Source organism: Canis aureus, chromosome 36 (genome assembly GCF_053574225.1).
Source record: "Canis aureus isolate CA01 chromosome 36, VMU_Caureus_v.1.0, whole genome shotgun sequence".
In the NCBI taxonomy this organism is placed as follows: domain Eukaryota; kingdom Metazoa; phylum Chordata; class Mammalia; order Carnivora; family Canidae; genus Canis; species Canis aureus.
Genome location: NC_135646.1, coordinates 2,501 through 905,000, shown reverse-complemented (window position 1 = coordinate 905,000; position 902,500 = coordinate 2,501). Strand labels below are relative to the sequence as shown.

Sequence of the window (902,500 nt, the reverse complement as noted above, 5' to 3'; positions counted from 1 at the left end):
TGCTGTCCTGTGAGAAGACACAGAAAAGGGACCAGAGTGTGGCGCAGGGTGGCCTGAGTCCGCCAGCTGGGCCTGTGGGAACTCCGACCGCCGGCGAGAGCCAGGGCGCCCTCGGTGCTGCAGGCCCAGGGCAGCGGGGCTCAGCTCCTCCACGCAAAGCTGCCCCGGGAGTGGGCGGTGGTGGCTGTCGTGTTTGCGGGGTGAAAGGAGGCCGAGCCTTGGGAGGAGTCCCAGAGGGAGCAGAGCACACAGAGGAGGGGAGCACCCCCTCGACAGGGCCGGGCCCAGGAGCCGCAGCTGCCGCCCGCTACCGACCCGCACCAACAGGCAAAGAGGAAAATCTCTCCACCTGGGGATGGAGAAAACAGGAAAAGAGGGGCTGTCAGACCGGCATGGGGACACCGCCGGGGTGAGACGTTCATCTCGGAGACGGACTAAAGCTTCGCGTCCCCGACACTCCTACATGAAGCCCTAGGCCCCACCGCGGTGGTGGCTGGAGACTGGTCACTAGGTCTGAGGGCAGAGGCCTCATGGACATCATCAGTGTCCTTGGAAGAGGCACACGGGGCACCTGGTGGCTCAGGGGTTGAGCGGCTGCCTTGGGCCTAGGGCGTGACCCCAGGGTCCCGGGATCAAGTCCCGCATCGGGCTCCCCACAGGGAGCCTGCTTCTCCCTCTGCCTGTGTCTCTGACTCTCCCTGTGTCTCTCATGAATAAATACATAAAATCTTTATTAAAAAAGAGAGAGAGAGAGAGAAAAGAGGCACCAGAGACCTCCAGCTGGTCCACATGTGAGCTCACAGCAGGAAGGCGGCCTCCCAGACAGGAAGGGGCCTCTCACTGAATGCAATTCTGTTAGCATCTTGGTCTTGGACTTCAGCCTCCAGAGCTGGGAGACACCGAGTTGTGTGGGTTAGGCTCCCGGCGTGGGGTGTGCTGCCACAGCAGCCCCGGCTCCCTAGGACGATCTCTGTCCTCCTCCGGCGTCTAGAGAGTGGAGGTCTCATCTGTGGTCCCGCCCCTTGCTGCGCATTCATTGAGCAAAATATTTGCAAAAGCACCTGCTCGGCCCTGGCCCTGGGCAGCGGCTGGGCTCCAGAACGGCTTCAACAGACTGCTCCGCGGTCGGGTGCCCTGCAGTGGGGATTTCAGCCTGAACCCTAAGTGGTGAGAAGGAGCCCCGCAGGGCAGGTGTGGGCAGACTGCACAAGTGGGGCACGCTTGAGGAGCAGAAAGGAAACTGAGGGACCTGCCACTGGCCAGACGGCGTGGAGGCAGGCTGGGTGCCACAGAAACTGGGGTCTCCCCTTCCTGCACCCCACTGCGAGGGGCGGGCTGCTGCAGTGGTCATGGGCACAGACTCCAGCCAGACAGCCAGTCTTGTGAGCCCAGCCATGCCTCTGAGTCGTTGTGCAGTTCTGGATAAGGCTCCTGACCTCTCTGTGCCTTGGTTTACTCACCGGTAGAAGGAGGATACTTAGAGCATCAATCTCGAGGGTTGGTGTAAAGACTTAGGAGAGCACCTGCAGGCAGCAGGCAGGAAGGGCTGCACAGGCCAGCCATCATCCTCACGCATTAACCCTCTTCAGAAGTATTTACTGATTGTCCTTAAAAGAAACACCTCAGCAACATCTCTGGCAGACATGGGGTTTGTAAAAACAACACATTTCCTTCCACACTAAGCAGAGACCTTGGCCTGTCTTCAGTAGCCCAGCTAGATTCTCTGGGACGACTCAACTTTTAAATGATATATTTGAAAATGAAGTTTGTGAGGCCTGAGCTCTTGATGACGTAAGCCCTAGTTCCCTGCTCTCTGGACCCATCAGCATCTGCTGTTTTCCTGTCACATGCTCCTGCCAACTTTTCAAACTGCCCATTGTGAGAAGAGCCCCAGAAACATCTCGGCCTCAGAGAAGGGTCCAGCAGGTGTCAGAGGAGAGAGTCTTGGGTGGAGAGACCAACTGTCCTCTGAGTGATGTGGGCCTCGGAGTCCCAGAGCAGAGTCTGGAGCGTGGGTTGGAAAGTGGGGAGCGTTTCCTCGGAGCGGGGGTGGCCTCTTCCTCTCTTTCCCAGAGCTGAGCCAACAGGCCCAGGAAGGGCCTCCTCAGGAATCCTGAGCAAAGAATGAGGAGAGGATCAGAGGAGTGCAGGGGGCAGGGGGCAGGGGGCAGGGGGCAGGGGCAGGGGCAGGAGAGAGATGAGAAGGGGGGAGGAGGACAGAAAGGAAGGATAGAGAAGGAACAGAAGGGGAGGGGGAGAGGGATGGAAGCCCACGCTTGAGGGCGTAGGAAGAGTCCAGAGAGGCACAGTACCAGGTCACCTCAGGAAGTTCTGAACAGCCTTTGTAACACGGAGAGGACCCCCAGGCGTTCCTAACCAACAGAAAACGGGCTCCATTGCTCTTCTCTTTGGCTTCCCCTCCCCTTTCCCTGGCTTTCTCTGGAAGGAAGGACAAGTGGTGAGCAGAGTTTGGGGGCCATGGGGGGACGGCGGCGCCTCCACAAAGTCCCATCAGAGCAGAGGGTGGGTTGGGGAGCAGCCCAGGCTCCTGCCCCGCCTCCCTTTGGGAATCAAGGGGTGCCTGCCCTTCCCCGACCCCACCGCCAAGTCCCCCCAGCTCTACTTTCCCTGGTGGACACACACATTCCAAAATCTCCAAACGCTGCCACTTCTATTTGTGTTTAGCAACGTCCAAATAACACTAGCAAAGAGGCAGGATAGACTGTTCGTAGGGTTAAAATAGCTGAAAAATGGCAGTGCAACTGATTTTTAGAGTACCTGTAAAGAAATATAAAGTAACTTGATTATTGAGAGTCCCTCTGATTTGAAAAGTGATACATTTTGCATTTTAAAAGATGCAGCATAAGTAAGTCAAGAGTCTGGCTAATTGGATAAATTGGGTTAAACTGGTTCATAGTTTATTCCTGTTACAGACAATCTCTTTTGAACTTTAGGATATATTTGATTCTTTCCCCCCAGATGCGGGAATAAATAAACGGCACAAGTAGCAAAAATTCTTAGAGACCTGAGGGTCTTTTTTTTTTTTTTTTTTTTTGAATTGAATCATTGATTTTACCGGAACTTTTTTCAAAAAGAAAAAACTCTTGTTTCCATGACATTAAAAAAAACCCATGGGTCTGAAGGGTCCTTTGTGATAATAATGCCATCGTACATGTTTATACGCGCTTAACAATATCCAAGTGCTTTCACGTGAGTCATCTTGATTCTCTTAACAACCTTCTGTAACAGTAGGAAAGGCAACGAGGATCAAAGAGGCTGACAGTTCAAGGTGCCGTAAATAGTAAATTTAAAAGCCGAGGCTTCAAGCGGGGCCTTGGGCACCCTACCCACTGGAATGTCGTCCATCCTACCACATTGTAAATTGGATTCCTGTGTTGAAGAACAGAGTCGGTGCCATTTTAAGAGTGTATTATTTTACAAGTCAATTTTGTAAGGTACTCCTTCACATGCTCCAGTGTTCTTCATGATTTCCAAGTACTTATAGTCTCACCCACATATTATGTTAAAGAATTCAGGCAACCTCAAAAAAAGTGCCAAAGAAATTTCGGAACTGCTCCCCTGCTGTGCTTTTCAAGGCAGCTCAATAGTTCAATTTAAATAAGACTTTCACTTTTTAAAACCTTCATTCTAGAAAGTCAGGCCAAAACTAAGTTCTTCATTCCACTTTCTAAAATCTAACTTTAGTCTTGCTTGGGGGTGGGGGAGGCAGGGAGAAAGAAAATGAGAATGGGAATATACTGATGTCGTGAGCCCGGGGAAAATAAAATCAACATAGAAATCTTGTCTTTGTCTATTTGCAACTCTCCTTCCTTTCTATTCTTGAAGCTCCGCAGAGCTCCCAAACTCAGCGGGTGTCCCTGAGGACTCATCTTTGGGCCCGAACTCATCGTCTCCCCAGATGGGTACGAAGTATCAAGATCACCAGAAGATCCAGCTAAATCAGCATTTATAAACTTCTGTAACGTCCGTCCTGGAGACTAAAGTTCGTGGAGTCAAATACCCTTATAAATTAATCACAACACACAGACCTCAGATTTTCAAAAAATGTGCATATAGACCCAACCCAAAAATACAGCACGTGAGCAACGAGAGTTTGTCCATTACGGTTATAACTACAATTCATAATACACCCAGTCTCCGCCTGCTGACCACAGCCCCGTGCAGCACGTGTGAAAATCATCTGTGGGAAAGGGTCCCGGAGGAATTAAGACTTCAACATATTCTCAAGTGTTGATAGAATGGACTAATACAGGTGAGACCATATGTACCTTTTGGGTTCACAGCCACAGAACATATGTGACCCACACGTCAATGTCTTATTCAAAGGTAGGTGCTCAATAAATACTTGCTGAATGAATGAATGAATGAATGAATGTGTAAATGGATGAATGCATATTGCAAAGAAATTTAGGAATTTGAACATGGCCAGAAGAACACAAGTCCTGCTCCAACAACCCATCCAATCCAATCCTCCTGCTATGTCGAGTGGAGATCCATTCATGCCATGTTACTCTCTGGTTAGAAACAGGGACCACTGGGCCCTTTGGAGCAGTGCAGAAACAGATGAGAAGGGCAGCCCCGGTGGCTCAGAGGTTTAGTGCCGCCTTCAGCCCGGGGGCGATCGTAGAGACCGGGATCGAGTCCCACGTCGGGCTCCTGGCATAGAGCCTGCTTCTCTCTCTGCCTGTGTCTCTGCCTCTCTCTCTCTCTGTCTGTCATGAATAAATAAATAAATCTTTTAAAAATTAAAAAAAAAAAGAAACAGATGAGAATTGTAGGAGCAAGGAAGTCCTAGAGCCTTGCTTCCATTTTTCACCTAATTTCTTGACTTCCAGTGTTTTCTGCTTATTAAGCAGGAGAGAAATTAATTGTAATTTTCAAAACACTTGCATGTTACCTCATTCCAGATGCAGACAACTTTAAAGGCAAAATCACCGAGGATAAGTGGCGTACGGGGGCTTGTGACCGAAGGAGGTCACATAAAAATTAAAAACCACTAAAGAAGAAATAGTCCATGTTTTCCAGGGGGATGATCGATGCAACTGAAGTAAGATCAAATTACACACACTCACCAGCACAGCATAACACACCCGACGCATCTGCAAACGATGCAGTCCTTCCTGACGGGCGCTGAACTCCATGCACCCAGCCCCCTTAGTGTGTCTCCAGGGACCCCGGCCTCCGGCTTTCTCCCTAGGCACTGGCTGTGCTCCCACACGACCTGAAGGCAAACAAACAACCCTTCACAGCACCTTTAGACTACGCACATTTGAAATAAAAACAATATAGATCTGTGCGTGGCTAACATTCAGGGCCCTCACGCAAACAAGAAACCATCTGATCCCAGTCAGTGCTCCATTTCTAGAACAATCTATCTGATCCTGTATTTTAGGAAACCGTGTTTGTTTTATGCTATGTAAAGAACTCTTCTTCTTCACCAGGACTGGCAGGTGAAGGGGATGTTTTGAGATTATCTTCCTTGCCCCAAGATCCTTTTGGCCAGCAAGTGACAAAGAGTAGATCCTTTCCTTAAGGGTTCTATTGTTCGTGGAGGCGGCTGCCCCTACGGAGGAGTCTGGCAAGCAGGATGGTGGCTGGCTGGTCCCGAGATCCCTTGAAATTCTGCTCAGAAAAGACTGCCAGGGTTCAGAATTGACCACAGTGCGCCCTGTGTCAACATTCATTTCTGCCTCTAGCTTCTCAAAGCCATTTTGAGGGCTGAGGATCTTTCCCCTGGCCCCAGGCTGGAGGTGGGGAGAAGGCAGATGCATCGGGGCGCCCATGGCTGAGCTCCTGTCCTGGGATGGGCAGCCAGGGCTTGTCCACGAAGAGCCACTAAAGCTGTGTGACATCGGGCTCCCAGAAGCCACCTGGAGCTTCCTTACAAACCCTACTCAGCAGAACTGCCACCCTAGAGTTACCTGCTCTTTCCTTCCACAGAATAGAATTCACTGGCTCATCTTCCATCCTTGGCCTCTTGGGAGCCTCATCCCCTGCTCCTGACACAACACTCTTGCCCAGAAGATTTCTGGAAAAGACAATGTTCTCTATCTTGTCAGTACCCCTTAGAAAGTGGTGTCCAGGATCCAGCCCTGCCTGGCCCAGTCCTTAATCAAATATCGAAAAGAATGGTACAAAAGAACCTTAAATGCATTTACTAAGTGAAAGAAGCCCATCTGAAAAATCTACATACTGTATGATTCCTACTATCTGACATCTGGAAAAGGCAAAACTATGAAGACCATAAACAGGTTAGTGGTTGCCAGGGACTGAGGGGAGGGATAACAGGCAGCACATCAGTGAAACTACTCTGTATGATACTACAGGGGGGATACCTGTCATTCCACACCTGTCAAAACTGTTAAAATGTGCAACACCAGAGTGAACCCTAATAGGAACTGTCGACTCTGAGTGATAATGACATGTCTATGCAGGTTCATCGACTGAAGCAAAGGAACCACCCTGGTGGGATGTCGACAGTGGGGGAGGCTGTGCCTGTGAGGGGCAGGGGTATATATGGGACTCTCTGTTCCTTCTGCTCCATTTTGCTGTGAACTTAACACCGCTCTAAGAATTTTTTTAATTTATTGCAAGAAAATAAAAAGAATAGTACACATTTATCTCACCAGGCAAGAAGGAAGAAATCAGAATAAGAAAGCAGGTCTAGAAATGAGTAAATCCCCACACACATGCATATGGTATGTGACACATTTATATGGGCTTCCCTCAATTTTCTCTCTGATAGAAATGATGGAGTGATTATTACCAAACTGCAGAAAGCAAAAAAACTGTTTCCATCAATTCCTTTATAGCATAGAAGTTGACAAATATTTTCTGTAAAGGGCCACACAATCCGTATCTGAGGCCCCGTGGACCTATGGCCTTTCTCGCCACGACTCGACTCTGGCCCGGAGCAGCCATGGACAAGGTGGTAAGTGCGTGTGGCTGAGTTTCAGTCTTGTGTAATTTTCATGTGTCATGACATGTTTCCCCCAAGCATTTAAAAATGTTAAAACTATTCTTAGCTCCCAGGGGCCTTTCACCTCTGAGGGACTCAGATTAAACTGAGTGCTCTTTTCTGCTCCAACACTCAGTTCTCTTACTTCAGCTCCTCAACATCAACATCTCCCTCTATGTCAACTGGAGTCCAGAGACTATCACTTCAACCATTTCCTCGCCAATACTTCCGATTCCCCTCTACCACTCCCTCTCTGGCAAAGCCTCCCTCCAGACCTCTCAGCTCCAAGTCCATCTGCATGCCCACGTTCTCTGAACTTGTGTTGTGAACTTCAGGCTGTCCAAGAAGCGCCCTTGGCTGTTCAGAGCGACATCCCTGTGAAGGTGTGGCTTCCAGCTTTGGCCCGCCTCCCTGCCAGTCCTGGTTCCTTAGCTACCCATCCTCCACAGGCTGTTGTTTCAAACCTTAAGAACTGTGAAGGTCCTCAGACCTTCAATGGCACAACCTCCCCACAACCCCCCAGCAGAAGGTCTCCCCATCTAGAGTAGACAGAAAACAAAAGCCACCATCAGCTAGCAACTCTCCGTTGCCTGCCACCCAATACACCTGCAACGTCACCATCCTCTCCACAAGGATGTCTGCACTGTGACTTCCATCACCCGCTGCCTTCCTGGCCACCCCAGCTTATCAAGGATTCATTTTTTTCCCACTTTGTTATCTCACTTTTCCAATCTTTTCTCTTCCTGGTGCTCTGCCCACTCCTTTGCAAGAGCAGTTAAGCCTGCCCAAGTCTACCTTGAATAATGCATTCCTTCCCCGTCTATCCCCTCCAGCTCGCTCTCTCCTCTCCTTCACAGCCAAGCCTCTCTATAAAATTCATCCACACTCATTGATCCTATTAACCACCCCCCCCATTTCCCCTGCCCACAGCAATACTCTCCCTCCTACCAATCCACTGCCAAGATCATCCACAATCAACTTCTTGTCATTCATTGTTACCGGAGCTTTGGTTGAATTTTGCAAGGCTGACCGTTCTCCTTTACATTTGAAGTCTTCTTCTTTTTAAGCTTCTATGTCAACACATTCTTCTAAATTTTCTGCTTCTTTTCCATCTACCCATTCTTGGTTTCCGTTGCAAGAGCCTCTTCCCTTGTCAGTTCATTATATGTTGTGTTTCTTCAGTGCTGACCTGGGGTCCTCTCCTCTTTATACACCCTCCCAGGGCAATCTCATTGGCACCCATGCCTTCAGTTTCATCATCTAAATGATGAAAGCTCCCCAAAGCATAACTACAGTTCATATCTGTCTTTTAAGCTTCCTATTTATCTGTTCTACGGTCTTCCAGGAACCAGCTGCTCAAACACAACATGTCCCAAATTGATCTCCCCTCTTGTGCTAATTCTGTTCTGTTTAGTCTTTTCCATTTCTTCAAACACATTAGCCCCATGTTAGTCAAGCAAGAGCACCATTTTTCCTTCTCCATCCCCATGTTATCCATTCCCATGCACTCTGCCTCCCAGAGAGTTCTTAGATATTTCTGTCTCTCCAAGTACAATGCCATTAACCCTAGGTCAGGCTCTCGCATCTCTCATCTGAATTATTGCAATGGTCATATGAGGCTCCCACGGATGCTCTTACCTCCCTCCAATCCCTTCTTCACTCCACTACAAGAGGAGCTTCAAAAACAGTTTTCATCATGTCACCTTCCTGCTTCAGATGGCTCCTTACTCTTCTTGAAATAAAAATCTAAGCCCTTTAAATGTCCTATCACCCTTGACAGTCTGCCCCTGCTTCCTCCTGCCTGATCATTTACCACGTCCTTCATTTCAGCATCTACTTGCCAAAATTGAACTTCTTGGATATTATTTGCTCTTTCCTAGTGCCGGTGTTTGTGTATATTATTTCCTCTGTCTGGTATATGTCTCCTCTCACCCTTTTTTCCCAAAAACCCATGGCCAATACCAGCTTCTACATAATTTCCTCTTGGAAGCTTTCTTGATATCACTAAATGTGGGGTCAGTTCCCTAAATATTGGCTCTGACACTTATTAGTTGTTGGGACGTTAGACAAGTTACCTAATCTTCCTAGGCCTCAGTTTCTAAGGAGATAATCCTAAGTACCAGTATCATAGAGTGGTTGAAAGGATTAAATGATAACAGTGCCTAGGACATAGCAGTGCAAAATATGAGTTTGGTCATTATCATAGTAATTAGTATTATTACTAGATTTTCTAGCAGGCTGTATTACCCTATCATAGTAGTTACCACACTGTTATGCACCTGCCCACTTACTTCTCTGTATCTTCCTCTAAACTTGCCATCTGGAGGAAGACTGTATGCATCTTCTTCATCGTTGTATCTGCAGTACCTATAAATAAAGCTTAGTACCTAAGAAAATATATAAATTTTTACATGTAGAAATGTATATGGAAATGTAGAAGCTATGAATTAGGCCCCTAATTATTTGACACTAGGTAGATATAAAGTCTTATCAAGAAAATTCAAAAAGACTTTCATCATTTGGTTGGCCATTTCTGCAAACTTTTAAAGAGAAGGAAATGTCAACTTTCCTTTCTTATAGAAAGGTCTAAGATCCTTAGACCACATAGCACAACTGAGTGTAACATTAATGTAGAAATGCAGATGTATGCAGTTCGAGTGAATAATTTCTAGGAGAAACATAATGCTGAGTGATTGAGAGACATCCCTTAAGGGAGAAGAAGGCTACTCTTGCCAAAAAATAAATTGAAACGCACTTGTAGGAATTCTAATCATTTAGAGCTCATCTTTCCAAGAAATATTTTTAAAATGTTATAAATTGAGAGCTAGCTTTTTCAAGTTTCAGGGAATGCTAGCAGTTATCTTGAATAGAAAGGTCATTTGTCACTCATTTGACTCTCAACACTTGAGAAACAAGAGAATATACATTACTGAAAAATGATGAAGCTGTTTAAGAACAGATTCACATCATGAAGGGAAAATAATATTGTCTCTTACTAGAAGTGACTGTAAGAGATAGCAAAAGAGAATTTTTCCTACACTGAGAAAAAATTAAATGAAAACAAATTATACAGATAAGAAACCCAAAAACAATACCAAACTTGGTTACCAAAGAGTTGAAACCAGTGCCTTCCAACTAACTGATCTTAAAGTCACTTAATCTAACTGATTAACCAAAACCACCGGTGTTAACCTGCTTTTCAATGAGAGTGAAAACCTTCTAAGCAATAGCCTCCGGGTGTTCTTTCAGGGAGTATTGAGTGAGAAGAAGAGCAGGGATAGGAGAGAGAGACAGAGAGAGAGAGAGCATGTGTGTGTGTGTGCGCACGCACGTGTTGCTGTCTGGGGTACATTATGGATGTGGATGGAGGATGGAAAAGAAATAAGAGATAAGGAACAAAGAGGGAGGACTAGAGTCTGAGTGTGTACTGCTGAGAGATTTGAAAATGAGAAAGGACCCTCAAGAAATGTTTCAGAAGAAAATGAATTACTTTCTTCATGAGAGGTTATGTTCTTTCATTTTTCACTGGCTAATGAAGAACATAAGGACAACTTAGCTAAATGTCTGTTGATAAAATGAAAAGAATCACATGCTTCCTTCCGCCAATCTAGCTTCTGGAATATACACCTTTTTCTGAAGAGACAGACTTATTTCCTGAAAACAAGCAGTCAATCAACCCATGTTTCAGAAACAGCTGTCTACCTACTAGTCTACTGGAAATAGATATTTACAACAAAAATACCAAAAAGATGCAGAGAGTCATAAACTCCCAAATTATATGGTGCAAGAATACAAAAATATGTAACCAGTTGTGTATTACAAAAATTTCCATGTAAAATGTACACCAAATGGGAGTGAACGTGCACTTGAGCTTCATGGCAGATTCCATAGAGAAATTGCTATTTGAGCTGAACCTTAAAGGATGGATAAGTAAAAAAGAAGAGGAAGACACCTCTGGACAAAGGACAGCTTAGGCAATACATAGATGCAGGATATCCATAAAATGAAATATTTTCAACCTAAACAGGACACATGCTACACGGATGAACCTTGAAAATATTATATTCAGTGAGCCAAGCCAGACATAAGGATGAATATTAAATCATTCCACATATGGAAGGTGCCTAGGGTAGGCAAATTCATAGGGACACAAAGAAGAATAATACAGGTTACCAGGGACTGAGGGAGGAGAGAATAGTGGGTTATGGTGTAATAGGTACAGTTTCTATTTGGTGTGATAAAAAAAAAAAGGTCCTGGAAACAGACTGTGGCAATGGTTGTGCAACGTTGTAAATGTACTTAATGGCACTGAACCAAACACTTAAAAATGGTTCAAGTGATAAATTTTATGCTCTGTGTATTTTATGACAATAAAATAAAAATACCTGGGTGTAGGAGTGAGCCTAGAGTTCTGGAAAGAAAGTTGGGATAGCCATAAACTTAGCAGTCATTTAAAAATATATTCAACTGTGATGTGCTGGATCAAAGAGGATGCCTAGAGCCAGAGTGAAGAGTCAGAATGTTGTAATAATGCACATTTAAAGCTATGTGGGCTAAACGAAGGGAGAAAAGGAATGTCCCCGAAGGAAAACTACAACAGTTGGGTGTGACTGAATGTGGGGCTTCTGGAAAAAGGGGCTTTAATAGTGATGATGTTTCAAAGCCAGAGCAAATGAAGAGAGAGTGACCAGAGCTGGAAAAGATGGAAGAGATGGTGACTTAGGTTTTGCTTGGACTGAATAAAGATGAGGATTAGACATTATGCTCAAATCATCTTACAGGGGGCTGGAAATAGGCTAAATAAACAAATCAATAAGCTAAAGCTCAAGAGCTAGAGATGCAAACACAGGAGTAAGGAGGACAAAGATGATACTAAATCCATAGGATGCTCTGTATTTCTTAATCTTAGGGAAATCTTTGGTCAAGAACAGCAGTTCTCAACTTCTCAAACTTCTCAGCAGTTCTCAAACTTCACTCCCCAGAGGCATTTGACAAGGTTTGGAGACACATTGGTTGTCAAAACTGGGGTGGGGGGGAGGGGTCGTTGTTACTGGCATCTAGTGGCAGAGCCAACAATGCTGCTAACATCAGCAATGCACAGGACAATCCTCCACAACAAAGAATCATCTAGTCCAAAATGTCAACACCACCACAGATGAGAAAACCTGATTCAGGGTCAGGAAGAAAAAGGTGAGCGCTTGGGAAGAAATAGCAAAGGGACAGCCAGACAGAGAAGATAAACTGCTGAGTTAAAGAGCTGGGTTATTGGAGCCTACAGAGGAGAGACTTTTGAGGTAGGAGTGGTCAACATTTACTGATGCTGGTGGACTTAGAGCAAAAACTCTTCCAGCATCTGTGTGAGAGGTGAGCATGCAGGGCAAACAGCAGCCCATGATAGGAGAGACAGACAGACAAATACAGAGAATCACAGCTTCTCAGAGCAGAGCCTCACAAGTGGAAGCCACAGCAGGAACCAGTACCAGGCGAGAAAAATCTCAACCATCACTGAGGAATGCTAGAAGGCTCAGTGTAGACAACTCTGTGAGTTAAAAACTCCAGGGGGACCCAGTCACAGAGGAGCCCTGCAAGCTTGTGAAAATTTCTTCCAGGAGTTTAACCAGATGCTCACAATAAATATCAGAGAAAATCTCTGTGCTTCTGGAATGGAAGGAGAAAAAGTACCACTCTTAAACACATCAGAAAACTGTGTTTTTAAAAGGTCTGTTCTCAGAGAAAACTAGTTAAGCAGAACCTAACCCTGATAGGTACAACCAGAGCCTAACTGACCTAGGGGAAGGGAAATACTCAATTCCAGCAGATTCTAGCCATCCTCTCCTACCAAAGGAGGGAGAAAAAAAATAAAAATAAAAATACTGGTGAATTCACAGCCCCAGGCAAAGACTGCATGCAGTGTAATCATAGAAAGCTTCCCCTCCCCCAATTCCTCACCACATTACATAAGGCCTGTTTTCAGCAGTTCTTTTACCTGCTGCAATACGTCTGGATAGTAAAAACAAAATATAAAAGCAAACCAAAAAGCCAGGCATAATAAAAGGTAAAAAACACAATTTGGAGAGGGAGAGTAAGCATCAGAACCAGGCATGGCAGAGTTGTGGGGATTATCAGGCCAGGAATTTCAAACAGCAATGATTAATGTACTAAGGGCTCTCATGGATAAAGTAGATAGCGCACAAGAACAGACGGGCAATATTGACAGAGATAGAAACCTGAAGAAAGAACGGAAAGAAACCTTGAAGATAAAAAATGACAACAATAACACTGTAACAGAAATGAAGAATGCCTTTAATGGGCTTACTAGTAGAGTGGACATGGCCGAGGAAAGAATCCTGAGCTTGAGGGAACCTCAGAAGAACTTTCAAAACTAAAAATCAAAGAGAACAAAGACAAAAAGCCAGAACAGAATATCCAAGGACTGTGAGACAGCTACCAAAAGTGTAATAGACGGATAGTAGGAAGACCAGAAGGCGGGAAAGAGAGAAAGGAACAGAAGAAATATTTGAAATAACAATGATTGAAAATGTTCCCCAAATTAATGTCAGAAACCAAACCACAAATCCAGGAAGCTCAGAGAACACCAAGCACAAAAATTCCACAAAAGCTACACCTTGACACATTGTTTTCCAAACTACAAAAATCAAAGATAAAGAAAAAAATCCTAAATGACACCAGTAAAAAAAAAAAAAAAAAAAAAAAGACAAGAGTGGGGCACCTGCGTGACTCAGTCAGTTGAGCATCTGACTCTTGTTTCCTGCTCAGGCCATGATCTCTTGGGTCCTGAGACCAAGCCCTGCATCTGGCTCTGTGCTCAGCAGGGAGTCTGCTGGAAGCTACTCCCCCTTTGCCCCTCCTCCCACTCACGTGCTCTCCCTCTGTCAAACAAATTTTTTAAATCTTAAAAAAAAAAAGAGGTGAATCACATCTCACTTTTCAACAACTATGCAAGCAAGAAAAGAATGGAGTGAAATCCCAACCTCGAGATTCATATACTATCAATTCTCCTTCAAAAGTGGAGGAGAGGGATCCCTGGGTGGCGCAGCGGTTTGGCGCCTGCCTTTGGCCCGAGGCACGATCCTGGAGACCCGGGATCGAATCCCACGTCAGGCTCCCGGTGCATGGAGCCTGCTTCTCCCTCTGCCTATGTCTCTGCCTCTCTCTCTCTCTCTGTGTGACTATCATAAAAAAAAATTAAAAAAAAATAAAAAATAAAAAAAGTGGAGGAGATTAAAAGGCCTCAAACAAAGAGAAATTGAAGGGATTCGCTTGCTGGTAGGCCTGCCCTGCAAGAAACATCACAGGTCCTTTGGAGAGAAGCAAAATAATAAGGTCAGAAACTTGAAAAGAAGAGCACTGAAGAAGAAATAAGTGAAGGTAAAGGAAAAACTTCTATTTTTCTCATTCTTTGTTGATCTAATGAAAAAGTTTATTTAAAATAGTAGCACCAACAATGCGTTTAACTATGTTGCTTATGTATAGATCATAGATAGCACTGGATGCACATGGAAAAGAAGAGAGACCTCAGGTCAATAATCTGAAGGTTCCACCCTAGGAAACTAGAAAAAGAAAAGCATATTAAATCCAAAGTCAGCGGGGACTGGGTGGCACCCAGTCGGCTGAGCATCTGACTCTTGATTTCGGCTCAGGTCATGATCTCAGGGTTGTGAGATCGAGCCCCGTGCCGTGCTTCACGCTCAGCACAGAGTCTGCTTGTCCCTCTCTTTCTGCACGCTCTCTCATTCTCTTTCAAATAAATAAAGAAATAAAATCTGCCTCAAAAAGCCTAAAGTAAGCAGAAGAAAGGATAATTAGACCAGAAACCAGTGAGATTTAAAGCAGGAAATAGTAGAGAAAAATCAATGAAATCAAAAGCTGGTCCTTGGAGAGCTGTGTGGATTCTAACTCGGGTACCAGGTGTAGAGGATTCAGAGGTGAGCCCCAGGACTGGAGGAAGGCAAGCCAGGCACGAGTTCCAGCTCATTCAGCAGAATACACTGGGAAGAGCCACCAGGAAGGATGGCTGATGACCGGGGTCTGTGTTGAGACTCAGTATCTTGGGTTGTACTGCGTCGGGTTCATGTACTGGTGTAACTGGGCCCTGCCGCCAGGTCCATGAACAAGACGCCACCACATGGGACAGGCGGTGAGGTGCATGTGAACTTCCCCATGTCATTCATCTTGGGAGGCAGTCAACCCTTGTCAAGAAGGACCTGGAAGGTGGGCCCTCCAGGGGCTAAGAGGGCACCTCCCTTCTCTGGCTGTGCTTGGCCTGACGCAGCTCCTGGTGACGGGTGTGGAGAACACACAGAGGAGACCTGGGAAAGGATCTCAAGGTCACATCTTGGCCAACGAGCTCTGAACGGTGACACCCAGAGGTGCTTGGGATTTACCGTCCCTCACAGAATCCTGTGTTGTTTCCCCCTTTTATCCTAAAATTTTCAGAAAGACCTTATGGAAAATTACAGTTGGTTTCAGTAGCGTTGTGGAGACACTGGCAAGGGCCTGCCCACAAGTGCAGAGTGGCCGTGGCAGCAGTTACAGTGGAGGAGAGCCAGCCTGCAGCCTGTGCCAATCGTCTAGGACTTATTGGCAACACAACCAGAGACCAACGGTCTGGTGAGGAGAGCAGGGTGAAAGGACTGAGGCTCCTCCAGTGCACCCGAGAACGTGCATCTTAGGGACTATGGCACACCACCAAGCGACACACTGGCTTCTGTGACATCACGATCTTTATCTCCTTTCCGGCTGTTCCTTCTCCCATTCTTTCACTCACTCTTCTTCTTTTCCCACTCCTGGAGTGTGGACATTTTGTAGGTTTGGCCTCCATCTCTTCTTATCCTGCCTCTGTTCCTTGATACTAGCACTTCTTCCCAGGGCTTCTTCAGCCCAGCCTATGTCCCTGGTCCAAGCTCCAGCTCTCAGAGGCCACCTGACTGGATATATGTTCCTGAATGACCTACAAGCATCCTAAACTCAGTGTGTCCAGATTCATCACCACCTCCTTCTTTTCTACCCCTACATCGCATTCATTTCCAAATCTGTTAAGTGTAACCCTGAAATATAGTTCATATTTAACCTCACATTTCAACTGTGGGTCCCCTTACTCAAAACTTTGCTGGCTCCTACTGGATGACTGAAGTCACTGGATGGGTCAGTCTAGTGTTCATCCAATCTACCCTATGTGATGGTACCAGGGTTATCATCCTAAACTGTATACTATTATGTCTGCCCCTTCTTGAAAAACATTAATGAATGCCTCTCTAACGCCTGTCCTATATCCTCCTGTACTCATACTCAGTGGGCCAACAGTCATTCTCCTAAACTCATTTGAACTCTCCAGCCCTACACCCTGCTACCCTCTAGTTCGGTCATCCTCCAAGTCAACTTTTCCAAACTTGGTCAAATTAACCCTTTCAGTCCCTACACTCAAGGTGAGGACAGAGAATTTACCATAGGCCACTTGCCATTCCAGGCACTTATGGGAAATCGGGCATCCCATGAGCAGCGTGATGTCACACAGAACCCCTAACCAAAGGGCAACTGCAGGAAAAGCACAGGGACAAAGGAGAACTGCTAGAGAGGGAAGGGAAGAATCAACCCACCATGCACTTGCAGCCGTGAAGAACAGACTGAAACAGGGCCTAGGACAGGGCCTGGCCCAGGACAGGCACTCAGGAAGAGTGTTTGGTGAATGAAGAAGCATGGACATACTTAATCATATATTGACATATTCATCCATTTACTGAGCATCCACTAGGTCCCCTAACATCACTCTCATCAAAAATGAACATCCTAGACCCTGAGAAGGATCAGACCGACCATCTGTACTGGCAGGAGGTCACGTGCATCTGGCAAAACAGCTAGTGGCCTTCTTACACACGCAGTCATTGCATTGCTTCTGCACAATCTCCTACAGCTCCTACTTTGCAGAGCACCTCCATTTATATTCTCTTTTTTGATACAACAAATTCCTACTGTCAGTGCCACTCACAGCCCCCATCAGTGATTGCTGATTGCAGTAAGGATAAAATAGAAGCTAGTTGGCAAGGCTCTGGTTCATTCACACAAGAATGTAGCTGCCTGCCACGTGCCAGATACTGTTCTGGGTCCTGGGAACACAAAAGTGGGTGAAGAGCCTCCTGCCCTCATGTGCTTACCTTCTGACAGCTGACCGTAGTCCTGACGGTGTGGTCTCCAGCCACCTACTCATCTGCCCCGAGCTCCTCTTTTCACCCCAGCCACAGAGAACCTCAGGCAGCCTTCTGCACGCGTCCTGCTCAGGAAAGGCCACACCACACACTGCTCTTCGGAAGAGACAGTGGGTGACCCTTCTCCATCTGGCTACTGGGCTGTCCAGCCTCAGCAGGCCCAGGAATCACTCCTCAGGAAGCTTTGCCCATCACCCGCCCTCCGCGGGGCTAGCACGCCCACACGCATCTGTTCTGCCTTCAGGAAAGGTTATTCGTGGAGAGGCTAAGTAGTGGTTCTCCCCTGAATGGTCATTATTTCCTTCCTTCTGGTCAACATCAGTCATCTGGGCCACCCTGCATTTGTTCCCCTACTGATCTTCACTGGGGGCTCCCACCTCCCCTGGGAGTCCCAAGACTGTCTGACTCCACAGACAACCCAGGTGTGGAGAGCAGAGCCTCTGCCTCAGAACTGCACTACCCCCACGGGGTCCCAGGCTCTCGGAGGCAGTAACTGGTTCAAAGGAGAGAATCTGATCCAAGCTGGTCGGATTGATCTGAGAAACAGGAACAGTTAAAAATGTGCCCCCTGCTGTACCTACATATGACATGTTTGTTTGTCACTGAGGTTGATTTTATTTTATTATTTTTAAGATTTTATTTATTTATTCATGAGAGACCCAGAGAGAAAGGCAGAGACACAGGCAGAGGGAGAAGCAGGCTCCCTTTGGGGAGCCCCATGTGGGACTCGATCCCAGGACCTGGGGTCATGCCCTGAGCCAGAGGCAGAGGCTCCACCGCTGAGCCACTCAGGCGTCCCAGTGAGGTTGATTTTAAATGCTGGAGATGAGCCAGAGCTGAAGGAGAAAGTTTAGATGCCTTGGAAATTGCTGCGTTAAATCAGAGACAACTAACAGAAACAGTGCCCGTCCACCTTAGGTGAACAGGAAAGCAAACAAGTGAGAAATCTTTTCATATAGAATCAGTGTGATTCAAACTCAAAGCAGATAACAAAATTAATCAAAGGGAAAGACTATTCGTCTTCTATCCCGTTATTACTTGACCCAATGGGCCTTAAAGGGGTTTCTGACCTTTTCTCAAGGACAGAAGCCACAGAACATTTTACTGTGGGTGTCATGTGCACCCACTCACACATGCATGTACACGCACCGAGCACCTGATGATAATGGGTAACTGCCTGGGTTCTGGAGCTAAGTAGACACTTCCCTAGGGTCTTGTGTTTTAGGCAATTAACGGAGTGCCCCAGTTTTCTAATCTGCAAAATGGGAGAAATAGTGCCTCCCTAGGTTTTTATAAGAATTAAAGTAATCCAGGTAATAACACTTAGTCTAGGCCAGGACAGATAACAATAGCTAAAACTGCATCCTGGACACCATCTTAAGCACTTGAAGCATTATGTCATTCGTGTGCCTGAGTGGCCACTCACACTCTGGGAAGATGCTACTACTCCCTCCATCGTGCTAATGAAGGAACCAAGGCTTAGCCAGGCAGCTACTAGGTGCCAGGCCCAGCTGCCACAGAACACCAGGCAAGAGATGACACATGGTAGTGATCATGATTGTGCCTGGCTTAGATGGGATGCTTACACACGAAGGCTTTAATATCACGAATTTCTTTTTAAATTAAGGAGTTCTAACCATCTAATTTGATTAGGAATAAAACTGACTGTGATACAAGCTGCTTAAACATTAAGTCACCGGGGAAAAAAAATGAAGTCGACAGGACTGCAAACTTCACATCCCCAACTGTAATTAACAGCTTCAGCTTCCTTAGATCAGACAGAAAAGCCTACACTATTCCTGAACCCAAAGCGTGGGCAAAGTATTTGCACACAGATTCAAAGGACAGGCTGAGAAATGGGATGTCCTCTGATTCTCCTGCGAACCACCTGTGTGACCTGCAAACTCACAGAGGGTGAACATTATCTGACAGATGAGGGGGGTTTATTAGATCAGTGACTCTCGGCCCCGACACGACATCTGAGCCATCCTAGGCATCCCCAGACGTGCTGATCTAACTGGCCTGGGGTGCAGACCCATGGGAATTTTTGCAGTCCCTCCCCAGGGATTCTGGTGGGCGACCGAAGCTGAGAACCACTGCATTAAATCATCACTAGGCCCACCTCAACTGTCAAACCACACAGTCCCATGTGCGTCTATAAAGATCTGAGGCAAACAGGAATGAACACCTGAAGCAGAACCTCGTGCCATCAGAGTCCTGTGTTGCCACCTGGTGCGGCTGATGGGGACACATGGACACAGTAGAAGAGGCACCAGCTGGCCGATCTCTTGAACCTTGAACTGCAGCACCGAAGACTCTTTGGGTCCGCTGACACTCTGGGGGGCAGCTGCTTGAGTGACAACTGCAGAGCAAAGCTCTCGGTGGCACAGAGCACAAAGAAACGGAAGTTGCTCTTCCGCAAGTGGCTTCCTCCTGCAGGATCAGCCCACAGGCTGAGGGCATCCTCGTTGTTACCAAACTGCCGTCGAGGGTGACTCTCAGGATCTCGGTGCCACAGTGCACCTGCCTCGCACCCCAGAGGGGCGTCCGGCCGTCCAGACTGTAGAACTCCCGACCGGCAAGAATGTGGGGACAGGCGGTCCTGGGCGCTCACGGCGGGCAGCAGGGCCATGGCCACGGCCACGGCCAGCGCCACAGGGAGTCAGGGACCCAGAAGAGCCGCTCCCCCCGGAGGTTCTGGTGCAGGAGGAGCAAAACAGAAACCCCGGGAACGGTGACGCTGGGAGCGGCCCTTGTCGCACCTACCGGACCGGCCCACTCTATACGGAAGGGCTGGAGCTCTGGGCCAAGGCCACGCCGGGGCTGCTGCAGGGTGAGCTGTGGAAGTGGGCCTGTGGCCAGCAAGTGGGTGACAGTGGCGGCCAGGGGTCCCGATGCTGTCACTCTGACCCCCTGAGCGCACGGATGGCCAGGGGCTCCCGACGCCCTCACTCTGGACCCCTGAGCCACGGATGGCGTGCCTGTCTAGCTCTGCCTCTAACCAAGGAGCAGGGGGTTCCACGCGAGCCCGGAGCCCCACTGCACCCGCAGCCCCCCCGAGAACGCTCCTACCCCACCCTTGCCGGGGCCACACAGCCGGACGAGGCTCAGGGAGGGGGCTGCCAGCCGCGGCCGAGGTCACCCCCCCCCCCGCCCCAGCAGAACTGCGCGTCGGCCGCCCCCCAGCTCTGTTTCACCTAAAAACCTGTAAGCCTGAGAGCCCCCCAAGTGGGTGGTAGGAGGGAGGAAGGAAGTGACCCCGCAGAAGGGAAGAGTCCAGCCGGCTCGCTGCTCGCTGGCCACCAGCACCTGCTGCGTTGAGACGACGCCCAGTCTACGGCCGGCCCGGCTCTGACCGCCTCCTGCATCTCTGCTTGCAGTAGCCTGCCAGCCACCTGAGTATAATGACTGCTTCAAAACAATTCTCGAAACTGGCCCCCTTGCCAGGATTTCCCCCTCTTTGTCTTTTTTTGTTACCGGACAACTGAAGCTACAGCACTGAGAAGAAGACACTCCATCTAAATGATGCGAGGTGTTCCCTGAAAACGATCTGCTGTGACGTGGAGTCTGAGTGCATGTAGTGAAATGTTGCAAGAAAAAAGATGTTGCATAAAAAATATCCACCTTCATTCACGCTGATCCTTCAGGAAGAGTGAGAGCTTCCTAATACCGAAGTACAGCATGATTGCTCAGATCTATTGAGGATCTTAGGCACCAGTCACATTGAGGACATGTATTTATCCCAGAGACTTAGTGCGCTGTTGACTCTTAAAATGAATAATCTTCAATAAGAATATTCAGGTTCTAAACACAACACCCATCCTAATGTGTTCTGGAAATCCATTTGAAATAATTTGCTATTCAGATAGCTATGCTCCTAAAAAGGTGTGGACACGCACATTTTTCTAAACAGAATTTTTAAGATAAGCTACTTATTAGTACTTATCAATGGAACTTGTTGTGACAATCTTATAATTTAAAAAGCACATATGTGGGCAGCCTGGGTGGCTCAGAGGTTTAGCGTCTGCCTTCAGCCCAGGGCGTGATCCTGGAGTCCTGGGATCGAGTCCCACATCAGCTCTCTGCACAGAGCCTGCTTCTCCCTCTACCTGTATCTCTGCCTCTCTCTGTGCATCTCTCATGAAGAAATAATTAAAATCTTTGAAAAATTAAAAAATTTACTTTTTAAAAGTAAAAATCACTTTGTGATTTTAAATATGACTTAACTTATACTTCATATAGGCCGATTCCTTTAATAGTTTTTTTTTTAATCTTATGTACTTTTTTTTTTTTAAGATTTTATTTATTCACTGATGTGGGACTCGATGAGCCCGATGTGGGACTCGATCCCTGGTCTCCAGGATCATGCCCTGGGCTGAAGACAGTGCCAGACCACTGAGCCACCGGGCCTGCCCTCTTTAATAGTTTAATAACCAAATTTAAAGTCAAATATTGTATCTATGGAAAGGAATCATTTCTATTCAGGTTTCTTTTCTGAATCAAACCTACACTTCCAATCATTTGAGTTTCATAAATCCTATAGTTTTTGCACTGGAAAAATATAGAAATATAGTTGAAAATAAATGAACTGTTCTTTAATTATCACAGTAATTCAATTCATTTTGCTTCAACTTTCCAGAAATCATTAGTTTTTTTTTAAAGCCATTATAGTTCTCAGTCTTTAAAACAACTCCATTCACATCCCACATTAGCATTTGCAGGTGATAACTCCCTCATCTCTCAATAGGACACTCTCCCCTTTTCTCTGTCCTTCCACCCAGAGCTGGCTGTACTTGGGCACTTTCAACTTCAGACATGGTTTTTGAAATATCCTTTGCAACTCTGGAAATAACTCTGAAGATTTAAGGAGAAAAAAATATCCCCCTGAGACAAAGGTATTAACTCACAACATTTTGCACAAGGCAAGTACTGAAGCCCTTATGCAGGAACGGGTTTGCTTCTTTGTGTTGTTTTAATCTTTTATCCAGTGCGGAAACATACTTTTTTCCTCTTGAGGTTGTCACTTCTGTCAGGACTGGGAAGATTTCATCAATCTGATGGCAGCCAAAGTGCCAAGAACCACAGAGGGCAGGGGCTGGGGAGCCACCCATCTCCTCTCTGGCTGGTTGCCTTTGCAACTATTTTTCGGGAACAACCTGAAATGTTGACCCTGAGGGTAACCGCCTCCCTCATCCTCCCTCCCTGCCTGCCACACACCACAACGGCCAGGTTCTCAGCTGGAGCTCCGTCCCTACTGTGCTCTTTATTTTTGCAAGCTGCTTCCACTGAAGGCACAGATGAATATACGAGGAGAAATCATGAGCTTTGACTCCTAGAACCTGGACAGCTGGCACCCCGCTAACTACCTTATTTTTCTTAAACTTGGCAAAGATCCCGGGTCTGTCAGTCACGGGCTCCTGGATGGCAGCCTAGGGGTCAGCTCCTCCCGGCAAAGTGGAGGGGCCGGTGACAGGTACTACAAGGATAGGCAAGAAATGAGCTAGTTACGAGGACTTGGAACCGTGGACAGTCACCGGGCTCTGTCCCTGGGGCAAATCACATACACAGAGCAGGATACGTTAAAACTCTGACATCCCGCTGCCACTGCAAGACAACTTGGACAAAGTTTCTTTCTCTAACTTATAAAATGTGTTTATGCGTCCCACATACAGAGAGCCAGACACTGTGCCGGGGCAGAGAAGAGATAATCACCACGACCCACTTTGGAGGAGCACCCAGAGAGAGGTCATCAGTGCCGCAGTAAGGTCACCGCGGGGTGCCATGGAAACCCCTAGCAGGAGCCCCGAATCTAGGGGAGAGGGCCAAGGAAGCCTCCAGGGGGAGGAGGAGACGCTACTGGAAGGAAGGGGCCAGGCAGGCGAGGAGACTGGGTTGGGGAGGAGGAGGAGTTCCCAGGAGAGGAAGCTGATGGGGACCAGCTAAACCTGGAGCAGAGGGTGGGGGTCCTGACCCACTGGCCAAACTGCAAGCAGTTCAACATGGCTGGAGGGTGGGGACAGCAGAGGGGGAAGGTGGCAAGAGGCTGGAAAGGCAGCCAGGCCTCACAGGTCACCCCGAAGGCTTTGGGGGTTTTTGGATGGGAACAGAACCATGGACAAGTTGGCTTGGAAAAGGAGGTTGTGCTTTGGCGAAAACGTGGACAGGAGCAACAGATGGAAAGTCAACGGACGGTGGTCGGTGGGACGTGGCCGAGAGCCGCAGGCATCTCCAGGGGCCTCCCAGGGGGCGTCGGCGGGCTACCGGCCCAGGTAGGGAGCCCCAGGGGAGAGCAGCCGGGTGGGGATGGGCAGGCAGGTGGGACGCAGCGGGGGGCGGGGTGCAGCCCGTGGACCTCAGGTGAGATGTGCGCAGGGCAGCGGCCCACAGTCTCCGGGTCACGGGGCAGGCAGGCAGGCGGTGACCCCGGCTCCCGTGGTGGCATCGGGGAGGCGGGGAGCGAGCACGCTAGGCCCTGCGTGTCTAAGCTTAGGGGCTCGGGGAGCGCGCCAGCCAGCCCTCCACCAGAACCGCTCCCTTCCCACCTAAGCAAACGCCCAGGAAGCACCAAGCAGACCTCAGAGCCATTCAAACCCCCGCCCCCGGCTCCCCCAGACGCCCTGAAGTGTGACTCTTTGTGTGATGCTCAGCTGCCGTGAGGCTGGCGGGCAGAGCCGGGCAGCAGCGGAGACAGGAGACAGACGCTGGGAGGGCCGTGCCCTGTTCACCCAGTCCCCATCCCTGTCCCCACAGAGGGCGCCGCACAGATCTGAGTGAAGAGGAATCGGGGCCTCTGAAGGGAGGGGATCCTGGGCAGGTTAGGGGATCGTCCTGCGGCTTAGCCGCAGAGCCCAGACTTCTGGTTCTTAAGCGATGCTCCCCCCACCAAGAGGGGCCACGCATGCAGCATGTGTACCTGCGGCTCCTCGGGTAGGGGCTGCGGGTTCATGATGGAATATCACTCAGCTATAAAAAGGGGATGGAATCTTGTCATTTCCAACAATATGGATGGACCTACAGCATATGATACTAAGTGGAATAAGTCAGAGAAAGACCGTATAATTTTACTTCTATCTGGAATCTAAAGGAAGGAAGGAAGGAAGGAAGGAAGGAAGGAAGGAAGGAAGGAAGGAAGGAAGGAAGGAAGGAAGGAAGGAAGGAAGGAGAAAGAAAGGAAAAAAGAAAGAAAGAAAAGAAAAGAAAAAAGAAAAGGAAAGAAAAGAAAGAAAAGAAGAAAAGAAAAGAAAAAGAAAAGAAAAGAAAAAAAGAAAAGAAAAGAAAAGAAAAGAAAAGAAAAGAAAAGAAAAGAAAAGAAAAGAAAAGAAAAGAAAAGAAAAAGAATGAGCAAACAGAAACAAACTCACAGATACAAAGAACAATCTGTCGGTTGCCAGGGGCAGATGGGGAGGGAGGAAGAGGCATAAACTTCGAGTTATAAAGTATTAAGACAAGGGGGTGTGATGTACAGCCCAGCACAGGGCACACAGCCGGTTCCGCTGTACGACTTGGTACGGTGACACGTGGTGGCTGGATTTAGAGCGGTGATCACGCCTCAATATACAGAAATGCTGAATCAGTAGGCTGCACACCTGAAGCTAATATAATATTTTATGTCAAGTACACATCAATAAAATAAAAATAAAATAGAGATTAGCAAATAATGGCCTGCAGACTGGCCCCATTGCTTTTGTAAATAGTTTGATTGGAACGCCCGAGCTCATTCATTCACATGTTGTCTATGGCCGTTTGTCGGCGACACCTGCAAAGCTGCAGCGACAGAGACCACGCGGCCCACAGAAAAGCTTCACCTGTTTTCTCTCTGGCCCTTAATGGTCACGTAAGGTCTAGGACGCAGACTAGCTGCTGGCCTCACGTCACAAGCTTGGTGACACGCTGAGGCCCGGGTCTGACAGGGCCTCCGTCAGCACACCGCGCTGCCCACTGCTTTTCCCTGCATCCGGGGGACTTATCCATTGAATTGAGTTCGGAGTGGGGGGCGGTCCCTGCGGATTCCCGATCGTGCTGCAAGCGGTGAGCGTCTCGGCGTGTCCAGCCTCCGTGCGTCCCCACTAGGCACTTCAGCGGGACGTCAGAGGTGTCATCCTACTGCTCCTAAAGCCACGGTCCCCCGACATCTTTGTGGCGGTCCCTCCAGCCACCCACCCCTCAGGCCTCGACCCTCACCTCCGCAGGCACAGACCCCGACCCGCCTGGGCAAGCTCTTCCTGCAGCCTCAGTCCTCGGACTCCCCATCACGGGTGGGCGGCCACGCCAGAATGCGACTCGTTTTACCTGCATTTGCCTCTAGTCCCTCCTCCTTAGACAAGTATTCCTTGCACAAGATCATGAATCTTGAATATTTACATAAAAGGCGAAGCCTGAACTCCCCAAGGGCCTTTCCCAGGTCTCCTCCGCACACACGTCTGCACCAGCTACGCGGCGTTGCTGTGCCTCGCGCTGTGCTTCCTCAAGGGCTGCTCCAAACTCCACGTGCTCCTCCTCAAACAAGTAAGAAGAAAGAGGTGTACACAGACGGGGAGCCGTGTCCCTGCCAGCCCTTCCTCCCCAGGGCCTTGCTTCTCACCGCCAGCTCCCCAGAGGAGCCGCAAACTGCTGTGCAAGGGGCGGGGGCCGGGCCGGTGCCGTCACTGCTTCCTGAAGGCTTGCATCACTGAGACCCCAGAGTGTTTCTTTATGTGAAGTGTCGACATTTGGAAAATGAAAAAAAAATGATATTACAAGTTCATGATCCCCAAGTAAGAGACGCAGTGTAGTAAAAACATGCTCAGAGCACCTGGCGGCTCTGTCACAAGAGGCATGAACTCCTGCCCCAGGCTGGGTGTGGGGCCTACTCAGAAGACAGTACATACACGTCTGTGCACGTGCACACAGACACACACACACACACCTACGTATATATAGATACACCCAGAGAAACCTGGGTTCAAATTCCTGTTAGTGGCTACACGACGTGACACAGGTTGTGAACTTCCCTGAACTCCTGAACGTCAAACACCGTCAAGTGTCATTGTCGGAGGTAGCGCTGGGTAACAGTGGCCATGCGCACTCTACCACAATACCGAGTCACTGTTCTCAGGGGACAGACAGGGTCAGGCTTCTGTGAGCCTCTGGCCACGTTTCCATCAATCCACCAACACATAACCTTGCTTGTGTGTGTTCTGTAAACAGCTTGCTTCATGCACACTCATTCGTTAGCACTGGACTCGCACCTGAACAAAGCTTGCTTCACGACTGTCCTCTCCGTAAGGCCCATGCAGCCTTCCCCCTAAGGAACACCAGCCAGCACGGCCACGCTCCGCAGGGGGACCATTTACAGCCACAAATTCCCCAACACAAGGTACAAAACGCCCGCAAACGGGCGCCAGCGAGGCTGCAGGACAGGGCTTGGCGAGCAGTGGGCGAGCGGGGCTGAGACAGCAGGGCCTCCCAGGGCAGCCTGGGCCGGGAGCAGGTGCACGGGCCACCGTCAAGGCCAGGCGGCTCACGCACGGGTCCCCGGACAGGTGAGGGAGTCCCGAATCGGTGTGGCGTGAGGACCTAGTGTGCCCACGTCGTAGGGCGAGCACAGTCACCTATTTCTAGAGACTTCTCTATCGAGCATTCCACTTCCTGCACATCACAGCAAGCAGCCACAGGAGGATCCAAAACAGCTCCCAGACACGAAGAGCAATTGCTATCAGCCGCTGAGGTTCGGCGGTAAGGAATTCATCCAGAATGCTCTACTCCCACCTACAACACTAGAAGTGAACCCAGTTTTCTTTCCTTACGGAACACCCACTAGCGTCCTGGGACGTGTGTGCTCACCCTGCCTCTGCACCACCCCCCCCACCCCCCCACCCCCCGCCCTCGGCATCTGGATAAGCCCAGGTGACAAAACTCTGTCTTCCCTCACAGCAGCTCCCCCTAGACTTTCGAGGCCGAAACTTGGGTTTCTGAGTTTCCCCACACCTCTAAGGCCAAGGAGAGCTCGCTCACGGTGTGATGATGCACCTGCTGCGGACAGACAGGAAATCAGCAAAGTCCACAAAGTTCTGTGGCTGCCCCTGGTCCAAAGCAGGATTCGTTCTTAAGTAACAGGTGAGAGGCCTCCGGAGCTTCAGTCTTGGGTCTTTATTCCTAAAACTGGGGCTGATTAGCCCCTACAGCACACCTTAACCCCAAACCCAGACACAAGGCAAAGGAGGCCGTGCTCCCCACCAGGTGGTTCTCCCTCCGACTCAGCTGTGGGACCCCCTATCTGAGGAAGAGCTGGGCGTGGGGAGATGCAGCCTGCAGGCACTCTGCTCCGTCACTCCCCGTCCCATCTCACGCCGAAACCCACAAGCCAATGCCAATGGGACACGGAGAGGGGGTTATTCAGGAATATTCTAAGTCATGCTACCTCACACTCTAGTAAAAACGAGTGGGTGTAAAATTTATCCATTAGGACTTTAACCTCTTAGAGGAGTAGCAGTTTTCACCTAAATGCTTAACGGGAGCCTTTCCCGATGAACATCACACACAGCAGCAGGCCAGGGCCTGGGGACCAACGTCAGGCCCGAATTGTTTGTCCTCACAACACTCACCGTGCTAGGGACAGGGCCATGGCCTGGGGACCTGCCCAAGTACTGGAGGCCTCGGAACTCGCAGCCCCGTCCACTGGGCTCGTCTGAACGAGGGCGAACTCAGGAGCCATGCTGTCCGCTAGGAACCCCACAGCTGCACAGGCTGGCACAGCTGGGAAGCTGTATTTCTAGTGATCTAAACGTCATTGTAAAAGTGTCCTCAACTCAGCTACTGGAAAACGTTTAAGTGTGTTTCGAACAAACTGGATAAAACAATCCACTTTTTTAACTGCAAATTTCATAAAATCCAAATATTTATCAAGTATTTTTGATGACAAGCTAACATCCAAATTGAGACATGCTGGTCAATGCACCGTATACACCAGATTTCAAAGATTTATTTAGTATGGGAAAAAATGCCTCGTTCACAAACTTTTTAAAAAGATTTATTTGGGATCCCTGGGTGGCGCAGCGGTTTAGCGCCTGCCTTTGGCCCAGGGCGCGATCCTGGAGACCCGGGATCGAATCCCACATCAGGCTCCCGGTGCGTGGAGCCTGCTTCTTCCTCTGCCTGTGTCTCTGCCTCTCTCTCTCTCTCTGTGACTATCATAAATAAATAAAAATTAAAAAAAATTTAAAAAAAAAATAAAAATAAAAAGATTTATTTATTTGACAGAGCACACGTGTGAGAGAGTGAGCACGTAGGCGAGTGGGGAGGGCAGAGGGGGAGAGAGCCTCAAGCAGACTCCCTGCTGAGCACGGAGTGGGCTTGATCCCATGACCCTGAGGTCATGACCTGAGCTGAAATCAAGAGCCGGTCGCTTCACCGACTGAGCACCCAGGCGCCCCACACAAATTTTTCTATTGCTTACATATGGATATAATTAATATTGTGGTTTACAAAATTGCACTGAAATTAATTTCACCTTTTAAAAAAATGTTAATGTGGCTACTAGAAAATTTTTGCACCCAAGTAAGAGTATCCTCCAACCCTGAGATGAGTTAGCTGAATCTGGGGGGGCCTGCTCCACCTTTCCCTGCTCTGCCTCCTGTTCCCCTCCCCACAGATAACCCTCCCCTACCCACATCCGACAGAAGCAGTGCTGCTGACTAAACCCGACTTGGCTCCTGTCGGTGTCCAACAAGACTAACCCTACGGAGACATACTTGCTTCCCCCAAATGAATCCGCATCCAGACATGAGTCAGATCTCCGGAGGCTGGAGAACTCCTATTCATCCTTCCAGACCCAGTGAAAATGAGTCGTGTTCGAGGACTCCCCAGTGCCTCACTCACCACAACAACGCAGCAGTTACCAGAGCGCAGGCGCTCCCTGAAAACCCTTGTCTCACAGGTGTGGACCGATGCACACCAGCCAGGTGCCCGGCGCTCTTCCTGGGGTAGGGATGGTGGGGACGGCAGTGAACCCGACGTCCTTTCTCTGTGGGGCTGTCTGTGCATCTAGAACCGAGTGACTCTGAAGAAGACCAATATCGATAGTACGTGTTCTCTGAACACCTATCAAGGGACTAAAATCACAGAGCCAGCTGTCCTGATGTGTAGGGTCTCCCCTTCACTCCTGTCATCTGCACCCCACCAGCTGAACTAACACGGACAACAAGTCCATCCCAGCATGCTAAGGAGGATTCTCAGAACCAGAAAGAGCACCCAGGAGCCTGACTCACATCTGATCACCACCCACCAGCCCTGGGCCCCTTCCAGGTCACCGTCCTGCTTTTGACTGGTTTCCCCATCTGGCAAGTGGTGGCCCTAACCCATGTCAGGGGCTACTAACAGGGCCCTAACACAGCAGGTGAGAAGCATTAGTGTGAGCTTATCCTTAACCCACTTCTGCAGTTCAAAGACAAAACTGAAGCTTCGCTAGGCCTAGGGCTTGCATGGGGTCGCCTGGCTGACAAGTGACAGCGGTACGACTCAGTTGAGGTACATCAGAATCTGAAATACCAGGCTGTATGTCATGGAAATGCAATTATTCTGCCTATAGTTTAATGCACCTGATGATGGGGTAGCAGGACTGGCGAGGACGTTCTCAGAAGTCTTCGCTTAGGCTCGTAAACATACGAAAAGCTGTTTCATATTTTCCATGAGAAACATATAAATTAGAACCATGTTAAAATACCACTTTTCACTCAACAGACCTAAAATTTTAGAAACACAGTGCATGATATCATATTGGCAGCCCTGCTGTGAAAGACACCCCATCCACTCACTGCCAAAGTTTGCGCTCACGCAACCTCTCTGGGATGGCAATTGAGAGGATCTATCAAAACTACAAAAGCATATGCCCTTGGACTCAGTAGCTCCACTTCTAGAAATTTATCCTCAGACACATGAAGCGACTTTCACCGCATGTTGTAACAGAAACGGACTAGAAGTAACCTTTAAAGGTCATCAACAAAAAAATAATAAATAAATAAATAAAAATAAATAAAGGTCATCAACAGGGGATTGCTTCCTAAAAAGTCAATCTACCCACACAAGCCAATTCCATATACGACCCCGAAACACACACCAGCAAGCAGCTCTTCAGGGATCAGCGAGACTGCAGGTGTAAAGGCTGGTACAGCCCCCACTGTGTACTAAAAGCCCACCTCTCCCCAATATGCCATCCATGCCCCAGAGAGAACGCGAGGCCTCACAGCTCGTACCTTCTGAACGAGGAGCTCAGATAACCCATAACTACCTAGTTTACCTTCTTCCCAAACAAGCTTCAAAGAGCCTTCATACCATCACAAAAGGACTTCAGCGCAACCAAAACTGAGGTTTGCCAGCCCTTGGTTCTTCCTACCTTCAAAACAGTTTAAAAAACACCTAGAATGTTCTCTGATTTAGGGGCAGGGAGAGGGGAATAGTTGCATGTAGAATATGTGTAAGCCTCTTAAAAATTATTTTTAAGATTTTATTTATTTCTATGAGAAAGAGAAGGAGCATGAGCAGTGGGGAGGGGCAGAGGGAGAGGGAGAAGCAGACCCCGCGCGGAGCAGGGAGCCCAATGCGGGCTCCATCCCAGGACCCGGGGACCATGACCTGAGCCCAATGCAGATGCTTTAACAACTGAGCTCCCCAGGTTCCCCCCCTCCTAAAATTATTAATATGAAAATATTGCAAACATTCTCTCAGGTTTGTTTTTATTTTTTTTATTTTTTTTTTTGAGGTTTGTTTTTAAAGGCATTAATATTAATTTAGGGGCACCTGGGTGGCTCGGTTGGTGGAGCGTGTGACTCTTGATCTCAGGGTTGTGAGTTCAAGACCCACGTTGGATGTAGAGATGACTTAAAAATAAAATACAGGCATCCATTTAAAGCTAGCTATGGGGATCCCTGGGTGGCACAGCGGTTTGGCGCCTGCCTTTGGCCCAGGGCGCGATCCTGGAGACCCGGGATCGAATCCCACGTCGGGCTCCCGGTGCGTGGAGCCTGCTTCTCCCTCTGCCTGTGTCTCTGCCTCTCTCTCTCTCTCTATCATAAATAAATAAAAAAAAATTAAAAAAAAATAAAATAAAATAAAGCTAGCTATGGCCCTTTGCAGTCCAGCTCAAGGCAGCTGAGGAACCGTACCATCTGCCTTTAGTAGAGCCTCTGAACCTCCCTCTCTGCTACGCGGCAACCTGACAGGTAGACGTTTAAAAAAAGGCTCAGCAACCTCAGCCTCCATCAGAAGAGGCCCCATTAAATTCTGACATTTCATATTATGCAGCCTTAAAACTGAAATTCTTCTCAGCCACACAATTCTCTCCTGTTCCTAAGACAGGAAGTGGTCCACAAACACACATTATTAGGGGACAATTTAGGATGCAGAGAGGCTTGTAGTCAATGTATGATCTTGAACATACGTTTACATATGTGCATAAGTATTTCTCACGGATCGCTACTCAACACAGCAGCAAGACTTCCTATAGGAAAGTGGGAAGGAGTTTAAATTCTTCTTTTTTTTTTAATTTTTATTTATTTATGATAGTCACAGAGAGAGAGAGAGAGGGGGGCAGAGACATAGGCAGAGGGAGAAGCAGGCTCCATGCACCAGGAGCCCGACGTGGGATTCGATCCCGGGTCTCCAGGATCGCGCCCTGGGCCAAAGGCAGGCGCTAAACCGCTGCGCCACCCAGGGATCCCTGGGAAGGAGTTTAGAGCTAACATTTAATGTCCAAAAATCTACTACCATGTGCATAACATGTCTTTTTCAATAAACATGGGACTCATAAAAACTTGTCTCTTAAATGACTGTCATGAATGACGCGCTTTACAAACCTTACTGTTAGATTTTAATATAAACCAGTGCCCGTTCACGACAACAGGGCCAACAGCAGAGGAGCAGCTGAGGTTGCCTTCTACGGTGTTAAAACTGTGGTGGTCACAGCTCAGTGCTCCCCCATCCCAGCACCGACTTTGTACACCTCACATCTCAAACTTATTAAAACTTAGCATTGGCGCAGCCCAGGTGGCTCGGAGGTTTAGCGCCGCCTGCAGCCTGGGGCGTGATCCTGGAGACCTGGGATCGAGTCCTACGTCGGTCTCCCTTCGAGGAGCCTGCTTCTCTCTCTGCCTGTGTCTCTCATGAATAAATAAAATCTTTAAAAAAAAAAAACAAAAGCAACTTAGCATTAAGCTATTTTTTCTTTTTAAATAAAACACAGATTATAGCCATGTGACCTGATTTCCAGGGAAGCAGACCCATAGCCAGCAGTGCCAACCTAACGGGGTCCCAGAGCAGGGCAGGGCCCCCACCAGCCGCTGACTCTCTGGAGACACAGCTAATGAATGAGACACTGGCCTGAACAGATCCACCAATCCCTCCCCACTGTTAACTCCTACCTCTTTTAACTTTAAAATAAAATTTTGTAGGTAGAAGTTTTACAGTAGACTTGTCATAAATTTTAAAATTTATCTCTAAGAAGAACAGGCTTTGGGGTAAGGAGGACCTCCAGCAGGATTAACTCCATGTGGGCTATGACTCGCCCATCCCAGTTGCCAGCGCGAGGCGGTTCCACACCACACCACACACACCCTTAACAAGGTAACACAAAAGGCACGGTCCCATCTCGCTCCCAGGAGAGCACACAGGACAAAACCCCAATGGCTCTGGGCTCAGCCACAACTTCGGAGATACTACACAAAAGACAAAATCCATGAGAAAAACAATTGACAGCCCGGACTATATTTATATCAAAAAGTTCCAAAATGCAGTGATAAAATAAAATACAACTTTAAAACTTCTGTGTGGAAGACACTGGCAGGAGAAGGCAGACCACGGACTAGGAGAAAGTATCTGCAGAGCCATCTCGGATAAAGGGCGGTTTTCCAAAACACACAAAAGAACTCTTCAAAATCAACAATAAGTAAACAAACAGGGACACCCCAGGGGCTCAGCAGCTGAGCATCTGCCTTCGGCCCAGGCTGCGACCCCGGGGTCCTGGGATCGAGTCCTGCATCGGGCTCCCTGCATGGAGCCTGCTTCTCCCTCTGCCTGTGTCTCTGCCTCTCTCTCTGCGTCTTATGAATAAATAAATAAGATCTTTAAAAAAAATAAAAAGAAAAAAGAAAACAAGCAACCCGGTCAGAAAATGGGGCAGAAGATCTGGAGCGTCCCCGAAGACAGCAAACAGAGCCCCGAGGAGTGCCCACCCCCGCCGCACCAGGGCAAGGCGGGCGGAAGGCCCCGGGCCCCCCAGCCCACCGAGCACCCAGCAGAGGCCGCCGCCCAGGGCGCTGAGCACAGGAGCAAGGAGGTGGCGGGACTCGCGCTCCCTGGGGCCCCACGCAGAGGCTGGCGGTCTGTCCCAGAACCCCACCACCTGTTGCCCCGGGCAGCGGTCACTCCTGACCAGTTAACTGAGTTAGAACCTGACGTCCATGCAAATACCTGCACGGAGGTATTCACAGCAAGCAGCTTCGTTCCTGATGGCCCGACCTGGAAAGGACCACGACAACTCTGCAGGGACTGGGCATGTGGTACAACCAGGCTGAGCGATGTCCATTAGGGCTAAAAAGAAGAGCTGTCAACCACGAAGAGGCAGAGGAGCCGCGAACACGTATCGCTAAGTAAGAGAAGCCAGTCCGGGGATCCCTGGGTGGCGCAGCGGTTTGGCGCCTGCCTTTGGCCCAGGGTGCGATCCTGGAGACCCGGGATCGAATCCCACGTCGGGCTCCCGGTGCATGGAGCCTGCTTCTCCCTCTGCCTGCGTCTCTGCTTCAATCTCTCTCTCTCTCTCTCTCTCTCTCTCTCTCTCTCTCTCTCTGTGGGACTATCATAAATAAATAAAAATTTAAAAAAAAAATAAAAAGAAGCCAGTCCGAGAAGGCCATCCAGCAGGATCCTAAGTCTCTGACCTTCTGGAAAAGATGACACCATGCACACAAGGTGGGGATGAGTCAGGAGAACAAGGAGGTCTCTAGGGCAGGGGAACTATCCTGTAGGTACTCTAATGGGGAGTACATCTCCTATTACATCTGTCAAAATCCACGGGAAGAGCCACAAGGGTAGACGCCTGTGTGTATCAGGGGGACCCTGGGACAATGGCCCGCCCGGGATTACAGCAAACGGGGGGCTGACTGCGGCTGGGGGCTGTGCATGTGGGGGGACAGGGGTGTCGGGGAGCTCTGTCTCATCTGCTCAATTTTGCAGGGTACCTAAAGCATAAAGTCTACTAGAATGACAGTCCGCACAGCCCCAGGACTTCCCAAACCTTTAACAACGACAAAAAAGACATTTTATGACGTTATTAAAAAAAAAAAAAAAAAAAGAGTGAACTGGGTTTTGACCTAAGTGTCACAGGGCGAGGGGGACGGCGGGAGGGGCGCTGGGCGGGAGGGGCTGCAGCGGGACCCACCTGCACCAGAGCGTTGGGGCGCCCGGGAGTCCCGCAGACAGAGCCCAGGGGACGCGGAGTGCTCCCATGCCAGGCCTGCAGGCTGGTCCACGGGCAGGCCCGGCCCCCCCGGCGGCAGCGCCCCTGCGGCAGGAAGGCAGGAGGCCCGCCAGCACCGCGGCCGCAGGTGTGCGCGGGAGCACAGGGATGCAGAGACAGGTGTGCGTGGCTGCACGTGTGCCCGGGGGCACGTTGCGCCGCGGCGGGTGTGCCCGTGTGCGTGGAGACGTGTGCGCGGCTGCAAGTGTTCACGGGGCAGGTGTGCCCCCGGGGGTGGGGGGGCGGGAGCCCGGCCCTGGGGCTGTGGCCTGGCCCACAGAGGGCGGCGGGGTCCAGAGGCTGGGGCAGGCCAGTGCAGCTTTAGGAGGATGCAGGGGGTAGGGGGCCCAGGAAGGCAGCAGGGTGGCCAACCTGAGCCCTGTGTGCCTTGGACCACGCACCGCCTTGGAGGACCGCTGTGGGCCCCTCCGAAGGGAGAGCCCCTCGGGAGCCCCACGAGGCACAGCTGCGGCTCTGGGGCCAGAACCAGGTAGAGGATCTTCTGGCTCTTTTGACCATGACAGACAAGATGTGTGGGTGTGCACATGTGGGGTAGGGTACAGGCCACTGATCCAAGATCAGATGGGACTGGGCCCCAACCTGGCTGGTCAGGGGACCCCGGGGGGAGGGGAGTCTGCCTCTCACCAATAGTCAGAAGTGGGGGAACCCGTCACACATTCCAGAGACAAAATGACCTGCACTTCCTGACTCTGAGCAGAGCCAGACGGTAAGATACAGGAAGCTCTTGATGAGGGAAGGCCAAACTACGATATCCACCCAGCAGAGGATGCCAAGTGAAATCAGTCCGAGAAAGACAACTACCATATGACCTCACTCACATGTGGAATTCAAGAGAAAAGGAAAAATGGCAACACATAAAACCGTCATGAGCTCTAGAGAACGATCAGATGGTCACCCGAGGGAGGTGGGTGGGGATGAGGGTCGCAGGGGAAGGGGATGAGGAGCACAGAATTGCTGAGCACCGTATTGTGCCCTTGAAACTAGCATAATGCTGTGTTAACCGTACGGGAATTAACATTTAAAACTTCGTAAAAAAAAAAAAAAAAATAAATAAATAAATAAATAAAACTTCATAAAAGATACTCACCTACCAAAGTGAGAAAACAAACACAAAGACATACCTAGTGTTGGGAAGAGTGTAGGGAAGCCTTCGTCAGCCACTGGCAGCAGAGTAAACAGTACAGACTTTATTTTATTTTAAAGATTTTATTTATTAATCATGAGAGACACAGAGAGGCAGAGACCCAGGCAGAGGGAGAAGCGGGCTCCACACAGGGAGCCCGATGCCGGGACTCGATCCCGGGACGCCGGGGGGTCATGCCCTGGGCTGAAGGCAGGTACTCAACCCCGAAGCCACCCAGGCGCCCCTGGTACAAACTTTCAGAGGCAAATTTGATCTCTTTGTGAAGAGCTATCAAAAGTCTAATGGGCACTCCCTCCTACCCAGCAAATTAATTTGTATAGGGAAACTTTTTACTGTATGCACTTTAATATTGCCTGTATTTTCACAGCAGATATATATTCATATATTACTTGAGTAGTTTAGAAATATATTTTATAAAAGGGATCCAGAATCCTAGGCTTCTGTAAACACGTTAAGCTTTGTAACTTTAATTCTCTAATAATAATAGTAATCAAGGGTACCTTTGGGGTTTTTCCAGAAGTGATTAGCTGCAGAACATTTAAAATGAAAAGCAGCAGGGATCCCTGGGTGGCTCAGTGGTTTAGCGTCTGCCTTCGGCCCAGGGTGTGATCCTGGGGTCCCGGGATCGAGTCCTGCGTTGGACTTCCTGCATGGAGCCTGCTTCTCCCTCTGCCTGTGTCTCTGCCTCTCTCTGTGTGTCTCTCATGAATAAATAAAATCTTTTAAAAAAATGAAAAGCAGATCTGAGTCTGTCTTTGGGAAAGGTCTATAGGAGGCCTGAGAACAGACCCACTGGAGGCAGGCACGGGGCTCTTACAGGGTTAGTGGCTGCGGTCTGGACGAGGCCGACGTGCTGAGCAGGATAAGCCAAATTTTAAATAGCAGCCCGCAACCTGGAAAGCAAGACCCTGTGGCAACAAACCCACAGACCCTCATTCTCAGTAGGTCACCAGGATCGTGAGATAAGCAGGCACATCCCTCCTCCACCCACTCCCAAGTATCTGGGGGCTCACCAGGCACAAATATTACAAAATCACATGAAACCGCAGAACACTCATTAAAGACTAACCAGTAGGGGTTATATTTAAGAACTCCTTCTTCCTGAGAACCCATAAGAGTGTTAAAAATTTATATGTACACACGCCTTTTTAAACCAGGCCAAACAGGCTCGGCCTTCGAGCTGGAAAGTCTTGAGAAACAGCCGTGCCGAGACAACAAGGCAGTGCCGAGACAACAAGGCAGTGCCGACGCGTGTACGACGGATCCGCTGCGGGTTTGCGCCCGCGGCCCCACGGGGGCCTGTCAAAATAAACACGGTGCAAACACCACGCCGGGGAAAGTCAAACACCATGAAGCAGAGGTTACAAAACAAAGCCAGGATTCAAACCCCGCGCTTTCAAGGACACGACAAGCACAACATGGAAAACCAACGGGGATCACTTGAGCAAGTAACACGGATCCGTTTATTCCTGCGCTCAGACCGCCGGCTTCCTTTCAGTCTGCAAGATACCCACGTTTCAGTGCTTTTAAAAATCACTGTGAGTGACACTGTAACCCCCTGCATACCCAGGAAGGTCTCAAGGAGGCCACACTTATGAGCTGAAAAGGCTAAGCGGCACCTGCGTCGTTTCCGGGGGAGCACGCAGGGCAGGCTCTCCAGGGTGGCAGGAGCTGCAAGGCCGGGAGCCCCGAGCAGCAGGCCGGAGGAGCGCCGTCTTCTGCGCGGCTCACTCACAGGTGGCCACCCTCCGTGGTTGTCGCAGGTGGCCATCGTCCGTGTGGAGCCGCGGGCATCCTGGCACTTGGGGCAGCACGCCCGCCTGCTCTGGCTATCTGACCCCTGGGCCATCGCTCCTTCACGGTGCTTATCCAGTTATGAGCAGTGCACTGGACACGACCCCGGGGCGCGAGGAGCCAGCCTCACGCACAGGAGTTCATTTCTGTATCCAGAGAGACGTGGTTAGGAACCTTCCTCGCGCTGAGCCCCCCTTAGGAGGAAACTGCTGTTGCTGAGAGAGCCGCTGAAAACCCGCCAGCCGTCTGGCCTGCCACCCTTGTCTGAAGGCTCAATTTGGTGAGATGTTATTCTGGCAAAATTAATCTTAAATGACAGCATGGTCTGGGCTACTGCATAGAACTTTCTAGCAACCAAAACTCTTTTGCGACTAAAGTTGCTGCCTCGGGGGGACGGAGTTCCAGGCCAGGCCGGGGCTGGTAGCCGACTGCCGGTCTTCTCGGCCTGGAGACCGTTCTCCAGCCAGGTGGGCCGTGTTTCCCGTCTTGGCCGCAGCCCTCAAAGGCCTGGGAGCCCCGAGGCAGGCGTGCATGGCAGCCGGCGCCCCCAGCTCCCTCACTGCGGGGCTGTCCCCGTCACACCGTCTCGAGCTCCCGGGCGTCCGTTCCCAGCACAGGGCTGAGGACCAAGTCCGTGCCAAACAAATACTCCCTGCTTGGCGCACTAATTCTCTGTGCTCACGGCGTGCGTGGGAATAAAGCTGGGAACTGGCGGCCGCACCGAGCCTTCTCGCTGTCACGTGGGGGGGCCGAGCGAGGAGACCCCACTTCCGTAGTTAGGGCAGTTATCACAATCACATATGTACACTGTACTGTCGTGTACTGTAGATCTACTGTCAGTTACGTATGCGATACGTTCACAAAGGGTTTGCTGTTTTGAATTTTTAAGAAATCTCTATAAAGAATTTCCACGTAGGCAATTTACAACAAATGCAAATGATTGATTTGTTCCAATGTATTTCTTATCTTTCATGTAAAAAAGCCTCCAGTGACCTCAGCGACTATCTCCAAATATATAGTGATGACAAATATATAAAACCTCATATTCCTGCAATTAAACATGATGAACACCATAAATATCACAGTCACATATGTGTTTATGTGAAATTTGTTTTCTGCTTTGGCACCATTCTATGTTTTTCAGATTAAAAAAAAAAATCCCTTGGCAAATTGAAATAACTTTGCCCTTGACTTACTAAGCCTGTGCCTTGGGCAAGCACGGGAGCATTCGGAGCTATGCCTGCGCCCAGGTTAGGAGCCCAGAAGAGGCCGGAAGGCTTGCGGTGGCACAGACAGGACACGCATGTGCTGTGAGGCTTCGGGACCGTCACTTGCCTGCAGAGTCTTGGGTTTGGTCTGTCACCTGAGCGGGATTCCTGGACGCCTTGCTGGTGAAGCTCCCAGCAGCAGGCGTCCACGCTCCCACGCAGGTGGCTAAGTGCACGTTGCAAAGCACCTGCTCCTGCTGACCCGAGTCAGACCTGCTGCTCGCGTAACAAGCCCCGCGCAGCGAGGCCCCTCCCAGCTCTCACCCTTCGGCGTTGGCCCTGTGGGCTCTCCGGGGGCCCCCACCCTGTGTCCCAGCAGGTGCCTCACCACTCCCAGGTGAGTCTGATCACCCGGCTCGCCCTCAGCGCAACACCGGTGGGGCTGGTCTGGCCAAGCCGTCAGGCCCCGATGCTTCCTCCTCGTGTCCTCCTTTCCCTGCCGCCACTGCTCCTGGGGTGCACACCCCACTTCCCCACTCCCGGCGCGCGGGGAGGCAGCTTCAGCAGCTGCCGGCTCTGTGAGAGGGTCCCTCCTGCTATGGACGGCTGGAGTCCTGGGGTGCTACCCCTCGGGGCCAGGAGACCCCGCAGTCGTGCCAGGTGCACAGGTGGTGCTGGGCCCCTAGTGCCCGCATCCAAGGGCCTGTGGACAGTCACCCTGAGCGGCCACAGCCACGCCCAGATCAGGACAGGCAGGAGACGGAGCTGCGAGGGCCTGCGGGGAGCGGGGTGGTCAGGCCACAGGGTGGGGGTTCCTGCGGGGGGGTCCATCCTCAGGTGGAGGAGGGGTGTCCAGGGTGGCCGCTCAGGGCTTTCTGCACCAAGCCGTCAGCGCCCCAGGCAGCAGGTTGCGGGGTGTGTGTCCTGAGCTCCTTCAAGCTGACAGGGACACAGTTACTTTCTGCGGGGACTCACCAGGGCAGGGCGCACACGTACCGGCCTTCTGCCCACCTTGACTTACACGCACACCACACACACCCCTGAGCGCACACAGGCACACACACCCTGAACGCATGTGCACATACACACACCCCTGAGCACACGCACACACGCACCCCCCCCCGAGCACATGCACACACACACACCCCTGGGTGCACACACACACACCCCTGAGCACATGCACACACGCACCCCCCCCCCAAGCACACACACACACACACACACACACACACCCTGCAGTGCAGGAAGCGCCCCTCTGCGCTGTGCTCACGACATCCTGTGTTGAAGAACCAGGATGACCTGAGGGTCCACAGCGCAGGCTTCCCGGCCCCGGGACTGAATCCCATCTCACCAGTGAATGTCATTTTTTAAGATGTTAAATGTTTAAAAATTTTTGTTTTAAGGAGAAAGACAGCAGGACAATAATGGGCGCCGCCAACAGGGGCTGCTGAGCCTCCCACTCTGTGCGAATCCCCAATCAGGGAGAAAGCCTGAGCCAGTGAAGCAGGCGCTCAGAGAGCTCAGGCGGAAGCAGGGCTCCAAGGGAAGCCGTCCACGCGGCCCCTCCGCTCCTTCCCGCCGCATTTCCCCGCTCGGCCCAGGGAGGGCAGCCTTCTTCCTTGCTTCCCCGCTTTCTTCCTTCTCTTTTTACAACCGTACTTTTAAGTCTTCTACAATTTCCTGTTCCTTCTCATTCGGCTTACGAGCAACACATTTACTGTATTGCTGTTAAAGTACCCAACATCTTTCTAACAACATTTATTTTTTTCCTGCTTCCCAGAATACCACACATTCACAGTAGGCCGCTGGGTAGATTCCGAAGAGCGCAAAGCAAGTTGACATCATCCAATTTGCAATAACTTAATAACCGAGCCGAAGGCCTTGGCGCTTCGAATGCAAGAGACACAGTGCCCTGGTTCCAGAGGGTTCTGTGGTCTGAAACCGTGGGGCGGCCGAGGCCCCGTGGGGCCCGCTCCTCCCCCTGGAGCCCACCTGCGCCTGTGCCTCCAGCAGGGCCGCGAGCTCACGACCTGGGGCCTCGTGGCTCCCCCTCCCTCCAGCCTCCCACAGGCAGACCCCCAGCCCACAGCCTGGCCCTGGGGAGCCCAAGGGGTCCCCTCGTTCCCGCGGCAGGTGTTCCCATGACTCATGGTTGCCCAGCACTGTGGGCCGCACTGGCCCCTCCCAGGGCCTCTTGAGAGGTCTCCCTGCACCTAGGTCGTCGGGGTGCACCTGCCACGCACGGTCTTGCTCACTGCTCGCGGTCCCTGCGGGTCGCTCACCTCAACTTAGCGGCCCCGCTCCCTGTCTCCCCCGTATCTCCACCTCACTCAGTCCTGCACACACTTTCCCAGCATGTTCTGGAGGTAAATCGGTCCCTTAGGTGAAAGTACGAGGGGGTCCGCGTGAGAGGGAAGGACCGGGGCCACACGGGCACCTTCGGGCACTGATCCTTGGCAGGATTAGCCAGGAATCCCACCCGAGGACTCGGGGACTAACCACAGGCAAGCTGCTGCCCACAGGTCTGAAAACAGGCAGGATCGGTGGAGAAGAAGGAAGAGCAGAGGCCACCGTGGTCACACCCGTCTCTGACCACGGTCTGCGGAAGGCCTGTGTCACAGAGCACCACCGGGGCTTTCCAACACCTCCGTGCTGGCGACAGGGCTCAATTCCCAGGAGGACAGGAAGGTAGACACATCCCGCCGTTCGGAGGCAAAATTCACCCACTGAGATAAAGAGACCGGCCGGGGTGTGGCACAGAAGTTTCCGTTTGAAAACAAGCCCCTGGTCCGCTGCGGCGCCGCCTGCGCCGGACTCGTCTTCGCGGTCCTCGGGCCGTCCTTCCCGAGACGAGGTCGCCGGGCCTGGCTTCCCTCCCTGCTGACCAGTCGCCAGACCTTAGAAACAGGCTTGAAGGCCAAGCAGCATTTCGTTACGTGGGAACGAAGTCACGAGTCCCGGAAGCCACTGGACGGCAAAGCCTGAACACACGCACAAACCCGGTGGGTCGGAGACTTCACCGACGCTGCTGTCTCTTTGAAAACACAGCCCACGGCACCAACGGACACACCACGTAGCGGGTCGTGAGGGAGGCTCTCCCGAGCGCCGCGCCGGTGGTGCAAAGGCACCTTGCAAACCCCCGCCTGCCCTTCTCTGAGCGTGGGCTTTCCTGAACGTTATCCCAGGTCCTGGGCGTGGGCACTGGAAGGTCCTGGTCCCCGAGGGCCACGGGACTTGCCGGCGGCTGGGCTACCCGCGTGCGACTTAGTGTCTTACCAGGAGGAGGCGGCCCGCGGGCCGGGCGGTGCTGCCCAGGCTGGCGGGCGTCAGAACCACGTGCGGGCCGGTGAGCTCCCGCCCGGCACGGGGCGGCCGGAGGGCCGGGGTCGCGACTCCCAGGGGCCGCTGCCTCTGCTCTACGGCCCGGGCCATGGTCCAGGAGCCTTATGCGGAAGGATGACGACCGAGGACCTTTCGTGACTGTGATGGGCCCTGAGTTTAATAAGCCAATTATTTATTTATTTATTTATTTTTAATGAGGGAATTGTCTAATCCATTACCTTTGTATAAGGCCTCTGGATTTAAATTTTTTTTTTTTTTATTTGTGATAGTCATACAGAGAGAGAGAGAGAGAGAGAGAGAGAGAGAGAGGCAGAGACACAGGCAGAGGGAGAAGCAGGCTCCATGCACCGGGAGCCCGATGTGGGATTCGATCCCGGGTCTCCAGGATCGCGCCCTGGGCCAAAGGCAGGTGCCAAACGGCTGCACCACCCAGGGATCCCTAATAAGCCAATTAAAAACCTGCAAGCCATTTTGCCAGAAATAGAAGTAGAACATTTTCACTTGCCTTACCGGGTCGCCGAGTAACAGGTGAGCAGTGGCAGTTTTACTGAGATTTTTTTGAGCTTATGGAAGAGACTGGAATCTTTCTGAAGACCTGCCCTCCTGCACACCGCAGGGCTTTGGAAATGGCCTTTTGCTGAAGCCCTGACAGTGTTTCTAAATCAGTTCAACCTAAAATTAAAAGAAAAAAACTTGCGTGCAAAGCAGCCCCAGACACAGACGTGCTGCCGTGGGTGTGCGTGGGACTCCGGCGCACTCGGAGACAGGCAGGGCGTCTGGCCCTGGGAGGCAGCGAGCTCGGCTTCACGGAGCATCCTCCCGCTCAGGTTCCCGGGCTGGCAGGAGAGGCCGAGCCGCACAAACGGAATGACACGTCGCGTGGTCCCCTGCGTGGAGCTCAGAAGCGGCCGGTGCGGCCCGGGGCAGCGCACACGCAGGGTGGCCGCGAGGGCTTCTGCAGGACAGAAGGCTCCCCTACGTCCAGTTCTGCGCCCGTTAGCGAGGAGCTGAAAGCCCCGGGGGCCTGTGTCCGCGTGTCTACGGCCTTCCTCTGCGTCCTGCGGAGGCGCTCGGCTCAAGCCGGCCACCAGGGTCTCCCGGGTGCGGGCTGCCGCGGACACAGCCTTCTGATCGCAATCCCAATCCTCCTTCTGGTTTGTGTCTGGGGCCTCAAAACACCTGGCAAACACCTTTCTCTAGAATGTGCCTCTTACAGAGTCACCGGCGCGCCGTGCTCTTGCGCGCCGCGGGACACAGGTCGGGATGGAGGCTGGTTCTCCTCTCTGCCCGGCTCCGGCTGGACGAGCTGTCCCCTGGGGACCGTCCCCAGCAGGCCCTGCCCTCGGCCTGCATGCCCCTGCCACCGCCAGTGGCCTCCTTGGGAACAGCTGCCCATCTGTGCCTGTCAGAGCGGGACTCTTCCGGGCCGGCACGGTTGGCGACCCCATGACCCGGCGAGCTCGGAGCTGTCGGGAAACACACTGTGTCCTCAGAGTGAGTATAAGATCCACAGGCGTATTCCTGGGAGCTTCTTAAATTACCATTTGAAATACTAATTTTGTGTGAAAACATGACTTTTTTTCATTCAGAAAGGCCCCGGTTGGCAAGTGAGCAAGACGCCCGTCTAGGAGGAAGACCCAGAATGCTGCGTGTCAGGCCTGTCGGCGGCAGGGGCGAGCTCTGGGACCGGGTTCCCTGGCCTCGGCTCACCTGCCGCTCCCCCTCTGGCTCGGGGAAAGCTCCTGGAATGCTCGGACGGCTGTTTCATGTGTCAGAGGATTTGGGTTACTTTATAAAGGTTTGGGTAAACCCTTACTCACAAATGTGGTGTTGAGGACGCTGGCCGTAAACTCCAAATAGGCCTGATTTTCATGTTGCCTCAAGCGCGGTCACATCTGCGTGTTAGACCCCGGCCATTGTGTCACTGACATCAAAGCCAGGGCCTGACCCTGGGACCCGACCCCACGCTAGCCCTCGCACCTGCCAGGCACAGGGCGCAGGGGGGCACACGGGGGGCCACACCGGACACGCCCCATCGCACCGTCGTCAGGGCCGCCCCAGCGTTTCCCTGGAGAACACCCCCCGCCCCGTCATGTGCTGCGGAGTCACCTGGAGCATGTCCCCAAGGTTGGCACCGGGCATGAAATCGCCTCGGGAAGTCCGTGCTACGAAGTTGTAAGGACAACACTGGTCAGTCAGGGCCTCCAGCCTCGCCTCAAAGTGCGGATCGTTGCCGTGCTCGTATCCTGACATCCGAGGACGGTGCCATCGGGGGGACAGCCGTGGCTTTCCCAGGCCGCTGAGCGACGGCCGTGGCCTGGCCTCTCGGCTTTCCCCCCGGGGCTTGGAAATGCAGATGTGCTCACAGCAGCAGTGTCCACCAGCCAGACTGTGGGAGGAGCCGCGACGACCTCGACAGGTGAAGGATGGAGATGCCGTCTAGACACACTGGGGTATCACTCAGCCACCGGAGAGGACAAATCCCCACCACGCACATCGACGTGCACGGAACTGGAGGGTAAGACGCGGAGTGGAGTGAGTCCGTCAGAGAAGGACAATCTCACGTGGTGCCCCTCACACGGGGAATGCAAGAAGCCGCGCACAGGTCACAGCGGAGGGAGGGGAACTGGGTGGGACGTCATCACAGAGGGGGACAAACCACGAGAGACTCAACTCTAGGAAACAAACAGGCTCAATGGAGGGGAGGTGGGGGGACGGGTCGGGGGGGCGCATGAAGGAGGCACGTGATGGGAGGAGCGCGGGGTGTTAGATTATATGTTGGAGAATTGAAATTAAACACACACACACACACACACACACACACAACTGCAGACGTGTGAGCAGAGCGCTGGGGCTCCACAGGCCCATCCCCCCAGTTTGCCTGGAGGCGCTGCCCACGAGCTCGCAGAGGGGGCGGGGATGAAGGACAGGCCAAGGTCACTCGGGCTACGGAGAGCCCCTGCCCCTCAGTCCTGGGGGCCCAGACCCGTCCCCCACGTCCCCTGTGGTAACCATCCCTGGGGAACCAGCCTGCTCCACCCGGGCCTGCCCCCACCTGGGCCTGCTCCACCGGGGCCTGCCCCCACCTGGGCCTGCTCCACCCAGGCCTGCTCCACCCAGGCCTGCTCCACCCAGGCCTGCCCCCACCAGGGCCTGCTCCACCCGGGTCTGCCCCCACCTGGGCCTGCTCCACCCAGGCCTGCCCCCACCTGGGCCTGCTCCACCCGGGCCTGCCCCCACCAGGGCCTGCTCCACCCAGGCCTGCCCCCACCTGGGCCTGCTCCACCCGGGCCTGCCCCCACCAGGGCCTGCTCCACCCGGGCCTGCCCCCACCTGGGCCTGCTCCACCCAGGCCTGCCCCCACCTGGGCCTGCTCCACCCAGGCCTGCCCCCACCCGGGCCTGCCCCACCCGGGCCTGCCCCCACCTGGGCCTGCTCCACCCAGGCCTGCCCCCACCTGGGCCTGCTCCACCCGGGCCTGCCCCCACCCGGGCCTGCTCCACCCGGGTCTGCCCCCACCAGGGCCTGCCCCCACGGGTTCCTGCCCCGTGTGCCCACTCCACGTGACCTCACTCCACGCTGTCTCCATCCGAAGGTGGCGCCCTCCGCAGTCCCTGCTGTAGCCCAAGCAGCTGTGCACACGCTCCGTGTGCCTCCTGAGACCCTCTGACCCTGGGACCCTCGGCGCGGGGCGGGGACAGCCCAGAGGTGCAGGTACCCAGTGAACCTGCAGCGCACGTGCCGGGGTGACAGGCCATTAGGGAACCCCAAGGGGCCTCACCATGACCGTGGCCCGCCTGGAGGTCCAAGCATCAGCCACACCCTGGGCAGGGCCTTGGGAGCCACGGCCTGTTTGCGCGCACGCAGCAGTGGTCCTGCACACACAGGAACACAGACACACTCATGGGGCACAAGTGCTGTGAATCCAAAGGCCAAACACGTCTCTTCAGAAACCGCTCTCAAAATCTCAGGAGGAAATTATATTTACCATGTGCAGGAAAAATTAACGAACTCTCCGCCTCCTCCACCTGTCCTGCCGGCCTCCCCCGGCACATGGGCACTTGTGCACACAGCAACACACCCACGCACGGACACACACAGATGCAGACACACATGTGCGCACACACTATGACAGACATGCACACGCACAGATGCAGACACGTGCACACAGGCACACACACTTGTGCACAGGCATGCACACATACAGATGCAGAAACATGTGTGATATGGGCTCACACACTTGTGTGCAGACACACACAGATGCAGACACATGTGCACATGGGCTCACACACTTGTGCACAGATACACACATGCACAGATGCAGACACACGTGTACACATGGGCTCACACACTTGTGTGCAGACACACGCACACACGTACACAGAGGCGCACACAGACACACGTGCACACACAGTTGTGCACAGACACGCACATGCACACACGGGCGCACACACATGCACACACGCCCTGCATCCCCTGCACGTGTCCCTCTCCCCTTCAAGTCCATATGTCTTGAACCAGCCAGCCGGTCGGAGGTCTCCAGGCTCCCTCACCTTTGTTCCTCGCATGTTGCTGCCGCCAGTGGGACGCGTGCACAAGTGGTCCCAACAAGTTCCGGGTCATGGTCTGCACTAAACGCCGCTGGACTCGATTGTCTCTCAAGTGTCTTTTGCTCTGATATCTTTGGGGCTGAGGCTGTGATTTGGGGGAAGGCAAGACTTCCTGCAGGAGGACAGGCTGGAATGACCGGGGTCTGGAGGGCAGGGGTGGACACGTGAAGCAGCACACGCGGAGGGCTTCCTGACAGGCCCAGGAACGGCTCGGAGGCTGCTGTTTCTTCACTCCGTGAGCTGGAGAGCGTGGCCCTGGCCCTCCTGTTCTGTCCCTGCAGGGTCCGACCCCTCCACCCTCTTGCTCCGTACCTGCAGGGTCTGACCTCCCCCCCTCCTGTTCCATCCCTGCAGGGTGCGACCCCCCGACCCCCCGACCTCCCTGTTCCATCCCCACAGGTTCCAACCCCCCACCCTCCTGCTCCATCCCCGCAGGGTCTGAACCCCACCCTCCTGCTCCATCCCCACAGGGTCTGACACCCCCCCCACCCGACCCTCCTGTTCCGTCCCTGCAGTGTCTGACCCCCTGACCCTCCTGTTCCGTCCCCGAAGGGTCTGTGCCCCTGGCTTGTGGCCCGTTTCTAGAAAGTGCAAGCTGCATTCGTGTGGATTATGCCCACAGACTAAACCCACAGGGCAGGTGTTTGTGCCTTCCCTGGGGTGGCGGCAGGGAAGTGGGGGAGAGCGGGGAGAGACAGAGAGGGACAGAGAGACAGAAAGAAAGAGAGGAAGAGAGAGACAGGGAGAGACAAGGAGAGACAGAGAGAAGGAGAGAGATACAGAGACAGAGAGACCAGGCCCAGAGACAGGGCTGGGCAGGGGAAGGTGCAGGAAGGTGGGGAGGGAGCCCTCCATGCAGAGGTGAATAATCTGTGACTGTGCAGAGACCCCCAGAGAGAGTTTTTGCTGACAGTGTGACCACATCACCCCACAAGCACTTTGTCCTGGGTGCCCCCCTCCAGGCGCATCACGAGGCACCAGAGCAGGGGTTTCTAGTGAGGGGTGTCCATCAGGAGCCCGGGCGGCCTTTCCATCCCCGTGGACGAGGAAGAGGGCTGTCACCTGGAGCTCTGGAACGAGCATCCCTGGAGACCAGGCCCAGCAGGACGATTGTGAAAATCAAGGGGCTTTGGACATGGGCCTGGTTGAGACCTGGGTGGTGGGGAGCCCTGCGACCTTGACAGCTGTCACAGCTCCGAGGGTCCGGTGGCTGTGCACAGGCCCGGGGGCCGGCAGCCAGCTTCCCGACGCTGGGAACGGGCACACAACTGACGTCCCTTTACATACATAGCCTCTTGGAAAAGGAACAGCCTAAAGCAGGGGCCTCAAATTCCTGTGACCACGAGGCGCCGAGAAAACCCTTTATGTAAGACCCAGTAGAACCACAGCAATGCAGTGCTTGTGCTTTTATATGATCTGTTCTATTTTATCATCTACGAGATGCCGGTGCAGACCCATGAGGTCACTTCCCAGCCTCGAGGGGCTCAGTTTGGTGGCCTTCCACTCCAGGTGCTCAGCGAGGCTCCTGCTGAAGCCTGTGGTGGGACCTGAGAGCCCCCTCGGCTGGATGAACTCCACCCTGGATAGAGCAGGCAAAGCACGGTAACCAGAGCCTTCTGGAAACCTGTCCTTGACACGGGACACCCAGCAGCTGTTGTCATTCATATCGCTGCCCTGGCCGAGCTGGGCCCGGCAGCTGCACAGCCCCGCTTCTCTGGCCCTGATCTGTGGGGCCCCGGGCCCTAGTCCCCACCTGGACCCGCCAGCCCTTGTGCAGGCGCCCCTCCGAGCACGGCGCGGGGGCTCCAGGGTGGCCTGTGCTTACTCCTGTGCCCGGTCACCCCCAGAGCCCACCGCGGAGGGGGAGGCTGCGGGGTGCTCTCTGCCCACGGACTCCTCCAGGCTGTTGCGCAAAAGCCATGACCTGCATTGGTTTGTTTGACTCCCCCCAACCCTGCAAGGAACGTGGGGCATCATCCCCGGTGACGAGAGCCCGGCATGCGCTCCAAAACACCGCGGCCACACCGCTGAGCCAGATCTGCAGCCGGCTGTGTCCCTGCCGCACCAGCCCAGCACCCCACCGTCCTGACTGCCCCCTGGCCTCCGGGAGCACCACGACAGAGGGGCCTGCGGGCACCCCCAGGCTCGCCGACTACACGATGCGCACCCCCAGGCGCTACCGGGCGAGAGCGCCGGGGAAACAGAGAAGGACAAACCCCGCAGACTAGCTGCACGGGCTCCCCTCAGAGCCCAAGGGTGCGGAGGGCTCAGCCATTCGGGCATGCAGAGCTGTGCTCGCCAGGCCGGCCACCTCCAGGTCTGCACAGGACTCTTCAGCCCCGTCCACATGCCTACTGTGCCCAGGACCCCGTGTCAGATGGGGAGGGCTGCAGAGACAGCGACATCACCCCAGTCTTGCTGGCCGTGAGTGACCTCAGTGTCCCTGCTCCTGGCTTCACAAACCTTTCTTATTTGGAGAAGAAAACACCTCCAATTCCTGTTGACTCCCTCTCTGCCCTGTGCAGCAGGGAGAGATGGCTTGGCCTTCTGGCACATTCCAGGTGGAGATGCCATGTGGGCTTTAAGGGTCTTCGATCCTTCGCAGTTCACTGTGACCTCCATGACACTGCACGAGAAATGACATGCCGTATCTTCTAGCTGCTTCCATGCGAGTGGGGGTCGGACTTTCCTGTTTACATGAATTCTGAAGTACCTGGAAGCTCCAAAGTTTATTATGATTATTAATTATTATTTTAAAAATGGTATCTGAGTCAATGTTTCCAGTGGTGACTCCGAAAGCGCGTTAGGGTCTTCAGGGTAAAGAAGTACAACATGCTTGAGAGGAAGCCTATGTGCTCTCTCCATTACATCTAATTGCTTTCAAAATTAGCTGAGAGAAGGTTACATAGAGATTTGGCGATTCGTTGTCTTAATTAACTTTTAATCTTTGAGGCAATTGTAGGTTTGCACACAGTTGAAAGACGTGATGCAGAGAGTCTGGTGTGCCCTGCACGCGGGGTCCTCCAGCCCCGGCAAGGGTGCAAGGCCTGGCCACAGAGCGTCTGCCACGATGGGTCCTCCCTGGGGCCCCCAGGTCCCTGCGTCCTTTTCAACTCTGACGATGACCCTTCTGCAATTTCCCCATTTCAGGAATGTCGTAGGGGTAGAATCAGGTAGTCTGTAACCTCTGGGGACTTCTCTGGGGTGCCATGTGGATCGTGTCTGATCCCCTCACTGCGAGCAGAATTCCGCGGGGTGCATGTGTCTGTTCCCCCGCTTCCTGCTGCAGGACACCTGCCTGGTTTCCAACACCGGCCCTCTGAACAACACGGCTGGCAACACGCGTGTGCAGGTGTGCGAGGACGCGAGCCCTCGTCTCCCGGGAAGAGTGCCCAGGTGTGTCCGCGCCACACGCAGAGTCCCCCACCTGCGCCCCAGGTGGGCTGCAGCACTCACCTGCCCGCTGGCCACGAAGCACCAGGCCACTTACCCGAGTCCTCCCAGCCTTTGCGGTTGGCGTTGTCTCGTATTTGCGCTGTTCTGAGAGGTAACCTCTCACTGTGACTTTAATTTGTGTTTTGCTCACGACTAACGAGGCAGAACATCTTCTCCTGCGCTTATTTGCCATCTGGAGATCCTCTTTAGTGACCTCTTTGGTTCGTCTGTTCATTTGTCCTGTTGAATTTTGAGCTTCCTGTTGATATTCCGGACACCGGTCTTCTGTTGGATATATGATTTGGGAATGTTTCTCTCCCGCTCTGTAGCTCAGTCTTCCCATCTTCTTGGCAAGACCTTTCACAGAGCAGAAGTTTAAAAATTTTGATGAAGTCCAATTTGGAAATCATTTCCTTTGTGCTTTTGGCGTCAAACACAAAGGCTCTGCTTAACTCTAAATCCCAAAGTTTCTCCTATATTCTTCCCAACCTTTTTATAGTTTTCTGTTTTGCATTTAAGTCGGGATCCATTCTGAGTTCACTTTTGTCGGAGGTGACACACTGAGGCTCATTTATTATTTCACACCGGGTGCTTGAAGTCCACATTTTGTCGATGTGCAACCAGACACTCCACGCAAGTTGGGGCAAAGGCCATCTTTTCCCTACTGAGTTGCTTTGTACCTTCATCAAACATCGATTGGGCCTATTCTTGTGGGTTTACATCTGGGTTCTCTGTTCTGATGCCCTGACTTATGGGCCCACCGCTCAGTGAGTATTACATATTGTTGATTACTACAGTTATAAAATAAGTCTTGAAATTGGATAGGATGATTCCTCCCATTTTATTCTTTCTAAAATCATTTTAGCTATTGTATTTCCTTTGCCTTTCTATATAAATTTTAGAATCTTGTCTATATCTCCAAAAATCTTGTTGTAATTTTGATAGGAATTTTGTTAATCCTGTACATCAGCTGGGGACAACCTCCATGAATAAGGTGTCTCTCTACTTGTTTGGATTCTCTTTGATATTTCTTTGCCATTGTATAGTTTTCAGCACACATGCTTCATAGGTAATGTGTTATGTTTACACATATTTTTTAATGATTATGAATGATATTGTGTTTTCAGTTTTGGTATCCATATGTTCATTGCTAGCATACAGAAATATAATTTATTTTTGCATGCTTACTCTGGAATGAAGGTTACTTGGTCATTGGTGTATAATTATTTCTATATGTCGCTGTCTTCTAGTTGCTAAAATTTTGTGAACCATTTCCTGATAAATGAATTCAGTAAAGTTGTAGGATACAAAATCAATGTGTAGAAATCTGCTGCACTCCTATACACTTATAATGAAGCAGCAGAAACAGAAATTAAGGGAACAATCTCATTTACAATTGCATCAAAAATAATAAGCTACCCAGGAATAAACCTAACCAAAGGGGTAAAAGACTTATAATCTGAAAAGTATAAAATATTGGTGGAAGAAATTAAAAATGACACAAAGAAATGGAAAGGCATTCCATGCTCAGGGGTTGGGAGAACAAATATTATGTAATCTCTGTAATAACCAAAGCAATCTACAGAATTAATGCAGCCCTATCAAAATGCCACCAGCATTTTTCACAGAGCTAGAACAAACAATGCCAAAATTTGTATGGAACCACAAAAGGCCTCAAATAGTCAAAGCAATCCTGAAAAAGGAAACCAAAGCTGGAGACATCACAATTCTGGACTTAAAGCTCTATTATAAAACTGTAGTGATCAAGACAGTATGGCACTGGCACAAAAACAGACACAGAGGTCAATGGAATAGAATAGAAAACCCAGAAATGGACCCTCAACTCTATAGTCAACTAATCTTCAACAAAGAGGAAAGAATATCCAATGGAAAAAAGACAATCTCTAGAACAAATGGTGCTGGGAAAACTGGACAGCCAGTTCATGCAGAAGAATGAAACTGGACCACTTTCTTACATCACACACAAAAATAAACTCAAAATGGGTTAGAGACTTAAATATGAGACAAGAAACCACCCAAATCCTGGAGGAGAACACAGGCAGCAACCTCTGTGACCCCGGCCACATCAACTTCCTACTAGACACGTCTCCACAGGCAAGGGAAACAACAGCAAAAATGAACTATTGGGACTTCATCATGATAAAAAGCTTCTGCACAGCAAAGGAAACAGTCGGCAAAACTAAAAGGCAATGTACAGAATGGGAAAAGATATTTACTATGACACATCAGATAAAGGGCTAGCATCCAAAATATATAAAGAACTTATGATACTAAATCCCCAAAAGTAAATAATCCAATTTAAAAATGGGCAGAAGGGCAGCCCCGGTGGCTCAGCGGTTTAGCGCCGCCTGCAGCCCAGGGCATGATCTGGAGACCCTGGATCGAGTCCCGCTTCAGGCTCTCTGCATGGAGCCTGCTTGTGTCTCTGCCTCTCTCTCTCTCTCTCTCTCCCTGCATCTCTATGAATAAATAAATAAAATCTTAAAAAAAAATAAAATAAAAATGGGCAGAAGACAGGAATAGACATTTTCCAAACAAGACATACAGTTGGCCAACAAACACATGAAAAGATGACATCAGGAAAATACAAATCAAAACCACAATGAGATACCACCTCAGACCTGTCAAAATGGCTAAAATTAATATGGAAAACGGTCAGTGTTCGCGAGGATGTTGCCAAGAAAAAGGAACCCTCTTGCATCGTTGGGAATATGGAGGTTCCCTAAAAAATTAAAATAGAACTACCCTATGATCTAGTAATCACACTATGTATTTACCCAAAAGATACAAAAACACTAATTGAAAAGGATACATACGTGCCTATGTTGTAACAGCAATGTCCACAGTGGCCAAACTATGGAAAGAGCCCAAGTGCCCATCGACAGATGATGGATAGAGAGGTGGTATAGCTCTGTACACGCTGGAATATCACTCAGCTATGGAATGAATGACATCTTGCCATTTGCGACAACAGGACGGAGCTGGAGTACAATGCTAAGAGAAATCAGTCAGTCGGAGGAAGGCAACAGATAGTTTCACTTATATGTGGGATTTATGAAACAAAACAAATGAGCAAATAAGAAACAGACTCTTAACTACAGAGAACACATTGGTGGTCACCAGAGGGAGCTGGGTGGGGGGTGGGTGAAGTAGGTGATGGGGAGGAAGGAGGGCACCCGTTGTGACGAGCACCTGCTGCATGCAAGCGTTGAATCACTGTATTGCACACCTGACACAATATGACACTGTGTATTAACTAATTGGAATGTTAATAATCTAAGGTAATAATTAAAGAATTTTTCATCTATACCCATGAAGAATGTTGGCCTGTACTTTGTTTTTATGCACTATTTGTCTGATTTTTGCAACAGAGTAATACCATCTTCAAAAATGAATTAGGAAGTATTCCCTCTTCTCTTCTCTGAAGTACCGTGTGGGATTGACGTGGGATTGATGTTAAGTCCTCTATAAACATTTGGTAGAATTCTCCAGTGAATCCATCTGAGCCTGGAGACTCCTTCTGGGGGAGCTTTAAAATTATGAATTCAATTTCCTTAATAGTTTGTAGGGCTGCTCAAATTGTTCATATCATACTGCCATGTACTCTGTTTCTTGGACAATTGGTCCATTTCTCTCAGCGCTCACATGTCTATGTCTAGGGTTGCTCAGCATGTTGCCTTGCTGGGCCCCGGTCGTCTGCAGGGTCTCCAGCAGAAAACCCGCTCCATCCTCAGATCCCTCACTGGAGGCTTCTCTGTTTGGCTGAGGCCTGGTCGAGGCTCGTTGACTCTGTCACCTGCAGGAGGTGTCAGGGCACCGAGCTGTGGATTTCGCAGGGTCCCTGCCGTCCTCCGCTGCTGGCGGCGGGGCTGTCGTGTGCGGGGCTTTCTGTTTCAAGTTCTGTCTTTCTGGGCTCCCCCGCCCTGGTCCTCTGGCCAAGAGAGTGGCTTTCTTGGGGCCTCTACCGTGCAGGTGCGTCCAGGCTTCTGGCTTCCTCAGCTCCAAGTCTGAGATCCAGGAGACCACAACAAAGCCAGCGTCATCGCCCTCTTTGGTCCTTATCTCTCTGTCTTTCGGGGCCTTTGTTTCCTTTATACACGGTATGTGCATCTAACTGTACTTGGTGCCAACAACAGAGAAAAGTATAACGACTGCGTCTTCCCATGAGCAGAAGTCCTAGTCTGTCATTCTGAGGAAAGGAATCAGGGAACTGTTTCCCTCTCAGGGAAGGGAACTTCACAAATACGTCGTAAAGGACATTACCTTTCAGGAAAGGTAAATATTTTATTTTTGGCTTTTGTGCCACAAATAATCTTTATCTCAGATAGAATCCTTTCCAGGAAGCAGCTTTACAAACGTTCTCTTCTGTGCTCAGTAAGGGTTGTGTAAGCCCATGTGATCGAGGTCCTTGAGCGGTGTACAGAGTGTGAAGACAGCAGCTTACATTTACCCCAAAGCTCCGATGGCCATATCAGACCTGAGACCATCCTTCAGTGGTTTCCCCTCTTTCCTGTTGTACCCAGCACGTGATTCAACTCCTAACAGATGCCCCGTAGATGCTGCTGGGCTGAGTTCACACACACGGCCTCCTTGCTCTGTCTTCTATGTGTGTCCCCCCCAGCCACCCCTCCGCCAGGTTAACAGCTGCGGTGTCATTCTCTCTTCATAGACCGAGAGAGCGCTGAAGTTCTTTGTCCAACAGCAGAGCCATCACTGGCTGGTTGGCCCCAGGCCCCCCTGCTGTGGTCCTAGGCTATCGGTGTCTCTCCAGTTCTCCCTGTGACTCTTAATATCTAGTAAGTATGAAGAAAGCTTAACTCTTTAGAGTTGAGTGTGGCTCGACAGAGGACAGGGCATGTTGCAGCTTAGGAGATGGAGACTTTGCATGACAAGAACATGCTCAAATTTTGTTCTCTGTTTGCCCTTCAGGGGCTGTGGGTGCCGGGAACGCCACTCCTGCCCAAAACACCCCTCTTCTATCTCGTTTCTAGGTTGCTTTTATGTGTGATTAAATTTCACTTAAACATAGGGTCGGATGGCCAAAAAACATCAGAAAATCCCTGGGCTGATCCAAACTCCCTATTTTTCCTTGAGGTGCCAAAAGGAAAAGTAATTAACCCAGTATCCCAGGTCTAGGGTTTTGGTGGAGCCAGGACAACTCAGGGAATTGGGTAATCTTATAATCCAGACGTCGCAACCCTTCTCAGCAGCTGTTTCCTCGTACTGGTGACCTGGGTGACCCAGCCTTCTGAACTGTGCATGGATTCTTCCTGAGTCAGCCATCACCTGCTCCACCTAACACGGTCTATACCTAAAATGGATCAGACTTGACTGCTGTGGAGCCCTGCTAGCTACCCAAAGTCATTCTGAACTCCAGCTATCCTGAAGTCGATGGATGCCCTCCCACGCAGCATGATCATCCAGCAGTGCCAGGACATCATAGAGTGTTGGTAGCGTAGCGCAGCATCCACAGTCTGCCCAATGTTAGGCTTCTGAAGACATGCGACTGACTTGGGAAAATCAAAGAACATAATAAACCCCAAAGCAAAAAAAACAAAGACCCTCTGATGTCACTTAAAACAGTTCACAAAAAATCACATAGCTCTTGCAAGACACTGATAGCAAATACACAGAGGACTGCTCTTTGCAGAGAGAGAATCAGTGAAACTGCCAGCGGGTAGGCAGGAGGCAATGATGCAGCATTCATTCCCTAGCCCCTGAAACACACCGCAACGGTCCCCAGAGGCTAAGGGAGTCAAAGTGTGTCCTTGTCACTGATTTCAGTGGGAGCTGATTCTAAGAGTGGAGTTTAAACACCTGCAGAGCTCTTGCTCAGATCCTTTTCTTAATGCTACGCCATTACCTATATGCCGTCTACTGCCTAGGACTAGCTAAAGGTACACATGAATTTGTTCAACATTTGTTCTCTTTTTGTGTCAGTTCCTTAAGGGATGAGTCTTGGTGTTCTGTGTAATAACAGAAAACATGGTCCCTGGATTTTCTGGGACAGTAACAGTTTCAAACATTCCTCTCCACTATCCCCAAAGAATAGTTATACTTGGGAGACTCTGTATCCTATTGAAACGAAACAAAATGAACTACTTTAATTGTTTTTTAATGATTAAAAAATCATATTCTCATTGCATAAAATAAGAAAATTTGTAAAGTATAAAGAAGAAAATCAAAGCAATCCAACATTCAGAGGCAACCATAATTACATTTTAGTGTATCTTTTTCAATGTTTAAACATATAATTTGGATCAGCCTCTATGTTTGCAGTAGTTTTGTATATTGCATTTAGAAACTTTATTTTCAAGGCAGCTTCAGGGTTTCAGAAAAATTTGTCCAGAAGTTCCCACATGCTTCCTTTTTTCCCTTAACAGTTTTTCTATTATTTACATATTTATTCGTGTGGAGATTTGTTACAGTGGATGAACCGACATTAATACATATTATTGACTCAAGTCCAGGGTTCCCTCCTGGTGTGCATTCTAAGGGTTCGGGCAAATGCATAATGACATGTATCGAGCATTATAGTATCATGTAGAGCAGTTTCACTGCCTTAAACTCCTCTGTGCTTCACCTACTCATCTCCCCAACCCCCTGACAAACCACGGATTCCATAATTTTGCCTTTTCCAGAATGTCATATAGTTGACATTGGACAGCGTATGGCCTTTTCAGACCGGCTTCTTTCCCTTAGTGATATGCAGGTAAGCTTTCTCCACGTCCTTTCGTGACTTGATAGCACATTTCTTTTTAGAGCTAAATAATATTCCATTGCCTGGATAGACCACAGTTTATCTACTCACCTACTAAAGGACAATTTGGTGGCTTCCAGGTTTTGGCAGTTTTGAATAATGCTGCTATTAACATTCATGTGCAGATTTTGTGGGGACACAAGGTTTCTTTTTTTTATAATAAAATAATTTTTATTGGTGTTCAATTTACCAACATACAGAATAACACCCAGTGCTCATCCTGTCAAGTGTCCCCCTCAGTGCCCGTCACCAGTCACCCCCACCCCCCGCCCTCCTCCCCTTCCACCACCCCCAGTTTGTTTCCCAGAGTTAGGAGTCTTCATGTTCTGTCTCCCTTTCTGATATTTCCCACTCCTTTTTTCTCCTTTCCCCTTTATTCCCTTTCACTATTATTTATATTCCCCAAATGAATGAGAACATACACTGTTTGTCCTTCTCCGATTGACTTACTTCACTCAGCATAATACCCTCCAGTTCCATCCACGTTGAAGCAAATGGTGGGTATTTGTCGTTTCTAATGGCTGAGGAATATTCCAGTGTATACATAGACCACAGCTTCTTTATCCATCACCTTTCGATGGACACCGAGGCTCCTTCCACAGTGTGGCTATTGTGGACATTGCTGCTAGAAACATCGGGGTGCAGGGGACACAAGGTTTCAGTTCTCTTCAGTAAACACCAAGAAACAGAATGCTTGTCATAAGGTTAAGAGAGTGTTTAGTTTTGTTAGAAATAGCTAAACTTTCTTCCAAAGTGTCTGCACCATTTTGCATTCCCACCAGCAACAAGTGAGAGTTTCTGCTGCTCCACATCCTCACCAACATTCAGTATTTTCAATGTTTTGCATTTTAGCCATTTTAATAGGTACACAGTGGTGGCTCACTTTTTCAATTTGCAATTTCCTAGTGACATATGACGTGGATATGTTTATTTCCTACCTGTCTAGCTTCTTTGGTGAGGTTTCTGTTCAAATCTTTTGTCTGTTTTTAATTGGGTTGTTTGATTTCCTTATGGTTGAGTTTTAAAAGGGTTGGTATCCAAGATCTATAAAGAACTTATCAAACTCAACATTAAAGAAACAAACAATTCAATCATGAAATGGGCAAAAGACATGAAGAGAAATCTCACAGAGGAAGACACAGGCATGGCCAACATGCACATGAGAAAATGCTCTGCATCACTTGCCATCAGGGAAACACAAATCAAAACCACAGTGAGATACCACCTCACACCAGTGAGAATGGGGAAAATTAACAAGGCAGGAAACCACAAATGTTGGAGAGGATGCGGAGAAAAGGGAACCCTCCTGCACTGTTGGTGGGAATGTGAACTGGTGCAGCCACTCTGGAGAACTGTGTGGAGGTTCCTCAAAGAGTTAAAAATAGACCTGCCCTACGACCCAGCAATTGCACTGCTGGGGATTTACCCCAAAGATACAGATGCAGTGAAACGCCGGGACACCTGCACCCCGATGTTTATAGCAGCAATGTCCACAATAGCCAAACTGTGGAAGGAGCCTCGGTGTCCATCGAAAGATGATGGATAAAGAAGCTGTGGTCTATGTATACACTGGAATATTCCTCAGCCATTAGAATCGACAAATACCCACCATTTGCTTCAACGTGGATGGAACTGGAGGGTATTATGCTGAGTGAAGTAAGTCAATCGGAGAAGGACATTTTATGTTCTCATTCATTTGGGGAATATAAAAAATAGTGAAAGGGAATAAAGGGGAAAGGAGAAAAAATAAGTGGGAAATATCAGAAAGGGAGACAGAACATGAGAGACTCCTGACTCTGGGAAACGAACTAGGGGTGGTGGAAGGGGAGGTGGGCAGGGGGTGGGGGTGACTAGGTGATGGGTACAAGGGGGGCACTTGACGGGATGAGCACTGGGTGTTATTCTATATGTTGGCAAATTGAACACCAATAAAAAAAATAAATTCAAAAAAATAAAAAAATAAAAGTTCTTTGTATGTGTGTTTTGCAAAGATGTTCTCCCAGTCTGGAGCTTTTCTTTTCAATCTTTTAATACTATCTTTCAAAGAGTGAAGGTCTTAATTTCAATGAACTTGTTGATTTTCGTTTCATGAATTATGCTTTGTTTTGTATTTTAAAAATGACTGCCAAACCCAAGGTCAGTTAAGTGTCTCCTACGTTCTCTTCTGGGAGTTTTATAGTTTTACATTTTACATTTAGGTCTCTGATCCATTTTGAGTTAATTTTTGTAAAGGGTGTAAGGTCTGTGTCCAGATTACTTTGCACATGGATGTCCACTTCTCCCGGCACCATTTGTTGTTGACCATCCTTTCTCCGTTGGATTGTGTTTGCTTCTTTGTCAAAGATCAGTGGGCTATATTTGCATAGGTCTGTTCCAGGACTCTTACTGTGTCCCATTAGTATATTTATCTACTCTTTTGTCAGTACCACGCAGTCTTGATTACTCTGGTGTTCTGGTTGGTCTTAAAGTCAGGCAGTGTCATTGTTTAATTATGTCTTTCTCCTTCGATATTGCGTTGGGTATTCTGGATCCTTTGCTTACTTATATAAACTTTAAAATTAGTTCACTGATATCCAAATAACAGGATTTTGACTGGGAATGCATTGACTCTATAGATCAAGTTGTGAGGAACTGACGTTGTGGCTATAGTGAGTCTTTCCCACCATGTGATGAATTCTCTCTCCACTTACTTTTCTTTGATTTATTACATCAGAATTTTGTCATTTTCCTCACATAGATCTTGCATATATTTCATTAATGTATACCTAAGTATTAAATTTAAGGGGTAAATGTAAGTGAATGGTACTGTGTTTTTACTTTCAGTTTCTACTTGTTCATTGCTGGCACAGAAGAAAGCAATTGACTTTTGTATATTAACTTTGCATCGTTCAGTCTTACTATCATCATTTCACAGTTCCAGGATTTTTTTTTTTAATTGAGTCTTCGGGATTTCCTATACAGACAATCCCCCATCCTCCTTCCTGCATCTGGGCAGTTCCACACCAGGAGTCCAGGGGAGGGAGCTGTGCCCCTCAGACAGGTGCCAACCCTGAGCAAGGTCTGTGCCATGACGTCCATGTGCCCTAGCCCTGCAGGGGTGGCACAGGACACAGCAGCCCCCTCTGGGGACTGTGTCCAGGGGGCACAGGAGGTCATGGGGTACTCCCCAATGCCCCCATTGGCTTTGCTGGGCTGTGGTTTTGGTTCAAGCCCCCATGAGCCACCTCTCAGTGTCATTTCACTAAGTCCCTTTTGCCTTTGTATCGGCCAGAAATGCTTCTGTTGTTTGTTTAGTCAGAATCCACTAGGAAAGCAGATTCTCTTTAAAATCAGTAAAATATTAACTTCATTCAACTTGCTGGGGGAAATACTGCGGCATTAAGGCACACGTGGAAGGTGTCTGAAGAGCTGGTATGGAGGTTGGCCTTGATCCTCCCCTAAGGACATGGAAGCTCTCTGGAAAAGCTCAGGGGAAGGACGTGGCGGGTGCAGGGGGTGAGAGGCCAGCACAGATCAGAAGGCCAGACTCGGCCCTGGCCTCCACGGCTCGCCTGCACCTCGTCTTCGGTGTCGCTCAAACCACCTGCCAGTGGGGACAACAGTGCTGTCTTCACAGGCTCTTGCAAAGATTCGCTGTGGCCCCTTGAGTAAAGAACCCAGCACAGTGCCTGTGTCTCACGTGACACCCATCGGGGCGGCAGCGGCCGCGGGCGTGAGCAGAAGGGGTGTCTTCTGAGTGACGTTCTGTGAGCCCTTCGGCCGTAGAGCTGCACGGTCTCGAGGGCACGTAAAGCACCAGCAGGTGAACGAGGGTCTACCAAGGAGACAATCTTATTGAAACTCATTTGTGCTTGTTTAGTTTAACTGATGATTTGATAGCTAAGGGAATGTAATAAATATTTAGCATCACCTTTGTCTACAGATGGCAAATTAATAGGCCAGTTCTTTGTCAACAAAACAGAAAGTGATTGTCTAATTTATTGAACTTTCTAGTTGATTTGCATTTTTGTAGAACTAGCATCTGTTTGAAAAATGCTTTAAAAATAATATAAACCCTTACTCCAGAAATTATCCACTTAGCAAACTACCACAGCATCTCTTTTATCCCCAGCAGACAAAGTGCTAAGTAAGCCTGGCTTTCACCTCCTGAATAAAAGGCCTTGCGGTTCCGTACACGTTGGGCTGCTGTGGCCCTTCTCCTGACCATCAGGACGCACAGGCTGCAGGTCACTGACTGTTGTGAAAACAATGGCATTTATCTTATCTTCCAACAAATTTTTAAAAGGAAGTTGATGGGCTACTTCAGCTCGGAACAATCAGCATCATTGTGCCCACACTTCAGGTTCTGTCCCTGAGTGTTCCCAACCTTTTGGGTGCTCTAATCTGAAGAGCTGTCTCCCTCCTGATTCAGAGACGTTTCTGCTTGACTCTCTAATTTTGTGACGGTTGAGTGTTATCTAAATACAAAATTTCTAGACATTGCCGATTATTGTTCCAAAAGACATTTGGGTTTAGTTCAAAAAGATATGAGAAAATTAACCTCAAGATGGAGACAGAAAGGAGGTGTCCCAAGGTGATTCTTGAGAAAACGGAGGTCTGACAGGGTGACGTTTGTAGACCTACATTGACTCAGGAGACAAATTATTTCTTTGCTTGTTTTCTGTGGACCAAGCTAAATTGTGTGTTTTGTTTTGTTTTTAAGATTTTATTTATTCACAAGAGACACACAGAGAGAGGCAGAGATCCAGGCAGAGGGAGAAGCAGGCTCCTGCGGGGAGCCCGACATGGGACTCGATCCGGGGACTCCGGGGTCACGCCCTGAGCCGAAGGCAGACACTCAACCACTGAGCCCCCTGGGCATCCCTAAACTGTGCTTTAACTGCTATTTATTTTCTGTGAATTTGTTTTCCTCCAACTCCGACCTGAGATGCCTCGAGAGTAGCCCAGGAGCTCCCACGAACACGCGATTCCCGGGCGCCGCTTTCTCAGCTGGAGTGCCGGGAACGTGACCTCGAGTGAGGCCCCCCTCGGCCAGGCCGGGGCGCAGCACGGGGGTCGCCACTCAGTCACCGACGCCGTGTCACACAGTCCTGGGCCGTGAAGGCGTCTACGGACGGCTGGTTTTATTAACCTCATTAAGGTGTAACCGTGTGTTACCGTGTGGACAGCTCACGGGCTCAACTTCTAGAAGCCGTGGGGGCCGGGACTCCTGGCTTCTGCCGCTCTTGGGGACACTAAGTAAGAAGGGCAGGAAGGAGAGACCAGCACCCTCCCACACACCCTCCAGTCCGGTGTCCTCCTGCCAGTTGTGGGAAGTCAGGTGGGCAACCCGCGGGGGCTGCTGGCGCCTGAGAACCGCCCCCCCCCACCCCGTGTGCTGGCGGCAGGGCGCCTCGGGGCCATGAGGTCGGGAGGGTGGGCCGGCGGCGGGATGAGCGTTTATCAGGGCCCCCAGGGAGCCCCGGCCCCTCCACGCGGGGACACAGGGCCGGTCCTCAGCAGCACCGCAGCGGCCGGCGCCTGACCCCAGCGCTCGGGCCTCCAGACGGCGAGGCCCAGCTCCTGCTGTGCTTGGCCCCCAGGCCGCGGTTCGCTGTCCAGCAGCCCCGTCGGAGACCCGGAAGCCGGGCCGGGTGCGGAGGCCGGGTGCACATCCCTCCTGGGCTAGACACGTGCCATCCAGGGCGCGAAGGATTCCAGCCGCAGCCGCAGCCGCAGCCGCAGCCGCAGTCGCAGCCACAGCCAGGTGTCAGGCCCGTCTACACCCACGAACTTCCACAGAATGAAGGAAAGGCACAGGAGTGGAACTTTCGGATTCACCTCCATCGTTAATCCAACCGGATGCGCAAAATGGATAATTTCCCCACAGCACAAAGACATTCACTCTTAAAAATAGGGAAGAGAAGCTGTGTTTCATCATTACTTTTCCTCTTTCAGCTCAATTTCTTATGCTCAGTAGAGGAAAGAACTAAAGCATGAAGTTCAGTGGAGATCAGTTAGCAAAGCCAGACTGGGTCTTTCCAGTCAATGTCAAGTATGAGCTTTTTGGTTTAAGCAGAAAGGCTCAAAGGCAATTGAGAATAGAATTATTAATACAAAAGTTGCACAATTTAATGCTTCCTTTGAAGATGTAGGATGAGTGCTGAAAGGACATCATGCTTGCACGTGAATGAATGGTTTCCTGAGAGTGGAGCAGTTAAACCTGAGTAAGCAATGGAAGGAAATCTGGAAAATTCACAAATGTGGACACTAAACAATACATCCTAAGTAACCAATGGGTCAAACAATAAACCCAGGGAAATTAGAATCTGCTCTCGTTCCTTTGCTGGATTTGGCCCTGGTCTTCTTTTTTTAGTATCTTAAGGTAAAAAGTAATTGATATAAGGTCTTTCTTTAGAATTAGGCATTTATAGCTACAGTTTTCCCTTTGAGTGCTACTTTAACCACATTCTGTAAATGCTAGCATGCTCGATCAGCTCAAGAGATTTCTAATTTCCTTTGGGAAAAGAGGATTAGAATTGAGTCCTATCCATAATCACCTGCCAGCGAAGTTAAAGGAAATGGATAAATCCCTAGAGAGACAAAAAATACCAAAACTGATTCAGGAGGAAAGAGAAAATCTGAATAGATATAAAACAATAGGGACACCCCGGGGGGCTCAGCGGTTGAGCATCTGCCTTTGGCTCAGAGCATGACCCTGGGGTCCTGGGATCGAGTCCTGCATCAGGTTCCCCGCAGGAGCCTGCCTCTCCCTCTGCCTGTATCTCTGCCTCTCTCTCTGTGTCTCTCATGAATAAATAAAATCCTTTAAAAAAGATATAAAACAAGTAGAAATATTAAAACATAGAGACTTTCTATGAGCACCTGGGCCAGAGAGCTGCACCAGTGACATACCGCAGACAGTTGAAGTATTGACGCCAACTCTTCACAAACCAGAGCAAAGAGACGAAGAGGAGTGAACACTCCCCAGCTCGTCACCAGCCTGACGCCCAAGCCAGGCACAGATGCTGCGAGAACACAACCGAGGACCAGGGCCGTTATGAACACGGCTGCAGAAATCCCCCTTGCACACGGTGTTGGGCGTCTTCCTCATGCTGCGCACAAAACTAACTAAACATGGGCCCCAGACCTAAGGGTGAGGACCGAAGTACAGAAGTTTCTCTTAGGAGACAACAGGTGTACATCTCCATGACCTCTGGTCGGATCATGGCTTCTTAGATTTGACACCCAAAGCACAGTGACAGGAGGGAAAACTGGATGTTAAAATTAAAACTTTGTTGCAAATGAGATCAACAACGTAAGATAATCCAAGAACAATGGGAGAAAATATTTGCAAATCATGAACCTAATGTGGGATTCGTATCCAAAATACATAAAGCATTCTTTATTAGGTAAGAATGCAAAGACCCAAAAGGCCCCTATTATAAATTAGAAAAGGATTTGAATGAACATGTCCCCAAGAAGACATACAAATGGCCAATAAGCCACAAAAAGACGCTGGGCTTCGTCAGCCAGGCAGACAGCCCTCCTCCGCGCCAGGACGGCTTTGACCAAGGAGCTGACAACCACGTGGAGAGACGTGAGCTGAAAAACCAACGAAGCCACTCATGTCGCTGACCAGGTCGTGACACGGTGCCGCCACGTGGGGGGACATCCGGCAGTTCCCCAAGGGCAACGCAGAGTGGCCGCGGGACCCATGGGCCCCCCCCCACGTGTGCGCCGGAGAAACGCACGTGTGCGCATACTGGCCCGTGGGCAAAGCTCCCAGCGCCCCGTCCCTCCCAACCCCGGGGACACGAGGAAGCGGCCGGCGGGCCACAAGACGAGGAGGCCGTGCCCGGGGCCCTGCGGCGTCACCGGCCCGGGAACGAGCTGGACACAGGCCCCGCGGGCGGTGAGGGCGCCCGCGCGTCCCTGACCCACGAGCCCGCAGCCGCCGCTGCCCTGGGGCCGCCGCCGCGGTTCGGGGCTCTGTGGGCAACCTGGGCCCTTGGATGACTTTCCGTGAGCAAACAGGTGGGACCACACAGGATCAAAGTCTCCCACACAGAGGAGACCATCGGCGCCACGGAAGGCCAACCTGCTCTGTCTGGTGAAGGGTTAATTTCCAAAATGTATAAGGAGCTAATACAACTCAATAGCAAAACTAAAATTTTTTAAAATTAAAAAATAGGCAGAGGCTCTACAGTAAGTCAGCCCTGGGACGTGATGTCCAGCATGCTGGCCCAGCCTACAATGCCTTGCGCTCCATGTGAAAGCTCGTAAGAGAGCAAGTCCTAAGGTTCTCACCACAAGGAAAAACGTGGTCTGTAACCATATGAGGTGACGGATGTTAACTCTGTGCGGTGATTTTGTGGCGCACATGCGGGTCGGGTCCTGATGCTGCAGGTCTTAAGCTTATACAGGGTTGAACGTCAATCATACCTCAATTAAATGGGGGAGAAACAATAAAAAACAAGAACAAAACAAAAAACAAAAATGAAATAGGCAGAGGACCTGAATAGACTCCCCCTCCCCCCAGATTCCATACAAATAACCAATATGTAGATTCTTAACATCGTTGATCACGAGGGAAACGCAAATCTAAACCACAAGACGCTGCCTCACACCTGGCAGCATGTCAGGAAACAACAGGTGTTGGGGAGGACGCGGAGGAAGGGGAGCCTCTTACACCGTTGACGGGGACACAGCCGGTGCAGCCGCTCCGGAGAACAGGGGGACGGTCCTCAGGAAGTTGAAAGCAGAGCTGCCCCACGACCCAGCGGCCCCACTCCTGGGACTATGTACGGAAGAAATGAATTCTGGACCTCTAAGGAATACCGGTACCACCATGCCCAGCGCAGCGTCATTCACAACAGTCAAGACTCGACAGCGACCACTGCACCGCCCGCCGCGGGATGAGAGACTGAGAAGTCGCAGCCTGCGTGCATACGGTGCAACGTGGTTCTGCTACAGAAAGAAGGAAATGCTGCCGTTTGTAGCAACAGGGATGGCCCCGAGGTAGAGATCAACCAGGTAAAGACAGACGCCCGGGTTCTCACTGGCACGTGAAATCTAGAAAAGCCGAAGGCACAGAAGGAGAGCGCGGGCGGGGCTGCAGGGGGAGGCGACGGGGAGGAGCTGGTCAGGGGTGCGGATCACAGTTCAAGTGCAGGCACGTCCTGGGGATCCGTGTGCAGCACGGCCCCTGCAGACTTGGTGCTCCCCCCACACAGGCACAGTCGTCACCTGACGACACAGGTGCTGGCTGACCCCGTGGGGGCGAGCGCCCCACTCTACGCACGTGATCAGCACATCCCACACCTGAGGTTCACGCGGGCTACGTCTCAATGAAGCTGAAAGGAACAAGTAACCCCCCAGCAGGCCGGGCGAAGCAGGGCTACTTCGTGGGCGTCTTCTGGCAGACGAGGAAGGCGCAGGTGGGAGACGGCGGCGGGGCGGGAGGTGTCCCACGGAAGGCCCTGGTCTCTGCGGTGGCCTCGAGGACCCCCGGATGTGGAGGAGCCTGAGGAGCAGCCCATCCGTCCCAAGGAAGGAGCCAGAAAGCCGAGTCCCCAGCAGCTGGGTGGATGATGCTCCCCACACTGAGCCCGGGAGCCACAAAGCAGAGTCGGCCTCTGGCCCATCTGGGCGCTGGATGACCAGGTGCCGGTGTGGCCGGGGCAGACCCGGGCAGTGACAGGGGCCCAGGGCAGCTGGCTCGCGGGGGCCCTCCAGGGACACAGAAGCGCCTCCCTCCCGGCGCATCAGCCCCCGCGCCCACCTGCTCACACCGGCGCCCGGTCTGGCTTCCGTGTGCACGGTGGGTGGGCAGGCGGGCAGGTGGTTACCAGGGTGCCCGCACGGCCCAGGGCTCCCCGCAGAAAGAACCCCGTCTGTGCCCACCACGTGCCCCCACCACCTGCGAGGCCTCCTGGGGCCCCAGGGAAGCACACTGAGCAGGACACACCGAGCTGACCTGGGCGGCCCTGCAGATGTCACTGCGCGGCCCCGACCACACGGTGCTGTCACCCGGCCTTCCAGGGCCTCCCTCGGTGTCCCCACCTGCCCTCACGGCGCACGGGGGTGAGCTGGACCCTCCGCTGCTCGCCCTGCTTCCCGGAGCTAACCGGTCACTCGATGGCACTTCCACCGCAGCCGTGGCCGCAGAGCACGTGCTCCCTGTGCAGTCCGTGGGTTCCTGTCCCGGGACAGCCTGGTCCTCAGAGGGTCCCACCTGGGCCCGTGTCCTCAGCTCCGCTTGTCACGGCAGGGCTCCTGTTTTACACGGGCGCTACGGGGACGGCCAGCACTCGGCTCTGCGGCGCTTCCAGCAGGGCCCGGGAGGTGGGAGCAGCGGCTCCCTGGGAGCAAACCTCCAGCTCCTCAGGGCAAGTGCTGGGAGGGGTCACATCACAATCACACCAAGTGTGTTCAGGCTGGTGTGTGTGTGTGTCCAGTGCTCTGCACAGTGTGCCTGTGTCTGTGTATGTCATGTGTCAGTGGAAGGGGGTGACTGTGGCCTGATGACAAGGCCAGGGGTTCCCTTGGCCACAAGGATGTCAGGATCTGTGGGAGAAGCGGCCCCCAGGAAAAAACGGCCCCCAAGGGGCCTCCCGGGAGCCACGGGGTGAAGTGATGGCGTGGAGCAGCCCCGTGTGGAGACCTGTGAGGCCCCCACCAGCCTCCATGCGAGGCCCAGTCCCCACGGACTGTGCAAACTCGGGGCCCGTCTGCTCACCCAGGACACTCCGTGGGCTTCCACACACCCACCGGTCCCCGCAGCAGCAGGCGTGCAGCCCAGGGTCATCCACCTGGGGTCCCTGCAGCCCTGGGCCGAGGGCTCCGTGCCTCAGACAGCCCCCCACGCCAGCTGCCCCCCCCCCCCCCCCGTGCTGCTGACCTGGCGGCCCCGTGTTGGGGTCAGGAACTTGCTGTAGCTCATGGAGCTCAGGGAACCCTCACATGTGCCAGCAATGCCCGGTCACCCGATTCCACAAGCGTGCTCCCTCCACCCCGGGGATTTCCAGGGATTTCCGGGCTCTGGCCAGGATCAGGGGCCAAGACTAGAACGTGATTTTCCATACGTGACAGGTCAGGTGGGTCAGAAGGCCCAGCGGCTGGGGGGAGCCTGGTGCAGCAGAGCCCGGGGGTGTGCCGCGAGCTCCTTCTGCAACGGCTCTTCCCTGCCGGGACACGGCAACGCCCTACCTCACGCCCACCCCAAACCTACCGCCAAGCACCCCCACTCGGGCTCACCCACCACCTTGTGTAACTAAAGCTTCCGCAGGACGAGCGGTGGCTTTGTACGTCATTCTGCTGAAACATCTCCTTTTGCATTAGTGGATTTTAGCCATGGAGGTTGGCACATAGGCAAGAGAAGGGCACTGACCGAGCCTGACTCAAAGGTACAAAAACAAGACACTGTCGTCGCAGAGTCACTTTCCACAAGCATCACAAAATAATAAAATAGGCTGTGTTTACACTTTGAAAACCCAGCGTGGGGCAGCCCGGGTGGCCCAGCAGTTAGCACCGGCCACAGCCCGGGGCGTGATCCTGGAGACCCGGCATCGAGTCCCGTGTCAGGCTCCCTGTCTGGAGCCTGCTTCTCCCTCCTCCTGTGTCTCTGCCTCTCTGTCTCTCTCTCTCTGTCTCTCATAAATAAATAAATAAAATCTTAAAAAAAATAAAAAATAAATTAAAAAGAAGAAAAAAAAAGAAAACCCAGTGTGTGCAGACTCGTTAGCCGCTCGCACAGATGAGAGCAAAGCACATGCCCAAATGGACCGGAAGCTTCTATAAGAATAATTCCCGAACATCGACCATGTGGACTCAGCCTGAAGGCGTTGGCGCTGGGCTCCCCTGTGCCGTCAGACCGGCCGCAGCTGGCCCACCTGTGTCCCCAAGACGCGCTCGCAGGTGCACCTGGTCCCGACGCAGCCGGAGGGAGGACAGGGCAAGAAGACCCCGCCTCAGCCCCCGGCGGGGGGCAAACCCAGGGGCACCCTGGCGCTGACGCCGGCCTCCAGAACTGCAAGATGGTGACCTTCTGTCGCGGACGCCACCTGGTGACGGCAGCCCAGGCAAAGCAATGCTCAGGGACGCAGGTGTGCGCGGGCGCCGCGCGGGCGGCAATGGGGTCCGGAGCCAGGCCACGCAGCACCGCCGCCCTGGCCACCCTGCTCCTTACCGACGGTCGCCGAGCACACTCTCGATTTCTCCTCCGTGGAAACACACCTCACCTGTCCCCAGAAGGGACAGCTCCTTGCTGTCTGCACCCAGGTGGACATTGGCGACACCTGCCCGGGGGAGCTGCCCCGTCGCTGCCCCGTCGCTGCCCCGTCACAGCCCCGGCAGGCGCCCGCTCACCCAGGGACCCCGACAACCTCTGAGGAACGCGGGGCAACACCCTCCTGGGGGCCACCTGCGGCCGTCAGGCTGCCCCCAGCGCTGCCCGGCTGGCCTCCCCCGCGGCTTCCGCACACCCAGCGCCTCCCTGCAAGGGGCTCGCAGCGCTCCCCGCCCCGGTCACTCCCGAGGGCAAGGCCCATGGGCGACCTTGGCCAGGGCTGTGTCCCCCGGGGCAGCAAGGGCCCGGCGGGCGGGGGCGTCGGGGCTGCTCGGGCCGCGGTTCCCTGCCGCCTGCCGCCGGCCGCCTGTCGCCTCGAGTACGGCTGTTCCTGAAGTTCTGGAGAGGCTCAGGGAGCACCGGTGCGCAGCTGCTGTCTGCCGGCGGCCGGTGTTCCGGGTCCGGGGGTGGGGGCAGGCGGTGCGGTGTTCCGGGGACGGGGGACGCTCCAGGTAGCCGGGGCGGGCTGGTCTGGGTCTGGGGGTCACCCCCGAGCCCGCCCTATGGTGAGGACTGACCCGCTCCACAAAGGAGCCAAACCACCGATTCTTGCACAAAATGTCCCTCCCACAGAGAGCCTGTGGCGGGGGAAGCTCGAGAAACCGCAGCACCTGCTGCGGTTTTGGTTTTTACACCAAAATTAGGAATTCTTTATTTTGGCGAACTTTTCACCTTCCAGTCCCCCGGCCTCCCCCAGCAACTGACACATGAGCCCAGCCGGCAGGGCTCCCCCAGGCCCGGCAACTCGCACCCCCACACACCGACACACCACATGCACCCCGTCCACACCTGCACCCCCAGCCCTACACCTCCTGCACCTCCTGCACCCCCACACCCTGCACGCCCTGTGCACCCTGACCCGAGCACCTCACACTCGTGCACCCTGCACCCCTCACACCCTGTGCACCCTAACCCGCACACCCAACACCCTAGTACCCCCCATACCTGCACACACCCTACAGAGGCACACCAGGGGCCAGCACCCCCTTCTGGCCCTCACGGCCTGTCTCTGTTGCTGCTCACCTCCTCTGAAAGAATGTGTGCAAACGCCCTGGATGCGTGAGTGGGGGTCCCCCACTTCTATGCCCCTCCAGCATATGCTTCAGGTACTTCCTGCCCACTTTGTTCAGGGTGGAGATGAAATGCCATAAAGCTGATGGAGAAGGAGGAAGGTCAGCAGAGGACTTGGCTCTGCAGCCCCTTCCAGGGCAGCACCCCCTGAGCTCTGTGCCTGGTGGGTGGCCCCTGGCTCAGAAACCCCTCACCAACCGCCATGCTCCGCCTACTGGTGCCGCTGGAGTATAACTGGATTTTTTTTCCAGTCCGGGTGCAGGGGCGATTGAAGTTGTTCCAATCTGATTTTACAGAAGCCACTAAAAGCTTATAAAACAGTTCACATCTTAAAGTATCAACAATTACGTTATTTTTCTTAAAAATCCTGGCTTCGTTTCAACCAAGACTTCAAAACAAGTGCTTCCAGGGTCCGTGAATTTGGAGTGAAGATGTGAAATCCAACAAGGCACTTCAGGATGGCTCGGTTTGCTCTCCCCACCTGGCTGGAGAGCCCCTCCCAGCCCCTCACCCCAGGACAGGGGGTGTTCCCTCATGTCCCCTGGACCAGCAGGTGCACAGAACCAACAGTCACTGAGGTCCACATGTTACGTGTATGTAGATAGACCTGCGGGAAATGATGGGGCAGTTTGTCGCAATCTGACCAAGAGCTTATTTTTCAAATTTCCCTGAATTAATTCTTGTGCAGAAAAAGTCTTCAAGATGGTATCAGCCTATAATTAATAATCTTGAAAGAAACAGTCTTTATTAAAATAATCACCCTGTTTAGGATGTCCCTTCGCGGCTACATGTAAATAGTGTTGGCAAGGCATCGTTTTCAAAATGAAAAATTAAAGAAGAAAAGAAATCCCCAAGACCCCCTAAAACCATCAGGGAGGAAGCTGATGCAACAGTTCATTTACATACAATTACAACTCTGGGTGGCTTTAATTAGCTTGGTAAAGGTTAATAGCTTATGCCCCCAGGCGGCTCTTGAAAGGTCCCTCTCCTACATCTGCAAGACCTTTTTTTCAAATATCATTCAAATTATAGTTCAGTAATGTTGTCAGACTAATTGTACGGGGAGCAGGGTGCGGTGTCTGAGCTTGTAATTCCCTGACCAGGGAAGTGCCTTCTGCGGCAGAGCCTGCGGACGATCTCACGCTTGGAGGGTGCCCACGGGGAAGGGGTGTGTGAACGTGTGCGTGTGCGCGGGGGGGGGGGGGGGGGGGGGGGGGGGGGGGGCAGAAATCGCCTCTTTACCACGCATCTTGATTATTTGCAGGCAGCCTGTCCTGGGAGGGGACAGAACGCCGGTGATGCCTTTCTGAAGCCCGGAGCACCTTGAGTCTCAACTCTGGTCCATGTTGATGTGTGTTTCCCTAATTCACCTCCATGTTACTAAGAATGTGTCAGGTTTAGTCACAAGTACCCCCAGGGAGCCATTGAGCCTGGAGCTGAGAAGAGAGAGGCTCCCCACCAGCGTGGGGCCTCGATCTCCTCCCGGGTTTCTGCACCAAGTGTCAGGTTTAATCCGATCCCCTGCGGGCCAGAGAAGTCGCGTCCGGGGGGAACTGCAAACTGCAAACTCTATAAAGAGTTTTTGGTGGGAAGATGGGGGCAGGGTGGCATTCCAGTTAGGGCAAGGGTAGGTGGCAAAGCGGCATTACTGGGAGGTTGCTGGCCTGGGGTCGGCCGTTTTGAGGTCCCCAGTCTCGTCAGCCCAACATTCCTCTTGCCCGATTCTCAGACGGCTCAGCTCTAAGTAATCAGGACTCCCCAGTCGGGTGCTGTGGGGGCGGGGCTCTGCACCCCGTCAGCAGGTAGTAACAGCCGGGCGTGGCCGCCCCCTCCGAAGGCCAGGGGCCAGGGAACGGGGCACAGGTCCGTGCCTGGCCCCCGCAGGTCCAGACGGATCATCCGGGGCATGTTGGGAACGAGACAGGGTGTCAGGACAGCTGGGAGGCTCTGGGCACTCAGGCCGGGTCCTGGGGCCACTGCGCCGGCCTGGCCCCAGCAGCCAGGACCGCTGCCGCCCTCTCACGCAGCGCCAGCTGACTGCCCGGGATGCTCTGCTGCCGCGGCCCCGGGGGGCGGGGGGCGCACCGATGGGCAGGCGCTCGGGGCTGGGCACCCACCGCCAGCTCTGAGCTCCCGCCGCCCGCCGCCCTCCTGCCCCCGCTCACTGCAGTTCAGGCATCACCTTAGGGCTTTGGGCAGGTCGCTCACAGCAGCCGTGACTCGGGGCGGCGGCGGACCCAGCGGGCAGCCCTTGGCTCCGTGCCAGCCGACCCGTCACAGGGCCCCGCCTGCCCTGCGTCCGTCCATCCATCCGGAGCCTGTCCTGCGGTCGCCGTCGCATCCAGTGCGCATGGACCTGGCGCGGCCGGCGGGGGACCCGGCGCGGCTAACGGTCCACAGGGCCTGGGACCTCGTGGCGCTCGGAGCTCCTGCAGGCGCCGCTCAAGGGCACGTGTGCCTGCGGCCCCAAGTGGGAGTGGCCCAGGTGGGGGCAGCGCGGTGGTCAGCCCCCCAGGTTCCCGCGGGCACCGGGCATCGCCACCACCGGCATTTCCACACTGCGTTTGAGGGGCTCTTCTCACGGACGGACGGTAGGACGGGGCGCACGGGCCCGGCCGCTTCTGCTGTGGGCGGGACACAGACGCGGCGTCCACACCTGCCCCGAGACACAGGCGCGGCGTCCACACCTACCAACACAGATGCGGCGTCCACACCTGCCCCGAGACACAGGCGCGGCATCCACACCTGCCCTGAGACACAGGTGCGGTGTCCACACCTGTCCCAAGACACAGATGCGGCGTCCACACCTGCCCCGAGCCCCAAGAGACATCACGCAGGCCGGAGGCGGGGCCAGGCCACAGCCCCGAGGGGAGGGGACTAGGGGCGCAGAGACCCAGAGGCGGGGGACTCAGGCCCCTGACTCCTCTGTGGGAGGCCTGGGCCTGGGCTCCCCCACACGCCCGTGGGCGAGGCTGCCTCAGTACCCCCACCGCTCCCAGGACGGCTCCTGGGCAGACGGCGGGACAGCTCAGGGCCGAGCCCTGTCATTTCCAGCCTGGCCTGCTGCTGCACGCGCAGGGTCACCTCCAGGCACCCCAGTTCCCGCCTGCCCGAGGACCCTCTGGAAGGGAATTCAAACCATGCGTCTGTGCGGAGCTGGTACTGCAGATCACCCCTAGGGCCCTGGAGGGCACGGCCCTCGGTTCAGGAGCACGACCACGGGGACACAGGCTCCGGCCTGGGTCCCTGGGAGAGCAGGATCTGTGCTGGGTGAGGGGGGCCACTGGGCACCGAGGGCTGGGAGCTGGGAGCAGGCCGGGCCAAGGTGCCTGGCGGCGTCTGTGCGGGAGGTATCTCCGCCCCCCCCCCCCCCCACACGGCCCCAGACACAGGTCAGGGGCCAGGCGCTCCTCCTCGGGGACCGAGCTCCCGGCTGATGTGGGGGGGCAGGCGCACATGCTGGGCTGGGAGACCGTCAAGGCGTCAATCCTTGGCCTTGCTGCTGCGGACACAGACCAGGGTGCCCGGGGCCGGACAGGTGGGGCGGCTCACTCAGCGCCGCTGCAGCCGGGGAGGCGGGGGAGGCGACTGGCAGGGCAGAGGCCTGGGGGTCCGGGGGGGAAAGGGCAGGGTGGGGGGTGCGGGGCGCCCTGACGGGGGCCGCGAGTACCAGAAAGCCATTCCCCGGGCCAGCAAGGACAGGCGTCCTCACAACTGGTTCCAGCGGCACCTGTGGCTTCCAATGGTGGGGCCTAAGGTGGCAGTGGGGACAAACTAGAGATGCTGCCAGTTATTGATCAGTGAGGCCAACAGTTACAGGGTTTGTGTGGGGCTTCTTGGGTGGATCCCTAGGGACATAGGTCTGACTTCCAGCCTGCTGGGTCCTAGGGACTGTGACCGAGGGGGATGGGAACAGGTCCCCAGGGATGGTGACCGTGGGGGACAGGGACGGGTCCCAGGGATGGCAACCAAGGGGGACAGGTCCGAGTCCCAGGGCTGGTGACCGTGGAGATGGCTCTGGGTCCCCAGGGACGGTGACTGTAGGGGACAAGTGCTGGGTCCCAAGGGACAGTGACTGTAGGGGACAGGGACGGGTCTCGGGGACAGTGACTATGGGGATTGGGGCTGGGTCCCAGGGACAGTGACCGTGGGGGATGGGTGCTGGGTCCCCAGGCACGGTGACCATGGGGGACAGGAACGGGTCCCAGGGACAGTGACCATGGGGAACGGGGCTGGGTCCCAGGGATGGTGACCGTAGGGGGCGCCGGGTCCCCAGGGACGGTGACCAAGGGGGATGGGGCTGGGTCCCCAAGGATGGTGCCGGGAGGGAATGGTGACTGTGAGGGACAGGGCTGGGTCCCCGGGGATGGTGACCGTGAGGGAGGTGGCCGGGGCCCCAGGGACGGTGACCGTGGGGGACGGGGATGGGTCCCCAGGGACTGTGACCGTAAGGGAGGTGGCTGGAGCCCCAGGGATGGTGACCATGGGGGATAGGTTGGTTTCCAGCTGGTGGCTGCAGGGTTGAGTGTGAGTTGTGTTCTGCTACACACATCACCAACATCACATTTTTGTCCTCTGTGTGTGTGTGTGTGTGTGTGCGCGTGTGTATTAATTTTGGCAAGGCTGCTCTCAGCTAAAAATGGTTTGTTACACATTCACGTTACAGGTTTTGGACTCAGTCCTGCGCCCACTTCCAGCCTACTGAACAAGAGCCACACGCTTGCCTGAGGCTGGGATGCCACACGTGGCTCCTGTCACGGCAAGGCCCTACGTCTCCCCTTCCTGTTGCCTGGCTCTCTGCCACACCTTCCCCACCTGAGGCCTGCGCTGGGCACAGAGATTGGGAGGCAGACAGCAGCTGGGGGCCCCCCACTTGCTTGTGGAGAGGTGGGCGCTGGCCTCAGACGAGGCGTCCATGTCCACACCTCTGTGGGACCTGCGTGCACGCTTCACTGTGACCAGGACATGTCCCCTGCCACCTGGGGCACCCACCTGCTCTCGCTGGCGCTTCCAGGGAGGGTCTCCGGGACCTTGGGGCATTTTCTTGTCCGTGATGTCCTGTGTCGTCTGCCCCAGGGACCTGGTGGCACATGGACATAGGAATGGGTGGGAAATCCAAATATTTTGAATATTCACTCATGGTGTGTCCTACTGCAGCTCTGTCCCTAATTCTGGTCCAAGTGAAGGTTGGCTTACCCTGGCTTTTTGTTTTTAGTGAAATGCAGCACTGTGCTTGTTTGAATTACAGCATGGCCTGGGTGGACGGCACGTGCCAGGCCGCATGCTGGTGACTTGGCACAGGGCTGCCGTCAGGTGTAAATATCCCCACTGCCTCCAACGGGCGATGACTTCCGTACAAAGTCTAATGGAGAAATGTTTATCATTTAATTAAAGCAGGAGCTATTATAACTCTTTCTCCAAATGTTTGGCATTAGTTATTTCAAAGTGATAGGCATTACCAAAATTATCATAACTCATTTACTTTTTAGCAGATGCTTAATTAAGGCTTTCATGAACCATTATGAGACTTAACTGGGAGAAGTCTGTGTTCACTTGAATAGGTTTTACTAAATTACAAGCTAGAAGGACTTTGAGCAAAATCGATATGGCACTTAAAGCTCTAATTAAAAGGAGAAAAATTAGAATTTTTTTCCCTACCTGCAGCAGCCTTATATATTCAGAGTAATCCTTCACAGACTAAAAAAAATCATCAGGAGTGATAAGGAAAGTGCCAGAAAGATCTTCAGATCTCATAAAGACTAAAATTGGGACATTTATGTAAACTGACATTTAATGAAATACAGAATCAGCTTGGTTTTGCAGAGTGCTTTCTATTCCGAGGTAAGAAACAGCATCAGAGGGACTCCTGTCTGATGCAGTGGAGCAGGTGCACCACCCGCCGGCTCGCTCTGCCCCTGAGCCCCAGCCACCCGCGAGCCGAGAGGCGAGACGCCGCCGCGCCCACCGGCTCCTGCTCAGGCCGCTCCAGCAGCCTCCCATCACCGCGTCCTCGCCGCCTGCCGCAGGAGAAGCGCCAGGGAGAGCCTGGGCCGCGCTACTCGCGGCTCGACTTGGGCCCCGTGGAGCTTGTCTCCTTCCTCCTGACCACACACCTGTCAGTGCAGCTGTCACCCCATCCCAGAGGAGGAAGCAGAGGCCTTGTGCCCAGGCAGCCATGCACACACACCGCCACCCACACCAGGTATCCACGTGTGCAGGGACAGCTGCACCCCTCTGGGTCACGCGTGTTCCAGGTGAGAAGGGCCTACCTGTAAGGGCGCTGCCGTGTCTGCCCAGACAACCCCTAATGGCCATGGCACAGGCCACCACTGTGATGGGCAGGTACCACTGAGGGCTGCGCTGTGGTCTTCACGAAGCCTGGAGTCCCGCGGGCACCCAGGGCTCTGGCTTACCTGCCCTGACCTTGACCCTAGCCAGCTCACACATTTGGACGCAGCGCACCTACAGGAGGACTGGAAAGCCGTCCAGACGGATCCCTGCGGGAGATGAATTGGAAAACCCAGGACTTACGGAGGACTCCTCGGGGACGATGAGGTCACAACCTACACGTTTCCCAGCGGCAGGAAATACCCCCTGCTGGCAGCCGACACCAGCACAAAAGCCAGGAACCCACTCAAAGAAACCTTTAACTTGCCTGCTGAAATAGGACCATAAACAGGACTTATTCCAACATATTTAAAGTGAAAACTTGGTTTCATCTTTTATCAAACACTGAACACTTTAACATTTTACCCAAGACGTTGACTACCTTTAACAATTAGCTGAAAGTGAACTCTTCCTACATCCTAGTGCATCCCTAACCCCAGTGTAGGTGTCCTTGCACACCGGCCACCAGAGGGGATTCTACAAACTCACGAGTATGCCTCTATCAGTCTCTTCTTTTTCTTTTTTTTAGATTTTATTTATCCATGACAGACATAGAAAGAGAGTCAGAGACACAGGCAGAGGGAGAAGCAAGCTCCCTGCAGGGAGCCCGATGTGGGACTTGATCCTGGATCCGGGGTCACGACCTCAGCCAAAGGCAGACAGACGCTCAACCGCTGAGCCCCCCAGGCATCCCAGGCAACAACCTTTTTGAACTTGGCCATAGTAAATTCTTGCAAAACATGTCTCAAAGGCAGGGCAAACAAAAGCAAAAATGAACTGTTGGGACTTCATCAAGATAAAAAACTTCTGCACAGCAAAGGAAACAGTTGACAAAACCAAAAGTCAACCAACAGAACGGGAGAAGATATTTGCTAATGACAATTCAGATAAAGGGCTAGTATCCAGGATCTATAAAGAACTTATCAAACACAACACCCCAAAAAATCCAGTCAAGAAATGAGCAGAATCCTCATATCAGATAAATTAAAGTTTATCCCAACGCCTGTAGTAAGAGATGAAGAGGGACACTATATCATACTTAAAGGATCTACCCGACAAGAGGACCTAACAATCATGAATATTTATGCCCCGAATGTGGGAGCTGCCAAGTATATCAATGAATTAATAACCAAAGTTAAGACATACTTAGATAATAATACACTTATACTTGGTGACTTGAATGTAGCGTTTTCTACAATTGACAGGTCTTCTAAGCACAACATCTCCGAAGAAACGAGAGCTTTAAATGATATACTGGACCAGATGGATTTCACAGATATTTACAGAACTTTACATCCAAACGCAACTGAATACACATTCTTCTCAAGGGCACATGGAACTTTCTCCAGAATAGGCCACATACTGGGTCACAAATCAGGTCTTAACCGATACCAAAAGATTGGGATTGTGCCCTGCGTATTTTCAGACCATAATGCTTTGAAACTAGAACTAAATCACAAGAAGAAGTTTGGAAAGATTTCAAACACATGGAGGTTAAGGACCATCCTGCTAAAAGATGAAAGGGTCAACCAGGAAATTAGGGAAGAATTAAAAAGATTCATGGAAACTAATGAGAATGAAGATACAACCGTTCAAAATCTTTGGGATGCAGCAAAAGCAGTCCTGAGGGGGAAATACATCGCAATACAAGCATCCATCCAAAAACTGGAAAGAACTCAAATACAAAGGCTAACCTTGCACATAAAGGAGCTAGAGAAAAAACAGCAAATAGATCCTACACCCAGGAGAAGAAGAGAGTTAATAAAGATTTGAGCAGAACTCAACGAAATCGAGACCAGAAGAACTGTGGAACAGATCAACAGAACCAGGAGTTGGTTCTTTGAAGGAATTAATAAGATAGATAAACCATTAGCCAGCCTTATTAAAAAGAAGAGAGAGAAGACTCAAATTAATAATCAAAATCCTAGAGGAGAACACAGGCAACACCCTTTTTGAACTCGGCCACAGCAACTTCTTGCAAGATTCATCCACGAAGGCAAGAGAAACAAAAGCAAAAATGAACTATTGGGACTTCATCAAGATAAGAAGCTTTTGCACAGCAAATGATACCGTCAACAAAACTCAGCGACAACCTACAGAATGGGAGAAGATATTTGCAAATGATGTATCAGATAAAGGGCTAGTTTCCAAGATCTGTAAAGAACTTATTAAACTCAACAGGAAATAAACAAACAATCCAATCATGAAATGGGCAAAAGACATGAAGAGAAATCTCACAGAGGAAGACATAGACATGGCCAACACACACATGAGACAATGCTCCGCATTACTGACCATCAGGGAAATACAAATCAAAACCACGAGATCCCGCCTCACACCAGTGAGAATGGGGAAAATTAACAAGGCAGGAAACCACAAATGTTGGAGAGGATGCGGAGAAAAGGGAACCCTCCTGCACTGTTGGTGGGAATGTGAACTGGGGCAGCCACTCTGGAGAACTGTGTGGAGGTTCCTCAAAGAGTTAAAAATAGATCTGCCCTATGACCCAGCAGTTGCACTGCTGGGGATTTACCCCAAAGATGCAGATGCAAGGAAATGCCGGGACACCTGCACCCCGATGTTTCTAGCAGCAATGGCCACGATAGCCAAACTGTGGAAGGAGCCTCGGTGTCCATCAAAAAATGAGTGGATAAAGAAGCTGTGGTTTATGTATACACTGGAATATTCCTCAGCCATTAGAAACGACAAATACCCACCATTTGCTTCAACGTGGATGGAACTGGAGGGTATTATGCTGAGTGAAATAAGTCAATCGAAAAAGGACAAACATTATATGTTCTCATTCATTTGGGGAATATAAATAATAGTGAAAAGGAAAATAAGGGAAGGGAGAAGAAATGTGTGGGAAATATCAGAAAGGGAGACAGAACATAAAGACTCCTAACTCTGGGAAACGAACTGGGGGTGGTGGAAGGGGAGGAGGGCGGGGGGTGGGGTGAATGGGTGATGGGCACTGAGGGGGACACTTGAGGGGATGAGCACTGGGTGTTATACCATATGTTGGCAAGTCGAATTTAAAGAAAATATTTTAAATATTTTAAAAATTAAAAGTGTCATAAAAAAGAATAAACTACAAGCGCTAGAACATCCCTTTAAATTCTATACCATTATGTACTAAGGTACCATCCACATATAGCTGTAGAATATGCCTTCTATTCCATATATTCCTAGGGAATCTTACTCCCAATAGGGCTGGGCCTGGCTTGTTTTCTTCACCACGGCCCTGAGTGCTATGGCCTGCCCGGGAAAGTACTCAGTGAGTATGTATTTTTTTTTTTTTTTTTTTAGAGATTTATTTGTTCATGAGAAACACAGAGGCAGAGACACAGGCAGAGGGAGAAGCAGGCTCCCTGTAGGGAGCCTAATGGGGACTAGATCTTGGGACCCTGGGGTCACGACCTGAGCTGAAGACAGAGGTTCAACTGCTGAGCCACCCAGGCTCTCAGTGAGTACGTATTAAAGGGATGACTGTCTAATGGATGAATAACCAAGAATCGACCTAACAGAGAATGCACCGGACTTTTATGGAGTCTGTTAAACTCTACTGAACGACAACAGAGAGGAGGACAAATGGGGAGATACATATTTTTGGATGTGATGTAACACCGTAAACACGTCAGCAGTAGTCAAGTGTGTTCTTTGCAATCCAGATAAAATCCCCAGCTAGAATTTTAGGTACTCAAAAATACCATGTGAAATTTATATGAAAAATGAACATTTATGAATAGGAAAATCAGTTTTAAAATGCAAAGCAAAAGAGGGAATCTCCTTACCTCACAGTGGAATGTTGTACAAAGCCGGACCGACCAGGGCTGTGAGGATGACTGCAGAACACATCAGCACAAGGCAGGCGCACCGAGACTCCATCCTCCTAAGACGACCTGCCACAATCTCCCCAAAGGGCAGATTTTTTTTTTTAAAAGGTCGAGATTGAGAAACTCGCTCATTATATGGAGAAAACTCTGAAGCCAGATCCTCAGTCTCATCAGCAGACCTGGGTTTTCACGAGACTGAACACTCCATGTGCAGGTGAAACCGAAAAGTAAGAGAAGAGCGTGCAAGCTCTGAGCTCCGGGAATGGACGCGCGCTAACTGGCCGTGACCCGGGCACAAGGGTGAGCGCGTGCCCCCGTGGGCCCCTGTGGGCCCCCGGGGCAGGGCTCCAGGCCGGCGCAGATGCACCCAGATGTCTCCGGACTGGCTTCCCTGGGCCCGCGGGCACAAGCCACACCGCCTGCCGCCCAGCCCGGAGCCGGAGGCCGCGTCCCCTGGAGCCTCCCCCAGCAGCTCTGCCCACAGGGGCCAGGCCGCCTAGTCCGCCTGCGAAGGCCCCTGCACCCGCGGGCCCCTGGGGCTGGGAGCACCTGCAGGATCCCCAGCCCTGGGGAGACGCCGAGGCCCGAGGCTCTGACGCCCGAGCTCAGGTGGCCCCTCGTGGCCGCCGGGACCCAGCTCCCAGGTCCCCAGAGTCCTTCGGAGGCGCGCACGCAGCCCTGCAGACCTTGCCCTGGGAGACAGGCTGGGCACCACCGCCCCCCAGTCACTTGCGTGGAGCGGGTGCCCGGGGACCCGGCAGCTCCAGGCTGCAGCCACCAAGAGGCCCCCGTCGGGTGGGGGGTGAGGAATGGGGGCGAGAGGGGGCGGGGGTGGGGCGGGGGAGGGGGAGGCCTGGTGCCCCGTCTGCGGTGTCCCGTCTGCTGCGCCCGGTCCGCGGTGCCCGGTCTGCGGTGCCCGGTCTGTGGTGCCCGGTGCGCGGTGCCCCGTCTGCGGTGTCCGGTCCGTGGTGCCCGGTGCGCGGTGCCCGGTCTGCGGTGCCCCGTCTGCTGCGCCCGGTCCGCGGTGCCCCGTCTGCGGTGCCCCGTCTGCGGTGTCCGGTCCGCGGTACCCGGTGCGCGGTGCCCGGTGCGTGGTGCCCCGTCTGCGGTGTCCGGTCCGTGGTGCCCGGTGCCCGGTGCCCCGTCTGCGGTGTCCGGTCCGCGGTGCCCCGTCTGCGGTGTCTGGTCTGCGGTGCCCGGTCTGCGGTGCCCGGTGCGTGGTGCCCGGTCTGCGGTGTCCGGTCCGCGGTGCCCGGTCTGCGGTGCCCGGTGCGCGGTGCCCGGTGCGCGGTGCCCCGTCTGCGGTGCCCAGTGCGTGGTGCCCCGTCTGCAGCGCCCTGGTCCGCGGTGCCCTGGGACGCCGCCCGCCTCCTGCGCCCCGAGGCCGGTGCCCGCGTGGCCGCTCCGTCCCCCCAGCTCAGCCGTGGCGGGCGCGGCCCGAGCAGACTCCGAGCGGACCCGGCGCGGCCGCGGAGCTGGGGCAGGAGCGGGGCGACCGCGGGGCCGCGGCCCGGTGCTGTCGGGCGGACGCAGGGCGCCGCGGGCTCGGGATGCGGCTGCGGAGGTCGCGGGGTCCCTGGCCTCCTGTGTCCGCCCGTCCATGGCCGCAGGTGCTGCGACGCCCTAAGGGCGGGTTATGGCCGCGCTGACCGGCCTCGCGTGGGGGGGGGGGGTCGCCCCCAGGGCCCCGGGGCATGGCCTGGGCGGCAGGACGAGGCTGCGCTGGGCCCCGGGGCTGCGCTCGCGGGAGGATACGGCCCCGCTGGAGGACGCAGCTGCCTGCGGAGGGAGGGATGCGCTGCCCGCGGCGCCCACGCTGGGCCCGGCACCGGGGACTGTGGCCTCGCGACCCGCAGACGCGCTGTGGCGGTGCGGACCCCGCGGGCCGGGCGGGACCGTGCGCCCGAGAACCGAGAACCGCGTCGGTGGGCCGCGGGGGCGGCTGCCGCCTGGCCTGGTGGAGCCAGAGGCGGTGGCTGGAGTTGCAGAGACTTAAAACATGCTTATTCGTGATGAGAAGATCCCGAATTAAAACACTGGGGTGCATTGTGCAAGCTGACAGTGGACTCTCCCTCGGTGTGATTTAGAAATAGGTCTGGGGTTCCATCTTTGGGGTGGTTTGGAAAAGGCGGAAAAATGCAGTGAAGTGATTTTAGCCAAATGAAACATCTGCGAGTTCGAGACCCTGGGTGCTCTGGCCCCACGGCGCTCAGCGGTCTTCGAGAAGCACAGCTCGGCCATCGCCCCCTGGCTCGGACCAGACAGGCCTCCTTCCGATGGGTAGAGTCAACACAAAAGTGGTGTTTCCATTGCGTTGAATTGGATGCTGCAAGTCAGCGTGGGCTATTTGGGGCGGAAATCCACGCTCTGGTCCAGTTCGGGTGTCCATCTAGGGCAGGAAGAAACCTGACATTCTGGTTTTGTATTCAGCACCTTATGTGCGGGCAGATCAGCGCAGGTTTGGTGGGGTGAAGGCCCCCCACACCTGCCCAATGCTACGAACCACATTGTGTCCCCACAATTTTTTTTTTCCCTGTGGCAAAGAGGGATTCTCAAAGATGCTGATTCTGCTTCTGAGATGTACATTTTAAGAAATCACCCGTGCGCTCCTTGGAGAAATGGCCGATCCCAGCTCTGGGGCATAGAAAGGATGAGATTCACTTGCATGTGGAGCTTGCAGAGAGCGAGGAGGCACCAAAGACGCTGCCGAGGGACCCAGGGGCCAGCTGGAAGGGGTGCCTGTTGGCCCAAGGAAAGTTCACAAGTCCATAAGGAGGCAAGAGAGATGGGAGGGAGAGACAGAGAGCACTTGCCTACCCCCGTGGAGGTGACCATCAAACCCAGTCCCTCCTGGAAAGCTGGTGACTACCAGGAATGTTGGAAGCATCACCTCCTTCTTAGGAGGAGCTGTGGTCGCCCTCAGGTGACGGGGACAGGAAGGCCTGGCAGGTACTGTGGGAGGGGGGTGGAGGAGGAAAAGGAGCGAGTGTGGCACCCACCCCTGGTGTCCACGCACCCCAGTTCCGGAGAGCATCACCAACGGTGGGAGCAATCCGCAGAGTGCTCTAGGGACAGAATGCCTGCAGGCGCCAAGCGTCACCAGAGTCACACGCTGACCCCAGAGACGGGGCCTTCCTCTGGCCCCAGGAAGGCGGGCTCAAAAGAGAGCAAACAGCGGCCTCCCAGGGAACGCGGGCCACTCCCGGGACAACTGACCCATTTCTCCAGAGTGGATGCCGAAGAGACACGGCCTAATGCAGGTGTAACCGCCACTGGGATGCTGGTTGGAAGGGCGTCTCTGGGGCAGCTGGGGGGCGCGCCTGTGGGTGGGGCAGCAGGTGGACAGCTGCTCCTTATGGCCACTCCTGTCCACGCCCACATCCCTCGGGTTATGGCGTGGGAGATAGTCTGTGTGGTCACTCCAGGTCAAGGAATTCCTCCCGGTACGGGGCTGAGGAAGACAGTGACTTTATCCCCCGAGGATGCCCAGGTTTGGAGAACTCAAGTGGCCTAAACAGACCCGGGTCACAAGGCTCGTGTGACGTTGAAGTGATTCATAAAAATGTGTGCTAAACACACGCACAAACAAAACCAGCTGAGATAGCAGATGGGCAAAGGACTCGCGTAGCTGTTTGTCCAAAGGAGGCACAGAGATCGGGCTCCACTCTAGCAGGGGCCTGACCTGCCGCCCCCTGGGCTGCAGCTCTCCCGCAGCGGGAAGAACACGGGCGCTTCTGTTCTCCATCAGCTGGAACCGAGGAAAGGACTCCTTGGTGCACAAGGACCCCTCTCTTCCAGGACGCAGCCCTGGGCTCTGAGGAGACAGAATGTTTCTGTCTGTGGCCCAGAGTCTGCTGGGCTTCTCCAGACATTTGCAGAGACTTCCAGGAGCACCACTGCTAACCACACGCGGGGTGTCCCCCACCTGCTCCAGTGGTTCCTCCCTCGAGCCCTGGCCTGCTCCTTCCTGACTGCTCCTGGCAGGCCCCTGGCACTCTGCACCCCAGCTGGATGGCCCTATGAGGAGCCAGAGGGCCCCTCACAGGGGCCACAGCACCAACCCCCCAACACAAGCCACTCTGCATATCAGTGATTTTGAGCTGAAGACAAATGAGAAGGAGCAGCTCTCTACACCGGCCCCTCCCATTTGCCTAAAACCAGGGCATCAATCCCATCTGTAAAGGCATCCCCCTCCGTCCCCGACCAGCAAGAGGAGGGCAGGTGCTAGACCCTCACTCACACGAGCAGACACACTGGTCCTGAATAACCATACCCTCACTAGTTCCCCAATGTCTACCATCCCTGGTTTGCTGCCCCTAAAAGCCTAACCCCCTTCCTCTGGGTTGTGACCTCACTACAAGATATTTGTTCTTTGTTCAGATGTGTGTGAGCCCAGATTCCAACACCCCTAGCTGCACCTGGGAGCCTCTCCTGTCAGGGTTGCCATCTACCTGCTAATGGTCTCTGCTGTTTTTGGGTGTCACTCTGTTTTCCTTGGGTGAACCTCCAGGTCCCCACCCAGAACCCAGGGGGCCAAGGAGAAGCTTCCCAACCTCCCCTACATCCTCAGGAAGCACCTTATAAATGCCTGGGATCCCCCTGTGCAGTGTTGGGGAAGTATGAGCATGCAAGACCAAGTCTGTCCCACAGGGTCCTCAACCTGGTCTAGGCTCAACCTGTGCACGGCTAGCCCCATATGGCATATTTGGCATAGTTCCATCCTCCACCGTTGGGCTGTGGTCTCTCTGAGGTCTCACAGGAGGTCTCTGAGACCTCCTTCCCAGACTCCCATGTATCACCAGGCCGACAGAGTGGGAATGGGAGAGCTGATGAACACAAAGGCAACTCTCAGCAAGCTGAGAGAGGGAAAACATACGGCAAATGCAGGACTGAATCCCACCTGCTCCAGCCATGCTCCCAAGGATCTCCAACATGTTGGGAGCTCCAACATGGCTCAGCTGCAGATGGTCTGCCTTGTGTGGGATCCTTGGGAGCATCTCAAGGCTTCCCTCTCGTTCTGTCACTGAAACAGAACTGCCTCCCTGAACTCCTTTTCAATGTTGATTAGTAATTTTGTTACTAAATGCACAATTTGCCCTAATTGAAAATGGTATGTGCATAGGTAAAATCTCTCTATCCACAAGAAAAGAGAGAATACATACTAAAAACATGAATATCTGAAAGAGTTTTTTTTGTTTTTGTTTTTTTGGAAGTAAACGATTTTCCAGTTTGGCAACTTGGGCACTTTATTTGCCGTTAGAAATTCCGTTTAGCCACACTCACAACAGAAGGCTGCTGAGAGCTTTGTAGACTAGAAAACCAGAAGCCGTCCTCTTGCTGAGTCCTCAGAAGTGTCTCTTCAGAGCCTGGGTCCACAGCTAGACCCAGTGTCAGCCCAAGTCCTTGAGAAGAGCAGCAGTGTTTGGATCTGCTCTTCATCTTGGCTGAGCATCTTCCAAAAGTCAAGGCCTCTGTCATCTCTAGACTGGAGGCTGTAGCTGTGACTTACCTTTTCCTAAATTCTACTTTACCCTTGTACTCAGACACCCTAGAGCTACAGTTGGCTGTAAGTGAATCAAACACAGCAAATAATAATTAAACCTGCAGAGAATTTTGTGTGTGCCTATTAGCATATCCAGGACTCCCTTGGAATCTTTTGACATTTAAAAAATCTAAAATGAATTTCATTAGTTTCTTTTGCCCTTCTCTCAGAGACTTCCAATTTTTACAGAAGAACAGGTTTTCATGTTTCAAATTATAAGTGCTCTGGTAAACCACACACCCGTCATGTTGGATAGATTGCTCTGTTGTGGTTTGGTTTTGTGCTTGTTTATTTGGTATGTTAGTTGTATAGTTGATTAGTTAAGGGGCAGGTTGGTTGGTTGGTTGTATGGTTGTTCATGTGTTTGATTATTTGTGTGAATGGTTGGTTGGTTGTGGATCCTTGTGTGGTTGATTGGTTGGCTCTGTGATTGGTTGGTTGGTTTGTGGTTGCTTGGTTGGTTGGTTGGCTGGTTAGTGTGTGGTCATTTGGTTGGTGTGTTGTTCGTTTGGTTGTATAGTTGTTTGGTTGTATGTTTGTGTGGTTGGTTGTGTGGTTGGATGGCTGTTCCTGTGTATTGGACCCCAGTTTCCTAGTTAATCAGCGGCTCATTTTATCCCTCGTGATCACTCTTGATCCACACACAGCCTTTTCTCTCACTCTCTTTTGTGCCAATGGATGAGGACTTGATTTTCTAGATCTGCTAAGGCCATTGGCTTCCAAAGGTGTGAAGCCTTAGCTTCCTCTCCCTTCTCCTCATCATCATGAATTGTGAGCTTATGCCTTTAAAAAAGCCCCCTTACAGGGCGGTCACTCAGCCTGAGGGCCGCGGTGGCGGCTCCCAAGCAGCAGGTTCAGGGAGAGCTGTGAAGGTGGGAAACTCCTCCTACTGTATAGCACTAAGGGCTGCTGACCTACGGCAGGTGGTGGGAGCCACTGGCAGACTGGAGCAGGCTCCAGCGGCCCCCCACCCAGGGCTTCGCCCAGGGACCTGGAGTGCCAGGGAGCATCTCTCTGGTCCAGGACATAGGGGGCCGCCACCCACTGCCCTGAGTCAAGGCAGGAGTGACCCAGGCAGTGGCTTCTCTGCACTGGGTGGAAGGCAGGCCCTGAACGTTTCAGCCCAAATACCCACACTCTTGAGCGCCAGGCAAGGGAGAGGCCTGCGGGCGACCCTCCCAGTGGGCGGCAGTCTCTGCACCTACCCTTCCTAGCGAGGCTTGTTCAAGCCCATCGTGACAAGCCCCGACGCCCGTAAAGCCAACCAGAGCAGTTTCCGTGTGCCCCTGGGTGAGCTAACCCTTTACCCCCAGCTTCCTGCCTGAACATGTCCTATCCCACGGCGAAGCAGAAATAACAGCCCACCTTGACAACCCCCCTCACTGGGCACCCTTGCCTGTGTTTGCTTTCTTTCTGTCCTGAGAAGACACATGCTTTCTCTCTTCCCAGATTATATGGAAAACCACAGACACCACGGGGGCATCAGGCTGAAACCCTGAGAGGGCAGACACCCTCCTCCAACACTCGGGAAAGTTTCAGGGACTTGGCAAGGGGACCTCAGTGGGGTCTGCTCCATCCCCTCAATGTTGACTGTCGTGGGAGCGCCTCGTGATGGCTGCTGTCCTCTCCTGATGAGGGTCAAGTCTGTGGGGGCGGGGGCCGCCTGTTTCCTTCCCCATTTCAGCTCCAGGGTGATGCAGAGATATTCTGACCACTGGGCACCTCCAGCCCACCCAGGGCCCTGCACTCCTTACTCCCTGGGGAGGGCAGCGGCCTTTGTCATCTCACGGGTTCTCCCAATGGATTAGCTGCCATTTCTCTGCAAGCAGAAGGCTTCTCCTTACTCCGCACATTTTTTACTGTCACTGCTTATTAGGACTCTTCATCCACTAGCATCCTTGCTGCCTCGGATGCCTCTGCCATCCCCAGTTGGGCCAGCGGGAGGCTGCTGGCTCCGCTGTCATTCCAGTGAGTCCCCTTTAACCTTGGAGCACTCGGTGCTTCCTGCAAAAGCAAGACCTTCCCGCTCGCCTTGTGCCTCCCGGCGCCGCCTGGAACGGGCCCATCTCCGTCTCGGACCGGCGGGGCCCACGCTGCGGCGGGGACCACAGGGGCCCTCAACGTGGGCCCGAGCCAGCAACTGCGGCCGCGTGGAAAGCCTGTTCTGGCTCATTTGAAAGAATAACAAGCCCCTCCTATGAGAGCACGAATAACTCACTTAGGAAAAGTGACCCATTCCAGCAAATTCACGATAGAATGGGAAGAGGAGTGTGTTCCGAGTGTTCCCGATCGTTCTGCATCGTCTCGGACAACAGCAGAACTCGGCGAGCTGCAGGTTCTTAAAGATTGGCCAAATCCAGAAAACGAAGCCATGTCAGTAATGGCGACGGACCCAAGTTCTCCAAATGTCAAGCTTTCCGGCTAAAATTTGGATGTGATCACTGGCAACAAGTACTGCGGGCGAGCGTGAGCTCACGCCCTCCTACGTGTCTGCGAAGCGCACCGCGTGCAAGGGCCGGGGCTCTTACCCGCCGCTGGGTGGGGGTCGAGCAGGGCCCGAGGGCGGCCGGGAGGCCTCGCCGCACGCGCTCCGGTCCGCGCGGGTGGGTCGGGCCCCGCCTCGGAGCAGCCTCGTCCGGAAGCGGTGTCTGTCCCCAAGCTTTCGACTCCTCCCGCTCTGACCCGCCCTGACCCCAGAGAGGCCCGGCGGGCTGCGGCACAGCGTCCGGCTCCCCGCTCCCCCCGCCCCGCCCCTCCTCCCGCCCCGCCCCTCCTCCCGCCCCGTCCCTCCTCCCGCCCCGCCCCGCCCCTCCTCCCGCCCCGCCCCGCCCCACCCCTCCTCCCGCCCCGCCCCGCCCCTCCTCCCACCCCGCCCCGCCCCTCCTCCCGCCCCGCCTCGCCCCTCCTCCCGCCCCGCCCCACCCCTCCTCCCGCCCCGCCCCGCCCCTCCTCCCGCCCAGCCCCGCCCCGCCCCGCCCCGCCCCTCCTCCCGCCCAGCCCCGCCCCTCCTCCCGCCCCCCCTCGTCCCTCCTCCCGTCCCGCCCCTCCTCCCGCCCCGCCTCGCCCCTCCTCCCGCGCCCCACCCAGCCCCGCCCCTCCTCCCGCGCCCCACCCAGCCCCGCCCCTCCTCCCGCCCCGCCTCGCCCCTCCTCCCGCCCCGCCCCTCCTCCCGCACCCGCCCCGCCCCTCCTCCCGCACCCGCCCCGCCCCTCCTCCCGCCCCGCCTCGCCCCTCCTCCCGCCCCGCCCCGCCCCTCCTCCCGCCCCGCCTCGCCCCTCCTCCCGCCCCGCCCCGCCCCTCCTCCCGCCCAATCCCGCCCCTCCTCCCGCCCAGCCCCGCCCCTCCTCCCGCCCCGCCCCTCCTCCCGCACCCGCCCCGCCCCTCCTCCCGCCCCGCCTCGCCCCTCCTCCCGCCCCGCCTCGCCCCTCCTCCCGCCCCGCCCCGCCCCTCCTCCCGCCCCGCCTCGCCCCTCCTCCCGCCCCGCCCCGCCCCTCCTCCCGCCCAATCCCGCCCCTCCTCCCGCCCCGCCTCGCCCCTCCTCCCGCCCCGCCCCTCCTCCCGCACCCGCCCCGCCCCTCCTCCCGCCCCGCCTCGCCCCTCCTCCCGCCCCGCCTCGCCCCTCCTCCCGCCCCGCCCCGCCCCTCCTCCCGCCCCGCCTCGCCCCTCCTCCCGCCCAGCCCCGCCCCTGCTCCCGCCCAATCCCGCCCCTCCTCCCGCCCAGCCCCGCCCCTCCTCCCGCCCCGCCTCGCCCCTCCTCCCGTCCCGCCCCTCCTCCCGCCCCGCCTCGCCCCTCCTCCCGTCCCGCCCCTCCTCCCGCCCCGCCCCTCCTCCCGCCCCGCCCCGCCCCTCCTCCCGCCCAGCCCCGCCCCTCCTCCCGCCCAGCCCCGCCCCTCCTCCCGCCCCGCCTCGCCCCTCCTCCCGTCCCGCCCCTCCTCCCGCCCCGCCTCGCCCCTCCTCCCGTCCCGCCCCTCCTCCCGCCCCGCCTCGCCCCTCCTCCCGTCCCACCCCTCCTCCCGCCCCGCCCCGCCCCTCCTCCCGCCCAGCCCCGCCCCTCCTCCCGCCCCGCCTCGCCCCTCCTCCCGTCCCGCCCCTCCTCCCGCCCCGCCTCGCCCCTCCTCCCGTCCCGCCCCTCCTCCCGCCCCGCCTCGCCCCTCCTCCCGTCCCGCCCCTCCTCCCGCCCCGCCCCGCCCCTCCTCCCGCCCCGCCCCGCCCCTCCTCCCGCCCAGCCCCGCCCCTCCTCCCGCCCCGTCCCGCCCCTCCTCCCGCCCCGCCCCGCCCCTCCTCCCGCCCAGCCCCGCCCCTCCTCCCGCCCCGCCCCGCCCCGCCCCTCCTCCCGCCCAGCCCCGCCCCTGCTCCCGCCCAACCCCGCCCCTCCTCCCGCCCTGCCTCGCCCCTCCTCCCGCCCAGCCCCGCCCCTCCTCCCGCCCCGCCTCGCCCCTCCTCCCGTCCCGCCCCTCGCCCCGCCCCTCCTCCCGCCCCGCCTCGCCCCTCCTCCCGTCCCGCCCCTCCTCCCGCACCCGCCCCGCCCCTCCTCCCGCCCCGTCCCGCCCCTCCTCCCGCCCCGTCCCGCCCCTCCTCCCGCCCCGCCTCGCCCCTCCTCCCGCCCCGCCCCGCTCAGCAGGGCTCGCCCGGCCTCCCTGGACTGCCCCCTCGCCGCCACGCGCCCAGGCCTCCTGGGGGCTGCCGCTGTCGGTGCTCCCGGGAGCAGGGGGAGGCGCCGGGCCAGGACGGTCCCGGGCGGGGAGAGCGGGCGGGAGGCCCCGCCGTCCTGGGGCTTTGCAAGCGCGCTTGAGCCGCTCGACGAGGCCCGCGGAAGCCTGTGGCGCCACGAGAGCCCGCGCGGGGGCCCGCCCCGTGGACGCCGAGCACCGACCGCCCCGCAGCATCCCGTCCCCGGAGCGCGGCCCGCCCGTGGGGGCACCTGCTCGCCTGCCGGCGTGACACGGGCGCCCCGCGGGTGGCTGCGGCCCAGGGAGCTGCTCCTGGGCGGCCTCCTTCCGGGGACGCACCGCGGGGGGTTCCCGCAGGGGCCTCAGACGCCCCCCTCCCTCCCTGCCTCCCTCCGGCGCGGTCCCAGATGTCCTCCCGGCCCGGTGTTCGCTCTCCCCCAGGGCCCCAGCGGTTTCTCGGCGCCGATGCCAGGTGCCCGCAGCGCCTTCCCGTCCCACCACCGGCGTCGTACCTTGATGTGCCCCAGGGTTGTACATCCGGAAACATAGCTAAAGGGAGAAAAAGAAGGGGGTCTACCACTTGGAGTGCACCTTAATAGCCTAAAAGGAAGATAAAATCAAGAGGTGAGACATGGGCTCATGGTGGGGGTGGGGAGACCTGTAGAAATCTGGGCTGAAGGAATTGCTGAATCTATTGTACTTTCCCCAAATAAAAGGCATGATCTGCAGGGGCCAAGTTACTCAGTGCCCTTTTGCTGCAACCAGGTTCCCACCTCCCCTCTGCACCAGGCCCCATGACTGGGGCACTTCTTTGAGGTAATCATTTATTTACAACAATCCCAGACACCAGCGTGTGCTGACACATGGGTATGTGTGTGTGTGTGTGTGTATGGGACACCTGCGTGTGCCAACTCCGCATGTGTGCACGGGACCCCCGCGTGTGCCGACTCTGCATGTGTGCACGGGACATCTGCGTGTGCCGACTCGTGTGCATGCACCAGGCATCCCCCCTGTGGCGGACAGTGAAGTGGCAGCATGCCCTGTGAGCAGTGTGAACACAATGACAGCTTGTCCTGAAGGTCACCAATCATCAGTTTTAAACTAACCAAAGGGGAAACCACCGTGGGTGGGCCCCCTCCGGGAGGGACAGCCCTTGAGAAGGCTCAGCTTTTCCCAGCTGCTTCCACTGGCCTTGAAGGGATTACTGCCAGTTTAGTAATCCTCAGAAGGTCCTGCAGCTGGGACATGGGGGTCCTAGGGAGCTGAGACATGTCCTGGCCATGCAAGAACACCAGGACCTCAGTCCTAAACCATCAGAACAGGGCTGTGCCCAAGATCGCGAATCCGAGAAACCACCGAGGAGCCGACACCGATGCAAACACAGGAGGGTTTATTACAAGCTCGAGCTTGGGTCCAAGTGTACAGGACACAGCGGAGCAGGGACTAAGAGGCGTAGCAGCTTTATAGGGGCCAGTGGCCAATGGGATACGCAGAAAGTTGCACAGTCCTGCTGGTCTGGACACTCGCAGGTGGCTGATTGAGTTACATTTTACCCTAAAGTATCCATTTGAACTGGCCTATCACTGAGCTGATTTCCGATTAGGGTGTGCCCGGGCTTGGCTAGGGTGGGGCAGTGCCCCAAGCAGGTCGGCACAAGGCGGGGGCAGCACCAAGTGGAGTCAGTCCTGCTCTGCTTGTCCAGGGGTAGGGGATTTTTGTTAAATTTCCTGGGTCCCACACTGAGCACACGATCCAGGTGCATGGCCTGCGCCCCTGACCCCCACACACCGGGAGGGAATAAACAGGTGCTGTTTCAAACCACTGGTGTGTGGTAATCTGTTGTGCAGAAGTAGAATATTAACACACTGGTGACTGGGTTTTGGGGAATATGCAACCTCTTCAAAGTTGTGCACAATATTTGTTGTACGGGGTGGCGTGGACATGTGCATCTGTTCTTCATTTTGGAGAGGGTCCAATGTTTTCATCCAATTCTCTGAAGAGTATACTCCCCAAATGAGAAGACAAGCCCCCAGCAGAAAACTCTGGGGCTCAAGCAAGTGCTGGACACAGAAGAAAAATCCAGAATCGGCCACGTGGTGCAGGTGAACTCAGGACAGCTGTTCTCTAGAAACACTACAGCAGTGGTGTGTGGGCCAGAAATGCGTGAGCGTGCATGCGGCCTCCTCTGGGGCCTCAGGGTCTCAGGGCGGCAGGAAGGTGTGGACAGGCCTGTCCCTGAGGCACCACTGCCTCACTCAGCAAGCTGATAAACATTCCTCATGTTTCCCGAGAGCTTCCCTCTCTGTCGTGACTGGTGCGGTTCACAGAAAACAAGTCACGTGGACTCCACGAAGACTCTGCACTATTATAAACGATAAATTGATCTCGTTATTACCCGACTTCAACCCCCGTGGTGGTAAACAGATTACCACATTTATGCCGACACATTAGAGACAGGATTATTTGCTTTTGTTCTCTACAAGAGGCCTTCTTTTCTTCTTGGAATTAGAATGGCACACAAAACCCACTGACCCTGGCAGCCTGCCTGTGGGATTACATCCTGCTCCTATGTATTTGCGAGTCTGGTCTGGGAAACAAAGAAGGTCAGACCCAAGTAGGTGGGGCGGGGGCGGGGGTGGAGGTTGACAGGGATTCCATGCTGAGAGGAGAGACTGAATGAATGCAGGGCCCATCTGTCTGCCAACGGGAGGGTTTTCCTCTCTATCAATAGTGTATTAACTTGTTCTGCACAGAAAAAATGTAAATTGTTCATAATTAAAAGACACACATTGAACACTGAGAATTAATAGGAAAAACAGGAATTTGTTAACACTTATTTTCATACTGGCAGACACGGCTTATTAATTCACAGGCCCTGTGGGGAGGGTTATAACCAGGAAGTCCGGTTTCCGGAGGCCAACCAGGGGGTCCCTGAGGGCAAGCAGTGGCTGACATGGTCTCAGCGGGAAGAGGCATGACCTCTCTTACCCACATTCTATGCTGACTTACCATGAGGGGAGAGGAAGAGGCAGTGGGTGAGGAGGCTGCTCATGTAGGCGTGGGGAGGAAGATGTTGTCAAAAGAGTGAACGGTGATGAACCATGATGCTGTCCCCTCTCCCACAGCAAGGTCTGGCTTCCCCGAAACACCCCCTTTAGGACGTGTGCCCACTCTGTGCACGGGCACTCGTTCTCACAGTCACAGCCCAGGTCTGGCTGGTGGCTCCACTTACGGACTTTTATGAAGCTCAAGGTGCCTCACAGCACCTAGCTGCAACGCTGATGGATCCTCAGAACCTGGCTGTCCCCATCTGCCTCCAGAAGGTTCTACTTAGTGGAATAGGCATCTCTTCAGGACATGGACGGATGATGAGGTGAGAGGACCTCTTGAGAATGGGGCTTCCAAATTGGAAGGAAGGAGACAGAATGAGGTCTTTCGCAGATGATATGATCTTATACACAGAAAACTAAGGGATACACACACACTCCCCACTTTACAGCTAACATACAAAGTCAGCAAAGTTGCAGGACACAAAACCAATATACAAAAATCAGTTGCATTTCTGTACTAGTGACGAACAATCTGAAAAGGAAGAAAACACTTTCATTCATGATCACATCAGAAAGAACAAACTGCTTAGGAATAAACTTAACGATGGAGAGAAAGACTAGTACACACAATACTACAAAACACTGTAGTATTTTGTAGGGAATTCGGAAGGAGACATATGTACATGGAAAGACATCCCATGTTCATGGAGTGAAAGACTTAATGATAGTGTTAAGATGCGCACCCCACCCAAAGTGATGGCCAGGTCCAATGCAGTCCCTATAAAAATACCGAACGTATTTTTTCCAGAGATAGAAATCTCTAGCCTAAAATTCACATGGACTCTCAAAGGGTCCCAAATAGCCAAAACAATCTTAAAAAAGAACAAAGTTGGGGGACACACACTTCCCCATCTCATACCTTCTATGAAGCTATAGTAATGAAAACAGTGTTGTTCTGGCATAAGGACAGACATACAGACCAATGGAATATAACAGACAGCCTTGAATAAACCCTCATGTATTCGGTCAAATGAATGTCAACAAGGGTGCCAAGACTGGTCGATGGGGAAAGCACAGTCTTCTCAGCATACGATCCTGGGAAACTGAATATCCATGCACAAAAGAATGAAATCAGATTCTGATCTTACACCATATACAAAAATTAACTCAAAATGGGTCAAAGACCTAAATGGAAGAGTTATAAAGAACTATGAAACTCTTGGGAGAAAGCATTAGGGAAAAATCTTATGATCCTGGTTTGGCAGTTATTTTCTGGATAGGATACCAGAAACACCAGTGACAAAGAAAAACATAAATAAGTTGGACTCCATCAAGAGGTAAACAATTTGTGCAGCAAACAACAGTAGTGAGAGAGAGAGAAAAAGATAGGCCACAGAATGGGAGAAAACACGATAAAATCATTTCTCTCATAAAGTGTTAATATCCAGAATTTATTACTTTTTTAATATATAGAATTTATGTATTACTCTTATAATCCAATGACAAAAACCAAATAATCCAATTCACTAAAGGACAAAGACTTTTTTTTTTAAAGATTTTATTTATTTGAGAGATACAGAGATACCAACAGAGATAGAGAACAAGAGCAGGGAGGAGAAGGGGAAGCAGTCTCCCCGTGGAGCAGGGAGCCCGAAATGGGGCTTGATCCCATGACCCTGAGATTACAACACCGATGCTTAACCGACTGAGCCACCCAGGTGCCCCAGGACAAAGACTTAAACAGGCATTTCCCTGAAAGAAAGGATAGCTAACAAGTAGATGAAAAGATGCTCAAAAACATTCAACATCAGGGGAACGTAAACAGAAACCATGAGACACCACTTGGTGGCCGTCAGGACAGTAATCAAGGCCATAGGAGATGATGGTGTCGGTGTGGACGTGGGGCCGCGGCACCTCTGTGCGGGGCTGGCGGGATGTGGGACGGGGTGGCCGCTGACAGCAGACCAGCATTTCCTCGAGAAGTCACACACAGAGTTACCGTGGGACCTGGCGATTCTACCCCAGAGAGGTGGGAAAACACGTGTGCACGCAGAATGCCGTGCGTGATGCCCAGGGAGGCACGGTTCACAACAGGAACAGAGGAAACAGCCCCGTGTGCGCCGACAGGAAGTGGCGTATCCATACAACGGATGTTGTTCAGCCTTAACAGTGTGGTCGCCTGATACGGTGAGCTACTCAGCGCCACTGAATTGTATGCTTAAAAACGGCTAACATGGTGAATTTTATGTAGGTTTCACCACAAGAAAAAATATTTTTTTTCATGGACAGAGCCAATGGCCTCCTAAAATGTACACCAGCTGACAGGTGTTTCTAAACCGCAGTAATCCTGAGAGCAGGTGACTGTTGCCATGACAAATGGAAAGAACGGGAAAATGTTGTTATCAGTATCATCAAAGCAGAGAAGAGAAAATAAGGAAGAAAATAATAACTTCAACCAGAATCAAACAACTTAAACCATAACATTTAATGTCTATAACGCATTCTTAAAACAGAGACTTTCAAATACAGGGTTATTTAACTTTATAAAAATATATAACAGCTTCAAACTATACAGTTTGTTAAATTTAACAGGATGTCCACTTTCAACTTTTATAAGAATGAAAGAAACAGGATCATGGTGAGTAATATGGGACATAAGCACTTTCTGATATTTGAAGACTTTCTATTTTACCCCGATTTCTCATTCCATGTCTCCAATTGTGTCTTGCCCACTGTGTACAACACACGGTAAATACGGCGGCAGAGATGTTTTCAAAGTTCCTGGGGTTTAGGCCACAAAGAAGATTTAGGGAATTCCATCTTCTTTATATGTAGGAATCCTGTCTCTGCTAATTTCACATTTGCCTTTTATATTCTTGCTGAATGTTAGCTCTTCTTAGATGCCCGGATTTAGTCAGTGTGGTTCTCAGGAAGGATGTGGGTGATCCAGTAATTAAAGAAAGCTGAGAGCACTGAGGCATGGTCTGGAAAGCAAACAGAACACCAAACAAAAATAAAATAGAACAAGAGAGCCCCAAAACAAAAATTATAAACTATCGTTTTATAGACAGTAGCCTGGAGATTCAAAGTAGAACCTACAAAAACCCTAATAAAGCACAACTCTAGTGTGAAGTGATGTCGATGGCAGTGCGCGGCGCCCATGGGTCCTCCAGCACAGATTCTGGAAGTCTGCATGTCATTTGGGGGAGAGCCCTGCAGTCTACACGTGTGGTCAGATCTTTAGGACACGGGCCACGGCACCGCATGTACCGCCCGAGCACACGGACACCACATGCAGGCAGATGTGTGGTCATGGGTGACCTAACGCCAGACTCAGGAGTCCCTAAGCAGGGGCGCCTGGGTGCAGGCAGCCGGGTCATGGGGAGGTCCCGAGCCACTGCCGGCTCTGAATGGACCCACACAGCTAAGGCCGTTCCGAGGTGCCCCCTGCCCGGGCCAGCGGCCTGGCCACCGAGGCCTCATTCCCTTGCGAGGGGTAAAGGAGGCTCGCGTGACAGGGACCCTGGATGGCAGCATTACTTGTGCTAACGCAGGCGCCAGGGTGCGGGGAATGTAAGGCGTCTGTGAGCCGGGCCCTGGTTCTTGCCACCAGCTTCTGTCCTAACTCCAGAAACAGGGGGCTTGTCTACGGCCTGGCCAGGGAGCCCACATGCGTCAGGAGTCTTGGTGACAGAGCTGTGCGAGGACCCTCTGCGGCTCACAAAATGTAGCCAATAGCGCCCACCCACCTGCACCCAGCCCATGCCCAGCCTGCACCCACCCTGCACCCAGCCACCTGCACCTGGCACCGGCACCCAGCCACCTGTGCCTGGCACCTACACTCGGCACCTGTACCCAGCCACCTGTGCCCAGCCCACGCCCAGCACTTGTGCCCCCCCGCGCCTAGCACCTGCACCCAGCCCACGCCCAGCACCTGTGCCCACCTTGCACCCAGCCACCCGTACCCAGCCAGCGCCCAGCCACCTGTGCCCACCTTGTGCCCAGCCCCTTGCACCTATCACCTGTGCCCAGCCAGCCGCACTCAGCCCCCTGAACCCAGCCAGTGCCCAGCACCTGTCCTGCAGGCTTCCTGCACCACTGCCAGGAGCAGCTCTGTGTCACACGTGCTGGTCTCTGAAGACAAGGCTTCGCCGTTCATTGCACGTTTTGTTTGCAAAATTGCTTTAAATAGAAAAACTCCGACTATGTATCCTACATGTGCTGACAGATAATCCACTTTTACGAAAAGTGCTTCAATTAAGTTTTAGTTCTACCAACTGCTTAAGTGTGCCCGTAGACGAGCTTGTCCTGTGATTTTCACATAAGAAACAGAGGGAAACATTTCTGCTAAGTCCCCAACTGCTGCTGAAAACCCTGCTGACACATTTCAGAACAACGTGTGACAAAGGCTGCAGCCTGAGGAACACAACAAAAACTTTAAAAATTCTAAATGACTTTGTTTTTATCTCAAATACCTTTGTATGTGTTTAACTTAATAAAACTGGCTTTCTGCAATTTGAGCTAGAACTTTATTATGGAAATTTGAGTTTGTTAAATGTTCCACGTAGGACAGCCAAGGTTGACACTGGGTTAGCTGGGCTTCCCACAGAAGGCCCCCGGGGTCGGTCAGTGGCTCTTCCGCTGCAGCTTATCCACGCTCCCCTCCACCCTCCCGTCGCCTCCTTGCAGTGGCTCCCAGATGGGGTCTCTGGGCTCCTGCACCCTCTCTGCTCTGTAACGTGGCCCCTGGTGACCTTCCCCATCCTAGGTCCCCACCCGGGGTGCCCAGGCAGCATCCAGACTGGCCCCATCCGACCTGGCTCCTGATCCTCCAGCCCTTCCGAGCTCACAGCTCATGACTGGCTGCCAGGCTCCTCAGGCACAACTGCACTCAGGCCGACACCACTCTCAGGTCACCCTCCATCCTGCGTGTCCGCACCCATGACCCCCTCCCCACCATGGGACACCCGCCATACTCCAGCCCAGTGCTGCATGAATATCCCCTCCCTGTGGGATTTCCTTCCCTGTGGTGTCCAGTCTAGCATGTACATGGAATGTCACCTCCTGGTCTCCTTAACTCTGACCCTGACCTGATATGATGCCGTGTTAGTCTTGACTGTTGAGCCGGACCGTGAGATTTCCGGGTGGAAACAGTCATCATGGTCACATTCCCTTGCAGCAGTCAGCAGAGCCCATCCCACTCAGCTGGACAGGTGTCCTGTGCCCGGTGTGGGTCGGCATGGGGCTCTGCATGGTGCTTCTCTAGAAAAAGGCCAATTTTCTGGCACTCCACGTCTGCACATTCCCATGGCCTGGTATCTCCCCCACAGCCCACTGCAAGTTGCGGCCGTGAGTCCCCCTGGCCGAGTGGACCTGAGCACAGCTGGCCCCAGGTCCTACCATCTCTGGGGAGCGGGCAGCCGGGCAAGGCCGACGCACAAGCGAAAGGTCATCTTGTGACTCACCTTTGTCCCGGACACTCAGAGGGCGGGGTTCCCTCCCACCCGTGCAGCAGAGTGGGAAAGGGGGACAGGGTGCTTTCACTGCCGTTTAAACACAGGGAACTTGGCCCCAACAGTTGGTAGCTCCCAGTCTGGGAGACGAGAGGCCCGGCTTCTGCGTCTCTCCCCAGGATCACTTACCGCCAGCAGAGACGCTGGAAGCCACCCCTGCACGCCTGTGTGTTCTGACACCTGACCTCCGACCCCTGACCACTCCGGTGCAGTGTGAGGTTTTCCCAGGCAAACCCCGAAGAAGCAGCACAGCGCCCACTGGCGCGGTACGTACCGGGCGGCAGGGTGCAGAGCGCCGGCAGCCTGTCCAGGGCAAGCTGCAGGCTCTCGGTGTCTCGCAGGAGCAACAGCGTCTTCATGTGATGCATCAGGAGCACATCTGCGCGGGACACGCTGTGGTCGCCAAGACGTCGGAACAGCTCCTGCGCGGCTTCCACGAAGACGGCAGAGGCCGCAGCCTGGGACATGCCTAAGCGAAGCGAGGCCACTTAGAAACGCACGTTCCTGCCCAGAAGGAACCATTTAGGATACGAGAGGCCACCCTTGGAGCAGAAGGTTGAACCTTAGCCTCATATGCCCCACCTGCGGGAGGCTGCGGGACACCTGCCTTCCAAATAGGCCATGGCGGGGGCGAGTGGCCCAGCCCTGCAGACCAGCCTCAGGCCCCTCCCACTGAGCCACAAGTCCCCGCAAGTCCCCGCGCTCCCTGCTCCCGGAGGCGCCTGTCTCTATCCTTCATCCTCGCTCCTCGACAGAACGTGCTTCGGCTGTGCTGGTGTCGCCTTCGTGCTGCTGGGCTGCACACGGCCCTACCTTGTGACCTGATGGCCGTTCCCAACTGCTGCCTCTGCACACGGGCCCTACGCCTCGGCCCCATGCCCCTGTCTGGCCCCCACGTGCAGGTCAATCTTGTCCCCCACCCCCGTACCCCCTCCCAGTCCCCACAGGCATGTCTGACCCGTTCCCCACCCTGGCGTGCACCTGTGTCAGACCTGTCTCCCTCCCCTGGTGCGTGTCAGTCCCACCCCCATCTACCCCAAGCCCCCTTGGCCCCAAGGTGTGTATGTTAGACCTGTCCGCCCATGTGCCCTTGTCTGCAGGTTCTATCCCACCTGCTTTCCAGCCACTGATTCTCATGCTGACCCTGACCTGCTGCTTAGACTCTGCGTTGAGTTATATTTCTCAGAATTTCCATTGGACTATCTAAATAGACTAAAGCTATCTGGTGAATATGGGAGAAAAATGTTGCACCATTTTCTCCGTTTTTTGAGCACTTAATCACCTCTTAAACGCCCCTTGATGACCCCAGTGCCTCCACAGCACGTCTCCTTGTGGTTTTGCTGCCCAGTGTGAATGTATAAGCATGGAGGCTGTGGTGCCTGAGCGCCCTGCCTGCCCCTGCTCTGAGCGCGTGGCCCTCTGTGCTGCCCGACGGGCCCAGCATGTTGTTGAAAGTCCTGGGTGTCCGACCCTCGCACCCGGGGCTGGGCACCTGGCCATTCCCAGCAGTGTGCCTGCTTTACCCCGCAGCCCCGAGGCCTGCCTTTCCCTGCATGGCCTGCTCTGCTGCTGACGCTGTGCTGCCAGCCTGTGTGCTCCCAGGGGCTGGCTGGCCCTTCCATCACCCTCCTGCATGGCCCACGGCCAGCCGACAGCCGCCCCGGGGCACAAGGGTGGCCGTGCGGTCCCCACTCGGCCCTGGCGTGCCGTCACCTCCTCCGAGGTCTGCCCTCTCAGGCAGTTCCTGCACAACCTCCTGGATCCAGCGAGTGGAGCCCGTCCCGAAGCAGTTCTGAGGCTCCTCGGCTCTGCCGTGCACCAGCTGTCTTCTTCCTTTGTTTGCACGTGTATTACGCTTGTTTTCACTCTGTCAGTACAAAGTGCTGACACATGTGCTGAAGGTTAAAAGTGCTATTTTCTCTGCCTTGCTCAGATCAGTCTTATCTCCTAAATGACTACACAGCCAACATTCCTCAACCCTGTCCATAGGGTCATGTTCTCACTTGCATCGGGATCCGCTAAGCCCAGCCCGGCCTGCATCCACTGGGGGTGTGGTGGGAATGGGAACATCCATGTTGGGCGCCTCCATCCGTGCTGCTTGAGGACCTGCTGCTTCCTGATCCTGAGGTCAGCTGTCAGTAAGCTCAAGGCAAACCTGAGGAACCACCACCCAAGAGGACCAATCTGCTCTCCTCTTCCACCTCCTGCATCCACAGACAGCTGCCCAGGACGCTCACTGGAAACCTGAAGCCCGCAGGTTACATGTGGGAAGCAGAGTATGTCCCAGAGGAGACAGTCATGCTTGCACTTTTCCTTCCCTGTGAGCTGAGGACAAGGCACGTGAGTCCACCACACCTGCCACCTGGACTTACCTTTCCTGAGGCAACAGAGCCGAGAACACCGCCAGCCTCTGAGGCAGGTTCACGGGAGTCAGGTGCAGTGGCCGGCTACGTGAGGAGTGCAACGCCTCCAGCACAGGGACACTCTCCAACCCGGGTGAAGAGTCCACATATTCTGGTCTTTGCCTCAAAACTAAAGACTTATGTTCACCACTGAGTATTTTCACATTTCATATTTTAAATATTTACATATTTTACTATACTTACTTTTCCAAATAAGTGGATGCCATTATTTGAAAGAACAGTGAGGAACGTACCATCATAAAAATAAATTTCTTGTGTTGACTTCAAAAAGTTTAGGATATCGTCTGCCTTCTCGTTGGTGTTTTTAACATCTTCCCCACTGGTGTCTTCATCGTCCTCCCCGTGATCCTCCCTGTGGTCCTCCTCGTGGGTGTCAGTGCGGTCCTCCCCGAGGACACAGGTGCCATCCTCCCCATAATCCTCCCCAAGGACATGGCCACCGTCCTCCCTGTCGTCCTCCCTGAAGACACGGGCACCGTCCTCCTCGTAACCCTCCCCGAGGACACGGGTGCCGTCTTCCGTGTGGTCCTCCGTGTGGTCCTCCGTGTGATCCTCCCCATCACTCTCCAACCCGGCCGCCCACTCGCTGTCGCCCTCCTCTGGCTGGTATGTGAAGTTGCCGCCAGAGGCTGCTGTCAGGAGGCCAGCCGCTTTCTTCCTCTTCATCTGCTGCTGCTTCTTCAGCTTCCTCCTTTTATTTTTGCTGATTGTGGGGCCATCTGCGTGCCGTGGCTGCAGGTTTTCTGGTAAAAGACTCTGCTGTTTCTCTACTTCTGCTCGTTCTGCACCATCGTTGTTGGGATTTTTAAGGCTTTTCCTTGATTTATGCTTTCTTGCTCTTCTTCTCTTTGACTGAGCGTGAAGATCCTCATCTACAAAAACAAAAATTCATATTTTCTGTACATGGAAACAGAGCAAACATATTGGGCTTCATTTTCCATTAGAATCTTGCAAATTCAGTGGACAAGGAATTTCAAATATTTACTGAACTGTCAACTTTAACTCAGGTCCCGGGACTTACCCTGAAATACACGAGCAGCAATGTGTCCTTGCACGAGGCCACTGGGAGACGTACACCCTCACGGCTGCTACAATCCTGACAAGCGGTGAGAGGTCAGGGACATAAGAGCTGCTGCAATTTTGGGGGGTAGTAAAATTTCAGTCCTGTGGCCTTGGGATGAAAACATTCATTCCTATTTTTAAAAACATTACTTTGGTGCCTTCTAGGAGTTACTTGGATGTGAGAATAAGTCATAAATAGCGGCGCCTTGCCCCTGTGAATCAGCATGAAGTTGCATTTTGAAATGAAGATTGAGTGTGCGCTCCCGGTGGGGGGCAGTGGTTGGCGGTGTGTATGCCCTGACCGCCTGGGCGAGAGGGCCGCACCAGGCAGGCCTCGCCGACGGTGGTGGGCGCAGCACAGAGCAGAAAATTCTACCTGTGACACAGGACAGCTGCAGCAGACCCACAGAGAACACGGCCTGCGGGGGGGATGGCCTGGGAGCCTCTCCTGAGGTCAGAGAAGGCGCAGGACGCCCACCTGCTGGAGGTCCTGGCGGCCGGGCAGGCGAGACATGGTGCCGGGGCGGGGACAGAAGGCCTAGTTGGACAGGCAGGGGCCAGCGACAGCTGTGCAAACACAGCACCCGCGGGATCGTGCACAGGGGAAGCACAGCGCTCCGCAGCTGGGGAGCCCCGGGCCCACGCAGCACAACACGGAGGGTGGGTGGTGGAATAACAGCAGCGAGTGACCAAACACCGGCCACGGTCCGGGGACACGACGGAGCTGGAGGGTCCCCCGATGCCACACGGCTCCGCTCCCTGAGCAAAGACGCGGAGCAGGGGCACCCGCTCGGGGCGCAGGGGGCCACGGCCAGGCAGTGCTCCAGACATCCCCAGGTGGCAGAGAGCTCCTGACGCCTCGGGAGATGAGCGCGTCGTGTATGCAGACCCTACGGACGGAGAGGCCTGTGGCAAACCTGCCAGGCACGAAGCTGGTGGAGCTGCCCCGCCAGGCGCACGCACGAGGCCACTGAAAAGAAAAGATGCTGCTGAATAACTTTCACAGCAGACGAAGAAGGAAGGATCTTTGGGGTTGGGGGTAAAACCAACAAACCCCCGCGGGGACAGCAGCCGTCAGAGGCCGGGCACGGCAGTCTCGGGCGGCGGCCCCAGGCGAGCCACTCCTGCCCCCGAGCCGCCAGGCGCACGAGCCTCAGACAAACCCTGTCGCCGCGGCGGATGCTGGCCCAGCACGCACCTCGCCACCGGCTGGTTCCGCCAAGGCTCCCGGAGGCACTGCGCTCCCGTCCTCACGGTCACGGTCAGCAAGCGATTACTTGGCGAGAGGACACGGAGCCGGTGGTGCAGCTGAACTCTCCGTCAGCGTGCAGGGGCTGCTGTCCCCTCGGCTACGAGCGTCCTCAAGAAAGAATCGACAAAGTGCGTACGGAATCCTAACAGCATCTAGCTTGGGATTTATATTTTTGATGCAAAAATCCAAGTAGAAAAGTATTTCTTTGTGGGAAAAGAAACTGATTAACCACAATGTATTGATCTGGTTCTTTCTTCTTATCTTTTGGTCAGAAGAGAATTAATTTTTTTTTTAACTCATGATCTTTAGATATTTTTTCCTCATTTTGACTGCTGTCCATGTTTCACTATAACCTCGGCTGGTCCATTTCTGTCAGCCCCGGAGGTTGGCCCAGCCCGTGGGAAAGCAGCTGCTCCACGGCTGGTGTGCAGAGGCAGGTCCCGGGCCCTCGGGGCAGCAGCAGCCCTCGGGGCAGCAGCAGGGGACACAGGGGGGGACAGGCCACGGCTGAGGACACCAGGTCCCGGGAGACGGCAGGCCAGTGTGCTCACGGCGACGGACGACATCCCCTGTGCTGGGCTGTGTCTGCAGCTGAGTGCCCCGTGGCCCTGCACTGGCCTTGGTGACCAGGCCTTTCTGCGGCAGCCTCCCTGACTCCTGGGACCAGGCCGGGCCCTTGTCTGCCCTCTCGATGTCACGGGACCCCTGGACTCTGGCAAGGGGAATGTCCACGGCGGTGGCTGCGGAGCACTAGTGTATGGCCAGCATCACAGCATCATTTATTTTGCTTCGTGAGCTCCCATCTCCAGCAGAAGCCACTCTGGGCACCTCAGATGTGCTCACCCTGAAGCCCTGGGTCCAACGCTGGGCAGAAGTGAAGGCTCTGAGGCAGCTGCTGTCCCAATTTGGGTGAGCGGCTGCCTCTATGTCTCTCCATCTGTCTGAGTCTCTCTTTGTCTCTCCGTCTCAGGACACCCCCGCAGCACCCAACTCCTGAGGGCTGTGTGTCTGGTGGTATAAACCTGTGAGCAGCATCCTGTCCGCAGGCACCTGCTGGGAGGGCTGGAAGGACAGAGGGATGGAGGGACAGGGGGATGGAGGGACAGGGGCAGATGGAGGGATGGAGGGATGGGGTAGACCAATGGCCAGGGGCAAACAGGGGGTGCAGAGAGAACACAGGTCCGATGACCCCCAGTTTCCTGTTTTTTCCTGGCCTCTCTCCTGGCTTCCTGTAGCATCACGGACAAGTGAACTGTGTAATTTTGGGTGTGTGCAGACCCGGCACACGGGCAGCACACCTGCATGGATCAGCACAGCCATCCTGGCACAGGGAGTGCTGAGTGCCAGCCGCCCACTGCCCACCCCCACCCAGGCCTCTCTCCTGGTCCACAGCCCTGTGTCTACCCCACTCCACCCCACCCCATCCCGAGGCCTCCCTCCTGGTCTGCAGCCCACTGCCTGACCCCCCCTCGCAGGTCTCCCTCCTGGTCTGCAGCCCACTGCCCCCCATGGCCTCCCTCCTGGTCTGCAGCCCCCTGCCCACCCCATCCCCTCCCGAGGCCTCCCTCCTGGTCTGCAGCCCACTGCCCCCACCCCCCAGGCCTCCCTCCTGGTCCGCAGCCCCCTGCCCACCCCACCCCCTCCCGAGGCCTCCCTCCTGGTCTGCAGCCCACTGCCTCCCCCAAGGCCTCCCTCCTGGTCTGCAGCCCCCTGCCCACCCCACCCCCTCCCGAGGCCTCCCTCCTGGTCTGCAGCCCACTGCCCCCCCCCCAAGGCCTCCCTCCTGGTCTGCAGCCCACTGCCTCCCCCAAGGCCTCCCTCCTGGTCTGCAGCCCCCTGCCCACCCCACCCCCTCCCGAGGCCTCCCTCCTGGTCTGCAGCCCACTGCCCCCCCCCCAAGGCCTCCCTCCTGGTCCGCAGCCCCCTGCCCACCCCACCCCCTCCCGAGGCCTCCCTCCATCTGGAGGTCCTGGCGGGACCTGGGAGCCTGTGCGCCTCCCTCCTGGTTCACGGCCCCTACCCCCGCACCCCGACAGAGGCCTCGTGCCTTGTCTGCAGCCCACTCTGGGTGGGGCCACACCACCGCCTAGCCCATGAGGGCTGCCCCCACCCTCCCACTCGCTCAGTGCCATCATGGGGGTGGGAACAGTCCGGCAGGGACAGAGGCCACATCTGGGAGAGCTGTGCGGAGCCCTCCCTGCCCCCCAGGGTCGGAGGGCATCTGGGGGCAGCCTTGCCCACAAGGGTGTAGCTCCCGCTCACTCAGGCGGGCTCAGCCCAGGGAGCCCAAGGGACCAGCCCACACACTGTGGAATCTGAGGCCGTGACCCTTCCATTCTGCAAGCTCCCTGCCCTTGGGAAGCCCCACATGTCAGGGTTCTGTGGCTTCCACTCTCCTGACCTCACGCCTCATAAAAGTCTGAGCTGCAGCTCTGCCAGGGGCTCCTGTCCAGACACAAGGTCCTCCATCGACTCTAGAACGTTCCGTCCTCACGGCCCCTACACACCTACAATCTTGCCTCCTTCGAACCCTCATGCACAAGAGAAGCTGGAGGAACATTTATATTAGGGAACCAGAGGCCTGACTATTTATAATCTGAGAGGCACACTGGTTCTGAAAACCTGCCATCCCCAAAACACACCTTTCAGGCATGCTAATTTTAAAAATGATCACAATTTGTCAAAGTTTTCTCCACGACTATTTGGCACCTACATTTTGATGAACTGCGGTAGTAGAAATAGTTAGACGCCAAAAATAGCCAGTCTCCAGCTTATTCCAATTCTCACAGCTGAACAGTGTTGCATTAAAAAAAAAAAAAAGGATAAGTATTTTAAAGGAAATTGGAGTTTTATTCAAGACTCAAAGCCCAGGCTACTAATGCATGTGATAATCACCGTCCGGCTCCACTGTCCTCTGGATGCTCAGAGCAGAGTAGTAAGTTCCCAGTTGGTGCAGGTCTACACCACACCCGTGACAGTCCTTGCTGAAACATGAAGACAGCCTGCTGGGACGCCTGGGTGGCTCAGCGGTTGGGCACCTGCCTTCGGCTCAGGTTGTGATCCCAGGATCCGGATCGAGTCCTGCATCGGGTTCCCTGTGGGGAGCCTGCTTCTCCCTCTGCCTGTGTCTCTGCCTCTCCCTCAGTCGGTGTCTCTCATGAATAAGTAAATAAATCTTAAAAGAAATAAAGTTCTTTAAAGACAGCCCGCTGCCAAAATAAGGAGGCCGTGCAGAGAGCAGAGCTCCAGGTGCTCTGGGAGTCAGCGGCAGAAGTTGCTTATTTTTCTTCTCCACAAATGGGCATCTACCGTCTTTCGGAGCTGGAGGTACAGCAACGTGTGGTCCACTGGGATCTCGGGACCCAGAGTTGCTCCTGGGTCGGCACTCCCCTATGCAGGGTTTCTTGCTCTCTATCAGATTGCCTGGGGTGAATCTAGGGAGATTTGGGTCTCCCTGACTGCTTCCTCACGGGGGCTTCTTGGGCCCCCAGCAGGTTCGTCTAGGGGTCCCAGGAGCAGGGACCCTGGTGGCCATGGGAAGCTCTCAGAGAAGCCATCAGAGGTGAGGGTGGCCTGGAGGCCGCAGGGCACAAGGCTGCCCTTGCAAGGTCTGCCGGCTGGAAGTAGAGACCCACCACTGGCACATTCAGGGCCACCTGTGACTTCACAATGACTGGGGTTGGGCAAACTTGTGTTTTCTCAGAGGCTCTGACAACACTGAGGTGGAGAATGGGGCTGAGCATGGGGATGCAGTAGGGTTTATGTGCAGAATTCACGGGGTTCTAGTTCTCATTATTCCAGTGTATGGCGCAGGCCTAGTAAAACCCTTAACTCCACGTTACCATTTTTATACTGAGTCTGTAGCCGACAGCAGGGACCACACATACCTGTCCCGCGTTTATAGTGTCTTTCATTCCCTATTTCACGGATAATTTACAGGAAGGTGTAAACTGCCCTTGAGAAGATGTGTGAAATCCTACGTGAAACCAGGGGTCACCAGTAACCAAGTCTGTGTCCGTGTGACGATGGGAGACTGGGTAGCCTGGAGTCAGCGTGCCTTTTGGGAGCGAGCGGCTCGCGGGGGCTCCTGGAAGGTCCGGCCAGCCACACTCGGGAGAACGTGTCTGTGCGCCTCTCACATCCCTGAGGCTTCAGAAAACCCTCAACAGTGCTTGGCACCGCAAGATGCTCCTGGTTGGCCACCGTCCTGGGTGCACGGTAGGGGCAGGCCACGAGGATGCGATGGAAAAAGCGGGCTCGGCCATGGCGGGTCACCTGCTGCCTGTCTGCAGTGACCGGTGCCGAGGGAAGGGCGGCCCTCAGAGAGCTCAGGCTGGGTCCCGCCACCTCCCCGCTCTCCTCTCCTGGGGACTCGACTGCTATGCAGGCCTGTGTGCCTGATTGCGGGACAGAGGGCAGGTCACAGATAGTGCTTCAGAAGGACAACTCTTCCCATCGACCCTCAGTCTTCATCACGTTCCAGGACAACTAGTTCAGGGACATCTGAAGGCACGAGCCCTGAACGCTGGAAGAGGATCCAGAGAACCGTCTGTTTACACCCCTGACGATGCAGATGGGAGGAACGGGGCCTCGCACGGGTCGGGAGCCTGGCGGCCACGAGGAGAACACGGAACGGAATAAGCACCCAGGCTCAGACTCCCCAGTCCTCATCCGCCTCACCTTGTACCGCCCCCGCTCGCCACCAAGCCATCTCCCTTCTTGCCTGGAGACGCAGGTGGAGCCCCCCACTGAACTCTAAGCACCCACGGGCCCAGGGTCACAGAGTCAGGTGAGACTGCGCAGAGTCCGTGAGGACCCACACTTGTGACCTTGTGTGACGAGAGCCTGCTCAGCCTGCTCAGCCCCGCGTGCCTGCCCCCGGTGGAGTCGTCACCGTCCTCCTCTGGACGCTGCGGCGTGGACGCCGGAGCTGCTACCGTGTGCTCCCTGGGAATACCGTCCACCCCCACACCTGACCCCTCGTGGAGCTGAAGAACCGGGCCCTCCACCCGCCTCCCCCTGGTTCTCCCAGCCACTAGCAACCACCTTCTTGTGCTCTGCTTCTAGGGCTTGGCCTTTTGCTTTAGGTTCCACGTGTAAGGGATACCATGTGGGATTATTTCCTGTAGGATACTCTCCAAGCCCACCCACGTTGTTGCAAATGGCAGGACTTCTCTTCCTTGTGGCTGGACAATGTTCTGTTGTACATATACTCGGTATGGCCTTTATCCGTTCATCCTGTGACACACTTGGGGTTGCTGCCACATTTTGGCTACTGTCAACAACACCGTGACGAGCACGGGAGGCAGGCATCTGAGATCTGTTTCCCTTCCCTGAGGGTCTATGCCCAGAAGTGGAAGAGCTGGGTCGTAGGGTAGTGGTTTTTGATTGAGGACCCTCTCCCCTGTTCTCCACAGTGGCTGCACCAGCCTGCGTTCCCACCAATAGAATAAGAGGCTCCCCTTTCCCCACAGCCTCACCAACACCTGTTGTTTCCTGTGTTTATTAATTTTAGCCACTCTGACAGGTGTGAGGGGGTGTCTCATTGTGGTTCCATCTGTGTTTCCCTGATGCGGGGTGATGTGGAGCATCTTTCCATGTGCCTGTTGGCCATGTGGGTGTCTTCTTTGGAGAAATGCCTGTTCATGTCTTCTGCCCATTTTTTGATCAGACTCTTTTTGGCTATTGTCATATGAATTATTTTTATATTTGGGGCATTAACCCCTTATTGGATATATAATTTCCATTCAGTAGGTTGCCCTTTTGTTCTGTTGTTTCCTTTGCTGTGTAAAACCTTTTAGTTTGATACAGTCCCAATAGGTTATTTTATTCTTTGCTTTTATGGACTCTGCTTTTGGTATCAAATCCAAAAAAATCACTAATAAGAAGTACGTCACCTCCTTGGTTAAGTTTTCCCAGATATCTTATTCTTTTTGATGCAGCTGTAAATGGGGTTGTTTTCCTGACTTTTCCTTCTAATACTTTGTCATCAGTGTACAGAATTGGAACTGATTTTGGCATACTGATTGCGTGTCGTACATCCTTCCTGAACTTATCAGTTGCTGCAGTCTTTTGGTAGAGTCTTAAGGGTTTTACTTTATGCACTATCATGTCATCTGCAATAGTGAACTTTGCTTTTTCCATGCCAATTTGTACGACTTCCTTCCTTCCTTCCTTCCTCCTCCTGACTGATCTGGCCAGGACGCCAGTGCTGTGTTGCATACATGTGGTGAGAGTGGAGGTCCTCTCCTTCTGGAAAGTGTATTAGTTGAATAATTATTAATCAATATCCACAAAAAATATCTACAGTACCATCTATTATTGTAAGGTATTCATGCAAAGCTGAAGTAGTGTAAGTTTACCAAAATCCAAATATTTCTCGAATCCAAGTTTCTCATGAACATATACCAGTGATGGTTTGAAAAGTATGTAACTGGATTTTAAGAAAATACAGGCGATCAGCACAAATGGGGCTCCTTTCCTTTTTTAAAGGCAGGCTGAAGTGTTGTGCTGATTGCACTGGCACAGTACTTCAAAATTAATAATCTGACAATCTCGAGCCACATCGTCCTCCATCAAACATTGATCAAAGTTGGCAGCTAGCTCACTTCACCGAGATGGGGAAGGGCCCAGAGTGTCAGGTGTGTGTGTCAGTAAGATGCCAAAAAACAAAATGTGAGCATGTGCATAAGCTCAAGCCTCTGAGAACACCACCAGGCTACTGGGAGGCCCCAGAATGTGCGGAACCCCTCCTGGGGTACCTGCTCCCTTCACCTCCAAGGCCCCTCATGGTTTCTCCTGTGAGGAACTCAGGAGAAAGCCAATGTGCTCCCATAACTCTGTGAATCTCACTGCAGTAAATCAGCAGAACAAGGATGGAAGCTGCTGAGCCCCGGGCAAGTGTGACACGTATGGGACGTGGCCCCTGGTCAGCAGATTTTGGCCAAGCACCCTCCTCGGTCTCCACCTAGACTCCAGGTGTTAACCATGGCACCGTGTCGGTCAAACACGCAAAGGCACGGAGCTACATGCTCCAGTGAGGACCTGAGAGGCCAGGGGCCCCAGCTCCTCAGCACAGATGTGGACAACAAGGTTTGAGGCCTCCGGCCTTCGACATGGGGCCTGGCCAGTCCCAACACACCTGATGGATGGCCGTCTGGCTCCCAGGGAGTCTGCAGGGAGCCACACCATCAGCTCGGGCTCCCAAAAGCCACCACGTCAATAAGTGCTTCATTAGTGCCTGATATCAGAATGTAATCTTAAGGTGTGATTTTAATGACTTTGCAGATCATCTGCTCAAAGCCAGTAGACACGGTCGAAGCCAACAGTGATTATGAATTCGGACAGCAAACTGGCTCTCTCCTCACGGGCTCCTGTGTGAGTAATGGGTCTAGTCACTTCCCAGCCTTGGCTGAAGACCCGACCCCACTGCACTGGTGCTTCAGGAACGGAGAAGGGCCATGCTCACATGGGTACAAGGCTTGCAATAAACCTAACTGAACCGGCCCAAGTCCGGGCCCTGACCCCTACTAGGAGGACTAGGAAAGTGAGCCTGGAGGAGAGAGATGTCACACATAGACCACGGCCTGCAGATGCTGGTGGGCAGAAGGCAGAGGTGAGGATGGAAGCCCGGGAGCACGTCCCAGGAGATACTGTGGGCTGTCAAGGTCACCGTGAGGAAGGCAAAGGGATGCCCAGCAAGCCTTCGCCGCCAGGTTGGAAGCAGGGCTTGCGAGAGGACCTCTCAGGTGCACAGTTGCAGATGGTGGGGGTGCGGAGCCCTCAGGAGGGATGTGTGAGAGCGGGACAGGGAGGGAGGAGCCAGGGACTGCAGGGGTGCAGTGGAAGGCGTGTGGGTGGCGGGAGCCCCTGGGAATGGCAGGGCAGAGGCCGGTGGGCACAGTTGTGTCAGGCGGGGATCACAACAGAAGCCACCCTGCCCCACGTCCTGAGCTGGATCCACCTGCTGAAAGCCAGGCTGATGGGGGTCCTGCTCTCGTGCTTCACCTGCCTGGGCGCAGGAAGGGCAAAGTTACCAGGCAGATGGGCCAGGCCCCTCCAGGGCGAGGAGCCTCTGTCATGCAACGGGAAACGTGTGCGGGATCTGGAGATGGACGTGGACCAAGCCGGGAGCTGGCCTTCCCAGGAAGTGTAAGAAGGAAGGGCTTGCGCAGGGGGCCTCTCACGCCAACATTCTTGCGAGCTCCCTAGAAGCCAGCAGTGCAACAGGTCGCAGGGAACACAGCGGGACACACCTGAGAACCCCGGGGGCCTTTTCAATTGCCCAAGCGAGAGACCGGAAAACCTAAAGTGCAGTTCGCTGGCACGGGGCAGACTGTAACTGCTCTAATGACCTCTGTTAGCTCGGGTGTTGTATCAATGTCGTCATAACCTAAAACGGGCCGGCACCACTGACGCACAGACCTGTTCTGGGAGACTTGGAGAGACATCCGCACTTACGGGTGTACGCCTTCTCCACGTAGGTGTTGGGCCGACTTTACCAGCTGGGGTGGCAGCAGGGATGGAGCCCAGGGCAGAGGGAGGGCAACGGTGCGTACACGGGCAGCAGGGGTGCTGCCCATGGTGGAGTGCTTGAGCCATGTGGCCCGGGGTGTCCCGGTCCCACCCTGGGCACGGCTTATGCTCAACAGCCTGAGCGGGCGCGGCCACAGCCAGCGCTCAGAAGCCGGGCCAGCGCCCGCAGCCCTCCGGGGACAGGCTGTCTGTCTGGGCAGCACTGCATGGCACGCAGCCCTCCACGCAGGGCCAAGCTAGGGAAGCCGGGGGCAGGCCGCGGACGAGCAGCAGGTCCACGCGGGGAGGAGAAGCATTCATACCGGCCATTCGGGGAAGACAGGCCTGCGTGCAAGGCTCTGCCCAACGGCCACCATTCAGGGGGCGGGCGCCAGCGCGGGACGCGTCAAGAGACAAGGCCGCAGGGACGACTTCACTGCAGGGCTTTGTGTGCTCGTTACCGTAATTACAGGGAGGGCCTACCAGCGATTACGGCCACGGCTCCGTGCCAGCTGAATGTCTGCCCACCCTGAGTCTGTTCGCCCGTTGTTACCAGTTCCCTACGGTCCTTTCCAGTGACTGCGAGACACATAGGAGTGCACCGTGTGGCCGCACAGTGGCGTGCTCCCCTGACCCTCTCCCTGTGGGGGCTCCAGTGCGTCAGAACAAGTAGGACACCGTGCAATCACGCCTCACCTGAGACATGGCACGCTCCTCCCACGTCATCGCTGCCGGAGGTGTCCTCGGAGGCCGGGCTGCCCTGCGGCTCTGGCGGAGCTGGGATGTACCCCTCGGGAGGCAGGCTCGCCGTGTAGAACCGCCTTCGAGGTGAGACCTTGGTGTCCCCATCTGCAGGAGACAAGGGGACTGTGAGCATGGCATACTGTGGCCAGAGGTGCAGTCACCAGTCCGTCCCCACGCGACAGGATGGCACATCCCCGACTCTGCTCCCCAGGCTGCACCTCCAGGGCCATACACAGGAATAAAGTCTAAGCAGATTAAAGACTCAGTGTGACACCTGAGGCCATAAAACTAGAAAGAGCACAAGCATGTGCTCATGCTTGTGACACTGGTCTCAGCAATCAATGTCTTTCTGGATCTATCTTCTCAGGAAAACAAAGAAAACAGAATCATATTTCCATTGAAAATATGGCAGGTGGACAAGGGAACCGTCCAGACAATGATGAGACAGTCTAAGGAAGGGGAGATAATCCCCGATGACCTACCCATCTTCTTAATCATATTTCCATTGAAACTACGGCAAAGCAATCTTGTGACAAACGCAAGTAGATATCCCCATTCATCTTTCGCAGAAAAATTGACATTTTAAAAACAAGAAAACAAGGTTTGAAAGAAATCACTAATACATATGACAGAATGTGGCTTTCAGACATTTCAATGTAAAAACCCAAAACACTCTCAAAATCTTCCACCATCAATGTATTCCACTTTCTTGAAGCTACAATGAAGAATTCAGCTCCTAGGCTACTTTACTTCACAGTCCATGATTCCCATCAATCTGGTGGGATCAGGGGCAGCTTCCAAGCAGACCACCCTGGCCACATATCAACTTCCATCCTTTCCACACATTATTTCTGGAAGCTTCTAGATGGTTCAAGTGAGCCAGTTCCGGTGGAGGTCACAGTACGTGCTTGGCTGTCCACTGCACCACACAGGGCACCAGACACCGTGACAGCAGGCAGCTCATCTCCCGCCAGGCAGGGAGCCGGCCCATGCGGGGCCCGCGGCCACACAGCAGGCTGGGAAGGCGGGGAGCGCAGGACACGGGAGCAGCTGGCGGGAGGAGAGGTCCAGGCCCCGGCCCACGGGAGCTCACCGGGACTGTGTCCAGGGCCCAAGGGGCAGTGCAGACGCTCGCAGCCAGAGGAGGACAACCTGGCTGGGAGCGGAGCGCGGATGCCCGGGCATCCTTCTGCGCCTTGCCTGTCCCCTCGGCCTGTCCCCCACGGAGAGGTCCTCCACAGAGCCCACCGCTTGTCATCCCTGCTCCCGATGATGCTCACAGCAGCCGCGCAAGCCGACTTTAACAAAACCACCATAAGCACATGGGCCCTCCCGATGTTCAGGCAGATGCTGTCACTGATGGGAGAGGGAGAGAGGCTGCTCGTGGCGCCACCATTCACAGCTCCTTCCTTCCGCGACAGATGCCGCGTGTTCACCGAACCTACTTCCACGGCTAGCTGACCGACGTTGGACTTTCAGCTCTGACCTTGTCACGGTCCTGGCCTCTGCTCTGGAGGCAGCTCTGCCTTCCTGCCTTTTGGAGAACGAATGAAACTCGGCACAGACACCCAGACACCTGGAGCCCTGCCACCCGCCCTGCCAGTCCCGGAGGTGACCCCCATGTCCCTGCTCTGGGGAAGGCCGGTGCTGAGTCGGGGCTCCTCCTCTGCCCTTTGTCTTTCCAGATGCAACATTCAGCACCTTCTTTTTCTACAAATTGTCCACTCACCCCAAGCACCTCAAAAGCTCAGTAATTTTTAAAAAAATGTAAAGTCTTTTTTCTTAAAAAAGATTTTACATTTTTAGAGCAGTTTTAGGTTCAGAGCAAACTAAGGAAAAGGTACAGAGATTTTCCTCACCCCCTGCCCCAGCCTCCCGAGATGGGTGCTTCCGTCAGAGGGTACGTGTGTTACGCTGAAAGGTCCCCCACCGACACATCCTCATCACCAGAGCCCACGGCCTTCATTGGATCACAGGGTGTCACACGCTCTGTGGTCTGCACACATGTGTGATGACCTGTACCCACCAGGACAGGGCCACTAAGAGCTGTCCCACTGCCCTAAGTACCCTCTGTGCTCACCTGCTCGTCCCCTGTCCTCAGCCCTTGGCAGCCCCTCACCTCATTACTGTGCCCGTGTCTGCCTTTTCCAGAAGGTCATGATTCCAGAGTGGGAATTGTGCAGTGCGTAGACTTCTCGGAGAGGCTTCTCTCACTTACTGGTCTACACTTGTGCCTCTTCCACATTTTCTTGGGGCTTCCTGACTCCTGTCTTTTTTACACTGAACACCACCCCCTGCCTGGATGGACCAGAGGTCACGGATCCATCGCCCACCCCAGGGCATCTTGGTGGCTTCCAGGGTTGGCAGTCGGGAATAAAGCTGCTGGACGCACCTGCTGTGGGTTTCATGCAGACAACAGCTGCGTCATTCTTGGGGGTTGGAAGGTGAAGGGGGTCAGGCCACTCCATGCACAATCTCTGCCATCTTGGCCCCCTGGCCCCCACTCTTGTACCTCACACAAGAGTTCTCTCATCGCTGTGGAAGTCTCGGGGCCACCATGATTCCATACAACTCAGCACGCTTTCCCGTTAAGAGGGAAGGAGAACACATCAGCCAGGTGAATGGAACTTCCTCTGAGAAGGGGTCCGACCCAGGACGTGCTGGTGGTCGGTCCGTGTACGGAGAGGACACGGGGGACAAGCTGCAGGCTTCCACGTTTACTGAGATGGGGGAGAGGGCACCTGGCAGGCAGCTGTGTAGACAGGGCTGTGTGAGCCGCAGAGGCTGAGCCTGGAGTCTGGGAAGTGGCCAAGACGGAGAAGTCAGCCTGGGAGCCTGACCTGCCCACACACAGAAGCTGTGGGACTGGGGGAAATCATCTGGGCTGCGGACAAGAGCGAAGTCAGAGTGACTGCGGGGCCCTCCAGTATCCAGAGGTGGTGCAGTCCCTTTGACGTGCAGAGTGGAGTCGCGACATGGGAGGGAGGAGGAGCTTAATCCGCATCCTGAAGGGCTGTGCTATGTGACATTCGTCCCAGGGTGTATGGGCACCCGGTCTGCTGAATCCTCAACGACCACGTGGCATGTGTACTTTGAAAATGCTGTCAAGAGCGGCACCTCCTGCTCATGTGATCACAGGCCCTCACCAGGGTCCCGTGCCTGGGGCTCGAGCTCCCAACACGACAGACAGACTGCCTCCTGTAGTCCTAAATGTCAGCTCAGAAGCTCCGGGCAATAGACACAGTTACCAGGAAGGAGGCCACTCTCAGGAAAAACACAAAGTATCTCCTGCCTGCCTGGGGTAAGTGGCAAAACGCTGTGAGGACGCAGGGCTGGTTGGACAGGGGACACCAGGCACCCATTCCCGTCCTGCCAGCGAATCTTCTCGAACCTCGACATTTCAAGAGGTTGGATCTACGTTGTAGAAGAAAACATGCCCCCACATGCACTCACCAGGCACCGACACTACACACACGCAGCCACACTGCACAGGCTGGCACATGCCCCACATTGTGAGCTCACCCATACACCCACAGCGTGCACACCCATGCAACCCACTCCGAGTGCATGCACACGCCCCACACACCCACTGCCAAGTGCACCCATGCATCCCACACACCCCCACACTGCAGCGCACCCACGTGCCCCGCACCCCCATGCACTGTGAGCACACCCATGTGCCCCACACCCCCACACTGCAAGCACACCCACGCACCCCATACTGAGAGTGCACCCACATGCCCTGCACACCCACACACCCGGCACACCTACACACTGCATGTGTACCCATGAACCCTGCACACCCACGCACCCTGTATACCCACACCCCCACACTGCAAGCACACCCATGCACCCCATAGAGAGCGCACCCACATGCCCCGCACCCCCATGTACCCCCATACTGCAAGCATCCCCACGGACCCTGCAGACTCACAGCAAGTGAACCCATGCGTCCCACACACCCCCACACAGCAGCGCACCCATGCGCCCGCACACCCACACACCCCACACTGAGCACGCATCCATGCGTCTGGTGCACCCCCACACTGTGTGCACCCATGCATCCGGTGCACCCCCACACTGCGTGCACACCCATGCACCCTGCACACCCACACGCCGTGCACACTCATGCACTCCACACTGAAAGCACACCCATGCGTCCGGCGCACCCCCACTTGTGTGCGCACAAACCACATCCTACGACCCCCACCATCAGTCTTGTTACCCAGCGTCCAAGCTGCAATGTCACGGCAGCTACTTCATGTGCAATGAAAAGTCTCACTGCCTCGTCACTGGATGGTGCTTAGCTCTGGATAACACCTGCCAGTGGGGTGGGTCTGTGGGCTACTCTTTGTTCTGATGGTGAGCAGTTAGCCCATCTGCCACATCCTGTCCCAAAAGCCGTCCCGCACCCTGTGCTTCCAGCTCCGGGTCCCGGCTTGGCCGCATCACCTTGGACATGCATCAGCAGGGCAGTTAGCTTTCAGAGGCACTTCCTTTTTCATGACGGTATTAACGTAAAAGCACAAATATCTGAGTGCTGAACGTGGTGGGTTTTTAAGACCAACAGTGAACTCTTGCCACTCCCCTGAGCATGATGTACATGCACCTTCCACCCTGGGCCCATCCTCGCCATCACGGGCCTGGTGAAATGTCTTGTCAGAGGCTTCCGCAAAGCAGCACTTTTTCAATGATATTTTTTGTGCACTCCTTGACAATCTGATCAAAATAAACATGGAGGAGCAAGGGGCCGAGAAAAGCTGAGAAAACTCTGAAGAAGAACAGCTGAATGTTTCCCCCCTGGGTATTAATGTGCATCATAAGCCAGAGTAATTAAGTCAGCTTGGGCCAAGGGTACTGCAGGAGCCAGAAACCCACTGGGGATGCTCTCTCCTGCGAACAAGGCTGAGGCGAACCTGCCGGAGGTGAGGTGAGACCACCTCCCCGGCACCTGACACTGCACGGGGTACCTACCCCGGAGAGCTCTCTCTTAGGAGACAGAGAGTACCTACTATTAAGGTAGGAAAGACTTCTTTATTTGTCAACATACAGAATAACACCCAGTGCTCATCCCGTCAAGCGCCCACCCCAGTGCCCGCCACCTAGTCACCTCCACCCCCCGCCTACCTCCCCTTCCACCACCCCTAGTTGGTTTCCCAGAGTTAGGAAAAGACTTCTTGAGCCACAAACAAACACCATGAAACACAAGCTTAAAGATAGTAACTTCTAGGGATCCCTGGGTGGCGCAGCGGTTTGGCGCCTGCCTTTGGCCCAGGGCGCGATCCTGGAGACCCGGGATCGAATCCCACTTCGGGCTCCCGGTGCATGGAGCCTGCTTCTCCCTCTGCCTGTCTCTGCCTCTCTCTCTCTCACTGTGTGCCTATCATAAATAAATTTAAAAAAATTAAAAAAAAAATAAAACATTATTAAAAAAAATAGTAACTTCTACACAGTAGAACACATTGTTGTTTTTTTTTTTTTTTTTTTTTTTTTACATTGTTGTTTTTAAAACTGCAGACAATCCATGGAGAGAAGGTACTTGCAACATATATAGTTGGTCATGAGTTTAGATTTGGAATACAAAAAGAACTGAAATCTGAAGATACATAACCAAAAACCCAAGAGAAAAATACCCTCCAATATGGTCTACAGAGGAGTGTATACTGTGTAGCGTCCGTCACTAGTAATCAATAGTGCATATTAAATTGAGATGCAGGTTCCCTGCATTTGATTAGCTGGCCCTTGAACAACATGGGTTTGAATGGCTGCGGTCCATGGATACACAGATTTTGATAAATACAGTATATATCGTAAATATATTTTCTCTTCCTCATGATTTTTAAAAAAATTTTTTTTTTAATTTGAGAAAGCAAGCGAGTGAGCGAGAGAGGACACAAGTGGGGGGAAGGCAGAGGGAGAAAGAGACTCCCTCACGGAGCAGGGAGCCCCACACAGGGCTCGACCCCAGGACAAAGGCCTGAGCTGAAGGCAGGCCTTTCACAGACTGAGCCCTCCAGGCGCCCCTTGCTTATAATTCTCTCCTCTCTAGCTGACTTTGCAGTGGGAGTGCCGTGTACAGCACAGACAGCGTACGAACTGTTTGTGTGGTTGCTGAGGCTTCTGTCAACAGCGACCAGCAGCGGGTACGTTCTGGGGAGTCACAGGTTACAGATGGATTTCTGACTGCCCAGAGGTCAGCACCCCAAGTCCTGGCTCAGTCAGGGGTCACGGTGCTACTGACTCAGTAGGACCTGGAGAAACAGGAACTGGCATGTGGGTCACCGGAGTGCATGTACAGCTACCTCTCTGGGACGTGCCCTGTGCAAAGGAGAGGTCACTGCTAACCCCACACACCTCCACTCATAGAAAGAACCAGGAGGAAAAGCCAGAAGAACATACAATGTACTTCCAGCCAAGACGGAATCACAGGCAGCGTGCGCCATCCATCCTGGGGGCGCCGCAGACAGGCCAACCCAGTGAAACGGGGCAGGGCAAGCTTGAGGGCCATGGGGCGGCACCTGACAGGTGGGGTTCTCCCGAGGTGAGGAGGGGACAGAGGTCCAGGGAGGCAGGCTGTGAGGCCAGGGATCTCAGGGCACCCCTGAGGGTTCTGCTGAGCCTGGTGTGGGCACCCCAGTGAGGGGCTCCCGGGAGGGAGAGGGCTTCATATCTCCACACCAGGCAAGGCGCTCAGTGGAGGGTGCCTGGAGGCCAGCGACCTCAGGGAAGGGTCAGGCCACTTCCGGGCAGCATCCCTGCATCCAGAGAGAGCTGGGAGGGTGAGCAGGAGCATGGGGGAGGCGGCCCCTCCCGTGAGCACCACTGGGTGAGGGACAGCAGCTTCCGGGGCCAGGTGGACTTCTCCTGGCCACTCGTACCTGCTGGCTGGGATGTAAGAACACGCAAGCGGCCCCATGGAGGTCAAACAAGCCCACAGGAGAGGAGACGGCCTGGCACCAACACGTCCTCTGGGCTGAGGCACAAAGTCAGATGGTCTCATACGTGAACTTGAAGCCCTCCAAGGAGTAGTTCCTGAACATTCTCCATGTGATGAAAATCACAATTGCAGAGATCCAGGGAGCTGCACAAACCTGAAGCCCTGACAGGCAAAGTCAGACTGCTGGAGACCACCAGCAGGGGGTGCATTCTGAAACAGCCCCCCACAGTGCACCATGGCAGCTAACATGGACAGCAGTGAGATCAGTAACAGTCTCACAAACCTCCAAGCACAACACCTGTATAGGGTAGAGCATACACTCTACAGAACCAAGTGGGAAGGGAATGGAAGCGGGGTTTCTGAATTCTAGGGAGGCAGCAGGGAAACAGCCTGGAGGCGTTTGAGGGCTTCGCTTCCACTGGTGTCATCTTGCTCCTCCATCCCTCCTGAGATACAACAGAAATACTGTGCAACTTCAATGTATACAGCGTATGGATCTGACACACATGTCGCCAAACCATCGCCACGGGGCTTCCTGACGGCTCCCTCCCCGCAGGTAATGACCACTCCGCCGCAGTGAGGACGTTTTGGATCTGGTCTCAGGAATGGTCTGAAGGGTAGAGCCCGCAGCTCGCCTCCCTGAGAACCGGCGGTCGTGTCTGTGACCGGCGTGCCCCACATCACCCGGGGCACCCTCCGTCCATCCCCTGTGAATGCCGTGTCTTCAGCATCCACCCAGAAGTGGGATCACGCCGTGCGGGGACTTCTCTGCCTGACCCACCTCGCTCAGCATAATGCCCTGGGGTCCGCGTGCTGTATTCCTCAGGCAACAGGAGGTTTCCCAGCGGTGGCAGAAGGTTAAGAGTTGAAAGACCTGAGTGCAGTGAGATTGTATTAGAAAATACTCACATCTGAATGGGAAACTGCACTTTTTACCAAAAAGAGCTTTGCAACTCTTTGCCCATTTTCATGGGCAACTCCAGGCCTTCATAGATGTTTCTGCACAGACCGCTCTTCACAGACCCCTGCAAGTCCAGATGAATGGCACAAACCTACCTGACCGCTATCCACCCACCTGCCCAGGGTGTGCACTTGCTCCCGCACACGTATTCCCTAAAATGATGCATTTAAACTGCCTGCCTCATATACACACATTTTAGAGCTGCTGTATCAAGGACCTGCTTGTGCTGTGCGTGGAACATCCCTCTTTATGTGGAGCACACAATGAGGGGCACCTGCATCTGCTGAACTAGCACTGACTCATTATCCTTTTCTCCTCTAGGGGTCCAACTCCCCTACAAGTCTGTCCTGAAATAATAATTACACCATATCACACTTCTCAAACTATATTCTTTAAAAAATTTCAATGATGCTAAATGTAAATATTTTTCTAAGTTATTACAACTGATGGAAGGCAATGGATCAAAGTAACAGTTACTGCTTTTCATGATTTCCCAACACAGAGGCAAGTCCTTTTGGCAACGATTTTCCTGCTGAGAGGGAAGGAGTGTGGAAGGACGCATGTCCCTGCTAAAACCAGACAGGGCTTTGTTGGAATGCTATTACTATTTTGCATTTTTACAGAGGTAGCTGGTCAGAAAGTTTGAACACAAAAATAGGTAGATGACAGTGGTTTTTTAAAAATAGCAGTATTACCTGATTCACTAAATTTTTTCTAAATCATGTGCCAAAAGTCACAGAGAAATCCATTATCAAACAAATTTACTTTTAATGATCTTTTGGCTGACAACTCAATTATTTCCCTCAGTTTTGCTAAAAGCAAAGGAATGTCAAATATCTGACTTGCAAAGAGATGTGTTACCCGTCCTTAGAATAATTCACTCTCTTTCCAGGAGACCAGTATTCCCAGTCACCCTTGGTGGGTACACCGAAGTGGTGTCTACCCCCACTGGGCCCTCCTTTACAAACAGGAGAAGAGCGGCTGAGTCAAGACGTCCCACAGGGCACCTGGGCAGTTCCTCAGAGCAGCGATCACGGAGCTCAGACCCTGAGCACAGGGGCAGATCCCACTCACGCAGCCCACGACCTGCTCATCTGCATCAGAGGCCAGAAACGCAGGACTCCACAGAGGCCTCCGTGGCCCCTGCCCTCCCTGAACCTCACCTGGAGGAGGGTGGACAGAGCAGTGCCATTCTGGAAGCTAGGAGCAGACCCGAGGGTGTCCAGGAGGCTGAGCCTGAAATCACAGCAGGGCCCATCACACAGAGTGTAGCTCCAGAGCTGGAGCCCCTGGCAAGCGGCTGCTGGCTGAGCACGCAGGCAGGAGGGCTAGCCCTGGGTGTGTGGGGAGACCGAGTCAGAGAGGGCCCACCTGCCAATGAGTGGAGTCCTCTGACTCCCCCAAAGGCTGAGACAGCAGAACAGAATGAGAAGTAAGCACAGAATGTGACAATAAAGTTGAGAAACTGCCCAGAAAGCAGACCAAAATGATAAAGACAGAAAAATAAGAGGAGAGGAAATGAGGTGATCTCTCAGGAGCCCCAAAGCCCAGCAACAGGGATTCCAGGGCAGCATGAGCAGGGACACGGTGCTGCACCGTGTTTCCAGCCTATCTGCCATGGGCCACCCAGTGCAGTGGACAGAAACAGATCCTTACTGTAAAACGTCTGTGCTCTGTCTCTTTTTCTGGGGTCAGAAGGGAAAAGCCAGAGTGGTCCAGGGGGTGGGGGGTGTGTGACAATGGGCTATCTCCAAAGGGATGGAGGATCAGAGTGGCATCGACACCAGAGCTCTTTCATAATCAAAAAAAAAAAAAAAAAAACAAAACACTGAACACCCTAGATTAGGAGGGAGTGTCATCTTGTCAAACAGCACGTGTGCAAAGCCCCCTGAGGACACCTGTGCAGAGGGAGAGCTTGGGTCCTCCCCCAAGACCACAAGGACACCAGCATTTCCACCCTTGCTACCTCCCCTCAATGGTACACTGACCTTCTAGGAAGTAAAAAAGGAAAAAAGAAAGAAAGAAAAGGCATTCAGATTGAATGGGAAGAAGCAAACCATCTGCAGCCACAGGCGACATGATCTTGTGTAACGGCACATGCGTGCGCACACAGAACTGTCACAGCAGCGCATTCGGCAACACTGTAGGATACAAGACTAGGACAGAGAAATCTGAATTCCTGTATTTAGGAAATAATTGCTGAATCCAAGGTCAGAGGACTCATGTGCCTGTCCACACACCAGTGATGAGCATTCCAAAAAGAAACCAAAGAAAGAGAGTAATTCCATTTAACGACAGTATTAAAAAGAATAAAATACTTCAAAATAAACCTTTTTTTAAGTGTAAAATTTATAGTAAAATCTACAAAATATTGTTGAAAGAAACTAAAGATGGAATTGCAAGGTACCTTGACAACTAAAATGGTCTTAAAAAAGAACAACGTAACACTCTTGCCTCCTCACTTCCACGCTTACTATCAAGGTGTAATTAATACCGTGTGATCCTGGCACAGGACAGACAAACAGACCAACAGACTAGAACTGAAAGCCCGGAAATAAACCCAGAAGTGTACAGTCAACTGATGTCTAACAGGGGTGACAGGGTGATTCAGCGGGAAATGCAATCTCCTCCGTGAACACTGCAGGGCCGAGGCTGGAGCTGAACCCCTGCCTCACACCACACACTGTTTAGCCTATTGGCGTCTATGACTTAAATGTCAGAGGTAAAACTGTAAAATTCCCAGAAAACCTGGATGTAAAATCTGGGACCTTAGATTTGACGATGGTTTGTTTGTTTCTTTGTTTTTTTCTTTTTTTTTTTTTTTAAGATTTTAATTATTTATTCATGAGACACACCGAGAGAGAGGCAGAGACACAGGCAGAGGGAGAAGCAGGCTCCATGCAGGGAGCCCAACACAGGACTCGATCCCGGGACCCCAGGGTCACGTCCTGGGCCAAAGGCAGGCGCCCAACTGCTGAGCCACCCAGGCTTTCCTTGACGATGGTTTCTTAATGATGACACCCAAACCACAGGCAACAGAAGAAAAACTAGATATACTGGACGCGATCAATCTTGAAAGCTTTTGTGCTTCCAGACGCATCAAGGAAGTAGAGAGACAACCCATGATGGAAGAAAGTATCTGCAGATCACATATGTATGTGATCGGGTCTAACCTCCAGAGATGCTCGCACACATTTCTCTGCACACACACAGGAGAAGATGCTCCACATGCTCAGTCTCAGGAAAATGAAAACCAGGGCTACAATGAGGTACAGCCGCACACCCTCCAGGACCACTGCCAACAAGAAAACAGAGTAGCACATGCGGGAAGGTATGGGGGGCTGGAGCCCCGGAACCACTGCAGGAGTGTCATGGGGGGTGGTCCCTCAGAACTACCATGGGGCCCAGGAGGCGCACTCCCCGAAGTGAGAACACATGTCCACACACTTGCACGTGCATTCTCTCGGGTTACAGCCGAAAAGGAGAAACCCGCCAAACGTCCATCCATTGAGCAATGAATACACAAACAAGCTCCATGCATCCAATGGAGTGGTATTGGGCGGTAAGGAGGAAGGGGGTCCAGATACGATGTGCAGGACCCACGTGAGGGCAGCCACTCACAAAGGCCACGTAGCGTAGGTGTCCACATGTGGGCTGTGCAGAAGACGCAAACCCCCAGGACAGCAGGTAGGGACGGGGGTGGGAGTGGCTGCCCACGGGCACCGGGTTGTTTCTGGAATGATAACTATATTCTGGAATTAGTGGTGCTGTTTGCACAGTGTTGTGAATATACTAAAAATCACTGCTTTGAAAGGGCTAAAACAGTAAATTTGAGGGTAAGCGAATTTTATCGAAAAAAAAAATTAGGGGCGTCTGGGTAGCTTAGTTGGTGAAGCATCCGACTCCTGATTTCAGCTCAGGTCATGATCTCAGGGTCGTGGGATTGAGCCCCGTGTGGGGTTACGTGCTCGTTCGTTCGAGAGTCTGCTTGGGATTCTCTTTCCCCCTCTGCCCCGCAAGCTCGCTGTTCTCTCTCAGAAAACAAGTTGCTGTACATTATATGGATTTTTCACACAAAAGCACAGAAGTTAGGTTCGTTCACCAGCATCTGTGAAATAACCAAACGGACAGAGAAAGCCATCCTCTGTTCCCTGCCTCATGGGACACAGCCCCTGGTCCCACTGGTCCTCGCCACTCCACCACGCCATGCCTACCCTTGTAACTCCTCACAGGTACTAAGAATTCCCTGCTCCAAGCCAGGGCCAAGCAGGGACTCAGAACCAGCGTCTACACGGCCTGGCATTCAGGGACGTGCCTGCTGTGACAACCTGGGCCGCAGGCATTCGAGGGCCAGTGTGGGTCTGAGAACTGTACATGTGGGACAAAGCCCCCAAAGAAAGTGAGCGGTGGCTGCCCGGTGTGCCCCAGCTCTGGTGAGGGGTGGTCGCTGTGTCCTGACCCTGCACTGGGAGGACGGCAGGGGAAAGGCCAGCGCCTGGGAATAGTGGCATGGGAACAAAGTCCAGAGCAGACTCATGCCAGAAGAGCCAGAAACAAGCCCAAGGACGGGACTCAGGCATTGCCCATACGTGTCCTACGCTCACTGGTGCCCCAACCCTGCAGAGTGGTCCCTTGCCAGCGGGAGACCCCATGCTGCCGGGGAGCCAGCTGATGAGGCTTCCACAGCCACCACCCTCCTGTCTGAGGAGCTTGGGAAGACCTCTGCCATACACCAGTGCATTAGGGACCAAAGTAGGACAGTTGTCAGGAGCCTGTGCTGTGTGGACAGAGCCAAGGCAGGGCCAGCGGCCGGGCCAGGGTGGCCACGGCATGGGAAGCCGAGGCCGGCAGGGTCAGCGGTGGTCTCCGGGGCCAGAGAGCGGCGTGCTGGTGAACCCAAGCACCCAGCAGAGTCCTGAGCTGGTCTGGGACAGAGGCTGCACTGCTGCCTTCTCTGCCCCCTGCGCACCCTGGGCTGGAGCACAGGTCAAGGACCCCTGTCCTGCCGGTTGCGAGAGCCAGGGAGCTTGGCACCCGCCGCGGCCAGGCCAGAGCCGCCTGCTCCAGGGCAATGTGACGGTCGCCAGGAATCTGTCGCTGCCCCCCACATCTGCAAGCCCCTCACCTGGCACCGTGGGGACACTGCTGCCCGTGACCTCCGCAGCGGCCGCTCGCTCAGCTGGTTGCTCCGAAGCTGCAGTCACGGGCCCACTCTTCTCTTGGCCACAGGGACTAGGGAAAAGCCTCTTCAGCACTTTTTCCACAAACACTACAACCAAGTGACAAAGAAAGAGGAATTCTTCTTAGTAGTTCATTTAAATCACAAATGGATTTTATATAAAATAAAGATATAGCCTGATATTTACCATCAGAGAGAAAAGGGAATGTATGTGACAACAACCTAGCATTGTCCCCCCAAGAGCCCCCAGGACCGTCCCTTGGAGGACCCCAAGCACCACCTTTCACGGGTCCCTGTACTTTCTATCAGGGGCCCCCCAGCTTGGTCCATGAGAGGACCCCCTCCCTACAGGAGCAGCAGCCTGGGATGCCCACAGGTGTGGACACAGGGGACAGGAGCCAGGCTGGGTTGAGCCGGCGGCAGGCCTGGGTTGTGGTGAATATGAACTCGGTGTGTACTCAAGGGGGCTGCTGCATCCACCGCAACTGCACATGCTCACGGCTGTAGCTAGGAAGCGACCCGCCTCTTCACGCTCATGCACATTTTTCACTGGGTTTAGGTTTAGTGGGCATTCTGCTCTAACTGGAAGGAAAGCTATCATAATGGATAAATATTTCTGTCCTGAAGTGTGGATAAGGAACAGGCATAAACCTCAAAGCAGCGTCCTGGAAAAGGTGAGGGGAAAGGTTAATAAAATGAATTTGTTTTAACCTTGGTAAATATAGACACAACAAAACAGGAGAGAGCTGCCCTGGGGTCAGGACGCTGGGCGCCAGCGCACGGGGACGCTGCCAGGCAGCCGCCTACAGGAGGGACTCCCACTGACCTGCTCCAGTTGGAAAAACACAGCTTGGGTTTAAAGATTCGAAAGGGCTCCCTCCTCCGTGAAGACCCCTGAGAGAATCCGTGACAACCCACCGGCCCGGGGCCGGCTCCTCTGGGCAGGGCGCTCCCCGGCTCCAAGCAAGCTGTCCCTGCTAATGACGTTGGCGTCGAAGACTGCCCGTCCTAGCACTGAGAGATTCCCCACGCGCTTTGACTTTGCTGAATGTTCTACGAAATCTGCGGGAGCACGGGCCCGACACAAAGTGTGCTTCCGATACGATCTGCTGAGGCGCAATGTTCCCAAAGCCTTCTGCACAGCGGGTTCACAGGCACGTGCCTTGGAGTGTCACCCAAACAGGACTGTGGGGACAAACAGCCTGTTCTGCACGATGTTCACAAGAAACGTTCCGTGGTCGTCAGCAGTGTACAGAAGGGAAGGCGGCAGGCTTTTGGCTACGGGTGTCAGCTGGGTGACTCCTTCCGTGGCGGAGAGCGGTGTTCCACTCCCCCCGCTAGGGAGGCCCCTGGGTGAAGGGGCGCTGACCCCGGCATCTCCCACCGCCACACGGACGGAAATGCCCCGGCCACAGCGGCACCGACACAGACGTGACTATGCCCACCGCGCCTGGCCGTCCACGCGCTCCCGCCCCACCTGCGAGCACGCTTTCTGCGGCACCTCTCTTCCTTACACACTGCCGAACACAGACACACCCGTCCTGGTACCCGACACACACTGCACCTGGTATCCTAATTAAGCATGCAGCACGGAGCTCCCCTTTCCTACCCTGCACCTGTGCCCCCGCGGCCACTTCCCAACACCACGAGCTGCTCCAGGAGCCGGGGTCACAGGCAGGGCCTGGGGTGCAGGGAGCTCACGGGTACAACAGTCCTCCCACAGACGCGTTTGGTCGCACGTGCACGGTACTGCATCCGTCCAGGATGCACACCTGGCATGCACAGCAACCACAGAGTTACTGCAAACAACCTCCCAACAACGTAAGAATGCAGGAAAGCAGGCTGTATGTTCAGGATTTGAAAACAAAAGCAAATACAAACCTAAAAGTTCTATAAGTTTACATCTTATGCTATTCTGTGAGGGGAAGAGTGGGAGAGGGCAGGTTCAAAGAGGTCAAGAGGATCTGTTCAGGTTACTTTTTAATAAACGGTAAAGGTGATTCTCCTAATTTTAAAATTTAAAACTGAACACTGTAGTCCAAAAACTGAGAAAGAGAAACTTCCAGCATCCTAAGCTGAGCTGGGTTAAGAATCTTATAACTCCAGGGGCCACCGTGATTTTTGTCCTACAGCAACAGATGTTAAAACCTCGCAAGCAAAAACCCACCCTTTCCTGTGGAACCACAGGCTTCTCCAGGACAACCCTGGTATCCAGCTACTTGGTGGCAGCATGCTTGTGCTCTGGCAGCGGGAAGGTTGGAGAGATTTGTTCCCACCCCGACTCCTGGTCATGACATCATCACGGGGAACAAGTGCCTGATGTACAATTCCTGACACTTGTTCAGACTGCCTTGGATACCAGACACTGGCAAATACTGGTTTTACCTTCTATTATCCGTGATCCACAGCTGACTCACAAACTGCACCATCTCCAGGCACGAGAAGAGGTGATCTAAGACGTGTCACAATGTGTATCTCAGTATCAAGGGGGAGTTTTTTCTCTTCAAGGAGAATTTAACTTTTATTTATTTATTTACTCGTTTTTATTTATTTATTTATTTACTTATAACAAGGAGAATTTTAACTAATAAATCTTAACCCAATCCGAACATCCAGGTATCTCAGAATGAAATCATTTGCTAAGCATGATGACGGAATGCTTTCAATTGCCACAACTTAAGACACAACGTCTTCTTAAAAATATTATGTTTAAAAAAAAAAAAAAGCACTTTAAAGAGCAGTGTGTAACAAACAAAGTAACTTTCTGGCAACTACTATTGCTGGAAGACATGGTGACAGTGACACACTTCGCTCTACCCCAGGCTTTGAGACTCAGTGGTGGATGTTAATGTCAGGAGTCAGATGCTGTGGGGGACCGGAAGGAACAGCTGTGCCCCAAGACCAGCAGACATCCCGAGCATCTGTTCCTGCCCACTGCACGACGGCACACGGCAGTGCCTGGTTTCCAGGGACACCGTGGCGCATGGAGCAGTCATCTGGAGTTTCCTATTACTAAAAGAGCTCAGTTTATTTAAACAGAAATAGTCGGCTAGCTTAGGCCTGAAAACACGTCTCAGAGCCACTTAAGCTCTCACTGCTACTTGGAGCCTCCAGCTATGAATAAAACACGTACCCTCTGAACTGCTGGATGATTTCCCACAGATAGGGACTTAATTCTGTAAACAAAGCATGTCTTCCTACTGGCCAGATCTCTATAGTGATTCATGTTAAAAAAAAAAAAGCAGAACATAGAAGAAGGTACCAGTATTTTTTTCAGGATACTGGTACATAGTAAATCATCATTTTTATTTATTTTTTAATTTTTAAAAAAGATTTTATTTATTTATTCATGAGAGACGCGGTGGGGGGGGGGGGGTGGCGGGCAGAGACACAGGCAGAGGGAGAAGCAGGCTCCATGCAGGGAGCCCGACGTGGGACTTGATCCAGGGTCTCCAGGATCAGGCCCTGGGCTGAAGGCGGCACTAAACCGCTGAGCCACCCGGGCTGCCCATAAAGCATTATTTTTTAAAAGCATCTGTCACTTCTGGTTTGTTGAAATTGTGTGTTCACTCACTACAAACATTAACTCTTTTTCAGCGTAATTACTGGTTTTAAAATCTAACATCCAAAAAAAAAAAAAAATCTAACATCTGAGTATACAAAAGGGAAGAGTGTGTTCCATTTTTAACAAAGGTGTAAATGGCTGCATTTCAAGGAAATCGCTCTCCTGTGTGCTGTGCCTCAAGAGCAGAGCCTGAGGACACCTGCGGCAGGTGAGCTGGCTCCCGCTAGGGAATGGGTTTGGGTTGCACGTCAGCTGTGCTTCCTGGCCCGCAGGCTCCCAAAGGGAGCAAACAAGCAGTGTGTTCCATTCGAAAAGACTCGTATGAGAAAAGAAATGGAAATAGGAACTTTTTCTTGTGTAATACCCCATCCTGAGAAAAGTAAAAGAAGATTACAAATACGTGGTACAAAAGACGCACCCCATAATATCAAGGAGTGAGCTTTCAAAAAGCTCACTCTGGTCGCAAAGTAGCACATATTCTCTCAATATTTGCGTACACGGCACACGTCACTTCAAATGGGGGTAAAGCTACGTTCTACTAGACACACATTGTACATCGGGAGAGCCTGGGATGGTTGAGAGCAGAAATGATGTTTCCTCATTTGTGATTCTCCAGACAAGTATATCAAAACCTCCGTTAGCATCCCTACAGGCCAGTGTGTCTGGAAAAGCCCGACTCGGAGAGGACAAACAAAATATGTGTAGAGCTCATCTGAGGACACGAGGAAGGAAGTCAGCTCCAAAGACAGAGTTTCAAGGCTGGATGTTATGGGGAAGGGATGGACCACATACTCCTGGGAATCACACAAAAGTAGAAGGGACCCCAAACAGTGACGCTAACCTTTAAGAGTTTTGAGAGGAAAACATAGAACGAATAGGTTTACAGCGCACCTTTATAGAATTTCCAGTGGACAGACTGACAAGTGGGAAGTGATGACACAGAATCGAGAGTCACCAAGCTTTTTGAAACCATATTTAAATGAAAAACTGCTGTCGGAAACCAGACTAGAAAAGGACACTGATAGAAGCTTAGTGGCTTAGCGATTGTGCCCCCTCCTCACCAAAGCCTGGTGCAAGGGGCACACCCTCCAGGGCACACCAGCCACAGACATGCACGTACACTCACGGTGTTAGCAACAACAAATCCTGGGTCGCGTCACCCCCGCTTCCATCCTGGCTCAGTGTACCAGGGTGCAACAGACACTCTAAGTTGAAATTTGACAGGGTTACTGTATTTCTTGGAACTAGATAGTTTGAGTTTTATCTTTTCAAGAAAGACTATATTTAAATGCCTGTTGAGTACCTGCCAGCCTATCCACAGCTTTCTCAACAATATTCAATGTTTTATTTTTTCCATTTTATCCCAATAATGAGGCAAGGTATTTAACCATTGTCTATAATCTAGGAATAAATTCATAATAGCACTATGTCACTTCACATGAAAGTTCAGGATAATATGCTAATTTAATGAATGAGTTTCTTAATGAGCTTCATAATAGAATCATAAATGAAAGAATAATTAGCTAAGATTTAAGCAAGAGTTGGCAAGCTTTCTGAAGTACTAATTAAAAGGGAAACAGTGCTCAAAATAAAACCACAAATGGCACTCAAAGGGGAGATAATCAGAACATACACCGTGACCAATCTGATGCGCTCATCCCATCTAAGGATTAGATTTACTGAATATTCTTTTTTCTCCCCAAACTTTCACTTAAAAAAAAAAAATTCCCAACTTTGTCCTAAATTTTTCCTTGTAGAGTGTCTAACATGACTTACTGCACCAGCCGTCAGCAGGTCTGTCCCAGCGGGGACACGGCAGGGATGCAGGGCCGGGTGGCTCCCGGCCTCACCGAGCATGCTAAGGGAGCAGCACGGTCCCACGAGGCTCACGTGCCCCTCGGACACTGGCTTTCATGTCCTGGGCACACACAGGATGCTTTCCTGACTACGCCAAAAGTTTCATTTTTCCCAATTTCATGAATTTTGGCTTTTTCATCTACTAGATCTTGAATTCCACCCAAAGCACACATGGCGAGGCTGGCAGCCGGTCACTAGCACCAGTAGTTAGGTTAACCACCTGCTTTGGGAGGGCTGCAGGGGTGGGGAGAGCAACACAGACTGGGAGGGGCCCACGACTCAGGGTCCTTAAACCCACCTCCACTTAGGGATGGGGCCTGCTGCTGTGTCTTCAGGGTGGGCACCTGGTGTCCGGGTGATAGAACTCACTCTGTCCAGGTGCCCCACCCGACTTACATCTGATCCACAAGACAGCAGTCTGCAACCGCCCACATGTCACTGGACTTACAAGGTCAGTCCCCATGTCCTCTTTTTTCAGGAAACTTCTGTTCCCCAGGGCTGCTGCCTTACTCCTGGCTGTCCCCACCTACCGGTGAAACCCCAACCACAGGCTGGCTGGCCCTCCTGCTGCTGGCCCTGCCCCTTCCCATAATTACCCTGTCCACTCTCAGATCTGTCCCTTACGGAAGCAAACACCAGCCCCGCTATGCTCGAAACCTCTGGTAGCTCACAATTCCTACCCCAACGCAGCTGCTTCTGGGTAGCCAGGGCCCAGGATTCGTGGTCTGTACAGTGCCATCTGTTTGTCTCTTACCCAAGTCATTCATTTCAGGAAATGCTTGCTGAGCACAGGAAGCCTGCCTGGTAGCAGAATTCAGACAGGAATCTGATCTGATGCCCCAGAGGGCAGCCGTGAGAGGGCACATACCTTCATGGGGGCTGACAGGCTGGGGTAGGGGTGCTGATCCAGCCCTGCTGGCTCTGCCCTGAGGACTCACATGAGTAAGTAAAGCCGGGCTATTTCTACCGAGGAAGCTTCACAGGCCCAAGGATGAAGCTGCACCCCCACAGCCACGAGGCACACAGCTCAGCAGACGAACAGAGGTCTCTTTCCATTACAGGTGCATCCCAACCAGAGCCTGTGGTTCTGAGGCTCCAGAGGGGGTGGATGGCAGAGTGTGTAAGTCTGAGGGTGTGATGGGAGACAATGCATGCACAGACATGCAAACACACATGTGCATGCACACACAGAGATACACACAGACATGCATGTGCACACATGAACAGACACACATGCATATGCACATACTTGTGCACACATGAACAGAGATGCACATGCATGCAGACACACGTGAACGTAGGAACAGACACATATGCATGCACATATGTATGTGCATGCACATACACACATAGATACACACCTGCACGCACAGACACACAGACACCCTATCCCAGCCCCACTGCTCCAGGGTCGCTGTCATTAGCACCTGAACCACACATAGCCCCACAGTGAGGGGTGGGTTATGCTGAACACAGAGGCAAGGACACAGGGAAGGGGATGAGGCCAGCTGGAACTGAGACCACTCACAGTGCAGGTTGCACCCAGCCAGGGTCCCTGGAGGACAAGGACCTTGTAGCTCCAGTGGTTCAGCTGGCCACACACTCCCGGCTCCCAGGAGAGGCTCATCCCCTGAAGGTCAGGCAGGGCAGGAGCAAGGTCTCATTAAGAAGCAATGGGACTATGTGCACTACACACATTCCCCCACCTGGCCATCTGCCTCATGGGCCTGGCAGGCAGGTGTAGGTGGAGATAGGTCAGGGCTGGATGTGGTATCCTGGGGAACATGCAAGTGTGCAGAGGTGGGAGGCCAGAGCCACAGACACTCACTCACTTAATCCTGATCATGCGAGAGGAGGAGATGACCGTTTCATCGTGATGAGAGATCTTAGGGTCAACAAGTGGCTGGCCCGCGGTGGGGGTGCTAGATGAGAAAGAGGTGCACTGCTGGGGCACGGGCACTCTGCCATGCTCTTGACTTGAACCCGTTCATTCTACGCTTTCCACCCAGTGCTCATCTCATCGGCACAGGAGCAGGGAGGGAGGGCCAGTGGCGTCTACAGTGCAGACGGCGGACCAGAGGCGAGCGTGTCCCTCCTGGCTAGGGATGGAGCCCACGTTCTCAGCAGGCTGGCCTGCCTGCAGTTAGGTATCCTCTGTTTTGGAAGCCAGCTGGAGCATGCCTCCCAGGAGAGGCATTCCAGAGCGTGCAGAGCATCCCGTAGCAGGGGCTGGGAAGCAGGGAGGACGAGGTACTGAGGTACTGCCTCTGAGGAGGCAGAGGAGACATTGTTGGACAAGCTACAAGACTCCCCTTACGTGCTCCAGCAAAACCACACCCAAGGAGAAGTAGGGCGGGCAGCGTTCCTCAAAATGGATGGGTTACTTCAAGAAGTACTATGCTCCCACTACAGGAGGATAGGCCTGGGCAGGTGGCCTGGGGAGGCACCTGGGAGGAAGGTGGCTGGACACTATACCTGGGCACTCGTTTGAAGACTTAACTGTGCAGCTACTGAGGCCAACAGCCTGTGAGATGGGGACCAGACCCTCCTGCAGCCTGCCTCTTCCCTGGGAGTGCCCCTCCCCAAAGAGCTGGTCCTGGGGCCGACCCAGGCCACCTGGCCATCCTTCTCCTTCCGGATGCTGTCCTGCTGCTGCAGGCTGTCCCCACCTCTGCTCCCGTGAGCATGAGCACAGCCAGTCCCCACCTGAGTCAGCACTCCAGTAAGTGCTGGATATTCGCCCACTTCCCCACCACTTAGGACATGGGGGCCTTCCTGTGAGTCGCTTCAGTCCTGGAGGGCTGTTCACTTCATTGCCTGCCTGCTAACTCACAGGCTTGTCCAGGAGACATCTGCTAGTACCGTTCATACATTTCTCCACATAAAATACAGCACATTAAAAAAAAAAATTTTGCTTCTTACTCAAGTAGTATTGCTGCAAAGGCAAAACATCCTCCCCATGAATCCTACAAATTGTCTCAGAGGAGATGGATGCATCAGAAAGATACACGACCTAGGGGGAGCACTCTGCTCCCAGGGAAGCCGGCTGCTGTCACAGCTTCAGATGGAATGCCAGCCTGCCCTTGTCATGCTTACTCGGTCTGTGCCAGAGCGGAGTATCTTTTTCCTGGGATGTGTCTCAGCCACAGCAGTGACTCTAGCCTGAAGGAATAGCCTGGAACCTGCCTAGCTAGAGCCAAAGCGTCCAAGTCCCTGCTCTGTTCCCAGGGCATGAAGATGTCACACACGCTCAGCAGACTCCGTGACCGTTTGCTGTGGGAGCGAGTGTTAAGTGCGAGTTCTGCATGCGACCCGGTGTCTTTGAAGAGGCACTGGGCGGCAAGAGGGCAGAGCTGTGAGGGCAAGTCTGCACCAGCCACGGCCCTCTCAGCCACACGGTTCCCAAACCATGGGCTTCAATAAGTTACGAATGCTCAGACTTTTCCAACTGCAATCTCCCAGTGTTTCTGGAAGCAGAATGTTGTCCCAGAGACATGCTCTTCAGTGATCTTGTTAAAAAGACTCACAAAACTAGTATTTTGCTTCCCACTTAAATTTTACACTTCCAAGGCTTTCTAATCCATCCTTCTGACTGCAGTGTCTTAAAACCTCACTCTGACAATTTTATCACCTATCCCCCAGGGGAAGGAGGACTTTTTTAGAGAAGGCTCCTAAATGAGTAAAACAATGCAGGGTTTCATCCATCTTAATTTGGTGAGCAGAGAAAGCTTTTTACAAGTTCACTAGGTGCACTAAGATGACCCCGACATCTTGCAGGGGGAAGAGCCCTCAGTGTGAGGCTTAGAAGGGTCATGACAACGTGTGGGATGTGCACTACAGGAAGGGCCCCAGTGTGACGGAGAAGAAACACTGGGGGCTCGACAGCCATCCCACAGAGTCTTCACTCCTTCTGGCGTGTGTGCGTGTACGTAAAAACAGTGGTGTGAGCACTCATTAAGATGTTTTAATGTTCATTTTGGAGACTAACATCTGACTGGTTAGAAATTAAGCCATTTTAACCTATGATGATCTGTGTTTAAAGCTCACTAAGTGAAGTCAAGACTCAGTGGGATGAGAGCAAGAGGGAGGCACCCACAGTGCTTTCCTATAAAGGAAGCCACAGAGATGGGGACTCTATTTACTGATTCCATACTCTGCCTGGTTGAGAAATTACTTTTTCATATTTTATGCAAGTGCTTATTAACTAAAATGGATATTTGACTTCTCATTTCAAAGGGCAAAACCACAATCATCCATTTTAAAAGAAAGAAAAAAGAAAACCACAGCCTGAACCAATCCAAATAACATAAGAAATGTATCAAAACCTTCACTTTTACCCGAAACCATAAAACTCCTAGAAGACAACACAGGGAAAGAGCTTCTCGATATGGGTCCTGGTGATGATTTTTGGACAGGACACCTAAAGCATAAGGAAGAAAAGTGGAAATCCACAATTGGGACACATCAAGCCACAGGCTTCCACACAGCAGACAAACCCATCAACAGGACGAGGAAGCCTGGGGACCGGGAGTAGACATCTGCCAGTCACACACCTAGAAGGCATTCACACCCAATATAGATGAAAAATGTACACAACTCAACAACAAAATACCAAGCTAATTAAAAAACGGGCAGAGGATCTGAATAGAAATTCTTTTAGAGAAGACATCCAGATGGCCAATAGACACATAAAAAGATGTTCAACACCACTAGTCACCAGGGAAATGCAAATCCAAACCACAGTGAGAACTAACCTCACACCTGTTAGAATGGCAATAATCAAAAAGGCAAAAAATGACAAATGTTGGCAAGGACGTGCAGAAAGGAGAGCCCTTTTACACTGTAGGTGGGAATGCAAGCTGGTGCAGCCACTCTGGAGAACAGTGTGGAGGGTGCTCAAGAAGTTGAACATAGAGCTTCTCTACAACCCAGCAACTGCACTTTTGAATATTTATTCAGAGGAAATGAAATCTGGAGCTCAAAGAGGTATCTGCACCCTCATGTTCACTGGTGCACTATTACAATAGCTAAGGCATGGAACAGCCTAGGGGTCCATCCAGGATGGATGAATAAAGATGTTGCAGTGTATATACACAATGGTATACTGAACCATTAAGAAAGGTGATCTTGCCATTTGCAACCACATAGGTGGACCTTGAGAGCCTCATGCTAGATGAAATACGTCAAACAAAGACAAATACCATATGACCCCACTTATATGTGGCATCTAAAAACCCCTGGATGCGTGGATACGGAAAATAGATTCATGGTTTACAGAAGTGAGAGGGCTCTATAGGGCTCTATAGGGACTTCCTATAGTCTGTACCTATAGGAAGGTGGCCTATAGGTACAGACTCCCAGCTACAGGATTAATGAGTCCTGGGACGTGCTGACCCAGTCTACAATGCCTTGCGCTCCATGTGAAAGTTCGTAAGAGAGCAAGTCCTAAGGTTCTCACCACAAGGAAAAACGTAACCATATGAGGTGATGGATGTTAACTCTGTGTGGTGATTTTGTGGCGCACATGCGTGTCAGGTCCTGATGCTGCAGGTCTTAAGCTTATACAGGGTTGAACGTCAATCATACCTCAATTAAACAGCAAACATAAAACCTTCTCACTTTTCACTTGAGTGCCGATGATTGAGTGGGAACAAGATTTAGTTGCACCTTATGTGAGATGGGAGTCCCCTGCATCTTCTGACGTTCGATTCTAAGGCACCAAAATGTTAACCAATGAAATGCATTCCACCCCTTTGGTGCTGGTTATAAAGCAGACTATCATATCCATTGTACAGATGAAGACAATGAGGCTCAGAGAGGCCTCCGACCTGTTCCAAGGGGGAACACCAGTCACAAAGTGTACTGCTCCAGTACAAGCTGCAGGTCCCTGCACTGGTTTGGGGGACCGTCCTGGCCCCACAAATCCCATATTCACTCATGGAAAGGGGTTCCTGCTCCTTCAGGGTCTCGCAGGCCTTGTCACCTCCGCCTAGGGCCCCTGGACACCCAGGGCTGGGATGCAGGTCCCAGAGATACCCGGGGCCCTGGAGGTCCTCCTGCCCTAAGTGCCAACACCTGCCTGGGTCTGGGGTCCAGGTGGAAGGTGGGCTGGAGTCCTAGTGGGAGATGGGACAGAGTTCTGGGGTCCTGGTAGGAGGTGAGTTGGGGTCCAGGGTCCTGGTGGAGATGGGCAGGGCTCTGGGGTCCTGGGGGGAGGGAGTAAACAGGGTCCTGGGGTCCTGGCAGGGGGAGGACAGGGCCCTGGGTCCCGGCAGGGGCGCAGGGAGAGGACAGGGCCCTGAGTGGGAGTGGGGGCAGGGGGAGGACATTGCCCTGGGTCTCGGGGGTGGGGGTGGGGGTGGGGATGGGGGAGGACATTGCCCTGGGTCGGGGGGGGGGGGGCAGGACAGCGCCCTGGGTCCCGGGGGTGGGGGTGGGGATGGGGGAGGACATTGCCCTGGGTCGGGGGGGGGGGGGGGCAGGACAGCGCCCTGGGTCCCGGGGGTGGGGGTGGGGGTGGGGATGGGGGAGGACATTGCCCTGGGTCGGGGGTGGGGGTGGGGATGGGGGAGGACATTGCCCTGGGTCGGGGGGGGGCAGGACAGCGCCCTGGGTCCCGGGGGTGGGGGTGGGGGTGGGGGAGGACATTGCCCTGGGTCCAGGGGGGAGGGGGGCAGGACAGCGCCCTGGGTCCTGGGGGTGGGGGTGGGGGTGGGGATGGGGGAGGACATTGCCCTGGGTCCCGGCGGGGGGTGGGGGGGAGGACAGCGCCCTGGGTCCCGGGGGTGGGGGTGGGGGTGGGGGTGGGGGAGGACATTGCCCTGGGTCCCGGCGGGGGGTGGGGGGGAGGACGGTGGCCCAGGGGTCCCGGGTGCGGGCCGGGTCCTCGAGCAGGGCCCGGGGGCTCCGCTGCCCCTGCCCCCGCCGCCCCCGCCGCCCCCGCCGCCCCGCCCGCAGGCCGCCTCCCAGCGTACCGTGCCGCCGCAGCGCCGCCATGGCCATCCCGGGGCCCCGCTCTCTCCCGCAGGACCCGCTCCAGGGCCGGAGCAGCGCGGCCACGCTTCCGGATTCCGGCCCTGTGGGCCCGCCCACCACGGGGCGTGTCCAATCGGGATCCGGGGTCTTTCCCGCTGACTGCCAATCAACCGCTCCTCGGCTGCGGATTGGCTCGTACGGGGCTGTGGGCGTGGCCGGTGGAGCTTCGCGCGTGCTCAGAGGGAAGAGGAGGAGTCCCGGGCGAGGCTTCCTTAGGAGACCGGGGCGCGGGGTCTGCAGCCTCGCGTTCTCGGGCGCCTGTTAAACCCTCGCCTCCGCGTTGCCGTTTAATCATGGATATGCAAATGAAAAAAGGGAAGGCCTTATTTTTTCCCAGTTTCGAGATATAATTGAAGTTGGACCCTCAAAAAGTGTGGGGGTCAAGGCACGGGGTCAGCGGAGGGGTCGCGGGGGAGGGTCCCGGGCCTGGAGGCCCGCGGGAGGGGCGGCCTGGCGGGCGGGCTGGGGACCACCGTGGCATCGCTAGGGCCGCAGGGCCACAGCGGCTGCAGCGCCCGCCCTGCATGCGGAGCCCCAGGGGACCCCAGAACCAGGGGCGTGAGGGCCAAGGGAGGAAGAGAGCCTGCCGGCGGCCACCGCGAGGACCACCGCCCTCCCCTGTCCCCCTTCCTTCCCCGGGGTGCGATTCTTCCCTGCGCACCCCAGCCAACCCCACCGCACCTCTGGGGCCTTGACTGATCCCTCACTCCCTTTCTTGAATTGCCTTCTCAGGAACTCCATTTGCCCAGAGCCCCGTCTGTCCGTGTCAGCGTCCAGGACGCTGCGGATGTGTCTGAAGTCTGATGATGGGAGACGGGCAGGGACTGCAGCGAGACACAGGGCATGTCAGGTGTGCAGGAGCCGGGGACGGGGGTGGTCCGGGAGGTGCCGCAGGAAGGTCACATGGGCCAAACTGGCAGCAGAGGGAGCAAGGCTCGGTGGCAGCCAGGCAAAGGGCACTCAGCAGAGGGGAGGCGATGCCCCGTGAGGGTCCTGGGTGGACAGTGTCTGCAGCAGGACCAAGGAGGCCCGAGGGACCGATGCCATCAGGCACGAAACAGGCCTCGTTGTTGGGACAAGGGCCCCCAGGGGATTATGGCAACCCAGCGAGCCCCGGAAAATCATCTGCCTGCAGGAGCGGAGGGCTGAACTTCTGTGAACTACCTCTTGAAGAAGTCCCTTGAGGAAGCCGGGAGACCAGTGTGCGTCCAGCACCCACAGAGACCTGGGTGGCCAGCATCAGAGTGAGAGCATCCGAGGTTGTAGGACGCAGTTCTCGGATTTCTGATATATTGGTCGACAAGGCAAGGGATTCTCATGTTGACTCGTATGGGCTCTGAAGCAGAGAAGTGCGGCACGTGTCCACAGTGTTTTTCCGGAAACTGGAAGGATGGAGTCGCAGAGAGGAGATGGGAAGCCTCCGAGAGGCTCATCCTTGGGCCCGCCATGTGAAGTTGGAGAGGCTCGCTAGACACATCATCATAGGCATCCCTTAAACAGCTGACTAGGACTTTAGAGTTCAGGGACTGGTGAGTCCAGGCAACCATTCACTTGTCCAAACCCACAGAACATCCGACACCAAGAGTGAACCCTAACGGGGTTGCCTGTAGACTCCAGATGACGATGGGTCAGTGTGGGCTACTGTTGTAACAAAGGTACCGAATGGCAAGGATGTGGGAGATGGGGGCATTGTGGGGGGAGGCAGTATTTGTTAAATACTGAATAAATAAGGTTATTTAGAACACGTTGGTACAGGAGAAGGAGGGGATACTTGCTGGAATAATGTCCTCGATGAGGCCTTGTTGTGGACTTTCCTTCTCTTCTGCAACATCCCACCAGAGTTCAAGCCCACTCTGGACCTGGTGGCTTTATCACAAAATCTTCCCAGAAACCACAGGTTTTCCCGCCGCCCTAAATCCTTAATCTCCTTCACACCCAAATTTGAAAGAACCTGAGAACTGAGGACAAAGTCAGCCTCCACTTTGTCATCTGCAGCGTGTGTCCTACATCCACACCCTCTGTACCTGCTCCTAAGTCACAGGACATCATGTCCTGGGGTCCGGGACAGGCTTATCTGTGTGCACCTGCCCCTCGGTGACCTCCCAGAGGTTCCATCAGCCCAGGCGCAGAGCCTGACATGGGACTGCTGTGCTTCCTCTCCTGCTTCTCTCTCCCCTCATAACCTGCCTAGAAAACCCGCAACAAGGGTGTTTTCCCGGCAGCGTTCCTTTTGTCCATGGCCTTCGTCATCCCCCTAGAATTCCTCCAGGCATTTTAAGGTGAGATCCCCACCTCCACTCTCATTTCCTCACTCCTACTCCACTCTATTCTTCTCCTCATTGCAGCCAAAATGTCCTAAAAATCTCACTGCCATTCAGAATTAGCAAAGGTAATCCATCACTGTTACAAGCTAAGTACAGAATTGCATGAGCATATCAATAGTTGCAGAAGAGGCATTTGACAGAACCCAACCTGTGTTCATGATAAAAACTTCCATCGGACTAGGAACAGAGGGGGAATTCATCAGCTTGATAAAGAGCACCCACAAAATCCCTACAGCTAACATCACATTAACCCTGTGTTAATGGTGTCCCCCCCCCCCCCACCGCTCCTTCCCACAATGCACCAGAAGTCCTGGCCCAAGTAATAAGACAAGGAAATGAAAAGTATGGAGCTTGGGAAGGGAGAAGAAAACAGTCTTTGTCCACAAATGTCATGATTGTCTATGTAGGACATCTGACTTCTGTGCTCAAAGCCTACATCGAATTGTATTGAATTCAAGATACACCTTGGGGTCCTTAAAATGTCATGTAAGCCCCAGGCTTGTTCTGCAGGCACGTTTGTGCTGTGCTGTCCCTTGCTCGCTATGTTCCACTTACTCTGACCATCTAGAGCACTGAGGGTGGGTCTTCCACCTGCCCTTCCTTCCATCTCCCTGGAGCTTCATGACTGCTCTTCCTTCTTCCTAGATCCCCTTCCCCAAACCCCAGTGCATCTCCAGGGCTCTGACGGAAGTGCCCTGTGCTGCACTCACTGGCTGGCACCCCAAACGCTGCTGGTCAGCCTCTCTAGGAGGTACCGGCATTGCTCAGCCAGAGGAACCTGCTGTGGGCATGTGGGAAAACACCTGTGGGGTTGGGAGATGAAGTCAGATGAACAGATTGTCCTGCCTTCCAAACCTCAAACAATGCTGAGGTGCAGTCCACAGGGTTCCTTCAGGGACTCCAGCCAGGTGGAGCCCCCGTGTCTATAGGGGTGGCCAGCTTGGTAATGCGTCTGATAAACTTTCCCTGTCTCCCTGGTGGACTCCTCCTCCACTTGGACTCACCTCCCAATAAACCACTGAGCTCCCTGTCTCATGTGATATCTTTAAAATGACCCCCCTCTGTGGACTGAAAATCCCCTGGTCCTGTGGTTCTTTCTGTTTTGCTCATATGTTGAGGGAAAGAGCACGTTTTTGTCATTTTTTTGTGGTTGCTGTTGTGTGAATGAACAAATGAGTCTCAAAAGGATGAACATGAGGACAAATATGAAGAGGAGGGAAGTACATTTTTAAGTGAACTTGATCTAGAATCTGGATTTCTGGTTGAGGGTTGGCACATAGGATTTGTCATTTTTTGACCACGGAGACAAATTGGAAGATGCTAGAAACGCTGCAGAAAAATCCAGTTGTGGACAGGTTTCTTTGATTCAGTTTGTATCCACTCCCCCTCAGCATTTAGAATTCGGCGGAAAACTAAAGAGCAATGGACGCACGAGCCTGACCCATTCTACGAAGCAGAAGTATCGCTGAGGCAGCGGTGTCGTTTAAAGGTTTTGGAATTTCTGGAGAAGCCCGGCTTGTCCGCCTCGAGTATTTTTGGTCACCTGATTCCTATTCTGATCCCTATCATTTCCCTAGAAGCATCCTGCGGGCTTCAGGTTTCCCAGCAGCTGTTTAGGCTTTTCTGCCCTTAGGCTTCCCAGCCGCCGGGGTGAGCCTCGCAGCCGGTTCCGGGGACGCCGGCCCGCCCCAGGCCCAGGCGCGCAGGCGAGCGCAGCAGGTGGCCCGGGGGGGATCCTGCTCTCGTGCGGTCTCGGAAGGCCGTTCCCCGGGTTGCCAGACGGGCCGTGGGAGCTTGGCCCGTGGGTCTGGGCTGCGCAGGTCGCTGGGACGGCGCGGCGCTTCCAGTCCTTCCCCGCGCTGGGGTCCTGTGCGCGGCGGAGAGCGGACCCGGCGGCGGCGGAGGCGGTGGAGGCGGAGGCGGAGGCGGTGGAGGCGGAGGCGGCGGGGGGGCGCCCTGTCTCCGGCCGGGCACCTGGAGGAGGCCGGTCCGCGGCTCCAGCGCGCTCCTTCCTTCTTCCCCGCGGCCCGCGTGCGCTGCAGGAGGCGCGCCCGGAGGGAGCGGGCGGCCCGGGTCTAGGGCAGCGGCAGGGCGCGCGGCCCCGGCGCTGGGGGCCTCGGGCCGGCGTCCTCGGGTGCGGGCGGCCCCGGCGCTGGGGCACGAGCGGGGCCGCGCGCTAACTTCGGGGCTGGGCCCGCCGCCGCCGAGCGACGTGCGCCCCGGGGCCTGCGCCTCGGGCGCCCCGCGGGCCGCGCCACAGGTGGCGTCGGGGCGGGGCCCGGGCGGCGGGGGGCGGGGCGGGGGCGCGGCCTGGGCTCCCCGCCGGGCCTGGCCCCTCCCCAGATGCCGCCGCGCCGCGCCCCCCGCCGCGCCGGGCCTCCCGGGCGCCCAGTGCGCAGGCGCCGGCGGGGAGCTCGGACCGTGCGCGGGGCTGGAGCGCGGTCGGGGCGCGGGCGGCCCCGCGGGCTGACGGCCGGGGACGGACGGACGGACGGACGGACCGACCGCGCCACGCCGCCCTGCGCCCGCCGAACTCCGAGGCCGAGGATGTCCGCGCTGAGGAAGGTGCGGGCGGGGCTCGGGACCCTGCGCTCCGGGCGTGGGCGTGGGCGCGGGCGCGGGCGCGGCGGGCGGGCGGGCGGGGAGGGGGCGGCGTCGGGCTCCGCGGGGGGCCGGGGCCGGGGCCGGCGGGGCCGCTCGTGCGGGGTCGCGGCGGCCGCAGCGCGGGAGGGGGCGGCCTCCGCCCGCTCGTCAAGTGGGAGCGCGAGCGCCGGGCTTTTTCGGGCGGTTGCTAAGCGCGGAGCTCCCGGCGCAGGGTTTTGTAACCAAGCCTCCCCCGGCAGCGGCTGTTGCTGTTCTCGGCTCGCTCGCTAACGATCGCAGAGAAATAATGAGGATGTAATTACTGCAGCCTGCGCTGCCAGGGCTGGGGGCGGCAGGCACGGGCTCTGCGTGCGCAGGCAGGTGAGGGTGAGGCCGGGCTGGAGGGAGCCCCAGCCCACCTGGCCGCCCGCCCCGCGCGCACGGCGCCCTGAGGTCGCCGCCAGCCGGACGGGAGACCCGGGGGGAAGGTGAGGGGGAAGAGTTAGGAGAGGTCGGGAGGGGGCGACAGGGCGGAGTGCCTCAGAGGTCACGGAGGTCTGCAGGTGGACGGGGGAGAGGGCCCACGTGCAAACGGGGGAGGGTGCAGGTGGAGACGGGGTAGGGCCCAGGTGGAGGCAGGAGAGGTCTACGGGTGGAGAGAGCGGAGTCCGTTGAGGGGAGAGGGCGCAGGTGGAGATGGAGAGGGCGCAGGTGCAGGCGGAGAGGGCGCAGGTGCAGGCGGAGAGGGCGCAGGTGCAGGTGGGAGGGGGCGCAGGTGGCTAGAGGACCGAGGCCGCCGGGGGTTGGAGATTTGCACGGGAAACTCAAGGCAGCCTCTTCTCTGACTCTTCCACACTTCTCAGCTGCTGCGATTCCAGCCGCCTGCCTTCTCTTCTGCCAAACGCATGGCGATTCCGGCCGGGGCTTGGAATTGGGAATTCGTGACTTCTCAGCCTCCGCTGCCTTGTATCGATTACAAATTAAGCGATGGGTAGCGGATTCTTCCTCGGGGGTGTAGATGCTGCCGGCAAGGGCTGGCGTGGTTTCCGAAGCTGGGAATGTTGAGCGCACAGCTTTGTCTGCCACCTCGGAGGCAGGAGAGCTCAGAGGAGGACTTCAGACAAGGGCTTTCCTGGGGGCTTCATCTCCTCCCCGGGGGCCTGGGCCCATGCTGGCTGTGTGTCCGTGGGGTGCTCGGATGGGATAGGAACTGGCCGCCCTGGCACTTCTTGCAGATGGTGAATTAGCTCTGGTGACTAGTGAATCCCCAGGCTCTCAGCACAGGCTTGGGGAGGCCATGTAGCACCTCCAGGGGGACGCTCCTTCTCCTGTCTCAAGGCTGACGTCACCCCCACCCTCTCCCCCACAACTTGCAAGAAGCAACATTTACATTTGAGCTTCATGTGCCTACAACACCATTCTCATTTTTCTTCTTTCACAGTCTCTGGGTAAGGTAGTGGGTAACCAAGGCAAAAAAAAAAAAAAAAATGGCGAATGGATGAAAAAAAAATTGTGATTTTTTTTGGCAGGTCAGGTTGTTACTCCGGTGTTCAAAAAAAAGTCATTAATCAGGATTTTCCAGTAGCCAAATTGTCTTGTGCAGGCACTGAGTGACTCACAGATTGGCTCCAACTGTAATTGTGGAGCATGTGTACCATTTCCTTTTAGATGATATGACTTTTTCATTGCTTGGAAGGGAACAGATTGGAATATTTTATGCCTCACATCTGGCAACACGACTAGCAGACTCGTCTCTGCTGAGGCACATCTGGGCAAAGTAGGGACCTGATGGACAAAAGCACAGGAGCACGTCCTGTTCTACAGCACACTGCCTTTTGCTGCATCGATGCAGATGTCCTGTCCGGCATGGGGGGTCCATACATCTGGGGGAACTCCCACTGATTTCCCCTACAAGTGCATCCTACTGTGTGTCTGAGAACCACTGTGCCTCATCATGAACTCTCCCCCAGAAATCCTCTGTTCTGGGTGAGGACATCGGTAAGCCTTGGGTGACTTACTGCGGTGACCTGTCTGGTCCCGTCTGCAGGATCATTGTGGGCTACAGGGCAAGCTTAGTGAACGAAGGGAATACCACCTCAAATATTCCAAAGGGATGAAGTGCTTAAAATGAGAGTTTTCTCACCACAGAGATGTTTTCTCAGTTGAGCGTTCTAAGCCAACTTTTCATTCCGTTAATCCGTTCCCTTTCCTTCCAAGAAACTTTGCATTTGCAGTAGAGTTGCCCAAAGTGGTCCTGCTTGAGACAGAAATAAACATCTATTCTTTTACCACTATTTTTGTATGGCTTAGGTTACTGGTGATTTAGATGAATTAATAAGGATTTATTTTTTATGGAACTCAGGTTCCTTTTGCATTTTCTTCAGGGTGACGCAAATACATCCCCCTATGGAAACCTATTGCTTCTCTTATAGTTGTGTACTTTGTTTTTGAAATTGGGAGAAATCCCAAATTAAATATTAAAAGCAAAACTATGCTCTGCTACATTTGGGTCACATTGGATTCCAGATGCCAGAATCCAAGCACTTGTGAAACTAAAGGGTTCAAATGGTTTAGTATTGTTTGAGGATTCCTTATGTCTCTCTTAAGCAGAGTATCTTTCATCTTGTGCCTACATGATGAAATCGAAGAAATGCTGTCATTCTTTTGTGACTGTATTTTGGGAAAACTTCATGATTACCCAAGGAGTTGAAGGATGTATACTTTGAGTATAGATTTTAAAGGGAAATTAATTAAATGTATCATTTATTGACCCCCTGGAAAGGATATTCTACGGTCATTCATTGGATACAATAAAAATAACTATGATTCATCCTGTGGGACAGATGGGAGTCCTCTTTAGAGCATCGCCAGCATGTTGGTTCTAAAAGAATCATAGGCTACCATACAGGAAGTTAGTAGGCAAGACATCTTGTGAAGTTAAAAAATCATTCTTCATCCACTCTGGTTCTGAGTCCAGGGTCCCAGCTGAACACCAGCTTTTCAGCTGTGTTTTGTCACTTTGCCTGGTACTTGTGAACACAGAAATTAAGCTCGGTGCTCCGTGCTTATTTATGACAAACACACTTGTTTGTAGGGAGCGGGGACTGTGGGCTTTGGGTCAGCAGGGTGGGGCTGTAGGGGGTGCAGATTCCAGTTTACATCCTGCATCTGCTTGTGGGAGGGCATGCACCCTTCCAGCCCCTCTCCCTCCCAGGGACTGATCCAGTTGTCATCAGCATCTGGCTCTTTGCACGGGTACCTGGGCACCGTATGTGGGCACCATATGCAGACCCCGATTCTTTGTTACGGCCCTCATTCTGTGCTCTGGCTTCGCCTGCTTCTGAAAGAGCTGCCCCACTGAGCCTCTCATGGAGCACCCCCCCGCCCCCGTATGCCCTGACACTGCCTGGAGGGGTGCCTGCCCATGTCTCCGGCTGTTCTCACAACTCCCACCAGGCACATCAGAGAAGATGCCTCCCCCCGGCTGGTTGCCAGCGGTCTTCCTCTCTGGGTGTCCAATGCTCTCCGTGTTTCTGGGCGGGTCTTTGAGATGAACTCTCTAGATCAGCTTGATAGGCTTCTGTTGGACTTCCCATGCAGTGTGAATTCACTTTCCCAGGTGACTGCTTGTTTCCCGTGGAGGGTCCCCTGTGCCCCCTCTAGACTCTGCCCTGTGCATAGAGACGGGCTTCTTTCGGGGTGAAGGAAGTCACAGTGCCATCCCTGTCCCAGGAGGAGGAGCTTTCCTGTGGACCTTGACATTTCCTAAGGTTGGGAACTGCATATGTATTGTCAGAAAGTCCAGCTAAAGACATGCAGGGCCTGGAGTCCTTGCCCTCAACTCAGGAGGGGATGGCCTCTGTGAAAAGGAAGCCACATCGTGGGGACCACCTGTCTGTGGGAGACCGAGGGGCTCTGGCTGTGCCCGAAGACACCTTGGTCCTGAGACCTAGTTGCGCTTGGAGCATCATTACTGCTTGATTTTTCAGTTTTGTGAACCAGAAAATCTCCTCAAATTTGATTTGGGTTTTCTATCCCTGAGGACCAGGTGGTATGTAGGGGGTTTAGTTTCTCCACATTAAAGCTCTCATCATGGTGTTAGGTTATGTATCTTCAGGTGATACTTTTGTCTGATAAATCTTTTTATGTGTGTATCCACAGGAAAAAAAATTATTCCAAAGAGGAATAAGCATTGTGAGCCTATTCATAAGAACGCAGTAAATATTTAAAGTAACTTTGTAGATGTAATTGGTCATTGTTTTTAAAATGATGTACCATACTCTGCACAAAAGTAAAAATATTGAAATGATTCCCTTAGGGCCCATGGAGTCTATATTATAAGCCGGGCAAAATAAAATTATCCTCTTGTACTAAATGAAAATCTGTCCTACTGGTTTCACACAGCCTTGAGCAGCAGGATCCGTGTTGGCAGCGTAGGTGGTGATGAAGAGTGCAGGCTCTGGAGTCAGACCTGCTGGGCAGCCCAGGGGCCTTGGACAGTTTATTTGACCTTCATTTGCTTCAGTCCCTTGTCACTGAGAGAGGGACACATACAAATTAGCTTTATAGGATAGCTTTAAGGAACGGGGTTTAAAGGAACTGATGACTGTGAAGCACTTAGAATGGTGTGTGCAGTAAATACTCAGGAAGTGTTGACTGTTTTGGATCATGAAGTGAGATGCACCCAGTTTGAGCCATCGTGCGTTGGGCATAATGAGGTGATGCTCTGAGTTCCCATAACACCTGGGTATTCATTATTTCTGCTCTTAGTTGTCTATTTTGCTGTTTCCCAGAAGTTTTGACCCAGCCTCATCACAGAGGACAAGGTTAAAATGTTCATCAAATAGACATAAACGATCAGAACAAACAAATATGACAACCAGGGGGGTTAACATAATTCTTTTTTTTTTTTGGTTAACATAATTCTTGATTGAATTTCCTTTTCACCCGGTTCCCCGCAAAACTCTGAAAATACATGTCCTCCCTTGATCACCTCTTGGGATGGACTGTGCATACTTGTTTTTCAGTGATGAAGAGATTTTCCTCGGTGCTAAATCAGAAAAGACGTTCTCATGGCAGACTTTGCATAAAGGGTTTGAGGCTATGTGGGACACACCAGAGTGTTTTCATGGTTGTGTCTTGCCACGGACTTTGAAAGACGTGATAAACAAAACATGCAGACCCAATCGGCACAAGGGCACGATGATTTTTCCCAAGTATTCCCCGTATTGTCTCTGGGACCAGAGTGGAGCTCTGGGGTCAGGAGCCGGGTCTTTCTCTGCGTCCTGCCTTAATCTGCTACCATTTAGTGCTTGGGGGTTGCATAGCCTGTGGACAGCTCAGGTTTCTTAGCTCTGATGTACCTTCCTATTTCCACATGCTTCCGTGGACGTGCCCAGTATACCTGTCTTAGCCAAAGACGCATAGCTGTGTGGTCTGAATGTGACCCCAGGTGAGTGGGGTCATCGTGGCCGCGGTCTCCGTCTCCCATCTCACTCCGGGGAGCGGTGCTCAGTCTCCAAGTTAGAGCTTAGGAGCCGCGACAGTAACGTCCCTCAGCCCACAAGATCAGCGAGGCAAGGCTCCCCGTGCTAGTAAACCTCAGCTTGCCCTGTGGTGCACCTTTGACTTCTCTTCCCCTTGCAGAGTGACAGCTTTTGAGGGAAGGTCGTTGCCTGATGCATCCTGAGATCCCTGTCAGTCTTGCTATCTGTGAACAAGAGCACTGAGCCGACGGCCTGGCTCCCTGCGTGGTGGCCTAGGCTCTGCTCTCAGGTCCCGTCATGACTCGGCCACAGGCAGAATGACGCCCTTCCCCTGCCCACACTTCCCCGTCGCAACTCCTCTGTGCGGTCCTCAGGGGACCCCCTCAGACCTCGTGTAACTGCGATGTTCCCACTGACAGGTTCTCCAGTCCTTCCCCGTGGTGGTTCGTGCCTTGGGGAATGGTCCACGGGAGCTCCCCTGTGCCAGCTCCCGAGTTGGGTCCTGGGCGTTGAGGAGAAGCCGTGGGGGGCAGACCTGGCGATCCCCCAGGCCTCCTGCACGTGCTACGTCCTGTTTCCCAAGAGGTATTTGAGTAAGTGACTCCCCAGCCAGTTCCCTCGCTGGTGCCCTGCGGGAGAGGCTCCACACGCCCCTGTTTTACCCATCGTCTCTCTCGATTCTGTGTGAGGATGTTGGAGATGCAGGACACGAGGGGCATGCCGGTGCGTTTGTTCACTGTTTTTATGTTGCTAGGATATGAAACTTTTGGCTCTTTAAAAGTGACATCCATTATTCTGATGTTCTTTGGAATTTGACAGCTTCTGAACAAATTTCTGAGCATCTTTTACTCTTAGAAACAGTATAGGATATATTTTTAACGTAGAAATAATCTTAAACAGTTGAATGTTATTTTTTCAAACTTCCATTGTGGCCATTTTGGGATATAACATCCTGGGTCTACACTAAAATGTTCTAGATGGTATCTCTAATTAGATGAAAAATTTTATTTTTGTTGTGAAGGATGGGTTACATAGCTCACTAAAGCCACCAAACAGTATTCAGTGGTTCTCAATTTATCCACTTGCTTGTTTCTCTGATGATATTTTCTTAAAAGTCACAGCACTTATTTGAAATAAAACTTCTGTGTATAACTAGTCCCATCAATTTCACTTCTGGGAACTTAGCCTAAGAAGATAATCACGAATTTATAGGGAATTATCTAAGTACTATCCAGTCCAGCTTTGTTTCACAGTAAAATATTGGAAAATACGAAAAATGAGAGGTTAGATAAATTCACTGTTACAGCCACGTTACAAAAAGTGCACATTCATTAAGAAGATGAAAGTTGGGTACTTAATACCACAAAAAGGGGTTCATGTCACATTAGGGGACAAGAGGAGATTACAGACAGCGCCTTCTCACCCCGTGTCTCGGAAGCTTCTCTGTGTGGAGCCCCCGGGAGAGACAGAAAAGATAGGCCAGAGTGGGGGCACCCGGCTCGGGTGCTTGGAGTGAGGGGTGGCTTCTCACAGCGGCCTCCACGCAACCCCACCCGGCCACTCCCAGCCCACGCTGCCCACACTGGGCTCCCTCCAGGCTGCCCCCGGAGCTGGGGCCTGTCGGGGCACCGGGGCCCTCACGGCCCTTGGCCCTGCCTCTGAATGCCGGGCCACCGCAGTCACCCCTCCTGCGTGGAGCCTCCGCGTGGGCCTGTTGTGAGGGGTCCAGCCATCCCTCCTGCCCCCGCGAGCTCCGGTCTGACCCGTCGGGGGATTTACTTCATCGTTGGATATTTGTCTCCTGTCTATGATCGCCAGCATGCGCTGAGCACTTACGGGGGGGGGGGGGGGGGGCAGGCCCTCCGCTGAGCGTGTCACACACCCCTTTGTGTTCCTCCTTTGCACCAGCCCCGGGAGCTCGGGACTGGAGGCTTCTGCATGTCACAGATTCGGACGTCAAGGGACAGAGGTTAGGGAATGTGTCCGGGGTCACATGTATGGCCTGCCAGAGCCGGCCAGTGCCTTGGGGGGCTCGTAGGCTCTGGGAGGAGGGAGGGTTGTGTGCGTTTTGGTCACTGCTGTGTCCCAAGCCCCTAAAATACTGCTGGGCCCGTGGTGCTCAGTCAATGGTTGCTGAGTGGGTGAGTACTGATCCGAGTACTGATGGTGTTCACCCGTGGGTGCTGCGATGGAGACACGGTGTCTGCCTCTCTGTTTTCTGTTTCTTTTGGCCTTGGGGTGTGGACTGTCCACAGAATGTCTGAAACATGGCATGTTACTGTCGTCATAAAGGGTGGCAGGTGGAATGTCATCAGGGGTCCTGGTTTGTTCCCATTCTGTGCTGGGTCTTCCTCTGATGGCCCGACCCCCCAGGGTGCGGGTGATGGCCTGACCCTTCAGGGCCCTTCACCCCGAGGTGTGGCCACAGCAGGTAGGGGCAGAGGACTGGCCCTCTGTTGGGACCTGCTTGGTGCTGTGACCAAGTCCCTGTGCCGTGTTCCTTATGCGACATGGCCGAGCTTGGCTTCTAGCCCCGTCAAGAACAGGTTTTCTGGGACTGTGAGTGCTTTCCCAAGAGGGGTGGTTCTGTACCCAGGTTCCTGCCATCTGTGGCTCTGCCGTCCTCGCACGAGCCTTCCAGGGTCCTCGCCCTCCTCACCTGACCATGAGAGGGAGGAGCTGGGAGGACCACGTGGGGTGGAGCCTGGGACAGGACAGACCACTCACTGCTCCTTCCCCACGGCCTCTGTCACCTGCCAGGTCACCTGAAGGCTGGCAGTGGCGGCTCACTAGTAGGACTTGTGGGACCCTCTCCAGGGGCATCTGTTTTCCATCCCGGCCTTGCTTTGCTCGGGATTGGTCGTCATGCAGCTGGCGTAGCACGGTCATGTGCTGTTTTATGCAGAGATGTGCGGGGTACCTGGATCAGGTGTGGTAGGGGCCATGCGGACTGTCAGCCAGGCCACACGTCCTGCTCTTACCTTTGCTGCATAAGGCTCAGTCAGGGTCCACACGTCAGGGCTGGAGACAGACGTAGGTCTTGTATCCTCCCACGGCATATCTTAGCATCTCTCAACGGAGGCCTCTCCGTAGGGGGTTGGGTAGAATGAGGGTCCGCGGTGTTACAGGTAACAGCATCTTTGGGGATGACTCGTGTTGTGGGTGGTCAGCAGCGCACCACCTCCTCTTTTGGCTTTGCCTGTGAGCTTTCGTTCCAGCCCTTTAGAATTTCCCTCTTTGTTAGATTTAGAATATTCTTTGAAAAGTTTTCAGTGTTTTCCCAGGAACCAGAACAGACAGGACCTGGAGGCCAAAGTCTTATTGTCAAACTCAGTAGCGCATTTGCTTGGCTGCTGGAACCTTTCTTGCCAACACCTCTTGTTGTATATATTCCACCTTAAAAACTTTCCTCCTGGGGCAATGGCTGTCATCTCCCTTAGCTGGGGGAGAAATGGGAGGCTAGCTGGGGACTTTAAGATGTTTTCTTTTCTTTTCCGGTCATCGGCTCTGCTAAATATTTAGAAATCATACAGATGTGCAAATTAATGGCTTCAAAGTCACCAATAATTCCATGACCTAGAAACTCATTGTTTTTGTCTTGTTTGCTTCTTTCCCATCTTATATTTTAAACCAGAACTGGGAAAGATAGTGTTTTTTTTTCTTTTCCCCCTTTATATTCTTTTCTGAGAACTTGTCCATATTTTCAAAATATTCTCTGATGACCTGATTTTATCTGAAGTGCAGTATTCCAAGATGTGGTATTATTTAAGCGTTTCCCTATTGCTCCATGTTCACTTGCTTACCCAAATGTTCGGCCACCATCTGGGGCCTGACTGGGGCCTTGGTGGCTTGTGGCCCCATCACTCAGTCTCTGCTTCCGTCTTCACATGGCTTCTTTCTCTCTCTCTCTCTCTCTCTTTCTCTCTTTTCACGTGGCTTCTTGCCTGTGTCTGGGCCACCTGTCCATCTCCAGTCTCTCTCTCTCTGGGGGCACTCTTGTCCACGGATCAGGGACCCACCCGGATGACCCGGGGGTGGTGGCTCCTCTCCAGGTTCCTAATTGAATCACACCCTCAAAGACCTCTTTTCCAAATAAGGTCAGGGTGCTAGATTCCAGGCACTGGAACGGCCATCCCCTGGGGGCCGTGTTGGCTTACAGCAGTGGGCATGAATGTTCCCAGAACACGAGACTGCTGCGAGCTCCTTGTGGAGCAGAACATCCCCACTGGCATGGTGTGAGTGCTCATTTTGTGGCACCCTCCCCACCCTGGGAAGAAGGGGGCAGGTGCATTGGTCATGGGTCAGGTTGGGGCTGTGTAAGAGCCACAAGAGCAAAGGAAAGGAACGTTGGGCAACTTTTCTGTGCCCACTCGGAGAAAACTGAAGGCATGCATGGTGCGCCTAGAGGCACGTTTGTTCTTTTCTTTAAAGATGGGTTAATACTCTTTATGTATGAAGATTATTTCCACGAGTGCATAAAAATGAACAAGGAATGAACAGCAAATTCATAAAGGAGTCAGTAGCTTGGTCAATAAGCATTAAGGGAATGGCAGAGTCACTAATAAAAGTAACACAAAGGCAAACTAAAAATCACTATTTTAAACTTATACAATAGGTTATTAATTTTAAAAATAATCAATGGCCATACATTTTCAATATTTGATTATCAGACATCCGAGCAGGAGTCCATTACTTTGTGTGCCTTCAAACGTCCTGAAATCCACCCGCGAGGCATTTTCATCTGCCAAGTGCACCGTCCCTAACGCTCACTTCCCCTGCGCTTCACAGCTCATCAGAGAACACTGTGTTCTGACTTTATAATGAAATGTAGATTTCCTGTTTCAAAAGGTTTAATGGGATAGCGTTTTTTAAGAAGAATTCAAGCTGGCTAAATTTAGTGCTTGAAAAATGGCCAGTCCTAAAATAGACCTATTCTGAACTGTCGGACCCGGGCTGCAGGATTTTGATGGAGAAGGTGAGCTGACCGGGCTGCTGGCCCCTGGGAGCTGGGCCTCCCGGAACGACGGTGGCCGCTAGCGGAGCGATGCCGCAGCCACCCTCCCTGGAGACGGGTTTCCTGTGCTGTCTTGCAGCTTCCAATGCTTCGTGACACTACTGTCTAGTGGGATACGAGCTCCGGACTCGTTTCTGATCATGTTCGGGGTGTCTCTCCCCATCCCGGTCTTTCACTGGCCGGTTCAGGGTCCTCTCTCCTGGTCCTCGTGGCTCTCTCTTGTGCAGACATTTAATAAATGAATCTTACAGTTTAAAACACATGAGCGCTTTTCTGGGTTTCCCGCCTCTTTCCTAATCCTTATGGTAAGTTTAAAATTCCACTTCACCTGACGTTCTCAAGCGTATTGTTTTTTCTTGACGCACCTGCTCCTCTGGTTCTCCTTTGTGGAAGGGTTGTCTGCGTCAGGTCCTGCGTTGTGGTCAGAAAGGAGGGCGAGATGTGGTCCTTGCCCTCCGGAGGTTCCTCATCTGGTGGGAGCCACAGAAATGGTATGACCAAACAGTTGGCCATTGCACAGCACTTACTGGTGGGGTCTGATGCGCAGACCGGTGGAGCAGAGACCCCGGGGATCAGGTGTGCACGGGGTCTGGTTCGCATTGTCTGGGATGCGTCTGGCATTGGTTGTCCAGGAATGGGGGCTGAGGCTGCAGGTGGGTCTTCAGAGCACTGTGTCCTGCCAGTTTGCCTGCTTTCACACTCTGGGCCTGTTCCTTCGGCCCTAAGTGTGGTGGATGCCACCACATGGGGGTCTGGATCCCCTTTGAAATAAGTGGGGGGCTGCAGAAGGTGACCAGGAGGCATGAAGACCCACCCAGCCTCTGGCAGTGGATCCAGTGGGATTGTGCAGATGTGGAGTTTGGCTGCTGGGCCGCTCATGATGAAGCCCCTGGGGAGTGGGGTGCAGTCTGGCCGGGTCCCCTTGCCAGAGTGACCCCACCGCTGGCCCCCCTGCAGACAGCCTGCCTCTGGGGTTGTTCAGCACAGTCTTCCTGTCAAGTATTATATTCCTTTGTCCATCCAATAGACTCCTGCTTGTCTTGTTTTCAGTATTTTTAGAAACATGGCAAAAGCCATGGTCACTCTAGCATGGTTGTTTTATCCTAAACCCCCACCTTAGAAGAACACAGATTACAAGCTAAGGGAGTGTGTTTAACTTGATTTATTTGGGTCACATATTATCATTTCTCTCTTGCAAACATGCAAACAGTGGCCTTGAAAGGTTTGGAAGGCTTCACAGTGTGGGACACAAGCCAGGAAACTTAGGCCGGGAGTAACCATGCACTGTCCACCTGTGATTCCAGGGGAGGGAGGACGGACAGCATCCCCCTGGGCTGCGTCACTCCCGTGTCTCAGAGCAGAGACTTTACCAATGCCTCTTTGGAGCAGAAGTCGCATCAGGGCATGTTAGGAAGGCTCAGTGGTTTTTTTTTTTTTTTTTTTTTTCTCTTTTTTTCCTTAGGATAGTTGACACACTGTTACATTAGCTCCAGGTGTGGGACATAGAACTGGTCAGCTCTACAGGTTATGCCATGTCCGTGTCCACCGTGCGTAGCTGAGTCTGCCAAGCGTGCCGTCTGCCCTGTGCGGTGCCTTTCATCCCCGACACGTATCCTGTCTGGAATCTTTATCTCCTGTGCATCTTCACCCGTGGTGCCCACGCCCCCAACCACCTGCCCTCCCGCAACCAGCAGTTTCTTTTCTGGATTTATACGGTGATTCTCCTTTTCCTTTGTTTGATTCTTTGTTGTTGTAGATTCTACATCTGTGTAAAATTGAATGGTACTTGTCTTTCTCTGACTTATTTCACTCAGCATACTGCCCTCTAGGTCCGTCCATGTTGCAAATGGCAAGATGTCATCCTTTTCATTGGCTGATTAATGTTCTGTTGTGTGTGTGTGTGTGTGTGTGTATAACACCTTGATCCATTCATCTATTGATGGATATTTGGGCTGCTTCCACATCTTGGCTGTTGTAAATGATGCTGCTATAAACAAAGTTTATACATCTTTTAAATTATTGTTTTGTTTTCTTTGAGTAAATACCAAGTAATGGAATTACTGAATCATAGTTATATTTTTAACTTTAAGGACCCTCCAAGTGGCCGCACCAGCTCGAATTCCCACCAACAGTTGTAAGAGGGCTTCCCTTTCTCCACCTCATTGCCAACACCTGTTGTTTCTTGTATTTTTTTAATTCTAGCTATTACAACAGGTGTGAAGTTATATCTCATTGTTTTGATTTGCTTGTCCCTGATGATTAGTGATATTGAGTGCCTTTTCATCTGTCTGTCTGTTGGCCACCTGTGTGTCAGTTTTGGAAAAAATATCTCTTTAGGTTCTCTGCCCATTTTAATCGGATTATTATAATTATTTTTGTGTGTTGTGTATTTTATATACTTTAAATATGAATCCCTTATTGGATATATCATTTGCAAATATCTTCTCCTATTTGGTAGGTTACTTTTTCATTACTGGTTTCCTTTGCTGTGCAAACAATTTTTATTTTGGTGTAGTCACAATAGTTGAATTTTGGTTTTGTTTTCCTTGCTAAAGGAGACCTATCTAGAAAAATGTTTCTACAGTTGATGTCAAAGAAACTACTGCCGGTGCTCTCTGCCAGGAGGGTTATGGTTTCAGGTCTCACATTTAGGTCTTTAATCCATTTTGAGTTTGTGTTTGGTGCCGGAAAGTAGTCCAGTTTCATTCCTAGTCATGTAAGTTGCATGACTTACAAGTGTCCAGTTTTCCCAACACCACGTTGAAGAGACTGTCTTTTCCCCATTGTGTATTCTTGCCACCTTTGTTGTAAATTACGTGGCCATGTAAGCTGTAAGCATGGGTCCATTTCTGAATTTTCTATTCTGTTCCACTGATCTAAGTGACTGTTTCTGTGCCAGGACCATACTATCTTGATGACTATAGTTTTGTAGTATTTCTTGAAATTTGGGGTTGGTGTTCTTTTTGTTTTTCTAGGTTTCTCCCCGCCCCCCCCCCAGCCTTGTTCTGGGTTTTATAGCCTTTTGTGGTTCTGTGAAATTTTAGTATTATTTTTTCTAGTTCTGTGAAAAATGCTTTTGGTATTTTGATAGGGATTGCATTGATTCTATAGATTACTTGGGGTAGCATAGACATTTTAACAATATTGGTTCTTCCAGTCTGTGAGCACAGGATGTCTTTCCACATGTGTAGTCTTCTGTTTCTTTCATCAGTATTTTATAGTTTTTCAAAAACTATAGGTTGAAGTATAGGTTTTCACCTCCTTGGTTAAGTTTGTTACTGGGTATTTTATTTTTTTGGTGCAGTTGTAAATGAGATTGCTTTATTACTTTCTTTTTCTGCTACTTCATTGTTAGTGTAGAGGTACTCAACAGATTTCTGTATGTTAATTTTGTATCCTGCAACTTTACTGAATTCACGTATTTCTTTTTTTTGCTTTCTTTTCTTCTATATTTAAATTCAATTTGCCAACATGTAGTACAACACCCAGTGTTCATTACATCAAATGCCCTCCTTAATGCCCATCACCCAATTCCCCATCCCTCTACCCACCTCCTCTCTAGCAACCTTCAGTTGGTTTCCTAGAGTTTAGTATCTCTTATGGTTTGTCACCCTCTCTAATGACTTTCCATTCAGTTCCCCTCCTTTCCCTTATGGTCCTCTGCATTATTTCTTATATCCCACTTATGAGTGAAACCGTACATTAATTGGCTTTCTTTGAGTTATTTTACTCAGCATAATACCCTCCACTTCCATCCATGTTGATGTAAATGTGGGTATTTATCCTTTCTGGTGGCTGAGTAATATTCCATTTTATGTAGACCACATCTTCTTCATTCATCTGTCCATGGACATCGTGGCTCCTCCCACAGTTTGGCTAACGGGGACACTGCTGCCATAAACACTGAGGTGTAGGTGTCCCGGCGTTTCACTACATCTATGTCTTTGGGGTAAATAACCAGTAGTGCAATTACTGGGTCATAGGATAGCTCTATTTTTAACTTCTTGAAGAACTTCTTTACTGTTTTCCAGAGTGGCTGCACCAGCCTGCATTCCCACCAACAGTGCCAGAAGATTCCCCTTTCTCTACATCCTTGCCAACATCTGTTGTTTCCTGTCTTGTTCATTTTACCCATTCTCAGTGGTGTGAGGTGGTATCTCACTGTGGTTTTGATTTGTATTTCTCTGATGGCCAGTGATGTAGCAGGTGAATAACCATTTATCATGCAGGTGGACCTCAAAAGAAAGCAAGGTAGCAATCCTCATATCAGATAAATTAGATTTTAAACCAAAGACTATAGTAAGAGATGAAGAGAGACACTATATCACACTTAGAGTCTATCTATTATGAAGATCTAACAATTATAAATATTTATACTTCTAATTTGAGAGCAGCCAATTATATCATTTATTATTTCTAACAGTTGTAATCTTTAGGACTTTCTAAATATAGTATAATGTCATCTGCAAATAGTAACTTTTCCTTACCAATTTGGATGCCTTTTATGTCTTTTTTCTTGTCTGATTGCTATGGCTGAAACTTCCAGTACAGTGTTGAATAAAAGTGATGAGAATAGGAATCCTTTTCCTGTTCCTGATCTCAGAGGAAAAGCTTTCGGTGTTTCACCACTGAGATGTTGTTGGCTCTGGGTTTGTCATACATGGGCCTTTATTACGTTCTGGTATGTTTCCTCTAAACCAACTTCAAGAGTTGTTTTTTTTTTTTTTTGTTTTTTTTTTTTTTTTTTTTAGATCATGTTGAATTTTGACAATTTTTTCTGCATCTATTGAGATGATCATGTGATTTTTATTCTTTATTAATGTGTTCTATCATACTGATTGATTCGAGGATATTGAACCATTCTTGCAGCCCCAGAATAACCTCACTGGATTGTGGTGAATGATCCTTTTAATGTATTGTTGGATTTGAGTCTCAGGGTTTTTTAGTGTTTTTCTGGGTGAGTATGGCCACAATTTATTTATATTGAAGCTTTGTATGGGGGGGCACTCAAATCAGTAGGAAGAATCAAGTCTATTTAAATCATAAGTTTACTCAGTAAACATTTCCTTCTAGGAATAAAGAACTGAAAGAATTTCTGTGAGATAGGAGGCATCACTGAAGGTCTTCAGAAATTATGGGCAGTTCTGTGAGGAGTTGAGGCCACCCCAGAGGGTTTGGGAGGGAGGGGGGTGACTGTGAGGTTGCAGAGAGTTACAGAGAGAGAGAGAACAGAAGAAATAACCAGGAGATGCAAGTCAGTATTCAAGCCCTGAAGCTTCTTTGAATTCTTTATTCATCTGTTCAAATCTCATAGGCACAAAGAATTTATCAATGCACCAGATGGAGATTTACCAATTTTTAAACAAAATGCATGTCCTCTAAGATGATCCAACATAATAAAATGAGATAAATAATCATTATTTTCCTTGAGGTATTTAAAAATAAATGTACAGAGAAAGCACGGTTAAGTTTTACAGTCTGCCACAACTTAGGGCTAATGGCCCTCTCTGTCTCTGTAATTGCAACAGGATGGGCATTTCAAGGCCCCTGAGAGTCGGAGCTGTGGAAACGTATAGTATAGTTTTCGGTTCCCTCTAAAGCGATGCCTTGGTAACACCGTCATTGCTTCCAGCCCCTTTTCTGAGGGGAGGGCTTCTTGCGCCTATGAGCTGCTCATTAGTTTCTCCTGCCAAGTGGAAATGGTCCAGAAGGTGGGCTGGTCCCACAGGAATTCCTGAGCCAGCTCTTGGCCCCTGCAGCTGTGTCTGCACGACACATCCAACCTTCCCTGGGCGGCCGGGTCCCTGATGGGTGTCTGGCACATCCAGTTGCCAGCTTCATCCACGAACACTTCTAGGGTTTACCAAGTTGCAGCTCCACTGGACTTTGACAACTTCCACTGTATCTTAAACAAAGGGACAGATCTCTCCTTAAATAGCAGGAAATCACAGGTTCAGTAGGATGGTGCTTGCACACCAGGAAACCTTTAAGTGTGGATTTCTGTGTGTCTCATCTCTTTTTCTGTGTGTGAAGCCTTTCATGGAAGGCTGAGTGAACACAGGTTAGAAACAAGGGCTGCAGGATTAGCATCCTCTGTTCCCATAGAAAGGAACACTCAACAGTTAGATGTCTGTGGCCACGAGTGGAAATCAGAGAGGGGTAGATGCCTTTGTAACCAGGATATGTATTTTTAATCCATCTGGTAAATCTTCCTAGCAATTTGTTCTTAAAATTTTTTACTTATGAGAGAGAGAGAGAGAGTGCAGAGGGAGGAGCGAAGGGAGAGGGACAAGCAGACTCTATGTGGACTGTGTAGCCAATGCAGGGCTCGATCCCACGACCCTGAGATCATGACTTGAGCCAAAACCAAGAGTCAGACACTTCTCCGACTGAGCCGCCCACGTGCCCCCTTCCTAGCATTTGTAATAATCTGGATAACTTTGGCTGAATTTCTAGATATGTGGTGATTATATGATTCTTTAGAAGGTACTTTTCTGTGCATGTCTGGTGGATACAAAGGAGAACATTCCTGTGTTTTCACTCATTTGATGTTTCCCAATGGACCAAGCATTGTGCTCAGCGTTACATGTATTTTGTAAACAAGAAGGCCCTTGCTGGAGTCTGTGGAGGGAGACAAATATTAAATAACTACATAACAATTTCTAGAAGTGTCTTCACGATTATAATTACAAGACTGCTGTGGGGGCCACTCTGAAGGAGGGGCATTAGTTGTACAATGACAGGCAGCCTGGAGCGTGGGGGCAGGTGTGGCATTTCAGGTGAGTTCTGAAGGCTTCCATCAGGAGTCGGGAGCAATGTGTAGGGTGGTGAAGGGAATCGTCTTCCAGGCCCAAGGAAAGGGTGTGCAGGGGAGCATCAGGGACTCTCCAGGGCTCCTGCCTGGGCCAGTGGAGGATGGTACCATCCTGGGCAGTGTCAAGGGTCTGGTAAGGTTGGAACCACTAACCCACTCCTTGGGGATATTCTCTAATCTGCTTCTAGGTGGTATGGACACAATTGCATATTTAGGAGGATTTTAAGAGAATACTAAGTGCTGGTACTATAGTTTGCAAAGCCCGGTCTCATTGTTTAGGTGTGGTTTGGGATTTGCTTTTCCTCCTCCAGCTCTCCAATCTCTATTTGTATCCAGCCCACCTGGAGATCTTATCCATCGTTTTTTGGATCATCTGGAATCTGTTAGATCCCAAAGTTCTCAAGGCAAAGTTTCTGGTCAAGCCTCAGATTTCACAGATGGGGAAACTGAGGATGGCTTGCAGCTGCTCCTTTCCGTAGGAGTGCTCTTTCCCTCCACCAGGCTGTGTGCCCCGACCACACCCTCCCCCCACTGTGCTTGAATTAGTAGAACATTCTCTTAGCAGGTCTCCGCCTCCAGTCTCCCTCGGCTTGAAACCATCCTACACACAGCTGCTGGGATAATCTTTCTAAGGCCATTTTTATCATGTCACTTCTCTGCATGCTGTTTTCTGTTGCCTTTTGTCAAATCCAGATTTCTCCCTTCTGGCTTTCAAAGCTTGCTGCAAAATATCCTCTTTTCTGGGGTACTCCACATGAAGCTTTGTGGAGCAAACACTGCTCCTGTGGGACTCCTGCTCATGGTTTCCTGTTGCCTGCCACTGGGCCTTTGCACAAGCCACATCACCCACCTGGGAAATTCTCTATTAACCTGTTTCTTTGTTCCGTTTCTCCCTCAATCTGTGTCCATTTCTCTTTCCTATCTAACTCTGAAGCCCTTTTTATCCTGGAACATCTATTCTTCCTCCAACTCTGGCCATTGCTTTACTCTGTGGTTCCTTTTAGTAGTTGTTTGTTCAGTGTAGATGATTCAGAAGATGTCCTATGCAAGCGATCTTAAACTGCAAACGAGTCATCCTAGAGTGGCTACAGAGAGACTTACAAATAGATACTGGAAATACCCCACGCTGAGCTTTCTTGAAAAGAAGGGTTCCCATTATGTGTTGACAGTGATGCAGTTACATGAGATTGGCGTATTTCACACTAGGTTTTAAGCGATGTGACCCCCATGCCTGACTGGCAGACAGGATGCCACAGCATGCTTCTAAGAATGAGGCCGTGGCTCCCACGGGCCCAGGAGGTTCTTCAGTGACCTGTGCCTGCCCGTGAGCAGAGGGTGCTGGCTGCCGGGCTGTGTGCTCCCTGGGCCTAGGTGTGGAGTTCAGAATCTGACTCTGAATCTAGGATCAGATGTCTTTGATTTAGAGACTGTGTATCTTTGATTTTCCCATTTTAGAGTCCTGTTTTAGCAGAACCCAGATCCTGTAGAAAGTGGTGGAAGCTGAATGCTCTTCCATAGAAAACTCGGTGTCAGATTCGCTGTGTAATCAGAGCCTGAGCCTGTTCTCCTTGTGGATTGAAAAGTCAGCGGAGCGCTTATACTGGGTGTATGCCCCTCAGCTGTGGGATGCGCGGTCTTGGGATGAATGGGGCACGATAGCGAATGAGTGGGTGAGGGCTGGGTGGCTCTGCCCCTCCTGACCTCCAGGCTGTGTGCACTTGGCTGTGACAGCATTGGTGAGCATCAGTCCTCTTCTCCGTGGAATGGGGGTGGTGATGGTGCCATCCCCTCTGCACCTGTGCAAGGAGGCTGTGTGAAACCGAGGATCCCAAGATCTAGGGAGCCCGCGGGACCAGTCAGAGGTGAGGCCTGGACTGATGTTTGGGTTCCCTTCCTAGGGCCGTGCGCTTGCCTGAACTCTGCTGTGTCGCTAAGCAGATGGCATCCTGGCGAGAGCTCCGTGTGCACACAAGTAGTGAATGTGGTTTGACCATAGAAATGACTATACTCAGAAGGTAACATTGCATCTCCCATATTAATGGGAAAGCACTTTTAAATTACTTCTCAGCTGTTTGTTACAATCCAGCAATCATTAGGAGAGACTGTGTCTTTTATTTTTACTGATTAAAACTTTGAATATTTTTATGGAATTAGAAGTGGCCCAACAACTCGTCATGGGACACATTCGAAATATGACTACACAGGTTTTCCTGGAAACTCCCAAAGTACGTGCTTCCATGGTCCATTTCGGTTTCTGATCTCAATGGCTTGGCCTCAAATTGGTCACCCCCAGTGCTGTGTGTCTGGTATAACTTCGTCATCCACATGCCGGGAGCCCTTGGACAGAGTGGGGCTGGCTTAGCTTTTCCACACTAACCTCCCATCGTGTCTGCTGCTTTCTGCAGACCTGTTGTTGTGGGGTCTTCTTTTCCAGATGCATCCCCAGCCATACCTCATCACAGGTCTGCATCTTTCTACCATGTCCATTGCACAGACCATCCACACTCTTCCCCCAGAATCTCTCTGAGTCATAGTGGGGTCCTGCGGGGTGTCCTCTGAGACCCAAGTCACTCAGTGTTTCTCCCTGATGGTCATGGCTCTTCTCCACTGATAGGTTATCTTACTATAATGCATCCATTGGTTCATCCATTGGCTGAGAGCTGACTTTGGCAGCAGATCGCCGTTTCCTTTGCTGTTGCCCCTTCCCCCAAACAGCTGTGATTATGTGCACATCACCCTTAGCTCTGGGGCCCCATCTCTAAGTGCATGGAACCAGATTAGATAATTTCTACAGTTATTCTCAGTTCTAAACACTAGTTTCTCTACTTTTGTACTTTTTTTTTTTGGTTACCTGTTCAGCAATATCTAATTTGCATATTTACCCTTGCACAATATAGGTTCAAATTGTGTTTTATTTTTTTTTACAAAACTAAATATATTTTCTCTTACGGTTTTCATAATACTTGCTTTTCTCCAGCCTACTTTGCTGTAAGAAGAATACAGTATATAATACATATAACCTGCACATTATATGCATTAATATATATAAAGTTAATATATGTTAATGGAATATTCATGTTATTGGTAAGGCTTCCTTGTAGTCAAAAGTAGGTTATTAATAGTTACATTTTTATGTTTTTTTGTTTATTTTATTTTTTAAAGACTTTATTTATTCATGAGAGAGAGAGAGAGAGAGGCAGAGACACAGGCAGAGGGAGAAGCAGGCTCCATGCAGGGAGCCCGATGCAGGACCTGATCCGGGGACTCGAGGATCACGCCCTGGGCCAAAGGCAGGTGCTAAATGGCTGAGCCACCCAGGGATCCCCTTGTTTTCTTTAATAGTTACATTTTTGGGGAGTCAGAAATTATATGTAGATTTTAGTCCTCATGGGGGTCTGGTGCACCTAACCACTGTGTTTTTAAAGGATCAACTCTACTCTGACCATTAAAGACAATAGAGGTTCGGCTACCATATCCTCAGGTAGCACCCCAGGCATGGTGCTAGATGCTGTGTTGACGGGATCTCACTGAGCTCCATGAGACCACTGTGAGAGTGGTTCTGCTGTTGACAGACCTGAGCTAGACCAACAGAAAGAGAGAGAAGACTCAGATAAAGAAAATCACAGATGAAAGAGGAGACATTATCACCAGTGCTCAGCAATAAGAGGATCATGTGGACTATCATAAATAAATTACATGCCAGCACATTGGATATTCTAGAGGAAATGCGTAAATTCCTAGACACAGAGCCTGTCAAGACTGAGTCAAGAGGTGGGGAGCCACAACAGATCAGGCACATATAAGGAGAGTGAAACAGTCATCAAAACCTCCCAACAAAGATAAGCCCAGGACCAGACAGCTTCACCTCTGAGTTCTTCCACACATTTTAAGAAGAATTCATACCAATCCTTCTTCCACTTCCAGAAGGGAGAAGTAGAGAGAACACTTCCAAACTCATTTAATGAGGCCAGCATCACCCTTACATCAAAGCTAGTTGAGATCCCACAAGAAAAGAGAGCCAAAGGCTGTATGTCTGTGATCAATCTGCTTTAGCCTGAGGGGACCAAAGCCACAGATGGTAACTGCCTGAGGGTTCCAAACTGGTCAGGTGCATGGGTTCCGCCCTGCTCTGAGGCCATAGGTGCTGGGCGGGGTGAGGAGGCAGGATGCTGTGATAGGGTTGGCTGTATTGAAAGCCTTCCTAGTATTTTCTTCATAAGAATGTGTTGTGTATTTGTATTTTCTGTATAAACTTTGAAATGGTGATACAGACCTTTCTTTAGTGGAGAAAGCCCTTGACACCATTTCCTTTGTTGAATATGAAAACTTGAAATGTATTTCATCTTAATATAATGTCTTACATACATATTAAGGTGAAATATCTATGTGTCAATATATGTTGATGGTACAGAAGGAATTCCAGTGAAAAGCAATACCTTCTTGTTCTACTTCTCCCTATAAGGGGAGGAGAATCGTGTGTAACTAAGAGTTTTTGAACAGACTTTATTTTTAGTGCAGTTTTAGGCTCACAGCAGAATAGAGAGGAACATGCAGAGATTTCCCTTGGACCCCCTGTCAGTTGTCAGCGTTGATTGTTACTGACAGGAGTTACGGCAGGTGACGCTGCACACCTCATCACCCAGGTAACATGTCCTCATCACCCAGAGTGCCCGGTGTGCCTTGGCTTCCCTCCTGGTGGGGCGCATTCTCTGGTTGCATGCACGGGGCAGACACGTATCCACCATCATGGTGTCACCCCTGGTGGGTTCACTGTGTAGCTCGCTTGTGAGTGTTGTGGTGTGTTCAGGTCTTCTGGACTGGTTTCCTGTCTCCTGACTAATCCCCTTTAATGTTCCTAACTACTCACACTTGCCCCTTGTCTCAGCAGAAGGAAGTTATTGCCTTTCGATCCTTCTCTTTGCTAACTCACTAACTTAACGAACGGTTTCCTCCTCTACTGCTCAGTCCGTCAGCTCCAGGTTGTTTCACCCAACAACCCGTTCTGTAAGGTGGGGACACAAACACCTGTCAGCTCCCTTCCTTCTGCCGGGAGACACTTGTCCATCCTGGATACAGTTACATTGTGCTTAGCGATCGTACTATATTTGGTGCTTTTCGGTAGGTTGAAAGTTGAAAATAAGTGTGTGTTGTTATCAGAATGGTGAGACCCAGGGCAGGGCTGCCTGGCGCATGTTGATGGTTTTCTTTCTCAATCAACTGCTTGTTCCCCTCCTGAAGTTTCTGATGGCTTCTTCTTTTCTTGCATTTTCTTTCTTTCCTGCCTTTGAGCTACGTTCCCAATGCTCAAGGGATAAACTGAGCTAAAACCACCTCATTTTCCTCATCGACTCACTCATGGAGGGAGCCACTCCTGAAGCCCTGTGTGCTTGAATCCTCTTCCTTGTGGGCATGAAGGGCAGCCTGGTTCTTTTTGTCTGTTTCATTTCTCTCCTGGCTACACCTGTTGTTCCTTACATTTCTTGTCTTTTTATGTGTTGATTTTCGGCCCCATTTTGTTAATATATATCTTCACATGATTTACTAAGAAAATAAGAGTAGAAGGTAAGTTTTCCTATCCTGCCTGTCTGCCTTCAGATATGTGAACTTTAGGCTGGGTATAGAATTCTAGAGTCTAAATGATTTTGCCAAAGACTTTGGAAGGTGTTTTTTTTTCCTTTGTTTTAATTCAATGTTGTTACTTGAAAGTGCCATTCTTGTTTGTTGATCTGATTCTCCTCTCTCTCAAGAGACTCCTCTTTATCTGTATGTTCAAAAAAGTTACGAGGATGTACATGTTGTAGGTTTTTTCCCCCTCCTTGTCAAGATGCTTGGCTATGTGAACTCCACTGGTTGGTAGTTATGTACCTTTGGCTTTGGTAAACTTTCACGTGATGTTCCTTTGATAATCTCTTCCCCTCTATTTTTTTCCTGCTTTTTGTTTGTTTTTTTCCCTTCTGAAATTTTTGTTATTTGGATGTGGAACTCATCCTGGATTGATTTTTGGTGTTTTGTGTGTTTTCTGTTATATACTTAAAAATTTTTTTTAAAAGATTTTATTCATGAGAGAGAGAGAGAGAGAGGCAGAGACACAGGCAGAGGGAGAAGCAGGCTCCATGCAGGGAGCCCGACGTGGAACTTGATCCCGGGTCTCCAGGATCACGACCTGGGCCGAAGGTGGCGCTAAATCACCGAGCCACCTGGGCTGCCCTCTGTTATATACTTTTGAGGCTCTCTTATATTTTTGTTTTACTTTCTGGCAATTTTCTCAACGTTGTCTTCTAACATTTCTATTAAAATTTAAATTTCAACAATTTTATTTTCCAAAACATCTTTGTTCTATTTCTATTTGAAAGCAACATTTTCTTAAATGACTCAATATCTTCTCAGATTTCCTTATGGAGAGTAATTTGCCTTTTTTGGGGGGGAGGGTTCATTAATCTGCTTATTCTCTGCAGTTTATCCTTTGTTCTGGGCTGCTTGTTTTGTTAATTTTGACTATAGCTCTTAGTTTACAAGCAGAACTTGTCACCAGGTGAGCTTCTCCTGAGGGAGTTGGGAAGACAGCTGGCTGTATTGCTGGAGAACTCCTAAATCCCTGAATTCAGGTCTTCATTTAGAGCAAATCAGTTTTATTTTTGAAAAGAAGATTGGTCCAATTTTGTGAGAAGGAAGTGGTTGCCAGGCTGATAGGCATTTGTGTGAGGAATATGAGGATTCCCTAAGTGGTGCTTTAAGCTTCACCTGACACTCCATGCTCTCTGTGTTCCAGGCATGTTGTGAACCATTTGCATAGGTATTTTTAACACTGGCCTCTTCCTTGATTGCCCTGTATCGTCTCTGTCTCTGCCCCACTGACCTAGTCTGGGCATTTTGGAGCTCCTGTGGGCTAGCTGAGCTTCTTTACTTCTGTGTATTTTGCTCTCTGTTCCTCTGCTCTTGACCAGCCACCTGCTCACCTTCCAGTTCCTGGAGATTGTTCCAACTTATGGGTCCCCACCTACTTTTCCATCTTTGTAGATTTCTTTATCTTTAGATTCCTTTACTGTCACTTGATGGGGTCTCTGAAGGAATAGAGGTTTAGATAAAAGTAAATGCTCAATCCCTCCAAGTCAGGCTATTTTATTGTATTTGGGCTTTTTCAGTTTGGGATGTATTTTAACTCATTATTTAAATGACATTGACCAAAATTCTGTAAGATTATCATCTTTTCAACTTCTCCATGGCATTTTTTAAAGAACATCTGTGGATTTCAGTATTTCACAAGTAGGCATGGACATACTGAAAAATCAGTGTTGATAGCTTTGAGCTGGGGAAGCAGGAAATCCTTTATTTGAGCATGTGCCTTAGTGAGCATTTCATTTTAATACTTGCAGGCATTTTAGCAGGATGGGGACAGAGACTCCATCCTATGTGTATGAACATGTGCTATACGTATGCACAAATCCTGCATTATAGAAGACAGAACACAGCAAAACATTGAACTTATCCACATTCCCCCCATCCCTTAGAAATGATGCCTTAAATGGAAGAGTTCCTCTTCCCAGTTTTCTTGTCATACTTCTCTCCTATACCTGCTGCCGAGCCCCAGCTGGTGAGGAGCTGGGGAGGAGAGGGCACACACTCTGGGAAGCTCAGAATGCTGGTGTGGGGCATTGACAAAGTGAATGGCTCTTGGGGTGTTCCAAGTTCTTTGCAGCAACACTGAAGGAGAACCTAATCATATTATCATCTTATGGGTCATTGGCAATAGAGGACAGGTCACTGTGAGCTTTGGTGTCAGACGTTACAGGAGTCAAGGGCTGGAGTGACAAAACGCTCTCTGTGAAAATGGTTTCTTATGCTTATAAAAAAAAAAAACCTGCCAAAATATAGCATAGAAGTGATGCTGTATCCACTTTCAGTCTAGCAAGAGGTAATATTTATTCAAAGACACATTTTAAAAAAGCTCTGTCCCCAGCCAGAAGTGGTGACAGTTTACCTCTTATTTTTAAAATTATTTATACAAATTTGCATTATCTGTGTAAACACTTGAACCTCATGGTCACAGGATGTCTTAAAATATACATTTTAATTCACTCACATATATGTCTTTGTTGTAGGGACATGAAACAGAGGTCGATAAAAACTTTCATGCATAAAGGATATTACTTCAGGATGAAATTCTTTGGGGTAAATGGAGTGGAATTAAGAGTCGAGGAATAAAAGCAGCGTTGTCTGATTTCTGCTTCTTTAAGTGGCTCCCTTGACTTCTGCTGGCGCACCATCCACTTTGTGGTCTGATCTTGGCCCTGGAGATGGGGGCCTTTCATGGTTATGGTCAGCTCTTGTCCTTGGGATACATTTAAAAGAATGAGGTAACAGTTTTATGCAAAATGGCAGTCATTACAATATTCCAAGAATTAAATCATTTGCAATGATTTAGTGTGTATTCAAAATTCTTCAAAGGGCCACTTGAGGGAAAAGAGTATGAAAGAACCACTAGTTTAGGGAATTAGGAATTAGGAATCTGGCGGTTTCAGGAGTCTGAGGCTTCAGGGTAGAAGGGAATACTGGGTCATGCCTGGGGATGAGACGATGCTGTAAAAGTGCACGAAGTCATCGGTGTGACTGGAATGATGGCCTTACCACCCTGGGTCTAAGGTTAATAGCACACTTCTCTTGCATCCTATTATTATACTTATTTGAGGAGTTGTGTCTTATTTAAACAAAGTACAGTATTACCATCTGAAGTAATACTTTTGTCATCAAGATAAGGGTTCTTTGCTCAGGTATTGTGGTGAGAAATTGCTTGAATCGAAGGGCTATAATTGACCATCTTGACTGTCTACCATCCTCTTAGAGATTGTTCAAGGAGAGAGCATTGGAAAGGAATGACATGTAAATGGCATCTTGAGAGGGACTTATGTGGTGTGATTCACACCTTATAGACCGTGCCTGATAGAATTTGCCTAAAAGGATCTCTGAAGGATAAGAGATAAGGAGTGACAATGTATCATTACAGAAACCCATGGTGAATGTCAGAGACGATTTAGGCGTATGAACCTGTGGTGGCTGGTCAGTAGGAATCCAAAGGTATGATGCTGGTTTAGAACAGGTGCTTACTTAGCAGAGTGCCTGGTATATTCTTTCCAAAGAGGGATAAACATGCTCACGTATGGAAAGATACATGTTGACCATAATGGCTAGTTGCCCGTAAGACAACAAACTCGAGACTCATTAGCTGGATTTAAGGAGAACTAGAAGAATCAGGGAAACTGAAATGAATCTTTCTAATGCAGTCTTGAACCTTAGCTGATAATTTCCTTATTTAAAAACAATGTTGAGGAGCACACAGAAATGACAGTCTCATAAAGGAAATGAAGTGGTTTTTGGAATGCTAGGATTTATACTGTATTTGGCCGTGCTTCCAGCTTTTAAGTGGAAAGTTTCACTTTTGAGAGCCTGAGAGTTCATTCTGATAGGATATTTGTGTCTTACAGCTTCCTAATCTATAGCCAGATTTAGTTTTTATGGTTTAAATATATTGGTGAGATACTGAGTCATGATTCCTTCTTCCAGAAATCATGACATTCTGTCTAAATAGAGTTCCAAGGTTCATTGTTCTGAGCCAGTAGTTGCCATTCATTTGCTTCATTTTGACAAAGACTAGTCAGGGGTGTGGATTAAGGTTACGGGATTGAAAAGGCTTCTCTTTGCAGAAAATTGAGCAAGTATGTGGTGCAGGATCTTTATTTTAGCTCCTGACTAGAGAACTACTTCTAATCACAATGCTTTTTAAATCCTTACTCAGTAATTTCCTTACTTCCTATGAATTAGTCCATCTGGGGAAAGAAATGACATCAAAATGTACATAAATGTGTACTATATGCTTTTGCCATTTTGGTGTTTAAAAAAGAAATGTCAGGTTTCTTGTTTTTTGTTTTTTTTTCCTAAGAGCATTAACATGTCTTCTGACAGGTAAATGACTAGGAAATAGCTGGTGAAGTCTTCAGAACTCCTCGTGCTGCTGTGGGCTGGTGTAGCTACCTGAGTTCAGGTGTTCTGTTTTAGCCTTAGATGGTAAAGCCATGTGTTACTGGCCAGTTACTTTTCTAATTCTGCACAATGGTAACCGTGGAATAGAGCCCTGACACATACCTTTTAGGTCAGGGACCAGTGGTGTCTCTTAAGCAGGCGAGTACAGCGATTATAACTTACAGATTCCTTCAGAGACATGAGCATGACCTGGACAATAACAGTTCCTCTGTCACCAACACAGACTACAGACCTTGTAAAAAATTATTACTAAAATCCACCCGTAGATCCAGACAGTTGGTGATTTAACCTATTCAAGGCAAAATGAATGTTTAGAAAGAAAAACTATTTCTCAGTGATGAGAATAGATGGAATTAAAGCTCATGGCTGTTACTAATATGATACAGTAGTGACTAGTGGTAGTGACCACATTTTATGGGAAAGTTTGAATTGTTATTTAGAAAATATTTAGTCAAATTGAGCATTGCACAAGGGACTTGAGAGTTGAGGGGAGCCACAGTTGGGTGCAGCTCCAGTCTCCCCATCTAGAGTCCACTATGAACTTCTCTGTTTTTATCTGCATTTTAAGAGGGTATTTGTGTGCAAGTTTATTTGAAATAGAATTCAATGGCCAAAAAAAGTGGTAATGAAGTATATGATTTTCAAGGGCCCTTCTAGGACTAAGATGATTTGATAATCGATAAATTTCAAGTAGCATTTTGGTAAAGACCTTGTTTTCCTTTTGTTTGTGCGCAGATTACTGAGAATATACTTAGGTCTGTTACACAGTGCATGGAAAAAAGAAAGAATCCCTCACCAAGTGACTCTAGCTGTGTGGAGCCCACAGTCGGTAGTGGTAGTTTCTGCTGACTTCTGTGCTAGGATCAAAATAATCGTTTGCCAAATGCATGATGTTTGGCTTAATTGCCATGCCATTGACATTGAAATAAACCAGCTTTTAGGAGCAGATGAATATCAGTCTGGATTAGGTTCTAACACAACATCCAAAAATGATCATGGAATAACACTGACTTAAAGAGAATGGTGAATTTTTCCATAATGTAAACAAGGGCCACATTTAGGATATTCTGGGTCTATAGGAATTCCTTTATCATCAAGGGTGTGGGCTTCTTCTGTCTTGTTGCTCTGCCATCCTGAACTTGTGTCTTAATTCATTGGCCAGGTTGGATGCTGGAGATCCAGCCATTTATCTGCTTTCTAACCAGCAGTAAGAAGAAACAAAGATGTGCACACTCCCATTGTTAAGCACGTGTCTTAGGAGTCCTACACAACATTTCTGCTGACATCTTACCATTCAGAACTTAGTCAAATAGCCATTCCTCTCTTCACAGTAAGCTGGGAGAGGTAGTTTTTATTCTAGAGCAGGAGTATTCCCACTTTTTCTGTACATGGTCAGATGATAAATATTTTATGCTTTGCAGGCCATATGGCCTCTTTTGCACTACTCATGTCTGCCATTATCATGTGAAAGCAGTCCTAGACAACACATAAATGAATAACATTGCCACATTTCAGTAAAACATAGACACTGAAATTTGAATTCCATATAATTTCCACATGTCATGTAGTATTTTTAATTTTTTCAGTCATTTAAAATTGTAAACATTTTCAGCTTGGGAATCATTTTATATGATTTATATGTTTTTATATATTTATATATTTATATGTTTTTATAACAGACTAACAGCTGGCATGTTGGTCAGTGTTTACCAACCCCTGTTCTAGAGTGTCATGAGTCCACTTAAAACTCAGGCATTCTAGAGACAAAGAAGGATTACATACTGCTAAGAGGTTCAGTCCATCAAAATAGCATAACAATTATAAACACATAGGCAACTAACAACAGAGCCCCAAAGTATATGAAGGATAATTGACAGAATTAAAGGTATATTCTGTTGTGGAGAAATAAGCAGTTTTGGAATAATACTTGGAGATGTCAGGAACCTGTTTTCGATACAACCACCATGCAAAGAGTAGTATGAGTGACACTGAAAAAGCAGCAGGCCTAATGGACATATGCAAAATCGCCACCTAAAGGTGAACACACACTCTTCAGGTGCATATATGACATTTTCCAGATACACCATATGCAGGGCCATAAAACAAGTCTCAGTAAATATCAAAATATTGAAATAACACAGGTATCTTATGACCACAGAGGAATGAAATGGGAAATCAGTAATGGAAAGAAACCATAGGAAAGACCATGGTATGAAAATTAAGAAGCATACTCCTAAATAACCAATGAGTTGAGGAAAAATTACAAGGGAACTAAAACAAGAGACGGGGTGCCTTGGTGGCTCAATGGTTGAGCACCTGCCTTCAGCTCAGATCGTGATCCCGGGGTCCTGGAATCAAGTCTCGCATCAGGCTATCTGCGGGGAGCCTGCTTCTCCCTCTGCCTATGTCTCTGCCTCTCTCTGTGTCTCACATAAATGAATAAATAAAATCTTTAAAAAAAGAAAACAAGAGTCAAATGAATATAAAAGCACCATATATCAAAACTCATTGGATGCAGTGCAAGTACCACTCAGAGAGGAACTTAGAGCTTCAGATGTCTACAGAAAAACAAAAATCTCAAATCAGCAACCTTATTGTACATCTTAAATTTTTTTTGAGTATAGTTGTCCACACAATATCAGGTGTACAGCAGTGATTCAACAAGTCTGTGTGTTATGGTATGTTCACCACAAGTGTAGCTGCCATCTGTCACTATACAATGCTATTATAATACCAGTGACTCTCTTTGCTGTGCTATGCAAATGAAAATCCCTGTGACTTCATTTCATAACTGGAAACCTGTACATCCTACTCCCCTTAACTCATTTTGCCCATCCCCCTAACCCCTCCCCTCTGGCAATATCAATTCTTTGTATTTATATGTCTAATTCTGCTTTTCATTTTTTTATTCATTTGTTTATTAGAATCCACATATGAGTGAAATCATTTGATGTTTTTCTTTCTTAGACTAATTTCACTTAGCATGATATGCTCTAGGCCCATCCATGTTATCTGAAATGGCAAGATCTCATTCTTTTTTATGGCTGAATAGTATTCCATCATGTCTGTCTGTCTGTCTACCTACTATCTATGTATCCATCCTTCCATCCATCCACCCATCTATCTCACTTCTTCTTTGTCCATTCATCTACTGATGGACACTTGGGCTTCTCCAGTAAATATAGGGGAACTTATATCTTTCAAAGTAGTGTTTTTGTTTTCTTTGGGTAAATGCCCAGTAGTGGAATTACTGGATCATGTGGTAATTGTATTTTTAATAATTTGAGGAACCTCCACACTGTTTTCTATGTGGCTGGCTGCATTAGCTTACATTCCCACCAGCAGCACAGGAGGGTTCCTTTTTCTCTACCTTGTTGCCAACACCTGTTGTTTCTTGTCCTTTTTAGTCTAGCCGTTCTTGTGGGTATCAGGTGAATCTCATTGTAGTTCTGATTTGCATTTCCCTGGTGATTCTCACTGTGCATGTTAAGAAACTAGAAATAGAATGACAAACTAAACCTGGAGTTATCAGAGGGAAGAAGATGATGATGATTAGAGTGCAGATAAACACATAGAGAATAGAAAATCAGTAGAGGACATCAATGAAATAAAAAGCTGGTTCTTTGAAAATACAAATAAAATGGACAAACTTTTAGCTAGATTGACTAAGAGAAACAGAGTAGACTTAGAGTACTGGAATCAGAAATGGAATATTGCTGACTTAACAGAAATAAGGATTATAAGATAATATACTATGAACAACTGTGCAGATCTTCCTTGACTTACAGTTGGAGTTACATCCCAACAAACCCATTGTAAGTTGGAAATGTCATAAGTGGATGTGCATTTAACACATGTACTGAGCATCCTATAGCCTAGACTACCTGAAACATGCTCAGAACACTTATGTTAGTCTGTAGTTGGGCAAAGTCATCCAATGTGTTGCATATTTTATAATAAAGTGTTGATAATCTTATGTAACTTATTGATTACATAGTGACAGACAAATGGTTGTATGGGTACAGATGATTGTAAATTTATTAGTTGTTCATGCTTCTGGTGGTTTGGCCGATTGGGAGCTGCAATTTGTTGCTGCTGCCCAGCATCATGAGAGCATCTTGTAACATGCATCACTAGCCTGGGAAAAGACCAAAAATTCAAGTTGTTAAGTATGATTTCTACTGAATGCATATTGCTTACCCACTATTTTTTCACAAAGTCAAATAATTATAAGTTGAACCACTATAAGTCAGGAACTGTATACCAAAAAATTGGCTAGCCTGGATGTATTAATTTCTAGAAGCACATGACCTCTCAAGCCTGAATATTAAGAGGTAGAAATCTAACAGACCTGTAAATAGTAAGGAGATCAAATCAGTAAAACCTTCTAACAAAAAAAGCGCAGGAGCAAGCAGATGGCTTCACTGGTGAGTTCTACCAAACATTTAAAGAATAATTAACATCAAACTTAAAAAAAAAAAAGTTAAGGGGAGAGGATACTTCTAACTCATTCTATTGGCCACATTACTCTGATACTAAAGTCAAACAAAAACATTACGGGAAAACTATATACAGCTATTCACATTGAACACCTGTGGAAATATCCTGCACACAAGCCAGAATTCATCAGTACAGTAAAAGAAGTTTACACCATGGCCAAATGTGGTTTATCCCAGGAATTCAATTATGGTTCAAGATGTAATACTATGTAATACTCCACGTTAAGAGAATGAAGGAAAAGACACATCATCTTGATGCAGAAAGAGCACTTGACATAATCCAACACCATTTCATGAAAAAAAAAAAAACTCATTAAGAGTAGAACAGAGCTTCTGCAACATGATAGAAGTCACATATGGAAAGCTATAGCTAACAACAAGTCAGGGTCAGAAGAATGAAAATCTCCCCTATGAGCAGGGACAAATCCAGGATGCCCGCTTCCATCACTTCTTTTCAATGTAGTTTTGAAATGTTCTAGGGAGAGCTGTTAGGCAAGAGAAAGGAATACAAAGAATCCAGATCAGAAAGGAACAAATAAATCTGTTTCTAGAAGATGTGATGCTATATGTAGAACCCTATAGAACCTACACACAAAACTCTGCTAGAGCTGATGAACTCAGCAAAATAAACTTGGCAGAGCTTTAGGATATAAAATCAACATAAAAAAATCTATTGTATTTCTGCACACTAACAGTGAAGACTCTGAAAAGTAAATTAAAATGATTGCATTTACAGTAGCATCAAAGGTCATAAAATACTTTGGAATTAAGTTAACCAAGGAAGTAAAAGACTCTTATACTCAAAACTACAGAACATGCCTGAAACAAATAAAGTCACAAGTAGATGGAAAGCTATCCTTGTTCATGAATTGGAAGACTTGATAAAATGATAACACTATACAAAGCAATCTACAGATTCAGTAAAATACCTACTAAAAGGCCTTTTTGCAGAAAGAAAAATCTGTCTTAAAAATTCATATGGAAAAAAAAAACAAAAAAACAAAAACAAAACAAAAAAATTCATATGGGGGGGCACCTGGGTGGCTCAGTGGTTGAGCATCTGCCTTTGGCTCAGGGCATGATCCCGGGGTTCTGGGATCGAGTCCCACATCAGGGTCCCTGCAGGGAGCCTGCTTCCCGCTCTGCCTGTATCTCTGCCTCTCTCTGTGTGTCTCTCATGAACAAATAAATAAAATCTTTTTAAAAAAATTGATACGGAATTTCAATGGTGCATATCTAAGATGTGTATCTTAGAACAAATTTGGAGGACTATATTTCAAACCTTGCTCTAAAACTACTGTTGTAAAAACAACATGGTAATGGTATATGGTAGACATGTACATCAATGAGATAGAATTGCAAATTCAGAAATAAACCCTAACACTTACTGCCAGTTAATTTTTTGACCAGGATGCCGAGTTTATTCCATGGAAAGAATAGCGCCTTCATCTTAACCGATACCAAAAGATTGGGATAGTCCCCTGTGTATTTTCAGACCATAATGCTTTGAAATTAGAACTAAATCACAAGAAGTTTGGAAGGATTTCAAACACGTGGAGGTTAAGGACCATCCTGCTAAAAGATGAAAGGGTCAACCAGGAAATTAGAGAAGAATTAAAAAGATTCATAGAAACTAATGAGAATGAAGATACAACCGTTCAAAATCTTTGGGACACAGCAAAAGCAGTCCTGAGGGGGAAATACATTGCAATACAAGCATCCATTCAAAATCTGGAAAGAACTCAAATACAAAACCTAACCTTGCACCTCAAGGAGCTGGAGAAAAAACAGCAAATAGATCCTACACTCAGCAGAAGAAGAGAGTTAATAAAGATTCGAGCAGAACTCAATGAAATAATAATAATAAAAATAATTTTTTTAAAAAACTCAATGAAATAGAAACTGGAAGAACTGTGGAACACATCAACAAAACCAGGAGTTGGTTCTTTGAAAGAATTAATAAGATAGATAAACCATTAGCCAGCCTTATTAAAAAGAAGAGAGAAAAGACTCAAATTAATAAAATCATGAATGAGAAAGGAGAGATCACTACCAACACCAAGGAAATAAAATGATTTTAAAAACATATTATTAAAAAAATAAAAATAAAAACATATTATTAGCTATATTCCAGTAAATTAGGCAATCTAGAAGAAATGGATGCATTTCTGGAAAACCACAAACTACCAAAACTGGAACAGGGAGAAATAGAAAACCTGAACAGGCCGATAACCAGGGAGGAAATTGAAGCAGTCATCAAAAACCTCCCAAGACACAAAAGTCCAGGGCCAGATGGCTTCCCTGGGGAATTCTTTTTTTTTAAAAGATTTTATTTATTCATCAGAGATACAGAGGGAGAGAGAGGCAGGCTCCACGCAGGGAGCCTGACATGGGACTCGATCCTGGATCTCCAGGATCACGCCCAGAACGTGTAAATCCTACAACCAACCATAAAAGGCAAACAAAATTAAAAATGGGCAAAGGACATTTAATCGATGTTTCTCCAAAAGCGATATACAAATGCTGAGCACACACATGAAGAGATGGTCAATGTCATTAGTCCATAGGGAAATGCAAATCAAGGCCACAGTGAGCACTTCACACCTACGAAGATGTCAAAAATAAGCAAACAAAAACCCCAAAACAACAGCAACAAATGGTTGCTGGGAAAATAACAAATTTTGGTTAGAAGTTAGAACTCTCATACACTGGGAATCTTAAAATAGTTTACCTTGTAGGACAAGATATGGCAATACTCGTAAAAGTTAGTGGGATTGCCACGTGACCCTGCAGTTCTACTCCTCAACATATACCCGAAAGATTTAAAAATAGTAACTCAGATCTATGTATGCACATGTTAATAGCAGCTTATTCACAGTAGCCAAATGGTGGAAACACTCCAGTGTCCGTCCATGGAAGAATGGATAAGTGTGTTCTGTCCACACAGTGGAATATTACTCGGCGTTAAGAAAGAATGAAGTTCTGGCACATTTCACACAACATGTTGAAATTTGAAAGCATTATGCTAAGTGAAGTTAGTCTGTGAAGTTCAATACAATTCCAGTTACATGAAATACCTAGAACAAATACGTCAAGACGGTATAATAGAGGCTGTCAGGAGCTGGGGCAGGAGGTCACTTCCTAATAGATACAGAGTTCCTGTGGGGTATCGAAAAATGTTGCCTATCGTGTTCGTGGCTATATAATGTGAACGTAATGAATGCCACTGAGTTATATACCTAAAAATGGAGATGGAAAATCTCATTTTATTTATATTTTGCCATCATCACGACAAAAAATTTAAATCCGAGTTGTGTTACTAAGGACTAAAAGAGAGTGGGCGTTCGTGTCCATGCTTTTCCTAATTCTTGTCCCCCCACAGTCAGTCAGCAGTCTTCTCATAATGTCCACATTACAAATACTTATTTAGACAAAAACAGGTTGTGTTGACTCTTTCTAAATAGAGCTTATAATGCCAACATTAGGAAGCTTAGAGCAACAGCTCTGCCTTTAATATTCATTCTTTAAAACCCCAAATATCTTATTAATTTGGTAATACTTTTAAATGTGTGCATTTTTTGCATATTTGCATCATATACATTTTTTAAAGAAAAAAAAAAGATCTAAGGTGTGTGTCTCAAGGAAATGAAATCACCATCCCAAAGACATATTTAGCCTCCTCTTCACCGTGGCTTCTTCCCAGTCGCCAAGACAGGGAAACAACCTATGTGTCTGTTGGTGGAGGGACGGTGAGGGAGCTTGGTGGGTGCGCAGTGCAATATTGTGCAGCCACGAGAGACCAGGAGCTCCTGGCACTTTTGTCGATGGACCTGGGAGGACGGACCTTGAGGGCGTTCTGTGAAGTGAGATACGTCAGACGGGGGGAGAGGGGTCCTGTCTGGCATCCCTCGTCTGTGGGGTCTGCAAGCCATGACCTCAGAGGGTGAGGCCAGGCCGGGGCGCAGCGGGCCGCAGGAGCCACCTGGGGAGTCCCGGGGTGTGAGCTGCGCTCCTGTGGCTACGTGCTTGCGAGTTCCGAGGTCAGAGCCTGCGTGTCCTCACCGGAGCCTGAGCAGCAGGTGGTGTGTGTGCGAGGGCAAGCTGTGCCCACCCACCTGATGGTGCACCCTAACCCGGCACCGTGTGAGCTGTCAGGTCTCCGTCAGTAAGGCTGGAGGAGAAGGTGTGCGTAAAACACGACTGGAGCCCACGCTCTGGGGCCCCAGGCCCATGGATGGCGGACTGTCCCATGCTCTGTGCTGTCCCAGGGCTTCTGGGCGCTCAGGTGGGGACCACCAGCCAGCGCATCTCCTTGTCATCGTCAGTGCACTCATGCTTGTCATGTGTGTGCAGCAGATGATGGGATTAAAACGTGCATGAGGCGTGAGACCACGGTGGTGCTCCATGTCTTGGACAGACGAGGAGACCTGTGAAATTTGGGGGGTGAGGTGGGGACTCGGCCGCGGAGCTTCCAGGAGAGGAGAACCACAGCCCGGAACCCTGGGACAGCCCGTGCTCATGGGAGTGGGGTGGGGGCCCCGAAGCTGGCCTGAGAGCCATGGCGCTGTAGGGAGGGACTGGGCATTTTAAGGAAGCTCAGCGCTCCTGCTCTTGGTTCCCGTCGAGCCGCCCCGAGGGCCAGCTTGTGTCCAGGCACTGGCCACAGTGCCCGTGGCATGTCGGCTGGTGCACGTGGGCGAGGCAGGAGCAGGGGCTGTGGGTGGGGTCCAGCGGGGCTTGCTGAGCCCATGGTGGGAGCCGTCTCTGAGATCTCGAAGCAAGTGGAGATGCTGAGGATAGGACCTGAGGTGGTGCCCTTCTGTCTGTGTCTGCTGAACTGCTTTGCTGTTGGTGTTTTTAAAAAGTGTAGAAGTAGTGGAGATGGTTGCCCAGCCCTGTGAAGGTACTTAGCGCCCCTGAGTTCTATTAGAAAGCTCAGGATTGGGGACGCCTGGCCAGCTTGGTCAGTAGAGCACACAACTCTTCCTCTCAGGATCATGAGTTTAAGCCCCACACTGGGTGTGGAGTTTATTTTTTTTTTAAAGTAAAAATAAAATTATACATTAAAAAAGGTTAAGATGGTGATTTTTATGTTATGTGTATTTTACAGCAAAAAAAAAAAAAAAAAAAAAAAAACATGCAGGGAGATGCTGAGTGCATGATTTCCTGAATGATGTACCTTTGTTTAGCCTGATGCCTGAAGAGCCAACATATTACTGATCTCTCTTTCCTGGAGATACTCCCTTGCACCTGCCATTTATAAGAACTGTAGATATTTTTTTGATGACAGGTGTAGATTTTTAGAGAAGCTGTACAATCAGAACATTTCATGTTTCCTATTATGTTTTAGGTTTTAAAGGATTAAAATGCAAAATTGTTGAGATACATTGGAACTCCTCAAATCAGTTTTATTAATGTTATCTTGCAGTTTGGTGGCATATATCCCATTTCAGGAACCTTCAGCAATTCTCATAATTAAAAAAAATGTACACTTTGTGATCTGAGTACTTTTGTACATAAAATACATCATATGCCCTCACACATAAAATGTGTATTGCTACAAACGGGTTTGTAGGTCCTCCTCCTTGCCTGCGATTACAGAAATAGTGCAGACTTATTACAATTAAGATGATATGTGATGCAGTCGGACAGGAATAACAATCCCACCTCTGAAACCAGAAGCACAGGATGTACAGTAAGCGGTGCCTCGAGAGAGTGAGCAACTCTTGCCACATAGACGTTTTCTGATATATTGAAAGTTGAAATTGATCTTGTAGAGGATCTGTGCCCTAAAAGGGAGAATGATCTGCTTCTCACATCTCTAGATACTTCCCAGGCCCTCTGTCTGCTTATGCTATTTCTACAGAGGCTTCCTGACTTCACCCCATCCGGCCGCTCAGAGCCTTCAGTTTTGTCTGTAGGCCCTCTTTGGTTGGTGACACACATGTGTACATATGTGCGACATGCTCTTTGGGAATAGTTGTGGCGAACGTGAGTGTGAAGCCATGTAAATGTGAGTTCAAATTCTGACCTCACCATGACTGCCCAAAGAGCCTGGGGCAAGTCACTTAATTTAAACCGTGGTTTCCCTCCTTGCAAAGGGACTCTTATCCTGCTCATCTCGCAGTCGTAGTGAGCTTAAGAACTGCATGGTCGGTACTCGGCACGGTGCTCGAGCAGGATCCGGGCTCAGCACGGGCTCCTCGTCTTTCCCGGCCTTGTCTCGTATCGCTGGCTAGCCGCATCGCTGGGCTGGTGGTGCTGTGTTCCTCTGGGTTTGCAAAGAGAGAAGCTAGAAATTAGTTTTCTGTCTTTGGATTACGTATGAGACAGCACAGTTTTCATCACTGACCACTTGTTTACATTCTCTGTACCCCCTGTGGGGCCAGTACAAGTCCCTGCGGGGCCAGAAGTGGTCCACGCACCGCCACCCGAACAGTGTGTGCTGTGGTGTGAGGGGAAGATGAGGTGGCACGAGAGCAGGCCACAAACACGATGTGGTCTTTCGCCTTCAAGACCATGACGGTGTCAGGTTGGTGAGTAGCGTACTTGCATATATGCTGACCAGGGGTTTGACTTTGTTTTCTCCTGACTGAAGCTTCCTAGGTTTAAATCACATTAGAAATGTTATGTAACAGGCGCCTGGCTGGCTCAGTAGGTGCAGCGTGTGACTCTTGTTCTCAGGGTCGTGAGTTTGAGCCCCATGTGGGGCATAGAGAGGAGTCAAAAATAAGATCCTAAAAAAAATGTTATGTCATATATAACACAGATGCATAAATGTGATATGCAAATTATTTTCTCTAGACATAGGGTATTAAGAACATTATGAAACACTATTTATTCCACATAAGAACTGACTTTCTAAACTCTAAATTTACTGGCATCTATCGGGTCAGGTCAGGAGGTAAGCTAATGGGATGATACACAAGCGAGTGAGTCTCTACTCTCTGCCCAGTCTCCAGGCGACATCGAGGGCCCCCTGCCCTCCAGCTGCCGTGACCAAGAGCCACCTTGTGTCCTGAGCATTTCTCCTCTCTGGCACGAGCCAAATGTCTGTGAGCTACTCTGATTATCATAATGAGGGACTGGCTGGTGGAAAGTATTCCTTAATTTGGGTTAAACCACCCTTCAGAAATACTGATCTCACCTTCTCATTTTTAGCATGTACTGATTATTTACAAATGATCTCTTTTCTGGTGCGAAACTGTATAGTAACACTTTGTGATAACTTGGGAAGTACTGATGAGTGAGAGCACTTAGCCTGCAGGGCTGCTCGGTCATCCTGTAGGACGGGTCGCTGGAGTGTGACCACCTGAGCTTTGGGTGACGGTGCTGTGCACTTGGGATGAGGCATCAGAGCTCCAACAGGTGACTGGTAGGGGGTTGAGACACTCTCTAGGGTCTAAAAGCAAGTTCTAGGTCCCACCAGGCTGCCAAAAAGCCTCAGTGCTAGGGTTAGCACATAGCAATGGTCTTTATCGTTTTTTATCAGAATGTAAAAAATATTGTTGTCCTTACTGGAAAACTGAATTAATTGGCCTAAGGACACAGGTTTCTTTTCAGATGATCTATGTATTTGCTTTATGGCGATTTGGGCACAGAATTTGAGAAAAAACTAGTAATTCAGAAAATCAGGATAAGGTTTATAATTTTTTTTTTTTTTATTCATGATAGACAGAGAGAGGGACACAGGCAGAGGGAGAAGCAGGCTCCATGCCGGGAGCCTGATGCGGGACTCGATCCCAGGACTCCAGGACCGCGCCCTGGGCCAAAGGCAGGTGCCAAACCACTGAGCCACCCAAGGATCCCCTATAATTTTTTTTTAATTACAACTTCAGATTATTTTTCTGAATTTCACTTGTTCTTGGGACGTAATTGGTAGAAAGCAGGGTATTTCACAGATATCCCCTGCAGAGGGAGGCCACATAAGTGGCTATATATTCAGGTATTTCTTTATCCGGGTGTCTTAGCTTGGGGTGCTGTAATAAGATATGGGATGGGGGGCTTCTACAGCACCCATTCTGTTCCCACAGTTCTGGAGGCTGCAAGTCAAGGGGCCATGATTGGGGCAGGGGGTTGGTGAGGCCCTCCTGGATCCCAGGAGGCTGGCTTCTCCCTGAGTTCTTACACAGCCTTGTCCTCTGTGTACTCTTATTCCTGGTGTCTTCCTCTTCTTGTGGGGACACCTGTCCCATCGGATTACAGTCTCACCCTTATGATCTCCTTTAACGTTAATTACCTTCTTAAAGACCTCACCTCCAAATACAATCACATTGGGGTTAGGACTTCCCTATATGGACTGAGGGGGTGGGACACACAATTCAGGCCACACCACTACTTACAACATCCATGTCAATCTTTCTGCAACTTAAATCATTATTCATTTCAATGTGGAAAAACAAATGCAGGCATCATGGTCATCTTTGCTGATTCTTGGTTTCAGTAGAATTATTTATAAAATAACAGCATCTGCAACCACACTAGAGTTCCAAATAGGTAATAGCTCTGTTTTTAAATTTTCAAACTGCATGGATGTTGTCTAGATGGATTAGTTGAGTTGTCCTAAGCATCATGCACATGAGTGGAGAGGTGGAGATGCCAGGAAGGCTAGCTCATTTCTCTGAAAAATGTTTCAAAACCACAGACTTGCATCTCCAAGCTTGGATGTTCCTTAGCATTTGCAAGGACAACCAAGTAGAGGGCTACCATCTTCAGAGTGTTCACTCACGTGGCTGAGTAGGTATCTTCGATGTCCATCTATTTCCATCCCCCACCCCTCCATGTGGAAGAGGAAGTAGTACTCGGAAAGGTTGCTTCTTGTCCAAGACCACATGGTGGTAGGACTATGATGTGTTGATAGACGACCCAAATATAGGACCTTAAAATTGGCAAATCAGGTGGATTATTTTCAACTGTGATGCATCTGTCTTTCACAGTACAGTACCCCTAGCCCTGTTTTGCACGTATCATCCCATTGGCATCTCTGTACGGGGTATCAAGGAGAGGTGTGCTGCAGACTTTATGACACAAAAGAGAAACTTCTACCAGCCATTGGTTTCCATGGAGACCAGGTAGAATGGTGCAGATGGCACGAGGGAGTTTGCAGCATTCCTAGAACACAGCTCTAGGCAGATACCACTGAGGTTAGAGACATCAGTCTTGTACAAAACAACAGTGCATCCCTGTTATAAGGTATCAATCTGGGAATGTTTATTTTTTCAAAGCATGATAAAAATAGACTCATGAATTCAAAGTGATATCTCAGTGCCACCCAAATCTCAGTAGTCTTACATTAAAAATTGATCTGAAATAAAATCTAAAAGTTCTGCACATTCACTAATGAGTGTGCCTGCAGCTGTAGGACACTTGATGGATCAGTGGGGGACGGCTGTGTGTGCACCCCTGTTCTCCTTTTCTGGGCTGCTCTTCTCTCAGGCACTAGCCTGTCCTCATGTCCCCTGGCGGGGTGCACGGCCACACCTCCTCTTCTGCACTGGATTTTTCCCTCTTCCTTTTCCAACCATCTGACAGAGTCACCGAACTCAGTTTCAGAGGGGTCTAGTATAGTAGGTAAAGTGGGGGTGCCACATTTCAACAGCTGACAGGAGTTAAAGTTTCTGTTTTGTTGGGCACTTGGGTCTACTTCTGGATTTCCATCGTCCTAATGTTTGATTTATTCAAATGTGAATCCATGTTCTCCTTCAGATCCGATGATTCAGGAGGCTGAAGGATAAAGGGCTGCCCCTCACCTGAGTTTCAGTACAGGTAATACTGGGCAGAGTGTGAATAGTCTAACTTGAAAATCAAGGTTGACTGAGGGGGTGTCTAGACACCGGGAGGGAGCAGGACAGTGGGAACAGGGGACCATAACTTTGTATTATGGTGGGGAGGACAGCCACTGACTTGCAGAAGGGGAAGTGGGTTCTTCTAACTCCCTTCAGAGTCTCTGGGGACATAGATTTGAGGCCCATTGAAGTCAAAAGCTGACTCTTGAGAAGGAAGACTCTGACAGAAGCTCTTCCTGTCTATTTAGAGTTGGTTCCAGGGGAAAACATCCAGAATGTGTCCTGATCAGGAAAGGGATCATGTAGGCATCCAGACCTCGAGCCTCAGGACTGTGGAAGGTGTCTGGGGACCGGGGTTCCCCTGAGAAATCAGGCACCACGCTGATGCATGTATTTGGATGTGGAGAAGTTTCAGGAAAACCAGGGCAGCAATTTTTTGGACCCCAGTCAAGAGAGGCATATTCAAATGAAGGCCTTGTCTCTAGGGGAATTCAGAATTTACCATGTTCATCAGCGAGACAGACAGCTGAGGACCCAAGAAAGGAAGCATCTGGGGTAGCCCAAGGCCTGTGCCACATGGAATATAGGGAGCAAGCCTCAGACGTATCAGAGGAGACAGAGCTTCAGGGTCCTCCGAGGACTGTTTGGACCTAAGTCTCAAAAGCTGAGCTTCAGAGTTTCCACTTGCTTAGGGTGGGTCTGGGATTCGCTGGGCAGCTGGCGGAGTAGCCATGAGCCCGGGCTCTAGACGTGATGGGGATCGTCTGTGGCTTCAGCCTCCGTCCTTGGGGAGAAGCCAGCTGGACAGGTACTTCTGTGTTCTGGGGGGTCTTGAAGCCATATCGAGGGCACACAGTTAGATCCCAGCATCCAGAGCATATTTCTTATTTTGAAATAAAGAATTCAACTCATTCATTCGGTTTTTCAATAAATACTGATATTACATGTTACCCACCAGAGATAGGTTTTGGAAATGAGGGTAGTTGTCCCCTGGGAACGTGGCCTAGTCTTTCCAGGCTGCTGTAACAGACACCACAGAGTGGGTGGTTCATCAACAATGGGCGTTTATTTCTCCTGGTTCTGAAGGCTGGACATCCAGTATCAGGGCACCCGCAGATTTGGTGTATGATGAAGACCTCTTTCTGCTTCATGGGTGTTGTCTTCCGTCTGTGTGCTCACATAGTGGAGGGGGCGAGGGAACTCTCTGAGGTCTCTTCTTACAAGGGCTTGAATGCCATGCTGGTGGCTTGACCCCACAGCCTCCTGAAGGGATGCCCTTCCTAGTATCATGACCCTGGAGGCGATAGTTTCGGCGTAAGACTCTACCGGGTGTACAGTGGGAGGCTAGGGACCTAGCAGTGGGGGGAGAGCAGTATGAGGGTAGAGTGGCTGAGTGTGATGGGAACACAGGAGAACTTGCTCAATATGCACAGGAAAGAATTTAAAATAAACATGACATTTCTAGGTTTCAGGAGGCTGTGCCTTCAAGTCAGGTGTGCATGTAGCTGGCTTGTTTTTAGTAGGAGCAAGCCTCTGGTTAGGTCTAAGAGTTTAGTGTTGTAGACCTGGTGGTCTTCTGTTGTTTTTCAAATCCTGTTCATTTACTTAAAAAACGCTGTTACCTATTTCTTGGACTCCAGTGAAATAGTTTGGGAAGATCTTACAGATCCCCCCAAGGCTTATTCCTGCCTAAGACCATGCACGTGGCTCTGGTAGGTTTCACGAGGTATTGCAGGCACCTTACTTTAGGTCTCCTTCTAAACCTATAACTGATGGCAGACCAAGTGTTGATTAGGCACTGTTTTCCCCATTATATTTTAACATCAAGGGAAACAGAAATATATAGATACCAACTTTACAAGGAATGTATGACTAACTCCATATCTTACCTTAATACCAGCTGTTATTAATTATGATAGGATTCTGTGCTCTTCAGTTGGCACGCAAAACCATGCACTCAGTGGTGTCCTGGGTGTGTGCAAACACTCGGGATAGATTTGGCATATCTTTTCCTTTTTGAGGAAATAACAGCTTTCTTGAGATGTAGATCACATTCCATACAACTTACCCATTTAACGCGTACAACTCCATGCTTGCGAGTGTGTTCGCAGGATTATGCAAACACCACCACTGTTGATTTTGGAATGTTTTCATCGCCCCCAGAAGGAACTCTTTATCCATTAACTATCAGTCACTCCATCCCCAGTGTCCACTGGAAAGCACAGATGTACTTTTGGTCTCTCTGGATTTATCCACTCTGGACATTTCACAGAAATAGAATCCTACACTATGTAGTCTTTTGTGACAGGTTCCTTTCACTTGCCATACAGTTCTCCTACTTTGCACACAGTAGAGGATGGGTTAGCACCTTATTCCTTTTTCAAAACTTGTGGTAAAATATACATCACATAATATTTACCATTTTTGCCATTTCTAAGTGTACCATTCAATGGTATTATGTATTTTCATGATGGTATGCAGCCTTCACCACTACACATGATCAGAGCTTTTGAAAAATAATTTTAAACAGGGACACCTGGGTGGTTCAGTGGGTAAGCACATTTGCCTTCAGCTCAGGATGTGATCCTGGAGTACCGGGATCGAGTCCCACATCAGGTTCCCTGAGTGGAGCCTGCTTCTCCCTCTGCCTGTGTCTCTGCCTCTCTGTGTCTCTCATGAATAAATAAATAAAATCTTTAAAAAATATATTCAAACACACACTGTATCCCATTAAACACTAACTCCCACTGCCCCCTGCCTCACCATGATAACCATTACTCTATATTCTGACTCTTGGAATCAACCTGTTCCAGGTACATCGTACAAATGGAGTCATGTCACACTTGTTCTTTCTTGTCTACCTCATCTCACTGAGCATATCTCCAGGGCGCATCCATGTTGCTGCAGGCATCAGCACTGCCCTCCTTTTTAACACTGGATAATATTCCATTTTGTTTACCTACTGTTTTTCTTAATCCAGTCATCTGTTGATGGGCACTATTGGCTATTGAGAATAATGTTGCTGTGAATATGGGTGTATAAGCATCTCTGAGTCCCTAATTTCCATCTTGTGGGTATGTACTCAGGGGTGCTGATGCCGCGTGTGTAACCAGGAGTGGTAACAGCCATCCTCATAGGTGTGAGGTGGTATCTCATTGTATTTTGCTTTGTATTTCTCTAATGACTAGAGATGTTAAGTATCTTTTCACAGTCTTTTTGGCCATTTATAGATCATCTTTGGAGAAATAGGTATCTAAGTCCTTAGACTATTTTTTGATTTTTTGGTCTTTTTGTTTAATAGTTCTTTATATACTCTGGATATTAATCCCGTATTAGACATATGATATACAAATATTTTCTCTTCTGTGGAGTTTTTTCCCCCACTCTTTAGATATTGTATATTGGTACTCACAGAAAAGTTTTATATTTCGACCCTATGTTTTCTTCTAAGAGTCTCAAATTTTTAATGCTAGTATTTGATCCATTTCAGCAGTTTTTGGATGTGGTATAATATGAGGGTGCAGTTTCATTTTTTTTGCATAAGGATATTCAGTTTTTTCAGGATTTTATATTGAAAAGACTGTTCTTTCCCCACTGAATGGTTGTGTTACCCTTGTTGAAAATCAACTGATGGTTTACGTGAGGGTTGATTTTTGGACTTCCTATTATATTTTCTTGGTCTAAATATCTTCTGCCAGTACTACACTGTTTCATTACTGTAGCTCTGTAATAAGTTTTGAAATCAGGAATTGTGTGTCCTCTAGCTTTGCCCTTCATTTTCAATATTGTTTTGGCTACTCAGGATCTTTGAGATTCCATATAAATTGTAGGCTGGGGTTAACTATTTCTGCAAGAAAATCCTACCTTTGGAATTTTGGTAGGAATTGCATTGAATCTATAGATCACTTTGGATATGGATATGGTCAATAGTTGTCCACTCCATGAACATGGGATGTCTTACCATTTATTTATATCTCTTAATTTCTTTCGTTTTTTTCTTTGTTGGGGTTATGACCATATTTTATGTTTTTCACATTATGTCAGTTTCCATTAGTGAGGCTATTGATATTTAGCTTTGTTGTAAAATGGTCCAACTCTAGTCAGAACAAGTATCTGTATGGTTCAAGTTAAAAAATAAATGAAAGAACCATTTTACCATTTTTACCCCTACTACCCTCCCCCAACACACACACACACATATATCCACACAAACATTTCATTCAATAGGGGAAACAGATTTTTAGAAGACTTGGAAGCTATAGCAATACCACTGCAAAGGGCCATGAACATTTTTCTCTAAAGTCTTCCCTTTTCCCTATTTCATTTATTACTCCAAAAAAAAAAAAAAAAAAAAACTTCAATCAATAGCTTATTTGTAAGCAACACTTTTTTTCCCCACAACTACTTGATTCATTTAACAAAGAAGGTGTGCCCCAAAATTAAGAGTTTAAAGGTGTTTTTGAAGGCAGAGGCATTTTTTTTTCAAGTGCACAAATCTTGAGTGTAACTTTATTTGTAAATGAACTTTACATTTTTTTGTTTTTTTTTTCGTTTTTTTTTTGTATATTTTTTTAAATTGGAATTCAATTTGCCAGCATATAGCATAACACCCAGTGCTCATCCCACCAAGTGCCCCCCTCAGTGCCCGTCAACCAGTCACCCCAAACCCCTGCCCACCTCCCTTTCCACCACCCCTTGTTCATTTCGCAGAGTTAGGAGTCTCTCATGTTCTGTCACCCTCACTGATATTTCCCAGTCATTTTCTCTCCTTTCTCTCCTATTCCCTGTCACTATTTTTTATAATCCCCATATAATGTTTGTCCTCCAATTGACTTACTTCACTCAGCATAATACCCTCCAGTTCCATCCACATCGAAGCAAATGGTGGGTATTTGTCGTTTCTAATGGCTGAGTAATATTCCATTGTATACATAAACCACATCTTCTTTATCCATCATTTGCTGATAGACACTGAGGCTCCTTTCACAGTGTGGCTTTTGTGGATGCTGCTGCTATAAACACTGGGGTGCAGGTGTCCTGGCGTTTCCCTGCATCTGTATCTTTGGGGTAAATCCCCAGCAGTGCAATTGCTGGGTCGTAGGGCAGGTCTATTTTTAACTCCTTGAGGAACCTCCACACAGTTTTCCAGAGTGGCTGCACCAGTTCACATTCCCACCAACAGTGCAGGAGGGTTCCGCTTTCTCCGCGTCCTCTCCAACATTTGTTGTTTCCTGTCTTGTTAATGTTCCCCATTCTCACTGGGGTGAGGCGGGATCTCATTGTGGTTTTGATTTGTATTTCCCTGATGGTCAGTGATGCGAGGCATTTTCTCATGTGCGTGTTGGCCATGTCTGTGTCTTCCTCTGTGAGATTTCTAGTCATGTCTTTTGCCCATTTCATGATTGGATTGTTTGTTTCTTGGGTGTTGAGTTTAAAAAGTTCTTTATAGATCTTGGATACTAGCCCTTTATCTGAGAGGTCGTTTGCAAATATCTTCTCCCATTCTGTAGGTTGTCTTTGAGTTTTGTTGACTGTTTCTTTTGCTGTACAGAAGCTTTTTATCTTGATGAAATCCCAATAATTCATTTTTGCTTTTGTTTCTTTTGCCTTCGTGGATGTATCTTGCAAGAAGTTACTCTGGCTGAGTTCAAAAAGGGTGTTGCCTGTGTTCTCCTCTAGGATTTTGATGGATTCTTGTCTCACATTTAGATCTTTCGTCCATTTTGAGCTTATCTTTGTGTCTGGTGTAAGAGAATGGTCTAGTTTCCTTCTTCTGCACGTGGATATCCAATTTTCCCAGCACCATTTATTGAAGAGATTGTCCTTTTTCCATTGGATAGTCTTTCCTGCTTTGCCAAATATTAGTTGGCCATAGAGTTGAGGGCCCATTTTTGGGTTCTCTATTCTGTTCCATTGATCTATGTGTCTGTTTTTATGCCAGTATCATACCATCTTGATTCTTAATTTCTTTCAGCAGTGTTTTCCAGTTTTCTGAGTATTAATCTTTTGCCTATTTCATGAAATTTCTTTTTTTTCATGAAATTTATTTCTAACTATTCTTTTTTGATGCTATTATAAATGGAATTGTTTTCTTAATTACCCTTTCCAGTTGTTCCTTACCAGTATAGACATGCAATTGAGTTTTGCACTTTGACTTTGTATTCTGCAACTTTATTGAATTCATTTATTAGCTCCAACAATTGATTTTATTTTTTTATATTTTTATTTTTTTCTTTAACATTAGCCTTTACGATTTTCAAAAGTATGTACTTCTAGGAATCTATATCCTAGAAATATGAGCACACGTACACATGTGAGCACATATATAGGACTGTCCATTGTTACATTGTGGTAATAATGAAATTTTAGGCACAATATAAACTTTCATCAGTAGAAGTGTTAAATAAATTATTATATGTATATAAAGAAGAACTATAGGCAATTCTTTAAAAATTTAACAATTTTAAAAAAATCAAAATAGTTTATTTTTGGGCAGCCCCGGTGGCTCAGAGGTTTAGCGCTGCCTTCAGCCCAGGGCCTGATCCTGGAGACCCGGGATTGAGTCCCATGTCAGGCTCCCTGTGTGAAACCTGCTTCTCCCTCTGCCTGTGTCTCTGCCTCTCTCTCTCCCTCTCTCTCTCTGCCTTTCATGAATAAATAAATAAAATATTAAAACCAAAATAGTTTATTTTTATTTATTTTTATTTTTGTATATTTTTTTATTGGAGTTCAATTTGCCAACATATAACACCCAGTGCTCATCTCAAGTGCCCCCCTCAGTGCCTGTCACCCAGGCACCCCATCCCCCTGCTCACCTCCCTTCCACTACCACTTGTTCGTTTCTCAGAGTTAGGATTCTCTCATGTTTTGTCACCCTCTCTGATTTTTCCCACTCCTTTTCTCTCCTTTCCCCTATAATACCTTTCACTATTTTTTATATTCCCCATATGAGTGAAATCATAGAATGATTGTCTTTGTCCGATTGACTTACTTCACTCTGCATAATACCTTCCAGTTCCATCCACGTGGAAGCAATTGGTGGGTATTCATCGTTTCTAATGGCTAAGTAATATTCCATTGTATATATAGACCATATCTTCTTTATCAATTCATCTTTTGATGGACACTGATTATTGTTTTTTCAATTAAAATTTTCTAAGACCAATTTAAAATTCACAGTGAAAAAAAAAATAAAATAAAATTCACAGTGAAATTAAGGGGAAGGTGCAGAGATTTCCCATATATCCATTCCCCCACACATGCACAGCCTCCCCCATCATCAACACCTTACCATAGTGTTACAATTAATGAATTTATGTTGACATAATTTTATGGCAATAATTTTATTACCCAAAGTCATTGTATACACCATTATAGTATTGGACAGGGTATTTTTATTGTCTTAAAAACTCTCTATGCTCTGCCATTTCATTCCTCCCCATCATCAATCTCAGGCAACCACTGATAATTTTACTCTATTCATAGATTTTCCTTTTCTAGAATATTGTGTAGTTGGGATTACACAATATGAGCTCTTTTCAGATTGGCCTTCTCTTAGTAATAGGCATTTAAGTTTTCTCAGTGCCTTTTTATGGTTTCATAGCTCATTTCTTTTATCAGTGAATAATAATCCATTGTCCGAGTGGACATTTATTTATTCATTGCTTACTGAATGACATCTTGGTTGCTTCCAAGTTTCACATACTCTCATTTGTATATATTTGCTTTTGTTTTCTGTGCTTTTGGTATCATACCCAAGAAATCTTATCAAATCCAATGTCATGAAGCTTTTCACCTATTTTTTTATTCAAAGAGTCTTGCAAGTTTTTTTTTTTTTTAATTATTCATGAGAGACAGAGAGAGAGGCAGAAACCCAGGCAGAGGGAGAACCAGGCTCCATCCATACAGGGAGCCCAACGTGGTACTCGATCCCAGGTCTCCAGGATCAGGCCCTGGGCTGAAGGTGGCACTAACCGCCGAGCCACCCGGGCTGCCCCATACAGGTTTTTAATCACTGTGAGTTAATTTTTATATGTAGTGTAAGGTAAGTCAAACTTCATTCTTTTGCATGAAAGTTGCTGATTTTACTGACATTTTTTTTATTGAAGAAACTTTCAAGTTGCATAGTCTCAGCATCCTTGTTAAAAATCATTGGAGCATATATGCAAGGGTTTCTGTCTGGGCCCTCTTTTGTTGCATTGGTCTGTTTGTCTTTATGCCAAAATGCCAAGGGTTTTTTGACAAGTGTGAAAGATAGCTAAATGAAGAAAGAATAGTCTTTTAACACATAATGCTGGGACCACTAGATATGCAGCACATGTAAATGAATAATGTTGGATTCTTCTCCCACAGCACATATATAAAAATTAATTCAAAATATATCAAAGACCTAAATATAAGAGCTAAAATTATAAAACTGTTGGAATAAAACTTAATCATAAATCTTTGTTTGTAACTCTTGATTACTCCATGATTTCTTACATATGACACCAAAAACACAAATAAGAAAAAGCAGATAAATTGTATGTGTATACAGTTGTATGTGTAGATAATTATTTATACATATGTTTTAGGCAGTTTGTTTTAAAATTAATTAAGGAAAGGGGAAGAAATATGTATTTATACTATATTTTATAATTACATATTAGTTTTGTAAGTTTTTTTTAGGTTTTAATTACTGTTGTAGTAGATTACCACAAATTTAGTGGCCAAAAGAAATACAAATCCATTATCTTACATTTCTGGGTCAGAAGGTTGAAAGGGGTCTCACTGGGCTAAAATCAAGATCAGCAGTACTGAGTTCCTTCTGGACATGCACAGTAGAATTCCATTTCTTCACTTATTTCACCTTTCAGAGGCCTCATGGCTCATGGCCACAGTCTTCATCTGCAGAGCCAGCGAGTTGGGCCATGTCCCTCTCATAGTACCATCTCTCACCTGAGAAGGACCCTTGTGATTCCACTGGGCTCACTCAGAAAATCCAGGATAATCTTTCTATCTGAAGGTCACCTGACCAACCTTAATTCCATCTGCAACCTGAATTCCCCTTGGCTCTTTGATCTAATATATTCATAGGTTCTGGATGTTATGATGTGGAGATTTTGGAGGGGGGGGGTCTGTTATTTTGTCTACCATACTGGTGGTTTTTGTGTCGTTTTTCATATATTTGGATTACTGGCTTGGGTCACTTGCTTTCAGATGAATGAACTTAGTATTTCTTCTAAGGCAGTTCTAGCAATAAATTCTCTGTTTTTATGTATTTACACTAATTTTTGAAAAGTAGTTTTGCTGAATGGAAGACTCTTGGTTGACAGTTTTTTCTTTCTGCACTTGGAATATGTCATTTTACTTCCTTCTGAACCATTGTTCTGATGAGATATCAGCTGCCCATCTTTTTGGTGTTCCTTGTATCTGAAGTTATTTTTTTCTTAGTGCTTTCAATATTTTCTCTTGGTGGTTGTCTTTTAGCATTATGATGTGTCTGGATGTGGATCTCTGCATTTTCCCTACTTGAATTTTCTTGAGCTTTTTGGATATGTATATCATATTTTTCATCAAAGTTTGTGTTCAACCATTATTTCTTCTGATACCTTCTCTCCTCTCTTGGTACTCCCATAACACATGTTGATATACTTATTGATGTCCCATATTTCTTTAAGGCTCTCTTCATTTTACTTCATTCCCTTTTTTGTCTGCTCATCAGATTGTGTAATCTCCATTGATTTGCCTTAAAGTTGCTTATTCTTCTGCAGTTCAAGTCTGTTGAGCCGCTGAAGTGAATTTTTCATTTCAGTTACTGTACTTTTCAAGTCAGGAATTTCTGCTTAGTTCTTTTTCCTCCCTCCCTCCCTTCATTCCTTCCTTTATAATTTATTTGCCTTTATTGATACTGTATTTGATCAGACATTGTCAGTTAATTCTCTGTGTGATTTCCTTTAGTTCCTTGAACTTATTTGTAATGCATGCCTTGGTGTCTTTGTTAAATATAACATCTAGGTCTCTTATAGGCAATTTCTGTTGATTGTTTTTTTCTTTGTGAATGCATCCCCCCTTTTATTTTCTTTGTATGTCTCATAGTTTTATATTAGAATCTGGATAATGTGGCAACCCTGAATATTCATCTTCCCTCTGGGACTTGCTGCTGTTTCTCTTTGCTTGTTTTTGTAAAACTTGGCTAGACTATTTTCATGAAGCCTACCCCTGTAGTGTGAAGCGTTTTAAGTTGTTCTTGAGAGTGGACAGCCTTGTACACAGCCGACTTGGATGAGAGTGGTTTCAGTGCCTGAAACCCTTTTTCTTTGCCTCTTTTTCTCTGTTGTAACATTTCTGCCTCATTTGGTATCACAGCTGTTGAGCTCCACTAATTGTCAGCTGATTGCACTCTTGTTTTCTGTAGCCCCCAGAGATATAAATTTTTTTTTCCCAGAGATATAAATTATGCAATAGTTTGATCCAGTTTTATTTGGGCCCCATTTTAGGGATGGCTTTGAGGTCAGTCTTTGGGATTTTGTTTGACCCCAGGAGGACTCTTCTTAGCTGTATATTTCCCCGTTTCTTTCTGGTAAGTTTGCTTGCCATGAGTGTAAATTATTGCTTTCATAGAGTTACCATTCTCATCTTAGCTTCCTCCTAAATATCCATTGTGTTGAGAGTCTTCTTGGACTTTAACTTAGCATAATGTTTCAAATAAAGCTACTCCCTTTGGGGCGAGCATTGGGGTTTTCTGTTCTTATGCCTGCCTCTCCTTTGGGACAAAAATCTGTGAATTCTGAGCTAAGAGTGGGGTGGCCTGATCATCTCTACACGATATCCCTGCTTTATGGGCCAGGTGCTAGGCAGCTGCAATTGCATCTGATCTTTTTGGCTTGCCTCGTCTTAGTTTGTGCTGCATTAACAAATTATCATTGGCTGGGTGGCTTAAATTACACATATTTAACAAATATTGAAACTAAGCACCCGAGGCTTCAAAAAACTGATGTTTCTCTCCAACTATATCACAGAAGTGACCAGAGTAATATTTCTGTAGTGCCTTAAGGCTTAGAATGTTGTTTCCTATCTATGTGATATGAAGTACTATCTCTGTTTCACATCTGAAAAACCCCACTATAGACCACGTTATTCATGTGACATTTCCATGTACTCACAGGTGAAGTTGGTAGAACTAGGACACAGGAGAAGTTTTTCTCATTCAAAATCCTACTTATACACGGGAAAAATCTATTCCTGTGTTCTGTATTCTTTAGATAGTACACACTGTAAGCCAATTTCAATATTGTGTAATTTTAAATCTCTGGATTAAGTAAACTATAGTCAATAGATATTTATGAAGTTGCAGTGTTTGCCAGACATTAAATTCTGGGAATACAGCCTGAACCAAACATCGTTCCTGTTCTCATGGAGCTTGTATTCTGTACACAGTAAGTAAGTAAATAAATAAAACAATGTAGTAGAAATACTATGAACAAATGGAATCAGGAATGCAGTATCACGAGAGTGTGGGGGCTGCTACTTTAAGAAGAATGGTCAAGATACCCTTAAATTACTCCCTCAGAGATGACTTACATTTCTACTGTTATGTTGTCCCCATGGGGCCTAGGGCAGTATTCTATTTTCCCACATGTTAATATTTTTGCAGTGAATGTGTGGTATTCATACTAAGCAGGGTAAAGAAAGATTAATTACTTCACGTTAGTGCACACTGGTTGTTGCCTTTCTGGAATGGGCGGAAAAGCGAGGCTTTGTTGCCAGATGAGATGCCAACACACTTGTGATTTTCAGAACCTTTTGAATTTTGGACTTTTGCATTCAGGGATGGTGAACTTGTACTATATTTATGAAGGCGAGGAGGCTGAGAAAGTAGGAAGGGTAACTTGTACGGGAGAGAATACATGCAAAGTGTAGTTCCTTCTGTTCTGCCTCGTTTTTACACATGCATGCATGCTCACAGATGCAGGAACACAAGTGCACATGCACACTGGCACATGCCTGCCAGCTTGCACACATACCTGTAGACAGCCCCCTCCACCACCACCCCCACACACACGTGGGGTATATACCACAGTCCTCCAGATCCTTCCCTAATTATCGAATTGGAAGGGCTGGACTCCCATTGTAAACACTCGTGCGTATTACAGTACCAGTTACGTGTTGGAGACCCTTTTCTATATGAGTCATAGCACTCATTGGTGTCCAATCTGTCCACTGATCTCCAGGGTTGAACTGTGGTGTAACCTGGATTAGTGCAGCTGATGTATTTTGATAGTGGATTAATGACCACCTGGTATCTCAGTCTCTCATCTGCATATGCCACGGGTATGGGCTTTTAGGGTAGGAGGCAAAGGTTTCCATCTGGGTGAGGAGAACCATGAATGATATTTCGGAGCAGCCATTTCAGCTGATGGTGGGGACTGTGCAGGTCTCCAGAGGATGGGGTTTATTAATTCATTAACCAAATTCTTGCCTTTCAAGGAACTGTGTTGTCCTGAAAATCACTGCTAGCTTTCTGACAGCAACCAGATGAAATGTACCCCTTCCTCCTGTAGGCTCACTCAGGGCATTGAAGAGCTTATTTAAGTGCTGTTCTCTCAGTAAATTAAATGGCCTAGGATGTAAAGCATGAGCAGTGGGGTGAGGGAACATCTGAGGCCAGTGATGGAGGAGAGGTAGCCCTCCTCCCGGGAGGAGGTATGTTGGTGTGTCGGGGGCTAATAAGAAACAGAATCTGGGCTGTTACATTGTGGATAAGAAAGTTCTTGAGCACTTTAACTTCTACAAAAGAGAAATTAAGTTCAAGAAGCTTGGTCAGGTCCCTTCTGTTGGCTGCATTTCTTCTTTTTCACATGAATGTTCCTGTTTGTGCATTGTAGTTCCAAAAGGACGCATGTCCCTGCCAGGACCTCATCTACCACTCTGCTCCTGGTACTGACTCTGCGTGTTCTCCCATACAGACCTTTATTCGTTTCCAGCAAGGAAATGAGAAGGACATAACAGCATGTTCGAGCCTTGTCCTTGGAGTAAGGCCAGGTGTCGGGGAGGCTGAAATGCACATATACGATTGGTTAGTCAGCCAATTCTTGTGCATATAAGGAGGTTGCTCACCATTTCTAAGTGTAAAATGAGACATTGGAAAGCATTTTAAAACTATACGTTGAGAATACAAGAAACACAGGACATTTTCTGTGATGGCAACAGAACTTTGGGGTGAGAGCTCTTGATGAATGGTTTTCATATTAGTGACGGATGATAAGGTTTTTATCAAACTCAGTGAAAGCGATCATCTGGAAGACATTTCTGGTAGTGGAACATTTCATTTGTGCCCTATGGTAACAAACAGTCTCTTTATCTGGATATTTAAACTGTTCTTTCTAATTTATGAGACAATCCAAGACTAATGCCTTTGGAAGAACGATGCTCATGTGATCTGTAATTTCACGGGTGCCTCCTCCTGGACCCAGGTGGACAGGAAGGAAGGATGTTCATCCTCTGCTCTCTAGTCTCCTTCCTGCTCTGCGAGTGGGATCACAAGGACTGAAGAGACAGCCCCCTGTCACTGATGGACGTGTTTGAATACCCTTGAGATCCTTTTATGGTCCCTTGATTTAGGGAAGGTGGAGAGGACATTTGTTTCACAAAAGTCCTGTGTGCAGCTGTGGAGGGACGTCTGCCACACACACTTCTCAGAAGGGAATCACGGTGCCTGACTGCTGCTTGAGCTACTTGCAGGCCTATGTCTTCTGTGGCTTCACTTCTGAACCATGTCGTTGTGGTAGTATCTTCAGTGTGTACTCAGGCAAGTCACTGCTCTCTGGGCTACTTAATTTACTTTCTACTGTTCTTTGTAGGTTTACAGTGACTTAGTCATGAAGCCGGAAGTGACAGGCGTTGATCATTTTGGTCTAACCTCTTAGGAAGCCAACACAACCTTGTAAACCTAGACCACTAACTGCTTAAAAGTCACGTGGATCTGAAAACTTTAGATTTAAAATTAGGATGCTTTTAAAATATAAAATTCTTGGACCATCTTATATTGTTATTTATATACTGGGTTGTGTCTGGGGTGAGAGGAAGGCAGTCTGTGGGCCTGCAGAGAACACTGGCTTCAAGTGAGGTGGACTCAGCTCTGAACCCCAACATCCTCTCGTACTGGTAACGAGGTCTGTCACTTCATTCCCAGCCCCCTGTGAGGCCTCCCCATTTGTAAGTTGAGGGTGACATCAAAGGATTGTTGAATGTTAATGGAGATGACCCATGGATGACTAGACGTGGCCCCTGGCATATAGAAAGCAGTCAGTGTTAGTGATGGCAAGTGTTACCGTCTAGACCCTCCAGAGAAAGAAAATCAGCATAAAAATCTTTTAAGGTTAATGAATAATGATAAACAGCAAAATCCCAAAGAGTAATTTGCAATAATTTGAAGCCAAGATTGTACAAAAATGAAGATTTATGGAGTACTTGGTGGCATTAGATCTCAGTAGGAAGAAGTATTGGCTTCTGGAACGTCCATGCAGATACCCAGAAGACAGTGATGAAAGGAACCTGTTCACAGGCAATTGGAGGTGTAGTCAGTCATATAGGAGGATGCCCCACAGTGGGAAAGGTAGCTGGTGCAGGAAGTTACACCCATTAACCTCAAAGGCAAGAAAACCATGACCTGATTTGTTTAGTGAAATGAGACAGTAGATGATCTCTTTCAGCCTCCATGTTTTGATGTTGATCTTTTTAAACTTTATGAGTAAATCTTCATGAGGTTTGGGAAAGATGAGAGGCATAAATCTCAGCTATTATTCAGAATTATTGATGAATTTCAGACGTCTAGAGGGAAACTATTAGAGTTTGAACGATTTTGATGGAGTTGAACTTCTGTTTCTGCAGCTCGCGCTTGTGTGTGGCCACCATGAACTAGAGGATCATTCAGATTAGGGACAAAAGATTTGTTCCTTCCTTTTACATATCCTTGTAAGGACAAGAGCCTGTTGTATTTAGTGGAATTCTTCCCACCAGATATGTGGGAGCAGAAGCCAGACTCTCTACGTCTAGGGTTCCGCTGGTAGCCTCAGGGATGTGTCACAGAAAATGCGCTGGATGAGGCGAAGCCTCACCACTGGAGTGTGGCTGGAGCCCATGGGATTGTGCAACAGCAGGTGTACCTGCCTCACCGAGACATTAGTGTAGCTCTGTATGGGGAGAGCATTCTCTGTATCTAAACTAGCAAACCATTGAGAAGAACCTATTTGTAGGTGTGAATAATGATGCCTTCTATTGATGTGTCATTTTTCTACAAGTGCCTTGAAGATCTTCCAGGTTATTCTGTTGTATTTTGTATGATCCTGCAAACATACATTATTCCCATTTATTCAAATTAATTTCCCCAGCACAAGATGGCTGTCTAGAGTCATGGAGTTAATGATGAGCTATCTAGCACGTGTCTGGAGTTGGTGAGTCACAGCGTGTGTGCCATGCCCTCAGAACTGTGGCATACAGAAGAAACAGTCGGCTGCCAAGTAATGCTCCTGCTCCATGTCCTTTGCCTTCTTACCCAGAGAAGTAGGTCGCACTTCTGATTTATTTCATTACAGCCTGCATGATGTCACTTTGTCGACAATTTAGGATTTTCTGACTGATGACCTAAAGGCTTGTCTCCTTATAGAAACTGAATTTTGGGACTGCAGAAGTCAGAGAGCTGCCCCCACGTGAGCTCTGTGCCCTCCTCGGTTGATTTTGTAGGGCGCTGGGTGCTTCCCTAGCAATTTCTACGGACTCTGGAAATGTTCTGGGGCTGTACCTCTGTCTCCGTTTGACTCTGAAGACTTTGTCCACATGGATGTCCTCCGTTGGCTAAGTTGGCTCTGGTGACCATGGACACACATGACAAGTGTGGTGAATTGTGCGTCCTTAGTGATCATGTCCAGGGTCAAAACTGTGAACGGGCTGGGCAGCTTGTGCTCTCTGGGTTCAGGCATCATACGATCAGATAAGGATTAATTTCTCTTGTCCCCCAGAGGACATATCTTTGGACTTATGAGCCTCATTTGGTTTAGAAGTGATTCGTGGTAAAAAGCATGATAATTTTTATAAATGGTTTACTCCACGAGGACTGTCATGCCCAGATGGAAACTTGCATCAGGTTTTTTGTATGGCATTCCTCGGCGGAGGCTGTTAAATATTCCCTGTAGATGGTCTGTTTATTTTGGGAGTTTGAACAAAGTCAACCACATATCCTCAGGGGAAGCGCTGGGAGGTGACCCACCAGCCTGGGAGATTGTGCAAGTGTAGAAGTCCGGTCCTCCGTCGTCCTCCATCTGCGCCGACTCTCATCCTGCTCCAGTGTCTTTATTCGTTTCATGGTGGTGAGGCTGGTGGCTCCCTCCTCCTGCACAGGTGCCAGCATTGAGCAGTAATTGCAAAAATCCTCAATTTATATCTGCGATTGCTTAAACTTTCAAAAAAAAATTCTAAAGACTTTATCCAGGGTATTTCTGCTTTTCTGGCCAGATTTCCTTGACCATGCCCCCAAAGAATATTATGCAAATACTGAAAACTCAGAGGTGTACATTTTTTACTGCCTGTGTTCAGCAAATGCTTTTCATCAAAGGAACAGAGTCTCTGCTACTACTTGGATCAGAATCTGTTTCGTGGGAAAAGCATGCCGGTCTCCCTTTGCAGTAGAGAACATCACTTCCAGAAATGCTCACAGTCTGTCTCGAGTCCTGGTGCCACAGTAGCCGAGCTTGAAATAGATTTGCTGGTTGTCACTGTTGGCTCTTTAACTGCTTCATGTCCAAATATATGGATTATCCAGATGACTCCTGGTCCTGACCTTCTGTTTTTGTTTTTTTAAAGATTTATTTATTTATTCATGAGACACACACAGAGAGGCAGGAAAACACAGGCAGAGGGAGAAGCAGGCTTCCTGTGGGGAGCCCCATGATTCCAGGGACCCAGGGTCACGCCCTGAGCTGAAGGCAGATGTGCCACCACTGAGCCCCCAGGTGTCCCCTGATGACCTGTTCAGTGCTGCTCCTCTCTGCGTGGTTTTGGTGGTGGTGGTGGTGGTGGTGGTTGTAGTAACACCAGCACTAACTACCTCTCCTGCCCATCTCGAGATGTCTTTGATAGCCTCTGTGCCTCTGTCTTAGCGTGAGGTGAAACAAGCTTATCCCCAGAAGCTTATTTTTTTAAATAATTAAAAAAAATAATTTTCTTTAAAAGGTAAGTAAAAGGTAAAATTACTGTGTAATTTTCTTTACACAGTATGTAAAGAGTGAGAATTTGCCCCTCTGCCATCCAGTCCAAGGTGAGGAGTCCTTCATCCAGCAGTGTGTGTGTGTGTGTGTGTGTGTGAGAGAGAGAGAGAGAGAGAGAGAGAGAGGATGGGAGGCACTCACTTGGCTTTAGATTCACTAGTACTCACATTCAAACAAGTAAAAAGAAGTTAGGTGAAATTAACTTTAATAGCACATTTTCTCTAAGACAGTATATTTAACATATAATTCTTATAAAATTATTATTAAAGTATCTTCCACGTGTTTTTGTACCAAGTCTTTATGCTGTAGCCCGTCTCGTTTGGACTAACGTGCCCCAGTGCTCAGGAAGCAGGGGTTGCTGTGGACTATTCTAGGCATGAATTCTAGACCTGCTTTACCCACAGATGGCTCTTTGTAACCCTGCAAATATTGCAGGGTTTCCTGTGCGAGTGCATACGGATCTTCTTTCTCTGCTTGGCGGCTGCGTGTGTTAGAGTCCAGACCGTGCAACAGAATGCTTGGGCCATTAATGCGCTGTCTATTCCGGGGTTTCCAGATGTTCCCTGTAGAGCAGCACACTCGTGGGTACGTTTGGATATAATGGGTAAAAGTGAATGCACCCTATGTATTTTCATCCATGAAGTTACTGTAAGAAGCTGGTAGTGACTGTAGTCCGTGTTTTCCAGATCCTTCTTTCTGCCGTCCTGTGCCATGAAGCCCTGTGCACACCTCCAGCTCCTTCAGGGCCAGCAGCAGGAGATGCTCCCACCAGGGTCACTTTCTTTCTCTGTATCCTCAGCAGGGTCCATTGCACAGCCTTCTGGTCCTTTTGGCTTTCAGTTGACACAGCGATCCATTTTTTGCCCCTGACACAGAATATGTGGGGCTCTCCCATGCCGGCCAGCTCTCCAACTTTCTGGGCACATGGTGGGTGTCCCCCAATCCAGTCCAGTTCTGACTGCGGCAGCTGGGGTTAATGCACACCCACAGGTGGAGGGCTTAGCCCCCAAGCCCTCCCCCCGCCTCCCCTTGCTTCAGATGGCAGCAGGCCCCAGCTCGGCCCTTGCACTCCTGGGCGACACACAGTGGGGGGCCCCAGGGTCCTCCACAGGTTGCTGCAATGGCTTTTACTGTGTTCACCACTTTATTGTGAAGGATACGAGGCAGGAGGCCCAGGTGGAAGAGATGCTCAGGGCAGGCGGGGTGGGGTGCAGAGCTTCTGCCCTCCCTGGGCACAGCTTCACCCAGCACTGTGTCTGCACCAGCCCCAAAGTGCCCTGGACCCCTAGCGTACAGTTTTCCTGGAGCTCCCGATAGAGTTTTATGGAGGTCTTACATAGGCACGATTCAGTCAGTAGCTGTTGGCTGTTGGCTCCATCGCCACCCGCTCCCCTGCTTGGAGGTGGGTGGGGGTGAGGCTGAACCATCCAAGCCTCTAGTCCCGGGGCTCCTGTGCTCATCCCCTTAGCATAAACTCAGGTATGCACGCAAGGCGTTTGTTAGCCATAAGGACAGGCGCCCCTCTCACCCCACCACTCAGAAGTTCCAAGGGATTTAGAAACTCTGCTGCCGGGAACTGGGATGAAGACCAAAATAACATGTTTCTTTCTTTTTTTTTTAAGATTTATTTATTTGTTTATGATAGAGAGAGAGAGAGAGAGAGAGAGAGAGAGATTGGCAGAGACACAGGAGGAGGGAGAAGCAGGCTTCATGCCGGGAGCCCGATGTGGGACTCGATCCCGGGACTCCAGGACTGCGCCCTCGGCCAAAGGCAGGCGCTAAGCCGCTGAGCCACCCAGGGATACCCAAATAACATGTTTCTTATTCTGTCAATATCCCGCACCCTGGTTCTGAGCATCAGAAGGCAGCTCTCCTGGACCAGAAGAAACCCGTGGCAACTTCACTTGTATCAGGATTCTGTGTAAGGGAAACGAGCCTTTGGGGAGAGAGTAATCTCTATGCAGTTGTGCACTGACTTGTGATTTTTTTTTGCTGACATGCATCGTATTAGTTTTAGGTGTATGACATGGTGACTTGGCGTTTGTATGTAGTGGGAAATGTTCACCGTTGGCCTGGGTGATGTCCCTTGCAACACACAACTACACATTCTTTTCTTATGAGATCATCTAAGATCTACTCTCTTAGGAACTTTCAGATACACTGTGTAGTCTTGTTAATCATAGTCCCCATGCTGTGCAGTACAGCTTCAGGACTTTATTTTACACCTGGTATTTGGTACCTTTTGACTCCCTTCACCTGTTTCATATGTCTATGATTTGTGATTTTTTAAAAGACATGTAACATTGGTTCAGCCCCTATGAATACATGTGTGTATACACATACACACATATATACATATAACTTTTTAAAACTTTTATTGTGCAGTGTTTATTTACATAAGTCATGTGTCTGTTAAGGATTTCGAGACTTTTTTTGTAGCCACACTTCATATTTAACATGTACTATATTGCCTGGCACAGTACACTTAATAGTGTCAAAGTTAAAAATGCAGTTAATTAATTAGACGTTAGAATTATGTGTTCCAAATTTTTGCTTATATTTTCTCCATTGTCCAAATGCTGTTAACATATTTTTCTTATGATTTCCTTAATCTTGTTAATAAAGAGGTTTGATTCCTAACAATGCTCGTGGGAGAAACCAGCTGATATTTCCCAAAGATGCACGTGTGAAACAGCTTAAGAGCACAGAGACGGACAGTGTGAAAGCACATGAGACTCCCTACAACTGGTTAAGCTCTGTAATTAGTGTTTAGTGCTTATGGTGCTGCCCAGGTACCATGTTAATACTATGAATGATGGGACATGAGGGTGGGAATGGGGCTGTAGGATCAGGAACGGAAAAGGGAATTCACCGGGACCTAGAGTTTTGTTTTGGCTTTTTTTTTTTTTTTAATTTTTTTTAAGATTTTACTTATTTATTCATGAGAGACCCAGAGAGAGGCAGAGACACAGGCAGAGGGAGAAGGAGGCTCCATGCAGGGAGCCGGATGCAGGACTTGATCCCAGGGCCCTGGGGTCACGACCTGAGTTGAAGGCCGACACTCCACCGCTGAGTCCCAGGCGTCCCGGGGCCCAGAGTTTTGGTGGGAATGTTGATGAGCCCTCAAGGAGGTTCTTCCTTGAGTTGCAGAATCACACAGAATCGGTCCAGGGGCCTGTGTGGCTGTCGCCATGGGAACGGCACCTCTCTTCTTGGTGTGTTCTTAGGGTTCTCTGTGGCATCATTTCACCCACTTTTTGTGCTCTAGTTTTTGTTTCTTTTGTTAAAAAGTTGAATGCATTTTAAGAGACAATGCCACTCTCATTCAAAGGCTTGGGGGATGCGCTGGCGTCTTGCTCGTTGCTGCAGAATGCCACACGTACCTCGCAGTGACTGGTGATCATCCGCATCGTCTTCCTAGATTCTCCTTGGAAACCACAGCAGCCCCAGGCTCTGCAGGACTGATGACAAATAATAAATATTCCGTCTCATCAGACTTTGAGTTATGTGTGTTACACCTGAATGCCAAAATTTAAGATACCTTGTTATTTCACGTGTTAACATTTAATTAATTAATTAAGATTTTATTTATTTATTCACGAGAGACATAGAGGCAGAGGCACCGGCAGAGGGAGAAGCAGGTTCCCTGCGGGGGACTCGATCCCGGGACCCGGGGTCACGCCCTGGGCCGAAGGCGGCGCTAAACCGCTGCGCCCCCCCGGGGCTAAGCATCCTGCATGCTTGCTCTCCATGCGCCACTTAATTTTAATGCTCAGTAAAACATTTTAATTCTTGATAGAGTTGGGGGATTTGCGTCCCACTATTATGGCGAATCCACACCATGAGGCCGTGGCTAGTCCGCTTCTACGCAAGGCGGTGGAGGCCGCGCGGCTCCCCGCGGCCCCCCGGGGCTGGCTCCTGGCTCACAGCGCCGCCCCGCCCCGCTCCCCCGCTCCCCCGCTCCCCCCGCCGCCTGCTGCCACGTGCCCACCTGACCCTTCCAGGTGCGGAGGCGGGTCCAGCGGGTCGCGGCCACGTGGTCCAGAGGGGCCTGCGCATGCGCGCTCAGCTGGCCCGAGGCGGCCCGCCGCGCACGAGCACACGCGGCTTCCGGGAGGAGGGAGGGAGGAGGGAGGAGGGCGGGCGCGCGAGCTGCGGGAGGAGCTAGGGGTGGAGGGCGGAGCACGCCCCTCTCCCGCTGGGCGCCGCCGCCGTCCCTGGGGACCCGCGGTGCAGCCCGGCGCTTCCGGGAGCCCGGAGCCACGTGGACGCGGCTGGCGGACGCCGGTTCCCGCGAGATCGCCGTCGGGATGCGGACGCACGCGGAGCCCGCGAGCCTGTGCTCGCGCACGCTGGGAGTGACGTCACGGCCGCGTGAACGCGGGAGCCGCATGCGCAGTGCGGGGTCGGCCGCGCGGCGGGAGGACGGCTCGGGCGAGGCCTCCGTGCGGGCGCGGGGAGAGCCCGGACCAGAGACCGCGCGGCCCTCACGCGGCCTGTGGACGCCTCCGCTCGCGAGGCCGCTCCCGGAGGCCGGCGGCCTGGTGGCTGCCCGGGCCTCTGCGCCCACCGAGGGCGCTCGGCAGCCTCCGTGACGGTCACCCCGCCGCCGGGCTCCGGGAAGCGCTCGTCGCCACTGCACGCGTCGACCCGCCCGGCGGGAAACGGGTTCCTTCCCGGTTCGCCCGCGTCCTCCGCGCCTCCCCGACACAGGCCGTCCGCCCGCGCGGCCGCGCTCTTCCCGCCGGATGCGTCTCTGCCGCGGAGCGTGACCTCCTCGCGCGGCGTCCCCACGTCTGAGGTAACGGGAGGCCGTGGACGAGGTCTGGGGGCGCGAGGGGCAGGTCGTGGACCCCAGGGGGCGCGGCGGCCCGCTCCGACCCCGTCTGCCGGGCTCTCTGCCTCTCTGTGTCTCTCGTGCGTGAGCAGACGACGACGGAAAAGGGCCGGAGTCCTGAGGGATGGTCGTGCCGCCGCCCGCGCCGAGCGCAGTTGGTCGTCTTGGCTGAGTCGTGGGCCGGCGGGTCCGCGCGGAGGCCGGAGCCCCAAGGTCGAGGCCTTTCCCCCGAGGTCTGTCTGTCCGCGCTCGCTCCCTGCCGCCAGCGCCCAGTGAAAGCAGTTTAAACAAGAGAACCGCTTTCAAGACATTGAGAACATTCTAGATCATTCACAGCTGCCTGCAGACCTTGACCCCCCGGCTCTTCTCCTTCCGGGTGGAAGTGTGCGAGGCCTAGTGTCCCCGTGCGCACGCGCCGCGAACGTCCACGCGGGCCTCCCTCGTGGGTTTCCAGCATGACTAGACCAGGCTGCAGAGCTCCGTGGCCATGGCCCTCACCCGACGTACCAGACAGGTCTGTTGTTTTTTTTTTTTTTTTTAAGATTTTTATTTATTTATTCATGAGAGAGACACAGGCAGGGGGAGAAGCAGGCTCCACGCACCGGGAGCCCGACGTGGGACTCGATCCCGGGTCTCCAGGATCGCGCCCTGGGCCGAAGGCAGGCGCCAAACCGCTGCGCCACCCAGGGATCCCCGGTCTGTTTGGTTTAATACACGTGCGTAAAAATCTACTTTATTATTTTTACGACAACATTTTTTTCTGGAAATAATCTAAAATCTCAGGCGCATTTCAAGAAAAGAGGAATGGAATGAGTGTGCCTTATGTGGCGTCCACCTTTACCCCCTTTGCTTCATGACCTGAGCTCACACTCACTTGTGCTCCTTGCCCTGTGACACACGCACACACGGGAGGTTCTTGTGAGGGCGCGGGGCCCTTCCCCTCCGTGTTCCCACGGTGTGGGCACCCAAGGCTCTGTCGCCTGTAAACCAACCGTCCACACGGGTGTCTGCCACCCGTGGCCAGTTTGTCAGTTGTGATCGAGTGTCTTGTGCTCTGTCCCTTTTGGTGCAGACTCCAGGTTGGGGTCACGTTTGGCACTGGGTCGCCATGTTGCCTGGTTCCTAAGTTCGTCGTTTCATGTGTGTCCTGTGTTTCTGCGCGGACACAGTGTCGTCTGGGCCACTGTTCCCCCAATAACATGTGCTTGGTTTGGTGGGTTGTTTCTCCTGGAATGAGCAGTGCGGTCATAACCTCTGCTGCACACTCCTCTATGTGCGCTTGCTGAGTCCATGAATATTCACATGTGGTGTTGACAGATGCTGTATTCACCAACTCAGATTTTAGTGACTTTCCACATTTTCCACTGTGATGATGACTTGGCGCCATTGGTTTCACTCAAATTCCAAGATTATCTGTGAGTTGCACACACGTAGTTTTGTTTGGTGTTAGTATCTATAGGATGGGTAGGTATTATTTACCAAGTGATGTTTTCATCTTTCCCCGTTTTCAGATTGTGCTGTTGCATCTCTTTCTTTATTGAACGGCTGCTAATTGGTTGTCTGCTTGGACTTTTTTTTTTATAAATTTATTCAAATGTTCTACTAATTTTTCTAATGAGTTGTCTTCCTTAGATTTTTTAGAAAAGTTATGTAGTAATAGTTTATATTAAGAACACCTTTGATTCCAATTATTTTTTCCACTGTGATTTTCACTTTCTAATATGTTTTTGTTATTTTCAGTTTTAATATAATCATCTTTTTTTGTATGCTAGCATTATTTTTTTAATAAATTTATCTTTTATTGGTGTTCAATTTGCCAACATATAGAATAACATCCAGTGCTCATCCCGTCAAGTGCCCCCCTCAGTGCCCACCACCCAGTCACCCCCACCCCCCGCCCACCTCCCCTTCCACCACTCCTAGTTCGTTTCCTAGAGTTAGGGGTCTCTCATGTTCTGTCTCCCTCTCTGATATTTCCCACTCCTTTTTTCTCCTTTCCCCTTTATTCCCTTTCACTATTTTTTATATTCCCCAAATGAATGAGAACATACACTGTTTGTCCTTCTCCGATTGACTTACTTCACTCAGCATAATACCCTCCAGTTCCATCCACGTTAAAGCAAATGGTGGGTATTTGTTGTTTCTTTTTTTTTTAATTTTTTTTTAAATTTTTATTTATTTATGATAGTCACAGAGAGAGAGAGAGAGAGGCAGAGACACAGGCAGAGGGAGAAGCAGGCTCCATGCACCAGGAGCCCGATGTGGGATTCGATCCCGGGTCTCCAGGATCGCGCCCTAGGCCAAAGGCAGGCGCCAAACCGCTGCGCCACCCAGGGATCCCGTATTTGTTGTTTCTAATGGCTGAGGAATATTCCATTGTATACATAAACCACATCTTCTTTGTCCATTAATCTTTCGATGGACACCGAGGCTCCTTCCACAGTTTGGCTATTGTGCACTTTCTAAGCAGATAAATTGTAATTGCTAATTTTATTTTTCCCTTCCATACTTTTATTCTTTTTTTTTTGTCTTATTACGTGGTTTAGGGCAAGTAGTGTGGTGTTAATACTAAAATAATCACAGACGGACTTAAGGTAAACAAGCTTTTACAAAAGAAACAAATATCTCTTTAATCTCAATATACAGATTACGTAAAAAATTAGGTATGGTGTTGAAGGTAATCCGGTATGAGTAGACTCTGCCATCATCCTTGGCTACCTTTTGAGTGAAATAGTAAATATTCTGGTATCAAGCCTTTCCTTCATCTCCCAGTTAGGTGTGTTATTTTGATACACAGCAGGATTCAGTTGGCTGATATCTTGCGATGTTTGTGTTTTCGTGCATGGGGAGGATTGGTTTTAGGTTGAACACACTTGGTTCACACGTTTCTATCTGCGTCTCAGTCTAGGAAGGGGACGTTGTCGTTCCTCCCTGGCTGTCCTGCCCTGGTGCCCTCCACATGCAGGCGCCGTGAGCTCTGTTTGCACACGCATCCTGCATGTGCACGTGGGTCCATGGAGACATGACCCAGCTGCGTCTCACCACCATCCCTCCCCGGTGGGATGTTCCTCCCTCCCGCGGTCGCTCACCACCGGCTGTGCCGTTTCCCCTCCTTGACTTTTATTCCTTCTCCCGTTGCCATCGCCTTCGGAAACACGTGTGCTCACGTCTGCGGGAATGTTATTAGAGGCCTTGCTGACTCCATTGGCTTGTTCCCATGTAAAATGTGATTTTCCTGAGCATTGGCCTCAGAATTCATGAGCTCTCTCCCTAGACACACTGCCCTCTCTGCCTGGTCGGTGGCAGGGAGTCCCCTTCACCTCCCGAGGTCAGGCATCCCTGCCCTACCACCGGCCACTTTGTGATTTCTCGAGGACATGTCCCCGTGTCTCCGTGGGACGCTGTCATCCTTGTTGCTGGTCTGCTCTGCTGTCCTGCTTGTGCCGCTTGGTGCTCTGTGGGCTCCCCCACCCTCAAGCTGTGGCTTTTCCTTTATTTGGGGGCATTTTTTCTTTTTCCTCTACACTCTCTGGTTTTTATTCCGAGGTCCTGTCGGGAACATGTTGGGACCCCAGGATGTGTTCGTCGTGTCTCTCAACTATCGTCAAAGCCTCGCATTCTGTGCAGGTTTGTGCACATTCCCAGGAGCGTCCTCGCCCTGTCTTCAGTGGTTGCCTCACTGCTCCGCATCCACCTGTGCGCCCGGCCCATTCCACTGCATCCTGTCCCCGCGGCACCTGCACACCACGCTCCCCAGGGCTGTGCTCGTGTATATGGGCTGCTTCTCTGCAACTTGTCCTGTGGGTTGAGTGGGTACCCTCCTCCACAGCGGAGTGATCGTCGATCATCTGTTTTTGTTCCTGAAATCCAGTCAGCCCGACGGCGGGTGTGTTTATGGCTGTGAGAGTTCATACCTGGGGATTGGGGGAGGGTAGAGCCTGCCACCCTATGTAGTGTGCTGGTCACTGGTCGTGTCCCCGCCTTGGGGGACAGGAGCTAAGGGGCACTGTGCTGTGCGTCCTGTGTGGGGTCCCCTGGCGCCCCCCCATGACCTAGTGCGGCACCGCTGTCAGGGGAATGGGCCCGTGTGTTGGAAACCCGTGGAAATGAGAAACGAGAAGTTTTCTTGTTTCAACATCTGGCTGCGCTGGTCCTCGCTCCCAGCGATCCCATTTGTGAGGCCTGGGACTGCGGCGGGCGCTGAACCACCCCTCCTAGGGGTATGGGGCTGGGCCTGTGAGCCGTTGGCCACAGCGTCGTCATCCCCAGTCAGTATACCAGCTGCTTCTCTGTATGCTGGTTAAAGTCGTCTCATCTACCGCATGTCATTGACCCATGTCTACGGAGCTCAGGCCTGGACGGCTTCCCAAGCACTCACACATTCCCTGCAAGGCACTCTGTGGCCTTCTTGTGCTCAGTGCTCAGTGCATCCTGACCGTGAAACCACCAGTAAACAGGAAGTGCAGAGCATGCTGTGAATGGACCGAGGCTGGAGCTGGGGCCCAACGGGGCCTGTGCAGGGACCGCGTGTGATACAGGCCCCACATCCTCCTCTCGCTCTGCACACACACCCTTGCCGGCCTGTTGACCTCAGGGCTTGAAGGAGTCGGGGAGAGTGAATGCGCTCATGGATCCCAAGATTGGGGGGGGGGGGCTGTGGTCACCCAGGACCCTATTGCTCTGGGACACAGTGTCCCCGGCTCATGCCAGGGCCTGCATGGCCTCCTTCCCACTCCTGGAGCGATGCTTTGGCGGCCCATCCGTCCCACATCACCCCTGTTCTTCAGGAAATGCTCCAGGCTTCTGCAGAACCACTTGGTCTCCATCATGGCTCCAGCACTGTCCTTCAAGATCCATTAAGATGTGTTTAACACGACATAGGTCGGGGGAGGAGATGGGGGAGCAGTGGCCTTGTCCACGGCGGCTCAATGCCCGGAGCTGCTACTGTGCTCAGACCCCCGCGGGTTTGGGTGCTGCTCTGTCCTCCCCTGACCAGCTGCATTTCCCCAGAGCACAGGCCCCATTGTGCTGCCTCCTGGAGGCTCCAGCTTCCACTGGGGCAGCACAGACTCCTTGTCCTCACAGGTGACCTGACCTTGCGGGTTTGCAGCTCCTGCCTGTGATTGGCCCCCTTCCTGTCCCTCCCTGTCCTTTCCCCGCCCTCCCAGCAGACTCCTCATTCTGGCCACCTTTCCCCAGGAGCCTCCAGGTGTGAACTGCTTCCCTCCCAACCTCACTGATTTTGTTGGCAAACACCTCTTCCTTTGCACAGCCAGGGACCTTTGCCTGTGAAGCCTTCCCTAAGTGCCCCTGATCCTGGAGATGGGTCGTGGGCACACACTGGTTCCCTCAGATCCCCCAGGTCACTTCCCCTCTTGTGCACTTGTGTCGAGGAGTAAGGGACATGCGGCAAACCAGGAGGATGGTGAGCATTCAGGTCGGCAAGCATCCACGGTGCTCATCACACCGCCAGCACCCCCCGTCGTGGGCAGGGCGCTCCCGTCCCAGCCCCGAGGCCATGCCACCCTGCTGTCAGTGGAGAGGCTGGGCCTGTCTTGCACAGACCAGATGTGTGCCTGTGTGGGTGTGTGCTTGTGGCCTTTCCCAGCTCCGAGCGCTGCGAGGTCTGTTCCCGTTGACCCCGCACAGCCCTTTGTTCCCTCGTGCGAACACGCACGTCCCCCAGTTCTCCAGGGACAGGCTCCCAGGTGCTGACCGCTGTTAAGACCTGTGTGTGTGTGTGTGTGTGTTTGTGTGTGAGCGTGCGTGCGACGTGTATTTTTGGGTGCCCGCCCAGCAGTGGTTCCCAGGCCACGGGTGCACATGTGTCTCTTTGAGAAGCTTGCCAACTGCTGTCCCTGGTGGTCGCAAGTCAGTGTCCCCTGCCAGCAGCATGCAGGGTGCAGGGTCTGGACCCCACCCATACCTGTGCTGCCAGCCGTGGAGGCTTCTCCACCCCCGGGGGCCCTGCTGGGTTTCCCTGCTGCAGGTTCTATCAGCATCTCATGTCTTCTGAAACTCTGGACTGCCCCCCAGCGCTGTCCTCGGGGTCCTGGGGGTGTGTGCCCAGCCCTGAGCACACGGCATGTTCCCACGGACACTGAGGCTGCATGTTCCTGGTCGGCCTCCCCTGATGCTTTCCTGAGAGGCTCAGGGTTGCTGCTGTGATATCACCTTGGGTTTCGGGGGATGGCAGGAAGCTTGATGTGTGGGGGCTTTGAGGTTCCTGGGGGTGCCCTATGTGGCGTGGCCCCCGTGCACCTGTGCTGCCTGTCGCCTTCTGCTGGGGAGCTGGTCTTGCCTATGGAGCAGGGGTTCTGGGGGACTGACACTGAAGCCTCCACTCGGCATCCACGTCACCGGGACTCGGCTCTCGGTCCTTCTCTAGTGGTACCTTCAGTGTTGCTTGTGTGGATGCACAGGTGCTGGTGCTGCAGGTCCGGAGAGCACTGTGTGCCGGGGGCAGAGGAAGGGTTTGGGTACGTGCTGAGCAGCAGGACGGTCCTGGGCCTGTGGGGTTAGAGGCACCAGAATAGAGAACGGCGGCAGAGGCGGTGGAAAGTGGTCAGATGGAGCTTCGGGTGGCGTCAGGGGCGGGCTCCGTGGGCCTGACCCCATTGTGTGACCAGGCACAGTTGGTAAAGACGCATTTTGCTCAGGATGCAAATCAAATAGTTGATATTAACTGTGAACTCACTTTGGATTATTAAAAGCACTTAAATGTTGTGAATTAATGTGACTATAGTAACGGGGTGAACATGTCTGCTTGCCTTGATGGAAGCCATGATCACACGGAGGCACATGTGGGGGGGGGGGTCGCCCTTCAGGGTGATAGCTCGTAAGCATTTAGAGCAGGTCCACGTTTTGGGGACGCCGCCTGACCCTGCTCTCCGTGGCTGCTGGCACTAGTCTCCTATCCCAACACCACCATGTTTGACCTTCCGGACCTCGTGTTATTCTCAGGTGTGCGACGCTGCCGAGGCCCCAACACCTGTGAGGGGTGTTGCGTGGTGGGGTTTAAAACATTCCTGAGTTGTTGCTGATTTAGAGACGAGAAGGTGGCTTGTTGGAGAGGCTATGAAGAAGTCCCATGATGCCAGTTTCCTACTGACACTCGCAGGGGAATCACCTGGACCTGGGAACTGTTTGCACACTGTGGGCACAATTGTATACAGCCATGCAGCCGCCATGAAGACCTACATGGCTACTCACACACACATCTGCATCCACCTGCTGGGAACAGAGACCCTCCCAGCATCCTCCCACCATCTGTCAACATTGAGATGACGTGACGTGATGCTTTGTGTCCACATAGAGAAACCTGTGTGTGCCCGTGTGTGTGTGTACACATGACTACAGATGTGCATGCACATGTCCATGGGTGTTTGTGGGCACCAGCACAGGTTTATCTATGCACATGTGTGCATGTATCTGAGCACGTAGATGTGCATATGTATATTCACACAGTACACATGTGCATATGTATATTCACACATGCACGTGGGTACATGTACACTGATATGTACCTGCTTTGTGTGCACATATGTTGGTAATATCTATGTAGGCACGCACATTTACACATGTGGGTGTGTACATATGTAGGTGTATATGTGTGTGGGTGTGTGCACACAGATGTGCACATGCCTTGTGCGCATGTATGTTGGTACACATCCACACGGGCACGCACATGCATGCACACACGTGGGTGTGTACACATGTAGGTGCGCACCTATGGACGTCTGTGCACGGCTGTGTGCACCCATCTTGGTATGCATGAACGCACACTTGTTTTCTCACAGTGGGTCATGCCTTGGTGATCTTTGTTGGGAAGTGTGATGTGAATGGTCCTGCGTCTCCTAATGGGATGCTTTCTTGCTCCTGCTATGTGGCCCACATCCTTGCCCCCACCCTGCCTTCTGTCCCCCCTGCTTTGCCCTACCACATGCTCCTCCTGGGTGACCTTCTGTCATCATGTCACCCCTATGAACGCTAATGTCCCTCAGGGCGAGGTGACAACTGTGACTTTCCTGAACCCTTTCCTGTCAGCTCTTCCCCACACAAACCCTTTCCTTCCTGCCTGCCCACAGACCACCCCAGTAAATTGTGACCTTGTCACTGTCTCTTCTGGGCATTTCCTTCTCCTTTCCCAGAGCTCTGAGCACATGTTTGGTTGCAAATATGCATAGTTCTGACCCATAGTAGGCAGCCATTAAACAGTAATTATGATTTATGTATCCTTATTGAATTAATGAGGCCGTTGGGGGAAAAAGTATAACAAAAGCATCTCCAAGAGGAAACAATTTGAGGAATTTAAGAGTGGCTCTTACAATCTCGATTTCTAGATGTTTATTATCTCCTTTGTTAGGAGGAACTGAGGCAGGTCGGGGTCTCAATTAGCCCTACAGGTGCGGCCTCTGCAGGCACATCTGTCACCCGAATAGGGAGGAGTGTAAATACTGGAGAACTGTACACGTTAAATTAAGGAGGTGACCTGAAACAGTTGTGAAATGCGGGAAGGACACGCTGACCTTGCGTGTCAGATCAGTGACGGATTGTTTCAGAGGAGCGGCCACGGACACGTGGCCTGCCAAGCACAGTGCAGTGTAAGTAGGTGTTGGGGAGGGCATCTATCGTGAATCAGGATCCTCTTGGTGGACAGCTGTGGGTCCCCAGTGAGCCGATCGTGACAGCAGTGTCTGTGGTCCTTCTGTTCCGGGATGGCGGCGGGGGGTGCCCATGCTGGGGCTCTGTTTTGCTCATCTTCTCCACCTTGGTTGCGTGATGGTGACTGGCACGTGGGACTTGACCCATGCCCGTGTCTTCTCTGCCCTCACCACATGTCCCGCTCCACGTGCGGCTCCAGGTGGCTGCAGGGACGGTGTCCCTTGCTGTCCCGGCTCGTAGCTGGTGAAAACCTGCCCCCCTCCTGAGCCTTTAACCATGTGTTGGCTCCTGGGCCACAGGCTCTGGAGGGTTCCAGATCCGGGAAGTGTCCCAGTGGGCTCCACCCTCTGGCCCAGTTCTCACCCTTTGGGCTGGTGCTGTTCCCGTGAGGTAAGTGAGTGGACTGCTGTTGTGACTTTCAACACATACGTTCAGAGAAGAGAGATGCACAGGGTCAAAGGAGGTGTAGAAGAGGGAGTTGGGATTTGCCAGGGCCTCGAATGCTCTGCAGGTGCGAGGATGTGAGAGGGGCACAGAGGGCTGGGAGAGCCCCAGGGATGAGGATGGCTCATGAGGGCATGGCAGCAGCAGTGTTGTGTCCCTGCTCTCACAGTCCTTGGTTTTCTGACAGTCAGACACTTGCTGTGTGGTGCTTTCCAGCTCCGTGCTGGGCTTGTGTCGCTTCCCGGGGCTCAGGGACAGTGCTGGAGGGCATGGCCGTGGCCGTGGACCTGGAAGAACCAGCGCCGCTGTTGCAGAGTCGTTAGCCAGCCTGGCTCTGTGCGTGGCCCATCCTGGACACCTGCTCACCGTCTGGGCCCAGGAAGGGATGTAGTGAGTGCTCAGGCCGTCTGCCTAGTACTGCACCTTCCATGCTGGCCACAGCCACGGCCAGTGCTTCCCCTCCTGCCTCCTAAAATCCACCTCTTAACCCCGTGCCTGATGCTGGCCCCCGCACTGCCCCCAGCCTTGGGGCTGACTCTCAGGCTGACCCTGAATCCCATGCTGGCACTGACCGTGACCCCCATGCTGACCCTCAGGCTGACCCTGACCCCTGTGCTGGCCCCAACCCTTGTGCTGACCCCCAGGCTGACCCTGACCCTTGTGCTGTCCCTGTGCTGGCCCCCCACCCCTGTGCTGGCCCCAGCCCTCTCGTATTTGCTCTCCGCCATCACTGGGTCCTCTCTGGCCTCAGAGGAGTCCAGCTTTGCTGGTGCTGCTCAGGTGTCCTCACGATCACACACAGATCGACTTTCCTCTTGGGTTTACTGTTTGTCTCATGCACCATCTGCTGAGCCAGACGCAGCGCTGGCTGTTCCCCATGCCCTCACCCCACTCGGGCTGTGCCTGGGCTGCTGTCCTCAGACGCTGCCTAATCGGGTCCCAGCAGGGGACCATGTTTTTCCAGAGCACAATAATTTCTCCCAATCTAGGATTCACTTTCCACGTGATGTCTTCCTCTCAGAGTGTATTCCTGGTATGGTGGCTGTTTTTTGCTCATGGTTTATTCTTTGCTGCACAGACGGTAAACCCTGTAAGAACAACATGCCTCTGATCTGTTTCTGTAACTAATGCACGTATGTCTCTCATCCCACGTTTACTGACCGCAGGTGAATGGGCCATGGGAGGTGTCGGTCATGAGGTCAGCAGGGTCGTGAGGGGACGATCACAGGTCCAGGAAGGCCCAGCAGCAGCCCCAGAGCCCGAGCCGACTAGGTTCCACCAGGTAGAAGACTGGTGGATGGGGTCATGGAATGTGTGCGTTCAGAACTCTGCTGTTTGCTGCCAGTTCTGACTTTATAAAACTCCAAGCCCACCATATGGTTAGTGTAAGAGGCCGTTGAAATAGTTCACTCTTTCCCGGAAAATAGAAATATTGGGGCCAGAGGGACTCTTCCTGTTTGAGCTCGAGATGTGCACTTCCCCTAGGGCGGGCATGCTATGTTTGTACTGGACTGATGATCCGAAAGGATGTTTTTGTAATGCGGGGAACAAAATACGAGTCAAGGGCTTTCAAGAGAAATTTGAAGTTCAATTATGGGTAAAAAGATGTATCTGTTCAATACACTCAGCTTGTAGCTCTCACATGAGCTTCCAGCTGCCTTCTGAGCAGGTCAGGAGGAGTGCCTACTGTGAACTGAAGAGGCCGCAGGAGGGCAGCTGGTTCAGGAAACAGACATGTCAACGCTGTAGGTGATCGGACGCTGGAGTCCACAACACACAGTGTATGTACCCAGTTCTCACCGTAGAAACCTTTAGGAAGGGGGCAGCCACGTGCTGAGGTTGTTGGACTTCCTGAAGGCAGAGCTGCTCTCGATGATTCCCTGAAGTCTGTTACTAGGTTCTAGGTTTTTTTCAGGAAACCACTTTCCTCTTCGTCTGAGACATGTCTGCAGCTCTCAGACTTGCGCACACTCCAAGGAAGGTGAGCGGCGTGGACTGTGTTGTGCTAGATTTCTGCAGACACGGTGGACCTGGGGCTTGTTCGGTGCTGAGGTCATGCTCTCTGGAGCCATACACGTCTTTCTGCTTCCGAGAGAATCCTGGGAGAGTGGCGACAAAGCCAGGGGTGCACCTCTCATGGTTGGTTCTGTCTTCTACGCTTCACGGGGTTGGTTGAGGAGATTAACACAGGCTCTGCAGCCTTGAGGTTTTTTTTTTTTTTTTTTTTTTTTTTTTTTTTTTTTTTTAAAGATTGATTCATGAGAGACAGAGACAGAGACAGAGGGAGAAGCAGGCTCCACGCAGGGAGCCTGATGCGGGAATTGATCCCAGGACTCCAGGATCACGTCCTGGGCCAAAGGCAGGCACTAAACTGCTGAGCCACCCAGGGATCTCCACAGCCTTGAATTTTATCAGGAAAATTCTAACATGGGTATGTGCCTGCCTTCTCGCTCAGTATACTTCAGACTTTCTTATGCTGTTTTCACCCTAACGCAGCATTAAGTTACCCAGAAAGGGCACTGCTTGTCCTACACTAATTTACACCAACTCATCTTCCTTTTTCCACAGCGTCAGACACTTGAGGAATTTGTGGCGGGTAGGATTTGCTCCCTAAGTGACCTGCAATAGTCAAAGCTACCTTTGCCCCTTTTATACTGCCAGGTTGATGGACTTTTTTTTATATAAATTTATTTTTTATTGGTGTTCAATTTGCCAACATATAGAATAACACCCAGTGCTCATCCCGTCAAGTGCCCCCCTCAGTGCCCGTCACCAGTCACCCCCACCCCCCGCCCACATCCCCTTCCACCACCCCTAGTTCGTTTCCCAGAGTTAGGAGTCTCTCATGGTCTGTCTCCCTTTCTGATACTTGTACCAGGAGTGGGGCTTCAGAAATGGCAGCTCTTTCCCCCTGCCCCCCAGTCGTCTCTCATGTCGTCAGGGTCCTTTCCCAGATCCGGGGAAGCCATTTCCAGGATCACAGACAAAGCTGTGTCTCAGAAGGGCCTTAGGAGCTGCGATGCTCTTCAACACCTGCTGGCATCGCGTGTTCCCACCTCACTGAACTCGCACCATCTCTAAAGCTCTTCCCGGGAATGCCAACCCATCCCCAAATTCTCGTGCTTCCCAGCATCAGGAGGGCTGGTTTCAGAACGTCCTTCATGTTATTTGTCTTAAACTCCCAAACCACCTGCCTTTCTAGGTTCCAGAAGGATCTGGACTATGATTTTTTGAGCTACAGTTTTCATGTCCTATATACTACTGTGAGTTAATCTTCTCTCATTTGTTTGGACACGAACAAAGCTGGGAACCTAACCAACACTTAAAATTACATTTCTGTGGGAAACTACATTGAAATTTCAACCTGGACTGTTAGTTCTTGCTGGGTTTTCCCGCCTAGCCCTTCCATTTTGAAGACAAAATAGACAGGATGCTATATTTTGCCGATTTCCTCTGCCAAGGCCATTTGGAAACCCTTTGGAAAATTGGGCATAAGGTAAGATCTTAGAACCAGAAGATGTAAGGCAACATTCTACTATGGTAGAATTGTAGCTTACTCAATTAGGTAGGGTTTGTTTGGTTATAAGTGACAGATACTCAGCACATTGTGGTTGACAAACACACAGGATGTGTATAGGACCGCTATAGAGGATCATGGACATGGAAGCCAGATCTTAGGGCTCAGATGATGTCTTTAGGTGTGGATTCTCTGAGCCCTGCCTGGGGCCTTCTCTGGGTGACCTCCTCCACCTGGCAGCCTGCGGCAGCTGCAGCCTCACCTTACCATAACACTCATTCCCGACCATTCCAGTGAAAACCACAGCAGCAACAGTCCTTTGGTCCATTAGTAGTGTGCATGCCTCCGGGCTAGTTGCCACGTGTGGGGGTGAGATGGTGGGCCAGCCCTGACTGGGGCACATGCCCATGTGGACGGAGAGGGAGGTGGTCCCGAAGGAGGGTAAGGGCAGGGCCAGGGTGAGGGACAGATACCCCCAGGCAGACAGAGACGTATCACTGCAGTTTTACTAAAACTTTAGGTGCTTGAGTTGGCAGCCAGAGCTCCATTTTCTTTCGCTGAGCTGTTTCTTATGCAGCTCGGAGAAATCACAGGTGATAAAACAGCTTTGTGTCTGGAGCCCCTGGTCAGTGAGGCAGCTCACTATTGTAAATGTTACGTCCCTCTTCTTAATAAAGAGGTTTTCTAAATGAATGAGTGCTGTGTAAAAGGACAAATTCCAGATTATTCTCAGTATGAAGTGGCTAGGACACAGAGGAGCCAGACCGAAGGAGTGGTCAGCAGAAATACTGACCCCAGCTGTAGGATCTGGGGTGTGCCCACCTGGTGTTCCTGAGCACAATGGTCTGATTATAACACCTGCACCTCCTCCACCCTGCATCTCCTGGCTTGGGCAGAGGATTTTGGCACCTTCTTCAGATGGCCAAGTCTTCACAAACATCCTGATTTTGGACTTTTCCTTCCTCTGTGATAGTCTTTGGCTGCCTTGGATTTTTCCGTTGGGCTGGCCGCAGAGTTCGTGTTCTCTCCCTAACACTAAGCTCTCATGCTCTTGTTTTATGGTCATTAAGAGCCCAAAGAATGAGATTGTGTGAAGATATATCTGTTTTCTGTACAATCTGATCCCTTTCCCCCATTCCAAAAGGCAGTTTCTTAGCTATGTCTTGTCTCCTGTTAACCTTGTTTCTCTTTGACCATAAAGCTACCTTTGAAATGAGGAAGACTATGGCTAACAGGACACTAAGGAAGAGAAAAGGAAGGTGAGTGAGCAGCAGAGGACCCGAGAGAGATAGAGACAGCTGGAGGAGAAGGTTGGGAGGGAAGCGAGAAACTGGATTTTCCTGTGAGATTAAACACAGAGCAGCAGGGTGACGTGTTAGGTAATTTGGAATATTAATGATCGACCTTGAAGTGACACCTCAGATGGAGTCCCAGCTGTGGCTCCTGTAAATTGTACTGTTCTCTGCTGATCCATCACCAGGTTGCCTGTTGTGTGGTGGATGTAGTACCGGTCTCATGACTAGCATGAAGTTTAAGGAAGATAACGTGTTCTGTGTTATAATGTGACATGGACATGGAGGCCCTCTGTGTATGTGTCACCAGGCTTGATGGAGTGGATTTCTGCTGGTTGGGTATTATCTATTGGTGATGTGCTTCGTCTGCAGGTATTGGGTGGGAGAAGGTATGAATTGTGCACATGGATATTAAAGGAACGATATGTGTGGTGGCCAAATCAGTGAGAAAGGAGGGACCTAGAGTTTGACGGACATGGGTTTTATTCATCTCTCTTGATTTTCAGTGTATGTTCCTGGGTCTGCTGAGACCTGGGGAAAACCCCCGCACTCAGGTGGGAGGGAGTGGGCCCCTGGAAGGGAATTCTAGCACCAGGGAGGACTGGGAGTGGCATCTCCCCTTCCCTGAGGATAACAGTAGGGAGCTGCTGACTGGGACCTGGGCCTTCAGGGGTGACCCCGATGTGTCCCTGAATGCCATGGCAGAGCCACCTTCTGTCCACACTGGTGAATGATTGGGTAAGAGGCCGTATATTTGCCAAGTAGAGGTACACAGGCCACCTCTAGGGCAGCCTACAAGCTGATGACCCACCATAAATTCACACTGGCTATTACTCTATCCTAGATAAATGGATACCTAATTTATCCATCATAACGTTTGTACTTAACACTCAGTACCTTTCAAAATGGTACCTTTCTTTCTTTTTTTTTTAATTTTTATTTATTTATGATAGTCACACAGAGAGAGAGAGAGAGAGAGAGGCAGAGACATAGGCAGAGGGAGAAGCAGGCTCCATGCACCGGGAGCCCAACGTGGGATTCAATCCTGGGTTTCCAGGATCGCGCCCTGGGCCAAAGGCAGGTGCCAAGCCGCTGCGCCACTCAGGGATCCCTCTTTCTTTTTTATTTTAGTTTACTTATTTATTTTTTATAAATTTATTTTTTATTGGTGTTCAATTTGTCAACATATAGAATAACACCCAGTGCTCATCCCGTCAAGTGCCCACCTCAGTGCCCGTCACCCAGTCACCTTTCAAAGTAGAACAACTTCTTCATTTGGTATGTGTGCTTGCTGTGTCCTCATGTGGGCCGGCGTCCACTGGTTTGCCACTGAGACGCCCCTAATCCAGATGTGCCTAGAAAGGGCTATAAACACCTGCTTACGGGTTCTCTCGCCATTTGAGAGTTTGAAATTCCAGGGATCTTCTCACTTTTTCTTAGACCCTTGATCTGACCTAAGCTTTTACTGTTCAGGAAATGCCGAGCATGGATATACATGTGCTCTATTAGCGTGTGTGCTGCTTAGGTCACGCACCCCAGGTGTCTCGACCACTTCCAGCTTCTCTCTCAGCCAGCATGGCCCTGCCTGGTTTAAGTGGCTGCTTTGTGGCAGAGCATTGGGGAAAAACAGGACTATGGGTAAAAGTTCTTCCTGTTGTTCTAAGTTAGGACGTGTCTACTTCTGTAGGTTAACTTGAATTCAGCAACAGGTGGAGTTACTTTCCATGTGAGTATATCTGTTAATATGAAAGAAGTGGCTTGGCTGATGGTTTCTCACCCCTAGTCTCATTGAGGGCACGGCCAGAGGGTGGAAATCCCATCCTTCTTCAAGCATGAATAGTGGTTGTCAAGGACTTCTTCCACTATCATATCTTGTTCTCTAATAGACTTTCTCATGGGAAGTACTGGTTTGCTGTCCTTCTTACTTGCCAAAAAGAATAGTGATCCTTGTACCATTTGGTCTTTGGTTTGTGATGCTCTAGAGGAGACCTGGACCTCAGGGAGGAGACCTCCATGTGAGTCTTGATCTGCAGTTGATTTGTGCTAAAACTCTCTTTCTTGGTGGGGATGGGACCTTCAGTAAAATTGGGGTTTACTGTGATGTACTCCCCGACTCTTTTAACTCATCTGTTGATGATCTGAAAGAGAAGACCTCTGTGAGTATCAGGTCTGCCTTCTCTTTGCAGACTGTGTGGACTTTACCGTGAACCTGACGCATCTTGCTGCCTCCATTTCTGACCTCTGCCTTTTCATTCCTCCAATTCTACTGGTTCTTGCAACATGTGATAATTCAAATAGTTCAAAAACGCATTTTATAATGAAATTCTGCTTATTATCTCTTTAGTCATTAGTTAAAATATCAAGCAAAACACAGAGTTCTCTGGCACACACCATTACACATCTTATGCTAATGGCAATACAACGATTATAAAAACAATTGCAAATATGAAGATGGAAGCATCTAATGCTCTGATAATTGGATTTCAGACACAGCTCTTTGCCACCTATGGTTTTTGAAGCACGCTCTATAAATGAACCTCATTACACTGAATCGTTTTTCTGCCATCTTGTTTGTGACATATGCCACATCACAATTTCCCATAACCTTGTTTACTAAACAAGTTTAGTACTATTTCAACATGAGAATCTAAAGAGGATGAGTTTTCTTATCTAATTTATTAGTGATTTTTTTAAACTGAAGGCAGAAGAATAAAAGTAGTTCATAGTGATTTGTGAATTGATATCTTAATATTGGCATGTGTTGGTTTTCTCACTGTGCCAACCTGTGTATCACTCAGTCCTTGTCTGAAACATTTCTGTCATTTCAGAAATGCACTAATTTACTTAGGGACATATGTTTAAACGTAATAGCTGGATTTGATTAAATGGCCTTTCGTGAAAAATGACATCCATAGGTAGCTGCAGCGTTGGGTCTCCTGCTTTAATACTTGTGGAAAAGTGAGACCTTATGAGGAGGCTGTAAGCTTGGACAGTGACGAGATCCTGCCTAAACCATTACTCTGCTCTCTCAGTGTATGCATCAGGATCCTGATCTCTGTTGGAATGTCACAGCATGACCACTGCCCCATCCCCACATCCCACTGCAGCCTAGGAGCTTTGGAGGAAGCTAACTCCATCACGTGGCCATGGGTTTGCATCCCAATGGACTTAACCTGACTCAAGCCTTTGCAATTGGCAAAGGGATTTCTGAGCAAAAGGTTTCCTCTCTTCTAAGGCAGCTTCTGGAACTCACTCTCCCTGGAAGTGAGCAAAAAAATCCCTGGGAGTTCTGAGCAGCCGTCCTGCCACCATGAGGTGTAATCAGCTTTAGGTTGAAGCTGTGATCATAAGATATAAGGGGAAGACACAAGTTCCAAGTGCTTGGCATCATGGAGCCAAGGAATCAAACCAACTCTGAGGCTCTGGACTTTGCATCCATGTGAGCCAATAAATTGCCTTTATTGTTGAACGAGTTTGAGTTCATTTTTCTATTACCTGCCACCAAACACAATGTAATTGCTACTGAGATGTGTATTGTCAAGGATCTCCAAAGACCCAGAACTGATAGGATGTGTATCTGTACCCATATCTGTCTAGAGAGACTGAATGTAGGGAGTTGGCTACCGTGACTGCAGAGGCTGCAAGTCTGAAATCTGTAGGTAGGCTGCCAGGCTGGAGACCCAGGACTGGGTTGCTGCTACATGAGTCTGAAGGGCCATCACTGAAGTCTCAGTCCCTGGATGTGACTTTGTTCCAAGTGCTGGCATGCATCCCTGTCCCGTGGTGTTCTGCGCTCCTTCTGCCTCACTTTCTGCCTGCCCTGCTGGCCTCACAGTGACTGCTCTGCTCTCCTCTCCTCCTGCAGAGCAATCAGAGTGGAAGATGGGGCAGCAGAAGCGATAGGAAGAATCAGGTACTTGAAAGAAGGAAGAACCTGTTTGTGGCTGAGAAGATGAATAGAGAATGTAGTTGAGAGTTGAGTTCCTTTGCTAATAATGAGATATCCATGACATTTCAATGAGATCTGTAATCATAGAATACTGTGTTAATAGGGATCAGATAGAAACAGATGGTATTAAATCAACAACATGTCCTTGCTTTAGGGGCTAGGAGACAGCATCAGGCATTGATCAAGATAGGGATAACAGGTTATCAATTAGAAGACATCCATGGCTGGCCAGTTGGTGGAACACGTGACTCTTGATCTCAGGGTTGTGAGTTGAAGCCCTACATTAGGTGTGGAGATAGTAAAAAAAAAAAAAAAAAAAATTAAAAAATATTTTGAAGATGTACATGAATATACGAACTAAATTTCTAAACTAGATGGAGAAATCAGATTGAAATTAAGACATGCAGCTTTGGAGCACAGGAAAAACTGAGTTTAAGTAATAATAGTGATTATGCTAACATGCTTATACTAAAGTTCCTATTTGTAACATTGAATTTAATAGTGCTTTTGAATACATATTTTTTGTATATAAAATTTTTATTAGACATTCACATTCTGTAAACACAGAAGCTTGGTATTAAGTGGGCACCTCTAATTTAATGCCTAGAGGAAAAATAATCTATCGTAGTGCTTATCTGGACTGATAGTGTTGAAGGAATTATTTTCATATTTTTTATGTTTCTTTTTGTACATTCTAACCTTAGCCTAATATGTGATACTTAGAAGAATTACATCAGGGTCAAGGTCTGTACACATATGTGAACATGTTTCACTTTTTCTCCACATGTGTGGAAATACGGAAAGTGGTTAATTTACATTAGGGGTGGTGATTGCTTTGGCTAGCAGGGTCCAGCGGCTCATCTCTGTGCATCATGTAAGTGGCAAAAAGATAAGTAGAATGCATGTGGAATTTTTTTTTTTTGCATTACTCACTTATGCTTTGCCATGATCTCTTCTTAACTATAATAGAAGATATTTTTGTTACTGAGTTGATTGCCTTTCAACCAACTAAATAGAATTTGACATTTCTATATTTTCTCATATCAAAGGAGCAGTAGAGCAAACATGTTCTTCAGTTCCTATTGTCACATAGATCTCATAAAGGTTCACGTTCCTTTTTATTTTTTTAATTTTTATTTACTTATTTTGTCAGAGAGGAAGGTGGGGAGGGGCAGAGGGAGAGGGAAAATCTCAAGCAGACTCCCCTCTCAGCACAGAGCCTGACATGGGCTCCATCTCCTGACCCTGAGATCATGACCTGACCTGAAACCAAGAGGCGGACGCTCAACTGACTGAGCTGCCCAGGTGCCCTCGTATGCCTTTTTAAAAGGTAAAAAGTACCTGAGATATTTTGGGAAGGTCAGTTAAAATATTTGTAGATATTAAAAATTAGGTATTTCGTGTAATATTTATATATTCATGTGCATAGGTTGTAATTGGGAAAATATTTTGTGATTTGGAAAGTAGGTTTTTATAAATTCACTTTATTTCTTTTTATTAGGGAAAGTACTCTGTGTAAAATACAAATATGGACTATGCTCTGCTTTGCATTCTTGAAGCCTGTGAGTGGTGATTTTTAAAAACCTATTCTTTTCAGCACTGAAGAATAAAAATAGAAAGTTAAATTTATGTTACAATTATACAGTGCAATTCTAAAGGAGGTTGAGGATCTGAACAGCTCAGAGGTGCTGATGATTGGATGCTCACTGAGGGGCCTGCTCTCCTGACCCAGATGTTCTCCCTCAAGCGCTGGGGGAGTACCCCTCTCTCCCTCCCCTTCTCCCCTGAGTCTGAGGTCCTCCTTTCTTCACTGATGGAGAGTCCGCATTTTTCCACCTAATCAGGAAGGAGATGCTTGTTATCTTGACCCTCAACTTTCTGGAGTCCCAGAAGGAACTCATGGCTGCCTTGAGTATGAGAGATGAGGGGATGGAGAGTCGAGGAATGATAGGCCATAGAAGTGTAGTTGTCACTTGAAAGACAAAACGCTGAATTAGGGCAGTCTCCTGTTCAAGTACATTTAAAGGATAGACTGGGAGAAAACTTAGAAAAAGACCCAAATTCTCCTCTCTAAAATAGTGGGATGTCATGAAGAGGGGAGAGATTTACAGTGATTTACAATGATTTAGTTTTCTTTCTCCTGAAATTTAGAACAGACTTTGCCAACACCTGGGTTAGGATAATGGAATTAATAGGCACACAAGTGCACTGGGCATAGTCTGAGGACAGGTGTTTTCCTCCTGGAGACCGTGTTTGCAACATGTGCTGAGGATGTTACATGAATAACCCACTTAATCCTTCCTGTTTCCTTCTGAGGTGGGTCCTGTTGTTACCTCCACTTTATTCGTTAGGGAACAGCACACAGTGGTTATGTAACCTACGTCCGGAGGCTGGGTCACTAATGAAGCCTGGATCGTGGAGTTGGTACCCTGCTTGCCTCTCTGTTTTTAGCCCATGTGCTGTGTGGGACAACTGTGCAGCAGGAGTAGGAGGCGATGTGAAGGCACTGGTTAGAAATACACAAATTACAGCCCTTGAAGTTAAAACTCAGTAGACATTCACAGATCAGACATAGCTGAAAAAAATTAGTGAACTAGAAGATGAAGCTGAAGAAGTATCTTAGTATTAAACACAGAGGGAACGTGAGAAGCCATAGAGATGAGTGCATAGATCTGAAAGGCGAAGAATGCATCTGATATAGGCTAAGGAAAGGGATAAGGGTGAATCAATATTTGTGATAAAACAGCTGATAATTTTCCCAGATTGATGAACACTGTTCAGATTGAAAAATTGTACCAATACCATATAACTTCACTTGTAGAATTTAAGAAACAAAAACGAAAGGAAAAAAGAGAGAAAGGCAAACCAAAAAACAGACTCTTAACCATAGAGAACACACTGATGGTCGCGAGAGAGAGGTGGGGGGATGGGTGAAATGGATGATGGGGATTGAAGAGGGCACCTGTCATGATGAACACTGGGTGATGTATGGAAGTGTCGAATCACTATATTGTATACCTGAAGCTAATATTATACTGTATGTGAACTAGCTGGAATTTAAATAAAAAGTCAAGTAAAAAAAATGGTACAGAAAAACTGTGCCACCTGCTAGTCCAGAGTAAAGACAGACGAGATGCACATCTTGACCCATCCCTGCAAAACGCTGTAGTATCCAGGGTAAAGACAGAATCCTGAAAAACTTGATGAAGAGAACAGAAATTGCTTATAGATTAATGAGAAATTTCTCAAAGGTAACAACAGGTCCCTGAAGCTATCCGTTAGATTTCTAGAATTCCATACCTTGTCTGTCATTCAGTATTGAAGGCAAAATATATTTTCAGACATACAAGGACCTGGACAGTTTACCACACAGATGCCATGCTGAAAGAACAAAAGAAAATATTTTTGAGCGTGAGGAGAAATGAACTCAGAAGGATGCTAGCCAAGAGATCAAGGACACATTTATTAATAAGTATTGATTTTAGAATAAGTCATAGGTTTTCCTTTGTTTAGTGAGCGCCATACTTGGTATCTACACAGTAGTACTGTCAGAGCAGCTGTGGTGTGGGGAAGGCATCATGAACTTGGAGGAAAGAGTAAGCATCCTGAGTTCTTTTATTCAAGAGGATGTTGGAGTTGCTGATTAATGGCTTTGCTAGAAAAATAAATATGGCTTGCATATGTTAAAACGGTTGAGGGAGAAATAAAATATATAGGCACTGATAAAGTAGAGTAGTGGAAATCCTGTATAGAGCAGTAAAGAATAAATACAAAGAAAAAGGTGAAGTTGCAGGACAATGTAAGTCTCAGTTTATCAATAATCACAATAAACTAATGTGGGTGAAACTCAGACATGAACACAAATAGTCTCAGATTGGATTAAATACAACCTGGAATTTTTGATGTTTAAAAGAACATATGTTAATTATAGTCCCATAAAGTTACTAATTTAGTATTCACCAATAAAAAATAACATTAAAAAATGTTCTTGCAGATAGACAAACCTATGCAAGATTCATAAAATCAAGAGAAACTTTAAGAATATGAAGAATTAGGGACGAAGAATGTGATAGAATCACAAGTACTTAAAAGGAAGGATCTTATAATGTGCAGAAATTTTTGCTGAGTAATTTGAAAATCAAGATGAAATGATTGATTTTCTTGGTGAATACAAGTGACATAAATGGACCCAACCAAAGCTAGCAAATGTGAATGGATCAGTTGCCATGGGAAAATTAAAGTTTTTCTTCTTAGATATGCTTTTATGAAAGACATTGGATCAGTTTTATAGGTAAATTCTATATGAACTTTTATGAATTGATAATTCTGTGTTATCTAAACTAGTTTAGAGTTAAAACTATCATTCTCTTTAATGAGTAATTCCCAAACTTGATAATAAAGCAGAAAAAGGCTAATTTCACTTAAGAATGTAAATTTCATAAACAAAATATTAGCAAATTGTGTTTAGGTATATATTTAATAGTCTTTGTTCCAAAAATGCAAGGTTATTTCGATAATAGCATCTTTATTGTAGTAATGTATAAAATGAGCATGTTGATAAAACAAAACATATGGTTGTACCAGTAGACCCTGAAGGACCTTGAAACAACACAGCAGCTGCTTAGGATAAAATTCTAAGAGAGAATAATGGCAGGGCGCTTCCTAAACAGGGTGAGAATATGATCAGAAACCCCATAGCAAGCCGAGGGTGATTGGGGAATACTAAACTGTGGATCAAAGCAGCAGTACCAGAATTATCACTCTAGGCCCCATATAAATTATATGGGAAAGTAAAAGACATACAATATTGGAAATGTCCAGTGGAAAAAGGAAGAGATCACACAAAGTCAATTAGGTAAGCAGGAACACAGATTATGTAGAGCAAATGCAAGATCAGTAAATAAAATCATGAACTGCAGTAGAGGTGATAAAGTAATGGCAAAATGGGTCCGTTCTCAGAAACCGCAAACCCTACAGCATAGCTTTGGAGAACAGGAATGCATTAAAGTCTATAGGGAAAAAACCCCCGAACTGTGAAATACTTGGAAAGGACATAACATATTACCAAGTGCTTGGTAGGGGGAGGCACTTTAATGGCAAACTTGGTATTAAGACCTCTCACTTCACTTCAGGTGCATAAGTGGGTGTGATATAATTTCGATAAAATCCATTTTGGGGGGCCAGCGAGGTGGCGGGGGGAGTGGTTATTTGATTATGGGATAATAAGGTCAAGGTAGGAGGATACATTTTAAGATTGTCCACTTAAAAGTTTAAAGACAATCTGAATGGTGGGAGCTCTGGTCTGCTCGAAACACATGTCCTAATGCTGTAGGAGATCAATTGATCTGCAGGACAGTCGTTTGTGTATGTGTGACATTTTCGAGTTGGTGGAAAAAATATGGCTTATTCAGCAGATACACTGGGGTAACTCATTAGCCTTTGGAGAGAAAGTAACATTTCTACTTCACAACTCAACGTTTCAAACACATTAATGATCTAATCATTAGAAATAGTTGTAGAAATGCTCACACAAAATTGGGTTGAATGTGATTTTTAAATTGTGGAATCGGGAAGATCTTTCTGGTGTCAGAAGCCCTTAAAGAAGGGACTGATAGGTTTGGACAGAAGTCCTAGGAAGCCCATCCAAATGGTTGAAAAACACTGTTGAGGAAGTAAGTGCACAAGGTGGCAGGAGAAGCCTCACGGCCGTAGAGTATATAAACACCGACTGTTTATTAGAAATTTCCCCCAAAGGAAGTAGAAAGATCTATAGAACAGGCAGTTTGAGTGGAAATATATTTGATCAGTCATTATAACCAGAGTTCTTCCAAATCCATGGAAACCATGCAAAACTTTCCTCCTGGCAGAGGCACACAGGAACCTGGTGACATGATGTTTGCCCTGGCACACATGTGGCTGCATCTTGGACTCCTAGCACGCATGTCCTGTGATCCGCTTCCTGGAACGTCTGTTCTGCACACACACTGGGAAACGTCCGGAAATGTGCAGAATTTTTAGCAGTTGGGAAAACCTGGAAACAACCGAAATGCCCCAAGGGAGGGGTTTGCAGGGTCGGGGGTGAGTCTTCAGGAAGAAAGCAAGGAGAGATGCTGGCTCGGTCAGGGATAAGTGCAAGGGAGAAGCAGAGCGTCGTTCTGTAAAGGCAGAACCGCAGGAGGCAATGCCCGCAGGTGCACACACAGCATAGATGGTGGTCACAGTGGTCGGTCGCAGGGGACAGACTCATTGGTGACGGGGAACCAGGGATTGCTTCCCAGGATCCGCAGTATGCTCGCCGGCCCGCAACACGGGCTGATCGTCAGACCCTACGAGGTTTGCACGTTTGGAGGGAAGCACGTGGCGTTTTGTCCTGTGCTTGGTCAGAGATTCCAGTGCCCAAACAAGTTTCAGGAGGTGCCACATGCGGGACTCCCAGCTTCCACGCAAAGTTACGGAACCTGGCCATGGTTTCGGGGGGCGCGGGAAGTGTGCTGGCACGTGTTTTGTGATCGTCCCCGCTCAGTCAGAAGAGGAGTGCTGCGTGTTGTTTCCAGCGTGATGTGATGGTCAGGGCTCCTGAAGGAGGCTCCGTTCCCATTTCCTCTGACCCACTCGGCGCGGCGGTGGCCTGGCACTGGCATGCAACGAGAAGGGGAGCAGAGAATTTTAGGATTTATTAGAATATACTTTCTAGCCCCTTTTTGTATGTGGTTTTTTTTCCCTTTAATACTACCATCAGTTTTACGAGGGTCTGGTGATATTTTCTTTCCCCCCAGGAGAGAGAACGAGTAATTTTTAATGTTCCTGGTACTGCTTTTGTTTCTTGGAATTTGCATGGCTCCTCACTGAGCAGGTGCTCTGCCACCGAGCTGTTTGAGAAATGACAGTCCTGGCTCAAAGTACGGCTGCCTTCTTCCTGTCGGGTCACACACGTGGGGCTGGAAGACGGTGGCTGGTACCCCCAGCCCCGCCGGAGAGGCGCCCGCCTGGCGCACCGCTTCAGGCCCTTATTTCAACCTGCTGGGCTTTACTTTTCATAGACCGTGTCTCTGCCAAACTGCTGTATTTTTAATTTTTGCCGAGTGTCATGTTTTCCATGTACATTCCATGTGTTTTCTTTTCCGTGGGGGGAGGTTGCTTATCTTTTTTTTTTTTTTTTTTTTATCATTTTCCCCATTTCTATCCATTCCTCATCGTAGGCTTCCCCAGCACCGGAGGCGCGGCCTTAAGCACGGCGCGGTTCCCGAGCAGCTGCCGCCGGACGCCCTTGGCCTGCACCCAGCCCAGCCGCCATGGGGACCGCTCAGGTAACGTCCCTTCTGAGCTGCCTTGCTCTGCGCGTCCGCAGGGGCGGGAGGCTGTGGGTGGCGGTGGGGCCGGGAGGGACGAGGACATGACCCGGCCCTCTGCGGGTGAGGTGTTTGCTGCTGTTTGCGGTGGAGGATGCGCAAGGGGCCCTGAGAAGGTCAGTGGGGCCTCACGCGGCAGGTGGTGATAGATTTATTGCTAATTTTTTTTTTTTAACCTACTCGATATTCTCCGAAATCGATGTTGCCCCGGGGTGTCCGCGGCCACAGCCAGGCACGTGGTCGCCCCTCGGTAGGACTTCAGTTTTGTGTAAGAGCCTTCGGGGACAGAGAAGACGAGCTTTTCCTTTTATTTAATTTTTATTTTTCTTAATATTTAGCATTTTTTAAAGAGCTTATCTATAGATTCAAGTCCTCTCTAACGCAGCATGGGGCTCGGACTCCCAGTCCTGAGGCCAGGAGTCCCACGCTCCTCTGACTGAGCGGGCCGGGCACCCCGAGCTCTCCTTTTTGCATGCTCTTCGCCCTCTGCTCAGCCGGCACCATCCTCTGACCTCCTCAGGCAAACTCCCTGAAGCTCGGATCGGACAGGTGACCGTTCCTTCCAGGTGGGGTGGGATTCTGGGTTACGAAGAACACAACTCACAACGGCTCATTCGAGCAGCACAGGCGTCTGTTATGAAGGATGTGCGGCTGAGCAGAGAGCTTTCAGCAGGGCCGGGTAGAGAGGTCCCGCCAGAGGCCGCCAGCCCTGCCGCCTGGGCCCCCGCGTGATGCCGCCGCCCCCAGGATGCTCACTCCCCGAGCAGGGAAGCGCTGCGTGCGCAGAGCATGGGTGCTCCAAGGACATTGGGTTGCAGATGTTTGTTTGGGTGTTACCTCGGGGAGGAGCCTGTGATGCGGGGGGTGGGGGGAGGGTGCTGGAGGTGTGGGCAGGTCCTCCGAAGTGGCAGCGGTCCCCCCCTCCCCCCCGACCAAGGCTGCCCACCATGCCCACATTCCTCCATCCTTACCTGTTGGCTGGCGACAGCAGGTGTCCCCATCCCCGGGGTTGGGGGGGGAGGGTGGATCGCAGCGGGGAGGGAGCTGCCTTGGCTCTAAGCCCCCCGGGTCCCCCGGATGGCTGCCCAGAGCCCTCTGCTGCTGCTGCTCCTGTCATTGGATGCGCCCAGGCTGGCCAGGCAGTCTGCTGCCCTCAGTGGTGCTCCGGTGGCTGTACATGGTCCTCCCCTCGAGATCTGCACTAGGAGGACAGAACTCTCCTCCAGGCCCCTGTGCAGCGATGCCACCATATGAAAGGTGCTCCTGGCCTTCTGGATTGGATTGCCTCGTGCTGGGCCCATCTGGGTGTGAGGTGCTCGCAGCTTCCCAGACCGCGGAGCTCCCTGTGCTGGTGGTGCCCTCCCTCTAGCGGCGGATGCCAGGCCTGTCCCCAGACATCGCGGTGCGTCCCTTGAGGGCAGGTGGTCCCCACGCACTCCACTGAGAAACACCGGAGGTCTTCAGATCCATGGACGTTCATGATCTTCCCTTAGCATCTGAGAATCTGTAATGATGCCGTTTCTCTCCTCGTGGATGCTGTGAATTAGAATTTTCTTTGCTTTTTTTCCTCATCAGGCAGGTTTGTCAATTTTAATGATCTCTGTGAACCAGATTTTGGTATCATTGATTATCAGTGTTGTTTTTATATTCTCTGTTTCTGATTTCTGTTCTGGTCTTATTTCCTTTCTTCTACTTGCTTTGGTTTTAATTTGCTTTTATTCATGGTTTTCAAAGATTGAAGTGGCAGTCAGTGATTTGAGATGCCTCCCTTCCTAACAGGCGTTTGTTCACTGTTATAAACTTCCCGTGAATTTTACCTTGTCAAGCCCTGGAGATTTCTGTATTTCTGTAAACATTTCTGAGAGGCGTTTCGTTCACGGAAGGAATACGGTCCATCAGGCTTCGTGGAGCAGGAGCTGTGGGAGGCCCTCCTTGCCCTGTCCACTCCGAGGGGTTGCCCAGCCCTGGCCTGGACGGGCTGCCCTGCCGGCCGTGGTCTGGTGGTGCTCGGCTGCTGGGGTTCCATCTGTTGTCTTCTCTTAGACTCTCCTTGATGATTTTGCTGTGTAGGTGGGATGTTCTTGTTTCCTAGCTGTATTTGGGATATATTTCCTTCTCTCCACCACTGGCCCTTATATGGGTTTGGGAAAGGAGAAGGGGGCACGTGGAGGCTTCTTCTCCCCACCTAGACCTCGTCTTTCTCAGCTTATCTGTTCTGTCCATGGAGAGATGTGTCACCTCCCTGAGAGGCCACTCCACAGTCCCCGGGGAGGGGAAGAAGGGAGAGAATTGCTCATTCTCCAGTGCGGCAGTGGACATGGGAGTGTCCGGAGAGATTTTTGGTTTTCACAATGGCAGGGGAGGCCACTACCAGCATCCGGTGGGTTGAAGCCACGATGCTACTAATTATCCGCCACCACAAAGAGTGATCTGGTCCAAATGTCAAAAGAGACAACGTTGAAGAACCGTGCTTAACTTTTATGATCTAACCTCTCATGTTTATCAGGCATTAGTCTGAATGAAAAGGGTAAGATGATAATATAATTTTGATAAAGAACCATTTCTCTTGAGTATGAGTATTTTTTGCATGGGAGCTCTAAGGACATTGAGTGCTCTGCATGCAAATTCATTTAGATAGATTAAATTTAAAATGAACATCTGGATTTTTGGAGGTAACAATAAAATGTTTTTGAAACAACCTACTGGAATTATTCAGATGCTTATCTTTTCATTGATAAAACAGCTCCGTGTATATAACCCCAACATAACCCAGACTTGGCAATCCTACAATCCTCATGCGGAATTTAGAGCAGTGTTTACATTTCTGTTGTGCTCAGACAAGGCTAGGAACAGTCTCTATTTTGATATTGGTCTCATTTAAAATATGAGAAATTATAGAAAGTGTTCTCAGCATTGCTGCTGGGTCAAGCCATGGTAATTCTGAATGTAGAAATCTAGTTTTTTGTTTTTGTTTTGTTTTTTTTACAAAAGAGAATTCACTCTTCTCAAGGTAGGTATGAACAGGTCTGTGTTGCTCTGAGACAGAGATTATATAGGAAGAGCAACAAAATAGTACCACGTGTGGTCCTGACTGTCTACAGGCAATTGAATCCTATTTTAGGACATAGCCATCTCCTAACATTACAAAGCATTACAGGTTTTCCTTTGGCAGCATCCTTGGTTTTTATGTTTTATTTATCTTATTTTTAAATTTATTTATTTTTTTAAAGATTTTATTATTCATGAGAGACAGAGAGAGAGAGAGAGAGAGGCAGAGACACAGGCAGAGAGGGAAGGCGGCTCCATGGAGGGAGCCGGATGTAGGACTGGATTCCGGGATCCCAGGATTACGCCCTGAGCCAAAGGCAGACGCTCAACACCTGAGCCACCCAGGCGTCCCTTGAGCACTCTTGTGAGTAAATATTTTAAGTTTTAGTTCAGCAAGTACATATATATTAAAAATTATATAAATTCTTTGTGGGAGTACTTTCTAGTTAATTCAGAGATTTACTTGTGGCAATTATGAACGCTGTAATTGTAAATTCTTTTACATTGTTTGTCTCTTCCTTTTTAGAAATGACGCAAGCAAAAAAATTACCATGAAAAAATTAGCATAAATAAAAGATTCAGAGATGATCATTGTTGACATTTTGTTTTACTTTTCATATTTTCCTATGTCCTTATATGTGTATATCCACAATTTGCATTAATAAAATGATTGTACCAATTATACCAATTATTTGAATGACAGGTGTTTTAACAAATTAATGTAGTATATTATGGTAACTTTCCTTGTCAATGAAAATATTAAAAAATACTTTAATAGCCATGAAAAACACCTTGATGTGGGCATCACTCAGTGGAAGTGATGTTCAGTTCTCTGGTAATGTAAATAACACCTGGACGAATTACCTCTCTTCAGCTAATTATTCTCTTAGAATAAATTTGTGTACTTAAAATATTTTAAAAGATAAGAAAGTTTAAAAATTTTTTCAGCATATATTTAAATATGGTTTTTACAAAAATGCTCCTGTTTGTCTCCCACTCAGATGGCACAGTTAATAATGTTTGCTTTTTAAATATTCTGTATAATTTTGGGCTCGACTGATGATCTGCACTTGGCATTTTCATTTACTTGGGTTGGTGGTTCTGTTGGATGTATTTTTTCCTCCTTTTCCCCTTTTGCTTGGTGCATCAGTGGTGTGGTGTAGGAGCTTTTACTCACATCAGTGTTATTAGGATGTTTATTTTACTCTTTTGGAATCCAGACCATAAGGGATTAACTCTTGTCATGTATTTATGATCCAGATATTTTTTTGCTTACTCAGATTGCCATTCCAGCTTCAACTTTATGATTTTCTTTATACGTAAGAAGTAAATTGTCACACAGTCATGTCTATGAATGTATTCCTTTGTGATATCTGACTTTGGGGAAAATGCTAAAAGGCCTTTCTTTGCCAAAATTTGCATAAATGTCCAGTCATATTTTACAGTAACATTTTATTTCAGTGTTTACATGGCTCACTGTAATTCTGATTTATTTTGGTTACGTATCAAGTGAAGGCTATCATTCTGTGGCCACTTGGCTAACTAGCTGCTGGAATACCGTTTCCTGAGAACAATACGCATGTTCTCACCCTGGTTTAACCTCCTATTTTGGGATAATGCTAATGGAAGTAGTCTCTTGTACCACTCTTCCTTTCCTTTGATGTGTGTTGGCAAACATTTACATTAGAGGGTTTTTTTGTTTGTTTGTTTGTTTCCTTTTGGGTGCATATGCTGTAGCACAAAGTCTTGGATGATCCTGAAAGGTGCTGCTTTGCTGCTTGGCATGGCTTTTGGGAAAAACGTAACCATGAAAACAGCATGTGGTCATTTCTGGCAGAGTGAGTGGCACAGGTCAGGCTCCAGGAGATGGGCTTTTCCCCCTGAGGTGGTTGGTTGTAATGAATGACCTCCATTTGGCACCTGCTTGCTCCAGGTTTGACCATGCATGAGCTTGTTAATCTGACTTTCAGGTTTGTGTGCACAGAGTTACAGAGCCACTAAGCCTCTCTGATGGGCACACTGTCACTGCAGCAGACAGGCCTGGGGTTCGACGTGTGCTGCATTTATTGTGTCTGTGTTCCCTGGGACACGTGTAGTCAGAGCAGATCTCCGGCAGCATCAGGCAGGGACGGGGCTAAGTCACTCAGAGAGTTTTTGGGTGGGCACAGTGCTCAAATAGGCATTTTAGTGCTCTATCCTGAGAGAATTCAAATTTTTTTGCCTTCACGGTACCGTGTGGGCAGGTTCTGGGATGAGGATGTAGGGACGTCTGAGGCCATCACTGTGTCACCACAAGGTTTATGTGTCATGTAAACTTGTGCTTGGCTCTCATTGTTGGACAGTTTAACTTTTTTTACCACAAACATGAACAAAATTTCTGTTTCCTGGAAAAATAGTGGCAGAGTGAAAATTTTGCCTCGTTTATATATTTTATCTATATTTTTCTATTTTCAGAATGTAACAGGATTAGCTCCTTTGGCATTCCTAAAGTAGTGGAAGAATTGTTTATTGAGGCCGATGCTTCCTCAGTAGGACTGGACTTGTAATTTTATCATCAGTGCACTGGGCTTGCCCCCGTGTGTGATATGCAGACACATGACTCTAAGAGGTTGCCCTGATTAAGAATGAGGTGACCAAAGGGTAGGACTCACTCCTGGGAAGGAAGACTCCTGTGCAAATTACGTGCCTTCCATCAGGCAGGGTTGGTGAGTTCACGAGGCCCATCTCAGGATGCAGTTACGTTCAGTCATTGTAAAACTGTGCCCCTGAAAGCAGACAGGAGCACAGGGTGGGGGTCAGCCGGGGTAGTGCTGCAGAACGCGGTGTCGGGTCTGCAGGGCCTACCTCAGGGACCTGCCACCAGACCTGTGGACGCGTCTGCTCCAGTCTGCAAACAGATGAGCGGTGGAAAAGACAAACTGGAAGAAATACACGGGTCTCCTCTTAGGAAGCGCGTGAGAGAGTCTGGGCAGGTACAGGCTGGGAGCTCTTTTCTTGTTTCCTGGCACCACGGACACATTTTTCAGGACGTTGTTGGAGCGCACTATTTTTAGTTTAAAAAAAAAAAAAAAAAAACAGTTGTGACTTCCCTTGCTGTGTGCAGCTTATCTGCATTTAAACTTGTGTTTCTTTAGGGAAGTTGGATCCTTTTGCCTTAAAAGAGGATTTGTCCTCTTCTACCAAATCACTGAGAAGAAAGGGAAGCTTTCAGGAATACGCCTTTGAGGTTGTGCCCTTGTCGTTGGCTGTGTTCTCCCACCTGCACGAATTAGAGCGCCATCATCCTGCTTTTATTTACAGTTTCTTCCCAAATGTGCTCTATTTCATTTCTTAAAAAAAGACTTAAAGAACTTCAAGATTGAGACTTCATTAACTCAGGCATGGCCATCATATCATGTTCAGTGTTACGCATGTGAGTGTGTGTCTCATTCTGAGTATGTTTGGGTGTGTGTGAGCCTGAGTGTTTGTGTTTGGGTGTGAGTCTGAGTGTGAGCCTGTGAGCATGTGTGAGAGCATGTGTGTCCACCTGAGGGTGTGTGCGCCTGAGCGTGTGTGTGACTGTGAGCGTGTGTGAGCATGTGTTTGGGTGTGTGTGAGCTGAGTGTGAGTCTGTGTGTGGGTGGTGTGCCTGAGTGTGAGCGTGTGTGAACACGTGTCTGGGTGTGTCTGAGCATGAGTCTGTGTGTGGGGGTGAGTTTGTGCCTGAGTGTGAGCCTGTGTGGGCATGTGTCTGGGTGTGCACATGCACTGTGAGGAGAAGCGGCGCTCATACGGCAGAGAACATTTGCCGAATGTAGTTCACACCACAACCTGGGAGCTAGGTGACCTAAGGAACATATTCACGATGTGAGCTACTGTTTTAAATATTTCAATTTTTCTTTAGATCCTTAAAATATTTTCTTCTGTTGAAATATTCTCAGATCTGGGAAGCCAGCGTCTGGGGCTTGGACTGTGGTTCTGCGGCTTGTCCCGGATAACCAGGGCCTTGCTGTGGGTGTGCGGCCCGTGCGCGGCCCCCCGCCCGGTCCCGTAGAGCTGTGGCTGGAGTGTGTCGTTGTGGCGCTGCGTGCTCACACTGGCTTCCCGAGCTCCTGCACTGGGCGGCCGACGCTGGGAGAGCAGCACCTCCTCCTTGGAGTCATGTTGTGTGACATCCGGGTGCGCCTGGAGCCTGTCCTTCCCGCGAACCTCAGGTTTGCTGCATGTGAGCTTGGAGTTGCGATTCCTTTTCAGTGTTGGTTGAGTCAATAAATTCCCGAAACGCGGAGACAGTAACCAGGGTCTTTGTGGTGGTGGCTGTTGTGTCTGTGTCCACCCACACACCTGCCCCCTTCTGCCTGCGTTGGCCCGGCCCTCTCGTGGGCCACGGCCACGGAGGATGCCCAGGCCTTGCCGCACCACCACTGTTCTGGGATGCTCATAAATTCACGCACTTCCTTTGGTTGTGATGGAGACGTGTTTCCTTCCTCTGACGACCTCCTTCCAGCAGGACGCTGGGATCCGTACTTACATAACAGAATAAACACCTAGATTTGAAGAACCATCTGTAACAACAGAACATAACAGTAACACAACAGCTGTGTTGTTCTTGAAAACTTTTTTCTCTGGTCTTAAATTTAGACACATCTACCCCACAGACACTCACTGGGAAGAAAACGAGAGCACCCGGCCCGGCGGCTGTTTGAGTCAGCGTGGTTCCACAGCTAAATGTCATGGTTTCCTCATGCGTCTGGTCCCCTCGGTTCTCGAAGCAGACAGACCGCCTCTGCTTTCCTGTAGAGTCGCCAGGCCCCATACACCTGTCCTTCTGTCCCGCTGCTGGTGGCCAACCCAGCAGGGCCCCGGGATGTGCCTTCCGTCCCCTGCAGTCACTCGGGATCAGAATGACCGTAGGTTTCCACTCGAGATGCCTGGGTTCAGGTGGTCACCATAAATTCATGTTTCAGTTGGTAAATATGTTTGCTGCACTGTAGATGGTTGGCTAGAGTTTTTTTAAAGGGTTTGTTCATTTGAGAGAGAGAGCATGAGTGCACACATGCACACAAGCCATGGGCAGAGGAGAGAACCTCCAGCAGACTCTGTGCTGAGTGAGGAGCCTGATGCGGGGCTCAGTCCCAAAACCCTGAGACCATCACCAGAGCCGAAACCAATAGTGAGATGTTTAACCAACTGTGCCCCCAGGCGCCCGGGTGGGTTAGACCTTTTTAAAGAGTGTGGATGGGAACATTGTCCTGGACCTGTTTAATGGTGTCCTGCATGAGCTCAGTGCAGATGGCAGGCATGCGGACTGACTCAGGCCTCTTCTAGGAGGTTTGTCCACAGTGTGGGAGGAGACCCTGCCAGAGACCCTGCAGGACGACCCACCGGAGACTCGCAGGAGACCTGGCAGGAGACCAGGCAAGAGACCCCACAGGATGACCCGCAGGATACCCGGCCGGAGACCCCACAAGATGACCCAGCCAGAGACCCTGCACGAGACCCTGCAGGATGACCTGCAGGACAACCAGTGGGACACCCAGTAGGACGACCCATGGGAGACCCCGTAGGAGACCCTGCAGGATGACCCAGCAGGAGACCCGCAGGACGACCCACAGGAGACCCGCAGGCTGACCTAGCAGGAGACCTGGCAGGAGACCTGCGGGACACCTGGCAGGAGACCCCACAAGAGACCCCAGGAGGAGAGACCCCTGCCCTGCCAGGCTCTTGTCCTTCCATGGGCAGCAGGTGGTGGGAGCTGGTCTTAGTGAAGCTTGAGGGACTCAGGTGGGAAGACCTGGTGTGCATGAGGCTCAGGTGACCGAGGAACATACGTGTGAGCTCCCCCGCGACACACACATGCTCTGGTGTCTGGTTCTCACCTTGGGCCGCCATGACAAGTGACCATAGGCTTGAAGCACTGGGATGTGCGGTCTTGTGACCTGGAGGCCAATGTCGGGGATCCGGGTGTGGGTGGGGTCTCTCTGGGGGCTGTGTCCTTGGCTGGCCCACCATGTCCCTGGAGATCACGGGCATTTGTGGATGAAGGGCCATCAGGGTCGAATGGAGTTTGCTGGGAGGGAAGGTATCAGTGGAGACTGAAGTGGACTCACGGGAGGAGTCTAGGTCGACGTGTTCCGACCCTGGAGACTCAGGGGTGGTCACTGCTGTTGAGAGACTTGCGCAGATGCACAGGAGGCTTTCCTATCGATGAGGATGTTGTAAATCTTCCAGGCTGCCCGGAGAAGTTCACACCTTGTCTGTGTCTCAGTCATGGTGATGAGGGATGTTTGGAACTAGGACAGACCACCCAGACTCTTGTGGACACGTCCTGTGGCCACCGTGGGCGAGGCTGTGGGTGTCTGCTCCTCTCTGGCGGCTGAGCAACTTTCTCAGTTGCAGAAAATCACTCTCTGGAGACCACTTGAGAACTACCGTGTGGTTGCCCCGACTGGAAATTCTGGGGAATGGGGCAGAGAGAAAACGGGGCCTGGATGGTGACTGCAGCGAGCACGTCATTTCATCGTGGGTCCCAGATGCCAGCCATAGGAAGAGTACCATCCCCACACCAGGTGGGGATACCCAGGCTCGCCCTCAGGCTTGGGAAGGGGGCTCTCCCTAGAGTCTCAAGGGGCATGGGGGAGGTGGGGCCTGAGTGCTGGGTCTCAGGGGTGCCCCATGTGGAGGCCGCCCTGCGAGGGCGCAGCACCCCTTGGTACGCCCCCACAGAGCCTGCCTCATGTCAGGGCTCAGCCAGCGGGAGGCGGATGTCAGATGAGCGAGCAGCTGGTAGGCTTTGCATCTACACAGCCCACCGCGGGGCCAGCAGCAGGACAGTCTGTGGACAGAGTGCACGGGCACCATGTGGTGGCGCCAGGCCCCCCAACATGGCGCATGGTGTGACCCAGACAGACTCCAGAGACGAGGTGCACTCCCATGGGGACAGTGGCTCCCAACACGAGGGCCTGCTCCCAGACTCCCAATGGGGGAGGCACCCGGGGGCCGCGTCAGCACGTCTGCTCGCCCTCCACACATCTTCTCTTCCTGCTGCCCAGTTCTCTACCTGTCCTCCTTGTCCCTTGCACCTGCCTGCGTGTGGGGGTGTCCCGTGCCAGCTCCGCCAGAGAGGACAGCTGACCGTGTTCTCTCCCCTGGAAGGACCAGGTGGGGTTTCGCAGACCCCCCCGGCACCAGCAGCCCTTGGTGCTTTAGATGAGAGGTGTGCTGTGTTGCGGGGGTGCTAAAGGTGCTGACAGCATGTGAGGACAGTGGCAGCTCCTCCAGTTATGACCACATCCTTTGAAGGGCCCGGCAGCATGCCCTGAGGGTCACTTGTGGCTCCCACAGGACTGGGGGGGGGGTGCTCCCTAAAGGCAGCAAGTGGATCTGACTGCGTATATTCTCGGCCCCTCCCCGTGGGGCTGACAGGTCTTCAGTCTGGCTCGTGGAATCAAGTGAACACCAGCCTCCACCAAGACTAGAGAGGCAGAGAACATGAGGTGCAGCGGGTCTGCTGGGGCGTACAGGGTGCGCCTCACCACACGGTGTGAGGGAGCTGTGTTTGCTTCGCAGGCTTGAGGCGGGGCCGTATCTCCCTACTGTGTCCTGTGTCCCTGCCGGGAGGGAGCCCCACGTGTGGTGGAAGTTCTGTGTGTGCGGAGCATGTGTTAGGTCAGAGAGACTGCAGGGGATTGGGGGGCAGACGTGGAACCCGCTTCATGCAGCCCCTGCCTGCGCCCCGACCATGTTAAGCCTACCTTCTGCCCGCAAGCTCGGCTCCTGGTCCTCCCACAGCCCTGCCCTGTGTGCCTCCCTAACTCGGGGTTAGAGCCCCAAGGTCTACCAGCCAGTGCTGGCTATTCAGGATGGTTATTTATGTTAAATTGTCAATTTTTTTTTCTTTAATGCAGAGCCTTAAAGTCCTTTCCCCTCCAGTGTGGGTGATGCTCAGGCCTCATGGCCCTCAGAGCTCCTGGGGCGAGAGCAGGGACCACTCACAGGTTGTGCTTCACTTGTCCCACCACGGCGCCCAGGCACCTGTGTGTTCAGTGCTGCTCTAGGATCCCAGGGTGCAGCCGGGGCTGCCGACCAGCCTGCACACGTGTAGGATAGAGATCTCCAGGACTTTACTTTAATCGGTAATATATAATGTTTGATAAGCTTAAACTACAAAGAAGTCTATGGATCAGCCCATTGTGTTTGGGTTTTGAACTTGGGTGAGCACCGAGGTCGGAGGAAGGGAGAGTGGCGCTCAGTGGCCTGTGTCCTTGCTTCCCCTGGGACCGTCCTGCCTCTGCGGTTGAAGTCCTCCCAGTGTGCAGGGACCCCTGGGAGAGCAGCCGTGGAACCCCTCCGAGAGGGTGTGTGCGTGGGCGTCGGGGAGCAGCACACAGCACCCTCTCGGTTCCCGGGTGTGCGGGTGCTGCCCAGGGCGGCCGCTAGTCTGGCCGCGCACGGAGGCTTGTCCTGGCGCTGGCTGCTTGGCAGTGCTCCGCCGACACCGCGCGCCTTCTCCTCGCCGGCCTCTGGCAGACCTGTTGGTCCTGGGTTGTGTGCTTCTCACAAAGCGGGTGACGGACACACTGGTGGCCCGAAGGCTGCGGAGCCGTCAGAAGCCGTATTCTGTGCGGGATGCCACAAGGTGAGCCTCCGAGCCGCAGCGTGATGTATTTCAAATACTTTGTCATTTGGCGGTACAGCATGATGCACCTTCAGCTTTTCCGTGGAGATCACTGAATTGGAAGGGAGGTGTGTCTGTAGGTCTGGAAGAGGAACCAAATAGAAACAACAGAGCAGGCTCCTGTGTAAGCTTACTTTTCTATTAAAAAAAATTTAATTGAAATATAGTATGCCTTCAGAAAATTATGCACTATTTAAAAATTTTTTTAAATATATTTTTAGAATTTTTGAGAATATTTTATTTGAGAGAGAGAAGTGAGACAGAGAATGGGTGAAGCACAGGCAGAGGGAGAGGGAGAAGCAGACTCCCCACTGAGCAGGGAGCTCAGTGAGAATTCGATCCCATGCAGATGCTTAACTAAGCCACTCAGGTGCCCCCAAAATTGTGCATTCTTAAGTTTATAGCTCTTAAATTTTGTAAAGGGTCTTTACAAGCCCTTCACATCTGCCACTGGATCAGTGAGCAAGCCATTCCCGGGCCGCACGAGCCCCTCCTGCCCGTTCCCTGGAGCTGATTCTACATCGTCCGTCTCCCATGAGGGCCACCACTGTGCTGACTTCCAACAACACTCATGGGTTTTGCTTATATTTGACCTTCCTGTAAACGGAGTTATATGTTTATCATTTTTCATTAGCAACTTTGTTCAGATATTCTTTGCATAGCATGTAACGAACCTCTTGAAGTTCACAGTTCACTGGCTTTTGGTATATTCTTGGAGATGTGCCTCACATTCAGTCTTGGAACACGTTTTACCAAGAGAAGAAGCTGTGAATCCCTCAGCCATCCCCCCGGGCCCTCTGCCCCACCGCCCTGCTCCAGCGCCAAGCCACCACTGACGCGCTGTCTCTGCAGGTTCCACTGTTTTGGACCCCTACTGTGCAGGTGGTTGCATGAGGTATGTCTGTGTCTGTCTGCTTATACTTGGTGCTTTCAAGGTGTGTCCCTGCGGAGGCACGCATGTCCTTTCTTTTCCTTCTGAACGCTGTTCAGTCATACGACTGTATACATCTTACTCATCCAGTCATCAGTTGGCAACCTTTTGGGTTGTATCCACGTTTTGGCTATTCTGAATAATTCTACCATCAACGTTCTGTAGAGAATTTTTGTGTTGATGTACATTTTTACTCTTTGCCATGCACCTAACCATGGATTGCTGGATCGTATGGTAACTCCAACATCTGCGGGTCTTCTGGCCGTTTTCCAGAGCAGCAGCACCATTTTACATTCCTGCCATCAGGGCGTGGGGGTTCTGATTGCTCCATGTCCTTGCCAGCATTTACCTCCTTGTCCTGCTCTGCAGTTTTCTGGTGCTTGACGATGTTCAGCATCTTCCCGTGTGCTCAGAAGCTATCTGTATATCTTCTTTGGTGAAAAATCTATGTTCTTTGCCCATATTTAAACTAGGTTATCTCTCTGTTTTTGAGGTGAAAGAGCTCTTTACATGTTTTGGAAACAAGTTCCTTATCAGATGTATGATTTGCAGATTTTGATCTCATTCTGTGGGTTATCTTTTTCACTTTCCTTTTTTTTTTTTAATAAATTTATTTTTTATTGGTGTTCAATTTACCAACATACAGAATAACACCCAGTGCTCATCCCGTCAAGTGCCCCCCTCAGTGCCCGTCACCCATTCACCCCCAACCCCTGCCCTCCTCCCCTCTTTTTCACTTTCTTGATGTGTCCTTTGAAACCTAAAAGTTCTTAGTTTGATGATACCCAGTTTATGTATTTTTTCTTTCGTTACTTGTGCCTTTGGTGTCATATTTTAAGAAAACATTGTCTAGTCAAGGCTGTGAAGATTCATACTGCGTTTTCTTTTAAGAGTTATATATATATTTTTTTGCTTTTGCCTTTAGATCTTAGATCCCATTTTGAGTTATTTCTGTATGTTGTATAGGGTCCAGCCTTATTATTTTTCATGTAGAGATCCATTGTCCCCATTTATTGAAAATACTTTTTTTCCTCCCTGAATTATCTTAGAACCTTCATGGAAAATCAGTTGGCCATAAACATGTGGGTTTGTTTCTGGACTCTTAATTTTATCCTATTGGTCTATAAATCTCTTCTGCCAGCTTCATACTGTTTTGGGTACTTCATAGGACTTTGTACTAAGTTGCAAAATTGGATATGTGAAGGGCACCTGAGTGGCTCAGTCATTGGAGTGTCCCACTCTTGACTTCGGTTCCAGTCATGATCTCAGGTTTGAGAGATTAAGCCCTGCGTTGGGCTCTACGCTCAGTGTGGATTCTACTTGAGTTTCTTTCCCTTTGTCCCTCCCCCTGCTTGTTCTCTCTCTCTCTCTCTAAAATACATAAATCTTTAGGAAATATAATTGGATATGTGAGTGTTTCAACTTTGTTCAATTTCATGATTGTTTTGGCTACTCGGAGTCACATGGAGTTCCATATGAATTTTAAGATCACTTAATCAGTTTTTGCAAAGAAGTCATCTGAGGTTTTGACAGCAATGCTGTTTAAAATGTAGATCAACTTCTATCTTATAATTATTAGGTCTTCTGGTCTGTGAACATGAGATGCCTTTCTATTGATTGAGATTTTTGCTTTCCTTCAACAATGTCGTATAGTTTTCAGAGTATAAGTTTTACCCTTTTGTTAAATTTATTCCTGTTTTTTATTCTATTAGATGCTATTGTAAGTGAAATTTTCTTAATTTCATTTCCTTTGTTTGTTATAGATGTATAGAAATACAATGGGCTTTTGTAGATTTATCTTGTCTCCTGCAACTTTACTGAACTCATTTATTCTAACTTTTTTTAAAATGGATTTTTTAGAATTTTCTTTATATAGATATCATATTACCACTTACAGAGATAGTTTTGCCCCTTCCTTTCCAATGTGTGTATCTGTTATTTCTTTTTCTTGTTTGATTGTCCTGGCTAGAACCTCCAGTGTAATGTTGAATAGAAGTGGTGAGAAAAGACATACTTGTCTTGTTCTTGATTTTAAGGGGGAAAGCACTGTCTTTTAAGTATGAATTAACTGTGTGTTTTTCATAACTGCCCTTTATTAAGTTGAGGGAATTTACTGCTTTGTCTAGTTTGTTGAGTGTTTTTAACGTGAGCATGTTGAATCTTGTAAAATGTCAATTGAGATGATCCTATCGGGTTTTTTTTTTTTTTTTGGTCCTTTTTTCTAGTGATATGGTATGTTATGTCAGTTAATTTTGAATGTTAAACCAAGCTTGCATTCCTAGGATAAATCTAGAATGTTTTCTTTTTTATTTTTTTTCCACTTAATGTTTATGTTGTATTAATTATAAACTATTTGTTGTTATCATTGCTTTTTAGTATTCCCTTGTGTGGTTTTTATCACAATTTATTCATTCTCTTGTTGGTGGATGTTTAGTTTACGGGTTTTGCCTATTATGGGCATTGCTTCTTTCAACATCGTTTTGCTTGTCCAGTGGTGAAACATATGTTTGTATTTCTTTGGGTACATACCTGGAATGGATCAGTTCCTAGGTTTGCTTTTGTTCAGGTTGAATAGAAATTTCTGGTTTTCCAAAGTAGTTTTACCAGTGTACACTTCTGTCAGCAATGTTTGGTAATTCCTGCTGCTCCATATATTAGCCAACATAGTAGCTTCTGGGCTTTTTATTTCAGGCATCCTGAGGAGTTTGTAGTGGTATTTTATTATAGTTTTAATTTGTGTTTGCATTCTTTGATGACTAATGAAGCTTATCACCTCTATATATGTCTTTTGGCTGTTTGACTCATTTTCAAGGTGCTTTTATTCAAATGTTCTACTAATTTTTCTAATGAGTTGTCTTAGATTTTTTAGAAAAGTTATGTAGTAATAGTTTATATTAAGAACACCTTTGATTCCAATTATTTTTTCCACTGTGATTTTCACTTTCTAATATGTTTTTGTTATTTTCAGTTTTAATATAATCATCTTTTTTTGTATGCTAGCATTATTTTTTTAATAAATTTATCTTTTATTGGTGTTCAATTTGCCAACATATAGAATAACACCCAGTGCTCATCCCGTCAAGTGCCCCCCTCAGTGCCCACCACCCAGTCACCCCCACCCCCCGCCCACCTCCCCTTCCACCACCCCTAGTTCGTTTCCTAGAGTTAGGAGTCTCTCATGTTCTGTCTCCCTCTCTGATATTTCCCACTCCTTTTTTCTCCTTTCCCCTTTATTCCCTTTCACTATTTTTTATATTCCCCAAATGAATGAGACCATATAATATTTGTTCTTCTCCGATTGACTTATTTCACTCAGCATAATACCCTCCAGTTCCATCCACGTCGAAGCAAATGGTGGGTATTTGTCGTTTCTAATGGCTGAGGAATATTCCATTGTATACATAAACCACATCTTTATCCATTTATCTTTCAATGGACACCGTGGCTCCTTCCACAGTTTGGCTATTGTGGACATTGCTGCTAGCATTATTTTTTATGTTATTTAACAAGTGTTTTCTTACTTAAAGGTTCTAAGATGACCTTCTAGGTTTTCTTCTTTTTTACTTTTTTTATCTATATTTGCTCATTCTGGAGTTGATTTGATAAATCATGTGTCAATTTACTCTGAGAAGTCATGCTTTCAAATTAGAAGCATTATTTTAACCAGCACAGGAACTCCTTGGTAATTGTGCCTGCATATTCTCTGTCGCGACACTGTGGTAGACACAATTTATGATTTATGCAACTTTTTTTCAGTTTTATATAACAGGAAATTAACCATAAAGATTAAGCAGATTGCCTTGAATCTCATCATTGGATCTGGCAGTTGCTTTTACTTTCTTACAAACTAATAAAGTAGTCTGTTAGTGTGTCAGAGATGCTAGCAGAAGACATGATGCCACTGTATCAGAGGACAGTGACTCCGTTACTTACATATGAAGTAACAAGTGATTGCTGCATATGCAGTGGGTTTGAATTTCACCTGAGGAACACTTGGGGAATTCCCATTTTTATCTCAGGCAGCGAGGAATCTGTTCTTATCCTGGACCAAGTGTTACCTTACCACTCAAGCTGGTCTGCTGCAGTCCCGCTGCCGAGGGAAACAGGGTGGTGAGTGCTCTGCATCCTGGGGTCACGCAGTACCTGTAGTGGATTACCTCCCTCCATACAGGTTTCCCTGATGCTGTAATTTTTGTTTCTACTACACCAGGTGGGGTAATGAATATTTTTCACATATTTAACCTACACTTCTGTTAATGTATTAAAAACGTGTTTGTGAACATGCTCTTGACATAGTTAACAGTCCAGGTTATATCTTGGCAAGTCTGGCTGTTAGGAGAGAGAAACAAACTGGCCAGATTAGTTGGAGTATAGTCTCAAACGGTGACAAAATTCAACCCTTTTCCTTTTTTTGCTAATTATATATTTTGCTGCATTCTTTTAGTATGCTGGAAAGAAATTTGTAGCCAATATAACTTTCCTATACATATGATTAAATGCCAATGTAATGCCTACTTTTAATATAAATATGAAATAAAAGGAAAATATTTTATAATAATATAATACATATTTAAGTAAGAATATGCTTAGGTAGGCCTCAGTCCATGACTTAAGTCAATGAAAGAAGCAGGTACTTGTGTATGCTTACAATTAAAGTGTTTCTTTTATATTCAAGTAAATGTTAATGACACATTTTATTCATAGCTAACATTTAAAGGGAAGGGCTACAGAGATGTACCTCTTAAGTTTAGAGAATCACTGTAAATGCAGGTGTTTTGGCAGCACTAATACTATGTTAATCTTTTGTCCTCCGTGATATAATTATCCAAAATAGGAAAAACAAAACAACACAAAACTCTTTGTAAAGCTTCAAACAAAACATAGTCCTTCTTATATGTATCTGAGCCTGCATCAGAACATATTAAGCATTTTTTCCCTTCCTTAGGACAGAGCTAAGTTCTAGCTCAGATAATCATCCACTGGATGAGCTTTCTTGAATGTCAGGCAGAACAATTCTAAGTTAGATGTGAGGCAGGACCTTTCTGTGTTCTGTAGGACTGTCCTGGGCATTTCTAGAAACCTGGCGTCTCTGATCCTGCTCTTTAAGTGCCTGTAATAAACAGATTTGCTGACTCCCTGTGGTCCGTTTCCCACTAACCCTGGTCCTGGGGTGCTGATATTGCGCGTGTGTTTTTTTTGTTTTTTGTTTTTTTTTTGATTTTGCATGTGTTAAATGCCAGCCTCCCAGGGGGACAGTCCCCAGATGGGGCAGAAAGTAGCCCTTAGCCATTGATGTCCTTCAGAATCATGTGCACACTGGCTTTCCATTCCTGTTTGTTCCCAGCTTGAGTTCACTTTGTGGGCTCAGCCTTCTTTCAGAGTGGCTGCTCAGGAAGTTAGTTAGAATTCTGCTTTGAAAAGATGCAGATCTCACAGCATCACCCATTCTGATGTTAATAATGTTTCCTGCTAGTGATAAATAATAAAAGGAACTGGAATGGTAGGAACCTGTTCTGCCCTCTAATTGGTCTAAGGCTCTCTTTGGGGCCTGACACAGGGGTGTTTGGTTCTTAGACATTTTTGCAGTCACCATAGGATTCAGTTTCATTTAAAAATATTTTTTTAATTTGGTGCAAATATAAAAACATTCCTAGGGCAGCCCCGTTGGCACAGCGGTTTAGCGCCGCCTGCAGCCCAGGGCGTGATCATGGAGACCCTGTATCCAGTCCCATGTCAGGGTCTCTGTATGGGGCCTGCTTCTCCCTCTGCCTGTGTCTCTGCCTCTCATCTCTCTCTGTATTTCTATAAATAAATAAATAAAATCTTAAAAAAAATTCCTAAAGGATGTGTAACATATGAAAAATAACAATATGATAAAAACCCAGTGTAACACAAAATCAGGGCTTCGTGATTTCATTTGAAGTTCCTTCTGGACTGTGGTCCTTTGTGTCCTATGGAGGTCATCTTTTGCCTTTATAAAAAAAAAAAAACAACTTAATAGTTTCCCTAAAAGTATTCTTATTCCCCAAGTAAAATATTGTTTACTTTATTTGAACTTTATATTCACAGAACTGTGCTGTGTATTTTCCTTGCTCCCTTTCTCAAGTAGCCCACTGAGCTGTTGGTGAGGAATTTCAGGTGTATGAGGAGAGCCCAGGGAATCTCTCTGTCCTCCCCACCTGCACGTTTGCACTGTTCCCAGTATTGTTATCCCACAGTGGTTGTGCACATGCTGTCCAGGTGCCTGAGTGAGGACTTCCGGGAGCCCCCACGTGCGGAGGACCTGCTCTCAGGATCACGAGGCGATGCTCATTTGTTCTCAGGACACCAGCGTGGTCCCACTGGCCCCTGTAAAAGGGGCCGGGTTTCTCCCCACCCTTGGTAACACTTGATGGTGTCAGATTTAAATATTTTTTGCCAACCTTTTGACTCTGAGGCATTATGTCTTTTTATTTTTATTTTTCTGATTTCTAATGAGATTAGATATCTTCTATGCTTATTGGTTTGTTGGCTGTCCATTTTTTCTATTGGGGTAAGTGCTGGTCCAAAACATTTGTCTGTATCACTACTTGATTATCTTTGTATTGCTGATTTTTAGGGATTCTTAATATCTTGAATGCAAACCTTCTATCATTTACGTGTGATACAAGTTTATTTTCCCAATTTCTGCTCACTGGTCTGCGTTTCTCATAGTTTGTTTTAATAAGCAGGCGCTTGATCTGGGTCAGCTGGGTGGGTCTGCTGGTGGGAGAGAGGAAGGTGCTGTGCAGGTGGATCCCTCAGAGCAGAGTTCAGCTTTGGGGCCGGTGGCACAGCTGGGCTACGTGTGCTTCACACACACACTGTCCTATTACCCTCTGAAGCTTTACAGTTTTGCTTTTAACCTTTAGATTTTTAACTTTCTGGAATCTAATTCTTAACCTTTTTGTTCATTTTTCTTATTTTAGTGGAAAGAAGTTATGCTGATGGCCACATTTGTAGGTCTCTCATCACCATAAAATATTGTCTTGAAAATTGCTTTCTGGCCCTGATTGGCTAAGTAGTTTAAAAAATCATGATTGGATGTTAAAGTTTTACAAATGCTTTTTATTCATCTGTTGGAATTACAGTTGGGCGCTGAGGCGCCGGCCCTCCACACATTACTACTTGTTCAGTCAGAAATCCTCACAGAACTTCTGACCCCTCCCAAAGCTTACCTGCTAACCAGAAGCCCAACTGATGACGTAAATAGCTCATTAACACGTATTTTGTATATTATGTGTAGCATGTACTGCATTCTAAGAACTCTGCCTGCCTCAAGGCCACAACGATGGCATCCTGTAATTTCCTCAGCAAGTTGTATAATTTAAAATTTTTCATTTAAATCTTAACTATTTTTGACTATTTTTGATTATTTTTTTGTGTAAATGGTGAGATTTGTTGAAGTTTTTAAAATTTATTGCATATCAATCACTTGCTTTTTTATCTTTTAGGAGTATTTTTCAGCTTATCAGTGTATTTCAAAATACTTTTACGCTTATTTTATCCTAAATGTTTGCAGTGTGGATGTTATTACAGCGTCTAGTCAGTCAGACTCTGACAAAGAGAAATTTCACAAATTCATGGATTCTTTCGCATTGCAGGGAGCTTTGAGAGAGGACTACTGACTCAGTTTTTATTTTGTTTAGTGCTCAGCTAATTTTGTGCATTTACTAAATAATTAATTTTTCTTTTAGCATCGCATATGCCACCTTGCCTTACATGTTTGGAGACTGCATGCATGGCTAATTAACTGCGTCACAGATTTTACTAGGAACTTTGTGAACATTGAAATACCAATTTTTTTTTTTTTTTTTTTTTTTTTTTGAAATACCAATTTAAGTAGTGCCTGGGCACTTACAAACATTTACGTTCATTCTTCTCCTAAACTTAACCTACTGATGAACACAGGCAAAATACCACAGTGATCATAAAACTGGTAAAAACCTTTATATTTTAAGATACTGTAAAGCATCCTTTCAATTAAACACTAAGAAAACTCTTCCTGTAAGTGTTCTAGGTTTATAACTTGTCATAATCTTGTGATGTACGCCCCTACTACCATTACAACGTTCACCAGCTTCCCAGACCCTGCAGGAAGGCATCTTGTCTCCTGCGAGCCGCCATGGAGGGTGTTGGGATGCTGGTGTTGGGTACCTGGGGGCCACTTCCACTGATCAGACCAATTCAGGAACAACCCTTGCTATAGCTGGGTGAGTCCTTTTTATAAAAATAAGTGATACTCTTCTGTATCGTTGGACCCCAGTGCCCGTATTTTTTAGGTGGCTTTAGATTTTTTGGAGACTTGGTTTTATTTCCAGGAATATATATATATATATTTAAAGGTTTGGAATCCTGTATTTCTTACCACACACTGCCCCAGTCTGTTGTTATTATTAAACATGTATATTTCTTTAAAAACTTCCATTACAGGTCACCTGGGTGGCTTAGTTAATTAAGCAAGCGTCCGACTGTTGGTTTTGTCTCAGGTCATGGTCTCGGGGTTCTCTCCTTCCCTCTCCCTCTGCTCCTATGCACACTTCTTTTTTTCTCTCTGAAATAAATAAATCTTAAAAAAAACCCTTTCATTACAAGTAGGATGGTTTGCAGGTTTCATCTCCTAGGAGATGGGGACTGGGTCTGTGCGCTTAGCTCTTAGAAGCTTTGGCTAATTTGTCATTTTGGAATAAACCTTTCGTGACAACTGGTTCCCATTAAATCATCAGACCCTTTCTGGTGAATTGTATGTGATCCCTACTGGCTGATGCTTTCTGTTATTATACCGGCCTGGCTTTTGCAGGATCTGCTTGTCTTAAACTTTTATTCATGTTCTGCTTTCAAAGGTAGAACGAAGAACACGTAGTAATTGTACCTTAGGAACAAACTGATGCTGACCAGAAGAAACACAGTATCATCACACGCCTATTCGTTTCTTGTGTTAAAACCAACAAGTGGATGTTTAGGTACATTTACTTGCCTTGGTATTTCAGTTGTGTTCTTCTTAAAACACTATTAATTCTTCCTGCCTGAATTTCATGATCAAGTTAAGCTTTTATATAGATTTACCTTGTTCTACTTACATCATCCTCATCCTCATCATGAATCTTTAATCTCCTTGGGGCCGCAGCCTGCCCACTGAAACCCCTTCCCTGCTCGCGTTGGCTCTTTGTCATTTTACTTCAGTGCCTGGCATCTTTGAGGTTGCTCCATTCTCTGGACAGCAGGATGTTTCCTGTGTATTCTGATGTTTTCCTGTCTCAGGACCTGGGATCTCCATCCTCCAGGGAGTTCCAGTAGAGGATAGAGTCTGGGTGCCAGAGGGCAGGATGCTCCAGGTCGGAGTGAGCGGAGTGGGAAATGGTCAGAATACTCCTTCTCACTAACCTCCCATGGCCTGTGGCTGGCTTCTCCTGCGGGGTTTCTAACACTGTAAACCCTCCTTCTCTGGTTAGCAGGACAGTGGTTCTGCCCGTGACCTCTGACCAGAGCCCGTAAAAACTCCATGTGAGCAGGTGGGATTTCATAGCAGGAATGTGGGGCAGTCCCTCTGTCAGTTGCTCTCTGCGGGGTTTGCTATCACCTGTCACTGTAATGTTGCCTGGTGTCAAACTGTCTTCTACAGTTTGGGTTGATTTCATGGAAGGAAGTGATAGACAATTTGAGTCAGAAGTTTCTTTAAACTCTTCATTTTTAAAAACTTTTCATGTGTTGCCAGGTAGAAGAACTGTTCTTTCTGCCATCCTGAAAGAATCATTTCATGTTTAAATAGTTTATGTAATTTTAAGTTACATAGTTTTTTAGAAAAAAAATCACACTGAACTTTTTTTTTTTTTTTAACCATTTTCACTGTTTCACAGAAGGCTTAAGTATTTAAGAATGTTTTAAGATAGGGCAGCTAATATTTGAACATTTTCACATCAGCATCCATACATATGTGATTGGGTTTACGTGCATATGGAGTATGTTTGTTGTTTTATAACCCAGGTCAATGTTGGCTTATTAACCATAAGTAATGACGTTAGATGCCAACAGCACTATGAGCTTTAGGTATTGTAGACGTGTGGCCGCTGTTACGAGAACACTGAAATACTCCCACAGTGTTGGAGGAAGGTATGATTTAGTGAACAAAACCTGTCTTGGTGATACTAACCTAATAGTTAACAATCATTTTTCTTCACTTTAAATTTGGAGATAAGTCAACAAAATTTGTTAACAGTTTTTTTTTCTTTTCTCATGAGTCTTTTACTCTCTTTTCATTCTTAAGATACTCATAATTTATACCATTAAAACAATTTTTCTGAAGAGGACATTTACAGAGTCCTGTTACTAAATTTTGGGAGGTAAGAGCAGATGATGAAAGATACGTTTCCTAGATTCTGGAAGGAGTTTCTCTATCAAAACAACACTTTTTTAAAAATACTGATTTCTTTGTATCTCTGGCAGCAATGTTTGCATTTGAAGGAAGCCTAATGAAAAGCTTTTAAAATTGTGTTTGAGCCGAAAGGGTTTTTGTTTTTCTTCAGGTATAGTTTATAACTTTATCCCCTACTTGGTTCTCAGGACACATTTCTGGGACTTTTATTATGTTTTACTAACCTTTCTCTTTGCCTTAATAATAAAAAAAAATCAATAGGTTGGAAATTGTCGCATGGCAGTGACTTTCCACTGCAGGCAAGTGTAAATGCATATATTAAAACTAATCTTGGTGACCAGCCAAGGTTTTAATTTCAGAGCTGGAAGGAGTCAATCATGGACAGTATTCCAGTGACCTTTCTTCCACTCCTTTAAGTGATTAGTTGAGTTGATGCATTTATTTATTGTATTTTGCAGCAGCACGGGACAATTGGTGCTGCCTTGGTGATGAAGAGTCCTCCTGCTTTGGGTGGGCTCGTGATTACTCTTAGGAAATGGAGTTAGCAGCCCTCCTTTGGTAAAGGTCGTATGTCTGAGCGTATAACCATTGTTCTGTGTAATCTTTGCATGTTTGCTTTCCTCAGTGCCTTTACCCAATTTGCAAATACTTTATAAAGTCCTTTTCAGAGCTTGTAAGATTTGTTTATAACAACACTCCAGCTACTGTCTTGTTTTTATTTACAGAGGAGGAGCAGCTGGCTTTGCTAAGTGCAAATGCATTAGAAACCATCAGGACACTTGGTAGGATAGGCAGTAAGAAAGGGGTATATGTTCCTAAATTTAAAGTAAATTTCAAGGGATTGGCTGCGTATGGGTTTTTTTTTTTTTTTTAAGATTTTATTTATTTATTCATAGAGACACACACAGTTAGAGAGAGGCAGACACAGACGGAGGGAGAAGCAGGCCCCATGCAGGGAGCCCCACATGGGACTTGATCCCGGGTCCCCAGGATCACACCCCCGGTTGCAGGCGGCGCTAAACTGCTGTGCCCCTGGGGCTGCCCGCGTATGGATTTTTAAAACATTTTTAAAGGATTTATTTATTCAAGAGACCAGCACGAGTGGGGTGGTGGAGGGAGAGGAAGAAGCAGACTCCCCTTTGAGCAGGGAGCCTGACACGGGGCTAGATCCCAGGACCCTGAGACCATGACCTGAGGGGAAGGCAGACACTTCACTGACTGAGCCACCCAGGCGCCCCTGTGTATAGATTTTTATGAAATGCTATTTCATTGAGTGAGAATGACTAGTTTATTGAGCGTTGTGACTGGTACTACCTTTAGTATAGAGCAGCTTCTGGAAGTCTGGATCTCTAGCTTCCTCCATTTGTGGCATAGCCTATCATCGAGGTTTTGCAAGGTTATTGGAACCGTATCTTGACATCCTGTGTATTTGATGTTTTTGCATATCACCCAGATAGTCCAGCCTATCTGCTAAACTGTGGGGTGAGGCCTGATGGGTCACTGGGGCTATTGTCATATTGTCAGAGACATCCTCTGGGGAACACCGCATGGTGCCTGCTATGTACGCTCCATCTCATTTAATCTCTCCTTTTGCAGATAAGGAATCTGAGTGAATAGCTGTCTGCTGCTATGGCCCCGGCACAACCCTGTCTCTGCCTCTTTCTTCTTCCTGCCCACACCTTTCCTGCCCACCCCAGTAGGAGGTAGTTCTGTTGGGTTGGTGCTGCTGCCTTAGCCATGAAGGAGTAAGTTTATCCATCCTTTGAAATTACTGTCAACATCATACCTGCTGCGGATCATTTGATGTGCTAATAAACCTCCTGTATTATTACATCACAATTAGACATGGTTATTTCAGCGTAACTGTTTTGTCACCTTGCATTTTTTAAAGATTTTATTTATTTATTCATAAGAGACACACAGAGAGAGGCAGAGACACAGGCAGAGAGAGAAGCAGGCTCCCTGCAGGGAGCCCAATGTAGGACTTGATCCCAGGACCCTGGGGTCATGCCCTGAGCCAAAGACAGGTGCTTAACCCCTAGCCATCCAGGCATCCCTGTCAGCTGCATTTGTAAACATTCTTCTGAAGGGGTCCATGGGCTTTGCAGGGCCGATCAGCCCAGCACCCTGTTGTAGGAGCATGTCACATTTACTCACCTATCTGCCTAAATACTTGCACGCACTACCAAGAAGGTTTGCAAGTGCTTGTGTATGATCCGTGGCAGTGAGTCCATTGAGCACAGCTTATTTAGCGCATGCTGCTCGTCACACAGCACCGGACACTGGGCTCAGCCGGGAGCCGCCCGGGCATGCTGTTTGCCGGTGACATTGTGGGCACGCCCTGCAGTGTCTTTTCTGCACCCCCCTGTTGTTACCAAGGATGTGGAGCCTTTGGAATGTCCCGTGACGTTTTTCAGACTGCTCCATTCGTGTGTGGGGAGCTGTGACTTGGGGCAGGTGATTCCAGAGCACGGGCGCCGTGATCCCTTCAAACCACAGCGTCCTGCGCGGGGACATGGGACTCGCCTCTGGCTGTGTGTGTGGGGAGCCGGTCTGTGGATAGCCAGGCTCAGCACCTGGTGGTTGCAGGATTTGACTTGATGACGACATCGCCTCTCTCTCCTGCCCGGCTCTGTGCCCTTGAACCCCCTCCTCTGTGTTCTGTGCGCCTGGTCTCAGGCTTTGAGCAGAAGGCACAGTTGATGGGCCCTGAGCTTGTCCTCTGTTTCCTTTGTCCCCATCTTTTTTGTAATGAAGTCACCATGACCTCCTACCGAGTCTGGGATCGGCTTTTTCCCATTCACTCATTAGCTTTCTCACAAGAAGATAAGACTAATGACAAATCCAATCAAACTCTCTTGGTACTTTCCCTGTCTTCTGCTTATTGGCTGCAAACTCTAACGAATTATCAGCTTCATTCTACTTAAGGTCCTGGGGGTCGTTTTCATCTTTCTCCTGTCAGCGTAATTGATCGTCTGCCTACAGTGAATAAGCAAATCAAACTTCTTCAGCTTCTCCAGCTTTAATAGAAATTGCAGACAGAATTATGTGCTCAGCAAACAGGGTTTGTGCTGATTATGTTACCTACTGTCATGTTAGCATCTTTGCCACTTCAACAGTTTTGTAAAGGATAAACTACTCCCAGAATCCCTGTGGCTTTGTGTGCTTGCTGCTGATCCTTTCTTAGGAAACCCAAACGCTGTGAGTTTACCTCGAGGGACACCAATTCCTTCACATAGACCTCCTGTTGCTTTCACAGAAGGCTTCATTTCCCTGCATGCTGTCTGCATTTGTGAACCCCTTGATCGATTCAAGTATTTTCACTGCAGACATTGGTGAAACTTGTCACGTGTTTGCTGTGTGCGGACATGGTCCTGAACCCCAGGTCTCCAGATGTAGATGAAGTGTGGTTTAAAAATCTGGGGGGAGATGGGGTAGTAATGACGTGTTAACTATTATAGGTAAGTGGTATAAAGAGGAAATTCAGTGCTTAGAGCTTTCATGACAGCTGAGTGACCCCGGTGAAAACTGTGGACTTCAGTCAAGAATAACATATCACTGTTGGTTTAGCAGCTGTAACCCATGTTCCGCAGGGATACAAGATGCCTGGGGGCTCAGCAGATGAGCATCTGTCTTTGGCTCAGGGTGTGATCCTGGGGTCCTGGGATCAAGTCCCACATCGGGCTCCCCACGGGGAGCCTGCTTCTCCCTCTGCCTGTGTCTCTGCCACTCTTCCTGTCTCTCATGAATAGATAAATAACATCTTTTAAAAAAAGGGAACCCGAAGCCGGGGGGGTGAGGTAGGGCTGTGTGTGAACTCTGTACTTTTCTCCTTAATTTTTTATAACCCTAAATCTACCTATAAGTGGTCTGTCTTAAAAAAAAATGGCTTACGCACTTATTGTCATTATATAAAAGACGAGCTGGTTAATTACAGATTTGAGCTATGAACAAAGGGTGTCCGACCTCAGGCCTCAGCATGTTTTCTGCAGCATGGAAGGTCCTTGAGATGGTGGCTGCACGTGTGAGCCTTCTCACCTGACCCCAAGGTACTGTCTCGGGTATGAGAATCTGGTGATAGGGTCTTGGTGTCAGGGCACCATGACTGCCCTTGGTAACAGCAGTGTTCACAAGACTGAAGTGTTAGGATCTCAGAGTTACTGTGTTTGCTCCCAGCTGTGACTTTATTCAAGGTCCAGGGTTTTCAACAGCAAAGGTGACCGGGTTCATTCTCCGCCCCGACTGTAGACGGACAGAAATGGTGGGCACAGAGCTAAGATGCCGGACTTGGTTATGTCACACACATGAACCTGAGGAAGGCGGGCCTTCAGATATGTTTCTCTGAGTATTTTTTTTTTAAGTTTTTAGAGATTTATTTATTTATTTTTTAAATATTTTTAATTTTTATTTATTTATGATAGTCACAGAGAGAGGGAGAGAGAGAGGCAGAGACACAGGCAGAGGGAGAAGCAGGCTCCATGCACCGGGAGCCTGATGTGGGATTCGATCCCGGGTCTCCAGGATCACGCCCTGGGCCAAAGGCAGGCGCCAAACCGCTGCGCCACCCAGGGATCCCGAGATTTATTTATTTGAGAGAGACAGAGCAGGGGAGGGGCAGAGAGGGAGAGAGAGAATCTCCAGTAGACTCCGTGCTGAATGCGGAGACCTATGTGAGGCTCAGCCTCACGACCCTGAGACGGAGACTTGAGCTGAAATCAAGAGTTGGACACCTGACTGAACTGCCCACCCAAGCGCCCCTCACAGTATTTCTAATATTGCAGTTTTACCTTTTTATTTTTTTTCAGTTTTTAACATAAATGTGATAAAAATAAAGTTATTGTAGCCAAGATGATTTTTTTCCCTACTACATTTGATTTTTGTTTTAGATTATTGTTTCCCAATTAAAGAAAGAAACCAGGAAGGATAAATATTTCTTGATTTTTTCCCCCTTTAGATGTGGATACTCTAATGGCTTGCAGAAGTTTTCCATTGTTCCTGAAGTAGCCCTAACCACAACATTTCAAGTATGACCTTTGTTGGGTAAATTTTCAAATCTTCCAGTTAGAAATTGGAACAGGGTTCTGGGATGACTTCCCAGGTTTTGCAGGAAAATCACTTTAATTACCAACAACTCCTTGCTGCTGTGAACCCCACTGATACCATCAAACGGCAAGTCTTCTTGACTGATTTGCAGTGGTTTAAAAATAAAGACCGTCCTGAACTTCCAAGACTCTTCCAAGATTCTCCCTCTATTTATCACCTTGGCTTTTCCATCGTAATGGAGTAAATATTCTTTGTCATGGACTAAATAGCTTTGTTAGGCTTGTAGTGAACCTGTTGGGATCTGTATTTCTCCCTGAAGCCTTTTGCAGAGTGTTTGCTCAGTGGTTTAGCGAAGGTAAATGCATACTCTTCCCTCTTCATTCAATCCATAACTCATCACCCTGTGTTAATAAAGTCATTTTTTTCTTCTATTCCTTTGCAAAAATGGAAACACGATGAATGTTCATTCACTCATTTATTCCACAAATATTTCTTCATCTCATACGTGTCCCAGCCATACTTCCTGGTGATGGAGACCCTGTAGGTAAATCTCTGTTTAAAGCCTAGTTGTTGAGACAAAGAACAAGTAAACAAATGATGAGATAATATACAAAACAAATTATTCTATAAATAAAGGTTAACATAGGAGAAGGGGTAAAGAGAGCAATGAGAATATTGTAGATAGAAAGGCCTCTTTCACTGAACTCAGGTGATATTGAGTAGAGACCTGGGTGAGGGCCTACAGATCTTTCATGGTGGATGAATATTCCAGACAGAGGAAGCCACAGGTGCAAAGGCCCTGAGATGGCCTTGTGTGATTTGGCCAGAAAACCATTGGAGCAAAGGGAGTGACAGGGGAGGTGGCCCAGGCAAGATGGCACAGGGCTTTCCAGGACACAGGAAAGATGCTGAATCTTGTCTTCATTCTGATAAACAGCTGTTGGCTCGCTTTGGGCAGGGAGCGTGGTCTGATTCACATTTGGCAGCGTTCCTCAGCCGTTTTCTGCAGAGTAGAGACTGTAGCAGAGTGAGCCCAGGGACCAAATGGCCGCTCTGCCAATCAGGAGGGGAGGTTGGTGGTTTGTTTATATATAGCAGGCGTGGGTGAGGAGGTGGGAAATGGGGCCCCCTTCTGGCAGCGTCTTGATAGGAGAGTCAGCCGACTTGCATGATGGGTTCACTGGGTGTGAGTATGATAGAGAGTGGGAGACCACGGGCGACTTGGTGGCCTGAGAGCTGGGCCGGTTGGGTGCCCTCCTGGTCGTCTCTGCTTGTCAGGTTGCTGTGTCCTCCACTGTTTCCTTTCCGGGCTGCCAGCAGATCAGAACCTGGGTTCTAACTCACCCTCTCTGACCACCTCCCAAGGTATTTCTCCTCTACCAGCAGTGGTTTTACCCCTGTGACCTGGCCGATCTCCCCTCTTTTGTGAGGTTCAGCTGAAAGCTCATCTTTACAAGTCTGCTGTGGCTCTGACCCGTCTCCTGCCAGGACATCCAGTGCACCTGGCTCTGGGCACACCTGAGTTCCTGTGGGGCCATGTGCCCATGGAGCCTGGCAGATGACAGATGTCAAGCTCCTGACCAAGTGATGGAGCCACCAGTGGGGAAACTCGTCGTTCGCTGCAAAGTGCAAGGGCTGGTGTTCTGACATAGGTTTTATCCAAATACAGTGCTTTTTATAAAGCATTCATATACTTATGTGCAGTTAATTCTCAAACGGTTAATATTGATGTGCTATTTTCTTCCTTCTATTATAAACTATTTCAAGGGCACTCCTATGGATAGAGAATAATATAATGGTTGCCACTGTGCTACTTCCTACATTTATTAAATCTTTTTTTTTTTAAAGATTTTATTTATTAATTCATGAGAGACAGAGAGAGGTAGAGACACAGGCAGAGGAAAAAGCAGGCTCCGTGAAGGGAGCCCGATGGGGGACTCGATACCAGGACCCCAGGGTCATGACCTGAGCCCAAGGCAGACTGAGCCACCCAGACATCCCACTACATTTATTAAATCTTAATGTCATGCCAAGTGTGTTTCATACTTTACTTCTTCTAAGAGAGTCCTAAGCATGTAGATCTTTGGGGATCCATTTTACTTTGTTTAATCCCATTACTGTGTTCCCACCCCAGAGCTAATCTCTGTCACTGCATCTGGTTTGTGTATTCCCGGGCATGTTGTTTTGTAGGTGCCATGTTTGTGCATCCACAGATAATATGCAGAGTTGTTCCGCAGGTGTCTGCAGGTGGAGGTCTATTTGGGTTGTGGTGTTTAGCCTTGAATGTTAGACTGCTGCGTAGCTATTGCATTCTTGAGAGTGACTCTATTTATTCTTCCTCAGCTTGATTTAGGGCCTGTGGGTTGTTTCCAGAGTTCTCAGTATTGCAGAGCTGAGCGGCAGTGAATAGCTCCCGTGTCCCCTGAACAGTTGTGGTTCTCAGAGTGTGGTCCCAGGTCCAGCACCACTGGCTTCAGTTACCTGAAGACTTATTAGAAACGCAGATTCTTGAGCCCTGCCCTAGACTTCCTGAATCAGAAACTTTGCTTTTGAGGTCCTGAAATCTGGGTGTTAACAAGCACCCCAAGTGATTCTGATCCAAGCTACGGTCTGAGAAGCTGCTCTAGGATATATCTTGAAGTAAGATCTCTCAGTTTTAGGGTAAGAGACTCTTCAACTTGCTTTTAGTTTCAGTTTGATATAGAATGTGGTATTCCCTCATTGTTATTGTAGGAAAATTCCTTCTGTTTCACATTCTTTTCTAAAACCCGCTGTTTTAAGACTTTAATATTTTGGATTTCCAAAGCTGTGGGATAGAGTCTCATTGTATTTTTGTTTGTTTCTAAATTCTTGATTACTATTGAGATTGCACATATTTTTCTGAGGTTTGTTGACTTTTCTTATTTCCTTTTATGTTAATTACCTGTTCATATCCTTGGCTCATTTTTCTTTGGTTTATCAGTGGTTTTCTGATTAATTTATAATTATTTATATCAGTGTTTTTCTGATTAATTTACTGTTCTTTATATATTTGAGATACTAATCCTTGTCAACTATGACTTCTTTTGTAACCTATTTTATAGTGTCTATTGTCACCCATCTGTTTAAAAATGTTAATTTTAGTTAAAATTTAAAACCTACTTCATTTTGTTTTACAGTATTTTTAGTTTCGCTTTAGAACAACTTCTGTATCTTGATATGATAAAAGGTGCTGATTATTTTCTTCTAGAGGTTTTAAAGTTTGCATTTCATTGTTACGTACTTAATTATCTGGATTTATGTTCTGGGGTGTGGGATAAGATAGAGATCTACTTTTATTTTTCAATATAGGTGATCTGTTTTCCTGGGTAAATCAATTTCTCATCAATCTGAAATATATCACCATATGTGTCTATTTTTCATACGGATATGGGTCTGTTCCAGGGTTTTCTATTTTATTTCCTTGGCCTATTTATTAAAACTTTTGGTTATGATTCATAATCTTAATTATTGCATCTTCAAAACAGAATACTTGGTAGAGTATATCTCTCCATTGTTCTATCAGAAATTATTTTAATTATTCTAAGCCATTTACTTGTCCACATGAAAAGTTTTTATTAAGTTTTCCAAAATGTGATTTGAGATTTTGATTCAAATCGTTTTGAATTTTTAGATTAATTAGTGGAAAACTTGTAGCTTTGTCACATTTACAAATATAGTATGTGTCCATATATTCAGGATTTCTTTTATGTTCTAGATAATGTTTATTGTTTTCTCCACTTGAATTTTGGGCATCTTTGATTAGATTTATACTTAGGAAAGCATCTTACAGTTTTATCTCCTAAAGAGGATTTACAAAACATCTTTTGCCTATTCTATCTGCTGGTTACTACTCTGTATTATATACACTACCAAGTTTTTATTATTGATTTAGTGCCCAGCAATATTGGCAACTATATTAGTTTGTTAGTAGATTCTCTTGGATCTTCTATATGGGTCATTATTTTATCTGTGAAATAAATTTTATATCTTTGTTTTTATATTTTTATATTAATTTTGAAGTCTGTTAATTTTTTGTTGTACAGAAGGCGTTCTTTTTCATTTTCAGTTAGTACATCGACAACTGGGAGGAAGAAATTGGCCATCTGGTCTTTTGTGCTTATGTGAACAGGATTTCCCTGGTACTAGCGTTACCTCACTCTTCTGGAGGCAACATTATGTCCAAAATGATCTTAATGCCCAGAGATGATTTGTAAAGGAACTGAAAATGAAAGAAAAATTGGATATGGGTCTTTTTTTTTTATTTTACTCATACTCTAATAATTACAGCTTGGACTTAAGTGCTTCTCTTTTCACACTTGCAGTGGAGTTTCTGGATACTCCTGTAAGAAGTTTGAAGCCTTAACCCCAAATCTGCTTTGGATATTTCTTTTAATAGCAAATATTTCTTGTATCTCTAGTTCCTAGCATTGTTATTGCTATATAGTAGGTAGTTTTGAGGGGATGAATGACATGTAAATTCTATGGCAGCTCATACCTTTTATTGTAAATAAGAATTTTGCAAACCTCTGGCACCATTTAATATGAAGTTGAATATAAGATTCCAAACAACCTGGAGAATTATTCAGAAAATTATGAGAAATGTATTTCACAGGCTTAACTATAGCAACCATTTATTAAAAGTACTGATGTAACAAGCCTATTAAGTGTTCTATGGATGTTGGCTCCTGACAGAATGGCATCTGCTCCGTATCTGTGTCATTGGAACAGTAGGGTGTATCTAACCTCCAGTGGAGATGTGTTTCCTGGTAGATGCTTTGCTGTTTTACTGAGAGATTATCCTCTGCTGATAATTCACATGCTATTTTATTCCTCAGATAATACAGTCTGGCTCAGTGTAAATAAAAGCAAATTGTCTTCTTTGAAATCATTAGGAAATTATTTCAAAAGGCAGTTATGTATAAATTTCCATGCCACCTACTGTTTAAATTAAGAGACTTTTGAAAGAAATTTCAGCCTCCTGCATCAATGTTTTCAACACAGTTTTCTATAATTATGAAATATATGTAGAAACAATAATTTCACAGCTTCACGAACCTATCATGATTGTGGTTCTTCTAGTAGATCCAAATATAATTGAATTTGAAATAAATGAAAACCTATCCTTTGAGTATTGCTTGAACTGTGGAAATGTATGATACCCAGGCACAGAGGGGGAGACATGGTGAGAAATTAACTAGCTCACCTCCATCTGCCACCAGCTGTGTGTTCTGCCACCAGAACACACAGCTGAGGACAAAGCACTGGGCAGAAGACTCTGCATCCAACCTGGAGTATGAAAGATGCCCAAGATGAGGCCATCACCGCTTCTAGCATTCTGACCAGGGCAGGAAGTGCTGTGTCCTGTGGCAGATGGCTCTTTGCTTAGGCATCCTGGAGGGAACACGGGACATCAGGAGTGTTGGACTCCAGTCTTACTCCTGGAAGTTGCTGTCTTGCCCTAGGAAATTCGCTCACTTCTATGTCACCCTCAGATCCTTAATCTGTAAAGTGGCTTAGAATAGGGCCATATTCAGGGTCGTTTCTGAATCCACATTTAATTCAAAGCCTCAGCTTTGAATTTGACATGTTCATTTTTGCAAGTGTCTCGAAGTCTGGTATTGGCACTCGCTGGTCTAAGTCTGTGAGTGGTCACGGTCTTGGCATTATTTTATTTTATTTTTTTAAATTTTTTTTTTATTTATGATAGTCACAGAGAGAGAGAGAGAGAGAGAGGCAGAGGCACAGGCAGAGGGAGAAGCAGGCTCCATGCACTGGGAGCCTGATGTGGGATTCGATCCCGGGTCTCCAGGATCACGCCCTGGGCCAAAGGCAGGCGCCAAACCGCTGCGCCACCCAGGGATCCCCTTGGCATTATTTTATATTTTATTTGTTAACATATATGATTGTTAAATCAGGGAAACCATCAAAGTACTTTTCCATTGTCACTGAGAATATTGGTCATCTGAATATCTGAACCAGATGTGAGAAAGGCAGCAACTGATTTCAGGAGTATGCTCCTTGTAATTTATGTTTATGTGTGTGCTGTGATACTTGAATGTGTGATGCCTATGAGGTTTATTGGTGTGGATTATTCCTCTTGCTCCCAGAACAGTTAAGTGACCGATATAATTCACTGGTCAGGGTTGTGCTGGGATTGGAGTGAAGGCCGGGGTGAAGTGTCACCCCCCTTTCCTTCGATGGAGGCTGGGGTGACCCAGGGATGAATTAATGCCAGTGGCATAGTTTTCTCTCCAGCTTGAGTGGCTCCATCCTGTACCAGTCCCTGAGTCACTGGTTGCTTGATTGACATACACAGCAAATAATGAGTAAGTCCCCAGTAGGTAAGATTTGATGACTTTATGTGCATGATGAAGAGTATCTTTTGTGGATGATGCAGCACTCAGGCAGTGTCCATATCTTTGAGAAATAAAGTCTCATGGTTCCCGAATATCTCTTGGTTAGAAGAATAGATAAGTGTTGATCTAGTGGTTGCAAGAGAAACTATGATCATTTGTCAAGATGCTTTGATGCACATTTCTCACTCACTTCTGATTAAATTAATGTATTCCTTCCCACCAGGAGTTAGGAACAATAAAACGTAGCATTCAGGGATGGCAGTTAAACAATAGTCCTTTCAGTAAACATTTTACAATCATAAAATGATCAGTGTTATCTGTGTTTTGGGAGTTCATGGCACTTAATGACAAATGGTCAAGTCCTGCACTAACATCGATAGTTTGTCTAAATAAAGGCATCCTTTAAAATAAAGTACCTCGGATATGTTGTGGTTTGGTTCCAGACTACCATGATGAAGCAACTATTGCAATAAAGTGAGTCAAATGAATTTTTGGTTTCCCCGTGTATATAAAAGCTATGTTTGCACAATACTGTGGCCTATAAAGTGTGCATTAGCATTATGTCTCAAAAATGTCTTCATTAAAAAATACTTTATTGCTCAAAAATGCTAACCATCATCTGAGCTTCCAGTAAGTCATAGTCCCTTTGCTGGTGGAGGGTCTTCCCTCCATGCTGATGGGGCAGGGTGTAGGTGCCTAAGTGGGGGTGGCTGTACCAGTTTCTTAAAACAAGACAACAAAGATGTGCGCCACATCTATCGAGTCTTCCTTTCCTGAGCGGCTTCTGTGCATCATGCAGTGCAGTTTGATAATGCTTTACCCACAGTAGAACTTCTTTCAGAGTAGAGTCAATCCTCCCAAACCCTGCTGCGGTTTTATCAACTGATTTTATGTAATGTTCTAAATCCTTTGTTGTCATTTTAACAATCATCAAGGCATCCTCCCCAGGAGTAGATCCCATCTCAAGAAGACACTTTTTCTGCTCATCCCTAAGGAGCAACTCCTTGTTGGTTGGAGTTTGGTCAAGAGAACACAGCCATGCAATCTCATCCTCAGGCTCCACTTTCGGTTTTTGTTCTCTGGCTCCTTCCACCCTATCAGCAGTATTTGCCCCATCAAGCCTCGAATCCTCAGAGTCATCCATGAGGGCTGGAATCTACTTCTTCCAGACTCCTATTGGTGTTGATATTTTGACTCTTTTATGAATCATATATGATGCCATATTCCTAGAGGCATCTAGAGTGGTGAATCCTTTCTGGAAGGTTTTGCTTTCAATTTACTTTGCCCTGATCCATCAGGGGAATCATAACCTTGGTAGCTAGAGGCTTATTAACTGTATTTCTTAAATAGTAAGCTTGAAAGTTGAAATTATTCCTTTGTCAATGAATTGCAGAGTGGATGCCATGTTAGCAGGCATGAAAACAACATTCATCTCGTTGTCCATCTCCATCAGAGCTCTTGGGTGACCAGACACATTGTCAATGAGTAGTAATATTTTGAAAGGAATCTATTTTTTTTAAACAAAAGTTCTCAACACTGTGCTTAAAATATTCAGTAAACCATGTCATAAGCAGATGTACTGTCATCCAGGCTGTATTGTTCCATTTATAGTGTGCAGACAGAGTAGATTTAGCATCATCCTGAAGGCTCCTCGGATGCTCAGAATGGTAGGTGGGCATTGGCTTCCACTTAAGATTCACTAGCTGCATTAGCCTCTAACAGGAGAGTCAGCCTGTCCTTTGAGGCTTTGGAGCTGGGTATTGACATCTCTTTGGCTATGAAACTCCTAGATGGCATCTTCTTTGGGCTACACTAAAAATCTGTTGTTGAGTGTAGCCACTTTCCTGAATTCTCTGAGCTAGAGCTTCTGGAGCACCTGCTGCAGCATCTCCATCAGCACCTGCTGCTTCACCTTGTGCTTTTATGTGATGGAGGTGGCTTCTTCCCTCAGTCCTCAACAACCACCCTCTGCTGCCTTCAGACTTTCTTTCTGCAGCCTCCTCCCCTCTGTCAGCCTTCACAGAAGACAGTGAGAACCTTGCTCTGGGTGAGGTTTTGCCTTAAGTTATGTTGAATTCCATCCAGACTATTCAGGCTTTCTCCATATTGGCAATAAATCTGTTTCCCTTTCTTATCCACCTGTTCACCAGACTAGCGCTTTTAATTTCTTTCAAGAACTCTTCCTATGCATTCACAGCCTGGCCAGCTGTTTGGCACAAGAGCTTCGCTTTCAGCCTGTCTCTGCTTTCAACATACCTTCCCCACTAAGCTAATTGTTTCCAGCTCTTGATTTAAAGTGAGAGACGTGAGACTCTTCTTTCCCCTGAACACCTAGAGGCTGGTGTAGGGTTATTAATTGGCTTGATTTCTACATTTTTGTGTCTACAGGGGATAGGGAACCTGAGGGTGGAGAAGTCCGAACACAGACATGTATTGATTAAATTGGCTGCCATATGGATGCTGTTTGTGGTGCCCCAAACCAATTAATGACAGAACAGCAAAGATCACTGATCATCACAGCAAATATATCATAATGATAAAGTTTGAAATATTGTACCTGTTACTAAAAATGCGGTGTAGGGACATGAAGTGAACAAATGTTGTTGGGAATATGGTACTGAGAGACTCACTCAACACAGGGTTGCCACAAATCTTCAACTCACTAAAAAAGCAACATCTAGAAAGCGTGATATAGCAAACAATCAAGTAAGGGCCTGTAGTAAGGCATTTTAAAATAAAAGTTAGTATTTCCATTAGCCAGTAGTCTTGTCACTTATGATGAGACAGATGATACACTGTGTGTCTTAACACTTCTTTCCTTTTTTAAAATTTTAAATTGTATTCCCGGATATAGGAAAATCGGAAAGTGGATTTGGGAACCTCAAATATAAACTTGCTGAAAATCTGCATCTTTTGCAGATAGAGATGCCTGGCATCCATTCTCACATCCAGAATTTGGCAGCTTTCAATCCTCCCCTGGGGGGCGAGGCCCGGCTCCCTCTGAGGTCCCCGTAACCAGAGGAGCCACTTCAAGGCACCATGTTAGCTTTTGCCCTCAATTCGCGTGCTGCTTTAATCTCTGCCTCCGCTCGCTCGGTATATGGAAATTTCCCTCTGTGGATCTTCCTGCCGTCCCTGTTGGAGGCCGGGTAATGCAGAAGGGCGCCCGGGAGTTATTACTGCTCCTAAATGCTGAGCTCATGCTCCTAGCCTAATGCTTTTATATTAGATTCTGGCTATTCAGATTGATTTTAAGATTGTGCACTGAAGTTAGACTTTGGGAGACTTGTCTTGATTTGCACTGTCTGTTCTCCGTCCAGACTCCTTTTAAGCTTCACACTTCTCTGCATTGATCTGATGCTGTGATATGCCTCAGGCCAGGTCCAGGTTGGGTGCACTGCGTGAGTGCTGCAGTCCACAACCGTGCACCTGAGTCTGTGGCCCTGGCTGGCCACACTGGCTCAGCCCCTCCGGCACACGCTCTTGTGTGTTTACTCGTGGGGAATGATGCGGTCCGTGGTTAAGTGGGGCTTTGTGATCGTGGTAACAGCATGCCCACCTTGACCTCGTCCTCTGTCTGCAAAGCCTGCTGCCCGTGTGCTTCCTGTGTCTTTGGTCTATGCCCCCGGGGAGTGGCTTTCACTGCTCCTTCCACCAACTCCATGTGTGTGCCCGTGTCCTCTCGGGGAGAGGTGCATCTCTGTGCACACGGTGCGAGTGGCTGTCTAATTTGACCCCTTAAAATAATGGGCTAAACATTCCTGGTCATGCTTGTTCCACCTGCAATTACAGCTGGTGAAGGGAAGTTTACAGGGGCGGAACCCTCCAGACCACTTATCCTCATGGGTCTCTTCTTAATTTTTATATAGAATCAAACCATAGGACCTTAGGATAGTATTTGGGCATATGTAATATTTATTTGATTCCTTTGTTTTGGGCCCAGGGCAGAATCCACTCCGTCGGCAGCACTGTTCGTCCCCTTGGTGGAAAGTGCTCCGTCTCTATTGTTTCCAGCTGGAAGGGCTCCTTAATTTTTTTTTTTTTTAATTTATTTATGATAGGCACACAGTGAGAGAGAGAGAGGCAGAGACACACACAGGCAGAGGGAGAAGCAGGCTCCATGCACCGGGAGCCCGATGTGGGATTCGATCCCGGGTCTCCAGGATCGCGCCCTGGGCCAAAGACAGGCGCCAAACCGCTGCGCCACCCAGGGATCCCTGGAAGGGGTCCTTAAACGTCGCCCCAGAGCCTCGCCGCACCTGCCCTAACCTGTGGTGCCGATGCTGAGCCCCGGCCTTGTCTTGCCCACCAGCTCTGATTCCCTGTCCTGCCATCTGTTCACCAGAGGTGGCCCCGGGTGCTCCAGGCTGTGTCACAGCTGTGAGGACGGACGCCTCAGAGAGGGTGTCTGCCTTAGGGAGGGGGTCTTCCTCCTCGGGGAGGGGGAGGTCCTTGGCCTTAGGGAGATGGGGATGTCCTCTGCCTCAGGGAGGGTCCGCCACAAGCTGGAGGCATTTAACTTCTCAGTCCTTGTCTCCTGGTTCAGTACTTTAGTTTTTAGTCCTCGGCCAAGTAAGGTGGTCGCCCGCCCACTCATCTTCTGATAAGCCCTGTTCTCTGAAAGCAGCTTTGTCTGGGGGATCCAATGGGGCTTGTGTGCACAAGATTGCGGCACTCACAGTGGCTCCTCTTATTTATGTATGAGGAAATGGAGTTTTACTAGTACAGCCCGTCTGCCCGGGTGCAGGTAACCAGCTGTGACGTTCTTGGGGAGCCCCTTGTAGGTTCTGTTGATCAGGACCATGGACTCGAAGTACTTTTTCCAGCCATCGTTAACTGTGGAAATCAAATTTATAAATCCTGCTCATTTCCAGCATGTGCTGCTTCCTTCTATGAATTCACCTCGCATTTGCTAGTCGTCAGTGTCCTGGATCTGAACCTTGTCCTACGAGGCTTTGGGAGGAACCTGTGCAGGATGAATTTCCCCTGTTGCTTCGTTGTGCTGAGGTGCAGGTCCCCAGTCTGGAAGTCTCTGCTGTTGTGATTGCTTCTCCACACGTTGTCTCATCTCCCTCTGCCACGTTCCTGGATCAGACTGAGCAAAAGCAGGAGTGAAGCATTTCTGCCGTTGTGTCCTCCTTTCATCTGTGGATTGTTAACTCTGTGACTCCAATTTCTATACTGTTTACCTGCTGTCAACATTGATAAAGTGACAATTGAGTTCTGGGTTCAAAGGCAGAATTGCAAATTAGATTTTATCTTATCTACCAGGGCTGGGTTTGTTTCCTGGGAGAGAAACACCGTATTTTCTCTGTATGTTTCCCATGTGCAAAACCTTGTTTTGTTCTGTTGTTTTTGGAGTTTTATGTTGGACTGTGTGGAATTCCAGTATGTATAATGATAAAAAAGCATGCTTCTAATAGTTTTCATTAGCAAACATGAGCTCCTAAGCTCCGATTTTCCTCATTTGGTGGGAAGGAGGAGGAACAGCTGGAGGAGGGAAGTCTGAGGTCAGCCTCTAAGGTGTAAACAGATGCTGAGTCTCATAACGTTACTTCATTTTGATATCCAAACTGTGTGACAGCAAAAGGATGGTATTTTTATTTATGTCACATGGATTTTTCTGTTGTAAATTCAGACTGAACCTGGTGACAGTGATCTTTAGTGCTATACACAAATCTGCAGAGTTTTAGATGTGGGCTGTGATGATGATGAATAAATCATGCTGATACGGGCTGTATTTTAGTATTATTTATGTGAGATGCTATCTTGCCTTATCATCCATGCTTTATGTTGGGGTGGCTGTCTCAGACTTTTCAGTCTGGAATCTGTCCACGCTGGTTTCTCCTGGGGGAAAATGAAGCTTTGATTATTTCTGTTTTTGAATGAATTTCTAAGATGTGAGCCCAGCATTATTTAAGTAAATGGTACATTTTGCTGTTTAGTTATTTATTTAGAACATATTTACTCCCTTGTGACACTTGTATTGATTTCATACTCATGTCAAAAAGGCAGTTAGCATCTGGCAAGATAGTTTTGACATTTTATTTTTAAAATTTCTTATGAATTTTATCCATGATGCATCAGTTGCTTCAAATGTGAATACTTATAAATTATTTAAAGGCGTTAGTTTTCAAGATGGTTATGTGCTTTATTTCCAGCTAGTTTAAAAAGATTTTCATATTTTTTTCCTTTTATTATTTATTTTTAGGGAGTACAACTAACCGTAAGGATACCACAAGAAACAGGCATTTAGGAGAAAGAAAATGGTTTTTGCTGTCCTGGAAGCCATTATTTTGTGTGTCTTAAGGCCTGACACACATGATTGCATGTTCATGGGACTTACCCCTTAAGATGTAGGTGACACTGCCCACTGAGGGCTGCCAGTGGGTGTGCCTGCGGGACCCTTGCTCTTGGAAGGCCACGTATTTCTGTTCTGATGTTCGATTCAGAAAGTCTAGTAACCGTGACTCTGTAAGACGTTTACCTACAGAAAGATGAACCATCTCACTCATTTTATGATCTCCATGAAGCATTGTGGCTTGGAGCAGGTGCCCATCTTCACGGCCCTATGACCCATGGTGCTCTGAGTAAGCTTCAGGGCACAGGAGCAGGAGACAGTCAAGATTGGGCACCATGGTGGGTAATCTGAAAAATGTGCTGTGGTTTCTAAGGATGATTTTTTTTTTTTTTTTGCATCTAAGGATGATTTTAAAGAAAGGCTCCAGAAATAGGGCAACTGTTAGCCTCCTTGGGATATCCACTGCTCCCTGAGGGCGCTGTGTTTCTGCACATCAGGTACACGGTCAGCCTACCGTCTTGTAATCGTCTGTCTGTGAGTGGCTGTCCCTGTTCTGGGTGGAACCCATGCTTATCTGATGCCATCCGAGTCGGGAAGCCCTAGAGAGCAGATCCTTGCAGACTAGATGTGTCGGGCCTGGAAAAAATGCTCAGATGGGGGTTTCACATAGCTTTCTGCCATTATGCCTCCTGGTGCTTCAGGTCCTCTGTGGTCAAGGTGACATAGGAGAACTTGAAGAAATGGAATTTCCCCCTTGGGGAGGTTTTGATTACCATTTGTTCTGACTTTGGTCAACAGGAAAGGTTGCCTGGTCTCTCTGCAGACATCCTTGTCAACCGACCGAGCACACACTCAAAGCCAGTGACGGCCCCACCCACACCTGCCGTCCCAGGTCCCACTGGTAGCTGGCATCCCCTTCTCTACTGCAAGGGCCCATTGATACCTCCTCTTCTTGCTGTATGTGTGTGCAGCTTTGCACAGTCCTAGGCCCTTTTATTATTTTTGCCTTTTGTTTGTAATAAGCCACCCCAACTAGTGCCTTTGAGCTTGGGGGTCCGTGAACCTCTCTGTTATTGTTGACTGCTGTTTCCCTGAAGCCCTCAGAGTGGCCGCAGCGCCGGGCAGGACTGCTGTGCCCCTCCCAGCTACGCGCTGCTTACCATCAGGGAAGTGACACCTCCCTGTGCCCTGCCCCAGCACATTTGTTCCTCGGGTCTTTCTTGCTCATGGAGGTAGTGCTACAGGTTTGCTTCTTTAGCAAAAGAACATGCCCTCTCTATCTGCACTCTGAGAGCTTGAAAGTACAGTAATTAAAATAGATGCTCAATTTTGCTCTGTGGAAAGGCATAGCCAGTCACCATGCGTCACAACAAAGAAAACCACATCTCCAGTGCGGGGTTTTTAATTATGCCAAGACCTCCCATCTCTTCCCAGGCTGGTGGCAGGATAAAGCTGAACTTAATAAACTGTAATAAGAAAACTAAAAGCCTCCTTTGTCTTCATAACGAATATGCACACGTCGTTTTGAATCGAAGCTGGAATGTGAAGGGCCGACAGCTGGCCAGGAGGCTGCGGTGTACGCAAGGTCGGTCAGGAATCTGGGTCAGCCTGTCTGGATGCCGGCGCCGGGGGTGGGGTGGGGGTGGCCATGTCCCCGACGCCAGGCTGCTCCCGCGCAGGGGGCTGATAACACAGTATGGAGTGGGCTTCTGGCAGTTTCCTCTGTGGCGCCAGCCCAGGGGATGTCATCGCTGATTTACAGAAGGGCGACCTGGCGTGGAAGGCGCACTTCTGGTCCCGCTTTGATTCCTCCCTGTGTGCATGACCAGCTTGTGTCCTCACAACTGTTGCTTCCCTAGGACGCTGTCTCTGGCTTCCTTCGCCCGACATCACCCTGGTTTTCCTTCTTGTGTGGCTGTGTCTTTGTTGGTTTTCCCCAAACGCACATCTTCGTTTCAGGGTTTCCCGGCCTCTGGCTGCCTCGGGTGGGCTCCCGGAGCTGCCGTGACCTTTACCACTTGGGTTGTTACTGCCATGGGTGGAGCCCCAGAGCCGTGGGCCCCTCCCACTGTCCTCCGACCCAGGCCCCAAACCTGCTGTGCATTGTCTGTCCCTCTGCCCTGAAGATGCAGCTGCCCCCTGCCCCGCCCCCGTGTGATGCCCAGGCCCAGGCCGTGCCCTGGGAGGGAGACCAGCGTGTCCTCCCCGTTCCCTGCCCCGCACTCCTGCTGGGTGTTGTCTTCACTACACGGACATTCCTTATCTCTGCTGTTGTTCCACCCCATGCAGTGGATTGTTCATGTCCTTCCCCGTGGAAGCAGGATCCTCCGGTCTCCCTGGACTCGGGCCACAGAGCAGCTCCGGAGCCGCCGTGTCCCCCACCTGGACTAACCCGTCTGCCTCCTGCGCGCCTTCTCATCTCAGGGTACACACCCCGGCTTCTTCCTGGGTTTCTCTCCCTCGCTGCCGCAACATCCTGCTGTTTCAGGGTTGTTCTGTGGTATCTGACAGGGTGATCCCCTCTTCCTGATGTGCTGCTTCATCCGGACAAGTTTTATTTTTATTTTATTTATTTAATTTAATTTAATTTAATTTTATTTATTTTATTTATTTAATTTTATTTATTTTATTTAATTTTATTTATCTTATTAATTTAATTTTACTTTATTTAATTTTATTTATTTTATTTTATTTTATTTATTTTCTTTAATTTTATTTCTTTAATTTTATTTATTTTATTTTATTTATTTTATTTTAATTTAATTTTACTTTATTTAATTTAATTTAATTTATTTTATTATTTTATTTTATTTTATTTTACTTAATTTAATTTAACTTAATTTTATTATTTTCGGATAAGTTTTAAAATCATGTTTCCAGTTTCTTTTTTTTAATTTTTTTTTAATTTTTTTATTTATTTATGATAGTCACAGAGAGAGAGAGAGAGAGAGAGAGAGGGGCAGAGACACAGGCAGAGGGAGAAGCAGGCTCCATGCACTGGGAGCCCGACGTGGGATTCGATCCCAGGTCTCCAGGATCGTGCCCTGGGCCAAAGGCAGGCGCTAAACCGCTGCGCCACCCAGGGATCCCTCCAGTTTCTGCAGTGTCACATTTGGAATATGATGGCACTGTGTTGGGTTTGCAGACCCCCAGTGTCGGGTCTGTCCCCTCGTGGGCGACACGTCTGCTTTCACTCGAACATGCGTCGGATAGGTCATCTCCCTTAGTACTGCATTCACTGTCCTCGCAGCCCAGCTTGTGCTGTTCTGGGGAACCACTGCAGGTGGGAAATGTGTGTGGCTTCCACGCGGTTTCTTCCTGCTCTGGCCGGTTCAGTACATGTGGCTTCGTGACACATGGTCACCTTTACTGTTTCCACATCACAGAATCTCCTTCCTGTTTTCTGCAGTTTCGCCCCCAATGTCACATGTTCTGTGTTCCTATCTCGACTCTCTGTCTGTTTGTTTTGGGGGCCCTCACATTGGTTTTTATTTTTTAATGCAATCTGAGTCGTCCCCTTTCTTGGTGATTTTTTCCTATTTAATGTAGCCTGTGTTTTGTGTTATTCTTGTTTAAACTTATTTTATTGCTTAAAAACTCAAAAAATTTTTGCATACCTTGTGAGTTTTATGTGCTTTCTTCTCGTTCTTCCCCAGAAATGTAAAGGAATTCATTCTGCTGCTTAAAATTCTATTTTAAATAATATGTTGATATCCTTACTTCTTGATCATTCAATTTCAAATCAACCATTAGGAATTATTATCCTCACACTTGTAACTATGACTCAACTATCCTTCTACCCCAGGACTGTTTCTCTCTTTAAAATAAAAACAAGGCTTTATTGAGATATTATTCACACAATTCACCCACTGAAGTTTTTAACCCAGTGACTTTTACCATATGCAATGATCACCATGGCAAATTTTAGAACATCCTGTCCTCTGAAGGGAGACTCTGCATGAGCCGTCACCCTTGTGCTCCCGCCCCTGCCCCCTCCCCCCATTCCTGGGCATTTCCCATAGGTGCCGTCCTAGGACACATGGGCTTTCGTGACTGGACTTTGTCACTTAGCAAAATCTTCCCAAGGTTGAGTTTGTCATGTTGTAACAGGTGCCAGAACTCTGTCCCTTTCAAAATTTTGTATTTCTCTTAATTTTGGAAAACTTAAAACCTATTCTTATTGTGGCAGAATGTATGTGATGTGCCCTCTACCATCTTTACCATTATACCCATCTCTAAGTGTGCACCTCCAGGGCATTAAGTATGTTCACGTTACTCTACAGCCATCCCCACCAGCCATCTCTAAATCTTTTCTGTCATCTGTTCACGCCAAACCCAGAGTCAGGAAGTTTACTGCTACGTGTCCTCCTAAGGGGTGTGTGGACTGAGCCCTCATCCATCCTGAGCCTGGTGTGAGATCAGGGCTGCCCTTTGTTCACTGGCACGTGGATGGTCTTGGCTCTCTTGTTGGAAATGAGCTGCCCATAAAACATGTGGGGTGACTTCTGGATTCCCAGTGGTGTCACGCTGCTGCCTCTGTGCCCCTGTCCCAGGCTGGTTCTTACTGCTTGGCAGCGCATCTACAAGTCCGCACATGAGTCCTTCCACCTTTGGGATTGTTTTGACTGCCCTGGGTCCCTTGCAATCCCATGTAAATCTTAGAACCACCTTTGCTCATTTCCACAAAAAAGTTAGGTTCCTGAGAGGTGTTGAATTTGTAGCTTGGTTTGGGGACTCCTGCCTCCCTAGCAGTGTGACATCTTCTGCCTCATGAGAGTGGAATGTCTTCTCATTTTTAGGTTTTTAATTTTCACAATATTTTATAGTTTTCAGAGTATACATTTTTTCACTTTTTATGTTAAGTTTATTCCAAAGTATCTTATTCTATTTGATATAGTTGTGAACGGAATTTTTTTTTATAAATTTATTTTTTATTGGTGTTCAATTTGCCAACATATAGAATAACACCCAGTGCTCATCCCATCAAGTGCCCACCTCAGTGGCGGGGGGTGGGGGTGACTAGTGATGGGCACTGAGGAATTGTTTCTTTAGTTTTATTTACATATTGTTCAAGTGTATAGAATTGTAATTTTTTTAGATTGATCTTGTGTCCTTCGACTTTGCTGAACTCATTTAGTCTCATTGTTTGCAGTGGATTCCTAAGACTATTTTATACATGGATCATGTGTTAGAGGGCAGAGGAGGGACAGTAAAGTCTCCCCATAAACTGGGAAGCAATTTGAGACTGGGACAGTGAAGCCAGCCACTCCGTTCAGTTCTCACAGAGTTTTTTCAGAGTAACAGCCAACGGGGGATGGGGTAGAGGATGACCTGTGGCAGCTGCGTAGATACTCTCTATACAATTTAGAGCTTAGTCCAAATATTTTGTAGTGAAAGGACACACAGAAGGGCATTGTCGTGAGATCAGAGGGTTTCAGAAGCACCTTCAAGGGCTTGCATCACCTGAGTGTCAGCTAACCTTCCGTTGGATCTCGTGGCCCACCTGTGCGTCGGCAGGGGGAGGAGTACTGTGTTACCTCTAACAGATCCGTGGGAGGCCAGCCACGCCTCCCCCATCCTGGCCTGGGCAGGCACTTCTGAGGCGTGTGGAACTGGAACACGTAGCCCCAGGAAAGGCCGTAGAGCAAACGGGAACGAGATGGCGGGCCAAGGATGGAGTCGGTATTGGCAGCATTCCCGCAGTCATGTCATCAGCACGTAGGGCTGGCTTTACCTCTTCTTCCTTTCCAGTCTAGGTGCCTTTGTTTTCATTGCCTAAGTGTCCCGGGTAGGACCCCCAGTACAGTGTGAATGGAGGGCGTGAGAGCCCACAGCTTTGTCTTGCTCTGATCTCAGGGAGAAGGCCGTATTTCACAGTAAGTATGAAGTTAGCTGAGAGTTTTGGTTTTTTTTTTTTTTTTCAGATACCTCTTAACACTTTGAGAAAGGCTGCATCTATTCCTGGTTTCTTGAATGTTTTTATCAAGTTATTAATAAAAAACTGAGTTCATTTTTCCACTATCACATCAAGGATATTTGTACATATATTCGTCAGAGCTATTACTTCTTTGCCTTGTTTTCTTGTAATGTGTTTGGTTTCAGTACCGGGGTTACAGTGGCCTTGTAAGATGAGTTGGGCAGCGTTCCCTTCTGTGTGTGTGTATGTGTGTTTGGAATGATGTGTGAAGAATTGGTATTAATTCTTAATGTTCTGGCAGAATTCAGAGAAGCCATCTGAGCCTGGGCATTTCTTTGTGGATACCTTTGATTACTAATTCACTGTCTTCACTGCTTTCTTTTGGAGGCAGATTTGATAGTTTGTGTCTTTCTAGTAATTTGTCCAATTTTTTTCTAAGTTATGTAATTTGTTGGCCTACACATGTTCATTGTATTCCTTCATTATAATTCTCTTTATTTCCATAGGTCTGTAGGGTCTGTAGCACTCCCCCAAGCTTCATTTCTGATTCTGGTCATTTGACCCTTCTCTTTTTCTTTTGATCATCAGGACTAAGGATTTGTTGATTTTGTTGATCTTGTCCAAGAACTAGCTTTTGGTTTTATTTTCCACTTTTGTTTCTATATTCTCGGTTTCATAAATTTTTGCTTCAGTCTCTATTATTTTCCTCTCTTCTTGTTTTAGGTGTGATTAGCTCTTTTTTCAGTGTTTTATGTTGGAAGGTTACCTTACTTATTTGAGTTCTTTCTTTTTTCTGAGTCTAGGCATTAACTGCTATACATTTCCCTCTAAACACTGTAGTAGCTGCACCCTGTAAATTTTAGTATATATGTCTTCATTTTCATTAATCTCAAAGTATTTTATGATTTCCTTTTGGATTTGTTCATTGTTCCATTGGCTTATTGGGAGCACATTGTTTAATTGCCACATATTTGTGTTTCCCAGTTTTTTTTATTGGCTTTTAATTTCATTCCATTGCAGTTAAATAACATAATTTACACGATTTCTCTCCTTTTACATTCGTCGAACTTGGTTTTATGACTTAGCCTATGGTCTCTCCTGGGGAGTGTTGCATGTGCGCTTGAGCAGATGGTATGTTCTGTTGACGTCCTTGGGTGGAAAGTTGTGCAGATGTCAGCTGGGTTAGCTGCCTTGGAGTGTCCATTGTTGATCGTCTGTCCATTTGTTCTGCCCATTGCTGAGAGTGAGGTGTTGAAGGCTCCAACTGTTGTCGTCAAATGTCTCCCTTCATTTTCCTTCATTCTTGTGTCTTGGATTTTGGTGTTCTGTTCTTAAAGTACATATATATTTATAGCTGTCACATGTTTCTGATGGATTGATCCTTCTGTGGTTATCAGATGTCCCTTTTTATCTCTGATAACACTGGCTTCTCAGTCTGTTTTCTCTAATATCCGCATAGGCATGCTTAACTTTCTTGCGGTTGCCATTTGCTTGGTATTGTTTCCATCCTTTCACTTCCAGTCTGTTGTATCTTTGAGTCTCCAGAGTGTCTCCTCTACTACCATTAAGTAGGATCATGGTTTGTTGTTTTTAATCCCCTCTGACAAACTCTGCCTTTGTTTTGGTGGTTTGGTCCATTCACATTTAATATTATTGACATAGTTGGTATTTCATCTGCCATTCCACTTTTTGTTTCCATCTGTCTCAAGTCTTTTATGTTCCTCTCCTTCTCATTGCTTTTCCTTCGAATTATGTGAATAGTTTCTAACGTGTTTTAATTTCTTAAGTATTTTTTTCCACTATGTATTTATTAGTTTTTTTTTTTTTTGGTTGCTCTAGGATCTACCATGTACACACTACTCTGTTAGAATCAGCTTTAGATCTATGCAATAACTTAGTTTGGTTTCTGTTTTTCCGGGAAAGTTATTATTTGCCTTCACTGTTGAGGACTAATGGCTGCATATTGGATTATTGATTTTTTTTTTTTTTGAGTACTTTCAATATGTTGTCCCTCTGACTTCTGGCCTCTGTCATTTCTGCTGAGAAACCAGATGTTAATCTTACTGGGTTTCTCTTATAAGTAAGGCGTTTCTCTCTTTTGGCTTTCATGATTTTCTCCTTGTCTTTGACCTTCTGCATCTTAACACTCGTGTGTCTGTTTGTGGATCTCTTTGAATTTACCCTGCTGAGTTTGTTGAGTTCTTCCCAGAAACGTAGGTTGTTGTTTCTCAAGAAGTTTGGGAAGTGATTATTTCTTTGAATGTCTTTTCTCTTCCTCTCATTTCTTTCTGGTTGTCCTGTTACGCATATGTTTGTAGGCTTGGTGGTATCTCAGCTTTCCGAGGCTGTCACTCTGTGTTCTTCAGCTCTATCGCTTATCTTTGAGTTTGTTTATTCTTTCCTCCATCAGTTCAGAGCTACTGTTGTGCTCTTAAAGTTAGTTTATATTTTCATTATTTTACTTTTTAGCACTAGAATTTCTATTTAAAAAGATAATTTCTCTTTATTCCTGTTCTGTATTTGTCCCATTGTATATGTCCCATTGTATATGTCCCATCATATCTTCCTTTACTTCTTTAATCATGGTTTTCCATTAGTTCCACTATGTTTATAGTGGGTATGTTACTGAGAGATCTTAAACATTCATGCACATAGGTGAGTTAACAAGGCACAGAGTATTTAATGTGTTTATTAACTGGATTGTGGTAATCATCTCACAAGTATATGTGTATATCAAATCATCATGTTGAACACCTTAAATATATACAGTTTTAGTTGTCATTTATTGCTCAGTAAAGCTTAAAAAAATAGAGTAAGGGGCTTCCGGTGTCCTTACTGACCAAATCTATCAAAGTTATGTGTTAAAAAAAAAAACTTGAGTGTTTAATAATTTAACTTAATATATTTTACCTGACATAAATAACATCTGAATACATTGTATGTAGGATCCCAGAGGAAATCTAGGTGTGTTTCTGTTTGGGCTTGGCCAATGGATTCACCGAGGGGATTCTCTGTTCTCATCCAGAGAACATAAATCGTGTCCCCCTTGGCTGCTGGGTGGAGAACTCTCTGCTCTCCCAGGAGTCATTTGCAAAGTCTGCTTACAGGATGGTCAGCCCCTGAGGTGGTGGCTGTTCTGTTGTTTGAATGGAGTGCTCAGGGATGGAGATCTAGGCACCTGGTGCTGCCCATCAGTATACTTCCTTGCTTTTCCCTGTCAGCACTCACCTGCACTGTCAGGGGCTTTATCCCCAGTTTGGGTTTGTCCTGTGAGGACCTCTTCCTGCCCCTAAGAACAGCTGTGCTATTTGTTGACACAGAACCTGGTCCTTGGGCCCCTGTGGTTACTTACTCCTTTCATCTCTCCCATCTTGTCTTTGAGGTCATTCCTTGGGGGTCAGACCTTTGCCAATCGGTTTAGTTACATTAGACACGACCTCCTCCCCAACTGTCCCCTTCCTAATCTTTCATTTTCCTCCTTGACAAAATTCCAAACGTGAGCTGATTCCATAATGAATCTTCTCCTTACCTGAAAGATGATTTCTGCTAATGAGAACCTTATATCCTTGCAGAGAACTTTGAGGAAAACCCAGCCTCCCACCCAGGGGTCTCCACTTAGTGCCCACGTTCCCAGCACCCTGTCTCTCCCTGTGGTGGGATTCTGCATCTCGGCTCCTTCCTCAGCTTCCCCTGCCTGCTTCCTTATGCATTTACTCTCTGCAAGCAGCACGCTTTCGTGTTTTGCACATAGGTCGTCGGGTGTCGGAGGAAAGCCATCTGTGTCTTTGTCCTCTCTGCATTTACCTCCTTGGCTCTCTGGGAGGCTGAGGCTTTGAAGCATCCTGCCTGCCAGGGGTTCTTCTGCTCACTGTGTTCTTGACTTCTTCCCCTTCTATTCCCTTTGACCTCATTCCATCAGCTTTGTTCTCTGTCTTCACCCCTCTCAATGGGAATATGACCATGTCCACTTAGCCAGGTTCCATGCTTCTGTTCTTCCCTCCCAAGCTCCTGGTGCTCCACATTTGCTGCCAGATCCATGCCCCTCAGGTGTGTATCTGCCTGGGTTCTGTGTGCAACCCTGTCACGGGTGCTCTGGATCGTGTCCAGACTTGGGAAGGACTCTGTCCCTGGTGACTGTCGTGTGTAATCACTCCACAGACTTGGTGACATCAGTCATGCTGGTGACTTCATGTAGGGGCCCCTGCTGACAGACCTTTCCTCCCCTCTTGTGGAACAGCTCCTCCCTCATTGGCTCAGCACAGGTGTGATTTCCTCTGAGAAATTCCTGCCTCCTACCAGCGCCTCTTCAGGCATAGCTGTGATGCTCTGAATGCTACTCTGGAACAGCATGCATGCTGTTAATTTGTAGGATTTGTAGCTGGTCACACCATGTCCTCTCTAATTGGACAGCCAGCTTTTTATGCAGGACCTTCACCATGGCACGGGCTCGGGGGTGCTCAGTAAGTGGTTTAATAAATGAGTAAGAGCCATCCACCTCCATTTTGCAGAGCTAAAGCGATAAAGCTAAAGAACTTGCAAAAATTACATGCAGTGTGACTTACGGTAATAAATATAATCTTACATATTTTTAAAGTAGAATATTCCTTTTTAAAACAATTCAGCAAAGTTGTACAATCGAGAATGAGGATTTTTACTTTTCAGAAAATTAATAGACAATCTTTATTTCAGCTATAAAACTCTCTCCAGTGATAATAGGTCTACATGGGCTTTACGTGACCATGAATCTCATTTGCCCTTAGTTTTATATAAGACACTTGTCCCCTATAAGTTGGCTGATAGAATACTTCACCAGGTATCTAATTTCTCTTCTTTTCCCCGTTTCTCAGATTATTATATTTTGAAAGCACAACTGCATCTTCCTACTTCTCTTCCCTGAGTTTATTCAGCAGCAATGTTTGAATTATTCTCATACACAAGCTCACCATGGTGTGTGTAATACGTAGTGTTTAAGATCATTACCTGTTTTTTGCCCATTCTGGGCAGTAAGATCTTGATGTCATAGTCAAGTAACATCCTCCAGTCCAGAAAGTTTCCTGTAATGGTTAAGATGGTTCCTTCCTGGAGAAATCAGTGAAGGCAGTCAGAGACATTTAGCATGAGAAACACCTACCTGCGTGTGTGTGTGTGTGTGTGTGCACGCAGACATATATGTGCTTATGTGTACAGCTCTGACCTGACCCTGCCTGTGGCAGACGGGGTATGAGACTCAGGAGATTTAGTTAATTCACTTAGCTTGTTACCAAAAGCAGTGGACACCCCTATTGAATGATTCCTGTCCCTGGCTTTGTTCTCTCCGCCCCTTGCAGCTGATACTTCTGGGATGTTGTTTTGCCCTGTCAACGTCTCTTTCTCAGTCTGTTTAAGAATAATTGCTCAGAAGTGATGCTATGAGTTGAGTTTTGTAGACAGCAGTGCTGAGGTTTGCTCCTTCCATATTCTTAGCAATGGCATGGTTGTGTTACATGTCCTCTTCAGTCTCCATCTCTGTCTGTTGCTGTGTTACGAGCTGACTGTGAGTAGTGTAGACCGTGCTGATAGGGTGGATCCATTCTGCTCATTTCTGTAGGAAGAAGAGCTTTCCAGCTGGGGTCTAGGCAGAATCCTGTTTCCACCATCAGGCAAGCCCTAATGGCGTTGCCCTCGCCTGCCCTGAGGGCTCTCTTGTAGCAGCTCGGGGCTGCTCCCTCACCTCCCACAGACTCGCTGTTGGGCGTCGTGCCGGGTGTGTAATGAGCCAGAGCCAGGCAGAGCTGGCTTAGGACACTGCAGAGGTCACCACATTTCCATCACTCGGCTGCACAGAAGTTTAGAGTAACGATCCAGAGATGTTTAGTTTCTGATAGAAACATTTAAGGAAAGTTACCTGACTTTAAGCAGTAACAGAGTTCATCCCATATCAGAGTAGAAGTCTTTTGTGCAGGACTTTAAAAAGTCCTCAATATGCTAATTATCACGAGTCACCAAGGTGAGCATGTGATTGGTATTTAGTATTCCTTCATCTTCTTTGATCCTGAAACTCTCTCTTCCCTCAAGGAAATAGAATTTGGAAAACACAGTTCTAGACTAATGGAAGATCACAAATAGGAGTCCCCTCAAATTCTTTCTTCTTATTGCAGTGTAGTTGACGTACAGTATAGTGTTAGTATCTGGTGTAGGACAGAGTGATTCATCATGTCTGTACGTCTCCTGGTGCTCGTCACAACAGGTGTGCTCCTTCATCCCCATCACCTGATTCCCATTCCCCCACCTACCTCCCCTCTAGAGTTAAAAGTCTCTTTATCTCTCTATTTTTAAGAAATTTTACTTGAGAGAGAGAGAAGGCATGCATGCATGTGTGCATGTGAGCAGTGGGTAAGAGTGAAGGGAGAGTGAGAAGCAGACTACCCCTCCCTGAGCAGGGAGCCCAACATAGGACTTTGATCCCAGGACCCTAAGATGACCTGAGCTGAAGGCACTTAAATGACTGAGCCACCCAGGTGCCCCTGTTTATATCCCCTTTTTGATTTTATTTCTTAAATTCTACATAGGAGTGAAATCATATGGTATTTGTCTTTCTCTGACTTATTTTACTTAACATAATACCCTCTAGGTCCATCGATGTCATTGAAAATGGCAAAATGTCATTCTTTGTGATGACTGAGTCATGTTCCATTGTGTATAGACCACATCTTTATCCATTCATCAGTCCATGGGCACTTGGGACGCTTCTGTGTCTTGGCTCTTGTGAATAACACTGCAGTAAACCTCGAGGTGCAAGTATCTTTTAAGTTAGTGTCTTGTTTTCTTTGGATAAATCCCTTTCCTGCCTTACTTCTCTACTCAGCCCCATTTTTTTTTTTCTCAGCCCCATTTAAGGTCATGTTTCTTCCCGGGGTCTGGTGAAGGGGTCTTCCCTACTCTATCCATGTGTCGCCCAGCCCACTGTCCATATCCCACGTGGAGGAACTCGAGCCTGGGGACTAGTCAGGACAGACCCAGGACTTACATCCTGCCCACACACTCCCTGAGTCCTTGTTGCAAGATGCACACTTGGTTGTCAGGTCTCAGGGTTTTCAAAGCCTCTCTGTCTCTGTGGGATGGAACCTAAACTCTGAGATCCTGGAACTCTGCTCTGCACAAGCCTCTGGGCCCACGCCTTCCCTCCTGTGAGCACACTGTGTCCACCCTTGACCAACCTGCTGCACCCCTGTCTGTTTTGTCCTTGCCCTGGACTTGGAGCCCCAGGGCTCCTTCTGCCTGGCCTCTCCCCTCGGACTTTCTCCAAGGAGGCCTCTGAGTCGCCTTCCTGTCCCTGTGCTTCTCTGTGCATTTCTTCCCTCTTCTGTTCTGCTGCTGTCATGCCTGCAGGTCTGCTCCCCTCCCTCCCCACGACGCACTACTTCTGGGGAGAGGCTTGGGGTGTCTGCCGTCACTCCCTCCAGCCCAGAGCTGCCCTTCAAATGCTCAAGGAAGAATTTGTGTTTTTTTGCAGGTATGAGAAAGGCAGGACACAGCCCGCCGGGGGCTGCATCTGGTTACGGGCATGAGGCCTTTGTGATGAAGGAGTCAAGGAGGGTGTTCCATCCTGGCTTAATTTGGAAAAAAAAATTCCATAGAAAAGTGAAGAAAGGTTACTGGTGGGGTTGAGAATCTGAGTGTCCAAAAGGTCAGGTAGTGCAGGGAATTTAAATGGTGCCGCTGTTAATCCAGTGTGTGTAGGACAGAGAAACCCCAGGAACCTCCCTGGTCGCCCATGACTGTTTCCTCTGGGGGCATCCGTTCTCCCCAGGGGTCAGGACTGCAGGCAGGCTGGCAGGTGGACACTCCTGCCAAATGCAGGCATCTGCTGGGGCCACAAAGGAGAGGGAAGTCCCCGGCCTTGGGGACCCACAGCAGGGTGCACATCGGACTCCTCTACACACGTGTCTCCATCCCCAAGCGGGCGTGGGATGGGTGGTGCTAAGCATGTGGCGGTTCTGGGGGACACAGCAGGCTGCGGTGGCCTGGGAGTGTCTAACATACACGACAAAGTGCTCCGAAGACAAGAGTCTCACCACAAAGGGAATTTGAAATAAAAGGCAGCATGGTCCAGGCCGCCTGGGAGCCAGGGAGGGGAATGTGCTGGGGGCTCCACCGTGGGGCCGCAGGTGCACAAGGTTGTGTGGTGTGCGTGGGGGGCAGCACACGGGACGGTGCGTGAGTGCTCACAGGTGCTGCCACAGGATGGCTGCTGTCGAAACCCAGCAAGAAGCAGGTGTAGGCGAGGCCGTGGGGGAAGGAGCCCTCACACCTGTGGCTGGTGCATGTCCCTCAGGAGGTAAACATTGGACTAGCATATGACCTAGAATTTCATTTCCAACCCCAAATGCTGGAGGCAGGGATGCAGGCCGTCGTTACCACCGTGCTCACTGCTGCCAGGAGGTGGTGTGTTGTGAGGTGTTCACGCGGATCTGGGGGCCAAGAAGCCACTGTGTACACACATGCACAACATACGTTCATGTATCTGTCTTGTTGCCCAGCCGGTTGTGTTCCTCCATAGAGCCCCAACTAATACATTTCTCTGTTGAATAGAATGGAAGAAAAATGGTCTGGAATCACCTTGAAGGATTGTTTCATGTGTTTTAACCGTGCCAAGATGATCGATTAAAAGAACATGCACTTGTGATTTATCTCAGTTACGTATGCTCTGTGCACTCAAATTTTCTTACACTGCAAATAAATTTAATTAAATTTAATTAAATGGATGGAACCAATATGCACCCTTGTCTACAGTAGAGAAGTAGAGAAATGTGAGGGCAGAGGGTGTTGGTAATAGCTGGTCCCACGGTCCTGGGCGAGGACCTGCTGTCCAGGCGCTGCCCCGGTGCCAGCCCCCAGCCCCGGGAAGCGGTGGCAGGAGCCTTCTAGCAGGAGTCAGCCCTCCAGGCGGGACGCTGTGGCTCAGGACCGAGTCCACCTGCCCTCTCATCTGTCTGTGCATTCATGAGCTCTCCGCTCTTCGTGAAAATGTGTACAGAGCCAGCTCCGTGCTCGGTGCTCTAGCTCTGCGAGGCTGCTGGGTGACACAGGGCCATCTCCCCCGGGGCCTCCCCCTGGCGGTCTGCCAGGCCCGCAGCACGCCTTTTCATGGTCCCAGCACTCATTCTGGGACGTCAGAGCTCCCCTCAGCAGGTACTAAGAGGAGGATTCCTCTGTCCCCGCGGAGTGCTAGCGCTGCTGTGTTGGGAGACGTGGCCTCAGGTGAGGGCCTGGTCGTGGTAGTAAAGCTTCTTGCTTCTCCATGCAGGGGCGGAGGCTGTGCTTCTCCCCACAGGTACGGTCATAGGACTTCAGCTTTGCATCAAAACAGTGACAGCAGAAACCCCTCGTTTCTTGTGGGAGAAGCCTGGGCACCAGTCAGTGTGAGTGCTGGCTCCTTGCCCCCAGGGATCGCAGCGGGTGCTCCATATGGTGGGTGCCCCGGATGGCAAGTGCCCCAGACAGCAGGTGCCCTGGATGGTGGGTGCCCCAGATGGCAGGTGTTCCAGAAGGCAGGTGCCCTGGATGGCGGGTGCCCGGACAGTAGGTGCTCCAGACCGTGGGCGCTTTGTGTGTCCCGCCTGAGACGGACTGTCACAAGGTGGGGCCACAGTGAGAGCAGGTGTGTGGTGTGGACATGCCAGGCCCGGGCCAGCCCTGCCATTGTGCCCTGTCCCAGCTGTGGGTCTGCCCACAGCCACAGAGTTCCTGCTGGTCAGATATCCTGCTGCAGAGGGTGTCCTTGGGAGGCCCCCATGCTGCTCGGGGGCAGCAGGGAAGAGCCCATGCCAGACACAGCCGACCCTGCTGCCCTCAGTGCGTGATGGGCCATGGCATGGACTGGGCTAACAGGGTAGGACCTGGGAAGTTCACTGTTACTCCTGTTTGCGTGAGTCTGCGGACCCCTCCCCCCACATGCCAAGCACAGCTGTGGGCACAGTGGTCACCATAGGACCCCACCGACAGTCCTGCCTCCACGGAGCTCCTGCTCCTGCCGCGTAGCCAGAGAGCACAGAGCCGTCAGACTGCGAGGGAATGTGGTGAAGGACCAGGTGCAGAGCCAGAGCAGAGCGTTGCTGGGAAGTGGGGGAGGCTCTCGGAAGAGGAAGCTTCTGTGGGAACCTGAAGTGAGCCACTGAGAGGAGAGCGTGCCAGCAGAGGGCAGCCGTACAAGGGCCCTGTGGTGTGCTCGGCAGCTGGAAGAACAATAAAGGGCTGGGGTGGCCAGGGCCCTGGAGTGGGGCTGAGGTCAGGAGCTCCTGCCACACAGCTTGGGGACTTTGGGGAGTTTAGGGACTGGGTTACACAGGGCCATCTGCCCCGGGCCTCCCTCCGAGGAATCGTCAGAGTGTTCCAGGCCGAGACCACGATGAAGATCACCTGTGTTTGTGCTGCCCCATTATGGGTCCATGAGGGTGAAGCCAGCAGGCCTGTCAGGAGGATGTGAGGGTACTTGGGGGGCCGGGGCAGCGGTGGGCCGCAGGGGCCTGCCAGGGTCAGCTGCAGTGGGCGCAGGCTAGCAGCGGAGGCCTGGGGCCCGCTGGACGAGGCTGAGGCCCAAGCAGGGGATGGTGCAGTCACAAGCGAGCAGGGGGCCTAGGGGGTGGGAGGTCATTTGTGTGGGGGGCACATGAATGTCACAATCATGTGAGATGTGCACATGGTTATGTGTCAGCAGTGGTGGGTGTGACCTGGGGTCCCGGGAAGGGGGTGCACAGGGTCCGGGGTTTAGGACTGGGGTTGGGCAGTGACAGGGAGGATCCGGTGCTGTGTCCTCTGTGCTCGGACCTGAGGCCCCAGGAGACACCAGGATTCATGGTGGAGGCTCGTGAAATGGGGCAGCACCTCCTGCATGGGCACAGGGTCTGTGGGTCGGGCCAGGGCGTGGCGGGCAGGTGCCGGGGATAGTGCTTCCCGGGAAGCACATCAGCACGCGGATGTTCCTGGACTTCCAGGGAACACAGTCACCGGTTGTCAGGACCGCGTCAGAACACCTTGACACTCCCCGGGCTTCTGACCGGCCGTGGCTCCGTGCACCCGAGTCCCTGGGACACTCGTGCCCTACAGTCAGAGGCCAGCCCAGCAGCGGGGCCACATGACCCATAACTTCAGTGACTCCTTGCTGTCCCGGCAATTCAGTAAAAAAAAAAAAAAAACTGAGAAATGATGTCTCTTCTCATAGTTTGAGTTGTGAGGCCTTTTCAGAGCTGTTGACAGGAGTCTAAGCTCTTAATTAGGGGCTACGTCCTTAATTTCGTCAATTGACAGTTACTGGGATTTAGGAATAGGAAAACGAGTGTGGAGGGCAGGGTTGGTGAAGCAGCCGGTCCAAACTCGCTATGTGCTAATTTCTGCTATTTTTAAGCTCAGATAAATGTTCTGTAAAATTAAGTGAAATGGCCTCTCTTAGGAGAATGGAAACGCCTGCAACTTTTCTCGGTCACTTTTCCTTCAAAATGGGTGTTGTCATTTTGTCCCAAGCATGTGTGGGTTGGGTTTCCTGGCCGGAGGCCCACACCCAGTGCGGCCCCAGGATGTTCAGAAATGGGGTGTTTGACCCTTCCAGAGGCTGGAAGGCAGGGTGACGTGTGGGGTTTCGTTTTCTAGATCCCAAAGACCCCGTCAGCACCCCATGAGCCTGGAGCCACTTTTCCAGATCAGGTGTCTTCTGAGCCGACCTTCTGTGGGAGGGCCCGGCATGAGCACCTGAGATGCTGGCTGCCAGATGGGGACAGATGCAGGGCACAGTGTTGAGGAGGCATCTGCCAGGCTTGGCCTCTGTTGGCGGCAGGAGCATGAAGGAAGTTTCTGGGAGTTTGAGCAGAGAGAGTGATGGTGCCCGAGGCCCTGCTGCTCCAGCTGGGCCAGCCCTGCAGCCCCTCCTCTCACCTGTCCTTGTCAGGGGACGGCACCGCTGGTTTCTGTGGTTTGACACCTGGGTTCTGAGCCTCCAGTGTCCTGGCAGCTGCTGGCTGGCTGTCCCACCAAATGGCCATCTCCTGCACCCTGGTCCTCCTAGGGGGTGCCCATGGGAAGCGGGATTCGGGACTGGAAAGGGTCATCCGGCAAGAATTAGGGAACAATCCAGGGGCCAGGTGAGTGCATGTGGATGGGCCCCTCCCCGTCCCTGGTCGTGCTCAGGGACAGTGGCTCCAGCCTACCTGTGTCCCTGTCCCTCACAGTGTGAGCCTGGGCTGAGCCGTCCATGCGGTAGTTCGGGGCCGCGTGCACTCAGCCCCATGGGGCACAGTGAGCTGGGCAGGTGCAGCAGGGGGGTGAGCAGGAGGTGCTTTGGCTGGGACAAGTCCCTGGGGCCGTTCTTAACCCCTGCGCCCATGGGGGTCACCTGCTGGGTTTGGACAGCACCCAGGTGTCATTGGGGGCTGCTCAGCACACAGGTCACCAGGAGGCACTGCTGAGGATGTTTGCTCTGGGCATCCCACCACTGTGGGTGTGGGTTTGTCAGTGGCTACTTGCGGAGGTCCTGAGCAGCAGGTTCACCTGTGCGTGCACCCATCACAGCCACCTACCCCCTCCTTCCCTGACCTGGGATCCAGCGCTAGAAAGTGGCTCATGCACTTACTGACGCTGAGAGGCCAGATGGTCTGCATCCGCAGGCTGGGGCCTCGGGGTTGTCCAGGAGCTAGGGAGCTGCTGGTTCATCTCCTGTCTGAGGGTGACAAGGATGCTGAGGTGGCCTGGCTCCTGCCGTGGGGTGGAGCCCTCCTTCCTCCACCTTTGGGGGTGTGTGGGCGCTCAGGGGACTGCATGGTGCCCTCACACTGCAGGGGTCATCGCTTCTGGAAGCAGCTCGGATGCACCGCCCGTCGGGGCAGCCTGTGGCCAGTCAAGGACACAGCTGGACATATCACCTCGCTGGCGTGATATCATACGGGGGGCGGGCGTTTCCAGCTGGAGGGCGCACAGGGCTGTGGCGGCTGTGGTCACCCTGAGAATGCCTCTGAGGGTGTCGAGGAGAAACGGTGTCATCCTGTGAGTCTGCCGTTCACGGGCATTTCCACACGAGGACGGCTCCCTGAGATGCGTCACGAGCCAGCTCTGCTGAGTGTGTGGACGTGGCCACCTGGGCCCCTGGCCCTCGCTTCAGAGAACAGTCCCCTCAGGGTGGAACGCGGCCTGCGCCCGGCGCCTCAGAAGTGGGGTGGGCTACCCCGCAGCTCCCACGATGCCTGGCCCTCCACTGGAAATGTTGCTCCTTGGTTTGGGGACGCGCGGAGTGCGCCCAGGCTTCCGGAGTGGGCGGCCCTGGGGCCTCCGCGGCTCCAGGTGTGTGGTGGCCTCCTCGCCCAAGTCGGCTGTGCAGCTTTGCTTGGAGTTGTGGCCTCTGCTGGGTGGCAGGTGCCGCTGCTGTGATGTCAGCAGAGTATCGACGAGCACGGCCTGGGGATCCTGACCTCTACGTGGCTTGGCCGCGTGGCACCTGCACCTCCGTGCTGCCTGTGAGAGCTCTGCCACTGACTTTGGGGTTTCCCTTGTTCCCCTAAAATCTCAGGCACAACCTCGTACTCTGTGGGACGTTTGCTCTATGGTGTGGGGAACAGCTTTTTTTTTTTTTTTTTTAAAGACTTTTATTTATTCATGAGAAACACATAGAGAGAGAGAGAGACAGGCGCAGACAGAGGCAGGGGGAGAAGCAGGCTCCACGCAGGGAGCCCGATGTGGGACTCGATCCCAGATCTCCAGGATCACACCCTGGGCTGAAGGCGGCGCTAAACCGCTGAGCCCCCCGGGCTGCCCTGGGGAACAGCTTTGTTTGCTGATGTTTGGATCGAGCAGTCGCGTACAGGGGTGTGAAAGTTTGTGCAGATGTGGTCCTTCGCCTGTTCCCATCATGGCCACGGTGGGATCACAGCGTGGGGAAGAGCTGCGGGGTTCCTGTCCCATGCAGGCAGCCCCCCACACGCGTGTGTTTCCCCGTGTCCTGTCACCCTGGCCGCCGGCCTGCAGCTCGCTCTGCTCACGCACCCTGAGCTGCGTCTGCCGCCACCTCAGTGAAGCCTTTGCTTCGAAAGGAGCACGCGGTGCACCGTGGTGGTTTTAATGCCGTGGCTGTGAAGGGGACCTGTTCATTCTGTCCGGGAAGTTGATTTTTAATTTTTTATTGACATCTATCTTTTTGTTACACAGAATAGAGTGTAGAATCAGAAACCCTTCAAGTGGTGAGTCTCCAGGAGTTCTTGTGTGTTTGCAGAGCACCTCATAGGTCATGCTTCAACCCAAAGGGACGCGCATCTGGCGTGCGGGAGATTTGGACCGTGAAGCCGTCCCGAGTCTGTGCACATCATGCACTTCCTGCCCGCTGCGTGGAGCCTCATCAGGCCGTGTCTGGAGGACGGACGGGTCCAGGGGAGCCTGGGGGTGGGCACCGACTCAGCCAGCCACCCCGCACCCTGAGCTGGCAGGCGGGGCCTCGGCACCAGGGCGTCTTCACTCTATGCCGAAGCCTTTTCTGTCCCGCTGGAAATGCCAGCGTTTCATGTGAAGTGGGTGTGGGAGGCGCTACCTCTCCGTCCCTCCCCTCCTGCTGCACACCATGTGCTCATTCCCCCATGTTTGGGTAAATCAGTGCTTAGTACTTTTTTCTTTTCTTTTTAACAAAAAATCTTTTTTTTTTTTTTGTTTTACATTTAAAAATTTTAAATTCCATTTGCCAACATATAGTAGAACATCCGGTGCTCATCCCATCACAGCGCTCACTACTTACATCACACTCAGTTTGTAGCCTCCTTTGCCTTTTTATTTGGTGACTTATTTTATTTATTGTTAATTGCCATTAAAAAATAATAAGCAGGATTAGTCTTTCCTGACTTCACCCTATTTATCTCTCTCCTCTGTGCTTCTCCCCCCACCCCCACCCCAGAGGCCATGGCAGGGCACCATCTCAGGACCTGTCCACCTGAGTGCTACCACCCACCCACCCCCCCCGCCGCCCCCTAGGCCCTTTGAGTCTGCGGCAGCCGAGAGCTCCAGCAGCTCTCCTCCCAGGACCGGGGTCATGCTGTGTCTTGCTCGGCTGATATGATGGCATCTTCTCTTTCTGTCCCAGAATTTCTGAAACACTGTTCCTGCATTTTCCAGCATCCAGAATTTAGTGTTGTGATTGAGTCTGGGACCGCCCTTGTGTTCTACGTGTTCAGGATGACGTAGGCTGGTCGCTGTGTGTGGACTGTGCCAGGTGCTCAGCAGGCCCACTGGGGCTGGAATTGGGTCCTTCTGAATGTTTGCGTGACCCTGTTCCTGTCTCAGGCCCTTGTCTCTGGGGCACTCCCACTGGCTAGGTGGCATGCCCCCCACGACGAACAGGTGATTCTTCTCTCCTTTTTTTAAAAAATGTTTTTTTTTCCCCCTAACTCTTTATGTATTTTTTCTGTATATTCTGGGATACTTCTTGAATTTCTTTTTCAACTGTTTTTAAAGAGTTTTATTTCCCTTTTGTTTTAATTTCCAAAAACTGTGTTTCTTATTATATAAATTTCCCTTTTATAAGCAGAGTGTCCTATTTTGGGGTCACAGGCAAAACCTCTCCTGTCTTTCTGTGATATTATCATTTTGAAAATGTTGTTTCTGATAATGTTTCCGTTCCCTCTCATCTTGTTGGTCCCTCTCAAAGTGTGGGGGTCTCTTCAAGCGAATGAGCACCCTCAGCTGTGAGTCTTCACAAAGGGTCAGACATTAAGCATTAATATTATTAAAAATAAATAATGACATTATTATTTATTTAATTTTTACAAATTTATTTTTTATTGCTGTTCAATTTGCCACATATTAGAATAACACCCAGTGCTCATCCCATCAAGTGCCCCCCTCAGTGCCCATCACCCAGCCACCCCATCCCCCTGCCCACCTCCCCTTCCACTACCCTTAGCTCGTTTCCCAGAGTTAGGAGTCTCTCATGTTCTGTCTCCCTCTCTGATATTTCCCACTCGTTTTTTCCTTCTTTCCCCTTTATTCCCTTTCACTATTTTTTATATTCCCCAAATGAATGAGACCATAATTTAAATGCAATTTACCAACATTTAGTCTGACACCCAGCTAAGCATTCATGCGGAGTGTATGTTTGATGGGTAGACAGGGCTTGTTGGCTGGTGGAGTTTCTGCAGCGAGACCGCGTGGCAAGCCAGTTCTAACTGGAAGGCCTGTGTCAACAGGAGGCGTGTCCTCTTGGCCTGTTTTGTTTCTCAGAGGAGGGTGTCTGGGTGCCCTGCTTGGGGAGGGCGAGGGCAGGGGCAGCTGACTGCCCAGCTGTCCAGGTGCGAGCTTTGTGACGAGCTTCCCTGTGTCCAGCCTCGGTGCGCTGTCCCCCTGGCTTGGTCCCAGGCTGTGGGGAAGGGGCCTGGCACAGCCCGCCCACAGCCGCCCCACACCTGCCCTGGACCCGCCAGACCTCTGACGTGCCGAGGCCCCACAGCAGCTGTCTTTGGAGATGGTCGGATCCTAAATTTGTGTCTGGGCCAAGGAAGGCCCGTTTCTGCTCCTCCTCTGTCAAACGTACGTTGAAGACTTTTTCATAGGCGCTCCTCACACGTTCTGTCCTTTTGGGTGAGTCTACGTCGCCGCTCTGCCAACAGAAACCCACGACTCACCGTGTGCATCGCAGGGATGGATCTGTGGCCTGCATGGCCGTGTCTGCTTGAGGCTTTGGGGCCGCAGGTTTGCCAGCACGTTTCCCAGCCAGGGAGTGTCGAGGTCACACGGCAGCCTTGTGGGAGGGTGGGTTCTGCACGTCCGTGTGCCTCCTTGTTTAAAGGCACAGGGACATTCATGGAAAATTTGGAACAGAAATCTTGTTGAGATATGATTGATACACAAGGACCTGCACCACTTGACACGTACGGTTTGAGGAGTTCAGCAGTACATGCCTGTCACCCTCATGGTCAAGGTCAGGGATGCATGCGTCACCTCCCCAAGCGTCCTTGTCCCTTCTCTCTGAGGCACGGGATTGCCGGCCGCGGGCGCTGTGTGCACAGGCTCTGGGGCTCCCCGGCCTGCGGCCAGCCGCTGTGTTCCCGGCCCCAGGTGGTGCTGAGGCACGCGAGGTGTGTGCGCCTCTCTGAGCTAGACGATGCTGCTTTGCCACTTTGTGACGCAGAGAGTCCCCCTTTGGGCCCGTGGGAATCTCTGACGTGCCACACCGAGTACGCTGAGGGTTGTGTGACTCGCTGCAGAGCAGAGATCCTGACTCTAGAGTCTCGGGCTCTGTCCTGTGCTACAACACCCGGGCTGTTGTGCGCACCAAAGACAGTGTGTTGTGCAGCCTGCGTCACCAGTGAGGGGGCATCCCGGTCTGTGAACACTTGGTCTTCAGGATGTGGGACCGTGTGCAAGGCTCACTGTAGCCTCACACCCACCCAGACCCGCCCCTGTGCCCTTGACCCGACGTTGAGGTGAGGTGCAGCCGGCCTGGGTGGGTGCCTGCCGTGGGCCTGGGGCAAGGTAGGATGACCCTGAGCTGGGTGCTGTGGGAGGACCTGTGAGCTGGCAGCTGTGGGCTAAGGCCAGGAGGAGGGTGTGCGGCAGCCGCGTCCTAGCGCACGTGCTGTGGGCGTCGTGGCCGCGGCCCCTTGGGCCGGGCTCCTGGAGGCTCGGGTGTCGGCTACTGTGTTTGGTGGGTCCCCCCGCCCCCCCCCCGCCCCCCTGCTGTGTGCGTGGTGCACTGCCCCCGGTGCCGGCCTGTGGGTACGGCCCCAGAACAGCCAGTCCTGTGGAGCCTGTGAGTCCGCAGGGCCGGAAGGCCAATTGTGTCCCTTCTGCTCCTTTGTGTGGACCCGTGGGGAGGACGGTGCCCTGTCAGTCCCGCTCCTCCACCCTCAGCTCGAAGTGGCCCAGCCTGCCCTGTGTGGTCCCTGTGGCCGCAGCAGGAGGACCCGGGAGGACTGGGAGTGGCTGCCGTGCTGAGCACTAATTGCCTGCCATTGACGTCTACAAGTCCTCATGTCCCCTGCTTGAGGGCATGTGACGGGCCACATGACTGGTTCCCAGGGACGCGGTGGCAGAGGGCAGGGGCGCTGCCTCGGTGGGACCTGTCCTGACAGGTGCTATGGGGGTGCTATGGGGGTGGAGCCAGGGTGGCATCTGGGGCGGAGCTGGGTGCAGGGATCACCAGGCAGGGGCGGGCCACCTGCGTGGGAGTTGCTGCGGTTATAGAGCCACATGTGCTGACCTGTGCATTTGTGGGTATAGAGCCACATGTGCTGACCTGTGCATTTGTCTACATCGTGGCTCCCAAGCTCTTTCTTCCCTATGACACAGACACCCCTGCTGCCCCGGTGGGGTGCTGTGATTGCCAGGGCATGACCGGGCCTCGGGAGAGGGTCTTCTTCTCCAGAAGGTGCCCGTGGAGCATGTGTCCCTGCCCAGCTGGGAACCCTCACGTTGGGCAGCACCCCCAGGCACCGCAGGCCTGTCCTGTGGTTCTGTACACTACCCGCAGTCCTGGGCACCAAGGGAGAGCTGCCCCGTCCAGAGAGTGCAGAGCCAGCCCGGGCCCCAGGCTCCGTGCCCGCCTCCCGCCCTTCCTGCTGCTGTGTTTACACATCACCTCATGTGCACCTCTGACCTGCGGGGCCCTCACTCTCCTGTTGAGTTCATGTCATCCGGATGACACCAGCAGCCAGAGCTGGGGGCCGGGTGGCACCGCATGTGGCAGATCCAGACTCCACGTGTGCTTCTTCTTGAAGACATGCATGAGGAATGGAGTCAGCTGTGGAGTTTGGAGCTCAGCTTGGCCCTGGGGAAGCCACTTACCTCCGTTCTGCACATTTCCGCACTAATTCCTCAGGACACTTAACCCAGAAGCAGTGTGTTTGATGATCTCACTCAGGAGACTGCGGTCCAGAGAGCAGTGCAGGGCCCCCCGGCTTCCCCTGGGGGTGGCCCAGGTGGTGGAGGCCCGGGAGGCTGTACGGTCAGGGGGTGCACTGCAGGACGTGGTCTGATCTCACTGTGGTGACTCACACCCGCTGGCTCCACGTGGATCTCGTGATGTGCACGTGTTTACAACTTACGGGACCATTCCTTTCCTTTGAGGGACATGGTTTCTCAGGCCTGGTGTTAACTTGTAAGACTTTTTTGGAAATTGCTGTATTGGAAATATAAGTGTATCGGCCATGTAATGAGGAGGAATGAAGATCCATGAGCCCAGGTGTGTGTGTGCACATGTGTGTAACATGCATGTGTGCGTGACTGTGTATTTATTTCCTTTCTGGACCTTGAAAGCCAGGGGCTGGTGAGGGAGAGAATCGTGCCAGGATGATGCCGGGTTCAGACCTGGCTAATGATTAACCTCGATGCTGGGTGCAGGGCGGTGGAGTTAGGTGTTGACACTGTCCTGTGTCCTGTACAGGTTTCTTGCTTCGTTGGTCCCTGATTGTCCCACAGCTGTTGTTCTGTGTCCCAGCTAACTCATTGCACACGTAAGAGACATAGTTTTGAACTTTTAATTCCACATTTTGTATTTACTGCATTTGTATTTGATTATTGCTTTATTCTGCGTCTTTTATATTTGTTTAGAGTAGGAAATTGGTAATACTATTTTGTGTGCAATGGATTATACTTGGCCTGGGTAGGAATTATTCTTTCCTGGGTGTGGAGGGAGGGAAGATGGGGCAGGGGGCACGGAGGAGAGGCATGGAGGGACCGCTGGCCCCATCTGTCAGAATGGGCTGCATGCATGGCTGGACCACGAGTTGGTGGAGGGTGGCCGTGGGCTTGTGGCCCCATGCACTGCCCTCCTTCCCGAGGCAGGACCTCCTTGCCCCAGGGTACGGAATGCCTGCTCCCAGGCTGCGAGTTTTGGAGGAATGGTTGCAGTCACCTCGGTGCAGAATTCATGAAGGAAGCTCAGCTTTTAGTCTGATTGAGTTTAGGACACATAATCCCGAATCCCCACGGAGATCCCTTCATTGCAGATGCTTTCCATCTTTGCCGCTCCCTTGCGGCCCTGGATTTTCTGGGGAAAGCCATTCCCTGTTATTTTCACCTTCCCTTCACTTATCAAATAAGATACTTCCTTCATAATTTCTCCCAAACTGCTAATGTAAACACAGCTCTTTCTTCCCCGTGGCTCTCTGTGACTCATCCTCCATGAAAGCATCTCTCTCAGACCCTCTGAAGCAGACCCCCCCGCTCTACTGCCTCTGCGGTCCTCCACTTTCAGGCTCTAATTGCGTCTAATATTTTAAAAGCCATCACAAAAATTGGTGGGTCCATTTGCCTTATTGTAGGAGTCCCTTGAGTGCAGCTTTCAAGATGCTCCCAGGACCCATTAGGGGCGTACATAAAATAGAACTGCATTAGCATCCTGGAGCAGCATTAACAATGAGCACACCTACCTGATTAACCTTTCTGATGAAAAAATGTATGTCATCAAAAATTTTTCTGTATTGTTTAATTTGTGAGATCATTCTGGGCGTGATGACTCTGTGCCACACTAAATGGGCTTATTAGAAAAATACTTGCTGCAGTTAATGAAACACCTTCCTCAACCTGCACAATAACCAAATGTGTTTTATTTATATGTTTTGAAACAGGTTTTGCCTGGCATTCTGCAGAAGCATTGCTGTATCTTACCAGACAGGAATACAGGTAAATAGATTTTGTTCTCCTCTTTAGAGATGATAGGTTTTATGTTGGTGGGAAATTTGAGAAATACGATTGCATAGTTTAGACATCTTGTTTTTTTTAGCTGCTGTCTTAGAGAAAGATCGTATATTGACTGGAACAAGCATAGACCGGATTGTTGAGTTGCGCGGTGAGTTATAACATGAGCTCAGAGATCTGTTTTCATTTGACAGAGTAAATAGATTTAGGTGATTGTTGTCTTCGATTATTTAAGGGAAACTGGTTGTCCTCTGCAGTTGAATATATGTGTATCAAGGTAGAATGATTTGTTGATTGTACTTCCTCCTGAGGAAGAGTGCCATTATTGGCTAGCAGGGAATGTGTTTGCAGTCTGTTTGCACTCGGGCTGTCCTTACAGTCAGCGTAGGAACAGGCCGGATGTGTGTCCTTAGAGTCTTGAGGGTCTCAATGGAAATACAGGAGATGGGCGTCTCACCGTGAGAGATGGTACATCGTGTGATTTCTCACAGATGTGAGTGGCTGGAGGTTGTATGAGGTGGCTTGCAGTACTTTTAAGGAAGCACGATGGAGGGGAAACCATCCTGAAAAGAAAGCTTTGGAGCTTTGTTGTGTTAAGGTTCAGAAACAAACAAATGTGAAGATCGTGTGGAACCTGTCCTGTGGGTCTTGGTTACTCTCCCCTAGGGGGTTTCTCGCTTAGGGCATTTTTTTCAAAGGAATAGCAGGTCCTGGGAAGGGGATACGGGGTGCTCTGTCTTTTCTGCCAGGGGCTAGTTCTGAGAATTGCTCCTTTCTGGGATCACGTGGTCTGTCTGCCTCCCAGGATACTTGTGTTGGGTATGAAACAGAGGTGTACAGACATTTCCTTATGTTTTCCAGCTTTAACAAAATGAACTATAATGGACATTGTCAGAGTCTGAAGAGTTGAACATGTTGGGATTTACTCTGCTTTTAATATAAATAGCATAGTAACTACCTAGTATGGTTACTGAATCTCATTCTTAAATGGTCAGTAAGTTATTATTTTATATTATGCATTCCAGTGTAAAACACTATTTTGGAGAAAAATGGGATCTTTATATTTTTACTTATGATCATGGACAGATTACATCACCAGCCCCATTGTTTTACCAAAAATAGTCTGTAGGATGTTCTCTGTTATCACCCATTCAAACTCTATTGGCTTTGAGCACACTTACAGGGAATTTTGTGGAGAGCATGATTACATATTTTTTGGGCCTCTTTGTATATTCTGGAAGTCTTGGTTAATATTGAAAATATATGAACAGATCACATATGAAGAAACAAAGATTTCTGTAAACTGTGTCCATCAACAATAGTGATTATAACACAATTTAAAGAAGGAATGATGCGTTTATGTCTTCCAGGCAAGTCTCTGGTTCTGAGAAGCATCAAAATTAATAATAAAATTAATTAAAAATTAAATACCATTCTGTGGGAATCTAACTGGATTTTAAATGTTGAAATGAGTTTTCCGCATTTTAGACAGTTTCAAGTTAATATATTAAATACTGCCAAATTGAGAGGTTTTATTTACTTTCTGTAAGAATCCAAGTAATCAACCTTTAGAACCAAGATAGCCTCCTCCCAGTAGGACTTGAATATTGAGGACATTTGCTAGGCAATTTTCTTTAGAAGGTTTTTATATTATAGAAGTTGTTCTAGAAGACCCAAGGCTATGACAGTAGGCACGAGATGGAAAAGAATCATGTCAAATGAGAGGAAAGAAGAGTCTGTTGAAATGATAATTCAGGCAAAGTGTGAGTTCATTCAGAACTGAAGGATGTGCCAGTTCTGGTTTTTATCATGCCATGTGACCTAGTATGTCTGAAGTTGCTTAATTATTTAGAAAATGTTTGGAAATTTCTTTAGACTCAAATATAATGGTTATTGTTTTTACATTTTAATGACATAAACATTCCTTATGAACTTGAATGAACATTTTTTTTTACTTAATGGTTATATTAGAAGCATTTTCACATTTTTTATCATAGACGGTGTTGGAATGGGTAAAGAGTTTCACTGTTGAGAGATGAAAAGTGTTCTGGCGATGGATGGTGGAGATGCTTGCGCAACACGTGTGTGGTGTCATTGAACTGTATGCTGAAAAATGGTTAAGATGGTAAATTTACATTGTGTTTTTTTACCACAATTAAAGACTGGGACAGCTTCGGGATGAGCTGTGGCTATCGTATTGTTTGCTTTTTCTTTTTAGTTATTTTTGAAGTGCTGTTTACTCCATTAGCCTGTGTTTGCCATAGCCGAGTGCCTGGGAGAAGATACACTCTTTTCAGGTGTTGTCACTGATACGGAACTAATGTACTTAGCAGAACTGATGACCACCTATGATGAGTGACATCAGACCGTGCATCAGAAGTAGTCCTTCTCTGGGTCGGACATGATAAACATCATTTTCTCTTGGTATTTTGATTTCTTGTGATAGTTTTCGTTGAGGACACACAGAGCTGGAGTGATTTTTGTGTCCACCTCTGCAAAGTGCCTTATTTTTCATGTTTTCGGGAACAGAGTATTGGGGAGGCAGTGCATGTTTGTCATGAAGGAGAAACATGTGTGCAACCACAAATTTCCACAAAGTTTTTACATTTTAAAGCCATTGACATCAGGCTTTGCTTCCAACCATTCTTCTCTTGTTTCGGGGACGCTGTTTGACCCTTCATCTTGCCTTCAGCTTGCCCCACCCTGGAGAGCCTGGCTGTTGAGTCTGCACACAGGATGAGCACCTGCTGCAAGGATGTGCTCAGGGAAGAATGGCTGATGTGTGGTGGGCCACACAAGTGGACAGTTGGCCTGTTAGCAGCTGTGTTGGACTCAAATCCCATACCGGCCTTTATGAGAATTGCTGCTGAGGTGTCTCTGGGCCCCTCCCTCTCTCACCTCCGTTTTGGGGGCACTGCCTCTGGCCCACGTGTGGATGAAGGCAGGTTTTTCACTCAGTCTGCCTCCCTTCGTGGACACTGGCTCCCTGTGTCTAAACTCTGGTCTCTGGTGGGACCCCAGGACACCATGCAGTTACAATAGCCCAAAATGGTGCTCGTTCCTGTATGGTTTAGAAACTTTTTAAAGCAGTGACTTTTTCACGAACATTATTGTATTATGGTTGTCTATTTTCTGCACTAAAGTTAGCCCATGTTTGAGTTTTTTTTTAAAAAGATTTTATTTGTTTATTCATGAGAGACACAGAGAGAGAGGCAGAGACACAGAGGGAGAAGCAGGCCCCATGCAGGGAGCCCGATGTGGGACTCGATCTCGGGTCTCCAGGGTCACGCCTTGGGCTGAGGACAGCACTAAACTGCTGAGCCACCCGGGCTGCCCCGTGTTTGAGATTTTATAGGCAGTTTCCACTGTGATGTTGGTGGGAGTAGGAAAGTTGGTTCTTGGCTGCATGTGACTCATGGCGTAAGCAGCTCATCATCTCTCTGTTGCTGTTCCGTGTCTAGTAACATTGGTGTAGTTTCTCTATGACCAAGGTGAGGTAACACATCGGTGGCAACCTCCCGTAAAAGATATAGACCATGGATGTATGTTTCCTGAGCAGTGAGAATTTGAGCAGTGGGGAGGTTGGGAAATACTTCATTCTTGGCTGCTCAGGCTTCCTGAACTTGATTATCAGCGGAGGTGCTTTATCACCATGCTGTTTGGGAAAGTTGTGGGCTTACCAGACTCTCCTGTATTCAGGCTACACCGTGGGCCAGGGGTCTGATCCCACGCTTGCGGCCGCACAGCCTTTATCCCATGTCGGTCAGGAGACCGCCTGTTCCACTGCTAAGAATAATGAGTTTCAAGAATGGATTGATTTTGCAGTCAAGCAGCGGTACCACCTGTGCAAAGTTTGATATTAGCGACTGAACCAGGATGGAACACATGGTGGACTTTGATTGTTTGAGATGCGTTACACCCCTACTTGATGGAATGAAAAATGTGAAATAATTTGTATATAAAATTTGGGGCAGCAAGATATTAAGTATTTTCCATACATTTTTGTGGAGCTGATTTCTCTGTGTTTGCAGACGTGTGCTGTGATTTCTACCGAGGGCAGAGGCATCATTGATTGTTGTTGCTGGGTCCTTGCCCGCAAGAGGCTGGTCAGTGATTGGCAGCACGAGCAAGGCCAGGAAGCCTTGGTGTCTGTGCTTCTAGTGCTCCCACCACTCATTGCTGAGGGTCTAAGAGGAGTTCTCGGACCCCTGCCCCCTCGAGCTGGTGAGAGCTGGCTCTCCTGCACGGCTGTCACCGACTCCTGCCTTTGCGTCCTTCCCTGGGGTGTTCACCTGCGGAGTACAGTCATCGTGGGCTCTCCCTGTGGTGGCACATTGCTCAGTTTTGGGTCTCGGCTAAATAAAGTCTTGAAGTTTAATGTTTGTATTTAGTATCAAAAATCTGTAGAGGTCGAACAAATTTCATATCATTTCTATTTGGTTATAGAGTCTAAATGCCTGATTCTGTAAGGCTTTAGAAGCCCGTGGGGTGGTAGACTTAATTACACGTTATTGAATCCTCAGTGAGTACAGCTATTGAAATATGGACCCAACTGGGGCCGTTTGCAGTTGGAGTTCAAAGTGGCAGAGGGAGCATAGCTGTTGAAACAGCAGCAGAGATTATGTTTGGTCCGTCCCAGTCCCCTGTGTCTTCAGAGCTGAGGTTTTAACAAAGCTTTTGATCTCCTGATGGGCACATACAGGAAAATCAGTGAATGAGCTTGTGCTTTTCTGCAGCCCTGCCTCAGAGGACACGGTTCCACACCTGGGGGCGTAGGGAGGCTGGCAGTGCACGCGTGGGTAGGACTCCAGCTCATTAGTTTCACACCCAGCGGGCGTGATTCCTGAAGCTCTGCACATGGTCGCCGTGTCTCCCAGCGTTGGGTCTGAGCTCTGCAGTGACAGAGAACATGGCACCCTGTGTGTCTCTGGTGCTTGGGCCTTAAAAGGCTCTTCTGTGTTGCTTTTGGCCAGTCTTTCAACATCCCTGTGAGATGGGGAATGTCACCTCATCTTGCAGAAGAGGAAGTAGATCCAAAAGTATGTGTGACTTTCCATGTGGTCACAGGCTGGTAAATACTTGGCTGGGATGTGACTAGGTATGTTCACTCTAAGTCACTACATGACTCCACAGCGACCCTGAAGAGGTCCTTACTGGCTCAGGTGTGACTTTCCTACCAAATATGGTGCCAAAGAAGCCATATGGGCCAGGGGTGCCAGGGACAGGCCACCAGGGCGGCTCCTGGAGCTTCCGGACAAGGTGGGTCAGCACTCTGGATGGGCCCGTTGCCACAAAGCTATCCAGTTATGTGGGACGTTTACCCCCATGGGATGCTGAATGTGCTCAGCATGTCAGGTGAACGGCACTGGAACAGACGAGGTGAAGGCTGAGGTGCACTTCAGTCACAGAGCAGATGGCAGGTAAGTTTCTGTTACGCAGACACTGAAGTTAGTTATCAATCAAACCCTCCGAGGTGCGCGGGGGGCAGGGGGGATGCCTTGCACTGTGGCTTGGGGTGGGAACGACAGCGGCCGCCTCGGGGGGACGAGCAGGGCGGACAGGAGCCAGAAGGCGCCCTCCGCGCTCAGCCCGTGTCTCTGTGGCCTGGTGACAGGTGCTTCCCTCCCCGTCCATCAGCCAGGGACAGAAATAAATCCTCATGTGCTGGAAAGGCCTTTATTACATAAACTGAGTTTCTGACTTTATTAGAAACCCGAGTTGTGCAGTTTAATTACTGCCGGAATGAAAGGTTACAGATCAATAGTTTTGAGGCCAAAACTTTTTTTTTTTCCCCAGATGGCTTATTTGTAACCCCGAGGGCCTGCTTCTTGCCTAGCTGGCATCTCTGTGCCGAGTAGCAGAGTGTCACGCCTTTGGGAAGGTGACACGAGGCAGAGTTCCAGCTCCACTCACCCCAGAGCGAGTGCTTCTGTGCAGTGAGTGGATCTATTTAACGACTGTGGTCTCTGGTTTAGGGGCAGCTTAATGTGGAGACATAGGGCTCTGGGACTCCAGGCTGCACGTGGTTTGGACACGTCTCCACCAAGTGTTTCATGGCTGATCCTGCCACCTGAGCCCACCTGTTTTCATGATTCCCCCCCCCCCGCAAATTCCTGGCACTGTCAAATGTTGCTGCTCTGGGGGAACCGTGGGGTCTTCCCCCGATTGCCGGGAGGGCCTGAAGTCGCTTCTCACCCGGAATGCTGTGCTCCGGGGAGGTGCTCAGGTCCCTGGGTGCCAGCCCCAGGCTAGCATCCTGCTGGAGCACTGGGGGCCTCTCGGCACCGAGTGAGGCCACCACGTCCATGGCCCTTGGTGTGTTTTGGGACAGACACAGGATCGTGGAGGAGAGCCTCCTGAAGTTGAGACAGTCTTCTGTTTGGGTTCCCTGAGGCTGTGTGGCTCCAGCTGTCGCCCCGAGTACAGCCCACCCCACGTCCCCCGTGTCCACCACGTGGGGTCCCGGTGCTGCCGTCTGCCTCTGAGGAGGCTTGTCTGGATGGGGAGCATGGCAGGGGTTCCGGGGCCGCCTGCTGCCCTCCTGCTCCCAGGGCCCGAGTAGCCTCATTGTGTCTCTGAGGGCACATTTGCAGAAGGGTCTGGATCCACCTACTTTGTGTCTATCGTCTCTCTGCCATCTCCCCACCACTCCGTCCGGGCATCTGTCTGTCCGCGGCCTGCCCCCTCCCCACATGTCCCACCCACCTGCCTGCACCACTACTCCCCGGGGGTTCTTCTGGCTCATTTTGTCACTCGTTAGTTTGTGTGTTGCTGTCGCGCAACAAGAAATAATTGTAGGGCCTGTAAGTTAAAGCAACCTTATATTCCTTCCAATGTGAGACAGAAAACCGACGGACTGTCCTACCTTAGGGCCGATCATGAAATCCAGCCTGGGCCTTGTTAGTCGCCAGCACTGGAGAAGGAAGGGTTTCAGGGTACCTTGTGGTATTTATTGCTCCTGTGCCGAGGGCCGGGCTCCAGAAACCAGGAAGGGAGCCCCTGGAGAACTGGGTCACGACTGGGGGGAGCTGGATGCCCGGAGGACAGACACCTTCCTGGGCTTGTGTCCCTGAGAACAGAGTGATGCCCTGCGCCTTCCCTTGGACAGGAAAGGCCATTCCCCTGGGCCTGCCTCGGTGGGCACAGGGGCATATGGGGCCGCCGGTCTTTATTCCTCCTCACTGATCTTCCTGGGCTGTGTGTGACATTTGCAGGAGGGAAGGCCTGGAAGCAGCTTCCTTGGTTTCCCCTCGAGGAAGACTCAGCCAGGGTTGGACCTGCCTGTTGTGTCCTGGACACTGCTGTGCACACATGGCACCAGGAGGGCAGCGGGAGGCAGAGGGAGGGCCGTGCCAGTGCCCTTAGAGCCTGCTGAGTTCATGGCATGGGTCTCCTGGGGAGCTCTGGCAGTGCTGGTCTTCGTGGTTCTGGGCCTGGATGGGGGCTTCTGGGACTTCCGGAGGCTGCATGTCCATGGGCATGGCCCTGCAGGATTTGGGGCCGGTGAGGCCTGTCGTGGCTGGCGGCCTCGCCGTGTCCTCACCTACACAGAGCAGGGAGGGGGCCTCTCTTTCCTAAGGGCCCCCCCCCATGACTGAGTCACCTCCCAGAGACCCCTGTCCTGACACCACTGCCTTGAGCTTTCGGGGGACGCAGCACGGTGTCTCTCAGCTACTGCACGCTCAGCCACATAGGCTCTTCTCCCTTGAAAATGTTCATTTTGGTGCTTACACAGCTGAGTCTGGTTGGGTCATTGGGGTCATCATATTTCCCATTGGGGGAAGCTCCGTTCTGGGTGAGAGAAGCCATCTTGGGGGTGAGTAGGGCCAACCCTGCAGAGTTCTCTGCCTCTTCCGTGATGAGGAGGACATAATGCTAGTGGTTTTGACATCCTCGTGAGGACCAGAATTTCTTTTTTAAAAAATTATTTTTAAAGATTTTATTTACTTGATAAAGCACATGAGCAAGGGGAGGACAGGCAGAGGGCAAGGGAGAAGCAGATTCCCGCTGACCAGGGAGCCCAACGTGGGGCTCCATCCCCAGATCCCAGGATTGTGACCTGAGCTGAAGGCAGATGCCTCATCGACTGAGCCATCCAGGCGTGCCCCCAGGACCTGAACTTCTGAGCCAATTCACATGTTAGGAAAATGTGTTTCCCCAGGAAACCTTATTCCTTGACCCCGATTCTTTGTCTTTATCACTTTCACGACAACATCTGAAGGTATGTGTGTTCTCTGGTGAAGGAAGATCAAGAATGAGTAAATACAGATTGGATGGCTGTGTGACTGTCTCGACTTTGAGACCCCTCATTGTTGGTTTGTCGTGTGTAGAGACAAGTCCTTGGGTCATGTTGAGATCTATAGCCGTGGTCCCATGTTGATGCTGCTGCAGTTTGGGGGTTGGGTGCTTGAAATCCAAATGAATTTTCTCAAATTTCCTGGTCTTTCCAGAGTTTAGATCTCCATCTCTGAACCATGCAGGTTGTTGTGTGTGCATGCATCTGTGTTACAGAAATCCAAAAGGTTTGATTTAAGGTTCCTATTTCATTTTAAAGATTTTTGTTTATTTAAGAGAGCGCATGTGATGAGCCGGCGCAGAAGGAGGAGCTGCCTCTAGGCCGAGTGTGGAGCCTGACGCAGGGCTTGGTCTCACAACCCTGAGATCGTGACCTGAGCCGAATGTTTTCAAATATGCCTCTGCCATCCGGGTGCAGTTAGTTACTGTCTTTTAAAATTTGGAGGGTTGGTACTTTTTCCTCAGGCTTTGGTGGGAGGTGGGGCTTATGGAGTTGTTCTCTCGTCATCCCAGGCAGCAGCCGTGCCAGCTCTCGCTGACTCCGTGTGCTGCCGGGGGGCGGGAGGGGGGGCGGATGCAGCCCTGAGGGAGGACAGTGTGTTAGGCTTTGTGGCCTCTCCACGTCCACTTCTGCTCGGGGTGGGGGGGGCTCTTGAGCAGGGGTCCACTATTTTAGAGAAGAAGAACTGATAGATCTTTGTGCAGTCTATTCTCTGGACAAAGAACTACGTAATACCTTGTGGATAACCTGGCAGTGGCTATAGGGGCTTTTTTTTTTTTTTTCTCCCAGGAAGATAATTATGTTAACCCACATGGTTGTTTGGTTTATGTTCTTAACTAAAGAAGCATTACTACGTCCCATTCATTGATAGCTCTTTAGATACACAGGTATTTGGGTTATCACAAAGCAGCTTGGATCAAAGATGAGATGATGTATAATTTTACAAGCTAATGAAAGCACCGAAGCATATTATTTTACAGAATATCCTCATATCTGTGTGTAGACAGCGCTTTAGAGCCATATCTTGAGAGTCAAAAATCTTCACTGTGTAAAAACGCACTATTGGTCCTAAATTGATACAATCTGATAATGTAGTTAAAGTTGGCTTTGCCTCCCTCACAGCAAGTTGTCCAACGATCCTGCCTAAGTGGTGGAGTGCTGGGGAGCCTTGGATGCGGCCTGTGACATGGCCCCAAGGGGAGGCCTGTGTGTGTTCACAGCCTGCCACCTTCCTGGAAGAGTTGGGGGGCTGGCTGGGGTTGGGCAGGGCAGAGAGGGGAGTCCACTGAGCCACCCTGCCTGCGAGCAGCTGGGGAAGCACAAGTCACCTGCTCCCATGTGGCCCTGGGCTCCCCCGAGGACAGAGGCATTGTGACCCTGGGGGATGTGAGGCCTGGAGAGGGGTGGCATGGAGCAGGTGTGTGGGGTGAGAGCACACGGGGCCGGCCCTTCCTGCCGGATGGACACCGGCCTCGGGCTGTCCTGTCTGTGGTTTGTCCAGAACTCTTCCCTTTGCTCTGAAGAGTCTTAAACTCAGAATGTCTTGGAGCTTGGGTAGTCGCTTCAATAGCCTCCTCCATCCCATGTCTGTAACTGGCCTGGGGTGGGGGCCCAGGCCCACCCCCAGCTCAGTGACTCTCAGGAGGACTCCCAGGACTCAGCATGCACTTGTGCTGCTCACGGAGACTTATCACAGTGACAGTAGGCAAAGGGAGAGGGCAGGGGACACGCCCAGGGGAACCAGGCCAGCTTCCGGGTTGGTCCTGTCGGTCACACAGGACATGCCATGTTCCCCAGCAGTTGACTGTAGGACACCTGTGGAGCATCATCCCCAGGAGGCTGTAGGGACCAGCACTCGGGGTTGTTATGGGGACTGGCCATGCATCACTCCCCGCCTGGCATGTCCAGACACCCAGACCTCAGAGGAAAGCAGGCGCTCGGCACAAATGTTGTCACTGGCACTAACAGTTCAGGCATGAACAGCCCCTTATCAGTTAGGCAACTGCCCCCAGGCAGGTCTCCTCCTACCCTGTCCTGTTAGTGACTCTGAGCCGGTGCACTGCCACCAGGCACCCCAGCCCTGCCAGAGGGAGCTGAGATGTGGATGCTGCATCCTGGAAGTAAGTACATGCTCGCCTCCCCAGCTCCTCCCCAACTCCCCCTCCCCAGGTCCTCCTCTCTGGCTCCTCCTCCCTGGCTCTCCCCCTGCAGCTCTCCTGCCCGGCTCCCCTACCCTGGCTCTGCGGGCTCTGAGTGAGCAGTGAGAAGTCTGTGGGGTGAGAGCTGAGCAGAGAGAGGTGGGCCTATCCTTGGTTCATGTCGCCTGCCTGTTCTAGTACAGTCTGCTGTGGGCCCCAGGATGAGTGGTCGACATACGGTGATTCTTCAAGCAGGTGATTGTGGATGATCAGTATGTGCCCAGTTTCCGGTGTTACCTAAGTGTTTTGGTGACAGTGGGAGAGGCTGTATCAGAGTTGCCAGCAGATGCCACTGTAAACCAGAAGCCTGCTCTGCTCCTGACCTGCTGGCAGCACCTGCCGTGACCCCAGAGGGGCTTTTTCAGTAAAGCACAGGTGTGTCCTCAACTCCTGATGTGAGGCGATCCTTAAATTTCTTCACATCACTGAATTTCTGCTTCTGAGATAGAAGGCGGTTTTAATATTTGCCTGCAAAACATATTTTATTAGTTTTTATGGAAGTGTAATGGACATACGGTGTCATCAGTTTTAGGTGTATAGCGTCAGACTTGACAATTGTGTTGTTACGGCATGCTCACCACCATCAGTGCATTACCATCCGTCACAAACAATATTATCAGTGTTGCTAACTCTCTTCCCTATGTGGTACCTTTCTACCCTGTGACTTTTTTATTTTGTAACTGGTAATGGGCAAAATGGGTGATGGGGATTCAAGGGACCAACTTCCAGGCATTTTATTATAAAAATACTCTGGATTAAAAGTTTTTTTTTTTTTTTTTTTTTAAATAAGGGTTTATTCACCTTTGATGGAACTTGTTACAGAGTTGTAAAAATGAAGTTTTAAGCACTGTCCAACTAGAAGGCTCAGGGCGATTTTTTGGTGTGCTTTGTGTCTGAGCATCTTTTAGTATTTGCAGCCATAAACTATATATAATAGAAGTGATTTTAGTATGTAATTTAATATCTGTGCTTTAAAGTTCAATGAAAGCATCAGATAAGGACAGTGATGGATTTTTCCAACAAGGGCTTGCTTATTTAGCAGTGCAATTTCACTGCTAAACAGGTATTCAGGTGGCACATAAATCATGCCTCACACACTTGATTTATAGTAGCCATCCTCTCAGGTGTGAGTTGGGTAATGTGCAGGAATATTAAGAACTGACACACAGATAATGAAAGAAAGTTAAAGAAAGTGCTTCTTTGGGGGAAATGAAGCCAGGGACTGTGTGCAGTGCCCAGAGCTGGCTTCAGGGCAGGCTCTGCTCTGCATCGAGCCACGGTGTCCTTGGTGTGTCAGATGGCCTGGTCCATAAGGGAGAAGCGGGGCCTCCATCACACAGGCAGGCAGGTTTTATTCTTGGCGCCTGGTCCACTGGCAGCATCTCTGGAGTGACATGCAGAGCCTCTGCTGGGAAAGTGCCATGGTGGCTCTGACACCCGCTGGGGGGCGGAGGGCACTGATGTCCATTCGGATCCCCCAGGGTCAGGATGGAAGCTGACTGGTGACGGTGACCCCCTCATACAGAACACCCAGCGCATAGTCTGAAAAGCATTTTTTAAATTGAACTGAATATGTGCTTTTCTCAGATGACTGGTGCCCTGTGACTGTGGAAGCAATGTAGGAGGAAAGCATAACTAATTAAGGGAGAGTGTCTTGGAGAGTAGTGTTTAAAATAATTAAACAATCAAAGACTGCCAAAGGTCTGAAGTTTATTAGCCGCCTGCCCAAGTAGCGTAGCAGCGGCACAGCAGGCGAAACGGCTGGGAAGTGATTTCAGGGTCAGTTGAAGCCAACAATATCCTCTAACGACATCGACCCTTGAAGCTGCTGCGAGCTGGTTCTTGGCCGTGTGTGCGACATGATCACACAGGTCAGGTCAGGTCAGGAGGGCGTGAGCGGGGGTGTGTGTGGGGAGAGCACTTCTCTACTGTGCAGTGTTCACCAGGGCCAGTGTTAGCATCTGTGTCGAGCCATCTGATGCTCATCTCTGTCCTGAAGCAGGAGGACATGAAGTCAGTCCCGTCCACGTGCAGCACTTCACCAGCGGAGAGTGGAGCAAGATGAGGACCCCGTCCTCAGGGGGTGCCTGTTTTCATAGGCACAACGTCAGTGCCAGCAAATGGGGCTGCTGTACAGGGGCCAGGGTTGGAGCACGGTGGGGGAGGCCGTCCAGGCGGTTTGCGGAGCGGCAGGCTGTGGTCCCTGTGGAAGATGCGCCAGCCCGGACGGGGGTTGGATGCGCGACCCTGCAGGTGCATTTCAGAGGCCTCCAGACGTGGTCACTGCCTGGTCCTTTTAAGGTGTCCTTGGTTTGTGAAATTCAGGCATCTCAGAGCTGTGGACGGGTGGATTTATACGGGTCTGGATGGGGCCTGTCACCGAGGACCATGACGCAGATGGCACATGGGGTGCTGTGGATGCACTTGGATTTCATGTGCAGAATGAGCTTCCCTCCTGTCTCTGGATGGAGGTGGGTCAGACAGAGGGGAGGACCCCGCGCTGTGTGTGCTGGTGGAAGGGCTGGCTTCGCGCTGGGCCCGGGACTCCGTTACGGCCGCCTGTGGACGTGTGTGCAGAGAGCTCGGTTACCATTCCTAGGTTGTCCGCGTGGTTCAGAGAGCAAATCTCATGGGAAGGATAGATGAATGACGGAGAGGAACATGCTTCCTTCCCCGCTGACTGCCCTGTGTGTACCTGTGCCCTGTGACACACAGGTCGTCCTGTGCTTTGGGGAAGAGCTGGGATCCTGGGAGCTTATACTGGCCCTCACGCATGGCGCATAAGCAAGGAGGATGGCGTTTGAGGCCAGGCCTCTTCAGGTCTGGTGTTCGGGCTCCTTCTGCCGGAATGAACGGACGTGCTGCAGATCCGAGCCCCGAGTGCTGGGAGGTTGTGTTCCTGGGCCCTGAAGTGCCCCCTGCCCCGGGAACGTGCCTTGCACGGGGCGGCACCAGGGAGGGACGTGCAGAGCACAGGAGGTCTAGCTCAGCGGCTCCTGCTCTGTGTGCAAAAGCAACGTACCCTGAGGTTAATTTTTTACAAACATAGACTCTAGGTTATTGTTTGCTCCCCTAGAAGGTGAGGAATGGCTCCCATGGTGGGTGAGGTCCCCAGGGCCTGGTAGAGGCCATGGTGGGAGCAGGGGGTGCTCACCTACCATGGACTCCCTATTTCTGCCCACAGCTTCCTAGGGGGAGACATGGGCTCCAGGGGGCAGGAGGGGGTCAGCCACACCGGGGGTGGCCAGCGCCCACCCTGCGGAGGGGTTAGAGGTCAGAGAAGCAGGATGTGCCAGAGGGAGCCGTCTACTTCCCTTGTGAGTACAGCTTGGCCTTGGGGAGCCTCTCAGCTCGGCTGGGGCTATCGTGCATTCATGCTGTCTTCTGCTGTGACAGTAGGGACCGGGTGCGCCCTGCAGGGGCTGTGCCTCAGGGGAGCCAGTTCTTAGGCTGCGGATACAGAGCCCACACCCGAGCACGGCCTTCACGGGCTCTGGCACGTGAGCCACGTCCACTTGTCGCACTCAGCCTAGGGCCAGGTGCCAGGCGGCTAGGGGTGGCCCCAAGGCCAGAGCCATGGACTGGTCTCCCTCCTGGACGTTTGCAGCTGGTCCCTTGGCCCCCCGCACCCCAGTCTCACCCCCTCCCCCTGAGGAAAGCACAGTGATGGCTCTTGAGTGCTTCCGTTTCTCCGTGCATCCTGCGTGGCCCCGCGTGGCCCCTCTGCCAGGGAATTTGTGAGCTTTTCCCTCGGGACAGGCATCTCTGTGTCTGTGTGCTGGCCGCACCCAGCGAAAACAAATTCCCGGCAGAATCTCGCCCAGGAACCTGGTGCGGGACGGCAGGGGCTGCAGGGGCGGACGTCAGCCATGGGGACGGCATCGGGTGAGGGGCTGCTGAGGCTGCGGCGGCCCCAGGACGGGAGTCACGTGGCCCCAGCATCTGGTGGGGGCATCACAGACCTGCCGGCTCCCCAGGGGGGTGGGGAATGCACTTCCTGGGCCTTGTGAACAGGACAAAGGGGCTGATTTGGAGGGAAGTCAGGAGCAGAGCCCCCCCCCACCCCGTGCCCGTAGCCCCCCAAGCAGGCGCTGGACCCCGGCCCTGACCTCCTTGTCATAAGTTGAACAAGGGTGTCCGTTCCGTGCTCGTCTCGAGGGTTTGTGGACTCCACTGCGAGGAGGAAGGGCAGGGTGAGGCTGGCGGGGTCGGGGGCACCGAGCACGGGAATTACTGCCATTCTCGGCAGCTCTTAGAACCCCCAGGAGTGGATGCCGGATTGGGGAAGGTAAGAGCCTGCCGGCTCCTGGGGCAGGTAAGCGGCGGGAGGGCTGGGCAGGCGCCTCTGATGCGTTTGAATGCCGCGGGCCCCGGAAGGCTGGAGGTGAGGGACGCCGTTCACCCTGTGCAGCCGTGAATCCCCGTATGGCCCCGACTCCCCCAGACCTCAGCTGCTCCCAGCCTGCTGTTGACCAGAAACCTTGCCGATCACGTGACAGTGCGTGACGCACATTTTGTACGTTACCTACTGTATTCCTGCGACCCGTAAGCCAGAGAAGAGGGTGTCGTTAAGGGGGTGGTGGGGGACAGAGACACTGCTGTATTGATGGGGAAGCATCCCTGGATAAGTGGCCTGCACAGTTCTGACTGCATTGTTCTGGCTCCCGCGGGAGTCTGCCCGGGGATGCTAAGCAAGGTGACGGTGGGCGTGGGGCCCTCTGTGTCAGTGCCACCGGGTCCTACAGCCCACCAGTGGGGACAGCAGGGTGGCCCTGAGCTCCCTGGTCCTGCTGCTGGACCGTGGCCAGCAGGGCCGTGTGCTGGTGTGTGCACTGGTCTGCTTGCCGTTTGCTGTTGTGTATTTAGTGGGTTCCCTGCGCAGCCTCCGAGGTGTGGCCCTGCTGGTCATTAGGGAAGCAAGCGTCCTATCTCTGTGAGGGACGTTCCTCATGGCCCAGTGTTGGAACTGGTGTTGGGATATGTCAGAGAGTCCTGGACGCCACCAGGACAGCACCATGTCCACGGTCCAGTGCACGGTCCAGCCCACGGCCCTCGAGCCAGAGTTCGGGTCCACCTGGCACGTTACAGCTCCAGGTGAGACGTTTGCTGTGCTGGGGTGCCGGGGGTTGTGGACGGGCCTGCTGTCCTCCCCATGGTGGCGTGTGGGCAGGCAGGGTGTGGGAGGAGCAGTGGGCCGCCCTGCTGCAGGCATGTAGATGCTCAGCGGCCACTCACAGGACTGAGTCGGTGACACTGGGAGGTGCTGTACAGCTGAGGAGTGGGCACTGGGGTGGTGTGCGTGGGACACTCCTGGAACACCGTGCGACCCTTGTCACCTGGAGTCACTGTAAACAGTGGGAACACACAGGAGGAGGAGTTGCTTGGTGATGAGTCACCCAGCAGGAGGGTCTCCATGTGTGTTCCTGGGAGAAGACGTGTTGCCTCGGTGCTAGTAGGACCTGAAGCCGCAGCGCACCGGGGGTGGGAAGGCCTTGAAGACCATAGGTGTCAAGGCCTGACTTCAGGGACGCCCGGGGGGCTCAGCAGTGGAGCATCTGCCTTCAGCCCAGGGTGTGACCCCGGGGTCCCGGGATCGCGTCCCTCATCGGGCTCCCTGCAGGGAGCCTGCTTCTCCCTCTGCCTGGGTCTCTGCCTCTCTCTTTGTGTCTCATGAACAAATATATAAAATCTTTTTTTTTTTTTTAAAGCCTGGTTTCATAGATAGTTTCCCGTGGGTCCATGGGGCAGCAGCAGTCGGGGGCTAAGACAGGAAGACTCCTGTGAGTGTCCCTTGGACACTGGCCTTGATTCCCCTCGGCCATCCGGTGACAGCATGGCCCATGTCTCCTTACACCTGCGAGGAGGCATTGGGCTGGGCTGTCGTGGTTCATACAGTGAGTTATTTCCACTCAAGTGGACTGCTGAGAAAGGACACCCCCAAAGCCAACGTATATGAAACACACTGAAGAAATTGCTTTTGTCCACGTGGCTTTGCTTCCTTCCTCATCTCAGAAATTAATTTTTCCTTCTATTGCAATTCAATTTTCTATGCTTTTCAAAGGAGGAATGAATGGGCTTGCTGCTGCATCATGAGTTTCCTGCACGTTTCAACTTGAGATGGGCCACCTGATGCGTGTGCAGGGTCGAAGGCGAAGAATCCTGGTGCCTTCTTTCTTTTTTTTTTTTTAATTTTATTTATTTATTCATGACAGAGAGAGAGAGAAAGAGGGAGAGAGGGAGGCAGAGGGAGAAGCAGGCTCCATGCAGGGAGCCCGACACAGGACTCGATTCCAGGTCCCCAGGACCACATCCTGGGCTGTAGGTGGTGCCAAACCACTGGGCCACCAGGGCTTGGTGCCTTCTTTCTACAGCATTTACAGAAGTAACTGCACAAACCAAAGCCATGCGGCGCCTCACTTTCCTAAAGAAATGAAGACCACAGAACTCAACCTGACCTATCGATCATCACGCGGTCACTGCATTTGTGGGGGTGCTCCGTGAACTCTGCTGGTTGTGGTACCCATGACGAGAAACGTGATGTTTTATCTGCTGTGGGAGGCGGCTAGTGAGCGTGCAGTGGCCGTGCTTGCTGTGGAACCACGCAGCCAGGCCTGCAGGGAAGTGTGCTAGAGTGACGAGGGGAGCTGGGCAGGAGGCTCTGTGAGGACTCAGCAGCTGCCCTTCATGTGAGGAGCCCGGGCCAGGCAGGCTGGGTTGTCTGGGTCCTGGAGGATCCTAGACGGGCTTGGGGGCCCAGAACCATAGTGCAGTCGGGGCTCGGTTGTCCCTGCGATGCCAGGAGGAGGCAGGAGGCACCAAGTGGGGAGGAGACACCCAGAGCAGATGTCACTGCCCCTTGAGTGGACAGAAGGCAGGCCTCGTGGGGTCTGGAGCCGCAGAGCCAGTTCACCTGGGGCTGTGGCCCAGAGCCACTCTGTGCCGGAGCATGGGCGAGGGTCCTGGCCTTGCAAACGCCAGGGGGGTCAGAGGGACATGGGTTTGAGAGTGGAGGGGTGAGGCCGTAGTGTGCAGATTCCTGTGGGATTGCACGGGGAGGGGGTATTCTATGGGCTTTGGAAGAGCGTGTGGCAGTGTCGGGGGGGGGGGGGATCTCCCTCAGGCCTGGAGGGAGCGGGGGGCAGGGGTGCTGCAGAGTCCTGAACTCTGTGCAGAAGGACACCGCGGGGTGGGGGGGGGACGGGCCATGCAGCAGCGCCGCGTCGTCGTGTGTGGAGGATCCGCATAGACCCGTGTGCATGGGAACTGGGGGCACCTGTGTCACCGGGCCACCCCCCGCTCTCCAGGGCTGCACGTGCCGCAGATCCCGCCACATCAGCCTGGGAAGGGGTCCCCTCTGCCGCCTCCCAGCTCAGGGGAGCCAGGAACACAGGCAGGAAGATACCAGGTCCTGCTGCTGCTTTGGGTCCCAGGCCCTGGAGACCCTGGGGCTCCTGCCGCTTCTGCGGCTCCTGGAAAGGTCCTTCCTGCACCTGGAACTCAGACGCAGCCCCGCTGGCTGCCCCCATGCAGGCTCCCTCTGGCCACGCGGCGTCCTTCCCGCTCCGGCACTCTCCACCTGCTGCTCATCCGACCGTCTGAGGTCCGCCGGGCCTTGGCCCACGCTGTGGCCCCCAGGTGCCCGCGCACCGTGCTGTTCACGCAGCGGAGGGGGGGGTGGAGGTGGCTTGGCATTTGTGTCCAAAGAACCTTTATAATCCCCTTATACCTGTGCCCTCCGTTTTTGGGGAATCCAGACTGGGATGGACGTGAAAGTCTGCCTGTTGCTTCTCCCTCCAGCTGCCGGTGGCATTTAGGACCGTGGTGGGATCCACTGGGATCCCCGGGGGCTGTCTGGTCAGAGACATCCTGAGGGAGGACCCTGTGGTCCCCATGGTGGAAGGACCTGCCAGGATGATGTACCTTGCGCGGGGTTTGTAGTCTTTGTCATTGAGGAACGTTTTCTAATCAGAGACACCTTCTAGGAGTCATTTCAGCGAGAACATTTGTCCGGAGGCCTCCCTGTGAGGTGAGCAGGTTTTCCTGGTGGTGCTTCCTCAGCAGCCCCGCCCATGGCCAAGCGCTACCCCGACCTGACACTGCAGGCTGGCTGGGCCCCAGCCGATGGCGGTCCCCTGAGTGTGCAGGCGTGGGGTCCGACACGCTCAGAGTGCTTCACCCAGGGGCTTGCACACAGATGGCCCTCCTCTTAGGATTTTTTATGGAGGACGTTTCTTAGGATATGGATGGAAAACTTGAGAAATGGTTCCACGTTAAAGAAAACCAGAGATGGGGGTGAGGAGGTGTGTGTGTGGTCTTGGCCCACACGTGGGGGGCGGCAAGATGGGGGGGCGGAGACAGGCAGGTTCCTTAGCTGAATGTGGCTGCTGTCCTGGGCTGACCAGAAAGGCCCCCGGTTTCGGGACACACGGCGAGTCCCCATGGGCTGTTCTGTCTGCAGTATCCTCCTAAGTGGTTCAGAAAAGACCAATGCGTGGAACACTCTGGGCGAGGAGGACGGTCCCTGTCGTCACCCAGTGAACATGGGCTTATTTCCCGAGGACCACTGCTGACCAGAAAGGCACGCCCACCTGTCTGTCCACAGACTCAGCCTGGCCGGGGGTGAAGTGGGTGGTCATCAGAGAACCCTTGAGGAGGTCACGCCGGCCACCCCGGGAGCCGCATGGTGCATGGAGAGCTGGTGCTTCATGAGGCGTCTGCGGACTCCCGGGGATAGGGGAGGAGAGCACGGTCAGCGTTCCCACAGATGTCCCCTCAGAATGAAGCCCTGCCAGGAGGAGGCCCCATGGTGCTGGGAGGAGTCTCCTCAGTCATCCCCCAGCGCAGGTTATCTAACGTTTCACGTGGTGCGCCATCAATTCTGCCCTTTCTAAATGCCTGCACTTATTTTAAATTTCCTGCAGGCCCTGGAGCTGGTGGTCGGGCGTCGGTGTGCTGACCTTCCCTGTGAGTGCCCCTAAATAACAGGCGCTCACGGGCCCCGGTGCCACGGCTGCCCATTGTGCTCTTCTCAGGCCTCTTCGGACGGTGCTTCTAGGCTCCGCCAGCTGGTGGGACGACACCACTGTCCTGAGCGCGTTACCAACAGGGCTTCCCTGGTGCATTGGGGTGGCTGCTCCTGCGCAGGCAAGGAGCGCTTGAAGCTGCTTTTCCCACCGCCACTTTGTCGGTAGACACACGGCGTGCCCGTCCCGGCCAGCGGACTGTCCCCGCGCCTCTAGGGAGGCCTCCGGGCACCTGCTCCGTCCTTGTGGCGGGCTCCAAAACGCTGTGCTTCTGTAACCAGAGCCAGGTTGGGATCAAAACAGAAGTGACGTTTGAAGTCTTTCATTATTTAAAAATCTTGTCTAGGGGTTAATTCATTTTCTCCAAAATGACTTTTCTCCATGATTGCATAAGGGAAGCTACTCTGAAGGTTTTCTGGAATGTGACAAATGTCAGGAGCCGAGAGGGCCAGGTGGGGGGGGGGCGGCGGCCGTTCCCCCCTCAAGGGACCGGGTGTGTGTGTTTTCTGCAGAGCCCTGGGCCGGGCTGGGGTGCGAGCCTGGGAGACAGGAGCATCTCTTCTTACAGATACTGCGATACCCGGGTAACGTGGCTCGGTTTATTCTATTGTGTAAGAAAGTGCAAAGTGTATTGTCACTAGGAGCACGGACTTGTGTGTTTGTGCAGGGAGCTCACATTGTGTTCCTGTGTGTACATGGGGTCCTCATGACAGGTCTTGTCACAGGGGCATGCAGGGCAGCTTCTGAGAGTGCAGGGCCTGTCAGGACACGTAAGCAGCTCATGCAAACACAGGGGACCTCGCTTTAGCCTCTGACTGAATCAGTCACGGCTGTTTTTCCCAGAGGGGCCCAGCGGGTTTGAAGGGTGGGCAGACACCCCCCTGGGCCTGAAGTCGGGAGTGAGGTGTGGTGGAATGGGAGTTGGTTTGTGGGGGCTGCGCTCCATCGGGGTCTGTGGCTGGACCGGGGTCCAGGACGGCCGCTGGGGCCGTGGCGGAAGCCCTCACCTGTCAGTGCGGGCAGGAAGGGAGCCCGTGTGGCCAGTGTGCCCAGGCTGGCCAGGAGCTGCAAGCCGGTGTGGACGCCACCTCAGGGCCATGCCCGGGCGTTCGGCCTCAGGCCCCTGGGGCTCCTGGATGAGGGAGGTCCCGACGGGACGTGAAGCGGACGAGCAGGAGAGGCAGCAGAGGCCAGAAAAATCTTCATTCTGGGGAGGCCACGGAGAGGATTTCAAAGAGGTGAAAGGAATGTGGTGGAAACTTGCTAAGGATCGAGGTTTAGAGGCAGGTGACCTCTGTCCTGCAAAAATAAAATATTTATGCTCAGAGAGCTCTGAAGCGTGTCCCTGAAGAAGGGACAAAGCCCAGGTGTCAGGGCTGCAGAGGCCAGTCGCAGACCCGGCTGATGAGCGCCGCGGGGGGCGTGGACCGTGCTCCCCGGGGGTGGCCACCTCAGGGACCGTCCTGGGCTGCCGACCTGGGCACCGCGTCGTGGGTCGCACACCCTGGCCAGGCCCCGTAACTACAGCAAAGGAAACCCAGGGACATAAGGGATCGCGGTCCATCCTGAAAATTGAAAGTGCCTTCGGCTGGTGTTAAAGCAACAAGAACGCTTGGAATTTCAATGAAGCCACAAGAGCCGTGGAAAGACCGCAGGGCTTGGAGCCTGAAAACCTGGCTTAATGTTTGAGTTTCGCTACTTACTTTATGACTCTTTTGACATTTACTTAAATTCTCTGATTTTCCGTTTCACCTTTAAAATTGGTGTAATAATAATGGCAGCCCTGAAAGTGGTTGAGTGAGGTGCCCGGGGGAGCGCAGATGAAACACTTCATCCTGTGAGGTGTGCCTTGCGCTGGCTTACGTGAGTGTGGGGGAGCGCGGAACAGGAGGGAACAGGATGGAACGCAGTGGTTCAGACCCATGACCCAGGCGGGTTTGCTGTGTGTGGGGATCCCTCGCTGAACCTAAAGCTGACCCACTGGTCCGGGGTGCCCTGCAGGCTGTGTCATTCTGTCATCTATGCAGTGTAGCACGAATGTGAACCCCGCAGCATCAGCATATGCATGCACTGTGTGTGTGTGTGTGTCCTGTGCATTAAAGCATGTATATACACTCCACACGTGTACACAGCAAGTGCAAGCCTGCACATGTGCCATGCTCATGTATACACAGCGCAGTACAAGCACACATGTACAGTGCACATGCATACACTATGCAGTATGCAGCATGTACGTCACATACATGAGCTCACAAATGCAGTGTGCACATGTACGCATTATGTAGTACAAGTAGACATGAATCACGTGTGTACACAGTGTAGAACACACATGCACCGGGCACATACATACCGTGTGCAGTCCACAGTGCACCTGTGCTCTAGACACGGACATACACCACGCGGCACATGGTGTGTCTGTACTGGGCACGTGGGTGCATACCTGTGGCATATAGTATTTGTCAGGAGGCACCTGGTAGTGGTGAAGTGTGTTTTCAGTGCATCAGATACTACCGGCCTCGGTTCTGGAGAACTCTTCTTCGGGAGAGAACCCTGAGCTTTGGAAGAAATAGGGATGCGTGCCTGTTGTAAAAATAATTTTCAGAAGATCACCACTGAGTGTGGGACGGGGTTTCAGGCTGCGTGGCTCCCTTGCTCTCCGGGAGTTAGTTATGCTTTCATGGGGGAAAACATGCTGATGAAAAACATTTAATCTCTATTTTTTGCTTTTTATAAAAAACCTGACTTTGGAACGAAGCCTGGATTCTGATCCTGCTTGTGTCCATGAGAGGTGGTTTGAGTTCTGGCTCTTGTTTTTCCAACTAAACAAACAGGAATACGGAGAACATGGCTATGGTGTGTCGGGTGCTGCTCACACAGCTCCACCTGCACAAGCTCATGTGCGCCCCGCAGTGATCTCTCTATCCCACCTCTGCGCCAGGAGATGCACAGAGACGAGGTGGAAGCTTCACACACCCTCCCCGGTGGTGGGTGCGAGGGCTGGACGCCAGAGCGCGGAGCCAGGCAGCCGAGTGAGCTGCTTGTGATTTTCAGCTAACGAGTGGTCCCAAGGCGGGGGGCAGTAAAATCTGATAATACAGTTCATTTCTCTTCATAAACTCAAAAGATCGTTGAAAAATGTGTGTTGGAGTCCCCAAGATTACCCCAGGTTTGACTGTGCCAGGAGTCCCCAGCTCTGCACATGGTCGTGCTCATGGCAGTGATTTGTCGCGGCAGAGGACACAGGGCAGCATCAGCAAGGGAAGCAACGTGAGTAGCCGTGTCCGAGGAGGCCGCGTGTCCCCTTCGTGGGGACACACAGGATGCACACGGCTCCAGCCAGAGCCCATTACAGCACAGATGAGTGTCCACCAGGGAGGCTGAGCCTGGGAGGCAGCGTTTCATGCCCTCTGCTCACACCTGAGCCATCCTGGGGTCCCAGCAGGAAGGCCCCCACTCCACATGCCGTTGACATCGGGTGTCGGGGTGCATGGTCTCCCCCAGACTCCCACGCTGTCCAGTGCTTCACCTCCTCCAGTCCTTGTGTTTGAGCTTGGTGCTTGGATTCAGGGGCTGCCTGCGGCTGGCACCTGTGTGTTCCTTGCACAAGTGTGGGCAGCACCACAGGGAGTGTTTGTAGCTGGGCTGGGTGTGTGTGCCGTCCACGGGCAGCACAGTCTTGAATGTCCCGCCGCCTCCCCGATGTCTACAGGGGCGGCTGCCTGTTATCTTAACTACGTGTTTGCCATCATTGCCCTTCCCACGTGCGACTCCTGTCAGGAAGGGTTGGGGGCAGGAGGGTACAAGTGCGTGTGGACGTGTGTTCTTCCGCAACGTGACCAGAAAGCACCTCCCATCTGGGAGTTGCTCAGGGCAGCATCCTGAATTTTTACACAAGTTTAAAATAGCTTTGCACACCCTGAGCCCTCCTGTTACACTGATTTACTAAGCATCCTAGGAGAGATCATTGTCTTTTTCTAATTAAAGTTTTTAATTTAAATTCAATTTGGTTAACACATAGTATATTATTAGTGTCGGGATAGAGGTCAGTGATCCATCAGTTCACGTAACACCCGTGCTTCTCCCATCATGTGCCTCCCTCATGCCTGTCACCCAGTGACCCCGTCCCCCCAACCCCTCCAGCGACCCTCAGTTTGTTTCCTATGATTAAGAGTCTTTCCTGGTTGGTCTCCCTCTGATTTCTTCCTGTTTTATTTTCCTCTCCCTTCCCCTATGAACCCCTATTTGGTTTCTTTAATTCCACATCTGAGACCATACGACGTTTTTCTCTGACTTATCTCAGCCGACACTCTCCAGCTCCGTCCACATTGTCGTAAACGGTAAGGCTTCATCCCTCCGACGGCCAAGTGATGCTCCAGGATGTGTACAGACCACGTCGTCTTCACCGCCGCCTCCAGTCCTCAGGCCGCCAGGGTGGGGTGGGCACCAGTGGGGAGCGAGGGAAGGACAGTCGGACCAAGCACAGGTCCTGAGCACCTGGGGGCAGAAGGCTGCGGTCCTAGTGACGGCCCCCCGCCCCCCAGCATTGTGGGTTTGTAGGAATCAGCCTTCAGGGATGGAGCTGGTCCCTGTATGATAAACAGGGAGCTGACCAGACGGCACCACAGAGAGCAAGTCCGTTTCTGTGGGTCCCAGAGGGGGTGCTGGCCGTCCAGCCTCACCTGGGTTTTGGGTGCACGGACCCCCCTCTGGTTAGGTTTTACCTCTGACTGTTCTGAGTCTGAGTCGCGTCTATGACCAATGATCTTCTGGATTCGAGCCCAGGACCTCAAGCTTTGAGAACAGACCGGCTCGCAGCAGACGCTCAGCTTTTCCCTTGGCGCGAGGTCTCCTGGCCAGAAGCTGTGACTCCAGGGTTTACGAAAAGGCTCTTCTTGGTACGCTGCCAAGCTGCGGGGGCTGGACCGTCACCGCCCCGCCCAGGGAACAGGCAGACCTCCCCTAAGCCCTTTGGTTTCATCCATCGGGGTGTCTGAGTGACCACTGGTGAGCGCGCACGTCGGGCCAGAAAAGCGCTGGGCCCTGGGGGCAGACCTGCGGTCGGCGGGAGCTCATCAGCAAACCACATGCCGCTTGTCTGAGGTCCGGACATCAGTGCCCACCTGCTGCTGTCTCCCTCTGAAGAGGCTCCATGGGGACAGACGATGGGGACGTCGGTGACGCGGTCTGGGTCTGCTGCTGCTGTTCAGCACGGTCTGGGGACGTCTCCTCACATCTTGGTGGCAGATGTAGCGTGGTGGGGGGCGGCTGGAAGGCAGGGGCCGCCGCCGCGGGCGTGTCTTCTCTCCTGTTCTCTCGGCTTCTCTCAAACTAGCTCCGCTGCCGGGAGTGGATTTCGCCTTCATGTCCCCCACGTAAAGGAGAGTAAGGCAAACGTGGTGGTGTGCGGCACGTCCAGGTCTGCTGTGGTGCCGCACGAGGTCTTCCTGCCCTGCATGGAGGGTGGAGGGGTCGCCAGGGCTGTGCCTTCTCCTGCTGTGTAGCCAGAGCAGCTAAGAACAGCGAGGCTCCGGTGGGGGGGCAGTGTTGTCGTCGCATCACGTGGGAAATGCTGCCTCTCAGACGACGCGTCGGCGGTTGTGTCATGTGGGTGGTGACCTAGGAGCCTCCCACCCCTCTGTCCCTTGAAAACAAGCCTGTGCCATGTTTCAGGGAGCAAGTGGGGGGGAGCAGCAAAGCCCACTCCCAACACCAGCTCTGCTGGCAAACCCAGGACCCCCCGGAAACTGTCCGCATAGGGACATCCCTGCAGGGGAGGAGCTGCTGGCAGCACGTGTGCCCCAAGCGGCTGCTGTGGCCTCCCCGTGTTGATCACAGGAGCCTGAGAGTCCCTTGTCATCCAGCAGCCGAAGTGTCCTGACCTTGGGCCACGTGAGGTTTAGGCTGCGCCCGCATGCGCTCCCGTGTCCACCCCAGGTGTCCGCACCCCGAGGGGCACATGGGGCCTGTAAAGTGCGTTCACTTCTGTGAAGAATTGTTTCCTTCGGAGAAGCCTGTGGTCGCAGCACCTTCGGTCTCGCGCTGACGGGAGCAGCATCATGGGTTGTAGATGGGAACCCCGGGGGTGCCTGCCTCGTCTGCCGGGCGCTGCTGTGTAGACGTCCACACCCGGATGGCATGTCTATTTCGGTGGAGGATGCAGGAGGCCTACAGGAAGGGCGGGGTTAGCTGGTCTCTGGGAATCGGGTGACAAGCCTGCCCTGTGGGCCGTAGGCCTGTCGTATCACCTGGGGTCCAGGTGGCTGATGTGGCCGAATGGTGTGGCAGCGTGGGTGCCACCCACAGGCGGCTGCCATGGTTTGGGTTCTGCGCGGGTGTACTGGGGTCAGGGCCTGAGGCGAGCCTGCAGAGGAGGTTGCACAACATTGTTCTCCACCCGACAGTGTCTGCTCCCGGAAATCTGGCCTTTGTCTGGATCATGTAATGCGTCTCTGAGAAAAATGCTACTTGTTTTTAGTGCTCACAGCATTGAAGATGAGGAAGGACTAGGTAGGATGGCTGTCTTGTTTTCATTTCTAGTTTCCATGAAATTTTAGAATGGTAAGATTAGGAAGACTGGTGGTTGATGTGATTTCAGCTTCCTACTCTGTGAGCGTCCTGAGCGACTGTACATGTATGCTCCTTCGTGGTCTCTGAGGACGGGGTGTTCAACTCCCTAACCCAGTGCCAGCTCCACTGATGATCTGATGGCCTCATGAGACACAGGCAAGAGGACATACATTTTATTTTGTTTTATCTTATTTTATTTTTTCAAAGATTATTTGTTTATCCATGAGACACACAGAGAGGCAGAGGGAGAAGTAGGCTCTGTGCAGGGAGCCTGATGTGGGACTTGATCCCAGGACCCCAGGGTCACGCCCTGAGCTGAAGGCAGATGCCCCACCGCTGGGCCACCCAGGGGCCCTGGACACACATTTTAGATACTGTACCACCACTGGTAACTCTGATGTTTTGATAATTTGCTGCACTGCACGCAATTTCCTGAATGGTTTGCACATGTTATGTAATTTAACCCTCCGGAAAATGAGGACAAGTGGAGGGTTGGAGATTTCTGAAGCAAGATTCATCAGCCGCGGCCTCATCAGCATTTTGGGATGATGCTGGCTGTGGCCGTTCTGTGCGTGGTTGAGCGCTGGGCAGAGGTCATGCAGCCAGGATGCCCCGCATGTCCCTGCATGGGGAGCAGGTGTCAGCCCTGCCCAAGAAGCACTAACCAGAGCGCAGGGTGTCGGGAAGGAGCCGGGACGCAGACACAGGAGACTCGACAGCTGAATGTTGGATCTGCAAGTTCCCCAATGGGCCCTTCTCCCATCTGGCTGCTTCGTGCCTTCACTAACGTTTGGGAGCCTCCTACCCCGAGAGGAAATACAAGCAAGACAGAACACATGTTGCTGGCGTCTCCCTGCAGGATGAACAATTGCCTTTGTCTGGACCACGTTTTATCTGGTTTGAGAAATCATGGCCTCGCAGGCAGAAGGGAGGCTCCCAGCAAGGGGCTCTGGGCGTGCGTGTTCTATGAGGGACCTCCCTCGCTGGGCAGCAGTACACATGTCACCCTGAAGCTCCGTCCAGCTCCCTGAAAAGCAGAGAAGAGGCGGGAGCCCCAGGGGGCCGGGAGGTAGGGCTGCACACCTGCTCCCAGGTTGGGCTGGATGGTTTGCACAGCAGCGCCGCCTGGTGGGCGAGGGCGGCCGGGCGGTGCCTGGGGGGTCCTGGGAGCAGTTGCCTGGCTTGGAGGCCTTCGGCTCCCAGTGCCCTCTCCCAGGGAGACCCCCCAGCCCCAGGGTGCCAGTCTTGCCCGGGGTGAGCTCCTCATCTGCTTGGAAGGCCTCTGTCCTGAGGCCCGGTGGTCGGCGGGCAGCCCACTTTCTGCAAAGAAGAAAACCACGCTGGCCAAGGTGCCTGGAGGTGCTGGGCCCCGCCCGAGAGCAGGGCTGCCTGGGCCTTTTCCACAGCGAGCCAGACGCTAGTCCTTCAGCCTTTGTCACACAGGTTGTAGGCTGGAGGCTCCGCTGTCGCCGTCTTGAGAGTCTTGATTTTTGGAGAAGGGGCCCTGTGTCCTCATCTCACCCTGGGCCCTGCCAGGGATGCCCCCGGGCCTGCCTGCCCCCGTACTTGGTTCTGTCCTTGTAGCACAAAAGAGGCCAAGGGCAACATGTAAATGCGAGCACCAGTGCATTCCAATAAGACTTTATAAAAGGAGGTGACGCTGCAGTTTGCCGATCCACCCGCAGGTTAAAGGTCAGACCTCTTGGCATAGCTTCGGAGGCTCCCAGAGCCCCACCAGTGCCGACACTGTCCGTCATGTGATGGACGCCCGGGCCTCACCGGGGCAGCCATGGTCCTTGCCGTCCTGTGTGTGCTATGGATCCAGGAAAACAGGCTCTACGCGGAGGAGGAGAGAAAGTGCACATGCGGGCTCGGTGTGCGCGGTACGGGAGGGGAAACAAGCACGCCCTGTGATGGGGGCCTGCCTCAGTCCACGGTCACCTTAGAGATGCCTGTTGTTCGTTTATCCCACACTTAGCACTGCCATGTGCCGAGCTGGGCATGGGGACGACAGTCATCCAGGAGGGTCTTCTGCCCCGGGGGAGCCCGTGTCCAAGGGCCCTAGATGTCAGCACACCCAGGGCAGCAGCAGCTGTGCTGGAGGGTGAGGCTGGTTCTAGGATGAACAGGGCAAGTCCCAGGGGCAGGAGCAGCTGAGAGAGCGCAAGGGCCTCCACGACACTGCATGGCCCCCAAAGGTCCAGCTGCTGTCAGACATCTCCACACACCCAGGCCTCTGCAGCAGCCAACAGTGAGGAACACCACCTGGTCACTGGGCCCCAGAGAGGCTGTGTCCACGCAGACAGGATCTCGCTTCCTGGAGGGCCAGCTGCTGGTCACAGGGCCCTGGAGAGGCTGGCGCCCATGTTAACAGGTGTCCACACTGACAGGAGGTCAGTATCCTACCATGGGGGCGTCAAGGGACAGCTGCTTGCTCGTGCAGAGTTGACTGGTGGGTAGTCATTGGAGGGCATGACGTAGGGCTGAGGCCTGTTCCCATCAGCTTTTGCGGCAGGCGGGCTGCCAAACCTCCCGCTGTGACTGTGCTGCTTTAGGCTCCTGGTTCTCACTGGGTAAGAGCCAGGGGCTTTCGTGTCCTTTAGTACCTGGGAGGGTGTTCTACCAACTGTGAAGAGGTGTGCACATGTGTCACAGTGCACGAGTCAGAAGGAACAGGCTGCTGTTGGAGCAGAGGATCCCTGCCCGGCTCATGGACGGCTCTGCTGGGCATGTACGTGTGAGCATGGGTAAGAGTCTAAGGGAATTAGGGGTCCACACCGGGACAGGCAGTTTTCTGCCTGGAGGAGGAAGCCTCGCACAGCTCCATCAGGGCCAGTAGGGAGGTGTCCTTGATCTCTCAAGTCCCTTGTAATGAGTAACTGACAATGGAGGGTCTGGGAGCAAGGGCAGGATGGTCTCTGGGGTGGGGAGCCTGGGGCTGCGGGCCTGTGTAGGGGAGCATCTGTGTGCAAGGGCAGGACGGTATCCGGGGTGCGGGGCTGAGGCTGCGTGGTTGGGTAGCGTCAAATTAAAGTAAGACGTACACATAACATGGGTGTACCTAATGCATCTCCTGTGAGCAGTGTGTAGGAACCTCCAGCGGAGGTAGAGGTGGAAGTAGAAGCAGAGAAGGGGACTGGCCGGGAGCTCGTGGGTGGGACATCACCCTGCACCCGGGGGGGCTGTCCTGTTGACAGGTGTGTGCTGAGATCACCATGTTCCCTGTGCCCTTGTTGAGAGGGGACAGGCAAGTGACTGTGGCAGGTCACATCTGGCTGCTGCAGAGAGCTGGCTGAGGGCCGGTGGACAGTGCCTGCGGCCCAGGACGTGGCAATAGAGGGAAGCTGGTGCCCTGGGCCTGCCCAGAGGCTGCTGACAGCCAGGTGCAGCCACCAGTGGGGTCCTGCTCACAACAGGGATGTGACAGGTCTTTATGGGCAAAGTCACAACATCCACAGAGGAGCCTGTGAGCTGGAAATGAGACGACACTTTCCAGAGGCCGTAGCCTGGGGCCTGTGCGAGTGGCCACAGGTCTCAGGCAGGAGGGGCCCACGGAGGACTCACTCCTGCTGGGCCCATCAGTTGGAACCAAGGGACCGAGAAGAGTGGAGCTTGTTGGATGCTGCATAACAGAGGGCACGTTCTCCACGAAATCTACTGTCACCTTCGTTTAGCACCTGACACTTATTTGCTTTGTGAGTTATTTGTCTGTGTGTCCCACTTGCCTGGTCCTCGTCTTATTTGAATTGTGTCTCCTGGAACTACTTCCCTGAAAGTCATGGAGCGTCTGTATGCAAGGGCTTGTTGGGGGTGCTGGGGGGAGGCCCTCAGCTGGCACGCCCCTCCTCTCCTGGAGCTCACTCCTGGTGGAATCAGCAAAAAACCCAGCCAGCTTTGAATATGAAGTGTGTCACCCCATCAGTGATAAGGAGGGAAATGCTTCAGGCTAGGAGCTCAGAGCAGAGTCAGTGGGAGCAGGAAGGTGTCCTGAGGCCCCTCTCGGGGGGTGACATCAGCAGGGATTCAATGAGACGTTGGAGGCCGTGTATGCAGGAAGGTACACGGCCAGCAGGCCTGGCGCCAGTGGCTGGGATGGTTGCAGAATCACACCAACATGGCACAGGCTTTAGGTTTGGGGTGAATGCCCTAGGGGAGCCCCTGGATGTTGGGAGCCAACAGCATCTTGACCTAAGATACATGGGAAGCCACTGGGGAGCTGGAGGCCTGTGGGTGGTGAGGGAAGTCATCTGGGTGAGAGATGGGGGTGGTTTGGGGTCACGGTGCTGCAGGGGGTCGGGAGTGCCTGACTGGCCACACCTTGGACCAGCTCTGGTAGGATATGCTGATGGGAGTGTGGTCCATGGATGCGGCAGGCCCAGGGGCATGTCGGGGTTCAGATCCCGGCCATCATAGACGTGGACTGGCTGTTCACTGAGAGGAAACGGAGGAACAGGTTTTGGGTGGGAATCGAGAATTCAGTGTTGGACCTCGCTGCATTCAAGTGACCTGCTAGAGGTTCAGGGGCGAGTCCTGGACAGGCCGCTGGGTGTGAGCCTGCAGGTGGACAAGGGGAATTACCGGCATGGTGGTATCTGCAGCCAGGGGTAGGGTGACCCCAGTGAGCGAGTGTGGGTATAGGAGCACAGAGCTGGGCCTGAGCAATGAGGATGGAGAAAACCCAACCAGGGAGCCTGAGGGCTGAGGCAGCAATGCCAGGGGCAGCACCAGCCCAGGGCAGGGGAAGAGCATGTGAGTGTGTGTACATCATAGGCACACGTACAGCCCCCCAGATGGAGTCTGGTGTTGCATCTCCCCATCCCGGAGCCATGCCTGCTTTAGCTGTGCTCTCTCTGTTCCACTGCCCTCTGGGACTTCTTCCCCTTTCCCCAAGGAGCAGCCTCACATGTCCAGAACTGTCCTCAGGTCACCTCGGGGGCATGGGCAGATGATCTGTGGGACACCACGGTGCAGAGTGGTCTGCAGGGAGGAAGGGCCTCCAGGTCAGGAGGGGCTCTCTCTCAGGCATCAGGCACAGGAGAGTGCCAGCTGTCACTGTGCAGGTAGGTGTAGACTCCCTGCCCAGCCACACAGTGCGGAGTACTGAAAACTGGCTTTCCTGCTAATGGAAAACAGAGTTGTGGAAGGTATTTCTCTGGGTGCAACCATGTTTTAATTTAGCATTTTTTAATGTTTTTATTTTTATTTATTTTTTAAATTAATTAAAAAAATTTTTTTTATTTATTTATGATAGTCACAGAGAGAGAGAGAGAGAGAGAGAGAGAGAGGGGCAGAGACACAGGCAGAGGGAGAAGCAGGCTCCCTGCACCAGGAGCCCAACGTGGGATTCAATCCCTGGTCTCCAGGATCGTGCCCTGGGCCAAAGGCAGGCGCCAAACCGCTGTGCCACCCAGGGATCCCCATAATTTAGCATTTTTTAAACAAGGCAGATGGATGTGCCAGTGTGGTGTCCTCCCTCCCGGCTTCCGCAGAGGGCCACAGGTTTCTGTGAGGGTCTGCGCGTCCCACGGCGTCCGTGGAACAGCACGGAAGATCATCCTGGCAGCAGGCTGGCCCGGGGGTCCTCATCCCAGGGTGGGGGTTCTGTCTCATGCCCAGCTGAAGTGATCTGTGTGATCTGAAGGTGCAGCTCCTTGATTCTATGTTACCAAAAAGGAAGAAATACAACATGACCGATTTTGCCTTGTCTGATGTGATAGAATTTGACAGGGATGCAGATGTACAGTGGAGCAGGTTCCAGGGGGAAAACACTCAGTATCATTTTTTTTCTCAACTTTCAAATCATACAAAACATGAAACGACACTACTGAACACTTTATTCAGATCATCTCCTGTAATATTCGTGGCACAATTTTACGATAGCATTTCCTGTGTTCAATAGTTGAGAAGACATGTTTGAGGGAACATAGAATACGGTTGAGAACTTGCAGAGCGAGAACTAAAATGCAAGCTGGATCTGCGTGTGTGACCAAAGCTCTGCATGTACCTTGTGGAAAAAATGAAGAGATTAAGTTAAGCCAGAGGAAAAGCTCATCTACATTTTCTTTTCCCCAGACAGAATCACTGTTATTATTTGGATTCTTATTTTATTCATGTTTTCTGTAATAGGTAATGTAAATAGAAGAATGTGTTTACTGTTTTACAATTTGTTTCTCCCTAACATTGTACTGTAAATATTTTTCCACAGCTCTTTTGTCTCATGTGTTATTTATAATATCCCATTTTGTGCCTAAAGAATCATCCAACTGATTTGTGGGTTTTCTTTCTTTTTTCTTTTTTTTTAAACAGAATTCTTTTTTAATTTTTTTTTATTTATGATAGTCACAGAGAGAGAGAGAGAGAGAGAGAGAGAGAGGCAGAGACATAGGCAGAGGGAGAGGCAGGCTCCATGCACCGGGAGCCCGATGTGGGATTCAATCCTGGGTCTCCAGGATCGTGCCCTGGGTCAAAGGCAGGCACTAAACTGCTGCGCCACCCAGGGATCCCGATTTGTGGGTTTTCTACCTTGTTTCTGATACTTTGCTCCTTAAGGCAAAGTCCCAGAAGGACTGTGTCTGCCTGTTAGTATCCCTGGGGTACTCGGGCAGGCTGCGGGGAGGCGGTGCGATTCTGTTTGGGAGGTGAGCGCGCCTGCACTGCCCTCGAACCTTGCTGCATCCGTGAGGCGTGTCCACATCTACAAGCGCAGGATCCTGATGCAGCACCGCTGGGGGCGGACAGCGCTGGGAGCTGTCTTGGACCAGGGTCTGTCCCGGGACCGGGAGCTCTCCCTGGTGCTGGGAGGGTGTCCTGGGGCCAGGAGGCGGCTGCCGAGCCGGAGCTGTCCCTGGGGCCAGGTTCTTTTTTTTTTTATATAGTAAATTTATTTTTTATTGGTGTTCAATTTGCCAACATACAGAATAACACCCAGTGCTCATCCCGTCAAGTGCCCCCCTCAGTGCCCGTCACCCAGTCACCCCCACCCCCACCCTCCTCCCCTTCCATCACCCCTAGTTCGTTTCCCAGAGTTAGGAGTCTTTATGTTCTGTCTCCCTTTCTGATATTTCCCTCACATTTCTTCTCCTTTCCCCTTTATTCCCTTTCACTATTATTTATATTCCCCAAATGAATGAGAACATACAATGTTTGTCCTTCTCCGATTGACTTACTTCACTCAGCATCATACCCTCCAGTTCCATCCACGTCGAAGCAAATGGTGGGTATTTGTCGTTTCTAATGGCTGAGGAATATTCCATTGTATACATAGACCACAGCTTCTTTATCCATCATCTGCCGATGGACACCGAGGCTCCTTCCACAGTTTGGCTATTGTGGACATTGCTGCTAGAAACATCGGGGTGCAGGTGTCCCGGCGTTTCATTGCATCTGAATCCCTGGGCACTGCCGTCCTCTGTGACGGGAGCTGTCCATGGTGCTGGGAGGGTGTCCACGGTGCTGCCCACAGCGTGTGCACATCCCGTTCTCCTGTTCTTTCACATTTCCATTTTAAACTGCCCCCAAAGTGGTGGGGGAATTTGAGAGAAGAAATTTATCTTTAGATACTGGCATTGTTTTTTTTTAAACATTTTATTTATTTATTCACAAGAAGCAGAGACCTAGGGAGAGGGAGAAGCAGGCTCCGTATGGGGTGCTTGATGCAGGGTTCAATCCCAGGACCCTGGGATCACACCCTGAGCCAAAAGCAGATGCTCAATTACTGAGCCACCCAGGTGCCCCCAGATTCTGGCATTGTTAACGTTGCAAATGTTTACACACTCCTGTTTATCCTGGAAGGGAGAAGGACTGATTCTTACTGAAACCATAAAAGTAGCTGAATTTTCACAAAACCAGAAGAGACTTAGTAATGAAACTGTGCTGTTTGATCCGTGTGATGGGTGGGGGTGCAGACAAGGGCAGGCACTGTGAGACAGCCTCCCTGGATGCTCACACAGGCCACCAGGGCTGCTGTCCCTAGAGACCATGTTGTTTACAGATGCAGGTAGACAGAACGAGGAGATCTAAATGTGCATGCTAATGGGATTCCTGAGGTTAATGTTTGTGAGAGCATTCCTTTCACTTCTAATTATCCTGGCTCTCACCAGACTTCATTTCCCCTGATGGCTCATTATTTTACAATTTGTATTAAGATTTTCTCATAAGATATTTGTTACTGAATTCTGAGGGATTCATTGAACAAGATATCAGTGAAAGGGTGTTTCGTTTTGGTTAGTAAAGTGATGGCTAGACAGAGGATGGGGACAGGTGGAGCAGGGCAGACGGAGAGAGACAAACATGCACAGTCCTGCTCGCATCAGGAATCCCAAATGGTCCAGTGCAAGTGGACAGAAGACCAGTGTTGCCAGGTGGAGGAGGATGCAGAGGGCATGGTCACAGAGCACGAAGTCCAGGTCACACAAGATGAGCAAGTTCTGAGGATCTGCCACGGCACTTGGCAGTTGTAGTTAAGGAAAGCGCCATGCTGTGTGCTTGGTACCCACTGAGAAGCTGGATCTGCAGAGGGTGTTCTTACCACACATGCACAACTCATCGTCGTAACGGGGGCTGGCAGGAAGCCTTGGTAGCCAATCGTGGCCTCAGTAGTGGTGCTGGTTTCATGTGTACGTTTCCCCAAACTCACTGATTTGTGTATGTTGAACATGCACCGCTTTTCAAATGTCAGCTACATCCTGATAAAGTGATTTTAAAGGAAAAAGAAGGGAGAATGTTAACTGAAGTCAAACTGTCCTCATGGGTTCATCCTCGCCTCCTACTTTCAGTTCAGCCTGGCCTTGGGTCAGCAGTCGGCTTCAGGAGCTCGTCCGCTCAAGCTGTAGAGCATCCGGGTGACTGTGAGCCTGGCTGTGGGTGCAGAGGCCTTGCCAGCTGGCACTGGGAATCCATGCCCACAGGTCCGTCCTTGGCTCCCTGCTGCAGACATTGCTGGGAATAGTTTCCCACCTTCTGCTCAGGGTAGAGGCCTTCACACTTGGTGTGAACACCCGTTCAGGTGCTACAGTCAGTGGCAATGTCAGGTGGATGAGAGTCGTGAGCTCTCTGGACACACACCACTTCGTGATGTCATGGACTGGGGCCATGGTTGTCCCGAGCTGTGTGGTTTGGACAAGGCACACCCCCACACTGTCCAGTGTAGGGCGTTTACCCACTGTTAACCATGAGTCCTGTGAACCTGGAAACAGTTTCAGGAATCTGCATATCAACAGTCTTCATATTTATTAGTCTTTGTGAACCTGTTTCTGTCTATCCTAAAAAGTGTGCAGGGCTGCAGTGTGCTTGGTTAAAACACCCGCCCATCCTCCTGGCCTCACGGAGGTTGGTTTCCTTTTCTTTGATGGCTCTTGAGCTTGATGAAGAGGGCGGCTGTCAAAATAGGCCACACTGAATTTCTAACACCCCTCAACACCTTTTACAGGATGATACTAGGCCGTTGGTGCCAGTAGCCATTTAGGACTCATGGCAGAGGCATCGGTAGACACACAGAAAAGCAGCAAATGCACGTGAACTTTCGTTTCTGGACACACGGTTGACCCCAGTGTCCTGGTCCATCGGGCAGCTGTGACAGGGCACCACAGATAGATGGGGGCTTATAAGCAGATGTTTATTTCTTATGGTTTTGGAGGCTGGGTATCCGCGACCCGGGGTCTGGAGAAGCCTCTTCCTGCTTCGTAGGTGGCATCTTGTCCCTGTGTCCTGGCATGGAGGAAGGGCTAGGAGCTTCCTGAGGTCTCGATGAGAGCACTGATCCCATCATGGGGGCTCCACCCTCACGACCTTGTCTCCTCCCCAAGATTCCCCTCCCAACCCATCCATCACCCTGGGGTTAGGGTTGAACATACTTATTTTGGGGGGACACACATATTCAGCCCACAGTGGAGGAAAGGAATGATTACAGGATGGTCTCACTGATTAAAGTATGAAAGCCGGTGTCAGAGGATGAGGAATGTCACGTGGTTCCCTCATAGTCTGCTTTAACAGTATGTGAAAATGCAGGTCTCGTAAGGCAATACAAAGCAAGTCAGCTTTCAGAAGTGAGAAGTACGTGTTTTGTGATGGACCATAATGCGTGTTATCATGGGCACTTAGATTGTTGCCCTCTTCAGTGATGCCGAGGTGAACTCCCCTTGGTCCATCTTTCTCCATCCTGCAGGTGCCTTCACGGGCTCGGGGGGCTTTGCTGGATCACAGTTCACACCTTGTTTTTCCTGCCCGTGTGTGGCGTCCCAAAGCACCTGCCCTGGCGGTATCTTGTCCTTCCCCACATTTGCGTTCCTTGAACTGCAACTTACCCGTGAGCAGATGGGGGTGTTCCTGGCTCAAGTTTCTTTCACTTTTAAAATGAAGGGTTACATAATGCATGGGCTTGAGGAATTTGTGCCAACTGTGTTCTGAGTCCTTGTGAATTTGAGAATAAGTGGGTTATTCTTACTCGTTTGACCTAAGTCACTAGTTGCTGAAGCTCAGAAAATGTCTGGCTGTTTGGAGACCTTCATGAATTTCAGACTTATGTGTGCTCAACAGTTGTATGGAAAGATCATGATAGGATAACCTATGACTCAGTTTGAAACAAGGAAAGATTAAAAAATTTGGCAAGGGTGTTGTAACATTTAAATGCATGGTTGTCTCAAATTGTGGATTTATTTCTTGGACGGGTTATGTATTTTTGAGGAAATGTATAAATATCTGTGTGGATCTGCTTCACAGATATCACTGAAAGAAGTTTGTTTTATTTGTTTATAAGATCTCAAGGAAGCCAGAGAGGTACCTCGGAGGAGGTTTTTCACGATGATGATGATGGTGTATTTCCTTTCTTTAAATGAGCTTCATTCTTCCCATTTCGTCTGTTAGGCTCTTTGCAGACACACATATGTGGGCACATTCACCTTTGCACTCACACACCTGTGCACACCTGCAGCACACCTATGCACACCTGCATATGTACCTGTGCACACCTGCATGTGCACACACAGACACACACACTGAAATGCATTTGTTTTACTCACTTCCTTTTCTTTTCATAATCCCCGAGTGTCTTATCTTAATTTGGTGACCTCATTTGAATTGCATCTCTCACTTATGTTGTAACTCAGAAAAATCAGGCTTTTTATTGAGTACAACCCCCATAAAAGCACTAAAAGCAACAGAATAATGATGCCATGGCACTTGTTGCAAGCTTACTACTTGCCAGGCACCCTACCAGTGGCTGTGATGCGTGGACTCAGTTCCACAGGAAACTGGCAGCTGGTGGAACATATATTCCTCTGGGATGGAACTCTGGGCCCACCTCTGCCCCATGCACACCCCCGCCTATTCCCCTGGAGCTCCTACAGGAGGGCCTTCCCTGGTAAGTGCCTGAATGCCAGAGTGTGCACCCCAGAGCCAGGCAGCAGGCGAGTGGCTGAACCTTCCCCCCTTCCTTTTCTACTCTGTTGGTGTTTGTATAAAGTAGTAGAAAGTACAGCCCTTCGAGTGCCACTCACCACGTGGGAAATGCTCGTGTTAACTAGCAGTAGGATTTCGGTGGCGCCACAGGCCGGTCTGTACTGGAGCAGAGCCACCTGTGCATGGGCGTGGAGTCCTACCACATGTGGGAGCAGGTGCCACAGCTTCAGGCATCTGTGCGTCAGTTTAAAGCTCAAATAATACAGTGGTGGTGGTGGTAGGGGATGAACCAGGTGGGGCAGAGAGGATTTGGGGGCAGTGAGACCACTCTGTGTGATGTTACAGCAGTGGATTCAGGCCGTCGCACACATGTCCGCCCACAGAGTGAGCACTGCTGAGAGTCGCTGCAACGCAGACTGGGCTATGGGTGATGGTGACGTGTCCACACTGGTTCCAGGGGTGACAAACGACCCTGTGGTGGCAACATGGATGGTGGGGATTTGTGCATGTGGGCGGGGGACAACAGGACACAGGCACTCTGGGTGCCTTTTGCTCAGCTTTGCTGTGAACCTGACACTGCTCTACAATAGAGTCTATTGGAAGATGTAGGTGATATAATCTCAGAACTACGGATGATATCATAGAATAATAGATACTCAGAACACATCATATCCTAACTGAGGTCAGTGGTTTTGACTGTCACCTGCGCTCTGGAAGCTCTGTGTCTGCTGCCCCTGTGGGGAGCTCTGCACACAGGCTTCCCCTGTTCAGTGATGCCCTCTGGGTGGTTTGGGCTCAGCCGAGCAGGGGGTCCCAGCAGCAGGGACTGGTGTGCTTCCTATCAGGGCCCGATGGATGGTTCCATCGGCTGTGTGAGCCGACGCAGGGAAGGGGCCGTTATCCACAAGGATTGAGTGTGGAAACTGGGGGGGGTCTGTGCCATCATGTCACAAATGGCGCAGAGATGGAGGAAATGTTCCGTTAATGTTCAAGCACGATTATTTGCTTCAGCAAAGAAACTGCTTGCATCATTGACAGACGGGTGAGATTCTGACGAGTCTTCATTGTTTTTTGCTTTTGTCTTGCTCACGAACCTGAACAAAAATGCCCACCGACATTCGTGTTAGAATTACTGTCATTTGTCAGTGACTCCAGAGGCTCTTGGCTTAAGCAGGCAGTAATCAAGCATTTCTTTGTGGTCTTAATTTGGTGAAGCTTGTTGATGGTAGATTTATAAATATTTGCAGAGGTGGGTTTGAAGGAACAGAAGTTGCACCAAAGTTGTAGGTTATTGAGTTTACAGTGAGAAACACTACTTAATTTTTAAAAATGGTGTGCTATTCGTTTTTTTTTTTTTTTTTAAGATTTATTTATTTGAGAGAGAGAGAGCGTGTCCATGCTTGAGCCCGGGGGAAGTTGGGGGACAAGGGGGGAGAGAAATCTCCAGCAGATGCCCTGCTGTGAGTGTAGAGCCTGATGCAGGGCTCAATCCCAGGACCCTGAGTTCATGACCTGACCCGAAACCAAGAGTCACATGCTCCACTGACAGAGCCTCCCGGGCACCCAGTACTATTTATTTATTCTTTATGTAGGAAATCACACACATTTTCCCCCATGGAAGAGTCATTAAACATTGACCAGCACCCACTGCCGAAGGACACGAAACACACTCCTACTGTGTCACCATCTCCTTGACCTTAGACTCATTTTGTGGCAGGAAGGGAAGAGGACTACAGTAAATGTGCTTGATTGGATTCGATTTTACAAGGATATTTATCAGCAAAGCTTTGCAAGGAAAAGTATGCTATTGTTTGTTTTCTCAAACCAAGAAGAGCTTTCTCCTTGTAACCATCCAAGAAATGGGAATACATGATATTTATGTCCTCAAAAAGATGCAATTACTTTAAATAAAATGCTCTTAAATTTTAGTATACGAAAGTGCTTTAATTATTCAGTTAGAGCAGTGATGTTATAGACTTGAGCTGTGCTGAGTTCCTGGCATGTTCTGTGGCCTCGATTTCAGGCTAACACACCTGAGATTATCAGTGCATTTACTATGACGTGTATCAGACCCCAGCGCATCCTCACCGTAACGTAATTAAGACCTTTTAAGCAAATATAAAATTTCAACACAATATTCTTTTAAGCTATAAGCAAGTTAATTTTTCTCTTTTTGCTTACATTAGCATGTTCGACCATGGACTTCAAAGCATACCTGTTTGTCGTGTGTCTTTCCTTTTATGTCAGGATCTTACCATGGTCTCTAGTGATGATTTCAGAACTTGGCAGGGTCAGTCAAGACTCACGACTTCCATAGATAATTGGATTTTATCAAGATTGAAAAATACGGGCTTCTAAGGATTCCATCATGAAACTGAAAAGATACGTGAAGAGTAGGGGAAAGTATTTGCAAATCCTGTATTTGATGAGGGACAAGGACCAACGGTTCCTAGTCCAATGTACAAGGAGCTTAGAAGTCCTAACTCTGTCCTTTCAACAAGAACGACACTGAACAAATTGAAAACCAGCAAATTTTCTTAGTTCCCACTGGAGAATTGTGGCCAGAGGGCAAATACCCACTCCTGGAACTGGACAGATGGTCAGACAGGTGCGTCCAGGGGCCTGCGGCTTGCCAGGAACAGAGGCCCCACTAGCAGCACAGCTGATGAAGACACCTGACCTTGACATGTGGCTGGACCCTGAGAGTGGACCGAACTCTTGGCGACCCTCTCTGCCCTTGTGGGTTTTATCTACAGGAGCCCCTCCAGGATCTCAGGGTGAAGATCGAAGAAAAACCTCAAGCATCTGCCGGGGGAAGAGGGGAAAGTCACCATTCTGAAGCACATCCAGAACTTTCTGTTTCTCTTAGTAAGACCTGGCCTCAGTGGAAGACTGTTTTACCAAGCCTGACAGCCTGAGAGATGTGGTTGAGGGCAATACCCAGCTCTGATGAGCCTGCTGGCCTATTGTCACATTCGGGGAACACGGCGATGTTCACAGCCCAGGATCGCAGGCTCAGCATTAGGCTGTGACAGAAGCACAGCACCAGGGACCCTTCCCCTGCCCCACGCCTTCGCAGCACAGCAGTGGGGCTCCCACACAACAGGATTACCCCGAGGGTCTCCTGCCAGCCTTAGGCCGCACTTGAGCAGGAGTCCTAGGGGAAACCCAGACATGACAGGAGACACGAGAGGAGAACACCAAGGACGCTTTTGCTCCTGACCTACAATTCAGCAAACACAGAACAGCCCAGCTCCGTGCAGGGAGTCTGAGCCCTCCTGCTGTAGGCGCTTACCTGGTGCCCCACGTCTGGTGTTCTGGGGCTTTTGTTGAGAAGCAGAGAGCTTATGTGAGGAGACACACATCAGACATGGACACAGCAGAGGGTTTGGAAGTATCTCCCTGGGAAGGCTGAGGCTCCAATGGAAAACACGAGCAGCCATGGCTGGTGTCGACAGAGGGACGGGAGAAAACACGGAGGTGCTGGGAGTGAAAACACCAAGGCAGGAGTCTGTGGTCTGGGGGAGACGTCCATGGGAACCCCAACTGGAAGGCAAGGGACAGAGAAGGAGGAGTACAGGCCACCTGACACCCATGGGGTGATGCATAAGGTCAGCGCGTGTGATGGTGGACACGTGATGTTATGCGTGTATCAGGGCTAGAGCTGTACAATTGAGTGAGCGAGAGTAAGGCATGCCCTCGGGTTAGTAATAATAGCGTGCTGTGGTGGTTCACTGGTTTTCTCAAATGCACCCCCGTAGGTGAAGTATTGATCCTGGGGAAGCTGGGTGGGGCGTAGGGGGCATCAGCAGACACAGGGGTTCTCTGTATTTTCTGCTCAGTTTTTCTGTGAGCCTAAAAATGCTCTCAAATGGACAAAGATTCTGAATAAACACCCCTCCGAAGAGGATACTCGGATGTCAGATAAGCTCGTGAAAAGATGCTACCCGTCCTCGGCCACTCGAGAAAGGCATGTCTGGAGCACAGTGAAATCCCTGCAGCTGCTAGGACGCCGTGATGTGCATGCAGCGTGCTGAGCAGGTGCAGCCCTTGGGTGTGGCTTGTGAGAACGTAAGGTGGCTCAGTCATGGTGGACGACCACGGGTTGTCCGTCAGGATGTGACACTTGGAACTGCCTGTGACCTCGCGGCTCCCTCACAGGTGTGTGCCCGACAGAAGTGACAGCGAGGCTTGCATGTCAATGTCCGGAGAAGTGTTATCTTAATGGCCCGAGGGCGCGAATGGTCCTGACATGCCCTGGAGGGAAATGGCTGAATGGGGTGTATCAGCGGGGTAGGAATAAGAACTGATGTACCTCACACCACAACGTGGACGGACCTGGGAAGCATGATGCTTGGGGGAAGAAGCTGGAACATCCAGAGCCGTCAGGCCCACTGAGGCAGAGAGCCAGGTGCTGGTTTCTGGGGTGGCAGAGAATGGGAAGGCCCCCTGGATAGGGGGCTCCCTCTGCGGGGAGGTCAGTATTGGAGAACTGATTGTGGTGATGCTTGCTCGTGTCTAATGATGTGCCTAAAACCCAGTATGTACATTATTTATTTTTAAAAAATTTTTATTTAAATTTAATGCAGTTAACACATAGTATATTATTAGTGTCAGCGGCAAAATTTAGTGATCCATCAGTTGCATATAACACCCCGTGGTCCTCCCATCATGTGCCTCCTTCGTGCCCATCACCCAGTGACCCCGTCCCTCTTGATCCCCTCCCCACCAGCAACCTTCAGTTTGTTTCCCAGGGTTAAGAATCTTAGAGGTTTCTCTCCCTCTGATTTCGTCTTATTTTCTCTCCCTTCCCCTACATTCATGTGTTTTGATTCTTAAATTCCGTAGGAGTAAGATCATATGATAATTTTCCTTCCCCGACTTTACTTTGCTCAGCATAACATCCTCTGATTCCATCCACATCGTTGTAAATGGCAAGATGTCATCCCTCTGATGGCTGAGTGGTATCCCATGAAACACATAGGCCGTATCGTCTTTGTCTGGTCATCTGTCGGTGGACATCTGGGCTCTTTCCACAGTTTGGCTATTGTGCACTTTAAATGAGTGTCTTTATAGCCCGTGAATTATTTCTTACTGAACCTACTAAATATTCATGACTTATGACTTGGGCAGGGAGTCACAATCTATGACTCGTTTGCCAAAAAAACAGACCCTCTCCCTGACGGAAGGGCAGCTTTGCGTGTTCCTCTTTCCCTCCTCTTCTGCCGGTGATTTGTAGATACTCTCCGTGGACCGGAGGGGACACAGGCTTCCTAGCTCGCCTCCCTCTGTCTGTTGCATCTCCAAGCCCTGATAATATGCAATCGTCCTTCCCCCGAGACCTGTCCTACAGAATACCGTGGCCCCTCCGTGTTTCTGAGGACACCTGACGTCTACACCTGCTTCTTGAGTGACAGGAAACCGAGTCTGTGTGCAGATGGGCGGGCGGGTGGTCTCCCCAGGTGGCAGATGGCAGCGTAACATGGTCCAGACTCCAGGTTTCTGGCACCTGTGATGTGACACGTTCTGATAGCGCGGAACCCCTTTCCCCGTGGAGACACCCCCGATGCTGCCGCTTCAGATCATGGCCACTTGACTTCATGTATTTACTATGGAGTTCATGCCTCTGTCGGGTTATCTTGAGTTGTGGGGAGGGAGGGCGTGTTTTCATTCGTACCTGGCATAATCCGTTAAACTGTCTTTATTCCTTAGACACTCTAGAGGACATCTCCTCCTGTCTGTAGACTGTGGAGAGGGCCTGGGTGCCATGGGGAGGGTGTTCGGGGACAGGGGTTCGCCGGGTACTTGGCTTTCTGTCTGCTAGGGCATTTCCAAGGGATATTTATGTTTCCTAAGCTCTAAAAGCCTTTGCAGGGGGGATCCCCTGGTGGCTCAGCAGTTTGGCGCCTGCCTTCGGCCCAGGGCGTGATCCTGGAGACCCGGGATCAAGTCCCACCTCGGGCCTCCTGCAGGGAGCCTGCTTCTCCCTCTGCCTGTGTCTCTGCCTCTCTCTCTCTGTGTGTGTCTCTTATGAATAAATAATAAAATCTTTAAAAGAAATAAAAATAAAAGCCTTTGCAGAGCAGCTTAGCTTCTGATATGTTTTATTGAACCAGGTTTCCTTTAGGAATCCAGGGTGAGAACAGTGCTGCTCTGAAATGTGGACGGGAGGACCAGACGTCTTATGACAAAAATTAGTTGGTGGCCTCTCCTTGCCAGCGGGCTTGCTGTTCTCCTGGAATCGGGCTCCTCACAGAGCCTGAAAGACCTGTTCCTGCTCACCCCCTGGGCCCTGAAGGGGTGTCAGTGGGTGTGCCGACCCGACTCAACAGGCAAGTGGAAGAAATGTGACTCTGGGTGTGGTGAGGGCCATGCGGAGTCTTGGAGGCTCGGCATTATTAGTCCTTCAAATGCAGTCCCGTCCCCACAACCCCACAAAGGATCCTAACAGCCGCGAGAATCTCCTCTGATGGGATGATAATGACAAAATAATAAAAGCATTAAGCAAATGGAGATGAACGCATTAAACATCCTGATCTCCAGATGGGGGGGAGCAGCTGCTGAGCGCAGTGAGAGCCCCGCCAGGCGCCGTCCTGCATGGGGTGAGATGGAGAAGGTGGGTGGCCTGTGTCTGCGTTCCCTCCCTCAGATGTGCCATCGCGGGGGGATGGCGCCACGTGTTTTTAGTGGCACACCCCTGACCCGTGACAGAGAGGTTGAGGTGCTGGGAGGCGTTGACTTTCCCGCAGGAAGTGCGGCTGGGTTGCATCGCGGCGGGTCCTCCTCGCGTGGTCATGGCGATGTTCCCTGTGTCGGGTCATGTGTGTTGTCCTTGGAATGCCAGGCCTCGCCCTCGGCATCAGGAAGGACCAGGGTCCACGGACACTTGGTCTGATGTGTGGCTGCAGTGGGTCCGCCCAGAGGATCCAAAGGAGCGCTTCTCTTGAGGACGGCCCCCCTGGCTCTGCTGCCCCAGACACTGCACAGTCACACACAGTCACATGTGTTTCCAACAGCCCTTGCTTCGCGTCCCCGTGTCACCCCTGGTGATTCCCCAGAACAAGGTGATCTGCGCTCAGTAGTTACGATGCGCTGGAGCTGGCATAGGGTGGTTAGCATTTTTTAGCAATGAAGTATTTTAAGGTAAAGTATTTTAGGCATGATGCTGTTGCATACTTAGGGGATGGTGGTGTGGTATAGACATACCTGTCATGTCCACTGGGAAACCAAAAGCTCACTTGACTCACTTTGTCATGGTCTGAAGCAGAATCAGCAGTGACTCCTGATGAGAGGGCGATGGTGTCACGAGACATGAGAGCTCCGGTGCAGGGTCCCCCGGAGAAGGAAAGCACAGGCAGGGTCGGCACCCCAAACCCTGGGTCCTTTTCTGAGCTGAGTTAATCATTAATCGTTAAACCCGCAGACCTTTTTTCACATTAACCAGATTCCAAGAAGTAATTTCCAGAGATTTACGAGTCCCGTGAAAATGATGAAAAAAATCAAATACGGCCAGTGACGCTTCCTTCTGTTGTGCACTTTGCTGCTCACCTGCTGCTGGAGGTTTGCGTCCCCTCTGCCGGGGCACGTGGCATGCAGGCCCCTGTGGGCTCCCTGGGGCCCCAGCTCCACAGCCAGGGCGGGGCCACTGCGTCCGAGGGCGAACCTGTGTCCGGCCTGCCACGGGACGGTGAGGTTGTCCGGGCGGCCGCGCCGTCTCCCCTTCCCACCCACGAGCGCAGGGCTCCAGTCCTCATGACCGCCCGCATGTTCGTCCTGCAGCCATCCCGGTGGGCGTGAGGCACCCTGTTGCCCACGTGGCGGGACGCGAGCTCCTTCCTGCCCACCGACCCACCATCTCTGTGTCCTCTTGAGAGATGTGTCCCTTCAGGTCCTTTGCTGATTTTGGAATTGCTTTGTTTTTGTTGATTTGTAGGAGTTCTTTGTACGTCATGGATGTTAGTCTCTTCTCAGCCATGTGATCTGAGAGTATTCAGATCTGTGTGTTGTCTTAGGACGAGTTTGATTTTTAGTCTTGGATACAAGTATTGTGACTCCTGATACCTCGCATTCCCTGTGTGTTTCCTGCCGTACTCAGGCACTTGGACGCCAGCACCCTGAGAGCCCTCCCTAGGCCGGCCAGCTGCAGGCTGCTGCCAACCCAGGTCAGTCTGGCCTCTCCCACTCAGCACGGAGGGCACACGGGGCATTTCAGAGCGGCCCCTGGCCCCCCAGGCCAGGCCCCTCCCAGCCTAGCCCCGCTGTGCCTCCCCTTCTCGGCTGCACAGTGGGTGCGTAGGGTGCTGGGGGCACGGGGTGCATGGTAGATGCAGGGGGTGTGGTGGGCGTACTGGGCTTGGGGCCCGGGGGTGTGCGGTGGGGATACTGAGGTGGCAAGCGTATGCTGGGTGCTGTGGGCCCTGCAGGGGCATGGGGCGAGCTGTAGGCATGCAGTAGGCACTCAGTACTTGCTGCTGTTGTTACCTGTGTATTTTCTATCCAGTTGGTGTGGGAGGAGCATGGATGGTTTGCATTGGTGGTTCGTTGGCCTCAGGGAGGAGCGGGCTCAGCACCTGGCCAAGGACTGGAATCCTGGCTGTGGGCCCTGTGCTACCTGGGCTTTCCTCAGGGTAGTGGTTTTTTTTGTTTTGTTTTTAAGATTTTATTTATTTATTCATGAGAGACACACAGAGAGAGAGAGAGGCAGAGACACAGGCAGAGGGAGAAGCGGGCTCCATGCAGGGAGCCCGACGTGGGACTCGATCCCGGGACTCCAGGATCGTGCCCTGGGCCGAAGGCAGGCGCTAAACCGCTGAGCCACCTGGGGATCCCTAGGGGTAGCGTTCTTAAAGGGACTTTGTGAGGTGATACGGATTGTTTCTTTGTAGGGAAAAAACACAGCTTGCTGTGGGAAGCCAGGGGTCTGTGGGTGCACGCAGGGGTGAGGGGCTACAGGAACAAGGGTGCTGTGCTATCATGTTGCCTGATCTCAGGACCGAAGTACCCAGGGGTGTCTGCAAACTGGAGGATCTCTGCGTCTGCAGACCCACCCCTGTGGGTGCTGACCGCTCCTGTAGGTGTTGACCCCCCCCCGCCCCGTGTGCGGGTCCTGACCTGCCCCCCTCCCATGTGGGTGCTGACGTGACGTGCCGGCATTTCTAGTGCAGAGGACCTGCCGTGCCCCGGGGCCACTGGACATTTGTCCGTGTGGGGTCTGGGGCTCACGTCCACACTGGCCCCTGCGGCCTGCGGCTCCTGTAGAGCTGGGGAGCCTCTCCGGGTGTGCCATGTGTCCTTTGTGGCCCCGATGGTCACAGGGGCTGCACACAGGCTTGTCATCTGGACGCATTTGCTGTGAGCCCCCCTTTCCACCCACACCCCCCTTCCTGTCCACACTCTCCTTTTAAGGCAGTAAGGTATTTGGAAGCAGGAGTCGTGGTCCCCTGGTTGTGGCTGGGGGTGGGGCAGGGGGACCTCGGTGTGTGGTGGGTGTGGGCACACGTAGCCTGAGAGCAGTGCTCAGAGGGTGTGCGGGGTCCCCTCACCTGGACACGGATGGACGGAGTCCCTGGCTCCGGCTCCAGCGCAGCACCCTGCCTTAACGCATGTCCGCCACTGTGAGCATCAGTTTCCTGCTTTGGTCACAGGCTCCAGGGTGCCCGCGGTGACACCTGGACCACCCCGATGCCTGTATTGGGGGGGTGCATTCTGCCCGTGGAGGCCTGTGTTGGACGCACAGATGCAGCTGTAGTCCTTCTGGTCCCCAGCGCAGTGACCACAGAGTGTCCCCGCCGTGCTCCGAGTACCCGTTCCCACCTGACCGCAGCACATCACCTCCCAGCCTTCCTGGGAGCACGTACCCTGGAGCCACAGCAGGGACACCCCCACGTCCTGGCCCCAGGCTCCAGCACGGCAGCGCGGGCAGACCACAGAGGCGGGCAGGGGGACAGGCTGGTGCCTGCCGATGCCAACGTCCGCTGCCCCGGTGAGGACCTCGGTGACACAGGGACGCCAGCTTGCGGCTTGAGCCATAGCCTGAGCCTGTCCTGGGGCTGCTTGTTGTGGGAGCGTCATTTCTGAGGGCGTGGGTTCTGTGCAGCTCACGCACCGTCCGCAGGCAGGCCCGAGGAGGCTCGCGGGGACGGCGCTGAGCACGTGTGTCGGCACCCAGGCGGCGCTCATGGGAGGCGCACGGGGCTTACCCACAGCGCGCATCGCTGCGTGGGGTTCCTGCATGCCGTGTAACTGATCCATATGAAAAGTACACGACAGCGGTGTGGACAGGTGTCCGTGGGGGTTTGCTGTCATTGCATGGCTGTGACTCGGGGCGTGATGTGTCTGCCCCTGTCGCTTCTGCTCATGAGCAGGCTGCGGCCGTGCCCCATGCCGATGGCGCCTGCGTGTGTCTGTGGAAGCACGCAGCTCACGCGGGACGGCCGCCAAGTGTCCCACAGCTTCTTCCCAACCAGCTGTAGGAGGGAAGTAAACGCAGGGCTGACGCAGAGCTTGTGTGCAAGCCGTGTTCCCACAGGTCTCCACCACGGCAGCTGGCTGGAGCTGGCCTGCGTCCCCGCAAGGCTTGGCCTCACACGGGGCTCGTTTGGGTCCAGGGGGGGCCTTCTGGAAACGCTGAGACAAGCTCCGAAGGCCTGGCCGCCATCCCCCATACCCGCGACAGTGCCCTCGGGGGCTGCTGGGTGCTGAGTGCTGGTCGTGGCGGGGCGGCTGCAGCACGTCAGAGTCCCACTGGGGTCTGTCCTCAGCTCTGATGCTGTGTAGACAAGTCACTTACTTCTTCGGAACCTTGACTCGTGCAGAGGAGGAACGAGAGCCTCGGAGCGTCGGCAGGAGCAAACAAAGTGCCGCGGTGAGTGCACAGAGGGCTGCAGAACCGTCCTGACCCCGTCCCATCTCCGGGCGAGGTGTGAGTCACGGGAGGTCGACGCACAGAAGAGTTTGCAGAGAGAAATCGTGTTTTGAGGGAGAATAGACCAAATTTATGTAGGGTTTTTTATGAGGTTTCATAAAATGAAACCCAGATAAAGCCCAAGGCGTATCTGAGACCCAAGCATCCTGAGTGGCACAAATGAGTTCATTTCCCTGAGAATTGGTGCTCTGTCTGGGGACGGACTGGAGGTGGCCCCGTCCTGCCTTCGGCTCCGGCCCCCCCGCCCTGGACGCAGGAGTGAGGGAGGCGCGGTCACTGCAGCAGGGGCCCCATGGTTCAGGCTGTGAGCTGGTTCTCAGTCCGTGGACACCCTGACACGAGTCCTGCATGTTTGAGCCCCTTGAGCATAGCCGGTGTTCTCGTGCTTCCCTCCCAGGTGCTGCTCCTGCTGGGGGAGGAGTCAGCCCCGGAGACCGAGGTCGAGGTCGGGTGTGGGGCTGGGCGGGGAATCTCTGCAGGAAGCGACTGTGCCCTTGGCGGGCGGCACACGAAGCACAGCGCCTTCCATCCTACACTTCCCAGGGCAGGGCAGACCTTCCAGGCCAGCACCCGTGGGGGCTGCACCTCACATCCTGTGTTTGAGCAGTGCGCGTGTCCGTTGTCCGTGCCGCGTCAGTGGGGATTTCCTGCCCCAAGGACGAACTGCGGCTCGCGTTCCCCCACAGATCAGCAGACAGCCACTCAGCCGACCCAACTAGAAGGAGGGCAGGAGGGGGTCCAGGGTCCGTCGGGCACCGTGGTTGAATGTCTTTGATGTCCGAATTGTCTTCGGGGCCGAAGGGCAGAGTGAGAATCTGCGTAGTTCCTGGTGGAATCAGGTTCAACTTTGATGCCGTCTTCCTGCCTCGGCTGTCTGCGTCTTGACTACACTTTGTTGGACACCTCCTGTCGTTCCGTGTCTTCCTGGCCGCTCTTCCTGCTGGATGGCTGCCGCAGGGGGGGTGGGGCGGCCTGGCACTTGGCTTCCACTGTGTCCCAAGGGGCTCAGGCCCACGAGGCCGTCCGTGTGTACGGTGTTTTCCGAGGGAGGAGGCCTGCCCTGTGCACCCGTGCGATCTTCCTGGGCAAGCGTCTCCACCTCCAAGCACATCTGCAGCGACTGCGCAGGTGAGAAGCAAAGCCCACTGCTTGGAAACCCACCACACTCTGCATACCCCCTGCCACCTGTCCTGCAGCGTCTCTTGTCCATCCGTTGGTCTCATGGTCGCCCCAGGGACTTGGGCAGCAGACAACTCGGACAAGCCCCCGTTGATCCAGGTGCTCCGCTCCCTGGTCTTGCGGCAGCTCAGGGGAGTCGCGGGGTCCTGCTCGGGAGGCTGCCTTCGCCTCTGCTGGGGCTGACGTCAGTCCAGGTACAGACGCCAGCAACAGGCCTTCATTCGTAGCTGCTAATCCCCAGGCTGCTTGTTCTGCTGGGCCTGTGACCACGTCCTGAGCATGTGTCCCCACCAGGAGCGGGGCTGTGTGGGGTGCAGCGAGGTCCCTCAGCAGAGCTTTGGGCCCCCTGTCCAGCGTCTAGGGCCGTAGGGCTTCTGAACGTGGGCTGGTGCACCGCTGCCATGTGAGGAGGAGCCCCTCCGACAGGACCGTGCTCTGCGGCCTCTCCGTCTCCTGCGTCGAGATGTCCTGTGGAGCATTTTCTGTCCCTGAGTATCCTGACTGGCTGGGTGCCTCTGTAGTCACACCAAACAGTGGGCCCCAGATCACCTGCAAATGCATGGGAGGATTTTACTAATGTGTGTGTTTGCTGAGAATATAGACTTCAGCATCAGGGTCACCGTGAAACCCAGACACGTCAGTGTCCACCGTCGGCCCTATAAGTCTCTTGGCAAAGTGACATGGGCTCTTGTCTGCGAAGCTGCGGTTAACGCTCAGCATGGACATATTTTGTTAGTTGCCTGACTCCTGTGCCACACGGAGGACCAGGCATGTGATTTCTGCCTCCTAATTTAGAGTCTTTGGCAGCTAACTGGGATGACAAGAACCATCAACAGACTCCTGGGACGACTGTTTTTTGCAGCCCTGACTTGTTCTCTGGGGTATTTGACCTCGTTGCCCTAGAAGCTGGTGTCCCCAGGGCCACGTGCGTCCCCTACCCCTTCCTGGTCTCCTGGACGCCGCCTGCCGACCCCCTCTTGATCTTCAGGTACCACTGTGCCTGGGCTCTGACCCGCTGGCTTGGTGTGCCCTGGGGTCAGGGGTAAGGGGTTCCCTTGGGGCGTGGCCTGGGCCTGAGTTCTGCTCTTCTGCTAGGTCCCTGCACGTGTGCTGTGAGTCCACCCTCTGAGCTCACGGCTGCACCAGCATGGCCTTCACCTCCCATAGGGTTGTGTTGTCTCCCCACGGCTGCCCTGCCACCTGGCCTCAGAGACTGGGGGGGTCCCGAGTTGGCCTTCATGCTTCTGGTTCCTCCTCCCTGGTGATGACCCTGTGGCAGCCGCCCCAGGGATGACGCAGAGCCTGTCTTTCACTCTGCACATTAAACCCTTGGGTGCCTCAACACGGAGAGAGCCCTGCAGGGTCCACCCACCCCAGCAGCTTGGCATCCGCAGCCCTGCTGCCCGTCCAGCATGTGCAGAGCCTGGGCTGAGTCCCCCGGGGCCGTTCACGCCTGTCCTCGCTCACTGCCAGGCTCGCAGAGCTGGGCCGGCCTGACCCCGTGCCTGACCCCGTGCCTGACCCAGAGCTTCTACAGGGATCTGACGGGCCCGCTGGCTCTCGTGGAGGGTCCGTCTGTCCTTCCCTCCCCTCTCCCCCTTCTGCTCCCCTTCCCCCCTCATTTTCCTCCCCTCTATTCCATCTGCTGCCTGGGGTTCGCTCTCAGAGGGGGGTTCTGTTACTTGTCTTTATATAGAGGCAGGTACCTGGTATTTGTGCAGCTGACCTGGCCATCCTGCCCTCCTCCCCCATCCTCTGGTGGTTCCCTCTGTCCTCTCCTTCAGGGTTTGCACCTGCACTGGACAAGCTTCAAATGTGTGATGCTGACTTTCCTCAGCTCCCGGGTGGCCGACATGGTGGGCTCTCGCCGCATGGAGCTGGGCCCAGGGCTGCGTCCACACGTACCCGGTCCTGGGGGGGCACTGCCCATCCCTAACTCCCTGCTACCCAGGGCATCAGAAGGATTTCACGACTGGACAACTGCTCATGTTTTAAACTGCTCTTAAAGTCTCAGAATCAGCATCATCCTACGAACAGTGCAGTTGAGCCACAGGAAGTGTGTCAGTCGGTCCCCGCGAGTTGGGGTTCAGAAAGCCTGCGTGTCATGGCAGGGCGCCTCTGGGGGAAATCCCTCGTGATACCAATGGCTCTTGTCCTTTCAAGGAGAAACTTTTACCAAATATTTTTTCCTGATGCTTTTAAAAGAAACTGAATTATCGGGGATCCCTGGGTGGCGCAGCGGTTTGGCACCTGCCTTTGGCCCAGGGCGCGATCCTGGAGACCTGGGATCGAATCCCACGTCGGGCTCCCGGTGCATGGAGCCTGCTTCTCCCTCTGCCTGTGTCTCTACCTCTCTCTCCCTCTCTCTCTCTCTCTCTCTCTCTCTCTCTCTCTCACTGTGACTATCATAAATAAATAAATTAATTAATTAATTAAAAAAAAGAAACTGAATTGTGATTTCCACATTGCAAAATAGAGCTGTCTGCGCACAGTTGATGAGTTTTGAGGAAAATGTTGACCCCTTCATTAGGAAGTTCCTCATGCCCCCTGTGAGCACCCCATCCCACATGCTGGGGGTCCCCGTTCCCTGCTGTCCCCCCCCCACGCTTCCCCAAGATTTAGGTCTCTCCCAGTCCCATCTGGGTCACAGCTTCTCTCATCGCCAACTCCTGATTCCTGTCAGTTCTTGTTGGTTTTGTGTCTCCCTGCTTTATGGGGCCATAGCTGACCTACGACGAGTGTGAGGTTTCTGGGGCATATGTAATATTCTCCCGACGTGTCTATTTGGTAGCGTTAGTCAATGCGTCCTTCATGTCACAGAGTAAACCTGGTCATGTGCATGGTGACAACATGCACAATGTTCAGGTGGCACCACTGTGTCACACACCGGAGTCGCCGTGCTGCGTGCTGGGTCCCCGTGAAGTCCGTGCTCTCTGGCCAGCATCGCCTGTCTCCCCTCCCAGCCCCTTGTGCCCTCTGCCCATCACCAACTGAGCACCTCCTTCGGGAACATTTCTGAAACCCTCGAGGTGTCCTCCAAAGCCTCCCTGGAAGAGAGGTTTTAGTGTGACCGTCACCAAAGGAACAGTTCTCCATGAATGGAATTGGAGACAGCAGGTCACAAGGCTGGTTGGCTGTTTTCTTTGTTGGCTTTGACACCTCAGGGGACGGGACACACCAGTGTGCTGTCTGCCAGCTGGAGACGCCCCCCCCCCCCCCCCACGGGATCTTGGAGAAGACTCAGCAGAGAGCACGATGCACTGTTCATTGGCGCCCTCAGTACCCAGTCTGGATCCCAGCCAGGGAGTCAGAGGGCTAAGTTTTAGGGCAAAACAATGTGTTTGCGTTGGATGTCACATCAAGCTTCAGTGTTGGTAGCAATTACTACCAGAGGCCTTGGGGGAATCCGTAGAAACTATTTTTAGCTAAATATCCCTATCATGATTTTTAATAAAAATAAAGAGATTTTCTAAAAGACGGAGTTCCTCAGGGACACATCCTACGTACCTTGTCCAATTCTGATGCCTGTGCCACTAGCCCTGGACAGGTGCACATGCATTTACACCTTGGGCTGTCTCTGTCTCCAGCGGCGTTCAGGGACAGTTGGGGCACTAGCGAGCCCAGGATAGTCGCTGTGCAGATGGTACCCCTCTGTGCAGAGGAGGCGAGTCTAGAGATGTGTTCAAGTGACAGGTTACAGCCAAAAAAAAAAAAAAAAACCCATCCTGTTTCACTTCATAGACTACCCATCTTTCTGTTCGAGTGCATTTTTCCTTGGCGACTTAGGAAATAGAATGTCTACAGCGAGTCGGTTGATGGGAGAGCTGGTCTCATGTGAGCTGTGCCATGTATTTATACCTGAGGCAGGCACCTGTTAACTTACCTGCCACGGACTGGAGGTCGATTCTCATGCTGCCGCTTCGTTCAGTGCCATCATCTCCAGAGTCCATGAACATGTCTGTAAAGGATTGGATCAACAAGAGGATTGCACGCAATTAATATTTTTACTGCCTTCGACGTATTTGTATTTGGTTAAGGCAGAAAATCAGATTTAACTGTGTAAGACAACTGTTTGGTGGGAGTTGGGGTGGAATTGGGGAGTATGAGGTGTTGGTATTTCTGTAACACGTCAGGGTTTTGTTTTTGTTTTTTTATTTTAAGAAGCTAAAATCCGTCTCTCGTCGTTGGAAACATTTCTTGGCCAGTATCAAACACATTGCATAGTAATTTTGTAACTAAACTTTTACCTCTGAAAAGACTTTTTAAAAATATTTTATTTATTTTCTCATGAGAGACCCAGAGAAAGGCAGAGACTCAGGCCGAGGGAGAAGCAGGTTCCCTGCTTGGAGACCGAGGGGGCACTTGATCCCGGGACCCCGGGGTCACGCCCTGAGCCGGAGGCAGACGCTTAACCACTGAGTGACTCAGGGGTCCCTGAAAAGAAGTTTAATGATAATTCATACACCCTGCAATGAAAAATCAAGTCTTCTTATGGTTTAGCGATTTGTCTTTTATAACTCGCACTGGGCGATTTAGTATTTCTACTACGTATATGTGTAGCTCTTTTCACTAGCATTTGTCACAGCAATGCCGGCTGTGTACCACTTGAGTGTGGAAGCAATGCCCCTGCGCCCCCCAAGGGAAACGTCTTACACCTACTTCTGTTGAAGAGCTGGATGGCAGGTAGAGCAGAAACCAATACTGTGGTTCAGGATTAGCTATTTACCAACAGTAACTGTTTTCAGAAAAATACTACAATAACTTGCACTTTTATGAAAAAAGCCTGAGTGGTTTGTTGTGGACGAGGCTCACGGTTTGGTGACACAGAGTCGGGACTCTTCAAGTCCTTCTGTTCCCGGGGTGCTGGCAGTAGACGAGGAATACTGTGAGAAACGACAAGCAGTAGTGTGTCACCTGGAGCAGCAGAGCTGGGATTCCCGCATGGCCCCCGGGACACCGGAGGAGGCACTGGCGAGGATGGAATCTGTAGGCTCCTGCTGTTGTCCCGGGAGGCACAGGCAGGCTTTCTGCCCCCACAGTCCCTCCTTCCTCTGCCTTTAGCTCGGGGGGCCAGAGGCTTCATCACAGGAGAGTGACCACATGCACAGCCGTTGGTGGACGTTCCCTGGCCAGTACCCTGGGAACCATGGCATCCTGCTCCTCTCCCCAAAGCTGGCCAGGCTCGCCCCGTCATGCCCAGCCACCTCGGGGGATCGTTCCCACTGCCCAGAGAACACAGAGCTCCGGCTGGGTGGTCCAGTCTCACCATGGGAACAGAGAAGCGGCTCCAGCTGAGCTTTGGAATCCTGTCTCCTCCGGGTGTGTCCTTGAGCAGCTGCAGCAAAGGCCGGGCTTGGGGGTGTGCCAGGGCCAGAGCACCGGGATGCTCTGCAGGGACCGCAGCGCCCAGAGGAACCCTTTGCACCATCATCGGCCGGGTCCACGTCAAGGAAATGCCATCTGTGCACGCAGCTGCGTGTTCTCGGAGTGACGGAAAGGTGAGCTTAGTCATCGCCTAAGCAGAGGTGGAGCTTTGCAGCAGGAGCACTGCGTCCAGCAGTGTGCTGTAAAACCCCCGAAACTGGCCTCTAGGAGCTGGCTGTACCCGCAGGGCACCACCAACCCTGACATCGGGTCCTATCTCATGAATTTTGCTGCTGCTTCTGCTGTTTCTGAGGAAGGCTTACTCTGGCCTCATGCTGTAGGAGCTTTACTTTTCAGATCGAAGGATCAGTCGCCATCAGTTCACATGGAAAGTAAACTGAAATACAGAAATTAGTTCATGAAGATTACAAAACAATTCTGGGATACACAGATATTTTTCCTTTTTCCTTTTGGTTTATCTTGTTCAAAAAAAAAATGCAAAGTGTGTAATGCCTGTTATGAGACATTGAGCCACTTTGGAGAAGTGGAAGCTGTTCATCAGAACTCCTCCCCTTGGAATGACCTCCACCAAACACCAAATCCAAACGCTGCAGGCTTCAGAAATCCCATTCAGTAAATGGGATTTATATTCTCTGTGGCCTATTCCTGTAAAAATACAAAGTGGTCAGGATTCAGTCTTCACAGAAGTAATAAGTTGATGTGAAGCTAAGTCATTGCTGTTCTTGTTGTAAATGTCTCTTCATCCCTACAGATTTGATCACGTAAAAGGTCTTCTAAGAATAAAAAAAAGAAAAAAATGGAAGTAATATGGGGAAGCTTATCTTTTTTTCTCATCCAGGAATTGGAATTGGACCGTGTGCGTGAATGCATGTCCCGCCCCACGGCTGCCACCGCCATGTGAGATGTAGACTGTGTGCATGTGTGTGTGTGTGTGTGTGCGTGCACGTCTTGTGGCTGAGGTCTGCAGCGTCCACACCACAGAACCAGCCCTGCGGAGACTCCTTCACTGTCTGGCCTGGGTCCTGTGCTTGCCACCCCCCCTTTCCTGTGGCCTCCCCGTCTTCCCTGAACTGTTTTGACCTCTTTAGTTGATTTTATAACTCAGGGGTTCTTTTTAACATGGGCCACGGGGCTTTGTGATTTTCTTCCTGGGTGAGAATGCCTCTCTTTTGCTCTTACTCTCCAAGGAGAACCGGGCTGACCTTAGATTCCTGGGTCGCACACTCAGTCCTTGTCAGGACACTATCCTTTCCATGCTGACCTCCCCACCACGGAGGGGCTGGGGGGCCGTGTTTCCTGAGCTACCTACGCGCCTGTGAAGGGTAATGGGACTGCTGTGCCATCCCCGGAGCATCTTGACCAGCAGAACTGCTGGAAATAAACGTGGCTCCCCCGTGTTCTCAGCAAATCCGTGCACAGTCACTGACGCCAGGAAATACCCTCACGGTAGGTTTGAGTGCCTGCTTCACGCCTGTGACGCCTTGGTCCTCATCCTTGGGCTTATTTTGGCCCCTGTTTGTTTTCCTGCAAGGATGTCTATCGTGTTTCCTCCTCACCCTGCCACTTACCCTGGTCACGGATGCTCTTTCATCCTATTTATTATCGTTTCTCTGGCTCTTCTGATCTCATTTCCTCCATTTGATTTCATTGTCCTTATCTTGAATCTTTGTGTCAAGAATGTGGCTTCAGCGTGTAGCTCTCTTGATAGTTGCTCATCCCGACTGACTCCTGGGTTCTGGGTGCTGCTGTTTGAAGTCCTACCTTTGTTTTCTACATCTCTGATTTTTTTTTAATTTAATTTAATTTATTTATTTATTTATTTATTTATTTATTTATTTATGCCAGGGAGCAAGCGATTTCACTATTCTCTTCTCATTTTATCATGATCACAAGAGGGATAATGCCAGATGCAGCTTTTCCCCACTCTGTTTCCAGAAGCCTGATCACTTGACATTATTCCAACCAGAAGCCTGCTGAGCAATTTTTGAACAAAAACGTAATTTCATGTTATTTCCATGGCTTTCCTTTTAATGTTGATCATTTTTCGCCCAGTCTCTGGCAATGAAATATTTAAATAATAATTATAGTTTTTCAAAGATTTTGTGGATAAAAATGCTTTTTTATGGCACACCATTATTTGTCAAAGTGCTTTTGTTTATAAAGCATTCTGACAGAGTATTAAACATATGGAAATCTCTAAGTTCTAGAGACGGAAAAAAAAAAAAGGGGAAAGAAGCTGAACTTTCCTTCAGGGTAAAACGGAAGTCATGTCTTAGAAAGGATTTAAGCATCACTGTTTTGTTTTAGCTCTCAGAACACTGTTGAAGCTCTAAAAGTGCCTAGGGCTCCTGAGCTTGGCAGGAAGCAAGCCCTTCCTTCTTCTGTGTTCTGCTAGAGTACATGCAAATGTGAATCTCCCCCCAAAATTTCCGTCCCTGTTTCAAGACCAAGAAGCAAGGAAGGAATCTGTGGTTCCAAATTTCTCAGGAGCAGATTTGAAGGCTGGAAGGTCACTGCTGAAGCTCTTAGGCTCAACGCCAGTCTTGCTGGGAAAGGGAGCGACGGAAGACCGCATGTCAGCCTAAATCGTGACAGAACCCCATGAATTGGCTCCACCCTGAAAGGTGCTCCTTTCCCTGCATGGTCACCAGTGTTTGTGTCCTTCATTCTGGGGACCGTGCAGAGCCCATGCATGGATTTTCTTGGCTTCTGTGCATCTGTGTTAGCTGCTGCCATCGCCCCATTTCGCAGATGAAGAGTCAGCCGTGTGGAGCGCAGCCAGGTGTGAGGACGGGCTTTGCTCCTTGCCATCAGACCCCAGAGCTCTTTGTTGCCACATTTTAAAAACCTTGCTACACAAATACGGTTTTCCTAGCTGATTTTCAAATTGCATTCTCAGTACTTCCTTGTGGTCCTATGACCTCACGCTATAATTAAGGGGAGAGAGGTCTTAGTGAGAAGTCACAGTGAGCATATTTAACTAAACCCTTGCTGAGAAAATTGTCTGCAAGAAATGAATGGTTTGCATTAAAAAGAGCCAAGCTTTAGGGGAAGGCCAGATTTAATGGGGCCGCATTCAGCAGGTCCTTAGGAATCAACGTGGTACGTGCAAGGTCAGCAAGGTCAGAACAGGGGAACCTGTCTGCTTACCCCTCCTGGGCTTGGGAGGCATGGGGTCAGCCAGGTCAGCAGGTGCCCCAGGCTGGGGGTGGGTCAGGTACCCTGTGAGGGAGGGGGGTGTCTGTGTACCCTCTGCATGGTGAGGGGGCTGGGTGCCCCATGGGGGGTGTGTGTCCCGTGGGAGAGGACTGTGTGTCCGTGGGTGGGGGGGGGTGTGTCCTGTGGGAGGAGGCCATTGGTCCCGTAGCAGGGGCTGTGATGTAGGATTTAAAGCCTGAGTCCAATAGCACCCGGTAACGTCCCCTGATTCCCAAGTCCATCACCACTTTTTGAAGGGACCACAAAAGGGGACAAATCAAACCAAAATGAGGGTGGGGAGTGACACCGGGAGGTGAGGAGAGGGAGGAGGAGAAGGTGCTCCTGAGGGTGCCGGGGTGGATTTGCCGCAGCTCCCGTGAGGGGCCCACCACACTCGTGCCATGTGTCCGCACGGCCAGAACCCGTAAATTGAGCTGATGCGGTTCAGAGCAGCGTGCTCTGTGCTCATGCCACGCGGTCCTTCCAGCACCTGGACTCCAGCTTGACATGAGCATGTCTTCTGCTCTAGCGGCGGGGGCCGGCCAGGAGCTGCGTGCGAGTGGGCAGACCCCATCCTGAGCCGGTCCTCCCGGCCCTGCTCCGTCCCCCAGGGCATGGGCTCCTGCCCGCCAGGCTGGGGTGGGTGCTCACCCTGCGCATGGTCACAGCTCTGGGAGCCGTGCGCCCCCACGCCCTCGTGTGTGCTCCTCGTCTGTAGTCCTGCTGCGGCCTCCTGTTGGGTGGCTCTGCTGGCCACTGGTTTGATAGGTGCCTGGAAGAGACTGTGTAGGCACGTCCTCTGTCACGTGTCCACATGCCCAAGGCTTCACAAGCCCTATTAGAGACGGGACAGTCGGCGGGCTGCTAGCGTGGCCATGCTCACGTGTCTGCAGGTGGATGGGATGGTCCTTCGGCCATGTCACCTCTTAACAGACTCCTCTATGTGCTGATGGATGACTGTTCTGCAGCTGCGTGGTGCCTGAAGCCGCAGCCTCTGTGTGTCATTCCAAGGGCTGAGGGAGAAGTGGGCTCTGTGGGGTGGTCCCCCTGCTGTGTGGTGGGGCCGCGGCCATGAGGCTTTGTTGGGGGGATGGCCCAGGTGCTCACCCATGAGGTCAACAACCCATCCTCACCCAGGACCATTGACCCCAAGCCTCCGGGGAGCGGGCGACTGGGTTCCACATGGGATCCACTGAGTCAGGGAGGTCACAGTGGTCTGTTGGGGAGATGCACAGCTGCTGACGGTTTCCCCAGTTGTGTTTTCTCATCATGTTTTACTGAAATTACCTTTCTATTTGGTGTCTCCCCTCCCCCCAATTATAAATTTTTCCAATACCGGGAATATATTTTCCATCTTCTATACCCGTGTTTTATCCCTGTGGTGGCACCTGGCATGAAGTAAGCGCCTGATGCATGTGAGAACAGAAGTGACATTTAGGTTGTTTTTAATTTCTTGGCTTCTGTAATATTAAAACCATCATTTCTGATTTTCCTATACTAATGAAGGCTTCCCTAGGACCATCCTTAGACATGGAAACACTGGCTGGAAGTATCCGCATGGTCGTGTGTTCCCAAATTGCCTTCCTGCTGCGGAGGTGTGAGGTCATGTCCATACTGGCAAACATGAGTGTGCTCTTCATAGCAGCTTCTCCGGCATTTGCCCGTTTTAATGTTGTCTCCTATCTCCATAAACTGGGAAAGCTAAAGCAACGTCCTGTTATTGCTTCGAGTTAGATTTTGAGATTATTGTTACCTGCAACCTAAAGCGTGTGGGCTCTGGCTTTGCGAGCACCTCTACAGTTCTGGCACTGCTTTGGGATGTTGTGTGCAGTCTAGGACTAGCTGACATCAGACTGGAGACATTTAAGCCGTATTCTGGGAGCTGGATGCATGCTTTCACCCTTTGCCATGAGACAACTGTGAATTTGAGGTGGCACACGTTGAAGGAATCAGGCATCCTGCTGACTCTCGGCGTCAGTCACTGAGCAGAACTAATTATCAGCCTAACTTCACTATCAAATGGGCTTATGACCGTGTTCCAGTAAATGCAGAAGTTTCCTTTGGTTCCAGGTAGGCATTATACCAGCAAATGGAACCCTGTTCAACCTTGTTCTCTACCCTACTTTGTCAGATCCACTTGGCATGATATTGTATAGGAATTGTCACACTGTCAAAACGCTGTCATGCTGTGTGTCCCCCAACTGCGTGGAAACATAAGTACCACGTAGTGACGAGAACCTGCATAGAGGGGTAACACCACAGGGAGTGCCTGCGCACCTGACTGCAGTGCTGGCTACATCAACACGCATGCGAAGACATGGCGCTAGAACCATCCATGCACAGTGTGCCCCCGCCGGTCTCCTGGGTGTGGGGAGCAAGGTGTCCCCCCTGGGGGAGGCCTACACAGGGCTGAAATAACTCTGTATGCATCATTCATATGCATTATTTCCAAATAACTCTCTAAGCACCTTGCTGGCAGATGTGTGGAGAGCTCCTAGCACATTGGTTGAACACTGCTGACATCGTGTGCTGGTCAGGATCCTTTCTGCCAATTCCCTCATGGGGGGTGTTGGCTTGAGCTCATGAGGGGAAAGTTGTTGACCCTCACTTTGTTGGAACAGAGCTATGTCCCTGTGACCCCCATTCAGAAGGTTGTGTCTTCAACGAATGCCACAGGGAAGTCAGCCTCCTCCTTTGTAAGGCAACCCTTCAAACATTTGACGCTTACATCACTTCCTGAGCAGGGCATGTGTGCCAATCCTCTACATGGTGCCCGTGCCCCGAGACTGCCAGACCCCAGCGCCAGTGACCTCTCCTGTCATGTCCCACCAAGGGCCCCTCTTGGAGCTCAGTCCCACTTGATCTTTCCTGGAACAGTGCTCCAGGTTGTCCCAAGACTGACACAGTTAGGACTCGGGTTGTAGAGGAGGTCACAGGGCAGTAGGTGACCTTGCTGAGGCGGGATGGGCATTGCTGGAGACAGCATGTGTCACATGTCTGCGTGGCCCAGGACCAGGCAAGCCGGGCATGCACGACTCTCACTTCACTGTCTCCAGGGCTGGCTGGTTTCTGGAGCTGCCTTACAGGGGGATGCTCTAGGTCACGGTCTCAAGTACCTCCTCCTGCTCACCTGCTTTGTGCTGCAAGATAACTGAGGCTTGGTGAAGAAAAAGAAGTGGTATTTTTATGCTGTGCTGCCTTTTTAAATTGTATGGGTCCGTCCCTCCTTCCTCCCTCCTCTCTTCCTCCCTCCCTCCTTCCCTTCCTTCCAATGATATGTTTGCTTCAGATGTACAACATAGTGATTCGACAAATTTATGTTGTGCTTTCATACTGGTAGCTCACCATCAGTTTTACTAGACATCTCAGTCACAGGCGGAGTAAGGAGACTTATTTACCTGCTACAGGGATGATATCTCCCTAGTTAGATACTACACCTTGGGATGCTGAGCTGGCCCATCTCCCTTGCATCCATGTGGTCAGTGTGGCTGCTTCATGTCTTGGGTGTTCCCTCTAAAGATGAAGGCACTAGGAGTGGTTGTTCTCCGTGGGTATTTTTGGGGGGGGGCATAAAATACAGGTGGGCTGGCTAGCTGGCTCTGGCATCCTGTTTGGGTGTCAGCAGTAGAAATATCTGGCAGCCTTATAACTCCCCCTACCCCCAAGTAGGAAGGCAGGATTTGGTCATGGCATGAAATGTATTTTGTGTCTTTTTTTAAAAATCATTTTTTAAGAAGATTTTATTTATTTATTTATTCATGAGACACACAGAGAGAGAAACAGAGACATATAGGCAGAGGGAGAAGTAGGCTCCATGCGGGAGCGCGATGGGGGACTCAATCCCAGGACCTCATGCCCTGAGCCAAAGGCAGATGCTCAACCACTGAGCCACCTAGGAGTCCCTATATTTTGTGTCTTAACTAAAGTTGTTAATGATTTCAGGAACACGGTTTTGGGCTTATTTTGAGCTCCAAAATTAAGAGAATTTGTGTTTCTCAGATTTTATAGCAAAGGCATTTTAAAAGAGAAAATGTGCTATAATGGAGAGTAGAATATGCATTTTCTGGTGCTTGGTTTTTGAAGAAGCATTATTTCTCTGGTAATAAAGTGCCCTGTATATGGGAGCTAATGTGTTTCCTGTCATTTGATGGGTTAGAGTAGCCAAGAGTGTATGCTTTCACGTAATTAGTTGAAGATGACATATACTCTGCAAGCTAGAATAAGCTTTTAAGTATTTCCTATTTTTCATCCAAATTGGTTAGTGAAGCCAGATCTTCATCTATCTTGCCATCAGACTTATTTACTTCTGAAATTAGGAAATATCTTTAAAATTCTGGGTCAAGATTTTAATCAAGAAATAAATGCCAGTTACCACTTAGAACTATTGGAAAAATTCAAAAAGGCCATTTGCAAATTGGATTGCCATTAGTTTCTGTGAGGAAGTTGAAATATTTTAGTTTTTTTTTTTGCACAGTTATATTTCATCTAGTATGTACAGAGCCACAAGATAGTGAGAATTGATGCTAATTGTGTTGTGTGATTTTACCATAATTATGATCATATTAATTTGTAACAACTTTTAAAAAGAATCAAATTCTTGAAATGGGAGCAATGTGACTATATGTATATAAAATCAGATTTTCGTATTGATCCCTTGTAATTTAGTTGGCTGGCCATTCCCACGTGAGGTCAAGTACAACATGTGAAAGCGTGACTTGAAATCCTACCAGATGCGGAAGAAGTGATGTGTCGGTGCATGGGAGCAGCTTACTTCCCCCTTTCCTGTGCTTACTCATCTTGAGTTGAGTGACCAGCTGCACTTAGAGAAAAACCATGTGCTCATGAGGACGAGCCTGCCCAGGGCCACAGGTGCCCACCCCTCAGCGCTGTGTCAGCGCGATGGGTCTGCTCCCTGCCTGCTGCATGGGGAGACCTGTCCATACAAGCCTTCCATGTGGGAACACTGGTCACCAAACAGGCGAGAGTCCTAGCCACACAACCACCTCCAGCAGGGACCCGGCAAGCAGTGGAGGGAGGGAGGCCAGGAGCCCCCAGTGCACGAGGGCCACTCACATGCTGTCCCTAGACCCTCTTCGTGGCCCCCCAGGGACCTCAGGGAGATGTGTCTTAATCTTTTAGGGATTATGCATTGTGGGCGTGCTTGGGAGACCTGCCGCAGGCACAGGGCTTGCCCAGCTGAGCATCAGGGGATCTTCATCTTGGTCAAAGGACCATTCTCACGTGGATGGAGCTGGAGGGTATGATGCTGAGTGAAATAAGTCAATCGGAGAAGGACAAACATTATATGTTCTCATTCATTTGGGGAATATAAATAATAGTGAAAGGGAATAGAGGGGAAGGGAGAATAAATGGGTAGGAAATATCAGAAAGGGAGACAGAACATAAAGACTCCTGACTCTGGGAAATGAACTAGGGGTGGTGGAAGGGGCGGTGGGCGGGGGGTGGGGGTGACTGGGTGACGGGCACTGAGGGGGGCACTTGACGGGATGAGCACTGGGTGTTATTCTGTATGTTGGCAAATTGAACACCAATAAAAAATAAATTTATTATTAAAAAAAAAAACACAAAAAACAAAGAACCATCCTCACCGTAAGATGTGCTGTGTCTTCAGGAGGCCTTGGCTCCCGGATTCATTGCCTGCCCAGCCCCATTTTCCCTAATGCTCATTTCTCCTAGTCTCCATGAACATGAAGGCCCAGTCTAGATGCATATCAAGAATATACCTGGTTTCTTTTTCATTTAGGAATTTCACAGACCCTCATGTGAGCAAACTGTGTAATGAGCAGGACGGGCTGTTTTTATAATGGCTTATTTGACCCAAGAGGCACAGAGTGGATTCCCTGAAGGAGGATCTAACACTGAGAATTTGGTTGTCATCCAGAGTTAATACCTGGAGCAGACCTTTAGGGAAAGGTGCTGATGTTTTTCCCTAAGGGTGAATGATGAAGTGAAATATCTGAATTCAAGAGAGGCTATGAGCTTGGATCCACCCCCACTTGAATACCCTGCAATGGGAAATGGATAGCATGGGACAGTCATGCCCTGTGTCAGCAGGAAGCTGAGTCCATGACCCCGATTTGACTTAAAGTTTTGATTCTGCTAGGAATTTGCATATGAACAGCCAGACATCCCCCCACCCCATTCAGCCTTCTCCGTGTGCAAAATGGGCCATGTCTCCCGTGTAGTGAGGTGTGCAGTCCTTGCTTACATAACCCTGGCACTTTGCAAGGGAAAGTGGGACTCATTGTAGAGATGATGATCTAAACTAGAGAATAATCAATAGCAAAGGCCCATCTATTTTCTCAAAATAGCTTTACAGGAGACTCTCCTGGACATTGGTTTGTCACTAACAAGCCCCTGGGGTGCTTGCGTTTTTGCACATTTGATTTCATGCAACTGAAGGATGACAGTGTAGTTTGTCTTTCAGAACAAGTTTCCAGGTACTGCTTTAAATGAAAAAAAAAAAAAAAAAAAGAGTATTGTGGCTTCATTGCAGTTGTTCTTATGGTTGGGATCAATGAGCTAAAGAACTATTTGTATTCAACAGACTGTTATTTGAGGAATATTTGTAATTGGTTAGTCACTACCTATTTGGGTATAAACACACATGTGCACATGCACACACATGCACGTGCACATGCCTATGCGCTGTGTGGAGAGCCAGCAGCGCGGCTGATTTTGGGGTACTCGACAGCTCCAGTTCTGTTAAGGTGTCCAGTGGAGCTTAATGAGATCTTTTTAAAAACTCTGAGTAAGTGGGAGGGCCATAGATGTGACTTGAGGGACCTCAGAAAAATCCTTTCCCAATTTCCTGCTGTACTTACTGTTCTTTCTTCCTTGGAAATTAATTCCTGAGGGTCTTGAAGACTTTTTGTTCTAACAACCCCCAGTTACACTTGAATAAAACCTCAGGAATCTCCAATGTAAAGCAGTTCGGTCTCAATACAGGCAGGACCCAAAGGAACGGGACTCCAACAGGTCCCTGCCCAGATTGGAGTCCCTGACCCAGGAGTTAGGAGCAAGGACAGACCACCTCGCTTAGGGGTTTTTGGATTTGTTGGGTGGGGGGGAGGGCTCTCTAGTTTTGTTCCTCGTGTGTAGACAGATCTGTAAACACAGTCTAGTTGGAGCTCAGTTCCTGGAGTGGCCCTGGGCAGGAAGCACGGCTTTCATAGGAGAAATGGCCTTGGGGCCACGTCACGGGCTCTGTGAGCAAGGGCCAGGCCTCTCCAGCCTGTCCGCCTCCTGCCCATTGCCGGTTTCCCAGATCAGCTCCCAGCTGGGCTTGGGGGCATCCTCCTGTAGTTGAATCTTTAACTGCTGTCCCCTGACCTGCTCTTCTGATGACTGATTATCGTCCTTCCCTGATGAGCTTAAACACCAGCCCACTTCATTTGTACAGTTCTGTTTCTGGAATTAAAAAGGAGAACTTAAAAACGGATATAATCTTTGGAATAAAAAGTGGCCCAGGGATCCCTGGGTGGCGCAGCGGTTTGGCGCCTGCCTTTGGCCCAGGGCGCGATCCTGGAGACCCGGGATCGAATCCCACGTCGGGCTCCCGGTGCATGGAGCCTGCTTCTCCCTCTGCCTGTGTCTCTGCCTCTCTCTCTCTCTCACTGTGTGCCTATCATAAAAAAAAATAAATAAATAAATAAATAAAAAATAAAAATAAAAAAAGGCCCAAACACGTGCCTTCTGGCCCTGGAGGCTGGTGCTCCTGGGACTCCTGTCTGCAGTGGGTGGCCGTCACTGCAGCCTCCCTGTGCCGTCACTGCGCAGGTCAGGGTGACAACCGGGGGCTTGCTAAATGCCCGGTGGTTTAAGATGTGTACCTCATGTAACTTCCTGACGCTGTGGGGAGGCCCCTGCCAGTGCTAGTCCAACTTCACGCAGGAAGAGGCCTGGGAAGGGAAGTGTCTTCCATCCTGGGGCAGCTAATAAGCACCGAGTCACATGTCCCTGGGTCCTGCTGGCCCCCAGGTACCGGTTCTCTTGGGACACTGCGATTTACTACCAGGTTGTTGAAAGACCCATGGTGGTAATTCTCATCGTGTGAGTGGTCAGGAGCTGTGTGTTGAACTAATTGGTGTGAATAGTTAACAAACATCGTTCCCTGCCTACTGGGCACCTTCCTGCATGCAGAACACCACACAGCCTTTCCGCCTCCCGCCAACGGATAAGGAGGAGCGTACACACACATGAAAGAACCAGAGAGGACCGTAGAGGCTCGGGCACTGGCTCCTGTGGCTGAGACGGCGATCCTGTGGAGTTCTAGGTAGAGGGCACCCGCTGTGGGCTCCTGGGGGCTGCTGTTGGACATGAGGGGATGAACAGGGCCTTCCAAGAGGCCGAAGCATCAGAGGGGTGGGAGCAGGTGGGTGTGTGACGTGCCTGTCATGGTGCTCCCATGCCCCCATGCCCTCTCCACAGTTTACGCCTGGCCCCGACATAGGAATGGATGGTGGTGCGGTCCCTGTACACCATGACCAGGCCCAGTGGTGACTCGTCTTCCTTTGTTACGTGGGGCTTCCAGTCACCAGGTCCTTGAAGGGCGCCCCTGATTATCCATCGAATGATGGAAATAATCTATATCTGCGTTCCCGGAAGCAGCCGGGCCTGACCCGCCTCTGCTGGTGACCTGGCCTTGCAGGCTCCGCACACCCCAGGCCCCTCCTGTCCTGGCCATCCGATGGCTTGAGTTCAGGGCCAGAGGTTTTACTGGAGCACGGCCACACACTTTGCTCTGTGTTGCCCATGTCTGTTTCCCTGCCGCGGTGATCGCTGGGCAGAGACCTGTTGTCCTCAAGGGCAAAGTTATCCACCCCCTGGCCCTTGGTAGGAAATGCCCGGCCCAGCCCTCACGGCCTGTTGGTCCTCCCTCGCATTGCTCTGGGCAGGCAGACGTGAGGTTCTGGCGCTTACAACAGCCTGGAGTGCTCTTCTCTCACTGATTTAGGTTGATGCGTAGTGCGTAGGTGACCTGGGCACAAGGGAGGGAATGAGGGCAGCAGATGTGACCACGGGGCATCTTCCTGTGATGCTATTTTGCGTTAAGTCAGGAGGTTCTCCCGAACAGACGGCACAGTTAATGTCTTGCTGGTTAGCTGCCCGGCTCTCGGTTGCCCTGTGGGCGCGGGTGCAGGCTCGCCCTGGAGACCGCGATCCTCGTCCCGCCTTCTCGGCACGTGTGGGGCCGTAGGCAGATGTTCCTTGGCAGAAATTAAACTTAATTCACCGTCACAAACAAGTTGAGGACTCTTCCGTCAAATAACCCGTGATACCTAACCAAAGTTCGTGATTTTTACGTTAACTGGCTGCTTTATTCTAAACCTTATTCATGGAAATATTTTGTTACTTCAGAGGAGACACATTTCAACTGTCACTTCAACTAAAACATCACTATTTGAGATTTCGTCTTCTTGTCCATTAAAGAACTGTTTGGTGCCCTGTTATGTGTGATTCGCTTTCCAAACCTTGAGATCCCACGGCATACGACGCCAAGCAGATGCAGCTGGGACAGCTGGCACCAAGCCCATTGGAAGGCAGTCCTGCTCTCCTGGAGCAGAGACGGACACCTCGGCAGCGGGCTTGGGCAACTGCCGTGCACCATGTGATAAGCTCGAAGCCCGGGAGGAAGCACCTGAGCAGGTCAGTCCCGTTGCACGTGCTCTTGGCCTGTCGTGTCTGGAAGACTCATTTGATTGTGTGCAGCGTGCCCTCACCCTTGTTGCGACTGCTCATCACCATGCAGGCATTCTTCTTTTACAGTGAACATGAATCGCTCTTCCTGCCTGAGAAACGTGCCGCGGCATGTTGCCCCTTCACGTGCACGTCCGGGTGGCTGGTATGCAGCTTCTCACATCCCCCTGTTGGAGCTCAGGAGCCTTTCTCCCTTGTGTGCCAAGATGCCTGAGGCGATGGTACTGAGCTGAGAAGTACCGGGGCCAGTGTGTCCCCACCGCAACGTTTCACCACCCAGGACAACTCCACAAAGTAAGATTTTCACCCAGAGTCTTATGTAAAAGAGAATTCTCTCTGCGTGTTGCGTGTAACGTTTCCCATCTGTGGACAGGGTTCAAGACCAGCTTGCCATCCTCCTCCGCTGGTGGAGGCCACTGCGGAGTTTGAAGGTGAGTTAGTCGTCTCTGTGGCTCATTTTACTTCGGATTCTGACTGTTACAGATTGCTTCGACGTGATTATATTTAGAGGAATGAGTGGAATTTATGGTTTGGCCACATTCTCTCACCTGCTGCTTCTGCCTCACTCACTGGGGACAGATCCAGGATTGGCCATCCAGCCGGGGGCTCAGGATGAGATAAACCGAGGGCCGCCCCCAGCTTCGGGGCATGAGCACTGATGCCTCACAGGGAGCGAGTCTGCTGTTGGTCCCCTGCCCGGCCAGCCTGTGTGTGTGGATGGAGCAGGAGGGAGGCACAGGAGCCGCCTCTCCATGGGTCCAGAGAATCATTTCTCGGACTTTGGTTCGGTATTTCAAAGGTCAACACATGAGACATCCTCCAGGACTCAGGCACAAATGGTAATATGTGATGGCTTTGAAGCTATTTCCAAAAAGTGCATCGTTTGCAAGTAAAAGGTAAATTATACAATTAAGCATTTGTATGGGGGCGACAGCCTCTGTGGATGGTCTTGTGAGTAGGTGAACTTGTTTATTTGTTGGCTTTTGAGATACAAGGAGGCCATCTGCTTACTAAAAGGGTTTTGGGCTCAGAGCAGCCAATTTTGATGTGGGATCGGAGGCCTGTTAGAGTGTGACCGTTGCTTGTGGACAGCCCAAAGGAACATGTGTTGTGGGGTCCTCAGGCTACCCCAGGGCCCTTGCTGGCCTGAGGACGGGCTAAGTCCGTAGGAGTTTGTTTGCTGATTCACTCCTCTGAGCAAAGCGCTCCGGTCTGGCCTCTAAGGAGCAAGAGCTTCAGCGTGACCAGGCACAGTTGGAAATCTTCACACACACGATCTCCCTCCATTCTGCACTCAGTCGTGGAACAGGTTGGGGTCTTAGGAGTCATGATCACATGATGCCTTAGCTAAATCAGCATGTGTTCGAGAGTGAGGAGTGCAGGCACCCGTGTTCCCAGCACCGCGGGCATTAACCGGGATTGTACTGGTGATACTGCGATGCTCGACCACCCCCACCCTGGGAGTCCTCACGTTTACAGGAACCAAAACCCGATCAAACGGCCTTGGGCAAAAGTGAGGTTGATGGCTGTCGGGAGAGTTATTCCAGAAACCAAGGCACGGAGTGTGGCCCTGGTATCCTGAGGGCCTGGATTCGAGACATGGAGCATAGTCTGCCTGCAGACTTGGGATTTCTGGAAGAGTGAGCCCATCTGGCTCTGCAGGGCCACCATCCTCCCGCCTCCTCCCTCAGTCATGTGGTTGCTGGTCAGGGTCCCCGATAGCTGGTGGAGTGAGAACCAGAATCCTGCTGCAGGAGGCCACACGGTTAGTCTACACCTTTCACGGATGGAAGGGCTGCTGGGCCTGGGCAGGGGCTGGGGCGGGGGAGGATTTACTGAAAGTAAGCTGATGAGGAAGTGCCAGATTGAGAGCAGAAATCCGTACTGCTTCTCCCGGATTCCTCCCTGCGCTGGCCACACGTTTACAGACCCCTCTGTGGGACCAGCCAGGCTGCAGCACCCTGAGAGCTGAGGAGAGGTGGCTGCCCTTGGGGCAGAGGCTTCACGTGAAGGATCCTGGTGGCTGGAACTGCTGATTTTTCTCGGGCGTGCAGATGGTTAGGCGACCAGGCATAAATACGGATACTTCGCATCTTGCATTGTTCAGGGAAGAACAGTTGAAGTGACTGCTTTGATTCCCGGTGACGGCCAAGGTCTCGGGTGCACGGCACGGTTGGGGCGCCTGTGACCGCAGGGCTGTTGCTGTCGGTGGGTTCGCCGTGCTGAGTGCCGCTCGCGGCTCCGGACTGGTCAGCAGACTGATTTCCTCCTCGTTACGGGCCTGCGGGCGGTGGGCGGGCGGGAGCCTGTCTTGGCCGTCTTGGTCTCCGGCAGTGGGAAGCCTCAGAAGAGTGTCTGTGGATGTGAGAAGAAGAGATGAGGACACAGAGTAATTCCGTAACTCAGCTGCAGACTCCCCAAGACTTAAGTTCAAATAATTTTCCCAAGTCTACTTCCCTGGGGAGTCTTTGCCTGTGTGCCTACGCTCGCCTGGCCGTCATGGGGCCAGGGCACATGTGGCTTCCTGTCCTCATGACGGGCAGTGTGGTCCCGGTGCTCTCCCGCGTCCTGTCTTGTGGCTCCTCCTCACCCCCACCCTGTCCTGGGTCCTGCCAGGCAGCACATGTGGGGAGGGAGCCGTCCGGAGGCCCCGGGAGGACACTGGCTGCCCCTGAACTAGACGTGTGGGGATGGATCCAGAACAAGGCACAAGGCAGCTGGGCACTGTCCTCCGCTGCCCCTCACCCTCCAGGGATGGCCAGTCTGATGAAGGAGTAGACGCTTCTTCCACATTAGCAGTAAACGCTTCAAGGACCGTGGCCCATTCCCACCGAAGTCAGCAAACCCAAGGAACAGATTTAACCGGCCTCGGAGGGGGTGGCAGGCTTGCCGTGACTGTGTGCCGCCGCTGGACGTGCCTGGGCTTCCGTGCAAGAGAAGGGACTCCGCACAGCAGCACCATGGCCGAGGCACCAGGTGCTCCTTCCCAGGCGTCAGAGTGACACTGCCTTTCAGGTTTCCCAGGGACACAGAGCACCTGATAGAGGGGCCGTTTCCTGTGGATGCCAAGGGACGAGGGTCAGAGAGACCTTTCGGGCTGGTGCATGTCTAGTGTGCACTGGGCATGTCTAGATGTTAGCTTTTATAGATGAAGAGTTCCTTCTTTGAAATTCTGGAGGATTCTTCCCAGTGTGTCCCAATTCACTTCCAGAAAGATCAATATATTTTACAATTCAGAGCAGACTCTCGTTTGTTAGGGTTTGGTGAACAGTGTTCCTCGGCACCTGCCAAAGCGCCGGGGCCGTCCCTGGCCAGTGGGGGGTAGGAGGGGGCTCCAGGCCGGGCATGCTTCCCTCACAGTTGTGATGGATCGAAGACTCAGACCCAACACGTGATCCACTGCAAACGACGGACCCGATTCCCAGTGAAGCATCTCTGTGGTGTGACTGAAAGTGTGCACTCGGCAGGTTCCGGTTCTTACATGAGGGGCCTGGTCAGGACCACTCAGCGTGGGCTGTGGTTCTGTTGCCAGGTGAGCGCGTGTCTGCACCATCTGTCCTGTACGGGGCCGCTTGTCTACTGCCGTGCGTGTCCCCAGGTGCGTCCTCACATGCCCACATGGGATGGTGCGCTCCCGTGGCAGCGGCGCATGCATTTCTGTTCTCAGATAGTGCTCAGGCCTCTGTTCTCAGATAGTGCTCAGGCCTTCCGTCTGCAAGTCCCAAACTTTGCAGTTTCTGCAGACTCTGCCGTCCACATGCTCTGCACACTCCTGCTCCTTGCTCTTGATCATGAGTGAGGAGGGCCTCGGGCTGTCGTGTCTCTTTCTCTGGCCCCGTTGTCCTTTGTGTTCCCCAGGTGCCTGTGGCGTAGTGGGGACAGCACATGTCCAGCCTGGTGGGGTGTTGTCCTGTGGCTGGAGTTCTCTGTGGAAGGTGACTGCCCCATGGGAGATGCTTGAGCTTCTCTCCCATGTTACTAGGTCCCCCGGTGACAACAGCTATGGGTGCGGGGCATCTCCCTTCACGGTGCTGCCACATGGGTGCCTCACTGGTCCCGTTGCCTTGGGACAGAATCACTTTCTCTTGTTGTGGCAGCGGGGTTTGAGGCAAAACCAAAGTAACAAGATGACAAGGAGATGACCCGGGCTCTTGTACCCTGACGGGGAGGGGCATGGCGGGTGGGTCTGCTCTTGTCACCATGCAGGAGGAGCGAAGCACCACGCAGTTTCAAGAGGCAGAACTCGCCTGTGCAAGAAGATGAGCTCTGTACTGTAGCCCCGTCTCGGGATTAGACCAGATGACCCCGAAAGCCCCATCGTTAGGGTTGAAGAGTGAGTGTGCCCACCCCCCACCTGCCTGACGTGTGGGTCCTTGTGCTCAGTGCAAAGCCACAACGCAGTGCCAGGATGTGGTCAGGGATGGAGGCAGCGTGTGAATTCACGGTGCGTGCAATATAAGTGTCCATGTGTTATGGGGTTCTGCCCTCTAGATACGCAGTGGTTCCCTCTCGCTGTCCACGCATGCATGCACACACACGCACCTGCACGCATGCACCCACACATGCAACACACACAGTGCACACTTGCACCCGCACCCACACAGTGCACACAGGCACACATGCACCCACACAAACACACACATGCACCCACACAGTGCACACCTGCACACACACACACCTGCACACATGCACCCACACATGCAACACATGCACCTTCACGCATACACCCACACATACACAATGCACACACGCACCTGCACACGTTTCCACACATGCAATACACACACACACACAGTGCACACAGGCACACATGCACCAGCACACATGCACCCACACATGCAGCACATGCACCTTCACACATACACCCACACATACACAATGCACACCTGCACACCCACACATGCACCCACCATGCACACACACCCACACATGCACCCAATGCACATACGCATGCACACACATGCACATACATGCCCATATCTGCACACATATGCACACACACATACAGAGAGAGAAACATAGTCACTGTATGTGTATGTGCACTTGCACGTACATCTGTGCATGTATTCCCGTGCCTGCATGTGGGTGCACACGTGCAGCCGTAATTACAATCACCTGATCCTGGAAAAGTGCCTGAGACGGCGGCGTCTTGGTTTTGTGGGCTCTGTCTCCGTTGGCGGCCCCGTCAGCATGTCTGCCCTAATTGGGTTCTCCCAGAACATTCTCAAACCATGACATAAGCGGCCCCTGTTCCGTGTCCTCCCCTGCTCCACGGCCCTGCCTCATGGCCCATCTCTGCAGCGTCCTGTGTGGGCCTGCGGTGGAAGACCCAGTCTGCAGGCTGTGATGCTTTTCTCTTGGGTTCCAGTCTGTTTAGCAAATCTTCGCTGTAAACCTGCTGCCCGCCAGGCCCTGGGATGGCAGAGATCCTAATATGTGGTCCTTTCCAAAGGAGCTCATTTTCTAGTTGGAAGAGGAGGACACCTCGGCCGTAACGTGCGCTCACATGGCACAAACGAGGACAGAGCAGAGCTGTCCTGACAGTTCAGTGAGCGACTGCTTGGCTGAGGCGGCTGGTGGACAGACGAGGCTGCGCGTGTGCAGTTGTAGCTACAGGGCACTTGGATTGTGAGTGTGGAGAGTTCCCCCCAACATTTGGGGTCCCGCCTGGTACACAGCCGCCTCTCCTGCCACTAGAGCTGGAGCCAGGCCTCTCGGGTTCTGGTTGCTGTTTTATTTTAGACCGTTAGGGAGAGAGAGAGATACAGGGGGCACCGGGTGCAGCTCCCGAGAGTGGGCGCCTTTTGCATTAACAGGGAGTGGCTGTGGCCATGGCCGGTGCAGGAGTGTCCCTGAATGTGCGGCCCGGGAAGGATGGGTGCAGTGTGGACGCTGCTTGGAAGAGGTGGCGAGGCCTTGTGGGGCCGCGGGGAGGCTACTGTGCACGTGCCCAAGCGAGCGCGAGCATGAGCCCGCCATCTGCCTCCTGTCCGGCAGCTGTGCCGTCCACCTTCCTCCCCTGCCACCTGACGAATGAGGCACCATGACATGGAATCACCACTGCTCTAACGTTTCCGTGTTTGGGTTTGCAGATTATGGGGCTACTTCCCCAACGTGCCCTCGGGGTGAGGTCACCCTGGACCCTGCGGTAAGCGCGCTCTTGTCCCTCTGCCTGTAACCTGAATGGCCGGCTGTGCCCCAGACCTTTCTCATGGTTTTCTTCTCTTTGCAGGTCACCTGCATGAAGACAGTTTTCTTCATTTGTTACTGACTGACCCCCCATATCTGAAAACTGAGAGACATTCACATCAGTGAAAGAACACAAGAAGTTCTGTTACTGTTCAGATATTTTGTCATTTTGTATCAAAATATTAAAAATGGAAATTAAACATGTATAAAATATTTGGTGTGACTCAGGTACCTTTTTTTTTAAAAAAAAAAAAACTCTACCTTGATTAAGGTATAGTTGACATAGAATTATGAGAAACACGTGTGCACATCGTGGTGACCTCGTACACATACACATGGTGAAAAGGTCCCTGCCATCCACTGGGTCAACATCCGGCGCCTCACAGAGCCGACTTCCCGTGTTGGTGGTGAGGACGGTGAAGGTCTCCCCCTCAGCACGTTCCCTCACCCATCAGTGTTCCCAACCAGGGTCAGTGAGATCCATGGCCTGAAGGTGGAAGGTGCATGGAAGCCCACGTACCTTCCACCTGCCTGCGCTCACTACCCCCACCTCTGCAACCGCTCCTGGACTCTCTCCCAAGGATGTCGACCCGTGCTGTTATGTTTTATAGGTTCTTTTGTAGGTCTTGAGGTTTGTGTTTCAGGTTTGGTGTTTAGGTGGTAAGTGCAGCATTTGTGTTTTCCTGTCTGGCTTATCTCACTGAGCAGAAGGCATCTGAGGGTCCATCTGTCATGGTGGGATTTCCTTCCTTCTCATGGCCAAGTAATATTCCAGCGTGTGCGTGTCTGCGTGTGTGCGTGTGTAAGTGTATATACAAATATGTATACACGTGCATATTTGTATATGTATCTGCACCTGTGCCCCTTCTTCTTTATTCATATATCAATGGGCACTCAGGGGGTTTTTAATAATTGCTAAAATTCTTTAGGTATTTTGTGTATTTATGAAAATGCCCACAAGAGTCATGACAAGTGTTAAAGTTACATTGTGACTATTTGCTCCCCCCAGTGAGCATATTCTCATTCCTCCCTATGTTTGAAATTCTAAAAATTCTCACTGAACATTGGAAATGTTTTCTCTCTCTTATGTATGTTCATTGTATGAGTTATTTTCATCCATATTTTGTGCTTAAATGTCACTCACATCAGGGTCATACTTGGAAAGCTGGAAATGATGATTATACACACTGTTTTGTGGCAGTTGCCATGTGCATGTGTGACGGACAGGCCTCTTGATTTCCAGAATCTAGTTATGGCTTGTTGGGTGTGAACAGCTTCTCAGAAGGGGTAGGGGGGCTGTAGGACACGAGACTCCACCTGTATGTCACCGTCACGTGATGCGTTGTACCGCAGGATGGCCATGAGCAGCATGTTGTGAGCCATGCATCAGCTCAGTGCTGGCGGAGTGCTGGTTAGGGGCCAGGCACAGTGCTTGGTGCAGCAGTTTTAGGCAAGGGGGTGTGGTGTGGGGCTGTGGAACGTGCTCCCATACCTACAGGAGGTGGGAGAGGCAAGGAGCAGTGCCGGGGTTGGGGTGGGCCAGGTCACCTTGTCAGCCACCCAGGGGAGGTCGGGCTACGGAAGGCCACAGGAGGTCCCTGGTGGGTCATTCCCTGGAAGCTTCTGTGATGATCTGTGTAAGGCCACAGTGCAGAGGTTAGGTGAGAGGTATGAGCGGAGGACCAGGGCTGGGAGGTCTGAGGACCCCCCCGATCCTGGTGGTGGCCAGCATGGGGGACCACAGAGTGGGACACAGAAGGTCACAGAAGTATGGGCGGCCAGCAGTGGAATCCATCCACAGGGCTTCACGATGAAGTGGATGTGGGCTGGAAGGAGGAAGGATCCAGGAGGGTTCCTGGGTCCTGCCTGAGCCCCCTGGGGACTGTTGCATTGTCTCAGGCATCGACAGGACACACACCGTGGGCCGGAGCGTATGCACATGTGACCTCCTGGTGCTGGTACTGGTGTCGTGTGTATGGGTCATCAACGTCTGGGCTGGCGCTGCTCAGGACAGGTGCATCTGGATGAATCCAGACTCCCACCTGGGTGTTAATTGAAGTTGAAGGGTGGCTGGGATTGTCTTGGAGGGTGCTCTGGTGAGAAAGGGGGGCCCAGAACCAAACTGTGAGGACCAATGTGTAGGGATGGGGGAAGGAGGGATGCTGCGGTGGAGTCAGGGTCTAGAGGAACTGGCGGGGGTGGGGGGCGTCAAGGAAGCCCCTGGAGAGAATAAGGGTGCTGCGGTCAGCATGTCCCACTGTCTGGGGTCCGTTCCTGCTTTGTGGTGGAGGCTCTTGCTGGACTGGGGGAGGTGGTAGGAGACCCCACTGCCAGCAGCTTCCCGGATGCCACTGGGAACACACTCGAGGGAGGGAGGGCTGGCGCTCAGGGGTCCCTCTGCAACACACAGCATCGTCTCTGGGGTGAGGGAGCTCTTAGGGCAGGTGCCCGGGCAGGTGGGGTCTGCGTGCAAGAGGTGAGGTCAGTGGACCCTGAGCAGATGCCAGGGGACGCTTGAGGGTGCACTGCCAGCAGGATGGGGTTACTCTTCATTTTAAGCCAAATTCAGAAATTTTTAAAAATCCAGTATTTTTTTTTCCCTAAAAGGGTTACTTTGACCACATGGAATAATTGCATTATGGTTCATTGACCTTCGTGTAATCTGTTGAGGTACTCAAGCCACACAGGCACTGAGGACGAGGGGTGCCGGCTTTCCTGCCCTGGACCCCTTCATGGGCTGTGCCCCAAAGTGCCTGGGCTCGTTTGAGTCCCTCCCAGAAGCAGCAGGAGACGGATGTTTTCCACACGTCGGTCCCCCAAACGCCGTGGTTCTGTGGCATCTGCTTCCTGAGGTGTTACGAGGGGTTTGTATGTACGGTTCAAGTGTGATTCCACTCATGATTCAGTACGTGGATCAAACTTACCACATCCCGTGAAATTTGGGTGGTGGCTGCAGGAAGCAGGATCCTAACAGGCAGGCGGCCGACGGTGGCATTGGTGCGCTGGGTCTGTGGGACTCGCCGTCGTCTTCACGGTGACATGCTCCGTTCCTCCTCGCCCTTATGCTCTTCACCAGAAGCACCCATTTTAAAGCTCTGAGCCTGAAATGCTCTTCCAAAACTGTTCCTGGTTTCTCATCAGTAGACCATGTCCCTTCGGCGAATGAGTTCACCTGCCAGCACATCGGTCCCTGGAATAATTCAGAGCATGTTTTCTGTATTTTGTTTTGGTGGCTTTTGCTGTTTTAGTTCATGGCAGGTGCTGCTGTGCTGACGTCATCCAAGTGGCAGAAGGCAACACACGGGGTAGACAGGTTGTGTTGTCAAGGTTTTCTTCATTGACTCAACATTAATCAGAGTCGCTGACAGCAGCAGGGCCTCCCGATGAGGCATCTCCGGGGAAAAGAGTCAAAATAGAACAAAGTTCAGCCCTTGGGCATGAGAGGCTCTGAAGACGAGAGAGAGGAGGGCCAGCGGTCCCAGCACAGCCTGCCGCCCAAGCTCCACAGCTCCCGGAAAGTGTAAGTTGTCTCCGTTGTTTAAAAAAACCGATGATAATAATAATAATAATAATAATAATAATAATAATAATAATAATAATAAATAAAATAAAAACCAATAATATTTATAAAGTGATTCCCCCTGTGGCCACGGTCCTGACTGTTGAGGGTCCTCCAGGCAGGTGCCAGGTGCAGGACAGAACTTGTGCTGTTACCTGAGCAGGCATGTCTGCGTCCTACCGGTTACCGCAGTCCTCACCGTGCAGCAAATCCAGCTGCCTGTGGGCAAGTCCGAGGACATCAAAACAGTGGTCGCTCCCGGTTGGCCTCCCGTCCCACCTACCTCCGCGGCCAGCTGGGCACCCGAGTCAGGCACCCGAGTCAGGACTTTCTGCACGTAGTCAGGTGCTCAATTAGAAATGCTTCAGTTAGTATGTTATTATCAAGAGTGATTTTTTTTTACCAAAAATGAAAATCATTACGACTCTCCGATTTCTCCACTACATTTAAAACCGATGCTTTTATAAAACAGCCCACCACAATTAGGAAGGAACCACGAACTGACGGCCTCAGTTGGTCCGACCGTGTGGCTGTTTCCCAAACCTGAATCTCTAACCTGACCCATTGTGCACCTGTGAGCAGGTGGATGCAGTGCGAACGTGCAGCACGATTTTATTTTGATTTAAATGTGTTCTGATCGATTTCTCTTTTAGGTCTGTGTCCACCAAAGAAGTTCACTGTCCCGAGAAGGGAAGTGCCGGAGGCGGGCGGCCCACGCGTGTGTGCACTGGGTACGGTCTGCAGCAAGCCACACTGGCTTCGTTTGTGCTCTCACGTCTGCACCGTGGTGGACCACGCCCTGTCTTTGCGGAGGGTGGTACCTCTGTGTGTTTGTCTCGGATGTGCCCCCCCTGTTGCTGAAGCACCGGGGTTTCCTGGAGTCAGGCCGCGAGACCTACCGCGTGGACATCAGAGCCCGGACAGGCTTGTTCTCGGTGTTGCAGTGGAAGCTGCCGATGTTTCACACGATTAAAACATGGCCATGCCTCTGTCTACTGTCTCGTGTTGTGTTCGGATGGCTGCGGGCAGGTGCGCCCACGGCGGGTGGCTGCGTCTGGGGCATCACACTGATGGTGAGGGGAGGGAGGTGCTCTGTGCCATTGACTACGGCAGCCCTGTTGCTCATGTGCTGCAGGAGCCAGGAGTGGACACAGAGGTCGTCCTCCTGGGGTGGCCCTGGCGGCGAGTGCCCTGCGCACACACACGGCAGAGAAGGCTGGACGCCCCAGGAGTCCAGGCCGCGTGTCCGCCTTCCCAAGGCCTGGTTCTCACGGCGGCCTGCTTCCGTGGGAGACATGGGGTTGGCTGTGTCCCCTGGGCCTGGGGGGAGGCAGGCCTGGCTGAGGCCATGAACCCCGAGCCCTGACGTGGGGGGGCCACACCAAGCCCGCAGCTCAGGCTCTGTGGGTCTTGCATCATCCTGCACAGTCACACCTGTGTCACAGGGGTCATGGGATGCTGTGATCGGAGTTGGGATGACGCTGCCACCCTCTGTCCCGGGTCGGCCACAGTGGGGAAGACGTGGGGGGGGGCGTGCCCAGCACCCCGGGTCCCTGCACCTGCTGGGGCTCCATGGCAAACCCAGTGCTGAGGGCTGGTGATGTCTGCGTGACCTTCCCCTGCTGTGGAGGACATGCTATTCCGTGTGCGTGGGGAGTGTGAGGGTCCTGTGCTCAGGTCCGTCTGCTGTGGCTCTTGCTGGGGCCCCTGAGGAAGCGCTTGAGCCTGGCAGGCCCCTGGAGGCCGTGGTGCTGTGAGGAGCCTTCAAAGGCTCGTTCTACGCAGGAGGGCAGGGCGGTTGGATCATCCTGGCCCAGAGGGGACTGGGGCTGGAGCGGCAGGTGCTGGAGGCCGCGGGGCTCGCCAGGAGGCCGCTGGGGCCGTGTGAACACAGGGAAGCCCTGAAACAGAGTCACATGCTCGTCTGCTGAGATCTTCGGTGCATTAGCTCTTAGCCACGCGTTGAAACACTGTCTCCTTGTCGCTGGACGGGTGCACGTGTGCTCACACTCTGCTGGTGCCACAGGCGGGTAGCACCCACGTTCTCGTGTCCCTGTGTGCTGGTCCTGCAGGCCGGGGAGCGCTGTACTTGCTACACTTTGCACAAAAGTGCTGCTGTTCTTGGGTGCTGCATGCCCCTCTCTGCGAGGGGAGAGCCGTCGTGCTGGGGTTGGGCCAGAGGGGAAGGTGCGCACCCGGCCCCTTGCAGCCACCTGAGGCCATTAAAATAAGCGAGTGGAACCTGTGTGCTGGTCTGCTGAATGCCGCCGTGCTCCAGCATCACCCCAGGTGCTCCCCTGCTCTGATCACTGCCCCCAGCCCTGCAGCCTTCGTTCCTGGGTCCCTGGTCGGGGCCTGTGGGGCAGGCGGCCGGTTCTGTTTCTGCTGAGTTCCCAGGTGACCACAACTGAGCGCCTCGGGTCTGTGCGGAGGCTTTGCTGATGGGATGGAGGCCTGTTCCCAGCGTGGGTGACGACCCAGCAGGTGGCTTCAGAAGCAGGGACAACCCCAGGTGGGGCTGGAACAGGCCGCGGGGCTCTGATCCTCACGAGTTGTCAGCGTGTTGTGGGAGCGTATGGCGTGGATGTCGCAGGTGCCCCAGGGCCACTGCTCCTGGCCCTGGGGACACAGAGCGAGCCCCTGCACAGGGGGACACCAACTCGTGGCACTCCAGTGGGGATGGCCTTGTCACAGGATGTCGTCCTCCGAGGATGTTGGGCTCCGTGCTGGGGATCTCCGGGTGGGATTTGCCGTTCCAGTCATGGCACTCCGGCGAGGACCCATCCCTCAAGTGGGGCCAGCGCCCTGCCCGTCCATGACCTCTTGGGGCCCCTGTTGGACAGCAGGCCGGGAATGAGGTGGCCGAAAGGTGATTCTTCAGTGGCATTTTATGGGCAATAAATAAATGCTAAGTTGGCTGTAATTCTCACAAAAGTAACCTCGTTTTGAGTTTGCTGATTTGGAGAAATTAAACGTCATCTCGGCGAGAGGTTTGATTTCACCTCGGCCTGTCCTCTGGCCCCGCTCCGAGGAGTGCATGAAATCCGGGCCTTAGAAGGAAGCCTGAAGGGGGTGGGGGTCAGCATCCATGGGAGCATTGCATGTTCCCACGGCCCCACACGAGGCCCTTCTCTCGTCAGCGGCGTCTCGGCCACAGCGTCCTGTGGTTGTGGGGAAGTCACGGGGTCCATGTCCCGTTCCTGCCCTGCTGGTGTTGTGCACACCTGCTTTGAAAGGGATGTGCTGTGTCCCGCGTGCTGTAGGACCCGGCCTGGTGGGGACGGCTCAGGGGGAGGAACTGCAGTCCTGCGGGAGCCTGTTTCAGGCTGCGTGCTGCTCTCGCTGCGGCCCCGCCCCGCAGGGAGCCATGGGGACCATCTCAGAGGGGCTGTGTCTGGGGGCCGTGGGCCTCGGGGAGTGCTGCTCCTGCCCCTACTCCAGGACCCACTTTTCCTTCTAGGGTGAATAGCCTTCCGCCACCGCCCCCTCAGGGCTGGTGTGCGCTCCTCCGCACGGGCAGAGGGTCCCTCAGTAGGCAGGGCATGCCCACGCCTCCACCGCCCCGACTATGCTCAGGACACAGTGAGAGGTGGTCGGACTGCCCCCTGAATCTGGGGAATGGCACAGAGCTAATCTCCTTTAGGGAGAAACCTATCCTCGACCGTTGAAAACAGTTCATTTAAAATGAAACGTAAATTGGGACACCCGGGGGGCTCCGTGGTTGAGCATCTGCCTTCGGCTCAGGGCATGACCCTGGGGTCCTGGGATCGAGTCCTGCATCAGGGTCCCCACAGGGAGCCTGCTTCTCCCTCCGCCTGTGTCTCTGTCTCTCTCTGTGTCTCTCATGAACAAATACGTAAAATCTTTAAGTAAAGTAAAGTAAAATGTACCTATAAAACGTGACCGTGACCTTGGGATCATGTGGGTTTTGAGAGAGTAACAGTCATTGTCTGTATCTCGTTGACTTGATTTTATTTATTTGAGAGAAAGAGCAACACATGGGTCGGGGGCGGGGCTGAGAGTGTCTCCAGCACATTCGCCGCAGGGCGTGGAGCCTGACACAGGGCTGGATCCCAGGACCCTGGGTTCAGGACCTGAGCTGACACCAAGGGTGGGACGCTCAGCCCCTCAGGCGCCCCTGGTTCACCTGATGTTTCAAGGCTGCTCCCCTCGTGAGTCCAGCTCCTCTGCGAGAACTACCTTAAGAGTGTGGGTCCACAGCCTGTGGCTGGGCAGGGGGGCTGGCCCTCCATCCCTGCCTGGAGGGTGGGGGTGGGGGGAGTCCAGGCTGAGCTGCCCCACGCGGTGCTGTCCTGCAGGCCCCCAGCCTCAGCCAGGGCCCGCCCCCGTCCCCACATGGGCTGTTGCAAAGTGTGCAAAGTGCGTGCCCATGGTTGCCGGCGTCTGCTCACCCTTCAGATCCCCTCTTGTTGCCATAAATGTGCTCAGAGGTCCCCCCCCCCCCCCTTAAACCACATGCCATGGCTTGTGGCTGCAGGTGCGACGGCCAGACAGCGATGCTGATTCCAGCCTCACAGCTGGATCCCTGAGACCCCGGATAAACAGATGAGCCTGCCCCTGGCCCTGGCCTTTCCCTAGGAGCTGGGAACCTTGCCCACGGGCAGGGTGGGGGGCGGGGAGGCAGGTGCTTGTCTGGAGAGCATTGTTGGGAAGTGCTGGCCTCCCTGAGAGGGACCTCTTGGGCGGGCCCTTGTGCTCCCTTGCTGGAGGGCTGGGTGCCTTTGCAGTTGTCGCTCAGGTCCTCCCAAGGGGCAAGGTCCTCTGAGGCCTCGCTGTGGGTCCGCTGGACCCCCACCCATTAGGGAGGGCCTCAGTGACTTCCGCACCTGTCCTGAGAATGAACACAGTCTGTGGGAATTTAAGGACAGAAAACAGATCCTGGGAGAGTCGGCTGTTGCCACGTCTGTGTGTCCCCTAGATGGAGCCGTCCCCCTGGCTTGTGAAGCTGGGGGACCCCGCCATGCCAGGCAGGGCCTCTGTGGCCGCAGGCGGGGACCCTGGGCGGGCGGAGCGGGTGCACTGACCAGCCCAAGTCCGTGGTTTCCCAGACGGGCTCCACCCCACACAGGTGGTTTGTCCGCTGCACGCCAGGGGCCTGACCGCTCACCCGACGGGGAAATGCAGGGCCCACAGCGTGCCCGCCGCCGCCCCCGGGCACAGCAGTGTCGTGGCTCCTGCGAAACCCGATCCCCGCTGGATTCCTTGGAGGTCTCAGGCTCTTCTCGGCCGCGTAGGGTTTAATTTCTGACCCGGAATCCCTGTCTGATGACTCACCATCTTGTGAAACTGAGGCCTCACAGGACAGCAGCGCCCAGACGGGTGCTTTGCGGGGGATGGGGGGGTGCGTGGGACGTGGAGGAGGGGAGCAGGGTGCCCCTTGGTGAGAGCAGTGGGCCCAGGTGCAGCCCCAGGAGACACGGCCGCTGACGGCAGGACAGGGCGACAGAGCCCGCTGCTGCGGGAGAGACGCAAGAGGCTCCGCCCGCCGTGTCAGGGAAGGCCCAAAGTTGGGCTCTTTCCTGGCATTTTGAGAGACGCATGAGAGATTCCTGCCTGACGGGAGGGGAAAGCATCACAGACGCGTGACAGGGCGTTGCTGGACCCCAGTGCGAGGGTGTCCTCAGGACGGTGACCGCCCAGGGAGACCTGGCAGCTGGCGGCGAGGATGACCTTGGCTGGCGGGGAAGAGCCGCAGTGGAGGCGGGGGTCCGTCGGGGGCGGCAGGGCCAGGCGGGCTGGGGCGGGTGTGCCGGGACAGAGTGGGCGTGGGCGCCGGCCCGGTCAGTCCCGCTCCCAGCGAGGAGGTGGCCCGGCCCCCTCTGCGTCCCGCGCACCTGCCCCTAGAGGAGGCCCCCCCGCGAGGGCTGGGAGCCGTGGGGAGGAGGGCACGCATCCCGCATCCCACAGTCCCGGGGGCTCTCCCGGCCTCATCCCTGTCCTCCAGGAGCTGGAGGCCGAGGGCCCCCCCCAGCCGAGGCGACCCGTGGGCAGCTGCGCCCTCCGCCTAGGGTCTCAGGAGGGGTGTGCTCCGTCCTGTCCGTTTGGCCCTTTCCAGCCGGCGCTCTGTGCAGAATGGAGGCTCAGCCCGACTTTTTTGGGGAACTGCTGACCCCGGAGCCTGAAACACAGCAAGGTCAGGTCCCCGTTTTTTTTTTTTTTTTTTTTTTTTTTAAGATTTTATTTATTTATTCATAGACACAGAGAGAGAGAGAGAGAGGCAGAGACACAGGCAGAGGGAGAAGCAGGCTCCATGCAGGGAACCCGATGCGGGACTCGATCCCGGGTCCCCAGGATCACGCCCCAGGCTGCAGGCGGCACCAAACCGCTGCACCACTGGGGCTGCCCAGGTCCGTGTTCTGTGCCCCCAATGCACAACCACGAGCCACGGGCCCTCACCTCTCACCGCCCGGCCTGAGGGGTCCCCGTGGTCTCCCCGCTGCCAACCCCAGCGTGGTCCCTAGTGTGCCGGCCATGTGTTCCCGCGGCCTCCTGCCCGGCCCTCCTTTGCTGGCCTTGCTGGGGCCCCTCTCTGCGCTCAGCCTGGGTACCCGCCCCCCCCCCCCCCCCCCCCCCCCGGTGAGGGCGCCTGGCAGTGCGGCTTTCACGCGGACGCCCTGCTGTGTTCACCCCCAGCACACCCCATCCTCGCGCAGACGTCCCGCGTGAACCCCGGCTCCGGGCTCCCCGACCGCCATTCGGCTGTGCTGCCTCTGTGACTGTCGCCAACTCGTGGTAAATCTCAGAGCTGCCGTTAGCTAGCGTTAGTCACGTCCACGAACCTTGGCCAGCTGAGGTTAAGTGTATCAACCGGGGTTAACTACCCACAGCGAAGCTATTAACTAAGGTTAGGAAAAGTTATCTGAGGCGAAGCGACCAGGTCAGCCAAGGCCGACCAGCTAAGGTTAACGAGGCGCAGACACCCTGCCCATGGGGGATCCGGCTGGATCTAATTCCGCCCTCCTTCCGCGTGCCCACCCTCTGTGGTCGCGTCCTCGCCGCCGCTGTTCCTCCCCTGGCTTCTTGGCCCAGCGGCCCCAGGGCCCTTCGGCAACACGGCAGGATCCACAGCCTTTGAACAAACCCCAGGGGCCTCTCATCTCACGAGGGGGGAGCCAACGTGCCCGGGGCCTCGGGGCCTGTAGGTGGTCCTGCCCCACGCCAGCCTTGGCGCCTCCTTTGCTTCTCCTGGGCTCCAGGCACCCGGCCTCCCTGTCACTGCCTCATCATGCTGGGCGTGGCTGCCCCTCACCCAGGTGTCCCTGCAGGTGTCAGCCCGGCTCAGCCCTGCAGGTGTCCCTGGTCTACACCTGGCCTGGCCCAGCCCAGCCCTGTGTGCTGCTCACTGCTGCCGCCACTGTCCCTCCCCTGAGGCTGCTGCCACCGTCTGAGGCGTCCGATGCGTGTCCAGCCCAGCACCGCCTTGTCTGTCCTATTACCTGCCCACTGAGAAGTGAACATCCTGGTTCTGTCCCTGGTTCCCCTCAGAGGTCAGCTCCTGGGACAGAGCTTTCTGCTTGGCTCCCTCTTCCCTCCTGCCCCCAGGAGAGAGGGGCAGGGTCAGTGCTCAATGGCACTTGTCAGGACAAGGGGTGCGGGGACTCTGGGCCCCTTGGAGGAGCTCGCGGCCCAGGATCCACCGGGCGTCATGATGCTGGCTCTACCTTGTCGAGTGGAGGGTTAAGGAGGTGGACCCTTCTTGGTTTTCATTGGCAAAAGAGGGAGCGGAGGAGAGTCTGCAAGAAACATGCTATCCAATTTTATGGAAGATTTTTCTATTAAAAATAATGAAAAGCAACCCAGCAGTATAAAAGTGTCCAGTCACTAGTAAATTAGTGGCAAATAGGATAAAGCCAGGCATTTATTAACAGAAACATTATTTTTGAAGTGTAACGTGAGTTTAATTACTCGTATTTCCCCACTGCTTTCATTTTTTTCTACCTTTAATGCAGTCTCTAATTTGGGTGGAATGGAATCTGTGCGTCATAAAGACACTTGCTTTGCTGTTTTCCATAAAAATGTCAAAATGTGTGTCTTACCACAGTGCACTCTCTACTTCGTGTCTAGGCCGGAAGCAGTTTCTTTTTTTTGGTTTGAATTTGTGACCTAAGTCCCCAGCCGGTTTCCCAGCTGCCGTGTGCGTGTGCGTGGGGCTCTGGGTGAGCGCAGACAGGGTGCCGGCGCGGCGCAGCAGCCTCTGCTGGAGAAGGTCGAATGTTGCAGAGCGGCCCCAGGGACCCGCGGGCTCACTGGCTGTGACGCTCCGTCTCCATCGTCTCCATCGCAGTGACCCGAGGCCCGGGCTGGCACCAACGGGTAGGCGGGCCGCCCGCGCTCCACCTCACGTTCAAGTCCTGCCTGAGGCAGGTTTACGGATGGGAAGGCCACGTAACTTCCATTCGGCTCCTGATGATCAGACATGCTCGTGGGATGTGGGACGTCTAGTTTGCTGAGCTTCCTGCTGGCTCTGGGGTCCCCACTGAAATTGCCTTTGGTTTCCGCCCAACCGTTCCTGTCGGTTCGTCATCCACACGGCAGGTGTACAGCACGGTGTGCGAGATTGGAAAGGCCTGTGTGCGTCTGCTCTTCTGCTGAGTGAAGAGCAATCCATGCAATCCACGCATTCCAAACCCACAGTTCTCTAGATTTTAGCCTATCCACGGGGTTGGCAACCGTCACTGCGCTAATTCCAGAACGTTTTCACCTCCCGCAAAAGAAGTCATGGATTCCGTAGTCGTTGCCCACTCTCTCCCCTCCCAGCCCCCCAGCAACCACCAGCCTACATATTGTCTCCATAATTTAGCCTACTTGGGGCATTTGGTAGAGAAGGAGTCATATTATACAAGATCCTTGAAATGGCTTCTTTGACCTACTGAGGCTTCAAGGCTCATATGTGTTTTAGGACCATGTCAGTAGTTCTTTAGTACCAAGTAAAGTGACATTGTATAAGGTATAGCATGTTTTATTTATCCATTTATCAACTAAGAGACATTGTATTTCCAGGTTTTTTTTTCTATGTTAAAATACACTCCTATGAACAGCATGTATGTGGACACACAATTTCAGTTCTCTTGGGTGTGAGTGGGGAGACTGATGGCTGCGTCACAGAGTAACTCTGGTATCGTGGAATGCCCCCAAACGCTCTCAGCCGTTTTAGGTTCCCACCAGCCGTGTAAGAGCGTTCTGATTCCTCCACACTTTTGCTAATGCTTGTTATTATCTGTCTTTCTATCCTGTGAGTGCAGAGAGGTATCTTTTCTTTTCTTTTTTTTTTAATAATTTTTTTTTATTGGTGTTCAATTTACCAACATACAAAATAACACCCAGTGCTCATCCCTTCAAGTGCCCCACCCCCCCCCGCCAGTGCATGTACAAATAGTGTATGTTCTCATTCATTTGGGGAATATAAATAATAGTGAAAGGGAGTATAAGGGAAAGGAGAAGAAATGTGTGGGAAATATCAGAAAGGGTGACGTGCACTGAGAGGTATCTTTTCGTAGTTTCGGTTTGCATTTCATGTTGAGCATCTTTTCTTGTGCTTAGCAGACATTTATACGCCTTCTTTGGAGAAATGTCTATTCAGATTCTTTGCCCATTTAAAATTTTGGGTTATTTATCTTGTTGCTATTGAGTAGTAGGAATGATTGATATTTTTTGGATGCAGGTTTCTTACTGGTTTATCATTGGTGAATATACTTTTTAAATATTTTACTTATTTAGGAGAGACACACAGAGAGGCAGAGACACAGGCAAAGGGAGAAGCAGGCTCCATGCAGGAAGTCTAATGCGGGACTCAATCCTGGGACCCTGGGATCACGCCCTGAGCCGAAGGCAGACACTCAACCACTGAGCCCCCCAGGTGTCCCTCATTGGTGAAACTTTGCTCCCGTTTTGTGGATAGATGTCAACTCTCTTGACAGTATGTTTGCAGCACAGGAATTGTGAATTTTGACAAAGCCCAGCTGACCTATTTCGCTCTTTTATCACTTGTGCTTTTTGTTTCATATATAAGAAAACGTTGCTGAATCTGTGGTCACAGAGACTACTCTGTGACTTTGCTCTATTCTGAGTTTCATGCTAGGCCTGTGATCCATCTTGAATGGGTTTTCCATAGGGTGTGAGGTAAGAACCTAGATGCATTTTCTGCATGTCAGTTTCTAGTTGTTTGAGCACCATGTGTTGAGAAGACTGCGTTGCCCAGAGAATTGTCTTGGCATCTCTGTTGAAAATCACTTATAATGTTTTTTTTTTTTTTTTTGGCTCTCCGTTTTATTCCATCTATCTACATATCTATCCTGTATTAGGAGATAGAATTTACACTTTCCCTTGTGCTTGAAAATCGAACACCCTTAAGACCCTTAAGACCTTTAAGACCCTTGGGGTGGGCTCTACATAGTTACAGGTACTGTGTGCAGGTCAGGGGCAGGGACCTACCCTGCCGAGTTATGTTTGGGGCCTGGGGAAGTTGTCCTGCTCCCTAAGGCTCACGTTCTTAACCTACAAAGTAAAATGCACTTAGGAGCATTGGCTTGACACCTGAGTGAGAAAGCATCTGTAGCTTGTGCCGGTTGCTCAGAATATGCCTAGTATGTGTTCTCATGTAGTCCTTGGTCTTCTGAGGTCATCATCTGTGTTTTACAAAGCAGACCACAAAGGCTGACATGACATCATTGAAATCATTGTCCTGGATCTTGCAGGAAGTAAGTAAAGGGGATAGAATCTGAACCTACTTCCGCCTTAATCTTTCTGCTTTGCCCTGGGCCTCTTTTTGTTGGTGTAACCAGTGATTCTGAAATCTCCAGTCCATAAGCCCTGTCCACTTAGCTCCTCCCTGACATGAGGGAGGAGCCATAACTCCCCATGAGGCCCTTGCCCCTGCATGACCAACCTGCCTTCTCTGTGGGAAATGACTTTTACCAGCCGAGTACAGCAGTGGGCATGTTGTGTGCTTTCCTGGGCCGTGCACCCAGGTGCCACCATAGCAGCAGGGATGTGGTGGCCCAGCGCAGGGCTGCATGTGGGTCCTCGGGCTCTGCCCTGGAGCTGACAGTCCTGGGGCACATGCTCCTTCCCCTCTTGGTCTCTCCTTTTCTCTGTAAAGTGAGGAGCTCGAATTATATATTCTCCTAGGGACTCTCTGACTTTAAAATTCAACGTGCCCATAAATATGAGTAAGTGATTTTCACGACTGTATTAAACTGACACGAACAGAGCGAAGGTAGAAAAATCGCAGTGATGTTACTATTTGAGTCACAACCAGAACTCAGTTTTTCAAGAAATGCAATAAATTATTGAATATCCCCAATGAGGTTGATGAGACATTGACAAGGCTCTCCATCTGTCATTGTGAAGTCATCCCTGTTTTAGGGTGAGTTCCCACAAATGTATCTTAGGGGAACGATTCTGAGGAGGATGTCATCAGTAATTTGTTAAAAGACTATTGAATGTCTCTCTGAGTTTTTATAGTGTAAGGATTTTATATTCATTATCTCTTAAATTACTGGGAAAAAATTTGTAATGACACTGTGAGTACCGTTAAAAATTTAGATGTTGGGTGCGAAGGCCTCTTCTGCCTCTGACTTCAGTGCACACAGAGAGGCGGGTGCTTCCCCCCAGCCCTCGATCGCCACGCAGGGTACCCCAGGCAGGGGCCTGTCAGCGGAGATGAGGGGTCCTCTCTTTCTCGTCACCTCATCTAACGCCATAAGAGGATGGAACTTACCTTTTTATTTTATTAGTCAAAGTTAGGTTAATTATGTTTGTCTCTCTGGTTAGGTAAATAGTGTTTCCTGTGGGAAATATTTAGAAATATTTAGAAAGAGGAATGAGGCTAGCATTCTGTCTGGATGCTTGGAAACTAGCACTGTTGGTACTTTGCCACGTTTTCTTCCACTGTACACACAGCCACAGACACGGGTAGACATAGACACGTGGGCACAGATAGGTGTGGACACACGTGTAGACAGATGTGCATGTACACAGACCCCCCCACAGACTTGTGTGGACACAGATGTGCATGCACAGACCCACATGCACACAGACCCACATGGACACAGACCCAAGTGCACACAGACCTGTGTGGACACGGACCCATGCACGTGACCTTGTCTGTATACTTTGAGGATGCAGACTTGAGTTTCTGGGATGTGTGCCATTTTAACCAACTTTTAAATATGAATCATACGTTGTAAATGTGTCTGTGCAAATATTTTCAGTGTTCTTAGTAGCTGCATAATATTTCACATACCGGCAATTATTTTTTTCAATTTTTTTCAATTATTTTTTTTCAAGTCCCTGTTCTTGATAGTTAAATTCCTTTGAATTTTTCACTGTTCCATGTAATAACATCTAAGAACATGTTTGTGCTGAAATCCTCACTGTGTTCTCAGAAACTCCTTTCAAGCGCAGAGTTTTACGGACTTCTCAGTAATTCTGTGGAGGGGATGGAAAGAAGCTGCATTCTTCATGTGCTTCCGACAGTTTCTACTATAGGCTGAGAGGACCTTGATGTTTGTGCTTTGTAGGAGGATGGGCTGGTATGAAAGTGCCCGGGGATGGTCCTGGGCAGTGAGGGGGCCGCAGGGTCAGGGCATCCCCCCGGGCACGGTCCTGGGTGGCATGGGCGTGGCGGGGTCGGGGCGTCAGGGCTGCAGACCCAGCACGCAGGGTGCCTTCATTCCTACCACTGTCCCTCCCGGGAGGCAGGCTGCTCTGGGATGTGGAGATGGCTCCTCTGAGTGGTACTCAGCCAAAAGGAGCACTTGCCCGTGTTTGATGCGGCCTCATCCTCTCAGGGTAGAGGATTCTTCTGTGCTTGATTGAAGGTGGTCAAGGGCCTCGGGTGTATGCGGAGAAACCCGCGGGTTGTCAAAGTGCCGGCACAGGCTTTATTGATGTTGATGCCCGTCTGTGTGGGATGGTGTAGTGGGGGAGTCAGTAGAGGGGCCAAGTAGGGGATGTAGACTGCGGTGGGGTTGGTGAGGGGCCTGGGCCCACCCTGCTCACGCACCAGCCACACCCTGCACAAGCGGCCCTTCCCTGGGCCTGGACCCGCTCTCCTCTGGGCTGGGATGCTCAGTGACCTTGTGCTCTAACCCTGACATGCTGGGTGCTCCTGAGAGCAAGTGAGTTAAAGGGCAGTGCACACATGTATGTCTGTGGTCCATGCACCACAGGGTGCAGGCTCATGTCCTGCCTGCCTGCCCGGCGTGCCCTCCAAGGAAGCACAGGGGTAGACCAGGCCGGCGCCCACCCTTACCACACACTTCCCACAAATGAGGGCAGGCCTCCCCAGGCCTGCTGACTCAGCCCTGAGGTACTTGTGCAGGGCGCCGTGCTCCAGGGAGTGCTGGCCCCCTTGACCCCGGGCCCCAGCTGCACCCCCACGTTCGTAGGAGAGACTCTCAGAGCTGTGTGTCCCAGGGGCCCCTCCTGCCAAGGGATCACTCACCTTTTCTTCCCTCCCCTTTCTTCTCTCCTCTCTCTCCTTCTTGCTGCAAACACGAGGACTCACATTACATTAGAGCCACGTCCAGGGCGGTGGGATGGTCACACTCTAGTGACCTGCGCCCCTGACCTCAAGGATAATAGGAGAGGGAAATCCTTCCGGCGACCACAGGGTGAGGTGGTACAGGCCATGCTGTTAATGGAGAGTCTGCACAAGGGTCTAGAGGATGGAGCGCAGAGGAGGGCAGTGTTGGCGGCGGTGGCTCCATCCCAGGCCTCATGTGGAGGATGGACTGGCTCGGCCAGGGCATCTCCTGGGGGAGGCGGCCTCTGGGTTGACCCTGGAAGGAGGGTGAGGGCTGAGAGGCAGAACCAGAGGGTGGCAAAGATCATGCTTACCTGGGAACCACCACTCGGTGATTTACTGGCCTAACTGGGGAGGTTCACCTGTTCTGGGAACCGGGTACTTCACCTGGTAGTTGGAGGAAGGTACTTCACCTGGTAGTTGGAAGCATAGATGGGCTTGGTCCTGATGCTGTTCCTGGGAGGCTGTGAGCATCCCTGGGAGACATCCTGTAAAACCCCAGGTGGGGCAGGTCCAGCAGGAGACGGGAAGTGCTGTCATTCATCCAGTGTCGGTATTGGGACCCCTTGCCTCCCCCCAGATGCCTGTCTCTACAGCAAACTGAGGAATGCCTGGGTTAAGCAAATATGTGAGCCTATTAAGAGAAATGTAAATTGACATAATCGGTGAATCTGCTTACATCCTGTTGTAGAGTTCTTGTTTGGTCAGACCTCAGCTTCGTACGCGTGTGTATTTACCAACAAGGAAACGCACACAAGGTACGTCGTTGTTTGCATTTCTGTGATGGTGACACGACACTTCATGTTGTGTTTTGTCATTTTGGGTTGTTCAAAAATACAAAAACAGAGATGCAGGTGACGTGGATTCCCAGCACATCTGAGGCGGGCTCTTGTCTCTCCCTGCTGACCGGCTAATGGCTTTGGGCAACGTTACTTCGTATTCTCTGACCTGAGGTTCCTGGTCACCACATGCCTCCCTCCGACGTGTCTGCGAGGTCGGGCTGTCGCGCGTGGGCTGTCGCGCGTGCCTCCGTCACCTCCCTGCGTGCGGGTGCATTAGTATGGGGATGATGAACTGTGTGGGTCTGGCCTGCAGGGAGGGAGTCGGGGGGAGCCCCTGGGGGGTGATGGGGAGGTGCCCTAACACTAGTGAGTGGAGCCCCGATGACCAGGGAACCGCTCGAGCCCTGGGACCCAGGGCAGCTCCTAGATTGGATTGTGAAGGGCGCACAGTCTTTCTGGAAACGTATCGGGAATGAACAGAATGTCGCTATGGCAACCAGCGAATCGTGGTAGCAGGCTGGCAGGCGGCAAAAAATCATTATAATATTTAAGAAACAAAACTTTAATAATTTATTTCCATTACCGTTGCTGTGGTTTCCTCTTCTCCGCAGAATGGGTTCTGGTTCTATTCATAGAGACTTGTTCTCGGGGGCTTTGGGGGCGGGTGCGGTGGGGGGGGCTGTGTTTTCTGAAAGATGAAAAGAGTCCTTCTGAGGAATTTAACTTTTATTTGGGGGTGTTCTGTGTAAAGAAATCTGTGGTTAGTGCTACAACAAATTCGGTGTTAGGCTTGCTCGTTTCCCCGGTTTGGGGTTTAACATCTGACTACGGGGAGCTGTTCATCATCAAAAGTGCCAAAATCGGAAGCTGATAGTTTCCTGCAAAGTGTTTCTCAGAAGGTTCCTCTATTTACCGATTTTTTTCCTCCTCCTGGTTTGGGCACAACCACAAGCGGAGACACGTTCGGAAGCCCCTGCTCAGCTCGCAGCCTCTGCATGCGCGTATTCGGGGCGTGTGCACGGGTCCTGCTCCCGTTCCGTGGGCTCAATGACTGAGTTTCGTTCTTAGACAAGAAGCTTAGACATGTAGTTTGCTGTCGCTGTGAGGCTTCTGGGGCTTGTTTTCCCATCAGACCTGAATGTTTGGATCCGTGATGTCATTACCTAACCTAACTCACTCGAGCTACATAGAGTTCTGCAGGTATTTGTGTTTTTCCATGGAATTCCTTAACGAAATAAACAAAACACACACAGTGATTTACTCCTTCCCTCTTGGACTGTGTGCCCAAGAATGACCTGAGGGGGACGGCATTATTTACATAAAATGGCAGAAGTTGGCTGATTTCTCCACAGGCATGAGAATTATTTAGAGCATTTGGGACCCGCTTCCCGGAGCGTTTTGCCGAGACTCCGATCTGCAGAAAGCGTAACGGGGCCGTGACGGAGCGAGGGTTGGGGCGCGTGTCCGTGGCCCACGGGCTGGGAATGCACGGTGGTTTCCCAGGCAGCCTGGGTCCCCGGCAGGGCCTGTTTCGGGGGGCAGAGGAGGGTGAGCTTGCTGAGGACCTCAGCTTCGGCTTCCTCAACTGCCAAACTGTAAGGACGGTGACGTGGAACCACCCAAACCCTGAGCCCCTCCTTCGCCCCGCGTGCGAAGGCGACAGGATCGGGTCCAATGTTGGAGCGAGATGCCGTGTGTGCCCGTTGAGCCCTGGCCGCGTCACTGAGGGCGCGTCGCGCATCACACGCTCTCCTGTTGGCCGCCGTACCCGCCAGAGCCCCGAGGCCGAGGGCCTTGCCCTCTCAAGCCACGCGGCCTCCCAGCACCCGCAGGAGCCGCCGCTCCGGGTCGTATCTGGGGCCGGCCCCACGCAGTGGCCTCGAGAGTCCGACACCAGCCTGTGGGAGAGGAAGGACGGCCAGTCCCACCGGGCGGTCGCCACGCAGGGAAGGGCCCTAGAGTCCAGCAGAGCTGCACTTGAGCCCGGGTCTGGCCTCGTGGGTCTGCGTGGGATGCTTCATCTCCGGGCCTGAGCCCCTCGTCCGTCGCGTGCGGGCAAGCGTGCCTGCAGGCGGGCGGAAGAGGCCGCGCGTGGTGCCCCCGGGAGGTGCACCCGCCAGGAGGGACCTCGCACGGCCCTGCCAGGCCTCCGTTGCATCGCCTCCTGCGCATCACGGCAATTGAGGTTTTAAAAGCTCTGATTCGTGTTCTGTGGAAACCTGCCTCTGTTTCACGTCACAGCTTTGGGTGAAGTGGCCCCGTGGCGTGTACCACGTGGGGTCGTTGAACCAGGACCTCATGGCTCCTGGGAGGTGACGTGCGAGCCTGGCCTAGTTCTTGGCGCCTCTGCTGTCTGCTGGCAGTCGCCGGGGTCACGAGGAGAAGCCCCCCGAGAAAGGGGATCTGCACGTGACACCCCAGGACGCGTGAGCGGGGCGGACGGCCCCTGAGGTCTAGGGGCCAAGGCTGCACGCGCCCGCGGGGACGGCCTCCCATCCAGACGTTGGGTCTCTGGCTTCCCCCCCCCAGCCTTGCTCTCAGGCCTCATCCTGAGGGCGGTTTCTACCCCGGGGTCCAGGGGCCCCGGCGGGAAGACGGACGAGGACGGCGGGCAGCCTGAAGCCAGGTTACGGGGCCCCAGGAGGACGTGGCGTTCTCATCCTCACAGGTGGGTCTGGGTGGCAGCTCGTGCGGATCTGGATGCTCAGGTGCCCCCTGAGTTCTCAGTTTCGCTGAACTTCCGTCGTTCAGCAATAGAGCAGACCACGACGGCGAGAGGTTCTTCCTTCTGTAGATACGGGTGACGCTGCCCCAGGGCTCCCCCCCACCGGTTTATGCGTTGTCCCCACTACTAGCCGCCCGGCCCGTGTCTTGGTTTCTGCTCTGTCCTCTGAGAGCGGATCAGGGATGTTCGCTCTGAGGCCCCGCAGACTCCCAGGGCTGTGACGGGGCCACGCACACAGGAGAGCCTCGGGCACCCGGGCGTCGTCCTCTCAGGCTTGTCTGCCGATGGCTCGTGGCCTTTCCTCTGTAAGGGTTGCGACCGTGCCTTTGATGCCGACACCAGGGGTTCAACATGCTCCGTGGGAAACGGAAGGAAGGAGAAGCTGCCGTTTGATGAAGTGAAACACAGTCCTTGTGACGCCGGCGGTGGGAGAGGGCCTGGCGGAGAGACCCAGGCCCGCGGACCTCCCGCCTCCGGCCTCCCTGGCTCTGCGTGGGGACCAGAGGTAGAGCCGCGGGGCCCCCAGCACTCCCGTCTTCCTTGGGGTTCCACGGGACCATGGGAGCATGCGGGGAGCCCCCAGGGGCGTGCTTCGGGTGCACGCGGCAGCTGGGGGTCGGACACCGCACGCTGCTGCCCCGGGATCCCGGCTCAGGGTCTCAAGGAGTCTGGAATATTGGGCAGCCGCTGTTGTGTTATATCCCAGCTTTGGGAGCTGAGACTGCGCTTCCCAGGGGGTCATTTCCCACCCCGTGCGGGGGGTCTCGGCCTGACTCCCCACGCAGCCCCGTGAAAGTGAATTCACGTGTTACAGGGACCAGGAGGCCCGGGGGCTGCGAGGTCCTGCAGACAACCCCAGTGCCGGGGCCTGCCGGTGTCTCGTCTCTGCGGGGTCGTGCACCCATCCCCTCCCACCTTGCTGCACCGGGCTCCAGGGTCTTTGGGCTCAGGCTGAAGCGCGCCCCGGCTCTCCTGGGCTCCTGTGGCCACATGCCGAGGTTAGATGTCCGGCCTCCGGGAGCCGCGGGCTCTCCCTGGGATGACTCTGCCTCTGTCTGCCCCCATCGGCCACGTGTCAACAAGACGGACCGCGTGTGGGTGGAGGTGAGGTCAGATCAAGGGGCGGGCGGTCCATGAGTTGACATCCGGGTCCACAGGCCTCACGCATCCTCGACAGAGTCCTCAGCCAGAGTTCTCACTTCTAACGAGGGAGCAGAGGTGCAGGACCAGGCAGTGTAGATGTGGCTGTTAGGGCCCTGCCCTCGGCGCTGGCTTGGGAAGCCAGGGCACTGTGTGCGTGACCCATGCAGGTGACCTGACAGCTTCGGAGGACAGTGTCCCAGGATAAGTGCCCGCTGTCTGCCTGGAGGGATCTGATGGTGTCAGAGGACAAATCCACGCCAGCGACCCCTTCCTGGACATCTGGGGGCCGCCCTCAGGGCCACTCCCTCCTCAGGACTTGCACACCCCATCTCGGAGGGACTGCACGGCCATCAGTGAGGCTCCCCGGCTCCCCGCGCTGCCTGAGATCCCTGGGCCCCACCCTCTGTGCCTCACGTGCCTGCCTCTGTGTCCGGAGACGACCTGTCTCACTACGTGTCCCTTGCACATACCGACCTCTGGTCCCCACGTCTGCCCTGTGCCCTCCTGCCTCTGCCTAGGGGAGGCCCACTGGCCCTTCTACTGGGGCCGTGTCCCCCACACATTGTAGGGCTCACTGCACAGCAGCTCCAAGTCTCCGCAGCTTCACCTGTGATGTGGAAACACCAGGAACACCAGGCTCATGGTGCTGGGGGTCAGAGCAACCTGCAGGACACAGGCACCGATTCTATGCACGTGTGTCCCTGTGTCCATCTGCAGGCCTCATGACAGGGCTACCTGTGCAGCTGACTCTTGAGCAGTGCGCGGCTGGAGGCACCAGCCTGTGCAGTCAGACATCTACGGACAGCTCTGACTCCCCTGAAACCTGACTCCTGACCATCCAGTGTGGACCAGAAGCCTTGAGAGCTGCCCGTTGACGCGGCTGCAGATGTGCTCTTTCCCATGAGACCAGAAGCTACAGAAAGGAAACCGTCATTAAGCACATCATGTGGAGGAGAAGGCACACTCGCAGAGTGGCCTGTGGAACATCTGAGGGTAGGTGGCCTGGCCACTCACGCTGGTCCTGTGCTTGGATCTGTAGTGTTTGTGGGCTCGCCCCGTTTCCCTGGTAGGAGAGGGGAGGCATTGAGGTGCTGACAGACTCTGAGTCTGGGTGCCAGGGGATGCTGGGACGGCCGGTGACCCAGGGCGCAGGCTCTCTGGACCCGGGTCTGGGCCCGAGGAGCACTCCAGGACATCAGGATCAACAGTACCCGACTCTCTGGGCTGGGCACGTGGCCCCAGGACGAGCACCGTTGTTTTAGGACCCGCGATCGCACCAGTTTCTCAGGCTAACCAGCAGAGCACCGAGACTTGGATGTAAAACAAGGAACATTTCCGTGTTGGCAGGACTCATGGGGTGGGCGGGTCTGCTTCCTGCTGGGCCCACGGAAGGTCTGCGCCAGGTTCCCCAGCTCCTGCACAGACAGCACTCCATGGCCTCCTGTGGCCTCCTGTGACCTCCGTGGCCTCCTGTGGCTCCTATGGCCTCCCGTGGTCCCCTGTGCCCCACCCCATGGCCTCCTGTGACCTCCCGTGGCCTCCTGTGGCCTCTGGTGGCTCCCGTGGCCTCCCGTGGTCCCCTGTGCCCCCCCATGGCCTCCTGTGACCTTTGTGGCCTCCTGTGGCTCCCATGGCCTCCCGTGATCCCCTATGCCCCCCCCCCCAGCCTCCTGTGTCTTCCTATGGCCTCTTGTGGCTCCCATGGCCTCCCATGGTCCCCTGTGGCCCCCCTGCTGCAGCCTCTTGTGACCTCCCGTGGCCTCCTATGGCTCCCATGGCCTCCTGTGCCCCCCCCCATGGCCTCCTGTGACCTCCATGGCTTCCTGTGGCTCCCATGGCCTCCCATGGTCCCCTGTGGGCCCCGCCCCCCCCCCCGGCCTCCTGTGTCTTCCTGTAGCCTCCTGTAGCTCCCATGGCCTCCTGTGGTCCCCTGTGCCCCCCCTCGCCCATCCTCCTATGTCTTCCTGTGGCTGGTCCGGCCTGTGCTACCTCCTCTGGGTGTCTCTCCCTCGCGAGGGATGTCTGCTGCTGGACGTGGAGCGGCTCATGGGAGATTTGCACGCACAGTGGTTGCACGTCTACATGCTCATTGTGAGAGCCCAGCTGACGTGGTCTGGAGGGCACTCTTAGCCCCACTGGGGCTAATGGACACATCCCCCAGATGGAGACACCCGTCGCATCCAGAAGCTGAGGCAGGCGTTGTCTGTGATGTTTGAGAAGGGTGTGCAAGCTGCAGAGCTGGGTCTGTGCAAAGCCCCGATGGCCAGGCCCAGGCTGCTCCTTGAGGAACCTCACATGTTGCCGACGTGGACTCGGGTTCACTCCCCCTGGGCCTGCGTAGGGAAGGAGAGTCACAGTTTGGCCTGGGGGGAAGGAGAGTTCTGCTTGGCCTGGGTGTGGATTCCAGCCCATGGCCGCCCCTGTGCTCTGGGATCCCCAGCAGCGCCTTCAGGGGATGCAGCAAACCCACAGCCCACTCGCCCCGCGTCTGTCGCTGCAGACCTCGGCTGGGAACTGGGAGGAACCCCTGACACCCTGATGCTCGTGCTGCTGACCCACAGCACACATCTCGCAGTAGCTGCTGGTATGATAGGGTGACCTGAAGTCTCTGTTCACTTATCGCTTACCACCTATTAGTGGTAAATGGCGCGGTGGAAACCTAGCCTCCTCCAGGTGACCTGCTCAGGGCCCTGCAGGAGCACAGGGGAAGTTTTGGAAGGTTTTATTACGGAATCTGCCTGGATGGCTGCCTTACTATCTCCACGTGGAGACTCCGCTTCGGGCATCTTCCTTTGCACTGGATTCCTGCCATCCTCTTTCTTCGTGGGCACACATGATGATGGAGCCAAAGGTGTTTATAAATAGTCTCAGCTCAGGGGCGACTCCGCACGTTCCCTTAAAGGCAGTTGCTCAGCTGGATGGCACCCCGGCTTTAGTGGTGTTGTCGCCGTGTGTGTGTGTGTGTGGGGGTCCTACAGGGATCTTCGCCTCCCTGGACACCACCTCTCCAGGCTTTGATCCCGCCTCCTCCTGGAGTTTCAGGGGGTGAGGTGTGTCCAGGCAGGAATGGTCCCGGTGCCTTAAAGAGCACCAGCCACGAGGCCCAGAGCTTCACTGCAGCAGAAGATGCTGGGTTCCTCTCTGCCAGGAGCTGTCACTGAGGTGGTGGTGGGGTTGCATGACAGGTGTGGGCATATCCCCTCGCATGCCGACCCCTCCCTGCCCTGGTGTTGGCACAGTCCCCTGGGAGAGGAGGCGTCTGGAGGCCACATGAGCCATTTGAGGGAAAGGCTTCCCTCTCCTGCTATAACTTCTGAGATGCCGGGGAGCGCCGTGCCTCCGGAGTAGAAGCTGCCTGGCGGACGGGCCTCCAAACGCCACGCACACTCACGTTTATAAAGACCCGTGTCGCCAGAGCAGTGACGCTCCCTAGGAAGTTGTCCATTTATGGCTACTAGAGCAAATGATATCATCACAATAGGTGGCTCCTGTCTAAATAGGGATCATTTGTGAAATGAGATTATAGACATTTATCTGAAAAAACAGGAGGTAGATGCACCTGCTTTCTATAATTGACCTCCTGGGGGACGGTGCTGCACGGAATTCAGGCATCCGTCTCCATGGCTAATTCCATTACGGGGAGAGAGGCTCCCTTGCCTGCGCCGAGCCAGGCGGCCCCCACGTCCACATGGAGCGCACTCCAGATCCATGTTTTCCGTTATGCTTGAATATATGGGACATGCATCGCAATCCTCTGCCACCGTGCTGCAGTGCACTTGTCTGGCAGAGCCCCGTGGCCGGCCAGCCCCGGCTCACACCGGCCGGGCCCTCGGGCACACGCTCCGTCGCCTCCGGCCTTCTCCTGTGCCCAGGATTTCAGACCTTCCTCTGAGCGCACGTCTCCGCGTTTGCCGAGAAGCCGCCGGCTCTTCGCGTTTGGATGCTGCCAGCCGAGCAGCGGGAGTCCTGCCTCGGTAAGTCCAGGATGACTCATTTCTTACTTTTCTGCCTCGGTGTGTGCTTGCACGGATGTGGTGGCCTCGGGTAGACAGCAGCGGCGATTAGCCCCCGGCTGGCTCGCCTCCGGGAGCAGCTTGCCTCTCCGTACTTTGCACCGCGGGCTTCGCTGCCCTCCCTCCCGGCCCGGGTGGCTCTGCCCCCCCAAGTAAAGCACTCCACTCTCGAGAGGCGCTGTGGCCGCAGCTGGGGACAGGCGCTGCCATCCAGGGAGCATCTTCATTGCCACGGAGGGCTGGGGGCACAGGTCCGCCTGGCGGTCCTCAACTACAGCGCCGTCATTCTGAGAGCACGAGGTCGGTCCCCAGTCACCGTTACTGCGACCATGACCGAATACCAGAGCAGTTTGCAATGCAGGAACTATTCTGGGCGCTCCCATTTATTACAGCAGAGACGCAGCGGCCAGGCTGCTGGTTCCGGCGTCCCTGTGGGATTGAGTAAATCCAGGGACCTGCAGTTAAAACCTGTGTTTTCACATGCAAGCCAGGGAGACAGAGGAGCCTGTGGAGGAAGCTTCCTTTGTAATGCCTAGTGGGGGGGGGGGAGGTTCAGTGCCGCTTATCAGCTGCATTAAAGGGGCTGAAAGAAAGGAGAAAGCTCTTGGTGAGGTGCTCGGCCCCTGCCCTGTGTGCCTTGAAAACCGAAACCTCTTCAAAGGCAAGAGACTCTAGCCTTTAGTACCTGGCAAGTGGCTGTCCTCTGTTCCCTGGGAGGTGACAGCGGAGGAGAGGAATGGGAATTGCTGAGGTTTCCTGTGAGGCCATAGAGCACACGTTCTGGGAGGGGGCTCGGACCCCAGGGCCTCCAGCCCTGACCCCCATGGAGGCTTTACCGGAGGCAACTTTGTCCCCCGGGGATGAGGTGCATTGAGCGACGAGCACGAGCTGTTCCCTGAGGATGCTGCTTTTCATGCTTCTTGTCTTGCTTTGCTGGCATTTTTTAAAAATTTGCTTTCCCTTGTGCAAAATTGTTCACGCCTCTAAATAGTAGTGGTTTGCCCCTTTCTAATGAAAAAGAATGTCAAGAAAGGGATTCTATTATCAACTCAGGCATGTAGGCAGTAGCTGGTTTTAAAAGTTGCTGTTATAAATGACCAAGACGCCCTATATGTGGATATTATGCTCCTGCAGACTGAGCATGTCCACTAGGATGTTATTGGTTTGCCCATATGTAGGTGAATATTGACTATTTCATTCATAATTCTGTCCCCAAAGCTTGGCTGCGTCTCCGCAGGCAGGCTCCGTGTTACAGTGGAATATTTTGTGGCCTTCAATTTGTTCAGAAAATAGAACAAGTCAGTGGGACTTTCCTGGCTTTTCGTGACTCATGCTGTACTTAGCAACAGGTGCTCGCCCAGGACCACTCATCACTAACGCGGTTCCCCATGCGGGGGCTTCGTCCGCAGAGGGGCACGCTCCCCCAGACACGGCCAGCGGTGGGGGCCCGTGTGGGGTCTCCCTGGGGGAGGCCACACGTGTAAGAAGGTCTCCGTGAGGGGAAAGCAGACGCCCACCCGGGTGGCAGGCTCATGTCCAGCCAGCCTGGTTCTCCGCCATCCGCAGCGCCTCATCCAGGAAGTGTTCGCAGGCGACGAATACTGCATCTTAAGCGACTTACTTCAATTTATTTACGGCTAAAGCAAAAGTGAATAACCTGAAAATAAGTGGAATAGCAGTGTTCAGATTGGAAACATGTCAGTGCAAGATGAACACCCAGTCCTCCGGGGTGACAGCGTCATATCTTTCCCAGTCAGGCCAGAATGCCTTTTGAGGATATTGTGCATTTGGCAGATAAGCTTCAGTTGTCCGCTCTAATTTTATTAAACCGGCATTAATAACTTCAAGCACTTTTTGTTTTCTCGAGCAACATCCGTTTCATTTAAACATTTATTTGGGAGCTTGCTTTTTTTTTTTTTCCTAAATGAGGGCATCTTTGCGGTAGTGGATTTCACAGACATTCTCCACCCACCCCCCCAAAATACAGTGTCCATGCAGACGGGGTGGGAGCCCTCAGGATGCTGCACACATGGAAATTGAGCTCCGCCAATTATACGGACAGTTCTGAGAGAGCATGTCCTCTCTCCTGGTAGCCTCCGTGTGGTGCAGTGGCTCGGTGCTCATTAGGGGGAGTACAGTGACCACGCACGTGCGTGCGCGTGCACACATGCTCACACGCTTGATTCAGAGAGCCCACCTGAGGGGCAGGGCGGGGGGAGTGCCCAGGAGAGCGTTGCATGTAGCACAAGACCTGCAGAAACAAAATTCTAATGGGTGCTGTGCATTTACAGTTTCCTCCATGTGTGGGTCTTGAGATAAAACCAGACACCTCCACACAATGTGCATTATGACCCCGTGTACAACATGTACAGGGTATTTCTGAATAAATACACCTCCACACACTAATTGGGGCTTCCTTTATTCACCCTCTGCATTTAAAATACAAAGTTACTCATCTCCCAGCATCTGTGCACATACCCAGCATCCACCAAGGCTTGTGTCTGAAACTCTGACTCAGTAAGTTATTTTCAAAGATACAGCCGTTGCCAGAAATTTGATCATGGGGTCGTTATCTTATTCATGATTATCTCGAGATAATAACTGGTAGTAAAATTAGCATTCTTCATCTGACTAGCATCAGGGAAAAAAGTCGACATTTCTATTTAGAAGCAAGTTATTGTGGAACTGCCTTCTTGTCCACATGGATTTGATAAAAAGGCTCTGCATCCGACGGGGATCAGAAGCGACGTATTTTGGCAGGAATCTTCTGTGTCTGTCATTTATCGAATGGCACGATGCGTTTTGCTTCTCAGTGAGGGGAAGGGGAGCAGAGCTTCTGCTATTTGCACACTTCTGGGCCTCGAGGACACTCATGTTACGGATGGTTGCCTGTAGCAGGTGCACACGGTCTCGCACACTCATGGGAACAGTTGCTGTCTGACTTCTCTTCGTCTGATGGCCTCACAGATGCTCACGGACACTTTGCAGGTTCCTCACATCCCGAGACCTCCATTCTGGCTCTCCACTGAAGGATGTGGTTGTTAAAGAGACAGAACCACCTCATTTGAGTCCCCAATTGCTTTTACGGGTTGCGCGTCTAGAGCGCGGGCTCCGGGCATCCCCGGGAACCCCTCCAGGTTCTGTGCCTTTGCCTCCAGGTTCTGTGCCTTTGCAGGTTGTCGGCCATCCTCCGGGCCAGTCATATAAAGGGTGGCACCTTGCGGGGTTCATTCCTGAGAACCGCAGAGGGAGGGGCAGGGATCTCACAGCTGCCTCGAGGGCTCCCACGGGGTGTTGTGTCAGGGGTGTAGGCAACACCCTGGTTGCTCAGGGCCCAGGTCTATGGATGGCTCCCATTGAGCATCAGGTGCAGAAGCACCTCCTTGTCTTCAGGCTGCGTGTGGTGTGCGGGGCCCAGCAGTTCTGCTGGTTTGGGGTGGCTGCCCTGTGCAGCAGCGGGGGGCTGACGAAGGAGACTGTCCCCAACGGGTGCTGATGGGGCCGTGGAGACTCTCATGCCACATCTGCTTCACTTTCCTTATGTAACCTGTAAAACGTGCAAACCTCCTTCTCCTCGACCACATTCGCTTCTAGGCAGCGAGCTCTGTGGTGCTGTCCCTTTTGCATCATGCCCCCCGCTGGCACCCGTGTGCTCACTATGATGCCCCTTACCATATGTCCCTTCCACACGGTGGGTGGCTCCAACAGGGCCCGTCTGTCCAGTTTCTGGGCATCCTGCATGCAGGTTTTGGACCAGGCTGCCCAGACACTGCCCCTCAGGGTTTGCACGATAGACATGTGAGGGCCTCCAGCTGAGCACTAGGTTGCCCAGTCAGGTCCTTCAGTTTAGGATTTCTGGTAAGTTGGCGTCCCTCAGTTGTCACCAGCTAGAGCCTTTGGCAGGGGAGGTGCCAGCTGCACGGGGTCCCTCCTTGGGGCTGCTGCCTCTGTGGATGTGTCCCGAATGACCGTGTAGTAATGTGCTCCCCCCAGCCACTAACACGTAGGCCCTGCACACACCCGTGTGTGTTCTGCAGATGAGAACGCGGTGGCTCTGTCTCTGGTCTCCATGCTGGTTTGTCCATGCTCCGTGAGGAGGCGCTGGCTGTGTGGGACGGAGGAAGGCGAGCGTGGGTCACAGGTGAGCTAGGGCACAGAAGGTGTGTGGGGATCCTGTGGGGGCCAGGACTGCCCCAGCATGCTGACCCCACACGTGCGCACCCTCCTCCCACCCTGAGCTTGTCTCCACGAAGGAGGGTCCTAGAGAGGAACACGGCCCATCTGCTCAGCCTCTGCCACTGCCCGTAAGTGCCGGGGACTGGGAGTTTTTTATTTGGACTCCCCAGTTTCTGGAGGAAGCAATGGGCTGGACACATTGGCGAGACAGCGAGCACTGTTCTGTCTCCCTATGCGTTTGTTTTCCTACCATGGGCCTGTCTTTTGTTAAAAACAGCAGCACTCATGCATAGTGATGGGTCATCTTTGGAGCATTATGTTTAATAGGCTTCTACGTGCGGTAAATATGCTAAATAAAGGCCCTCCAAACGTTGGTGCTTGACGAGTGCCCTGGGGCACGGCATGTGGCTTCATCTCCGGGTTTTCCATTGGATTGAGTGGGAGCCAGGACGTGGCCTCGGGTGGGCGGCCTCTCAGCAGATGGACCTCGGCACACTCACACTCACAGACACAGACACGCAGGCATGCGGGCAGCCACACAGACACAGTTGCAGCCACAGGATGGAAGCAAGGGTTTCGGGTCAAAGTACAATAAACACGCATTTGCTTTTGCACGTGTTTTTGTCGTACTTGCAAACACATCTTTCTGAGGTTGTGCGTGTTCCACTCGTCTCCGCAGATCTTGAAGCTGCTTCCTGAGGTCACTGCAGGAGCATCTGACTGGTTCTGAGACGTCTTGTTCGTTTCTTGGCTGTGCTGTTTGTACTAACCTGACTCATAGACCTGCACAGGCCTCCCCGGGCCTTCCTGGTGGAGGAGGAGGCAGTTTCATGGAGGTGTCGGGGCTCCTCCTCGACTGGCGGCAGGTTACGGGGAAGGGAGACAGTGCGGCCGGCAGCTGTGAGCTGCGACCCAGGAGCCCCAGTGGTAGAGGACGTAGCCCAGCCCAGGAGCCCCAGGAGCTCTGTGGTGCACGGGAGGCACGTGCATTTCCCACAGCACCGCAGGAGCCACCCTCTTCCGCTGTCCATGGCTCGCAGGCTGCCCAGAATGAGTGGCAAGGACCTGGTGTTATGGCACATGTCCCCGGTGAGTGGCGGTGGCGAGAGGGCAGGCGGATGCGGTGGTCCATCCTGTGGACTCACACTCCGAACACACAGCTGGGGGAAAAGGCTCACGTTTCTTCTTATTCTAATTTCCCTTCATGCGCAGAAGGAGAGGTGGGGGTGGATTGAACCTGCCTCCCTCCCCCCCCCCCCAGCCAGTTATGGTGAGGGAACAAGCTTGTCCATCCGAGGAAGGATGGAGGGACTTGGTCTCCAGCTCCTGATGGCCGGGACGGGGCCCACGTGCCTTCACGCCCAAGAGCGGGACCCACTGGCCACCCTGAGCTGCCCCTTGGGGCTGCGGCTGATGTTCGGAGTCTGCCTCCACAGTAGGGGACACTCAAGGTCCGGACGTGGTTCCTGCAGTGGGCTTTGCCTCCTCCCGGCGCCGGGGACTGGCCGTGCGTGGCCTTGGTCCCCTGCCCGTGGCCCAGCTGTGGAGCAGGGGTGGAGAGGGTGGTGGCGGGGCCTGCAGTCCAACTCCTGGGTGTGAAGCTGGATCCACCCGTCACCTTTTCCTAGCGGGTAAGAGAAGTAACCACTACTTGGCTCGAAGCCTCAGGAAATCTTAACACAAATAACCACTTGTGCTCTCTCCATTACTCTTGACTATCATGGGTGGCTTCTCCAGTGCTGCCCCTTCCTCTGTCCGTGGGGCACCTCCGTCATGGCTGCTCTGATCCCCTTGCAGCTGCTCTTGGAGGCAGCGGGGCGGCGCTTGGGCTGAGTGCATGTTGCCCAGGATCCGATTCAGCAAAACCATTTGCTCTTAGACGTTGGAGGGGCTAAAGCTCTGCGAGACTCTGCTCCGTGTTGGGTGCCTCAGGTGCTCTCCCCACTTGCCGTGTTTCCTGCTTACTCTCCTCCACCTGTTTGATTCTGGGTTTCATCTGTCTTGAATGCATGTGTGGATGCTGTCCTCTTACAGGGACGGCATGGGGCACCGAGGCTCTGGGTGTGCGCACGTGTGTACCTCGCACGGAGGTGCTTTCCCTACTCGTTTTCCGTGCACGTGTATATAGCAGTGACACAAATATCCTCACTCACCCCCTTATTTGACCAAGGAAGGGATTCCTCAGAGAAGCTGGGTGCTCTTCTGATGTGGTTGCAGGAGCCAAATGGGGTGACAGGGACCTGAGCATGGACCCGGTGGGGCGGGGGTGGCATGCATCATCGCTGGCATGTGGACACCCCTCCGACCGTGCTGCATGGTGCTGGCAGGGGCCACACGGGCCGGGACCCATGGGCCGCCGCGTCTGCCCCGGGCCACGCATCTGTGTGCCTCCTCCCCTCCGTTCCCTGTATGACCCTGGCAGGGGGGCTGTCTCTCCAGGCTCCACCATAGGATTGCTAAGGCTTTGTGGCCGTGAGCATCCTGCCCAAGTGGCCAAGTGTCTGCCTGACATGCTGAAATTGCTGTCCCTGCCTCAAATGTACGAATGTTCTTCAACGCCGAAGTCCTGAGTCCTCCTGACAGCGCTCATGGGGATGGGACGTTTGCTCTGCTTCGCTGCGGAGCTTCCCGAGGATGGTGCTGGAAGGGCCTGGCCGCATTCCTGCCTTCACGAGCCGAGGCCCTGGGTGTGCCGAGCAGACGCGTGGTGTGACCTCACCTTGCCTTCCTTCTAACGACAGATCAGATTCAATGGATGTCCTGACCCCAGGCCATCTTGAAAAAGCGGAGTCTCACCAAGGCTGCATCGGAACACATACTGCCCAGGGCTCCTGGTGTCCCACAGGGCGACGGGCAGGTGTTGGGCTGGTGCTCGAAGGAAGGAACACCCGCGTGCTCGCCAGGGCCGCAGGACGTTGGGCAAGCTGTGTGCGTGCCTGCGGACGTGTGCTGCCTGGCGGGTCCTCTGCTGACCGGGCTGTGCTGATTTCTCAGGGAATGGCTATTGCTGTGTTAATTTAATTAGGGAGTTTCTGGGTGACACGTTGTGATTTTTAATCCTCTTCCACTACTTACCGCTCTCCGCTGGTAGCTCTGAGCTTGCACCATCAGGATCATCATGCCAGAGACGCACACCACCTGAGAAAGGAGAGAGTCCGCTGCTGAAGCCGATTGCAAAGCCATTATTTTGAATCCAGGCAATATTTGGTTTCGAGGTGTTTTCAAAAACAGTTCCTGGATAGAAACCCAGGAAAATTATTTGCAATCATTTTTCTCTCCTGCCTTAGGGGTATATCAATTCCCATTCCCATTGTAAAGTCACCATAAATATTGAGATTTTTAAAAGCCATAATGGATATTAAAAAAAAAAATAGCCGAATCACTTGCCGTATTGAATTGTGTGGAACTGTACAATTTTGTAGCTAGCGCAATTAAGAAAGCATAGTGTTAAAGTGTGTTCATCTGTGATGACCACATGGGGCATGACATCTTCGTTTCTAGAAATTTCTACAATAAATGTATTTTCATACCAGCATTAAAATATATAGGTAGGGATGTGTGACTGAGGAAAGAGCAAAGACATGTTCCTGTGCTCAGAATTTAAGAGAAGAACACACTGACCTCCAGGAAGTAGCACATTTGGAAGATCTTTTTGTGGCCGTTCCCCCCCTCCCCGCCCCCTACCCCCAAGCAGCATTAGCATCTTCTTTCTGTGAAAGGAATATTGGGACCTGGACTGGTATGTGGAGGACACGCTGGCACGTGGCGTGAGAGGGCGAGGCCTGCATGCAGCGGGAACTGCGCTCGGACGAGAGGCTCCCACGGACAGCTCGCAGAGCGCGCCCACATGCAGCGTTCCCAGCCCTGACAGCACCACTGTTCAGTGAGACCCTTTACCTTGTCTACACAGGGGCTGTTTTTTCTTTCTGCACACCCAGTTCCACTTGTTTTTTGTGCATTTACCCTTCAGAGGGAAAGCAAATGCACCCACGTGTGTGTTTAGGATTTACCATCACAAAAGGCATGTGGCACAGCATCATTCTGGTTGCAGTGCAACACTGTTTGCCGACCTGCCTGCTGAGCTTCAGACGTGTGTGCAGAGGTGGTGAGGTGGGCGGGACCCCTGGTCAGGGCCGCCTGCCTGGGCCCTCTCACCACAAGGAAGCCCAGATGGCCGTCAGCTCCTGAGATGCCCTGTGCTGGGATGAGCTGTGCATGGCCGTGGTTCGGGGTCTGCTGCTGACTCCAGTGGGAAATGGCTGCAGGCATCCTGCTTTTGGGAAAGGAAGAGAGGGTCCCAGCATCCGGCTTTCTGGCAATCAGATGATCAGGTGTGGTGTGAGTTTTGCGATGTCATCTAGTTTATCCTTTGGGATTATGTTACTTCGGTGCAATTCTACACTGTTTTGTGGAGGGACCACAGTCCCCAGAGGACGGTTGGGCCATTGCTGGGACCCTGTGTAGATGCACAGTGGCGAGCCTAAGCTCCTGGATGTCCCACCAGGCACGCATGTGATGCCCCCAGCAGCCCTGCCCCTGCAGCTGGGTGTAGGGGACCGCAGATGCCAAGCACGTCCTCGCTGTGTCAGCAAGCACCTGTCACTCCTCTTCCCCCTTCCGATGATGCCCCCCAGACCTGAACCACGTTACTCCTTTAGGAAAAGACCTGGGGTTTAGTAAGGGCTGCTTGCTGCAAAGACCACGCATCTTGGTGGGCATGGCAAAGACAGAAGACTCTTCCTCAAGTGAGTGGGTGGTGCAAAGCTATGGGGGGATTTCCAGCCTTTTTGTCAGTCCGTTTGCTTTTTTTTTATTTTTTTAAGATTTTTATTCATTTATTCATGAGAGACAGACAGAGAGAGAGGGAGGGAGAGGGGCAGAGACACAGGTAGAGGGAGAAGCAGGCTCCGTGCAGGGAGCCCAATGTGGGACTCGATCCCGGACCTCCAGGATCACACCCCGGGCTGAAGGCGGCGCTAAACCGCCAAGCCACCTGGGCTGCCCAGTCAGGTTGCTTTTTAAAGTAGATATGGGCCATTGTGCCTAGGTATTTGAGGGATGGGAGACTCAAGCTGGATGCTGGGATGGCCCATGTGTGTGGCTCCCCGGTTGGCCCAGGAGGAGCTGCCTGGGGTGTTTTGGAGGCCGTGGGAGCATCTCCTAGGGGCTCTTCCTGCAGGGGGGGGTCTCCTCTGCCCATCCCCCCACTATTCCTGCTCATGTCTTGTGGGGGAAGGGGACAGGAGGCTGTTTATCTCCCAGCAGCTCTGCCCACAGACAGGATCAGGGCAGCAGTAGACATTGCCATGCCTTGGAGCTCCCATCCATGGTCTTTATCCACAGTCAGTTACTGAATGCTTCAGTTTCCTGCCAGTGTTACCTTGTGGGTGCTTCTTGGAGGAAGAGCCTGAGCACCCATGGAAGACAAAGCTGGTCCCTGACCCCACGGCACTCTGTCTGGCGCCCATGGGGGGGAAGAGCTGTCGTCCTTCCTTTGGAAAGAACCCAGGATGAGGGTGCAGGGCCAAGTTCTCAATCATGGTTGTGTGTGGGTCATCTGAAGACAGCGTGGTTTGATGACTGACCTAGCATGCCTTCCTACAAACAGCAAAAGGGAGTAGGAGAGCTTAACAGCAGGGTTCTCTCGGAAATCCGCAAATGGACTGAGAAGCCTGCTGGCCCCTGTGGGGAGAGTGGCCAGCCAGGCATCTGGGAAGGGGAGCCTGATGCCCACGCTGCCCCCTGGCCTGCCAGCCCTCCCCATCAGGGATGGACTGAAGAACTGTGTGTGCGTGCTCCTGACCAGTAGGCAGTTTTCATTCCTGATGCACAGTAGAGATTTGTTGTCTCTTTCCTAGTAGTTTGTAGATTTGGGGAAATAAATGATAGCTCCTCCTCACCCTGAGGCCACTAATCTCCCAGGGCAGCTGTGACAGCCCCCCAGACCTGGGCTTGAATGACAGAAATCTGTTCTCTTGGATTCCAGAGGCTAGAAGGCCAGGATCAGGGTGTTGGCAGGGTGAGCTCCCCGTGAAGGCTGGCTGGCATCCTTGGTGTGTGGGCACATCACCCCACCTCTGCCTATGTCTTTACTCGATGTGGGGATCCATGACCCAATGCCCCCCTTTTATAAGGACCACAGTGATTGGATGGGGCTCACCTGACTCCGCTGTGACCTTGTATTATCCAGTTACATCTGTAAAGACCTATTTCCACATTCTGAAGTGCGGAGGGCAGTGGTTAGGGATTCAGCACTTGAATTTGGGGGGCACAGGTCTGCCCGTCACACTCAGTAAGAACTTGTCTTAGGGTGCAGTTGTGTTGTTGCCACCATGGCTTTGGGAGCTGGGTGATGGTAGTGGTGTTGAGCCTCTGCTGGGACAGTGAGTCACATTCTGGGTTCGGAGAGTCACTGCAGGGCGACACTTCTAGCAGAAGGTCATCAGGTCTAAGTTCAGCATCCGATAAACTCGGCTCCACTGTCTCCCAGGCTTGCAGCATCCAAGAAGCACTTCCTCCCTCTTGGGCCTCCTTCCATCCATTCATCAGTAATGTCATCATGACGATGACATTGACTTGCATGCTCATGTGAGGCTTGGGATGATGTACACTCAGTTTTTAGATTGACCATTGCTGTGCAACATTTATTGGGAAATCTGCCAGAATTCCACATCCAAGCTTTGTACTAAAAAACGGTCTCATGGAACGCTTTAAGGTATTTGCCCAACTGTTCCTGTGGAGATGCTGGCCTCACCCCGAGGGTACTCAGCTGTCTCCATATGATTTAATTGATCAGAACTGCCTCTTCCACTAAAGGCAAGCATTATGTGCATTCTCTTGGATGGTTCTTCCCAGATAATCAAAGTGGGCCTGTGGCTGTTTCCGCAGCTCCCCCACGCAGTGGACTCATTCACAGGTCCAGAGGGTATTGTCGCGTAGCCTTCTTGGCTGCTTCCCACTCCAGGGCATGATTTTGCACTTGAAGGTCATGCCACTGGGTCCTTGGGCAGGTGATCCTCTCTGTACCTCCTCCTGAAATTTGAATTGGGGATGCTCATAGGTTCCCACCTTGCCAGCCACCTCCACACACTGGCACACCAGGGATTTTCTCCTGCTTCAGCACATCTGTTCCTCCAGCATAATGCTAATAATGATAGCAGCTAGCATTTGCTTTTTTAGAATTAATAAATTATTTTCAAGAGCAGTTTTAGGTTTCTAGAAAGAGCAGAGTTTCCACCTGTCCCGCCTGCCCTGCCACCAAGTTGTCCCTATTTTATCATCTTGCATTGGTGGGGTATATTTTGTTACAACTGATGAACCAACACTAGTATGTTATTGTTGACTAAAGTCCAGAGGTTTTCATTAAGGTCATTCTTGTTGTGCACTCCATGGGTTTGGACAAACGTATGAAGACACACGTCCACCATTATAGTGTCACGCAGTCATCTCACTGCCGGAAAAACCCTCTATGCCCTGCCTGTTCATCCCTCCCTTCCTCAACCCTGACAACTACTGATAGACCTTTTTACTGCCTCCATAGTTTGCCATTTCCAGAATGTCACAGAGCTGGGGTCAGACAGTGTGTAGCCTTTATAGATTGGCTTCTTGCACTTCGTGATGTGCATTTACATTTCTTCCATGTCTTTTCTCACCTTGAGAGCTCATTTCCTTTTAGTGTTGAGTAACATCCATTGTCTGCATGGACCACAGTGTATGTATCCGTCACCTACCGAAGGACATCTTCATTGTTTGGAAGTTTTGGCAATTATAAATAAAACTGCTATAAACATTTGTGTGCAGGTTTTTGTGTGGACATAAGTTTTTAGCTCACTTGGGTAAATACCAAGGAGTGTAATTGCTGGATCCTATGGTAAGAGTATGCTTAGCTTTGCAAGAAACCACCAGGCTGTCTTCCAGAGTAGCTGTATGTATGATGTTGGCATCTTTTCATATGCTTATTTGCCATCTGTATGCATTCTTTGGTGAGGTGTCTGTTCAGGTCTCTTGTACATTTCTGAATTAGGCTGTTTGTTTCTTGTTGAGTTTCAAGAATTCTTTGGATACTGGCCCTTCATGAGATACCTGTTTTGCAAATATTTTTTTCTGAGTTTGTGGCTCATTTTTTTTTCATTTTCTCAAGTACTATATACATATATATGTACATACATATACATATACGTACACACATACATATACACATATATATAAAGTAGTAGTGATACTTTAGTTTCTTCTAGATTATTGACACTGTTTCAAAAGACCTAAAATCAGGGTAGCAGAAGTTATCAGTCACCTACTGAGTAACAGATGGTGTGTTAAACACTCATTTGGCCTTTATAAGCAACTGTATTCTGTTATTTGTGATTTTATTCCTCTAGCTAGGATCCTCAACAAGGGTGTAAGTTCTAATAGTCATGAATTTATTTTTCGAACATTTTCTATGAGCCATGAATTTGGAATTCTCCTAGGTGATGGAGATACAGAGACAATTAAAATATGATTCATATGTTGAATGAGGTTATAATCCAGTGTGGAAGATAGTCATCGACATAAATAGCAAGACACAGCAAGCAGGAAAGTGTTTGTAACAAAGGTATGAACACAGTGCAACAGGGACATGGGACATGAAGTCAGTTTAATTTGGGTCTGAAGGATCAGTGACAGTTTCACACAGGGAGTAGCTTTCGAGTGGACTTTGAAGTTCAGCTGGCCTTTTTATACCAGAATTGACAGAAGTCACTAGAAGCTGGAAGACAATGGGGAAGGCGTTCAGTGCTGCCTGGTGCTGTGAGGGACTGGGAGGTGGCTAAGGGACAGTTTAGCAAACAGGTGGATATGCATCATCTCTCACCTCATGTTAGTATGGGGTGGCATTATTGTCATTATTGTTAATACTGTGACATTGTTATTATTCCGATTTTGTAGATGGATAAATTGGGGCCTGAGGGAGAGAGAGACTGGCTAAGAACATGGGTTTGGGACTTGAAGGCATGACCACAGCCAGGGCAGGATTGAGCTTCTGCACCTTACCGCCATGTGGCCTGGAGCAGTCTCTTATGGCAGGGCAGGCCGGTACTTGGATGTCCTACGTACGCACGACCATGTTAGAGCTTTGTGCAGCCTTGTTTTCCACAAAATGCTGAGCTTGCTGTTCGGCACACAGTGAACACTTCATAAAGTCTCTCAGCCATGTGAGGCAAATGCCTGATTTGAGGGAAACAGAGCTGTACTTCCCCTGGGGCTGATCTCCTTCCTCAAGAGCCCTAGAAAGCTCGTATGGCCACTTTCCATGTAGGGCTCTCATGAAGGATGTGTTTAGGAAGGTGAACTAGTCGTGCTTAGGAAATTGCCGTCAGCTGTGGAGCCTCACGCTCACAGAGAGATAAATACTAGGGAGGGAATAACTCCTTGTTTCCTGTAAAATCCTAGGACCCCAAAGGCCATGCCCACCGAGCTCTGTCCTTGGTGCTGAACGTGTTCGGGTTGCTTCAAAAAGGCTCCTGGCAGTGGGTACGTGCTCTGCTCACTATGCATTTGGGATCCAGAGTTCCCTCAGCTCCAGTTAGGGATCACAGATGCTAATATTATCAAGTTTTAAAAACTATAACTTCAAAAAAATAAAAAATAAAAAATAAAAACTATAACTTCTAAGTGACACATTTATATTAGGTCACATCCATTTACACAGCACTCTGAGAGGTTGTCCAGTTTGCTTTGTAGCACTGGACATATCTTGTGTTAACTATTGCTTTAAGGAACTAATATATTGACTGGAATTCTAAATACCTAGACCTAGAATGTTTTTGAAAATGGGAAATCCATGGATATCTTGATAGTTTAGCAATATAAAATTATATCTAACTTGCTTCAATTTGTATATATAGGTATTATGTTTGGTATATTAAAATTTAAACCAAAGCTTTGGGAGATGATTACAAAATCTAATTAAATTTGCATTAATACGTTGTTGCGCTTTTTTTCACAATTGGAATAATAAAGTTTGAACCTGCTACATTTTTAAATGTTTGCTAGTTCTTGAAATAGTTATAATGACCGCATTAATAATAGCAGCAGCATACACCTTGTATGGATATAGATAATGTTAATCCATGGGTACTTCTTACAGGTCCCCTCACAGCTCAGTGATCATATTAGCCATTGTTGTTTGTCATGGAATTTCTGATTCATGATAGGATAAATAAAAAGTATTTCAAAAGAAAATCCCTAATAGTATGTTTCTTTTCTTACTGTTTCCATTCTGTTCATTCATGCTTTGTTGAATATTTCGTGTGTGCAGGCTGCCCACTGCATTAGGAACTTTGTAAAACTGAAAACACTGCCACATGTTCTGAAGTGGATGCCATCCACAGTGTCAAAGAGAAAAAGAATAGTGAGCAAAGATGTTCCCAGTCTGCAAGAGTGAACACATTTCAAGGCTATTGCTGGGCCTTCCAACCCTAATCAGGATGACAGGAAAATGCTCACTAACCTCTAGATTGTATCAGAAGACACACTTCGAGGAGTAGAAGACAATGGGACTTTCTTCCCCTCTTGTGAGAGGGGCATGATGCCTGGCACGTAGAGACGCCCCTACATTGAGAGTCTTCTACATTCTACATTCTACATCTTCTACATATGCTGTTTGCGTAAACACGTTCCTATTACTTTTTATTTTAATCCTTTGGAGATAGAGCTCAAGTAGCAGATTGAAAACCATACTTGAAGTATGTTGTCAATAATTCAAAAACAATTTCATGGATATTTTTCCAAAATAGGAAAAAATATTTTTAACTTATTTTTTCTTTCCATTCTTTGATTATTTTTGGTCTTTACACTTCTATATTCCCTTTATTTTAAGAAAGTATTTTTTTGCAGGGGTTGATGATAGTATATTCTAGATCTGGTTAAGAGTGGGAGCAGCTGTCTGGGATCTAGTAGAGAAAATATTCTGTCTACATTGAGGGACACTGTGGCTCTCAGGGGCAAGCTAATAACATACTCATGGACAATTACACTCAGAAGGAGAAGCGCATGTCTCTGGAACACACTTGCCAAAGAATCAACATTTGGCACATGTGAGGCTCGGCACAATGGTGGCTCCAAGCTGTGTCAATCTGTCTCCATCCATGGGTTGTCTCCTAGAAAAAGATTAAAATGGCTTATTTAAGGACTGCTGGGTAACCAGAGGCATTCATAATGCAAGAGGACTGTAATACTTTTTTCCTCTTTGTAAGATTTTACCTAGATTAAAAAAAAAAACTGGCAAGAACAAAATGCCACTTTGGGGAGATGATCAATGGTGACTAACTTGATTTAGGGGAAAAGCGGAATTGAAACTAGCAACTCCTGAAGCCATTTAAAATGAGGGTAGGGTGGAATTAGGTGCTCTTTGCTAGTCTTCTTCATTTAGACTTTTTATTTTATTTTTTTTTATTTATTTATGATAGGCACACAGTGAGAGAGAGAGAGAGAGGCAGAGACACACACAGGCAGAGGGAGAAGCAGGCTCCATGCACCGGGAGCCCGACGTGGGACTCGATCCCGGGTCTCCAGGATCGCGCCCTGGGCCAAAGGCAGGCGCCAAACCGCTGCGCCACCCAGGGATCCCCCATTTAGACTTTTTTTTAAAAATTAAACTTATTTTTCAAAGGGTCTGTTATAACTTATGATACACTATATTAAAATGTTACAACATATATATCAAAATTTATTGAAAAAGAAGATCCATCTCAACCACAGTTGATTACTTAGTTATGAGATTTGACTGCAGGTTTACTAGTAGAAATACAGTTTGTTGTAGAATTCTCTCTACCTCAAGGGAAGTCACTTTTGGAGGGGCGTATGCTAAATTTTAAAAGAAATGTTCCGCATGGGTGTTGTATCAGGGACTTTGGGGGACACAGACGAGGGCTGAGGCTGTGTTCTCGCTTCCGTGCCCTCTACAGCCCTCGGTGAAGGCCAGTGGTGGGCACGTGGCTCCTCCTTCAGAGATGTTCGTCAGCGGGATGCTCAAGCCCAGCCCCTGTGGAGAGCCTGTGGCAGTGAGCGCAGCGTCTTCTATTCCTGATTCTGCTGTGCTCCGTTGTAGGATACACCGGGTGTGATAGGGACTGTGAGGTCATTTTAGCTCTTGTATAAAGTTTGTCTTGACTTCATTACCCAAATTTATACTCTGAATATTTGGAATTGAGCTCATTTCTTCCAAAAAGTACACATCTATTAATGCCTTATGAATATCATAAGTAAGAATTTAGAAATGGCCATTTCCCTTGTAATTACAGTGACATCACGAATCATTGAGAATCAGATTTTCACAGTTGACTGAGCGGGGACAATTTGTGTGGTGTTTATTAGCCTTTTGTTGGGGCGCACATTCCTAAAATAGATCATTAAAGGGACAGTTTAGGAACATTAATCTCATTCAAGCATCAGTGCACGACTTAGTAATCACCCCGAGTTCTCAAAGTTAGAAACCAGAACTCTGAATGTACCTTAACGAAAAAAAAAAAAAGTCTTATTTTGTACCTCAATGGCTTTTTCCCTAAAATAGAAAGTGACTCATGTGTCTCAGTGGCTAATAAAGGAGCATGCTCCAGGCAAAATGCAAAATCCTAGGGCTCTGCGGTCTCTCCTCTCAACCTCACAAGGTCTGATTCTAGTGGCTGGTGAAAGTATTGTATTTAGTTGTAAACTAAAGCAACATTTGTACTCTCTGGAGGTCTCCCTGGAACTAGTAAGAACTCCGCTGTCTGGCCGACCAGGTGTGATTGCCAGCATGTTCCGCTCAGGCCTTCTTGATGGCGTCTCAAGCACGAGTGGCAGGAGGCGACGCCTCCCCCCAGGGCATCCTCCTTCCTGTGTCATCTAGGCTCGGGACCTTAAATCCCACCTGTGTGCGCGTCCGACCTTTCCCACCGCTGAGGAGTGCTCTGCTCTCACACACGGGCTCCAGAGTCTTTCCTCTGGTCACTGTCTTCGGCTCCGACCCGGGCCTTCCTTGCCTTCCCTCCAGGCCTGCTGGCTCGACTCCTGCCCAGGCCCAGGTCTGCTCCGGGTGGAGGCACTTCTCAGTGTTCTCTCCAGCTCCTCTTCATCTTCCTTCTTCCCCACGTTGGCTCTTCATCTCATCTGTCATCCCAGTAAGCTGGACCCCGGAACTGAATGCTAGCCTTGATGCGGCTTTGGATGGCCAGAGCTTGGCTCCCAGAGCTGGACATGGTCATTGCACTGACCAGAGAATGCGCGGGCGCGGTGTTTGCTGTGTGCACGTTCACATCCCATCTTCTAGTCTCCTCCTCGAGGCCCCAGCATCTTCAGACACTGGAGCCCTGTGCTCAGACACCCCTGCCCTGTGCTTCAGACACCCCTGCCCTGTGCTTCAGACACCCCTGCCCTGTGCTCTGTGCTCTGTGCCCTGTGCTCTGTCTTGTGTGTGTGCTCCTTGAACCTTTCTCTTTGCTGCCTGTGACCTTGTCACCTGGCCTGGACAGAGCCACTGGTCTGCTGTCGCCTCCCAGTCCCGTTATCCCCACGCTGCTCCAGAGCTGGGGGTGCTACCCCGTCAGTCCTGCCACGAGGCCTCCCTGGTTCCGCGGCGGTAGTAGCAGGCGTGGGGATGATGAGGTGGCCACGGTCCCAGCCCTCTGGGACCAGCCCGCTGCTGCGGGCTGGCCCCAATGTTCTGTGTCCACCTGTCTGTCTGCCTGCTGGGGGAGGTCGAGAGAGCACACGGGGCAAGGTGTGGAGGGGCACCCTGGGCAGAACCCTCCAGCCAGCTGTAAAAGCTGGCCTCTCCTCCGTGTGACATTGGCTTATTTCCACTTCATGGTAGTTGGCCAGTGATGCTGCTGGGAAGTCCGATGTAGCTGGGTGTTAAGGAAGTACATGTCTGTCTCTGGGTCTGAGAAACGGGGGAGGGGGCGGCGAGCGCTTGGGTGTTAGTGCCTCCTGGCAGCCTGGGACATTAGCCCAGCCTCCTCTGGCATCTCTCCGGCCAGCCTAGCTCCACCGGGCTCGCCCTCCTCCTCGGTCTGTGGCTCCGCCCAGTGGGCCAGGCAGCAGAGCATCTCCTGATGGAAGCAAAGGTCCCTTTTTCCCTGGTGACCCCAGCGAGCATGCTGTTGCCTGAGGGATGATGCCCCCCGTGATGACCATGGGCCCAGGCAGAGCGGCGACATGTGCCCTCCAGCGCCGGGCCGAGTGGGCCTGAGGTGGCCCACCTGCCTCCGCAGGCACCTCACCCCGACCCCCGTGGCCGGCTCCACGGATCTGCCACCCGCCGCCAGGCAGGAGGGTACAGGTCCTTCGCAGCCTGGGTGGGCTCAGAGATGCGCCGACAGTAGGGATGTGTGCCGAGTGCAGGCCTGCAGGTGCCGTTCCTATTAACTGTGTGTTAGTGGGACGAGGAAGGGGGGAGGGCCCAGGGGAAGGGGCCTGGCTGAGCAGGACGCTGTTTATTGGGGCCGAGTAGGACTCCATACGCACGTAGGCAGACGCGTCCAGACTCTGCTTCTCTGTCACCCTAAAGAAGCCGAGTGTCTCTCTGCGGCAGCGTGGAGGCCATCCCCGCGAGCCAGCCTGCTCACTGACTCGGGTCCCACGATTACTGCCTTGTGTTGAGCCATGACTCCACCGGGCACGGGAGCTGAAGACAGTTGTGGCGAAGGTTCTCCTCAGCAGCGGAGGCTCCGCTGACCCTCTGTCCCGTCCCAGCGGCTTTGGGGTGCTTCTTGGGGTCATTGGGGGGTAGAAGGAGGGAGTCTGGGCTGCCTCGCTGCCTTCAGGCCTCTCCGTCCCAGCAGGGTCTACACTGTGGCTTCCTCCACACCAGCAGGTTGCAGGGGTGGCTCCCAGATGGGCTGACAGGGGTGTGAGGGTCTGCAAGCCAAGTGCAGGGGGCTCTGCATGGAAGCACTCATGGGCTTGGGGGGCGGCTACGGAGACTAGAGCTTTGGCAATATGTGTGTTGACCCCAGGGCATCCTGGACGCTGGCTTTTTTGTATTTGTTGTTTCGACTTGTGTTTCTAGTTTTGTACAAGAGCAAATGTAGGGAAAATCACTGTGTATGTATCGGGGGCTCCCGTCGGTGGGCTTCTGTGGGTAAGCCCATGCAGACTCCCTCCCCCCCGAACGTGGTTTGAAACTAGTCGTCCAACGACCAGGGTACTGATCTAAGCCATCTGTCTTGGAAGATCTTTCCCTCCTTGGGAACTCCGAGCTCTCTTTGCCAAAACAATAATTGCTGCAGCTTCAAGGGCTGGCTGTGGACCAGGCTCCCTGCAGGGTCTCCAGCTTGGCCTGTGGCTTGCAGACCTGGGGCTTGGGGGACAGCGGCGGAGCTGGAGCATCCCCACCGACGGGAAGCGGAGCGCCACGGCTTGTGAACATCACACTGGGAAAGCCCAGGGCCGTGGGATTGCCAGGACCCCAGAGACAAGGCCCCAAAGGCGGAACTGGGGCTCCCGCCTGTGGACATAGTTTGTGATACACACACGACGATCCTCCAGGGTGGCGCAGAATCTGGAACTGGTAGGGGGCACAGCCGAGGGTCCTTGGTGGCAGAGCTTTATTTCCTTTCCTGATGATCACAGCTCATTGTCGCAACCTGCAACCAGTAGAGTTGTCAGGAAACAGGGAGAATCTGTAATTCTGCTGCGTGGACCACCAGCTCTTGGACATCCGGTCTCTGTGTGCGTGCCCATCCCTGCCCATGTTGGTTCGTTGACAGAAATTTTGAAAGTTTGCCAAACCATGTCAGAGGGTTTCCTTTCCTCGTCCGTGTCATCACTTCTAGTATTCCGTGCCATCTGCATGGACACGGGGAAATCTTGGTGGTTGACCTGCTTTCCCCCTGTGACTGAGGTCACAGCTCTGTGTGCACCTTTTCTGGAGGAGCTGCTGATGACTCCTGCATCTCCTGCCCGGGTCCAGGCCCTCCCAGCTCCCGCTTCCCATCCTCCCCCAGCCCCTCCTCTTCCCCCTCCTCTTCCTGTCCTCCTCCCTCCTCCCTCCCTCCTCCTGTCCTCCTCCCCCCACTTCCTCCCCCCTCCATTCCCTCCTCCTCCTCTTCCTCTTCTTCCTCCTTCCCCTCCTCACCCCTCTTCTCTCTCCTCCCCCTCCTCTCCCTCTCTTTTCCCTCCTCCTCCTTCCTCCTCCCCCTCCTCCTTACCCCTCTTTCCTCTCCTCCTCCCATCCTCTTCTGTCCTCCCCCTCTTCTTCCTCCACCCCCCCACCTCTCTCTCCAAAGCCTGAGACCTGAGGCCTCACACTGTATGCCCCGGACGGTTCTTTGCACCAACTGCTCCCCTGCTGAGGTTTATTTTCCAGTCATTCGTCTGTGATGACTGAGCGCACGTGGCCTCGGAGAGTGGAGTGTGGACCCCATACCAGCAGCCCAGCCCTCTGTGTGTCCTCCCTCCTTGGAGACACACACAGCCAGCTTCATCAGGCCATGTAGAGGGCCCTGGTCGGCCTGCAGGCACTTATCCCCTTGTGCCAACTGCCCGACCCATGTCACCTGGGCTGGGCTTGGGGTTCTGCGGCCTCCGTCTTGGAATTCCTGGCAATTTTCCCATGAGGAGCTCCTACATTACCATTTTTCCCAGTCTCACCCATCCTGTTCCTATCCACACATGCTGTAGTGTGTCCCTGTGTGGGGTGTGGACTGGCCTGCGCAAGAGATGACCCGGCTTCACCTCTCTCTTAAGCTGTGCTCTTACACAGATGCAGGGGGTAGAAGTACTGGGAGCCCCAGGCTGTGGCTGTGGCCAGGGCGTTCCTTGTAGAAGGAAGGGTCTTTGGCTGGCCACCTGTGCCAGCTCTGCCCCACACACAGGGGGACACATCTTCGGAGGAGGTCAGGACTCTTCCAGGGACCCTGTTGCAGAGGCCAGGCCACCTGAGCTGTTGCTTGCACCTTACCGCTGGTGTCACCCAGCCCACACTGGGGACCAGGTCTCAGGGCTGCAGAAGGCTGGAGAGAGAGCTGGAGCCAGAGGGGTGGGAGGCCCAGCTGGGAGAGCTCAAGTCACTCCTGTGGCAGTGGACTCAGGGCGGGCTGCAGTCACAGTGGACAGAAAGGCAGCTCGGCTCTGGGCATGTCCTCACATAGGTCTCAGCCCAGCCTCGCTCTTCCCTGTGCAGCTCAGGGCACGGAACAGACCCTACAGAGGTTTGCTTTAGGGACTTGTGGTGCTGGCAGGTGTGCAGTCTGCAGGGCAGGAGGGGAGGCCTTCCAGGGAAGAGCTGGTGCTGCCGCTGGAGCCCGATGTCCATGGAGGCAGGATCCTCTCTTTCTGGGGAACCTCAGCCTTTCCCCGAGCCTTCAACTGATTGGATGAGGCCCTCCTGCATTGGGGAGGGGGATTTGCCTTAGCCGAGTCTACTGATGTAAACCAAGTCTACCGACGTAAATGTGAACCCCTCTAACCAATAACATCCATGGCAACATGGAGACTGGTGCTCCGGGAGGTCTCCAGCGTGGGGCCCAGCCATGTAGGCACAGAAAGTGACCCATTACAGGCACCTGCTCTGGGGCTGGGCATGTTCATGCTTAAAACACAGCTCGGGGCCTAGCGGTGTCTGAGGCCCTGTGGACACGAGGGAGGACAGACTGGTTTCAGCCCCGTAGTAGACAGATCTGAGCGTCGTGGAGGTCGGGTGAGGGGAGGGCAGCCTGATCTCTCCACCCCGTGGGGCAGGGGTCCTGGGGGACAGGTCTCAGCCATGTCCGGGAGCTCCAGACATCAGGGAGGGTGAGCGTTTTCTACATGATTCAAGCTTTGCCATCGAAGGCTGAATCATTTCAGCCATTTCCCCTTGAATAATGCAGAGAGATGACTTCTTCCCAGCCCACTAACTGCACTTGGAAGTAGTGAGGTGGGTCCAACGTGAATCGGTGATGGCGAAACCAAACACTTCTCGTACAGAAAATGAGTAATTAATCTTTTTTTTTCTAGGTTAAAAAACAAAATCTTTCAAGTGCTTTTCTGTTTTCTGCTGAGGCTTAAATTTTTCAGTCCTTTGATGATCCCGTCTTCCAATAAGGCTTGTTTCTATGGAGATACCCGTGAACTGCGGACTGGTTCTGTGGCTCATCACAGTGGCTCCTTGAGGGGTCTCTTTGATGCCAGCAAGGTGTGCCCCGCGGGTGTGGCTGCCAAGCGCTGGGGGAGCCTGTGGGTGATGGGCCCATGTCCTCTCCCCCTCCCAGAGCAGAGCGGCCATGGCCCCCCTCCACGTGGCATGCTGGCGTGATGATGGTAGAATGGGATAAACAGCATATAACACGTGATCAGACGGTGTTCTCCGATCCTTCAATGAGTGTTTCCGTTGTGGTTGTTGTTGCAGTTGTTGCTCTAAGTGTTGTTTTTGTTTTGAGTAGGAAGAGCTGAGCCAGGAGGGTGCAGGAGGATGGAATCGCTGTTCCTGGATGACACCCCAGGGATGCCATGGGCCTGTCAGCCCTGATCTGGTGCCACTGCGTGCAGATGTCTGTAGATTATTGTCCTAGTCCGTTGGGGCGACTGTGATGGGACCCCACAGGCCAGGCGCTCCTCTCGCTGTGCTGGAGGCTGGAGGCCAGGTGCGGGGCTGGTGGGCTCTGGAGACCTCCTCTTCCGTGTGGCACTTTCCTCATGTCGGGACCGAGCTGGGAGCTTGGCGGGGTCCCGTCTATAAGGACACGAACACCATTCACAGGGGCTCGCCCCTCATGACCTCATCACCTCCCAGAGGCCCCACCTCCTGACACATCACACTGGGGCTTGTACCGTTGTCAGTTTCAGCAGGCGTGCAGCCGTATCACCCTGTGCAAAGGAAGAATGCTCAAGGCTGCATTCCTTTTTTTAAGATTGTATTTATTTATTCATGAGAAACAGAGAGAGTCAGAGACACAGGCAGAGGGAGAAGCAGGCTCTTCGCAGGGAGCCCAACATGGGACTTGATCCCAGGACCCTGGGGTCACGGCCTGGACCGAAGGCAGATGCTCAACCGCTGAGCCATCCAGGCATCCCATCAAGACTGCATTCTTAAATATTCTTTCCTCTTCCAATATTTAAAAACCTTATAATTCTAGAATCCAGAGTAAAAGGATGTCACAGAGCCAGTGCATATGTTAATAATAAGAGTTAATTCCTTTTTCTACATGGATCTTAAGCATGTGGTGTCTCAGCAATGTCTGCGGTGCAGATGCTCGCCTGCCTTTCCCAGAGGGCATGCTCCGGCTGGACGTGACACCAAGAATGCCTAACGGCGTTAGAAAACTTTGCATATTTTAAAAAGAAAAGTTTATTTTTCAAGTTTGTTTTTCAATACAGTAAGATCTGTGCATTAAAGGAACCAAGTGCTTCATGAAGCACTTTTTAAAAACAGGTTTGTTTGGAAATGATGTTGCCTCAAGTCTTTTCCCTCATATGCTGAAAGTACGGTAGGCACTTGGGTTTGGGGTTTGGGGGGTTACTAGGCCTGTGTCTGCAGTCTGTGCTCCAGCTGACTTTCCTCAGGACTTCCAAACCAGTAGATTATTTCCCGATTCACATCATAAGAAACAGCTGAGACGCTTCTTATAAGATTAAAAGATCGTCAACTCAGACTCCTTCCCTGGACGCGTGGGTTATGGCTCGGCAGCGCCGCTGTTACAGCACGGGGTCATGTGCATCATCAGGAGCTTAGGAGATCACCGTGTGACAGAGCACAAGAGGTGAAGCAGAAGCAGAAGCACCTACTTGCTGGGTCTTGGGAAACATCCTGGCGCAGCAAAGCCTGCATTATGTACAGATGGAGGCTGGGACCTGAGTGAGCATTTGCTGGTGTGGTGTTGCTACACTCAGCTGATGGCTAAGCTCCTCATACTCACTGGGCCACCCGGCCCTCGGCAGCCCTGCCTCTTCTCTTGCCCCTCGCACAGGGTTTTCATCTGAAGACCCCCTCTGTGCATCACCTTTGCTGGAAACACAGGTCTGGCCCTCTTTCAAGCCAACAGGCACCTGTGGGACATCGTAGGTGCACCTCCCTCCCTGGGAGACTCGGGCCCTGGGGCTCAGCCCAGCACCAGGGCTCTTCTGTGCTTGCACTAGGAAAACCTACTTGCACTGGTGTGTCTGCAACAATGTGTTTTTTTTTTTAAGATTTTATTTATTCATCAGAGAGAGAGAGAGAGAGAGAGAGAGGCAGAGGCACAGGCAGAGGGAGAAGCAGGCTCCATGCAGGGAGCCCGACGCGGGACTTGATCCCGGGTCTCCAGGATCATGCCCTGGGCTGGAGGCGGCGCTAAACCACTGAGCCACCGGGGCTGCCCTGCAACAATGTTTTTAAGACTAAAGAACTAAAGTGGGAGTAAGTCACTTCTAGTATGAGATGGTAAATAAGGGGCCAGCATGGTGTTGTGCAAGATGGACTTGGAGAACGCAGGGATGCATCTGGGGTGCGTGCTGGCTTACCCCTCCTTCTCGAGAGGGCCTCTCACGAGGGGATGTGCTTTCACAACCTTGTGGACAGATTAGAGAGTATTTGCCAAGACAGAGAAACAGCATGGCGTGCCGCCAAGGTGTGGGCCAGCTGTGGTGGAGAACGAGCTCGGCACGTGGGGACGGTCACCTGCACCTGCTGTGACTGCCGCTGGGCTCTGCAGTAGGGGCGCTTTCTCTCTTGCTCTGGACACTTAAGGTGTCACAAATGGGATTTTAGCGGATTGCTGTTTACTAAATGGGCTGAGTGGTGCCTCAGAGGTAGGCGAGGCGTACGCATCTTAACAGCTTGTTCGTTGGCGATAGGGGAACACGTTATGACTGTTTTCTCTGGGGTTTATGCACCGTTGTAGAGAGTACTATTATTATGACATTTTTAAGAGATTCTTTGGAGGAAAAAAGTTTAAAAAAAAGTAAGTTCTCAGCACTGTTAACATTCCTGGTATCTGGCTTTCTAAAGCTCTTATGTGCCTTGAAATTTTCATCAGATTTATTCTCTCTTTTCAGACCTTGTAGTAGATGCTGTGAATTCTCCCAGAGTGCTTCTGGGAATTCACATCTTCTGGTGGTAGCTCGGGGAACTTCACAACAATAAGAGTGATTTGTGTGTCGTGCGGAGATCCCAGTGTGCAGAGCCGGGTATTTGGTCACTTCTGAAACCGTATGTACTTTTGAGTGCCTGCTGTGTACCGGGTCGTGCTGGAGATGGCACCTGTAAGCAGCTCATGACCAGCACTGCCGTGGGGTCACGGTGGTGTGTCCTCCTTACAGGAGGGACCAAAAGGATGTGAAGGCTGTGAACGAGCAGGGTGCTGATGTGCGTCCATGTGAGGTTTTGCAGCAAGCTCCAGAGGTGCAGAGCACTCCCCGCCAGCCTGCCACTGGGCTTTCTGTAGAAACTGAGCACGGAGCAGGTCTGAAATCAGTTGGCTCGCTTGCTAGACACGGCCTGATGTTTAGATACTGATGACGGGTGAGCACAGTATTTAGAAACAGAACAGGTCTCGTGTCATTACCCAGTCTTTGGCATTCTGAGGATAATCCACTTAAACTTAGATATTGTCTTTTCGGTATGCATGGATTTGCACCCAAGGCCCTTACCTCAATAAAAATATATTGTTTATGTCATAAGGCAGATATGAGGGAACACATGGTCAGTCCGAGGGCAGCTCCTGGATGGGCACGGGTGGTAAACCCTGTGGCTGTGCACTCGGTGTTCGTTCCCCGCAATGCTGTCCTCTACCCGTCTGTGGTCAGGAAGCATGAGAGAGTGAGGACCCCACAACATGCATTTCAGAAATTACATGCTCTGTCAGAGACGGTCTAAATTTGGAAATGGATTTAAATTTCTTACAGGCAATCGCATTTGAAAATCAATTTCTTAAAGCAGCCCAGGTTAACCACAATGCTTCAGTTGCTTTGTAGCCATCCGTGGAAACTTTGCTCTAAAACTGAATAGCATGCTCTACGTTTCCTCTCCCCAGCTCGGGCTCCGCTGACCGTGGCGTGGGGGTGGTTGTCTGTGCTGCTCTCACATGGCATCTCCAGCCCCCTGGGGGACAGCCAGCACACCCACCTCTGGAGGGCTGGGAGCACCAGACGTGTAGCAACCTGTGACCTGGCGACTGGGGTTGCCTGAGTCAGCTGCCACGCGTGTGAGGGGCTGGCCTTGGGGTCGTGGGGTAGCAGCGGGGAAGGTCCCAGGCCAGGGACCGCATGCACTCTGTTGCCCCAGGGCAGACTGCACTTCTGTGCTTGCAGAAGGGAGGGGGCAAGTCTTAGTTATCAGGAAGCCACCGAGGCCGAATGCTTTAGACTTTGCCTCCTCTTAAAGCTTCTGTGAAGTGTGTTTACTAAACATTTAATGTTAGTGATTCTCCAAAAATGGTTTTTCCTCTACTGGGAAAGAAATGGCACATCCATGTCTTCAGGATGGTTATTGAAAGCCTGTCTCGGGGCACCTGGGTGGCTCAGGGGTTGAGCATCTGCCTGCAGCTCAGGGTGTGATCCTTGGGTCCTGGGATCAAGTCCCACATCGGGCTCCCTGTGGGGAGCCTGCTTCTCCCTCTGCCTGTGTCTCTGCATCTCTCTGTGTGTCTCAAATATTAAAATAAAAAGAAAGCCAGTCTTGACCAATGGAACATTACTCAGCCTCAAATAGGAAAGGGATTCTATTCTAACACCTGCTGTACAGGGACGAACCCCAAAGACATGATGCTCTGTGAGATGTGCCAGGAAGGACAGGTGCTGACGGAGGTCCCTGGAGCAGGTGCAAGAGGTAGACAGCGGGCATGGGCCTGGGGAGGGACAGGGTGAGAGTCTAATGGGGCCAGAGCTTCGGTGTGGGAAGATGGAAGGTCCTGGAGGTGGCTGCCCTGCCACGTGAATGTACTCAGTGCCACTGAGGTGTATGCTAAAAAAATGGTTAAAATAGTGAATTTTATGTATATTTTAGCAGACATAGAAAATATGTTTAGTATAAAATTTTTGGTAACAAAACCAAATTAAAATAGCACATATCGTATGACGGGAAAACATTTAATTCTCAAATAAATTAGGAAAATAATAAGAGAATATATGTAAATCGTATTGTAAAATTATATAGGATCATTTCTGTTATAAAATGACATATATGGTAAACCCTTCTACTCATACATCTATTTAGAGAGACTGATAAAGAGGTTTTTTGTGTTGTTTTTTTTTTGTTGTTGTTTTTTGTTTTTGTTTTTTTTTTGATAAAGAGGGTCTTAAGTCAGGGAGGTTGCCCTGTCATCTCTGAAATCAGGGAAGGGAAACTAAGTCCCTTGAGTGACACATGTGAGCTGTAAATATCATTTCAGGGAAGGTGAATCATTTCTTTTAATGCTGTGATATTGTTTGAAAGTCTTACAGATCTTGAAAGCTTGCAGACGCATGTTCTCCCACTGGGAAGCACAGGACCCTGTTCTCTCTGTGAGATCCTGATAAAATTCGGCACCAGCTACTCCAAGTGATGCTGTTTTATGTTATAATCTGTCTGCAGAATCTGAGACCTTTGGAGCTTAGCGCTCCTGTTCAGAGATCCTCAGAGCCAGGTACAGGGGCGTCCCTGGAGCCTGTCATCCCCTCGTCCACAGACAGGACTGTTAGGGGTGTAGATGGGTGCACGGTCTGTGCACGGGGAGAAGCACACCATGAATCCCAGAACCACAATAGCAAGAGCCAAAGGCTGTTACACCGTCAGGCCTATCTGGGGACAAAGGGGAAGGTTTGTGCTCTGAACGTGGAGCACAGAGCAGCCAGTGGAAGGCCCCGTCCAGAACCGGGGTGAACTGAGTCATAGTCCCTGCAGCTGTGGAGGCTGGTGGGGTGCATGGAGCAGGTATTTGAGGGGCCTGAGCCATCCTTCAGCTGACCCTGAGCCGACGGGAGTCTGGGTGCCGAGCTCCGGCCTGGCCATGCCTTAGCAAGCTCAGGCCCCTCATCCCTTCCCTCTGGGAGGATGTGACCCGCAGCCCCCTGGACGAGGGGGATGCGCTGGTTCAGGCCCAGGCGCTGGGAGCTCCGAGAGCTCGGGTCCAGGTGACACTGATCCCAAAGCCCGTGGTGCGTGTCTCCTTCTGCAAACAGTGCTCCCGTGCAGCCTGGGCTTGTCAGCGGGGCGGCCTCAGGGACCAGAGCGTCTGCCGCTGGGTTAATTACTCTTAATTATGTCGCATCCCTTGCTGGCGAGGGAGCGAGTTGTGTAGTACCTGGTCTCTGAAGAGCACCGAGGGCTCCCCCTGCACGGAGGGAGAACCCTGCTGCCAGCGCACCTGGGGCACAGAAGGGGAGGCACCGGCGCGCAGGGGGGCCACGCAGGGGCCCCGGAGCCCCCACCGCATCTCCCGCGGAGCCCGGGTCCCCTGCACCGTCCTCCCTGGAGCCCCCACCGCATCCCCCGCGGAGCTGGGGCACCTGAGCTGTCCTCGCCCACCGGGCCGTGGTGCGGGCGGCCTGATTCCCGGCCCTCGGGTCTGGACCCCGCGGCTCGGTGCCCGGCGGTGACCTCAGGAGGCCCCAGCTCCTGCCCCGAGGGGGGCACAGGCCTGCGGGCCGCCTCGCTCGGCTCCAGAAGCGTCAGCTCCCTCAGCATGTCACGGGTTGAGAGAACTTTGTTTTCCCGGCCAGACAAGAAGGTTTAAGTAGAAATAACTTAGGACGTCAAATCCTTCTCGGAGGTCGAAACAGTGGATATGAAAATGCTCGAAGCATCTGTCGTTTTTCTCTGAACCTGCGGTCACTGGTAGAGCGGCCCCACGGACTTCCTCCTGATGACGGCCAGCCATGGACACTCGTGTCTGTGGTGCGTCCCCTGCAGCCCCGGGGCCCCCAGGGACTTGGTGTGTGGCCGCTGTGGCGTCCAGGGACAGGCTGGGCGCTCCCTGAAGGGCGTCCCCATCGCCACCGGGCTGTCATTACCTGGGAGCAGCCGAGGGCAAGGGGAGCCTCCCGCCCAACAGCGCAGCCCCGGACTCCACGGTGAGGAGGACTCTGAGGATCCTAGAAGCAGGACTTCGGGGTCTCAGGCGTGTTTCCCTCTGGGGGAGGACTCGAGGCCCCTGAGCCCAGTGAGGGCAGAGCACCTGGCACGCGGGATGTCTCGCTGCGTTAGGGAAGCAGCTAGGTGCACCCAATAAGGGTCCTCCTTCTGCGGACAGCATCCCTTCGGGCTTAGGAACCGTCACATGTGCACCAGCAATAAAGGCCCGCAGGTGTTTTTGGCACAGTGATGGAGAGGAGCAGAGCCTCACAGCTTGTTCGTCCTGTGGCTTTGGTCCCGTTTCCTCACCTGTACAGTGGAGACATCCGCTGGCCGCCAGCACACGCATCCTCTGGGAAGGGGAGCCCCTGGGACGGGGCTCGGGCCCTGCCCACAGCTTCCTGACCTCAAAGGTCTAGCACCAGCAAAAGGCGGGTCCTCGGGATGCAGGGGTGACTAAATCATGGAGGAGAATCGAAGCATAAAGAAAATGTGGAAGCATTTGTCTCCATGTTGGCCCGGGTGCGTGTGCATCCCTAGGATGACAGTGCAGAGCCCGCCCCCTGTCCCCTGGAGACAAAGGACCCTGCGGCTGGGCTTCCTGCATCCACACCCGGCTGTGATGGCCTTGCCGTGCAACCTCGAACAAGTGTCCTCACGTCTGGGTGACTCTGAGGACCCGGTGACAACAGAAACAACCCAGGGTGGACGGGGTTCCCCCCAAATTCATGGTGAACCTCAAACCCCCCGAGTGATGGAGTTGGGAGGGGTCGTGAGGATGAGATGAGCTGACAGGGGTGCAGCCCCATGATGGGATCCGTGCCCTTAGAGGGCAGACCTCATGGAGCCCCGGCCCCTCCTCCATGCGAGGACACAGACAAGTCCACCACCTGGACAAGGGTGACCCCACAGCTGCAGGGGCCCCCGAGAAGCACAGTTCCTTAGGTTGTCAGCCACCTGGGTCTGGAGCTCTGTACCAGGCACCCGACAGTCAGAGATCTCGCCTCACGGGGGTGCTGTGGGGAGATGGTAAGCACGTGGACAGCACTCGACACTGCTGAGGCTCTGAGCGGTCTTGTCGAGGGGTACAGATGCAGGGGATTCTTGGGAGTCCTTCCATGCAGTGATAAAACCAAACAGTAAGAAAACGGAGTTGCCAGGACGAGGGGTACGTGCTGCCCCGAGACTCCCCTACAGACACACCTGGCTGTGTGTCACTGGGACCCACGCCATTTGTGTAGGAGTTCAAGCCAGTGGTCAACCTGGGGCTCCACCAATTTAATGAAAAATTAAAAACACATGCCCTTCCCATTCTGTTGGGAAGGATGTGCTCTCGGCTCCCTTGTGGTCACCCCCGTAGCCCCATCGTCTGTGCAGGCCGTGCTGCATGTGCTCAGAGTGGGCGCAACGTCCCCAGGATGCCCTAGGGAGTGTCGCTCGGGGCATGGTGCCAGGCAGCATTGGGGGGTCACACTGCTCCACTGCTGGGATCCCCAGACAGGCCGGTGGCCGCGCCCTGTGGAGCACTCGGACGGGCTGGGGCCTGAGTCCTGGTCTGGTTCGGTGGTGTGAGGGAGTACAGCCTCGAGTGTGGTGGACGCAGGGCACATCCATGAAGGGACACTGGCCTTGGCCTTTACTCAGATGTGAGGAAGACATTCAGGCCTGCATCTGTTGGTGCACAGCTCTGTTGGCCCGGGTCCCCGACCCGGCGTGGCAGGGCAGCGGGTGGAAGCTGTTTGTTGGGGTGCTGGCCCCTCATTCACCCCGCAGCTTCACACACATGACCCACTGACCCTCCTGGCTCTGTGCGTGGGTGATGGTCCTCACAGGCCGCAGCCAGGTGGGCACGAGGCTAACTTGGGGTTAAGGCCTGGGTTTGAGTTATGTCCTCCCCTCTGGGCTGCTGAACAGGAGGCTCCGAACATTTCCATATTTCTTCTGTGTCCTTATCTACAGTGTGAAGAGGGCAGATAAGCATTTGAAAATATCCAGTAAATATCTGGGATGTGGTAGGAATGGAATAAAAATTAGTTGAATCTAAACACGACGGCTGGGAAGACACAGGAACCAAAGCAAACCCCACCAGCAGCCAATAGCTTTTGGCTTAATACGTGAAAGAGAAACGCCAGGATTTCTTTTGCCAAAGGAAAGCTGAGAGATAAACCTGGTATGCCGTCCTCAAATAAACCCAGAGCTTCTCTGCAGAATCTACAAGGTTTTATGGGGTTTTGAAAATTCCACACAGCCATTTTACTTCCTTGATGCCCACCATCGAGAAGAGATTTTGGAAAAGGCGATATCATCTCTTTGACCTGTTTGCTTGAAGTAGGCTGGTGAGCAGAGTGCGGTGGTGCCTCAGAGCCCCAGTGCCCCAGGGACGGGCCCACGTCTCCAGCGGACGTATCTCCATGCCCATCAGCTCTCCACCACCACCACTCCCCAGGTGCCCCTGTGGGCAGCGTGGGTCATGGTCAATTCCTGAGGTGTCCTCTGTGGGAGCAGAAGTGACTCTCTTAGTGCAGGCGAGAGGACGACCGTCAAGAAGCGAGGCTGATGAGCACACCCCCTTCTCCAGATGGAATGGGCCTGGTGAGAAGATAATGCAACCTCCTTCCTAGACTTGATGTTGAAAAGGTTTGCGGTTCATTGGAGCTTCAGCGGCTCTGACCTCGTGTTGTCTCTCTGCCCTCAACGGACCAGGTGGGGGCTTGGCATGACGTCCCCAGGCACCGTCTGGTGGACCCTGCCCTTTGTCCTAGGTTGTGCTCCCCACACACGTGGAGGACGGGGGGTTGTGAGAGCGGCTGCCGTGCAGGTGGAACATGCGTGCTGGAGGCCTGGCGCTGCGTGGGGTGCAGGCCTTGGGGAGCTGCCTTCTCTCTTCCTCTGTCCGGGCTCCTGCGCGGCCATCTGGGTGCCCTGAGGGGGACCCCGCTGACCCATGGTGCTCATCCAGCTGCCCAAGAAAGCAAAATTCATTTTGGGGCAAAATTCCTGCCTGGGATAAACGACTTCATCAGAATCCGAAAGCAGTGTCAGGGAAACACTGCGCTGTGCAGATGGAAGTGGATGGTGCCAGGACGTCCTCCCTCATGCTTGGGAGGGAGGGTGGGACTCGGAGCCCCGAACACAGTCCATGGTGACCTCAAGGGGGTGGCTTCACTGGCCAGAGGTCACGCATCCTTGGGCGTCTTTCGGAGCAGCTGCACCTGCTCTGGGGCTGTGGGAACTGGAGGCGATGTGGCCGGCCCGGGGACCGGGGCCCTTTCTGATCCGCAGCTGGGCAGAATGGTGGCAGCCCGTCCTGGGGCAAATTCCCCACGGCACTGCTTCCCCCAGTGGCCAGAGCTCCCAGAATCGCTCCTTTCCTTGAAATGACCCTGATACCTCCAGGGAGGTCTGTTTCATGGGGAGCAGACTTACATGTACACGGACTAATTGTTGGAGTGTTGAATGATCATCTGTGTAAACGCCTAAGTACGGAGAGCCACGGTGACCCTGCAAGTGCCAGTCACAGTCACGCTCCTGTGACTACTGGACAAACCAGTGTCAGACCCGAGTGTCCAGTCAGCTGCTCCCCTGAGGCTTTGGGATCGATCCCATTAAAGAACACGTGGGGTTCCTTCCACGTAAGTACCAGCTGGCAAATTAAAAATAGGTTCGGGGAAGGACACCTGGGTGGCTCAGTGGTTGAGCGTCTGTCTTCGGCTCAGGGTGTGACCCTGGGTCGTGGGATCGAGTCCCGCATCAGGCTCCTTGCAGGGAGCCTGCTTCTCCCTCTGCCTGTGTCTCTGCCCCTCTCTCTCTGTCTCTTGTGAATAAATAAATAATATCTTTAAAAAAAAAAAACAGGTTTGGTGTACTTTATTTTGTACCTCGGTGGTGTAAATGGCGCATCCTTCCTGCAGGGAGACATTCCATTTGCAGGAATAGACATAGCCTCTGGGTTTCTAATCTGTTGTAGAAGTGGTCTTATATCGGGCCACAGCTGTTGAAATCAGGCTCTTCATTCATGGGCCAGCTGTTCTGATGATGCAGGCGTTCACCTGGGGAGACTCTCCGCTCATCCCCCCTGCATCCCCAGGGTCCGGCGGTGCTCCGTGTTGTGCCTGGTCTCGTTCACAATGTGAAGGATGTTTCGGAGCTTCTGCACGCCTCATGCTTCCATCAGTGTGACCCTTTGCCCCTCAAGGCTCTACTGCCTCCTCCATCTTGCAGCATGTCGGGTGGGAAAGGGCAGGGGCGGTGTCCCTGGGCCGCGGTCATGGGCTCGCTGGGCATGCGGCACAGCCGACTCCGTGATCTTTGGGCTCCCCTGAGGATGGCTCTCCCGACTCCACTCTGAACCCCATCTCCCCAGGCCCAGCCGCTTCTCCACCTCCTCCGGGGGCTTCGGGCCTGGCGTGAGGTTGGAAGGCAGTGTCCCCTGTGTTGGCGCAGCCCGCCGGGGCCCACGCAGGACCTGTTTGCTCTTCCGACGCTGCATGGCCACGAGGTTTCCCAGAACACGCTAGAAGGAGGCCTCCCTGCCCGGGGAGGTCGTGCACCCCCAGCTCCTCAGGAGAGCCCTGCACTCCGCTCCCGGGGCTCAGGAACACCCACTCTGGAAGGGCTCCATGTGAAACCGTGAAGGTGAAAGGGGGGGTCGATATCCTCCGTGCCATGCCGTGCCGCGAGCCTGCCTCCAGAGCCCCAATTCAAGTTCAGATCTAACAGGCACGGAACCCTCCGGCCGAATCTCAGCAAGGCTGGAAGCTCAGAATGTCCTTCAAGTCAGAGACCTCATTGCCGGAGCTGCTGCGGCTGGCGCTGGACAAGGGGCAGTTGGGTGCGGGGGGATGGGGTTGCGCGGCCCTTGCCAGGGGGCGAGCTTAGCCTCCCATGCCAGGCGAGGGGCTATCTGCAGTGACAGCTGTCGGGCCTCCCTGCTCACCATAGAGACGTGGGAAATACTGACTCCACACTGTTGGCCGATGTCCCTTGTTGGCAGCCACCTGCCTCTGGCCAAGGACACACGATAAGCCTCCCTTCGAGACCTATTGTCGACCATCCTGTGTTGGTGGGTTGCCCAGATTCCTGGTACAAACAGGCACGACCTCCCTGGGGCGGAATGCTCCTGTTTCCACATGACACCAACCCTGGGGCCAGAGGCCGACTCCCCTGTCAGCCCTGAGCGGGACACGGCGTGGCCGGGGTGCACGGTGCGGCAGGATCGCGGCCGTCTACTCAAGACTCCCAGCTCCCGGAGGGAAGAATGCGGCGAGACAGTGGAGGAGCCCATGTCCCACAAGCACATTAAGTGCTAATGAAATGCGCAGTGTTTCTCCTACAAAGCAGGCCGGTGTGACTGTGCTTGGGGTAGAGGATTATCCACGCAGCAGCGGAGCCAGGCTCCTGCACGTTCGGAAACCCACCTCTGAGCCCTTTTCAGGCATGTGTGTGAGGAAAACAAATACGTGCCATCACCTCTCCAGAAAGAGAGGGAACTCGACGTGTCCTCAGGAATCTGGGTAACAAATAGGACACCCTGTGGTCTCTCCTCCCAGCCTGGGAACCTGGGGTCAGGGCTGCAGAAACGCTGGGCTGTTTGGATGGGGATGTGTTCAGTTCAGGGCTGTTTCCCCGAGGGGGCTGGTCCTCTCCCGTGGGTTGTTGGAGAGATATCAAGACGGGGCGATGGGAGGTCGCCTGATGTCGCGGATCCTGCCTGCATCCGACCCTGGAGTGTGTCTCTGGGTTGCAATCAGGAAAAATCATTTTTCGTCTTATCCTAAACAGCTTCGTCACAGCAGACATCTCCTACCGGTGCCCGTGTTCGTGTGTTTCCCTGATGTGTGTGCGTCCCTCCCACAGCAGGCGGTTTCTACAGCTTGCCGATCTGCTCACCCTCCGCGGCGATGTGTTTGGGGGTAAAACATGATGGGAGCCCCCCCTCCACCCCTTTTCTTGAGAAGTTTTCCTATAAAGTTTCATTCATGAAACTAGAACTTCCCTATTTCCGCCTGGCCAGCCGTCTCCTCACATTTCATTGCCAAGACCTGTGAGGCTTGACGTCGAATCGGAGGAGCCGGGGCCGTGAGGCAGCAGGCCTGGAGGACGTGGTTCACGGGGAGCTGGCACGGTTCAGGACGGGCGTCCCCAGGAGGGACACGTGACCCGACGTAGTTGTGCCCAGGTTCGTCATGCGGACCAGGCAAGTCCCCTCGGTCCCGCGGGATTTCAGTCTTTTCTGCCCAAATGGCTCAACAGGAGAGAGCTGGCTGGAACGCCTGTGGGTGCTGTGGATGGTCGTGTCCACGACACCGAAAGGCACCCCTGCAGCCTCCTCTGAGAGCGGTTCTGCACGGCGGGAGGCGCGCCTGCTCTCCCCTGCGCCGGTGGCGGGCCAGAGGCTGGGGTCGGCCTGGGGCGCAGCCGAAGGGCCCGGGCAGGGCGGCGGCCGTGGCGGACAGAGCGTGGGCACCGTGCGGTGTGGGGCGCTGCTTCCTGGAGGCGGTCCCTGGGGACCCCGAGGCAGCCTGAGAGCGTTGTGTGTTTGGTCTCAGACCTGGACCGTTGGTCCTTGTAAACAGGAGTTTTCAGGTGATTCGTGAATCCCCCTTCACGTGTTCCCTGGAGAAACGAGATAGCAGGAGCTGTGCTGCGTTCACTCCTTTCCATCCTGCACCCCCGTCTCGTCTCTTGTGTCTCTGTCTCTCTCGGTGCCTCGGTCTCTGCCCTCTGGGAACACAAACTGGAATGTGCTTTGCTGTGATACTCTCTGAAGTGCTGACGTCCCATTAACAGAATCAACGTTAACGTCGCCTTTTCCTCTCCATACGCTGCCGTTCTCACTTGTGTAAAGTTATTGTTTATGAGACACTGTTTTCTTCCAAAACAAAGAACATACAAGGTGCAACCACATGTTCCTGAGGGAGAGCGAGGGAAGGTGCCATTTCTCTTGGGCTGTTTCTCCGGTTTGTGTTGGAGCGAGGGGCCGTGACGTCTAACAGAACGGGCACTGGTTTCTCTGGCTGCTCAGTGACCAGGATCAGGTCCCCGGCCACACGTCGGGGCCTGACTGTAGGACTTGCAGGCACTCATGTTCGTGACTGTTCTTGGGGCCCAGGCTGCTGCTCACCTGTGCCCACAACATGCGAGGACGCAGGGCTCAAGGCGGCCACCCAGGGACACCCCGGGCATCCGTCCGTCCACCTGCCCCTGTGCACTTGGCGGCGGCCCCTCAACATCGTCGGCTCCCGGGGGTCCCCGCAGCGCGGGACACAGGACGTCTCCCGCAGGTCTTGAAACAGAGGCCCGTAAAGTAAGCCACACTGGCTCAGCCGTTATCAATACATTTTCCCAGTTTCCATCGATCATCGGGCATAACTGCGAACTGGATCCTCTGACCGCTGTGTCAGAGGCTGTGTCGCCGCCGGGAGCGGGGCCTGCAGGGACCCGGCATCTCAGCCCCGCCGTGCTGCTTGGGGCCGGCGCGCATCTCGTGCTTCCATCCGTGTCATGTGACACCCCTGCCGGCCGCCCCCCGACGACCTTGTCTGGTCGCGTTGTGTCATTTGGGACGCAGAGGTGGCCCCATGGGAAGGGTGCACGGGAGCCTGGTTTCCGGGCCCAATTGCACTGATGGCTGCCACGTGCCTGAGCTCTGGCAGGCCTGCCGGGGCCACGTGCCACCCCTGTGGCCTGTCAGCACCCCCCCGCCTCACACACCGCACGGTGCCTGGCTTCCTACCCCTCTGCCTGCGGCACGGGGGTTACCCCCTCCGACAGCCGGGGTGTTTCCTGCTACTACATCAGGCCGGGGCCGCGACCCCAGCGTGCGACCCCAGCAAGCTGCTTTATCAGTTCCTGGAGCATCATCCACAAGCACCACTGCACTTCACTAGGTCCCCTGAAAGATCATGCAAATGCACCCCTCTGCTCAGGGCCGCAGCACAGGAGGTGAGAGGCCGGGGCCCCGGGATGGAGGGTGAGAGGCTGGGCAGCAGGGCTCGTGTGGGCAAGGCAGGATGGTGGGCACTGACCACGTGGGCGCTGGGCTTCCCGCCTCCCCCTCCCAGCACTCGCTTCTCCAGACACTGTGCTCACCCCACGGGCCCCTCCCGCTCCCCAGGTCAGGAGTTTTATCTTACACATTTAGGATAAACTAGAAAGCTGACTATTGTGCTGATGTTTGCTCAATGGTGAACACTTGGCCCACGTGGTGCATGGATTCCATGTGTCAGGTGGGCGGACAGCCAGCTTGCATGTGTGCAGTGTGGGAGGGCCAAGAGATTTCCATCCTGTGGTTCCCTCATCGTCAAAAAAACACTGATTTTTTATTTTTTTATTTTTATTTTTTTTTAATTTTTTTTAATCTTATTTTACTTATTAATGATAGGCACACAGTGAGAGAGAGAGAGGCAGAGACACAGGCAGAGGGAGAAGCAGGCTCCATGCGCCGGGAGCCCGATGTGGGATTCGATCCCGGGTCTCCAGGATTGCGCCTTGGGCCAAAGGCAGGCGCCAAACCGCTGCGCCACCCAGGGATCCCTTTAAATATGGAGGTCTTTGGAAATCGGTGCATGTGTAGCGTGTATTTACGTGTGGCCTCCTGAGAAGCCCACGCCTCAGGAAGAGATGATGGCGGCTCTCACAGGCCCTGTCCCCGGGGGTCGGGGGTGTGGCGTGTGCGGTTCTATTTACCGCTCCGCCCCCTACTCATGTTGGACGCGTCTATGCAGTCGTCACCAGATCGCTAGGGCTCTGCTGTCACATCTGGCGCCGGTTACAAAGCACAACCAAACGCAGCCCATCCAGTCCCGACATGTACGTGTTCAGGTGCGTCCTGATGACTCAGGACCCGGCGCTTTCTGCCCAGGTCCCCGTCCACCTCCTCGTTCACTCATCCATTCCCTTGACAGGGGCGCGAAGGTTATCACATGCTGCCGAACCGCGTCCGCCCCGCCGCAGGTAGAACTGCCCGGTGGCCATCGGGCCTGAGTACCTGGTGAGTTCGTCTCCGGTTTGGCCCCAGACATTCTCAAGCTCCTCCGTGTTGTAAGCACGGGGCCGGGACCGCGGGCTTTCGCAGCACCCCGGGTGCTGAAGGCCGTCGTCAGGCATCCTCCCACCGGGGGTGTGCGTGCAGGCAGGATGGTGTCCTCAGGGAGAGGTGAGAGCCTGCGTGTCACAGAAGCAAAGCCTTGCCCGCACAGGGAGGACTAGACCTCGGCTGAGACCTTCTGGAAGCCCGGTGGGGGGGGCGGGGGGTCCTGCCACTGGAGGACAGAGCAGACACGAGATGGGAGGCAGGGCCAGCTGGGCGGACGGTACCCATCCTGACGCAGGGGGACTCCCCAGAGGAGGGGGAGGCTGGGGTGAGGTGGACAAGGCAACGTGTGTGGGGTGGACAGAAGGACAGGCGGACTGTGGACAGGGCAGGGCTCTCCTTGTGTTTGGGTGTCGAGGGGGAGGGGCCAGAGGAGGAGGAGGACAGAACAGGCTGCAGCCAGGGGGGTTCCAGGGGTGGGGGACCCCTGACCTCGCCCTGCAGGCAGCTAGGGTCTCAGGGGGCTTGATGCCACAGCACCTGCGGAAAGAGGCTCCATGTCCTCGGGTGGGGTCCTGGGGGGCCTGAGAGGTCAGGAGGTGAGCACACAGCCCAGGCTGCAGACAGGTCACACGTCCCTGGACCCGAGTCCCGACGACCCAGCTCTCAGCCGCCCTGTCAGCTGCTGGGTGACATCCCATAGCCTGGGAGCTGGCATGGACCCGGGTAGCAGTTGGTGGGAGGCTGTGGGGGTAGGGTTGCCATGGGGGCTGGGGTCACCATCGGGGCGGGATCGTGGTGTGGGGGGGGATCTACTGTGGGGCTGGGGTTCCCGTGGGGGGTCAGCTGTGGGGCTGGGGTCACCATGGGGCTGGGGTCCCCATGTGGGGGTCAGCCGTGCGGCTGGGGTCGCCGTGGGGGAGTCCACCATGGGGCTGGGTTTGCCGTGAGGGGGGTCACCCGTGGGGCTGGGGTCCCCATGGGGGGGTCCACCATGGGGCTGGGGTCACTATGCATGTGGGGTGAGGCTCACTGAGGGTGTCAAAGCCACAGAAGAGCCCTGGTCTCAGTGGTCCCTGGGTGTGACTGTCTCTGTCACACACGAGCATCTGTGGGTGTTGAGGACACAGCTCCCAGTGACGGGTGAGCCTGTCCCCAGGGGTTGGGTCCTGGCCTCTCTGCCCCCAGCGGCTACCCCGTCTCCTTACGCCTCCTTGCACCTGAGGCCGTCCCCCTCCCCGTCCCCTCCCCGCCCCATCCCGGCCCCGGCCCCGGCCCATCCAGGAGGAGCTCCAGCGGCAGGGTGGTAGGTCATGAGGACCTGAGGCCAGAATCGAGCTGGTTTACGGTGAAACCCTGAGAACGCTGCGTCCAGGAGGATGGCAGCCCACGGCGACCCGCTCCCAGGGGCCAGCTCAGGAGCCGTGTGGACAGAGGCCTGGGCGCGGGGTGGATCATTCCTATGGGGTCTGAGAGTCAGAAGGTGCAAATTCTTTCTTTGACTCTTTCAGTGACGAATAAACCCTATGACATATGTTAACATATCTTTATCCTTACGTTGAAACCACCAGTTTCTTTGCTTTGAGATGTTTTGCCCTTTTTAAAAGGAGTGGCCTGGATCAGCTGCTGGCTGTTCTGGACACTCGGGAGCACGAGTGGATCTTGGAGCACTAGGATTCAGTGATTTTTGCTGGATCCCACGTGCTCCGCACACCAGCAGTGTCGCAGGACAGAGGCCGTGTCGTCCGATTGTCTGAGAGGGTCGGGGGCGCGGCGTCAGTGGCTCTTGGTCAGTGTTGGGGTCTGGCCGCGGAAGGCAGGCCGCGCCGGGGCAGAACCACCCAAATACCGCGGGGCCGGGCGGATGCCCCCGGATGAAGCCGAGGTGCTGGGGCAGACGGCACACGCGTGTCCCCAGGGTCACCGGGTCTGGACACACGTAGGCGTCCATCTCCTGACCCGTCCCGTCCTTGCATGTGGCCATGAAAACTGGAGCCAGGGCCTCGGGTAATGTGAGAAAGTAAAAGTGATTAAAAATTAAAGGCGGTTTTCCGCTCTCTTAGAACTCAGGAAGCATCACTAACACCCGTGCCCGATCCTGGCACGCTTCCTGGCATTCCGCAGGGAGACGGCCCGTGACTGTCATCGCCGCGGGGGTCCCTCCCTTCGTGGCCCTGGTGTGCGGTGCCATCGGAGCGCCCGGGGGGGTGGGGGTCAGGGGCTGCGGGTTTCCTATCACTTCTTCCCGCATTGGCTCAACTGCTGTGTGTGTAACGGGGAGCGCCGCCGGGTTTGGGGTGCGCGTGGCTGCCCGTCTTCTAACAGAAAGCACCCTGGTGATGGACAGGCGTGCCGTCAGAGCAGTCTGCATTCGGGGTTTCAGTTGCCGAGCTTGAGGTCGGCAGGGCAGGCACCCCCAGGCCCTGAGAGCCCACACTCGGGGTAGGAGTGCCCGCCCCACACGTTGGTGTTTACAACTGTAGCTGACCCGCCTCCTGCGTGCGGAGCCCGGCGTGGGAACTCTGGGAGGCTGCCGGCGCCGTCCTGGCACACGGAGAAGCCAGCGGACTCCCCACGATGGACGTTCGTGAATATTCAAGGGTATCCGGCTCGCCCTCGGTGTAAAAAAACTTACTTGCGGACATAGGTTTTTAAGAATGTGCACGTTCTGCTCTGTTCCTATGTGGCTATGGCTGTGCCATGTTCAATTTTTTTTTTTTAATCATTCCTTGTTCAAGAAATAATACGGGAGGACAACCTGGAGGCAGGCGTTCACACTCAGAGGGAGACAGTTGAAGAGAAGTGGGGTCACAGGACAAACGCTGCTGGCCGGAGATGAGCGAACTGTCCAGGCCTCCATGTGAGCTGCCGGGATGACAGGGGAGGGACACTCGGTGCCCCGATTCCCTGTGTCCCCCCCCCCCCCCAACATGGAGGCAGAGCCACATTCCTGGAGAGCAGCCACTTGGCCTTGAGACCACAGGGGACTGTGCCCACGAGCTTTCAGGGGAGCCATGAGGCACTGCAGGGCCACACCCACGTCCACGCCGCCTTCCCCTTGGTGACCTCAGCCCGGGACTCTCTGAGCTGGGGCCCAGGGCAGGCTGGGGACATCCCTGCAGGTGCCCCAGGGACCAGGCATGGAGGGCAGCACAGCCACACCCCATGGAGCCTGGAGATGGAACCCCCCCGGCCACGATGGGTCCATGCACACCCCTCAGACGTGCTCCTGGTGGACGACGGGCCCTGCTGAGCCCGGGGCTGCCCTGGGACACGGCTTGCCCGGAGCTCCTGAAGATGACCTCACAACGTGTGTATGTGGGCACTCGATTGCCCCGAAAAGGATGTAAGCCGATTTCCTTCATCTTGAGACAGTTTATGTATGTTTGATCGTACAAGAAATATAAAATACATTCATGTTGTAAAAGAATAGAAGCAACAGTTCAACCTTTGAAGGAGAAATTAGAATCTTCCAACTGCTTCCCGTGGATCACAGAGGGCCCCTCAGCAGCCGCTGCTCTGAGTTAAGGGGTATTGTATGCATGTGCACACATGTGTCTTTGTGTACACATGTGTTTCCAGGAAAGTGAGTTGCTTTCCCAGAAACACTGCTTGCTGGGGGCTCTGGTGAGACATCCTTGTGTTAAAGATGTTTCTTCTGATTTCTAGTTAGTGAAGTTTTTTCTTTTTTATCAAGAATATGTTTGTGGGGCACCTAGGGGCCCAGCGGTTGAGCATCTGCCTCCAGCCCAGGGTGTGATCCTGGGGTCCTGGGATCGAGTCCCGTGTTGGGCTCCCTGCTTGAAGCCTGCTTCTCCCTCTGCCTGTGTCTCTGCCTCACTCTCTCTGTCTCTCATGAATGAATGAATGAATGAATGAATGAATACATAAATAAATAGAATTTGTTTGAATTTTATGCTTCTTGGGGAAGCATCTATTATAAGAAGCCTGTTTATCCCTTTGATTCGTCACTTATGCTGTTTGCTTTTTAATGCTGTGCCATTCCTCTACTTGCGGGCTATACCCTACTCTATCATGATGTCCTTTTAATGGCCTCCTGGTTTTGACTGACAAATACTTTCTGTAGAGATGTTTGCATGTTTGTTCAGAAGCCAGACTGTAGTGGCTTTGCGAGTGTCGGTTGTATCTAAGTTTGGCCAGCAATTAAAGAATATTGGTTGCATGTAGCCGTCAACATAGACAAAAACGAGAATCGGATGGCCCTTCCCAGATGAGGGGCAGGGGAGTGCAGCCATCCCGTATATGGAAGGACAGCTTTTGATGATACGTGTTTATTGCAATAAGCAGTTTTCCTTGGAGGAGTGAGCTACCTGAGTATCGACAAGAGATAGGTCGTAGAGAGAGAAAGAGATGCTTTCGACAGTTGACTTTTAAATTTCACATGTCCTCATATCGTCTTGGGTTGTATTGCAAAATCTCTTCTATCATCAGGAGACTTTGTCATCCATGCCCGATACTGGCCCCCCAGTGCTGGAGCCCGTGCTGAATAGACAAGATGAGCTGTGCTGCCAGGCTCCGGTGTTCTAATAAGTTATTTGACATTCCTGAGGGTTAAAAAAATGAGTGAAAGCAGGTTAATTGCCATCCGAAGAATGAGACATCTCCAGGTTTCAAAAATCAGTTCTGATTTGGGCTTGCTTGCTTTATCTTTTTTTTTTGAGAGGGGGAGAACATGTTTGTTTACAGTGACTTGTATGTGGGCATAGCTCTCCATATAATACTGTGCTTAGGAGATTATTAAAAAATTCATCTTTCTGTAAAACCAGGAAGCTGAGCTAGGATGATCATAACATTTTGTGTGTTATTGGTAGGAGATATCATCCTGAGAAATATGTGTTCATATCTAAACAAAAAAAATTGTTTTATTTCTTCTTATAAAAGGGATTTAGGATGACACCTAACAGATATTCATTTTTTGGAAAAATGAATTTCCAACTTTATAAAAAAATAATAGATGTATATGTGGGGTTGTGACTGTCCTTTCCAAATTATAAAGTTGATTTGGAATTAAGAAAGGCATGGGCCAGTCACTCTGACGACCAAGTCATGTGGTTTATATGTCATTTTATTTAATTAATTAATTAATTAATTTATTTATTTATTTATTTTAAGATTTTATTTATTTATTCATAGAGATGCAGAGAGAGAGAGAGAGGCAGAGACACAGGCAGAGGGAGAAGCAGGCTCCATGCAGGGAGCCCGACGTGGGACTCGATCCCAGGTCTCCAGGATCACACCCCAGGCTGCAGGCAGCACTAAACCGCTGCGCCACCGGGGCTGCCCTATATGTCATTTTGTTTGAGCATCACAGATGTCAGAAATGCATCTCAATATTAACCACATCACAGCGAACAAAATACTTTAGACTCATCTAAGATAGGATTTCACATTGAATGAAGGGACAGAACTCTATTAAACTTGGCCTATGACTTTTAGGACCAAAGAACCTTCTGATAAAATTATCCTATAAGTCTCCATTTTAATTGATAGAGGGAGCCCATTGGTTTTTCCTAACGCCGCCTCAGGAAGAGTTCCTTCCCCAGGGAGTTTAGCACCAGCACACAGGCTGCTTGGATTTCTTTTACCATTTTGTTCCTGCTGTTGGTCTCGTGGGCACATGGAGTGACATACAGTAGAGTATTTCTCAGCTGTGGGAAAGAGGATTCTAGCACTGGAGATGGCAGATGGACCGGGAGGGTCAGGTTGCGTGGCACACACCAGCCAGAGAAAGCAGAGTATGTTTGCTCTCACTTCCATGTGGAATCTGAAGGCCAGAGCCGGGGGAGTGGGGCATGGGCTGGAGTTGGGGGGACAGCGGGGATCATCGGCCAGTGGCTGTGGATGGGGGTGGGACGAGAGTGGGATCTGGGGCACAGTGCAGTGTGGCAGCTCTAGTGAACCGCGTCCTGCTGCTCAGTGGCGTGTTGCCGAGCCGGGAGATGTCCCATGCAGCCTCCGCGAAGACAGGAAGGGGACCCTGGAGGGCGTGGGACCTCATGGCCATCGCCTCATGGTATATCTGTGCACTGACTCATCTTGTACACTTTGAACACGTGCGATTTTATTTTTCAAAGATACCTCAACGAGGCTAGAAGGAAACCTGAGTGTAGGCACTTTTTGGCACAAAGGGGCAGGGTCTCGTTTTTTGTTTTTTTGTTTTTTAAAGATTACATTTTTTATTTATTCATGACAGACACAAAGAGAGAGAGAGGTGGAGACACAGGCAGAGGGAGAGGCAGGCCCCATGCAGGGAGCCCAATGCGGGACTCGATTCCGGGTCTCCAGGATCACACCCTGGGCTGGAGGCGGCGCTAAACCGCTGAGCCACCCGGGCTGCCCTGGGTCTCGTTTTGTTTCGTGTTTGAATGGATAGATGTAAGTCGTGATTTTCTGGAGGCACCGAAGCAAAACCGATGGCTTGGAAGGCAGGGCGGGAATGAAGCAGCAGATCTCCACCCAGTTCCGTGAGGAGAGAAAGAGCCTGGAACCATCTAAACAGCAGTGAGCGTCTAGCTGTCCCCAGTGACGCGCCTTTCCGTGAGTTGACAGAGTCTGAAGAGGTTTCTCTGAGCTTCGTAGGGATAATCGCATGCAAGGCCCTCACCGTGGATGACGACAGGGGCCTTCGTTTCCTGCGGCCCATTTCCTAAGAGGTGGGGGCGCTCACGGAGCACGTCGTCACTTCAGACGTGAGCCTTTCCCAATGCCGCCGTGAGTGACAGTCTGACGGCGTTCCTGTCGCCGTGGGGCGCAGAGGAGGTTGGGGGGCCTGGGCTCTGTCGTGCTCATGGACGGCTTGTAGACACTAAGCTTCCGTGGGAGAAAGCCACACCTCGCCGAGGACACGGGGGCTTCTGCACACGGGCGGGCCACGGGCACTTGCAGGCTTAATTGGTCATGTTTTTGGGAGAAGAACAGGGGAGGGGGCGTTTGTGATGCTGAGACAGGCAGGGCCCACGGGGCTGACACACGGACGGCTCGGGCCTTCTATCACAGCCTGGTTTTCTAAGTTACGACATCGAACTAACATTTGACGCAGGCCTGTCAGACCGATGACCTGTTCCCTACGAGACTCAAATCTGATTTGAGAGCCTCATGCCCTCCTTGGACTTGACACCAGCCTCCCCCACCTGTTCACAAGGCACACTGGAGCCGTGTGAGGACCCCCCTGACCTCCCTCGTCCAGGGGTTTGTTGATGCGCAGTAAGATGGCATGTGCTGGACAGGAAGGGCCTGCCCCCGCGGGCGGAGCTCGACCTCACAGCCTGACCCCCTCGGGTGATGCTGGCCCTTGCGAGCCTGGCCCCGTGTCTGCTGGTCCCACTCCCTAGTGACCAGCCAGACTCCAAGGCCCTACTCGCCCGTCCTCAGCGGTGAGGGGAGGTTTCGCGCGTTGCGGGCTCATGGCGAGGTGGGGGCAGCAGCTCTGCGCACGAACAGCACAGGTGTCTCCTGGCTCGCAGAAGTGAAGCACCCTGTCTGCTGGGGGGCATCGTGCACGGCACCCAGCCCTGCATCTGGCACAGAGCAAGTCTATGACCCTGGACAAAACCCGACTAGCCATGGACAAGAGCCACATCCTCCGGGTTCTGCACTCGGGGTGGGGATTTCCGCAGCTCTGGGCAGAGGGACTTGAGAAATCTCTGAGGCTGGCACTTGACACGCATGAACTCTGAGGCCAGAGGGACACGTATAGTCCTGCCCCGAGTGGGACCAAATGTACTGGTGATGGCGCAGCACCCTGAGTGCACAGGCCTGGCCTGCCCTGCACCAGTGACACAGGGATCACGTGGGTAACCACGTGAGAGGTTGTGGGTCTTGAGGTGGACGTGGCCGCGTCGTTGGGCTGGTGCTGACACAACCTCGCACCTCTGTCCCGCCCTGGAGGCCGTGCATCCAGGATCATGGCGTCACGGGCCTGCTCGCTCCTGGGGCCTCCGTCCTCATCCAGCAGTGGTGGCCCTCCTGCCGTGCCGTCCCATGTCCCTCCTCCGCCTGTGTCCCTTCCTGTGGGGACACTAGGCCTGTCACCTTGGGGCCTTACCCTAAATAACTGGTTTAACTCTCATTAGCTCTCTCAAAATCTCATCTTCAAACAGGTTCACGCTGGGGCTGGGGCCTGGACATGGAGATGTTGGGGGACATGCTTCAGTCCATGGCACTCCCCCACCCACAGACCTGACCAAGACCCCAAGGAGCCAGTCACTGTCCGTCACAGTGTGGATCCTGTGATCTCCAGGCGTCATCCAAAGCTAGCCAGCCCACGGCGTTTATATTGATTACGTGTTGAAACAATAACATTTTGGATAGATTGGGTTAAGTAAAGTCTATTATTAAAATTTAATTTAGAGGTTTTCGCTGTAGTACACGGTACCTGCACTAGAGCAAAAACCTCTAAATTATCACAGTGGGTGGTTTTTAAAGTTCTATTTAGTTTATTAAAAACACTTTCCTAACGTCCCGTTGTTTGAGTACTTAGAGTGCCTGATACCACGTCTCCGCAACGCAAAATCCCTGAAATGAAAGCACCGGCGCCAGCTTTTCACCAGGGGCTCTTCCTGCCACACGAATTGCCCCCCTGCAAGGGTTTTCCATTAGAAAATGAAAAATACCAATGATGTGTTTTCGGAGTGAAGTTTATAATCCGACCCCTGTGAGGGCATCACCTCCTTGCGTCGGACGTTAGAGGGGACACTTCCCAGCGCCTTAGACGTCAGGGATGTGCACAAAGACAGGTTTAGGATTTGATGTCGTGTGTGTCACTCTCAGCGGCACCGACCAGCTCGGCCCTAGGAAGTTGGGCATGTGCGGCTCCTTGTGGGCCCGTCACCTGGGATGTGGCAGGCGCTGCGGTGGTGCCCTGTGTCTGCTGAGGGATCCCAGTGTCCTTGGGACCAGGTTCCAGAGCAGCCCGGCGTGGGAAGGAGATTTCTTGGTGAGGTTTGACCCCAGATGCGTCCCCCCGCCTGCCCCTGACCACAGCACATCCCCACTTCACACACTGGCTGAGGGAGGGAGACCCCAGGGCCAGACTTCCAGGAGAGTCCTCCCAGATGACTGGACATGCAGGCTGGGCAGGATGGGAAGGCGGTCTGCAGGGCTGGGGGCTGGGACACGCGCCCCGGAGGTGCCGAGTCCCCGGGCAGCCAGCGGCTTCGCCCCCCTGCCCCACCCCCGTAAGCTCGGTGGCTGCTTCTGCGGGTCTGGACCTGGAGGCAAAGAAGCCAGCAAGTCCTGGCAACGTGTGGAAGCCGGTTAGAAATGGGACAGGAGACACCGGGGGGCTGAGCGCCAGACAAGAGCCGAGAGGCTTTCTCAAGTTATCCGGGGCTGGGGTGTTGGCCCCGTCCTCGCCCTGTGGTCTGGGGAACTCTCTGCTTCCAAAGCCGCCGTTAGGTCTGCAGACTGCACTGTTTTTATTTTATTTATTCGTCCTTTTCCAACATACTCCTGACCTGAACCCCTTGTTAATTACACTGTTTTCTTTCTTTTTATTTTTTTTTACTTCCATCACTATTTTTAATAGATACAGGAAATAACGTAGGTGTTTATTTTATTTTTATTTAAATTTGATTAACCGACATCAAGTGTCCAGTTAGTTTCAGAGGCAACGCTCACGATTGATGGGCTGCGTAGAGCACCCCGGGCTCACGTCTTCACGACTGGTATTGGGAACACAGACAGCCGCGTGTACAAGAATGAGGCTGGACCGGTTTTTTACACCATCCACACAGATGCGTTATTTGCTTTTAATGAACTTTTTGACATTTCAGGCTGCAGCCTTTGGTCTCAGAGGATGAGCAAATTGAGATCTCTTTCCGAGGCTTCGTCATGTGCCTCAGACCCACAGCCCACACCAGCCTTGGGGCTTTCCTGGCTGTGGGCAGGTGGGCGACAGACCCTGGAGCCCCCCAGGGCCGCCCCACAACCCCACCCCACTGCCATGGTCAGGGCCTTCTAGCTCTGCCTCCCATCCAGGTGTGGGCGCTAGCCTGCAGGGGCATCTGTGGGACCCCTGAGTGTCTGCCCCCCAACCCATACCTGCTTGCTCTCTGACTCCATGTGTCATCGGTAATCAGGAGCCTACCTTCTTCGTAGCTTCTCTGTCTTCACCAGTAGGAATGGCGGACGTGTTCCCGGATGCCACCTGACCCCCCTTACTGACCAGCGATGACCCTGCCGCAGGCTCAGGATGGAGGTGGAGGGGATGCATGGCTGCGTCCAAACGGGGGTCCCCACAGGGTGCCATGGGGAGCTTAAACTGTGTGTGCTGGGACAGCCGCTGCGCAGGGCACAGGGGTGACAAGGCCGGGCGGTTGGCCGTGGTGACGGTCAGGATGACCCCTTGTACCTGGGACCTGCAGGTAGAGTGTTTCTAAACTAAGTCATCTAAAATCCCACAGCTGGGGATTGGGGAGCAAGGAATCCAATCACACCTGGTTGTTCTTAGAATTTGTAAAAATCACCACTTGGCTCATGGGTCAGTGCTTGGGGATGCAGGGTGTGCTGGTATTTAAAGGAAAAAGAAATGTCAATAGAAAAAACTAAAGTCCCTGTAAATGACTGGTGATAAGGTCTGACGCGGTCTTTCTTACAGGATTAGCAGGGATCCCATTCGCTGGAACCTTTGTAAAGGAAACGAAACAACCCCAGGATATTTTTTTCTGTGATTATCGTCAAAGACTGGGCCAAGGTTTATCAATATCAGCAAAAATTTGGAAGCGACTTTAACGTTTTAAGAGGAATGGTAAGATAGATGAATTACATGCCAGAGCTTAACAACTAAGATATTGTTTTTGAGTAATATTTAATAATATGAGTAGAATGCTCAGGGCGTCAGGCTAACTGAAAACACAAGTTCCAGGATGAATATATGGAATAATAGAAAAGACTGATACTTAATTTGCATTTTAAATAGTTTCTTTGTACTTTAAAAAATATTCTTTCAAGTTCTTAAAATGAACTGACACTAACCTCGTAGCAAGCATCCTATACAAATTTTACACGGAAGAATATATAATTAGCTAATTTTCATCTGTTTTAAAAAAAAGATTAAAAAAATATACCTGGACGCCATTTGCCATTGCCTCGGGGATGAGCCCACTTCCACCCTCTGCCTCCACGTAAGCTTCGTTGCTGTGTCTCGCGATTGAGACAATCCTCCACGAGGAAGCTTTTCAAAGACTCACAATAATAGCTGCAGCTTTTTTTTTTTTTTTTTAATTTAAGGATCCAAAGATCTCTGAAGTTCAGGGCGGTTGCTATGGAGATTTTTATAATACCTGGATAATAAAATTAAGAATTATAAGGAGGCTCACCATTGAGTTGAAAGATCATACAAATTTTTCTTTCTTTTATGAAAAAAATAATAACAATGAATAAGTCACGAGATATGAGTTGCATACGCCTGATAATTTAGAATCTAATAAAAACCGTGTCGGCGGGCTTGCTCGGCATCCCCGCCCGCGGAAGGACTGGACCAGGAACCCGGGTGTGCGAGCCATCAGGAAGGAAGCTGGTCGTCTGTGCTGACCTTGGTGGAGGGGTCTCTGCGTCGTTGTGGGCGAGGCGGGAGAGCACCTCTTGGGAAGGTTCTGTAGGGAGCTGCCGCGTGGGGTCCATGGGGTCCGCGTCTCCGAGCTGATGGGCAGATGAGAACGCGCCTTCTCCTTGGGGCCCAGCACAGACGGGCAGTCGGTGCCTGGCAGCCACGCGGGTGTCAGTGGGTCATGGCCGCTGGAATTGCTTAGGCAGAGAGATGGGTCCTAGGAACCTGCATCTGTCTGTCCGGTGGGGGCCCGGGCAGCTTCTAGGCGTGGGGCAGGTGCCCAGACCGTCGTCAGGGAGGATGCTGGGGGTGTGCACGCCAGGGTCCCCGCACGCGTCTCCTCCCTTCCCACCAGAGGTCCTTGCAGCACCTGCAGACCCACAAGGAGGAAGGGCCGCTTTCCTGAGCCCGAGGGGATGGGGCCGGAGTGCGGGGCAGCCAGCTCCTGACCGCGTCGCCCTCGAGACATGAGCTCTCGGCACCCTCTGGGCCACTGTTGTTCCTCCTTAGTAAATCAGGGAAATGATCTCTCCTGTTCTCTGCACAACGTGTTCTAGGAATAAAATGAAAACTTCGGTGAAGGTGTCGGGGGACAGGAAGGCCGTCTCCACGGGCCGGCAGTGAGGACGCTGTTCCCCAAGACCCTGGAGTTCTCGTTTTTGGTTTATGGTTTCACCACTGGAGCTCCTCCCGTGGTAGCATTACCCAGCTACCATGTTCTTGCTCCCCGCGCCGCAGGGGGGACGGTCCGCTGGCCGCGGGAACAGACGGGCTGTGTGGTCACAGGACACGTACACTCATCTGTTGCGGTGCCAGGGTCTGGGCGTCCAGGGTCACGGCGCTGGCAGGTCTGGGCTCTGCTGAGGGCCTCTTCCTGGATCGTAGGTGGCATCTCCTCGCTGTGTCCTCACGGGGACCAGGGACCGCGGGCTCCTGGGGTCTGCTCTATAGGGACCCTGGTCCCGTTGTAGGGGCTCCACCCTCATGACCTTGTCACCCTGAAGCACCCCCACAGCTCCATCACCTGGGGAGGTTTAGGGCTTAACATAGGAATTCAGGAGAGCGTGGACGCTGAGGCAATAGCGTCTATGATTGAGGAACTGGAAGGAGTAAGTTCACGGTTGATTTTGAGAAAATTGCCCAGATGCCGGGCCAGGGCTTGGTGTGTTCCCCGCGGCGCCTGCGTCAGGACGGTCATTGCTGGTGTGGTGCCCACGCTGCTTCGGGCTGTGGCCGCCCTCCCTCGGCCCTGGGTGCCTGTGTGTCCTTCTGCGCACTGCCTGCGTGTGCCCTGTGAAGGGCTGGCCTCTCTGGGCCGTACCCGGGAGCGTCGCCGCAGAGCCACACGCACGTCGGCTTCCAGCTCAGGGACTGGGGCCCCTGAAGGGCAGGAAGCGCCTGCTTCTCCTCCCGTGTCTGGGGCACAGAGTAGGTAGACGAGAGACCAGTGAGAGGAACGCACTCAGGTCTATTAACATGCACTGTACACACGCGAGGGTGGATGTGAGGATGCAGAGGAGGGCGGGGCGGCCCACGCACATCTGCACGAGCAGCGGTGCCCATTCGGAGGGGACAGGACAAACGCCCAGACGTGGGGTGCACGGGGCGGGCCGCAGGGTTCTGATGGGGATGCCTGTGCTGCACCCTCGTGTGGCGGGCCAAGCTCTCCATGTCCCTGGGGCTCTCCTGCATCCTGCCCGGCGCCGGGGACGGGCCCTCTGGCAACGCCGGCTGCTTCTCGCGTCCCTTCGGCCCCCGATCGTCCCGCTGCCCAAGCGTCCTCCCTGGAGCATGTGTCCCGTCCCATCACGTGCTTGTCCATGAATACCCCCGCGGATGCGGCAGGACAAGGTGACCGGGCAGGATCTCAGGGTCCTGGCATCGGGGCCGCCTCCACCGCCAGCATATTTTGGAACGATGATTACCGTCGCCGGCGTCCGTGCTCGTCCCCAGAACAGGAGCCCCGATGCTGACAAACGGGCGAGGGAGGCCACGGCTGAGGCGCGGGGAAGGCGGGGATCCTCCCAGTGGGCGCAGAACCGCGGCCGGCGCTGCGAAGGCCTGCACGAAACTGAGGAGTATGAACTTCTGCTCAATGGAAACATAGAAAATGCGGCGGAGCACTCGAGCGGATGATCGAAGAGAAAAACAAATCGGGAGATGGGATGAGGGTTCACGGGGCCACGGAGGCTCTGCGGCGAGGTTTGGTGGAACTGTCTGGAGGCGCAGACACTGTGGCCGCTGGAAGGATCAAGAAGGGTCCCAGGGAGCCTCCCCAGGTGCCCTCCTCCCAGCGTCCACGCGCTGCTCCTCGCCCGGGTGTCACCCCGACCCCACGTCGCGTCTCTGTTGACCCTGCGGCCGGCTCCACACGGTAGCCTTTGCACAGCGGGGGTCGGGGGCCGCTCTCCACACACGCGTGTGGACGTTTGGCCCAGTTTGTTTCCACCGCGCCCGTGTTTCCTTCGTTTCTGTTGTAACTACTGGCGTCCCCCAAGGGCTTCTGCTGTCGACGTGTGATTAGAAATTCCGCGTGGGGTCTCTCCTGGACACGCCGCTGCCTGCAGAGGGGGTTGCCTGTGCGCCGTCCGCACAGCCTGGTGGGAGCGCACGCCCTCCGACGGCTCGGGGCGTCTGTTGGGACGAGATGCAGCGTTTTCCATCGGACGTTTTTATTTGTCTCTCGTCTCAAGGAGATGCTCCAGTAAAAGGCGCCCGCAGAAGAGCGCGCACAACCAGACTGTGAACGTGGCAGGTCTGACGAGGCACACGCAGCTGTGGGAGCGCCCCGCGATCCACGAGCCAGAGCTCTGTCGGCACCCCCAGGCCCCACCCAAGAGTGGCCACTATGGTAGCTTATCTCATATGCGCTCAGCGTTCGCACTCATTCCTAGGGGCAGTCAGTCCTTTGTTGGTGTCGAGGTGCTGGTAGCCCATGTGCACCCCCTTGCACGCAGCATGGCTAGGCCGGCCCCCCGCCATGTCCATGGAGTCTGGGGACGCGTTCCGTGGTGAGTGCTGTGCCGGCGGCTGGCAGCTCCCAGAGACATGGCCTCGGTCCACTGTGCACGGAGGGTCACAGCCCGTCGCCTTTCCATCCACCCCACAAGGCCTCTACCGGCACCATGCGGTGCCTTCCAGGTCAACCTCCCCACTGTCACTCATCGTCCGGTGCCTCCTCCTATTGTTTCCAGCCCCGAGAAACTGCCTGCACGCCTCCCGCTGTTGCTGTACGTGTTCTCTGATGTTGCTCTTAACACAGTGTAGATATGAGACCCTTAAGGCACAGGTTCTGGGATTATCGTCTCCTGCTCTCTGGGTTGCCCTTTTATTCCCGCGGCACCTTTGCTGGCCAGAGGGTCCTTAGCAGCTGTCAGACCCAGGGCTCTCGTGTTGTCTTTCAGAGTTAGAACTTAGGTCGTGTTCTAGACACTCGCATTTAGATCCAGCACATCCCTGAAGTGCATGCGCACATGGAGTGAGGTCTGGGTCCAGATCTATCCCCTTTCCAAGTGGACCCCCATGATCTCCATCAGGAGGGAAAAGGTGTTGTCCTTGCCTGTCATAGGTTCTCCAGCGGATGGCCTGCAAAACTAGGTGGACAGACACGTCTAGGAAGAGAAAGATGGACACGTGTCAGAGCCCGAGCGTCATGTGCACAGACTTGAGCTCACCGAGGGAACTCCCGGAAGGGGCTGGAACCCACTCCTCCTCCCTGGGGACCCTTGGCAGGGACATTGTACAGAAGCAACCAGGCACAAGGAGGGGATGCTCAGTGTGTAGGGTGGCAGACTGTGGGAAGGGTGGACACACCGGGAACCGGTGGTAGATGAGGCCTAGGTGCAACCATGTGTGAAGGAGCTTCCCCTGGGGTGCTCTGCTTCAGCTGGGATGGGTCTGCACTGTCCCCAGTAAGGTGCTGGGCCCCTTCCTCCCCGGTATAGGTGCTGGGCCCCATCCTCCCCGGTTCAGGGGCTGGGGCCCGTCCTCCCTGGGCCAGGGTCTGGGCCCCATCTTCCCCGGTCCAGGGTCTGGGCCCCATCTTCCCCGGTCCAGGGGCTGGGCCCCCTCCTCCCCGGTCCAGGGGCTGGGGCCTGCCGTCACAGGTCCAGGTGCTGGACCCCCTCCTCCCTGGTCCAGGTGCTGGACCCCCTCCTCCCCGGTCCAGGGTCTGGGCCCCATCGTCCCCGGTCCAGGGGCTGGGGCCCGCCCTCACAGGTCCAGGTGCTGGACCCCCTCCTCCCCAGTCCAGGGGCTGGGGCCCGCCCTCCCTAGTCCAGGTGCTAGAACCCTCCTCCCCGGTCCAGGGGCTGGGGCCCATCCTCCCCGGTCCAGGAGCCGGACCCCCTCACCCCAGTCCAGCTGGTAAACCGCCTTCTTCATGGTCGAGGGTGGGGGACACCTTTGCAAATTCATGTTCAGTTTTAAGGCAAATGGCCGGGCCGGCACGTTCCTGACATCTATTATGTGTCCCTCGCCTCAGCTGCAGGTAGTCTTCATTGCAACGTGGCCGCTGTGGGGGCATGCCCTGTTCCCGTCACCTGGTGGCACATACTAAGGGGACATTGCGGTCCCCAGAGCCCTGCCACGTTGGCAGCAGGCCCGGTGGCTTCGAGCCCACGCTGCTTCTGGACTGCCCGTCATTGGCCACACCTGTACCAGGGCCTCACGGCCTCCACGACCTGTGGCCACATCTCGTTTGGGGCTTCTCCTCCCCTGGACCTTCCTGGGGCGGCCTTTACCTTCCTGCTGTTTCCTTTGGAGATTTAGAATCCATGTCCCCGTGTTTACAAAGCATAGTTCACTGGGATTTCATCGGCAATTTATTGAAGATAGAGATTAAATAATTTTCCAACCGTTTATTGCTGTGATAGAGCAACACAATTGTCACTAACCTTGTTTCCAGTCACGTTGCTGTATTTGCTTATTAATTTATTCTGATTTATTTTTCTCTGTATATTTTAGAATCTGTACATCCAAAGTAAGTTGGCTACAGATAACCAGTTTTATTTTATTTTTTTCTAGTAGTTTCATTCTTTTTTTTTTTTTTTTAAGCTGTATTGTACTGGTGGGATCCAGGATCATGGTGAACAGGAGGCTGACCTTGGGCATCCATGTTGCATTCGTAGCTTCAGGTAGCTCTGGGGGACTTCCAGTATTTCTTTTTCTTTTTCTTTTTCTTTTAATTTTTATTTATTTATTTATTTATTTATTTATTTATTTATTTATTTTATTTATTTATTTTTTTATCTACGATAGTCACACACACAGAGAGAGAGAGAGAGAGGCAGAGACACAGGCAGAGGGAGAAGCAGGCTCCATGCACCAGGAGCCCAACGTGGGATTTGATCCCGGGTCTCCAGGATCGCGCCCTGGGCCAAAGGCAGGCGCCAAACCATTGTGCTACCCAGGGATCCCCAGTATTTCTTTTTAAAAAGAATATTTCATTTATTTGTTTGAGACAAAGAGACAGAGAATAAGCAGGGAGCGGTACAGAGGCAGAGGGAGAGGCGGCCTCCTCACTGAGCGAGGATCCATCCCAGGACCCCAGGGTCATGACCTGAGCCAAAGGAAGATGCTTCCCCGACTGAGCCACCCAGGGGCCCCCCTCTTTACCAAATTTTGATGCAAAATCTGTGAGTTATTATTTGCTTTTCTGTTCCCTTTAGAAATTCTTAAGTTCCTGCTGTGTGGATTTTGGCAAGATCAAAAGCCAACCGTTCACACTGTTCCAATTTCTTTTCTTTTCTCTTTTCTTTTCTTTCTTTTCTTTTTTCGTTTCTTCTTTCTTTTCTTTTCTTTCTTTCTTTCTTTTCTTTCTTCTTTCTTCCTTCCTTTCTTTCTTTCTTTCTTTCTTTCTTTCTTTCTTTCTTTCTTTCTTTCTTCTTTCTTTCTTTCTTTCTTTCTTTCTTTCTTTCTTTCTTTCTTTCTTTCTTTCTTTCTTTCTTCTTTCTTCTCTCCTTCTTTCCTTCCTTCCTTCCTTCTTTTCCTTCCTTCCTTCCTTCCTTCCTTCCTTCCTTCCTTCCTTCCTTCCTTCCTTCCCTCCTTCCTTCCTTCTTTCGACTTATTTATTTATTTGAGAGCATGCACTTGTGCAGGGGTGGTGGCCAGAGGGCAGAGGGAAGAGGAGGACTCGAGCTCCCCGCTGAGCACTGAGCCCCACTGCATCTCACCACCCTGAGGTCATGACCCGGGCTGACACCAAGAGTCGGATGCTCTCCGATGAAGCTGCCCAGGTACCCCGAGTATTCCCTCATTAAACACAATGTATACTAGGGAACACATACGAACCCTTTATCGGATGAAGGAAACGTTCCACTTCTGATGTCCTTCCAGTTTGTATCATGAATCAAATTTTATCTATTACTCTTTCTTATCAGGATGGTTACATAATTTTTCTTTATTCATCAATACAGTATTCAGTGGATTGATTTTTGAATGATAAACCGAATTTGCATTCCTGAAATCAACAAATATTTTTGTGATTTTTTTTAAATATCTGATGAAATACTGCATAATAATTGGTAGTAATCTGGTAAGTGCTTTTGCATGTGGAAGCTTACAACACATTTGTCTGTTTATGACAGATTGCCTGATTTCATTTTTTAAGCCCCGTTCTTCGGAATGAATATTAATCCGACCTCCAAACGAACTCCCAGGAATATTTATTCTCTAAAATATTGGAAATATTTCTGGAGAAGCCATCTGCTTCCACAGATCCTTTTATGTGAAAGATTATAATTCCAGATTTAATGTCTTACCGGACATGGGGTTGTTGAGATTCCTTATTGCTCCTTACAGCAATTACTATAAATTGTGGTTTTCAAGGAATTTTTCCAATCAGTTAATTTACGAATTTGCGACATAAGGTTGCTTGCACATCCTCATAGAATCCTGTTATGCCCGCGGGGTCTCCTTTCTAGTGTCTTCAGCCAACACCCTCTGCTTTCACTTCCCTGATTAAACCTAATAGGGGTTTATGAACATTATTGGCCTTTAAAGAATAATGATTCTTTTGGCTTTCTCAGAATTTCCCAACACTATTTTCTTCTGTGTAATTAATTTCCACCTTTATGTTATTACTTTTCATCTGGTTTCCATCTGCTGTTCTATGTTCCCGCCATGCCCAGAGAAACCGTTGACAACTAGCCTTCTGTCCCTTGCCCCGAGCACGCAGACCTCTATTGACGCTCAGGCTCACTGTGTCCCATCGGTTTGGATGCTCGTACTTTCACGACCACCGGCTAATTTCCACCGGACTTCTTCTTGGATGAGGAATATTTGGAAGTGTCCTACTTGGTCCTGCGTAACTCGCATTTACTAGTTACCTCTTTTCCAACGGAGTTGAAGTTCCGTTGCTGTGTTGGTGGAAAGCGTCCTCTGATGCCTGGTCCCAGAGCTTCGCCAGGTCCACGTGCGAGGACGGTTCCACCAGACGTTCTCTGTGCACTTACAACGTAGGCTTATTTCATTCTTGGGCTCAGGGCTCTGTACAAATCAGTGGCTCAAGATGATTAATCTCCTTGTTCACATCTTTCAAATCCTGGTATTTCTTGTTTAACCTGTCAGGTTGACCTGTGGACATCATCCACATTTATTTTTCTCTTCTATTTGTCAGTTTGCACTTCCCGTGTTTTGAAGTCCTATAAGGAGACATACACGCTCTGATGGTTGATCTTACTGCGGGTTCACCCTTTTATCGAACGAAACTCCGTCCTTATCCCTGCCAGTAACTTTGGTGTCAAAGACACCAAAAAGCTCTGTCCAATGTTCATGGGTATCCGCTTCCTTGGGGTCAACATGTGCGTCACGCGTCTTTTTGCATATTCTTACTCCCGAGCCATCTCTGCTCCTGTATCTGCCTCCTCCTGCCTACACAGGGTTGGGTTTCCTCGTCACATCTTTTCCCCTCTCGACGTCCCCTGCTGCTCCTTTGGCAGCCTCCCCGAGAGTTGCCATCATCGTCATAGTCTCTACGTTATTGGAAACAGACGAATGCAGTGTTCTTACTCCTTTGCAGCCGTGCTGAGACCTTACACACTTTCGCTCCTTTGGTTCCCTCCTGGTTTGCGTTATTTTCCTCATAAATTTTAAATCCTACACAATGTTTAAGCTCAGCAAGATGTTACTCGTACTCTTTTACATAGTTGATGTTAATTTATATTTACTTACCTTCACATTGACCTTTCTTAGATTTTCTTTTTTTATATAAATTTATTTTTTATTGGTGTTCAATTTGCCAATGTACAGAATAACCCCAAGTGCTCATGCCGTCAAGTGCCCACCTCAGTACCCGCCACCCAGTCACCCCCACCCCCCGCCCTCCTCCCCTTCTACCACCCCTAGTTCGTTTCCCAGGGTTCGGAGTCTTCCATGTTCTGTCTCCCTTTCTGATATTTCCCACTTATTTTTTCTCCTTTCCCCTTTATTCCCTTTCGCTATTTTTTATATTCCCCAAATGAATGAGACCATATAATGTTTGTCCTTCTCCGATTGACTTACTTCACTCAGCATCATACCCTCCAGTTCCATCCACGTCAAAGCAAATGGTGGGGATTTGTCATTTCTACTGGCTGAGTCATTCCTTTCCTCGTTTTTGTTCAGGACCATTTTCCTTCTCCCCAAAGACTGGCTTTCGTGTGAATCTGTTGGCGACAAATTCTCTCACACTCAGTTCACCTGGAAATATCTTCATTTTGCTTTTTCTTATAAGGATGTTTCCCCACACCACAGACTTGCCGATTGGCTGTCATTTTCCTTCAGGTTTTTAGAGCCGTCTCTTGCCTCCTGCAGTGGTGCGGGGTGGGCGGTGTTGCCCTGGGAGTGGTCACATGCCCTGGCTCTTAGCGTCAGCCCGTGGGTGCTGCAAACTCATTGTGCCCCCCGGCCCATCGGCAGGTACCTGCGCACTCTGTGCGGGGTTGGGGTCTGCACTGGGACAGCGCCTACTGTGTGGCATGTGTCACCTCAGTGACAGTTGTCCTGGGGCCAGACCTGAGGGCTGGTGGCAGGTCGGTTCTCCAGTTTATACCATGGCTCCCTGGAAAGGGGAGGGCAGCAGAGCAGCCCCAGGCTGTCCCTGCGGTGTCCCTGCCTGTCTCCCAGGCGTCCCTAGCCTGTCTCCACGGCATCCTCACCTGTCCCCGCGGTGTCTCCAGCCTGTCCCTGCAGCATCCCCCACCTGTCCCCAGCCTGTCGCCGTGGTGTCCCCTGCCTGTCCCCAGCCTGTCCCCACGGCGTCCCCACCTGTCCCCAGCCTGTCCCCGTGGCATCCCCAGCACCGGGTGCTGCTCCAAGGTCCAGGAAGAGCCTTAAGATTAAGGAACATGGCAGTCTCTGAGAAGTGGAAGTGAGGTCATGAGCGTCAAGTGTGAGATGGGCGCTGAGTGAGCACAGACCACAGTGTCATCCTCTGCGGGTCGTCCTGCCACCGCTGCTTCTCAGGTGTTTTTTCTGACTTTACAAGTAATATAAACCTGAACACCATGTGACATCACTTTCTCAGAGCATCTTTACTGAGCTGGTGCCATTCGTTCTGTCTTGTTCAGTGTCTCTGGCATGAACACACCCGCGTGCCCGCCCCTGTCATCCGTTGGATGTGGTTGGCCCTCGCTCCTCATCAACACTATGTACTTCACGTTTCCACGTTGCAAGGATTCACGTTCAGGTCCTCACAGTGGGGACTGGCTTGAGTGCCCCGTGAAGGCGCTTTGACTTACTCAGCTATGTCGCTACTTAATAAACGGGGTTGTTCTAATTTTTCAAAACTATTTTTTTAAAGATTTATTTATTTATTCCTGAGAGACACAGAAAGAGGCAGAGACACAGGCAGAGGGAGGAGCAGGCTCCATGCAGGGAGCCCGACGTGGGACTCAATCCCGGGACCCCCGGGTCACAACCTGAGCTGAAGGCCAACACTCAACCACTGAGCCCCCCAGGAGCCCCCAGGAAACTACTATTGGTATTGTTTCTAGAAGTCTCTTTGCCGTCACGTCTGGCGATTTCATCAGGATTCATTATTAGAAGTAAAAATGTTGCAAACATTCTTAAGCCTCATGATACTTAAAGACAGATCACTCTCCCGATGGTTTGAACACATACGTGGGCTCCTGAGCCACTTGTGAGCGCTACTTTCACTGCAACATCACTAGCTCTAACTTCTAGATCATTTTTGACCTTTCCCAAATTAAAGGTGCTAATTGTGTCTTATTTTACCTAGCGTCCCTTTATTTTTTAGAGAGGCACACGCATGTGCAAATATTTCCTCGCTATTTATATTTCGTTTGTAAATTTTATTTGCAAACTTTTAACTTCTTTGCTATGAAAGTGTTAGTGGATTTTCTAAGAATTCTTTGTAAAATGATGAAATGAGCATTTTCTATTATTGTCCCAAATATGTGTCCAGTTGCCTTTCTCTTTTTATTATGCAAATACTAGTGTTAGCAAACACAAATAGTGATCTGTGGCTCACCTTTTCCCTGAACCGCACCGTTTATTTGCCAAACACTTAGAATGCGGAGGTAAGCGAATTGTCTCACCTCAGAGAAACATTAAATGTTTGAATGGGATAAATAGAGCCTCGGAAGCTGAATAACAATGATTTCTATTGTATTCTATTATCTGGCTCTGGTGAAACAGGAAAATATGTCTTTGGGTTTTTTTTTTCCCTGTGGGGGAGGAAAGATAATTTTCTCTCTTCCCTTCTGAGTTCTTGGCTGAGACCCCTGTAATAAAAGACAGACCTAGGAGAGAAAAACAAACAGACATGGATTAACATACCCATTTCCTGTGCACACAGGAGGCCCAGGAAGAAGGAGTAGCCCCCGGGTCCTACAGGATTCAGGGTTAAATGCCATTTCTGCAGGAGAGTGGGGTCTAATGAGGTCAGGAGCCGCGGGGCCCTGGGGAGAGTGCTGGGGAGAAGTGGCATCTGTGCCCAGGCCTGGGGCGGGTCAGACTCGGGGTGTGTGTGTGTGGGGGTCTGTCCTCGGGTGGAGCAGGGGCATCCAGAGCATCCACTCAGGGCCTTCTGCGCCAAACCATCAGCACCCTAGGCAGCAGGTTGTGGGGGGGGTGTCCTGAGCTCCGGCAGCCCTGGTTTGGGGGTGGCATCTCCACTTCTGTTCGCCCTTGACACTACTCTCCCAGGGGTTTGTGAAAGAGCAGTGAGCGAGGCCATGGTTGACCGGAAGCCTTTGCTGGATGTGGGGCGGCTCCCACCCCAGGAGGTGTGCATGGGGACTTGGCCGGGAGGCCAGGCAGACCCGGAGCAGGGCGGCTTGGGGACCCATCCCCATCCCTGTGCACCTTTGCCAACGGGATGCTGGCACAGCAGCAGCCCCCTCCCAGATGTGAGGTGAGCGGCCGCACCTACCAGTAGGCAGCTGGCCTCAGTCGCTGCCTGTCTCCCAGCCCGAGATCTTGCACAGAGACGCTGTGTATCTTGCTGTGTGTTTGCTTCTGAAATGACAATGCACATGAATCGGCATGTCTTTGGAGGACGGATGCGTGCCCACTCGCACATTTCTCCTTGATAATATCCTCGGCGCCCACTGGAAGCTCAAGCCATTCTAAAAGACATTAAAAATGACATTCCCCTCTCTACTCATTCTCAAGCTTCCTTTAGAAGGAAAGATTCAATTTCAAGAGTGTTGTGTTTGACAAAATGCTTCCTTTTCCTGCTCCAAAGCTGTCCCCGTGCAGTACCCCCTGCGCCTGAGGGAAGGGGTCCGGCCCGCGCTGGCTTTGGCGTCACGTGATGTCAGCGACAGCTGGTGGCTGTCGGTCTACGCAGACAGGCGCAGGTCCTGGCTGAGAGCCCGCCTGGTAACTGGCCCGGTCTGCAGAAAGAGGAGTCCAGCTCTGGCATTGGCTGTGTCTGACTCTTGAGTTCCTCAACTCCAGAGACAAAAATGATAAAAACGGTCAAGCCAGGCTTCTAGGTAACGTGCCGCCTGCCTCTTTATATAAGGTCGTTGATATATTTAATTAGCAGAGGCTGCATTAGAGTTCCCCTCTGTTCGTGCATGGAGCAGAAAGCCTCTCAGTGGTGTGATTATTACTCAAATCTTCTTTCACTAGCACCTGAACCCGCAGAGTCATTCCAGAAGAGTTGATGTGTACGGTTCTTGTCAAATTAAGTCACCCTGTGTTTTATTTTCTTTCTTTATTTTTGCTCATGACTGAAAGTTAACAAAGTTTGATTTTAACTTTTTGCAGGCCTTGAAGAATGTGACTCTAATGGGACCCAATCTGTCAAAATTAGGCTTTTCTTGTTTGCCAGACCCTTACCATCGCTTTAAAGTCATTAGCTCCGCTGAGTCGCATCCATTTATGGCCATAATTATTAAAAAGCACTATAATGTTCTCCAGATCCATTTCAATGATAAAACTCCACGGACAGAAATCTTGATAAACACATTGAGGATTTTCCTTGGGTAAAGTGTTGATGGTATGAAGATATATTCAGCTGGGGGAGAGACTCTCCTCGCTGTACATGGCCAGTTCCATCCCATCTTTTAGGACTTTTCTGAAAAAAACAAACAAACCAAAAAAACCTTTGAAAAAGGAAGAACACAGAAGCAGATAAGAGATGCATGAAAATTTAAATGTGCTTAGTTGAGTATTTAAGATCTCCTCTGATTGGTTTTCTTTGCCTTGTCTTGGAATAAAAGCAGTTCTTTATTTGCAGACAATTCACCTAAAGGGGGAATCATACTTGCTGTTTTCATCACAACAGAGGAGCATACACGAAAATAATGTCTTGATAGATTCATTTTGCGGCAAAAATCCCTTAAATCTTAGGCAGGCATTGGTCACTCTATGACCAAGAAAACGTCCAGGAGTCGGTAGGCCAGGTCCCCATGGAAGGATCCTGTCCTTGAATCTGGGACGATTTTCATTTGCTCTGCTGTGCATTTTATATCTTGCTCAACTGACTTGATGACTGTCCCATATGTCACTGTGGTACGTGCTGTCCTTCTAGTGTCAGATGCCGTCATCTGGTTTGGGACTGCTAGAGAGTCGCAGTGCTCCTCACTCCAGGTTCCCCTGAACTTCACACAAGTACAGAGCTGCTGGGTCCTCACAGATGGCGAATCTGTCTCTGTCTTCCAGGAGTGTGAGCTGCTTTCCTTTCTAAATGCATAATATCACATCATCCTTAAGAGTTGGGGGGATGCGGAGTAATTCAGGGTCATCCATTGTTGCTTTGGTTGGGAGATTCCCAGCGTAAAGCAGAGCGTTGTTGTCAGTCCTGATGCTGTTTCTCTGGTGCGTAAGCTTTGAGCACATGCTGTCCTGTGCGAGAAGGTCAGCCCATTCAGACCAGCTCGGGCCAGGGGCCAGGGACCAGGGCTGTGGATCCCGGCCCATGCGGCGGAAGGCACCGCACACATTCCTGGCTTCCCCATTCCTGGGGCACCCTCAGCCCCGGGTCCTCTGCCCTCTGGGGCTCGGGGCCAGGCCCACTGCCTGGCACTGCGCTCGAGGAGACGCTGGTGGCCAGTCCTTGTCCTGGCTCTTGAGAGGCGGTTGTGGTAAAGCGCGTGCTTAGGCCTTTGTATTACACGCCTGTGGTTGCAATGCCAGCTGCCATTCTGCTTTGCTTTTGTACTGACTTTGTTCTGGTGCTGCTGCGTCCTCGGCGAACGGGAGCAGGGCCTGCTCACTTGCCGGGTCTGACGGCAGCCTGCCTTCGTGACGTGTGCACGCGGTGCACTTCAGCTATAGCCTTTCTCTGCTCCGCGTTCACGTTCTCGCACTTTTGCCTTATTTCATGATGCTTCTTTTTAAATACTTTATTTATTTGGTGGGGGGGAAGAGAGGGAGAGAGTGTATGACGAGTCGGGGAGGGGCAGAGGGAGAAGGAGAATCCCAAGCAGACTGCCCACCGAGTGTGGAGCCCAACACAGGGCTTGATCTCATGACCCTGAGATGGTGACCTGAGCTGAATCGGGAGTCAGACACTTCACAGACTGGGCCGCCCAGGCTCCCTCAGGATGCTTCCTAGGGGTGGGTGCCTCGAATGCCATGTGTTCCCCCTCAGGAAGGCTGGGAACATCAGCCTCTGAAATGCTCCCCAACCAGCTTGTGCCTTGTTTCCTCCGACGGGATATGGTGGGGAAATGCCAGCGACCCGGCCCCGGGTGCGGGTAGAAGCCAGGAGCCCAGTGTCCGTGACACAGGTTGGGGAGGCAAGGGAGACCAGGCGAATGTCTTAAAAAAAAATTGACGAAAGCAAGTGGAAGCTCAGAATTTCTGCCCCCCTTGGTATGCACAACTGAACACTGTCAGGTACGAAGGCCAATATGTGGAACTAAAAATGGTCTCGTCTCACATGAGGAAGCATCTAGGATCCAAAGCCTTGAGAATATTTAGTTCTTGCTGGAGACCAGCTAAGTAAATAGACTTCCGTCCAAACAGAAGCTGTTTGCTTGCTCTCTGCCTCCAACGCGTGAACAGATCATCGGAGCTGTGCCCGGCCCGCCCCACCTCTAAATAGACTTAATTACTCTGTGCCTATGACAATTGAGACTGTAGCAATCCTTTCCTGTCTCCCGTGGATTCATTCAAAGGGTGCCCTTGTGCCAGCGGGTTCTGGAGAGCCCCTAATGTTTCTGCTTCCATTGGGGGCAGGATTAGTCCACGTTTTACCGGGACGTGAGCCACCTCCACAGACACACCCCCACCCTGGGGTAACGCCATTCCCCATCTCCATAAAGGGACGGTTCCGTGACTATCTCTAGTACGTCCAGCCAGCTTGCCAGGATTTAGAAGTCCAAGGCCGTGGGAGGTGGCTGGGGGCCTGGGCATATGTTGCCACAGAGAGTCGCAGTCTTTGGTCTTTTCTGTGACAACGGTTGAGTGGGCACCTGTGGCTCTGTGCCCATGAGGAGTGTCCTGTGTGGGCTGGTTGTGCCCCCCAATGGCTGGCCGTTGTCACTTGGTTTCCATTGTAGCTGGTTTCCAGGGGTCTCCCGAGGGCCTTGGGGTTTCCAGACTGTGCCGACCTTCATGTTCCAGCTGAATCTAGTTTGGGAGGAATGAATGTCACCTCTCCAAGATTCCTGGGCAGTAGCTCATGGTGATTGCCACCATTCCTCAGACTTGCCTCCTCCCACTCCCAGGGCAGCGGTCGGGAATTGGGCCCCTCTCGTCATGCACGCACCCCCACGCACACTCTCACAGGTGCACACCCAGACACACATTTGCACACACACCCGCACACACTTGTGCACACAAAGATGCATACTCACATGTGCATGCATATGCACACTCTCACAATGCACATTCACATGTGCACCAGCTCCCCTGTCCATACTTCTGCACACGTGTGTGCCCACACAGTGCACGCTCACATGTGCATGCTTGTGCACACTCTCACACTCATACACTAGCACAGACAGTGCACATTTATGTGCAGTGCACACACCTGCATGCTCACATGCATACTCACGCACATTCTTAGGCATCCACATGCACGTTCACACACACATGCACACATGCACACACAGATGCATACATATATCTTGGACTTTAATTTGTATCTTCACCCTACACGAACCTTCCAGGAAACCATTCCCTGAGGTTCAGAGGCCCAGAGTCGCCCAGTGGATGCCTAGATCCTGGCATTTATTCCCCGACGGGAGGACATTTTCCGACTGTATGTGGTGGTATTTAGCAGGTTTGAGGTCCATTCTGTATTTGTCCGCCATAGAAAGAGTCATCATTTCTGTAACTCATTCTTCTTTATCCAGTGGATGCCATGATGTCAGGACTACTAAGCCAACACGCTTCCATTTGTACATTTAGAATCTAGATATACACACTGAACCCACTGCAATTTTTAGCCAGCTTTGATAAAAAACTCAATGGTAGCTGAAGGCATCAGGTTTCACACTCACACACACACCCCAAGCGTGGGTGCCCAGGCTGGGTGTGTTTGTTGTTAGTTGGCGCTGAGCAGGCTGCTACAAATTCTGTGCTGCTGTCCGAGGGAATGGCCCTTGTCCATGTGGCTCCAAGGGCTGGGATGTGACCGAGCAGTGGTCACCGCATCCAGGCTCCTCAAGGCACACCCCTGCCTCTAATCGCTTCTGGAACATTCCATGCACTGCTTCTTTTACAGCCTGGTGCCTAGGACTTGGTTGCACAAGCACACCCTGTGGCTGGGGTCTCTGGAAATGTCATTTACTCTGGCAAGAGAAGAGCTTGTGTCCACATTGGGGCTGTGTGGCCAAGCAGGAGGGCACGGTCAGGTTCTTGCAGTGCCACCCTGATGCTGCCCCAGACCTCAGGTTGATAATAGCCAGGCTTCTTTGTCCTTGGGCGTCACTGAGGGACATGGGCAAGTACCACCATTGCACAAACAGAGACCCCTGTGAGCCCCAAAACAGCTTTCCCTTCTCTCAAGGACCTAGAATGAGGGCTGATTAGCTCTTTATGTGGACGAGGGGACGGGGAGACCTGCTAACCCACCAGGTGACTCGAGCGGCTTGTTCGGAACTGGAGGAGAAAGCTGGACCCCTGAGTCTTGTGAGGACAGGTCAGTGGATGGGCAGCCTTGACGTCCTGTTCCTTCTTCTGTGGCGTGGCTGTCCTACCCAGCCCCCGACTCTGTCCCCACACCCTATGCCCTCTCTGACACCCCCACTCTGCCCAGAGCCCACCCCAGGGAGCCCCCTGGGCCTCACACTTGGGACACGCTGGCCGCTCAGGTGCCCTGAGCATCTTACCTGCCAGCCCTGTGTCACACAGCCTGGGCTCCCACCACACAACCAGGAGCGAGTGACTGCGCACCCATCGTGGGGTCCTCTGGCCGTCCCACCCCTCTGCCTGACCCCACTCCAGCCTCCCAGAGGGCATGGTGTCCCCAGAAGATCACTGGGCTTTCACTCAATGAGACGGACAAGGACAGGTGACCGGGTGGCCCCTCAGCTTTCTCAGGGTGGGGAGCAGAGTGGGTGCTGCTACCTGCACTTCCTACAGCTGCTTGGCACCCGTGATGTCATTCAGAAACCTTTGGAAATTCATTCTAAAAATGTCCAGCGGAACTTTCCAAAAAAGCATGTATTGCAGTTTATTTAAGGCAGCAGATTTGCAATGCGGTGTAGGCAGGTTGCTAGGCAACCCCCCCCCAGCCCCCAGCGTGGCTGAGATAAGCAGGGAAGGAAGGGAAGCAGCCCTGGCGCCGTGGGCTCAGAGGGGTGCGGGCTCCTTCTGGCACCGGAACCCGTGCGGCCTGTGTGGCGGGCAGCAGAAACCCCACCAGACTTGGTTTCCAGGTTGTAAAACTCCGGTGTTTCAAGCTATATTTAAACTCTAGTCTCCTAGCATCCTCTGAGCTCACAGCCTGCGGAGAGTGGCGCAGACTCCTGGTCCAGGTGGAAGCATGCAGAGTGCCCGGCACAGCTGGCCCCATGGAGGACAGAGCCCTGACTCGGCCCGTTTCTGCACTGATTGCTCCCACCTACTGATTTGGAACCAACAGTACGACACCCCTGAGCACCGGCTTGGCCAGAGCCGTGCAGGTGGTAGGGCCTCCCTGGTGCACGGACATGCTGGACACAGCACAGGGCAGTGGCGGTGGACAGTGTGGTGCAGCATCCAGGGGCCAGCGAGCTGGAGGATTTATTAGCTTTGCTTTAATGAGATTTATTTGATTATAAGTTCATAGTGTTCAATTGTTAAGGATGGTGGTATTTAACTCGTGTGGGAACATCTGCCCACAGCCAGGGCCCCGTGGCTCCACTGCAGGAGCGTGGGGCCCTGGAAGCTGGGGTGTCTGGGCAGAGAGATGGCTGGACCTGCACCTGCACAGACACAGCTGGGGCCCAGGTGACTGCCTCACCTTCCCCACCCTTGCATGCCTCCCATTGGACCCTGACCTGGCTCTTCCGCTGGCTCCTTGTCGCCTGGGATGCTCTGGCCCATCCAGGGGCTTTGCTGGGCTCCACGCTTGCGTCTCACCAACTGTCCCTTCTTGTTTGGATGTAGAGTCTGTGGCCCAGCATGGCCGCTGCTCTGCATTCCTGTCCATCTCCGTCCCAGGGGACCAGATCTCAGCCCCCTACCATGCCAGGACTCCGGGACGAGCCCACCTACTCCCCCAGCTCTTACTGGCTCCTCGAGGGCATGTTGCAGTGAGCATCCCGCCGCAGCACCTGCTGGCTTCCCCAGGCCCACCGTGGCTCCCGTTGCAGTCCGAGGACAGAGCCAGCGCTTCCACTAGGGACGGGGGATGCTCCTGCTTCAGCCCCACAAGTCCAGAATCTGTGCCACTCCACGTGCACCCGCTTCCCTTGACACACGTGTGAATGTCCCTCAACACATGTGCCACCAGCATCTCCGTCTCTGTGACTCGGTCCTCGAGCCCCGTAGATGAGTTCTGACTCTGTAAGAAAACCTTTGGGGCTCCCGGGTGGCTCAGTGGTTGAGTGTCTGCCTTCAGCTCAGGTCATGACCCCAGGGTCCTGGCATCGAGTCCCACATCGGGCTCCCTGCAGGGAGCCTGCTTCTCCCTCTGCCTGGGTCTCTGCCTCTCATGAATAAATAAAAACATCTTAAAATAGAAAAAGAAAAGGAAAACCCATGATGCCCCTGTGGTTTCACCGCTCTCCCTCCTACTTACCATCTTGAAGGCACGGCCCATCCTGGGGTCCCAGTGCTGTCTCCCCTCTGACAGCTCCCCTTGCCGGTCACCAATCCCTTCTGCTCCCTTCCCCCTTCCCCTCCTCAGGACCAGTGTGAGGGAGGCGGCCACAGGGAGTTGGGGGCGGATGGATGTGGCTGGGGGGGTGCTGCGGGGTCTGGGGTCTGCAGGCTCCTCGCTGTCGTGCGTCCTGATGGAGAAAGTGGTGCCTGAGTTCAGCACTGTGTTGGCTCAGCACCGTATCTGCGCACGACACTGCAGCCAGAACTTGATTCTGACCCCAGGCCCCCTCTGCAGAGCCGATCGTGAGTGGATCTGTTTGGGGCGTCAGTGGCAGGCACCACAGACAGGATCACAAATGGCAGACAGGGGTCGCCCCTGGGTTTGGAGCCTGGACGTCAGGCTTTAGGTGCTGGAGGATCTGGGCCTGGACAGGATGCCTTCCTGGTCCATGGACAGTCTTCTCCCCCGAGTCCTGACCCAGATGTGGGGTCCTGTGTCCTGCTGCAGGGGCACTGACCCCTCAGGAAGGCCTCCCGCAGATGTCCCCTCCCGACCCCATCTTGTTGGGGGTCAGGATCCTGTGTGGATCTGGGTTACAGACCTTCCCCTGCACACAGTAGTTTTGCGTGTGGGGAGCAGGGACCGCGTGGCCCCTGGGTGTGCGGGAGGGGGCTGCCCAGGGTCCAATTCCCACCTCCCCCTGCTGGAGCCCCCCCCAGGCCTGGGGCTATTTCTACAGTGGCAGCTTCCTCCCCAGCCCGCCCCTGTCCCCGGTGCCCCTGACGCTGGGTCTCCGGTTCAGTGAGTCCTGCTCCTAAAATAGCCCAGCACTGTTTGCAGGGATTGGGTTTGGGTGTGTGGAGGGCTGTGCCCTGAGGCCTACATGGGGGAGAAGGGGTGGAGGCGAGAGGGGGGTGGGGAGGATGGTGGTAGTGGAGGGGGGAAGCATCCAGGAGGACACCTGGGCCCCACTCCACAGGTCCCTCTGTGACCCAGCCTTCCCAGGTTCTTCTTGCAAGGGGCAGCTCGGCGTGTGGCCCTGCCCCCCGCGAGCCTGGTGGCCGCGCAGGTGCCCTGGGTCGGTGACTTGGGGGAGGTGGGGAGAGGCATCCAGTTTGGATGCTGCCTCTGGGCAGGCGGTTCGCCGGGGTCGGGTGAGTCCGCGCCCTGAGCCAAAGCCCCGGCTACACGTTTGCATCCTAACCTCCCTCCACCCTGAGTTGGCCCCGTGGCTTGCGTGGCCTCGTGTTTATTCTTTCACCGGTGAGAAGCAGCACGTGGTCGAGCTGCAGCCAGCGGCAGGGCCAGGGGCACAGCTAGGGCCGCCGGCGGCCCAGGGCGCTGCTTCCTTGCCGAGGCCGCGGGCTCAGGTGCCGGGTCGCTGAGGTCGGCCTCGGCCTGCTGAAGGCCCTGACGCCGCGTCTCCATCCTCCGCGCAGAGAGGTGGCCTCGGGAGGCTGCGGGCTCACGCGAAGGCCTCAGCGGGTCAGGGCTCGTGGTCGTCCTCACCCGCCTTCCTGGTTACGCTTTTCACGGATTCTCGCCGCCCGCCCGTCCCTGCCGCGCCGCCCGCGGAGAGATTCCCCAGGAGCTTGGCGGCCTCCAGCTGGGCAGGTGAACGCTCACCCTCTGCTCCTTCCTCTGGTCTCTCCTGGGCCTCGGGGTCCCTGATGGAAGCCAGACTGCGGGCTCCCTGGGTGTGAATGGCCGCGGCCACTCACGGGTGGGACAGCCCCACGGCGCCACGCCCAGCGCGCTCCCCCCACCCTGCGCTCCCACCCACCCTGCGCGCTCCCCCCACCCTGCGCGCTCCCCCCACCCTGCGCGCTCCCCCCACCCTGCGCGCTCCCACCCACCCTGCGCGCTCCCCCCACCCTGCGCGCTCCCCCCACCCTGGGCTCCACCCACCCTGCGCGCTCCACCCACCCTGCGCGCTCCCCCCACCCTGCGCGCTCCCCCCACCCTGGGCTCCCCCCACCCTGCGCGCTCCCCCCACCCTGCGCGCTCCCCCCACCCTGCGCGCTCCCACCCACCCTGCGCGCTCCCCCCACCCTGCGCGCTCCCCCCACCCTGGGCTCCACCCACCCTGCGCGCTCCCCCCACCCTGCGCGCTCCCACCCACCCTGCGCGCTCCCCCCACCCTGCGCGCTCCCCCCACCCTGGGCTCCACCCACCCTGCGCGCTCCCACCCACCCTGCGCGCTCCCCCCACCCTGCGCGCTCCCCCCACCCTGGGCTCCACCCACCCTGCGCGCTCCCCCCACCCTGCGCGCTCCCCCCACCCTGCGCGCTCCCCCCACCCGGCGCTCCCCCCACCCGGCGCTCCCCCCACCCTGCGCGCTCCCACCCACCAGGCGCACAAGGCTCCAGCACGTGACTCCGTGGCAGGGGCGGGTCGCTGAGCGCTGTGGCCACCACAGTGTGCTTGGGGGTGGCGGGGGCCAGGTCCAGGAGCCAGGTACCCTAGAGAGGTGATTCCTGATCAGGAACATCCCGACTTCTGTTCTCAGGGCTCTGAAGTCGGCCTCTGCCTGCTCGGAAACCGCGCTGACCGTCTTGGCGCCAGACGAAGTGTCCTGGGCCTGGGCAGAGCCGCGGGGGGTGTGCCCACGCCCTCGGGGCAGGGCTGAGGCGCCTGTCCCGGCTGCTCCCCCCACCCCCCGCCACCCGGGTCCTCTCTGGCAAAGCTGCTGGGCATAAGGTGCGCCCCCCGGAACGCGCTGCTGCGGGCGCGTGGCCTGCCCTAGACGAAGCGCGTCCCTCACGCCGCCTGGCGTCTGTGTCCAGGGAGACCGGGGCCTCCCCGAGGCAGCTGCGCTCGGGCTGACCGGGTTCCTGGGTGCCGGGGGAGGTGGGCGGTGCCCGCCCCGCTTGTCTTCGGAGCGTCTGCAGAGCTCAGGGCAGTGGTCCAGGCTTGCAGAGGAGGACCCTGCGCCCCAAGGAAATCAGCATCCACGCGGGGCTGGGGCTGCGGAGCGTGGTGCACACCCACAGCCCCTCCTGCTGATGGGCCGCGCTGCCGCCTCCGTGGGCACTGTGCCCCTCGGCCACCTGTGGGCCGTCTAAGGTTGCCAGTTAACTTATCTCAGTTTTATTTCACTGATTAAAATAAAATAAAATAAAATAAAATAAAATAAAATAAAATAAAATAAAATAAAATAAAATAAAATAATAAAATAATGCTGTGGCTACCCCATATGTGTTTGAAATCCAAGAACCGAGACCGTGTCCAACTCGGGCACCCCCACGCTGCATGACACCCCGCCAAGGGCAGGCGCCGTGACAGTGTGTGCACACGCTTGTACACGCATCTGCGTGTGCATGATGAGCATGTCTGTGATGTGTCGTTTCCCCTGCCCTGTGTGTGCTGACGTGCCCCACGTGTCTGTGCTTGAGAATGCCACGGCTTACGTCCTGCGTGATTGACCACTGATGCCACTAGCCCCCAACAACTCTGGGCTCCTAGTTGATTTCCTATATAATTATGCCTTTCGGGGCGTGTGTGTGAATTACTTTATAAACCTGTTTTCATAGGTAGAAATTGCTCTTGTGATGACTTTGCACGACAGTGGAGACATTGGCTCTCTGTAGTCATCACTCCATTCCGTGCCCAGCTGCCCAGAGCCGCCGACTGCTGCGGGTGCCTGATTCACCGACACGGCGCGGCAGGCGGCGGCAGGTGTGAGGCGCATCCACGGGGCATCCACGTGGCTCGTCTCTCACAAGCCCCTGGGGGTGGGTCGTCACTCTGTGCAGGCCGACAACTGTACACTTTGCTTTCTTGTGTATTGATCACTTTAGGGGACTCTTTCCTCCCCAATTGACAGAGGACATGAGCGGAAGGTCGGGTCTGCCCCATGGAACTGAAGCTGACTAAAATCAAAGGCAATCTGCGCGGACTGACTCTGTTCAAAGGTACGCGACCCCCCACGTGCTCCTGCCATCGTGTGCCCCTGGGTGCAGCCCCGGGGGGCAGTCGGATCGGGGACAGGTGGGGTGCCATCTCCGACACTGTAGGAGGGGAAGCACCCCTATCCATTCAGATCTTCCAGGGGTTTTTACGACTTTAAAAATACCATCCAGTATAAAAAATACTAGAAGTGCTGTGGTTCTGCAAATTCACTTGTGAAACTTATAAATTTTGATAGAATTTTTTTGGGGGGAGGGGCGTTCATGCTCCGTCTGTGAAGTCTGATGATCTCTCTGCATTTCTCAAAAGTGTCTTCTTTTTTTGCTCTTTAAAGAAAACATTGTAGCTAAGCTTTGTGAGAATAAAATATCAGGAAGAATGAAAGTGGTTTTCTTTTATAAGGAAATGGTGTATTTCCAGCGTGGGTATGTCCCATCCTGTGAGACAGAAACGGGTTCTGGTTGCTGGGACGTGTCACGGCAAATCCATCGACAGCTGTCAGGACCTGCCTATTTCAGAGCGTTGTGCTGGCTTTGGGGCTGGTGGTTCTGGTGCCGGGTCTTCAGTGAGTTCTGTGTGGAGTTGGACCTCCGTGCATAGCCCCCCACCCATGCGTGTCTGCAGTACCCGCGATGGGATCTGAAGGCGCTTTGTCCTTCTTAGGGTGTTCTCATCCTGCACTCGTCATGGATGCGAATTCTAGTGCAGCGTAGAGGGAACGGGTGAGGGCTTCCCCTGGGTCCCCGTTACCGTGGACAGGGATCAGCACCGTCCCAGCTTCAGGCGTCACCTGTAGGCCATCTCAGGTCACCTGACCCCAGGGCCACCCCACTCCCTTGTGAAAGTGTCAGGTGCGATTCACCCCACGCAGAACCTTGGTGCTCGGAGCATTGTCAGGTCTGCCGTGTGTGTACAAGTGTCTACACCCGAGGGCACAGCCGCCTCATGTTGTTTTCAACAACAGTAAAGGCAGCCTCTCACGGGGTCCACACAGCCTGTACCTGGGGGTCCTGGCCTGGACGGGCTGGGCATTCCTTGCCTTCTAGTTTCACGGGTGCGTGTGCGAGACCCTCTCTGGCCTTGGGGATTTCTGCGAGGTGAATCTTCTGTGATGATGTGTTTTTAATGTAAACGGAGAAGGATCTAGTACGTGTGTGTTTGGGCTTTAGCTCTCGTGTTCACCAGCTCACCGGTTTTCAGGCAACAACTTACTTCATACGTGGAGAGATTCCAGAAGCCATGGTGGCTCTTCATGGGCATCCTGGGTCTTTACCTGCATCTGTGTGCGAAGGAGGATCACAGAAGGGCTGGGGACATGGGGCCGGGGTGGGGTGCAAGGCCGTGGTGGGGGGCATGGTGCTGGGGTTGGGGGCATGAGGCCAGGGGCTTGAGGCCGCGATGGGCACAAGGCTGGGGAGTTGGGCACAAGGCCAGGGAGGGGGGCACGAGGCTATGGGGCATGAGGCTGGTGTCTGGGACATGAGGCCAGGGTGGTGGGGGGCATGAGGCTGGGGTGGTGGGGGGCACAAGGCCGGGGTGGGGGGCACGAGGCCAGGGTTAGGGGCATGAGGCCAGGGTGGTAGGGGCACGAGGCCGGGGTGGTAGGGGCACAAGGCCGGGGTCAGGGGCACGAGGCCAGGGTGGTGGGAGCATGAGGCCAGAGTCGGGGGCATGAGGCTGGAGTGGTGGGGGGCACAAGGCCAGGGTGGTGGGGGTCATGAGGCTGGGGTCCAGGGCACGAGGCCGGGGTGGTGGGGGGCCAAGGCTGGGGTTGGGGGCATGAGGCCAGGGTGGTGGGGGGCACGAGGCCAGGGTGGTGGGGGCATGAGGCCAGGGTGGTGGGGGGCATGAGGCCGGGGTGGTGGGGGGCACGAGGCCGGGGTCAGGGGCACGAGGCCAGGGTGGTGGGGGGCACGAGGCTGGGGAGGGGGGCACGACTTTAAAAGCACAAAGCCACACACATCCCAGGCTGTTCTCGTGACGAATCCTCTCCAGGAAGCGCGGTGGCCTGACTGTTCCCAGCATGTTGAAGCCGGAGTGCGTCTCCATTTCAGTCACATTTGTTTCTGAGACCTGAGTCTCGCAGCCAAGTGAGTGGGCGTGGATGACACTCCAGGTGTTTCACTTCACAAATTATTTTTCCCCGGCGTTTCAGCGAAAATAGACAACAGTGTCAAGGTTCTTGCTGGGAGCGTGCTGAGGTGGTCCCTGGGGGTCTGTCTGTGTCCAGGGAGTCCCGGGCGCCGATCACCCAGGACGGGCCGTCGCCCGCAGCCCGGGGGACATGGTGAGCTTCAGGGCAGCTGTTGTAAATGGCCAGGACCGACGCGCAGGTCTCCTGTCAACAGACCGGCTGCAGGGCGGCTGTGGTCAGCACATGCGTGGCTCCTGTGGGCAGAGCTGAGCTCCTGGGGCCCAGCACCCAGGTCACAGGTGCACGGACCGGGCGCGCTCGCTGGGCACCTGCGGTAGGCAGAGGCGGGGCCCTCTGTTGCGGGCAGTAGGAGGGCTTCCCGAGCCTCTAGGCTTAGTGGTTAGAAGTATCCTGAACCGGGATCAGGAAGCTGAAACCCAGCAAAACCAGTAGAGATGGTGCCTGGGCCTGAGCTCTGGAGGGGCGGGGCCTGGGTCGGGAGGGGCGGGGCCTGATGTCAGAGAGACCGGCTCAGCTCCGCATCAGCTCCCCGCGCAGGTGCGACTGGATTCTTACTTAGGCTGTGGTTCCTGATGAGGGCAGCACCTGTGACAGGTGCTCGGTGCAGACCACGTGAGGCTGCTGCTCGTCCATCTAAGGAAAGAGCAGATGTGCGGGGCGTGCCACGTGCTGGCGTCCGTGGGGGAGACACCTGTTTCCCGCGGTGGCGAGCGAGCCGTGGCTGAGGTCCCCGCGGCCCCGTCGGAGACGCCGGCACCTCAGGGCTGGGAGCTTTGTTTTCATCACTGAAAACACACCCAGCTCCAGGAATCTGTTTTCTCTTACTCGAGAAAAACATGCAACTCACCTGTGGCAGTAGGAATAGAAACCCTAAATGCACAAAACATCAACTGGGTTTGGAAACTTTCGGGATATAAACATGCAATGACCTTGTGACCACGTGTGCCGTTTGCTGTAGATAATCTGCCGTGTGCCCGCACACACACTTCAATCCTGCATGAAGGCTCTGAGTTTACAATGATTTTTTTTGGTGTATTTTTCTTTTATATTTGATGACCTTCAAGCCACAATGCAGCTTCAGAATCGATTGTCCGTGTAGAAAACCCCGATTCAGAGATAACAGCCTGAGTGTGGTTTCCGTGCAGCACTGTGGCTGCTCTTTGCCAAGCCGGGGCCCTAGCTCTGTGTCTCCACTGCAAGTGCCTGCCGGCCTCTGCAAAGAAAGGACAGATTTCATGGTGTCAGTGGCCTCATCTCCTGGGATCAAAGTGTCAGCTATTAAACTGTAAAATGGGATCATGTCTTGTCCCGTTGCTGCTGTATGTTCCGCAGGCTTGTACCCTGCGGAGCCAGGCCATGGTACCACATGGCACCCACCGATGCGGGTCAGCCACGGTGTGTGTGGCGGGGGAGGCTTGGGGCCGAGGGCTCTGTGCAGAAGTGTTGGTGCATAAGGGACACAGGTGTGCCTGGCGGAGGCACAGGGTAGATGCCCTCAGGGTGGGGAGGGCATGGTTCCTTAGGTGCAGGGCTCTCCCATGTTGTGCCCTTCAGCAGTGGGGCATGGGGTCGTGGCCCTCCTGACATAGGACAGGGCGGACGGGGAGGCCGTGATCCGTCTCAGGCCGCATGCACGGGTTCAGCTCCCTCCTGCCCTGGGCTTGGTCAGCTGGTGTTCTCAACTGTCCCTTCAGGAGATGTTTCAGAAGGACTCCCTCGCCATGAGGCCTAGGGCCGCCTCTGTGGGAACAGAGCTCCCACGGCTTCTCCTTCTGGGGGCCAGACTGGGTCAGCCACGTGCTTCCAGGGACAGAGCCAACCCAGGCGATGGGGTGCTGTGTACCAGTGAGGGTCTGTGGGGCATCTCCTAGGGCTCAAGCGACGGAGAGCTTGGGAGTTAAGGTGAAGCAGTGAAGGCCACCAGTGGCACCTGTGTCCCTGCAACACGACTGAGCGCATAGGCTGGTCCCGCACACACCGTGAGCATAGGTTTTCATTCTGTGTCCTCGGGGCCCCAACCCTGTGATCGCAAGTGGCGGTGAGGGCAGGAGGGGAGGCCGGCCCCATGCCCTGGCTGCTGCGCTCGCCAGAGGACCGAGCCGCAGATCCTCAGCCTGGCAAAGCCTGGCCATCGCAGGTGTCGTGGCGAAGGGGGCAGTGTGGCACCAGAGGAGCAGGCTCCTGGGGAACGCGTCTCTGTTGCTCCTCCCCACCTGCCCGGGCCTCGGCCTGGGTGTGCCCGGGGCTCCGCAGCAGGAATGCAGGCACCGTGGACTCACGGGGAGTCTGTGCACTCACTACTGAAGTGAACTGCACGTGCTAATGAAATCAACACTAATTCATTTGTCAGGTGCTTACTGGACTGTGTCCTCAGCGCCAGGCCCTGTCCTGGCTGCCAAAATGTCGCCATGAAAGGAGCAGGACCTGAGCCCTGCCCGGGTGGAGTCACCTGGCGGCTGAACACTGGTGCTAATACCACTTTTGTCAAAATCAGGTTTCTAGATCCATTATTTCCTATGCAAATTTCACAATGTGTTAAAGATTGGCTTTTCCATTAAAAAAAAATTTTTTTTTTCATGACTTGTAGCTCCTGTGACATTAATTTTCCTCGTGTGGTTTTCATCCCTAAAATGCCTCTGTCAAATTTCAAAAAGTGACATTGTTTTCAGGAAGCTTTAATACTTCTCTTTCTGTTCAGATGGCACCCTACTTTGTCAGGGCTTCATCCAAGCAGGCCGCTCCCCCGGAGTTGTGGGTCAGGCCTGCCGGGTGCCCTGTCCCCCTGCCCCCGACCTCTGTGGGCTAAACCACTTCCGGCATCACACTCTTATCCGCACGGACAGCTGGGCCTGGCGGCGAGGTCGCCCCAGCACCCATCGTGACACACCTGCCAGCACGTGGCTCTTGCGCCCACAGTGAGGTCTGGGCCTGGCCTGTCTGATTCAGGAGCTTAGCACCTGGTGTGGCCTCTGACAGCTGGGTTTTGGCGTCTGCGAGAGGGTCCTGTCCGACAGACAAGGGCAGTCTTCCTCTGTGCTCACCCTGGCATCCTCACTGACGGGGAGACCCTCGTGACACGTCTGCAGGTTGCTGGTATTAGGATTTTCAATGACTTTATCCTTTGTGGTGACGTGAGGTTCATGTTGCCGTTCTAAGATGGTGAAATCTCTCGGCTCTGAAACTGAAGGTGCTCAGTGACGGTCAGGACCGTTCCCAAATTCCCAGGAATGGACAGTGGTGTTTAAGTGGCTTCTGAGTTTTCAGAGAAAATAAACACCAGTATTTATGAAAACCTGACACCTGTGTCCAAAACCCCCTAAAAAGCAAACCAAAGCAAGCCAAACTGGAGTAGATGCATCGATTTCACAGGAAGGGATCACTGCAAGGCCCTGGTTCCATGAGGTTGATGATGAAGCCCTGGGCGGGGGAGCCACATGCTGGCTGGGTGCTGCGAAGCGATGGTCACGGCCGGGTTCCTGCACTCATCCTGGTCATGGTGCTGTTCACCGTGGACGGTGTGCACACACGCTGTGGCTGTGCTATCACAGGCAGTCGCCAGCATGACGAGGCCTGGGGTGGGCCCTGCTGGACGACTGGGCATCATGAGCGGTGAAGCTCGGCGTTTGTCCAGGTGGGACCAGAGTTCGAGCGCACGGCAGCCCAAGGCCTATGCTCCACGTGCATTGCAGTTTCCAGAGGACGATTCTAAGTGACCCATGCAGGGGAGGGGGCTGCCTAAAACTGTACCGAATGCAACTTAGGTTTATTTTATGTATGTTTATTTATTTTAAGTATGGAAGCAGCCTTGTTGGAGGGACTGCCTGGGAAAGCTGCAGAATCTTTGGACCTGCGGGCTCCCAGCTTCTGTGGTGTGGTCATGTCCATCCACCTGCCAGGCCTGCCGCCTGCCATGCAGGACCCAGGGCACTCGGTCGGCTGTGAAGGATGCAGTCTGGGCCCCAGCGAGCATCCGGCCTGAGCCAGGCACTGGCTGCCACCTGTAGGGAAGCGCTGGTGGATGACACATTCCTGGGGGCTATGGGTTGAGTCGGAGTCTGAACACAAGGAGCCTATGGACCATGAGCGAGCACCAGATGCTGCTTGGGAGCTGGGCTTTGCAGGAATGTAGGAGAAGGGACAGCAGGAGGAAGGAGCTATTGCCCGGGGCTCAGGGTCTCCACAGTCCTCGTCCAGGCTGGTGCCTGTCCCCTTGGCCTCCACCGGTGCATGGTCTGCGGGGAGCCCGCCTGGGTCATGGGCAGGGCACAGGGCCACCTTCAGAGGCTGCTGCTGCTTGTTACCATCTTGTTAGGGTGATGCATAAGTCAATTCCTGTCTCTTCCCTGGGAATGAAAATCCCATTGTTTCCTCCACAGAGTCATCAGATAATCATAGTTCAGATTTAAGCATAAAAATAAGCTCCCGTTTCCCATCAGATCAGTGTAGCCCCGTCCCAAACCTCCATCGCCGCCTCCTGCCTCCAGGTCTGGAGTATCCCTTTTGTTAACTATGGAAATGTTTGTGGTGACCCTCATGCCATGGGCCTTAGTGACCAGCATCCAGGGTGAGCACAGAAAGGTCATTGCATCCCTGATGTTCTTAAACGGTGGAAGCAGCAAGACCCGTAGCTTCTCCCAGAAGATCCAGGCGTGCTGTGCATGGGTGCAGCTCAGTGTCTACGAGTCTCCAGGGCGCATCTCCCCAGGGACCATGCATGAGCACCAACAGCTGCAAAAATTGCATTACCATGTATCTGTGGGCCGATATTGCCTTTGTTTATTTAAAAAAAGAGAGAGAGAGAGAGAGAAAGAAAGAAAACTATATTCTAAAGCTTAATTTGGGCCCCAGATGGACTTCTGGCAGTAAAACTTGCCCATCTCATGTCAGTTAGGTGCTCATTCTAAGTGGGGACGTGATGTCTTGGTTCTGTGTGCGAGTTGTGCGGCGTGGGGGCTACGGTGACAGTCTGAGACCCAGGGGATGTTTGGAGGAAATCCAGCCCCTGTGTTTCGCTGTGACTTGGTTTCCCCAAGCCCTTGAAGGCTGCGTGTGGCCAAGGATGAGCATGTCTGAGAAGCCGGCTCTGGGCCCACCTAGAGGGAGTGTTGAGTGGTGTGTGCCGGGCACCCAGAAGCTTGCATGGAGGGAGCTGGGTGTACGGTTATTCTGCATGTGATGCCCTGCAGAGCTCACAGAGCCTCACACCGTGGGGCCAGAATTGATGGGCAGGAAGGGCACATGGCCCGGGGGTGTCTGTGGTGCCTCCCTACAGAGCAGGACACAGAGTGGGGAGCGTGTGACCATCACTGCAGTCCTGGGGGGGCCCCCAAGTCAGGGTGGATGGGGCGGACAGACGCCTTCTGCATCCTTGTGAGAAATGGGGGAGGCCGGGCCAGCCCGGAACCTGACAGGGCCACACACCTGCAGAGCCCGGCAGCGGGCAGCCCCTGGAGGGATCTTGGACCCACTTACAGGTCATGTTCAAGTGCACAGAGGCCAGGGGGGCCTCTCAGCCCCAGGGGCTCCACCACTCTCAGAGTCACGGCTTTACAACGGTACTTTTCTTGGGGTAACATATCAACACAGTCAGATTGCCTGTTCATATGCAAGTAGATACATGATTATAGGGACCCTTGTATCACACATGACGTCCTGTGTGATGTTTCTCTGACTGCATCATGTGTGGTTACACACACGTAATTATACACATGATGCAACAGGGACAGACTGTTTAGAATTTCTAAAAGGTAGGAAGAGTTTTTTCCTGAGCTGGCGCCAGGATAGCGCCTGGGAATATGCAGTCTGCACGAATACAGGATGCTCCACTAAGGGGTTGTTTGCTGCACAGCTGGTGATCTACATTTTTTTTTTCCACGAAAGGTTAAAACTAATTAGACAAAGGCCATCTCAGAAAGTTGCAGACCTTATAGTTCCAGCAAATGTGAGGCCATGTGGCTTTGATCTTGTGGGAACCTGGAAGATTTCTTCCTTTTTTTTCCTTATCTTTTGTGCTCAGGATGCTCCTTTTTGGTTATTTTCTTTAATGAAGCAGATGGACAGTGTCTGCTTGGGGCAGAAACACAGCCCCTGCTTTCATGTTTCACTCTGTCACTCTGACCTTGCTAAGTGTGTGAGTGCAGCTTCCCTGGGGGCCCAGGACCAGAGCCCATGTGCATGAGATGCTTAAAATTTCCTTCATCGTAAGGTGATGATTACATAACCCTGTGTGAGCTGCTGTGTCTCCGTGTCCAGGCCCTGTGCTCGGGGAGCTGGGATTTTGAACGGGTGCATTCAGATCCTTTCCTTAGCTCAGCTATTTGGATGCCTTTGCCTTGTGTCCCGCGACTGCATTTCAGATTCTTTGCCAAAACAACATATTTATTTATCTTTTCTCCGTATGTTACTGGAGTATTTTTTATTCAGGGGAGGAATTACAGCAGCCAACCTCACTATATTATCAGCTCCTCCAGATAGATGAGTCTTCCGTGCCCTGGCCGAGCTGCACCCTCTGCTGCCCAGAGGCACCCCCACCCCTCCCCCAAATTTGTGCGGGCCGGGGTCTGTGCTCGTGTCCACATTCCCACACACACGATGCCAGCACGCGGTCCTGGTCTCCTACGCCGCAGCTTGCTTGCTTGTGCCGTTGTTCTTGGTCAGCGTTTGTTTCCATTATGTCTCAGTCTGAAACAGAAAATCGACGGAGCCGTTGGAGGTGGGTGTGGGTGCTTCGGGGGTCACGGGACACATGGGCTGACGGCAGAGCAGCGGCAGGGTCAGGGTGCGCTCCCTGCACTGGGGATCTGGGGCCTCCCGGGCGGGGCCGTGAGCCCTGGGCACTGCCTGCGGGTGACAAACGGTGAATTTTGGGGAGACCGTGGTTTGCCTGCATGCGCAAGCTCAGGTGGCTTCTCGGAGACAAGACGTTTTAGCGACTTCAGTTTGTGGGGTTTTCCCGGTGTGGCCAGGAATCCTATGGTGACTCCTCCCTGCTAATCCTGGGTGAGACCCTGAGGCCCAGTGCCCTTCCAGCATCCTGAGCACTGGGTTCCCAGCCGCAAGAGAGGTGGAAAGTGCCCTGCTTGCCCCACGCTCTGACTTTTCTGCCCCCGCGTGTCCTGCCACTAAGTTGGGAATGTTCCAGGCACTTTCTTACTCCCTTAAATGCCCAGAGGATGTAAAATCCAGTGGGCTCCCTTCCCGTCTTTCCCATGATGATATAATACCTCAGAGGAGTTGGGTGCAGCATCAGGACGGGAGCTCGGCATCCCTGAGTGCCATCTCCCTGGGGCCACGTGGGGTGCCCGGCCACGGAAAATATGCCTGTGCCTCTCACGAGGAGAAAGGACATGGCCTGTTGTTGACATCAGCGGGGCGATGTGCTCAGGTTTCCAAGAAGGCTCCCCACCTGGCTTTCCACACCTTGGGTGGTTCCAGACCAGGGCTCTGGACGTGTCCGTGCAGATGGGACCGCAGCCCGGAGGGATGGGCTCTGCACATTCACCATCGTTTATTCAGAGTCGTTAATGCTAGAAGGCGAAATAAATATGGTCCCACTTAATTATGTCAACTTTCCAAGCTGCGTCTGTGGTACAGTCTGAAATCAGTGTTTTTCTGCATTGGCTGCGACCATAGCTTGTTTCACTGCCATGTGTTCGGTGATCCTGGAACACCGATGACTGCACCAGTGCACACACACACACACACACACACACACACCATTCTGATAGTTTTACATGATGTCAATGTGCGTGTGAATTTTTTTTCACCTGAGTAGCACAAGTCTGTTGGGTTCGTAGCGTCCTCTTGGCTGTACACCAGCGATCACCACGACCAGGCTGGAAATCACGGCGTATCTGCACACACATCATCACCGGAAAACAGAACCACCAGGAGATGGAAAATCAAGACCTTCCTTTAGAAATAAAGATTAGATTCTTGTTTGGGGAAATGCAATGAAAACATTGGGTGTTGCATACGAGCCAGTTGAAGTGGGAACATAATCTCCCCTGTTTTTGTTTGAATGGAGAAATAGTGACCACGGGTTATGGAATATCCAACTTCCGTTTCTGTCGGTTCCATAAGGTCGAATAAATAACTTCAAGCAGGACGCTGTCCTGGGGACATAGACATCCTTCTCTGTTTCCAGACTGATGAGGATAGAAATCATCATTTATTTCTCTCATGAAGTCAGATTGTGTGTAGTTTATGTACAGCAGAGCGCCCGGTGCCGGGTGCGCACCTGCCGACAAAACGCACACGTGGTCGGGACACAGAGCTCGTCCACACTTGGGAAACCCCTCCTGGCCTCTCCTGGGCCCCGCAGACCAGCTGGCTGCAGCCCGACGGAGCCCGCACTGACCACGGGGACCGCGTGAGGCTCTTACGGTCGGCGGGAATGGAGCTGCGGACGCGCTCCCGGGTCCTGAAGAACGGGTTGTGGATGGACACACGCTGGACAGAGAAAGCCCGTTGGTCCTGCACGGACGGGCTGCAGTGGTGGGACGCACATCCTCGGGGCGCCGCGGACAGGTTTGGGCCTCCGGGGGGGGAGGCGCTGAGCCTCTGGGTTCTGCCTCCTGCTGCGCCGTGTGGCCCATGACCCCGGCACCTGCTGAGCAAACCTGCTCTTTGCATGGGATTAGTGCAGAGATGTACACATCTTAGGTGTGTGTAAATACCGTGGAATAATCGGGCAGAAGGGGAGGGGAGCGCTCACGGCTGCACTTTCACAGAACCCATCCTGGGAGGGGCGAGTCCTGCCCGCCTGCGTGGCCTGGGTCTGGGCTTCGGGTCAACAGCATTTGTCTTCAGTTCTCTCTGCGTGAAATGCTGGGTTTCATGTCGCGAGTGCCCTGATCACGTGGGCAAGCCCTTGGCCCGTAGGCACGGCTGCTGACCGCATGGTAATCGGGACACAGTGTGGGTCCCTGCTTCGTTCCCACTGCGGCCCCGACCCACTGAGATGGGCTCAGGCCCCGGGCGGAGGACACGGCACGGTTCTCCAGGGCCGGGGTCGGTGTGGACGGGAGCTATTCTCAGCATCCGCGTCAGGATGCAGCTGCGGCATCAGCCGCCCCCCGCCCCCTGAGGACGACACTGCATCCCTGGAATAGCACAGGCCACGTATCAAGTGCACGTATCAACAGTAATAATAGCAGCCGGGGCCTCGTGAGACTTCAGAGCAGCTCCCGAGGGCGCAGTGACTCATCCTCCCGACAGCCCCGAGGGAGTTAAGTATACGCTGTCCCCTTCGGCAGCGGTTGGGCCGTAACTCATTGGCTCGGTGTCTGAGCTGTCAGCGTGGGGAGCAGCGGTTCCCCATGGGGCCCAAGGAGAGGCGGAGGGGGGCATCGTCAGGAGGGTGCTCCCGGGACCACCTGTCACCCTGAGGCCAGCAGGAGGGCACTCCCGCACGCACAGGTGGCGCCGGTCACACAGATGGTCTAGCTTAGGTCACGTGTCAGGACATTTTCATCAGTTTGCGTTACTGTCACATGGAATTCAGCCCCAGGTGGGCGTCCAGCCCATGTCCAGAGCATGGATCCCGTGTAGGACACTTTTGGAACCCAGGGGCCCGCGGTGGCATGCAGGCCCCCAGGCAAGGAGGAGCATGATGGCCACGGGCGAGGATTCAGGCCACGGGGCCTGGCCGGTGGGTCGGCACATCAGTGGCCTCGGGACAAGGACGGTTTATCCCGACTCCGCTGGGGCTCGGCGCCTGGCCTCGGTGCACAGGGATGCACCTGCTGGGGTCACACGGTTGTGAACCTGCCATTGGACAACGGCCAGGGAAGCTTCGCGTCCTTGGTGAAGCAACGATGGTTTTATGGTTCAGAAACATTTGGTGACCGGTGTGTGACCTGCACCCAGAGGTCTGGGTGTGCCAGTGACACGACCAGGCCTTCCCGCCAGAGGCACATGGCTGTGGGCGATGGTGGCCAGGACAGGTTTGCCCTCGGGGGACGTATTCAGTAGGCGCTAGCTGCCATGACTGCCAGGACCCTCCCCGAGCGCCTCCCGTCACGCCGGCGGGAGTGGCCCCGGGCAGGCGCCGCGGCACAGGGAGGGTTGTCGTCTGCCCCCTCCCGCCAACTGCTTTTCTCAAGGTCCGAGGACCGTGGTCCTGAGACGTTGGGGGACCTTGTGTGTCCTCGTCCCAGAACCACATTGAGCAGGTCGGGATTTACATTTTTAAAAACCTAGTGTCAGCCTGAGGATCCCCACAAGCTGTCTTCGGTCTGACTTGATAAGGGGGGGGAGCCCCGTGACCAAGACAAGGGGCCCCTTGGTGCCAACCATGTCCGGCAAGGAGACAGACGGATGGATGCACGAGGACAGGAGGTGGGGCAGGGGCAGATGGAGGCTGCACGTCCCGGTCCCGAGCAGAAACGGTGGGGACAGCGGAGGTCAGGACACAGTGAGGGGCGGGCGGGGCACGGCCTGGGCGGAGGCCCGGCGAGGGCACGCGCCTCTTCGGGGTCCTGGGGCTGCTGCTGCGGGAGCACAGGTGTCTGGCTCTGTGTGAGTCGCCGCTGTGCGGTGCTGGCTGCCGGGGCGTGGGGGGACGCAGCTGGGGCGGGGGCCGGCCGAGTGGGTGCTTCTGTATCCTGACGGAAGCCCGACAGCTGTATCCTGACCCAATGAGGGGTGGCGTGCGGCCGCGGGCCCGCCTCCTCATCCCTGCTGTGCCTGGGCTGGCCCTCTCGGGCGTGCGTGGGAGGGTGTGCGCGGCTGCGGGTCCTCGGGCCGCGCTCCACGAGCTCACCTCCCTGTGCCCTCACTCAGGGGAGCCAAGAGGTCTTGTGGGATCCCAGACCTCTCTCCGTCCTCCCCATCGCACCCCGGGGCCCGCGAGCCATGCCGCGGAGAGGCCTGCGCAGGCTTTCCCTGGCTCCCTGGGCGTCCGCGGGGGTGCGGCCGGTGCTCCCGTGTCGCTGCCGCCGGGGAGGAGGCCCCGTCCCCCACCCGGCCCCCGCCAGGACGCGTCCCCGTCCCCGCTGAGCTCAGGCGCCTGCCGGTGCCGTGGAGCAGCGCAGATTCAGATTCTGCTCACGAAAAGCTTCATGAAGTTTTTTTTTTAAAGGGGAACTTTAATCAGTCCTGAGGCCGCAGCCTGTATAAGGCCGAACGCTTTTTTTCACGGACCTGATGAAGAAAGTGATTTTTTTTTTTCTATTTGAAGAGATGTTTTCTGCAGGCGGTGCCTGCGTGGCTGCTCCGTGGGACGGAATTCTCTTCCTCACGTGGATGTAACTCACCCACCACGTCCCGCGGGAGTCGGGTGTGCGGCACACGGGTGGGACGTGGGACGTCGGGGGTGCCCCCAGGCCATGCTTCACTGCATCCCACGCACAGGTTACGGCCTCTTTCCCGCGATGAGCGCCGTCAGGGCCGCGTCTCCTGGGCACACTCAGCCCGCGACGCGGCCCCATTAGGAGTCCCCGCGCTGTACCTGCGTCCCCCGGGCTAACTTTATAACTGAAAGAAATGGCCCTTATTAAGGCATTTCTAAAAAATGGTTTTTAAAACATTTTCCAAAGGATTCTTTTCCACTTTTCTGTAGAGTCGGACAGGAGAGGCGTGTGTGTCTCGCTTATGCTTTGGTGTTGGCGACGCGTGTGTCCACCGCCTGCCCGCGTTCCCGGAGTCGGGAATGGTCCGGGTGGAAGGGAAGCGTCTCATTCAGAGGACTGGCGCCGGACGAGGCCCGCGGGGAGCCCTGGTGGTCCTGGTTCCCCAAAAAGTACCAGAGAGCTTCACTGCGCGAGGAAACCCACGTGTGCCCCAGGGTTTTCCGCGGGGCGTCTGTAGGGGCGTCGGCGCCCCAGGTCAGGAAGCTCGCCCCGTGGGGGAGGCGTGAAGGTGCAGCCAGGCCGTCCACGTGGCGGTCACGGAGCCGGCCCTGCTGGCGGCCGCGTGGGGCCTGCTCGCCCTCGTGCTCGGGTCGGCTTGACATGGGGCGGTCCCTCCCACGACCCGCGCCTGTCAGCGGGTGGCCACCCCCCCCCCACCGCCCCCCCCCCCCCCCCCCCCCGCCTGGCCCCGGCCCAGCCCTCTCTTGTCCGGGGGTAGAAGCTGGAGCTCCGGGCGCGGCCCCCCGCCCCTCCCTGCCCTGAGGACGCGGTCTCTCCAGTCGTCAGCCCCGTGTGCTTAGTGCCACCCACACCCTGACGCCCTGGGAAGGCCACGTCTGCAGCTGGTCGCCCGGGAGGCACTGGGCTCGGGCTCCTGCTTTGGGGTGTGAGGGGCGCAGTCCTGCTGCCTGCCCCCCCCAGATCAGAGCCAGCGCCCCGGGCTCCTGGGCCGTGTGGTCCTCGGCACCGGGCGTGAGCAGGGCGCGTCCACAGCTCCATCCTGGGTACCGGTGGCCGGGTGGGGGCCGACACGTCCAGCGAGCGTGCACCAGGGTTGGGGGTGTCTGTGGCAGCGGCCCTCGGGGGACATCAGAGGAGAGGACAGGGGGAGGCTGCGACTGCAGACACCAGGGGCAAATGGCTGCCCGGGCCAGTGACCTGCAGGTGTGGGGCCTAGGACCCGCGGGTGGACGCCAAGGAAGATGCGTGCATGTGGGGCACGGGCAGCCGGCCCGGGATGGGCGCGTGTGCGGCAGGGCTGGGGACGCGGGGGTGCAGCCCTGGGAGCGGCACCTCGTCCCGAGCAGGGGTCCCTCACCAGCCGCTGCCCGGCGTGTGGTGCGCAGGGACGTGGGGAGAAGCGCCCTTCGGTGCCGTTCACGATCCCTTCCGACGTGGACGCGGCCGGGCCTCTGAGCCTCGTCGTGCTCGGCTCTGCAACACTTGGTTCGACTCCTGGGCCGACTGCTCACCCTCAGTCTCCCTGAGCGGCGGGTGCGCAGAGTGGATTTGCCATTGATGGCGGGCACCTCCTTGACCAGCCCTCGTCCCTCAGGCCCCACGGGGAGGCAGCTACACAGGGACGATGGAAGCTTCTAGAATGCACATGCGGGTGGGGCCCTTCTGGCCTCGTCCGTCCCCTCACAGAGACAGGAGCCAGGCCTCTGGGAGAGGGTGCCGAGTGCCCCGCGCTTTGTCCCTCATGTTCGCTGAAGCCGGAGGCAGCGTCGGAGCTACACTGGGCTCCCCGTCCGTCCGTCCTTCCCTGGATCTGGTTCGTGCAAGCAGATGGACGCAGGCCACGCTCCCTGAGCCAAGACACAGCGGCCCCTTCCCTGTGCTTCTCTGTTTCCGTGACAGGGCTGCCCCGGACTTGCTGTCACCATGCTACCTGGGAAGGCCCTGTGCCTCCGTCCCCTGCACCGTGCCGGCTCACTCCAGGCGCCATGCACACCCCACACATGCCTCCCCACCACCCACACAGCACCTCCTGCCCCGGCACCCCATGGGGTTCAGTGTCAGGGGGGCCCAGAGGGATGAAGGTTGGGAGCGGGCAGGGCCAGCAGGGGCTGCAGACGTCCAGCACTGGAGAGACCCCGGGGCCAGGGGGCAGCCAGGGTGTCCCTGCAGACGGGCTGCCCCAGGTGCAGGAGGGGCTGGGAGTTCTGGGGGCTGTCCACGGGACCCTGACTGCATCACCCCAAGGTCCACCCCCCCCGGGGCCATGACACTGGGGTGAGGAGTCCACACATGGGCCCTGGGGACACAGGCCAGGCCCACGGCAGAGGTGCGCAGAGGAGGGGACATGCCGTAGGAGGAAGCACGCCCTGTTCCTGTGACCAAAACCCGGAGGCCACGGCCCGGCCAGAGCTCAGGGAGGAGGACGTGAGACTGAGGTGCGGGGCATGTCCTCTGAACCCAGGCCCTGGTACCTGGGGGTGACCGGGAGGGGGAGGCCCTCCTGGCTGCCCTGGCATGCCCCCCGCACCCCCCCAGGGCCCTGCAGACCTGCCGTGCAGTTCCCATGCCATGCTCGCTCCCAGTGACGCCGCAGACTGCTGAGGAGCCTGCTAGGCCCACGGCGGGCGCTGGATCCCGGGGACGTTGGGTGGGCCCTTCGCAGGCTGTGTCAGCCCTGATGAGGCAGTGAAGTGGACGTGGGGCATGACGAGGGCCAGTTGCCTGCATGTCCGTTTACGTGGACGAGGCTGCGGGGATTCTGCAGCTCTGGTGTCACCAACAGGGGCGACCTCACTTGGTGCTTGCTCTGATGTCACTGATGGGGGAGACTGTGCCAGGTGCTTGCTCTGTCACCAGCGATGGGGGCGGCCTCACCAGGTGCTCCCTCTAATGTCTTGGACGACATGAGTGACTTCCCAGGTGCTCGCTCTGATGTCACCAACAGGGGCGACCTTGCCAGGTGTTTACTCTGATGTCACCGACGGGGGTGACCTCCCAGGCGCTGGCATATCCGAGCCGGGGTGACCGCGTCTGTGACCCCAGCACACAGCAGTCCTGTTGTCTCCTTCCCTGGGAGGTGCCAAGCGCGCTGGCTCCTTGTAGGAGCAGGTTACTAGAACCCAGTGCTTTCTCTGCGGGTCGCGCCCCTGCGAAGAGCCTGTGCCTGACGGGCTGACTGTTGGTGTGGTCTCAGGTTTGCTCCCGAACCTTCATCTGCAGGTCAGGTGGCGGAATAAAGATGATGCTTTGGCTTTACGGAACGTTCTAGTAATAAGAGTCACAGGCCATCTGAAATCGTAAGACACTCGTCTGAGACGATGACAGAAAATTAAAATACACGATAGTCGGAATTACTGAAGAACATTCTGGAGCACTGAGTAACGTTATAGGAACGAGACGTGAACATCCTCGCTCTGAGTGGGAATCATCAAGAGCGGGCCAGGTAGATGCCATGTAGGAACCTCCTAGAATGAATAAACAAGCAAAGTGCAGCGTTTAAGCAGGTTGTGCTTTTCCCTTGTGATATTCTTGGGCTGGTAATTTGTGCAGCAGGGTCTTTCTCCTACTCAGAAGAAAAGTGAGAGTCAGCGCACATCACAGTGAGTAGACCTCCTTTTTTTTTTATTTATTTATTCAGAGAGAGAGAGAGAGAGAGAGGCAGAGACACAGGCAGAGGGAGGAGCGGGCTCCATGCAGGGAGCCTGACGCAGGACTCGATCCTGGATCTCCAGGATCAGACCCCAGGCTGCAGGCGGCGCTAAACTGCTGCGCCACCAGGGGTGCCCGGCGAGTAGACCTTCTATTGGAATGTTAGATAAGAGCCTGGTGCCGGGGGCAGGAGAGCTACGCACACCGCAAGGTCGAGGTGCAGGTGGGCGGCAGGGGCCAGGCATCTCCATCAAGGCCCCCGGAGGCCTGCAGAGATCACGAGGCCCCGGGACACCATCGCCAGGACGCAGACCTGCCTCACTCAGACTAGCGCCAGGAGGTGGAGATCTTCCGTGGGTGCTTGCCCGCGCAGGATGTGAGACCTACGGTACCAGGCACCGTGTGTGACAGAGGCAGGTGTCCGTGCAAAAGTGGTAGAGAGAGAACAGCAAGTCCTGGAAGATTTGAGGGATTGTCACCGGGGGAGCACTGTCTCCCCTCTGCGTGTGGCACCTGCTCTGCGTGCACCGGAGACCCCTCCGGGGGCGCTTCCTACACTGCGCTTTCACGGGAACAGTAGGGAGATGGAGGCCGTGAGGAAGGGAGGGCCCCTGAAGGTGCAGTGAAACTGGGGGCTCCAGGAACGTGCCGTAGGGACGTGGGGCTGGGCAGGGGTGTGGGGTGTGGGCCAGGGCTGGCCATGGGCAGGGGGCGTGGGATGGCTGGGCATCGGGTGAGGGGCAAGGGCCTCAGGCTCCAGGCAGGTGGCGTGGGAGCTGTCTACACTGGCTCTGCAGCCCAGGCCGCCTCCGGCTCCGCTGTCCCCTTGTCCTGCCCACTGTCTGTGCCCCCATTCCCAGGAGGGGTTTGTGGTCTCTGAACCTACTGGTCCTTCCTCGTTGAGTGCGGCCCCTGCTTCGCTCCTCGTCTGTCTCTGATGCTTGTTAAAATGATACTTTTCATTTCACGTCCTCAAGGACGGTCGCCAGTGGTTGTTGGGATGATTCATGGTCTTCATTTGTACTGGACACTTACTCATCGTGACACGACCCATCTGGAGTCTTGCTCCTCTGGGATATGTTGCAGGAGCTGCATGACTGTTCTCCACTCAGACTTGGGGACACATGTGTCCGCTCGGCCGGGACCCCGGGGCTGCAGGTGTGCCCCCCACCCGCCCACATCGGGGCCCAGGCCTCCCAGTGAGGCCTTTGATGGCGGACGTTGGGCTGGCGCCTCCGGGAATCCTGCACACCTGACCTGAGAACCTGGGGCTGTGGATAGCCGCGTGCGGTCGGGGAGCCTGGCCCAGAGTTCTAACCGTCCCCTGACTCCCTGGCAGGACGTTGGGGGACACAATCCCCCAAGACGCTGGGCTCACCACAGCCGCATCGGGGCAGTGGTTTCCCCGCTTGGCTGTGTAGCTTACTAGTTCTGGGTCTTGATTCTGTGGTCTTTACTCTTAACTGAGCCAAAAAAAAAAAAAAAATCTGTATGTGAAGTCACCACCACCCCCTTAAGTCTGCCTGCAGACAGGCGGTCGGCGTTGGTGAGGGACCCAGACGAGGTCCTGGAGGTAGGCCGCCAAGGTATCCGTGGCGATGGAGACGGCCAGCCAGTGTGGCGGTGTCAGCTCGCACGCGGAGACCTGCCCGTCCCACCTCCGCTCCCGCACGAGCTCACTGCGCCGTGTCCCACCCACCCACGGTGTGCCCTGGGGTGGCGGCCGGCGAGCTCCTCCAATTCCCTGACTTCATGCCTACCCGGTGGGGGGGGCTCCTCCCATGGGGGAATGCTTTGCATCTCGGGGTCTGTCCAGCCACCCTGGTGCTCAGCCGTCTTTGTCCTGTTGGACCTTTCACCAAAGCCTTGTGGCGACACCGAGGACATTTGTAGATACGGCCGCACACGGGGCACGGGAGGGTCTGGACGGTGCAGGTGAGCACAGGGGCCTGCAGCCTAGTAACCTCTAGGCACCTGTCAGACATGAGAAAACATTTTTCTCTTAAGATTATTGAAATAAAGGCTGACTTCCTGCTGTGGGAGGAGACGGGAGGGAGAAGCTGCGTCGCAGAGACACAGCGGTAGCACGAGGACCGTCAGGTGGCCTTACACTGTCCCCTACGTGCAGGGGACCAGCAACTTGTCAACCGTGGCAGGTGCACCAGGTGCCTTTCGGCTTTAGGCCACAGGACGCCCCGCGGCAGGGGGCACCGGGAGCTGCGTGCGCCCCGGCCTCCGCTGCGGCGCCCCCCACGGCACTGGCAGTGTTCCCAGCTCCGCCTCACCCCAGGGCCTCGGGCACATCGGTCTCCGCTGCTCCGCTTCAGGACCTCACCCACCCAGGGGAAGGGGTGATGAGGGGACTTCCTGTGTTCCCTCTAGTCATACGCAATTGCTGGATTTTTTTTAAGATATTTTTTTCCAGACAGTTTTAAGTTCAGAGTAAAATTGAGAAAAATGGACAGAGGTTTCTGGTATCCCCCCCCATGCATGGTCTCCCCGCACCAGCATCCCCACCAGGTGGTATGTTTGTTGTACTTGGGGGACCCACATGGACCCGTCCGCACCACCCGGGGCCCACCGTCTACATTAGGGTCACCTGGGCTGTGGTTCATCCTGTGGGTTTGGAAACGTGAGGTCGCGCACCCGCTGTCGTGGTGTCCCGTAGTCGTTCCCCTACCCTCACTCCCCATCCGGGTCCGCCTGCTTGTCCTCCCCGTTCCGTCCTCAAGCCCTGGCCTCCCTGCGGCCCCTGTCCCATTGTGCGTGGGAACATCCTTTCCCGCGACCCCTGTAGAGCCACGTCCACGAGGCATCTTCGGGCGGTGTCCCCCCATGCTTTCTGTGTCTTTCCTTACGTCCTTGGAGCGTGGCCCCTGCCTTCATGACACGTCACATTTCCAACACGGGAGAAGCGATGACAGCCCGCAGCTCACGTGAACCCTTTTCTCTCTGACCCACTCCCGACAGATCCCCAGACTCTGCTTGCTTCTGTTGCTTCACGTGTGGTAACACCGGTGTCCCGGTCCCGCGGCAACACCACCCGGCAGCCGTCTCCTCCATTCCGACGTCCTCCCGGCCCCGCCCCAGCAGTTAACAGGACAAGGACTATTCGTGGGCTGCTCTGGTGTGTAAGGAGCGCGTCAGTTTGTATCCACAATGTTCTTGCTCACCCGTGAGCCTGCTGGTGAGCGTGCGCCTTCCAAGGGCCGAAAAGTGGGTCAGCTTTAAAACAGCTTCTTTGGCAACTAGAAACATAGGCTTGATCATTGCTTCTCCAGCTTCGACTTGCTTATGAAGGACGGAGGGATCGTGGTGAGATGGATGCAGGTTCTGACCCAGAAGGTCTGGGGAAGACCTGTGGTGTTTCCAGTACAATGCAAATGCCACATTTCTAGAAAGTTCCAGGGTATGGAGACTCTGCGGGTCCAGGGACCAGGATTTGAACAGCACGGGGGCCAGATAACGTGGAGAATGTGGCAACATTCTGATGAGCTTCTACTGTGTGCTCCGCACGGTTAAATACGGTGAGAGGTTGGAAACGAGGTGCGGGGTCTCATTCAGAAGATGCAGGGGCAGCTCGGGCGCTGTTGTGGGGTGAGGTTTGGGGCACAAGGAAGGGGCAGTGATGGACTTGGAGGAGGGCGGAATTCCGGGGTTGTTGCAGCACTGGGCAACTTGCCTGATGTAGGTGATCGTGGTCTCTACGTCTGGGAGGACGGGATAAAGAATACGCGTGTGTGTGTGCATGCTGTTATGTGTTTGCACACCACGGGGTGTGCATGTGTGTATCGACCCCACGGGTACCAGACACGGTGTAGGCAGGGCACTGTGACCGACTACGTACACACATGCTCTGTGAGCGCCCACTCTCTGCGCGTGCACACACACGCGTTACGTTGTGTCACATACGACACAGCCGTCTGTCTGTAGTTGTGAGTCCCGAAGGACGTGCGGCTGCTGGCCTGCTGCACGGCTGGTCCCGTGGGCTCTGTGCAAGGCCTTCCATCTCCCCGTCCTTGGGCGAGACCCTGACTCCCTCCTGGAGGGAAGGGGCGATAGGGACGCAGGAGGTCGGGGAGGTCACGGCCAGCGGCAGAGGACGGAGGACGGTCGTACTGTGGGCAGCAGAGCGGGAAGACTCCGAAGTCTCGGTCTACGAGGCTGGGCTACAGCATTCGCAGCCCTCCCAGAGTTTGTACCTCAGCCTGGGTTTGGCGGGTGCCATGTGCGCCCAGAGCTGCAGATGAAGACGGTCCCCGGTAAGACTCACTTGACATAAGAACGGGGCCCATGTCCATCTGTCACACAGATACTTCTAGAAGCTATGTGCCAGGAACCCAGGAGGAGCCTGGACACATTCCTTGTTGCACGAGCAGCAAGCCCATCTTCCAGAGGAGCCACACGGCCCCCTCATCCTTTTGCTTCTTTCTCATTCTGCCCCCTTTTCAGGTCAGCTCCTCTCTCTGTCCCTGAACATGTGACTCCTCAGTAAAACTTTGGGGCCTCAGGCCCCTTTTCTTCACACCTCCCGGCCTGGAGGCCTGGAGACCCCCCTCTCCCACCCTCAGCAAGGAGCTGGCCGTGACCTTGTCCAGCAGGAGCCTAGTGGGCACTTGCATGGTGGGATCTGCTGCAGGCTGTGCCCTGGGCGGCAGGAAGGACACAGGTGGGCCAGTCGGCAGAGCAGGTACCGGGAGGGAAGAAGGCTGGTGGGCACAGGTGGCCCGTCTAGCCCGCAGCCAAATGTGGCCTGGCACACACACGCCCCTCCATACCCGCAGCTGCTGGGCCACGGCGGGTCAGCTGGTGTGGCTCACTTTCCAGGGGTTGCCAACTCCAGGGGCAACCTTCACTCTGTGTTCCTCAGATTCACGACTAGGGGGACCCTTGCTCTGTGGGTGGACGAGGGCCCCTCATTGCTCGGCCCCAGGGAGCAGCTGCCCCTGCTGCACGGTGGCTGGCCGTCCTGAGTGTGGCCTCAGCCCCCAGCACCTCAGTGCTTCTGTGTCCCCGGCCTCCTCCTCGCCTCCCGGACACACGCCTGCCACAGTAAGTCACTTCCTAAGTGGGGTAGATAGCCCAGCTCCCTCAAGTGCACCCGAGCAAGCAGTCCTCGATACCCAGGGTGAAGAGTCGGTTTCAAGCACGATACGAAACGCCTTCTGTGATATTTCTCTAGATTTATCTTCCCCGTTTCCCGTTTTTTTTTTTTTTAATTTATTTATGATAGTCACAGAGAGAGAGAGAGAGAGAGAGAGAGAGAGGCAGAGACACAGGCAGAGGGAGAAGCAGGCTCCATGCACCGGGAGCCCGATGTGGGATTCGATCCCGGGCCTCCAGGATCGCGCCCTGGGCCAAAGGCAGGCGCTAAACCGCTGCGCCACCCAGGGATCCCCCGTTTCTCGTTTTGTAATCCGTGTGCAATCGCCCATCATTCCTGACACACACCGAGCTATTTTCACACGTTGGTGCTTTGGCCAAATTTGTTTCTCATGCCTGGAAAACCGCTTCTTCTTTTTTTTTAATAAATTTATTTTTTATTGGTGTTCAATTTGCCAACATATAGAATAACCCCCCAGTGCTCATCCCGTCAAGTGCCCCCCCTCAGTGCCCGTCACCCAGTCACCCCCACCCCCGCCCTCCTCCCCTTCCACCACCCCTAGTTCGCTTCCCAGAGTTAGGAGTCTTCCATGTTCTGTCTCCCTTTCTGATATGGAAAACCGCTTCTATTCTTCCAGTAGCAAATGGCCCGTCCTCTGTCAACGTCCTGTGGGTAGAATCTCCCTGGCAGGTGCCAGGTCACATTGCGATGCTCCGCCCACGTGGCTGGCCGCTGGACCACCAAGCAACACCCTCCAGGGGCAGGCGGCAGATCCTATCCAGGGTCTGGGTCCACGCCTGGATCCCCACAGGATCCCGGGACCCCTCAGTGATGGGAGGGACCCCCAGTGCTGCCCCTTCCCAGAGACTCACTCCACCGGCAGCCGTCCCAGGGAGCAGAGTGGGGCATCCTATTGTTATGGGAAAAACAGAAGATGAAGCAGCCTTTTCCCCCAGACTGAGGGTCCCGCCTTGAGATTGAGAAAGGCAGAGAATGGATGGTTTGGGAGGGAGGGAGTCAGGGCCACATGCAGTGTGTGGGGTGCTCGCCCCTCCTGGACTCTGCAGGCCTGGGGTCGGGGGCCGTTCTGCCCCCGTCTGGGGCATGTGCACAGGCTGAGCTGGGCAGCAGAGGACGCACACACCCTGCGTGGCCAGCATAGGGTACAATTACGATGAAGAGAGAAGTGCTTTCAGAGTCGCACAGGAAGGTGAAGACCCTTGGCTCAGGAATTAGCTGTTTTGCATGACTTTGCGACCCCTCTCGCTCGCTTGCTCTCTCTGTTGCTCGCTCTCCTGTGCATCGTGAGTTTTCACATTTCCGTGAGACATCAGGACTCTTTGTAGAGGAAGTAACTTTATCCTACCTGCAGGTGCTTGGAAACACTCCCCGGAGCCCGACCTCTCCTCACCCAGTGTGTCCTCAGGGTGCTGAGTACGCTGCCCCCCAGCGTCCTCCTCTTCCTTAGGAGCCTGCGGGGCTCTAACTTCTTGGCCTCGCCTGTGCCAGGTCCTGTTGGTCTTTAGGTCTGGCAGCTGCCAGGGGGCGGCCGGCATTGTGGTTTGTGCTCCTCTGGCTCCCGGCTGGCTCCAGGAGCCAGAGCAGCGGGTCCTGCCTGACGCCGTGACCAGGGTTGAGTCCAGCCTGGGCTCAGGGGCGGCATTTCTGAAGGAGCAGGGTCGCTGCATGCAGCCTGACGGGGCCCGTGCGCTCACCCACAGGGTCAGGGTTGGGGGGGTTGTCGGGGTGCAGAGACAGGCGTTACAGCCCAGGTACCAACCGGCAGCGGCTGCGGCATAGGTGAAGCGTGACGATAGAAGGTCCACGCCGTCCGGGGGCACTGGGAGCGGGGGCGGGGCATGTGGGTGCTGAGCAGGGGGCGGGCAGCGTGGCCCAGGGAGCTCAGAGCAGTGGCGTCCCTGTGGCGTGCCCACAAGGAGCCCTCCGGTGGTCGAGCGGTGGCGCAGAGCCACCTTTCCCCTGTGAACACCGTCCTTGGTGAGTCTGGCCTGCAGAATACTCTACACAGGGTGGAGTGGCGCTAGGCCAAGGAGGGATGCTCGCACACCCCCTGGCCACGAGCCCCGCTGTGTGGCCGGGCCCCCGGCCCTGGGTCCTGACCCCGCCAGCCTGGACCCACCAGTGAACCCCGCCCCCACTCAAGCGGCTGCACCATTCAGGAGACTGTTCCCCAAGGTGCTCTCCACCCAGACCCTCTGCTCTTTGGACGGCAGTGTCGGCACGGCCTTTGCACCTGGCAATCGGTGTCTTTTCCTGGGGTATCGAGGGCAGAGGTCTCCTTGCAACATGCCAGCACTGGGGGGCCTGTGCAGGGATGTCGCCGAGTGAGGACCTCCGGGCCTTCTTGTGCGCTGCAGGGAGCGAGGGATGGTGACCTGCAGCCATAGGGCCTCCGGCTTACCACACAGACTTCCTGTGGACTCACCATGCGGTTTTGCAGGAGCCAGCTGCTAGAACCGCACCTCAGGGCACCTGCAGCTGCTCCACAGCCACTGCCCCTCCTTCAGGGCACCGCCGGCTGCCAGTGTGGTCAACTATCTAAAAAGTGAAACACAGGGGCACCTGGGTGCCTCAGCGGTTGAGCATCTGCCTTTGGCCCAGGGCGTGACCCCGGGGTCCTGGGATCGAGTCCCACGTTGGGGTCCCTGCACCTGCTTCTCCCTCTGCCGGAGTCTCTGCCTCTCTCTATGTCTCTCATGAATAAGTAAATAAAAGCTCTAAAATAAACATTTAGAAAATAATTTCATCCGAGTGATGATATTGTGCCCTTTCTGTCTTTGAATGATAATAACCATGTAGCTGGCGTAAGGTTACTAGTTTATTATTTGAATGGATTCGCATCTACGTGTCAACATCAGGCTTAACACTTCACGGCTTTGTAATAGATCTTTAAACTAATTTAGAAAGCTCCACCTCTGTTTTCCATAAATGTCTCAATCCATTTTTTGAGTTAAGCTTTGCCCAATATCTTTTGACTGTACATTGAGATGATGATCGGCCATCAAGTGCTGTTAGCTGGTGAGAGTCATTACGTTAGTCATCTTCCTGACATCGCATCCTGAATTCCCCAGAGTAGATCTTCCTTATATTGGTGGCATTATTAATTGTATAAATTGCTGTGTTTCTATGGCCTTTACTCAGGAATTTCTGCCTGTAGCCACAAGTAAGGTCGTTACACAGGTTTTCGTATCGTGTTTCTCGGGCTGTGTAGCGGTGCTAAGCCAGCTTCAGCCGTTGATCTCTGCGCTGTACACGTTGAATGTCGCCCGTCATCGATGACCGCCAGCCTCTGTGGGGTGGTCCTGGATGCTGCCGGTCACTCCTGCGGCCCCAGGTTGGGTGAGCTCCCTGCCTCCCCCCCACCCCCCCCGCGTCTGCCCTGGTGAGTCTTGCTCACCCAGAGCGGGGGTACCTTGAAAAGGCTTCATCTCTGGACCGTGTCGGCGCTTCTCATGCCAGCCTGTCCGTGGTCCCAGCACCGCCTCCTCCGAGGTCCCTTGGGTCTTGCGTGTGCCCCTCAGCCGAGAGCAGAGACGTGCCATGCCTTCCTCTGGCCGCTGCCCGCCCCACACTGTGGTGGCAGAGCTCCCTCTGCTCTAGGCACCCAGCTTCCACGGGGACCCCTCGGTCCTCCCTGCCCTGCCTGCTGGCCTCCCACCACCGCCGGCCTCCACATCGCCCAGCTGCCTCCTTTTTATCTTAAGTTTCCAGAGGCCTTTGCTGAGCAACCTGAATGAGAGTAGTGGTGACGCGGTATGAGGCAGCCTGCGGGTGGCGGTGGCGGCCTCTGGGGCCCAGGCCAGGGTGCCCCTGATGCAGACAGCACTACAGAGGCACGTGTAGGCTGGGGCGCTGCCGGCAGGCTGGATGAGGTGGCCGTGTCCGATGTGACTTGGACCATTCATCCCTGTGCCGGATTCTGTGTCCCCGGAGGAGCCGAGGCCGAGGGTGGGCAGGAGGGGAGTGCAGACCCGGGAACCTGATCCAGGAGCCCGAGTTGTCTCCTGCACAGCTTCCCGTTCGCTCCCCAAGGCCCTTGTGGCTCTCGGCCAACGGTGGGTTGGTCGGTGGCTTCCCTCTCTGCGCAGCGTGGCCCCACATGAGCAGGGCGGTGAGTGTCCCCCAGCACCGTGGCCGGGTCCTCGCCTCACGCGCTGAGGGTGTGGGACGTCTCTGCAGAGCCATTGGGTCCCTAAGTACTTGCCGTCCTTACTATTCCCAAGGCTTCTTAATTAGCCTTGAGTCATACATAATATCCTTTCATGAACTAGGAGCCATCCGCTGCTGTTGCTGTTTCCATGCACGTGGTCGTGTCTGACCTGGGCACACGCACACCTCCTGCCACCCAAATGCACGAGAACCTGCATTTAAACGAGCAGTACAGTTCCAAGAGCGCAGTCCGCACGCTTGTCCTCTGCTGCCCACCGCGCTCTCAAAGTGGAAATGGTGAAAAACAAGAAAGGGCAAAACCCTGCACCCATGTAGGAAATGATGGATGTCGTCAAAAGGAGGCGCTTTGGGACATTAATAAAAACCGTGGGGCGAAGGCACAGAGTGGAAGGAAGTCCAAACGGAAGGAAGCAAGGGGATCACACCACCTAGTTGGGAACTGAAGAGTCCATGGTGGGAGAGCAGAAGTGCAAATCAACGTGCTTGACTGTTAACTGTCCTCCCAAAGGCTTGTGATCCCCTAGTGGGACCAGGGGGGATTCACACGTGGGCCGATCTGCGTGGGTCGTGTGCTCAGAGGGCAGTGCCCCGGGAGGAGCCTGTTCTGTGTCTGTGGTTCTGCTACCTTCCAAAGGCGGGTTCCTTCTCATTTGTGAAGGGAGTTTACTTCCTCTTTCCTCTGGTTGTAAAGGGCGTGAGTGCATGCAAGTGTGCATCACAGAGGATCCCATACACCTACAGGATCGAGAAAGCACGCCTCGTGTTGTCAAATCTGAGTTTTCAGGGACTGCGTGAAAAAAGTCTCAATTACCCCAAAGGATGATTTATGATTATAAGCAGATACGTTTTCACTTCAAACTGGAAGTGTTGGCGTTCCAGAAAGGTCCATCACTCCCTGGGTGAATTAGGCTTCTGGCCTAATTGTTTTGGAACCACTCATACATTTTTTCAAGTTTATTCTCCCCTTAAACCATGCCATATAATCCCACATCACCAGCTACCACATTCCCGTGCGTCATCATGCATACATCATCCTCTCTTCCCCACCAAAAGCTCATATTTTCCCTGAACTGGATATAAAGTAAACAGGGTGATGTAAACAGTAGTAAGATAATTAGGGGGTAAGTTCAGCTCTGTCTTGGTTGATGGAAAGTAATGAAAAATCAAGGTAAAGAGGAAACGGTTTTTCAACCAAAGGTGCTGTTTGTCACTTTGCAGTGAGACATAACAAGATGATAGCTTTGCATTTTCGGAGCAGTGACTATACGGTGGGAAGGAAAAGGGTGAGTTTGAACCAATTAGTGGGCAGATGACATTTCTCTTTCCTCCACTAGACGACTAATAGGAGTTTAAAATATTAAAGAAAAAAAAAAAGTCATTGCCTAATAAGCACTGCCTCAGAAAGAGAGTGTGACCAGAACTGCTGATCCCGGCATCCTCTTTGTGAGCAGGAGAGAAATCCAAGCTTAAACAATGTGTTTATTACCTGTCTTCTTGACAGGCTGATACCATTATAAAACACAATTTATTAAAAACACTGTGCGGCTCACATGCCAGAAATCTTACAGAGAGTCAGCGGCACTGATTTATCCAGTTCCCACGATAAGATTCCTCAGAGGGGTGGACACTGTTTGGAAGGGGGAACCCGATGGTTAAATCATCCCCCACAGTCATCATGGAGGGTTTTGTGAGAGCGATTTAGGTTTCCCCGAGCGAGGTAGGGCATTTTCCTGCTGGAACTCTGAGAATGAAATCAGTTGAACAATAGGCAGGCATTTACTGATCACCAACTGTATGCTCATCTCTAGCAAGCGGCACGTGAGATGGGAAAGAAACCGCATTGTCTTTGTCCTTCAAAACACTCAGGATATTTTCTTAACCTTAACTGGATGACTTCATCAGCTTTGTTTTATTTTAGTTTAGTTTATTAGTTTAGTTTAGTTTATGATTTTATTTATTTATTCATGAGAGACAAAGAGAGACACAGGCAGAGGGCTTTTTGCACGTGGACGGGGCAGCCCGATGAGGGACTCGATGCTGGGACCCCAAGATCATGACCTGAGCCAAAGGCAGATGCTCAACTGGCTGAGCCACCCAGGTGTCCCAATTTGGTTTCTTTTCTTTAATATTAATTAATATCAAGGCAGATTCGGGTTAATCAGTTCATCAGATTGGTCGTGGAGTCATGGCAGGCAGCATTACATTACAGGGATGATTAAAATGCGGGTCTCTGCTCTCCACAGCTTATCTTACTTTTCCTTTGGCATTTACCTGGCATTTGTGGAGCATCTCCTAGGGCCCAGGAGGAAGGCGTGTAAAGACAAGCAAGGCAGCGTTCTTTCATGTGAGAAATAGTTGAGTAAGAGCATTTGAAATGACCACAGTCTGGTGAACTTTCACTGCCGAACCCTGAACAGAGGCTAAACACCTAAAACGGGCTGCTTGGAAAGTACAAAGTATCCAATAAAATGTCACTGAATTAATAAATATTTATACAGATGTTCATTTTTGTTTTACTTATTTTTATTTTTTAAAATATTTTGTTTATTTATTTGACAGAGAGAGAGAGAGAAAGAGAGAGAGACACCATGAGTGGGGTGGGGGTGGGGGAATGGAGAGAGAAGCAGGGAGCCTGACATGGGACTCGATCCCAGGACCTCAGGTCATGACCTGAGCCAAACTCACTCAACCAGCCGAGCCACCCAGGCAGCCCTACAAGTTCATTTTTTTAAAATTTATTTATTCATAGAGACACACAGAGAGAGAGAGAGAGAAAGAGAGGCAGAGACACAGGCAGAGGGAGAAGCAGGCTCCATGCAGGGAGCCCGATGTGGGACTCTATCCCGGGTCTCCAGGATCACGCCCCAGGCTGCGGGCGGCACTAAACTGCTGCGCCACTGGGGCTGCCCTACAAGTTCATTTTTAAAGGCCCCTTTTCATCCAAGGTTTCATTTTACCCTCCTGACTACCGTGTGTATGAATAGAGCAGAAACTAATGGAATACAGAATAGGAAAACAATAGAGGAATTCAATGAAATCAAAACTTTATTCTTTGGGAAAATATTTTAAAAATTGCTAAGCTTTTAGTTAACTGGCGAAGAAAATAAGAATCACAATTCATATTGCTAAAATCCAGACTGAATAGAGAGACATTACAACCAAACTCCAGAAAAAAAAAAGAAGTATAAAGTAGGATCCAGAATGTGTGAAGAATTCTGATAAATGTGGTAAAATGTTTGGAACCAGTCAGGTGGTGGTTACATAGCATTGTCAATGGCTGAATGCCATCGGATGGTTTTGGTCAACTATATGTTACATGAATTTCATGTCAATTTAAAAAAAAACTTAAATAATTTTAAGACAATACTATCAACAATTGTAAGCCAATAAATGTATAACTTAGGAGAAATAGATGAATTCCCAGACACACACTATCAAAAGTAACTCAACAAGAAATAGAAAATCTGAATAGACCCATGGAAAAGAGAGAGACTGTGTCAGTAATCCACTAACAAAAAAATGAGAAATAATGACTGAGTTCAGCAGGAAATAAAATCAATATACAAAAATTAATTACATTTACATGGACTTCTCATGAGAAACCCAACAATGAGCAAAATGTAACAAAAGTAGTACCGAATTTATACTGTGACAGCTATGAAAATACTGTGGAAGGAAATTTTAAAAAGATTAAATTAATGGAAAGGCATCCTATGTTCACAGACCAGATCAATAGACTTCATATTGTCAATTGGCAGGACTTCCCAAATTGGCCTACGGGTTTATCAAATCCCTATTAAGATCCTAGCTGATTTTTTTTCCCCAGAAATTGGCAGGCTGATCCTAAAATGCATTTGGAAATTCAAGGGACTCCGAACAGCCAAAATGGCCTTGAAAAAAATAATTTATAAGGTCTCATACCTTCTGATTTCAAGACTTAACTGCAAAGCTGCAGCAATCAAGATAGTATCGTTTGGCACAAGGATTGCCATTATCAATCATTGGAATAGAATTGACAGCCCAGAAACGAACCTTCACAATTGTGGTAAGTTGCTTTTCAACAGGAGTGTTGGGACAATTCAATGGAGGAAGGGTAGTGTTTTCCACAGATGGCGCTGGGACAACTGGGTATCCACGTGCAAAATATTGAAGTTGGCTCTCTACTTCCACTGTCGACACAAACTAGTGACTCAGAATGAATCAGTGTTAAATATAATAACTAAAATCATTTGAATAAAACAGAGGGAAGTCTTCATAATCTTGGAGTCAGCAGTGGTTTCTTTGATGTTACGTCAAGAGCACAATTGACCACAGGAAAAGTAGATAAATTGGAATTTGTCAAAAAAATTTTAAAAAGTTGTACCTCAAAAGGCAGCATCAAGAAAGTGAGAAGACAACCCACAGAGTGGGAGGAAATATTTGCACATTATTTATCTGGTAGGGCTTTGTACCTAGGATATGCAAAGACCCCCCGCCACCCCAACTCAGTTTTTTAAAAGTACAAATAAACCAATTTAAAAAAAAATGGGCAAAAGATCTAGGTTATCCTAAGGAGACATACAGTAGCCGAGAAGCACATGAAAAGGTGCCCACAACCACTCGTCACCAGGGAGAGGTGGACCAGGACAGTGTGAGACGCCCCTTCACACCCGCGAGGACATCTGACATAAAGGAGACTGACAATCTCCTGATTGTCACCAAGTGTTGGCAAGGGCGTGGGAAGTCAGACCTTGTGCAGCACTCGGGGAAAGTGGGGTGGGGCAGCCGCCACAGAAGACAGTCGGCACTTCCTCAGATAAGTAAAGGTAGAGCTGGTGATATGGCCCGTGATCCCACTTGTAGGGGTGTCCCCAAGACTAATGAAGAAAACACCTGCCCACACAACACGCACACGTTCAAGGTGGTGTTGTGAACAGCAGCCGAAGTGCGGAAACAACCCAGAGGGCCGCTGGCTGGTGAGTGGAGTGATGCATCACGGCATATCCTACCACAGGACGTCTTCCTGAGGTAACAGGCAGCGGAGTTCTGACTCGCACTATACCACGGAAGAACCTCGAAAACGTATGTTCAGTGAACAAAGCTAGACACAGAAACCACGTATGAGAGGATTCCATTCCTACGAAATCTCCAGATCTTCACAGAACGTAGGTTAGTGGTTGCCTGGGTTTGAGGGATGAGGAAGGGGGTGGGGTTTCATTTCTTTGTGATGTGATGATTATGTTCTAAAACTGATGGTGCTCATCACGGTTGCATAGATGCACGAATATGCTCAGGACCGTTGCATCTCATACTTTCAGTGGGTCAGGAGTGTGGTACGTGACCGTATCTCAGTAAGGCTGCCCCCCGCACCCCACGGGGCTGGCTCTGTGACATGGAATCTTAAAGACAAGGGCTCCGAGACCCAGGCATAGCTGTGTAGCCCTTGGGGTAGCTGCAGAGGGGCCTTAAGTCCAGTCTTTGATGCCTCATTCTGTCCTGTCCTGTATGGCAGGTACAACGGAGCTGCTGCAGGAACTTGCAAGTGTCTACACAAGCTGTGAATTGGAATTCTGAATTCCTTTTTCTTCAGTCCGCAGGAGAGCCTGAGATGCTTATTTAGGGGGTTTATAATCTAGTGTTGTCACTTCTCTGACTGGGGGTGGCCGCCAAAGCAGTCAACCAGATAAGGCATCGCATTCTGCTGTCAGGTCGTAGGGTCTGGTCCGCAGAAGCAAGGAGCTGGCTTTGGGCGATGAATATGGACCCTAAGGAGCCAAGCCCCTGGGGCCTGGTGTTCTTGGCCAGCTGTGAACACTCCCCTGCCGCTTTCCCTCAGGGTCTCCAGGTCTGGGCCTCTGTCCAGCCCCCTTATTGTGAGGACCGCCACACTGACCTGTTGCTGACGAAGAGGAAGGTGTGGTCACATCCGAGTCACCTCACCTTGTACCAAGTGGTCTTGTCCCTTGAGTAGCATGTGGTGGGCTGGACCATGACGGGCCAGCAGGAGGCAGAGTGCGGCGGGCACTAGGGTGTACAGGACCTGATCTCATCCTTTACAATCAATCATCAATGCTCGCGTCTGTTGGGTGTCCGTCCACATGGTGCTGGACACACGACCTTTCAGTTCCCCTCATGGCCCTCCTGTAGAGGACAAGTTATAACCCGGTGAGAAAGGATTTAGGCGGAATGTTCAGGAACTCCCTTGTTCATCGGCTCATCCTTTTTTCCCACCAACTTTTCTAAACGGCTTTATTGAGATGTAAGTAGCAGACCATGGCGTTTACCCTTTGACAGCATACAACTTGATGCGTTGCTGTGTATTTGTAAAGCTGTTAAAGCCCCACGATTTAATCTTGGAGCGTTTTGTCCCCCACAAAAGAAGTCGTGTGGTCGAGAACCTTTCCTACCCGGCATGGGCCCACCCACCCCTGGCGCCAAGCGGCCACTGGTGAGGTGTCTCCATGGATCTGTCTGCCCTGGGCCGTTCACATGAAGCAAATCGCATGGTCCTGTGGTCTCCCGTGCTCACGTTGCCCGGTGTGGTGCTTCCCATATCCAGATCTGTCCATGTTCTCACACGTGTCAGGATGTCATTGCTTACGGGGCAGTGCACGTCCACCACGTGGGTGACCCCCCTTGTCCTTCTATGAGGCCTGAACTGTGCGATGAGCCATGCTGCCATGTATACTCATGCACCTCTTTTGTGGGGATTCTACTAACTTCCGTCGGACGTTTGCCTGACCCTGTGCCACGTGGTGTAATCGGGTCCTGCCTCTGCTCCAAGGAGCCCTTAATAGCAGGGTGGGCTGTAGTCATGCGAGAGCAGGTGCTGGGACTGCTTGTTAACTGCGGGGAAGTCCTGCACACCATCATGCCGCGCGTTCCGGGGTTCCTGGTAACAGACCCATGTGGTGGAGCCCAGAGTGTTCGACAGGGCGGGGCAGGGAGCGATGGGGTCACAGGCTGTCCTGGGTCGGGTTCAAGAGAACCTGACATGGGGCAGGGGTCAAGGCAGGAACTCGTGAACTTCACATCTAAAGGCTACTCCCTAATTTTTGCCCCTGTTTACTGACAGGTGATCCTGGGCAACAAGCGTTTACCGAGTACCTGTCAGTTGGCTTTCTGAGCAACCAGAGCACAAACACGTATGTGGATTAGAGGGTTCCCTCGGGGATGTCACTTCCGACTTGACAAAAGCTGCCAGGTGTTGGCGGCGTGAACAGTGCTCTTATCACCCACGGACTCCCGTGTAAGCGGCGCCCTGCGTTCTGGACGTGACGGCGTCCTGCAGGTGTTTGTGAGCTCGAGAGATCATGACTGTCACGGAGGGGTCTGGGTGGGTAGCTGGACGCCATGGTTACTCATTGGTTGGGGTGGTCACAGCCCTGTTCAAACTCCCAAGTGAGCACCTCGATGTTTGTAAAGACAGAATGTCTCAGAGAAATTCTTTGTTACCATGCGGCCTGAAACTGTAGAGAAATACTGAGTCTTAAAAAGGCTCCCACCCTCCTTCCCGCCCTCCTTCCCCTCCTTCCTGCGTGGCCATGGGCTGCGCACCCACGGGCTCTCGCTTTCTGAGCTGCAGAGTCTAAGCCAGGGGTAGTGGTCCACAGCACGGGCTCCTGCCAAGTCCAGGAGGAGGTCCGTGGCAGGCCAGCACGGAGCCCTGTGTACACGCGGCGTTCACCCATGCGTTCCCCTCTGTGGGGCAGGGACACGCACAGGGCCTCATCGTGCATTCACAGATCCCATCTGTGACGGCCCTGTTTCCAAATAAAGTCACAATCTGAGGCCTGGGGGTGGAGGGTGGTTAGGACTTCAACATGTGACTTGGGGTGGAGGGGTCATGGCCCCAAGATCCCATGTCAGGGAGTGGTTTGAAAATGATGCTTAGCATTGGATTCAACGCTTGGAATTTGACCTTGGAACTGCCAGTGGGTTTGGTCTTGCTACTTCTCTTTGGCGTTAGGTGTGAGATGGTGAGAGTTTTTTTTTTTTCTTTTTTTAAAGATTTTATTTACTTATTCACGAGAGACACAGAGAGAGAGGCAGAGACACAGGCAGAGGGAGAAGCAGGCTCCATGCAGGGAGCCCGATGTGGGACTCGATCCCAGGACTCCAGGATCACGCCCTGGGCTGAAGGCAGACGCTCAACCATTGAGCCAGCCGGGCGTCCCAGATGGTGAATGTTGATCTGGAATTAAGAGACAGCGTGGCTGGGGCCGTGTGTGTGCTGTAGAGTGGGTGAGTGCACAAGGCCCATCGCAGGTGGGGCACCTACAGCTGTGGTGCTTTCCCAGGATAGACGTGCACTCGTGTCTCAAAGCATCCTTCCTTCCCTCCTTGGGGCCGCCGTGGCGTGTCCGGCCCACCCCTGTGAGTGCTGCGGGACTGCAGCATGGTGCACCGGGGCCCCGGGAGGACACAGCTCCCAGAGCCTCCCTCCGCGTAGGACTTAGTCACCTGCCATGGGCTACGTTGTAACTAACGGGAACGACTTGTACTAACTGCACAATGTTAACATCTCAGAACGCAGGCGTGATTCAGAATTTCAGAATTTAAGTCTGCGAAAAACATGTAAGTGTTTTTTTTTTTTTAAAAAAAAGGTAATCAATCCTGGAAACTACATTCAGATCATCTTTATTTTGTTTTATAGCTCGGTGCTACCTCCACTCTTAAACCTGGAGATTTAATTTTCACGATTTAGACACGCAGAGGAAAACACAGCTGCCACATGCCGTTCAAGTGACTTTGCTGATAAATCTTTTTGAAGTTTCATTGACAATGTACATCAATTATGAGCGTTACCTCTGCTTTAAATGTTTCTTTATGATATGAGATTATCTCTGAGGGTTCTGTGGGGAAGATGTGCATTTAAGACTTGCTTTGATGATTGGCATTCCAGGGTAATTTGGTGTAATGGGATTTAATTTGTTTGTAGATAAACTTACCTAAAGGGACCAACACAAGAACAGAAATCTCATAGCTTATATAAACAACGGAAATTAATTAACATGGAAGCACTAATTAGTTTATCCAATTTGCTGGCGGAGCTCTGGGCTCTGAGGGACTGAGAGAGACTGGGAGGGGTGAGGTGGGCCGAGGAGGAGGGGCCCTGGGGCAGGACACCCCCGGCAGGATGGGTCGAGGGCTGCAGGGGGCTCTGAGCCCCAGAGGAAATACCCAGGAGGTGACCACAGCCCTGACCTTGCAGCCAGCACCTCGGCTGCTGTCTACACGGGCCCGGCCTGCGGGGCCACATCACCTGCAGCTGGAGAATATTCCTGTCTCTGGAGTGCCTCCCCCATCCTGTGTCCCCTTCCCTGTTGCTCAAGGTCATTTCCTCAGAGACACTGCCCCCCCCGCCAGGGTCCTGTCCTAGAGATGTCCTACACCTTTCCTGGGGAGTGCTGGCCACAGGGGGCACGTTGTACTTACTCTCATGACCCCCTGGGGATATGTGCCTCCCTCACTTGAAGGTGAGCCCTGGGACAGAGAAGCCTGCATGAGTGAATGGATGAATGACTGGGGGCCTCCCCTGCTGGGTTGACATCATCTGGAGTGTTTGCTCTGCAAACATGCTCCTGACTCCCCCCCACTGACCGCCCCCCATTGGCCCCCTCGCTGACCCTCCTATCTGTGGAGATGCCCCCTAGAGCTCAGGGCCTCCCGTGGGGCTGCAGGGCAAGTGCCTCAGGGCCTTGGTGCTGAGTGGGGACAGGCCCAGAGCCCCACACAAACACCTGCCCTCTGCCGGGCGTCTCCAGGCAGGAGCCTGCCCCCCAGCAGGGCCCCGTGGGGTCAGGCTGTGGCATCAGTTCATCGTCCTGGGGCTGCACTGTGGAGGCCGGAGCCCGCTGCAAGCGCTTGGTGGGGGGCACCACAGGCTGCAGATCCAGCTCCGGCCGGCCCGCTAGGTGATGCTGAAGAAGCTCACCAGAGCTGCCCCGGCCCCTCCTGCTTTCACCTGCACCCATTCCCCCTGCACAGCGCCTTGGGTCTTCCCTGTGTGGCCTTGCTGTGTTCCTCAGTGAGACTTTATTTTTTTTATTTTTATTTTTTCTCAGTGAGACTTTAAAAAAATAACAATTCAGGCATTATTTCCTCATATTGTTTCCTCAAAATGCTAAATGTAGAGTTCCCATATGACCGGAAGTTTATTCCTTGGTATATATCCAAGAGAAATGAAACCTCTGTCCCCTCACACACATACGTGAGTGTCATCAGGGGCATTATTCGTGGTCGTGCAGAAGTGCAAACAGCCCAGCCATCCGACAACCGAGGAATGGGTGAGTACATGACGATACGTCCACACATGGAATATTATTTAATGATCAAAACGAAGGAAGGAACGACACATGCTACAGCGGAACGAACCTTGGAAGCACTTTGCCAGGTGAAGCCTGTCGTGTGTTATGGCCACGCGGGATTCCATTCGCGTGAACTGTCCAGAAGGGGCAAATGCGGACAGCAGTCAGATGAGTGGTTTCCAGGGCCGGGAGGATGAGGACCGCAGCTTAGCCGGTGAAGGGTATGGGGTGGAAATGTTCTAAAGCTGGCAAAGATGGCACAACTCCACAAATATGCTGAACACCACTGACCTGGACTCTGTACGTGGGCGAGTTGTACGGCCTGTAAGTGATACTTGGATAGAGCTGCGCTTTCCGGAAATCACCAAGCAAAGAGGAGGAGGAGGAGGAGTCACTTGCCAGGCAGAGAAGGGCGGAGAGACACACCCACAAACAACACACGGAACGTGCAAACATCCAGGGCGACCGAATCACCCGGCTTGCTGATCTGAGAGCGCAGAGCGGTCTGAGTGCGTCCGGGGTCAGCAGCAGAGGGAGGGATGTGCTCTGTGACCCTTGTGGAGAAGGGAAGGCTGTAGCATGTAGGAAGTGGACCCACGGGGTGGGACCGGAGCAAGGGAGTGATCGGGCTTTTAACTTCCATATTAAAATTTTGTGTTGGCTCTTGTTCCTTTGTGTGTTGTATGATCCGTGGCCGCCTCCCCGCTCAGATGAACACATTTGGCCCCATAAATACATTAAACGTGTCATGGTAGGGTCCTCGTAGGTATATCCTAAATGCTTTGCAATCACTCTGTTAAATGTTCAGGCCATGCATAATTGCCCCAAACACAATTAATTAATTAAACATGATTAATTAATGAGTGACATCATCCTAGAGCTGGAAGAGTCCTAGACACTTTCAGTCAGATTCAGAAATCCTAAATGAGTTTCCCACCCATCCCTGTCCTACTTGGGATTGTACAATGTTGAGTTGATGACACTTTCAGCTGGGTTACTGCTTTGCAGGATTTTGCCCTCATCCTTCTCTCTGTGCCTTTTCACCGCTACGACTTGTCCACGGCAGCCAACATCTCGATGGACCTGCTAAGTGACATTTCAGCTCAGCTGCCCCCCTGAATTTAGGGGTCACCGGTGCTCTCCTACACAGGGATGCAGCATAAATAGGATCTTAGGAGCCCGTAGTTTAAATCCTTCTCGGGCCCAGGGACAAGGTTCCCAGGGTAGCTGTGATCAGCTCCAACCCAAGGTAATATTTCATGTAGTTTAAACTATCACGAGGACCTATTCTCTTTGAACAATAAACTCAAGGTAAATTCAAAAACATTTGTAAAGACCCCGCCCTGTCAGGTTTAACTGCCTTCCCACTTCGTCCACTGCCCGCAGGTGACAGGCATGCAGAAGACATAGGTTATGATGGGCCGAAAAATAGAAAGTACAAATCCGGGTGCAATTACAGCGTGACGGCCACCACCTGGCGAGTATTGTTTTAGATTTTACGGTGGAGTTCGTTCTGTACAGCAGCCCGAGTAATGATCCCGGACTTGACAAGTAATAACAGCCTGTGTCCCTGGCACTAAATAACGCCTCGCTTACCAGCTCTCACAAATCCTGCCATGATCCGTGGACCGCGCCACCAACAAAGAGAGGCTTAAAAATAAGTGATATTTTGCTGACACTTCTTTGAACGAACCAAGGACACACTGATGCCAGGAAAGGGATATTTGATACCAAAGGTGCCAGTGGAAATATTTATGGCTCATGGGAGCCCAAGTAGCCCTGGGGCGATCTTAGACCTGCTGCTGGCTGTGGGGCCGGTGGGGAGACAGCCGTCCAAGCCTGCCTGCATCACCCTGCTGTTGCACACTGCGTGGTGCTTTGTCATCCCGTATGGGTTTACATGACGGTGACGGTAGTTAGACCAAGTCCTCTGAGGTTGGTACATACTGTGGTTATTGGGTGGATACGAACGTGACCAAACACTTGTGTTTAAGAACGTGCTGGAAGGGTGCACCCAGCATAGCCTAACATCCTTCCACGTACGAGTCGTCTCTGTACCTGTGCAGATTTGCAGGTGTGAGGCATACAAATAGAAGCCTGCATGGGATCCTACGTGTTTGATGGATTTATGTTTGCATTTGAAGATGTTACATGTTTGTATATGATCCACATATCCATACGTGACTCATATTAATGGCTGCACCTTCATGGAGGTAACAGGTGACCACTACCTAGTGATGCGAATGTCATTGGTATGGCACAAACTACATGAGGAACATCGACATCGTGATGTGGGATCAACAAATAGGATTTAATGACAGCTCTGCATAAACCCTGGAGAGAGGGGAGTGGCGTCTTTGCTTTCAGTGATTACTATGATCCTAAACCCTGTCTGGGCACAAGCTCTGAGGACATGCAGCCCTGGCCCCCAGACACCCCCAAGCTAGAGGGGAAGACACTACCCCAGCCACTGACTCACGTGCAAAGGACTTCGTGACCCAAAACAAAAAAAGCAGCGGCTGGTTCTTCCAGGGGCACTGGTGGGAGCTGCAGCCGGGGCTGTGTTACGTGGGGCTGTGGGGCCGTGGGGCCAGTCCTCGGGGAGGGGCGAGGCCCAGACGTGAGGCAGAGCAGCGCCCCCGCAGAGGTGCCGAGAGGCCAGCGTGGTGCACCTGTGTGCAGGTGCGTAGGCCCTTGGACCTAGGCACCTCTCAGATGAGAGCAGAACATCAACTCCTTAACCAAATGCACAAATAAATCAGTAGTGACTTTGAGGCTGAACAAGCGATAGGTAAGGGGTTGAGGATGACAGCAGAGGGGTCTGTTCAGGATGTGTGTCCCCCAGCACAGGACACAGCCCCGTGTTAAAGTCTGGAGGAAGAATGTCCTGGAGGGGGAGCAGCAGATGCCGATCCTCTCCCTCAGTGCGGTGAGGACGGAGCCTCGCAGTCAGCGCCAGCACCACCGTGAGAAGGACCAGGGGCCAGAGCCTCGCAGGCACCGTGGGGAGGTCAGCTGCTTCCCACCAGAGGGCTCCCAGGAGGTCGATTCAAGCTGCAGAGTTGCCACATTGGGCACCATGTGGGACCCGGGAGGCGGGAGGTTCACTGCCGTCGTGTCTGGTACGAGGCGTCGGCAGTAGGGGCGGAGGCAGGAGTGGGTTCACGATGGATGTTGCAGCTGCAGCTTGAGGAGACCAGTGATTAATTGGATGAGGCGGGAGAGGAAATCGTCAAACCTACACCTGTGTCTGAGCCTCAGTGAACTCTGAGTCACGATGAGATACCACCAGGGGCCCAGACGTACGCCCAGGCTGAGTGAAAACCAGGTCATCTAGAAGACTCATAGGGCAGTGCAACAACTGCCCTGTAACGGTGGAAACGAGTCAGTGTGATACGAGATGTCGAACATTTGTGCAGACCCACGGACTGTGCAGCACCAGGACTGACCCCGATGGTGACAGTGAGTCCATGTGGGTTCATCAGTTGTGGCAGATGTACCATCTGGTGGGGACGCTGACGTGGGGGACACGGGGATTTAAAGGAAGCGCCCACACCTTCCACTCAGCTTGGTTGTGAAGCTAACGCACCCCCTAAAAAGTACGATCCCTACAAACTAAAACAAGAGGAAACCAAACGAGCAGTCCATCTGTCTCCACATCTTGCAGACCGAGTTGGTGGGATTTAGGCGGCGCTTACAGTTTGGGCTCTTGCCGCAGGCAGGATCCATGTGGCATTAGCAGGCAGAGGAGCCACTCGTGTCGTGATACCTGCAGTAGAACCACACATGCATTCTCGATGGCTCGCTTTAGGGGCTGCACAGAGGACTGGCCTGGTCGGCTTGGATCCTATAACAAAGTACCGTGGGCTGGGGAGCTTATCAGGACACATGTATTTTCTCACTGTTCCAGAGCCTGGGAGTCTGCGAGCAGGTGCCAGCATGGTCGGTTCCTGGTGAGGACCTCTTCTGGGGTGTCCTCATGTGGTAGAAAGAGGGACGGGAGCTCCCTGGGGTCTCTGATGAAGGCACCCATCGCCTTTGGGGGCTCTGGCCTCACGATCTCATCACCTTCCAAAGGTCCCATGTCAGAGGTAAGACTTGAGCATGTGAACGTTCAGTCCCTAGCACATACGAGCCAGTGACCTCACTTTTGAGGCGATGTCCGTGCAAGGGGAAAGCACGGATTCAGATACTTGTATGCTGTGTTCACAGCAGCGTTGCTCACAGTCGCCAAGAAGGGAAGCCATCCACGTGTCCGTGGACGGGCGAACAGAGGGTGGCCTATCCATGCAGCAGAGCGTTACTCAGCCTTAAACAGGAAAGAAATGGATACACAGGCCACGTGCGGATGAATCTTGAAGGCATTAGGCTCAGGGAGCCACGTGTGGGTGTCAGGGTCCCCACCTGTGGAGTCGGGGAGCACAGGGTGGACCCCTGGTGACCCACGGGGACGGCCCATCAGGAGGCTGTGGTGTGCCAGGCCGGAGTGACCTCTCGGACACCGGGAACACGGCGCTGAGTGTGAGGGAGAGCGGCTGAGTGTGGGTGGCAGGGGCTGAATATGGGGAAAGGCTGACGACACCAGGCTTCTCGGGCCCAGGCTGGGAGTGTCAGGGCTCCACTGGGGCTGCACATCGCCGCGTGGACGGGCCTAGGGGCCTGGGGAGGGGGACGTCTGTGTGGGCCGTGAGCAGGACCCAGGGGACTTACTGTCCAGGAGAGAGTTCTGTGGTGTGCTCTGAGCCGGGACAGGTCCTGGGAACCACGAGTTAGGCTTAGCACAGGCCGCCTTCCTGCCGTGCCTGGGACAAAGGCCCAGTGAACAGGGCCGTGGCGAGGATGGAGACTCCAAGGGCGCCTCACAGCTAGAATTCAGGGGTGCCACGGGTGCACTCCAGGAACAGCTTCATGCAGACAGATGGACGTCAGTGGCCGGCCCTGGCCATCAGCTGGCTGTGTGACAGCGGCCTCATCTCTGCAGGCTCACCTCATCCTGGCTGCTTGAAAGGACTAATAATGCCACTTATTTACGTGGGTTGTCATGGGAGTTAGTAAGATTGGAATCAGGAACTTCATAGACCGTGCGGCTAGAATGGAGTGACCCATTGATCCATTCGCAGAGGAGCCCGTTTGCTTTAAGGCCGACTCCCAGTCCCAGCATCCCTCTGCCCGGCAGCGAGCTCACTTCTCAGTGAATAATACCAGGACCCCACTTTTCCTCAGAGACTCCGATCAATTATTTAACTTTCTTCCACTCGCTCTGAAGCTGAATAGGCTTCTCAGAGACCCTCCAGAGTCCAGCGTGACACCCAGGCATTCGACGGCCGGGAAGGGGGCGCGCCGAGAGGTGGATACACAGGCCACGCAGCTCCGGGGCAGCTGGAGGGCTTCTTGTCTGTGCATCTGCTGCTCCCACGGACATGGGCCGCCTGACGTTCCGCAGCGGCGTTTCCCCACTCTGGCCACAGCAGCAGTACCACTAGGAGCACGGGAGATGCTCAGGGAGCATGGCGGGAGAGAGCGCGGTGTCCCCGGAGACGGTTGAGCGCCGCACGTGGGCACGGATCGTGAAGCTGTGATTCTGCATGTCACCGTGGAACCTGCGTACATGCCCATGGCCAGCAAACCGTGGCTCTCATTCGTCCTTGGCCTTTGTTTCTGGTTCCCTGTGGCCCATTGCTTTATTAAAGCTGCTCATTTCTGGGCTTGCCTTCACATTTTCAAATCATATGTTAAATTCATGGGGATCCTGTTTACGTGCAGTTGTCTGACTGAGCGACTGGGGCTACACTCCCTCCATGACCTCCAGTGGGGCATGCATGTGTAGCCTGGTGCCTGACCACGCGTGGTGTGTCTTACGTCACTTCTCATGTTTCTCAAGTATTGAAGAAGCTACCCCCCCCCCAAAAAAAGAAGCTCCCCCAGCCATTTTTCTACCATGTTGCATAGCTTCTTCCCCAGACATTGGCGCTGACTCCTTTCCCGAAAGGGCTGTGCTCACGGACACAACTCCTGCTGGTCCTTCAGAGCCCGTCACTCCCGCTGCCCCTGCAGATCCCCAGCTCCCAGGCCGCACAGGCGTCTGGAATACGTGTCTCTTCCCTCCAGCACAGCTCGTACTGTACTGTAACCGGTTCCTCTCATTGGTGTCTGATTCTCATATCTATAGATTGATAAGCGGTGAGAATACCTATTAAATTGCTGACATCTGGTGATCGATCAGCATGGGCTAGGTTTGGGTAATAGGCATTTATAGGATTGTCCCGTTGAGTCCTGGAGCATCCCTAGGGGTGGAATCTGTCCTTCCCTCCTGTCCTGTTTCTTTTCAAACTGGAACGAAGGCAAACTCGGAAAATAGTAACAACAACAGCTAATATTTAGGGAGTTACTTTGTGCCAGAAATATTTTTTTTCCTTTATACTTTAACTGCCTGAATTTTTAAAATTGTTTTTTTTCCATTTTTCAGGTGACTATTTTTTAATATGTATATTTTTATTGGAGTTCGATTTAAAATTTCATTTCCCAATTAAATGTCAGCCTCTGTTCACTGAGAGCTTCATTTCATTGCCCGTGACCCATATGCTCACTCCTGTTGCCACATCTCCCTAGAACGAAACTGATAGAAATCCACTGTTGGTCTTTCCAGGCTTTGCTCTGCATTTATAAGTGCACGGGGCCCATATACGACCAACGCACATCACGGAGGGTGATGCTAGGACACGACGGGCTCTCTGCAGAGTTACGGATTGAATAAGTATGAAAGGAGACGCTCTCAACATGGAACTGAGATCCAAGCAGTCTGCATTTTCCTCTTTCTCTGTTTCTGGATGTGTGAGACTTTTCCATCTTAGCATGTAAGCGTCCATAGCATCAAGGAATTGTGACTCTGTGAAGTCACTGGTCGGTCGAGAAGGCATCGGGTCACCTGAGCTGGTTAGTCTCGCATCAGCGCCTCATCCTGCACCTGTGAAATCCTAGCGTCTCACTTCCCATCCTGTTCTGCGTGTGGGCGGCTGAGTGCTGGTGCCGGGATCTTTGGAGAAGGTGACAATTTTGCTCCTTGCTTGTTCGGGAAGTGCTGGTGGTGACAGTGGCACCCTGGTTCCACGGGGGCTGCAGGTCTGAACTGCTCCCTTCCTGCCATTCAGAGGGGGGCTTCCTAGGAGGGCAGACGCGGGCCGAGTGGTGTCCGCCCGGTGGTCCCGGCCCAGCTGGAGCGGCACAGAGGACTATGGGAGGAGCGGCAGATGTGCAGGGAGCCCAGCGGCCCTGCCGCTGCCCCCCGGGGCTCCCTTCCGCAAACCAGGGCCTGGGTCCCCACGCTGGCCGCACTGCCTCCTTCAGCAGCAGCCGCGGTGGCACCAGGCCCCCGGCGGCCCGGGCCCGGAGCGAGGTGCGGGCGTCACGGGCCGGCGCCTCCCGGGATGGGAGAGAGCCGCTGCCCGTGCCCGCCGCGCCCGCGGGGCTGACAGCCGCCACCCTAGAAACACCTGCAGGTACGACACCTACAGACACACCGGGCGCGCCGCGGCTCCCCGTTTCCTGGAAGAGTGACCGAGGGCACACGCCTCCCGCCCAGGGAAGAGCGGGAGGCGCTCAAGGTCGGTGCTTCGGTGCTGGGGAGTAAGCCCACGCGGGGGCTGCGTCCGGCTCAGGCATAGACCCTGTGCCCTTCAAATCGTCACAAGGATTTCTCCGTCTCGTGTCAATTAGCATAAATCAGTGTAGTCTTCTCCTAATTGAAATGAGACTCGGCGCTAATGATGGTGGATCCGCCGGTATCAGCTTTGACTCCCTTGCACAGTGTGACTGTTGCTCTCGTGGCTGTTCCTCAGGGCGGACGGGCTGGCGTGGCTTGGACGCCCCCTCTAACGCGGCGGCGGCGCAGCTCCGAGGGCTCGGCGGCCCCTGGTCGGTGCCCGGCCCGGTGCCTGCAGCCAGAGCCCAGCGGGAGGCCCCCACCCTGGGCAGCGGGGGACGGCGCGGCCTGGGGCTCAGCCCACGCTCGAGGGACGCCCTGTCCTCGCCCTGTCCTCCCGCCGCTCGGCCGAGGGTCAAGGCCGGGGGAGGGGCCCGGGGTGGGCAGAGTGTCGCCCGCCAGGCTGACCTGCTGCTGGGTGAACGCTGGCATCTTCACTCGAGGTCACCCTTGCCCCCAACAGGCTGCTCCTCCTCCGGCCTCGGCTCTGGTGCCCGCAGGCTGCCATGCGGTCACCGTGCTCTGGAGTGTGGGCCCAGGGGCTGGGGTGTCTCGCTCTGATGCCAGTGAGGCCCCAGGGAAGGGAGCAGCCCTGCACCCACACCCCTGCACCCGGACTCTCACACCTGGGACCCCCACCCCCAGACCCCACACCCCCGGACCCCTGCACCCAAACCCTCACACCTGGACCCCTTACCCAGGACCCTCACACCCAGGACCCCCACACCTGGAACCCACCCCCGCAACCTCCACACCTGCGACCCCCGCACCCAGGACCCCTGTACCTGTGACCCCCGGGCCCGGACTCCCCTGCACCCGGACCCCCACACCTGGGACCCCTACACTGGGGCCCCCGCACCCAGGACCCCTATACCAAGACCCCCTGCGCCTGGGACCCCTGCACTGGGACCCTCTGCACCCAGACCTCCACAGCTGGTATCCCCGCACCCAGGACGTCGCCGCCAGAGCCTGCCCAGCCCTCCCAAAGTTTCCTCGACAGGGAACGATGCCTGGCACAGCTCTCTATGCACGTGAGTGAGGACAGCATGTCAGCAGGGCCCCAAGTACCGTTAGCAGGTCCAAGGGGACATGAAGGGGCTCGTGAGCATGGTGACACTGGGTCCTGACAGTCACCACACACGGGGCATGCTGGCAGTTCAACTAAGGGTCCACCATCCACCGTGACACAGGATTGATTGAGGATCTTGCAGGAAATACTTTAAGGATGAGGCCTGGGTGGCATTTGTGAAAGACTTGGGCCCTGAAAGACGTCTCTGTGCCGTCGCCTGTCCCTGGGTCTCTGATCCACAGAAACTGAGTTCACTGAATGTGTCAGCTCCCGTGCCATCTGCGCTGTTGTGCAACCCCTGTGTTGACCTGGGTGATTCTGAGCACATCCACCCGTGATAAAGGTGCAGAGATGATGCAGATGTGCAGAGAGAGTCCTACATTTGTGGGTTGATTTTTGTGCAGATCCAGGTCAGTGCTTGCAATGAGTAGCTTCATCTGCTCCAGCAGCCCGGCGCTGGGTTCAGGTCCCCAGGAGGGGTGGGAGGGGTGGGCCGCGGCCTTGGCGGGGGGTGGGCTGACAGGTGAACCTGGTTCTCCTCAGTGTGTGGCTCTGAGGTTCCGCTGCTCGGACCCCAGGCTGCCCCCCACTCTAGGCCCCTTCCCTGGCTCCATGGTCTGCTGGGGGGGGGCCTGAACTGTCACCTCTCTCTGCCCCGTGGACACACATGCCTCCTGGGGGTCCCAGGGGGACTCCCGGTCTTGCTCTATCGTGTCACCATGAGGAGAGCTGGGGCTGGGGGACTTAGGGCTCTGTGCTGTTGTGTGTCCTCTGAGGTCCCTTAGTGCGGATGGCCTGGGGCCTCACGCACAATGGGGGCAGCAAGGGGTTTGCACTATTAGCTGCAGCGGGCGCGGCACCGTGTCCATAGTATGTCATAGAGAAGGTGGACGGAGCTGCACCTGCTGGATCCTGGAGCAGCATGAGGGGCCTGGCCTTGGGAATGGGAGTGAGGCTCCTGGACGTCACACTGCACCCAGGCGAGTGATGCTCATTTCCTGTGTCCTATAGATCCCAGTGCCTATGTCCGGGCTGCTGTGTGTTCACTGCTCACCTCTGCACCAATCGCTGGCACGAGCTACGGTGGTGCAGGGTTGCAGCCTTGGTGCCTTGGTGCTGTGCCGGCGTGGCCCTGTCACCCACCCAAGCCTCCCTCCTGGACCACGGGGGTGAGCTGAGCTTCCTCGGCTGTCTGGGCGGGCGGGACAGGGAACAAGCCCCTGTGCACCTGCTCATGGTCCCTCCTTTGAAGACTCTGGCTCCCCACCTTCTGGACGCACCCCCTTTGCAATGTGGAGTAGTTCAGGCCTGCGCTCCGCTCTGTCGGGCGGAAGGTGGGTGTCCAGAGCAGACACGGCACCGTGACCCGGGTGACCTGGCCGTGGGGGGGGGGTACCTCCCCTGACTCAGACGGCTGTGCTTTCAGGACGTCAGAGCTCCCCATCCGGTGTGCGTTAAAGGATGGTTGTGCCTTCCCTGAGGCGTCCATTGGCGCCCTGTCTCCCTCATCCCCTCCACCCCCCACCACACGTGCGCTTGCCGGGTGGGGACGAGCCTGGGCCCGCAGGCTCCCTCGCCTGTCCCCACCCAGCCCCTCCCGCTCCCGTGGTCGTCCCACGAACAGAAGACTAACTCATTCCCATTGTTCACCTCAGAGATCATCCTTGGGTCTTAATTTTATTTTTTTTAAATATTTTATTTATTTATTCATGAGAGACACAGACCGAGGCAGAGACACAGGCAGAGGGAGAAGCAGGCTCCTCGCAGGGGGCCCGATGTGGGACTCCATCCCAGGACCTGGGGTCACGCCCTGGGCCGAAGGCAGGCGCTCAACCGCTGCGCCACCCAAGTGCCCCAAGGGTCTGAATTTTATATTAAAAAATGTCCCAGCTCCTGCTATGATCTTGAGTTCCTTCTCCGAACTGTCCATCTCGTGTCCTCCCAGCTCCCGGGGGCTGAGGCCACCAGCCCCTTCCTCCGGCCACGCCCGTCTGCCTGCGCCATGCTTGTCCCGAAATCCTCCTTGTCCTTGAGACCCCGTGCAGACGCTGTGCCCTCTGCAAGTCCTTTGCTGCCTCCTGGGGTTGGAATAGAAGGAGGCTGGCATCCTCAGGGCTGGGGCTGGCGCCCAAGGGCTGCTTGAATGCATTTGCCACCCCGCCCTCCCGTGCTCACGTGGAGGGTGCCTGCATCCCTGCTTTAGGGCCACGGCGGGGGGTGGGTCACCTGCCTAGAGGACCCAGGGCCTCACTTCTTGCCCATAGTTGCACTTGTACTTACCGTATCATACTCGCTGTCATAGTTTCCCGAGGAGACTGTGAGTGTCGTGACCCCCACACATCCTGGTCCGTTCATAGGGTCTGACGCTGATGGGCGGACCTGCACCCTGAGGACCATCGGTAGCTGGAGCTTAATGTGCGTCCTGTGGTTTTAATTCCGCCCTTTTGCTCGTGATTGTCGGTGCCTGAAAGCAAACATAAGAGTTGTGGTTAAAGCAAAGGCTTAGGTGTTAGGGGATGAAATCCATCATCTGTTTGTGCCGAGCGCATCCTGTGGGGCCCCACGTGGTCATGAGAATATGTTCATATGCGTGTGCCTGTGACGAAGAGGTGGGTGGTCTGCTAGTGAGGAAGGTGTGAAGGGGCGGCTACACTCGTGCCGTGCAGGGATGTTTGCCCAGGTGTGGGGTGGGCGTGGGCCACGTGCCGAGAGGGCCCCTCCCATGACTGGCGTGAGACCTGCAGCCGCGCACCCTGAGACCCCGAGACCCCTTAGTAACGGCCTCTCTCTCTTCTGTTTGCAGAATCGCAGTGCACCCTCTGCGGGGAGCCGGAAGGTGAGTGTGCTCGACCCCGTCCCCGCCTCCGCTGGCCATGGCGGGGGCACTGTGGTCGCGGACGGCCGTCGGCATGTCCGGCCCGTGTTCTCCACAGTGTTTGGTGGAAAGTGGGTAAAACCGGCGTGGGGTGCAGGGTGGCAGGGGGCGGTCATCCCTGAGCGGAAAGTGAATCACAGCCAAATTACACTTGCCTTTGGGGTTGCGGATTCACAGATTTTAATCAGGTTTCTCCACGTAATAAATGCTGGTGTTAGAAATACGTATTTCATGGCTTTAAATACATTAGCCCCAAGTGCTGATGAGCCTCACGTTAAACAAGACCTGGGAAAACCATTCCGTATTATTAATGAGCGAACCCGAGAGGCACAGCAGGAACTTGGTGGTAATCAGTGCCATTAAACAGTGCGTGATCTGTGTTACCGAAGATACTTTTATTTTTTATTTTTATTTTTTTCGAAGATACTTTTAAAACTAGAGCTCCTGACTCTGATTTACCTATGTTCGAAAGTAGTGAAGGCTGAAACCTTCCCAGTGTCACAAGAGGAAAGAATAAAAGAAATGCGGTTCGCACGCAGCCTCCGTTGGTGGGGGCCCTGGATGCATCAGAGCTGTGATGGTCGGGCTCAGCGCGGCGGCGTGTGGCCTCGCCACGGGGCGGGGGTGGCCGCCGGAGCCCTGGACCCCGGGGTGCCTGAATGTGCATGACTCGAGCACGTGCTCCGTGTCACACAAACATCGTCATATTCACTGCCGAGATTTCCCCCCACGAGATGAAAGAACAAAAGTGACCATCGGGTTCATGTAGAAATTCCATCAAACACCCTGTTTCTCCAGTCTCGTGGTTGAGACGTGCCTGAGTCCTCAAACGTCTTGCTCTGTGGGTGAAGGGTATCCGGTGCACTGCTGTGGCTGTGGCAAAGTGCACGGACTCAAATGGTCACTGTTGCATAAAACCCGAGACTCTGGACACCCGGTGTTTCCGGGGTCAAAGAAAAGCAGAGTTTTGGGGTGGGATGCTGCATGGAGGCCACCGAGAGCAGGTTTTGTGTGGCGGGCAGTGGCCTCTGAGCGGGAGGGGCCGAGGGTGCCCACAAGGGCCTCCAGCTTGAGTGGGTCCTGCAGGTACTTGGGAACTTCATTCGTTCTTGTTGTTATAACGTCAGTGTCTGTCCCGGGTGGGGAACGTGCGCATCAGGCCTTGGCTTCCTGTGTTGTCCTTGTGCGACACGCGCCTCCTGCTGAGGGTCCTCAGTGTGCTCCGAAGCCTGGACCCTCCCACCTCGAGGCCCACCCAGACCTCTCCAGGCCCCCCACCCCGCACGTTCCTGTCATGGGCCTCTGCTGTCTGCAGTCTGTGTGCCCTGCGTGGAGTCCGGTTCCCGCTCTCGGCTGCTTCCCGCTGTCCTACGGGGGCACATGCAGCTGGTGTGGTTGCAGGAGGGCGTGGGTTGAGTCAAGGGGGTGTTAGCTGGGGGGGTCCTCGCTCAGAGACAGGGGTTCATGCATTCCTGTGGGCACCCCGGGTCGCGGGACCCCTGCGGCTTGCCCCCACGCAAGGGAGGGCTGCATCCTCCCCCCCGGGAGTGCCCCTGCCCCCACCCTGTCAGAGGTCAGAACCCTGGTCACGCACAGGACCCCTGTCTGCCCGTCCTGGTCCCCCAGTAGCCCACCTGGGTCTGCATCCAATCAGATCACCGATCACCGTGCACCAAAGGTGTAAAGTTGCCAGGGGCAGAGGGAGGAGATGTGCCCCTTCTCGCTCCGGGAGCCGCTCAAGATGTAGATATTTCAGACAGCCCCCCAACGCCCCCCCAGGAGGCCGTGAGGATCGGGGAGACGGCACAGAGGTTGCATTTGTAGGGCTGCTGGACACACTGCCGCTCGTGCCTCGTCCACCTGGACCTCAGGCTCTGCGGCCGCTCCAGCGTTCCAGATACGCCAGTGCAGTTGCTCCAAATCAGAGAAAGGGAGAAAAGCTTGATGTCATGGTCTCAGCTGGGCTTTATTTTTCTGTAAAGCACCACCATGCATATTCATACATTTTTAAATCATTTAAGTGATTAGTCTACGTGAGAGCTGCCTGGGCACAGTGAGTGGAATCCGAAATCAGCTTTGTTGTTGGGTAATGTCTCTAGCAGCTTCTATCAGCTAATTCGTAAAGGCCGCCGCACAGAAAGGATCCGCACTGGAGGCTGGCGCACAGTGCGGAGTTGGATCCGGAGCCTTGTGCTCCTTCCATCCACAGGGTTAAGGCATCAACTCATTAAGCTTCTCTCTTTCTTGTCAGAAAGCTGTTAACAGTCTTTCTCCGCTAAACCAGTGAAGTGGGAAACACCTATTTGTATTTTAATGATTAGTTCTCTTGGAGGGAGCTGGTTCTTTGGATACAGATGGAATAATTAGCATTGTCTCAGATGATAATATCTGTCAAGCAGCGAGACTGGGAACAAAGTTTATGGGGTGCTGCAGACCTCAGGATGCCAGGCGTGAGCATCCCTGCGAAGGCGGGGCCTGTTTCACAGAGAACATTAGCTCGTAATTGTACATAAAACATAGATCGAGACCTCAGTACACAAATTCGCTTATCCTTTCTACCTTCCCTGGTTTCTTAACCTTGGGCGACTGTATTTTTGAGAGGAGAATGTTTTATGGAATGTTTTATGTGACTTACTGGTATCCCTCTTCCTACCGAGGCTGTACAGGCGGGTGACTCTGAGTTTGGGAGTAGGAGGGGCAGCAAGAAGGTAGAGCTGGTTACCCAACCAGACTCACCTACCTTTTGCAGGGATACACTCGCCAGAGTGTGTTGTGGAACTAGAGACCGATTATAAACAACAACAACAAAAAACAGTTTGGAGTCTACAGAGAGCAACCTCGTTATTGTGGTTTGCTACAGGCCTGAGAGGCAGATGACGGTCTCAGCTGCTTCGTGGAGTTCCTGGTCGCCATGGTCGCGATCTGGCGAGATCGCTTTGTCAGTTTACCTTGACACAGCTAGCATCTCCGAAGGTTCATATGCTGAACCCCATCAATCTAATATAGGAAAATAATTCAAGAGTATATGATCCTTTTCAAGCTTTATTGACAGATACGTGACAGCACTTACTTTTAACTAGACCACAGGGAATGTTATGGTAGAACCACAGATGTCGGTTCATGGATGTGCCTATTTGTGTACATTTTTAGGGTTCAATTTGCCCTCCTAGTAAATAGATTTCCTAATGTGGGAAGGCAGATGCCTAGAAGGGTTTAGGAAAACTTATCTGCGATCCCCTACAATGTAATAATGGTGTCTTAACATCTATGTTATTTAACCCAGTTAAAACTAAGGAATAAAATAAGCTATTATAATTTAAATTTGGAACAAATAAGTAATGCTACAAAAATATTAGGATGGAGTTTAGCACAGAGGATGTTTAGTAAGAGATGCCTTGAGATGTATGAGTTCAAAAGAAGTCGGCCACGTATGGAGGCATCAACGTATATTTAGAAGATGTATAGAAATTCTGGTTGCAAAGCAAAATTCAGGTTCAAAAAAATCACACAAAGTTTAAGATAAGAGACTTTCATTTTAAATCTGTTTTATTTTTGTTTTTTACTTTGATCATTTGAGGACACAAATTGCATACTGCTCTTAGAATTTTGGACAGAATCTTCTGTATCCCTACAAATAGAAGGAACCCGAGCTACCTTGTCTCTTCCTCACTCATGAGTAAGAAAAAGTGGGACATGTTTTTAAATACATACTGCGTTTAGTAGCATCATGTTCTCGATTTTTAAGTCAGGTATTTGAGATTTTCCCCCACAAATGACTCTAATCAATGTAAAACTTCGGTACTGTTTTTGCTCCTTCATTGGATAGGTGTCATCCTGAAATGCTAAGATCTCTCCCCACGAGGGAAGGACAGGAAGGCTGCTCCTTAGAGCCTGGGCATCATGGGTTGGGAAGAAGCATTTCGGCCCCACCTCTGCTCTTGCAGGAACGAGGGTGTCCACGCTTCACCTGCAGCTGCTGCCCCATCTCGTTTGGAGATCAGACCTCGTTAATTGTATGCTTTGGGTAAAAATGGTCTTTTCTGTTTGCTATTCTTGGAGGTTTGTGGTAGATAACCAGCATTTATTAAGTTCTCAACATGTGCCAGGCTCTCTAGAAAAAATTAGCGTTGCTTAGGAACTGAAGAATTCAACTGGCTTTTGAGAGAAAACAGAATTCTATTCCAGCCGATCTGCCTTCGGGGACCTCAGAATGGTTAGTGTTTTAGTACAAGTCAGAGAATATGACTTGCTGACGATACAGGAAGGAAACCCGTTGGTCTTAAAAGGTTAGGGTGGAGGGCCTCAGAAGGGTCCTTGCTGTGAGCTTGAGACACTGCCGGGTGACATGTCACGGTGGCCTTTGGTACCTACCTGAGCTTGAATGAAGGAGGTTCATTCTAGGCTCCCAGAGTTCAGGAGGACGTCTAACCCAGAGGATGGGCAAGACTCAAGGCCTCAATAGCCTCTGAGAAGTAAAACCCAGAAGGGGGCACAGGATGGGGTGGACGTGGGACACTCAGGCAGGTGTGGGATGTGGGGGCACCTGACATGGGAAGCGATGGGACCCCGCCCCTGGAGTGAAACCCAGAATCTCAACGTGTTTTCACCTTTATGAGAAAAAGACTAGAAGACACTGACCAAGGAAGTATAAAGGAAGCCTGTCACATATCCGGGGTCACGGGTAGAATATAAAGTGACCAGCAAGAAACACACACCCGGGTGTGGATGCCAGGTCTGATTTCCCTGCACCTGTGCATTGCAGGAGGACCAGGTGGTAAAATGAATGTGAAACTCGTTCCCAGATCTGCGAGGATGCTGTTGGAACCTGAGGGCCGAGGCACAGTCAACGTCACAAATCATCTACAGAATCTTTGACCACATAGGACTCCGCCTTGCCTAAAAATAGACGATAAAAGATTATAACCCCTATAAAGACATTTTGAGGGAATGAAGACATGTGACAGGTGGATAAGCAACCCAGTGCTAGAACTGGTGGCTTGCACAGGGTGTTTAAAAGGACTAACTTGGTTTTTAAAAGGAAAAGAAGCCATGATGAAATAGCGATCTAGTGCGACAGAAGGACAGATTGAAAACAAACAGCACGTCTGAGAACAAAAAAACGTCATTTAAATTCGTGACTGTGCCTGTTACGTAACAGATTAGATGTTACCAGACGGAGAATGAGCAAAGCAGAAAACAGATTTGAGGATATTTCCCAGAGTTTTGCATAGAAGGCTACAGGGTGACCGGACATGAGAATGACGACATGTGGGAGACGGCCTGAGAAACCAAGCCCATGTCGGCGACAAACCAGGCCCCAAGGAGAACAGGACGGGCATTGCTTGGAAGGAGGGGCTGAGGGGCTTTTACGTGTGTTCCATCCATGTAAAGTGGAGTAAAAGACAGAGATGGGGGAAGGAAGAAAGCCTCAGATGACACGGCATGCAGGAGTTTTAGAGAAAGTCACTATTTAATGATAAAAGGAAGCTGAAGCAATCACCTACTGTAGAATAGGCTGCAAATGTGGAAAACTAAAGAATAAACAGAGGATTGCAAGGAGCTTCGGAGGGATCCCAAGTCCCAGGGGAGACCTGTGTGCATGGGGTCCCAGGGGAGCCAGTCACACCCAGTGAGAGCGGAGGAGCCTCGAGGAGCTGCTGGGGCCCAGGCATCCTGGGCGGGAGCACTGCTGACTGTCTGCCTAGGGGCTCGTGCCTCGTTCACGGGGTCGACTTGCTCTGACTTGCTCACTCGGACCCGGTTCTCTGATGATGTGGGGCCTCCATGGCTCTTCAGCAGGTGCTCGCACAGACAGCCTGTGCTCTTGTTGGAAATGTTTGCAGAAACCTAGGACCCTTTTGGTTCCAGGATTGCACAGGTTCACTTGGACCATGTTCTCCTGGTGAGGAGGGCGTGAAGCGTGAAGCAGCTTCTGTGCTATCCCCATCCTGGGGTCCCCTGATGCTCAGAGAGCCCCGGCTCCTCCCTCACATGCTGGCAGAGTTCCTACCACCCACCATGTGGATGCCGTGTCTGCGGTCTCCCATGCACGCAGCTTCCCTTCCCACCCCCATGTAGCTGCAGGTAACACGCTGCTGTGTCTGGGGCCCCATCTGAGAAGCAGGGCTCTGTGAGTGTGCTCTGGATGTGCAAGGATCTTCTGAAATGTGATGGACAGAGGAAGGGGTAGTACATGCGGACCATGTGCACATGTGTGTTTGCACATGCATGTATATGTGTACATGTATGTACATGACTGCATATGTGTGCATGTATCTCGTGTACACTCCTACACATGCATATATGTGCATGTGTGTACATGTATGTGCACGCACGTGTCAGTACATGTGTGCATGCTTGTGTGTCTGTGTATCTGTGTGTCTATGCATGTGTGCATGCACGTGCATGTGTCTGTGACTGTGTACAATGGGTGTGCATGTGTATGCCTGTGTCTGTACATGTATGCATATGTTTGTGTGTGTGTCACATATTTGTGTATGTGTGTGTGTGTGTGTGTGTGTGTATGGGGAGGTTATACAGAGAAGGGCCCAGGGAGTGGCTTACATTTGCTATCTCGGCAGACATTAGGGTTCGCATGATGCGGGGAGAGGGGACGTACTATTTTTTATTAAAAGCAGAGAAGCCTAGGGACAGACTTGCAGGGTCAGCCCTAGCTCTGCCTGAGGGTGGGCCTGTCTCCCTCCCATCAGAGACCCTTGGTTGTGCCTTGACTTACACTCCTTCCATTTTCCTCCTCTGTGGATGCTGCTGGCAGGACGTGCCTCGGGCCTGCAGCAGAGCACCACGAACGGAGAGGCCGTGTCCTTCCTATCCTCGCATCTGGGGGCCCGATGAGCCCTGTACACCTCACAGGTGTGTGTTTTTGAGCCAAATGCATGAAGCTGACCACTCGGATATCTGGTCTTTTCACTGACAAAGGCAGTTTTGTCAGCTACGCTTAGAATCAGAGGTGAAGCCCCATCCACTAAATATGGTAAGACAGACTGAGACTGGGGATGAGTTGTATGGACCATCTGGTGTCTGAGACTCGGTCACAATCATGCATTTATGTAGAATGATATAAAATGCACAAATGAACCCTAATTTGCACATTTCATTTTTTGGATTATTCAATATCTGAGATTGAGGCATTCAGCTGACACTGAAGCAATTTTACCTCATTAATGTGCTCAAGGAATAAATAAATGCTCTATTTTTCTGGTTGCTGAGCAATTTAAGTATCAGTTTTCAGATTTAGTAGGTTTAGGTAGAGTACCATCTATTCTCTTGTTGCTAAACCGATGCCTATTTGCTGTGTCTTGAAGCATATTCAGGAGATGAAGGCACGTAGGGAATGTATGCGATTGAATGTAGAGGAAGAGCGAACTAGAGTTCTGCTAGAATTCAAAACAAGCTCCTTTTCAGTGCTGAAGAAAGGGCTAAAGGGAGATTCTGCACGAAGACAGGGTCTGACATTCATCTTGCAGGAGCATGTTTCTGCTTTGAAAGCAAGAGTTTTGTTGTGAAATTTGAGTATCACCCATGCCATCTCGTGACACGGGCATGAAATCCCCAAGTGTGGTGTCCTTGGGTCGGCGCTGAGGGCCACGCATCCTAGAGGGAATCCTCCCTGCCTCCGGGAGCACCAGAAGATGGAGACGCTCGGTGCTTCTATCTCTTGATGATAGAAGTGAAATTATCTCAGTGTATCACTTCCATGCCTCGAAGTCTAGTCCCATCCTTTAGGCTAGCCTCTGGCCAGCGTGGTGGAGGTGCTTCGGGGAGGATCATTCTGCGCTGGTGGGTACCACATCATTCCAGCCATGAGGAAGCATCTGGGCTCTGCGGCCTCCAGGCGGAGTGAGCGACGTGGCACAGTGAGTGCCCGGTGCCACCGCCTACGTAGACCTGCCCCTCCTGGGGTGACTCCGCAGAGCGCGGCCCTGCCATCAGCCTGAGTGTAGTCCTGTGAGGACTGTGAGGACCCTAGAGGAGGGAGCCAGGCCCCAGGGCAGCTGGCACCCCAAGCTTCAGGAGTCAGGGCTTGTGAGCAGTGTCCGCCTGTCCCTCCAGCTCTGCCCACTCCGGATTTCCTTCCTCCCGAAGGGCTGCTCTGGGGTGGGCATCTATCTGTCCACAGCACCTCCCAGAGGCAGGGACACGAGCCCCGGGTCAAGCCAGCAACCCCTCTCAGACACCGTCCAGTGTTCCCGTCCATATGTCTGATGGGGTGTGTGGTATTCTAGGTTTTTTTAAGTGGCTCACAGAAAGGAGACCACTTTCACCGAGACCCCTTGCAATGATTAGCGATATGTATTCATAATTTAGCTTTGCTCTCTGTTGCATCTCATTAGCAACGTAATGAATCACAAATGCTCAGGGTTTTGCAGCATCGACCTTTGTGGGATGGCTCTGAGGGGCATGTCCGACGTAGAGGTAGCATGCGGCCCCCTAGCCGGTCTTGTGATCAGAGGCCCGGTGCTGGCTGTGGGTCTTCAAGGGCCTGCAGGGATGGGGCACAGTGCTCTCGCAGGAGGACGGTCCTCTTGGAGGCGTGGGCAGGGGACTTACCATAAAAGCGGATTGGATCTAGGTCCCCTTTTTCTTTTTTCTTTTTCTATTTTCTTTTTTAAGATTTTATTTATCCATCAGAGAACGAGAGCACGAGCAGGGGGAGGAGTAGGGAGCCTGATGCAGGACTCGATCCCAGGACCCTGAGATCCTGACCTGAGTCAGAGGTAGGCACTTCACCAACTGAGCCACCCAGGCACCCTAGGACCTGTTTTTCTTAAAAAAAAAAAAAAAATTGAACAGATAGTTCTCTCTTCACAGGGTTGTAGATTCTACGTATAGAAGATTCTTTCCGGGGCTGGGGAGAGTTTGCAACAAAGGTGCCAGCTGTGAATGTGCCGCGTCTCCCTGTACATGCCTGTGGGTTCCTGTGACACAGGCCCCTCTGTGCCCCCCCAGACATGCCATCTTCCCCTCTGAGCTTGGCTCACAGCTGACCCTTAGACAAAGCTTTCCCCTGTGGAGCAGAGGTGGTTTTACTGTCTAAAATCACGTGGGCCTTGTTTCAGCAAGACGGGAGACGGGGCTGCCACATGGCGCAGGGCAGGGACCAGGCCCCTCATGTGCTCACCTCAGTGACTCCAGGCCGGAGAAGCCAGACATGTTGGAACATTACCCCTCAGAGGCTGGAAACGGACAGGGCGGTGGACACACGTGCAGCCACTTCACCGCACACACGTGATTATCAAGCGTCACAACCTCAGTGACTAATAGGATACAGAACCACTGGTTTTGCTTTAGAAAATAGTTTTGAAATACATGTTGACTCCTGCCTTATATACCAGCTCACTGAGTTTCTGGGGAAAAATCAAAGCTCTGGGTCTGGCAGGAAGGAACTGGGGCCAGGAGTTAGGAGCCCGTATCCCAGCGTTTATGATTAGAAGTGTGGGCTTTCGCGGGAACCGAACCCTGTGCGCTGTCGTTCTCATCCTCAAACTTCCTCCGCCTTAGAACTGTGTGTACGCCGGCACAGTGGCGGCTTTGCTTTAAGAGGCTGGGTTTGGTTTTCTGGATGTTCTGCATATGCGTACATGGTTTCCGTGTCGTTGTGCATCACTGCCCTGCTATTTAGTGAAACTCCATGTTATATTATTAGACGTGTGGTGAAGAAGGCAGATGGGAACTAATTTTTCAAGATTGTGATGAGGCATGACCCAATTCCCATTGCTCAGATTCACGTTCCTCCCTCACATCTTCATGGGTCCATGGTAGTTAATTTTGGCAGGTTAACTATTAATGGAGTAAGTAGCAGTAAGTTATCAATTAAATGAACTAGTGATAAATGTACAAATGAAAATGGGTACAAAGGTTAAAAAAGACCATAAATAAAGAGTACAAAATCAGAACTCAAGGGCTCTCTCTCTTTAGGACCTGTAGACCTTGAACAAATCAGTGTAACCTCAGTAAATCTAAAGTTCTCATCTATGAAATGGGTAAAATAGTGCCCTCATTTTGAGGCAATTTTGAAAATTGTGATGTTTCACATAGTGCCTAGTGCATAGTAGGGACTCAGGCATGTGTTTTATCTGGCCGCTCCTCTGTCGGTTGTTAATCACCTATCTCTGTTTTCTTCAGCATCTGTCAGGCGTTATTCTAGATGTCAGGGACGTGCAGGACTGCGCATCTAAAGAGAACCCGAGAATTAACAGTTGTGAGAAATACCTATAAAGCAAACCAGTAGTTGTATTTAGCAAAGATGACGATCACTGTTGTTTTATAAAGTATGGTTTCATGTGCAATAGAACCTGGCATGTGAAAGATCACTAGATGGGGCTTCTTTGACTCATAAGGGGAAGAGACCCCTTGGGGTAAGACAGAGTCATAGGGAATTGTATTGAGTAGAAACTTCCCAGATTTGTCATCCCAGTTCCATTAAAGATTAGAGAGAAAAGCAGAGATTAGAGGTCCACTCTACACGTAGGTGGACCTCATATCAGCCCTTGCAACGTGGCCATCACGAGTGTTTGAGATGGGGGAGGTCGAAGGTGGGAGACAGTGGACGAAGAATGACAGGGTCATGGTTTGCTTAGAAAAAGTGCTCAGTGACCCCGAGTAACATATCCTTGTGGGACTGATTCTCTGGAATTCTCGGGAATATAATTAAGAGCCACACTAGGAGTAACACACGAAGCCCACGTGGAGGGCTGTGCCAGAGCTCTGCTCCAGATTCCACACTCCACTGGGAAGTCCTGTTGGCTGATGTACAGAAAGCTGACCTAGCACAGCTCTTCTAATGGGCATGCCACTGATCGCTCTTGAGTAATAAAATTAGAATCTTGTTTCTAGTTTCTGTTTTCTCGAATTCTAAGATAGTTACTTAAGTATTGTGAAGTGGACCTAGGACAGTTAACGTGACGACAGACATTATGGGAAGACCCTATTCGAGGTAAAATGTAAGACAGCTTGAATTCGAGTTGATATCTCTGCAGTCAGCGTTGGTTTTCAGGTTTTGGCCGTTGAAGCACTAAGTCACATAGGTCAACACGGAGAGCGTCTGACGTGTGAGGGTAGAGAGCAAGGTGTGGAGAGTTTTCAGACCAGTGACGTCTCATGGAGAAAGTAGGCATACACATCATATAAATCCCATAACATTTTTTAACTTTGTTTTTTGGAAATGTCAGGAAGAAGCAAATAATTTCACCTGTGGGAGGGAATAATCGAATGTCAAGCATTGCATATGGGAAAAGCATCCGGAACTGAGGAGAGGACAAGGCTCAGGAACCATGGTATGGAGGTTTGGGTGGGTCTCTAGAACTCGGGTCAGGGGTAACTTTTCATGTCATCCTGCAGATTTTTTCCTACCTCTCTGTAAGACAGACGAGGAGCCATTGGTCTGTGATAAGCCCACAACTATGTGTAGAACTTGGAAGTGTCTGTATATGCTTTACAGGCAAAAGGATACATCATTTTCATCAATTTCTCATGGACATTTAGGGACACAAAAAGGTACAAAGATCAGCTCTCATGCTGTTCCCAGGGGAACCTGGAAGCAAACAGTCATAGTTTATTAATATTTCAACACTGTGGGTCCATCTCTGCCTTAGATCTCTGACAAAATCCACCTGGTCACTGGGACATGATCTTGGTTCCCGTCCTGAATTCTTACTTAGGGCCAATGCGTATGACAGGAATCAGTAGATACAAGCTCTGAACAGCTGCCCAGGGCCACATGTGGAAGGGACTTTCTGTTGATCTGGATGGTACGGTTGGGTGAGTTTAGAGACAGGCCTTCACCCCACCAGCAACTATTGACCCCCGGCATGGGCTAACAGGGCGCCAACGAGAGGCTCCTTGGAGTGTGCGGCCAGGAGGCTTCATGGGCACCATCCTGCCAGGTGCTCGCTGGGGCGCCTGAAGCACAGATCAGGGCTCCCCCACCACACACGGTGCCACATCTTGTCCAGGGTGCTCGCCCATGTTGCTTTTCTCTAGCCTTATGACTCTAAGTGTAACTGTACCACGAGGGAGGTTTATACCCGAGATGGATGCTCGGCAGCTTCCAGCCATGGCCGGTCGTGGATGGCGGTGGGGCAGGAATGGGTGATGTCCTCGTCTAGGGGGTGTGCCGCAGCTCTGTCATCCTTTCTGGAAGGCATGCTAGCTCTATACAGTTCCCAAGTTTGCTGCATAAACACATTGGTCTGAATTTAAATTTAATCCCAATTCTGCAGCCAGGGTGAAGGCTTCCACTTAGAAGCTGCTTTTAATGAACAGGGACAGATACCGTGTGTGAAATTAAGATAAACTTGAGGAATCCCCCATGAGGGAGATGGGATTCTGTTCAAAGGCTGGAGTGACATTGATATAATCCCAAGTGGGATGCTGTAGGTGAATTGTCCTGAGTTAATGTGTTTGCGTGAGGCCAAGAGGCTGCTCGGACTCTGCACGGCTGGGTCTGTACTTATCAATACGTCTGACATTGAAATCCGCTCTGAACCAGGCCATTCAGTAACTGCTTTTCACACATGCAAGTGCCATCAATCCAAGTAATAGCTTCGTGATCGAATCATCCATGATGCTGTGGCGTCTCGACACAGTAGCCCTGTTTATCACATCTCAATCCACGTTACTCAGATTTTTTTTTACGTGTATGGAGAATGCCTTTTTAATTTATATTTTAATTTATGTAGCAGACGAGATTAAAAGTGAACTGTTCTTTCCCCACACGTGAGTGTCCTCGAGTGAATAGACTCACAAACACAAGCACACATGCACAGTCGTGAACATGAAACATAAGAAGTCATAAGAGCATCAATTTCATAATAATGGAATTATATCTCCTTGTCAGATATTTATGGAGTCACGAAGCCAAAAAGATGACGCAAAACCTGGGCTGATAATAAGTTCATAAGGATAGGGCCAAAGTACATGCCTGACGTTCTGGGGCTCCTGGGACTTTGTCCTCAATCCAAAAAAGGGAAGAACTTAGGAAATTCCACGTAAAACAAGGATTTTTGGAGAACTCTAAAGGACTAAAATAAGACACACTTTTCATTAAAAAAAATCAACATTACTCTTTAGAAACATTTATCATTTTAGATTTGTCCTATATAGATGCCATTTTTAAAATTTTTCTGATCATTTTATTTTGGCCTTATTACAAAAGAGAACAATAAAATGTTGCCAAGGGGAAATGAGCACAGAAATCCTCCATCACCTGACCATCCCCAGGACGCAGGGTGGAGCCCTGGCTCTAGAGGCCAGCCTGTGCACAGACTTCTTACTTCGAAACCCTGATCAACACCTGTCCACCATAGTGGCTCTTGAAGTGTTACAATCGCTCTCTGACAGCTTCTCAAAAAGAATCATGCAACTACTTTTCATCCCCAAAACACTAAGAGGAGTGATACTATGGCATTGGGGTTTGGGGCTGACACATCAGCTCACCTGGAGCAGGGACGGGCCCCTTGGTGGCTCGCAGAACAAATCTGACCCACATACCGCATCTCCACGAGCCCAAAGAGTTTGCTTTGGGGCGTCCCGAGAAGGGGGCTCCTGAGGTCCCATCACCATGAGTTTTCACTTTGCCGTGTACGTTGTTGACACGTGTGTTTCTGAGACTCTGCCCTGCACCTGTTTCTCTGGCTGTGATGCAAGTGAAGGGAAGGAGCCCAAAGGTTGTGTTTCTGCTGCTTGGCCCTCCGCCTGTGTGCCAGCTGCTGAGGAGGTGTGCCCTCACCTCACAGCCTCCAACAAACACCACCACTTATATTTTATGCCACAATTTTGTTGCTTTAACTGTAGTATTTATGACAAACATAAACTTGTTTGGATTCTTTAACTGATACATTTTTCTATCAGCAAAAATTATTTGTGTACCTTGGAAGGAGACATTATAATTTATCTCATTAAAATGAATAAAATTAAGCTTTCATTTTATGGCTTTCCACTTTATAGCAGGGTTTTCAGGAATGTCCTCGGCAAAGAATAGAGGTGTCTGTTTATTGAATCATACCACACATCCTTCATTATTATCTGCATTTTTGCTTGGCTATGAATTGTGTACTCTATTCCAAAACATTAAATATGCTTCTAAATATCATTTTTAGTGGTTATGTATTATTCCATTGTGTTTGTCCATTGTGATTTATTGGATTAATCCCCTTTTAATGGAAATTTAAGCTGTTTCTAATCTTTTTACTAATATAAATTATACCTTTATGAATATTTTCATAGCTTTATCTATATGCTCATTCATGGTTATTTCCTTAGGGCAAATTCTAGAAATCATAGAAATACAATTGTTAATTCAAAATGTGGTTGCTTTCTTAATGAATTTTTGGGACCCAGGAGTGATTTATAGCATATGCTCCCTTTCCATCCTGAAGGGGAAGACACATCTGGGCATATACAGCCACTCTGCCAAATGTTTAGCAGCTCTATTTATTATTATTATTATTATTATTAATATTTCACAGATACCTAGACAACCTGTTTTCACTAGATTTTATACAAAGTACTAGGGATACAGAAAGTAATAGAGCAGGGAAATTTTGTAGGGAGAAATCCATATATCAAGACACATAAAATAAGTATATACTGTCATAGAATTTTAGTGTTCAAAGGGAATGGCTAGTTTTATCAGGAAGTAGTAGGTAGATTATAAAATATGATTATGAGAGAGATGAATCTTGAACTTAGTGGTAAAGTGTATCCAAGTGTTGTCCGGGCAGATAAATAGTGTGGGGGCCTTCCAGGCAGGGAGCAGCTGTGACAAAACCCAGGAGCAGGAACCAGCAGAGTTAACTCATGGGGGTTACATCAGATCAGTGGCGAGGGTCAGTTTGCTCCCAACCCCTGTTCCCTGCCTCAAATTCACTTAAGGTGAGCATCTCCCCAACCTGTCAGGGAAAAGAATATAGAAGCAAAGTCAAACAGAGATGTCTTGTGGATTGTAAAACCTTGTGCTGGAAAAATTCTCTTGAGTCTCAGTTAATTTAATGTGGTTCTGGACTGGATGTTAGGAGGTTGGCACGACTGGGAACTCATCGAACTACTTGCAGAACAAACCAATGACAGTTCGTAATTGGTCTTCATCAAGAGTCATTTTTAATGGCCTCTTCCATTTCCAGAATCCAGGAGACATGGTCTTTCTGAAAAACATCCACACCAGGCCAGACGTAGGAGCCACACTTGGGCAGAGCAGGTGCACGGAAGAGAGAAGAAGGGCTGTGTTCTTAGTTCTTTCTCTGCCACCAGGAGCAGGATAACCTTGGACGAGACACTTAATCCTTGGGGCTCTCAATTTATTTGCATACAGAAGTAAAAAAGAAACATGATCTCTTTGAGCCTGCGGCTCATGCTCTCTCAATCCTTGACTGCAGTGAGCTAACTCTTGAGACTCTGCTCTCCAAGTCATCTGCATAATCCTAAACATGGTCAATACTCAATTACTTTTCTTGTTGTTGGCTGAAGGAATAAATGCCAGGAAAAATAAATGAATTCCAATACAATTAAATCCTTATGCTAACTTGAATAAAGCAAGAAAAAAAAAAAACGGATCCTCATACCATTTTATTTGCTTACTAGTGCTGTCAGTAACTTGATGAATCTTTAAAATTCAGACTAATAAAAATGATATATTTCTTTACTCAAACCATGAGTTTATTAAAGAAAAGAGATCCCTGTGTAGCTGATTGTATTTAGGGAAAAAAAGCTCCATCTTACTCTCTCCCCAGTCACTGGTACAGTCATCCTATGTTTATATTTTATGCACATGCAGTTATAACGGTGGATAAATGAATCTTGTGTTGAAGATCCCTTTGACAGCAAGAGGCCTAAAGCCATAAAAATGCCTCAGCCTTTCATTTGATTAAAACATGAGCACTTCCCATCTTTTCAGAGGAGATATATTAATGCAGAAAAGTCCTTCACATCGATAAACTCATGACCACTATGCAGAATTGATTTCTTCCTGTTCCCACCACGAGAAAGAACATGCAGAAAATTAACAGTTGTGAAGAAGTAAACTTTTCTTACCACAGGGAGTCAATTTTAGCTACAGAAATTTGCAAAACAAGCAACAAAAGCAAAAATAAACAAGTAGGGCTGCATCACACTAGAAAGTTTCTGTACAGCAGAGGAAACCATCCACACATGATGAGGCAACCTACAGGATGGGAGAACATATGCACAAATCATCTATCTGATAAGGGGTTAATATCCAAGATCTATGAAGAACTTCTACAACCCAACAGCAAACAAAACAAAACAAAAGAAAAAAAAAAAAACAATGCAATTTGAAAAATGAGCAAGGACCTAAATAGAAATTTTTTCCAAAGATGTGCAGATGGCCAACAGACACATGAGAAAATGCTCAACATCCCTCATCATCAAGGAAATACAAATCAGAACCACAGGGAGATATCACCTCACACCCCTCAGAATGGCTGAAATCAACAATTGAAAAACAGCAGATGTTGGTGAGGATGTGAAAAAAAAGGGCGCCCTCATGCAGTGTTGGTGGCAGTGCAGGCGGGTGCAGCCACCATGGAAAACAATGTGGAGGGTCTTCAAAAAATTAAAAAGAGAGCTAACCCTGTGATTCAGCAGTTTTACTTCAGGGTGTTTATCCAAGGAAATGAAAACACTAACTTTTGGAAAGATGTCCGCACCTCATGTTCACTGCAGCATTATTTACCATAGGCAAGACACAAAAACAACCGAAGTGTCCACTGCTGGAGGAATGGATAAAGATGATTTATATACATGTATAATATATATTTATATATACATATATATAAAATATATATGAAATATTACTCATCCGTAATATAAAAGGAAGTCATGACAACATGGATAGACCTTGAAGGCATCATGCTGAGTAAAGTCAGAGAGCCGCTAGCACTGTATGATCTCACTGATACACGGACTCGAAAAAAGTCAAACCCAGAAACAAGAGTAGGTGGTGGTTGCCAGGGCCTGGGGGAGGAAACTGGGGAGATGTTGGTCAGAGGGGTCAAGCTTTCAGTTCTAGGATGAACAGGTCCTGGAGATCTAGCATATGGGGTGGCAGTTGTGGCTTATAATACAGCTTTACACACTTGGAAGTTGCTAAGAAAGTAGATCTTACATGTTCTCATCATAAAACGAAAACAAGACAGCTGTGAGGGGATGAGTGTTAACTAATGTCATGGTAGTAATTTTGCAGTCTATCCACGTATCTCATCACCGTGCTGCACAGCTGAAACTTACACAATGTTGTATGTCAATTATATCCCAATAAGTCTGGAAAATAGGTTCTTTTCTAAGTGGGACTTGCATGCAGTTGCCGACAGGAGATCTGTGACATCTCTCTGGTTTGACAGTCAGACTATAGTAATCTTAAATTAGAAGTTCTCAGTCTTGAAAGCCCTTTATGAAAACAACTTCAAAGCTCTTTGATTATTTTGATACTAGCATTTGTCAACTCGTTGATTCCATGCTCTAGAATGTTCTTCAACTCAACTTTGATTCATATTATGTTATACCTGCTATGGGTGAAGATCTGTGCTTTTGTCTATGTGAACACTTAGACATGCAAACACGAGGCCCATCCTAATTCACCAAGAAGTGAGAAAAGTGAGATGTGTTGAAAACCCTCAAGCAAAGAGAGAAGCAGGGTCATACTTGGTATATAAAGAGCATGCTTGGAGGGAAGTTGGAATTCTAGGGATATTAGTCTTTTTATTGCTGCGTAGAAAGTTACCTCGCACTAAACGACATTGGTATGTCACAGTTTCTGAGTTCAGGGTTCTGGGCACAATATAGCTGGGTCTCCTCGAGACCACAGTGAAGGTGCCAGCCAGGGAGGGCTGTGCTCTTACTGGTCAGCCGGTCCAAGCGAGCACCTGCTCCCAGGTTCCCTCAGCGTGCTGGTAGGATTCTTGTGGCTGTAGGGTCCCTCAAAGCCCACACTAGAGCCAGAGAACCTGGAGCATCTGCCAGTGGGGTGGCAGCTTTCTTCCTAATGGGACCCAGTCCCAGGAGGGACAGCATCGCCTTGCTTAGAGCCAAGTCACAGGTCCTGCCCACATGCAAGAGAGGGGATCCCATGAGGCATGAACACCAGAAGGCGGGGGCCCTTGGGGTCTTCTAGATTCTGTCCACCGCACCTTGACCACAGGGTCAAGAAACAGCATGAACAGAACTTCTCTACTTGGAGAAGGGTAGGGTTAGGTGCCATCGATGGGCACTCAGGACCCGGTGGTTCCCAACACCTGTGGATGTGAATCTTCTTCCTGATTCCACTGCCTGCGTGATTCCTCTTGTTCACTAGCTGCTTTAGACGCCTCTGGAGTTTCCTCTCCATTGGCCAGTTTTGTGGATCACTTCTCTGCTATTAGTGATTTGAGCCAGCAGTGCACTCAGGCTGCAATCCGTCCACACTCCTGCCCCCTCTCATCTCTTTTGTTGCGATGAACAGTGGCCCATGAATATTTAACTGGGGATAATCAAAACACCTGCTGATGTCACAGTATGTATGTATTTATTTATATCTCTTTAGTTAATAGTGATTGACTTTCCCTGCATCAAAAAACAAAAAACAATGAGGCCCTGCTCTACATGTGTAGAAAGGGAGGGACTTAATAGGAATTAAGAGCAGGTGGTACTTAGGGCGGAAGGAAGGTTGATTGTAGCTCACAGATGAAAGAAAAAACTTCACGGGAGAAGTGACACTTGTGTGTGTTGAGGGATGAAGATTTCGTTCCGTGGAGAAGCCTGGGAACCATGGAGCTCATTCATGAGTCGTGGACACTGCGGGGAGACAAGGACCCGGATGCCATCCTTCCCTGGACGTAGAGGCATATGAGTGGCAGGGATGGTGGCAAGGGAGCTTGGCATCAGGTGGGAGATACCTTCATGTCTGCAGATGTCACCTGCGGCGTGAACATCGTGCACTGGAACCCTGGAGGACGTTTTCAGGGTGGAGTGTCTTCAAGTCTCCCCCGACAGTTACACGCAGGACCTGTGCAGTGGTCTGGGGAAGGAGTCTGTTGCCTTCATTTCAGAAGCCAGCAGGGGAGTTTGGGTCTGGAGCCAGGGGACCCTGAAGATAGCTCTGTGACAGGGGGCAAGACGTGGCCCTGCCAAGCTTTATGTCGAGTTGGGATAATAGCAGTACTCAGCTCGGGGTGTTGTTGGGGTTAAAAGCAATTATGCGTGTAAAGATCTTCTCGTAATGTCTGGCACATAGTAATAGTTCAAATATATATAAAGATAAAATATTTTTCCAATTAGCCCACACGCTATAAATGGCTAAGCAGTGCTGACTTAGCAACCTCAGAAAGCACACACTTGCCAGGTTCCCAGTTTGGGTTTTGAGCCAAGTGCCTCTGTCCCCTAGTTTATGGCAAAGGCAGTGTATAGATTGGCTTTTCCCATCATCGTGACCTTGACGTGGTTCCTTGTCCTTGAGACTCCCCGGATGGCTGCCGCACCTGCCCAGCCCTCCCTCCAGCCCCGGGTACGGCACTCGCACGCCAACCCCCAGCAGCCCACGGGCCCAGGTGGACTGCAGGGCTGATGCAGCCTCCGAGAACAGAAGTACATCCCGGGGGGACAGGTTCTGAGCTCTCCCTATTGTCACACACAGATGAGACCACAGCATCCTGAAACCCAGGTCCCAACCTGGCAGAGGCAGGAACCCCTCACCAAGCTGTGCTGGGAGTCTGGCTGTGAGAAGCGGTCACAGAGGCACAGGAGAGCTTCTGTTTCTGTCACTCTTTTCTTTGGTTGGCTCTGGGAGAAACCTGAGAAAGACAACAAGAGGGTCCTGGGAGGCTTCAGACAGGTGCAGGGTCTGCGCCTGTTGCCCTGGACCTATATTATCCTTCCACTTTTTTTTTTTAACTCAAATTCGATTAATTAACATATAGTGTAGTATTAGTTTCAGAGGCAGAGGTTGGTGATCCATCAGTTGCATGTACACCCCGTGCTCATCCCATCTCGTGCCTCCTTAATGCGTGTCACCTAGCGACCCCGCCCCCTCCATCCTTCCATTTCCTTCTCCAGAGTCCCAGAGACCTTGCATTTTACAAAACGAAGAACATGATTCTTTGGGTATAATATATTTGTTTTAATCTATATAATACAAGTTAGTTTAAAATAAAATATAAATGTGTCTTCCTTTGCTTTACTGAGAACACAAATTACTTCAGTGGCTGCAAAAGGCAGTTTATTTCACCCTTGATGCTATTTTGCTTTGTTTTGGTTTCTACTTTTTTCTGTTTGGCATGTTTTTAACTCCGTGAAGTGACAGTGATGATGCTGACAAAATTATTTTTGACTATCCAACTATTTTTTTTAAGTAACAAATCCTCTTTTTACCTAATAATCATCTTGAAAATGCCCATACACTGTAGTCTTATCATTCTAATTCTGTGACTCTATTTATGGAAATAAGTAAAAAATTCAGCAAAAGCTTCCATACCAGCTTATTTTTGCAACTTTACTTCTACAGGCAAACACTTGGAAACACCCTTAATCCCAGTAAGGAGATGCTATTAAAGCATGTGTCTCCCATGTGATGAAATCATACACAGCCTTTCAGTGTGATGCATCATAACCTTTCCACCAAGGTCGGGAATGATACCGTGTACCCTATTTGCAAGCCCCACAACAACATCCGTAGGTAAGGTACATAGATGTAAAGTGTGATCATCTATAAAATAGAACTTCAGGAGGCTTCTTCCTCATTTTTCATATATTACACACTGTTCTGTAAGTGGTTTGTGGCTTTTTTGGTAACAGGAAATATTATTTAAAGTCTGCTGTTGCCTCGTCCTCAGATCAGCAGAAGATACTACATGCATTCTGAATTCCATGGCTTTTTAATTTAAGTAGTTAAGGGCACTGTCCCCAGGACAAATGGTTTCATAGTTGCTAGTGGTCATTTTCTAAATTGCTTCAAAGAAACCCATTAAAATGAGCCTGTCAGTATAATGAGGCTCAGCATAAGAAGGCAGTGCCCATCCTGTATTGTTCTCTGCACCAGAACAGGGAAGGCGTTTGCTCCAAGACGATGGTCCTGATACAAGTGAAGGACTCTCAAGTTACGTCTTTTTTTTTTTTTTTGTATCTGTTCATTTCTCTCCTTTTATGCAAAAAAGCTTTCTCTGTCCCTGTTTGTTCTTGACCTTCCATGTTTCCATTAATCTCCGTTTGCCTGCGCATCTCTCTACACCAAATTCCCAGGACTCAATGACCTGCAAATTGCTGTATTCATCTTGTTTTTGGTGCTTTGCCAAAACGTTGCTACGGTTATATATGGCACAGAGTCTACGAGACAAGGCAGTTTCCACCTGAAATTCAATCACGAGAGTTCATATTTTTTTTAATTTTTTTTCTTTATTTATTTATGATAGTCACACACAGAGAGAGAGAGAGGCAGAGACACAGGCAGAGGGAGAAGCAGGCTCCATGCACCGGGAGCCCGACGTGGGATTCGATCCCGGGTCTCCAGGATCGCGCCCTGGGCCAAAAGCAGGCGCCAAACCACTGCACCACCCAGGGATCCCGAGAGCTCATATTTTTGAAGTCGATGTTTGTGTTCTTTTGCGTCGATCACATTCTCAATAGTTTCCACAGTGGAATAAGAATAGAAATAGAGAGACGCCTGGGTGGCTCAGCGGTTAAGCATCTGCCTTGGGCTCAGGGCATGATCCTAGCATCCCAGGATCGAGTCCCACATCGGGCTCCCTGCATGGAGCCTGCTTCTCCTTCTGCCTGTGTCTCTGCCTCTCTCTCTCTATGTCTCTCAGGAAACAATAAATAAAATCCTTAAAAAAAAAAAAAAGAATAGAAATAGATGAGAAAAGTATTGTTAGTTGAAACCTCTTAGCTACTGTCTGAATGTTTCGTCTCAGTGTTCAGAGTTGGAAAACAGTTTATACATTTGTTTTTAACCAGAGTTTCATGAATCCTTTTTCTCAGCAAGTTCAATCATATTTCAAAAAGACACTAACGAATGTAACATTCTGCATTTGGAGTAGCTTTAAGAAGATCCTGGGAAACAACGTGCTTTTAAGTAGAAATCGTCCTGGAGATGACAAAAGACACCCTTTGGCTTTGCTGCATTAATATCCGGTGCCTTGATATTGCAGGCGGATAATAGCTGACGGTCCAGTTACACGGACAATGAGACATGGCTGTCTGAGGACATAGTTCTGCTGATTTATACAGAAAGCATTACTTTTTAAGACAGAAAAATAACTTGTACACAGGGACTTTTTTAAAGAAGTGAAATGCTATGAATACTCCTCAGTTATTCCCATTTTTGACTTAGCTACTCATGTTTTTCTTTTCTCACGTGTCAACAAGCACTACATGTAGAAGTCAAAATCAGAAAGGTTTAGTGGGAGGCTCGAGGCTCCACAGGGGCTCCAGCAGCATCAGCTGTGTGAGCGGGGCTCTTAGCCTGCTTCCTCTTTTACAGCAGGAGACAAGCACCCACATGGGAGGCGGGGCCTGTGGTTGCAAGAGCTCAGCAACCAACGCCAGTCTTTATTTCCGTCCCCGCACCGATAAAGGTCCAGGGCGCTAGGGCTGCATTCACGCAGGAGGGGCCGCGCGCAGTCCTGCTCAGCCCTTTGCCAACAGGACCGCGTTTCGGAGGCGCGGAGACTGGAGCCCCGGGCCATGCACACAGGGTGTGTCCTCTGTGCTCCGTGCCACCGCTCCCTTCTCTGGGCTCCGTCACCTCTATGGTGGACCTGGGATGCTCTAGACAATGTGGGGAGCGTGCCCTGATTTACACAAATGCATTTTGGAGGGAAATCCTTCATCCTCCAGGACGGCAAGAATGTTGAGTGCTGGTAGGTTGGGGGCTTCTGTTTAACCCATAGCAACTTATTTCCACAGTTATAAAGCCCAGTTAAATGACTTTTCTGGAAACAAAGGTAGCTATATAATGTGGGCTGGTAGCCTGACGCATTATTTGTTTGCTGTGTTTGGGTTCAGGGTGCGCGTGCGGGCCTGTGCGCACAGCTCTGTTAGTTTAGGAAGGAATATTGCGGAACGTCCACTGTTCCTTAACATGCAAATGAATTTGGTTGCCTGCTGGCTTCTTTTGCAGAAAATCATGTAAGATTTCCAACACACACACACACAAAAAAAAATAAAAATAAAAAAATAAAATAAATAAAAAAAAGATTTCCAACACAAAGATAAGCCATAGGAAAGTCTAGCCATTCATGCATTAGAATTGCTGAATTAAAAAAAAAAAAAAAAAAAAAACACCCCAAGGAAATTCTTGGAATCTGCTTCCTCTTTGACACTGATCTAGAGCTGCTCTTGCTTTGCTGTGGTTTAAGTAATGCAAATGCACTTTGGCAGGATCCTGAAGTGAGTTCTTGCACCATTCCTGGCCCAAAGGAAGCTCATTTCTGGACTTGAGTGTGTTGATGTCTTAGTAACTGGTATCAAGAGCAAAAGATTTGTTGGGAAGCACTTAAAGATTGGAGGAGGTAAACAGAACCGTCCGTCTGTCATAGAACTGCTAAAAATGGGAGTATCTACTTTCCTTAATGAATGAGAGGAAATAAAAACCATACATACGACATGTAGAGGTTATATTTTTAACCAATGATTTTGGTTTGAGACTTAGACTTGCCACGGGACAAGTCTTTATTATTTTTTAAAGATTTTATTTATTTATTCATGAGACACAGAGAGAGAGAGAGGCGGAGACACGGGCAGAGGGAGAAGCAGGCTCCCTGCGGGGAGCCCGATGCAGGGAGGACCAGGACCTCAGGATCACGCTCTGAGCTGAAGGCAGATGCTCAACCGCTGAGCCACCCAGGCGTCCCAGACTTGCCACTTCACTTCCACTGCTCCTGACCCTGTCTCTTCTGCAAGGTTACTCTCTCTATACTCCTGCACACTAGGCAGCATTAAATATACATTCTTCTCTTTTCTTGTACAGCTGTAAGTTCATACCTCACTGCTTTTATTCCTGAGGACTTAAAGTCAGAGCATGTGTTCACTATCAGCTGTCATTGTCATGTCATCCGGCTCCCAGGGCAACCCTGGGAACACCTGCTCATGCGGAGTTTGCCCAGACACGTGTTCATATCCTTTCTCCTGCTGCCTTGGAGACAGACATCCGAGTGTCCCTCAGGCCGCGTTCCTACGAAAGTATCCACCTGAGCTAAAATTTCATGAGATCATGAAACCCCAGCAAAGCTCATCCCCCGGTGAATTCAGGACATCATGGCAGCCTTGCAGGAGTACCTCTGTTGTGCTAAGAAAGGATAATGAGGGGATATCTCCAAATCTATATTCCAATTTCAGGAACAAATGTGATTTGGGAGACTCTCTCCTAAGATACATAGGATGGGTTTTAAAGTGGTTGTATCTGATTGAATATTTCTTGACCATCTGTGATACCCCAGAAAGATAAAATGGTAGATTTGGGGGAAGAGAAGATGTGACATCACACATGGATGGAGCCAGAAGAGGGCAGGGGGGCAGTTTGGAAAGGGTTCTGTGAACCAAGTGTAAAACTAACAAGTTTTAGGGTCCAAATCCTAATATTTCAAGAACACAGAGTTAGGAATCCATTCCTACCTGAGATACAAGTATTGGACAAAATCAGGAGAGTGGGATCCCGTGATTGAACCTGGGAAGCTGCCTGTCTCCCTCGAGCAGATTTGGTTAGCCAAAGTCAGGTGAAAAGAGGCCATGAAGACAACAAAGCTGCAGAAAGTAGTGGAGGGAAGATCGTGTGTGGGGCTCTCGTACGAGCCAGTGCCATCGGTTTCTCATTTAAATCATTTGGGATGTGGCTAACGGCCCACGGTGTGGCTTATCGTGGTCAGTGTTCCACGTGATCTAGAGCAGATGTGGTGTTCTGCTGTCGTTGGATGAAGTAGCCTGGACATGTCAGTCATATCCCATCGATTGGTGGTGGTGTTGGGTTCGGCTGGGTCCTTACTGATTTTCTGCCTGTGGTTCTGTTTCTGAAGGTGGGGTCTCGAAGTCTCCAGCCGTAATGGTAGCTCCATCTATTTTTTTCTTTGAAATTCTATGTGGTTTTGCCTCATAAAGTTTGACAAAGCTCTGGTGTTAGATACATGCATGTTGGAATCATACGTCCTCTTGGAGAATTATGGAATACAGTTCTTTTCCTTTTTTTTTTTTTTTTTCCAGTTCTTTTTCCCTCGTGATGTTCCTTGCTTTGAAGTCACTCTGTCTGGCATCAATGTAGCCAGCCTTGCTTTCTGCGGGTACGGTTAACATGCTGCGTATTCCCCTCCATTTACTTTGAGTCTGTATGTGTCTTTATATTTAAAGTGGGTTTCTTTTTGGGTTTTTTTCTAAGCATTATTTATTTATTAGAGAAAGAGAGCATGCATGAGGGGGTAAAGGATGGCAGAGAGAGGGAGAATCTCAAGCAGACTCCCCCGCTGAGTACAGAGTCCACGTGGGGCTCTGTCCCAGGACCCTGAGCTGAAATCAGCAGTCAGACGCTTCACCGACTGAGGACCCAGGTGCACCTAAAGTGGGTTTCTCGTGGCCGACATATAGTCAGGCTTTGTTTTTTAGATCCTTGCGTACAATCTGTTTTACCTGGGACACGTAGGCCATCGGCCTTCAGGGTTACTACTGATACAGCGGGCTTAACGTCTACCACCCTTGTTACTATTTTCAATGTGTCGCTCTCGTTCTTGGCTTTGCTTTTTGTCTTCCTTAATTACCATTTAAAAACACACCGCTAGTTAAATGTTATTATCCCCATTTTATAGATGAAGAAGGCGAGACTCAGAAGCACTTAATATTTTACCAGGCACATGTATTTAGTTGCTAGTGATAACAGGGATTGAATTAGGACCATCTGACCAGCAAATCTCTGCTCCTTCCATCCCTTGAAACTACTTCCAAGATTTACCTTTTATTTAAAAATTCTATTAAAATTTTTCAGTCCCTATCCAAATATAATAACCATATGAGACTCTAAACCATGTATAATGGTCACAGTTTAGCTGTTGGGGGGCAGGGGGAGGTGTCACATGCAGCTGGCATTTACAGGCAGGTGCTGCTGCAGGCAAGTGGGGGGCACAGGTGGGAGACAGGAAGGTGGAGACCTCTGAAATCGGGCGGTGCCCACCTCTCATTTTCTCCCATCTGCGGCCCTGTGTCTGCATGGGTTCTGTTTAGACCAAGTATAAATTTTATATTCAAGAACATACATAGTGTAAGCGCTCAAGCTTTTGAGCTCAGGCTCAGACCTGGATGCTTAGAGTCGTCGACACATCAAAAGTTGTTTGAGGTGAGAGATGACATTCATTCTCTTTTATTGTGGTAAAATATATAGAACATGATGTTTGCCATCTTAACCATTTATCAGTGTGCAATTCAGTGGTATCAGGCGTATTCACGGTGCTGTGCGCCTGTCGCCGTAGAGAGAACCACCAGTCCTCTGGCCCAGGCCACCGGGAGGGACCGCGTGGCACGGCAGCAAGGCTGTCCCCAGCCTCGTAGTGACCCATGGGGTGAGCTCGGCTGCCCCACACTGCCCAGCGTGACCGAGGCACGAGCACCGCCACACATGCTTCAGGGACGTGTGCAGAGTGGAAATGAGCCCTCTAGTGAAGAGCAGCTCCATTCTGTCCTTTCTCTGGGTAGCTTCTGGCCATTCTTATCATGTTTAACAACTTTTATACACATGTAGTGTATTTATATTCAAATATCCCCCTATTTTGAAAGTACATCTAGCGAAAAAGGTGACAACCTGTTATCCAGTAAGATGGTGCCCATCGTTTGGACACGTAATAGCCTAAGAAATGCCACTTGGCTCTGAGCTACTGGCCTGTTTGGGGTTTGTCCAGACATGTCTCTGGCCACTCATGTTGTCCCTGCCCTCGGGTTCTCTCTCTCCACCCCATACATTTTCAGGTCCCTCAGTGACGGTGCCGCTCACCATTGTGGAACACCCTCCTGGGAGCCTTCGTCAGCCTGCTCCCTGCAGGCCCCACTCCCCACGGACTGATAGACAAGCCGGGCCCATCCTGGTCAACACCTGGTGCCCGCCCGAGCTTCCCTCCGTCCCGGCACACAGGCCTCGCTCCGTCCCTCCATCCCTCTGTCCCAGCACACGGGCCGCCCTCTGTCCCTCCATCTCTCCGTCCCTCTGTCCCTCCATCCCGACACGCAGGCCACCCTCCGTCCCTCTGTCCCTCTGTCCCTCCGTCCCGGCACACAGGCCTCACTCCATCCCTCTGTCCCTCCATCCCAGAACACAGGCCTCGCTCCATCCCTCCATCCCTTTGTCCCAGCACATGGGCTGCCCTCCATCCCTCTATCCCTCCGTCCCTCCATCCCTCTGTCCCTCCATCCCAGCACACAGGCCACCCTCCATCCCTCTGTCCCTCCATCCCTCCGTCCCGGCACACGGGCCTTGCTCTGTCCCTCCGTCCCTCTGTCCCGGCACACGGGCCGCCCTCCGTCCCTCCATCCCTCTGTCCCTCCGTCCCAGCACACAGGCCACCTTCCGTCCCTCTGTCCCTCCGTCCCTCCGTCCCAGCACACGGGCCTCGCTCTGTCCCTCCGTCCCTCTGTCCCTCTGTCCCAGCACACACGCCGCCCTCCGTCCCTCCATCCCTCTGTCCCTCCGTCCCTCTGTCCCGGCACACAGGCCGCCCTCCGTCCCTCCATCCCTCTGTCCCTCCATCCCAGCACACAGGCCACCCTCCATCCCTCTGTCCCTCCATCCCTCTGTCCCGGCACATGGGCCTCGCTCTGTCCCTCCGTCCCTCCGTCCCTCCGTCCCTCTGTCCCAGCACACACGCCGCCCTCCGTCCCTCCATCCCTCTGTCCCTCCATCGCAGCACATGAGCCACCCTCTGTCCCTCCATCCCTCCATCCCTCCGTCCCAGCACACGGGCTACCCTCCTTCCCTCTGTCCCTCCGTCCCTCTGTCCCGGCACACGGGCCTTGCTCTGTCCCTCTGCCCCGGCACACGGGCCGCCCTCTGTCCCTTGGTCCCAGCACAGAGTGAGTGAGTCTTGTCTTCTTGTGGCAGAAATCATGGTCTCTGCTTCAGGACGGCACGGACGCCGGGTTGTGAGTCATTGTCCCCTAAGGGTGGTGGTGGCCTTACGGTGTCTCCTTTCTAGGACTCTTTCTCCTCCTTTTTCTGATGAGTAAGTGGGACCATGTGTTAAAGACATTCGCACCTTACCTTACCTTACCTTAGTGTGCATTCCCCACCAACGAGGGTCGTCACACCGCAGCCCACTGTCCCCAGAGCCGGGACGGTGCCCAGGACACAGGAGCCACTGGTCAGGGTTGATGTGAATTTTTAAAGTCAAGAGGCTAAGTGGGCTATTTACTATTCCTGACCAAAATTTTAATATACGAAGCCACCCCACTAAGTAATTGTGTGTGTGCATGTGTAGGGTGATAAACGTTTAATTTTGTTTTCACTTACCGAGTTTTGGAATGGTTTGTGCCGCAGCAGTATATAATGTGTACATTGAATAGGATATATGTTAGGGTTTTGCCCTAAGATCGTTAACTTAATCCACATGAGAGTTAAAGAAGCTGAATACTCAAAGCTCCTTGGAGGGAGGTGTTAGTAAGCGGAGGTGAAGAAAATCTTCAGAAAAGGCAAACATCAACCAGGAGACTGTCACTGGGTCATTGTGGCAGGGAATGGCTGGCTGGCCCCCAAACCCGTCTCCTGTCTCCTGTGGACTTGCCGGGCGCCCCTGCAGCTGGTGGGGGGGACACAGAGCACCAAGCCAGCCACTGGCCGAGCTCGTGAAAACCCTCTCTCCCTTTGGATTCCGTCTGCTGGCGGGTTGGAGGGACCCATGCAGGACGACTCCGGGAGTCACGCATGGAAGATGACAGATCCCGGTGAGCCTCGGGGCAGATGGCCCCCACAGGCACATGGGGGGCCTGCCATCCACAGGGCGGCCTCACAGGTCATCCTGGGCAGCTTCCTGGGCATGTGGCTGCACACTGGGTTCCGGCCATGTCAGGAAGGAAGGGACATGCATCGCTGTGCCCCATACATTGGTGCATGTTAGCCATTTGGCCCCAGGGGAGTGAAATCCACTTCTTCAGAAGGTCCATGAGCCTCCAAGGCACCTTCCTGGACCAGCTAATTTTGCAGAAGATATCTTACTATGTGGAATCATTGGCAAACTTTTATATTGGAGAGCTGTGGAATACCTACTTTCCCTCCTGTTCCTACAAACTGTGGAGGAAATTGTTGCATTTCGTCGAACACTCGGGACACCGAGTGCATTCCCCTGAGCGTATCCTGGTGCTCACCCAGGGTGATGGTCTGGAGTTTTTTTCAGGATCATACTTGTTTTGCTTTGACTGTTTGTCTTTAAAGTGGCTTCTGTGTGTGTGTGTAGCATAGGTGGATATGTGTGTGCATGTGTACGACATATACAGGTCTCCTAAGGAGTGAAATGTTTTTATAAAAGGCAATTAAGTCCTTTGAAAATAACAGCAGAAAAACCAACCCTCATGGCGCAGCACCTTTATGCTGGCACAGGCATTGATCTGATGGCAGGTGACTCTGCAGAAGAGCTGTCCTGGCACATCTGTGTGGCGATCCCTTTATTCCAAGGACAAGAAGAGAGATATGCCATTTTGCTTAAAGCAAAATCCATCATTTACACACCTTCTCTACATCCCCACCTGGGAATTTAAAATCATGTTAGGAGCTTTAATTAAGGAAGCATCACAATAGGCCTGTGGGTGAGATGAGAAATATTATCCCAATTTGGCTGGTAGGCAGAGCGATACAGAGGAGTGTGAGCGAGCTTTTGAAGGTCACCCAGTGAGTTAATGAAATCCTTGGAAATATGTCTGTCAGTGGCTTTTTTTTTTTTTTTCTGTTGGTACAAGGGTTTTAAACCTTTCCAATGAGTACTGGTTTTCCAACGGATGATTCTGGGGCGTGGGGCCATGGTGGACACAAACTGGCCATGGAGCCGTGGCTTCCATCCTGGGTTGCTGGGGAGCTGTCATCTTCAATGAGCCTGAGAGTAAATGTCCATTAAATCCACCACCCTTCGTGAATGCAGATCATCCTTGAAGTCTTGGGCTACCTTGAGTTCCCCCCAGAACCTCAGCGATAGCCACAAGTAAATGCCAATGTGTGCTCTGAAGAGATTTTTCAGGGCGCCTCCAATCCCCCACAGAATTCTGGTTGCACATGTAACTTCCAGGAACATTTTTTGTGATGACAGTCCAGGTCAGAGGAAGGTGTCACCACCTGACATTTCCCAGCCTCCATCTATATGCGCGTGTTCTGGAAGGAAAGCATCTGAACCTGTGCTAAGCTTTGTCGTGGCCCGTCTTGCCAAGCATGTGTTTTATTAAATTCTTTCTGAGACTCTACATGAATAAACATATGCCTGGAGCTGCACGCAGGCTGCTTTTGTAATCTATGTGAAGTCTTATCGAATTCTTAATTCTGACAAATCCTATGAATACAGAACAGCCTTTTCACTCCTACTTTAAAAAGTTAGTGCTTGAAGAATCAAGACCCTTTGGAGTGTCCAGTGAATCCCTTGAGCTGTGTGGGGCAGCTGGTATGGTGGGTGCAGAGGACGGCAGGAGAGGGTCTGTGCATGGCGGACAGCGTGGGGTGTGAGGGAGGGGTGCAGGGCTTGGAGAGGCTCAGCCTGGTCCTGACCCTGCTGGTGGCCCCATGACAGTGGGTGCCCCATTCAGTCCCTGAGCTCGAATGCAGTTCTCTGTATGGAGAGGGCTGGGGCTCTCTATCTGTGGGTGTGGGGCCGGCACAGAGTAAGTGCCTGGCCAGTGTTGTTCCTTTTCTCTCTGTCGGCTACATTTCCATGAAAATCAAGGGAAGGAGACTGGCTTCCTAGGAATGTAGTAAGAAAGAGTCCATGGCAATGATAGTGACAGAAATCAAGTAATAAGGAGCTCATTGTGGGTATCCCGTGAAAGACAAGTTTATGTGTCTATAAATAAATTTCAATGTATTTTATACACGTGTATGTATATAAATGTAGGTTAGAAAAATGCATATGTCCCCTACTGCTTAGAATGGGGTTGCTCTAAGGTTATCAGCTATCTCCTCTAGGAACCAGAACTTTAGTTAGGAACTTTAAATTGCACGTCTCACCGCAGAGAGATTTAGTGTGTGCAACTGGATACTAGGGACAGGTAATGAGCGAGGAGGATCCTCAGGAGTAGTTTTATTTCAGCATCTTTATAAATATTCAAGTAAAAGGAACAGAACCTAAATTCTCTACATCTGTGTTTAAATGTATTATACATTCCCTCATCCGTCTGTTCATGCATCCATCCATCTGTCCATCCTTCTATCCATCCATCCATCCATCCATCCATATGCTAAACCCTGTCCCAGATATAGCACAATCCAGCAATGGCGGCACATAGGAAGCCAAATCCATATTGTGGTGAATTCTTTTTTTTTTTTTTTATAAATTTATTCTTTATCGGTGTTCAATTTGTATTGTGGTGAATTCTGCAAGTGAGGTGTAAACAAAGCTTCCCGGGGGTACGGAGGAGGGCACTAGTGAAGTGTGATCCCGTGGCTCCAAAGACAAGAGGCAGCACAGCTGCTCAGCCTACGGTTGGAAGGGAGCATAAGGAAGGAATCTTAGAGAACATCCTTGGCAACAGCCCTGCTGCTTCTCACCTGCATAATTATGGTGGATGTGTGACATCAGGGCAGGTATCCCTCATGCCACAGAGGAGTCATTAAAATCATTAAAAGGGAAAAGCTTTCTTTCTAAGAATTTTTTTTTAAACTTTTCATTGGCAAAGATAATCGTGGAAACGATGTAATCCCACTTGTGGCTAGCTCATGAGAAAGGGATGATCACAGAATGTGCTGACTCTGCCTTGTGGGATGCGGACTGGCAGCCTGAACGGGGCAAGGAGGCCCACTTCCCCGGGGCCAGGGGTTGAGCTACGGAGCCCAGGTCGCCCACTGGGGCACGGGCGGAAAATCCCAAAGGAGGGAGGAGCCCTTAGCGGCCTTAGTGATGTCTGGCCAGACCTGCACTGTTGGTGAAGACAGAAGGGGAGCCGCCTGGTAGTTTACATTGTTCTTGCCTTTAAAACAGGAATAAGCAAAAATCAAGACAAGGCAAAACAGAAACAAAAGGAATAAGCAAGTTTAGTTCAGTCTAGACAGTCACGCTCCAAGCCACTTGGAGGGCTGGTGGCCGCCATCCTGGACGCCCAGCTCCTTGCCCTTGCAAAGCACAGTGGGAGCACAGCGCTCTCCCCAGACAGGTTCAGGGGCCACTGCCCCAGGCGGCTCACGGGGCTTCGGGGTCACCCCTCCAGCCTTTGCTTTTCACTGAAACACCTAATAAATAATTAAATAGGCACGAAATCTGGAAACAGATCGTCTTTATACTCTTCCATGCTCAGGTCTCATTTTAATTTTTTCTGACATTATCATGATTAATAATTTCCCTATGCTGATCTTGGGAACGCAAAATTGTACAAGTTTAACATTTAAAAAAGAACATGAAGAAAGGATTGCATAACAAAATCCCTGTCCTAAGAATTAGATTTTACCTTTCCCTCAATAACTAGCAGCTTACTTCCTAGGAGGATATTCACTTAAAAGCGTGTCTTCTGATGCTGGTTGCAAATTAGGAGCCATAACACTGTTCCCTACCTGATATTTTTTTAAATTGCTTTTTTAAAAAAAAATGATGCAAGCTCCTTGGAAGAAAAATGCTTATAAAGCCAAAATGATATCATAATTACTATCATCTGCAGTGCCCACCAGGCTGCACCGTTAAAGTAGGTCGAGAGTTGGTCGAGGGAGGCTTTCCTGTACGTAAACATGCCCGGCCACGCGGATGACTGTAGTCTTGCTCAACTGCCTGACGGAGGAACGCCCCCAACCCCGGCGGCGGCAGGGCCTTCACAACAGACCCTTACTGCTCGTGGCCCCACAGGCTGGACATCGGAGATCCCAGAGCTGGCTGCTTCAGTTCCGGGTTTGCAGACAGCACCTTCTCCATGTCCTCACTTGGGGGAGGAAAGAGGAGAGATGGTTTGTGCCTCTTCCTCTGGGGCACCAGTCCCTTCTGACCAGACCCCCACCCTTCTGGTCTCACTTAACCCCAGTTCCCTTCCACAGGCCCCATGTGCAAATACAATCACACTGGGGCTCGTCATCAGCACACAAAGGGGCCCTCACAGCCGTCAATGCCAGTATACCATAACACACATGTGGGCTGGCCCCGGTGTGGGCAGCATCTGGGCCCTGGAGGTGGCTGGGACAACAGGTATGGAGAGGGACCCTGCTTTGGGCTTCTGCTACCGAGCACTTTCCTCCCTCCTCTGGCATTTGCTGACGCAGGCCCTGCTGCTGCTGCATGCCCACCAGGGTCTTAACCATGTCTGACCCCCACCAAATGTCTGGAAAACACCGCAACGCTGTTCCCACCACCACAGTACTGACCACATAGGCAGAGGTGCATCTGTCTTGTCCAGTCTGACACACCGTCAGCACCCAGCAGGTGTTTGTCCACCAAATGGGAGACTGGGACATTGGGGAAACTCCTCTGTAGGGAAATCAGGTCCATCTCTGGATGGCTTTGCCTGGTGTCCAGAACCACAACCCCCGGCCCTGGCCCAGGGTGCAAGAAAGGTAACCAACCCTTATCTATAAGACAGATATTTCCTGAGTTCTGACCAGGGAGGTGCCAGGTGAGTCCACTCTGTCCTGGGGCCACACTGTGGACAGCACAGAGCCTCAAATTTGGGGAGACAGAAAGTGGGTAAGAGGAATGGGCCCCTCCTTCTCCATAGGTGATCTGAGCTCTGGTCATCTTCGTTTCCCACATGATTTCACCCCCGCTGATGGGTTCCAGGGAAATGGGACAGGTGTACCTGCTGCATGTGCCCAGCTCAGTCAGTGGCTTTGCTGTGGCTCAGTCTCGAGACCACGCCCCAGGTGTGCTCCGGTCCCACCCTCAGGCCATGGGAGGTGGCCCCAGTGGCCCCTGGCCTGCGGCCTCTCCCATGGAGGCTCCACCTCCTCACTGCTCTCAGGCTGGAAAGCCTCTGCATTTCCTCCCAGTAGAACCTGCTCTCTTCTCCAGGCTTTGCTCGATGCGGGTGAACAAGCTTTGGAATCTTTCTTACTTACTGGAGCCTTCAGGGAAGGTGACAGTTTGGCGGTCGGGAGAGCCACCTGGGGTGTTGGAAGCTTGACACCAGCACTTGCTTTCTGTTCGCCCTTCTGTCCCCATGATCCACTGTCTTCCGGGTACCTCTGCCTGATGCCAGGGAGCACGTGGATGTCAGTGAGGATCCGGAACAGGTCCCCATATCACAAACAAACAGATAATCACAGACTGCCAAGGAGGAGGGACAAAGGGCCGCCCGACTGGGTTGTTGCCCTGGTCTTGCTGTACATGTTCCCTTCCTGGTTCAGGCGGAGAGCCAGGGCTGTCCTTCCCAGACGGAGGGGATGGGCCCCGGAGACAGGGGTGGGAGGCCCTCTCGCTCAGACCAGAGACCCCTGCTGAAAGGTGATGGCGCCACCGCGGGGAGGGCTGGGTGGGAGCAGGAACAGCGCTTCAGAAGAGCCTTCCCCTGTGGTCTGAATGTGTTAGGTCAGTAGGAAACCATAGTCCTGGATGAATTAGTGACAGCAGGGTGGCTGCTAGGGGCTGGCGGAGGTGAAGGGGCTGCCCATGGTGCAAGGTCCCGTTGGCCAGGTGAGTGAGTTGCAGATACCCGGTGGCACCTGCTGCTAGAGAGACCGGCCCCCATGAAAATACAAAAACACCATAGGTCTCCTGTTAAGAAGTGTTCTCACCAAAACAAGGGAAAACCTACAAAAACACGAGGATGTTTTTGGAGGTGACAGTGTCATGGGTGTAGACAGACCGCTCTCCCCAGGATGTTCCTGGCTCACGTGTGTGCTGTTACCTGTGTCAGTCGTGCCTCCCTGAAGCCAAACGACCCTTTTTTAAGGAACAGCTAGGTATTCTTTTCTTAGAAACCACCTCCCAGGGTTTACAGGATGCATGTCTGTGCATGAGGGAAGCGTGTGGTGTACAGAGGAGGCAGGAGGGGCACCTGCTTGGCACCGGATTAAACACTTCTCATGTGCTCATCACAGTCCTATAACAACATGCAGTAGTGCGGGCCCCTTTCCCACGGGGAGGAACTAAGCTACCACCCCGACCAGGGGCTGTGGGTTGGGGCCTGGGCAGGTCTCCCAGCAGGTCTGTGCTCCTTCCATCCGTGCCCAGGGCTGCATTCCCCAGGAAGCCCCACTGGCAACAACCTGCCTTCACAGATGAGTCCTTACACTTGTCTCCAGATCTTCTGACTTGTCGGCTCATTTCTGCTCTGCCTTTAGTAAGCTCAGCATGAGGCATGCATTTCCTTTGAATTCTGTCGTTTCAGGGACATTTCCTCGCTGTCTTTAGGCTAGAGAATGTTCTGTAACTGAACAGATGGCCGGTTGACCCCACCTGTAGTGAGGAAGAGGGGAAAGCCAGTGGAATAACAAGGAGGAAGGTCAGGCATTTTCACTTCAAGATTTCATATGGAAGGAGAAGGACCAGTGACCTTGAACAACAAAATGCAGAAGGCTCATTGTCTAGATCTTGACCAACAGTGTCCATCTCTGGTATGATTCATTAGCTTTAGTGACTTATTTCTCCTTTTACTTTTTTTAATTAACCATCTTCTAAATTTTTAAAAAAATTTTACTTGAATTCAATTTACTTAGCATATACTGTATTACTAGTGTCAGAGGCAGAGGTTAGTGAACCATCATTTGCATTCAACACCCCATGCTCATCCCATCTCATGCCCCCTGCATGCCCGTCACCCAGTGACCCCATCCCCGCCACCTCCCCTTCAGTGATCTTCAGTTTGTGTCTTAGTGTTCAGTGTCTCTCATGGTTGTATCTCTCTCTCTGTTTTCCTCTTATTTTATTTTTCCTTCCCTTCCCCTAGGATCCTGTCTTTTGTTTCCAAAATTCCACATGGGAATGAGATCATATGATAATTGTCTTTCTCTGATTTATTTCACTTAGCATAATACCTTCTACTTCCATCCACGTCATCACAAATCACAAGATTTCATTCTTTCTGATACCTGAGTAAAATTCCATTGTTTAGATAGACCACATCTTCTTTATCTATTCATCTGTTGATGGACATCGTGGCTCCTCTCACAGTTTGGTCATTGTGGACACTGCTGCTGTGAACATTGGGGTGCAGGTGCCCCTTCAGATAACAACATCTATATCTAGTAATGCAATTGCTGGGTCATAGGGTAGCTCAATTTTTCAATTCCTAAGGACCCTCCATCCTGTTTTCCAGAGTGGCTGCCCCAGCCTGCATTCCCACTAACATTCTCGCCAACATTTGTTGTTTCCCGTCTTGTTAATTTTCCCCATTCTCACTGGTGTGAGGTGGGATCTCATTGTGGTTTTGATTTGTATTTCCCTGATGGCAAGTGATGTTCAGCATTTTTTGTCAGTGGCATTTCTATACACTAACAATGAGGCAGAAGAAAGAGAAATCAAGGAATCAATCCCATTTACAATTGCGCCAAAGACCATAAGATACCTAGGAATGAACCTAACTGAAGGTTAGGCAAAAGATCTGTACTCAGAAAACTATAGAACACTCATGAAAGAAATCGAGGAAGACACAAAGAGATGAAAAAACATTCCCTGCTCATGGATTGGAAGAATAAAGATTGCGAAAATGTCTGGGCTACTCAGGGCAATTTACACACTCAGTGCAATCCCTATCAAAATACCATCAATGTTTTTCACAGAGCTGGAACAAACAGCTCTGTGAACAATTTAGAATCAGAAAAGACTCCAGATAGCCAAAGTAATGTTGCCAAAGAAAACTAATCACAATTCCTGACTTCAAGCTGCATTACAAAGCTGTAATCATCAAATAGTATGGCACTGACACAAAAACAGATGCATAGATCAATGGAACAGAATAGAAAACCCAGAAATGTACCCCCAGTTCTTGGTCAATTAATCTATGACAAAGCAAGACAAAATGTCCAATGGAAAAAAGAAAGTCGCAAACTTCAGCAAATGTTGTTAGGAAAACTGGACAGCCACATGCGGAAGAAAGAAACTCGACCAATTCCTTACACCACACACAAAGATACACTCAAAATGGATGAAAGACCTAAATGTGAGACAGGAAACCACCAAAATCCTGGAGGAGAACACAGGCAGAAACCTCTCTGACCTTGGCCACAGCAACTCTTGATAGACACGTCTCCAAAGGGAAGGGAAACAAAAGCAAAAATGGACTATTGGGACTTCAGGATAAAAAGCTTCTGCACAGCAAAGGAAACAATCAACAAAACCGAAACACAACCTACAGATGGGAGAGGATATTTGCAGATGTCCTATCAGATCTTTATCATTTGGCTAGTATCCAAAATCTATAAAGAACTTACCAAACTCAACACCCCAAAACCAAAAATCCCATCAAGAAATGGGCAGAAGACAGGAATAGACATTTCTCCAAAGAAGGTGTTTTTCCCTTTATATAGTCCAAATTTTTCTTAATGGGAATCAGTAAAGTTCTTCTGTCTATGCTTCAAGCTCAAACAACCCAATGTGGCATGTGGTGATTGCTCCCAGCACAGACAGGTGCTCAAGCTCCAAGGGAACCCAGGAAAAGGGAGACTCTCAGGGACAGGCCAGTCTGCTCCCCTTCCCAGTCTCTGGGGTTTGAGGTGATTGCTTACAAAGGCTCCCTAATCCTTATATCCAGCACTTGTGCACCCCTCCCTTATGGGCTGCTCTGACTGTCCTGTGAGGCACCTCTGCTGACACACCCAGAGGCCTCCTTCCCTTACTAGAACCAAGTATGAGATTGAGAGAGATCGGGTTTCAAGGCATGTCTGTCTCCCCAGCAAATGGAGACAGTAGCTAATGGACTCTTAAGAAAAGTGGCCATTTATTCCTTTGGGAGGGAAGAGAGGCCTCCCAGAAGATGCCTTCACCACTCAGACTTTGCAACAACTTACCAAAGGTCAGCTGGTGGAATCAAGAGGAGAGAATTGTGTGCGTGTGTTTTCTGATGCAGAGGCCACGTTAGTGCTCATGAGATGGTGGCTGAAGCCCCAAGAAAGCCTGCCCTCTGGGCGGCCAGTGTGTCTGGGCCAGGGAGGAGGGTGCCTCTGCCTGAGGGAGCAGCGGGGCTGCTGACTTGCAGATCCCTCAGCGCTGCTTCCCCTGGGGACCCAGGCACTGTAGCAGGCAGCCGGCAGGCCTGAGTGGAACAGCGGCCAGGGGTGGGGGTGGGGGGTGAGGATGGAGACCTTTGTGCATGATTCAATGGCTTCTGCTTCTGAAGAAAGTAGTGAATGAGATTCTTACAATAATGACAATATACCTGCACCAAAACCAAACAAGAAAAAGCTTGTGGCTATTACCCTGGCAAGTTCTGTTGGGACTTAGCTCCCAAGGCCTGTTTCCTCTTCTGGAAATGGGTACCAGACAAGATTTGCATGATGGAACGTCCCGTAGTGTCTGATACGTAAGCAAACCTGAGTAACTGGCCGTGTGCACCATTAACACATGCAGTTTTCTGTGAGTATGTGTCTAATACTATTTTCATTCTTCTAAAGAAAGTGTATTATTTTCTTTACTGTACTTCACAGATCCTAGCAAAAACAATGCTCAAATAATTGGTGTTCAAAACTTTTATTTAATAGAGTTTTTAAATTCTAAATTCAGTTTTCTGGATTATAACCAGGAAGTTATTAGCAAATTATCCCAGAATTTGGGTCTTCTTTCCTGGCTCAAAAATCATTTTCTGTGTTTTTTGTTGTTGCTGCCGTTGCCACAGCCAATAGCTGCTGTTTCACTGGGGGACAGTCATTAGATCAAAATGTTTGTTTGGGACCATACAAAGTGAATCATTTCACCAGGGTTTACGATTTTCCTCCAAGGATAATTGCAGTTTTAAAGGACTCATTTAGTAATTGGCTTGGATCCCTTCATGAGGGCAGCAAAATGCAAACATGATCAACACTCTTGGCTGCAGCAAAGGAGCCTAAAGAATCCATTCACGTTGGTGTTTGAAGACTGGAAGTTCAGTTTGCCAGAAAACATAATGGACTGTGTCCTGCGTCTGAGCTCACCTATCTCAAAAGACACAGATCTTCCTTCCTCATCTCTGAGAAGAGATGAAATAACAACACTTTTCCTCACCTCGTTTTATGAATGATGTCTGCTCTTCTCCACCCTGATTCTTAGCTGGACTGGGAGATGCTTGCACAACTGGCCACACAGAGAGTTGGATCCACCTTTAGTTATCTTGTAAAATCTCTAGTGAAAGAAGTCAGTAAGTCAGACAAAATAGAGCAGAGAGAACTTGCAGGAAAGCCGTGAGTCTGAATTAATCAGCTCTTGGCTTGCTGACACACGCCCATCTTGGCGCCCCTGCCTCCACGAGACTTCCCCTGCTCTGTGTGGTTGTGCCTGCTGCCCTCACGAGCCCCTTCCTCCTCCCGGGTCTCCTACACAGATACCCCCTGCCTGGGTTAGAGTCACAGGTTCTATCAGGCACCGTGATCACTGCATTTGGCTAGATTGTGGGGTGGTGTATATTGCACTTATTAATATATAATAATGATTTCTAAACATATGAAAAGATACTCAGCCTTTTTAATGATGAAAGAAAAATTTTATAAAATGTTATATTTCCAAAACATTTCTTAATGCGCCAGGCTGAAGGCCTTGGAAACTCCCTCCTGTGACTGATAGAGTTTCTTTGAAGGGAAGTTTCAGATGCATAGGAGTGACATCAGCAAAATGCTGGAGCAGCAGCGCCAGGTGCCAGCTCTCCCATGGAAAAATCAATATGTGGAAACCATCAGAATGACTTTGTCAGAACACTGGAAAAATAGGTAAAGCTAATAGCAAGCTTAAAGCTTATCAAGTAAGCTTAAGCAAAGGGCAACTTAAAAATGATTTAAAAAATTTATAGAAGTTTTTTTTTGCCCTCAGCCCACCCGTTCACCAGATTTTATACTATATATATTTTACCACCATACACTCACACACACACACACACACACACACACACACAAACACACCCAACTTCAATGAGGAATTTAGGAAGCCACATATATACCCAGATCAATATATGTGTTTAGAAAAAAAACCTGAGAAGACTATGTAACTTTTCACTTCAGGCTCATTGCAAGCCTAGTCCAAGTGATGGAAGATGCCCCAGTGTAGAGAAAATCTGAAAAGACTGTGAAGTGTCTTTGTTTGTTTGCTTTTTGGGGTTTTGTTTATTAGCTCCTGTCATTCTAAGAAATCTCTGTCAAAACACTTTCTTGGGGCACCTAGGTGACTCAGTGGTTGAGCGTCTGCCTTTGGCTCTGGCGTGATCCTGGGGTCCTGGGATCAAGTCTTTTATCAGGCTCCCCATGGGGAGCCTGCTTCTCCCTCTGCCTGTGTCTCTGCCTCTCAGTATGTGTGTCTCATGAATAAATAAAATATTTTTAACAAATAAATAAATAAAACACTATCTGGACACAATGCTAATGAAGAGGTTCTAGTAACTACATACCACGAAAAATACTTTATGAAAGTTAGTAAAGGTACTGAATAGATTACTGTAGCCTTCAAAAAATAAAAATAAAAAACAAAGAAACCAGACAGCCCTGGAGAAAGATTTCCAGAGTTACCACATTATAAACTTTAAATGTCTAGTTTTCTATAAAAAAATAAAAAAGCATACAAAGAAGCAGGAGCATGTGACCCATTCAGAGCACTAAAATAAACTGAAAGAAAAGATCCTTAGAAAGTCCAGCCAGATATTAGACTTATTAACAAAGATTTTTAAAGCAATTGTCTTAAATATACTCAAAGAACTAAAGGAGATTGGGAAAACAATGTATGAATATAAGGAGAATATAAAGACAGAAATTATAAAAACCAAACATATTCTGGAGGAAATAAAGATCTACAAATCTAATATCATTAATCTTATTAGATTAATTATCCAAGTAGGCTAAACACAAAGAGACCCACACAAACACACTATAATTAAACCATTGAAAGACAAAAACAAAAAACAACCCCCACAAAATCTTGAAAGTGGTAAGAAGAGCTACTCATCACATGCAAAGGACTCTTAAAAGCTTATTGCTTGGTTTCTAACCAGAAACCATGGTGGCCAGAAGAGCAGGGGATGTTATATAAACTTATAAACTATTGGAAGAAAAATGTTACATAAAAAATCTTTTATCTACTAAACCTGACCTTCAAAATGAAGGCAAAATTAAGACAGTTCCATATAAACAAAAAATGAGAGAGAGTTTGATACCACGAGACCAGTTCTGCAAGAAATGCTAGAGGAAGTCTTTGGAAATGAGGGTGGTAGACAGTAACTCAAAGCCACACAAAGGAAACGATCTTCAGTGAATGTAAATACATGAGCAAATATGAAAGCTGACATTATTGTACTGAAGTTTGTAACTCAATTTTTAAATTTCCTACAGTAATTAATAGACAATTATATAAAAGATAATTATAAATCTGTGTTATTGGGCACACAATGTATAACGGTATAATTTGTGAAAACCAAGACGAATGGATCTATACAGGAGGAGAGCTTTTATATGCCATCGAAGTCAATTTAGTGTCAATTTGAACTGCACTGCTATAAATTTGAGATGATAAATGTAATCCTAATATCCCAAGCTTATCCACAAAGAAAATATCTAAATATATATAAATACAAAGGGAAAGTAAAGGGAAATCAAAATGGTTCACTACCAAAAAACCCACTAACCACAAAGGCAGTAATTGAAGGAAATGAGGGACAAAGGACATTTATATACTCATAAAAGTGTCAGTTGACCAAGAAATTGTAACAATTTTAAAAATAGATGCTCTGTTTGGTAACAGAGTCCTAACATATATAAAGCTAAAAATTGATATAATTGAAGAAAGGAAAAGATAGCTTAACAATAATAGAGACTTAAATACACTTTGGATAATAGATAAGATGTCTCAATAGAATATCAATAAAAAAATAGAGAACTTGAACATTTTTAAACAACTAGATATAAAAGACACAGAACACTCTACCCAATAAGATCATTGTTCTCAAGTGGGCAGGGAACATTCTCTGTGACTGGTATTATGTTCAGCCATAAAACAGGTCTCAATACATTTTAAAAGATTGAAACCATTCTAAGTATCTTCTTGAGAATAGAATAAGGCTAGAAATAGGAGGATTCTAGAAAATTTACAAGTTTGGAGAAATTAAACAAGACATTCTTAAAAAACAAAAAACAATGGTCCAAAGAAGAAATCACAAGGGAAATTGGAAAACACTTAGGGATGAGTAAAAATGAAAATACAAAGTTAGGAAATGTTAGGAAAAGTTACAAAGCCTGTGCTCAGAGGTAAATTAATAACTATAAATGCCTACATTGAAAAGATCTCAAGTCAATACCTAACTTTACACCTTGAGAAACTAGAGAAAGCCAAAGCTAGCAGAAGGAAAGAAATAATCAGTAGTATAGCAGAGAAAATTAAAATCAGAAATAGAAATACAACACTGTCAACTAAACTAAGAGTTGATTCTTTGGAAAAAAAAATTTTTTAAGATTTTATTTATTTATTCATGAGAGACTCAGAGAGAGAGAGAGAGGCAGAGACACAGGCAGAGAGAAAAGCAAGCTCCCTGTGGGGAGCCCGATGTGGGACTTGATCCGGGGACTCCAGGATCACACCCTGGGCCAAAGGCAGGCACTCAACTACTGAGCCACCCGAGCGTCCCTGAAAAAAAAAATTTAAATTAATAAACTCTTAAACTAATGAAGAAAAAGAACAAGTAAAATCAGAAATTAAAGTGGAGACATTACTACAGACCATACAGAAGTAAGGAGTATAAAAGAATACTGTGAATAATTGTATACCAACAAGTAAGATTACCCCTATAAAATGCACAGATTCCTACAAAAATGAAAAGTTACCTAAACTGACTGAGGAAAAACTGGAAAATCTCAACACATGTAAAACAAATTAAGAGATCAAATCAGTAATAATAATAAAAAAAAAACTCTCAAGAAACAAATGTCCAGGAGTAGGAGGGAACTTCCTCCACAAGTTCATGGGCATTTATGAAGAACCTACAGCTGAGACTCCCAGCACAGCATTACCTAACAAAAAGGTTCATTCTACAAGAAGACATAACTATTTTCAATGGCCACAGACTACATTCAGAATATAGTCAAACTGCACGACGCAAAAGCTGATAGAAGTATGAGGAGAAATAGATAAATCCACTATTATAGTCAGAGACTTCCAAACCCCATTATCAGAAATAGGGAGATCCACAGGCAGGAAGCCAGTGAAGACACAGCAGAACTCATCGACATTAGTCAACTGATTGACCTCTGTAGACGACTTCATCTAGCACCAGCAGAATACACCTTCTCAAGTTCGCATAGGACATTCACCAAGGAGATGGTATTCCGGACCAAAAATCTAAACTTGGACCTTATACCAGTCACAAATTTAACTCAAAACAGATCATAGAAATAAATGTAAAATGCAAAGCTATAAAGCTTGTAGAAATAACCATAGAAGAAAACGTAGGTGACCTTGGGTCTGGTGATGACATTTCAGATTCAGCACTGGGGAACAGTCCATGAGAGGAAAAAGGGGTTAACTGGACTTCATTAAAATTAAACACTGCTCTGCCAAAGACATGAGTATGAGGAAGAAACAGGAAACCACATGCTTGACAAAATCTTTGCAACACACGTGTCCAGTAAAGGACTGGCATCCAAAACCTATAACAACAATGGGAAAACACACATAGAGACAGAAAGTGCCTGGGAGTCATCAAGAGTTTGGGGAAGAGGTTAGGGTGATTACCGAATGGCCAGAGTTTCTGCTGGGGGATGAGAAGGTTCTTAACAGTGGTGCTGCTGTGGAGCATCGTGAATGGAAGTAAGGCCACTGAATAGGATGCTTACGTCTGCTTTGAAAACGGCACATTTTCTGTTATCTGTATTTTACCACGAGGAAAAATATTCACTTAAGATACAACATGCACTCCTTTTGTCTGTACTAATTAAATTACAATTTATTCCGTAGAAGTGCTCTTCTGATCACATGTAGAGAGGCAGGGCTCTCCACTACAGCAGGGTTTATAGAAACAGAAGACTGGGAAAGACTGCAATTGTCCATCTAAAAGCTAATGCTTCCTTTACAGTGCATCTAGATCATGAAGGCTGAGAAGCCAGCCAAGTGAGTCAAGTTCCCATGTGCAATTGGGACTAATTTCAAAGGTCTTGTATTTCATTACTACTACTACTACTACTACTACTACTACTACTACTACTACTGCTACTAATAATAATAATAAATAATTTTATTATACAAGGGGTGCCTGGGTGGCTCAGTTGTTTAAGCATCCCACTCTTGGTTTTGGCTCAGGTCATGATCCCAGAGTCATGAGATGGAGCCCGATGATGGGTTCTGTGCTCAGTGGGGAGTCTGCTTGAGATTTTCTCTCCCTTTGTCCTTTCCCCTCCAAATAAATCTTTTTTAAAAAAAAGTAAGATTCAGAACCACTTATGTCTTGTGCCTCATCAAGTGAAAACAGGGTCAACCAAGACCAGTACTGAAAGCAGATAGTGCCCAGCATTTGTTCCGATTGGTGGGTCCCCAGGCCGTAGCAGGTGTGGAACACTTGAGCCTTGTCTCTGGGTGTATTTATGCATGTGTGCTCATACAGACATGACTGCCTCTGGAAAAAGTGCCCATAAACCTGGAGGTGGAAGTCGTCTGTGAAGTGAATAGCAGATTCCCACCTGGCGCCGTTTGGCATGGTGATCTTCCCCACATGCATGCACTACATATGCACGGTGTGGATTTAATAGGAAAATTAAGAAATCATCACTTTAGAATAAAAAAGGATTGATCTTTACTCCTTGGAATCTTCAGGTCTACGTGAATATTGAAAAATGAGCTATCCCTCCCTGGTCTGCAGAGGGTGGTGCCAATTCCCCTGGACACCGGGCCCCAAGGCGGGGAATCAGAAATCCCACAGTTTGGAAAGAATCTTTTTAAAAGAGTTAAGAACAAAGAGTCATGAGGATAGATTACCCAAAAGGTTTGTCTTCTCCTATCCCAGGAGGCATGAGGCGACTAAAGCCATGGAGTTAGGACAGAGAAAACACAGGTACACACGGACAGGAGGATGGGCTGGGAGTGCATTGCACCTGCATCATCCTGCAGAGCTGCGACCCAGCCCCAGCTGGCCCACCATGCAACAGATGAAGTGTTTTCCATTCAGAGGATAAGAAAAGGTTCGAATTAAGAAAATATATATCAGAAGAAAAAGGCTTAATCACGTGTGATGGGAACATGGGGGGAGGGGAGGGTAGCCCCCAGGTCACTTGCAGCTGAAATTTGAGCCAAAATAAGTTTTTGTTCCCTCAGATTCATCAGTTAGCATCAAAGACAGGCTCTTACATCACCTCACTTCCTGAAATTGCCCAAACATAGCTTCCCCATGTAAGATGATAAAATTTAACTATTCATACACTTTAAATATTAAACAATATCCCATGAAAATGTATCCTAAGAAACATGCACATTTATTTTATCTTAGGATTTGCAGCAACACAACTTTTTGGCTACCCATTGTAATCTAGTTAACTATTACGTTACTCAGTCACATGCAATACTTTTGGTACATAACCCTCAGGAAATAGCAATTTTCTCCTCACACTAAAGGCCGGGTTCATTTTTCAGCCCAGTTGAAGTGAGCTTATCATGGAGCTTTTTGCCTTAAAAGTGCATTATGTTTTGTAGCAATAAGAAAATCAAGAGTCACACATTTTTTTTAACCTATCAGCATCATTAATCTATAGATCTGTCTGTCTGGTGAGGTATGTGGGGGATTCTCCATCAAAAGCTAGTATTTTGGAATCTGCCTTTAGCTCAGGTTGTGGTCTTGGGGTCCTGGATGGAGGCCTGCGTCAGGCTCCATGCTCAGCCTGGAGCCTGCTCTTCCCTTGCCCTCTGCCCTTCCTCTCCCACTTGTGTGTGCTCTCTCCGTCTCACTCTCAAATAAAAACAGCTTTACAAAATAAACTGTTACCGACTGCAGCCGGCAGCAACCTGGCAGCCTTCTGCGTCCCTGACCCTGGCACAGGCCATTCCTGATGGAAGGTCAAGTCCCCACGTGTCTGCCTCCTAGTGTGGGGGACGGGTTAGCACCTGCCGCAAGAAGCTGCTCTCTCCTGTCACCAGAATGCAACCTGACGCTATCAAGTACACACTATCAAGCAATTGAGTAATATCAGAATTCACTACTTTTTAGAGGAGAATCAAGTGGCTCGTATTACCTGTTACCCTATTTTAATTGTCTGTAGCAACACAGGGGCTGGTGGCCCAGGTGACTGGAAACTGGCAGCATAGGATCCTTCACTTCTGTGTGCTCACAGGAGGCCGGCTCACCTTCCCAAGCGTCCTCCTCTGCACCTAAACACACAGTGAATGTCCCCGACAGGTACCAACAGCCACAGCTTCCTGGGAGGGGAAGGCGTGGGGTAACAACCTGTTGTTTCTGAACCAAAACTACCATCTGCCGGCTGGGAGTTATGACCCTGAGTGGCCAGGCCCTCCACCCCATGGACGGGACGATGGGGTGTCATCCTGGGATGTTGGGGTGCCTTATGTGCTGCCCCTGACCCCACAGTCCTGTCCTGCGTGCTGGGCCTGGGCATTCCTTCACTCACACGGCCAACGTTATTAGATGCCCCCCTCCCCCTCCCCCTCCCGTGGGGGAGGATTTCAGAAATGTAGCAGGAAGAAAAACATTGTTTTAAAGCGTCTAATTTGAAGAAGCTTATGGTTGAGAAAAGAAGGAGAGGAAGTTTGGAAGATGAGGGGTTGGGAGGGACGTGGTGTTTCTGTGGGATGGAACACGAGTTAGGCCTGAGAAGGAAGCTTAGGTACAGGCTGCAGTGTGGATGGATCTGAAGACTCCACCAAGGGAAGTGGGTCGCAGACGTTACACCCTGTGTGACTCTTTTTTATGAGGATGGCAGGGTGGGCATCACTGAGAGCAGAGGGCTGGTGGGGGGGGGGTGACCACTGACAGGTGCGGGTTTCCTTTCAGGGAACTGGGAGGTGGCGATATTGCACGACATGACTAAACTACAAACCACTGGACCGTAGGCCTCACAATAGTGAACTCTGTCCTGGGGGTTTCTTAGTGGGTAGCGGCCACCAGAGAATTTGCTGGGTTTCCACGATCCCTAACTGGTAACTGAAAAAATCCAAGTTTCCTTATTTTAAAAAAATGAAGAGGCAAACGAGACGAGCTATCCTCTCCTTCTGCCAGGTGCTTGGATTCCCTGGAGGCCCTGGAGCTCTGGTCAAAGACACCAGTGTGGGGGCGCTGGGGATGAAGCACTGAGGAGCCCGATGCTGGCCTCAAGAGTGGGAGGAGCAGCCCTGTGTCTGGCATCTTGGAGCGTGAGGCAGCACAGTGTCCTATCATTGGAGCAGAAAAAGACAGGAGGGAAGGGAGGAGGGAGAGAGGGAGGAAGGAGAGAGAAAAGGAGGAGGGAGGAGAGGGGAGAGGGAAGGATGTCATCCCCTGTCATCAGATCAGCCTCAACAGCTACTAGGATCATCATGAACCCAAGTGTTTGGAGATGCCCAGATGTGTTCTGGGTGCAGGGTCACCGGGGAGGACACTCTGCCTTGGGTGAGCACTGATGCGGGTGGATCTGAGTCCCTTCAAAGTTGGAATGTTGGAGTCCCAGCACCCAGGGCCCAGACCATGACCCGATTTGCAGGTGTCACTGGTTGGGACAGGGTCTCACTGGTGTCAGGGGGTCCTTATTCACGTGTGGCCAGTGTCCTTGTACAAGGGGGACACACACGTGGGGAAAAAGCTGGGGCAGGGCTGGGGTGACGCCTGTGGACGTGGGGGTGTGCACAGCTGCCTGAATGGGGAGGGGCCTCAGAGGCACCAGCCCCACTCTGACCTCTGGATCTGGGGCTGGCAGCCTGCAGGGCTTTGAGCAGTGAAGCCCCAGGTGGGTCCTGTTTCTAGGAGAGTCACACCAACACTTTGACACAAGTGATTTTAAAATACATTTTTTACAATTACTTTAAGCTTCTTAAATTTGTAATCAATGCTTTGTTTTAACTGATAGATTTTTCTGGCCTGTGAAAAAGGATGAGGTTTTCCTAATCATTCAATTCAAGCCAGGACAATTAGCTTGCTTTATTAATTGATTGGTTGAATGAATGAGTTTATGGATGAGTTAAATGAATTGATCATGTAGGCAAACCACTGACCCACCAACCAGAAAAGCCACCAAGGTGAGCCTAGCCAGGAGCGCTGTCTGGAGACATTTGTTGAATGTCAGGTTCCTAAAAAACAACAAACACACACGCACAAGCTTGTTCCCTCCATGCTAAACAGAATAGGTACTTATGCGATGTAGTTTGTGTTAAACTAAAAACCATTTATTCTTTTTAATGCAGCTTCATACCCACAGGGCACCTGCTGGGTATCCTTGAGCATCTGTGTGGAGCACGTCAGCAGGTGCGCTGAGCAGGTGGCTCCTGGGGCCCAGATGCAGATGGAGGTGGGCCACTGAGTGGCCCTGACCCCCAGCAACCAGCTGTGCTGCCAAGATCGGGCTGCAGCCGGAAGCCCGGGACAGCTTAGGGAGCACCTCGGAGGGAAAAAGTATCTTCACGTGCTGGTTCGTTTCCTGATCCTGCCCATCTTGAGCTGACGGTTTTCCATCATGATTGTCATTATCTTCATAAGTATTTTATTGTTTATGCCCTGCCTCTTTCCAAGAAGCACAGTCATGGGATTTTATAGGATAAACACATGTGGGTGGTTTCAGCAGAATAAGGACTCGCTGTATCTTTATGTTGGATGGACTCAGTTTGATTTGTCAAGTAAGATATGCATTTGCCATAATACCCAACCACAGAGATTTGAAATGATGTCTAACCTTTGGGGTCCCTGGGTGTAGTCAGATGAGAAGCGTTAATTGAGGCAGTCACGATGCTACTGTGGTCTCTGTAGTTTGCGTATGCATTTGTCCTGAAGCTGCTTTTGAGCATTATTTATCCTTGTCTAAATCAGGACAAACCACTGTCTGGGCTCAGTAAGCAGATCAGCGTCTGTAAGTAACAGCAGAGCCCCGGTGCAGCCATAGACGGCTCGTCCCCAAGAGCGCATGTGAGCTCTGTCCCGCCTCTGCACCGACCGTAAACCCTGCCCAGCTTTGACCTGACTTCAGAAGCAACGTGGATGGCTGGTACAGTAGTGCTCTCCACGCTGAGCGTGATTTTATGTCTGCCTCACCGTCCGTGATTATTCTGTAATGCTCACTCTGCATGTTTCGGTTTAACAGGGCGGGCAGGCTCTCCTGGGCAGACCATGGGGCATTGACATATTGCTCCAAACCTAAAGTTGTCTAAGGTACGATATTATATACATTTTCCATAAGATCTCTCTCCCCACATTGTGTGATAAGGGGAACAAAAAGCATTATCCTATCCAAGGTCACCTCTGGTCAGGTTAATTCCTGCTTCCTTGCACTGTGTCCAGTTCAGCCAGTTGTGGGTTCTTTGCTCCCTGAGAACGAACAAGACAAGACCCTAGGGCAGGTACGCTGCTCTTTCTCCATCTTTCTCCCTAAAATACCGATGAAGAGAGAAGCCAGAACTTTATTGCCGGAAACAAAAGCTTTCCCGACAGCCCAGTGAAGAAAAGAGCGGACCCCCTTTGCAGTGCCCAGACACCTTGCAGACAGAGCCACCCTGTGCAGCCTTAGTCTGATGTTGGACCTCCCCCGCCTCGGCCAGCACCGGTCCTCGGGGCCGCCCACCACCCCACAGCCAGGGGTGCTTTGGGGCCATTATTTCTGTGAGCTTGCAGTATCTCCTGCGGTTTTGAGATTTGGGATGCTTGAGGAATCTCTTTGTTTTTGTAGACTTCCTATGTACAAATTGCTAGCTCAGCCCAAATTAAATCTTACCAATGTTTCTTTTAAAGCTGGTATAAAACAGGGCCTCCACCCTAAGTGGGCTAAGAAGACATGAAGAGAACCGACACAGAGGCGCCCAGGCAGGGGTTTGCACTTGCTCATTATGCTTGTGGGCAGATGGTGCAGTCTTGGTTGGCCCCCCTCACCAACCAAAAATGGCCAAACTCAAATCTGTTTCCCTGAGAAAGGTAAAATGTAAAATTACCGTGTTGAGGTTGTCCTGGGCTCCCTCCATCGGTTTTCCCACGGATCCCCTGACATATTCCCAGACGTATTCCACCACAAAAGCCCAATCCTGCCATTTTGTAATACTTACCAGTAGAAACCACAGGCCAGTCACCGTCTTCCCCGGGGGCTGTAAGGCTGGTGAGCACGTCAGCTGCTCCTCGGCCAGCTACCTACCCTGCAGCGCCCAGTGCAAGACGGGAAAATACAGAGCCTCTTGTGCAATAAGCAGGAACAAAGTGCCGTTAAAAGTACTAGAATATCAAGCCTCTACTTTCCTCGCCATCTCCTGAGTCACTGTTTGATTTGCTCTTTAGTGTCATCCTAAGTAAAGAAAAATTTAAGTTTTAATTATCAGCATTTTACCAATCCTCTTTACAGTGTGGAATCCTTGTTTTAAGTTGAAAAAGGAGCATTTACCTTCAAGGCAGAACCGTGAAATTTTACGGTTCGTATTTGGTTCCCCAAATACCGTGTGTGCTTTCTTCTTGCCAGAACAGTGGAAATATTGCCCCAAACTGCCTCGGTGTCTTTACTGCCACATGGTGTAACACTGCACCCAGTGTGAAATCCCTATTAATGCGAAAGTCATCGTTGACTCTCTCATCTTACCGGCTGAGTAACACCAGCTCACCTGGTTATCACCCACTTCTGGTTTGTGATTTATATTTATATTTATATATTTATATATATTTATATATTGGGGGATAAATAAATGTAGCAGAGGAAATGCAAGGAGAGCAACATGTCACAGGCCCCTAGAAGGCCGTTTAGGTCCACATGATGCTCAGAGACTTCTGCCGCTGAGGCCATCAGCACCCAGGTGTCCTGTTTCCATGGTGATCACAGAGCATGCAAGTGCCGGCCGAAGCCTCTGTGCCGCATCAGACACATCCAGTTTGGGAGGGCATCATTTCCATCATAAACACTGGAAATGGTTCTCAAGACATATCATGGGTATGTCAGGCTTTCCTCATGTACATGTTGTATAAGGTAGTTGGGAGCTCAGTAGGACTGCCTCGACTTAACGGCAATAATTATGTATTGATGCAGAGAAAACAAAAATCCCCAGACACTGGTTTCAATCCACTTGAGCTGCCACAACCACAGACTGGGTGGCTTGTCAGCAGCAGACGTTTACTTCTCATGATTCCAGAGGCTGGACGTCCAGGCACGAGGCCCTGGTGGATCCCAGGTCTGGGGAGGACCTCCTCCTGGGTCACGGATAGCGTCTTCTTGCTGTGTCCTCTGGGAGGGGCTGCGAGGGTCTCTGATGACACTAATCCCATCATGGGGGCTCTACCCTCATGACCTCACCTCCCCGAAGTGCCCCATCACCTTGGGGGTTAGGTTCCAGCATATGAATTTGCAGGGAGGGCACAAACACTCCCAGTGTCTAGCAGCTGGGAAATATTTGGCCACAAACACAAGAAATATAATAGTAAATGATGCCCTATAGCATTATAGCAATCCTAGGAAAGCAAAATCTGAAAGTGTTTTTCAGTAAATTCTGGTAACTAAAAAGCAAGCCAAATATATCATGAAATTGAATGATTCATATAGGATAGCTTCAGGCAAAGCAAATTTATCAATTAAAAAAAAAAAAAAACCACCCAGAAAAGAAGAAGAAAAATACAATGAGTTTAAATGAATATGTTTACAAGGTAGCTATAATACATGATTATAGAAAATGAGATATTTCAGTATAAACTGCTCAGATGCATACAGAAAAATAATTTGGATACTGAGGAATGGCTCTGCTCCTGTTTGAAGTAAAAGCAAACATTCCCCTTACTCTGGGGCCATGACTAGCAATAGAAAAATCACTGAATTCCCCTAGAAAATAGATTGAACTTCATTTGAAGGCCATATATCCATTGTTTTTGAGCATAGGTTAAAATAATAGTAATTAGTAATAGTAATTAGTAATAATAGTAATTAGTAATAAACTCCTATAATTTTAATCAATAGAAAGATAAAAAAATTCGCCTCTGACCAGCCTCACGGCTTCTGGCTTGATCATTTCGAGTAAGACTGCCCATAGGAGGCGAGGTCTACATCTTTGCTGGGGTGTCCTGTGCCGCTGTGCTCCTGGGGGTGGCATCTTCCCTGAGGACACCTCTGGATCCCCCAGGACACCGTCCCCCACCCCCCAGGATACCATTCGGATCCCCCAGGGTACTGGCCTGAAGGGATCTGCATTTCATTAGTGCGAAGGGCCTCACACTCAGAAGGGCTCTGTGCTTGGTTTTGTCCCCCTGGTGCTGTTTGAACAAGGGGACTGTGTTCATCTGCATTCTGCACTTAGCCCTGCAAATTCTATATTTTGGTAATAGTGGTCCATTCTATACAAGGTACTTTTTGTGTTTTTTTGTTTGTTTGGGAGGGGGATAGGTCTTACCTTCGTGCCTGTTTGCATGAATGCAAGATTTTTCAGAATGCTGTTTGGTTGTTAAAATTGCAAATGAATCTTCCTATAGATTATACAGGAATACAGGGATTGTTGGCTAAGGAAGGGTGGCTGAGGTCTGCAAAAAATAGACTTCATGGGTGAACAGAAGACTCTTTGTTATGATGATCTTTACTTCCTTTGTAAATTCAATGATAATTATTACTCAGCCTTCTTAAGAACTATTAGAAAAGACAGACCAGCAACAACAAAATAAATGTCCCATGATAACAGGAGACACATGGAGACGTCGGAACACTCTTGGAATGTTCGGATTTTCATCTCCCAGAGCGGTTTCTGGGAAACGTGGAAAACAGATACTTGCCACAGACACTTCAGTGATTTGGTAGAGAAACTGCTGGAGGCTTTCAGGAAATTGGATGCAATGAGGATGAGGTGTCTGATGATCTAAGACATCGAAACTTGGAGCACGCTTGTTGCAGATTTTGCATGAAAGATGGCCTCTCAGCCTTAGAGAGAGGCGGCACCACAGGTTTCCTAAGAGACAGTCACAAGAACCCCGTCGTGGTGACGTGGCCACGAATGTCAGCAAGAAGGGCGGAGCAGAGGAGAAGTCCCCAGAAGGGTGAGGAAATGGGTCCCCGGTGGAGAGATGAAGCTGGGTTCCCAGCCTGCAGCCCCATGCCCAAGTCAGCCATGAGGGCTTAGGAACAGAGAAGCCTTTGCAGATGATGGAGAAGAGACAAAAGAAGGAGAAGAAGGTTCTAGTCAGTCTTTCGAGATCCTTTTAATTTCCAGAATATCCTTGTGAAAGAACCTTAGCTCTCAGCTCATCACAGAAGCATCCCAGAATGCCCTCGTCTCTGAAAACTCATGCCGATTGAGATGAAATGGTATTTCATTTTAGGATCAATACCCTCTTTTTCATGTCTTTCTAATCGGTTGGATTAAGTCGGATCTATTTTTGAAAGTTAATTTCAAACTTCCCTATAATCATGTAATGATTCTGAAATTTTACATTTCCATCCTTTCTTCCTAAAGGTGCGTGTGTGTGCGTGCGTGTGCATGTGTGTGTGTGTGTGTGAAAGGGTTAGTAGCATCCCCTTTGGGATTTCAGGGAAGGTCAGCTGAGCACGTATTCACTGAATGTCTCCTCTGTGCTAGTTGCTTGCTGGATTGTGGGGATGCCAGGGAAGTGGGGACATGGGGTCACATTGGAGCAACACAGTCTCGGAGAGCTGCAGGCAGACTGTGGTCCCTGCGCCAGCTGAGTGGCTGCTTGCCCCTCCTGGAGCCTGACTTGGCATCCCCATGAGGCCTGTTTTTCTCCTGTGTCTCTCATACCAAGTACACCTGAAAGATTGCAGAGCCTCTGGGAATGTGGCACCCCTGCTTGAAGGGGACAAACAACACCAGCACCAAGCCCCTGCCTCTGTGAGGCCAGGCCCCGCCTCAGTGGCCACTGTGTGTCGCTGACCTCGCAGGCATGCTGTCACCTTGCAGGGGTTAGCACCCGGCTCACTGCCTTTCCCTCTGTCCCTGTGACAGCCAGAGCCCTAGGTCCTCCTGCTGCACTGCTAACCTATCCCTCCCCTATTCCCAGTCGGTTGCTCCGGGGTCACGACCAGACCATAGCATCAGCATCACCATGTCGAATGCTCCATCCTCTCTTACTTCACAGGCTGCCCGCTTGCAGTTGCCTTCCCCACGTCCTCCTTGTCCCTCCAGCTTCTAAACTGTTGACACCCCAAGCTCCATCCTCAGACCTTTTGTCTTCTGAGTTTGTATTTATTTTCCAGGCCATGCCATCTTTCTCATAGTCGTGAATGCAGTCTACTTATTGAGGATTCCTTAATTTATATTCCTGACTCACGTGTCCTCTCAGAGCTCCGAGGACACATATCCTGCCATCTGCCCCAAATCTGTACTCGATGTCAGCAGGCATCTCAGAGCTAACATGCTTACAGGGAAGCCTAATCTGAACCCCATGACGTGTTGGAGAGGATGTGGAGCAACAGGGACTCTCACCCACTGCTGGAGGGAATGCAAAATGGTGCAGCCACTCGGAAAGACACTTCGGTGGTTTCTAAAAAAAAAAAAAAAAAAAAAAACACGAAACAGTCTTACCCTGTGATTCAGTAATCATGTGCCTGGGTGTTACCCCAAGGGAGCCAAAAGTCCGTGTCCACACAAAACCCTCAGCTTTATTCATAATTGCTGAAACTTGGAAGCAACCAAAATGCCCTTCATCATTGGATGGATAAACTGGTTTATCCAGATAATAGAATATCATTTGGAGCTAAAAAGAAATGAGCCATCAAGTCACGAGAAGACACGGAAGAGACTTCAATGCCTACAGGAAGTGAAAGAAGCCGGCCTGAAAAGGCCACAGGCTGTATGATTCTGACGCGAGGACATCCTGGAAAAAATAAAACTGTGGAGACAGTAAAACCATGAATGATTGCCGGGAGGATGCGGGGGGAGAAGCAGGCAGAGTGCTGGGGATTTCAGGGCAGGTCAACTTCTCCGCTTTATTTGTCTGTGTAGCGAGGATCCCGTCCTGCAGATTTTTTTTTTTTAAAGATTTTATTCATTCATGAGAGAAACAGAGAGAGAGGCAGAGACATAGGCAGAGGGAGAAGCAGGCTCCCTGCAGGGAGCCCAACGCGGGACTCGATCCTGGGACTCCAGGATCACGCCCTGGGCCGAAGGTGGTGCTAAACCACTGAGCCACCTGGGCTGCCCCCATCCTGCAGATTTCAGCTGAGCTTGAACAACACGGGTGTGAACTCCGCGGGTCCAGTCATGCCCAGATTTTTTTTTTTTGATGAGTGCAGTCCAGTGCTATAAGTGTATTTTCTCTTCTTTATGATTTTCTTAATGACATTTTCCTTTGTCTGGCTTGCCGTTTTGTAAGAACATGGTGTATGATACACGTAGCCTGCAGCGTCTGTGCTCATCCACTATATGTCATCGGCGAGGCTTCCAGTCACCAGGAGATGGGTAGCGGTTGGGTTTGGGAGGTCTGGCTGCGCGGGGGCTTTGGTGCTCCTCCCACCCACCCGCTCGTTTTTCCTGGGTCGCCTGTGCACACACGTGTGCACACACACAAATAAAAGCAGAGACACTGCGTACTTTGTGTATTTCTTCCTGGGGCGTCAGCTCCACCAGAGAACGGGTGTTGCTATCTCTGCTGCCACGTTCTCAAGATCCCCCCCGCCCCACCCAGCGTCTGGAACTGAGTCGGCACCCAACAAACAGGCACAGAGAGTATATATTTGTTTGCCTTATTCATCGTTATTTTCTCTTAGATCATAAGCTTCTGTTGAGTAACATGAATCTTCCCCGAGGACCACTGTGTTGTGCGGTGTGAGAAGAGGGTGAGTCTTGCTCTGGAACGTGGCCACCTCCCTGCCTTGTCGAATCCACTTGATGTCTGGCTGCAGCTGAGCACAGGTGAGCTGTGGCTCTCCCAGGACACGGCAGGCTCCACCGAAGTGCTTTGCTCATGCCACATCTGGTCATTTGTGGCCACGGCCACGCGGAGCTGCATCGCGGACTCGCTAGGGACGGGGTTGTCCCTGGGCAGCCACTGGGCACCACTGCACCACCCCAGCCCCTGGGGACTTGGACTCAGGACGTGCACCTGTCGTCGAAGAGCTCGTCTAGAATCGCGGGTCTTTGCCGTGGCTGGCTTACCACGGGGCGAATGATCACAGTTTCGTGTGCTCATTGACAACCAGTGACCATCATGGAACGTGGCAGGGAATGACAGTCGATGCACCACGGTACTGTTCGTGTCCCATCAGCCGTGACCATGAGCTCCGAGCACAGGGTCTTGAAGGTCACAGAATTCAGTTTCCTGAAGTACAGCCTGGCATCAGGCGGGGAGAGCTGCCTTGGGCCTCACGTGCTCCACTGCCCGGCTGTGCTCTCTAAGCTTACAGCCGACGGCGTATCTGTCCCTCCTCTGCCCCTGTGCAAGTCTGCCCTCCTCCCCAGAGCCTGTGCTTGGACGTGATAAGGAAACTCTAAAGTCCTCTGTCCCCCTGGCACCTTTGCTAGGGACAGGGAGTGTCCGCAGACCTCCATGTTCACGAACCCTCCCTGCATGTATAGTTTTGCTGTCACTCTTCCAGGTGCCTGCTAATACGGCTCAGAGAGCCCAGGCCGTCCTCCCAAACCCGCCGGGACCTGTGTGTTCTGGGGGAGCCGGGAGGGGGTGGCCTGACCGATCCAGAGGAGGTTGCAGGACGGTGCCCTGCGACTGTACTGTGGCTGGGTGGGGAGGGCAGGCAGGTGTCCCACGCTGCGGGGCAGAGACAGTGGTGCACGGGCATGTGTGGGGGCCGCCGGCTCTGCAGGCCTACCCAGAGCTTTGGAGGAAGACGCGTACCCGCAGAGTCTGAAAGCCAAACTGTACGCGGACCGAGCCATGAACACCTCCTCCCCCAGCCTGCCTCCCCCACAAACCAGGAACCCCTGAAACAGCAGCCTGCAGGGGCTTTGGGCACAGACCAGTGTGAGGTGGCCTGGGTCACAGGATCCTGTTTGTGTTTGGAACAGCAGCTGGAGCCCACAGGATGAAGGTGTATGGAAAATGAAGACCGTGCAGATGCATGCCAGTGGACCCCCAGAATCGCGGGGACCTCGGCCTCCCAAATCCCAGCAGACTTGGGGCCTGGGGGACCATGTGCTCAGAGCCAGATGAGGTCATGGGAGAAACCTTCGGTTCATCCGCAGGCACCTCCCTGCCCAGTGCCTCCAGAACCACTGATCCAGCGAGAAAGACCCTGGGGATTTGGAGGGTCCTTTTGTTATTGGAGGACTTTCACCGGGTAGGAAGGTGCTGGAAGCTCCCTCCCCCTGCCCAGGACCCTCGGGCCACCCAACAAAGGAAACCTTTTTTTTTTTTTTTTTTAAAGATTTTATTTATTTATTCATGAGAGACACACACAGAGAGGCAGAGACACAGGCAGAGGGAGAAGCGGGCTCCACGCAGAGAGCCCAATGCAGGACTCGATCCCGGGTCTCCAGGATCAGGCCCTGGGCTGAAGGCGGCGCTAAACCGCCGGGCCCCCCAGGCTGCCCAAGGAAACCTTTTTTATTTATTCTTCCTGGTTGTCCCCCAAAGGGGAGAGGCTTTGTGTCAGGGAGACCGGGATGGGGTCAGGAGAGCATGCCTTCCGAGGTCTGGCCGTGTCCCGCTGTCCTAGTGGAAGACGAGCTATAAAAGCAACAGGTGCCTTTCCACCAGGTAACAAATCAGGACATCAGGAAACAGTCTCCGGAGAGAACCTTCCGTGCCCGTGTTGGCGGGGCACGGAGCTCCATGGATGCAGGCGTGGATCTGGTCACGTGTCACACATGCACACGCGTGTTCAGAGGCTTTTGGGGACATAGAGCAGACTGACCTCCCGCCACCTGGTGCCCGCTGCCTGGCCGGGCCGTCAGGAGGGTCCTGGAGGCCGCAGTGCCCGAGGCTGGCCCTGCCGGGTGGGCCTGGCGCCTCCCGCCTGCCTGGCCCTCCAGGCCCCCCACTCTGTGCCCCGCCCCCCACCCAGGGCGCGACCTGGGGTCAGGCCAGGCGGGAGGCCGGGCTGCGAAGCTGCGGGCAGGTATGGGCCCGAGGCCGTGAGGCTTGGTGGAAATCAGCCTCGGGGCCCCCTGCAGCCCCGCGACGGGCCTGGACTTCCTGAGCGCGGCCGCAGCAGCCTGAGTCGCCGCGTGCAGGTGCCAGCTCGCGGGCCCTCCTCCCTCGTCCGACGCGGCCCCCGGGCTGCTGGGCGCCAGGGCTGGCGTGCCCTGCTCCTGCCACGAGGGCGGCCCGCTGTTCAGGCTGCCCCCCGAGGTCCCCGCGCGCAGCCCGAGCCCGCTCAGGCCTGCCCCGCGGGTGCCAGTGTGCTGTGCGCTAGGCCGGTCGGGGGAGCCCCGCAGGCGGCCCGGGGAGGGACGGGAGGGGAGACGCGCACGCCGAGCGCCTGCGGCTCAGACCCGCCGTGGGCCTCTGCCGAGAGCGCCGTCCCGCAGGGGCTCCGGGGGGTGAGGGCGAAGGGCGGTGGCTTCCCGGGAACCGACTCCCCGCTTCTGCGCCGCGTCCTGCTGGATTCTCTGTCCCTCATCAGGTGGGGACAGGACCCGGCCTGCGCCAAGTGACCCTCGGAGCACGTGAGTCAGTTGAGGCGAGTGCTGAGGCGTCGGGGCAAGTCCTTGGGCCCGGGTGCCCCGGCTGTGCCCCCCCCCCCCCCCCCCCGGCCTCCTGGACTCCCGGCTGCGGAGAAGCGTCTTACTACGGCGCCTGGGGCCCGAGCGGGCTGGGACTTTGCGCTGCCCCCACGGAGACGGGCGGTTGGCCACCGCTGTGACGCCCCAGAGCTGCGCCCCGAGACTCCCGAGGCCACGGCGCCCCGGGCGGGCGCTGGGCTGCGTGCGCGGGGCCTGGTAGGTGGGAAGGCCTCGCCGGGCACGGGGGCTCACGTGCGCTCGTGCCCTCCCCGGTTCTGGCCTGCGAGCTGAGGTAACACAAGCTTTAAACCAGAAGCCTCAGGCCAAGCGGAGTAAAGGGAGGGCGGAGGGGAGAGCCAGGGCCGCGGGGTCACGTGAAGGAGGAGGAGGGGGCGATGGCGGCGGCACCGGCCGAGGACGCAGGGAAGACGCCTGGGGCGCAGGCCACGCGGTGCCCCCCACGCACACTTTCCTCTCACGTCTGCAAGGTAGACTTTCGTCCCGTGTCCCGCACAGACATAAAGCGGGTGTGTCAGCAGCCACAGCACTGCCGGCGACCGGAGCGACGCGCCCGAGGTGACCGCGCCGGCCCGTGACCCCGTGACCCCGCGCCCCTCAGCCCCGTCGTGCAGGAGCAAACCTCCGGGCAGGTCGTTTACACACGTCTTTGGCTCCGTGAAGCAGCCTGGCAGCAAACAAGCGGACGGGCCGGGGGATGCGCGAGGTGGGCGGCCCCGAGCCGGAGGGCGGGACGCTCATTGGCAGGGGACCTAGTGTCCCGGGAGGACTGGGGCTCCACGGCCGGGCGTCCCGCTGGCCCCGGGGTGCACCTGCACTGAGGCCCTGCGCGGAGCCGCAGCCTAGGGCTCCCGCGCATCCGGGCCGAGGTTCCCCGGATCACGTATCACGAGCCCGGCCTGCCCTTCCCTCTGGGGTTCACTTTGTCGTCTCTACCCTCCTGGCCTTTGAGAATCTGGGGGAAATGGGGAAACAGCACTGCCTCTCCTGACTGGGGATGTCCACTTGCTCTCCCTTTCTTTTAAAAAATTATTTGCATTTAAATGTTTAAAAGCTCTCCGAGAGAATAACGTTTTTCAGAAACTACCGCACGTATTTCCATTGTATGCCTGACCTAAGGGAGGGCTGTTTAGGGCAAAGGCCGGCCTCCCGGAACCCTGGAGCCCTGCCCTTAGGTCCCGGCGGCAGGAAGTGGGGGTCCCTTGTCTGCCGCCGACAGGACACTGACTCTGGAAGAATCCTGTGTTAATTTGATCCCCATCTGTTCGCCCTCATTCATTCATTAAAACAAAGAAATTAGTTGGGGACCCTGTTGGGGTCGGGCCCTGGGAATACAGCTGGGCGGGATCCCCGGTACCAGGATGGAGACCCCGGAGCCCCGATGGCCGTCAGCAGGTGTGCGGCGTCATTTCCTGGGTGAGGCCCAGGAGCCCTGGCATTTCTCGGGGCGTCACTGGGCGTGCGGGGAGGCTGCTGCTCTGTCCCCACTCAGGTGAGCTCACTCCTCGGTGAGTCACACTTAGAAACTGCACCAGGGAACCGTCGCACAAAGGAAATGACTTGCAGCAAGTCGGGAGATTCCAAAGACACGACCCACCCCCCGAAGGGTGGATGGAGGGGCCAGGGCAGGATGAGTATTGCGACAGGGGGTCCTCGTCACCGTGGGAGAGGCAGGCGTCACTCTGGAGGCCACCACCCCGTGGTCCCCCTGCACGGGCACGGCCCGGGGTCACGCTCGGATGGCCTGAGGGCCTGGGCCGCTGCGGGTCTTGTCAGGCCAATCGCGCTTCAGGGGTGGTTTTGGTTTCACTTTGCCTGAGTGAAGGGAGAAGCTGGGGGGATGCGGGAGGGCGGGCGAGGACGACGGGCAGTGCGGGTCGGCGTGGGGTCGGCGCCGGGCGCTGGCGGCCTCCCTCACCCCGGCCCCGGCGCTCCTCCCCGGCCGCGCGCTCTCGGGCCAAATCTCGGGCCACTCTCTGTTCACAAACTGAAAGCCGCCTTCGGCCGGTGCGTCAGGCCCGGGAGCGGGGCGGAGGGGAGGCAGCCGGGCCGCGGCCGGAGCGTAAGCAGGGGCCCAGGCGTTCCTTCAGGATCCTGCACGACGCCCCTTCCGGTGCAGATGCCGCCTGGCGCGCCGTGTCCGCCCGGCTAACTAACGCCCCCCGCGCCCGGACCCTCGCTGGCAGGAGCGCCTGGGGCAGCCGGGGCGGCAGCGGGCTGCGTGTGAGACGGTGTGAGACGGTGTGAGACGGCGGCCGCCGGGCACCTCCGGGGGCTGCACACGGGCGTCCTGGGGGCGGCGCCACGGGAGGGGAGCACCTGCCTGCCCGGCCCCGCGCCCTCTGAGCACCGCCGCCCCGGACTCCGTGACCTGGGCCGTCTGCGCTGCGGGCGGTGCAGGCCTTGGAATCGCGACGGTGACGAGGAGCCCTGGCCCCGGGCTGCCAGCCTCAGCCTCAGCCGCAGGAGGCGGCGGGGCGGCCGACCCGGGGACTCTCTCCTGCCTGCCCGCCTTCCCCCGGAGGCCGGGGTTGTGCGCCAACCTCAGGTGTAGGGGAAACAGTCCAACTTGCTATCACTTCCCCTCAGAAGAGGGAATGGCCTCCCCCCCGAGGGTGCCCACGGGGCTGAAGGACACGGCAGCGCCTCCTTCGCCAGGACCCTGCCAGCGGGCAGCGTCGGCTGGGTCCTGTGCACGGGCTTGCGGGAGGGGACGTGCTTCTGTATCAACAGCAAGTCTCCTGTCCTTCTGTCCTAGACTCTCAAGAACCTAAATTAGTGAAGCTATTTAAAATACATCACAAATCTCATAAAAGTGGACTCTGTCCTTCTTTATGTATTCACGCACACTTTATTTATTCAACAGATAAGAATCAGAAACACTGCTCTGCTAGCCAGGTATGAAATACTGCCTCACACTAAATGCAGAAATTAACTCAAAATGGACCAAAGACCTAAATCTAAGACAGAAAAACCATAAAACTCCTGTAAGGAAATGTAGATGTAAATCTCTGTGACCTTGGATTAGGCAATGCTTTCTTTAATATGACACCAAAAAAAAAAAAAAAAAAAAAAAAAACCACCCCACAAAACTGATTCAAAATTAAAACCTTCTGTGCTTCAAAGGACACCATCAATCAGGAGTGAAATAGTCACTTATGAAATGTAGGAAATATTTGCAAAAGATGTATCTTGCAAGACTCTCCTATCCAGAATATAAAAAGACCACTCAGTTTAACCGTGATGGGGAATTGAAATAAATATTTTTTCCAAAAGAAGATGCACAAAATGCAGGTCAGCACATGCAAACGAGCTCAGCATGATTAGTCCGCAGAAAAATCCAAACCCAAACCATAGCGAGGTCCAGCTTCACAGTCACCCAGTACGACCGTAATCACAGCACAGATGGTGACCCAGAGGTGAGCGTGTGAAGGAACCAGAGCCCTCATCCAGCACACAGGTTGGCAGTTCCTCAGTACGTAAGACATGGGTTACCATGACCGGGCCACTGCGAATCTAGGTGCATGCGCAAGAGAATCAAAAATGTGTCTGCACAAACGTGAACACAGACACTCACAGTAGCTTATTTGTGGCAGCCCCGAAGTGGGAGACACTCAACTATCCATCGACAGGTAAACAGAGGGATGCAATGAGGTGTATCCTATAACGAAATATTATTTAGCCAAAGAGGTAGTGGAGTACTGATTCGAGCTACGCCATGGGTGAACCTTGAAAATCTTACGCTAAGAAAAGGAAGTGGACTCAACAGTCCACTGTGGGATTCCCTTTAGATGCAACAGGCAGATGCACTGATGGAGGAAGTAGATGAGTGGTTGTCAGGGTCTGGGGGAGAGTGGGATGAGGGGTCACGGATAACAGTACAGAGTTTACTGATGTGGCGATGCAGACGTGCTGGACTTCGTAGCCTCGTGTTGGGGATACACCAGAACCACGGAAGCATGCATCTCAATTTGCAAAGTCTAAACAAATCAAAGACCAAGCAAACAGGGTAACTCTGAAGTCCCTGCAGCATCAAGAGCATCTAGCCCACTGGGGGCCTGGGGATGCCTCGGTAAACTGCAGGACAGCATGTAGCACATGGGAACCTTACGGGGGAAGAGCCAAGATACCGAGATGGGTGGGCACTGCACCTACTTTGGACACGTAAGGAGGAGGTGCTGCTGAAGATGGGCCTCCAGGCACCTGGGGGCTCTGTGAGAGTGGACAGCGGGGCTCTGTGTCGGGTGATCATTCGGGAACGTCAGCACTGTCTGTGAGGCATGTCTCACGAGGACATGCATGGTCTTCAGAACAGCTCAGCACGCACAGTCTTGTCTGCTTTACTGATGTAGAAACCATTAGAGGAGATTCACACTCTCACCCTCCCTTAGTGTTGCGGATCCTGAGTCCCTGAGGGTCAAGTGATGGGGAAGCTCTGAATACAGTGGATGTGAGCTCAGAGTCATCCCCACTACCATCCTCCTCTTGGGATTTTCCAAATACTTAAGAAAATATGGAACTTCATCTCTCATCCCTGTCAGAAAGAATTCTGTAGAAGTTCTGATAATAGATAAAAAGTAGAAACTATTTTTCTTAGATTACTGGGATCCCCGTGGTTCCATAACAGAGGCTGTAGAGGCAACGTCACAGTTGCTCATTTAAAATAAAGATGGAGGGACACCTGAGTGTCTCAGGGCATGACTCCAGGGTCCCAGGATCGAGTCCCGCATCGGGCTCCCCGCACGGAGCCTGCTTCTCCCTCTGCCTGTGTCTCTGCCTCTCTCTCTCTCTCTTTCTGTGTCTCTCATGAATAAATAAATAAAACCTTAAATAAAACGAAATAAAATAAAGATGGAGAAGCACCCAGATCCCTTGGGTGTGGACACCATGACATCTTGAGCTATGCACAAAATAAGTTTTAGTATCCTACTTTTTGTTTAAAAAAAATTAAATGCCTTTTGCATCCACCAGCATTTTCCAGGAGAGCTATGCTTAATTCTTCTGGCACATTTTCATTTTCCAGTACATTTAATTTTGCTAGGTTATTCTTACACAGAGATACTTTATAGCCAAATTGTTATTGAACATTGTCTCCATAAATCACTCTTCTCCATCATGTGCATAGGTGTATTTAACAGAATACCTCTGTCAGCAGCTCCGCATCTGGTGTAGGCTTGATGTGTGAGTTAAAGTTGTGTCTCAGAAAAATCGGACAGGGAGGGGATGAGTGCTGCTGACCTGGTTCAAGAATCGGTGCTGTGTGCTCGTTCTCAGACGTCTTGCAGGGGAGTCTGGACTTGCAGGCCATCTGTTAGCCCAGGCTCGAGCCGGGGCTCCTAGAGAAGCAAAGGTGAGGCATGGTGGCCCCCGGTGGTCCATGGTGCTGCCCATTCTGGGGACACATTAATCAGGTGGGCTGACCAGGGACCGTTTGCCAACCGTGCAGTGAATACCATCCCTGGGGTTGGTTGTTCATCTAGGCGGTCCTGGGATATTGTGCAGGTTGTGGGCATCTGGTAGAGTCCATGCCTTTCTATTTCAGGGCAGCCAGGATCAGTGGGCATAGCACAGGATTCCAGCCTGTAGGGGAAGTAGCCGCCACGGTCATGAGCTTTGAGGAAGGAATGTGCTCCAGGTAAACCCCAGACTGGGGTGCCATCTTGGACATGCTTTCCTCCAACTCAGTGAATTGCTGGGCACCGCAATGGTGGATTTAATATGTGACCTTACAGAGGGTCTCCCGATTTTGTTTTGTTTGAGTTAAAGAAGTTTGCGGAAGCAACCTTTCTGCAAATGGCTGGATGGTTGCTATGTTAGGATTTTGCAGGCCGTGTGGTCCCTGTCATAACTACTCAACTCTGCTGATACAGAGCAAAAACAGCTGTAGCCGGTGCATGAATGAGTGACGTGTTCCAATAAAACTTTATTGGAGAAAGACAGTCGGCCAGATTTGGCCCCTAGGAGGCCACGGTTAGCAGCCTCTGGTGTACTTAATGGTATAGAGCTTGTATGTGGTCTTTATGTGTTCTTCACATTTTCCTTACTGGTACATTATAAATATATTTGGGGTGACCTGTGTTGTGTGGTAAAGGCTAAACATGTAACAGTTCTTGAGATAGTTCCTATCTAACAAAATCATCAATAGAAGGGAAAGTATCCTTTGATAGGCAATCTCCTGTCTTAGTCTCAATACAGTTAGTAGGAGAATTTTAATTTAAGCTCAAATGTGCCTTTTATGGATGAACTAGTAATAATCTAGTTATTAGCAATAATCACAGTAATGAGACCTTCACACTTCCTCCCACCTCATCCAGGTATTTTAACTCTCCTTTATTATGACTAAGCACCGCTTGGCCATCAGATACTCTCTGAAACCATGTTACTGTCCACTCGTGAATTTAGCACACAACGGTTGAGTCTTCAGCAGGAGAAAGAGCAAGAAACCCAGATCCTTGGTCCTCACAAGGGGCAGAAATGGGAGCACTTGCAGCTACGGACGAGGGTGCAGCGGTGCCAGCCCCAGCCCTGGGTGCTCCTGAGCAGCTGTGCGTGCAGGCAGGGCTCTGGCCAAGGGTCCAGTGGTGGCCAGCTGAAAGGCCCGCCGCCGCATGGAACTTAGGTTTGAGGAAAAGACAGGTGACAGATGTAAATGCCAGGAGCTGTCCTGAACAGCTATGGATGGGACATGATCACCAAGGAAGCAGGTGGCAGGATGGGGGCAGCACAGGAAGGGGTGGATCTCAGGAAGTCCTCCTGAGGATGCAGATTGAGGTGGGACCCAACAGGCGAGGAGGTTTGCCCTGCAGAAGAGCGTGCCATGCCCGGAGGTGAGACACACATTGTGAAAAAGGAGTGTGGTGACCTCTGGTTGGGGGTGAGCAGGGATAGCCCCTGTGGCCTAGGTCCCACCCGTGGCAGTGCCATGGGGACCGTAGGCGGGGGGAGGGGGGTCCCCTGGGAAATAGCTTATTTGTGGTGTGGCGTCTACCTGCAGGTGGAGTGGCAAGGGAGGGCCCCTCCACAGAGCAGATCTGTTCACACTGCCACCTCTGGGACCCTGTGAATGAGAGGCAAGGCCAGGGTGACTTAGGAAAGCCTCAGACGCGCTGAGGAGTGAGTGGCTGGAAATGTGTAGCCGTGTGCAAGGAGGGGGCTCAGGGCAGCAATACTGAGTAGTAAGTCATGCAGCCTTGTGAGCACTTTCCCAAACCAAACTGATCCTCAAACTGAAGTTTGCAAATTAATTAACTTTCATTTCGAAGTTCCATTTGCTTGTAGGCCGTCAGTTCACTGACCATGAAAGGGAGGGGAAGCCACAAGAGGGAATGCATACAAGAATATGCAGGTATGCCTGTGGGACAAGAACACGGGAGAGGGGCACGCGCAGGCGCACGCACACACGCATGCACACATACCTCTCTGCCCGAGGAGTGAGGAGACGCTGTGTGACACTCGCTGTTGGGTCACAGCATGCTGAGACCCTTGCAGGAGGGGAGCCCCCCTCGTCCGCAGGGATTGGCACACCTGGCCGCCAGCCCCTAGTCAGCCATCAGAGCCGAGGAGAGCGCGTCGTTGAGGATCTTTTCCAGCGATTAGTATGTAGACAAGGCATCTGCAAAAACATGTTGTTAATATTAAGTATCTTTTCCCCAAAAGTCCAAAGTCTTGAAAATAATGGGTTTTGACCATTTAGCCAAAAAGCCAGCCCAGGCACTCTGGAGAGAGGCTGGATGGAATTACGTTAACTGGGGTGATTGAAATGCAGGTGGAGTCTGGGGCCAGGAATAAAGAACAAACAGAACCAGTGAGCACAGGGAGAGGGAGGGTCGCATCGGTGAAGGCAGACTGGAGGCCGAGACCAGCGCCTGGGAGAGCAGGGGACGGTGCCCGAGCACCTGAGGCAAGCAGGCACGTGAGGCTCACGCGCATGGTTGATCTCAGGCCAGGGCAGAGATGGCTCAGCTGCGCCCACCTGGCTCTCTGGCCCTCCACCAGCCTCCCAGTCTCCTCCCACATGGGCAGGATCCGAGCTTGCGGAGGGCGTGGGGAGAGCAGGGGTGTTCTCGGGCCCCCTAAAGCCCAGAACTGCAGCCGCAGGTGGTTGGTGCCAGTAGGTGGTAGGTGATCCTGTGACCCTGTGCTGCAGCTGCTGAGCTCCTCTGTGGACTCAGGATGTCAACCCGTGGCTGTGGGTCGGGGGTCGGAACCCTCCTCTCACTGCTCGCTGTGGCGGAGCCCGTGTGTCACAGACGAGGCATCGACAGGAGAGCACATTCCTGCCATCGCCTATCTCGTCTATAGTGCGTTTCACCTGCACTCTGTGGTTACCACGCTCTGCCCCCCGCAGCCCCCAGCACTCCCTGAGTTGCCAAAATCCAGGACAGGGTCTTCCCCTTAAGTGTTTCCGCAAGCTCCTTTTCAGCGAATGAGCGTGGTCTTCATAAAATGCAAACATGCCCCTCCCTAGGTACTTACCAAGTATGGGGAGAACCTGAGCTGCCGGGCAGGACCCTCGTCATCAGGCGTTCCTGTTTCCAGCATCACTGCCTGTCACCCATGTGGGCATTTCCCGAACCCATAGGGCCGGGCAGATCTCTGTGCCTGGGCTCCACTCATGCCCTCATGCCTCCCACAGGTACTGGTGCTAGGACCGGGGCAGGCTGCAGGAAGGGGGCTGTCTCTGCACCCCTGCCTAGCATGGGGGCTGCCCCTCTGGTCCTGTCCCTCTGGGGACTGAGATGGGTCAAGGGAGACCCCACCCTCCGCGCATCCATGCTGCCCGATGTCGGTGCTTCAGTAACAACACAACGCACTCAGTAGTTGCTCAATAAATATATGTTAGACAGGGGAGTAGAGACAAGGATACGTATGTGTCCTCGTGATTTAAGAATAGTCCTGCTGGAGCATCAGTCACAACAGATGATAGATGAATGGATGAGGACACTGGTGAAACAAAAAAGGAATCGTGTATATACGACAAAATAGTATCCATCCACACGGAAGGAGGAAACCCTGACGTTTGCAACAACGTGGATGAACCAGGAGGACATTATACTCAGTCCTGAGATGAGTCAGGGAAAGACAAAGCCGCACGATGTCACTTACCTGTGAGACCTAAGCACATCGAGGACACAGAGGCAGAGCTGGGACTGTGGTGCTCAGGAGCAGGTGGTGCTGGGCCAAGGGAACAAAGCTGCAGCCATGTGGGGCAAGCCCGTCCCCAGAGCTCCCGCAGCACATGGCAACTGTGGTGCGTGTGACACGGCAATGGATCCTGGGATCTGGGAGGAGAGCTGGACTGGGGGCGACCGCGCGAGGACATGAGATGTGCGTTGGCTGGGCTGTAGTCACCCTTCCCCTCTGTATCTACATCACATCATGTCGTGCACCGTGAACATACACAGCTCTTGTTTTAAAAACATAAAAGGAGGGGCTCCCGAGGGCTCAGTGGTTGAGCGCTGCCTTCAGCCCAGATCGTGACCCCGGGGTCCCGGAATTGTGTCCCACGTCGGGCTCCCTGGGAGGAACCTGCTTCTCCCTCTGCCTGTGTCTCTGCCTCTCTCTGTGTCTCTCTCATCAATCAATAGAGAAAGAAAGGCCAGTTGGAAGCTGGGACGGTGACTGATGATCACACTACTCATATGTGATTTTCTGGACACAGATGAGTGACACCTGCGGGCTCCTAAGAAGGGGCGTTTACAGAGTCTTTTTGCTGTTTTTTCTCCTTGTTGTGTTATGTCTTCAGCTGGGCTTGCGTGGGTGGAGCTTCAGCATGAAGGCCGAGTCCTGGTCCAAGTGCAGAAAGTCGGGCCCCAGACGGTGCTGGCACCCCGGGAGGCACCGTGTAGGTCAGGAACGCTGAGCCTTCTGACGAGGCCTGCGGCCTGCGGCTCCAGCTCCGCTGCTACCAGGAGCTGACATGACTAAACGCAACCTCAAAGTGGAGATGAACGGGCCTGTGAAGTGCAGGGTCTTTGCCGAAACGCCATACAGCGTCCCCGCCCCAGGGGTGACGTTTCTTTTCCGTGGCCTTCGTCACAGCAACGGTTAAACCCCCTTCCAACTCTTTCCTTTCCGCCAACTCTTTCCTTTCCGCCTTCATCCTAAACCGCATGCCAAGTGCTGCCTTCGCTCTGCCCTTGAGGTGCTGAAACAGGTGCGGGGGGCCCAGCTGTTTCTTCCTTTTCTTTAAATGTTAGCACTGGGCACGTGTTCACACGGAGGAGCTTGCAAGTGATTGAGAAAGCTGTTCTTGCCACGTTCATTTTTCTACTTTTCCTTCATGTTCCTGGACCATTCTCGGTACATGATGGTTTATTATTCAACCAGACGCATCCCCAGGACCACTCTCGGGCTCAGGGGTTCTCTGGGTGGACCCAGGAAATCTGTCATGCGCTTGGTTATGTTTATCAGAAAGAAGGGGAACCATTGAATCAGCAAAGGCACAGAGTCTAGTGCAGCCAGGGTGCTTTGGGCCCCCGGAGCCTCTGGGGACTGCCCACGGGGGCCTCACCCAGCTCGTGTGCACAGCTTTGCTGGGAGCCACTCACGAAGGAGTGACGCACCCAGATCCCTGTCTCCAGCCCCCTGCCCCCGCGGTCACACTGACTCTCCACGTGGCCCAGGGCCCCAGGCAAACAAAGATAGGCATTCCCCATAAGTCAGGGTCAGCATCACGGACCTGGCGCAGCCCCGTCCCAGATAAACAGAGAAAGACACTCCTACCAGGCAAGATGTCTCAAGGGCTCCGGCTGACCCAGGTCCTTTCCCTGGAGCCCTCGGGGTTTGAACACCAGACCTGCCAAGTGAACCCGTTGCTGAATGGCAGCCACATGCCTGGCTTGTTTATCCTTGATGAAAACACGGCAGGGATTTCTGCACAGAGTCTACTTTTATGAGCAGTTGGCAGGAAGAGGGATGTTGGGGAAGCTGATGGCTGAGATCTCTCCGAGCACTAGGCACAAAGTGATGTGGTGCGTGCTCAGAACGAGCTCACGGCACAGGGATGCTGATGCAGGTCCACAGGAGAGAGGCCGCGTGCTCACAGGCCTCACCCTGCTTGTCACAGGCACCGCTCCCAGCAGATGGACGTCTGGAGCTCCCTGCGGGCAGCGGCAGGGCTCAGGGCAAACGACATAGGGGCAGAGGACCCTTGTGTCTAGGAATATTTCCCAGATGTTTTGGCACATGCCCTAATGAAACAGGAGCCCATTTTTATCCTAATAGGTGATTCCTACAAAAGTCATGTGAATGAGGAAACGCTAGTCAGGGGACATTTGAGATGCTCGTGGCCTGTGTCTGGTGGGTCAGTGACAGTCGGAGGGAGGAACGAGGGAATCAGCCGAGAAGATGTTTGCTCTCGCCCGGGCAGGGTTGCACATTTACTTGCGGTATGACCACATACGTTTGCTGTGGCTGCCATAGCAGAGCGCCACTGTGCCACGACCCCAGTGTGTCACCTGCACCGGCCCGAATTCCTGCCTTGAAATCCTGACCCCAGCGTCACAGTCGAAGGGGGTGGGGCCTTTTGGACATGATGAGGTCATGAGACGATGCAGTCCCTTCATGATGGGACGAGGGCTCCCATCAGGGACCCCCTTCACGTAAGAATGCGGAGCAGATGCCATCCATGAACTGGGAAGCAGCTCTCACCAGACAAGTAACTTGCTGGTACGTCGTCGTTCTCAGGTCCCCAGCCTCCAGGACTGAGAGGTAAATGCCATGTTGATAACCCTTTCAGGCTGGGGTGTGGGCAAAGCCATCCGGGGGACTAAGGCGTGTTGACGGGGCGGTTCACTTCACAGAAATGTATTACTGGAGCAGGAAGTGTGAGATCCAGGTGCGAGCAGCTTGGGTCCTCCCGAGGCCTGTCTGCTAGGCGTGTGGCTGTGGTCTCTCCCCATGTCCTCACATGCTCTTCCTTGGCCCTCGTGCATCCTTGGTGTCTCTCTGTGGACCAAATCTCCTCTTCTTGTAGGGACGTCAGTCCCAGGGGATGGAGGCCATACTAACAGCCACGTCCTACCTTAATCCCCTCCATACAGGCCCTGTGTGCAAGTACAGTCCTGTCCTGAAGTCCTGGGGTTAGAGCTTCCTCACATGAATTTGGGGGGGGGGGTGGCCATCAGCCCATGACAGTGACCAGCACCCCACAGAGCACATAGTTTTTACTGCTGAGGGCTCCAAACTCCAGCTCAGGGACTGGGGCCAGCCTGTGATGAACCTGTCGTGACCTGTAGCAAATGGAAAGTCCAGGACACCGCAGTGGGATGGATTGATGTTTGTGGGAGCAGGGCTGACATACGATACCTCATTAGTTTGAAACATACATCACCGTGAGTCGGTCCTTGATACATTTTGGAATGATCCCCACGGTGAGTCCCGTTACTGTCTGTCACCTCCAGGGCCATTATGGTGCCACCGGCTATGTCTGCGATGCTGTCCGTTCCCTCCCTGAGACTTAGTTATTATAAAGTAACCATGCCTCCTCATCCCCATTTCCCCCGCCCCTCTAGAATCCACCAGTTTGTTCTCTGTACTTCCATTTCTTTTTATGTCTGTGTTGTTTATTCCTTTGTGTTGTAGGTCCCACATATAAATGAAATCCCATGGCCATTTGTCAATGGTTCCCTCCACAGTGCAGGTGCTTTTGTTTTGCTGTGTCCATTGTTTATTTTAGATTTTGTTGCCTTTCCCTGAGGAGCCTGGTCCAGAAAATTATTGCTAAAACTAATGTCAAGGAGCTTTCTGCCTATGTCCTCCTTTAGGACTTCTAGGGTTTCCGGTCTCACGTTTAGGTCTTCCATCCATTTTGGGTGTATCTTTGTGCATCTTGTAGGAAAGTGGTCCAGTTTCCTTCTTCTGTGTGTGGTTGCCCAGTTTTCCCAGCACCATTTGTTGATGAGACTGTCTTTTTTTCCCCTGTTACATATCCTCAACTCCTTTGTCAGATTAATTGACCATATAGATGTGAATTTATTTCTGGGTTCTCTGTTCTGGCCCATTGGTCTGTGTCTGTTTTTGCACCAGGACTATCACAACTTGTAATACAGCTTGACGTCTGGAACCATGATGCCTCCAGCTCTGTTGTTCTTCCTCAAGACTGATTTGGCCGATTGGGGTCTTCTGTGGTTCTACTATACAAGGTTTAGGATTCTTTGTTCTAATTCAATGAAAAATAGTTGGTATATTCAAAGGGATTACGTTGAATCTGTAGATTGCCTTGGGTGGATTGGACATCTGGATAGTATTAATTTTTCTAAACCATGAGGCTGGAATATCTTTCTATTTGTTGGTGTCTCTTCTTCAATTTCTTTCAACATCTTAGAGTTTTCAGAGTACAAGCCTTCCACATCCTTGATTGAATTTATTCCTAGGTATTTCAGTCTTTCTGATGCCATGGTCTGGTGAGATTTAAAAAAAAACAAAAAACTAAATGCATTCAAGTTAAAGGATCGTTCTTTATTTTGAGGTCATTCCTTTTCTATATTTTTGTATTCTTTTATAATATCATTGCAAAAAATGGTGGTTCTGTTTTAATTATTTCACAAAATCAGGGGTTGGCAACTCTTCCTTGGCTCCTATTATCTAGGGGATTTTGATGGGATCCTGATGCTCACAAATCTGGCCTCATCTACTGCCCAGCTGTCTCCCCGTCTCAGTGGGGGCTCCTGACACCTTTAGCCCTTTGTGCCACATGCTTCTTCCTTCACAGTATCTGCCCTTCCCATTTGCCAGCCCCATCCCCCTTGTGTTTTGTGAATTCCTGGTGCACAGCTTCTCATTCTTCAGAGAGGGCTGGCATCACCTCCTGGGTTAGCTCCTCCCAGCACCCCTGTCATGGGGCTCAGCCTGCCCTCTGCACTGGGCCTCAATACAGCTGAGAGTCTGCGTTCTGGACTCACACTCTCAGGGTCCACTCATGGCTGGACCTTGAGCGAGTCACTGATCCACTTTATCGGATGGGAACATTTGCGCTTTCTTCGTAAGGTTGCCATGAGGACACAGTGGGACAACACACGTCAGAGACAAGTGTCCACATCCGGCTCTGTGCCAGTTAGTGACTCTGCTTCCCTCTACACAGCGACTTTGGCTGGGCTTTGGCACAGCACCCACCCTTGAGGGCTCCTGGGATCTCGTGCATCTCTGCAGGTCCTGCCTGCCGATTCAGAGTGGGTCCGGTGCAAACGATGGTTGAATGAATAAAGAGGAGACTACAATGTGAAGGCTGCACTCTGTGGTGGGATGCATGTTGCCACGCACAGTGGAGGACGTGTTCTTGGTTAAAGTGACTCAGTGGATCAGACGTCTTATCAGAGAGCACCTCATGTTTAGCTGCTTCCAGATTTGATGCGGAGTTCTATCTCAGAGAACAGTTTAGAGGCACATGTTACCGGGTTCTGTGCTGAGATCCTCTTGTGGGGGGATTAGCTTAGCTGCCCATAAAATGAGCAACTGAATTCTAATGTCCTGCGGAGACCAAGGGAACTCACTGGGGCTCCGTGTGTTTTATATGAAATAGAGCTGTTCTTTTTTTTTAAAAAAGCTTTTATTTATGTATTTATTTTAGAGAGCATGAGAGAGTAAGAGGAAGAGAAGGTGCATGAGCAGGGTGGAGGGGCAGAGAGAGAGGGAGAAGCTGGCTCCACACCCAGAGCAGAGCCCAGCACCGGGCTCTATCCCACGACCCTGAGATCATGACCTGGGCCGAAGCCAGGAGTCAGATGCTTACTCGACTGACCCCCAGACACCCCGGAACAGAGTTTTGAAGAGTGCTTGGCACCCCTTTGTGGTGGATTCAGGTGCAGTTCTTCCCAGGGGAGATTGTCAGTTTGTTCTGTTTTTCTCATTAGACTTCTTTCGTCAGCTGCAGATAGCTGTATTATAGTTTAGACCTGGCTGCTAAAATCTAATGAGGTTACATGCAGTTCAGAAATATAAAAAAGAATTTTACCGTACATATAAGTATCTCTCTCTTCCTTGAAAATAGTTTGTTATTACTTCCATTTTTTTTACATGAGGTCTCCTATTTTATGCATTTTATTGTGATAAACTATCTCAATTATTTTAAGATAATAGGTTTTATACTGAAAAATAATCAGGTTAAAAAATGCATATATTCCTTTAGCAATAGCTTGTAGATAGAACATAACACTTTGTACTTATATAATCTGTGGTTTTTGTAGCTCTTCACATGCATTAACTCATTTGATCTGTTCATAATAATCCAGGACAACAGACTGGACAGGTAGTAATTTCCATTTCATAAAGAGGCAAATAGCATGGTGGTTAGGGGCATAAGCCTCCGGCCCAGACAGATGCTTCAGATGAAAATTATTAGACTTTTCTGAGCTTTTTTGGTTGTCGTTGGTGTGATGATGCCTCAGTCCTACCTCAGCTGCTGTGACAGTGAGTGTGGCCGTAGTGCGCTCGCCGGCATCGTGGCCGTGATAGCCTTACAGAGAGGAGGCCCGGGGTGGGGGGAGGGCAGGTGGCACAAGGGGTTCAGGGGAGAGGCACCGGGGCTTGAGCATGCACACACACGTGAGTGTGCTGCTCACGGGGGCGGCTTCGGCCTGGGCCGTCAGGCCTCACCGCTGTGCCCCGCAGATGGGCCGGGCCAGGGTCCTGAGCGGCAGTGCCCTCGCGGTGCCGCGCAGGAGGACCTGTCCCCTCCAGACGTGGCCAGGGTGTTCTGCTGCATCCCCCGGGCACCTGCCCCCTGGGCACCTGCCAGCAACACCGTGCTCGTCTCTGCACTGGCGCCTCCCGTCCCCCAGTCCCACGTGTGCGTGGGGGCCCATGGAGCCGCCTCTGCGTGAGCTTCTGGGGGGATCTTGGAGAACGTGGGAAACGACACCTAGGCCCGTCACCTTGCTTGGACAAAGGCGGACATAGGCAATATCATAGATGTTCGTTTGCTCTTTCTGGAACTCACAGTGAGATGTAAGGACAGTGACGCTGCGGTGCTCCGCCCCCACGAGGCCACCCAGGGTGCTCCACCCAGAGCCGGCTGCTGTTGTTGGGGCTGGCGGGCATCCTAACTTCCTGCCAGCTCACAGACGTGGCCTTGCAGAGGGTGATGGCGCTGTGCGCTGCACCATTAAATAGTAAACCTTAATCCTAAAATAGCTGTGATCTGTGAACTAGATGTTAAAGAAATAGGGCCGCTGTGGGCGCCGTGCAATCAGCTCCTGGCCCACACCTGTGGCCACGTGAGCTGCGACTCCCGTGCGTGGCGTTATAGGTGCCTCCCAGAGAAACATCGACTCAGGACACCCTGACTCGTTTAAGAACTTGGTATTGCTCTATTACAAATTCCGTAGGCCAGGTCAATGGGGATATTCTTTACATATTTGTTTAATATTCAAGACAAACATATTTGCCTCTATCTCCAGGAGCATCCTTAGGAATGGATTCTATGTATAGATATTCTATTTTTTCCCCCAGCATCCAAAAGAAATATAATCTTAAAATGAATGTAAATGGGAAAAAAATATGGCTTTCATATTGAAAAGGGCTCCTTGCTAAGGTGGTAATAACTTCTTTGTATGTGTGACATCGGCTGGTTATTAAAACACAGGAAGACATCGTGGCATCCCCAGCTGCTTGATGATTTTGTGATGCTGAAATGCCAGGAAGGAGGGTGGCTGGGTCCCAGGGCCAGACTTTGTGCTGCCTTGGCTTATGTCCGTAATCTCCATGGAGTGTCCTGCGTCTGCCCCTTCCTGTCTCATCCCTGGCCCCTGCCTAGCCCCTGCCGGGCCACACAACCTGATTCAGGCTCTCACTGAGCTGTAAGTGCTCTGTGGCCCACCTGTCGGTCCAAAGAGGAGGCCCTGTGATGATGGAGGGGAAGGGGCGGTGGTTCTTGCCCCATCTCGCCACCCCCAGCCCCAGCCTTCCGTGCCCCACCGTCATCTACAAGACCAGGGTTGGCTGGACACGCCTCTGCCATCCGGGCCGCTGGCCTGACACCCCAGGGATGTGGCTTCCCTCTGGCCACAGGCTTCCCAGCAGAGCAGGGAGTGGGATGGACAGGAAGCTCTCAGTCAGTGCAAACGGCCCAGAAACCCCAAGCTCCTGTGCTGCCCTGTGTCAGGCGCCAGCGGCTCCCCGGCCCAGGACGGTCTCGCCCTCAGGAGACCTCACGCAGGATGGTTGTCCTCCCTGAGCCTGCTGCTCTTCCTCCCTGGCTGTCCTCCTCACCCGGTAGAGCCCTGTAAATCCACCGTGACGTTCATGTTCATGTTCTTAAGGTGTTTGTAGAGCATTGTGCAGACTCACACTTTGGGACAACCAACTAGCAACTGTGTGGCTCCCTGATCATCAGAGCTCCGGCTCTTGCCACTCGGCTGCTGGGGTGAGGCCCGAACCCTGACCCGGCCCAGTGGCCACTGCATTCCCTCTCCCTGCACAACCTCAGACTTTTCTGCGAGTCTGTGGTCCCCTCACCAGGCCTGGACATGTGCTTGCCCTGCGCGCCCAGTCCCACTGCAGCTGAGACCCCATTCCTGGCAGCCCTACACTGTGTCCTCTTTTCCCCAAGACCTGTCTGCTCTCCATGGACTTGGTTTCTCAGGGCAGAGCTCTGACCCGGAGCAGCGTGTGGGGATCACCAGGGAGCACATGGCCACCGTGTGGAAGGAGAGCGCCCTGGCCCCCTTGCTGTCCTGCTCCGGGGCGACCTGCCCTGCGGCCCCCCAGCAGAGATGGCAGGGGAAGCGCATCCTGGGGGTGCCTCTGCTTCCTGCGTTCACCTGGCTCTTGGTAGTCACATCCTCTCCCTGATGCACTGGAGGACTTCATCAGGCTCTTGCGCAGGGAAGCAGTCCAATGACTGTGAGGCAAGTCTCAGGGTCAGCTTTAGAAGCCTAAAATTGAATACTGGAGTTTTAATAAAAACAAATAATTGAGTTAACATAAGCATCAAATTCTATCACAAAAGATTAAAAGCCGAAACACAACAGGAAAAATATCTGCCACAAATTAACATAAAAACTTTAATATAGGAAACAATATCTCAGTTCTATTGGAAGTAGAAGTTAATATTCCTGGGCGGGGGGAGGCGGAAATCCACAAAGGAATGAACAGTTATTTCACAAAGTCCAAATTTAATAGGCTCATGAAAAAATTTCAATATTATTAGCAATGAAATAAGTAGACCGTTTTAAAAAAAAACTAGAAAAAAATCCTAGTTACCACACTTACCATGTTTTTAAGTTTTAAAATGACAATGGCCATCAGCGTTTATGGGGGGAAAACACTGGTGCTGCCTTCTGGAGGAAAATCCTATATGAGAAGCCTTAAAAGTGTTCATTTGACCTGACCCCAAAATTGTAGCTGTAGGAATCCCCCGTAAAGGATGTCCTCTCGGCGCGAAGAGTCACAAACTCCCTAGATGTTCAAAAGCGGGAGATTATTCAAGTTAAAGAAAATATTCATATAATGAAATACTGTGCAGCTGCTCAGACGAAGTTGTCGACGAATATGGAACAGCCTGGAAACACGCACGTTACTGTTCGAGGTGGAGAGAATCATGACCCCGCGGTCACAGTCGTCCGGACCTGCAGAGAGCCCGTGCGCTAGCCTGGCAGCAGCCCTCCTGGCGCCCCGAGGGGGATGGGTGCTCTGTCCAAGCTGCGGTGGTTCTGCAGGTGAAGAAATATCCTTTTAGGCTCGTGCTGGTGGGGGGGGAGCTGCGCAGCTTGCAACCCCCGGCCCGGCCGTCTCCCGGGTGTGAGCACGCGGTGTCTGGCCGTGCCCCGGCCCCAGCCCCCGCCGACCTCCTCTGCACGCATCGGCCCTGGAGGCTTGTGGGTGAACTGGTGCCCCGCGCCCGGCTGGCCTCCCCGCTGGCCTGCCAGACGCTCCGGCAGGGACGAGGCCTGCAGACTCTCCGCCACAAACTCCCCTGTTGCCGTTTGTTCTGACTCCATAGGTGACACAGGCTTATGCATCCAGTTGCCTCCAGAGACTGGATGTTCACAGGCAGTGAAACAAAGTCCCTTTTTTTTCTAGATTTTGAAGCCTTATTAAGTTCAGAATATCAGGGGACCCCTGGGGGGCTCAGCGGTTTGGCGCCTGCCTTTGGCCCAGGGCGCGATCCTGGAGACCCGGGATCGAATCCCACGTCGGGCTCCCGGTGCATGGAGCCTGCTTCTCCCTCTGCCTGTGTCTCTGCCTCTCTCTCTCTCTCTCTGTGACTATCATAAATAAATAAGAATTTTTTTAAAAAAAGTTCAGAATATCAATAGAAAAAGAAAAAGAAAAAAAAAACCCTGTCTGAAAGTGTGAGGGAAGGTTTCAGGGAACAGCTGCTCTGTGATAACCTGGGACAGGTGTCCCCAGGGCTCTGGATTCAGCCGCACCTGCGCCTTGGGCAGTGGGGCTGGCCTCCCGCGGGCTCCATCCCCTCACGCCCACCCAGAGCGCGGCGTCGATGGGGCTGGGGGGCCACGGAGGGGGAACACAGACGGCCCCAGGGCCCCTCGTCAGCAGCCAGGATCCTCCACACACGATTGTCCCAGAACCTAAGATGCGGAATAGGACAGAACAGGACAGAGCGGCAAATAAGACCCGACAGCGAACGGCATCCAGGGGACACAGGCTCCTGCCCCGTCCCCGCACCGCCATTCAGCAAACGCGCCGAGCACGCATGTGTGCAGGTGCTGGTGACCCGGGACGCGTGGCCCGATCAGACACTGAGCACAGGCCCGACGGCAGGTGCGATTCTTCCCACGGTTACCTCACGGTGAGAAGTTCGTTCCGCGTACCCTGAGTCTGACTCGGGACATCCGCGGAAATGGGCGATCCGAAGAAGCACTCGGCTCTGTCCCCAGGATGCGCTGTGTCCCCGTTGGGCCTGTGGCCAGGTGGCCCTGCCGTGGGTCCGCAGGTCCCGGGAGCGCGCGGGCCGGGCCGTCCCGTGGAGGAATGAGCGTCTGGAGGCGTTCCCCGGGGCGGTGGCATCCGGCTCCTGGACGGTGTCAGCGCCCGCCTTGCCCTGCCGAGTCACACGCTCCTGATGCACCTGCCGGCGTCAGACATGTTCTCCCCGCTTGTGGTCACGCTGGTCACGTGCTCGTTCTTCGTCGGTCGCTGCACCGTCACCTTCGCTGACCCGGTTACCGACCGCGTGAGGGCCAGCGCGGGTGCGGTGACCGGTGACGCTCCCACCCCTCGGGGGCCTTGCCCTCGTTCCCCTCAAAACCACACCTGATGAACCCTGATGCCTCCCTGAGGAGCTAGAGGACGGGCTCTGGCCTGTGACCGCGGTCACACTCACAGCACGAGCCGTGCAGCGTTCTGATTCTGGGGACCTCAGCGCCCGGCCCTGTTCCTGGAGGGAGGCCGCGTGCCTGGTGCTCCCGGCTCACACCTCGAGCCCCCCTTCGAGTGCGCCCCGAGCGCCGCTGGGCCCCCGTGCCGCACACGCCGCAACCCCTGCTGCCTGTCTGCCCGGGTCCCCTCCCCGCACCCGCAGCCCGCCCCGACCGAGCCGGCGTCTCCCCATGGGAGAGCGCAGCTGGCCCTCGGGGGCGAGTTCCCAGCCGCGGGCGGCCCAGCGGAGAGACCTGGATCGACCTCTGCTGCTCCGTCGACCTGTTTCCTCATCTTCCAGGAGCCGAAGCCTGGCCTGGAGCAACAGCACGAGGCCTCTCGGTAACACTCGCTTCGGGCTCAGAGACGTGACTCACGACGCAGTGAGCCTCTCCTGCTTAGTGGGAGATTTTAAAGTACGTTAGAGTCTCTGTTTTCTTCTCGTTTCTGAGATCTTTCCTCCTGGTGCGTTTTGGGGGCGGTAGCCCGACGGCTGCGGGGACGGAGACGGGGATGGCGGGCGGACCAGCACCTGGACGGGCAGCCCGAGCCGCGGCCGACCACCCGCCCGGAGGGAGGCCCCTGAGCTCTAGAGAAGCCCCAAATCTGGCTTGTCTGAAATCTTCTCATTTTTAGATGTTGGCAAGATTTTTGTTAATAAAAACAAACAGACAAGCAAAGCCCCCGCGGAACGCCCTGGGTGTGCAGGTGGGGCTGGCTGCCGGCGCGAGCTCCCGGCCCCCCAGGGAGGAGTCAGGTGGGGTGCAGAGGCCTGAGCTCCCTGCCCCCCCAGCGGCCTCGGGGTGCAGGGGCTGCGTGCTCGCTGCGGGAACGGGGGCGCTTCCCCACCAGGCACGCAGGCCTCTCTGCCCCTCGCAGGAGAACCCCAGCAGGAGGCCCGAGCGGGTGTTGAGCCACGGGACCCTAGCACTGGGCGCACTTCCTGCAGGACCCGAGCGTGTCCCCCGGGAAGCTCCAGAGGTCTGGGGGGTGGCAGGGCCGGGGCTGCAGGTTCCCAGAATCACGTGAGCCTCTGGCTGCACTGCCCCCTGGAGGTGTTCGCGGGGTCACATGCCTGCACGTTACACATGCGCGGCCGGCGGGGCAGGGGCAGGGCAGGCCCTGCGGGAACCCGGTGCGGCTGCAGCACAGCCCGATGAGCGCAGAGCCCCAGGCCCCTGCCGTGGGTGTTGGCCAGGCGACCTGGGCTCCTACCTGCCTCCGGGCAGCAGGGGCCTGCGGGGGCTGGGCCGTGGGCTGCTCCCTGCGTCCCTGCCTTTCCAGGCGTGGCTCCGCAGTCCCATACAGCAGGTGACGCGTAGCCGGTGACAGGTTCCCAGAGTGAGGGGTCCGGGCGCAGGCGGTCAGCTGTCAGGAGGAGGCCAGCCTGGGGCTCAGGCTGCAGGGAGGCCGGCCGCCCTGCTCACAGCCCGGGCAGCGTGGTCCCCGTTCCAGGCAAGCACGGGCAGGTGGCCGTGCAAGGGACGCCCTCCTAGCTCCCAGGGACCCGCCAGGGCCGTGCAGAGCTCTGCATACCGGGGGGGGGGGGGTGACCTGCCGCTGAGCCCCGGGGAGGGTGACTGGTGCTCACCCTGAGTCCGTGTGCTTCTCCAGTCGTGTGGGAGGCTGCGGCCACGCCTGGCACACGCCTAGAGTGTTCCGAGCGGCCCCTCGGGAGGCCAGCTGTCCCGGCACAGGAAGAGCTGCTGCACCCACACGCCTTCCTGCCCCCCCAGTCCCGCCTCCACCAACTGTGAAGTAACGAGTGGCTTCCATCCATGGGCTCAAGGCCGCTGCTCCAGGGACCAAATACCACACACGGTCCCCTCGCGGCCTGGAAGCTGGGAGTCTGGGGTCCGGGTGCGCCCAGGGCCAGGCTCCCAGGGGCCGCCCTCCCTGCCGTGTGGATGCTGTCGCTCGCTGTGTCCTCCCGTGACCGACCCTTTATTAAAGTCTGTGTCCTGACCCTCTTTTGTCACGACAGCACCAGTCATGGCACCTTAGGCCTCCCCACCGGGGTCGTCCTCTTACGTTGATCACCTCTTAAATTTTATTTTATTATTTATTTTTATTTTATTCATAAGAGAGACAGAGAGAGAGGCAGAGACACAGGCAGAGGGAGAAGCAGGCTCCATGCAGGGAGCCCGACGTGGGACTCGATCCCAGGACCCCGGGTTCATGACCTGAGCTGAGGGCAGACACTCCCCCTCTGAGCCCCCCAGGTGCCCCGAGGAAGACTTTTCTTGTAAACAGGGAGCAGGGTTGACGGGGCAGCCTCTTTGACTCTGCAGAAGGGGCGTGTGGCCCCTGGGGAGCAAGGGACCTGCCAGGGAACACCCCAGGGCAGCAGGGAGCTCTAGGACCTGCGCCCCAGCCACCTGCAGCCTTCACCTTCCCTCCTTCCCGCACGGCCTCCCTCCCGCAGCCTAGATGCCACGCACCATCACTTCTGCAGTTAAGAAACACCACAGTCAGTCGGAGAAGGACAATCATTATATGGTTTCACTCATACAGAGAATTTAAGAAATAGTAGAAGGGGTTATAGGGGAAAGGAGGGGACCTTAGTGGGAAAAATCCAAGAGGGAGACGAACTATGAGAGACTCCTAACTCCGGGAAATGAACTAGGGGTGGTGGAGGGGGAGGTGGGTGGGGGGTGGGGGTGACTGGGTGACGGGCACTGAGGGGGGCACTTGGCGGGATGAGCGCTGGGGGTTATGCTGTATGTTGGCAAATCGAACTCCTATAAAAGAGAAAAAAGAAACACCACAGTCACCATCTCTGGGGCTCGCTTGCCGTGGGTTTCCCAAACACTCGAGGTAAGTGGTAGTTTTTAACAGTTTTGTACAAGATAGATCATGAAGAGACGTCGCTGCTAAGTAGGAAAAGCCACTTGATCAGGTCTGCTATCTGTTGGCACCTCCATCCCACGCCCTTCCTGTATCCGTCCCTCCCGGGGCTGGAGACCCAGGGGCACTGAGTCCGTGTTTGCATCTGCCGTGTCCGTGTGCCCACATCCACGTGTGTCTGTCCTCTCTCCACCTGCCTGTGTTGGGTACGACGTGTCAGGTTCCACAACAGAGGACTTATCACGGGACTAATTTCGACCCGGTGGGATTCTTTATGCCTTCACGAGTGCGTGAGACCAAGGCGGGACACAGGCAGTCAGGGGAAAGAGCAGTAGATGCTGGGGGGCGACCATGTAAAAACATGGGGCTCCCCGGGGAGCAAAGAACAGGATTATCCCTGCGTGAACGGCACACACAGGGCTCAGGGGGGACAGGTGTGCGATTTGGGCCCTCAGCCCTCAGACCACGTGGCTTGAATGGGAAGGTGTCCCAGGGGGCACCAGTGTCAGGGTCGCTCGGGACACCTGGCATGCGCCTCCGGGTCAGGGCGCCCCAGACTTCTGTGAGCCTCGGGGTCCCCGGAGGGGCTCGCTGCAGCTCCCACGCTGGCCCAGCTGGGGGTCCCCACCCCGGGCACCTGGGCGGCAGCCTCAGCGTCCGGCAGGTTCTGGAGCACACAGGGCAGCGAGGAGCCAATGCGTAGCCAGTGGGACGTCGCAGAGCCACGGGGTAGTTTTGCACTTGAGTGAGCGCCGTCTCCTTGCGGAGGAGCCCAGGGCAGGGGGGCCAGCTGGGAAGTGTGCAGAGGGCACGCCGAGCAGCACGCGGGGGGCGCAGGGGGGGCGCAGGGCGGCGGACCCTCTGCCGCGGGTCTGTCCTGCGCCCGCAGTGCGTCCAGGAGGCTCCCTGGCTTCTGCTCGTCACATCGCAGGAACACAGTGTTAAACCCGTAGAGAAGCCACACGGCGCTCACGTCCCCGCGCTGCGAGTGGGGAGCTGGGGATGAGCCAGAGGCTGTTACCCTGCAGGTGTCTGGACACGTCCCGGAAGCCGGATGGGGCGGGGGAGTGGGGAGCAGAGGGGGAGACTTCCGTGTTCCCCTTTGTCATGATGAGTGTCTTACTTATGACACTGTACTGTCCCAGCTGGACATAGACGCGGTGTAGCCGAATCAGTTTTCCCGACACAGGAATTCCTTGACGCATCCTTCCTCCCCTGTCAGGGAACCGCGACAGCTGGCGGGGCACACTTCACCCGGGGTGCGCTGAGCAGGCTGCTAGACGTCCCCGTGCGAGAAGCACCCAGTCACCTGTTACTCTACATGGTAACGTGTGCAAGACGGTCGTCCAGTGCGCATTTTAATTGTACTTTAGGACCAGGTCTGTGTTTGTCCTTCCCATTTTCCTGGGGTTTTCCCCTGCCTGGGCTACGGGAGGGGTTCCTGTGACCTGTCAGGGGAGGCGGTCAGCACACAGGGCGTAGGACACACCTTTTTAAGGATAAAATTTGCTTTGTGCATCTGAACATTTGCATTTACTTCTGTTTGGCTGAGAATCGAGGAGTCTGAGTATGTCCCACAGAGCGGGTGTGGGGTCACCAAGGCAGTGCGATGGGGCGTGAGGGGGCTCGTGGGCTCTGCAGGTGTCCGTGCACCTGCAGCTCTCCCATCCCAGCCTGAAGCCTCATGGAAGAGCATCCACCGTGCCAGGGCCAGGCAGGGCCTTGTGTGGAGACCCGGTCAGGGCTTGGGTGCAGCCTGGGCATCTAAGGCGACACCTCTGCACAGAAGACAGCAGTGGGGGATGCTACACCTCACCAAGGGGTGATTTTTGTCCATATTTAGTGATTTTATTTGTCATATACGGAATGTCTGTGCCCCTCAGGATGCCTGTGACCCCCTGCGGGGTGGGGTCTGCAGGAGCCCTGGGGAGGTGCCTGGGGTCACGTGGGGAAAGGGATGGAGACCTCATGGAGGGAGCTGCGTATGAGCCAACAGAGGCTTACCGCCTGCCTCCGCCCACTGTGTGAAGACCCAGGGTGACGGTCATCTGGGGCCCTGAGAAGCACTCAGCAGAACCGGGCCGTGCTGGTCCCAGCCTAGACTCCCAGCCCCGGCGAGGGTGCAGCACACAAGCTCCCTCCCTCCTCATCTGGGGAAGGAGCTCCCCTCTGGAGGTCCCTGAGCACAGCTGCAGCCCCAGGTGTGGGGGCTCCTCTCACCCTGACACCCCTGGCCTTGCCAAGCTCTGGAGTCATAGCGTGAGCTCAGTGAGCACCTTGGGATAAATGTGTGCAAAGGTCTGTATGCGGGTCCTGGGATCTGCGAGGGGTGCCTCCTGGCGTTTCCAACAGCAGCATGTTTGCAGGTGGCCAGGGGCCTCCAGACCTGCTGCCACTGCTCTGCAAGGCAGCCGCACACAGGCCGCGTGGCAACCACCCCTTTAGAGACTGTATGTTACCCCAGAAGCATCTGAATTGCCACTGATGTCGCAGTCGTCTGGGGAAAGCACAGCTCTGTGCGGGAGGCCCGTCCAAACAGTTGCAAATAATGATTCTGCACAAAAGATGCGTCCCAAACGAGGCTTTCCGCAGATAGCGGCCGGGCCTCTTCCATGTCACGTTGTCACAAAGTGCTGTGCACGCAGGTGCCGCACGCCGGAGAGATGTGAATACACGCCCACCCGCTGCTCTGATTCACTGCTGGAGTCAGGAGGTCGCTGGGGCGGCCACGTCCCGTGCCTGCTTGGTGAAGCGCTTCCAGCCCTTGCAACCTGGAGCAACCGTGAACGTTCTTTGCTTTCCATCCCACTAACGTGCTCACCGTGGCCTCATGGGGTGGAGGGGCAGCTATTTGGGAAGAAAGCAATTGGATTCCTCCCTAACGTCTGATCTTCGCTGAAATCCCAGGGGTTCCAAAAGTTTAGATGTAAGAAGATAAAACCCTAAGAGCTACAGCAGGTAGGTTTGGTGACGTTTGGAAGAGGGTCGGGTGTTTGAGGAGGGATTCCAGGAGAGAATGACAGCTGGGGGGACAAAGGCAATTGTGTCTTATTTTATGAAACTATCCTCAGGAAATCCTTTTTTTTTTTTTTTTTTAATCAACATTTGACTTAAAAACAATTTAAAATAGGGGATCACTAGCAGCTATTGAGAAAGAGCCAATATTCTTGACCTAATAAAAAGCTTTGTCAGATACTGTATAGTAATGGATGTCTATGTACAAGTGGCTCATGAGGACACCCAGGAAGCAGGTGCATGCAGCCAAATGCAGGGAGTCTCCCCACTAGTTGCCTACGCCTCATGCACATCCATACGGGAGCCCATCGTTTGCCTGTCGCAGCAGCAAAGATTCACAGTAGCCCGTGTTCACAAAGATACGGGGAAATGGGCTTTCATCTGTGCTGCATGTACGTGTAGTATATATAGTTTAATAGCTCTCTGTGTATTTTATGCCTCTATTTTCATATATATTACATATTTATCATACACATACTACGGATGTGAAACATTTCAATGGATCATTTTGGCAACTCAAAACGAGCACAGTCCTTGAGATAGGAAGGCCCCTTCTTTTGTGGTGGAGAAATGCAAAATGTGCATTTTTTGCTCACCTCTGAATTCCAACACTTAAGAATAATAAAAAGCACAGGAACCTTCAAGTGTATAATTATAGAATCTTGAAGGAAGACAAGTACACAGAGATGCATGCACAGAATATGTACAGTTTACTTTTACAACAGTAAGAAGTTGGAAGGCATTGTGTTATCTCATCACAGAAGACTAATTAAGTGAACTTTGGTGTATTCCAAGAAGTAGCACTCTGTGGGCAACTGGAGTTATGGGGGGGTGTGTACATGGGGCACGGGTATGCGTGTGTGGAGATGGGGGCCTCTGATCGTTAAGGAATTACAGCTGTGATATTAGGTTAATTAATCTGATAAAACAGCATATGTGGTGTCATGCTTATAAAACATCAATCCAAACGTCTCTCTTTCTATGTATATGCACACAAAACATACTTAGAAGTCAATTAATTAACTTAATTAATCAAAGCAAACTCTCAAATATGGAAAAAAAGCCTTCAAACAATAGTGTTGCTTTGGAAAATAAGCTGGGCCTCAGATCCCCCACCACTGAATCGTGTGTGTCTGGGTCTGGATCTGCACCCCCTCTGGCTGGGGGTCTTTCCTGCTCCTGATGGTGGGGGGGTTGGTGAGTGGAGGGCCCAGGAGCACCCTGGGCAAGGCTCTGGGCCCCCGAGAGTCCTGTGTGTGGTCGCAACTCTCCCCCCAGGTCCCCAAGCTCCTGTAGCCTTTGTCAGGTGTGCTGTCTGGGAGGCTTGCTTATCCAGAGGAAATTAAATAATTTTTTTTGTTTATTTTCTTATTGGAGTTTGGTTTGCCAACATAGAGTATATCCCCCAGTGCTCATCCCATCAAGTGCCCCCACTCAGTGCCCGTCACCCAGTCACCCCAATCCCCCGCCCACCTCCCCTTCCACGACCCCTTGTTCATTTCCCAGAGTTAGGAGTCTCTCATGTGCTGTCACCCTCACTGATATTTCCCACTCATTTTCTCTCCTTTCCTTTTTATTCCCTTTCACTATTTTTTACATTCCCCAAATGAATGAGACCATAGAATGTTTGTCCTTCTCCGATTGACTTACTTCACTCAGCATCATACCCTCCAGGTCCATCCACGTTGAAGCAAATGGTGGGTATTTGTCGTTTCTAATGGCTGAGGAATATTCCAGTGTATACATAGACAACAGCTTCTCTATCCATCATCTTTCGACGGACACTGAGGCTCCTTCCACAGTGTGGCTATTGTGGACATTGCTGCTAGAAACATCGGGGTGCAGGTGTCCCGGCGTTTCACTGCATCTGCATCTTTGGGGTAAATCCCCAACAGTGCAACTGCTGGGTCATAGGGCAGGTCTATTTTTAACTCTTTGAGGAACCTCCACACAGTTCTCCAGAGTGGCTGCACCAGTTCACATTCCCACCAACAGTGTAAGAGGGTTCCCTTTTCTCCGAATCCTCTCCAACATTTGTGGTTTCCTGTCTTGTTAATTTTCTCCATTCTCACTGGTGTGAGGTGGGATCTCATTGTGGTTTTGATTTGTATTTCCCTGATGGTCAGTGATGCGAGGCATTTTCTCATGTGCGTGTTGGCCATGTCTGTGTCTTCCTCTGTGAGATTTCTGTTTGTGTCTTTTGCCCATTTCATGATTGGATTGTTTGTTTCTTTATTGTTGAGTTTAATAAGTTCTTTATAGATCTTGGATACTAGTCCTTTACCTGATAGGTCTTTTGCAAATATCTTCTCCCATTCTGTAGGTTGTCTTTTACTTTTGTTGACTGTATCCTTTGCTGTGCAGAAGCTTCTTATCTTGATGAAGTCCCAATAGTTCAATTTTGCTTTTGTTTCTCTTGCCTTCGTGGATGTATCTTGCAAGAAGTTGCTGTGGCTGAGTTCAAAAAGGGTGTTGCCTGTGTTCCCCTCTAGGATTTTGATGGAATCTTGTCTCACATTTAGATCTTCCATCCGTTTTGAGTTTATCTTTGTATATGGTGTAAGAGAGTGGTCTAGTTCCTTCTTCTGCACAGAAGGACGGCCCTGCCGTCCTCAGCCTGGTGGCTTCAGGGCTCCAACTCCAGGACATGGAAAGCCTCCAGGACCTGAGAGGCCACATCGCCTCCCACACTGGCTTGAGGGCGGCAGGATGTCAGAGTTCCGCCCCCAGTCAGCCGGCCCCAGCCAGCCGGGTGTGCATTCTCCTGCTGGGGACGCAGATAGATCCATTTATTCTTCACAGTTGACTGAGCCCGTTAGCAGCAGGTGCCTGTGGCTGCAGACTGTGCCGGACAGGAGGACGTGGATCTGCGTTAACTCCCTTCCCCTAGACGTCATGTGTTCACATACAGCATGTGCACAGCCCGTCTGTGGAGGGCGAGAGCCGTGGACAGAGTACAGACGGGTTTTCGTTCCTCACCAGCTCCTTCAGATGTTGAGAAATAAAATACTCTGATTCGAGTACTAATTAATGGAAGTATTAGGTTGGATTCAATAAGTTAGTGTTTGGGTCCATATTTGTGAAAAGGGCCCCATGACATGGCTGCCCCAACCTAAGGGCATGTGAACGTCCGGAGACCAAGTGACCTTTCCTGAGTTGTGGTGTCTCAGGGAGAAGTAGGATTCCTGGCTATGAGCCTGGCTGCGTGCGGAGGGCGGTGCTGGGTCTGGGGTCCTCATGTGCCTCCCCTGCCTCCGCCGCCCACGAGGACTGTATGCAGGGATGCTGTGCCATCCCTGGAGCCCATGAGAACCAGGACCATAGCCCTGTGCTTGGGAAGGTTTGAAAAGGTGTTTTTGTTTTGCTGTTTTATCTTCAAGGTTGGAGGCATCAGACCCTAGCAGGAGTCCCTGGCGAGCATCAGCCCAAGGTGAGACCCTGCCCCTTACAGAGGCTGGGGTCCCTTCAGCCTCAGCTTTGGAGGCCCCTGGTTGGAGGTCTGCCTCAGCCCCACACTGGATGGTCGGGCTGGACGTGGCTGCCAGCTGTCTACACTAGCTGTGCTGTCACCCCACTTTCCCAGGTGACTTCTGTTCAGCCCCCGGCTTTTCAGATGACCTTTCCCTTGTGTTCACCTGCCCTGGCCAGCTCAGGCGGCCGTAACAGGACACCAGAGACCAGAGTAAGCAGAGGACACTTATTTCTCACTGTCTGCAGGTTGGGAGTCAAAACCAAGGTGTCAGCAGATCTGGGGGCCGGTGAAGGCTCTTCCTGGCGCATGGGCGGTGTCTCCTCATGTGTCCTCACGTGGATGGGAGAGAGCCCTAACTGCATCCCAGGGCCCACCCTCACCACCTCCTCTGACCCTCCTCACATCCCAGAGGCCCCTCCCAGTGCCATCGCCTGGGGTAAGGGCCGTAGTGCATGGGTTCCGAGGACACATAGTATTTTTATATACCTCCCATTTGCCTCATTACACCAACCACTTGAGGTAGCTCATAGGAAAAATGGAAATCACATACTTCAGTAGAAAAAATGGGAATACACGCTACAAAGGATAGAGTTGAGAGTAAGACAGGGAGGTAGTGGGTGCTTGGGTAGGGCAAGGAAGTTTTATTTATTTATTTATTTTTGGGCAAGGAAGTTTTAATCAGCAGTGATGGCTGGCCAGTCAATCTGCTTCTGGGCTTCCAGGACATGGGGTGTGGAAAAGGAGTATACACATTGTTTATGGTCCATTATCATAAAGAGCATGCCAGTTCTTCTCTGGAAACAAAGATTTTCTTGACTCTTAGGCTTACGGAAATTTCTTACGTAGAATTCATGTGAGAGACACAACATCATGTTATCAGAAACAGCCTTCACCTATTTTTAGAACAAACACAGCAGCTGGTTTCGTGGGAAGGTCCCTGCAGCCCCTCCCCTCAATCTCTGCAAGAGTGGAGTGTCCAAATGAAACTCCTCAGAAGCAGGTTTTGGAGGAGGTCATGTCAGTGGGGTTAAACCAGAAGCAAGCCAACAGTACCTAAAAAAAAAAAAAAAATCCATCTGTTCATTCAAAACAACCTAGTGAGGCTTAGTGTGCATTCACCACATTGGTGCATTCACCACCATGGCAGGGCAGCCCGGGTGGCTCGGCGGTTTAGTGCCACCTTCAGTTCAGGGTGTGATCCTGGAGACCTGGGATCCAGGCCAATGTTGAGCTCCCTGCATGGAGTCTGCTTCTTCCTCTGCCTGTGTCTCTGTCTTTCTCTGTGTCTCTCATGAATAGATAAATAAAAATCTTTCAAAAAAAGAAAGTGCTGGGCGATAAATGCCCTCCCTGCCTGCTTGTCCAAGAGCTCTGGTCTCTTGAAGGCCATAGAGAAATGGGAGGAAAATGTGTATCTGGTGTGGGACACAGACAACAATTTCCAAGCTGGACCGGGGGTTCAGGGAAGGTTTTCCAGGAGGAGACACTGGAGCTGCTTGTAGAGGGCAAGCAGGAGACAGTGGCCCACAAAGGGCAGGCTGGGATGTGATGAGGTGGCTGACTGCGGAGCTCAGAGGTCAGGGTGCTGTCCCTGTTCATGTGTGTGGAGCAGGGCATCCAGCCTGGTGAGAGGGAGGGTCCAGTGTAACCTGAGTTTTTAGAGGATTTACATTTTAAATAGACTGGTGAGAAAATCAGTCTGCCTGGGAGTGATGTAGAGGTGGGCAAGGAGGACATGATGCCAGGGCCTTTCCTGCCAGACATGTGCCTTTTCTGACATACGTGAACCCCTGTTCTGTCCATGGAGATGACAGCAGTTTGGAAGAAGGGAAGCAGATCAGTGGGAAATAGCAGATGTGGGTGATGGGAGCAGTGCTAAGCCAGCAGAGGGAAATGGAGAAGAAGCAGCAATGCACACTGGGGAGGATTCTCCCTGGGAAGGCTCCAGAGTGGAAAACAGCTGTGAGGATGAGGGCATCTGCAAGTTGCAGCTGGACACCACATGCCTGCCCATCTGGGAACCAAGGGAGGCAGTGCTCAACCCGCAGCAGCTGGACAACCTGCCTGAGAGCCTGGTTCTGCAGACCTAGAGGTGGTGACCAAGTGTTCCTGTCAGCAAGAATGAGGACAAAGGCTGTGCTGTGGGGCAGGACCTCCCTCAGCCCCCTTCTCCTGGTGCACAAGCAGCCGATACCTTCTCATCCCCAGCTGCGGCTCGAAGGTTTCTTTAAGTGACTGGCCACAGAGCCATGGGCAAGCAAGCATCCTCAGTGAAAATTCTGAGTGTTCAGTGCCCTGTAGCTCTCAGCATTTACTGCAGTCAGCTTGTTGCATCACCACACATTTGAGAGAAGCCTCTAACAAACTGAAAGCGATTGAAACAGAAATTGAAATAATCAAGAGGAAATAAATATTATAATTATGTTAAGCATTTTGAACTATCTTAATAGGAACCTAAAAATTAGATGCATTAAAAGGTAAAGCAAAAAAAAAAAAAGGTAAAGCAATTAATAACTCCAGGGAAAGAGAAAAGTTGCATGACCAAAGGAAATATAATGTTACCTTATTATACAAGTTTTCTGTGAACCGTATTTACCTAGAAATAATGTTTATACTAAATATTGATTTTAACAAACGTGACAATGTTATAAAGATGGAGAAGAGAGAACTTAGTATTATAGCTATAGCTCAAAATCTACAATTTACTATCACAGAGTGATCTACTCATAGTTACTACAAATAAGGAGAATAATATTAAGAAAAACAGCTGGGAGAGTTGAAAGTGGCTACCTTTGGGAGAGGTTCAAAATGGAGAGGGGGCAAGACTGAGGGTGGCAGATTTTATAACAAGCCTTTTGAGATTTGATTTCTGTAAAAGTTTATACATGCAAATTATAAAGAAGAAATCTTTAATTAGAAAAAAATGAAATAAATTTGAAGAGAGTGTAGGAACACGTGGACCCTAGCAATGGCACTGAGAATGGGGCAAAGGGGTGAGCTTAAAATGTCTGGAAGATATGCGTTAGAAAATCAGCACCAGATGTCTGTATAGTGGGTGCAGGATTTCAGTCTGGGGAGAGGAGAAAGTCCTGGAATCAGTGGTGATAGTTGCACAACATTGTGAATGAATTTAATAACACTGAATGCACGTAACAATAAAATGCTATCTTTTATTAGAATTTTTTTTTTAAGATCGGCTATCTAGGTAAATGTTGGCAGAGCAGAAGTAAGGGGAGAAAGTCAAGTACTAGGTTTTGGCCTGAGTTACTTGGTGGTGGGCTGGAAGTGGTGCAGGAGTGGGGTGGGGGTGGTGCCAGGTTTTAGTTGGGCACCTGGAGGGAGGGTCTGAACCTATCACTGTGGTAAGAACCCAGGGAAGGGGGAAGGTTGTCAAGGAGCCACTGATGTCAGTTTAGGGCCTGTTGAATCTCAGGGTACATTCGAGCAGTTCAGACTCATGCAAGCAGGGATGTGCTGCAAACTGCTTTGTGCATGGGGTCCGGGGCTTGGCAAAGACAGGAGTCGGGCCACGCAGAACTATAGAGTGGAGGCTATCAGCTTGGAGGTGACCACGGAGCACCTGGGGCCAGGCAGGTAGTCTCAGGAGGGGGCCAGGTGGCTGTGGTTTTGGGGGTGGTGGGCCATGGGAAGGTGAGGTGCACGGTGGGTGAGAGCTCTCACTGGAACTCGAGGTAAGGAGTATGGAGGGAGGCGTCTCCCTCATGGTGGGAGAGGAATGTGAACGTCTTTATCGGAAAGGGAAAGAAATGGGACCAGGACCTGGGTGAAGCACAATGGTGTGGAGGGTCGGCTTCCTCCCAGACAGGATTCAGCAGCAGAGGGGCCATGGGTAGCTCATGAGTGGGAAGGGAGGTTCCCCAAACCCCAGTGAGGTCAGGAAGATCCACAGAACAAAGGCTGTAGGATGAAGACGTAACTACAATGGCCAGGCGGGACCCCCGTGGGCAGGGAGACCGTGAGGAGGACAGTGAGGCCTCAGAGCTCAGATTGCTGGTGATTCCAGGCCGCGGGGTTCACTGGTCTTAGTCTAAGCCATGCTCATCTGCTGGGATAGGAAACGTCAAGTGGCTGCATTTCTCTGGACCTAAGATGTGCAGAGTGGGTGCAACAGAAAGACGAGACGGCTTGTCTACTGGAACGTTCTCTGTGGACACCAGCCTTCTGAGCCTGCCTTTACTTAACAGTAGGGGGGCGGTCCTGTAGTTACAAAGCAGGTACTACCCCCCAGGGATTAAAAGCAGACCTACCCTCAGGGTGGCATCGTTTTCTGGGGGTCAGGAACCCCGACCGTAATCACCAAAAGCAGCTGCCCCGCTCTGTGCACGGGTGGGGAGCGAGGGAGCACCTGGCCCCGGGCACTGAATCCTGGGAGGTTGGGGCAGCCCAGCCCGCTCGGGCATCTGCGCCAAGGCCACGGCGCTTTAGGCTCGGGGCGCAGAGCAGTCCAGGCCGGCTCGGCCTCAACGTGCCCGGAAGCAGGATGAGCGTGCAGCCACTTCTATCTGCGGATGGCTCAGGGCGCCCTTTGTGGATACGCCGCTTCAAGGAAAACCTGTTCCAGAATCAATAAGTGAGCTATTGAGCTGTAAACCAGTTGAATCTGGAACGGTCTCGGCTGTTGGCGAAAACCAGATGCAAGCGTTTCACCCAGGCTTCCGTGGTAGATGCAGGGACCCTCTACCACCTGCGGGCCATGACGCTGTCTCGTCTCCTTTACCGTCTCTTATGCATAATCTCTTTTTATCTATTTAATAGAATGATTGTGTTTTTCCTCGTTCTTAATCCTTTTTGCTGGACAAAATAAGTCTATTGGTGCGGAGGCTTATGCAGAAGCAGCTAGCTGGGCATGAACTTTGAGCGTCAGGGTTATTTGAGGGCCCACCTCCAGCCCCGCTGCCCGTGCTGGGATCTCTGCATCCTGCACAGCAATTACAAAACTATTATCTGTCTGAACTGCTTGCCCCATCTTCTGTGTGGGCAGCGGGAGTCACTCCACCCCGTGCCAGCCGTGAGAACTGGGGCTGTGCCCTTAATTGCATCCCTGCCCACCTTTCACCTCCTCTCAGCTACCAGCCCCTGCGTGCAAGGGCTTTTGCCTGGATGCAGTGATGGGGGACGCTGGCCCTTGGCCCGAAAGGCTGACTTAGAAACCAAGAGGCAGGGTTGAGCCCTAACCCCTTCCATAAACCTGCTACCCAAAGCTGTCAGCAGCAGACTGAGCCCATGGTAACTGCCAACATGCTGTTCACGCAGGAGAGACAGGAATCCAGGACAGCATCCCTGCCCTCGTAGTGGCCAAAGCAGCCAGGACCTCGGGGACAGATTTCAACACAACTAGGAAGGCAATGGCAGGATCCAGGGTGGGTGGACTGCAGGGAGGGCCTGGGAGAGGACCAAGGGCACCAGTTCCTGCAAACGGGGATTGCATAGAGCAGCACCCGGAGATCCGCATAAACTAGAGCTTGAAGAGTGCGTTGTAGTAAACACAACCGGGTTAAAAGGGAAGGCATTCCAAGACTGGGAAGATCCTTTAGGGCAGGAACATCTGAGCACAGTGAGAATTTCCAGTGACCGGGACGGAGAGTTCAGGTCGGCAGACTAGGAGAGATGACCTCAGACATGCGGCCTGCTTGCTGGACTGAATCGGGGGTGTTAGGGGACCCGCTGTCCGGGACTGAACCCGGAGGTACCAGGGGACCCGCTGTCCGGGACTGAACCCGGAGGTACCAGGGGACCTGCCGTCCAGCACTGTGAGCCCAGGGCTCTGAGTTTCAAAGCAGGGCAGTGGGACCACCTTAAAGGTCTGGAGCCCAGAGGGAAGAAGTGGCCTGCGAAGAAGCCGAGGCGTGGCATCAACTCAGAATGAGTCGCAGGTCGTGTGAGTCTAGAGGAAGGTGTCCAGTTTCTCCATGAGCAGAGACGCGTGTCTGTGGGGATTCCAGGGTGGATACACGGGAAGGCGCCCCGAGGAGCAGGCCACAGGCAGGGACAAGGAAGGGCGCCGGGACAGCCGTGGCCGAGCGGCCCGCGTGCCAGGCGAGAAGCTGCGTGGGAGGAAGGGAGACGAATTCAGCAGTGGACGGGGGACCGGGTTCTGCTGGGCGTCTCTGGCCTTCCCTTTACTCCACTGATTCAGGAGCTCACGTTAGGTTGAGAATTTCTTTCTCTGGATTTAAACGCAGCCCCTTTCGAGCCAGTTGATCATGTCTGGAAGGAACCTTTTACTCCGCGGATATAGTAGCTCCGTTGCCAGCGTCCTGTCTGCCCGCCCGCCCCCAGCCGTGAGTCCCCCTAGAAGGCGGTCCCTGAGCTCAGGTCCCTGAGCAGGCGACCTGACAGGCGAGGAGCCGGGTCCCGCTGTCGCAGGCCGGGCACCAGTCTCCAGGGTCTGCCCGTCGCCGTGTCTCCAGGACGGGGGTTTCGCGCCCCCCCCAAGCCCTCAGCAATCAGAGCCCCTGCTGGCTCGGGCGGGAGTCCCGCCGGCCATCGTCCCCCTGGGGCTTCCTCGCCACGTGTGAGCGGACAGCAGAGTGAGCGGACGGTCCTTGTCTGGAACGGCCTGGAACCTAGTGGTGAGTGTCACGTCAGGTTTTCATTTTAATTGTGGTGCCGTGTGCGGAGGCCCCCCAGGAGTCCCCGGCCAGCAAACCCACCGTCCCTTCCCGGGCGGCCCTGGGGCTCAGCAGCGACTCGGTCAGCGCTTCCCACGTGCGCGGGTGTGCAGGGCCCGGGCTCGGTGACGACACAGCAGCCGGCCGGGGGCACGTGGGAGCCCCTGGGCATCCCTGGAGGGATTCGGCCAACGTGGGCACGTAGACGCATCTGAGGGGGCCTCGTGGATTTGTTACGCGAGGCTCTTTCCCCGCGACTATTTCCCAACGTGCAGGCCGTGGTTTTGTCACAGATGAGGAACAATGGAGCCAAAGGCGTTTGGGCATCCTCAGGGCGTCAGGGTAGCCTCGCCGCGGAACAGGATTGGCGAGCGCCTGCTGCGGGCTCAGGGCCACTGACATGTTGGGCCCGAGAGTTCTGTGTTGGGGGGAAGGTGTGCTGCCCATGCGGGATGTTCAGCACCTGCCTGGCCCCCCCAGGGCCACTCGACGACCCCAGCTGTCCCCTGGGGGTCATCCCCGTACCATGGCCGCTCTTCACTGTGATGTGGCCAGTTCTCCAGCTCATCCTCCCTTCCAGGCCTGGCAGGTGAAGAAGTATCCCCCCAGGAATCCTTGTGCTCTCACAGACCCTGTGTCACCCACGGAACACGGTCTCGGTTTCCCCCCTGGCGATCAGGATGTGTTCCTTACCCCTTAGGGGCCCCCGAGGGCGTCCACTTGCCCTTGGGAACGCAGCCATGGCCCCTTGTGGTGGGGAACCAGGCCCCCTCGCGGCTTCCCTCCGCGTTCCAGGAGTGTGATTTCCACATCCCTTCTCCCTGCTGGTCTGGGGGACCTGGCACGGGAGGGAGGGTATTGGTGGGTTCTCATCGGGTCCTAGGGGCCCAGTGGGATGGGGACACTTGGGTGAGCTCACGGGTAACGAGGATGCTACTCTCCGCTGCGATACCAGTGTCGTCACACACAGATATACACGATTTTGCCCACTCAGGCAGTTTGAAGTCTTGAACCGTTGTCTGGAGGAGCCGACACTTGCCATTTATGAGTTTGAAAGTGCACCTCGGACACATGAAGACCCTCCAGCCCTGGGGTCGTAAACTTCCGTGTGATTTCAGGTGCCAGTGAGCTCCTCGTGGCAGCCCTAACGCTGAGGCCGCTCGCCGGTCACTGTGTCCCTTTCCCCGCTCTCATTAGGAGACCAGGTTTGCCATCTTAGTGTGACGATCTTGAAGGCACAGATTGTGCCATGAACAGCGGCCGTTGTTCTCAGTGACGACTGACGACCTCTGGGTCTCGTGGGGCCCATTGTCATGCCAAAGCAGGTGGCCCTTGTACTGTGTCTGCTGGTGGAGTGTCACCTGATTCTCTGAAAGCTGAATCCACGTATGGAAACCGGGGCCTGTGGTCTCCTTGCAGATCTCAGTCTGCCCCTGGGACGCTGCCCAGCCCCCTTCCTGCTGTATCCACTCCGTGTCCTGTCGAAAGAGTCATTATCACGAGCACCTGTCTGTCTGGGACAGCTTGCGACCCGGAGTCAAGACCCACTTCAGAAACCCCCAGGGGCCAGTTCAGGAAGGGGAGGCACGAGCGAGGTGTGCAGGGGTCTTCTCTCGCCACGTGCCCACCACCCACGTGCAGACTGTGGCTGGCTAGGGCGTCTGTCTTCTGTGTGGGCCACACAGGGCACATCCCCGGGGGCTCAGACTGTGGCACGGCCGGTGAGCCCCTCCCAGGGCGCCTCCCCGGGGCCTTGCATCAGGGCTGCACAGAATCCCTGGACATGGGGGTCCCGGCAGTATCCCCAGGACGCAGTGCAGCATGTTTCGAATGTTGACCCCTTTAAAATACATGCATAAGTGCATTTTGTCCACCTTCAGCCCCTACGCCTACCGCTTCTGTCCAAGTGACTTACTTTGCTGTCCTGGGGTGGGTGGTGGGGTAGGCGGAGGACATCTTCCCACGGTGCTTCTCCACAGCTCGCCGTGTTCCTTGACCAGCGCAGCGACAAGAGCGCAGCGACTCGGGTGTCAGGGCAACTCTCCGTGGAGTGAGTTGAGCCAAGCCGTCTGCGTAAACGCCCTGCACGGCTCACAGCGAAGAGGTCCCCGCACGCACGCTGCTTCACACCCGGCACCAGGGCTGACCGTCGCCGCCGGTGACCTGTGCCAAAGCCCACCTCCAAGAACGCAGACGGAGCCCACCTTTATTTTATTCAGGGGTCCCCAAGGTGCCATCGCTCCCCGTGAGCCTCCTTGCGCACCTTTTACAGCCAGTTCCTTTAGGTCTTGTCCTAAGTCGTGTTTTCCTGGAAGGAACAGTTCGTGCTGACGGAGACGAAGAAAGAACTATTTTAGGGCGTTTCAGTAGTTACTTTGCTACAATGTGACGGTGTCCTGCAGTAATCTGATTGAGCAGCTGAAGTAAGCTGTCACCTGCCAGCGTCAGTGTGGCAAAGGCCCGCTGGGCTTGACCCAAGCCGTAGAAGCAGCACCTGTGTCTGCCCAGGGCTGCGCCCAGCACCTCTCGGGGGGGGGGGGGGGGGGCGGGTGGCGTGGCCAACGGCTCCGCGCTCGTCCCTCCTCTCCACCGTTTGATTGGAAACCCAGTGGTGGGTGCACACGGGTGTCGCCCTCCGCCCCGGCCCTGGAGCCGCTGGCTCTGTTCCTGCACACGCCCTCCCCTGGGGCGCCCAGCCTGGGGCCCGCCACCTCCCTGGCTCCTGCGCCGGAGCCGCCCCTCCCCACTCTGCTGCCTGGATGCTGCTCCCAATTCCCCTTCGGGCGCATCCGCCGCCTCCCTCCTCACCCTCCCTCTTGATTGGCTCCTGGTCTTCCGTCCTTGGCAGCCGTGGAGGCTCCAGAGGGTTCTAGGGACCACCCCCCGTCCGTCTCCGGCGCTCCGTCCGTTGCCGCTGGCGTGTCCATGGGATCCTGTGAACCCAGTGCTGGAAGCTCCAGTGCTGCTCCTTGGCCCACAGAGCGGAAGGTCTAGGCTGGCACCGCGCATCCTGGACAGTCCCCGCTCTGCTGGGAGCTTCCAGGTCCCCTCCGCTGCCTCTCTGCCTTCACGTCCCAGGCTGGGAAAGGCCAGTGACAAGTGACCCTCCTCAGGGCTCTTGGTGAAGCCCCAGTAGGGTCACACATGTAACTGCTGGGTCCTTGGGACCATCCTTGGACACACGGGAGGAAGCCCTAGTGGAAGGCTCTGGTCCTCCCTCCCGGTGTCACCACCCCGTCTGCACAGTGGCCGTGGCTCAAGAGCACAGGACGTGGTGCTGTGTCGTCTCCTGAATCCCCTCTCCCCAGCCGGGGACAAAGCCCCCCCCCCCCCGCTGGGAATGTCCCCATCTTTCCTGTGCTCTTGTTCTTGTAGATCTCAATTGACGCATCCCTGACGTTGTGTTCCATTAGCCCATCTGTCTTCTTCGCTGTGGCTTCCTCAGGGTCCTGGTGCGTCGTCTTCATCTCTGGTATCCTTTGCCTCGTGCGGACTCTACTGTTACCTCCTCGTTAGCAGCATCTTTCAATAAGAAAGCAAATAAAAGAAGAACCCTAACGACAGAAGACTGGATAAATGTAGGAAAGGGTGCCTATGGCTTGTGGGGGGAGTTTAACCTGTTGGAGGAGGAGAAATGGAGTTTCTGTGCTGAAACACCGTGGAGCCAGATTTTTCCAAGAAGACTCAAATAAATTTAGGGCCCAGCAAAAATCACCATGCATATTTTATTTAGATTATCAAAAGAGCTGTTGACTATTTCCCCCCTAAATCTGTCAGGGACAGTTATAGCAGAAATGAAAAAAAAATGTGTATCACAGAAAAATATTGTCTTGAAGTCAGGACATATGAGATGTCTCAAGGCCCTTCTCTGGATGGAGAAATGATATAACAGGGAATCAAATCCATGGTAATCGGTGACTGGATTCACCATCTCATATAAATCATCCTGAGTCAGGGAGGCACCACGGAGTCTGCAGCCCTGGAGCTCTTGTCTGGTGCATGGCAAGAGAGCTCTCGTGAGGCCGCGTGGGTGCGTCTGTCCGGGTGACCGAGCCGCCGATGTGCAACGGCAACTGTATACACGCTTATGGTGAGTTCTTGTCACTTTCCCAAAGAGACCCTAATGTCCCGGCAAACCGTTCCCTGGAGACACCAACCGGCAGGATGATGCGATCAAAGTAGATACATCAAAAGGCCCAACTAAGCATGAGCCCAATGGAAAGGAAAGTTGGTGACAGACACGCTTGAAAAGATTGTCCTGTCCTCTTCCCTCTTCTTGGGAAAAAGATGTGCTGGCAAAGGTCCTGTGAAGTCAGTGCCAGTTGGAGAAAGAAAGACTAGGAAACCGTGTGGGTGCCGCGTGACCCCTCGGTGGGCCTGAGGGGCTGCCCTGCAAGGGGGGGAGGGCTCAAAGTGAAAACGACTTCCCGAGAGTTGAGATGTTGCTTTCGGTGGTGGGAACCTAATGGGCCTGGACAACGGAGGCCGGGGCACCGTCAGTTCTTTCCCAGTTATTTCCAGCGCCCCCTTTGAACACTGTCCACAGGGTACCCAGGCCACGTGTCCCGACACGGAGGTCACTCAACCAGGCACGACCTTCCTGGGCTCTCTTTTTTTTTTTTTAAATATTTTATTTACTTATTCGTGAGAGACACAGGGGCAGAGACACAGGCAGACGGAGAAGCAGGCTTCCTGCGGGGAGCTCGATGTGAGTCCCAGGACCTGGGGATCACGCCCTGAGCCGAAGGCCGACGCTCAACCGCTGAGCCCCCGGGTGCCCCCATTTCCTGGGTTCCTATCACGACCTCCGTGGAAACTGGTCTCCAGCGACGTGTGGGGCGTTTGAAGCCTATGCTCCATGTGTGCTGTTGTGTCCGGGGCGGGGGCATCTGTGGGGCAGGGATGGCCGTGTGGTGCGGAGCGCTCTCCCATGGCAGTGTCCTCCCGTGAGGCTGCGGAGTCTGATTCCGCGGCTGGTGTTCAGTGGTTGAGGAGCTGGAGTGGCAGGAAATACTGAACGGTCCTTGTCCCGGAAACGGGCGGCGGCGGGCCGGCTGCCTGCTGATGCTGTGTCTCCTCGGGTTCGTGGAGAAGCGCGGAGGGAGCTGCGTCCCTGCGTGAAGCCTGTTGGGACAGACGCTTGTCGAGTCAGACGCGTCACCTGGTTGGGGGCCCCTGTCTGTGATCCGCAGGCCCCAGGCCCGCAGGTGTCGGGCTTCCGCCGAGGAGGCCGTGTGCTCCACGCCGCAGGCCTTGCCCACGCCCACTCTCGTGCCGAGTGCCCCGCTGAGGGAGCCCGGGGAGCGCGGGGCAGCGGCGTGTGCACGCCACGGCTGTCGTGTGCTCGGGGCCGATGCTCGGAAGACCGTGCGTCCCTGCATCCCACAGCCCTGAAGCCAGCGTTATCCTCGCCTTTGTGCCGGTGCAGGGGTCTGCGGCCCGGGCACGGGAAGCAGGCCTGGAGTCTGACCTCACGTCTGTGGGTCCCGCCGTGGAGGCCGCGCGCGCGGTCCACGTGCAGGTCCGTGCAGCGGATGAGGCACAGATGTCCCTGGGCAGAGACGGGGAGGGGAGGAAGGGCGTGCAGAGCGCAGACGGCCTTGGCGGGCTCGTCTCCCCTCGCTCGGCGGCCGCCTCCCGCCGCATCCACCCACCATGGGCCCAGGGAGGCCGTTAGACCCCTGAGGCTCCACAGGCCTCCAAGGAGGCAACCGGCCGACCCGGACGAGCTCAGTCTATGCCGTGGCCCCCCTGGGAAGGGCTCGCCCCTCGGTGGGAACCCGGAATGGTCTGTTCTCGGACCATGGCCAGGTGCGCCGAATCCCACCTGAGCGTCACTTGCAGGAACCTTGACCTCAGTTGTCCAGAGATAAACTGTGTTACGGGCCCCACGGCTGAATGTGGACGAAACGGTCCCCAGTGCGCGGGACTCAGTCATTTGTTCCATCCTGCAGTTCATACCCTGTAAAGGTCCCTCCCCTCACATGGCCCGAAACCCGAGAACTGCTAAGTTCTAGAACATTTCCAGGTCATTGAAAACAATCCAGCAAATGGATTAATTACAGGCTGTTTGAGGAAAGTAGTTACTTCTCCAGTCACGCAGCCTGAGGGTCGGTCGAGCCTCCTTCTCCCTGTCAGGGCCCAAGTCCAACGAGCTAAATCTTCTTTCACAGTGTTCTGGTAAATGACTTTGAAAAGTCAAAAACCTACTTCTGTTTGCCTTTTTAAGATCACCTTCTCCTTGGGCACCTGGGTCGCTCAGTGGTTGAGCATCTGCCTTCAGCTCAGAGTGTGACCCCGGGGTCCTGGGTTCGAGTCCCACATCGGGCTCCCCGCGGGGATCCTGCTTCTCCCTCTGCCCGTGTCTCTGCCTCTCTCCATGGGTCTCTCAGGAATAAATAAAATCTTTAAAAAAAAATCACCTTCTCCCCCTGCCCCTGGCCAGCTCCCTGATCCATCTCCCCACTTCCAGTTTCTTCCCGTTCTGGGTCTTTCCATGTGAAAGCTCCTGAGTCACAGCCTCATGCACGTCCCTCCCCAGCTCAGAACCGTGTGAGACACGCGGTGTATCCCACCTGAGAACAGGCCAGGCGTTCCGTGCTGGGCCGGGTGCCTCGTCTCAAGCCCCAGGTCCACGCCTTCTGGCTCGGTCTGCCATTCCCGGTGCGTGCTTCTCGCCCAGTCGCACACACCCTGACCCCGTCTGCCTTGCTGGAGGCCCCGAGGAGGAGAGCCGCCCCTCATGCCCCTGCTCAGAACACCATGTTGCAGAGACGCTGACCCTCTGAACGCTGACAGACAGTGGTGGGATCACCGTGCATGTGCATGTGGACGTTTGAGCATCGTGGCTCTCAGGCGAGGGCCGGTTCACTGTCCCTGGGCGGGAGCTCTGGCATGGAGCTCATCTAAGCCGCGTCATAAGGTCTGTGATCATCTGAGCGTGCTTCCTGCCATTCCCGGTCTTTGAGGTTTTTTTATCCAGTGCTTTTTACACAGAAAAACACGTGTCTGTGTTGCATGTGTTAGCATCTGCCAGCTGTGCTTCGAGCCAAGTTCTGACTACAGTTTGTCCGTCAGCATCGAATTCTAAGGCCCCTGGGGTCAGAGCACCTGAACAGCCCGCACCGCGTTCGTTCGCAGCCCAGGGGGGCCGCAGAGGGAGGATCCGTTCATGCCGTATCCCCTGTGTCACTGTGATGCCACCAGAGGAGAGCAACCCTCCACTTATGAGAGCTGCACAACTGTGAAGACCATATTTCCATAGACCGAGGAGGCTAAAGTTGCAAAAAGCCAGACTAGAGACGCCTGGTGACCAAGAAGCAGCATCCATGTCTGGTATATATACGAGTGGCCCATGAAACATTCCCGGTCATCACAGCAGCCCCCTGAACACCCGCTGTGCACCAGGACCGGGGCTGAGGCTGCACCCAGGGCCCCGAAGGGTGAGGCGGAGCCGACTCCCCTCTCACAGATAGCACAGCTGAGGTTTGACAGGGCTTCCTGGTGTCTCAAGGCCACCTCAGAGGACAGACATGCCGTGTCTGGGAAGCGGGCTTCCTGTGGGCCCAACAGCCCAGTCCCGGGCCTCGCCCAGTAGGGACAGGGAAGTGGTCTTGGTCAGGAGCACAACGTGGCTCCGGTGCGTGGCCCCGATGCCTACCCCGGGGCAGAGCAGCGGCCTCCCCACTGCAGACGCCGGGGCCACATTCTAGGTGTGATGGAACACGGCCCATTATGTTTCCCCCGTGTCCCTGCTTTTGCAGGACTCTGGGTCAGAGTCGTGGTGGACACAGCCTTGGGGGATTAGCACCGACCCCCACATGATCCTCGTTCAGCTCCCTGCCCACCCTGGCACGTCTCAGTCTTCCTTGGGAGTGAGCTCCGCAGACCCTGCTGTGCCCCGATCCTGAGACCGGAGGGGCTGGGCCCACAGTGGTAACGACGATGCAGCTCCGGCCCCAACCCCCCCGCTGACCTGCTGGACGCTGATGCAGGAGGACCTATGGGGTCTGCGGCTCTTCTGCAGCAAAGAGAAAGCACATCTCTTCACATCTCTCCGAACCCACACCCTCTATCAGGAAGAGCGATCTTCCGACAAAAAAGGGCAGGATTTGTGGAGAGAAATGAAATCTGAGATGGGTGAGAACATAATTGCACTAAATTAGATTAAACTTGCAGCCCCAGATGCACTCCAGCCCAGGAGGTGAAGGCGCTTATGTGTGTGATCGCTTAGGCACTGGTGGTAGTTCTCGGGAAGTTCTCAAAAGTAGGAAAGAAGCCAGAGGGCCTAAGGTAGGAGATACTGTTCTGGTTTTCAAAATGGGAAAAGCGAGGGTTCCAGCAACCTGGTGCACCTGCTGCATGCGGATCTCCGCATCTGACGTCAAAGATGCACAGCGTGCGAGTGTTTAGAAGGAAGAGCAGTGACGTCTTCGAGTCAGTGTGGGTCGTGTAATCCTAGAGAAACCCCGGATCTGTCTTTACTGACTCAGTTCTGTGTCTTGATTCTAGAAAAGTCTTTGAAAAAGTCTCTCTTTGGGAAGAAGGGGTGGGTGGTGGAGTGGACCATGCAGGTGGTAGGGAAGCCCCACGGCCTGACTCACCTGAGGCTGGAAAGGCGGCAGGTGCCGGCTGCAGCACGCTCACTGCCACAGGCTGCGGGGTATACAGTAAGTGGTCATTATGTGTCCAGGAACTCAGGAAGGCTGCAAATGACCAGAACAGGGGCAGAGGGGCACAAGTTCTATTATCAGTTGGGAAAGGGCCAGTTAAGAGTTTAGCCCCCAAATGTGTTCAAATATTGGAAATGCAAGGGGATTAAATGCACCCCGGATTGTCTGGAGTCGGGTGTGCAGTCACCGGGCGTTGGGCAGCGCGGGCTGAGCTGCCGGGATGCAGGTGAGGTGGTTGGTGTGGGTTTGGGGCAGGCCGTGTGGAGGCCTTGCCGCCCAATGACAGCATGGCCCTGCACGCACTGGCCGGTGACCCTCCAGGTGCCAGGCAGGGTCCATGCTGCGAAGGAACAGCCCCGGAGGAAACCTGCTGACATGCAGTGCATGGTGCCCTCTGGGGACCCCACAGACTCGGGCCTGTGGAGGGGGCCGTGTACCCAGAGCTTGTGAAGGTAGGGGCTCCTGCAGGACGTCACCTGCGGAGGATCGGGGGCATGGCCCACGGCTGCAGAGCACATGGCAGTCTGTGGGGTCGCAGTGGGGAAGGAGACGCAGGCCCGCAGGGACCAGAAAGGGCCCTGGAGCAGAGAGCACACCTGCAACGCGGCCAGGCCCATGGGGAGGGCGGGGAGGACCGCCAGTGGGGTGGACACGGGGCAGCACTACCCCACCACCCAGCCCGAGCCAGTGCACGGGGTCAAGCCGCAGCCTTTGAGGGATTTGTAGGAAAACAGTTGAGATGATCATCCTGGGAAGTAAAGGTCGATGGGATGGAAGTGGAGCTGTGAGGCCGGTGAGAAGAGACCGCGAGCAGAGGAGACTCGCCTCAGACCGCTTGGCAAGAACAGGTCAGGCCTTGGGGGCACCGTGTCATTCTCATCACTGGGCTCCATGAGGCGCGTGGCGGAGGGCGGTCCCACCGTGACTGACGGGTTCCCTCCAAGTGCTGGGTGCCTGAGCTCTGCACGGTCAACGTGGATTTCCCCGTTTTCAGCTGGTAAATCCTGTGCGGGGTGATGTTCAGCCCTGCGTGCCCCGAAGTATGCGCTCAGGGCGTGGCCTGGTTCAGGTATTACAGCGGTTTTGGAAAATGGTGACTTTCTAGTTGAATCACTTCTTCCAGATTTACTAGGTACTTAATGACTGTGAAGAATAATTTCCCTTTATTTTCTCTTTCTCTTTTTTTGTTTGTTGTAGACTCAGAGATTCTGAATTTGGAATTTTTTTGATTCCTTGATCTAAAGTATTTGCTTTATTCATATTTTCAGGTCTCCTTTGAGGAATATCTCATTTCTCGGTAATACTGGCTAAATGTACTATTCCGTATTTTATTAAGACAAGACACTTAGAGCGCTTGTTCTGTATGGGGAAGCTGAGTGAATACGTGGTCCTTGAACCAATTTGATGACCACTTTTACATGGGTGCGTATTGGAGGATGTGAACGTCTGGGTCATGGCACCTCTCGGTAGAGGATGAGCAAATCCCTGCCTCTGGGAACAGCCTGGGATTGTCTTATTCCCGTGAGGTCATGGCGGGCACAGGGGGTGGTGGTGGGGAGGGTCCGCAGGCCTCACAGTGTGGACAACGATGGCAACACTGCAGCTCATCCCAACAAACCATGATCTTAGCAATAGGTCAAGACGCAAGAAAAGGTGAAATGTTTGGATGCCCCTCACGACGTCGATTCTTCGTATCTCTCAGGGAGGAGGGAGATCCGCTCTAAGAACAGTGACTGAGGGGTCCCGGGGGACTCTGGGGTTGAGCATCTGCCTTCTGCTCAGGTTGTGATCCCAGGGTCCTGGATGGAAGCCCCGCATCAGGCTCTCTGCTCGCGAAGAGTCTGCTTCTCCCTCGGACCCTCCTGGTACTTGTGCTTGCTTGTTCGCGCTTGCTCTCTTTCTCTCATAAATAAAATAAAATAAATAAATAAATAAATAAATAAATAAATAAATAAATAAATACATACTTAAAAAAATAAGAAAATAATAAAAAAATAAAAAAAAATAAGCTTTACCCATTTCTCCCTTGATGGGCGCTTGGGTAGTTTGCACATCCCGACTACTGTGAACAGTGGTACAGTGAGCAGAGGGCGCGGATACCTCTCAGGGACAGTGTTTTCATTTCCTTTGAATACATACCCAGAGTGGAGTTACTGAATCACATGGCGGTTCTATTTCTAATTTTTTGAGGAATATCCACATAGATTCCCATAGTAAACCTATATAGCTTTTGAAAAATACTTATTTTTCTCATTGTATTCTGGCTCTGTGCAATGTACTAGAAATTACACCTAACTACATAGCTTCAGACATGGTAACACTGTGAATTCAGCCTTTGAAATGCCTTCAGGAAAAGCTTATCCATGCATATGTAGGGGAGAATGTAGACAGCTTGGCCGTGCCCCCTATGCGAGGGGATGTCTCCTGATGGGTGAGAATGTGGCCTGGTGTTAACTAGCTGTCACCCCCTGGAAACCTGAGCAGGGCAGGAAGGTGAACTGGGTCTCTAGGCCCTGTTGTAACCGCTGACCCTGGCTGGTGAACTGAGTTTAGAACTGAGGGGAGGATAAGCATCCACAGGGGACACCACTTGTGGCTCTTTCCCGAGTGTGGTCACTCTGGTCAGCGGGCATGTCCCTGCTGGGACCCCAGAAGCTGTCGACATGCAGCTGTACCATGAGGTGCCAGCAGCCTCTGCAGGTCCCCAATGAGGATGTCTCTTTACACCTAAAGCATCTCCCCCGACGGCAAGCTGGGGTTCCTGCCCTGTGTCAGGATGTGTGGACTGCGGCATCGGGTAAGCATCTCCAGGAACCATCGCAAAATAAACTCCCAACATGCTGTGAGGGATAAGGCCCAGGGACTCCAGGAACACAGACCCAAAGCCATAGGATTCAGCCAGAGCTAAGGGCCTGAGAGGGAACATGGATGTGACCCAAGGGGCTAACCCAGACCCCATGCCCGAAACCCAGAGAGACAGACTCAGAAACAAGACAGAGCAGATGTCCTGAGGAGCAGAGCAGCAAATTCTGTTCCCCAAGCTGACCCCCAGGAGTCCACAGCCAGCAGCTCCCAGCCGCCATGGTGAGGAGAGGGCCTGCTGGACGAGGGTCCCAGGAGGACGCAGCCTGGGGCCACAGCACAGGGACGCGGAAGAGGAATTTGCTGCAAATGCCGTGCAACAAAACAATCACAGGATGGTTTTAAAATATATCCAGGAAAAACCACACCGAAATAACAGAAAGGAGTAAAATCCATCCACCCAAGGGATGAGGGAAAAGAAGATTGGAATCAGGAACAGATGTTTGCAAAACATGAGGAAACCAAATACTTTAAAAATATAGTCATTGGAACTTAAAAATAATGCACAAGGCAGGATAAACTCTAGGCTGGATGTGCATCGTCTGTCTGGCAAGGGAATTCTGAGCTATTGACCAGAACGTAGCCAAGAAACACAAAGAAATGGAAAGTGCAGAACAGGGATTAAGAAGTAGAAGGAAACTTTTTTAGAGACTCCCTCGTATGTGGAGCAGGAATTCCTGCAGACAAGATTCCCAGAAGTGACAGGGAGGCAGTAGCCGGAGGCTGATGGCTGGGAACCAGCCAGAAGCAAACCCACAGCCCGGCCCTGCAGGGACTTTCAGAACCTGAGAAACCCCTGCAGTCGTCTCCCAGGCACAAGGCACAGAACACCGCAGGTTCCTGCAGGAAGACAGCCAGATTAGAGCTCCCAAGGATTGAGGAGAAATCGCTACCCGTCTATGTGGAAGATCACTTGTTGAAAAATAATAATCATGCCAGATACATAGAAACTCAGCCTTTCGTTATACTTGAAATATTGTGAAAATTTATATATAAGCAAGAGAAAAGAGATTGAGAAGTCTATATTCATAGTAGATTTTAATATATTTCCTAGAAACAGGTAATTTCAGCTGACCAAAATAATAATAATAATAATAATAATGATGATGATGATGATGATGAAGTTATAAGTTACTTGAAACAGCAACAAATGTAACTATATATCAACAGATATAGAATAAATATTTTCAGGCACACATGAAATATTTACAAAACTCAACCACAAAAATGCTAAAGAATAAATATGATGAAAGTACTTGCCTTAAACATTATGGGCTTAAATTAGAAACCATAACATGAGCAAACACATGTATGCATGTAGAAACAATCCTATGCCAAAAGGGAATAGCCTCTGAAATTCATGAATTAATGATACCACAATGAATACTATGAAATATTTGGAGTAAATAACATCAAATGAAGTAATGTCAGTATTTGTGGGAATAGAACTAAAAATGATACTTAGATTGCAATTTTGAAAATCCATAGATGCATTTATTGAAAAATGACAGAGATAATGGAAAATAAATGAGTTAAATATAGAGCAAAATGAGCTAGAAAAAGGAACACAGTGCACTAAATAGAAAAAAAAATCAAGATAAAAGAAAAATTAAATCAAAATGGGAAGCAGAAAAAAAAAAAAAAGGAAGCAGTTGGGGAATCCCTGGGGGGCTCAACGGTTAAGTGCCTGCCTTCAGCCCGGGGCATGATTCTGGAGTCCTGGGATCGGGGACTGTGTCGGGCTCCCTGCATGGAGCCTGCTTCTCCCTCTGCCTGTGTCTCTCATGAATAAATAAATAAAATCTTTAAAAAAAAATGGGAAGCAGAAATGACTGGTTCCTTGAAAGTAGAAAAATCTCAATCCAAATTGATGAAGAAAAATAAAAGTTTTAAAAGTCAGTAGAAATTTTTTTTAAGATTTTATTTATTTATTAATGAGAGACAGAGAGAGAGAAAGAGAGAGAGAGAGGCAGAGACACAGGCAGAGGGAGAAGCAGGCTCCATGCAGGGAGCCCGAAGTGGGACTCGATCCCAGGACCCCGGGGTCATGACCTGAGCCAAAGGCAGACGCTCAACTGCTGGGCTCCCCAGGTCCCCAAAAGTCAGTAGAATTTAGAAAGATCATAATATAACATAGTGGGAAATTTCATGATAACAAATTTTAAAATCTAGACAAAAAGGACAATTAAAAGATTTAAATTAGCTAAAGAATAAACTGAGAAACCAATTATCAGTAAGTAAAGCCATAATAAAAAGCTATTGAACCTTCAGTTTTCTTAGGGAGAGTAAGGCAGAGAAAGGGGAGAATGGAGGTGACAAACATAATAAATAGAAAAGGACGGAAAGCTTAAAGCAAATGCTTCAGAGAATACAAAAAAAGGAATAGCCAGTCAGTATTATGAATAGGATTATTCTGGTACCAAAACAGGCCAAGGACAGTACAGGGAAGGAAAATTATGAGTTCGTTTTATTTGTGATCACAGATGGAAAAGAGCCCGAAGTGAGAAAACTATAGGTCTGTAAAAAAAAGTGAGTGTGTATATACAGCAGCTAGGAATTGTCTCAACTTGAATACGGCGACCACTCTTGACCAAGTCAGGTTTATCTCAGGAATGAAAAGGTGCTGGGAATCCCTGAGTTCTGCCTCGGAAACCAATGATACAGTATCTGTTAATTAAATTGAATTCAAATAAAAATTTTTTTAAAGAAAGAACAGATGGTTGGACATAGGGAACGCACCCACCCAGAGCTTGTGGGCAGCGGGAGGCACGTGGGTGCTGGTGCAGCGCCAGGCGCCTCCTCCCCCACCTCCCGAGGTCCCCGCTCCCCGCCGGGGCACCCAGTGCGCTCGGGGCCCCCGCGGGGTTTGGCCCGGCCCTGCAGGTGCGCGGCGCTGGCCGGCCTGAGCCCGGGCGACGGAGCGACGGGCCGGGTGGACGTGCCCTCCTCACCGGAGCCGCCCCGAGCGGGGCTGAGCGCGGCCCCATCCGCCGACGCGAGGTCCCTCCACGGGGAGCAGGGCCGCGCCCGCCCGCCCGCCCTCTATGGCAGCAAAGCCGTGTTTTTATGTCCATTACACACACACACACACACACACACACACACACACACATACACGCACACCCCTCAAGCAAATGCTCATACAGCGCAGCCCGGGGGCCTGAGCCATACCCTCAGGGCCACAGGTGTAGGCCCAGACTAGGCCCCTTTATCTGTTTCCTCACTTTTACTGAACCAGGTTGGACCTAGGACATTGGGCCGATGTAAGGTCTGCAGTGTTAATTTGACGTATTTAGGAATCGCAGTGATGGCCACCATGGCAACAACAAGCACCTCTACCCCATGACGTATGTGTCCTTTTTTTTTAGTGGTTGGAATGAGGTGCGGGTCCGTGAGCACGCGTGACCTGGATGTTATCGCCCGATCAGGGCAGTGCGCTCCGTCTCTGGGGCCCGTTTCCTGCTCACTGCCTCACAATACATCATATGTGTGTCCTGCGCGCCCTTCTAGAGGATTCCCGGCTGTCCGCCAGACCACAGTGAAGGTGGATGGACGGCGTCCGAGTGACACAGTCTCCGTGCTTGATGAGCATGGTCACGTTACCGTGCAGTAGAGTGAACGGCGGCAGAGTTTGCCTTGTGGGATCGTTTTCTGACTCATTAGCAGGTTTGTGTGTACGCTTTGAAGAGGACATCCTCTGCAAAAACATTCAATCCCTCTGTGTCATCCGGGAGCTGTAAGTCCTTTGGTTAGATTTTAATTTGGGTTTTATTTTATTATTTTATTTTTTTATTTTTTAAAATTTTTTTAATTTTTTTTTAATTTGGATTTTAAATAAACACTAGAAATTGTTCTTGCTGCCAGTAATAAAATTGTAATAAAGGTTGCATATTTAGAAGCTTTCTGACATTTGACAGAGGAGTGTAGCATGTCTATGCCGGGTACGTGACCGTGTGTGTACTTTCTCAAATACGAGGCGGTTGTGCAGATGCTTCCTGCGAGGCCAGTGGGGATTGGATAATACAAGACGGGGGACCCTGAACTTGGGAAGGGTTCTGGTGGAAGGAGCGGGGGCTGCTGGTGTCCGGAGCAGCCGGGCCTGCGCGCTTCGTGGTGGAGCCTCCTCCCACAAAACCAGCAAACCTCTCGGCCTCGGGACCTTGCTGCCTAGCGTGAGCATCGGACCAGGGGTCTCTGTCCATGATCATTCTGTAAGATCCAGAAAAGTGGATGGCCTGCCTCCCGTTCTTGGTTGAAGAAAAAACGGAAGTTAATCATTGGGAGAGTTTTTAATCACAGCTTTTTGTTTGTTTCCACTCAGAAACAGCTTTAAACTGTGGCATAAAAAGAAAGAAAGAAAAAAGAAAGAAAGAAAGAAAAATGGTTATTAAAAAGCCATTGATTAGTCTTTAAAAGACCGCCATCATCCAAGAACATGACAGCAACTTCTTCAATAGGAAGCCTGAGGAATGATGACTGGGAGTGACAAGTGTGAATCTTTCATCCCGGGCGGCTGTGCCTCCCACCACGCAGAGCAGAGGAAATACTTGCCCATAAATTTGGAAGCGAACCTGTAAACCATAGAACTGAGCAGAGGCAGCTATTACTATAGCTCCTGGCAGATGCGTGCTATTGGCGTGTAAATCACTGGAGACAAGTGTCTTTCGTAGGTGTTCCAGGACGTTAGCACAAAGTCCACCTGGTGTCATGCTGACACGGGTTCAGATCATTGTGTTTAAGCCCCGATTCAGTTTGGGAGGATTTTTTTTTTTTTTTAAAGGCTGACAATCACTCAATTTAACTTTTTAGCAATTAATAGAGGGAGACTTTTATCATTTATTTACTCATTGATCTTATGCCCAATAGGCGTAACCGCCCACTGGGTGCATGGTTCTGGCTCGGAGCACAGAGGAGGAAGAGTAGGGCCGGGACGAGCAGGAACAGAGCAGAGAGGGGGACGCGCTGTGATTGCAGAGCTCCTCGCACACAGGCTCTGGCTCTAGGCCCCGCTGGTGACGTTCCCCACCTGAGATGCAAAGTGGCCTCTGGGTGATGGTGCTGCTCCTGTGACGGTGCTGGGCGCGGTGGTCGCCTCCAGCCCGGGGGCAGTGGGGGCTTCCAGTCCCTGCTCCCCCTCTTGCAGAGACCAGCCACTCGCTTCCTCCTTCTTCCTTGGAGCTGGTGAGAGTCGAGATGACCATGTCTGCTGTTTGGCTGCGTCGTCAGGCCTCGAGTCGGTGGCTGGCACCAGCACCCCGCGCTGGCTGGTCACCGTGACAGTCCTCGTGGGGGCTGGAACATGGCATCCGCTTCATCTGCTGCTGTTTCCACCATATCCTCGTTACGGAAACAGGTGTTTCTCTTTCTGCGTTTTTCCCCCCTCCACGTTTTGCTGGAGTAGACGATTTGTGAAGGCCGGTCGCCAAGATCAAGATTACAGCATTTAAAAATTCTTCATTGATTTCCGTCCCTTTCTCTACAAAAGCAGCTGCCAAATTTAATCTGAGAAACTGCTTTTGCATTCAAGAAATGCTGCGTGCCTTAAAAAAGAGGTGGAGAGAGGATGAAACACCAACTTAATTTAAAGGAGTTGGATTCAGGAGATCAGTCCCATCAAGGAAACTGTAGTTTTGTCTAAGTGTTTATTTAGGATTGTCCCATAAAGATTCATGGTGCATATTCTCTTCAAACTACCACCAAATTGTGGGCCAGGGTAGGGGGTGGGGGGTAAGATGGATACATGCAAAGTGCACTGGGTATGGAATTTGTGAAAGCATCTCTTTATTTTGGTGTCTAGGAGGTCAGAGGGTTTTTTCCCTTTATTTTTTTTGTTTGTTTTTTCCCTTTATTACTGGTATTACATTTGAAATTTCCACATTGAAAGCACTTACACAAAGCTGTTCATGCCTACATCTGTTGTATTTGGCATGCTCTGAATTTTTGGAAATAAATGCCTGGCCTGTGAGCCCTGGTAGCACATTAATTTCCCTCAAAGTGCGTTTTGGTTAAGCTGGGTTCTGAGGGAGTGGATTGTGCTGGGGCCTGGGTCACGGGGTCCCCAGGCTGAGGCCGGGTGGGTAGGGGCCGACGGGGGAAGGTGGAGGCCTTCCAGTGGGAGGGATGATGAGCAGGCGTGCAGGAGTTCGTGGAAGATGCCAAGGGCCGCAGGTCAGTCCTGGCCTTCCTCCCGCCACTCGTGGCCCCACCGGAGACGGCGCCACGCCGGACCCTGCCTGGATCTCCCCACCCGTGACCCGGATGGCCCCTTCTCTCCCGGACTCAGCTGAGGGTTAGTGGGAAGACGTGTGACTGCACACGTCGGAACTTCCTCGGCTGACCGTGTGCCCCACCGCTGACACGTGGGAGCCCCGCCCATCAAGGAGAACCGGGACGGCAAGCTCTCGTCTCCTCTGCAGGACCGGCTGGGCTTGTGTTCCATGAGCTCCCAAGGAAGTTTGCCTTGAAAATAAAGCGCTTAAGAGCCCTCCTGGGTTTGGTGACTGAGCCCGTCTGGGAGCCTAAGTCTGCTGCTCTTGTACTCGCCCAGCCACCACGCTGCGGGGAGCCCTGCTGGTCACACAGTGCACGTGATCCGTGGTCGTGCACGCACAGCTGATGACCTCCTTAGGCACAGACTGCTGAGCGTGAGAACAACACGCTCTGGAAGCAAACCTTTGCAAAAGGACTCGTTGCCAAGCGTGTGTGGTGGCCGTGGCTAGCACCGGCTTGCCGGCTGGAGTGAATGCATCTCACCGCTGTCTGGCGAGCCCACCCAGGAGCCTCAGTGAGATGGAACGTTCGAAACTCAATCACCATCCGCGTGGCAACGTGACTGCTCACTGGGCAACAAAACCAGCAGACCGCCTGGTTTGGAAATTTCTCCCCAGGGCCACAGACCTGCATTCAGTCACCCACTGTCCCCCATCAGGGGGACCTAGAAGCTAAAGGTGGAGAAAGCGGCATCATCCCGGCTCCTTGGACCGGAGAATCCCGATACTGGAAAGGCAGCGGTCCTCCGCAGTGGGTCGGGGTGGTGAGAATCCAGATTTCACCAAACTACGCAAACATCAGTTCATATGTTGCAGCTTCTCCACGACGCCTGCGTGATCTGGTTTCTCTGGGACTTCAGCCCTCAGAACTGACAGGATAATACCTCGCTGAGAGAGCCTTCGTGTTAATATTATTTGAGAAAAGAAAGGAAATGGGGCCGATCCATTTCCCCCAAGTAAACATTTTTTGCAGGTGGTTGGAGAGCCAGCCCCGTGGGGAGCCCGCTCCGTGGGGAGGGGAGCACGAGGCCCTGCTGGAGGAGGAGTCGTAACCCAGCAGCGCACGCACACCCACTCTGCGCAGGTTTTCTCTTGGTCATCGTGGAACATTCTGGAGTGATCCTGATGACACGGCACGGTGCTCCCCTAGCCAATTATCAGTCTCCAGAGAGTTGCCAGAATGAGTGGTCAGAGAAAGGAGGCTGGATACAGGAGGAGCCTCCCAAGGGGCTGGCAGGAGTGCAGCAACCCCCCAAAGGTCCAAGGGCCCGCATCTGTGCATCTGCCCGAGGGTCCGAGGGCCCAGGGTCCGCGTCTGTGCATCTGCCCAAGGGTCCAGAGGTCCGGGTCTGCGGGTCCGAGGGCCCGGGGTCCGCGTCTGCGCATCCGCCCCCGCAGTCCCAGCGCTGCAGGAAGTCGCAGGGAAGGCGCGTGAGAAACCAACAGCAGCAGGTAAACGCCAGCGGTGTGGATCGCCGTCACTGTCATCCTCATCGCCAAGCGGCTCTAACGAGGGACGAGTCCACCTGCAAACAGTCCTGGCGGCCTAGCGGCTCACACAAGCATCTCTTGTTTTCTAAAACCTTAGTTTGAAAAAAAAAAAAAAATAAAACCTTAGTTTGGCCAACATTTTAAGAGCCACATAAACCCCGGTCGTTCTGCATGTGATGAGATGTTCTGGGTATTTCTGATGTAGAGACCCGGTGCTCGCCGAGTCTCTTATTTAGTAAACAGGACTAATTTGGGGTCAGGGTGTTTGACATCAGGCCCCAGATTTTGCACATTAGCGGTGTGACCTCATCGAGCTCTCACACTTGGGGCTGGAGCTGTGGGCCGGTGCTCCCCACTTCTAGGACCATCTGTGGACAAAGGGAGAGCTGCCTGCCAAGTCTGGGAGGAACGTTTTCCCCCCACCCACCCGCACGACGTTCCTGGTAAATACACACCCGGGTCAGACCTTAGAAAGGAGCATCCTTGCCAGAAGTAGGATGGACGCTCATGTTAAAGTACTTATTTTGTGCAAGAGGATTTGCCAAAGCATGAGCTAAGTGTTTCTCCTCCAAAAATACTTGTCCTCAGAGGCCACCGCGGGTCACCCAGCTGGCACCGTGTGGACCTGCAGGGACAGCACCACTGAGCCCCGGGCAGGGCAGCGGGATGCTCTGGCTGGCGGATTCACAGACTGTGGCGTACACCTCTCTCTGGCCTTTCCCGCCCGGCGGCTCCACGGCCCGAACGAGAGGAGGAGTCTTGGTCTTCCAGTCCCTGAGAGCCGAAGCCAGAAGACCAGTCACACATGGGCTCCTGGCGTCATACCAGGCGCCCCTGCCTAAGTCAGGAGGCCGTTCCAGGGCCTGCCAGCGGAGCGTCCCTGTGAACGTGGACTGTCGTCCTGCCCCGACCACGTCCAGACCCAGACGGCTCCGACTGCTGAGCGAGCCCCCGGTGCATGTACACAAGGGTGACTCACCACTCACCTTGCGCTGAACAATTTTTCTTTTTAAAAAGACTGAATTATGTAGAAAATATCTTAGTGAAACTCACAGCGAAGGAGGAAATGGGGAAATGTTTTGTAAAGATGAGCTGAAGCAGGGCAGTACCATCCAGAGTGTCTTTTCGGGGGCGATACCAGGTCTCTCACAATACGAGCTTCTCCAGAAAATCACTTTTGCGTGTGTAGACCGCAAAGACAATGAGGTGGGAGAGTAGGAAGGAGCCGCATTCGCTAAAAATATGTGGCCGTTGCTATGGGAACTGTGATTCACAAATGTTCCATGAGCCAAATCTAGCTGGGATGTGAATGGGGTCTGATACGGATACCCTAATATTAATTCTTTTCAGAAACAACATCATTTCGCGACAGTTTAAATGCAGACGTGAGAATAGTGGCATTTTGTTCAAATACAGCTATAGCCACTTAAAAATAGTCCTCGGTTATAGAGGAACAGCGGGCTTGGTTCAGGTTTCCATGGCCAGAGGGTGGGGAGCGGGAAATGATTATCTGCACCAGTCTGGAAACTTCGCTGCTTCATCTTCGATGATGGTCTGTGGAGCTGTCGATCAGCTTTAGGTACCACAACAATTTTTCCACATACATGAAGCCTGAGCTGCAGACTCCGGAAGCTCTTCTCGTGTGGGGTGAGCAGGGTCGCGACAGCATGACCGGGGGCGAGACTCGGGTGGTCGGCGGAGCCGGGGTGAGAACGTGGGGTCAACCCCCAGCTGGTTCTCAGCCGCACAGAACTGCCCATCACGTTCCAGGCCGTGGGGATGGTGGAGCTCGTGTCCCTTCATTTGAGGGGCTCGAGGGGAAAAAACCCTAGTACAGCCCCACCAGACACGCAGATGGCGCACATCGCCCCAAAGCGTGGTCTACACACACAAGTGGGTACCGGTTATGTGTTCTGTTTCCCTGTGAGCGTGCTTTACCTGCCGTGCGGGGGCCTCCCGGTGAGGGGGGCTCGCGTGGGGATACAGGGCCCACCCTGGGCTTGCCTGCAACTTTTCAGAAACACGTGCAGAGACCAGCTTGGCGGCACAAGGGCCTGCTCCCTGGGTGGGCCTGCCCACACGCAGAAAGTACTAGAAGCTCCTCAGCAGGCAGAAAGAACTGGTTGAAAGAAACTTGTCCGCTCTACTGACGGGACACCGTGTGCGTTTCCTACCAGAATAACTGAAGACCTGGGCTCGGGGGCAGAAACAGGGTTCACGGGCCATTCTGGGCCCATCGGCCCGGGCTGGACGAAGGGCCGCTTCCCTCGTGGTCCTGAGGCTGCACACGTCCCGCGGGGGTGAGCGCCCCAGGGGTCTCCGAGGACACAGGACGCCCCGTTCATGACATAAAGGCAGCATCGCCCAGGAACCTGAGTCTGTGGGTTTGGTGTCACAAAGCTATCGATTCATAGTGACGGGTGGCTCCTCATAGGTTCATAACTGAAGAGTCCAGTGAAGTGCTCGGCACCATGTTGTAACTCAGGCTTTTGATGACCCCTCGTGTCATGACACGTCTGAATGGCTACTGCTGTGCCCGGGGCGGGGGCGGGGGGAGCAGGGCCTTCCGAAGCGTCTTTCATCAAAGGGACAATGCAAACGCACTAAGTCTCCATCATGAGCCTCCGGGCACTGCGATGTCGTGGCCGCACGGTCGGGGCTCGTGCGGAAAATGAAACCTTCCGTGAGTAGCGTTTACACAGAAGCTGCTGAAAGGAAGAGTCTGTATTAGAATGTGACCCGGGACTAAGAGTCCAGCTCCAAGAGTCAGAGCTTTGAGCCAGGAACTCTCAGACGCGGAGACGTCTTGGTATAACCGATGCGTGGTATTTATCTGGCGCTCCTCTCTTCATTAACATGCACCCCAAGTGTCCATAAATTCTAGACATGTAACCATGGGGGTGCTGTTCACCATTGCATCGTAAAATTGCATTAAATGACCACCTTTCTTCATATCTGTGCTGATGAGATAATGCAAACGTCTTCTGGCCTTGGTCTTGTCGAGAGTCTGCTCCTTTGGAGAGTGATTTCCTTGAGGCCTCGTGTCAGGGGAAACTCCCGCCTGGAGTCACCGTTTGAGCTGAGCTTCGGCCCAAGTTTTGTAACGCACGGCGGAAGTGCGCTCACTCACGGGCTGGTCTCCGTTGGGATCTACCCTGCGTGGAAACTTCTGGAAGCTGAGGGGCCGCGGCTGGACGCACCACTCTTTCTCTTCCTTCCTACACAGATGCTCTGTCGACACCTGGGTCTTGTGTGCTATTGATGGGTCGGTGGTTATAATTAAGCCAGTAACCCCGACTATCCTGCATGTGGCAATTTTTTTGGATCACATGGATATACTTAAGGCTTTTTCCATTAAAACAAAAAGAGCCTTGAAAATAAGCACCTCCACGGGTAGAAGTCACTTCTCTATGATCTCAGGTAACCTCATCGATCACTTACGTAATACTCGCCTTTCCATCTGTAGACACGCGCTAACGGTATCACCATTCAACACTGCACACGTGTGTCGCTCTCGTGTACGCTTTAAAAAAATAACTTAAAATTCTTTCCACGTTGCCGCGGTGACTCCGTCCCCATAGGAAGCACACTGAGGCGGTCCCGTCCGTCCCCCGGAGACGAAGGCACTGAGCCCCGGGAGTCCTCGTCCTTGGCCCCCGCCCACGAGGAGTCCTTAGGGCATCACAGGGCATCCCTTGTTTCTCCCGCGACCACGAGTATCGACCGCAGTCACGACGTCCCGTTCTGCAGCACAGAGGGAGCGTGGTCGGCCTGTCGGGGTCAGATGTGTGACAAGTGGTACTAAAATACAAAAGCCTTTCTTGATGGTTTTACGTCAAATGCAGGTGTGGGCCAGCTCCGTGCCTGACACGCTTCTGAAGGATCTGTGACTCCCCCACGCCTGGGATCGGTCCCTGCGGGGAGCGTGGGGCGGGGGGCAGCGCAGCGCCCTGTGGCCTCAGGACCCGGCTCCTGGGCAGCGGACGGGGCCAGGCCTCCCCTGCGCTCAGGCCGGGTTCCTGCTCCACCACGGCCCGCACCGCCGAGTCCGCGGCTTATTTAACGGGACGTCGTGGCGCTTGCTGTGTCTGGAGATCAGTGGCGACTCCGCCGTTTCCATACTGGATGCCGTTTCCCTGGGGCTCACCTCCCGGGCCAGGTCACCAGGGGCACGCCCCTCCTCCCGTCCCCACCGTCACCCTTCCTGCGGCTTTCCTTCTCGTTTTTTGAGCTTTGTACCTGTGGGACCCAGGGAATATATCAAAAATCCCCCCACCCCTGGACAAGCAGAGCAGGACTGACTCCACTTGGTGCTGCCCCCGCCTTGTGCCGACCTGCTTAGGGCACTGCCCCACCCTAGCCAAGCCCGGGCACACCCTAATCGGAAATCAGCTCAGTGATAGGCCAGTTCAAATGGATACTTTAGGGTAAAATGTAACTCAATCAGCCACCTGCGAGTGTCCAGACCAGCAGGACTGTGCAACTTTCTGCGTATCCCATTGGCCACTGGCCCCTATAAAGCTGCTACACCTCTTGGTCCCTGCTCCGCTGCGTCGGACCAGGCTCGAGCTTGTAATAAACCCTCGTGTGTTTGCATCGGGGTCGGCTCCTCGGTGGTTTCTCGGATTCGCGCTCTTGGGCACAACAGTGCCCTTTGCTCTAATGACGGTCGCTTCTTTGCCGCAGGCTCGTCCCCGTCCCGGTGGACTCCCGAGCACACTGCAGACCACTAGGCTCACAAACTCAGACGCCATCGCCCAGAGGAAATAACTAATAAGCGCCTGAGCAACTGTCTGGAAAACCTGGATATTTCTCTGCTGTTCTTTTTAAATCTGTTTTTACAGGTGTGACCTCGTCCGTGAGTGTTTCTGCTCCCGTCACTAGCCTTGCGCCGACCACTCTGACCTAGTAAGGGGCAGACAGCGAGGGGAGGCGGCCCTGTCTGCACCCCACTCTGGCCACGGTGTCTCCTTATGTGTCCCGTTCACGAGTATCTGGGGCGTCCACTGACGTCAGCCGTCGTGGAGGGTGCGGGTGTGCAGGGTGGTTGGCACGGAGGCCGTGCCCTCAGGAAGCTTAGACGGTGGAACCTGCTCTTCCGGTCCCAGCACAGGCACCCGTGGTCGTGGGGCTCAGCCTTGTCCTGGGGCGGGGATCTCTCCTGCTGCCGCCCCCTCCCCACCGCCCCCCACAGAAAGTAAACAGCAGGCGCCCTTGCTCTGCAGCAGTGCTCTCAGCCCAGGGGAGCCTGAGAATCACCTGGGGGGTTGTCCATGGCTGGGGGTCCTGCCCTCATCCCAGATGCCAGCAGACAGCCCAGCGAGGAGGTCGGAGCACAGGGCGTTCAGGGCCTCCAGGTGCTGTGAGCCAGGGCAGGTGCTCGGGCAGGTGCTCAGGCAGGTGTGTGCCCTCAGCTTCAGCTGCCAACGGGGGCGTCACGAGGCAGGTGTAGACAGCAGCCTCCCAGGGTGACCGCAGAGGGACGAGCCCCTGTGGAATCAGCGTCTCAGGAACCCGTGGCGCAGGAGGCAGTCGGGTGCGACCTGGGCGGGGCCGTGTTTGAGCAGAACTGCCTGTGATTTGCTCTCGCAGTGACAGTCTGTCTCTGACTCCTGGACCAGCTGGGGACTGTACGTCTCACCCTGGGGGCCCTGGGGGCGGGGTCCTGGGGCCACTTGCTGAAAGGCACAGATGCTGCACCTCAGGTGGAGGGAGGAACCCGCATGTGGGCCAGCAGATCCCAGGCTCCACCTCCTGTGGGGACCCAATGGGGGACGCCCCCACCCAGGGTCCTGTGGGGGCTACTCAAGGACATGGACCCAGGAAGTGCTTGAGAGGTGGCGACGGCTCCAGAGGGAGCTGGGGGTGGGGGAGCAACACCACAGGGTACAGGCGAGGGTCCTGGGACAGACCTCTGGGTTGGGGAGGTCAGGGAGCACGTCCTACCCCCTCCATCGGGGAGCACGTCCTCACCCCCTCCATCGGGGAGCACGTCCTCACCCCCTCCATCGGGGAGCACGTCCTCACCCCCCTCCATCAGGGAGCACGTCCTACCCCCTCCATCGGGGAGCACGTCCTCACCCCCTCCATCGGGGAGCACGTCCTCACCCCCTCCATCGGGGAGCACGTCCTCACCCCCCTCCATCAGGGAGCACGTCCTACCCTCTCCATTGGGGAGCACCTCCTCACCCCCTCCATCCAGCAGCACATCCTCATGCCCTCCTTGTCTTGGTGCTAATTTTCTCTTCCAATCATCTTCCTTCCTCCTGATAGTTCTCTTTCACTATAATTATTTGACATTGCAGTTCTAAATAATAGATGTGCCAAGCGTCTGGGATGAGGAAAGTGGTAGAGAATGAAGTTGTATGAGGTGCCAGCTGTCACTGCAGCTGAAGAGCAAAGAGAAAGTTCTCCTCGTCTGATGTTTGTGTCTTTTTTGCTCACATGTTCAAGAGCCTGAGAGACAGAAGAATGCTATTTAAGAAAATAGACAAGAGAGTGTTAGAACTAGTTAAATACAAAAAAATAGTTTTTATTTTAGAAGAAATTCTATAATAATCAGTCCTTTAAAAAAAATTCTTAGGAAAACATGTTCTCATGACTTCTAAGGTAAAGCACTGATTTTTTTTATGTTTTTCTTCTCTAGGTGAGACCTTATCATACCTTCACATTATAAACTTGAAATGAGAGATCTAGTCTCTTTGAATCCCGACTATTTATTTCTCATTGTTGCCATGGAATTTTTAAAAATTCAGTATAGGGGAAAAAAAGGAAAAAGCTTGCACAGACTCCCATATCCCAAAATAACCACCATTTATATTTTTCTCAATCTCCATCCCAACCTTTGTATTGTCGCACGTGAAGTACCTTGTACTATTCGTCATTTACATCGGTAAATGGACATTGGTTGCAAGATAACCTTTCTGGATCCCTGCTGGTCTTGATGCCCAGCACTCCCTGAATGTTTCATAAAGAGTACTTTATGTGCATGATTCCATTTAATTTTCTTGATCACCCAGCAAAGTAAGTCTAGTGATGGTCAGTATTTTATGTGCAAAGAAAGTAGAACTCAGAGAGGTAGTTGGGTGGAGTGACGTGGGTGATGAATGGATGGGCTCTCCTTCCAAGTCCTGACCCAAAGCCAAGCCCTTCGTCCCTTAGCCGTCCAGGCCGTCTCTACTCCACCTGCTGTTTTGACCCTGGACACCGTCCTCGTGTGTGCTGAGAGGTGTCTGACACCAAGTAGGCCTGCTTGTTGACACGTCAAGGAGCTGGTGTTGCTGAGCTCCTGTCCGAGGAGCTGAGTCTGTCGGCCATTCCTCCTGTGGTACGTAGAGGTAGCCTCATGTTGCTTCTTTCCATTTCCCACTTCTAAGGTCACCCAGGAAGAACGGCCCATGGACACTGGTTCCCCTCGTGTTGTACATTTTCTCTGTGGCTGGTGGGTGTTATAGTCAAGGGCCCGCTGTGTGTACGAGTACAAATGCCAAATGGCCACCGCCTCCCAGCCCCCATGCAGGATTCATTTGGACGCCAATAGGCGTCTTGTTAAAAAAGATTTCTCCAGAAATGAAATGCCCTTCTGCTTTTCTCCCGTTGATGACCAGATGTAACTGGAGAGAACAGAATTACAGTCAGGAATCCAGCAAACTCAGCCTGTTTCTGGAATCCAGAGTTTGTGCTGGGTCGGAGCTGGTTGCTGTGAGTCTGGCGTCGGGTCTTGCTTTCAGCTGGATGGTGTCTTAGTTCAGGCTGTGTGACAAAATACCATGGAGTGGGTGGTTCATAAACATCAGACATTCGTTTCTAACATCTCTGGGTGCAGGACGTCTGAGATTAGGGTGCCAGCAGCGTCGGGTTCTGGAGAGAGCCCTCTCCTGGGCTGTAGATGGACCTCTTGTCACTGCATCCCTCTGGGTGGAGGGGGCCGGGGGCTCTTTTATAAAGTGCTGATCCCATGATGAGGGCTCCCCTCTCATGACCTAATGTCTTTCCCAAGCCCTTCCAGTACCATCACCTTGGGGGTCAGGATAGGCCCTGAATTACAGAGGACGTAGACATTCACTCCATGGCAGCCTGCCTCTCTCCAGGGGTTCTGTGAACACCTCGCTGTCAGCCTGCTGGAGTTCCACAGGTGGGCTCAAGAACACGGGTCTCCTGGAGGGCCAGGGAGCACTCTGCCGAGTGAGCAGTCCGGAGTCCTGGGTTTCAGGTCTCATTCTCTTTGAGGAACTATCCATATCACTGTGAAGCATTGCTAAGGATTAAGTTTAAAACAGAAAAGAAAGGAGAAAAAGAAAGAGGGAGGGGGAGAGAGAAAGACAGGAGCAGTGCATCGCGAGATTATACACAATCGGTCTAGGTAGCAAAACTCAAGAAATGCCAGAGGAGGACAAGGATAAACGCAGAGAAGGAAATACGGAGCAAAGTTGCGTGAAGAGCAGTGGGCTCTTTCCTTATGCCGCTCCCCGACTCCCCCCGCCACCCTGTCCACCCGCCACGCGGAGGCTGGGGTGGAGGCCATGCCCCAGTGGGCACACAGGGAGGGCCCGGCGCCCGGTACCAGCAGCCGCTGCGTTGGTCCTGCAGCCCCGGGCGCTCTGGTCACTGAGCTGGACCGATCCCGGCCCCGCAGCCATGTTCTGTCCTCACCTGCCACCCGGGCCTTCAGTGTGGGCACCCGTCCTGCGTGCCGTTCGCTGCAGGCGGCCTCTTCTGTCCCATGCGGACAGGACGGTTGAAGCACAAGGAATCAGCGAAGTCAGCGTCTCCAGGTTGCTCTGGACACTAGCATGCGCCCCGGCCTCACCGAGCCCCCGTGTCCCACATCAGGGGCGGCAGAGTCCCTGGGCCTCTTGGTCGTACGGTCTGAAGGCCGAATCACCCCACGGCGGCACAGCACGTCCTCCCCACAGAGGGCTCCAGGCCTGGGCTCGATGCGCGGCTCAGCACTCTAGGAGTGTTGTTTACTCAGATTTGGATACACAAAGCCGGGCGATGTCCCGTTATTCTTAGAGTACGTGTTCTTACTCTTTGCTTAATGCTTCCTGTAAATAAGAAGGATTTAACTTCAGAATTGAAATTACTCACTTGAAAGGCTCAAGAACGAATACATCATTTTTTTTTTTAAGCCGACATCAGAAGTCACGAGCAGAGTGAGTCCTGCCTGGACACAGCAGGTGGGGGGGCCTGTCTGCATCCCCGGGCCCCAGACCCCACCCACGAGGGCTTGTTGCACCCCAGCGTGGGGGTCCTGCCCCCTGGGCGTCCTCATGTGTTTGGGGCAGACCACCCCAGGGGAACTGATGCACATGGCATGATCCTTTCCATCCTAAATTCAACAAAACCCGAATAAGAACAGGCACTAACTCAAGTGATTACTTTGAGGATTAAACGGGATAAGATGTGTGTACTTAGCACAGCGTCCGCCAAATAATAAATGTGTCATTTTATCCGCGGTTCCTTTGTCATTCTGAGGCCTAGGTCATTATCATCTGAGGTGAAGATGGTGAATCATGATTTTGTATTAAGTTGGAGGCCTCTCACGATTACATGTTTCTGGGTTAGGAATACTGAGACGTCCTTAATCCCAGTTACGGAGAATATCCAGATTTAGGCACTAGCTCTGAGACTGCTGCTCCCGCTTCAAGTTGCTGTGACCGACCTCCAGGGACACCTGGCCTGAGGGACTCATCCCCTGCCCCGGGCCCCTTGGTGACAGCCAAGGTCTCCCCCCGCCCCCGTGCACCCACCCTGAGGCCCGGTGTCGGCAGGCACGCTGCACACGCGAGGGGCACAAGGACTCCTAGGTCACTCACTCTGTCATCCACTCTTACTTATTTCTTGGTATAAACACGGACGACAGAGAGCCGAAACCCACCGCAACCCTCCCCTAACCGTGGTGAAGGGTCCGCGTCACACCCCCAACCCCGTTCTTCATGCAAACATTCTGGCCTCCCAACATTGGAAGGAAGGGGCGCGCGTGCCCGTGGGCCATGCTGGCGAGCTGCCCGTGGGTCTCGGAGTCTTACTCCACAACCAAACCCATGTCGTCCTCTGCCGCACCAGGGAACACACAGCCTCCACCTCAGTTTCCTTATCTGTCACCCAGCTCTGCCACAAAGGCCGAGCTGACAGGAAGACGGTCCTGACACGGCCCATGACTCCCAACGAGCCCCCCGTGGGGATAGGCCCAATTTATACCATCTCTGTTGTGACCCACCGCGGCCGCCGCCGCAGCATCTGGAGCGGATTCCACCTCTGTGGACCGTGCATCCAGTGTGTCGAGACAAACCCGAGGGCAGGAGAGGAGGGGAGGCACGTCTGCGGGTTCTGAGCCGGGAAGCAGAGCAGCTGTCACGACAGCCGGTTCAAGGCCTGGCTCAGATCAGAGGTTCTCAAAGTGAGGCCCGTGGACCAGCAACTCTGGTATGGGTGGGTGGACGGGTGGACGGGTGGGTGGGTGGATAGGTAAATGGGTGGGTGGATGGATGTGCTCCAGCATATGAAGTGAGGATGCTCCAGGATGCAGACAGGCGACAGCCTGCTGACTCGGGAAGGAGGAAGGTGACCCCTGAGTCATGTGGGGATGGGCGTAACTGTGGGATGGGGTGGGGCAGCTCCAGGTCAGCAAGACCACAGAGATGGGTGTGAACTCGTGGGGGGTTGTGTGAGTATCAGCCTGTGTCTCCTGGACATAGTTACCTTCCAGCACCAAGCACGTCTTTCTTGTGTGCTCCCTACAGAAAGCTCCGAGAGAGCACAGGCCGTAACGAGATTCACTTTTCCAACTGGATTATTGTCAGGGTCAGTCTGATTCCCTGTGACACGAGTGACAAAATTGAGTGTATGCCAGCCTGCGTGTGCGATTGCTTTGAAAATGGCCATGTATTCTGAACAACCCCAAAATCAAGTGGATTGTTCCAGAGTGCCATCATTTGCAAGCTGAACTTGGTGACGTCTTACAGCACATCTCCTGTGCCGAAGGAGCAAGCATCGTTTCATCCGTCTGTGGCGCCCGCCAGCGTGGCTCAGCACCGCGTCCAGGCCTTGGAAGGGAGAGAGAAGGCTTTCCCAGAGTGCAGAAGTTTGAAGCCACCACCGGACTGTGCGATTGGAGTGTTTGTGAGGGTCACGAGGGCACAGCGGTGGAAATTAGCTGTCACTGACGGTTCTCATTGGAACACGCGATTCCAGGTCGGCAGCGTGCGTTTGCAACCATAACCAGCCTGCAGACTTCCCAGCCTGCTCCGGAGCCCTAAAGCACCAGGCTCAAATTATTAAAACAAAAAACAAATTAAAAAAAAAAAAAACCCTCTCATTAGATAGTTCACTTTGAATCCAGTCTCCATAGAAACTGGATATTCAGATGCATTAAGATATTTCTGTCTGGAGTATTTGTGTGTGTCTTGGAACGTGGACGCATGTGGGGACAAAAAGCCAGATGCCACGCCCAGTATGTGAGACGGGGTCTAGCGGCGTGTCACGCCGGGCAGTGGGTCGCGTCTGGAAAACAGAGCACGGGGTTGCCACCGTCAAGAGGCAGTTTCGAAAGTCGCAACTGAGGAGTGACAAAACCACGGAAACTTCCTAAGAACGGTCAGCTCTGACCTTTCCTGGGTGGGGGGAGGACTGGGGTCTCCTTCCCAGGTGTCAGCACGTGTGTTCACATGTACGTGTGAGAAATGTGTCCCCCCGTCAGGATAGCCCTTGCAGGGTCGTCGGCAGGGTCAGTGGCACGAGGACCCGGTCCCTCGGCCCCGTGTCCCGCTCCCTGAACAACATAATCCGCGGCAGGCTGCTCCGCCAGGAGCTTCTGGTGCCTTTGATTTCTTTCTAGAAATGATGATGATGCCTCCTTCTCTTAACTGTAGACAGGGGTTGTCTTTCCCTTTAGACAGCTGATCTTTCCAGCTCCCAGACCTGGCCCGTGGCCGGGGGAGGTGGTGCTGGATCCATGGCACTCGGTACTCGTGGGGGAGGCGGTGCTGGATCCGCAGTACTCAGTACTGGAGGTGAAGTGAACCGAGCGGCGGCGGTGGGGCAGAGCGCACCCTGCTTTGCTTTGTGGTGGGTGCTGGAGGGCTGCCGAGGTGGGTGCTGGTCTCAGGGGAGGCAGATTGTTCTCAAATGAGGTGCCCACATGTTCTTGAGCTCTGGGGGTGAAGGAGAGGCCATGAAGCCTGTCCGAGCACGTGACGAGCGACGTGCACTTCGACTATCCCCTGGGTGTGCAGCGGGCGGCTCGGCCCTCTCGGGGGAGGCACGGTAGGGAACAGCCTCCACCGGCAGGAACAGGGAAGGCAGGGGTGAGGAGGATGGGGAGGAGAGCCCGCCAGGTGCCAGCTGCCCTCACCAAGCCCAGCGCGGACCCTTTCCTGCCCCGGCCTGGTCCCAGGGGGATGGGACGGGGAGCCGGTGGGGGTGGGGAGCCCCTGCAGGGCTGCCTGGCGGGAGGCTCAGCGTGCGTGCAGCCTGGGTGTCCAACCCCACAGGGGACGGAGGGGCTGCAGGCCCACAGCCAGAGGCAGCCTGACACCCAGGCCCCTCGTTTGTCTGTTGAGACAGACAGTTTGGGAGACAGTCTGGGGGAGAGAGCTGAAGACAAGATGCCCGTGTATGGCCAGTCGTATGGGTGCCTGACCAGGTGTGAACGGAGGACTGAGGTGCTGGAATAAAGCCGCTCCCATCCTCCTCCAGAGACAGAGCTGCTCCTGCAGCCTCTCCTCCGTCCCACGGGCTCCCTTGAGGAGGAGGGGTCCCCGTGTCCTGCTCCTCCTCCCCCACAGGAGCGTGCGGGCCGCCCCCCGCCTCTGCCGCAGGCACAGAAACCCATTTCTTCTCTCGTTAGATGTCCCGTCCCCAGGGAAGCATTCCTGGGGCTGCAGCTTGAGCGGAGTCCGCTAGAGAGTCGCCAAGGAAGTGAGCACAGTGCCCTCCCAGTGAGACTCCCCGCACTCGCTCTTTCGTGTCGGGTGTCGGTGTCCCGGGTGGACATACTGGCCGGGAAGGCAGGCGGCGGGTCCGTCTCATTCGCCGTCCTCGCCCGGACGTGGCCTGACAGCAGCGCGTGACCGAGAGGCTCCGCTGGAGGCTCCAGACGTGTTCAGACCTGTCACATCACCCCCTGCAGAAGAAACACTGTGCTGCGCTGAACATCAACCCTTCGGCCTTATTCTGAGGAACCTGCTGCCGAGTGACTGGTAGCATTTTCTAGCAATTTTCCACGAATGATGTTCCTGCTACCATCTTGCATCTCATTTGGAAACAAGCTAATGGCTTTTGGAACAAGCCCTTCCCAGGAAAGCTGTAGCTTCCGCAGTGTTTTGCAAATAGGAAGCTTTCTCGTCGCTGTAGACACACCATGTGCCAGGCTTACCCTAAAGGGTGTGTCTTTTCATCAGAGACAGTGTTTCAGGTTATGGAGAAACATTTCCATATGCGAGCTTCCTCCAAGCTGCCAACACTGCTAACGTTCATTTTGCCCTTTTAAATATGACTGAAATCCCGTCAGTCTTACTAAATGAAGAGCGTCATGTGGGTGTTACGGCGAAGTGTTTTCTAGGCAATCCCATAGCGGTTCTGATTGACTTCGGCGTCTGTTTTGTTGCTCAGAGATAAGAGACTGTTGGGATTGTTACAGTATAGTCTTGGAGATGGCCAACGTAATGGTAAAACTGCTCTAAAAATTACCGTCAGAAGCATCCCTTTTTGCAACAAACCAGCTTTTTAATTAAAAACACTGGTGTCGGGGATCCCTGGGTGGCGCAGCCTTTGGCCCAGGGCGCGATCCTGGAGACCCGGGATCGAATCCCACGTCGGGCTCCCGGTGCGTGGAGCCTGCTTCTCCCTCTGCCTGTGTCTCTGCCTCTTTCTCTCTCTCTCTCTCTGTGACTATCATAAATAAATAAAAATTAAAAAAAAAAAAACACTGGTGCCACCAAACATATAAACCGTATTCTTTAGAAAATAAAAACGAGACAGATCATCGATTGGTCTAGATTACGTAGGGGCCTGATTGTGGCCAAATGGGGGATGCTGTGTGCTCGGGCTGCGGGAGGCCATGGACCGGTTCTCCGAGGGGTCCCGGCGACACGATGCCGAGCAGGCATGGACATGGGGTCTGCGCTTCACTCCCACCCCGTCCTGCTGGGAGCCTGCCCATCTCCGGCTTTATGGAAACTGCGCTCTTCGTTTCTTCCGAGCCTCCCGGGGGACCCTGAGAAAGACTCCCATGGTACTGAGGTTGCAAGATCCCTAAGGGGCTCCTGTGTACCAGCAGATTAAATACCTCAGCTCGGGCACTTCCGTGTGTTCTTTCCCATCCTGTTTTATTCATTTTGCTTATTTACATCTTTCAAAAAGACGTAAATCCGCAAGGTTGTTCTCAATTTATAGTCGTAACCCATGATCTCACTGTTCCGGTTCCAACGTGGCTCTCCCAGTCTCGGGTAGGCTGTGTGTGCCGCGAGAAGGGAGAAAAATCTAAGAGGAATGCATCCCAGCCCGTGATTCTGTGTACCCTGTCTCCTAGAAACATAGGTTTGGATCCTTAATTAGTAGCTTAAAGAACCGTTTTGAATACTAATAGGGAAAGCTGATGGCACCAAATCAAAGCTCCAGCTCTGACAAGACAGATGGTTCCTTGCAAACAGAGCTTCGCCCAGCCTCACTTTGCAGTACGCTGGTGTCTGATGTCTACTAAAAGTGGCGTCTCTCTCCCAGGTGCTCTCCCTTGTAGGTCACTTGCCGCTGTCGCCTTCTGCACCGGCGCCGGGTCCAGGTGGCCTGTGAGCAGCCCCTGTCCTCAGCCCTCCCTTCCTCCTGCGGACCTGGTCTTCTCCGCTCGCCGGCCCGTGACGGCGATCGGCGGCCAATGCCTGCCAAGTGGGCGGGCTTCACTCTCTCTCACTGGCCTCGTCGGTCCGACTCCCAGGCGCACACATCTCCGTAGCTCACGCAGTCACTGTGAACTAAGATGCAGACGGTGACACCGCTGGCCGCTCCTGGGAATGTTGTCTGTTCTCAGGCCTCACTGAGCCCTGAGTTCTCCTCCAACAGGGGGTTTGGGAGCGTACCGAATGTTTGCATTTTTAGTGACTTAGCCATTTAGGTTAGGCCGCTGTTCTGAATAACAGCCGCACCCTCCCGCAGCAGGGACAGCACATGTCATGATTTGAGAAGAAAGTCGCTCCCATGTGTGTTATGCTTTTCCTTCCGTTGTGTTGAGCTGGACACGGTGAGCAATGTTTCACCGTGTCTAACCTTCCTCAACAGCAGGGTCCTGCGGCTCAACCTCTCTGTCCCGTGAGGGCTGTTAGTTGTTGCTGGGCACAGGGGTTGGGCTCCTGGGAGCTCATGAAGCCTCCTGGGTTTCTGCAAAACTATGTGTGTCTGTGACTTTTCATCAGCCCACAAGCCAGCTCTGACTCTCCACAGGATGTACCTGGACAAGCCTAGAGGCCCCACATCAGGGCTCGAGGCCCCAGGTGCGTTCCGCGGGAAAGGAGAGTGGCCACCGGGCTCTAGGGACATGGTGATGGGGCGGCAGGGCAGGCTTAGCAAGAGGACATGCGTGGTGCATTCAGCCCCTGGCACAGGAGGGGTGCAAGAGGGGAGCTGGGAAGGGAGCTCCGGACAAAGGGGAGAATGAGAGCCTCCTTCAGATTTGGAGGGCGATTGGGCTCCGTCTCTGGCCTCCTTCTGTGCCCTGGAGAGATTCCCCCGCTGGACCAGGCACGTGCACACCAGGGGCCCTGTGCTCTTACAGGCTGTGGTGCTACAAGTGTTGGGGGGTTGTCGCTTGTTACGTCTATCTTGTTCCTCCTTTGAAGGCATGACGTTCATCTCCGGTAACTGATACGGCGGCCGAGGTGCCCTCGAAAGATGTCTTGTTCTGAGTGTGCTTGTTGATCGCCGTCAGGAAAACTTTCTGTGGACTTGGACTCATTCTTCCTCCGATTAGCTGCAATACCAAGCATGTACTTTTTGTGAAATTGATGAATTGCACGTGCACGTGACGTGTGAACGGGCCATCACCCTGCCACCTCTGCCACTTGCCCCTAATGCCTCTCTGCTGACATTTTAAAATCTATTGTTTCCTTAGTGGGGAGCGAAAAGTGCTGGGAAGGGCTTAGTACTGCGACACCTGCTCGTGTGGGACGGAGTACAGCTAAGAAGCACTTCCTCCGGCTCTGAGGGGAGGAGGCCGGCCCGGCCCCCGGTGGCTCCCAGCCCCTGGGGCTCTGTCCCGTCCCTGCTCTCTTGAAGCGGGCTCCGGCTGTTGCAGAACGAGCGCGTGCACCTAAAGCCGTTCTCTGTGAGGCCACCTGCCCTGAGACATCGTAGCCTCTGCCCTGTACCCGAGCGGCTCGACTGAACGTCTGTCTGACGACTGCTTGTCCTGCTTGGCTGCAAAGAAACCAAACCTGTAGCTCTGATTTTATTGAACGAATATTAATAGGTTTCTTAATTTCTCAATCAAAAAAAAAATTCAAACAAAGATTGATCCGGACACTCGCTAGGACTCTGTTCGTCTTACTTTACATTCTCACAATAGCCGCTGAGGGTTGAGGTGATACAGTCCCGCTGATGAAGCAAAACGAGGCCCCTCAACGCGAGGCACCGCGGCCTGCGCTGCGCACTGTGCAGGTGGACCCAGTGACAGGTTGTTGGTGTGTGGGGATGGCCGCCCTCGCTCCCTGCCACGGATCCGTCCAAGTCTGTGGATGACTTCTGTCCATTTTCCAATTCGAGGGTTGAGGGCAACATTTTCTCAACTTTAACCAGATGAGACCTCTGTTATGTGGTACGGTCTCCTTGGAGAATTTGAGGCGCGATCGAGAGGAAAGCAGGATTTTTTGTTTTTAAATCGGAGAATACACATAATGCATGAAGGCTGCATCACCCCACCGGAGCTGGCCCTGGGCATCCGCAGAGCGGTGCGCTTTCTCGTTCAGTGTCCTTTGCACACGATCCATTGAGTTCACAGGGACACAGCAGTCGGTCTCCAAGAACATAAAAGCCGAGGTAAAGCTGGGGAAGAACTGACACTGGAAAACCCGCTGGAGCTTCCCGGCTCCGCGAACGCCAACAGTGACCCGCCGGTGACCTTGGGGAGGAGGGGACAGGAAGTCGAGCTGAGTCCAGGACACTGTTTCCACCCGCCCCTGTTGTCCCAGGCAGATATAAATTAATTCAGTCCCTCCTCTGCCGAGGCCCAGCCTCTAGGACCCGGTTGCAGAGCGTGGGTTGCCTGGCAACAGGTGCCTGGGGAGCTGGAGGCAGGCGCGGGCGAGCGGTGGGGACCGGGCGCCTTCCGGAGGAGCCTCATCTCCGTGACACGCGCCAGACCCCGCGCCCCCCACGCTCGGCGGCCGCGCAGGATTTATTGGGTCCGTTTTATTGTCAGAGGGCTGATCCAAGGAGAACATGGTACTTCCCAGCCAACGCCTCCGACAAATGTCGCTCCTTGTCCCCTCACAGGAGACGTTCTGAGCCGCAGTCACAGGCAGAGCGCGGAGTAATGAGAGGCCCCACGCGTGGGTTTGCTCGTGAACCGTTACACACAGTGGGAACCGCTCTGTCACGTGCTCTGCACGGTGACACGCACACACAACCAGATGAGTGAGTGCCGACACACGTACGAGAAGTGCTGACGTCATTCGACACGCAGGTGCGTGGCCACCGTCCCGGGGGTGCTAGGGGGGCCCGCCATGCCCTTCTCCATCACTGGTGGTCAGACGGGTCCCGGCCAGCCCCCCGAAAGGTCGGGCCTCGCCTAGACGGTGCGGTCGTCGTGGCCCCAGGCCGGGAGCTGGGCCTGCCGGGAGGCGTCATGCCACGTCGCATGCCCACGTCAGGCAGTGCCAGCATCCCACGGCTCGTTGTGAGCGCCCAGCCCACGGGGCGCTCGGTGGAGAGAGGCAGGTCCACGATGCCCAGGCCAAGACGGAAGGGCGGCATCCTCAGGGATGGGTGTGACGCCGCCCCGGGGGCTGCGGCCCTAAGCCCTCCTGGTCTTCCTTCTCTCTGTGCTGCGACCTGGGCACTCCGGGGAGCTGCCGTCAGGGCTGGGCCGCAGGAGCCCTTCTCGCAGCTGTCGGGAAGTAGTAAAAAAATCACTTAAGGCGCATAACAGTTGGAAAGAGTCAAAATAAGAAGAACCGCACGTGTCACGGAGGGGTACCGTGTCAGGTACAGATGCCCCTGAGCGTCTCTGGAAGTTTCCTTGTCAGAACAGCGTCTGAGCTGTCTCCTGAGCCTTGCGGCATCTGTGCCCGCCCTGTCCCCGGACGCCGAGGAGCGGGGTCGCGAAGGGCTGCTGGGCTGCCTGAGGGAGCACTGGCCACAGCCCCTTCCTTCGCCCCAAGTGCCTTCCCAGCACGGCTTGCGCTCCGGAACCTAAGGACGGAGCTCGCTGCCGTGAGCCGCCCTCTTGGGGCCTTCGGGGGACTCACCAAAGCCGTCACCACACAGAGCCCCCAGCCCCCGATGCCGACAGCACGTGCGTCCCCCGCGGCGCTCCCGCGTCTCCCGGGGGAGCTGGATGTGGCTCTCTGGCCTGAGATGCCCCAGCAGGTCGGGGTGGGGGCCCCCCGGTGGCCAGTGCTCTGGCGGCGCCGCGGACGGGGGAGGCCTGCTGCCAGCCGGGGAGCTCGAGGCCCCGGGCCAGGGTGGCAGGCTGCGGCCTCTGGAGGCTCCGGGCTGCCCGGGCTCCTTGGCGCCGCTCGGCCCGGACACGCCTCCCCGGGCCTGACTCCTGGCCGCCACCGCCGCCGGTCAGGACACCGGGGCTCGCCTGGGGCCCACCCTCACCCCCACTCCACCACATCCGCAAGACCAACGTCAGGCCCAAAGCTGCCAGGGCTGCCGCTCAGCCGCTGCGCCGTCGTCCCTTCCAGGGAGGGATCGCCAGCAGGCTCCAGGCTCGGGGCAGCCCGTGCGCAGGGCAGGACAGCTGGCCGGCGTGGTCAGCGGTCCCCGTGCTCCCCGCTCCGTGCCGCGCTGCGGGAGACCGCGTCCACGAATGAAGGGTCTTTGTCGTGCTTCCCACCAGCAGGGCTGCAGCACCTGCCGCCCCGGCCCAGGACACTCGGGAGCGAGGGCCGCCCGTGGCAGCACGGGGTGGGGGGCTGTTAGGAGGCTACGGGGACCGCCTGCTCTTGGGGTTTGGGCTGATCCTTTATCGGCAAGATTCACCTTCCCCAGAAGGTCTCTGACGTGCACAGGGAGCTCCCCAGCGGGAGAGAGCTGCTGCGGATCCGAAGCTTACGGCTCTGCTGCTCAGGGGCTGTGCTCGTGTCAGGAGCACCCCTCGGCCTCCACCCAGGGCTCCTTGGTGGTCCTTAGGATTTGTTGCCCTAAATAAAAACCCACAACAGGCCTCAATGAGGTGTGTCCACTGTGAGAGAGAAGCCAACCAAGGCATCCGTGTGTGACCCCGGCCGTGAGGGGCCCAGCACTGTTGCCCTCGGGGTCGCCCCAGCGGGCAGCCCTGTACGACTCCGTGGAGGCTCATCCCGGCCAGGCAGGGGTCATGGCTGTGGGCTGGCTGCTCAGCTCCTGCCGTGGGACGGGCTCCCCGCGGCGGTGCTGTGACAGGTCCCTGTGGCTGGTCCGTCGGCCAGCGTCCCCGCCAGCCCTGCTTCCTCAGCCAGGCTGCGCGGAGACGACCTCGCTGGCTCCTACAGCCCGCGTCCACCCTGGGGCAGCCGGGATTCATTCCAAGCAGTGGATGCTGTGACATAACACTTGATAAATATTTTTAACGTCACGTGTGCCGAAACACGCCACCTCGGCCTGCATCCCTCCTTCCTCCCCTGCGGAGGAGCTCAGCGTGGCAGAGCCATGTGCATCGGGAGCAAGCAGGGCACGTATATGTGGGTATCTTATTCTACTCTCTCTAAATATTGGATTCTTGACTAAATCCTGCAGGAATCGAACAGAGTTTAGCAGCATCAAAGCGGAAGTGCCTAACCTTCCGGCACCGCCTGCCACGTCAGGTGCTTTGGCTCCAGCGTGGTGTCCTGTGACCACCATGTCCTCCCTTGCGTGGATGCCTCAGCCGCTTCTGACCCACGTCCCTGGCGCCTGTCCCCAGAGGGCGTGTGGCCTCCTGCTCAGGGGCAGCCTCAGAGCCCAAGGACCTTGCTCGCAGCTGTGTCCCCTCCTCGGGCAGCATCAGTGCTGGGCCGCTCCCGCCCACTCCCTGCCTCCACGTCACTGAAGGGAGCCTGAGGCGCTGCCCCGCCCCCTGCCAGCCCGGCTTCATCCCCGTCCATTCCAAGAGGACCTATCACCCTCCAAGACAAGCATCTCTTCTCCCAGACGGGAAGAAATTCACACGGAGCGGCAAGACATGACAAGTGACACGCCCTCGGGGAAGGCCGGCAGCTGCAGGTCACCTCTGGTCCTTCCGTGTGCCCCTCGTCCCTGGGTCCGAATTCCAGCTTTATGGTTGAGCTCGTGAACGTGGGCGCACCAGGTGCGCCAGCCCCGGCTGGAGCCTCCCGGCTTGAAGTGGGGGAAGGCGGTTCTGTTAGAGATCTGCCTTCTGAACCAGCTTTGTGTCCAGCTCAGCATCGTGAACACACCCCTCGATGCTTCACTTAACACACACGGAGTTAGCGACCTAGTCCATGCCAGCAACTATCTGAATGGTGAAACAGCAAATAAAAGATTGTAAACACACCCTGCTCTCACAGCAAGTCACGGTTTAGGATGCGAGTCACACAAGGGCCAGGAGGAGGAAATCCACACCAGTCTGTGCCCTGGGCCTGGGCACGGAGGCCTGCGAAGGCAGGTGGCTGGACCCAGGGGCAGGGGGCTGAGGGAAGACCCAACGAGCAGGTACATGAGGACCGGGGGCAAGCTGTGCCTGGAGAGGGTGCCAGCCTAGGGGTGGGGGAGGGATGAGATGGGAGGTGGCAGGCGCCGATAGCAGAGGTCGGCTCTGCGGTCCATGGACGTCGTTTGGCATTTCTGGTGCTGTTTGTTTTCAGCAGGGGACGTGGCTGTCTGACGTATGCTGTATGAGAGCCTCTCCATCGGTAGTTTCTAGAGCAAACACAGCAAGGATCAGGTGAGGCACGGCCACTGAGGCAAAAAGGACGGCATCCTGGGCCTGGCGTCCTGGAACAAGGGCTGAGAAGTCATCCTGTGAAGCAAAATGGCAGAAGGCATAATTTAACCAATTACTGCATTTTATATGGTTTTGGAATTGTGATTTTCAGCAAGGTCTTTGTCTGAATGAGCAGAGAGGAGCAGTCAGGAGCCCGCTGCAGGCTCTGCAGACGGCCCCATGCAGGCGTGGAGCTTCTCCGGGACACGGGCCGGGCTGCGGAGGGCAGGAGGCAGAGTGGACCTGGAGGCCACAGTCAGGGAGCCACCCCTGTGCTCACCTTGTGCCCCCGGCCATGACCCAGGTCAGCAGCAGGCCGGAGACTCTGTTCCCTCTGTGTTCCATCCTTGAGACCCAGAGCAGCTACTGACACATGCACCGGGCACACACACCTGACACATACACACCTGACACAGTGCAAATCTGACATGAGAAGGACTGTAATGCTTTGCTGCTGCCCTGAGCAGCTCCCCCCAGAGCTGTCAGTTCTGGGCGATCCCGTGGTTGGAGTCAGGCCAGTTCCCATGGTGTCACCTTCCTCTGTGAATGTCCAATTCTGTGTCTATGACAAAGTCCCAGGAACAAGCCACAGGCTCTCAGCATCAGGAAGAGGGGACGCTAGTGACCGTATCTTGAAAGCCATCTGAAAGGTGTCTGACATGTTTAGACTCTCCTTTAAAATGGAATGATTGTCTGAACCTGTGAGGATGGCTGCATTATGGGCATGAGGCCCTCAAGTGCTGGCAAGGATGGGGCAGGTCAACAAGGGATGGAGGCAGGTTGACGAGGATGGGGCAGATTGGTGAGGGATGGGGCTGGTGGAGGAGGATGAGGGCAGATGGAGGAGAGAAGGGGCAGGTGGAGGAGAGCAGGGACAGGTGGAGAAGGATGAGGGCAGGTAGAGGAAAATGAGGGCAGGTGGAGGAGGATGGGGCAGGTGGAGGAGGATGAGGGCAGGTGGAGGAGAGAAGGGGCAGGTGGAGGAGAGCAGGGACAGGTGGAGAAGGATGAGGGCAGGTAGAGGAAAATGAGGGCAGGTGGAGGAGGATGGGGCAGGTGGAGGAGGATGAGGGCAGGTGGAGGAGAGAAGGGGCAGGTGGAGGAGGATGGGGCAGGTGGAGGAAGATGAGGGCAGGTGGAGGAAGATGAGGGCAGGTGGAGGAGGATGAAGGCAGGTGGAGGAGGATGAGGGCAGGTGGAGGAAGATGAGGGCAGGTGGAGGAAGATGAGGGCAGGTGGAGGAGGATGAGGGCAGGTGGAGGAGGATGGGGCAGGTGGAGGAGAGAAGGGGCAGGTTGTACATTCATGAAACCCGATGTGCAGCAGCCGTGTCTGGGGAGGGTCTGGTACCGCCAAGCGTGCACCTCGCGTGGAGCAGCATTCCCTTTCCAGGAGCAGGTGCCTTCCTCACATAAACGAAACTGGGTCCACATACGATCCTTTATACGAAGGTACATGACAGGGTTACTTGCAAGGGCCCCGAACTAGAAACGCTCGTTTGGCAGCGCAGGACGGGGTCTGTGCAGCTGGCAGGACCTCATGACACAGGAGGCAGCGCGGGACCCGCACAGCAGCAGGGTGAGCCTCACACACGCACGTGGCTTCTCCACATGCTGTGCAGTCCTATTTGTGTTTTGATCTTTAGAGGCAAAGCTAAGGGAGCAGCAGTCGGGTCCGTGCTTGCCGTGGCTGTGATGGAGGCGGGGACCCCAGGGACTTGGAGGGGGGCTGGCGTGCTCTGTATCCTGCTCATGGTGCTGGTCATGCCGCCCTGAGCATTTAATCCCGGCGCTGCTCCGTGGGCAGGTTACACCTTGACCATCTGACGCGCGGGAAATCGTGTCAGTCCCGCAGATGGGTTCCTTGCAGGGAGGGGAATGCCGGAGCGCGCTGCACCCTTGGGCAGGAAAGCAGAGGAGTGACTCCGCAGCCGGGGTGCAGGAGAGACGCCATCCGGGGCCAGGCCGCCCCCGGCTCCCCATGCACAGTTGCCCGAGGCGCTGCAGGTCTCGTCCTGCTTGGGGCGGGGGGGGGGGGGGTCACAGCCACGCCTGAGAGTTTTATACAAGGTCTTGAGTGCAAGGGACTTGGCTCACACACGTCTTTGAAGAAGTGTCTGCATTCCAGGAGCCGGGGTCGCATCTCCAGGAGCACCCCGGGGAGCGCCCGGCTGGGCTGAGGCCGTGGGGGGGGCCCAGGCCCAGGCCTGCTGCCGGGACACCTGCCCGCGTCCCCGAGCTGCCCCAGCAGCCAGCGCTGTCTGACGAGACCCGTAGCTCTTAAGCATGTTTGTCAGCAGCGCTGGGGAGGAGCACACGGCACCGGAGCATCCGGGACGTAGACCCGCGCGAACGTGCCTCAAGCAGGAGGAGGTGCCACCGAGGCCAGCGGCCTTCCCTGCGCGAGGTGCCTTCTGTCCTTTTCTGTCCCGTCCTCCTCTGTGTCATCATTTCAAACGTCTGGCCACGAGCCTCGGAACTGAGCGGTGTCCCGTAGGTCACCCGCTGCAGGCCCAGAGCCTCCCCTGGGCGCCCTGCGGCCGCGTTCCCACCAGACACACGCGAGAGCTGGGCCCACAGCCACTCGGAGCCGAGTCGTCTTTCGTGTGAGCCTCAGAAGCGCCCTCAGCGGCACGAGGGCCGTGGAGCACGGTGCCTACCGCCCTGGCCCGACCCCTGGGCCGAAGCCCCAGCTCCCCGTGGGCACGATCGCCCCGTCCATCCACCACACCCCCAAGTGTGTTCTTTCGGCTTTCACCAATCGGCGGCCTCCGGCGGGTGCACACGGTTAACTGAGGAGGTGGGTTCAGCCATAACTCAGTGGCGTCTACCTAGGAGTCGTGGGGCAGCCCGGTGCCCCCTCCTGCTGCGCCAGTGTCCTGTCTGTGCGAAGTGGAGTGTCCCGTGGGTGGGTCACAGCGAGGGGAACACTCGCTGCCCCGGCGTCTTGCTCCGACGTAGCTCCACCGATGCCCGGCTGCGTGTGTCAGGCAGGTCGACCCAGGGCGGGGATACATCGCTGTGCACCCGGCTGGCAGGCCGCACCCCGGAGGCTGAGCAACCCTGACTGTCCCCAGACTGCAGAGCGCTCCTGGCCATCTCCAGGCCACCGCTGGAAGCCAGGGCATGGGCGCGTCCCCAGCACCCCCTCGTCAGATGGACGAACACATGCAGCAGTCTGCTAGCATTGATTGGGAAGTCGAGAAAACATTTGCCAAAATGAATTACTTCCAGCCCCTACTCGATGGTCTTTCCAGAGTGTGATTTATAGAACTTTTACTCTTGCTAACCAAGTGGAAAGATTCAATTTTTGGGTTCCTTTTATTTATTTTTTTTTTAATTTATTTTTTATTGGTGTTCAATTTACTAACATACAGAATAACACCCAGTGCCCGTCACCCATTCACTCCCACCCCCCGCCCTCCTCCCCTTCCACCACCCCTAGTTCGTTTCCCAGAGTTAGCAGTCTTTATGTTCTGTCTCCCTTTCTGATATTTCCCACACATTTCTTCTCCCTTCCCTTATTTTCCCTTTCACTATTATTTATATTCCCCAAATGAATGAGAACATATAATGTTTGTCCTTCTCCGACTGACTTACTTCACTCAGCATAATACCCTCCAGTTCCATCCACGTTGAAGCAAATGGTGGGTATTTGTCATTTCTAATAGCTGAGTAATATTCCATTGTATACATAAACCACATCTTCTTTATCCATTCATCTTTCGTTGGACACCGAGGCTCCTTCCACAGTTTGGCTATCGTGGCCATTGCTGCTAGAAACATCGGGGTGCAGGTGTCCCGGCGTTTCATTGCATTTGTATCTTTGGGGAAAATCCCCAACAGTGCAATTGCTGGGTCGTAGGGCAGGTATATTTTTAACTGTTTGAGGAACCTCCACACAGTTTTCCACAGTGGCTGCACCAGTTCACATTCCCACCAACAGTGTAAGAGGGTTCCCTTTTCTCCGCATCCTCTCCAACATTTGTTGTTTCCTGCCTTGTTTTTATTTTTCTCTACAAAATCTCAGGAGTACCTTTTCTTCACTAAAAAGAAAAATATTTTCTGTAGTCACTTTTCCAAAGTTTGCTTTCGCAGCTGACAGAGCTGGTCTAAAGGTTCCTTTAGAGTCATGGAAGGACAAGGGGCCCCAGGCATTCTTCACAAGGGGGCGTCACTGCTTGGCCAGGCCGCCGGGAGCAGATTCCGGAGCACACAGCACACGACACTGTCCGTCATGTGCCCAACGATTCTCACGTCTGTCAGGATGAGAGCCGTACCCATGAGCATGTGGGGGGGGGGGGTCTTGGTATCTCTGGATAAAGTGCTTTTGTTTCATGTTAGTGAGTTCCTGAAGAAATTTCCTGCCATCTTATTTACGCACACAACTACGTGAGGAACACAGTGAAATCCCACTGATAGTCCCTGCTCACTGACACTCATGGTGAGAAGCAGATCTCCTTTAGGATGCGAATAATTGTCTGTCTCTCCTCTGTGCTCCTGGGATGTGGCTTCATCTGCTCTCCTACAACCTTCTCAATTTTTTATAGTCTAGCTGAGCCAGCAGGTGTATTTTGGACTGAGTCAGGCTAATTCCCATGGGGACCAGTGCTGAGATTTTAATCACATGCTTCCTCTCAGCCCCCCACCCCGATGCAGATCCGAGCACTGTTATCCTCAGAGTGACTCCTGAGAAGTCCGCCAGCCTCCCGCTGACCTGCCTTGGAGGAGGCCCCCATTCAAAATGCTAAGTAACACCACGTAGGCATTGTCAGCTGCTTACTTGAGGAGATGCTTGGGAATCCAGGTCTGCAGAAAGACTGGCCATTTCTCGGGTAATTCATGCAGAACAGAGCACCTCACGTGTACAGATTTTACCCTGAGCTCCCGCAGGTGCTAGGCAGATTGCCTTTTGCTGTAAGAGGATTTGGCTCATGCTCCTGGGCAAGTTCCATGGTGGAGGCATGGGGTAGACCAGGGTTCCTGGAGCTTCGTGCCCAAGGGACAGGATGGATGCGTGCCTCAGGAGCCATGAGCAGGGACCTACCCTGGTTGCTCAGATCCAATCTTCAGATAAGGGCCGACGGGTACAAACCACAGCATAAAATACCAAGACCATTCTGCTGACCTGCCTGTGGTAAATGCAGGCTGGCTGCCTCCTACGTCTCTGCTCTGTGTGTACCCGCACACCGTTCTTCCCTCCTGTGCCCATAAATCTCCACTTGCCTACCATCCCCTGTGGCCCAATTCAAGTGAGCTCCCCCATTTGCTCTTGAACTGGAAGGAATCATGCTTTTGTATTGAATCTGTCTGGGACGCGTGGCTTGAAAGCTCGAGCACCATGGGCCATGTCAGCCTGTCTGGAGCGCCTGTCTGACCTGGTGTCAGATTCCTCACACATTACGTGTCCACAGCATTGGTCAGAAGCATCCTTCTACGCATCTGCTCAGGAGAATGTGGACCCCAAACAGCCAACTTATTTATGACCCTGACATTTGCTTTCTCTTGTTTAAACGTGTGGATTACTGTGGTTTTGCAGACTTAGCACCCACCAGTGACATCCCTTGAGCAGTTTCTGGGTCTCCTTACACTGAGGATTTACACCCAGGAGGACACAAGTGGGTGTCAGCAAGCTATGAGAACCTCAACTCATGTTAGAAGGGTCATGTGTGGACATAGCTAATTTTCTTGATGAGTCCGTCTGTGGCTTCTGTGGGATTTTTGGGTTCTTCAAAACACTGAGACCATGGCTTTGAATCCTAGCTCTCCTCAGTGAGCCCTCAGATGTGCACCATCAAGACCATGGCCTCAAGACCATGTTCCTCTTGTTGATCTCTCTGTGTACGTGTGTCTCCTGCTAAGTTTCATGGCTGTCCAGTGTCAGAGCACAGGGTCTGTTTGCTTTCTGATCCAGGAAGGAATCACTATTGGATTTTCACAAAGATGAGTCACCAGCCAGGTGCTGATGAAGGAGGGCAGCTTTGGGCATGTTGTGAAATGGAGGGGCGATCTAGGGTCACACATACAGTAGCCAAATAAGACTCATGGAGCAGAACCTCCAGGAAATACTAGCATTCCAGAAATGATGCTGGAATGATGCATTTAGTGGCCTCCTCAGGACTCATAATACCAAGTGACATCCCCTCACCAAGAACCTGAGGGATGGCCAGACTAGTGATGCTCCCACTGAGGCAGGCACGGGTAAGCCAGAGAATTATTCCCACTGACCTGGGTGGTCACAGGTCTCAGGGTCAAGGAGTCTAAAATGAGTTTCCATTCCATAAACTGAAGGGACTTCCTGAGCTTTGTTCAGTCACAGGAAATGCAAACAGGAGTCGTAAGGGGCACATGTAATAAAAAGCCAGTCTGAGTGATAATTAGCCCTTGCCCAGAGCGCTTATGCCTGGGTTGTGTGCAGGACAAAAATGTATTTTTGCAGGAGGAAGCTTTGCCTGAGTAGTTGGTAGGATTTGCTGCCCACATTTGAGAACTCTGCAGACATTAATGTGCTGTACTTGGGCATCTGAAAATCAGACCTGTCGTTAAAGGGGTGGGAACAGAGTTGGTTCTCTGGAGAATGTGGCTCATGAAGCAAAAGTAACGGCTGTATGTTCTACTTCCCCTTGCGTTGATTCTTGAAAGCAATGGACGGTATCATTTTCTATTTTGTTTTGGTAAGTCATTGATTCCTGTCATCCTTATGGTCCCTGTTATGCAAGGGTTAGGCAACCCTAAGGTGGAGAAAGTCATTGATTCTGCAGGAGTTTCCCGTCCTCATGCACAGCTCCTAAGGCCTGAGCTGGCCGGTGTCTGTGCTCCACGGTGCTTGGCAGTCAAGTGGTGCAAACAGCAAACAACCTTTGATTGAATGGAAGACTTGAAAGCTGTAATTATTTACCTGGTGGGATTTATTGTGCAAGTACCTCGGTGGCATATCTAAACTGGGTGGTGCTGTGCGGGGACACTTCCCAAGGACGCTGTGCAGTGGGCAGACATTTACCCAGCACATTTAGTAAAACCAGACCAAGCCCACGTCTCTTCTCACCTGCAGTTCGATGGTGGAGGAGCCGTGTGTGGTGGGGGAGGGCTTCAGCATCCCCAACAGCAGGGCTGTGCTTTCTGGCTCTCAGAGCTGGGTCGTGACTTAAGGGAGTTTTCCTCTGTGCTTTCTTGAAAGAGAACAGGTGAGGGGATGTCTCTGGGCGGATTCACAACCTTTCTTCTGTTGTGTTTAGCACCACGTTGCAGAGCAGTATGTCTGTCCAAAGAAGGACGGGCACATGCATTCATACGTCTTGCTTTAAACAACTTAAACCAAGAAAGAATACATTTGTAAAGCAAAGACACAGGGAAGCTAGTCCTCTGCCTGGACACTGTTTTGCATATCAATTGCCAAATGAGAGACTTCATATTAACAAAATAAAATTAAAACTGAACAGTGGTTTAAAACCTGCCCCAATCTAGTGTCCATGTGTTTCCCACACAGCCTGTGCACAATGACACAAGCACCCAAAGCAGTTGGGTAACTAAGCAGTGAGGCCCTTCCCACTCCAGGCTAGATGGGAAATACACTGGCAAAGACTTCCCGCAGACAAGTCTTAGGAATAAAATTCAAAGCTAGATGACATTTTATAGCATTTTATTTTGTAAGGCATTAAACTCTTAGAAAATGAATGTTGAAAGCTCTGACTCTTCAGCTGGCCCAGAAAACTTTGGCATCTCCATGTGCTGAGCGTCAGTGGGACTCGGGCTTCCCCTGCCCTCAGACTGCTCCCTCCCGGTCACTGGCCTGCATGGCATCACCAGCAGGGTGCAGAATGGTCGGCCCTGGGGGAGGTTCCAGCAGTGGGACCCACCACACAGCCTGGGCACGCCCTCTGGGATTGGGTCTGCATCTCGAGGGGAAGCCGTGGATGTCTTCATGATGGGGCCCAGAACACAGACACCTGCCAGTGTCTGCCACCTGCTGTCAGGCCTACACGGTGGTCTGGGGGTGCTGCTTCTATCACATGCAAGGTGCTTGAGAACATGTGGGTTTTACACGTCTCAGTTCAGAGCACTGGGCTCTCCAGGTCATAGCTTTCCTCCTAAAAGGACCACGAGAAGTCACCTGACTGACACACGGGTACCTGGACAGCCCAAAACTGAGGTGTACGACCGTCACTCACACCTGCAGTGACCCTCCAGCGGCTTGCTCTGTGTGGCCTCTGTGGTTCTCCACTGTTTTCTGCTCTTCGCTTTAGACGTTTTGTATCCAAAACAGAGTTTGGCATGTGTTGAAACTCACTGCGTGACTTTTCAAAGAATTTACAGATAGAATAATAGAGTGTATTGAACGTCTGCTGTTAAGTAATTATATCCTTTCTCATGATTCTCACAGTAGCTTGCAGCAGCTCCATGAAATACCTTGTGCTTAGTAAGGAAGGGCCCACAGGATTAGCACTTGGGTACGGACAAGCGCCCGGGGCCTGCCTGCCTTGCCCACACCTCCCTCAGCCCGCTGCCCCTGGAAGGCCCAGCCACGCACCCTCCTGCCTAAGTGAGGCAGCGGGAGACCATCACCTAGCAGAGGAGCGGGGCAGTAGAGGGGGCTCTGCATTCCCTGGCAGCGCGGGGCTGCCGGCCTGGGCCTGCCCAGGCTCCAGTGGGTCCTCGGCACCTCAAGCCAGGGCTTGGTGGGCACGCTGCTGCCCATGAGCTGCAGAGCCTGGGCCGTTCCTGAGGCAGCAGAGAAGGCACGCTTCCTGCGTGATATGAGGGTCCCTGAACCACCTGCCGTGTGCGCTGTTGGGGGACTCTCAGAGGGTTCTTCAGGAGCAAATGGCCCAGCTGGAACTTTAAGGAGCATCACGACCACACCCGCTCCGCCTGCAGGGGGTGGGGCGGGCATTGGGGGAGATCCCCAGCCACACGCATGTGATGCCTGTGTGGTGTCGAGGTTTCACACAGCCTCGGGGAGACGGTGCACCTCCGGGTGCCCAGAGCCTGTGCAGAGAGGCGGGAGGGACACGTGTGGGGCTTCTCTGGAGGAGGGAGAGGCCACCGTCAGGACACACTGTGGTTGGCCCTCCAGGTCCACAGAGAGGCCGGTCCATGCCCCTAGGAGCTGTCCCGGACCGGGGTGTGTCTGGGAGTCTAGAAAACATCATTTGCTCAAGATTGGTGACCAGGGCCTGTTGGAGCCCAAACTGGCAATCCTTATGGTGACCAGAATGAAAATCCTTCTGGTAAAGAAAGGCAAGCGTGTACTGTGCTGGCATGTAGGTGGCCCGGCTGTGCCTGGGAGGAGGAGAGAAAGGGGAAGTGTGACCCCAGAGCAGCCGGGCTGAGGACCCCGGGGCCGCACACCCAGGAGGACCTGGTGAGCCCCATGGGCCTCGGAACCAACCACTCATTGGCTGCTACTCCCAGTGGTTCCCCTTTGGGGCGCGCCGCTATGTTGAAGCCCACGGGCTTGCTGACTCTCCCTGGTCTGGCCGGCAGTGCTCGGGAGTCCGGAGGTCACTGGGTTTGAAGAGGAAAGTTCGGTGATGATGAGTCAAGGACGCTGAAATCACTTCAGAGCCTCACCGCCCTGAGATGCGTGGAAAGAAAGAAAACTTCGAAGTGGTGCTTGAGCCCTACATGTGGCAGGTCCATCCCTGAGAACAGCCAGGTGGCCGCAGGCACAGTTCGTGGCGCCATGACTTGCATGGTGAGGGCCCAGCCCCTCGGTGACAGTGCGGAGCCCCAGTCTGCAGACTCAGGGGTGTTTCTGGGTAATTTGGGGTCCCTGGGCTCGTCATGCGCTCCAGCTGGTAAGAGGCTACAGGCCCGAGTGGGAGCTGAGGGGGAAGTCCGTGTGACTGTGGCGTGGGGCGCGGTCATGCTGTCAGCTGACGAGCTCTCCCGGGCCATGTCCGGGCGATCGGCCCAGCCCTCCTCCCTGGCCATCGTGTTTGAGCAGAGGGGGCAGTGACAGATGGCCGTGAGGTCTCGGGGCGCTGCGCCTGCCCTCGGGCCGAGCCATCACGCTGCACCCAGAGGCCCGCCTTGCCCGCTCACGGTTGGTCGCGTCTCCCTTCCCCTCTCCGCTGACTTCCTCTCCTACGTCCGCCCTGTTGGAGCTGTGTGGCCACCGAGGCTGCCACGGCCAGAGGGACACGCTCTCCTAAGTGTTGGTGAGGCTGCGGGAGCTGAAGGTGGGGAGCAGACACCGGCAGCAGGTGAGCCCACGGCTCGCGCCAGAGCGGCGTGGGTTCTGCGGCGGAGGAGTCCGCCTTGGTAGGAGGCTCCAGAGAGCAGCTTGCGAGCTGCGGTGATTTTAATGCAGCTGCCCTGTTATTTTTCTGTGAAAACTTATTTTTGTCTTCCTCTTCTCTCCTCTTGCTACTTAGTTATAAGCCTTTTTAGTATAGTTGAGATGAGCTGATTGCCCAGACCTGCTCTACACCAGAACACAGTTCACAAATTGTAGCTTTTTCTTGAAGCTTTTCCACCGTAAAGCACAGGCAGGACTTACCTATTTCCCCCAATGCAGAAAATGTGTGTGGTTTTATTTTAAGACTGTATTTGCTGATTTGAGAGAGAGAGAAAGTGAGCGAGCAGAGGGAGGAGCGGAGGGAGAGGGAATCCCGAGCAGATGCCACGCTGAACGTGGAGCCCAGCGTGGGCTCGACCTCACGACCCTGAGACCGTGCCCTGAGCTGCGGTCGAGAGCCGAATGCTCAACCCACTGAGCCGCCAGGCGCCTCCCAATGCAGAAGATGTTTTTAAGAGCAGGCATGCATCTTCAAAGGCCACGGAACGCCAGCTGAGGGATACCAGGGCCGTGACACTTCGTCTGACAAGTAGGAGAAGCACGGATTTGGTGGATCGCACAATGGATGGAGACAGTGGACGGAGCTGCCGAGGCCGTGTCCCAGGGTGGGTGTGAGCCGAGACAGCTCGGTGGGGCTGCAGCTTCCTGGTCCACCTCCAAAGCCCCACGTTCAACTGCTGACGGATGGGTGGGGTGTGACATGCGGGTCCACCTTGCAGAGGGAGGATGGTGCTAGCCTATAAGCTCTCCGGAGGGTCACAGGACATCAACAGTCTTTACCTTCAGGATGCCCGCTGCGTGTGCGTGTCCTGGATTCCCTCCTGGCCGACGTCACCCAGGCCTTCACTGCAGGCCCAGCTGTCACTCGCCTTGGGAGGGAAGGGACATTGCACACCCCCTCCTGAGAGCTGCTTGGGTTTTCGTGGGGGCGTCAGGATGGGAGGACGGGGTGAACGCTGAGGGTGTGTAAGGGCCACGTGCTCTGCTCAGGGATGGCCCGTCGCCTTGAAAACCACCCTTTGACATTCACAGTATCCCCATTTTACAATGCGGGACAAGGCTGGTGTGCCTCACCCCAGACATAGAGGCCAGAGTGTGCCTCCTCTGGGATGTGGCCACCCAGGTTCCCCTTCCAGCGGCCGGGAAGCCATGTAGTCCTCGTGCTCCCCGGAGTCGTAGAGGCGCCAGATGCAGAGCACAAAGTCCATGAGGAGGAGCCCAGAAATCTCGGCACCGGGGCCTGCTCCCAGCCATGAGCTTGCAGGGTCCCTGTGACCTAGGAGGGAGCCTCTCGGGTTCCAGAAATTCTAAAAGAGCTCCACCTCCGGGAGGGGAAGGTCCCTTTGGGAGGCTGGTGCTGTGTGTCCTCAGGGACCCGGCTCCAGAGCTGGGGAGGGGCTGCCCTCCCCCAGGCCCATCTCTCTGCTCCTCCGGCTCTGACCCTGAGAGCACCCGAGAGCCCTGCGACAGGTGGGATCTTCATTAGGGAACATAATCACTGGAGACGAACCTGCTGCCTGTGAGCCTGGCGATGTGAGCACTGTGCGTCTGTGTCCCGGGGTCAGAGCGCACAGTGGTGGCTCTGATCCCGGGACATGGCTCCGGCGCGGCGGGCTGGCCGCTTTCCAGGCCGGTCCCACACCCCCGGCCACTGGTTCACCACAGGACCAGCCGTCCGGGTGACCGGACAGGGCTCCATGGCCTGGCACCGTCATGCTGTGCTTAGTCTCGGGTCGGGACTGCATAATGTATTAAACTAAAATCGATCTGGAAACTCAGGGCTTTCAGAATGGATTGCAATCTAGGAGCTGCTGTAAGACCTTGTACCTATTAGCTTTCCCGCCAGTTGATGTGATGGGTGATGTATTTAAATAAGAGGAATGATGCCTTTGGCACAACTTGTCAATGAATAATAGGCGACCAGTTTCATCTGTCATTTTTTAACAAATGTTATTTCACTTTTATTAATATCCAAAGGAATAGTGAGCAACAGCTGGGCCCGGGGCCGTAGATCAAAATTCAGTTTTGTGGCTAAGTAGTCCTGAAAGTGGGTATTTACAAAGATTCGAGGTCTGAAACAGCCACCCACAAATCAGGCATTTGAAGTTACTTTCTTTCAGAAAGGAAGAATGAGCATAACATTTTGGCTATGAAATATTTCAGCGTGTGGATTCGTACGATACCTTTTATATTTAATTACGAGTTCATTCAAGTCTGTGCAACAACTGAATGTAGTAAATCATAAACAGAGTTCCTGGAGTCAAAAATGCATCTGTTAAGATCACTGGCCCCCTGATGCCCCGACCTAGCCCGCGACCACGTGGAGGCCACCTGCGGAGCCCCGGCCGGTCTGAGCTCCCGTCGCTGAACGGACGTCGTGTGTCTCTGTGTGCGTTTCCTGCAGGCCATGCTCTGCACCTGCCGACAGGTGTCTGCTGCGTGGGAGTTCCGGCGGAGGGTCCGCAGGTGTTCAGTGTTTGAACAAGAGCCGGAGGCAGCTGTGCCGACAGCCCAAGACCATCCCCCTCAACCCCGTGTCCCGGGAATGCCCAGTCCAGTGTAATAGTACGCGTGAACATACCATGTTATCAGTGATGCTTCAAAGTATTTAATAAGGCAGGAGTGGCTCACAATGGGTGCAGAGGTGTGTGGCCCTCACGCAGGGTCAGGACTTCCCGACAGCCCAGGTGTTCCAGGGCCGCCATGAGGTGCCTGGTGGTGCGGGCCTGAAACTCCGGCTCCTGTTGAGACCTTCCCCTGAGAAGCAGGGGCTGCCCCGTGGCTCCGAGTGGGGACACAGTCCCTGGCACTGGCCACTGTCAGGCCGCCCTGGATGCAGAGTGAGCACTCAGGGAAGGCTAACTGGCATCCATTTACATTTTAGTAGAAACGGGTTGGCCAGAGCTCTTTTCTGAGCCCAGAAAAAAAAAAAAGAAAAAAAAACTGCTTCAGGGAGGAAATTGGGGATTTTTGGCATGTGCACACCTAAAAGAGGCATGGAAAGCCAGCTAGAAGCGGTGCCAGGCATGCATTTGTCCCCATGTCATTTTCCCGAGTGTTTGCTGACCCTGGTGTGCGGCGCGGGGTGCGGTGGGCGTGGGAGCCAGGAGCAGGGTGGGGCCCGGGCCCGATGTCGGCTCCGAGGGACACCCAGGGACGCTGCACGGTGTCTGTAGGGGATCAGAGCGTGTTGCTACGGGAGCATGCCACACGGGTTCTCCACCCGGGGACGGCAGTCCTTGGCCATGTGCGGCAGGGGCCGCCATCCAGCCTCCCAGGAGTGATGGTTTTCAGAGCCTGCCAACATCGAATCACGATGCTGTACGTCTGAAGCTAATGTGATATAAAACATCCGACGTACCTCATTTTAGGTTAGTTCCTGATGTCCCTGGAGCTCAATCTCATGTACGAAACGGGTATAATGGCAGCTCACCTCCAGGGTTCGGGTGCTGAGCGGCCTCCTGCACTCGGGGTGAGTGTCCACAGGCCACGGGCTGTGGCCCGGAGGAAAGAGGCGTCCGGGGCCGGGGCCTGGCCGTACGGTTTGGGGCCAGTGGGTCTCCGTGGCCAGGGCCTCTGTGTATGCTGCTCCATACCTTCCTTCCACCCTTCCGGAGGTGCCTCCCGGGCCCCCGTGGGCTGGGCTGATGCACAGCGTGATGCTCCCTGCTTATCCCCTCGCCGTGGTCGGGAGCTGAAGGAGCCCAGGGGCAGCCATCCTCAGATGCTCAAGCCGCCTTTTGAGACGCCCCCGGAGCCCCGTGCACATCCCAGGCAGACGGGAGGAAGCCACAGAACTACTTCCCCTTCGTGGTGCCTACGAACTGTGAGAGTAACAGGGAGCTGCTGGCGCCCTCCGCTCACGTGCACCTGGCTCACCCCGCCTGGGTCCCCAGGAGCCATGAGGGCAGGAACCGCAGCAGCTCCCGGCATGCTGCCTGCCGCCCTCCTCCTTCCAGACCGTCTCACTCCGATAAAGAAGGAGGTTCACAGGCAGGCTGAGCCGAAGACTCCTCAACAGCGAGCACATTTACCGTTTCCGTGGTGCAGCGGAGCGTCACTGAGCCCCGGCCGTCACCCATGCAAGTCAGGGCGTGACCAGGACCGGAGCCCTCGTCCCCCCTGCGCGTCAGAGCCCGTTACCTGTGGCGTGGAAGTCGACTGTGGGGGGGAATGAAGAGGCAAAGCCAGACGCCAGACTTGCAGTCTAGAAATTTGAGACAACACGTCAAATGCAGAATTTCAGAGTATTTAAAAGTCAACATCGTGGCTTCTTTGGACATTAAAATGCCTGAAAACCTCCTGTCCAGACAGCAGGTGGTGTAGCAACTGAGAGGAGAGGTGGCAGCAGAGGGGCCCGTTCCCTGTCTTCACGGGAAGCCAGCCATTCTGGGGGCACTTGCCCATGCCGGGGCCATGGGGGCGTCCCTGCGGCCCACGATGCCGGCCACGCTGGCCCGTGCGGCCAGGATGTCAGCTCCGTTGTCTTTGTTTGGAGGAGAAGCTGCATTCACGGCTGAGCTGACGGGTCTCCATCCTGGCCTGGACTGCACCTGCCAGGCCACCCGACAGTGGCTGAGCTGGGGTCTCCAGGACTGAGGCCTGGCGTCTCCGTGGGGTTTCACGCCAGGATTGAGCAAATGGAAGCACTGAGCACCTTGGCAAAATTGAATTTCAGACCAACAACAGATACTGCGTGGGCTATAATAAAAAAAACAATCATTCTTTGGTTCTCCGGACTTCCAGTGTCACTGGGCGTCCCGTGTGTCATGTGGCAGCATCTTGGGAGCGAGCGCTGGAATGACCCATCGCAGGCACAGAGCACGACTTGGGTTCGGCACTGGCCGAGCTGACCTCGGAGACGCTCGTGTAGGCATAGGCTCGGCGGCCAGGTTTTCCGAAGCTTCGTAAGATGCCCCGTTTCTCAGCCTTTACGTCGTCGTGTTTCCTGTTCAAACATGACGCGCAGACCTCCTAGCGCTTTGGCGCGAAAGGCTGTCGAGTATAGGAGGTGGCGCAGAGGATTTAATACCACATTCATTTGGGATTTAGATTCGAAACGTGTGAAATACGGTTCATGTCCCTCTTGGAGGGAGAGTGTTCGGCTTTAACAGGTACGGTCTCACCTGGAGGCGCCCGGGAATGTCAGCGGGGAGCAGTCTGTGCTTCCCCCGAGCGTTCCTCCCTCCTGCCGCAGGGTGCGAGCAAAGCGGGGGTGGCCGTGGCTGTACGTCGTGTGAGGCCCCCGGGAGGTGGCTCTGTCACAAGGGTGTGGGCTGCGTGGAAGGAGCCCGGGGCCTGGGGGCGGGGCGGTGGGGCACGTCGCAGGCGCTGTCCGTGCGGGTGGCACGCCGACGCAGCCCCGGTTTGCACGCACGGCCCTTTGGTGTCATTCTGAGGTGGAGGGGGGTGGCCTCGTTAGTGGCCTCGAGCTGCTGTTAGCCTGACTTCGGTGCCGTGTAACTCGTAGCGAGAATTCTGCGTTAGGCGTTCGGGCGGCTTCTGCCGAGACTTGATCCTTGGTCCAAAATTAAAACCGTGAGCGTTTCTGTGGCTTTCAGAGAAAAGCCGTCGGCAATCACGGTGGCGGCGGCTGAAAGGCACAGCTGCGCCGGAACGGAGGGGAGGCAGGCGTCACGGCTAATCAGCGTCTTTGTCCTAACGGAGCAGAAATGAATTCTTGATTTAAGCAGCCTTCACAATCCCGTCATTAGGGAAACGGCTGAAACATAGGCTGGAGCGCGCCTTCTTTTTTTTCTTAAAGTAGAGTTTTAAAAATGAGAAGAATCTAGAAACTGGGCAGACCGTCGGAGTGCCAGACGGGGGGCGGGGGGGCCTTAACGTCTCCGGCGAGTTGGCGGCGTCCTGGGAGCAGCTGCCGCCTGCAGGGCCTGAGGCCCGGGACGGCCTGGCGCGTGGCGGCGTGGCTGTGCCCGTGCCAGGGACACGAGTGACCCCAGGGGGCCCCGCTCTACCCGCAGGAGGCGTCCACTGAGCTCGGCACATGGTCAGCAAGCTCCTACTCACAGGTGGACTCGCACGCTTGACCACCGGCCTCCCGCCACCCGGCCCAGCCGTGAATGAGCTCCTGGGCGGCCTTCCCGGGGGAGGTGGCGGCGGCCGGTCCACGCAAGTCTGCAGGCGCCTCACGGACAGAGACGGCAAGACCTGGGGGCAGGAGGCTCGTGACCTGGCCGAGGCTTCCATGAGCCACGAGGGGCCCCAGGGCTGGAGAAGGGCCAGAGCAGAGCCGGAGTGGGGCTGAGCCGGGGAGGACCCCGGGCCGCTGGGCACCGCGTGGGGCAGCTGCATGTTGGCACCGGCGCTTAATAGCAAATCCCGCAGATGCGCCGCTGCCCCCGCCCGGAGCGAGGCCTGCTGTCCCCACCGTCTGAGGAAGCCTCTGTCCTCTTCACACAGACGTGAGGTGGGCTTCCACCGTCCTGCGGGCCGGCCACCGTGGGTGCCCCTCGGCCCTGGGGGTGTGCAGAGGCCTGAGCCCTCCTCACGCCTCCCCGTCCACGTGCTGCCCAGAGTTTGGGCATCTCTGTAGGTCGCATTTGGGAATGAGATTGTCCCCATAAAGGTCTGGGCCCCGATGTGCAGCGGGAACCCCGTGGGTCTGCAGGGGACGCCGCACTGCCCACCGGGAAGGACACGTCCACCCTCCTGCTGCCACGGAGGTGACTGACATGAATATGAACACTCGTGGAAACGCTGCTGGGAGCAGGACCCCTCGGCGTCCAAGCACGACGGATGAAAGCTGGCATTTTGTTTCCTTGGTGTTCACGAGGCAGTAACGGTGTCACTTGATGCCAAGAAATCCGATATTTTCTTAGGAGCAATTTCCCTTTTATGTACAAACACCGTTTTTCCTTTGACCTACTGTTTTGAAGCTGTTCGTTTTCTTATTCCAGGATTAAGGATTTCTTATTCCATGATTCCAGGTCAGCATGATTGGACACAAGGAACCTTCACCCAGAAGGTGTGATTTGTACCCGTACTTGAGAGGGTTTAAAACCCCGAGGGACTCCTTGGCCAGGTCCTTAGGACAAGCAGTCACCCAGTGCGGATGCCTCCAAACAGACCCTGTGTCCCCAGGGCCGTGCCCGGGAAGGGCCGGGACGTGCGGGGTCGGGGGTGCAGCCCCACGGGAGGCTGCCGCCCGGTGACCTCAGACGCTCTCCCCGGGTCCCGGTGTCTGCATCCATCGGGGTCGAGCCCATGGCTCCTGCCTACCCGCAGGGCGACTGGGGCAACAGGGGAGCCGGGAGCCGTGACTCCGCGGACGTGCGCGCCGTCCTGCCCGGCAGCTCTCCCCACCAAGGAGAAATAACGCGTCCCGGAGGCTGGCAGGAAACGCGCCACTCGGGGCCATTGGCGGCCTTGTGGCCACTGCCTCCGCGAGGCGCATGAGGAGCCGTGTCGGCCGTCGAGTCTGCACCACGTATCCCGGGGAGAAAGAGCAGCTCCAGATGGCTGTGACAACACGGGACCCAGCGTGGCGGCTCGCCCCAGGGCATCGGGCGCTCGGCCTCTGGACGGGGCAGTGGTGTCCCCCCAGAGTGGCCCCTCACGCTCCACGGCAGTCGTGGGGGACTGAGCTCTGTCCCTCGGGTCCCCTGAGCGGCCTCAGGATCAGGGCCTGGACACGTGTTCGTCACCTCGGGCCTGGGAGCAGCCGCGACCGGGAGTGAGGGGCCGTCCCAGGAGGAGGGGTAGTTGCCCCGTGAGGTCAGCAGAGCCGGCCTCGTCCAGGAGCTGTGCTGCGGCGCACACGTGGAGGACCCTGGGTGAGTCCAGCGGGTGCCCCTGCTTCTGCACCCAGCAGGCCAGGCCTCTCCCGTCTCCCGGGACCAGCATCTCCTGCTTCCGCCCAGGGTGCCACCCTCAGGCATGTTGAGCGTGTGCAGTGTCCACACGTGGACGTTGTGATTCACTGTCCAAATCCAACCGGGTTAACCGAGCAGGTCTCAGATGTCGTGCAGCCCCGTGGCATGTTGGGGAGGCACGTGCTGGGCCCCGGGGCCCCCGGGCAGCCTGGGGACCCTGTGCCTCCTCTGGGAGTGAAGGGTCGGTGTGCTGTGCTGGCAGAGGAGGAGCGGGGGCTGCCGAAGACCCTCGACTGGCGACCGGGCCTGCGCTGCAGCCAACGGTGGGTCCTGAGACCCGAGCGGGGGTCCAGGGGCGGCTGGCTGGGCAGCAGGTCCGTGGAGCATCCGCAGCTTGGATCTGGCTCAGGTTGTGATCTCAGGGGTGCAGGAGGGAGCCCCAGTCCCCGCACCTGGCCCCCTGCCCCCCCCCCCCCACTCACACGCAGGGGCGCTCTCTCTCTTTTTCCCTGTCTCTCAAATAAATAAAGTTTCAAAAAATAAAATAAATAGAAGCCAAACGTCCATCAACTTCCGTGAGTGCGTGAGTGCGTCTCCCCGGGGTCCTCGGCGCCCCGTGTCCCACCCGCCCGAAGACGCTTCTCTCATCTCCCCGGCCCCTTCGCTGGGGGGTCTTGTCCTCCCAGCCACCCCAGGCGGCGCACTTGCTCTTGCTCCGAGGAAGGCGAGTGCAGGATCCCCTCTGGGTGGGACACTGGCCGGGCAGAGCTGAGAGGTGGCAGGGGAGCAGGGGCGCCCGGCTGCCTGGCTGCGCCTCCTGGGGGCACGACTCCTCCTCTCCAGCCTCCTTTCCCCACTGAGAACGTGGAGGCTACCACGGCCTGAGCATGCCGGGGGGCGGGGGGGGGGGCTGCAGGGAGACGCTGCGGCCTGTGTCCCTCCCTGAGGACCCGAGTGTCGAGCGCTCCTGCGACAAGGGAGGTGGACCTGTGGCGTTGAAGGGAGGCCGCCACGGCTGACCCGAGGCCCTTCCTAGATGCCTGGGGGGCACGGCACACCTGCCTGGGTCGCGCTGCCTCTGGGGCCTGTCCGGGCCCTTGGGTGGCTCCCGAGTGTGTCGGCCACTCACCTCAGATGCACACCCTGCACGCGTGGGACCGGGTGTCGGCTCTGAAGGAGCGGGACGGCACCAAGCCACCAAAATTCTGGTCCGGCTTCGTGCCAGCCCATGCCAGAGGTCACGGAGGTCATCAGGTTTCGGCACAAAAGACAAATGACGCCTGGGGAGGGTTCAGTCCGAGAGGCAGTGAGTGCCCGGCCTGCCCGGAGCCGGGGGTCACTACCTCCGGGCATGACAGTGAAGACCAGATTCATCCAGTACATTTGGATGTGTCGCGGAGGGTCTTCCCGTCCGTGGTGCGCTTCTGCTCGTGCAAGGGGAACGCACGAGTGTTCATGCGAGGCCGGGCGAAGCCCTGACGGGTCGCGCGGGGTCCGTACCGTCCCGGCGCCGCCCGGCGAGGCAGCTTGGCATGGACGGGGACACGGGCGCTGCGGCGAGGCGGCCCACAGCCGGCCGGGTTCAGAAGGTCTGGGTGTGGAGCCAGCGGAGCGGCCCCCAGGCAGCGCGGCCGGAGCCCCGGTGATGCCAGCGCCGTCCGGTCGGGACGCCGGACCCGCTGCGAGGAGAGCAAACACGGGCTGCTTGCGTTTCCCCTCGGCTCGTATCCTGGTTTTTATTTTAACTGTGAGGGTTTCGCCTGGTTGAGTTGCTTCCCGCCCGTGTCCCATCGGGGCCTGTCTGGTAAAGGGCAGGAGCGCAGAACACGCAGTTAATCCTTCCCACCCTTGAGACGCAGGACTGATCTGGAACCAACGCACCATCACGCGGGGACCACGTCCTCCAAAGGGTGATGTGGGCCCCTGTGCCCAGCGCGGTGACTATGCGGCGGAGCCCACGGCTGGGTGCTGGCGGCTGGGCGGGCTCCGTGGGGCTGTGGCGTCCGTGCCACCCCGTGCCCGGCCTGCGTGTGAGCTGAGCTCTCATGCATGTGATGTCCACCATCCGTCGTCCACGTTCGTGGTGTCAGAGCACGCTCCGCGTGTGCCTTGTGTGCCGTGTGCACGTGTGCGCAGCTCGGGGGAACCGGATCAGAGGTGGAAGGTCAGCGGTCTGGGTTGTGCGTCACATTGCATATGGTTCCAAACAACTGGATGTGTAGCTGCCTCCACTTTCACGTCCCACAAGATTGGCTCATCTGACTGGCCAGGGCTGAACTGGGTCACCCACGGGCGGGAAACACACGGCTGGCGAGGGCGCAGAGCTGTTGTTAGCCGCGCGAAGGGGGCGTGGTCAGGCCGCGCTGAGCGCTTCCCGTAGGCTCTCTCTTGAGACACTTGACCAGTTCAGGCCTTTATGTTCCTACATGAAAGTTCGATACATACGACTTTCAAAGGCAATGGCTAGGAGGTCCCCCAAGATGAGGTTCTGCAGACGGGCAGGCGGGCGGGCGGTGCGCCCCTCCCGATGCCGACCTCTCCTGACGTCCTGTGAAGTCACGGACGATGCCCACTGGTTGGATTGGAGACGGCGAGGGCCTGTGTGGGGATCGCTGTGCCCTGGAGTGAACCCTTGTGCAGAGCACAGCACGGCCCCCCGCACGGAGTGTCCCGAGCAGGGGCAACTGTGGGATATCTGCCCCAAGACTCCCTCGGCAATATTGAAAGCCTGCGTAAACGCACCTGAAAGTTACATGTACAGAAAACGTGCCCAAGCGACGACACGTGCGTTACAGACACCATGTGTTTCCTAGAGGGTCCTTACCCGGAGCTGGCGCCTCCCGTGGAGACGGGTGTCCACGCCTCTCACCTCTGACGGGGTGTGGCATGCAGCACCCGGGGCCGCGCGGGGGACCAGGGCCGCGGTCCGAGATGGGGCCACCGGGGTAGAGACCGCGGCTCTCCGCAGGTGTGTGGCCTCTGGGGCCGGGTGACCCCCGAGACCTCCCACCCTCACACGACGACGTCCCTGCAGCAGCGGCAGGTCTGCGGCGTCTGTGGTGTGTGCGAGGAAGCAGCTGAAAATCTATGCTAGGGACCTAACCCGCAGCCTCCTCCCAACAGAAAGAAACAAAATTCACGCTTGGGAGCAAACTGACCTAAAATTAATCAGTATGAAGCATTAACCCGGTAGCTGCGGGCTTTGAATGTCGGTGAAGGAGGCCTCAGGGTAGAACAGTGTAGACGGTGGGGGAAGCGCCACCCCCGGCGGCCCGGGCGGCCAATGGGTGATGCAGGAAGCTGGCAGTGGCCTTGGGGAGCCGCGTGTGACCAAGCTGCAGACAGAGGCTGCAGACTCCTGACTGGTTCAGCCCGAGGTGGCGCTGGGCCCCACGGTGGCGCTGCCTGAGCTGGCGCTGTGTTCGGGGAGGGTGCCCACGGCGGGGGCGGCGCCCGGGTGAAGCTGGAGATGCGTCTGCCCCTCAGCGTACTAACGACGACTCTGTCTCTCTCTTGCAGAGGAAGAGGGCGGGGACCTGGTGCAGCCAGGCATCAGCTTTCCGGGGCCGGCGGAGGACGATCTAGGTACAGTACCCACCTGTGCCCTGGTGAGGCGCAGCCCGGGCGGGGGACCCTCCCCTGTGAGCATGTGCGTGGCTTCGGCATGGCCCCCAGAAAACACTGAGCGAGACGCGGCGAACATCCTGAACGAGTGGTTGGTGGACGTCACAGGCGCTGTGGGTGAGGACGCGCTTGCCTCGGATCATCACGGATTAGTCACTAAGCTGATTACGACGAGGCATGAATTATCATGAATTACCGTGAATTATTGTGAATTATGAATTATTACGAACGAGCACAGTTAGTGTCACCAACACACGTGCATGACGGCTCGTCTCTCCCTTGTCCTTTATGACCGCGACTTACCCTGAGTGTATTTGAGGAAGGGAACAGGTCCTGACTTGGGGCCTTTTTGTGGCTCTTGTACCTACCGGAGACCCTGAGCGCCGAGTGTGGGCGCTGGCTCAGCCCCGTGAGGTCCTGCTGGGGCCACTGTTCCTCGGTGCTGGCCTGAGTCGCGTGGGAATGTCATTTTTATGCCACCACAGATGCGGTAACGGGAGGGCCGCCCTTGTCCGTGACCGCTTGGCGTGGCTCCCCTGATGTGCCGGGGGCCAGCGCGTCCGTGAGACACGTGCACTATTGAGTAAATTCAACGCCCAGACGTAGGTGAGGAGATGCCCCCACCGGTGGCTCCGGGCTCCCGTCCCCCAACCTACGAGGCCGTCACTGGGCCCAAGAGTTCCCAGGTCGCTGCCAATGGCCCTGGGCTGTCTCGGCGCTCGGGCCTGGATTATGGATCTCAGGATGATTCCTATTTGAATTTTCCCTGATGTATTTTAGATCTCAAGCCGGTGAATCTGTTGTGTGTCTGATTGGCTTAAAGAATCATGCCATAAATTGAAGGAGCCCGTGTGTATGAAGCTGTGATTTCTCTTAAAGAAAATCAGTGGCAAAAAAAAGAGGTTTTGATTAAATTCTGAATGCAGGTGTAGTTCCAAAGGAATGACGGCACACTTCCCGGTGATCGAGTTCAGATCGTGTTTCTGACTTGTCCTCCTCAGCCGCCGTTCTTCCCTCGGGAATGTGCAGACCACATGTGCTCGTTACTAGGAAGCCGTCCCGACTTTCTCGCTTGAATTGTCTGGTGGCGCCCGCTCAGGCGGGGAGGCGTCCGGCGAGCACACCCGGCTCCTGCGTCGCTGAGCTGCACATCGCTCACCTGCACCTCGCAGTGTCCGAGCAGTCCCGACGCACGGACGTGTCCCCAGTGCGCGACCTTCCCTGGGAGAATCTCTCAGAATGGGGCCGATGCACCAAAATAGGCTCTGTGGTCACGGAGCTGCGAGGCTGGACACGCGGCATCGGGGGCGCCCGTGGGAGAGCCAGGGCCAGGCGGCCTCAGCGGGTGCTCGACCACCTCGGTGGCGGTGCCTTCCTCAGCCGGCACAGCGCTCTCCTGGCTCTGATCAACACGGGATGGCCCTGTGGGAGGCACAGGGCACCCAGCAGGGGCACAAAACCACTCACGGTCCTGGGAATTGTCTGGAAACATGGGTCCCGCGCATGTTCTTCCTGCCGGGCCCCAGACCCCTGCAGTCATGGGAGCCGAGCGTGGACGGATGCACTCGGGGGTTGACAGGTCCGTGCGTCCTGCGGTGGCCTCTCGGGCGCCTGCCGGGCTGCCTCTGTGTGCGGCGTTCGCAGGGAGGCACCCATGCGGAGGACAGGCTGGGGTGTACGGGGAAAAATGGTAGGATGTGCACAACATAAAACCATTGTGACCATTTCCAAGTGTCTATTTGGGGGCACGGCCGACGCTCACTGCGGGATGACCATCAGCAGCCCCCCCAGGACACTCTGTTTCTCTGGGTTTGGCCGTCGAGCCCCGCAGGATGGGCTTGTCACCCGGACAGTGTCCTCAGGCTCAGCCGTGTGGCAGCGAACGACAAGGTCTCCTCCATCTCCGGGCTGTGCCTGGTCCAGCACGAGGGCCGGCCACGCTCCCTTTACCTGTCGTCCTGTCGTGGACCTCAGCTGGCTTGGTCCCTCGCACGATGGTGAATGACGCCACCGGGTGTGCAGGGCGCCTCGGAACCTCGCGCTTACCCCGGGAGGGGAACAGCCGGATTGCATGGGACCTCGACTTCCAGTCCTGTTTTGAGAGCCTCCATACTGCTTGGAGACAGAAAGAGCGGGGTGAGCTGTTCCCCAGGTCGGGCCTGAGGGCACGGTGGTCACAGAACACCCAGGAACCGCAAGGTTGGGGAGACGTTGGTCAGGAAGGGAAACGGGGATGGGGACTGTTGGCCGGGGGCGTCCCCAGACAGCTGGGCTTCCCACGGGAGGAGGCGAACGCACAGGGGCAGTGGGGACGGTCACAGGAGGTCTCCCGGATCCGGATGTGCACCTGCATCAGCAATGGCTTCCAGCCCACTGACAGGGACCCTGGGCCTCAGCCGTGGTGGTGACCAGCCGCTGCCTCGATGAGGAGTCAGAAGTAGGGGGGCCTGGTCCCCGTGCCCACAGGCGCTGGTGTTCCCGAGCGGGGCCGTGCATGGGCCCCGGGGAGGACGCAGCCGCCAGAGGCCGGCGAGGATGCTTGACGGGGTGGACAGCAGGCCGGATGGAGGGGAGGGCGGGCGCCGTCGGCACGGGCTCCCGGTGCGGCTGCGGTAACCAGTCAGGAGCAAACACCACCTCCTGCCCTGCTGTTTCTGGCACGGAGGCTGCCGTGGGCCCCCGTCCACGGGGCGCTGGACCATGGGGTTTTACAAGCCCTTTCGGCTCGGCCGCGTGGCTCTCACATTCTGCAGCACCAGGTCCGGGTGGGGAGCCCCTGCGAGGCCCTGCAAGCTGTGGTCGTGGGCGGAGCGAGCGCCATGCCCTACACGCTGAGGCCTGTGCTGCGACCCGGCGCGGCTGCGTCCACGGGGCCACGAGGCCGCCTTTGCTCTGGTCCCTTCAAAACTGCAGTGTTTCTGTCCGCCGACCAGCCTCCATCGGGACAGGCAAGCAGTTCCGGCTGGAAGACCCCAAACTGTCTCTAGTGGCAGAGAATTTAGAAGGAAACAGAAGGATCGCCACCCCCAACCCCCGTCCCGCCCTGTGCTGTGACGCCTACGGGCGCGTGCTCCGAAGCCCACATGTTATCGGGTCTGGAAATGATTGTACGAGGCGGCAAGTGCATGAAAATAGGAAGATCAAGGAGGTTTCTTTGAAATCAATCTCAAGTCAGTGATAAAGTGAATCGATTGAGCACATTGACCAGGGCGACGACAGACGAGGAAAACCCACTTCTCCAGGGGAAGCGTCTGAGGGAAGCTTCAGACACAGGGAAATCCAATTGCTCGGCCAGGACTTCTGCGAGCCTGGCCCGTTGCAGGCGCAGTTCTGTGTGCAGTGCCCCGTCTCCGTTCTCCCGAACGTTCCCTTTAAATCGGTTGCGGAGAGCCGGCCCTCGGCCAGCATTTCCAAGGACTGTAGTCGACCCGGACGGCACTGAGAAGTCAACCTCAGCGGCAAAGTGAGACTTTTTTTTTTTTTTTTTTTTTTTTTGCAAAGTGAGACTTTTAAACAGGAGATCAAGTGACCAAAGGGCAGCAGGGACACAGCACGGAGCAGCACGGGGGCGTCTGCAGCGTAAACGGTGCTGGAGCCCCAGGTGCTGAGTGCCAGCGCCCAGAGCCCGCCGTGCACAGCCCCGGGGGGGCGGCCTTCCCGTCCCCACGCGGCGCCGGCCTCCCGCAGGCCTGCACGGCACCTACTGCCAGCCTGGCTCGCACTGTCGGACGCCAGGACCTGCTTTCCGAGAGCCCCCTCTGCACAGGTTCATGGTTTACGGGGACGTGTGTCTTTGAGACTGAGTGGGCGTCCACGACTACTTCCTTCGGGGAAATTCCTAGAAACTGTGACAACAGTGCCAGGTTTCTGAAGAGGCAGCGGTGTGTTCCCTGCACGCTGCGTGTCCGGCGCCCGGTCTCCATCCTTCCCACCTGCCCGCTGCCCACGGGGACCCAGAGGCCACAGGCGACTGCACCGCTGCTCCGTGCGGGACGTGCTGTCCCGTGTGCAGGAGAGGCGGGAAGGGCTGAATGCCAGTGACGGGAGCATCCTGAAAGAGGAATTTTACGGGACTGTTTCACATAAAAACATCATTGCCATACAAATAAATCAGAATTAGTTTTAAAGTGAGTGATATTTATTACTTGTGGAAATTAGGATATTAGGAATTTGATTCTAAATTTCTGGGATGCATTACCTAGCTTTCCCCCTCAATTTCTGCTTTTAATTTGCACGATTACTTTTTTTTAAGATTTTATTTATTTATTCCTGAGAGACACAGAGAGAGGCAGAGACCCAGGCAGAGGGAGAAGCAGGCTCCATGCAGGGAGCCCGATGCAGGACTCGATCCCGGGACCCCGGGGTCACGCCCTGGGCTGAAGGCAGACGCTCACCCACTGAGCCGCCTGGGCATCCCCACCATGCACAATTTCTAAGCGTAGGACTGTCCCTCTTCCCCGGTTGTTCCCTTCTTCAAACAGTGAGTCGTCACGGCCTCACGTGTGCCTCCGTGCGTGCACACCTTTGTCCTGGTCTCTGGCAGGGGTCAGTGGTGCTCATGACGCCAGGTGCCTCCTCAGGACGCCCCTGCCTGCTCCAGGACCAGCACAGTCGCCTGATTTCCCCATGACTTTGATTCCTTAAATATTTGTTTGCTTTATTTCTTTTAAAAAAGAGTTAACAAAATACTTCCCACCTCCTAGATGGGGTTATGAAGATTAGACCAGATCTGATGATATAAGGCCCTTGGCAAGATTTGTCACGGTGAGTGTTCAGCGAGCGTTCGCTTGCACCGCGGTGATCACTACTGGGAGCCCAGCGCTGTCGAGCTAACCCAGGTATAAGGGGCTGAGTTTCGGAAGCGCACGGGGATGCGCGTGTACAGACCGAGTGCAGGGAGACACACGCGATGCTCCCCCGACATCCCCGATGCTCCAGGCTCTGGACGTCCCCGACAGGCTCTGGAATTCCTTCCGGAACAGGATTTCCATGACAATGAAATTTATTTGCAAATTTTGCTCACCGGAAACCTGGACTTCCAGGGTCGTTTTCAGATTCTGCGGGTCTTCTGTGTGTACGGCTCTGTCTCTCCACACGCTCACGACTCATCGGCACGCTCATGTGCAAGTTGCCTGGACACTGGGTCAAAGGAACCCCCCGTGGCACCCATCATTTGGTCGGAGAGGACATGGAGACAGGGCGGGCCGGGCCGGAGGACGTGGCAGCTTGCTGGTTTATGGAGACGTTGGCCTGTGGCTGTGAGCGGGGCTTCTGGAACGTGGGAAATGAAAGGTCAGCGTTGGGCGGGGGGGAGCCGGACCATCTGACCAAATGTCAAGCAGCTGGGGAACACTGCGGTTTGTGAAGAGTAAGAAGCAGCAGATGCACCGAGGTCGGGGCTGCTTTGCACCAATTCTCAATGGTCGTCCCGCTGCGACTTCGTTGGCGACATCAGGAATGAGGCGCTGCCCGCTGCTTGTCAGGACACGTGGCGGAGCCAGTGCAGGAGGCGTCCGTCCGTGGCCAACCTGCCAGCCTGTTGGGCCCCATGCGGGGGTCAGGGCTGAGCTCAGATCATCAGAACCGGGGCCACTCTGACCAGCCACCCCTGGCGGGACCCTCCCACAGCTCAGATACCCCGCCCCATGCGGGACGGCACGTGTCACACACCACACGCGGCGTCCCGTGCAGCTGGTTCACAAACAGGAGGCAGGCTGTGCGCTGGACACCTGGGGTGGGATGGAGGGTCATGTGGCTGGTAACGGGTTGCAGGTAGGAAGTCCTGCGCCCCCGACCGCAGCCGGGAAGGGAGCCGAGACTCATCCGGGGCTCCCTGGCACTGGCCCCGCAGGCCTGCGTGGCGTCAGCGCACACACCCCGTGGCCCCAGGCTCCGCAGGAAAAGCCCAGGGTCCAGAGACGGCAGGAGAGCCCGTTACACACACACACGGCTTGGTGCTCTCAGGTACCTCAGAGGAGACAAATGTGGATTTATGCTCCCAGGAAAATGTGTTTAGGATTTTATCTAGAGAGAAAGGGAGCATGCAAGCCGGGGAGAGGCAGAGGGAGGGGAGAGCAGAGTCCACAGAGCTTGGAGCCTCACTCAGGGCTCGATCCCAGGTCCTGAGCCGAAACCGAGGGCCAGATACTTAATCCAGGTGCCCCCTACACTAAAATGTCAAATAAAATAACACCCTGCCAACGTGAAACTAGCCCAGGAATTGTATTACACTCACCCTGAAAATAAAACCAAAGTTGTTTATTTTATGTGATTTCCTCGGCAGAACATCATCAATTACATTAAATGTCACCGTTCCTACACGTTGTGGCGAATCACGAAAGGTATTAGGGATGGAGGTCAAAGCTGGAGTGTATCTGATTCCCCTCTTAAACCGTAGCACCTTGGTACTTCAGTCTGGTTGTGAGAACTCGAGCCCCGCAGCCGGGTTGCACACGTGCCCCGGGCACGCTTTCGAGGGAAGCCAGCAGCTCAGAGCAAACGCGGAAACAACAGCCCCGCCGCAGGTCAGTGATCACGAACAAGTCCCAGGGCTGCCAGTCCAGCTGAGCAAGGCTCCTCCTAGGAGTTCTGGAAACCAGCTGGTGACAGACGTCCCCGGCCTCCAGCCGCGGTGTCCCCGGCCCTCACAGCTTCTGCGTGCCAAACCGAGAATGACTTGGACACGTGGCCTGAACATCACACGTTTCCTAAGAAAAGAGGCGATCCGAGTGTGTCGATGCCTACAGCAGTGGGGACCCCGGCCGGGACGCGGCACACGTGCCACGCTGTCCTCTCGAAGGCGTGAGGCATCCGGGGTCTATGCGGCCCAGCCCGGCCGGTCGGGAGTCCTCGTGGATGTGCCATCTCTGCACAGGCCGCCGCCGCCACCGCAGCGCTTATCCCTGGGTGTTTGCTGTCCCCAGAGCCGCCCCTGTGTGCACAGCAGCCCTCGTGCCGCGGCACGTGCCGGGAGCCGTGGGAGCCCCGGGTGCAGCCGCCTCCCTCCCTCGGGGCTCGCCAGCTGTACCCAGTCCTCCCGGCCAAGAGGACCGCGTGGTATAAGCCGCCCTAGAGCCACGCGGCATCGCGGAGACAACCCCGCTCCTGAGATCGCGTGGAAATAAGCGTGGCCAGACGCCCGCACACCTGACCACACGTGACCCCAGGCTGCAGGAGCCGCTGACCAACCAGCCGTCCGTCCGTCCAAGCATTTGCTCATTAAGTACGTACTGAAGCCCAGCTACGCACGAAATACTAGACGTTGAACCAAAGGATGTGAATAGCCCCACGTGTCGTCTCTAAATCCTTTCAAAACGGCTCCTTTAGGCTGCAGAGCTCTTAGGTCTAATCCAACACGCACCCGAGCCCGTCCGCGCGAGCAGCACCTAAGGAGACAGCGGGGTGTGTGGGGGGGCTGCTGGCGACGGGCCGCAGAGCGTCCGCCGGGCCTCACGCCCAGCGCGGGGCCGCCTCCCTGCCGACCTGCCGCTCCAGCCTAGCAGCCTGCTGAGCGGCCCGGGGGCTCTTAAATGTCACCGAGGAGCTTCTACCTTGTCATTCCTCATGCGCAGTCTGCAGGTGCAGTTTAAACTCCAGGTTTAAAGCTCAGTGAGATTTTGTAGAGCAGACTGAGGCTGCAGGCGGACCAAGAGAGCCGTGTGTGTGGCACATGCTCCGCGGGGGACCGTGACCGGACGGCGTGCACAGCGCGAGCACGAGGGTCCGCGCCAGGGTGCAGCCGGGCGGGCGGCAGGTGCCCAGCGTCTGTGCCTGCCATCCCGGGCGCCTCGGGGGCTCCAGGCCCAGTTCTTGGCACTTCGCCTGCCCCGAGCGGCTTGACCTGTCCTCCCCGTAGCCCCGCAGTGAGTGGTGTGTTCGGGGGCGGCGGTGAAGCCCCGCGTGAGCCTGCACACAGGCCGGGGGGGCACGCGTGTGTGGGGGGGACCCCAACGCGCTGTGAGCTCTGCCGTCCACGGTGCACGGCGCCTCTCTCCAGGTATGTGACAGGGACCTGACGGGAGCACCCGGCCTGGGAACCTCCTGGGGGGCACGGGGGGAGCCCACGTCTCTCTGTGCAGGTGGACGGGGCGCCGTGGTCAGCACACGTGCGCCCAGGCCCTGGGGGGGGCATCCGTGGCTGCGTGCGAGCGCAAAGCGCCGTGTGGCGAGACACCGGGATGCGGCTTGTGCGGAGCAGCTGAGCATCCCGACCGCGGCCAGGGAGGAGCCCCCGGGAGCCGAGACTCACCTGGCTGTGTGCGAGGCAGCCACCAGAGGACGGCCCGAAGGAGCGCGTGTCCCGCCCACGACGCCCAGGACCAGTGTCTCAGACGTGGCAGCAGCCCCTGTGAGTCCCCCGGGGGCCTCTGTGTTGTTTAAGGAGGAGGAGAGGCCACGGGTGTCCCCACACATCACCCCGGAGCAGGAGCAGCGAGAAGCCGCTGGTTGGGGGCTGACCGCCCGGGACGGGCCTCGCGCTTGCCTGTCTTGCCGCTCCGGCCACGGATCCGTGGGTGCATCTGCTTCGTTCTCGGTGCTTGAAGGTGACGTCTCCTGGGCTCACCCAACAGGCCTCCCGGTCCCCACGGCTGGGCACCCAGACGAGCTTCACGGCACGGCCCAGCCATTCTGCAGGGCTGACATGCCTTAGAAGGAACTTTTGAGGCTGCCCACGTCCTTGTTTGCAGACTGAGGAGGTGAGCGCCCGCCTGGGAAGCCTGCAGAGGCTGGAGCGGGCACCCTGGTGACCCAGCTGTGAGCCCGGCTTCTGCTGGAACACGTGCACCCCAGGGTCAGCCACCCACAGCACCCGTCCCCCAGCCTGCAGACCCCATGGCGGAGGCTGGGACGGTGCCATCAGCCCCATGGGCCCTGGTGTGACCGACCAAGCAACTGTCTGTCGATGGCAGGTTGGGCTAGAGCTGCCCCACGTGGACGGAGCCGTGGTGAGCGCACACGGAGCTGGCGGGGCAGTGGCCTCCCCGCAGAGGATGGAGGGCCCCCCAGGGGGCCGAGCCTAAACACGGGAGGATTGCAGAGCTGATTGCCTGGGCCCCCAGGGCAGACACCCTGACCCTGACCCACGGGAGGAGGGCCGGGTGGGGTGAGCAGAGGGCCGCCCGCGGGAAGAGGACCTCTGTCACCAGCTGGTGAGGGCTCCAGGCACACTGGGGGCAGGGGGGGAGGCAGTGACAGGGCAGAGGGGCGCATGGGGCACCCGCAGGATTGCTCCCCGGGGGAGCAGGCCACCTTGGTCAGCGCGTCGTGACCCGGGGCACCTGGGGGGCCGGCCGGAGCAGCCGAGGTCTGTCCTTGGCCAGAGCGGGGCCTCTGTGTGTCCCCAAGAGTGCGTCTTGCCCTCGGGCCACCGGCTGCTGCCCCTGGTTCACTCAGAACAGGGGATGGGACTTGGTGCCCCGTCCTGCATCTCACGTCCCCCCTCATGTTCTTCAGACCGGTCAGCCCACAGCACCAGGTGAGGGTGGGCTTCCTCTGTGGCCCAGGACTCTCGCTTCACCACAAGGAAGGGCAGGCATTCCCGCGTGTGCTCGTTGGCAGCGGCATCACTCCGTGGGGTGATGGAGCCTCCGTCGGCTTCTGCCTTCGGGCCGTGTGTTCCTTGGCTGTGGCAGATGACGGTGCTTGAGGAGTGAACTCGTCAGTGCACGTTACAGATGGAAAAGGCGAGCGACGTGATCCATGATTTGGTGCCAGACGTGCAAGGGCCTGGGACGGTGCACACCGACACGGGCACTGCCCCGCAGACGTGCCGCACGCCCGCCCTGGGCACGGCCCTGTTTTCCAATACGGAGACGGAGCCTCGGAGGGTTGATGGCTCGCAGCCCAGGTCAGCAGCCAGTGCCCGAGCCGAGGCCTGGACTCGGGTGTCCTGGAAGCTCCAGGGATCCACGCGCCTGGGGGCAGGTAAGGGGCACTTGACGTCTCCCTGCCGTTGCCGGGGACTCGAGTCAGTGGCTGAGCCGCTGAGAGCTCCTCCTTGGCGCCCGCATGCTGTCAGCATCACGCGTCCATTCTGCGGCTGTTCTGAGGATCCAGCATCCCGTCTGGGGACCGACACGTGTGTAAGTGCCGAGAGCCGCCCGCCAGCATCGGGGCTCAAGGACACGTCAACTGTGATGTGTGCACAACACACAGGATTTCGGACAACATCAAGGACAGGAGTTGACTTATCCTGACACTGCACTTGCTCCATCCTACGTGCAAAGACCAGCGTGTCATGAATACCCCGTGTCTACACAGAAACCTCTGTTTAAATCTCCAGGCATCTGCCCCTCCAGCGCCACAGCGGCTCCGGGAGGACCTGCTGTCTGCGGCCTGGTACTTGGCATGATGAAGCTTTTTGACCCAGTTTCCAGATCCAGGGACTTAGGGGGAGGAGGGCTCTTGTCTGGCTCCATGTTTTGTTTCCTCTTCAGTAGGATTCTTGGCTCCAGGGGCCCACCCTGTACCTCTGTGCTGGGGACGCCCCAGGCTCCGCCCTGTCCTCCCCTTTGCCTCAGGACCCGGAGGTGGAGACGCCATCAGGCCGCAGGAGCCGGTCCTGGGGGCAGCCAGCAGCACAAGGCACTGGAAGTCCTTCTCAAGGCTGGGGGGGTGAGCTGGGTGGGCACCCGGGTCCCAGAGAGTCCCATGCTCCAGTTTGCACAGCAGAACCCGCCTAGGATCGCCTTGCTCTAGGCCTGGCTTCCGGTGTGCAGAGGCGGAGGATGCAGTCAGCGGCCTCGTACGGCACCAGCCCTGCAGGCCACCGCCCACCATCAGCCGTGCCAGAAGGAACGGGCAGTGAGTGTCGTCCCGTTGCAAGAGACCCCCACGTGTCTGCTCCCTGCCTGTGTAATCGCGGCTCCTTACCGAGCACCAGGCAGGTACACAGGAGACCATCTGCTGTCTTCTGGCCCAGACTTGCTGCGACGTGCAGCAGGACTGGCCGGAATAGCTCAGGGAACCCTTTGGCCAAGTCAAGTGCGCCAGTAATTCATCACGTGCTGATTAGTCCTGGGCTGCGGCCAAGCCCAGTGAACAAGAGCCAGAACCTGACCTTGAGGCTCAGAGGGCAGCGAAGGACATAAGCACAGACTCGTAGCCCAAGGGGGACACGCAGGGAAAGTGCTTGGGATGAGAAGTGCAGGTGATGGTAAGGCATGGCACGGCCGGCACGTCACGGCCCGGGACGCAGCCCTGTGCTGACCCCGAACCCGCAAACACGGCAGGTGACCTGGAGAGGGGGATGGGGTGCAAGTTCATGGACCTTAATATTAGGCGGTCGTCTTGGACCACAAGGTGGGTGCGGTGAGGCTGCGGCTCCCTCGGGGACCAGAGGATCCCCACTAGACACACGTGACGTGTGCAGGCACCAGCCGCGGCCGGCCGTGAGGATGGACGCCTGGCGCCAGGCGGGAAGGCCGGAAGGGGCAGGAAGACGGTTCTCGCCAAGTCTCTGCCCTGACGCCCTGTTCACCCAGCGAAATCCGTCTCCTACTCTGGAGCCCCACACACCGAGATGAACACGTGCGTTGCAGTTGGGGGAGTGCGTGGTCTGTTTTCACTCAATAGGCTTCATCATTTTGGGCCACTGTAGGTGCACTTAAAGGTTGGACAGAAAGTCTAGAGCCCCCGCCCGCCGCGTTCCCTAGTATCCGGTCTTGCACCAGCGCCGTACATTGGACATAGTCCGTGCACCACTGTGGCCCATTGTCGCCGACCGACACGTGTGGTTCACACGTGTGTGCTCTCGGTGCTGTGCGTTGGGTGTGTCTGCAGACACCGGTGTCACGGTCACCATCACAGGGCCCCACAGGGCAGGCTCACGGTCCCAGAAGCCCCCCCACGCTCCACCCTCCCCCCCAACCCCGGCAGCCCCCGGTCCTCTGTGTCCTAGAACCGGAACCAGGTCACATGTGGCTTCTTCAGCTCATGAGACACATTTGGTGTTGCTCCATCTCACTTTGTGGCTTCATAGCTCGAGTGTTGTCCCTCGGTGACCATAGTCTGCGCTCTGGACCACGGCTGGCTATCTGCCACCCACCGAGGGACACCTGGGTGGCCTCCAAGTTTCGGGGACTGATGAACAAGTTTGTGATTGTGATTAAATCTGCCCGGTGTTTTCCTTCGGGGGTCATGGTTGCTGGTTGGTGCTTCTAGTCAAGCGCAGGCCCACCCACGTAATCTTCCGTTCTCTTCTAAGAGCTGTGTTGTTCGACACTGTACATATAGGTCTCTGATCCAGGTTTAGCCAATTTGCTGAATGATGTAAAGTCTGCATCCAGACTTGCCTTTTTTTTTTTTTTACATGTGGACGTCAAATTATTCTGATATTTAAAAAACAAGAAAGCTACCCTTTCTCTGTTGAATTGGCTGTTCTCCTCTGTCAAGATTAAATGACTGTATGTATCCAGGGCATTTCTGGGCCCTCTGCTCTGTTCCATTGACCTGTTTCTCTCTCTTTTTTTTCACCAGTACCATCAGGAACCCAAGCTCGGCAGCCCCTCATGCAAAAAGCAATTACTCCAGAGAGAAGTTTTTGATTGGAAAGGAATCGGAGAAAAAAAAAAAAAAAAAAAAAAAAGGAAAGAAATCTGAGCTTTATTCAGGAGGCCAGCCACCTGGGCAGACTCTTGTCCCACAGTGACTCTGAGGTTGCTCCTGGCCCAGGGGTGTTTAAACGAGTGGAGGGCAATTAATCAGGAAAGGGAGCCCTCCACCTGCACTCCCTTCCATTTCTTTTAGGACTTTAATTTTTTTTTTTTAATTTATTTATGATAGTCACAGAGAGAGAGAGAGAGAGGCAGAGACACAGGCAGAGGGAGAAGCAGGCTCCATGCAGGGAGCCCAACGTGGGATTCGATTCCGGGTCTCCAGGATCGCGCCCTGGGCCAAAGGCAGGCGCCAAACCGCTGCGCCACCCAGGGATCCCTCCCTTCCATTTCTTGATTGGGTGCGACTCCAGGGTGCTGACACAGACCTCATCTTGGAGCAAGAGGCTTGCATGAGGGGGTCCAATTCCTGTCTCATGATGTGCGGGAGGACTCTGTCCTTTCTGCAAATCAGGGCAAGGTCTCTAGATGCACAAAGGGAGGTCAGTAAAATCATTTGTGTGACCTTAAAAAAAAAAAGAAAAAGAAAAACATTTTGCTAAAAGAAATTGCTGAGTTAAGCAGAAAGCCAAGGCAGCTTCAGACAAGCTTGTTGGCCCCCCTCCTCAGGGCCGGGGTTCTGCAAATCTTAAGACCTTAAGGCCGGCCGGAGTGCTGTCATGATGCCTCACCGTCCTGATGACTATGGCCTTTGGCTAGGACCTGATGTCAGGGAATGTCACTCTCCGGCGACCTCCTGCAGTATTTCACTGGCTACTCCCATCTCCGCACACAAACTTTAGAATCAGTTCATCCGTATTCATCAATTAGGATCGCGTTGAATCTATAGATCACGCTGAGAGGGACAGATACCCCGACAATACCGAGTGTTCAATCCATACACATCAGAATAAAACCATGATTTTTTTTCCAGACTGTCTTTGATTTCCTCCACCAGAATTTCAGTTCTCCTCACATAGAACTTGCACATATTTTATTAGATGTGAACCTATTTCGAGTGCTGGCACCAATGTAAATGGCTTTGTTTTCTAATTTCAAAATCCAACTGCTCCTTGCTAGTTAGTAAGAAAACAATGAATTTTGTGTGTTGACCTTGCACTCTGCAATGGTCGGTTATTAGTTCCAGGTTGTTGTGATCAGCTACTAGTTCTAGGAATCTTCTATTGATTCTTCCAGATTTTCGATATGAAAAAAATCATGTCAGCTGTGAACAGCAATAGTTTCATTTCTTTCTTCCTAGATTGTATGCCTTTTGCTTCCTCCTCTTGTCCTGCTGTCTTAGCTGGGATGCTCGGTGCTGTGCGGAGCAGGAGCGTCGAGAGGGGACGCCCTCGCCTCGTTTCCGATCTTAGCTGGAAAACATCTAGTTCGTCACCATTAAGGACGATGCCAGCAGTAGGTTTCCCATCACTGTTTCCTACCAAGATGTGGCAGCCCCTTTCCCCAGGAATGGGTGCTGGATCTGTCGGATGGTTGGTTTTTTTTGTGTGTTTTGTGTTTTGTGGTATTTTTGCATCTGTTAATGTGATCACATGACTTTTCTTTGTTAGCCTTTGCTGTGATGGAGGGAACATCGATTGATTTTCAAAGTTTGAATCAGTTTTACGTACTTGGAATCAAGGCTACTTGGTCATGGTGTATAAATCTTACAAAACATTGGGTTCAAGTTGCTAGTATTTTGTTGATCTGGGTTCACGATGGATATTGGTCTGTGGTTTGTGTATTTTGTAATGTCTTTGGTTTGGGATTCGGGTAGTGCCGACCTCATAGGAACTGTAAGGGAGTAACACACTGATTCCATTTTTTTTTAAATTTTTTTTTTAAATTTATTTATGATAGGCACACAGTGAGAGAGAGAGAGGCAGAGACACAGGCAGAGGGAGAAGCAGGCTCCATGCACCGGGAGCCCGATGTGGGATTCGATCCTGGGTCTCCAGGATCGCGCCCTGGGCCAAAGGCAGGCGCCAAACCGCTGCGCCACCCAGGGATCCCTCCTTTTTTTTTTTAATGATACTGTAGACACTTCCTTAAATGTTTGGTAGAATTCTCCAGTGAGACCATCTGAACTTGGTACGTTCTGTTTAAAAGGTCATTCATAGTTGATTCAATTTCTTTAATGCACACAGATCTGTTCAGATTATCTATTTTTGTTTCTGTGATTGTTGGGAGATTACGTCTTTCACGAGATTAGTACATTTTATTCAGGTTTTCAAATTGTGGGTTTAAAATTGTTTATAATATTCTTCTCTCATTTTAACGTCTACGAGATCAACAGTGATGGCCCCATTTTCGTTTCATTTCTGATGGTATCAAGTTGTGTACTCTCTTTTTTCCTTAGTGAACCAGACTAGAAGTTTATTTATTTTATTGATCTTTCAAAGACCAAAGAGTCACTTTTTGGTTTCAATGATTTTTGTCTTTTCATTTCCCATTTTCACTTTCATTTATCTCTGCTCTAATTTTTATTATTTCTTTTCCTTATTTTACGTTATATTTAACTTGCCTTTCTATGTCCAGTTTCCAAAAGTGGAAGCTTACATTGTTAACTTTAGATCTTATTTCTTTTCTAATATATGCAATGCTATGAGAGTTCCTCTAAGTACTGCTTTTGCTGCAGCCCATGAATTTGAGGTTGTATTTTATTTATTTTGAAATATTTATAAACTTATTTTGAGACTCCTTTTTTGATGTGTTATTTAGAAGTGTGTTATATAATTTTCAAGTATTTTCCATCTGTCTTTCTGTTACTGTTTTCTAGTTTAATTCCATTGTTGTCTGAGATCGTATTTTGTATAATTTCTATTCCTTTAAATTTATTTCATGGCTCAGAATATGGTCTATCTTGGTGAGTATTCTCTTTGAACTATAGAAAACTATGTATTCTGCTGTTGCTAACTGAATTAGTCTACAGATGTCCATTAAATCCAAAAGATGGAGAGTGCTGTTCAATCCAACTGTGTCCTTACGATTTTTTGCCCTTTGGATCCATCCATTTCTGACAGGTGATGAAGTCTCCAACTGTAGTAGTAAGCTTTTTTTTATTTCTCCTTTAATTTTTAAGCAGACACACATTAAGGATTGTTACGTCTTCTTGGAGGACTGACCCTTTCTCATGGCCTTCATTATCTCTGACAGACGACTCTGTCTGAAGTTAATACAGCTCTAACCCAGCTTTCTTTTCATTAGGGTTAGCATGGTGTGCCTTCCCCCATCCCTTTACCTCTAATCTATTTGTCTTTATGTTTAGTATAAGGTGGGTTTCTTGTAGATAATATACCAGTTAAGTTTTGTTTTTTATCCATTCTGACAATCTTTTATTTTTCTATTTATAATCTAACCTCTAGTTAGTTAACACACAGTGTAATATTGGTTTTAGGAGTAGAATTCAGGGATTCATCACTGACATACGACACCCAGTGCTCTTTAGGACAAATGCCCTCCTTAATGCTGATCAGCCATCTAGCCCATCCTCCCGCCTACCTCCTTCCATCAACCTCAGTTTGTTCTCTATCATTAAGAGTCTCTTGGGCAGCCCAGGTGGCTCGGGGTCTAGCGCTGCCATCAGCCCAGGGCATGATCCTGGAGACCCAGGATCCAGTCCCGCCTCGGGGTCCCCGCCGGGAGCCTGCTTCTCCCTCTACTACCTGTGTCTCTGCCTCTCTCTCCCTCTGTGTCTCTCATGAATAAATAAATGAAATCTTAAAAAAAAAGAGTCTCTTATGGTTTCTTCTTTCTTTTTATTTTCTCTTCAAATATATTCATCTCTTTTGTTTCTTAAATTCCACATAAGTGAGATCATACGGTATTTGTCTTTCTCTGACTGACTTATTTCACTTACCATTATATTCTCCAACTATTGTCCATAGCATGACAGATAGCAACATTTCATTCTTTTTCATGGCTGAGTAATATTCCTCATTCTGTGTGTGTGTATGTGTGAGTGCACGCACGCGTGCACGCACCCACGCCCACTCATGCATGCACACCACATCTTCTTTATCCATTCATCAGTTGATGGACATTTGAGCTTTGTCCATAATTTGGCTCTTGTTGATAATGCTGCAACAAACATTAGGGAGCATGTGCCCCTTCTGATCACTGCATCTGTATCTTTGGGGTAAAAACCCAGCAGTGCAGTTTCTGGGTTGTAGGGTAGCTCTATTTTTAACTTCTTGAGGACCCTCCTCATTGTTTTCCACAGTGGCTGCACCAGCCTGCATTCCCACCTACAGTGTAAGAGGGCTCCCCTTTCTCCACATCCCCCCCAACATCTGCCGTTTCCTGACTTATTCATTTTAGCCATTTTGACAGGTATAAGGCGGTAGCTCATCGTGGTTTTGATTTGCGTTTCCCTGATGATGGGTGATGTTGAGTGTCTTAACATGGCTGTTAATTAGCATATTTACACCATTGATATTTAACATGATCCCGGGTATAGTTAGATCAGTATCTACCATATTGGTTACTGTTGTCTATATTGCCCTTGTTCTTTGTTTCTTTTTATGTCTTCCAGTGTTTTTATGCCTCCTTTGGTTTTAATTTAACATTTTATGATTCCATTTTCTCTCCCTCCTTAGCATATAGATTATGCTTCTTTTCTTATTTTTTAAAGGGTTTGTGGGATGCATTTGTAAAGAACCCAAGTGCCCTCACAGGCTTCACATGCAATATACGTTCCTCAGATCAGAGTATTCCCAATGCCTCCGTCACACTCCCTAAGGCCCTCATCTCACTTACTCATAAGCTGTGATCACTGAGTATTTGTTGCTGGTTTTTGAGCAAACCATTGTCTGTTGGATCAATTAGGAATTCAAAAATTGTTTTATTTTACTTTTCTTTGCTCATTTTCTAATAATTTTTTCTTGTTAGCTAGACTGAATTTCTTACCTGAATCATTTTCCTTCTTTCTGAAAGATTTCTTTTAAAACTTCATGCAAGGCAGGCCTACTGGCAACACATCCCCTCAATTTTTATTTGTCTGAGAAAGCCATTACTTTATTTCTCCTTTTACTGGTCAGAGAATTGTACATTACTGGGATTCTTTGCTTTTCTTTGAACACTGTAAACATCTCACTGCACTCTCTAGGTGCCTTTGATTCCTGAAGCGCTGCAATTCTTACTCTTGCTCATCTTTGGGTAAAGTGTTTTTTCCTATGGCTTCTTTAAAATTATTGTTGTTGTCTTTGAGTTTCAGTGTTTGGATATGATGTAGATTTTTGGTGTTTATCCTCCTCATTGTCCTCTGAGCTTCCTGGATCTGAGGTTGGGTGTGCATCACTAATTTGGGGAAATTCTCAGCCATTATTGCTTCAAAAATCTCCTCAGTTCCTTTCTCCCTTTCTCCTTCTCTAGTATTCCCATTATGAGTATTTTCTACTTTTTGGAGTTGTCTTACAGTTCTTGGGTATTCTGTTTTGGCTTTTAAATTACTTTTCTTTTTTCTTTTTGCATTTCAGTTTTGTAAGGTTCTATTGACGTTTCTTCAAGAAATGAAGAAATTCTGTCTTCAGCTGTGTCTACTTTATGGATGAGCCAACCAAAGAGATTCCTAATGTCTATGACAGCATTTTTTATTTCTGGCATTTCTTCTAGATTCTGAGAGTCTCCATTCCCTTCCTGGCATTGCCCATCTGTTCTCACATGTTGTCCACTTCATCCGTTAGAGCTCTTAGCATAATAATCTAGTTGTTTAAATTCCCAGTATGATCATTCCAACATTCCTGCTGTGTCTGATCCTGGTTCTGATGCTCTGAGTCTCTTCAAACTGTGATTCTTGTCTCTGAGGATGCCTTATACCTTTTTGGTGGAAGCTGGACATGACGTACTTGATAAACGTCTTTGGTGTGAGTTTTCATGGGTCTTTCTTTGCCTGCATTTGGGGTGTGTTTACTGTTTGCTGTAGCTGCAGGTATCAGGCTGAAGCGTCCTCTGGTGACTGGTTTTGCCCCTGATACAGAAGCCTGCTGGTGTGGGGAGGGAGGCATTTGGTGGTCCTGTGCTTTGGTCTCAGTGTTCCAGCTGTACCCCAGGCTGTGACCTCACACAGCTTCCATGTCACTGATTTGAATTGTTTTGAATGTTCCCCCCACGTGGTGGGACAGGAACGCTGGGTGGGCTGGAGTTGGTGTTCCCCTTCCCGTAGGTCAGTTAGGCTCTGATAGAACCCCAGTAAGTTAGCTCTGGTTGACTAGCTCCCCACCGAGGGAGGCCTTGCTAAGAGGAGCAGAGGGCTCTGGAGTATTTCTGAAGGGCCACACTCCCTGTCCCCAGCCGCCAGCACACGGCTCTCTCCGTCTCCACTGTGAGAGCCTGGCGGGGCTCCTGGAGATGTAACTCAGTGAAGTGTGGGGGCCCCTGAGAGTGGCCGCCCTGGAGCTCTTGATTCTTAGGCTTGTGACCACTGAGCCTCCAGTGTAGGATTTTTCTACGGGGCACTGGTTTCCGCCTGGGCGGGCTGTGATTCTCCATGTCGGCCTGTAAGCATCTCTAGTTTGGGAGCAGTGCTTGCCCTGCGACCTTGCTTCTCTGCTGTATCTAAATACTTGTGGACGTTGTTGCATGTTGTGAGGGTAGAGTGGGGACCTGCAGACTCCTCCCCAGCTGGGCCAGAAGCCAGAAGTCCCATCAGTCTTGCTTTAGGCACCTGTGGCCGCAGTAATTTGCCATAGCATCCACAGGAAACTACAGACGGAAGGACTCGGACATTCAGAAATGGGGGGAGGAGGGGACAGGGAACAGAAGCTCTGCAGCAGAAGGAAGAGTGCAGGTGCCACCAGCCATCAGACCCTAGGGCTCTGCCCAGGGAGGTGGGACTTCATGCTGAAGCAATTCAGAGACCTTGGAGTTGTTTGCTTTTCTTTTAAAGGAGTGGCGACATTGCAGCCGCTCTAGGGGGAGGAGGCTGATCATGGTGGCCACCTTGTCTGGCGCACAGGGGCTGCCGGCAGCAGGGACAGCACAAGGGGCAGTCAGAGGCCTGTGGCAGAGGAGTGAGTCCCGGCGGGGTGGAGGCAGAATGGTGGGGAAGTGCAGGCATCTTGCAGGGACATCATAAGACTGCTGGAGCCGTCAATGTGCTTTGCATTTCATAGTACAGCTCAGGTGGCATCTACCAAGTGCAGTGGACGAAGAGCATCTACTGGGATGGACGCTGCTCGTAGCCCCAGGGCTCCGACTCCGGCCGCCGCGAGCCCCTGCAGCGCACCTGCCAAGCTTCCCCTTGATCAGGGCTCCTGCTGCCCTACAGGCTCCTGCATGAGAAGCCTGCCCACGCTGTCCACGGGCTCAGAGGCAGGCGGGGAGCCGCTCGGCTATCACGGCCGTTACGGACCCGCCGCTGGTTCAGTTAGTGAACACCGTGGGCCTCGGGCCGGCTGCCAAGAACTCATGCCAGAGCCTTACCCGCAGATCTTCAGTTAAGATTTGTGCCTGTGATTTTCTGGCCGCGTGGCCATCAGCAAACCTCTAACCTACCCTGTCTCTGTTTTTCATCAGTGCAATGAGGACACAAATGCTTTCTTAGCAGGACTCTCATAAGGATTATGGGTTGTGTTTGTGGTATAGCCAGTGAAACCCAGGGGCATAATGCAGAAGCTTCTATTTTAGCAAAAAGAGAGAAGTCAGCAAGCAGAATTAGGATTTGGAAATTACTTTTTTGGATGATAATTCAAAATACTTTCAAATTACGTGGCACTGAGTGTTTCCTGAGCAGATAAATCAGGCTGGCCAGCAGACAATGCCCATGTATTCTTCTGAGTTGTCTTGTGTGAGAAAACATGATGTCACAAACCTTAAGCCAAAAATTAGGGGATAACTGTGCATCCTGAAAAGGGCCCAGCTTCACATTCCTTCATCTCATCTTCACCATGACCACCAGGCTAACGACAGGTGGGGCGAGGAGTGGCCAGCATTGGTGTCCAGTCTGCACAGGCCAGAAGCCAGCAGGATGACCATGGGGACCCCCTTACCAGACCTTAGAACTTCCTCATGTAAAAGAAGTTGGGAGTGGGGCCATGGATGCAAGGCCAGCTGTCCCCATCTTGGTGCTCAGAGTCTGTGGTCCTGCCAGGGCACCATGACACTGAGCAGACTCCTCCAGCGGAACACGTGAGGGAGTGCTGGCTTCTCCTCTGTCTACGCATGGGGAGAGCCAGGGCCAGGACACTCCGGGGGCCCCCACTGTGGCCACCACGGGCCTGCAGTGTTTCCACCCTCCACCTGCCTCAGAGTCCTGGCCTGGCCTCACGGCACAGGTGGGCATGTTGCACTGTGGACGTTGGGCAGGTTGTGGAGCCGTTGCTCTGTCCCAGCGCAGCGGGGCACCATCCCAAGGCACAATCCTAGTCTTGCTCCGACAGGGACTGCTCCAAACTCTGGAGGCATGTGGGGCTGCAGGGCAGCACGGGGGAGGCCATGAGTTCCGGTGGAGCTGCTGGTCTTCTGCTCTGCAGCAGGGCGCTCCCGCGGCCCCCACCCCGCCGACACCTGCTGGAGGATGAGCCCCCCCGGGGCGCCCGTCTCACACCTCTCAGGTCTTGCACGTAATAGGGACTGAAGACAAATCCGTGGAGCGCACTGACCGAGCGGATCCATTCAGCGCAGGGAATGCGGAAACAGGGCTGAATTTCACTTGTGAAGCAGGACACTGGCATCCTCGACCGGGGCTCCGGGGACGCGGAACCATCACGCTGTGGAGACACGAGAACGGGAGGGGCAAGAGCCAGGCTGCGTGCGGGGACCATCCTGGGGCTTCTCGGCGGCTGGTGTCGGTGTTCGGGGTCACACACTTGGTGACAGGTCAGACGAGCTTTGGAGGGGAACCCCTGCAGGGCGGGCCCAGCCGCGCATCCCGGAGCCCTGGTGCCGGCAGCCGCACGGCCGCCCCTGCTGATGGCCCCCACGGTCGCTGGTGGCAGGAAGGCGCCGCCTGGTTCACGCCACAGGCACGGTGGGGAGGGCGAGGAGGTGGTTCCCAGCGTCGTCGGACACGTGTGATGGTTGGAACTGAATAGCTCCTGCCTTGGCCAAGTAAGCGGACCGCAGACTGTGCAGCTTAAATTCATTTCCTCGGAGCCTTGGAGGTGGGAAGCCTGAGGTCTGGGTGCCCGCAGCACAGGTTCCCCGTGTGACCTCTCTCCTCCCACGGTCCCCTCTGTGCGTGTCTGTGTCCTGATCTTACGAAGACACCGGTCCTGTGGGTCTTTGTGTTGCTCCGATGGCCTCACATTAACACAGTCACGTGTGTGGAGGTGCCGTCTACAGATACGGCCCCAAGGGAAGGTGCTGGGTGTCGGGGCTCCGATACAGGGATTTGGGGACACATCTGCATCCCTGCTGAGGGCTTAGGAGAGCACCCTGTATTCCTGCATACCCCACCCCATGAGGCTGCTCCCTCTCCCACCCTTACAGCCAGATCTTGGCAGGACCGCTCCTCCCTCCCTTCCTGGACCCCCTCCCTGCTTTGTTCCTTCCCTGGTACCTCCCCAGGGGACCATTAACCTGCTTGAGCCCAGCCCCTGCCCTGACACCACTCCCTCCCTCTCCCGTTCTCTGTGATAGCTCCCTTCTCTGCCGCACCTCTACCACACTTTACTTCTCAACTCAATAGCCAGTTTTTTAAGTGAAAACTCCTTTTATCAGCAAAGAGCCAGCAGGGAGATGATGAAGCACCATTGCCTTCCTGCAGTCATTCAGGAGGAGGCAGGTGGGAATGCATACATGGGCAGGGGAGGGGCAGGTGCTGGGAGGGCTGGTGCAGGAAGGCAGGTGCTAGAAGGATAGGTGCTGGGGGGCAGCTGTAGGGGGGTGGCGGTGCAGGGAGGGCAGGTGTAGGTGGGCAGGTGCTGGGAGGGCAGGTGCTGGGGTGCATGTGTAAGGAGGGCAGGTGCTGGGAGGGCAGGTGTGAGGGGGTGGAGGTGCTGGGAGGGCAGGTGCTAGAAGGACAGGTGCAGGAGGGCAGCTGCAGGGAGGGCAGGTGCTGGGAGGGCAGGTGCAGAGCGGCAGGTGCAGTCAGCCCAAAGCATCAGGTAAATGTGGGTCAGGGCAAATGAGACCCTGGTGGCTCATCACTGCCACCAACACACTGGGCACCTGAGGGTCACTTGCCCAGAAGCAGGTGTCCGCGGGCGGGCACTGGACCAGCGAGCAGCACAGACTCTGATCAGGGACAGAGCTCCTGGGACCGGAGAGGTGCTGGTGTGAACTGGACCCTGGGATTAGAGGGGATGGTTTAACGGGAGCAGGCAAAGGAAGGGAGGTGGGGGCCGGCCGGGCTCAGGCGGGTCCAGAGGGAAACCTGCAAACCCCGGAAGGGGGTGGATCCTGTGCCCCCTCCCATGTTTGCCAACCGGGCTCCTGGCCTTTAGGCTCCTTCCACTGAGGCGTCCCCAGGTGCTGCTGGACACGTGGGCCATTCTCCGTAGCTGGACTTTCTCGGGCAGGCACTGGGGCTGGGGTCCCCTAGTGACATGACTGGAGGGTGAGAACCCTGCTCCCGCTCGTTCTCCTCGTGGGCAGAGGGGCGGAGGGGCTGGCGGGGCCTGGACAGGAGAGAGTGTGTCTCGGGTCCCCTCATCCTGGTGGGACTTGGAGCCTAGCAGGAGTGACCGGCGTTAATCAAGTCACGATGGAAATCAGAGCCGAATGGCAGTGGCCGCGGGGTGCTGGTCGTGGTGTTTGGGGTACAGCATCCTTGTTTTCCTTCTTTCAAAAGTCCGTGTGAAAGAGACACAGGAGCTGCTGGTCTAGGGCGTCCTTTTCTTCCGGGCTTCGGAAGAAACCAGCAGGTTAGAGACCAGAATGTGCATCGAATGCCAAGATAAATTTGCATTTCCAAGAAGCAGGAACTTCAACCCTTGTTGCCCCGAGTGCGCCATGCCAGTCCCCGGTGTTCCCCCAAGTGGGGCAGGGGCCCAGGCTGCTGCCCTCCCCAGACCAGAGCGCTGGGCCCAACATTTGGATGCAGCAAGCCTGGGCTTGTTCTATGTGGAAAAGTCAGCAGCTCCCCGTGCGGGGCACACGGCCAGCACGTCCTGTCACTGCCCGCCCGTGCGCAAACGGCCACGACCGTTGCGGATGTGGTTTCTGCAGCCACGAGCGTCCGGGGCAGGAGGCCCTCCCTCACGCACTCGGCAGCGGGGCCTGTGACCGGCCGGTAGCAGACGCCCTGAAGGCTGTCTCTGGGTTCCAAGTATACTTGGTTAGGGACGAAAATTCCATTTGTTTCCCAACATATATTCCACCTTGAAAGTTTATTCTCATTTTTTTGTGTTTGGTAAATGTTGGGAAACCATACATTCCCCAAACATACTCCACGATCTCAATTTATCCTCAGCCTGCTGAGATGGTTTTTTTTTTTTCAAGTTTTTTAAAGCTTATTTTTGGAAGGAACTTAATTCCTTCCTCCAAAAATGTGAGCATTTGGTTAAAATTGGAGAAGTTTGAGGTATCTGTTACACACGGAGATTATTAGAGAATGTGTGTGTATGATGTATGGGGTGTGCGGGGTGTGGGGTGCGTGTGGAGGGTGGGGCGTGTGCACATGTCTGCTGCGTGTGTTCTCATGCTCTTGACCTGGGGTGAATCTCACAAGAGGTCATGATGAGGTGGGACATCCTCCTTTCTTGGTTTTATGTTTTTCTTGGACAAATCTCTGGATGAAATAGCCCAGTAAACGGATCTGTACTTTTTTTAATTAAGTTTTTTATTCAGATTCCAGTTAGTTAGCATAGTGTCCCGCCAGTATCAAGTGTACGATGTCGTGATTCAACGCCCAGTGCTCATCACCGCAGGTGCAGTCCTTCGTCCCCGCCACCTGCTTCCCCATCCGCTGCCCACGCCCCTCGCTGACCTGTTGTGTTCTCTAGTGTTGAGCCTGTCTCTCGGTTGACCTCTCTTGTCTTGTTTTTCCTTTGCTTTTGGTTTTGTTTCTGCATCTATGCTTCATTTTTAAAAATTTTATTTATTCATGAGAGACAGAGAGGGAGGCAGAGACCCAGGCAGAGGGAGAAGCAGGCTCCCTGCGGGGAGCCCGATGCAGGACTCGATCCCGGGACCCCTGGGCCGGAGGCCGGATGCTCCGCCGCTGAGCCCCCCGGGCGCCCTGCATCTATGCCCAGAAAGATTGTATTCATGTAGTTTGCTGGTTATAATTGTTCATGAGGTTAACGTTTTTGTTAGGAAAACCTGCTGGCTTTTCCAAGGAAATACTTTTCTTACATTCAGGATTTACTGAAACGTTAAGGATGTTAGTATTTGGGGTGTTTGTCTGCTTTCTGGGTTTGAACACTGTGGAGCCGGGGACCTGGGGGTTCTGGGGAATCCGCGTGGGAGCGAGGTGCGGGGCGGCAGGGACGGCGACCAGGGCACCAGGAGGGCAGGCCGCTGAGGACGGAGGGGTGGGACATCCTCCCCTAACAGGGACCCGCGGTGGCGCGGGCGAGACGGGGCGCCACCTGCTCGCGTGGACACCCTGGCCTGACCGCGGGCGCCAGGCCGGCCATATCTCGGGAAAGCTCGAAAGCTAGATTCTCTGAGGACACGGAGGGGAGCATTCCTTTCTGACTTTGAGATTGCACCCCCGTGGCCGCCGCTTGTGTCGTGAGCATGTGGAGACGTCACGTTCCCCCCACACGCATGGGAATCACGCCGTAGCTGCCCTCGGGTCATCCGGGAGCCTGGGGCAGCCTCGGGGCCCCCTCGGGGCTCCCCGTGACCCTTCTCTCGCCCCGGTAAGGCGCAGGGTCCCGGGGACTCCACTGGATGTGAGACACACGAGCGGGCGAGGGTCACAGGCGAGGGTCACTTGTGCGCCTCTCCCTGCACCGTGTGCTCTCCAGGTGGTGCGTGCAATACGCCGGCCTGACCCACCCATTCCTGAATGAGAGATTCTCCCCGAAAAATTTCCCTGCTAGAAGATCCCCAGTTGTTGGTCACCAATGGTGGGAAAATCCCTGCTGGTGTTGCCTGGCCAGCAAGAGATTTGGTGAGAGAATATGTTGTCCCCAAATGTCCACACTGTTGGCCACTGTACATACTGGCTCACTACTGCCCGCTGGATAGCATGGGGTTTTTAAAATGTTTTATTTAAATTCGATTTAGTTGACATATACTGTATTATTAGTGTCAGGGGCAGAGGTCAGTGATCCAACACCCAGTGCTCATCCCATCATGTGCCCTCCTCCGTGGCCCCCCAGTGACCCGTCCCCCCACCTCTCCCCTCCAGCGACCCTCAGTTTGTTTCCTAGAGTTCAGCATCTCTCCTGGTTTGTCTCCCTCTCTGTTTTCCTCTTAATTTAGTTCTCCTTCCCTTTCCCCTAGGATCCTCTGTTTTGTTTCTTAAATTGCACATATACGTGAAACCATACGATGTTTGTCCTTCTCCGACGGACTGACTTCACTCAGCATCATACCCTCCAGGTCCCTCCACGTTGAAGCAAATGGTGGGTATCTGTCGTTTCTAATGGCTGAGGAATATTCCAGTGTATACATAGACCACAGCTTCTCTATCCATCATCTGTCGATGGACACCGAGGCTCCTTCCACAGTTTGGCTACTGTGGCCATTGCTGCTAGAAACATCGAGGTGCAGGTGTCCCGGCGTTTCACTGCATCTGCATCTTTGGGGTAAATCCCCAGCAGTGCAACTGCTGGGTCATAGGGCAGGTATATTTTTAACTGTTTGAGGAACCTCCACACAGTTTTCCAGAGTGGCTGCACCAGTTCACATTCCCACCAACAGTGTAGGAGGGTTCCCTTTTCTCCGCATCCCCTCCAACATTTGTGGTTTCCTGCCTTGTTAATTTTCCCCATTCTCACTGGTGTGAGGTGGGATCTCATTGTGGTTTTGATTTGTATTTCCCTGATGGCAAGTGATGCAGAGCATTTTCTCATATGCATGTTGGCCATGTCTATGTCTTCCTCTGTGAGATTTCTCTTCATGCTTTTGCCCATTTCATGATTGGATTGTTTGTTTCTTGGGTGTTGAGTTGAATAAGTTCTTTATAGATCTTGGAAACTAGCCCTTTATCTGATACGTCATTTGCAAATCTCTTCTCCCATTCTGTAGGTTGTCTTTTACTTTTGTTAATTGTATCCTTTGCTGTGCAAAAGCTTCTTATCTTGATGAAGTCCCAATAGTTCAATTTTGCTTTAGTTTCTCTTGCCTTCGTGGATGTATCTTGCTAGAGGTTACTGTGGCCGAGTTCAAAAAGGGTGTTGCCTGTGTTCTCCTCTAGGATTTTGATGGAATCTTGTCTCACATTTAGATCTTTCATCCATTTTGAGATTATCTTTGTGTCTGGTGCAAGAGAGTGGTCTAGTTTCATTCTTCTGCATGTGGCTGTCCAATTTTCCCAGCACCATTTATTGAAGAGACTGTCTTTCTTCCAATGGATAGTCTTTCCTCCTTTATCGAATATTAGTTGCCCATAAAGTTCAGGGTCCACTTCTGGATTCTCTATTCTGTTCCATTGATCTATGTGTCTGTTTTTGTGCCAGTACCACACTGTCTTGATGACCACAGCTTTGTAGTACAACCTGAAATCTGGCATTGTGATGCCCCCAGATATGGTTTTCTTTTTTAAAATTCCCCTGGCTATTCGGGGTCTTTTCTGATTCCACACAAATCTTAAATAATTTGTTCTAACTCTCTGAAGAAAGTCCATGGTATTTTGATAGGGATTGAATTAAACGTGTACATTGCCCTGGGTAACATTGACATTTTCACAATATTAATTCTGCCAATCCATAAGCATTGAATATTTTTCCATCTCTTTGTGGCTTCCTCCATTTCTTTCAGAAGTGTTCTATAGTTTTTAGGGTATAGATCCTTTACCTCTTTGGTTAGGTTTATTCCTAGGTATCTTATGCTTTTGGGTGCAATTGTAAATGGGATTGACTCCTTAATTTCTCTTTCTTCAGTCTCATTGTTAGTGTATAGAAATGCCACTGATTTCTGGGCATTGATTTTGTATCCTGCCACACTACTGAATTGCTGTATGAGTTCTAGCAATCTTGGGGTGGAGGCTTTTGGGTTTTCTAGGTAGAGTATCATGTCATCGGTGAAGAGGGAGAGTTTGACTTCTTCTTTGCCAATTCGAATGCCTTTAATGTCTTTTTGTTGTCTGATTGCTGAGGCTAGGACTTCCAGTACTATGTTGAATAGCAGTGGTGAGAGTGGACATCCCTGTCTTGTTCCTGATCTTAGGGGAAAGGCTCCCAGTGCTTCCCCATCGAGAATGATATTTGCTGTGGGCTTTTTGTAGATGGCTTTTAAGACACTGAGGAATGTTCCCTCTATCCCTACACTCTGAAGAGTTTTGATCAGGAATGGATGCTGTATTTTGTCAAATGCTTTCTCTGAATCTAATGAGAGGATCATATGGTTCTTGGTTTTTCTCTTGCTGATATGATGAATCACATTGTTTTATGGGTGTTGAACCAGCCTTGTGTCCCAGGGATAAATCCCACTTGGTCATGGTGAATAATCTTCTTAATGTGCTGTTGGATCCTATTGGCTAGTATCTTGTTGAGAATTTTTGCATCCATGTTCATCAGGGATATTGGTCTGTAATTCTCCTTTTTGGTGGGGTCTTTGTCTGGTTTTGTAATTAAGGTGATGCTGGACTCATAGAACGAATTTGGAAGTACTCCATCTCTTTCTATCTTTCCAAACAGCTTTAGTAGAATAGGTATGGTTTCTTCTTTAAACTTTTGATAGAATTCCCCTGGGAAGCCATCTGGCCCTGGACTCTTGTGTCTTGGGAGGTTTTTGATGACTGCTTCAATTTCCTCCCTGGTTATTGGCCTGTTCAAGTTTTCTATTTCTTCCTGTTCCAGTTTTGGTAGTTTGTGGTTTTCCAGGAATGCGTCCATTTCTTCTAGATTGCCTAATTTATTGGCATATAGCTGCTCATAATGTTTTTAAAATCGTTTGTATTTCCTTGGTGTTGGTAGTGATCTCTCCTTTCTCATTCATGATTTTATTAATTTGAGTCTTCTCTCTCTTTTTTTTAATAAGGCTGGCTAATGGTTTATCTATCTTATTAATTCTTTCAAAGAACCAACTCCTGGTTCTGTTGATCTGTTCCACAGTTCTTCTGGTCTCGATTTCGTTGAGTTCTGCTCAAATTTTAATTAAGTCTCTTCTTCTGCTGGGCGTGGGGTCCATCTGCTGTTTTTTCTCTAGCTCCTTTATGTGTAAGGTTAGATTTTGTATTTGAGTTCTTTCCAGTTTTTGAATGGATGCTTGTATTGCGATGTATTTCCCCCTTAGGACTGCTTTTGCTGCATCCCAAAGATTTTGGATGGTTGTATCTTCATTCTCATTAGTTTCCATGAATCTTTTTAATTCTTCCTTAATTTCCTGGTTGATCCTTTCATCTTTTAGCAGGATGGTCCTTAACCTCCACGTGTTTGAGGTCATTCCAAACTTCTTGTTGTGATTTAGTTCTAATTTCAAGGCATTATGGTCTGAGAATATGCAGGGGACGATCCCAATCTTTTGGTATCGGTTCAGACCCGATTTGTGACCCAGTATGTGGTCTATTCTGGAGAAAGTTCCATGTGCACTTGAGAAGAATGGGTATTCAGTTGAGTTTGGATGTAAAGTTCTGTAGATATCTGTGAAATCCATCTGGTCCAGTGTATCATTTAAAGCTCTCGTTTCTTTGGAGATGTTGTGCTTAGAAGACCCATCAAGTATAGAAAGAGCTAGATTGAAGTCACCAAGTATAAGTGTATTATTATCTAAGTATTTCTTCACTTTGGTTATTAATTGGTTTATATATTTGGCAGCTCCTACATTTGGGGCATACATATTGAGGATTGTTAAGTCCTCTTGTTGGATAGATCCTTTAAGTATGAGATAGTGTCCCTCTTCATCTCTCACTACAGTCTTCGGGATAAATTTTAGTTTATCTGATATAAGGATGGCTACCCCTGCTTTCTTTTGAGGGCCATTCGAATGGTAAATGGTTCTCCAACCTTTTATTTTCAGGCTGTGGGTGTCCTTCTGTCTAAAATGAGTCTCTTGTAGACAGCAAATAGATGGGTCCTGCTTTTTTATCCAGTCTGAAACCCTGCGCCTTTTGATGGGGTCATTAAGCCCGTTCACGTTCAGAGTTACTATTGACAGATATGAGTTTAGTTTCATCATGATATCTATTCAGTCCTTGTTTTTGTGGATTGTTCCACTGAACTTCTTCTTAAAGGGGAATTTTAAGAGTCCCCCTTAAAATTTCTTGCAGAGCTGGTTTGGAGGTCACATATTCTTTCAGTTCCTGCCTGTCTTGGAAACTCTTCATCTCTCCTTCCATTGTGAATGAGAGCCTTGCTGGATAAAGTATTCTTGGCTGCATGTTCTTCTCATTTAGGACCCTGAATATATCCTGCCAGCCCTTTCTGGCCTGCCAGGTCTCTGTGGAGAGGTCTGCTGTTACCCTAATGCTCCTCTCCATAAAGGTCAGGGATTTCTTGTCTCTTGCTGCTTTAAGGATCTTCTCTTTATCTTTGGAATTTGCAAGCTTCACTATTAGATGTCGAGGTGTTGAACGGTTTTTATTGATTTTAGGTGGGGATCTCTCTATTTCCTGGATCTGAATGCCTGTTTCCCTTCCCAGATTAGGAAAGTTTTCAGCTATGATTTGTTCAAATACATATTCTGGCCCTCTGTCCCTTTCGGCACCCTTGGGAACCCCAATTAAACGTAGGTTTTTCTTCCTCAGGCTGTCATTTATTTCCCTTAATCTAACCTCATGGTCTTTTGTCTGTCTCTTTTTTTCCTCAGTTTCCCTCATTGCCATCAACTTGTCTTCTATGTCACTCACTCGTTCTTCCACCTCGTTAACCCTCGTCGCTAGGACTTCTAGTTTGGATTGCATCTCATTCAATTTATTTTTAATTTCTGCCTGTTTGGATCTAAATTCTGGAGTCATGAAGTCTCTTGAGTCCTTTATGCTTTTTTCTAGAGCCCCCAGTAGCTGTATAATAGTGCTTCTGAATTGGCTTTCTGACATTGAATTGTAATCCAGATTTTGTAACTGTATGGGAGAGAGGACTGTTTCTGATTCTTTCTTTTGAGGTGAGGTTTTCCTTCTAGTCATTTTGCTCAGTGCAGAATGGCAAAAAACAAATTGTATTGGGAAAAGGAGAAAAAGAGAAAGAAGGAAAGAAAAGAGAAAAAGAAAAAAGGAAGAAAAAAAGAAAAAAGAAGAAAAAGAGAAAGAGAAAGAAAAAAGAATGAAAGGGAAAAAAGGGTGGGGGAAGCAAACAGAAATCAAAAAGAAAAAAAAAAACACGGGGGAGTATCTTCTGACTCTGTATACTTTAAGTCCCTTGACTTCCCCTGGAACTTGTCCGTCCACCTGGTCTTCTGGGGGAGGGGCCTGTTGTGCTGATTTTCAGGTGTTAGCACTTGAGGGAGCTGCTCTGCCCCCGGCCTGGTGCAGGGCTCATGGGGGTTGTTCACCCCATGAGGCCGCAGGAGAAACAGCCCCAGTGGCGGGGCCAGCTCTGCAGCCCTGGAGTCAGCTCCCGCAGTAACCACAGAGCTCTCCATCTGCAGGGCCTGGAGGCTCTGGGCGGGGCCGCTGATCTGCTCAGCTGGGGCAGGAGTGTCCTTGCTGTCCTGGGCCCTCCCGGCCTCTGCCTGTCCCGGGGGAGGCCGGATCCTGGGCTGTGTCCCGGCGCCCTGTGCTCCGGGTCTGCGCTGTTGGATTCGCGCTCCCGCCCCGCAGCCCCCTCCGCGGAGCCGCCCCCGAGCCCCCCGAGCTGCTCCGGGTCCCGCCGTGGGCGCTGCAGCCCTTAGGGAGCTCGGCGCACTCTCCCGGGGCGCAGGTGTCTGTTAGTGTCCCCGGGAGCCCGAGGGCATCCCCGCCCTCCTGGGTCCTGCTCCAACTCCCTGCGAGCCCCTTTCCGCCCGGGAAGGTTGGTGCAGCTCCTGCTCTCCGGGACGGGGCTCTCCTGTCCTGGGAACGCTCGCCCAGGCCTCAGCCCGGCTCCTCGTGGGGCCCCTCCCCCTGGAGGCCTTTTGTGTCTTTATTTCTTTTTCCCCCGTTGTCCTACCTTGATAGAAGCTGAACTCTTCTCACTGTAGCCTTCCAGCTGTTCTCTTTTTAAATCTCAGGCCGAATTCGTAGATTTTCAGGATGAGTTGAAAGTTTTCTAGGTAATTTGGTGGGGACAGGTGACTTGGGGACCCTACTCCTCCGTCATCTTGCCCCTCCCTCTCCCTGTGAGTTTCTATTTTAAAACTATGTTTGCTTATGAAATAATTCTCAAAAAATAAAATATTTTAAAATCAACATTCTTTTACCAAATTCTGATACATGTATTTGGGAATTGGCAACAGATGTTTCTGACAGGTTATAATTTGTTGTCAAAGGGAACTAGAGATAATCATCTAAACCTATAGAAAGGACAAGAGAAAGATGAACTGATTTAAATCATGGAGCCTCTCTGATTTGCATCAAAGGAAATTTAGGAAAAAAGAGATTTGGGAAAGAAATCGTAACTGCTTTTGAGAAGCTAACAATGTATTTCACAAGGCAAATGTCAGAGGACAGAAAGTGCCAGAACTGCCTTTGGTTTCATGAGTAATGGGATTAGGTTTCCAACTAATAGTGATTTTCTTTTGTGCTGCCGAAGCCATTGTGTGTGAATGATAGACTCAAGATCCGTTTAGAAGCTGTTTATTTGGCCCATAAATAAGAAGTCATTTGGTAATTAAGTGCAATTAAGTTGCAAATGTGCTCACAGTAAATGCTTCACCGAAAATATAATGAAAATTCTGGAAAAGCACTAAAGACTGGGACACCTGAGCCTGGATCTCAGAACTGCTTCGTTCACTTTCACCATCAAAGGCGTCTACATGCAGCTTTCCTTTTAAATTAGAACTTTGATATTCCGTGTAGAGTCCCTGGGAGTAAAAAAAAAAAAGCTACTTGTGTGTCTTACAAATTATGGATCAACCTATTGGAGCTGCTGGTCTAAGAGCCAAGTTAAATCCCAGGTGTTCTGTTCTGGGCTGTGTCGTGGGCGATCAACGGTGTGCGTGCTACACCGCGGGACAAAATAGAAGGTTCACAAGATCCCAAATATTCCTGGAGATTGGGATCTGAGTGGATTCAGTCTTCCTTTCAGGCAGTTCAGTTTCCACATTGGCCACCGGGTTCCATGCTTCTGTGCCCACGTGGTCTTGTTCTCACGCCCTCTCCCCTGGGCGGGAACGATGCTGCGAGCATCTTCAGTGGCGGCTTAGTGGATGGTGCATGAGGAGGGCCGGGGCACAGGAGCGGAAAACCCTCCCAGGGACGGCAGTAGCCTCCGTAGCGAACTGCCGGGCAGGTCCCCCTGGGACCTGGTCACCCCGCTTGCTGGCCAAGGGGTCCCCCCTCTGCTGCACCCACACCCACTGCCTCTGAATGTCTGGATTTCAGATTCTCCAAGAAAGAGGATGTCGTTTACTCTGTCCGTGACCAGTGCACATGGAGTGCGTTCACTTGGCCTCGGCCCGGGGTGGACCAGAAGCCGTCCTACATGCCCCCCGAAGGACAGCCTGGGTTCATGGGGCGGGTAGTGGCACCTGCCCGGGTCACCAGTGGCTGGGTAGGTGTGCCTGGTGGGCACGCACAGCGTCCGGAGCTCTTGTCCAAGTATGTGTGGTTGGAAGAACATGCCGTGGATTTGGTTTTACTTTAGCGAATTTGGGTTTGTTTTTGTTCTTTTTTTTTTTTTTTTTTTTTTTTTTTTTTTTTTTAAATGATGCACTTTTTTTTTTAAAGATTTTATTTATTCATGATAGTCACAGAGAGAGAGAGAGAGAGGCAGAGACACAGGCAGAGGGAGAAGCAGGCTCCATGCACCGGGAGCCCGACGTGGGATTCGATCCCGGGTCTCCAGGATCGCGCCCTGGGCCAAAGGCAGGCGCCAAACCGCTGCGCCACCCAGGGATCCCTGTTCTTTTTTTTTTTAATTTTTTATTTATTCATGATAATCACAGAGAGAGAGACAGAGGCAGAGACACAGGCAGAGGGAGAAGCAGGCTCCATGCACCGGGAGCCCGACGTGGGATTCGATCCCGGGTCTCCAGGATCGCGCCCTGGGCCAAAGGCAGGCGCCAAACCGCTGTGCCACCCAGGGAATCCCCTGTTTTTGTTCTTTTTTAAAGTATGCGTCATACGCTATTCCTTGATGTGATCGTACAAAGAGGTGTCTTTATCGCCGGAACATGACAGGGACAGTGTTGGAGAGGACTCAGTTCCAAGAACGCTCGCCCGCCCACGCCAGGCCCAGAGGTGGCGGGCAGCCCAGCCAGTCCGTGTGCCCGCGCTGCTCGGCGTCCACTGCCGTTGGCGTGTGGCTGGCAGGTGGCGCATCCCCCGGGAGGCAGTGGACAGGCGCAACGGGCACCACGAGGGCGGCCAGCGAGGATGGCCGTGCTCCCGCTCCCTGCAGCCCAGACATGTGCCCTCCGTGTGTCTGAGCCTAGGGAGACGGTTGTCCTGCCCGGTTGCAGCAGCTGCGACACGGTCACCTCAGCACGTTTATCTTTCGAAGGAATTCATCCTTTTGTGAGTGTCGGCTCTGGGACGAGGAGAGGGCCCGCGGGGCCCCAGCAGCCCGGGCAGCCGAGGGCCTGCGGGAAGCCAGCTGTCGGGGCTGGAACCCCCAGGAGCCGTTGAACCGGGGAGCGTCACCTCTCTAGAGCAGTGATGCCGCTGTCCGCACGGGGCGGGCCTTCCCTCAGTCACCCCCGCCCACCCCAGCCCCTTCACCCCAGACACACCCGCTGCGCAGAAGGCACTCAGGGACCCTGATTCGCTCACAGGCACGTTTCTCCTCGAGGACCGTGTGTCTCAGGCCGCGCTTCCTCGGAGCGAGGACCGCCCACGCTTGCTGTCCCCGGCACCCGCCACCTGCCACTGAGCACGGGCGCCGTCCATGCTGAGTGCGTGGCTCTCGGGCGCAGGGATGGAGGGCGGGCGGAGGGAGGAAGTGTCATCGGAAAGGCACGGCTAAGAGGTTCTCTCCTGCCCGTAGACGGTGGACAGTCTCCGTGGGAGAGTTCAGGAACCTACGGCAGGAGGGGCGAGGGGAGCGCCATTGCCGGGGGCTTCGGGAATAGCGGGCTCTCGGGGGGCCGGGCCGCGGCCTGGAGAGACCAGCGCAGTGGGGGCCGCGCAGCGAGGGAGGAGGGTTCGCCCCTGTTGGGACTCAGGCAGCGCGGCTTCAACCGCTGCAGCTCGTGGGGCGGCGCCCACCACGGGGGGAGGTAGGGGGCCCAGCACCCCAGGCCTGGCACCACTCCTGGAGTGGCCGAGCTCCCTCGCTGTCCGTCGGATGCACCGCCCGCTCCCCGCTCCCCGTCTTTCCTGCCAGTCGGCCTCCCCGCCCTTGAGCTCCGTTCTCTCTTCCTTTCATCCCCTGCGACTCCATCCCAAGACTCCATCCCAAGTATGCTGCTCGGTAGCCGGGGCGCACGTGCAGCCCCCGCGTGGCAGCCAGGCGCGGCTCGCGTCCCTCTGCGCTCATACCAAGTCCCGCAAACCCGACCAGAGCGGGGTGGAGACGAACCAGAAGGTATTCAGTTGCCTTTGGACCCGTGGGCTGACTGCTGCCCCGCTGGGCGCCGGCTCGGCTCTCCGAGGACGCAAGGCCCGGCAGGTGCGCGCCCTGAGCGGGGAGGGGCGTGACCCGAACTCCTCCCGAGGGGCGAGGGGGTGCACGCCTCGGCGTCCCTCGGGTCCCCTGAGCCCTCGGAGGCGGTTTCGTCTCCTCCTCTGAGGGCAGCCCGGGCTGGCTGTGTTCCGCTCGGATCGGGAAGCCGACCACCTGGAAGCTCAGCCCACGCCGCAGCAGGGTGCTGGAGCGCGGTCCCTGGCTCATCCCTCCTGCGCGGGACGGCTGGCTCTCCGACCTGCCCCAGGGCGGAATCGCACTGCATTTCCTGTGCATTTTAGCAACAAGCAGCATATGTGTCCGGAGGGACCCTCCGGAAGTTAAAACAGTGGACATTCCGACGGGCCCTTGGCCGTTGAGGAATAACGGGCGTGGGCTGCTGGGTGTCGGGCTGGGCTTCTGCCCCCCACCCCCGCCCCGTGGACACGGGTTCAAGCCACGGGGCAAGAGCTCCTGAGAGAAGCAGACCCTACAACGCGGTGGCAGGAGGGCCTGAGGGGCAGATTTGTGGACTTGGACACGGAGTAGTCGAGCCAGGAGCCCCAGGGAGCCTCGGTCCGGCTCTGGGCCGCTTGGCCTTGGCCATCCCGTGTGCCCTCTCCGGGCCTCGTCCTCCTTTCCTGGAAGACACTGATAATGAGAGCCACACACGGACTGACCATGTGTAAAGGATCGTGGACGCGGGACCCAGTCTTGCGGGTACTGACCGCTTGCTCACTCCCCCAGTGCCGGGGCCAGTGTGGACGCCGCGGGCAGCGCATCCCTCTGCATGCGTCCTCCCGTGGGGCCTCCTCCTCCTCCCATGAGCACAGACCCCGGGACCTCACGCAGCCTCGTCCTGCTGCCCAGCCTGTGTCCCCCAGTGCCCTGGAGGCGAGGGCTCCCCTGCGAGGCCGGGTCAGCAGGGCACAGCTTCTCACCATCCCCTCAGCAACACGTGGTGGAAGCCACCACCCCGCGAATCCCTGCAAAGCCTCCTCCTGATTTCCCCGCCGTCCGACTCCTAGTGAGGGATCCCCAAACCTGCAGCTCTCCTGCCACTTCTCTGCCCGAGGCCTCGTTCGCCCAGAGGTGGAAGCCCCTCCCCCACAGTGGCTCGGCTGCACCTCCCACGAGGCTGGCTTCCCCGTGGCTGCGGACCCCAGCGTGTGCCCAGGACTGCCCCGGCCCAGCCCTCCCCTGCGACCTGCATCGTGGGCCCCCCTCCCCCAGCACCACCTGCCTGACTCCTCGGCACCTGTCACTGCACCTGTCACTGCCGGCTGGCTGTGGCCCGTCCGCTCGTCCTCGTGGTCTCACTGCCTGCACTCCCGGGGCCTCCCAGCAGGTGCATCGTGTGGTGTGTGGAGTGGGGAGCGGCAGGGCTTGGGGTTTAGTGGCAGCTCCAGGCGGGCTGGGAACGCAGACCCGTCACCCGGGAGTGCGCTTCGGGGAGGAAGCAGGACAGGGCTGTGCTGACCCTGTGGTGTCCCACAGGCCGCTGCCGCTGGGGAAGAGCAGCCTCCCACCCCCTCCGCGGACCCAGGAGCCTCTGCAGCCACGGAACCAGGTCGGTGTCCACGCCTCCATCCCCCACTGTGTCTTCAGGAGTGAGAACTACGAGGACTTGGAACTGTTTGTGGATCACACAGTCCTGCCTTTCAAAGTGGCGTGAACCACACGAATGTGGTGGGTTTCAACTGCTGGGGCCATAATTTCATAGCAGTAGAGGTTTTTGAAAGAACTTCTAAAGAAGAAAAGCACAGAGACACAGCAGGAAGCCCGACGGCAGAGCGGATTGAAGCAAACGAGGCTCAGTGCTTCACAGGTTGGAAGTGGCGAGGACTTTCCACGGAGCTTCCCTTCAGAGGGCGGCCGGGTGCGGGGACACCTGAGCCATCCCGCCCGGACTTGCCGGACGACATGAGCAGCGCCCAACGCCCGGCGGGACCCACGAGCAGCTCCCCCACCCCTTTGTCCCGTTGAACCCACTGATGCCTTCACTGGGCTGCCAGACACTAGGTAGGATGTCAGGGGAGTGGAGGGGCCTCTCCTGGCAGCAGAGGCCCTCGGAGGCAGGGGAGGGCTGAGAGGGCAGTGCGGTGCCCCCAGGACGAATGGACAACCGAGGCCCCCGAGGTGCTCATGGACCTCGAGCCACAACTGACACAGCGTCTGGACGGCGCCCAGGAGTTGGCCCGTGTGGTGCCTCCCAGGGACTCTGGTGTGGAGCCCACCTGTTGAGACCTTTGCCTCTGGGGTAGACAAAGGCAGGGCCTCCATGTGTGGGGAGTGCTGAGCTCCCGGGCGGTGTGGGGTCATGTCAGTGGGCGCCTGCCCGCCTGCCCCGCAGCCCCCTCGCTGTCCCCGTCAGCTGCACGACATGAACTGGCATTATCAGGCGGCTGGACGTTAATTCGTGGACTGACGTAGCTCATTTTGTAAGAATGTACAGCCAGCGAGTCACAGAACCCATAAGACAGACCCACGGAAGAGAAATCTGATTACACTGTCACATCCAGGAACCTCGAACAACAATGGAGGATGAGGGACGAGGGATGACACATGCCAGTGTCCCCAGGACCTCTGCCTTCAGCCCCACGTCCGCTCTGAGCCTGACAGTGTCGACCACATACGTCGAGCCAGAGGCAGGAGACGTTGAGAAGCAAACCAGCAAGCTCCCCGCTCCCCTAAGTTGTACTACATAGGCCTTTGGCTTTGTACAACACACGAGGGACATTTCTTTAAATAACATTTGAACATGTTCAAGTCTGTGTTTCTGTTCCCATCTCCTTCCGGCATCGGTGCCGAGGCATTTGTATGAACTTTATGGGGGTGTGATGCCCAAACCATACAAGTCACCGGTCAGCACGTACAGTTCAGGGGTTTTCAGCGTATTGACAGGTGCATGCACCCATCGCAGCACTACACCCACCTTGGCAGGGACCCTGGTGACCCCTAGCCCCTGACCGTCGACACCTGCTGTCTAACCCCAAGGCTTTGCCTACGCTGGCCCCTCCACATAAATGGGGTCATAGAACGTGGGGTCCTGGGTGACTGGCTCCTCTCGCTCCCCAGAGTTTGGAAGGTCCAGCCGAGTGCGCCGTGTTCAGGTCCTTGGTTTTTGCTCTCCAGTAACATTGCACTGAATGCACGTGACGCCCTCCTGTGTGTCCACTCCTTTGTTGTAGACATTGGCTTGCTTGTGCGTTGGGGCTCTTGTGAATAACGCTGCTAAGAACACGCGTGTCCCAGTTTCCGGGTGGACGTATGCTTCAGTGTCTCTTGGGTGTGTACCTCGGGGTGGCATCCCTGGGTCGGAGGTAGCTGTTTAATCTTGGGAGGATCTCCCAGACTGTTTTCCAAAGCAGCTGCACCGTTTCACGTCAGGCCCAGTAGTGCATGAGGCTCGCCTTCCCGTACGCGCATCCACAGTTACACCTGCCTTGGGTACAGACGTCCTGGTGCGTAGGAAGCCGTGTCTCACTGTGGGTCCAGCTGCATTTCCCCGATGGCTGGAGATGTGGAGCATCTTTTCACAAACTTATTGGCCATTTGTGTGTCTTCTTTGGGGAAATGCCTGTTCACCTCCTTGGCCCATATTTATTCTGATTATTTTCTTCTCTTTAACAAGTGGGTTGTAAGTGTTCTTCATATATTCCAGATATAATTTCCTCATCAGATACATATTTACAAGAAACTTTCCCCATTCTGTGGGTTGCTTTCTCACTTTCTTGGTGGTATGCCTAAATGCATGGTTTTTAACTGTAGGTAATCCATTTACCTCTTTTTCCCCGTACTTCTGATGGCGTACCTAAAAGCCACTTCTAATTCACATTAACAAAGGAATATGCACATGTTCTCTTCAAATGCTTTTATACTGGTATCTCTTACTTTTTAGCTCTTTGCATCCTTTGAGTTCATCTTTGCATATAGCAAAGGTAGGGGTACAACTTCCTTTTTTTGCACGTGGATATCTGGTTATCCCAGTACCATTTATAAAAGACACTGTTCTTTCGTGGTATTGGCCCTCTTGTCGGAAGTGAACTGGCCATTGATGTATGAGTTTACGTCAGACCCCCAACTCCATTCCACCAGCCTGTAGGCATATCTCGGTGATAGTGCCACACTGTTGTCATTACTAAAGCTTTATATGAAGATTTGAAACAGGACTTTAGCATCTTCCAGCTTTGTTCTTCTTTCGCAAATTGTTTTCGCTATTGGGAACTCATTGCACTGCCATACAAATTTGAGGACTGGTTTTTTTCCACTTTTGCAGAAAAGGCAGAAGGAGTTTTGATAGGCACTCGCTGAGTCTAGAGGTAACTTTGGGTAATACTGAAACCTTAAAAATAATAAGTCATCTGTCCATGAGCATAGGATCTCTTTCCATTTATCTACATCTTTAATTTCTTTCACAGTGTTTTCTAGTTTTCAGGGGTAAAAATCTTTCACTTTCTCTGTTAAAAATAATCCTGCTCATGTTTTCCTTTAGATATTATTGTAAATAGAATTGCTTTTCCTAGTTCATTTTTTGGTTGTGCTTTGCTGAGATATAGAGACACAATTGATGAGTTGTAACCTGCAACTTTCCTGAATTTGTTTGTTAGCTCAAATAGTCTTGTGCATTCCCTTGGATTTTCTCTATATAGGAATGTGCCATTTGAAAATAGAGATAGGGCAGCCCCAGTGGCTCAGCAGTTTAGTGCCGCCTTCGGCCCAGGGTCTGATCCTGGAGACCCGGGATCGAGTCCCACGTCGGACTCCCTGCATGGAGCCTGCTTCTCCCTCTGCCTGTGTCTCTGCCTCTCTCTCTGTCATGAATGAATAAATAAAATCTCTTTAAAAATGAAAATAGAGATAGATACTTCTTTTCTAATTTGAATGTACTTTATTTCTTTTTCTTATCGAATTGCTCTGGTTAGAACTTGCGGGTAAGTGTTAAAGAGCCCCAGCAAAAGTAGGCAACCTTGTCTTGTGCTGTGCTCAGAGGGAAGGCTTTCAGTCTTTCACCACTGAGTGTGATGGTAGCTGGGTTTTGTGTGTGTGTGTGTGAGTGTGTGTGTGAGTGTTTTATAAATGCTTTTATTATGCTGAAGAAATTCCCTTGTATTCCCAGTTTTCTGACTGTTCTTATCATGAAAGGCTATTTGAGTTTTTTTAAAAGATTTTATTTATTTATTCATGAGAGAGAGAGGCAGAGACACAGGCAGAGGGAGAAGCAGGCTCCATGCAGGGAGCCCGACGTGGGACTCGACACCAGGTCTCCAGGATCACGCCCTGCGCCAAAGGCAGCGCTAAACTGCCGAGCCACCAAGGATCCCCTCTATTTGATTTGTCAAATGCCTTTTCTGCATCCTCTGAGTTGGTCATATGTTTTTGCCCTTTGTCCTTTTAGTCTGTTGAGATATATTAATTTTTATATGTTGAACCATCTTTGCATTCCCAGGATTAATCCCACTTGGCCATGGTGTATAATTCTTGTAATATACTACTGGATTAGGTTCGCTGGTATTTTGTTGAGGATTTTTGCACCCATATTTATAAAGGGTATCGGTCTATAATTTTCTTTTCTCATAATGTCTTTATCTGGCTTCTGTATCAGGTTATGCTGGCGTCATAGTAATGAGCAAGGAAGTGTTCGCACATCTTCAACTTTTGGAGGAGTTTGAGAAGGATTGGCATTCATTTTTCTTTAAATGTCTGTCAGAACTCACCTGTGAAGCCATCTGGTCCTGGGCTTTTCTATGTTGGGAAGTTTTTGATTCCTGATTCAACCTCCTTATTGTTATTGGTCTGATCAGATTTTCTGTTTCTTCTGGAAATAATTTTTTGTTTCCATGAATTCCTCCATTTTATCTTGTCTACAGTTGTCATAGTATCATAATTCTTTTTATGGTATGTCCTCAGTGGTGATTCCCCCACTTTTATTTCTGATTGTAGTCATTTGAATGTTCTTTTTTTTTCTTTTTGGTCCAGTCAGAGGTTTGCCAATTTTATTGATCTTTTCTTTTTTTTTTTTCAAGATTTTATTTATTTATTCATGAGAGACACACAGAGAGAGGCAGAGACACAGGCAGAGGGAGAAGCAGGCTCCCTGCAGGGAACCTGATGCAGAACTCGACCCCAGGTCTCCAGGATCACGCCCTGAGCCGAAGGCAGACGCCCAACCTCTGAGCCACCCAGGCATCCCTACTGATCTTTTCAAAGAACCAACTTTTGCTTCCATTGATTCCCTTCATCATTGTCATTTATGTCTGCTCTAAGCTTCACCGTCTCCTTCCACCTCTAGCTACACACTTCGTTTTATTTTTTTATCTGTATACATGTTATGATCAGCTTTTAATTTCTACAAAGCAGCCAGCGTGACTTGATAGGGGTTGTGTGGAGTCTGCAGAGCAATTTAGGGAGTGTTTCTCCCCTAACCACACTAAGTCCTCAGTCCATGAATAAGGGGCACCCGTCTCTTTGTCCAGAGCATCACCGACTCCTCCCATCATGTTTCGTGGTGGTCAGCATACATATCTTGTAGCCTTTTGTTAAATTTTTGAGGAAACTTTTTGTGGATGGGGCATCAGATGGGGTGACCCATGATGGGGCACACCTGTCACAGCTTCACCAGTAAATACAGGAAGAGGTTCACATGGCTACTTCTCATCACATTCACTGGACTATGCATGTGTTGTGAGGTCTCAACAGGATGCAGATGGGACGATGCACATGAGGGCTTAGAAGAGCCAGAGGCTGAACAGGTGCCCCTCAGGGGTAGCAGGAAGGGCAGGTCGGGGTCTGGGTGGGTGTGCGATGGATAAAGGCAGCAGAGAAAGGAACCACGGCAACTCCAGGGACAGAGCAGGGGCTCCCCTGATGCCCCATGGGGCAGAAGAACCCTTGGGGTTTGACCAGGGTGGGGAAGACACAGCATAGCAGAATGCATCTTTTCCAGGAGGCAGCTCCACAGCCCACTTGTGAATTCTGTGCTGTTAGGTGTTGCCTTGTCTAGTTTGCTTTTTACTTTTAGCTTCTACCTTTAGTGAGGATTTTCTTTTTAAGGTGGACCACAGGGCAATGACAAGGACGTGAAGGATCTGCCCCACTGGGCAGATACTCAGATGAAAGTGCAGAATAAGATAAGATGAAGTAAGAGAGGGAGACCAACCATGAAAGATGCTGAGCTCTAGGGAACAAACTGAGGGTCGCTGGAGGGGAGGGGTGGGGAGAGGGGGTCACTGGGGGACGGGCATGAAGGAGGGGTCGTGACGGGATTAGCATGGGGTGTTACATGCAACTGATGGATCATTGACCTCTGCCCCTGACACTAATAATACATTGTATGGTTTTTTTTTTTGGAGGGTTTTTTTTTTAAGATTTTATTTATTTATTCATGAGAGACAGAGAGAGAGAGAGAGAGAGAGAGGGAGGCAGAGACACAGGCAGAGGGAGAAGCAGGCTCCATGCAGGGACCCTGACGTGGGACTCGATCCCGGGTCTCCAGGATCACACCCTGGGCTGAAGGCGGCACTAAACCGCTGAGCCACCTGGGCTGCCCAATACATTGTATGTTAAATAATTGATTTTAAATAAATTTATTCTTTTAAAGATTTTATTTATTTATTTATTTATTTGAGAGAATGAAAGAGAGAACATGAGCAGGATGAGATGCAGAGGGAGAAGCAGACTTCCCCTGAGCAGGAAGCCTGACCTGGAGCTCGATCCCAGGACCCTGAGATCATGACCTGAGCCGAAGGCAGATGCTTAACCAGCTGAGCCACTCAGGTGCCCCTATTTTAAACATGTTTTTAGAAAAAGTAAAACAAGGATGTTCAAAAACTAAAATAAATTTTAAAAATTTAAAATTTAAAAAAGAAAGTGCAGACGGGGTTAACCTGGGGTAGATGAGCTTCTGGCTGAGGGAGACACCGCTAGTGTCCTCATTGGGGCAGGACCTCAGGGTGCCTGCTGCAGGGGTGAGGACATGGCACCTGTGCCTACACCATCTCTCCCTCCTGTGCCAGGGTGCAGGTGCAATTCCACACCTTCCCAAGAACTGGGGCCTAAGCCGTTGCCACAGCGTGTGCCCACCTGGTTGGCTCAGGCGAGGGCTTGGTGTGCAAGCACCAGTGACGTTTAATGAGAAAGAGCCCATGGGGCCCCACACCCCCTCGTCCCCCAGGGGCAGCAGCTGGTGTCGGCAGCAGATGGTCGGACCTGTGTACTTGGGTCTGCAGCTCTGAGGCTGCGTGCGTGCATGTGCGGGTCTGTGCACGTGTACGACCTTGGTGACCTTCCCCATGCCCTTCCAGCCTGGGCGTCCCCGGCAGCGTGCGGACCAGCACCACCTCCCCGCGCACAGCACCTGCACACACAGGCTGCTCCAGACATGTTAGCATAGTTCTGAAGTTTTCATGCCTACCCTCAAAACATACTTGTAAGACTGAGGCTGCCAACAGTCTCCTGAAATCCAAGAGTGAAACATACCTTTGCATTCTAGTTTGAATTTGGGGAGACAGTTAGTGGATAATGAGGATTAGTGCTATTTCCCTTGAAAACAAAAACGGTGTAGTGAGTAGTGGAAATTAGGGCGCTAAGATGCTTTCCATGGAAACTGCAAGCCCCTGAGTATTTGTTCTCTTTTCTGTAGACTTAAAAAAATGACCCTGCAGTCCAAGTCCCTATTATACATTTTAGAATTGCCATTATTTACAGTCCCTTATTTTCTTGTTTGTTGTTATTCATGATATTATTTTTCAGAGACCGTGGATCAGTTTCCATGCAGGGCACTCAGTCCCGTGGGGTAGAAATGAGACTGTGCTCCTGACACGTTGCATAATCAAATTTAATTCATTTCAGCTAGACTTTTATCTTTTGTACTGTTCTTTTATGTAGCCACATTCATAATGTAGCTTCTAGGCTAAACATTAGGCAGAAATAGGATACATGAGTAGAGCAATAATGGCCTCGCTTTTTAATATGGAGGAAGATTAGAATTGTATTAAATTACATGTTAATGGAAAAATAAAGCAAAAGATAATAGGATGACAACTTTATGCTGCTGTAAAGTCTAGATTACTGCACATAGTTTTGCTATTTATCAGCTGAATATTGAATTTCCTTTGAAAACTTGCTTTTAATTATATTAAAATATAATATAATCTAAAATATCCCCTCCTAATACATTAAAGTGCTCCAGTCATAATTCGCTGAGGAGAAAGGAAGGCACCGCGGAGCTCTCATGGGGTAGCCACTCCCGCGAGACAGTGGAGCCGCTCGCACTGGCCAAGTCAGGCTCGCTTTGGAGACGAGGGGCCCCCGCAGTGGAGGCGGTTCATCGTGAGGACATGCAGGAGGTGTCTCTTGAGGCCCTTCGTAGGAGACGCTGCCACCCGCGCTCGGCGTGCCTTGGCCCCGGGGGGGTGGGTAAGCCTTGCTCCTAACACCTGAGGGATCCGTGAGATTGTAGGACACATCCACACATGCGATGGCCTAAACAGGTGGCCGCCCGGAGCCTGCAATGGGGGCCTTTTGAACCCATGTCATGGGCTGGTCATTTGGCAGACGTTTGGCAGGAGATGATGTTTCCTCACGTGGATCAGCAAGGGGGTTGGTCAGAAATAATCTGGGATCTCTTAGGTTTCCTTCCTGCTTCCCACAATAGCCCGGGTGTGCATTTGGAGTCCGGTGTGGGCGGCCAGGGTGGGTGGCTCTCTGAGGTCGGGCTGTCCCTGACCCCACCCCCCAGGTGGCACCCCTCAGGTGCGGAGATGTTAGTGAAGAGCAAGAAGCGCTCCTGGCGATGGAAGGCAGGTGGGTGGCGCTGGTGAACAGGCCTGAACGGGGGGAGGGAGCCAGTAGTCGGGGGCGGGGGGAGGTGCGGGCCAGCACAGGAGCAGGTGCCACACACAGGCCTCGTGGAAGTCTCCCCTGCAGCCTGCCTGGAACCCCAGCCAGGGGGCCCATGCACAGTGGGGTCTTGCTGAGCAAATGTCGCCTGGGAAGGAGCCACAGAGCAATTATTGGAAAGAGGGGTGGTTCCACTTGGTTAAAGCAGCATGCTTCACGGGATGTGTGAAACAGGGGCTGGAGGCAGGGCCTGGCCGGCCCACCGTCAGCACGTGGTTTCCCACGTGTGCTCCAGGCTGGCATGCAGTCATCACCGAGCTAGCCTTCCCGGGGACAGCCGTGGACACAGGCTGAGGGATGGGGGCTCAGCAGTAAGCTGGCGGGCCTCGGAGCAGGGAGGACCTGGCTGCGGTGTGTGTGCAGGAAGCAGGAAGGTGGGGAGGAATGTGGCTGCTGTGGCTATGACAGCTGACGTAGGCGCAGACACAGGGTCTGAGCCAGGGCAGGGGTCTGGAATGCAGGGGCGTGGGCAGAGTAGGTGGGAGCAAGTGCAGGGCCTAGGAGGGCATAGCCAGGTGCAGCGCCAGCAGGTCTGCCTCAGTGCTCCCCAGCACCTGCCAGCCCTTCCAGGACAGTGAGGAGAGGGTGCTTGGCCACCCAGGGTCCAGTGTCCTGACTCAGCAGACTCAGGGGTCCTTGTGGGAAGGTGGTGTGGACTCTGGAGAGGGACGCAGCCCCGGTGCAGCGGGGAGCGAGCTGGCCTCCATTCTCCAAGAATAGAGTATGGTCTGTGCACTTCCAGCCAGACGAGGGTGCCGGGGCCCTGAGACCTCTCTGGGCTCTTTCCGGGGTGCTCATTGTCATGGTCCTACCTGTTTCCTATGGGAGTCAGCTTCCACGTCTGTGTTCTGCGTATATTATAAGCATATTATCAGTGTATGTGCACATCACAGGGACCTATGCATTATCTATACGTGCTCCAGAGGCACCTCACCACTGCGGGAGAGGCTGTGCTTCCTGCAGGTGTTACCTGCACATCACACACCTCCCCAACGACAGACACGTCGTCTATATCAGCGTCTACATTTCCTGCCTAGATAATGTGCACATTATATGCTATCAGTGTATATCACATGTGGGCATGTGCATCTCACACGCATGCTACACGGGCGTATTAAATACTGTAGCAGAGTCTGTATCTCTTGCATACATCACGTAGCGTGTACACTGTACACACGTTTTATAGGGCAGATTCATTGTTTATGCATATTATCAACAGCAGGGCTTGTATTTCCCGTGCAGGTCGTATGCATATCATCCACGTACCACACACGTTATACACGTACGCACTCGTCATACATATATATGCGTGTTACTATATAGAGTCTCAGAATCTCTATCTCCCATCTGTGTGACACATACGTTACATACCAGATACGCACACGCGTGTGTTGTACTGGAATGGAGTCTCTGTCCCCCGCATCTGTTTGGCGACCTTGAGAAGCAAGCTCTGAACTGGGTCTGAACTAGAAACATGAGGTCAGCAGGACGTAGGGGTGAAGCCAGAGGCTTCTGTAAGGAATCCTGGAGTCCAATCACTTGGGTTTAATAAACCGAGAACTTGGCAAATGCTGACCCAAGACCGTGTAAAGGGATGACAGGTGCCTAATAGCAGCACAGACAGTGAGGAAGACCTGCAGGTGTGACCCCCTGGAGCCCTGCGGGTGGCTTTGCCGGGGTCTGGTCTCCCCCTGGCACATGCGGAGCAAACAGGAGCTCGAGGAGTGTGGCTGGCCTGTCCGACCGCTCCTGGAGTCACATGGCAAGTGCGGGCAGGACTGGGGCCCACGCCGTTGTGAGCCCGTGTCTGGGTGTCACACTCAGCTGCCTCCCTAACAGGATCCCCGGCGCCCGGGCGAGAGCGACACGGTCGTGCACCTCATGTAATCAAACCCGTGTTTCTTACAGTTCAAAACCAAGTATTGGTAACGAAAGGTCAGGACACCCTGGTTTTGTCCTGGTTTTGACACAGAGGGTGGCCTCGGGAAACCACATCTTCTCACCCCTGCGTGGCGGGCACGGGGGCGGCGGCAGACCCCCGTGTTAATGCCCTAATGCCTCCCTTGTAGCCCGTCAGCTTACGGAGGGACCTTGCTCCGTGCACCGGAGATGTTCCTCTGTAAGCTCCTTACGCCGAACCGCGATACTCTAACCCGACTGAATTGTAAGTCGTTCCCCCCAAATTCCGTGTCAGTCCTATACCACGGAGCCTTGCCGTCCAGCGGTGATGAATCTGCTGGACATCAGGTATTTATAGTCGAAGAGCAACGTGTGCGAGTGTCACCGTCCACGCTTCCTAACGGCCTCATACTGTGAGCCGTCGTGTGGGGCGTATTTGTAGGTATGATGATTACTGGGTCCCTGTGCCCGGAAACGACCCTGACTGCTGATTAAATATTCCCGCGTGGGGCGTCCGCAGAAATGGGGTCTGGTTGGCATCTGCACGCAGCTCACGTGGCGTTCTGTGCTCTCTCAACAGACCAGCAGTACTCATGGTCCCCGACGCAGCACATCAGCGAAGGCAGATACTCCCCCGCTCCTAGGAACATGAAGGGGTTGCCCGGGGGCCGGGCGCAGGCGCAGCTGTGTTCGGGTCACACCTGCGGCTTGGCGGCCCCGGAAGACTGCGAGCACGCGCACGAGCACCTGCATCATGGGCAGGAGGCGAGGCAGCCCTACCTGCTCAGCCCTGTGGAGAGCTGCCCCATGGACCACCACCGCTGCTCCCCCGGGAGCTCCGTCCACTCCGAGTGCATGATGATGCCCGTGGTGCTGGGTGACCACATGTCCAGTAGCACCTTCCCCAGGATGCACTACAGCTCCCACTACGACACGAGAGACGACTGCGCCGTGTCTCATGCCAGCACCCGGGTCAACCGCATCCCAGCCAACCTCCTGGACCAGTTTGAGAAGCAGCTACCCCTGCACCGGGACGGGTTCCACACGCTGCAGTACCAGAGGACCTCCACGGCCGCCGAGCAGCGCAGCGAGAGCCCAGGCAGGATACGGCACCTCGTCCACTCCGTCCAAAAACTCTTCACCAAGTCCCACTCCCTGGAGGGCTCTTCCAAGAGCAACGTCAATGGGACCAAGGGCGACGGTCGGGTGGAGGACCACCACCACGGCCACCACTCTAAACACGGCAAACGGAGTAAAAGCAAGGAGCGGAAGCCAGAGAGCAAGCACAGAGCGGGCACGAGCAGCTGGTGGAGCTCCGACGACAACCTGGACAGTGACAGCACCTGCCGCACGTCCAGCGTGGCCAACAGGCACCACGTGGACCACGTCTCCCACTGCTACCCTGAGGTGCTCCCGGGCCCCTTCGGAGATCTGTCCCTGAAGACGTCCAAGAGCAATAGTGACGTCAAGTGCTCGGCCTGCGAGGGCTTGACCATGACGCCTGACACCAAGTACATGAAGCGGAGCTCCTGGTCCACGCTCACCGTGAGCCAGGCGAAGGAGGCCTACCGCAAGAGCTCCCTCAACTTAGACAAGCCGCTGGTCCGCCAGGAGGTCAAGCCGTCCTTGAGGCCGTGCCACTACCTGCAGGTAAGCGGTCTCAGGCTGGGCTGCCACTTCCCCACGGGGCTGGCCACACGCTGTCTGGCCCCCCGAGGGCCTCTGAGCACCCCCTGCTCCCGCTGTCACCCACGGCCCTGCCACGGCCGTTCTCGGAGGGGCTGGGGGCTGGGGCCGCAGCCACGGGGCCGGGGGCGGCCGCAGCCCGGGGGACCACTCGGACATACCGGGGAGGGGAGGCTCTAAGCCCAGATCTGAGGTCGCGTGAACGGTGCGTGTGGCTATGGAGGGCGCGCCTGCCCTCTGGGCGGGGGGCTCTGCGACTCCGCCAGGGCAGAAGGCAGGAAGCAGCGTGGATGGTGGGCGTGGGCGCTGTGCGATGCCCTCCCGTCGCCCGCAGCCTGCTGCCCACCACACGCCCCAAGCTCCCCGGGGAGACGCCGCCTCCCGTGAGGACCTCTTGCTATTCTGTGAGCCCACTGGGCTGTCGGCCAAGTGCACACGCGTCCAGGTTTTCTTCCCCACGTGTGCAGTTTGCTCCACTTCCCATCCCTCGTATGTGTGGAAGCCTTGAAGGACGCTTCCGCCAGCCGCCCAGTCCTGGGGATCCATGCAGGGCTCGCCCGACAGCCGTGACCCTCTCCAGCAGGCGGGGGTCGCTGAGCCCCAGGGGCCATCCCGGCGCACCGTCCAGAGGGGAAATGCTAACCAAATGGCCTTCACAGGCACATTTATCACAGGGATGCCTTGGTCGCTGGGGGGAGTATTATTTTACAGCAGTGGGAGAGACGACTTTGCTGGCCGTTGGCAAGTCCTAATCCTGCAGGAACCGGGCATGCGGCTCGGGGTCACTCAGGTCCTCCTGGAGAGCAGCCCATCCTGCTGCTCTGTTCATGCTGGGGCGCTGCTCCACGCGGCTCCCATGCAGCCCCGGCCCGGGGACCTGCCTGCAGAACCCACACCCCTCCCAGGACGGTCCCTGCCCCACACCCTCACACACCCTGCGCCCTGGAGCATCTCCTGCGCTTCTCCCCTGGACCACACCTGCCCTTCTCTGTCCTCCAACCACTGCTCTTGGTTCGTTGTAATCGTGAAGATACTGACCCCTCCAAGGGCAAGAGTGTGCCAGGGACCCCCCGACACTCATCACCCAGGTCAGGAACACTCAGCTCCTGGGGGGTCTTGTCCCCTCCAAACTGCGCACCTGCCACGCGTCTCACTTGGGGGGAAATCCAGCGTCCCAGGTACGCACGTCCGTGTTTATGTCTGGGGACCCACCCTGGACGCCAGGGCTTTGAAATGTCCCTGCAGCACCTTCGGCAGATGTTGAGAAGTAATCCTAATCCTGGAGTGGTTTCACGGATTCCGTCAATGTTCGACTTTCTCATGATTTTTTTTTTTTAACAGTTTGCTTGGACCTGGACCCAGAAAAGGCGCCTACGTGGAAACGGGTGCCTCTGCCTCTTAAAAGCCCCTGGGCTCCTCCTCTTTTCTCTCTTTCCTTGGATTTTGTGCATGTGTGATGTTTGCTCGCGGAGGAACCAGTTTCGCGAGAGTCATGTCCCGCAGTCTGGTTGTGTCTGCACTGGTTTCACGGTGCAGGCGAGGCGGCCCCCCGGCCCCCGTGCTGTGTGTCCGTCCATCCCACTCGGCTCCCTGGACAAACATCAGCCCCCGCCCCAGAGTCTCCCCGGCACAGTCGACGCCGCACACAGCAAAGGGCAACGTGTGAGTCCCAGAGCGGGCCTGCCGTCCTGACGCAGAGGCAAAGGGTGGCGAGCAGGGGCTGGTCAGCGGGCAGCGCACACGGGGAAGGCGGAGGTGAGCAGGGAGGTGGCCCTGCACCTGCCGTCCTGTCCCGACGTCCTCTGCTCTCACCGTGGTCGCCCAGGGGAGCGTCCCTGGCTGTGACCTCACAAGCCACGCTCCCGTCTCCCGAGGCGGGTGGTCCTGTGGCCCTGGGACGTCCTGTCCAGCCTGTGCGCCGTCGTCCTGTGCTGACTGCACCAAGTGTCCTGAAACATGACGCTTTCATAAACCCGGATTTGATGTCACAGCCACAAGATGGGGATGAGCTGCAGATCCCAAAGAATAAGGTTTAAAAGACAAGAAGGGAGGGATAAATGAGTCCAAGCTCTCCTCACTCCCCTGCTCACCAAAAACTAGACAGACATGGATCCGAGCTGCTTGTCCCCTCACCCTCGGCGGGCACGGGGCTTCGGCGGGCCCGTATCATCGCTCGCGTCTGAGGGACACATCGGAGTGTTTAGGTCAGAGCAGACCGCACACGGCACTGCAAGGAAATAGGGTGTATTTTATTCCCTGAAGTGGCTCCTGCTTTCCTATTTTCTCCCTCCATGGGCAAAGCACCCAAGGTCACACTTTTAATGAGCATCTCGCTGGTTGAAGGCTGAGGGGTCGGTCCTGTGCTCGGGGAGCAGGGGCTTCAGGAAGGGCTCATGATGGGGGGGCAGACGCGGCAGGTGCACCCGCCTCGCTGGCGGGAGCGTGGCTCCGTGACCCTGAGCGCCCTATCCCCGCCGTCCCGCGGGTCCCAGCACCCCCTCCCCCGCCTTCCTGGTCTTCTGCTTGCCCCCAGTGTGTGGTCTCCACCCGCAGGACCGTCCTGGAGAACCAGCAGCCTCGCAGCGGGAGGCTCTGCGGTTTTATCGCAGCTTCGTGTCTGCCGCTGTCTCCAAGGCAGCATCTCCTTTGGGGGCTGATGTAGGAAGCTCTTCCGTGCTGATGGGTGGGGAGACGGGAGTGGGTTGTGGGGCCCAGCCGGGCGCCGCCTCTCACTGGGAAGCACCCTAAAGCCCTTCTGCACGCGGTGGAGTCTGGCCTCTGTCTTTCACCAAAGAGAGCGTGTCTATCACTTCTGTACGGAGCATCTAAGGGGCCCCAGCAGGCAGGGCCCTGCCGTGTGCTCCCCGCGACTGAGGTGGGAGCCCCGTGGCACGGGGGGCACGTGTACAGGGGCGACCCCATCCACGGGGCAGCCCACAGTGTCCACACCCCATCTTCCCACTTGTTTTGCCCACACTCGCCAGTCTGCACCCCGGGCTGCATTTTTTGTGGAAGGATATTGGGATTTCAAGTATTTCCCAGCCTGGGCTGAGCTTGTGGATGTGAGTTTGCAGTTCCATTCGAGAAACCGTAATAAAGGCACCATGAAAATCGTAAATCACCATATAAACTCCTGATTTTGGGTGAGTGAATATCTGTTTCACCCAAGTGTACAGTTCAGGACGACTCCGTGACACACGGTCACCGTGAGTGTTCACGGTAGGAAATCCAGGGCCACTGCGACCGTGAGCAGGCCCCGGCATCAGGTTCCTCGGATGCAAAGGAGAGACCGTCTCCCCGCATGTGGGGACCGTTTCCCGAGGATTGCTGGTCTGCAGGTGGCGCCGGGGTGCTCGCCGAGCACCGAGGGGGTGCGACCCCAGGCGGCCGCGGGCCCCCGACTCCCAGCCCAGCCACGCTTCTGCTCCATCATGTGTCCACCTGCCGTCGGGCGGGAAGCGAGAGCTGCTCCGGTCTGAGGATGGCACCTAAATGGCTCACAGGGGCGAAACCAAACACAGAAACAAGCAGGCGCGTCGCACCTCCGCAGAGGAGCCTGGGTCCCAGGGCCGACGTGGTGGCTTCTCAGGCACCGTGCCCGGGAGGACGCACAGCCCGCAGGAGGCACCGGGCACCGGGGTCCGCCCGTCTGGGGTCGCACTGGGCGGTCCTCTCCCGCGTGGGGGGGGCGCATACTTGGGGGTGCCCAGCGGCATCCCCGGCCTCTACCCGGGCGCCGCCGGCAGCAGCACCCTGGTTCTGAGGACTCAGAGCTGCCTCTGGGTGTTGCCAGATGTCTGGGAGCAGAACCCCAGCGCCCAGCAGGAACCACAGGCACAGCCGCAGAGCACCAAGCTTGGACCCAGAGGGATCAGGAGCCTCAGAAGCCCGCGCCCTCCCAGGCTGGGGAGCAAGCCCCGCAGGCCCTCACACCCCCTCCCTGCACCATGTCCTGCCCCTGTCACCCTCCCTGTCTCCAGGCTCGGCGGGCGCCTTCCCACGAGCATCTGCTCACATCCTCGGAGGTGGGCACGGCAGCCTGACCACACCCGCTCTGGGCTCCTCGTATTTGGGACACACGCGTGGGATCGCCTCGACTCATGTCCTTGACAGCGGCTCCCGGACTCCTCGGAACGAGCGTCTCACTGATAACGGACGGTGCGTCACGCCCCCGGACTTTTCTACGGTGAACCTATGCGGTCCACCTGCACCCAGGGCTTGGAGCATCTAGGTGTCTACGTATCCAGACTCTAATATAACAGAAGTAGAAAGAACATGACGTTTAACAGAGCACGTGAGTTCGATCATGACCACGTGTGCAGCCTGAAGGGCTGGGAAGGTGGTTTCTGGCCAAAGACTCGGCGCAGTTTGGGCTACGGTTGAGACTACTGCGTTCACACACCTGCTGGATTCTTGGAGATGGTACTAAAGTCTTGGTAGAATGTCAGACCAAAATTCTCCCTTCCCTTGATTTACGTGGTTACTCACATTCCTGAAAAATTCATCGTGCGTTAAATCTGTGCAAACCACAGACACACCCACACCCACGCCCTTTGATTTACATACAAAACACAGAGTCCAGGCCTGTGTTGGACGGGGAAACCCGTGCACGATCACGGAAGTGGCCGAGGCTTCGCTGGGTGGACTGTGCCCCACTGTCCTGAGCAAAACAGGCCCCTCGGGCCCTGGGATGCCGGGAACGCCCCCGGGTGTGGGATGGCCGCAGCTGCGCCCCGTGTCTGTGACGCCCCAGAGCCGTGTCCTCCCCTGGGCCTCAGAGGCCCAGCTGCCTTGCTGCCGTCCATACCCCAGGAGGCACCAGGACGGGCATCAGGGTAGAAACCGCAGACGTCACGGCTCACGACGTGCAAGTAGGCGATCGGGGTAGCCGGTGACCACTGTGTGCAGCCAACGCCTCACCGGATCCGCAGAGGCCGGTAGCTGCTGTTCAGAGAACGTCGCCTGGGTGCTTGCTCCCTGCAGACACGGAGCCACGGACTGAGCAGGTTGGACGTCCCCATCGGCCGGCCTCGCACACCTGCTGCAGGTTTTCGACACCGTGATGCACCAGGGAGGTGTATGGACGGGGCACGGCGGCGCCTCCGCGTGGCTCTCCCGTCCTGGGGTCGTCCGGAGGCACACGCTGTGGAACCGGTAACCTCACCCGGCTCTTCACTCTGGTTTACGCTCAATTGAAATTTTTTCTGTCAAAGGCTATGGACTGGCTTAAGTCAGAAACAGGGAAGTACAAGCTGGTCTCGCTGGTTACTTGATTCACCAGCTGCTGGAAAACAAAAAACAAATTTTACATTTTTTTTTTTTTAAGGGAAGTGCTTCTGATTCACAGAAATTTTATGGAGCCGCCAACAGGAATGTGTCCTTGTGGCACGTCTGTGCCGCCAGCCTCCTGGCTCCCTCCCCAGAGCCCCTCCTCCAAAGGCCTGCGGCAAACCCAAGTGGGTCAGAACCCCAGGCCTGCCTCCAGGGGCCTCCCCCACGCCCCTCTCTGTCCACAGCTTCTGCTGACCTCTTGCTTCCCCCCGCCGCCTGGGCGTCTTTCGCCCTAATTAAGTCACGATTCATTTTGCGGCTCTTCCGCTGCAAAGTCTCATCACTGAGACCTTATTTTTCTCAAAGTAAAGATAAGTATTTTCTTTCTCTGAGATAGGCCCCAGTTGGAAAATTCAGGAAATGCAAGCACGAAGAGAGCTGACCGAGGAGCCCGTGATCAGCTCCCGTGATGACCCCGTCCACCCGCTGGTTTCCATGCCTCCTGCAGGCGTCTGTTTAAAGTACAAAACCGCGCAGCGCAGGTGGTGCTTCCACGTTGCTTCCTCCCCCGTGAACCCGTCTCCGTGTCCACACACGCACTCTTCGGCATGACTGTTGTGTGGGACCGAGCCGCCTGCGTGGCATGACCTGCTCGGAGGTTCCTCCCTCACCAGTCCCTGGCACCGAATCTGACAGTGTGAGGACGGCCTCCCGGGACCCTCGCCACGGGGCCCGAGGCCGTCACAGGCCGTGGTCTTCGCATACTGTGCCCCGTGGACATGTCCTCAATCCTGTCTCCACCCGCGTGGAGACTCGCACACGGCGCCCAGCTGCGAGGAGAGGCTGCAGGGTAGGGTGCTCTGCCCGCGAGGGTGCCTGGGTGCCCCTGACCCCATGTGGCCACCTGGACGCTTCCGTTCGGCGAGACCAACCCCTCATCACAGGCTCTGGGTCAGCCGCGCCGCGCGTTCCCGCCGCGTCCAGCCGCTCCCTGTGGACCTGCACCCACTCAGGGGCACGCGGACTGGATCCACTGGAGTCACGCCACCGGGGCCGCAGGGGCTGCAGACCGTCTAGACCCCGTACCTCGCCACACGCCATGGCTGCGCTGGAACCTCAGCGGATCACGCTCCCACGGCCTCCCATCCTGGCCGCCACGGGAAACTGTCTGTCTGCCGGAGTGACGCTACGGCCACGGGTTTTAAGGGGCTTTCCGTGGAGAGCATCACTTCTCCAAGTGGGCAAGAGCAAGGAGGAGGATGGAGGGTTCCGGGGGAGGCGGGTGTAACCCTTTGCAACAGAGAAGAGCTGACTCTGAGCACCTCCTCAGGTGGGACTCTCTCCCTTCCTTCCCCACAGCCGTGGGTGCAGACTGGGGGCCGGGGGCGGGGGGCCGGGGCCGTGCCCCTGTGCTGGCCGTGCCGTGGGCCTTCTCCACGCCAGCTGCGGCCTGTGTGTTTTGCTCTTGTAAATGTGACCTCACCTGCAGGGGTCAAGGTGGTCCAGAGCCCCCCTGGGACCCACAGAGCTAAGGAGTGCCGGCCCTGGGTCTGGGGGTCACCTGCAGACTGGGCAGGTGACCAGGGGCGGCCGGACCTCTGCTGCTTGTGGAGGAGGGAACTCAGCTTCCGTGGTGGGGGCCAAACACCAAGGTGCCGACCGGCCACCCTCGGGCTGACTGAGCACAGGGACCCCACGCAGCCAGCATCACGGACCTCCAGCCTCACCGGCTCCGTTCCTGCCCCAGGGCTGAAGCCCAGTGACCCAGTCCTGTCCCCCCACCTGGCCCCTGCTCTCGCCTTCTTCATATCCTCCATCCTGGAGAACTCTCCCCCCCACCCCGCTCTCCGTCTTCTCAAGGACAATTTTAATTTCCTTTTGTACCAGCAGGGAATCCATCTAAGATGCAGGCGGCTTGGTTTCCCCTGTGCCGAGGTTACAGGTGTGTTTACCCTCCAGCCGTCTTTGCATGTTGTCACGTTTCCATGTTTATGCATCAGTTTAGTAGCGGGGAGAAAACCACGATGACACGTGAATGTCCTTTTAGGATGTGAACGACAGCGCCAGGAAGCATCCCCGGGACGCACACGCTGGGAATGGCACCTGGCCGCCGGGAGCGTGTCTTCTGGGAAGCTCAGGGCGCCCGTCCCCCCAGGACCCCAGGCATCTTGGGGACGCCTGACGCATGCATGTGTCTGTTCTCCCCCAGGTGCCTCAAGACGAGTGGGCAGGGTATCCCACGGGCGCCAAGGACGAAGAGATCCCCTGCAGGAGGATGCGGAGTGGGAGCTACATCAAAGCCATGGGCGATGAGGAGAGCGCGGAGTCCGACTCCAGCCCCAAGACGTCCCCCACGGCGGCCATGCGGCCGGAGCCCCTGCTCAAGCCCATTGGACCCCGGCCCCTGGCCGACCTCCAAACGTAAGGCCGCTCCCCCCCATCCTCCCCGCCGAGGCACAGGTCCTGCTTGGGCGGTTCCCACCTCATGTCACCCAGAGCCGCTCTCCTGGCCAGTGTCCCCGTCCTGTCTGCGGGTCCTCAGACCCGGCCGCTTGCCCACATTGGGGGGTGGGTGTGACGTCAGCACAGCTTTGTGAGGACGCTGGTGGGCAGGAGCTTTGTCTGCAGGGCAGAGGGGGGTATGGTTCCTGAGGACGGTGGCGTGTGCTCTGCAGTGTCGTCCACAGAGAGTTCGTGGGTGTCCAAAGTATAAGCAGGGAAACGTTGGGAAATAGAATATTAGCACGACGGGAACACACGACTCTCCACACGCGTGCTGCTGCGAGTATCTGGTCCCTCCAGGTGTTTGGACACCGCCAGGTTTAGGGCTGCCTACTGCTTGCAAAATGCACAGAACCTCTCCCCCCAGGTCACCTGCTCCTCATGGACTGTGGGCTGGAAGCCTCACCAGCCGTGGGGGTGGTGATGAGCCGATCCGCGCACGCTGTCGTCCTACCAGGGCGGCCCGGGGGGGGAACTGTTACCTGAAAACCCTGAGGCAGGGAGAGTCCGTCCACAGCACTGCCCCACGTGGGTTGGAAAGAACCCCCTGGAGGCGAGCCCACGCCGGGCACACCTGAGCCGCCCGGGTCGGCCGCCTGCGGGAGCCCTACGGCTCGCCCTGCACCCCGCCCGTTGCCACCCCATGTGACCACCGGGCTCAGATCCTCCTCTTGGCACGTGGCCACAGTGGCTCAGTTGTTCACTGTGACCTGTGGCGGGAGGATGGAGCCCCCGGCCGAGCACTGATCTCGGAGTCACCCCCCACCTCCTGCCCCCGGCCTGGCACGCACGGGAACAGCAAAACCCCGTGATCTCCCCCCAGAGCCCACTGAGCCAGTTCCATTAGCCCGCGGGACGCAGATACTGGGTGTCATTGGTCACAGGATCTTACTGGGCGCCGCGGGGCACCGTGTCTTTGCGGCTTGGTCTAGGTTACCGGCACCGGTCAGGCTGGGCGTGGACGAGGGGTGCAGCGGCCGCCAGTCCGTGTCCCTCCCCGTGTCTCCGCTGTGCCCCACGTGGCGGGGGGGGTCGGGTCTGCTGTGCCCCACGCGGATGGGCGGTCGGGTCCCCTGTGCCCCACGTGGAGGGGTGGTCGCCTTCCTCAGGCACCAACCGGAAGGGAGCCGCCCTGATGGCAGCAGGACGCGCTGCGGGGAGAGCGGGGCCCCGACAGTGCAGCGGCAAGGAAGCGGGTGGAGCCGTGTGGCTGGAAGGCTGTCCCCAGGGCGACGCCAGCCCGACCCGCCGCCCCCGCGGGCAGACAGCCGACCCCGCCGTGCGCCCACCCCTTCCCTGGGGTGCGGGAGGTCACAGGTGAGGAGGAGCGGTGGGCGAGCCGTAAACCGCCCTGGATGGAGAACAGCCTGCCCCGGAGCCTGGGCTCGAGCTGCCGCCTGCGCACCTGGTCCCGGCTCCCTGGGCTGCGCGTGGCCGCGGACCCGAACTGACGCTTTGAAGGTTGGTGCTTCCTGTACGACTGTGTGCGTTTAGGGCAAACCGGAGGGAAGGGAAAGAAAAATGGGCTGTTTTCACGGTGAGTGAGGATCGGGCAGTTTCAGAATCGGGAACTTGATGTCTGTGCCCACGGGATCCCCGCCCGTCCCTGAGCCCCAGCGACAAGCTCGCCTGCCGCCCCGTGTGCCCGTCCTCGAGCTGCCCTCGGGGCACTGAGCTCACGTGGCCCGTGGGGGGCACAGGCGGTGCCCACCCCGACGCCTCCTCACCCAGACCCCCGGGTCTCGGACCGGGTGCCCGGGCGGCCGTGCTCATCAAGGCGCCACCCAGTACACTCAGAATTCCCCCCAAAACCCCAGGGTGATGGAGAAGCCCAGGCCGCCTGACCTGGTCATGCAGACACTGACCGTCCACACAGGGCCGAGCTGGACCTGCACACGCAGGCCAGGAGGGTTGGGGATGGGTAACTCGGGCGCCCAGTGCTGCTCCTCATGCACATCCACCCCGTGCCCGCCCGCGGCCCCCACACCCTGTGCGCCCTCACAGAGAGCCCTGCAGGTGGGCCGCGTGGACGTCATCCCACGGCCTCATCTTCCAGCAAGTATCAGCGCATGGTCCTTTCCCCACACCTAACAAAAAGGGAACGAGGAGGGCAGGGCCCCAGGAGGTGTCCACGGGCTGGCTGTGGGGCACCTGCGGTGTGTGTGGAGCTCCGCGCCGTGGGTTGATGTCCTGACATAGGAGCTCTGAGGTGGCAGGCGGCCATCACGGTCACTGACCCTGCCGGTCAGCGTCATGCACGTCGCCTTGAGATCCTGTACATTTCAACGTGATTCATTCATTCTCATTTTATGTGACATCAGCCACGCTCAACTATTGACTCAGGGCAGCTGTGACTGAGCCCATTGTAGGGGACAGACCCCCCCACACCCAGAGACCAGGAACAGCATGTCACAGGTGTGACCACAGGTGTAGAATCAAAAGTAGTGTCTCCCTCTCCCGGAGTGCGAGTTCACCTAAGGACAGTAGGACGTGCCCTTGGAGACCAGCAGGCATCATGGGAAGGCAGAGGGGACCTGGTGACAATGTGACCAGGTGGCCAGAGGAGCCCCCAGGACCTCAGGGGGGTGGATGGGGATCCCAGGTTAGCACCAGATCCTATAGGACACCCAGCCCACCACACACCTGTCGGTCACCACACCTCCTGTCCTTGTGATCCCCCCACACCTGCTCCCCCCACCCAAGCCCCCCCTCCTGTGGTCCCATAGCACCAGGGATGCTCATAGCTGCTGTCAGGCAGGTTTGTGGATCGTTGGAATCCTCTGGATCTGACACCTGCAGTGATTTCGTCCCTAGACCATCTCTGTTAAGTTTATCCTGTACCTGAGGACGGCGAAACCCACCTGATAGTCCTCAAGGTTTGTTTGTCATAAGACTGAGGTCTCCATGTGCCCGAGCGGGTCCCTCCAGCCCGCCGCACATCCTCAGCAGGGCTGACTCACGTTCCCTGGCGGCTGGCGGATTCCGGTGACCGAGGATTCAGGTGTGCTCAGCCCCCTGGGATTTGTGCTCCGGTGGGAAGGGACGGGCTCTGGCCGCGGAGCCTGGTGATTGTGGCTTAGGAGCAGCCTGGGAGCCTCAGGAGCACGTGCCTCCCATCGCAGGAAATCCCTCAGGAAACCAGTTGTGCCCACACCCCCTTTTCCACCTGCCAGAAAACCAGGTCTTTGATTGGCCGTTATCAGTCCTTCACCGCCATTGAATGTGAAATCCCTCCTGTAGAGAGTGGATTTTCTCCTGCACGTTGCTGACCTCTTGCCACCGTGATTCTGTGCAATGCACCCTTGCCTTCCTGCTGTTGACCAAGGAGAAAACCGTCCTGTCAATAATGGGACACACGTCCTGCTTGTACACAAGGACGTGTACCGTCCCCTCCCTGCCTTCTCCAGAACAGCACATGAGGGAGAGGCTGCACCTCAAAGGAAGAACGAGGCACCAACCACCAAAATCCTGCACACCTGTCCTGGGGCCTTTGTGCACAGAGCCCTCCCTGTTGTGCCAACCCTTCGGGGCCTCAGACCCCATGCCTGGGACCGACCCATCTGTAGGTCAGACCTGTCTGCGTGCAGACTCCTGCGGAATGATCACAAATGGAAGGTAGGGTTCAAGCTGCTACTGAATCCAACTTACTGGGTTCTTAAATCAGCTTGTATATTTATTCCTGTCGGAGATCACGGATTCACAGAATTTGGTTTTGATTATTAGGTAGACCAACTAATTTCATGTTGGGGCCTTTGGCATTTTGTTTCTCTTTTCTTTTTCTTTTTTTTTTTTTTTTCCTGGTTACTTGAATTGCAAAGTCAAAGCTGTAACCACTCTGAGCATCTCTGAGTCACGTCTTATGAAGACAGCATTTTATATTTATGGAGGAAGGAGGCCTTTCTTCCAGGACGACTTCATAGGTAGAGATTTGCTCTGGTGGGTGTGAGTGTGAGGATCACATTGGTGGAGCCCCTGGGTGGCCCCGTCCACTAAGTGTCTGAGTCTTGATCTCAGCCCTGGTTGTGATCTCAGGATCTGAGCTCAGCTGTGCATTGGGCTCTCTGCTCCATGTGAAGCCAACTTCCTAAAAATCCTATTGGTAGGTGTGTGTACATGATATGTATGTGTCCACGTACACGCACGCGTGTGTGTGTGTGTATCTATATATGTTGTGTGTTCGCTAACTTTCAGATGGAGAAGACATATCCAAATGTTACTCCACGGCGAGAAGCCACAACACAATGACGGATTTGAATTCATAGAATTAACAACGTCTTTGTAGGAAAAAGCAAACCAACCAACAAAGTGAAAGTGCTGTCACCAAGATAAAATGGTCATTAAAACCTGGGGAGATGTGTGGTCATTTAAATAACACACGTTTATATTCTTAATATGTAGACACACCTTACAAATCCATAAGAAAAAAAGCAAACGCTGTAACATAAACACGGATAACGGCCAGGGGGAGGTTGCTCACGTACCTTAAAAATCCACAGAATGCTCTGGAGGGTACTTCGCGTGTATTGAAAACCAGAGATGTGATCACTTATTCTGAAGAAATCCCTGGAAGACACAGAACCACAGACACACGTACAGTGATGCTCACTGTTTTGTTGTGAATCCTCATAAGGGATCGTCGGTGACCTCAAGGCCCCGGGGTGTGTGTGTGGGAGGGGGTCCCAACTTGGGGAACCTGTGAGGACTAACGTGTGCGAATGTATCCATCACAACAGCGTGAGGAACAGCCAGAGCCTGCCCCACGGTCCTCGGCTGCAGGACAGAGTGAATAACAGACATGCAAGCACTGGGATGCCATCGATGGAATATTCCGAAACACTGCAGGTTTGGCATGAGGCCAACTGGTACGTGTGGGTGTGGTGACATCAGATTATATTCATTTTAAAAAGGAACATGTAGAACATGACAAACCTCATAAAGCGGACCGCGGCTTGTGTAACACGGACAGGGATACAGGCGGTCGTGGCGCGCTCGTGACGAAACGGGAAGGCTGCAGGAAACAAGCGGGGTGTGTCTAGGCCGTGAGGGGACGTGGGCAGGGCAGCCTGTGTCCCTCTGCAACGTGGCGTCAACACCACCACTGAGCCGACTGGCACAGCGTGACAGGGTAACTCTTCAAGGCGGAGCATGTGCCACACGGGTCGCTTCACCATGTGGCCGGATGCTGGGTGGTCAGTACACAGAGTCACATCCAGTGGTGTCCACTTAGGGCTTGTCTAGGAAGGCGGCATGGATGGAGTCGGTGAGCAGAATTCCAGGTCAGCCCGCCATGTAGACAGCGGAAGGCCCGTCGGTGCCACCCTGCCATCGGGAGGCCCAGGGCCGGGAGGAGCAGGCCCCCAGGACCGACAGGCTCCGTGCCAGGCGCTGGGTCCCGCCGGGAGTTAAGCTGCTTGGGAGGCGCCTGTAGCTTCCGGAGCCCCTAACCCCAGGCGTGCACACCGCCTGGCTCTGCCCGACGCCCAGGCCTGCGGATGGGGCTGGAGGAGAGGCCGCGCCCCACACCGGGACGCGGGCAGACGGCAAACCCACCCCGCGGGCGAGGGGCCCAGCCCGTGACCCCTGCATGCGCCGCACCCCCTAGGGGCAAGGTGGTCAGTGCAGCGGGCACGGGGGTCGGGCCTGCGGAGGGCACACGGGGCGCCAGTGCCCCCACATCCCTGCCTCCCCCACGGCGAGCACACGGTGGCGGCGGACAGAGCGCCACATCCCGAGCTCTGTGTGTGCGCCATGGCCGCCGTCTGCACGTGGGGACCCCGCACAATCCAGACGCGGGAGGAGGAAAGCAAAGGGACGGAGTGGCCAGAGACGGGAGAGGACGGGACAGCGGCGCCCAGGCCGGGCGGACCTCTGCGGGCCGCGCAAAGGCCTCCTGGCGGCAGGGTTGTGGGGGTTCCCGGGGGGTCGCGGGGGGAGCCGGCCAGGAAGGAGGCTGCGGGAACCTGCACACGGATCGCGGCAAGGGGCGTCTCGCTGATAAGCTCCCCCGCAGGCTCTCGGGACTCAGGCCGCATCCGCCAACTTGCAGGTAGGTCCCCAAACGTCACCAAATGGAAACGCGAGGACAGAAAGGGTGGGAACCAACGTGGGAGAGAGCTGGCGGCCGGGCGCAGGCCTGCGGAGCCTTCCTGGCGCCCACGCCCGACAGCCGGCCCGGAGCGCCCGAGGCTCAGAGGCCCTCACGGGTCGGGGTCAAACTCCCAGAAACCCGGGAATAAGAGAAAAGGGAGGAGCCTGGGAGGATGGAAGAGGATCGGAAACTTGGGGCAGACCCTCGCCGTGGTGCTGTGGGAGCCAGGACCCAGGAGGGGCCCTCCTGCTGAGCCGCGGGGAGTCAGGGGCTCGGGAAGCCGAGCCGGGACCGTCGCCAGCCAGCGCAGAAATACCAGAGGCACCGGGGCCGGCGCCAGCAGATCCCCCGCTGACCCCGAGCCGCAAAGCCGCGTCCTGCGGAACCAGAGGCCGCTCACCAGCACGGACGCGGCGCTCCGAGGCCAGCTCTGCCCCAGGAGGCCCAGGGGCGCAGGCGGCCGCACGTCCCCGTTTCACTGTGTTCCTATCCAGGCAGCAAGACACTTCCCGCACCTGCTCCCCCATCACTGCAGGTGGGAGGTGATGGGAGGAGGAGCAGAGGGGAGCCCTGCCTGCAGGTGAGCTCCGGTGTCCCTCCTGTCGGCACCTGCCCTGGAGAACGGAGCCCCCTCGCTGTCCAGACACACACTGGGTGAACTGGATGATTGATCGGCAACTGTCCCAGAACCCGCAGCCCATGACACGTGGTCACGAGGTGTCGGTCTACTCAGGACCCATCAGGAACGAGCGACCGAGGGTCCCTCAAAGCCGCTTTCCTCATTTCCTGCGCCGTCAATCTTGGCTTTTTGTTGTTTCCTGATCCTGGGACCGCATTTCGGGTTTGGGCTTGAAGTCTCCTTCGGACCACTGAGCTCCCGGCACCTCTCATGTAGCCGACCCCACGCCGGCCTCCCCGTCAGCCTCCTCATTCTGACCCTGGGTGCCCGGTGATCTTGGCCGGGTCCCACGGCAGCCCCCTCCCAACCCGTCTCCGACCGCCTGGGGGACGCAGTTCTCACAGCTCCAGGGCACTGGGTCTGCATCCCCGCCCCCGAGCAGCAGCCAAGCGCCAACACACCGCAGCCCCCGGCACTCCCGGGCTGGGCTCATCCTGCAGAGCCCTGCTCAGGGTCGCGTCCCCCTGGGCGTGTCCCTGGGTCAGGTGCCCCTGCACGGTGCCCCCTACTACCCCCAGGCTTACCTACCACTACCACACACCTGTTGGCTTCCCCCGTGACCCGTGTTGCCTGTGAGGGGACAAACGTGTTGTGTGTCATTTGCCCTCAGTGTGCAGCACATACATGGAATGGGTGAGCAGGGCTGGCGTCTTGTGACCGGCTTCCCAGGAATCCTGCTAATCAGCTCGACCCAGGAACTGCTCTGGAGAGCGCTCTCGAATGAATCATTTGTAAAGATCCTGAAAATGGGGGATCATCAATTTTAAAAACATGTGTGCAGCCGATTCGTAGCCACCCGATCCCGTACGCTCCTCCCTGCGCGTCCAGAACAGGACCAGATGCAGGGATGGTCCGGGGGCTCTTCCTGTCCCAGGGTCCGGTGACCGCCAGCCTCGATCTCCCCTGCACCTGGTTTCGTTTGCATAGCACCTGCCACACGCAAGAGCCCAGGCTGGAGACCAGAGTCCACGTCCTTTTTACACAGCGTCACATACGCTGTGGCACCGTGTAGACCTAGGGCCTCCTCGGAGGTCAGAGAGTAGATGTGCTATGTTCACCCGTTACCCTCTCGTTGGGGGACTGTCCCCGAGGTCTCACTGCTTGTACTGCTGCCAAGAAAACATCCCTGTGGCGGTGCCACTTCTGTGTGTTGCCAGGAGAGCATCACAGGGACTCTTTCGGGCAGCGTCTGCCTCTGGGTCCTTGTCCTCGTCAGCATGGCTAAGGAGCCTCTGGCCTGGTGGTAACTCCAAATGAGTTTGATTCATGGGTTCTCTTGTCCCCTTAATCCATGAGCAGTTTCATTCTCCACCTCTACACAGGCCTGAGGGGTGAGCATTCTGTGGAGATGCCCCTATTGCCCAATTCCCTAAAAATACAGCAGGACACGATCTTGGTAGGATCGTCCTTCTGAGGCACAGCTTGAGAAGCTCCTAATTCAGGCGGTAGCCTCAGCCCAGGTACTGGCCCCTTGGGAGACCTCACTGCTGGTCCGGGCGTCCCTGGGAACCGTTGGACTTCAAGACACCAGGGTCTTGGAACATCCTGATGGACAGTCCCGTGGGGCACAGGATGTAGGCCACAGTGCGCCGCAGCATCAGGGTCATCCCGAGAAAGGGAGGAGGCCTCTAGGGGGAGGCCCAAGAGTGTCGCCAGAGCCAGACTGTGTCCTCAGTCCCTGTGTTGGTTTATTAACTTTCTATTGTTTTCTTGATTTCTAATACACTAATTTATGCTTCTGTTAATTTTTTCCTATTTCCTTATAATCCCATTTTGTGGTTTCCCTCATTCATCCGCTGATTGCCTGTTTAGAAATGAGAGCTCAGAGTATGAGTGTTCCTAAGAGTGTGTCTTTTGCTGCATCTCATACATCTTGATGCGTGGTGCTTCGGTCCTTACTGCGTTGTGGATATTCCTCAGCATTCCTGATCTGCACTTTGCTCAGCACTGAAAGAATGAAGGAAGGAAAGGTGCACTCACCAGGATACATAAGCCACTATGAATTATTTTTCTTCCTTTCAATGACTTTTTCAGACTTTTACAATGTATGATGTCTTTAAATATAGGTTGCATTTCCTCTTTAGGCCTTTTGGCGGGGAGCTAGGCTGAGAGATGTGCAGCAAATATTACCGTTTTTCCTCCCCCTCCCATTTTTCCCATTTCTGATTAAATGAGCTCTCAGTTTTCTCAGAAACCAAGTCATTCCCACTAACTCTCAAAGCTGCAAGATGCACGTGTTCACTCTTCGGTCGAGGCATGAGCTGTTTTGGGGCACCTTGCCGCTACTCGCCTAACCCTGACACGTGCCTGCCCGCTCGGAAACTGAGGCGTCTCCCCGTTCTTCCGGCCCGTGACGGAGGTCGGACAGCCTAGCGGATGAGGATTGCTCACCCTCGGACAGTGACGGGTGTTGAAAGCATCTTTCTCTGAACACAAGTCACTCTCTTCGCTGTTGTAGACTCCAAAGTGTCTGACCGCACGTGAGTGCCCCAGTAACAAGCCAGGGAAGGCGCCTGACAATGACTCAGGATCCACCGGCCATTGAAAGGCTGTCTCCAGAGAACATGCTGAATAAGGAGGGAGCAGAGGCAAATCTGTAAGGTTCCGGGGCAAAATTAAATAACACGAAACCCAACATCCCAAATGGAGTAAAGAGAATTAATTCTGTTGAATCCATTGTCTTCTTTAATGTGTCATACAGAATGTATGAATCCATTCATTTATTCATCCAATAAGTAAGTGTGTGCTAAAGACTAAGTATATAAATAGTTGTCAAATAAGTACATGAATAAATAAATGCAAATATTGCCAGGACATTAACTAGGCACCTAAAAATAAATAATCAATGATTATGGATATAATTTTCACAGAGTTAAAAAAAAAAAGTAAGGTTTTGATGAGCTAAATTATTTTTGAAATAAGTATTCTTATTTTTGAAGTAAGTGTAAAAATGTGGGTTTTTAAAGACCTTATTTATTTATCTGAGAGAAAGAGAGAGCAGGAGCCAGGGAGAGGGGCAGAGGGAAGGAGAAGCAGAGTCCCCGCTGAGCAGGGAGCCCCGCGTGAGACTCGATCCCAGGACCCTGGGTTCAGGACCTGAGCTGATGGCAGACAAGCCACCCAGGTGCCCCGGGATAAAAATGTCTCTAAAATCTGTTTCACTGAGAAATTTGGAAATGTAAATCAGACTCCTTTATATTAATTCCACTTACACAATCCTAAGGAAACAGACAAATTTCAATAAAAGATTTAGTAACAAATGAGGTCCTAGAAGAAATTCCAGTTCTTTGCTATTATTGGTGCTAAAGAATCAATTAAAACTAAGTATCCATCAACATGCAAGGTGATCTAGTCACTGATGTGTCACCAGTGAAAACATTGCCAGAGAGGTTCTCGCTGTGTAGCCAACTGGCCACAGTATCTGCAGGGTCTTTGCACCTGAAACCCCAATGCTGGAATTTTCACAGCACAGCTGCCAGGACCCCGGTGGACGAAGCCTCCGGTAACCGTGTTCTGTGTGCTGCCCTGTGAGTGTGGCTGGGACCAGGCCCCTCGAAGAAGTGGCCCAGGTGGCAGGTGGACATGACCCTGGCAGCCGGCCCTCATCCCAGAGCCTGCGAGGGCAGGAAGGGAAGGCAGAGGTTTGCGGCCGAGAAGGAGTGGACAGGCCGTTCATGGCCCAGAGATGGAGGGTCCATCTGATTTGGACTCCAGGAGTCAGTCCCTTAGGGGCTGAGGGACACCGCCACCTGTCAGCAGGGACAGGGACCCGTGCCCTACCTCTTGGGGCGGAGGGACGCCACCAGCCGCCAGCAGGGACAGGGACCCACATCCTACCTCGATGGGCAGAGGGATGCCACCAGCAGGGACGGGGACCTGCTCCCTACCTCCTGGGGCCAAGGGATGCCACCAGCCGCCAGCAGGGACGGGGACCCACGTCCTACCTCCTAGGGCCGAGGGACCAGAGCCTGGGTCCGGCGCCACGACGCCCACCTGATCCCGGGGTGGTGGGCCTGCAGCTCCCCGGGACCCTCCAGGTTGGTCATGACTTTATACAGCGGATTAGCCAGATTCTCTAGGGAAACAGCGCCAGTAGGGCACATGCACCCATGTGCGTGTGTGTGTGCATATCCGTGTGCATGCCCGTGTGCATGCATCTGCATGCATGTGTCCATCTGCGTGTGTGTGCGTGTGTGTCTGTGTGCATGTCCGTGTGAGTGCGTGTCCATGTGTGCGTGTGTTGCGTGCGAGTGTCTATGTGCATGTGTGTCCATGTGTATCTGCATGTGTGTGCATGTCCGTGTGCGAACGTCTGCGTGGGTGTGCATGCGTGTCCGTGTGCAAGTATCTGCGTGTGTGTGCATGTCCGTGTGTGCGTGTCCGTCTGCGTGCGTGTGCATGACCACAGAGTGCGAGGGGCGGCTTGAAGGAGCGGGCTGACATTGGGCGCCCCGGGGCAGCGAGGTCCCTCCACTGAGAACCCCAGGGCTGCCCAGGCCCCGCACAGGCCACGGGCTGCATCCCTCGGGCTCCAGAGGCGTGTGCTGCACGGGGGCGGCAGTCACGGGGACACCGCCCGGAGAGCGAGCCCCTGGAGCGCGTTCCTGCCCTGTGTTCTCGCTCAGGCATTTTCTAGACGTTCTGCAGCGGCGCAGGTGAGTGTTGGCGCGGGCGCGGAGCCCACGTGGCGGCCGACGGCTGCTGTTGAGGCGATCCTGAGCGTGGTTCCAAGGGCCCCGCGGCCGCGAGAGGGGCCGACGCACAGGGGGCCGTGCCCGCCCAGCCCGCTCCCTGGCCGAGCGCCGCCGAGCACCGAGCACCCCGCGGCCTGCTCCCTGGCCGAGCACTGCCAAGCGGGCCCAAGGGTGGGGTGTGTGTCGCTTCCCCGCGGGGCACAGACGAGCCCCAGGTGGCAGGGCCAGGCACACAGGTGATGGCAGCTTGGCCTGCAGGGGCGGGGGGTGCTCCTCCCTGTCCGTCCCCCATCCTGTCTGTTGCCCAGTCCTATGCAGAGGGTCCTGGGGGGGACACTCCTCCCTGTCCATCTCCCGTCCTGCCCATCCCCCTGTCCTGTGCTGACGGCCCCGGGGGTGGACGCTCCTCCGTGTCTGTCCCCCAGGGAGACTCGTTCTGCCCTCAGGTACCCTGCACCCCACCTGCACACACGCCCGTCGTGGGCCCCATCCCTTCTAGCCTTTGTTCAAGGCGCCCAAGCAGCCATCTCACCTGACATGGACGATGGAGCAGGAGACACACGACTGTTAAAGGACCCTGCAGCCCTGCGATGTGCACGTGCTAACGTTTCATGTATCCTCCCTGCCCCGCTTGGGAGCCTTCCGTGTCCCCTTGGGGCAGCGGGCAGGTGATGGCCGTCCAGTTGGCCCCTAGAGGTTCAGGGCTGAGCAGCACCCAGGCGTCTTGGCTCTGTAGCCTCCCCTTCCAGGGCTCGGGGCTGTGTCCTTCCACCCCCCCCCGCCCCCCGTGAAGCTGCCCTCGCACGCGGCCACCCATGTCGCTGTTCCCGACGCCACCCGTTGGCCCCGGGGGAAGGAAGGGGGGGGAGGACAGCGAGGTTGGCCGCTTCCCCCGCAGCTGGGCTGTGGGCCGGCGCGGGTCTGGGTCCCTGGAGGCCCCCATCTTCCCTCCCCTCCCTGCCTCACGAGAGACCCACTCTGTGTCCCCTCTTCCTGCCCACGGCCTCTCTCCCAGCACCACCCCACAGCCCACGCCCGCCGCGTCTTCAGATCCTCAACTATGGGGCTTCTTCCTCTGGGAACAGGAGGCATAAATGGGTCAAAACCAGACGCCCTGAGTATCTGCTTGACCTGTGGGCTGTTGGCAACGATCGCTTCGCCAGACGTGCAGGTGCAGGTTCCTGCCGCCCCCATCTGCCCCTGTCCTGCGCCAGGGGACCCAGGGCTCCTCAGGGAGGGGAGAGACACCCCTGCCCCCAACAGAGAAGACACGCTTGTTCGACCATGTGAGTGTTTGTGTGGATCCTGGAGCTCGGGCATCTTGCTGCCATGTAACGAATTCTAACCCAAACTGCAGGGTTGCCTACGAGGTGAATATGTCCGAAAAGGACACGATGAAAGTGACAGAGTGTTCTGGAGAGTCCGCCCACCTGGCCAGGCAGAGGGAGGGTGCCCGGGGGTGGCCGTGGATGGGCCCGGAGTCCCGCATCTCTCCTCCTGGACGGTTCAGCTTTCTCCCCCCGGGGGCCTGGCCCCACTGCGAACACCGCACGCCGCATACTCCCTCGCAGCGACACTCGGCCCCACTCTCGCCGGCCCCCAGACCCTCCCGGCTCCAGCCATGGTGGCCACCCAGAATCTCCCCGCCGCGGCTTCCCCATGGTTGGAGCCGTGTTGTTCCCACAGGACTCTCCTCGTCCGCTGCTTCTCGCTGCCCTGAGGTCCACCGCATCCCATAAAAACCTCTGCGTGAGTCACGAGGACCGTGACTATCTCCACAGGCAATGTCTCCACCACCTTCTCAGGTCTTCCCAGGTCAGGGGCCGGGCTGACGTGCAGGCCCTCCCCACGTCATGTGGTTTCCGCAGATGCCCCCCGCCCCCGTCTGCCTCCTCAGGAAGGCCTCCCTGGCACAGCGAGGTTGGATCCCGAGCATTGGTCATAAGGACCCGTCCAGGGTCTCAGATCCCCCTGAGGTGTCAGCCAGGGCGGCTTTGACTTCCTTCTCCACCACACGTGTCATCACAGGCTGACACTCATGGCTGGGCAGGTCACACAGTGAGCTCTGCATGTGCCATCTTCCCGCGTGTCTGATGCTGTGACTCTGACCTCCGTCCCCTGTGCTTCCTGCCGGAATCACGACCTTCTCAAGTGGAGGCGGGCGTACGTGCTGCTGCGTAGCATCCCCTCATCGACCGCAAGGATGCCTGTGACCCCCACAGGGCACACTCACGCTTGGACAGAATTGCCTTTCGTGACGAAGGAGCCTGCGCCTCTTGCTTTATAGAGCGGCAGGTCATTGAGTATTTAGTATATGAAACCAACAGTCAAAAAATAGGGAAGGTTGAAAATACGGGAACAGAGTTTCTCTACTGAAGTGGGTGTGAATCTCAAGTGGTCCCTGGTGATACCTGCGAGGCGGGCGGCTGTCACCCGATAGGATGGGATGTGTTCTGCGGTGCAGACAGCAGCGTCTCGGGAAACGCCCGGGTCCTCCCTTTGCCAGACTTCACCCTCGAGGGCAGAGCACACGTCTGCTCAGCCTGACCTGCAGTGGGCACCTAACCTGATACCTGATGGGCTGCTCGGAAGGAAACTGTCCCCGGGGTCAGCGGTGAGGGGCTGCGGCCGCGAATGTGGGAGCTCTTGGCGACGTGCCGTCTGTGCTATAATTTGGCATCCCAGGAATCTTGCTTGTTAGACTAATAATTTTCTTAAAATTTTTTTGCCTGAAAGTCCTCCAGAGCCGTTGAAAAACTTCAAGTAGACAAACAGATTTCTATTTTGGAAAGATCTCTTTGACTGCGTGGGTACGATCCAGTGTCTGTCAAGGAAGGGGAGCCATCAGGGTGGCGGTGGGGGGGGGTGACAGCAAGGGTCAGGTGCTGCAGGTGTCGAGGGGTAGAGCCCAGCAGGACGTGGCACGTCACATGGTTTTCCAAAGGAGCTGGCCGAGGAGCCCCTGGGACTGGGACGGGGATGGGATTGGAGGTGCTTCAGGTGCAATGGGGCAGAGGGAGGCAGCCTGCCGGGTCCTGCTTCAGGCACGTGGGGTTTGGAACGGCAGAGACGAGCTGCATGCCCGGGTCTGGGGACCGGGCAGGAGGGAGGCCGTGGGATGGCCAACCCCGCCGACTGAGCACCTGCACACCTCCGCCTCCCGGGCTGGGGAGAATCGCCGTCGTGTGCCCTTGGGCTCCAGGGGCCGCGTGATGGGCTTCCAGCCAGTGAGTGTCAGTGGAGGGGACGTACGTTGCATCTTGATGAACCTGAGGCCCTCCAGAACTTTCTTTCCCTCTGCCATGGCGACTGGCCGTTTCTGGGTCGCAGTGGTTCCATCCGCCTGAGTTCCAGGGAGAGGACAGCATAGACCGGAGTCCCCAGATGGCTTACGGTGGGCATGTGGCAATGAGTGAAAATAAACCTGTTTTATTTGGAGCCAGTATTTTGGAGGCTCTGTTGCTGCAACATTACGTAGCCTGTCCTGGTGGACGCGGCGGAGATGTGTATTGGGAAATTATCACAAAAAGAGCTATGTGATGAATTCATGTGGGTGGGTGTGCAGGCCCAGCAAGAACATGCGGAGCAGAGGCGGGAAGCAGAGAGAAAGCTGCCTGCCAAGCAGTGTCCAGAAAGATGGAAGGGGAGACGGAGGGGCGGGGAGCGGCGCTGAGGCGTGCGGCCGGGGCCGGGGGCCCGGGAGCCATGGAGGCGCGGCGGCCGGGGGCGGAGCAGGTACACCAGAGCAGCCTGGCGGGAGGGCCCGAGGTGGCCAGGAGATGAAGTAAGTGCCTGGGGCCGCGCGGGTTTCGGGGAAGGAGGACCGAGGCTGGGGGAGCAGAGGCAGCCGGCGGGGCCGTGGGTGCGGCGCTGGGAGAGGCTGGGTGCGGTCAGCCCGTCGGACGCCCCGCGGGAAAGGTGAGGTTCAGGGCGGCAGGTGCAGGGCTCGGGGACGGGACACGGGGTGACGTGCTCGCGCTCCTGCTCGCGTGAGGGGTACCTGCACCGGCTGCCGTCTGACTCGGGTGCGAGACGCTGTGCGTGGCAGGCCGTGTGGGGGCCCCTCCACTGGGCTCCTGCTCTGGGTGCCCGACCACAGCCCCCACGGCCTCCCTGGGAGTCTGCTCTGCTCTCCCCACCTGATCCGGAAGGTTCCTGCCGTGTCTGCTGGTTGCATAACCACCCCCCTTCCACGTCGTGAGGCCTCTGCCCCGGATGACGCTGACCTGCACTCTGTCCCTAGCCTGTTTCTCACCCCTTTATGTTGCTCCACCTGTAAGTACCGAGCGCCCCGGGCTCTGACTCTGCCTCTCGCTCTGACCTCTCCTAACCGTCCTGCATGACCGTCTCCATGTGCACGGCCACAAATACCATCTTTACGCTGATTCCCCCAGATTTGCATATTGACCTCTTGCCCCTGTCTGGATTCCACCTCAGTATGAAATGTCCCAGGGAGGGTTCTGCAGAGATATCCGATAAGCATCCCAACTCACTTGGCCCCAAAATAACTCTGGGCTCCCTGCCGTATCCCCAGTCTGCATGCTCATGGCCCCCTCTCAGGCACGGGACAGGGACTCCACCCCAGACCTCACACCACAGTCCAGGACCTGGGGGACCCCCAGGAGGCGGTGGGAAGGAGGAGGAAGAGAAACGGGCAGTGAGCACCACAGGGGGACCCACGCCCTCTGGGGACACATTGTTAGGTGTTTCCAATTTGCAGAGCTGTAATCATGATTCACAAGCAGTGAACAATTAGCTAAAATCAATAAGGACCCCAAATGGACTACAGACGCCAACGAGGTTCTTAGGCTCGAAGGACGTCACGGTGCTGCAGGTGGGGGCGGGCTGGGGAGGGAAGCAGCTGGGGACTCTCTGCAACATCTGACTCCACGCTCTGAGGCTAAAGACCAAGGGGTCCTAGAAAGGGGGACCCCGCTTCGGACACGTGTGTCTCACGGGCACTTGGGTGAGCAGTTCGAACCACAGCTAATGACTAAGTACATGGTGGCTGACGAGACCCACGTGTCCCCTTGCTGGAGGAGGACCATGCAAATGGGGGAAGGTGAAAACTTGAAATGAACCCCGTGGTGTTTCGTGGGAGTCAGAGAGAGAGGTAGGAACAACTCGGTGTGCACAGACACGGGTGGGTCGATACCGACGTCAGCCGGACACGTACACACCTGTGGCAGAGTGTGCATGCGCGGCTCTCTGGGCGCTGTCTGCAGAGGGCGCGGAGGCAATGGGCCCCGGGGAGAAGGGCACCCAGCGCCCAGCACCGGGGTGTAGCACCCACGTCATGGTCCCTGAACACCAGTCTCCTGTGAAAGGAGGTGTCTGTGCTCTTTGGAGAAAGGTCTGGTCCCGTGTGAGGCAGGGAACGTGCCGGGTCAGATGCAGTATCAGGCGGTCCCAGGAAGTAAGGAAGTGTTAACATGGGAGGGGAGCAGGTCAGAAGGATGCAGACACCCCCGAGCAGGAGCTCCGGGGGCCGTGCCTGGGACTCCCAGCCGGCAAAATAAGACAGGTTGGGATCCGTAGCTCATGCGTCCGTGCTGACCTGGATACGTTATTGACGCAGCAGGCAGCTGGGGGGGTGGGGGTGGCAGGACAGCTGTACCGACGGCAGAGCAACCGGGCAGACAGCCCCGGCGTATTCACTGGGCCGGCAGCGAGGGAAGGCGGGTATCCAAGGGGAGCGCTCGGCTCGCTGCTGGGGAGACACCCAGCACCCCCGCTGGTCCTCGTTGGGTGAGCCCTCACCCCTAGGACCCGGGGCACCACAGACCCTCGGGGAGCAAGCTCAACGGGGCTCCTGTGGAGTTCTTGCCAAGAATGCGTCCCCTCCAGCCAGTCACAGGGACGTCACGCAGCCCGACAAAGGGACATTTCTCTAAGCAAGGGACAGGTGAATTCCAAAGCGTTGGGGTCACGAAAGGCAAAGGGGGTGGGAGAGGCCACAGGTGGGCAAGAAGGGGCCCGGGACAACCAAATGCAACATGGGATCCTGGACCCCAGGGAAGGTCGTCCGTGGGGAGACATGAAGCTGCTGACCAGGCCTGTGTTTAGCGAAGAGTGTTGTGCCACGTGTGACATCCTGTGTTTCTAGTCGTACCACGATTATGTAAAGGTGCACGGGGGCGGGGGGGGGGGGGTATTGTAACTCCGCAGTACTTTTAGGCCTAAGACAGGAAGTCCAAAACGACTGCAAGATAAAAGGTTAGGAGACCTAAATGTTGATTTTTGAGCTTAAGGATTTCCAAAATGTAGAAACATACAGATCCCATTCTCTGACTAGGCCGAAGCGCGAGAGAGGAATAAGCGCCCAGAAACACAGCAGCAAACACAACTGTACAAACAATAAGAAAACAGGGATGCTTGGGGGGCTCAGCGGTTGAGTGTCTGCCTTTGGCCCAGGGCGTGACCCCAGGGTCCTGGGATCGAGTCCCGCATCGGGCTCCCCGCATGGAGCCTGCTTCTCCCTCTGCCTGTGTCTTTGCCTCTCTTTGTGTCTCTCAGGAATAAATAAATCTTTAAAAAAAAAAAAAAAAAAGCAATAAGCAAACATCTTGGGATGACCCCAGAATGGCCCCTGCCTCCTGAGCATGCCCCGCGTCCGTCCACCCCCCGGCCCCTCCTTGGAGCCAGATGGCCTTCCTGCTCTTGCCCATGGGCCAGCCCGTGTCTGTGCCCTGCTGCAAGCCCTGGCATGGGTGCTCCCCACCTCTGGGTGACCTGGCACCATCGTGGAGATGGATGTGTGTATTCTCAGGCCCTGCCTGTCGGCCGCTCTGGTCTTCATGTCCGCAGATGTGCCGGCCTTGGGCCCGCTCCCAAGGGGACCTGCTCTTGCCTTTGCTCAGATGGCTCCTCTTTGTATAACTGATTTCTCCTGAGCTTTCTGCTTACGTGGCACCTGCTCGGTGGGACTGCTCCTGATCCCCCATCTAGAGCAGCGACCTTGTCACTTTGTTTTGGCTCGTTGTCACCGTGTGCGACTTTCTGGCTTGACGGTGCTCTGTCTCTCCCTTGCAAGCCCTTTCTGGTCACACTCGCTGCCACCTTCCTCGCTCCTGGGACAGTGCGTGCCGCGCAGAGACATTCAGTAAATACTTGTCAAACAAGCAAATCAGTGGCCCAATGAATGAAGATCGTTTCAATGCCCGGCGTAGTTCCTGGCATGTATTAGATGCTCGATGCTTGTCGAGTGACCTCGGGCGCTGTAAGGAGCAAGACACCGTTCTGTGAGAAAGAATCAGATACTGTTGGTATTTGTGAGTCAGGACGTACCGTGGCTGCCACACATCATGAGATCGGGCCTGGCAGCCTTGGGCGTCCGCTCAGGAGCACTGGAGAGGCTCTAAGGCACCGAGCATCTTGGTTTTGAACATGAGATGTTCAAGCACAGGCGGGAAGGTCCTGGCTGATACACCCGACGTCCAGGCGGATGTGGCACAAAGCACGGGTCTGCGGCGGCTCGGACCTCGTCACTGCCACTCGGGGTGTCTGTTCGGCTCGTGTCTGCTTCACGCATACTGTCCCCAAGCCGGCAGCACGGCGCCCGGCCGCTCAGCTCTGCAGCACCGCAGGGGGACACTGATGGCACGGTTCGTGTGTTCACGTGTTCGGTGCCCAGACAGCTGCTGTGCCCCCGTCTCTAGCTCTCCAGAAGCGTGATGAACCCAAGGGGGGAGACCCCAGCCCCGGAGCCTGCTCGCCTCCCGGGAGACAGGCAATAACCGGACAGCTCCTCAGCGAGCCCTGGGCGGCACGTATGGCGTGGTGGACGGTGATCGGTGCCACGGGGATGGGAACAGGGCTGGGATCTGCAGGCTGGGGGGCTACCGCGGGACCCCGGAGCACGGGGAGCTCAGTGTGTGGGTCTCGGACAGGGGCCCCCGCAGGAGCCGAGGCAAGGGCACGTTGAGGGAAGAGGCAGTGTCCGCTATGAGCAGAGCCAGGACAGCGGGAGACCGAGGCAGGGCTCAGCCCCGAGCTCCCGCTGTTACCCCGCTGGGCTGCTTCCTTGGACGGACACACGAAGCCAGTGGTTTGAGCAGGTGAGGGAAAGGATCCAGCCCAGGGCCGGGCATTCCGGATTCCGGACAGAAGGTACACGGTAAAGGCAGATTCCACTCAGGACGGTCACCAAGAGGTGTGAGCAGCAGACCGGGCCCCGCGTGGGGGACGTCAGGCTCGCTTCAACACAGAGGTGGCCTTTACAGCCGCGATGGGAGATCAGAGAGGAGCCGAGGGCCCAGGGGGACGCAGCTAAAACCCCCTAGCAGGAGGCGAGCTGCAGGCAGGCCAGGCGCCCAAGCTCCCCGGGGCCTGGGGATCGGGAGGCAGGGGGCCCCTGAGCGCAGGGCCAGGGGCTCCGGCCACTCACGCGCAGCAGGGGTCTCACACGCCCCAGGGCGCCCTCGAGCCTGACCTCAGGGAAGGAGGGTCAGGGACGGAGTCTCCTTGACAGAATGCTGGCTCCTGGGGTGCAGTTGGGCTGAACCTGGGAGACCAGCTTGCCCACAGCACCCGCCTTCCTAGAGGGCACCTGCAGGCCTCAGGCCCAGCAGCAGGGGCAGCAGGGACAGGGAGGTGTCAGAGGCTAGGCAGGTTTTGAAAAAAGAGACAGCAGGGTGTTCTCAGGGCTTGGATGGGGCATGATAAGGACAAAGGATTCCCTGAGGAGGACAGAGAGGAGAGATCCTCAGGATCTGAGCTGGGGGACAGGGAGTGGGAGGGGAACCTTGATGGAGAGACTGGGAGTGGGAGGGGGCCTTGATGGAGAGACTGGGAAGGGAGCTGGGACCTTGATGGAGAGACTGGGAGTGGGGGGGGAACCTGATGGGGAGACTGGGAGTGGGAGGGGGGATCTTGATGGAGAGATGGGATTGGGAGGGGGACCTTGATGGGGAGACTGGGGTGGGAGGTGGGACCTTGATGAACAGACTGGCAGTGGGAGGTGAGACCTGGTGCAGGGGCCTCCGTACTGAGGCTAGAGGGTGCTGGTTGTTTGGGGGGGAGACCCCGTGGGGTGTCCTTGCTGAACTTCTGGTCAGAAATGCTCTGGAGGGAGAGGCAGCAGGAGGAGGGCACAGGGTTTGCTGTGTGACCCAAGGTTTTCAGGGTGCGGGGTGCTCGCAAGAGAAGGGTGGGGTCGAGAGCCGGGCAGCTCCCGTGGAGAGGTGGGCACCTAGCACAGGCCTGAGTGGTGTCTGGAAGTGGCTCGGAGGGGGTGGCTGGCGTGCTGGTCGCTGTCCCGATGAGCATCTGGCAGGAGTGGGATGGGCCTAGGAGCCCCCAGGGTGTCTGTGGAGCTGTGGGGGCAGGACATGGCCGACCCCACACGTGGGCAAGTAGTGTGATGTCCCCAGGAGCCTCATCTAGTGCGGGCCCCAGTCCGGGAGGGAGAGAGCCGAGGGGGCCGGGGTGGGGGCAGAGCAGGACCCAGGGTGGTGATTATGGACCGAGGGTCCCACTGGAGGGATGGCAGGGTGCTCCGGGGCACTCCAGGGTTTGTGCTCGTGAGCCAGGGGTGAGCGGAGTCCAGGTGGGGTGGGCATGGGCAGCCTCCGTGGGGCTGGCAGCCGGGCCTGGATAACCCACAGGGACGCGCAGGGTCGTGCATGGCAGGGACCTCGCATCCCAGGAGACGCGTCTGTGTTCCGTGGTCCTGGGAGGTGCCTCCTCTCCCTCCCGTCCACCACCCACGTCGGGGGGGAGTGACTCTGGCTCTTTGTCACCACGACCGGAAGCTGGTTAGTTTCGTGTCCTGTCACCGGTCTTCCCCCCCGGGGAAGGTGAGGCCGTGCACACAGGGGCGTGTCCTGTGTCTCTGCGCCTGACACCATGGTGCGCATGTGGTGAGTCGTACTTGGTCGTAGTTAGGTGAACAGTTAAATGATGGGAGGCACCCAGTCGATGTATTAGTTGACGTGTCAGTGTGGTTGACACGCGGATGTCCCCGCTGTCACCTGTGTTACAGTGTGTAAGCTGCTGGCCTGGCCGGCGATATTCCTCCTGTCCTGCTTGTCAGGCCTCTTCTGAACGTCTGAGTTGTTCGTCGGCCCTGGAAATCCGGTCACTGGAGCGCACAGCCCAGTGTGGGGGGCCCCCCTGACTCGCTCTCCCCGACGTCCCGGGCGCGACGTCACCGTGACGAGCCGCGTCTGTGGCCCTGCTGTCCCCAGCTCAGAGCTCAGGGCGGCTCCTGTCTTCGTGACGTGTGGGGATCCAGCCAGCAGGGTGACCGGGTGCTTCAGAGCCGCCTGCTGTGGCCCCAGCCTTCTCGGGGCAGGAAACTGCGGGCCAATGTGCGATGAGATCCAGGGCAGTCTACCAGGCCAGCTCTCCTGGGTGGCCGGTGTTCCTGGTGCTGCCTCTCCACCCCACCGTGGGGTTCCAGGGCACCCCCATTCCACGTCCCCGTCGTCACCACCAGTGTCAACACTTCAGAGCCAGGTGGTTCTGTTCCCACTGCCTGAGACGAGGGGCTCAGAACAGGTGCCTAAGGACATTTGAACAAATGACTCCCCCGATGAGTCACTGAAGTTCACTTCGTGGATCTGCAGACACGTAGACCCTACTCACACGGGCCAGGATCTATATGGCCGGGGGCTTGGTTTGCAGGACACGTGGCTCGATACCCTGCTCTGAATGCGTTACAGCTCGTGGATGACGTAGAGACAGGCCCTGTCTCCTCCCACCGGAAGGATGCTTCATTCGTGTGCTGATATTTGCGGGTGAAATGGATACAGATCCAGATTCTTTAAAAGGCTTTCAGTGGGGTTCCTTATCCCTGTATCCAAGTAGATCTGCGTTTCCCAAATGTGGCCTGGTCCATAGACCACCTGCAACAGACTCGCCTAGAATGTTTATTAAACATCCCAGACCAGTCTCTGGGAGTCTGATCTGGGGATCTGCACTATTCACAAGCACCCAGGGGATCTGGGTACAGGTTAGCATTCGGAAAACCACCGAGCGGATGAATGTTTCCCCGTTGCCTTGACACTAGCCTTTAAATATAAACCAGTAACTGGCAGAAATTTTTATAAAGAGAAAACCAATGTACTTGGTTTAAAAAGAAAACAACTCTCCAACATAGAAGAGGCTTAGCTGTGAATAATCATGAAAGGCACGAGAATAGCTCTCTGGGGCAGGCTGCGAGCCCAGCCTGTGCCCAGTGCTGCTGTGGGCTCCCGGGGGGGGGGGCGGTCAACACGAGCATCCCCTGTTGCCAGGAGCCCCAGCGGCAGGAGTGGGCGGACCACGTACACAGCAGGAGCTTCCCGCCCTCCCCCTCTGAGGCCTGAGTTTCCGGGACCCTCCCAACAAACCCAGAAGAAGCAGGAAAGGATCAGCATTGACAAAGGCCTTCGTCGTCATCATCATCATCATCATCATCATGGCGGGGGGACTTGCCACCTTCACTGGGTGAGGGTGCGCCCAGCGGAGAGTCAGAGTCCAGACCCAGGTCTTCTGGCTTCGGGTCTGCTCTTCTCACATGTATCCCTTCCCTCTTCGGGAAGCTGCATCATTTAAGGGGAAGGTGGTGGAAACACTGAATTTGCATTTCTGTCCCCACTCCTGCCTATGCTGAGCTGCGCTCCTTTCAGAGGAGATTTATAACATCCTTGAGAAGCAGGGCGGTTTCCACCTTCCTCTGAGTTTTTGTTCTCGACTTAAAGCAGAGGACAGCGAGAATTTCTCCTGCGTGCCCACATCTGGCATCTGAGCCCGACCCGTACTTTTTACATTAGCTTTAGAGACTTCCTCCATCCTTGTTTGGCTAAAATGCCCCTTCAGTGCAGGACTTTTTTATTTAGCAACTTAAAGCTTTTAGTCCCGGCTCATTCCCCTGGCCACCCCCGCAGCCTGCAAAGCCCGCACCCCGCTGACTGTGCTCTGTCTCCTGGGGCAGTGGAGCCTCAGGTCCTTTGGTGGGTGACTCAGGCCCAGTGGTGGCCACGGAGAGGAAACAAACCCTGCACAGCGTCGTGCTCCTCTCAGCTGTTCACTCGTCGCGCAGTGGGGACCAGCCGTTGCTGATGTTCAGAGTGCTTACCCAGGACACCCAGTCCCATAGGCAGGCTCTGGAGCGTTGAGAGCTTTGTGCTGGGGTCTCACCTGCATCACCGCTCCGGGACCCATGGGCACTCTCTCCCCTCCGTCAGGATTTCTTGCCTTAATGAAACAAGCTGGGTGTCCAGCCCTTCCTTGGAGAGTCATAACCAGCATCCTAGACGACCAAAGGATTCTTGGCAGATCTGCCGTCACCATGACCCTACCGCGTCTTCTCTGGGTGCTGCTGGGAGCCAGTGACCTGAAGGCAGCAGTGGGGTCTCACTTAATGTTTGGAAATTCCTTCCCCATCTATGTTGTGAACGTACATTCCACTTCGATTTACCAGTGACGTAAAACTGAATACAGCCTCTTTGGTATCTGATTTCTAACAGCTTTATGAAGATATGATTTATACACCATGCGATCCATCCGTTGCACACACTTCAACAATTTTAGTCTATTTGGAGCTGCGCGGTCTGTACTGTGATCACTTTTAGAACATTTCTTCACACCAGAAAGGAACCCGGAACCCACGGCAGTCACACCCCCAGCCCCTAGCAACCACTGATCTGCTTTCTGCCTCCTGGGCTTGCCTGTTCCAGGAGCTTCCTCTAAATGTGGTCATTTGATACGTGCCTTTGGTGTCCGGTGAGGTGACACCCATTGTATGGATATGGCCCGAGTGTATACACATCCCTCAGGGATGGATGTCAAGCTTGCTTACATGTTGGGGCTATTATGAGTAATTCTGCTGCGAATTCTTGCACAGATTTTTGTGTGGAAATGTTTTCATTTCTCTTAGACACATACTTAGGAGTGGAATTGCCGGATCACGTGGGGATTACAGTGAACGCTTCAGGGAACTTGCAGATCATGATTAAAGTGTCGGTGCCTCATTTAGAATTTAATAATATGCATTTGTAATGTATTTTGTGCTATATTGTACTACAGTCATAAACATACAATATTTAGGATCTGTCCCTTATTTAAAAATTTTCTTTTCTTGTTTCCATGTATTACTTTTATCTCTGAAAGCTTACAGACTTATAATTTTCTAATAAGAGCAGATTTTATCATCTATCTTGAAACGTTTTCATCTGTTGATACTGATATATCGACACCCAAACATGGGACATAAGTGATGGGAGCTTTTCCTTACTATTGTCCATTCTCTGATTTTCTTACCTCTCTGCTTTCCCTAAAGTGCGATCTAATTCATATTCCTCTGCACAATATTGTCACCTTTCTTTTAAAACACAATTCAGAAGTTGAACTATAACATAGTTTAAGCAGGATGAAGACAGGATTTTGAGGAAGACATTGGCTCCCTTTAAACACATACTTCAGAAAATTGAATTCCATTAAAATTTATGGATGGCACAGCCAGTTCCCTAAGGACAAGGGGCAATGATTCAATCATCTTGTTCTGTTAGCCACCCAATAAATGTTTGTTAGATGAATGACTCATTTTGCTGGATAAACCTATTTGGAGAGAACATTTTAACGCTGAAGAAGAAAACCTTTTTAGAGGGTCTGTTCTGCTCCAGTCTTGTGTGATGTTGGTCTCCACACCTCTGAGTTCCTCTCTGTTGACGTTGACTCTTTATAGAAGTTCATAAATACCAGCCTCTGTTTTCTGTCTCTTTGGAAAAATAAATTATATGGAAAGACGTTAGCACATTGAATTTAAAAAATAAACCTCAGGAATGTTAAATGTCAAAGAATTAAATTGATACCTTCTATTCTGGTTATGCTCAACAATTCCTCGTAGAGATATTGGTAGGAAGGCCAATTTAAAGACTTTCGCTTAAAAAGAACCCAAGGGAGGCTTTGAGCAGAGCTAAATGGACCTACAGACACTGTTCCCTAGGAATTCAGGTGTGGCCTCAGCAGTCCCTCTGAGCACCTGCAGCCCCAGGTCCAGAGTTCCATCATCGCATGGAGCGCTTGTCAGCAGGACTGTATGCAAACTCCCTCAGGACTCATAAATGAGCTCAAAAGGGAGTTTATGAAAAGAATAGGGGCATCTCTGAGAATCCCCAGAAGGGAAAGAGAAGCAAGTTTGAAAGCTCTGCAACCAGGAGCATAAACCGCACCTCAGCAGTACTGTCATGAAGATTGTCATTTCCAACCCCACTGGGCACAGACCTCATGGCATGGACACCCCTGGGCAGGACAAGGATGGTGACATCTGAACTACTGCCACCACAACCTTGTAACTAGACCCAGCAGCTACCACGGTGGCCATCAAAGCATGGGTTCGACTTAGCTGTCACCTCAAGTCTTGGGAAAATGCATTTCATTGAAGGAACATAGGTCATGTGCCCATACTGTAGCTCTAAGAGAGTCTGCAAGAAGAAATGCCCAGCCTGTGTGACCCTGTAACAGAGTCAGACTGCCTCTCACAGTGGTGGATTCCCTAAACCACAACAAAATGATTGGGATGTCAGTGAGCCAAACAAGTGACAAATGCCACCATGACAACATAATATTAAGGAATAAAACCTAATGGGTAAGAGTTCTGGAGCGCTAACTCTTCTATGGAAAAGCAATGAAAAACTCTGGAATATATTATATATGCCTGCTACAAATGTATACAGTGACCCTTGAACAACATGGGTTTGAATCACGTTGGTCCACTTATACATAGATTTTTTTTAATAAATACTGTACTATAAATGTATTTTCTCTTCCTTATGATTTTCTTAATATTTTATTTTTCTAACATCCTATTATAAGGATATAGCACATAATACATAAAACATACAGAATATGTGTTAATCGACTATTTATGTGATTGGTAAGCCTTCTGGTCAACATTAAGCTATTAGTAGAGTTTGAGATAAATAAAAACCTGGATTATCAATTAGGTTCCAGTGACCACTGTGTTGTTCAAGGATCAACTGTATACATCTGTTTTATAGGTATAAATATATAATATACAAACATTTTAATATAACAGTACAGGATGGCAAACAACAGCAGGCAGGAAGTAGATGATATTCAAACACTGAAAAAGGAAACACACTCAGTGAAATCCATATTTATATGAATCTTTTCTGAGTGTTTTCCCTATTCCTTATGGTTTAGGACAGTAAGAATTTCAGCAAAGTCATGAATTTGGATATTAAGGAACAGGATTTGGGGTTTCCAGAGTGGCAGGAGATTTTGGGGGCAAGGACAACACAGAAACCAAGGAGCCATTGTGAGGGAACCCCAATACCTGAGTAAAAACTAGGGACCCCTGAACCAAGTCTAGTTTTCAGCTGCTACCCACTGAAGAAGATTAAAAGTTTAAGGATGAAAGCCCAGTGAGTCATGGTGTCTCAAAAATAGCAAGATACCTAGAACATGAATATTAAATCCGTGAACAGTTGGAGCTTTCCTTAGATCCATCCCGTGAGTGTGTAAAACCGTGCATCCATAAGCTCAAGATGATCCACCAGCACAGAAAGTCAATACTCTTCAGAGGAAGATAACGGGATCCAGAGTCTCTAGCAACAATGTCCATCGTACTTAAGAAAGAAGAAAAAACCATGCAAAGTCGTAGTGAAGTGAAACTCACCAGTGAGAAACACATGAAGATGAACCCTGAAATGGCCCAGATGTTTGGATGAGCCAAAAAGAGCTTTAAAGCAGCTATTATAAGGTTCTATGTCTTAAAGGAAAAGATGTTCTTGATGAGTGAACAGATAGTGGAAAGAACCAACTGACATTGCAGGATGAAGGAGTCCACAATCTGAATCAGAAATTCACTGCTTAAGAGCAGACTGAGAAAGTGGGAGGAAAAAAAGTGGAAGGAAAAAATCTTTGGTAATTTGAAAATGAAGCAATGGTTCTAAAAGCTGAAGAAACGGAAGATTAAATAGGAAAAAACAGACTCAGTAATAAACAGAATAATAAAAAGTAAACTAATATACATGGAATTTGAGTATCAGAGGACACCATGTGATACCTAGAAAAGTCCATATCACACTTGTAAAGAAGTCATGGATCCAAGATAAAAGTCACAGGGCACCTGGGGGACTCAGTCGGTGAAGCGTCTGCCTTCAGCTCAGGTCATGATCTCAGGGTCCTGGGATCGAGTTTTGCTTTGGGCTCCATTCTCAGTGGGGAGTCTGCTTCTCCCTCTCCCTCTGCCACTCCCCCTGCTTGTGCGCTCACTCTCTCTCTCTCTCTCTCTCTCTCTTTCTCTCATTCTCTGTCAAATAAATGAATAAAATCTTTAAAAAAAAAACAAAGAAAAAATCACAGGGGAAATTGTAATTTAGGGCTGAATGACAGTGAAAGTCCATCATGTGAAGGTTTGTGTGATAGTCCCAAAGCAGCATTCGCAGCATTACATGCTTATGTGAAAAAAACAGAAAGGCTTAGAAACAGCAATCTGAGCTACCACCTTAACAAGCAAGGAAAGGAAGGGTAAATTAAATCCAAATTTAGGGAAGGAAAGAAATAATAAAGAGTAGAATCAGTAAAGTATAAAATGAACAATAGGGATCCCTGGGTGGCGCAGCGGTTTGGCGCCCGCCTTTGGCCCAGGGCACGATCCTGGAGACCCGGGATCGAATCCCACGTCGGGCTCCCGGTGCATGGAGCCTGCTTCTCCCTCTGCCTGTGTCTCTGCCTCTCTCTCTCTCTGTGTGTGACTATCATAAATAAATAAAAAAAATTTAAAAAAATATAAAAAAATAAATAAAATAAAATGAACAATAGAGAAAAAATTTCAAAGCCAAATATTGGTTATCTGAAAAGATTTACAAAGTTGATAAAACCTTAGCAAGACTGATCACCTAAAAAAAGAGAGAGGGGGGGAAAACACATATTATAAATATTAGGAATAAAAAAGGGAGTTATTGTAGCTCCAACAGAGATTAAAAGGAAAATAAGGGGAAATTGTAAATAAAATCACGTCAATGAATTCTACAGCTAATATGAATTGGACCAATTTTTGAAAAACATACCTATACAGAATAACCAGAAAATCCACACAGCCTTATTATGTGTTAAAAAGATTTGATCCACTGTTAACACATTCTCACAAAGAGAACTTCTGGCCACAATTGTTTCACTGGTAAATCCCACTAAACCCTGAGGAAAGCTCTCACAGAAATCATACACAAACTCATTAACCTCAGGTGAAACAATAGGATACCTCTCACCTTACTTTATTTTTTTTGTATGAATAAACTTTATTATTTATTTATTTATTTATTTTTAAGATTTTTTTATAATAAATTTATTTTTTTTATTGGTGCCTGCATAACTCTGATACCAAAAATGTTACTCAAATAAGGCAATTACTGACCAATACGTTGTTTTAAATTAACAAAATATTAGCAATCCAAATCCAATACTATATAGTTTCTTTGTGACTTATTCCAGAAATGCACGGTTGATTTAATGCCTATGAGTCCGTGATGGAGGGGCACCTGGGTGGGGCGCGGGGTGAGCATCTGACTTGTTTCGGCTCTGGTAACGGTGTTGGGGTCGCAGGTCGGCTCTGTGCGGTGCTCAGGCTGGAGTCCTCTTGGGGTGCTTTCCCTCCCCCTCTGTGCCTCCCCCTGCTTGTGCTGTAGCTCTCTCCAAAATGAATAAATAAATAAAATATTTTTTAAATGAAAATCAATGAAGGAACCCACCATGTTAGCAAATACAGAAGAAACATGTTATAATCATATCAAGACTTGAGGAGAAAAGAAAACTGTCAGTAACCTGTCAGTAAACCTGGAATAAAAATTCTTCAGTTGAAGGAAGGACATTTGCACAAAATGCAGACAATAGAAATGTCAAGATCATCCAAGATTAGGCAAGAGGTGGGACATCGACGCCCACCATTCCTAGTCACATCAGAGCAGAGGATAGCCAGGAATGAGGCGAGAAGACAGAGAACTTCGAGATGAAAAAGGAAGAACTTTATTCTGTTTATTCTCAGATGATGAGATTGTTCACACAGAAAACCCAAGGCAGGTACAAGACAAATACTGGAACCAATAATGACAGTCACCCAGACCAGAGTGCGAGCAAAACCTGTAAAAACCCAGCTATTTGTCTTTAGACCATCAATGAACAATCAGGAAACATAAAATCTGCACTTTTAAGGTTTGTACCTCTTATCCCTGTAACCTTCTCCCCCCCCACCCCCCCGTCCTGGCAACAACCAGATTGTTCTTTATACTTAAGAGCCTGCTTCTGGGTTTTGTGTGTTCGTTTGTTCTGTGTTTTGGATTCCACACATGCGTGAAGTCCTATCCTATTTGTCTTTCTCTCAGCGACGTATTCCACTAACCCTAATACCCTCTAGGTCCAACCACGTTGTTGCCAATGGCAAGATGTCATGCTTTTTGATGCCTGAGTACTATTCCAGAGTGTGTACACACGTATGTCATGTCCTCTGTACCCACTCGTCTACGGATGGACCCTGGGGCCTCCTCCATGTCTCTGCTGTTGTGAATAATCCCGCAGGGAACACGGGGAGCGGGTGTCTTGTCACAATAGTGTTTTCATTCCTTTGGGAGAAAATATCCAGTGATGGGATTACTGGGTCCTAGGGCAGCTCTAGTTTTGAGTTTTTGAGGAAGCTCCACACTGTTTCGCCGAGCGTCTGCACCAGGTCACACTCCACCCACAGTGCGTGAGGATATCCCTGTCTCTACATCCTCACCCACACTTGTTATTAGTTGGTTTTAAGCATCTCAACAGAATTGTTGAGTTTCTACCCTAAGAACCACAAGTATTGCTCCAAAGAATTAAAGAAAAGTGATGAGACTAAATGATGGAAACGTCGATATTGAGATGTCAGCTCTCCCCAGACAGAGGTTCAGTTCCAAAGTGACCTCACTCGAAACCAATACTATTCAAAGCAGCCTCAGTCTTCAGACAAAGTGATGACAGGAAGATTCTGAAACACGCGTGAGCGTGCAGAGAACCTTGGAGGAGCCAGACCATCTTGCGGAAGGACGAAGGTGGACTGCCGGTTCTCCGAGGTCTCCTCCGAGGCCTGGCCCCAGCACCCTCCGAACCTCCAAGGATGCCTGGCTCCTTTCAGGGGGCGGTGTGTGGAACCCCACACCCAAGCCCGGTGGCCCGATGCGGGCCCCCGTCGCGGCAGCGCAGCACACACACAATCTGAGCAAACTCCGCGTGGCCACTAGGCTGAGCGTGAATTCCGGCCGCTGTGCAGGACCGTGACCCTGCTCCATACAGCACGAGCGGCCGGCCTCCTTCCTGTGGCCACCGGCACAAGGGACCTTAATCTCCACCCAGACTCGTCCTCTTGGAACTGAGGGTTGTTTGGAAGAGTGTGGTGTGGCCTGCCCGCGGCGACCGTCCAGCCCCATTGTGCTGCTGGCTCGAGTGGGAGGACGCTGAGGCCCAGCCCCACAGGCGTGGGCTCCGGCCTTTCGGCACCTGCCGACATGTGCCTTGTGGCCGGAGTCTGGCCCGCGTCCTGCCGCTGTTGGCCGGGGACCGCCTGCTGCTGGCCTCCCGGGCCACGCCCCTCCCCAGGCTGTGACCGCCCAGACCGTCCCCACGTCGCCGTGACCGGGTCAGGAGCCCTCGGAGAGGATACCCAGCGCGGGTCGTGGCGAGGGGCCCTGCGCACCCAGAGCCACGGGTGAGGCCGAGGAGGCGAGCGGGGCGAAGGAGAGCGCCGGGCTCCACTGCCACGGGGCCCGCAGGTGCCCAGTAACCCAGCCTTTCAAGCAAGGCAGTGGACAAGTCATGTCCCCGAAAAGGCATGCAAGTGGCCGGGCCCCTGGGGCGTGAAAGGTGGAGGGAGGTGCCGCCCCTGGCCGACCGCGGCTTGGGTTCCAGAGCAGATGTGGGACCACGACACGGAGGCTCCCAGGCCGCTGGCCGCGCAGCAGGGCATGTGCTGCTCAGCCACTTGGCTTCCCGTCCGACACACACAGGGCGCACTTTTCTGTTCTAGGGTGTCTATTTTAGGGGGAAAAATCTCTTTGTTTTTCTTTAAAAAAATTTTTGAACAGGTGAAATGTGTTGTTGAGACAGAGTCTCACGTGGAAACACGGGGCCCATGTGGACGGCCCCTCCCCGTCAGCCCCGGAGCTGAGACTCCCTGACCACATCCCGGAGGACGTCCAGAGCCTCAGCTCCAGGACCCCCGTGTCCAGGGATCCCCGGGTGGTGCAGCAGTTTAGCGCCTGCCTTTGGCCCAGGGCACGATCCTGGAGACCCGGAATCGAATCCCACGTTGGGCTCCCGGTGCATGGAGCCTGCTTCTCCCTCTGCCTGTGTCTCTGCCTCTCTCTCTCTCTCTGTGTGATTATCATAAATAAATTTTAAAAATTAAAAAAAAAGGACCCCTGTGTCCAGACCGACGACGAATGCAGTGTGACGCGTGTTCCCCTTACCCGAGGGCTGCGTGTGCCGGGCGAGGGGGGACATTCCGGAGAGGCCTGTTGCCGTGAGCCACACTGCACACGCTCAAGAGACTGCACACTTGTGTGCAAGGGCCACGGGGCAGGGCGGGAACAGAGGGCTTCCCTCATGGGCGGGACTCCATCACCTGCGCGGTGTTCACGGGGGTGTTCCCACCCCAGGGCCCGGCACACAGTGGGGAGGGGGGCTGTTCTCACAGGGTCCACTTCCTAAAAATACATTAACTTCTCCCCCCAAACTCAGGACTTTTCCCAAATTACCCCATACTCTCCTCTTCATGGACAAATTCGACAAATCATTCAAAATGGTCACTCATATGACCATTCTGTTGCCTTAACTGCCACCTGGCTTCTGTCCCAAATCCACCAAAGCCATTTCCCTGGTGCTGTCTGTGATCCCTGATGGCTCCGTGTGGGGTCCTCCCCTGGGCTCGGGGACGCGGCAGGTGGCCCTCGACCCCCCTCCCCCTCCGGGGCCCTGTGACCTTCTCCGGGTCCCCCTGCGCCCCCTGCACATGTGTGCCTCGCGAACCACCGTGAGGACAGGGAGTAATGGGGCGGGCACTGCGGGCTGGCCCGGGTGCTCCAAGTCTCTGGAGACCCCACAGCAGACCCAGCACCCACACCAGGTGAGCAGGAGGGATGTCTCCAGATTTGAGGGGATGCGTTGGGGCAGACTACGGGGTCCCACCTGTGCCCGGCCCGGCACAGAGGGACCCGGCTGCTCCCCTGGGCAGCACCTGCTTGCAGGCTCACCTGGCTGCGCGAAGGGCCCACGCATCTAGTCCACGGGTCTGCCGCGCCGAGGACCCCGGGGTGCGGGGAGAGCCCCCCAGCGTGGTCGCACCTCCTCCGCCTCCCACGGGGGTCTCGGCGCCCACGGGCCTGGAAGGACAGAAACGGGCCGAGTATCCTTGGCTATTCTGGAAGACTTCCCATGCTCTCTGAGCTGTGTGAATCTGTACGGGAGCACTTGGACCCCAGAAGCTGAGGATGCTGATGCGGGAACTGCCACCCTGGGGACCCACTAAGGTGCTTGGAGGAGATGTGCACGTGAGAAGGGTCCCCAGGGGCGCTGCGGGGAGGGCCCCGGGCTCGGGCTGGGCGTTCTGTGCCGATAGGGCCTGCCTGGCTGCCACCCTGCCCGCGCCTGCAGTCCTGCACCCTGACTTTCAGCCTCCGGGGGTGACATGTATGCGGGCAACTGCCTTCCTGGGACACGGCGATGCCGTAAAATTAAAATGCTAAACCGTTGCGGTAAAAAAGAAATTTCTATTTTTTTAAGTTTTTTTTTTTTTTTACGATTTTATTTATTCATGAGAGAAAGAGAGATAGAGACACGGGCAGAAGGAGGAGCAGGCTCCGAGCAGGGAGCTGATGCGGGACTCGATCCCGGGACCTCAGGATCACGCCCTGGGCCAAAGGCAGGCACTAAACCGCTGAGCCACTATTAAGCCTACTGAGGCTGAACTTTTTTTTTAACTATTTAGAATATATGGTAATGAAGGACCACCCTGCTCCCATGACTCAGTGGCTGCGTTCTGGGAGCGGGAAGCGTGCGCCCTGGGGCCGGCAGCTGGCACAGGGTCCAGCTCACTGGGCTCCGTGTGAGTCTCCTGTGACTCAGTGTCCCGGACGTGCGATGTGAAGTGCGTACAGGTTTCCAGCACGATGGTGTGCAGCCAGCATTCATGGTCATGAGTCGGTGTTTAAGAGGAAAAGATGTGTTCAGGGGCCGCTGCTCCTGGGTGGCGAGCCCGGTGTGCTGAGATCTCGAGTTCGGGGACGCTTTTCGACACAGAATCACTCAGGCGTGAGTGCCGCCCCAGGGCCGCCGAGGGGGTCACTTGTGTTCATTGTGAGGACATCTTGCACTCCCGGCACCTGTGCTGAGCTCACCTGTGGGTCCAGGGATGGACACAGGTCCTTGTTCAGGGGCGCGGACCCTTCATGGGAGGGTGGTCAGACGGTGAGGTGGTGCTGTAGTCGGGATGGAGCTTTTGCACTTCAAGTAAATAAGAAATCGGTACAAACCAGCAGAAATGCAAGGGTGTGAAATGAGCCATTTTAAGGAAGCAGAGGAGGGGGAAATGCAGAAAGTTTGCATTTCTGCAAGGTCAGGAGTGCAGCCAACAGCCTGTGTGAGGGGTTTGCCGGAGGCTGTGGAGCTCAGGTCCCACATAGCATCGGACTCAACACACAGGAGCGGAGGCATGGGGAGGCCAGCATGGGGCGGCCAGCGCCACTCGTCCAGCCACGCTGGGCCCCAGAGTCGTGGGCACGCCCCACTGGCATGTTGCTGCCCACACACGGACCCTAGCCACCCCGCCACTTCCACAGCAGGTGGCTGCGCGCACCTGTGGGTTTGCTCACGGGTCTCCCCCGGCAGTTGGGCCTGGTGCCCGCCGTGCTGCGCTTACCACACCCAGCCCGAGCAGGGGGCGGTGGGGAGGCTGGGGGGCCAGCATGCCCACCCCGTGCCACACAGAGCCCCAGCTGCCTGCATTGCGGCCCGTGTCTTTCTCTTTTCATTCTGTTTCATTTTGAGTGGAGGGACCTGGAATGTGTTAGACACCCAAGCTTAAAACAGAAATTGCCATAACAATAATTTATAATATCAGTTACACATAATTCTGTTAATAGATGAGAATACGTAGTATTAGTTTTAGCAGAAATGCTGACCTTAAATCTGTGGTAAATGACCTCTCCTCCTTCGGGACGTATAGTTGAGCCCAAGTTTTTCTCTGCTGTCTGTCCCATTTTTCCAGAAGCAGGTAAATCGCAGAGAAAGCCAATTACATCAAGAATTTACTTTGCAAAGCAGGCCCCAAGCTGGAACTGGCTGCGGAGCCGGGCTTGGCCACCTGGTGCTTCTGTAGGTGTTCAGAGGCGCCCATGCCTGGTCCTGCCTCGCGCTCCCACTGTCATCCAGACCAGGACAGAAGCTTACCCACATCCGCTCTTATGACTCCGTTTCTGATCAAATAAAATGAATTTTTACTCTTTTCAAAAGATTGCCCACAGGACTTGAAACAGAATTAATTCATTAGGGCCAGACGTGCAAGCCACGCGGGCCTTTCCGCCTGCCCCTCCGCCTCACGGCTTTCCCGCCTGACGGTGTCGGGGAGGCTGCCCCCGGCGGGAGTTTACAGGAGGGTGACCGGCGAGACAGTGGCAGGGGGCGGGCCTCCCTGCCGGCCACACGGCCTGTCCCACGCTGCACAGCCCAAGACAAGCCTTTTATTTCCTGTTATTTTCCTGAGTGTGTGAAAGCTGCCAAAAGCTAAGGCGATTTTTGTGAGATTCTCAGGCTTTGGGCTTAAATTCAGGAGCATGTGTGCTGTCGTGCCGTGTGAATTACGGGGTTCTCGGTTCCCCTTTGTTAACCGAAGGTGGTCCTGCCTTCACTCCCCAGCCACAAGCAGTCAGCTGTCAAACAGCTTTGCCAACAGCATCCTCCAGGGCTTCTGACAACTTTGCGTGTGTACCTGACCCTGCAGAAGGTGGGCCTGAGGCCATCATGTCCAGCAAGACACACACGCTCCACTGAAAATCTTCCAGCGGCCCCTGGGGCTGGTTGGAACGACCCTCACCTGCCCGTCCCCTTCCACGCGTGTTCACAGAACGCCTTTTCTCTTCGTGTCTCTTCTCTTTTAGCCAGAGCTACCTGCAAGCTACCAGCGACGTGCCTGCCGGCCACAGCCTGGACCCCTCGACCAGCTACAACTCCCCGAAATTCCGCTCCCGGAACCAGAGCTACATGAGAGCCGTCAGCACCCTGAGTCAGGCCAGCTGTGTGAGCCAGGTCGGGAACCGCCTTCCCCTCTCCCTGGGGTCCCGTCTCTAAGGCCGAGTCCTCAGAGCAGTAACAGAAGCAGTAACAGAGCTCCGAAGCCTGCGGCCGCCCCCCAGAGCCCGGCTCAGCGGGGGTGACCTCCCAGCCTGCCGTGGGGTCCCAGCTCAGACCGCCTGCCTTCCCCCGAGGCTGCCCAGGGAGCCGGGCCGGGCGGGTGCATGGCCACCGGGCTCTGTCCCCCGAGGTCTCTCGGGCCGCCCCACCGGGAACCCCGAAGGCCCAAGGAGAGCTGGAATAGCCCGCGCGGCTTGCTGTTCCCCGCAGAGGAGCGTGTGCCGGGCGTGCTTCTGGCTCCTGTGCAGCCCCAGTGGCCCCGGGGCAGACGTGGTGTTCGAACCCGGGGCAGGGGCGTGGCTGCCACGGGGACAGGGAGCCCAGCGGCCTTTCCCACCCTGTTTTGAACGGTTCAAAGAAAACGCCAGAGCAACATGAGCAGTCCCTGGCGCTTCTAATCGCCATGTGCTGTAGGGTCGATAAGAATGGAGTTTCTCAGTCGTTAATTAAGCAGGTCACTCGCTGATCTCAGATGCCTTTAAAAACAGCTGTGGGCGTACACCGAAGGCCGTGGGTGCCTCCCGCAGAGGAGGGGCCGGGAGTGGCACTCGCGGAGGCAGTCGGTGTCCTGGCCTCTGCTGCCCTGGCCCGAGGCCTCCCTTAACCTCCCTGAGCTTCCCCCTCATCCGTGGGCAGAGGAGGGCTGCCGCGTGGTGTCGGAGGAGCAGGGGATGTAGCCCTACACCCAGGGGCCGGTGCTCCGGCCGTGCCAGCGGGTGCTCCTGTGCTGGTGTCAGCAGCAGTGGGAGCGCTTGGTTCGAGGGCCTCCTGGTTACAGGCGAGCTGCCAGGGGTTCCCATACGCCCAAGGGTTCCCCTCGCCTCGGGCGTTAAATGCCCTGCCAGGCAGGAGCCTGCACTTGCAGCCTTTTCTCACCAGAAGCTAACACTCTGGACTTTACACTGAACAGTCTGGGTTTTTCTTGTGCCACAATGTCTTTCATCGATGCAGATGCTATTTTTCTTTAAAAATGGGACTAGGTCTGCATCTAGGACAGAATTCCAGGGACCCTTCCTCCCCCGAGGCGAGGAGAGGATGATCCGTGACTCTGCCCACGGGGCTTAGCCCTGAACCTCGGCCCGGGCACACGGACTGGGGCCCCCGCTCCACGACCGCCAGTGCCCCTGCAACTAATACTAAAAACAGCAAAGGCAACACCGGTCGGCCAGCGGGTGCATCACTGTGGTCACGGAGTAGTCGGGGAGATGTCGGGTTTCAGCACGGGGACGTCCAGGGTGACGCAGCCGGAGCACGGGGGCGCCCCCAGCACACTGGCCACCTCCAAGGGACCTTCAGGGCCGGCTTCTCTGGACCCGCTCCCCTCCGCCTCCGTCTGCCTGCGCCGCCTCCCATCCCAAACACGACTGTAGCATCAGGTGTGACCCCATCAGGGCTCGCAGCGGGACACAGCGATTCCACTGCAGATGCGGTGACTCCTCCAAGATTTGCTTTTCTTTCTCTGTCTTTATATTTTTTGAGCAGCTGACACCGATGTCGCGTTAGATTCGGGTGCGCCACTAGTGGCTGCAGACCTGCTACGCGGCCTCCGGGCACCTCCCACCCCCTTCACCTGCTCCACAACCTGCACTTTGTTCTCTGTGTTTGTGAGTCTGGTTATGCTTTTCTTTTTTGTTCTGATTTGCTCTCAAAAAGAAAAGGTTCCCACCGAATGCACGGCACACCCTCCAGGTGCTCTTGTGAGACCCACCAGCCTCCCCAGTTGCAGAAGCATCACTGCCCTCAACGCCGTGTTTTTAGGGAACCCAAGCTGGCTTCCGAAGTATGTCGGTGAAAGCACCATGTCCTCGCACCTTCTTGTATCTGAGAAGATTCGTCATCGTAAATGGGAGCCCTGGTAGGCAAGCCGGGCTTTCGGGGGTTCTACGTGTTTGAGGACTTTTGACGTCTGGAATCCTAAGTGATTCCGACTGCTGGGTGCTATGATGCGACTTTAAACGGAGCTTAATTCTGAAAAAGACCCATATTGTTACTCACAGTGACCCTGGCACCTGGCGGTGGGGCCATTTCCCGGCTGGAGACAGGTTTGCAGTGACTCCGTGTCAGACCCCGGCCGGCGGGAGGAGGGGAGGGCAGGCAGTTCCCAGGAGTGGAGCAGGACGTGAATCGGGTGATGCCGCTGGGAACCGCTCAGCATCCCTGGGCCCGAGTGGGTGGCTGACGCGAGGAGAAGCTCCCTCCTCGATACCCGCATTCCCTCAAATGCAGAGATGAGCTTGAACATCTAACTGAGCTCCCGTGAGGCTTGCTCGTCTCTAAGCCGGGCTGGGATTCGATCTTGAGTCTCCGGACTCCGGCCTGTCTTCCCTGGGCACACGCACTGGGGAGAGACCCGTAGGTGTCTGGTGTGCGGGCTGATGCCCTGGGGCCCCAGCGGTGACGTCCAGGAGTCGGGGCAGCGGTGACAGCTGCCCACCGACCGGCTGGAGGGGTGGGGTCCGTCCTCAAGCAAACGGTTTCTTCCCTGGAGGAATCTCCTGGAAGACACTAGAGACGCACACTGAACCTGTTGCTTTCCCGGAACCTCAGGCACAGCACGGAGGCCGTGTCGGCATGGGCGGTGCAGGGTCAGGGCATCCCCCGTGTCGTGGACCTGTCCTGAACTCTCTGGGACTCTCCTGCACGCTCGACCCTCAGACGGGACCCCACCGGGGGAGGGGAGGCACTTCCCCCTCTGTGGGCTATTCCCTGCAGTGTCAGTGGGCACGGGTGGCCTGTGCCTAGAGGCGCCACGTCCATGCCTGGCGACACCTCACAAGGAAGCATGTCTGCATGTGTCAAGTCCCAGAGGTGACGCAGAGCCAGATGTCAGGACGTCTGGTCTCCCGTCACCTGGTGAACCAGAGCCTGGCAGGGGTGCAGCCCGTCAGCACACTGGGCTCTGAAACGGCGAGCCCCACCCCACCCCCGAGCATTAGTGGGATCTGTGTCCCTCCAGGTAGCGTCTGCGGATGCCCCAGACGCCACCCCCGCCGCCGTGATGCTGGCGGCTGTCCTTCTGCCCTCGCCCCGGGCCAGCCGCCCCGCAGCCCAGCCTCCTGAGGTCACGGGCAGAGCCTCTGCGCTCACCTGCTTGCCCTTCATCCACCAGCGTGCCTGATGGGCAGAGCCGTCCCTGCGGCCGTGGGTGCCAGGTGGGAGGGTGGGCGCCTGCACACCCCCCGGGGACAGATGCAGGCCTTCCCCCAGCTGCAACACCGGGCCCCGACCCCTGTCCCTGCCCCTTGCCTCTGACCCCTGCGCCTGCCCCCTTGCCCCTGCCCCTTGCCCTGATCCCTGCCCCTGCCCCTTGCCCCTAACCCCTTGCCCCTGCCCCTTACCCCTGCGAGCCCCTGACCCCTTTCCCTTGCCCCTGACCCCTGCCACTGCCACCTGCCCCTGACCCCTGTGTCTGCCTCTTACCCCTGATCCCTGCCCCTGCCCCTTGCCCCGATCCCTGCCCCTGCCTCCTTGCCCCTGCCCCTTGCCCCTTGCCCCTGATCCCTGCCCTTACCCCTTGCCCCTGACCCCTTGCCCCTGCCCCTTGCCCCTGATCCCTGCCCCTGACCCATTGCCCCTGCGAGCCCCTGACCCCTTTCCCTTGCCCCTGACCCCTGCCACTGCCGCCTGCCCCTGCCCCCTGTGTCTGCCTCTTACCCCTGATCCCTGCCCCTGCCCCCTTGCCCCTGCCCCCTGCCCCTTGCCCCTGATCCCTGCCCCTGCCCCCTTGCCCCTGATCCCTGCCCCTGCCCCCTTGCCCCTGATCCCTGCCCCTGGCCCCTTGCCCCTGCCCCTTGCCCCTGATCCCTGACACTGACCCCTTGCCCCTGATCCCTGCTCCTGTCCCTGACCCCTGCCCCTACCCCTGTCCCAGCCCCCTGCCCCCTGCCTCCTTCCCCTGGCCCTGTGTCCCTGTGGATGTGACCCTAACAGGGACTCGGGTGGAATCACACAGCATTCCCCTGCTGTCTGATGGGCTTCTCCCTCTCGACCTCGTGCCCTAGGGTCTCTCCCACTGGAGCAGGTGTCAGCCACCGCCCCCCCCCCCCCGCCCTGTCCTATCTGCAGGCCTGAGTCCAGCTTGTGAACATGGGTTTGCAAACATCTGTTCCAGTCCCTGCTTCCAGTCCTTACGGGTCAGCACCTGGCAGTGGCAGCGCTGGACTCTGTGGTCATTCCATTTTTAGCTTTTGGAGGCCCTGCCATCCTGTGTTGCACAGCGGCCACTCGCCTGCCCGGCCCCAGTAGGACACGGGCCCTGTGCCCTCCCCTCTCCCAACTTGGCCTCCGTGGTGCCTGAGTGCCCGCAGTCCCCGGGAGCAGGTCCAGCTCTGAGTTCACAGTTGACAAAGGAAGACAGGAAGCTTCGGAGGATGCTGTTTCCACAACTTGGACCCCGTTGGCTCAGCATCCTCCTGGGATTTCCTGGGCCTGAGCTGTGGCTTCAGTCCCCACATGGTGTCACCTGCACTTCCCCATCTCCTTTGGGCTCTGTGAACACATCAGCTCCAGAGAGCAGGTCTTTCCATGCCTCTCTGGACCAAAATCTGAGATTCTTCTCAACTACTTTTTGTTTCGGGGGAATGAGTGCCCTTCATTTCTGGACTCTCACTGCTGTGTTTCTGTAGCTGTAGGTACTACCACCGGTCCTCACGGAAATTCTGGTCCTTTGTTTGTAAGATGCACAAAGAGGTTACTGGCTTTCTCCTTCAAGGAAGGAGTGTGGGGCACACGGTGGGTTAGAGCAGGGTTTCCACTACATCCTGCAGCCACACGCAAGCTGCCTCCCTTGGGTCGGGGCCTTTTCAGGCCAATGCGGATCTCTGACATAAATGACATAAAACCATCTGCGGTTTTTTGATATAATTCCCCATAAGGCAAAACTTGAAAGAAAGTTGTGGCCGAGCATGTCATGTGTCAAACCAGTATGTGTGTCTTTGATCTGCTTTCCTCGCCGGCTTACTGAGGACGTGCTGATGGTAGGGTCAGGGTCTGTCTCGACCCCGATTTGTCTGCCCGTCTCCAACTTCAGACTCCCTCGAGCTGCTCATGGCGCACCCACTGGCAGTTTCCATTGGGTCTTCCCTGTGGCCGTGGGGACAGCGCAGAGGGCCGGCGTCTGAGCGCTGACCTTGTACCCAGTGCTGCGCTAACCTTGACGCACGTGGGGTCTCCTCAACCTGGTCACAGTGGCCACTGTCAGGCTTTGCGTTGGCTCCGCACGATTCCAATACAGCTTGGAATTGACCATGTTTCTTGTGTTTGGAAAGAAATCACCCAAGAAGCCTCACTCGAGGCCCAACAGGTGCCCAAGGCTGGCGTCTAGGGACTTGTACTAAGCAGACAGGTCGTGAGGTCAGGGTGCACTGGGTCTTCTCCGTCCTCTGGTGACCGGGCCACGATCGCCTGGCCGGGGCTTGCCACCAACTGTGCCTTGTTGTTCCAGATGAGCGAGGCAGAGATGAATGGACAGTTTGAATCGGTGTGTGAATCCGTCTTCAGTGAGATCGAATCCCAGGCCATGGACGCACTGGACCTCCCTGGATGCTTCCGAACGAGGAGCCACAGCTACCTTCGGGCCATCCAAGCTGGCTACTCGCAGGACGATGAATGTATTCCCGCCATGACGCCCTCCAACACCACCTCCACCATCAGATCCACAGCAGGTAAGGACACCCTTTCTGACCTCCAGTCAGTCATGTTGCTGAATCACACTTGCCACGTCATATTTGCAAGGGTGTCTTGAAGCAGTTGTTTCATAGCTGACCTTTCTTTTTCTATGATGCGATCCCTTCTTTATCAAGATTCTTTAAACTAATCAGTGTAACTTCTGTAGAGTTTCCTCTAGGAAACAAGTTTAAGTACCGCTGACATTTGGACAGTGATTGTGCTTCAATACCGAGGTTTTATAGATGGCCACAAGCCCTGAGTGACATGCAGTGACTCCTAGACAACCTCCCCGCCACGCCTGGCCACATCCTGTCTGAACGTGTGTTCCTGGGCCGATCCCTAAACATGATTCAGGCCCAGAGCAAATCCGTCATTCCTGTAGATCCCGAATCACCCTGTGGATCTGTGGATCCAGTGTTGCCATGTGTTTGCATTCCTGTGGAAAACCATACCCACCCCTTTGAGAATTTACCACAGAAACTAGGTATCAGGGCTCGATAGCTCACTGCTCTATTACTGTTGATGTAGCACAATGAACCTGCATGGCCTGGAGAAACCATAAAACAGCAAAGGAATAATCATTTGCTGGGCTCCACGCAAAGGCCAAGTAGGGAAAATCGGAAACCAGCCATGTTGGGGAGCCAGGGCACCCGACTGCTGGCCGACGGAGAAGCTGCGCACATGTTGCAGCAGGAAGGGACCAGTCTGAGAAATCGCAAGGATGTTATGGGACTAACTAGCCCCAGGTGGGAGTGGAGAAGAGACGGGAAGGGCAGGAACGGGGTCTCACCACCCCATCAGCAGCAGAAAGCCTGCTGCCGGGAGGACGGCTAGAGATGGGAGGATGAACTGCATCTAAACCTGGTTCCCTGACACCAGCCCTTGAGATCTTAGGCTCCTTAACCCTCAGGAGAAGCAGCAACTATGCATAATTTATCAATAAGCCTAGCAATTAGTTTTCAAAGGGCGTGCGGGTACTTGGTGATCTGTTTGTGCGGCTCCATGGCTCCCACTGGGGGCTCGGTGACACCTCTTGACCCTGAAGCCTTGAGGTGTTCAGAAGAAGCACACTGGCTGGGGCTGCTGTGTTCCCAAGGCACGGCTGGTAACGTGCCCCCTGTGAGCCCGGCGCTGAATGTCCCCCTCCCAGGAGGTCGGGCACCTCCCCTTCTCTGCCCCCCTGTGCAAAGTGACCAAACTGGAAACTTTGGGAATAAGTGAGCTTTACGATTGTTGCATTTTGTGAGCACACTTTCAGAGACCTTTGCTGTGTCTTCGCCAACATTTGCTGAATATCTCTTACGAACAAGTGATAAGTAAGCGCTTTCATCATCTTTGGAAACACTCTGAAACAATAACGACCTAGTAGAAAATGACTCTATTGTGTGTAGAGCTGTCATTATGGGGAGAATAAAAGCGAAACTTTCCCTAGAGAAAATGTAAGAACCGGTGCAGAACTCAAACTGAAGATCTAATTCAGGTACGTGTCATTTCCCCAAGCACATCGCCATGTCCCCAAAACGTGCACACCAAGTAAGCCACAGAACATGCTTCTCTGCAGTGTTTCTCCTGCATCTTGGCCCGGTTACGGAGTCCAGGCTCCCCCCAGGCTGAGGGCACGGGGGTCGTGCCATGGTCGGGGAAGGGTCTGGGAATCGGATTAAGGGGAGAGACAGAAACATCCATGACTTCTAGCACGGAACGCTATTCTGAAGAGATGGGAGTGCAGAGAAGTCACTCACTCTTCCGTTTTCCTGTGTGACCCTAAGCGTCGCCCATATTTTACAATCTTTCTCTCCGTGGTAGTGCCGAGAGGGCAAGCAACAGTTGTGTAGCTCATAAGATCGAGAAAAATACTTAGGAAATGAAAAATCCCCGTCTGGAAAAACAAAATCGGAGGAGAAAACAGTCCAACCGCACTAGATGTGAACGCCCACTGACCTTCCAGTTTGATTCAGAACTTCCCGTCAGGAGGCAAATGGGATGTCAGTCACTTTGTACCAGAATATTTAGAAGATCGTTTACCAACATTAGCTTCTAATAGCTGCTCTCCAGGGGTAGGTGTGGACGTGTGTGTGAAGACAGAGAGTTTATTTTGACAAATTGATTTTCTTCTTTGATTCTAAAACAATGTCTTGAAGATTATTCCAAGGAAGCTATTTTCAAATTGAATCACAGCGATTATTTGGAAGTGTAAGATTTACTTAAATATGTCTCTTTTTGCGTGCTTGCGGAGGAGAAACTGGTGTCACGAGCTTGTCTTCCCTTGAACAAATGCAAACGTAATTTTAATCTGCATCTAGTAATAATGGGATATCCCATATAGGCATGATTCACTTATTAATGATGCTAAGTATGCATCAGGCATTCTCCTTTCAACACAGACAGTGCGATGCTGCCAGCGTGTCTGCTGGTTTGGGGGTCAGCCCTTCAGGACACGTGGACGCGGCTGGAGCAGCATCTCCACTCTCCCGCGGACACACGTGCACCCCCGCAGGCACGGACGTCTTTCATTATGAAAAACACTACATGTTGATTAGCGTCCTCTCCTTAGATGAAGTTTTGAAAACATCTAACTTTCATTTCACACATGGGTTCTTTCTCGTCTGTGAAATCATTTATCAGAGAGATTTATTCCTCTAAATATGCATCTCACCCGGCAGAGAATGTTACTGATATCGTGGAGGAAAATGCTATAAAATTAGATTATAGTGATTTTTCTCTGGGTCAGAAGTTTTTATCAACAAATGTCACAGCTGATTCCAAAAGTCATTAAAACAAAGGGAAAATCCATACAAAGCGAGACAGAGGAAACAGCCATAAATTTACTTTTATTTTATCGTTTAGATTTCAAAAGTAACTTGTCCTTCAGGAGCACATCAGAATTCCAGCTTCCAGGACGGCCTCAGGACCCAGCCCCACGTGACTCAGGTGTTTCCACACACACACACACACACACACACACACACCCGCCGCTGCCCCCGCTACCCCCAGGCCGCCTTCCCCGACTCCGACCCTTGGCCTCCCTCGTCTAAGGGCCTCCAGCCACATGCGGCCCCCACGCAACCCCGACTCGGCTCCCGGCTCCAGATCCTGAGCCTGATCACACTGCGGGTGCCCTTTACCAGGCAGGTGCCACAGTTATGGACGTGGACGTGAGGCTTCCGTAACAGCATCGTCATACGGTAGCAGTGAAGCCTGTGAACATCGCAGTTAATGCTGGCGGACTGCCTGACGGAAGGGTGCTGGGTGAGGACTGCCCGGCCCCAGGCCTGGAGCAGGGGTTGACGTCCTCTCGGCACCAGGAGCGTGGGGGCCCATTGCCCTGCTGGGCCTGTTGAGCTAATCCTTGTGATGAAACCAAATTCCCTCTGCTGACGGGCAACTAAATCCGTGGGAGGCCGCAGGTCACATGACTCATGAGACCCCTGAGCTGTGGCCGGTGATGTGCACAGCTTTCCTCCCACTCTCCCGGGATCAGACTCAGGCACGTCTCTGACTGTGCGGCCACGTCATCCATGGCATCTGAAGTTAGGGCAGGTGCCAAGGACGAGGGCGTTGGCCTCCTTCTCAAGTCTGACCGCCGCACTGAGACCTCTGCGAGTCTGACGTGGGCCTCCTGCTTGGCACGTGGACAAGCACTCAGGAGACAGCAAGACATGAGCTGGATATGCAAACGGTGGGGTGGAGTCTGTGTGCGCTTCCATCGGCATGTCCTTGGACCACCATCAAAGAAACGTCCATCAGTGACAGCCAGGTGGCTTGGAGGTTGAATGTCTGCCTTCAGCCCAAGGCATGACCCCAGGGTCCTGGGATCGAGTCCCACGTCAGGCTCCCTGCATGGAGCCTGCTCCTCCCTCTGCCTGTGTCTCTGCTCTCTCTGTGTCTCTCGTGAATAAATAAAATCTTAAAAAAAAAGAAAGAAAGAAAAAGGAAAAAACCACCCATCACTTTATCCACATGTGCTCTCAACCTTCAGGATGAACAGCAAAGACTCAGCCCTCAGGACAGAGCAAAACTATGCGGAAAGTTACCTTAACACAGAGCAGGGGCCCAAACTTTACCTGGTGGCGGTGGACAAGCCCCAAGAACGCAACATGCTCTGTCCTCCAAAAGCACCCCCGTTCAGGTGGCCCTCGCTCCTCTCACAAACATGTGCCCCCCACGTAGCTGGGTGGAGAGCCGTGTCAGTGAGCCCAGTCGTGGGGCTCCATGTCTGTCCCATCCCCGGACTTGTCAAGGTCACGGGTCCAGTGGACCCAGACACAGCACAGAGGCCCCAAGGCCCCACCCGGGATCCCTACAGTCTGACGACCATCGGGGGCCTGCCCCAGGTGCTCTCCTCCCTGAGGTGGGGCACGATGGAGGTCACAGGTGCATAGTGGGGCCCGGGATCCGTGCAGGGGTTCCAGCCATCAGCACGAGAGCGGCTAACAAGCCGGTGCCCCAGGCAGCAGCCATCAGACTTACTTTTTTATTATTATTATTGGTGTTCAATTTGCCAACATATAGCAGAACACCCAGTGCTCATCCCATCAAAGGCCCCCCTCAGTGCCTGTCACCCAGCCACCCTGTCCCCCCGCCCTCCTCCCCTTCCATGACCCGTTGTTCATTTCCCAGAGTTAGGGGTCTCTCTGTCTCTTCTGTCTCCCTCACTGATATTTCCCACTCATTTTCTCTCCTTTCTCCTTTATTCCCTTTCACTATTTTTTATATTCCCCAAATGATGAGACCATAGAACATTTGTCCTTCTCCGATTGACTTACTTCACTCAGCATAATACCCTCCAGGTCCCTCCACGTCGTTTTTTTTGGGTATTTGTCGTTTCTAATGGCTGAGGAATATTCCAGTGTATACGTAGACCACAGCTTCTCTATCCATCATCTGCCGATGGACACCGAGGCTCCTTCCACAGTTTGGCTATTATGGACATTGCTGCTATAAACATCGGGGTGCAGGTGTCCCGGCGTTTCACTGCATCTGTATCTTTGGGGTAAATCCCCAGCAGTGCAATTGCTGGGTCGTAGGGCAGGTCTACTTTTAACTCTTTGAGGAACCTCCACACAGTTCTCCAGAGTGGCTGCACCAGTTCACATTCCCACCAGCAGTGCAGGAGGGTTCCCTTTCTCCACATCCTCTCCAACATTTGTGGTTTCCTGCCTTGTTAATTTTCCCCATTCTCACTGGTGTGAGGTGGGATCTCATTGTGGTTTTGATTTGTATTTCCCTGATGGCAAGTGATGCGGAGCATTTTCTCATGTGCGTGTTGGCCATGTCTATGTCTTGGTCTGTGAGATTTCTCTTCATGCTTTTGCCCATTTCATGATTGGATTGTTTGTTTCTTGGTGTTGAGTTTAATAAGTTCTTTATAGATCTTGGAAACTAGCCCTTTATCTGATAGGTCATTTGCAAATATCTTCTCCCATCTGTAGGTTGTCTTTTAGTTTTGTTGACTGTATCCTTTGCTCTGCAGAAGCTTCTTATCTTGATGAAGTCCCAATAGGTCATTTTTGCTTTTGTTTCTTTTGCCTTCCTGGATGTATCTTGCAAGAAGTTACTGTGGCCGAGTTCAAAAAGGGTGTTGCCTGTGTTCTTCTCTAGGATTTTGATGGAATCTTGTCTCACATTTAGATCTTTCATCCATTTTGAGTTTATCTTTGTGTATGGTGCAAGAGAGTGGTCTAGTTTCATTCTTCTGCATGTGGATGTCCAATTTTCCCAGCACCATTTATTTAAGAGACTGTCTTTCTTCCAATGGATAGTCTTTCCTCCTTTATCGAATATTAGTTGGCCATAAAGTTCAGGGTCCACTTCTGGGTTCTCTATTCTGTTCCATTGATCTATGTGTCTGTTTTTGTGCCAGTACCACACTGTCTTGATGACCACAGCTTTGTAGTACAACCTGAAATCTGGCATTGTGATGCCCCCAGATATGGTTTTCTTTTTTAAAATTCCCCTGGCTATTCGGGGTCTTTTCTGCTTCCACACAAATCTTAATATAATTGTTCCAACTCTCTGAAGAAAGTCCATGGTATTTTGATAGGGATTGCATTAAATGTGTAAATGCCCTGGGTAACATTGACATTTTCACAATATTAATTCTGCCAATCCATGAGCATGGAATATTTTTCCATCTCTATGTGGCTTCCTCAATTTCTTTCAGAAGTGTTCTGTAGTTTTTAGGGTATAAATCCTTTACTTCTTTGGATAGGTCTATTCCTAGGTATTTTACGCTTTTGGATACAATTGTAAATGGGATTGACTCCTTAATTTCTCTTTCTTCAGTCTCATTGTTAGTGTATAGAAATGCCACTGATTTCTGGGCATTGATTTTGTATCCTGCCACGCTACCGAACTGCTGTATGCGTTCTAGCAATCTTGGGGTGGAGGCTTTGGGTTTTCTATGTAGAGTATCATGTCATCGGCAAAGAGGGAGAGTTTGACTTCTTCTTTGCCAATTTGAATGACTTTAATGTCTTTTTGTTGTCTGATTGCTGAGGCTAGGACTTCCAGTACTATGGTGAATAGCAGTGGTGAGAGTGGACATCCCTGTCTTGTTCCTGATCTTAGGGGAAAGGCTCCCAGTGCTTCCCCATTGAGAATGATATTTGCTGTGGACTTTTCGTAGATGGCTTTTAAGATGCTGAGGAATATTCCCTCTATCCCTACACTCTGAAGAGTTTTGATCAGGAATGGATGCTGTATTTTGTCAAATGCTTTCTCTGCATCTATTGAGAGGATCATATGGTTCTTGGTTTTTCTCTTAATGATATGATCAATCACATTGATTGCTTTACAAGTGTTGAACCAGCCTTGCATCCTGGGGATAAATCCCACTTGGTCATGGTGAATAATCTTCTTAATATACTGTTGTATCCTATTGGCTAGTATCTTGTTGAGAATTTTAGCATCCATGTTCATCAGGGATATTGGTCTATAATTCTCCTTTTTGGTGGGGTCTTCGTCTGGTTTTCGAATTGAGGTGACACTGGCCTCATAGAACGAGTTTGGAAGTACTCCATCTCTTTCTATTTTTCCGAACACCTTTAGTAGAATAGGTATGGTTTCTTCTTTAAAGGTTTGATAGAATTCCCCTGGGAAGCCACCTGGCCCTGGACTTTTGTGCCTTGGGAGGTTTTTGATGACTGCTTCAATTTCCTCCCTGGTTATCGGCCTCTTCAGGTTTTCTATTTCTTCCTGTTCCAGTTTTGGTAGTTTGTGGCTTTCCAGGAATGCGTCCATTTCTTCTAGATTGCCTAATTTATTGGCGTATAACTGTTCATAATATGTTTTTAAAATCGTTTGTATTTCCTTGGTGTTGGTAGTGATCTCTCCTTTCTCATTCATGATTTTATTAATTTGAGTCTTTTCTCTCTTCTTTTTAATAAGGCTGGCTAATGGTTTATGTATCTTATTAATTCTTTCAAAGAACCAACTCCTGGTTTTGTTGATCTGTTCCACCATTCTTCTGGTCTCGATTTCATTGAGTTCTGCTCGAATCCTTATTAACTCTCTTCTTCTCCTGGGTGTAGGATCTATTTGCTGTTTTTTCTCCAGATTCTTTATTGCAAGGTTAGCTTTGATATTTGAGTTCTTTCCAGTCTTTGGATGGATGCTTGTATTGCGATGTATTTCCCCCTCAGGACTGCTTTTGCTGCATCCCAAAGATTTTGAACGGTTGTATCTTCATTCTCATTAGTTTCCACGAATCTTTTTAATTCTTCCCTAATTTCCTGTTTGACCCTTTCATCTTTTAGCAGGATGGTCCTTAACCTCCACGTGTTTGAAATCCTTCCAAACTTCTTGTTGAGATTTAGTTCTAATTTCAAAGCATTATGGTCTGAAAATATGCAGGGGACGATCCAATCTTTTGGTATCGGTTCAGACCCGATTTGTGACCCAGTATGTGGTCTATTCTGGAGAAAGTTCCATGTGCACTTGAGAAGAATGTGTATTCAGTTGTGTTTGGATGTAAAGTTCTGTAAATATCTGTGAAATCCATCTGGTCCAGTGTATCATTTAAAGCTCTTGTTTCTTGAGATGTTGTGCCTCGAAGACCTGTCGATTGTAGAAAGTGCTACATTCAAGTCACCAAGTATACATGTATTATTATCAAAGTATGTCTTAACTTTCATTATTAATTGATTGATATACTTGGCAGCTCCCACATTCGGGGCATAAATATTGATGATTGTTAGGTCCTCTTGTTGGATAGATCCTCTAAGTATGATATAGTGTCCCTCTTCATCTCTCACTACAGTCTTCGGGGTAAATTTTAGTTTATCTGATATAAGGATGGCTACCCTTACATTCTTTTGTGGACCATTTCAATGGTAAATGGTTCTCCAACCTTTTATTTTCAGGCTGTAGGTGTCCTTCGGTCTAAAATGAGTCTCTTGTAGACAGCAAATTGATGGGTCCTGCTTTTTTATCCAGTCCGAAACCCTGTGCCTTTTGATGGGGTCATTAAGCCCATTCACGTTCAGAGTTAGTATTGACAGATATGAGTTTAATGTCATCATGATACCTATTCAGTCCCTGTTTTTGTGGATTGTTCCCTTGGACTTCCTCTATTACAAGAATCCCCCTTAATATTTCTTGCAGAGCTGGTTTGGAGGTCACATATTCTTTCAGTTCCTGCCTGTCTTGGAAGCTCTTTATCTCTCCTTCTATTCTGAATGAGAGCCTTGCTGGATAAAGTATTCTTGGCTGCATGTTCTTCTCATTTAGGACCCTGAATATATCCTGCCAGCCCTTTCTGGCCTGCCAGGTCCCTGTGGAGAGGTCTGCTGTTACCCTAATACTCCTCCCCATAAAAGTTAGAGATTTCTTGTCTCTTGCCACTTTAAGGATCTTTTCTTTATCTTTGGAATTTGCAAGCTTCACTATTAAATGTTGAGGTGTTGAACGGTTTTTATTGATTTTAGGTGGGGATCTCTCTATTTCCTGGACCTGAATGCCTGTTTCCCTTCCCAGATTAGGAAAGTTTTCAGCTATGATTTGTTCAAATACATATTCTGGCCCTCTGGCCCTTTTGGCGGCCTCAGGAACCCCAATTAAATGTAGATTTTTCTTTCTGAGGCTGTCACTTATTTCCCTTAATCTATCTTCATGGTCTTTTCATTGTTTGTCTCTTTTTTCCTCAGTTTCCCTCTTTGCCATCAACTTGTCTTTTATGTCACTCACTCGTTCTTCTACCTTGTTAACCCTTGTCATTAGGACCTCTAGTTTGGATTGCACCTGATTTAATTGACTTTTAATTTCTGCCTGATTAGATCTAAATTCTGGAGTCATGAAGTCTCTTGAGTCCTTTATGCTTTTTTCTAGAGACACCAGTAGCTTTATAATAGTGCTTCTGAAATGGCTTTCTGACATGGAATTGTAATCCAAATTTTGTAACTCTGTGGGAGAGAAGACTGTTTCTGATTCTTTCTTTTGAGGTGAGGTTTCCTTCTAGTCATTTTGCTCAGTGCAGAGTGGCCTAAAACAAGTTGTACTGGAAAAAGGAGAAAAAGAGAGAAGAGAAAAAGGAAAAGAAAAGAAAAAGAAAAAAGGAAGAAGAAATAAAAGAGAAGAGAAGAAAAAAACAGGGGGGGGGGAAGCAAACAAAAAAAAAAAACAAGGGGGAGTATCCTCTGATTCTGTATACTGTAAATCCAGTGACTTCCCCTGGAACTTTCCAGTGCTGCTTGGTCAATAACATGTATTTCCCCTGTGGGTCTAGCTGGTCTTCTGGGGGAGGGGCCCACTGTGCTGATTCTCAGGTGTGAGCACTTTGGGTAGCTGCTCAGCCCCCTGTCTGGTGCAGGGCTCAGTGGAAGCTGTTTAACCTGTTTATCCTGTGAGGCCACTGTGAGGCTCAGTGGGGGTTGTTTATCCTGCGAGGCCCCAGGAGGAACAACAACAGTGGCGGCGGCCAGCTCCCCGGCCCTGGAGTCAGCTCCAGCAGTAGCTACCGCAGCTCTCAGTCTACAGGGCCTGGATGCTCCGGGGGCAGGGCCGCTGACCTGCTCAGCTCAGGGCCGCCTGGAGGCTGGAGCATCCTCACTGTCCTGGGCCCTCCTGGCTTCTGCCTGTCCCCGGGGGAGCACCGGATCCTGGGCCCCGGCGCCCTCGTCTCTGGGGCCTGCACTGTTGGAATCGCGCTCCCCGGACCTTGCACCCCCCTCCCCACGGAGCCTCCGCCCGAGCCCCTCCGAGCTGCTCCTGGGTCCAGTCACACACACTGCAGCCCTTTAGGGAGCTCGGCCGTGGGGTGTGGAGCACTCTCCCCGGGCGCAGGTGCTCTGTTAGTGTCCCAGGGAGCCTGAGGGCATCCTCACCCTCCTGGGGTCCTACCCTAACTCCCTGTGAGCGCCTTTCCATCTGGGAAGGTTGATGCAGCTCCTGTGTCTCCAGGCAGCTCTCCTGTCCTGGGGACACTCACCCCGGCCTTAGCCTGGCTCCTCGTGCCCCTACCCCTTGGAGTCCTTTTGTTTCTTTATTTTTCCCCATCTTCCTACCTTGATAGAAGCGCGAACTCTTCTCACTGTAGCATTCCAGCTGCTCTCTCTTTAAATCTCAGGCCGAATTCGTAGGTTTTCAGGATGATTTGAAAGTTATCCAGGTAAGTTGGCGGGGACAGGTGACCTGGGGACCCTACTCCTCCGCCATCCAGCGCCCTCCCCCTGGACTTCCCCCAAGCGGGCCGGTCAGCGGGCCACTCAGCACCTGAGCTCTCAGTGCCCAGCGAGTAAACGAAGAAACCACCGCCTGAACAAGTGGCTGGGTCGTGACCTATCCGAGCAGATGCCCGAGCCCCCTCGCCTCCCCGCCGCGCCCTGGCCCCAGGACCTCTGCTCCGCCTGTCTGCCCCCCGGCCGCCCTTCTCATCCGCTCCCACCCCAACCTCCGCACTCCTCCTGCTAGACACGCAGCCCCTCAAATACGTAGACTGGGCTGAAATAGAATGTAAAATATAGCCTGACCCAGCGAGCCCACCTGGCCCCTGTCTGGGTTTCCTGTTACCAGTGAGCACAGGCTCCAACCCCTGTGGACTGATGACCTGAGGTGACCTGACCCAGCCTCACCCCCAGCTGCCCCGTGAGCCCCGACTGGTGCCCCTCTAGTGAGACCCCCTTATGGCTGTGCTTTTGCAATTACTCTGCCCAGCCCGGAATTTGCTTCCCTGGTCTTCTTCATGTAATTCCCAGCTGTGCCTGAATATGCAGCTCAGAAATCATTTCTTCCAGGAAGGCTTCCATGATTCCTCCTTCTTCTGATCACTTCAGATGCCAACATAAACTCATTAGTCCGGGGGCGCCTGGGGGCTCAGTCGATCAAGCATCTGCCTTCGGCTCAGGTCTTGGTCCCAGGGTCCTGGGAAGAGCCCTGTGTGGGGCTCCTGCTCAGGGAGGAGTCTGCTTCTCCTTCACCCCTCCCCACCCGAATGTGCTCTCTCTCACTCTCTCTCTAATAAATAAGTAAAATCTTTGAAAAAAATAATTCATTAGTCCCTACTCCCTGATCACACAAGTCTAATAAAAAACTATTAAACAAACAAATCCTGATTTTCCTTTGTTTTTAAAATATGTACTTCCATTTTAAAGATGTAGAGAAATACCCAAAACAGAGGCTACAGTTACATTTACTACTTTATATATTTACAGTGTCTCATATATATGTTTTTTATTAAGATTTTATTTATTTATTCATGAGACACACACACACACAGAGAGAGAGAGAGAGAGAGAGAGAGTCAGAGGGAGAATCAGGCCCCATGCAGGGAGCCCAACGTGGGACTCACTCCCGGGTCTCCAGGATCCCACCCTGAGCCGAAGGCAGGCACCAGACTGCTGAGCCACCCAGGGATCCCATCTCATATTTATGTTTTAAAAGCATTGATACTATGGCTTTTATTCCTTACAACATGTTAGTTCTAAAAACATTACATTAACACACGTTATTTAAATTCTTAAAATCGTAAAACATCCCAAGAACTTTGAAAAGAAAATACTTTTGCTCTCTCAGGAAAAAAAAAATCCTGTAACAATGCTTTTAAATCAAATCACCCGAAGTCAGTTTGTAGTTTTCTTTCCTTATGATGATGGAGAAAGTAAAGTCTTGTTGGAAATGAGAGGACCGTGACCATGAAGTCCTGCGTGTATGTTCAGGCTCGTGATTATCCAGACTCCCTCATGTCATGCACTCTGCCTTCAAAGTGATGACCCATTTTTTACTTCTGCAACTTCAAATTTTCTTTCTTTGCTTATGGATTCCAAGAAACACTTAAAACTATTTAGTACAACAATCGTGGACTTATACAAAAGTGTTTTCTAGTTGAGAATTTCTCAATTCTGGAGAATTAGCCTTTTAAAAAGATGCCCTGAGCAGCATGGCAGGTGAGCAGGAGAGGATCAGACTCCTTGCCACCTGCCCGTCCTCCCAGTCGTCCCACCTCCCCGTCATGCAGTGAGTGGCTGGTGCACTTCTGCTCCGTGCTGGCAGTGGAGAGCTGATGCGTTGTCATTCTGAGGAGAGTTCAAAAATCTCACGTCTGACACGCGTGATGGTGACTTTGTGTGCCCACCTGCCTGGGCAAGATATTTAGTCAAACATCATCTGGGGTGTTTCTGTGAGAGTTTGGGTTTTTCCTGCCAAGTAAGCCTTTGAGTCTGTAGGACTAAGAAAGCAGACTGCCCTCCCTCATCTGGGGGGCCACGTCCAATCAGTTGAAGGCCTGGGTAGAACAAGAAGCCGACCTTCCCATGGGTAGGAGAGGATTCCTCCAACCTCACTCTTCAAACTGGGAAGTCAGCATTTTGCTGCTGGGAACTTGAGCCGGAACACGGACTCTTCCTGGGCTCTGGCCTGCCAGCCTCCAGATGGGGGCTGCACCTGGGCTCCCACCTGCTGGTTCTCCCTGCAGACCCAGGTCTTGTCGCTCTCCAGGCGCGCACGAGCCAGGTCCTTGCAGCAGCTCTCCGAGTGCATCAGCACGCCTTCCTTCGGCTCTTGCTCTCTGAAGCCCTGACTCCTACAATATGTTCAAACAGAACTTACTTCTTGAGGCTGTCGATGTAAAATGGTCAGACTCCGCTCAGAGACCCTTTACCAGCAGCCCGTCCCCCTGGCTAACTGGACGCTGTTGCCCTGTGGCTGTGGGGAGGGCAGGGCTCGCTAACATGAAATAGGGTGTCGCCAGTGTCGCTAGGCTGCACTTGGGAAAGGCAGGTATCCAAAAGCCTAGAAAACACTATTGATTTCAGGAAGCCTGTGGCTCCCGAGTACCCGGGTGATGGATTTCCTGCACCTCCAGGACCACGGAGACCCTGTGGGGAAGCGTGGGCGCCTGCTAGACCAAGGGAGCAGACTCTCCCGTCTCGATGCCGTGGGCATCGGCGAGGGAAGTCCAGCCTGACCGCTCCACCAGCGCCTGAGACCGGGGCCTAGCCCCCAGCACCAGGGGCCCGGGACGGCGCTGGTCCACCAGGAGGCAAGCGCAGCTCCGGAAGCTCTGTGTTAGGAAGGAGAACCACGGGGGAGCGCAGGGAAGGCCACCACAGCGGCAGTGAGAGGTCAAGCTTCAGAAGCAACCCAGCGGTGACCGACCTGACCAGCAGCAGCAGGGGACGCGGGACTTCGCGGCCACACTGCCCGTGGGGTGGGGCTCCTCCCGGCGCTGACCGTCGGGGCCGCGGGGTCTGCGGGGTCACAGCCTGAGGCTCGGGACTAGGCATCCGGTTCACGCTGTGCGGGGAACTAGGGAGAGAGCCGACGATCTCCAGAGTTGAGGTCCCCACCTGGAGGCCGGGGTCCCTCAGACACTCCAGACTCGGGGCTGCTGAATGCGGAAGGGTTAAAAGCGAGTCCTTACTTTTACTGACTTCTCCCTGTAAGATCTCCAGTCGTGATGCCGGCGTGGGGCGCGCTTATGTCGGCAGCATCTGAGTTTGTCAGCGTGGACCCCCAGGGGCCGGTTCTCGACGCTGTTCCATGATGTGCATCAGACTTTGGAATCACAGGGGCCATGAGTCCTGCGCCCGATCTCGTTGTTTGCTGCACGGATACACACGTACGTGTCACAGAAATGTTCTGTGTTTTGATAACTATTTCAATGTAAGTTTTTTGATCCTCTGCATTTCATTTTTCATGGTTAAAACATGATTTGGAGGAGGAAGTTGCAGGCTTTGCCAAACTGCTGCGGGGTCATAGGGTGCGGACGGGGCTAGGAGCACGCGCTCCCCGCCGCAGGCCTCACGGTGAAATTCCCCTGCCCATCACGCCGAGGTCACATGTGCTCACTGCTCCATGTTTGTAGTATTGGGTTTTCTCATAGAGAATCCGTATCAGAAACTATTTCAATTTTCACCTGTGCGTGGTCTTCCTCTGCTGGAACGCAAGGGCCGTGAGAGCAGGCACCTGTCGGGAGTGGTCAAGCCTGCGGTCAGAAACGTGCAGCACTGTGTCCACACTCAGTGGGAATCACCTATGTGTCCTGTGGTGTGGGACGCACACAGGTTGTCCCCTGGACCAGCCTCAGCCGTGGCTGGGGACACATGCACAGCAGGGTAACAGGACGTGCCTGGAGGTCTCGGTGGGCATCTCCTCCCCGACACCCGACACAGCTGGTCCCACAGAGCGTGCCTTGTCCCCAGGTCCCAAACCAGCACCGTGTGGCAGCAAGGGCGTGGTCGCGGAGCCCACAGCGTGCTTGTGCTGGGGTCCCTCCCGGTGAGCTGGTCACAGAGGCATCTCCAGCTACATGACCAGCTTAACCCAGTAGCTCCAGGGGACCCGGCTGGAAACCACCAATCCCATTATTATGACCAAACGGCCCCGTTACTGATGGGCGGGGACATCCTGCCACAGCAGCCCCAATGCCACGGGTACAAGACATCACATATCTTTAGTTAACAGACTTCACAAGACTGGCTGCAGGTCACAACCGTGCTGGAGGTGCTCGGGGATACACCCCAGAGGAGGCGAGGTTCCCTGATCGCCTCTTCCACTCCCATGTGGCTGGGGACTCCATATATATTAGCTGAATGCATGAATAACAGACTTCAAAATCTACAGTTTATAAAATATGTAAATCCATTTACATGAACAGTTTGCACTGACTTAATATTTTAAATTTAATATATAAACTCCACTGTGGTTGGCCATCACCCAGTTGGGCTTCCTTCTTCACTATCCCCCTGTGGGTGGCCCCAGGTCACCAGCACCCACTGCATTCTCACGACGTTCCTGGGGCACGTGTCCCACCACCCACAGCTCAGACCTGCCACAAATGACAGTTCTGAGATCCTCACCCTGTTGCCTGACAGGCCAGGAGACTCCGCCCCCATCACATGGGTTGAGCCCCGGGGTTGCGACGCCAGCACCCCCATGGCGGAGACCTGACGCCAGCGGCCCTACTGCAGGCTCCTCGAGCTCCCGGTATCACCTCGCCAGAGGCCCGCAGGCCCCGTCCCTGGCTCCCACTGCGTCCTCTGCAGGCTCGGCTCCCGCCCCTCCCCACACGGACCCCCGGGAGGTCTGTGGAGTTCAGGCTGTCGCAGAGGTCAAGCCGAGGCTCCTGGAGTTGGTGTCCCCCATGAAACCTCTATGAGGAGGAACCGCAGAGCCGGCTTACAATGGGAAGGACTGTAGGGAACGACACGCAAGCAATACCCCAAGGACTGAGCCCGCAGAGTGGACCTCATGCAGAGGTTTCCCCGGGTGCCGGGGCCGCGCCGTGACCCACTCCTCGGACGACGTCTGCATGCACTCCTGAGAGCAGATACTTTGTGGCCCTCAGTGAGGCATCATGGGCCGTGGCCCTGCACAGGTGAGTCTGGCTCCCTGCACAGGTGAGGCCTTACTCAGGCAGAGAAACTGCATTTGAAGAACTGCCTTTGTCTAAGGTTCAGGACGGCCAAGTGAAGCCACATCTCAAAATCTTTAAGTGAAGAAACGATTCCACCCTAACTTCCCTTGGCTTTCACAGAGGCACCAGAGCCGTTCAGACCCTGGCTTCTGACGAGTGCTGGCTGTCGATCATCTCTTCTCGGTAGCAGGATTAGGCCACACGGAGTGAGCGTGGCCATGTAGTGGTCCTGGTTGGGAGGAAAAAGTTGAATGAGTTTGATTCCTCGGAGCTTCATCTTTCAACTACTGTCCGGACACCAAAAATGTAGCATGCTGCACACTCGCACACTCTGCACACACACACACTCACGGCGAGCTTGGCTTGTGGTTCGGAGACCTGCATCTCTGCTGAAACTTCCACATGACAGGTGGCAGCCACATGGTAAGGAATTCGTGCAGAATATAGAAAACATATCTTATCCGTTGGTGTGAGGCCTTCTGCTTTAACTCACGGGATGGGCTTTATTTCACCCTAATGTGATCATTAAGACGTAGGCCCGTGCTGCACTTTCTACACGTAAGACACGGGTGGAAAGTCTCAGCGCATTGGGTCTGCTTCTTATTTTCTGGATGCCAAGGAGGAAAGAGATGAGGAAGAGTGAAAGGACCGATCGCATCAGGTGCTATCGTGAGTATAAGTAGGACCCACAGGAAGGAAAAGAGTCACTAGCTGAGGGAACAGGACCTCATGGTTGGTGCAGGCCACAGAGCCCCTGGGAGGCCAGCCTGCAGGTGCACGCCAGGGAAGGTCTCGCCTCTGCTGCTCTGACTTGCTCCTTCTGTGATGGAAGCTTGGCATTTTCCCAGTTCATAGGAGATCATTGATTTGCTTCCATTTGGGTCCATCACATGCCATCAACTGGATCGAATCCACAAATACCTCTTTTGTGCCTAACATCTGTGAAACATCAGAGGGAACAGAATGTGAAATAGATTCAGGAGCCCCAGACTCGCAGGCAGACCGATAAGCAATAATCATGTGCAAAACTTCCCCAGCGGTACTTGCTAGTTAAAATCTGACCCCTTCTTGTCATCAATATTATGTCGTCACAAAATGTTGTGTGACTTGTAACATAGTCAAAGTTCTTTTCTGAATGTTGGCGTCACGAGCTGAGATCTTAGATGTCACCCGTGAGGACACAGGAGCCGACACGCATGTCTTCCTGTAGCCTGGGATTTAGTGGTCTCTGTGAGTCCACTTCCAGAAGACGTGCCTCCCAGCAAGTGGTACTAAAAAAAAGACGAATTTCTGTGGCCTGTGGGGCTGCCCGGGGAGCAGGTGCTGAGCACTGTTCGGGGTTACCCAGGGAGCCCACACCAGCGTTTCTTGGCTTTGGAGGACAGAGCCTCCTGAGCAGAGACGTGGGGCGTCGTGCCGCTGTTGGAACCCACCCTGTTGTTTCCAGTGCGCATCTCCAACATAAAAAGCAAGACTGTCCACCCTCAGCATAATTTTGGGATCACATGGTGAATATTTGGGGGGAGCCGTGCTGAGAACGGCGTCCCATTTCTCCAGCGTGCAGGCCAAGGCCATGTTCTGGGATATGTTCGGCAGACCCTGCAAACACGCTGATCCCCCCTCATCTTGCTCCCTGACCCCTGCTCTTTACAGACGGGCCAGGAGTGCACGGAGGAGCTCAGGACACGAGCCTGAGGCTGAGACCCTTGGGGCCTGTCACACTCTTCACGGGCAGCTCTCAGCCCAGCCCAAGCCCTGGATGGGGCTCCCAGCGCCTCCCCAGAGAGGGGAAGCCCCGGCGTCGGTGTAGACTGGGAGGTCCCGTGGGACCCCAGCATGTGGCAGGCAGGACACCCCTCCTGGAAATGGTCTGCGAGGCCGTCCATCCCCCCCATGGACCCTGGCATCCAGGGGCCGCCGCACGTCACTCTGTGGTCTCTGTGCACCGTGAACGTGGGCACAGCCCGCAGGGAGACTGTCACCTTCCACGAAGAGGTGCACGGTACGGGGAGATGGCTGCGGGCCGGGGCCTGGCAGGCTGTGGGACAGCTTGGGGTTCTCGCTCGATTAGCTGCCCAGTGTGGGCAGCATGTCTGGGGGCTGCTGTGGAGCCCCAGCCCCGTCCAAGGACACCCGCCCTCTGGGCCTCGAGCGCCAGCGGGGCTCAGTGGTGCTCCCCACTCACCTGCTAATGCTCCTCTCCTCCTCTGAGGGTGAACATGGTCCTGTTTCTAGCCTCACATTCACTAGCAGGCTGGTGTGGCATTTAGAGACTTAGGTGCTGCTCTTTTGTTTTGTTCTTCATAAATGCGCTGACCTGGTCCTAATGGAATATTAAACCTACTGGAATATTAAATGTAGAATATTAAATGCTACATTTAGGCAGAAACATGGGGTGAGTTTTATGCACATTGTGGTGCTGTTCAAACATCGTGAAGAAGCTGTGCTGGGAGTCTGTCTTCAGCCTGTCATGTCTGTCCCCTTTGAACATGATGTGGATTCTGCTAACTGACTGGTTTGACATGCAGCCCCTGCCCTTGGCGCCGGGACGCAGGGACAGAACACAGGTTTCCTGTAGCGTACGGGGCACCTCTCATGGCCCAGGTGATGTGCACACGTCAGGGATGCACCTGTTCCTGAGCCGGCCCTGCCTGGGGTCCCCCTGCAGGATGTTGGTGGGCTCACCTGGACTTGGCATCGGTGCCCTCCCACTCCAGAGGTCGGGCTCAGATTATTTTCCTTAATGGTGGGTGACCCAGGGGGTGGAACACCGCATTGGGAGCTGGCCGGGCCATCTGGGATGTCGTGAGCAGTTTCCCAAGCGCTGGGTGCTCCCCGATGACTCCTGCCAGCCTGTCTCTGCGCTGCCTTTGCCTGGAGCCCGTTGTGGACGCGCTGTCCTGTGCGGGACCAAGGGCTGCGCGGAGCCAGAGCGCTGGCACCAAGGGGCCTTGGAGCAGACGCATCGGTGCCTGGGATAGAAGAGCTTACAGCCTCGTGTTTGCACTGTGCGTGCCCCTCCCGTGGGTGTGTGCGTCTGACGGGCTCAGAGGCCCCCAGCCTGGTGCTGCTGCGGAGCACAGCCCAGCCCGGAGCCAGCGGCACCCACCTCCTCCCCGCTCGGCTCCCTGAGCGCCGCCAGCCCACAGCACTGCTGCATATGGATTCCAGCCGGCTCTGCGAGTTCCCCCAGCCGTCCTGGCCCGGGAGCTCTGGATTTGTGGGCACAAATGATGCCCGCCATCTGACCATCCGCCATCAATGAGACACGCACAGCACGCGCTTGTCGACGCTTGGCCAGTGTTCCAGGAGGGATCACCTTGAGGTCAGGTGTGAATGACTGTGTCATTCCTGCCCGGGGGTGGGGGCCCTCCAACGGCCGTGTGGAAGGGTGTGGGGGAAGCAGGCACTGTCCCAGGGCTTGTGCGCTTGACTGAGCATCAGTAAGTGGAGGTAAGTCAGGAGTCAGGCATGATTTTGCAAGCAGCATTCACCTTATTGACTGACTTTTTCATGGAGGATCATTTTCTTTTCTGTGAACAAAAGGACAGTGGCCACTCGAGATTTATTACCTTACACAGGTCGTCAGCCGCACATTCCTTCTTTGCCACGTATGAAAATTTATGCGAAAGCCCATGATTTCACCAACAAACAAAACACCATCTGAGAGTTTCTCACCCTCCCCACATTTTAATAGTAAAAATGCAATTCTGGTGCAACTTGAATACAGATTCCATTCACAATTAAATGTCCCAGATGAAGCTAAATACGCACACGTTTTCTATGAAAAAATCCAAGTTCTTATTATGTAATGTGAGTTCTAGATATTTAAAATGAAAACAGGAAGTGTCTTGAACAGTGAAACAGCTGTCATCACTTTATTTTACCACCTACAAGATGCTAAACGCTGGTCAGACTATAACTTCTTGCTAATTAGCACATTTGAAATAGACGTCTTTGCTGCCAGCCTGCCAGCGCTGCCCCAGAACTTGGATGGCCCACCTCATTTTTGGAAACTTCAGGGAAAGCGCCATGTGCGTGGCTGTGGGATATGGCTTCTGTGTCCTGTTTGATTTACACGACGTTTTGAGACTAACATTAATTAAAGTGTCAAACTGGCTTTCATCTTTTACGTTGAATCTGTCACCTCCAAAGTTTGGTTTCCCCAACATCCAGCCTCTCGTTTAGACATCCAGGGACTTGATTACTGTAATTCTTTCTATGCTGTTATCTTTGACGCTCTAATTAACAGAGGGCAGTGAGTCTAAGTGTGGCTCTTACATTCAAATAGAATGGTGATGCTTGCTTTTTGAAACCTACCTCATCTTGATTAGGTATTTGTGTTCCGTACAATGGAATGCTAATCCTCAAATTTCCCTTCTAGCTTGCAAGGATGGGATTCAGAGAGGGTGTCCAGCACTCCACGTGTGGATGGGCCAGTAGGCAGGTGTTTACAGTGTCCCTGTCTTCATTTTTTGAGATGACTTCCCCTCACGCAACAGTGTCGATTGGCCAACACTTGGCTTCATCTCATTCAAGTTAGCAGATCTCAAATAAGTACGTTCCTCCAGATTCTCCCTCCGTTGGCTTGTAGACCTCAAGGCAGGTTTTTATGTCACCTGTTGAGCAGGTGGGTGCCTATGTACTCACGTGACTTTGAGGTGAGAGTGTTGTAGCCGAGGGCTGCCGTGCAGCCGATGCTCTGTAGCTGTGCTGTGGGCACAGGGCCCAGGATGTGCGGGACTGTCTGGCACTTGAAGCAACACTGCTCTTACACAGGAGCTGATGTTTAATTGGTGTTTAGATATTGAGACATTTTAGAAGTCAGGTCCTTTAAATGTGTCTAGTGGCAGTGCTGTTGGCCGTGGCCACCTTTCTCATGTGGTCAAGGAGGCCGGGCTGTGCCTGGTGTCAGCACCGTGGCTGCCATTCTTTCCGGGCTGACGGCCCTTTAGACCCAGGCTCTGGGCAGTTCCTTCAGAAAGGGTTTCTGAATGAGGCTGACTCAAGCTCAAATATACCTGGGAAAGTACTGGTTTTACACACCTCTTCCCAGCCCCGTTGATTCCTCTCTGGGCAGGAAGAACTAATCCACCTGAGATAATTTCCTTTAGGCTTCACTACTTTGATTTAATGCAGTTTTTACAGAAATCTTTCAAAACTGTATTCCGTGCATGGCTCCTTCCACCTTAAATGGTGTAATTAACCTTTTATTGATGCACAGCAGCATATGTCGTTACCCATGTATTCAAGAAGGAAGGCACTTTGCAGAGCCACCTCTCCCTCGACCCCAGGGTTCTCAGGATGACCCTCACCAACTTCCCTGATCTCCATGACATAAGCAAAACCTAAGCTTACTTGATAATTAGATTAGACACAGATGTATATTAATCCCTCTCCCTATAATCAGGAAGCCACTTGTACAGCCACCAAGGATTTTCATCACATTTTACACACAGTAAAAGAAATCCATGATGGGCTTTTAAAACCAAAAAGATGCTCATGCCAGACCTCAGTCTTTATAAAAATAGAGTAATCAGGTCTTCAGATACCTTAAGATATGAAGTTAATGATCATTTCATTTTTACTTCAAAATTCTTATTTGATCAGCTATATTTAAATAAACCTCATGATTGTTCAGAAAGCTTTCTCTGTTGGCAGAGAATCGAGTAGCATTATGTTGCTAAATTAAATTTTAGCAATTGTGTTTAAGGTTTGCCTGATATGCATATAGAGAATGATAGATAACAATGCCTGTAATTAATAATTATTAGCTCTGGTGAGTATATTCTAATTATGTATTCACATACACAGAATTAAGACAATTATTGTCCTCAAACTATCCAGCTGAATAATTGAATGTTTTTCTTGAATGTGTAAAATTATTTCTTTAATTGTTTATTTTAATCCTCGACAGCCAATTAACATGATCAAATGCTCACTTTAAATTCTCTCTTTACTGTAGTTCCAAGCTTCTAACTGTAATGAGCCATTTAGGGACACACAATTCTACCCCCACAAGATTGTAGGACCAACAAATATCTGTCCAAGAGCACTGATGAACGAATGAGAACACTGACATCAGTTTTTCAAAAATCCTGTTTCACTATTATTTTATTTATCTAAAACATTTTATGTATTGCAGTTTTGATTTACTGAAGGCTAGCAGCTGACACTTAATTCTTAAATCATAAAATTCAGGTCAGTCCCAGTGGCTCAGTGGTTTAGCACCGCCTTCGGCCCAGGGCCTGATCCTGGGGACCTGGGATAGAGTCCCATCGGGCTCCCTGCATGGAGCCTGCTTCTCCCTCTGCCTGTGTCTCTGCCTCTCTCTCTCTGTCTCTCATAAGTAAATGAATAAAATCTTTAAAAAAAATCATAAAATCCAAAAGCATTCCATTAAATAGGAACACAAGTGCAATGTATTGTTATGCTAAAACGTCCCATTCACAATCCCATGGGGGTGGGTTTGAACCTGTCCTATGGATATGGGGCCACTGGAGAGACAGTGGGCACATTCAAGGTGTGTATTAAATGCCTATCTTATACCTTAAAATACAAATCCCATTTTGACTCCCATACTAACATGTGAGAATCAGCCTGGTGTCTGGGTGTCTGGGAAATTTTTACATGTATTTCTACCTGCTTAATTGACTTATATGGTATTTATTATTCTCTAAACAGTAAGTATCATTTATTTCTATTAAATCTATGTGTTGGATTTATCATGGGGCCATTACAAAGGAATCACATGGACAAGTGTTAAGTACTTTCAGGGGCTTAAAAATGTCCCTCCAAATCGGGTACCTCCCTCTGTGGGGATGTGGGCTGCTCAGATCCCAAGGGTGGGAAATCCTCAAATGTTCAACCAGAACTCCCTCTGGGCCCTTAGCAAGCCTTCCAGCTGTCACAAGGGAACCTAATGCTCTGGATGGCAATGCAGTGGGCACTCTCCCCAGTGGATGCTTCCCCCCATGGATGGCCCTCACAGTGGGTGCTCCCCTCCCAGTGGACACCCCCCCACCATGGGCGCTCCCGTCAAGCAGGCCCCAGAGCATGGCAGACGCCCCGGTGACACTGGCTGATCACACAAAGGCCCCAGGAGCAGCAAGGCTGCAAGGATCCCAGATCTTCCGCGGACGGTCTGTGGGACTGAGGACACTGCCTACCTGCTTCTACTTTCTAGAATCTAGGATTTCAGGAAGATCGGCTGCAATGATCCATATCCAAAATAATACAGTGTTTGGACTTAGCAAGTATTCATCAAATATTAGCTATTTCCAAGAAAACTTTGTATAAATAGTCGTCTCTATCACATTTGTTCAAGGATGTATTTCCCTTCCTGTGCAAGCACGAAGAGCGCACTTTGGGTGGGAGCTGCTGTGCTGGGTCTCTAAGCCGGCAGCGGCACCTGCTGTCCCTGCGTGGGACCGCAAATCCCGTGCTCCCAGGGTGGCAGCGTCCTCTCCTTCTCTCCAATGGCTGGTCAGTGCTGAGAGGGGCGGGCGTTAAACATCACTGTTATTCCACTAAAACAGAGAAGAAACGTTTTCCATGCAAAATTTCACTACTTAGGATGCAAATGTTGGGAGCTCTGCTGGAAGGAAGAGGTGTGCTTCCACAGCATTGGAAGGTAGAGACGGGGGCGCTCTGAAATTCCCTGGGTCCCCGCTGAATATCCTGCAAACCAAGGCAATATCTCACTAGATGATTAAGCAAATACCAGAAGGCCCTTTTCCCAAAAACAGTTTCACTGTTTCCCATCAGTTAAGGAACGAAGAGAGAATTACAATTATTTTCCTCTCACTCAGCCTCAGTCCCCTCAGCTAGCAGCCACTTCACATGATTTGCGTCCTGGAGTAGGAGTACGATCTAAAATGTCTCCTGCTGCCAGATGTATTTCATGTGTTACTTTTTTTTTATTTTTTAGAGAACTTGGAACTGATCATATTAAGAGGAAATTCTTGCAGAAACAATAAATGATTCTCTCACCTTTGCATCGGGCAAGGATGCCCATGTGCTGCTGCGAAGTGTGAAGGAATAGAATCAGATCAAGGCGTGAGAAATAAGACTGAGCTGTGTACAGGGTCAGGAGGAGAGGGAAAGGATCACCGTAGCCAACAACGGGAGAGGTGCCCATGTCCCAGGGTGGCCACCTAGGCCTGGCTGACCTCAAGAGTGCATCTAAACACATTTGAACCTAGTTTCTCATCTGGGAACGGCAAATACAAATGCCATCCATCTACTTGGCAAGGTTGTCTGCAGCTTAGTTAAGAAATAGAGTATAAGGAGCCCTGCACAGGGACATGCAGACCCCGTGCCGCCCAGGCCAGCAGTCTGCACGGCTAGGTCACGGGAGGGAGGGGGCCGAGTCCACGGTGGGCGTCAGTGTCTGTTACCTCAGTGCGCGGAGGATGGCGCGGGATGCTTCTCCATGGCCGGCTCTGTAGCGGCCACCCCTGCCGGGCACCTGCGTCTGCCTGCCCCTTTCTGGGTTTGTCTCTCATCCCCACAGCAACAGATAAAGAGACATCCCCAGCACGTCCCTTGAACAGATGAGCAGACCAAGGCAGAGGGAATTTCACTTGTCCAAGATCCCAGTTTAGGTGGGAACAAGGAGGAGTTAGCACTAGCAGAACCAGAACGGAGATGCATCCAATTCCCTTTCCTAGAAATTTCAGCCACAGTGGGTTTAAGATATCCAACCACGAGCATCACTGTGCTGGAAGGTGCCCTGTAATAATACGTCAACATGTTAAACTACTAAAAGGCGTTGAAGCAAGTGCATAAACATTAAAGCACATTTTTTTTCTACTTGGTGAAGAAAGAGCAGTATTTCCCTCAGAAAGTAAATAGTTTGAAGAAAACTCTATGACACTTGAAAAGAAACAAGATGGTATCTCTAGAAACTATTACAATCAGTCACTTTGTCACCTGAACAAGAACCCCCAGGCCACCAGAGGAGAGTCACAGCAAACCTTAGAGCATCTTTTTTTTTTAAGATTTTATTTATTTATTAATGAGAGACAGAGAGAGAAAGAGAGGCAGAGACACAGGCAGAGGGAGAAGCAGGCTCCATGCAGGGAGCCCGACGTGGAACTCGATCCTGGGTCCCCAGGATCATGCCCTGGGCTGAAGGCGGCGCTAAACCGCTGAGCCACCTGGGCTGCCCTAGAGCATCTTTTAATGAGCCGAGTTTTCTCGATAATTCCTGACCTCCCGATTCCGCGCCCCCATCCCCCTGGGCGCTGCGTCCAGCGTCCAGCAGGGGGAGTCCACGCAGAGTAGGTGCGCGCTCGGCCTGGCCCGGCTGCCTCCTCTCCCTCACAGCGCTGGGCCCTTCTGGAAGGCCTGCCCTCAGGCCCGGGCCATTCTGTTCCCGGGCTTCGGCGAGGCTCTGAGGCACACGATGCTCCCTCTGCCTTTCTATTCAATTTGATCGTGAGCACACTGGATGGAGCCGGTAGTCTCGGGCTCAAGATAAATGTTTACTGGAACCGATGAGTTAGTATGAAGGCAACACGGGTGGGGAGGCCAGTGAGCCGGGCACCACGCGGAAGAAATGCAAGGGCTCTGCAGCCTCTTCAGCAGCAGCTTTTGGGGTGACCCACGGCAAGCATAGCAGCACCTCCAGCTGACTCCGCATCGTTGTGCAATCTCCTCAGTGGTTTGACAGGGGAAATTAATGGTTCTATTATAGGCAGTTGATTTCTTTAAGCAACAGGAAACGCAGCTCTCTGGTCGTACTTCCTACAGTGTTTGCTCGGTAGGGGAACGGAGAACCCGGACGGACACCTCCGCATTCGGGCTCTGCTGACAAGCTCTGACTGTGGATTCCACTGAGGCTGATCGGGAGCCTCTGTGCCGCCCGGAGCCCAGCTCCACAATTTGCTGCTCTGGACAAACCAGGCCGATGGCATCAAAGCACACTTCCGCTTTAGTGGCTGTGGAGCAGTCGGTTGGCACGCTGACCCAGCCTGGAGACCGCATCCAGTCCCTCGCCGCTCGGGAAAATGTCCCTCTGCCTCACCCTCTCCGGCTTGAGTGAAGTCAGTTGTCCTTCATGTGTGCTGAGAATTGCCCAGTTTTAATCAGTTTCTCGAGAAAGTTTGCTGTTCATCAAAACGTTCACTGCATTTTTACAAAGAAATCAATCCAAGAACTCATATCATCGCCCCGCAGCAAATGTGTTGTAAGGCGAGATGTGATACTAGGCCCCTGTGATCATGGAGATAAATTATAACACTCTGTAATTTTGTTTTTATTTATAAGATACCCATTCTGGAGGTTTACTTGTAGTTAATAATGCATTTGGGAGATGTTTTGTAGGGAGTGAAGGGAAGTGTGTGAGGACAACTGTGAAGCAGTGACCCGGGTCTGGGAGTGGCCGTGCCCTGGGGTCCTGGGCAAACCTGCTTGCTCTGCCTGCCGTCCGGGTGCCACAGTCCTGTGACCGTGCACACCGTCGTGCACTGGCGATGTGGGCGCAGCGGGAAGATGCAGCCAGACGGATAGTTTCCGCTCCTCTTCACATGGCAAACATCAGTGTAGCCTTGTTAAGCAAAGTAGCTTCTCCATCTACATTCCTGTACTTCTCTGCTGCCCTCCATCATCACCCTTGCTGCCTCCAAGACAGGACATTCCTCCAGAAGCACTTGATTCCCCCGGGAGAGCCCCGCAGAGCTACCCGTGCGGTGGGAGTGCCACGTGGCACGGCGTGGGAGTGCCTACTTCCCTCTGGCTCCGTAGAGTCCGGGGACGGGTTGCCAGAGATAAAGACTCTCCTTACAGTAAATGAATGACGCTGAACAGGTCAGCATCACAATCACCACCACCCAGCTGCTGTGTGGCAGCAACATTATGAAGTAGTATTAAGAAAAGCTTAGTGAGAAGCAAATTTTTACGTGGACCACCACTGGCAAGGAGACATGGATGCACTCTGGATGGTGACCCTCATCCAGATAAGGAAGAAGAGGGAAGAGCCAAAGCTGATAACCACGCAGACGTCATTACGGGATGATCTCACAGAGGAGCGCATGAGTCCCCCCAGGAGGATGAAACACTTTGCCTCGCCTGCATTTGCAGCCTCAGCACAGTGACATTGTGAGCTGGCTAGTCCTTCATGGTTGGGGCTGCCCTGTGCCCTGGACACTGCTTGGTGGCTGCTCTGGCCTCTTCCTACTAGAGCACCCTCCTCCCCGAGTGGTGACACCACCCAGAATGACCTCCAGACCTTACGAGGGCCCCCAGGAGAGAGAGGAGGCGAGATCCCCCAGCCCAGCACCACTGGCTGACACACAGGAGTTATCGAATGTGAGGATCCGAGTGCCCCCAAATCAGAACCCCCAGGGCAGGGCTCCTTGCTCGTTGCGCACCTATGGTCCGTGCGGAACACTGCCAGGGAGCTGTCGCTGAGCACACGGATGATGGATGGAATGGAGAACGGGGCCAGATCCCACCTCCTGCATGCTCCTGCTGCACCTAGTTCCGCACCAACCAACACAGAGCACAACGGGTCAGCCTGGCCCCTCCAGCCCTGCCTGGCTCCGTTACCGCTGGAGTCAGATCTGAGCCCTGGGTCCGCCAAGGCATCACTTAGAAAATGACTTAGGCCAGTGGGGGCAGCTGATGGAAGTGCTGGTCTAGCTGCTCCTGACTCCGTTTCCTCTGGAGCAGGGTCCTGCCCTGAATGCCAGTGTGCCGACTCGTGTCTGATTTTGCTGCTCCTTGGGCGGGAGGAGTCATGCCTGCTCTCCTCCTCCCTCATGTCTGCCAGGGTGGACCAACATCAGCTTCCTCCTCTGGCCTCTGCAGTCTGTGCGACGCGCCACCCTCATCCCCAGTGCACCAGGTTCAGGCCAGACTTCTCTCCTGAAGCTCCTGACATCCGGGTACCCTCATTTCTCCTCCCGAGTCAGTCGGGGAGTAGGAACAGCCCAAGCACCATGTTGACTCTGCGTCAGCAGGATGTTTCCAACCCCTGGAAAAGTTCTAGAGATCCTGCATCTCTCACAGCTTAGCTCTTTCCAGATGTTCAAAATGATTTCCAACCAAAACTCACTGTACCCTGGGGTCTTATTCATGTCAGAACCCAGCAGTGTTTCCCCTTCGTGCACCTGTACAGCAGGTGTAAGCTTAAATTAAGCTTACAGGTGGCATGTTATTTTACTTCAGGTTATTATTTGAGAAGCACAGACATATTTGTAGATATTTTTCCATGGCCACAAATAAGCTTCCTGAAGAATGTGGATTTTCTGTGGTTTGCATTTTAGCTTTGTTACAGCGGTTCACCTACTCTGAACTTGCAGAGCCCCTGGTGACGGAGGTGGAGCCCCGCAATTCCTGGAACTTTGGCCATGTCCTAAAGCTGTGGGGGTTTTCCATAAGCTCACCCAGTGATATGTGCCAAGTACTGCACTGGGCATTGAGGGAACACAGGTCTCCCCAGAATGAAAAAGGTCAGAGTCTGGCAAATACCACTCCCCCAAAGAAATGCTTCCATGGATGTAGGCATGAGGCCGGGATGCAGGAGGGGACATTTCCTGGGCCTGAGAGTCAGAAGGGATATAAGGAAGACCTCCCATATCAGACACAAAATGGAAATAAAGGGAAGGAGGCCAGGGCATGAGAGAGATAAGCCCCCCACCTGGGGGCCCGCAGTGATGTCTGTGGGGACATCCGTATGGCAGCTGTGTGTGAATGGTCCAGAGGAGTGACGGGCTCGAGAGGATGGGGACAAACGAGGCCAGCAACAGCCTAGAAGAGGAACCACCAGGCACTCGGGACTCAAGATTGCATGAGTGGAGCAGGGGGGAGCAGACCGGACACCATTCATGGACGTCATCGACTGAGCTTGGACTGGACAGGTTTGGGGTCTGGGAGGATGGTTGTCCTATCTGGAAATGAAGCCCAAGGGATGATCCAGGGGAGGAGGGTGGGGACAGGCCAGGTGAGGGAGACAGGGTTGGTCCAGGTGAGGGAGGTGGGGACGGTCCAGGTGAGGGAGACAGGGTTGGTCCAGGTGAAGGGGTGGGGATGGTTCAGGTGAGAGAGGTGGGGATGGTCCAGGTGAGGGAGATGGGGATGGTACAAAGAATGGAGGTGGGGATGATACCTGTACCCCGAGGTCTGCCCCTGACCACCTGTTGCAGAAGCTTCTCCTTTAAAGAGATGACTAGAAAGTGGGGGAATGACCAGCCAAGTCAGGCAAGCACCTGGGGAAGCAGGTTCAGCTGAGACCTCTGTCCCTACCTGAACGTAGAGCAGATGTCAGTCATATGGGACAGTAACTGTGGGGTGACAGGGCTCTGAACACAAAGGCAAAGTGGGAGCCCCTGCTGTAGGACCAGGCCAGAGCCAGTGGGGGTGGGGGCTTCCTGGACACAGCAGACTTCTGTGGGTTTCTCTGGCAGCAGCCCCACAACGGCCCATGGTGCATGCAGTAGACACCCCACCTGATGCGCACGGAGTCCCATAAAGACCCTCCTGCGGATCCCTACAGATCTAGGGGACTTGGCAGGGTCCATGAAGGTGGGCTTAAGAGGCAGGTGCTTAGTAGGGAAGGAGGTAAAGTCCAGCGGAGCAAGGGGTCTGATGGCTTTTGAAGTCTAGTGAGAAGGAAGGTGGGAGCCAAGAGCGGGAGAAGGGGCAGTTGAGTGCAAGAGAGAGCAGGTGGCAGGAGTGAGTGTCTCAGCAGCAATGAGAAGCAAGCACCGAGCAAGGCAAGGTGCACAGGGTGAGCGAATCACAGGGCGATTCGCTGAAATCAGCAGAGACAAAGTCTTCTTAAGCCAACCTGATTAGTTCAGGCGCTTTAACAGCAAAGGCAGGATGGCTCAGGAGTGAGGGTGTTCCAGCCACCCTGGCAAAGGCAGAGGCTCGGGCAGAGGTGCTGGGGGTTGGAAGACGGTGCACAGGACACAAGATGAGGGGGAGGCCCTGGGGAATGAAGGGTGCCCGGCACGGCGTGTTGGCCAGTGAGCGCCACTGCTGCGGGCGCGAGCAGCCTCTGCCCAGGAGGCCCGCACACGTGGATTTAATATGTTTGCGTCTGAGCTTGGGAACTGTACACACCTCTGACTCTCCTAGAATAATGCCTTGAATATGGTCCATGTGCACCAACTTTCCTTGAGAGGTTGAGGTCAACGTTAGGGGGAAATCTTTAAAGTAAAAAAGGTGTCATCATCTGTTCCTGTCACGCAGACAGAGTTCAAAGCCTACGCTTCCGATAACTGCCCTCACCCCTCTGTTTTCCACTTTCTGGAATCTCTTTCGATGCATTTAAAAAAAAAAGTGTCCATGGCATAACTTTCCAGGTGAAACTTTTATGCTTTCAAACTCAGGTCATCCTGACACACGACAACCTCATTTGATCACTTGCCGATTTTTATTTGGAATGACATGAGGTTTCATTTATTAGGAAAACCCATTCACACAGATGACACAGTAACTGGGGGGAGATTGCAGGACGTGGGAAAGCGCACTGACATCCTCACGAGCAGAAGACCGGGGATGACGCGTTCCCACGTGCAGCAGCCCACGCGGATTCTGCACAGCTTCTGAAACCCACAGGGGAGGCTCGCTCCTCCCGTCCTCCCAGACGATGCGAGCCGTCCCAGGAGATGTGCACAGATACGTGTAGCCGTGCACACAGCAGCCCTTGCACACCTGTGGACTGCATGGGTGCCTTTGCACTGGGTCGTGTGGTGGAGTCCGTTTCAGAAGCACTTGTGTGAGTTCTTCCGTTCCAGATAAAGAGAAATCATTAACTGTAACGGAAAACACGTTTCTGTCAAACCGGAGTCGTTCATCCTCGCTGGAAAAATAACACCCTGAGACCGGCAATTATGTCTCACGGATTTGGGGGCGTGGCTTTTAAAGAGACATTTAATAGGACCTCAAGTCCAGGTGCGTTGGTTTTCCCCTGGTGGGTTGCCTGCGGCCGGGAGCGAGTGCAGGGCGGGAGGCCGCAGGGCACTGGCCCGGGGCGCAAGGTGAGGGAGGGCTGCGTGGTGTGGGTGGGAGACCCAGTGTCCCTTCTCGACCGCCGTCTATACCTCAGACCCCGTAAGCGTCCTTGGAGGGAGCACCTTTCTACGCTTTTCCATTAGAAAAATACCTACTCATCATAAGCACGTCTGGAACACACAGATAACGGCCACCCTGTTGTCCCTCGATGATGACCTGGGAACAGTTTTCTATGCGTCTGACCTTTTCTTCATACACAGGTTTTCTGTATAAACACATCCCACGGTCACCTGGATGTAGCTTAGGTTGTCCCGCACTTTTCCGCGGCGCTGCTCCCGTGGGGGAAGTGGTGTCCTGGCTCCTGTGTCTCTGCTGAGCCACAGGCCGCTCCGACCGCTCGCTGTTGCTGCGTGTGGGGGGAGGAGGCCTTAGCAATCCCCCTGCTGCCCGCGGATCGGTGTGGACCACCATCTGGGCACAGAGCCCCCCACAGTGCGCATCACTTCCTAGGCCTCTGGTTCTGACAAGGCTCGCAGGGCAGTGGGAGGGAAGGGCGGGCCAGGTCCCCGGGGGTGGGGGGGAGGATGCTCCTGCTGACCGGCGGTGACTTTCTTACAGCTGTCTCCTATGCCAACTACAAGAAAACGCCGCCGCCCGTGCCCCCGCGCACCACCTCCAAACCCCTGATCTCAGTGACCGCACAGAGCAGCACTGAGTCCACACAGGACGCCTACCAGGACAGCCGCGCCCAGCGGGCATCCCCGTGGCCTCAGGACAGCCGCGGCCTCTACAACTCCACGGACAGTCTGGACAGCAACAAGGCCATGAGCCTTGCCCTGGAGACGGCCGCGGCCCAGCGCCTCGCCTCCGACGGCCAGAGCACCTCGGCGCGGACCAGCGACAAGGCCGTCCTGGCTTCCAAGGCCGAGGATTTCCTCAAGAGCCGGCGCTCCTCCATCGGGATCCAGGTAGCCTCTCTGCCCCGCGCCGCCCGCTGCGCGGCTCCACTGGTAGCACAGACAAGACCCGTGGGCCTCGGCCCTGGGCCCTGAGCAGGGAGTGCGGCCTCCGAGGCCCGGGCCCCCAAGGTGCAGGGGCGGGGCTCCGCTGCCTTGTCAGCCCGCAGGTCCGCAGCCGGGGGATCCCAGGGATCTCGGGTCCCTCTCACTCACCCCTGCCCCTGCCACCCACGCCCCCACCCCTGGGGCACGTTCTAGGGGTCACCTGCTGCTTACACAGTGTGGAGACAGCCTGTTTTGACCCTTTGGAGAGATGGGCTTTTTTTCTAAAACCTAGTTTTTGGAAACCCTCTCAGCATGGCACCCAACAGCTGAGTGGGGGAAAGGGCATTGGGAATGCAGCAGTAAAAGTTAAAAAGGCCTCTTTGGTGCAAAACTGAGGCATACTCACAGCTGGCCCGGGGCGGCCGGAAGGCACTTCACCGGCCACAGAGCGCTCTGGGTGTTCAGTGGTGGAGGCAGGGCCGGGTCCGTGGCTTCAGACCACCGAGGGCTGACCACCGCCCCCCCCCCGCCCCGGCTCCGCCCCAGACTGCTCTCCGAGGTGCCTGGGCGGGGGTCAGCTCCTCCCCGCACCCGGCACAGCCGACCCCAGGGCTCAGGAGCTGGGAGGTGCTGCAGAGGACACAGGGGCCTGGCCTGCATCCCAGCCCCAGGACCGCACGTGGGCGCCTCACGGTAGCTTGCCTTGGAGACACTCCCCGAGAGATCCTCCTGGCACAGGGAGGCAGCGTCCTCCGGCATCCTGTGTGAGCTGGCCCTCCTGCTTCCCGTCACCCCTCCACTCAGCCTGTGTCCGGCCGCGAGCTCTAAAATCACAAGGCTTCGTGGCCAGGGAGGCGGGTGAGCGGAGCTCTGCCCGAGAGCCTCGCGCTTGGCCCTGGCGTGAGGGGCATGACGGCTGGGGCACCCTGGGGACCCGGGAGCGCAGGCGGGGGCGAATGCCCGCTTGCCTAGGTCCTCTGAACCAGGTCTCCACACTGTGGCTTCGTTGTTTTGTTTAGGATTCTGAATTCCCAGAGCATCAGCCATACCCAAGGTCAGATGTAAGTACCACCATATACTCCAAAGCCAAGTACGCATGAATTTTTATTTTATCTCCCTTTTTTGGATTATTCATACAACTGCTCTGTCCCTCTCTCTGTCCTGATTCTATATGCCAGGCACTGTGCTAGGTGCTCCCACAGTACTGCAGGGAACCCTCGCATCCCCGGGATGCGTAATCAGCCCTGTTTCGACGAGGACGAGGACGGGGCTCAAAATAGGCAAGCCACTTGCTGCAGCCCCCAGACTTGCAGGGGCCTTAGAACTGGTCCCTGTACGTGGGACGCCGGGGCTCCCAGCGGTTCATTCTGGCTCCAGAGTCACGTCTCCAGAGAAGACGTGCGAGATATGCAAGTTAATTCGCGGTGCTCACGCACCCTCTGGCCTTCTCACCTGCCACCTGCCACCTTCACAGGCTTCCTCCTGGCTGCCCAGCCAGCCAGGGCTGAGGCCGGGAGTGTCTGCTTCCAGTGTATCTGAAGAGCAGGCCCGTAGCACTAGGTCATCTGGCTGGTAGGGGGTGTCACCCCTCCTGCCTCCACTTCACCCTCCAAAGCCCCCACGGCCCTTTCTGCTTCTAGCAGCCACGCTTCTCCCCTGCAAGGATGTCCTTCCCCCCCTGCCCGCCACTCCCTGCAGTTCACACCATGACCCCCCAAGAAGCCGTTCCTGGCTCTGCTCCCCAACCGTGTGTCCCTGAAGACCTGGCTGCCTGTCCGCCTCTTCACAACCCAGCGCCTAGCAGAGTGCCTGGCACATAGCGAGTGCTCGGTACATGTTGGATAAGTGGGTGCACGGGAGACAATGGCTGAGTGGTCGTGAAAACCCATGTGCGTGCACGTGTGTGAAGGGTCCAGCTGTCTTTGTGGCAGTGAGGAAAATGCACCATCTCACATGAGCTTGTAACGTTGTCAGAGACACTCAGGATTAGGATGAACACAAGTCAAACAAGTGAAATATGGTGGAGTTTAGGGGGCCAAGCCAAAGGAACAGAGCGAGGGGGCCAGTGCAGCCGCAGGAGCGACACACACCCCCCGCCGGGCCCCCCAAGGGCACCGTGATACAGCTGGCCGCAGCCCTGGCTCACCAGCACGTGCTCGTTCTAGCCTCATCATAACCCTAGGGGTCAGTGGTTATCCAAGTTCTCGATGGAGGAACTGAGGCTCAGGGTTAGTGACTTGCCTACAAGGTCACAGCCATGTGTCGCCACCAGAACAGAAGCAGGGGGGAGGGAGGGAGGGAGGGTCAGCGCGGCGCCCACCCCAGGACCCGGCGGTGAGAAGCAACACGCCCCCAGTCTGTGTGTCCTGTCGCTTATAGGGACGGGCGGCTCGCATCCTACACACTCAGCCCCTCACTGGGGGGCGACCCTGCCCGGCCTGCTCTCCCAAGCCGCCACCACCAGGGACACGGGAGCCCACGCGGCGTGCAGGCAGCAGAGGGGCGAGGCGGCGTGTCCCGCCCGTTTCTGTGGGTCTGGGGGTGCACCTGCAGGACCTCCTCACGGGCAGCCGCATTGCTTGTCCTTGTTCGTGGGGACACCAGCCTCTTTCTGCTCCTCTTCTGTGCACACCTGTGGCCCGTGTTCCCCGCACGGTCTCTGCTGTCCTGTGTGTGTCTGTGTGTGTCAGGTCCCTTGGAAGTGTCTCCCAATCCCAGACACGGCAGTTTGGCATGGCACGCAGGCATTGCTCACGCCTCCTGCCTCTGCTGCCCGCCTTTGCAGTGGGAGCCTTCGCTGCTCTCAAGTTGCCGGGTTGTGGGCATGACCGCAGCGCCCGACGCGGCCCCTCCCCGCCCGGCTCACGTGTCGGGCCGAGCCGGCGTGGGTTTGCCTTCTGGCTCGGATCCCGCTCCTCCGGCAGAGCTCTCGGCGTGGGCGAGCCTCCACCACCTGCTCCCGAAGGGCCGGTGCCCTGCAGCATCGCTGTCTCCACAGCGCGGCTGGCACATCACGTCCCACTCTTGGACTTCCAGCGGGTCCCCGAGGGAGACCTGGCCCACGGGCAGCTGAGCATGCATCTGCCCCGCTGCCGGCGAGCTCTGGAGGCAAAGCAGAAGCGACATGGACTCAGCGAAGCCCGGCCACCAGCGTCGCAGCCCGTCCGTGGTTGTGGCTCCTGGGCCGGGTGCCGCTCTCGGTCCCGGGGCAGCAGAGCCCAGGCCACAGCTGATCAGCTTTTCCTCCTGAGTCCTACCAGGCAGGGGACAGAGAACAGGGCACACAGGGGCTGCCTCCTATCCAGTTCCATCACGTGTGCCTGCACGCTTACACTCATGCACACACTCCTGTGCATTCATGCTTACAGGTCTGCACACACATGCATGCACACTTGGCACCCACATACATGCACACCTGTGTGCTCACGCCTGCGCACATGCATTCACACTGTGTGCACGCTCATACAGACGCACGCAAGCCACTCACATGTGCACACATGTGTACACAATCATACATGCACACGTGCACATCCACATGTTCTCATACCCACACACATGTCCAACCGTGCTCACATGGGTACACGTGTGTGTACAACTGACAAGAGTGCCATTGCTCACACAAGTACATGCTCACACATGTGCTCACACACATGCACTTGTGTGCACACTCACATGTGTGCATGCATACACTCACCTATTTGTCTGCTCATGCACACTCAGTCATGCACATGCATACATCTGCATGCTCACACGTGAATACACATACAGACACATGTGCACACATTAATGTGTACACATGCATATACACACTGCCCTGGTGCATGCAGTCACAGACGTGCACTCACATGGTTACTCATATGTGCACACACATGCAAGTCACATGTGTATGCATGGATGTGCGCCTCTGTGTGCCTGCTCATGCACATCCAGTCATCCACACACATCACAGTCACACATGTGAACACACATGCAGTCACACACGTGTGCACACTCACACATTTACTCATACATGTGCTCATGCGCACAGTCACACACAGCAGCCACACCAAGCTCCGTGTTTCTTAAACAGACCATGTTTAGAAAAGTCCCCCTTCCCGCCGGTGGTCACGGCAAGTGGCTCAGCCTACGGTCCTCCAACAGCCTTACAGGGGAGCTGGTGCGGGGCTCCCAGCTCCGCAGCCCCCGGAATCCCTTCTGCGGCACTGCCCTCCGCTCACGGCAGTGACTGCGCAGCCATCTGTGCCCGTTCCTCAGGGGGCCCCGCAGACGCAGCACTTGCTTCATAAAGAGCCCACTTAGCATAAGTGATTCTCTTAGTACGTCTTCCTTCTCAATGCCTAGAACGTGGCGGGTCTTGTAAAAATGAATATATGCCTGCATTTCTCAGAACCTTTAAGATCCCTTGACTTTTCATCCAGAATTTCCTCTTGGGAAGAGATTCCTGTCCGCTGTGCAAAGCAGAAATTCCTTGTCTTTGTCCTGAGTTTGCTTTTTCTTCTATTTTTTTAATAAATTATTTTTTTATTGGTGCTCAATTTACCAACATACAGAATAACACCCAGTGCTCATCCCGTCAAGTGTCCCCCCTCAGTGCCCGTCACCCAGTCACCCCCACCCCCCGCCCACCGCCCCTTCCACCACCCCTAGTTCGTTTCCCAGAGTCAGGAGTCTTTATGTTCTGTCTCCCTTTCTGATATTTCCCACACATTTTAATAGGGTCTCTATTCCCGGAATTTTTGGAATTGTTAAGTATTTAGCTCATTCAGGCCATATATGATTTTATCATCCTGCGCAGCCTTTACCTCCTGAAAACAGAGATAATGTCATTTTTTTTCTTAGAGAATTTTCATATGGCAACCCCGGTAACTCTGAAACCCCTCACATTCGGTATCCATGTCATTATGCACCTGACAGTGTGAACAGTTGAGGCGACAGGACAGAGCATTCGACCTTGCTGTGGACAAGCTTATGTGAGTCCAGCTTCCTGCAGAGTTTAACATCAAATGAAGTGTCCAACATCCCCTCATTTTTGAGATTAGGAAGAAAAGACTCAACAAAATTTAAGAGACTCCCTGAGAGTTGTGTGGCCAGCTTGTAGCAGAATCCGGTTCCAAAGCTATGCCCTCCTCCTTCCCTGGGAACAAAAGAGAATTCTAGAATTCTAGGCTGGGCAAAAGGAGCAAACGTCCTGTTTCTGATTGTGTGTTTTATTCACTTGTGTACTGTGTGTAGATGGCTGTGAATCCATGCGTGTTTCATGTGTGCATACGTGGCACCTGCCAGTGTACATTGGACCATCTGCATCTTCCGTGTCAAGCCCTTATAATCATCATCTTCGTAACCATGTGGTGTCCTGTGTCATGAGCAAACCTTAATTCACTCTCTGCTTGTGCTGTCCTGCTTCACTCCCTGCCATGTTTCATGTTATAAACACACTATGACGAACACCTCACACATTTGTCAGGATCTGAGGTCATTTCCTTAGACTAGAATCCTGAACGTGGAATATGACAAATATTCTGAACATTTCAATGATAAAAACCAATGCTCTTTCCATTACAAAAATCTTTCTAAAAGTATACGTATGCACTGATCTCCCCTATTACACATATCTGTCAAATTCGACAACATATACCAAAATTGTAAAGTATAATAATACCTCTGACCCAGAAATCACATACACTCTGAGTATGTTCCCAACTGTGCATGCACACAGGCACAGACGTGTATCTGTAGCAGCAGCATTAATTGTGGCAGAAAAGTAGAAATAACCAAATTATCCCTCCATTGAAGACTGTTTTTTTTTTTTTTAAGATGTTATGTATTTATTCATGAGAGACACAGAGAGAGGCAGAGACACAGGCAGAGGGAGAAGCAGACTCCATGCAGGGAGCCTGATGGGGTACTTGATCCCGGGGCCCCAGGGTCACACCCTGAGCCAAAGGCAGATGTTCAAACCCTGAGCCACCCAGGCATCCCGAAAACTGGCTAAACCAGTTTATGTTCACAAAATGGAATAGCAAGCAGTTCAAACACAAGGCAGCTCTGCTCACTCTGACATGGCACATTTTAAATGTGTTAATTTTTATTGTAATCCTTTTGTGTAAAATAGTAATAATCTTCGTGTCTAGGAGGGTGAAGCCTGTCAAAGCCATGACCCCCTATAGAGACAGCAGCAAGGTTAGGATCTTGAAGCAAAAATGTCCCTCTTCCTGTGGTCACCCCGTGTCCTCTCCCAGATGTCAAACCACGAACACCAAGGAGGTGTGATCTCTGCACGTGTGCAGGATTAATCCAGTCGGAAAGGGGGTGTGCCCGGCCACGCTCCCAGGCTCAATAAGTCACCAGCATCTTCACGCAGCTCTACTTATCCTGGCCAAATGGCTTCAGTACAGAGCACGGTGCATCAGATTCAGCTGTAAATCCTCGTTCTGTCCCCAGTGGGCTGTGCACCCCTGGACAAGTTACTCACCTTCCCGGATTCCTCAGCTGTTTTGTGTGGCAGGAGATAACAGCAGGGGTATCGTGGACACTACATGCAGTAATGCTTATTAGGCTCTCAGCACAGTGCCTGGTGCATTATTTCTCTTTGCTGCAAATTGAGTCCGGCCTCAGTGGCATGAGCTTGGCCACAGGGCAACCGCAAATTACAATCTCAGTCTCTCGTAAGTCACAGAAGAGAGTATCCTATAATTATTTGTTGAATGCTTTGAATCATACCCTTGTGGCAATCATTAACATTTTTAAGAGAAGATGTGTTTTACAACTTAGTTATGACATTTCAGATTGGAGTCAAAGGCCCACTGATACAGTAGGTAATATTTTCCGGTGAAAAAAAGAAAGGGACATTGGAGTAGCCAGGACAATATTCATGATTAATTAACCTTTGGTTTCACAGATTTTTGTGTGTGTGCTGAGAGTTTGTTTTTTTGTTTTGTTTTGTTTTGTTTTGTTTTGTTTTGTTGGGTTTTTTTTTTGTTTTTTGTTTTTTTTAGAAAATGACCTGTACCAGTGTTCCCTCATGTGGGCTCCACCCTCCTAAGGGTCCTAAAGCACTTGGTGGGTTTGGGAGACATTTTGGCAAATAGACCCATGAGATGGATTCCAATACACAGTTTCTGTTCTGTTCGGGCAGGGCCTTGCTGGGCAGTCCCGTTTGCAGGTGTAAGACGCCTGTGTGTAGTACGGAGGAGAGATTGCCTCAGTGTTCCCAGTAAACGCTGGACTCCCTTTCTGTGTGTTTCTGTACGTGGGCTGCAGCCATCAGTATAATTCTACTAAATTGCTTATTTGTTGTGTTAGCTCTATCTGGCTCGTGCTATATTTACTTCCTTCACTGTAGGGTGTGATAAGAGCTTTTAAGTCCTATAATAATGCAATCCAACAAAGACTATTTTTTGCATTAGCTGAACTAAGCAGTTTTATTTGCATACATTTAAGAGATCAGAGTGCAATGCCGAGTTCAAGTAGTTATGTAAATTTTGATGGAACACAGTAGCAATGTAATTACACCAATATGAATGCATTTCCCTCTTTTTGTGATTTTACTGGGTCAAGTGCATCTCTGGATTAATTAAATGCATAATGAATTACAGCTAATGAACACACACACACACACACACACACACACAAATAGCCCCTTGCCCAGATCCCGTGTCTCAGTTCTAAAATAAGATGTTCTGTGTTGCATTAGGTGGAAACAGCCACAGATTCTGACACAGAGAGCCGAGGCTTGCGGGAATACCACTCTGTTGGCATCCAAGTGGAAGACGAGAAGCGGTAACTCAGCCCCTTCAAAATAGACAATGTTCCCAAGCAGGAGCGATCCGTTAGAACCTGATTGCAAATATCTAGATCATGCTGACCATCAATAATTCATGTCTTGTGGAAACAGGGTCATATATTTATACTTTTCAACTTATCGTACAATTATGAATTAACATCCACCTGCGTCTTGTTTTTGCAAGAAGCAGGGGAATAATTATTTCCAACATAATTTACCACTTATGAAAGCAGAGTTGCTGACAGCCCTGAAAGCCAAAGTTCTTCATCCAAAGGAGGAACAGATGGGCTTGAGGGTGAATCAGATGAGTCTCCTTACCTGATGATGTTAAAAGTGAATGAAAGAGAAGAAAGAAAGTGAAAACCTTAGCTACAGCATGATTTCAAACCAAAACATACAGGGGTGCCTATTACAGTAATGTTACCTTTGTCACAAGGACAGGGTGATTATTTTATATTTAAAAGATATATCTTGTAAATTTCATAAATAACTAATTTTAATGAGAGCACCGTTACATCTGCAACTTCAGTTAGCGTCTAGTTGGCAAAGCCCCGGGTGACATAGCTCATCGTGGAGGGTTTTAGGACCCAGCCAATAAAGATTTTGATTGCAGAGAAATTCAGACCAGAAACTAATGGCTTCCCAGGTTCCCTGTAGACCACTTAGGATGCAGACGGCTTCTGCATGGGGACCTGGGCTTGGTGGCCTCCGTTGCCATCACCAGCTTCTTCTCCCCTTCCTTGCCTCCAGCAAAGACACTAAGTGGCAGACTCATTAACCAGCTGCACACACAGCTGTTGCCAGATGAGGGTTCAGTTGGTGAGAAGCCAAAATGTATACTTCAGGTTCATTTGGATGCCCCCGCCCCCACCCCACACATACAGTTCTCACCCAGCGATATCCGGACTCCAATTATAAGCCTTTTCCTGCCCATCACTTCAGTAACTGTGTGGGAACGGGTGGCCTTCCAATACACGGGATGGAAATGTTTTTAAAACACCTGCTAAAGCTGGAATTTGGATTCCTTATTTTGCACAAGAGACTTAATGGGGATGATATGAAGTTATTCCAATAGGAGAAGAGACTCATGCCCTGAAATGTGTCACTGAAACTCAGTAGGGTACGGAAGCCATTTACATAAAAGGAGCAACACAGCCTTCCTGTTACCTGGATGCAACACAGGGAAGTTTTGTGAACTTGCAGTGTATTTGTAAAGGGCAGTAACTGTGCGAGGCAGGGGTTTCCTGGAGTACGTCACCCCTACGGCCTCCTGCGATGCGCTTGAGGTTAAGTGGGCATTTTTTAGGCCTTGAGACTTAGGTAGATGTCAGAGGTTAATCATTTGCAAAACCCAATGTTCTTTCATGGCTGAAACACCAAAATTGTAGTAAAAAGATGAAAAGTTTCCTCTTTCCCTTGAGTTATTTGTTTGGGGCAGCGCAGGAGTATCGCGTGTGAGCTCGGGGAGGGTTTGCTGCACAAAGTCAGCTCAGAAAGTTCCATTCCTTTTCCGTCTCTCCTCCGCAGACACGGACGTTTCAAGCGTTCAAACAGCGTGACAGCCGCCGTGCAAGCAGACCTGGAGCTGGAGGGCTTCCCCGTGAGCACCGAGGACAAAGGGCTGCAGTTTGGTCCCTCCTTCCAGCGGCACTCGGAGCCCAGCACGCCCACCCAGTACGGGGCAGTAAGAACTGTTCGGACCCAGGGGCTCTTCAGTTACAGAGAAGACTACAGGACCCCCGTGGACACTGCCACCCTGCCCCCTGCAGACCCCTGGCTGGAGCCGTCCATGGAGACAGCGGAAACCGGCAGGATGTCCCCGTGCCGGAGGGATGGCTCGTGGTTTGTGAAGCTGCTGCACACAGAGACGAAGAGGATGGAAGGCTGGTGTAAGGACATGGAGCGAGAGGCAGAGGAGAATGACCTCTCAGAGGAAAGTAAGAGCACAGCCTCCCCTCGGCGTATGACACGGGTCCTGGGTCAGTAGAGCAAACGGGCAAATGGCAGTGTGAGTGGGAGAAGCCACCTCTGATTCTTGGGTTGATTAAAACAAACGTGCTTCCCACCGCATCCCACTCAACTCCCAGAAAACAGATAAGTAAGTGAACAGAAAAGCAACTGCCAAAGCGTCCACAGGGATCCTTTGGGGGTTTATTAGCTCATGAGCCTGACAGGCGCTGACTGTGGCTCGGTGGGTCCTGTACCTCTCCCCACGTACCCATTCTCCTGAATTCTGGCAGTGACTTGACGTGGAGTGTTTCCACGGGTTTCTAGAACCTTTACTGTCCCATGTGTACAAGGAATTGAGTTGGTTTTATTTTTTTAAAGATTGATTGATTTATTGATTCGAGAGAGGGCCTATGTGAGCTGGGGAGGAGCAGAGGGAGAGGGAGAAGCAGACTCCACACTGAGCAGGGAACCCACTAGGGGGCTCAATCCCAGGACCCTGGGATCACAACCTGAGCCCAAACCAAGAGTTGGACTTACCTGACGGACCCACCCAGGTGCCCCTGAGTTGGCTTTATGCCAGGGAGAGGTTGGAGATGAGCAGAGATTGCTCCGGCCCTCCTGGCCCCATGCTGAGCGGGAATCCCTGTGACGCCCCAACCTGGGGCCCACAGGGCAGATCTGCTACAGCGCGTCTGGCTCTGAATGTCTTGACCTAACAGATCTTGCTCCCTTTAAAGTATTTTTTCTTTTTTTCTGTGAATTCCTTTGTATATTTGCTAGGTTGCTATGAATTCTCCATTTCTTTTTTTTTTTTTTTAAGATTTCATCTATTTATTCATGAGAGACCCAGAGAGAGGCAGAGACACAGGTAGAGGGAGAAGCAGGCTCCATGCAGGGAGCCCGATGCGGGACTCGATCCTGGGACCCCGGGGTCATGCCCTGAGCCAAAGGCAGACGCTCAACCGCTGAGCCCCCAAGATGCCCCTAAATTATCCATTTCAAGAGGATAGGTGACATCCTTGGGAATTGTGCCCTGACATTATGTGTCGAGATGGCTGCTGTGATAGAACAACGTGTCAGTCATCCTACAAATGGAAACACAGAGATGAGTTTACATGGGCTTTACATAGCTTACAGAGTAAAAGGCTGCAGGATCCATAAATTAGGAAACTAATTGGTGTGTTGCTCTCTAGCTGTTAGGACTTACAGTGCTAACCTATGAAGAGAGAGATTGCCTTTAAATTACTAATTATCTTTCCCCACATTTCTCTCTTAATCATCAAATTCCACACGTTGTTTACCTGGGTAGATATTAGACCCTGAGTGGTTTGGAGGGGCCATTGCCGTGGCGAAGAATTTGAACCTGCTCCCCAGCGGGCTGTGGCCGATGGGTGTCTCAGACTGTCCACATGCATTTGTCCAAATTTATTATCTGTTTAGGGTACATTTAGTGGGGTGGTGACTCACCGTTCTGATATTTAAAAATCACCCGTTTCCTGCAGCGTTTTCTCACTTGTCAGTATGCTTTTCAGACTGGCAAAATCGTTTTAATGGTCACAGGGATTATAACTTTTATCACAAAGACAAAACACAGAAAAACTAAATTGCCTAAGGTGATGCGAAATCAGGGTTAGGCGGTCAGCCCCGGCTGTGTCCCAGGGTCGGCAGGTGCAGACCTGCGGGGGGTGGGCTGGGGGGCACTCGGGGTGTGCTCCCCTTCCTGTGGCTTCACAGAGAACACGGTCGAGGAGGAGGTAGGAGGAAGGCTCGGAGATGTCAGGTCTCGGCTCCATAAGGCATCGATCAATTTGATCCTGTCATCATTTGAGTTCACACCATTGAGGACACATCCGAGAAGTGCTGGTCTCCCTTTGTGTGCGCAACAGCTGGAGACGCCAGCCGCTGCTGTGTTTGGAAGGTGACACAGAGCAGGATCACAGTTTTCCGTATGTAGGATGTCCTTCATATTTTCCAAGGATATTGTTTTAGAAGAAGAGATCTCTAAGCCAGCGCGTACTGAGCTCAAATCCCGTGCCAAATTTTATGAGTTCTTTGCTCTCGTTCAGTGCTCACCGTGGTGTGGTATGCAGAGAGCACATCGCCATCCTAAAGATAAGGAGACCCAGGCCTAAGGAGGTTAATATCTTGCCCCAGATCCCACAGTGCGGGATGGAGTCGAGAGGCCAGGTCAGGGCCAACTCCTGTCAAAAGCAGTGCTGCCCGAAGTTACTAAATTACTGGAAACCCGCTCCCTGCGTGGCTTCCTTCCCACCTGTGGTCTTGTGGACTACCTTCTTCTGCTGTTTTAGGAATGTTGAGTCCCAGGCTCGGCCGTGTGCTCCACTGACCCCCATAGCTGGGGGGACACCCGTTTAGTTTCCAGAGAGGATCCCGGAGCTGATAAAATGTAGACGTAGGTCATCGTCACTTAGCCACTGGACACTAAGAGGGAGAAGGGGGCAAACTGCTTTTCAGACTAAACACCAAAGATCTAAAGGCTTTGGTGCTGAAGCCTCATCATGCTAGGTGGTGACTGCCTTGTCCCAGGGGCACTCAGAAATGCTCTGGGGATGGTGCGTAAAGGTACCGTGTACAGAACTCACTCTGGTGGCCTGCAGTGACCCAGATCAGCCCCAAGATTCCATCCCCTCAGGAAATACAGTATTTAGATTTCAGTTGCCCTGACGTGAGACGTCTGGAGAGCACGTTCTTCTTCAGCCAGCTATAGCAGAAAGTGACCTCCTGCTGCCTGTCAGTAGCAATTCCCTAAACACCTTTTTTTTAAACTTTGGGGTCTTCTTCTTGGATTCTCGCATTAATGTAAACATTCAACGGATATTTACTGATACGGGCCTTCAGCCTGCCACCGCCGCATAGACCGTAGGCTGGCGGGGAGTGACCAGCAGTGCAGACATGGATTGCAGTGACCGAGAGCAGTGGGACCAGGACAGGACTATTCATAGCAAGCAGAACACATCACGTGTGGTGGGAGACATGCAGAATGGAGCTCTGGAAACTCACAGGTGTGAGACGCTTTCCACGGGGAAGGTAGTAAGAAGGTGGCATGTGCTGGGCCTCCTGGGGAGCTGGACTCAGCTGAGCAGCAGAAGAGTCGAGAGCGGAGGGTGTTGGAAAGAAGCCCACCGACAGGAGCCCCCGTCTCGAGACTTCACTTGGCACAGACGGCGCGTCTACCTGCCTGTGGGAAGGAGCCCCTTTGCTGCGGCACCTCCATGTCTGGGGACGTGCGCTCCTCGGAGGACGGGACAGCCGCGGTGTCTCTCCAAAGCTCTGCCCCTCGCCGTCATCGGAGACCTTCAGCTCCTTGAATGCAGTGATAGTATCAGGTGCATTTATTATCCCCCGATGGTGTCTGGCCTGAAGTGCTCTGCAGTGGAGACATGGGAGGGAAGGGAGGGTGGAAGCATGGACAGTCCTCGTAAGCAAGGATGCTCATGCTCCTGCTCACACCCTCATACAAGCACAGCACCCGAAATCTTCCCAGGCCTCTGGTTGCCCTCACTTAGGGGCTGGGAGTATCCTGTGTCCTCCCGGTTGTGCAGATACCAGCTAATGATATTGTTTGGTGGGTGGCTTTCCCAGTACTATTTAGTAACTAATATGATCACATTGCTGGAGGACTTGGCTGCAGAAAACAGAATGGATCCAATTGATACTTTTTCTGATTTTATTGATTTCTTTCCTGAAGTTGCCTGGATGTCTTGATCTTTTTGTGGTCAGAAATGACATAACATTTATTATATCCTTCTGCATGCTTTGCATTAAAACTAGCACGATATTAATCAAGTTTCAATGTTTTCTTAATAATTTTTAAAAAGTAACATAACCTCTGATTCTTGCACTAACTGTAAGAACAGATATAGGTTTATTGGTGGTGGCACCTTTAAAGACTAAAGATTAAGTTAAATGGCTTGTTAAACTAGAACTCCGAGGTCCGAATATTAAAATTTCCATCACATAAAATAATTTCTTCCCAAAATTATAATTTTATAATCACAGCTTACTGAACCGATTGAATGAAGTTAGACCCATTCAACCTTCTACGGTTAATAAAAACTCTCATGAGCCCCAATAAATACTGGTTTAAGTTAAGTCCTGTTCATGCAGGCTTCCTATTGTTGGGTTATTGAAAGATCCATTCTGGAAGGATTATAAACCATTGCTATACTGACACTTGGGGATTTTTCTATTAGTCATGTTAAACCCGATGGGTAAATGGCATAAAGTGAAACAAAACAAATAGGGCGTTTTTCTGAGATAAAAGCAATGGTCCCAAAGCCACGAAGTTTTCCTTCAGTAGGTCCACAGAGACATGAACCATGTAAGGTACTCGGCAGTGAGGTCTTTGGACAGGTGTTGGCAGATTCTCGTGCCCAAAGGACCTAATAACCTGACCCCACCTGGTCGGATGTGTAGAACCACAGACCCCGAGGCTGCGGGGACCGGGGTCTCTAGTGCTTCCTTCACCTGAGGGCCCCTCTTTACCACTCCCAGCCGTGACTTCTGGAGGGAGCGACACCCAGGTCATAGACTGTGCAGCGGGTGCAGGGAAGAGGCACAGATGGCTCAGGGCAACCTGAACTCAGGGGGACGGGGAGGCAATGGGCTGGAGAGAAGCTGCCCTGTATTTGCAGTTTGCCTGGATGTCCCGCATCAGCAGAGAAGATGACAAACTGTGAAGAAGCAAATATAACGGAGACCGCCCTGAGCAGAGCGGATGCCACGTGCACATGGGGGACCTGCCAAGCGTAGGGCACGGGGGACAGCCGCCACCCCCCACCTTCTGATGGGCAGGTGCCTATGGGCGTGGCCCGCCCGTGCCACGCAACAAACGGCCACGTGAAACGGGAGCAGACACAGAAACACATGCTCGATAAACATGAGAATGGTAACGCCTGAGACCGTGAAGGGGGTCGTCGGTGGAGCAGCGATCTTCCCACGCTTGCTGCACAGAGTCAGCCGCAGAGGAACCAACAGATCAGACAGGAAGTAAATATTCAATGATCATTTCAGACTCTGTGAATTCCACAAAAATCAACTTCGGATTCTGAAAGAATGGTGTAAACATCCTGGCATTTCATAGAGAATTTAGAAAGAATTGGGAATTGTAGAAGGTGCGTGAAAAATAAAAAAGCAAGTGAGTTAATCAAATTTCTTTGTTCGTCAAAGGCAAGCATTGTATCAGGTTCTTTGTAAATTTGCATTCTGGTGAGCATTAGCCCTTATCTGCAGCTCTTGAAAGAAAGTGTCTAAACTATGACATTAGGGAAGTATAGTGGAAAAGAATAAATTGAACTTTCTACTTCAAAATCTTGGCAATTACGGGACGGTGCTTGCATTGGAGCTGCGGACCCCCCTTAGCAAGCTGCTCTTCGACGTTCATTGTCTCTCCCGAGCAATAATCAATTTACACCCTTTATAACGACTCTTCACTACATTAAATCAACACCAGGGTATTGCCCATGATGTGTCAAAGATTAAATCGAAGTACTTTATAAGAATACGGCTGTTGAACTACATTTTAAGAAGAATATGAAAATTAGGGGGCGAAACTTCAAATTGCATAAAACTGATTGAATTCTAATTCCCATTTAGGGAAACATTGTCAGTGCAGAGGAGAACATTTATCCGTCCCTTCTGTGTATTCCTGCAGTGATGGCCCGACCGGACCAACTCCCTTTAAGTCTTCCATCAGTCTCCCAGGTTACAGTGGAAATTCAGCTTTTCGAAACAAAGATAATTCCTCCACTGGGCAGCAGTGAGACCAGAGCTAGAGAAACGTGTTCCATTTGGGGGATCAACATGTGAGTGGAGGATAAAGTGCCTTCCCCGCTCTGAGGAGATGCTCTGGCTGTGCTCCACCGCCATCCTCCCTGCACCTGCCCACCCCATCCCTGCGCCTGCCCCCCCATCCCTGCACCTGCCCCCTCCATCCCTGCACCTTTCCCCTCTCTATCTCTGCACCTGCCCCCTCCATCCCTGCACCTACCCCCTCCATCCCTGCACCTGCCTGCCCCCTCCATCCCTGCACCAGCCCCCTCCATCCCTGCACCTACCCCCATCCCTGCACCTACCCCCATCCCTGCACCTGTCCCCCCATCCCTGCACCTGTCCCCCTCCATCCCTGTACCGTTCCCCCCCCATCCCTGCACCTGCCCTCTCTCTGTTCCAGCACCTGCCCCCTCTCTGTCCTCAGGGCACACTCAGTCCTGAGCCCCAGGCCCTCCCCTCCCCCTGCACAGCCTTCTCCTGGGGTCCTGGCCACCACTCCCTTCTGGGAAATCAGATCCAAGAGGTGGGTTTCAGCGGGGAAAGCCCTTCTTGAAATGGATTTGCAGAACACACCCAGGCCCGGGTATCAAGATGCATGAAGATATTTTTTCAAGCCTGAAAGGATGCCACAATGTCATCCAATGTATATTCACTTTTATTAAAAGTCACATGTGCTAAAGTCCTTTTTAATATTCTAGAAGCAGTGCAGAATTAGATACACGAGAGAATTATTTGCTCCTTAGGAATGACAAGGACTGGATGGCTGCACGGGATAATGGCAGGTGACGGACTGGCTACAGCTTATTTTCAAATGGTTCAGGCAACTAAACAAGCACACGTGGCAAACTGTTAATTGCTGATTCTAAGTGATGTGGACACTTTTCTTTCAGATCTTCTGTATGTGTGAAAATGTTAATAATAAAACCCCAGGGAATAGCAATCTGAGTTCCTGATAGACAAGAAAATAAAAGAAATTAAATTAAGAAGCATTTAAGTCCAATGTCCTGTCCTGCAGACAGTCATTTTGCAAACATGTTGCACATGATGCCAGATGCTCCCCTTTCAGGGAACAGATGCTGTGCTCGCCCCACTGCCCTGTGGAGGCCCCGGTAGGTCACCACGTGGCTTGGGCGTGCCCACGGGTTATTTCAGGGCCTCCGGTCCTGCAGCTTCCTAGCATCTCGTCCCTCGGATCCTGAGGCCGTGGGCCCCGTGGCCTCTGAGGCTCCTCCAGAGCAAGGCCGAGGCAAAGGCTCAGCAGCCTGGGCACAGCGAGTGAGCCTCACGGGTCCTGGGCTTGGAGGCCGCCTGGTAACATCACTCGGGTCTGGGGATCGTGCCGGTCGAGGGGGGGCAGAGCCCAGGCTTCGGCGGCCGAGTGCGCCCCGTGGGCCAGCACGGGCACCCCGGGCACTCCTGAGGGACCAGGACAGGACAGGACGGACCTCCAGACGAGCCACCAGGACACGAGCTCTGGTCCGCCCTCCTCAGATGAACCCGGAGTCCAGACGTGTCCGACACGGGTGGCCCCGTGAGCACAGGAGCGCGATGCTTCTTGCCTCCGCTCCGACGGCGACCGGCAGCCAAGGGCCTCGGTGACCTGCTGGCCCGGCTGCTGTGGCTCTGGGCGGCGGGGGGCATGCCCGGCCGCAGGCGGGGTGAACGGGCTCAGGGCGCAGCGCAGGAGGGGTCCCTGCGGCGCCTGAGAGTCACACGAGCCGGGACCTTCCAAAGCTTCTATTTCCCAAGTCACGATGGCGCCACGGGCAGCCGGGCAGGCACGAGAGCGGGGACAGGTGGCAGGCGTGGAGGCGCCTGGACAGCAGCAGCCCCCGGGCCCCACGCACACGGCTTGGCTTGCAGAGATGCTCATCCCTACGCTTCTGCAGTCCTGTCCGCTGACAAAACCGTATTACTGATTTGTATTGCAAAGTGCTGTTGGGGATCCCTGGGTGGCGCAGCGGTTTGGCGCCTGCCTTTGGCCCAGGGTGAGATCCTGGAGACCTGGAATCGAATCCCACGTTGGGCTCCCGGTGCATGGAGCCTGCTTCTCCCTCTGCCTATGTCTCTGCCTCTCCCTCTCTCTGTGACTATCATAAATAAATAAAAAAATTTTTTTAAAAAGTGCTGTTGGATTAAAGTCCTACAACTTAGAAGTCACGTGGAGACTTGTCGCCCGTGGCAGCGGGCTCCCAGGCGTGGGAGGACGTCGTCCCCGTGGACGTCCGTGCTGGATGGGCTGGCGAGTGGGCCCAAGGCGGTGACCGGTGACCGCCACCGCCGCAGGAGCCGCGGGTGGGAGCGGATGGGTCCCACGCACCTGCGGCCTGTCCCTGCGCAGCCCCTGCCCTCCCAGGAGAGGCGTGCTCACCCTAGCAGGTTACTCACTAGCGTCCAGGGAGGTAGCCAAGATCAATGTGGTTTTCTAGAAATTAGGAGTTAACATCTTCATTCATGGAGCCCGTAAGAAGCAAGCAGTACTTAATGTCTTTTTTATTCCTGCCTGTGCCATATTGTCTGGCTCATCTGAGCAGCATCTCCTGTTTGGGGCACTCACCTCAGTGAGTTCCCCATCTCAGTGCCCCAAAAAAGGAGAAGCCTCCTGCGGTATAGACCATCTTCCAGACTCCACTCGTCTTAACACTGACGAGCAATAGCCCAACAGCTGCTACTACGTGGACAGCTTTGGATTTCCCTCAAGAATCAGACATGAAAAAAAAAAAAAAAAAGAATCAGACATGAGACAGACGGGAACAGACTTCAGTCAGGGGACGTGCCCAGCACAGTAGATTCAAGGTTTTCATCTTCAGGAAAGGGGGAGAGTAACTCATGCTTTTTGCACTTTACTCCTTTCATGTGATGCTCTTGCTTTTCGTTTTCCATGGACCCAGTTTTAAACCTGTTTTTTGTTTTGTTTTGTCTGCAGTTCTTGGTAAAATCAGGAGTGCTGTGGGGAGCGCGCAGCTTCTGATGTCCCAGAAGTTCCAGCAGTTTTACTGGCTGTGCCAACAGAACATGGTGAGCAAATCCTCGGGGGGACCTCGGTTCCCTTGTGTCCACTCTCTCCGCTCGGGTCTGAGAACATTACCTGGGATTTTGCAGACCAGGGACGAGGGCAAGGTGCTGCCCGGGTTGGGCTTCAGGGTGGTGAAGAGGCCACGGCGAGGCAGTGCTGGGGGAGAGGGAGCAGGTGGCACGGGAGATGGCCCCCCAAGCCCTGGGGCACCTCCGGCTGCGTGTCCACCTGCCTGGGAGCCTCCGGAGGGAGGCAGGACAGGAAGAGCCGTGGGGCAGATGTCACCGACGGAGACCGCGACATGACATGGCCCAAAGCAGCACATTCACAATGGCAAAGAGAGTCAGAAGGGATCGTGGAACAATTAGGGCTTCATATTTCATTGCCAGGAGTGAAATGCATATACCAGGAATAGGTAACACAGTTGGCGTTAAACTTGGCTCTGATCGTCCTGAACGTCAAAGAAAAAGAAAAACCACGTGTATGTTTAGATACACTTACGTAAAAAAAAAAAAGATACGCTTACGTATATGTACTTGCTGCGTCTTCATGAAAGAGACCCCCCACACACACACACACACGTACACACATGTTTCTTTAAAGAAAATATCAATTTAATGTCATTTGTAGAAATAACTGAGCAGTGTTCACATTCCTATCTAGGCTATTTCGTAGGTAGATTGATTTCTTTCAGAGCAAACATTTCATTAAAATACAAGTAGGTCTGTGCATCGTGGTAGTGATGGCGCTTGGTGATTTCACTTTGTCTTGTTTTGCTGTTTTAATTTGCAAGGAGACGTGAATTTACAGAATGTTCTTACACATCAAAGGGAGCAAAGCCCATGAGAGCTGCCAATTCATCCCTTTTAATTAGGATTGTCTCTAATATTTTCCAGTTAACCCCATTGAATTTCATCACAAAGTGTATAAAGTGACCCCTGTGTCTGCTGTGACATGAAGTCATAAGCAACATTTAGGAAAGGGGAACAGGAAGGTTTGGCGTCCCTTGGAAGGAACATGCGGCTGCGGAGCGCCCGCTCACCGTGTTCAGCGAGCACGTCCCTGCCGCCTCCTCTGTGTCTGTTCGATCACTGCCTTTGAGGGAATGGATTTAGGCCTTTACGTAGCTCTGTACCGAGCTACACTGAGTCGGGTAAGCACAGGTAGTTACTGTCTTCAGGAACTCATTACCTAAAGCACCCGACATGCAGTAAAGACATGTAAAACATTCTGCAAGCTTATAAAATGTCCCTGTCCCCTGTGCCAGAAGCAGCTAATAGTAGATTTTAAATCACCCCTCCTAATATTTTTGATGCTTCTTACACATGTCAGATTGCATTTTATGCTAATCTTTAAAAAATCCTTTTTGAGTTTTGAAATACGTGTTGTGGCTGCTTCATTTTCTCTTGGCTTCTACCGAGGATTTGACCAAAAAACAAATAAACAAGCAAAAAAAAAAAAAAAAAAAAAAAACCAAGTCTGCAGCATTTGTTGCTAGAGAGGGTGGGTGTCTGAGGTAGGCCAGGCCGACAGAGGTGCTGGAGCATAGGCGGGTGGCTTTGTCCAAGGTCCCAAGCAGCATTACTAGCTGCCAGAGGAGATTTAGGGGACCAGCTAGTTTTCAATCAAAGGAAGGACCCCAGAAAATAAGCCAGAGCCCCTCCCCGATGTTTAGAATGGATTGAACGAAGCAGAGATTCTTCAAGGCAAGGATGTAGGGGTGATTCATCGCATTATGAGGATGCAGACAAGGCTAAGAAGACCTGCCCTCGAGCCGTAGGCATCCAGGGGCTCCCTGACCAGCCTTGCAGCATCCCCCCCAGAGTCCCCTTCAGACCTCCGTGACCCTGTGCGTGCCCTGGGCCAGGCTTCCCAACCCTTCTGAGGACAATGGCCCAGAACATGGGAGCCCCAGAATCCGTGTCACGGGGACCTCTGATGGCGGGAAGCGAGCCGCGTGAACTCTCGGTGACGTGACTCTCATGGGGAAAGAGCACCGTGTTGCTTTGCTGGAGGAGGAGGAAGGCGAGCACACTGCTGACATCTAGAAACAGGCTGATGAACATTTCATGACCCCCGAATGTCCAGTGGACACAGAGGCAAGCAGCTCCCCCAGAAGAGAGTAGAGGGCGTGCACGGAGGCAGATCCTGGCTGTGCCCAGCCACCCCAGGCAGGTGAAGGCTCCTGTCCGTGGAGGCTGCAGCTCACCAGGAAAGCTTCTTTAGCTCTTCTCTTTGAAGACATGACCAGAGCCCGGCACCCTGACCCCGGAGATCGCAGGGCGCCCCCCGCTGCTTCCTTCAGCCACGTTCAGGCGTCTCCCCACCAAACCCACGGCAAGAAAGAAGGTTCGTTGTGTCTGGGACGTCTTCCAGGAGACAGGAACACAACAAGCCCTTAGAGACTCCATGGGAGAAGCCTCCTGGAGCCCACCGCCTCCCCGAAGGCCGCGGGGTGCGTCCTGGGTCTTGCTCTGTCCCGGCCAGACCGTGGCCCCGCGGCAACAGGTTTGTCCTGGTTTTCTTCACGAGCCGGGGCTGAGCTCAGGCTCACAGGAGGGGAAGAGCCCGCACCCGGTGGACCGTGCTGCCTGCAGGGTAGGGCGGCCTGGCCCAGCGAGCACCTGTTCCCGGAAGCCCAGCTGGACCCGCAAGCCCACTGCCAGTCACCCTGTGGACGCCGACGCCCCCCCGGGCTTCCACGGACGAGCCAGCTGGACGCGGCATCGGGAGCAGCAGCTCTCCTCCCTCCCGCCCTCACCTGCACAGGCTGCCTGCCGGTCCACACAGCAGGATTGGGACAAATGCCATCAGTCTGATGTGCTATGGACTGAACGTGCCCCCCAAATTCACGTGTGAGACACTGCCCCCCAGTGCGATGGCATTAGGAGGTGCTGACTTTGGGTGGTGATGAGGCCTTGGGGTGCAGCCACCACGAATGGGGTCAGTGTCTTTATGAAACAGACTCCACAGCACCCACAGCCCCTCCCTCCACGTGAGGACACAGCCAGAAATCGGCCGCCTGGACAAGGATCTCCGCAGATCACATCCACACTGGGACCTGATCCGGGGCGCCCAGCCTCCAGCAGAGTAGCACACATTTGTCCGCAAGCCGCCCTCTGTGGGGTCCCCTCCAGCCGCCCCGAGGGACCAAGACCCAGGTAGAGGACATTGTGCCTACTGTGAATAACCTACCAGTAAGCTGAAAATTGCACATTTTACACTTAACCCAGGGGTCTCAGCGCCATGTGCCTCCAGGTGGGTAGAGGGTGACTCCTGCCTAGGGCACGGAGGCGCCGCTGGGCCGCGGTTGCTTGCCAGCCTCAGGTGGTGTGGGAAAGGGCTGGACAGGTGCCTCCAATCTTGGAAAGCTACCCAACTTTAAATGCAGACCATGCGCAGAAATTATGAACACACCCAGCTGCCGGCTTGTGGCCCAGCAGTGTCCCCTGTGCGTGCAGGGACTTGTCCATGAATTCCTTGTGTACCTTTGACTCTGCGTGGGAGCAAAGTAAACACACGGTGCATTTGTAGAGTGTCCCTGGCCATTGGAATTAGCGCCAAGATCTGTCAGAGAGCAAACAGAAACAGAACCTCGCCACCGCCACCAGACACGTGTGCCTGTCCGGCCACCGGTCTGCAGAACGATCGCCCAGGGAGGCAGAGAGCACAGCTGCCCCACTGCTTCAGGAACTGCCCAGCGCTGGGAAACTTTGATATTCACACCGTCCTCAAGACTATGAAAGCATTTTCAAAACGAAATGAGTGAATATACTACATGGATCTTCTTTAATAGGTTTTATTGTTTTAGAGCAGTTTAGTTCCCAGCGCAACCGAGATGATAGCGAGATTTCCCGTTGCCTCTGCCCCCCGCCCCCAGAGCACTATGAGCATCCCCAGCAGAAGGTGCTTTACTTAGAATCAACGAACCTTTGTGGACGCGTCGTGGTCACCAGGAGTCCATGCTTTACACCAGGGTCACTCTTGGTGTCGTGCATTCTGTGGGCTTGGGGGAATGTCCGGTGACGTGTGGCCACTATTAGAGTTTTATGTAGAGTAGTCTCGCTGTGTGAGTTGGGCTCACGCAGCATGTTGGCTTTTCATATTTATGGGTGTGAAGTATGTCAGCAAATGCTTGTATAAACTGGTACTGGATCTGTGTGGGTCCCCCCCGAATATTGGCATCAGAGCTCATATTAGCCAGGCTTCTCCCTAATCCGACTCCTTGAAAGGCACGTGCAGGAAAGAGCAGGCTCTGAGTCGTGCTTGTGTGTTTGCAGGACCCCAGCGCCATGCCGAGACCCACGTCCCAGGACCTGGCAGGCTACTGGGACATGCTACAGCTTTCCATCGAGGACGTCAGCATGAAGTTCGATGAGCTGCAGCAGCTGAAGCTCAATGCCTGGAAGATCATAGAGTCTCCGGAAAAACAGGTAAGTCTGCCCCCGCGGGAGCTCCTCGCCACAGCCTGGTCCCTGCTCCCTCCCAGCAGGGAAGTGCTGCTCCACTGGGATGTGCGTCCTGGCCTTAGGTTAGTGGCAGGATTGAACTGTCATCCATGCACATGTGTACAGTGGTGGAAGGGCCTTCACCGCAGGTGCAGCAAATAGCACTTGTTTCCTCGCTGTATCTCTCGGACACAAGCGAAACATCACATGCAGATCTGCAGCCTCATTTCCCGTAGGGGAACCCTCTGAATTATCATCATACCTTTAGTTGGATTAAACTAAGATGATTTCCACAGGGAAAGGTTGAGATCTGGTCCCAAGACTGCTTCTGATGTAGATAAACTTTTTAGTTGCTTATCTCCAGTTGCAGACAAGGCGTTTTGAGCTTTACTGAACGGCTTGATAATGTAAACTTCCTATAGATCTCTTGGCTTTGTCTCTTAAATAGGCTAAAAGTTTCCACTAATCAGGATCCTGCGATATCCCGCAGATGTCATCTTTAGTAGGGCTAATAGGCAGATCTGATTCAGCAATAAACACATTGATTTCCTAACACATTTTAAAGACAATCTAAGTAATCATAATCTGATTTTCTAGGTAGACGTTATCAAAATAAAATGATGAAATTAACCCAACATGCTTTGGGGCAGTGGGGTTAGTCTGTGGTGGAGAACTGTTATGTGGCTAATTGGAACAGAAGCCATCATTGTCATCATCACTGTTCCCCACAAGGTGCCGCCAACCATCCTGGTGGACGTCTGGGCTCGATGCCGTAGACGCCACTGCAGACGACTGATCCCCTCTTACACAGCGGGGCAAAGGGGACTAGGGAGCCATAGGCTGTCAGCAAGCCATCGGTGGTACATAAGCAAGTCCTATTTATGGTTTGGATTTGAAGTGAAGGGGATCAAAAGTAAAGACTGCCAATGAAAGTGTTATTCTAATAAAATACTAAAAATAGAACTCACTAAACTAGTCTAAAGATTTGCAATAATCACTTCTAGTTTTCTGACAACTAATACAAGCCCTTCTACCTAAGCCATGGTCCTTTATCTGAAGACAGCCTCCTGCTGAGGGTGCACACGATGCAGTGTGCAGACCATGAGCGGCTCTTTCACATAGAGGCCTCGTGCCCTGTGTTTCCCGACCCCTGCTCGCTGTAGATCTGCAGGGCCACCTGGTCGACCCTCTCCAACCATGGGATGGACGCCTGGAGGCTGAGAGCCCCTTGAAATAGAAGACTCATGGGGATCCCTGGGTGGCTCAGCGGTTTAACACCACCTTCAGCCCAGGGCATGATCCTGGAGACCCGGGATCAAGTCCCACATCGGGCTCCCTGCATGGGGCCTGCTTCTCCCTCTGCATGTTCTTTGCCTCTCTCTCTCTCTCTCTCTGTCTCTCTCTCTCTCTCATCATGAATAAATAAAATCTTTAAAAAATAAAAAAGAAAGAAATAGGAGATTCCCACAAGAATTACTCATGTGTGTCTCCTGCAGCCCCATACTTCAGAGGCTACCAAGTGAAAAGAAGTAGGTAGATACAGTCATATGCTTAACACAAGAACTGAAAGAGCTGAAAGTTTTAACAAACCAATTACTCCATCGTCATAGATGCCTGCCCAAGAGTCAGGAAGGAGTCATTCCTGCTGGTCCACGTCATTTTAATTTTTTTAATTTGTTTTTTTAAGAGGGAGAGGGAGGGAAGGAGTGGGGAGAGGGGCGAATAGAGAGAAAAAGACTGAATCCCAAGCGGACTCCACAGTCTATGAGGGAGGAGCCCAAACAGGGCTGGATCCCATAACCCTGAGATCATAACCTGAGGCCAAATCTAAAGTCAGACACTCAACTGACTGAGCCATCCAGATGACCCCCTGACCCTTTTTTTTTTTTTTTTTTTTTTTGTGGTCCAAGTCATTTTAAAATAAGCCATGGGAATAAAGTGTCAAACACCAGAACCATCTTCCTACCAAATCCAACATTGCAGCACAGGGAGTTCCTGCCATCCATGTCCACCCTGCATGGCAAGCTGCACCATCTCCACAACGTCCCAGCACGTCTGGCCCATTTGGATTTTTGCAGAGGCTGAAGGGAGAAAGACACGGGGTGGGGGTTCCCCCCAAAACTAAATATCTGCTTAGAAAAGGAAGGGGTTCTGGGCCTTATGCTGGGCACCCTTTCCTGGGAGAGGGTGATCAGCTGTGTACAGCTCTGTCACCCTCTGCTGGGAAGGACACACGTAAATAACGCAGTGCGGTTTGGGACACAGACTTTCCTCCAGAACAATAACAAGCACCGCATATTGCATCTGCTGCAGAACTATGGAATGGAGCTTTCTAGAAAAGGCACATACCTGTTTTCTCAACTTATTTAAGAACGTCATCCAAGGGGCACCTGAGTGGCTCAGTCAGCCTTCGGCTCAGGTCGTGACTCTGGGGTCCTGGGACCCGAGGCCCCGGTTGTGCTCCCTGCTCAGAGGGTTGTCTGCTTCCCCCTCTACCTCCCCCTGCTCATGCTGTCTCTCAAATAAAATAAATAAAATCTTTAAAAAAAAAGAGCATGAGCTAAAGATCAGAAGTAATTATTTGCATCTATTTACCAAGCTGAGAACTCTATCATCTATCATCTGTCTATCATGTATCTATCTATCTATCTAGTTAATGTCAAGGGGGTTTAGGGCCATAATAGGGAATTTGGCCAATGGTTCCCTCACATAAGATGGTTTTCATGAAGGTCCTTAGAATCCTGAGTCTGTTAAAAAAGACTGTAGCATGTGACAGGGATGTCAACTGGCATCTTCCAAAGTACCTGGGACACTGGAGGCCTTGAAATAGTGAGCATTTGCCAATGCTCAGATGGCAGAGACAGTTATCTGGCCACATAAAATAAATCAGGAATGAGGAGACAGTGTTCTGGTGCTGGATTTAGCTCCTTACGTGTAAAGCCCGGGTGGCTCAGCGGTTTAGCGGAAAGTCCCACGTCAGGATCCCTGCCTGCTTCTCCCTCTGCCTGTGTCTCTGCCTCTCTCTCTCTTTCTGTGTCTCTCATGAGTAAAGAAATGAAATCTTTAAAAAAAAAAAAAAAAAGGCAGTGCTTTATGCAGACAACTCCTCAATTTGGACATATGAGATTCTTTGATCCCACCTTTAAAAAAAAAGACCAGACCCATGTCCCCGCCGCTGAAGGAGGTGAAGGGGTCATGGGCAGCATGCCCCCGGCAGGTGGCAAGGTCACGGGCAAGGACGCAGGGTGGGCAGGCGCGGGCACCTGGGTGGCACCTGGCCGCGTGCAGTCACCCCATGCGGTACCAGGCTCCCGGGCTGGTGCTGACCTCCCCTGATCTCCCCGACTTTGACTTGTGATGCTTTCCAGGAAGAAAGAAAGGTCCCCCCTCCGATACCAAAGAAGCCTCCCAAAGGGAAATTTCCCATCACGAGAGAAAAGTCTCTGGACCTGCCGGACAGACAGCGGCAAGAAGCCCGGAGGCGGCTCCTGGCTGCCAAGAGGGCGGCCTCGTTCCGCCAGAATTCGGCCTCGGAGCGCGCAGACAGCATCGAGATCTACATCCCCGAGGCCCAGACGCGTCTCTAGGGTCGGGGCGGCCCTCCCTCTTCCCCCTTTTGCTTTGTAAGGAAACACTTGTACAGTTTCTCCCCAACATGGTCATTTTCGTCTCGTGTCTCCACCGAACGCGCCCCGTGGTGTCCCCTGTACCACGAACGCTCTGGAAGGCTTTGGTTTCCGCCTGCCACGCTCGCAGCCCGAACACCCGCTGCTTCCTCCTCATCGCGGGGTCGTCTGACTGCCAGTCCGCTGCGACCGCGACGGTGAGGCGCAGGGCCACCCACCCGATCCACTCTGTCCTCGGGGGGTCACGAGAACCCCCTCTCGAGATGGAACCCGGCTTACAGTTTGTTATTTATATTTTTATAAATCGTGTGATAACCAGAGGCAAGAATAACAAATAGCAACCCGTGGGCGCATCTCAGACTCCCCGCACACACCGTGGAGGAAGATGCTGAGGCCGGAAGGGCGGGAAGACAGACCCGCCCCACCCCGGGGGGCGCTTCTCTCCAAATCCAGTGGACCCCAAGCCGGGGTCCTTGTGCCAAGTTTATGGGGATGAGAAGCCATCTCTCCAGCCACCCAGCTCCCTGCCACCCGGTTCTCCAGAAACCCCGGGGGAGCCACGTCTGAACCCATTGAAACTACCCAGCACAGCATCTACACAATCAAAAACATAAGCCGAATGTTCATTTACACGAGGGAGTGACATCTGCAAAGAGATCCAAGCCTCACGAAAGGCTGGGTGTCCTGTAGCAGGAGTCTGAAAAGAAAAAGCATGGCCCTCATTCTGATGCAAGCGTCATTGTTTGTCTTATTCCTTTGTAACTTCTATCACGCAAGTCTCGTCTTTAGTGTCCCCATTTATGGACATGTGATTTTTTTTATAGATGTATATATATATTCTCAAACTGCTCTATCAGTTGACTTTCCAGGGTACCCTTAAAAAAATGTTTGCTTGTTTCAAATGACAGTTGTGATGTTGTAAAAAAAAGTTTAAGAAATACGAATGTGAGTGGTAAGTATATCTCAGTTTAAATGGTAAAGAAGAAATGTAGTTTACATTTGTATTTTTCCAGAATTCTTTTGTCCTATGCAGTATTGCTAAAGTCAAGAATATACTTCTTGCCTGTTTTAGACATGACAAAAAAAAAAAAAAAGTCACATACGGTGATTTCCAGCTGTGGACTTTAAGAAATTAGTCTTCGGGATTCTGACTGGCACCGCAGAAAAGCAGAAAGGATTTGAACACAAAGGCTTTCCATTGGTACAATTAGATTCAGACGCCGTGACTATATCATTCCAATGCTCCATGTGTCCCCATTCAGACACGTCCTTGGAGGAAGAGCCTGTCACATTTCTCCTTCCAGTCCCAAACTCGGAGTCCTCACTGTAACGTCAGGTGAGAGCAGGACTGCTCCTGAAGACGGGTGTGTCCCCCTGACACAGGCCCGGCTGGCCCGCGGGGCGCCAGGTGTGCGGCACGGCGGGGCAGCCCCGACTCACCTACCGTAGCACTTTCTCCCCTCAGCTTGACCCGCACTTTATGTCCCCCGCTCCGCTGCAGCCTGGCGACCACGTCTTGGAGAGCCCGCGGTGGGGCCCTCGCCCGTCGGGGTTCGGCTCAGCCTGCAGTCCTCCTTTTCCTCATACTCACATTCCACAAAGCATGGGGTTCATTGGAGCACGGTGGATAGTAAAGCATGTTTAGCTTCAAAGTTTTACTTTTTTAAAGCTGAGTAGTTAAGGATTCCCTAAGAACAAAACCCTGTAAATTGAGCCTCATATCTGGTATCTCCTACCAAACAGCCTTAAAATATATTTGGAAGCAAAAATCAGTACGAATGTATATCCTTGAAAAATGCAAAAAAATAAAATCCCTGAAATATTCTTCTATAAATGAACCCTATTTCCCCAGAGTATTCAAAGCATTTTTTTCTACCTAAATAAATACCTAAATCCTGAGTAGTGTACAATGATGATGCTTCTTCTTATAGTCATTCTACTATGTCAAGAACAAGTGTATTTGCAAGTACTGGCATTTTAGACTTTAAAAATGATGTATTATTTAAGATGAAATGCTCTTTAGAAATAACCACAGAAAAGTCAAGTCAATGTAGACTCCTAGTAAGAGGAAATGTAAAATGCATACACGTTCGCCAGCCTGCTGACACCCCTGTATCTACCGGCAGCTGATGCATTTTATCCCATTTCCTTGAGCTTGTACAAAACATAGAACAAAAAATTATCAAATTAGACAAGAATTATTCTCGATCTCAGATTCTCTGATCCTCACTTGAATGAAAATACTCACTGAATTTAGCTTTTTTTTTTTTATGTTTTGTATACTCATTTTTTATCTTAAGATCCCCAAAAGTCTTAGCCTAAACCCTCCCTAGATGAGCAAATTAACGTACAACTAAATTTGACAGCAGCCATTGATTCGCACGGGGGGGACAAACCCCTGTTTGGTCCACCGAGTCCCAAAGAAGGTCATGTGACGGACGCGCAGCCAGGGCCTGCTGCAGTGTTACCTGTCATGCTACATGACTAAGTGCAATATTCAGTTCTCATGCAGGTGACATTCCACCACGAAATGCAGACGATAAGCCATGTTTACATATTGTACGTGTAAAGAGAAATAAAACTGTTTATAATACTTGTGTTAATCGGTGAAGCTAATGTATTTCGGGCACTTCCAGCCGATGCCGGCTACAGAGCTTCAGTGTGACCATTTCACCGTGGTTCGGATAGAATTCTGATAGAAGGAGGCTGTGGGCAGTGAAAACGCCCCTTGCTGCACGACGTCACCGTGAACAAAGCTCACGTTGCTGCCTCCCTGGGAGATTCAGCGAAACCGCAAATTTCCAAAAATAAGAAATTATTTTGCTCAGAGCAGCCGGTTGACAACCCCATGCTGAAGGATTTCATTAACCTTCAGACCCAAAACACAGGTATGATAAACACCATCCTGAAGTTTCACAGAACCCAGAAAAGGTGAATGTCACTTGTTAACAAGAGCACTTTCAGTCGATCTCATCTCACGCGTCCTCATCGGTCATCGCTGTGTGTAACGTAAGCCTTGTGACTGGTAACTGCTGTTACCATGTTTTCTCAGCAAATTCATAGAACCATCTTAGAATGGTGTATGAAGAGTGGAACTGTTGTATGATACCAAAAATTCACATTTTTGTTTAAAAGGAAATGCTGGCGTGTTCACCTCCGGATCAACACTAAAGACGTCTCACGTTAAATAGCAAAGTGTATCATTAGAGGAAAACATCACATATGGGGTCCCTCTTTAAAACAACAACCACCACACATACACGTAGCCAGAAAATCAGTGACCCGCAAAGTAGAGGGACTCGCCCTGCTGGCTCCCGTGGAGGTGGCCAGACCTGCAGCGGGCAGGCGGGCGGACCAGCGCAGAGCACACAACGCACGGGCTGCCGTCGCCGCCTTGTGTCAGCCTCCCTGCTTGCCTCACCTCGAGTTTCACCTTTCTGAGCACAGTCTCCTTCACTCTGGTCAAAACCCCCCACGCTGTGTGCTTGCCCACCTGCACGGCCACCCTCACCCGCGGGATGGGCTTTCTGGAAAGTCGTTGCACTGCAGCCATTGGTCAAGATGCCCACGGGGACTGCACAGCGGGCGCCCGTCAGAGCAGCTCCCTGGCTGGGACCAGACCTCCCGGTGGCCAGCAGGGATCCCGGTCTGCGCCAGAAAGTCAGTCAAGCCGGACCTCGTGTGGCCCAGAGATTCGGACCCCGCAGAGCATCCTAGGCGAGACGCGGCTCCTGCTGAGCCACCCTATGCTGGGCAGGGCAGCAGCCTGGCTCCCAGGAGCCCTCGTGGACATCGGTCCAGTGCCTGGGGTGAGCTGAGGAGCATGTGCGTCCCCAGGCTGCACAGAGGGGCCAGGCTGCTGTGCATGAGTGTGGGGCCTTGGCTTCTCGGCGGCGGCGGCGGCAGCAAGAAACGTAGCAACAAGGCCCGTCCAGCCTGCACGACCACGAGGGAGGGCACCTAGGTATGGCATTTGACCCCCGCTTCTGAAAAGAAACGCTGCTGCCGACAAGTGTCGAGTCCAGTCCCCCAGAATCAGGCCTAAATGGTTAAATCCTGCCTGTCCCCGTGTGCTGCTTTCTTCTCAAGGCTTGAGCACTGATTTTTTTTTTCTTTTTATTGCAAATTTAATGTACTCATCAGTAGTTGTAGACCGTGGTTTCCGATCTGTAGCCCCTTGGTACTTCCTGAGGGTTCTCTCTTGTTTTTATCTGCACATTTGTTTACACTTGTTTGAAAGTTTGGGTTGAGTACGGGATTCCAGAACCTGAAACCAGATCAGAAAACCACAAGTGGAAGAGATCAAGAATGTGGTGGGCTGCTGAGTGCTAACCCTGTCCACCACGCGGCTGGAGCACTCCGAGGCCTTCACCGTGCGGTCGGGCAGGTCCGGTGCCTTCGCCGCAGGGCCCGCCTTGGTCGCCGTGCTGTGCGGATGGTCACCGTCCGGTGTGGGCAGCCAAGGATGTTGGAGGAGAGGTGCCTTGCACATGCCCTGCCACGTGCCCCGCGCACAGAGTGGCTGCACAGCGTTTCGGGAGTGAATGGTGAGCTCAGAATCTCTAGCCGCTGGTCAGACCAGCTGGCCCCTGGTGGTGCATCAGCCAGACCAGGCTTCCCGTCTGTTTCTCCTGTCCCTTGTCTCCCTCCTAGATAGATTAGGAGTTCTGCTGTCGTGTGGGCTCTAAGGGCCTCCAGGCAGGCCGGCCCTCCTCCAGCGGTACCCCCTCCACCGGGCGTGGGAAGTTCGTGGAAGGAAGTCAGGTCCCTTCGTGCGTATCTCAGAGATCCAGCACCAACCAGAATTAGGCCGTGTTCTCACCGTCGCGTAAGATCGGCTGCGTCTTGGATGCGTGGAGAGAGAGCCAGCGAGACATTCCAGGGATGAAGGAAAACGTCGTTTGGGAGCACGCCAAGAGCGGAATCAGATGGATTCACCAAAGTTGCCGAACGTGTGCAAAGCTACCCTCCTAAATCCAGCTTCTTGTCATGATTCTCTTTCACGCTTCGGAGAATGCAGAAGTGGTCCGTGGGAACGCTCCAAGAAAATGACATCTTTTCATCCCACAACATTGAAAAGTATAAGTCTATGAATCGCTCCCCCTAACCCTGGCATTTTTATCCAGCAGTAAAAGAAATTATTTCAAGTGTCAATCTAAACACAAGACAGAGGACTTCTTTGCAGAGGAAATGTTAGTTACCTACTATAACACTACTTTTTAAAAGATTTTGTATAGACACAAACTAAGGTAACACAGGTTTACCGCCCTACTTTCTTAGATTTTATGTGACTCTTTATCATGGGTGCTTATTCCGAACCTGGGAGCTTGGGGGTCCGAGCTTTCATGTACTGAGTGGGGGAGAGGTGATGATGAAAGACGTGTGCCAGGTTCTTGTGCCAATTTAAGTACAAATTTCTCTCTTTCCAGTAGACGGTAGTCTCCATAGGCAGTGTGCTCTACCCTTCTGCTAACATCCTCGACGGAAGCGCTGAGGCCGTGTGTGGTTCCCTGTGGATGCCACCCACCCATCCTTTGGTTTTGCCCAATCTCACGACCACCACCCAGCCCTTGCCATTCCAACGTTAGGATCATATCACGTTCAAAGGGCTCAGCATGTGTGTCTCTCCCTCCACCTATAACTGGTTTGCTGAATTCAAAGGTTTCCCCCACAGGTAGTAAATCCTAGGCTACTTTTGAACTCTGATTTCCAAACGCTTAAGCCACTTTCCTCTCGGACGGGTCCTTCCTGTCTAGAGACCAATTCACACCCCCGCCTCCATGTTACATGCCAAAATACCCAGGTGTGGCCTAAGGACTAAATTCAATGCCTCCTATAGAAATTCAAGGAATGTTAGAACCAGGAAACTAGCTGTTTAGTTAAAGGTTTAAAAAAAGTATATAAATATATATATATATATAAATATATATACATATGAAATCATATCGACAATGAGGATGAACAGAGTGCCAAATATTCAACATCTGTACAAAGTTACCCTTCACTGGAATTAAACTATTTTATGTAATTCTCTTTCTCATGCTTTTATGGTTCTTTTGATAAATTCTATTTAGTAGCATGCGGGATACCTAACCTGAATGTACAGTATGCGATCCATCACCGCCACCTCTTGCTTCTTGTTGATAACTTCTGATCAGAATGTTGGTCGTTTCTTCAAGGTACTACCAGGTTCTGTTGAGTTCTCCGTGTTCATGACTTTTTTTTTTTCTTCACTCTCAGCTGATTATAAGAAAAACGTGCCATAACTCTTCTATGATGATGCCTCTCTCATTTGATCTCTGTATTGCTGGTGTTCACCTCTTGTAAATAGTTCTGCAATTAAATTTTTTGAGAAAAGTAATGTTTACTTTTTATTGGAGTGAATTCTCGTGTTATTTTAAACTCAGAAAACTTATATAGACCAAAGAATTTTATCGCAGAATGATAGCACCCTTCCCCCGTTCTATATTTCGTTGTCAAAATATCCTCAATTTCTCTATCTACAAAGAAGAAATGGACATTTATTAAGGCTACAGATTTCATATGTATGCAAAAATGGCACAGATTAAAATGAGTTTAAAATTAATAAATACTATGGCATTTAGTTAATGGTTGTTTTAGACTCTATTGAGTTTCAACGGGAAGAGACCCGTTGTTAGGTCATGACGCTGAGTCTCAGGTCCAGGCTGCAGTGTGAGACAGGTGGAGGGCTGCTGTGGCTGCCGCACCCCCGCCCTGCCCGGGCCGGAGTCCCTGCCACCAGCCAGCCCTGCGGCGCACTGCATCTCCTGGGGCGGGGAGCAGGCTCTTCCCCGTGCGGGCTACTCACTGGTTCCCCTGCTGCCTGTGTGGTCAGAAGGCAGCCTGGGCTTCCTCCTCCTGCCTGTTGACCATGTCAGTGTAGGGCTCCCCTCCTGAGTCTGACCCTGCAGCCCCCGAGGAGCAAGAACAATGGGGGGTCCTGAGGAGGAGGAGCCCGTGCTCAAGGGCACCTGACGCCCCGCGTTCATCCAGGACCATGCTTCGTACTGTTTCCTCCCATCCACGTGCTCTGGACGTGGCAAAAGACGGACAAGAAGAGTCTCTGGTGAATGTCGGGACCACTGGGTCTCACTTCTGATCCTCCTCATGAGAGCCACCCAGTGGGCAAGGCATCCCTGCGGAAGCTGAATCCATACAGGGGCCCTGATCACGGAACCCCCTTGGCAACAATCGTGATTTATAGAAGTTTTCACCCAAGAGAAACCATTTCTAAAAGAAATTCAGAACGCATACCTCGTATTTGAGTTCTCCACTTACCCCATTTCTTTCTATAACACACTTGTAACTAGCAAAAAGAAGGCTTTTATATATATGCATTTTAATCCCATAATCCCTTAAAGAGAGTTTTAACTTACTTGGCATTACATGCTTATCCACATATGGTTTAGCACTGTTTTCCCAGAAGTCAGCAAAAGTGCAAAGTTCTCTAATACTCATTTTAAATGAGTTACTACTGGTTCTTCAGTTGTAACCAATGTACGGCGCCAGTGTGAGGTGCTCTGTGCCGGGGAGTGGGGCGGGGGCCGGGATACACGGGAATGCACTTCCCACGCGGTTTTCCCACGAGCTACAAGGTTCCCTCAAAACGGCCTATTGATTAAAAGTGATAATAGCGGCAAAACAGGAAGCAATGATTAGAGAAAGTCAGCTGCAACAATTTAGATGTTTTCAGCTTGCTGTACGCTATTTGAGATCTTAACTGAGTTGCCTTTTGAAAATGGGGACACTGGAAAGATTTCTGCTCTTTATTTTTGTTGATTTTTATTTTGTGAGCTGTGAAGTTAGCAACACTTAACATGTCCAGAGAGTTGTTACTTGATTCTTAATCATGTGAAGTTGTATCAGGAAGGAAACAAGGGTCTCAGAGGATACTACTTCAAGCCCTGGCATCCCGCTGGGTTATGCCACCTGGCATCCTTGGGCACGCTCCATGCCACCGTTGTTGAGGTTTAAAATTGACTAGCTGGATTTTCTCCAAACAATTAGAGTACTGTGGCAATGAAAGTCCATTTCCAGATGACCTCATTACACCGCTATGGTCAAAATTCAATTTTCTACCAACAACATGCTGCGAAGCGGAGTTTCAGTGGCCGGGCAGGCCACATTCGAAATGCACGCACCTTGGAGAGTGTCCCCACGTGCAGGTCCTCCCTTCAAAGCCTCTGTGACACCACCCCACTGGGCTGCCAAGCCCGGGGTGGCCTCTCAGAGGCCCCCGCAGTCTCCTAGCCCCTTCCTCCTGCCTCCCAACCTGCCTCCCCTCATCTCAGCCACACGGTCCTCCAGGACCCTCTCTCCTGCGCCCAGGTATTGGTTCCCGCTGAGCTGGTCCCCAGCATCCAGGGTCCCAGCTCTGCCCTGGCACCTGGCCCAACCCCGTGAGGACCTCACCTTCACGGACACGTCGAACTCCTGCCAAGCTTGCACATTACCTCAGCTGTGACCTTGCAGGGTCACCCTTAGGTGGACCCAGCGAAATGATCACGTGGGGGTAGTGGGGGTGTTATTGCACTCACACTATGCAAGATGCACTTGTTAACTGGCCTGGGATCAGACTGTGAGCTCTCTGAGCACAAGATGAATCTTGAGTCCTGCTTTCTATCCGTGGCTCCCAGGAAGGCGTGTGGCAGTGAATACACACTCACGGTATTCCTACACACACTCTGGGTGACCACGATGATGAATGAATGGATCTCACCCTCTGTGCCTGCATCGGTCATTCGCTGATTCATTAAATATCTACTGAGCAACATTTAGGGACTGGGCACTGTGCTGGAGATACAGTAATTAGAGAGAGGAGAAAGAGAGAGTCATGATTTTGCACTTGCGAGCGACTACCCAGAGTGTCCTTGATCTCGAAGGGTCACAGATTTTCCTATTTAGCTTTAAGCTAAGAGGCCAGCCTGTTACTGTTGCATGGACGGGCCCACAGTGAGGGCCTTGGAGATCAGGGAACCTCCTTACCCAACGGCCCAGGGCCCGTGTGCGGGCTGGGTTAGTCGTAGCTGGGGGTGACTGCCTTTGGGGCCCGCCGGTACAGGAGCGGGACGGCAGCCCGGCCCGGCCCCAGAGCGAGACGTGACCCCGCTGCTCGTGGTCCCCCGGCAGGTGCGGCCTGGGAAATGGCCCGGGAGGCAGCAGGCGTGGCATTGCCCTCTTGGTGTAGGAAGGACCCCAGGGGACATCCTTCCGCGGCAGCTGGAAATCTGCCGAGATCTGAGGTGCCGAGAGATCACCAGGGTGGCAGGATTTTCTTGACCTCTCTGTCCATGTTGCTCCTCCCGGCCTCGGGGTCATTTCCATGCTTTCCTTCCTGCAATCACGGCCAGCACAGGACCTGCTAGCGCCACTGCGATCTGAGCCAAAGGGAGGGAGGGTCGGCTGTCCCGGCGCCCGCAAGGCCCCGCAGCCCTCGAAGGGGACTTGCCTTTGAGAACAGTGGAATCCAATCCGAATACATCTTGGACCTCCCAAGGCACCCGCTAGGTCCGCCCCGTCTACCCTTTCTCTGCCATCTCGTACTCACTAAGGAAATTTGGCCTGTCATTCGGTAAAAACTTCTAAAGTATTTCAAATGGTTAATTCTCACTAAGAGCTGGTTTTGATTGTATTTGAAGGAAAAAGTGGTTTCATAAGATTCTCCTAACAAACCAAAACGCTAGTGGCTTCTGCATCCCTAATGTCAAGGGAGCAACTTCCCTTAGAAATGTCCTCGTTCCCCATTTGAATCATGACTGACAGAAGCTTCCAGAGGTGAGAGACCTGGGCCTGTGAGGCCGGCGGTGCTCTGGACACTCCGACTCTAACGCGCTGGCCTGCTCTCACCGTGACAACCACCAAGAATTGGAACTAAGCAGCTGACCCTCAGCAAATGCATTCTGCAGACTCAGGAGTGACGAGGGGCCACCGGTGGCCAACAGGCTTCTGGAAGAACTTCGTTCCCAAAGTAAAACATCCTTTATTACAGTTGCCTGGGGACGTTTTGACTTCGGGCAAATGAAATTAGAGTCTGCAGATTGGACATGGGTTGGGACTCTGCCGCACGGGCGTCTAGAGGCAGGTTTCCTTCTGGCCTCCTCGCTTCCAGCCTCAGCACCCGCGGCCTCCGACCACCACCAATACCATCTCTAAGCCCTGATTTTTTTAAAAGACTTTATGTATTTATTCATGAGAGACACACAGAGAGGCAGAGACACAGGCAGAGGGAGAAGCAGGCTCCCTGCGGGGAGCCCGATGTGGGACTCGATCCCGGGACTCCAGGGTCATGCCCTGGGCCCAAGGCAGACGCTCAACTGCTGAGCCACCCGGTTGCCCAAGCCCTGGTGTTTGAGTTAAAAAACAGTTGATGTTGTTTCTACATACCGATTTTTGTTCAAGGAATTTACATCCCCAGGGACTGGGGAACCAGCAGTGCTCTTCAAACTATGAGCAGTTTGCTACGAGCTTTCATGAAATGCAATGCTCTGGGGACCCGGGACCGTCATACCAGCCTGTCACCAGCAATTCTTCTCTGAACCAACCAATAGAGTGTGACTCAGAAGGTAAGCTCTACTAAGAAGGCTGACATCACACTCGGAGTAGCAAGTGACACATCTTTTATCTTAATCCCTAGATAAGATCAACCAACAATTGTTGTCTCTAGGGAGCTATTTTTTTGTGCGAAAAATACCAAGAGCTTTTTTTCCACAACCGGTTTGCACCAGAACACAGGTGTCATGAAAACCACAGCTAAACCTAAACTAAAAATGGGAAAGGAAAAGACTCGCATCAACATCGTCGTCATTGGACACATAGTCCGGGCAAGTCTAGCACTACGGGCCATCTCATCTACCAATGTGGCAGGATCGACAAAAGAACCATCGAAAAATTTGAGAAGGAGGCTGCTGAGATGGGAAGGGGCTCCTTCAAGTATGCCTGTGTCTCGGATAAACTGAAAGCTGAACGTGAACGTGGTATCACCATTGATATCTCCTTTTGGAAATTCGAGACCAGCAAGTATTATGTGGCCATCACTGATGCCCAGGACACAGAGACTTCATCAAACACATGGCTCCAGGCACGTCTCAGGCTGACTGTGCCGTCCTGATTGTGGCTGCTGGTGTTGGTGAATTTGAAGCAGGTATCTCCGAGAATGGGCAGACCCGTGAACGTGCCCTTCTGGCTTACACACTGGGTGTAAAACAACTAACTGTTGGTGTTAACAAAATGGATTCCACGGAGCCACCCTGCAGCCAAGAGAGATATGAGGAAATCATTAAGGAAGTCAGCACCTACATTAAGAAAACTGGCTACAACCCCGACACAGTAGGTTGTGCCAATCCCTGGTTGGAATGGTGACAACATGCTGGAGCCAAGTGCTAACACGCCTTGGTTCAAGGGCTGAAAAGTCCCCCGTGACGATGGGAGTGCCTGTGGAGCTGCCACTGCTTGGAGCTCGGGGTTGCATCCTGCTGCCAACTCTCCAACTGATGAGCCCTTGCGTCTGCCTCTCCCAGGACGTCTACACGATTGGTGGTATTGCTACTGTCCCAGTGGGCCGAGGGGAGACTGGTGTTCGTAAGCCTGGCATGGTGGTCGCCTTTGCTCCAGTCAATGTTACAACTGAAGTAAAGTCCGTTGAAATGCACCATGAAGCTCTGAGTGAGGCTCTTCCTGGGGACAATGTGGGCTTCAGTGTCAAGAACGTATCTGTCAAAGGTGTTCTCGCGGCAACGTGGCTGGTGACAGCAAAAATGACCCACCCATGGAAGCAGCTGGCTTCACGGCTCAGGTAAGATTATCCTGACCCATCCAGGCCAAATCAGTGCTGGATATGCACCTGGGCTGGATTGTCACACAGCTCACAGAGTTCGCAGGTTTGCTGAGCTGAAGGAGAAGATAGATCGTCGTTCTGGAAAAAAGCTGGAAGATGGTCCCAAGTTCTTGAAATTTGGTGATGCTGCCATTGTTGATATGGTTCCTGGCAAGCCTATGTGTGTTGAGAGCCTCTCTGACCATCCTCCTATGGGCTGTTTTGCTGTTCGTGACATGAGACAGACGGTGGCTGTGGGTGTCATCAAAGCAGTGGACAAGAGGCAGCTGGAGCTGGCAAAGTCCCCGAGGCTGCCCGGGAGGCTGCCCGGGAAGCTCAGAGGCTAAATGCATATTATCCCCGACACCTGCCACCCCAGGCTTAATCAGGGTGGGAGCAGGTCTCAGAAGGGTTTGTGTCAATTGGCCATTTAAGTTTAAAAGACTGGTTAATGATAACAATGCACCGTAAAGCCTTCAGAAGGAGAATGTTTTGTGGACCATTGGGCTTTTTTGTGCATGTGTGGCAGTTTTAAGTTATTAGCTTTTAAAATCAGTACTTTTTAATGGAAACAGCTTGACCAAAAATCTGTCACAGAATTTTGAGACCCATTAAAACAAAAGTTTAATGAGAAAAAAAAATACCAAGAGATACGAGAAAGAGGACAAGAGGGTGTCATCACCCCACATGCTGCAGGGACGCTGGCCCCAGCAAGAAGAGGCGAGCCTCCCTGCCAGGGAGCTGTGGGTCGGCCAGTGTAGAGCGAGGATCAGACCATCGGGCATGGATGGGGTCCAGTGTAGTCGGGGAGCTAGCCACACTAGCCATGGGTTAGACAGCTACGGATTTAATTCTTGCTTTAATGCATGAACAGTTTAGTCATTTCATGTCTCACACATTTTAAACATTCTGTGCACGAGAGGAAGAGAGGAACGAAAGAGGGAGCAAGGGCCCCATTAGCTGGGCACCAGGCAAAAAATGGCAAAGGTGAACCCCATCCAGTCCGTATTTGCCCCAGCCCCTGCTTGGTCTCACGGCAGGAGAGTAACAACATCTCAGGTTTAATTCAGACGCCGTGTTTTTATAAAAGGAGAAAACTAAAACAATAAGGAATTGTGCTGGGCCTTGAAATGAAACGCTTGCCAAAGCTGAGTGAGCCTGGACCTCAGCCCTACTCTACACCCCAGGGGCTCAGTCCTACTCCCCCCAACCCTCAGGGGGTCCTATCCCCCCGACTTGGGGCTCAGCTCTGCTCCCACAGGGCTCAGCTCCGCCCCTCCTATGGGCTCAGCTCCCCCCACCAGGGACTTGGCTCCCCACCAGGGCTCACCTCTGTCCCCTTGCAGCCCTGCCTGCCGCTGAGCCCCTCCCCTCACCAGCCCTTCCCTGGGAAGCCACAGGGCTCTCCTGCAGGACCAGCCATTTGAACAGGAGGTTTATTTTGTCCCGACCCTTGGCTGCCACCATTTGAGGACATTATGCTTTGAACTCACATGTCTCTCTGGTCAGGTTGAGCCAAGTGGTGCAAAGTAACTTCTTAGTCATGATTTTTGACACAAAACAAATTCACTGTGTGTTTTAGCAGCAATTTCTCCAAACAAAACGAAAAAAAAAATCCAGCTCCCAATCTGCTCAATTCCCGACAGGATTAAAATAATTGGCTCTACCCATAAACCTGCCAAGAGTGAAAGAAAATGCTTCCTACAGATAGTACATCTACACCTTCAAAGTATCTGCATCTTTTCATCCACGGTAATCAACATTCAATCAAGGATCATCTGGCAGAGATAACAGACACACACACACACACACACACACACAAATTACAGAAAACTAAGAGTTAAAAACAGCCCAGCAGAAGAATCTATGGGAATTCCTGAGGTTGGAGTCATGAGGTGTGTTTTCTAACCATGTATATGACTCTAGGTTCAAGTATTTAAATGAGCAGCTAGCAGGTTTCACTAAAGATGTGGGAATTATATATACATAAAGTCAAGTCGAAATTCTAGAAGGAAAGTTCTAGAAGGAAAGTCCTAGAAAGGAAAAGTGAAGAACCGAAGATGACAAGTGGAAAGCAGACACGCTCAGTGAACAAGGGGATGATGACGCGGGATGCAGATCTGGCCTGAGACACACAGAGGCAACCGCAGACGGGACACGGTGAGGACCTAGAGGCCCGCGGGCCCATGGCTGGCCGGCGGGTCTGACAGGGGTCCTCTGTCCGTGGATCCTGCGGATCTGGATCTCGAGGTTGTGCATTTGAGCCCCATGTGGGGTGTGGAAGTGACTTAAAAAATAAAGATTTTCAATGATTTGAGGAAGAGAGGAAGAGAAAGAGAAAGTGGAGCAAAAGAAATGTTGGAAGAGAGGATGACCGATGCCTGTCATTAGGGACTGATGGAGGCTGTGCAGCCACACGGAGAAGAGCCCGCCAGCCGCGGAGGGTGATCGGACCGCACCTGGCCTCGGTGCAGCTGGGAGCCTGCCTGTCCTGCAGCAGGGGGTGACGTGGGGGAAGAGCTGACCCCAGCAGTCCTCCCGGCACTTCTTCCCTGCCTTCCTCACTCCCCATGGGGTGGAGCGGGGAGGCTGCTGTGGGCTGCCAGGGGCCAAGGGCTCACCTGCAGAGCACTGTCGGATGGAGTACCTGCCTCCCCCTCCCTTCCCTGTCCTCTCCCTCCAGGGGCAGGGATCCTGAGCACCTTGTCCTGGTGCTCCTGCTGAGGGGGTGGGGGCAGAGGGCAGGTCCTACAAGCTGCTTTCCTTTAGGGGACTGTGCAAGGGTACTCTAATTTCACTTGGTTACCAGGGGCTGGGGCGGGGACAGGGAGTTAGCGTTTAATGGGGACAGAGTTCCAGTTTGGTGAGGTGGGCGGGTTCAGATGGGTGGTGGAGATTGTTGCGCAACACTGAATGTGCTTAATGCCATGGAACCCGGCACTTAAAAATGGCTCCAGTGGTAAATTATATGTTATGTGTGTTTTACCACAATGAAAAAATATACCAGGCTTCATGTGAGTGAGTCTCGTCACTGTTGAAGAGGGAGTTACAGATGTGGGGAGGCTAGAGTAACGCCTGTAGTGCTGGACTGAAGTAGAAGCTACAACACGAACTCGTGCAGACTGGGTACGTGCTGCTGAAGATGGATTGACAGATAATGGGTAATATGGGGAGATGAGGATGATGATAGATCAGATGCATAGACACATGGATGATAGGTGGGTGGGTGGGTAGATGCTGGATGGATGGGTGGGTGGATGGATGATAGATCTGCAGCTAGACAGAGGATTCACAGGTAGATAGACAGACATGAACAGGTGGGTGGACTGGTCTACATGCGCCCCTGCCACCAAAAAGAGCCCACAGACCTGTGGATCTGCAACAGTGCACACCATCAATCCCAGGTCCCAATGGCCACTCCCACTTACACAGCAAGGGAGACAACTGCCCTTGACCAGGCAAATAATCCCACGGTGGGAGGAAGATCTCAGCGAGCAAGAGATGGCTTTGTGAAACCCTGGCCTCTGCCGAGGCCCCAGCTCTTTGCTCTATTTCTCACTAGTTCATATCATAGCGTCTTTCTCTGCTCTGAACCCGGAGGCACCCTAAACGTGGAGCCTGTGAGCGTCTTCCGTATGGGCTCCTGAAGCCATGGTGCGCTCCAGGAGGGCGGTGTGCGAGATGGGGATGCATGGGCCTTGTGTTTTTCAGGAAGTATTACAAAAACAGTGTCCCAAGGGCTGTGGCCGCTCTGGGTTCCGCCTTCCAGATGGTGTGTGATGCAGCGCATGAGGACTTCAGGAGTTAGGAGGTCACCCCTTCTTTCCACGATGGAAAAGTGTTTTCCCCATAAAGACCCGTGTCCTGACATGGGCAACAGGTGCTGGAAGCAAGTGCAGGCAGTGATGCTGATTCCTTACACTGAGGCCAGAGTGTAAACGAGTCTGGCTCAGAAAGAAAACTGAACAACGTATCGACGATTCTGCCTTAAAAAGGAGGTAAACTGAGTCTAGTTCAAAGCTGTTAAAAAGATGAGTTTACTCAGTAGTAGCCAAGGAATTGTGATTCAGGAGCAGCCTATGGGCACAGTGCGGCCACCGGGGGCTTGGGCCTGGGCTTCAGTCAGACCAGACCAGACCAGACTGGAAAACTGGCCATATTGTGCGGAGGTGCCAGCGGCCGCCGCGACTTCTACCTGAGTCTCGGTCTGGCCACGGCCGGCAGAGTCCCGGGCTGGGGAGGGAGCCGCAATGTCTCAGGCTGTGCAGACAAACAGAACTCAACCATTAGGCAAAACATGGGAACTCAGTTTATATGAATTACAACGAACACCTCAGGAGGCAATAACGGATGGCTTGGAAATTGTGGTTTCACCTCGAAGTCTACACAGTGAATTAATGTGCCCAATTTGTTTGGATATGTTGAAAAACGTCATGACTACAAAGGAGTGTTTGCATCGTTTTTGTGCAGACTGCATTATGACAGCCCTCAGAAGTGGCAATAAAGAATGTCCTACCTGTCGAAAAAAGCTAGTTTCTAAAAGATCACTAAGGCCAGACCCAAACTTTGATGCACTCATCAGCAAAATTTATCCAAGTCGTGATGAGTATGAAGCTCATCAGGAGAGAGTATTGGCTAGGATCAACAAGCACAATAACCAGCAAGCGCTCCGTCACAGCATTGAGGAAGGACTGAAGATACAGGCCACGAGCAGATTATTACCACGAAAATGGTAGTGGAGCAGAAGATAATGGTGACCGTTCTCACCGTAGCAATGCTTCCACGCACAGTATTCAGGAAGCAGGACCTGATAACAAATGGACCAAAACATCTGATGATTCCGGGCTTGAGCTTGATAATAACAATGCAACAGTGCCAATTGATCTAGTAATGGATGGTGCTAGTGAATTGAATTAGTATTCAGGCCTCATCCTACACTAATGGAAAAAGATGATAGTGCACAGACAAGATACATAAAGACTTCAGGTAATGCCACTGTTGACCACTGATCCAAGTATCTGGCTGTGAGGTTAGCTTTGGAAGAACTTCGAAGGAGAATCAAACCAGATGAACCTTGATACAGCCGGTGAGAAGCAGTGTACCACTTACATAGCAACAGCCAGTGGGCAGTTCACTGTATTAAATGGCTCTTTTTCTTTGGAATTGGTCAATGAGAAATACTGGAAAGTGAACAAACCCATGGAACTTTATTATGCATCCACAAAGGGGCACAAATGAGCTTTTACTAAAGCCAAGTCTGAGAATGAACTTTTTTTATAGCCTATTTCTTTAATATTAAAGATGTAATGTCTTTACTTTTTTGGACATAATCGTGGATATGTTGTTCAGTTTTCTTTCTGAGCCAGACTCGTTTACACTATTAGAATCTTTTCCCCTTAATTGAAGATTTCCTTTTTGAAAGGGACTGCAATTATTCAGGATTTTTCTTTCCTTTTAAAAATATATCTATGAATGGATAAAGAAGCTGTGGTTTATGTATACAATGGAATATTCCTCAGCCATTAGAAACGACAAATACCCACCATTTGCTTCCACGTGGATGGAACTGGAGGGTATTATGCTGAGTGAAGTAAGTCAATCGGAGAAGGACAAACATTGTATAGTCTCATTCATTTGGGGAATATAAATAATAGTGAAAGGGAATATAAGGGAAGGGAGAAGAAATGTGTGGGAAATATCAGAAAGGGAGACAGAACATGAGAGACTCCTAACTCTGGGAAACGAAGTAGGGGTGATGGAAGGGGAGGAGGGCGGGGGGTGGGGGTGACTGGGTGACGGGCACTGAGGGGGGCACTTGACGGAGTGAGCACTGAGTGTTATTCTGTATGTTGGTAAATTGAACACCAATAAAAAATAAATTTATTATTAAAAAATAAAAAATAAAAATATATCTAAGTTGTATGTTTTCACTAAGTATGGTTCCATTTGGAGCACCCTTTTGACCGAGGAATTTTTCATAGTTCTGTATTCTTAAGTGAAGATTCAGTTGGCTATCTTTTCCCTCCCCTCAAAAGTTTTTTAGGCCTACAGAATGTTAATATGTATTTTGACATTTTTTCCTGGATTCTTGTATATTTATAGTTTTCTATATAAGCTGTAGTATCTTCATGAAGACCAAGGCTCAAATTTACTGTGCTTAAAAAACAATTCTCATAGGATTATTATTTCCATAGTATTTTCTTCCATAATATCTCATTTTTTAAAAAAGGTTCTTTATGAACTTAGTGTCCATTGTCATGCAATGTTTTTTTTTCCATTTTTTCCCTCTAATTTTGGAATTTCTGATCCTGGGAAAGAGAAACAAAATGTCAAGTTCTTTGAGAACTTGGTTCTTTTACAGATTTCACTGAAGAAATGAAAATTAAATTGGTCTTATGTAGTCTTCAAGTGTGTATTTAAAGAGGTCTTTTTTGTATTAGCTTTACTGCCACTTCAGTTCCTTTTTTATGTGTATTTGATGCTTTTTTCTATTAAAGTACCAGAGATATGGAGATATTTTGCACTTTAGCCTGGATGAAAGTACAAGATATGTTCAAAGCTTCCCTAATTCTTTTCTTATTGATAGCCAAGTAAGTTTCAAGAATAGCATGGCACATACACTGGCACATAGAACTGGAAGAAAAAAACAGTTTGTTTCTGTTAGGAGAAGTGTGTTCAGCATTTTGGGTGGCCCTGTCAGTTTATAAATTTGGTGCTCTGCTAATCACACTCTAGAGAAGCAAGTTAATGGAGCTTCAGCCCTGCCCAAGTGGCAGATTATTCTGTAGAAGAATGTTAGCAAATAGGGTAAAGTCATTCTACTTTTCTTAATTTAATTTTATAATGAGGAACAGTGTTGGGCTTTTGGAACCAAGGTTTTTTGAAAACAGATTAGAAATAAGATTGACTTGTGTGTTACTTTTCATCATTGTCCTGATTTCCAAGTATGTTCCAAGTTTATAATTATTAGAGTATTTACAAAGACTTGATTGCATTGAGAAATTAACTCCAAAGGGTTTTTTTGCTAGGGGTGAGTAGTCCTCTAGTACCATTTTAACTAAATAACCTGTGTAGTAGTCATTGTAAATATTTCTGTCATTTTTGACAGATTGGGGCCAGCTTGGTGTTTGAAATCTTCAGCCCAATGTGAAAACTTAAAGGCTCATTAAATTTTTTACCATTTTATTGAAAATATTTAAAATCTGTTTTTACAGTTTTATCAGTCATCTGTGTCATGAAATTTGAAGACCACCAAAAATCAAGGGAAATTTTGTATTCAATTCCTTTTCTGGTGTAATGTTAAGTTGCATAGATTATTAATGCATGTCCACTAAATATAACCCTGGTTTTGTGATATAACTGCTTAGATTTTATTGGTGATATTAGATTAGTGATTGCAGACTGGAAAACTGCCCAAGTGGACAAGACCCATCCAGTCACACAAAGGAGTATTCAGCTTTTTTGGTGAGAGCAACCTGACAGGGTCATTTGAGTAAATTCCAGCTTTTTTTTTTTTTAAGATTTTATTTATTTATTCATGAGAAACAGAGAGAGGCAGAGACACAGGCAGAGGGAGAAGCAGGCTCCATACAGGGAGCCCGATGTGGGACTCGATCCCGGGACCCAGGGTCACGCCCTGAGCCGAAGGCAGATGCTCAACCGCTGAGCCGCCCGGGGGCCCCAGGTGTTGTTTTCTTGCGGGCACACACGTGAGGTTTTCCGCTCGTGAAAGGAGTCCTCCCACGGGCATGCTGAAGGCCACGGCCCAGGCTGACTCCCTGAGGAGCCCGGGTCTTCCCGCCGCTGTGCGCTCGCTCCCGCGCAGGGTGCTCTGCAGCAGGCCTTGCAGGGGCCCAGCCGGCATCGCCTGCAGCTGCCGGCTCTGGTTTTGCCGAGGACATTGGACGGTGGCCACGTCTAGATCTAGAGGCTCTGAGACTTCACACTCAGCAGGGTCAGGACGTCACCAGGTCCCTTCTGCGGTGCAGCGACGACCCAGCCAGGCCTGAAAGCCAGACAGCAAACATTCTGCAAGGCTGCTGACAAGCGCAGTCACTGCGGAACGTGTCATGGTGGGAGCTGCGGGGTCCCCGAGCGAGCCTGGGCCCCCACCCTGCACCCTAGGAGTGGCGCCCCAGGACGCGGTTGTCTGCCCAGGCCACTGGAGCCGGTGGTGAAGGAGGCCCACCTGGCCCGAGAGCCCAGCCCAGGAGGAAGGCCTGCCCACGCGAGCTCCGTGCACCCTCCAGCCCTGTCACGCCCCAGGGAAGGACCTCCTGAGACAAGGCCTCCGGACGCGGGGGTTCTCCACTTCTGTTCCCGCATGCTCTCTGGTGGCTTTTGCTTCCACGCACCCCGAATGAAGAGAAATGTGAAGAACACAGGGCCGCCGGCGCGAGCGGGGCGGGCAGAAGGAAGGACAGGACGTCCCGGCGCGCCCCTGTCGGGGGGTGGCCCGCGCCCTGCACGGTGAACGTGGGCGCTATGAAGGCAGTGCGGCCCCCGCAGCCTCGTGACCTGCGAGCCGTGGGCCCTGCGGCCTCCTCGCAGCCGCTGCTGGGTTGGGGGAGCGAACGCTGAGGCCGCGTCTGCGGGACCGTGGGCTGCGTCCCTCAGGCCCCGTGCATGTCAACAGCCACATCAGCGCGTCGTTTCATAGACTGTGTTTTACGTCCAGTATGCAGTCCAAGCATATTTGAAACTTATCCAAATTTCCACAAACGCTGTAGGCCCCAAGGGCAGCGTGTATGAGCTCGATGTCTTCAAGATGAAACCATAAAACTGAGACCCAGTAATGATGCTCCCAAGATTTGCACTTTCCCCGGCTACGACCAGGAAGGCCAGCGGGGAAGAGCCCTGTGCAGCAGCGTCATCAGGGATGAGTTAGTGGGACCCACTGCCGAGCCATGGGACGTGGGTTGGGAAGGGTCGCTGGATTTTCTGAAGCCCCATGAGGGCTGGATTGTGCCCTCGCCCCCCAAAAACCAGATATGCTGGAGTCCAACACCCAGGGCCTCGAAGCACAACTTCACTTGGAAAAAGGGTGTTTACAGAGGTAAGCAAGTCAAAGTGAGGCCATCAGAGCAGGTCCAGGGGAAGATGGCAGTGGTCCCCCCAAAGGGGGACCTGGATGCGGAGAGGGCAGCCAGCGAAGGGAGCTTCTGGGAGCTGAGACACCGGTGGGGACATGTCCTGCCCGCACCTGTAGAGGGGCCTGGCCCTGCCGACAGCCCATCTCGGACCACAGCCACCAGCACGAGAGGGCGCGCGCTCTGCGTCCCAGGCCGTGCGGCTCTGGTGCCGGTCCAGGCCGCCGTGGGCCCGCTGCAGGCCACCGGGACAGAGCGGGCAGCGGCAGCTCGGGCTCGGCCAGCGGGCCGCCTCCACCTCCCAGCGTCCTTGCGTAAGTGTGCAAGCTCTACGCACAGCCGCTTACACGTCATTGTGGACACAGATACGGACGGATGATGGCTGCGCCTGTGTCTTCCTCCGATCGGGCGGCACCAACAGCGCGCATCTCTGCCTCACAGCTCCGGAGACTCGAGTCTGCGCCCGGCGTCGCCAGAGCCCACGTCCTGCAGCTTGACAGGCGGCCGCCTTCTGGGGTGCCCTGCATGCACACGGCCGGGGAGGGCACAGGGTCCCATCGTCCGGCTGCACCTCAGGCCCCACGTCGGGGGTGGGCGTCAGTTCACCCACGCGGGTCGCGCAGCCACTCAGCCCGAGGAAACCTGCCTGGGATGACTCGCCCTCCTCACCGGGAGCCCGGGCGGGGCAGCGAGGACGATGCTGCATCCTCGTGTTCTCCCCCCTGGGAGACGTGTGGCAATTGCGACCTGGACACTTGTGTCCCCAGGCGCCAGGGCCACAGGGCGCCTCGGGGACGCCCCCATCACCCCAGGGCTGACTCTCAGGCCCTCGAGGGGTTTTATATACAGAATTCACAAGCTACAGCTTACACTGCTTGACGCTCACCTGCGTGGCCGAGTTCTAATAGATGGGGCTGAACCGGATGGCTTGCCGGGGTCCCCGTGGCCCCCACGCCCTCCCGCCCAGGCCCTGGGCTGCGCGGATCAGCCACGTGCTCTCGGCCGCTAGACCCCAAGTCCCCGTCACCCCCAGTTGCCCCGATTTGAGGTGACGGTGACAGCCACACCTGCCAGGCCGGACCGTGGCTTCGCCTCACAGGACTGGGGCAGCCCAGGGCCTGCGAGGAAGGCGACAGCGCTGCGCGGACCGAGTCCCGCGGCCTCATCTATTCTCCTTCTGTCACGCACGGGGTGGCCTAACTACTCCCGCGGCCACGCGGCCTCAACACGGGACAGGGCAGCGGCCTCCGTACCAGGACAGGACCGGCCCCAGCCGCGGATGCTTCCGCCGCTCCTGGGGGGTACATCAGCCGCAGGTAGGACGTCAGCTCCCAGCGGCCCGGGGCGCAGCAGCGGGCGCACAGACCACGTGGGGAGCGGCCCCTCGGCTGCCAGAGCTGCGTGTCACCCCCACACCGGCTCGGCTTTCAGGACCTGCGGGAGGGCCGGGCGGGCCGGGCAGGCGGCCTTGCCCCAGTGACCAAGCACACCTTCCCACGGACTCAAAGCTGCCCAGTGCACACACAAGGTGGCTTATTTTTATTTTTATTTTATTTTCTCAAGTATTCCTCATACCTGGCAAGGAGCCCGACACAGGTCTCGAACTCATGACCCTGAGATCAAGACCCGAGCTGAGATCAAGAGTCTGACGCTCGACCAAGTGAGCCACCCTAGCACCCCCACAGAAAAGAGTCTCTCGATAATAAGACGAACGCTCCCCGACGGGGCAGCGGCTTCAGGGATTCCTCGCACACTCCCCCCAAGCACACGCCCTCCCCCCACACGCTACCCGCCTCGCTTTACCCACTCACACTCACACCGGCTGCACTTGCTGAGCATTTTCAAAGTGAAGCACAGATGCCAGTGGTCCGGACTCTGAGCCCAGCCCTGCAGTGCGCGTCTGCCACAAGTGAGCACATCCGACGGCAGCCCCATGACACCTTTGACCTCACTGAGGCGGCGCCACACCAACTCCCTAGAGACGCTCAGCTCAGCTCACGCTGAGACTTTCCCTTTGGCCCCAGGGATGCGTTCTGGCACCACTGGTGTGAGACAGCCTCCAACCAGGGTTCACACAGCAGGGGGAGCGATTGGAGCCTCGCTGTCACCCGCAGGCACGCCATCCCGCACACTGCAGGGACCGCCGGCGCCCCGCTCGGGTCCCACCTTCTGCATTGGGCCAGCTGCTTCTCGGTGGCTCCATGCAGGGTGTTCCAGGACTGTCCGCCTGAGGCCTGCACATCTGGCCCCTGAGGTCTACACTTCTGTCCCCCTGAGGCCTGCACATCTGTCTCCCTGAGGCCTGCACATCTGTGCCTGAGGCCTGCACATCTGTCCCCCTGAGGCCTGCACTTATGACCCCTGAGGCCTGCACATCTGGCCCCTGAGGTCTGCATATCTGTCCCTCGAGGCCTACATATCTGTTTCCCTGAGGCTGAACTTTTGACCCCTGAGGCTGGTATTTCTGACCCTAGAAGCCTGCACATCTGGCCACCCCGGAGGCTTGCACATCTGTCCCCCTGAGGTCTGCACTTATGACCCATGAGGCCTGCACATCTGTCCCCCTGAGCCTGAACTTCTGACCCCTGAAGCCTGCACATCTGACCCCTGAAGCCTGCAAATCTGGCCCCCTGAGGCCTACACAACTGTCCGCCTGAGGCCTGCACTCCTGACCCCTGATGCCTGCACTTCTGACCCTTGAGGCCTGCACATCTGGCCCCTGAGGTAGCACATTTGTCCCCATGAGGCCTCCACATCTGACCCCCTGAGGTCTGCATATCTGTTCCCTGAGGCCTACATATCTGTTTCCCTGAGGCTGAACTTCTGACCCCTGAGGCTGGCACTTCTTTTTTTTTTTTTTTTTAATTTTTATTTATTTATGATAGTCACAGAGAGAGAAAGAGAGGCAGAGACACAGGCAGAGAGAGAAGCAGGCTCCATGCACCGGGAGCCTGATGTGGGAATCGATCCCGGGTCTCCAGGATCGCGCCCTGGGCCAAAGGCAGGCGCCAAACCGCTGCGCCACCCAGGGATCCCGAGGCTGGCACTTCTGACCCTAGAAGCCTGCACATCTGTCCCCTTGAGGCCTACACATCTGGCCACCACGGAGGCCTGCACATCTGTCCCCCTGAGGCCTGCACCTCTTTCCCCCTGGGGCCTCCACTTCTGAACCCTGAGGTCTGCACTCCTGACCCCTGAGGCCTGCACATCTGTCCCCCTGAGGCCTGCACATCTGTCCCCCTGAGGCTACACATCTGTCAACACAGGATGTTGATCTAAGGCCTCAGCTGGCCAGAACACCTCATAGATGACAGCGTAACAGGCAGCCTCACGCAGGAGAGACCCCACCAGCCACCACATACAACTATAATGACAGTACAATGGGTAGTGAGAGACAATTAAATTAGAAAGTGAGGGATGGGGGGCCTCGGTGTCTCAATGAGGTAAGCATCCGACCCTTGGCCTCAGTCATGTCTCAATCTCAGGGTTGTGAGTTCAAGCCCCAGGTTGGGGTTCCACTTGGTGTGGAGCCTATGCAGTAGTAACAAGAAAGAACGTCCAGTGTTAGCAGCCCTGCTGAGAGCGGAGTCCAGGGTTTACTAGGTCCACAGGGATGGTGCTGACAGCAGAGTTGTGTCAGCAGCGAAACAAACTTCAATCCCCTTAAAGCACTTGTTCTGGGCACAAAGCATTGCCCATCTCCCAATGGAGGAGACTGCCCTGGGGTTTGGGCCTCCCGTGGGGGCTTGTTGTTCTTCCTAGGAGTCCAGAACAGCACTGGAGAGCAGCCCGCCTGGTCAGAGGAGGGTGCCTGTCCCTCCCCCTGAACACTGTGCAGAATGTAACCAAGTGGACTTGTACCACCTGTCCAGGTGAACCGCACCAGGTCCCATCCCACTCTGCAGGCCCTGGCCACTGCTGGGGTTGCCCACTCTGAAGACTCTGAGTGCAGGCAAGGCCCCCAACCTCCAAGACCTCTCCAGTGCAGTCCATGCTAGTGGAGACACGGTTGGCCTGGGGCTGGTTTCACATCAGGGTCACCCAGGAGGGCACAGGGCAGTGGAGGGATAAGGTGGGTGCTCCTTCCTGTCAGCAGGGCTGCTGTTGCCCTTACTGAGCAAATCCTTTGGGAAGATGTCTGACTTCACATGTTATTATCCACCTTAGAGTAACACAAGGGGCTTGTGTAAAACATCCTGCCTTCGGCTTTGAGCCTGAGATACCACCTTGATAAGCAGCAACTGTCTTTCTCAACATCTTCTAATGCACATAAGATTCCAACACAGGCAGACAGACACCTTGTACATTCAAAGTGTTTTTGCTGTGGTTAGCTTCATTTTGTTTTTAGGTGATTTTTTGGTCTTTTTTTTTTTTTCAACTTGTTAGCTTTTATTCATTCTTCTGAAAATGTAGGGGTAAAGTTGACCAAATTGTTTAAAAATATACCGGGGGGGGGGGGGGCACCTGGGAGGCCCAGTGGGTGAAGCATCTGCCATCAGATCAGGTCATGATCTCAGGGTCCTGGGGTCGAGCCCCACATCGGGCTCCCTGCTCAGTGGGGAGTCTGCTGCTCACTCTGCTTATGGCTATCCCTGCTTACAGTCTCTCTCTGTCTCTCTCAAATAAAATCTTTTTAAAAAATTAAATTAAAAAAAAATAAACCTGGGATTTGCTCTAAGCAGGTATGGTGGGACACACGGGCACAGAAATGAGTGTCATAAAAGAAGAGACTTATAGTGGCAGATTTCTTGACCCAGAGGAGGGCAGGCCCCACGGGCCCCATGGGGCCTCACAGAAACACCAGGGTGGGGGTGGGGGCAGAAGTCATGAGGGGAAAGTGGAAGGGGGAAGTTGTGACTGTGGTTTTCAGGGGGAAGAATGAGCAGGCAAGTGGAACAGGCCTGGCTCACAAGGGACTGGCGAGTGTGAGTAAAGTGCAGGGCCTTCCCTAGTTGCCTGAGGCCTGGCCCTGGAACAGCTAGCCTGGGGGTAGAGACCCGCAGCTGAGAACTCCCTAGCTGCCTGAGGCCTGGCCCTGGAGCAGCTAACCTGGGGGTAGAGACCCACAGCTGAGAGCTCCCTAGCTGCCTGAAGCCTGGCTCTGGAGCAGCTAACCTGGGGGTAGAGACCTGCAGCTGAGAGCCACGCAGGTGGGTGTGGTTTTTTTGTTTTTGTTTTTTTTTCTTTTTATGTCCTGAAGCTTGGAAGTATTCACAAGTAGAAAAATCTAGAGTCTGCTGAATTTGAAAGATTTGGAAGACAGGAAGCTGGTTAGAGACCTCTCCCTTCCCCTGGCAATGGCAGGCTAAGGAGAGGATGGAGTGGGAATGGTGTGCACTTCCACCATTTGGCTCACTGGGGGATGATGCACTTATGTCTTGCTGCTGGTACCCACACCCAAGCATCTAGAATGAACCCACTGGAGAAAACTGCCTGCTGGGAGTGGGGGACTTCATTAATAAGAGGCTAGGAGACTACACGGGAGCAGGACCTGAGGCTGGGGAGGTAGGGAGAGCTTGTTGCAAGAGGTTAACCAGAAATTACATGCTTTTGTCAAAGAACTCAAAGTGCACCTCCATAAGAAATATCTCCAGCCAGTGTTAGCTGAAAGAGGCATGACAATGCCTCCTCAGGAGGGGCAGTCCCACTGTCAGGCCCCCACCTACCGACACATCCTGAAACATAGAAAGTAAGACACGGGCTTGAGGCACGAACATAATGGACATAATGATTCAACGAAGATTAATCTTGTCACTTGAGAACACATTCTACTTCAGAGCCATCTCTGTCCCTCTTGGAATGTGTCAAGGTTAACAGAAACGTGTTCACTTATTCATTTTAATTAATATTATTTGAGCACATACTCGAGTAAATAATGTTTATGAAACACACTTTATGAACACAAGCCGTGCATGCTCAGCAGCATTGCTTCCGACAGTATGGCAACCAGCTGAAGATTAATCCCTCTGGTCTTGGTATTTGTAATCACAAGCACAGGCCACTCTATTTTCTTTACATACATCGCGTACTAATGAGAATTTCATTATTTCATTAGAATTTCATGACTTTCATGGTTAAGATTTATGGGTAGAAATGGGCAAAAGGTCTTCTTGCCAGAGCGCCCACATAAAGCAAGCCCTTTGCACTTGCTTGCATTCAAGAGGCGTGGTGGCCTCCGCCTACAGACCAGCGTGGCCCTGGCGTGTTGCACCCGGGAAGACGGGTCACTGGAGTCTGAACTCACCCGGGCTGTGTGACCAGCGCTGTCTGCAGGAACTGGTTTGCTGCTGCCAGGGCCAGGCGTCAGCCCAAGGCCACCTCACCAGCCTCCCGTGGGGCGACAATGGGCATCCCGAGCCAATGGGAGTGCCACCCTCTTCGTGTTCAGTGACTCAGTCCTGCTCCCGTGCCTGCCAGGTCATGATGACAGTCGGAGGAGGCAGTGCCCAGGTCCAGGGGGATGTCATGTGGTTCCTGGGGCCCCACACTCCCTGGTGAGCAGGGGAGCACTGGGAGGCTCCCTCACCAGGGCCTCCATTTAGTTCAAGGACAAGAGTTGGAGTTGGAGGTGTGTTTCCTGATTGATGCTGGCAGTGTCTGGCCCGCTGATCTCACTTACCCCTCCTGCCTCTACATCTACACTCAGTACAGCTGCCAGGTGGTCGATGGTAGAGAAAGCTCTCAGGTAAGGTCTATTTCTCAGGCAACTTCACAACCAGCCTCCTTGGTGTGCCACTTTTGGGATTTGCCTGCTTCCTAACATCTTATCCACCTTTTTAAACACACTGAATTTCATTTTCTTTTATATACATATATATTTTATTTTTTAAGGCTTATTTATTTATTTATTTATTTGAGGGGGTGGGTACGAGGAGGGGGACAGGGGGAGGAGCAGAAGGGGAGGGAGAGAGAATCTCAAGCAGGCTCCTCGCTGATCTCAGGATCCTGAGATCATGACTTGAACTGAAATCCAGAGACACTCAACCGACTGCACCACCTGAGTGCCCCACTGTGATCTCCAAAGTGCATTAGACTTCGTGTAGTGGGGAGAGAGGGCAAGTTTTAAGCCTGTACATTTGTTGCTAAACTAGTACTCAAGGTAAAAAAAAAAAAAAAAAAAAAAAATTCCCAGGGATTGCATCCATCTGCTGATAGGAGTTAAACATTTCTCAAAGTCGCACTGTATCCTTCAGGTCACCCAGAACCTTCTGATGCCATTTCAGGAGGGGAACTGGCTAGACCGGCTTGGGGGTGGGGAGGGCAGCCTCTCTGCTCCTGATTGAGTTTGAAACTGGAGGCGGATCCTTGGGCTGCATCTGGTTTCTGACCTCTGCACTATTGCGTTCCTGGGTTATGGGTGCTGGTTTGTGCGCAGGGAGCCACGGCAACGCCTCCAGCCCCAGCACCAGCTGGAAGCACCGCACCCCCACCCCCCAGCTGTGTCCACCTCGCCAGATGTCCCCTCGGGAGGGGTGGGCAGGCCCCTGGAGAACAGCCTGGCTTCCCAGCCCTTGAACAAACATCATCTTTATCAAGGCTTATCTATCTATCTATCTATCTATCTATCTATCTATCTATCTATCTATATTTTATTTACTTACTCATGAGAGACATAGAGAGAGAGGCAGAGCCACAGGTAGAGAGAGAAGCAGGCTCCCCGTGGGGAACCTGATGCGGGACTCGATCCCAGGACCCCGGGGTCATGACCTGAGCCAAAGGGAGACGCTTCACCGCTGAGCCACCCAGGCATCCCAAGGCATTATTTTTTAATGCTGGTTTTATGATCCTGTGTTTAGCCAACTGAGACTTAAAGATTCTTTGCCAAGATAATTAAAGCCATTAGCTTGAAGCTCTTGGTGTTACAGAGAGCCCTGCCCTGGTGTAGCCGGCACTCAAGTGGCAGAGGCCCTGGTGCTCCAAGAGACTTCCACCAACCTTGTCTTTATGTTTGTGGCTCAGAGACATTACTCAAACTTTCCAAGGTCACAACACCAGTGGAAGTAAAGGTTCCAAGTTCAGAGCCCTCTGAAAATTTTGGACGAGAGCCGTAGGCACCACGGGTTGTGGTTCTGAAATATGCTTCTCAGAAGAAAGAGGTAGAGACATTGAAGACTCATTTGAACAGGAATGATTCCAAGAAAATGCACTTTTCTTTGACACGTGTTTTTGTCTTTCTAAAAAATTTTCATTTTGCCATACTTCTGGAAGAAAATGTTATCCATGACACTTGTTAAAGAATGTTGATGTGGATTTTATTCAGGAAACTCACCTGCTGTGGGCTTTGCACTGGGAGGAGGGCTGAGCTATGAGCACCCAGGAAGAGTGGGGGCGCATGACCGGTGCTGGTAGATGGGAGCACCAAGGCTGGGCCATTCCTACTGGACCAGCCTAACAGCATTCTTGCTGAAGCCAGCCAGGGTGCCAGGATCTAGGTGGAGGGACACACAGCTGGACAGCCCCAGGTCGGGCCTCTGGGGTTAGAGGAGCCCACCGGGGAGTGTCTCCATGGCAGCTGGGCCGAGCATCTCATCATCAGAGGTGCAGAGGTCCCCAGAATGCTGTTTGTTTCCCATCTGTGGTCTGCAGATCATGACCCAGGGCCCGAGACTTTACAGTGTTGTTTGGAATATCTCTGCTGCAGAGCTAACTACGTTCTCTGGTGAGAACCATGTGGATCTAAAGTCTCCCCACTCTCCCTGTGCGTACTTGGTCATCCCACCTGGTTTTTACAAGTAGGCAGAAAGGGCAAGATCACACCAGCCACCTGCTAATGTCTTTTAAAAATCTGTTTTTTTCCGTAACCAAGCAAACAATGAGCATGTATTGTTAACCTGGTCAGAAAGGAGAAGGGAGGGCAGCCCTGGTGGCCCAGCAGTTTAGCACCTGCCTTCAGCCCAGGGCGTGATCCTGGAGACTGGGGATCGACTCCCACATCGGGCTCCCTGCATGGAGCCTGCTTCTCCCTCTGTCTGTGTCTCTCATGAATAAATAAATAAAATCTTAAAAAAAACAAGAAAGGAGAAGGGAGGTTAAAACTGTCCCTCCCGCCTCCTCTAAAAAAACTCATTTTGATCACCTCCACATACCTCATTGCATAGTATTTCAAAACTCAGCTTCATTGTTTAGCTGCTGAGGGTAGTTAGACAAGTTATTTGGCCTTACACACGCCAAACCTTGGTTTCCTTATCCAGGAAATATGCAGGTCCGCCCACGAGTATCTGAGGCTGTGCCAGACCCATGTGAAGTCTGAATGTACCATTTCCAGAAAGCACCTGCCAGGGCACCTTACGCCCAGTATGTCTTGTTGTTGGGACTGTAGGAGGGAGGGGGCAGGTGCTTGCCCGACACGCAGGGCCCCACTGGGGAGGAGAGTCCAGTGGGTCCTGCATCTCCCCCAGACGTCTCAGTTCCACCTGGTTATTTATTGCCAGTTATACCTGTAACGACTGACTCCATCGCTGAACACAAAGGTGCAATCCTTGAATATCTAAGCTCTAGCTGAGGAATTTTTGGCCTGTGTGAATGAGCACGCTGTCGCTGGGTATTTCTGAGCCTCAGCATCTTACTTCTAAGGCGGCACAGGGGCAGGACAGAGGAGGTGACCTGCGAGGCCCACAGGCTCAGCAGCAGGCTGTGCTTCCTGCAGATTCCGCTTGGAGCCAGCGGGCACCCATCAGAGGGGAGCTGAGCTCCGAGGCGGGAATGCACTCGTGAACCTTCTTCCTCGCATGCTGAGGATACATGAGGAGTTCATGGTACTTTATTTTGAAAGGGCTTTTAGAACTTACTTGTCTTATTTTATCCCCAAATCGACCCGAGAGCCAGGTGAGTCTGTGGTTCCCGTCAACAGCCACAGGGGAAGGAAAATCAAGACACATGCCTGTGTCTCCGGGGTCTGTCTCAGTTTTAATTCGGTTCAATAAAGGTTTTGAGGGCCCGTGGGCAGGAGGCGGGGGGGGGGGGGTGCAGCGCGTGGCCCACGCACCCCTCCGGCTGGAAGCCCCCGAGCCCCCGCGCCCCCCCGCCTCCCTGCGCCCCCGCGGCCCCCCCCCCGGCGCCCCCTGCGCCCCCCGCGCCCCCCGCGCCCCCCGCGCCCCCGCAGACACTCGCTGGTCGCGGAGCTACACCCGCACGGCCTGGGCGCCGGGGAGGAGAGGCCAACGGGACCCCCTGCCCCCTCGTGCAGGTCACGTCTTGGCCTGAAGACGCAGGAAGTAACCAGGAAAGGAAGTTCATAAAGATACAAAGTGTCCAGCAGGAAAGAAAGAAGCGGCTCCGGGGGTGCTCGGGGGCGAGGGCCCTGCGGCTGGCGGCGCCCCCGGCCTCGGAGCACCTGCGGCCGCTGGGGGGCCGGTCCCGCGGGGCAGGGGGAACCCCGGAGGCTGCGTCCCCGCCGCGAGTCGGGCCGCGGGAGCAGCAGAGCCCGGGGAGACCGCGCCCCCCGCGCCCCCCGCCCCCGCCCCCCCGCGGGCCTAGCGCCGACCTTCGCGGCGGCTGCGCCCGGCCCGGCCCGGCCCTCGGTCCTCCCGTGTCCGCGGGGCCGCTCCAGACCCGCCCTAGACCCGCCGGGAGCCCCCCGGCTGCCCGAGCCTGCGGCGGGGCCCCGGGCACGCGGACCGCGGGGCCGGGCGCTGAGTCACCGCGGCCGCCGGCGCATCCAGGGCCCGTGGGGTCCCCGCCCGCAGCCTCAGGCCCGGGACCCGCGCTCCGGCCCCCCCCGCCCGTGGTTCCGCCCGCGCCCCCCCGCGGCCCCCGCCCGTGGTTCCGCCCGACCGCGCTAGGCCCCGCCCCTCGGAACTGCGCATGTGCGGCCGCCTCTGCGGCCCGGTCGGACGGCGCCGGCGGTGAGTGCAGGGGGCGGGGCGCGGGGGGCGCGGGGCGCGGGGCGCGGGGCGGGGCAGCGGCGGGGGCACCAGCGTCCCCCTCGCCCGGGCCTGCGCTCCCCTCCCTGGCGGCGCTGGGTGACCGCGCGGCCGGAGCCGGGCCCTGGACCGCACCGGGAGGCGGGAGGCGGGAGGCGGGGGCGGGGGCCGTGCAGGGCGGGGGGGCCGTGCGGGGAGCGCCCACCCCCTCCACCCCGGACCTCAGCCTCGACCCGGGCCCCCCCTTGCCCCCCCTCCACCCGGACCCCCCCAACACCCTGAGCCCCCCTCCACCCGGACCCCCCTTGCTCCCCCTCCACCCTGAGCCCCCCTCCGCCCCCCCTCCACCCGGACCCCCTTGCTCCCCCTCCACCCTGAGCCCCCCCAGCGGTGAGCCCTCCCGCAGCACCTCCAGGCCCTGCTTGCCACGCAGTTTCCGCAGAGCACCTCCTCACCCTGGAAGCTGGCGCTGAGCAGGACTGGGGGCTCTGGGGCCTGTGGGGAGCTCTCTGTGACAAAAGCGGGGAAACCAAGTGCGGCTGGAGGCTGCCGAATTGAATGGGGTCCCTGGGAGGGACAGGCCCCGCCTCTGTGCGGAAGGATGGATGCACCTGGGACGCGGAGGCCTGTATTGCAGAGAGAAGCAGGTGTGCCGCAGCTCGTGTACACCTGATCCCACATTATGGGAAAAAATAAGAGTTTATATTTGATGAAATGATTGAACCCAAACTAGTAATGCTTCCTAGAGCTGCCTCGGGGGACTGGGGAATTGGGGGTTTTGTTTTTATACTTTTGTGCCTGTTCACATTTCCTAAACTTTGTTCCTTGAGTCTGTATTTCTTTTTGACTTTGGAACAAGTGTTTCTGCACACTGCCAAAGTGGAATTCTCAAAATGCTACAAACCTTGTTCTCACACAAATGGGGAACACACGTCAGGTTACTTTGATCCTCAGGAGGGTCACCCTCGCAGGATGACAAAGTCCACAGAACGCGAGCGATCGCAAGGAACAGGAGATGAGCTTTGGGGGGTCCTGTGGGGCGCTGGTGAACACGGTGCCTCCAAACCACAGCCTTCCCAGCTCCTTACCAGGGTCGTAGCCAAGACTCGAGGTTCAGTAAGTGACAGCCTCTCTCCCACAGGTGACCGTCGGGCGGCTCTTAAACAGTAATCCAGCATGACAAGAAAAGTGTGCAACCTTTCTTCATCTTGTTGACTCTTTTCCAAATTTTAGGTCAGTTACGGTAGTCAAATACAGAAATACTGCTATCTGTAGTAATTTAGCACTCCAGGAATTCAGTGGGTGTCAAATGGAGCTCAAAGGGTGGCCACAGAGTCCCGTCCCTGGAGACAGGGCCACCAGGTCACACTGCAGCCCTGAAACTGACACTCATTAAATTTGTAGTGCATCAGCCTACACCACCAAATGTTAGAAAAGGAAGAAAGATGAAGTTTGTAGATAGATTTTTCTCAAGGAAATTAAGGTCTGCGCCGTCAGGGTTGGGGCTCTGGGCACCCCCAGGAGCCAGTCCCTCCTGGCCACAGCTCCCCCCGCCCCACTGAGATGCAGTGCTGGAGGGCCTGGGCTTGGAAGCCATCCATCTGGCCAGAGGGGCTGAGTGCAAGCACCACCCCCCCCCCCGCCCCCAGGGAGCAGTGATTTCCCACTGTGACCGCCGTGGACTTGAGGCCATATGAAGAGGCCCTCTGGTCTGAGAGGTGGGCATGCAGTGGAATAGCCATGACCCTGGTGTCCCCTCCGCCGTGTATGGTGGAAGGGATGTGGTCAGGCTGACGGGCCAGTGGAAGTCTGTCCTGCCCTGTCTGCCTTTCCACAGTAGGGCCTGGCTGAGTTTATGGGTGCGGGCGGGACTGCAGCTATACTGCCATCGTGTGGGTTCAGGTAGCACTGTGACTCCGTGGAAGGGGCAGGACCTCCGCAGGGCTCCAGGGAAGGCTGACTTGCTGCCCCGCCCGGGTCCCTGCAGGTTCCTGCCACCCGAGGCCTGGCCTGCTTCCCTTGGCGGGCTATCTCGCTGAAGCATCCCCGACTGGGAGGTGCTGAGTGATCTCCCCAGACCCCGACACACCCACGGTGATGGGAGAGGCCAGGCCAGCACAGGCTTGCTGCCCCACACGGTGCGGGCAGCTGTTTGGGAGGAGCAGGTGAGGAGGGGTTTGAACAAGCGTCGGGATCCGAAGGGGTGGGCAGAGGGGGCTGTGAGGGAGTGGTTTCTGTTTCTTTCCCTGGCACCCTCTTTCTCAGCTTCGGCTCTCCTGTTGGTTTCAGCGTCTGACCCTAACCTGTCTGTAGTTTCTTTCTTAGATCTGAAAGTACCTTCAAAAAGGTTGTAGAAGATTCCCAGAACTTTGCTGTGGTGTACTTTAAAGGACCGAGGATTTTCCTGCATATCCAGGCTCTTGGGAAGGGCTCAGGGTGCCGCCCAGGCCTGCCTCACCTGCCGTAACGGGAGCCTCCCCACTGAGCCCTTGCCGCAGGGTGCCTCACTGTTGGACTCCGGCGTGTGGTTCAGAAACGGGGCCTGTGCTCCAGAGTCTCCCCAGGTGCTCAGGGGCCCACATGGTGGGCGAGCAGCTTCCTTCCCCCAGGACGGTGCTCTCTCAGTGCTCCAGGTCCTTGGTGCTCCTTTCAACTCTGGAGGCACATTCTATCTGGGAGCGTCAGGACCACACTTGTCCCTGTGCTCTTGGTGGGGAGCAGGGACGTCAGAGGAGGGGCCGTAGGAAAGAGGGACTCGCGGGGGCCTGCTTTCAGGGTTTCTGTCCAGCAGGATAATCCGGTTGTTTTAAATGGATCTGGCTCTCCTGTAAAACCGCTAAGGCCTGCGGGAAGATCCACATGTTCTTTCAGTCATGCTAGCTTGGCTTGGAGGAAGGAAGACACCAAACCATTGCACTTCAGAGTCACTGGTTTTTATAATCAAATGGGGACCAGAGATCATGCCAGCTGGGTGGCTCTGCACCTGCCTTTGGGCTCCTGGCTGTCGCTCCAGGGTCAGGAAGGCAGAGCCTGCAGGTTGCCCCTGTCCTGGAATTTTCTAGAGGTAGGGAGGAAGCACCAAGGACCTGAGGTCCGATGTCCTGCCGAGGTGCCAGTCCCTTCCAAAGCAAGCAGACTGCATCGAAACATGATACAGAATGACCCAGCTGAACGTGCCTGGCACATGACAAGGTGTTTGGATTAGTAACCACTATCCTACTGTCCTGCGTTTGTGTGTACTTTTTATTCTTCTCAGGAACTGGAGAAACCCAGGATGGTTAAGTAACTTGTTTTCTTAGCTCCTCAGTAGTAGAACCAGGATCAGAACCCAGTGCTCTTGCTCCTTGGGCCCTGGCACCCTGGAGCCCCTCCGTCCTGACCTGGACCTCCCTAAACAGCACCTGTCCTGGCTGTCTCCAGTGGGGGAGCCTGAGTCCTGCAGTCCTGGGGACCCTCCCATTTCAAGACAAAGGCACCACAGAAGTTGGGTGACTTGGCTAAGAGCATATTGATGTAATTGTGGTGAGATGAGAACCAGATCTCATGACTGACTTGTGTAAAAGTACAGAAGAAGTTTTAGGAGGAGTCTGCATTTTCACAGAGTTTACAGTTTTGTGCAGTGTGACCGTTTCCACGGTTAGCATTACCTGCTTGGTGGTGAGGCTTCCTTTCTCCTGAACCCTGGAACTCTTTGCCGGAAGCCAGTCTGCACCTGTAGACCTCATAGTCCCCACCCTCTGGGGTTAGAAGGTGATTTGCAGCAGAACCAGATTGTTGTGAGTGGTTTTATGAGTTGGGTATGGACACAGGAGCACACACATCAGAGGCTCAGGAAAACAAGGCCATTATACTCCTAGGTCCCAGAGGTGCCAGGCACACCATACCACCCCCCCGCTGGGCCACCCAGGGGAAGCCCCAGATCAGGAGGCAAAAGACAGGAGGCAGGGGAGGAATTAGGCTGCTACCTTTGTTGGGGTTTCTATAGGAAAAGCAGGACAGAGTGAACAATTCAGGACAGGCTACATGAATAATTTGGCTTTGAGTAATAAGGATGGCCCTTAGTTGCCAAGGACCAGGTGCCCTGGGATGATCAAGGCAAAGGAACAGTGCTCCTGGGTGCAGGGACGGTGGGGCAGGCAGGGTGGAGGGTGTTGCTCCGGGTGCAGGGGCAGATGGGGCAGGCAGGGTGGAGGGGTGTTGCTCCAGTTGCAGGGCGGGGAGAGGAGGGAGGACTTTGCTAGGTCAGCTCCTGGCTCTGCTGTCCCCTAAGAGCAGCTGGCCCTGGGCGGCAGTCTCTGGAGCCAGAAGGGTTCTGGGAAGTCAGAATGTCCTGGGAGAATCACCACGCTTGTGCCCAGGTGCCGAGCTCCCAGGTGTCCCGGTGCCCAGCGCTCTTGCTGGTCCCCTGCCCCCAAGAAGCCTCATCTGTGTGCACGCAGCCTTGGCAGCATTTCCCTGGGCCCATCAGAGCAGCCCGCTGCCACCGCCGTCCCATCCCGTGCACAGCACACACTCGGTCCGGGTGGACGTGTGCAAGGAGTGTGCCCTCGTCCTGTGCCCTGGATCGGATTCCTACAGGAGCCTGCCTACTTCAGAGGCTGTGCTCAGAGAAGTAGGAAGACACGCTCCTCCGTGACCTGCCTTTGGTCACCCGACCCTCGAATGCACGTGCTCGGCGGTTGGGAGCGCTGGTTTGGGTTTGGGGGAGATGAGCCGTACTGTGTGTGCCCTGGCCTGGCGCGGGACTTCGGGTGGCGTGGCGGTCTTGCTGGTCGCTGCAGGCCGCACGCAGGTGCACAGCTCCTGTGCTGGTGGCCCGGGCCTCCCCTCCGGAGCTGGATGCAGCGCTCGCCCCGAGCAGGCGCTCCCGCTCTGGCCTGGTCGTCCCTCCGCAGACGTGGGGCGAGTCCCCGCTCCCTGAGGATGCGCGGCGGGCCTTGCAGCCGTGGGGCGTGCAGGTGGAAGTCAGGCCTGCAGAGCCCTGTTGCACCTGGTCCTGGGCTCCCCTCCTTGTGCCGGGTTTCTGCCCCGAAGTCTGACACGGGGAGGTCGGGGGTTCCCGCCTGACGAAGGCCGCAGACTGGCGGTCGCCGTTTGACAAACACGTCCAGACTTCTGTAGATGTGACCATTTGAGCCCCATTGGAGGTGCACGCGGACGTCAGCTCGTGTCTTGAGCGTGTGCTGCGCGTGGCCCGGCCCCGGGGTTCGGGGTGGCGGGGCTCCCGGAGCCGCCGTCTGCAGTCTGAGCGTTTCGAGACACAAAACTGATGGAGTGTTAGAGCCGGAGCCAAGGTCCTTGGCCTCGTCCGCTTCCTCTGGTGGAGCGGGCGTCGGGGAGAGGCAGGGACCAGGGACACCGGCTGGGGGGAGCACAGGGGAGGACCCTGGGGCACAGGGGTGGGGGCGAGGGGTTTCCCGGGAAGGGAAGACTCGGTAGGGCTGGAGCGTGGCGGGGGCGGGGGGGCAGCATGGGCCCGGGGGACCTTGTTCCCATCCTGTCCCGCTGACTAGCATAAGCTGCCCGACCTCCACCTCCCAACGTGGAGGGGGATCGTCTTCAACGTGCTGGCAGTCGGACCTGAAGTTCATGGGTCCCCAAGCATTGTCACCCCTAAGGGGGTAGGAAACGGGTTGTTGTGAAAGGAAATATTTTGTGTTTCTGGGCAATGATAGAATGGGACTTCTGTTTCCACACTGTATGGGTAGAAGTCAATCGAACTTACGTTTTGAGTGTGTCCGTGATGCCTTCCGTGCCCGCAGGCAGCCCCTGGCACTGGGGGACTGGAGTGCGGAGACGACGCTGATGAGCTCTGCCCACGGCCCGAGGGTTCAGTACATCATTCTGTCTTTACGTACGCAGCGTAGGGGATGGTTTTCGTGGTTGGAAGTACAATCGCTGGAAGAGGGTGCAGCCCAGGGCTGGGGGCTCAGCAGGGAGCTGTGGGCAGGGCCCTGCAGGAAGCGGTAAGCCCTGGCGTCTGGGGATGGGCACGCACGGTGGCCTTGCCGTCCTCCAAGCCCATCCCTGAGGACAGACTTCACGCCGTGCGGCAGGTTAACAGATGGGAACCGGGACCGAGGCTTTCCTGGGGTGTCAGGCCCTGATGGTGACAAGTGACTGTCCTCATGCCTAGCTGTGAACACCTGCCGTGTGCCAGGCTTTGTGGCAGCCCCACCGCCGCCGCAGGCAAGCTGTGGGACGAGGGGGTGTGGGGGGCCTGTGACGCGCGGATGGGCCACAGCACGGCCCCGTGCACGGAGCTTGGCCCTGCACACCACGGACGACCTGGGCAGTGTTCTCGTCTCGCGATCCAGGGGCTTCGAGAAGCACTTAGAGAGCAGCCCCCGAGCGACATCCGAGTGTGTGCGGCGCCGTGGGGCGTGTGCACAGTGCGAGTCCCAGGTGGCCCCAGGACGGGGCCTCGTCCTCTCTTGTCCTCCAGGGGCCGGCGGGTGTTTCCTTGCTGTGTCTGTGGGTCTTCAAGCGTGGTGAAGAAGCTTTAAAAACCCTGTTTACAGGGTTGTGTGCTCGCTTCTGCTTCGTCAACGCAGAGTGACCTGTTCTTTCCCCAGATTGCAGACGGATACATGAAGGTCCGAGGGGCACCTGCACCGCCTCCGCTTCCTTGGACCGGCTGCCGCGTGGGCCCAAAGCCCGGTGTTGGCCCTGGGACGCCGTTAACGTAATAAATTGAGGACAATGACTCCTATGAGCGATGGGGGGACATCAGAAAGCATCTTTGACCTCGACTACACGTCCTGGAAGATCCGCTCCACGCTGGCGGTGGCTGGCTTCGTCTTCTACCTGGGAGTCTTTGTGGTCTGCCACCAGCTCTCGTCCTCCCTGAACGCCACCTACCGCTCTCTGGTGGCCAGAGAGAAGGTCTTCTGGAACCTGGCGGCCACGCGCGCCGTCTTCGGCGTTCAGAGCACTGCTGCGGGCCTGTGGGCCTTGCTGGTGGACCCCGTGCTGCACGCTGACAAGGCGCGCGGCCAGCAGAACTGGTGCTGGTTTCACATCGCAACGGCAACCGGATTCTTTTTTTTTGAGAACGTAGCAGTTCACCTGTCCAATGTGCTCTTCCGGACATTTGACTTGTTTTTGGCCATCCACCATCTCTTCGCCTTTCTGGGATTTCTTGGCTCCGTGGTCAACCTCGGAGCCGGCCACTATCTGGCTATGAGCACGCTGCTTCTGGAGGCGAGCACTCCCTTCACCTGCATTTCCTGGATGCTCCTAAAGGTGAGTGTTTCTCACAGGGCGTGGGGGGTCATTTGCAGCGTCTGCACAGGTCAGCCCAAGCCGGGGAGCTGTGGAGCCATCCTGTCTTGTGCCTGTACAGCCGCTTTGTTCTACACGCGCTGTATACTCACCACCAGGTAAACCAGAGCACGCAGACTACTTCGGTTCCATGTTCCGAATTTTAAATCTTATTGGCTTCTAGCTCCACAGCAAAACAAGACTCAGTGGACCTTAGGATTCTGTCAATAGAATTTTATAAGGCCCAGAAAACGTGATTCTGTTTTTCTTTTTTTTTTTTTTAAGATTTTAGTTATTTGTTCATGAGACACACAGAGAGAGGCAGAGACACAGGGAGAGGGAGAAGCAGGCTCCATGCAGGGAGCCTGAGGTGGGACTAGATCCCGGGTCTCCAGGATCATGCCCTGGGCTGAAGGTGGCGCTAAACCGCTGGGCCACTGGGGCTGCCCGTGATCTACCCTCTTAACCAGTTTTTAAGCATACGTGACGTCACTGTGGACAGCGGGCCCAGTGTTGTCCAGCAGAGCCCTCGAGTGTGTCCCCCGTGCTTGGTGGGAACTCCATGCCTGGTGATGAGCACCTCCCGCTGCCCCTGCCTCCAGCCCTGAGCAGGTGCCACTCCACACCGTTCTGTGAATTTAATTTAGATCCAGAAGCAGAAGCATGCCGTGTTTGCTTTCTGCAGCTGGCTCGCCCCTCCGAGCTCCGTACCTAGGCTCCTGCACATTGCGTGCCGCAGAATCTTCTGGGGCTGAGTAGTTTTGCATGCTGTGCGCACCACGCTGTGTCTGCTCGTCCGCCGTGGGCACCCAGGTTGCGTGCACATCTTAGCCGCTGTGAAGAGCAAGCGTTGCAGTGAACGTGGGAGGTGCTGACAACTCTTCGAGATCCTGATTTCAGTTATTTTGGAAGAGTGTTCAGAAGTGGGATTACCGGATGATGTGGTAGTTCTGTTTTAGAAAAGAAAACCTCCGTGCTGTTGCGCACAGTGGCTGCCCCATGTCCTCTTCCCACTGGGATTGTGCGAGGGGCTCGCGCACACGGGTCCCTTGGTTGTTGGTTGTAGCCATCGTGACAGCCTTGCGGTGGTCTCATGGTGGTTTGGGTTCGCATCTGCCGGGCGATCAGGGACCTCAGACACAGTGGTGAGCCGTCTCCCTGTCTTCTCTGGAAAACTGCTCATGTCCTTGCGCCATGTTTGAATCCATTTTCTTTCCACTTTCGAGTTGTTCTTTATGTGTGTTGGAGAGGCGTCTGTTGCTGGTCACGTGGTCTGCAGGTGCCTTGGCCCCACTGGAGCTTTGCTGTGAAGAAGCTTCTTAGCTTTGCACGGCCCCAATTGTTTATTTTTATCTCTGTTGCCTGTGCTCTTGCTGTCGGAGCAATCATTGCCAAGACGGGAGTTGTGAAGTTTTTTCCCTGTGTTTTCTTCCCAAAGTGTTAGTTTTGGATCTTCTGTGTCAGCCTTCACATTCTGACTTGTCTTTTGTGTCTGGTGTTGGAACATGGTCTGTTTTCGGACCTTTGCACATGGCTGTGTGGTTTCCCAGCACCACCTGTGGGAGGGACTATCTTTTCCTTGTTGTGGGTTCTTGGCCCCTTGGGCAGGCCAGTTGGGTGTACCTGGTGGGTTTATTTCTGGACTCTGTGTTCCGTTCCATCGGACTCCACGTCAGTCTTCCCCCACGCCATACGGTTTTGAGAAGCTTTGTAATACAGTCTGAAATCAGGAAGTGTGACGCCTGCATGGATTCTTCTTTCTCAAGGTTAAGATGACTGTTTGTGGTCTTTTGTGGCTTCCTTGGGACTTCTTTTAAAAACATCTTCTATCTCTGTTGAAATTCTCACTTTGCTCATGCACTGTCCTCATGATCTCCGTGGCTGGCATCTTTGTGACTGTTGCGGGTGCATGTCTGTCGGATAAATCATTTGACTCCATTTCCTTAGGATCTGCCTTTGGAGACTTGCCTTGTTCCTTCGCCTGGACCACCTATGCCTGAGTCTGCTCTGGCCTGAGTCCCTTGCTGTCCGTGCATCACACAGAGTGGGCACTTCCCGCAGGCCCCCCACACAGTCCTCATGCAGGAGCTGACCCCCTGGCCGGTGTGGCCAGGGGTTCTAGGGTCTCTGCCGGACCTCCCACGGGGAAGAGCAGGCCGTGTGCAGTCTGCTCCCTGGTGTGGAGCTGGCGTGGGGGGGCGGAAGCTACGGGGCCTACCAGCCCAGCCATCACCTCTTCTCCCCACGCAGCCGGACTCTGCAGAACCCATCAGAAGTCCAGGACTGGCAAGACCGAGGCCAGCCCTCTGCAAGGGCAGAATCAGGGTGCTTGTGGGGAGAGAGGGTCCAGCCTCCTGCCCGCCGTCTTCTGACCTCGTGTTGTTTTCTTAGGTTCATGTTTCTGAATAGGGTTGTCTTACTACTGATTAGAGGCATCAGGACCTACCCTCATTATCTGTGTAGTATTTGTATCCTTTTTGTTTTTGAAAGACGTATGTCTTCTAAATACAATCTTGATTCTCATTTTGATATGAAAATGTTTAAGTTAGGCTCCTGAAAATTATATTTTTATATATACATTTTTAAGATTTTATTTATTTGGGCAGCCCGGGTGGCTCAGCGGTTTAGCGCCACTGTCAGCCCAGGACCTGATCCTGGAGACCCAGGATCGAGTCCGCATCGGGCTCCCTGCATGGAGCCTGCTTCTTCCTCTGCCTGTGTCTCTGTCTCTCTCTATCTCTCCTGAATAAATAAAAGAAAATCTTTTAAAAAAAAGATTTTACTTACTTATTCATGAGAGATACAGAGAGGGAGAGGCGGGCTCCATGCAGGGAGCCCAAAGTGGGACTCGATCCTAGGACCCCGGGGTCATGCCCTGAGCCACCCAGGTACCCCAAGAATTTTTAGCAGAGAGGTTTTTTTTTTTTAAATAATAAATTTTTTATTGGTGTTCAATTTGCCAACATACAGAATAACACCCAGTAGCAGAGAATTCTTGCCATCTTTTCTGGCATACTGTTCACAGGATATTTTATGTGAAACATGAAATACTGCTTTTTGTTTCATAAATGTCTGATGGAGTCACCACAAAGGGGTCAGGTGACGGGCACTCCTGTAATGCTGTGGGAAGCTTCGGGAGAAAATCATGAAGTGGGAAGAATCATCAGTGCCTTTGGGTCAACAGGGTAAACAGTGTGAGAACGTGGGAAGTGGATTACCAGTGTCCATGGGGCTGACTGTCCACCCATAGCAAACATCTGTGGAGCACCTAGAAGGCGGCAGGCAGTGGTACCGTCCCCCAGGGCCACCCCTTCCTGGTGCTGCAGGAGGCCTTGTGAGTGTGGGGACAGGTACAGGCTACCCTGGGCAGCTCGGGGAGTGCTGTGGCTGGCAGAAGAACCAGGGCCAGTGTGCTGGGGAGCTGCCGGCTGCTGCTCAGTTAAGCACCTGGAGAAATCGTGGGGAGTGCAGGGTTTGGAGATGGTGTCAGGTCCTCAGGCAGGAATGATTTGGCGGAAGGTTGGAAATCATTAATGGAGTAGAAGGTCAACCCAGGCAATGTCTAAACGATCATCTCGGCTGCTGGTCCAGGTGTGGGTCGTTTTTGATAAGATGCAGAGACTTGGGAGTCGCCTGCATCCTGTGCACCTGCGGGTCCTCCTCATGCCCTTGGCTTTTCAGTACTCTCCTTGTGGGGGCATTGTCTCCACGAGACGGGCTTCCCGAGGATGGAGAGCAGGGGCTGAGACCTCCCTGTGTTCTCAGGCCATAAGCACAGCTCCAGCGTTGTGTTCGGGTGTGGATGGAGGGCCAACAGAAGGCTGTGTCCACATCCACATGCAGAAGAATGAAACTAGACCACTCTCTTGCACCAGACACAAAGATAAACTCAAAATTGATGAAAGATCTAAATGTGAGACAAGATTCCATCAAAATCCTAGAGGAGAACACAGGCAATACCCTTTTTGAACTCGGCCACAGTAGCTTCTTGCAAGATACATCCACGAAGGCAAAAGAAACAAAAGCAAAAATGACCTATTGGGACTTCATCAAGATAAGAAGCTTTTGCACAGCAAAGGATACAGTCAACAAAAGTAAAAGACAACCTACAGAATGGGAGAAGATATTTGCAAATGACCTATCAGATAAACGGCTAGTTTCCAAGATCTATAAAGAACTTACTAAACTCAACACCCAAGAAACAAACAATCCAATCATGAAATGGGCAAAAGACATGAAGAGAAATCTCACAGAGGAAGACATAGACATGGCCAACACGCACATGAGAAAATGCCTCGCATCACTGACCATCAGGGAAATACAAATCAAAACCACAATGAGATCCCACCTCACACCAGTGGGAATGGGGAAAATTAACAAGGCAGGAAACCACAAATGTTGGAGGGGATGCGGAGAAAAGGGAACCCTCTTACACTGTTGGTGGGAATGTGAACTGGTGCAGCCACTCTGGAGAACTGTGTGGAGGTTCCTCAAAGAGGTAAGAATAGACCTGCCCTACGACCCAGCAATTGCACTGCTGGGGATTTACCCCAAAGATGCAGATGCAGTGAAACGCCGGGACACCTGCACCCCGATGTTTCTAGCAGCAATGTCCACAATAGCCAAACTGTGGAAGGAGCCTCGGTGTCCATCGAAAGATGAATGGATAAAGAAGATGTGGTCTATGTATACGTGAAATATTACTCAGCCATTAGAAATGACAAATACCCACCATTTGCTTCAACATGGATGGAACTGGAGGGTATGATGCTGAGTGAAATAAGTCAATCGGAGAAGGACAAACATATGTTCTCATTCATTTGGGGAATATAAATAATAGTGAAAAGGAACAGAAGGGAAGGCAGAAGAAATGGGTGGAAATATCAGAAAGGGAGACAGAACATAAAGACTCCTAACTCTGGGAAACGAACTAGGGGTGGTGGAAGGGGAGGAGGGCGGGGGGTGGGGGTGACTGGGTGACCGGCACTGAGGGGGGCACTTGATGGGATGAGCACTGGGTGTTATTCTGTATGTTGGTAAATTGAACACCAATAAAAAATAAATTTATTATTAAAAAAAAAAAAGAAGGCTGTGTCCAGCATTCCTGTCCCGACCATCCTTCTTACAGAGGAGCCCGCTCACGCCATGGTCAACGGGGACCTACAGCAAACTTGCCAGACAGAAGCTGGGGCTGTAATTCACACGTTTGAGAAAATAGATGATTAGTGATCCGGAATTGTTTTTGTTTTGTAGGAATTTCTTTAAAAGAAGAAATGAAAATCTTCCCTGTCTTTTTCCAGTCCGTAGTGGTGATCAGTGTTGTTTTTGTTTTTGTTTAAGATTTTATTCATTTAGGGCAGCTGGGGTGGCTCAGCGGTTTAGCGCCGCCTTCAGCCCAGGGCGTGACCCGGGGGTCCCAGGATAGAGTTCCATGTCGGGCTCCCTGCATGGAGCCTGCTTCTCCCTCTGCTTGTGTCTCTGCCTCTCTGTGTGTCTCTCATGAATGAATGAATGAATAAATATCTTTAAAAAAAAAGATTTTATTTAGTCATGAGAGAGACACAGACAGAGGGAGAAGCAGGCTCCAGGCAGGGAGCCCGACGTGTGACTCGATCCCAGGACCTGGGATCATGCCCTGGGCTGAAGGCAGATGCTCAACCGCTGAGCCTTCAGGCACCCCTGGTGATCAGTGTTCCATGGTTTCATGTGTATTTCTCCAGACTTGTCTGTACCGTCTGAAGCCAGGCATGGCCACCAGCCTCTTGCAGGACGCTCTGCTCTGCGTGGGAGGAGCAGGGCTGGTGGGAGGCCCAGCCTCTGGTCTTCAGCATCCTCAGAAGGAAGGGAGGCTCCAGTGGTGGGTGGGTGCAGGAAAGCGATTGGTTTTGGACTTTCCTGTGTCCCTACAGCTTGCTGGGTGCTGTTTGTGCAGGATCGGGGGGAGGGATGTCCACATGTTCACTTCTTAGTACCGTCAGGACAGTGACTGCACCAAGCCAGTGGACCCTAGCAGCACAACTGGACCCCATGTTAAGGTAGCTTAGGTCAGTTATTCTAGGTGTTTCATTCCTCATTGTAGTTGACATACTACTAAACGTAAGTAACCATCCTCTATAACATTAAAACCTTTTAAGCTTTTACTAAAGCTTCCAGAGTCCTGCATAGTTGGGCGTCTGGATTCAAGAATCTGCCTGGCCATCCAGGGCTGACTTGTTGAGATAGTAAAGGATGTAGATCAAGACAGCAGACGTCACCATAACTAAGATGGTTTTTCTATGCAAACAGTGGCTCGTTCTTAGCATTCCCTTCATGAATGATTCTGAAATGCTGGTTAGAGTTAATAAATGCGTTGCACAGGACTCAAACCTCTAGATAAAATTCACCCATGAACGCCTAGCCCGTAGTGTGAATGAGGTCATGAAGATTTTTGTACACATGTGCTGTGCAGTGCTAGCAGCCGGGAGCCAGAGCTGCACAAAGCAGCATTGTCACAGACTTTGTTCCTGTCCCTGCTTAGGGCACTCATGATGACGGTGCCCGGATTATGCCAAAGAACGCTCAGTTCTCCAGCTTTGAGCTTTCAGAACTCAACATCTTTACTATATGAGTTCACATTCATGATAGGAACATTAATATTTTAGCAGTGAGGGAATGATGGAAAAGAGCCCTTTGTTCTGTGAATTTTGGAGAATGGCAACGTGGGACGCAGTCCGTGCCGCTAAACATGAAGGAGAGGTGATGGAGAGGTGGCCTCCAGGTGTCCTTGGCTACCATGGAGGACACACTTTGTTCCCCAGGAGCACTCTGACATTGGAAATGTCAGACTTCCACGGTTCTGTGCTTGAGAAATGTGTGCTTGTGGCCCTACTCGTACAATCCCACGGAAGATACCCGCTGTCATGAGTAGTAATCAAGCACTCTGCCAGCTGTAGGCGGAGACTTGGGAGGAAACACGGATGATGGACCAAGCTCTGGAGGTGGAGTCTGTACTGGCATATGTATGTGTTGTTCCCTTGGGAAACAGAGTGTGGCCGAGTCCAGAGGAGCTTGCACAGGGGAGCATAGCCCATGCAGCTGGGACCGGGTGACCCCACCTGTGTGTGTCCAGGCTCCACCTGGTGCTGCCAGTGTGTGTCCAGGGAGGGCACACAGCATGCATGGCCAAAGCCAAATGTTGCCCATTCCCACCTCTGGACCTGGTGATGGGGCCACTTGGCAGGGACCACCCTGTTTCTCAGCAGATTGGGGCAGGCTACAGTGCTGGGACACTTGGTCCCTACTGATAAAGGACTGACTGCAGTTGTAGCTTCTCCTCCAGACAGCCAGGAGCCTATGAGAACTGGAGCCTCACCCTCTGGTTTTACAGACAAGTTAGCAGACGCATTTGGTTTTATCTTCCTGTCACTTTGCCATCAGGATGATGAACACACATTCTCCTGGTCTTAACTTCTCCCCTGTGCATGTCTCAGGCCCCTGTAGTGTGGAGGTGCTACACTTGTTTCAGATTTGTGCCTCCTTGGCTCCCACTCCTGCATTGTCGAGGTCCCCGGGAAGCATGTGGCTATGATCCACCTTGAGTGGCACCAGACACAGGCCTGTTGTTCTGTTTGCTCCAGGGTTGGAGCAAACTAAGTGCTTGGTGAGTTTGTGAAAGGCTGCTTGTGTGGTTTGAAGATGGCACATGCTGCACGAGCAGAGCAGCGTCCAGCCCTGGAGACTCCGGTAGGGAGGCTGCCGGCAGAAGGCCTGAGGCCCAGCAGCCGGGAGCGCCGGGTGCCCAGAGGAGGAGAGCCCTGATGGAGCCTCCACGGGGCTTTCCATCTGCCCTTCTGTCTCCTGGCCTCACGTCCATGCCTTCCACGCTCGTTAATCAGCTGCAGCATTTCATGTTTAAACTCTGCCAGAAGAAATAGATGCTGCTTTGGGGTGTTATTGACGCCTACCTGAATCATCAACAGACTAGAAAAAGGCACGCACGGGTGTGTCTGCGCTAAAAGAAGTAGACCATTGGATGTTTGGTGAGGTTATTTTTGAGCAAGTTCACAGTATTTCAGACAACAAGGAAGTTCCTTATTTTTCTTAGTTTATTTTTCCGAAGTCATCAATTCATAGATTCTCGTTTTCCTTTGTCAGAGCTGTGTGGACACATTTCATGACATGTGAGATTAGGATTCCTTTCCTGTTTTTAACAACACCCTCTCGGGAGTTGGTTTGCTGTGGCCCCTTCAGGGTTCAGCATATGGGACTCAAGCAGAGCTGGTTCCCTTTCCTGAGATCATACTCTGTTGCCTGCTTGCAGAGTTTTCTTTCTGTAAAAGCAAGACCCTGTCCCACCCTGGGAGGGGGCCACCTGCAGCTCGGAGCTCCCGAGGAAGCTTGGGTTCAGCAGAGACCAGGTTGCAGAGGCTGGTGTGGGAGGTCTGAGGGGGGCTGGGATGTGGTGGTGCTGGAGGTCCTGGTGCTGGAGTGACCCGGGGCCCGACCGTCCTGGGCCCGACCATCTTGGTGCCAGACGTCCTGGTGCTGGTGAGGTCCCACCTTGGTGTCTAGGATCTGATGAACCACCTTCAAGTTCTCTGTTCAGTGTTAGCTACAACTACTGGAAAGTAGTTTTAGTGTAAATTTAGTCATTTGAAGGAAAGTCCATTTTTGCCTGGTGTCCATGGGCTCCTGGGGAAAAAGTATCACACATCAAAGTAGGAAACGTTAGTCATGGTCAGCATCTGTCCTCTCAGCAATTCCTGTCCCCGAGCTGCCGGACGGGAGCCTGATGTGACAGTCAGTACGTGGGGGTCAGGGGGACATAGAGAGACTGGAGTGAAGTTGGAGGGGAGACGGGACTTTGCTCTTGGGAGAAACAGGAGGAGCCAGTGGGACTGGTGAGGACACCCCCCACTCTGGGCGCCAGTGCTGCCTCAGCGGGTGGTCTCCTGCCCCCATGAAGCCTCAGGGAGAAGAGAGCTGGGCTGTGTTCGGTTGGATAGATGAAGGCAGTAAGTCTTCCTCAAAGTGAAGAGTGTTGATGGTCGTGCGTTGAGCCTCGTGTGTTCTGTTTGCAGGCTGGCTGGTCCGAGTCTCTGTTTTGGAAGCTGAACCAGTGGCTGATGATCCACATGTTCCACTGCCGCATGGTGCTGACCTACCACATGTGGTGGGTGTGCTTCTGGCACTGGGACGGTCTGGTCAGCAGCCTGTACCTGCCACACCTGGCACTGTTCCTTGTCGGGCTGGGCCTCCTCACGCTCGTCATCAATCCATACTGGACCCATAAGAAGACGCAGCAGCTTCTCAATCCGGTGGATTGGAACTTCGCGCAGCCGGCACCCAGAAGCAGCCGGCCGGCTGGGGCCAACGGTCAGGTGCCACAGAAGAAGGGCCAGTAGCCACCGGGAGCCTGGGACCGCAGAGCGCGGTGGCCTGTGTGCGTGGGCTCCTGCAGGCGAGGCCCTGAGTGCTCTGTCCAGGATGGTCTCTAAGTCGGACCAACCGTGTCCTTCATGTGAATTTCTAAGTAGCCGCCAAGTGTTTCTCAAGCCTTGGTTTGCCTCCGGGGGTTGGGGGGCGGGTCTTTGCCATCACAAGTCTGCTGTCCACTGTGCTTTGTTCCTGCACGCCTCAGCGTGTGGGGCCCTGAGGAGCACCACAGAGGGGATCCAGGGCAGACGCCAGGCCACCTGCCGGGGAGGAGGGGAGCGCCCTGTCTGGGATGCTGTGGTGGCCGCCAGCCTGCTCTTTCCCGTCACACGGTCAGTGTGTGGGGGAGCTTGTCCAGTCATGCTGTCCTTCCTCGTGGGGCAGAACTGCCCCAAGCTACAAGGCGGTCCCATCCGTGCCCCCCTCGGAGTGTCCCGTGTGACGTGTGCAGCGCCGTGTGCAGCAGTGCATCTGGTGGGGGCACATGCAGACAGCTAGGGGGACGCACGGCCCCGGACCGGACCCAGCCCGACCAGAGTGTTCGTGACGGCGAGGCCCGTGGGCTTCATGGGTCAGGGGACCTGTGGGAAAACAAGAGGTGTGTGTTCATACGCTATGGCTCACTTGGCAAAATAAGGTAGAAAAGTTTTGGTGATTGGATTTTTCTGGACCAAAGGACCATTTTTAAAAGACTGAGTCGCTGGTGGGCTTCCCAAACAGACCCTTGTTCCGTGGCTGGTGTTTCTGTGGGCTTCACGCCCAGGCAGTGGCCGCTTCCCGCGGTGCTCCAAGGGGCTCGGCGGCAGGGCTTGCGGTCCTGGCTTGCTCTGCAGCAGCCCTTGCTGGGTGCCTAATAGGGGTGGGGGGGTGGGGGTGCATCCCGAGGCAGTTGCCTTCGCCACGCCGCGCCTCATGGAAGTCACAGCCACCTGGCATGTATGCTGGGTGACACAGGCACCCCCTTCCGAAGGCTCGCTGAGGCCTTTCTGCCTTTCCCAGAGACCTGTGTGCGTACAGTCACGTGTTCCAGGGAAGGGAGCATCCTCCATGGGTTTCCATCATGCAGTGAGAACAGGCACAGAGTAGGTCTGCAAAGTGCTGCAGTGAGAACCTTAGGGGAGCAGGGGTCATTTCGGCTCACGACCTGTGGGCTGCGGGGGGCGGGTGGGAGACCCGCACAGTTTTATTCTAGCCATGATCATGCAATTAAAACTAAAAGTTTATTTTTTATTTAAATCCCCTTTCATGTGTTTGGAAAAACACGTGTTTATCGGTCACAGAGATGCCTGACTTGTGCTTGTCAGAGAACACGGAGCTCTCACAGTGATGTGTCTTCCGTGCTGCTGCTTCGACTTTATTGATCATGCTTAGTTACAGATGTGCAATACCTATTTATCTCCCCATAAGAAGTCATTTAGATCTCAGCCATACCCAGCGTGCCGCATCCCTGCCAGGACTGCTAACAGGAGACCCCGCGGCCTGTAGACCTCCTTGATCTCGTGGAACAGAGATGGCTGGCATTTCTGATGGGATGGAAATGTAATAAAATAGTTTATATTTATGGACCCAGAAGGATGTCTGTTGTCGTCTCTCTGTACTGTTCGTGTCTGCGAGTCTTCTGTATGTTGGAGATACAGACTGATTATCAGTCTCTGCGTTCAAAATTCAGTTGAAGGTCGGTCCTATTTAGCTTGAGTTTTATCTGAACTACACCAGGACCATGACCCTTCCAGGGCTCACCCTTGACGCCCTGTGTCTCTGTGGAGATGTGGCTTTTGTGCAGGGAGAGGGAAGGGCCAGAGAACACATGAGCTCGCCCACCTGCTCCCTAGGGCTCCCCGTGACCCGGGGCTTCCCATGACGAGCAGGAGAGCAAGCACCTTTCTGCAGTAAAGGCTTTTTGAACCCTTCTGATCCAGGGCCCAGTGCCTGTCTTCCTGGACACTGGTATCGCCCAGATTGGATGGTGCCTCCCGGGCTCTGCTCCCAGCCCTGTCCATCCGCATTCCTGTGGCCCCGCAGGCTGGGAGGCTGTGCCGCTCCTCCGTCTCTGCCTGCAGGCCCCAGGGTCCCCTCAGAACACCCCCCGTAGCTAAGGACCGTGGCGCTGTGCCGGGGAACCCGCAGTATGTCGTTGGCTGCACGACTGACGGCAGCACGGCTGCTTCCACTCACGTGGGGAGCCCAGGGCTCAGAGGTGGTGACCGGGCTGGGATGGGATGCAGTCCCGCACATACGTGGGCTTGTTCCTCTGGCGTCCGAGCTGAGGCTCCTCCAAGTGCAGTCAGCTCAGAACGTAGGAGAAGCCCTGCTGACCCTCGCTGGCTGATCTCGCGACGTCCATACACACAGACGATCGAGTCGGTGAGGGCGAGGTTGGTGTCCATCCGTCCATGTGTCTGCAGTGCCTGGCGTGGACCAGCTTTCCAGCCGCAGTGAGGGAGGGATGGAGCAGACGGACCCTGTGTGGCCATGGGCAGGGTCCCGCTGGAGAGCTGGCGCGCACCTGCTGACGGAGCATCCAGGACGAGGCAGGGCTGAGAGCTGGCCAGGTGCCTGGCAAGGCCGGGGGCCGCGGGCGACGTCCTTGGTGGGGAACGGGAGTCACTGCTCAGCTGCAGGAGGGTCCCGTGACAGGGCTGGGGGCATCCGTCAGGGTCCGCGAGCCTTGTCTGCCCGGGAGGCGTGGACATGGATGTGTCAGGCCGCGTGGTGGTTTGCTGAAACCTTGTAATGTGTCGAAGTGCTGCAAGGCAGCCCAGCTTCCCTGCACTCGTACAGACGGGGGGTTGGGGCTCACTCTCCTCCACGCCGTCCGACCTGGGGGCCACGTGTGAGCACAGACAGGAGCGGGGGGGCCCATCTCCCTCTCCTCCACACAGTGCGACCTGGGGGCCGCGTGTACCTCGGCTCCGTGCAGACCCAGTGGTCGTGTGTAGCCCTTGCTCAGGCTGGCACGGACTCTGCACCAAGAGCAAGTCGTCACAGATGCAGGGGGGACCCCTCCCTGGCCCCGAGCTTCAGCAGGAAGGACGCACAACCCCTCACCGAGGAGGCGGTGCAGGGGCTAGGGGGGCCGGGCCTTGAGTTAGAGGGCTGCCCCTGGGGCCGGGGATCAGAACACCTCAGTCCTCAGGGCTCTCGAACCATGCCTATGTCCTGCCCGCACCCCGCTGCCCGTTCTGAGCCGACTTCCCTTGAGCTGCCTTGACAGGTAGGGGCAGGCACAGGTTCTGGAAGTTACTGTGCAGCAGCCGTGGCTGCAGGCGCTCGGAGCCCATGCACACCGGCCAGGGCCCACCACTGCCGCCAGACTGATGCCAGGAGTGAGGGTCTCGACCCTCCGGGAGGTAAGGAAACACAAACAATGCCCAAACTGTCTCATGTCATGTCACCTCATGTTTACTAAATTTGCTTTGCTTTAACAGGAGAGCTTACGGATTCAGTAATTCTCTTTTTAAACAACTCTTCCTTTTTGTCAGGAAGTAGAATATCCATGGTGCATGTCGCCTTGCATCATCTTGTCTGGAATACAGCGAGGGGAATCTGGGAATCTGGTCTTTCCTCTAATGACTTGGAACACAGAATGTTTGGAGTCGACTCCAGGCTATGCAGAGCCTGCCCGTCTCCTTTTAGGATGGCTGAGCACCCGCGTGTGCAGGAGGGAACGTCCACACTCCTCCTTCTGGAGATGCCTGGAGCCCAGAGCACGTCCGGGTCACGGTGACAGCGCCCCACGCGACAGGACTCCCCTGGCCTGTGCCCTGGGAGCCCTGCGAGGGCACCCCAGGCCTCGATCACCGCGGCCCCCTGCCCTTCTGGGTCGTGCGCCTGTCTGTGTGGCAGTGCCACACCTTCCCCGACACCGGCCTCCCTCCCCATCCCAGGGCCCACCACACACGGGCCGTGCCAGCGCCGCCGCAGCCTGTGAGGGCAGCCAGGGCTTGATGGAGGCACGTGGCCTTCCACTACCCCATGTTCGTGCTGCAGCCCCAGAGCAGCCTAAGGAGTCCAAAAATTAGCCCAGAATTAGAATCCTCAGGTTTTAAATGCCAGCGCCTTCAATCTCCAAATTCCCTGATGACATTTCACACACAAAACGTTAACAGTACCTGGGAGCTTTCTCAGTGGCAGAGATCTATAAAAGGCAAAACCACCGTAGTTAGATGGCCCATTGCAGCCACAGTTTCTTTGGTTTAGATGAGGATAACCCTTAGTTCTTCCCTCGGGAATTCCTGAACCTGTTTGGTCCACCCCAGAGATTTTATTTCTCCACGATGCAAATGCAGAGTGCAGGATGCGGGGGCACAGAAGCCATCAGTGTAGATAGCCAAGTTCAGGGAGTTGAAGGGGCATCACGCCAGGGCTCCCCCCCCGTAAACGTCAGGGAGTTGCAGGAGTATCTCAAATCACTTAGTAAAGCTTGGAAAAATAGCTCCCTCAGCAAAAGTGATTTTCTGCGCTTTAATATGGAGGCAGTTACAGGGACTGGTTGGCCATGTCCTCAATCAGGGCATCTCCTTCCCAGAGGAAGACCGGCCTCAGAGCAGATGCCCTTTGCCCCTTTTCTGCCTTCTGTTGACTGGAGCCACGGTCCTGGCTCTACAGGTGCACCTGCCCTCGTTGCAAAGGGGACAGACGAGGACCACAGTCGGCGGGGCACATGGATCGCGTGCCAGGTGCGACAGACCACGTGAGCCCCAGAGCCACCATCGCAACAGCAGGTTCCCTCGAGAGACCCTGTGTTCAGCCCACATGTGTTTCTGGTCCTCTGTCAGGGGCTCAGGGGGAAGAGGTGTAATTAGCTCCCAGGGGAACACGTTTCCAATGTGAGACTAGACCTTCTCAGAATCATACGTGCTGATGAGAGGGGACCCCCCCGGGGCCGTGGACCACACCCTCATCCCAAAGCCACGGCCCCAGAGGCTTCAGCGTTAAGCATGTGTTACTAGTTTGCTTTTGTCTGTTTATAACTTTTTAGTTTGCACTAATTTCAGACTTAGGAACAGCTGGGAAAAGTGTCTCTCTCATCCCTACTTCCTACTTTACTGCACATCGCTTTACCCCTGACGCTGTGGGTATACGTCCTCCTCCAAATTGGGTCTCTGAAGGGCTCACGGTAGAGACCAACCCAAGAAACATAACACAGTCAATGCTTTTCACAGGATGTACCATTTCCCCCTGGCTTTGACACCTGCCCCCACACACCCTCACCTGCCACACCTCCTGGCCAAGATGCAGCCCAGAGCCACAGCTCTGCTTTGAGGAGTGACAGCCAATTATGCTATAGAACATCCCTCAGTGTGGGTTGGTCTGATGAGTTGTCAGGATTGGATTCAGGTTACACAATTTTGGCTGGAAAACAAGTTAATGTTGCTATCTTTCTTGGGGTATCAGGTCCGGAGGCACTAGGCTGCCTCTTACTGGTAGCATTAATTTTGGTCACCAGATTGGAGCGTAGTCTGGTTTCTCCACTGCACGGTTAGCATATTCTCTCTCTCTCTCTCTCTTTTTAAAAATATTTTATTTATTTATTCATGAGAGACACAGAGAGAGGTAGAGACACAGGCAGAGGGAGGAGCAGGCTCCCTCTGGGGAGCCCAGTGCGGCACTCGATCCCAGGACCCCAGGGTCACACCCTGAGCCGAAGGCAGGTGCTCAACTGCTGATCACCCAGGTGCTCCAGCATTTTCTCTTTGTCATAAGAGGTCGTGTGTGGAAATGGATTGGGACCCTGTAAGCCCTGTGCCTCCACAGCACTGCCTCTTGCTCTGGATTTGCCACCTGCTGATGCTCAGTACTGGCTGTCCCTGAATCTGCTCTTACTGTGATGGTTGCCAACTGTTACTCTTCGGACACTATCATCCCTTCTGTGTTCATTAGCTGGAAATCTGTTGTAAAAAAGAGCCTTACCTCTCCCCGTGCTGTTTGTTGTCCATGCGGGTTCATGGATTCTTAATGCTATGACTTTGTTTACAAGAGCTTCCAACTCACTGAACGTTCCTTGTACGTTCTGAGACTCAGATTGCCCCAGATTTGTGAGGTGGCACCTGCTCAGGCTGGCCCCAGTGTCCTTTCGTTTGCCCTATGATTGCTTTTCATCACTTCCTTATTTTCTGTTGCAACAGTATGTCCCTTCTCTCTAGGGTCCCTGTATTGGATTCAGCTATCTCTCCAAGGAGCCTGGCTCTTTGTAGTGAGGGCTGGTACTTAGAAATCAAGAGATGAGATATGCTCATTGCGTGTAGGCCATCGTGACTTCTAGACCCTTCTGCCTTCAGCATCAGCCCCGTCCCCTGTCATGTGCAATGGGAGCTGCCTCACGGCATCATCAGTGAATTATACGTTGCTCAAACTTTCCATTTATGCAAAACAGGTTCAGAGTCTCTTCGCCTGTACAACTGCCAACACTAAACCTCCCCCAGAAGGATGTGCAGTTTGCAGGATGCTTCTCTTGAGCCTGAGGGCATCTCTGGATGCTGGCTGAATGCAGCCCACCTCCCTGTGAGATAATTAGGTTAGTTATTTGAAGGACAGTTGGGTCCATTGGTTTGTGTGTGCATTAGTTTTTGAATTTTCTCAAATCCTTGTTAGTTTGATTTTGGCTTTTGGGTACATAGAACATTATCATGATTCTTATTCAAACATTGTTGAGAAATGTCATCCTCTTCCCTTCTTCCTCCACCCTGATCCCTCCAGTCCTCATAAGTAACCTAGTTCATTTGTGTTTACAGCCTTTTTGAGCCATAATTTACATTCTATTCAATTTACCCATTTAAAATGTACACTCTAGTAGGTTTTAATATTCATAGGACTGTGCGGCCATCACCATAGTCCCCTTTATTTTTTTATTTTATTTTTCATTTTTTTTGTTTTGTTTTCAAGAATGTTTTTTTTAATAATACATTTATTTTTTATTGGTGTTCAATTTGCCAACATACAGAATAACAGCCAGTGCTCATCCCGTCAAGTGCCCCCCTCAGTGCCGGTCACCCAGTCACCCCCACCCCCCGCCCTCCTCCCCTTCCACCACCCCTACTTCGTTTCCCAGATTTAGGAGTCTTTATGTTCTGTCTCCCTTTCTGATATTTCCCACACATTTCTTCTCCCTTCCCTTATATTCCGTTTCACTATTATTTATATTCCCCAAATGAATGAGAACATATAATGTTTGTCCATGTGTATTTTTTAACGATTGTAGTCTCTATTGGGTACGGAGTTCTATGTAACTGTAAGAGCTTAAGCTGGGCAGCCCGGGTGGCCCAGCGGTTTAGCACCACCTTCGGCCCAGGGCCTGATCCTGGAGACCCGGGATCAAGTCCCACATCGGGCTCCCTGCATGGAGCCTGCTTCTCCCTCTGCCTGTGTCTCTGCCTCTCTGTCTCTCTCTTTGTCTCTCATGAATAAATAAAGTAAAATCTTTTTTTAAAAAGAGCTTAAGCTTACACATCTATATTTATATTCCATATCTCTGCAATTCTTTCTTTTTACAATAAGAAGATAAGAAACCTCCAACCACAATTGTCAACTTAGGTTTTTCTCTGTACAGGTCAGTTTCTGCTCTATGCATTTTTCAAGGTGCTACTTGGCAGGTGCGTGTTCCCGACGGGCCCTCCTGGCCCAGCTCTTTGCTGCCTGATGTTCACCCGCTGGGAGAGTCTTCCTCTTCTCCCACGAACCCTGGCAGAGCCTTGGGCGGCTCTTCACTGTCTTGATTCCCTGCCTCCTTCTTTCTCAGCCTCCTTGGTTAAAGGCTGAGGCTCCAGTCTGCATCAGGGAACCCGGGGTCCTTCCAGCATTCCTGTGGCTGTAAGTTGTATTTTGGGTCTGGGTGCAGTGAGTGTTCTGTTGTGCCCCCAAATTCCCAAGGACCTGGGGAGACGGGTCCCCTGTCCTGTGCCTCCCAGGCCTCCCCACAAGGGCGGAGCCCGCTGGCAGCATGCAGGATAACACGTGCGAGGTTTTGGGAACACCCTGCCCGTGCTTTCCTGCCCACACTCATCCTCTGGCACCAGCATTATCTCCTTTTTCCCTCATGCTCCAAACCCCAATCTGGGGACAGTTCTGGCGCCCTGCAGCAGACCTGTTAGTCCAGCAGCTACCAACCCACCCTTAGTGTCTCCAGCTTCCCCACCGGCCTGCAGCCCTGGGTCGGGCACCGGGCTCCAACTGGCTCTGCTTCTCGGAAGGATGGTGTCTCAGGACAGCTGCCGGGGCCTAGGCCCCACCTCAAGATCATCCATTTAATCACATCTGCAAAGTCCCTTTCATCACATAGAGTAACATACACAGGGATTAGCGCACGGACATTTTTAGGGGGCTGTTAATCTGCCTACAACAGCTTCTCTTGACGGCTGTTGGCTTTCAAGCAGGAGATTAATGATTCAGGTGCCCCGGACACTCATTGTGCGGGAGATCAATGACATAAGTGTGTCAGCCTCTGGGTTCGGTGTAAAGAACACAGTCTTTGAGGAGATGACAGACATTAACCAGTACCAAGGGGGACACCACCTCACCCCCATTGGCATGGCCACTATCGGGCCGAATTGAAAACAGCAAGTGTTGGCGAGAAGGCTGCAGAGAAGGGGAGCCCTCGTGCCTGACCGGTGGGAACGCGGCTGGAGTAGCCGCTCCGGGGACAGCGGAGGGGCCTCCGGAAGGGCGAGCCAGAGCTTCCCCGTGTCCTGCAGTCACGCTGCTGGCCACTTACCCAACGGACCCGAAACAAGGAGCTCGAGGGGACCGCTGCACCCCTGCTCACCGCACGTTTGTCACAACAGCCAAGACGTGCAAGCGGCCCGAGTGTCCACTGGTGGGAGAACGCATAAAGCCACATGGCCAAGCGACATGCAGTAGCATCTGGCTCCGCCAAAAACGAAAAGGAAATAAATTGTGGCACCCGCGACAACATGGCTGGCCCCGGGGGACGTGTGAGACACGGTGACCGCGTCAGGGGCCAGGGCCAGGCGGGCAGTGGGCGACCGGCAGGCACAGACGTCCAGCGTCGCAAGAGGAGCTGTTGGTGGCGGCCTCGGGCCGGGCCTGCAGGCTGGGGCGGCCGGGCCTGGCCTCGCCGCTCGCCGCGGCCCTGGTCTGGCGTTCGCCTGGATTCTGCTCCTGCAGAGGACGCTGAAAAGAACAGGCACGGAACCAAGTGGCCCACGTGTACGGTCCCGCGAGCACAGTCTGTGGCTGGTAGGATCGGCGACGGGTGGCAGGTGGCAGGCCGGGGCGTGACCCCGCGGACCTCGGCTGCTCTGCGGTCGGGAGGCCACATGCCGCCGGGCCGCAGGGGGGGCCCTGCCAGATCCTGGGAGCTCTGTGCGGCTGGCCCGGGGCGACCTGCCGCCCTCACCACCCTGCGCTTCCGGGTGGCCCGGCCCCTGCCTCGGTGTCCCCGGCCCGGCCGGGAACATCCCAGACACCCAGCGCCGTTGGTAGCACGTGAGCACTGGGAGATTGTTAGATTATGCCCATTCTTTTTTTTTTTGTTTTTAAGATTTTATTTCCTTATTCATGAGAGACAGAGAGAGAGAGAGGCAGAGACACAGGCCGAGGGAGAAGCAGGCTCCATGCAGGGAGCCCGACATGGGACTCGATCCCAGGTCTCCAGGATCAGGCCCTGGGCTGAAGACCGTGCCAAACCGCTGAGCCACCGGGGCTGTCCGATTGTGTCCATTCTAATCCCCGTGGGGACACACAGTGTGTGATGTCACCTGGTGTCTCCACAGGATGGAAAAGGAATGTGACCCACAATTTAAAGTACATGGGTCTGTTTAGACTTCACTCTAACAGCACGGATGTTGCCCTCTGTTACGTAGCCAACAAGCATGAGATTTAGGTGCTGGGAACTTGGCAGCTTTGGGGGAGGACAGGGTTGGCCGACCTGGGTGGCCCTGAAAGAGGAGAGCGCGCAGAGAGCTAGGGGCTGAGTGCACAGAGGGTCCTCGTGCTCTGGCAGTCACAGCCTCCCAGCCTGGCGCCCAGCGATCCAGGCCCTTTCCTGGGGCCGTGGGGCCTCTGTAGTTTCAGGAAAACAACCGAAGGCATCCACAGGGAACATCCATCTCCTCTTGCCGTCAGAGGTGCCTCTCCCACGGGCCTCAGCCTGTTCCTGCCTGCACCGGGTCCAGCCCACCTGTCCGCCCTCCCCACCAGAGGGCCGTGGTCAGGAGCCACCCTGCAGTGCCCACTCCTGTCTTCTAAACATCCTTTGATGGCCTGTCCCCATGGCAGCTGACACTTCCTTTTGGCAGGGAAACCTCAACTCCTGGAAGGAGTTTCCTCTGTGTGCTGGCAGGCTTCCTCCTCTCCTGTTCTCTCAGACCCCTGCCAGCCATCCGTTGCCCCCCTGCCTTCCAGCAACCTCACTCTGGTGCTCCCTCCTCCTCCCCTGCCTAGGGCCCAGTCAGCAAGTCCTGGGGCACCTCCTGCAGGGGGGCCTCCTGGCTTTTCTCTGCGGGCTTCTCTTTATCCTCACAACCTCTTCTCTGTCCCATTCTGTCCATGGACAAACTCACCCTGTCCCTTAAATCTGTGCCCTGAACCTCCCCAGACTTCACCCACAGCACAGACCCAAATTGCTAACAGCCCCTGATGTCTCATCCAGGATCTGAAACACATACCAGCTTCGTGGGTCCCCAGCTATGTTCTTAAAGACCCGGGCTTGGTGTGCTGTCTGCACACAGTCCCTCACCAGTCTGGTTTTCCGGGGGTTGCCAATACAGGACAGAGCAGCAGGGACAACACAACCCTTAGGTGTCATTATTCTCAACCAATGGGGCCTGGTGGGGTGGGGGGTGTCCTCATTCAATAATGAGCTGCGTGTCTGTGAGGTCTTTACGTCCTTTCCCATCACCAGGCATCACAGATAACTCAAATTATGTCAATATTAGGGCTGCCCCATATCCTCAGATCTCAGAAAACAAATAGAAACCACAGACATACATATTTCAGTATTAACAGCTTTCTTTAAAATTGTATTACTGCACCAGTGAGAATGGGGAACATTAACAAGGCAGGAAACCACAAATGTTAGAGAGGATGTGGAGAAAGGGAAACCCTCCTGCACTGTTGGTGGAATGTGAACTGGTGCAGCCACTCTGGAGAACTGTGTGGAGGTTCCTCAAAGAGTTAAAAATAGACCTGCCCTATGACCCAGCAATTGCACTGCTGGGGATTTACCCCAAAGATACAGATGCAGTGAAACGCTGGGACACCTGCACCCCGATGTTTATAGCAGCAACGTCCACAGTAGCCAACCTGTGGAAGGAGCCTCGCCATCCATGGACAGATGATGGATAAAGAAGATGTGGTCTATGTATACACTGGAATATTACTCAGCCATTAAAAAGGATGAAATCTAAAAAAGAAAGAAGAAAGGAAGAAAGAGAGAAGAAAGAAAGAAAGAAAGAAAGAAAGAAAGAAAGAAAGAAAGAAAGAAAGAAAGAAAAGAAAGAAAGAGGGAGAAAAAGAAAGAAAGAAAAAAGAAAAAGAAAGAAAGAAAGAGTAAGAAAGAAAAAGAAAAAGAAAAAAAGAAAAAGAAAAAGAAAAAGAAAGAAGAAAGAAAGAAATCTTGCCATTTGCAATGACGTAGATGGAACTGGAGGGTATTATGCTCTAAGTGAAAAAAGAGAAAGATACTATATGATCTCACTCATATGTACAATTTAAGAAACAAAACAAAGGATCATAGGGGAAGGGAGGAAAAACTAAATCAAGAGGAAAACAGAGAGGGAGACCAACCACGTGATATGTTGAACTCTAGGAAATGAACAGGGTCGCTGAGAGGAGAGGTGGCGGGGGGCGGGGGCATGGAGGAGAGCACATGATGGAATGAGCACTGGGTGTTGTAAGTAACTGATGGATCACTGATCCCTACCCCTGAAACCAATATTACAGTCTATGTTAGATAATTGATTTTAAATGAAATTTTTTTAAAAATCGTACTATCAGTGGAAGGAAATCATGTATCACAGATGCTAATAATGGCCCCATGAACATTTTCTTTAACATGGGAAGCCCAGGGACAAAAGTGGCTCTGGCCCCTACGTTATGAACCTGTGAGCTGGCAGGTGGCGGGGCGGGCACAGACACCGGAGGCCGCCCGGCATGAGCCTGAGACCCACACTGGCTGAGCGGCACCGGGCAGTCCACGCACTCACTCTGGGCCTCTTTCCTTCCTAGGTTAACTGTGGGTGATTCTAATAGTGCTGTAATTTTTGTTTCCTCTGGCAAATAATTTAACCTCCCCAAGCCCCGGTATTCTTTCCCATTACGTAGGGACAATAATCTTGACCTGATCCTGAGTTGTTAGGAAGCGAACAGTCCCCTGTAACCAACACCCAGATCAGGAGAGGAGCTGCTCCCATGGTTTTTGAAACTGCACAGCCTACACCCTCGGCCGCGTCAGAGAGCACGGGTGGGAGCACCCGTACTGCCCAGTACAGACGGACTGGCGAGGAGGGAGACTCGGTCGCCTCAGACTGCCGGCTGTCCCGGAGAAGCCCCCGGTGATCTCAGCTGTGGGTCGACCCCGGGGGGACTCTGCTCCTCAGGACTTGGTTCCCTGCATGGCAGCCCTGCGTGCTGTGGGCTCCGCCCCGGAGAGAAAGCAGAACAGTCCAGAGATCTGGTTGCTAGTCCTCCATCTGCACAAACGGGAGGTTTGCTTCTGCACAGCCTAGCCCAGGTCTCTCTTTCCTCCCTGTCCAAGGAGAGGACTGGATCCCTGTGGGAGGCGCTAACACGTGCCAGCAGACATGCCAGTGGGGAGTCCCGGTGCCCTGGGCGCCCCAGCTGTCCTCCCCGCTCGGGAAGGAAGGAGGATGGCCAACCCAAGCTGCCTCTCCGTTCTGAGTCCGAGACAACTGAACAGCAGCATTTGGGGCAAGGACTGGCTGGTGCCCTGAGGCCACCTGGGAAGCCCGTGCATCAGGACGCTGGGGCACTGCAGCTGGCCTGGGCTTCCCGCCAGGTCACAGGAAGAGCTCTTGGCACCTTAGAATCCAAGGAGGAACATGCTGTGCGATGCTCCGATTGCCCAGTGTCAACGTCTGAGGTCGCAATGTGGTCCTGTCCCTCCAGCCCGTGTGAGGACAGCAACTTGTATCCACTGGCTGCCCCAAGCTCGGCGCGCTGCCTCTGCCACACGCAGGACCTGATCTAGGTATCGAACGCTTGCACCCCGCTCCTGCTCTCAGGTGGCAGCCAGCGCTTCAGAGAAGCGGAATCTCAGGAATGAAGTGGCCTAAAGAGTCATACAAGTTAAAAATGAATTTTCAGGGCGGCCCGGGTGGCTCAGTGGTTTAGCACCACCTTCCTGGGGTCCCGGGATCGAGTCCCACATCGAGCTCCCTGCATAGAGCCTGCCTCTCCCTCTGCCTGGGTCTCTGCCTCTCTCTCTCTCTCTCTCTCTCTCTCTCTGTCTCTCATGAATAAATAAATTTTAAAAAAAATCTAAAAAAGCCCGAATTTTCAGAGGACTGAACGAAGTTCTGTTATTTTTCGGAGAGTTGGGAGGCTAATTTTACGTGAGGGAGTCCTCCAGGACATAAAGCAATACATGCCCCTCAGTCTGACTTTCTGGATTTTCTGTTTGTATTTACTTTTAAAAATTGAGATTTTCTTTCTACTTTGCTAAGATTAGAAACCATTCTTACTCTTGTCTAAAGGTGCTGTCGGACTAATCTTTTATCACCTCTTGTGGAGGTCCATATGGAGCAAAAGAAAATGCATTTAAATACGAATTTGTGTATTATTTATTCATTATATTAAATATATATTGTATAAAACAGGCATACCTGTCTGTGGGTTGGCCTTGGCAAGGCAACTCTGAATCCACTGGGAAACTTTTCTGAAATACTGTGAATTCACCTTTACTCTTGCCAGTTTACTTTTTTTCTTCTTCTTTAGTGTTGGCCATTCTAACTGCTCTTTTTACTTAATTTTACATTTTTTTCCAAGCACCACATGAATGAGCCTTAAAAGTCACCTCCTTGCAGGGCTCAGCAGCAGACGTCCTGCCCTGTGGGCACCGGCTCCCATCAGCAGTGACAGGAACCCCTCCTGTGGCCACGTGCCACCTAACCTTGAGCCCAGATCTTGGTCCTCTGCTGCAGGTGGCTCTGGTCCTATGCCCTGGCGTCACCACCCCCCCATAGCTGCCTCCCTGGTGTGGCTGTGAGCAGGCGAGTGATGGGGTTACATCATACCGTGGCCCCTGAGGTTGGCAGTGATGAGCTGTGCTCTCTCCTTTCCCTCCGGACTTGGTGAGTTCCCTGTGACCCACATGGGTGGAGAGATCTCCCTTGCACACGTTTGAATCCCAGAGCGTGACATCCATACCTGACTCCCTCCCGACCAGCCTCCTTAGCATCCAGGGTGGTGTCCAGCTCTGCTGGCTGGTGGCCGGGGTCTGGAGCCTGAGGGGTGCTTGTAGGTCTGAGCCTCTCCGACCCACCCCTGCAGGCTCCTCTCAGTTAGCATCCCTCCTTGGACTCACCACTGTCCCCTGACCTGTCCGTCCTCATGCTGCCAGGCTCCCAGACTTCCTGTTGTCACCTGTGCTCATGTTCCCTGTTCTGGAGGCCTTGTCCTCTCTCCCCACCATAAAACAGTGTCAGCTGACCCCGGGAGGAAGTGGAAGTAAACCAGCATTCAGTCCACCGTATTTAGCCAGAGCTCCTTGAATCTGTTTGTTGTGTTTCTCCTATATTTCATTTTATCAATAAAATTGACATCTCCACTCCAACGTTTGACACTTTTCACAGAAAATTGTGTTGGGTTCACTAATTAGTTACCTAAGTGTTCAGGCGGGACCCCAATTTATAGCCTTGATCTTTCAAGAAAAGAGGATTCTTAGGAGGTGGGCTGTTGGGCTAATGAGGACACTTCTACTGTATGAGGTCAAGGAAAGAACTAGCAGATCGCTCACAGGCATCCAGAAATGGAGGCATTTTGGATTTGAGCAGTAAAGAATCTCCTATAGAAATAGTTGAGCAGATCTGTCTTCTCCGGCTTTGGGACTTTCTCAGAGTATGAGGTAAGGTGAGCTTGCAAATAAAACTAATTTCCCAGTAGGGGAGGAAGGGTTGGGATCAAATGGGACCCGATGGGCTTCTGCAGTGCGGCCAATGTTCTAATTGTAGATCTGGTTACATAGGTATTTATGATTTACAACTTTTCTATGTATTTTATTTCACAGTGTCAATTTTTAAAGTAAGCAAAGGCAAGAACAGTACAGTATAATTTCCCTGGGAATGTTTTCAAGAGGTCTTCAGGCAGTAGACAATTTTTTTATTGTTACTGTTTCTGAATATCATAAACATACCACGTGCACGTGTTTAGGCGAGGGCTTCCATGTATTTTCGTCTGAGAAGATAGATCTTCTCCCATCCCCACAAAGCTACCTGGCATACCTCACGACCAGTGTCTCCCTGGCTAAAAACCACAGGTTTAAAAGAAAAATTTAACTTCAGGTCTGAAAGATAATTCAGTGTTGAATCTGTTCCTTGTTCACTGAGCTGTTTTGCACATGCAGACCCCGGGCACAGCCCATGGGAGAACCACCCGTGTGGGAAATCCCTCACCTGTAACACTCTGCTGTGTCCTGTTTTAACAGATTAGTCCTTTTACCCCTCAGAGGGAGAAGGAGAGAAAGCATCCCCAGCAGGCTCCACACCCAGCGTGTAAGCCTGTCACAGGGTTCAAACTCACAGCCTTGAGACCATGACCTGAGCTCAAATCAAGAGTCGGACACTTCACCAACCAAGCCCCCCGGGCCACCCCCAGGTCAGTGCTTTTAGCGTCACGTAGGAGACTCTACGGGTCTGAGATGTCGCCAGCAAGTCCTTGGGAAATTCCCAAGCGCGTGAGACCCCAAGGCAGGTGGCCTGAGCTGAGAGCTCCGCACACCGCCCGTGGCTCCCAGGCGCATCTGTGGAGCGGCAGGACATCCGTCTCCTGCCTTCCCTGCGAGTGGCCCATCCCAGGGAGTCCAGAACATTCCTGCCTGTGCCACTCCGGGTCCAAGAGCCCACGTCGTAGCAATAGGTTTTCTTTTTTCTGAAAAAACAAAAACCAAAAACCAAAGAAAGACGGCCACAAATATTTAATGCTTACTGCACCTGCTCTTGCCAGACATCACACCAGCTCTTTGTGGAGTTCTCCCTTTTATAAACTTCTGTGCTATAGATATTATTAGTCACATTTTCCATATGGTTAGACTGCAGCTTACACTATATAAGTCACACAGCGGTGTTTGTTTTGGTTTTGAGGGGGGGTGGGGAAGGGGCAAGGAAGAGGGACAGCCCAACCCAAGGCTTGATCTCAGGACCCTGAGATCGTGACCTGAGCCATAACCGAGTCAGACGCTTAAGTGACTGAGCCACCCAGGCACCCTATTCACACAGGATTTTAAAGTATCAGAAACCAAAGTAGGATCCCCAGGTGGACCCCCCATCCCTCTTTACATGGTTCTATTCCCTTCTGATCTCTGGTCTACTTGATCTGGAAAAATAACAAGTATCAGGATTTTCTTGTTATGTGGCAAACTAGAAGTAACTCAGCTGGCCTTTTTGCTTCTGCACAGCATGACTGTTTAGATAATTATCTGGGTAGAAGATAAGTAACGTACTTGGAGCCCTAGGAATAGAGACATTATAATATTTTTTTCTGATATTAGGGTCACGGAAAGGAAATATGTTTTGTCATTGATTCAGGCTCCAGTATCTTCACAGCCAGCAGCAACACAGGTCTGATACAGTATCTAAAAATAGCTCAGCCTGTTCCACAAAATGAGCCAATGCTAATAATAAAAATTGCTAACATATTTCCTTCCCTGCTATTACTTACTTCCCAACCTTCTTAGTGTTTATGTGTTATGACTGATTTAAATCAGTCACAACTGGCAGGGAAAGAACTGAAACAGAGCATCGGAGCTTCAGGGACACTTCATGTTTAATAACTGTGACAATCAGCTACTTGGGTTTATTCTAGAAGCCAAGTGAGTGGGACCAGAGATCTCTAAGATGTCTGGCAGCTAGGGTCTCGGGAGGGCGCTCGGTGCAGGGCGGTCCTGGGGGGCGAGGTCAGCGTAGGCCGGGCTGGGGGTGACTGCGGGCAGGGTCCCAGGGAGACGGGTGGTGCTGCTGCGGACACAGGCGCAGAGGTGGCGTGGTGAGCGCGGGTGCGGGGTGGGAGGCCTAGGCCTGCTCCTTGATGGACAGGTCCCAAGAAATAGCAGGAACTTAAACTCCGGGCTGCCTGCCCACCCGAGGGTTTGCAGGATGGGGTTTGCAGAGCTCCTAGGTGTCGCCTGTTTCCCAGGTAAGAGTGCAGGTAAGGGCCCGCGTGCAGGCCCCCAACTTCAGAAGGGTGTCCCTGCACCCTCGGGAGCAGGCAGTGCAGGTAACAAGCCTGTGAGCAGCCACCCAGCTCTACTGGGGTGTCCCTCTGTCTCCTCTGAGCACAGACAGTGCAGGTAATGGGCCCTGCAGCCCCCCAACTTCAGAAGGGTGTCCCCTGTCCGCTGGGCGCAGACAGTGCAGGTAACCCCTGAGCGGCACCCCAACTGGGGCACTGTGCCCTGTGTCGCCTGGGGGTAAGGTGATGGGCTGTCAGGATTGTGCCGGAAGGTCCCCCAGGTGCGGCCTGGAGGCTGCAGTAAACCAGCCCCGCTGCAGTCACATGACCAATCATGAGCTGAGCTGTTGATATGGAAGCGTAATTTCTCTTTTCCTGTGAAGACCAAGCCATTGGTCTACTTTAGGGGGAAGACAGTTAGCACTTAAAAATCCTCCCAGGGGATCACTGCTCCAGAAACTGAGACAGGTGTGCAGGCCACAGGTCAGGAGGTGACTACTCATTCCCACCTGAGGGCACTTCTCCGTGGACCCTAAATTCTGAACATAAACATTACATGAGTAAATGATTCCACTCGCCACAGGGAATCAACAATCAGAAAAAACAGCAGATGTGTTTGGCACAATGTGCTATTCATGTCTGTGACTCACTTTTGCTGGAGATAAAACTTCTCATTAATCCAAAACCTCATGGGCTTTTGTCTTTTCTGTAGTTGAGCCACAAAAAAAGTAGCTGCCAGCATTCTGGATTTGGTGCAAGGGTTACATAGTTTCCCTGCAGGTGCAACATGACAGGAGATAACTTCACTGTTCATTTATTGCTTACAAAATACATTTTGGACATCTGTTTCATAGGAAATAAGTATCAGAAGGAAAGATGAGATTTCCTGTTTGTGTTTTAAAATCTAATTTGCAGCATTTCTTTGGCCCTTGGATAGGATTTGGTGGCCAACATCTGGGGTTAGGTGTACAGTAACTTACTGTCATCAGATACAGACTTTGGTGATATCTTGTCATTTGTCTGAGATGCTTTGTCCTAATTGGTCTTTCTGTCAAAAAAGTTAAATTAGGGAAGAGTGAAAATTCAAAATTATTCAAGATGGCCTTTGCCCTTTTAAAAAAAAAAAAAAGAAGATTTTCTTTATTTATGAGAGGCACAGAGAGTAGCAGAGACACAGGCAGAGGGAGAAGCAGGCTCTATGCAGGGAGCCTGATGTGAGACTCGATCCTGAGTCTCCAGGGTCCCACCCTGAGCTGAAGGCAGCCTAACCCGCTGGGCCACCAGAGCTGCCTGGCCTTTGCCTTTTAAAAATTGAGCTTGACTTTCTAGTTGTACTAGATGTAGCCTATTGATATTTTGAGGTGCCCTGTTTTCTCTGTAGTTTCTTTAGTGGTGAAGTCAGGAGGAGAGTCTTTGGAAATTCTGGATAGAGGCGTGCTGGTGGATCAAGGGGTTTTGGGGTCAGGAGCCCTGGGTTGAGTTCAGGAACTGCTTGCCTGACCCTGGGTGAGTCAGGGTATCCTACAGAGCTTCTGTTTAGTCTTTATGAAATTGCTGGAAGGGAATATCTGTGGAAAAGCTTTTTACAGGGTTAGGTGTATGGATTAGGGGTTAGGATTAGGGTTAGGGGTTAGGGTTAGGATTAGGGGTTAGGGTTAGGGTTAGGGTTAGGGTTAGGGGTTAGGGTTAGGGTTAGGGGTTAGGGTTAGGGTTAGGGTTAGGGTTAGGGTTAGGGTACGGGTTAGGGTACGGGTTAGGGTTAGGGTTCGGGTTAGGGTTAGGGTACGGGTTAGGGTTCGGGTTAGGGTACGGGTTAGGGTTAGGGTACGGGTTAGGGTACGGGTACGGGTTAGGGTACGGGTACGGGTTAGGGTACGGGTTAGGGTACGGGTTAGGGTACGGGTTAGGGTACGGGTTAGGGTTTAGGGGTTAGGGTTTAGGGGTTAGGGTACGGGTTAGGGTTAGGGTTTAGGGGTTAGGGTACGGGTTAGGGTACGGGTTAGGGTACGGGTTAGGGTACGGGTTAGGGTACGGGTTAGGGTTAGGGGTTAGGGTACGGGTTAGGGTACGGGTTAGGGTACGGGTTAGGGTTAGGGTACGGGTTAGGGTACGGGTTAGGGTTAGGGTACGGGTTAGGGTTAGGGTACGGGTTAGGGTTAGGGTAC

At 52.5% G+C, this 902,500-nt stretch overlaps 4 protein-coding genes, 6 long non-coding RNA genes and 2 pseudogenes across 33 annotated transcripts; 6 read left to right on the top strand and 6 right to left on the bottom strand.

Moving 5' to 3' along the window:
- Window positions 1-19,332: 19,332 nt before the first annotated feature.
- LOC144305793 (protein FAM124B pseudogene) lies at window positions 19,333-22,019 on the bottom strand (annotated as a pseudogene).
- Window positions 22,020-96,376: 74,357 nt separating this feature from the next.
- ERICH1 (glutamate rich 1) lies at window positions 96,377-139,017 on the bottom strand. 5 transcript variants are annotated; one of them, XM_077885431.1, is made up of 7 exons: window positions 138,888-139,017; window positions 126,438-126,581; window positions 124,486-124,607; window positions 113,367-113,519; window positions 102,026-102,714; window positions 99,694-99,923; window positions 96,377-96,890 (listed from the first exon to the last, which is right to left on the bottom strand). In XM_077885431.1, exons 3-7 carry the CDS (start codon window positions 124,505-124,507, stop codon window positions 96,860-96,862), a joined length of 1,125 nt encoding a protein of 374 aa, XP_077741557.1. In that variant the 5' UTR covers window positions 124,508-124,607; window positions 126,438-126,581; window positions 138,888-139,017; the 3' UTR covers window positions 96,377-96,859. The 5 variants fall into 5 exon arrangements, 3 of the variants coding, with proteins under 3 accessions (XP_077741557.1, XP_077741554.1, XP_077741555.1); XR_013373139.1 differs by lacking the exon at window positions 124,486-124,607 and having other exon boundaries at window positions 99,694-99,888; window positions 138,888-139,011; XM_077885428.1 differs by lacking the exon at window positions 124,486-124,607 and having other exon boundaries at window positions 138,888-139,011.
- Window positions 139,018-139,352: 335 nt separating this feature from the next.
- On the top strand, window positions 139,353-140,690 carry LOC144305769 (uncharacterized). The gene is made up of 2 exons (XR_013372831.1): window positions 139,353-139,798; window positions 140,084-140,690. It is a non-coding gene; the product is annotated as an uncharacterized LOC144305769 (long non-coding RNA).
- A 2,987-nt stretch (window positions 140,691-143,677) lies between these two features.
- Window positions 143,678-840,871, top strand: DLGAP2 (DLG associated protein 2). Of its 15 annotated transcripts, XM_077884873.1 has the most exons (18): window positions 207,395-207,532; window positions 232,634-232,741; window positions 273,933-274,026; window positions 300,014-300,068; window positions 472,129-472,242; window positions 520,511-520,543; window positions 677,942-678,007; window positions 725,695-726,764; window positions 734,281-734,492; window positions 770,154-770,301; window positions 775,850-776,069; window positions 807,509-807,858; window positions 808,914-808,955; window positions 815,588-815,673; window positions 817,205-817,614; window positions 826,347-826,438; window positions 830,717-830,869; window positions 834,253-840,871. In XM_077884873.1, the coding sequence occupies exons 5-18, from the start codon at window positions 472,185-472,187 to the stop codon at window positions 834,469-834,471; spliced, it is 3,159 nt and encodes a 1,052-aa protein (XP_077740999.1). In that variant the 5' UTR covers window positions 207,395-207,532; window positions 232,634-232,741; window positions 273,933-274,026; window positions 300,014-300,068; window positions 472,129-472,184; the 3' UTR covers window positions 834,472-840,871. The 15 variants fall into 15 exon arrangements, with proteins under 15 accessions (XP_077740992.1, XP_077740991.1, XP_077741003.1 ...); XM_077884872.1 differs by lacking the exon at window positions 273,933-274,026; XM_077884866.1 differs by lacking the exons at window positions 207,395-207,532; window positions 273,933-274,026; window positions 472,129-472,242 and adding an exon at window positions 143,678-143,837.
- LOC144305980 (uncharacterized) lies at window positions 205,172-206,811 on the bottom strand. Its single transcript, XR_013373013.1, has 2 exons — window positions 206,723-206,811; window positions 205,172-206,192 (listed from the first exon to the last, which is right to left on the bottom strand). It is a non-coding gene; the product is annotated as an uncharacterized LOC144305980 (long non-coding RNA).
- LOC144305780 (uncharacterized) lies at window positions 519,427-525,373 on the bottom strand. 2 transcript variants are annotated; one of them, XR_013372841.1, is made up of 3 exons: window positions 522,217-525,373; window positions 519,988-520,171; window positions 519,427-519,785 (listed from the first exon to the last, which is right to left on the bottom strand). It is a non-coding gene; the product is annotated as an uncharacterized LOC144305780 (long non-coding RNA). The 2 variants fall into 2 exon arrangements; XR_013372842.1 differs by having other exon boundaries at window positions 525,221-525,373.
- LOC144305777 (uncharacterized) lies at window positions 524,207-571,468 on the top strand. Its single transcript, XR_013372838.1, has 6 exons — window positions 524,207-524,258; window positions 524,409-524,795; window positions 525,345-527,576; window positions 531,775-531,879; window positions 541,095-541,265; window positions 569,185-571,468. It is a non-coding gene; the product is annotated as an uncharacterized LOC144305777 (long non-coding RNA).
- Window positions 600,132-601,602, bottom strand: LOC144305965 (uncharacterized). Its single transcript, XR_013372996.1, has 3 exons — window positions 601,502-601,602; window positions 601,126-601,278; window positions 600,132-600,304 (listed from the first exon to the last, which is right to left on the bottom strand). It is a non-coding gene; the product is annotated as an uncharacterized LOC144305965 (long non-coding RNA).
- LOC144305779 (uncharacterized) lies at window positions 729,029-734,629 on the bottom strand. 2 transcript variants are annotated; one of them, XR_013372840.1, is made up of 5 exons: window positions 734,554-734,629; window positions 733,956-734,336; window positions 731,367-732,081; window positions 731,203-731,292; window positions 729,029-731,050 (listed from the first exon to the last, which is right to left on the bottom strand). It is a non-coding gene; the product is annotated as an uncharacterized LOC144305779 (long non-coding RNA). The 2 variants fall into 2 exon arrangements; XR_013372839.1 differs by lacking the exon at window positions 733,956-734,336 and having other exon boundaries at window positions 734,554-734,615.
- LOC144305776 (uncharacterized) lies at window positions 735,885-744,856 on the top strand. Its single transcript, XM_077884879.1, has 2 exons — window positions 735,885-738,188; window positions 738,765-744,856. The coding sequence occupies exon 2, from the start codon at window positions 740,322-740,324 to the stop codon at window positions 741,243-741,245; it is 924 nt and encodes a 307-aa protein (XP_077741005.1). The 5' UTR covers window positions 735,885-738,188; window positions 738,765-740,321; the 3' UTR covers window positions 741,246-744,856.
- A 9,186-nt stretch (window positions 840,872-850,057) lies between the features above and the next one.
- On the top strand, window positions 850,058-852,019 carry LOC144305675 (E3 ubiquitin-protein ligase RING2 pseudogene; annotated as a pseudogene).
- Window positions 852,020-861,716: 9,697 nt separating this feature from the next.
- CLN8 (CLN8 transmembrane ER and ERGIC protein) lies at window positions 861,717-884,543 on the top strand. 4 transcript variants are annotated; one of them, XM_077885618.1, is made up of 5 exons: window positions 866,733-866,941; window positions 867,436-867,527; window positions 868,282-868,459; window positions 872,870-873,539; window positions 882,617-884,543. In XM_077885618.1, the coding sequence occupies exons 4-5, from the start codon at window positions 872,997-872,999 to the stop codon at window positions 882,938-882,940; spliced, it is 867 nt and encodes a 288-aa protein (XP_077741744.1). In that variant the 5' UTR covers window positions 866,733-866,941; window positions 867,436-867,527; window positions 868,282-868,459; window positions 872,870-872,996; the 3' UTR covers window positions 882,941-884,543. The 4 variants fall into 4 exon arrangements, with proteins under 4 accessions (XP_077741743.1, XP_077741742.1, XP_077741744.1 ...); XM_077885617.1 differs by lacking the exons at window positions 866,733-866,941; window positions 867,436-867,527; window positions 868,282-868,459 and adding an exon at window positions 861,717-862,117; XM_077885616.1 differs by lacking the exons at window positions 866,733-866,941; window positions 867,436-867,527; window positions 868,282-868,459 and adding an exon at window positions 866,166-866,276.
- The last annotated feature ends 17,957 nt before the right edge of the window (window positions 884,544-902,500 follow it).

Excerpts from the sequence above, each read along its gene's own strand:
- CLN8 (XM_077885617.1), top strand. The coding sequence starts at position 872,997 with ATGACTCCTATGAGCGATGGGGGGACATCAGAAAGCATCTTTGACCTC. Across the intron at positions 873,540-882,616 it reads TTTCCTGGATGCTCCTAAAG|GCTGGCTGGTCCGAGTCTCT; the intron begins GTGAGTGTTTCT and ends TTCTGTTTGCAG.
- DLGAP2 (XM_077884863.1), top strand. The coding sequence starts at position 290,280 with ATGGTGGAGGCTCGTGAAATGGGGCAGCACCTCCTGCATGGGCACAGG. Across the intron at positions 520,544-677,941 it reads CCTCTGCGGGGAGCCGGAAG|AGGAAGAGGGCGGGGACCTG; the intron begins GTGAGTGTGCTC and ends TCTCTCTTGCAG. Across the intron at positions 830,870-834,252 it reads TAGAGTCTCCGGAAAAACAG|GAAGAAAGAAAGGTCCCCCC; the intron begins GTAAGTCTGCCC and ends GATGCTTTCCAG.
- LOC144305776 (XM_077884879.1), top strand. The coding sequence starts at position 740,322 with ATGGCCGCCGTCTGCACGTGGGGACCCCGCACAATCCAGACGCGGGAG.
- ERICH1 (XM_077885428.1), bottom strand. The coding sequence starts at position 138,915 with ATGGCCATGGCGGCGCTGCGGCGGCACG. Across the intron at positions 99,924-102,025 it reads GCATCCACTTATTTGGAAAA|GAACGTGCGTTTCTAAGTGG; the intron begins GTAAGTATAGTA and ends CCTTCTGGGCAG. Across the intron at positions 96,891-99,693 it reads GCTCTGCACCCTGCCGCCCG|ACCATGCCTCAGTGCTCTCA; the intron begins GTACGTACCGCG and ends TTTGCTTTCCAG.